General features: G+C 44.1%; 10 protein-coding genes and 2 long non-coding RNA genes across 25 annotated transcripts; 6 read left to right on the top strand and 6 right to left on the bottom strand.

Moving 5' to 3' along the window:
• Positions 1-99,921: 99,921 nt before the first annotated feature.
• On the bottom strand, positions 99,922-230,134 carry ACER2 (alkaline ceramidase 2). 2 transcript variants are annotated; one of them, XR_014506343.1, is made up of 7 exons: positions 229,510-230,134; positions 221,374-221,488; positions 220,335-220,476; positions 218,803-218,940; positions 217,557-217,694; positions 210,508-214,679; positions 99,922-100,116 (listed from the first exon to the last, which is right to left on the bottom strand). XR_014506343.1 is itself a non-coding variant. In XM_083420651.1 (6 exons), the coding sequence occupies exons 1-6, from the start codon at positions 229,615-229,617 to the stop codon at positions 214,493-214,495; spliced, it is 828 nt and encodes a 275-aa protein (XP_083276777.1). In that variant the 5' UTR covers positions 229,618-229,897; the 3' UTR covers positions 210,402-214,492. The 2 variants fall into 2 exon arrangements, 1 of the variants encoding a protein (XP_083276777.1); XM_083420651.1 differs by lacking the exon at positions 99,922-100,116 and having other exon boundaries at positions 210,402-214,679; positions 229,510-229,897.
• On the top strand, positions 113,101-198,147 carry SLC24A2 (solute carrier family 24 member 2). Its single transcript, XM_083420922.1, has 11 exons — positions 113,101-113,324; positions 115,880-116,960; positions 163,460-163,489; positions 166,547-166,655; positions 176,842-176,892; positions 180,989-181,084; positions 182,794-182,870; positions 188,773-188,901; positions 193,755-193,844; positions 194,836-195,002; positions 196,256-198,147. The coding sequence occupies exons 2-11, from the start codon at positions 116,028-116,030 to the stop codon at positions 196,503-196,505; spliced, it is 1,932 nt and encodes a 643-aa protein (XP_083277048.1). The 5' UTR covers positions 113,101-113,324; positions 115,880-116,027; the 3' UTR covers positions 196,506-198,147.
• A 7,796-nt stretch (positions 230,135-237,930) lies between the features above and the next one.
• RPS6 (ribosomal protein S6) lies at positions 237,931-244,121 on the top strand. The gene is made up of 6 exons (XM_083420692.1): positions 237,931-238,048; positions 238,858-238,989; positions 240,203-240,413; positions 241,710-241,856; positions 242,816-242,973; positions 243,972-244,121. Exons 1-6 carry the CDS (start codon positions 238,043-238,045, stop codon positions 244,065-244,067), a joined length of 750 nt encoding a protein of 249 aa, XP_083276818.1. The 5' UTR covers positions 237,931-238,042; the 3' UTR covers positions 244,068-244,121.
• A 277-nt stretch (positions 244,122-244,398) lies between these two features.
• DENND4C (DENN domain containing 4C) lies at positions 244,399-325,137 on the bottom strand. Its single transcript, XM_083419256.1, has 33 exons — positions 324,889-325,137; positions 303,661-303,984; positions 300,415-300,667; positions 297,821-297,890; positions 295,300-295,469; positions 294,136-294,377; positions 291,745-291,811; positions 290,695-290,753; positions 289,478-289,622; positions 286,812-286,987; positions 281,124-281,224; positions 278,474-278,692; positions 276,929-277,074; positions 275,818-275,853; positions 275,318-275,448; positions 272,564-272,696; positions 272,042-272,248; positions 269,659-269,787; positions 267,416-267,560; positions 265,816-265,962; positions 262,973-263,098; positions 261,223-261,369; positions 259,479-260,650; positions 257,095-257,275; positions 255,938-256,047; positions 255,080-255,255; positions 254,440-254,619; positions 254,095-254,290; positions 252,239-252,484; positions 251,240-251,357; positions 249,444-249,597; positions 248,792-248,856; positions 244,399-248,332 (listed from the first exon to the last, which is right to left on the bottom strand). Exons 2-33 carry the CDS (start codon positions 303,963-303,965, stop codon positions 248,196-248,198), a joined length of 5,889 nt encoding a protein of 1,962 aa, XP_083275382.1. The 5' UTR covers positions 303,966-303,984; positions 324,889-325,137; the 3' UTR covers positions 244,399-248,195.
• LOC310668010 lies at positions 292,155-298,826 on the top strand. 2 transcript variants are annotated; one of them, XR_014506537.1, is made up of 3 exons: positions 292,155-292,521; positions 297,097-297,374; positions 298,699-298,826. It is a non-coding gene; the product is annotated as an uncharacterized lncRNA (long non-coding RNA). The 2 variants fall into 2 exon arrangements; XR_014506538.1 differs by having other exon boundaries at positions 292,155-292,546.
• A 38,702-nt stretch (positions 325,138-363,839) lies between the features above and the next one.
• PLIN2 (perilipin 2) lies at positions 363,840-386,925 on the top strand. The gene is made up of 9 exons (XM_083420282.1): positions 363,840-364,043; positions 366,862-366,918; positions 367,003-367,198; positions 369,167-369,249; positions 370,655-370,940; positions 372,159-372,343; positions 373,787-373,921; positions 376,499-376,789; positions 385,353-386,925. The coding sequence occupies exons 2-9, from the start codon at positions 366,889-366,891 to the stop codon at positions 385,485-385,487; spliced, it is 1,341 nt and encodes a 446-aa protein (XP_083276408.1). The 5' UTR covers positions 363,840-364,043; positions 366,862-366,888; the 3' UTR covers positions 385,488-386,925.
• A 4,032-nt stretch (positions 386,926-390,957) lies between these two features.
• On the bottom strand, positions 390,958-467,895 carry LOC310667864 (SOSS complex subunit C-like). Of its 6 annotated transcripts, none has more exons than XM_083420894.1 (7): positions 400,074-400,154; positions 399,166-399,187; positions 398,049-398,120; positions 396,224-396,326; positions 393,576-393,635; positions 391,766-391,856; positions 390,958-391,245 (listed from the first exon to the last, which is right to left on the bottom strand). In XM_083420894.1, exons 3-7 carry the CDS (start codon positions 398,071-398,073, stop codon positions 391,150-391,152), a joined length of 375 nt encoding a protein of 124 aa, XP_083277020.1. In that variant the 5' UTR covers positions 398,074-398,120; positions 399,166-399,187; positions 400,074-400,154; the 3' UTR covers positions 390,958-391,149. The 6 variants fall into 6 exon arrangements, with proteins under 6 accessions (XP_083277020.1, XP_083277019.1, XP_083277021.1 ...); XM_083420893.1 differs by having other exon boundaries at positions 399,134-399,187; positions 400,074-400,130; XM_083420895.1 differs by lacking the exons at positions 399,166-399,187; positions 400,074-400,154 and adding an exon at positions 467,884-467,895 and having other exon boundaries at positions 398,049-398,122.
• Positions 403,017-423,778, top strand: HAUS6 (HAUS augmin like complex subunit 6). Of its 2 annotated transcripts, none has more exons than XM_083419669.1 (17): positions 403,017-403,401; positions 405,012-405,107; positions 407,873-407,951; positions 409,690-409,822; positions 409,998-410,145; positions 410,715-410,780; positions 411,075-411,129; positions 411,279-411,452; positions 412,228-412,421; positions 413,272-413,401; positions 413,974-414,076; positions 414,505-414,601; positions 416,075-416,141; positions 417,172-417,354; positions 418,298-418,433; positions 420,890-421,846; positions 422,965-423,778. In XM_083419669.1, the coding sequence occupies exons 1-17, from the start codon at positions 403,271-403,273 to the stop codon at positions 422,970-422,972; spliced, it is 2,757 nt and encodes a 918-aa protein (XP_083275795.1). In that variant the 5' UTR covers positions 403,017-403,270; the 3' UTR covers positions 422,973-423,778. The 2 variants fall into 2 exon arrangements, with proteins under 2 accessions (XP_083275795.1, XP_083275796.1); XM_083419670.1 differs by having other exon boundaries at positions 403,056-403,401; positions 407,893-407,951.
• On the top strand, positions 425,647-456,853 carry SAXO1 (stabilizer of axonemal microtubules 1). Its single transcript, XM_083420243.1, has 4 exons — positions 425,647-425,921; positions 448,261-448,437; positions 450,478-450,680; positions 455,694-456,853. Exons 1-4 carry the CDS (start codon positions 425,860-425,862, stop codon positions 456,722-456,724), a joined length of 1,473 nt encoding a protein of 490 aa, XP_083276369.1. The 5' UTR covers positions 425,647-425,859; the 3' UTR covers positions 456,725-456,853.
• Positions 467,896-468,471: 576 nt separating the features above from the next.
• ADAMTSL1 (ADAMTS like 1) lies at positions 468,472-941,952 on the bottom strand. Of its 3 annotated transcripts, XM_083419278.1 has the most exons (30): positions 941,206-941,952; positions 869,843-869,965; positions 695,607-695,734; positions 674,285-674,330; positions 660,720-660,956; positions 627,905-628,031; positions 620,066-620,140; positions 616,649-616,806; positions 605,972-606,083; positions 600,678-600,816; positions 593,945-593,995; positions 589,470-589,674; positions 586,528-586,675; positions 581,509-581,593; positions 567,668-567,969; positions 556,753-556,882; positions 532,890-533,100; positions 528,321-528,500; positions 523,875-524,028; positions 520,515-521,658; positions 510,242-510,369; positions 504,856-504,984; positions 496,784-496,963; positions 492,092-492,226; positions 484,965-485,165; positions 483,540-483,720; positions 478,199-478,406; positions 473,798-473,907; positions 470,877-471,097; positions 468,472-469,748 (listed from the first exon to the last, which is right to left on the bottom strand). In XM_083419278.1, the coding sequence occupies exons 1-30, from the start codon at positions 941,311-941,313 to the stop codon at positions 469,642-469,644; spliced, it is 5,463 nt and encodes a 1,820-aa protein (XP_083275404.1). In that variant the 5' UTR covers positions 941,314-941,952; the 3' UTR covers positions 468,472-469,641. The 3 variants fall into 3 exon arrangements, with proteins under 3 accessions (XP_083275404.1, XP_083275406.1, XP_083275405.1); XM_083419280.1 differs by lacking the exon at positions 528,321-528,500 and having other exon boundaries at positions 941,206-941,761; XM_083419279.1 differs by lacking the exons at positions 869,843-869,965; positions 941,206-941,952 and adding an exon at positions 721,623-722,155.
• LOC310667965 lies at positions 887,952-890,251 on the bottom strand. The gene is made up of 2 exons (XR_014506490.1): positions 890,114-890,251; positions 887,952-888,080 (listed from the first exon to the last, which is right to left on the bottom strand). It is a non-coding gene; the product is annotated as an uncharacterized lncRNA (long non-coding RNA).
• Positions 941,953-1,005,309: 63,357 nt separating the features above from the next.
• SH3GL2 (SH3 domain containing GRB2 like 2, endophilin A1) lies at positions 1,005,310-1,093,904 on the bottom strand. Of its 4 annotated transcripts, XM_083420503.1 has the most exons (11): positions 1,093,664-1,093,904; positions 1,057,724-1,057,888; positions 1,028,018-1,028,086; positions 1,022,784-1,022,868; positions 1,022,206-1,022,278; positions 1,017,168-1,017,311; positions 1,015,585-1,015,718; positions 1,011,829-1,011,987; positions 1,011,165-1,011,268; positions 1,009,597-1,009,721; positions 1,005,310-1,007,030 (listed from the first exon to the last, which is right to left on the bottom strand). In XM_083420503.1, the coding sequence occupies exons 3-11, from the start codon at positions 1,028,041-1,028,043 to the stop codon at positions 1,006,831-1,006,833; spliced, it is 1,050 nt and encodes a 349-aa protein (XP_083276629.1). In that variant the 5' UTR covers positions 1,028,044-1,028,086; positions 1,057,724-1,057,888; positions 1,093,664-1,093,904; the 3' UTR covers positions 1,005,310-1,006,830. The 4 variants fall into 4 exon arrangements, with proteins under 4 accessions (XP_083276629.1, XP_083276628.1, XP_083276627.1 ...); XM_083420502.1 differs by lacking the exon at positions 1,057,724-1,057,888 and having other exon boundaries at positions 1,093,664-1,093,903; XM_083420501.1 differs by lacking the exons at positions 1,022,784-1,022,868; positions 1,057,724-1,057,888 and having other exon boundaries at positions 1,093,664-1,093,896.
• Between the last annotated feature and the right edge of the window lie 1,314 nt (positions 1,093,905-1,095,218).

Raw genomic sequence — 1,095,218 nt, 5'->3', positions numbered from 1 at the left:
CTTGTTTTTTAAATTAAAATGTTGTTTGACCATAATCTATGGAAAGTCTTTCTCAGGCTTCCAAAAGAACAAGTGTACTTTTTCTTCAGTAATGTTATGACTCTTATTGATGATTGGCATGAAACATACTTGAAGCGTTATGTTCTTTTTTAAGTCCACATGTTAATTAATGTGCAATTGTTGGAGTGGGAGGTTTTTGAAATCTCTTGACATCAAGCATATGATGTGATGTTGGAGTGTGGAGGGGGTGTCTGAGTGGGGTATTTTTTACACTTTTGTTAACATTTTTATATGAAACGTTTGAAAAGGCTATCTTTCACTTTTTTTAATAGTGCACATTCGACATGTTTCATTTCAGTTGAACACAAAAAAAGTGTGTGCTTTTTTTTGGTCCATTTTGACTTTTCTAACTAAATTTTGTGGCAAAAACTCTTTAAGAGGTTGTTGGAAGGAGCACAGGCCCGCATAACTTTGAGTATATATTGGACAAATCACTTTTTATTTTGTTTTTGTTTTTTATAAAAACCTGGCAAAATAAGTCCTTGGAGCCACAAAAATAGTAGCTGGTGTACAGAATTTGTGGGGGTGGAGGGGTTAACTATGTAAAGGGAATATTACTGCAATTACAGTAGACTCTTAACTCTGACTTGCATGTAGTTCATCAGTCACCCTTATAAAATGTTAGTTCTCTAGTTTGGTGAGAATGAGGATGGAATAAACACATTTCAGCTGCATTTGTGTGTTGAAAGTGAAGAGTGTTTTCCACAAAATTCTGGTAGAATAAAAGCTGGTAAGTGGTGTCCTTTTTGGAAAAAAAAATTACTTAGTTATTTTGTATGCTGAAACAAAATAAATCCTTTTTCAATTAACTTCAAATAGTCACATTTAGTCTCTTGGCTATGTGGGGAATTCATATTTTAAGGATGGTTAAAATGCTACAGCATAAACTTACTAACTTTACAGCAGCTTTGTTCCCCTTTCAGTGCAAGAACACTGAACATTTAGCCCCGAGCAGTGTCAGATTTAGAGCAATATGGAAGGTTCACGTGCACAGGGCACAGAGCTGAGGGGACACAAAATAATATCAAGAAGATCCATTGGGGGTTTTTTTTCTGCCAGTACTCAACAGTACACAGTACAGTCATACCTCGTGTTGCGTTTGCTTCAGGTTGAGCGTTTTCAGGTTGCGTCCCGTGCCGACCCAGAAATACTGGAAAGGGTTACTGTATTTTTCGCTCCATAAGACGCACCTAGTTTTTGGAGAAGGAAAGCAAGAAAAAATAATATTCTGAATCTCAGAAGCCAGAACAGCAAGAGGGATCGCTGCGCAGCAATCCCTCTTGCTGTTCTGGCTTCTGGGATAGCTGTGCAGCCTGCATTCGCTCCATAAGATGCACACACATTTCCTCTTACTTTTTGGGAGGGAAAAGGTGAGTCTTATAGAGCAAAAAATACAGTACTTCCAGGTTTCACCGCATGCGCAGACGCTCAAAATGACGTCATGTGCAGAAGCGGTGAATCACGACCTGTGGACGTGCAGATATGGGTTGCGTTCTGCTCAGGTTGCAAATGGGGCTCCAGAACGGATCCCGTTCACAACCAGAGATACCACTGTACCATCACCTTGTTTTTCAAATCAGAGAGCGGCAGGACACATGATGAACCGCCATCTCCCGGTTTTGCCTCCCCACCGACACTGCTGCTTCCTCCTGCCGATGCTGCAAATGGTGGCATGACACCTCCCTCCCCCCGCTTTCCCTCTCACCCTCCCTTCAGTCATCAAGGTGGAGGCGACTCCAACTCAAACCACATCATGAGGACTGAAAGGAGATGGCCAATTCATGCCATTGTCTCCCTCCCAGTCCCGCTGGGAGCAACTTTGCTGGAACTGAGAAGCAAATGGTAGCCGGGGGGGGGGGTGTGGAAAGGGTGGCTGGGGGTGGGAGGAGAACAGAGCAAGCCAGGCACCCACCATAGTTTTTCTGAGGAGAAAACTGAAAAAGAGAAGAAGAAGAGGAGTTTGGATTTGATATCCCGCTTTATCACTACCCTAGGGAGTCTCAAAGCGGCTAACAATCTCCTTTTCCCTTCCTCCCCACAACAAACACTCTGTGAGGTGAGTGGGGCTGAGAGACTTCAGAGAAGTGTGACTAGCCCAAGGTCACCCAGCAGCTTCATGTGGAGGAGCGGGGAATCGAACCCAGTTCACCAGATTACGAGTCCACCGCCCTTAACCACTACACCACACTGGAGAAATCCAGCTCCATCACAAGAGCGGCTGCTATGCTTTGCCTGATTCTCCCGCAGGTTCAGAATGACTGTCAGCCCCACTTATTCCCTCTTGGGTTTTGTTTTGTTTTTTCTTGCTCTCTGCCCATCAATTGTGGCCTCTTCTTTTTCTTGCCAGCCACCCTCTCTTTGCCCTGCTCTTTCTTGCCAGGCACACAATGGCCCTCAGGTGGGTACCAGCACCGTTTTTTCCAGAAAGAAAAAAAGCAACAGTACCAAAAGGAATTATTGTGAAAATAAATATATATATTGGGGCACCAATTTTTTCTTTGTCTTGCCCATGTCTGCCCCTTCAGCATCAGAGTTCAGTCCTTGAACCTACAAGGACAGGAAAAAGAGTATATCTGAGCACACAGGTAACCGCAGCACTTTGGCACCTTTGGAATTCGACAGGCAGAGCTTTCCAACCCAAGGATGTGTGCTCTAGGGAGATTTTGACCCACACCATCTCTGAAAATTAACTGCTATACTAGGGATTGTTTGGGAATGTATTTAATGCCAAAGGGGTGGCGCTGTGGGTTAAACCACAGAGCCACGGGCTTGCCAATCAGAAGGTCGGCAGTTTGAATCCCCACAACGGGGTGAGCTCCCGTTGCTCGGTCTCTGCTCCTGCCAACCTAGCAGTTTGAAAGCATGTCAAGTGCAAGTAGATAAATAGGTATCGCTACAGCGGGAAGGTAAACAGCGTTTCTGCGCATTGCTCTCGTTCACCAGAAGCAGCTTAGTCATGCTGGCCACATGACCCGGAAGCTGTATGCCGGCTCCCTCGGCCAATAAAGCGAGATGAGTGCTGCAACCCCAGAGTTGGTCACAACTGGACCTAATGGCCAGGGGTCCCTTTACCTTACTATTTAGGTCAGAGTTGCTAGCATAGGTGTGGATACTGGATTTAACAGTGTTCTCTTCCAAACCAAGTTACCCAAAATGTGCAGTTATTTTGTGCCACTTCAGGCCAAACTAGACACTACTAAAAGGTACTGGAAATGGTGAGCTTCACCACCGACAGCAGTAGCCCTTTAAAATGGGGCCGAAGTGCCGGATTCTGCTATTGTGACACAGGTAAGCTGCGCCAGATATTACGAAAGGGAAGTTAATAATAATAATAATAATTTATCATTTATACCCCGCACATCTGGCTGAGTTTCCCCAGCCACTCTGGGCAGCTCCCAATCAAATGTTAAAAACAGCACAGCATTAAATATTAAAAACTTCCCTGAACTTCCCTTCAGATGGCTTTTAAAGATAAGATACCTGCTTATTTCCTTCACATCTGAAGGGAGGGTGTTCCACAGGGTGGGCGCCACTACTGAGAAGGCCCTCTGTCTGGTTCCCTGTAACCTCACTTCTCGCAATGGGGGAACTGCCAGAAGGCCCTCAGCCCTGGATCCCAGTGTCTGAATGATGGGGGTGGAGACGCTCCTTCAGGTATACAGGACCGAGGCCATTTAGGGTTTTAAAGGTCAGCACCAACACTTTGAATTGTGCTCGGAAACGTACTGGGAGCCAATGCAGATCTCTCAGGACTGGTGTTTTGGGGTCCCAGTGGCCATTCCCAGTCCCCAGTTTAGCTGCTGCATTCTGAATTAATTGCAGTTTCTGGCTCACCTTCAAAGGTAGCCCCATGGAGAGTGCATTGCAGTAGTCCAAGCAGGAGATAACTAGAGCATGCACCACTCTGGCGAGACAGTCCGTGGGCAGGTAGTGTCTTAGCCTGCATACCAGGTTGTGTGAAAGTTGTTTTTCTAACAGCAGCCTTACATTAGGCAGGATTAACGTCTAAGCATCATTTCGCAGCATCATTAGCAGGCAAGGCAGCAGTGATTAGCACAACCCCTGATGCGTTCCACTCCAGCTTTTCCCACCCCATGGCTCTTTTTTAAATGCACTGTCATCTCTTGCGATGCTTTTTAATTACTGCTTGGTGGGAATATAATTCACAGCCAGTACCATAAAGTCGTCATGTGTGTGTTTCCATTAAGATGCGGAAGGGGAAGCAAAGTTTGGATCAAAAGGGACAAAAGAAGGAAGTGTAGTAACTATATTTCTTCCCGTGGCAATGTTTGCCTCTTTAAAAGAGATTCCCCCCCCCCTTTGTGTGTGTGTGTGTGTGTGTGTGTGTGTGTAAAGAATATACTATTAAGAAATCAAAAGAGCAGGAAGAAAAGAGAAAACAAATGAGTTGTGCTAAAAGCCAGGCTGCTTCAAGTAATAAGGTCGTAATGCTGATATTGATTCGGGCACAGACATTCCTGGACCATGTGGTTTGTGTATTTCTGTCTGAGTGGGTGGTCTGCTCAGAGCAGAGACGGAATAGCGCTAAATGCAGCAAGATGGCTTAGGGGAGCTACAAGGCTTCGCCCAGAGATCCTCAAGGATCAAGCAGCCTCCCTCTTAGTTCCACGAGAGAATGAGCCTTTACTAACTCATTTAAATATTGGAGCTTATTCCGCCCTGTTCCAAGCACCATAGCAAGGAGCTGAGGTGTGATGACGGCTCATAATTTTTGTTGCATATCAGGGGTTTCTGTTGTTGGGGGATGAGCAGTGAGCAAGTGCAAGCAAGGGGCAGGAGAAGCAATGCCTTATCCATTGTGTCTGGTTTACTTTCTTTGTAAATAATCCCCCTTCAAAGTTCTCCGTTTTAAGTGCTACTTTGTATGGGAGGTGAAGGGGAGAGAAGGAACCCTCTTTCAAGTTCATTCTTCATTAGCGCGTCATTATTGGGAGCTTCGTTTCGAAATTAAGCCTGTGGACGAGTATCTATAGTTGGGCGAATGCCACACAAGATGGCAATCTGCAGAGAGGCTGGGGGCTTAGAGAGGTCTACAGTTTTTATGAAGTGCTTTGAATTCTCCCCTCTCCTAAAATGCAAACTTCCTTACAAGTAATGAAATGTGCATTCTTGTAATGGAGCCAAGGGAATAGAGGAGGGTGGGATGGTGAGAATGACGCTCAGAATCCCTGTGCTCCCCGAGTTACTGCTCTTGGGTTTTGCTCCCCTGATTTACTCCACTTATATTTGAAGTGGCCCCATGCCAGATAGAACAGGAATTTTTTATCATGATAAAAAAGTAAAGGGACCCCTGACCATTAGGTCCAGTCGTGGCCGACTCTGGGGTTGCGGCGCTCATCTCGCTTTACTGGCCGAGGGAGCTGGTGTACAGCTTCCGGGTCATGTGGCCAGCATGACTAAGCCGCTTCTGGAGAACCAGAGCAGCGCATGGAAACGCCATTTACCTTCCCACTGGAGTGGTACCTATTTATCTACTTGCACTTTGATGTGCTTTCAAACTGCTAGGTTGACAGGAGCAGGGACCGAGCAATGGGAGCTCCCCCCATTCCGGGGATTTGAACCGCTGACCTTTTGATCGGCAAGTCCTAGGCTCTGTGGTTTAACCCACAGCGCCACCCGCGTCCCTTTTATCATGATATCTGTATATAATAGATGGAAAACATAGCCTTGCTGTGTCAGAAGTTATTGTTGTGATGCTTATTTATTTTTTATTATTAGGGACGCGGGTGGCACTGCGGTCTAAACCACTGAGCCTCCTGGGCTTGCCCATTGGAAGGTCGGCGGTTCAAATCCCCACGACGGGGTGAGCTCCCGTTGCTTGGTCCCTGCTCCTGCCAACCTAGCAGTTCGAAAGCACTCCAAAAAGTGCAGGTAAATAAATAGGTACCGCTCCGGCGGGAAGGGAAATGGTGTTTCTGTGCGCTGCTCTGGTTTGCCAGAAGCGGCTTAGTCATGCTGGCCAAGAGCTAAACAGCTGTGGAGAACAAAGAGTGGAATAGGAAGCAGAGGTTGAGAGGCAAAGGGACATCAGACTCAACTGAAGATGGTCCTATGAGCATGACTATGAATGATGGAAATGGACAAAGTAACAATAAGAGATGACAAGGTCTTCAGACCCAGGAGTAATGGCTCCAGCAAAGGAGCATTTTCCCCATGCCTAGTCTTCATCTCTGGCCTTGACATATCCTCAAGCCAGAAAGGCTACCTTCTGGCGAGCTCCGCACTCTCTGCAATAAATAGGAAACGAATGCTCATTTACGGTGCAAAAAACCCCGTTCATGCTGAAAGGCTTTTAGACTAAACAGAGAATCTTGATTCCAGACAGCGCTGCAAGTCTGTAAACGCTAAACCGAGTGGAAACAGATAAACTCAAGTGTTCGTTTTATGTAAATATTTAATGTCAAAGTTTTTGGTGTGTCAAGAAAAAAAGGGGGGAAAGTGGTAGTTGAAGTTTCTCAAATGAGTGAGAAAACTGCATTGTTCTGATGACTTGCTTTTGTTAACTGGCTGGCAGTAAAAGAGAGTGTCTTGTGGAGGCTTCCAAGAAGAAACTGCATCCTGTGTGTGTTATGTCTAGCATCCTAAAACACCAGGAAATCCAATACGTTTTCCTTTGTTGAATAAGGTAATTTGACTTTCCATGGCAACATAGGTTGCGGTGGTTTGTTGAATCACAACATGTGTGTTTGTGTTTGTGGAGACCACTTAACAAACCCAAAGGAAGCAGTCAGATTTACGAATTTCTAGATGCTATTAATAACAATTGCAAGATGGAGCCCATTCCAAGCCACTCTGGGAATTTCACTGTACAGTGGTTCCTCGGGTTACATACGCTTCAGGTTACATACGCTTCAGGTTACACACTCTGCTAACCCAGAAATAGTGCTTCAGGTTAAGAACTTTGCTTCAGGATAAGAACAGAAATCGGGCTCCGGTGGCGCAACAGCAGCAGGAGGCCCCATTAGTTAAAGTGGTGCTTCAGGTTAAGAACAGTTTCAAGTAAAGAATGGACCTCCGGAACGAATTAAGTACTTAACCTGAGGTACCACTGTACCTGATGCTTCAGGTTCCCTTTTCTCTATAGTGCCAAGCAGGGCCAGTTCTGTACCTGCACTGTGTAGGCGAACACCAAATTGTGGCAACTCAAGCCTATCAACATTTGCAGAAGCACCTCTGCAGGGACAAGGCAACACTGCAAACTTGGGTTGCAAAGCCGTTCGTAATCCAGGTTTACTTCTTTGTATAAAGGCAACTGTTGAAATTTTCAGCTGAGATGACCAGTTGGTTGAGCATTATTCCGGATTTAATAATAATAATACAGTGGTACCTCGGATTAAGAGCTTAATTCGTTCCGGAGGTCTGTTCTTAACCTGAAACTGTTCTTAACCTGAAGCACCACTTTAGCTAATGGGGCCTCCCGCTGCTGCTGCGGCATGATTTCTGTTCTCATCCTGAAGCAAAGTTCTTAACCCGAGGCAATATTTCTGGGTTAGCGGAGTCTGTAACCTGAAGCATATGTAACCTGAAGCGTATGTAACCCGAGGTACCATAATAATAATAATAATAATAATAATAATAATAATAATATTTATACTCTGCCCATCTGGTTGGGTTTCCCCACCACTCTAGGTGGTTCCCAACAGAATATTAAAAACACGATAAAAGATCAAAAGCTTCCCTGTACAGGGCTGCCTTCAGATGTCTTCTAAAAGTCAGGTGGTTGTTTATTTCCTTGACATCTGATGGAAGGGCGTTCCACAGGGTGGGCACCATCACTGGGAAGGCCTTCTGCCTGGTTCCCCTGTAACCTCACTTCTCGCAATGAGGGAACCACCAAAAGGCCCTCAGAGCTGGACCACAGGGTCTGGGCAGAACAATAGGGGTGGAGATGCTCCTTCAGGTCTACTGGGCCGAAGCTGTTTAGGGCTTTTAAGGTCAGTGCCAACACTTTTTCTTTGTTTGCATAGCCTTCTTTAAAACTTCGTGCAATGCCAGCTGTTTACTGAATATTCATTTAGGATATTTTTTTTGTAGGGGGAGGAGGTGATACAATGTCACAGGAAGTTATTGTTACCACACACTTTCTGTTGCATTTTCCTGTCACTTTCATTGCCACAAAAAGTATGGGTGGGGTGTTTCTGTTTTTGTTTTGGAAGTGGGTTTGTTGTGCAAGAGGCCAAATTCGCTTTGGTTACTCAACCAGAATTTGCCCGTATACAGTTGAATCCCACCACAAAATAGTAGCAGTCTAGAAGTGTCATCAAAAAACCTAACATCATGGCCACTCGTCACCTCCTGGCAAACAGAAGGCGAAGAAAGGGAGCCAGTGAGAGATTTTACTTTCTTGGGCTCCATGACTGCTGCAGATGGTGACAGCAGCCACGAAATTAAAAGATGCCTGCTTCTTGGGAGGAAAGCAATGACAAACCTAGACAGCATCTTAAAAAGCAGAGACATCACCTTGCCAACAAAGGTCCGTATAGTAGTTAAAGCTATGGTTTTCCCAGTAGTGATGTATGGAAGGGAGAGCTGGACCATAAAGAAGGCTGATCACTGAAGAATTGATGCTTTTGAATTATGGTGCTGGAGGAGACTCTTGAGAGTCCCAGGGACTGCAAGAAGATCAAACCATTCTGAAGGGAATCAGTCCTGAGTGCTCACTGGAAGGACAGATCGTGAAGCTGAGGCTCCAGTACTTTGGCCACCTCATGAGAAGAGAAGACTCCCTGGAAAAGAACCTGAAGTTAGGAAAGATGGAGGGCACAAGGAGAAGGGGACGACAGAGGACGAGATGGTTGGACAGTGGTCTCAAAGCTGCCAGCATGAGTTTGACCAAACTGCGGGAGGCAGTGGAAGACAGGAGTGCCTGGCGTGCTCTGGTCCATGGGGTCACGAAGAGTCGGACACGACTAAACGACTAAACAAGAAGTGCCCTTAGTCACTAAATAAACACATCCAAAGATATAGAATCATAGATTGTACGGTTCGAAGGGACCCTGAGGATCATCTAGTCCAACCCCCTGCAGCTGGCTCATACGGGGATCCAACCTGCAACCTTGTCACTATCAACACCATGCTCTAACCAACGGAGCTATGACAGCAAATAATCATATTTCTGGTGTGCCCTTTATCAACTATTGGGCTCAGATCTGTTTTAAAAGGCGCTCATATCAAACAGTCACCGAGCAATAAAATAAAACACACTGTCAGAAATTGAATGTACCAGCTAAAAGGTAGAGACACAGGAGCCAAATATATGAAGGGGGGGGCAACACCAGAAATTCAAGCTTTTGGGGGGGCAACAACTTTCCCCCCTTCAAATCTTAGCTGTAAAAGGAACAGGAAGTAAAAGACTTAAAATCTGGAGACTCCTTGGCTGAATATTGAAAAACTCTGTACAGATTGACACATCCTCATTAAAAATTTTTCATTATTATAGATTGAAAATACATTTCTGTTTCAAACAGGGATTTCCTAGAGTGGCATGTAACCACCAAAGTTAGTTTTCAAAATAATCTAGTCTCCTGAAAATGAAGTTCCTAGTAGAGATGGCTTTCCACAAATATGAATATATATACTGTGATTCTTCAGCCGTGATAATTTCAGTTTCATCCATTTGACAGACCATTTGCACTGTGACCCCCAAACCAGGCAGATTCATCATCTGGAGGGGCTCCTACCATCTTATATGGTATGCATGATAATAAAAAGTTGGGAATAATTCCAAATAGCAGGTATACAAAAGCATAAGAGTGTATCCATTGGGGCTTTAGGGGCAGGGTTTGGGGACATGCCCGGGACCCCACTCAGGAAAATGATGAGCAGCAGCAGCCCCCAAACGCAGCATGGGGGGCTGACCACATTTTCAGCTGCATTTCTTCACTCACTTCACCATCCAATGACCATGAAGACCAGGGTCTTACCTATCTGAACCATGATTCTATCTAGTTCATAGAGCTACTTATAAAAGACCCTGAGGCTCAAGTTGAGGTATTAATTTCAGATGTGAAGATTTTTCCCATTCAAAGAAATAGGAGGCAAAACTGTCCTCCCTATCTAACGGAAGACATTTAGAAGAAATGATGTGGTCTATCCCTAACAAGGCTAGCAGATTGATTGGTGTGTGTGTGTGTTTTAATCATGATGCTAGGTAAAGGTAAAGGTACCCCTGCCCGTACGGGCCAGTCTTGACAGACTCTAGGGTTGTGCGCTCATCTCACTCTATAGGCCGAGAGCCAGCGCTGTCCGCAGACACTTCCAGGGCACGTGGCCAGCATGACAAGCTGCATCTGGCGAGCCAGCGCAGCACAAGGGATGCCGTTTACCTTCCCGCTGGCAAGCGGTTCTTATTTATCTACTTGCACCTGGGGTTGCTTTCGAACTGCTAGGTTGGCAGGCGCTGGGACCGAGCGACGGGAGCGCACCCTGCCGCGGGGATTCGAACCATGCGATCGGCAAGTCCTAGGCACTGAGGTTTTACCCACAGCGCCACCCATGTCCCATAATCATGATGCTAGTGGTATGAAAAAGATGGAGATTTTCTTTAGCTGCTTCCTCCTTTTTAACGTGTTCATCTTTCACTCCTGAGCCTCAATTAAGTCATCATTGGGTCCCAGGAACAATAGCAAAATTTAATATCTACTCACTCAAGTTCTCTTGCTTTGTTTTTTTATATATAATTTTTATTAAATTTTCTGTTTTAAATACTCATTTTTACATCCTTAAAATATCAATGACTTCCCTTCTGCTCCTTCCATGGTTCATTTTACATACAGTGGTACTTCGGGTTAAGAACTTAATTCGTTCTGGAGGTCTGTTCTTAACCTGAAACTGTTCTTAACCTGAAGCACCACTTTAGCTAATGGGGCCTCCTGCTGCTGCCGTGCCACCGGAGCACAATTTCTGTTCTCATCCTGAAGCAAAGTTCTTAACCCGAGGTAATATTTCTGGGTTAGCGGAGTCTGTAACCTGAAGCGTATGTAACCTGAAGTGTATGTAACCCAAGGTACCACTGTATCTTAAATCCTTGCATGTTTTATAAAAACTATGCCATTCAGTATTCCATTATTGCATCCATCAAAACTTATTTACACTGTTGAATTTATCTTAATGCTGCCAGCCTTTTCAGCTGTACACAATTAATTCCCATATATTCAATGAATGTTTTCCAGTCTTCTTTAAACGTGCATTCTTCATGTTCTCTTATTCTATATGCAAGCTGTGCATATTCTGTCAACTTAAGTTGCCATTCTTCTTTGGTTGGGACCTCGCTTCATTTTCCATTTTTGGGTTAAGAAAACACAGGCTGCAGTTGTTGTGTACATAAATAACCTTTTCTGACACCTGGGGATTTCAGTCTGAATTATCCCTAACAGAAAGGACTCTGGTTTTTTTTGGGGAGGGGGGGAGTACTTTTAAACATTTTTTCCAATTCATTATAGATCATTTCTCAATATTCTTTTACCCTTTTAGATGCCCACCAGAAGTTATCTTGCTTTGAATAGGATTTAGTCCCTACTGACTTTGGCTGGAATTGAGCCTTGACTTATATTTATATTTGTTTATACTCTCTTATTTTTTTTAAAAAAAGTTATTTGTGACAAGACAGGTGAGGATTTGCCTTTTTCCAAAAACAGACTTCCAGAGTAACTTTACTATTTTATTTCCTTAGCAGGGATATCTTCAGCATCAGTAGCCCGAAGTTTATAAGTTTGGAACCATTTAGATTAAAATATTCTTTAGTGTTGTCTGAGGACATCTTTTATTGTCTGAGCTTCTATTACTTGGGATAAAGAGATTAGTATCTGAAAGAGCCGGGAAATAATTTAGAAAGGTCAATAGCCAACGCAACTTCTTGGTCTGATTCATGGTGGTCCTTTGCATTGAAACTCATCGGGTATTAATGTTCAGGAACACTCAGTTGAACGGAATGTGCTTTAAATGTAAGCTGTGGGTGTTAAATCACATTTAATGCTTTAAAGCCTTCCCCCAAAGGAACCTGGGAACTGTAGTTAGCCCTCACAGAATTACAATTCCCAGCATCCTTATCAAACTACAGTTCCCAGGATTCTTTGGGAGAAGTCATGAGCTTTCAACGTGCACTAAATGTGTATGGAACATGTGAGTGCAAAACATCAGACCACAGATATCTCTCTCCTGCTTGGATATCTCTCTCCAGCTTTTTATCCAAGTGTTTTTCTTCTCTGTCACACATTTCACAGAGATACCAAATATATATATATAGAGAGAGAGACAGACCTTGGTTAGCCTGTCCAAATAGTTTAATATATAGTTGTATGTTTTTGATCTATATTATTTATTTTCATGCAAATAAAAATGAATGGGACTGAATTTTCTGACTGTTGCCCCTACACAGTGCACAATTTAATCAAACCTCAACTCGGCCTCCTGTTCCAGCCTTCACAACCTTAAAAAGCATGCCCAAATGTGTTTCAGATCTCTATTAATTAGATTCAGCCGTTCAACACGGGGTCTGTCATGTATAATGCAATGAAGAGGCAAGAGAAATGGTTGAGTGTTGCCATTTGTGGCTGCCTCAGGGACAGTCTCAGAAATCAGATGTGTCCTGTTACAAAACAATATGAATACAATGTGCAGAAACCATGGGTGGCTGTGCCATTTTAAACAGAAAGAAGAACAGGATTAATATTTGGGTTTCTTATGAAGCCTTCCATTTTGCTTCCTCTTTTAAGACGTTTGTTTATGGCAATGTGGCTGCAGTTCATTCCCATGAAGAAAATGGGAAGAAGCAAAGGAAATCCAAGTCTTTTGGTGGCGGTGAACACGCTGGACACTGAATCAAAGGCAATTGAATGTGGGTGAACTGAACCCACTGAAAATGTGGTGTGGGGAATAATAATAATAATAATAATAATAATAATAATAATAATTTCTTTATATCCCACCCATCTGGCTGGGTTGCCACTCTGGGCAGCTTCCAACACATATAAAAATAACAATAAAACACCAAACATTAATAGTCACAATCTGATCCAATATAAAAAGTCACAATAACTTTGAAATAAACAGCTTATATCAAATAAAGCAATATTCAACAATCCATTCGAATCCAATGGGAAAGAGTAAAATTAAACATCAGCTAATAATAATTAAGCAGTTTACATTTATTGCAATAAAGAATTACTAATCTATAATAAATAAGAATAACAGCAAATCACAATGCATGAAATGCTACCAAACATACAAAACCATGTTGTTGTTTAGTCATTTAGTTGTGTCCGACTCTTTGTGACCCCATGGACCAGAGCACGCCAGGCACTCCTGTCTTCCACTGCCTCCCGCAGTTTGGTCAGACTCATGCTGGTAGCTTTGAGACCACTGTCCAACCATCTCGTCCTTTGTCGTCCCCTTCTCCTTGTGCCCTCCATCTTTCCCAACATCAGGGGCTTTTCCAGGGAGTCTTCTCTTCTCATGAGGTGGCCAAAGTATTGGAGCCTCAGCTTGAGGATCTGTCCTTCCAGTGAGCACTCAGGGCTGATTGCCTTAAGAATGGAGAGGTTTGATCTTCTTGCAGTCCATGGGACTTTCAAGAGTCTCCTCCAGCACCATAATTCAAGAGCATCAATTCTTTGGCGATCAGCCTTCTTTATGGTCCAGCTCTCACTTCCATACATAACTGCTGGGAAAACCATAGCTTTAACTATATGGGCCTTTGTTGGCAAGGTGATGTCTCTGCTTTTTAAGATGCTGTCTAGGTTTGTCATTGCTTTTCTCCCAAGAAGCAGGCGTCTTTTAATTTTGTGGCTGCTGTCACCATCTGCAGTGATCATGGAGCCCAAGAAAGTAAAATCTCTCACTGCCTCCATTTCTTCCCCTTCTATTTGCCAGGAGGTGATGGGCCCAGTGGCCATGATCTTCGTTTTTTTGATGTTGAGCTTCAGAGCATTTTTACAAAACCATGTAAAAGGATCAAATTGAGAAACAAGGACACAATGTGTGTATCCCTGAATTCCCCTCTTCCCAGTTGCTTTCTCTAGCACAGTAGCCAATAAGTGTATGACTGCCCTGTTGCACCTCTTAACTCCTGTTCTGAAACCACAGCCTTTGCCTTTTCTCTGCCACGCCGGGAGGGGTCAATCTGTAGGAGAGAGGGGCTTCACCATATCCCTGCCTGCCACCCAAACTCTCTTCGGCATAATCTCCCCCCAACAGCGCTTCCGACCTATATTTCAATTTCAAATATCTAAACGTAAAGGTTAGAGACTGATTGGGCCAGCCTGGAGGTCATGATCCTGGTGTCCACAACATTTGGAATGAGCATCGCACTCTTCCCCTTGCCTGCTTACTGTAACACGAGGTGTGATCCTGGTCTGTTTAAACCACACTTCCCTGTTTCCTCTAGAAATGGTGTGGGGACTAGGGCTTCATGCTGGTTCGCTAACCATGGTTTAAAATCCTGCTTAGCGACCCGACGGGACGCGGGTAGTGCTGTGGGTTAAACCACAGAGCCTAGGACTTGCCAATCAGAAGGTCGACGGTTCGAATCCCTGTGACGGGGTGAGCTCCTGTTGCGCGGTCCCAGCTCCTGCCAACCTAGCAGTTCAAAAGCACAAAGTGCAAGTAGATAAATAGGTACTGCTCCGGCGGGAAGGTAAACGGCGTTTCCGTGCGCTGCTCTGGTTCGCCAGAAGCGGCTTAGTCATGCTGGCCACATGACCTGGAAGCTGTACGCAGGCTCCCTCGGCCAATAAAGCGAGATGAGCGCCGCAAGCCCAGAGTCGGCCACGACCGGACCTAATGATCAGGGGTCCCTTTACCTCTTTAGCGACCCGGCATTTATCCAGAGCTCCCTATTCTGGATGTAACAGGTTTTCTAGTTTAAACAACGAGAACTGAAGCACAGCAGATCTACATTTCAGGAAGAGTCTAGAGCTCTGTAGGAGAGCATCTGCCCTGCATGCAAATGATTCTAGATTGGATCCCTGGAATCTCCACAAGAGGCTGAGAGAGACCTCATGTCTGAAACCCCGAAAAGCTGCTGTTGGCTGGTTTAGAAAGTAGCGAGTTAGATGGACCAATGGGTCTGACTCTGTATAAGGCAGACTTCCACCAAAGTTGGTACACAGGAGGAGAGGGAGTGAGGGGGGTTGACATAATAAACACAAATAAAAGAATTGATCTGGCATCATTATGGCCAAAGTGGCCCAAATCTGAGAGATCCAGCTTCTGCGGCACCAGGGGCAGATACCGCTTTTTTGATTATTATACAGTCGTACTTTGGTTTTCGGACAGCTTAGTTCTTGAAAGTTTTGGCTCCCAAATGCCGCAAACCCAGAAGTGACCATTCTGTTTGTGATCTATTTTTGGAAGCCGAATGTCCAACAGGGCTTCCGTGGCATCCAATTGGCTGCAGTGGCTTCCTTCAGCCAATCAGAAGCCACGCCTTGGTTTCTGAACTTTTTGGAAGTCGAACGGACTTCGGGAACGGATTCCGTCCGACTTCCGAGGCATGACTGTATTATGCATTTTGTGTTTTAATGTTGTCAACTGCCCTGTAATCTTTGTATGAAAGGTGGCATATTTATTTATTTATTTATTTATTTATTTATTTATTTAATCAATCAATCATCATCATCATCATCATCTCCATCATCAAAAATAAATAGTGTGCCAGCAGTGTGTTAGATTCTATACAAGCACAATAGTGATATGGATGCTGTCAACCCACATTAGATGGTCAGGGCATTGAGGAATTGACAGATACAGAATATCGACCAGATGTTGTCCTGCAAGTGTGTGTGTGTCGAAACTGTTTCTAATCACATCTGCATTGGTTTGAAGTCATTACGATGTGCTATTGTTAAGGCTTGCTGGGTGGTTCTGCTGGAGGAATGGAGCCACCCTGCGATGTGACTGAGATTAATGTTCCATTAATACTTTTCAGATGACTGAAGGCTTCTGAAAGAAATCCTAGAGCGGTGGTAGGTGAGAGTGTGCCGCCACAAAACTGCGAGGATGCCACGAGGAGCAAATAAACAGAACAATGGAAGATTCTATGGGGACTCGCCCACCCAAAGAGAAGGCTGACCCATTGGCCCAAGGAATGCCTATCATTCCTAGCTAATTTTTACAGCAAAAAGTATCGGATTATTCCATTGCCCCACATACAAAGATGTAGCTAATAAATGCATTCTCAAAGGAGTTGGCTTGTTGAATCTGTCCTCTGGGGCTGCTTCCTTCTAATAGGGTCCCATTATCCAGACCCTCCAAGTGTCCCTGTTTTCCAGGGACAGTGCTGGATTTACAGAAGCCATCCCAGTTTCTGATTTGATCCTGGAATCAGTGGCGTAGCGTGGGTTGTCAGCACCCGGGGCAAGGCAAGTAATTTGCGCCCCCCCCCCCCGCTGCACTGTCCCTCCCCCAGATAGTCCCTCGCTCTGTCTCCGCACCGCACCGCACGCCTGGCACCCTCCCCTCCACAGTGGGCAGCGACCCGGCGGCTCGGATAGGATTCGCACAGCCAGCACTGCAGTGAGACAGAGTGAGTGAGCCAGGTAGGGGCAGAGAGCTGCGAGTGCGAGCGCGCCCCCAGAGGTTGCGCCCGGTGCGGCCGGGGCCCCCTGCACCCCCACGCTACGCCACTGCCTGGAATGTTCTGCTTTTCCTTAGGACATCTCTCTTTTCACTGGAGAAATGTTGGAGGGGATGGAGTTATGCCACCCCCAAGTCAAAGAGAAAAGTAACAATACAATCTTTAGAAGACATCTGAAGGCAGCCCTGGATAGGGAAGTGAGTTTTCTATGTTTAATGTTTTATTAAGTTTTTATAAATGTTGGAAATCGCATAGAGTGGCTGGGGCAACCCATTCACATGAGTGGCACATAGATAATAAAATTATTATTATTATTATTATTGAATAGGACACCCCAAATTTCATTGGATAAATGTGGGAGGGTGTGGTAATCCCATTACACAATTCCTGACTTCCACCATCCCATGGATAAGGCCTAGAAAAAACTAAGAAGCATTCTGATTGGAGCTGGGGACGCAGGTGTCGCTATGGTCTAAACCACTGAGCCTTTTGGGTTTGCTGATCAGAAGGTCAGTGGTTCGAATCTCTACGATGGAGTGAGCTCCCGTTGCTCTGTCCCAGCTCCTGCCAACCTAGCAGTTCAAAAGCACGCCTGTGCAAGTAGATAAATAGGTACCCCTGCAGCGGCCTGAAAAGCAAGATGAGCACCACAACCCCACAGTCACCTTTGACTGGACTTAACCATCCAGGGGTCCTTTACCTTTTACCTTTTACCTCTGATTGGAGGACTTGTCAGCTGCTCTCACCACTAATCATTGACCAGCCAGGAGGAGGGAGCCAGTGAACTGCATAGACATTAGTCAACAGGTTGCCCATGTGTGGCAATAAGATGAAATAACCAAGAGCTGTAGAGATGGGCTCTCCTTTCAAAAACTTATGTTTTCAAAACAAGAGGTCCTCTCAGGTGCAAGAATAAAGACTACATCCATTTTAAATTTGGAGCAATAGTATTCCACACTGTCAGAAGCTTAGGAAACGCTGCCCAAGACTTCCTGGATAAGAACAGACTTCATTCCACTATTTGCATAACTAAAAACTACTTTACTGCCCATTTACATCAGTGTATAAACAGTAATTAATGCTTAAGTAGGCAGCTAATCGAAGTTTGTGTGAGAGAAATGACTGTATTCCTAAAAAAATGTGACGAGAGGAGCCAAAGAGCTGCGGCGATATCCATTTATAACTAAATTAATTTCCTCTCTCTTAAAACTAATGCGAGTTACTAATTATACGAAAAATGTTTATCTCAGCATACATTACGGTACACAGACCATCTGGAGCTCGTCACTATCAGCTTAACGATGGAATTTGCATTGTGAGTTCAAAGCGGCAGAACTAGTTAGCTAACGGGAATGAAAAATTCAGAATCAAAGGATTGGGCATTTGAAATTTCCACCCAGCTGCGGCGGAAAGCCTGCTGTAGGAATTTCATTCTCTATCAAGGAGGAAACAGAGCTCTTTATTGGAATCAAAGAATAATGAATCCAATCTAGCAAATTGGTAGTTAAGAAAGGGTGAGAAGTCAATCGCTAGAACACTAAAAGGGGCAAGAGCAGAAAATCAAGAAGCAGAGCAGAAAATCATTTTATAATAAATTTGCACTGGGAAGAATTCGTCTTATTTTCCTAGGACAGAGGCAGCGCTGAGTATTTGACCTTGTGCCTCATTATATGCATGAGAAACACGAATGCAGCAGTCTAATTGTTCACCATATCTTCACAGTTAAAAAGACATGGACTTTGAAAGAAAGAAAGAAAAAACATCCCTGAAGATCTCGGGAAGTAGAGAACATAAAATCACTTGACCTTTTCTTCCTTCCTCATAACTAAGCTTAAATTTAGGTCTTGGCACACATAGTTGAGACTGTAGCTGCCTTTTTATGATCAGTGCTTTTTCTAAGAGAAAGCTGCAATCTTTTGAGGATGTTTTTGAGCATGTCTGTGCTTTGTATCTGGAAATGACACTTTATGGTGAAGACGTGATATTAAAATATAAAATGAAATAGTCTGTTTCATGCTGCCAGTGCCTGTACTGATTTAGGTACTAGACAGGGGCTATCCAGCCAGCCTCTGAGACTCACATGATTACAGCAACCTGGGGAAAGGGCCACCTTAGTGGAGGTCATAGTTCATACATTATCCTGGTTTGCACATGAACTATCAATGTTGTTGTTGTTTAGTCATGTCCGACTCTTCGTAACCCCATGGACTAGAGCACGCCAGGCACTCCTGTCTTCCACTGCCTCCCGCAGTTTGGTCAAACTCATGCTGGTAGCTTTGAGAACACTGTCCAACCATCTCGTCCTCTATCGTCCCCTTCTCCTTGTGGCCTCCATCTTTCCCAGCATCAGGGTCTTTTCCAGGGAGTCTTCTCTTCTCATGTGGCCAAAGTATTGGAGCCTCAGCTTCAGGATATGTCCTTCCAGTGAGCACTCAGGGCTGATTTCCTTCAAAATGGATAGGTTTGGTCTTCTTGCAGTCCATGGGACTCTCAAGAGTCTCCTCCAGCACCATAATTCAAAAGCATCAATTCTTTGGCGATCAGCCTTCCTTATGGTCCAGCTCTCACTTCCATACATAACTACTGGGAAAACCATAGCTTGAACTATGCAGACCTTTGTCGGCAAGGTGATGTCTCTGCTTTTTAAGATGCTGTCTAGGTTTGTCATTGCTTTTCTCCCAAGAAGCAGGCGTCTTTTAATTTTTTGTGTTGTATATTTGCTATCTGGTAATTTATGGACCTCATAGGTATCTAAAGCCATTTGCGCATGTTGCCATGCAACCAGTCCATGCAGAATGTAGGCACCCTATATATAGAAATGAGCAAACCAGTGATATTTTAGGGAGCAGGCTAGCAGGCAGGGCCCATGACTTACATCCTAGGAGCCTACACAACACAAACCACTGTTGCTGTATATAGGTTTTATTTTATTTGTTTATCTAGGCATTTTTTCCCTTTAAATTTTTTTGGGCCCCCAAGAGAGTGGGGCCCTAAGCTAGAGCTTGTTTAGCTTATATGCAAATCTGGCACTGTACCAGTGCCGCAGTTTTGCAACCTGTTGCGTTCAGAGCAGAAGACAACAGATTGCAAAACATGTGATGCAAATTAGCACAGGTAACCTAAACAGCATAGTTGTGGTCAAGGCACTGGTTTTCAAAAGCCCAATAGAAATTCAGCGGGAGACAGAAATAATACCATTTGCATTCAGCTTTGGGACAGCAGAGCTCATTTCCTTCTTATATTAGATGCAGCCTTTGGGATACAACAGCATTTCCACTTAAGTCCCCAGAAAGCCTTTATTCCCTCCCCCCCCCCCCCGCCCATAACTCCATGGCAGTTGAATACATCCTTGGGCACTGCTTGGAGACAGTGGTAATCTTGGAATGTAATTGTGTAATCTGCTGAAATCTATTAACTGTTGTCTCGACACGTGTTTCAAAGATCAAAGGCATCTTATCTGATTAACGGGGAGAAAATGCATTTAATTTTGGCTTTTCATCTGCCTCTGATTTAGGCAACCGCTAGAGGATAGTTACCAAAGTTGTTGAATCAGTATTTTTAATCCCTTGTGTAAAGTCTGGAGTTCCCATTCTGGTGTTTCATGCGGACTGAATATTCTAGAAATATATCGGGGGCTTTTTGGCTTCTCAGTCGACAGTGCTAACACATAAAATATTTATTTCTTGGTTTTGATTGTACCCCTTTCTTGGGAACAAATTGGGGTGGGTTTTTTTTTACTCAGCACAGGGAGAACACTTTGTTCAAGGACAAATCTGCACTGTACATGAGAGAAAAATGGGTTCTTCTAAGACCATAGATCAAGTCTGAAATTGTTTAATGGCAGGAGACAGGGTTCCTGTCTGTTTGTGGTTTGTGGACCACCAGTGGTCTGTGAGCTTCACCCAGGTGGTCCATGGTGTGTTTCTGAAGAACACATGCCACATGAACTCTACGGAACAATAAAATGCCAAGTAAGAAATAAAGAAACCAATAAAATACAGTTAGAAGCCACACAACCACTAGTACAATGCACTGCAATTGCTACAACAGGCCAAAAACAAACAAACCATTAAGTGGTTCATCAAGGGCCCCGGCAATTTTCAAGTGGTCCATGGACAAAAACATTTGGGGTCCATTTCACTAGGAAATAGTCATGATCATCCATGGCTAGGAAGATCATGTGATGAGCTCTTGTGGATCAGACAAAAGGTCTATCTATTCTAGTATCCTATGGCCCACTGTAGCCAACCAGATGCCCTAGGAAAGCCCACCATCAGGTACTAAATTAAGAGATCAGAATGGCTTGGGGAGAAAATCAGGAATGGGTTTTCGAGCAACAGAACTATGCACTTAGCTCCATCAGTGAAAACAAACTCCTGGTCTAAGTCTCCACAAAGAGGCACCTTGTTTCTGAATGCAAAGAGTATGCTGATCCTGTTCTCCACTACCACCACTGCTATTTGACATCTGATACTGGTTGGTGGGGGGACGTGGGTGGCGCTGTGGGTTAAACCACAGAGCCTAGGACTTGCCGATCAGAAGGTCGGCGGTTCAAATCTCCGCGACGGGGTGAGCTCCCGTTGCTCAGTCCCAGCTCCTGCCAACCTAGCAGTTCGAAAGCACGTCAAAGTGCAAGCAGATTAATAGGTACCACTCCGGCGGGAAGGTAAACGGCGTTTCCGTGTGCTGCTCTGGTCACATGTCCCGGAAGCTGTACGCTGGCTCCCTCGGCCAGTAAAGCAAGATTAGCGCTGCAACCCCTGAGTCGGTCATGACTCGACTTAACTGTCAGGGGTCCTTTACCTTTATTTAATCTGGTAAAGAAAAGACTGAGAGGAGAAATGATGGCCATCTTCAAATACTTAAAGGGCTGTCACATGGAGGGTGGAGCAAGCTTGTTTTCTCCTGCTCTGGAGGATAGGATTCAAACCAACGGCTTCAAGTTACAAGAAAGGAGATTCCAACTAAAGATCAGGAAGAACTTTCTGGTGGTAAAAACCGCTCAACAGTGGAAGAGACTCTCACGAAAGGTGCTGGACTCTCCTTCCTTGGTAGTTTCTGAGCAGAGGTTGGATGGCCATCTGCCATGGATGCTTTAGCTGAGAATCCTGTATTGCAGGGCGTTGGACTAAATGACCCCTGTGGGTCCCTTCCAACTTTACAACACAATTCTGTGTTGAGTTAGTAGAGTCAACTCATGTTGAATCCATCCCAATTTCCATGGCCACTTTTTTCTTTTAGATCAGGGCAAGGGAAAGAGATCTATGACAAGACGTACCCTACCCATATGTTTTAAATGGAGGGAAAATATTTTAAATTGGAGATGCTGTAGTTCATTCTGACTGCAAAGCAGGTGCTTCGCCACAATGGAAACAGGCATGTGCAGGAAACAGAAACATTTCAGCGCTTTCATAGTTCCAAAGCTGCAGAGTTGACCAGTTCTGTATTATTTTTAACCGTCTTGACAATTCCAGGTACCACGTATTAAGCTGTTGGGCAAAGGTGCTGTGATCTGCCTGCCAAACCTGTATTATAGCCAGTTATCTTTAATCAAGATGCTAATCTGTAACCAAGTTTGTCTCAATTAACTGACAAGTGAAGTGAGCAAATTGCTCTGATTTGTATTAATCTGCCCGTGACATTTTAAAATAGCCTGCAGGGCTGGTGACCATATCTCACAAAGTGTGTTTGTTTTTGCCATAGCAAGATCATTTCTTGAACAAGTGACTTTCCCTATTAGGGATGGGCAAATCTATTTTTGGTCTGTGCTACATTCCATGATTGATTGATTTTATTAAATCTGTTCCCTTTGCTTTCTGTATTAATTGGCAATATATCTATAGTGTTTTGTCTAATACATCTCAAAATGCTACTTTAATGTATTTACACATGTGGCAAAACCTGCTATGTGAAGTACATACCGTATTTTTCGCTCTATAAGACGCACCAGACCACAAGACGCACCTAGTTTTTGGAGGAGGAAAATAAGGGGGGGGGATCTGAATCTCAGAAGCCAGAACAGCAAGAGGGATCGCTGTGCAGCGAAAGCAGCGATCCCTCTTCCTCTTCTGGCTTCTGGGATAGCTGCGCAGCCTGCATTCGCTCCATAAGACGCACACACATTTCCCCTTACTTTTTAGGAGGGAAAAAGTGAGTCTTATAGAGCAAAAAAATACGGTATTTAAATGCATCTTTTGATACATTCAAACAGCTGGAGTGTGTCGTAGCATTCAGAGAACTTTGAAATCCAGTAGATACCTAAGTTCTGATCCGCCCAGCCTGAGGCATGTAGGTCAGGCTATTGCATATACAAAATCACAAAGATCCAATTTCTCAAGCATCCCCTGCTTTTGTATGCCATGAAGTTGAATTATTCTGCTTGTGATGGTACAGTAAGTGCCTGCTCCCAGCTACTGTCTGTATGGGGAGGAGAGACAAAATAAATTAACACAGAGATTGAAGCTGCAGACATTTGCTGGTTCTCACTGAGCTGAGCCCTATGGGGTGCAAGATGCAGGACTTTGGTCTGATCTAGCCAGGAGTCTTGGGTTCAGTGACACCTGTGTGCATCTAAGGCATTTTGCATCAGAAATAGTGTGCTAAGAATTGTAGCTCTTTGAGGAATAAACTGCATTCCCCACGATTCTTTGGTGGAAAGCCATGTGCTTTTAAATGTGTGGTGTGGCAGTGACCCTACACTCACAAGTTTTTAACCAGTGTGCATTTGTGTGTATCATGAAATTGTGTGTGTGTCAAGTTGTGCAAAACAATGTTGCAATGGGCCTAGATAAGTCTTTCCAAAACAAAGAATATGGGGCATCATAACAACCCACGCTCTGCTGTGTGTGTGTGTTTGCGGGCCACTTGCCTGAGCTTTTGTGATTTTTGAGTTTTGCATTTATAGCCCGGTACCTCTGTAGTTGATGGTTGTGACTGTTGACAATGTGCAAAGGGATTCCTGCAGGATTGATGTGTTACAGTGGAGCGCTCTCCAAACCCTGTTATTTTTAAGACTGTGGTGAGCCAGGATAGAGCAGCCCAACAGTGATCAAACATGCATGTATGTTGCGACTTCTAGCACTCTCAGAACAGATATATTAGGACCTACGTAGCTACAGGACCGCCTCTCCTGATATGCCCCGCAGAGGAACTTAAGGTCCGCAAATGACAACATTTTGGAGGTCCCAAGTCGCAAGGTGGTTAGATTGGTCTCAAGTAGGGCCAGGGCCTTTTTAGTACTGGCCCCGACTTGGTGGAATGCTCTGTCACAAGAGACTAGGGGCCCTGCGGGACTTGACATCTTTCCACAGGGCCTGCAAGACAGAGCTGTTCCGCCTGGCCTTTGGTTTGGACTCCGTCTGACCCTTATGTTTCCCTCCCCTTATGGTTTTGATCTATGGGCTATTATTAAAATGAGGCTGCATTTTCAATTGTATTTTTAACCTGTATTTTAAATTGTTTTTCCCCCTCCCCTATTATGTTTTTATTATAATTTTACTGGTGTTAGCTGCTCTGAGCCTGGCTCTGGGGTATAAATAAATTTTGTTGTTGTTGTTGTTGTTGTTGTTGTTGGTTTCAGTGTTTGTGAAGATGGAGGTGGCTGAGGGGTCTATTATTTGCAAGGGAAACCCAGAGCTGATTTTTAGTGCCAAGCAAACAGCATGTTAAAACATGATCCTTTCCCCTCTGGCTTCCTAGTCCTTTATACGAATCCGCTCCTCTGTCCTGCCTGCTCAGGCGGCATCCCTCTGAGCTTTCCAAATCGTAAAGCAAGAGCCCGAGAAAAATCCTGCAGCCGCCTAAGTCCTCCTGGATTAACTTAAGCCATCTTGCGTCGCCAGGGCAAGCGATGAAACGGAGCCTTTCAGAGTCTGAGACAGCAGCAGGACATCCTGTTTCGGTTTAGAAATCGCCCCCCTTTCCCTGCCCTGGCTCACCCACCAACCCACCCATAAAACAAAGAAGCCCGAGAAATAATCTCTGGCAGAGGAGAAGCGGCTCGAGAGGTATTGATTGTCAGGCTGGCACCGGGCCAAAGCTACCGTGTCACAGAAATGGGCCCAGGAAGAAAGCTATGAGAAAGCTATCAAAGAGCACCGAAAGGGGGAAGTCATTAAACTACTACCACCAGCAACAAAACTCTCGTTTGTTCAACTTCTTTCTTTCTAATACATCAAATTAATCCCTCTGTGCAAAAAAAGGAAACAAAACAAAACACAAAAAAAGCCCTTTCCTTTGGCCGAGCCATACAATTCCAGGCTGGTTGTGTTTTTGTTTTTATTGTTTTGTTGTCTTTCATAAACAGCTCTGTGAGTGGCTGTTTCCACAGACCATGTGGGGCGAAATTTCCTTCATGAATAATAATAGTCTTGGTGGTGCGGGGTTATAATAAAGCCATAAGGCTCCTGAGCTTAAAGGACACATCTTGTCCAGGCTAGAAGGATAGTTGTGGACTTTCTTTGTCGTTGTTGATACTGTCATCTTGTTGTTCTGGAGTACAATGGAGAAGGAGGTCAACAGAGTTGTTTTGGGTATTGTGTGTGACAAGTCAGGGTTGCCACCTGGTATATATGCTCAAGAGGTGCAGAAATGGAAGCAGAGTGTCCTGAGGAAATGGGAAGATTTGGGTTCAAATCTCCCCACACCTATAAAGCTCTCTGTGTGATCTGTTAATCATGTCTCAGAGCCTTGCCAACTTCATAGTGTTAACGGAGAAATCTGAGGGCTCCCTTGGACAAAAAACAAGGACACCAGCCAGGAATACCAGAGCAAAACAGCAGCCAGTAGGCTTGGTCTTTATTGAAGACTGTTGCAACAGGACTCCCACCTGCCTCAAGGTGGAACAAGATGGAAGCCCCAAACAAAAGAGCACCCAAACTTTTATTAGCTGCTAATTCCCATGTTACACCCCTCCAAACTACATCAAAGTTACATCATGAAAGGGGAGGTCTGGTGGCAGTAATCTGAGCATCCTGGACCCTGCCCCATGGTCCTCCTTGCCCTCCACCAAACACCCACCAAGTGTAACAAAAGAGATATTTACATTTCTCTGTTTCCCAGCCAAGTTAATCACACCCTTTTGCCTTCATCTGGGTTTGTTATTTCTGGAATGGCTACCAGTCTGGCACTCAGGTATCAGGATGCCAGGAATTACCACTCAGGCAGAGGAGCTGCTGAGTAGCTGAGCTCACATGTCTATATGAATTTCTGAAGTTTTCCAGTGAGCCAGTACATAGATACATTTATCAGTGAATTTTTACATTTGGTATCGTGCAGCAGAGACCCTTTGAATAGATAGGAAGAAACTGTGACCAAGTGTTTTGTGGGGACAAATCACAAAAGTGATTGTGCTGGTTTTGGTAGTGGGCTGCTTGTGCATGATATCTGCTGTGGAGGGGCAACCCCCCCTCAACCTATACATAAATTCCTGCAACAATAAGATCGTTGTGAGGATGAAGTGGGAACTCCCATGCACACCCACTTGCTTTTCTTGAGGAAAGTGTGAGTTGCAAAGGTAATAAATATGGCTTTGTTGTTGTTTAGTCGTTTAGTCGTGTCCGACTCTTCGTGACCCCATGGACCAGAGCACGCCAGGCACTCCTGTCTTCCACTGCCTCCCGCAGTTTGATCAAACTCATGCTGGTAGCTTTGAGAACACTGTCCAACCATCTTGTCCTCTATCATCTCCTTCTCCTTATGCCCTCCATCTTTCCCAACATCCGGGTCTTTTCCAGGGAGTCTTCTCTTCTCATGAAGTAGCCAAAGTATTGGAGCCTCAGCTTGAGGATCTGTCCTTCCAGTGAGCACTCAGGGCTGATTTCCTTCAGAATGGAGAGGTTGGATCTTCTTGCAGTCCATGGGACTCTCAAGAGTCTCCTCCAGCACCACAGTTCAAAAGCATCAATCCTTCGGCGATCAGCCTTCTTTATGGTCCAGATCTCACTTCCATACATCACTACTGGGAAAACCATAGCTTTTACTATACGGACCTTTGTTGGCAAGGTGATGTCTGTACTAAAAAAAAAAAAGTAGGGACATAAATATGGCTAGAGTTCTTTAATATGCTGTCTTCCCAACCGCCCTGTGTGGAAGGTAGATTTCTTCCTGCAGCTGGAGAAATGGAACCCAGCTTTTCTGAAGATCAGCTTTGCAGCTCCAAATGCAACAATGCTGGCCACTGGAAGTCTTCAATAGGCTAATGAAAGGTAAATCATTTATTAATAATTGCGTTGTGGGAGGCAGGTTAAAAGGGTAATCGAGGCTGCACTGCTCAAGATTAAAGTGTTATTGCCATGCATAAAAGGGAAGCCCCGTCTTGCAAGGCTGTAAGGAAATAACTCCTTTGGAAAGGTTTTTATAGCATCTGGTTTACAAGGAACTGCCGCGCCGTCTAGTTAAACATGTTATTCCCATACGTGTCTTTTAGCAACCTGGGGGGTTCCTGTCTGCCGGTGGGCCCCTAATTATTTAAATGAAGGGAGCAAAGTAGTAAGCGCCTCCTGTGAGCTTCTAGTCTGAGACGGACACTGGAATAAGTTTGCTCTGCTTACTCGCAAAATTGCTGCTGTTCTTCTTTTTGCAAAGAAAAGAAAGTCGCCCTGCTTTTAACTGGTGCTGAGGCATTGCATCTTTCGGGGCAACCTGTTTTGAAGCCGCTTCTGGTGGCTGGTGGTTTGGCAGGGTTTGACATCGCAAAAGACGGACCGTTTCAGGAGCATCTTGTGCCACAGCAGCGCATCGCGTTTACACCGCAGAGTAAGAGAACTCTGATGTGTTGAGATGGTGGCGGACTCCTCCCCCCCCCTCTGTACCCTGACAGTTCAGTAAATAGTTGGAGCAAATACAGAGCTGCGAAAACATCTGTTCCCTGATCTGCACAATGTTGTTGTTCTTTTTGAAAAGAGCGGGGAAGTCCTTGACATGTAAACAGAGGAAAAACATGAAGGTAGAGAAAGACAAGTTCTCTCCACATCCAGAGTGCTGCAAAACGTCAATATAGCTGCATATTGTATTGTCCTTGCAAACTTGGTGTGCATTTCTTCCACTTTCTTGAGTTTTCTTGTATCAACAGTAACACACACACACACACATGAAAAATCTGGCCATTCATTTGATTAAATCTCTTTGAATGCTGTTACGATGAATTCATTGCAAAATGAATAGCAGATTGTCCAAAGTTCTTTAGGCGAAAATGCAATACAGGTGGAGGTTGCTCTAGATTTGAGATTGCCCCATCACGGATCAATGGGCCAGCTCTCCCATTATTATTCTCACCCAGCAACCTCATAGCCTCTACGCACCAGGGCCCGACAGCACCGTCCCTCTGAACCATGCAACACCCTCCCATCTGTCTCCTCTTTGTGCATTACAGAGATTTGTGCCCCACCTTTCAAGCACGTTCCAAGACAGCTCAAAAAGAATCAAAAGTACAACTGAAACAATGGAAAGCGGTTGAAAATGTGCAAGCGCCGTCCTCTGAAAGAGCATCCCAAAACTGTCAGCGGAGATGGATGAGACGAAATCAAACTGTGAAAAAACTAGGAGTTTTTTAACACAACAACAACACATGTTTGACCAGGTGAGAAAATCACACCTGGATGGGCCTCACTGCGGAGAACTTTTCTTAATCAGGGACCATCAGTAAAAAGGCCTTTCTCTCCTATTACACAGACATGCTCTTTTCTGTTGCTTTATATCCAGACTCATGGCTCTTTCCAGGGAAGCCAATAAGGTTGCCATCTCCACGCTGGGGAGCCCTGAGCCCTGGCGGCTCTTTACACGCATTATCAATGAAATACGTATGTAAACACTGTTTGCACTACATATTTGTGAGTGTGCGGCGCTGTGGGTTAAACCACAGAGCCTAGGGCTTGCTGATCAGAAGGTCGGTGGTTCGAATCCGCACGACGGGGTGAGCTCCCATTGCTCAGTCTCTGCTCCTGCCAACCTAGCAGTTCAAAAGCATGTCAAAGTGTAAATAGATAAATAGGTACCACTCCAGCGGGAAGATAAACGGAGTTTCTGCGCGCTGCTCTGATTCGCCAGAAGTGGCTTAGTCATGCTGGCCACATGACCTGGAAGCTGTACGCCGGCTCCCTCGGCCAACAAAGCGAGATGAGCGCCGCAACCCCAGAGTCATCCGCGACTGGACCCAATGGTCAGGGGTCCCTTTACCTTTACACTTATTTGAGAAGCACCACCAGTGCTCATGCAACTTTCTCCTTTTCCTTATCTGCAGTCAGGTTATATTCATCTTCTTTATTTAGGTGGCAAGAGGGTTGTGAGTAGTGTTGCCAGGATCAGGCTGGAGGATTGTAGTGTGTCTTGATCAGTTGCTAGTTTGAGGAGATCACCCCAACTGATGGTGAAGCAGCTGAAAGCAGAATGGTTGCGTTGTAAGGACAATCCAGCCCCTAAGTCAAATGGGTTGAGGTCATTGCTGAAGAACCTTGTCCACAGAAAGCCAGACTGGAGAAGGAAGAGAGGTTGAAGCAGAGCTTTGCCAGATCAGGAAAAACCAAGGAGGAACATTGTGTAGCCATCAACCCTAAAGACCCAAGATGAGTTGCTGGAGGATAAAAAGGGGCCATTCAAATGTCCTTTTCGTTGTGCATCCCTGGTTATTTATGCTCATGATAGTACTAGGATGGTTCTAAGTGATCCCACTTTCAATACTGCTTGTGCCTGAAAAAGTTTAGGAGTGGGCTTACTGCTTTGTTTTTAACCAGTGCATGCCCTGGAATTCCCTGCAGATACAGTCGTATCTCAGAAGTCGAACGGAATCCGTTCCAGAAGTCCGTTCGACTTCCAAAACATTCGGAAACCAAAGCGTGGCTTCTGATTGGCTGCAGGAAACTCCTGCGGCCAATCGGAAGCTGTGGAAGCCCCGTCAGACGTTCGGCTTTCAAAAATAGTTTGCAAACTGGAACTCTCATTTCAGGGTTTGCGGTGTTCAGGAGCCAAAACATTCGAGAACTAAGCTGTTTGAAAACCGAGGTACGACTGTATTCTGTAACATTTCATACCACAAACAATTTGTGGGTTTTTTTGGCCCACTGTTTGCAAGTGTGACAGTGCCCCTCCAGATGGCAGTAACATTGAGGAAGCATCGCCACACTAATATAGAGGAATGATGTGCAGAAAGTTCGGTTTATTTTTTATTTTATTTTTTATAACATTTTATTAATTTTCCAACAATAACAAAAATGATTGAATAACCTTATAAAATCAAATCAAAACAAAATAATTTGACTTCCCCCATTTCCCTTCATTGGTTCCATTGTTTTTCATCACATCACATGTGAAATGTAAAGTTATAAATCATTTCAGTTACTTATTGTCCATTCATAATTAAATTACAAGTAGTCTCAGAACCCTGCTAATGTATTGACCTGTGTACATTGCTTCTGTATATATGCAATAAAGTCCTTCCAATCTTCCTTTAATTGGTTGTCGTCTCTTCCTCTTAATTTCTTTGTCAGTTTCAGAAAGCTCAATTTAACTCCACTCCACAGTTAATGCAACCACGACATCAGCAGAAAACCACCTACAGAGTGAGACAGACCATGGGTCCACCAAGCCTAGACTTCTAGGTCTCAGACGGAGGTCTTTCGACTTACCTGCTACCAGTTCCTTGTAATGGATTGCGATGATTCAGACAGCCTATTAATCCCCACACCTCCAGTCCCTTCCATATCTGCAGAAGATTTGAGGGCTGATTTTCAACTTCTAGAGCACAGGTGGAAGTTTTCAGAAGTCATCACATGTCTTCAGAGGCTTTGATGACACTGTCACAAGGTTTGACAATGAACCGGCAGACGTGCCAAGGAAAATTAGTAATGCAGAATACAGCTAAAAGCAAAAATGTTCGGCACTTATCTCTTTATACTACTCACTAGCTGTGCTGGAGAGAAAGGGGCTCTCTGCCTCTTAGCAGTGGCATAGCTTGGGGGGTGCAGGGGGGGCCGGCCGCACCGGGTGCAACATCTGGGGGGGGGGCGCTCGCACTCGCAGCTCTCTGCCCCTACCTGGCTCACTCACTCTCTCTCACTGCAGTGCTGGCTGTGTGAATCCGATCCGAGCCGCTGGGTCGCCGCATACTGTGGAGGGTGGGCGGTTCCAGGCATGCGGTGCGGTGCGGAGAGAGAGCGAGGGACTATCTGGGGGAGGGACAGTGCAGTGGGGGGCGCAAATTACTTGCCTTGCCCTGGGTTAGGGGGCGCAAATTACTTGCCTTGCCCCGGGTGCTGACAACCCACGCAACACCACTGCCTCTTAGCACACACCCCAATATCTACAATTTAAAGATAAACAGCTATCTTTTTATATGGAGACTCTGTTAGCAAAACATTTTAATAAAATGAGGAAATGTCTTGTTGTATATATATTTAAAATGTCTGGTTTCCTGCAGGCTTGCAACTTTGTCCTGCATCTGCTCTTAATTTCAGAAACTGCCCATCCTGTAACCAGAAACACTTGGAGAGATTCACGTGTGTGCATGCAGACCTACACACACACACACACACACACACACACACACTGACAGCAAATGCACATGTTAATTTGCATCTGCATGCTTAATTTCCTTATGCAGATTGCAGTAATTGCTTGTAGGAAATTAGAGGGCGCTTTCAGAGTGGGTAAAATTGGCTCCCGAAAAGGCTGCGTAGAAATGGAAAAAGATGAGTCACATGAGAAAATAGGGCGGGGGGGGGGGGCATCTCCCTGATCTGTTCTGATGGCTGGAATTGAGATTTACCCCTTCAAAGCAGCTGTGTCGATGGTGAACAAAATAGCCGAGTCAGAGCATCCTAGCAGGAGATGGGCCACTCGGATGTGCAAGAAGTCTGTGCAGCTCGTCAAGGTCAAGCACCTGTGGGATCCCATGCATCAAGCTGAGCTTCTGGCAGCTGTGCTGTCAATAACAAGGAGCACCTTTTTGAGCCTGGTAGGGGAGGCGATATCCTTCCTGCCATTGGACAAGTGGGACAGCATCGAATAGTTTCTTGACCCTGAGGGACACTGCTTGGTGTCTCCGCTAAGTACTGCAGGTGGACAATTGATCTGGGAGAGGGACACTTGCTTCAGCTAAAAGGCACTGGCTGGGTTGGTGCAGTTTGGATGAGAGGAGTAAAGTGTGAGTGTTCAAATGCCTCTCGGGTGAGATGCAACAAAGAACCGACATGCAGGAAGGGTTGAGCAGTCGTTCTGAAACTGCCTTCAGGTGTTCCTCAAGGGGAGATGGAGCAACTCCTCTCCAATGACACCTGACATTTGGACCTTTTTAGCTATGATAAGAGACGTGGGTGGCGCTGTGGTCTAAACCACAGAGCCTAGGGCTTGCCGATCAGAAGGTCGGCGGTTCGAATCCCCGTGATGGGGTGAGCTCCTGTTGCTCAGTCCCGGCTCCTGCCAACCTAGCAGTTCGAAAGCATGTCAAAGTGCAAGGAGATAAATAGGTACCACTCCGGCGGGAAGGTAAACAAGGTTTCCATGTGCTGCTCTGGTTTCGCCAGAAGTGGCTTAGTCATGATGGCCACATAACCCAGAAAAACTGTCTGCGGACAAACGCCGGCTCCCTTGGCCAGTAAAGCAAGATGAGCGCCGAAACCCCAGAGTCGTTCGCAACTGGACTTAACAGTCAGGGGTCCCTTTACCTTTAGCTACCATAAAAGGTGGAAGAGAAGGGATATGACTGAGATGTATCGAATAAGGCATGGCAATTGAGAAAGTGGATAGAGAGGAAAAAATCTCTTATAACGCTGGAACTGGGAGCCGTTGAATAAAGCTAAACATTGGAAGATTTGGGACAGAGGACTTTCCCACACAGTGCAGAATTCTACTGGGGACTCTGCTCCCACAAAAAGCAGCGACAGCCACCATCTTGGATGCCTTTGAAAGAGGAATAGACAAATTCAAGGCTACCACTGAATACCAGCCATGATTGCTATGTTATACATCCGCAACCTGATGTGGTCTTTCCCAGAATGGCAGAAGCTGGGGAGTGTGCTTAGGGTCATCACTGTCGTGCTTTCTCCCGACTGAAGTGCAGAGTGTTTGAGGTCTGGGACATTCGCAGGGAAAACAAAATGCTTGTTTACAAAGCCATTGTACTACCTACCTTACTGTCTGCTTGTGAAACATGGATCACTTATAAACGCCATCTCCAACTCCTCAAAAGATTCCATCAACTGTGTCTCCGAAAAATTTTACACATCACTTGGGAAGGCAGGCAAACTAATGTCAGTGTGCTGGAAGAAGCAAAGATCACCAGTGTTGAAGCAATGATTCTTCAACATCAACTTCGTTGGACTGGTCATGTTGTGAGGATGCTGATTATCGTCTTCCAAAGCAAATACTTTATTACGAACTTAGAAATGCCGGTGGTCAACAAAAGAGGTTTAAAGACTCTCTCAAGGCAAATCTAAAAAATGTAGTATAAACACTGACAACTGGGAAACACTTGCCTGTGAGCGCTCCTATTGGAGAACAGCCTTTACCAAAGGTATCATGGGCTTTGAAGACACTGGAACTCAGGATGCAAGGAAGGCACACTTGCCAAATCCACACTGTGATCAACTCCCACCTGGAAACCAATTTCCCCACTGTGGAAGGACATGTGGATCCAAAACTGGCCTCTACAGTCAAGTACGGAATCACTGTTAAATCTGTGTTTATGGAAGACAATCTTACTCGGCTACAAGTGATTGCCAAAGAAGAATAAGCTCATGTTCAGCTTCCCAGAGGCATTCCTTGCAGCCTTGGCAAAGACAGTGCCCTTCTTCCTCCCCCCCCCCCTTTAAGAAAATCACTTTAGCACGATGTGAGAAGGACGGGAAGCTTCTCCCATGTTTGAGCTCATCGCGAGAGCGACAATGTGGTACTACACGTCTGCACAATAGACTCCATAACCTGATAGGTCATTTTTGTACCTCACCCGGGGCTGTGTCCCCCATAGGAGCCAGATTCTCCAACCCCCAGGTAAACCTTTGGTCGTCACCACAGGAAAACCGAGAGTGTTTCCTGAAACAGACCCCTCACCATCACTACAGCTGCCCACTGAGGGTGAAACCTCTCATAGTGAGCAAACCACTTGTGTCTGATCTCTGGCACTTATGGCTCTATGCTGTTCCTTCATGTAGAAACAGCTTCCTGAGGTTCCTTGGAAGCTCAGTGGGATCCTTTCGTGATAAGATCTGTGATGGCAGATGAAAGATCCGCAGCTACGTATAGAGGAACAGGTGTCAGCTGTTGTTCTGCAAAAGCAGGACATTCTGGGATCAAATCAGAAACCGGGACAGCTTCTGAAAATCCAGACCTGCCCCTGGAAAACTGGGGCACTTGGAGGTGTCTCAAACTTTGGGATTGTTGAAATATGTGCCACCAAATGTAATCAATTTGAGTCGTGCGACTCAAATGGGGTCTACTACACCCAATTTTCAAAAGCAATGTAGGCTAAAGTCACTTCTGGGGTCCCTCTGGGATTAGGGTCCCTAAAGCTTAAGCCTTATTTGTTTCCTAGCAGATCCACCCCTGGATTTGGCCAGTTACACACAATTTTATATTTTTAATAGGCTTACGCTGCCCCTTCCCCTCTCCTCTGATTCTGGCCTGGTGGGAAACCAGAATTCTTTATTTATCACGTTTACGTCCTTCCAAGGAGTCCAAGGTGGTATTCACGGTTCTCTTGCACCCCATAATATTTTCACCACAACCTTGTCAGGTAGGTTTAGTTGAGAGACTGCAACTTGCCCAAGGTCACTGGGTGAGTTTTATGGCTGAGCAAGGATTTGAACCTTGACCACCCAGATCGCAGCCCAACACTCGGACCACGACACCGGACTATGTGCTTTATATCTCTGGGCAAGATTACAACCAGTTAGATCCATCCCATCTCTGTGAGCCAGGTCAGGTTGTGTTCCTGATCAGCTGCAGGTGGGCTTTTCATGACTCAGGCCTTTCCAAAATTTTAAGTGGGTAACTACGTTTGCCCTTCTTTTTTTATCCTGATGTTCAACTGCAAGCTTCTTCCTCCAAAGCACTTTTTGTGTTATAGAGCAGGTACAAGTTTTGTTCGCACGTCAGCAGAGTGATTCAACTGCAAGTTTCTCCCACGTTTGCAACAACGTAGAAAAACCAGCGCGCTTTCATTTACAGTTGTGCCCTTCATCATTCTCCATTGCTCGACCCAAAGCCACAAACCCCTTTTTAAAAAAACGGGCACCACACAACAACAGCAGCAGCAATAGCAATCCTACAGTAAATTCATTTTGTCTGCTGTCGGAACTCCTGTACAGAATTCTGGGTGGCAGGCGCTGGCTGGCGTTGCATACAAATGAGTCTTGTGAAAATCACATGGACTTAGGTAAAGAACAAAAGCAAACAGACTTCAAAGGGAGTCTACCGAGGGTGGAATATCCAGCCGCTGCACACCAGGGGTTCAAAAGATCTAGTGCTAACAAATTGCATTATTATTTTTATTTTAAAAAGCTGGCCCGATGCTTTTTGCCACACTTTCTTTCTGTGGCAAAGGAGAAAACGATACAGGCGCGTACATGTGCACCTTGGTAGCTAAACAAAAACGGTGCTTAGAAACAAAACCCCGTTCTTTGATATCCTTTGGGCTACAACCGCTGTTTGCTACACTCTGTTGTTCCCCGAATTTCCCAGAGACGAAAGAGAGGTCCCTGCCCACCATGTCAGGCTGGCTTTGAGAGAGAGAGAGAAAGAGAGAGAATCACAGCCAGGCAATCTGAATTGGCTGGTCCTAAATGAATTCTGGCCACTTTCCCAAAGATTAGAAGCATGGCTGTGCTTCCTTTTTCTGTTTTTCCTCTTTCTAGTCAACCACTGATGTGTGCATAGACTGCAAAGATGTGGGAGGGAGCGGGGGGGGGGGGCAACTCTCTGACTGCCCAGCATCCTCCCCCCCCTCCAAATTTGTTCTATTCGACTACCTCCCACCCCTCCTGTAAAAAGACTGAAAAGAAGTGAGGTTAACAAGATTTTTATTTTACATTTTTATTTTTTTTTAAAGGGAGGGGGGATAATCTTGTTTCCTTTTTCCTCCCACCCTGCAGCCCAGCATATTAGAAAACATATTAGAATGAGAAAGAGCTTTTTAAAAAACACGACATCGCTCCTGTGTTAGTAAATGACCCATTAGGAAAACTTCATTGCTCTTCAATGGAGTGCAATCCAAAGGTTGGCAACTTGCATGTTTTGCATCATGAATCATGTGATCTTAAATGCTTTCTAAAAGCTGTTACTGCTGCTGGGGTGGGGAAGGGGTTGTTTTTTACTTTTTTAAAAAATACAACAACACACCCCACTGACTTCCTTGTTTCTCTTTGCTCCAAAGATCTCGGAAGGCAAGAGAATGAGAGGTAAAAAGGAAAGCATGCAAACCTGCCTATGGCCAAATTACAGTGGTACCTTGGGTTACATACACTTCAGGTTACATATGCTTCAGGTTACAGACTCCGCTAACCCAGAAATAGTACCTCGGGTTAAGAACTTTGCTTCAGGGTGAGAACAGAAATTGTGTTCCGGCGGGGCTGCAGCAGCGGGAGGCCCCATTAGCGGGAGGCTAAAGTGGTGCTTCAGGTTAAGAACAGTTTCAGGTTAAGTACGGACCTCCGGAACAAATTAAGTACTTAACCCGAGGTATCACTGTACTATGAAAGACACCCAGAAACGCTCTGGAGAACAAATATAAGACAGTTCTTGTTGGTCAGCACTCATCTACATAAGACAAAGGGGTTGAAGCTAATATAAAAAAGGGTGGCACAGATTATGTACCTGGTTTAAAAAAATAATAATACAGAGAAAAAGGAATTCTAACATTGTCTGTCTGCTGAGACTCACCTGTGGCTCTCTAGATGTTGCAGGATTGCACCTCCTGCCATCCTGTCAACCATGCTACCCGAGGATGATAGAATCTGGAGTCCAACTCTGCTACGGAGAGACTTTGTGCCCATTTTTCCCCAGCCTTCCCACACTTGGACCTGTCTGCAGAACTGCTGAATAGTTGAAAACTATAGCATTAAGCTGTAGTAACCCTCACTTGTGGGACGCTGGTGGCGCTGTGGGTTAAACCACAGAGCCTAGGGCTTGCCGATCAGAAGGTCGGTGTTTCGAATCCCCACAATGGGGTGAGCTCCCGTTGCTCGGTCCCAGCTCCTGCCAACCTAGCAGTTCGAAAGCACGTCAAAGTGCAAGTAGATAAATAGGTACCGCTCCGGCGGGAAGGTAAACAGCGTTTCCGTGCGCTGCTCTGGTTCACCAGAAGCGGCTTAGTCCTACTGGTCACATGACCCGGAAGCCAGCTCCCTTGGCCAATAAAGCGAGATGAGCACCACAACCCCAGAGTCAGCCACGACTGGACCTAATGGTCAGGGGTCTCTTTACCTTTAACCCTCTCTTACCCTAAATGACAGTTGAGAGGGCTTTGTTGGGAGAAGGAGAGCAGAAAAGAGATCTTCATCATCGCCCCATCTTTTTTCTCCCATTTTCTGCTTCCCACAGACCCCACAAAAATGTGCACTGTTGATTTTTAAAGTGGTGAGGACTTGCTTCACGGCCTGCAAAGTGCAGTTTGGGTAGCCCCTGGGTGTATAGTGGACCGCAGTCACATAAAACATTTGTTTTATTTATTTTCCAGGAGGATTTGTTGTCTCGAGGCTGTTCCTCACAACACTTCTTGCACTCGGGTACGGGTGCTCGAATATGGAAAACGTTCGCGTTGCCCTGTTGCACCCTTTTCTCAGCAAAATATGCATTTTTTGGGGGGGGGGGGAGTTTAAGTCCCTCCTAGCATGCCGAGAAAATAAATGACTTGTTTGTGTTTGAAAAAGAAAAAGCACACGCAGAATGCTTAGCATTCCTACCAGGCAGGGAATGCCAAGCAAAAGCTGCAGATTCTTCCAATTGTTTATTGAAGGTGCAAGAGAGACTTAATGGTTGCAAGAACATTTCTTCACTTTGCCAGGCTCAGGGGTGATACGACCGTATGCCGAAGAAGCCACATTCCATAGCACTCCTTGGAGAGAAATGAAGAGCTCTTACTCATTAGGGAAAGCGTCATAGCTCAGGGGCAGAGCAGAAGATCCCAGGCTCAGTTCCTGGCCTTTCTAGGTAGGGCTGCGAGCAGTGGCGTAGCGTGGGTTGTCAGCACACGGGGCAAGGCAAGTAATTTGCGCCCCCTAACCCGGGGCAAGGCAAGTAATTTGTGCCCCCCCCCCGCTGCACTGTCCCTCCCCCAGATAGTCCCTCGCTCTCTCTCCGCACCGCACCGCACGCCTGGCACCCTCCCCTCCACAGTGGGTGGCGACCCGGCAGCTCGGATCGGATTCGCACAGCCAGCACTGCAGTGAGAGAGAGAGAGTGAGCCAGGTAGGGGCAGAGAGCTGCGAGTTCGAGCGCGCGCCCCCCCCCCAGATGTTGCACCCGGTGCGGCCGGCCCCCCCTGCACCCCCCACGCTACGCCACTGGCTGCGAGAGACCTCTGTCCGAAATCTTGGAGACCTGCTGCCACACAATGCAGGCAGCAATGTCTAAGCAACACGATGACCAAATGCTTACGTAATAGACAATCTTTATAGAATTCCTTCAAACCATAACAAGTACAAAATGAAATCCTTTGTCTCAAAGTCTCTGAAAATCTTTAAATGAAGCGAGGTACCAAATTTTGTACAGTGGTACCTCGGGTTACGTACTTAATTCGTTCCGGAGGTCCATACTTAACCTGAAACTGTTCTTAACCTGAAGCACCACTTTAGCTAATGGGGCCTCCTGCTGCCACCACGCTGCCGGAGCACAATTTCTGTTCTCATCCTGAAGCAAAGTTCTTAACCCAAGGTACTGTTTTTGGGTTAGCGGAGTCTGTAACCTGAAGCGTATGTAACCTGAGGTACCACTGTACAATGAAGGACAAGCTGTGAAGCTTTGTGTATTCAGCAAATATGATGTCTAACACTGAACAGTGATTCTGGATATTGACTACTGTTTCGTAGAATTATTCGTCAGCGTGGTGGGAGGATATAGAATTGCTTCATAAACCCATCTTATTTCGAATGAATGTATGTAGATGAAAATATCAAATGCTATGGAACTATGAGCACTGTTCCACAGCATTATGAAGCAATTCTCCAAGGAAGGAACGTCCACCACCTCCCGAGGGAGACCATTCCACTATGGAACAGTCTTGCTGACAGAAAGTTTTGCCTGGTGTTTAGTCAGAATCTCCTTTTGATTTCGTCTGCTCAGCTTCAAGAGACAGATGCTGAGCCCTGAAGGAACCTTTTACATCTGAGCTGCATCTCTCTTAGCTTGATATTAGGTGGGTACAATTATATTCATTGCAATGAACTGAATAGGCCTTGCTATAGCTTGTTTAAAGGTAAAGGTACCCCTGACAGTTAAGTCCAGTCACAGACGACTCTGGGGTTGGGGTGCTCATCTCGCTTTACTGGCCGAGGGAGCCAACGTTTATCCGCAGACAGTTTTTCCGGGTCATGTGGCCAGCAGGACTAAGCCGCTTCTGGCAAAACCAGAGCAGCGCACGGAAACACTGTTTACCTTCCCGCCAGAGTGGTACCTACTTATTTACTTGCACTTCGTGCTTTTGAACTGCTAGGTTGGCAGGAGCTGGGGCTGAGCAACGGGAGCTCACCCCGTCGCGGGGATTCGAACCGCCGACCTTCTGATCAGCAAGCCCTAGGCTCTGTGGTTTAGACCACAGCGCCACTCGCGCATGATATTAGGTGGGTACAATTATATTCTTTGCAATGAAGTGAATAGGCCTTTCAACAAGTGATGTTCTTGCTCTGATGCTAGTGCTGGTGCAAGAATTTAATCAAATACTGCCCAATAGGTCTTCCGAAATTACCCTACTGTCTTCAGTTTTCATGAAGGTCAGACATTTACAATCCCCCAACTTTTACTGTAGGTACTATTTAAGGGTGCACCTGAGCAGAAGCAGGGTTTTTCTGCAGGTTAGCCGGATTTCGGAGGGTTTTTAAAAACTGGGCATGTGTCGGCTGTGTGTTTTGTTCTGTGTAATGGGAATGATTTTGGTGATTGCTTTTTGTGATTCCTTTTTTTGTAATTGAGATTTTCTAAATGATATATATGGTAACAATGTCACATTTCCATGTTCGATCCATGTATTTTGATGTTTCCTATAAGACTCGCTTCTGTGCTTCTTAGGTATATTGCTTAGAGATAGATATGGCTGAATTACGTTTCTTAAAAATGTGGAATTAGCAGTAGAATTTAGTTTTGAATGTGAGAACTGTAGTTTACCCCTCACAGAGCCACAATTCCCAGCACCCTTAACAAACGACAGCCCCCGGGATTCTTGCAAAGAGGAGGGTCATCGGTTTTTAATGTGCGGCGCATGAGCACGCTCAAACTTTTCAGGGAACAACATGTTTTCTTGCCCACTCTGAATTCCGAGTGGACATCAGATGAGTCACGGTTTGAATGAAGTGCTGCCAAGCCTCTGGAATACTGCTGTCCGGAGGATCGTTTGCAGGGAGGGCAAGTCGTAATATTTGCAACATGTTTGAATGTGTTTCCACTGACGGATCGCACACATGGAAAGAGTGCCATGCAAATGGGTCCGCAGACAAGCTAAGATGCATTCTGGCTCTTTTGCTGCTTTCCCCCTCCAGAGATCTCCAGTTTCAGGAGATCTGTGGCCAAAGTGAGTTCGGTGTTATTAATACACAGCCAACAGCTTTTATCAGCTCACTCCAGGGAACTCCTTTTCCCCTCCTTCCTCTCCCCCACCAGACCCATTAAAAACGGTGAACCAGCTCCATTTTATCAGGTGTAAAGTAAAGGGGCTCGCATTGTTCTGAGAGATGAAAGCCGCTGGCTTGTTTGATGTCGTACTTAAATACGGTTTTCTTGTCTGCATGAGGTGTGAACTGAAAATGGCCGATTTCACGTTAGCTCCGTGTCCCGGGTGGCGGCCGGCTTGGCTGCCTGCTACCCGCACAGAATGACTTGGCAAGAGCATCTGTCCGCTTCAGAAATCCTCTTGCGATGCGTCCCACCATGAAGATATCGAATAATTCCTCCTTTGTCCCACGGAGTGGCTTTCACAGCGATGGGGATGAGCCGGCTGGACCTGACTCTAGGACGCTTGTTAAACTCTTTTGGAGCAAGTCGGGGAAAAGATTAAAGGGAGAATACAATCTGTGCAAAGCAGTAGCCCTGACTCTAAAGAAGCAGATGATCTAAGGGGAGGAAGGAACTTCTCTTTTAAACTGGAGACTCGACATGCAATGCAAATGATTCCATATGCAGCTGCCACTGGCAGGCAGCCACCCGCCTGCAGAAGGATAACGTCAAAGCAACAATTCTGAACCCTGAAGCTTAGCGACTTCAAACAAGGGAAAGCGGGGCGGAGAGGCACAATTCTTTCCAGCGAACTCTTTCCATCTCTAAATGGTGCTGATGACCTCACCGACTACAGCTGTCCTCTTCAGGCTCCAAGGCTCTCCTTCCAGCAGGCCACATCTGGCGCTGTCTGTGTGTTCATACCTGAGATGGGAAACAGCTGGAGCATGCCATCTCTGAAATGCAAGCCACCCAGTTCCTCCAACTAGCCTTAAATCTCCTTCGCCACTCTTCTCTCTCTTTCTGCACACAAAGTTCACAACTATGGGTGATTTGTTTAGATAAAACTATCTGACTTTTGGAAGCAGGGTTAAACCACAGAGCCTAGGATTTGCTGATCAGAAGGTCAGCGGTTCGAGTCCCTGCGACGGGGTGAGTTCCTGTTGCTTGGTCCCTGCTTGAGCTCCCGTTGCTCGGTCCCTGTTCCTGCCAACCTAGCAGTTCGAAAGCACATCAAAGTGCAAGTAGATAAATAGGTACCACTCCGGCGGGAAGGTAAACGGCGTTTCCGTGCACTGCTCTGGTTCGCCAGAAGCGGCTTAGTCATGCTGGCCACATGACCCGGAAGCTGTACGCCGGCTCCCTCGGCCAATAAAACGAGATGAGCGCCGCAACCCCAGAGTCTGTCACGACTGGACCTAATGGTCAGGGGTCCCTTTGCCTTTTATCTGACTTTTAGAAGACATCTGAAGACAGGTCCTGTATGGAAAGTTTTTAATTTTTGGTGTCTTAACTGTGTTTTAATTTGTGGGGAACTGCCCATAGTGGCTGGGGGAACCCAATCAGATGGGCACCAAAGATGATGATGATGATGGCTTTGGGGAGGGAGAAAGAGGGGGGGTTGTATTTGGGAAAGGCAAACCATTGCCACATTTTGGGTACCATTTCTCCCTTCAATGTTGAGGGTGTTCATATGATATCTTGTACCTGTCTATGTTGTCTGTACTTGCATTCAGACACTCGTGAGAGAGCTTGCATGTGCTGATTTTAAACATTGCCACGTTGGGCTGTCCCCTGAAAAAGGTGGCCTTATGCTCACATGCTACTCTGTCTCTAAAGTGCCTCTGCATGGCTTTGACCATGTGCAGTTTTCCTTTATAATAATAATAATAACTTATTTTTTCTATCCCACCCATCTGGCTGGGTTTCCCAACCACTCTGGGCAGCTCCCAACAGAATATTAAAAACAGAAAAAAACTTCAAACAGTAAAAACTTCCCTAAACAGGGCTGCCTTCAGATGACTTCTAAAAGCCAGATAGTTGTTTATTTCCTTGACATCTGGTGGGAGGGTGTTCCACAGGGTGGGCGCCACCACCGAGAAGGCCCTCTGCCTGGTTCCCTGTAACTTCACTTCTTGCAGGGAGGGAACCGCCAGAAGGCCCTCGGAGCTGGACCTCAGTGTCCAGGCTGGATGATGGGGGTGGAGATGCTCCTTCAGGTATAGGGACAAGGCTGTTTAGGGTTTTCAAGGTCAGCACCAACAATATGAATCATGCTTGGAAACATTCTGGGAGCCAATGTAGGTCTTTCAGGACCGGTGCTATATGGTCTCGGCGGCCGCTCCCAGTCACCAGTCTAGCTGCCACATTCTGGATTAGTTGCAGTTTCTGGGTCACCTTCAAAGGAAGCCCCACGTAGAACCCCTTTGCCTCTCTTCCTTCCACAGGAGTGTGTGTGGTGCTTAGATTGAACTTTCCCCCCCCCTCAGAAACTCCAAACAAATCTGGGTTGAGCCTGCCTGGTAAAAGAGGAAGAAGGGAGACTGCAGAATATTCTTCCAGTTGCTTTGTCTCCCTGGACATTAAACAACCCTGGAAAAATCAGTCTTCTGCATTGAGAGGGAGCCTACATGAGTAGAAGCAGACCAGACCCCTTCAGACAATTGCCCTCCAACTTGCAGAGCAGGCAGGCTGGGAGCAGAGCTAGCACACCCACCTCCTTCCCCCCTTGCATGCCAGTTTACCCAATTCCCAAAACACTTCCTTTTCATTTTTTATTTTGCTTTCTGGAATGGTAACAATGACAGCAGCAAGCAATGGCATTGTGGGTAACAGTCAAACATCCAATGAGTGAAAACAACACATTTCTCTTATGCTGGTAATCCTGATAAGAATCTTAAAATTTTTACATTGCCCCAGCAAATCTGTTTAGTTGGAATGGGTGGGGTATAAATAATAATAATAATAATAATAATAATAATAATAAGAAGAAGAAGAAGAAGAAGAAGAAGACTACGACATCTGGAATGCCCTCCCACCATATGTCAAAGAGAACAACAACTACCAGACTTTTAGAAGACCTCTGAAGGCAGCCCTATTTAGGGAAGCTTTTAATGTTTTTTGCATTACTGTATTTTAATATTTTGTTGAAAGCTGCCCAGAGTGGCTGGGGAAGCCCAGCCAGATCGGCGGGGTATAAGTAATAAATTGTTGTTGTTGTTGTTGTATTTATATACCACCCTATACCCACAGGTCTCAGGGCGGTTCACAGAATAAAATCAGAATATAAAACCACAACACACACAATCAAAATAACAGCAACAACCCAATAACCCACCACCACCACCTCTACTTTTGCGAAGGAGGTGCCAGGCCGGAACTTTCCTGCCTCCTTCCCAAAGCCGTGAGACCTTTGGGAAGGTGGCGGAAGGGCTCTTGGCCCGTCAGACATTGTGCCTCTTTCCCTAAGAGGCTCCCCAGGCTTTGCAATGGAAGCGCCAGGGGAACATCAATGAAATATTTCAGCATTCACCTTCACACAACTACAATTGTATCCCCCCCCTAAAAATAACAACAATAGAACAATAAAAACTCAACAGAGTCTCAGTGATGTGGATAAAAATGCGAAAAATGTGAAGAAGAGGAAGAAGAAGAAGAAGAAGAAGAAGAAGAAGAAGAAGAAGAAGAAGAAGAAGAAGAAGTTGTTTATTATTAAAAGGCGAAGGTAAAGGACCCCTGGACAGTTAAGTCTAGTCAAAGGCAACTGTGGAATTGTGGGGCTCATCTCGCTTTCAGGCCAAACGAGCCGGTATTTGTCCACAGACAGCTTTCCGTGTCATGTGGCCAGCAGGACTAAACCACTTCTGGCACTACAGAACACTGTGATGGAAGCCAGAACTCAGAGAAACGCCATTTACCTTCCCGCTACAGTGGTACCTATTTATCTACTTGCATTGGTGTGCTTTCCAACTGCTAGGTTGGCAGGAGCTGGGACAGAGCAACAGGAGCTCACTCTGTCACAGGGATTTGAACTGTTGACTTTCCAATTGGCAAGCCCAAGAGGCTCAGTGGTTTAGACCACAGCGCCACCCACGTCCGGTCAAGTGGACGTTAGATAGGTAGGAAATACAATGGGGTGGGTGAAATGTTCAGCACCAGCGCTGTGCTCTTTGTGCTGTGTGTTTTTGCTTCAGTATCTTGGTACCGCCCAAGACCAGAACTCCGTCTTGTGCTAGTGACTGGTGACATACAAGTTAATTTCATTCTCCCCTCGCCAAGCCTCGCGCTGGTGATGCAACTGCATGGCTCCACGCAGCTGCTGCAAGCTGTCTGTCACGACTGCCCAAGAAATCATGCGGCTTTGAAATGAATTAACCTGCACCCTTTCTGCCCAGCGGGGCCTGTAATTAAGCTGTAATTCCTCCCAGATAGTTTTATAGTTCTCCTATTGTAGCCATCTCGAATTCTAAACGGCCCCTCTCCTGACCTTCACCCTTTCCAGATCCTCGTAGCCGCCACCAGAGCGAGATTGTCCTTTTTAGATACTATTTTTATAGACCCTCAGTTCTTTCTCCTTTTCCTGCCCTGAGTGAAGGACGAGCTGCTTGTGTCTCAGGCTTGAATGCTGTGGGGGCTTTACATGGGGAGATAAAAGAGGCTTTAGCCTTGGGTGCTAAGGAAACTCTGCCCCATTCAAACTCTCGGGGAGCCTCGTCGGGCTCATTGTTCGGTTTCCAAAGGAAGTATCCTGCCAGGCTCAGCGCAAAGCCCCTTAAAAGCTCCCCTTTTGATGAAACATCTCAAAATGGATAGCTCAAACCATCCATAAGAATCATAATGTCAAATGGATTTCATGGTAAAATTAGATCTAACATTGGCTTTTGGGAAGGATCGCCATAAACCAACCTTAAAGGGGAGGGGGGATTTTATTATTATTATTTTTGAAGTTCAACTTGAAGGGCGTTTGAGTTCGTGACTGAATGTTTTCAAGGTTTATTTTTAGGGTGGGGGACCAGTTATTTCCCCTCTTGGTCCCAGGATGGCTACCTTTTGGAAACAGCTTGCAAAAACTTCTTGTTTACCTCAAGAATTTGAATCTGACAGGCTGTTTGGTTTTGTCTCACTTTCTAAACACGAGGTGGCAACTTTACAGTTGGCATGGGAATTCTAACTTGCTTCAATTGCTTGTTCTTGGAGTGTTTCCTTTTGAAATAAGCATTATTATTTATGAACAATCTTTTTAATATTACAGTGGTACCTCAGGTTACATACGCTTCAGATTACATACGCTTCACGTTACAGACTCCGCTAATGCAGAAATAGTGCTTCAGGTTAAGAACTTTGCTTCAGGATGAGAAAAGGAATCGGGCTCCGGAGGCGCGGCAGCAGCAGGAGGCCCCATTAGCTAAAGTGGTGCTTCAGGTTAAGAACAGTTTCAGGTTAAGTATGGACCTCCGGAACGAATTAAGTACTTAACCTGAGGTACCACTGTACTTTATTATTATTGAACAACAGCAACAACAACAACTAATAGCATTTTTATTTTATTTCTTTCAGGATTGATGAACTGCTCTGCATTCAGAAAATACTTAAGTGGTGTGCACAAGTCAAATACAAAATACCAATGCTGCTTTGCTACAAAAAGAGGTGCTGGAACTCACCCAGAATGCCCCACCTTGTTCTCTTATAATGGCAATGGCACCCACCCGAGAGATGCTGGAATTGACTGAAAAAAAGCCCTGCATACTACTGGCCATAAAAGAACATGCAAGCATAAATACCCGCAAGAACTGTAGTAGCGACAGCAGCAAGCAATATACCTGCCTATTCAGAATAATAAGAAACAGGTGCACTTTTTCTGACAGTCAGCGGGTGGTGGTAGGTAAAGGTAAAAGGTAAAAGGTAAAAGGTAAAGTGACCCCAGACTATTAGGTCCAGTCATGGCCGATTCTGGGGTTGCGGCACTCATCTCGCTTTATTGGCCGAGGGAGCCGGCGTACAGCTTCCGGATCATGTGGCCAGCACGACTAAGCTGCTTCTGGCAAACCAGAGCAGTGAACGGAAATGCCGTTTACCTTCCCACCGGAGTGGTACCTATTTATCTACTTGCACTTTGACGTGCTTTCAAACTGCTAGGCTGGCAGGAGCAGGGGCCGAGCAATGGGAGCTCACCCTGTCGCGGGGATTCGAACCGCCGACCTTCTGATCGGCAAGTCCTAGGCTCTGCGGTTTAACCCACAGCGCCACCCGTGTCCCTATAAAGCTAAAGGTACCTAACCTCTTAGGTACCTAAAGGTAAAGGTACCTAACCTCTATTTCAAATCTCATGTGCCCTTTTTCCTTGAGAGCGCCAGTATGTCTTCTGAGAGATAAATCTGCATTTCTAAGCTGCGAGAGTGTGCCACATTTTGGTCCGACATGCCTAAAAACAAGCTGTGAATCTTACCAACTGCCAAAAAATTAACAAGTGTCTAAATCTGAGACCCCGTTCCAAAAGGCTGCACCCGCCCCCATTCCCCCACCCCCAATAGAGCCTGGATATAAAAGCAAATGTTCTTAAAGCAGTTGGGTTTTTGCAGTTCGATTTGGAATACAGCCAATGGAAAATCTATAAACTGTACAGTTAATTCCACCCCCCCCCCACTCTACTGAAATATACCCCCCCCCCAACTGCATTGAAAATGCCACCCTGGTAAGCGGTCAAAAACCGCATCTGATCACTGTATAAGTCATCCTTAACTTGGCAGTGTTTATATTTTAATACTCTGAGAAAGAAATCAATATGTAGATTGCTTGGCGGCTCCATCCTTAGTGCGTACTTTTAAGTTTATATTGTAATGAGCATATGCAGTTATAATAGTTTAAAATATACATGTGTCTTAAACAGGTTGAGTCTCTTTCCTTCGTCTTTTTAGAAATGTACCAAGAGACTGAAAATGAATAAAATTAGAAGGCGGAGTTCTAATCCTAAACAGCAACATTGAAGAAGTCTGCAGTCAACCCAGCCACCTGCCTTAGACCCACTGAAGGTATCGGGAAATTCCCACTAGGCACCGCTACCCCCTGATTGCATTTGCGGGCAAAGTGCATTCATCTGATTTCTTCTGAAGGTCCAGTCCTTAGTCTGAAGGAAGAAATTTCCAGGTTGCAAGTGGAAAGGTGGCATAAAAAAGGTAAAGGTAAAGGACCCCTGACCATTAAGTCTAGTCGCAGACGACTCTGGGGTTGTGGTGCTCATCTCGCTTCACTGGCCGAGGGAGCCGGCGTTTGTCCACAGACAGTTTTTCTGGGTCATGTGGCCAGCATGACTAAGCCACTTCTGGCGGAACCAGAGCAGTGCACAGAAATGCCATTTACCTTCCTGCTGGAGTGGTACCTATTTATCTACTTGCACTTTGATGTGCTTTCGAACTGCTAGGTTGGCAGGAGCTGGGACTGAGCAACGGGAGCTCACCCCGTCGTGGGGATTCGAACCGCTGACCTTCCAATTGGCAAGTCCTAGGATCAGTGCATACAAATAAATAATGACAACGATATTTTGGGGGTGTTGTAAGGCCCTCGGAGATTGCCTTTGAAACACAAAGCCCCCTTGGAAATGGCCTAAATAAAAATAAATAAAATATTGGCAAGCCATCTACAATACACAAAGCTTTGCACAGGAAAGGAAGAGGGCTGGGAGTGGCTGTGGATAAATGTGGGTAACAGCAGCAGTTGAGAGGGAAGTAGTGAGGTCTGGACCAAAAAGGTGGGTTTGGAGGAAAGAGCGTAAGAGAGAGGAGGAGAACTCTTTGAGCCCCCTCCTTATACACTGGCAGAAGGATTATTCTCGTAAGTACCTCCTAAAATGCTCACAAGGAGACAGCAATTCAACCCAGTATCTTTTTCGAAATCCAGCTCCCATCTTCAAAACAGCTGCCTCTCCTCTGGAGCTCATGACAATCCCCTGCTTTGGGTGTTTATGTTTCAGTGAGTGGTTTAACAGGTTTAGGATTTAAGTGGCCGCAGTTATGCTTTGAGGTTAACACACCGTTAGATAAATAGGGAGTGTTTGCCCCTCTCTGTGGCTCACTTGGCCTACTCTGTCTGAAAAATGACAGGGGAGAAGGCATTCTCGGCTCCCTAACAGCCATTGCATTCCGATTGCAAGCAGTAGACCAACTTAAAAGGAGGCGGAAACAACAAATTCTGAAGGCCCACAACCCACAGAATGAAAGGAACAATCAAATCAAAGGCCTGGAAACGATGCCTTATGAGGAACGGCTAAGGGAGCTGGGTATGTTTTGCCTGGAGAAGAGGAGGTTAAGGGGTGATATGATAGCCATGTTCAAATATATAAAAGGATGTCATATAGAGGAGGGAGAAAGGTTGTTTTCTGCTGCTCCAGAGAAGCGGACACGGAGCAGTGGATTGAAACTACAAGAAAGAAGATTCCACCTAAACATTAGGAAGAACTTCCTGACAGTAAGAGCTGTTCGACAGTGGAATTTGCTGCCAAGGAGTGTGGTGGAGTCTCCTTCTTTGGAGGTCTTTAAGCAGAGGCTTGACAACCATATGTCAGGAGTGCTCTGATGGTGTTTCCTGCTTGACAGGGGGTTGGACTCGATGGCCCTTGTGGTCTCTTCCAACTCTATGATTCTATGATTCTAAGTAATTTCGTTGTCCCCGAAGGGGGCAATGACAATAAAGATATTATTATTATTATTATTATTATTATTATTATTATTATTATTCTATGAATCTGCTCGGCGAATGATAACATCACCAAGCCCTGATGGCTTGGATTCTTTTTGCTGGCAGCAAAGCATGGTGCGCTTGATAGAGGTGAACATTGGAACCCATGCTACATTTAAGCATCTTTGCAACTTGCTGTCATGTCCATGTTAGTAAAAACAAACAAACCTCCACCTTCTAATTTACAGATTCAGGTGGAACCACGTGGTTAGGACTACTTGCATCAGAGTTGACAAAAGTAATGGTGTTATGTTTGGGGGTGTTTAGTTTTGGGCCACTGGCTTAAGTGAGCCTGGACTTACTTAAGTCAGTCAGTTAGTCAGTCATTTCTTTCATTTCCTGCCTTTCTTCCAGGAGGCTTGGTTGCATCAGTTGTGAGCAATGAGCGTGAGGAGAAGTACAAAGCTTGTCACAAACATGCTGTCCTTCCAGCCCCATGGCATGTAGCTTGAAGTTTGTACTTCAGCAACTTTCTCTGTCCCACCACTCGTGGCTCATGCAAAGAGAAGATTCTTCCCCTTTCAAAACATTCGGAAGTAGACTCCACAATGCCCAAGAAAACCAATGTATTAACCAAGAGTTCTCCAAGGGCTAGCAGAAGGAGAGGAAAGCAAGGGTGGCAAGAAGAGTTAAGGACAAGCAAAGAAACATTTAAACATCTCCATGTAGTGTAGTGTAGTATATTACAGTATCAAAACAACTTCTTCTTTTTGCAGAATATGGATAGATATCTTTTCAAAATCAGGAGGTGCTAGGAATTGTTTCTTTTGGTTTTCCAATATACTTCTTATCAGTACAGTGGTACCTCTAGATGCGAACGGGATCCGTTCCGGAGCCCCATTATAACCTGTTGTCAGAACACTTGCACTGATGTAACCAATTTCTTTGGATTGCTAGGAGTGAAAAGCAGTATATAATTAGTACTTGCTTTCTAGGAATGTGTGCACATTGCCAAGAAAACAAGAATGTATGTTGGACGGGGGGGGGGGGCAGAGAGAGAAAGGCTTTATACAACTGCACATCTGCTAAATTGTTTTCCTCTGGGGATTTTTCATTCAACCTACACATGATCATGATTTTCAAGATATATGAGTGCAGAGTGCAATTAAGTTAGGCCACGATGAAAGAATGATAGGAGGAGATTCCAGATCAGTTGATTTATTCTGCAATATGAGGTTAGGGCCATTTAAAGCTAGCTTTGTATGCTTTGGAAATCTGACAGGAGGGAAATTGTCTGAATGAGTACACAAGGCTCACGTTTCAGATAATGTCACAATCTTTTGAACACTCCACCGTGACTACAATATTAGCTGAATACCTTATCAGGAATACCTTTTCTCCCCATATAACAATTATTTATTGTTGTTGTTTATTGTGCCTTACCTGCCACAATGGCTTCTAGGTGGCATACTAGCATAAAATTGATGATAAAATCCATACATAACTTTAAGAAACCACAAGAAAACAATTCCACCAAAATATTATCATACCCATGTTTATAATATACCATAAAACAATCCTATGAAAAATACAACAGTTAACTGCTATAACAGTAATTAAAAGAGTTGGATCAAGACAGGACAGCCAGCTTGGCCAGGCGATTGTGGGTGCCCAGGGCAGTGTGCATGGTCCTAGCCCTGAAATTTGTGGGTGCCCAGTCCCTTCATGGGGATTTTTGTGAGCACTCAGGCACCCAGCGCCCCAGGAAACTGGCACCTATGGATCAAGTTCAGATAGCTCTGTCAGTGGAACTTTTGCGATCGATGTCTCTACCATCTGCCAAGGCCATAATAAAAACTAGGTTGTGGGATATTGAACGCCAAGAACTAACAGTAGCGGCAGAGAAACATGTTCCCCTCTTTATTTTCAACTTTCTTGGGCACATGAAACCAACCATAATTACCTTGAATTTCTGCTTAACCCTCAAGAAAGAAGGGCATTTTCGCTGGCCAGGTTTAATTCAAATCCATCAAACCTCCTTTGGGGAAGGTTCTCAGGCAGGGTGGAAGGAGAAAGTATTTGCCCATGTAAAGACCACCTGGTGGAAACCCTTACACACATGGTTCTTAATTGCAAACTATATGCTGATCTCCGTCAGCAATTTCTAGATCAACTCTGTATCCCCAAATAGAAACCAGAGTTGGAGGTCATACATTTTTTATTACTGGGGAATGATCAGGAGCTCACCAAGTTAGTGGCGAAATATCTCCATTTGGTTTTTTGTTCTCGAAATACACGGCAGACGTCTGATCTCCCTGGAGACCAAGAGATGTGACCATAGACTGCTCTGCCTCCTTTCTTTTAGTAAATGTTTTGTGCCACTGGGGAAGTGGAAATTCTGCATTGATTTGTTTTGAATGTTGTATGTGATGCCAATAGAAGGTTTTACGAAAGATAGCTCCGTTGGTAGAGCATGAGACTCTTAATCTAAGGTCAAGAGTTCAAGTCCCATGTTGGGCAAAAGATTCCTGCATTTTCAGGTTGTTGAACTAGATGACCCTCATGGTCCCTTCCCATGCTAAGATGAATGCTTGCCTAAACTGGTGTTTCTTCAATATTAAATTTGGTGCTTCTTCCATGTGTATAACCTTTTGCTTGTATTGGGGGAGGCAGGGAGGGAGGGCCTGCGATCTAGATAACACCCAAAGGAGCCCTCAACTTTCCCCATTGCTCTCTCATCCTTGGCTGACGAATATACTCCTCTTGTATCTTCTGCATATGGGAAGATAACCCAACTCTGGTCCACACTTTCTTTCTGATCCTGACTCATGCGCTGTTCAGATTACAGGGTGAACTGCAGAGAGGTCCTTAAGCAAATCAGATGTCATGGACTTGTTGGACATAGAAGAACCAACTGGGGAGCCTCCAAGGGAAGAAGACTCAGAGCCCGGGAAGTGTTGGTGGGACAACCTTGAGTGGTCAGAGGGAGAAGAGGAGCAATTCTATTAAAGGGTAATATACAGATAAATAATGGGACGCGAGTGGTGCTGTGGGTTAAACCACAGAGCCTAGGGCTTGCTGAGCAGAAGGTCGGCGTTTGAATCCCCATGACGGGGTGAGCTCCTGTTGCTCGGTCCCTGCTCCTGCCAACCTAGCATTTCGAAAGCACGTCAAAGTGCAAGTAGATAAATAGGTACCGCACCGGCGGGAAGGTAAACAGCGTTTCCGTGCACTGCTCTGGTTCGCCAGAAGGGGCTTAGTCATGCTGGCCACATGACCCGGAAGCTGCACGCCAGCTCCCTTGGCCAGTAAAGCGAGATGAGCGCCGCAACCCCAGAATCGGCCACAACTGGACCTAATGGTCAGGGGTCCCTTTACCTTTACATATAAACAAGAAGTGCATGCTGGATCAAGCCAGTGGTCCATTCTGTTCTCACAGTGGCCAATCAGATGCTTGAGGGATTCCCACAAGCAGGTTTGAACACGAAAGCACTCTCCCCTGCTGTGGTTTCCAGCGACTGCTATTCAGAAGCATTGTGGCCTCCAACTGTGGAGACAAAGCATATCACTGTCATCTAAATCCGAGCGGCTCTAGTTGTGATATTTACTTAATGTCTTCATATAAATCCCACGTGAATCCCATTTGAATACATATTCCATTCTCCAGTTCTACCAAGATTTCATAACGTGTTTTGGTGTGCTAACAGCAAGACTGTCTGAAGCAATATATTATGTCTTATCTCACCACACTTTGTTGTGTGTATATTTCTTTTTAAAATGTATTTGCTTTGGAAGACTTCAACGACAAGAGAGAGATCTCAAATGGGCCAACATTTGGAGAGAAATGATGTTTTGAGCTGCACAGTTGCACTTAGTTAACATGACCCTCGCTGGGTAAAAGGCTCTGTTTGTTTTCCCTTGTCCAAGCCGAGCAAATTTATAGCTTTATCTGTCTTTGTCTGGCACTTGGGTTTTTTGTTTTTTAAGGTTCTCTGTTCCAGATGACTAAGGACATTAACAAATTATTGTAAGGTTTATATTCCAGCTGGTAAGTTTTGACATGTTAGTGAAAAGAGTTCCAACTGCAAAGTAATTTCCACAAGGGCCGACATCGATGCCGAAATCCAGCATCGCCTGAGCTCTGCGAGTGCGGCGTTCTCCCGATTGAAGTGCAGAGTGTTTGAGGACTGGGACATTTGCAGGGAAACCAAAGTGCTTGTTTACAAAGCTATTGTACTACTAACTTTACTGTACACTTGTCAAACATGGACCACTTATAAACACCATCTCCAATTCCTCAAAAGATTCCATCAACGGTGTCTCCAAAAATTTTTGCGCATCACTTGGAAAGACAGGCGAACTAATATCAGTGTACTGGAAGAAGCAAAGATCACCAGTGTTGAAGCAATGATTCTTCAACATCAGCTTCGTTGGACTGGTCATGTTGGGTGGATGCCTGATAATCATTTTTCAAAGCAACTACTCTATTCCGAACTTAAAAATGAAAAGCGTAATGTTGGTGGTCAACAAAAAAGTTTTAAAGACTCTCTCAAGATAAATCTTTAAAAATGTAGTATAAACACTGACAACTGGCAAACACTGGCCTGCAAGCACCCCAATTGGAGAACAGCCTTTAACCAAAGGTGTCATGGACTTTGAAGACGCTAGAACTCAGGACGAGAGGGAGAAATGTGCTAAGAGGAAGACACGCTTGGCAAATCCTCACCGTGATCAACTCCCGCCCGGAAACCAATGTCCCCACAGTGGAAGGACATGTGGATCCAAAATTGGCCTCCACAGTCATTTAGGGACTCATTTTTTAAATCGTATTCATGGAAGACAATCTTACACGGCTACAAGTGATTGCCAAAGAAGAAGAAGAATTTAAAATGAAGCTGTCTGTGTCTGTGTGTGGAGTGTCCAGGCCCTAGTGAAAGGTCTTAAGACAAAAAGCTGGCAAATCTCTTAAACTCAGGGCTTTTTTCCAGCTTGTTTTTTCAATCAGTTTCATCATCTCTCTGAGAGAACAAGGGAGGTGTTCATGGTGAGTTCCAGCACCTCTTTTTTCTAGAAAAATAGTGCTCTGCTTAAAATCATTCCTACTAATAATGGAAGGAGGCTCCTTTCTTATCCCTGCAATGAAATTAATTGTCACAACTAGGAATTCTCAGCTACTTTGCACAATACAACATGGGTGGACTCTTCGCAGGGTTGATGCACCTTCAGGAAGATTGGCAATCTCCAACATTGGCACCACGGAGCCATTGAATTTTTCCCCACAATGTTTCAGAGTCTGAGACTATGAGTATGTGGTGGCTTTAAGCCGTTCGTGACTTTAAACACAGCAAGGTCATTTCCGCCCACGGTGTTTCAAGCAATTGTTCTTGGTTCTGCCAGCATATGGAGAACCATGAAAATGTTAGGTTGGAACTATAGTGCATGCATTTATCAAAGGACGCAGGTGGCGCCCTGGTCTAAACCACTGAGCCTCTTGGGCTTGCCGATTGGAAGGTCGGCGGTTCAAATCCCCACGACGGGGTGAGCTCCCGTTGCTCTGTCCCAGCACCTGCCAACCTAGCAGTTTGAATGCATGCCAGTACAAGTAGATAAATAGGTACTGCTGTGGTGGGAAGGTAAACGGCGTTTCCATGCACTACTCTGGTTTCCGAAGCGGCTTAGTCCTGCTGGCCACATGACCCAGAAAACTGTCTGTGGACAAACACCAGCTCCCTTGGCCCGAAAGTAGAGATGAGCACTGCACCCCATAGTCGCCTTTGACTGTCCAGGGGTCCTTTACCTTTCACCCTTTTTTGCATGCATTTATCTCAGAAGGATGTTCAGTTTCTTTAGGGGTCCTGATGAGTCCCCCAGTTCCAAACTTTCACTAGGCATGGCCCTGCACTTCCAAAACTGCCTTTGCGACCATATCTACCTGTCACTTTTATTTCAGGTCTTATTTCATTCCCGCTGCTCAATTGAACCCACATTGCTTTAACTCATGTTTGTGAACTGCCAAAAGACAGGATATATAGATGTTACTAAATAATAAAAGCAATGAGGCCTAAAAAGTTACTTTTCCTAAGCAAACAGTGCAATTACTTGGATTTTCAATTTAGCATCTGATACCAAACAGCATATTTGCCTAGTAGAATAATGGAATTGTGACGTACAAACGGCAAATAAGTTCAACATTGCATGGAAATGAGCAGTAGTTTGAGTATCAATTCTCAGCTGAGGAATCCCTAAAGTCATGTCTTCTGAAGCTCTGTGGCATGATGATGATGATAATTTATTATTTATACCCCCTCCCCCCCAATCTGGCTGGGTTTCCCCATGTGTAAGTGATGTGTAAGTAATATAATGAATGACTATCTCATCGCCTTGTCCTCCTGACCCCACCAGCATTTGATTCCCAAGTACAGCTAACATTAACTGCTGCTCAGCTGTGCTATTGTATTTCACCATATAGCTGCCATTTCTCAAGCACCAACAACAAGCACAGCAGCCAGTGATATTCCATTTGCAAAACAAATGGCAGCTGTATTAACGTCCCCTTTCTTAGGGGGCTCCAGAATTTGTCCAACAGCTTCCACAACACCCTCCGGTTGTAAGAAATTCTGTACCGCCTGTGGAAGAAAACGTGTCTCTGGAGCGGAATCCTGGAGCTTGAAAATATCATCTTGATTTCCTCTCCGACTACAGTAAGAGAAAGGTAATGAAGAGTTGCACCGTAATTTGCAGCTATTGCTGCCCACAGAAGTGTAACTGTCACACTGAACGTGCACCTCATTGCCTATTAAATCTAGCCTGTCTCCCTGCCTGGGTCACTGCCGGCAGTACATTTTGTTACAACCCATCTCTCTGCTGCTGTATCAGTACCAAATCTGGAACAACCACGTCGGAATATCTGGGAGTTGTATTTTGTTTTGTTTTAGCACATGTGGTGGGAATGTGAGATAGCAAGAAGTTTTTGGGAAATGCTCAAGAGCCAACTAGGAAAGATCTTGGCATACAAATTCCTTGAGACCATTAACAACATTAGCAGAATAGCAACTAATAAACAAGCTGAACACTGTTAAGTTCCTACACGCTCTCTCCATGCCCCCATGACTCATAAACTTCCACTCTGATTAGTTCATTAAAATACATTTTGTCTCTGTTGCTAAGCCAGATGTTGCAGCAGCTGAGGTCTTCAGGTCATGGGCCTTGGTGGAGACGGTGGAGCTTTTTGGATCTATCACCAGTGGAAAGGTGGATGTTGACTCCTGCCCAGGCACCATTGATGAGGAACGTGTCCACATCACTCTTGATAACCTTGAGGTCCATTCCCATTCAGGGAAGTCCGAGACAAGCCTGTCCCTCCAGGTTGGTGAGTCATGGCTGCTCTCGGTGTAGAGGCTGCCCAGGTGGCCATTGAAGAAAGCAAGAGGGATGGTGAGTCAAGTCCACCAGGCAGGAGGGAGAGGCTGTGATCAGCGGGAACCCGGTGGCCTGGAGGAGCTCACAGCCGGTGACTCAGAGCTGCACCTTGGTCTCAGCATCCAGGCCGTTGCCCATGGAGGGTGTGAAGCAGATGCCATTGGCCAACAGGTTGGACGATGAGATGTGGGGGTGGGTCAAGGAAATGAATTGGTTCCCAGACCCTCCAAGTGTCCCTATTATCCAGGGACAGCCCCAGATTTACGAAAGCCATCCTGGTTTCTGATTTGATCCCTGAATGTCCCACTATTCCTTAGGATACCCCTATTTTCATTGGAGAAATGCTGGAGGTTAAGCAACCCCCAAGTCAAGGATACAACCTTTAGAAGACATCTGAAGGCAGCCCTGCATAGGGAAATTTTAAGAAGTTTAATGTTTTATATATGTTGGAAGCCAACTAGAATAGCTGGGGCAACCCGGTCAGATGGGCAGGGTATAAATATTATTATTATTATTATTATTATTATTATTATTATTATTATTATTACAGTCGTATCTTGGGAGTCAAATGTAATCTGTTCCAGAAGTCCGTTTGACTTCCATAACGTTTGAAAACCAAAGCACGGCTTCCAAGCTTCCAATTGGCCGAAAAGAATGTTTTCAAACCAGAACACTCACTTCCGGGTTTGTGGCGTTTGGGAGCCAAAACATCCGAGTACCAAGGCGTTCAGGATCCAAGGTATGACTGTATTATGATTATGATTATGATTGAATAGGACATCACCATTTTCATCAGAGAAACTTTGGAGGGTATGCTTCTATCTCCATTTCCTCAGACTTCCTCCACTGCTTCTCTTCAGGCTTCTGCTGCAGCTTTGGTTCCAAGGGCAGAGGCAGCCAAGTGAGCCCTCTCCCCTTCATTGGCAAGCTAATAGATCAGTTTTTGTCTGTGCCTCTATCTGCCTATCTATCTAGATACAATAGTTCGCATATTTTAGTGTTCGTGTGAATTTTCATTTCATTTTTAGTGATTTGTTTTTTCATATGTGGTATGAGCACCTTAAAAGGAGGGCAGGGGGAATATATATATATATATATATATATATATATATATATATATATATATGTTTTGTGGTGTTCTGCTCATAATAGCTACAGTGGAACCTCGGTTCTTGAACGTCTCTGTTGACGAACATTTCGAAACCAAATGCCGAAAACCCAGAAGTGAATGCTTCCATTTTCAAACGCACCTCGGAAGTCAAACGGCTTCAGCTGCGTGTTTTTTCAATTTTCTCAATTGAATGTGCTGACTGCCCTTTGCGCCTTGGTTTTTGAACGTTTTGGAAGTCAAACAGTATTCCGGAACGGATTATGTTCGAAAACCGAGGTTCAACTGTATTAGTAAACTAGACTGCTTCATCCAAACTAAAACCGGCTTCATCCAAACCTGGCTGTGAAAAGGAGGGGCGGCACTGTGTGTTTGTAACCTGTAACTTTTAGTAAAACTGTTAACACTGGCAGAAATTGTGGTATTTGGAAACTGCTCTGAAATATCATCACATTTTAATTGGCTCTGTAAATTGTTCTTCTGACAGCTCTATGAATCTCGTAATAATTGCATTAAAATGATTATTCTTGGTTCAGAGAATACACTTGAAACATATATATAAGAGGTGCACTTAAAATGTAGACTATCTGCCTGTGTTGACTGGTTTCCCCCACTCTGGGAATGTTAATAATAACATTTAAAACGTGCTGTTTCCACCTGCGTAAATTTGCCATGTTTGTATTTCATGAGTTGCTAATCTTTGGTTTTCTGCTTGTTTGCCTATTAGTCACCATCTACACTGTATGCTAAAACTTGTATCATATCACTCCAAGCAGTCCTGGCCAGTGGCGTAGCGTGGGCGGTGCAGGGGGTGCCGGCCGCACCAGGCGCAACATCTGGGGGTTAGGGTTAGGGGGTGCAAATCCACGGGTTAGGGGGCGCAAATCCACGGGTTAGGGGGCGCATATCCACAGGTTAGGGGGCGCAAATTACTTGCCTTGCCCCGGGTGCTGACAACCCACACTACGCCACTGGTCCTGGCTTTCCCCAAAGAATCCTGGGAGTTGTAGTTAAGAAAGCTGAAAATTGTGAGGAGTGCCCTATTCCCAGAGGACAGTCAAACCTTGGAAGTTGAACAGAATCCATTCCGAAGTCCGTTTGACTTCCAAAACATTCGACTTCCAAGGCGCTGCTGCTGATTGGCTGCAGGACGCTCCTGCAGCCAATCAGAAGCTGCAAAAGCCACGCAGGCTATTCAGCTTCCAAAAACCATTCAAAAACTGGAACAATCACTTCTGGTTTTTGATCATTTGGAAGCCAAAACGTTTGAGTTTGCAGGCGTTTGGCTTCCGAGGTTCCACTGTAGTTCAGTGATCAATCCCTCTTCCCAGGGAACTCCGCAGCTCCCGGTAATTCTTTGCAGAAAGCCATGTCTATTAAAGTCGGACAATAGTGCTTCAAAAATGCACTGAGCGGATGTGCCCTGTGTCTGTCACACTTCAAAGAAGCTGAACTCTTTCCCTGTCCTCCGTGAGCCTGTGTGTCGAGAAAGGTCTCCTCTCGCACCCTGTTCCCAAACCCTACGGAAAGGGGCAGCCCTCTTTGCACGACGCACAAAGGCCCCTGCATTTCAAAGACCACACCAGATGAAACTGGCCTTGCATAACTATCAGCCTTACGGATTCGAAATAATGTTCACCGTTTCATCATGTGCCGGGTGTCTAATGGTGAGGGGTGTTTTTAGCTTTTGCAACAATGATTTTCTTGTCACCCTAATGGGGGCGGCGGGTGGGAGGAATTGTTTTAATGAGCATTGCCTTCCTCTCTGGAGTGGAAAATACCTTGGCAGCAAAACAACTCGGTATTATATTATTAATCGTCGGAGTTAATAAGGACCCTTCCTGGAGTCTATTCATCTTCACAAGTGCATTTAGTGCTTTAAAAAAAAATATCATTCTTAAAGAAACTGGCTCTTATCTGATGTGAGTTTGATGCCCAAATGTAAACAACATTTTCTGGCGTTGTGCCAGGGCTGCTTTACCCCACACATGCATGCACACACAATACCCATTTCAAAGCTTTCTTCTCTTTCTCTCACTCTCTCTATGAAGGAGAGGTTAAGGGGGAAATTGCGCGGTGAGCTCTTTAGCTGAAATGGATGCTTCCCTCCCTTGCGTTAGCAGCGGAGGAGGGAATCCTCTTAATGGCAGGGCAAAATGATAATAGCACAGGAAACTGGAAGTTTGGGAAGAAGATAAATTCCCTGCCGGAGAAGAATGGCAGATCAACTTGATGGATTGTGCCGAAATGGCTAAAATGACTGGAAGAATCAGAAATCAGGAAGACCAAAATTTTAATAAGGAACGGGGGGGGGGGATTTATAACCTAGCTTAAAAACCATTGTAAAGATCGTTAGTAGGATTGGAATATCGCTGGTAGTTTAATGGTGAATTTTGGACACAATGGAGAGGTAAAAGATTTGGATTGTCATAAAAGAAGCAGGAGGAAATGATTAACAGTAGGACCCACAAGATTCCTTGGAATCTTGTCTTTATGTTGAATGTTGGATATCTGACTGTAAAATTTTAATCTGAAAAACCAAATGAATATTATTATTTTTTTTAAAAAGGAAATTACCTCTGGAAAAGCAAATACCATTTTACACCTGCCTCCTTCCGTTTGTTTTGTTCAACCTGAAAAATACTGAACCGATTCAAAGTTATGAACATTCCTGACCCATAAAATGGATTTTGTTACTCATTCTCAAACCCACTAAGCACCCCCCGCCATAGATCTTTTCCCTGCCTTGGTTTCTTCTCCTCAGTTTCTTGACCTTACAATCCTATGCATATTTACTCGAAAGCAAGGACCACTGGGTTCAATGGGAATGACACCTAGTCTGTAAAGAAGTTCTGCCTTGGTTCTCTTTTTCTTCCCCCTCATAATTTATAAATCAACCGCAAGCATATTTTCAAAAAAATAAAGCTGTGGTGTGTTTTTTTTAATGGATGCTTCTTCCTTTTCTTCTTTTTCTGTCTTCTTTGCTGCATCTAGTTTTCATGATCTTCCCAACTAAGCATCTGGCCTCGCTGCTACGGAGTGACAGCAGCATTGGAAAGCTGCAATTCTGGCACTGCTGGGACACATTTCAAAATGCAGCTCTCGAAACATTTCAGGATGAATTTCCCCTTTGGTTTGGCAGGGGCTGTCGCAGCTGGAAGACAGATCCAGCAATTTAGAAAAGGCTTGGTTACCACCAGTTCAGCTTAGCTGTATTTAACCAAGAAACCTCCTTATGCCTGGAAATCCAGAAAAGCTACAAAAGGAACAGAATTAACGTTTGATGTAAGCTGAAAGCGAGAGCGCAAAATATGGTTTGAAGCTCAACATCAGAAAAACGAAGATCATGGCCACTGGTCCCATCACCTCCTGGCAAATAGAAGGGGAAGAAATGGATGCATTAAGAGATTTTTACTTTCTTGGGCTCCATGATCACTGCAGATGGTGACAGCAGTCACGAAATTAAAAGACGCCTCCTTCTTGGGAGAAAAGCAATGACAAACCTAGACAGCATCTTAAAAAGCAGAGACATCACCTTGCCAACAAAGGTCCGTATAGTTCAAGCTATGGTTTTCCCAGTAGTGATGTGTAGAAGTGAGAGCTGGACCATAAAGAAGGCTGATCGCCGAAGAATTGATGCTTTTGAATTATGGTCCTGGGGGAGACTCTTGAGAGTCCCATGGACTGCAAGAAGATCAAACCTCTCCATTCTGAAGGAAATCAGCCCTGAGTGCTCACTGGAAGGACAGATCCTGAAGCTGACGCTCCAATACTTTGACCACCTCATAAGAAGATAAGACTCCCTGGAAAAGACCCTGATGTTGGGAAAGATGGAGGGCACAAGGAGAAGGGGACATCAGAGGGTGAGATGGTGGGACAGTGTTCTCGGAGCTACAAACATGAGTTTGACCAAATTGCGGGAGGCAGTGGAAGACAGGAGGGCCTGGACATGACTAAATGACTAAGCAACAACAGCAACAACATTTCCAAGCACAATTCAAAATGTTGTTGCTGACCTTTAAAGCCCTAAATGGCCTCAGCCCAGTATACCTGAAGGAGCGTCTCCACCCCCATCGTCCAGCCCTAACACTGAGGTCCAGCTCTGAGGACCTTCTAGTGGTTCCCCCATTGTAAGAAGTGAAGCTACAGGGAACCAGGCAGAGGGTCTTCTTGGTAGTGGCACCCGCTGTGTGGAATGCCCTCCCATCAGATATCAAGGAGATAAAGAAGTATTTTAGAAGACATCTGAAGGCAGCCTTGTTTAGGGAAGCTTTTTTGATGTGTAATGTTTTATTATGTTTTTATATATGCTAGAAGCTGCCCAGAATGGTTGGGGCAACGCAGTTAGAAGGGTGAGATTATTATTATTATTACTCTAGTAAATTAGACTTTCTCCCAGGAAAATTATTGGGAGAATGTGAAAGAAGAAAGAAGATCCCTTCCAGCTGTTAAACAATTGAAGGTAACATAATACAGAGAGTCTAAAAGCCGTCAGAATAGGCAGGGTCTCTTTAATATGGTTGTCAGATTACATTGTTGGCAAGGACAACAAATTGCCGGCATTTTAACAAGGCCCTCTACCCCCAAATGCCCCAATTTTCTGTGATCAACCATAGGAGAAGTTAAAAGGCTTAGCATTAAGTTTGCGATTCAGACAAAGCTGCAAGAGAGATTTTGGTACAAATAATATCTATGAATAATATATATGAAAGCAGTGCTGTTCAGCAGAAAGATGGGAAAGTTTTGTCATTTGCTCCTGAAACAGACGTCTTTCCAGGGGGGCTAAGCCAATCCACAGAACAGGGAATCTGTCAATGGCTATTCCCTATGGTGGCTTTAGGGGACGCGGGTGGCGCTGTGGGTTAAACCACAGAGCCTAGGGCTTGCCGATCAGAAGGTCGTCGGTTCCAATCCCCTTCGGGAAGGTAAACGGTGTTTCCATGCACTGCTCTGGTTTGCCAGAAGTGGCTTAGTCATGCTGGCCACATGACCCGGAAGCTGTATGCCAGCTCCCTTGGCCAGTAAAGCGAGATGAGTGGCACAACCCCAGAGTCATCTGCGACTGGACCTAACGGTCAGGGGTCCCTTTACCCTTTACCTAAGGTGGCTTTATTAAACTCTCATGGTTGGACACTACACCATTGAATTCTAGTTGCTGGGGGGGGGGGTTCATAGCAGGGCAATACTGTTGCCTTCATGTCCTGCACTGAGTTCAAGGGGACCACTTAAAGGCAGCTAGATGGCAAACCAACTCCCAAGACCAAATTTCATGTAACTTCAGGAGCAAATACACCAGGGTCTCCTGTGTCACCATGGGCTTAACTCTTTTTTGTTCCCCTTTTGATCACTAGGAAAACTCTTCATTGCAATGAAAGAGCAGGAGACGGAGGGAGTTTTCATATTGCACATCTGTATAGGAGTGCACCCTTCGCAACAGTCCAATGACAAGTGTGTAACCGTGATTTATCTACAGCCCGGCAAAACCAAAAGCGGTTCTTTGATAGAACGTCTAGACTTTCCTCAAAGAACTTACAGTGTAACTTGAGCCACAAACCCAATTGGTGGCCACAAAGTGACAGGGGCATTTCTGACTCACTCCCCCCCCCGCAAGGAGTCCTGATAACATGCCCAGGTGGTGTGACCGATTTCGGTACGCAATTAATTGTGCTGCCAGTCTTCAGTCTCTCCTCTCTTCAGTTATCTTTAGACATACCAGATAATATTACTCATCTGGTTCCATACATCAAATCTGGTTATTGCACTGCTGACGAATATTTGAATTATGGCCTCCTTTATATGTGTGACATTCTTCCACAGTATCATCTAGACATGCAAAAGTCCTGTAACCATATATGGTGAGGAACTCTTGAAGTGCAACTTAAGGAAGTGTGAAGTTTATTTACTGAATTCTTCCTGGCATGTAATAATATATTTATGATCCCATATCCTATACCCTTTTAAATTGTGGCTCTTTTTTTTTTTTTTGCAGGGTGTGTGTGTGTGTTTGGGTTGTTGTTTTTATTTTGTTTATATATATTGTAGTTTTTATGTTGATATTTTCTGTGAACTGTCCTGAGACCTCTGGGTATAGGGAGGTATATAAATAATACTAATAGTAATACTAATACTAGTAGAGACATCACCTTGCCAGCAAAGGTCCGTATAGTAAAAGCTATGGTTTTCCCAGTAGTGATGTATGGAAGTGAGAGCTGGACCATAAAGAAGGCTGATCGCCAAAGAATTGACGCTTTTGAATTATGGTGCTGGAGGAGACTCTTGAGAGTCCCATGGACTGCAAGAAGATCAAACACATCCATTCTTAAGGAAATCAGCCCTGAGTGCTCACTGGAAGGACAGATCGTGAAGCTGAGGCTCCAATACTTTGGCCACCTCATGAGAAGAGAAGACTCACTGGAAAAGACCCTGATGTTGGGGAAGATGGAGGGCACAAGGAGAAGGGGACGGCAGAGGACGAGGTGGTTGGACAGTTTTCTCGAAGCTACAAACATGAATCTGACCAAACTGCGGGAGGCAGTGGAAGACAGGAGTGCCTGGCGTGCTCTGGTCCATGGGGTCACGAAGAGTCGGACACGACTGAACGACTAAACAATACTAATACTAACATGGGATTAAATTCCTTGGATTCCAAGCAGCAATGAAGTGTGCTAACTCTTGCTTTCTGCACGGCTATGGTCAATAGGCAACCCCATGTGGGTGGTTTTTGGGATGGGTACGTTATTTGCAATTTGAGGTGCAGGTTAGCCACAGTGCAAATGTGTAGGATGTGCCTTTTGTAGGAATGTGCGTAGATGCTAAAAAAGGTAAAGGTAAAGGGCCCCTGACAGCTAAGTCCAGTCGTGGACGACTCTGGGGTTGCGGTGCTCATCTCGATTTACTGGCCGAGGGAGCCGATGTTTGTCCACAGACAGTTTTCTCAGGTCATGTGACCAGCATGACTAAGCCACTTCTGGCGAAACCAGAGCAGCGCACGGAAACGCTGTTTACCTTCCCGCCGCAGCTGTACCTATTTATCTACCTGCACTTTTGGCATGCTTTCGAACTGCTAGGTTGGCAGGAGCTGGGACCGAGCAACGGGAGCTCACCCCATCACAGGGATTCGAACCGCCGACCTTCCAATTGGCAAGCCTGAGAGGCTCAGTGGTTTAGACAACAGGATATATTCCTTGGATATTATCCTTCCTTCTTGTTGTTTCTAAGTTTAGCAGAGGGCAGGCACTCCAGGTTCCACCCAACATTGTGGGTGCCCAGCACACCTGTGTGACATCACAAGCTGGGAGGGGCCCCAGAATATCAAGGGGGCCTGGTCCCTCACTGTATATTTTGTGTGTGTGTGTGTGTGTGTGTATATATATATATGTGTGTGTGTTTTTTAACATTCCATTTTCAACAGTGATTAAACAAAATTTTACATTTTATTCTATTTTTTGACTTCCATCAGTCCTGTCTGAAAATTTTCCAATCTAATCTCTTAGTATGCATTTTTTATTTTCCCTATTACATTTCAAACTCATAACCAATATCTCTATCTTTTTCTACTTTGTAACACCTCGTATATTTCTCCTTCTTGTAGTCCTACTAGCATAATTTGTTGATTACAGTTGCTCTTCAAATAATTCATATACTTCTTCCAATCTTCTGTAAATCTCTGGTCCCACAGGTTTCGAATCCTTCCTGTCATTGTGTCCAATTCTGCATAGCCCATTAATTTCATCTGCCATTCTTCTTTCGTCAGAATTTATTCTTGCTTCCAGGTCCCTCACTGTATATTTTGTGGGTGCCTGGGTCCCCCTAGCCATGCAGAGATGGCGACAGTGGCAGAGGGCATCTCTTTGCACCTCAGCAGACAAGCTTATTTGGGTAACTTTAACCTTTTAGTTTAAGTAATCATTGATAAATCTACCAAAGAATAAAATAAAATAAAATGAGGATTAAAGGGTTTTCTCGGGGTGGCGGAGGTTGTGTGTGCTGTGTCCCATTGGGGCAGCGGTGGTGGCAGTGCTGAATTTACATATAAGCTAAACAAGCTATAGCTTAGGGCCCCACTCTATTGCCCCCCCCCCAAAAAATATACTTCTTGATTGTATTACACCTCTTAATTTTATTTCAGTTCAACAATTACTTTGATAAAATACATATTTTGTTATGTGCAACTGGCTTGAGATACTGGCTTGAGGTCTATAAATTACCATATAGCATACATTCAACACAAAAAACAGTGACAATTTGTTGTTGACAAAGGACAGCTGGACATAGAAAGGGCCCCATTACCTTCAGGGCCTCACCAGACCTAAATCCGGCCCTCGGTGGCAGCACAGGAAATGCTCTGTTGGGGGGGGGGATAAAAATGGAGGGGGGGTTGAGGAGGGTCATTGGAGGGGGAGTGACAAATGTCCCAATTTTCCTCTGAGGAAGGTTGGAAGGCATGTCACTGTAGAGATTGGGAACATTAATGGAACATCGATGCTCTTTTAGGAACTTGATACAAAGGTGCGTTTGAAACCTGTTATCCTCGTGCGAAATTTCTACAATGCAACATTGACAAATTGCCAAGGCGACGTTGAATTACTGCCTGCCCAAGACGGCTCTACAATGCTAACGTTTCTTTTCCGCTTTACTACAGGGGGAAATACTGTTACAAAGAGAGTAGTATTTTCTCATTATCTCCAGAATCAGGCTGGAGATCTGCCGTAATGGGGTTAACAGGTAATGGAGGAAGATAGGAATTTACTTGTGCCTCTCAGCAAATATTTGAATAGTGTCACTGCCATGATGGAAGACATCGAGCCATTACTGCACGCGAACAAAAAGCTTGCTCTTCAAATGGGAGAAATTACAGTGTCTGAGCTATTTCAGTAAAGTTCCAAATTAATACATGCTAATTTACTTGAAGCCTGAATGTACACCAAGGCACTCTTAGATGAATAATTTCTGAAGAAACAAACAGAACCATTATATCTCCCTTTTTTTTTTTGCATATGTCTCTCTTAGATTGGGGCAAATGTGAGCTTAATAATAACTTCAAAGGATACCCTTGTTACCATAAAATCATCTCAGTAGTACTGTATTTGGAATTATTCCAAAAACATTGACAGTTTATGCTTAACTACAGTTTTCCAGTTAATGCATTTGGAATGGACCACAAGCCAAGGAGCATGGGTAGAAGTAATCTGGTACTTTGCACTCAAGAGTTTTCTTTTCTTTTTTTCCAAAAAATTTATTAATTTTCGCTCAAGAGTTTTCATCCTGTTGTTGTTTGCTTCTGGGCTGTAGCTAAGGGGAGGCGAGGAATGCCCCTGCCAGGGGTGCAGGCAGTGGCGGGAGCAAAATTGGCAAAAAATATGTCTAAAATATGTCTAAAAATAAAAATAGACAAATATGTCTAAAAATAAAAATATTGATTATTGCCTCATAAGAAAAGGTGTTTATATGATATGCGGGGGCCCTGCTTTCTCCTATTTTTTTCTGTGCCACATTCCTTTTTCACAAACTCCAAATGTGCACTATTTCATGTTGCGTACATGGACTCACAACGTTTCGGCCAATCACAAAGCAACTTTCCAGGGGTCAGCCGAAGCAACGCACGGTGAACGTCACAAGTACTTTCACGATGCCCAGGAGTTAATAACAAAATCCACACTCCGCAGCAACAACCCCCCCCCCAAGTGAGTCCTTTGCATTTTCGCTTTTCTTTCAACGGGATTTCTCACATCGGAATGTCATTTTCTTTGCTGAAACCTTTTATCAATTAAATATTGGATTTTCTGTGAAAGATAGCGTTACAAGGTGAAGTGCGTGAAGAATTGAATGGGTGGCGGGGGGGCACTGGCGGAGGAAGGGGGTGTGGTAGGTGCAGCCCACCTCAGGTGTCATCCCCCTGAAGGGGGGTGACATCACCGTGCTGCCCCCTGGGATGCTTATCATGGGCGGTGCCCCCTGGGACACTAGCCCTGCCCCTGGGTGCCCAGCATGTGTGCCACTCTGGGTGCCAGAGCAGCTAGCTCCGCCTCTGGAGGGGGGGTTGGAGGAGAGGTGGAAAGAAGAGCTACGTTATTTGTCTGTGACCAAAGTAAAGAACTTCTGGGAAATGATATATAATGAGATGAAAAAGATGTTGAAATATACATTTTTTAAAAAGCCAGAAGCATTTTTACTTGGTATTATAGGTCAGGACATTAATAGGCAAAATGTTAAACTGTTTTTATATGCAAAAACTGCAGCAAGAGTATTGTTAGCCCAGAAATGGAAACAAGAAGAAATTCCAAAGAAAGGAAAATGGTAGACGAAAATAGTGGACTATGCAGAATTGGACAAAATGACAGGAAGGATTTGAAACCTGCGGGACCAGAGATTTAGAGAAGATTGGAAGAAGTATATGAACTGTTTGAAGAGCAATTGTAACCAACAAATTACGCTAGTAGGACTACAAGAAGTTTTGTAAGGAGGAATATATGAAGTGCTACAAAGTAGATAAAGAATAGAGATATTGGTTACTAGTTTTAAATGTAACAGGGAAAATAAGAAATGTACGGTATACTAAGAGATTAGATTGGAAAATTTTCAGACAGGACTGATGGAAGTCAGAAAATTGAATAAGATGTAAAAATATGTTTAATTACTGTTGAAAATGGTATGTTAAAAAAAAACTAATAAAAATTTATATATAAAAAAAATAATTTGTCCGTGGCTGGGGGGTTCAAGCTGGACAGTTCTGCCAGGGGCGCAAGATCACCGGGCTATGGCTCTGGTTGCTTCCCCTCAGGATCTTTCGCCCTTGGTGTTTCACACAAAACTCCTTAAAGCCAATGTGGTGTAGAGGTTAGAATGTTGGATGAGGAGCTGGGTTCAAATCTCCATTCAGCCACGAAGCAACTCTCCGTGGCCTTGGGCCAGTCACAATATCACAGTCCTATACAGTGGTACCTCGGGTTACATACGCTTCAGGTTACATACGCTTCAGGTTACAGACTCAGCTAACCCAGAAATAGTGCTTCAGGTTAAGAACTTTGCTTCAGGATGAGAACAGAAATTGTGCTCCGGCAGCGCGGCAGCAGAAGGAGGCCCCATTAGCTAAAGTGGTGCTTCAGGTTAAGAACAGTTTCAGGTTAAGTACGGACCTCCGGAACGAATTAAGTACTTAACCTGAGGTAGCACTGTACAGTACTTTTTTTCGGGGGGGGGGGCGCAGGGTTACACATGCCCCTAAACATTTTGTGAATCTAATGGGAGTAGCAACTAAAAATATTTAAAGACTGAAGTGAGTGTTTAATGTGTGAAGTAGGAGTTGGAATCTAGCATGGTGATTGGTCAGTTTCGTTGTTACCACCTCCGATGGCGGCTTCCTTTCCTTTCCTGGTGTTTCCTGATTCTCGGACGGAAGCGAGCGTTTAATGTGTGAAGCAGTGTGGAATGTGGATGTGTGGTGTTTTACTGATGATAGTTTGGCCTCATTGGGGGGGGGGGCAGTATTTCAATATGAGTAGAAAGATGTTAGTGCACACAACCTCATGCCAATGTAGAAGTTACTGTGAGCTGTCAGCTGTGTAATATGAGGTAATGCATGTTCTTTGTACTTTTGTCCATTTACTGTATTTATTTTTCCTGATCTGCACTATAAAATGGTGGTTTTCTTGAGTCAAAATGAGAGGACCCCTAAACATTTTGGGGGGGGGGAGCACTGGTCTTATAACATGAGGATATGTGGAACCATGTGTGCTACTTTGAGCTCTTTGAAGGAAAGGTTGCCTATAAATATAAGAATCAATAATGCAAATATGAAAACTATGCATCAGAAATAGCTTAATCCATGCGTAGGCAAACTAAGGCCCAGTGTCCGGATCCGGCCTGATCGCCTTCTAAATCTGGCCCGCAAACGGTCCAGGAATCAGCGTGTTTTTACATGAGTAGAATGTGTCCTTTTATTTAAAATGCATCTCTGGGTTATTTGTGGGGCATAGGAATTCATTCTTTCCCAGCAAAAAATATAGACCGGCCCCCCACAAGGTCTGAGGGACAGGGGACCGGCCCCCTACTGAAAATGTTTGCTGACCCCTGGCTTAATCAAACTGAAATCTATGATGGCTACTTTCCATTTTTCTATTTATTTCTTTTTTAAGAAAAATAAATAACATATTAAGGGGAAAATATTTTTTTCTCTTTTTCTAACAGACTTTTCGCCTCTCTCTCTTTGGAGAATGATATATAGACAAAGTAGGAGAAAATGTGCCTTGGCTTGTATATCTCATGCTTTGATATATGGATTCCCTATTTTATTCCTTAATCTACAAAAGAATTCCTATGATGGATTAATGGGCTTCAGAGTTACTGGAGAGAATTCGGAAGAATGTGCTGCTTCACAAAGTGTATGACATGTTTAACACATCAGTTGATATGGACTGTGAAAGACAAATGCTGATGTTAACACTGGAGAAGATTAGAAAATCAAGTTTCTGTTGCATATTATTAATAGAACGGAGAAGTGGAAGGTTAGATCAGGGCAACAGATCTAAGGTTGCGGGGAAATTGAATTGTCAGTTTGTATGACTAAAGGACTTGGGCAAAAAGTTCTACTCTCAAATTCGTATTGTTTCAAATGGGTCGCAGGCTCTCTCTGCTAGAACTATTGAAATTGTTTTTTACATTTTTGCATTTTTAATAATGTATTTTACCATCTAATGGACATGAAGGTTGCCGAGATAACAAAGAAAATAGGTTTACATACATACATACATACATACATACATACGTATAAATAAATTAGGTTTACACTTCCCTCATAGAGTTTTTATATGGCTGTTGTGTTTTGCTTTTGATTTCGATATACGTAAAACTTCAGTTCTCAGGATCTTTATGTATATAATATATTATTGAGTTTTCCAATTTAATAATCCAATAAGAGCCACGTTATAACATTCCAAATTACAATACTGTACAATAACAAAGTCAAATATATTGCCAAATTATAAAATTTTGGGTGACTTCCCATGACCTTTGAGATTTAGGATCGTCGGGACTATGGAGCCATTTGTCTCCATGCCAACTATTAAGATCTTCTGAAATATCAGCAGGGACAAAATGCATATTTCTTTCGATGAGAAAGCAAAAATATACAAGTACTTGCAGTTATATTATATTGTAGGAGTAGGAGTATTTATTTAGCATTGCCTGACATTTCCAGGAGGCAAAATTAAAAGTCTTTGCTTTTCCGAAAGCAGTTTCTGTGCTGCTTCATCAAATAAAGACTTACCAAGCTAAATGTTGTCCAATCACAAAAAATAGCAGATTTGAATTCCTCAAACCCCCAAACACCACTTGCTGAAGAAATTTGCAAAAAATATATATATCAGTTTTACCCCCTAAAAGAACACGCCCTGTCTTCATTTTCGCTTGGTCCCTCAACTTGGGAGTTAGTCCCACAGAACACAGAAAGGACTGAGCGGCAGATCAGAAAAAAATCTTGTTTTTTGAGGGATAACCTTGATGTGTTGTGGGAGATCTGTGAATAGGAATTTCCACAGTTTTACAAAAATGGCACAGAAGTTGTGATGGGGTGGGCGTGATGTGGATCAGGACCACAGGACCACTGCAGGGAGGAAGGAAAACAGTTTTTCCTGTTCCACTTTCCTGATGAACATTTCTCCCTCAACGCTGTTTATTTACCCTGTTGGGGAAAGCAAACAGGTGCTACACTCCCCTGTCCCACAGCAGCCCACCTATTTTTTATTATTTTTAAAATGAAAAGTAAATGTGACTCCCCACCCCAAATTCTCTAATGTGCTATGCATGTTTCCTGAAAATCTTCCATATCTCATTTTATAATCTGCCCCCTTCTTGCAGAAAGCCATGTATGAACCTGTCAAGTAGCCAAAAGCGAGTAGCATTCCTTGTTGGGACACACAGGAAACTCATTAGCTGAGGCGTAGAAAGACAAGAGACCTTTCCTAACCTCGTTATATATTTAGGCAATTTGGATGCTCCTTCCTTCTGAGATAGAAAGGAAGGAACATAATCCTTCCTTTTTGGCAGCGCATCCTCCCTCCTTCCCACACACAGAGTAGTTGAAAACCACTCTTAAAACGAATGCAAACCTGAAACGTGGCAAAAAACATTGCCCTCGGCTGTACTTGAGGGACGATTCCAACACATTCCACACGAAAAATGCTTCTGTCCCTGTGGAGATGGCAACGCCAAATCGGTGGCACATGCCCTTTTGGCTTGCACTCTTTATAAAGACTTGAGGAATGAGATTATCACCCCTCTTTTATTGTCCATTCCGGGTCGCCCAGCCACTGCCCCAGTGTCCTTTCTCTTGGCAGATCAAGGTGAGCAGGTGACAGCAAAGATTGTAAGGTTTTTAGCTGGGGCAATCAGAATACAATCCACCATTTGACTACTGATTCAGAACCCTAAAATGTATTTTATATAATTGACTTTTTATTTCTATTCTTTGTTTAGCATATTGTTGTTTTATTGCTATGGCCGATGGCTGACACAAATAAAGATTCATCCATTCGTTCATTCACTTTGAATATATTACCCAACCTTGTTTGGAGGTCCTACTGATTGCTACTAGTTGACTCGGAAGCTGTCTTAACAATGAAGAAGCCTTTGCCTCTGGTTATGAAAATGTCCCCGATGAACCCTTCCTGGCAATAAATTTTAACAACTGAAATGAGGTGGAAGAGATGGAAGCGTAATTACCTTATTTTATCAGTGCATAACAGAAGCGTGGCTTGTAGCCACATGAAGCAGGCGTCTGAGGGCAGGGAAGAATGGCAGGGAAGGCAAAATCTCTTGCCATTCTCTAAGTTCAACGGGTCTTGGCACTATCTTCTGTCTCTGATTTGCTCCACCCCACTCAAAAGGTTAGCCAATGTGATGCTCCCCAGATGTTGTTGGGCTACAGTTCCCATCATTCCCTTGGGGGGGGGACTTTTTTAAGGGTTTACAGAGAAAAAGACAAAACTTAATATCAAATACCTTTTCCTCATTTTCCCCCCTCCAAACTAAGATGTGTTCTACATACAATAGCAGTTTACATATATCATAATTTCTAACCATTTTTTTATCACACTTACTTTAACCATAAAAATCTTCACATTTTATCGCTTGCAAATAATACTATTTTAAAATATCCTGGGGGTCTGCTGTGCTGGAGCAGTTTCTCCCACCTTTGATGTACCGAGGTCTCCTCCAGCGAAGAGATCTCCAACTACAGTGGTACCTCGGGTTACATATGCATCAGGTTACAGACTCTGCTAACCCAGAAATAGTGCTTCAGGTTAAGAACCTTGCTTCGGGATGAGAACAGAAATCGTGCTCCAGCGGCACGGCAGCAGCAAGAGGCCCCATTAGCTAAAGTGGTGCTTCAGGTTAAGAACAGTTTCAGGTTAAGTACGGACCTCCAGAACGAATTAAATACTTAACCCGAGGTACCACTGTACGATGGTGTGCACACAAGCCTGTGATGAACCTTTCAGGTGCAGTTCGTCACATGGACAAGCCAATGAAAGGGACTGGAATCTGCATCTGTGGATTAAATTCCCCCCCCCCCAAAAAAACAGAACCCAAAGACAAGAAATTTTCAGCTATAGAATATCATCATGAGGGTGGTTTGGGATTGAACCTTTTCCGGTGCCATGAGTCATTTATTAGCTTTTAAGCCTTGATAAATGATGGCTGCTGCTGAGATTTTATAGTTATCTGTAAATATTTTAGGACAAACCCTTGCGTTGCCAACCAAATGGCTCATCCTCATGGGAAAGGAGGGCCAGCGATTCAAGGCAGACAAGCAGAAGACCCACCTGATACATTTTTATTTTTGCTGGGCCACACTATTTCAGACTAAGTGGGAAGAGGGGGGGCAACCTTTGACTGCTTGACCCCATAAAATACTTTTGACATGTACGCAACTGTATACACACGCCACAGGGGATATGTGGAGTCTCTTTCATTCTTTTTATTAAAAAAAAAGGCATTAGAAAATTCTTCTGCCTGGAATGGTATATAGCCTAGAAATAGACAGTACCTGAGACATCTGCTCTTCTGTTTTCTGAAGTTCTCTTGAGGTGTTGGTGGAGGGGGAAACAATGAAAGGAAGGGTCTTTCAGTTAAAAAAGAAAATTAAATGATAAAATCTAAGGTCGCACCCAGATTAGCTGATTATTGAGCATTAATCCTGATTTGTTTGTGCAGAGTTTTCAGGATGCTTGCATGACGTCATATCAAGCAGTAGGGAAGCTTTTAATGTTTAATAGGTTATTGTATTTTAGTGTTTTGTTGGAAGCCGCCCAGAGTGGCTGGGGAAACCCAGCCAAATGGGCGGGGTATAAATAAATTATTATTATTATTATTATTATTATTATTATTATTATTATTATTAATTATCCCGCTCTCTAAGGCAAATTCCCCATCACTTTCCTTACTGCAAAAAGTCTGGTGTGTGTTTTTTATAATGCCGGTTTGTTGTGTAAGAGTTTTCCAAATTCATTTTAATTGTGCAAACCGAAAGTTCCTGCATGCGCTTGAATCCCACCTGAAAAATAGTGACAGTCTGGAATTGCCCTTCTATCGTTTCAGCTTATGCTGCTTTCGTACTCAGGCAGTGACAGGTAATGTGTGTGCATGAGGGAAGCTTTGGGTCTAAGTTAATGTTATGTACTGAAGTTCTCACCCTGGGCCAGCAGGGGGATACTGTAGATAGTTATGCAAATGAAGGATCGAAAGTGATGTTCAGTGATTGGATAGTTTTAGAAAGTTGCAACAGTTACGTTGTTCTGGAGCTCTATATAAGCAGGCTGACTGAGCTCCTCAGTTCAGTTCTGTTCTGCCTCTGAATAAACCAGAGCTGTTTGAAGAATCGCTGTGTCATCTGATATGTTCGCCCACAACTTAACAGTTAAGATCCGTTGAAGGAAGAGCAGCCAACCTATATCCTAAAGCAGCCTGGAGAGATCTATTAAAAGGAAGTGTTTAAAGGTTGGCAATGAAAAGTAACCAGCGCTAATTGCATAGCAAAGTTTGCCAAGGTTGCAGGGAAACTCCCAGGGCATGTCAGAGCGCATTCTAGCAAAGATAATTATTCATCGGATGTTAAGTACATCTCTGGAACGCAACTGTGTTAATAGCACAGGACTGCGCTTTCACATCAACTGCCTATTTATATATCGGCAGAACAGATGTTTGAGGGAGGACTGGAACATCAAACATGCTGAAAGCATAAAACAAATAGGGTGTCCCTGGGAATATTTTGTGCCTGCTGTTGTTTAGATTCAGGTAGAATGTTTTCCATCCGACAGATGCAGCAAGGCTCCCTAACTATTGACATACATTTCCAGTGCAATCCTAGGCATGCCTGTTGACTCGGACATCAGTTTCATTGCATCCAGCGGGATCCTTTCCCCCAAAATCTCTGCTAAAACCTGCAGGGGGGTGACAACAAGGTGGAGTGGGTGGGTTAAAAATGGAGCAATCTTAGAAGAAGAGGGAAGCCCAAGGGGACATCAAGAGAACCTTTTCATAATTCAGTATGCTGATTGCAGGTGGGATTCCCAAATACTTTTTTTACTGGATGCCCACCCCTTGAAAAAATTTAAAGGTCCACATGCCCTGTTGAGGTCTTGTGTCAATGGTGGGAAGGGCCAGCCAGCTCAGAAGACCTGGATATTCCAGGGTTATATATATTTTTTAAAAATCTTAAGCAGCATTTGTTCATAATCTTTGTTGTGATTATTTAAAATTTTTTATATATCTCCTAACCAGGGCCTCCACAGTCACTTGAGGACACACTGCTAAGACCAAATTAATGGAAGGCAATCTTAGTTGGCTACGAGGGAACACCAAAAAAGAAGAATTTAAAATGAAGCTGTCCGTGTGCGGAGTGTCCAGGCCCTGGTGAAATGTCTTAAGACTAAAACCTGGCAAATCTCTGAAATTCAGGGCTTATTTCCAGCTTGCTTTTTTCACTCAGTCCCTGGACCTTTCAGGTGGGCAACATGGCCGTTCTAAGAGAACAGGGGAGAAGAAGTTTGTGGTGAGCTGAGGCACCTCATTTTCTAGAAAAATGGCACTGTTCCTACATGATTGAATTATTATATTTGCATCCTTCTAACCTCCCCTCAATAGAAGGTCTCTCCTTCTCTCAAATCTTAGTCTCTGCAGCTCGGGAGACGTCAGTGGGTTACAAGACCCAGGGGCCACCTCAGCCTCCCCTGACCCAACTGGTAGTGGAGCAGCTGTAAGGGATGGCCCAGCTGGAGGCAACGAGGTCATCCCCGCATCTGGAGCCAGGGCAGGCTCAGGCCCCTGACTTGTCCCAGCTGGTGTTTGTTGCAGGGGAACCTGTGTAGACTGGGACTCTTCTGGATCAGACCCCAGACCCCAGACTTGGTTCAGATGATGCCTGGTGCAGACTGAGCCTCCTCTAGTTCTGAGTCCGAGCCCGAGTCCCAGGCCATCACAGCAGGGATGCTTCTAAATACCATTTGCTGGAAACCACAGGAGGGGAGAAATACTGGATCCTGCTTGAGAGTTTCCCACAGGGATCTGGATGGCCGCTGTGAGAATAGGATGCTCCATTCGCCTGACGCAGCAGGCTTTTCTTATCTTCTCATGTCCCTATGCCTCCATCTTTTCTTTTCAAGTTGCCAAGCAGGTCTTCCTTTCCCTCCTCTCCCATCGTGCGACTAGCCTCTCGCTCAGTAAGCCCAAGGGCAGAGCTTTTATTTTGATTTATGTGCGCTGCCTAGTTAATGAAAGTGCTTCAGAAACATAATTAGATCCTCAGGGCCACTTATGCCTCTGCCCAATGCATTGTTTCAACGTATTGTGCGGGGGCAGAATTGCCAGTGTTTTAAAGGCAGTTCTGCATACCAGGGCTGCCTGGCAAATGGGACAAATCCCTTTGCTTTCAAAAACAACAGCAAAACAACACCCCGCCTCCTACTTTGTTTTGCTGGTATGGCAGGTTGCTGGATGAGGACTCTTGAGATTCATGTTCCCATTCCCATTTGGACATGAAGCTCACAAGCCATGAAGCCGACTTGAGAGAGTTCTTGAGAGAATAAAATGAGGGGAGGTTTGTTGTTGTTGTTGTTCAGTCATTTAGTCATTAGCCATGACCCCATGGACCAGAGCATGCCAGGCACTCCTGTCTTCCACTGCCTCCCACAGTTTGGTCAAACTCATGCTGGTAGCTTCGAGAACCATCTCGTCCTCTGTCATCCCCTTCTCCTTGTGCCCTCCATCTTTCCCAACATCAGGGTCTTTTCCAGGGAGTCTTCTCTTCTCATGAGGTGGCCAAAATATTGGAGTCTCAGCTTCAGGATCTGTCCTTCCAGTGAGCACTCAGGGCTGATTTCCTTCAGTATGGAGAGGTTTGATCTTCTTGCAGTCCGTGGGACTCTCAGGAGTCTCCCCCAGCACCATAATTCAAAAGCATCAATTCTTCGGCGATCAGCCTTCTTTATGGTCCAGCTCTCACTTCCATACATCACTACTGGGAAAACCATAGCTTTAACTACTATACGGACCTTTGTTGGCAAGGTGATGTCTCTGCTTTTTAAGATGTTGTCTAGGTTTGTCATTGCTTTTCTCCTAAAATATAGCAAAGGAAAGTATTTTGCCTTACATCGCTGTGCGCTTCTCACAGTGTAGCAAACTCATCTCCATGCATCCATAACACATATTTCTTTTAACGCCTCCTCTGCCAAGCGCAATTCACTGATCCCATTAAAATGTTTGCCCCCAGAATAGTCCTGGGTGAACTGTGCCCTTCTGCATACATGTCTGCATGAATGCTGGTCCCGGAGCCTTTCAGTCATCTTTATGTTGTCCTCGCTTCTGTATAAATAACAATAAAACTCAGTGTTGTTTATAGGTTTATTATCACTAGTGATTATCATTTTAATTTGATTTTAAATTAAACTACCCAATTTGTTTTTATGCTTTTGGTTTATAGGGGCCTTGGCGATGTGGTCTATTTTTCACTGCTTTGGAACAGAGAGTTCAGAGCTAAGCAGAATATGATATTGCTCTGAGCTCATGTGGCACAGTAGAAGAGGCGCCAACTCCTGGGGGCTGTGGCAGATTCGGGGGGCCCAATGTGTTTTTTGAGGGAGCCAAGCCCCCTCAATATTCAGCAGCAGAGCAACTTTGACCCCAAAGGAAAACTTAAGTCACATTCCGTTCGCACTGTAAGCTGCGGTGCATACATTTGAGACACCTATTGCACATGCGCAGATGACAGCAGCTCCACAGATGACAGCCTATGTGTTTTATACTGTATTTTATGCTGTTTTTTTGTTGCATCAATTAAGTGTTTTAAATTTGTTGTTAGGTGCCCTGAGCCCAGTTTTCTGAACCGGGAAAGGCGGGGTATAAATAAATATGTATTTTATTATTATTATTATTATTATTATTAAATGACAACTTCATGAACGAAAGGTGAGGGGGTTGCAGGGGCAGGGAAACCAAACAGGTAACGCACATCAGGTGAAGGCATCCCCAACTCCTTTCTTGCAACTTGCAACAACTTGCGACGTGGTTGGAAGAACAGCCTCACTACATTTTAAGCTACTAATGTGTGCATAGCCTTTGCATCATGCAAAATCATTCCATGATTTGATAGGATCCTAGAAAATGGTATCGGATCCAGAAAATGGCTTCCAGATAATTTGGGGTTGTTGTTGTTGTTGTTGTTGTTGTTTTAAGTAGGTTTCCTGCCTTTAAGGCTATGAAGATAATGCTTGGAAATGAATCTGGTCAAAATCTCAGAAACGAAAGAGGGAGGGGAATAAGATGTCCAGAGTTTGTTGGTGGTGTGGAGGGAGGAGTTCATAGATCCACTCCACTTCCCAGTGGGGAGGAGTTGTGGTGGACCGCATGGCCACCCACTCCCTTGCAGGGGCATGGGACAAAGTCCCGCTTCACCTGGAGGTTCCCGTCCACGTCATTGTCCAGCCAGCCAATCCGCTGGCTGGGGGTATGGCCAGGATCCATTTAAACTGAGGCATGAGCCAGAGAGCTTCCTCTTGGCTCGCTTCCTCAATCTCCCTCCCTCCCTATTTTCAGGTTTCGACATTGGCCTTGCTATGGACTTCAGTTGGTCACCTTGGTTGTCCGAGGGGCCTGGTAGGAATTTTTCCACTTGGCAAATTGGCACTGGCCACTTGGTTTTCGTCCACCTCATAGCAATCGTCACAACTTTGTAAGGTTTGGCGGTTAGGCATTGGTTGATCTTATGATGAAGGAGGGGAGGTGTGGCCATCACCTGCCAATCCAAGTTTAAGGTATTCCGTTAAAGGAATCCAGGGGTGTGGATCTTGTTCGAAGCCCGGGGTGGGGCTAGGGCCATGCCACAACCCCAACGGGAACCCAGGGGGAACTCGAGTTGGTTTGCATCGACAGGGCTCCCCCTACCGGTGGTTGACCCTTACAGGACTCCCTGCATGGTGGACAGAAGTCGGGTCAATTCCAATGCCTAAGCCAAAACCACTCACATTCTGTAACCAATAAAACTGTTGCCTAAATTTGCCCAATAACCATTAACCTAATATCCATGTCCTTGTGTCTTATTCATCAATGAGGGGGTGGCTTCGGGGTCTCGACACACAACTCCTTTTCCCTCCTTACAATAGACAAACCAGAATAAATCCTTGCAGTGTACATGATTTTATGCAAAGCAAACAACTTGGTGTTTTGTTTTAATTTTATTTCTGAATTTATAATCAGCACTTGCATAAAAATATAGGAAGGTGGTGTTCAATATATGATGATAACATCAACAAATGACCCTCAATTTAAAACATCAATAAAAAATTCAATAAATATCCAAGAAAGAAAATGGTTAAAAGGAAAATCAGGTTGTAAAGGCCTGTTTAAATGAAAAAGTTTTCAAAAGACGTAGGAGAGGACACGGTTTCTGTCTGGGAAGCTCACCGAATTCAGCTTCTCTTGGTTCAACATCCACTCCAGTCCCCCAGGCACAGCTATGATCATTATTTTGAGGTTCAAATGGGAACTGGGAAGTTTGTTTGTGGATGCTGTTGGCCTAAGTACATCTCATGTGATGAGCAATCACATTGTGGGTTTTTTTAAAATTACCGTATTTTTCACTCTATAAGATGCACCAGACCACAAGGCGCACCTAGTTTTTGGAGGAGGAAAACAAGAAAAAAAATATTCAGAATTTAAGAAGCCAGAACAGCAAGAGTGATCGCTGCGCAGTGAAAGCAGCAATCCCTCTTGCTGTTCTGGCTTCTGTGATAGCTGCGCAGCCTGCATTCACTTCATAAGATGCACACACATTTCCCCTTACTTTTTAGGAGGGAAAAAGTGAGTCTTATAGAGCAAAAAATACGGTAAATATGAGACGTTGCGGGGAGTGTGGGATTGGGACCAGCACACAGGGAGGGGAGATAATGAGCCTGGGGCTGGGGAAATTGGCTCAGCATTGGCCTTGCTGACTGAAATGTCATACAAATGAACAGACTACTCTGCGTATAGCTTCCGTCTGTTCCAGCGAAATCGCTCGGTTGGTAGAAAGATGGAATTTGCTTCTACCAGATTGCTTGATCTTTGCAGCCAAGTCTAATTTCCTTCGCCAGCATAAATCTCTCATTTGTATCTGGAGCATGGAATGAACTCTGTCTAAGGGCTGATTAATCGCTACTCTTTCCCGTAATAGTACTATCTGTGCTATATGGAACAAAATATTAACATATTGTGGTTTGAATCCTGCAACAGGGGCCCACTTTGTGCTTTCGTTGTTAGATTATTCCCTTTTAAGCTTCATGGGGATAAAAGTCGATCTTCCATAAACACTTTTCCACCTTCAGAGAGCCTGCTGAGGGTGTCCATTGATGACATATAATGAGTTTTAATTGAACCCGGTCTATACCACCAGCTTCATTATAGATTTAATAAACTAATTCATTAAATCTGTGTAAGCAAGAAAGAACTCAAGTCAGACACTAGTCTGAATAAGTAGCTTTCTTTTCCTGTTGCCTTTGTAGAAACAGCTCATGCAATGGGGTGGATGACGCAAGCTGGGAAACTTGTAATTGCTAGAACTTGGATTTCAGCTTCCATCAGGCCCGAACATTAGTCAAATGGAGGGCAGATCCATTCAATGTATACAAATTGAACAACATGCCGCCCATCTGACTGAGTTTCCCCAGCCACTCTGGGCAGCTCCTTACAGAATATTAAAAGCACAATGAAACATCAAACATAAAAAACTTCCCTAAACAGGGCTGCCTTCAGGTGTCTTCTAAAAGTACGATAGTTGTTTATTTCCTTGACAACTGATGGGAGGACGTTCCACAGGGTGGGCGCCACTACCGAGAAAGCCCTCTGCCTGGTTCTCTGTAGCTTCGCTTCTCACAGTGAGGGAGCTGCCAGAAGACCCTCGGAGCTGGACCTCAATGTCCAGGCTGAACAATGGAGGTGGAGATGTTCCTTCAGGTATCCAGGGCCAACACCATTTAGGACTTTAAAGGTCAACATCAACCCCAACCCAAGAATCCTGGGAACTGTAGTTTGTTAAGGGTACTGGGAATCGTACTGGTGTGAGGAGGAAAACTACAGTTTCCAAGACTCTTTGGGGGAAGTCATATGCTTTAAAAGCATGTTGTAGGTGTTCTAATGTATGATGTGGATCTGCTCTGAACTGGTGATACCTGGCAAAGATCAAAGGGGGAGGTGCTCCCTTGTGTGTCTTGGACCCAAGCCATTTAGGGCCACAAAGGTCATCAACAACACTTTGGATTTTGCAATTCTCCTATCCGAAAAACATTCCATTGCAACACTTCCTCAACCTCCCAACAGCCAGGAGAGGTCGGTCATCATGATCTTCATCATACAAATCAAGAACGTGAGAAAGGATGATTTGAATGACTCATGGGTCAATGGATCTTGAAGCCCAAGCTCATTGGATTGTACAAACACATTTTGTCCTATCTGCTTTTGTGAATATGATGCATTTTATGGAGCCGATTCCTTTTAATACATGGTTTCCTGACATCAAACTACAGTCTTTAAGAGCAGCTCGTGTGTCACTTCACAAGCTCAACATTTCCATCCTACAGGCTTCCCATAGGTCTAGAAGTTGTAATGATCACCACAGAAACTTTATAACTTTATCCCCTACAACATCTGGAAGCAGTGCCTGGGTCACTCAGTGTAACTGCTATTCACAAGCTTGTGATGACAGTTAAACCTTTGTGGTTATAAATAAGCACTATTGAAACACACCGAACTTGAAAAACTATGTCACCATAACATCCAACCACCTGTCGATTTCAAATCCTAAACCCTTTGAAGCTCGCAACCAGTAAAACCAAACATACGTCGTCATGATTTTCCTTCACGGAAGCTTTTACAGTCCTATAAATCGCTTGTCTGAGAGGTCTATTCCTCAAACGTCGAGTAGTAGCTAAAAGGCTCTCCTGGAGCTTAAAATTGTCCTCTCCACTTTTGTCTTGCATGGGCATAATTGCCATGTAATTTTGCTCGGCTTTCAGACGCTGAACGGTTTAAAGTTCAAGAGGAGAAGAAAGCCAATTAACCTGTGAGGCTCCTCCACTGTATTCCACGGTGAAAATATCAAGCTTATTTGCAAAGCTTGCTGGTGCATTAGCACACAAATGATAGGTCACGTCTATTACATCTGCTCTGCCCGTCCAAGAAAACAAAAGGAATAGAATTGCTTTGGGCTCCCCACCTCTCTGGGTGATGAGATGCTCCAGGGAAAGCTGGGTGTGATGGCCTGGGACTCGGGCTTGGACTCAAACCAGAGGAGACTCTGCACCAGATCCTTTGCCTCAGGCATCACCTGAACCAAGTCTGGGGGCTGATCCTGAAGAGTCCCAGTCTGCACAGGTTCCCCTGCAACAAACACCAGCTGGGCCGAGTCAGGGGCCTGAGCCTGCCCTGGCTCCAGATGCAGGGATGACCTCGTTGCCTTCAGCTGGGCCATCACTTACAGCTGCTCCACTACCAGTTGGGTCAAGGGAAGCTGAGGCGGCCCCTGCGTCTAGTCACCCACCGACGTCTCCCGAGCTGCAGAGACTGAGGTCTGAGAGAAGGAGAGACCTGAGTGCTCGCATGAGGAGTACTCGACTCCGGGTGAAACAGGGAGATGAGTCGCTGGGGGATCAGGACAGGCCGCTACCCCAACAAAGATAAAAGGCTGTCAGACCCCGCCCCAGGTTGCAGGAGCAACATTGCTGTATGTCAGATCCTGCCTGAGATCCTGTACCTGTCTTTGCCTGGTTTCCTGCCTTGGCCCTGTCGGACTGACTCCCAGCAGAACTTACGGATTCTGGACCGGACCTGGACCGCGGTATTTGGGTTACCCCCGGGGCCAGCACACTGTGCCAGGATTTGCCTTCCTCCTGGAGGAAAGTGTTTGTTTTGTTTTTTGTTTGTTTTTGGGGACAGCATACTGTTGTATGCCACCTTGATCTACGAGTGGTGTGAGATTCCTGGGGTTCCAGACTCTTACCATGAGTTTGTGCTCTCCCCCCCTTTAAAAAAAAATGAGGAAGAGAGAGCAACTACTGGATGAGCAACTAAAAGAGCTCACAGCTGAGATACATAAAACTGCGAATAAAAATGGACCGGAGAACCTTTGGAGAATAAGAAGACACAGAACCTTTGGAGAATCATACTGATGGAGGACTGCTGGAACAGGAGGGTGGAATGGCAAAGGCAGAGGCAGTAGGTGGTGAACTGGAGAGGACTTCCACACAGGTGGAAGGAGGAGAGAAACTGTCAAACGGTGGATTTGTGAAACTGGAGGAATGAGACCATGGATTGAGAGATTGAGAAGTATTCTGAGCTGGCAGAGACAGAGCTGAGAAAGAAAGGATTCTGTGTACTATTTGGAGTGAATGTAGAGGAAAAAGCTACCCAAACGTGGCAACACTCTTGGAGAAAGAATGGAAGGAGTGGAAATGGGAAGAACCTCTTCTTCTAAATTATGATGGAAAATCACAGCAAATGGGATTGGGAGATGCGGAACAGGGTGTGAATTAATGAACATATATTAAGTAAATAACTATGGATTGCTGTTTTCATATATTACCACAGCAAAGAGACTCCAGTGTGAGTAAAGATGAAGGATTTGTGGTTTCTCAGTGTTGGAGGTAAAGCTGTTCTGCTGGACTGGAGGAAGACTATCGTTGACCTTTGTCGATAATAATAATTGGAGAACCTCTTTTAGACTTTTTGTGAGGAAGGAAAAATGAATGAACTTGAGATGTCTGGATCTGTAGACTGGGAAACTATCTCCTAGCAGGAGAAGAAGCAGCTGGATGCCATCCTGGAGGGAATATCTTGCTTATTTTGAATAATCTTTATATATATAACTGAAAGATGGCAGATTGGAAGCCCCTTCCTTCCTTCCTTCCTTCCTTCCTTCCTTCCTTCCTTCCTTCTTTCCTTTCCTTCCTTTCCTTTCTTTCTTTTTTCGGGTTACGTGTTGGACTTCCCTGATCTGGATGCTTGTGTAATCTGTATCAGTGAAGACTGGGTTGCCAGGATTGAGGGTGGGTCCTATCCTCACCACAACAGCGTTTTCTCCACGGGATGAATAGTAACCATCCACTTACATGGGAGAAATTAAAGGGGTGCCTTCATTGGGGATGTGGTTCAATTCTCCTCATCCAGCAATCAAGTCGCCAGCAATCAAGGAAAGGCAGATTTAAACATCGCCGTCGATTCTGATCTCCTGACTGATCAGATTCTAACGATTCTGATGCATTTGATCGAGGAAAAACCTGCCTTCTAAAGCACACGCGTCACAAAGCCCCATATAAATAAATAAAAAATCTCTCTCCACTTAAAAATGGAGTTCCCCCCTCACTTTAGTGACCTGCTTCTTCTGCAAAAATGACAGAAGATCTGTAAAAGACAAGACTTTGTCCTCTGGTGTGCTGCAGATGAGGAACATGGTTACTCTCTGATTCCCATGGCATTCCATTATGTGAAAGGAGTTTGGTTTTAGAACAGGTCCCCAAGGATGCCTGTCCTCCTCTTCTCTGCAGTTGCTGCATCAAACTGGTGTCTTTGTTGTTGGTCTGAACAAAGAGAAGTGGGGGGGGTAAGGTTAGATGATGCAGTACATCGAACAATAATAGAAAATCTAAAAAGGTAAAGGTAAAGGTACCCCTGCTCGTACGGGCCAGTCTTGACAGACTCTAGGGTTGTGCGCCCATCTCACTCAAAGAGGCCAAGGGCCAGCGCTGTCCGAAGACACTTCCGGGTCACGTGGCCAGCGTGACATCGCTGCTCTGGCGAGCCAGAGCCACACACGGAAACGCCGTTTACCTTCCCGCTAGTAAGCGGTCCCTATTTATCTACTTGCACCCAGGGGTGCTTTCGAACTGCTAGGTTGGCAGGCGCTGGGACCCAGCGACAGGAGCGCACCCCGCCGCAGGGATTCGAACCGCCGACCTTTCGATCGGCAAGCCCTAGGCACTGAGGCTTTAACCCACAGCGCCACCCGCGTCCCTATAGAAAATCTAGCAATACCCTAATTTACAGAAGATTCAGGCAACGCAAATCTAAGCTCAACCACTTCAGTTCAGCTGAGGAGTTGCATAGTCTTTGCAATCAGTAATCACAAATGTAAATTGGAAAGTTTTCGTGTCTGGACTTAATGGCCTTATGCCCTCCTCTTTAGGTTGCAGTGTGTATAACTTCAAAATGTAGCTGCTGAATTTGGGGTCTGTTATGTGCTGAGCTGAATCCTAGACCAATAGGATCCAGAATGCAGCAGTCTGATTGGTCCGCAGGAGCCACCCAATCCAGCTCCAGGTGGAAGTGAATCAGCGATCTGATTGGCCTGCAGGAGCAGCCAATCAGGCTTCTGGAAGAGGTGAATCCACAACCTGATTGGCCTACAGGAGCAACCCCGGAATTAGCCAATCACACAGGGCACAATTGTGTAAATAATGTATATATAGCTAGACGTTTTGGGGAAAGATTCATTCATTGCTACTATGAGCTGAATAAAGAGCATGAAATTCACGCTCGACTGAGTATATTTCAGGGTCCCTCCTGCTCATTCTGCAGAATGGGACTCTGGGCATTTGACCCCCCAAATCCTGCCCAAATATAACTTCTATGGGGCACTGCTCATCTGCACTGTCTTTTATGCTTTACAAAAGTGTTCATTTTGAATCACAGAGCCACAGTTGCCCATAAAGTATGCTGCACTTCTTAAAAAGGTGTTTTAAAATTCCTTCCTCTCAGACACATTCTAACCAAGACCATGGGGCCAGTGGGAAAATCCCTTCCGGTGCAAACAGCAGCTGTGGGGCCCGGTCTGAACTGCAGCCATAGTGGCAGCAAAATATAAATGCCCCGTTCTCCCACAGCACCAGTGTGGCCCAGTTTACCCCTGTGAGCTGCTTTTTACTTTGAAACACACACACACACCCGCCAAGTGTTAATTGCATGAATGGTGTCATATCTGTTTGGGGCCCAAATCCCACTCCCATTTCCTGATGCATGACCTCCTTTATGAATGACACGTGAGGTCATTCATAATTGCCACACAGTTGTCTAATTCTGGCAGCTAAGCTCACTCATTTGGGAACTTATCAGAAAGCAACAGTAAGATGGATATCTATTTTCTGTCTCTGCATTTTTTAATCTTTGAGTTATTTGGTGATATCCAACTAACTCATAGAGTAGACCAATTGAAACCAATGGACTCCGGTTACAGCTCTGAGTGTGCCTGACGTTGCCTGTCTCGCAGTCTCGGTCCACTGCATAAACGTGCAACAAAGAGAACTGAGTACTGGGACTTTTAGCTTGTTATCCCACTTTCTTGCTTGTGACGTGTGCATCCTCCAGAGTGAAAGCAATTTAACTGCCGAAATATCCACAACAATGTACACAAACTGGCAATTGTAGTTCAGGACTAAAACTTTGCATATTTTTTTCTCGTCCTCAGCCTTTAACAGTAGCTTCTTTCCAAAAGTGAGAAATTCATATGGAGGGTGGCATGCAGAAATATATACAAGACGATCTATTTTCATGGACGTTTGAACAGTTAACGGCTGACTCAAGCCTCCAGTGTGAAATTTCACCAATGCTCCTAAAATGACTGCAGAAACAAAAGTGCAAAGCCGTGACTTCCTTGTGTGTATATTTTTCTGCAAATCCGTAGGGATCTATTTGCTTAGTAATCAGTTTTCTATCCTACCTTGCAGCAAAGTAGTTGGAGATTCACTATGGGAGAAATTCTGCAATGGAACGTAACTTTTTGGCATTAAGTTTCTGCAGGCCTGTTGCTGACACGGAATGCAAGTCCCTGTGATTATCGCGGACACTCCTTCCCATTTAAGCAAATAATGCACTGTCATCTGGTGGCAAACCAAGGAAATAACCTTCTTGGATTTGTCTCACATTGTCTGAATAAGAAAGGCAAGGGGGATGAGGACAGGCGGTAGATTGGCTCTGATTTGGACCAGGCCAGGTGAACCTTCCCAAAGTCATGCCATGCCACAGGGATGGCACCAAAGCCCATGAATTGGAGGAAAGTTGGTTCCCACCACTAGCATGTGAATGAGCAAAGCCTTTTCTTCACCCCAGTTGGACTGACTTTCTGTGGGCACTTCCAGGTTGTCCTGTTCATTGAGCATCCGTCCTGATCTGTTTGCAGGGAGATTAGACCACATTGACTATTGAATTAGCATTCCTTTTGATTAGTTTGTGGGGAGGTTAGATGACATTGTGCCAAAGCAAGTACAGTCATACCTCAGCTCCCGAACGCCTTGGAAGTCAAACGTTCCAGCTCTTAAACGATCGAAAACCGGAAGTGATTGTTCTGGTTTTCGAACATTCTTTTGGAAGCCGAACATCCAACAGGGTTTCCGTGGCTTCCGATTGGCTGCAGGAGCTTCCTACAGCCAATCAGAAGCCGCACTTTGGAAGTCGAACAATTTAGGAGTCGACCGGACTTCCGGAATGGATTATGTTCAACTTCCAAGGTACGAATGTACTATCCCATACTTTCCAGATAATTTTCCCATCATTTTCCTTCTTACCTCAAAAAGTCTGATCTTTTTGGGAAGCGGTTTTGTTGCCCAAGACCTCCACATATATATAACAACACAACCTGAATTTGCCAATATGAATCCCACCTGAAATACCAACAGTCTGAAATCGCCCTGTATCGGAGATTACCTACCTCCCAGTTTTATTCTTGCCAGAAAGAGAACGCCTTTCCTTTATCTGAAGGCCCTTGCACAAATATTGCTGGGCGCTGGGAAGATTTTACATCTAGAGTTTTGCTTCTCCCCCCACCCCACCCCCAAATCTGAGTACAAATTCAATCTGCCGTTTGTACTGTTTTGCATTGTTTTCAAATTGCATTTTGCTGTATTCCTTTCAGTTTGCTTATTCGGTGCTTTCGGTAGAGGAAAAAAAAGCCACGTAAATAACTAACTAGAGGAGATGCACAAAGAAGGCTATTATAAAAGGATGTTAAGCAGAGTTTGCGCAGACTTTTATTAGACTCCACTCTTAATAGGGTTATCAGGCTTAAAATGCTTGCAGAAGTCGTGCCTGGAAGAGCCAGAGGAACTGGGTTAATTGTCTTTATTTATAGACAACGTTCAGGACTCACACCCATTATTGTTGTCTGCAATTCCCCTTTCTTCTTTCTTTTTGGACTCTGGTCTTTCCATACTTCTTTGTGTAAAGCAGAGGCCTTTTGCCATCTCTCTGCTGAACCTACAGTCAATGCTATTTTGTGTGTGTGTGTGTGTAATTTTTTTAGTTTTTTAGTTTTTAAAGTTTTTTTAACATACCATTTTCAACAGTAATTAAACATATTTTTACATCTTATTCAATTTTTTTGACTTCCATCAGTCCTGTCTGAAAATTTCCCAATCTAATCTCTTAGTATACATTTCTTATTTTCCCTGTTACATTTAAAACGCATAACCAATATCTCTATTCCATATCTACTTTGTTGCACTTCATATATTCCTCCTTACAAAACTTCTTGTAGTCCTACTAGCATAACTTGTTGGTTACAATTGCTCTTCAAATAGTTCATATACTTCTTCCAATCTTCTGTTAATCTCTGGTTCCGCAGGTTTCAAATCCTTCCTGTCATTTTGTCCAATTCTGCATAGGCCATTAATTTCGTCTGCCATTCTTCTTTTGTCGTGATTTCTTCTTGTTTCCATTTCTGGGCTAACAATACTCTTGCCGCAGTTGTTGCATATAAGAACAATTTAACATCTTGCCTATTAATGTCGACAGTCAATGCTATTTTGAACTCGCTTTTCAGTCTGTTCGCTCTTATGCCTGGTTTTTGACTATAAGTGTTTTGCTGATCACAATCTTCTCCTACCAATGTGGTGATCATTTTAGCTGAAAAATGGAAGAGAAGCAGCTGAACTGGTGGAGCATATGAATTGCCAGTTCATATACAAGTCAAGAGATTCTCCTTCACTGGAAGTTTTTAAGCAGAGATTGGATGGTCATCTATCTTGGATGCTTTAGTTGAGATTCCTGCATTGCAGGGGGTGGACTGGATGACCCCAGAGGTCCCTTATATTTCATGATCCTAAGGGCTGCTGAATTGATGCTTTTGAATTCTGGTGCTGGAGGAGAGTCCCGTGGACTGCAAGAAGATCAAACCTCTCCATTCTGAAGGAAATCAGCCCTGAGTGCTCACTGGAAGGACAGATCCTGAAGCTGAGGCTCCAATAATTTGGCCACCTCATGAGATGAGAAGACTCCCTGGAAAAGACCCTGATGTTGGGAAAGATGGAGGGCACAAGGAGAAGGGGACCACAGAAGGTGAGATGGTTGGACAGTGTTCTCAAAGCTACCAGCATGAGTTTGACCAAACTGCGGGAGGCAGTGGAAGACAGAGGTGTCTGGCGTGCTCTGGTCCAGGGGGTCACGAAGAGTCGGACACGACTAAACAACTAAGCAACAACAACAAGGGCTGCAAATTTTTGGTCTTTCACAACATAGACCCTTTTAAGATTTTGTGGAAAGAAATCTGAGTAGCATTAAGCAGACCACTCAACAACAACAACAATTTATTTGCTTCCAACAAATTATAAAACCACAGTAAAATGTCACACATTCAAATCATACATCAGACATCTCTGCTTGCCTGATGGAACAAGATACAACCACTTTATGATGATTTAATTTCTATACTGCTTAATATATTTCTTTTAAAAATCTCTAAGTGGTCTTGATGGCGACCATTATTAAGTCTGCAGGGAGATTATTGTTATGGAGATTTGTATATATTATTGTGACTCTGTAGTCTGAATTCCAATTCCATTGTTTTCTTCCAATTACAAAGGGCAGGGCAGAGAAATTTAGATCATTTCACCAGTGTAATCTGCCTCTTGTGAAAGCATTCCTTTGAATGCACATCTGAATGTCAGGCATTTGCTGTTGATTCTTAAAATTGGCTTAATTTCGCCTTTGGACTTCTTAATAAAAAAAAGTCTTTGGTGCCACCCCACCAACACATCTCAGCTATTCAGAGATGGAGGGTGGGGAGGGAGATTTGACTAGGTAAAACCCACCCCATGTGAAAGAGGCTGCGTGGCCTGTAATAACATTTTTTATTGGACTTTAGATGCTACTCTCCTTTACAGAGTGGTGCTTTATGCTTCGCCCCCATCCTGCTGCCCAGACAGCACACATCAGCCTTTAAATCTTCTTCTCCTGCCTATGAAAATTTATGGAGGCTCTCAGACAGGCTTGGCTTAGAGCCATTGACCTTTGTGGCCTGACTCATTGACCAGAACACAGCATCCTCAGCCCACAACCGTATCTGTATCTTTTTATCTCCCTGAAAGAAAAGGAAACGGCTTTCCAAATGACCAGGAACCCAGTAATAAAGATGGGAGCTATCTCTGCATTTTGTCGAAGTGCGGGGTGGGGGGGTGGGGAGGGCAGAACTGGCCCTTGGAGGGAAATGATAGACGTGATCCAAAGACTCACTCAGCAGAACTTTGACACACACACAAACCCTGTTCACAACCCATTTGGGAACAGCAATACAAAGCTCCCCCCGAATGACCTGAGCATTTGCAACATGTAATTAACCAAAAGAGTGACGGTTTTTATGGCTAATCAATAGTAGATAATAGAGGGTGTAGATCAGTCAGTAAGTCTCCAGAGGCCACTGCCAAATTCTCTGGAACCAAAACCATCACAGACTCCCAGATTCCGAGCACACATCCCATAAACAATCATTTTTAAGCGCTCATTGACTTGCATGTTAGTTTATGATTGAGCCCTTTTGTCTTACTAATTCATTTACTACATTTCTTTGTTCTTTAGCTTTGGCTACACGCCCACCATACATTCAAAGCATGCGACTTCGAAAGTAGAGGTACCAGGATTCTTTGGGGTCAAGTCATGTACTTTCAATGTATAGAATTTACGTTATTTTATTCTCTTCTCTGTTGCTCACTTAGTTGCTTACACACTTTGGGTTATAGCCAGTGGCGTAGCGTGGGTTGTTAGCACCCGGGGCAAGGCAAGTAATTTGCGCCCCCTAACCCGTGGATTTGCGCCCCCTAACCTTTGGATTTGCGCCCCCTAACTCTAACCCCCAGATGTTGCGCCCGGTGTGGCCGCCCCCCCTGCACCCCCCACGCTACGCCACTGGTTATAGCGCATGTGAGCCATACTCAGAGTAGAACCACTGAAATAATAGAACCATAGAGTTGGGGGGAAAAACATGAGGCTTCTCTAGTCCAACACCCTGCAATGCAGAAAACTTTCATCACATGTGGGACTCGAACCCACAAACCTGAGATTAAGACTCTCGTGCTCTACCAAATGAGCTATCTCAATAGACTTAAGTCTTACAGGTTACTTACCTACTAATTTACAGTTTTATTGTGCTGGATTTGCATCAGGGGCTTTATGCTGGTTTTTTCTTGAGTTTGCAGTGCTTTTCTATTGTAGTATGGTTTTGCTGTTATTGTTTTTATTCTCCAGTTATGTGTTCAGCACTTAGATAATTTGTTTTTAAGGGTCCTTATTAGTAAATTTAGCCATTCTACTTCTTCCTCATCTGACTTCCTCATTTAGCCTTTGACTCCTTTGTCCACTGCAAGCAGAAATCACCAGCTTCTTTCAACCCCAGCTCCCATCAGCAGCGCATGGTCTGAGCTGGACAGGAGGTAAAAGGTAAAGGTACCCCTGCCCGTACGGGCCAGTATTGACAGACTCTAGGGTTGTGCGCCCATCTCACTCAAAGAGGCCGAGGGCCAGCGCTGTCCGAAGACACTTCCGGGTCACGTGGCCAGCGTGACATCACTGCTCTGGCGAGCCAGAGCCACACACGGAAACGCCGTTTACCTTCCTGCTAGTAAGCGGTCCCTATTTATCTACTTGCACCCGAGAGTGCTTTCGAACTGCTAGGTTGGCAGGCGCTGGGACCGAACAGCGGGAGCGCACCACGCCGCGGGGATTCGAACCGCCGACCTTTCGATCGGCAAGCCCTAGGCGCTGAGGCTTCAACCCACAGCGCCACCCGCATCCCTGAGCTGGACAGGAACTATAGTCCAAAATATTTTATAGGGCGCCAGGGGGAGTCGAATCGAACCCACAAGAAGAGGGACATCAGCCCATGGTGATGCAGCTTTGCCGAGTCCTAATCTTCTTTAAAGTGAAAAATAACTAATAGCCAGTTTTCAGGCTGTTTGCCGTAACTCGGTTCTTCTTTGAAAACTTACAGGAGAGAAAAAGGAGAAATTTGCACAGGAAAGCTGCGGGGGTGGGAAGCAGAGAGAACATACAGCATCGATTTTTTCCCCCAAGACACAAGAATGCCCATAATTTATTGCTTTCATTTTGAAAATCCTGACAATTGAAATTATGGCTTAGTACATTTGGCCTGCACTATGCCTGACCTTTTGTGCAATATTAAGATGGTTTTATTATCGAACTCAGTGTCCGACCAATTTCAGTGAAATAGGTTTTCTTAGCGTACGCAGCTTCCTCACCCGCCCATTTGGTTTTCCCTTTTTCTTTGCGGAAGAGGGGGATAGATCTCGCAAATGGATTGCTGGCAAAGTAATTTCATTTTCATTTTTATTTTTATTTAACCTGCTGGATTCCCCCCCCCCATAGGGTAGATCTAGATTAAATGGGGGTAAGGTACCCCTGCCCGTACGGGCCAGTCTTGACAGACTCTAGGGTTGTGCGCCCATCTCACTCAAGAGGCTGGGGGCCAGCGCTGTCCGGAGACACTTCCGGGTCACGTGGCCAGCGTGACATCGCTGCTCTGGCGAGCCAGAGCCGCACACGGAAACGCCGTTTACCTTCCCGCTAGTAAGCGGTCCCTATTTATCTACTTGCACCCGGGGGTGCTTTCAAACTGCTAGGCTGGCAGGCGCTGGGACCGAACAACGGGAGCGCACCCCGCCGCGGGGATTCGAACCGCCGACCTGACGATCGGCAAGCCCTAGGCGCTGAGGCTTTTACCCACAGCGCCACCCGCGAGAGCCAGTGTGGTGTAGTGGTTAAGAGCGGTAGTCACGTAATCTGGGTAACCGGGTTCGCGTCTCCGCTCCTCCACATGCAGCTGCTGGGTGACCTTGGGCCAGTCACAGTCTCTCAGCCCCACTCACCTCACAGAGTGTTTGTTGTGGGGGAGGAAGGGAAAGGAGAATGTTAGCCGCTTTGAGACTCCTTAAAGGGAGTGAAAGGCGGGATATCAAATCCAAACTCTTCTTCTTCTTCTTCTTCTTCTTCTTTTAGATTAAATGGGGGAGGAGGCAGGAATTCAAGCTGGTGTTTTGATGCCAATGACATCATGTGGACACCCCAAAAACACCCATCCCATAATAAACATCTGTCTGGAAGCACCCTATATCTTGAGATGAGATAAGATGAAAACCTTCCAGGTTGTCTGAATGTGACAATAACAGCTCTTTGCACTTAAGGACCGAAAACATGCCCTTAAATCAATGCATTGCCAATTTGCATTGTTATTCAAAGCATTGCCCCGGATATTTTAAGGAAGCTATATTGAAAACTAGAAAGGAACATAGGAACATGGGAAGCTGGGTTGGTCCTAAGGTCTATCTAGTTTAATATTGCCCACTCTGACTGACTGTGGCTCTCCAGGATTTGGGGAAGGGATATTTCCCCAGCCCTCCCAGGAGATGCTGCCGGTTGAGTCCAGGACATTCTGCCTGCAAAGTAGGGTTTCTGCCACCAAGCTATATCCCTTCCTGTACCACCTTTCCAGTATGTTTAGAAAAGGAAAATATCTTCTAAGCTTTGGGGAAAGCGAGTTATTTGAGAATGGAACTTTTGTAATCATCTATTTTGTCTCCACTAGGTGGTGGCAGAAGATTATCCCAGCCAAAACCCAGTGTCAAAACAAACCTTACCAAGTGCACCTTGTAGATGTATTTCCACCAGATATTGCTGGAAACCCAATCATAACAGTGCTTAGCTCACTCCAGAATAACTTATTGAAAGCTTTTAACAATTATGAAACAACTAAGGAAAGGAGGCGGAATGTGAAATAGGTCGTGCGTGGGTTTTAAAAATTTTAACCCTGTTTTTTACGGCACATTGCTAGATCAAGTGTTCTGCTAATGATCACTTCACGCAGCGGATTTCGTGGTCATGTCCCAGAGAGCACATCGGTCTGTTGAACAGATGTGCAGGAAAATACAGCCGTAGCCGTTCCCCTCTGTCCCTGGAAAATAGGGACACTTGGAGGGTCTGTGAGCCAGAAAGTCTGAAGGGGATTCTTTGAGATTGTGCAGATTTCACCCCATAAACTTCATTCCCCCACATTTTCAAAAATGCTTGAATAAGGCCAAGAGGAAAGCAGAACTGGTGCGATCTTTCTGATTTTGTTCGATATTCTCAATACTTCAGGTATTCAGCAGCAAGCTAATGCTAGAAGTGGCGTTGTTGTTGTTGTTGTTGTTGTTTGTTGTTGTTGTTATGCTTATTTCTTGCTCAATAGCTTGTTGACAGACCTTTCCGAGAAGCTCGTATCTAACTGGAGCTTTATGTAGCTTTCAAAACAGTCCAGATACATCCCGTGAGTGTTGAGCTGTGCACATTAGAGAGAGGCAGAGAGCGCACATCCATAAATTATACAAAGGTTTTGTAAATGTCACTGAACAACAACAATAAAGCCAATTACATAAGCTCCTTTTCCCTGACATGCAGAGAAATCTCTCCCCTTTTAACATACTCTCAGCATTTCCACAAATGCAGGATCTTTTGACCATATAACCCACCAGAGCACATGGTCTTTTGGAGAGATGATGGGGAAGGGGAACTTTTCAGAACTGAAATGTGCCGCACAATATCACACGGCAGGGTTACATGAGGTTTGCCACCTTTCCCACCTGTCGCTGCAACTGTGCTTTTAACAGCTGCTTAATTAAGTGGCTGTGCTTCACCTGCTAGCATGTGCACATTAAAGGTAAAGGTCCCCTGACAGTTAAGCCCAGTCGTGAACGACTCTGAGGTTGCGGCGCTCATTTCGCATTACTGGCCGAAGGAGGCGACGTTTGTCCGCAGACAGTTTTTCCTGGAAAACGCTGTTTACCTTCCCGCTGGAGAGGTACCTATTTATCTACAGTGGTAGCTCAGGTTAATACCGTATTTTTCGCTCTATAAGACGCACTTTTCCCCTCCTAAAAAGTAAGGGGAAATGTGTGTGCGTCTTATGGAGTGAATGCAGGCTGCGCAGCTATCCCAGAAGCCAGAACAGCAAGAGGGATTGCAGCGAAAGCGGCAATCCCTCTTGCTGTTCTGGCTTCTGGAATTCAGAATATTTTTTTTTTCTTGTTTTCCTCTAAAAACTAGGTGCGTCTTATGGTCTGGTGCGTCTTATGGAGCGAAAAATACAGTACTTAATTCATTCTGGAGGTCCGTTCTTAATGCAAGTCCTCAATACGCAGCCAGCATCCGAACTGTGGGTGCAAACTCTGCTAAGCAATTCAAAAACACCTAAATATCTCAGAATAGGGGTGGGGGTGCCTGCCTCTCCAGCTCCCAGCCTTTTCAGCCATCTTATCAGGGATGGTGGGGCTTGTAGCCCAGAAACATTTGGGGAGGTCTGCAGGTTGCCCACCTCTGCCTTAGAACATATCCTGGCCATGATGCATCCTCTGCTACACTAGCAGAAGTTTTTGTGTTGCTTTCTTTGCTGCTGCTTCTGCTGCTGCTGCTGCTGCTGCTGCTACTGTAGCTGCTGCTTCTACCCACAATGCATAAGGAGAAACTGTTCTCAGCAGCAATCCAAGAACACCTGATTACTTAGTCTGATCTCTGCGAGGTCAGGGCTAATCAGTTTCAAACGCCAGACCTTCTGCTTTTGTTTAATATAGCCCACTGAGATTAAAATGGGATTAGAGCTGGACCCATGGTGAGAATAGCTTCCGAAGAAGCCGAATTCCTTTTTCACTGCAAAAGACTGAAGAGGAGGAAGTATCCTGTTTTCCTCAAGGGTCCCAAACCATCTACCACAGGCACTTCTAACACAATCTCCCCACCCTACCCCTAACCAACGGTTGCACATTTCTCTGTCTGTGCAGGCACATGTTTAGTTTAAGACTCCAGCTTTGCGAGTGTGAGCATAAATTTCACCTTCGTTTCCAGAGGTCTTTCTGATTCGATTGCCGGCTTTCGGATTTGTCCTTGTTGCCAGCTGCCTCTTTTGCGTCAAGCCAGATGTGATTTTGGCCACATCTTTGAATCCTGTGATTGGGAGCCAGTGTGGTGTAGTGGTTAAGAGCAGTGGACTTGTAATCTGGTGAACCAGGTTCGATTCCCCGCTCCTCCACATGCAGCTGCTGGGTGACCTTGAGCTAGTCACACTTCTCTAAAGTCTCTCAGCCCCACTCACCTCACAGAGTGTTTGTTGTGAGGGAGGAAGGGAAAGGAGGTTGTTAGCCACTTTGAGACTCCTTCGGGTAGTGATAAAGCAGGATATCAAATCCAAACTACTCTTCTTCTTCTTCTTCTTCTTCTTCTTCTTCTTCTTCTTCTTCCTTTAAACTCACAACTGACCCAGACTGGGACTGCACTGTGAGAGAAAGTGTTTTTCAACCCATTTTCCCGTATGGTGTTTTATTTGACAGTTTTGAACATGTGGTTATCAGTGGGGCAAACTTTGCACCACAGACGGTCCTGATTTTGGACCCAGCTGTGGGAAGAGAGACACATCTAACATCACACGCCTAGGCTGACCTTGCTGAAGCGAAGTAGGTGATAATATATAGCTCCTTGACATGAATTCTTGTTTCCTGACCCCTTGGCCCCTTTGAGTGACATGATAGCAATAGGCTGTGGCTCTGCTTTAGTGTGGGGCAGCGGCTAAACGCTTGCGCATTGAGCCAGAATGTCCCTAATTGAAGTTGCTCATGTGCCTCTAAACGAAACTTGGACTCCAGATATTGTCACCATCTGATGATGAAGTGAATGCTTAACCTGCTCATTTTCAAAGATCAAGCTGCAAAAGTCACAGGAGTGGGCCAAGTTGTTATTTTATGATTTGTTGGCAACCCACTTTCTAATTCAGAGCTTGCCTCTGTCCCATATTCAGTGTGAACTTCAACAAGCCACACCAGTGCCGGATTTACATATAAGCTAAACAAACTATAGCTTAGGGCTCCACTCTCTTGGGGCCCCCAAAAAAAATTAAAGGGAAAAAACCTCGATATACGATTCCAAAATATAAGATAAAAAACAAATAAAATAAAACCTACATACAGCAACTGTGTTTTATGATGTGTAGCTCCTGTGATGTAAGTACAGTGGTACCTCGGGTTAAGTACTTAATTCGTTCTGGAGGTCCGTTCTTAACCTGAAGCACCACTTTAGCTAATGGAGCCTCCTGCTGCTGCCGTGCCACCGGAGCACAATTTCTGTTTTCATCCTGAAGCAAAGTTCTTAACCTGAGGTACTATTTCTGGGTTAGCGGAGTCTGTAACCTGAAGCATATGTAACCTGAAGCATATGTAACCTGAGGTACCACTGTAATCGGCCCCGCCTGCTAGCCTGCTCTCTAAAACATCACTGGTTTGCTGCTATTATTTCATGTTATAGCAAGTTTCTAGAGACTAGATTATGAGTCTTTGTAAATTGTGTTTCTAAAGGAACTCTTGTTATTGCCAAATGCCAATGAGTTTGCATTATTAAGTTTGTTATGAATAAAAAATCATTTTAGAGCTTTAGAGCTTAATAATTATTTCACTATTAATATACTTCTTCTTAATTGTATTTCACTATTAATATACTTCTTCTTAATTGTATTTCAGCTCAACAATTACTTTGATAAAATACATATTTTGTTATGTGCAAGTGGTTTGAGATACCTATTAGGTCCATAAATTACCATATAGCATATATTCAGCACAAAAAACAGCAACAATTTGTTGTGGACAAAGGACAGCTGGACATATAAAGGGCCCCATGACCTTCAGTAGTTGAGGGCCTCATCAAACCAAAATCTGGCCCTGAGCCATACTCTCTGGCTGTGTGCACATTAACAGTTTAAAAAAACCCAAGTTCTGCATTTTCTATAAGTTTTTGTATCCATTCTTTTTTTGCTGGGACTTCTTCTTTCCATTTTTGGTCAAGTAACATTCTTGCCATTTGTAGTCACATACGTGAATAAATTTCCGTATAGTTTGAGCAGTCCTGTCCCTCTAATTCCCAAAAGGAAGGCTTCTGGGGTTTTCCCAAATGTTATTTTCAACATCTTTTTCAATTCATTATATATCATTTCCCAGTAAGCTTTAATCTTACTACAAGACCTTCCCCAACCGCAATGTAATACTGACTAACTTGCCAGGGTTGCTGACAGCTGCTGTACCTGAAGTCCTGCACCTGACACATTTTGAACATTATGGTTATTCCAATTATCCTTTTTATAAATCCAGGAAAACAAATTATTCACCGTTCTCTAAACTTCAGACACACTCCCTTAATCTTAGAGATATTACAGCACGCTACATGCAGAAACTTACTCTTCCCTTGTGTCTGAAAGGGTCATAATAAATGGTTGGGTCAATGCCATTATGAGAAAGTTTTGATCCTGCTCTAATTTCCACCACCACCCTGCCATTTATTATTTTTTTACCAACTCTATTAGATTGGAATTACAGAGCCATTAGGGTTTTTTTTAGGCTGTTATCCCTTTACGAACGGTGAGTGTCACGCCAGAGTAATGATTCTCAATTGCGCTCCTTTTGTGACGGACAATTTGCAGACTACTGGGAGTTAATGAATTTCAGGCTTTGTCAAGCCCGACTGCCGCATTATCCCACATTTATTCTACATCTTCCCGTCATTCTGCTAAATGAGCATTGATTAGCTCTTGACCCGCTCTGGGGCCAGAGATTGCAATAGTAATTTCATTACCAATCTTTATTGTCGCGGCTAGAACCTCTTTATAGGCACACACACACACTCCTAAGAATATATTTTGTAAAATAGCCTGTCTCAAGATTTCTGTGACTAATGAGGCAAAAAACAAAACTCTTGGCTGTGAAAAAAAGGGTTAGATTAGCTTTTTCTTATGGGTTGCTGGGTTTATACTTTGGTTCTCAAACGCCTTGGTACTCAAACAACTTGGAACCCAAACACTGCAAACCCGGAAGTAAGTGTTCTGGTTTGCAAACATTTTTTGGAAGCCGAACGTGCTCCATTTTGAGTGCCACACTTCTGTTTTGAGTGTTAATCTGAGGTCTTTCTGTTTTTGCTTTTTATTTTGCATTATTGTTTTTGTGGCTTTTGTTTTGTTTTTGTGACTGTGTGGAACCCAGTTCAGCTACTGATGGATTGTTTTTGTGTGTCTGCAACACATAGTTTATTGCTTTCATTTTATGGATCAATGGTCTCATTAGAGAGTAAAATTCATGTTAAATTGCTGTTTCAGGGGTTGCTTTTAAAAGTTTGGAACGGATTAATCCATTTTGCTATACTTTCTATGGGAAAGTGCACCTTGGTTTTGGAACACTTTGGTTTTGGAACAGACTTTCGGAACGGATTAAGTTTGAGAACCAAGGTACCACTGTATAGCCTTTGCAGGGGTGACACTGATACAATTGCCGTGGCGAAATTCAAGACTGCCACCAGAGGCTGACATCACTAGATGCCAGCAGAGAACAAACTACTGTCCCCTATGACGCCACGCCCTCCAAATGTCCCTATATTGCAGGGACAGTCCCAGATTTACAAAAGCTATCCTGGTTTGTGATTTGATTTCCTTCCGACGTCCTTTTTTTTCCATTGGAGAAATGTTGGAGGGTATGGAGTTATGCGTCCTCTGAGCCAAGGAGATAAGAAACAATACAACTTTTAGAAGACATCTGAAGGCAGCCCTGTATGGGGAAGTTTTCTTTTAATGCTGAATGTTGAATGATGTTTTTATCATCATCAACCTTTATTACGGTCCAGAGACCCAACAAATCGTTACAAAGCAATACACAATTCATACAGCCTACCTCCAGCTTAAACAAGCATTTTGTTCAGAATATAGGGATCATTGGTTCTTGCAACCACCGATAAAAACTTTGCCACTGCTAATGTTCTAGCGTTTGTCCGGTCTTCCAATAGGAACCTGACACAGTGAGCCTCTGATTTTCCCGGGAAAGGTACCAGCAAGGGTAATATCAGTTCAGCCCTGGCTTGCTCATATTTTGCACAGTGCAACAAAATATGTTTTATGGAATTGAGCACACGAGCAAAGTCTGTCCTGGTAGGGAACTCCTCTCAACCTGCCATCCAACACTGTAGAAGGAAAGACGTGTAGTCTGGCTTTGGTGAATAACCTTCAATAATTTGGTACTGTCAGGTTTTTAATGTAAGGTGTTAACTTAAAGACATGTCCATATTGTACTCCTACTGCCAGCGGACTACAGACTGCGTGTGATCGAGATTGCAAGTCACTGTGTGTATTATCCCATAATCTTTGCTTTAACGTCTTTAGGGCACCTTCATAACCCAGGTAATACAGTTGGGGGGGGTGACAGACCAATAGAGGTAGCTTTTCTAGCCATGGTTTTCTCCCATTTGCTGACAAATTCCTCATTGGTCAGGTGTTGGTACAAACCCTTCCCTAGATCAAACACAGAAATCCTGAGCCAATGTTTTAGGGCAGCCCACCACGCTTTAGTTGAAATTGGGCATTCACTAGCTCCTAACAGAAGTATGGAGTTGGGGACACAGTTGGGTACCTGCAGCAGAGATTGTAGAAATTTTGCCTGAAAGCCATCTAGCTTTGGCAGGTTTTTATATGTGTTGGAAGCCGCCCCTCTGATGAAGACTGGGAAGATTGGAGTGCCCAAACATTTTTCAAAGAGAACCAGATTTGATGAAGTGAACATGCATGAGGGCCTGCCAAAATTGTTGAGCTTTTTTAGGATTTAACCCTAAAGCCACGGGGCCTGGATTAAGTCCCCAAAACACTTCCTCTGGAAAATAGGGACACGTGGAGGGTCTGGGGATGTTTGCTATTTATTGAACATTAACAGGGCACCTTAAAGGTGGAAATTGGCAGGAGCAAGGGGACCCAGTCACGATCTATAAGAAGGACCGATGTTTCTCAGCTGACCACAGCATTCTCAGGACCACAAAAGAAAGACAGCCTACCTGTGAGTATAGCAGCCGTTAAAAATTGTGCAGGGGTCCCATGAAATGGCACATGTGCACAAATTATGGGTCTCTCGTCTGCTCACAGTTCCCAGTGTGCATGCACTAGCTTAAATAATATTGATTCAGTTAAAAAATGGAAAAAATAAATGGCCACAGGAAAACTGGGCACAGATTAGAATGCCAGTCCTTTCTCTTTCGGCAAAGGCATGGAGGCACGATCAAGGCCACCCAAACCTGCTGTTTTGAGGGCAGAGGTGGCAACCAGTTGTGCCACACAGTTGCATTTTTAAACAAATTATTTCAAAATAAGTTATCAAAAGTTTGATGCAGACACTTTTTTAACGGTCAAAAGAAATGCAAGGAAAAATTGGTGATTGCATTAAGGGAATATAGCATTTGTTTGCACTGCTAAATATGCTGTTCTATTTCAGAGCAATTATCACAGCAATTAAATGCCAAAAAACCAAAGGAAACAAAGCTAGGCTAAAGCTGTTAACTCTGTTTGAGGTTGCTATGACTTCAAGCACACACACAAAACTGATCAGCTCATGTAAAAAAATAAAAAAATAAAAATACAACTGAGTCATCTATTTGATCTTCTGACCTAACTAGGCCACAGGTTGAAAACAGCACCATCATAATCAACGTTCCATAGATGTTTCTGGATAAAGGTCTGAATCCTTCTGAAACAAGGCAGATTATTCCAAAATGCATTAGCCTTGCGTGATCTGCAAATCACTAAAAGCTACTGTAATTAACTTCATTGATTGTTAGCTGTAGATTTTGTAAGCAGCAAGTTTTGTTTTCTGTGCGTTGCCCTCAGTTAAACTGTGCAGAACAGTTAAAACTATCTGGCCTAATGCCATTAGTTTTCAAGCAAGATTTCAAACCTTTTCAAAAGCCCTAAGATTCAGGGAAGGGTTGCTGTTTTCTTAATGCACTCTTTTCCTGTGCTCTTTTTTAATAATAATTTTTATTGATTTTCCAATGTTTTCAACATAACATCCATTTTATAGCTAAAATGCAAAAGAAAACCATTTCTTTAAGCAAACTGCATGCTGTAAAATCTTTCTCCTGTGCTCTTAACACCAATTTGACAAACAAATATTTACCTTATTTTTCGCCCTATAGGACACCGGCCCATAGGACGCACCTAGTTTTTTGGGGGGGGAAACAAGGGGGGAAATTTTATTTTTCCCCCTGGTTTGCGCAGCCATCCCCAGGCTAGAAGAGGGAGACGGAGCGCGTCTTGCCCCACTGTCCCCCGAGCTTGTGGGGCAAGCTTGCTTCTCCCCCCCCCCCCTGCCAGCCTCCAGATCAGGTTGGGGAATAGTGGGGTGGCGGCGCTGCGCCTCCCCGCTGTCCCCTGAGCTTTGGGCTGCAGGCTGCTGCCCGCAAGCCTTGCGAGCCCGCAGGACGTCCCCCCCAGGCTTGCAAGGCTTGCGGATAGCTTCCTGAAGCCTGGAGGGTGAGAGGGGTTGGTGCGCACCGACCCCTCTCGCTCTCCAGGCTTCAGCGAAAGCCTGCATTCGCCCCATAGGACACACACACATTTCCCCTTCATTTTTGGAGGGGAAAAAGTGCGTCCTATAGGGCGAAAAATACGGTAGCATCTGAAGCTTTTTCTACATGGTTTTCAGCCAGCATGGACCCTCAGAGCTCATCTTCTTTGTTGTGTTTGAATCAAAGAAATATTTAAGAGCAACCAAGGGTGGTTTCATTAAAGCAGAAGTTCTGAACAGCTGGTGCACAGAAATGTATTCTTGGTGACTCCCTTAATGGCCCATGAAAATCTGAGGCTGAATACCTTCCAAATGTGATGCGGAATGTTCCTGATTTGGTTTTAACCATGCAGGCAGGTCGTTTTAATTTATATATTTATGCATTCTTTTCATTGTGTGTGTGTTAATAAAAGTTTTCTTACTTGGCTGAACTCTGGGAAAGGTGCAGGATGCAAATTATTTTTTGGTTAAAAAGGTCACCCATAAGGATGAAAGTGTTTGTATCAATGTGCCTACAAGGTGTTTAATTTATAATACAGTGGTACCTCGGGTTACATACGCTTCAGGTTACATACGCTTCAGGTTACAGACTCCGCTAACCCAGAAATAGTGCTTCAGGTTAAGAACTTTGCTTCAGGATGAGAACAGAAATCGTGCTCCGGCGGTGCAGCAGCAGCAGGAGGCCCCATTAGCTAAAGTGGTGCTTCAGGTTAAGAACAGTTTCAGGTTAAGTACGGACCTCCGGAACGAATTAAGTACTTAACCCGAGGTACCACTGTATTTAATACATATTTACTAAAACATCTATTAGTTCCCAGAAATGGGCGAAAGAAATAGTTGGGATTTATTTATTTAAACAATCTTTGCAGGATCTGCAATCCACCCTAGTTTTGTGATTGCAATTTGTTTTAAACTATTTTTTTATGTTGTGTTTTAAATTGCTGTGACCTGCCCTGGGACTTTAAGGTGAAGGGTGAGATTATAATAATATTTGTTATTTTTGTAGCCTTTCTGAAGTCCCATTAAATTCAGGGGGAGAGACTATAGTACATATTTGAATATTTTACTTTGAACGAAGTGGGATTTCAAAGTGCTTAATACCCCCTTGTTATCCTCATAATCAAAGAACTGCTTGAAAATGCAAAAAGGGAAAAGAAAAATATGACCCAGTCCTATGTATTTGGGCTGTTTTCCAACCATAACACTATGGTACTTGAGCTACAAGAATGGACAGCTTTAATTTAAGACATAAAGCAGCAGTACTCAGGTAATTATATTGTTCCTGCTTAAATTACTTCTAATATAATATACTTGTCATAGTTGAGAGTAACTAACAGGTAATGGATTAGTGCTAATGGAGCCACCGCCCAAAAAGGTCTTAATTTGGTTGTTTGTACATTTCGCTCTCTGAATCACGCAGCCAAGACGTATTTATTATTGAAGAGTCTGTTGAAACATTAACTCTTGCCGTTCTAAACTGAGCAGAGGTTACTTCCTATGCAATACCTCAATGTCTGAGAATTTCACCGCTATTTTTATTTTTGCTGCTGCATCACACTGTTGACGCGTGATAAGCTTGTGGTCCACCAAGATCCCTAGACCCGTTTTGCTGGGTTTCCTCCATCTTATATTTTTGCATCTGGTTCTTCCTGCCTAAATGCAGAACCGGACATTGGTCCTGTTTTCACAGATGCCTATGGGAAGCTGCAAGCGGGACGTGAGCAGGACAGCACTCCTTCCACTTGTATTTCCAGACGACAACAGCAACAGCAACAGCAGCAGCAACAACAACAACAACAACAATTTATTGTTTATACCCTGCCCATCTGGCTGGGTTTCCCCAGCCACTCTGGGAGGCTCCCAACAGAATATTAAAAACACGATAAAAGATCAAACATTAAAAACTTCCCTAAACAGGGTTGCCTTCAGATGTCTTCTAAAAGTCAGATAGTTGTTTATTTCCTTGACATTTGATGGAATAGCGTTCCACAGGGCGGGCACCACTACCGAGAAGGCCCTCTGCCTGGTTCCCTGTAACTTCAGTTCTCACAGTGAGGGAACTGCCAGAAGGCCCTTGGAGATGGACCCCGGTGTCTGGGCTGAACGATGGGGGTGGAGACGCTCCTTCAGGTATAGTGGGCTGAGGCCATTTAGGGCTTTCAAGGTCAGCACCAACACTTTGAATTGTGCTCAGAAATGTCCTGGGAGCCAATGTAGGTCTCTCAGGACCGGTGTTATATGGCCTTGGTGGCCGCTCCCAGTCACCAGTCTAGCTGCCACATTCTGGATTAGTTGTAGTTTCTGAGTCACCTTCAAAGGTAGCCCCACATAGAGCGCATTGCAGTAGTCCAAGCAAAAGATAACCAGAGCATGCACCACTCTGGTGAGACACTCTGCAGGCAGGTAGAGTCTCATCCTGTGTACCAGATGGAGCTGGCAGACAGCTGCCCTGGACACAGAACTGACCTGTTTCTTCAGGGACAGCTGTGAGTCCAAAATGACTCCCAGGCTGTGCACCTGGTTCTTCAGAGGCACAGTTGCCTCATTCAGGACCAGGGCGTCCTCCACACCTGCCCGCCCCCTGTCCCCCAAGAACAGTACTTCTGTCTTCTCAGGATTCAACCTCAATCTGAGTGGTACTCAGAGACATGCTACCTCTGACAGTAGAGGCTGGGCTGATGCAGCATGGCTTGTGGCTACTGATAGCCTCACAGTGGCGTAGCGTGGGTTGTCAGCACCCGGGGCAAGGCAAGTAATTTGCGCCCCCCCCCCCCCGCTGCACTGTCCCTCCCCAGATAGTCCCTCGCTCTCTCTCCGCACCGCACGCCTGGCAACCTCCCCTCCACAGTGGGCGGCGACTCGGCGGCTCAGATCGGATTCGCACAGCCAGCACTGCAGTGAGAGAGAGTGAGTGAGCCAGGTAGGGGCAGAGAGCTGCGAGTGCGAGCGCCCCCCCCCCCAGATGTTGCGCCCGGTGCGGCCGGCCCCCCCTGCACCCCCCACGCTACGCCACTGTAGCCTCATCCCCTGTGAATTTGCCTTTTAAAGTCATCTGAGTTGGTGGTCATCACTACACCCAATGGTAGCTATACATTCTGCCATACGTGTAACAAGTTGTTGTTTTTTTTAAAAAAAAGCCGTATCCTTCCCCACCCCCCACCCCATTGTGAGCCGGAAAATTATTCTGCGTACGCCTCTTCCTATTCAACATCATGCTATTTGCATTTTGTTTCCTCTAGCCCTCTTCTTAAAATAGGGCGTGCGTTGTGAAGTATTAGGAAAAAAATGATTGCAATTTCAATCGTCTCTTATTTCTCTATCGCAATTAGCATTTAAAAGCCCGGCTCCAATTTGTATTTAAATATGCCGCCTTTGTAGTCATGGCAATCTCCTTCTCTTGCCTCTTCCTGTTTTAGAATGTACTGATTCTAGCTGCTATTCAGGCGCTGCTCTCATCGGAGCCTCTTCTCCCACTCTCTCTTCCTCTCACACAGATGCTTGAGCACATGTACCTCTGCCACCTAAGTACATGTAACAAAAGAGTCGTAATAAAAAATTGCCTAAAAATAGAATACTGCTCTGATAAACACCACTCACTGAAGGAAGTCTTTTGGGGAAAGGAATGAATGAACAATTATTCCTTCGTGATCTTCAGCAGGTGTCTTCATTCATGTGATACAGAAGTAAACCAAAAATACATGCTTTCCTCTTCTCACATTTATTTATGGGTTACAAGGGACAGGAAAACGAAGAGAATCTTACAGTATTTAATTCCATGGTGGGGTTTGTCTGGTTGTTCGCAAAGTGGGGTGGCTTGCACCTTATATTACTATGTCTTAGGCTAAACCCATGATTTTAAAAACTAAGATCATGGCCACTGGTCCCATCACCTCCTGGCAAATAGAAGGGGTAGAAATGGAGGCAGTGGGAAATTTTACTTTCTTGGGCTCCATGATCACTGCAGATGGTGACAGCAGTCACAAAATTAAAAGACACCTGCTTCTTGTGAGAAAAGCAATGACAAACCTAGACAGCATCTTAAAAAGCAGAGACATCACCTTGCCGACAAAGGTCCGTATAGTTAAAGCTATGGTTTTTCCTGTAGTGATGTATGGAAATGAGAGCTGGACCATAGAGAAGGCTGATCACCGAAGAATTGATGCTTTTGAATTATGGTGTTGGAGGAGACTCTTGAGAGTCCTATGGACTGCAAGAAGACCAAACCTATCCATTCTGAAGGAAATCAGCCCTGAGTTCTCACTGGAAGGACAGATCCTGAAGCTGAGGCTCCAGTACTTTGGCCACCTCATGAGAAGAGAAGACTCCCTGGAAAAGACCCTGATGTTGGGAAAGGTGGAGGGCACAAGCAGAAGGGGACGACAGAGATGGTTGGACAGTAGATGGAGCTAAATAGGTGAAACAATTAAAACGTCTTAATTCTAAGGTTTTCTCTAGAGTTTTGTATTTGAGTCTTGGAGGTTATATAGGGCAGAGGGCATCACCCGCTCCAGGCTCTCAGAATTCTCAGTGGAGAAATGTAGTAGATCTACTAGTGGAATTGTGATACCCAGCCCTAATCTTCTCCACTTCCTCTTGGCTTAGTCCACAGAACCAGCCAAGAGTACAAGATAAGTAGAGAACATAAAAGGAGTCTTCTGGATCACACCAAAGGCCAGTCTGGTCCAATGTTCTCACGGTGGCCAACCAAATCTCTGTGGGACAGACATTTGCAGAACATGAGAACTCTTCCCACCTGTGGTCTCCAGAAACTGTTATTCAGAAGTTCTGAATACAAAGGTGCTGGAACATGGCCATAATGGCTAGCTTCCATTTGTGCTTCTCCATCTCTTCGTTCTTGTCTTACCTGCTTTTGCATGTTTGGAGAGGGCTGACAAACAGTGAAGAGGTGACAGAAGGCCATGAAGCCCCAGAGCTAAGCAGTGGCCCCCCCTACTGCCGTGTGGGTCTAGGCATGTGCCCAATGATGCCAACCCAATGCCCAAATTTTCTGTCATCAACAGCAGCTTAAATCACCTGCTGAAGTTTTTCATGGAATTGAGATTTATCACTAGCTAATATCTTCACCTAGTGGGACGCGGGTGGCGCTATGGGTTAAACCACTGAGCCTTGCGGATCAGAAGGTCAGCAGTTTGAATCCCTGCAACGGGGTGAGCTCCCGTTGCTCAGTCCCAGCTCCTGCCAACCTAGCAGTTTGAAAGCACGTCAAAGTGCAAGTAGATAAATAGGTACCGCTCCAACGGGAAGGTAAACGGCGTTTCCGTGCACTGCTCTGGTTCGCCAGAAGCAGCTTAGTCGTGCTAGCCACATGACCCAGAAAAACTGTCTGTGGACAAAGGCCAGCTCCCTCGGCCTATAGAGCGAGATGAGCGCCACAACCCCAGAGTCGTCCGCGACTGGACCTAACGGTCAGGGGTAATTTACCTTCAATATTGTCACTTCTACCTGCTATTTAGATAAATAACAACTGTCCGGGAGCCTAGTTGTGCTGCCTTTCAATCCAGAATGCTTCTCAAGGCATGAATACTTACACCAGGACTGGTACAACCCTACTAACCAGCATTGCATTGTTCTAAGGCAACAAGTTCATCCCCAGTCCCTGACCCAATTCTCATTATGTAACTGCTCTCCTTGCCTTTCATCCCATTTCTTTCCTGCAGCTGGGATGTTCTGTTGCTTGGCTGTGCATTTATTTTCTCTGTCCCTAGAACGGCCCGTCTTTTCACCTTCCAAGGGCAGAGAGGGATGAGTCAGGTGCAGCAGCAGCTGCGCCTCCGAAGAGATGCTGAGTGATGGCAGCTGGATATTCTGTCACCTGGCTGTGACCTCCTTCCTTCCTTCCTTCCTTCCTACCTGCCTGCCTGCCTGCAGGATTTCAGGTCTTTTCGCAGCCCAAGGACAAAGGAGGAGATGCCAGTGCAGCGGCAATGTCTTCTCAGATGAAAAATGGGCAACTCCACTTGCGAAACAGGAAAGGCATTTAATAAATCCATCCGTCCTGTGCGTGTTTGTACCATTTTGTTTGCAGAACTGCAAGCTAGCACTGAAGCACTAGCATGGGCTGTGCTGGTTGGGGCTGAAAACATCGGAAAATGTTCGGAGGGCTGCAGGCATAGCTGTCAACCGTCCCTTATTTGGCGGGAAACTCCCTTATCCCAGCGCCGTGTCCCACTGCTGTCCCGGATTGATGATGTCCCTTAAATTTCCCGGGTTTCATGCTTGCCCGGCTCGGGAGGGAAGCAGCGGCTCGGGGTCCTCCGCCTCGAGAGAGTGAGCACATGAGCTGCCGTGTCTCCGTCTCTCCCTTTTCACCCTCAGGGGTGCGTTGTGAAAGACGGGTAGCAGCGGGCAGGCAGGCAGCCCCTCTCTTGTGAGACTTCCGCCGCGCTGCCAGGGGAAGTCGGAGGCGGCAGCGGCGGCAGCAGCCTGAGGGAGGAGGAAGAAGAGGGGATGGGGAGGGTCGCAGAAGGGCAGCGCTTCAGTGGCCGCCACAGCGCAGCAGCAACCTCATGTCGGGCTTGCGGGCGGCATGGGCAAGAGTCTCTCTCCCTCCCTCTCGGGTGCTGAAGGGCCGATGGAACTCATAAGCTAAGCAAAATCCCTTATTTGGGCTGCTGATCCCTTATTTTCAAGGCTGCTGGTCCCTTATTTTCAAATCTGTAAGTTGACAGCTATGGCTGCAGGCTCCCTATCCCTGGAAGAAGAGGAAGAGGAAGAGGAAGAGGAGGAGGAGGAGGAGGAGGAAGAAGAAGAAGAAGAAGAAGAAGAACAACAACAACAACAACTTCATTTCAGAAAGGGAGGAGGGATATAACACTTTGGGTATGCTATGCACCCCAACCCTACAGATATAAATTCAGCAAGATTTATTCCGAAGGAAGTGCACAGCCCAGCCACAATTGTAAGCGTCGTTCCCTGGAAGCAAGAAAATCCCCTTGAACTCAGCAAGGCAGACTTCTGAGTCGACAAGACTAAGAAGGAAAAAGTGCCCCCTGCGAACACCCAAACTCTCAGAAAAGCATAGGAGCCCCGGGTGCAATTTCCCAGGGGGGCAAGAAGCCCCATTCCTTGCAACTTCTGGGTAGACAAGAACACGCAGGCGGGAGCAGCAGATTCTATGGCGCAGACTTGTCCTTGTTTAGGCATCTGCTGTTGCCTCTGTCTGCATCCTAATCCGTTCTCCACGATGCTCAGGGTACCCCAGCTTTGAGCGTAGTTCCTGGGAAGGACTGCCTGCCCCCCAAAATTAATAAAATATGGGGGAGCACATAATCACAGAACATGACACAGCACACCCACCCACACCCATTTGGAGGGGAATGCCTATCAACTTTGGCAATGCCTATCAATTTGGGAGGGGGGCGTGTCCAAGGCACCTCAGCATAGCTGTCAACGTTTTCCCTTTTTAAAGGGAAATTCCCTTATTCCGAATAGGATTCCTCTCAAGAAAAGGGAAAAGTTGACAGCTATGCACCTCAGCCCCTAGTGTGGCAGTGACCCAAAGGGCCGCAATAAATGTGATAATGTGTACCCTTGTAAATCCTTGAGTTTGCTTCAATTAGAGAAGTTATGGTAGCCTGTCATTTTATGCAACTGATGATTTTGCAAGTTGCCACCCCCCATTGGGGCAGAAATACAGCTAACATAGTAAAAGGTAAAGGGACCCCTGACCATTAGGTCCAGTCGTGTCCGATTCTGGGGTTGCGGCGCTCATCTCGCTTTAGCTGTATAGTAATCACATCACCTTGCGAACAAAGGTCCATCTAGTTAAAGCTATGGTTTTCCCAGTAGTTATGTATGGAAGTGAGAGCTGAAGAATTGATGCTTTTGAATTATGGTGCTGGAGGAGACTCTTGAGAGTCCCATGGACTGTAAGAAGATCAAACCTATCCATTCTGAAGGAAATCAGCCCTGAGTGCTCACTGGAAGGACAGATCCTGAAGCTGAGGCTCCAGTACTTTGGCCACCTCATGAGAAGAGAAGACTCCCTGGAAAGACCCTGATGTTGGGAAAGATGGAGGGCACAAGGAGAAGGGGACGACAGAGGACGAGATGTTTGGACAGTATTCTCGAAGCTACCAACATGAGTTTGACCAAACTGCTGGAGGCAGTGGAAGACAGGGGTGCCTGGCGTGCTCTGGTCCATGGGGTCACGAAGAGTCGGACACGACTAAATGACTAAACAACAACAATCACAAAGATACAGCTGAATCACAAAGATGCAGCTCAAATTGTTACATGGTGCAAATGGCTACACGTAACACAGGTTCCCAACATGCACACTAACACAATGTAACAGAACACAGCAGGAACCAGAACTTAATCAGCAGAAATTGCCAGTGTTTATTGCACACATGTATTAATCATGAAATGAGGTAATAATGTATATGACTGGTAAAAATTGAAATGCTTTGTTTGAAACTTTATAAATAGTCGTGCCTGGACCACCGGGCGGGGTTGCAGTTTTGCAGAACGATCAGACTGTAACCTATTGCTTTGCAATAAACAATGTTGGACTCCTAACTCTTCGTGTTTCTGAGTTTTATCTGCGTAAACTCAGGAGATAAGCCATTTTTCGGCTTACAACACTAGGAGTTGGCTCTTGAGGCTGGCAGTCAGTGCAGACAACTTGAAGCTTTGATGGACCTGGTGATCTGGGCGCTTTCTGCGTTTTTCATCCTCTCTGAGGCATAGATGGAGCCAACTCCTGGGGGCTGAGGTCCCTTTGTACCCCCTGCCCCAAATAATATAACTGAGGGGGGCTGGGTCCCCCCAAAGTTGATGGGCATTGCCATCTGATTTGCATGGATTTGCATGGATTTTTATTCCTTTAGTGAGTGGCAGATGCCCCTCTGAGGGCATAGGCAGGATTTTTGTTGGGGAGGGGGCAGAACCTTAGACTTGCATTGATTTGTATTGATGCAGCCAGCATTGGCAAAGCCAATGGGAGTTGGGGCAAACATGATTGAAAAGCATTGAAAATACTCAATTATTTGAGGTTCTGCCACACCCGCAGCAGAAGCTTCCCCCCTCCGTAATGTCCTCTTCTTTTTACCCGTTATTTCCCAACTTTGATTTCCTAAAAAAAGCAAAAACCTTTGGCTGTCCTTAACAAAACTACGCCCATGGAAAGCAGGATTGTTGTTGTGTTTGGGTGTGTGTTTTTTGGGGGGGGGGAGTTGTGAAGCATTTTTGAGGGAGATTACGGGTAAAAAGAAGACAGGGGCAGGTATTTTTAAGGGGAGCAGGTTAAACTGAGTATTTAATTGTTCATATGTGGTGGGATTGCAAAATTGTTGAGAAGTATTGGGAAATGATTTATAATGAAATGAAGAAGTTGTTTAAAACAACCTTTGTCCAAAAACAAACCCAGAAGCTTCCCTATTAGGTATCACAGGAATGGATTTACCAAGATCACAAAAGAACTTGTTTATGTACACAACCAAGGCTGCAGCAACATTGTTAGCTAAAGAAGATTGGCAAGTCAAATTAACGGAATATGCTGAAATGGCGAAACTGACAATGAAATTAAGAGGAAGACACGACAACGAATTTAAGGAAGACTGGAAGGACTTTATTGCATATATACAGAAGCAGTGTACAGTTTAATACATCGGCAGGGTTTTGAAGAATACTTGTAATTATATTATGAATGGACATAATTCATATGGTTAAAACGGGCATAGGCAAACTTGGCCCTCCAGATGTTTTCGGACTACAACTCCCATCATCCCTGATCAGTGGTTCAGTTAGTGAGGGATCATGGGAGTTATAATCCCCAAAACAGCTGGAGGGCCGGGTTTGCCTATGCCTGGCTTAAAACTTTATAATGGACATGTTGTACACTGATATACAATGGAACCAAGGAAGGGAATAGGGGGGAGTCAATCTGTTTTGTTTTTGTTTTTATCTTTATTATTGTTTTTGTTGTATTTTATATGTTTTAATGTTGTATTTCAATCAATTGTTTTATACCTGGTCTTAGCCCCCCTGAGCCCGGTCTTGGCTGGGGAGGGCGGGGTATAAATAAAATGTATTATTATTATTGTTGTTGTTGTAAAATTAATAAAATGTGATGTGGGGAAAACCTGAGTATTTTTTTTAACGCTTTTCCATAATGTTTGAGGATTGTGGAGGAGTGTAGCTGCCCTGAGATATGGACAAGGCATATAACTATGAACATGGTTTATTGTGGAAAAGGGACGCAGACATGTCGAAATTGAAATTTAATTGAAACTCTGAGGTAAAAAGCTGAGGGGGGAAAAGAGCGCGAGGCGGGCGGGGGGCGGGGCTTGGACAGAGCGCGGGAAAAGGCGGAGGCGGAGAAGCCCCGCCCCGAGGGGTGGGGATGAGAGGCTCCGCCCTCCTGGCTCGCCCAGTTCCCCTGGGTGGGCGTGGCTGGGTTGGGCGGTGGGCATGGCTCCCCGGGAAGCTCTTCTGGTCCTCTTCCAGGCAGTGGATGCTGCGCGTCTGGCGGCGCCGGTCGGTCTCTCCCGGAGCTGCTGCTGCTGCCGCTGCCGCGGGTCTGCCTGGCCGGGTCCGAGGCGTCTGCCGCCGCCCACTGATCGCGCTGGAGAGGAGAAAGCTGAGTTCTTGCGCTGGGGGACCGCGGAGGGGCTTCCCACTCATGCCCGGGGACGGAGGGCGCAGGGTGGTAAGTTGTGCGGGGAGGGAGGGGGCGCCTAGGATGCTGGGGGGGGGGGTCCGCGACCGCAATTGGGGTTTGCATTCATTGGGATTTGTATTAATTGGGATTTATAACCTGCTCTAAGTGCCCCCACTCCCCACCCGCTTCCTGAGTTGGCGCTGCCAGTTTCAGAGAATCCTGGAATTTGCAAAAATCGGAAGGGACCCCTGAAGGTCATCCAGCCCAGCCCATGCAATGCAGGAATGCAATGCAGGAATAAGCAGCCGCCCCGCACGGGCATCGAACCCGCAACCCTTGGCGTCAATCGCACCCCTCATTCTCACCAGCAGAGTTATCCAGGCAAAGATCATTCCCGCTTGCAGTTTTGCTGCTTTCCTTATCCTGCTGGATTTCTTCACTGGATCCGTTATGAATGACCCGCCTTGTCTAAGGACCTCTTCCTAGAAGGATCCTGGAATCGTAGGGTTGCAGAGTTGGAAGGGGCCCCTGAGGGTAATCGAGTCCGACCCCGTGCAATGCAGGGATAGGCAGCTGTCCCATACGGGGGATCGAAGCCGCAACCTTGGTGTTATCACCACTTGTTCTAACCAACTGAGCCATGAATTCGTTTTGCATGGAGTTGAAGCCCTGCCGGATTCCCAGAGGAAGGGTCCTTTGCCCTCGACAGAGGACAAGCAGCTTCTTAAAATGGGGCAGTTGTTTCGATTTGCTTGGCCCCAGCACAGAACTGTGGCACAGTCCTATGCAGGTCTACTCGGCAGTAAACCCCATGGAGTTCAAATAGGATTTGCCCCCAGGCAGGGGTGCCAGTTTCAATCAAATATTGGGAGTGGAGTGGGGCTACCCCCTCCACATAAACACTAACAAGACATGCCCCCCACACCATTTGAATGGCTAATCTGCTTGGGGGGCATGCCCCCCCAAATAAATAAAATCAGTAAAAAAAAAACCCCTGAGATTCTGCCCCCCCAACATAAATCCTGGCATACCCATGGGTGGTCCCCTCAAATATTTTATTGGGGCGCCAAAGTGACCTCGGTCCCTAAGAGTTGACTCCTTTGCTCCCAGGTAAGTGTGCCTAGGTTTTTGCAGTCTTGCTTCAGGGGTTTTCCTTTGGCTGATTTGCTCCAGTCATCCTGAGCGTTGCAGCTGAAGAGCTGTTTTGTTTCAAAGAATGAGATGGAAACGGTTAAATCCCTCTCTCTGGGGAAAAAAAAATTAAAGGGACATCCATGCAGTAGGGAAGGTTTTGTCATTGTTTTCCGGTCAGACTGGGTTTCTGATTTGGAGAGAAGCAAATATTTCAACTGCACCATGATACGCCCTGTGGATGGTAACTTACCAAAAAAAAAAAGTACAAGAAAGCCTGAGTCTGTACGGTAATAGGATCAGTTTGCCGGGAAAAGTGCACAGCGGAGTCTGAGGGATGAGCAGAGGTCGGAGGAGGAGAGGCTTAGAGAATAATTAATTCCTCGGCCATAAGTATGCCGTGACTGCTTACAAAAAGGAGGGTCAGGGAGGAAAGGACAGTTGAATCCATTGTACATGTTTTGCCTTTATGGCGGTGGGTACCAAGGCAGTGAGGAAGGTTTTTCCAGCTTCTCTTTTGATGATAACACACTTTAGTCTCTTGCAGTGTCTTTTTCCAATGCATCTTACTTTGCTCCGAGTTTACAGTGGCTCTGAGTTTGCTATTACTGAGTGCATCGCATTGGATAGTATTTGAGTATTCTTCTAACTATGCTTCCAAAGGACTGCCAGGGTGTTTTCACTTTTCAACGCTGCATATTGCAGTATTGCAATATTGGATATTTAATGCCTTTAATGTCCTTAAGAAACAACTTGCAGCTAGGTCTACAGAGCTGTGGATCCACATGAAGCGGCTGGATTTCAGCCAGTCTAATTCAGTTGACTTTGGTGGGTATTAATTGTTTAAAGTGGCTTAAATCCTAAAGCTTCAGTCCAAAGGGATTGTGAATTGGGACTGGTTTTTGGAATGCTCCGCGGTGTCACCCAGATCCCCATTCTGCACACTTTCCTGGCAGTAATATTGACGCTGGTTGCGTTTTCTTCTCACCAAACTGCAGTCACAGATTCCGCCTGCCCGCCGCCTCCGAAAAATGAATTTGCACACTTCCCCTCAAACACTGTATGCATGCACCTGCGTTAACTTGATGCTGACTAAAATAATGAGGGATCGGGACAGGTACGCTCAGTGACTGATCCTGGGATCGTGAACTTGGCAGGTTTGGCTTCGGCTATAAGAAATTAGTAAATGAGTGCTCAGATTCATAAATGATGACTAGAGTGCAGTGATTCAAAATCAGAAAAAAATGCTCCCTGTTGACTGCGTACCCGGTGGCAGGCCCAGGTTTTCCGTCACATAAAATGTTAAGCAGCACTTATTTGTGTTATTATTCTTTTTGGTTTAATGTAGCAGGAAATTTGACAGTCTCTCTCTCCCTCTCTCTTTTTGATAATGTACAGGGAAATGTCTTTTGACGCATCAGATGTTTGACCTTGTAACTAAACTGATGAAAACATTTCTCTCTCTTTTTAAGCGCAACCAAGGAATGTGTTCCACATGAAGCATAAAGCTATCGGATTCTGAAAGGACACGTCAAAGCATCATTTACTTAAACAGTGAAAGAAGAATGACAGAACAATCTGTCTGACTTTAGATTCTCGGACCGCAAGAAAGAGCTCAGAATGGCTCCGTGCAAAAACATTGTCGTTAACTTCCTTGAGGAATTGTGTCTGCCAGAGCCACTGCTTGGCTGTAAGAAACACCCAAACGTTAGGAAAAAGCTGAGACTGATACGAATAACAGGACTTTTCCTGGGTATCGTGGCCGTTAGCACGCTGTATCTTTCAATTAGTGCCTTTTTCCAGTCGCAACCTTATAGCACAGAGACAACCAGCAATCTAGATAGCCATAAGTCAAAGCACATGCATCAAAGAACTCTATTGGACTTTAACGAACAGAATCAAACCGGCGCTCCAGATTCACCTATTTCTATGAAATACGAAGCTGGGCAGGATAACCATACGGAGGAGCACTCCAAGGGAGAGTACCCGGAAGATCTTTTTTCTCTTGAAGAAAGGCGGAGGGGTGCTGTAATACTTCATATTTGTGGAATGGTTTACATGTTCATAGCCTTAGCCATTGTCTGCGATGAGTTCTTTGTTCCTTCATTGACAGTCATTACAGAAAAACTGGCGATTTCTGATGATGTGGCCGGGGCAACATTCATGGCTGCTGGTGGCTCAGCCCCAGAACTCTTCACTTCTCTAATAGGAGTTTTTATATCCCACAGCAACGTCGGCATTGGAACAATCGTTGGTTCTGCCGTCTTCAATATCCTCTTCGTGATTGGGATGTGTGCTTTATTTTCCAAGGAGATCCTGCACCTCACCTGGTGGCCCCTCTTTCGGGATGTGTCTTTTTACATCATGGACCTGATCTTGCTGATCATCTTCTTTTTGGATAACTTCATCATGTGGTGGGAAAGTTTAACGCTGCTCTTTGCTTATTTCGTCTACGTGACGTTCATGAAGTTCAATGTGCAAGTGGAAGAACTGGTGAAAAGCCTGCTAAGCAAGAACAAAGTGGAAAAAGTATCGCCAGAAGTCGAAGCAAAGGTTAGTATCGTATGGAGAAACTAGTACCACTCACTTTCAAAACTGCGCTGCGTTGTCCTTAGCTTGTGGTTTGCCGCTGTGTCTATATCAGGGCTGGTTCACATTTCCTGGCAGCCTCTGTTTCCCTCCCCATCACCCCTGTTTTGATATTATTAACCATCTTTTCTTTCTGCATGTGGGACTGTTAGAATGTCCAACAGTCATGTATTAAATGGGATCCGTAATTCCTGAGCTGCAAATAAAAACCTCAAACCAGAAAGCAAAGCAAAAAATTCAAAGCATCAGCAGTAAATAGGCTTCCACGCAGTGGCGTAGCATGGGTTGTCAGCACCCGGGGCAAGGCAAGTAATTTGCGCCCCCTAACCCGTGGATTTGCACTCCCTAACCCGTGGATTTGCGCCCCCTAACCCTAACCCCCAGATGTTGCGCCCGGTGCGGCCGGCCCCCCCTGCACCCCTCACGCTACGCCACTGCTTCCACGATAAGCATTCAGCTACTGCTCAGGTCTAAAGCATATGGGAAGAATAACATGTCTCAAGGCAAGCAGAATACTAGACAGTGAATTCCATAGTCCTTGTGCTACTGCTGAAACGGTTCTGCTTTGTGTGTTGCTTCACCTTATACAGTGAAGGGTTTCAGACAAAGACCAAAAGGCCCGGTGGCTTTAGATGGAAGGAGGTAGCATTTATACATCTAGGTCCCAAACCCAAACCTTGTGCCTTCAGAGTGTGCTGCACTGTTCTGCTCGTGGATGATGCCAAATGCATGACCTATGGATGATGACCTTCGCGTCAGGACTGTGAATATGACTTCAGCAATTTGCGCAGTTCTGACAGCTGTGTTTTGAACTGTTGGGAGGGACACAGGTTGCGGCAACAGCTTACGTATATAGAGTTTGGAGGAACCGTTACCTTTCCGTACGTAGCATGACGTCATCAAACCTGCACACTCGAGAGCTTGCTCAAGGGCTGCTTCAAATGCGAAATAGTTCACAGTTTCAGCCACAAATGCATTTCTGCAAGCATATAATACTGTGAGTTAAAGAGCTGATATACTCAATAATATATTTGCTCTCCTTCTCCATAAAGGTAAAGTAAAGGTACCCCTGACCATTAGGTCCAGTTGTGACCGACTCTGGGGTTGCGGTGCTCATCTCACTTTATTGGCCAAGGGAGCTGGCGTACAGTTTCCGGGTCATGTGGCCAGCATGACTAAGCCACTTCTGGTGAAACAGAGCAGCACACGGAAACACCGTTTACCTTCCTGCCGGAGTGGTACCTGTTTATCTACTTGCACTTTGATGTGCTTTCAAACTGCTAGGTTGGCAGGAGAAGGGACCGAGCAACGGGAGCTCACCCCGTCACGGGGATTCGAACTGCCGACCTTCTGATCAGCAAGTCCTAGGCTCTGTGGTTTAACCCACAGTGCCACCCGCTCCCTCCTCCTTCTCCCTACTGTGGCTCAATTCAAAACATCCCACCAAACATGCTTTACACAGGTTGTGATTTAGGACCTAAAGGTTCCTTGGGTCATGCCAGCTCTGTTTTGCCGGTTTATTCCCATCTCCTTATAGACCTACCTGTGGGTGTGGTGCTGCAGCTATAAATAGGCTTTGCCAGTTCAGGTATCATGTCAAAGCAGCAGAAAGAAGAATTCACAACCATTCAAAAGTAAAAATACCAAAACAGATTAAAATTGGCCAACTGCCATCTGCAAATGGCCAAAGCAAAACCAGATATCTTCATTTAAAAGTGAGGTGTAAACTCTACTCTTCAGTGTAGTCTTTCCGGCACCTGCTGAAAACATTTTGGCAAGCCTGCACGCTACAGCCATCTGCCTCTGTAGTAAAATGTTGTGATGTGAAGTTCTGCATGTCTTGTTTTCCATTGGGATACTTTAAAGATACAGTTTGCATTACTTCAGAGTAAACACTCTGCAGGAGGAGAAATGTAACTAAGCAGTCTTTGCCATATGAATTAAATGTTTATACGTGTCTGCATTCTCCCAGCTTTAAAAAAAGCTTTCCTAGATATATCTACCATAAGGTTTTATATGAGAAAGTTTGAAATGTCACATCTGATTAATATACAGTTGTTTGCATGATCATTCTAGGTGTATAATAACATTCTGGATCTTCCTAACAGTTTTCAAACTCTTTTTGGGGAATGCAGAGTTCATCGATGAGATGATCAGTTATGCTCGATACAAGCTTTCACAAAAGGTGGATTGAAACAGAAATCGCACCATTTTATTCCAGAAAAACTACAATTTCCTGTGATCTGAATCATTAACATGGATTAGAATTTCCAATCTGTACATTAAAAAGGGACTGGTGTAGATGCAACAGAGTCCACTGGTAGAGAGACTGGGCCACAGAAATGTAGACTCCTTTATTCTTGTCTGTCTCCTTTCTGGTGCAAATTCCACACACACACACACACTTTATATCCTTAACCATAGTTAATGCTAAACAGAGTTTACCATTTACCACAATTGGAAGCAGGGTTGGCTATGGTTTAGGCTTCGCAGCGTCCTTAGCCATGGTTAAGGATGGTTGGGGAAGGATGAAAGGAATTCATAATGGACTGATGGGAGTGGAGACAAGGACTGCCCATGCCCACCCCCTATTCCTTACCCATAAATGATGAGTCATGTTACATCTTCCCTGGCTCAGAGTGGGCCAGTTTATACAGTCTCATTATAATTCTTGTGACTGTGAGCAAAGTACATACGACAAGAGGTTTACTAATCTGTACGAAACGATCATGAGTCGGATATTGATATTGGCATCTGTCGGTCTTGAGAGACCATGGAGTGTGCCTCTGGGGGTGAGGTCAAACCGCAGGACTGAATTGACCTCCCTGGGCATTGAACATGGAGGTCCTGGGCTGCCCAGATGACAAGACACCGCCCCCTCCTTGGCTATGCTGTGGCTCCAAAGGAAAGTGAGCAATACATTTGGTACCAGCTTGGCTGCAGGAGATGCCGGGACTAGGTGTACAAGTCGCCATCCGACCATCTTAGGGACTCCACTCTGGATATGTGTAGGGTTTACACCTTCTCCCAAAGATGTCCCCAAGGCAGCAGAGGTTTAGGGTCAAGAGTTTTCTGAGTTTTCCTTCTCCTGGATGGACTACCTTCCCAGGCTAATGAGCCCCCAATAACTATAGTGGCGCACAATGCATCATGATGCTACAATAGCATACTGGTCCATTATGTTATCTTGACTATCATCTGCAGGCCCAAACCCACCTAACAGTATTGAGTGCATTGGTTGGCAACGTATCTTTGTCTTGGAGATGTCTGGAAAGCTTTTATATTAGCGCTTAGACCAGCTTCCACCAATCTGGTGCCCTCCAGATCATCCGATGTCCAAATCATCTGCAGGATATCAGGTTGGCGAAACTGGCACAAACATATCACCCCCCGTTTAGCAGCCTTAATTACTGTTGTTTCTGAGCTGTGTGCAATGCCTCGTGTGTCCGCGGTGGCATTTCCTAACATGGCAAGATATTACAGCTCTGTTCAATGTAGGTTTTGTTTTACTTTGACATCATGGTCCTTTGCACATATCATAAGCATAGCTCCCTCCTTTCTTAAACATCTAGCTAGATTTGCACTCTAGCACAGGAGGAAGGGAGCATATCGCTCTCAAAGAATTACAGTATAAAGATTAGAGTTTCACAAAATGGCCAAGCATTGGTGCAACATGTCTCTTGTTCGTTACTTTTAGAAATGCGTCTCGATGAGGGGCAGCAGGGTTTACAAATGTTTTGGCGAGGAGATGAGTGCGCCGTGACACATCATTTTACAACATTATCCAATCCAGGACACTTGCAGCACCACATTCCATGCAGTAGTTAGAAAAGCAGTTGAGGTATTATCTAGGGATGGTGACTGTAACATTTTCTCAAATGCTGGAAAAATAGATTTGAGTGATAGAAGTGAAACCTTGAGAGGGTATTGGAGAGTAAGGTAAAGGGACCGCTGACCATTAGGTCCAGTCGTGACCGACTCTGGGGTTGCGGCGCTCATCTCGCTTTATTGGCCGAGGGAGCAGGTGTACAGCTTCCGGGTCATGTGGCCAGCAGGACTAAGCCACTTCTGGTGAACCAGAGCAGCTCACGGAACCGCCGTTTACCTTCCCGCCGGAGTGGTATCTATTTATCTACTTGCACTTTGATGTGCTTTTGAACGGCTAGGTTGGCAGGAGCAGGGACTGAGCAACGGGAGCTCACCCCGTCGCGGGGATTCGAACTGCCGACCTTCTGATCGGCAAGTCCTAGGCTCAGTGGTTTAACCCACAGCGCCGTGGAGAGTAGCACTTGATAAATGCACATTTTTATGTGCTAAACGTGCAGGAAGGTTTTTAATGGATGAGGTTATGCTCACACTGACTGGGGTCTGACTGATGGCTGAGGGTATATCTATTTCTTAAAATATTCATGTGCATTACACATCTTGATGGATTTTCTTTGTTGGAGCTGCTGGACAGTGCACTTGATTTTTTTGTGGCTCACTGTCGGCCAGATCACCCAATTCAGTCTATGGAGAAATTGCTGGATGGATAGTTTTGCTTCAAGCAGATATTTGTTCTAGTCAGGTGGGCCCTGAAACAAAAAGCTGAGTGTGCTTGTTCATGGTTTCTCTTTTCCACTGTGTTTTCTGTCCAGCTGGTTTTCTACCCCTGTCCCTTGACATCAGTCATCACCCTTGGCTACTGAACATGCTCAGCTCAGTGGGCTGCAACTTTGCTTTACTTCTGCAAACTTGGGATTCCTCCAAGCCTGCAGATACTTCTTCCCTGTGCACAGATGGTGCCTTTTTTTCCAGTTACACAAGGATCAGCACTCAGTGAATTGAATTTGCTATTAGTGCAGAGAAATGTTGCAGAGTTCAATGCTCCTCAGGATTCCAGACACTTCATTCTATTTGCACTTCCATTTCCCCATGCATTTTGCTTTCCCTCTCTGTTAGTCAGCATCCTGAGCATGCCAACTGGGCATAAGCCCTTAGTGGGCTTTTTGGTGGCATGGATTCCATGTCCCCCTTAGAGTGTTTTCCTCTGTGGGGGACATCCTCTAACTTTTGCAAATATTGGGGCTCCCACAAGGTTGCCAGTTCATCTGTCTTGTGTTCGGTTACGAACATTTTGGCTACTTCTGGACCAACAGTGAACTGAGAACTCTGTTTTGCAAAAGGGCATTTTGCTTCCTCCTTCTAGTATAGAATGTGGATATTCTGCAACTCAGATGTTCAATGAGTTCAGTGGGATTTATTTATGTATAGCATTGCAGTATTTTTGTTACATCTAAACAAATGTTTTGAAAGTTTCACAGCAGTTTACAGGATGGTTTCCTAAAGCACTCAACAAGATTGTTCTGGCATCTGTAGCAAGCATTAATGACTAATCCCGATGGCACATGGACTGTAGCTCCTGAAGCAACAGAGGTTAGAAGCATTGCAGAGGCGGTGTTCTTGGTTTTCATTGGGACAAGCTATCTCCTGTTATTGCGCCTGTTATTGGCTGCAGCATTTGTCCTTGTTCTGTGCAAGGAAATAAATGACAAGCAGTATTGCTGTATTTTAATGGAGAGTCAAATGCAATTCGTTTTCAGTGCAAAGTATTTTATTTCTTTCTCACTTTCTTTCTACAGAATGCATAACAATCAAAGTGCATGCATCGTAGAATCAAAATAAATTTATACAGCAATGGTTGTTCTAGGTATTAACAAGATGCAAGACTAAACTGGCGGTTCCTGCTGTTTTTCTGTACCTCGGCTTTCAAATATGCAAAACGAGCTTTAGCTTTCTTAAGCTGGAAAGTGGTTAGTCAAGGAAACTGTTGTCTGTGGTATTTATCTCTAAGACTTTGTGTTGTAATCTGACAGCAGGTCAAGAGAGTTCTGAGAGACCTAAATAAAGAACCAAGAGCTAAAGAGTTATCCTAGCAACAAATCCCCAATCCCAAACAGTGAAATGTACACAGTCCCAGTTAAATGAGAAACATTTGAATTTGGACATTTCTATGGTGCTAGAGGACAGTATGTCATTTCAGTCTGTTGCAATAAACTACTGGTGAAAGAACCACCTTTGAAAAAGGAACTGTAGCATAAAAAAAGAAAAGCTATTAGTGCATCACACAGTATTATGGAAAGATCCATTTTAGTTTATATTTTTCCATTTGTGGGGGAAATTCCTGCCTATTATTTTAAAATGCAATCCTAGATATGTCTACTGTACTCAGAAATAAGTCCTATTGACTGCAGTCGGACTTATTCCCTGGTAATTGTACATATGATTGCAGTCTCACTACCTCAATAATCTGCTGCATTCTATATATAAAACATATTTTATGTCTTTTGAAGCGCTTTATTATTTCAGTGGACTCTGCTGGGTTTTTGCAACGTGCTTTTTTCTCGCTCAAGGTCAACTCTTGCAAAAGGTGCCTTCCTCTTCTTTACAAAACCTTAAAGAAGAGGAGGGAAACCGTTTTTGCACATATGGTGAACTGACCAGAGAAAAACAAAATTGGAAATTGATTGGTAAAATTCCAAGGGGTAGGCAACTAAGAGTAGCTTTAATATTGGAAGTCAAACATACCTTTCCAGGTGGCAACTGGTAGCTCTGCAATTTAGTTCTTGCCTAAAGGATTCTAATCTGTTCACCCAGTATTGTGTGCTCGACAACAAAAGAAGCCAAATGTTAGTGGCAGAACTACAGCGTGTACAAATTGGCACCATCTTTATGGCCAATATTTTCTTGTTGTAGTTATTTACAGAAGTCATTTCATAGAATCATAAAGTTGGAAGGAACCATGAGCAATCCAGGGATGTTTGCAGCCGTTCGCCTTTGCAAGAACATAATTTCAGTATAATAAAGTCCCTTGTTTGCTCATCATGCCTTTGGGGTGGGGAAGTATTCAGACAGATTACTTTGGGTAACATGTTTTCAGTGGCAATGAGAGTTGAGAAATACTGTACTGTATACACGCCATGAGAAAATGGTGACACTAATTACAATCTTAGTGAGAAACACTTAACAAGTGAATTATAAAGACGTCTTTAATCAACACATCATTTACTATTACAGCTGTTACCATTTGAGATGGATAAGAGGCTTTGCTGTTTGATGAACAATGGTTGAGGTTAAAAATCTCAGTAAGTCATAAGACACCTGAATTTTCATGTTAGACATATACAAGCTACTACAAAAGAGAGCCTGGGTAAGTGGTTAGAGCAGGCATCCCCAAACTCAGCCCTCCAGATGTTTTGGGACTACAACTCCCAACATCCCTGACCACTGGTCCTGTTAGCTAGGGATGATGGGAGTTGTAGTCCCAAAACAACTGGAGGGCTGAGTTTGGGGGTGCCTGGATTAGAGTGTTGGGCTAGGAACTGAGAAACCAGATGCCCACTCACCCATGAAACTCACTGGGTGACCCTGAGCCAGTAACTCACTCACAGCCTAAGCTACAGCACAGGGTTGTTGTAAGGATAAAATAGGGAGGAGAACTATTTACACAACCGTGAACTCCTTAGCTTAGAGGAAAGGTGGGATATAAATTATACAAGCCAGAGATTTCTTGTATATTTTTTGTATATATAGTTTTTGACATGGCACTATTTCCATGAGGATAGAAAACTAGGAATTTTAATAGTCCAGAAAAATGTTCTCGCTTCTTAACTTTTGCAGAACTTTTAAGTGAAACATTGTAGTACTTCAAAATACAGTACATTATTAGAATGCTATTGTAGGCTGGGCTGGATTAATCCCAAAATGGAATTAAGATTGCCAGAAGAAAAATCAACAACCTCAGATATGCAGATGATACAACATTGATGGCAGAAAGGGAGGAGGAATTAAAGAGCCTTTTAATGAGGGTGAAAGAGGAGAGCGCAAAATATGGTTTGAAGTTCAACATCAAAAAAACGAAGATCATGGCCACTGGTCCCATCACCTCCTGGCAAATAGAAGGGGAAGAAATGGAGGCAGTGAGAGATTTTACTTTCTTGGGCTCCATGATCACTGCAGATGGTGACAGCAGTCACGAAATTAAAAGATGCCTGCTTCTTGGGAGAAAAGCAATGACAAACCTAGACAGCATCTTAAAAAGCAGAGACATCACCTTGCTGACAAAGGTCCGTATAGTTCAAGCTATGGTTTTCCAAGTAGTGATGTATGGAAGTGAGAGCTGGACCATAAAGAAGGCTGATCACTGAAGAATTGATGCTGCTGAATTATGGTGCTGGAGGAGACTCTTGAGTGTCCCATGGACTGCAAGAAGATCAAACCTATCCATTCTGAAGGAAATCAGCCCTGATTGCTCACTGGAAGGACAGATCATGAAGCTGAGGCTCCAGGACTTTGGCCACCTCATGAGAAGAGAAGACTCCCTGCAAAAGACCCTGATGTTGGGAAAGATGGAGGGCACAAGGAGAAGGGGACGACGGAGGATGAGATGGTTGGACAGTGTTCTCAAAGCTACCAGCATGAGTTTGACCAAGCTGAAGGAGGCAGTGGAAGACAGGAGTGCCTGGCGTGCTCTGGTCCATGGGATCATGAAGAGACGGACAAAACTAAATGACTAAACAACAACAACAACAATTGTATTGAAGTATTATTTTCTTCGGACTCGTACCCAGCTGTCTGGGCATCACTTTATAAGTTGGCAACACTTATCTCACTTTATTGGCCGAGGGAGCCGGCGTTTGTTTGCAGACAGCTTCCGCGTCATGTGGCCAGCATGACCAAGCTGCTTCTGGCGAACCAGAGCAGCACACAGAAACTCCGTTTACCTTCCAGCCGGAGCGGTACCTATTTATCTATTTGCACTTTGACGTGCTTTCGAACTGCTAGGTTGGCAGGAGCAGGGACCGAGCAATGGGAGCTCACCCCGTCGCAGGGATTCGAACCACTGACTTTCTGATTGGCAAGTCCTAGGCTCTGTAGTTTAACCCACAGCGCCACCAGCGTCTAATTTTCGATTAGGCCAATATAAAAGGGCACTGTTGGATTGCAATATTATGCATTCATAAGGCTGTAATGTAAACTTCATAGCATTAATTGATTGCCTGATCAATCCTATGCTTCTTAACTCAGAACTAAGCTGTTTTAAGACTTTTATTCAGGACTAAATGGTCAATTTGTTTTATTTATTACCCAGCCTTCTCTGTAAGGTCCTAGGGCAGGTTACAGGCACATAGACAACTCCAAGTAGGAATTCAGTTGTGGGTAAAAGCTGTAGAAAGTTATGAACACGATAACTTTGGCTATATTACATCATAGAGGTCCCTAATATGTAGGTGGAACTGTCTGTCCTTGCTCTTTGAGCCATGTTAGTGTGTGGACAGGTCTGTATACCTGGCTCTAAACCTTCCCATTGCCAGCATCAAACATTCATTTCCTCTCCCCTCCCTTAACAATTTAGCATGAAAATAGCTTTCTTGTAAGTAGGCTAGAATTATCCCGCTTATTGTGACATCAGCTGCAGCTATAGCTAATATCCTTTTGCCATTTGTACTAAACAGTAATAACGCATTTTACAATTTCTTTGAGAGTGAGAGTGGTAAGCCTTTTTGTCCTAAGTATTTATTTTCAACACATTTCCCTATCGTTTAAAGGAAAAAAATATATATTCAGGTTGCCAGGTTGTACAATATTATCTCTTGGCAGCTACAATAGAAATAAAAAAAAGTTAAAATACAATTCAGGGCAGTTAATTATAAATGATTGCACATATGTATAATTTCAGTTCAAAATGTTTTCTAAGTTAGTGATATTAAAAATTATAAAATACAACCCAGACGTGCTACAAAGAGAGGAAGTATTTTTCTACAGCATAAATACCAATAAAGTCATTTCTCTTCTCTGAGATTTATAATTCTTTCTTGACATATTGCATTGTTGTTGCTGTTGTTAGATGTATTTACATACATCTCAAACTGGGATTCAAGGCAGCTGTAAATACTTTCCTATCATTACAGTTAATTTTATTATACTTGGTTATCCCAGACTCTTTAACAAATCCACCTACATTTTCGAACAACTTTCCATTTTTTTGCATATAAAAATTTGTCCATTTTAAAGACTGTAACCCTTGAGTCCAATAAGTTGACTGTATTGATTATTTCACATAATTTAGCAAAGTATAATAATAAAAAGGAGGGTCTAATGCAGTACTGAAAACCTGTTGCCCTTCATATATGGCTGGACTCCAAATCCCATCAACCCCTGCCTGCATGGCCAGGGATTATGGGAGTTTTAGTTCTGCAACATCTGGAGGGCTGCAGGCTCCCCATGCCTGTTCTAAGGGTACTTTGCACCTGACTATTTCATTTCATAAAAAGTAGAGCTATCACCTTGCCAACAAAGGTCCGTATAGTGAAAGCTATGGTTTTCCCAGTAGTGATGTATGGAAGTGAGAGCTGGACCATAAAGAAGGCTGATTGCCGAAGAATGGATGCTTTCGAATTCTGGTGCTGGAGGAGACTCTGGAGAGTCCCATGGACTGCAAGAAGATCCAACCTCTCCAATCTGAAGGAAATCAGCCCCGAGTGCTCACTTGAAGGACAGACCTTGAAGCTGAGGCTCCAATACTTTGGCCACCTCATGAGAGGAGAAGACTCCCTGGAAAAGACCCTGATGTTGGGAAAGATGGAGGGCACAAGGAGAAGGGGACAGCAGAGGACGAGATGGTTGGACACTATTCTCGAAGCTACCAGCATGAGTTTGACTAAACTGTGGGAGGCAGTGGAAGACAGAAGTGCCTGGCGTGCTCTGGTCCATGGGGTCACAAAGAGTCGGACATGACTTAACGACTAAACAACAACAGCAACAACGTTTCATTTCAATTTTATTCTTAGAAATGACCACATTTGCTATCTTTCCCAGTTTGTCAGCCTACATTAACATGGATTCATAATGTGAGAGTCTGAGGTGGTACAGTCCTTGCTTTTGACAAAGAGGCAATGCAAGGCTGAAATAGTTCTCTCGTGGAAGTTAAAGAACCTCTGTGCCAAGGGCAGTGAAAGCGAGCTTTCTTGTTGGCTTGTAAATTTTGCAATCTTCATATGGGAACTCCATCCCAGTGTAAATGTTTTTAGATGCATCGTCCGAAGACTAGTTAGTAGAGTGTGTTTAGGCATGGAACACCCCAGGTCAGTATTTCCATGCAGTCACTGCGCTTGCTGTGTGACATTTGATGAATTACTTTCAGGCAGATATACTTTTCAGAGTTATTGGGAATTAAATTAGATGAGAACATTGAGAACTTAGACTGCAGTCCTGTACTTACTTAGCTTGCTTAAAGCCCATTGAATTAAGATTTCTTAGCTGCACTTAAATGATCTGTAGGCTTGCAGTTGTCGAATACTGAAAATTACAGCTGAAATTATCAGCAATAATTGTTTTAAAGATGATGTTTGAGTAAATGGATCCACCCTACCATTGATCTAATGCATTTTGCAAGGGTTACTTATTGTACTTAGCATAGTTTGCCTGTCTGTCTGTCTCTCTAATCTACAGTATTTTAATTCCAATTCAATTAATCGACTGAATGAATCGATTTATTTTGGTCACTGACCAGAGTGCCCAATTCAATTATTTCAGTGCCATTGCTTATGTAGACAACAGATCAATAGTTAAATAGAAGAATGAGGTATCCACAGACTCAGGGTAACTTTGCAGGAGTTAAGAAAAGGAGGAGGAGGAGGAGGAGGAAGAAGAAAAGGAAGGAAGGAAAGAAAGAAAGAAAACGTCAAAGCGCTGTAATGAAGACTCATGAAATATTGACTGATTTAGAGGAAAATAAACTACCAAACCGGGGGGGGGGGGGCTTATGTACGGAGCGGGGGGGGGGGCAAAAGAGGACTAGCTGTTGTGGAATGGAAAGGTTGGAGCCTTGAACAGAAGCCCTCCATACCACAACAACATCTAGTTGTAGGGCTATCATTTGAATAAACAAGTAAGTGCAAATTGGGCTTTTACTGTGTGCCAAATACTGGAGACAATAACCATTCCTTGAGGTGGTGCATTTTTTGTTTTGTTTTGGGAAAGAAGTGCCCGTTCTAAAAGTGCTGCCAAAAATTGCTTTTCCAGCAACACATTGGAGAGGAAATATTTTGTTGTTAATTTAACAGCTGATTTCTCCTGTATGCACATATGCCCAGGTTTGAAAGATCAGCCACTCTGCTGCACGGTGTTGTAATACATGGCTTGGTAGCAGATTTGTTGCTTCAAATGTTTAGGATTAAAGTAAAGGTCTTGAAGGACTGTTGGTTACAGAAGGACTGTATTTTTGTAGGGAAATTTCCCATGGCGTTGGCACATAGAAATCGGCTGAGTGAGAAAATGGGATTCTGCTGTGCAAATCTGCTTCAGTGAGAAACCAAAAAGCTGCTACAGGGATCAAAATCCCTCTACCCTAACCTGTGTTCTGAATAGCCATGAACTTCAGGTGAAAGTGCTTGCAGTTTCCTTGATACTTTCCTTGCAATTCCCCAAGCATTGGTTATGGGGGGGGGGGGAGAGGTTTCATCATTTTAGTGCTTTGTATGCTGTCACCTGGGAGAAAAGCAATGACAAACCTAGACAGCATCTTAAAAAGCAGAGACATCACCATGCTGACGAAGGTCCATATAGTTAAACTATGGTTTTCCCAGTAGTGATGTATGGAAGTAAGAGCTGGACCACAGAGAAGGCTGATCGCCGAAGAATTGATGCTTTTGAATTATGGTGCTGGAGGAGACTCTTGAGAGTCCCATGGACTGCAAGAAGATCAAACCTATCCATTCTGAAGGAAATCAGGCCTGAGTGCTCACTGGAAGGACAGATCCTGAAGCTGAGGCTCCAAGACTTTGCCCACCTTGTGAGAAGAGAAGACTCCCTGGAAAAGACCCTGGTGTTAGGAAAGATGGAGGGCACAAGGAGAAGGGGACGACAGAGGACGAGATGGTTGGACAGTGTTCTTGAATCTACCAGCATGAGTTTGACCAAACTGCGGGAGGCCGTGGAAGACAGGAGTGCCTGGTGTGATCTGGTCCATGGGTCAGAAAGAGTTGGACACGATTAAATGACTAAACAACAACATTCTGTCACCACCGGGTAACTTGCCAGTTAAAAATTAATATTGAGAAGCATTATATATATATATTAAGGTAAAGGGACCTCTGGCTGTTAGGTCCAGTCGTGGCCAACTCTGGGGTTGCGGTGCTCATCTCGCTTTACTGGCCGAGGGAGCCGGTGTACAGCTTCCGGGTCATGTGGCCGGCATGACTAAGCCGCCTCTGGCGAACCAGAGCAGCGCACGGAAACGCCGTTTACCTTCCCGCTGGAGTGGTACCTATTTATCTACTTGCACTTCGTGCTTTCGAACTGCTAGGTTGGCAGGAGGTCAAAAAATTGTGTCTGCGCTTTGTAACAGGCAGTTTTTTCTACTGGCCTGCAGGAATGAAGAGGTAGCATTCCTGAGCATATGCAGAATGTCTTGCTGCTATGCCTCCTCCTGCTCTGCTAGCTGCCAATCCTGTGGTCAGTTATGACATTATTTTTGCATAGAATTGGCTGCAAGCCTCACAGCACACAATTATCTGGTCCCCGGACGTTTTACTTGCTAGGATGAAAAACATCCTTGCTCCAGGTGTGTTGGCGTATGGTTTTTGTAGAAGGCTGATAATGTAAATCCAAGATAAATCTTGTCTTGCTCAGCTGGAAGTTGCCGCTGTTAAAGCACCCACTGACATCCATGGGAACAGGACCACTCCCTGTATTTTCTAAGGACAGAGAAGTGTTATCCTTTCTGATTGGTGTTTCGTTCTAGGGTGATGCAAGGTTCAGGGCTCACATTGCTTGAAAAGCAGCTTAAAAATATCCCTCTGCTCCAGCTTGAACCAGATGCAACTAAAGTGTATTTGGCAATTTTACAGTAATCTCAAATGCTGACAAATTTTGGATATGTATCTCAGCCCAGAAATGATTGGTCGGTAATTGCTGTTTTTATTGATCTGCCGCTAGCTGTCTGTGTCTTCCTCGCTCTTCTTCCTTTTAAAATGTGTCTTTCTTTAAATGGCAAAGCCATAAATAGCGGTGACCTTGAGTAACTCTTTTAAGGTGAGATGTGGGAATAGGCTTAAAAGAGACATATGGTTTGTGGCATAAATAGCTCCACAGAAGGCCAAAAGCTTACATTTAGAAAAGGGAAATGAAGGGGAAACAGGAAGAAATATCCAAATAGTTTAATGCTGGAGGAATAGGTGCATTTCTGGGAATGTTTAGAATATACATAAAGAGGAGGAAGAGACTTGCGCAAATACAGAAATATCCCAATAAGTTTCATGTTCTTGGAGATATAAATATCTAACTTGAAGCTTCACTGACAAATGCAATAAATAAAATTATCCATAAATTATGCCTAGGAGTTAGTTTTATTATCTCTTTAATGGTTGCTGCTCTTAGTCTAAAGTAAATTATGTTACCAGGGGCATTTATTATGCAACTAGCTAGTGTCAACATTACACATTTTTTAAAATACTGTACTTTGGCTGTTGGCACACATGGGACATTCTGTAAGGGAACAAAGTATCCCTTACATAAATTTCTTTAAAGAATTTCCTTTACTGCTTTCTCTTGTAACTAATATAAATGTACTGGCCATGAAGGAAGAGATAAAACAATAACGGCTTTTCTCCTTCCTTTGCTGAAATTGTATTTTTTAAATCTTGATTGTTTAGAGCACAAGTCCTGCAGCCTGATCCCAAGAATTCTGTGACTGCTGATTTATTGTTTAGGTTAATTTAGGTTAATATCCAAGAATAATCAAGGAAATGCCTAGTAAATAAGACACAAAACATTAAAATATTCCAGCGCACAATCAAATCCAGGAAGACAAACAGTGGTGATGGCTGCCGAGAAATAAGAGTATATTTAGTATATTCTTGGAAAGAAAAAAGTGAGATCACCCCTCCCTCAAAGAGGAGAAAATCATTAATACTTAAGCATTCCGTTGTATGGCGATAACATAAGTACCTTTTATTAAAATGGAACCCCACAATTCTGAAATGGTGCAGTCCGTTTTCTGTATTCCAGGTACTGCAATAAAAATAGACTTGTAAAATGAGAACAAAATGAACTTCTTCTGGCTTTAAATAGCATATCACTGCAGTCACAAATACAAGCACATAACAAAAAAGAAACAAGAAATAAATTGCAAATTCATGTGTTAATTTAGGAATTTTGAGTCTAATGGTTCTCTAATCCAATCAGGCAGGCAGAAAGGGAGCTTTGTTCTGAAAGAAATGGTCTCGCAGGCTTGAAAGCCACTGCTTCTAAGAAGATTAGTGTATGTAAGTGAATCAGTAGAAAGAATATTGACTGTAAAAATCTTAACACAGCTTAGTTATTTAATTGGCAGCCATGGCTCTTCTAAGGAAGGTAGCGGTTGCATAAGAAAAGCACACCCAATCAGGGATTTCATTGTTTCCAATTTCATTGTTCTGTATGGGACAATGACAATAAATATATCGTATATTGATGAGAATCTATGACCACTTTGCCTGGTCCATCAGTTCATAGCCGCTTTTAATGTTTGTTTTGCTTCAGATTGGTAATCAATCTGGATTTCGTGTTAGACCTAGCAGATCCTAGCTTACTCACAGATTACTCACAGAGGGTGGACTTTCCTCAGTTCCATAACGTGAGACTTGATTCTCTTTATAGATAGATGATGTTTTGTTCATTAAGGCAGCTGTTCACAGGCCACGGTACTCTGATGCTATGGTGAAAAGCAACAGAGATCCAGCAAAATGCAAATAAACGTCTGAAAACAGAGTATGTGCCCTACTTTCTGTAACAGAAGAGAAGAGTTTGGATTTGATACCCCGCTTTATCACTACCCGAAGGAGTCTCAAAGCGGCTGACATTCTCCTTTCCCTTCCTCCCCCACAACAAACACTCTGTGAGGTGAGTGGGGCTGAGAGACTTCAGAGAAGTGTGACTGCCCAAGGTCACCCAGTAGCTGCATGTGGAGGAGCGGAGAGATGAAACCTAAGTGTGGCTACTTTTGTGTGATCTCTGTGTGAATTCACACATGGTATCCTGAGCAGAGTGTCACTCAGGACCACTAGAGCTCAACTTTGACATTGGTGGAAGGATGTGCCCTTAACTCTAATGGCAAAACATATTTTCAGGTCCCATTATGTAGGAGGAGGAGTTTGTGATACATTTGACTTATTCTCATAAAAATACAGGGTCTGAAGATGGCTTCCAAATTATCCTAAATTGGTTCACGGGTTATTTTAACTTTAAAGCAAGCATTGCGTTCCAAATAGACAATCAAAACTGATAGGTTTAGGGGAGCAACAGAACAAGCTAGGAAGACAAAAGGCACGAGTCATCAGTGATACACAGGTTTCCTCTAAGCTCCACCTGCATGCAGGATATCAGAAGTTGAAGCTAGATTCCAGTTCCAGATTCATATGTTTTGTTTTATTTTTATGTTTTGGAGAAGTTTATAATTTGCTTTCAACTCAACTGTGCTTTTTCAGTGTTACGATTGCAGTTCCTTTCTCTAGATACAGGTAGGTAGCCATGTTGGTCTGCCGTAGTCAAAACAAAATAAAAAAATTCCTTCCAGTAGCACCTTAGAGACCAACTAAGTTTGTTATTGGTATGAACTTTCGTGTGCATTCACACTGTGTATCTGAAGAAGTGTGCATGCACACGAAAGCTCATACCAATAACAAACTTAGTTGGTTTCTAAGGTGCTACTGGAAGGAATTTTTTTATTTAGTTCATTTCTCTATTCTTGCTGGTGTAAGGAGATCCAATTTTGGAATCTTTTCAGCAGCAGAAATCTTTAAAGATCTCAGTTATGAATTCTGGTCAGGAATTCCAGTAGTGAAAAACCTTAGTGATTGACAACATTTAGAATTCTTGAATAAAATTAGTACATCAAAACTAAGAGAAAATTATCATTAGAATGTGACAGTGCGGAAGTGAATTCAAAAAGATTATCTAGTATTCTATTACTAGCTGTTCATATAGCAAAAGCACAAAGCAGTATAAATGGGATTAGAAGCCTATGGGAACTGATCAATCGCATCTCATGATTTATCATGGATAATTTCTCCAGTACTTGGCCAAGCATAGTGAGTAGCTGGTCATTTTAATGATTGCTTTGTCTTGCTTCTAAAGGTTATACATTGCTGTACACCACCCTGAGGTTTTGTGAGTGGATGTTATATAAAAATATATTTTTGTGTAAGTATTAATAAGCAAAATATAGAGTGGAATGGGGCAAGAAACAGGAGAAAGTGAGACCTCTTTGCCAGCTATAAGACAGGGTTGGGAACTGGTTGTAGATAGCTTTGATCAACTCCAGCCCGTAATCAAGGATGATGGGAGTTGGCCAACATCTGCTGGTTTCAGATTTCCATGGTATATGCAGTATTTGCAGAGTCAATTTTAAGCACCCATTAGGGGTGATTGCTTGTCTGAGCATTCTCCATTTTTTGCTTGTAATCGCTGGTCCCAATCCGAATTGACCCTGTTGGAGTGCTGTGATATATATAAAAAAGCTTTATAACTCTATTCAGCTGAGACGTGCAGTAAAAAGAGCTGGTTTATATGTAACATGAAGTCAAATGGTGGCTTAGAATCTATACTCAGATTCTCAGGCAGGACATTGTGGATCCTGCACTCCTTCCCAGTCCTCCGACTGGTGCAAGGTATGCCATGGTTTGCCTTGGTATATTGTCTTGGTTCAGACCAAGGTTTGTTCTTGTGTTTTCAGCTTGTGATTTGTCTGAAGGAGGCAGCAGCAGCAGCAGCAGGACTGAAGACATAGTTTGACTTAATGTTGTGTGCGAACTCACTCATTTGGGGAAACCAATGGGGGTTTTGCTATTGATTTTAGTTGAAGCAAGGTTTGATTCTAATATGAAGGAAATCTAGTTGCTGACTAAATATTCTCATTTGTGTCATGAAGAAGATGAAGTATGCTAAAACAAAAATATGCTTGACTGGAAGCCACTCGTCTCTTCTTGTTCTGAAACGATCCATCTTTTTAACATATATATATTCCCCAAAGTGGTTTTTTGAACAAGGTTAGAGGCACTTTAGAAAAGAAAATGAAGGCAAAAATGCTGTTTTGCAAATTTGCTTTAGCGCGAGATTTAAAACTTTGAGCAACCTTGGTAGACAGATTGTTACTTATTCAAGGTCATGCATTGAGTTTTCGTCTCCTGCCAACCTAGCAGTTCAAAAGCATGTCAAAGTGCAAGTAGATAAATAGGTACCGCTCCAGCGGGAAGGTAAACGGCGTTTCCGTGCGCTGCTCTGGTTCGCCAGAAGCGGCTTAGTCATGCTGGCCACATGACCCGGAAGCTGTATGCCGGCTCCCTCGGCCAATAAAGCGAGATGAGTGCCGCAACCCCAGAGTCGGCCACGACTGGACCTAATGGTCAGGGGGGCCCTTTGCCTTTATTGAGTTTTCATAGCTGAGTGGTGACTTGTTTCTGGTTCACCCAGATCTGAAGCAGACATATTATCCACTAATCCTCACTAAATCTTTCCTTTGGAAATCTCTCCACTAGTGAAGTCAGAAGAGCCAGACTTGAATTTTGGTTTCTAGTAGTATGTTCTCTTAATACTTTCGATGTTTCTTTTTAGAAAGGGTCTAGCATGATTATTCTCATTGCAATGATTCTGTTCAGTGCTCATCCTGTATATTAGATTATGGTGAATCTTGTGGCCTACTAGTTAATATACAGGGCAAGAATTATGGGCTTGCAGAAATTAAAATGGGAGAAGGTATGGAATAGAGATTCTACTTTCTGACTTTCGGCTTGTGTCTGATGTTGATGCTGTTTTGCCACTGCTTGGTTGTCTTAAGGTGCCAGAAATAGATGAAGGTAGCATTTCAATTCAACTATCTTGTTCTTGTACTAAAGGGTTTCAAATTCAAAATGTGGGTGCTTCTGTGGCTATCATCTAGACTCTTCTCTTTATAAATTTTCAAAACATTAATAGGGAAATAAAATGGTAGGTCTATACCGTATTTTTCCATGTATAAGATGATGCTTTTTGCTAAAAAAATGAGGCAAAAATTAGGTGTGTGGATAGTGAATGCAGAAGGGGGACGTTCGATTAATGGCAACAGCAACCAGGAGATTGGCAGCAGCGATTGGGCAGGTGATTGGTGGCGGCGGCAAGGCCTGCTGGTGATTGGCTGTGGCAATTGGGCAGGCAGTTGGTGGCTGCAGCAAGGTGTGCAATCGGCAGTGGCTGTGGCAAGCGATTGGCAGTGGCGGGCAGGCAGGTGAGTGGTTGGTGGAAGTGACCTCCCCCACCCCCCAAAAAAGCTTAACAACTTAATTTCTTAATTTTGTGTTAAAAAGAAATAGGGGTCGTCTTATACATGGGGGCGTTTTATACACAGAAAAATACAATAATTGGTACTCTGTCTTCCAATATAAAGTTTCAATAATACCCTTTCACCTAAACAACAGCAACAGCAAAACTTTTACCAAATCACTAGGTACGCATTGGGCAAAGCGAGTACTTCCAGGCCTACTGACTGCTTTTCTAATGCTGTATCCCACGTTGCTGTGTTGTGTTTCCACAACAGATCGATTGTATGATAGTCATTAATACATGCAGCTATTTCAACTCATTTTCTCACATAGCAGACACAGGTATGGTAGTACCAGTGCTTTTTTTCTGAGGGTACGCAGGGGGTACACATACCCCTAAACATTTTTTGAATCTAAGTTTGGCTTCATTGAGGGGCAGTATTTCAATATGAGTAGGAAAATGAGAGTACCCCTGAACATGTTTTTATAAAGAAAGCCTGTGTAGTACTATCTAGTTTATTATCAGTGGATTATACATTTCTGCCTTTTTTAGGCTTATGCCTCACAATAAATATTTCAGATGCTGCAGATGAAGCCGTCCCCTATGTTTTATAAATGTAGGCAGCAGCTCAGAAAAAGACGCTACTATGCAGAAAACAGTGTTACTAATTCAAGCCTATGATATGAATTTTTCAGTAGGCTTGAAGCACCTTAAAGTTAAGCTACTTTAGATGTTTATTTCCACTCGATACTGAATTCCCAGGTTCTGATGTCTCGTGTTGGTGCCTAGGTTCCTTAGAACAGTAAAATGCTTCAGATAGAATTGATTTTTTTACTCGTTGTGCTACGTCTGTCCTTCTGATCACATAAAACAGGAGCTGAATAGAAGTAGAAACATGATGCTAAAAAGGTCCACCTGCAGTTTGGTTTGAAGCAGCCTCTGGTGGCCAGAAAGTGAACTGCATTCATAGATAAAGGTAAAGGTAAAGGACCCCTGGACAGTTAAGTCCACTCAGTGGCGACTATGGGGTTGCGGCACACATCTCACTTTCAGGCCGAGAGAGCGAGAGTTTGTCCACAGACAGCTTTCCGGGTCATGTGTCCAGCAGGACTAAACCACCAATGGTGCAACGGGACACCGTGATGGAAACCAGAACACACGGAAATGCTGCTTACCTTCCCGCCAGAGCGGTACCTATTTATCTACCTGCACTGGTGTGCTTTCGAACCGCTAGGTTGGCAGGAGCTGGGCCAGAGCAACGGGAGCTCACCCTGTCGCAGGGATTTGAACCGCCAACCTTCTGATCGGCAAGCCCAAAAGGCTCAGTGGTTTAGACCACAGCACCACCTGTGTCCCTGAGCCGCATCCATAGGGCATGGCTGAATAAGGAGCATCTGGAGGGTGTAGGTTCCTTTGCCCTTGGTGTAACCGTTGCACTGAACTGGGTTAAGAGGAAGCTAAGGAAATGGATACTGATAAAATGTGTGCATTCTCCCCCTGGACTACCATAGCTGTGTTTCATTCTGCTAGCATGGATTGATAAGGAGAAGGCTGTACATGCAGAGTACAGAGGCTGAGTGTGCAAATAAATAGCAGTTCTCCTGTAAAGTCACCATTGATATGCATCCAAGAGGCAGAGATGGAACAAGGTGATCTAGGATGAATTTTAACAAGACAAGATGAATTTTAACAGGGAGAAATGTAAAGTATTGCACTTGGGCAAAAAAAAGAGAGGCACAAATATAAGATGGGTGACACCTGGCTTGAGAGCAGTACATGTGAAAAGGATCTAGGAGTCTTGGTTGACCACAAACTTGACATGAGCCAACAGTGTGACGCGGCAGCTAAAAAAGCCAATGCAATTCTGGGCTGCATCAATAGGAGTATAGCATCTAGATCAAGGGAAGTAATAGTGCCACTGTATTCTGCTCTGGTCAGACCTCACCTGGAGTACTGTGTCCAGTTCTGGGCACCACAGTTCAACAAGGACACTGACAAACTGGAACGTGTCCAGAGGAGGGCAACCAAAATGGTCAAAGGCCTGGAAATGATGCCTTATGAGGAACGGCTAAGGGAGCTGGGCATGTTTAGCCTGGAGAAGAGGAGGTTAAGGGGTGATATGATAGCCATGTTCAAATATATAAAAGGATATCACATAGAGGAGGGAGAAAGGTTGTTTTCTGCTGCTCCAGAGAAGCGGACACGGAGCAATGGATCCAAACTACAAGAAAGAAGATTCCACCTAAACATTAGGAAGAACTTCCTGACAGTAAGAGCTGTTCGACAGTGGAATTTGCTGCCAAGGAGTGTGGTGGAGTCTCCTTCTTTGGAGGTCTTTAAGCAGAGGCTTGACAACCATATGTCAGGAGTGCTCTGATGGTGTTTCCTGCTTGGCAGGGGGTTGGACTCGATGGCCCTTGTGGTCTCTTCCAACTCTATGATTCTAGGATTGGCTATGAAAATGACTGTGAAAAGGAGGTTTCATTGAAACTCAACCAACCACATGACTACACAGGTAGACTCGGGAGATCAGTGATTGGGTGAGAAGGGATGGCAGAAGCTACAGTCTTCCTATTTTTCAAGCACCAATATGCCATCCCCATTACAAGTCCTTTCCTAAAATAACCTCTCCATCTGTCTTTGTGCAATTTATTTCTTCTCTTAACGCATATTCTTTAAATTAGACTAGAAAACTCGTTGAGATAATCACCTTTTATAAGATGGCTTCGCCCATTGCTTATCTACTTACAGGAGCACGATGGTTCCCCCTCCCTCAAAGGAGATAGATATCTGCAATCGACTGTAATTGCAGCTTGTATAGCTTTTTAAGGGACGCAGGTGGCGCTGTGGGTTAAAGCCTCAGCGCCTAGGACTTGCCGATCGCATGGTCGGCGGTTCGAATCCCCGCGGCGGGGTGCGCTCCCGTCGTTCGGTCCCAGCGCCTGCCAACCTAGCAGTTCGAAAGCACCTCCAGGTGCAAGTAGATAAATAGGGACTGCTTACCAGCGGGAAGGTAAACGGCGTTCCGTGTGCTGCGCTGGCTCACCAGATGCAGCTTGTCATGCTGGCCACGTGACCCGGAAGTGTCTGCGGACAGCGCTGGCTCCCGGCCTATAGAGTGAGATGAGCGCACAACCCTAGAGTCTGCCAAGACTGGCCCAACGGGCAGGGGTACCTTTACCTTTACCTATAGCTTTTTAAAACCGGAGCGCTTGTCCTTTCTCCCCCTGGATTGACAAGTAGTATTCATATTAACAATACATTTTTATATTAGGACTTTAAAAAAAGTACAATTGCACATAAGCTCAGATTTGGGGGGGGGGGTGAAGGGGGGATAAATACCCCAGGTGGTAGGTTAGTGTGGTAGCAAAACAGAATCCTGCAGAACTTGGCCAGAACACATGGAGTCCCCATGTACATCGCTCCAGGTGTCATCCCTGAGTGGGGGTGACATTTGGTGTGCTGCCTGCGACTGGGAATCCCTTCAGGGGAAGGGGAGAGCTGCTGCACCGCCTTGCCAGTTCCTTCCTCTCCCCTTCCCACTCGCCTGCCTCCTTCCCGTCCTCTCCCCTGCCTGCCTGCCTGCCTGCCTCCTCTAGCCGGGGGTGCGACTCAGCAGCTCCCCCCTTCCCCTGATGGTTGGCGCGGGAGTATGGGTGGGTGGTGCGCCGTTGCCCTGTGCTCCTGGCTGGAGGAGGCAGGCAAGCAGGAAGGGGAGAGGAAGGAAGTGGGATTGGCGGGTGCACATGAGGCTATTCCGTGTCTGGGAGGGCACCCTCTGTGCACCTCAGGAATGCGCCTGCCCCATGAACTCCAGCGGGTGCAGAATGCCGCAGTGAGGCTCCTTACGGGGTCCTTGCCACGAGATCACATTCATCCAGTGCTTTATCTACTGCACTGGCTCCCAGTGGAGTACAGGGTCAGGTTTAAGGTGCTGATTTTGACCTTTAAAGCCCTATGCGGCCTAGGACCCAGGTACCTACGGGACCGCCTCTCCTGGTATGCCCCCCGGAGGACCTTAAGGTCACAAATGACAACACTTTGGAGGTCCCAGGTCGCAAGGGGGTTAGATTGGTCTCAGATAGGGCTGAGCCATATTTTTCCTTGTAGCAGACAACACTGTATATGTAGTTCTATGCTCTCAAATGCAAATAATTTTCAGCATGTAATTTTGATAGTTGTATTTCTTAAAGGTAAAGGTAAAGGTACCCCTGCCCATACGGGCCAGTCTTGACAGACTCTAGGGTTGTGCGCCCATCTCACTCAAGAGGTCGGGGGCCAGCGCTGTCCGGAGACACTTCCGGGTCATGTGGCCAGCATGACATTGCTGCTCTGGTGAGCCAGAGCCGCACACGGAACGCCGTTTACCTTCCCGCTAGTAAGCGGTCCCTATTTATCTACTTGCCCCCGAGGGTGTTTTCGAACTGCTAGGTTGGCAGGCGCTGGGACCGAGCAACGGGAGCGTACCCCGCCGCGGGGATTCGAACCACCAACCTTTCGATCGGCAAGCCCTAGGCACTGAGGCTTTTACCCTCAGCGCCACCCGCGTCCCAGTTGTATTTCTTAGAAGCATTCAAATGGTTCTCCCGTGACTTACAATCTTTTTTAGAGGTAGACAACATTCAGTTACCTGCCTGCTACCTTGGCAGGTGAAAATGCAACCTAAAACCTTTGCAATAGAAGCAAAGCTACAAGGAGGTTTCATAGAATTTCCCCATAGGGCATTTTATATTTTAATTTCTAATATGAAATGTTATAATGGAATAAGAAGAGGTGCTACAGAAGGACAATAATTTATAATAGCCATTCAGAGCACCCATTTTGCTTGAGAAAATCTCATTTTATGCTAAAAAGGAAAGAAATAAAAAAAGATTTGATTAGAATACTAATTACTTTTAAGCTAGATGCAAATAATTAAACATCTGTGTAACATTTTGGAGCACACGGACAAGGAAAACCGAATGTCTGTATTTTGTTAGAAGTTTGTGGAATGAATTGGTAATTTGGCTTTTAACGGGGCCCATACTGAATACCTAAAATGAATAAATGAATCTTTTCCATTTAGATTACAGTCCAGAACACCTGCAGGTTGTTCAGAGTTACAGCCATCTTGGTCTTAGTCCCTTATCAGTCTCTCACTTTCACCCCAATAATTGCTTTTAACAAAACTCAATTATAGAAGCCAATTGAGAATAGCAAAAGTTCTTCTGCACTGCATAAAAAGACAAGATAGAATGTAAAATAGAAAGCATGAATCTTTGCATAACGATGGGATCTGGAAGGCTTTTTTTGTGCTTGTTGCATAAGGCAGGTAAGCCGTTTTGGAACCTCTTTGTTAGCTGGAGAACATGGATCTTCCAGCTGATTCTTGTTGACAGTGAAGCGCTCCCCACCTTTTTGTTGACATGCTATAGCCCATGGCTATAGTAAGAGTGCATTGGACTGCAGTCCAGATCAGGGCCCCACATCTGCTGCTTGCCTTGGAAGCAAAGGTCCCATTCAGCTGTCCACACAATTTGCTAATTTTACGAAAGTGCCTTGCCTAACTTGGGCCACAGATCTAGTGCTGCTGCTATAGACAGATAACTTACAGAATCGGTGGGAAGGAGGTCTGTGTTGTGCCTCACATCTGTTTACTTTGCAGCGAGCCCAATAATATTATTTCCATGCAGCACTGAAAATAGTGATCATGGAAATGCCAATGTTACTAATACAGGATTGACCTTTCTAACCTGGAGCCTTAAGTCCTCCTATTGCTGGCAACAGTGGCTAGGTAGCAAAAGCTTCTCTGCCTAATGCATAGCAGGTATTAAGGAAGCACAGCCATGCAGTCTCACAGCAGATTTCGTTATTTAAAGAAGCCAGTGGTTAACGCTGCAATCCAGCTTAAGAAGTCATCAGCAATCAAAAAGCTAAATCACAACATTGGTTTCTCCCAGGACTGCCCAAAATTAACCCGGTTTTAGAAACTGGCAAATTCAAAGGCTTGTGTTTCCAAAGCAGAGCAGCAGCTTTCTGAAATTTAGTTGGCAATCTTGTTCCCAGGCTGCTGTTTATTCAGATGATTTTGTTTTGTTTTATCCTGCCTTTTGAAAGGCGTCTCACAACCAAAACATCTGAAATAAAGATGAAAACATTGGTAAGAACATGATATTCAAATAATAATAATGAATAGTTAGCTGGTTGGTTAAATTAATCAGCAGTAAGCAAAAGCAAAAGGGACGCGGGTGGCGCTGTGGGTAAAAGCCTCAGTGCCTAGGGCTTGCCGATCAGAAGGTCGGCGGTTCGAATCCCCGCGACGGGGTGCGCTCCCGTTGCTCGGTCCCAGCGCCTGCCAACCTAGCAGTTCGAAAGCAGCCCCGGGTGCAAGTAGATAAATAGGGACCGCTTACTAGCGGGAAGGTAAACGGCATTTCCGTGTGCGGCTCTGGCTCGCCAGAGCAGCGATGTCACGCTGGCCACGTGACCCGGAAGTGTCTTCGGACAGCGCTGGCCCCCGGCCTCTTGAGTGAGATGGGCGCACAACCCTAGAGTCTGTCAAGACTGGCCCGTACGGGCAGGGGTACCTTTACCTTTTATGGTATTTATATTGGCCACCCAAAAACAGGGTTCTGGGCAGCTCACTCAAAAAGATAAAATTATCAAATGCTATATTGAAATTAGTATTAAAACAATTTCAGCATGCAAAAAAAAAAAAAAAATCCATATGATCGGTGGGAGGTTTTTTTAAATTGTTTATTAAAGCTCAGAAGAATTTTCAGTCAAGGTCTTAAAATGGTGTGCAGGAGGTTGCAGTATACTTGATTGGATTAGTGTCTGCTAGGTGTTATGTAGGTTTCAGATTACACCTTGGATTGATGGGATGAGGAAATACAAAATGGTGGTTTTCCTATTCTTGAAAATATAGAATACAGCAGTTACCCAGATCTGCCTCCAGTCTGCAGAGTTTCTTTACTGTGCAGGGAACAGAAGTAAAGAGTAACGTGGCTGTTTTTATATTAGCAAAACCAGAGATTAATCTTAGGCGGTGATTAGATAAAAAGGCAATAAACCCTTCAAAGGGTGACATCTTCTCTCTGGGTATTAGGAATCATCTTTCTCCAGGTCTAGGATTCTATTCTGGAATGGCTAAATTGACATTTTTTCCAAGTTATACAAAAACCCAAAGGAAGTCATAAAAATAATAATTGGATGTCTATGCTGTGATCAGGCAATACTTTATTGTTGTTGTTGTTGAGTCGTGTTTTTTTTAAAGTTTTTTATTTATACAACAAGAAAAACAAACAAACAAAAAACACAAATACCAAATTATACACAAATTACAAAAATAACCATAGACACATAATATTCTTAGCAAACAATAAAACATCTATTGGTCTTAACACTAAAAACCCAACCTCCCGTCTATTCCATACTTCAAATTCATATTACTTATTGCCAATACACATTTTTTTAAATAATTAAACTTATTCTCATTAAATCTAATTTCTTATATCTACCTTACAACTATTACTGAAGTTCCTCGAATGCTGCAACAGAATTTAAACTACTATATTTATTTTTCAGATATTCTTTGAAAACCTCCCATTTAGAAACAAATTCCTGTTTTGATTTATTCCTTATTTTTTCTGATAAACCATCTAATTCAGCATATTCTGTCAGCTTTTGGATCCAATCTTGAATAGAGGGGATTTTATTACTTTTCCATTTTGCTGCGATCAAAACTCTTGCTGCCACCGTGGCATATAAAAATATACCCTTCCTCTTTTGTGGAATATCCAAATCTGTTATTCCCAGGAGGTAGGCCTCTGGTTTTTTATTGAAAGAGATCTTTAGCATTTTTGCAGTTCTGTTGTTGAGTCGTTTAGTCGTGTCCGACTCTTCGTTACCCCATGGACCAGATCACGCCAGGCACTCCTGTCTTCTACCGCCTCCCGCAGTTTGGTCAAACTCATGCTGGTAGCTTTGAGAACACTGTCCAGAGCTGATTTCGTTAAGAATGGATCAGTTTGATCTTCTTGGAATCCACGGGACTCTCAAGAGTCTTCTCCAGCACCATAATTCAAAAGCATCAATTCTTCGGCGATCAGCCTTCTTTATGGTCCAGCTCTCAATTCCATACATCACTACTGGGAAAACCATAGCTTGAACTATACGGACCTTTGTTGTATCTAATAAATACTTCATTAGAACCAACCAAAACACACAAAATGATGGGGGCAAAGATTCCTGCACTTGATAACACTTGTGATTCCTTCCTGCTCTACATTTCCATGATTCTGTAAGCAAGTTTTTAATGTTCTAAGAGTTGGTCCAGAGATTTTTTAGGTTTGTCAGCAAGCTGTTGGGAGTGTTTACTCATTTAAAAAAGTCAATCCTATTTATGTAAACTAGTATTTTAAAAAATAATAACCCAGAGGGGGGGAGCGTCTCCACGCCCATCATTCTGCCTGGACACTGAGATCCAGCTCCGAGGGCCTTCTGGTGGTTCCCTCCCTGCGAGAAGTGAGGTTACAGGGAACCAGGCAGAGGGCCTTCACCGGTAGTGGCACCCGCCCTGTGGAACGCCCTCCTATCAGATGGCAAGGAGATAAAGAACTATACAACTTTTAGAAGACATCTGAAGGCAGCCCTGTTTAGGGAAGCTTTTAATGTTTGATGTTTTATCGTGTTTTTAATATTCTGTTGGGAGCCACAATGATACCCTTTCCGACTGGAACCTTGACAGCTTTAAGGCCATGTGTGCACTTTTAATAGGAAATATGACATTAATAATGGATGGTGTATAGCAAATATGGATATATGTAGAAACACTTAAGCTGCCCAGAGTGCTGCCTGGCATTCTGAATGCATCATGTTTAACTTTGACAAATGTGTGTGTTTAGTTTCTTTTTATACTATAACTTCAGAAATTTCTGTAGCATGAAATTTTCCTCCTCCAGTTATGGTTTTATCCTGAAGAACATGCAATAGAAACCAACATTTAAATCCCCAAAGGTTTTGAAGCAGGCATAGGCAAACTCGCCCTCCAGATGTTTTGGGACTACAACTCCCATCATCCCTAGCTAACAGGACCAGTGGTCAGGGATGATGGGATTTGTAGTCCCAAAACATCTGGAGTGCCGAGTTAGCCTATGCCTGTTTTAAAAAGTCTTCTTGCAGGCTAAGGAACTAACCAATGGGAGCAAAGTGCCAGAATCATCAGGCAAGGACAGAGAGCAGAACAGGTGTTCACAGAACTCCTTATGTCACTGCTAGTGACTAAATGCTTAGGTTAAATTCCTTATGCCGGTTATGGAGACTTGGCTCATTTCAGGATTATTTCTGTGACCAGGGATTGCTCAGGCTAAAATTACTTGCACATTGATTTATGTTGTAGTGCAGAAGAGATAAACCAACAAGTTTATATAATAGATAGATAGATAGATATTTAAAAATAGCTTTTAAATTCCATCTTGCTTGGCTTGACAAAATAATTTTTTGCTTGTGGTTTGCAAACCTAAAATTATGCAGCCCAGTATGTGTTCTGAATGAAATCTTTCCATAAAATGAAATTTTACCTTAGAAACCCTGGCAACAGATCTACAGATCTGAAAGTACTTTCGTTTTCTTTGCTGGCTTAAGTAGATATGCTCCAAAATAATCTTCAAGGATCATCTTAGCACAGGTTGAGCAAGTGATTTGTATTTAGGCTTGAGGGGGGAAATAGCACAAATTATCCCAATATGTGTTATTCGTTCTGTATAGAACAGTTTCACTCGTTTTTGACACAGTCCCCAGATATTTTAAAAATGGGGAAGGGTATTCAATAAAAAAGAAGTGTTCAAAATGCGGGGGAGGGTCTCCAGTACTATCAAAAATGTTTGCCAGAAGTACACAGGTTGTTCCAGCCAAACTCTGGTTTTAATGAAAAGGAAGGTATTTTCTTCAGTACCATGGAGAGCACCTTGCTATCTCAGAAGTCAATTCTGAAGCAAGATTCATACAACAGCAGAGTTGGGACTGATGCACAATACCATTTTATATATCAAAAACACAGCTGTGGCACTCATGTTAGGTGCTCCACTTGCAAAATAAAATAAAATAAAATAGAGCAGTCAGTAATTTCCTACAAGTACAGATCACTGCTGAATAAATGACCGTTTCGTCCACAATTAAGGTGAAGATAAGTTGGACCCTTTTACATTACCCAGTTAAACTGAGTAAAGAAAGCTGATTTATGAAAATGGATGCTTACTGTTGGTGCAAAAGGATCTTTTTAAAGGAATCTGTGAATAATGCTCGTAATTATATTGGCATAAGGCAATACACCGAGAAAACACATTATTACACAAAAGGCCTAAATATGAAATATTGGACAATTTCAGATAAAGCACAGTGTGATAAAAGACTGAGTACAAGAAATGTGGGCATGACCTAAATGACATCTACAGTTGCAGAATCTCAAGGAAAATGGAAGTTAATCAGTGAACATCTGCTACCATTTTCAGAACTAGCATGCTAGCTAAATACCCAATCAGGAACCATTGTGGTTGTGCTTAGATTAAGTATGAATAATAGTCATTTTTCCTCTTATGTCACCAATGAAACATTATAAAGTGTTGGCATATTGATGTGGGAGGTGGGTTCAAAGTAGAGATAATTGTTGTTGTTGATGTTGTTAAAAAATGATAAACCAGATTGAGCCAAATGTTGATGATGGGGATTGTTCGTTTTCCGGAATGCTAGCATTATGTCATGAAATTAAACCACATCAGGATAAAGCCGTCTTTCTTGAATTGTCCACGTGTCAACCATAGGTTATTTGTTAATGTCTCTCAAGGAGGGCTGTTTCCTGAACTGTTTTTTACCAATTGTCTATCATTGTGCCAGAAAGGTCTTCCAATTAAAATTTGTAAAGAGAACGAAAGAAAAAGAACTAGCATCCAACAATTGTATGTTCCATCAGAGGGCATAGTCTGCGAGCCACAAAAGCTGGCAAGTCTATAATGGAGTCATGTGATTGTCTTACGTATATAGTTGGCTGGAAAAGAAGCAATTAAGTTCTGTTGAATCTTTCTGTGTGATTTTATAACTATATTGTTCTTTGTATGAGTGTCAGTTATCGTTGACATGATAGCGTGGCATGGTACAGATAATGTACTGCTCTAAATCAAGATGGGGGAGTGCAGTGGCTTAAACATAGATTGCATTGCCCCTTGAAGGCATTTGCTATCCTCTGTGAAATTGGAATGAACAATCAAAATCAGAATTGAAATATTGACTTGTCCTTACAACTCAGGGCAGGCACCCCCAAACTCAGCCCTCCAGTGTTTTGGGACTACAGTTCCCATCATCCCTGACCACTGGTCCTGTTAGCTAGGAATGATGGAAGTTGTAGTCCTAAAACAGCTGAAGGGCCGAGTTTGGGGATGCCTGACTTGGAGGTATGCCACCACTGTTATACATTGATGGGTGGTGGAAGAGTTCTGAGACTCAGAAATGTGCCACACTGAGAAAAGTTCGTGGCTGGTGTGAGCTCTTCAGTCTCTTAAGTTGTTGATCTTAATATCACATCACTATAATGCTTGTAGAGGGACGCAGGTGGCACTGTGGGTTAAACCACAGAGCCTAGGACTTGCCGATCAGAAGGTCGGCTGTTCGAATCCCCATGACGGGGTGAGCTCCCGTTGCTTGGTCCCTGCTCCTGCCCACTTAGCAGTTTGAAAGCATGTCAAACTGCAAGTAGTTAAATGGGTACCACTCCGGCGGGAAGGTAAACAGCATTTCCATGCGCTGCTCTGGTTCACCAGAAGCAGCTTAGTCATGCTGGCCACATGACCCAGAAGCTGTACGCCAGCTCCCTTGGCCAATAAAGTAAGATGAGCGCCGCAATCCCAGAGTCGTCTGAAACTGGACCTGATGGTCAGGGGTCCCTTTCCCTTTCCCTTTACAGCTTCCAAAGCGAGCCTCTTGATCCAGCTACCGCTCCTCAAAAGCCTGGCATTCTAACTTGGCAAGTTTGCTTATATGTTGACGTAAAGGTAAAGGTAAAGGGACCCCTGACCATTAGGTCCAGTTGTGACCGACTCTGGGGTTGTGGCTCTCATCTCGCTTTATTGGCTGAGGGAGCCGGCGTTTGTCCGCGGACAGCTTCCGCGTCATGTGGCCAGCATGACCAAGCTGCTTCTGGTGAACCAGAGCAGCGCACGGAAACGCCGTTTACCTTCCCGCTGGAGCGGTACCTATTTATCTACTTGCACTTTGATGTGCTTTCAAACTGCTAGGTTGGCAGGAGCAGGGACTGAGCAACGGGAGCTCACCCCGTCGCGGGGATTCGAACCGCCGACCTTCTGATCAGCAAGTCCTAGGCTCGGTGATTTAACCCACAGCGCCACCCTTATATGTTGACATATTTTAGGGTAAATCGACATTATGAACTTGAACTGTTTAAGCCTGGGACCCTGTGCACATTCACCTTAGAATAAGCACCATTTAATTCCATGGAACTTGCTTCTGAGCAGACGTGTAAGATTATAGCTTACAATTTTATGAACTCTTTCCTGATGTGTGCTTTATAGAATAGACTTTTGAATAAATATGCATAGGATTTCACTGTGAAACCAGGATAGATGATAGATAGATAGATGATAGATAGATAGATAGATAGATAGATAGATAGATAGATAGATGATAGATAGATGATAGATAGATGATAGATAGATAGATGATAGATAGATAGATAGATAGATAGATAGATAGATAGATAGATAGATGATAGATAGATAGATAGATAGATGGATGGATGGTGGATGATATAGTAGTTTTCTGATGATACTAGAAATACTTCATTTATGCAATCCTCGAATACTAAGATCCCCTCCTAAATTACAGTTCCTGGTTTATCTCCTTTTTGGTAGAGAGTCTATATACTCTGTTCTATAGCATTGCAGTAGATTTATTCTCTCCTGTGTGTTCTCCATACATTGGATTGTCTCTTTGCACTAAAGTACCGGTTTATAATCAGTGTTAGGATTGGTTAGAGACAGAGGATGCCACAAGAAAAAGGAAGGAGCAAGGAAAATGAAAGGGTGGCTTTTTTATTTAATTCTTCAATATTTAATATCAATAAACAGTTAATGGCTGAACATTTATTTAAAAAAAAAACTATTTTGACGGCACCAGCATCCATAGAGGCTATATACCTTCACCCATCTCAGTTCTTTGCAGAAACAAGGTGTGCCTGCCCCCTCACTTCCTAAAAATAGGTCTCAATCAATATTGTGAGTCTTCCTTATCTGCACAATGAAAGGCATTCTCTGTCAAAGGCAGGAAGAGATTTCAAACGATTTCCAGTTTCTCAGAAAGAAATCCTTAGACAACAGCTCTGCCAGGAATCTCAAGATGAGACGTGTCCTCCCCAAAACTAGTTAAGCTTTTTAAAACAATAGCCGCTTCTCTTTGTTGGATCTTGCAAAAGCACGATGACTCCTGCAGGTCCACAAATAACAACACTTTGGAGGTCCCAAGCCTCAAGGAGGTTAGATTGGTCTCAACTAGGGCCAGGGCCTTTTCAGCCCTGGCCCCGATGTGATGGAACGCTCTGTCACAAGAGACTAGGGCCCTGCGGGACTTGACATCTTTCCGCAGGGCCTGCAAGACAGAACTGTTCTGCCTGGCCTTTGGTTTAGACTCGGTCTGACCCTTATATTTACCTCCCCTTATGATTTATCAGCTACTTTAAAATGAGGCTGCATTTTAAATTGCCTTTTAACCTGTATTTGAAATTGGTTTGTTTCTCTCCCCCACCCCTCTTTTTCCCCTATTATGTTTTTACTGTGATTTTATTGGTGTTAGCCGCTCTGAGCCTGGCTCTGGCTGGGGAGGGCGAGGTATAAATAAATAAATATTATTATTATTATTATTATTATTATTATTATTATCATCATCATCATCAGATTTCACGGTCCTGGCATATTTTCACACAACGCAGGCATGATCTAGGGATCACTTGTGTTGTTGGCATCTGTCTATTTCAAGAGGGGTGCATCTCTGGGGGTGAAGTTAAGCCACTGCATTAGCAGCACTGAAGAGTAGTATCCAGTGTAGTGCAGGAAGATTTTCCCTCCTGCGCCCACCCCCCAAATCTGGACCACAGAGCCAGTGTGGTGTTGTGGTTAAGAGTGGTGGACTCGTAATCTGGTGAACCGGGTTTGAGTCTCCGCTCCTCCACATGCAGCTGCTGGGTGACCTTGGGCCAGTCACACTTCTCTGAAGTCTCTCAGCTCCACTCACCTCACAGAGTGTTTGTTGTGGGGGAGGAAGGGAAAGGAGAATGTTAGCCGCTTTGAGACTCCTGAAGGGGAGTGAAAGGCGGGATATCAAATCCAAACTCTTCTTCTTCTTCTTCTTCTTCTTCTTCTTCTTCTTCTTCTTCTTCTTCTTCTCAACCCTCCAAAGAAGATGAGTAGAAGCAAGCAGAGGGGAGGACAGTGGCATGCCGTAGGATATTATTATTATTATTATTAATAATAATAATAATAATAATTTATTTATTTATACCCTGCCCATCTGGCTGAGTTTCCCCAGCCACTCTGGGTGGCTCCTAATTGAGTGTTAAAAACAATACATCATTAAATATTAAAAAGTTCCCGAAACAGGGCTGCCTTCAGATGTCTTTTAAAGATAAAATAGCTGCTTATTTCCTTGACATCTGATGGGAGGGCATTCCACGGAGCGGGCGCTACTACCGAGAAGGGCCTCTGCCTGGTTCCCTATAACCTCACTTCTCGCAATGAGGGAACCGCCAGAAGGCCCTTGGAGATGGACCCCGGTGTCCGGGCTGAATGGTGGGGGTGGAGACGCTCCTTCAGGTATACTGGGCTGAGGCTGTTTAGGGCTTTCAAGGTCAGCACCAACACTTGGAATTGTGCTCGGAAACATACTGGGAGCCAATGCAGATCTCTCAGAACTGGTGTTATGTGGTCTGCGTGGCCACTGCCAGTCACCAGTGGTAGTCTCTGCTGCTAGCTGCAGGCAGGCACAATTAAACTATTGCTCTGTAAGTCTAGATGTCTCAGCAATGGTGTGCATGCGTTCTACACCAGCATGTTCATGTGCAAACTCTCCTGATCTTTCTCCGTGGAGATTGTTCTGTGCCCATTATAATCCTTCGCAGCTGAGAACAAGATAAGGAATCAAATATATAAAAGGATGTCACATAGAGGAGGGAGAAAGGTTGTTTTCTGCTGCTCCAGAGAAGCGGACACGGAGCAATGGATCCAAACTACAAGAAAGAAGATTCCACCTAAACATTAGGAAGAACTTCCTGACAGTAAGAGCTGTTCGACAGTGGAATTTGCTGCCAAGGAGTGTGGTGGAGTCTCCTTCTTTGGAGGTCTTTAAGCAGAGGCTTGACAACCATATGTCAGGAGTGCTCTGATGGTGTTTCCTGCTTGGCAGGGGGTTGGACTCGATGGCCCTTGTGGTCTCTTCCAACTCTATGATTCTATGAATCATGTTTTTGATGGTGAGGAAATAAGATATTAGTTGTTTGCCCAATAATTGGGGGGGGGGGAGAGAGAGAGAATTCACATGTCTTTACTGCAGCATATCTCTGGTATGGGGTTCCTGGGAGGTCAGAGGGGAGGCCATGTGTTGTAAAAGAAGTGTTCCCAGATATGTTTCATGTCTTCTATCTATAGTAGAGTGGGTGATAATGTAAAAAAAGGGTTTGTGAAATACACCATTGGTATAATACTCTATTTAGGTGAGTTCCAGAGATGTCGCTTAATAATGTTGGTTCCACATAAGATCATCTCTGGTAATAAAACATGGTTTCACATGAATGTGTAGTTCTTAGATGCTGGCAGCACTTAACCACATGTAAGCACATGTTTTTAAAACCTCCCTGGACAGGAGTAGGAGACCTCTTCTCTCAGTCAAGGATGTTTATTAATTTAAACACTTGGGTAGATATTTTCTAAATACTGCCCCTGACTGACTCCACAAATCCCTTTGAAATGGGACAAGAATGTTCTGTCTTCTAAAGAGTACAAATGTCACACACACAAAAATGGATGTGTGTGCCATGTAGATCTAAATTTCTCTAGGCAGAAATACTGTGCCAGCATTAACTTGAGATATTGGAGAAGTATGCAAAGGGCATTGTAAAATGCTCTGCCTCTTATTTGAACAGCCAAGGTCAACCCGATAGCTTAATAATTTTATTTTGCAGCCTGGTTCTGTTGTTAGGTGCTATTCGTCACGCAACAACATCAAAACCTTTCAAGCTCCTTGATGTTGCATTTTGGCTGGTGCATATTTGTGTCAGGCTGAACTACCCCTTTATTACATAGAAGATTTTATGGGTGCTGTTAGCATGGGACCCTGGACCTTAGCACCTGAGCAAAAAGCCCTATACTCCACAGCAGGTAGCAGGTATTGTACTATTATTGAAATTAGTTATGTTCTATGATTTCTCTATGAGCAGAATTCATCTAAGTTGTAGCAGGGGAGGAATGAGGTCCGTTGCTTCAATGGGATTTCCCTTCAATGCCTCCTTTCACTCCCTAAATCTGCTCTGGAGGGGGCCCACGGTGGGGGGGGAGCATGGACTTTCCCCCCTGCATGCGGACCCTACTTAGTTCCTATGTTGAATTCCACCATATAAATGTTAAATGAGAAAGCGGTTAATCTCTTAAAGACTCCAGGACAAAATATCTTTGCAAAATGTATTTTCACTAGATCAGTTTTGATGTTGTTGTTGTTGTTTAGTCGTGTCCGACTCTTCGTGATCCCATGGACCAGAGCACGCCGGGCACTCCTGTCTTCCACTGCCTCCTGCAGTTTGGTCAAACTCATGTTGGTAGCTTCGAGAACACTGTCCAACCATCTCGTCCTCTGCCGTCCTGTGCCTTGGCCAAAGGCTTGGTGGAACAGCTCTGTCTTGCAGGCCCTACGGAAAGATATCAAGTCCTGCAGGGCCCTAGTCTCTTGTGACAGAGCGTTCCACCAGATCAGGGCCACAGCCGAAAAAGCCCTGGCTCTGGTTGTGGCCCGGGATCTCCACAATGTTTTGGTTTGAAGTCTGTAAGTCCTTGTGGGACATACCAGGAGAGGCAGTCCCATAGGTACGAGGGTCCTAGGCTGTATAGGGCTTTAAAGGATAAAACCAGCACATTAAACCTGATCCTGTACTCCACCGGGAGCCATTGCAGCTGGTATAGCACTGGGTGAATGTGATCCCGTGGCAAGGACACCCGATGGAGTTTCTGGGTCAGTCTCAAGGGCAGCCCCATGTAGAGTGAGTTACAATAATCCAATCTGGAGGTGACCGTTGCGTGGATCACAGTGGCTAGGTCAGGGCAAGAGAGGTAAGGAGGAAACGGCTTAGCTTGGTGGAGATGAAAAAATGCCGCCTTTGTTATAGCTGCAATCTGCGCCTCCATGGAAAGGGAGGTGTCGAGGAAGCAATAAAATATACATGGGGGAGGGTATTTTTATTCAGGTTCTTCTATCTTTTATCTCCGCTCTTTTCCTTTTTTTGTTTTTTTAAACCAAAGAATGCATATTTTGAACCAGTTCTGAAGCTGGGAAAGTTTGCAGAGGACAAGAGCTATAGCGCAATGGAGAGAGAGGTGAAAGATGAGGTGAGGTCTCAAGTAGAGACATTCTGGGTCAGGATAGCAAGTGCTGGCCATGGGTCCCCTCTGAACTTGACGCATCACAGTGCTAGGGAAAGTTGTGTTCCACATGTGCTGTAGATCAAGAGAAAGGCAGATGTATGAGATTAGTTTGATTTCGTGCCAAATCCTACTTATCTTTGTGTGTGTGTCTGTGTGTGCAACACAGCTGGTTTAGCCAGCCATAAAGTACATTTGGCAAGAGTGATTTGGACGTTCTAATCATATTACTTATAAATGTGAGTTTATTGTAGTTCTTTATTAAGTAGATTTTTTTTTTCATTTGCTGAATAAACTTGTTCCACTGCCCAGAACTGAAAGTTTTTAATGTCATATCCATATTCCAAGAAATGACTCACCAAAGGGGTGCCAATCTCCTGGTTCCTAATGTTACCCAGATGCTCCTCTATTCTTATTTTGAGCATCCTTGTAGTTTGACCTGCATAGATTCTTTTTGCATGGACACTGAATGATGTATATAGCATTGTTAGTGACTTAGTGAATGATTCCAAAGGGTAAACATTGTGTGAGTCATTTCTTGGAATATGGACATGAAATTAGACGATGGATTTTGAAATTAAGCAACAGCCCATCAAGGCTTGAATGAACTAGTGTGTTTTTTTTGTTTTGTTTTTTGTCTTCTTTTAGCCTAAATAGCATACACATTGATTTGCATTATATAATTTCCCAAAACATTGTGCATTGCTGAATAATTGTTATTTTTAATGGGGGTTGTTGTTTTTTAGACTGTGTTGTTGTTTAATCGTTTAGTCGTGTCCGACTCTTCGTGACCCCATGGACCAGAGCATGCCAGGCACTCCTGTCTTCCACTGCCTCCTGCAGTTTGGTAAAACTCATGCTGGTAGCTTCTCCTTGTGCCCTCCATCTTTCCTAACATTAGGGTCTTTTCCAGGGAGTCTTCTCTTCTCATGAGGTGGCCAAAGTATTGGAGCCTCAGCTTCAGGATCTGTCCTTCCAGTGAGCACTCAGGGCTGATTTCCTTAAGAATGGATAGATTTGATCTTCTTGCAGTCCATGGGACTCTCAAGAGTCTCCTCCAGCATCATAATTCAAAAGCATTGATTCTTCAGCGATCAGCCTTCTTCATGGTCCAGCTCTCACTTCCATACATCACTACTGGGAAAACCATAGCTTTTACTATATGGACCTTTGTTGGCAAGGTGATGTCTCTGCTTTTTAAGATGCTATCTAGGTTTGTCATTGCTTTTCTCCCAAGAAGCAGGCGTCTTTTAATTTCGTGGCTGCTGTCACCATCTGCAGTGATCATGGAGCCCAAGAAAGTAAAATCTCTCACTGCCTCCATTTCTTCCCCTTCTATTTGCCAGGAGGTGATGGGACTGGTGGCCATGATCTTCGTTTTTTTGATGTTGAGCTTCAAACCATATTTTGCGCTCTCCTCTTTCATCCTAATTAAAAGGCTCTTTAATTCCTCCTCCCTTTCTGCCATCAATGTTGTGTCATCTGATTAGCCCTTGATAAAGGCCTCCTGGCCAAAATGTGGGCATTCTTCATAAATAAAGTCACCATTATTCTTCCAGCATCTTTGAGATTCATTTTTCCCATGGTCTTTCAGATGCTTCCAGATTTTGGTGCAATGTGAAGCAAGGATTCAAATTCCTTTTCAATCATAAGCATATCCAAACTAATGCAAGGCAAATAAATAGCTCCAAAGTTATATGAAAACTCATGCGCATTAGAGTTTATCAGACATCTTAGGTTGCAGAGGAGAAGTGTTCTTGGTAGCTGCTTTCTGACTTCAGAGATAGAGGGTTTTCTTAGAGGTTCTGGCAGAATATATTTCAAAAGTTACTTAAGACACTGGGATACATACATCCTTTTTCATCTTACTTTTTTGGGGGGGATGGTGGAATCGTTCTGAACATTTTAAAAAACTTGGCTTTTTCTTCTTCTGATTTTCTTTTAAAAAAAACCACACTCTTCAGAAAGCTCTAAATCATATGCATTTTCCACTAAATGAACTTCATTTGACATTAAAGCTGACCTTTTCAGAAAGCTGCCATTTTTGTTCCTAGGCTCTCTTTGTAACTTGAGTGAGCGTTGTAGGTATTTCCCTGCTCGTGTTATGTTTTGTCATGGAAACAGACCTTCTCTGTTTGCTTCTAGCTGCAAAAAAAAATATGACAAAACATTGTTGTTTGATTCAGTGGTGATGCAGTTATTATCTTCACCATTGGATGCAATTAAAATGCATTTGCCAGGCTTGGAAGAAGAGAATAAATTCGCTAAAACTGTGAGTTTTATGTAACCAGCAGTAGGAACTAGGTGTTCTCTGGTTGCATTATTGCTACCTCTTTCAAATCAAACATTTACAAGACTAAAGAAAATAAAATACAATAAAATAATTTTTAAAAATCCTTCCAATAGCACCTTAGAGACAAACTAAGTTAGTTATTGGTATGAGCTTTCAACTTGAGGTTGTAAAGGTAAAGGTACCCCTGACCATTAGGTCCAACTTCTGCCAATTTCAGAAATTGTGGGTTACTTTGCACCCACAGACTCTGGTACCCAAAACCTGTAACAATATTATTTTCTTAGATACGTCAGCTTTGTTGTTGTTGTTGTTGTTTAGTTGTTTAGTCGTGTCTGACTCTTCATGACCCCATGGACCAGAGCACGCCAGGCACTCCTGTCTTCCACTGCCTCCCGCAGTTTGGTCAAACTCATGCTGGTAGCTTCGAGAACACTTTCCCACCATCTTGTCCTCTGTCGTCCCCTTCTCCTTGTGCCCTCCATCTTTCCCAACATCATAGTCTTTTCCAGGGAGTCTTCTCTTCTCATGAGGTGGCCAAAGTCTTGGAGTCTCAGCTTCAGGATCTGTCCTTCCAGTGAGCACTCAGGGCTGATTTCCTTCAGAATCGATAGGTTTGATCTTCTTGCAGTCCATGGGACTCTCAAGAGTCTCCTCCAGCACCATAATTCAAAAGCATCAATTCTTCGGCGATCAGCCTTCTTTATGGTCCAGCTTACGTATCCTTAAATGTAATTTTGGGTGCATGGTGTACACAAGCATAGTTGATTCTCTCAATGATTTCAAGCAAGTATACTTAAAATGACAGCAAATATTTCATTTGGAGTGGTACTTGTGGGGAATCATTTATTCATAGCAATTCTTTGAAAAGGGCATCTCAACAACTTTTCCAGTGGAAGAATCACACAGCATGACAAGATAGCAATGCTGTAAAAACTAGCAGGACATTTTTATTTTATTTTATAAAGAAAATGAGGACTTCTATTGTTGTTGGGTTTTTAAAATATGTGTGGAGAGAGAGAGAGAGAACGAGAGAGAGAGAGATCGCAGCCATTTTTATTATTATTTAGTGGCTTCAGCTCTTAATTTTGTCATATTTTGAATAGTAGGAGTGATTTCATCCCAGCCAGGGCTGAACAAAGAAAGAAGTGTGATGCTAACTAGGTTTTTTGGACTCATACCAAAATGCAATGTGCTTTATTTGGCTACCTTAATAGGTTATAATAAGGTTTAAGGATTGTTACTCCCACAAGCCCTTTTGAGCTTATAATATATTTGCTCTTAGAGACTTTAGTCCTTATCTACCAAACACTTGTTCGGACAAGTAAACCTCCTCTATATTTTTTGTCAACTTAGGAGAAACTTTGCTTAGGTTTGCAAAATTCCACGAAATCATATTCCATCTTGTAAGAACGGCTTTGCCCAAATCCTGATTCAGAGAAGTGTGGGAATCAGATCTGGGTGGGAGACCCCAAAGACCTGAGGTGGGCTACCATCTGGGACAAGCAACCAGCCACTTAAAACAATGTTGGCTAGAATTAAAAGAGTCCATACTCAAGGTTGAAGATAGTTGCCATCTCATCCTAGTAAGGGTGCATTATATGAACTGATCTTCAGCATCATTATGTTGGCAGCGTTACAATATGGAGGCTCTCTAATATGTATGTGGTGAGGTGGTAAAGTTTTTGGGGAGATTTCAGAAATTGTTCCACACATAACCCCACTAATGTATATTTAGCACATCTCTCATTATATGACAGCAAAGCAATATTGATTATACACAATGGCTCATTGATACTTCTCCTGGCAGCAGTAATATTGGAAGTGGTAAGATACTAGAAGCTGAACACTAGATCTCCATTAGAGGGGTGAATATAATAGAATCTAGAATTTTTGTCTGAAAAGGTTGAGGGGCTTGGTGCAACTTTCTGAAGACTCCATGTCTGTCAAATGTTACTAAAGGATCTGACTTCCCAAGACCACCAACAGATCTCTTTCTGAGGAGATAATTTACCTTGGACATTTTGGTAGCAAAATTAAACACCAAAAAGACTGGGCTTAGAATATACATTCCTTTTTTCTTTTTCTTTTTAATATTTTATTAGGTTTTTACACAAAAGGTAAAACAGAACAAAACTAAAAAATTAAAAAATACAAATTACAAAAACACAGAAACAGCAACAAAAAACATCAAAAAAGAAAAAACATTAATAAAAACAATTTCATCTTCATAATGTTTCTTTCATTTACTTATTTCCTGACTTCCCCAAACCTCCCTCCACTGTATTCCAAATCATATATTTACTCAGCAAATTCCTACCCTCTTTCTTAATTAATCCTTATCTTAATTTTAATGTCTTAATATAACTTCATTTCCTTAAAATCTTAAAATATTAGGGCCCATATTCTATTAGAATATAATCTTAAATCTTAAAATATTAAGTCTTTATTTTTACAACTTTTATACTAATAAGCTTTTAGGTTCAATCTACATTCCTTTGAAACTTGTATGAGGAAAATGATTTGGGAAACTTGTTTGTATTTTGGAATGTTTATTGTGCTGTTTGAAACCAAATAAAAATGTGTCCATATATTTGTTCAGCTAGTCAGAATAGGCAGTAAGCTTTGTACCACGTTGTTGCATCATCTCCATCCTGTATGAGGCAGGGAGAGAGAGACGTTTGCCCTCCACAACAGGTCAGGTCACCATGTGCCAGTTAACTTAGAATAGCTTGATACCAGAGATGAAGGTTAGGAGACCGTTTTCTTTTTGTGTTTGGAAGATCACAGTCATACAGGTAAAGTGCCAGGAATAATTAGAAGAGACAATGCTTCAGTCCCCAGTAGGTGCTGAATGCTTTATCTGTAATGAAGAACTTGCCGTTCAGGTTTTGTGCTGTTTTATTCTGATTAACTGGCAAGCGAGTTGCCCATATAGTGCATTCTCATGGTAGCGGCAATGCTGTCTTTCTGAATAATCGTCACAAGGATGTAATATGAGTTAGTACTGTGTTAGACAGTACTAAAGATCGTGTTCAACAAGTCAGGTTGCACCCTTGCTGCATAATTTGTTTGACTTCTGTACTGATTGTCTCGCCTCTGTTTGGGGGCAATTCTTACACGTCCAACATCTCAGTCCCAAATCTGTTTACTTGGAGCTATTTGTCCCACTGATTCTCAGTAAATCTGCTTAGGAACTCGAGAGACCCTGCAGCTACAATCCTACACATACACACAACTTATATTTAATGATTTTATGCTTTGCTGTTGTTTCCCACTGTGGAAATACTTTGGAATACTGTGCCAATAACTCTTTTTTGAAAAGAAATGTGTGTGTGTGTTTTGGAGGGAATCATAGCACTAAGGCAATAGTACTGCCAGCACAAGCTTTTCAGCTTGCCAGGTAGAACTGTCCCCCTTTGCACTAACAGACATCCCGCTCTGGGGTGGGAAGAAGAGTGCAGAACAGTGGCGTAGCGTGGGGGGTGCAGGGGGGGCCGGCCGCACTGGGCGCAACATCTGGGGGTTAGGGTTAGGGGGCACAAATCCACGGGTTAGGGGGTGCAAATTACTTGCCTTACCCCGGGTGCTGACAACCCACGCTACGCCACTGGTGCAGAAAGCCCCATTGCACTAACAGACATCCCACTCTTGGTCTCTGATGATGATGATGATGATGATGATAGCACAGCTCTGTTTGCCGCTGCCATCTCGTACCAAATCCAAATACTGTATAGGTCTGAAAAGTATTACATACAGAGAAAATCACTCCTCCTTCACTGAGCACAGGTGTCAATCATCATGTAGTCAAAATGGCACCACCTGCACATAAGAGGAAGGTGTTAGGAGGCTCAGAAGAACCCCAAGATTTGCAGTAATGCAAGAAAAGAAATCTTTAGGAACACCTTCCCCCCAAACAGCTCATTGAGGACTCAGTGGGCACAGAATGCTGCCTGGAAGGAAAAATGGAAAACCAGGAATTGAACATAATGGGAAATGGCATGGCTGAGAGGAACAGGGACATCTTGGGCAGATTCCATTGGCTTCCCCCGTTTTCAGATTTCAGGGGGTGGGAGATGATCCTTACGTAAGACAAAACAGCTCCATCCACACACAAGAGAGCAGGTACTGTGAGGTTTGGGTGAACCCAGAGATTTGCAAAAGTACAAGGAATCTTGGGGGGTGGGGTGGATATCTAATGGGGAGGAACCCGAAACAATCCATTGGGGACTGAGCAGGATCAGCAGCCCTGAAGTGCTGAATCACTTGGAAATGCAAACAGAGCAAGGAATGGAATGGAATGGAATGGAATGGGCTGACTGGTGAGGAGAGTTGCAGTGGGGCAGGAGAGGCTAGCTGAAAGAACAAGGAGGGAGCCCAGAGAAAGTGGAAAGTAGGCACTCATACCTTGGTCTTTTCCATTATTGTCCTCTGTCTCCTTCCCTTTACTCCTTTTGGAGAAATTAGGAGAAATCTGCTTCCAGGGCAGATAGATAGAGATAGAGATAGAGATAGAGATAGAGATAGAGATAGAGAGAGAGAGAGAGAGAGAGAGATAGAGATAGAGATAGAGATGATAGAGATAGAGATAGAGATGATAGAGATGATAGAGATAAAGAGAGAGAGAGAGAGAGAGATGATAGAGATAGAGATAGAGATAGAGATAGAGATAGAGATAGAGATAGAGATAGAGATAGAGATAGAGATAGATAGAGATAGAGATGATAGAGATAGAGATAGAGATAGAGATAGATAATTCCCAGTAGTGATGTATGGAAGTGAAAGCTGAACCATAAAGAAGGCTGATCGCTGAAGAATTGATGCTTTTGAATTGTGGTGCTGGAGGAGACTCTTGAGAGTCCCATGGACTGCAAGAAGATCAAACCTCTCCATTCTAAAGAAAATCAGCCCTGAGTGCTCACTAGAAGGGCAGATCGTGAAGCCGAGGCTCCAATACTTTGGCCACCTCATGAGAAGAGAAGACTCCCTGGAAAAGACCCTGGTGTTAGGAAAGATGGAGGGCACAATGAGAAGAGGACGACAGAGGACGAGATGTTTGGACAGTGTTCTCTAAGCTACCAACATGCGTTTGACCAAACTGCGGGAGGCAGTGGAAGACAGGAGTGCCTGGCGTGCTCTGGTCCATGGGGTCACGAAGAGTCGGACACGACTAAACGACTAAACAACAACAACAATAGTTGGGTAGTGGGTTGAAGTCATCAACACTTGATTGGAGCCCAGGAAGCTGTAGAACAAAAGTACCACTTACAGTAGCGATTCGGCAGGATGGTAAATTGTATCTGCAGATAAGCTTGTGCTTCTACAACAGAAGAACCCTTTTCCATTTTGACCCCAGTTGACTTTTCCTTGGCGTAATAAGTTAAAAAAAGAGGAAGGGGAAGTTTTCTCATCTAGTCTACCACATCGTTTACCACAATTTACATGTAGCTTATATGGGGCTTTAAGCAAAGTCTTCCTTAGGTTGGAGACCTTAGTCCTGCTATCTAGACATCTCAACTCTTCATCTAGAGCAGGCATAGCCCTCCACCAGTTTTGGGACTACAACTCCCATCATCCCTAGCTAACAGGACCAGGGGTCAGGGATGATGGGAATTGTAGTCCCAAAACAGTTGGAGGGCCAAGTTTGGCCAGGCCTGATCTAGAGTTTCTGCAGATTGAAGTTGGAACTCTGTTGTGCCCTCTACTGCTGAACTGGGGAACCTTCCATAATTGATTTCTTTTTAGCCCACATCCCAACAATTCCCTAAATATCAGAGTTCATTCTTCAAAAAAACTGGATCAAAGTGAATATAGGAAAGTTCAGCTTGCTTTTTATCTTCTGCCAGTGGTTCTCCTTCTAAGGTCAACTACAAACGAGCCGTATCTATTGGCCTGAGATGGAAATTCTGTTTTATAAATTGTGGGTTCTCTTACTTTATATCATGTGTATTATTGCATAGTATGTTCAGTGTACAGCATACTCTGCAATGTTTTGCATCACTAAAACTTACAAATTGGGTTGTGGCTGGCTTCCCTAATAGCTTGTGGCTTGAAATACCAGGAATGTGCTTATTAAAGTATCTTTGAACAGTTCGGGCATCTCTGGAGCAGGGCCAGCCATGGACATTTTGCCACCAGAGGCAAACCAGAAATTGCTGCCCAGTTTCCTCCTCCTCCTCTGTACACCCAACATGCATTAGATGTCAATCAGGCAAAGGCCTGGTTAAAGAGGAACTTTTTCTATCTATTATCATTTATTATAAAAGGTAAAAGGACCACTGACTATTAGGTCCAGTCGTGGCCAACTCTGGGGTTGCGGCGCTCATCTCGCTTTATCGGCCGAGGGAGCCAGCGTACAGCTTCCAGGTCATGTGGCCAGCATGACTAAGCCGCTTCTGGCAAACCAGAGCAGCACACGGAAATGCCGTTTTCCTTCCCGCCGGAGCGGTACCTATTTATCTACTTGCACTTTGACGTGCTTGCGAACTGCTAGGTTGGCAGGAGCAGGGACCGAGCAACAGGAGCTCACCCCATTGCGGGGATTCGAACCGCCGACCTTCTGATCGGCAAGTCCTAGCCTCTGTGGTTTAACCCACAGCACCACTCGCGTCCCATTATTTATTTATTATACTTGTCCTGTAAAGGCCAAGCTAGATGTGAGGGGACATGGAATTAATTGTGTAGATACAGTTATGTGCACTTAAATAAATTTGTAAATAACATCCATGGGAAGCCTCCAAGTTGTTGAGGATTGGGATGTGGGACTGCTTTCCACTGTCCAAACCATTACTTCTCTGAAGAGATTCACATTTTAAGGGAAGTCCTCATTGGTCCTAAATATCAATTACAGGTATAGTAGGTATGTAGTCTTTGTTTCAAAATGTCAAGGCAATCATCCTTATTTCTTCAAGCCATTCTTCTTACAGCAGGATTACTCTGAGGTGCTTTATTGACATATTTATTTACATAGATGAATAATTCAGATGCATATGTGTCTAGAATAAATGTCTAGAGTTGCATGACACTGAGATGTGACTCTTTTCTAGAGAATGTATGTTAGCATTTCTAGGGAGAGAGAGAAATTATTGTGCTGTCTTGACACTTTGTTTAACACTTTCTTTTGAAAACATTGGCATGCTTTACCATCCATTTTACTCTTTTGTTTTGTCTTTTCTTTTTCCTTTCCACTCATGCAGTCAAATGCCGGAGATGACCAGACACTAACGGTAGGCAGTACCAAGTGTCTTTTTATATCTAGTCATTTTGATTCTAAAATGCATAGTCAGTTTTTTTATTATATATGTGATGATATAATTGTAAAACTTAGAATTCTAGTGCTAAAACTATTTCTGGGATTTTACTTTTCCATTTCATTTGCATTTTATTGGAAGATGGATGCATATACAGAGGGCCTGCATCCAACTAAGTTTTATTCACAGTTGGCCTGTTGAAATGAATGATCCTTAGTTAGGCATGCTCATTAATTTCAATAGGTCCACTGTCAAGTATGACTTAAGACTGGATACAAGTCAGAGTTTGCCATTTTTCCTTGGCCTTAATCACCAAGCCACTTACAGTCATACCTCAGGTTACAGACACTTCAGGTTGCGTTTTCTTGGGTTAAAGGTAAAGGTACCCCTGCCCATACGGGCCAGTCTTGACAGACTCTAGGGTTGTGCGCCCATCTCACTCAAGAGGCCGGGGGCCAGCGCTGTCCAGAGACACTTCCGGGTCACGTGGCCAGCGTGACATCGCTGCTCTGGCGAGCCAGAGCCGCACACGGAAACACCGTTTACCTTCCCGCTAGTAAGCGGTCCCTATTTATCTACTTGCACCCGGGAGTGCTTTCGAACTGCTAGGTTTGCAGGCGCTGGGACCGAACGACGGGAGCGCACCCCGCCACGGGGATTCGAACCGCCGACCTTTCGATCGGCAAGCCCTAGGCACTGAGGCTTTTACCCACAGCGCCACCCGCGTCCCCTTTCTTGGGTTACGGACCACCAAAACCCAGCAGTACCGAAACGGGTTACTTCCAGGTTTCAGTGGTCGTGCATGCGCAGAAGCGCTGAATCGCAACCCATGCGTGTGCAGGTTGCAAACGTGCATCCCACACCGATCACGTTCGCAACCCGAGTGTCCACTGTATTGTAGTTGCTTGCCTCTCTCCTTGCAGTTTTGCAGCCCACAAGAAACCAAGGTGTAGAAGCTGTCTAGCCCAGTTTAGGTGAAGAACTTCGCTTTCATTGGCTAACTGGCAGCCAAGGACACATTTCCCTTTCCTTTGATAGCTAAGGTAAAGGTAATGAGACCCCTGACTATTAGGTCCAGTCGTGACCGACTCTGGGGTTGCGGCGCTCATCTTGCTTTATTGGCTGAGGGAGCCAGCGTACAGCTTCTGTGGCCAGCATGACTAAGCTGCTTCTGGCAAAACCAGAGCAGCGCACAGAAACGCCGTTTACCTTCCCGCTGGAGCGGTACCTATTTATCTACTTGCACTTTGACGTGCTTTCGAACTGCTAGGTTGGCAGGGGCAGGGACCGAGCAACGGGAGCTCACCCCGTCGCGGGGATTCAAACCGCCGACCTTCTGATCGGCAAGTCCTAGGCTCTGTGGTTTAGACCAGAGTGCCACCCACGTCCCACCTTTGATAGCTAACTCTCTTCAAATGCCTGTTCTTTCATTCATGTCACCTCAGTAGATACGGTTTTGTGAATGTGTTTGCCCAGGTCATGCGTAGCTCCCCTCTCAGGGCTCATGTGCTTAACCAAACCCCCCTGGTTATAAAAGAATGGCCCTGCAAGTTATTTTTTTCTTTTCCACCAACTGCGCATACATCTTACAGTCATATATATTTCCAGAGTTATAATTCCACCTACAAAACTACAGTGAGTCAGAAGAATGAATTGCATATGAATATGGAAATCATGTTAAGAACTTCATTGCTTTTCCATAGGTCTGGTTCACATGTCACTTAAAAAGCAGGGGTCGGCAAAGGTTTTGTGGCTTGGGCCGGAGTGCGCACGCATGCGCAAATGCTATTTCCGGCGCTCCTTCCGGTGCGGAGGAGGCTTGCCCTGTTTTTAATGTGTGATATTTTAGTGTTTTTTGGTTTCTATGGAAGCCGCCCAGAGTGGCTAGGAAAACCCAGCCAGATGGGCAGGATACAAATAATTAATAATAATAATTATTATTATTATTCCCATTGGCTGCAGGAGCTTCCTGCAGCCAATGGGAAGCCGGGCAGCATCACGGAAGGCGGTCCCCGCTCTGCTCTGCGCCGGTTTAGCATGGCACACGGGAGCCGACTAAGCAGGCGGCGAGGGTCCCCTAGCGGGCAGTGTGGGTCCCTGGGCCTTAGGTTGCCAACCCCTGCTTTAAAGCACAGTTGAAATAAAACTACCACACTGTTCAAAAGTTCCCGTTTTCTTCCTTTTGCTGCACCAAAAAGCAATCAAACCAGACTGGCCATAGTACACATGTCCCTTCAAGTGTCCCATTTTCTAGGGGCAATCTCAGAAGCCGTCCCAATTTCTGATTTGATCCTGGAATGTCCTGGTTGTCCTTTTTTTACTCCCCTCCACAAATGCCCACTCCTGCCACGAACCAGTAAGTAAAGGGGAAGAGTTACCTTAGTAGATGCCTGGTCTTGTTTTTAGACCAATTTGGAGCCTTCATTTTGCTCAGTATTTCTGCTGTGGGCTGGAAGAGGCCCCTTTTTCCTTGGCCACAACTAACTTGTCATTTGCTCTTAAGATACTGGTGTTTATGAGGCTTATATAATGTGACCCAGAGACTGAAAACCTAGCTTTATGTGAAGTATTTAAGACTATATTATCTTAAAAAAAAAAATGATATTTACTAAGTTTTCCATTGTAACCATCCAATAAAAACCACATGAAAACATTCCAAATTATAATACAATTTAAAAAGCCAAACAACTATGCCAAATTATATATCTTTGGGTGACTTCCCATGCTCCGAAGTTTGGGGAGTGATGATCTAATGTTGCACTGCATTCCTTAATTAGTCCAAATAGTCCTGATAAACATTTCCGATATTGATCCTTCGTTTATTTTTAACAGCCTCTGAATTCATTTAGCAAGCGGGTTAGTCCTGACTGTACGACCTTATTGTGTTATCTAATTATTTTCCTAAAATATTTAAAAAATAACAATACCTGCTTTATATACATAGTAGGGAGGAGTCACAGTGTTGTAGTACATGAAGTAAATTTACTTTCCAAACAGGATTTAAATAGTTTTTTCCCCTCTTTCCCCCTTTAGACTAAGCCCCGTCTGCAGCGTGGTGGGAGCTCTGCATCTCTGCACAACAGTCTAATGAGGAACAGCATTTTCCAGCTTATGATTCACACTCTTGACCCACTTGCTGAAGGTATCGCTTCAATGTGTTTTATTTTTTTCTGTTGCTTTTCTTTCCCTCTTGTTAATTTTATTTAAAATTGCCTTCGGTAGCTAATGCTTCTTTTCTCCTGTTCTCTTCCGGCGCAGTTGACAAAATGGCTGCTTTCTTTTCATCTCAGTAGGGGGCTTCCACACGTGCAAAAACCTCCCATGCACAAACATTGGTTTAAAATCAGCCTTTAAATCAAGGTCCTGCTGAAAGAATTCCTCTCCCTTCAGATAAAATAGACAAATGTAGACACAGCCCTGTTTGTGTGTTTTGTGTGTATGCAGCTGTGTGTGTGTGTGTGTGTGTGTGTGTGTGTTCTTAAGTCTTGGCTTTAGCTTTTCATACAGATTATGTCTTCCGAAATAACACTTGCATCTACAAGGCTAGAATTTCTCCAAAAATAAGTAATCGTATGTTAGCAAACTATGAGAATATTCTCATCATTTGCTTACTCAAGTGATTGCAAAATTTAAATTGCTCTATATTAGAAGCACAAGGAATTTGGGTTTCCCTAGAAAACTGTTTAATTACATATTTATTTTTTTTAAAAAAGGGAATACTCCACATCTCTTTGAAACGAAGATTTTGGGGTTTTTTGTCATTTTTAACCAAATGATGTAACGTTCACCAGTCTTAAAGGAAAAGCTGCTACTCTTTCATTCCTTACGTTCTAAGTCTCTTGAGAGCCAGTGTGGTGTAGTGGTTAGGAGCGGTAGCCTCGTAATCTGGGGAACCGGGTTCGCGTCTCCGCTCCTCCACATGCAGCTGCTGGGTGACCTTGGGCCAGTCACACTTCTCTGAAGTCTCTCAGCCCCACTCACCTCACAGAGTGTTTGTTGTAGGGGAGGAAGGGAAAGGAGAATGTTAGCCGCTTTGAGACGCCTGAAGGGGAGTGAAAGGCGGGATATCAAATCCAAACTCCTCTTCTTCTTCTTCCGCTCAGACAAGTACATGTGCTTGAAAATGTTGTCAGAAGCGATTGAGACTCTCTTGACTGTATAAAGCTTCGCAACTGCCACTGGAAGCCTTGCAGCTGCTCAGTTGAAATTAACTTTGCCAGTAATAATCTGTCTGGACTGTGAAGGTTAGCTTTTAAAAAATAAATAAGATTTGTATCTTCTGTCATCTTACTAAAAGAAGCAAACAAACCCCAAGACACCCAACCAAATTGTATAATTTGCCTCCTTTTATATTCCTTTGTTTTCTCCTTCAAAGCATAGCTTTGCATCTGCCTTGCATCATCTGCCCTAAGCAGCTGCCGTGTAGCCTTTCAGAACCATGTTTTAAAAACATAACACAGTGTTGAAGGAGGTTTACTTTTCCTCTCCTGTAACAAAAGTATTTAGATGGATATTCCAGAAATCCAGTGTCAGCACTCATTTATTGGTGGGCCATGACCAACAACTAGCTTATGCCTTACCCTAAATTTGCACCTGCGAAAGCACCACCATCTTCTTAAAGTCTTCTTAAAAGGTTGAGGGGGAGAGCATGGGAGATCAGGCAGGAGGTAGACAAGAGATGGGGAAAGCTGGATCAAAATTAATATTCAGTCTGCATTATAAGCCAAGAACAGAAATGTGTGTATTCAAAAATTGGGTCTGATCTTGAAATATTATTTTAGCAAAACTATAAATCCTGCAGGTGATGCGGTCAGCTAGTTGTGAGATGACGACGATGACAATTGTGATTAAAGTTACCAAGGCGCTGCATAAAGATTAATTTTTTAAAATTACATTTCCTTCCCACAACCTTACGGTCTAGTAGATATGATACAAAAGGGGAAAGGGGTTGAGAGTTCAAAGAGGGAGAGCAAACTAGTACCGTTAACTCCCCCCCCCAAAAAAAATTATTCATTTTGTAACACAAATGAACAACAAAAACAAAAAAGCAAACAATACAAACAAATTCTTATCTTATCCTTATTTTTTCTAAACATTGTGAACTTCCCTAAGTCTCCCCTACCTGATTTTCATTTTAACTCATCTTTAGCAGATTACAAATATCATAATTTGTAACCATTTTTTTATCACACTTGCTTTCCCCATAAAAATCTTCATATTTTATCCCTTACAAATAATACTGTTTTAAAATAAATTATCTTCTACTTCTAACCCTACAGCCTATATCCACTTCCAAAGCTATTCTGAGATTTAAATATTAACATATTTTTTCAAATAGTCTTTAAACTTCTTCCAGTCTTCTTCCTCTTCTCTCTGGTCTCAGAATCTCCCAGTCAGTTCGGCAAGTTCCATATAGTCCAGTGGTCCCACTAATGTTATACGTGTTGAACCATCAGGTGGGATGGCCACTGAGGGAGATGGTTTGGGGAGAGCCACTGCTTTTTCATCTATTGTACTAATAATAGCATTAACTTAGGACATTTAATAAGGATTAAAGTATTCCTCGGGCCATTAAGTTATCCTGGGTAATTGTTTGTCTTCTGGGAATCTAAAGTATTCATAAAGTGCTTTAGAGTGTTCAAAACGCTTTGCATACATTAAATTGTACAAAAAGGGAGGCACGGTTATCTCCATATTACAGATACAGAGAGAGGGACTGAGAGATAATGGCTTTCTTAAGAAAATGAGCTTTATTTGTATCTGTCTCACCCTTCACTACTGCATTTATAGGCAGCTGACATCTTATGACTATAAACAAACATAATAAAATTATGACAATAGATAAAAACTACAACAGTAAACCACCAAACATTAAAACTAGGAATTTCCTGATTTGTAGCTCATTTTCATGCAGCACAAGTCTATGCCTGTTTACGCAAAACTAAGTCCCACAGTGCTCAATGGAACTTACATCCAGGAAAAGCGTGTAAAAAAAAATTGTGTCCTTAGCTACTGTGCCATATCAGGACATCACCTGATTCTTAAGGCCTTTTAATCCACTGGCATTATTTAAACTTTGCAAGAAATTTGCAGAATAAGTTATCACATCTTAAAGCATTTTTTTTAATTCATAAAAAGAACCGTATAAATATTTGAATACTTAAGTATACTTTCACCCCATTCCGTCTTATTCCCCAAACTTACAAATGTGTACAGGTAACTTTAATCTTACGCTTATTTTACTTATACAGTTGCAATTTTGTGCAGGTGAGCAGAGGAAACCCAGTCTCCATTTATTTGTTTCCCCACAGGCAACTGCACCAAGCTCCTATTGCAGTACCCCAGGTGTCAGGCTTTGGCAGGTGTCTTAGAGAGCCAGTGTGGTGTAGTGGTTAAGAGTGGTGGACTCGTAATCTGGTGAACCGGGTTCGCTTCCCTGCTCCTCCACATGCAGCTGCTGGGTGGCCTTGGGCCAGTCACACTTCTTTGAAGTCTCTCAGCCCCACTCACCTCACAGAGTGCTTGTTGTAGGGGAGGAAGGGAAAGGAGATTGTTAGCCACTTTGAGACTCCTTAGGGTAGTGATAAAGCGGGGTATCAAATCCAAACTCTTCTTCTTCTTCTTCTTCTTCTTCTTCGAGCCCACTGACCTCTGTCCCCAAGCTGGGCAGGTGCTTACTAGGCTTTGGGAAGGAAGAGGGAGGACTCAAGGACTCTGCCAGAGTCCTCACACCTGCTTCCCAAAGCCAGGCAAGCACTTACTGAATTTTGGGAAGGCGGCAGGAGGGCTTCAGGACCTTGTCAGAGTGGAGTGTTTTTTCAACTTTCAAATTCCAAAAATGTGGGGTGCTAAAAAGTTGTAACATCGCCACTTCCAGGGAGGAAAGGTGGCAGACTAGTCATGGACTGCTGACACTCCTGTCGGCAGAGATAATTATGTTGTGATTGAGATAACCAAGGTATGGTGCTTGGTTACCAAAACTTCCTTTTGAGATAAAGGAGTTCAGCAGTGAGCATCACATGCTCAGAAGAAGATGTTCATCATGCCAGAGACAGAAGCTTTCGGGAGTGGAGGATCATCTAGAGAGAGGAACAGTCATTGGGCCTATGCACCGCATAATAGCCCTTAAATTAGGCCATCGGGTCAGCGAATCCTCCTTCTTTTCACTACTACTAAAATTGGAAGTAAATATGAGTTTGATTTTCTGCCAATTAATTAGCACCCAGAAAGGAAGCAGGCTATGGAGGGTGGGGCGGCAGCGGTGGCAAAAAAGCACTAATTAACAGGCTAGAAAATAAATCTAAAATTAATTACTATCAACTTCGAAAGAATACAATTTATAAGATAGACCTGAATCTGCTTTCAGTTTTCACTTTGTATTGCCTGTAAATCTCCATCTTGTATGTGCTGTGTTGGCTGCGGAAACGAATCTGAAAAGGAGACTGCCAAGGGGGAGATTAATAGAACCCAGTATGGCAAAGGCAATGCTGAATGGTTCACCAATAGTTTATAAGCTGACAGTTAAGAGCTGAGATGTGTAGAACGTTAAGAGAGATTGGATGAGAGATGCTTCAGACTAAGAATGCACAAGACCTGTGGGAAAAGATGTGTTTCTATATCTGCCTGAACATGTGCAAACCTCTAGTGAATATTGTTAATAATCAGTAATAATAAATGTATGGCAAGAATATACTACTAAACATGATACTTTAAAAAGCTGTACAATCTTTTTTTAAAGAAATCAATATGCCACTGCTTTTTCACCTATTATGCTAATAATGGCATTAACCTAGGGCACTTATTAAGGATTTTAAGTATTCCCCAGACCATTATGCTGGGTAATTGTTTGTCTTCTGAGAATCTGAAGCATCCATAAAGCTTGGTTTGTTTTCCAACTGCTCGTGCCTCATACCTCTGTAACTTGGCGAGAAACTGGGAAGGAGTGGCTGAATGACTCGTGGTTAAGCAAGCCTGGTGGGTTTGGACATAACCCCAAACCATAGTTGAAAGAAACCACAGGCTAAACAAACCATGGCTTACTTACTCAGGGGCTGATTCTGCGTAATGTATTTGCAGAAATTCTGAGGTATCAGAATTTGAAACAAAAGTGACTAATAATCCTAGATTAGTGAATCTGTTTAGGCTTAGATTGGAGACACAGATAACACACCCTTCAGATCCCTAGCTGTGCCAATACGTTGTGCACTTATGGCCTTGATTTCTTCTTTCCTACTCCTGCATTTGTTAGCGTGTACCTTCCTTCTTTTCTATTAGCATCTTTTCTGTCAATGGGGAAATCTGATTACAAAATACTGGATATCTGATATCTCTTTTCTTACGTGTTCATTGTCATTCTTTGATTTGAGGCATGTTGTGCAACGACCCCTCTCCCTTCTGTCCTTTCAAAAACCACTTCAGATCGCAATATGTAATCCTTTGCATTTCTCCCCCGCCCCCAGTTAATTTATGATACTTATTTCATTTCTCCTAGTCTCTTTCTTTTAATAAATTCCTTCCCTGAACACCTCCTCTTCTTTCCTCCTCCTTGATTATTATATCCATCTGAGATCGTCCTGGTACCTTCCTCAAACTTCCACTTGGCAGGCACTATTACAGTGGTACCTCGGGTTACATACGCTTCAGGTTACATACGCTTCAGGTTACAGACTCCGCTAACCCAGAAATAGTGCTTCAGGTTAAGAACTTTGCTTCAGGATGAGAACAGAAATCGCGCGGCTGCAGCAGGAGGCCCAATTAGCTAAAGTGGTGCTTCAGGTTAAGAACAGTTTCAGGTTAAGTACGGACCTCCAGAACGAATTAAGTACTTAACCCAAGGTACCACTGTATTTTCCTTAAATGAGAAATGTTAAGGATAAACTCTCTTTCCAGGATCCCAAAGAATGTCAGCTTAAGATAATGATTGTGGCTGCACCTCAAACAGCTGCTGCTCCCATTCAGAAGGAAGTGGGAAGAGTTGTTATGTCAGGGGTCAAAAACCTAAGGCCTGTGGGCCACAAGTGGCCCAAGGGCGTCGTTTTACCAGCCCACGAGCCCTCCACGAACTGAGCCACCCGCTTGGCTCATCGCTGTGCTAAACCGATGCAGCACAGCGCAGGGACTCGCTTTCGCAGCGCCCAAAATCGCGTCTGTGCAGACACAGATGCTGGAAATCGCAGGCGCTCTCACTCATGTGCGCCCGCGATCTGGCCCACAGAACCAGCCCAGGCAAAGTAAGCCTTGCTGACCCCTGTGTTATGTAGTCCTTCATACAGCTTTTAGACCAGGGGTCGGCAAGGTTTACCTCGCCTGTGCCGGTTCACTCCAGCAGAGATCCCTCCATGGGCCGGATCGCACATGTTTTGGCATCTGAGAATCCGCAGATGTTCATAGAATCATAGAATCATAGAGTTGGAAGAGACCACAAGGGCCATCGAGTCCAACCCCCTGCCAAGCAGGAAACACTATCAGAGCACTCCTGACATATGGTTGTCAAGCCTCTGCTTAAAGACCTCCAAAGAAGGAGACTCCACCACACTCCTTGGCAGCAAATTCCACTGTCGAACAGCTCTTACTGTCAGGAAGTTCTTCCTAATGTTTAGGTGGAATCTTCTTTCTTGTAGTTTGGATCCATTGCTCCGTGTCCGCTTCTCTGAAGCCGCAGAAAACAACCTTTCTCCCTCCTCTATGTGACATCCCTTTATATATTTGAACATGGCTATCATATCACCCCTTAACCTCCTCTTCTCCAGGCTAAACATGCCCAGCTCCCTTAGCCGTTCCTCATAAGGCATCGTTTCCAGGCCTTTGACCATTTTGGTTGCCCTCCTCTGGACACGTTACAGTTTGTCAGTGTCCTTCTTGAACTGTGGTGCCCAGAACTAGACACAGTCCTCCAGGTGAGGTCTGAGCAGAGCAGAATACAGTGGCACTATTACTTCCCTTGATCTAGATGCTATACTCCTATTGATGCAGCCCAGAATTGCATTGGCTTTTTTAGCTGCCGCATCACACTGTTGGCTCATGTCAAGTTGGCTCATGTCATGTTTTTTCCGGCACCGTGGAAGCGAGTCCCTGCACCGTGCTGTGCCAGTTTAGCGCAGCACGCAGATACTCGCTGAGTGGGTGGCTCGGTTTGGGGGCAGTTTGGGGGCCAGTTAAACGACTCCCGTGGGCCACTTGTGGCCCATGGGCCTTAGGTTGCCTACCCCTGTTTTAAACAGAGCCATGTGTTATGAATGTTCCTCCTTTCAACCCCACTCTGAATGCCATACGTATGTCAGAATGCAATTGTGCTTAGAAATTCATGATATATTTGAAAGACAGTTGTAATCAATTGGCATCGCTTGTAGGGTTACAAGAAGTTTTGTAAGGAGAACTATATGAATAATTGCGAAGAGGACTAAGAAGGAGTTTATTTAGGGTTTGGATTTCATAGCAATAACTATAATAATAAAATGCAAAATTAGAAAGGAAGTTAGAAAACCATCAGTTGAGGTTGATGGAAGTCCTAGGCTGTGATAACCAAAGTTTGTTACTGTTGTTTAAAATGGGGTGTTATGTTTGTAAAAAACAATAAAAATTATATTAAAACAAAACAAAACAGAATGCAATTGTGCTTGCATGCATTATGAATGCCAGTAGAAAAGTGAGCCATTTATTTGTTCTTGTAATGATGATGATGATGATTATTATTATTTCTACCCCGCCCATCTGGCTGGGTTTCCTGAACCAATCTGTGCGGCTTTCAACAGAACATTAAAAACGGAATAAAAACTTCAAACATAAAAAACTTCCTTAAACAGTGCTGCCTTCAGATGTCTTCTAAAAGTCAGGTAGTTGTTTGACATCTGATGGGAGGGTGTTCGCAATGGCAGGGGCCACCACAGAGAAGGCCCTCTGCTTGGTTCCCTGTAAATTTGCTTCTTGCAGGGAGGGAACCGCCAGAAGACCCTCAGAGCTGGACCTCAGCGTCCGGGCTGAACGATGAGTTGGAGACAAATACACCAGTCCTCCTAAGATGATGAATTGTGTAAGATGGTTGGGAACCTGTTGTGGGAATGTAATTGATATTGCCTGTGTCAATCACCACGACCATAAAATGTTAAGAGCTGATTCTTTTAATTTTTCAAAAATATAAAATATAAAATTTGAGCATGAAGTCCGCTGCTTTTCTTTGTCAACTTTTAAAAACTTGAAAGACCTGACCTGAATGCAAAACTGCCTCTTTCTTCTCAAGGACCCTTTTAATTATGTTTTTGCTCTGTCCCTTTCCTACTGCAAATATCGTGGGTTGGGGAGTTATGTGAAAATGGTTTTCTCATTAATGAAGCCTTCTGAAGCAAGTCCTGTTTAACCATTGTCGTGGCACTGTTACATTTTAATGCCTACCTGACAGATAGCGCCACGAGGTGTGTTTAGGGCATTCAGGAATCTTAGGGAAGTCAACCGAAAAATCACATTTCCCTAAAAACTCAACAACTTCCTGGTTTCTTACTTTTTGAAGTAAATGCCACGTAACTGTAAGTTCTGAACAGTGGCATAGCAAGCAAGAGACTGTCCTTCTTAAATTGACTATACATTTTAGCCAGTACAGGGATGCACAGGTAAGATACATTTCATATTTATCAGGAAACAAAATCCTCTACTTATTAGCAATTAAGATTGGAAAATCGTCACTGATCTTAATGATCTAAACATTAAGAGAGAGATCAAGTGTTATGGAAACGTGCCTGAACCTAGACCGTTTTTAGAAGAGAACATGCAATCGAAAGAGTTGACTAAAGAGCGAAATAATGGACCGTTGCTGCTATAATTACTTTCTAAGTGCTTCCATTAAAGCAGGGAGAATAACATCTGAAATTCTATTATTAGGTCTCTGCAAAGCTTCAGTTTTGGTAGTCGGTGATAAATGCTCAGAAATGGAATTACCGAAGGAGGACTAGAACATAATGATGGGGGGGGGATCACAGTGTTTCTAAAGAATTTGCCTTAATTTGTCATTATTTTGCACCCCTACTTATCTCATGAATAATATTAAAAGTCATTTTGAACAATTAACTCACCCCCAGGTATTAAAATGAGCTCGTATTTCCAGTTCGGAGTGGAACTTTCCCTTTGAACTTGGAGAGTTCCAACACTGTTTCCACCGTTGATTTGCATCTTATATAATCTTAGCTTTACTGCATTGGTGCTACAAGATAATTCTACTTTGCAGAAGGCTTTTCCTTCTGTTTGATGAAGGGGTGAAGAAGCTTCCTGACTTAGATGTTTTCTTTGAAACATATGCTCAGCAATCGCAGTGCGGCTGTAATGTGCATTTCTGAAGTATTCCTCTTTTATTTAAGTTTTCAGTTTTACAATTACATCGTTTTCCATTCTTATACAGCAGCTCTTTTTGACTTCCCATCCAGTCTGCATGAAAAACAAAACGAAGTATATTTAGAGTATATCACATAAAAGCCACAACCTAAATTAAATCATTAAAAGCCTTACATGGCTCAAGAGCTCAATACCTCTCCCCATAGGAACCGACCTAGACTCTGTGCTTGTCATCCAAGGTCCTTCCCTATGTCCCTGCCCCCCCCCAGAGGTTTGGAGGGTTAAAACAGGAAAACGGGCCTTTTCTGTGGTGGCTCCCAGTCTGTGTAATGCTTTCCCCAGAGAGGCTTGCCTGACACCATCATTACATATCTTTAAGCTCCAGGCGAAGATATTCCTCTCTATCCAGGCCTTCGGCCATTAAATACCTATGGCCTGTTAAATGAGGAGGGTGGGCTGTTTTTTACAATTATTTTATTATTATGCTGTGTATTATGTTTTTTATTATTATGCTGTGTAAATTATGTTCTTAATTTTGTACACTGCCCTGGGGTTTTTGGATAAAAGGTGGTATAAAATTTAAAAATAAATTAATAAAAAAACTTCAATCGTATCCCTATAAACATTAAGTAGGCTTTCACCGGAACGTGTTCTTAGGCATCTTGCAGACTATTGATGCTAAATAAATATTAAATCGTAGCATAAAATTGTAGTTTACAAAAGAAGATTCCCAGAAGGTGAAACTTAAAACGTAACCCTAGAAGAGAAAATGTAATTTCCAGTGACACCCCAAAACTTACTGCGTTTTGTGCTCAAATCAATCTATCCAAGATGCTTACATTAACTACAGAAACAATTTTCATAAATACGTCTCATTTTGACAAGCTGTGCTTCCCTACTCTGCAGAAAGATTATTGCTGTGAATTTTATTGAGAATGTGTGAAAGCATGTTGATTACTTTGAATGTCTGCTGCTTCCTTATCTCTGTGTCTTTTACTATGATGTTGTAGAGCTTGGATCATATGGAAAGCTAAAATATTATGACACAATGACTGAAGAAGGTAAGAAATATTTTGGAATTTTTGTCTCAGCATTTTTTTATACTCTTTTTTTCAAAAAGACTACTGTGATTACTTTTCTTCTTCTTCTTCTTGGGTTTTTTTTTTTTCAGTTCCTCTTTGCATGATTTCACTGGCATAGCGTGATGTGCTACCATACTTCTTAACATTTTTATCAACTCGCATTTGCTGTTTCTTTTTTTATTGCCATACAGCAAATCAGTTTGGCTTTGACATAGCACACACTTCCACCGATCGACACTTTTAAAACTTTGTTCTTCATGCAAACCTGATCATGTCCACAGCAAACCCTACTGAGTTCAGTGGGACCCACTCCCATCTAAGTGTGTAAAAAAAACCACTGTCTTAATGTGCCTAGATTTATTAACGCAAGACACAATGAGACTTATTAATTACACTTCTCATTTCGGATATAGCAAGGCTAGGAGATGACCTTTTGATTTTGCAAACACCTACGTGCAAATCATTCAGAGCTTTATCAAAATATTTGGCTAATTGATGTGAGTGTTTTCATCGAAGTTAGGTGATGTTGTGCAACCCACATTAACAACTGAGATATAGTTTACACCTGTGCAGCCATTTTAAAAATGTAAGCTATGCCCATTAGCAGTTTGCTCCATCTTGTCAGCACACGCAGTCCTTATCCAAAGTTTTTGATGGATGAATGAGAGATGGGTGATGCTACTATCGTCTCCTCCCCATGGCTGAACCAAAGGTGGAACTGCACTGAGAGTTCTTGTAATCCTTATGCAGGGAGGGGGGCAATTGCAAGGAAGAATCCATGGAAGGAAGTGAGGCACTTCCCTCTTCCCTCTCTCATTAATTTGGTGCTGAATGGATCTCGAACGGGAAGTAAGATTGGCATTTTGCCACAAACTATGTCCATTGTTGGACGCGGGTGGTGCTGTGGGTTAAACCACAGAGCCTAGGACTTGCTGATCAGAAGGCCGGCGGTTTGAATTCCCATGACGGGGTGAGCTCCCGTTGCTCGGTCCCAGCTCCTGCCAACCTGGCAGTTCGAAAGCACACAGCAGGTAAACGGCGTTTCCGTGCGCTGCTCTGGTTCACCAGAAGTGGCTTAGTCATGCTGGCCACATGACCCGGAAGCTGTACGCCGGCTCCCTCGGCCAATAAAGCGAGATGAGCACCGCAACCCCAGAGTCAGCCATGACTGGACCTAATAGTCAGGGGTCCCTTTACCTTTTTATGTCCATTGTTAGTGGAAGGCTAGGTAGCAAAAATGTTTTGAAAGTATTGTCCTTAGCTGCTGTGCCTTGGTAATCTTCCACAACTATAAAAATAATTCTGTATAAAGCCTTTTAAAGAGCAGTTACAGATCTATACTTGGACATATCCACCTTAAATTAGCTCCATGTCAAACTTGAAAGATGCTCCTTTCCACCCCACAATTCTTAGAAATGCATGACTCTTGCTCTTCCACATTTGCATGCAGCGAATTGCATTGACCTTCTTGGCTTTTGTGGGCTCCAAAGTTTTGTCGTAGAGATATTGCTGTTCAGACATTGGTTTGCAGCTCTAAAGGTGTATCGGATGACGGAGGCAAAGACAAATTCTCCTTGTAGCTCGTGATTCCCAAGCTCTTAGGGCTCCTGTAGCACTGGAAAAGTCTGTTGTGTGAATGGGGCTGGCTTTTCAAATGCTTCTGGACTTCAGCAGACCCAGTCAGCATGGCCAGTGGTCAGGGATGGTGGGATTTTAGATTAACACTGCCAGGTTCCCCTCCCTTGCTCTCTTGAGTGTCATGCTAAGCGGCTGAAATGAGCACTTTCCCCATTATGGCCCTGGCAGTCAGTGCAACCACTGGCTTTGTTGGGGGATGGGAACAACTACCTGTTCATGAGTCCCTCTGGCTGCAAGAGGAACAGGTGCAATAGGACCCGAAAAATAGGACCAGATTGTAAATAGCCTTTTCTGTTTGTGTGCCTCTTCTGATGACTCCATAATTGATCTGTATCCATTTTTCTACTCATATGCAGATATGTACTCTTTACCATGTGAGGTTTTGTACCTATTATTTAAGATTTGTGTTTTCCACCACATTAGAATGAACTAACTAATGAACAGATGACATCTCATTAATTGGTTCTTCATTTCTCTTTGTAACCGCTCTTTATATAGTCTGGCTTTTGTTTCTTGAAGCACCCATTGATCTCGCTATTACATTATGTTGTATTAAATGCTCCTGTTTTCAAGCTGTGCCATGTTTGCCAAGTGAATTCTTCTGTGTCAAACCAGTACCAACTTTAAATTACATCCATCGGACACTGCAAACATCAAATAATAAAAATGCTTCGGGATTGATAAATCTTGCCACTGGAGAGACGAATTTTATTGATGTCCATCAATTGCCATGCTTACCTTTTATTTGATTACATGATTATATCCAAGCTTTATGCCTTCATAGATAACCTTCTGTGTTCCTAGTCCCAGTTTTCGTTGCTTCTCTGCATCCAGCCATCTTCTGCTCTCCAAAAGCCTTTCAGAAAACCACAAAGGTTACATTTTTAGAAACTAATCTGATCTCAGGAAGGTCTTTTGAGGGGGGCAAAAACCATTGTTGTCTGCATCTCAGAAACATAATGAAAAGGGAAATAGAAAAATATTTCTCTTCCACCACTTCCCCACAAATATTCGGTATTTCCTACTGCCTACCATTATATTTGAGCTATATTCATAAATCACTCCACTACTAATTGAAAAGCAATTGTTAAGATGAATACCGGAAGTCCGTTCTGTGGGCTGATCCCAGTTATAGCTGGAGACACAATCATGTATTCCCCCAACCCCCAGGCAAAGGAGTTGAATGCAGTTGTAAAAACAGATTGCTGCTTAGGGTACATACATTCATTTTTTTACTTTCACCTCTTCTATGTTGGCTTTTCATGGTTTAGCAAATTTGCCAAGTTTTTTTGTCCAAAGACAACAACAGAGCAAAACAAATACGTATATTCATCATGGGACGTATCCTGGTTTGTGCAAAAGACAGGTTCTTATTTTCAGATAAAACAGGAAACTGGTTTGCTGCAAACTCTGGTTTGTTTTACGACATTAAATTTGAATCAGACACTGGTCCATGGTGTTCGCTCAGCCAGCTCCTGCTCATTATCAAAATTCATTAGCAATACAGAGAAAATATATTGTAGGATAATTACAAATGTCATGCAGTTAGGTCTCTGAGTTGCATAAAGGTCTTATTGGGTTAAAGTATTTTATTGATTAATTGATAAGTAAATAGCGTATGATTTGTTGGCTGCATTTTATTGTTTGTGCTTTAGTGTTTCATATGTGTCTTAAAACTGTTGTACGCTACCTTGAGATTCTCAGAGGAAGGAAAAAGAAACATTTTAATTAATTCCCCCCCCCCCCCCGGTTGCATGAGTGAATCTCCAATTCCTCTCCGTCCCCCTTGCGGTATAACCCCCCTATCTGTCCCAGAGGGTTGGGGGATCCTCTGGAAAAGATTTTGGGGTCGGCGGGTGGGCTATAGGGGGAGGAGAGGAGCAGGATGTCCCATTGCTCATGCAGAAGTCAGCTGTGCAGTCAGACAGATATCATTGGTATTCATCCCTATATTTACTAGGTAGGCTCTAGCTTGAGAATGATTTTGCCACAATTAATGCATTAGTCTCTGGGCTGCCACAGGCCTCTTGGGCTGTAATCCATTTAATTTAGTGAGATCTAATGTAAACTTGCATAGGACTGAGCTGTTAGTTGTCTCTTCTGGAATTTGTCTCCTAGGAATGGGGGGGGGGGAGGCGAAGCATAGCAGTCATCCTATTAATAAAAGTTGGTGTTAATTCTGACAGGTTACTTAATTCAGCGTTAATTGAAACGAAATCAATGTACCCCCTTGGTCCAAGTTGCTATCTCTCAGCCTTGCAGGAGCTTCTGATGATACAAATACACACGCAATACTAAGCCACCGTTTTGCAGCTATTCAAGTTGGAAGATATAAGTTCAGCTTGCTGTTTCACGGTGCAAGGAGCTGAGGCAGTAACAGGAATCTGCCACCTCCGATAGCTATGCTTTAACAAATGTGTTTCTTTCTTTCTTTCAGGAAAGTTCAAAGAAAGGGCATCTATTCTTCATAAGATGGCCAAAAAGTGTCAGGTGGAGGACGGTGAAAAACGGAATGGAAGTGTGAATCATGCCGGTAGGCAAAACATAATAATACTTAATTATTTCGTTTGCAGATATGTGAATAGATAGATAGATAATTTATTATGGTCAAAGACCAGCTCACATAACATAACATAATAAAAACAGCATTCATAAAGATAAAATATACAAACGGAGCAGATTGCAGCACTAGCTCATGAGTTAAATTTGAGATATATACATATACCCGTACAACTGAGATTTGGGCTACCATAAAAAAAATTGACCCTGAGGCACCCCAAAGGGGAACTTCAGCATTTCCCTAGTAAGCTATTTTATTCTAGAGGATGATCTGCACCTACAAATCTGGGCGCAGAATCTGGCTACCAGCCAGGTCGTCTTATGATCTTTGCCTAAGAGGAGAGAATTAAATATGTGAATAGAAATGTTATAGAGTACTTTACTCAAGAAAATACCGCATTTTTAAAAATTGAGGTAATACCTATGTATTTATAGTATAATTATTATAGTATAGTATTATTATATATTATATTATAATTATTATAGTATAGTATATAGCATGTGCTTTTTTTGTTGCAAAGAAACCTGCAGCTGTTCTGCACAAGATGGATGGCTCTGGCATTCTCATCTGTCTTCCAGTGCAGACATGCTTTCCTGTATGAAACCCTTGGCTTCTTGGTATATGTGGTGCAACTGTGTTCGCCAAGTTGAAAGCAGAAGGGAAGAACAAGCTTTCCTTCTGCAACATCTTTTTTCCATGCTTGGTTTTATTTAAGCTTAGATCAGCAGTGGGAAACAGCAGCCCAGTGGCCTAATTAGGCCCAGCAAGCCATTTCCCAAACCAGACCTACCTGCCCACGTGATGTGTGATGCAGTGACAGTGAACCCCTTTGAAGGTATCACCTGATGTCATACTAGAATCAGCTGATTGACAGCTGGGCAGTCCCACTCAGCCAGTTCCCCTCCCCTGGCTTAGATAATCCTCTGTGATCACACAGGCTAATGATGGTCAACAAGTTGGCTCATTTGCAACCCACCAGCTGATACATGTGTGTGTCCCCCAATTAAGGGATAGCCCCACATCCCTCATCCACATTCTTCTAGAGACTGGCTAGGAGTCAGAGAATATACTGCAGAATAAGCGGTGCCTTTTATGCCTTCCTCCTTCACCTGTTCACGAGTCTTTAAATTGTGGTATGTGTGAATAGCCCAGGTTTATCCTTGCACCAGTCAGGTCTAGCGGAATGAGAACTAGGAGAATCCCAAAGCACTGCAAATTCTTCCTCTCTTGCGACATAAATGCTTATGTATGGGCAAAGAGGAGCAAATCACAGAGTTTCTCTCTGCCAGTTTCATCTCCTGAGCAGTTCCACCTGAGAGTTGGCTGTGTCTGTAAGAGGCAGATGCACGATAAGAGACTAATTCACTCTGGGTGAGCAGCTGTGTAAACAAGGAGGTGATTGATTAATTAATAGACTTGATATTGGAGCAAAGAAGGTAAAGATTACAAAGATATTATATTAAACTCTGTTAGCATTCAGTTTGACTCTCCTTTAAATGCCACTGGCTTCAGTAGGTTTAAGCTAGACTATTTTTTGTCTCAAACTAACTCTTATATCAGCTAATTAAATACCAGTGCTTAACTGTTCAATGAGTTTACAGATTAATGGTTGAAAAGTAACTGATATGTTCTGAGTTTTGCTTTTGTTTTTTTTTGTTTTTAATTTCTGGAATATGCTTCAGGTGCAAAAGTCGAAGTTGAAGTGACACCACCAAATGACGGAGCTATGCAAAACGGAACGGCTGTTGGAGCAGTAGAGGTTGCTATCTTATTCCTTCCCCTTCTCCCCCCTGTCTCCTCCATCCCTATTTATGCATGATTTCGTGATGCACAGGAAGTACCATAAAAGGGCAAAGAGATTCATAAAATTATGGAAGACTGGAGAAAGAGAGGGAGGGAGGGAGGGAGAGAGAGAGAGAGAGAGAGAGAGAGACTCTTCTTCTTCTTTGTCTTCTTCTTCTTCTTCTTCTTCTTCTTCTTCTTCTTCTTCTCCTTCTCCTCCTCCTCCTCCCTCCTCACTAGAATTCAGTCCTCCATAGGTATAGCTAGTTATCATACGGTGTTTGTGAATTGCATGGACACAAGCTGTAGTGTTGGCCACTTGGTTTGATCACTTGGCCACTAGCTTTATGCCCTCCTCACACACCCCTTAGAAACATCCAGCTGGTCACTGTTGCAAACAGAATTATGGGTGTAGGCCAGGAATGGGGAAGTCCCGATGTTGCCAGACTTCGGTGCCTGTCCTCGCTGACAAAGGACTATGCTGGCTCATCTTCCTCCTCCCTGGACAAAGTGGACCTTTGGTCCGTTTCAGTAGCACCCTTATGTTTTTACCGTACCAAGTCTGTGGGCCCAGGGTGGGGGACGCTTACCGCCTATCAAGATATAACCTATATGCGAGAACAATCCCCTTGGAGATTTAAAAAAGCCCAGTGGTTTCACATAAGCTGATGCAGCAGCAGTGTCGTGTGATACGTGTCAAACTGGCTCTCCAAAACTTCTGAGTGAACATTTTTCTCAAGGTTGGGCCAAAGTCAGCGATGTTTCCTTCCAGGGTGCATTTCTCACGCTTGCCTAGGGAACTGCGTTCACATCACCTGGTTCCATTAATAGAGATTCTTTCCTTGCGCTGAGCAAAACAATTCCTCCCAAGACTGCAGCCTGTCAGCTGTGATTAACTGGATTCATAAAAGGGACACACTTGTGAGTGCAGCTACCTAACCCGCATTCTCTCGTTTTATTTTATTTCTCATTATTTAAAAGATTTTACTAATACATTACAATAAAAAAGATTAATCTAAAAGAAAAGAAAAAGAAGGATACAAAGCCCTCTTTCACAGGTAAATCTTAACTTGACTAACACAAGTTTTGACCCAGAATGAGTTTTTGACCAATGGATTCCCACTTTCAAGACTTCATAATTAGAGTCATGGCAAATATACCTGTGGCTCCACCTATTGATGTGCCTGAATAGTCTTGAAATAATTTCAGCTTTTAAACAAGGCTGTCTTCAAAGCAGACAGACAAAAAAAGACAAAGCACAGTAATTTAATTTTCCATATGAATATTGTTTTGTTATCTTCTTGTTTGCATTAGGTATCACCCAGGACTTTAATTTCAGTTAAGCACTTTGATTTCACTGGGAGATATTTGAGCATCTGTTCTACTCTCCTGTTGAATCACCAGGATTTAAGACTGCTTAGTTTGGCCTGGATCTTGCCCTTTGTCTAACAAGGAAGTGTTTTCTTTAAGCACAGGGAAGAAACACAAAAGGGTCTAGAACTGAACGAATTAATTTGGAAGTCTTTATCCTTCCTGTCACTCAGGCCTCAGAAATTATTCAGGAAGAACAGAGGCACAAGGAAGCACAACTGCATCTCATAGAATATTCTATGTACAGTCGTTGTGTGTCTAGCCTTTTCTAAGCCCACTGGAAAATCCTGCAGAGTCAGGAAGTCTTGTTTTCAAAAGCAAAGTGCTATGTCTGCCTTATTTTGAATAAACTGTAAAGAGAAGGGACCTGACTTTTTGCAAGTCCATACAACTGGATCAAACCATGCTATCCTCTGCCAGTTCTGCAAAAGAAGAAATCAACAAAAATCTGGCATCAGAAATGGCAACATTTAGAAACCAGTGGGTGAGCCTTTTAATTTCCTAGAACACTCCACGTTTTATATGAATGTTGGAGTTCCCTGTCGGAGGAATTTTAGAGGGAGAACAGCGTGTCAGATAGCTGGATTGAGACTAATCAAGAAGTTTGATTCCATCATTTAAGCTTCACTAGATACCATGTTTTACTGTCCCAGTATAGCTGTTAATTGACATAGTAAAACTCTGATGCTGCTGCTATCAGCAATTGCTGTTCCGTATTTTAAGCTTTACACAGAGTTGTGGACATTGTCATGTATCCCCCAGCTGAGATTCTAGGCCATGAAAACTTATTTCACTGACAGCCCAAACCTGTACATGTTTACTTAGAAGTAAGCACCACTGAGTTCTTTGGGACTTACGTACAGGTGAGGTAACACAGGATTAAAGCCTTAATCTGCTGGTCTTTCAGTAACCTTGCCAAGCTGACATAGCTGCCCAATGGCAGATGCTGAACTACTTGTTACACTACTTAACTCAGGCCAAGAAAATCTTGCAAGCGTGTTCCTCATAGCTTCTACTAATCTGAGAGTAGTGTACTTTGCAACCATTTATATTTCATAGAGTAGCAGTGCACTCTAGTTCATTTCCGATAAACAAAAGCTACCACACGTTTTCCAAAGAAAAGGCCATGTATTGCTGTATATTTTCTTGCTGCTGGCATTATAATGTTATGTTCTATAGCTTGGCACTGAGTATGTTTGATTTTTAAAAAGGCCAAAAGTACTACAGGAGCCACTCACTAAAAAAATTAGACTGCCCTATGGAAGATCATCCAGAAATTTTATATACCTTTTAAAAGCACCATTCCCCTGTTAGATAAGCAGTTAAGCAAGTTCAGCTGTAATTGTTCTAACCTGTGACTTCCCTAAAAATAACATTCACTTTCACATTAACATCTCCTCCCACTCAGGCGTGTTCCTTTTTTACCAGTTTCTATGGAAACCAAATCAGAAATATATATATATATATATATACGCATGCCTGCCATGGCAAAGACAACTTCTAGTGAAAAGGGGCAAACTTAAATCCATATTGTTTTCTCTGTGATTAGTAAACAGCTTTATTGAATGACTGTGGCAAAGTGGGTTTTGCTTGATACATCAGAGGGATAACAAAGGATTTATTCATTTCAGGAAAAGTTCCTCTCTGGAGTGTTTTGTCTCCTTGCAATGCATACTGGGCCACTTTTGTCAAAATAGCTTGACTTTTAGCTATGAATAGTTGGCCATTTCTCCCTATCCCATTATTTCTTGGGATCATTGAATGTTTCTAACGAGAGAAACAACTTTTGGGGGAGTGTAGAGTGAGAACATGCATTTAGATGGTGTGGTTCTGTAGAATTGTATCTCTTCAACACATGGGTTGCAGTTCTGCTCCTAAGGTGTATCACATCTGTGTCATCAGCACTGCAACCATTGGTCATTTAAAGTTTTTTCAGAAGAATGAACAGACAGAAGCAGAGCAAAGGTGAAACACGTTACTCCAAAACATGGTTAATGCCAACGAAGTAGGCAAGGAGTGAATTATCACAAGAAAGGCTGGGAGCAGTAGACCATCTCAACTTTACAAACCAGTAAAATTACAGAGACTTTGGCACTGGACTTTAATTTCCCTTTGCTGGGTTGATCTACACAAGCAATTTTTGACTGCTTTTGGGTGGCCCTTGCTCCTCTAATAGTTGTGTAGCAGAGAGTGAGACTTGTCATCATCATCATCATCACTTTTAATTTGTATACCACCTTTCTATCTTACAATACTCAAGGCGGTTTACAAGCTGAAGAAACAAAGAATGTACACCTTATAACAAGCTAATGCAATACAAAAATGTGATAATGAAACAGCTTTAAAATAAGCAATCGACATCAAATAAAGTAACATTCGACAGTCATTAGAATAGTATAGAATAATAATATCAGCATATAAAAATTAAACAGAAATCCGCTCTTAACAATTGCAATAAATAATTTCGAAACGACAATCAATAAAACAAGGGCAAGCCTCAGTGCATAAAATAATACAATGCGAATTGAGAAGCAGAGACTGGAGGGTGGGGCAAGGCAGGTGGAAGGCAAGCTGCATCAGCTGAAAATCCCTCTATTAATGGTTTCAGGAGCCCTGTCCTCGTTTTCCCCTGGCCAGCCAGACTGTGAGCTCAGATCACTGGCAAGCAACCAATTCTGAGAGTAACCTCACGCAGATCACAGTCTCCGCGCAGGTGATTGACACCTGTGGCAGCTAAGCCAGTTTCCCCCGTAGTTCATTCAGCATTGGCAAGGTGAAGGAATGGCTTATGCAACAGGCAGATACGGAATCATGTGAAACACTCCACTTCAGGAGGAAACTGGAATGGTGCATTACGGCAACAATTCACTTACAAAAAGATTGGCGCCTATGACGTTAACATGATGAAACAGCAACTAGACCTGCCTGAAAACAATTTGGAATGGGCTCCTTTGGGAGATTGTGGACTCTCCTTCCTTGGAGGTCTTCAAGCAGAGGTTGGATGGGCATCTGTCAGGGCTTCTTGAGCTGAGATTCCTGCATTGCAGGGGGTTGGACTAGATGACCCTTGGGGTCCCTTCCAATTGTACAGTTCAGTTATTTTACGCATAGTAACTGAGTCACGCTGCTTCAGAATTGCAGCAAAGCTACTCAGTTCAGCAGCGCTGTTGCAAACTGCTGCTGCTGATAATGCAGGAAGACAGCAACATCATGGTTTATAACAACAACAACAACAACAACAACAACAACAACAACAACAACAACAACATATTATTTATACCCCACCCACCTGGCTGGGTTTCCCCAGCCACTTTGGGCGTCTTCCAACAAAACACTAAAATACAGTAACCTATTAAACATTAAAAGCTTCCCTAAACTTCAGATGTCTTCTGAAAGTCTGGTAGTTGTTTTTCTCTTTGACATCTGGTGGGAGGGCGTTCCATGGGTGGGTGCCACTACTGAGAAGGCCCTCTGCCTGGTTCCCTGTAACTTGACTTCTAGCAGTGAGGGAACCCCCAGAAGGCCCTCGGTGCTGGACCTCAGTGTCCGGGCAGAACGATGGAGGTGGAGATGCTCCTTCAGGTATACTGGACCAAGGCCGTTTAGGGCTTTAAAGGTCAGCACCAACACTTTGAATTGTGCTCGGAAACATACTGGGAGCCAGTTTGAAGCAAGACTATTATGGACCAAAACACATGTTAAACTATATCCTAATTGGGAATTAGCAGTTCTGTAGCCTGTACAGGAATCCTATTTCCCCCATCATTAAAAGCCTTGCAGAGTTGTTTAGATTAAGAAATATTAAGTAGGTGCAAAGTTTTTATGGCTGAATTGTAACTGATTCTCCTGTCCAAACATTCTACGTAGTGAATAGCCTCTAGGCTAGAAAGTGAGTTTTCACAGTACAGGTGGTCCCCCCACCCCACAATCCTTTGTGAGCACATGCAGCGTTGAATGGGCTCTGCACTATTTATAGAACACAGAATCACACATTCTGGGCACATGCTCCATTTTTTCAAAGCACCTTTTTAGCCCTTATTGCTGAACAGGAATGGGAAATGTTTGGTGAATGTTCAGGAGCTGGGTGGGAAAGAGGAGGGAGAAGTTTTGATTATTCAGTGCTCTGTGAAGTTTTTTGCTGCTCCCCATTACTAGCAGAAGCAAAGCAAATTCACTGAAATAAGTTTCTGCTGCTTTGTCATCCAAAATCTGGGTTATATCATATTGCAAAAAAATAAATATTTTTTTTAAAAAAGGAAATTCAGTGAAAAGTGTACATAGTTGGGACCCAAGACTGATTTGTAACTATTACCTTTCTTATATCATAAGATGCTAAAACTTGTATAGCTTTTATGCTAGTATTATTATTATTATATTTACTATTACTACCTTTGTTATTATTTACCACCCTTCATCTGAAAATCCCAGGGCGGTGTGCAACATAAAAAGCACCACTTTCCGTTTTGCAGCCAAATTAACATTATCGCAATTTCTCTCCCTTGTAACAGGAAGAGGAGGATGAAGATCAGCCCCTCAGCCTGGCCTGGCCCGACACGCCCCGCAAACAGCTCACCTATCTGGCTATTCTCCCCATCGTTTTTCCATTATGGGCCACCCTGCCTGACGTCAGAAACCCTGTAAGCAGTGCAATGATTCTTCCCTTTTTGTATAGGATTTGAAATATTGGGTATTGTCAGGGAACTGCCATCAGCTCAGAGGCGAGAGGGGGAAGAGCAGCTGGGTTACAAGGAGCCTCCAAAGATCGTGGGAAGCAGCACTTCCTCAGCGGAGGAAGGAAGCCCCGCCTCTAGTGGGGAAGAGCTGCAGGGCTTGGAGGATGCAAGGCAGTGCCAGGACACCGTGCCTGAGCAAAGCGGGGAGGAGGGAGGCCCCCCTTTACCCAAGCCTTCCCTGCGCAGTAGGCTTTCACGCAGAGGCGGGAGGCATCGGTTGGGGGTCAAGAGACTACTCTGCTGGGGAAAGTTTAAGGACCGCCCGCTCTCAGATTCTGCTAGTGAGTGAGCAAGACATGGAATAGAGGCGTTCTGCATTGTAAATGTTTTGCACCAATAACATAGCTGTCAATTTACAGATTTGAAAATAAGGGGCCAGCAGCCTTGAAAATAAGGGACCAGCGGCTAAAATAAGGGGCCTGCAACCTCACCTGTTCCAGGCACTCCAATCTTCCTGTCCTCCTGCAGTCTGGTCAAACTCATGCTGGTAGCTTCGAGAACACTGTCCAACCAACTTTGTAACCAGAGGTTCAACTGAATAGAATCTGAACCGCATGTACCACAAGGCCTATGCAGCCTCAGCGCAACAAAATGGCGTCCAGCATTCAAAAAACCCCTCAGCTTGCATTAACTAGCCACACACAAGGCATTCAAGCTCCACCCCCCAGTCGTTCTTAGGCTTCTTATTGGGTGAGCAACACAGCCAAGCAACACAGTTGGAGCCTCCCTCCTCCCTGACCAGCAGGGAGGGAGGGAGAGGAGCTGCTTCCTTTGAAATTTAAGGGACATCATTTAAGGGCCATTTAAGGGACATCCATCAATAAGGGACAGCAGCGGGACATGGCGCTGGAATAAGGGACTTCAAATAAGGGACACTTGACAGCTATGGCCAATAATAAAGCCTTTGAAAAGACCACTGAGGGACCTTGCCTGATCGCTCTCGAGCAACCATACCGATAGGCATAACAGGTATCGTCCTGTTTCAAAGTAGCAGATCTTCTCAAGATATGTACGGTTGTTAGGGATCTGTAACTAAGTTCATGATCCCTTTGCCTCCGTTAAATTTCTTGGTGGGGAAAATACCCGGCAAGAGTTGCTGCATGAATGACATTTGGTTTGAGCCGTTCTTAACCTGGCAGACAATAGCTGTGAATATATTGCCATTTACCTATGTAAATATTTAATGGCAACCTATAAAATACGGCATGAATAGTCCTTTCATGTTGGTCCCTGTGGCTGTTTCTTTAGATGTCTATTATCAGTACATATGCATAAGAAATAGTCCCCCTTGGATTCTGCAGGCGCCCAACAGTTTGTGTATCCTTCAGTCCCCTCTTCTGCAGAACTTTCTGCATTCATTTGGATAAAGTGTTTTCCATAATAGAATCAAGGCAGCACACCAGTTCTTTCCTGGAAATAAATTCCGTTTTTTGTTTTTAATTTAAAGCCCTTCACGGCCTTGAGCTCTCGTACCTACAGGACTGCCTCTCCGGTATGCCTCAGGGAGGACCTTAAGGTCCATAAATAGCAACACCCTAGTGGTCCCGGGCCCTAAGGAAGTTAGATTAGCTTCAGCCAGAGCCCAGGGCCTTTTCAACACTGGCTCCGGCCTGATGGAACGCTTTGTCTCATGAGACCAGGGCCCTACGGGATCTGATTTCTTTCTGCAGGGCCTGTAAGACAGAGTTGTTCCGCCTGGTGCAATCCAGCCCAAGTTAAGCACGTTTAAGTCCCATTGATTCCCAACCAGTGCAGTTGCTTAACTCTCTAACCACATAAGACTTACACATTTTATTTCAGGCTAAATCATGCCTACATTCTCATCTGAAAGGCTATCAGCTTACAATTGACAGACAAGCCCAAGGATAGGGAAGTGACTACGAATAGGTGTACAAGTCTTGGGATGGAAGAGGAGAGTTCGATATTTCAGAAACAGTTTTGCTAAGAAAGTAGTCCTTGAGCTTGGACATGGAGGGAGCCGAGCAGCCTGGTGAATTAGGATGCTCACCATAAGGAGGTGTTTGTGAATATGGAAGGACTTCCTCTCCTTTAGAAATGCCAACAGTGGTATTTTTTAGCCCCGTTATGTATTTCCCTTAAAGTAGGCTTTAACACAGGGAAGCGGGTGGCGCTGTGGGTTAAACCACAGAGCCTAGGACTTGCCGATCAGAAGGTCGGCGGTCTGAATCCCCGCGACGGGGTGAGCTCCCGTTGCTCGGTCCCTGCTCCTGCCAACCTAGCAGTTCGAAAGCACGTCAAAGTGCAAGTAGATAAATAGGTACTACTCCAGCGGGAAAAGGTAAACGGCGTTTCCGTGCGCTGCTCTGCTTCTCCAGAAGCGGCTTAGTCATGCTGGCCACATGACCCGGAAGCTGTACGCCGGCTCCCTTGGCCAATAAAGCAAGATGAGCGCCGCAACCCCAGAGTCAGTCACAACTGGACCTAATGGTCAGGGGTCCCTTTACCTTTACATGCACAAATGAGCAGCAATGCAACTTGTTGCACCATCATACAGCGTAGATCAGGCATGTCCAAAGTCCATTTCAGGGGCCTAATCTGGCCTGCCGGTTGGTTTAATCTGACCCCTGTGGCAGTTTATTTCCTGGGGTAAAATCCTTAAAAAAAACCTCCATAACTTCAATCCTAATAAAAGCTCAACAACTTTGGGGGGAAATCATAAAAAAGCTCAACAACTTCAATCCTAAAAAAAGCCACGGTCCGTTATTTCATCAATTCTGGCCCTCTTTGAAAAAAGTTTGGACTCCACTGTAGACAGATTAAATATTTAAAGAGAAATTCTCTTAGCAAAGCAGGGCCAGTGCAAACCAGCTGGGATTGAGGAATGTACTAACTCTGATTCAAATGATGTCCCTGTACGCCTTTTTTGTTGTTGTTCTCAAAACCTATTTGGGCACGTTTTCCAAAGAAATCTTAATTAATTCACGTATTTCTAGCAATGTATTCGTGCTGCTCATTCATGCTTTAAGGAACAACTCGTTTGTTTTATCAAAAGTTATTTGGTAGTAATAATGACTGTCACCCCGTTAAAGAAATCTTAGTCAATTATGGATTGGCTTTAATCAAACTGGTAATTCATTCTTCATGCTTTGGGGGACGTGGGTGTATTTTCACAAGTGATACCATTGTAGGAGAGGCATTACCTCCTGTGAAGAATAAATGCATCTTCTTTGATGGTGCCTATCATCTGTAGATGAGCTGTATTCAAAGCTCGCTAGACAGCACATTTTAATAATGTTAATTATTTTTCCGCACGTACTTACACAAAAGCACTTAGAGTTAAAATAATTAACATTATTAAAATGTGCTGCCCGGTTATTTGGGGAGCTTTTGAATTGATTAACCTAATGTTTAAAGGTTGTCGCTCTAGTTTTAATGTATTGCACTTCATAATTTAAGAGCTGAAATGTGCATCAAGGAAATCTAAATTGCTCAGATGAAGCACTGCATATCAGCTGCACTGAGCCATTTAATCTTCCTTCAAGTTGCTGAATCCAATTGGTGTTGTCAGGGTGGAAATTGGATATTTGCTTTATAAAAAATACTTGTCAGCATGTCCTATTGCCATGACGGCAGGAAAGCTGGCCAGTAATAAGGAAGGTGCTAGGTTCTTTCCAATACGCATTACCAAAAAAGTCGTGCATTTTTTCTGGAAGGAAATGTTCAGACGGGAAATAGCCAATAGATAGTTTCAACTAATCCTTTCAGAACCCTTTTGCCATGCCCTCTCTCACATTAGAGATGCAAAGATCTTGTGGAAATGTGCTTCCAAGACACAGGGGCATTTCAAAACTAAAGGAGGGGGGTAACAACATTCAGCAAATTGCAAGGGCCGGCTCCTGGATGCATAAAGGATTAAATTATGAAAAGGTTTATTACAGGAGCATTCCTTCTGATTATTTCTGTCTGCCTTGAGGGATTAAGTCAGAAGGATAAAAATGTGGTTGGGGTGGATTGGCCATGCACAAAGAAGCAAAACAGATTACCGTGTTTTTCGCCCTATAGGACGCACTTTTTCCCCTCCAAAGATAAAGGGGAAACGTGTGTGCATCCTATGGGGCGAATGCAGGCTTTCGCTGAAGCCTGGAGAGCGAGAGGGGTCGGTGCGCGCCGACCCCTCTTGCTCTCCGGGCTTCAGGAAGCTATCCGCAAGCCTTGGGAGCCCGGCGGGAGTTCCCGCTGGGATCCCAAGGCTTGCGGACAGCCAGTGGCGTAGCGTGGGGGGTGCAGGGGGGGCCGGCCGCACCAGGCGCAACTTCTGGGGGTTAGGATTAGGGGGCGCAAATCCATGGGTTAGGGGGCGCAAATTACTTGCCTTGCCCCGGGTGCTGACAACCCACACTACGCCACTGCGGACAGCAGTCTGCAGCCCGAAACCCGGGGAGCGCAGGGGAGCACACTCCGGGCTTCGGGCAGATGTCCGTAAGCCTTGGGAGCCCAGCGGGACTTCCCGCCGGGCTCCCTAGGCTTGCAGATAGCAGCCTGTTCTGGGGGCTGGGGGCTGGGGTCAGGGGAAGCTCAGGCTTCCCCTGCCCAAGCCCCACGCCTGGGGGGGAAATAATTTTTTTTTTCCTTTATCCCCCCCCCCAAAAAAAACTAGGTGCACCCTATGGGCCAGTGCGCCCTATAGGGCGAAAAATACGGTATACATCTGGGAAAATTTCAGTAGAATGCCTCATTTTGTGGACTTTGGACTAGTAGCACCTCTACTTACTGTTCCCATTCTTTCTGTTTTTCAGAGCTCAAAGAAGTTTTTCCCCTTAACGTTTTTCGGATCGATCTCTTGGATAGCAGTATTTTCTTACTTAATGGTCTGGTGGGCACATCAAGTAAGTGAAAGATACATCTCTGTTTTCTGTGTAACCATTCCGGTCTGAAAGTTTCACTATATCACATGCTAATGTAACTTGATACATCTAATGGCTTTTTTACTCTGCTTCTGTACCTTGACAATGAAGCTCTGGATGTAAGGATGGGGGACGGAAGCTGTTTTTTTATTTAGTACAGTTATTTAAGACCTTCCGGGGCAACTTAAAACAGGAAAGGGATATGGAGCTGTAGAACAAGACCATAAAATAAGTAAAACAGCCATTTCAGCATAAAAACAGAACAGGGTACTGAAGAAACCCACCCTGGAAAAATAAAAAGTTCTTCAGCTGCTGCTGGAAAGATGCCAGACAAGTGGTGCCATAATCGAAAAGGCCCTGTATCCAGGCACGGCCCTCTTCATTTGAAAAAGTGCTATAGATCTGTAGAAGAAATTCTGAGGATAATTTTTATATCTAAAAATGTACCTGTGGAGTTGGGGAGCTAAAATAGCACAGTGCTCAAAAGCAAAATCATCAGCAGACCTAACAGCTTGAAGAACGCCAGACCAGCTAAGGGAACAGGTAACAAATGCTGAAAGCCCTTTGAAAGAAGACCATCGGTGTTATTAGGTCAATAAGGAAAGCTCTCTTCATAGATCAGCTAAGACTAAAGATGGAATCACCAAAGAGCAAAGGGAAGGTCTGCTTGGACATGTAACCATTCTTCCTCCTGGCGACCGGCTCCATTAAGGATGTCAGCCCTGAATTAAGCACACAGAGAAACTAGAGCAGGCATAGGCAAACTCGGCCCTCCAGATGTTTTGGGACTACAACTCCCATCATCCCTAGCTAACATGTCAGGGATGATGGGAACTGTAGTCCCAAAACATCTGGAGGGCCGAGTTTGCCTAGGCCTGGGCTAGAGTATACTTCTCTACTCTGCTAAGTAAAGTATGTTTCGCAAAGAAGTGTTTCTCGCTTCCATGATTTCAGCATATTATTTTGTGTTTAGGTGGGAGAAACCATTGGCATCAGCGAAGAAATCATGGGTCTGACGATTTTAGCTGCTGGCACATCGATCCCTGATCTAATTACCAGTGTTATTGTGGCACGTAAAGGCCTGGGGGACATGGCAGTGTCCAGCTCTGTCGGAAGTAACATATTTGACATCACTGTGGGGTAAGTAATGTTTTTCTTTTTTTAAAAAAGCAGCAACACCCAGGTTTAACTTAAGACACAGATTGACACTTCACACTACAGTTATTAGTTGCAGTTCTTTCTTCCTACTTTGGGGAAAAGATGTAAATTAGAAATACGACACCTCAAGGGAAAAGTAGTTTTCAACCTGTGAAAGCTCCTCAAAGTTACTTCTCTTCATGGATTTGTTTATCATTTTTACCACTTATCATACTAAAAATCTCTTAAGAGGTTTACATAGGAACAGGGGGTGGTATTCAAACTAAGTCTAAAGCAGACCCATTGAAAACAGTGAACATGACTTTGTTAAGCACATTCATTTGAAAGGGTCTACTCTGAGTAAATTGAACACCAGCTAATAAAATGCTCTAAAATCTGGATTAAAAACAAGTTAAAATAAGACACAACTGTGTATCACAAATAAAACGTGAGTGGTTTATATTAACAACCGAGCCATACATAAAGGCATGTTAAATGTGACATTCTTACGCTAGTTGGTGTTGGCTTTATCATATAGCTTTCACTGCCACCGTGTTGATGGTGTGGCAAAATGCACTTTTGCTGCCTTCGACCACTGTCCAGAGAATGGTGTGGTGCTCAAGGTGACACAAGCTGGTTCTCCTTGCAGTGGACCTCAGCCAGCAACCTCCTCGTCATCATCTGGGGCAGAAAACCCTTTGCCCCTTCTAATGCACTTGTTGTTGTTTAGTCATTTAGTCATGTCCGACTCTTTGTGACCCCATGGACCACAGCACACCAGGCACTCCTGTCTTCCACTGCCTCCCGCAGCTTGGTCAAACTCATGTTGGTAGCTTCGAGAACACTGTCCAACCATCTCGTCCTCTGTCGTCCCCTTCTCCTAGTGCCCTCCATCTTTCCCAACATCAGGGTCTTTTCCAGGGAGTCTTCTCTTCTCATGAGGTGGCCAAAGTCTTGGAGCCTCAGTTTCAGGATCTGTCCTTCCAGTGAGCACTCAGGGCTGATTTCCTTCAGAATGGAGAGGTTTAATCTTCTTGCAGTCCATGGGACTCTCAAGAGTCTCCTCCAGACTCTAATGCACTACCATTCTCCAAAGAAATGTTTCCGGGCTCCCTACTGTTAGCCTTTCCAATGTCGCCTGTGAGCTAAATCACACTGTCTTCCAGTTGCTAGCAAAGCCTACCTTTGCAAAAGCGTTTCCAATATTCTCTCTCTCTCTCTCTCTCTCTCTCTCTCTCTCTCTCTTCCCCCAACAGCCTTCCTCTGCCATGGCTCCTCTACGCTGTGATCAACAATTTCGTCCCCGTGGCCGTGAGCAGCAACGGGCTCTTCTGCGCAATAGTCCTCCTTTTCATCATGCTGCTCTTCGTCATCCTCTCCATTGCGGCTTGCAAGTGGAGGATGAACAAATTCCTGGGCTTCACCATGTTTGGGCTTTACTTTGTGTTCCTGATCGTCAGCGTCCTTCTAGAAGACAGGATCATCGTGTGCCCTGTGTCTATTTGACAAGGAAGGAGGTGCTGCTTTCTTGAACAACACCCTCCCCCCCCCCACACACACACAAATTGCAAAAGCAAATGCCCAAACCAGAATCAGACAAGAACAAAGAAACAGTCTTGCAAGACAAGATAAGCAACGTCTTTTGAACCCGCTAATTTAAAACAGTGGGGAGAGGGAGAGCTGAAGCCATGAAGTTCAGCTCATACAATTGCTGTCGCTGAACCGTGATGTGGCTGCTTCGGAAACATGGTCTTGGAGAAAGTCCCGCTGCTTATCTGTTGGAGGTATTGTGCATGTATTTTATAACAATGTTAAGCTATTACGTATGCTACACCTAGGATCTGCTCCTGTGCATCTTTCTCTCTCTATCTATATATTAACAAATACATGCTACACAAAGAGAGAGAGAGAACGCAATATCTTATAAACATACAGGAAAATGCCGATATCCATCTTTTGGGAGACGCAATTCTCCTGTTTGGGATTTTATCTGTTCATGTAATGTAACAGAAAGAGTTATCAGTACCCAGTGCTGTCAGCATGAAGCGAACGACAGACAAGAGACGACTCTCCGTGGATCGTGTGCTGTTCCGGTGCAGCTAGCACGTGGCGTGGACACGGAGGCTCTGCAGGTTTGAGAAGCGTGCAGATGTTTAGAGCAGATTAGTAGAAGTTGGGTTGATCCACACACACCCAGACTGTGAGAAATCAATAACCTTTATATGAGGCCAGTCGAGTTAAACAAAAAAATAAAGTTCGGATACTTGCATCTCCTGTATGTTCCTGCTTATCACAGCATTACTCCAGCAGCAAGCAGCTATTATGTACATGTGTGAAAGAAGCATCACAGGTCGCATATCACAGAGGTTGTGCATTGCCTCTTATACAATACTTTTCCAGTGGCGGAAGTTTGCACACTCAGGTGTGCAGCATCGAGGTCAAGCGATGTCCATGCATGTGAGAACCAGCCTTTAATCCCAAAAAGATGCACCCTGGCTTGCTCTGGCTTCCTTAGAAGGATCTCTGCATTTTTGCTATTGTTCTTCATCTATATATATATATATTAGCAAGACATCTTTGAGGTACTCACAGGTAAAACACACACTGAGGATTTGAAGTGTGGACTCCCATCGCCCACAGCATTTACATAAAAATGTACCACTACTAAGTAAATATACTCATTTTGGTAGTGCAGCAATACTGTAAGGATACAAAGTCATTTAAAATGCTGTTTCCATTAGTGCATTTGCCTTGTCATATGAAAGATGCTAGTGTGGCTTCCGTGTAGCTTTTTAAAATAGAATTTCAAAACTGCTCTATGATGGGGACAAGAACAGAAGCGGATAAATCCCATAGGTTATTTCCTTTTGTTACCTGCACTGCTGTGCACACTTCCACGTTCCTTTTCTGCTAAAACTCTGGGGATGTTTGAGAAGGTAAATCATTTCTAGGGATGTGGAACTAAGTGGTTTGAAGCCGTTTTCTGAAATTGCTGAGAAATGTGAAGATCTAATTGGGACAGTGAACAATTAAAGTTTCATCCATCTCCTGTAGAAGCCCCAGGAAGAGGGACAGTAGCAAAGGAGAAGCAAAAGAGGTTTCATATTTACTAAGACTCAGCATTAAATAGAACAGCTGTAAAAAGCTTTTTTAAAAAAACCAGCCCTTCCTTCTACAATAATCAGCACTTATCTGTGAAGCATCTTCTACCTTGTTAAAACTCATGCCATCTCAGTTCCTTGAGTGATTTATTACCAGTGTTCTTGATATCCTAGGTCACCCATGCGCCATGGAAACATGATACTTAAGACCATATAACTGAGGACTCAGCAGATGTTGATGCTGAGCTTTCCTGTTCGTCTCACACTTCCGCTTTCCTTTGTACTCTGTGTATTCATGCATCTGCACATAGCTATAGTCATGCATAGCTATATCCAGGTAAATCACAGAAAACAAGCCTAGATATTAGCCTAGGCATATTAAAACAAAAGTGGTGGAAAGTGAGATAACAAGTGAAAGCAAGAAAATTACCAAATACTAGCAGCATAACTGCTGTTCCTTTCTTGTTTCGAAGCTGCTACAGCATCTTCCTGGGCAAACTTTTGTTTGTTGTTGTTTCCTGGAACATCCCTGGTGCCCTTTTGAGGCCCTGTTTGTTCATTGTGCCCTTTGGGGCTGCATCCAGGGCTGGGCTTGATACTGACACACATACCGCCATGTTGTAAATTCTATGCATGTTCCTTGAGGTTTACTCCAGCTTCCAGAATCTAGCAGGGCTTTCTGCCATCTCACAGGATTGCAGCCCAAGTTAATATCCGTACGTTGTGTTAAAATACCTGGGCTAGGATTCAAAGATCTGTTTGCCCATAAAGAGGGAGCTTTCACTTGTGTTTCACAAACATCTCTTCTGAAATGCAAATCGGTTGTGATAGGACACTGGGTGGGGAGGTTGTGGGGGAGGTCAGAGATTGCTCTGGAGGCCTCTAAGCCCTTGGACATACCCAAAGCACTTCTTTTTATCTTGGCCCTTTTTATCTTTGTTTGAAAAGTTAAAGTATAATTTGTTCATGCCCATAGAACAAGCACATCCAACTTGCAAGAGACTGTGATCTACTGTTGTTGAGTTTTTTTGGAGGGGGTGAGCTTTGGGGGGGGACGATCCACCATGATCAACCACAGACACCCCGCAATCGACTGGTAGATCGTGATCGACTGGTTGGACATGCCTGCCATAGCGGTCTTCAGCTTTCTTTTCAAAATGTCAGCTGTGAGGGCAGTTCCATCTATGGGCCGCTGTCACCAAGAACTCCCTATCTCATGCCACTGCCCTTCTGCCTTCTGCCATGGATGAAACGAAGAGCAGGGCATCTCCTGCCAATCGTAATCCCTGGGTCGGTTGGCAGTGAGTAAGATGATCCTCAGGTCCTTGAGTCCCGAGTCATTTAGAGCCTTTTATGCTAACAGCAAGACCATAAGCTGGTTCTGTGGAAAAACTGGTTGCAGTTCTTAAGCTGAACAATCCTTTGCATGATTAGCTGAGGAAAACTGTTTTTTTCTCTTCTTTTGCAGTTCAGTAGCTTCACTTCTAAAGGTAATGATGTAATGGCATTGATGAAGTTGGCATGTACTAACTTGCTTGAGTTGGGTGGGCTGACAAAACATCATAGATCATTTTTATCCAATAGCTGTTTGTAGCCTTTACTTGCAGATTCACACCTGCAATAAAGACATTGGGAGGGGGGAGAGAGAATTTGCATTTTGGGGTAGGAAGAAGCTGTACGGCACTTCATCTCTCAGGAATCAAAATCCACATTAAAATTGGAGCAGCTTCAGATGCAGGATTATGATTAAGGGTTTGGAATGCATGTCATAGGAAGAAAGGCCGCTGACTCAGAAGTAGGCTAGCTTTTCAAAAACACCATTTGGGGAGACAACTGTGCAGGAAGCTGTGGGGTGGGTGGTTCTGCAGAACAACACAGTGACATTTGGAGAGGGACAGAGAACCTTAGGAACAAACAGTTCCAACAAATGGCTGGAGCCTCCGTTTGGCAGAGATGCTCCTCGCAGAGTTCTGTGCTTTCCACCGCTCGGTTTCCATGGCTTCAGCATTCCTAGTTGTTTGGAAAGGTAAAAGTGCAATATTAGGTTATTAGAACCTTGTAGCACAAATCATTGGCATCATCAGCACATGAAGTGCAGCCACACATGTTTATTTGTGCCCTGATTACCCCCTTAGTGCTGTCAAGGCATAACTATGTATTTACAAGACACAATGGGAAGAATAACTCCATCAGGGCCTAGACCACTGAAAGCGTAGACAATCTCAGAAACCAGAATGGAGGCTTAGTTTCCAATAGTAGGACGTATGACTTCTCTTCTCTTAGTAACTCTTTGACCCTTCTCAGGAAAAAAAAGAGAGGCAAATTAACATAATTAATTCCAGTTGCAGAATTCAGCTTTTCTTGGCGCAGGACTTGAATTCCTTAGGCGCTTAATTAAAATTTGTTTTTAGCGCAGAGTACACAACAGCCCTGATGCTGTCTAATTCTGTGTAGTTATGAAACATCAGGCTGACCTCTGTTAATCCAAGACTTTGCCCAATACTTTCTTGGACATTTTAATATCAGTGAGATGACTGTATGCTTTTCAAAACTCCGTAGTCAGGTATGCCTGAGATCCTTTATAGATTACAGAAAGTAGTACTTCTCATAGATTAGGCTTGGTTGAATTTCACATCACCATTGTAAAGGGCTGCAGTTCCTGCTTTGAGAAGCACCAGTGAGATTTAAGTGGTGCATTGCTCTTGATAGCTTTCTCTGCAAATTTCTGGTCCTTCTGCAGTTAAAAATAAAATGTCCCCTGAGTGCTTCAGCTCCTGCTAGTTTAAACTAGTACCGACATCCCCATCAGAGCTGTAATACAAGTGAGGTTTTCTTTGCATGCAGACGGAAAAGCTTCTCTAGTGACGGTCACTTGAATGGATGTAGATGGCGATTTTGAATTAAGTTCGAAATGGTTAGATGTTAGGCGTTAAGTGCAGATTTCTCGTGTACAGAAACACATTCAGCTTGCATGTAAAGTGCGTGGACCCCAATGGAACTTGCGCCCAAACATGCTTCAGGTTCATTTAAACACACACACTTGGGCTGCAATCCTGTATCCTGGAAATGAGACCCGTGAGCCAGACTTGACTAAAAACTTGCAGTAGCGGCGCTGGCACAGTTGTGGTTCCCTCTTCTCCCTCTGTGTGCATCTGCCGCCGCCACCCTGCAAACATCTGTGATGTTTGGGAGAGCACAGCTGGCAAGAGGAACCCTTGTTCAGACCAGGCGACCGTAACAGTGCAACGTTGCGTTCGGTGCGACTGAATAGACCTGTACAAGGTTGCACTGTTAGATGCAAACACTAAGTAACGAGTAGATAAATAGGTTGTGCTGTGGCGGGAAGGTAAACTGCGTTTCCGTGCGCTCTGGTTTCCGCCACAGTGTTCCATTGTGCCAGAAGCGGTTTAGTCCTGCTGGCCACATGACCCGGAAAGCAGTCTGCAGACAAAGCCAGCTCCCTGAAGGCGACATGAGCGCCGCAACCCCTTAGTCGCCTTTGACGGGACCCAGCTATCCAGGGATCCTTTACCTTTTACCTTTAGGGTTGCACTGTTAGATGCAAAAACTAAGTAACAGGAATGGGTGCCCATAGGCTTATGTAGATAACACCTTTGCAACCTGCCCTGCTGCCTCAACAAGGCATTCCAAGCTGCAGGCAGCATTGAAACTCTGCAGTGTTTCTTAGCTATCATCAAAAAGCCAGATAAGAAACAGAACAAAGCAGCAGAACAAATCATTGTCAGACAGGAGCTTGCAGCATCGCAAAGCAACTGCAGGGCAACATGCACCAAACTATCTCACAGATGCCAATTAATCTATGCACAGTATAGAAAAACTGACACCCTGTTATATAAATATAAATTGATCCAATTTTTTGTGTGAGAAGTGATGGGGAAAGAGTATCAAACTGAAAATAAAGTAACTGATCCCTGATGGAGATGGAATGCGTTCCATCTTTCAGGTGTACAGGGAATTCTACACGGTTGCCTGTGATGGCTTTCCCCCAATTAAATTCTTAAGGGGGTGCTGTAAGCACTCCCTCTTTCCACCTCTTGGAGACCTCAGTAATAACAAAATGTGAAGCTTTGCGTTATTTCAGTCTGCCATAGACCCCTGAATTACCAGGGACGGGGGTGGCACTGTGGTCTAAACCGCTGAGCCTCTTGGGCTTGCCGATCCGAGGGTCAGCGGTTTGAATCTGCGCGACGGGGTGAGCTCCCGTTGCTCTGTTCCAGCTCCTGCCAACCTAGCAGTTCGAAAGCACGCCAGTGCAAGTAGATAAATAGGTACCACTGCAGCAGGAAGGTAAATGGTGTTTCCGTGCGCTCTGGTTTCCATCACAGTGTCCTGTTGCGCCAGAAGCGGTTTAGTCCTGCAGGCTACATGACCCCGAAGGCTGTCTGGGGGAAAATGCTGGCTCCCTTGGCCTGAAAGCAAGATGAGCGCCACAACCCCATAGTCGCCTTTGACTGGACTTAACAGTCCAGGGGTCTACCTTAGAGCCCTGAAGAATCACGTCATTCTGATTTGAAAAAGCGGGTTGTTAACAGTACTGCAGGGGGCCTCTGAAGGCTGCTGGTGTTCTGTAGATAGTGGCACTCAATGCGAATTGCATTTCTTTTTTAACAGGGAACATTGCCCACCAACCTAGGCAGCATGCCTTACACAGAGTTAGACCATTGGTCCATTTAGTTCAGTACTGTCTCTACTAGCTGACTGCACCTTCTTTGAGTTTCTTCCCTAGCCCTAACAAGAGATCCCAGGGATTGATCCTTCAACTTTATTCATACAAAGCAGAGGTTCCATGCAGTCCTTCTCCGGTGTAATTCCAAAAATTTGATTCTCCAAGTTCAGATTACCACCTTGATAGCAACTTTTTTTTGTTTTTAAGTTGATTTCAGAAATTAATATTGCAAAAGCCTCCAACATCACATTTAGTCATTGGGGGAATGACCTGGAAAGCTGTACCTGTGTCGTTCCACTGCTGCAGTTTGCAAATTACTTTTTCCAGAATAGCTCTACATACGTCAGTAGAACTACTTCTGAATAAGTATCCTGTAAATTGCAGTTCAGTAACAAATTTGCACTTTCTCAAGATCAGCCATTGATTGTGAAAACTTTGATAAAGCGTTATGAATGACAATCATATATTATTTTTTTAATAGAGTATTTTTTAAAAAATCCCAAGCAAGCAAACCCATGTTTCCTTTGTTACTTAGGGGGAGAGTATTGATTTCAAGCTGCTAATTATTTACTTATTTTAAAGAATTGTGTTTTGGTTTTTTTTTAAAAAAAAGAAATTAATATATGCAGGCCCAAAATAATAATTTATTTTTATGTGAATTTATTTATTGCTATTCCTCGAATGAAAATGGGACAAATGAATCAGTATTTTCTCTGTGAATAAAAAATTTGTACATAGTGTGAAAGCTCTTATTTGTACATAAGTGTTGCAGAAATATTCTTCTGAATGTATTTCTTCACTATAAGTACTGAATTTTAATTATAGTGACTCGTGTACACTTTTCCACAGCTACTCTGTGTTCCTGTAACTCCTCATAAGGCACCTTGTGTAACTTAAAAATCATATAAGTGTGGAAATAAATGAACAAATTTAAAACGTGAGCGACCTAAACAAGGCTGTGTTTTCTTTTTCTCCTCCAACTCCACCTCCCAAAGAACCTTGGGAGACATAGTTTGTACCACACAAAGCTACAGATCCCAGCAAACCTAACAAAGCCTAGGCTTCTTTGGGCAGAGGAGCAATGTGTCTTCTTAAATATATAAACTTTATTTAGAACTCTTTGCTGGAGGGAGTTTGGCACGAGGTTCCTGTTCTGGGCTCTGCCCCTGTACTGTTCATGACATAGCTCTCACCCCCCAGAGATAGTTGTCATCGCACCAAACACATCACCGAGATTTAAATTGGTACGTTTCCAATTATCGCTGTAGCAACTTCGGACCTAGATATTTTTAGATGAAAGCTGCTTAGCAGCAAGGAAGTCATATGGTAGTCTCTCAGCAAGATGCTTTTCTGTTTTTTGAAGCTAGTGGTCCCTCGAAAGTCCAGCAACTGTGCCCGTCTAGGTAGGCAAGGGAGTCTGGGTGCTCAAAGAGCTTGGCTTTCCCGCACTGCCCACTTCCTGCTGATGGCTTCAGCTAGTCAACAGTCAAAAATATCTATCAAAATAGCTTATTAAGTGCAAGGCTGCTCTGCCACCCTTAAGCTTCTCTCGCGACTTGAAGCCTGCCCCACAAGGCTTCCTGCTAGAGGCTTTAATGGAGGACAGGGGGCAGGTAGCAGACCAAAGGCAGAGAGTCTCAGCGAAGGAAATTTAGCCCCTCGAAAAAGCAGCTCTATCTCACCCAGATTAGCATTGGCAGGTGCCAGGAAGAGTGCGCCGGGCTCATATGGGACTGTGCCAGCACCTCTGTGTTTAGCAACAGGTGTGCTTGTGGCGATCACACAGGGTCCCCAGACGTTTCACCCTGTGCCACCACTTGATTTCTCGCTGCCACCACCCAGGCCCTACCTGGTACAATACTGAGTCCAGTCAGGTTTAAATTGGAACATAAACTTCTGTTTATTTATTGCAGTTTAACAAGCGTGTGGTTTCATAAACGGTATCGGTCAATTTCAATCATGGGGTGCCTATCCAGACCTATAACTTCCACTACCTGATCTCACTCACTAAACCACCTCTCAGATATTTACTTGTCTTCCTAGCTCCTAACTGTTCCTGACTCAACCTATTTCACTACACTAACTCAACCTACCCACAGACTCTATCCCAATTCACTCCCACTCCAACCAACCACCCAACTCCCAACGAACTCCCCTTTCACCCCTCCCAGAGCTGGTTTTATAGTCCCTCTGACTCCACCCCCGGGTTCTGATTGGGTAACTTGTTTAACTAATTCACCTCCAGCACTCTCATATGTTAACGTCACAGTGCTCAAGAGCACATGCAGGAAATCTGGTGATTTAAAGTCGGCAGTGTGACATGATGGCAACTCATAGCAGGAACTGAAGCATTTCGCAAGAGGTTGTAAGGGGGGGGAAGTAGTTTGGGGGGAGGCATTGACTAAGGAAGAGGGCTGCAGCTCATTATTGTTAAGACTTGTACAGCACAGGGTTAATTAGCTCCTTTGCCAATTTCAGTCTCGTGCCTGCATCAGTTACTGTACAAAAATTGACGTGCAATTATTACAAAGACAAGGGTTTGTTTTTTTAAAAAAAGAGCTGAGCTAAGAGATGATAGTGTTGTTTCCAGCTTCTTAACAATTTCAGCAAATGTGTTTTGTCAATTTTTACATGTTCGATAGTACATTCTCTGGCAAACTCTATTGTCGTGTTCCTTAGCACCTGTTCTTGCAACTACAAGTGTTAAAAACAAACAAAAATATGTATATGGTGGGTCCTAAAAATAAAGTGTCAAAAACCAAGGTAAAAAGGTACATATTCAGCAAACATATTGTCCATTCAAGGCCTGTGATATGAGGAGAGTATTTGAGGGGGCCCGATGAGCATGTGAATCAACCCAGGCAGGAAGAACTTTGCTCTCTTTGCGATCAGTTGTTCCAAACACTTGAATCAACTCACTGGTGGGACACACAGACTATGCACATAAGTCATAAGCCTTCACCATATATAGAGAATTCTAGAACTGTAGAGTTGGAAGGGACTATGAGGAATTATTTTGCCCCATGTGGGACTCAAACCCACAACCCTGAGATTAAGAGCCTCATGCTCTGCCCGCTGAGCTATCCTACCAGAATATGCGCCAACAGTGATCAAGAGAAAGAAAGAAAGCATTGGGGGAATGAGATGGTGGTGTGCCAAGATTTGGGGCTCGGGGGGAATACATAGACCAGGACCTAGTCTCGTTTGAAGCTTGGTGTTTAAATAAAATAGATAAAGCAATTCGGTTGCTATGCACCCAAGTAGCAAATAAGGCATTCATCATTTAAGTGGGACTAAAGAAGGAAATGATTGATAGGTTCAGGCAAGTAGGAAAATAAGTGAGCAAATTATGTAAGAGATTACACACAGAAGTAGCAGTGCCATTCTATGTACGTCTACTCTGAAGCAAGTCACACGGGGGTCATTTTGACTTACTCCCACACAACATAGGCTCTGTGGACTTAAATGGCTAATGGACAGACAGGAACGGCAATCCCCTGGGAGCAGATCTCACTGAACACAGCTGGACTTGCTTCTGAGTAGACATACCTAATATTTCACTGTAAAGGCTTTACTGTCGCAACAAACTTTAGCATCCACTTGCGTAATTTACAGAAGTGTCTCCTTGGTGCAAAATGGACCAGAAATTACTTGGTGCTAAGTCTGTGTAGCGCAATTGCGGGTGGCGCTGTGGGTTAAACCACAGAGCCTAGGACTTGCCGATCAGAAGGTCGGCGGTTCGAATTCCCGTGACGGGGTGAGCTCCCGTTGCTCGGTCCCTGCTCCTGCCAACCTAGCAGTTCGAAAGCACGTCAAAGTGCAAGTAGATAAATAGGTACCGCTCTGGTGGGAAGGTAAACGGTGTTTCCGTGCGCTGCTCTGCTTCGCCAGAAGCGGCTTAGTCATGCTGGCCACATGACCCGGAAGCTGTACGCCGGCTCCATCGGCTAATAAAGCAAGATGAGAACCGCAACCCCAGAGTCGGTCACGACTGGACCTAATGGTCAGGGGTCCCTTTACCTTTATGTCTGTGTAGTGCAATTGCCAGTTACAAATCACAGCGTCCAACTCTGCTGGTTTTTACATTCTTTGGGCTGCGGACACAGTTTGACGTTCCCCCTTCTGACTGAGCGGCTCTGTGAAGTCTCCCACCACATTGGGCAAATAAGCTTTTTCCATTCTAAAGCTACGGTTTCGTTTGCGAGGAAATCCATCTACACCTGTCAGTCACAATTTAGGAAACAGCACAGGCTGAGATAACAGCACTGAGAACTGGGAGGACTGCAGATGGAGCTGCCCTCTCTGACTGGCTAAGCAAGGTCTGAGGTAAAGCTTGTTTCATTAACTCAGAGCCCTCTTTCTCACGCACAGCCGCCGCGCACAGGGAGAAGCCATGTGCCGTCCACCTTGTGAGCGGCTCTTGCATGGAGCCGGACATCTCTCAGTGGCAGGAACCTGATGCAAGCGTCTTTATATATCCTTAAACCTCTTACCAGAGCACCTTTCTTGGACGAGGGCAGCTCTGCGCAAGGTACAGAATGGGCTGGTGCTTCTGATGAAAGGTAGTGGAAGAGTTATGGACTGCCACAGAACCACTGAAAGCAAGGCAGACAAATGCAAAAACATACATATACACAGAGAACAAGTCTTCCTGTTCCTTAACTAAGTAATTAATTTAATTTATTTTATTTTATAATATTTATTCAATTTCATCAATAGACATAAGAAAAAAGAAAATATACAACAACACAATTGAAAAGTGAAAAAGAAGAAAAAATAGCAAACAAGATACCTAAACAGAAAAAAAATTTCAATTAATTCATTAAAATGCATTTTCATAAACATTTTGGTTGACTTCCTCTAATCTCCTCCATCTGAATTTCCTCTTAATATGAATGTAGCAGTTTCCAATATATTATTTCATAAAACAGTATTGCAGTCATGTTCCAATTTCTTTACCTTTCTTATAATACATTTTCTTATTTATATATTTAAATCTAATTTAATCCTAGGCCTGATTGGTTCTTTCAAGTGATTACATATCTTTAATATTAGAATATTCGTTCAAATAGTCTTTAAATTTCTTCCAGTCTTCTTGGTATTCCTCTTCTTTCTGGTCGCAGATTCTCCCGGTGAGATCAGCCAGCTCCATAAATTCCATCATCTTCATCTGCCATTCTTCTACCGTTGGTAATTCTTGTGTTTCCCATTTTCTGGCTATTAAAATCCTAGCAGCAATTAAGTAATTAATTTAATGCAGGGCTGCAATATTTAAGCGGCAGTTACAGTGCTTAGTTGAAGAATCAGATTTTTTATTATTATTTTTAAGCGTCCGTAATTAATTGGGCAATTGACTTTTAAAACACTGGCCTTTTTTTTTATCACAAGCACTTGCAAGAGGTGCCCCAATGTTTTTTGGTGCAGGGGAACCTTTAAGACGTCAAAGAAACTGTCGTGGGTAGTTTCACAGGAGGAAAAATCGGCAGTGCTCAGTCAGGACCACTGCCCCAAACAGGTAAAACACCTAAGCACACCCCAAAACAATAGAAAAGGGCAGGGGTCCCTCAAAGCGGGTAAGCCTTTCAGCAACAAAAATAAATGAAAAAACAAACCCAAATGGGGAGGGGGCCACGTTGGTCCCAGGTAAATCTGCCCTGGTGGTCCTAGATGAGCGGCATAGGTGCAAACTCCTATTGGCTCAACTGTTTTGCAGCCTCCCCCAAAAAATTTTGGTATGTTGTCATCATCACAGGTAAGGGGGACTAACTTTGGGTTCAATCAAGAGGGCTACATTGGCTTAGGCAAGGGGGTGGGTCCCTCCTTGATTTCTGCCCACTGTGACTTACAGATGTAGCTCCTCACACTATACCTCACAGCCTCAGGATCAGCTGGGGCAGGTGGGGGGGCAGTAGGTCCAGGAAAGTCCCATGTCACAGCCATAGAATCATAAGAGCTGGAATTATTATTATTATTATTATTATTATTATTATTATTATTATTATTTATACCCTGCCCATCTGGCTGAGTTTCCCCAGCCACTCTGGGTGGCTTCCAATCGAGTGTTAAAAACAATACAGCATTAAATATTAAAAACTTCCCTAAACAGGGCTGCCTTCAGATGTCTTCTAAAAGTCAGATAGTTGTTTATTTCCTTGACATTTGATGGGAGGGTGTTCCACAGGGCGGGCGCCACTACTGAGAAGGCCCTCTGTCTGATTCCCTGTAACCTCACTTCTCGCAATGAGGGAACCGCCAGAAGGCCCTCAGAGCTGGACCTCAGTGTCCAGGCTGAGAGACACAGAGCGTCAAGAGTGTCATCTTGACCACACACACACACACCTCGCAATGCAAGCATACCTTAATGAATTTCAAGTAACAGAGGCAGAAGAAAAATGGTTCCACTGCTTTGCTATGGAGAAACCTCTTTGTGACATGCTGCCAAGTTTCTGCAGAGTTTCTCGCCTGCATTAAGTTCACACTGTTAGGTCAATGCTGCCCCCGTGTGGAACTAGATGCCACAGTGAGAGATTTCCCCCAATTCTCTCCAATAAGAGATACAGCGGTACCTTGGTTCTCAAATGCCTTGGTACTCAAACAACTTGGAACCCAAACACTGCAAACCCGGAAGTGTTCCAGTTTGCGAATGTTTTTCGGAAGCCGAACATGCTCCGTTTTGAGTGTTACACTTCCAATCTGAGTGCCACACTTCCAATTTGAGTGTTACGCTGAGGTCTGTCTGTATTTGTTATTTATTTTGGTGTGTGTGTGTGTGTGTGTGTGTGTGACTGTGGAACCCAGTTCAGCTACTGATTGATTGTGCATGGTCTATTGCTTTCATTGTATGGTTCAATGGTCTCGTTAGACAATAAAGTTCATGTTAAATTGCTGTTTTAAGGGTTGTTTTTAGAAGTCTGGAAGGGATTAATCTGTTTTGCATTACTTTCTATGCAAAAGCATGCCTTGGTTTTGGAACGCTTTGGTTTTGGAACGGAATTTCCGGAACGGATTAAGTTTGAGAACCAAGGGACCACTGTACTTCATAAAGGAAATCATATCCTCCAGCATTTCTCCAATGAAAATAAGGATGTGCTAAGTAAGGAAAAGTGGGGCATTCAAATCAGAAATTGGAGTGGCTTCTGTAAATTCAGGACTGTCCCTGGAAAATAGGGACACTTTGAGGGTCTGGGAAAGCCAAATAAGTTTGTGAAACTGTAATCTCTCCCCAGTTCCAAAGTGGATCAAAATAAAAAGTCTGAAAGCAAAATTCCAAATACTGAAAAAAATGTGACTTTTACAGAAACGTTTAATTTTTTTCCAAGTACTGGTTTTTTCCTTTTGCAGAAAAAATAATAAGAAGTTCAGAGCTTTCTGCAAACCTATCGGTAACCTCTGCCTGACCCCTCTGCAGTTACCTCCATTAATACTGCTCAAAATACTACATCTCTGTAATGGAAAGGATACCTGCTATATTAGAAAGAAGAACTATATACATTTCAGCCTGTTTCAGGCTACAGAAAGGGGCATTGCATTGGCTTCCCTGTTCTATAGATGGCGACGGAAATTACTAACGGTTCTTTCCGTCACAGCCTCTATTAAACCCATTCTTTTCAGAGAGAAGTTCCAAAGGAAAGATTTTATTGCAGTACACAGTGAAGAAGATTTAACACTGAACATTTTACTAAATCATACACAAAGGAATTAAAAGCTTGCTAGGTTTTACATGAAACTTGCTCACTTTTAAAACGCTAGCTAGGTTGCATTCTTGTCAAGTGGTACCATCCCATGAGTTGCGTTGAGTCCTTAAGCAATTCACGGTATATGGTTTGTGTGTGTGTATTTTAACATCCGCAGAAAACCAAAACACACGTTGAGGGTTAACACTGTACTGGTGTATTATCACGAATTTCCTAAGCTTAAAAACAAAAACGAAGACAGACGGTGGTAACCCTGAAAACCCTAATAAACATAAAATAAATTGGAGCAGAGAAGTGCAAAGAAAGGAAATAGGGAAAAGGGGTGCACATTCCTATCTAGGCTCTTCTGCATGAAAATCTTTTGAGGTCAGCCAGAGCCAAAGCCTTTTAGTTTGAAATGGGCCTTGCCGTGGGTTTTCCGAGCCAGAAGTGGGGGAGTCTGTCTCATGTGCCAATGCCACACATCTGACGATGAGGTAAGCCATGCTCCTGTCCCATCAAAACATGGAGGTACCACCTGGGCCAGTTAGGTGGCCCATCAGAAATCAAGTTTGAGCTCTCAGCTTATTGAGTTAGAGGGACCATATCTCAGCTTAATAAGCCACTGAGCGTGAACTTTTGTGTACATCAGAAAACAAACCAAGCCATCTTCCACCGCTCTTTGTTGGAACCGGGGAGCCATGGTTAGTGAGTAGCATCTGCCCAAGCCAGGCATTGAAGCCAGCTTCAAATGGTGGTTTAATACCCCGGCTCCTTCAAAGTGTTAACCATAATTTTTCCTGGTTTGGACAAATGAGGAAACTATGGTTAATTGGAAGGCTACCTGCTCCGTTTCCTAGTTCTTGTGAAGGGAGAAGGCAGGAAGCACCTACACAACATTAAAACTGCTTTGTCATTAAGCTTTATATGGAGTTGGGTAAAATTAAAAAGCTAAATTTTGGGGTTAGAATACAGTTTAGAACAAGGTATGTTATACCTGGAGTTGGGACCCAAAAAAATGATGTATCTCTCCAAAGCAGCTAGATTCTCTGAGGTCTATATTAATCGTCATGCTTTCTGGTCAGATGTTATAGATTGTGCCAATGGCTCATGCAACATTTGCATCATGCTGTCCTAAAAGTTGAAACAGCTTTCATGAATTCAGCTTGTGAACCACAGTCTTCGCTGTTGTTGAAACTGCAACCTCCTTAAAACTAAAACAGGTGCCAGAATATTAGTGCTCTCTAAAACTCTGTCATGGCAACATGTGGCAAAAAACAACAACCCCATATTTGACAGCTAAACTTCAACCTTTCAGAGTTCATTTATTTGCTCGCAAAGAGCCGGGGATTTAAATGCAGATTAAAAGGTAAATCGGTTTTTCAAAAAATCTGGTGGCTTATTGTTACATTAATCTCTTTCCAAGAACTCAATGCATTTTTCAGTTGCTACCAAAAGGGAACTGAAGGTGGGATAATAAAGCCACGTTCAGTCATTTCAATCAGTACTTGGGGCACAATTAGCTAAATGTGGATTTTATTTTATTTTTTATTTGTTTTAACATCTCATTTCATTGGTGGGGATTAATCTATTAAAAATCAAGGCCAATATGTCTCAACAGAAACAGCAGCCAGAAAAGTGTGCATCATGATATATACATATATGTTAATTATATGTTAATAATGAAGTGTTTAATTGGTTAATTGCTTCCTTGCCCACAATCACCTAACAGTGTTTTTTTTAGTCTGCTTATTGTCATAGATTGACAAACAGCCCCAAATAATAAGGATGAAGCTCAGAGCTCAAGCAAATAGATCGGAATCTGAAGGTTCATTCTTAGATCTTGCAATTCAAATCTCTCAATGGAAGGAGAGATTTTCATGCATTTAGAGCTTTTAACCTACCATCCCATTTTCCAGCCCAACTGAATTCACGCAGAGTAGACCCACTGAAATGAATGGGCCTAAGTTAGTAATACCAGTTGGTTTTAATGGGACACCTCTGAGTAGGACTAATATTGAATACCTTATTCACACTGCCCTCAAAGGCCCAACCTTATAAAGAGCACCTATGGCTGATCTCCACTTCCATTGCCAACTCAACCCAGATTTCTGCTGCGATAACTTGAAAAGCAGGAGGTCATTGACAAACACATGATGTCTAAGGGTTGTACAAGGCAGCCAGCATTCCAACTGGGGAAGGTTCGAGGGGTGGGGGGAGAAAAAGGTCTGTCCCAGGACCCCCAGCCCCCTGGCACTGCCAAACCACCTCCACCACCAAGTGCCACAGCTCTGCTTAAAATGGTGGTTGAGCAATGCAGTCACGCCAATGGATTGGAGGCATCTCTCCCGAGGCATCTTCCACACCGCCAGCCTCGTAGTCCTGAGTAAAGAGAGGGGATCCGAGGTGGCAACTGCGAATTTGCACAAATTCAAGGCCTTCTACGGAAGCCTGGGAGATGAACATCACAAAAAGGTAAGTGGAAAAAAGCTCCTTCCTCTGAATAGGGTTGTAAAGACTGCAGAGAGAATAATTGGGTGCACTCTTCCCACCTTGGATCAAACCGATGCTTCCAGGTGCCATAAGAAAGCTGCAGAGATAGTGCAGGATGGTGCCCACCCTGGAAATGATCTCTTTCAGCTTCTGCCTTCTGGGTTATAAAGACTAGGACTAGCCGCCTGAGAAACAGTTTCTACCCAAATGCAATTTTGGTTTTAAACGCAGTGTAGAGAGTCTCTATGGGAGTATATTGTATTTAAAAATGGGGTATCAGAGTTTTTAGGGGGCTAACCAGGTTGGGACAGCTGGGATAGCAGGCTTGTTGGGTTTTGAATGTTTTATGTAGATTTTTCAATTTCGTTGTTCTGTATGGGACAATGACAATAAAGATTATCGTATAGATGCACGCGAGTTTTGTTTTTTTCCTTCAAGTGGCAACTAATGGCAAGTGGCCACTAGATAATCACACTGCCAAGTAAGGGGGACAATGGACAAGACAGGGGCAACCTGGGCTGGCTTGTTCCTATGCCGTAAGCAGCAGCCTGATCTGCAGAAATCAACAAGGGAGGGGTTCACAGCACCGACTCAGCTGCCATTCTTAAGTTGGCAATTCCCAGTGAGAATGAGTTTACCATAGTACAACAGGAGGAGACCTAGAGCAGAACAGTCTCAGTGCTAAGCCTACAAACTACTAAATCAAGCAACTGAGAAGAAAAGCCGGCTTCTCAAAACATATTTCCTTGTGAATCCCTGCCTCCCCCCCTCCAAAAAACCCAACAACAACTTCTGACTAGATTGGCTAGAAATATATTTTGTCCTTGAAGATGCCGTCGGTATAAATATCCTCCCAAGTTTGTGAGAGAGGCGATAGTGGTAGAACTACAAAGCAAACCTTTCAAAAGCCTTCAGTAACAGCTGGATCCTGTGGTTACTTCACAACGAAAGATTGCCTCTATAATACTCTCTCGGAGGTGACCGGAGGGGTTTTGTCAGGAGCTGGGCTTTATGGGAAATCGCGTGGCATTGTCAAAGTTGACATGCTGTGATGTCAGAGCATTCTGGGCGCCCCTGCCCTGCAAGAGCAGCTGGCAGCCGATTAAAAGGGAGGCAGAGTTCAATTGTGGAAGACGCCACACATTTTGTAGGGGGAGGTAGGTGGTTGAGGGAGGGGGAAAAGAGCTTGGCGCCTTTTCAACAACAACCGCACATCTCCCACGATGTCTAGTTCCAGCTAGAGAACGCTATGCAAAACGCACACGGCAAAGCATTGCCAGTACTATAATTCAAGACTTCTAATGGGGGGGAAACTCCAGTTCTGCCAAAACCACGGAGAAGGGGTGCAAAAGAGTTGCCATTGCTGCTCGCTCCTGAGAACTTTGCTTGGGAGCCAGAGAGAGGGGTGGGAGGCAGGAAAAACGCAGCTCACACCCTCGTGGTTCCCTTTGCAGAACCGCAGTTTGTAAAGAGACAGAGGGAGAAAGGCACAGGTCTCGTTCTCTGGCCTCTCCTCCTGCAGGTTAGAACCGTCGAACATCATGTGATCTTCAGGGGCGATTTCTTGTGCGCGCAGAGGAGGGAGACGTAAGGGACGCCGATGAACGCCCACTTCTCGCTGGGCCAGAACTTAATGACCGGGCCCTGCTCAGGGATCTCTGAGACGGCATCGAAGTAGGCGAAGCACACACAGCCCAGGTAAGCGGCAATGCAAATGAGGATGTGCCTGAGGGGGCAGAACAGAAACAGAGGAGGGTGAGTACAGCTTGCTCCTCACCACCAGCATGCAACCGATATTCATCATCATCATCATCATCATCATCATCATCATCATAATGGGCAGCTAACACCAATAAAATCACAGTAATTACATAATAGGGGGGAAAGAGAGAGTTTATTTGTAATATGTATGTATTAATGTTGAATTAAGGGACGCGGGTGGCGCTGTGGGTAAAACCTCAGCGCCTAGGACTTGCCGATCGCATGGTCGACGGTTCGAATCCCCGCGGCGGGGTGAGCTCCTGTCTTTCGGTCCCAGCTCCTGCCCACCTAGCAGTTCGAAAGCACCCCTAAGTGCAAGTAGATAAATAGGTACCGCTTTATAGCGGGAAGGTAAACGGCATTTCCGTGTGCTGCACTGGTGCCGGCTCGCCAGAGCAGCTTCGTCACGCTGGCCACGTGACCCGGAAGTGTCTCCAGACGGCGCTGGCCCCCGGCCTCTTAAGTGAGATGGGCGCACAACCCTAGAGTCGGACACGACTGGCCCGTACGGGCAGGGGTACCTTTACCTTTACTAATGTTGAATTATTTTAATAATAAAATATTTGTCAAAACTTTTTTTAAAAAAAATCACAGTAAAAACATAATGGGGGGGGCAATTTAAAATAGAGGTTCAAATGCAATTTAAAATGCAGCCTCATTTTAGAAGTAACCGATAGATCAAAACCATAAAGGGAGGGCAGCATAAGGGTCAGATTGAGTCCAAACCAAAGAGCAGGCAGAAAAGCTCTGCTTGATTTCCTTGCAAATCTGAAAAGAAGGAACCGTGCGTTAGGCCTTGGCGATGTATCGATACATTGTCTAGGGCCGGATTGAGGGCCAGATTGCGCTGGGGTTTTAACCTGGCCATATATTGGGGGGGGGGGGCTTCCCTGCAGGCCGTCACCTTTGATTCCTTCTCCTGCTGAGCAGGCAGGCTGAGTGCTTCCTCCATGCGCTGGGTGCTGGCAGAAGCTTCACTCCAGTGCCTTGTGAAAGAGCATCTCCATATACCTGAAGGAGCATCTCCACCCCCATCGTTCAGCCCAGACACTGAGGTCCAGCTCTGAGGGCCTTCTGGCAATTCCCTCACTGAGAGAAGTGAAGTTACTAGGAACCAGGCAGAGGGTCTTCTTGGTGGTGGCACTCGCCTCCCGTCAGATGTCAAGGAGCTTCACAATATTCCAATATACCTGAAGGAGCGTTTCCACCCCCCATCGTTCAGCCTGGACACTGAGGTCCTGCTCTGAGGGCCTTCTGGCAGATCCCTCCCTGCGAGAAGCGAGGTTACAGGGAACCAGGCAGAGGGCCTTCTCGGTGGTGGCGCCCGCCCTGTGGAACACCCTCCCGCCAGATGTCAGGGAGATAAACAACTAAATGACTTTTAGAAGACATCTGAAGGCAGCCCTGTTTAGGGAAGCTTTTAATGTTTGAAGTTTTATCGTGTTTTTAATATTCTGTTGGGAGCCGCCCAGAGTGGCTGGGGAAACCTAGACAGATGGACAGGGTATAAATAATAAATTATTATAATAATATTATTGTTGTGAGGCTGGGGCTCCTCCCTCCACAGGCCAGGTGCTGGCGGGAGCAGCAGCAGTTCCGCCCTGGTGCCTCGCACTCCTTCCTTTTTGACATCGTGATATATCACTATATCACGATGTTCAGCTGGTGATCATCATGAGGCTGAAACAGGAGATGTCAGGGACTGAACCGGGGACCTTAGGCAGGCAAAAGATGCGCTTTGCCCCAAGCACAGGGCTGTTTCCTTAGAAATGTAAATGCAGTATTAAGGCAACAAAACGTTTTTTTCACTCCCAACACACATTTTTGTAAAAACAACAGAGTTGAATGCCTGTAGTGCCTGGATCAGCCTTCACAGACTACACTGAGAACTCAGACCAGCTTTAACAAACATGGTGCCCTCTAGTGTGTGGGGCTGGGGGGGGCCGATGGGCATCGGGGAGGCGGGTACCACGTTGGTCAGGGGTCAGCAAACTTACCGCACCTCAAGCTGGTGGTTTCCAGCGCTGATCGCACTATGGGCCGGAGGGCGAGGGAGCACATGCCCATACGCATGCGCACAAGCTATTTCCGGCGCACTTCTGAGTCCGAGGAGCACCGGAAATAGCTTGTGAGCATGTGCGTGGGCCTCCCCCAACCTGGATGTGCACCAGAAATAATGCTTGCGCATGCGCACAAGCTATTGTCAGTGTTCCTCCGACCCAGAAGTGGGCAGCTGCACAGAGCAGCGCCGGTAAGAGCAGGCAGTGGCGTAGCGTGGGGGGTGCAGGGGGGGCCGGCCGCACCGGGCGCAACATCTGGGGGGGGCGCACTCGCACTCGCAGCTCTCTGCCCCTACCTGGCTTGCTCACTCTCTCTCACTGCAGTGCTGGCTGTGCGAATCCGATCCGAGCCGCCGGGTCGCCGCCCACTGTGGAGGGGAGGGTGCCAGGCGTGCGGTGCGGTGCGGAGAGAGAGCGAGGGACTATCTGGGGGAGGGAGAGTGCACCGGGGGGGGGCGCAAATTACTTGCCTTGCCCCAGGTTAGGGGGCACAAATTACTTGCCTTGCCCCGGGTGCTGACAACCCACGCTACGCCACTGAGAGCAGGTGGTGGTAGCGGGTGGCAGGGGTTGCCATAGGCCAGATAAACAAGTCCCTCAGGCCTTATCTGGCCCGTGGGCCTTAGTTTGGGGACCCCTGATGTTGGTGAAGGGTGGTCTGAGTTTTCTATATAGTCTCTTCATCCAACAAATATGGCAAGATGTAATACTGGGAAACGGAGGGCAGAGAGAGGGGGGCGGGAATTGTGGTAAGGACTGGAATCCGAACACGATGGACTCACCATACGCAGTGCAAATATGGGAAGTTGAATGATGACCAGATCTCACAAAATGCTTTGTCGCTGATCCAACAAAAAAGCGCCAAAGTCCACCAGAGGCCAGAAAATAGTCCCAGCTTGTACACTCGCACGTTGTCGCATCTGAAAGCCAAGCCAGGAGATCAATGAAAGCACAGCAACAGAATGACATCTGACCCAAGATTAAGAACTGAACAAAACTCAGAGGTGATAAGCTTTGTACATTTGGGGGCAACATTTGCATACACCCTCCTTGCCCCGAGGCAGGTCATGTCATGAAAACAAATATCAAGGGCATCGTCTAAAAGCACTCTTTAAAAAAACAACAAGCATGTGGCCCAGAAAAAGCCATGAGCCAAAAGCAAATTAAGGCTTACAACTAAACACAGAAAGTCTAAGCCACTTTTAGAGGCATCCAAGCTGATGCCCGTCATTGCGCACGGCAGGAGCGAATGCCATGGATTGCATGTTCCCGTGTGAAGTGGTACTTTGATTTCGTCTTCCTGCTTTCCCCACAACACTGTTGCAAGAAGGATTGGCGGTACGTTAGGGTGTGTTACACCTGCCCGAGGGGTCCTTATCCCAGCGCAGTTCCACTGGCATTTCTGGTTTCCAAATAAATGAGACCAGTCAGATGGTGACTAACAGTCAGGCACTGGGACGCGGGTGGCGCTGTGGGTTAAGCCACAGAGCCTCTTGGGCTTGCCGATCAGAAGGTCGGCAGTTCAAATCCCCATGACGGGGTGAGCTCCCGTTGCTCGGTCCCTGCTCCTGCCCACCTAGCAGTTCGAAAGCACCTCAAAGTGCAAGTAGATAAATGGGTGCTGCTCCAGCAGGAAGGTAAACGGCGTTTCCGTGCGCTGCTCTGGTTTTGCCAGAAGCAGCTTAGTCATGCTGGCCACATGACCCGGAAGCTGTACGCAGGCTCCCTCGGCCAATAAAGCGAGATGAGCGCCGCAACCCGAGTCGGTCATGACCGGACCTTATGGTTAGGGGTCCCTTTACCTTTAGGGCCATCAATTACCATATAGCATATACTCAACACAAAAAACAGCGCCAATTTGTTGTGGACAAAGGACAGCTGGACATAGAAAGGGCCCCATTACCTTCAGGAGCTGAGGGCCTCATCAAATCTAAATCTGGCCCTGCACACACTCAGAAGGTGTTTGCTCCAAACGGCAAGCAAGTATTCAAACAGAAGATCTATTTTGTCACAGCGACAGACACCCACCTTTTCAGCTCTGCGACAAGCAAGGCACTGCAGGGAAGACCCAACGTCATCAGCGAGATGTTATTGATGGCAGGCTTAATGAAGGCGAGGCAGGTGGTGACCCCAGAGAGGATGCCCACTGCTGCCTTAAATCGGCCCCTGGATTATTATTTTTAAAAAAGAGTCAGCATCATTAAACCTTCTATTGGCACTACATACAAACTTCCAAAACAAATCAATGCAGAATTTCCACTTCCCCAGTGGCACAAAACATTTACTAAAAGAAAGGAGGCAGAACAGTCTATGGTCACATCTCTTGGTCTCCAGGGAGATCAGACGTCTGCAGTGTATTTCGACGACAAAAAACCAAATGGAGATATTTAGGCACTAACTTGGTGAGCTCCTGATTATTCCCCAGTAATAGAAAATGTATGACCTCTGACTCTGGTTTCTATTTGGGGATACAGAGTTGATCTAGAAATTGCTGGCGGAGATCAGCATATAGTTTACAATTAAGAACCATGTGCGTAAGGGTTTCCACCAGGTGGTCTTCACCTGGGCAAGTCCTTTCTCCTTCCACCCTGCCTGAGAACCTTCCCCAAAGGAGGTTTGATGGATTTGAATTAAACCTGGCCAGCGAAAATGCCCTCCTTTCTTGAGGGTTAAGCAGAAATTCAAGGTAATTGTGTTAGTTTCATGTGCCCAAGAAAGTTGAAAATAAAGAGGGGGACATGTTTTCTCTGCTGCTACGGTTAGTTCTTGGCTTTCAATATCCCACAACCTAGTTTTTATTATAGCCTTGGCAGATGGCAAATTTAAAGGTGATGTCAGAATCTCTGGGTTACAGGCCTTTCTGGTTCTCTCCTGCCCTCTTCCGAGGAGAAGGGCACGGTGCTATTAATGCAGCCCACTCTTTAAAGGCCAGCTGTGATGGCCTGGGATTCGGACTCGGAGGCTGAACCTGAGGAATCCCAGCCTGCACAGGAGTTCCCGCCTCCAGAACCAGCTGAGCCGGGGCTGGGGCATGAGCCTGAAGGGTCACCTGTGCTGGATCCTCAGGTGCAGGCACCAGCTGAGTCTGCTCTGGCCCCTGAGGTGATGGAGGACCTATTGCCTGTAGGTGCTCCACTTTCAGCCCCGTCAGGGGAGGCTGAGGTTGCCTCTGGGTCCGGTAACCCTCCAGCCTCTCCTGAGCTGCAGAGGCTCAGGGCAGAGAGGCGGAGGGAACAAAGTTCCCCCAGGAAGAGTGCTCACCTCCAGGCCAGGAGAGGCGAGTCACCAGAAGATCGGGGCCACCCTATGCCTCAGGGCAGATAAAAGCCGGCCAGCCCCAGTCCCAAGTTGCGGGAGCAACATTGTTGGGAGCCTGTTCCTGCCCGCACCCTGTCCTGCTCTTCTGCCAGAGTTCCTGACCTCGCCCGACTCCCTGCCTTGGACCCAGCTTCAGCTTTGATGGACAGCCTCCATACCACACCCTCGACCTTGGACTGGACTCGGACCTCGCCACACGGTTAACCCTCGGGACCAGCACACCAGCGCTTAAGAGACATTACCTGTCGTTCCTGAACATTTTGGGAAGATATCTTCTGGGAAACCACAGAGCCAGAGCACACATCAAAACCCAGAGTATAGCGAGTTCGTCAAGCATTTGACCCAGGAAACTGAGCGTGGCGTGGAAGTAGACAGATCCAATTCCTGGAGGGGGGACACATTCAGAATCAAGAGGTCATTACAGCACAGTTCAAACTTTCCTCTTCTCTTCTCGGCGAGATTCAACAACAGCCCGGCGGCTTTGCACAGACAAGTGTCTGAAAATTGAATGCAAGCAACCAAGCACACGGCGAAGAGCTAGATTTTGAAGATCGAAACCCACTCCCAAAAGCTTCAAAATTAACTTTAGAGCAAAGTATTTGTGGGAGACTTCAGTGGGGAGGGGTTTTGTTTGCACAGTCAGTTATCTCATTGCAGAACTTAATTGAGAAACTGTGAGGATGTGTTAAAATAGATATCTATATATATGAAGGTGCAAAAAGGAAATCAGCTGATGAGTAGTTCAGGGCCTGACTGAGCAAACAGGGCTGGCCTACTACTCTTTGAGGTAAGTAAAATAATACGCACTGCCCTTCCTCTCGAGACCATTAAGACCAGAACCGAAACCAACCTTACAGACAGGGACTTAATCTGCATATTAGCAGAAATGGGTCACTGGCAACAGACTTCTTTATACTTATTGGATGTCTGCCAGAAAGGCTAAATCCAGATTAAATGGAGGGTGGATAAAACTTGTCGGCTTGAGGAGAAGCCATCCCAGCATAAGAATCCAACTGGAAGCACCATGACATATCCCACAATGCTCGTAATAATGAAAAACTACCTTATTTAATACATAGCAGGGGAAACTCAGAGGCTCAAAATGGCACCCAACTTCCAATATTTTATTTTGGGAGTGTACTGTACTTCTGAATTCGGGCACATTCTCCAAGCACCTTATTTGTTGTCCACCCCCACCCCGGTGCACCTTGTTTTCAAATAATAAATAAATATAATTTCTCAGAATTTCAGGTCACATAGGACAGACACAGAAGGACTTACCAACCACCACAAGGAGGGTCCATATTAAATATATTCCGCTGTTGAAGCAGGTTGCATATTGTCGGAATAAGCACATACATATGGGTGGCAAAACAAAAAATAAGATGTTGCTTATCTAAGGGGGGAAACGGGAAAAAAAATTTAAATAAGCAGAAAGGAATGATTAAATAAAGTGGTATTTTACAAAACCGAAACAAAAAATGTTAGGGGAGGGAGAGGGATTTTGCACAACGGAGTAAGCTTAGCACTTTCCCAGGCAAATATCTGGATAAGAGGAGGCAGAAATAAAAACATCTCCCCCACCCCCCAAGACTCCATCCCTGCCCTGACACACAAATTGAGATAGAAGTGTAGACCAGGGGTCAGCAAACTTTTTCAGCAGGGGGCTGGTCCACTGTCCCTCAGACCTTGTGAGGGGCCGGACTATATTTGTTTTTTGGGGGGGGATGAATGAATTCATATGCCCTACAAATAAACCAGAGATGCATTTTAAATAAAAGCACACATTCTACTCATGTAAAAACATGCTGATTCCTGGACCGCCCGCAGGCCAGATTTAGAAGGCGATTGGGCCGGATCTGGCCTTAGTTTGCCTACCCATGGTGTAGAGAGACCTCATGCCATGCACGACTTAGACCATCACTTTGCCTGAATCAACTCTTTCTAGGACATGCAGTGCTCTCAACTGCCTGGAGAAGACATCACCCTCATGTTGACACAATACGAAAATGGTGGAGACCAACAGGTATGGTCCCCGGAAGACCACTGCCAAGGCTGCAAGCACAAAACCAGGAGTGGTGGCCATGAAAGAGGCCGACTGGGTTGTGGGCACATAGCTGTCAACTTACAGATTTGAAAATAAGGGACCAGCAGCCTCGAAAATAAGGGATCAGCAGCCAAAATAAGGGATTTTGCTGTTGTAAGCATACATTCGTAGGATTGACAGATGCTGTCAATCCGGCATGAGGCGGTTGCGGCGCGGCTGAAGTGCTGCCCTTCTGCGTCCCTCCCCATCCCCTCCTCTTCCTCCTCCCTCAGACAGCCTCCTCAGCTGCCACCACCGCTACCACCTACAGGCTTGCGGGCGGGGAAAGTCCGATGGAACTCCTCGCACCAGGACGATGGCGCCAGCGCTCTCTCTCTCGAGCGCGGCAGAGAACCCCGAGCCACTGCTTCCCTCCCGAGCCGGGCGAGCATGAAACCCGGGAAATTTAAGGGACATCATCAATAAGGGACAGCAGTGGGACACGGCGCTGGGATAAGGGAGTTTCCCGCTAAATAAGGGACGGATGACAGCTATGTGCGGGCATCCCCCAATTTTGAGCCAGAAGAAAGCGCTATGAAACACTTGCAGCTCGGTCTCCTTGAATTCCTCTTTTGAGGAACCCGTGCCCTTTCTTCTTCTTCTTCTTCTTCTTCTTCTTCTTCTTCTTCTTCTTCTTGCCGAGAGCACTGAAATACTTGCATGTGTAAGTTGAGCAGAAGTCACTTGGCTTCAACTCGTGGTACGTTCTGGTCCGAGCCAGCACTTCAGCCCTGGCAAAACACATGGGAACCACAAAATGGTGCCGCCCACCCTGCCAGGAGAGGACTAAAGATCTACAATGGGGACAAGGGTGATGGGAGACCAGCCGTGCCTCCTATTGGCCAAGAAGCTGCTATAGAGGCGGCAAGGAGCGCCCTGTCACTGTCACCACAGCAGCAACGGACAATGCATTCCTTGGAAGACAGATCTGCTGTCCCTGTGGATCCTGCTGCCTGAGTGGAGTGCGTGCAGGAGCCAGGCCCTGTGACCAGTAGGACTTCGCAGGACTGGGGCCTTCCTAAGTTTGTTCTGAGGAGGCAAGGAACGGCTGCACAGGTGAGGCCGACTGGTAAACTTGCTGCACCTGGTGGCAAGAGCCGGGAAAGGATATAAGGTCAGCATTTCGCTTCGGCTCTTTGCCACAGCAACACGTTCCCTGCCTTGCTGTTTTTGGCTCCTTGACTCCTTGCTTCTTGATCCTTGGACCCCTGACTTTGTGACTCCTTGCTTCTTGATCCTTGGACCCTTGACTTTGTGACTCCTTGCTTCTTGATCCTTGGACCCTTGACTTTGTGACTCCTTGCTGTTTGATCCTTGGACCCTTGACTTTGTGACTCCTTGCTTCCTGACCCTCGGACCCTTGGCTTCTTGACTCCCGGGCTCTCTGACCCTCGGACTCTTGGCTTCCTGACTTCTGGACCCCCGTTCCTGCTCCCACCCCGCCATCTTGCCCCCGGTCCCGACATCCTCAGCTGGGACTTTGCCTCGGACCGTGACACCATTGCCTCACTTTGCCTCATGGGAGAGCCAGCCATAGTTCAAACTCTACGACAGAACAATCAGTTGGCTTTAGCTTTTTAATTTTGGGGCAGCCTTGTTGTGTTGGAGGAGGGAGGGGGCGGAGAACCCCCAACACACCCCTTCCTTGTTGTTTGGGACACATCAAGAGGTCAAGAAGAAAGGAGATTTCCAACTAGATATCAGGAAGAATGTTCTGACAGTAAGAGCTGTCTCTCTAGGGAGATGGCGGACTCTCCTTCCTTGGGGGAGAGCAGAGGTTGGATGGCCGTCTGTCATGGATGCTTCAGCTGAGATGGCGGGGTTGGACTAGATGACCTTCTGGTCCCTTTCCAATTCTGCGATCCTATGATTCTATGCTCTGCGATTCCAGGAGACCAACGGAAGAGGAGCTAAGAGCTCTCTGATGAACGCAGCAATGGGGAGCGAAAGTTCTGCGGGGGCAGATTAAACAGAACCAGGAAGGGGGGCAAATGCTGAATGGAATTCCTCCCTGAACACCCTGCAAGTAGAAAACCAGCCCCGCAGTGAAACAGAGAGATAGCTAAGAGCAGGTTTCTCCCAGACATGGTATTGTTGACAGGCAGGGAGCTTTGAACAGTCAAACCTTGGTTCTTGAACAGCTCCATTTTCAAACATTTCGGATCCCGAACGCGGAAAACCCAGAAGTAAATGCTCTGGTTTTTGAACATTTTTCAGAACCCAAACATCCGGCGCGGCTTCCGTTTTGAGTTACCCTATTGAACTGAGGCTTTCGCTTTCAGTTTTTTAAACGTTTTGGAAGTTGAACCATCTTCCGGAATTGATTACGCTTGAAAACCGAGGTTCCACTGTATCTTGCAAACACTGGGAGTATTCAGAAACAGCATAAGGCTCTCTTCATCAACAGATTCAGCAGAGCCCAGTGGATAGACTAGGGTGGGCAATATGTCAATATATCATCCCAAATCGGTTTGAAGCCCATATTGTGATAATGGTTTCCTAATCTTTGACCTGGCAATATATCAGACTTCTGGAACGGATTATGTTTGCTGCTTTTGTTTTTCCTATTTATTTTACGTTTGTTTTTGAGGCTTTTTCGGTTGATTTGTTTTTGTGACTGTGTGGAACCCAGTTCAGCTACTGACTAATTGATTGTGCGACTGCGAAATGGATAAAAGCCCCCCATCCAAACAATGACTATCATTAGTGCAGGTAAGAAAAAAAATAATTTTAATTTTTATCATCTACAATACTGTCTTATTTAGTTTATAGTACATTGATTATTGTTTTCATTTTATGGATCAATGGTCTTGTTAGATAGTAAAATTCATGTTTAAAAGTCTGTAATGGGTTGATCCGTTTTGCATTACTTTCTATGGGAAAGCACGCCTTGGTTTTGTGACGGACATCTGGAACGGATTAAGTTTGAGAACTAAGGGACCACTCTGTACATAGCTCCATCCTTATTTCAGACATTGTGATATATCGGTATATTGCGATGTTTCACTGGTGATCTATCGCCATGTTGATCTATCACCATGTTGAAAACCAGGTATCGCCCAGCGCTAGCACACAATGGGAGGCCTTCACTGACAGAGTACTTTCTTCCATTCAGGGAAAATTTTAGAAACGCTGGGCATGGGGCAGGGGCGTTGAGGGAAAGGAAGGAGGAAGAGAGAGATGCATTTTTCCACCCTGTTCCGCTTGACTTTAGAAACAGCCTTGCAGATGGAACGGAAAGCACTAAGGAGCCTATTTTGTAAAGATTAAACCCCACTACTTTCGGTACAAGGCAGTTGCTAGAGAAGAGCAAATCCTTTTGAGTTGCTTTTCAAGTTTCAAAGCACAAGATATAATCCTTAATTTGGGCTGCATGGGGGAGGGGGGGAAGCACTCCTACTTTATATTCACTTCAGCTTCTTAATTGCAACCAGCAAACGGCCGTGAGGAAAGAGGTAATTTTTTCTCTTCTCTAGCTGTCACTAGAATTTTTTTGGGGGGGAGGAGGGGAAATATCAATCTTTTCCTTTTATATGTTGATGTTATTATTTTATACTACTCTAATAATTGTTGAATGTTACTTTTTGATGTAGGTTGCTTATTTTAAAGTTTTGTTTTATTATCACATTTTTGTATTGCATTAGATTGCTAGATCTTCAGCTTGTAAACCGCCTTGAGTATTATAAGGTAGAAAGACGGTATGCAAATAAAAAAATTGATAATGATATTTCGCCTCCCACCCCAAATCGAAATATGGAACGCTCTCCCCCAGGGAGACTCATTCATTCTATATCTTTAGGTGCCAGGCCACAAAGGTTCCTCTTCAACCAGGCCTTGGACTGGTTGTCATCTGAAGCCCTTTGAAAAGGTGTTGTGAAAAGGGGGATTCTTGGTTTGTCTTTTGTTTCTATTATGTATTTTCTGTTTGTTTTTTATATTGCGATTTTATGTTGTGAATGGCCCTGAGATCTACGGGTATAAGGGAGGTATACAAATTTAATAAATAAATAAACCTTGACGTTCAAAGTATGTCCTCATCAGAGCATCCTGCTGAGCCCATGGGTGGATTGATTGATTGATTGATTGATTGATTAATAATAAACCTGCTTGGGGACATCATGAGACAGAGGGCCAGGCCGGAGCCAGTGTTGAGAAGGCCCTGACTCTGGTTGAGGCTAATCTAACTTCCTTAGGGCCCGGGACCTCTAGGGTGTTGCTATATATGGACCTTAAGGTCCTCCGTGGGGCATACCAGGAGAGGCGGTCCCGTAGGTATGAGGGTCCTAGGCCGTGAAGGGCTTTAAAGGTCAAAACCAGCACCTTAAATCTGACCCTGTACTCCACCGGGAGCCAGTGCAGCTTGAAAAGCACTGGGTGAATATGCTCCCATGGCAGAGACCCTGTGAGGAGCCTCGCTGCAGCATTCTGCACCCGCTGGAGTTTCTGGGAGAGCTTCAAGGGCAGCCCCACATAGAGCGAATTACAGTAGTCAAGCCTGGAGGTGACCATCGCATGGATCACTGTGGCCAGGTCGGGGCGGGAAAGGTAAGGGACCAACTGCTTATAAATGTGGTATTAATTTGGGGGCTAAACTAAATTTGGGGGCGCTGGGCGGATCTTTGCACCCTGGAGGCACATATGCTAAAGACACAGTTTCGGACTGCAAGGAGCAATCTTTAAAGCGCTGAAGTGTCAACATGCTCCTAACAACAGGATCTTGAGAAAATAAACGCACTGACCTTTTCCAGGTGGCCTCGTGTTTTGAAGTCAGGTGGAAGGAAAATAATAGCACAATTTCTTGTTGCCTGTTTTGTTGTTGCTACCTCTATCCTGCGTCTGTGTGCGCACATTCGTACGCAGGTTGGGAGAGTTACGTTCAAATGTGGATTTCTGTTTGATACTGTTTTATTCTGGGTCACCAACAGCATTAAAGATCTTGCAGTGGAAAAACACACGACTTGTGTTTTCAAATCAGCAAACGAAGAAACGCAGGAAAGTACGCAACAATTGTCCCATGGGATGAGGGGCCGCTCCACACATTGCCACAATATTGTGGAGGTAGGAACTAAGTGCCGGCTTATAAATTGACACAGAAAACCAGGTGAATAACTTAAAAGAATCCCTCCTGACCAGAAAAGCAGGGAACCTTTTGGAGATGGAAGAAAGATTATTCTTATTCTTTCGGGCTGTTTAAACACGCAATTGACTTAACATAGGCGTGTGCAGTCCGAAGGCTAGTTAGTTTGCAAGCTAGTTTTTTTGTGGGGGAGGGCGGACTTATTAGCAGATTAAATTAATGTGTTACCAGCATGCAACACCATGTGCATCCAGGCCACATTTTTGCATGAATGCACAGTCCTCTATGTGTGAAAACTTATTTTTATTTTTATTTTAAAATTAGCAAAGATATATCATAATTGTGACAATATGTGTTGGAAATGTAAAGAAAAGGAAGGAACCTTTTATCATATGTGGTGGACCTGTCCCGAGGTGAAAGACTTCTGGGAAAAGATTTATAATGAATGGAAAAAAATGTTTAAATATACATTTATAAAGAAACCAGAGGCCTTTTTTCTTGGAATAACAGGTTTGGAATTACCCAAGAAAGATGTTGAATTATTTTTGTATGCCACAACTGCTGCTTGTATTTTGTTAGCTAAAAAGTGGAAAACCCAAGAATTACCAACAATAGAAGAATGGCAGATGAACATGATGGATTTTTCGGAGCTAGCCGACCTAACCGGAAGAGTCCGCGACCAGAAGGAGGAGGAGTATCAGGAAGAATGGATTAAATTTAATGATTATTTAGTTAAATTTGTTAAGTTAAACTGAAAATAGCTTGCAGATACCCAATGGGCTAAGGATTTTATTTATGTTAAGTGATGAATTGATATGTTTAATTCCATAAGGTGAAGATCTAAGGATGTTAATGCTTAAGTTAAATTTTATAAAAATTGGGATTTGGAAAACTGTTAAAGGGACATGCAATGAAATTCAACCAAAGGGAAGCGAGGAAGTCATTTAACAAAGTTAATAACTGTAATTTTCAATAAGGCTATGATTTATGTTTGTTTGTCTTGTGTGTTTGTTGTTTGTTTGTTTGTTTGTTTGTTTATAATATTGTGAAAACTAATAAATTTTTTGGACAACTATGTGTGAAAACCTACATGCAAGATAGCATTATTCCTACACAGAGCTGATTGCATGGAAGAATTTGTTAATATGTAAATCAGCCCTGAAAGCAGTCTTAATTCCTTGAGAAAAAGCTGTTTTTCTAAAGCTGGGAAAGGCAGACTTCAAGCTTGTGAACTCCTGATCAGGCCAGAAATTTTGCTCTCAGTTCAGTACCAGAATTTCCCTTCAAGTTTCCTAACTATCAGATGCCCAGATTGTAGCGTTTTAGTTGTTAGGAAAGCCTGCTGATCTGCAAATCAGCCAGAGATCCAGATCTACCTTTTCTAAAGCAATGTTAAAGCTTAAGATGATAACAGATGGTAAATTCTGCTTTGCTCCATTAATCCACTGCATGCAATTTAAGCTTTATCCTCCAATCTGAACAGCCTGAAAAAATGACAGTCCATGATCCCTGCTCCTCTCAAAAGGGATTCAAAGGACTGTAGACTTTTTCCAGCTCTATGGGGGATTCTCTGATTTTACAGCATTTCTGCCAGGAAAAACAAAGGGAAAAAAATCCAAGAAAATGATCTGATTCTCCGTTCTATATCTGCAAGCTATTCAGATAATAGAAAGATAGTTTGTTGTATTTTAAGGCCCCTCACTTTCTGAAAATTAGACCACTAGGACAATAAACAACCACTTAGTTTCTTAAAGTAAAACCGACCATAGTGTATTCTGTTTGTTTACCGAGACAGGCTCTCTCTTCGATTAAAAAAAAAAAACACACAGCTATTCGCCAGTAGCTGCAGTTTTAAAATACAACACTGGGTATCCTCTTCCCGTTTGCAAAATAGTCCTTTTCCCAATTTGACCAAGGCTGAGAACTGATATGAAGCGTCTTGCACGCGAGTCGGTGCCAAAGCAGAAATCGGAGCCCGACTTGAAGGTCTCCAGGATCCAATTGCGCCCAGGACCTCATTTGGCATTTCCACGACGCGGTGGCATTTGTTTTAAAAAACAATAATTTGTTGAGAAATAAGTACGGTAATTGAGCGGCAGGGAAGGGAAAGAGCCGAGCCGTGTGTGAACATCATGCATTCAGCCCCACCGTGCATTTGCACGTACTTCCCAATCCACACGCCCCCCCCCCCGCTTCCAAATGCACCCTCCTCCTCCTCCTCTCCGGACTCAGGTCTTGAGTTCGAGATACGCACCGTGTTGTAGAACTCGGCGATGCTGGGCACGATGGTGTAGTTGTCTTCGCACCAGTCCAGCTCGGAGCTGCCGGCCCGCAGGTGGTCCCACAAACGGAGCGTGGTCATGATGGCCAAACCCGGACAAGGACCATGGGGGGCGCGCGCAACGCCGACGCAACCTAAGCAAAAGAGGATCCGCGCAGCAGCATCCGCGCTGAGGGAGGCTGGTCGCTGCTGCCTCGGCTGCTGCTTTGTCCCTCTTCTGCCTGCTCAACTCCGCAACCAAAACAGCCCCCGCCGCCGGCTCTGGGAGCGCAAGAGCGCACGCCTCCCGCCAGCTGATCCGGCCCCCGGGGGCGCGTCCTCCCCGCCCACAGCGCGCCTGCGCAAAGTCGTTAGGCTTGCGCCGAGGCTGCCAGGCCCCCCTTGTCACGTGGTATAGCCCACAACCTTTAAGCGCTGCGCGCGATCCTATGCATCCTGGCTTGTTTGGACGCAGCTGCGCGCTCCCCGCCGCCCTGCTGCGTTCCAACTTGCATTTGTCTCTGGAAGGCAGGAGGGGGGAAAGCAGGGATTTTTGGGGGGGGGGTCGGTAGGGCAGGTCTAGCAGTCTGTTGCTCTTGCGCTGCTCTTGCGCGGACTCCTTTCGAAGGAAGCAAACGCGCATCGCTGTTCCTGTTGTTCTGTTTTGCGTGGGGAGGCGGGGTAGGTCTAAAGTTTTGTTTTAAGTGCATGGGACTTTTCATGGCAAAGGGCCAAGTTCTTAGTTTTTCCACCCCCCCAGAACGCTTCCTCAGGATAGATGAAGGATCCAAACACGGCGAGATGGGGAGGAAAAGCGTGGCTGGCGGAGGCGGTGCAGTTTGCCTGCAGTCATGGGGCAGGCCGGGCAGAGAGGCAAGGGAAGGGGCCTTTCAGGTTTCAGGATGCGCCCAGACTTGGGGTGCAGGGAATAGAAAAGGCCTTGGGGAGAAGGTGACCCCGTTGTTTAAAGTATAAAACCCGGCCGTTGCCCAGATATGCCGCCAGGTCTTGTTTTATTTAAATATGAGCTGACCTGTACAGTTGGAAAGGGACCCCCCCAAGGAAACTCAAAGCAAAAATTTGCAGGAAAATGGGATGGTTATAGAAGATATGTTCGAAAATATAATAATAGTTTTGACCCCGTGCTAGCATTCGAGTGATAAAGGAACTAAAAGGAGGTGGATAACAATTAAAGATTTATTATGCTTTCAGAATGTATTAGAAAAATTATACAGAAAGGTTTATTGTTTTGTGGACATTCAAATGTAAGATAAAACATATGCAAAGGGACTTGACAGGAAGTCAAAGTTGAAGAAAAGATTTTGGAAGTTAAAAGGGGGAAAATACTTACTTTCATTATCATTTTGAGTGCGGGTGTGTGGGTGTCTGCACATATCTATGTTGTTGTACGCAATGCTTGGGAGGAAACAAGACGGTAAATAACAAATAACAAACTAAATATCGATGTATGTAATTTTTATTTCTTAATCATATTTAGTGGTAGTATGGCTGTATTGTTTTTTTGTAACATAAAATCATTCAATAAAAAATATTTTTTAAAAAATGGAAAGGAACCCCCAAGGGTCATCCAGTCCAACCCACTGCAATGCAGGAATCTCAGATAAAGCATCCATGGCGAACCCCTGCTTGAAAACCTCCGAGGAAGGAAAAATCACCCCCCCACACACTTCTTCTTTCTGCCCCCTTCCCCATCTTCACAACCTCTCACACCAAATGGAAGTAATCTGTAGAAAGGACTCATGTGAATGTTGTACGTCCCCTTGTTAACGATGAAACACCTTTAATTAAAAACAACCAGTGCTTTTTCTTCCGGAAAAAAGGTGGAGGAACTCACCACCATTGCCGTCGTTTCCCCCCCACCACAAGCACACTAACCCCCCCCCCCGGCCACCACCGTGTGCCCCTGAGTCAGGCAATTGTTCATCTATGTTGTCAGAGGTAGGAACCCTTTTCCCTTCCATTGACCCATAGGAAAAATCAATTTGCAGCTGCAGCTGATACCTGGTCAAGGCCAAGTGGGCAGTGTTTGCTGCACTGCAAGATTGCAAAGTCCTCTCCCCACAATCTGAGTCTCTCTCTCTGCCATCTCTAGGGTGCATAGAATTAGGTTGCGAGCCCCTCGGGTTCCTCATCCCAGCTGTAAACTGGCAATGGTTCTCCAAGGCGTTGCAGGTAGCAGTTGTTCCCAGGCTTACCTAGATATACCAAGGACTGACCCGCTAGGCAGCCTTTTTTATGCAACATGCAAGTTACTGAAAGGGACACTGGTGGCGCTGTGGGTTAAACCACAGAGCCTAGGACTTGCCAATCAGAAGGTCGGCGGTTTGAATCCCCGCGACGGGGTGAGCTCCCGTTGCTCGGTCCCTGCTCCTGCCAACCTAGCAGTTCGAAAGCACCTCAAAGTGCAAGTAGATAAATAGGTACCGCTCCGGCAGGAAGGTAAACAGCGTTTCCGTGCGCTGCTCTGGTTCGCCAGAAGCGGCTTAGTCATGCTGGGCACATGACCCGGAAGCTGTACACCGGCTCCCTCGGCCAGTAAAGCGAGATGAGCTCCACAACCCCAGAGTCGGTCACGACTGGACCTAATGGTTACCTTTACCTTTAAGTTACTGAAAAAGCTAATAGCAGTGACCTTCAAGGAAGACAACTGCCTCTCTGAGGCTTTGTAAGGTTCAGCTGCAAAGCAGTAGGAATCAGGCCTATCTAATTACCCAAAACTGTTGGTATCATACCTACATTTATTTAATTATAAATAAGCACCCAGAAACTAAAGGAGACCATCTTTCCTTCTGCATTGTCTTCCTTTTAATGTAGCATCGAGCTGCTGCTTTTTATCCTCTTCACAAACATACTGTATTTTTTGCTTTATAAGACTCACTTTTTCCCTCCTAAAAAGTAAGGGGAAATGTGTGTGCATCTTATGGAGCGAATTCAGGTTGCGCAGCTATGCCAGAAGCCAGAACAGCAAGAGGGATTGCTGCTTTCACTGCGCAGCGATCCGTCTTGCTGTTCTGGCTTCTGAGATTCAGAATATTTTTTTTCTTGTTTTCCTCCTCCAAAAACTAGGTGCATCTTGTGGTCTGGTGCGTCTTATAGAGCAAAGAATACGGTACTTGAAAGGGGAGGAGGGCAAGAACCTAAACTGGTGCACGGGCCCAGATTCAATATTCTGAGCGACGTAAACGAAGGAAACGTCACGCAGCTTTGCATGCTTGCGAACACTGGGAAGCTGGAACAGGAACAGCAGAAGGGAAAATGACCTGTGCTACTCAAATACATCAATAGGATCTAGGGAAAAGAAGGAGACGTTTTTCTGAACAATCGTGACACGTTCTTGGCTGGGAACAGGGTCACGTCGCTTGTTGGACATGCAAAACTAAACAGAAGGGCACACTTCCTGTCGCCTGCAGTCTAGTGTTTCTTTTGTTTGAATAGCTGTAAAGCTAATCCTCAGAATGTAATTCTGGGGAAGAAACTGTACAGGAGATGGAATGACATCAGTGCAGAGTCAGAGAGACGAGATCGTTGTAAAGGGAGACCGGAGACTTTGTCGTAAGCAGTGTAGTGTGAACTCCCAGGCTGTGGCACGTCTGGTTCCACTCTGGATGTACTAACCCTTTGAACAGAGCCATAGCGGGGGGGGGGGGGATTGACCCCAGTGCAGTTTGGGGAGGTGCGTTCCTCTTTTTTTAAAAAAAATAAAAATTATTAACAATCTCAATATATAAAAATATCAAAATATATCTTATTCATTATTTCCCCCTACCTCCCCATCAAACCCTCCCTCCCTACCCCCCGAGACTGCCCTCAGCTCCTCTCTCTGATTTCTCAACACATATTATTCTCTGCATACTGTAAAATTGTATAAATCCTTATATCTATCTGCTATGTTAACAATCAATAAATTTGTGTATGTTTATTCAAAACCTGCCAAGAAGTCCAATTGATTTTGTTGTCTTTTTAAGTAATTTGTAAAAAGTTTCCATTCTTCTCTGAAGTCACATTTGTCCTTATCTCGCAGTTTATATGTCAGTTTAGCCAGCTCTGCATAGTCCATCAATATCTCTTGCCATTGTTCTTTTGTCGGGGTTTCCTCATTCTTCCATCCTTGCGCTATCAAGACTCTTGCCGCTGTTGTAGCATACATAAATAAATTATTTGTTTTCCTTGGCAGGTCTTGTCCTACAATCGCTAACAAAAATGCTTCTGTTTTTGGGGGGTTTTTTTACAAATGTGATTTTAAACATTTTCTTCAATTCATTATATATCATTTCCCATTTTTAAAAAAAATTCTCTACATTCCCACCACATATGATAAAAGGTCCCTTCCTTTTCTTTACATTTCCAACTTATGTTTGACCCGGTTTTATACATTTTTGCTATCTGTATTGGTGTTATATACCATCTGGAGAGGTGCATTCCTTACAACGCCCTGCCGCGTCCTGAGCTGTTGCGTCCTTAACCTGGGATGTGGGTGGCACTGTGGTCTAAACCACTGAGCCTCTTGGGCTTGCTGATCAGAAGGTCAGTGGTTTGAATCCCCGCAACGGGGTGAGCTCCCATTGCTCTGTCCCAGCTCCTACCAATCTAGCAGTTCAATTGATTGATTGATTTTATGGTGAAAAGTTTTTAGAATGTTGGATTGTTTTCATTGTTGTTAGCCGCCCTGAGCCCAGCTTTGGCTGGGGAGGGCGGGGTATAAATAAATTTTATTATTATTATTATTAAAAGCATGCAAGTAGAAGATAAACTGCGTTTTTGTGCGCTCTGGTTTCCATCACAGTGTCCCGTGGCCCAAGAAGTGGTTTAGTCCTGCTGGCCACATGACCCGGAAAGCTGTCTGTGGACAAACATCGGCTCCCTCGGCCTGAAAGCGAGATGAGCGCCGCAACCCCATAGTCGCCTTTGACTGGACCTAACCATCCAGGGGTCCTTTACCTTTTACTTTTTACCTTTCTCTTAACCTGGCTTAAGGTGTCATCTGAACTCGCCAGATGCTTAACTGTTAATGAATTGCAATCAACCCACCATTTGAAAAATAAGACTTTAGAGACATCTTGCCCCAAAATGGCAACTAGGCATCCTGTTATGGTAGCTGTAACCTTGGTTTAAGGAGCCATTTGGCGCCTAGTTTATATACCTGAGTTTCTAACACTGATGCCAACCAACTCAGCAATGCTCCAAACACCTTCCCATGCATTAGTGCTGAAAAGCATTCTGCTAGTGTTGCGATTGTTAAGAGCCAATTATGAACCTCAAAAGCTCCTTTCAGGAACACAGGAAAAAGGTGCCTGTCTTATACGGAAGTGGACCATTGGCATCAGTCTAGCTCAGCATTGTCAACATGACAACCAGCAGCAGCCCTCCAGGAGTATTTCCTAGCCTTATCAGGAGTTGCCAGCATTTGACCCTGGGACCTTTGAATGCAAACCACAGGCTCTGCCATTGGGCAGGGGAGATAAGAAGCCAGCAGGACAGTCCATTTCTGCAGGGTAAATTGACTTGAAAGCCTTTTCAAAACAGCATCTTTGAAATGTGCATTTCTTCGTCATCTCAAAAAGGGCCAGTGCTTATGCATAAAATCTACCAATCTGTATAAATTCAACCAGGTATTTGATGGTTCAAAGAACACTTGTCCCTGGCACCTATGAGAGTATGTAACTGTCCTCAAATGTTTTTAGATCTTCTTAATGTTTTAAAATGCTTATTTTTGCATTGTTTTTCAACTTTTTTGTTTGCCACCCTGGGCAAACAAAAGGGATGGAAGGATGGAATAGAAATGTAATGAATATGATTTAATAGTTTCACTGTGTCATTTCTATCTAGCTGGTAGAATTTCTTATATCCTAGCAAAGTGTTAGATCATGTACCAAAGCAAGAAAGCAGATAATCTGTTTATTAGGCACTGTTAGGTTATATTCTCTAGTCACATTTTTTTTAATTGTTACTGGTTTTCAGTAACATAGCAATGAACAACTTGTTAGCTTGGGATTCAGAGATTATTATAATCAATGATACCGCCACCCAGTCTATATCAACTCAAATGCTTCGTCTGCCTTGGGTAGCTTTGGCAACACAGCCGTAACTATTACTCTGCTATGGTTAGAGGCAGGATAGTTGGCCGTTTAGCTGTTTCCAAACCAAAATGTGGGGGGGTGGAGGGGCACTGGATGCAGTGAAAAATCAGAAGAACACGTTTTCCAAATGCCAAAGGATGTATTTGTACCCAGTGAGTAGCAAACTCCAGTTTTGCCTGTCCTGAATCCAGATTCAGATTCCCACCCACTCATGGATGTAGCTTAGATTTTTGTTGGGGGGGGGGGAGAAAGTCAGCTATGTATTTTTTATTGTTTTTTATTGATTGGGGGGCAGCTGTCTCTCCCTGCCCCCCAGTGGCGTAGCGTGGGTTGTCAGCACCCGGGGCAAGGCAAGTAATTTGCGCCCCCCCCCCGCTGCACTGTCCCTCCCCCAGATAGTCCCTCGCTCTCTCTCCGCACCGCACCGCACGCCTGGCACCCTCCCCTCCACAGTGGGCGGCGACCCGGTGGCTCGGATTGGATTCGCACAGCCAGCACTGCAGTGAGAGAGAGAGAGTGAGCCAGGTAGGGGCAGAGAGCTGCGAGTGCGAGTGCCCCCCCCCGATGTTGCGCCTGGTGCGGCCGGCCCCCCCTGCACCCCCCACGCTACGCCACTGCTGCCCCCTCTGGCTACTATGCCCATGCACCCACTTAAATGGAAAAAGTCCGACCATTGTGACTTTTCTTCGTTATTCCAACCCCCTGACACTTTTGAATGCCCCCTTTTTTACCAACTGGCCTTAACCACGGCCTGGAATAGAAATGCCAAGAGCTTTTGTCTACGGTGCCTTGAAGAAGCCCAAGCCCTCGAAGAACAGAAGAGCAACCTTCCTGGATCAGGCCAGACAACCACCTGGTTCACCCGCACTCTGTTCTCACAGCGGCCAGGGGAACCTGCAGGCAGACTCTGACCCTCCAAGTGTCCCTATTTTCCAGGGACAGTCCCAGATTTACAGATGCCGTCCCGGTTTCTGAATTGATCATGGAATGTCCCGCTTTTCCTTAGGACACCCCTAATTTCATCAGTGGGACGCAGGTGGCACTGTGGGTTAAATCACTGAACCTCTTGGGCTTGCCAATCAGAAGGTCAGCCGTTCAAATCCTTGCGAGCGAGTGAGCTCCCGTTGCTCGGTCCCTGCTCCTGCCAACCTAGCACTTCGAAAGCACGTCAAAGTGCAAGCAGATAAATAGGTACCACTCCGGCGGGAAGGTAAACGGTGTTTCCATGCGCTGCTTTGGTTTTGCCAGAAGCGGCTGAGTCATACTGGCCACATGACCCGGAAAAACTTTCTGCAGACAAACGTCGGCTCCCTCGGCCAGTAAAGCGAGATGAGCCCCCTCAGAGTCGTCTGTGACTGGACTTAACGGTCAGGGGTCCTTCACCTTTACCTTTAATTTCATCAGAGAATTAAAAGACATCTTGAAGGCAGCCCTGTATAGGGAAGTTTTCAAAAGTTTTATTATATTTTTATATATGTTGGAAGCCACTCAGAGTGGCTGGGGCAATGCAGTCAGATGGGGAGGGGAGTACAAACGTGATGATGGTGATGGAATAATAAAGGTAAAGGTACCCCTGCCCGTACGGGCCAGTCTTGACGGACTCTAGGGTTGTGCGCCCATCTCAAGAGGCTGGGGGCCAGCGCTCTCCGGAGACACTTCCGGGTCACGTGCCCAGCATGACATCGCTGCTCTGGTGAGCCAGAGCCGCACACGGAAACGCCGTTTACCTTCCCGCTAGTAAGCGGTCCCTATTTATCTACTTGCACCCGGGGGTGCTTTCGAACTGCTAGGTTCGGCAGGCGCTGGGACCAAACAACGGGGATTCGAACTGCCGACCTTTCGATCAGCAAGCCCTAGGCGCTGAGGCTTTTACCCACAGCGCCAGACTAGGATGTCCCTAACTTCATCAGAGAAATGTTGCAGGATATGGAGTTATGCAACCCATGAGCCAGGGAGATAAGTAACTATACAACCTTTAGAAGACATCTGAAGGCAGACTTGTAGAAGGAATTTTAAAAAATGTTTTATTATGTTTTTATATATGTTGGAAGTCACCCAGAGTGGCTGGGGCAATGCAGTCAGATGAGGGGTTACAATTATTATTATTATGGAATAGGGCATCCCTCTTTTCATCAGAGAGAATGCTGTGGTTCCCATCAATTCCCATTCAGAATATGCAGCAGTCCAAATCTCCTCTATTTCTCCATTCCTTCCTCTGAATGAAAGTTTTATTCGCAAGACCACAGCAGCTGCCCACTCTATCCTTTTTCCTATCTCAATCGGCTCGCCCAGGAGCTCCCGCTGAGCCCAGAGGGGGCGGGCCCTTCTGAACTCTCGCGAGATCCCGCGCGGGAGCCTCTGTGACTTCCGGCCGAGCGGAAGCGCGTCCTCTTTCCCGTGGCGGACCCGAGGCGAGCTGTGCCGGCGCCATGAAGGTAGGTGTTGTGGGGTGCGGAGGGGGCGCAAACCGCCTCCACCCCCGGGAAATAGAGGCATCGGCAGGTCGAGGGGCCCCGGTGGGAGGCGGCGGGGCAGGCGGCCGGCAAGGGAGCGCGGCCCCGACGGCGGATGGAGGCCGATGCGGGGAAGCGGCGCGGCGGTCCTGGCCTCCCTTCCCCGCTTTGGAGAGGGGCTCTCGCGCGGTGTGTCATCTCGCGGGAATTACTGTTAACCCTTCAGACCCCCCCACCCCGTGCGTCTTGAGCGCTTAGCAGTGGTGGCCAAGCTTGGCCCTCAAGTGGTTTTGGGGCTACAAGTCCCATCATCCCTAACCAAAGATCCTGTTAGCTAGGGATGGTGGGAGTTTGGCCGCCACTGGTAAAGGAGGCAGCGTTTATCGTCCTTGTGGAGCAGTGGTTCTCAACCTGTGGGTCCCCAGATGTTGGACTACAATTCCCATCATCCCTGACCACTGGTCCTGTTAGCTAGGGATGATGGGAGTTGTAGTCCAAAAACAGCTGAAGGGCCAAGGTTGGCCATGCCTGATCTAGAGCAGTGGTGGCCAAGCTTGGCCCTCCAGCAGTTTTGTGACTACAATTCCCATCATCCCTAGCTAACAGGACCAGTGGTCAGGGATGATGGGAATTGTAGTCCCAAAACAGTTGGAGGTCCAAGTTTGGCCGTCACTGGTAAAGGAGGAAGTGTTTCTAGTCCTTGTGGAGGACAACGGGGCTCAGTGCCGCCCTGGGGAACCCCTTGAGCCCCTTTGCAAACTCGAGTGTGGCATCTTCTCTCCTCCCTGCAGCTGAACATCTCCTTCCCAGCCACCGGCTGCCAGAAACTCATCGAAGTGGACGATGAGCGCAAGCTGCGCACCTTCTACGAGAAGCGCATGACTACAGAAGTCTCCGCGGATGCTCTTGGCGAGGAGTGGAAGGTGAGGCTGGCTTCATAAGGCTTGTTGCATGTGTGCAAAATGGGGCTGAGAAAGCAGCGGCGGTGAGAAAATTTAGGGTCTGTGGGTTGCCACTTTGGTTCTTGCCAAATGCCCGGTTCTGTGTGCTGCTGTGCTCGGGGTCTGCCTGCACGTTCCCATGGCCGCTGTGAGAACAGAGTGCCGCTGAGCCAGGCGGTCGTCTGGCCTGATCCAGGAAGGCTGCTCTTAGGTTCTTCTTGGGCTTCTTCAAGGCAGTGTAGACAAAAACTCTTGGCATTTCTAATTCAGGCGGCGGCTAAAGCCAGTGGGTAAAGGAAGGGGCATTCAAAAGGGTCAGGGGGCTGGAATAATGGTGAGTTGGCAGGGAGTCTGGAAAATACATAAGTTCGCAAAGCAACGGTGGGCTGGAGTTCAGAACGCTGCCAGGGAAAGTGGAGAGGTGTGATGATGTGATACAGCATGAAAACTGTCAGTAAATGCACTTAATGAGTCTGACTTTGAGAGTAAATTCACTTCTGCTCAAGTGTGCTAACTTAATTGACTTCTGCAGAGCAGGGAATCCAGCAGCAATTTTCCTTTATGCATAGCAATCTTAGTATTGAAGCATGTGTGGGGAGCATGTGTACACCCATTTGCCCCAAAAGTTGGGAGGTTATGTTAGTGGGATTCAATTTTAGTGGAAATCAAACAGATCAAAACAGCGTCTGTTTTGTTAACACCCTTGTGTTTGTAGGCTTCATGTCCATGTATTAGAAATGGAATTAAGGGATCTGATTAAATGCCTGGGCAGGTCATGATGCACTGGGAGATTGTCACATGTTGGCCCTTACAGGGAAGACATTCCATGTGAAAACAGTAGACTGCGCATCATAAATAAAGTGAATTTGCTTTAAATTGCTAGACTTGGCATTTCCTCTACATTCAAGACAGATTCCACAATATTGCTAAGGAAGCATGATCAATAGGCATAATATGGTAGCATTGTAGACGTTCTGGAGCATGGTTACAATATTGGTCAAGCCAGGCAATCTCAGCAGGTCTAGTTGTTGATGCTCAAAATGAAGAAAGGCAATGTTCTTTCTGCCAGCGCAATTGAGTTTATATTTAGCGGCATCTGTTACCTGTATACGGAGAAAAGAATGAGAAAGTGAACTTACACTCTTAAATTGTTCCCCCTTGAGAGAAAGGTCTAAGCTCCTTGTCTTTGTTTCAGGGATACGTTGTCCGCATCAGCGGTGGCAATGACAAGCAAGGCTTCCCCATGAAGCAGGGGGTCCTGACTCACGGACGTGTCCGCCTGCTTCTCAGCAAGGGCCACTCATGTTATCGCCCTAGAAGAACTGGAGAAAGGAAGCGCAAATCTGTTCGGGGTTGCATTGTTGATGCCAATTTAAGCGTCTTGAATTTGGTCATTGTAAAGAAAGGTAAGGGTCCTCTCCCACCACCACACACATAGTAATGACCAGCAAATAGGGCTGTACATTGCAGGCTCAAAAACTCCTGCCCTACCAGCAGGTATTTACGCAGGGGTTACATTCTTAGGCACTGTGTGTATCGGTGAAATCTCATATAATTGAAACCCGTCGAAAAAGCCTGCAAACACCCCTTCCCACCCTATTAGTGAAGTCTTTATGACGTTTCTGAGTCACTTCCAGATTCAGCATGTATACACGGTCACACAGTAAACGGGGATGCCTGTATTGTGCCCTGCCCTTTAAGGGGCTATGCTGGGATTATCTAGGAATCTGGATCTGTTTTTACTGTTGTTGTTTTATGTAGGACAAGTGTGGCATTTTACAGGTCATTGCCCGAGAACCATACAATCTAAATTTTTTAACATGGGGCTCAGCTATACAGCTGCAGATAAAATGTTTTAAGTGAAATATACAACGTGACACTTGATGGTGATGGCCAGCCTTATGGAAAATTCAATGTATTTTTTAAAAAAACTTTTTAAAAAAGCATTTTCGACCGGCTTTTAGATGTGTGTAGTTTCTACCATAGTGAAGATAGCAAAGGGAAAAGAGGCAGATAATTTTGCTCTGGTCTGTGAACTGCTGAGGGTCTGGCGTATTACATTTCCAACAGATTTATAGCTTTGATGGCAAAGTGTGTCCAAAAAGCTCACTTTTGCACTTGTCCTGGAGCAAGGTCTAGAGCTCCTAGGTTGGGACCAGCAACATTTATCCCCAGCTCCGTCTAGGTTTCAAATGTGCCTTCATTGCCTGATTCATCTGTGCCTAACTTTAAGGTTGCCACCAATAACACTTTTTTCTGAAATTGCTCTTGGTAGCTGTTTAGCAAGCACCAGGAATAAATTTTCAGGCTTGATTACCCTCTGAGCAGAATTCAAGGTGTCATAAGTGTTTCAGAACTATCTTTGAATCTCTGATTACACTACTAGATGTTGGGGTTTTAGGAAATACTTAGCTTTTAGAGAATTAAGATATCTGTTCTCAGATCTTGGGTCTGAATGGACTGCTGCTACCAGTGAATTAAGGGAGGGAAACTAGGCAGTAGGAAATTCTATACATAGTATTGCTTGTTCTAGAGAGCAGAAGTTAATGAGGACTGGGTGGCTCAAGTTTCCGCGTGCATTATCTTGAGATACTTGAATTTGAAAGGGATAGGAGGCCAGAGTCTCAGGTGTGCGGGGCAAGGAGCTTGGCTTCTGAGTCTAGCTCTTGCTAAGAATAATATTTCTGGTCTGGCAACTTCAGGAGAGAAAGATATTCCTGGACTGACTGACACCACTGTGCCTCGCCGGCTTGGTCCCAAGAGGGCTAGCAGGATCCGGAAGCTGTTCAACCTCTCCAAAGAAGATGACGTCCGTCAGTATGTTGTGAGAAAGCCATTGAACAAGGAAGGTAAGAGAAATGAAGATAATGCTTTGGTTACCGTACTTTTCCATCTATAAGACGCCCCTGTGTATAAGACACGCCCCCTATCTGTGTATTGGATGTCCCCAGTTTTTTGACACAATTTTTGAGTCAAAAAACCTTGTCTAATACATGTAAAAATACGGTATTTTTGTTGCAACGGGTCTACCAGGTAAAACTAGTGATTGGCTGTGTATTCAGGTGCTATAGTGTCATTCCTGTCGGACTTGGAATTTTCACAGAAACGTAACTAGGCAGGGTGGGGGAAATTGGAACTGGGTGGGCATTTACCAATCTGCTTAGCTTTCAGACTGCTGTCCAGTCAACAGACCATTTCAGCCACAGTGTTTTGATACTGGTATATGGCGACTCCACCAGCTGCCCATTTAGAGCATATTAGAACAAGTTCTACATGTGGCTCAACATGCATGTGTAAATCTACTCATTAGGGGGATGCTGGCCCGGCCCAGGAGATGTCCTTTCTCCCTCCTTGGTAGCGTGGAGGAGCTCTACATGCATACATTAATTTGCATGCAGATTTCTTGCACATGCCTGTCAAATGTGTTTGTGAAGGGGGCAGTCTTGCCCATATGTTCCATCCATCCCACATTGTTTTCAGACCCCTTTGAGCTTCTAGGGTGGGTGGGATTAGTAAAACAGGTTGTGCGTTGCCCAGTACATTCCCTGTGGCGTAAGTGAAGTTATAGGTATTTTATCACAGTGCAGATGGAAATGTGTGTTCTTGAGGGCAGGTGCAAACTGATTACAGCTTTTCCTTGCACATTACCAGTTACCAGGGCAGAATGTCTTCTTCAAGTCTGTAGCCTTATACGTGTTGGGCAAGTTTTGTTCCAATGGTAGAGAAACGAGCTGAACCGCAATTGTAGATTCTTTGCTCTGGACTTGACAACAGCTGCCCTGTTGATTGTGCTCATGTCTCTTCTTAGGCAAGAAGCCCAGGACCAAAGCACCCAAGATTCAGCGCTTGGTGACTCCCAGGGTCCTGCAACACAAGCGCAGGCGTATTGCTCTGAAGAAGCAGCGTACCCAAAAGAACAAGGACGAAGCTGCAGAATATGCCAAGCTTCTGGCTAAAAGAATGAAGGTATACTTAGTTCTGTGCAGCTTCTGGCTTATCTGGATTCTGAGTCCACCCCATCCTCAAGGCACATTCGGCATTTATTTTTGATTACACCCATTAAGCACAATATGTTAATTACTGGCCGATTTAAACCAGGGGTGAGAAACTTCTTTCAGCCCATGCATGGATTCCTTTCTGGGCACCCTTGCAGCAGCCACATCTCAGTGGTGGGCAGGGTCAGAGGCCAAGGTGGAAGGATGATAATGCCTCCCCCCTTCTTACCTGGATGGGAGGATAGAGGGTTTGTGTCTGCTTGTAAGAAACTAGCTTTCTTGTATGTGAGACGGATGCCAGCCTACAGAAAGCTATCTTCTTACAAACGCACCCACCCTCTAACCCTTCATCCAGGTAAGCAGGGGGCATTATCAGAGTTAAGGCAAACACATGCACAAAGGGTGAAAAGGAGGGCCAGTATTGGCCAGGGAAGGGAGTCTCTTTGGACAGTCCAGGGGCCAAATGGGAGAGGTGGAGAATCACAGAGCCTGAGGTTCCCCACCCCTACATTTTGAACAGTCCACTACCTAGCAGAATGATATTGGCATAGTTGGTAACTGACCTCTGTCTTGGAAGATGCACAGGTGAGAACTGTGGTAACAGATGGAGGAGTATGAAGCATCATTTATAGAACAGAATAGCCTTCAGGCCTTTGGACACCATGGTTAGTAATTTGTGAGGGGCTCCTGTAGGGGATGAAGGCAGTTGCTTTTTGTGACTTCCCCCTTTCCCATTGGCAACCCTATGAAGGAAGGACCCTCCTCCACATGTTGAGGCTCCCTGATGTTGGAAAACAGTTGCCCTCCAACTTGTGGAGGATGACGGGATGTGGAGCTAGCATTTCTGTTCCCATGCCCCATGTGAGAATGTCTGAAAAGGACTTTACAGAATGCAGCTGTGTCTTTTTGTCGCAGAAACACTGTTTTGTACTGATATGTGGTACCTTCTCCCCTCTTTTTTTTTTTAAGGAGGCAAAGGAAAAACGGCAAGAGCAAATAGCCAAGAGGCGTAGACTTTCTTCTCTGAGAGCTTCCACATCTAAATCCGAATCAAGCCAGAAGTAAATGAGGAACTGTGTTCCTGAAAACATTAAATAAAACTTTTATGGTGAGATGGAACTGTTCACGTTATTTTTAAAAAAGAGACAAATGCCCATTTAAAGTTTAATGTTAGTGTTCTGTTACCACATTAATCGATGGGTGTGCAAAACAAATGGCTGTTTGGGGCATCTCTCCATATTGGAGACAGGTGTGGCACTTGGTTTGTTCATCTTTCTATATTATTGTCTGCCTTTCTTGTGGCAGAAACTTGGAACTAGAAGCCACTGACCCCTCTCCTGCTTTGGAGCCTTTGAAAAACATTGCTTAAGAACAAAAGAAGTGCAAGAGACTAATATCAGACATTTGTACACTTTTATTTTTGATATAACATTTAACAAGTGGTTTCTAAATCACCCAGGGTACCTATGCAAAAGAGTCAATAAGAAACAAACTTATTAACAAAAATATTAAGATACCAGGTAGCTCAAAGCACAGTGAATTGATAACATTCAAATTCTGAAACCAGTACATGATTGTATTAGTAATTGAAACCTTCCCACCTTTACCATGAAATTATAAAATTTGACCTCAAAGCAACTCATGTCACTTTTAATGTTAAAGACAAAACAATCCCTTTTTATACTTGTACTCCGCAGGATTCTAGGTGTTTTAAGGTCTGTTTCCCAACCCCCTAACATGCAGCACAGTCAATGTGGCAGAATAGGAACAGAACTGTAGCAAACTCCTCTTCTAGTTTAATGTAGGGAATGCTCCAAAATACTATAAAAGTTGGATGCAGCCGGTGACCCCTTCATGCAGGGTTCTTATTCCTGGGTCCTCTGTGCATCGGCAGAGCACGTATAAAGACCCCCTGCTCCCCTTCTTCTCTTTTCCGGACCCCATGTGTCTGCAATTACAAGGCAACTGGACACACCTATGCTGGTCACCGCCGGAATATAGAAAGGAGCTTAAAAGGGTTTTCAAATGTAGCTAAGTAATTTTTAGTTTCTACGCTGCCACAGGTTGTGGAAAAGCATAGTATCATTTTACATCTCGCAGCTTTTGCGCTGGAATAAAAAAGAGCTTAAAACTACCCAAAAGATAAAATGGCAGGCTGGCTTGCTTTGATTTAATTCCTCAAACCAGGTGTAAGCTTTTAGTGTTTTAGAAACATCCTGTGTTAGAGGAGAGAGGACCTAATTTTATACTGCATACGTAGCATTTTACTTGGTTTGGTCAGCACAAATAACTAGCCCTATGAGTAATATGCCTGAAGTCCTAACTGTTCATCTATTTCCATACCTAAATACATCTTTTATAAAAAAATTGGATGGGGAAAATGGATATAAAACAACTAAACTTTGTGGTTATTCTGTTAGTTTTCATTATTCTATAAAAGAGACTTTAACTGAACAGGGGTTTCATGACGCTTGCACTATAATTAATTTGCTACCATTAACTCCCAGTAATGATGTATAGTGGATAAGCTGCTGAGACATTTACTTCCAAGACATTTGCCCCTTTAAAATTTAAATTCATGTTAAAGTTATGCATGGTTAATATGTATGTTTCATAGAGCCAAACTGTACACGTGGCACTAGCTTTCCTTAGGCAAACTTATTCGGGGTGTAAATTTCATTGAACTCTATGGGACTTCTCAGTGAACTTGCATAGGATCAGCCAGTAAGTGATATAAATTCTTCAAAAGCCTTGCGCTTCTGAAGATCCTTTCTACTACCTTATTACTCAAGCTGCCATACATAGTTCTCTTTCCCTAAGCAACCATGTTATTGGTCTTTACCTTTGTCAGCTGCTTTGATGGTTTTCTAAAGTGCACTCACGATTAACATGTTATCAGAAATCAAATTAATAGCTTGCATTAAAAAAACTCGCTTAGACCAAATTAGCCCCCAATGAAATAAAATTTATAGAGAACTATACCACACAGTCCCAGAATTTACGGACAGTTGAAAGGAAAACGATGGCACTTTTTAAAAAGCAGGTGACAGCTTTGATATGGGTCCAAAATATGCCATTAAATGCACTAAATTGAAGCTAGCATTTGTGTTACTTCACTGGTTAGCTAGAGTAACATTAGCAGCTCGACCACATGGGAAGATTCTATGCTGCCTTCACTCCAACATCTGCTTTCAGGAAATTAGGTTTCTCAAATTTGCTGGAGTAATAATGCAAGAACTTAAGTCTTTGGTGCTTATCCTCTGTTCTGCATTAAAACAGAAGTGCAATGCCAACAGTTCAAACAAAGCGAAAGGTTTTTAAAATGTGACTTGCTTTACCCTAAATGCTATTTGTTACAGCAAAAGAATTACCACTAGCTAAAATGCCGATTTTTTCCTGCATAGTATCAATAGCCCAAATTGTTCCTGCTGATTTGCAGTAAGATGTAATTCAGAAACGGCAAAACTGAAATGATAAGAAACAGTCTGCATAAACAAAACAAGAAAGGTTCCAAGTGCAATCTTTCACACATAACATTAATTTACAATGGAAATATGAACATACCATAAAAGGTGTTTCGTAAGGGTTTTTATTTATAATAATCATTTGTAAATGAAAAAATGCATTGTATTTGAGATAGGGACAAAGGGGGGATGAAACAGACATCCTACAAGCAACCTTAATATACTAGTCCCCTGCAATTTCAGAAAAATAGTGGTGGCAGGGGTGGGGAGGAAAAGTATAAGGGATATACTCTCTGCCTACTGTGCTCTTTCATGGGACGGCTTTCACATTTAAAACATTCCCAGCAATATATTTTGAAATGTGGTTTAGTGTGAACACTAAGAGAGAATCTAGTCTAAAGTGCCAAACTATTCTGACAAGTGCAAAATTCTTGCTGTTACTGGAATAGTCACAATCCTGCCATGCTCTGCTCTAGCTTAGCGCTAGTGCAGTATGAAAGATTACAAGGGGCAGGATCAAGAATATGTGTGTACTTTTTAGTCATTATCCACAATCCCTCTTAATGGACTTGCTTCATAAAAGTAGTTAATGCAGATGCTCAGATACCATGACATCATCTGAAGTGAAGAGGAGGAGGATAGCCATCTCTCTTAACTGTCATTAAATGTTTCAGAAAACATCCATGCGACTGTCAAAAGAGCGCTAGCTGTGAATGCAAGCATTCTCCCCCTCTCTCTGCAACAAACTGGTAATTAACCAGAGATATTTAAAAAGTTAAGATTAAAAATTAGCCTTTACACTCCTGGTAAACATATATGTTCAAGTGTGTGAGTATAAATACATTTTAATATAGAAGTATTTAAATTGGACAGTGCAAAGAAAATGTCCCACAGGTTAAAAAGATGAGCAAGGAATGAGGCACCTGACAGCTTCAAGCTTTGCCCCAAAATACATATTATATACTTTTCTTTTACACAAATGCTAAGACAGGTATATGTGGTCAATTTCCCCCACCCATATATGTACCCTAGATTCATTTACTCCCACTTTCCTTTATAGAGAGGCAACTGCCTTCAAAGCCACTCAGGGTAGGAACCCATCATTGTGGGGAGAACATTGTATGTACAGTTTGAGAATTATTTAAAGTAGTTATTCTATAAAAATGAGAAAAATACTATGCTTTACAATAGTCATAACAGCTATATTCTTGCTACAGTCCAAGACAGTGATTGTTTTCTAAGAAGAAGATGGGCGTTTAAACTAAAGCTAAGGTTTGGTCTTTTGACCCAAGGGAAAAGAATTACAATTCAAAATGTACAAAATGTACATATACATGCAGCAAGTAGAGATCTCTCTTTTAAACTGATGGATCCATTCATTAAGAAACCAGTGTGCTCTTGGGCTAGAAGACAAATAAAACATTCCAACATTTCAAGTTTTAAAAAGCAAGACACCAATTAAAACGCCAGTCTCCGTTGTCGTTCTAAACAATGATGCACAGGAAGGTTAAACTGTCAATTCAAAAGCCAATGACTTTGCACTAGCGTATTTGCACTTAATTCTTGGGGCTGGTATAGACAGCGGACTGTCACAGAAGAGAGTGCTACATGTATTCCTGAATTGGACGCCAACAGCTATAGCTGAATCCAAATCAACACATTCACCATTTTGTCCCTTTCCTCTGCTCTCTGTTTGTGGAGCTGCTACATGGCATCATCTTTGCGGAGTTTATATGACAGGCGCCCCAAAGTATTTCCTGCACCACTCAACGCTGACGCTGGGTGGGGCGTCGATCTTCTGCATCTTTTCAAGCACCTCGGCTGGAAGGCTTTTATAGGCAGCTCTGTACTCATTGTCAAAGGCCTCTGCAAAGAACGAAAGCAGCGTTTCAGTCAAGGGAGACGGAGAAGATGTACAGACCTTTTGCTAAAGCTTTTCAACACACTGCAAAACATCTCTTTCCATGCAGCAGGAAGCCATTCACAATGGAAATGGAAGGAGATTCTCTTAGGTAAAGATCGAATGCCTGGGCCTTTTTGAGTTGCTAGTCTTCAAACACACAAAATATGAATGCACTGTCCATTATGATTCATCCATTAAGCCTTTCAAATGTAAGCTAAATCTTGTTTTTAAGGGCACCAAAGATATAGCAATTATTACAAGTTAGAAGAAACAATATTAAAGAGATTAGCTATGTTTTGCTTTTCCAGGTGAACTGATAATTTTAAAAGAAATGTATTTGAAGAGTTAGTTTCTGGTTACAAGAATAATGACATCCAATACCATTCATAAAACACACACACACACATGCTTACGTCTCTTACCTATGTCAATATTCTCTCTCCCAAGGGAGACCAGGGACAGGAAAAGAATTTCTCTGTAAAAGCTCCTGCAAAATGCATGTTTAGAAATTAGACAAGTTCAGCCTTCCCTTTAGCCTATTCCAACCACATGCTGCCTTGTTAAGTTACACTACCTTACATGGAACTAGAGTTCTCACAGTTGAAACATGTCACTGAGAGTGTGTTTCTTAGGTCAAACAGTCACAAGTTTTCCTGGGGAAAAAAGGCTTTACTGTTCATTAATGGCAGCCCCATCTGCATTGTCTTAAGAAATCCAACACTCGTCAGCTGCTTTCTGGGTAATGCAAATCACAAGGAAGGTGTTCTCGAAAGGCTCTAGATGTCAGTGCGACCTTTCATTATATAGTTGCCTCTTTGCAAGAGCAAAACAGTAAAATTTCACACCAAAATTCCATATTTATATACTTATTTCTGCATGCATATTTGCCGTCTCTGCAGTGATCTTTGTCTCCATTGATTCCCGTAGAAGCAACTGCATGCACCTAAATGCAGGTTAACTTCCCCCAGATAGCTGAATTCTCCTATGCACAGTGCGAAGTATGCAAGGAACTTGAAAACCGCCACTACTTTTCCTCCCCATATTTTTGTGGAGTCAGTGGCATTTCCCCTTTACCTTTGTCGTTTCCTATCTTGCTTCGTTTTCTGCACGAGAAGATTGATGGGTTTCACGACATCATTGTTCTGAATACTCAGTTTGATGTTCTCAGCTAAAGCAATTGTTGCTTGTTGCTCTTCTGAAACTGCAGAAGGTTTCTTTTCTGTAGAATCTAGAAAGGGGGGGGGGGAATCAACAAATTATGACTAAGAAAGGTGAAAAGCCATCGCTAAGGGACGCGGGTGGCGCTGTGGGTTAACCCACAGAGCCTAGGACTTCCTGATCGAAAGGTCAGTGGTTCGAATCCCCGCAATGGGGTGAGCTCCCGTTCTGGGTCCCAGCTCCTGCCAACCTAGCAGTTCGAAAGCACCCCAAAGTGCAAGTAGATAAATACTCCAGCGGGAAGGTAAACGGCGTTTCCGTGTGCTGCGCTGGTTCGCCAGAAGCGGCTTAGTCACGCTGGCCACGTGACCCGGAAGCTGTCTGCGGACAAGCGCCGGCTCCCGGCCTCTTGAGCGAGATGAGCGCGCAACCCTAGAGTCGGTCACGACTGGACCTGTTGGTCAGGGGTACCTTTACCTTTTAAATGTCAGGAGAAAACTACAAGCAACAGAGAGGAAGGCAGAGGTAGAGGAAAGGAAGAGACTAGAAAGGGGAAGATGGGAGAAAGAAAAGATGGGGAATGAAGGAAGAAATACAGGGCAAAGGAGGAGAGGGGTGGAAGTTTTGGCAACTGGAAGAGGAAAGGAGACGCAGCTTTCAGGCTAGGGATTACAGCTGCACATAGATGGTCCCTGATAGGAAATACAGTGGTATCTGCTTGCAGACGGGATCCGTTCCGGAGCTCCGGTCAGGTCCCAAGGTTTCCGCAACTGGAGGGACCACTTCTGTGCATGCAATCCATCAAGTAAACATTAGATAATCACCAGGGCTAGCTGGCTAAATTAGTCCTATTTAGGCCAGCATGGAGACCAGGGGAGAATAAGCTGTGGGATCCCAGAGCGGGTAATCTTCATAACAATGGAAGGGATGGAAGGGGAATAAAAGATCAGGCTAAGTTCAAGTTGAAAGCCAGGCAGAATAGTTCTGTCTTACAGGCCCTGCGGAAGGAAGTTAAATCCTGCAGGGCCCTGGTCTCATTGGACAGAGCATTCCACCAGGTCGGAGCCATCACTGAGAAGGCCCTGGCCCTGATGGAGGATAATCTAACTTCCTTAGGGCCCGGGACCTCTAAACTATGATTATTCAAGGACCTTAAGGTACTCTGCGGGGCAGACCAGGAGGTATGTCACCCCTTTCCTACAGAGCCAGCAGCCTCACCCTTTTTTGAACACCCTCCCTTGTGGAGTGTTCCCCCAGCCTCCTCTCCCTTCTCCTTGGGAGTCCTCCAGGCAGCTGCTGCCACCATCCCTGGTCTCTGAGCTGCCCCAGACCCCACTCCAGAGAGAGGTGCCTCTCAGAGGCACCATTTGCCTTTGGAGCTTATAGCCAGGGCTGCTGCAATAACAGCTGTGCAAGAGGAAGGAAGGAGGGACAGAGGCCAGTGTTGCCCGCAGCACCCCAGACCATCATTCAAGGCACTGGTTGAAAATCACTGGCCTATTGCATTAGTAGATTGTACTAGCAACAAGCCTCCAAAGCAGTTGTATCCAAGCTTTTCATCCACCAAGGCTGCGGGTACTTGGTCCGAGCGCTGACCCATCAAGGAACATGGGCAGTCATTTTGGGGAAGATGGGCAAATATTGATGACCATCGAGTACAGGTGAAGAGTCTTATTCTCAAAACAGGTTTTGAAATGTACACTTTTACTCACTGAAATTTCTCCAAGATAGGTACAGAGGTTCCCCAGGTTCTTGGTGAAGATTGATATTGTCCCACAGAAGTTGGATAAACACTAGCTTGCTGTCTTGAGACAAATTTGACAGAGGAAGCTAAAAGAGAGGAAACACGCCTTCTTATCACTTTGCCACAGACTGAGCTCTCTTGCCAGCAGTTTTGCAATGGCGGGTGCACAATGCTAATTTCACCCTTTGCTGGCGGAGTTCTCTAGCGAGGAACATTCGTCTAGAGCACATGGCCTCCTCCCATTTAAACAAAGCCAATTTCAGAAACAGGAAAGGATTTGCATCATATCCACAATATCAATCCACAAGGGTTTTGAAAAAGCCATCGGCTGATGAACATTCATGAAAAGAACACAGTGTTCCCACAGAAACAAGTCTCCATCTTAAGTAATTGCATTTCTAAACTGAAATGCCTTATTTATGTACCCCATAGCTGAAGCTGGTTTTCTACATGGTCTGTTCCACATCTTCTAAACACACTCCCCAAGCAAATCACAATCTTCTCTCCAACAAACCTATGCTATTTCCTAAATGATCAAGCCGTTTTCTAACTCTTCTTCTCTCCAAAGTTGAGCACTTTAAATCCCAGTGTTTTTTTTACTGAAGAATTTAACTTTGTTCCGACGAAACCAATGGGCCCTGTGCCTAACTTTGTCTGAGTTGCACTTTAACTATCTATCTCCCCTGCTATATTTTGAAATAGAGCAATTGCTTTTTATGGGGTCGCCCTTTCTATCAGCAGCATGCACTAAAATGCACTCCCCCAGCAGACTTTGAACACCTGAAATAGATGACTAGCCTCTATTCAATATTGTCAGTATTTGTTTCTGTCACCAAGGCAAATGGAGGCAGGATACCAAGGCAAAACAAACCAACAGGTTACCCTCTTTTAAGGTTTGCAAGGGCAAAGCAAAACAAACATCACCAGGTGCACCTGCCGTGTTGGAAGCACCTGTGCAGAACCTCACCTGCACGCCTTCATTGCAGTGCTCTGATGTTAGAATGAGTCCTGGCAAGTTGCTTGGGAGGTCCAGGCGTCGGAAATACCACACCAGGTTCCAGAAAATGATGGGGTGTTGATTGATGAACGTGGAGGTGTGAATCACTTGTTCTCCCTCGTTCTCCAGCAAAGATTCCAGCTCTTTCCTTAGTACCAGGGGGCTCAAATACGGGACGGACACAGGTAAAGGATTGGCCCTTTTGGCTAAGGGATCCTGAAAAACATTCAACAATCATTCATCCGTCAAACAATGCTGGGTGGCTTCTCTCGCCAACGAAACACCGTGAGGTGTCCCTGAGCCACATTACTCGAGAGCAAGTTGCACAAAATAATGCAGCCTCCCTTAATGCAACCAAGATGATCAAGGGTCTGGAAACGAAGACTTAGGAAGAATAGTTGAGGGAGCTGGGGGGTGTTTAGCTTGGAAAAGAGGAGAGTGAGAGGAGGTATGAGAACCATCTTCAAATATCTCAAGGGGTGTAACATGGAAGAGGGACTAAGCTTGTTGTCTCCTGCTCTGGAGGGTAGGACTCGAACCCATGACTTCAAGTTACCAGAAAGGAGATTCTGACCAAAGAGCAGTTCGACAGTAGAATAGTCTCCCACGAGAGGTGGTGGACTCTCCTTCTTTGGAGGTTTTTAAGCAGAGGTTGAATGGTCACCTGTCATGGATGCTTTAGCTAAGATTCCTGTATTGCAAGGGGTTGGACTAGATAGCCCTTAAAGGTAAAGGTAAAGGTACCCCTGCCCGTACGGGCCAGTCTTGACAGACTCCAGGGTTGTGTGCTCATCTCACTCTAGAGGCCGGGAGCCAGCGCTGTCCGCAGACACTTCCGGGTCACGTGGCCAGCGTGACGAAGCTGCTCTGGCGAACCGGCGCCAGAGCAGCACACGGAAACGCCGTTTACCTTCCCGCTATAAAGCGGTACCTATTTATCTACTTGCAGTTAAGGGTGCTTTCGAACTGCTAGGTGGGCAGGAGCTGGGACTGAGCGACGGGAGCTCACCCTTAGGGTTCCTTAGGGTCCCTTAGGGGTACCTTAGAACTCGATGATTCTGTTATTGAACCATCCTGACTTGACTGGGGCTGAAGGGAGTTGTAATCCAAAACAGTTAAGGGCACCAGGCTGTGGAAGTTTACAGTAATGCAAACTCGAGTCTAAAATAACACACTGCTACAGTTCCACAGCTTTCTTGTACAACAAAAGTTGCTGAAACACATCACCCTTAGAACATTTGGAATGTTTGCATTGTGACAGGGATTAAAACAAACTATACAAGGAAGCACCCCTTCACCCCTTACTGGTTTACTGTAAAGGTAAAGGGACCCCTGACCATTAGGTCCAGGCATGGCCGACTCTGGGGTTGCGGCGCTCATCTCGCTTTACTGGCCGAGGGAGCCGGCATACAGCTTCCGGGTCATGTGGCCAGCATGACTAAGCCGCTTCTGGCGAACCAGAGCAGCGCACAGAAACGCCGTTTACCTTCCCGCCAGAGCGGTAACTATTTATCTACTTGCACTTTGACGTGCTTTCGAACTGCTAGGTTGGCAGGAGCAGGGACCGAGCAACGGGAGCTCACCCCGTCACAGGATTCGAACCGCCGACCTTCTGATCGGCAAGTCCTAGGCTCTATGGTTTAACCCACAGCGCCACCCGCGTTTACTGTACACAAGATCAAAGTTCCTGGAGAATCTCTTCCCCCCCACCCAAACGAGAATGATAATGTTCAAGACGCTCTGTAGCTAGCAAAGGATCTCAAAGCACATGCAGTCACTCGCTACCAACAAATCAGCTTAACAAGCAGTTATTTCCGACGACTTACCGCAGCCTCTTGCAAGCTGTTGGGAAGGCTGACGGTTGAGATGCCATGAGCCGGCCTTTGCAAGAGATCAATATTTTGCAGCGGACCACCAACACTATGGCTCCGAGTCAGAGAACCTCCTCGTTGCGAGGCGTTGCTTGTAGCAGAGGGCTTGGGGGGGTTGAGGTCCCTGTCCCCTCCTCCTGCGACACCAGTGCTTAAAATGAAAGGATAGAATTCAACATCATGCTACGATGGAAATATCCTAGGTGCATGACCCCTTCTCCTCTCCCTGTGTTCTCCCCCAAACCCCGCATGAATTCCCCCAGGAACTAAGAACTGCCTTGCCTTTCTCTCTTTCGGTACCTTTGCTTCGCTGCGGTGCTGTTTTCTTCAGCGATGGTCTGGTTCCTATCTGAAGATTCGGCAAAACTGATCAGATCAGTAGCGGGGCTTGAAACAGCCTTTGGCTCCAGAGAATCCGTGGTTAATGGAATGTTGCTGCTGTGCAAACTATCGCCAGAGGTACTCGGTTTCAAAAGCAAGCTAATAAGGAAAGAGGAGCAAAAAACCAAAGCCAATGAAAAAGATTGGAATGCAAAATGTCCTATTTTGGGGGTACATTAACTACAGTCAGAATTCACAACTGGCTTCAGCAATTAACTGCTATAGACCAGAAATTGATATAGACATTACATTTTTGTTTTAAATAAAAATAAAATAAATAAATAAATGAGAGCCACCCCACCAATTCATTATCGTGTAAAATATTCTCAGGCAATAAAATTGTTTTAAATGAAAGAAAAAACCTGCACACACTTATTTTGCTGTGCGAAGAGAAAGAGAAGCCAGAAATATAGTTCAGGTGTCAAAGGAAGTAAAGGAATGTCCCTTATCCCAACAGCTACCATTTAAATTTGCCACAAGCTGCATATGATGGAACGTGGAAATATCTACGCAGCACTTAAAGGCCCTTAAGGATTCACACAGCAGCAAATGAACCAACCTTGCAAGACCACGCAGGTCTTTAAATTCCACATTAAGAAGAGGTAAGAAAGTGCTTTTGCAAAATGGGCATGTAGTATTCAGATTAGAGTCATCCGCTGTCCATCCCGCCATGATTTCTTCGTCGTAAACTAGAGCTCCACATACACGACACTGAGAACAACTTGACATTAAGACCTAACAAAACAACAACAACAGCAACAACAACTAATTACAATCGTTATGGGTTTTATGTATCAGAGGCTGTACGTGTGAACAGAACAGACGGCCATTTGCATAATGGGACTTCTGGAGCAGATTCTGAGAGTACAAGGTCAGCTTACAGGGAGAATGAGAGGAAGCAGAATCCCGTTATGAAAGTGGAAATCCGCTTACAAATATTTAGAACTCAGAGCCCTTGGTTTTTTTTAAAGTTCCTTCAAAGCTTCTCCTAATTAACACATCTCAGTAGATCAATAATCCTTATTCTCGTGACATATTTTGTTAACTGTTACTGCACAAGGGGTATGCAATTGCCTCGACCGTGATCCTTTGAGCATTTGTGTGTGGACGGACTATATACAGGCTGCGTCTGAAAAGGCAATGGATTCCGTTTAGGCTGAATCTGAAGAACGAAAGGCATTTCAAGTCATCACGTAACTTCAAAGTGAACATTCTCAAGTGGAACTTTAAGGAGAAATTGTTGCAGGTTTTAAAATAGTTGACTTGATTATTTTTTTAAATAAAATAAACTTGAAATGCTTGTTTTCAATTCATTTTACATATTGATGAACAAGATCTGGTTCCACCAGGTACTGATAGAATGAAATGTCTCCAACATCCCTCAAAATAAATCTAGCAGAAGATCAACTATTTTTACCTCCATGGCACAATTTTGGAAGATGCTGGACAAACTGGTGTTGTGGGAAGAGCCATGTTCTGACTTTTCCGAATCCAGACCTTTCATACTTCTTGGAATCTGAACTTCACCTGCACAAACGGAATGGGAACACGTTCAAGGCTGAAGGTAAGGCAACAGAGGAAAATGTGAAGACAGCTTGAGAAACATAGGAACAACCGATTTTGGCATGCGGATAAGCCTAAACACGTATTTTACTAGGGAAATATATATATTTATATATATTTAGTGGTACCTTGGTTTTCGAATGTAATCTATTCCCAAAGACCATTTGACTTCCGAAATGTTCAAAAACCGAAGCATGCATTTCCGGAAGCATTTACTTACGGAAAACTCAATACGGAAGCATATTCGACTTCTGAAAAGTGTTCGAAAATTGAAGCATTGACTTTCGGGTTTTCAGCGTTCGAAAACTGAAACGTTCGACTTCTAAGACATTCGAAAACCGAGGTACCACTGTACAGTCATACCTCGGGTCGAAGTCGCTTCAGGTTGAGCGTTTTCAGGTTATGCTCCGCGGCGACCCGGAAGTAATGGGACGCGTTACTTCTGGGTTTCGCCGCTCACGCATGCGCAGACAATCAAAACGACGTCACGCACATGCACAGAAGCGGCAAATTGCGACCCGCACACGTTGCGTTCAGCTCTGGATGTGAACGGGGCTCTGAAACAGATCCCGTTCGCATCCAGAGGTACCACTGTATAGTCTTGATACATCTGTGCTTTGGAGGATGGATGGCGGCTAACAGATTGAGGGTGAATCCTGATAAGACAGAAGTACTGTTTTGGGGGGACAGGAGGCAGGCTGGTGTGGAGGACTCCCTGGTCCTGAATGGGGTAACTGTGCCCCTGAAGGACCAGGTACACAGCCTGGGAGTCATTTTGGACTCATGGAGGCGCAGGTCAATTCTGTGTCCTTGGCAGCTGTCTACTAGCAGGATTCAAGCTCATATATTTACCTCCTGGTCTCCTCGATGCTGAATGCCACAAACACCTAACCCAGGAGTTTCTGGAATGGGGCTCTTCTAAACCTGCAAATTACCTGGCAACTAGAACTTTTCAGCACCTTGATCTCAAGTGTCAGACAGCCCATCCTAGCTGCGAGGGGAGGAGAATACCTGCTTGGAAATGCTGTCTCCCTATGTCGCCACTGCTGTTGCTGCTTCCAAGACTGGTGGTGCTCTGGGCAAGTTCACTGGTGGCAAGCCCTGCGATTCCCATTTTGGGCGGCTGATTGACACCTAGAATATGATCTTCAAAGCCAGCAGCAAAGGTGAAGTCAGGTCGGCTGGTTTCTTCCTTCAGATGAAAAGTGGGGGGGGGGGGGAGAAATGACAGACAAGTTCAATATCTCTTATCAATGACAACCCACGTTGCTTCTCTGACATTCAGTTATCACTCCACGATATACGATATCTTTATTGTCATTGTCCCATACAGAACAATGAAATTGAAAAACTACATAAAACATTCAAAAACCCCTAAAAACTCTGAAACCCCATTTTAAAATACACTATACTATACTATAAAATGAACTATACAGTGGTGCCCCACAAGACGAATGCCTCGCAAGACGGAAAACCCGCTGGACGAAAGGGTTTTCCGTTTTTCAATGCGCTTCGCAGGACGAATTTCCCTATGGGCTTGCTTCGCAAGACGAAAATGTCTTGCGAGTCTTGAGATTTTTTTTCGCTCCCCAACCCCTTTTTCTAAGCCGCTAAACCGCTAATAGCCTTTTAGCAGCTAATCCGCTAATCCCTTAAGCCTTTAATAGCCGCTAAACCGCTAATAGCGCTAATCCGCTAAGCCGCTAATAGGGTTGCTTCGCAAGACGAAAAAAACGCTAGACGAAGAGACTCGAGGAACGAATTAATTTCGTCTTGCGAGGCACCACTGTACTATAAAATACACTATACTATAGAGACCCCTTACGCTGTGTTTAGAACCAGAATTGCATTTGCATAGAAACTGTTTCTCAGGTGGCTAGTCCTGGCCTTTATAACCCTATACCTTCTTCCAGAAGGCAGAAGCTGAAAGAGATTATTTCCGGGGTGCGTACTATCCTGTGCTATCTCTGCCGCTTTCTTATGGCACCTGGCAGCATAGATTTGATCTAAGGTGGGAAGAGTGCACCCAATTATTCTCTCTGCAGAACTTTACAACACTGGATAGCATTGTTTTTTCCCCTAGCCGTGCAGCTCCCAAACCACACACACAGAAAAAAAAGCAAGGTGGTGTACTTGTATTTCAAGTGTAATTGTCTCCTAAATGCCTAGCATTTGCAGCCAATCATTGCAGACAGAAGACGAAGAACAGCTAGCAGAAGAGGATTGCCAGAAGGAATTTGGAGGCACACAGCTATGAGGGAACAGAACTGGGAAACATAACTTTAGTTGAGAGGGGGAAACGGCCATAATATATAGACAGAATATGCAGCCAGGCTCCAATGACCTTCTTTAGTTGTGTCTATGGGTTTGAGAACAGCTGGTGGAATTCTGGGCCTTTTCTCCATCCCTCTGTACAGCAGGCTGTTCACAGAAAAAACTGTTTTTGAAATTCCTTGCCATTTCGAAAAGACCTCACAGTGCAAGGGGCTCTTTTTTGAAACCTCATATCCAAAGTTCCCTCCTCTGGGGAAGGCGCTGACCTTCCAATCCGCAAGCCCAAGAGGAATGGCAAACTAAGCTGATGGGCTATGCCAAAATGGCAAAACTGACAGGAAAGCTCAGGAACCAAGAAGACAAAAACTAAAAAACTAAAAAAAATGGGTGAAACTCATAATATATCTAGGAGATCATTGCAAGCAGATGAAAACATCAGCAGGATTTTAACCTGTAATGGTTCTAGGGATTGCTTGTGCGTAAGTAGCCTTTACTCCTGGCTAGGTTGCATGGTTGAACCCTTTCTGACTAGACAGCCCTCTATTCCGTGGCTGCCTCAGTCGCTGGCAGAATCCGTCAGTGGGCGTTTCTTAAACCGCTTCCAACATAAAAACTGCTTGACGCACAGTCTCCTCCCCCGTTGCCTGCGCAAAAGCTTTCTGCGCAAGGTGGGGGTGGGCAAAGGAGCACTGGTTCCCTCCCCGCTTGTCTCCTGCGAAGAGTCCTGGAGCCACCTCTCCGCTTCCTCTATCTCCTCCCCTTCTCCACTGGTGTTACGCTGATTTCCTTTCCCAGCGGATGGGCTATCCCTCCTCCTACTGGGACCCTCTCCACCATCATCCGGGAGCCTTCTCACCTCCTCCTGCTCCGATGGCAGTTCCCTGACATAACCTCACTTGGAATGTAACAAACGTTTTGGATAATATGGATTGATATAAAATATAGACCTTGGAATGATATACAGTTTCAAATACTGACAACAGGACCCATGAAGGGGATGGGGGTGGGTCTTGAGATTCAGAGGATCTCTATACATGGATATGTATCTGGATTGTTATATTTGTAAACCAAATAAAAAAGGGTTTTTTAAAAAATAAAAAAATAAGCAAATTCAAACTTACCTCATCGTCTGAATAGCTGTATGCTGAGGACACAGCACCCCACACTTTGCTGGCGACATGAGCCGCTTGTTTCATTCCAGACTTCAGGACGTCCATTTTAGGTCCCGATAATATGTGGTCTAGCTTCAGACCGGACAGAGTTGTGACGACCGCGCCCAACGACGCCTGCGGCGAAGTTTTGCCCAAGCCCGTCAAAGACGTCGACCGTTCTTTTTGGCTACGCGAAAGGGCCAGTTGTTTCGGTCTCCCGGTGAACGTTTTGGACCTGGAGACAGCGGGGCTCTTCCGGCTCGCGTTTGGAACCTGGGCTGGCGGAGCGGAATCGGAGGGCAAGCTCGACCTCCTCTCGAGAGAAGGGCCTAGGAGAGATGGGGAGGCTGCTTCTTGACTGACACTGTCCGACCTGTGGAGCTCCATGCTGGAAGATTTGCTGCCAAGGGGACTTTTCAGGTTCATGTAGCTTTCGATCTCGTCGGCCAGGTTGTGAGCCACGACCGGCGACATCAACTTTTCTTCCTCTACGGCGGGTTTGGGCTCTGCGGTCTCGGTTGCCAGCAAAGACAAAGGGTCCAGGCCTACCTGAACGTCCTCTCGCTCAACAGGCCTGGCCACGCCATATAAACTACTTCTCTTGTTCGCTGCGTCTTTGGGTTCCGCCTGCTCTGTTTGGGGCTGCGCGGTTTCAAGAGGTTTGGGGTTGGCGATCTCCTCTTTGGCCGTGCGGTCATCATGCCCATTTTCAAGCTGTTCCTGTCCTTCCTCGGGCTCCTCCAGAACAGGGGACGACCTAGACTCTGCTTCCCAAATATTTTCGCTCGCACGAGTCCTAGTTGTGTCTGTGGCAGAGAAGAACAGCCCGCCACCTGTGGTGTCAAAGCTGTGGGGTTTGTTCACGTGGGGCGGCGGTGACGTTTTGGTCCCGGACAGAGCCGCCGTAAGAATCTTTGCATCCGCGCCCATCATGATGGCTACGTCGCTGGTATTCAAATCCAGGCTGCTTTTCTTCCGCAACATGCCTGCCCTGCTTTCGGAGCTGAAGCTGCAGCTCCTTTCTGAAAAAAGCTTCTGTTTTTTATTCCCTTTTTCGCTGGTTCTCTTGGGAGATGTGTTGCTGTCAAACACGGAATCTTCAACGGTATCCTGAGCTATGAAAAGAGGACTGGATCCCGTTCCTTTAAACATACAAAGAACGTGAGCATAAATAAAACGATGCATCGATTCCGGAAATGCAAAATTGGTGAATGCAAAATGCATGAAAAGCACAGGAGAATACAAAAGAGGGACCACAAAAAAACATAAAAGCAAAATAATTTGATGAGCTGGCAAGCAAAACTACATGTTACTTTCAATATGCTTTTCCAAGAAGCATATTAAAGTTGGACACTTTACTTTCAAAATAAAAGCAGCTACAGTCCTAAACCTCTTGCTGGCCAAGGCTACTGGAAAATTCAGAAGGGACCTACCTGCCAAACTAGTATTTTTTAATGCTGGGCTTAATTCTGTACAAAAGTTGCTAGAGATTTATTCCTCTCCCTCCTCCACTGCAAGAAATCCCAGATGTCTGGCGAAACATCTCAGCAAGAGAAAAGACATTCTGTATATGCTCACAAGCGCTGGTCTTTATTGTTCCTATACACATTCCAGCACCTGACACATCAAAGACGTTTTCTTGGGCAGGATCAGGCTTGCCTAATTGGCCATCTGTTTTATAGCTACAATAACCAAAGTGTGTTCACTAACTCACCGCTGCTGCTCTTCCTGCCGGTGCTATCAAAAACACAAGAGGGAATCTTGACGATGCTGCTTGACGGGTGCAAAGATACTTCAACCGGACTGTGTGGTTCTGCATGATGATGTGGCTTTTCAACAGACTCACCGGCAACGCAAAATTCTTCAAAAGGGAAGGGAGAGAGGGCAAAGAGTTAAATGCTCTGTCAGTAAAACAGAAGCTCAAAACCAGTGCATTGCATCAAAGAAGTATCATTTCTACCATTTTATAAAATGGATTTTAGGCCAGGCCAATACTTTTCTGGCACTTAAAGGTAAAGGGACCCCTGACCATTAGGTCCAGTCATGACCAACTCTGGGGTTGCGGCGCTCATCTCGCTTTATTGGCCAAGGGAACCGGCGTACAGCTTCCGGGTCATGTGGCCAGCATGACTAAGCCGCTTCTGGAGAACCAGAGCAGCGCATGGAAACGCCGTTTACCTTCCCGCCGGAGCGGTACCTATTTATCTACTTGCACTTTGACGTGCTTTCAAACTGCTAGGTTGACAGAAGCAGGGACTGAGCAACAGGAGCTCACCCCGTTGCGAGGATTCGAACCGCCAACCTTCTGATCGGCAAGCCCTAGGCTCTGTGGTTATCCCACAGCGCCACCCGTGTCCCTTCTTTCTGGAACTTACACTTAGCTAAATATTTAAATTTAAACCACTTTGAGGTGTTTTGTTTTGTTTTTTACAACCAAGCGGTGCGTAACTTTAATCAAACAAAACAGAGTTTAATTCCATACACTCTCACACACAAAAGGTAACGGGGGGGCGGGAGGGAATAGTGGCTGCAAATGAAATTGATGACAGCACCCTAAAACAGCCCAAAGACTTCCCTGAAAAGCCAACTTTTGGCTGCAGACTAAAAAGGCCAGCGATGAGGAGGACATGCAAGACCTCTTTGGAGAGGGTGTTCCACAATTTAGGACATGTACTTGCTAAGCATCCTCACCCTCAGTATTTCACATAGAGGACAGATTGTTGGTAGTCGCTTAGTCAGGACTAGCAGCCCTGGGTACCGACCTCAGCCCACATTCCAGCAAGCGGACCCACTGCCAAACTCACCCACCCCCAGCCCTAGCCCCTGCTGCTTCTCCTTGTTGTTGCTACCTGTTTCCCCATCCCCTCCAGGTGAGTGAGCAGTGGCAAGAGTGAGCAGTTTCCCCTATGCTCCTTTCTGCCCTGAAATTCCCAGCTCTCGGTGCACAAGGGTCTCCGACAGCTATGTTGCACAGAGAGCGTCACCAATGAAAGAGAAGGCTCAAATCAGCTGGACTTATCCTGGCTATGTACAGTGGTACCTCAGGTTACATACGCTTCAGGTTACAGACTCCGCTAACCCAGAAATAGTACCTCGGGTTAAGAACTTTGCTTCAGGATGAGAACAGAAATTGTGCTCCGGTGGCACGGCAGCGGCGGGAGGCCCCATTAGCTAAAGTGGTGCTTCAGGTTAAGAACAGTTTCAGGTTAAGAACGGACCTCCGGAACGAATTAAGTACTTAACCCGAGGCACCACTGTACTGCTATTAAAAAGCACAGCCTAGCGAACTCTAGCTGCGCTTTATTAATTGTTTGTTTCTCCAACCTTTTTATTCTGAAAGATTCAGGTGGAGGCTGTAAACATACTGAACGTGTGCTTTCCCTAGCAAGATCAAAAACACACAAGGTCCATTTGCTTTACTTAATAAAGCACCACTGAAACGAATAAAATTGTCAACGCCATACCTCCAATTAAGTCGTCACCTTTGGCAACAAGCGCTTTTTCTACAAGCGTATCTGTTGTATGAAGACTGTCTGCATCATCCTTTACAAGTTCATCTTTAGAACCGTAACCCTGATCGGACTGAGCACCTGCAGGGAGGAAAAATGCAACAGACCTTCTAGCAAATTATTTCCCAACTGACAAGCCCACATTTGATGTTTTACATTACTGGGGGAGGGGGGGGACTCTTGGTGCCTTGCACACAAAAATTACCCTCACATAATATTTGGAGTGCGAAGGGGAAAGAGCGGCAGCAGAGACAGAATGAAAAGGTTTGTTTGATCTGCAGAGCGAATTTTCAGCAGGACGTTATTGAAGCTGACAAATGGTAACTCTCCCCAGAGGAATAAGGAACATTCCTACGGCCATTATAAGGTAAAAAGGACCCCTGGATGGGTCTAATCAAAGGCGACTATGGGGTGCGGCGCTCATCTCGCTTTCAGGCTGAGGGAGCCAGTGTTTGTCTGCAAACAGCTTTCCGGGTCACGTGGCCAGCAGGACTAAACTGCTTCTGGCGCAATGGGACACCGTGACGAGTGCCAGAGCGCACGGAAACACGTTTACCTTCCTGCCACAGTGGTACCTGTTTATCTACTTGCACTGGTGTGCTTTCGAACTGCTAGGTTGGCAGGAGCTGGGACAGAGCAATGGGAGCTCACCCCATCGTGGGAATTCGAACCACCAACCTTCCGATTGGCATGCCCAAGAGGCTCAGTGGTTTAGACCACAGCTCCATCCGCGTCCATTATAAGAGAACAAGGGAAACTTTCATGGTGAGTTCCAGCACCTTTTTCTAGAAAAACAGCACTGACCACATACCCCACAATAATATGCATTAGTCTGCTCTTCTCTGGGATAGAAGCTAGTTAGCCCACTGCTGTTAGCTACTTGCCCGTTACACATATACAGGGCCACAATCCTACTGAATTAACCGGTCAGACCTCTGCTGTGCCTTGGGGTCTAGGCCTCTCGCAGCACAGAAACCCCCAGCTTCTCATTCGTGCTGCTGATCTTCCTTTCAGGGTCAGCAGAATGAGGGATCTCAGTGGCTGCCAATCCCAGCAGCTGCCCGATGGTCACAGAGCCTAAGAAAACCCAGTATCTCTCTGCTATAACCCCCTCGTTAAGTCCATTAGGTGCACGAAGATGGTCAGAAGCAGATATGCATGCAACATGAATTTGTGCCAAGTGCCAAGCAGAGGTTCTGCAGCACATCTCCTTATAGGATAGCTTGCTTAACGGCAAACGGGATCTGTGTTTTTGCTTATTGCCAGGGGAGCTTCCTGGCCTTGCGCCCAAGCTGCGATTAACCGATTAATGGAAAGTGCCTAACTTCGTTCTTACAAGTAAGTGTGCCACACCAACTGGTCATTGTTTACAATATCAGGTTAAGGGGAAAAAACCTCTAACTACTCCTTGCGCATCAAATGACAAAAGAACCCCATTAATAAATGGGAAAATTTACCTGGAGTGGTTAACATTCAAGGGCAGAATTAGTGCACATTTGCCTCCAAGGCTTCGCGCCATGCAAGTCTGCACCCCACACCAAGGACAAATGCGGCACCAAGGGACAGCACAGAGCAAGAAGCAGAGCAAGAGAGATCAGAGAGAAGGAATGTTTAGTCGTTCTACAAGGCAAAAACAGCCAGGCCATCTACACAGGAAAGAGAGACTCAAAATGCTTTAAAAAGGAAAGATGTCAGAAAGTTTAGTCCAGAAAGTGAGAGAAGAGGAAAAACATGGACAGGCTATGAGGAAGATCTGTGTGTGGCAATGCCTTCAGTTTTGTCTTTATTTAAAATGCATAACATATATCATTCGAAAGGCTGAGTGAGAGGGGGAAGAAAACATTTAAGGAGTATTCATAAAAATACACTACACAGAGCTAAGGAAAAACCAAAGAAAACCCTAAATGCACATTCGTATCTGGCCACCAAATGTTGGTTGCAATCTATAATGTTTCTACCTGATGCAAGTTATTGCTGATTTGGCTGAAACACTATATTCCACATTGAGTATGCAGCTGCTTCTTAGCAATTTCCCCTTTTCCCTCCCCGAAACGTAAGCCAAGTTCAAATATACATTTTTATATACATATAACACAATGCTTTTCCTGCCAACGGGTTGTTTGCCAATTTGTAATTTGAACAGCATGCTCTATTCTTATCAACAGATTACATGTATGTACAAGAATTTGCCTTATCCACTGGCTTCTGAAGACTAAATTGCTCTAGGGTGGGCGAATTCAAGTTCCAAGCTGACACAAAGCTATACTTCCTTATTATTAATCAACAGCACTGTGTCATGTTCCCCCCCCCCTTTCCCATTAATATTGTCCCCAGTTATTCCTCCTTTATGCAGAATAACGCCAGTGAGATACTTCTATGCCTGAACCCATGTAGAAACATGCACTCAGCCTGTGATTGACACATGCCGTTTGTTTCCTTGATGATCACCCCATGAACTGTGTCCTTATGGATTTGGCTGTTCAACTCTCAAAACGTCACGGTACACAATTTCTTGCAAACAGAGAGAACGACGCAAGGGAAATTCAAGTCAGCAATGTATTAGGACAGTGGTTCCCAATGAGCTAAGGACTGCAGACCCCCTGTTTTTCAAAAGCCAAAAGTAGGACCCCCGCTTTTGAAAATGTTGAGACCTCTATGGTAGTTTCTGTTATGTGGATGGTGCCGCGGACCCCCCCAGTTGGGTCGCACGGACCCCTCTGGGGTCCACGGACCACCAATTGGGAACCCCTGAACCAGAAGGAGGGTGTGCAGTTAGTGAAACCCAACGTATCTAGTACCTGTGCTAGAGTGATTAGCAATGGAATCAAGCCTGACTAAGTCTCTGACGAAGAAGGTGTGCTCCCCACTGTTAGCATCATTAGAACTAGTCACACTATCATGGCTCACCGTGTCCCCATCACTTCCACCCGTGTGCATCTGAGGAGCTGAAGACAGGAACAAGAGTGAATTAGATACAAAAGACATGAACATTTTCAAAAAGAAAAGAGACAGCGGCTGGCTGCATTCAGAGAAAGCGCTGGACCAGGATTCGTCAACCTCGGCCCTCCAGATGTTTTTGGCCTACAACGCCCATGATCCCTAGCTAGCAGGACCAGTGGTCAGGGATGATGGGAATTGTAGTCTCAAAACATCTGGAGGGCTGAGATTGAGGAAGTCTGCGCTGGGCCATCAAGAATAACTCTCTCCTCCTCCATCCCTCCTGTGCACCAGCAAAGAAATCGGAAGCTTACGTTTCAGTTTCGTATTCGCTTTCTTTTAGGTAAAGGGTAAAGGGACCCCTGACCATTAGGTCCAGTCGTGACCGACTCTGGGGTTGCGGCACTCATCTCGCTTTATTGGCCGAGGGAGCCGGCGTACAGCTTCCGGGTCATGTGGCCAGCATGACTAAGCCCCTTCTGGCAAACCAGAGCAGCGCACGGAAATGCCGTTTACTTCCCGCTGGAGCGGTACCTATTTATCTACTTGCACTTTGACGTGCTTTCGAACTGCTAGGTTGGCAGGAGCAGGGACCGAGCAACGGGAGCTCACCCCGTCGCAGGGATGCGAACCACCGACCTTCTGATCAGCAAGTCCTAGGCTCTGTGGTTTAACTCACAGCGCCACCCGCGTCCCTATCGCTTTCTTTTAGCACGCATTTAATTACAGTGGAACCTCGGTTCTCGAACGTCTCTGTTGACAAACATTTTGGAACCCAAACACCGAAAACTCGGAAGTAACTGCTTTGGTTTTCCAACGATTTTCGGAAGCTGAACGTGCTACGTGGCTTCCGTTTAGAGTTCCCCTATTGAATTGAGGCTTCCGCTTTCGGTTTTCGAGCTTTTCAGAAGTTGAATGGTCTTCCGGAACAGATTATGTTCGAAAACCGAGGTCCCACAGTCCTTTTATGAATCGCTTGCCTATTAAACGCCTTGAGCGATTTCACAAAAATAAGAGAAAACACAATTATATACGTATAAAGCATATGTAAATTTTAAAAAAATCGGGAATCAAAATCTCTAGCAATGCCATCACATCATAAACTGTGGATCATCTTATTTTTGGTTAATGAAAACAAGCTGAAATGGTCTTGCTCTACCAACCAGAATTGAAATTGCCCAGGATCGGAGGACATGGAAAGCTGTCGTTAATCAGAAACAGAAGCGAAAACTTCCCAACTTGTTTCTTGACAAGCCATTGTCCAGAATCTGAATACCTGTGGGTAGTCTCACAATGGGTGGGGAAAGGTGCCTTTCCCCCACTCTCTTTCCAACAAGATACAGCTTGATGCTTCTCAAATTATGTTACATGGATCTTTGATGAAATCCCCTGATGCTACCTTAAAGCCAACAAGAGAGCTCTTTATACCCAGATTCTGCAGAAGCTGGTCTGTAGGATTACCTGGTATTGAAATAGCCTGCGAACACTGTGTTGACTTTCTGAGACATTGCCTAAATTGTGCCATGCTGTGCACCACATTTCGCAACTTCGTCCAGAGAAATATACCACTGCGATTGCTGCTGGGCCATGGGCTCTCCAAAACTGCCTGGAAAAGTGAGATGATTAAGCCAATGTTTCCCATAGTCAAAATGCTCTAACAAACTCAAATAACTCGCATTTATCTACTGCAATCTCAGGGACAATGCTATATTCATCATCAAACCTTTTATTCGCATCACATAAAGGTAAAGATAAAGGTAAAGGGACCCCTGACCATTAGGTCCAGTCGTGGCCGACTCTGGGGTTGCGGAACTCATCTCACTTTATTGGCCGAGGGAGCCGGCGTACAGCTTCCGGGTCATGTGGCCAGCATGACTAAGCCGCTTCTGGTGAACCAGAGCAACACACAGAAACACCATTTACCTTCCCGCCAGAGCGGTACCTATTTATCTACTTGCACTTTGACGTGCTTTCGAACTGCTAGGTTGGCAGGAGAAGGGACTGAGCAACGGGAGCTCACCCCGTCGCAGGGATTCGAACCGCCAACTTTCTCTGTGGTTTAACCCACAGCGCCACCCGCGTCCCATATGTGGCAACACATACAAACATCCAAAACAAATCAATACAGAATTACCACTTCCCCAGTGGCAGAACATCTCTATGTGGCCTTCCTAGATATTAAGGCTGTTTCTGACACTGTTGACAGGGGGCTGTTATGGACCAAATTGGAGACAATGGGCCTAGAACCCAACTTTACCTGATCAAAAAGCTTTATACAAAGAACACCTGCCGTAGAAGAACAACACCAGGGAATGAAATGACAGATCCTGTCATCATAAACCGCGGAGTAAAGCAGGGCTGTGTACTCGCTCCCTCTCTTTTTAACCTCTTTCTTAACGACCTCACTTCCTTAACGACCTCGCCCACTGCCCAAAACTCAAGGCATTAAGCATTCCCATTCTCCTATACAATGCTATATTGCACCACAGCTGTGCTCAGGGGTTCCCCCCTTTGAAACAATCTCACTAACAACTAAACCTGAGAGCTGCTGGAATTTTAACATTTATGGGACAATGCCATGAAAAATATCCAACAGATTCGACGGATGAAGAAGTGAGATCCATTACCAGTTACAACAGATAGGTGGCTCAAGGGATACCATCCTGTGTGAGTGTCTGGAGGCGGTTGGAGGATGGATGGCAGCTAACAGATTGAGATTGAATCCTGACAAGACAGAAGTACTGTTTTTGGGCGACAGGAGACGAGCAGGTGTGGAGGATTCCCTGGTCCTGAATGGGGTAACTGTGCCCCTGAAGGACCAGGTGCGCAGCCTGGGAGTCATTTTGGACTCACAGCTGTCCATGGAAGCACAGGTCAAATCTGTGTCCAGGGCAGCTGTGTACCAGCTCCATCTGGTACACAGGCTGAGACCCTATCTGCCTGCGGACTGCCTCGCCAGAGTGGTGCATGCTCTGGTTATCTCCTGCTTGGACTACTGCAATGTGCTCTACGTGGGGCTACCTTTGAAGGTGACCCGGAAACTGCAACTAATCCAGAATGCGGCAGCCAGACTGGTGACTGGGAGCGGCCGCCAAGACCATATAACACCGGTCTTGAAAGACCTACATTGGTTCCCAGTACGTTTCCGAGCACAATTCAAAGTGTTGGTGCTGACCTTTAAAGCCCTAAACGGCCTTGGTCCAGTATATCTGAAGGAGCGTCTCCACCCCCATCATTCTACCCGGAGACTGAGGTCCAGCACCGAGGGCCTTCTGGTGGTTCCCTCACTGCGAGAAGCCAAGTTACAGGGAACCAGGCAGAGGGCCTTCTCGGTAGTGGCGCCCACCCTGTGGAACGCCCTCCCACCAGATGTCAAAGAGAACAACAACTTTTAGAAGACATCTGAAGGCAGCCCTGTTTAGGGAAGCTTTTAATGTTTGATGTATCACAGTATTTTAATATTCTTTTGGAAGCCGCCCAGAGTGGCTGGGGAAGCCCAGCCAGATGGGCGGGGTATAAATAAATTATTATTATTATTATTATTATTATTATTATTATTATTATTATTAGAGTTGGCCCTAAATAACAAGCCTAAACAGGAAGGTTCCTCAAGGTCACCACCCAGAACAAGAGGAATCTACACGGTGTGTAAGGGCTTCCTTGACTGTGGTCTCCCCCAACCGCTGACCCCATTGCTTGCTTACCTTGTTGTAGTACCCATATGTGATGGCATTGGGTGCTATGCCAGCAATTTTCATTTCAAAGAGAGCCCTCACAGCCAGAACAGGATGGCCCCAAAGTCCGCAGAGCAGCATCACAACCCTATAGCACACCTGGTAAAAGATGGAAAAGTTCATATTGTTAGAAGTAACTTCGGCGCCAGATGCGACTACCTGCAAAAGATATAAAGGCCTCCTCTATGACTTTCTGCATGAAAAGGAAAATGAAATAATGACATTTGGATTTCAGGGTTGAAGATCACGTTTGTTCACAGAAAGTGGCTTTGTTCGGTGTTATATTGGAGTGGATGAAGTGAATATTGTTTATATAGAGCAGACAGATGAAGAATTGGAAGTCCTTTACTTTCTGAATTTTATTTTTCTCTCTTTCTTTCTTTCTTTCTTTCTTTTCTTGTAATCCTTTATTATTTTATTCACATAATATACATTCTTTACAGCAAAGAATTCCAAAATAAGCAGACAACTCAAAAATAAAATCATATGTAACAAAACCACAAGTCTCATTTTTTCATTTACGCTGATCTCCTCTCCGATACTTTTACTTGATATTTCTTGCTGCTTTCTGCTTTCCTTATAGAATCTTTATAAAAATTTAAATCTCTTAAATCCTATACCAATCTTTAATAATTTCAATTAATCCCTTTACCCATTTTTCTCTCTTTCTCCCTTCCTTCCTTCCTTCCTTCCTCTCGGTCTCCCTCCCCAAATCTCCTTTCCCCCCCTGCACTCAACCAGAAGCCACGGAAGCCACGTCAGATGTTCGGCTTCCAAAAAAAAGTTTGCAAACCAGAACCCTTGCTTCCGGGTTTGCGGCGTTCGGGAGCCAAGCCGTTCGACAACCAAGATCCCAATGGAGAGGGCTGGTTGACAGCAGTGGAGCTGGAAGGAATGTTTTAAGAAACTTTCAAAAATGAAGTTTAAGTTTAAAACAGATCTCCAAGCTGGTACGGCACAGGCCCTCTCATATATAGTTCTCACTCTGAAGAATGATCCCCTTAGCCCTTTCTCAGAGTGAGGAAAGAAAAGGCAGGGAGGAGGTTGGGGGGGGGGGAATGATAATACCAATAATAAGCCAAGCTAATAATAAGGGGTTGGGCCCGAAATTCCCCTCACCACCCATAGATGCCACGCCAAACAAAGGTCGCATTCTTCCTTATTCCTGTGCCAAACCTGATGTGACAGCTAGGTGGATTTTCAGTTCCTTATGCCAAATTTTGAAAGATTATTCTGGTGGCGCTAATTCAATACTTTTCTCATTACTTCCAAACTTGACACCTAAGGGTGTCATCTGCATGGAAATATGTTCCCAATTTTCCCCATCTAAATTTGGTTGAGGCAAGGTTTAGAGGAGGAAACTCAAATAATAATAATAATAATAATAATAATAATAATAATAATAATAATAATTTATTTGTACCTCACCCCTCTGGCTGGGTTTCCCCAGCCACTCTGGGCGGCTTCCAACAAAGATTAAAAATACATTAAAATGTCACACATTAAAAACTTCCCTGAACTCACTAAAGGAAGCGAGTGTGACGATATGTTAGAGCCAAGATTATTACATTCCCCATTATAGTCCAAGTGGAAGAGGAGACAAATAGTTTCAGAATAAGCTTTTAAAGTTTGCAGATGGTTTAAGCTGACCTGTCCAAAATAATTTCCTTTTTCTGCATCACTGCCATCTTTTTTTCATGCTTTTCTCCCCAGGGAAACTTCGCTTTCTCATCTGGCCATTAATTTATATTTTTATAGGTTAATTGTAAGAAGAAATTTTTGAGCAATTGGACTTTTTACCAAATTACAGGAGGGTCCGGTGAAAGAAAGACATATTCCTGAGTATGTGTGCTTGACCGTGGAGCGAGGCAAATGTTATTCTCTGAGGGAAGACAACTAGAGTTTGCCGAAACTACTTTCCCACATTTAGAGAGGAAGAGGTTGTATACAGAGAACACATTACAGTTCTGTTCTTCCAAGTCTAACTCAGAAACAGCACCACCCAAGAATGATGGATGCTAAGGCCATTGCTGTGATTAAAAAGATCTGAAGTGCTGCTAATAACTGACAGAATTCACTACATTTTCTTCCTCTGAGCAGTTACACTAGCAGAGTAAGATAGCTAGATTTCAAGTCACTAAATGGATTTCTGGCTTGCTTATTTAGACCATATCTGATTTCTGTATTCAGAGAAAAAAAGGAAATATCTGAAGTTCATTTAATCCAAAACTAAGGAAGCTTGAAATTTCTGGTAAAAAAACAAAAACAAAACAGTTCTACAATACAAATATCAAGCAAAGATTAAAAATGCATTTGGATCTCTTTATGTGGTATATGGTTTTGTTTAACTTACTTCATCTAGTGGTTCCACATCAGTTTTCCTCATTTTAATAAGAACGTCATATGCCTGCTGCAGGGCTCTGACTTTGGGGTGGGAAACCCTAACATAAGCTGGGAGACAAATGAACCATAAGCTGTAGCAATGGCTGAAGAGACACTTGGCCCACTGGGAAGCATTTGCGTAGTATTTCTTGGCAAGCTTATGAGCTGCTTTTATCTCCTACAGAAAAGCAAAGCAAAACAAAAGGGGGGAAAATCACAGTGATCAGTCAGAACGTCACATCTCACAATCATTTAACAACATGTAGTGTGGAAGACAGAAAGCAGTTCTGAAAGTATGGCTTTCAGAACCCAGGGTTTTAGCTCTGCTTCAAATATTCAGAGCTGAACATTCAGCTATTCTCAGAGTTACACATTTATTTTATTTCACAAGACGTATATATCAATTATTTTTTAAAAAAAATCTCTCAGTTGCTTACATAAAATATATGCTTCCTCTTATATTGCTTACATTGCTTTTAAATAAAAACCTGACCTGCTTTGTCCTCTTTGCCATAAGTGCTGGACTATTGGAAATGTTTCCTCCGGTTGAGTGCCTGCTGAAGGAAAGCTTGAGCTCTTGTGGTCTGTCAAAAAGCTTCAAGTCTAGCCTGGGGAAGGTTTTATAGCTGAAAGAGACAAGTTCAAAAGGTGTGAGCCAAGCCTGTTTGTTTGTTGAAGCACAATATATTTAGCATACGACACCACTTCGACAACTTCCAACCAAGAATTGTGCACGGTGGATTTTAGCCATACAGTGGTACCTCGGGTTACAAACTTAATTCGTTCTGGAGATCCATTCTTAACCCGAAACCGTTCTTAACCTGAGGCGTAATTTCGCTAATGGGGCCTCCCACTGCTGCTGCCGGCACGCGATTTCTGTTCTCATCCTGGGGCAAAGTTCGTAACCTGAAGGTACTACTCCAGGTTAGCGGAGTTTGTAACCCGAAGCGTTTGTAACCCGAAGCATTTGTAATCTGAGGTACCACTCCTAGAAATACAGAGGGATGAATGCAGCTGAACGTTAAATGCAAGGTATAAAATTATACTTGAAAATATACCACAGTGATTAGTAAAACTGCTTTGGGGCAGGTGGGGACTCTACCAATAAGATCAAATATGTCATTAGCATTTTAATTACAGTGGTACCTCGGGTTAAGAACTTAATTCATTCCAGAGGTCCGTTCTTAACCTGAAACTGTTCTTAACCTGAGGTACCACTTTAGCTAATGGGGCCTCCCATCACCGCTGCACGATTTCTGTTCTCTTCCTGAAGCAAAGTTCTTAACCCGAGGTACTATTTCTGGGTTAGCGGAGTCTGTAATCTGAAGCGTATGTAACCTGAGGTACCACTGTAGTAGAAATGGCAAGAATCTGTTTTGTACACGTGTACATGTACGCACGCAGACACTTGTAACACGCACAGAGTCAAGCCAATATTGTCCACCCTAACATTGAGTGACTCTCCAACACTTCCTTTTCAGTCCTGGTACCTGAGACTCTCAACCGGAAAATGCTAGGGACTGAATCTACTGAATGTGCATGTGTGCTACCACTGAGCTACAGCCGTTCTCAGTCTCACTTGGAGCCCTGTGAGATCTCACCAAAAAACATTAAATTGATACGACAACCAGACCAGTTCTCTGTATGATTTGTAACCATTTTGGATTCCCCTTCAGAAGGCATCTGGATGATGTTGGGATGAAGGCTCTCAACAGGAACAGGGGAATGCCCAAAGACTTGGGATATTCCCGGTGGAATTTCATTTTCACCCTCTTCTTGTATCGCAAGCTGCTTTTGAATTCTCCTTCCAGTTTTCAAAAGAGCTTTGGCAAGCAGCTGGAGGTGGCCAAGAACAGGCCAAGATAATCTTTTTGAGAAGAGCTGCTCCTAGCTTCTCTCATGCATACAGAATGAGTTGCATAGTTCTTTGGATCGAAACCATAATGTTTTGAATAATAGCTTATATTTAGATACAGGTAGGTAGCTGTGTTGGTCTGACGCAGTCGAAATAGATTAAAAAATTAAAAAATTGTCCAGTAGTACCTTAGAGACCAACTTGAGCACCATTGAGCTGCATGAAATGGAAGTCCATCAACCTCACAAAGAAACTTGCACAGGTACAGACCGATATCTCCTTTCTGACTAAATGTAAGAACCTGGACATTATACCTAAGGGTCTTAGAATTAAGAACCCTCTACAATCCATTTATCCTACTGAATATGCAAAGAAGCTATGCCACACTTTCTCTAAGAAGCTGCTCAAACATCTGATCAGTGTTAAAATTCCCAGAACAAACTTAGTTGGTCTCTAAGGTGCTACTGCAGCTTAGGTGTAGTACTCTACTCTAAGGTGCTACCTGCTTGGACTACTGCAATGCGCTCTCTGTGGGGCTACCTTTGAAGGTGACCCAGAAACTGCAACTAATCCAGAATGCAGCAGCTAGACTGGGGACTGGGAGCGGCCGCCGAGACCACATAACACCAGTCTTGAAAGACCTACATTGGCTCCCAGTACGTTTCCAAGCACAATTCAAAGTGTTGGTGTTGACCTTTAAAGCCCTAAATGTCCTCAGCCCAGTAAACCTGAAGGAGCATCTCCATCCCCATTGTCCAGCATGGACACTGAGGTCCAGCGCCTAGGACCTTCTGGTGGTTCCCTCACCACAAGAAGTGAAGTGACAGGGAACCAGGCAGAGGACCTTCTCGATGGTGGCACCTGTCCTGTGGAACGCCCTCCCATCAGATGTCAAAGAGATAAACAACTACCTGGCATTTAGAAGACATCTGAAAAAAGCCCTGTTCAGGGAAGTTTTTAATATGTGACATTTTGATGCACTTTTAATCTTTGTTGGAAGCCGCCCAGAGTGGCTGGGGAAACCCAGCCAGATGGGCGGGGTACAAATAATAATTTATCATTATTATTATTAATACAAGACAATTTTTAAGCTTATATTTAGAATGCTAGGCTATGCAATACTGTACTACCAAAATACCTTTCTTTCACAAGACAAAATAACTTCCAGACATTGGGAATATCCATGCCGTAGCACATTGTTAATGAAACTGGGTAGAAAAAAAGCAAGAAACGCCAACGACCATCGATGCAACATTATCAGAATTCAGAACAGACCAAGACCAAGGTAGCAATGTAATTTTTAAAGCAGGAAGGCTAATATAAAAGGTTGAAGTGTGCCAGAAAAATCTTTATAAATAGGATGAAGACAAAAATGTATCCAGGCTGCCTTACCTGTATTTAGGTAGCCTATCCTGTCCGTCATCAGGGGGAGGCTCAGGTGGCATGATAAACACCGTGTGTTCACTCTTCTGCGACTCATCAAGTTCAATCAATCGGGTATCCTCTGTGGAATCCGTATCAACCTGCAAATACATTTAATTGAAATTGCACATGATGATGCCAGTTTAATGCCTTGCCTTGCATCTCTAAGTACAGGAAGCAGCACCATGAAAAATAGCACGTGCCAATTCTATTTATTGATTTATTATTTGTACTTATTGCCTGGCCCTCACCAAATGGCCCCAGGGCAAGTTACAAAAATGTCCACTGAAAAAAAAATCAACGCATGGCCAGTTTACAAGACACGTATTTTGCAGCTATCATACACTCTGTATTAGCCTATCAAAAATTCTAAGGCATATAATTAAACAACCACAATTCCCACAATATTGTCCAGACATGCAAAATACAAGAAAACTCTTAAAATGTTCCTATAGGAAGTAAATAAATACCTTTTCTCCTTTTTCTGATCCTTTCTCTGGAAAAAGCTAGAAAAGGCGATAAAAATTAGGAAAGCATATATTAAAAACTCCAAAACTGAGTATAATATTTTTTTCCATACTCTTTGCCTAAGAAAAGCTGCTATTGGATATTAAACACAGAAAGTTCCCAAAGGAGAAGTAGGCATACTTTTCAGTGTACCGATGGACTAGTACCGATAGCCTGGACTAGTAAGCTGAGTGAGAGACAAATCACACAGGCCCATGGATAACTCCCTCTGCCATTATAAGAGAGAGTTTGAGCTAGAGATGTGCCATTCAAAACAAGCTCCAAGAGCTCTATATCCACATGACTACAATTATTGCCAAATCCATTCTACTACATGGGCTTCTCCATTAAGGCTGATATATGTAGATACTGCGCTGCTATTTAGCCACACACATTCCCTGTATAAAACTACAATAAGCAACTCAACTCAAGCTGTTTCAGGGGGTGAAATTTCATTCCTGACACATCAAAGAAGGAGAGACTCAGGAGCATGGGTAGGCAAACTAAGGCCCGGGGGCCGGATCCGGCCCAATCGCCTTCTAAATCCGGCCCGCGGACGGTCCGGGAATCAGCGTGTTTTTACATGAGCAGAATGTGTCCTTTGATTTAAAATGCATCTCTGGGTTATTTGTGGGGCATAGGAATTTGTTCATTGTTATTTTTTCAAAATATAGTCCAGCCCCTAATAATAATAATAATAATTTATTATTTATACCCCACCCATCTGGCTGGGCTTCCCCAGCCACTCTGGGCGGCTTCCAACAAAATATTAAAATTCCGTAATACATCAAACATTAAAAGCTTCCCTAAACAGGGCTGCCTTCAGATGTATTCTAAAAGTCTGGTAGTTGTTGTTCTCTTTGACATCTGTAGGGAGGGCATTCCACAGGGTGGGTGCCACTACCGAGAAGGCCCTCTGCCTGGTTCCCTGTAACCCCACAAGGTCTGAGGGACAGTGGACCAGCCCCCTGCTGAAAAAGTTTGCTGACCCCTGCTCAGGAGCATTTAGCAAAGAGAATCAAAAGCCTAACACTATCACATTTAGTTAGACAAAAAAGAGAAAGAAGTTTTTACCTTTTCTACACAGTCGTCAAAGAATGCCAGTCCAGTATCTTTGTCACTCACAAAACTGCATTCTACAATGAAGCTGCTAAATATCTGCGTCTTTGTTAAAACCGTGTAGAATTTTGTGTAGGCACGATCCCTACTTTTTAAAAACCCTAGTTAAGAAACAAGACAATTTGCTAGAGATAAAAGGTTCACAATTAACTTTATTTGCATACTGAGCTTCTTAATTTAGCAACTTGCCATTTCCCCATTATATTCTAAGTGTTTTCTGCTCATATTTCTTTATATCATTATATGCCACTCGGTTAATAATGTCCTCCGGGTGGTTAACGGTCAAAAGTTAAAAACTATAAAAAAGCAACCCACAAGAACCCCAGAAGTTAAACAAAGCAAGACCAACTACAGCACAGAAAACAAAACACACATGAACAAAAATAGTTAAGCACGCCCTGGAGATCTTAACATTCCTAGGAAAATAAGAGAGTCTTCATGAGATGCCCTGAACATAGGCACCAAGCCTGTGTTGTAAGAATTCTAAGGTCCCAATATAAAATAAACGTTCATAAATGTACAAGGCAAACACATACATAAGTATATGAACCACGTGTCTGAAATAGTACAGGAGAGCAATCCTGAAGCCATTTTGACTCTTCCAAATTGACCTCAATATAGTCCTCTGCAAGGAGGGAGGCAAATCCCCTTGTCTCTCTGCTTACAAATCCTGTCTTCTTGGTGGGGGGGGGGGGGGGGGAGGGGAAAACAGAACCAAAACCAAAAGGAGAAAGATGAATTGCCTATCCAAATTTAACCTGCCCATTTCCTTTGAGAAGCTTCTACGACAACAGCATTTTTTGTGCTGTCAGTTTTCTGTTGCCACAATGAAAATTAGTATTTTGTAAAAAATTGCAATTTTGACAAAATAAGATGAGGACAATAAGCTCTGGGAAGGATGGGGGAAGGGTGGGAACCCTTAAAATTAAATATTTAATTTTAAAATATTTAAAATTAAAGTTAAATTAAATAAAGTGAAATATACTCAGAGTCGCAAAGTGATTTCATGCTCTTTATTCAGCTCATAGTGGTGAGGAGGAATGAATGAAAGTCCCCTCACAGTATCTGCTTTATATACATTATTTACACAATGGGCTGCACATGATTGGCTAATTCCGGAATTCTACTGTAAGCCAATCAGGTTGTGGATTCACTTAGATCTGGAGCATGATTGGGTGGTTCCTGCCAACCATTGAGAGACCATTGAGTGTAACCCTATATGATATTTATATACTCTAGGCTTGGTGCATTTGAGAAACCAACAAACATAAATAGGTTTTCCCATTAATTTCAACAGGGCTTGCGCAAGAAGATTCCAGCACACTCTGGTGCTGCGAAGACTTTAAACTCTACTGCCCTCCAACTCTGAAGTCCAATAACATGCACAGTGCAGCTCTGTGGATATACAGAGGACGTCTGCGAGACACAAGCTGAGAATGGCCCTGTTACTACTGCTAGCACTACATTTCAACCAGTGCCCAGGTTCTTCTCAAAACTCACCTTGGTTGTCAAACAAGGAATCTGTAGCAGTAGCTTTATTCGAAGGTGCCTGGGTGATCGGTTTAAGAAACGTCCTGTACCCTTTTAAAATAGATGCCATGAAGCGTAGAAAGGCTTCCTGAATCTCCGTTTCGAATTGCGTGTTCTTTTTGTGCCACGAGAAATCTGCCTCTATAGGGGTCATCTCGACCGCAGAGCCTTCTTGTGTCTTTCTGTGAACTGTTGGAAGGAGGCGGAGACAAGCTGAATTAAATGGGGTTTTTTTTCCAGCTCCACAGGTGTGGTTTATTTAAATATTAAAAAGGCTAACCATCAAGGAATGCTTAGACAGAGGGGAATTAAGAGTGAGTGCAATTTACAGCGTTTGGAACCTAAAACCTCTATGGGCTTTGACTTTCAACTTTACCATTCGCCGTAACATCTTAGCTTCAAGCTATTATGTCATACCCTTTTATCAGCAGATCTGTGAAAGCTGAAATAAAAGTGTATGCTAAGTCAGTGAGGTTACTGAAACTCGCATTATGCTTGGCACTATGTGTTAAAAATATAGCCTTCAGTAAACAGCAAAATGTGTTTGCCTTTCCTAAACACACAGTAAAGGAAATCTCCTTTGCAACCACCACCCTGGCACTTTCTACCCGTCACAGGAAAATGTGATGTGTGCAAAGAGTTTTAGCTGAAACGCACCATGGCTTTTTTCCATGTGTGTGGAAGCAAGCAGTTTCACTGCAGATAGAAACAACAGCTCTTGATAAGAACCAAGAAGAAGACCAAAAGAGGAAGATAAGAAATTTCCCTACTGATTCTGCAGGGTAAGTACACGGGCAGTAGTAATTTAGGTAAAAGGTAAAGGGACCCCTGACCATTAGGTCCAGTCGTGGCCGACTCTGGGGTTGCGGTGCTCATCTCGCTTTACTGGCCGAGGGAGCCGGTGTACAGCCAGCATGTGGCCAGCATGACTAAGCTGCTTCTGGCAAACCAGAGCAGCGCACAGAAACGCCGTTTACCTTCCCGCTGAAGTGGTACCTATTTATCTACTTGCACTTGGACGTGCTTTTGAACTGCTAGGTTGGCAGGAGCAGGGACCGAGCAACGGGCCAACCTTCTGATCGGCAAGTCCTAAGCTCTGTGGTTTAACCCACAGCGCCACCCACGTCCCAGTAGTAATTTAACCCCTTCTATAATTTAACCCCTTCTATATTACCAGCCGAGTTCACACTTCCCATCAAAGCATAGTTTTAAAAAATAATATCATTACCAGCATGTTTTTGCATGCTACTCAAATAGTCCTGCTTTGTTCCTGCTTTTGGCACCAAGGAGAAAACAAACCAGACTGGTTTCACTTCCACGCAAACCAGAGCCCATGGTTTGTTTCCTCCTAGAAATAAACATCAAATTCCAAATAAACCACAAATCCTGGCTCGCAAATAAAGGGAAGCTAGTCTCTGGTAGGGCTTGGCGATAAACAGTAGAACCTTGGTTTTCGAATGTAATCCGTTCTGGAAGACCGTTCCGAGTTCTGAAAAGTTCGAAACCCGAAAACTCAATAGCCGACAGCTAGGCCTCAGGACCTTGCACTCAGCAGAAGTCACGCGGCATGTTCGACTTCCGAGGTGTGTTCGAAAACCAAAATGTTCGTCAATGGAGATGTTCAAAAACCGAGGTATCACTGTATTGATATATCGTCCAAAATCGGTTTGAAGTTCACATTGTGATAATTGTTTCATCGTATTTGAGCTGGCAATATATCGCAAATCACAATGGGTGTAAGGACTAGGCGATATCTGGTTTTCAACATTGTGATAACTCACTAGCTCAACCTCACAATATCACCAGCTAAACATTGCAATCTGCCACAATGTATGAAATTAAGGATGGAACTATAGAGAGGCGAACAGGACAATGTTGGGGCAACTGCTACTACTTAGGGGTCTAAAACAGATAAATGATTGAGTGGGTGGTTGCTGAACAATTCCAGGCATGCCTGGAGGATGCGGACCATTTGGATCCCTTCCAATCGGGATTCAGGCCTCATCATGGGACTGAAACTGCCTTGGCTGTGCTGGTTGATGATCTCTGGTGGGCTAGGGACAAAGGTGAGAGCTGTTTCCTAGTTCTGTTGGATCTCTCAGCGGCCTTTGACACCATCGACCATAACATCCATCTGGACCATCTAGAGGGGCTGGGGGCACTGTTATACAGTGGTTCTGCTCCTTCCTCCTGGGCTGTGTCCAGAAAGTGGTGGTGGGGGATGAGTGTTCAGACCCCTGGGCCCTCTTGGGTATCCCATAAGGGAAAAGAAGCAGCTTTTTTTTTCTTATAACACCACCATTATAATTAACGTATTTTTTGCTCTATAAGACTCACTTTTCCCCTCCTAAAAAGTAAGGGGAAATGTGTGTGCATCTTATGGAGCGAATGCAGGCTGCGCAGCTATCACAGAAGCCAGAACAGCAAGAGGGATTGCTCCTTTCACTGCGCAGCGATCCCTCTTGCTGTTCTGGCTTCTGAGATTCAGAATATTTTTTTTCTTGTTTTCCTCCTCCAAAAACTAGGTGCGTCTTGTGGTCTGGTGCGTCTTATAGAGCGAAAAATACGGTATCTTCTTTTGCTTAAATCAACTTTATTCTCCTTCTACACCATGGTTTACCTAATGCCAGTTGTGGATGCAATTTCTTTAAGGTGCTGAGCAGGCTTTTGCATGGCTTCTTAGGAAGCTGCTTCCAGTTCATGCTCTTCTTATCATCTGATCTACACGATTGAGAAAACACACACATACACACACAAATCAAAACAGATATATGTTTCAAGGTGGAAAATGTATTGCTTTATTCTAGCATTTCTTAATGCCCAAGAAGAAAGGAAATTATAACGCTCCCACACCCCAAAGCACCTTTTGTTTTTTTGAAGTGAAACATCTGGTAGCAGCTATTGGGTTTCGTGAAAAAGCGATAGAGCTCTCTTAACTGAATTTGGATCTAATCCCAGAACACACAAATTTTATTTAAGTTTGATTTAGGCAGTATTCCAACACGGAGTTCCCTATCCTATTTCAGTGTCTGCATTTTTAAAAATGGTTTTCCACATTTTAACTGATTTCCCCCTCCAGTCAGGGAAGGAGGAAATTGCTCAGGTACAATTAAATTTGGCAGGCATACAGTTTTGTACCTTCATCGGATTTTTTATTTTAATGAGTCTTGAACATGCATGGCAAAAGATTCAAGTGTTTTCATTTTTCAGATATGCCTTTAAACTATTATACCTGCAAGAAATGCAAATATTCAAAACCACGATGAATCACTATGCTGTTATTTCTCTGAGATGAAGGCCGGTGTCAGAAAGAAGCAAGCATTTATTTTATTTTTTGCAGACTGGGAACAGACTGTCAATCAAAAATAAGTAATTTGATCCAGGATCCAGGAGTGGGGAACTTTTAGTCCTCCAGATGTTGATGGACCACAACTCCCAACATCCCACACCACTGGCCATTCTGGTAGGACTGGTGGGAGTTGGAGTCTATTTGCATCTGGAAGGAAGGTGAAATAATTGCTGGAATCTGTTGTGTCCATCAGCATGCCATCATTTCACACAAAGCCTACACTATGAATGCAAATGTGGGAACCACTCCTTTATACACAAGATCAAGGGCAGGATCTAAATAATTAGTGTTTGTGAAACACGCACAGCTGCAGTATAGAGCTTCACAGTTTCTCTGCTGCTTAAAATGAGGCCTGTGTCTTCTGCAAGGGAAGCTACATCAAGAATGCAGAAATATAATTCTGGCTGTGTGCAGCTCATTAACATATGCCCATAATCCTTTTTGGGATCGTGACCAAGACTGGGATTGCACATCAGCAAGTACCTGACTGGCAAAAATAAACTCAGCTTTATATATTCCTCCTGGTGCTTGAGAGGAAGGTTTTGGAACATTTAGGAGAAATAAAACTGCACTTCAGAAAACAAAAGAAAACCACAGCGCGTGACATTTAAAAATGGGGGGGGGGGGGACGGGATATGGGATTTGTGGATTAATACTTAATGGCATGTGTTACCATTGCTAAGGCCAACAGTTAAATGTAGAGGTATATGCAGATATAGAGGCTAGATTATTCACAGCTGCATTCAGTTCTTAAAATGGGTGAGATGAGATGGAGAGAAAACACTACAAGAATGATATCAGGGGTTTTAGAAGAATACTTGCTTCTCCCAGACACAGATATGCATTTAGGGGAACCCTGCAATTAAACAGCAGGCAGTCTTCAGCAGCAACAAAAACTAATATGAGGGGGGAAATGACCCATCGACCCGCCCAATATCTGCACACAAACAGCTTCTCATTGTCACTTCTGTTAATAGACTCTGAAAGCAACTGAAGTCAGACAATGAAGAGGACCGTCTGATGAATGAAAGCTATTCAACATTTTTCTGGCACTCAGTAATGCCTCCATCACTATGGTATAGTTGGTAGCACCAGAGTCACACACAAGACCTGCTTATCTGTGACAAGTGTCTTATCTGTGACAGCGCTTTGCTTTTCTGAGAAGTGCTATTCTTCCTTTTCCTCAACGCAAGGTCATCTTGGCAACTGTTCCTGGGTAATTCTGCGGTGACCAATGTAAGATCTGTATGCTTCTTTACATACAGACATTACATTACTTAATGTCATCTAGCTCCAATTAACATTAAGCTATTTGTTTGGCGACTGACTTGATCCTTGCTGTGAAAATGATCAAGAAGTACGCCACAAGTAGTTTAAAGGCTTTATTTTAACTGTGTTTTAAAAGGTGCAAATAACAGTTTTGCAATCTGAACAATTTATCTGTAATTTGGATGAGTGTTTTCTCTAAAGGCATGGATATGTATTTTTCTAGAAAGGGCTAATGTTTCACGGGCAAGTGTCAAACTTAACATTTATTGCAAACTGTGGGGAAAAGGTTTTCTAGCAAATGACCTGTGACCAACATAACATGTGACACGCAGAGATGGCTAGACTGACTGGAGAAATCAGAAATCAGGAGGATCAAAACTTCCATAGAGAATGGGACAAAAAGGTTGTATTTAAAAGAACGCTGTGAACACTTGAACTCTTTGGCAGGTTTTGAATAACCCTTGAAATGTTACAAAGACTTTGGATATTTTGGAGGAATCTAATTCGGATGAACTATAATATGCAGTAGATTAAGATAATAATAATTTATTATTTGTACCCCGCCCATCTGGCTGGGCCTCCCCAGCCACTCTGGGCGGCTTCCATAGAAACAAAAATATAGTAAAATATCACAGATTAAAAACTTCCCTGAACAGGGAAGATATTTAAAGGACCCACAGAGGGGAGGATGGAGGTCCTAAGATTCGGAAGAATCTCGTTTTATGTTTAATATTCCAAAAAAAATTCTCAATTGTGTGATTTATTTTGTAAAACCAATAAAAAAATTTTTTTAAAAAACATAATGTGAAAATTCATTGATAGACACCCAAAAATAAAAGCTTTCAAAGCAAGACCCAAGTCCATGTGGGCAGTTGTAATGCTCACAAGAATTTACACCTGGCAACACCCTAATGATTTGTTTCTTTGATTTGTTTCCTACTGGCTGTAGGAAGCCATGGCTGCATCCCAGAAGTCAGTCCCCGCACAGAGCAACCGGCACAGCGCACCAGTTTAGCTCCATGTGGGGACTGACTGAGCGGGTGGCAAGGGCCGGGGGCCAGTTTAACGACCCCCCTTGGGCCATATCTGGCCCATGGACCATAGTTTGCCGACCCGTGTTTTAGTACAATCACATAGGGACTTTATTCCTGGTGTTGGTGGTGTTAATTTTAAATTATGTTGCGGCTCATTTGCACTTTGTGTTCAGAACTGCCTTTGACCTTTTGCAGGATTGCACTGTTCCCTGACGCAAGGCAAGAGACCTTCAGCTTCTGGGGGGGAATTATGTCTCTCTAGGTCAGGTGTGTGGAAATTCCAGCCCATGAACCAATCTTGGCCTGCTGGACTTCCCCATGAGGCCATTTCTGGGCATGCATCCTATACTATATTTTAACAGAACTCCAGATATGAGAGTTGTTCATAGGTTCCCCAGTATAAAATTGTGGAGGTTTATCATTGTGTTTGAGAAGCAGTTTAGGTCTTCTGCTTCCGATGACTTTCTGTCCTGAAAAAAACAAGGTGTTGTTTTGGGACTACCAGGCAAGCTGTATAAGAAGACCCCTGTTGGATCAGGCCAAGGGCAAGGCTGCCTAGATCATTCTCACCACCTCAAGCCATGGTTTGGTGTCAGATCTAAAGCAGCCCATTGATTTGTACTAAAAGTAGCACTAACTGTAATGTGGATTTATCGTTTTGAACACAGGTCTTGCACCAGATCAAGCGCACAGTCACAGGCAAATACATGCAACCAGAGGCTGCCACTCCCATTACTCTCAAACCCTGCGTACCCCAACCCCCCAATCTGATACCAAGCCCCCTCCCTTTACATCTGGCCCAAACAGCCATCCTCTCACTGCTCCTTCAGCCCCCATCCCAGCCTACCTGCTAAAGCCCCCACTCTGTTTCGCCAAACCCCATCCCCTCACAGTTTGCTCAGAACTGCCCCCATCCCCTTGCAACTCACTCCAATCCAAAGACCACCCAGTGGCTGCCCCAGTGGTCTCCCTTCCGCTACCCCCAAAAAAACCAACCCGGAAAAGAAATTGTGAGGACTCATATGCTACCCTCCCGAGTGCTGTTAGAACTACATTAGAGCGAACAGTTACCGTATTTTTCGCTCCATAAGACGCATTTTTTTCCTCCTAAAAAGGAAGGGGAAATGTCTGTGCATCTTATGGAGCAAATGTGTGGTCGATCGCTGGCTCCCTTGCCGGCCCCTTGCCCAGGCCTCCATTGTTGAATGTTCTGCAGATGGAGGCTGTTTGTTTCCCCAACGATATGAGGCTGGCTGTTTAGATTATCTGTCTGGAAATTGTAGAAACGGATCCCTTTCCTTTCCTAAAGAAGCTGCAGAACTGTGAGTTGAACCCCATAAAAACACGATTTTTTTTCCCCTTTGCAAAGTAAGCTCAACAACTTTGAGCTGATCCTCAAAAACGGGGCTTTTCCCCTTTGCAAAAGAAGCTGCACAACTGTGAGCTGATCCCCCCACAAACGGGGCTTTCCCCCTTTCCTTCTCTAAAAACTAGGTGCGTCTTATGGCTATGATGGCTTATGGAGCGAAAAATATGGTATTTGAATGGACTCCACTCCCATTGGCTCTGACCATTGGCTCTGCTGGCTGCGCCTTGGTGGGCTCAAGTTCCCCATTTCTCGGAAGGCCAATAACAGCTCGTGGTACAGGACATGACATCTGCACCTTCAAAGCTCCACCGTGTCGTTGCTGGTCAAGCCACAACCGTGTAGCCAGAAGCAGTGGCCAGGACATTTGGACCACGAGATCACAGAATAGTAAAGATGGAAGGGACCCCAAAGGTCATCTTTTCCAACCCCCTGCAATGTAGGAATCTCAGCTAAAGCATCCGTGACAGATGGCCACCCAACCTTTGCTTAAAAACTTCCAAGGAAGGAGAGTCCAACACTTTCCAATGCTGTCCACTAACAAATATTTGCCTTTTGGAAGCCAAGACTCGGTTTTCCATTGGTTACTGATCTTTGACATGCTTTCTACTGTATCTGAGTTTTTTTCTGTTTTACCGTATTTTTCGCTCTATAAGACACACTTTTCCCCTCCTAAAAAGTAAAGAGAAATGTCTGTGTGTCTTATGGAGCGAATGCAAGCTGCGCAGCTATCGCTGAGGCCAGAACAGCAAGAGGGATTTGCTGCGCAGCAATCCCTCTTGCTGTTCTGGTTTGAGGGATAGCCGTGCAAAGCCTCTTCAACAACATTTGATTCAGAATATTTTTTCCCCTTGTTTTCCTCCTCTAAAAACTAGGTATGTCTTGTGGTTGGGTGCGTCTTATAGAGCGAAAAATACAGTAAGTCCGGGATCAAGAGCAGTTTGCATGAAGCCACCTTCAAAAACTCCTCTTAAAAATGAAGCACAGCTCACTCCCTCAACACCATTCACCAAACTACTCCCAAAACTCAGGAAAAGGCATCTAGAGCTACAGTTGGGGCAGCAGGGAGCAGACGGAAACCAAAAAGCAAACAGAATGGCCTAGTATTCAACTCGAATGACTTACAGGAATCTAACAGACTTTGGATCTATTTTAAGGCCAATTCACTGGATTGAATGGATAAAATAAATACATTCAAATTCACATTAATGCCTTAAAACACAGAGAGACATACATACACAAAAAAAACAGAGGATATAAACAAAAACTGGGGAAAAAACAACCACTTACATGTACACCATGTTTGTATCTAAGTCAATGCAAACCACATCTTGTGGAGGGTCATACAGATCAAAGTATCGGGAGTCAACTCCAACTATGAATGGGACGGGAGCACTGAGCACCGTTGCCAGAGACAAAGGACAGAGGGGGATGTAGGGACACTGCCACTGAAATGGGAAAATCATCTGAAGGAAAAACGAAAACGAAACCCATGTATTAAAACATAAATAAAAAGTGATGTAACGTCGTCATTCTCGTAACACGGACCACCGCAGCAAGAACTGCAGCAGCAACGTTATAGAATAGCAAACTCAAAACTGTATATAAGAGATCCAAATTTGTTGTTTTAATAATTGCCAGTGCTCCTGTAAGTGCAATAAACAGAAAATTTAGCTTCACGGCAGGTCTTGTATAGACAAAACAGTTAACAAACATCAAGTATCAACAAATGCACAAAAACAGTCAAGAAGCCATTTTGGCATGTATGTGGCAGAATAATTGTGATGATGATGATGACAATAATAATAATAATAATAATAATAATAATAATAATAATAATAATAATAATAATAATATAGCTCAAATAACATCATCATCATATCGGTCAAATAACAGAAGCCTTTTTCCCTTTCAAAATCCTGTGATTTCTTCATGGATAGGAATAGCATTTTAGAAGTAATTCACCATTCACTTTGAGCTGAAGAAAGTAAGAAATGAGATGGTTTGGCCAAGATGCACAATTCACAGGACGAATAAAAGAAATATTAGAGCTACAGACATGCAAAGGTAGAGGGTGGGAAAATGAAGAGAAAATCAGACATGGCTATCTCTTCTTTTTTGCAACACACAGTTTCTGAAAAGTAGATAATGCATTTTTTAAGCATTACATTTTTTTAAAGATAAGGGGCCATGTGTCATTAACTTTGCTTAGACTATAAATGGAGAAATACTATGAAAATTGCCTTTGAAATTGTTTTTAAACACTATCATATGCCTTGAAAGAGGAAGTTATATCTTCCCCTTTCAAAGGCACACTGGGATAAAGAAGAATTTGGAGCCCTAAGAGTTCAACTGCATTCTTCATTTCTCCTACCTACATCAGTGAAACTAACAACCCAGAACTGAAAAAATGATACATAGGTTTTATCCTTCAAGATCACTAGACACCATGCATGTTAAAAAAGGTCATGTTGCATTTAATTTATTTTTAATTCTATTGAAAACAACATTTCCAAGGGTGTAATCTAGCTGGTGTTCCTTCTGCTGTTATTTCAGTTGAGGCACACATCAGAAGAGAAAGGGAGGCGATTTTTGCCTATTCCCTTCCCATCTCCAGTTGTGGGGGGGATAGACAAAAACAGCTGTCACCAGACAGCTCCATTTAATCAAAAGCTGTTGTGTTCATGGAAAGGCACCAGTTGGATAGGTGAAGGTAAAGGGACCCCTGACCATTAGGTCCACTTGTGGTCAACTCTGGGGTTCCAGCGCTCATCTCGCTTTATTGGCCGAGAGAGCCGGCGTACAGCTTCCGGGTCATGTGGCCAGCATGACTAAGCCGCTTCTGGCGAACCAGAGCAGCACACGAAAACGCTGCTGGAGACGTACCTATTTATCTACTTGGACTTTGACGTGCTTTCGAACTGCTAGGTTGGCAGGAGCAGGGACCGAGCAACGGGAGCTCACCCCGTCATGGGGATTTGAACTGCTGACCTGATCGGCAAGTCCTAGGCTCTGTGGTTTAACCCACAGCGCCACCCGCGTCCCCACCACCTGTGGTATTCTATCACTCTAAAGACTTGTTTCAAAACAATTGCCACCAACATTTTAAAAAATGAACGAACAGCTTGCAAGAATCCGGATTATGGATTCAGGACTACCTGAGCTCTCCCAATTTTGCAATTTTGCAAATATAAAAAAGCACAATCTGCAATTGTTCAGATGCTTAAACATTCCTTAACAGCAAAAAGCTGTAAAATCACTTAAGACTACTCTAGTATAAAATTCTTCCCCTCTAGGTAACTGAAGCTGAACAATCTAATTCTCCATCTGTGCCTGAGCTGTCCCCATACAAGTAGTAAAAATTACTACTGTATAGCACTTTGCATATTTCCCCCAGAAGTAGGTTGATCTCTTCAATTGTCATGGAGAGGCAAACTAAGGCCCGGGGGCCAGATCCGGCCCAATCGCCTTCTAATTCTGGCCCGCAAATGGTCCGGGAATCAGCGTGTTTTTACATGAGTAGAATGTGTGCTTTTATTTAAAATGCATCTCTGGGGTTATTTGTGGGGCATAGAAATTCGTTCTCCCCCCCCAAAAAAAAATATAGTCTGGCCCCTCACAAGGTCTGAGGGACAGTAGACTGGCCCCCTGCTGAAAAAGTTTGCTGACCCCTGTATTAGATGGTCAGTGCTACATTAGTTCTGAAAACAGTAGAAAGGAAGAAAGGAAGGAAAAAAGAACAGAGGGCGAGAGGAGGGAGAGAGAGAGGGAGGGAGAGAGAGAGAGAGAGATTCACAAAGCTGGCTAACTTTTAAAACCTTGTACGTGTCGGCAAAATGAAACATGAAAATGTGAGGCCAGCAATAGAATAGGCTGCCTACTGAAATTAAAGGGCTGCTCCAAAGTCTGCAGAAATACTGTTATTTCAGCTTTAAAGGAAAACACGGCATACTTACAGCTGCCACTGCTTCCGCTACTCCAGTCAGCACAGCTGGTCGGAGAGAGTGCAGCAAGATCTTGCCCTCCAGCAGCACAAAGAGGAGTAAAGTGGCACAGTTTTCTGGTCCAAGATTCATGAGCAGAGTGCTGAAGTTTGCTCCACTAGAATGTGATCAGAAGATTCAGAAGCGCAACATTCGTTATTCGTCATTATAACAGCTACCAACAGAACGCATCATGCCGGACAGTGACGCAAGTCAGTTCTGTCCTTTCCCAGGGCAAGTCTCTGGCTGTGCTGTGGCAGCTCAAGTTATACCCTATGCGAGGCAAGGATGTACTGCCAGATAGACCAATTTCGCCCATCCCCACCCCAAATCATCCTGCTACACCGGACAGTGGAAGCTTTCGTTAAAAGCACAATAGGATTGTGTAGTGGAGGCTAGGGCCAGGCAATATCTGGTTTTCAACTTTGTGACATATCGCCAGCTAAACAATGTGGTACACCGCTATACCACAATATCTGAAATAAGGAGGGAGCTATGTAGGGGCATTGGCTGGCTTCACGGTTTTCCCCACATTATGATTTTTGCATAACACACAAACACACACATCACAATTTGCAATATATTGCCAGGTCAAAAATTACAAAACTGCTATCACGATATGCACTTCAAACTGGTTTGGGGCAATATATCAACCCTAGTAAGAGGCTGTCCACTGGTAAAGGGAAAACCAAAATGTTCATCAACGGAGACATTCAAAAACCGAGATACCACTGTAGTGTGGGCCACTGTTGTTTACCGTGAGGGAAGCAGGAGCGAAGCACAGCAAGGCGCTCATCTCGCTTAATTGGCCGAGGGAGCCGGCGTACAACTTTCGGGTCATGTGGCCAGCATGACTAAGCCGCTTCTGGCAAACCACAGCAATGCACAGAAACACTGTTTACCTTCCCGCCGGAGTGGTACCTATTTATCTACTTGCACTTTGACATGCTTTCAGACTGCTAGGTTGGCAGGAACCGAGCAACGGGAGCTCACCCCGTTGCGGGGATTCGAACCGCAGACCTTCTGATCGGCAAGTCCTAGGTTCTGTGGTTTAACCCACAGTGCCACCTACGTCCCATGATGCACATATAGAAAGTTAATAAATAGATAAATACGCACACACACACACACACACACACACAGTATCTTCAAACATTCCTTTGCTTTTCAGAGTTATCAACTATCATTACCTGAGTGGCAAGGGCGTAGCAACCGGTTGTGACAGTATTAACGTATCATGCGCAGAGAGCTGGAAAAACGACAAATGCACAAATATTAGTGAGCCGGCAGAAAACTCATGTAAGTGTTCTAATCAACCATGTGTGAGGCATGTGCGTCACACGGTACTGTAGGTTTGGGAAGACCCTGGGAGGCGTCCAACACACTTGCTGTGGCAGCAGGAGGAGGAGCTTAGATTGCAGAACAGAAATTCTCCTCCTTTTCCTCTCTCTCTGTGCCCTCTAAATCGATTCTGGGGTTCCCCCAACCCTCCAGAGAAGGTTGGGGAGGGTGCAGAGCAAGAATGGCGAGAAGAAAATGGGAAAGTTATGTTGTACAAATGGAAAAGGCTTGTGCTAACGGATTAAGTCTATTATATATTGATTAACTTTCGTGGATAGTTCAGTTGGTTACAGTGAGGTGCTGACAGTGACAAGGTCGTATGTTCGATCCAGTGCCGGATATAGATATAAGCTAAACAAGCTCTAGCTTAGGGTCCCACTCTCTTGGGGGCCCCCAAAAAATTTAAAGGAAAAAACCTGGCTGGACATTTCCAAAATATAAGATAAAAAACAAATAAAATAAAACCTACATACAGTTAGAGCTTAATAATTATTTCACTATTGATATACTTCTTCTTAATTGTATTTCACTATTAATATACTTCTTCTTAATTGTATTTCAGTTCAACAATTACCTTGATAAAGTACATATTTTGTTATGTGCAAATGGCTTTAGATACCTATGAGGTCCATAAATTACCATATAGCATATATTCAAAACAAAAAACAGCGACAATTTGTTGTTAACCAAGGACAGCTGGACATAGAAAGGGCCCCATTACCTTCAGGAGCTGAGGGCCTCATCAAACCTAAATCTGGCCCTGATTCAATCCCCATACCTGACAGTCCCTTCCAACTCTATGATTCTACATAAAACAAAGCAATTCAACATGGAAGTCCCACCAGCACTGCAATTGTAAGCAGCATTCCTAGGGCGCTCAATGTATTTCACTTACTTACCTGCACAAGAATTCTTGGTCTTTGGGGAGAAGGGAAAGGTATGTTCTGCATAAAGTGGGATATGTGCCTGCAAAGACAATTATAGATATTTGTCATCTCAAAACCATCAAGTCTGAATTTAAAGCACACTCACTATTTTAAAAAGGATTAAAAAAAAAAATCGAATGTAAACATGCCAAATGAATTTAGTAGCCACGTTCGTAGCACAACTGAAATTCCATACTGTTTTTAAATGATGCAAAGAGGAGCACTTATTTCTAGTTCCATTGACTTTCTGTCAACTCCATCTAGCTTTAAATTTATATTTATCTAGCACACTGTTTGTGTCTATTTTAAATAATTGCTTAGCCAAGATATTGTAGTTTCTTAAAACTATTCAGGGTATAACAGAAGCTATTCAAAGGCTGCCACGGATTTTATATTGTCACAAACTTTTATGTAACTTTTAAAATAAACTCCATTTGTTGAAAAATACTATCAGTGGTTCCGTTGTCATGCAGATATAGAAAAACATGGTTATCACCCACAAGAAAGAGGGCAGAGCCTTCCTGCATCTAAGTTCTCTCTCTCTGTTTCCAAGCCACTGCCTGCTCGGATTCTGCATCACTGAGCTCCTGATGAACTGTAACGGAAAGAAACTAATGGCATGAATGTTTTCCTTCCGTGCTGTTTCCAGATCAGGGGCTCATAAAACGGGTAAGGCAAGGCTGGGCGATGACTAGAGCACAAGGGGTGAAACATGTCCTATGAAGTTGACCAAGTGCAAGAGGAATGATGGCGAGGCTTCCATTGCACCCTCAAGGTGACACCCAATGCGGTTTGTTTGCACTGTCTGTTAACATCTCCTCCAAGGCGTGGCGTTTGGGACACTTTCAAAACCTACTGGTGGTGGCAGTTGATAAACAGATGGCAATTCTAAATTCACTGCAGCTTCCCACCTGCAACTCATATACTGCAGTTTTCCGTGTATAAGACAAGGTTTTTTTTTTTACTGTAAAATAATATTAAAAATTGGGGGTTGTCTTATACACAGATAGTGAGTGCAGAGGTGGGGAGATGGGCTACTGGTTGCAGCCGCAAGCAGGAGCTCGTCAGTGGTGATTTGGTGGGTGATTTGTGGCTGCGGCAAGGGCTGCTGTGGATTGGCTATCGATGCGGCAATTGGGCGTGCGATTGCAGGCTGCTGTTGGCAAACAGGCAGACACTCGGTGGCTTCGGTGACGCTTGCGTTTGTCGGTTGAGCGGTTGAGTTAGTGATTTTTGGCATTCTCCCCCCCCCAAAAAAAGCTAAATAACTCTGGGCCATCTCCCCCCATTTTCTTAAATTGGAGTCCCCAAAAATAGGGGTCGTCTTATACATGGGGGCGTGTTAAACACAGAAAAAAAGGTACACGTTTGTGGCACTTGTAGAACTAACAGCCAGCATTTCCAGTCCAGAGAATGAAGTACTGATATTGCCATGGCTATTATGGCAATAATAACTTAGTTGGTGACGCCAGCTTCTGGCCTGTTCTTCTGACCTTTTAACGCAAAGCTAACAGGAAATGGAAACAGCACAAGGCCACTTAGCAGCAGGTTTTGTTTCTTCCCTAACAGCACAGCAATGCACAGCGGGACACAAAAGGAGATCTCCTCCAACTCTGCTGCTTTCACTTTGAGATCTTCAAGCATGCAAGCGTATATGCACATACAAATATGCACATGCGCACACACTCTTGGAAGCAGAAAACTTCTGACATCTGAACTGGCTCCTAAAAAAGGTAAAGGCAAAGGACCCCAGACGGTTAAGTCCAGTCAAAAACGACTATGGGGTTGCGGCGTTCATCTTGGTTTCAGGCCGAGGGAACCGGCATTTGTCCACAGACAGCTTTCCGGGTCATGTGCCCAGCAGGACTAAACTGCTTCTGGCGCAACAGAACACCATGACGGAAAGCAGAGCACATGGAAACGCTGTTAACCTTCCTGCCGGAGCGGTACCTATTTATCTACTTGCCATGGCGTGGTTTCGAACCGCTAGGTTGGCAGGAGCTGGGGCAAAGCAACGGGAGCTCACCCCATCACGGGATTCGAACCACCAACCTTCCGATCGGCAAATCCAAGAGGCTCAGTGGTTTAGACCACAGCGCCACCTGCGTCCCTATAACCAGCTCCTGTTTTGTGCCATCCCTATCCTACAGAAACCTCTACTCACATGCAGCACAAGAGACAAAATAAAACCCAGATGCCTTTTCAGTGTGCAATGGTTTGGCAGTGGAAAAGCACAGCAGTAATTCACAGCATGCGCCACAGCTTAGCAATAATAATACCAGAATGAGCACCTTCGCATAACCGTCCCTCATTTTCGCAAAAGCTGTGAAAACAAGGAGCAGACTTGGAAGACTTCCTACTTACTTTTCAATGGGAAGAGGATGCGGCCCAGACACGGAAAGCTTATAAATGAACATGAGGAATTTTCGGAAGGCTTCAAAGAAAGGCCAGTGTGACAGAAGGCAGATGCACTTGTTGGAATTTATGGATTTTGAGGTAACCACTTTTCTCTCGACAGCTGTCAGGAGGCCCAGCTGCATGTGCTGCTTTTCCGACAGCAGCTCTCGCGAGTAAGGCTCGTAAAACTGGATAGCAGCACCGTACACCTATAGGAGGGGAGGGAGAGCCACATAAATAATTAGCTCCAACAACTGGAAGAGAAGGGAGTTATCTTGAATCTCTAAACATGGAAGGAAAGGGATATTCTTCTATTCGCCCACTCCCAAGATTGCTAGAATACACAATTTAGGTAAAGCATAAACAGTACTATAGGACCCCAAAGTGAAATCATCAGCTCGGGCCCATTAACATTGCGAGAAGTGAAGTTACAGGGAACCAGCAGAGGGCATTCTCAGTAGTGGCACCCGCCCTGTCAAACACTCTACCTTCAGATGTCAAGGAAATGAACAACTACAGTCATACCTCTTGTTACATTTGCTTCAGGTTAAATCTTTTCAGGTTGCATCCCGCGGTACCAGAAAGGGTTACTTCCGGGTTTCACCACTCATGCAGATGCTCAAAATGACATCATGCGCATGCGCAGAAGCGGCGAATCACAACCCGCGCACACGCAGACGCAGGTTGCGTTCTCATGTTTCGAACAGGGCTCCAGAACGGATCCCGTTCGCAACCAGAGGTACCACTGTATCTGACTTTTAGAAGACATCTGAAGGCAGCCCTGTTTAGGGAAGTTTTTTTTTAAATGTTTGATGGTTTACTGTGCTTAGTGCTTTTAATTTGTTTGAAGCTGCCCAGAGTGGCTGGAGAAACCCAGTCAGATGAGCAGCATATTATATTATTATTATTATTATTATTATTATTATTATTATTAACAACAACAACAATATCAGCATCACCATTTCCGGAGTAAAATAATATCTACCATGTATAATAAACCGGGATTCAATACGACAATTTCACAGGTCAAGGAACTATGCAGGTTTGGATTCGATATGCAAATAAGAAAGGAAAACAGAAGATTCTAACTGTGACATTTAAAAAAAGAATGCTATGGTTCTCAAGACATACCTTTTCTGCACTTGAGGCAGTCAGAACAAATGTTGAGAATACAGGCAGCGGGTATTTGGTTTGAGGGTCCCAGCATTCAATGGTGGCCCCCATTGGAAGACAGAAGAGAGGTACAGATTCTGACAAGGGGAATGACTCATAGTCATCTTCTGGGTATCTGAATATCAAGCCTTTCCAAAGGGAAAACAATGAGATACAAGCATGTTTCACGTTATCTTACTCTGTATGGAGATAACAGAATATACGTATAGAGCAACGTTAAATGGCCATGGTCATGTGTTCAAGCCTCATTCTGGGCAAAAGATTCCTGAATTGCAGGGGGTTGGAAGAGATGAGCCTCATTGTCCAACTCCACAATTCTATGATTCTCCCACATTTGAAGGACATTCATCTTAGCCAGGGATGGGGGCACAAAAATGGGACAGGGGTCCTTCTCTTTTTTGCTTCACCAACTCCAGGCAGGCTGAGGGGCAGGAGGGTCAAACCCTTTATGGGATCTACAGGGTTTGGGATCCAAAAGGTTGCAATTCTCCTGCTCCTCACCTGAAGTGCCCTATTTTGAAGCCTGGCAACGCCTACTGATGGAAGGAGAACCAACAGCTGGAGCTTATAGCCCACCTAAGCTGAAGCCTCTCCAGAGTCGAACCCACCAGTACCACCAGCGCTCTTTTCTGCCAGCAGAGAAGACACCATAAATCACCTTACCCCATCACCAGTGATCAGCACCAGGGAGTTAAGGGTTGCACTCACAAAGTAAGAAAAAACCTGGATAAGGCTGTATGGTATCAGGAGCAAAAACCCATGACTAATCCACATAACGTGATTGGAAAGCATGTTGCAAAACAAAATTCAAAACCATTATGGTGTTTTTTTAAACAACCATTTAGGCAGCCATGTATCATGAACTTCTGCTTCTAAGTGAAAATTTGGCTTTAAGCCATAAGGGAGGCTGCATAAAAGTTCCAAGCAACGATTGGATCACCTTGGATCAAATCTATATTTCCAGGTGTCATAAGAAAGCTGCAGAGATAGAGCAGGATAGTACGCACCCTGGAAATTATCTCTTTCAGCTTCTGCCTTCTGGAAGAAGGTACAGGGTTATAAAGACTAGGACTAGCAGCCTGAGAAACAGTTTCAATCCAAATACAATTTTGGTTTTAAACACAGTGTAAGGTAGTCTCTATGGGAGTATATTGTGTTTAATTATGGGATATCAGAGTTTTTAGGGGGTTAACCAGGCTGGGATAGCTGAGATAGCAGGCGTGTTGGTTTTTGAATGTCTGGTGTAGATTTTTTCAATTTCGTTGTTCTGTATGGGACAATGACAATAAAGATTATCGTATCGTATCGCTTGTGCCATTCAAAACGGTTATGTTATAAATTTGCCCCAAAGGAAAAAGCCAACACCTCTATCATCAGTGCTTTTTGCTATGGCACGCTGGAACATTAAAAAACAAGCTATTGTGTTTGCCCATTTGCCTTAAGGAGTCAGAATGGTTGCACTAGCCGAACCTCTGGAACGGATGAGCAGGGAGGAAAAAGTCCTGTTGCATCTGCTGGCTCAGTGCTAACTGACCAACGATTCCATGCCGACAGGCCCATTCACCTTACCCCATGCTTCTCATGTTGTTATTTTGTAAGGAACTCTTGGGGTAAGAGCAACATCTTGGGGCAATAAACAGAGTTTCCCCAGTTATTCCTGGCTGCTGCTCCTTCATGGAACTGTGAACACACTTCCAAGCTTCTCCATCCATAGTCCTTTCTGGCTTTACAATTTCTAACTCATTTATTTTGCAGATTCTGCAAAATTCGCTTCGGTTGAAATGAAATCCAGTGGGTCGAATAGTGTTCTGGAGAGACCCGGGTTCAAATCTTCACTCGAGGTGATGAAAGGAATAAAAGGGGGCAGGGAGCAATGAGAAACCCACGTACACTGCTCTGAGTTCAGTGGAGGAAGGATGGCAGAATACAAAGAACAATGTATAATCAAACGTCTTTATTCAATGAAGTGGATGGTGTTTAAGGTGGAGTAGTGGAAGCTCTTTGGCATCAAGAAATCCCAGCCGGCAAATTTAGTAAGCGGCAAAGTAATTTAAAGTAAATTTAAGGTAAAGGTTCCTTTGACCGTTAGGTCCAGTTGCGGACGACTCTGGGGTTGCGCACTCATCTCGCTCTATAGGCCGAAGGAACCAGCGTTTGTCCGCAGACAGCTTGCGGGTCAATGTGGCCAGCATGACTAAGGCGCTTCTGGCAAAACCAGAGCAGCTCACGGAAACGTCGTTTACCTTCCCTCCGGAGCAGTACCTATTTATCTACTTGCACGACGTGCTTTCAAACTGCTAGGTTGGCAGGAGCAGAGACCGAGCAATGGGAGCTCACCCCGTCGCATGGATTCAAACAGCTGACCTTCTGATTGTCAAGCCCTTGGCTCTGTGGTTTAGACCACAGCGCCACCTGCATCCCAAAGTAAATTTAAATCAGCGCTAATATTATCTGCAGTATATGGAAATAAATAACTTACCAGCTTTGTATGCAATGGAGTTCGAAGCTGGAACGGACTTCTTGTAACACAGGTATACACTGGAACCCCACTGCGAAGGTACCAAAAATTAGATCATCACCGAAGTCAGTGCGTGGGAGAAAGAGAAAGCACCAAACATCATAGGAGAACGGCTTGCCTTTCAAAACCCACCCAGAGCCAATTGCATACCAAACAAATTGTTCACGCCTGCACATATATCACTGGCCGGATTCTAGTGAAGTCACCAGTTGATGCTGCAGTCAGTCTTTAGATGTAAGACCATAGGGAAAAAAACCCAACCTACCAGGACAGGTGAAATAAATAAATAAATAAATAAAATAATTTTATTTATACGCTGCTCCCCCAGCCAGAGCCAGACTCAGGGCAGCTAACACCAATAAAATTCACAGTAAAAACATAATAGGGGGAAAAGAGGGGAGGGAACCCCCTAATTTAAAATACAGGTTAAAATGCAATTGAAAATGCAGCCTCATTTTAAAGTAGCTGATAAATCAAGACCATAAGGGGAGGGAAACATAAGGGTCAGACTGAGTCCAAACCAAAGGCCAGGCGGAACAGCTCTGTCTTGCAGGCCCTGCGGAAAGATGTCAAGTCCCGCAGGGAGCTAGTCTCTTGTGACAGAGCATTCCATCACGTCGGGGCCAGTGCTGAAAAGGCCCTGGCCCTAGTTGAAACCAATCTAATGAATAATAATAATATTTATACCCCGCCCATCTGGCTGGGGCGGCTTCCAACAAAAGATTAAAAGTACATTAAAACATCAGTCATTAAAAACGTCCCTAAACAGGGCTGCCTTCACTCTGCTAGCACTTTCTTTCTACACTGAGGACCATCTCTACTTTCTTTTCTTTTTTTAGGACTTCCGGTTCAGCTGCGGACTATGGCGGGCGGCGGAGACCGCTTGTCCTGAGTGGCCAGATTGCTGTGAGGGGCCAGGAAGGGAGCATGGGCAAAGCACCTTCTCCAAACAGCCTGAAAGAAAATGTTCGGGCCAGAATTTTGCTGGAAATGGAAACAGGAAGAAATGCCCACGAGAGAAGAATGGAGAATGGAATACGCAGAAATGGATAGACTAACGGGGAAAATTAGGAACCAATGAGACCAGAGATTCACCGACGAGTGGAATAAATTTACAGAGTATATCAAAAGTGTTTGTGATGAACAATTAATACTTGTTGGTTTTCAAGAAGCTCTGTGAAAAATATTGATAGAAATATTGCTTAAAAATATGATATGATTAAGAATGTTAGAGTGCAATATAAAATTGAGAAATGTGAGATGAAGAGATAGTACGGAGAATTCTCAGACATGCTGATGGAAGTCTAAAAGAATGACTAAGTGAGGATTGGATGTTTAATTTTGTATAAATTTATGTTGGCAAAATTAATTAAAAAATAATTAAAAAAAAAGAAATAAATAAAATGTTCGGGTTCCGGAAGGAGCCATCGGAGCTCCAAAATCAAGAGCAGACATACAGTGCGATCAAGACCCTCAGCAAACTGCCTCAGGAGCCGCCATTGAAACAGCAGTTCCTCCAAAAACAAAAGAAATTTGGACCAATTTGACAAGGTAAAAAAAAGAAAATTAAGAAGAATAAACTAACTGGATCCAAACCAGGGTGGTAAAGGTTTTCTTTAAAAAAAAAAAAATCTTATTAATTTTTCAAGGAGGAAAAAACTTTTCAAATATTAACATAAACCATAAGTTACTTTATCAACTGACTTTCCTGTCCTCCCCTTTCATGGTTTCCATATTCACCTTTAAATGTTGCATATTTCGCCTATGCTATTCAATACACTCAATTTACCCTATTTAGAACGGCCTCCGCTTATGAAAATAGACATGTAAAGTATCTCAGCATAGTGTTTTATCTTTTCTTGCTTCACTCCTGATCTGTATATTTGTGGTAAAAAGGGAAGGAAAGACTAGTTCTGCTCTGTCTTGTATGGTACAGTTTCAGGGACTCAGGCAAGTGCTAAAATTCAACCCCACACCAATATGTTCTAAACTGGATTCTACTGACCCTGTGCCTACACTTCAGTAGCGTTATCTGAAAAACTACTTTGAAAAGGCGTTTTACTTTCATGTATATCACCACAAACACAGCAATATATTTATTTTTAAGGCACTGGGGACTTTTGCAACTGGCTTATAACTCACAAACGAAGAACGCCAACAGTAAGATCAACTTCTTTCACTTCCACTTTAATAGCTCGGCTGTTATTCATGACAAAAGTAAAAGCTACTTTTTATCATTATAACACCAGCAGTCTTCCAAAGTTCAACTGTTCTCTCCCACCCTGTTCTTAAAAGAGAGAGAGAGAGTAGTTGGCTATCTCATAGATATGGATTCTGGCAGCAGAAGTGGAAGAAGGAAGAAATACAGGGCTGTGGAAAATGAAGTGACGCAAACTGTACTCAGAGTTAAGTAAACTAGGTAAGAGTGCAATAAATACTTTATTATTATTATTGGGGAAAAACATTTTTAGCAGAAGCAACAAGCCCCAAACGCATTTCTGCCCCCTCACCCCATTACAAAGCCAAAGTTTCAGACGACAACGTATTAATCTCACCATGCCACAATTCAAATTCTTATCGACTTTGCAGAATGTGTGAGGCGGGGTTTCTCCTTTGCTGGTTACAATGACGCAGATGTCGGTAACGGCCAAGGAGTTTTGGGGTCGCACCGGGGGAGCCCTCCGAAAGGTGATGAAGATTCGCTGGGAAGTTGCCGAACTGTTGTTGACGTTCGCGCAACGGCCGTAGGGGGTAGCCTGGATCACCTCACAGCCCGGGATCAAGCGTTCCTTCCCTTCGTATAAAACTCTGCAAGCAGGGAGGAAGAACGGAGACAGGAACGTTTCACACACGTAGTACCAAATTATTTGCCAGTGCACTATTATAGAATTATATACCCTTCTCAACAGGATCCCTTTCAAGCACAAATACAGTGGTACCTCGGGTTACAAACGCTTCAGGTTACATGCGCTTCAGGTTACAGACGCTGCTATAGTGCTTCAGGTTAAGAACTTTGCGGAGGGGCCACTAGGGGCGCATCGGAAGATGGCTGACAATAACATCTCTCCGACCCGCACAAGGTAATTAGGAGGCTGTGATGGGAGTAAATAGCCTCCCTACCCCCCAAGTTTGGGGGGGGGCTGCCCTTGCCTGCTGTGCCCTATACCACCCCCGAATTTGTGGGGGTGGTATAGGCCACGCCTCTAGCTGCAATAATTTCAAAAGAAACAATTAGGAGGAAGCGAATGCACATATTTCAAGGAAGGAGGGGGAGTAAAGACTGCTAACTGAAGAGATCTCTGAAAAACAAGACGAGTCGGAGGAACAAGAATAAATCATGAGAAGACTCACCAAGGCTCGGTATGGCAAAGGGACTGGATGGGGGAGGGGGGGAAACTTTCCTTTCTTTTCTCTATGTGATTAACCAAGAATCCCCCCCACAAGTCACAAGTCAGAAATGCCATTTTAATGACTTAAGCTGTGGATTTATGACTGTGTGGAGATAACTTTCTAACCAAAGCATGTTTTAAGAAGACCGTGGAAAGTATAAGAGCTTTGGAATGACGCAGTAAAAAATACCATCGCCATGTTGGCAAGTTCTGTTGGAGGACTTAAGTCTGGGAGGAGGATTAGAGCTGCTTTTATATTGTGGGTGAGACTCCTCAGAGGGACTTAAGAGCGACAGATCTGCGAGATGGAAAGAGCGATGTTATTTATGAAAGCGATGATATATGGAAACTATCTTGATATGAGGATTGGACGAACGGAAAAATTCACACAGGATTATAATTGGTGTTTATCATCTTAAAGAGATTATCAGAAGAGATCATAAAGAAAAAAAGAAAAAATATACGAACAGGATGAGATGTGGAAACAGCAATATAAGACTGTATAGAATTATGAACATTATTTGGACTGATTTGGACATTAACGCAGTAGCAAGATGATCGGAATCCCCCTTCGGAACTTGAAATATGGGTCCCCTCAACAAAAATTTAAAATTCGGCTTTGTAATTCGGAATTTATGTGATGTGATTTGATTTGATTTGATTGGTCGGTTAATAAAAATAATTTTTTTAAAAAAAGAACTTTACTTCACGATAAGAACAGAAATCGGGCTCCGGTGGCGCGGCAGCAGCAGCAGGCCCCATTAGCTAAAGTGGTGCTTCAAGTTAAGAACAATTTCAGGTTAAGAACGGACCCCCGGAACGAATTAAGTACTTAACCTGAGGTACCACTGTAATGATTCTCAAGGAATACCGAAAGAATTCCCATTGACTGCTGCTTTTCCATGAAGACGGTTTTGCGAAGAGCATTGTGGAAACTAGAGATGGGCGATATCTGGCTTTCAACATAGTGATAGATCACCGGCTAAGCATCGTAATTTTGGCTGCACCTGTTTTTGTGATACGTTTTTGGCTGTTTTTGGCTGCAGGAATCGAGAGACGGCTTCACGGTTTCCCCCACATTTTGTGTGTGTGTGTGCGTGCGCTCGTGTGCTATGCAAAAATCACATTATGATTTGCTATATATTGCCAGGCAAAAAAAAAAGATGAAACTGATATCACAATATGTATTTCACAGCAGGATTTGGATGATACCGTATTTTTCGCTCTATTAGATGCACCGGATGATTGAACACACCTAGTTTTTAGGGGAGGAAAACAAGAAATAAGAAAGGAATGCAAAGCATCCTGAGGTAAGAGGGAATGCTCCTCCATCTTCGCTCAGGAGGCTTTGCGGGGCTACCCCTGAAGCCAGGAGAGCAAGCGGGATCAGTGCGCACCAATCCCTCTTGCCCTCCTGGCTTCAGCAAAAGCAAGCCTACTGGCTTTCTTCCCGCAAGAGCCACACGCTCTTTAAAGGGAGCGTGGCTCTTGGGGGCTTTTCTGGGAGGTGGGGGAAGGGCAGCCCTTCTCCCTCCTCGGGAAAAGCCCCCACACGCTCCACGCGGCTCTTTAAAGCGAGCGCACACACATTTCCCCTTACTTTTTAGGAGCGGAAAAGTGCGTCTTATAGAGCAAAAAATACGGTGTATCACCCAGCCCTAGCACACATCATGACCTAACACACAACATCACCAAAGCGCAGCTTCTGATTGGCTTCCTGCAGCCAATCGGAAGCTGCAGAAGTCCCATCGGACGTTCGGGTTCCAAGGAACAGTTCATAAACTGGAACACTAAATTCTGGGTTTGCAGCGTCAAGGAGCCAAGGTATGACTGTACTTACATTCTTTCAAACATGTACAGTTTTGGATAGGACAGGCTGCCAGGAGTTCCAATCCTGAAGGTCTTTTTTTTTTTTTTTTTTAAAGGAAACCCACAATTTTATCTCCCACACTGATGCAGCTCAGCGCCTAACAGGTCCTTTTCCGAGCATACATTTCCGAGCACAATTCAAAGTGTTGGTGTTGACCTTTAAAGCCCTAAACGGCCTCGGCCCAGTAGACCTGAAGGCGCATCTCAACCCCCATCGCTCTGCCCGGACGCTGAGGTCCAGCGCTGAGGGCCTTCTGGTGGTTCCCTCATTGCGAGAGGCAAAGCTACAGGGAACCAGGCAGAGGGCCTTCTCGGTGGTGGCGCCCGCCCTGTGGAACGCCCTCCCAGCAGATGTCAAAGAGATAAACAACTACTTGACATTCAGAAGGCAGTCCTGTTCAGGGAAGTTTTTAATGACATCTTAGTGTATTTTTTGTCTTTGTGGAAGCCGCCCAGAGTGGCTGGGGAAACCCAGCCAGATGGGCGGGGTACAAATAATAAATTATTATTATTATTTTCTGTTTTCACCGCAACACTGCTCACCCGATGTCTGTAAGAGGCGGCTTGTCCCTGCTTCTCTTGTAACACAGAAAGAGCTCCGGACTTTTGAGACTCCCATAGTTCAGGTTGGCCTGAAGTGCTGTGGGGGTTGCTTCGACACAGGTGTATCCCTCTGGAACGGTTTCTCCCGCTGACTTGATGATGATAGCAAGATCTGTGATGGGAGCTTTGGGGCCAACCGACTTTGTTTCAGAGCGATTTACTTCTTGGTCCAGAAGCGTTGACGTATCTGTGAGTCCAGCCACTACAAAATAGTCCACCACTCTTGGGCCTTTATCCTCTATCATAATTGTGCTGGGGAAATTCCTGCAAAAGATGAATGGAAATCAGGTTAAGAACCATCTTTTTTATAAAAAAAAACCACAACAAAAATGTGATAATTATTCCAGGCGCACATGATTCTGAATGAAGATGGTAGGTCTATTCTAATTGCATAGGTAAGAGAATAACAGGAGAGTCATTTATTACATGAATCAACCCTTAAGGCGTGTTCACCATCCCAAAAGAACCTAGAGCATGGGTTGGCAAACTAAGGCCCGGGGGCCGGATCCGGCCCAATCGCCTTCTAAATCCGGCCCGCAGACAGTCCGGAAATCAGCGTGTTTTTACATGAATAGAATGTGTCCTTTTATTTAATATGCAGCTCTGGGTTATTTGTGGTGCATAGGAATTTGTTCTCCCCCCCCCCCTCAAAAATATAGTGTGCCCCCCCCACAAGTTCTGAGGGACAGTGGACCAGCCCTCTGCTGAAAAATTTTGCTGACCCCTGACCTAGATGATGTCGATGGTGAGATTTCTGTCAGCAAGGGTGCCGGAATTCTGTCTCTTTTAATTTTATTCCACCCCCCCCAAAAAAAAATTCCATATTATAAAAGCATGCATTCTCATCTCTTTTGGTCAGCAAAAAAAAAAAGTGGGGGGAGGAGAAAGAGAAGAATCAACCTGAACTTATACATTAAGCTGAGTTGCATTAATTCAGATCATTGGTCCATCTAGCTTAGAATCGAGATCACAGGCAAATATTTGCTTGGGGGTTGAACAACGGAGGAAAGGGTTAAGAAACCTTTTGTGCTCTGACACCTGAGGTTTCTTAACCCTTTCCACTGTTGTCAAAAAAGGTTACTTATTTGTGCCATAACTGCGGCCCATGTATTGTTAAGCCCAAAAATGGAAAATGAGCAAGGACCGAACCAAAGAGGAATGGCAACAAACTGATGGAATATGCGCAGCTTGTGGATCTAATTTATAGAATAAGTAGAACATTCTTTTAAAGGAGATTGGGAAATGTTTATTGAATATATGGGGGGAAATTGTGTACACTTGAAAACGTTGGCAGCATTAAGATAAATCCAATGGTGTAAATAAGTTTTGATGGAAGTAATAATGGAATAGTGAATGGTTTAGTTTATATAAAATATGAAGGGATTTATGCTACGCAAAATGAACCAAGGAAAGAGAAGAAGGGAAGTCATTAATATTTTAAGGTTGTTTAAATTAATATTCTAAATTGTAAAAAGAAAAATTGTGTGTGTGTGTGTGTGTGTGTAGAAAGAAACCTTTTGTGCCCCTTCTAACCCTTCAAATTGCAGCAGCGCTTGTTTTAAAACCACATTAAAAATATTCACAATAATTTATGTAATTTGTTCCTCTGGCCTGAAACCAGAAGTCTCTTAACCGATTTGCGGTTAACCGCTTTGCCCTGTCCAACCATCCCCAAAACTGCTATGCTGCACAGAGGCTACTGTCAACTTTTAAACATGAATGAATCTGGAATTATTCTATTCCTTGTAGATTTATCCATGGTGTCTCACAAAGGAGTCATCTGAAACTCTCAGAAATAAGTCTTCCCTAAAATCTACCATTCCCCCCGCTGCTCTTCTTCGTGATCTCCACCTCTAATCTCTAAACCCCCTGTAATACTGCAAGTTATCAGATTGATGCTAGAGGCTCTTATGTAGCTCTTGTCCAAATCTATGACTGCTAATGCAAGAAGGGACTCGTCTGAACCATGATTTAGAAGAGCAAGCATCACATCAAATAAAGGAACTGTTAATGCAAGCAGCATGTGTTCTAGGAAAGCCCTGATCTATAGGTAATGTAAAGGTAAAGGACCCCTGGTAGGTTAAGTCCAGTCAAAGGTGGCTATGGGGTTGCGGCACTCATCTCGCTTTCAGGCCAAGGGATCCGGTGTTTGTTCGCAGACAGCTTTCCGGGTCATGTGGCCAACAGGACTAAACCACTTCTGGCGCAACGGGACACCGTGACGGAAACCAGAGCACATGGAAACGCCGTTTACCTTCCCACAGTATCAGTACCTATTTATGTACTTGCGCTGGTGTGCTTTTGAACTGCTAGGTTGGCAGGAGCTGGAACAGAGCAATGGGAGCTCACCCTGTCGCACGGGTTCGAACCGCCAACCTTCCTATCAGCAACCCCAAGAGGCTCTGGGGTTTAGACTACAGCACCACCCGTGTCCCTATTCCTGATATACAGACTGGGTTGTCACTGGCTTATTGCTCTCTTTCAAAACACTACAACCAGGGGACACCAAAGACCCAGCAGGTTATAAAACTGAAGATTCCCTCCCACATTCAAACATACAACTGACTGTCAAGTTTTGTGAAGAAGAAGATGAGTTTGGATTTGATATCCCGCTTTATCACTACCTGAAGGAGTCTCAAGGCAGCTAACATTCTCCTTTCCCTTCCTCCCCCACAACAAACACTCTGTGAGGTAAGTGAGGCTGAGAGACTTCAGAGAAGTGTGACTAGCCCAAGGTCACCCAGCAGCTGCATGTGGAGGAGCGGGGAAGCAAACCCGGTTCACCAGATTACGAGTCCACCACTCTTAACCACAACACCACACTGACTCCAGTGTGACATCAAAAGCAGCGACTTTTCTCTCAATTTATTCATCAAAAACTCCAGTAGGTTCAATTTATTCACCAAAAACTCCAGTAGGTTCAATTTATTCACCAAAAACTCCAATAGGTTCAAAGCACTGGTAGAATTAACCCATCAAGCATCGTGCCAACATCTAGCAAGAGATAATTAAAACATTTCCCTGCCTTATTTTTAGCACCCCTTTCTTCTGAAGACGTGAAAGAGCACCCATTCAGGTCTTTCTGCTTCTGCTGAGGCGGCCTCAACAGACATACCAAGGGTTATTTGGGCGGCAGCAGGGGGCAAGTCCGTTCCTGCTTAACAGGAAAGATCTCCCTTAGCAGTTAATGCTCCTGAATTCTTGATAGAAAAGACATCATTCTTCTTTCACACAAAGCCACAGCCCAAGCCCTTCTATGGGATGCTCCCCAGTTGACTCCTCTATGTGTAACTGAAACATATGCGTGTGTATGTGTGTGTAAGGTATTTTATTTACACACAAACAAACCTCTCAGTGAACAGGGCACACAGATAAGGAAGATTCATGCAACTGCGGTTGCAATATTTACAGATATATCATAACTAAATGGGCAAGTACCATAGAGACACAGAGGCCTACAAATGGGAACAAGCATTCATCAGATTATAACAAACAAGCCACTCCAGCTTCAAACTGTGTAAAATTGTCCTTTAATAACTGTTGTTGTCGTTTAGTCGTGTCCGACTCTTCGTGACCCCCTGGACCAGAGCACACCAGGCACTCCTGTCTTCCACTGCCTCCCCCAGTTTTGTCAAACTCTTGTTCGTAGCTTCGAGAACACTGTCCCACCATCTTGTCCTCTGTCATCCCCTTCTCCTTGTGCCCTCCATCTTTCCCAACATCAGGGTCTTTTCCAGGGAGTCTTCTCTTCTCATGAGGTGGCCAAAGTATTGGAACCTAAGCTTCAGGATCTGTCCTTCCAGTGAGCACTCAGGGCTGATTTCCTTCATAATGGATGGATTTGATCTTCTTGAGGTCCATGGGACTCTCAAAAGTCTCCTCCAGCACCATAATCCAAAAGCATCAATAATTACTAACGTGTTTAATATAATTCATATATACATACATACATATATACATACATACATACGAAAGCAAATACATACATATATATATACATATATATTTGGAAATATCCATTACTGCACATTCCTTAAATCCTATAAGAGACACATTTTTAACAATTGGCATTATGTTCTTAATTATGCCACAGAACTTGGCTTCCAAATATTTCAAGTTATCATAATTCAGTATGCAACAAAACTGCTAGCATTAAGCAACTGGTTGGACTTGTCTAGAGCAGCAGACTCCAGTCAATATGGAAATTCTTCAAGAAATGATACAATCCTCCTTCTCTACCCTCACGGCAGAAGGGTCTAATTCTTCCCCTCCCCACGTTCCCCTCTTGCTCCATACATGAGAACAGAGCTGACATTTATTAAGGACTGGAAATTTCTTATGGGCTTTTTGCGTGAGAGAGAAAATGAACTTGTAATATCTGGATTTGAAGACTGTCAAAATACTGGTTTCTAGAAGACGGAATGGTTGGATCTTAAGGAATGAATATGATATGTAGCTACAGGACAGAGAACAGGAAGTCCTTTTATTTTATTTCTTCTTTTTCTTTATTTCCCCCAACCCTTTCTTTTCCTCTTCTCTCGGTTTCTCTTTCTTTAGCTTTCTCCTTTCCTTGTCTTCCTCCTGATCTTGTTCTCTTTTAGACTAAGTAGCTGTTTTGTCTCAGTATATTACAAAAGGATACTTTGTAATGGGCATTTTTTTGCGGGGGGATACAGTCGTACCTCAGAAGTTGAACAGAATCCGTTCCGGAAGTTTGTTCAACTTCCGAAACGTTCAGCTTCCAAAGCGTGGCTTCCGATTGGCTGCAGGAAGTTCCTGCAGCCAATCGGAAGCCGCGGAAGCCCCGTCGGACGTTCAGCTTCTGAAAGAACGTTAAAAAACCAGAACCATCACTTCTGGTTTTCGATCGTTTGGGACCCAAAACGTTCGACTCCTGAGGCGTTGGGAGCCAAGGTATGACTATACCTGCGTAGCCTCACAGCAGAGCACAAGCAAATTTAGTCCAAGGAAGTTACAATAACAACGAAGATAACAGTAATAGTTATTAACATAAGTGGACTAATTCACCAAAATGTTTATTTTAGAGGACGTTATCAGGAAAACACATACATAACAAACAAACGAAATCTTCCTTCAATATAGAGGAGCAGTGGGAAAGGCCACAGTAACACAAGAAATGGTTTATTTTAAAAATTAATTCCAACTTACACCAGCAGTATCCTATTTCACTACTTGCTAAGTGTTCGTAACACCGACTTTCACAGCTAACAATGACTTTCACAGCTGTCAAATGGAACGTATCTGATTCCACGGTGTCAAGCGGAAATTGAAGGAAAGGGCGATATTATCCCTAGGAAATGGGGAAAGTGACTACACCGAGTATTCGTTGGAACAGCTGGTAAATATCCTAACAAGAACGACAATACTCATTAGCATTTACTTTTTAATTGCAAACTTGACAGAGGTGAATTATCACTTCTTAAATTTAAGGTGTGATGATTCACCTCAATCAGTTTTTTTTGTTTTTAATTCATCTTCCCCATAGACTCTGCTGTACGCAAACTCCACTGACTCGTCAGACAGGTTTCAGCAGAAAACCTTGGCACTAAGACTTTATAAGTCAGCATTTTTAAAAAAAATCAGTTCCTTTCCGGCTTTTTCATTAAATGATCTAACCTCTATTGCAACCAAAACGTTCCAATAGCGAAGGGCAACAAAGGGGAGAAACCTGAGACAGATCTACAAATTATCCTTCCCTGCAGTTCCAATATTTACAAATACAACACTTCCTGGGTGGAAAAATGGCAGTCTCACATGCATCCTTAGGAAATTAATAATGTGGCGGAAATTGAAAAAAAGGAAACCTAAAGCGTTGTTAGTGAGGTTTTATGGCCTCACACACAGCTTTGGTAAAAACAACCACAAATTATAGGGCCCTCCAGGAAAGGGATCTTGGATCTTAATTAGTGAAGAAAAATGGCTAAATATGTCGTCTATAATTGACGGCTTCTGCCAATTAGTGAGATGCAGTGTTAACTGTTCGTTTCCCCCTCCCCAATGGCATTTAACTAGATGTTTGTAGTAACCAGCAATGTCTTCTGTTTACGTCGTATGAGATACCCCCCTCCTCCCCCCAGGCACCTCCCACACCCCACAAAATAGCCCCTGAAGCTGGGAGAACCCCCTGAGCGGTGTGTGCAGGGGGGAGGAGGGGTCATTCCATCCAGTAATCTGAAATCCTTGCCCTGACGGAATGGTTGGAAGCGCACAACATTGACTTCCTCCCCAAATCACGTGCATCCATTAAGGCAGCCTTTTTCTCCAAAGAAGACGTGGTTCGCCCCCTTCCTCAGTTAATCCCTACAGAAACCCTGTGAGGTAGGCGGAGAGGCTGTGATTGACTCCAAGGTCCCCCACTGGGCTGAGATCCAGCGCCAAGGGCCTTCTGGCAGTTCCCTCATTGTGAGAAGCCAAGCTACAGGGAACCAGAGGGCCTTCTCGGTAGTGGCACCCGCCCTGTGGAACACCCTCCCATCAGATGTCAAAGAGATAAACAACTACCTGACATTCAAAGTCATCTGAAGGCAGCCCTGTTCAGGGAAGTTTTTAATGTGTGACATCTTAGTGTATTTTTGGTCTTTGTGGAAGCCGCCCAGAGTGGCCGGGGAAACCCAGCCAGATGGGCGGGGTACAAATAATAAATTATTATTATTATTATTCTTAGGCAGAGTGGGGATTAGAATCTTGATCTCCCAGGTGCTAGTCTGACACTCTAACCATTATACTACCCTGCCTCCCTAGAGTACTTCTGCTATGGGGCAACTATATCAAATTCCCCAGGTACCAGGCACGTTTCACTACTGGCACAGGTCCAACGGAGACTACGTGAAGATTATGGCATTTATGTTTACTCTTTAAATTCTTTATTCCAGTTTGTCTGTTTTATTGGATAATAGTTGTATTCGAATGGTTTATATGGGCTTTTAAATTGTTTTAAACCAGGCTTCCTCAACCTCGGCCCTCCAGATGTTTTGAGACTACAATTCCCATCATCCCTGACCACTGGTCCTGCTAGCTAGAGGTCATGGGAGTTGTAGGCCAAAAACATCTGGAGGGCCGAGGTTGAGGAAGCCTGTTTTAAACCACTTAACCATTTAAGATCATAGGGTGACAAATAACTAAGTTTGGAATGTCACTGTGCAACTATAGCAGGCAAAAAGCAGGCTAGGAATGCCAAGAGCCGCAGAAACTGCTACACGTGCAGAGTGACACATTCTTTCTAAAATGTTTTTCTTTCCTAGGAAAAAACCCCTTAAAACAAGGTCTACAGAACTTACTATTATTTAGTATACATCTCTAGTACTCTTCAGTTAAAAGCAACAACTCAGGGAAGTTTACAAAAGTGAAGCACAACAATTCAAAACACCCGATCCATTACTTTACATTTCTGTAAGCCAATACACCACATTTTCAATGCTGAGGTTGCAGTTCCATAGCTGCTTGCCTGAGTGTAAGACCCATTTAATACAGTGGAACTTATCTCTGAGTAGACATAAGGAATGGTTTCTAAGTCAATCAAAACACCTGCACATCAAGGGTGTGCGTGCCCGCGCACACACATACACACACACACACTTATTAATAGATTTATAATCTCACAGATAAAATTCATGGAAAATAAAAATGACTTAGACCTTTGGAATTTGGGTGCAAGACCGTAAGGAGTAAAGCAAGATGGGAGAATGGAAATCAAACTTGCTTGTGTCCATAGTGAGAATTCCCGAACGTAAAAATGTGTATTTTTTTAGTTCTTTGAACCGCACCTCGCAAATTTACTTCTCTCCCCCCGCCCCCATCCATAAATGGCAGTTGTGGGAACCAGTTTCATTTTTACTTGAAGTTAGTCTCATGTTTATAAAATGTTTATAACGTGAGTCAGGTTGGTTTCCACTGAATCATCACATCAAAATCTTCAAGCAAAGCAAAAAAGGAAAAGGGGGAAAAAATCAGTGCAAAGAAAAATGCCAGCAAGCATTCATCTCTCTACCATCATGCCACAATATATGTAGCCACGACAGCTGTATGCAGCTTCCAGAACTCAGAATCCACATCCCCATATTGCCCAAGCAGTCCTAAAATGCAGTTTCCATTTGATATATTAGCCAGCTTTCAAATTAAAATATTTTCCAAAAGATGGTATACAATAGCTGATATAATCAGTTAAAAGGAATGTGGGTGGCACTGTGGTCTAAACCACTGAGCCTTGGGGCTTGCTGATCGGAAGGTTGGCATTTCGAATCTGCACGACAGGGTGAGCTCCCATTGCTTCTGCCAGCCTAGCAGTTTGAAAGCATACCAGCTAGAGTAGATAAATAGGTACCGCTGCGGCGGGAAGGTAAATGGCGTTTCCATGCGCTCTGGTTTCCGTCATGGTGTCCCATTGTGCCAGAAGCAATTTAGTCCTGCTGGCCACATGACCCGGAAAGCTGTCTGTGGACAAACGCCGGCTTCCTCAGCCTGAAAGCAAGATGAGCGCCGCAACCTCATAGTCACCTTTGACTGGACTTAACAGTCCGGGGTCCTTTACCTTTACCTTTCTACCTATAGTCAGCTAAAGGTAATCTCCAAAGTCAAAACCTATTTGGACCATTTCCCCCATCTAGCAATAGTACATTTTCAACTCCATCGAACCAGGCAGTATATTTAAACCACATGGGTGGTTATTTTTCTATTACACATTCTGTTACCAAGCCAGGAGGAGGAAAACTAACAAGGTACCAGGCTCACTTCTGCATATTAGACTCCTGCACAGAAAAGATCAATGGTTTGCAGCAAGCCTTTCCCATTTTGCTGGGCTGTTCACAACCACGGCAAAAGAAATCTTACAACGCCAAGCCTTTCCTACCCTCACTATTACTAGTGTGTTTCAAAACGATGTTATGTTGAGCAAACCATTTGCTGTTTGCGAGTAGGAGTGCGCAAACACTATTGTTCCCATTTAAAGTCATCAAACTTGATATACTTGTGAAGCAAGATGAGCAGTGTTCGAAATCAGCCAGGTGCCAGGTGCATTTTGCACCTGGCCATCAGCCACTGTGACCAAGAGAAGATGCCTGGATGCTAGGATGGTGCCTGACGTCTCCACCATCTGGGGGTGCATGCCTGGCAATCCTTGGATCTTGACTGCTTTCACACACTTAATACCCCACCCTGTATAATTCTGTTATATTTTATCTGCACAATCAGAACGAATTTCAGGAACCAAAACGCTTTTTCTGTGAAGCCTGAGCAGGAGCTGAAAACAACGTTGTAGTTCATTGTTGTCGCTTGTCGTCACTTACCCCACCCCGATGCCCTGCTCGAAGTTGCGGAGAATATTATCGCTACAAATGGTCTGTGTCACCATTACAAATAAGAAGTTGGATTAGGCCAATATACAGTGGTACCTCGGGTTACATACGCTTCAGGTTACAGATGCTGCTAACCCAGAAATAGTGCTTCAGGTTAAGAACTTTGCTTCAGCATGAGAACAGAAAACGTGCTCCGGTGGCGCGGCAGCAGCAGGAGGCCCCATTAGCTAAAGTGGTGCTTCAGGTTAAGAACAGTTTCAGGTTAAGTACAAACCTCCGGAACGAATTAAGTACTTAACCCAAGGTACCACTGTATATGTGAACTGTCCCTGAATCGAGTGACTTTTCTTCTTTTAAGTTCTCAAAGCTCTTAACCTAGCTCAAGGTTGTCCTCTGAACTAGCCAGATGTCTAACTGAGAATCAATCCAAGTCAGTCCATCATTTGAAAAATAAGACACTGGAGCAGTCTTGCGCCAAAATGGCAACTAGGTGTTCCATTTCGGCGACTGTAACCTTGATTTAAGGAACCATTTGGCACCTAGCTTATATACCTGAGTTTCTAAAACTGAGGATGAGTACTACAACACGACGTGCAAACACACAGAAACAGCCCACACACCAAACAAACTCCGAACCCTACAATGAAAAAGCCATAGGAACGCAGAAAATCTACAGTATTTTTTTCTTTCTGGAAGTAACATCAAGATGCAATTGCAAATCATTCTGACACCGTTTTCTTCTGTGTGTCAGCGGAGCCTTATCAACCTCCAGATGGGGGGAAAGTCATTCACATCATATGCTTTTGACCGTTTCCATGATAAACACTCTGTTTAACAGCAAAGATATCTTCAATATGCAGAAGATACGCTGGTGAATTCAAAACTGAAACATGAATCATTGGAAGGGAAGTAAGGACGACATTCTACAATAAGAGATACAGATGTCTTAAATGCAGCCATGGAGACAACATTAACACGTCCCTCTCCCCATTTTGGATGTTTTTATTTATTTTCAAGAATAATATTTAGGTACAGAATAATTAAAATGCCTTCAACAGTAGAGACATTTGTCATTTTTAAGTCAGTAACAGTTATATAGCAAAGAACATTGACCCCCCTTTTTTTTTAAAAAAGGTCATAACCAAAAACTAAAAAAAAGTGGGAAGTTAACTTTAAATTCACTGTTAGCTGCGAAAAATGACTAGAATCTGTATACCTCAGACATTTATATGCATTATTACATCTCTGATGAGCCATTCCATTTATCAGATATTCCAATATGAAAACTCTAGCATGACAACTGGACCATTTTATAACATGGATATTAAAATCTGGTTTACAGAGTAGTCCAAGTAATATCTCAAAATTGAAGGGCTATGTTACTATGAAATACTAAGAAAGTCTGAACTGCAAGACACAGAAGAACAGAGAGACTGACAGCTTTTAGGGTGGGCAATATATCACCCAAAACTGGTTTCAAGTGCGTATCGTGATATCGGCTTCATCATTTCTGACCTGGCAATAATACATCACAAATCATGATGTGTGTGTTTGTGTGCATGTCCGATGCAAAAATCAGAATGTGGGGGAAACTGTGAAGCCAGCCTCCACATAGCTCCCTCATGATTTCAGACATTGTGATATATCAGTATACAGTGGTACCTTGGTTCTCGAACTTAATCTGTTCCGAAGTCCGTTTGACTCCCGAAACGTTCGAAAACCAAGGCGCAGCTTCCGATTCGTGCAGGCGCCGCGGAAACAATAGCCGACAGCCGTATTGGACGTTTGGCTTCCGAAAAACATTAAAAAACCAGAACACTTAGGTACTTCCAGGTTTTCAGCGTTTGGGAGCCGATTTGTTCGTCAACTAAGCCATTCAAGAATAAAGGTTCCACTGTACATCAGTATATCATGATGTTTAGCTGGTGATATATCGCCCAGCCCTACTTCCTGCCAGACCTGACATGTGTTTCCTTTGCCTCTAAGCTGCTCACAATTTCCTCCAACCAAGCAGTTACATTTGTTCTGCTGTGAACAACCTGTTTCTCCAATGCAGTCACCTGTTTTCCTTCTACAGTCTACTATTAATGGAAAGCTTTTCACATGAAAAAAACCAAACAAAATCAAGATAACTGTACAGTCATACCTCATGTTACGTTTCCTTCATGTTACCTTTTTTTCAGGTTACGTCCCGCGGCGACCCGGAAGTACCAGAAATGGTTACTTCCGGGTATCGCTGCTCACGCATGCACAGACGCGCAAAATGACGTCACACGCATGCGCAGAAGTGGCGAATCGCAACCCGCGTGTGCACAGAAGCGCTGCTGCAGGTTGCGTTCTTTTCATGTTGCGAACAGGCCTCCGGAACAGATCCCTACTATGGTCCCTACTATAATACGGACTGTACTATTGAAGTGTGTCTTGTTTTTTTCTGAATGAAGATGAGAGACACAGTACTACATGCACATACGCCCACAGAGGAGAACCCTGTCCCTGCATTTCTGTGTAAGTCGCCATCCTCAACATGTCACCTGACTGGAAGCTCAGAGCAGTGATTCAGACAGAGATACAACATGTCACCTTCTCTGAAGATGCAGCAGACTCAGCAGAGGATGAACAGGTCAGTGCCCAGAACTCAGCTTCTCCTGTGGATAGGTCCTTTAGGCTGACAAAAGTATTGACTTCTTGCTGCCCGGTAGCAGTTTTCCCACGACACATATGTTGTTCGGGAATTACTGGATGAGGTATAAAAGAAAAACTCACAGGATTTTTCTGGTGTGTCTGTACAGATGCAAGGAACAGATTTTGCAGAAATCATAGTCTTAACAGGTTACATAAGATGTTCACCAGCCAGAAGACTGAAATGCCTGGTTTCCTGTCTGTAGGAAAGAGCCAAATGGCAAGAAAACAGCAAGATCAAACGGCCAAGCTGAGATGAGCAAGAAAAGGGAGCAAAAAGGCAGGTAAAGACAGAACTGAGTAGGGGGTAGGGGGAAAGCAGATTTCCGTTTCTGTACTATCCCATCCTACAGATAAGGTAAAGGTAAAGGGACCCCTGACCATTAGGTCCAGTCGTGACCAACTCTGGGGTTGCGGCGCTCATCTCGCTTTACTGGCCGAGGGACCCGGCGTACAGCTTCCGGGTCATGTGGCCAGCATGGGTAAGCTGCTTCTGGCGAACCAGAGCAGTGCATGGAAACGCCATTTACCTTCCCACCAGAGCGGTACCTATTTATCTACTTGCACTCTGACGTGCTTTCAAACTGCTAGGTTGACAGGAGCTGGGACCGAGCAACGGAAGCTCACCCTGTCGCGGGGATTCGAACTGCCGACCTTCTGATCGGCAAGTCCTAGGCTCTGTGGTTTAACCCACAGCGCCACCCGTGTCCTCATCCTACAGATAGGGGCCAAATAAAACAAGAATATATACTTCAACCTGACCCTGGATAGCTCAGTTGGTTAGAGTGCAGTGCTGATAACGCCAAGGTTGCAGGTTCGATCCCAGTAGGGACAGCTGCATATTCCTGCTTTGAAATGGATTGGAATAGATCGGCATTTCTCAAACTTGGGTCTCCAGCTGTTTTTGGACTACAACTCCCACCATCCCTAGCTAGCAGTCAGGGATGATGAGAACTGTAGTCCGAAAGCAGCTGGGGACTCAAGTTTGGGAAACCCTGAACTGGAAGATCCTCAGGATCCCTTACAAGTCAACAATTCTGTGATTAGATTAAAACCTATCAACGCCACTAGCACAAGGACAATAAAAACAGTGCTATCGTGGGGTGGTCAAGCTCATATAAAACCCCTCGGTGCAATACTGATCTTATAGTAAAATCTGGTTCCCAGAAAATATGTCCAAGAGGACATTTTCAAGTCAGTTTCGTTATCCCTGTGTTCCTAACAAGGAGGTTTAGATTTCCTTGCAGTGAAGATCTGAGCCACCATTTATCTATGCATTGGCTGGGGGGGGGGGGGGAGTTGAAATTGGTGTCCAGTAAAAACAACTGGGGTTCAAAACTTTTGAGCAGCCACCTTCCACGTTGGTTAATGGATGAACTTTCAGTTTCACAATACGTTCTTGCCTGCTCTGGACGTGATGTTCTCTTCAGCCAGGGCATTTGACAAGCTGTTCTGTCTTGTCCCTTCTCGCCACCACTAGCGCAAGAGGGTTCTGAGTGAGCCCTCTGACAGCATTTGAGGGAAGAATCACTTGATCCGAAATTGCTAGAAGCAATTGTATTCCCTTCCAACTCTACAATTCTATGGTCATGAAAAGTCTAGAACAGTTCACCAGTTTGCATTACTTTCTATGGGAAAGCGCTCCTTGGTTTTGGAACGGACTTCCAGAACGGATTAAGTTTGAGAATCAAGGTACCGCTATATTACATGAATGTAGGAAGTTGTCTTAATTCAATCAAACAAATCCAGCTCAGCGTTTCCCACTGACTGTAGCAGTGGCTCAGCAACATCCAAAGCATTTCATATCCAGACATGCCTGGCTTCTTCACCCACTCACATGATTTTGCTGCTTTAATTTGTACACTGGCCAGGTCTTAATTTCAGGGTGGAAAACAGAAACAGAGAGACCATGAGCTTGATGTGGCAATCCAAAGAATTAAACTCGGCCGAGCCATGTTTCACAGGTATCGTAAAACTGACCTGAACGGTTTCTCTCCCTTTGTTACCAATAGCCTTAAACTAGACTGTTCAAGATCCCTTTACGACACACGAGTAGCAGTTCCACAAATGTTTAAAACCAAGCCTCTAATGTACCAAGCCACCAGATTTTCTGAAAGGTGTATTTGTTAGCAAGTACCATCTCAACGGCACAACGTGGTAACAAGAAACTAGATCTCTGTACAATTGTATTGGTGCACAGGAACCAAAAATGGTACTACGAACTGAGTTACTCACTTATATCAATGTTACACAATCCACATCCGCCTCAAACAGACCAAAACAGCAGCACTTGGCAAACAACGTAACATCCCAAAGCTACTCTCACTCCTCAGGTTAAAAGCTAAATTGCCACCAGCCTTTTTATTATTCTTATTATTACTTACAATATTATCTCGCAGGGCTGGATATACTCCTATTTTTTTTTTTTTTTAATATAATTTTTATTCAGTTTACAAGAAAGACAAATTAATACAATTCAAACAATTTATAAAACCATTCTCTCATTTTTTGACTTCCCTCAACTTGACTGATACTCCTTCCCTTCTCAATTTTCCACACATTTCTTAGTTCTTATCTACTTCTTAAATTAAATCTGCTTTCAATCCATAATTTTAACTTTCTTTTTTACAAAGCTTCGCTGGATATACTCCTATTTTTATCAGCTTAATCATTTACAGCCAGAATTGGTCCACAACCACCCCCTATAGAAAATTATAGATCAACCACTGGACTTAACCACCTTGATTCTTATGCTCCTTCCATCAGGCAGAAGCAGAGGGGAAGAGAAGCAGGGCTATCCCATAATTTCTGCTAATTTTCAGCTCTCTTTAGCTCTCCCTAAACTGTCACCTAGCAGCAGCCATCGCATCAGGCAATTTGAACCATTCAATCCCAGCGAATCATTTTGAGAACAGGTGCCTGAGCTTGAATGAATGAATCTTTATATGTGTCAGCCATCAGCCGTAGCAATGAAACAATGATATGATATACAAAGAATAGAAATAAAAAGTCAATTATGTAAAATACATTTTAGGGTTCTGAATCAGTAGTCAAATGGTGGATCTTATTCTGATTGCCCCAGCTAAAAACCTGGCAAACTTTGCTGTCACCTGCTCATCTTGATCTGCCAAGAGAAAGGACACTGGGGCAGTGGTGGGCAACCTGGAATGGACAATAAAAGAGGGGTGATAATCTCATTCCTCAAGTCTTTATAAAGAGTGCAAGCCAAAAGGGCATGCACCACCGATTCGGTACGGCCATCTCCACAGGGACAGAAGCATTTTTCGTATGGAATCTGTTGGAATCGTCCCTCAAGTACAGCCGAGGGCAAGACATTCAATCTTGAGAGAGTAAAAGCGTGTCTGTATTTCAGAATTGCTAGGTTGTGGTGCCTGAGCTAGTTTTCCTCCCTTTTCCTTCCCAATCCCTTCTTCCTTGTCATGTATTTTAGACTGTAAACATTAGGACACAGCTTTTTTATTTATTTTTTACTACAGATGTTTGGAAGCTACTTTCGGCATTTTCCCCACCCCCCTCAAATTGTTTGGGGTCAAAACAATTTAATGAGATAAATAAAATACTTGTGGTTTTTGCACTGCGGTGGGGTGGCACATATGCCACAAATAGGCTGTCCGTAAAAACGGGAGGGGGAAATTAATGCTGCCTTCTTCCGCAGGACAGAACCGACATGTTATTTTGTCAATAAATACCACTGCTACCATTAAAGCAAAAGAAAAGTACTTGATCAATGGATTAGACAAGGAAAAGCTACAAAGATTCCTTTGGATTCCATTTCAGCCATGTTTGTTTTGAGTTTACCTTTTCAACAAGTACAGTAGTTTGGTTTTCTTGGCCTAGCTACCCATGGACACAGAGATTAGGGATTTTTGCTTTTGTCTTGGCTCATATATATTAGCTATATATTCAAGTTATAGGAATATGGGATCCTTTGTTTTTAGGAGTTCTTCACCGCAATGCTTATCAGACTGAATTTACAACTAAACTGGATTTGACAGTGGAAGTTCTGTATGTTTTACACATGGAATTGCCCCGTTTTCTCAGAACAGGATGTCTGATTTTAACAGCACTAAAACACACACACACACACACACGCCTGACATTTATCTCCCTAGCTCTGATACTAGAAATTACTTCAAAGGAGTTAAAGGCACGTGGAAAGGGGAGGTATAGGAAGTTCTCTGCATTCCCAATTCATGCGCACTTTTTGTTGTTATAAATGCCACACATGACACTCAAACCTACTGTCATCACATCTCGTTCAGCCCTTATTACTTATGTTTTCAAATCAGTGTTTCGTAACAGCCAACCTAGATTATATTGTTAAACCATATGTTTATTTTTCTATCATGTGTCTATGATGGTTTCTTATTTTGACAGCAACTCCTGAGTGGGCAGCTGACACCAACTATTTAAAAAACAAAATCCACAATGCAGCTATTGAAGAAAGTTTGCATTTTCAGAAGATCCGGTTTATTTAAAGCAATTTATCAAAGTTTTGGGTTAAGGGGGGACGAGAGAATCTCCATGCTGTGGGCCTGATTAGGGCTGCCAAGCCCTTTTGCTCGAGCCCTTTTGCTCACCTGGCCTTACATGCAATGGCAGGTATGGGGCAGCTAAAGGTGATGCCAGCCCAAAAGGGAGTTTCAGGTGCCACTGATCTGCAGCACCTGTAAACCTCTCTAAAGCCACAACGATCAGTGGATTGTCTGGGCTTCAAAGCACAGTGTAGGGCACTCTGCAAGCCTCAACCATCATTTTCAGGAGCATCTCTCTCTCCTCTACAGAGATTTCAAAGGTGCTCCCTGGGACGGACTCCCTCAGCCTACTGTACAAAGGTAATTCAGTGTTCCACCCACTTTTTACTCCGGACGTGCCCGGCCCTGGCATACGGTCCCCTGAGGATAGCCCATGAAGTAATGTGGTCTTCAGGAGAATAAGAAGCTTCCCACACCTAGCTTAACTTTTCTATCTCAGGGGTTGCTGGTATTTGGACACATGTTCAGAGCTGGAGGAGATGAACCATAGGATTGCAGAGTTGTAAGGGACGCTTTTGAATTATGGTACTGGAGGAGACACTTGAGAGTCCCATGGACTGCAAGAAGATCAAACCTCTCCATTCTGAAGGAAATCAGCCCTGAGTGCTCACTGGAAGGACAGATCCTGAAGCTGAGGCTCCAAGACTTTGGCCACCTCAGGAGAAGAGAAGACTCCCTGGAAAAGACCCTGATGTTGGGAAAGATGGAGGGCACAAGGAGAAGGGGACCACAGAGGACGAGATGGTTGGACACTGTCCTCAAAGCTACCAGCATGAGTTTGACCAAACTGAGGGAGGCAGTGGAAGACAGGAGTGCCTGGCGTGCTCTAGTCCATGGGGTCACGAAGAATTGGACACAACTAAACGACTAAACAACCACCACAAAGGGACCCCCATGCAATGCAGGAATAGCAATGAAAGAATCCATGACAGATCCACAGGAAGGACGAAAAGGCCAAAGGAGCTCCTCCCCACATTTCTTTAGGAGAAATGTGAAAAGAGGAAAGGATGGGAAGGAAAGACCCCCTCCCTCTTTTTCTTTAATGGAGTCCTTTTTCCTTTTAGGGTGGGGCAAGCCAGCTCTCTGAGAGACACAACACAGACAAGCTTCTTGCAGAAATTCAACTGCCTTTTCTAAATCTGCATGGGGAGCGGGGAAGAGTTGGAGGTGCAGAAGGAAGGCAGGTAATACATAATCTGGTCATCGGGAGATGGAGCAGACTTCCAGCACCCACCTCATCCCGTGGCCTCACCCTGGCAGGTCAACAAGGATGCTCCAGAGAAGAGAGGTCACCAAATTCATTGCTTTAGCAACGGCAGGTAAAAATAAAAGACAGTCATTAGAAGAAGAAGAAAAACATTTTTAATACGAAGAGGATGCAAAAGGGAATAGAAAAATCAGGGGCCTACAAAAGCCACAAGAGGAGCTTCCTTTGCCAAATGGTTGCCCCTCTGGCTCCTAGGGGTTGACAGAGTTGGAGTCCCAAAGCTAGTGAAGGCCACACGATAAAGAGAGAGAAAAAACACTCATGGATGTGAAGGTTCGAGAGAAGAGTTAGCATCCCAGTGCCAGAAGCCTTGGTTATATCCTGCCCAGATTACGGCAATGCACTCTACATGGGCTGCCTTTCAAAAGGGCTCGGAAACTTCAACGGGCTCAAAGAGCTGCAGCCAGACCATTGAACAGGGCTGGTTATCATGAGCAGACAACTCCCTCATTACAACAGCTCCGCTGGCTCCCAGATTGTTTCCGGGCACAATTCAAAGTGCTGGTTGTGACCTATAAAGCCCTATATGGCTTAGGTCCAAGCTATCTGATAAATAGTATTCCCTCATACAAACATGCCTGAGATCTGAGGTCTTTGGGAGAAGACCTTTCTCTCGGTCCTCCCAGGCATGCTTGGTCGGGATGCGGAGCGGGGCCTTCTTGGTGGCTGCTCCCAGACTTTGGAGCTCTCTCCCTAGAGAAGCTAGACCGGCTCCCTCCTAGTTGTCCTTCTGCCAACAGGTGAAGAACAGGCTTTTGGGAAGTGATTGCTTTTAATGAGGGGCCTGGTGCCGTTTTTGTTGTGATTGCCTGTAGATCATACATAGATTGTATGTGTGTGTCTTTAATTGTTTTTTAATTATTGGGTTTTTTTCTATGCTCTTCATAGAACTGCAGAGGAAGGGACCCTGAGGAAAATGCATCTGTCCCATATAAGGATCGAACCTGCAACCTTGGCATTACCAGCACCACGCTCTGAGCTGTTCTTATTTTATCTGTAAGCCACCTTGAGTCCCTGTCAGGGTATTAATAAATATACAATAATAATAATAATCACCTAGGAATATGGCACATTTATAAAATCTGACAGGGCCCACCAGGAACCATATAAAGATTATCCAGGGGCAGGATTTAGCCCCCAGTTGGACATTCCTAGTTTAAAGCATAGTAAAGTACCACTGCAAACAGGCTGGACTGAGAATTCTTTATTCTTTATTCACAAACGCAGACAGTGCTATTAACTAGGTTTGCAAACTAGTCACAATCAAGATGCTGTACTACCCAAGGCCCAGTTATTTTTAGCAGATACTGCTGCAAAGACATATCTCTTTGGTTTATTAGAGAAGAGTCTGCACCAAAACATGGAACTAAACTCTAGATGTTTTTACAGTTCAAAGCTTTAGGGATCACATTTCTTTATTCACTTTCAACCTATAAAGGCAGCAAAACAGCACATCCAGAATCGTACTGAGCAGCGTTACATACACAAAAGTGTTATGTACCAAACACAAAAAGTGAATCGGAATATTGCACAACACCAGCAGCACGGCTGGAAGGTACTGGTAAGTCCACTTAATAATATTAGCTCTTGTAGCCAGGTCCCCAAACACAGGTAAACAGAAACTGAAAACTGCCTGAATAATTACTCATGAATTACTGCCATTTTTTTTGGTCAAAACACTACAGAACTCAGCTCACATAGCAACAGACATCATGACACATCACACCAATTGGCTTATTTCTACTCTTTCCTGAGAAATAATGTTTATGATTTCTTACACAATTTCCTTCTAGAGTTACGTCGAATCACACAGGAATTCAAGAGAGGAGTTGGCAGGGGAAAAGCAGATAAGGTAGAAAGTTACCTCAACACCTGCAGAATATATCTCCTTTGTGCTGGCATCCAAGGGGGCCCTTTCAACTAACTAATCCTCCATCTGCCAGGCACAGAGGAAGCCAAAAGTTGGGGGCGGGGACATGGAGAGGGAACATTCGGAGCAAATACTAAGCAGGATTTTTTCCCAACCAGCAATTCAGTTATAATGGCTTTCTCACACCGATAATGAAAAATTGAAACTATTGCTGCAACACATTGGAAATATTATTGCTAAACATGGCAATGCCCAGTGAAAGCAGCTTGCTACCACTTTCCTCAAGACTGATGATCTCAAGAAGAAACTGCCTTGTAAAAACCACCACCTAACAAGCAAGCTACTCTTCACAGCATACCCTCCAACATTTTGGTGATGAAAATAGGGACATACTATTCCATAATAATAATAATAATTTTTTTTTATTTTTATTTTTGCTCCAGACACTCTGGGCGGCTTCCAACATATATAAAAACATAATAAAACATTAAGCATCAAAAACCTCTTTCTACAGGGCTGCCTTCAAGTGTCTTTTCATGGTTACCGGTACTTATCTCCTTGGCTCCGGGGTCGCATAACCCCATACACGCCAACATTTCTCCAATGAAAACAGGGACGTCCTAAGGAAACATTCTGGAGTGAAGCCAGAAACTGGGACGGCGTCTGTAAATCCGGGACTGTCCCTGGAAAACAGGGGCACTTGGAGGGCTGTCCTATAGACAGCAAAATGACAACAAGGCGCGCACAGGTGTGTAGGCTTCCGGTTTCCGCTGCATGCGCAGCAGATGTGACAACAAGCGGCACATCTTCCCCGATGCTCAGCAAGAAAGGATGGGGCCCTGTGGGGCCGCCTTCTTCCCCGCGACAAGCTGCTGCCTCCCCATCCCCACCTGCAACCGAACGCCGCCCAGCACACCTTGGGCAGGTGAGGACATGCGCGGCCAGGAGGAGGAGGAGACAGCCATTCCCAGGAGGAAACGCGGAGCGAGTAGAACAGCGCGCGAGACTCTTTTCCCCGCCACCCCTCCCAACCCCACATCAGGAGGGCTGCCGCCGGACGCCCTCCGCTTCCCAAACCCTATACAAAAGAGGGCAGCCCTCGCTTTGGAGAGGCCACCTCGACCCCCTCCGGGGCCGGGCGCAATTCCCACGCGCGCTCTCTCGCCTTTCTGCGTTTCCAGCCTTCCTTCCCACTCACCCCCAACTTGCCCCAATGCTATGGGGAGGGGAAAGGGCTGCTGCTGCTGCCGGGGAAGTGCGTGGTGGGCGAAACAGCCAGCCCCACGTCCTCGACTCTGCATTCGCCCTGGCCGGGTTGCGCGCGCGCGCTCTCTCCCCGCCACCCTCTCCAAAACGACCCTCTTGGAGGGCGAGCTAAGGGGGTCTCCTAACCGAGGAAGCGCCCCGGGAAGCGGCCGAGCTCTCGTCCGCCTGTCAGCCTGCCCTCCCCACCCGGCCCCCCGCGCTCTCCTCTCCCCGCCTCACCGGCGGCGCTGGCCAGACGCGGGGCTCCCCCGTCCGTCGTCGCCTCGGGCGCAGAGACTCCCTCGCGGCCTGGCTCGCTCCGGCGCCGCCTCACGAGCAAGCCGAAACGTCGCTGTTGCTGGCGAGGGAGGAAGCGGCCACCATGTTCCTTTCGGCCCCGCCAGCGGCTGGAGGCGGATCCGAGGCCCGCCCAGGAGGAGGAGGAAAGAGGGCGAAAGGGAGCGCAGGCGCTCCTTAAGCAGCCGGCGCTTCGCAAGGAGGCGCTGAAGAGCTCTGGCTCCTCTAACGGCAGCTGGGAGGACTCTCCGCCACCCGGACGTCGCCTCCGCTCAGGGCGAGGGCAGGAGGAGCCTTTCCCGGGCACGGGCGCGCCGGGGCTGCGCTCCCTGTGCGCTCGCCTTGGGCACTGTGCGCTCGCCGTCCCGTTACGCACGTTTACCGGCCGGCTGGAGAGGGCGGGGGGGGCGGAATGCGACAGGAACCCCCCCCCCGCGGCCCTGGCAAACGTGCGCAAGAAGAGACTGCCCTACTGGGAAGGTTTCCTTCCGCGGGTGGCGAATGACCATCATTCTCCTTGGCCGCGCGTAAGCGAGCAGCGGGGAAGGAGGGGAAAAGCGAGCGAGCTAAACGCCGGATCTGGGTTCTCCGGTGCAGAGTTGTGCTTGGGGTGTGGTGGGACACACAGCCATTAACAATGAGATCAGGTGTTAAACAGGTTTGTGTTATTGCCCCAACTCTGTTCATTCTTTTCATTGCCATGATCCTACACTTTGTCGAAGGGAAGCTCCCCACCGGAGTAGAAATCCTATATGGAACAGATGGAAAGCCCTTTATTCTGAGCAGGCTGAAAGCAAAGAGTAAGGTTACCAAAACTTCCGTCATAGAGCTTCAATAGACTGATGACAACGTGGTGTGTTCACTCTCAGAGGATGACCTCCAAACCATCCTAAATATCTTCACAGAAGCTTACGAAAAGCTTGGCCTATCGCTCAACATCCAAAAAGCCAAAGTGCTGCACCAACAAGCACAAAACAACCCCTCTGCAGCGCCACAAATCCAACTGAACGGTGTAACTTTGGAAAGTGTCAATTCTGTCAACTTAAGTTGCCATTCTTCTTTGGTTGGGACCTCGCTCATTTTCCATTTTGGGGCTAACAAAACACAGGCCACAGTTGTAGCATACATAAATAACCTTTTTTGACACCTGGGGATTTCAGTCTGAATTATCCCCAACAGAAAGGACTCTGGTTTTTGGGGGAAAGTACGTTAAAAAAATTTTTTTTCAATTCATTATGGATCATTTCCCAATACTCTTTTACCCTTTTACAAGTCCACCACATATGAAAGAACGTTCCCTCCACCTCTTTGCATCGCCAGCACTTATCTGATTCAGTCTTATACATCTTAACAAGCACACTCCGAGTTCAATACCACCTGTGAATCATTTATTATCCTTCAAATAATAACATGCTGTAAAATTCAAGTCACTTTTCCAGAGTTTTCCCCAGAGGTTAGAATCTATATCGTGTCCTATATCTATTGCCCAGTGTGTTATTGAGACTGAGTGACATTTTCAGGTCCGGCCATTACAAAACTCTTTCGCAATATTTTTCCCCAGAAGGGCTGCAACTTTTTTTTCACAATATCAGCACTTTGTGCTGCACAGAAATCACAAGACATCCGACACATTTGAGTTCGCAATCGCCACGCTCCACCGCAAAGCACAACATTCGCCTCTCGTATGGCTCAGGAGAAGCAAGACTAGAAAGACAGCGGTCGTTGCATTGAGGAAGAATCCTGATGTGCTCTGTAATCCCAGAACTGGCTGGCTGAATTGTGCAATGATAAATGAAAGTTAAATATTCTTTACAACTGGCCCAAAGCATCATGGACATATGGACTGGACTCGCATCCCATTGTGAAAGTGTGTTCTGATAGTCCAGAAGTACGTACCTGCTTTTCTGGCTTTGGCCAAAATTGTCTTTGCTATTTTGACGGCTGATTCAGTTTCCCTATTGCTTTGGGGATAGGCAGGGGAAGATGCCTGTTGATCAGATCCCAGCTGCTTTTGGAATGTTCTGAAATGCAAACTGTGGTCCATTATCAGAGAATACAATATCTGCTCTTCTATATGTGGGCGAAAAGTCTCTTTAGCCTCTTTATGATTGTTCTAGATCCATACCCTCCAACATTTCTCCGATTAAAATAGAGGCGTCCTAATGAAAAGCGGGATCAAATAGAAACCAGGATGCCTTTGTAAATCCAGGACTATCCCTGGAAAATAGGGACCCCTGGAGGGTCTGTCAATCTTTTATCTGGTAGTGGATCCATCTACCAAAAGAGACAATCCTTCTCTTACCATGTGAATAAATCTACCCCCTGACTGCTGTGCTACTGGCACCTCCAAATTCTCCCTGCAATGCCCCCTGCCCTGAACATTAACATCATGAAGAGAAAACATAGGTTTCCCTTTGAAGTTTGGCCCTACACCTGGCTGAATTGCCCCTATTTTTAGACAGCTGTCTTGAATCAGAATGTGGCATACTCGTCGGCTGATATTTTGAATATCTTTTTTGACCGTTCGAAAGACTCTGGCCTGGAAAAATTAGCACAACTGCAACCTGTTTTGTCCTTAAAAACTACATTGCCGTTCATTCCGGCGTTTCCTTCATCTCCCCTGGAATTCTGCCAATCATTGTCCGTAGGCCTCCTTGACCGATGTGATAAATGACAAACTTATTTTCAGCCTCTGAAGCACTGAGCTTCCTAACAGATTGGGTCCCAACACAGGCTTGGACTGAACACTGCGAGAACGATTGCTGCCTTCAAACATGTCAAGTGAATTTGCTTTTCTTTCCTGATTTAGTGGCTGTTCAGTTGAGCTGTCGGAGAGCTCATAGCCTCTGCAGGCACTGCAGCGAAAAAACAAGTGGCCAAAAACCCATTGGCCACACTATCTGTCCAGCATTCAGGTAACACACATCGTATACAAAAATATACTGAACATCCAGAGTCAATTACCATCCCAGTATTGTGGCTCAAAAAAAACCACCATCAGCTCTCTCCGTCATTTCTTGTAGCAGTAAAAGGAAGGAGGCTGGGCTGTTAGCAAAATAGATGCATCACATTTATGAGACCTCAGGTTCAACTCCTGCAGAGGAGAAGCAGGAAGGAAAATCTGGTAAACCTCGAGGTGGCATTTTGAAAAAGTGTTCCTGAAAAGTAAACATCAAAAAGAAAAGCAAAAAACAAAAGTGGAGCTGAGATTCTGCGGAGCCTTGAAACTATAGGCCAGAAGCTTCTCAACTGAGATGCATATATGCCAACCACAGGAAATGTGAATATACCCTCCCTAACTTTTGTACACAATGCTGTTGCCCAAATACACTGCGGATGGGTGACCTTATGGGAACTGATGCAGAGGTTTCAACACCCTTCTCTCGAAATCTCTGATTTGCCTGTTTCCAGTGAAATCAAGAGCAAACACTGGTCGCAAAATGGGGCACTGGGTTTAAACAAAGCAGACTGTGTCAACTGCTCATTTCTGGGTGCTTGACTTACTGTACATGAGAACACATGAACCGAAAACCCAGTTTCTCCCACAGGCTGCAGTTCAGTGCACCCTTGCCTAGGTTGGAGTAAACCTCTTAAACACAATGGGACTTACTTGCGAGTAGATGTGCATGGAATTGCATCGTCAGGCTGTGTGCATGCTGTAACTTTAAAGCACATTTCGCCTCTCAAAATATTACGGGCACTGTAGCTTATTCAGGTTTCCTGGGAATTGTAACTCTGTGCATGGGCGCAGACAGGACTTAAGTTGGGGGTGGCCAGCTGTCATCATCCTATGTCTGGCTCTGTCTAGCATTTTCAGAATGAAATGTCTCAACAACAGTGGTTTCAAATTACTTTCTTTTGAACCCCCAAGGGCTCAGAAAAATCCGACTAAACCTTCCGTCATGTGAAAACGAGGAAGCTAAACAAAAAATTAACACCGGGAAGTACCTTTCATGTGGTTAACGGGTGTATATTTTGCAAAATTACAAAGAGCACTCCCTTTTTCATCTTATTTTAGAAAAAAAATCTAAAGTTTTTCTCGGATTTGATGCAAACCTTTTCCGCACTTCTTAAATCCCTCCTTCCCCCTGTGATAGGAATTTTATGGTCTTAGATATATGGTAATCTTCATAAGTGTACCAACCAAGCACATACGTAGATCAGCACAGGAAGACCAACCTGGAACCATTTTGATTCCTAAACTGAGTAAATGTATTCTCTACAAGGTCAAAATGGGAAACCTCCCCATTGTCTCTTTCCTCACAAATCCTGTCTTAAGGGCACATTTAAGATACGAATAGGATGTGAGTCTGTGACCTGGCCCAGGAACTAAGTATTTATCATTACAAGAGACTGGCCAGGCTCCCCAGGAAATCCAATCAAGTAACCTGCCAGACAGGAGATGAACAATGACAGGAGAAAAAGAACATTCAAATTTCTGTTTTAAGACCATGATGTATGTATGTATGTATGATGTATCTGAGGGGTGGTCTTAGGTTACACCCCTTCTGTGATGTATGTATGATGTTTCTGGGGGTGGTCTTGATCGACAGGGTGGCAATTTCAAAAGTCTTTATAAGGCCTTGTGCGCCATTTTTCTGGGTTCCTCCTCTCTCCTGTGTGTGAAGGGGGCATCCTGTTGCAACAGATCAATAAAAATCAAACTTACTAGCTGCTTTGCTTCTCGATATTCTCTGGTTGGCCTCTGTTATTCTCTCCTACCAATAGGGAACCTATGTAAGGACTCTATATGGGGTCTTGGATACCCCATAAGGGAAAAGGGCAATTTTTGTTTACAACACGCCCCCCCCCCCCATGCAGTTTTTCTGTGTGCACTCAGTAAGCAAAGCCCATGGAGATGCTCCCCTGTCATTGTTAACCTTAGCCAGGTTTTTACTGTCCTCAAAGGACTGAATGACCACTCCAGGGGACAAGTGCATTGCTGAGCAAGAGAGATGGCAGGTCAGACCCACTGCTGCAGTATCCTGAATTCTGATGTTCTGCAGAGAACAGCTCACACATTATAATGAAGGATGAAATGATAGGCTACATGCATTTGTGTGACAAAAGCAGGCACTGACTTTTTCTGGGGAAATGCTCTCTAGGGAGGGAGATGGTGGTGTCTGTATTGTTTTACTTGTTTTGGGGATGACAGCTGCCGCCCCTGTCTACGCCCATGACTCTTTGAGAGGTAAACTCCAGTGACCAGAATTCATAGAGCGGGAGAATGTGATTTAAGGGGATACAGTGGTACCTCGGGTTAAGTACTTAATTCGTTCCGGAGGTCCGTACTTAACCTGAAACTGTTCTTAAGCTGAAGCACCACTTTAGCTAATGGGGCCTCCTGCTGCTGCCGCGCCACCACAGCACAATTTCTCTTCTCATCCTGAAGCAAAGTTCTTAACCTGAAGCACTATTTCTGGGTTAGCAGCGTCTGTAACCTGAAGCGTATGTAACCCGAGGTACCACTGTAATATGTATGCAGACCATATTACTGCGTGACACTCCTTCCTGAGTGGTGGTTAGCTTGGTAAAATGTGAGGTGCTTTGTAATTTTAAGGCTACGGCACTGTGAGCTTTCAGTTAAACAAAAATACTACTGCCCCTGATTGTACCTCCCACTATTAGAGCAAATTGGCAGCTCGCTGTATTCTCGGATCTTATTTAGGATAACAGAGACTTTCATCTCTTCCAGTTCAAGTAAATAAACCGAATCGACTGTGTTACGGATGTTCAAGGGCAACCTTAGAAAACCTGGAGCTCTGTTTGCCCTTTGCTGTTGTATTACCTTCCTTCCTGCTCATTACGTTACAAATCGAAACCTGTTTTTCCCTTTTGGTGGGCCCCTCAAAGCAGAGAATATTAAGCAAGTGGAAGGATATCTTTTATTTGGAGCAGATAGGGTTCAAACAGCAGCGTGCAAGCTTCCAAGTTACACAATAGCCTCACATTTGGGCTGCATGTTCAAAGGGAGAAAATAAAATAAAATCGTGGCGGGGGAGGATGATTTGATGTCCCTGGGCAAGGCATGTTTTTGTAGATAGTTCATTCCATTGCCTGCTAACAGTAGTGGGTTTAAAAACACACACACACACACACACAAAACTGTTAAGATAAAGGGAGACAGCTGGAGGAGACAATTAGGTTGAACACAGGCCATGTGATCACATTTCAAGTTACACAAAACCCACCCCTAACCACAAGGGACAAAGCCGGGCGGGGTATGAAAAAATGTGCTAACTTTGAAGCTATTAATATCAGGCATTGCATGCAAATTGGTCATATGGGATATAGCAATATAGGAATCTCACAATTCCTAAAACAGATTAAAATCTCCACTTCAGGCACTGGGCAGTGAGAAAATAGGATTATTATTAAAGCATTTATTGGGTAGAACAGAGTAATAAGAGCAATGGATGGCATATGATGTGCCCCAGGAATTATACAGAAATCTATGTGCAGCAGATTATTTAGATATAGCAGCATAGGTGTGCATTGGTCTTTAGAGAGGACAAGAGGACAGGTCTGTGTCCTGAGGAGCTTACAGTCTAAAGTTGCAGAGAAAGCGGGCAAGACACGGAGGCAAAGAAGCAATATGCAGTTGTTTCAGTTTGCAGCCTGTGTTTTAGTTGACTTAGAGTAGCACACATGATCAAGGTCTTACTGAAGCCTTATTTACCTAGGGATCCATTAGCCACGCCATCCCCTGGACCTCGGAGGGAACAAAAGTACCAGGAAAGCAAAATCTTCTTTGGAGAAAAAGAGTTTATTGAGATCTGAGCACAGAGTCAAGGTCTGTACTCAGAGACAGCCTGCTGGTTAGTTCCTAGAAATACACTGGCTGTAAAGCAAGACACTTCAGCAGACTTTCTTATACCCCCAGACTTCCCCAATCGGCTAGCAAATATTGCTTGCTTAACACATTTTATTGCTTGCTAAATATTCCTGTCTTTCTGCTAAGCCAAGCACTCCCTCCCACCTCCTTGTACACGTGTCTTCTTTTGCTAGCTAAGCATTCCCTTCGTATCTCTTCTTATTCTTGCATTACTTAAAGCAGAAGCAAAGCAGGAAACATCTTGCTAGTGGTTTTTAGTTGACAACAGTTTTTGGCTAGGCAGGAAACGACCTTCTGACCTGTAACTAGCATCAGCAGTTTCAGATAGCTGGTTAGACAGGAAACGGCCTCCTGACCTGTCTGATTTAGACTTTTGCAAGCAACTGCAATTTTTGGGTTTGAGCTTGTGTAACCATCCTAGCAGAGTGCCGGAATTTACTATGTGTAGATAATATTTGAGAGCAACAGAATAAAATATTGAGAGAAACCTTTCCCATCTCCCTTTACTCCGTCCTCTTCTTTTGAACAATCTATTACTTAGATTCGTTCTGGGGTAGGGGTCTATATTCTCTCATTACAGCAATCACGCGAGGTCCCATCATGCGAGACATCATCTTTTTCATCATATGTTGCAGGCATTGCATTAAGCAGGGTATACAGAAGCAGAAAAGCAATAGAAGCATTATTGGGCCTATTCTCCCCACAAATACGATACCGTTCATGCCAACAGAAATACGAGAGCATCCATATGACAAGGGCGGTACATATCACTCCTTCCCACCAAACCCAATATCTCCATGGTTCCTCCCACCAATATTCAGGGGGTGTGCTCATTGTTGAAGAGCCCACTGATATTTGTGCCCGACTACCTGTTGAGCCTCAAGGATGAGAGCCCACCGGTGAGCTGATGCTCCCACTATGTGGGTCAATTTTTCTATTAGCCCTGTTGGGTGGATTGAACTCTCGTGCTGCCTCCCTAGTGACCAGAGCATATGGAAGCTGAAATCCTGGGGTGGCAATTCTTACTGGCACTTGTTTAGTAATTTCAATGCACACCTGGCTCAGGCTCCCATCTATCACCTGGGTTAAGAGTAGGACCTGGTCTATCAAATGAGGTTGGTACAGTGCTCTACCTTCCAGATAACAGTTGACTACCCTCCCACAACAGCAAGAGCGGTACAGAACTAGATAGATTTCGATCGTCTCTACAGCTTCCCGTAAGAGCACTGTCCACGCATGCTGGTCAGTGGTGTGGGAGAGGAGCCACAACGGGGCAGTGGGGTGTCTCAATACGGTAATCTCATCAAACCCCAGTTTCCAATAGCCAAGGAGCACGCCATCTCTTACCACCGGCAAGACGAACCAGTCGTAGCAGAGGCCAGCAGGCCAATAGGGTTGGTATGGTTCGGTAGGGTCAGGGCAATAAGACATAGAGCAAGTCAATAAAGAAAATAAGAGAGAAAAGAGAAAGTCTTTGTAACTGTCCTTGTGATGATTAGTCGCAGGATCTCGTTGCCCGTGGCCTAACGCTTTTTCCTGGTAGCGTCAGACACAAGGTGATGATCAACTTCAGAGGGTCAGCGGGATTTCTTTTGCAAGTCCAGACACCCTTCTTCAGATGCGTGTGATGTACCCAGGGGATCACCTCGACTACTTTCACTGCAGTTAGGGATGAGGGGGTCGCCAGACGCTGTCACTCAGAGGGACTGGTGAACCGGTTCAGCGAGACTGCCACGGGACTGCAGGTGTACGCTTGAGGGAATACCTGGAAAGAAAGCAAACACACACAACAAACACAGGGATTGCACTTGTTCTTGGGTGATGTGATCTCCCATCTGCCCAAACCGGCGGGGATGCCTCGGACGAAAGGGGTTGGCCTGCCATATAGAAGTTCAAAGGGTGATAGTTCTCAGTCTCTTGGTTGGCGCACAGGGCACATTTTGGGATATAGCAGCAGTTAGTTATAGCAGCAGTTAGTTGAGGTAGAATATTCTCCCAAGGTGCGCCTTAGCAGCTGGGCCTCCCAAATGGGTGGACTCGTGGTAATTCTTTACAATTGTGCTGGCCAGATGTTGGGGCACAAAAACACGGCTGTCCGGTCCTTCCTGGAGCGTTGCTCCTTCTTGGCTGGTCCACTGCTGTTCATCAAGGGTGTAACGTGGTTCCACATCGTCTGGAGTGAGTTCTGGTACCAATATCAAAAGTCCCGGTGGTGCCTCTAAATTGGCTGGAGAACAAATGTCTACGTTGGGGGCGCTGCCTGCGGGCGCCCCTCCCATCCAATTCTTCACCGTGCGTAGAGATATCAGCTTCCGGTGTGATATCAGCAGAGCGGTCGTCTGCCAGGCGTCTGGAGATGGTCAGCCGAAGGGAGTTCTCTGGATCTGGTGTTACTGTCCAATCCGAGATGGCTTTCTTCACTCGAGTATGGTGGACCCACGGGGTGATGCCGGCAACCTTCACAGCAGTGGGTGTGGAGAGCAGATGGGCCCTTCCAGCACGGCGGCAGTGGTGCCTGGGACCAGTCTCATCCACACCTCGTCACCTGGCTCAAACTGGTCATGCAAGAAGTTCGGGCCTGGGTTGAGAGAGAAAATCTCGAGAGAGAGACTGTACATAATTGTTCAATTCCACATCTTGAGCAGGGATAGGTGAAAGCATGCACACATAAGGAACCGGTCTCCCAAACATCACTTCAAAAGGGTGACAAGTGAATACGTTTCAATGGGAGGCTACAGACTCTAAGCAAAGCCAAGGGCAACATGGACACCCAATTAGACCCTGTTTCTTGGGTCAATGGTTTTTTTTTTTTCAAAGTCCTGTTCATCCTTTCCTCTTTTCCAGAACTTTGGGGCCTATATGCGGTACCCACCATCTTCCTTCTTCACTGGCAACAGTGGGGTGTTTCACTGTGATTGGCATTGTTTCAAGATTCCATGTTGAAGCAATCGCTTCAAATGCACCCACACTCCTTCAGCTGCCTGTCGTGGGATGGGGTATTGGTTTTTATCTTTCGCCCATAGTCCAGGGTCAACATCATGAGGCAGGCTAACAGGGAGGATTCCCTCCTCTTCTTTTACCATCATCAAGCACCAATGGTCTCTCAGGGGCATTTCTAAAGAAAACTCTCCTGCTGGTCCAGTTGTCATCATTACTTCCCCCATTGGTTGGAAGGAAATCTGGGCTTGTAATTTTGTTAACAAGTCTTGGCCCAATAAAGGAATGGGACACTCTGGTATATACAAAAAATTGTGCTGGACTACTTGGCCACCTAGGCAGCAGGTAACAGACTGCAAAAAACGGGGCCTTTTGTGATTTACCTGTGGCCCCAATTATATTAACCACTTGGTTTGTGGGTTTTGTTACAGGCACAGGTAAGACTGAGTGGGCAGCTCCCTTGTTCACCTTCTCCTACCTGTAATAAGGTAGCTAGGTTAAGGGCTGTGGTAACCTGAAACTTCAGGCGTGAATGTAATAACAGCATCTGGCACTTCCTCATTTTCGCTTGTGATAGGAAATAGGTGCCTTTCATGTCAAGTAAGGCTGGGACTGCATGTGGAGTCACACAGGTGGTGTCCTGTCCAAACGTGAATTTTATCTGCCTTCGTGAGTAGGGTGGCCACTGCCACAATCGCTTTCATACAGGGGGGGGGGCAATCTCTGTTCTGTTGGGGTTAGCTTCTCTGACAAGTATGCGACGGGTTGCTGCCAATTTTTTCAGTTTCTGGCATAAGACTCCCTTGGCTACCCCCTGGTCTTCATCTATGAACAGCGTAAAAGGCTTCTTGGGGTTTGGATGCCAAGCACTGGGGCTTGTTGTCACTTTGAGATCCTGAAAAGCCTGCTGCTGTTCCCTGCCCCATATAAAAGGATCCTTCTCTATTCCCTAGTTGACTCATGCAGGGGCCAAGCAATGCTTCTGTAATTAGTAGTGAGTCCAGGAGATATTGTTCATCATCATAAGTGGGATTATAGGTTTAAAAAAAAAAAATCCCTTCAAACAATTTTACGATCTTTGCTGGATTCTCCTCAAAAGAGGGGTTCTGATTTCTCCAATTACAAACATCTGCACTTGAAAAGGGTATATGCTGGACCGTGTAGGTCTGTGGTGCCTTCGCTTGTTCAGCTGGGACAGGGGCTGGTGGATCATAAACCCTCTGAAGGGGCATTTCTCCAGTTGCCTGATCCTTCCTGGTTTTCTCATACTATCTGTGAGACATAACTCTCTTCGCCGCCTGTCCCCACTTACGTTGCCATCTCTTCCTCTTTTCAGGGGTGCAGCATTCTGCTGCCTCAACTAACAAGGGGCTTACATCCAACTTCTTCCTCAAATGGCTTTACAAACTCCTTTAGTCTCTTTTTCTGTCTTTCTGTCCACATTTTCTTTCCTTGATTCATATCATCTAGTGTCTTCCTAAACTCTTCGTTATCTTCCTCATCTTCCTCTTCTTCCGTCTCACTATCCTCCTTCGCAGGTCCTCCTCCCCCCTACACCAGCACCTCCCTGTGCTTCTTGATCTTGGCCTGGGGGGGGGGGGGGTTTGGAGGGGCTGTTGGTGGAGTGTAAGGTGGTGGCTTAATCACTCCCCCTCCTCATCTTCTGGGTCTTCTAACACCAGAGGCTTCACTGTACAAATCCTGTTCTGTGTGTTGCTGTCACAGCAAGACTTTAGCCATGGTAGATTCTTTTCTTTACATTGGTCTTCCATGTAGAGATATAGGGGATCTGGTCTGGGTGGACATTTAATATATTTTGCCACAGGGGGTTGATTTGCCACAGGGGGTTGATTAATTGCAAATCAAAGCCACGCAGTTCTCTGGGTTGGCAAGTCCACCTCACATAAAGTTTTGAGTCTCTGTTTTTTCAATGTGAATCATCACTCTTCGTGGCTGTTTTCCAGTTATTAAAAAAGCATTCCAGAGGAATACATTGGCTTGCTCCAGACCCTATTTTTTTTTTTTTTTTTTTTTTTCTTTTCAGATACTCCGCACCTGACTGGGCTGTAAATTCTTTCACAGTTCACACGATACAGATTGTGGTCTGCACGAGGTCGCCCTGGCAGAAAACGCACAACCCTGCAATCGCTCGGCCAAGGGGAGCGCTAGGCCCCGACCCACACTTGACAACAATTCAGTCACTGGAGTATCTGACACACAACATGTCAACAAAACACTCAATTCCCTCTGCCCCATTCCCTTTCCCAAACCTTTACCAATTCCTTTCCTGGTGGCATTCTTACTGCCGGGCACTCTACTGCCAACTACCAGGTGAGGCTGATCAGGCCTCTGGCCCTTTCCCTCGGGCCCCTAGCCCTTTCCCTCGGGCTTACCTTTCTCCGCTGCGGACCTGTCCCCTCGGCGCCGTTCTGTCCTCTTGTTCTCCCTCAACTAGATGTCTCCGCTCCAGGACGGTGTGGCAATCTCCCCCTACAAACTGGCAGGGTGTGCACCGGAAATGCGAACGCCGATTGGAGCTTGTTCACCTTGGTTGAGCCTGGCCCTCCGGTCCGTATTTGGGGAGGGGGCTGATCCCGGGCGAGCCCCCAAAGAAATGAAGCCTTATTTACCTAGGGATCCATTAGCCACGCCATCCCCTGGACCTCGGAGGGAACAAAAGTACCAGGAAAGCAAAATCTTCTTTGGAGAAAAAGAGTTTATTGAGATCTGAGCACAGAGTCAAGGTCTGTACTCAGAGACAGCCTGCTGGTTAGTTCCTAGAAATACACTGGCTGTAAAGCAAGACACTTCAGCAGACTTTCTTATACCCCCAGACTTCCCCAATCGGCTAGCAAATATTGCTTGCTTAACACATTTTATTGCTTGCTAAATATTCCTGTCTTTCTGCTAAGCCAAGCACTCCCTCCCACCTCCTTGTACACGTGTCTTCTTTTGCTAGCTAAGCATTCCCTTCGTATCTCTTCTTATTCTTGCATTACTTAAAGCAGAAGCAAAGCAGGAAACATCTTGCTAGTGGTTTTTAGTTGACAACAGTTTTTGGCTAGGCAGGAAACGACCTTCTGACCTGTAACTAGCATCAGCAGTTTCAGATAGCTGGTTAGACAGGAAACGGCCTCCTGACCTGTCTGATTTAGACTTTTGCAAGCAACTGCAATTTTTGGGTTTGAGCTTGTGTAACCATCCTAGCAGAGTGCCGGAATTTACTATGTGTAGATAATATTTGAGAGCAACAGAATAAAATATTGAGAGAAACCTTTCCCATCTCCCTTTATTACTAGCCCACGTCTAGAAGTCTTAACTGTTCAGCCCTTGTCCAAAGGATTAGCTGCATAGCACCTCTCCACCCGTTGAAATGGTTGTTCTTGCCTAGGACAATTATAAAAAGGTAAACAGTAAAGACCCCTAGATGGTTAAGTCCAGTCAAAGGTGACTATCGGGTCCGGAGCTCATCTCACTTTTCAGGCCAAGGGAGCCGGTGTTTGTCCACAGACAGCTTTCCGGGTCATGTGGCCAGCAGGACTAAACCGCTTCTGGCGCATGATGGAAACCAGAGTGCATGGAAACGCCATTTACCTTCCCACTGCAGCAGTACCTATTTATCTACTTGCACTGGTGTGCTTTTGAACTGCTAGGTTGGCAGGAGCTGGGACAGAGCAATGGGAGCTCACTCCATCATGGGGATTCGAACCGCCGACCTTCTGATCGGCAAGCCCAAGAGGCTCAGTGGTTTAGACCACAGTGCTACCCATGTCCCCTGCAGGACTAATAATATTACCATGGAACGAGTTCCCTGGCCAAAGTGGTGTCTTGTTAATCTGAGTGAGTGGATTGGTGTAGCGTCCTTCATGTAATTACAAAATACCCAAATGTCAGCACGGTCCAATATTTGCCCCGTCACCACAAACTGATTTGAGCAGTGGTTCCAAGAAGTGATTGGCTCCAAGGGAAGTGGAGGAGCCACTTGTCATGCAATGGTCACGCCCACTTTAGCTGGCACTTTAGCTGTGCAATGAAGGCAGAATATGGTGTCAGAACAGAGAACATCTCAGTGTGCAGCCTGTCATATTGTCAAGGAGCTGTCAGGGAGGCAGGTCATCCACAGGGCAGGTACACACACAGCAGGCATGGAAGGCAAGTACCGTATTTTTTTCTCTATAAGACTCACTTTTTCCCTCCTAAAAAGTAAGGGGAAATGTGTGTGCGTCTTATGGAGCGAATGCAGGCTGCACAGCTATCCTAGAAGCCAGAACAGCAAGAGGGATTGCTGCTTTCACTGCGCAGCGATCCCTCTTGCTGTTCTGGCTTCTGAGATTCAGAATTTTTTTTTCTTGTTTTCCTTCTCCAAAAACTAGGTGCGTCTTGTGGTCTGGTGCGTCTTATAGAGCGAAAAATACGGTAGCTCTTTATTAACAGAAAGTAACAAGATTCTGGGGCTATCCTGCCGATCTCTGACTCCTCTCTGAGTCCCAGCCTCTATCAGTCCTTCTTCTGACCCCCCTTGATTGCTCAAACCCCCTGCTTCTAGCACCTCCCAGCTCATCCCTTCTGCAGACTTCTCTTCAATGTCCCACCCAGTGCCAGATTTGCATATAAGCTAAACAAGCTATAGCTTAGCGCCCCACTCTCTTGGGGGCCCCCAAAAAAATTAAAGGAAAAAAACTGGATGTACATTTCCAAAATATAAGATAAAAAAAACAAATAAAACCTACATACAGCAAATGACTTTAGATACCTATTAGGTACATATTAGCCAATTTCCCTAACATTTTCTTTAAGTGCACTGCATGCAGTAAAATTAATACCTTTCTTCCACAACTTTCCCCAAGTTTCTAACTGAATATGATATCCAAAATGTTTAGCGCATTGTATCACCACCCCTTTGACTTCCTCATCTTTAGTATGCCATTCCAATAATAATTAATACATTTTCGACGTAGCAGCTTGATCTGGCGTTTTAGCACATTGCCAGAAGTGTGGGAATTACAAGTATAAAGGATAGGCAGGAATCTTGTCTCCTAAGAGACACTCCTTTGTAGATATTAGGGAGCTGGCTGTGCCCTGTGCTCAACTGATGCTAGCCCTCCCTCCACTGGGAGACAGCTGTGAGGATCAAACATACCGCATCTGTCAAATAAACATCCTGTGGGTGTTCTGCTCCCCTTTCTCCCCACTGCTACCTCATTTTTATCTGTTCGGGGCCAAGGATCCGTGTCTCTGTGCTCTTCGCTTTCATCTGTGCAAAACAATATTTCTCTGGGGACAAAGCACGAAAAGTCCGCTTTCTATGTGTGTTTGAGTTACCGCATGCAGGGAAAGCTACCTAGCAGGCTATTCTCCTGAAAAATAAACAGATATAAAATTTAAAGCAAATCAAGAACACGCAGCTTCACCTCAACACAAAGAGTAATGGTAACACAGCAATATTTCATACTTCCCCCACCCAGCCAATGCTTTCTATAAATGCAGATACTAACAAACAAGACCCAAAGACATGCAGCTGATGCAGTGGTGTCCAAACTTTTTTCAAAGAGGGCCAGATTTGATGAAGTGAAGGGCTATGAGGGCCGACCAAAGTTGTTGACCTTTGACCTTTTTTTTTTTTTGAAGTTGTTGAGCTTTTATTAGGATTGAAGTTGTGGAGGTTTCTTTAGGATTTTACCTCAGGAAGTAAACTGCCACAGGGATCGGATTAAACCGACCGGCGGGCGGGATTCCGCCACCGAAATGGATTTTGGACATGCCTGTTTTAACCCCTTCTTCCCACCCCTTCTCTACCTTAAATCATCTCTCCTTCCCCCCCCAACCCCCACTTTACTGGGACCCAGTTTAGGCCAAGACAAGCTGGCCATTTCCACATCCCATCTGACCCTTAGGAACTATAGGAACTGATGTAAACAACTTCTTGCTATAACCTATTGAGTTCAATAGAACTTAGTCTAAGGTAAATGTGTATAGGATTACAGCTGAGCAAGATGGTAAATTTTATTCCCTTCCTCTGCCCCCTCAACAGGAAACTTAGAACTTCCTTAGGATGAAGAACTAGATTCCGCTTGTGCATGGATGAGTTACACTTCATTTTATTGCCCCAAACCAAATATGAAAACGATAGAATTCTGAAAGGTGTCTCAGTTTTGCAGGTGGCCCTGAAGCACGGAAAAAAGCAAATCCTTTTCTATCCAGCCTTTTGTGCATGAACTAAAAAGGCAGCGGCTTTAGTTCATTGGACTATGGACCTGGGTGTGCCGTATTCAAACAACAAACACAAGAAAGCAATTTGACTTGTGCACATTTATCTGGCTTTAATCTCTAAAGAGCCGTTTGCTGTGGGCTGCCCGGGGTGTTAAATCGATCCATATTCATCTACCTTAAGCTCTGCGGCGTCGCTCACTGTACCACGGAAAAAGCGCTCTTGAAATGGTCCGTGTTTGTCTGCCTTTGATCTCTAGGCTGTTATTTCCTGTGGGCTGCTTATGTACGTGACGCTTGTTCAAAAGAGAAACAGCGTCCACGTTTGGAGGTCTGCTGGGTGGAATATACTCATGAGCTCAGCACAAGTGTCACTTTTGCCGTTCGTGCACAGGCTAAAAAGCTACCATGATCACGTAGCTCAGTTGCGTGCCAAGACCCCGCAGCCACCCCCTCGTTGGAAATAACTCACACAAGGACACGGATATTAGGTTTATGTTATTGGGCAAATTTTGGGCCACAACTTTATTGAAATTACAGAATGTGAGCGGTATTGGCTTAGGCACTGATTGGACCTGACTATATCTGACTCCTGCCCATTGTGCAGGAAGTCCAGTAAGGGTAAGCCACCGGTAGGGGGAGCCCTGTCAATGCGAACCAACTCAAGCTCCCCCTGGTGTTTCCGTCGGGGTCATGTCAAGGCCCTAGCCCACAGCCAGGCTTCAGACTAGATCTGCACCCCCGGATTCCTTTAATGGAATACCCTTAAGCTTGGAGGGGCAGGTGATGGCCACACCTCCCCTCCCCCCACGCAAAGTCAAACAATGCCTAACCGCAACCCTAACAAAGTTGTGACAATTGCTACGAGGTAGGGGAAAACCAAGTGGCCCGTGCCAATTTGCCAAGTGGAAAAATTCCTACCAGGCCCCTCGGACAACCAAGGCGACCAACCGTAGTCCATAGCAAGGCCAGTGCCTAACCTGCAAATAGGGAGGGAGGGCGGGTGACTGAGGAAGCGAGCCAAAGAGGAAGTCCTCCGGCTCGCTCCTCAGTTTAAACAGCTCTGGCCACGTTCCCCCCGGGCAGCGGATTGGCTGGCCGGGCTCTGACGTGGGGGGGTTCCCCCAGGCAACGGGGGACAAGGTCCCCCGCCCCCAGTGGGGAGTGGGTGGCCACGCGGTCCACCGCAACTCCTCCCCACTGGGAAGTGGAGTGGATTAGCAGAGCACAAAGACCACAGAATGGATGCCTCAGGTCCAATCTTCAGCCCTCCCAGTTTAAGGATCTCAGATTTCAGATAACAGAGCTGAGCCAAAGAAGATAGCCAGAGAAGTCAGTCTGCAGGCAGATGAACTGATGGGCTTCGAAGGATAAAGAGACTGACATTGTTTAATGTTTCTGATGGCAAACAGTACCGGATTTATATATAAGCTAAACAAGCTCTAGCTTAGGGCACCACTCTTTTGGGGGCCCCAAAAATGCAAAGGGGAAAAAACCTGGATGTACATTTCCAAAATATAAGATAAAAAACAAATAAAACAAAACCTACATGCAGCAAGAGTGTTTTCTGTTGTGTAGGTTCCTATGATGGAAGTCATGGGCCCCGCCTCCTAGCCTGCTCCCTAAAATAGCCCTGGTTTGCTCCTTTCTATATATAGGGTGCCTACATTCTGCATGGGACACAGGTGGCACTGTGGGTTAAACCACAGAGTCTAGAGCTTGCCGATCAGAAGGTCAGCAGTTCGAATCCCTGCGACGGGGAGAGCTCCCATTGTTCGGTCCCTGCTCCTGACAACCTAGCAGTTTGAAGGCACGTCAAAGTGCAAGCAGATAAATAGGTACCGCTCTGGCGAGAAGGTAAACGGCGCTTCCGTGTGCTGCTCTGGTTCGCCAGAAGCGGCTTAGTCATGCTGGCCACATGACCCGGAAACTGTACGCCGGCTTCCTCGGCCAGTAAAGCGAGATGAGCGCCACAATCCCAGAGTCGGTCACAACTGGACCTAATGGTCATGGCTCCCTTTAACTCTACTTTACCTTTACATTCTACATGGACTGGTTGCATGGCAACATGGGCAAATGGCTTGAGATATCTATGAGGTCCATGAATTACCATATAGCATATATCCAACACCAAAAAACAGCGTCAGCTTGGTGTTGACAAAGGAGAGCTGGACATATAAGGGGTCCCACCACCAGGATCTGGGATCTAGGTCGTCTTCTTCTGTTCCCTCCTAGGCTAGGATGTAATGCCTCCATAGTTGCAACCATGTTGGTCTCTTTGGCCAGAAAGGAAGTGGAGGAAGAGGTCCACAACAGATTCCCACCAGGGATGCGGTGAGCATCTATTAGCTCAGGCATGTCCAAAATCTGTTTCGTCCGGCCCCTGTGGCAGTTTATTTCCTGGGGTAAAATCCTAAGGAAACCTCCACAACTTCAATCCTAATAAAAGCTCAACAACTATAGCTTGTTTAGCTTATACATACAGTGGTGCCTCGCAAGACGAAAAGAATCCATTCCGCGAGTCTCTTCGTCTAGCGGTTTTTTCGTCTTGCGAAGCAACCCTATTAGCGGATTAGCGCTGTTAGCGCTATTAGCTGTTTAGCGGCTATTAGCGGCTATTAAAGGCTTAAGGGATTAGCGGATTAGCTGCTAAAAGGCTATTAGCAGCTTAGCGCCTTAGAAAAAGGGGGTGGGGAGCGAAAAAAACCCTCAAGAATCGCAATACATTTTCGTCTTGCGAAGCAAGCCCATAGAGAAATTCGTCCTGCGAAGCACCTCTGAAAACGGAAAACCCTTTCGTCTAGCGGGTTTTCCGTCTTGCGAGGCATTCATCTTGCGGGGCACCGCTGTAAATCCGGCACTGAATCCTTCTCTACAGATGTTGCATTGTAATGGCTCAGGCAATAAGAGGAGGAGGATTCTTTGCCATTAATGGATGGCCTATCTCAGTGACGAGATGGAGGCATCACAGAGAGAGACATTAATGGGGTGATAACAGTCACTTGCACCTGATACCCCCCACCGAGCTCCACCAAAAGAGATTCAGCAGGTGCCTTTTGTGTCAACTTTTAAACGCTTGATGGAAACATTTCTGTTCGGAGAGGACTATGCAGGCAATTAAGAATACATTTTCCCACAACGGTCAAATATATAACGGTTTCTGTTATATATTTTATGTATTATTGCTGTAAACTGCTTTGGTATTTTTCATTTTATGATACGGAGGCATATAAACGTTTTTTTAAATAAATAAAGCAAGCATCCAAAATTGGCTTGCAAAAGAAAGCTTTGTGCCGGATACGAATTTATTGCGGTACTTTGACAGTATTATGTTTATTTCAAATTCACCCATTTGTTGATAAATGAAATAACTATATACCTATTAAATATATGTTTTCCCTGTAATGTGGTATAATTATCATACAGGCCATGATTTGAACAAGCATCAGGATTGCACAGCTATCAGCAGGTGCCTTTTGTGTTGACTTTTAAATGCTTGCTGGAAACATTTCTGTTCCGCGACGACTACGCAGGTGATTAACTCGCCTATTCCGCTGTTTTGGAAGGGGAGAATTCATGTGATTGCTACCGTTTGACTAGCACTATTTTTCTGCTTTTAATCCACTAAATTCAGAGCTGTGCCCCTCAAGGAAACGGCCAGAATGCTGTGAGAAATAAACCACAAATGGATTTGTATAACCGAGGCATCCAGTCTTTAGAGAAGGCTGCTGATTACACCTCTTGACTATTGTTTGTTCCAGTCCTGCACACTTCTAAGCTGGACTCATTTGGAATATGGGTAGTTTTGTCTCACCTCTCTGTATTGGTTGCTATTACCTCTGATGGAGAGATGGAGCTATTATCTGCCCCGAGAATTCACATCCCTAGCATAGTGCTTTGTGGTGGGCTAGCAGGTAGTCCTTATGCTTGCAAATGTTCAAAAATTAAACTTTCTAAGATGCAAAAAAACAACAACCCCCAAACCTAGATTTTCCCACAACAGCCAATTGATGTTTTCTACTGTATGTTTTATGTATTACTGCTGTAAACTGCTTTGGTATTTTTCATTCTATGATATGGAGGCATATAAACATTTTTTTATAAATGAAAAAAGCAAGCATCCAAAATTGGCTTGCAAAAGAAAGTGCATGCCATTGCCTTGTGCCCGATACGAATTTATTGTGGTATTTTGATGATATTATGTTTATTATGTTTATTTCAAATTCACCCAGCAAACTATGTTGATATAAGAAATAACTACAGTGGTACCTTGCTTTAGGAACACCTTAGTTTATCAACAACTTGGATTAAGAACGCTGCAAACCCGGAAGTAGATGTTTTGGTCTGTGAGCTTTGCCTTGGAAGCAGAACATGTTCTGCTTCCTGTTGAGTGTGTTGTATTTGTAAATTGAGCCCTCGCTGCTATGGGAAAGCACACCTTGGTTTAAGAACACTTTGGTTTAAGAACGGGCTTCCAGAACGGATCAAGTTCGTAAACCAAGGTACCACTGTATATACCTATTAAATATTTCCCTGTAATGCGGTATAATTATCATATGGGCCAAGAGTTGAATAAGCATCAGGACTGCACAGCTATCTCCTGCATCAGCTGTGGAATCAGACTATGTTTTGTTTCCAGCCACAAGGTGGAGCTATAAAACCCTGCAATAAACCATATAAATGTAGCAAAGGTCTCCTTGCCTTTTTTCTTTCTTTTCTTGGCAAAGGGTGGTAGGTTTTTTGTTACACAAGGTCATGGGATTTGTTGTAATGGCGGGCGGTTGTGTGGAAATACAGTGGTACCTCAGGTTACATACGCTTCAGGTTACAGACTCCGCTAACCCAGAAATATTACCTCAGGTTAAGAACTTTACTTCAGGATGAGAACAGAAATCGTGCTCCGGCGGCATGACAGCAGCAGGAGGCCCCATTAGCTAAAGTGGTGCTTCAGGTTAAGAACAGTTTCAGGTTAAGTACGGACCTCCAGAACGAATTAAGTACTTAATCTGAGGTACCACTGTAGTTGTGTACTCCTGCCTGCCTCCCCCCCACCCAGTGCCCCCCCTAAAAACACGTTTAGGGGGTTGAAATATACTCAGAGTCGCAAAGTGATTTCATGCTCTTTATTCAGCTCATAGTGGTGAGGAGGAATGAATGAAAGTCCCCTCAAAGTATCTGCTTTATATACATTATTTACACAATGGGCTGCACATGATTGGCTAATTCTGGAATTCTACTGTAAGCCAATCAGGTTGTGGATTCACTTATATCTGGAGCATGATTGGGTGGTTCCTGCCAACCAATCGTACTGCTGCATTGTTCTAGGACCAATCAGACTGCTGCATTCTGAATCCTATTGTTCTAGGACCAATCAGACTGCTGCAATTTGGATCCTATTGTTCTAGGACCAATCAGACTGCTGCAGTTTGGATCCTATTCAACTCAGTACATAACAGGGGTACTCCCATTTTCCTACTCATATTGAAATCCTGCCCCGCAATGAGGCCAAACTTAGATTCACAAAATGTTTAGGGGTATGCTTACCCCTGCGAATACCCCACCCCCCAAAAAAGCTCTGCCCCTGTCAGTTAGTGGTCCGAGGAACTTACTTCCCTGGCTACATTTTGTATGGACACAGAGATCCAGTGGTGGAGAGTTCCCTGCTGATGCCCAGGGCATGCCATGAGGGTGGGGCATGCTGCGGAGCGACCCCCACCCACTGGACCATACTGACTGCCCGACCCGTGGTGGGGGGCCTGGCTAGCCGCCACCCTGCTTTGAGGGGCTCAAGCATGGCGCTCTGCAAGCTCAGAGCCGCCTTGCGAGACTCGCAAAAACCAGCAAGAGGCTGTCTGTTGCATCCTCCTCAAGCTGGTTCCTTTGGCTAGAGGGAGGTGTGAGAAGGACGCAAAAGCTCACGACCCCCCCCCGGTCCCCCCTCCCTGCCTGGAGAGCTCAATTGCATGGTTTCCAGTGTGAGTGCCTGGAGGCAGTTGGAGGATGGATGGCAGCTAATGGATTGAGGTTGAATCCATCCAAGGCAGAAGTACTGTTCTTGGGGGACAGGGGGTGGGCAGGTGTGGAGGACTCCCTGGTCCTGAATGGACCAGGTGCGCACCCTGGGAGTCATTTTGGACTCACAGCTGTCCACGGAGGTGCAGGTCAATTCTGTGTCCAGGGCAGCTGTCTACCAGCTCCATCTGGTATGCAGGATGAAACCCTTCTTTCCCACGGACTGTCTCGCCAGAGTGGTGCATGCTCTGGTTATCTCCTGCTTGGACTACTGCAATGCGCTCTATGTGGGGCTACCTTTGAAAGTGACCCGGAAACTACAACTAATCCAGAATGCGGCAGCTAGACTGGTGACTGGGGGCGGCCGCCGGGACCACATAACACCAGACTTGAAAGACCTACATTGTCTCCCAGTACGCTTCCGAGCACAATTCAAAGTGTCGGTGCTGCCTTCTGGCAGTTCCCTCACTTCAAGACGAACCAGGCAGAGGGCCTTCTCGGTGGTGGCACCTGCCCTGTGGAACGCCCTCCCATCAGATGTCAAGGCAATAAACAACTATGTTACTTTTAAAAAACAACTGATGGCAGCCCTGTTTAGGGAAGTTTTTAATGTTTGGTGTTTTATTGTTTTTAATATTCAGATGGAAGCCACCCAGAGTGGCTGGGGAAACCCAGCCAGATGGGTGGGCTATAAATAATAAATTATTATTATTATTATTATTATTATTATTATTATTATATCCAACGGGGCCCAGGGACGGAAGCAGGCTGCTGTATTGAGGCAGCACTAGGTGTTGAAATTTTGCGCCCCCTAACAATTTTGCGCCCAGGGTAACCGCCCCTGTGGGCCCTCCCCACCCCCATGCTGGAGAGTCTGCTACCACACTTCATAGGCTGTTCCTTTATCCTGGTTGCCCTTTGCCATCGCCATCCCTGGAGAAGCTAGGAGAGAAAGTCAATGTCGTGGTCAAAGCAGCCTTTCTCAAACTTGGGTTCCCAGATGTTGCTGGACTACAATTCCCAACATCCACAGCCAGCGGTTAGGGATGATGGGAGTGGTAGTCCAACCACATTTTGGAACCCAAGGCTGGGTTTAGGGAAGTTTTTCATAGAATCATAGAATCATAGAGTTGGAAGAGACCACAAGGGTCATCGAGTCCAACCCCCTGCCAAGCAGGAAACACCATCAGAGCATTCCTGACATATGGCTGTCAAGCCTCTGCTTAAAGACCTCTAAAGAAGGAGACTCCACCACACTCCTTGGCAGCAAATTCCACTGTCGAACAGCTCTTACTGTCAGGAAGTTCTTCCTAATGTTTAGGTGGAATCTTCTTTCTTGTAGTTTGGATCCATTGCTCCGTGTCCGCTTCTCTGGAGCAGCAGAAAACAACCTTTCTCCCTCCTCTATGTGACATCCTTTTATATATTTGAACATGGCTATCATATCCCCCCTTAACCTCCTCTTCTCCAGGCTAAACATGCCCAGCTCCCTTAGCCGTTCCTCATAAGGCATCGTTTCCAGGCCTTTGACCATTTTGGTTGCCCTCCTCTGGACACGTTCCAGTTTGTCAGTGTCCTTCTTGAACTGTGGTGCCCAGAACTGGACACAGTACTCCAGGTGAGGTCTGACCAGAGCAGAATACAGTGGCACTATAACTTCCCTTGATCTAGATGCTATACTCCTATTGATGCAGCCCAGAATTGCATTGGCTTTTTTAGCTGCCGCGTCACACTGTTGGCTCATGTCAAGTTTGTGGTCAACCAAGACTCCTAGAGTGAGTCTTTTTAATGACTGATGTTTTAATGTATTTTAAAGCTTTTGTTGAAAGCCGCCCAGAGTGGCTGGGGAAACCCAGCCAGATGGGTGGGGTATAAATAAATCATCATCATCATCATCATCTCCCTAGGACTTGAGAGACCAGCATTCCAGTCCCCACTGAGCCATGAAGTTCAGTGACCTTGGGCCAGTCAAGTTAGGCTGAGAGGCACAACCTCACAGGGTTGTTGGTAAGAATTAAATGAGGAGGGGGAGAACCATGTACATCACCTTAAGCTCCTTAGATAAGAGGATAATAATGCAGTACCGTATTTTTTGCTCTATAAGACTCACTTTTTCCCTCCTAAAAAGTAAGGGGAAATGTGTGTGCGTCTTATGGAGTGAATGCAGGCTGCGCAGCTATCCCAGAAGCCAGAACAGCAAGAGAGATTGCTGCTTTCACTGCGCAGCCATCCCTCTTGCTGTTCTGGCTTCTGAGATTCAGAATATTTTTTTTCTTCTTTTCCTCCTCCAAAAACTAGGTGCGTCTTGTGGTCTGGTGCGTCTTATAGAGCGAAAAATGCGGTAAGTACCGCGGTGCCAAGAAACTTAACAACTTGTGCTGTGGGACTTGAGACCCTTTCTTGAAGCTGGCAGCCTCCTATGAATCACCCCTTAGGAAAGAGGACACATGCTAGTTTCTGTTTGTGCAGATGCAAACTGAGAAGCAGTTACTGCAATTTATATAAGAAAGGCAGCTGATCTTGCCACAGGCGGGGCAGATGGTGAGCAGTCATGTCTGCTGATCTGTTGATGGGCCAATCCGAGGCCCTTTGCCCTCCCTTGGTGGGATCCTTTATCTTTCCATCGGACTTAGACCAGACAACCCAAGTCGCCATAAAGTAGGACGCATGATCCCCTCTTCCACTGCCAGCTCCTCCCAGGAAATGGTACGAGTGGGAACTGGGCTAGAGTTCACACCGCAGAGACGTCCTTGGTGCTCTTGTTTGAAAGGGGACGTAGGTAATTGGGCCATATTTCGTTATCTGCTGCTGGTCTGGAGCCTGATTCTGCGTTTCTTCTGTTTCATCAGCCACGGCTATTCTAGGACTTGCCTGTCGAAGTCCCCAAGCCACCCTCCCCACCCCTAAATAAATCACAATTCACACAGAAATTTTTAAAAAAGGTTTTTGGCATAATTTTGGCCACAACTTTACAGTGGTACCTTTGTTTACGTACTTAATTCGTTCTTAACCTGAAACTGTTCTTAACCTGAGACACCACTTTAGCTAATGGGGCCTCCCGCTGCTGCCGTGAGATTTCTGTTCTCATCCTGAAGCAAAGTTCTTAACCCAAGGTACTATTTCTGGGTTAGCGGAGTTTGTAACCTGAAGTGTATGTAACCCAAGGTACCACTGTATTAAAATACAGAATGTGAGTGGTTGCTTATGCATTTGTTATGACTATCTGTTCCCACCCCGGGACAGAACTGACTTCCAGATTCCAGCGAAAGCCAGTAAGGGAAAACAATATTGGGGAGAGAATGGGGCTGGGCACCATACCAACCTCTCCCCACATGCTCCCAGGGGCTTGCATGACCCTAGCCCCTTGCCGGGGATACGGACAAAATTATGGCGAGCCCCTGGATTCCTTTAACAGAATAGCCTTGCAGCAGCAGCATTGGAGGGGCAGGCACTGCCAATCCATGCCCCTCCACCAACCAATTTTTGAAACCAATACCTAACCGCAACCTTACAAGTTGCGACGATTTGCTACGCAGTAGGCAAAAACCAAATGGCACCAGCCAATCAGCCAAATGGACAAAATCCCTACCAGGCCCCTGCTCCAAAAGCAGATGACCCCATGACAGGCATAGCAAGGTCAAACGCAACAAACACCCTAAAATTAGGGAGGGTGGACGGGCGATCTGATGCATGCAGCGAAAAGAGGAAGCGCAATGCTGCGCGCAGGGCATATATTCAACCCAGGCTGTCACTCAAAAATTGGCAACATCAAACTCTCCCCAGCAACCTGAAGAGTCCAATCACAATTAGGGCCAACCAAACCAACTTGCCTAGCAACAGGGGGTGTCTGGTTAACCCCACCGCAACCCGTGCTCTCCATGAAGGAGAACACGCTTTGTCGACCTTTCTTTAGGGAGGACGGCGCTGCCAGTGGGACAGGAAGAGGCGGGCAGCGGCTGGAGGGCAGCTCCTCCAGTGAGAGAGGCTGGATGCAATGCCTCCTGGCTCAGATGGCCGCTCTGTGCTGCGGTGGCCACAGCAGATGGAGGCTCCGGGCGCAGTGCTGCTTTGGCACAGGCGGCATGGCAGAGGTGGGCGAGGGTGGCGAGCTAATGCCGGGAGGGGCTGCGTCCAGCCTCCGCCTCTTCCCTGGCGCCCTCCAGAACTTGGCGCCCTGGCGCCCTGCGCCACTAGCCTCTATGGGTAAGACGTCCCTGGTTCTGAGCTATGAGCCACCTTCTGAACTCTGAGCTATGAGCCACCTTCCATCTCAGGTCTCTCTCCCGCTCCCCGCCAGATATATTGCATCCTTGCATCAGCAAGCTCTTGATTGTTTTCTAAAGGAAGAGTTTGCAGATGAGTTTATGGCGATATGTGCAATGTTTGCTTCTTCTGCAGACGACCTGTCCCAGTCACAAAAGACAGCATTGTTCATATATTGACCAGATTTCACAAAGTCCTCCTAACCATTGATATTGACTATCTTTTGGTTATAAAAGGCAAGAAAGGTCAAGGATTATGTGCGTGTTATCGGAAGGCTTACATTCTTACTCTCTGTTTGAGCTCGCCATTGGTAAAATTCCCAAGGGAAAGGAGGAGCTGAAATCCACACCCAGCATATCGCCTTGTCTTCCATACTGGTTCCGAAGTGTAAGGAAACCTTAGGAACAAAGGATTCCTACAAAGGGTAAAATCTAGCGACTGATTCAATAACCAGGCTAAGTAATGTTTGCCTGATGTGCTCTGTTGTTGCAAAGAAGGGCAGGTGGGTTTTGTTGGACTGAACTAGTGGTTTCGTGATGTTCCATTATTTTTATTTATTTGTAGTACCGTTGACAAGTCATATGTAGCTTAAAGGTAAAGGGTAAAGGGACCCCTGACCATTAGGTCCAGTCGTGGCCAACTCTGGGGTTGCACACTCATCTTGCTCTATAGGCCAAGGGAACCAGCGTACAGCTTTCGGGTCATGTGGCCAGCATGACTAAGCCGCTTCTGGTGAACCAGAGCAACACATGGAAACGCCATTTACCTTCCCGCCGGAGTGGTACCTACTTATCTACTTGCACTTTGGTGTGCTTTCGAACTGCTAGGTTGGCAGGAGCAGGGACCGAGCAACGGGCGCTCACCCCGTCGCGGGGATTCGAACCACCAACCTTCTGATCGGCAAGCCCTAGGCGCCACCTGCGTCCCTCATATGTAGCTTAGAAATGAATAAATTTTGTATTTCATTCATTTATTGGGATTTTATTCCCCCTTTCTCCAAGGAGCTCAGATGAAGCAAATGTTCTACCCATCCCCACTGAACTCTCACACCAACCTTGTGAGGTAAGCAAGACTTGGGGGGGAAGTCAGTGTCATCCCTGAGCAACTTTGAATTAGAAGCTTCCTGCACTGGGTCCTGTATTCGAAACACACCAGATTTCAGGGGTGCGTGCAGGCCTGTAGCCGGACAATTTGAGGGAAACAAAGCCGCCATCTGGAAAAAGAACACTCCTTCGAAGGGGACTTTGCCACCCTGAAAAACTGGTGCCATTAGCGCACAGGAACCACCATCTTCTGCAAAACTTAACCTGCGGAAAGCCATTCTGTCAAGCCCCTTAGTGACATTCCTAACCAAACCAGCATATTTTGGGGAAGGCAGGAGGAAGAGAGGAGAAAAGGAAGAGTATATGTGTTTATACAAAAGAAAGGGCCACAGAAGAGAATGAGCAGCATAATGTGACACACAACTTCCTTATCTTACCTCCACAGTTTCTTTTCTCTTTTTAAAATAAATTTTATTAAAGCAGGGTTTCTCAAACTTGGGTCTCCAGCTGTTTTTGGACTACAGTTTCCATCATCCCTGACCACTTGTCCTAGGGATGATGGGAGTTGTAATCCCAAAACAGCTGGAGAGCCAAGTTTGGGAAACCCTTAAAGGTAAAGGTAAAGGGACCCCTGACCATTAGGTCCAGTCGAGGCCAACTCTGGGGTTGTGGCTCTCATCTCGCTTTATTGGCCGAGGGAGCCGACGTACAGCTTCTGGGTCATGTGGCCAGCATGACTAAGCCACTTCTGGCGAACCAGAGCAGCGCACAGAAACGCCGTTTACCTTCCTGCCAGAGTGGTACCTATTTATCTACTTGCACTTTGACGTGCTTTTGAACTGCTAGGTTGGCAGGAGCAGGGACTGAAGAACAGGAGCTCACCCCGTCGCGGGGATTTGAACCGCCGACCTTCTGATCAGCAAGTCCTAGGCTCTGTGGTTTAACCCACAGCGCCACCCACGTCCCTTGGGAAACCCTTACTGGAGTTTAAAGAAAAATACAGAACTTAATATCAAATATGTTTTCCCTCCAAACTGAAGCATTAATCTAAATATTAAAGGAAAAAAAGAGGAGAAAAAGAGTAAGAATGAAAGAAGAAAAAGCATAGAAAGAAGAGAAGAAAATAACAATAAACAAATAGAAAAAAGGTATTTCCACTTCTCTATTTGCCAATTATTTATAAAATAACGGTTCAAAATATTTACCGTCTGCACTCCAGAACATTTCTAGCTGTGAATAATATCCAGCTTCCTCCTTCTGTAGGGTGATATTTTCCCCAATCCCTCTCCCAGGCCTCTATGTTAGTTTTATTACTCAGAAAGTCCATTATAACTCTTCTTTAATTCATATCCTCTAATGTTCTGGCTCAGTATTTTCGCATCTCTTTGCAAAGTCTTTCTCTGACATTTGGGAAAACCCTTTTATTTTCACGGTACCAGAAGAATAAACGTATAAAGAAGATTGGAAAGCATTTCTTGAATATATGGGAAATAATTGTGTACAGCTGAAAATGCTGGCAGCATTAAGATAAATTCAACAGTGTAAATAAGTTTTGATGGATGCAAAAAGGGAATACTGAATGGTTTAGTTTTTTGTAAAATATGCAGGGATTTATGATACATAAAATGAACCGTGGAAAGAGAAGAAGGGAAGTCATTGATATCTTAAGGATGTAAAATGAGTATTTTAAATTGTAAAAGAGAAAATTTAATAAAATTTATATTGAAGAAGAAGAAGAAGCTGCAATTCTCCAGACATTAATTTCTTCACACGCTTTGGCTCAGCTACAGGGAACATGTGCTTGCTACTGTACAAACCCACTCTGAAAAGTACAGTATTGGGTAACACACCCAAAATAACAACAACAACAACAACAACAACAATTTATCATTTATAGCCCGCCCACCTGGCTGGGTTTCCCCAGCTACTCTGAGCGGCTCCCAATAGAATATTAAAAACACGATAAAAGATCAAACATTTAAAAAACTTCCCTAAACAGGGCTGTCTTCAGATGTCTTCTAAAAGTCAGAAAGTTGTTTATTTCCTTGCCATCTGATGGGAGGGCATTCCACATGCAGGTGCCACTACCGAGAAGGCCCTGCCTGGTTCCCTGTAACCTTCTCACAGTGAGGGAACCGCCAGAAGGCCCTCGGAGCTGGGCCTCAGCTTCCGGGCAGAACGATGTGGGTGGAGATGCTCCTTCAGGTATACAGGACCAAGGCCGTTTAGGGCTTTCAAGGTCAGCACCAACACTTTGAATTGTGCTTGGAAACGTCCTGGGAGCCAATGAAGGTACCCTGTAATGTTCATATGCTGTTATTTGCACACAGTGCCCAAGTCAGCGTATCCCTGGAGGCAGAGGAACGGGGCAGATCAGCTTGCAGACTTGACCCACAGCAGCCGCTCCTGGATTTAGTAAAAGGCTGTATTGGCACAGACCCTAAATATAGCAGCTGCCTTCAAGATCCCGCTGCATCAAGGGATCACGTTCCCCATATTCTCTTACACGCACATGATCTGCTTCTCCTGGACTCTGCTCATTGCAGCAGACAGCAGTCTGTGCAAACAGCTGTGTGAGTCAGCAAGCGCCTGAACTTTGCTCTATATCGGCTAATGAAGCATCGCCAATAAATGGACATGTGAGGCTCAAAAAAACCCCTTGGAAGTTGACCAGGCCCATTCGCTTTCTGACACGTAAGGTAGTTGTGCAACAATAGCTCTGGTTCAAAAGACTTAGTTCAAAGTATGTTCAGATATAGATATACTCCAACGAGACCCACATCTCGCTGAACTTGGGAGGAGAAAGTGAGAGTGCCTCACAGGAGAGTGAAAGTATTCTGAAGCAGCATTAGAAACTGAGATATGAAAGCTAGGATAGGGTTGCCATAGGAACACCCCAAAAATTGTTGACTTTTTTTTTTTTAGTATGACCCCTTTGTTGAGCATTTTTTAAGGAAACTACAACAATGGTTGAGTTTACAAAAAAGTAATGTGTTATGTACTGAGTTGAATAGGATCTAGGATCCAAAATGCAGCAGTCTGATTGGTCCTAGAACAATAGGATCCAAAATGCAGCAGTCTGATTGGTCCTAGAACAATAGGATTCAGAATGCAGCAGTCTGATTGGTCCTAGAACAATGCAGTAGTATGATTAGTCTGCAGGAGCCACCCAATCCACCGCCAGATGGAAGTGAATCCACAACCTGATTGGCCTACAGGAGAATTCCGGAATTAGCCAATCACGTGCAGCCCATTGTGTAAATAATGTATATAAAGCAGAAACTTTCATTCCTCTTCACCACTATGAGCTGAATAAAGAGCATGAAATCCACTCTCGGCTCTGAGTATATTTCATAATGTCTGGGAAAATACAAGTGTAAATGGCACCTTAAACCTAGGTTATCGGTGCAAAAACGGACTGTCTAGGCATGCTTTTTTATAAACAGAATATAAAGCTGAAAATGAATGAACAGCAGCTAATATTTTTCACATGATCTAGTCCTTCCCCTGCCCACCCCCCTAATATTCTTAAGAGAGTCTCTTCTCCAGTCTTCAGAGAGGAGCTGGAAGTGGGGAGGCAGAAAAAGCTCCTCCTTTGCTTCCACTCAGCAGTTTTAATCTGAAATTTTAGGCACAGTAGGCACAGTAGGGACGCAGGTGGTGCTGTAGGTAAAACGTCAGTGCCTAGGACTTGCTGATCGTAAGGTCGGCGGTTCGAATCCCCGCGGCGGGGTGAGCTCCCGTTGTTCGGTCCCAGCTCCTGTCAACCTAGCAGTTCGAAAGCACCCCCAAGTGCAAGTAGATAAATAGCGGGGGTAAACGGCGTTTCCGTGTGCGGCGCTGGTGCTGGCTCGCCAGATGCAGCTTCGTCACGCTGGCCACGTGACCCAAAAGTGTCTTCAGACAGCGCCGGCTCCCGGCCTCTTGAGCGAGATGAGCTCAAGATGGCACCCCTAGAGTCGGTCACAACTGGCCCTGACAGGCAGGGGTACCTTTTACCTTTTTACTGCGCCCAGAGCTCAGAAACTGCTTGCGCTAATGAAATTCCCTGTCGCAAAATGCGCCCAGAACAAAGGGAGTTTTGAACACTGATCTGAAGGACTTCTAGGGGCAGGTTATGACTTGATATCTTGAAGTTCTGTTTCTTTCTGGCTATAATGTAATATAATATAAAGGTTGCATGGTTTGAAGCCACAATGGAGATATCGGTTCCAACATATTTTACTATAAAGTGATATGCTGTAAAATAAGAAATAGTGCCTGTTTGTTTTTCTCCTTCTCCCTCCATATCTATTTCCTGTTGTCATGTCTTTTGGATCGCAAGTCTGAGGGCAGGGACTGTCTCATCACTGACACATTTAAGCTATTCTTGGAGCCTTCTGAATGTTCTCTAGGGAACTTTTCTTGTTAAATAAACTACAGTGGTACCTCGGGTTAAGAACTTAATTCCTTCTGGAGGTCCGTTCTTAACCTGAAAGTGTTCTTAACCTGAGGTACCACTTTAGCTAATGGGGCCTCCTGCTGCTGCACGATTTCTGTTCTCATCCTGAAGCAAAGTTCTTAACCTGAGGTACTGTTTCTGGGTTACCAGAGTCTGTAACCTGAAGCATCTGTAACCTGAAGCGTCTGTAACCCGAGGTACCACTGTAGTTGCATTGTGCCAACTCTGAGGGTTGGAAATCAATTTACCATGTTGCCCACAATGGGGAATGATCTGAGATAGCATTGCACATTATTATAGCATTCTGTAGCTGTGGGGCCAGAGACCAGCACTCTGTTACACCCACGAGAAAGCAATACCATGGTGACAACTGCCATGAGCCCACCAAGTTATGTCATTGCAACAAAGGTTGGAATCATTCTGTCTAGAGCTTTGTTGCTAACCAGGTTCAAATCTCCTGCTTAAGCCATTTTTTCCCCAGGTAAAGCAAGACAGCATTTCTAGAAATGAGTATTTATTTGAAGTGGGGAGCTGAGGTGACTTTTTAACATCAAATCAACCCATACCTGCCCTTTTAAAATCTCGTTTTATCTTCTGTGCTTGGAACATAAAAGCGTTTTGGAGTTTTTGTTATGATGAGAGACACACCCATTGCATTAAGTTCAGCTGATTTCAACACGATGACTTGTGAAGGGGAAATCAAGGTTGCATTGGTTTATATGACTGTGGGAGTTTTCTGCTTTCATTTCCCCATTTTAGTGGTTTCCAAGGTTTTTGCTTTTTTTTTTTACTTTGAAGAGACCCTTTTCCACATAAATGGGTCTGCCTAGGAAGCGGCGGAGGGACTATTCTGTATTGCCAGAAGGATGAAATGCATCGCACACACAAAAAAAGGACAACATATTTGCATAAAAAGTGCAGATGCTAATGTGCACATATAGATATACAACTAGTAGAAATATTATAATTTAAATAGAAATGTAATACATGTCTTACCATAGTGAGAAAGATGGTGACTGAGTCATCTGTGTCTGCTTTCCAGGTCTTAACTATGGGTACACAACTTCAAGGACCGCTCCCCTCCTTTCTCATAGTTCTATAAACCAGTTGTCGTCTTCTTCCTCAGTGCTGAAAATAGCATTTTTTTCAGGGTTTACCATCTTGGCTGCCTTGCAAGCCTTTCGACACCTGGCCCGGGAGGGCAGCACCTGGACTGACTCCAGCTGCAAAAGCTGAGGCTGCCGAAGAGGACAGAGACCAGCACCTGATATAAGCTAAACAAACTACAGCTTAGGGCCCCACTCTCTTGGGGGCCCCCAAAAAATTTAAAAGAAAAAAACACCTGGATGTACATTTCCAAAATAGAAGATAAAACACACATAAAATAAAACCTACATCCAGCAACAGTGTTTTGTGTTGTGTAGGGTCCTATGATGTAAGTCAAGCATAGGGAAACTCGGCCCTGCAGGTGTTCAGGACTACAACTCCCATCATCCCTAGCTAACAGGGAGGATGGGAGTTGTAGTCCCAAAACATCTGGTGGGCCGAGTTTGCCTATGCCTGATGTAAGTAATGGGACCCGCCTGCTAGCCTGCTCCCTAAAATATCACTGGTTTGCTCATTTCTATATACAGTGGTACCTCGATTCTCAAACTTAATCCGTTCTGGAAGCCTGTTCCAAAACCAAAGTGTTTCAAAACCAAGGCACGCTTTCCCATAGAAATAAAACAAAACCTACATACCGCAACAGTGTTTTGTATTGTGTAGGCTCCTCTGATATAAGTCATGGCCCCCGCCTGCTAGCCTGCTCCCTCAAATATCACTGGTTTGCTCCTTTCTATATATAGGGTGCCTACATTCTGCATGGACTGGTTGCACAGCAACATGGGCAAATGGCTTTAGATACCTATTAGGTCCATAAATTACCATATAGCATATATTCAACACAAAAAACAGCAACAAATTGTTGTTGACAAAGGACAGCTGGACATAGAAAGGGCCCCATTACCTTCAGTAGCTGAGGGCCTCATCAAACCTAAATCCGGCCCTGATAAAGACCCTCTTGGCTGCCTCTTGGTGCAGACCCAGGTCACTGAGCCTGAGCTTCACACCACCTGCCACAAGCCACCATTTTCAGTAATGGCAGCAACAGCAGCAGATATGTTCTATGGCTGAGATAATATTTCATTCCCTTGTTAGTTAGGCTGTTTGAAATGTGCATTTTAGATCTGACTTCCTTTACTAATGTTTTCTCTTGAAATGTTTATGATAGTTGTTGCTGCTGCTGCTAACTTTTCTGTGTTAAATGTGCCTTTGGTAGTTGGCTGCCTCTGTTTTGTTTTGTTTTGAAACCTTTAAGAGAATCTTTTAGTTTCCTGTTAATTGCATTGCTTTGAATGCATGCTTTATATTTGACTTTCTTCAGAACCGTTTTATTCTGGATTGGTGTTTTAACGTGTTGCAAACAGCTTTGAGATTTTTTCATAAAAGGTAATGTAGTATAGAAATGCAATAATAATAATAATAATAATATGGTTTGTGTGGAGTGTTGGCCTCAACATTGCCTTACATGGTCTGACACTGCATCTCAGAAAACACCTGTCCTCTGCAGTTAAATATTGCAGGTAAAGTAGGCTACAGGGCTTTTTTTCAGCCAGAACTCACCGGAACTCAGTTCCAACATCTCTCAGGTGGGCGCCATTGCAATGATAAGAGAACAAGAGAGGCATTTGTTATGTACTGAAGTTCTCACCCTGGGCCAGAAGGGGGATACTGTAGATAGTTATGCAAATAAGGGATTGAAAGTGACGTTCAGTGACTGGATAGTTTTAGAAAATTGTTACAGTTACATCAGTTACATTGTACTGGAGCTCTATATAAGCAGGCTGACTGAATCCTCCAGTTCAGTTCTGTCCTGGCCTGTGAATAAACAAGAATCGCTGTGTCGTCTGATATGTTCACCCACAACTTAACAGCATTCATGGTGAGTTCCAGCACCTCAACAATAGCATTGGTTGGGGAAACTGACTTTCTGTGAAGTTTGTCTTCTGTTAATGCCCCTTTCTTTGAGATCCCCGATAAACTTCTGAGCAACCTCAACGTTCCTAGAACAGAGTTTGGAAGACACATCCCCTTTCCATCAAAACATGTCTTGACCTTTTGTGCATATTGCAATCCGCCCTCAATCTTTTCTGCTCAAGTATGTTTAGAACTTGTGGAAGAGGGAAACCAAAAGAAGGGCAGGGAATCAACAGCATGAAGAACTACAATGAACAATCTGTATTTCCCAACGTGCGTCAATCGTTCTGGTCAAATAACCTAGCAACCATGTTTAGGACATACTGAGAAACGAAAGCGTAGGAAAAATTAAAAGTAAACAGCTTGAAGGACTATAATAAACAAATATGCAAAGCAACTTTGAGTTTACTTTCAACTAGTGCAATGTCCTGTGGGGTACTGGCTGCAGAGCTAAATCTTCTCCTGACTGCAATGAATTCAGTCTCATTTGTCAACCAAATGTTGGTTTCTTTCAGAATGGCTCCTCCTTTTTGTAAACTGCCTTCTGTTGTTAAACCCGTAAACATCTTCAACTCCAAAAGAAATTTTCTCCTTTAATGGCTTTGATGTTTTTTAACCCTAGCAGCGATTAACTATACAGTCGTACCTCAGGTTAAGTACTTAATTCGTTCCAGAGGTCCATACTTAACCTGAAACTGTTCTTAACCTGAAGCACCACTTTAGCTAATGGGGCCTTCCGCTGCTGCCGCACCGCTGGAGCACGATTTCTGTTCTCAACCTGAAGCAAAGTACTTAACCCGAGGTAATATTTCTGGGTTAGCAGAGTCTGTAACCTGAAGCGTATGTAACCTGAAGCGTATGTAACCTGAGGTACCACTGTAGATCATGTGTGTGTATGAGAGAGAGAGAGAGAGACAGAGAGAATGAATTCATAACAGAAGACAGATCAGTGTGTAACATGAACACGCTACCTTTGCTCAATGTTGAATTTACACCTGGCCCTAATAGTCTGAAAACCTCAGTAGGGAAAGCAAAGGAGACTAATGGTCAATTTCCATTCCCATTGCTTCTCAAATACCTCTTGTTTCTAAATCAATACTGACCTTAGGAGGAAAGCTGTGCTTCTGCTACACAAACCATGAGGGTAACTGATATTGTCTCCCTTCCCCAGTTACAGTAAGTAGTTTAATCTTTGTATGAGAACTGGTGGATTGTCTTGTAGTAAGCATAAGGCAACATAAGGCCCATGGACCACATTTGTATGTCAAGGTTTTCCCTGTGTCCCTGGCCAGACCTGCAGCCACACTAAGTAAGTCCAGGAGAGCAGCCTTAGTAGGCTGGATGAAGCCCACACATCTGATCTGATTTTTCTTGCTTTCAAAGTTGATGTTTTCTTCTATATTTGTACAAATTGGGACTCCTGCTCATCATCGAGTATATTTATATATTTAAAAGTGAACTTACTTTAAGTAAAGTTGCATAGGAAGTCAACCTGAAATTAAGGAGCAATGTTTTTGTACCCTTTCAACCGGGAATTTGGGCCAGTTCTGTTTTCTTTCCATTTCTAACGGCAACATGAATACAGAGATGGGTACCGTATAGAAAACAGGCAGACACTTCCTCTTGCAGTTCATGGCCTTTGGCCCCATTTTATTGCATCATCTCTTAGCTGTCTATGACGCACCTGGTGAAGTCCAATGGACTCTGGTTCATGAAAGCTTACGCCATGGTAAATCGGTTGAGTCTTTGTGGCTGCAATCCTAAACACTTTTTATTATGTTCTCTTTGAACGTGGGCTTCCCATAGGCACCAGCTTCCCTTCTGCGGGAAGTTAGGCTCGATGGGCTTTTGGTCTGATCCAGCAACTCTCTCCTTACCTTCTTTGCTGGTTGTCCTGCAACAGACCCCCATGGCTCCCTCTCCAGAATTTTTAACAAGCAGGAAGTGGCTTAGTTTATTATCAGTGCATCAAAGTTACTTTTCACATAAGCGATGGTATAGATAAGGCATCAACCTGCGGCCCTCCAGATGTTTTTGGCGTACAACTCCCATGATCCCTAGCTAGCAGGACCAGTGGTCAGGGATGATGGGAATTGTAGTCCAAAACATCTGGAGGGCCGAAGGTTAGGGGTGCCTGGTGTCGGGATCTCCGCTGATAAAGCTCATTTTCTTCCCCTGAGTCTTCGGAATCGCCTCCCAACATGTTTAATGACCTGAGCCTTTGATAAGTATCCCAAGGCACATTCTTCAGCAGAGTTTCCAGCACAGGAAAGAGACGAGAGGTTTGGGCTACATTGTAAAGAGTTTTATTTCTAAGCTACGCAGTCAGAAAAGACATCGTCTCTCTATGGAAGCAGAGAGCAACTGAACAAAGGAACAAAGGAAGCAGGAAACCACTAATGTCACATCCCGTCTCCTCTCCCGTGAGACTTTCAATAGTATGGAATCCCAGGAATGTAAACAGAGTCCTGTGACTCCAAGCAGCTGCTCAGTGGCAAAACAGAAACTAACACCTGGTATAGATCACACACAAAGATAAGATACCACACACACAAAACCGTTCAGACAAGCAAGAGGTAGATTTCGGGCAGTGTGACTGCTTCCCCCTCCCCCCGGGTGCTGAGCCTGGGGGGGGGGGGCGGCGCAGGGTGCCACAACTGCAACATAGTGAATGGAGCAGAATGGAAGGTACCGATTGTTGGCCTCGCACAGGACGCTGCAGAAATCTGAAAGACCAAAGTCTGCCCCCAGACATGCCTACCCAGAGGCTTAGAAAGTGGACATAATTCTAATCTGTTCTAGCAGTGCCTTTTTCTGGGGGTATTCAAGGGTACACAGTACAGGCACCTTAGCCCCCCCCCCCCCCATGTTAAAAGTGTGGCACTTACTACAACAACCTGAGGAGAATCTCCATCCCCATTGTCCAGCCCGGACACAGAGGTCCACCCCCAAGAGTCTTCTGGAGGTTCCTCACTGAGAGAAGCGAACTTACAGGGAACCAGGCAGGGGGCCTTCTCGGTGGTGGCACCCGCCTCCCGTCAGATGTCGAGATAAACATCTTTCTGACTTTTAGAAGACAGCCCTGTGTAGGGAAGCCTTTTAATGTGTAATGTTCCATTCTTATATATGTTGGAAGCTGGCCAGAGGGGCTGGGGCAGCCCAGTCGGATTGGTAGGGTACCAATAATAAAATGATGATGGTGATAGTGGTGAGTACCATTATCCCTCTGTTTAGGGAGGTGTTTAATGTCTGATGTTTTATTATGTTTTTAATATTCTGTTGGGAGCCGGCGCTTTCCCTTCTTTTTTTCCTTTTTAAAAGAACTGCGTCAGTATTTTAACTTTTGTATGTTTCCCTTCCCTCCCCCTTTTATGAATACTACCCAGCTACCGGTAATTCTCCCCTGGTCTCCTTGCTGGCCCAAATAGGACTAATTTAGCCAGCTAGCCCTGGTGATAATCTAATGTTTATTGGATGGGTTTCCCCCCTAAATTGATTTTTGAATTCTGAATTTATTGTTATTCACATTTTATACTGTATTTTATGCTTTTTTTGTTGCATCAATTAAGTGTTTTAAATTTGTTGCTAGCCACCCTGAGCCCGGTTTTCTGAACCAGGAAGGGCGGGGTATAAATAAATAAAATATTTATTTATTTATTTATTCTCGGTTTTGCTTTTTTTACCTTTTGCAAACCACTTTGAGCTTTCTTCTTTTTTAAAAAAACACATAAAGCAGTGTAGGTATATACTTTATGAAATAAACAAATGAGGAAATAAGCGGTTCCGGGCATTGCATAACTGGTCCTGCGATTCAACCTGCACGCTAACTGCTGCGATTTCTGGGGGTTGCCATCTTTTTTAAAGAGCCTCCCCCAAAAGAGGACGGTGCGTCGGCCATTCAAAGCAAACAGATGCGCTTTGTCTTCGATTTCACCCCTCGGAAAAAGAGGGCGCGTCCTGGGAAAAGAGGACACATGGCAACCCTTGTCCCCCCCCCTCTCCTCGGCTTCTTTCAGCTGCGCAAGGAGGAGCCAAGAGGGCGCGGCGCCGAGAGGCAAGATCCGCCTGTTTCCTCCTCCGCCGCGCGCCCTCTGCGCCCCTCCTCTCCTCGGAGCCGTGCGCGCACCGTGTGCGCGCTTGGAGGAAGCTGCCCGGATTTGCAGCTGCCTGGCGTCTCGCGAGAGGAGGAGGAGGAGGAGGCTGCCCGACGGGGGCCCCCCCTCTCTCTCCGCCCGGATAAATTGCCGGCGAGGCTGGGGCGCGGCTGCGGAGCCAACGGGGCGAGAGGACCAGCTGGGCGCGCTTGACGCACACGAGGCAGCCGCTCGCTCTCCTCCTACAGGTGAGTCGCCTTTGCCCTTGGCCGAGAGGAGCCTAACCTGCGCGTTTTTGCAATTGGGGGGGGGGGATGATGATGATGGGGGACGCGGACGCGCCTGGAGAGGCTGCGGGAGCCCAGGGCGCAAAGGAGCAAGCGGGTCTCCCCGCATCCTCACTTTGCAAAGGGACCTCGAGGGGTCATCCGGTTCAACCCCGGGCTCTCTCGCCCGACGCTGGGCTCGAACCCACGACCCTAAGAGCAAAGAGTCCCACGCTGAGCCACCTCGGCGAGCGGGTGGGTAGGTGTGCCTTTGCGCTTTCTTGCTCTGAGTCTTCCTTCCTCTCCATCTTCCGTTTGGAAAGCCCCGGGAATGATGCGCAGGGGCCGCAGGCAGGCAGGGCAGACCCTGTGTATGCTTACTCCGAGGTAAGCCACACACACACACACACACACACACACAGAGGAGTTGGTTGGGGCTTACTCCCAGGTAAGTGCAGGTGGCAGCGTCTTTGCCCGAGGAGGGCGGGACTGCAGGGCATCTTCTTAAACCCCTTTTTCCCCGTGAGGAAAGATCTCTCTTGAGGATGCAGGAGTGGAGAGGCTTTCCGGGAGGGCAGCAAGAAAATGCAGGCGCTCCCCAAATGCCTCCTTTCCCGATGCTTGGGGAGGTCTATAAATGTACTTTCACTTCTTGCTGGTGGATGCTGTGCGGTCACTGAACTGGAGCCATAATTGGGTGGGAAGCATTTCTGTCGGATAGGTCATCATCTTGGCAAGGTAGGTGGGGGCAAAGGACAATCAGGAACAGAGCTGTGTGATAAATACAATGCAACGTAAGCAAACGGAACCGAGATAGAACCTGCTGCTTAAATAGGTTTGGTCCCATTGTTTGGAGGAGACCAAGCCTGTTTGTTTTTTCTCTCTCTGCTAAAAGCTGCGTTCATCTGTGTAACATGCAAGCTGCCTCAAAGCCTCTAAATTATCCCATACTTGAAGGGGCCGAGAGGCAAAATTTGCCGCTGTTTCACAGGGTTCTCTGTAGAAGAGGTTTAGTTTGGTTGCTTTTATTTACACTGCGTGAAATATTGTAGTTGGGATGCAAAAACACTGTTGTGGGTGAGTGAGCATTTTTTAATTTGAAAAAGCTCCCTGTGTTTTTTGGAACTTATTGTCTGTCTGTAATAACTGTTTAACCAATGCATCACCTGTACTGTACTATATCTTTAAAAAAACTGGGTGCTTGGTAGTCCTTCAAGTATTGCACCGAGACTTAAAATGAGAAGCTTGAATCCCCCTAGCATGGTGTGCTCTTTCCCTTTTGCTGTCTTTCGTATGAAAAGGAATCCTGCCTGATATTGATCAACTTAAGGGAGGCATTAAGGTTTTTTGCTTTTAAGTTGCTTTATAATCACATCTGCAGCAGGATAAAGTTTCACGAGAACTGAAATGGAAACACATCCTGTCATTTCTGTGTTACAGAAACTCTTTAATAGTGCATACACAAACATTTCAAACACATCCATTCAACCCCCCCTCCTAGAACTGTAGTTTATGCCTGTGTTTCCGGCACCCTTAAATTATAGTTCAAAGGATTCCTTTCCAGGAGAGGAGAGAGAATGTGCTTTAAATGTACAATGTGTACTCTGCCGAGAACAGATTTCTGAATCCTGTTTGGTTTTGAGCACAGCCTGCACCAGCCATAACTCATAATCATGGGATGATAAGAGTCACGGTCAAAATATCTGGAGGGCACGAACTCAAGGATGGCTGAGTGAAAGGAATATTCCAGAGCAACTCTGTCCTTAATAGACTAATGATGTGGTTTCATAATACAGATGGCAGTTCTGTTTGCAGAGGGAGAATCCCACAACCACCAGTGGAAGAAGGGGCAATTTCAACGTGTTAAGCACTTTATTGCTACAGAGGGGACAAACAGTCTCCCTTGTTCCATTTAACACAACTTTGACAGTGGATCTACATTTGGTAACTGTGGATTCAGCTTGGCTTTTCTTCACTCCTTCTTGTAAGCAGAGTTGGATGCAGAGCTTTCCAAACTCTCCATGTTGGCGGCACACTTTTTAGACATGCATCATTTTGCGACACAGTAATTCAGTTTTAGTAGCAAACCAGAGGTTAAATGAACCCCTTTTCACACACCGACACACTGCAGCGGATACACTAACATGCCGTGGCACACACAGTCTGGAAAGCTCTGGTTTAATGTCTACTCCGAAGGCACTGTTGTTTGTTTAATAACTTAGTAAAGAATACTAGAATACAATGCTCAGCTTCCACTTTTCAAATCCCAAATTAAACTTTTATTTCCCTAACCTAACTTGTTGCTACTACGTTTTGGCTTGGAAAGTGAGGCAAATTTTTGGACACAAGAAAAGCCAAGTGTTCCCAAGGTTATCTACAAATTGGCTTTGTCAAAGCAACCCCGAACATGTCTCTGCTCAGTTCAAGTTATGCAAGCATTACTGAATAAACTAGTGAATTATAATTTAGAAATAACGGAAGATATCCAAAATAGTCGTGCTTTGAATACGCCCATTGAAATTGATACTTAGTACACCAAGTTACTTAAGCCTATTGATTTTCGCAGGTCTGCTCATGAGTATGACTCACTGGATATTGCCCACAAATTTTATTGGCCAGTTATATTTGTCCGGAAAGAAAATGATTTCAGATTTGAAGTTTCAACCTTCCTTAGTGCATAAATGGAAAGTGTTTTAATAGCGGAACAAGCTGAGCATATCTTAGCAGCTGCAACTTGTCAAAAGGTTAGGTTTTGTTTCAAGCCTTGCATTTAACTTGTGCTTTCTATCCCCTCCCGCAGACTCTATAAAGCATTCAAGGCCCAAACATGGCGGAAGAAAGGACTGATTCACAGCAGGTATGTTTGCACGCACCAAAAATGTTCCTGACGATTTATTCCAGAAGAAATGTGGGCTAACTGTCCTGTCTTCTGCATACACAGAATGTGGTTGCCAGGGTTGCCAACCTTCCCCTGGTGAGCTCCACCTACGACATGGTCTCCTCAGCTTACGTCACCACGAAGGACAACCATCCCTACCTGAAGTCTGTATGTGAGATGGCGGAGAAGGGCGTAAAGACCATTACTGCCGTAGCCATGACCGGCGCTCTGCCTATCATCCAAAAGCTGGAGCCACAAAGTAAGCCGCAGCTCTTGGAAACACTTTTCAGCTTGCAGGATTCTTCCAGAAGAAAAAAAAATCAGGTTTATTTGTAACAATAAACAAGTTCCCAAGCAGAAATGACAGCCTGGGCATGCAAGTTGGAAATGACTGTCGTTTCGTAGGCTTCACATTCAGATGTGTAGACAGCATGGTAAGGTCCAAAGTCATCTGTGATCCCTCTAGTGGAGTGCGTTGCGAACAGTCAGGATCCAGTGATCCTCAGGCATGCACCTCCAAATGGTGGAGCTGTCGGGGCTGCATCCTGGCTCCCAGGCACCTTCAAGTGGTTGCAAGGGACTAATAGCCAGGTGCCAAATGTGTCTGGCATCAGGCAAATTTTGAACACTGCCACCGAGTATAATAATCTCACGCAGTGTTCGAAACTTCCATTTTTCTTGGTGCATTTTGCGACAGGGAATTTCATTAGTGTGAAGAAGAAGAAGAATTTGGATTTGATATCCCGCTTTATCACTACCCTAAGGAGTCTCAAAGCGGCTAGCATTCTCCTTTCCCTTCCTCCCCCACAACAAACACTTTGCGAGGTGAGTGGGGCTGAGAGACTTCAGATAAGTATGACAAGCCCAAGGTCACCCAGCAGCTGCATGTGGAGGAGCAGGGAAGCGAACCTGGTTTACCAGATTACAAGCTATTAACCGCTTTTCTGGGCGCAGTACCTCAAGTTAGAAACGCCTCAGGTTACAAACGCTTCAGGTTACAATCTCAGCTAACCTGGAAGGGTTACCTTGAGTTGAGAACTTTGCCCCAGGAGGAGAACGGAAATCGTGTGCTGGCATTGCAGTGGCAGCAAGAGGCCCCGTTAGCGAAAGCATGCCTCTAGTTAAGAACAGTTTCAGGTTAAGAACGGACCTCTGGAACAAATTAAGTTCAGAACTAGAGGTACCACTGTACTGTGCCTAAGTTATCAGATTAAAACTGCAGAGCGGAAGGAAAGGAGGACCTTTTTCTGCCTCGCCACTTCTAGCTACTCTCTGAAGACTGGAGAAGATACCCTCTTAAGAACTTTAGGGGGTTGGCAGGGGAAGGACTAGACCATGTGAAAAATGAACATAATATTTTAGCTGCAGTTCATTCATTTTCAGCTTTGTATTCTTGTTATAAAAAAGCACACCTAGACATTCTTGTGCCCATATCCTAAGTTTAAGGTGCCATTTAGCTCCTAGTTTTCATATCTCAGCTTCTAACGCTGATCTCAGGATGGTTATTCAACTACTTATGTGCTGCTTAATTGTGCCAGTGGTCATGGATGATGGAAATTGCAGTCCAGTGACATACTCAGTTGTCAGCTTGCAAAAATGCTCTGCTCAGAAGCCTTGTTGCTTTTGTAGAATGCCTAAAATGTTTTCACCACGGGCAGAGTATTTTGTTTGGCTTAGCAGAAGCACACTCCCTGCAAAGAACTGTAAAGGCCTGCCTTAAATAACAGCTCATTGCGAGGCTACTAATACCTTTGCATAACGTTTATGGGCCGCTGTGGCTATAAAGAAGCTTTCTGGATGAATTGGGTGCGAAGTCAAATAAGATGGTGACTTGTAAGATGCACAATGAGTCAAAAAAACCCTCCTGGCTCTAGTTTCTCACCCTTCACCCACTTCTAAGTTCTGTCTCAGCTTCCCCTTTCGCCTACTTTCTCAATGTCTCACAGTTTAGAAACTTGGCACTTTGCGTTTTGCACTCCCGTGCTTGAGTGTGTCAAATTGTTCGCGGAAACCTATTCTTGCAAAGTGGCAGAGGGCCAGGAGACCCTCTTTTATCGCTTTCTGAAGGAGCTCTGAACTTGCTAATGAGTCATTCATGATGAACTTCGTCCTTAACGTGATACGTCAGAATGCTTTCTGTTTCCCAGCAGTTCAAAGAAATAAACAGCTTCTGATTAACTTCTTAAAATTGCAAAAGCTGGCCTAACGGTCCTTTTAATGTTTCCAGTTGCAGTTGCCAACAGCTATGCTTGCATAGGACTTGACAAAGTCGAGGAGAGGCTGCCAATACTTTATCAACCAACTGATAAGGTAAACTATTTAGAAGGATTTTAATGTGGCTTTTTCTCTCTCGTTGGTTCGAAGCAGAGTTACACATGAACTGGAAAAAAGGTGCCAACTATAACAGGGTGCATTGGGGAGCGGGGGGGACTTCATCACAGGAAACAAATGAAGTAGCCCTGAGGCACGCAGGGTGGTATGACTTACTTGGGATACCTGCCCAGTGTTTAATCCAGAAATGCAAAAGTTCCCTGCTTTATGTATCTGTTGAGTTCAAAGCCCTCTCCTGCAGGGCTTTCTCATTCACTTCTTTGAAGGAAAAGGTCTCGCATATCTATAGGCTGCTCACTGGACACTTAGGGTGGTATCCGGTGCTAGTCCTACTCAGAGTAGACTCATTGAAATGAAGGGACTTAAGTTAGTCATTGCCATTAATTTTAGTGGGTCTACAGAGTAGAACTGACCAGTGGTGTTGCGTCCTTTGCTGGTGCCCGGGGCACTGCTCTGCTTGCCCCTCCAAATCATTTGCCTAGGGCTATACCCCCCCCCCGGCCCTCTCCACGCTACGACCCTGGGACTTCCAATATTATTACTTATTACTTATTTATTGAATTTATATACCGCCCTATACCTGGAGGTATCGGGGCGGTTCACAGAACAAAACCAAAATATAAAACCACAGAATATATCATCAAAATAAAAACAATACCCCCTGTGCAAAAAAAACAACAACCAGACATTTTAAAAGGGCATCAGGTGTCAATCAAATCAACCAAAGGCCTGGTTAAAAAGGAACATTTTCGCCTGGCACTTAAAGGTGTGTCATGAAGGCACCAAGCAAACTTCCCCGGGGAGAGCATTTCACAGACAGGGAGCCACTGCAGAGAAGGCCCCGCTCTCATGTTGCCACCCTCCAGACCTCTCGAGGAGGAGGCGCATGAAGGAGGTCCTCACCCATGTGGCATTCTGTTTTGTTAAGCAAAAGCCCAGTGTTACAGCTCCTTTGAAGACTCTAGGCATTGGGGACACACTCCTCCAAAGTCTGCATGGCGTACACAGAGTGATCCAGAATCTAAGCTGGTTGCATTGTTGGAACTCAGGTTTATGTTTGTTCTCCCCCCCACCAAAAAAAAACCAGCAAGCAGGAAGCAAGCTTTTTTATTGGCTTACTGATCTTGGTTTTTTGGGAAACCATCAGGTTATGCAATGGGCAAGATTCTGTCTTGTTTTATGCTTGGTGGGGGAGTATGGAAACTCATGAAGAACTTGCGAGTGTGTGCCAGCACACCGCTCGTTCGTCATAAAACTGTATTTTTAAACTCTGGCTTAATGTGATGGGCAAACTGGGCCCATGTGCTTTATACTGAATGAGTTGTGTCACTCCTTGCGTCTTGCATTCAGCTAGCAGTGAAGAATCTGCAACCACTTTTTCTAGGTTGTCGCTAATGCAATGGATGTGGTTGTCGGTGCGAGGGATGTCGTCGCAACTACCGTGACTGGTGCCAAGGATACTGTTGCACAAACCATTAATGGAGTTGTTGACAAGACAAAAGGAGCCGTCCAGGACAGTGTGGAGTTGACCCGGTCAGTGGTCAGTGGCAGCATCAACACCGTTCTGGGAAGCCGGGTGCTGCGTCTGGTGACCAGTGGGGTGGACACTGCACTCAGCAGATCAGAGACCCTTGTAGACCAGTATCTCCCACTGACGGAAGAAGAACTAGGTAAGTTCTCCTAGAACAGTGGTTCTCAACCTGTGGGTCCCCAAATGTTGTTGGACTACAACTCCCATCATCCCTGAGCTCTGGCCTTGCTAGGTAGGGGTGATGGGAGTAGTAGTCCAACAACATCTGGGGACCCACAGGTTGAGAAAGGCTGTCCTAGAACATGGGCAGGCAAACTAAGGCCCGAGGGTCGGATCCGGCCCAATCGTCTTCTAAATCCGGCCCACGGACAATCAAGGAATCAGCGTGTTTTTACATGAGTAGAATGTGTCCTTTTATTTAAAATGCATCTCTGGGTTATTTGTGGGGCATAGGAATTCATTCAATTTTCCTCCCAAAATATAGTCTGGCCCCCCACAAGGTCTGAGGGACAGTAGACCGGCCCCCTGCTGAAAAAGTTTGCTGACCCCTGTCCTAGAAGGTCCAGTCTGCCAGGTTACATACCTTGTTATGAAGATTGTGCTATTTTTCGTAAATAGAAACGAGGGGGAAATACACTTGCTGAAGTTCATTGGTTATGAAGCCAATGAAATGTGATGCTATCATGTATTATTTTTCAAGAACAAGGAAAACAAACCGTATTTTTTGCTCTGTAAGACTCACTTTTTCCCTCCTAAAAAGTAAGGGGAAATGTGTGTGCGTGTTATGGAGCGAACGCAGGCTGCGCAGCTATCCCAGAAGCCAGAACAGCAAGAGGGATTGTTGCTTTCACTGCGCAGTGATCCCTCTTCCTGTTCTGGCTTCTGAGATTCGGAATATTTTTTTTCTTGTTTTCCTCCTCCAAGAACTAGTTGCGTCTTGTGGTCTGGTGCGTCTTATAAAGTGAAAAATACGGTAGTTTGTGGGTAGAACTGGGCCTCTTGATGATCATTTGGCTATTCGGTTGGTTTACGACTGCAAACTTTGTAACATGGCGTAAGATCTGTCAGCCCTACACACTCAATCGCGGCGACTCTCTGGGTTTGACGGAAGGCTTCGCATTCAAAGCTCTTCCCTGGGAAAGTCGCCAGCTCTCTCACCTTGAATGTTTCACCATCAGACCAAAACCACCTTGCAAAGTTGCCTTGGGAGAATTTGTCTCTCTTGGCTATAGGCAACAGACTCTCAAGAAGTGAGCGAGAAAGATAGGAAGCGGTTGTTAGCTTTCCTAATTGCAAGCTTGACGGCGTTAACTTGCCACGGTTACAGTTGGAATGGTTTGCTGTTTTGATTCTGCAGAGAAAGAAGCTACGAAAATGGAAGGATTTGAAGTTGGAGTTCAGAAGCCAAGTTACTACGTTAGATTAGGGTCTTTGTCGTCAAAGGTCCGATCCCGTGCCTACCAGCAGGCCTTAATCAAGGTTCGAGATGCAAAGCTCAGAAGCCAAGAGACAATCTCTCAACTTAACTCCACTGTCAATCTGGTAAGTGAGTTCTGGGCTCTAACTTCAGATTTTTGCAAAGGGTTTCAGTCATAGCTGTCAAGCGTCCCTTATTTGGGGGGAAAGTCCCTTATCCCAGTGCTGTGTCCTGCTGCTGTCCCTTATTGATGATGTCCCTTAAATTTCCCGGGTTTCAAAGGAAGCAGCTCAGCTCCTCTTCCTCCCTCCCTGCCAGCCAGGGAGGAGGGAGGCTCCAACTGTGTTGCTTGGCTGTGTTGCTCACCTAATAAGGAGTCTAAGAACAATTGGGGGGTAGAGCTTGCATGCCTTGTGCTGATCAAATCGGCCGCGTTGCCTGGGGACTCAGCGCTTCCCAGCAGAGAGGTGACAGTGGTTTTCCTTGCTGCATCCCCTTTGCCGGGTTGCTGCGCTGTGGGAACCACCGCTTGAGGCTTCGTTTGGCTGCTAGCTGGGCTTTCTGCCTTTGGCTTGGAGGGGCTCAGAAGTTGAACATACCTTTGCTTGGAAAATGCCTTATTTTGGCTGCTGATCCCTTATTTTCAAATCTGTAAGTTGACAGCTATGGTTTCAGTCAACCTTTTGGACTCACAGTGCATGTATCGGATGGCAGTCCGCTCTACCTTTTTAATAATATTTTAATCCTGTGTTCTTTACTTGTGAGTTGGCCTTGAGTTTTAAAGTTTGCAAGGCTAGCATTAAGGTAACACACAGCTCAGCGTTTTATTGGGCAGCCTTCCTACATCCATGGACACAATAAGAATATTTTCTTAACATCAAATTGTTGAAACAATAGGTCCAAAAAACACTATAGTGGCATTTGATGGGCTCTTAGGACAGGGTAATCTGAAGGAGGAAATGTTAGGCTTTATTTAAACAAATAAAGAATTCTTCAAAATGATATGTAGCGTGCCAGCAACTGCACCAAAGGAGAGGAATTGGTGAAAACAGAGGCTCTACTGGACAAGAATACACAGTTACATTTTGGGGCCCAAGTAGATATCTTTCATTCATACGAGATCCATATAGCGCTGTGAAATTCCAACTTCCTAATTCTTTTTCAGAGGGTTTGTTGGAGGGTTTAACAATCGCCGGTGGAGTTTTAAAAGGAGATATCAGAGTCGACCTTGTACAAACATGTTTGATAACTAAAGGAATAAAAAAATTAAAAAATTGTCCAGTAGCACCTTAGAGACCAACTAAGTTTGCTACTGGACAGTTTTTTAATCTATTTATTTCGACTGCCGTCAGACCAACACGGCTACCTACCTGAATCTTGTTTGATAAATGTTGGCAGAACAAAGATTGCTTTAGCTGCGCAAGCACTCCCAAGAATGATCTGAGTTTCCTGTATCCTGGGAGAAAGATTCGCAGAAATCAGTGGCTACTCCTGAGTAGACATGTGCAGGATTGCACCGTTGAAGAGTACTTCCCAAAAGTTGAACGTGCAACTCTTTTGTATTCCAGATTGAATATGCCAGAAAGAATATGAATAGTGCCAACCAGAAACTCCAAGATGCCCAACAAAAGCTGTATAATTCCTGGGTAGAATGGAGGAAAAACACAGGCCAAAATGAGGAAGATGACTCCCGCAGTGCTGAGGTAGGTTGCTGAGTGAGCATTGGGCAGATGTGTGTCAGGTTAATACCTTTATTTTTCGCTCTATAAGATGCACCAGACCACAAGACACACCTAGTTTTTGGAGGAGGAAAACAAGCGAAAAAAATATTCTGAATCTCAGGAGCCAGAATAGCAAGAGGGATCGCTGCGCAGTGAAAGCAGCAATCCCTCTTGCTGTTCTGGTTTCTGGGATAGCTGTGCAGCCTGCATTCGCTCCATAAAACGCACACACATTTTCCCTTACTTTTTAGGAGGAAAAAAGTGAGTCTTACAGAGCAAAAAATACGGTATTCTGCAGCCTTATAAATATGTTTGCAGGAAGAGGGCTCGCTGTTTGGTTGTTTTTGTTTTAACTATTTGTGTTTTTTATTGTATTCAATTTTACTAATATTACCAGTTAAAGTAAAAAAAAGGAAAGAAAATACATAAACCATTTTAAAACGTAGAGGAAAACAACACTATGACAGCAAAATATAATTAAGATCACAGAACTATATAACACATGTGCAAATGACTGAACTTAGTTTCCCTCAAATATACATGGATTCATGGGTTGGTATGGTTTCGATAGGGACGCAGGTGGCGCTGTGTGTAAAACCTCAGTGCCTAGGGCTTGCCGATCGCATGGTCGGCGGTTCGAATCCCCGCGGCGGGGTGAGCTCCCGTCTTTCGGTCCCAGCTCCTGCCCACCTAGTAGTTCGAAAGCACCCTTAAGTGCAAGTAGATAAATAGGTACCGCTTTATAGCGGGAAGGTAAACAGCGTTTCTGTGTGCTGCGCTGGCTCGCCAGAGCAGCTTCGTCACGCTGGCCACATGACCCGGAAGTGTCTCCGGACAGCGCTGGCCCCCGGCCTCTTAAGTGAGATGGGCGCACAACCCTAGTGTCGGACACAACTGGCCCTATGGTTACCTTTACCTATGGTTTCGATAAATGCACTCCAAATATTTAATTTGTCCATACATAATGTTTGTCTGAAGGCGATCCATTCATGAGTTGCAATGCCATCTGTCCATTGATTGAAAGGCTATGTTTTTGTCCTCCTAATGTATTAGTATCATATATATTTTTGCAGATATAAAGGGCAAGGTTGCACCCAAAACAATTTCCTTGCCCAGTTGCTGCAGCAGTCTACAGCTGGCCATGCTGAAAGTTCTTTATCAAGGTTAAGAGTATTAACCTTTTGACCCAAATAATTACAGCAGTGATAAGGCTGCTGTCCAGGACTCAAGCGAAGGCTTAAACTTAGCTCTTGCTACTACTGGGTATTAGCTGCTTGTCTTGTTTCAGCCACAGCGGAAATACAGGAAGCTTGTAAAGAAAAGGGAAAAGATGTGAATGAGTAAGGTGGCTTCTCTCAGCACACTCTTTCCCACGCCTACAAAATCTTTGTAGCAAGCATGGGGGTAAAGCTATCTGGCAAATAGGATATAACTGAAGAACCACTTGACAGATCTGTTACTGGTGGGAGGCCAGGAGAGAGAAATGCTTTTCGCTTTCCAGGTCAAGGGGTCTGATTAGGTTGCAAGTCCCAGCCAAAGTTAGGATCCCTTGGATGCGGAGAAACATTGGTCAGTGCGTATGAGCATTCATTTGGGTCTTATGGCAGTGTCTCAGCCAGTGTGAGAAACTCAGATATATAAGCTTAAGCGCCAAATGGCTCCTTAAACCAAGGCTAGTCACCAAATCAGAATGCCTAGTAGCCCTTTGGGGGGCCAGGCGTTTCGAAAGCTGTATTTTTCAATTCCTGAAATTCATTCTGATTGGGCAGTGAAAATGTAACAGAATTATACAGGATGCATTGTGAAAACAGCCAAGATCCATGGTTCCCCAGGTATGCACCTCCAAATGGTGGAGACATCAGGCGCCATCTTGGCACCTGGGCATCTTCACTTGGTCGTGAGTGGCCGATAGCCAGGTGCCAAATGGGCCTGGCAAATTTTGAGCACAGGTCCCAGCTTCATTCCATACTTCAGTCGTACCTTGGAAGTTGAACGGAATCTGTTCCAGAAGCCCGTTCGATTTACAAAACGTTCAGAAACCGAATCGCGGGTTCTGATTGGCTGCAGGAAGGTCCTGCAGCCAATTGGAAGCTGCCTCAGACATTTGGGTTCCAAAGAACGTTTGCAGACCGGAACACTCACTTCTGGGTTTGCGACGTTCAGGAGCCAAAACGTCCGAGTACCAAGGCGTTTGGGATCCAAGGTACAACTGTACCCCCGACATTGGAAGTTCAAGCCCCGGCTGTAGAATACAGTCATACCTCAGGTTAAATATGCTTCAGGTTGAGTGCTTTCAGGTTGCGCTCCGCGGCGACCCGGAAGTAACGGAACACGTTACTTCCAGGTTTCGCTGCTCGCGCATGCGCAGACACACACATTCACTGAAGCGGCGATTCGCAGCACGCGCAAACGCGGGTTGCGTTCACTTAAGGATGCGAACGGGGATCCGGAATGGATCCGGTTCGTATCCAGAGGTACCACTGTATTGGGGTTATTTTAAGCTAACAGAATAACATGGAGCCCGTTTCCAATGTCTGTGTGTTTTGCTTTCGTTTCCAGTACATTGAATCACGCACACTAACGATTGCACGGAACCTGACCCAGCAGCTTCAAACCACCTGCGTCACCCTGGTGTCGAGTATACAAGGTTTGCCCCAGAATATCCAAGGCCAGGTTCACCATGTGGGGGAAATGGCGGGCGAGGTCTACCGGAACTTCCGCTCAGCGTCTTCCTTCCAGGAAGTGTCCGACAACCTCATCACCACCAGCAAAGGGCAGCTGAAGAAAATGAAGGAATCGCTGGACGACGTGATGGATTACCTGGTGAACAACACGCCCCTCAACTGGCTGGTAGGTCCCTTTTACCCGCAATTGGCTGGCTCTGAGAATGCTGGGCACAGAGGTGACGGGGAGAAAAAGACCAGCCAGGAGGACAAACAGCCTGAACACAACACAGAATAAATGGCGGCGTGACAAAACGCACACACACATGCCACGTAGCTTGACTGACAAGGTGGCCGAGCTGTGGTAGCTGCAGTGTAACCTGCTGGGGGGCAGGGGGGAGAAATTTAATTCCTGCTGTGCTTTCTCTGACAAAAAAAAGCAAAAAAAGATTTCTGCACTTCCGAGTTGAGTTCCCAGTGTTTGGGTTCGAAGTTGTGAAAGATGCAAAGTGCCTTAAAAGACTTCTGAGCCTCAGCAGATTGCATTGGAGAAAACACCTTGTTTAGCTACCTGTATATTATAAAGCCCCATCTTGTCTCTCATTTAAAGTGACCTTTAAAAGGAGCTTACTGCTATTCTGTTAATATACCCAGGGGCTGGAAAAAAAACAAAGCAACCCCCTTTATTGAAAATCTGTAAAGCTTCTGGCAGCATAATTACATTTTCTTATTCAGCTTTCTTTTGAAAACTGCACACTGTACCCTTGTATACGTATCATTCCTTCCATTTGCCTTAAAGCAATTTGTTCTAGGACCTAAAAAAAGAGAAAAAGCCTTGATAAGCTTTTTCCACTCCTTGCGTGGAGTTGGACTAGACTTGCCAGAGTAACTTGTCTGTTGCGACAGCTCACCTTCGTCCTTCATTTCTAAATATGAGACGTTGTACTACTCAGTAACTCCACTTAAACTACTATTGAGCACTGTGCGCTAAACGAGATTCATGCTGTTTGTACATGGGTGTTTTTAGCCTGTCTTTTTGTAGTGCCTTGCCTTGTAATTTCACATGTATGCTTAGTAATAAATGCTTCAGCAGCCGGAGTCTGGTGTCTCTTGGATTGTGTGAAGAGTATTGAGGATGAGAAACAAATGTTGTGACTCAATTACCGTTGAGCTGTGGGTCTGTTTAAAATGGGTTGAATGCAAATTGCTGAATCAGCACCAAGCATTACATGTAAACAGATGGGCCAGGTGTTGCTGCTGTATTTATTTCCTACCTACGACTCCTCATCCAGCTCTCTGTATACTTGCAGTTTCTTAAGCTTCTACCATCCCAACTTTTGCTTGTAGCTTGCTTTTCTGGGTCGGGGCTCTTGAATCAGTGGGTTGTGGCTTGATGTATACTCGGTAGGCTGTTATGATGTATACTATGCCAAAGGAGGCCAAACCACCTGTCTCTCGTAGCACAGACATTCCGCAGTCTTGATGGCCCTTCAGATTTTACAACAGGTCCTGAACCACAACAAACTGTTGAGAACATCAGCGAATGACCTGGAGATATTTCTGGTTCCTCCTGCTCTGCTTGTTCTTGCATTTGATGCTTAAACTCAAACAAAAATAAGTTTGCTGTGCTGTCCAGGTATCCTGCTGCGCTAACAGTTACATGACAAAGTACACACAGGTCAATATGTTAATAGTTTTGTCCATGCGGGGAAAACATTTAGCGCCCTGAGACTTCCACCTGTGTAGAATCAGCACTAATGAGGACTTAAGCGTTCTGCCAATGTTGCTGGGGTAGAATTAAGCAGCAGGCCCACTCGAATCACAATTCATTGCCAATAATTCCCCTAGTCTAAAAGTGCCCTTTTAAAAATTGGCTTTAAAATTGAACCATGCCAACTGTCATGTGATCTATCATGCATGCTTTGTTGTGCTGGTTTCTTTGAACACAGTTTTTGGTTGGTGTTGCCTAGTTGCATTGGCAGAAGAATGTGAACATTTTGTTGCACTGGCGGGTGGGTGGGTGGGATTCACCTAACTAGTCCTGTTAGCTGAAACCCTGCTCAAGGACTTCTGCTTGTGCAATGGGGCTGCCCCTCCTCTCTAACCCCTATGCCCCTCTGCCCCGCCCCCCAGAATAGCATGCAAGGGGAACAGAGGAGAGATTGTTTCATCTGGCAAACTGAAATGCTTGTGCAGATGGTGCCGTCGACACAGCAGAGTGTTGAATTTCTCCCCAGTTGTTTATCCTGGTCCAACTGCCCTGGCTGCCAATTGGTTTCCAAGCCCAATTCAAAGTGCTGGTTTTGACCTATAAAGCCTTAGAAGGCTAAGGACCTCAAGGACCGCCTCTCGCCATATGAACCTACCCAGACCCTGAGATCATCTTCTGATGCCCTCCTTTGTGTGCCTCCTCCTCAAGAGGTTCGGAGGGTGGCAACAGGAGAACGGGGCCTTCTCTGCAGTGGCTCCCCATCTGTGGAATGCTCTCCCCAGGGAGATTCGCCTGGTGCCTTCATTATATACCTTCAGGCGCCAGGCGAAAACTTCCCTCTTTAACCAGACCTTTGGCTGATTGACATACAATGCCCTTTTAAAATGTGTTGTGCAGGGAGCAGGAATAATTAGGTTGTTACTGCTTTTATTTTTATTATGTATATTGTGTTTTTTATATTGTGATTTTTTTGTCCTGCACTGCCCTGAGACCTGCGGGTAAAGGGTGGTAAACAAATTTGAATAATAATAATAACCACCTTGGCTTACTAAGGACAAGCAATAATTCATGTATGGACTGGTTTTAGCCGTGCAATTAATCTGTGGTTTAAAGATCACGGATAGGCCGTGGGATCTCTCACACCCATGGATATTCTCCTTCCCTTCAGGCTGTGGAATTTTCCCTCTATACAATTCTGGTGTTGCATAAGCATTGAACATCTGCATTAAAACCAATTGCATGTGCTAATAATAATAATAATTTATTTGTTATCCCGCCCTCCCCGGCTGAGGCTGGGCTCAGGGTGGCTAACATCATAAAAACAACACAATAAGCATAAAAACAGACATCAATTAATTAAAATACATCTTAAAATTAATTCAGACACTTTAAAATCCAGGCAGGGGGCAATTAGGTAAAGGACCCCTGACCGTTAAGTCCAGTCGTGGACGACTCTGGGGTTGCAGTGCAAATCTTGCTTTATTGGCCGAGGGAGCCGGTGTACAGCTTCTGGGTCATGTGGCCAGCATGACTAAGCCGCTTCTGGCGAAACAGAGCAGCACACAGAAATGGCGTTTAACTTCCTGCCAGAGTGGTACCTATTTATCTACTTGCACTTTGACGTGCTTTCAAACTGCTAGGTTGGCAGGAGCAGGGACCGAGCAACGGGAGCTCATCGGCAAGCCCTAGGCTCTGGTTTAACCCACAGCGCCACCTGCATCCCCAGGTGGAAATTATCAGGGTGCAATTGAGAGTGGTTAATAATTGCCAGGACCAACTGTTTCCACTGATCATACAAGGACCCGTGAATGGGTTGGGGGCCTCCTTCAGGCTTGTTTTATACAAAGGAAAGTAAGCTCACATGCAATTTGACTGGGGCTGATGAGTCCCACAAAAACCTGGGAGGGTCCCACATTTTCTACCCCTGCTTTAAATAATGATATGAAGATAATTATTAGTTTTCTGTACAGGTAAATAACGTGTTACATAACAACAGAACCAGGGTACAGTGGTACCTCGGGTTAAGTACTTAATTCGTTCCAGAGGTCTGTTCTTAACCTGAAACTATTCTTAACCTGAAGCACCACTTTAGCTAATGGGGCTTCCTGCTGCTGCTGCGCTGCCGGAGCACGATTTCTGTTCTCATCCCGAAGCAAAGTTATTAACCTGAGGTACTATTTCTGGGTTAGCGGAGTCTGTAACCTGAAGCGTATGTAACCCGAGGTACCACTGTACTTGCATTTTGCCGTTGCTTGGTACATATGTATATGTTCCACTAGCATTCAAGACAAACATAAGTACAATCCTATTCATGGCAATAGCTCAATTGTACAGGATCTTCTTTGCAAGCAGAACATCACAAGCTCAATGCCATGCAGCTCCAGTGTTCGAAATTCGCCAGGCACAAGTGGCTATTGGCCGCTTGTAACCAAATGAAGGTGCCTGACATCTCTACCATCTGGAGGTGTATGCTTGGGGGTCTGGACTGTTTTCACACACTAGCAACACATCCTGTAGAATTCTACCCCTTATATTTTATCTGCAAAATCAGGTTGAATTTCAGGAAACCAAAATGCATCATCTCTGCAGCCTGAGCAGGAGCCGAGAACGACATTATAGTGAATTGTTGTAGCTTCTCTTCCCTTCTCCCACCCCAATGCCCTGCTCACAGTTGCGAAGAATAGCCCTATGTTATGAATGGCCCGTGTCACCATTAAGAAAAAGAGGTCGGAATAGGTCAATACATATGTGGACTGTCCCTGAATCAAGTGACTTTTCTTCTTTTAAGCTCTCAAAACTCTTAACTTAGCTCAAGGTGGTCCTCTGAGAACTAGCCAGATGTTGAACTGAGAATCAGTCAGTCAGCCCATCTTTTGAAAAACAAGAGTTTAGCCCCATCTTGCCCCAAAATATCAACTAGACATTCTGTTTGGGAGACTGCAACCTTGGTTTTAAGGAACCTTTTGGTGCCTAGCGTATATATCCTGATTTTTGAACACTCTGCAGCTCTAGGTAGGGCAATTGCCTGCCTGTGTTGACAAAATGGAACTAGATTTTTCTCCCTTGGTGTAAGATGAAGCCTCATGTTCCTACTTAGAGGTTTTGCTGTGTTCAGGGATGCTTATGCCCTGGAAAGTGTGTGTAGGATTGTAGCCTTATCTACGTAAGGTGCTCAAAACAGGTTACGGAAGAGTAGGCAACTTGACCTCGAATCCAGTCTGCTGCTGAAATAGGTACGGCACGGCTAGGACAGAAAACTCCCTGCTGCCTTATTCTGAGAGCCTCAAAGCAAATGGTAGCAGGGAGACCAGCATAGCAGCAGATATAGTCATCATAATACTTTTGTGTCCACAGTGTTAAAATAATAGGCAGCTGATCCTGCCTATGCTTACTCTGAAGTTCCACTAATTACAGTGGCGCTTACTCCCAAGGAATCAGAGGCATTGCCACTTTAGGCCTGAATGAGCCCATTGACTTTAATTATTTTGAAACCAATTCATTCTGAATCGAATTATTTCTGGTTTGTATGAGTCTGTTTACCCTAACTATCCTGCGGGTGTAAACCACGGAGCCTCTTGGGCTTGCCGATCGGAAGGCTGGCGGTTCGAATCCTTGTGACGGGGTGAGCTCCCGTTGCTCTGTCCCAGCTCCTGGCCACCTAGCAGTGCGAAAGCACACCAGTGCAAGTAAATAAATAGGTACCACTGCAGCAGGAAGGTAAACGGTGTTTCCGTGCACTCTGGTTTCCGTCACAGTGTCCCATTGTGCCAGAAGCGGTTTAGTCCTGCTGGCCACATGACCTGGAAAGCTGTCTGTGGACAAACGCCGGGTCCCTCAGCCTAAAAGTGAGATGAGAGCTGCACTCCCATAGTCAAATTTGACTGGACTTAACCGTCCAGGGGTCCTTTCCCTTTCCCTAACTGTTTCAGAGATGAAGTCAAGCCATGTAATCATGCTGTTGCTTTAGAAACAGAAATTTGGAGGATAACCTGGTCTAAACTATGGCAGTTGGTTAAAGTAAAGCGGGCATGCGCTGAGGGAAACTGATTCACATGTACACTACAGTTTAACACTTACCGGATCTCACTTCTGGTATCAGAGTCCAAGCTTAGGAGGAGACGATTTCTCTCCAGATTGTTGGTCTAGGGATAGGACTCGTGCTTTCAGTGACAAAGGCCTTGAGTGCAATTCCCGGACAAACCCACACAACAGGAAGAAGAGGGTCGAGCCCTTAATTGCTAGCCATAACTAGAGTGCATGATTTGCATGCAGAATATCCAGGTAAAAACCCTCAAATCTTAGTGCTGGCCGGGAAAGACTTCCTGTCTGAAATCCCGGAGTGGTATTCAAGTGAGTTTTACACAGAGTAGACCTGTTAAAATTAATGGGCCTGACTCTGATGATGATAATTATAATAATAATTCATTTATACCCCACCCATCTGACTAGGTTGCTTCCAAGACATAAAAACATAATAAAACACCAAACATTAATAGGGAAATCTGATCCAATATAAAACTCACAATAACTTTAAAATAAACAACTTATATCTTTTTTAAAAAACATATTTTTTATTAACAGGCCAATCCAATCACATTATTTCCAAATCATATTACTTTCAAATTATACAGCCAGATTTTTAAATTTTGTTGGGGGTACCCTCACATCAAGCTCCGAACGAGGATCAAAAAATCACTTCTGTTACTGCTTTTATCAAACTGTTCTATCCAGATCTGTCCAGATAGTCTCTTATTACTTCTTCATCTTCTTGTTGTTATCAGGTATTCCTTTCTTTGCAATCTCTGATAGTCAAAATAAACAACTTATATCAAAGCAACATTCAGCAATCTATCAGAACCTAATAGTAAAATTAAGCACCAGCAAATAATAAACAGTTCAACCACAATAAATACTTGCCAACCGATAATCAATAAAAGTAACAACAGATCACAATGCATAAAACACCACAAAACATACAAAACCACGTAAAAGGGAACAAAGAAGCACAACTTTAAAAAACATTTTTTAAAAAATATCCCTGAACTCCTCTCTTTCCAGCTGCTGCTGCTGCTGTTCTCAAAGTCATAGTCCAGGAAAGGCTAGGTTGGGCAAGGCAGGCGGAAACACTAGTGCCTGATGAGGAACAGAAAGTCTCTCCCCCCTCACAGTTCTTCCTCTGGAGGAGCTCTCTTATGAAGGCTTCCAGGGTTGGAGGGTGGGGCAAAGCATGTGTTCATTCATTTCAGTGAGCGTGCTCTGAATAAAACATAGCAGAATAGCACCTCTGGAGAGCCACCATCAGTCAGTGTGGTCAGTTCAGGCCTGGGTGGGTCAGTGGTCTGACATGATATAGGACAGCTTCGTATCAGCATTCAAAATTCGCCAGGCGCATTTTGCACCTAGCTATGGGCCACTTAAAGGGATGCGGGTGGCACTGTGGGTTAAACCACAGAGCCTAGGACTCGCTGATCAGAAGGTCGGCGGTTCGAATCCCTGCAACAGAGTGAGCTCCCGTTGCTCGGTCCCTGCTCCTGCCAACCTAGCAGTCTGAAAGCACGTCAAAGTGCAAGTAGATAAATAGGTACCACTACAGCAGGAAGGTAAACGGCGTTTCCATGCGCTGCTCTGGTTCGCCAGAAGCGGCTTAGTCATGCTGGCCACATGACCTGGAAGCTGTACGCCGGCTCCCTCGGCCAATAAAGCGAGATGAGCGCCGCAACCCCAGAGTCGTCTGTGACTGGACCTCATGGTCAGGGGTCCCTTTACCTTTACCTTTACGGGCCACTTGCGACCGAGTGAAAATGCCTGGGCTCCACGATGGCGCCTGACATCTCCCCCATCTGGAAGTGCCTGCCTGGGAATCCTTGGATCTTGAATGTTTTCTTTTTCTTTTTCTTAAAAAATATCGTCTTTATTGATTTAAAATACAATCATACTTTACAACGGAGTTAAACACGAAAATGAAAAAGAAAAGAGATAAAAAAGAAAAGCAAAAAAAGAAAGACAAAAAAAGAATTGACAATAGCAAAAAAAAAAAAAATCAGTTAGAAAAGCCAATCATTTATACAGCGTCATATCTTAGCCAATACAGTCTTCTGAAAAAAACTTCCAATCATTTTCATTGTACTTTTCATATTGTCTTGATTTTATCGCACAGTTTATTTTATGACTTTTCTATATATTCCTCTAAGGTGTTTATTCCATTTGTTTATTATACACATGTATCATTCAATTCTGCTAGGAATTTATCGTTTTTACAATATAATCTTATATACTCCTTGAATAATTTCCATTCTCTGTATGTTTTTTGATTCGGGGCACCCCTGACTTTTCCAGTCAGCTTTGCTAATTGAAAATACGTGATCATGAGTGTTTGCCAATCTATTGTTGGTGTTGTTTGACACTTCCAACTTCTGACTATGAGTATTCTTGCAGCCGTGATTGAGTACATAAACAGTGGTCTTGTGTTTTGCTTGATTTCTATAGGCAATATTCGGATCTTGAATGTTTTCAAACACCAGCAACACATCCTGTACAATTCTATCCATTATATTTTATCTGCACAATCAACATGAATTTCAGGAACCAGAAAGTCATATTGAAAAATAAGACTTTCGAGCCGTCTAGCCCCAAAATGGCAACTAGGCATTCTGTTTTGGCGACTGTAACTCTGATTGAAGGAGCCATTTAGTGCCTAGCTTACATAACTGAGTTTCTACCACTGCTTCCTACATTAAAATAACACAATGTGGATAAATGGTTGGTTTAAAATCTTTGGGTTTCCTTTTATTTCTCACTATGAAACCTACACCAGAGAAAGAGGCAATTCCCCACATTAATTATTTGTGAACTTTTTAAATGATAAGACAATTATTATTTAATTTCACATGTGATACGCTATGTTTTTGTCAATATAGTACTGTGAAATGGGAGGAAATTTTGCTGGCCTGTTCTCCTCAGTTTGAGTCCTAGGTCCTTAACACTTTGGGAAATGTTGAAAATGTTGCCTTCAAATTTATTTGAGTTTCTTCCTCTGCAGGTTCCGGATTTTGCTATCACAGACTTGTCTTCAGAATCGGATGAGATCCCAGATATCTTGGCTTTTGATGAAGATGGGCAGCAAGATTATTCGCGTGCAAATGGTCCCATCACCACAGGTCAAAGAGCTGAATAAACACCGAGCACAAAAAAACAAAAACTAATACTTTTGATTGAATAAATATATGTTCATACCCATTTTCCCCCCTAACCTTATCCTCCTGCTTTTTGGAGTGGAGTTACTTAGCTCTTGGGGAGTATCGGAATTGTTTGTATCACTTTTGCTTCATTTAGAGCGATCAAAACTCTGACCTTGTCAAAAATTATTATGGAACGCACATTAGCGTAACCTATTAGCATGGAGGAGTGGACTGTTTTTGTCCTCCGTGTCAGATAAATGTATTCAACTGGTCAACAATATCAATTTTAAGTCTATATCACAATTTGGACAGAAGTTGTTTCTGAAACCACATCTCTGCTGCTTTGACATGGAATCCTGTCTGAAAGAAGATTTGCCGATTTCAATTTCAGTTCCTCTGTAAATACTTCTGTGTTTCTCCATCAACATCTTTACCTGCCAGGAAGAAAAAAAAATGCAACCATTTCTCGTCTCTTTCTGTTTCGCTGTGATGTATCTGCACAACTCTGTACCAAATGTTTAAGCTCTCCACTTGCAGCCAGAAGTGATACAGCCCAGGGACAGTAAGAATTAGGCTTTGCAGTAGTGGAACATGTGCTCCTTTCCAATGTTTTGGACCACATCTCCCATCATCCCTTCCCATTGGCCAGGCTGGTTGAGGCCGATGGGAGTTGGGAGTCGCAGGTTTCCCCATCACTGCTTCAGAACGTCTGGAGTTTAACCAGGACAATACTCTAGAGCAGTGGTGGCCAAACTTGGCCCTTCAGCTGTTTTTGGACTACAATTCCCATCATCCCTAGCTAACAGGACCAGTGGTCAGGGATGATGGGAATTATAGTCCCAAAACAGCTGGAGGGCCAAGTTTGGCCGCCACTGCTCTAGATGCAAACTGGGAAACTTCTGACAGGGTTCAAAAAAGGAAAGACGTGTAGTGAAAAATGGGGCAGAAACTACGAACGAGATGGAGAAAGCTAGCCCTGAAGCGATGTTCCTGTGCAACCCACAATTGTTTTAGCAGGGTTTGTATAGTTCCAGTGGTTTGCCGTCAAACAGATCCGCCATTTCTTGACGCAAATCGGAAGAGTCAGAGGAAGCTCAAAACAAACTAGAAATGCAGAATCAGACGTACTTAACGAAATGTTACAGTTGAAAGGCGATGCCATGTTTTGGTTCAGACACACCTTTAATATCGCTGGCAGTTTTGGGTCCCCCCCCCCCCCGTTTTTTAATTATGGGATTATGAGGGTTTCCTATGGTGCTAATTTTTATAGGTTAGGTCCACAGATCTGAATTAAAGAGATATTTTGACGCTCTCTTTTGCATGAAGTGGACAACCCCCCCCCCCACTCTTCAGTTATGCATTATAAGAGATAACATGGAAGTTTTAAGCACTAGTCACTGAAATGCCTTGGAAATAAAGTTTAAAACTGTATAATCTGATGGCTGCTGATGTTTTGCTTCTCCTTTTTATTGCTTTTTATATGACCTCCAAACCATTAGAAATTCATGATTATTTGAAGTTGTTGTAGCTGCAACTGGAAAAAACCAGCCTTTTCTGAGATACAGGATTATCACATTTTGATGGGATCATAAGAATATGATTTCTTATGCTGTCTTATGTCTGTGACTAAGTTGAGTTTTTAAAAAAGCACACAAGATCACCACTGATCCCACAGTCAGATGTCTTCCATGAAAAATAAAATGTGTATCTACTACTTTTAGTTACGCTGAAGATACTTTTTAAAAACACACACACCAAAGAAGTAATTGTTGCTTCTGTAAGGGTGTGACTGAGTTGGCAAATACCGTTCAAATGTCATTATTAACAAGTTAACCATGTCTTAAAGTCCATTAACTCCTCTCAGAAAACAAAGTGATAACGCAACATGCTTCTTTTAAGAACTTAATAACCATTATACTTGAAATATTTTTGACATTAAAAAAAAAAATCATGCATCCTAGCTCTATCACAAGACTTTTGGGTGCCTGGAAAAGTATCTAAATAAAATACACGCCCCTTCCCAAATAATAAAATAATTGACTGCTTACTGCTCTATAATGCCTACCCTCCAACATTCCTCAGATGAAAACAGGGACGTTGCTCACTCCCATGCCCAACTGATCCTCCTTGATCTCCCATTTTGTCCCCCTCGCTCCGCACAGGGCCTTTTCAGTGATGGCTCCGACCTGGTGGAATGCTCTGTCCCCTGAGACTAGGGCCCTTCAGGATTTAACCTCCTTCTGTCAGGCCTGTAAGACAGAGCTATTCCACCTGGCCTTTAATTTGAATTCAGCCTGATTTTTAATTTCCCTTCTCTTCCCTCCCCTTTTATGAAGATTACCCGCTCTGAGACCCCACAGCTAATTCTCCCCTGGTCTCCTTGCTGGCCCAAGTAGGACTAATTCAGCCAGCTAGCCCTGGTGATCATCTAATGTTTATTGGATGGATTTCCCCCCTAATGAGTTTTTATTTTATTGTTATTCACGTGTTTTATACCGTATTTTATGCTGTTTTTTGTAGCATCAATTAAGTGTTTTAAATTTGTTGTTAGCTGCCCTGAGCCCGGTTTTCAGAACCGGGAAGGGCGGGGTATAAATAAATTGTTGTTGTTATTATTATTATTATTATTTATTATTATTTCCACCACCAGTACCCCAATGGGACACAGCACATATCCCCTCCATCCTGAGAAAGCCAGTGTGGATGAAGAAATGGTGTAGTGGTTAAGAGCGGTGGACTCGTAATCTGGTGAACCGGGTTCGCTTCCCTGCTCCTCCACATGCAGCTGCTGGGTGACCTTGGGCTTGTCATACTTCTCTGAAGTCTCTCAGCCCCACTCACCTCACAGAGTGTTTGTTGTGGGGGAGGAAGGGAAAGGAGATTGTTAGCCACTTTGAAACTCCTTAGGGTAGTGATAAAGCGGGATACCAAATCCAAACTCTTTTTCTTAAACCTGATTTGATTTTATTCTTTGGTACAGTGGTGCCTAGCAAGACGAAAAGAATCCGTTCCGCGGGTCTTTTCGTCTTGCGGTTTTTTCGTCTTGCGAAGCAAGCCCATTGACGGAGTAGCGCTATTAGCGCTATTGGCGATTTAAGGGCTAAAAACGGCTTTTTAAGGGGTGGGGGATTAGCGGTTTTGCTGCTAAAATGCTTTTAGCAGCTTAGCGATTCAAAATAAGGGGTTTTGGAGCAAAAAAAAAATTCAAATTTTTTCATCATTTTTCGTCTTGCGAAGCAAGCCCATAGGGAAATTCGTCCTGCGAAGCGCCTCTGCAAACGAAAAACCCTTTCGTCTTGCGGGTTTTCCGTCTTGCGAGGCATTCGTCTTGTGGGGCACCACTGTAAATCTAATAGAAAATTATTTACAGATAACAGTTCCTAAAGCAATTCAAATGTTGTCCTTAACCAGTGCTGGGTGTACGTATAAGCTAAACAAGCTCTAGCTTAGGGCCCCACTCTCTTGGCCCCCCCCCCCAAAAAAAATTTAAAGGTAAAAGACCTGTGGATGTACATTTCCAAAATATAAGATGAAAAACAAATAAAATAAAACCTACATACAGCAATGGTGTTTTGTGTTGTGTAGGCTCCTATGATGTAAGTCATGGGCCCCACCTGCTAGTCTGCTCCCTAAAATATCACTGGTTTGCTCATTTCTACATATAGGGTACCCACATTCTGCATGTGCAAATGGCTCAAGATACCTATGAGGTCCATAAATCACTATAGCATATATTCAACACCAAAAAAAACAGCGAGAATTTGTTGTTGGCAAAGGACAGCTGGACATATAAAGGGTCTCATTACCTTCAGGAGCTGAGGGCCTCCCTCATCAAACCTAATTCCGGCCCTGTCCTTAACACTTTCTCAATAGTGTTTTTATGCATACTTTATACAGGGGCTCTGACATCGTCAAACGACCTCCTTCGAAATGCCACAGCATTGAGTCTACTGGCAAGGAATAAGTTGCACCGGACACCTTACCCTCCCAAAGCCACCAAACCAGCATTCAGAGTAGGATGTAGCCCATTGAATGTGCTGACATGGTGCTGGTTTTGCAAAATGACACTGTGAGCCTGGAGCTGCAATGTGTGTTGCGTCTGTGGTCATTTAGCAGTTAGTGATGCGGGGGAAAGCAAAGAAGGGCACCTTCACCCCAGTGTGGTTCCGCTTTATCAAATACACATCAGAGCCTGGCCGGGGGGGGGGGGGGGGGAGGCCAGGGCCATTTCAACCGAGGAGTGAGCCGGAGGACTTCCTCTTTGGCTCGCTTCCTCAATCACCTTCCCTCCCTCCCTATTTGCAGGTTAGGCACTGGCCTTGCTACGGACTTCGGTTGGTCGCCTTGGTAGTCCAAGGGACCTGGTAGGAATTTTTCCACCTGGCGTATTGGAACTGGCCACTTGGTTTTCACCTAAGGTAAAGGGTAAAGGGACCCTTGACAATTAGGTCCAGTCGTGACCGACTCTGGGGTTGCAGCGCTCATCTCGCTTTATTGGCCGAGGGAGCCGGTGTACAGTTTCCGGGTCATGTGGCCAGCATGACTAAGCCGCTTCTGGCAAACCAGAGCAGCGCACGGAAACGCCGTTTACCTTCCCGCCGGAGCGGTACCTATTTCTCTACTTGCCCTTTGACGTGCTTTTGCACTGCTAGGTTGGCAGGAGCAGGGACCGAGCAATGGAAGCTCACCCTGTCGCGGGGATTCGAATCGCCGACTTTCTGATCGGCAAGTCCTAGACTCTGTGGTTTAACCCACAGTGCCACCCGTGTCCCTCATGGTTTTTGCCTACCTCATAGCAATCATCACAACTTTGTTAGGGTTGCGTTTAGGCATTGTTTGACCTTGTGTGGAGGAGGGGAGGTGTGGCCATTACCTGCCCCTCCAAGCTTAAGGGTATTCCATTAAAGGAATCCGGGGGTGTTAATCTTGTCCGAAGCCCGGCTGGGGGGATAGGGCCTTGACACGACCCCGACGGGAACACCAGGAGGAGCTCAAGTTGGTACGCATTGACAGGGCTCCCCCTACCCTTACCGGACTTCCTGCGCAGCGGGCAGGAGTCAGATATAGTTGGGTCCAATCAATGCCTAAGCCAAAAGCGCTCCCATTCTGTAATTCAATAAAGTTGTGGCCAAATTTGCCCTAATATCTGTGTCCTTGTGTGAGTTATTTCCCAATGAAGGAGTGACCGCAGGGTCTCGATACGCAAGGCAGAGCGAGCAAGAGAAAACTCTAGCTGCTCTTGGTTCCTCTCATTTGTTCTCTCTCTCTGGGTACTGTGCAAGGAGGGATGGCCCCACAGTGCCACCGAGAGAAATCGCAAGTAGCCACCTCCGCCCCCTTCCCTCTGTCTAGGGCAGGGTAGTGTTGATTGTGGTCACGGAATACCAAGTAGCCAGTTCTTCCTCACCTGGCGCCACTGTGGGGAATTTGGCCACATGGAAAGAAAAGAACAGGACACCTTAGAACTTGTTTTAAGAAGTTTAACATTCGCTGAAAACAAAATACCTGAATCCAAAATGGAAAGCCATTACAGTGAACAAAACCCAACAACTTTCATTTTTGAGTCCTCTTGCTTTCATAAACCAGAAGCAAAGTTTGGCAAGGGAGCAGCTGCAGGACTGGAGAAACACAGATGCTCTTCGTCCCAAGGATGGTTCCTCACTCTAAATCAAGCCGTGGCAACACAGGAAGAATAAGGTTTCCAAAGGCAGAGTCTTGCGTTATGAAGTATCCTGAGGAATGTGCATGAGCATGCTGCGAAAGGAACATAAGTGTTTCAAAAGGACACATTTTCAATGGAAGCCAAGTCTCTCCACCATCATGCAAGCATGAGTGCGTGCTTAAGAACATCAGATTTGGAAGGAATATCTGTTCTTTGCCACATTTAAGTCCTGCTAGTAGTTCAGCTGCTTTGACCCAGGTGTGGGGAACCCCCGGCCCTCCATATTGCCGAACTACAACGTCCGTCCTCACATCTAGCTCATTATTCCAAAGGTTTTGCCCGCAGTGTTTAAAACAGGGCTAAAAGGTGAGATAATACAGAACGTAACATGACCAAAGCCACTTCCCAAATCAGAAGACACTCTCAGAATTTTAAACTTTGTCATCACTATGCAAATCTTAAGCTTTTGTGATGCATGTTAGCTTTTGCCCCCAACGTCTGAGATGGGTGGGGGGTTCTTAGGAGCTATAGTCTCCGAGGCACCAAAACAAAAAAGCCCAGGGAAACTTGCAATACGGCCCGTTTGGATATGCTTTGGTCAGGACAACTCACCTGTAGAGCAGCCTTCTGCTGTGCAGCGATGTGCTGTAGTTCAGCATGATCACGAAAGTCCTTGTTAAGGGAAGATCTGGCGAGAGAGATGCTGCGAGCAATGATAAGAAATTGAGATGTCACACAAAGGCAGGGAAGGCAGCCATCAGCACAGAATCAAGGTAGAGGCTTGTCATGGCCAGGGTGGGTGTTTCAGAGTCAAGAAGTTCCATGTCGTTACTTTAAATACAAGACTTGGGATTTTGGGCAAATCTGACATGCAAAGTGAATAATTTGCACATGCCAGACAGCATTGGAAACTCAGATATATAAGCTAGGCACCAAATGACTCATTCAACCAAGGTTACAGTCGCCCAACAGAATGCCTAGCTGCCATTTTGGGGCAAGACAGCTCTAACGTCTTATTTTCCAAATGATGGACTGACTATGATTGAGTCTCAGTTAAAGATCTGGCATGTTCAGATGAAAATCTTGAGCTAGGTTAAGAGTTTTGGGAACTTAAAGAAGAAAAGTCACTTGATCAAGTGACAGTCCACATAATATATATTGGCCTATTCCGGCCTCTTTTTCTTAATGGTGATACAGGCCATTCACAACAGTGGGAGAAGTGAAGACAAGCTACAACAATTCACTACAGTGGCCCCTTCGGATACGAATTAAATTCGTTCTGGGGGTCCGTACTTAACCTGAAAAGTCCGTAACTGGAGGTGAAACTTCTGTGCACATGCGTGGCACGCAGAGCGCTTCTGCGCATGCGGCGAAACCCGGAAGTATACACTTCCGGGGTTGCTGCGTTCGCAACCTGAAAGTTACATATCCAGAGCGGTATGTAACTCTAGGGTCCACTGTATAATGTTCTTGGCCCCTGCTCAGGCTGCACCGAAAATGCGGCAGCTAGACTGGTGACTGGGGCCGGCCGCCGAGACTACATAACACCGGTCTTGAAAGACCTACATTGGCTCCCAGGACGTTTCCGAGCACAATTCAAAGTGTTGGTGTTGACCTTTAAAGTCCTAAACGGCCTTGGCCCAGTATATCTGGAGTGTCTCCACCCCCATTGTTCTGCCCGGACACTGAGGTCCAGCACTGAGGGCCTTCTGGCAGTTCCCTCATTGCGAGAAGCAAAGCTACAGGGAACCAGGCAGAGGGCCTTCTCGGTAGTGGCGCTGTGGCCCTGTGGAACGCCCTCCCATCAGATGTCAAAGCGATAAACAACTACCTGACATTCAGAAGACATCTTAAGGCAGCCCTGTTCAGGGGAGTTTTTAATGTGTGGCATTTTAGTGTATTTTTGGTCTCTGTGGAAGCCGCCCAGAGTGTCTGGGGAAACCCAGCCAGATGGGTGGAGTACAAATAAATTATTATTATTATTATTATTATTATTATGGCTCCAGAAATTCATTCTGATTGTGCAGATAAAATATAATGGATAGAAATCTACAGGATGGGGTATTAGTGTGTGAAAAGAGTCCAGATCCAAGGATCCCCAGGCAGGCACCTCCAGGTGGCAGAGATGCCAGGAGTCATCCTGGCACCCGGGCATTTGCACTGGGCTGCAAGTGGCCACAGTCAGGTGCCAAATGCGCCTGGCTAATTTTGAACGCTGGTGCCAGGACATTTCTGCTCAGGAACATTCACTCCAGCAATGGCAGGTGAAATCAGATAGGGAGGAAACCCAAGTGAAAGTCAAAAGGAAGTCAACCGGAAGGCATGCAGTAGAAGAAAAAGGGACCCCAGCACATTTTGCTCTCTCACCGGCGCCCCCCAATAACTTGCCTAAGTGATACCTGAATAAAACAGTGCTACTAACCAGGGGTCCATAGTCTTCATGATGGGGAGTTCATATGTTTGGTAGAGTGGCTGCAGAACTCTGTATGCAGGAAAAGAGTTTCCCATTGAGATTGCGCTGAGACAACGTCTCTTCGTAGCCAACAAGTTACAGTACGCGAAAATACTACTGCTACTACTCCACCATGAGCAATAAATTCTACGCTAAACACATGGAAGAGGATTTTGTTTTGTTTTTTCAATTCAGGGGCAGCTTTACATTTCAGCAGATTCATAGAAATCTCAAATCTTAATATGAAAACAATGATAAGGTTCAACACAGGGGAAGCGGAATTTTGGTGGAGAAGTGGGTGGAAATACAAAACATTAAAAAGTTAACTTTTTTAAAAAAGCTGAACTGAAATTTCCCCTCTCCAGAGGGAATGAGCAAAGATGGAAACTCTCTTGCAGCTGGCTGCTTGGAACAATTGGCACACAACTCTGATGGTTATGAACTGTTTCCATTAGAAGTATGTGTTGCCGATAGGTCTATTCACGTTCTTGGTGGGCGGCGTTGCGGCTGGGTATCCGGGCCCTGGTAGCGACCTGGCTAGGGGGCGGGAGATTGTCGCCCCCTCCACGCCAGCCCCAGCTGTATCACCCCCACCTGGCCAATCTATGCTGATAGGGGGCATGGCCACAGGGTAACTGAAATCGCGGCACGGCCAGGGGTTTCTTTGCCTTGCCTCCACGCCAGAACTGCTCGGACCTGCAAGGACCCTTGTTTAATGGAGGATACTCCTGGATAAGGGTATCCTGCTAAAAGGATCTGGAGTTGTGGATTCTGTCCAAAGTGTGGGCATGGGCTAGGGCAGGGGTCAGCAGACTTTTTCAGCAGGGGGCCGGTCCACTGTCCCTCAGACCTTCTGGGGGGCCGGACTATATTTTGAAAAATACAGTGGTGCCTCGCAAGACGAAAAGAATCCGTTCCGTGAGTCTCTTCGTCTAGCGGTTTTTTCGTCTTGCGAAGCAAGCCCATTAGCGGATTAGCGCTATTAGCGGATTAGCGGCTATTAAAGGCTTAAGGGATTAGCTGATTAGCTGCTAAAAGGCTATTAGCAGCTTAGTGCCTTAGAAAAAGGGGGTGGGGAGCGGAAAAAAAACCCCAGGAATCCCAAGACATTTTTGTCTTGCGAAGCAAGCCCATAGAGAAATTCGTCCTGCGAAGCACCTCCAAAACGGAAAACCCTTTCGTCTAGCGGGTTTTCCGTCTTGCGAGGCATTCGTCTTGCGGTGCACCACTGTAATAATGAACAAATTCCTAACACCAGACAGGCCCCACAAATAACTCAGAGATGCATTTCAAATAAAAGGATACATTCTACTCATGTAAAAGCACGCTGATTCCCAAACCATCCGTGGGCCGGATTTAGAAGGTGATTGGGCCGGATCCAGCCCCTGGGCCTTAGCTTGCCTACCCATGGGCTAGGGCAGGGTTCAGCAAAATTTTGAGCAGGGGGTCGGTCCACTGTCCCTCAGACCTTGTGGCGGGCTGGACTATATTTTGGGGAAAAAATATGAACAAATTCCTATGCCCCAAAAATAACCCAGAGATGCATTTAAAATAAAAGCACACATTCTACTCATGTAAAAACATGCTGATTCCCAGACCATCCGTGGGCCGGATTTAGAAGGCGATTGCGCCGGATCCGGCCCCTGGATCTTAGTTTGCCTACCCATGGGCTAGGGCCATGCCACTAACCCAATGGGAACCCCTCGGACTGACCTTGTTTGATGTAAGTCATAGGGCTCCCCCTTCTGGTGGTTTACCCTTAGTTAGACTCCCTGCAAGGGACGCAGGTAGCGCTGTGGGTTAAACCACAGAGCCTAGGACTTGCCGATCAGAAGGTGGGCGGTTCGAATCCCCGCGACGGGGTGAGCTACTGTTGCTCGGTCCCTGCTCCTGCCAACCTAGCAGTTCAAAAGCATGTCAAAATGTAAGTAGATAAATAGGTACCGCTCCGGCAGGAAGGTAAACGGCGTTTCTGTATGCTGCTCTGGTTTGTTAGAAGCAGCTTAGTCATGCTGGCCACATGACCCGGAAGCTGTACGCAGGCTCCCTCGGCCAGTAAAGCGAGATGAGCGCTGCAACCCCAGAGTCAGCCACGACTGGACCTAACAGTCAGGGGTCCCTTTACCTTTACCTTTAGACTCCCTGCAGGTGGGCGGGCGTCAAGATATACAGTGGTACCTTGAGTTAAGTACTTAATTTGTTCTGGATGTCCGTACTTAACCTGAAACTGTTCTTAACCTGAAGCACCACTTTAGGTAATGGGGCCTCCTGCTGCTGCTGCGCTGCCGGAGCATGATTTCTGTTCTCATCCTGAAGCAAAGTTCTTAAGCTGAAGCACTATTTCTGGGTTAGCAGAGTCTGTAACCTGAAGCGTATGTAACCTGAAGCATATGTAACCCGAGGTACCACTGTAGCCTGGTTTCACTCAACCTCCAAGCCAATAAAGTTGTGGCCTGTTTTAGCCCATAATCCAAAACACTTGTGTTGGTGTGTTTATTAATCAATGGGGAACTACAGGGCACGGGGCCTTGGCATGCAAGAGAAAGCGCCCCTTGGCTTTCCTCTTTGATCAGAGAACACAAATGAAACAAAAAGGCAGGTCTCTAAACTTACTGTACCTGGCTCCAGGGTGATTTGTGGAAGACTGGTTTTGCATCAGCAGCTTCCTCTTCTCCTTATCTAGCTCTGCCAAAATCGCAACCCTGTTTTTATTCTGAAACCCTGGCAGGAGTGAGAAGAATGGAAAAGTCTGTGCACTACTTCAAGCACTCCAAAGTGAATGATAAAGAGTACAGTGGTACCTTGGTTCTCAAACAGAGTCTGTTCGACTCCTGGAACTGTTCAAAAATTAAGGTGTGGCTTCCGATTGACTACAGGGGTGTCCTGCAGCCAATCGGAAGTTGTGCCGGACGTTGGACTTCCGGAAATCGTTCGAAAACCGGAACACTCACTTCTGGGTTTTGATCGTTCAGGAGCCGATTTGTTTGGGAGCCAAGGTACCACTGTATTACGAGATTGTGCTGAAAGGGCTGCTGCCGTGTTGTTTTTATTGTAATTATTTGCATACAAATATAAAATAGATTTTGTATATGCATATAGATTTAAATCTAACAATGTTTAATTGGTTTTTATTATTATTATAGCTTTCCCTATGTTTTTAGCAGTTCTTATGTTTATTTATAAGCTGCTTGTAGTCCTGTCTGGGGAGGGGGGGGCATAAAACTCTATATAAATTTTACTGTGGCTTTTTTTGCTGGCCCATATAGGACCAGCGTGGATAGTTGGCCCCAGTGAATATTTGACATTTTCTCCCCTTATGGCTTTGATCTATAGGCTAGCACTTAAAACGAGGCTGCATTTTAAGCTGTATTCTAACTTATATTTTAATCAGCTTTTTGCTTGTTTTTTTTTTGTTTTTTTTTAATGTTTTTACTGTATTTATATTCGGTGTTAGCTGCCCTGAGCACGGTCTTGGCTGGGTACAAATAAATAAATAAATAATAAGAGTGTAGCTTGTCTCCTGCCTGTCAAGATATCCAATGTTTGCTGGTTGTGGTTTCCTGGCTAGTCAGAACCATTCCTTTGAAATGGTAAGCACCCACTGACACACAGAGAATGCTCCTCTGACAGGTCTGTTTTGCCTTTAACAAATACAGTCGTACTGTTGTTCTCTAATTTAATCCGTTCTGGGAATCCATCCGACTCCCAAAATGGTTCGAAAACCAAGGCATGGCTTCCGATTGGCTGCAGGAACTTCCTGCAGCCAATCGGAAGCCGATTTAGGACGTTCGGCTTCCCAAAAAAATTGCAAACTGGAACACTCACTGCGACGTTCGGAAGCTGATTTGTTCGACCACTAAGGCGTTCGACTACCAAGGTACCACTGTATTCGATTTGAAGGATTTGCGAGTGAAAGAACTATTGGGAAAGGTTTTCCAAGATGAGAGGAGATAAGACTTTGGGATTGTTCTGTGTACAGTGGTGCCTCACAAGACGAAATTAATCCGTTCCGTGAGTCTCTTCGTCTAGCGGTTTTTTCTTCTTGCGAAGCAACCCTATTAGCTGCTTAGCGCTATTAGCGGTTTAGCGGCTATTAAAGGCTTAAGGGATTAGCGGATTAGCTGCTAAAAGGCTATTAGCAGTTTAGCGGCTTAGAAAAAGGGGGTGGGGAGCGGAAAAAAATCTCAAGACTCGCAAGACATTTTCGTCTTGCGAAGCAAGCCCATAGGGAAATTCGTCCTGCGAAGCGCATCGAAAAACGAAAAACCCTTTCGTCTAGCGGGTTTTCCGTCTTGCGGGGTACCACTGTACTCAAATGAAGTCTCAGGGAATATTTCCTAAATTTTGAAGGGTGAAGGGTTTTTGCGGAGTGTGTGCACCTTAAAATTTTATTATAACGTAACCATGCAGATAGAGGGGAAGATTACCAGACGTAACATTTACCTTGCCCAGGAGGATTTGATGCCATCTTGCTAGTTTCCGCCTTAATTGGCTACAACGTAGTTATGGGATGAGCTACCGAAAAGAATATAAATGGACACATGAACATAAAAGGCTCACTACTAATACAATTGTACATTAATATTCAGTTTGCAGGATGCAATAGCAACACATTTTGCAAAATGCTTGTGAAAACGCTGAGTAGCAGGTATGCTATACGCAAAGATGGTGTGAACTGGGGCCACCTACTGGGTACATGTGACCCCCCTTACTGGAACAACTACACTTGGTTTGGATTGGTTTTCCAGGGACAGTCCCGGATTTACAGAAGCCATCCTGCTTTCTGATCCTGGAATGTCCTGCAAAACTGTTGTAAGGTAAAGGGACCCCTGACCATTAGGTCCAGGCGTGGCCGACTCTGGGGTTGCGGCGCTCATCTCGTTTTATTGGCCGAGGGAGCTGGCATACAGCTTCTGGGTCGTGGCCAGCATGACTAAGCCACTTCTGGCGAACCAGAGCAGCGCACGGAAACGCCGTTTACCTTCCTGCCAGAGCTGTACCTATTTATCTACTTGCACTTTGACGTGCTTTCGAACTGCTAGTTGGCAGGAGCAGGGACCGAGCAACGGGAGCTCACCCTGTTGCGGGGATTCGAACTGCCGACCTTCTGATTGGCAAGTCCTAGGCTCTGTGGTTTAACCCACAGCGCCACCCGCGTCCCCTGCAAAACTGTAGGACATCCCTATTTTCCTCAGGGAAATACTGGAAGGTATGGAGCTATTCATGTCATCGGGAAGCAGCCCAAGTTTTTAAAATGTTCAATGTTTTATTATGTTTTTATATATGTTGGAAGCCGCCCAGAGTGGCTGGGGCAGCTCAGTCGGATGGACGAGGTATAAGTAATAAAAGTATTGATTACGGAATAGGACATCCCTCTTTTCATTGGAGAAACGTTGGAGGGAATTTCGTTCCATGGTTCATTTTTCAGACTACAACTCCCATCAGCACCAGCAACTGATGGAAGAGGCTGTAGTGCAAGCTGTCTTGCAGGGTGCCTGGACTTGGGAATCCGCGAAGGGGATTCTTACAGTTAGCATCGTGGTTGCTGCTTTCGGCTCACCTCCAGCAGATGGGTGGAGTCCCTAAGTGAAAGCATAAAAATAAACAGCTCCAAGCACCTGGCGATGGACACAGTCCCCATTCACCCACATCCTCCTTGCCGGTGAACTGCTCCCTGTTTCTCTCACGCCACCCCCTTTAGCTGCCCAGATGGACTCTGCCGCTCCCCCCCCCCAGCTGTCCAGGTAGACTCTCCCAAACCTCCTTTGGATCTACAGATAGACTCTGCCGCCCCCTCTTTGGCTGTTCAGATGGACTGCCCCAAACCTCCTTTGGCTGTTCAGATGATCTCTCCCTCCCCCCATTGGCTGTCTAGATGGACTCTCCCAAACCGCCTTTGGCTCTAGAGATAAGACTCTGCTGCTGCTCCCCCTTTGGCTGTCCAGATGGATTCTCCCGCCCCCCCCCCTTTGGCTGTTCACGTGGGCTCTTCCAAACCACCTTTGGATCTACAGATAAGACTCTGCAGCTCCCCCTTTGGCTGTTCAGATGGACTGCCCCAAACCTCCTTTGGCTGTTCAGATGATCTCTCCCGCCCCCCATTGGCTGTCTAGATGGATTCTCCCAAACCTTCTTTGGCTCTAGAGATAAGACTCTGCTGCTCCCCCTTTGGCTGTCCAGGTGGATTCTCCCTCCCCTCCCTTTGGCTGTTCATGTGGGCTCTCCCAAACCTCCTTTGGATCTACAGATAAGACTCTGCAGCTCCCCCTTTGGCTGTACAAATGGACTCTGCCGCCCCACTTTGGTTGGACGAATGCAATCTTCCGCCCCTCCCCCCATTGGCTGTCCAGATGGACTTTCCCGCCCCCCCTTTGGTTGGACGAATGGACTCTCCCGCCCCTCCCCCCATTGGCTGCCCAGATGGACTCTTCCTCTCCTCGTTTTAGGGGCTCTTTCTTCCCCGCTCACCTGCTCCCGACTTCATTGTCACGCGCGCCGCGTTAACGAGCCCCGCCTTCGCTTCCCTGACCACCCTTGACTCAGAAAAGGGTAGAGTGACACGCAGCGTCCAGCTTCCGGGATGAGCTGGAGCTTCCGCTTAGCGAAGGCTTAGCCAGCTGGGTCTCCACTGGCGGGGAGTTCCAAAGGCGCCGCCCAAGGAAGCGGGTATTCTGCGGCGGCGACTGCGAAAAGTATTAGTTTTCCAAGTGTCTCTTCAGCGGTCAGCGTCTAAAAAAGCCCCCCACCTTGTTATTCTCCCCCCCCCAATATTCTTTACTGGTTTTCATTTGCACACTCCACATACACATATTTCAAATTTACACCTGCTCCCCAGAGCCGACTTCCCTCCTTCCCTCTTCTGGCCTTTTACATCACATCTTACTTTTTTGCATTGTCTTCATCCCTTTTGTATATTATTGTTCTTTTGTATTTGTCCATCGAGTGTCTATTGTCAAATAAATCCTCCTGTATATATAGTTCTTATTGTCTGCCTATATTCAATTACAACTACCATTGGTTACATTGATCGCATTGTACATTTTATGTTTTGTTATTTTCTTTATCCAAAAATTTTCTTTGTATTTCAGTTCTATTGGTTTATTTCAGTTCTACTGGTTTCACTATTCCACCTTATCCTTCCTATGTATGGCATAATTCCCCCCCATTCTTTTTGAAATGTTTCATCACCCTGTTGTCAAATTTCCCCCGTTAATCTAGCTATTTCTGCATATTCCATTACCTTCTGTCGCCATTCTTCTACCTTTGGTGCTTGCTGTTGTTTCCAAATCAACCTTGTTATTCTCATGCTATATCTCATGATCCTTGTGGATGCCCTGAGCTGAGATTCCTGCCTTGCAGTGGGTGGGACTAGATGGCCCGTGGGGTCCCTTCCAGATGCAGGATCCGGCGACTCTACACCGCAGGCTGTGGCTTAAAACATTCTTGCAACTGGAACAGAATATTGCGGGGGTGGGGACTCAACCCCTAGGAGCTGGGCTCCTGTGCATAGCTGTCAACCTCCCCCTTTTTTGCGGGAAATTCCCTTATTCCAGCGCCGTTTCCCGCTGCTTCCGACTGCTATCCCGGATTGTTAGATATCCCGTAGACTGTCCCCGGGACAGGTGAGGCCGCTGGTCCCTTATTTTCAAATCTGAAAGTTGACAGCTATGCTCCTGTGCTGGCCACGTAGTCCTTGCAAGGATAAAGGATGACCAAGCAAGAAGCCACAGAGCAGGATTCAGTTACACTGAAAGCAGGGCCGGATTTTGGTTGGATGAGGCCCTCAGCTACTGTAGGTAATGGGGCCCTTTCTATGTCCAGCTGTCCTTTGTGCACAACAAATTGCCGCTGTTTGTGTTGAATATATGCTACATGGTGTTGTAAACAAAAATTGCCCTTTTCCCTTATGGGGTATCCAAGAGCCCATAGAGTGTCCTTACATAGCTTCCCTATTGGTAGGAGAAAATAACAGAGGCCAACCAGAGAATATTGAGAAGCAAAGCAAAGCTAGTAAGCTTGATCTTTATTGATCTGTTGCAACAGGGTGCTCCCCTCACCCGCAGGAGAGAGGAGGGACCCAGAAAAATGGCATGCAAGGCCTTATAAAGACTTTTGAAATTGCCACCCTGTAGATCAAGACCACCCCCAGAAACATCATACATACATCACAGAAGGGGTGTAACCTAAGACCACCACTTAGATACATCACACCTACATCACAGAAAAGGCAGTCTAAAACAGAACATTTGAATGTTGTTTTTCTCCTGTTGTTGTTTATCTCCTGTCTGGCAGGTTACTTGATTGGATTGCCTGGGGAGCCTGGCCATTCTTTTGTAGTGATAAATACTTAGTTCCTGGGCCAGGTCACAGGCTCACACCCTATTCAAACACAGACATACCCTTAAGACAGGATTTGTGAAGGAAAAGACAATGGGGAGGCTTTTCCAGTTTGACCTTTCAGAGAAAACATTTGGTCAGTTTAGGAATCAAAATGGCTTCAGGTCGGTCTTCCTGTGCTGATCTATGTACGTGCTGTTATGAACATTACCAAATATCTAAGACCTCAAAATTCCTATCACAATGGTAATTTATGGACATCATAGGCATCTAAAGCCATTTGCACATAACAAAATACGTATTTTATCAAAGTAATTGTTGAACTGAAATCTATTAAAAAGAAGTATACCGTATATTACTAGTGAAATACAATTAAGAAGTATATTACTAGGGAAATAATTATTAATCTCTAACTTAAATTGATTTTTATTCATAACTAACTTAATAATGCAAACACATTGGCATTTAGCAAGAACAAAAGTTCCTTTAGAAACACAATTTACACTCATAACCTAGTCTCTTGAAGCTTGCTATAACATGAAATAATAATAGGTGTAAATATATGATGCAAACTACTAATAATTATAAATAACAGAATGTAGGCACCCTATATATAGAAAGGAGCAAACCAGGGATATTTTAGGGAGCAGGCTAGCAGGCGGGGCCCAGGACTTACAAAACACTGTTGCTGTATGTAGGATTTATTTTATTTGTTTTTCATCTTATATTTTGGAATTGTACATCCAGGTTTTTTCCCCTTTAAATTTTTTTGGGGCCCCCAAGAGAGTGGGGCCCTAAGCTAGAGCTTCTTTAGCTTATACATAAATCCAGCACCGATTGAAAGCCCGTGGGGAATTTCCCCCCCTCCGTTGCTAAGGAGCAGTTTCCGCTTTCCGCCTGCGGAAGAGCCTCGCGCAGCAGGCAGCCACTTAACTAGTAGCCCCCTCTACCCTTTTCGTAGCTCTACGCCAGCGTGCCTCGGTTGAGAGTCGGGTACAGTATATGTCTCCGGCAAGCGGTGCATGATGGGAACTCGCATGCCGGTCCCCCTCCCATTGGCTGGAGCCGCGCATTTTTCTCTTTGATTGGCTGGCGCGCGCCTCGCCGCCCCTCCCCGTTTTCTTTTTTGGCGGTTTGAGCCTCAATGGCGGCGCGTGTGGTGGGCGAGGCGGCGGCTGAGGCTGAAAAAGAAGGGCGCCTCTGAGAGGACCTGAAGGGCTTGGCGAACGAAGGCGGAACCCTTGAGGAAGAGCAGAGCGCTGACGCGGAGGATATACCTGCACGTGAGGAAAGGAAGACACGGGTCAGCCCCGGTTCGCCTCGCGGCCATGAGCGCGCAGCAGCTCTCGCCTCCTCCCGCCTGGGAGAAAGAGCACCTCTGGCTCTACCTTCTGGCGCTGGGCTTCGACCCGGAAAAAGCCGCCGCCGGGAGGGTCTCCACGCATCTCGGCCTGGGCGTGTGAGTGGGCCTTTATTTTCTTTTTTCTTTTAAACTGACCTTTGTTTAATGCTGCGTTTCCCAAATTTGGGTTTCCGGCTGTTTTTTGGACTACAACTCCCATTGTCCTCAGCCTTCCTTGGAGGTTTCTTAAGCAGAGGTTGGGGGCCCCACTTTCTTGCCCCCCCCCAAATTTCACTATAGTATTAATATACTTTTTCTTAATTGCATTTCAGTTCAACAGTGGTATTTCAGTTCCACAGTTACTTTGATAAAATACATATTTTGTGATGTGCAAATGGCCTATTAGGTCAATAAATTACCATATGTTTAACATATCATTTTCAACAATTATTAAACATACTTTTATATCTTATACAATTTTTTTGACTTCCATCAATCACATCTGAAAATTTTCCAATCTTTTCCACTTAATTTACATTTCTTACTTTCACTATTACATAAATATAACTAATACCTCTCTTCTTTCTCTTCTTTGCAATATTTCATATGTTCCTCCTTACAAAACTTCTTGTAGTCCTACTAGCGTAATTTGTTGATTACAGTTGCTCTTCAAATAATTTGTAAATTTATTTCAATCATCTGTGAATTTCTGGTCCCACAGGATTCGAATAATTCTTCCTGCCATTTTATCCAATTCTGCGTAGTCCACTAATTTTGTCTGCCATTCTTCTTTCGTTGGTATTTCTTCTTGCTTCCGTTCCTGGGCCAACAATATTCTTGCCACTGTTGTTGCATATAAAAACAGTTTAATATTCTGTCTATTAATGTCCTTGACCATATACCATATATTCAATGCAAGAAACAGCAACAATTTGTTGTTGACAAAGCACAGCTGGACATATAAATGGCCGCATTACCTTCAGGAGCTGAGGGTGTCATTAAACCTAAATCCAGCCCTGTCTGCCAAGAACGCTTTAGCTGAGATTCCTGCATTGCAGGGGGTTGGGCTGGATGACCTTAGGGGTCCATTCCCACTCTACAATTATATGACGGGAATTGTACAGTAATTTGAAAGCAGCTGGAGACCCACTGGTTTAATGGGTGTACATCTCACACAAGTTCCTAGAAGCAACAGCGCTGGTGGGGGTTAAAATGCTATGGGGGTTTATTCGAGTATATTGTTTATGGTAGTGGTTTTTTGAAAAAGATACGGTACCGTCTTAAAAATAAAGTACTTGTGTGCCTTAAGCACACCTCTGGCGTGCAAATGTTGGTAGATGAAGTATTCCCATCACTGCACCTCTCTCCCTTAAAATTAAAAAAGAATGTCCACGTTCATGCAAATTGTATTTACCGACACTAAAATGGATCATGGGAAAGAATTAATAGTGCAGGACTGTGGCCTTGTAGCACTCCTGTAAGCTTTAAATGTGCTATCATAAGAGGGGAAATAAAGCATGGTTGGATGTTAATCCCATTTCTTGCTCCAAAAAACAACAACCTGCTTCTCTACAAATCTTATTATTTTGTGAGCTGCTATCAGTGCATTGAAGGGCCCTCTAAGGGAGGAAAGGAGGCAATCCTGGTGGGTGCTGAGGTTTGTGCATGGGGCAATTGTTTCCTTTACAAGGACATTTCTGGTTTTCATATTTTTTCATTTTTTTTAGGAACATGTTTGATAAACCGAACAAAGATGCATTTAGTATCGTTGTGCACTTCCTGTTTTCCAACGTAGACCAGTCTCGTTGTAATGAGATTTTCAGGTGAGTGTCATTTCTCTTTAACTTCATTTAAAGGATGCTTTATTACTCAATGGCTTTTTCTTATAGACAAAATTATGAACGGGTCCACAACTTCTGGATGGCCTTACAAGCCAAACTAAAAATTGTGGCCACCAGAATGTAGTTGGTCTCTGCCAGGCAGCGCCTTTTCACCCTTTCCTGCAGAAAAGGGTAACAGAGTGCTTGCTAGTTTGATAGCTGTGTGGCCAAGGACCCAGCAACTATGCAGCCCACAATTGCTAGTAGCAGCCTTCCTCTGGGGAGAAATTGTACATTGCTATCCCTTTGTGGGACTGCCGTATTGCTCCCCATTAAAATAAAATAGTGTAATATCCAGCCCACAAGTAGTAGAGGTCTAGTCTTGCTGCAGAGGAGATAACCATAATGTTTGTTTCTACTCCGCCTCTGCCCACCAAAAGGATGCATATTGTGCACAAGGTAGAGAGAAGAATTCTTGTGGATGTGATTAATAGAATTAGAGGAATGTGTAGGTACTACTTGCTAATTTAACATCCTTTCCTCCATTTCTTCACATCATTTTTTGAGATTTTAAGCTTGCTGCTGCTGCTATCTCTGTGTGTAGCCTTTGTTTGAGAGGAAAAACTAGCTAACAAGGGACTTGCTGCACATTTTCTGGAGATTATTTAGTTGCAACTCCTGCAAGATCTTCTTTGTGGTGTTGAGGTCACAGGGTGCTGGAAACTGATAGCAATGAGCAATAGAACTCTTTTCCAACTGATGTCATGAATAATATCTTTGTAACAATATAGTATTCAGTGTTTGGAATATACGATTACACAAGTTATTACTTATAAAACATAGCAGTGCATTTAACAGTGCAATCTTGCAAATGTCTATTCAGAAGTAAGGGCTTCTATGTTAAATAATACTTGCACTCAGGAAAGTATATAAAAGCAAGAGATCAGTTCACTAAAATAAATTATTCTGAAAGGTCAGATACCTGCTGGGATAAGACTAAGTCATGTGCCAGAATTTTCTGTTCTGACAAGTGAATTAGGTGATAAAAAGCTTTCAAGCTTTACTAATTGTCATGGTTAGCTCAGTTTCAAAAGATGCAGATGGAGGAAGCCAGTCGCTTGGTAAGATGATATGTGTTCAGTTATTTATGCTAATGCCAATCTATTGTAGCAAGCAGGAATTCTAGCTTAAACAAGGCTGTGGGCATTCAGAATGGAACTTGATCTCTTTTTATCTGCTTTTTTTGCAGTCATTAAGTTCTAACTATCCACAAAAGCAATGGATAGTGATTTATTTCCAAACGAAACATGTAGATAGGGTTTTGGAGACAAAATGACTGGCTGGGCGGGAAAACAAAAAACCTGAGAAAGTGAGGGACGAAAGGCTGTGGAATAAATCTCTAGTTAAAAATGGAATTTAAAAAACCCAAGCTATATCAATTTAAGATAGATTTTTTTCCAGATACAGTGGTGCCCCGCAAGACGAATGCCTCGCAAGACGGAAAACCCGCTAGACGAAAGGGTTTTCCGTTTTGGAGGTGCTTCGCAAAACGAATTTGCTATGGGCTTGCTTCGCAAGACGAAAATGTCTTGCGATTCCTGGGGTTTTTTTCCCCTCCCCCCCTTTTTCCCAAGCCCCTAAGCGCTGTTCGCTAAGCCGCTTAACAGCTGATCGCTAAGCCGCTTAACAGCTGATCTAAGCCTCTTATCAGCTGATCTAAGCCGCTAATAGCCTTTTAGCAGCTAATCCGCTTTAATAGCCTTTAATAGCCGCTAATAGCCGCTATTAAAGCCTTTAATAGCCGCTAATAGCCGCTAAACCGCTAATAGCGCTAATCCGCTATTGGGCTTGCTTCGCAAGACGAAAAAAACCGCAAGACGAAGAGACTCGCGGAACGGATTCTTTTCGTCTTGCGAGGCACCACTGTAATATATTTATTGATAAATTCAGGTAATATTATTGTGCTATCATAGTGGAACTGGACTGCACAGCTAGCTAGTAGAAACTAATGCCTGGCCGTTAAGCCAGCTATATTTTGTCAGCCCCCGCTTAACTATGTGACAAAAGCTGAAGAGAAAGCAGGCCAAATAGACTTCCTAAGGCAGTGAATTTATCAGTCTAGGTGCTGCCACAGCACCCTAGGAGAGGTGCTTGTCTCCTAGCTATTTGTCATTCATCACTGATGGGACCTGGAGATCTTAAGATTAGGCAGATTTATATTGGAGACGATGCTCCTTTTGGTATTTTGGGCCCAAGTCATGTAGTGAGAGACTTGTATGCCAGCTTGTGTTTGGAAGTGAACTGGAAGCCTGTGCAGCAGTTGGAAAGTAGTCAACGCATGTTCTCTTGGGTGAAAACACACCAAAACCCTTTGTTTACATATTCCACATCAGCTGAAGCTTCCAAAAATTCTTAAGAGGCTGCCCATTTGGAACACATTGCTGTAAATGTAACATGCCTCTTGTCTCCATAACTTGCCTATTACTTAGCACAGGGGTAGTCAACAAGGTGCATTCCAGAAGTTTTTGGACTCCACCTCCCATCAGCTTGGCCAGGGGTTGGGGATGATTTAGTACTATCAATGCCAGCCTGAAAATTGACTACAACTGTTGTCTATGCAAACTCTATCCTAGGTGGGATACTTAGGTCTTTGTTAATGCAAATGTGTTTAGAGAACACTGAGCCCTTTGTATTGCTATCTTTTGTGAGAAATATATCTGATTCATTGAACGTTTGTTGAAATTGACTTCTTTCCCTTCCCTGGAAAGATTTTGTTTTCCTCCAACAGATAAAAAGACAGACTCTGAATTCAGGAAACATAGTTACGAATGGCTAAGAAGAATTTCAGTAAGTATCGGTAAGAATGAAAAAGGGGTTCACATATTTGCCCCATAAATATTGGTGGTCTATGAGAATTCCTTTCAGACAGAAAGGAGTGTGGACGAAGATTCCTCCCTCCAGTACTTGCTCCTTTGGGGAGGTTTCCTTGCCAGCCCCAAAAGTAGCTGGTCAGTTTAAATTGTTGCTGTCCAGGATCAGAACATTGGTACCTCTCTTTAGTTTTTAAACAGGGCATTTAAATATGTCTTTGCAATCCTATGGTTGCAGAACGTGGGATTGAATTTGAAACACCCAGTGCTGACATAAAAGTACATTTGATGAAGTCATGCTGGGTGGGATTCAGCACAGCAGAAGCTATTCCTTCATTTGTTTGGAATATGAATAAACAGGCAGCCCTGTTCAGGGAAGTTTTTAACGTTTGATGCTTTATTGTGTTTTTGGGAGCCCCCAGATGGGCTGAATAATAATAATAGTAACAAAATACCATAGTGTTATCCAACCATAATAAAAAACGAAAAAATAACAAATAAAAACAGATAAAACTATTATCAGAGAAAAAATCGGATGTTTTCCATGGGAAAACATTTGGGAAAGCATGTAAAAATAAAAGTTGTTAGCCTGTGACAAAATGTGCCCAATTTCAGAGCCTGTCTTAACTTCTACAAAAATCCAGTTGTGATGCTATATGGGTAGCTGTAACTAAGCTGTTCCTGTCCAGGAACGGCCATTGTTAGCACAGCAATGATGTCTGGGAATCCCTGCTCGTCCCAGAACAGCTGCTGACGGGGGAGGCAGGGATGGCACTCTGGTTGTTACTTTGACTGGTTTACAAACGGCAACAACAACATGCAATCGCCAACATAGATCTTGGGGGGCCTCCACCATTCTTACTGGGCTGATCCCCAAAGTAACCATGGGGGCCGGTCGGAGTGATGGAAGGGCTGCTATCGTTCCACAGGTGCCTCCTTTGAACTCTGGGCCGCTTTGGGGGTCTGGACTTCACGGCCCTCTTCCTCTCCTGGCTGGGATTTCTGCATTTCAGAGGCTTGGACTAGATTACCCTTTGGGGTCCCTTCCAACTCTACAAAGCACTCCTAATTACTGAGATCACTACTGTCACTTCCAGTGGCGGTGATGAATCAAGGAGTACTTCTAGACTGTATGCCTGTTCCTTCAGAAAGTACAGCCTCATTCAGACCAGTGATGGGGTGGGCTACCTCTGTTCTGTCCAGTGCCACATTCTCTGGGGTGGGGAAGTAATCTGTGGACCTTGCATGCTGAGTGTTGGTGGGCACCTCCCTCCCCCTCTTCTTTCCCCCCTCTCTCTCGGCAGAGGAAGGAAGGTGTATTGTGAGCTGTGGCTCAGGCACAATCTTATTTATTAATTTATAAACCACTTAAATGTCATAATGGCTTCTAAGCAGCACACAGCTATAAAATCGATACATACTTAGATCCACAATAACAAATCCATTGGGGCACTCAACATCCTTAATTAAAACCTACAGTAAAACAATTAAAAATCATAACAAAGGAATACAATCAGAAGTTCAGTATTGGTGCAAGCCTCAGGAAATGGTGAAGCAAAGTATGCTGATTTGTCAAAGCTACTTGGTATTGTTTTATTTGCCGATTATATTAGTGCTACAAACAGGTAGTAGCTAAAGCTTAAATCTAAGAGAGAGAGAGTTGTAGGCTGCAGTTCACTTCCTCCGTTCACTTTTTTATCCTTTTAATTCCCCAGGACGAATGTGGAAACAGCTTTCCTCCAGTTGTTGCATCTTTATTCCTTTCTCCCGGTGGGTCTAAGTTCATTCATCTAATGTACTGCTTCGCAAGATATGTCATAATGCAACATGTTAAAGTAGATTCTGCAGGTAAGCAGTCATTTCTTGGGAGGCTTTCTATTCCAAACTAGCTTTTTTTATATGCACACCACATGGGAAATAAATTGTAGGACATGTAGTTGATACTGGGTTGAAGGGATCAAAAAACAGAATGAAGGGGGGCCCATGCACAAAAGGCTTGAGAAACTTGCTTCTTCCATTGTAGGTGCTGACATATCCTATCCAGAAGCAGTGAACTCAAGACCTCCCGACTTGAACATTGCAGTTGCAAAATATCATGTAGCACAAAACAGATTTTTACACGGTCTTCAAAAGGAAGACACTTTGATTCAAGAATTGCAGAAAAATGCATTGTAAGTAGAGTTTCTGTAACATGTAAGTTGTGGCAGTTTGAGTGATCCAAACAACCGTATAGCTGAGATTGTTGAGTTTTCGTTTCTGTGTTGCCTTCCAGCCAAAAAAGGCCCTCACAAAGGGTAGCACACAAATACACAATTCAAATAAGAAAATAAGTATGAAACTTACAAAAATGTAAGACAAAATCTTAGCACTTCAAAAAAGACTAGAAGCCAAATAAATGCATGATCCTGCCAAGAGACATAGGGCAGTCTCTACAAAGATGTCAGGGAGAATAGGAGTGAATCCCTAGGGAGCAGGCCTGTGTAGCTAAAAAAGGCTTCTTGATTCAAACAAACAAACAAACAAACAAACAAACAAACCAACCAACTAAAACTTTTAGGGAGCTGCCATCTTAGAATTGCATATTACTAAAAAAGTAAACACATGAACTATGTGAAGCACATATTGGGGGTTTGGGGCTTAAGGGAAAAATGCTGTTTGCTCTTCATCAGCTGCTTTTGGGAGTATTGTACATTTAAGAATCTTTACCTGTAGCTATTGGCTTTTACTTCTTTGTTTGCAGGCATTTTAGTAAGCGAATTAGAGATTTAAAATTTGAAAATGCAGATCTGGACAAGCAACTCCAAAAGTAAGTGTACCCTCTTAGCTTGCTTTCATTTGAAAGTTTCAGTTTAGAGTTTTTTTGCCCTGGTTGTGGTGTTAACACATTTTCATTACAACATAATACCTGGCAGATATGAGAAGTGGGAGAAGGAAGCATTTTGTGTTGACTTGTATGTGATACGCTCTTGTCATGCCTAATGCTCTCAATGGCTACTGATTAGCTGTTAGCAAAAGACACCAGAATATGTGAGTCAGCTTTTGCTGTAGCACAAATTATACCGTTGGCTCACACTTTTTGTGTTTTTCACTTTCTGGCTAGAATGGAGAAAGGCGTTAATCCAAGTCAGAACAACACGGCAGAGAGAGTTGAGAAGGTGAGGATATTTGATCATGTAATTCCAACTATCACCATCTGGTGCCCTGCCTCCCAGGACTGTCATTTTACGCGCATGCATATTTCTGCTTTCTCAAAGTATCTCATTTTCTCTTTCGTTTCCACCCCCGCTTTCTTTTACTTCCAAAGGTTCGCTGTTTATGGACACAGATAACGGAAACACTTACACGTCTACAAAAAGAAATAGAAGTTGTAGATTCAGTTGTCAAAGGTCATATTGACCAGTACGTATTAGATGGCACAAGTGTCGCTATTAATGTTCCGAGGCCTCTACTTGAAAAAGTTGAAAAGGATATGCACCAAGTAAGTTTCTATGCATCTTTGTTTTTGCGCCACTCTTTGTGTAGAATTGTTTTTTTCTCTTGCCTGGTGTTTCGTTTAGTTGTCTGAAATTCATTGTCCCCTAGTTATTGTGATTAGCAACTTTGTTAAAACAAAATGCAGGGAAAGATCTGCAGTATAGTGAAGATGTAATCAAACTCAAATCAAATAGCTCTGTTCTAAGAGTTGTACTTCTTGCAAGATCATTCCACCCCTACACTGAGTTGGGCTTATGTGAGCCAGGCTCTCCTTGCAGCTGACCGATCATTGGGTTGGACGAGGTTCCATGCATATATCGGCACCCTTCGTCTGTAATAAGCAGGGGTGACTAACCCACGGGTCGCATACTACCCCCAAGAGATCCCCCCCCCCATTTAAATTGTTTGCCATGTAAATTTAAGAGAAGTTTACTGATTGCTCCCAAGCATACACTAGCATGATGCCAAAAGTCTTTTGGTGCCCCTTTCTCGGTAGTCTCTTGAAAAATCACAATGAAAAATCGGTGATGCCTTCTTCTTTTATCCTTCAGCCACTCCCCATTTGACTTCCAGGCCCATTGCATAAAGAAACAATCTACAGCCCTGAATCTCAAGCTGCAGGCACTCAGTTATCTCTTAAATCACGGTCTTCACTCCATTTGTCTTGCATGGCTCACTATCCCATTATATTTTGCTCACTTTTCGAAAGAGGAATGGGGTGTTACGACGATGTATTTCTGTATTAATCAGTTCCTGCTCTTGTTTGCAACGTTTTGCAGTTTCATGTAGGGAATGTCTATGAAGAAGGAAAACTAAACGTTTTAACGATTGTCCACTTACTCAACAAAGCTTTGGAAATACTGATGCATGAGCGCTGGCGCATTGACAAGAATGCACTAAAATTGGATCTTCAGTACATGGAAGGAAAGACCAAATACCAGAATGTTAATTTACTGGGTCTTAAGTCACTGAGGTGAGTTCAGAAGTCTGTGGCTTGCATATCCTACATGCCCAGCCGCTTTTCACATACTTGTGGCATGAATAAACTGACTTACTGTCCTGGCTTAGATGTAAGGGTCTGGTAAACCATGATTTCCTGGATCTGGAGCAAACTATGCCCCATCTTCTGTTATCGACCTTAAGTCAATACTTCTATGGTTTATTAAGTCAATTTTCTCATGATATCTGAACCAGGAAACTGCTTTAAGTAATCCCTAAAACCAGGAACATTCCTGTTTTTTTACGATTTGCTTAAATCAGAGTTTTCTGGTTTGGATGCCATGAGGAAAGTGTGGTTTAACAAGTGCTGGAAGTATTCAGAAACGGAATAGAAAAGAGTGGGAAGCATACAAGCACATTATTTGTTTCTGGACTAGTTGATGGATCTGAACTTGGAGTACAAAATTCCTTTCTCCCTGTATGTCTTGGTGTCCAGATTCTATTTTAAACAGAGGACCTGTACTCTTTACCTTCTGATTTTATTAACTTGCAGTTAGCTCATTTCAATTGCCTTTTGGTGAGTATTCTTGCTTTTCAGGTCTATACTAGTAGTATAGTAACTTAACTTTTTAAGACACAAACTTACTTTTGTGAGTATCAAATAGCTTCAGATTTTTGTAAATGAAACTTGTATTTTGTGGTCTTGCAGTTTCTTTCTGCTTACTCTAATTATGGTTCACAACTAGACTTTAGCTAAGGCACAGCTGTTGTGTAATTTATAGCAGATACACTCACTTGATATAACTCATTTGTTCATGAAATCTCAGTTTGCTTGAATAAAACACTTTGTAGTAACTATGTTGGTTATTCTTCAATTCTTACAGGCAAAAATTAAAACGTGAAGATTGTGTATCAATAAAGCAGTCTATTTCTAAAAAACAGCAGGAATGGGATTTGAAGTGGGAAAATTGCCTTGGCCAGTCACCTTTTCATTTAATTAAAAATCCAGATCCTGTAAGTATCCTTTCAGGGAGAGTAAAAGGCTTGTGTTGATTTTTAAAAATGTATGTTTTCTGTAGAAAATTAATTGAAACAAATTGCCTTTAAAAATCCCAAAGGCAGTCCCCTTATTGTTATACTAATTGTTTAACTTGACCAACACACTTTTTGGTAGTGACGCTGGTAAAATCCTCAAGTATTTTGCAATGGTTAATTCTCTTGATTTGAACCTTCTTAAAGAGCCAAACTTATCACCCCTTACTATTGTAAGGTTGTAAGTATAATGTTTTTAGAATGTTGCACTATTTTAGTGTTGTTAGCCGCCCTGAGCCCGGCTTCAGCTGGGGAGGGCGGGATATAAATAATAATAATAATAATAATAATAATAATAATAATAATAATAATAATAAGGTTTTCAAATGTTTATTGAAATGGTAAAACTTAAGGGCAGCCTTTTAGATTTTTAAAAGAGGCTGTGTGGTTTTAAAATTTTGTAGGAATTTTAAGTTTTCTGGAATATTGACGATATATTACTCAGAGCTAAAAATATTGTTTAACATAACTTTTTGAATGTCTTTCTTTTTAAGGCACTTGACTTATTACCAGCCATGTCTCCCCTTTCTTTTTCTCCTGCTACCGAGGAAGCTTATAAAAGCAGTGTCTTCTGCCAGTACCCTGCATCAATTCCAGGTAAATCTCAAGAGCAGCTTTATCAATCCTGCCCTGAGATCCATAGCCTCAGAGCATGGGTTAGGGCTTTCAATGGCAACAATCGCAGACATGTCTGTCTTCCTCTTTGCATATTTATACATTTAAAATTATCATCATTAGCCATATTTTTTTAATCATCTTGCTAACATGGGCACAATATTTGAGGCATGTAGTATTAGTCATTAGGGCAGGAATCCCAAACTTGGCCCTCTAGATGTTTTGGGACTACAACTCCCATCATCCCTAGCTAACAGGACCAGCGATCAGGGGTGATGGGAATTGTAGTCCCAAAACATCTGGAGGGCCAAGTTTGGGGATGCCTTCATTAGGGTATTCTAATCTAGTAAATATAACAAATTTGCACTTCCCGAAAAGCCATGATTCTCTTTGTAAAAATGTATTTTTAGATTCTACCAAGAAGAAGAGTTTTCAGAAAACAGAACTTGAGCTTCCTGGCAAAGCATCAAGATGTCAAAGTAGTTCAGATGGGGTAATTGCAGAGAGGTATGGCTTTAATATGTCCTTATGCATCAAAGGGCTGTGTGTGTGTTGAATGTGACACAAGTCTGAAAATTGGAGGAGCAGGTATTATACAGGGATGAAGTACTTCTACACATCTCACCTCTTGTTTATAGTTCTGTGACCATCTCATGGAAATGCAATGCGAATCAGTCTTTTCCTTCTGATGCAAATCTAGATTTGAGCTCTAAGGCTATATGGCTTCACTTACCTGCCGTCTCTTACGTTTCCTTAGTCCCAGGAGGCGCCCAGGTCCAATATGGGGGCAGAGGAGGAACAGCAGAGCTGAATTAATTTATGCTTGGTTTTTCTTGTAATGGGAAGCTACCCTCAAGTGAGGAGGACCCCACTTGCGCTGCTGCTGCTCCTGTCAGGTTTGGGAAGCATCTCTGAAGAATGTTGTCCGTCCCCCGTCCCCCCCCCGTAAAACATGCATGCTGCTCCCTGAAGTTCTTAGGGTTGAAATAACATTTGAGCTACACGTGCAACTGATTCTGCACAGGTCAATATTGACCCAGCTATATATGAGACATACCTTCCAGCTCTTGTAGCCCTTCCTATAAAGGACTATAAATAGTTTATCCAAATAGGGGGAAATACCGTATTTTCCCGTGTATAAGACTTAAGTTATTTTCTTAAAATAATTGTGCTAAAAACTTGGGGTCGTCTTATACATGGATAGTGGAGAGTTGGGACGGGCGATTGGTGGCTGCTGCAAACAGGATATTGCCTGCGGCATTTTTGTGGGTGATTGGTGGGTGCTGCAAGGTCCGCTGGCTACTGGCTTCTGCGGCATTTGGTGCTTGCTTTTGGCAAGTGTGCAGAGAGTTGGCTGTTCAGTTCCTGCGGGTGAGCGATTTTTGGCAAAACCGCCACCCCAAATGCTCAACAAGTCTGGGCAATCCCCTCCAAAAGATCAACAACTCTGGCCAATCTCCCCCAAAAAAACCTCAGCAACTCTGGACAATCTCCCCCCCCCCCATTTTCTCTATTTGAAGAGGGGGCGTCTTATACATGGGAAAATACAGTACTTGCCATATGTAAAACACTGATTTTGCTTGAAGTTCTCTGTGTGGATTGCTACCAGTTCGTAAACTGGTCTTCATCAATTTGTGCTTGTGTGGCATGGTGTGCAGTTGCGATTTGTGCGCAAGCTGTCTTTAAAAGCATTCTATGAAGCATATATTTCAAGGCACTGATTTCTTTGCGTGTGCATATATTGTTGTTCATGAGATTCACCTTTATACTTCTGGGAGGCTGATACTCAAATAGAGATAAAGCTTTGCTCTAGTTGGCACTAGCTCTCCCTATAATAAAACTGCCTTTTGATGACCGGGACGAATTGAGGGAAATCGTAACGGACAGATACGGGGCATATAGCTTTTGACTGAATGAAGTGCAGAGCATCAACAGTATGCATTTAGTAATATTTTCACCTCTCCTCACCCCCCCCCCCAGGATGGTCGTGCCCTCTTCCAGTCTCGCCACAGCGTCTGAAAATGAAACATGGGTATCTTTGGAAAAGGTAACCTAACTGTTCTTGAAAAGCTGAAGTGTCTACAAGGAGTTACAGAGCTTGGAGTAAAGTTATAATTTGGCCTAGTTCTGTCTTTCCCAGCTTGTGGATGGGAGTGATTTCTGCTTTTGGTTGGAGGAGAAGGGAGACAATATAGGCACCAAGAAGTAGTGCTACTCTGGGTGTGAGGCAGCACATAGACTATTTTGTGAGTGTTCCCTGCCTTCCACATGGTGTTGATCGGCTTCAGAAAACGTTATTACTTCATAGAGAGGCCATTGCCTTGAAGAAGCTGAACCTTATCCTAAGATTATTTTACTGGTTTTGACCTTTTAATGGCCTTGAGACCATATATGCCTGCCAGTAGACATGCATGAGAGAGAGGGCCTTTTCAGTGGTGCTCCTGTGCCTAAGGAATTATTTATTCTATGGCCTAATAGAGTTATAAATATTTCTAAGCAATTCATTGGGTTTTTAAATAGTTGTCTTGATTTTCATTATTTTATTTTATGTTGTGTACTGTTTTTAGTTCTTTATTAGATTTCTTACTACCTGTCCCAGGGCAGGTTACAACAATAAAATACGTGAAATTTATTAAACAAATGAAACAATTGTAATGGGGAAACACAAAAGTGTCAAAACAATTAAAAACATTTCCATATATAAAATAATTCCATATAATAACAATTAACAATAATTGCCAACTTGGGAGCTATTTTGTGAGGTTATCTACCCTGAAAGAGGGCCTAAAATCTTTAAAATTAAATGTTTAAAATGTGTATATATGGTGCAAATGTGGCTTGGTTGCTGTGACATCATAAAATCTTTTACCTTAAAGAAGACCAGCTACACCAAGCTTTTCTGTAGTGACAGCCCAAAACCTGCTTCTCCCTTCTGAATAGGGGAATCCATATAATTTGGGAAACTGCAGCATTGTCTGTTGCAGTTAAATCTGCCATGGTGGTTATGTTGTCAAGAACGACAGTCTGCATCTAAAACCGGTCCTTGAGCATTTGTGCAAATAATTGCATCATTTCAGGGATCGGTTACTGAAACACCCAAGGCAGCAGATCACTCTAGTTGTCAACTCTTAAGATATAAAGGAAGAAGTTCAAGACCTGCAAAAACAGCAAAGAAAAAACAAGCTGATACATTCAAAACGCCATCTTCCGTTAAACGAGAAGATCCTCTGAAGAAGGCACAAGAGCAACTGGCGGAACAGGTGAGAGACGTCCTTGAATGTGATTCAGCCAGAAAATTGCCACAAGGCAAGCAGCTCTGCTTAGCTCCGGCATAGGCAAACTCCGGCCCTCCAGATGTTTGGGACTACCATTCCCATCATCCCTAGCTAACAGGACCAGTGGTCAGGGACGATGGGAATAGTAGTCCCAAACACCTGGAGGGCCAGAGTTTGCCTACGCCTGGCTTAGCTGGATTCAGTATTGGAAGGTCTGAGGTGGGGGAGGGACTTCCTTCTTCCCTTTGGCCGTGGATAAGCAGAACAAAGCAAAAGCAGTCTCTTAACTATTTAAAGAGATTTTAATGATCACAGCTCAAGAACATCTCGGAGGAAAGGTGTTCCCAATTAAGGTTTCCACCCACTTCCCTGCCCCCCCAGTCCCATCACTTCCATCTTGCAACCACCGTGCTTTTTGTGTAGCCACCTTATCTGCTCTACGTGACCTTGGACTGATAGGCTGGACACTTTCCAGTGAGAGAGAGAGTCTGTTAGCGCTCTCTCTCTCTCTCTCCCAGTTCTTCTTCACTTTGCTGTTCACCCTCCCAGTTCTTCCCAACTATGCCCCTCTGCAAACCACTGTTTCAAATCTATACCGCTCTACTGCTCCTGGGCAGCTTCAGGATCCTGGTCAGAGGAGGCTCCCACCATTCCTCATCAGAGGTGCAGACCTCAGCCTGGTCTCCTGACACCTAGGAAAGAGTTGGGAAATCTGCTTGCATCTTGAGCAGCTGCTTTAAAAGCTGTTTCATTGGCAGGTGTCTAATGAATTAGTTTTTCTGTCGAAGTTTTACTAATGCTGCTCTAAAGCTCAATGTTAATAGTCCCATAGTTTGTCAAAGCTGGATTCAGAGTCCCATGAGTAGAACCTGGTCCTGTGGAAACCTGTGTTACTTGTATGGTTTTTATTGTGTGTATTTTTTTGCAGATGGCAGATGTAGTAGTATCTAATTCTCCCCAGAGCACTCGAGGAGGAGGTCAGGATTTGGAGGACCTGTTTGGCAGCTTAATCTCAGATCCCTTCTTAACAAAGAAACAGATTCCACGGACCCCAGAAAATCTGAGTGAGTATCTCTAATATTCCACCCTTTAATTACCTATGGCAGAGGATTCTGCAATGCCAGTTGGTACAAAGTTAAGGTTTTGAGGGAATGTAATTCCTTTGTCTGATGCAGGAATTTTACAAGAAGTCGCGTTCTTTCTTTTTTTTATAATATTTTTTTATTAAGATTTTTACATAAAAAGAAGAAAATAACAGAAAAATACACAAATACAAAAATACAAAACGACAATAAAAAAACGGCAACATAAAAGAGAAAAAAAGAAGAAAAAAGACAAATAAAAACAAATCCATCTTCATAATATTCCTTACATTTACTTATTTCCCAGACTTCCCCACACCTCCCCTCACTGTATTCCAATTCATATATTTAATCAGCAAATCCCTTCCCTCTATCTTAACTAATCTTTATCTTAATTTTAATATCTTAATATATCTTGATCTCCTTGATATCTTAATATATTAAGTCTTTCAATTTTACACCTTTTTACTAATGACCTTTTACGTTCAATCCAATGTCATTCTAACATTCATTAATCTTATAATATTTCTGTAAATAATCTTTAAATTTCTTCCAATCTTCTTCCATCGTCTCTTCTCCCTGGTCTCTGATTCTGCCAGTCATTTCTGCCAATTCCATATAGTCCATTACCTTCATCTGCCATTCTTCCAGAGTGGGTAGTTCTTGTGTCTTCCAATACTGCGCAATAAGTATTCTTGCTGCTGTTGTGGCATACATGAAAAAAGTTCTATCCTTCCTTCGCGTTCTTTCTTGAACAGGTAGAATAGACACCACAATTAAAGGCATCAGAGAAATCGTTCAATATTTTGGGCAGTCAGTGATGCTTCTGTGCTAGATGGCAACGTTTTCCTCTAGGACTCCAGTGTTGAAGGCAATGGCAGCTGATACCTTTTGACACACAGGTTCTTGCAGATACATCCTCATCCTTTCTGCCTCTGTCCATTTTTCTTTAAAGGGTCAGGAAGAAGGAAGCAGAAATTGTCCTGGTTGGCTCCCTGGACTAGGAGGCTCCCTTTTTGGTGCTGACTGACTCATTGAGAGGCCAGTAAATTGTTCCCTCTCGTCACTCCAGCTGTTCTTGGGGGAAAGTGTGATGTCCTCTACGTTGGCCTGTATGAATAACCTGCCAAATTGTAATTACATGTGGGAAAGGAGGAGAACAATGGTTGGTCAGAGTTCAGTTACGAGCCAGATTAGCAGAAATGCTAATAGTTCCCAAAGGGGGTGATCCTTTCCAACTTTTAACTTTACTCTTCTGCAGCCTAATTCATTTGTTGTACAAGACACGCACAGACTATGGTATTACCTTCACTCCCTGAGAATCCATTTTTTCTTTATGAAGAGTAAGTTTCTTTTCCTTATGGCAACAAAACAGGCATTTCCATTCTGTGGGCGATGCCTGGTGAAATACGCCTGGAGGAGGGAAGCCTTTTCACTGATCAGAGGTTGATGCTTCAGCCTATTGTCTTGCTGTTCGCATGACTAGCAGAGCAGTTCAAGCTAAGAAAATCTGTTCGGCTCATACAGAACCTGATTTTTAAACGCAGATCAGTCACAGTCTGGCAGTACAAATAGTTTTGCTTCCCTGAACTTTGACATTATATCCACCATTCTTCTAAGGACCTTATACTTAAGTAACTGATGACATTGCATGTGGAAGGAAGCGAGGGAATCCAAACGGTCTGGGCCCAGTATCCCGGAAGGAGCGTTTCCACCCCCATTGTTCAGCTTGGCCACTGAGGTCCAGCGCCAAGGGCCTTCTGGCGGTTCTCTCCCTGTGAAAGTGAGGTTACAGGGAACCAGGCAGAGGGCCTTCTCGGTAGTGGCGCCTGCCCTGTGGAACGCCCTCCCATCAAATGTCAAGGAAATACAGTGGTACCTCGGGTTACAGACACTTCAGGTTACATACGCTTCAGGTTACAGACTCCGCTAACCCAGAAGTAGTACCTCGGGTTAAGAACTTTGCTTCAGGATGAGAACAGAAATCGTGCTCCAGCGACGCGGCGTCAGCAGGAGGCCCCATTAGCTAAAGTGGTGCTTCAGGTTAAGAACAGTTTCAGGTTAAGAATGGACCTCTGGAACGAATTAAGTACTTAACCCGAGGTACCACTGTAAACAACTATCTGACTTTTAGAAGACATCTGAAGGCAGTCCTGTTTAGGGAAGCTTTTAGTGTTTGATGTTTTATCGTGTTTTTAATATCCTGTTGGAAGCCTCCCAGAGTGGCTGGGGAGGCCTGGCCAGATGAGTGGGGTATAAGTAATAATATATATTTATATTTATATTATTTATATTTATACTTATTTATATTTATATTTATATTAGCTGTCCTAGCTAGTTTTGAAGGTAACATGCTAACTGTGCAATAGAAACACATTGGATAGGAGTATGGTCTCCAGTGCAGTGCTACATTTCACTCATTCTTGATTGAATTTTAGTTGCTGAAATTAGAAGCTCCTGGAAAAAAGCTATCCAGGATGAAGAAGCCTCAAGTGTGGAAAGGAATCATACCGAAGCAATAAAAGACATGCCGGAGGACCGAGTCCCTGCGTCTCGAAACCAAGTAGATTCAAGTATGGCATGCTTTATGTCTTCATGCATGTCTGATACAGCAGAATCTCCTTTTCTGGATGCGCGGTCTCCATTTTGTTTCCAGCAGGTGGTTACCGGTTGTAGCGAATTGCTGACCTGTCAAGCAGCTGCTGGGCCAATGGGTGAGATGTTTTGGAAGCAAGGGTTAACATGCGCTGTTCCAGGCAAATGTGAAACAAAAAGTCCAGAACCTGGCCTCAAGACTGAACGTGCAAGTGAGCTGGAGGATGGTCCATGGAATGGCATTGCGGCAGAGACTTTGCCTCCTTATGTGAGCCAGAATTCTTCTATGAGTACAACTGTGTCATGGGATGGTCTTCCGATAGGAAGCTGCTCTGATAGCCAGGAAGTTATCCAACTGGGCATACTTCAAGAAACCCTTCCAGAGGAAGGGGCACTCTTAAGCCTTAATAATAGTTGTAAAGATTTTGAACTGGATGAAGTAAGAGAAGACAGCAACACTCTGCCGGACTGCGTGGCAGGAAGTGCGTGCAAACTGGATTTGCAATCTATTCGAAGGCGCTTGGAAACGTTGAAAAAATCTGCGCTCGAAAACTCGCTGCCTTCTAAAAAACAAATCCCAAGGTGCAGGTCTGAGTTTAGTCTCTCTCCGGCGAGCTTGGAAGCTTGCAATGTTCTTACCCCTTCGGGGAAACCATATGCATCAGATGCAGAACTTGCCGGGAAACCATCGCACACGACTCTACTTGACAGAAAGATCCTTCTCTCCCCCCTGGGTTCGCTTCCTTCAACGCCAGAGAGAGAGCAGTCAGGCTCACAGGATAGGGGAGACCTGTTAAATGGTTAGTACCTGTTGGATCTTGCAGATGAAAATGTGTTTTATTGCCGTGTTGGGGTGGGTTGGCATTCCTCTCTTTTCAGTGTATGATTTTGGCCACAGTTCTCTTGTTTGCCTGCAGGGGAAGCAGAGTTGATCAGTGGTTAGAGCATCTGCTTTGTACGTAGAAGGGGCAGGTTTTCTCCCTAATCATCCACAGTTAGGGGTGTCCATACCCGTTCTCTGAAACTCTGAAGAGCTGATGTCAGTCAATATAGACTCGATAAAAAGCAGCTTTCTATGTTCCCAAGCCCCAGTGAACATGATGGGACTTCTGAAGCAGGCATAGGATTGCTGTGATGGAACACTTTATAATACTGAGTGGGGCAGAAGCTAAGAAATGCCAGCAAACTGCTAGCACAGTTCTGTAAGGGATAAAATAGCTTGCATTTCTGCTGTGCTCAGATTTGCATTTTCTAGCGCAAGCAGTCATGCCATAGTAGGTACACAAGGGAGCAAGGAGCTGTGTGAAACGGCTTATGTACATGAGACGGGAGCCAAAGAAGCATGCCACTAATTCTGCACATCCAAGGTAGTGTCTAGTTTTGGGGGGTTTTGCCCCACCATTTCCTATGTAGCAAACAGCTTTTTAAACTTTGGGGACTTCCCAGACCAGTTTGTGTTAGAGCAAGAAAGTCTGCTGTCTGTTTTTTATTTCTTTGTTTAATTCTCATTTGTTCCCACTTGCACAACAAGTTCTCTGGATATAGTTTTATTTAACAAAATCCACGTCCTGATTTTTTTAAAACAATCTTGTATTCAGAGATCTTGCATGCGTCGTTTGTGCAAGGAAAATGATTTCTCATTTTCTGCCCTTAACATGTGAAACATAATCTCTCAGTTTTGACCATCTTATTCTTAATATTATCTAAATTCTAATACCCAAAGTGACCATAAAAATCTTCTTTTGCTACTTGGAAGTTTAAAAAGTTTTAACCGAGGTTGCTTTGTAATTGATTTCTACCCCATACGTAACAGGGTACATCCTTGGAAGACTTTATGCCTAAAGGACTATTATTTCTAGGCAAGTTTAAAAAAAAATAATTGAAAAGTTTTTGAATGGCATATGTGTTTCTTTTTCAGAAAAGTAGCATGGAACTGGATGTAAAAGAATCTTCATCTGCAAAGATCTGTAAAGATGAAAACATTCCTTGGTTATATAACAATGCACTAACTTCAGAAACTTAAACATTTCACTTTTACCTAAAGTATTTTAAATTTTTTTTTTGGTAAACCTCATGCTTTCATTGAGATTTTGGTGTTAAACAATGCAAACTCTGACTTAGTTTGTTGCATAGTCCCCATTATGGTGCTCTTCTGTTTTTACTGATTAAGAGATCCTGAAAAATTGAGGCCATTTGAGACTTTCACAAGCATGGAGTGTTAAGAGACTGAACCAACAAACATTATCTGTGTACACCTTTACATATCATAACTGCATTCTAATCATATTTTGACAGATCATTTTGCTCTAACCCTTTTCAGCACATGTTCTTAATGAAATGCTCTTGTAAATAATTGGCTAAACCAATTGCCCATTCTTATGTCAACTCTTCCTCCTGTGTGTGAATCTACAGAGGTTTAAGAATAGTCTTCATTACGCAGATGTTTTCATCTTTCTCTTCTGTTTTCTCTTAATATTTGCTGTTCCAAGATCCTCCCCCTAAAATAGGTTATGTGCTGTGTATTTAAGAACTAATCTAAAAAACGGAGAGCTTGCTTTGTTAGAACACATTTGCCCAGACATAGCTTGGTCATGTAGACAATGAATGAATTCTAGTAACTAACGTATTGTCTTAAAACTTTCACTTGTCTTAAAATATTTATTAAAATGAAATAAAAGTTTCACTTTTTGAAAAGCATAATAAACCTCTCTCAATAAAATCTTCTGAATTAAGGGTTTCCCTCCTTCAGCTCTTTGGAAGAATGAAGTAAAATTATTTAAGGCTATGAAAGAGGCCCAACTTGTGTTTTATGCCTGTTCACTTATTTTAGGCTGGATTCAGCTAATGGGTCCTGCCAGCGAAAGCCCAGGTAAGGCCTTCTGCTAGCATAACAGGTCTTTCCAAACTTCTGCAGCCCCCCTCCCCCATTGGTTCTGAGTGGTCTAAAATGCTTTCGCTGGTGGAATAGTCATCTTAGTGCCACATTGAATTCCTCCTAAACATCCCTCAAGCTTTATGGCGGATGGTCTGTTCATGTGACTACTGTGGCTTCTGAGCTGGGAAAGTATTTTTCCAGCAGCAATTTTCTATACTTCATGAACCATTATTATTAATTTCATTTCTACACCGCTTTATATTTTTAAGAATCTCAAAGCGGTTTGCAGCATATTAAAACAGCAATAAAACAATCTGAAGAAAGTCAAATAGAAAACTAAAACATTATCTTAAAGATTTCAAAATAAAACATTACAAAGGAGGTCAACTACAGAATACATATTTAACACAAAGTTAACAAAATCTTAAGCATTTAAAAACAACACATTCCTATGTGAAGTCAAATGCACATTTAAAACAGCATAATTAACAAGAGAATAAAACTGCGCTAGGAGCCTCTCTGATCACAGAAGGGGCTTTTGCCCCTAGCATTTAGTAAATTTCCCTCTTGCATGCTGTATTGCAGCATTTGGGTTATGCAGGTCAGGGGAAGTGGACCTGCCAGAATTTTCTCATTTGGAAAAGCCAAATAGTTTCATAGTTAAGTCTTCAAGGTGGAATCTACACACATATAGAAAACGCTGTGAAAATGCTTTTTAAAAAAATGTCGTTTTGGAAAAATACTTTTAATTTTGCGTAGCTCACTGTTGCCATCTAGTGTCACATTTGTATAGTGCACTTTACAACACATTTAAAATGTTTTATTTGCAGCTGTGTAGCTGAGTCCCAAGTCAGACTTGCTACTTTTTCATATAGCGTGTTAATGTAGAAAAGCCCCTATAAAAGAAACTGCCAGCAAGGGAAGATGTCTTCTTTCATACGTTTCAGCTGTACAACTTACTCCCTTGCCTCAAAATATTTTGTTGGGACTTGCTACCTGATAGGATGACACCAAGGATGCTGGCCAAGTCATCCTGATTCAATGTGGAATGCCATTTAATTTCTGTCTCTGTACTAGATTTAAGGATATTTTGTAAGCCACTGCGATCCTCTTGGGTCTATAAAGCAGGATATACATATTCTCCCTAATACAAAAAGTCTTGTGGCCTGTCTCAGTAACATTTTTATTACAGGAAGTGTTCTAATATCAAACATGTGTACGGATCTGTTTTCAATATTAGTGGGCAGCGTGTGGGTTTTGCTCCACTCCACGTTCACAGGTAGTTTTGAAAATGTTGCAGGAAACATGCCCCAAATGCCCACAGGAACAGAAATAAGAAAACAATAGCCATTTAATATTAATGTGTTACTGTGCCTTTGGCATTGATACATTAAGGTTTTCAAAGGACTGATGCGAAGCTCCACATGGAAGGGTAACAGTTCTCAAATAAAAGTATTGTCAAGTAATATTTGCAGTTGTATTAACTAAATTTTGTTTTCCTTTTATAAATATTGAAATGGGGGCCCTTTAGCTTGCATCTCTAAAGCAGCCCTGCTCCAGTTGCCCACAACTGGAGTAGTTTAGTGATTCCCAGATTTAAAATGGAGCTGGCTATAAATTGAGCTATGAATTCCTCCCCTGTTTTGTGGTGAGGGCTGTGCTAAGTCCTGCCAGGTCTACCTTGGTGACTTCACAAAGGATCTCCAAGTGACCACCCCAAGAGGATATTATGAGTCCCCTGTCCTTTGCAGAGCAGGCCTGGATTTAGTAGAGGCTTGAACAGCAGCAAGTTTAGGGGGAAAGAGAATTTGTGCTGCTCTAGGAAAGCTGACTAGCTGAGATGTGCAGAATACTTTCTTCCTTTGTGACCTGCTGCAGTGAGATGAGGAAGAGCTAGCCTGCAGGTTGCACCCCAGAAGAAACAGGACTTCAGCAGCCATGGCTTCTCTAGCGGTTTCACGTCTCTCCCAACCATGCATTTGCGAGATTTGCGACTGTGGGTATGTATATGCCATGTGCTGGCTTGCGCAATCATAGATAAAGATACACACCTCCATCCCCATTCACGGTTAAGTAGCTTTCGCAGAGCTGTTACGGACAGACAGAATCTCTCCTCGCTGTGTTGTGGTCCATGGTCCCGTGGCCAAGGATGTATACGAGTTGATTTTCAGAACAGCCACGTGACTTTTAATGCCTTTACATAGTTCCATCCTTATTTCAGACAGTGTGATATATCAGTATATCATTATGTTTAGCTGCTCATATGCTGCGATGTTGAAAACCAGCTATTGCCCAGCCCTACTGGGTGGCTGGTAGTAGCTGGCCTGACCTAGAAGTTTTGGGGGAAGTGTTGCTGGTAGGGATCTGGGTGGTCATTCTTTGCAATCGGTAGTTTCTTCTGCTTGGCATGAATTCGCATTGCAAAACACATCAGGTCTTGGTTTTGCCCATTTTGTTCCAATGTGAATTGACTTGGAACATCCAAAACATGTTTGCATCCATAAACCACCTTGCTTAGGGCAGCTGTTGGTGGTCTAGTAGGGCTTTTCTGAACTGCATCAGGTATACTTTCCTGCAATGGTAACCATCTCTATATGTTTTCTGGATATGCATTAGGACAGTATGTGTACAAACCAGTGGTGCAGCTTGATCACCGGGAACCTCAGATTTCGTGATTGCAGAGGAAAACTTTTAACTATGAAGTGCCCATGGCAACTTTCTGGTATCACTGGCTCTAAGCCCATGTGTTTTCATGGCCGTCCAGGCATTGGTTTCAACCTTGCAGTACTCCTTTTTTAATTCTACACCTCTGATGCAGTCCAGACATCGCATAAAGTCAGCATACTGACATTGGGTGACAGTTTTCTTGAGCCTCTGTGGGTCGTGACCTGGATGCTCCTGCCTGTGCGAGAGGTTGCTTCAATCTCTACATCTGGAGCAATGTGTGTGGGCCCACAGCTGGGGAACTCAATGTGTTTGGTGGATTTGGCACAGAGCAGAAACACACACATCGCCCACTGTTAGTACATCTGTGTCTCCTTTATTTTGGGTACATTAACACTTTTCCTAGCTTTCCACATCTGTTGCTGTTTTTCCATGGCACTGACAGTGGTTTCAGATATATTTACAAAAGGAGTCGCGCTGGTGCTGAATTTGGTCCGCGTTTGCCTTAATCTCTCATTTATGGATACACTGGCTGCTCAGCTGTCTCTTTCCAAAGTGTCTACATTTCAGTGGTTAGCGCCACGGACGCCATGCAGAGATGTCTGTGAGAAGCTGGCTTTTCAGCACAGCCAGCAGCAAAATAATGTTATTCCACAATTATTTGTATTTGCGGTGTGAAACTCTGTTTGCTTGACACAATTCAGCACAGTCCATCCTTTCCAGCTTGAAACAGGATTAAGTGTTGACAGTCTCCTCCAACCCATAATAAGAAAAGAATGAAGGGATTGAGTCTATAGATGAGGACAATAACTCACTGGAAGACCCAGAAGTGGGAACTTGTTTAAGAAGTATCTTTAAATGTTGGAATCTAGACTCACAATATTGTGCTGTAGTAGATATATATAGATTTGTGTGGTGGTGAGCTCTCATATTCCTAGCAGATTTATCTGAATTCTTAACATTCCACCGCACTTGTGTGATCAAGGATCTGAACCCAGGCTAGATCAGAGCAGGCTTGATTCTCAGTGTCTGGGGTTAGATGAATCAGTAAACAGATGTACCCCACAGACTTCTCCACCTCTTAGGAATGAAAAGATAAAGGTAAAGGACCCATGGACGGTTAAGTCCAGTCAATGGTGACTATGGGATTGTGGTGCTCAACTCGCTTTCAGGCCGAGGGAGCCACCGTTTGTCCACAGACAGCTTCCCGGGACATGTGGCCAGCAGGACTAAACTGCTTCTGGCGCAACGGGACACCATGATGAAAACCAGAGCGCATGGAAATGCCGTTTACCTTCATGCCACGGCGGTACCTATTTACCTGCCTGCACTGGTATGCTTTCGAACTGCTAGGTTGGCAGGAGCTGGGACAGAGCAATAGGAGCTCACTCCATTGCAGGGATTCAAACTGCCGACCTTCTGATCCACAAGCCCAAGAGGCTTAGTGGTTTAGAGCATGGCACTACCCGCTCCCTTAATGAAAAAGCAAAGTATAGCATTTGGGGGACACAGCTACAGTCGAGACAGAACCAGACACTAAGTGACTTAGCCTTCACTGACAAGGATCACGCAGTGTGTCTCTTTGACCGCAGCGTACAGAGGTGTTCTGCCCCCTCAGAAGTCCTTGGAGTATCTATGGAGACTTCCTATGCAAGGAAAAGAGGAAAGGGAGCTGCTAGATGCAGGCTCTACGTGTTTCAAATTAGTATGTTCAGAGGTACATTTTAAACAACCAATCTTGCTATTCGGTCTCTGGTGATTCTGCTGTAAAGTAGCTTGGACTGTTTGGCAGCAGAGTTGCTGGAGACTAAAGATTAAGGCTGGTTGTTTTTACGATGTTCTTCAGGAGCATGCTTAATTTGAAATGTCTTGGATCCAACGAAGTGAACTTTGCACTGAATGTTTCTGCTTTTTACCAGTATTGGTGCTTTCCCATGTCTACATCCGGCCCGTCGTTTAAAGCCATTTTGTTTGTAATATGTGTTGTAAGGACGTGCGAGGATGGCCAAACACTTCTGTTTGGGGAATTTGAAGTGCTGGAAAACCTTGTCTTCTGACCAGTTTATTGCCCTCAATAATTCTCTTAAGATAGTGGTTGGTAGTACTGAAACAGCTTGAAAGGTAAAGCAATCTGTACTTCTGCCCTTGATAAATATGAATATTCAGATGATGCATAACTTGGGCAAAAGGTGCAAATCCATTCAGAATTTGAAAACTAGCAAAGCTGTGTAAGATCTAGCTACATCCATTCTTCTATAGTCTCTCTCTCTCTTTTAAGAAACAACCTCTGTGAACTTGGCATGTATTATTATTATGATGTACAGGTGGTAAGCATTTTGCCTGCATTCAGTTGACGTGTGACAGCCGATGCACAGGTCCTTTTGGACCCGGAGGAGGGGGCGGCTTATGCATACTCTACTGTTGTGCATGGGGGCCAGGAATGGAACCCCTGTGCAAAATGCTCACCCCCCTGTAAGCGCGCGCACTCACACACACACAGAATTCCTCGTGAAACACCAAAACCAAGGAAACTTGCAACAGCAAAAAGGCCAGCGAACGCCCCCTTCCAAAGAAACCCACCTATAAAACGCACAAACCATAGCTGCTAAAACAATTTAGCAATCCAAACCAGCAAAGGAGAACTTTGCGCAAAGACTGAAGCACCCAAGTCAGTGCAGTGTGTTCCCTCCAACCCAGACAGCCTATTCAGCAGGATACCATGGTTGATGGAGTCAAAAGGATTGAAGAAAACTGACAGTGTGTCACACACACCCGTCTGTGTCTCAGCAGAGGTGATCCCACAGGGCAACAAAATCAGTTTCCGTTCCGCAACCAGGCCTCAAGCCCACCTGAAGCGGATCTAGTAAATCAGTGCTGTCCGCAGAGAGTCATGAGCTGAGCAACCACCCACTCAAACACCTTGCCAAGGAAGGGATTTTCTTTTGAATCCGACATACAGTTATTAACACCTCCTTGGTCCAGACTATGTTACTTTAGGAACAGTGCAGTCATTGCATCCTTTAAAGACTCTGGATCCAACGCCTCTTTCGATGAGGAATTTACAACCACCTTGACATAACAATGTGGAACTTCTGTCTCATTTGTCCTTTCAGATGCCTGATGGCTTGCTGATGTTTCCTAGTGCATATCATTATTTGTGACCTTGCCCGCTGCAGGGTATAACATAAGGGGAATGCTGTATCTATCAGCAGGAAGCTATTTAGTCTGGGCTGTGGAGCCATGCTAGGGATATCCATCAGGACCCTCTGCGGAGCTGGAGAGTGATCCAACTGCCTGTGTGTCAACAGGGTGGCTATTTATTATTTTGCTCCAAAGAATAGAGCTGTGTGTATTTTGCTGGCTTGCTTTGTGCTTTGACCAAGAGATCTGAACACATGGGAAGCAGTTTCTCTTCTCAAAAGTTTTTTAAATGCATGTAATGTTCCTTTATCCTTCACGGCGAGGTGAAAATATGTAGACCTGGATAAAAGTACCTAGTGTGAAATATTTACATTTTAAGAGGGCATTCAACACCTGCTGCCCTCACCTGAGTATACAAGCTCCGGAAGCCGTTCAAATAACTGCAGCAGGAGAAGAACAGAGCCACCTAGGTGCATTATTTTGAATATTGACTTTAATGGAAGGCACACTTCAGCCATTGTATGTTTGCGAAACAGGCGTGCATCTGTTCAACAGGTTACCGCAGAGGCGGTGAACTTGCTGCCCTCCAAATGTCGCTGGACTCCAGCTCCCATCATCCCTGGCTATCTGAAGCCGGGCTGACTGAGGTTGTTGAACTCCAACTCAGCATCAGTATCTGGGAGAAGCACAGGTTCCCCATCCCTAGGTTACAGTGATTTAGGCTGGAACTAAAGGTTTGCCTTCACTGACCAAAGGAACTTCTGCCAAGAAGACGTACTGTATCCACAGAAGAGGACCTTTCGGATCTGAATACGAGTCTTCCCATGAGTAGTTGTTGTTGTGCACCTAATGTTGTGCATCTAAAATCAACATTGATGCTCCAGTTGGCATCTGATTTTTTTCTGAATCGTATCTAACAACAACGCTGGTAGGTTCTGGGCTATGGGATCTGATAATGGCAGCTAGCAGATTGAGGTTGAATCCTGACAAGACAGAAGTACCATTTTGGGGGGACGGGCACGTGTGGGAGACTCCCTGGTCCTGAATGGGGTTACTGTGCCCCCGAAGCCTTGGGTAGGCTTGCTATACATCTGGAATTTCCTGGACATACCCAGAATACTGCTGTCAGAAGCAGTGCCCCGGCAGAAATTGGCATATCTGAATTTATGGCAACCCATGTCGGTAGTGTTTTTGCCTATTTTCCTTTTAAAAAAGATAAAAAACGGCAATTTTGTTTTGCTTAGGAAATCAGAAAAAAAATATTTGCCCAATCTGGGCTAATCCAAAAATGGGCTTAATGTTCCACTATAGCCAGAGAATTGGGGCGAAATTTATGGGTAGCAAATTTTGGACAGATTGGTTCAAAATATGCCACTCTTGAGGCTCAACCTTGCTGTTTACTCAGATTATTGTTGTAGCAACAGCAGCCAAGTAGCACCAAGATGGAGCTGGGCGTTTGCATTGGGAGTGGTTCAAGATGATGCCGCCATATTGTAGTCTAGTAAGCTTCTTGGATGCCCTTTATCCCCCACTGCTAAGAGGAGAGGAGGGCAGGGCATAGTCAGGGCCACTGATCGGTGGTCCTGTTCCTGCAGAAGTTCTCTGTCGCTGTCAACGAGGTTCTCCTCTGCATCTTTTTCCCTCTGAATTCCACAGGGTGGCAACATAGACCTTAGAATGCCAGAATGTGGAGGTTGCTGTTAGCTGTGAGTGCTTTTGCCTCTATTCACTTGCCTTTGCTCTGCGTTCTTTAAACCTGCTCCATGCTTTGGGGAAGCAGGTAGCAGAGCGAGAGAAAGAGAGAGAGGTACTTTACATTTGAAGGTGCTGATAACTGCCCACCTTCATTCCCAACTAGTATTTATTATTATTATTATTATTATTATTATTATTATTATTATTAGGCAAACACCACAATTCTATACAAAATAAAAAAATGCCATCCAGTAGCACCTTAGAGACCAACTAAGTTTATTATTGGTATGAGCTTCCGTGTGCATGCACACTTCTTCAGATACACCACACTTCTATGATTCTGTGGAATGTGAGGTTAGGGAGAGAATAGGTGGGGAAATATTAGGTCTTTACTCAGTCAAATAACTAGTCCCTGCAAATGTGCTCTCCCTCCCTGCTGCTAGTTTTGAAATACAGTGGTACCTCAGTTTTCGAGCATCTCGGAAGCCGAACGCTGAAAACCCGGGCGTAATTGCTTCCGTTTTCAAACGTGCCTCAGAAGTTGAACAGCATCCGCTGCGTTTTTTCGTTTTTTTCTCCATTGACTTTGCTGATCGCCCTTTGCGCCTCAGTTGTTGAACGTTTCGGAAGTCGAACAGTCTTCCGGAATGGATTATGTTCGACAACTGAGGTACCACTGTATCTTGCCCCTGTATGAACCTGCCTGGAGCCTGAGATCATCACCCTTCGCTGTGTGCCTTCTCCAAGGGAGGTCCAGAGAGTGGCAACTCTACACACTGTTGTGTGGTGAGCCCACCTGGTTATCTGTTTGATGCCAGACAAAGGCGTTTTTTGTCTCCTCTGCATTTGGGGAATAGCGCCCATGATATTGTATTGGTTAGCCTGTTTTAAATGGGTTCAAACCGTTTTATTATTGCAGTTTTTACTTGGTTGTAAGTCACTTGTGACTCACTTATCCCCTTAAACTTTGCTGCTCCTGAGCAACTTTTGTTGTGAAAGGAGCAACCACTCCCTGGCGATTACTCTCACATTTGCCTTCCCCAAATAGGGCTGTGCAATATATTGATATATTATCCAAAACCGCTTTGAAGTCCATATTGTGATACTGGTTTCATAATTTTTTTACCTGGCAATATATTGCGAATCGTGTGTGCTATGCAAAAATCACAATGTAGGAAAAACCGTGGAAGCCAGCCAATGCCCTTACATAGCTCCATCCTTATTTCAGACATTGTGATATATCGGTATATCGCGATGTTTAGCTGGTGATCTATTGCGATGTTGGAAACCACCATATATTGCCGAGCCAAACCACAATGGGGGGGGGGGGGGACATCTTAGCTGCACTGAGCTCCGTAGAGCAAACCTCAGAGCTTTTCATCAGTGGGTTGAATCCAGACTTAGCCACATTCAGAGCAGACCCATTGAAACCAGTGGGACTTATTAGCAATGAACCATGCAGTCCTCACCGTGTCTATGCAAACTTTAATCCTGTTGAATTCCATAGAACCTACTCCCAGGTACTACGTGTTGAGATTTCAGCCTCAGCCTAGGATCCAACCTAGAAGGCCAACTACAGTGGTTGGCATTCATACGGACGTTGCCGTAGTCCACTTACCAGTGCTGTTTTCCCACCGGATGAGCTATGGAGGCACAGCTGTTTCTGGGGTTGAAGTACTGCCCTTTCAGTAGCAAGAGTGCTAATACCCCAGCATTCCTTGTGTGCAGCAAGAGGTTGCTTTCATCATCAATCGTGCTTGTTGGCTCAGAATGCTTTGTGGATAATTTCCCAGCATGCTTCACAAAAGGATAGCTTATTACCAAGGCAATGGCCCACAGCATGCTGGGACACATTTTATGATGTGCATGAATGTGCTGGCTAGGATAGGAAATGATTCTGATGGAATACCACCATTGGCAGGCTAAAAGCATGGCTCTCATAAAATAACAAAATACAGCCAAACCTCCGTTGTTGAACTTGTTATGTACTGAAGTTCTCACCCTGGGCCAGCAGGGGGATATTGTAGATAGTTCAGGTCCACATATGCAAATAAAGGCTCCAGAGTGACGTTCAGTGATTGGATAGTTACAGAAAATGGTTACTGTTGCGTTCTAGTGGAGCTCTATATAAGCAGGCTGGCTGAACCCTTCAGCACAGTTCTGTTCTGGCCTGTGAATAAACAAGAGCTGTTTGAAGAATTGCTGTGTTGTCTGATATGTTTACCCACAACTTAACAGAACTTAATCCTTTTCGGAAGCCCACTTAGCTTCAGAAATGTTTGACAACCGAGGTACAGCTTCTGATTGGCTGCAGGATCTTCCTGCACTCAAGCAGAAGCTGCGTCGGACGTTCAGCTTCCGAAAAATATTCAAAAACCGGAACACTTCCAGGTTTTTGGCATTCGGGAGCCGAAACGTACGGTAACAGAGGCGTTCAGGAGCCGAACTTTGACTGTATAACCTAGCCTTCTCTTCTAGCAAGTAGTGTTGCACACAATGACGTGAGATCGGTTCTGCCTATGTGAAAAAGCCACGTCCATATATTTTTATTTATCGTGCCCTGTCTCTCAGCCCTTGTTCTCTTTCTCTTGGTTGCATAGCAGAGTTGGAAGTTTCGTTGTTTGTGAATGAAACACGACATGTGAGAATTTCCTCTTCTGTTTTGCTTGCACCATCATATCATTTGAGATTCACATGAGCGCAGATATATTTTTAAAAATAAAATAGAGAGAAATAACTAAATAACTCCTAATGCAGCAAACGCCAGGAAGTAACTGTGAATCTGATCCAGAACTCAAACGATCAGATGATTTGAACAGGTCCCATTGTAAAATCTGCCCCATCCCTAATCCTCTTAAGTAGCTGTGGGTATATATCTCTTTCTTTATCAGCTTCAGTGAATGGCAGCTTTTTGTGGGCAGGGGGCTTGTAAAATAAGTCTTGCCTTCTGCCAGCTGAGAACCGAAGGCTGACTTTTGGATTAGGAAAGCTGTCTTAGGCCTCAGAAATTCTCTCTGATCTCTGACATCCTTCCTTCAGGAAGCTTCTTTCTTAGATTGGGTTTCACCAAAGGAGGAAATATTATGTTCTACCCATTTAATTGGTATTTAGGATCTTAATTACCACACCTGTTTGCATTTAACTGCCTTTTGCAATAAGCTTGCATGATACCCAGTTTGGAAGGAAAACCCTCCTACTTCTCATCTGAAGATGTGCTGGGGTAGCTTTTCCTATAATCACTTCTTTGTCATCCTAATTTTCTGTTAACAGACTGCAATATGTGCTAGGCGACAAACCATTCTTTACCTGGTGCTGCTGTGGTCCCAGGTTGCCATCTGTGCTGCTGAATTTATTTATATTTATTTATTTTTACATTTATAAACACTCCAAACACTCCTATCCAAACACCCCTATCCAAATTTTGGACTTTATACTGGCAAACAGCTGGATGCTGATGAAAGTTTTGTATTCTGTATTGCGTTTTACAGTTCAAGTGTTCAATTGGATCTGGATTATGGTGTTGCTAAAAGGGGAGTTAATCCTCCCCCATGTCATTTTCCTTTTTAAAAAATAAATAAATAAATTTTATTAACAGTTTTCAACCTAACATACCATCAAATTCCAACTAAACTAAAAAGAAAATAGAATACAGTATATCAGCTAGAAAGGAAACAAAAGAGAAAAAGAAGACAAAACACATTAATAATCCTCATATAATCCTCATAATACACCAAATTATAAATATATCTATGTTGCCCTCGGTCACCCTTATATCTTGATCTTCACAAGAGAGTGGGGGGGGGGGATGCTTCCATTTCGCTATTTGCCAATTGTGTATATAACCGTTATTCAAAGTATTTAACTCCTGGTCCCAGCCCCTTCTGCCATTTTCCTGGTGCAAATTAAGAAAAACACCTTGGGGCAAACAGCAGCTTCAGGAAGATTTACACAAAGAAAACTGGGGAGGCTTAATCCCTTCACCAGAGGCCCAGATATAATTCTCTACTCTGCCTTTAAAGGAGCCACAGGTCCAATTGTGGACTAGCAAGGTTGCAACTCGTTGAGCCGTTTGGTGCACCTAACCGGTGGCTTTCACATGCACCATTTTGCCTTCCACCAGGAAGGAGGACAAAGTCATTGACTTGAAAAAGCAGTTAATTCTGCTTTGCAGGGCTGCCCCGAGCGTGTTTAGGATTACAGCCTTCAAAAGACAAAGGGAAGTTTTTAAGCGAATGTCATGACAGGCCGTCTGCCTTGAGAAATGTAATGATCTCATGGCGGACCCTTTGCTGACCCTGCGAGCTGACAGTAAAGAAGCTGACCTTGTAATGACTCTGCCTCGCTGCAGCTTATAAAGAGGAGACATTCACGAGAGTCTTTAACAACATGCTCCAATGTCTGTCCTCTTCTCAGACTATTGACCTCATTCGGAATTAATAAAATGCTCCCAGTGGCTGATAAATCACAGCTGACTCTTATCGCAGCAGCCAGTTCAGAGCACAGATTTGTGCATTTTTAAAACTTTGGTTTTGCTTTCCTCAAAAATAACCATTAAACTGTACGTATATATACCCACACTAGAGAACACCAAAGTTTTGTTTTGGAAAACAGTGTAGCTCCAGGGTTGCATCCGGTTTTGCCTTGCTCAAGAGCTTTTGATGCAACAGATGCAGCTGCTACCATAAGAAAAAGGGGGAAAACATTCAGCGGTTCCCTCTTTGGCCGCTTGAAGCCCTGAAAATACGACGATTCACCTTGGAAGGGCTGAATAGCTTCTCCTCTGAACCTTCAGAGGGCTGGTTCAGAGGAATTTCTTTGGAGGAGCCCCAAGGTCTCTGGGGCGGAAACTCTGGAGTATAAAGTATTGCAGCACAGTCTATAGAGTCGCCATAGCTATAAATTAGTAGCAAAGTGGTTGGGGGAACAAAAGGAATTGGGGAGGACAGAATGTACTGCTCTTTTTGCGGACAAACCAGACCCATAAGATCGTGTTTTATCTATCTGGTTTTCTAATTGTGGTTTTTGTGGAATGAGCTGGATCCCACATGACTTGAGTGACAGCGTGGCTTAGTATAACGAAAGTCAATGGAGAATTGTCAGATAGCAGGGGACTGTCAACTCTGTTGTTAAAGTGTTCAGTTAGATTATGAACTGGCAGAAGCCTGTCTTTTCTGTGATATTATTTGCTGTTACTAATAATAAGAGTAAACTTAAAAAGAATAATCGTATCGTAAAATATATTCAATTTATATAGGCTATTGCAGTGAACAATGCTCTTGGTTTTAAAACTCTTTTGAGTGGTGTCTCACGTTTTATTGTACTGTTGTATGGACCGATGATGGCCTTTGGCTAAGCAATAAAGATCTGGATTTTGCTTTTTGTCCGCCCCCCAACCCCTTATAAAGCTGCGTGTCCGGATTGTAATGGTAAGTGGTTATTCTGATGGATGAAATAATAGTAGTAGTAGTAGTAGTAATAATAATAATAATAATAATAATAATAATAATAAATAATAAATGTTTGAACTGCTGCTTTTCTACTGAAGTACACAAGGTCTGATCATGTGATAAAAAGCATATTAAAAGTCTTTTTAAAAATAAATAAATATATAAATCTGTTATTGTCAGCCTAATCACATACCCTGTTTTACACGTCAGCATGGGACAGGCCATTACAGAGCCATAGCTGTCAACATTCCCTTATTTAGCAGGAAACTCCCTTATTCCAGCGCCGTTTCCCGCTGCTATCCCGGATTGTTGATATCCCGTAAATTTCCCGGATTTCAAAGGAAGCAGCTCCTCTCCCTCCCTGCCCGCCAGGGAGGCTCCTCAACTGCGTTGCTCAGCTGCGTTACTCACCAATAAGGAGTCTGAGAACGACTGGGGGGTGGAGCTTGCATGCCTTGTGCCGATCAAATTGGCCGCGTTGGCTGGGGACTCTCCTTTGCTTCAGTGCTTCCCAATGGACAGGTGACTGTGGTTTTCCTTGCTGCTGTATCCCTTTGCTGGGCTGCTGCGCTGTGGGAACCACCGCTTGAGACTTCGTTTGGCTGCTGGCTGGGCTTTCTGCCTTTGGGCCTTTGGCTCAGAGGGGCTCTACTGTGTGTGTGTGTGTGTGTGTGAGAGAGAGAGAGAGAGAGAGAGAGAGAGAGAGAGAGAGAGAGAGAAGGTGTCACTTAAGCTGATAGTAGGAATGCTGTAGCTTCACACACTTACCTTCACACAATGTGTAATTAACTTGGGGAATTTTTTTCCCGCAGGATGTGGTGAGGTCAGTACTTTAGATTTACAAGGGGATCTGAGAGATGAATGGGAGATACGGTTTGTCAGTATTAATGGACAGCTAAATAGAAACTTAACCCCAAAGGTTAGGACCAAGATTCAAATCCTGACTGGGTAACTTTGCTCACTAGTAACATTGAACCATGAGGATAATAATAATAATAATAATAATAATAATAATAATAATAATAATATCTTTATTGTCATTGCCCCCTTCGGGGACAACGAAATGGTTGGACAGTGTTCTTGAAGCTACCAGCATGAGTTTGACCAAAGTGTGGGAGGCAGTGGAAGACGGGAGTGCCTGGGACAGGTGAGGCTGCTGATCCCTTATTTTCAAATCTGAAAGTTGACAGCTATGTACAGAGCTAATGCACATAGCATACAGCAATGGCTCCAGAGCCTTTGGTTGTGTACGCACCATGCATTTAAAGAACATGACTCTCCTCAAATAATCTTGGGGACTGTAGTTTACCCCTCGCAGCACTACAATTGCCAGCAGCCTTAATAAGTTACAATCCCCAGGATTCTTTGGGTTAAAACATGGGTAGGCAAACTAAGGCCTGGGGGCCGGATCTGGCCCAATTGCCTTCTAAATCCGGCCCGCGGATGGTCAGTGTGTTTTTACATGAGTAGAATGTGTCCTTTTATTTAAAATGCATCTCTGGGTTATTTGTGGGGCATAGGAATTCGTTCATCCCCCCCCCCCCCCCCAAATATAGTCCAGCCTCCTACAAGGTCTGAGGGACAGTGGACAGGCCCCCTGCTGAAAACGTTTGCTGACCCCTGGGTTAAAATGTGCTTTAAGTGTATGGTACATATGTAGGCTTGGCCAATATGTCACAGATAATGATCCTTGGTGTAAAAAGAGATATTTGGCATGTCCTTAAGAGTGGCTTTTCTTTTCACCAATGAATGGCGTCTGTGTGTGTGTTGTACTGGTTGCATGTGCAAGATGCCAGCTTTCATGGCCAACTTGGGTTTATTGGTGCATGCAACTGCTGGTCTATGTTTTAGCATTTGGGAAGCGTTCGTGGAATCAGGTTTATCATCCAGAGCGCTATGTTACAACCATGGCATTTGGAAAATGCTTCTGAGCTCTGCAGGAGTTCCTGCTAACCCTGTAGAGGTTTTGGATTAAAGTCATAAGCGTAGAGACTTCAAACTTTTGCTTTCCCCAAAGGAGGAGTTGCTTTTCACTGCACCTTTAAGTTTTATTTCAAAACCACTCACTGTCTAAAAGCAACGGGCTGACATTTCCATATGCCTTTATCTGCAATGTGTTTTCATTTTCTTAATACTATTACCACATCTAATATCCCTGTGTGATACATTGTGATGTGTTGCACATGTATGCTTTTGCTTCCTTACATTATCTCTGTAAGCTATCCTGCATACCCATGTATATATATCTTATAAAAATAATCCTATAATGTTGAGATATTGCAGGCACTCGGAATTTGTAGTGTCCGGAAACAATTGAAGATGTTCTTGTTTCGACAAGCTTTTCCAGCTGGATGAAGAATTGTTAGGTCTCTCTGCCTAGGGTGTTTCCCTTTCTTGCTTCTAGTTGTTTTATTGTACGGTTGTAAACTGCCTTGAAATTTATATGCAAGGATATTCAAAAAATAATAAGAAGAATGTAGACCGTTGTTTGCATGCCCAGGCGCAGTCCCCCCCCCTACCCCAGAGCCAGACCTCAAGGGCAAAGGAGTAGATCCAACAACATATTTTGGGATTAAAATGGCCCCAACTTTATTAAATTTCACATATAGGAAACCTTGGCATAGGCATTGGGCGTGTATCCCTCTCAGCCCCCAGTTGGGGGTCTGAGGCATGGCAGGGTCAAATAAGAATATGCGACCACTGCAAAATGTGCGTTTACACAGCAGGTCCCCTCCTAAGATGCTGGGGGGAGTTCTATGGTCCATTTGCCATGCGCTTGTGGACAGAGACTCCCCTCAAGACCCCTCTAATGGGGAACCCTGCTATCGCCGCTGGCATGGAATGGATGAGTCACACCTTCACCCCTTCTGCAGATGTTAGACTAAAGCAGGGGTTGGCAAGATTTACCTTGTCTGGGCCAGTTCACTCCAGCTGAGATCCTGCGATTTCCGGTGTCTGCGTCTGCACAGATGTGATTTCCGGCATCTGTGCAAACGCGATTTCCGGTGCCGTGGAAGTGAGTCCCTGCCCCGCGCTGCGCCAGTTTAGCACAGGACATGGGGATTCGCCAAGCGGGCAACTCGGTTCGGGAGCGGCTCGTAGGCCAGTTAAATGACCCCCGTGGGCTGCTTGTGGCCCATGGGCCTTGGTTTGCCTACCCCTGGACTAAAGGATTCTAAAACCACCATCCGAGACCACGGAATCGCGGTCTCGCCTCCAAGACTACCTACAGCTGAATTCACCCTTCAAGGCTCTGCTTCACACCTCTCAACCAATGCTCATTCTCTGTAGGTGTAAGATGCACTCGGTCAGTTCTTAAAAGGTCCGGTTTGTCAGATTTAATTTCTGGATGTTTTATCATTCGGCCACCAAGACGCAGGTTCGCATTGCGTATAGCCCTGTTGATTTTTACTAGGGCATAGGGGGATGACATAGAGTTGAGCTTTTTTTTTTGCAAAGGATTGCCCGGAGTTGTTGAGCTTTTTTTGGGGGGGGGGGTTACCCAGGGTTGTGCAGCTAAATCTGGCTCCCATCTGTCCCATCGCCGGCCACTGCTGGAGTGCCAGCCAATCAACACCCACCCATTGACGCAGCAGCCAATAACACGCACAATAGCCACTACAGCCTCAGCAGCAACCAGTCAAATGTCCACCCTAGGCACTACCCATGTGTAAGACGACCCCCACTTTTTAGCATGATTTTTCAAGAAAGAACATAATCTTATACACTGAAAAGTATGATATTTGACATCGTTCAAGGAGCTGCAGCAAATGCAGCAGATTAGCCACATTCTTATGGCATTTGCAGAAGTGCATGGAACTTACGCATTGGGTTTGCTGAGTTCTCTCTGAAGGGTCTTTTCAGGGCTACAGTAGAGTTTTCCCACAAACTTGATGGCGGAGCTATTGTTGGCCACAGTTACACACATGCAAACTCCACTCCTAGCAGGAAATTTTTGGCAGGGAATTGTCTGAAAGCTGTGTGCATATCTGTGTACATAACATGGGTAGCTGTGAGCATGTTACAGTTCCCCAAGTGTCTCTACGTGAATAAGGGTGGGGAGAAATTCAGTTCCATTCACAATTTAAGGCAGTTCCCTATCTGTGCTTCCCAAAACAAAAACCCAGCCGTTCTGCAAAGCCCACACTTCTCCACATTTCGCAGTGCAATTCTCCAAGCGATAGTTACAAAAATGCACATATGTTTATATGAGGAGACAGTCACACTAAGATGCCGGTGAATATTGACGAGGATTATTTTTTTTAAAATGCAAACTGATGTAGAAATGTGGAGAACTGTATTTAAGGTGGGGGGGGGGGATGAGAAACTGAAAGAAATCAAAATTGACAGATTCACCCATTCCCATACACAAATGATAATCTGGTAATTGTGTGACGTCATGCAATTTATATGAGACTTTTGAGCACTTTCCTACAAGGACATGATCCCTGTGTCATGAAAATCTGAATTACCGGGCCTGGATAGCTCAGTTGGTTAGAGCGTGGTGCTGATAATTTCAAGGTTGCAGGTTTGATCCGCATATGGCAGAGCTGCATATTCCTGTATCGCATGGGGTTAGGATCTCTTCCAACACTACGTTTCTATGAATATTCAGTAGCCCTCTTTTTTTTTTTTTGCTGTATTAGTGCCCCATTCAGGAATTTGGCTCTCTGGTAACATCCTTTCCTGGCTGCGGCCTCCCAAGAGCCCCCAAGACAACACTTCAATGGTGCTTGGTTCATGTGTGCTCTTGAGGCTCATTCCCCAATTTCGCGTCACAAAGGCCCTTGTTTCATGAAGAAGGTGAACCTTCGAGATGTTGTCAGATCCCTTTCTAGCAGCACTCCATCTAATCACACCAGCTGACAACTTGGGGCCCAGGACTTTGGCCAAGCACATAGAAATCCACCCAATTCACTTCTAATTACTAGGGGTGATTTTAACAATGCAAAGTCGAGGTCATAAAGTTAGCAGGATAGCACTCGTCACTATCAGTTCGTGAAATGAAAGATCTTTCTTCCGCACCATCCGCACATGGATCATAAAGAACCTCTGCAGCCCTAGGTGTTACAGAAAAGCCTATTTCAGCTTGGCGGGCCATGTGTTTTCAGCCAGCCAAATCACTGTCGACTCCGAAGATGAGCTAGCAATATTGCTTCAAGGCAGACAATGCAACACAGCAACACCTTTAACTGCAGAAGGTGCTTTAGAATACTTTAGCAAAGATATGGATTGAAGATTTTCCATGGTGTAGGTTGATATCAATAATATTCTCCTCCATAGCCCATGAGTGTTTGTTGACATATATATTCTACCATGCAGTGCAAAGTGTTTCCTGTATAAACACAGAGCATTCCCCAAAATCCTCTGCCGTGTCAAGGGGGGTGGGGCAGGAGGCAGTAAGATAATTCTATTGAAATGGCCAGGCCAGAAGTATGGCTGGGCGATACCTGGTTTCCAGCGTTGTGATCTATCACCAGCTAAGCACCGTGATACACTGATATATCAGAGCTTTCAAAGCTTTTCATGTTGGTGACACACTTTTTAGACATGCATCATTTCACAACACGGTAATTTAGTTTTACTAGCAAACCCAAGGTTAAACTAACCCCTTTCCGACCCTGAGTGGAGCACAGGGAGTGTTTGTGTGACACACCTACACACTGCAGTCGACACACTTAACATGTCACGGCACACAGTTTGGGAAGCTGTGTGATATATCACAATGTCTGAAATAAGGATGGCACTCTGTAGAGGCAATGGCTGGCTTCATGGTTTTTCCCAGATTGCAATTTTTGCATAACACACACACCATGATTCGTGATATATTGCCGGGTCAAAAATTATGAAGCTGATATCACAATATGGACTTCAAACTGATTTTGGATGATATTTTGATATCTTACTTAGCTCTAGCCAGAAGCAATCTAGAAACCTGGAGAGGTGTGCTTCTGCCAACCCTGCCTCCTTGGCTACTTTGCCCATATTGTCAAAGTGGCCTAGATGAGGGTCTCCATGTGGAAAGGATTTCTCTGGCATGAGGATCATTTATATTGGGGATGGGGAACAAATTTTGTTGTTGTTCTTCGAGGCCTGCCTTCCAGTGGTGAGTGGGACCAGAAGGGGATGGATGGGGCAAAGGCTATGATGCTAAACTTTGCTCACTCAACTCCCTTCCAACCATGCTATCCTCTATCCTGTCGAGCAAAAAGTGTTATCTCATATCATTTCTCTGGGCTGGCTTGGGCCAGTTTCTCTCTCTCTCTCCCCCTCACAAGACTGTTTGGAATGATGAAGTAGATAAGTCATACATACATCACCCAGACCTCTTGAGGGTAAGGTTTTGGAGGCCCATATAATAAAGGTGAAGGTAAAGTGACCCCTGACCATTAGGTCCAATCGTGGCCGACTCTGGGGTTGCAGCGCTCATCTCACTTTATTGGCCAAGGGAGCCGGCGTACAGCTTCCGGGTCATGTGCCCAGCATGACTAAGCCGCTTCTGGCGAACCAGAGCAGCACACAGAAACTCCGCTTATCTTCTCACTGGAGCAGTACCTATTTATCTACTCGCAATTTGATGTGCTTTTGAACTGCTAGGTTGGCAGGAGCAGGGACCGAGCAGCGGGAGCTCACCCCGTCGCGGGATTCGAACCGCCGACCTTCTGATCGGCAGATCCTAGCAAAAAGTGTTTCTCACATCAAGGGACATTCTAGCCAGGCCGAAGCAATCCAGGAGGCTGTGGAGCAGGACCCGTAAAGAGTGTGGCTTGGGGGAGTCCTGAGGGCAGAAGAGAGGCCTGGGGGTTCCTCACTGGATATACATATGGAAAACACAAATAGTGTGGATAAATAAGATTGGTATAACTGACTTGGCAATTGGGGCTGGGGGTATTCATCCTACCTCATGATGACCTTCATCATGAGAGCCAGAGAAGCACAGTAGCTAAAGTTCTTGGTTGGACTGGAGAGGGTTGGGTTCAAATCCTGCCAAGTCAGGAAGCGCTCTGGGCTGGCTTGGGCCAGTCTCTCTCTCTCTCTCTCTCTCTCTCTCTCTCTCTCTCTCTGCGTGCGCGCCTAGCCTACCTTACAAGGTTGTTTGGAATGATGAAGTAAATAAGTCATACATACATTACCCAGACCTCTTGAGAGTAAGGTTTTGGAGGCCCGTATAATACGTCTCAGGGATGCGGGTGGCGCTGTGGGTTAAACCACAGAGCCTAGGACTTGCCGATCAGAAAGTCGGCGGTTCGAATCCCCACGACGGGGTGAGCTCCCATTGCCCGGTCTCTGCTCCTGCCAACCTAGCAGTCCAAAAGCACGTCAAAGTGCAAGTAGATAAATAGGTACCGCTCCGGCGGGAAGGTAAACGGCGTTTCCGTGCGCTGCTCTGGTTCGCCAGAAACTGCTTAGTCATGCTGGCCACATGACCCAGAAGCTGTACGCCGGCTCCCTCGGCCAGTAAAGCGAGATGAGTGCTGCAACCCCAGAGTCATCTATGACTGGACCTCATGGTCAGGGGTCTCCTTACCTTACTATAATACATCTCTGCAAATAAATATTTTCTTCATATCCCACCCAATAACAAAGGTCATGACAATGCGATCAAAAGAGAAGGGGCAACATGAAACTGAACTTGGGGGAAGCATAAGAGATAGCTAGGTAGAATCCAATTCTTGCCAAGTTTTTCCACAACCCCCAGTCATTTGCTGGCAGTGTGCTCAGCACATTGCAGTGCCCCCCTCCTTTTACCAAACAACCCCCCCCCCAGAAAAAGAGCTAGAATATTCCTTGTCTCCCCCCTAAACGCATGAGTAGCTCACTGGACGCAACTCTTATTTTCTCCTCAGTAAATTCAGGTTGTTCTTGTAACAGCTGCAAAGAGAAAAAGGGGGATAAGATACTTCCATTATTTTTAAGTGGTTAATTTCTCTTCATATGACAAAAAGGATCAGGCCAACTTGAACAAAGTCGCTGAGATACAGAACAATGCCAGAAATTTGCTGTAGTTAAACGAAAAATGCATTTGGCTTGAATATTTCTCTTTGCCTGACTCGGGAAAGGAAGTTTGTTTAGGTCAGCGAGAAGAATGTTTGAGCTGCTTCAGAGCTTGCCCTGGGGATTCACGGCTAGTGCTTTATGATTTGCACCGCTATTTAACGACCTTTTAATAATCTGCATGAACTTGGAATTGCACTTGTGTGCAGATGATGTCATGCACCAGGCTGCTTCGACAATGTAAGTCACAAGTACAAAAATATGTGGCTTTCTGATCAACTAGATGCCAGCTCTGTGGGCATGTGGTACTGAAGACCTGCTGCCATAAATAGAGTATATTTTCTAACATTAAATTACAATAGAGGGTCTCTGCGATGGTCTGATTTAGGGCTGATTTAATAGCGGTAATAACTTTGTATGTTTTACTCCAGTTCTGTACAATGAGGTTGCCACTATTTCTGCTGGCCCAGCCATTGTGACTTCAAGGGGCCATAGCTAAGAGGTAGAGGTCCATTTGACCATATGCATTGGCTCTAAATTTCACTTCCAGGTATTGAAAGTAGATTTCAACCACTATTTTCCACTCTCCACTCCCTTAACTGATAAGTTTGGAACTGAAGATTCTGAATCCAGAATTTGGAATTTCTAACAATTGGGAAATAGATGGCCAGAGTGGTGCATGCTCTGGTTATCTCACACTTGGACTACTGCAATGCGCTCTACGTGGGGCTACCTTTGAAGGTGACCCGGAAACTACAACTAATCCAGAACGCGGCAGCTAGACTGGTGACTGGGAGCGGCCGCCGAGACCATATAACACCGGTCTTGAAAGACCTACACTGGCTCCCAGTACGTTTCTGAGCACAATTCAAAGTGTTGGTGCTGACCTTGAAAGCCCTAAACGGCCTCGGTCCAGTATATCTGAAGGAGCATCTCCACCCCCATCGTTCAGCCCGGACACTAAGGTCAAGCACCGAGGGCCTTCTGGCAGTTCCCTCACTGCGAGAAGCCAAGTTACAGGGAACCAGGCAGAGGGCCTTCTCGGCAGTGGCACCTCCCTGTGGAACACCCTCCCACCAGATGTCAAAGAGAACAACAACTACCAGACTTTTAGAAGACATCTGAAGGCAGCCTTGCTTAGGGAAGCTTTTAATGTTTGATGTATTACAGTATTTTAATATTTTTTTGGAAGCTGCCCAGAGTGGCCGGGGAAGCCTAGCCAGATGGGTGGGGTATAAATAATAAATAATAAATTTATTATTATTATTATTATTATTATTATTATTATTATTATTATGACTCTGAGGGTGATTTTTGTGAATCAAGATAAACCCAGAAGTATGGATGAATCAAACTCTGTTTGGGTTTCTTTGAGTTTCTTGTTTCTCCTGTCTTAACTTCAGTTCAACACATTCCCTCATCAGTTTGCATTCTTGAAAAACCTCAAAGACTTGTCACCATTTTAGTGTGCATTTCTACAAGAAAATTTTGTATGTACTTTTGCCCAATATACATGTTTTTGGAAGCAATTTAACCTAATGTTTGGGTTATGTACTCTGTGGTCTGTGTTTGTCTGAGCTTGAGTCTGGACTAAGGATTCTGAACCCCTGTGTTCTGATTCGATACATGATATCCAATCACAGAACATTTCAGGATTTGGGCCTCTGCCATTGGCCCTTAAAACTCTGAGTCATGATTCGCAGCTTGGGAGTTTAGACAGCCAATCACGTTGGGAGTGGGAGTGGCCCAGTCCTTCAGAAATGTATATAAGCAGTTGCTTTGCCCCTGTTGTCCAGTTCTGGTAGTTCAGTAAAGGTTATTGCTGTTACTGCTGTGTCTTGTCTCATGGGAACCCACCTACACTTTGTATTGTTTGTGTATTGCTTTCAATATTCATTTCATGTGTATGCTTTTTGGGGTGCATACTTTCTCCTTATACACTTGTTTTTGTACACAAGTTTTCAACTCGAGAAGCGCAAACTATTTATTTTTAATTTTTTATTAGCAAAAACATATAAATACATAGTTAACAAATACATACATTAATAACCTATTTGAAAAGAGGAAAGGGGGAAAAATACATGTCAACGTAAAAAAGAAGAAGAAAAGAATAGAAAGGAAAGGAAAGCAAAAACAAAAGCAAAAAAGATACAAATTGACAAAACTTAACTATAACAGAATGATAACTTAAACATTCTCAATACCTGTCACCAGATAGATTCTATTTAATATGATTCTACCCTGTGTTGGTATTTCTTGTATATTTTGAACCTTCGGTGTGGGTTAAATCTCTTTACTTATTTTTTATTGCAGACTTCCTTCTGCCTCATTACAGTTTCAGTTCACATTAACCTACTCTTTTCCCCTGTCTTCATTGTTTTATCCTCATCTTGGAGAAGTGCAAATTTTAACTGATACCAGCATTCTGGTTTGCGTACTGTTTCAGGAACTGTGAATTGAGTAATGCAAATCAAGCTGAATTCCAACCCCATCCCTGCTCAAGAGGCCTGGGACCAGAACCTTCTCTCAACTAGGAATGTTCCAGATTGTTCCCATTAAATCACCTGTAGGCATTCCAGCATTTCTTGGATTTTGGCAGAGGGAGAGGGAGGTCAACAGCATGGGCCACTGAATTTTAATACAGGAAAGGCAGACTTATCTCTGAATGCAACTGTCAATATTCCCTGAGGGGATTTATTCATTTGCAGTTTTGCCTAAGGTTCCCACATTTTAAGCAGCAGCAACATTGCCTTACTTCACAGGTGAGGTATAAATTAATTTCAAAACGGAAAAGCATTCGCATTTAAACTTGGCAGGAAACCATACTTCTGTGACTCTGAGCCCGGCTTTGGCTGGTGAAGGTGGGATATAAATAAATTTATTAATTATTATTATTATTATTATTATTATTATATTATAGGAAGGCTTGCCGTCCTTCTTCTTCCCCCTGTACAGTGGTACCTCGGGTTACATACGCTTCAGGTTACATACGCTTCAGGTTCCAGACTCCGCTAACCCAGAAATAGTGCTTCAGGTTAAGAATTTTGCTTCAGGATGAGAACAGAAATCGTGCTTCGGCAACATGGCGGCAGCAGGAGGCCCCATTAGCTAAAGTGGTGCTTCGGGTTAAGAACAGTTTCAGGTTAAGAACAGACCTCCGGAACGAATTAAGTACTTAACCTGAGGTACCACTGTAAAGTGTTTTAGGGCTAGCTCTGGTGAACCTGTGCCATGGGAAAGGATCTCTGCACATGCTCCAAGGATCTCTTCTTTATTACTATGTCACATGTCTCAGTCCTCAGCACTGTCCCTGGAAGCAGTCTGCAGAGCTGAGCTGGGACAAAGAAAGTTCTTGTTTTGTACGCCGACTAATTCCTAACCTTTGTGCTTCCTCCAGGCGCCATCGTTGCCCTCATGTAACCAGACCCTTCGAAATGAACGAGAAGCCGTGTCTCCTCACTGAGTATACAGAGAAATACCCACTTTATCCCAACTTTGAACCCAGAGAATCCTGCAAACCCGTCATAGAGTACAATAAGCAGCCAGTACCAATGGAGGGCATTTCTACTATGAGGTAACAAATTGGCAAGTGTTGGGTATCTGTGAGCCAAGAAACAGACATACAGTGGTGCCCCGCAAGACGAATGCCTCGCAAGACGGAAAACCCGCAAGACGAAAGGGTTTTCTGTTTGCAGAGGCGCTTCGCAAGACGAATTTCCCTATGGGCTTGCTTCGCAAGACGAAAATTGACGAAAATTTTCGGGGGGGGGGGTTTCCGCTCCAAAACCCCTTTTTCTGAATCGCTAAGCTGCTAAAAGCATTTTAGCAGCAAAACCGCTAATCCCTTAAGCCTTAAAAAGCCGTTTTTAGCCCTTAAATCGCCAATAGCACTAATAGCGCTACTCCGCTAATGGGCTTGCTTCGCAAGACGAAAAAACCGCAAGACGAAAAGACTCGCGGAACGGATTCTTTTCGTCTTGCGAGGCACCACTGTACCTGGGGAAAGATGTGTGTTGCAGTCCTGTGGGGGGGTGAAGTTCTGATTTTCGGGACTTGAGGAGGGAAATGATGGAGGGTTTGTTATCCTGCTGAATGGAGAGAGCAGAGAGGGCAGAATGGCTGTTGCTCTAACACCAATACCTCTTGGCAACACCCTGGCTAGGTTTGGACAGTCATATTTTGGCCTCATAAACTGAGACAGGGAAGATCAGTCCAATGTTTATTATGGTGAGCGGACCATCAAAGGAGTACAGAGCATAAAAAAATATTAAATCACAGCCATTGCAGAACAAGGCTTGACAGGTGGCAAGGGGACACCTAGCTACTTTGCCACGAATTCAAATATCCAGGCAGTGGCTTAGTGTGGGGTGTGCAGGGGGGGCCGTCCGCACCGGACGCAACATCGGGGGGGGGGGCGCTCACACTCACAGCTCTCTGCCCCTACCTGGCTCACTCACTCTCTCTCACTGCAGTGCTGGCTGTGCGAATCCGATCCGAGCCGCCGGGTCGCCACCCACTGTGGAGGGGAGGGTGCCAGGTGTGCGGTGCGGTGCGGAGAGAGAGCGAGGGGCTATATGGGGGAGGGACAGTGCAGCGGGGGGGGGGGGCGCAAATTACTTGCCTTGCCCCGGGTGCTGACAACCCACGCTACGCCACTGTATCCAGGGCCTGATAAGCTGCGCCCAAGGGGTACTAAAGGAGCTCACAGATGTCATCTCAGAGCCTCTGCCTAAAAACTGAGAATTCTTGCAGAACAGGAGGTTTTTGAACTGCCCCTAGCTAAGATACTCAAGAATGTATGGATGCGGCCTTATCTATGGGGCTTCATTAGACTTGGAAGAAGAGGCTATGGGGTGGAGAAGGAAGCATAGTTTGTTTTTTAAAATAATTTTTATTAAGTTTTCCATTTAAAAATCTAATCATATCGCATTAATTAATCCGAATTATACCAATACATATCAAAATAATAAAATCCAAATATTTTGCCGAATTTTTTAAATTTTTGTTGGGGGTACCCATGTTTTGAGCTCAGTAAGGGTCCAATCATCTCATATTTCTGCTGCTTTGATGTTCACAAGTCAAGGGAGTACAGTTTGTAAACAGCAGCAATAATAGCAGCAGCAGCAACAGTAGCAGCAGCAATGTCCTGCTAAGCACAATGCTTGTGAGTTTCTTTTTCTTTAAACAATTGGCCTTTAACAGCTGCCAAGTTAGGACCCACTACAGATTCCCAGCTTGATTACCACCATACAGATATATCAGGGAGGGAATAAAAAGTGTATCCTCAAGTGCATCTTTGGGCTAGATATGGGTCTTGGGTGTAAAAAATTTGAAGACTATTATCATTTATGATGATTAAGTTTCTTACCTGCCTTTCACCAGCAGGTCCCAGGCAGGTCACAATAACCTAATATTCAAGATTAGGAACAGTTAAAACAAATCACACTTGTGGGAACAGGGCGAGTTGGCTTGTCAACCCAAATCCCCTGCCAGCTTCCAGGGGCATTAAACCTGTCCAAGAACATTATCTAAGGACGGGTGCAATATAGACACATGTTTTTCCTCGGTTCTAGATATTAACACAAGTGAGCCATGCTGGCGTTCTTGTTTACAGGAGAGATTACGTCCCTCATGAAGTGTCGCCTATAAAGTTGAGGCCGCCCGAACAATATTTCAAGAGTAATGCAGCTATGGACCTGTTGTCTACGTATAAGCAAGACTACAACCCTTACCCCATTAATCGAGTGCGTCCTTGCATGCCTCAGGAACGGAAATATTCTTCCGATGACAAGATGACCACAGTACCAACGTACAAAGGTAAGTGTCAAAGGAGCTATTTTATAAGGCGGTCTGCTTCTTTGCAACGTCTTGGACATTTATCTACTTGCACTGGCGTGCTTTCGAACAGCTAGGTTGGCAAGAGCTGGGACAGAGCAACAGGAGCTCACCCCATCGTGGGGATTCGAACCGCCAACCTTCTGATCGGCAAGCCCAAGAGGCTCAGTGGTGTAGACCCTTGGTGCAAGAGGAGGAAGCAGGATGATGCCCCCGGGGCCTTCCACTACTCCAGTCTGAACATTTTGTATAGCGTGTAACAAATGGTACTTGTACAAACATATAGACTGCCTACAGGGCTTGTATACAGAAGGTCTGTATGCACTAAGTCATTCACAAGGTATGGGAAATGTGACTAACGGGGTTGGGGGAACCTGTGGCAGACCCGCCAGGTGCCCTGATTTTCCAGGGACAGTCCCAGAGTTACTGAGGCCATCCCAGTTTATGGTTTGTTCCTGGGATGTCCCGGTTATCCTTTTTCCTCCCCTCCACGTCTTTGCTCTCTCTCTTCCTATAATTTCGAGGGAAAAGGTCACCAATCCACTTTAAATTTTTTCATGGCAACGCTTCATTTTTAAGGAAACACGTGGAGTGTTGATTCCTTTACTGTAAATGGAGCCTTACAATGCAAGCCTTTACATGTCTACTCAGAAGTAAATCCCGCTGTATTCAGTGGAGCTTACTCCCAAGTAACTGGTTAAAGACTGTGAGGCCTTACACTGCAATTCTAAGCATTTTTATTCAGAACTAGGTTCTAATGAGTTCAATAGGATTTACTCTCTGGTATGTTCTTGATCATTTTCACCGTTTCCATTATTATTATTATTATTATTATTATTATTATTATTATTATTACCACCACCCACCTTTTCCCCTGACAGGGACTCAAGGCAGCTTACAGATACAATTTTATTTCATTCCATTTGTCTGTGAAAGGTGTTGTACGCGATCCCTTCCCTCGCACATTTTTACTTCACCCCAATCCTGTGAGGTAGATTCAGTGGAGAGGTTGCAATTGGCTCAAAGTGCCAGATGTCAATGTCCAGGTGACGTCCATGCGTGCGTGAGATCAAATGCGGGAGCATCTTCCTGACACGGAAGAGAATTCCCTGTTTTCACTGGAGAAATGTTGGAGCACATGCCATGGACACAATCCTGCTCCCCACCTACGCATGCCGATTGTGCATGCATGTCCCTTCTGTCCCGTCTTCCCCGGCCCTTCGAGTGTGTGGATTCATCCCCTCAACGACGTTAGCATCCAAAACCCAAGTGCTTAAACTACCTGCAGATGGACCATATGAAAACCTTAGGTAATGATTTGCAGAGCCTTTGCCGGGGTTCCGAGAGCCGTAATGAAATGCAGCCCGGCTACATTTGGTTGCAATTTACAACTTTTTATCACAATTCTCTGCAAATGGAAATCCCCAGCTAATAATTGGTTCCACGGTCTTGGGCATATTGTGCTGATTCATTGTTTATAGGGCACATTTCATCGATTTGGAGGACTGGAACAAAGTGGCGCTTTCTAGTATTCAGGCAGTTATATCCCCTTGGCCAGAGTCAGACCAATTAAACTGCACTCACAAAGTTCCTGCGAGTTGGGGTCTCCATTCACTTCAATGGGGGATGGGAGGCAGCTGCTTCCATCAGTAGAATGGGGAAAGAAGCAGTTCCTTCTCCCCACCGCAGCTCCTGCCCACCCTAAGAGGATTTGGAACAGTGCCGGATTTGTGTATAAGCTAAACAAGCTCTAGCTTAAGGCCCCACTCTCTTGGGGGCCCCAAAAAATTTTAAAGAAAAAAACAACCTGGATGTACATTTCCAAAATATAAGATAAAAAAAGTAATAAAATAAAACCTACATCCAGCAACAGTGTTTTGTGTTGTGTAGGCTCCTATGATGTAAGTCAGGCATAGGCAAATTCGGCCCTCCAGATGTTTTGGGACTACAACTCCCATCATCCCTAGCTAACAGGACCAGTGGTCAGGGATGATGGGAGTTGTAGTCCCAAAACATCTGGAGGGCCGAATTTGCCTATGCCTGATGTAAGTAATGGGCCCCGCCTGCTAGCCTGCTCCCTAAAATATCACTGGTTTGCTCATTTCTATATACATTTTTATATATTTCTATATACCTTGGTTCTCAAACTTAATCCATTCCGGAAGTCCGTTCCAAAACCAAGGCACGCTTTCCCATAGAAAGTAATGCAAAACTACCCCTCAAAGCAGCAATTTCTTCTTAATTGTAATTCACTATTAATATACTTCTTAATTGTATTTCAGTTCAAAAATTATTTTGATAAAATACATATTTTGTTATGTGCAAATGGCTTTAGATCCCTATTAGGTCCATAAATTACCATATAGCATATATTCAACACAAAAAACAGCTACAAATGGTTGTGGACAAAGGACAGCTGGACATAAAGAGGGCCCCATTCCCTTTAGTAGCTGAGGGCCTCATCAAACCTAAATCTGGCCCTGCTTTGGAACAATGTGGGAGGGGTGCACTGGGGCAGAGGACGATTGCCCCCAATTGCCTCCCTCCCCTTTCTGCTGATGTAAGCCTCTGATACAACCCACTTCCCCCATTTCACAGAATCATACAATTATAAAGTTGGAAGGGAATTTGTGGTGCAGGGATCAGACCCACCAATGCAGATCCACATTCGCCTGTTATCTTTCAAGGTCAGGTATGGGACAATCCCTTCCATTCATTATATGGAGATAGAATATAATTGAGACAGAAATGAGAGTGAGAGGGGGGAAATGCAGTTTTTGCATTTATCTACATACACCCCAGCCAGACAGTGTGGCAGAAAATGATGCTATCAGGTCACAACGAATGACTAGCAGCTTTGCAGCATCACCCTGTGTATTGTTCCAGTCTTCTCATTATCTCCCAGATACACTCCTGATCTCGCCATAGGTAGATAATTTAATTTTAGAGTCATTTTGTTTGGCCATGCTGAGGTCTGCCTGAGCCTTTTTTTAAACATGTGGTGTGTATCCTTGATTCCCTCCCCTGTCTCTTAATTTTTTCAAGATGGTGATACATGGGAAGCCATTAATACCCACCAGAGAAGAAGGAGAGTTTCAACGAAATTGTAACATATTTTGATGGTGGATAGTAGCGCTGTTGGCTCCAACAAAGTAAAATATATTCATAATACCTAGGAGAGCTCCAAATGTGTGGAGTTCATTTTAACACACACACACACACACACACACACACACACACACACACGTGCAATGGAAGACATATGGAAACGTTTGCCGTCTTCCAAATATTGTACAAAACTCCCATATCAGCAAACATCCTAGGCCAGATTATCACAAGTCATGGCAAACTCTGGAAATACTTCCGTATGTCTTCAACGGCCTACAAACAGTGTGTTTGAAAGGTAATCCTTATAAATTTGCTCCATGGTTGCGTAGAGACTGCGTTAAGAAGCAGCCGTAAAAAAAAGAGGGATGTTCTCACTTAGTCGTCGCTCCATTTCCCCATGGCTCCTTTCAATACGTGTACATGGCTTCTTCCCAAAGTAACCTTAATCCTTTATTGCGTGCAGTAGCTATTAAACTGTGGCTGTCCGCGGAGATCCCTTGCAAGCACCTCAGTCCTCCTTGGGATGCAGCACTGCAAGGAAGCAGATTTAAATCCCAAGGCGGTCACAGGTGCTGTGTCTCGATGGCAGCTTCTCAGGTAGCAAAGATGCAGGTGTGCGGATGAGAATCAGGAAGAAGTGAAAGATCGCACAGGGCTTTGCATCACAACAAATTGTTGGGGCTGTGCCAGAGCAGACAAGAAGGGCTGTTGCACACACAACACATAGATAACTTTTGGGATTCAATAATAATAATAATAATAATTTTTATTTATACCCCACCCTCCCCAGCCAAGACCGGGCTCAGGCGGCTAACACCAGGTATAAAAACAATTGATTAAAATACAACTTAAAAACAAGATTAAAATACAACATTAAAATACAGCCTCATTTCAGTAGAAACTCAAATCAAAAACTTTTTGGGCATGAAAATGTCAAATCTTCACCAAGGCCAACTATCCAGACTGGATATTTATTCATTAGCATGGCATGCCATAAAGCCATTTGTTCATTAGCATGGCATGCCATAAAGCCACTTCTGACGTAGAAAGGAGGTGGGGTTGCGGGCTTCTCCCTCCCACCATGCACGTCGGGGCTGGCTCTCAGCCACAGTGCGATTGAAGGAATCCCCAATCGGGTCATCCCCTGGCCAGCCAATCGGCTAGCCTGGGGGGCGTGGCCTGCTCCATTTAATGCAGGGGCGGCCAGGGATCTCCTTCTTTGCCGCTTCCAGCTGCTCCAGTTTCCCACCCTCCCGCCCTTTAAGGTTTTCGTCTTTGACCTTGCTATGGACCTCGGTTGGTCGCCGTTAAGGAGCCTGGTAGGAATTTTTTCCACTTGGCAAAATAGCACCAGCCACTTGGTTTTCGCCCATCTCGTAGCAAATCTTCACAACTTTCTTGGTATTGGCGGTTAGGCATTGGTATTGGTATTGTTATGTAGATGGAAGGGGGGGAGGAAGCGCCATCACCTCCCCCAAATATTGAAGGGTAGTCCGATAAAGGATTCCGGGGGGCGTGGCCCTGTCCGAAGCCTGTGGAGGTGAGGGCCTAAGGCACCCCCCCCGAGCGGTGACCCCAGAGGAGTCCCTAGTTGATGTGCATCAGCAGGACTCCCCCTACTGGTGGTTAACCCTTCCTGGACTTCAAGCAGACGGGCTGGAGTCGGATATAGTCGGTTAGGACCAGTGCCGAAGCCAATATCGCTCATCACCTGTAACCAATAAATATCTGTGTCATGTGTCTTTATTTCCACTGGGGGGAGGCGGGAACTCACCACACAAGTGGAGTGGAAATGAGAATATGAGGATAAACAATAGCCCCATATGATTAGTCAGCAAATGTTAGCATATGATTTTGCTTTAAAATCGCATTCTCCTTACATTTCAGCTGATTACTTGCCCTGGAAGCAGCCCAAAAGGGACATGATTAAGCCGCCACACACTTTCCGCCCAGCAGAAGATAAATTTGACTGTCGGACCACGCACCAGGATGCGTACCTTTACAAGGGCCCAGTGATGACGAAGAGCTGCAAACCTTTTAGATCGCCACACATTACAAAGATACCCTTGGACAGTATGACCAACTATAAGTTGAATTACGTGGCACACCCCTTGTCCAAACGTCACGCCCATGTCCCCGAGCCATTCAAGCCCAGTGAGGAGCCATTTGATGGTCTCACCACCCACAAACAGTCCTACAAAGGGCTGGCAGGGCCCCCCGCTCAGTCCGTGAAGCCCCCTTACGTGAGGCCGGACCTTGCCAATTTTGAGGGGACTACCGAATTCCGGGAAAAGTTCTTAGCTTGGCCAACGGCCCCGCCGGTCAGCAGGAAGCCTGCCGCGTACACACCGCCTAAGGAGAAGATGGACCTCAAGACGATGGCGCAGATTCATTACGTCGACCCTCACGGCCGCCCGGCAACGTCCTGCAAACCCCTGGCCCGTGTCGTAACCCACACAGATCCCTTCGACCACTGCTCCACCATGAAGGAGGATTATAAGCATTGGGACTATTCAAAACCGAAGGCCATTGTTCCTCACTGTGAGGTCACGTTGCCCAAAGTCCCCATGGACACCTTGACCACCTTCCAGAGCCATTATGTGCCTCACCCGCTTCCATTCACCAAGAGCTTCAAGCCCCGACTGCCGGCGGCTCGGCCTCATGTCCCGTTTGTTGACGAAACCACTTACGCCACGTGCTACACACCCAAGAAAGTCCACATTTGCCCTGCCACGTACAAAGAGCCGCCCGGCTACGTATTTGAGAAGATCGATGAAGCAGGGCACAGGCGGTTCCGTCCTGCTACGGTGGCCCAGGACCGATGTGCGTCCAGTTTGAATATTGGTGACCGTAGAGGCAGTCTTCCTGGCGGCAGCTTCAGTCAAACGGGCCTCAAAGAGATTGCGATGAAAGCCTGATGTATTTCGAGCTAGTTTTCAACACACCACTGAATTTATTCGTTGATGAATGCTATTGGTATCATGTTTATTTCCAGAGGCTTGTTGCCCTTCTGGTAGAGCTGAATAAATAACTAACATTCTAGGAAAGCTCTCCTCCCCTGGTTGCATTATGACATTTTAATTCTGAAGCTGCCACCAGAAAACCATATGGCGCGATCCTCTGCATATCTACTTGGAAGTCCCATTGAGTTCAATGGCTCTTACTTGCAGGTACAGGTATGCAGTTTAAATTCATTAATCATATGAGTCTGAACTGATTGATCAGGCAATTAATTGATCAAATCTATGTTTGCATGAAAAGGGACGCGGGTGGCGCTGTGGGTTAAACCACAGAGCCTAGGACTTGCCGATCAGAAGGTTGGCGGTTCGAATCCCTGCAATGGGGTGAGCTCCCGTTGCTTTGTCCCAGCTCCGGCCAACCTATCATTTCAAAAGCACGTCAAAGTGCAAGTAGATAAAAAGGTACTGCTCCAGCTGGGAGGTGAACGGCATATCTGTGTGCTGCTGTGGTTCACCAGAAGCGGCTTAGTCATGCTGGCCACATGACCCAGAAGCTGTACACTGGCTCCCTCAGCCAGGCCAATAAAGTGAGATGAGCGTCGCAACCCCAGAGTCGACCACAACTGGACCTAATGGTCAGAGGTCCCTTTACCTTTATGTCTGCATGTGAGGAGAAAACAGTAATTCTCCAGGGGAAAAATGTTTTTAAAATTACGCATAGGCATGTCAAAAAAGGGATCAGCGCTGGTGAGTCCTTGTTGCACACAGATGTGTGTGTTCTCTTTTAAAGTGATGATTGTAGTCCGGTTTTATATATTCAGAATAATGTTTTTTAAGGTCTGCTGCCCAATTAATTAGGGCTCCTTTTTTAGTCAGCAAAATTTTTAAAATGATTAAACTAACCAATTCATCGACTAGCTACAGTGGTACCTTGGGTTAAGTACTTAATTCGTTCCAGAGTCCGTTCTTAACCTGAAACTGTTCTTAACCTGAAGCACCACTTTAGCTAATGGGGCCTCCCGCTGCCGCTGTGCTGCCGGAGCCCGATTTCTGTTCTTATCCTGAAGCACTATTTCTGGGTTAGCGGGTTAGCGGAGTCTGTAACCTGAAGCATATGTAACCCGAGGTACCACTGTAAAGGTAAAGGGACCCCTGACCATTAGGTCTAGTCGTGACCGACTCTGGGGTTGTGGCGCTCATCTCGCTTTACTGGCTAAGAGAGCCGGCGTACAGCTTCAAGGTCATGTGGCCAGCATGACTAAGCTGCTTCTGGTGAACCAGAGCAGTGCACGGAAATGCCATTTACCTTCCTGCTGGAGCGGTACCTATTTATCTACTTGCACTTTGACGTGCTTTCGAACTGCTAGGTGGGCAGGAGCTGGGTCCGAGCAACAGGAGCTCACCCTGTCTCGGGGATTCGAACTGCCGGCCTTCTGATTGGCAAGTCCTAGGCTCTGTGGTTTAACCCACAGCGCCACCCGTGTCCCTCATCGACTAAGCGCCCTACTAATTGCTGCTGCTGCTACTGTTAATCAGGACTTCATTGCCAAAAGGGGAGGTGATGGGGCTCAGCTGTGCACAGAAGTGAATCTCTTTGACTTGAAAGTGCTGCACGGAATCATAAGAGTAGCGAGGGTCGTCTTGGAGCGGCCTTCCAGGATGCACTTACAGCATCCCTGAGCAATAGCTGACCCTCTGCTTAAATATCACCAGCGAATGAGAGTCCACCACTACTTCCCGAGGTGGCCTGCTCTGTTCATCCACTTGAGAAGAACTCTGCACATGCTCAGAGTCATGGTCCTTGTTAGTTCAGTTACTAGCCCAGGCACATTTTTACAACTTTATTCATTTGTGAGAAATTTATGTTGTAAAGGGAAGAGAATAACTTCAGGGCAGATCGACACCATACATTTAAGGCACATCCGACACACATTTTAAAAGGTTCTCCCAGAGAATCCTGGGAAATGTGGTTTGTTAATAAGGCTGGGAATTCTAGTTCTCCCAGGACGTGTAGTCATTATGAGGCTTTGCTACATATTCCAAAAAGTGAATTTTGGCCCTAATAACAGCTTCCAGGCCTAGCAGTGACCAGCCCTGAGCCTCACTGCACCTGTGGTTTTGTTCTTAGCAATCCCAGGAGTTTGCAAGGTTGCCATGTGTCCTAAATCACAGGTGATGGCCAATTTGTTTGGAGGGCTGCCCAACCGAAGCCCAGTTTAAGGATACAGAACCACCAAAGTCAGGGGGCTGGAGGTTGCCCATTTATTGTCAACGCCTGGGCAGAAGAATGAGCAAGCACCCGAGTCACCTCCTCACACGATTCTGGTGAGTTGCATTTTTATTTCAAATTATAATAATTAATGCTAAATTGACATGCAAAGGGATGAAGTTTGGGGATAGATGACCCCAGGTCCAGTCCCAGGTAGGGGACTGGGGGAGAGCTGTCTCTAAAACCTCGGAGAGCCTCTGCCAGTCTATGGAGACGATTACACAGAACAAAAGAAATTACCGTGAAAATCCCTGAAACGAGAAGTAATTGACTATAGAATAACAAAAATCAAAAAATAAACTAGAATTAAACAAAAACTTAACGAGATGCCAGCTACAAAACTCATTTCACTGAACTAATCCGTTTCCTCAGGAGGAAATAAAGAAATTATAAGATTTGAAGTGATATCAAACAAGCTCAAGAGCCCTATTTAAGAGAATCGAGCAGTAGTGATAAGAAATTGAGGTTTTAAAGTTTCAAACAAACTCAAAAAACAGGGCAGAAACTCAAGAAAGTTTTAAATAAAACCCTATTTAAGAGAACCAAGCAGTAGTAATAAGAAATAGAGATTTGAAGTTTCAAACAAACTCAAAAATAGGGCAGAGACTCAAACAAGTTTTGAACATAGCCCTACTGAGAAATTGAGGTTTTAAGTTTCAAACAGACTCAAAAACAGGGCTGAAGCGCTCCTGACTGTTGATGTTAAAGAATGATATAGGGTGTTCCCAATCACAGGTATACTGTAAGGTGAAAGAATTTTTAAAGGGACAGACCATCTAGTTCAAACATAGGGCGTAGTTGCCAAAGTTTGTAAAGAATAACAAGAATATTGTTTAAATAGAGTTATAAGAGATTACAATAAGGAACTAAAGTCAATATAAGAGTTGAGACCTGATGGAATTAAGGAACTAAATCTAAAATGATAAACCATCTGAAATCCGTTGCCTTATGTTTTGTTTCTAAGAAATGAGAAGTAAGAGGTGCTTCCATCACTTTATTATGAATACGATGGTTTATCATTTATAAACATCAAACTCCTGAGATAAATACGGATATTTTAAGAAAGAAATTACTACAGAAGGAAATGTATTGGATTTTTAGATTGCTCGATTCTCTTAAAGCCCTGTTTTTTGAGTTTGAAGTAATTTTTTGAGTTTGAAGTAAGTTTTTGAAGTAATTCTATAGTCGATTACTTCTCGTTTCAGGGATTTTCACGGTAATTTCTTTTGTTCTGTGTAATTTCTTGGTTCCGTGACTGTCTTTTTTTCACTAGTCTGTGTAGACGATGCAGAACTAGAATTAGCCTCCTGAGAAACAGTTTCTAGCCAAATGTGATTTTGGTTTTAAACGCAGTATAAGGAATCTCTATGGGAGTATATTGTATTTAAAAATGGGGTATCAGAGGTTTTAGGGGGCTAACCTGGTTGGGGTAGCAGGCTTGTTAGTTTTTGCATGTCTTATGTAGATTTTTCAATTTTGTTGTTCTGACAATGACAATAAAGATTATCGTATCGTATCAATCTCACTTGACACAAGGCCTATGGAGGGACAGTGTGGTGTACTGGTTAGAGTGTTGGATTAGCACCTGGTGGAGACCAGGGTTCAAATCTCCACTTAAGTCGTTGGGTTTCCTTGGGCCAGTCCCTGTCTCTTAGCTGGACCTGCCTCGCAGGATTCTTGTGAGCATAAAAAGTGGAGGAAAAGCTCCATGGGGCACCTTGAGCTCTTTGGAGAAAAGGTGGGATATAAATCAAGCAGAAGAATAAAATATACAGTGGTACCTTGGTTCTCAAACGCCTTGGTACTCAAACAGCTTGGAACCCAAACACTGCAAACCCGGAAGTGTGTGTTTCGGTTTGCGAACTTTTTTCGGAAGCCAAACGTGCTCCATTTTGAGTGCCACACTTCTGTTTTGAGAGTTACACTGAGGTCTGTCTGTTTTTGCTATTTATTTTGCATTTTTGTTTTTGTAGCTCTTCATTGTTTGATTTTTGTGACTGTGTGGAACCCAGTTCAGCTACTGATTGATTGATTGTTTGACTGCAGTAAATTGTTTATTGCTTTCATTTTATGGATCAATGGTCCCGTTAGATAGTAAAATTCATGTTAAATTGCTGTTTTTGGGGTTCTTTTTAAAAGTCTGGAATGGATTAATCCGTTTTGCATTACTTTCTATGGGAAAGCACACCTTGGTTTTGGAACGCTTTGGTTTTGGAACGGACTTCCGGAACAGATTAAGTTTGAGAACCAAGGTACCACTGTACATGAAAATCAAGATGCATATCAGTGTTGTTTAAATCTGTGCCCTCTTTTTGGAGATTTACATAAGTGGCCACTGGAGGCACTTAGGCAGGAATCTGATATCCCAAACCTCTTTCTGTGGGGAGTATTAATTGTCCAAAATTTCCTGGTTATATGGCAAGTCTGGAGAACATCACCATTTTATATTCTGCTTAGTGGAAATTGTGGCTCATGCATTCAGCCTTAGTTTTGCTTAAGGGGGTTTGCAGCGACTGTTGGTTTTCGAACAGCTTGGCTCTCGAATGTTTTGGCTCCCGAACGCTGCAAACCCAAAAGTGGTTTGCAAACTATTTTTGGAAGCCGAACGTCTGACGGGCATCCGTGGCTTCTGATTGGCTGCAGGAGCTATGCTTTGGTTTCTGAATGTTTTGGAAGTCGAATGGACTTCTGGAACTGATTCCGTTCGACTTCCAAGGTACGACTGTATTTGGTCCTCCTGGCTATTGGTTAGCCATTCCCTGCTTTCTGGCTCAGGAAAGTCCACATCTTTCCTCCTGAGTGAAGTCCTACTTGATCTGCTATGATAGGTCTCAGCAAGTTAGCTTTCTTTCTTACTTGGTAATAAAAACCACTAGGTTAGACCACTGGGTTTGTAGAAAACCAGCCCCATAAACGTTGCACTACCAACCTCGCAGAATATTTACTTAAACCAATAATTTAGGCTTAACAAATAATTTTGGGTAAAGTGGGGGAGGGAATAGTAACCTTCAATCTGACCATTGAAGCATTTCCTTAAGTAACAAGGAGCAAGTTCTGGGTTCCTTCATTAGCAATTGTTCTCCGTTTCTCCGGTCTCTTCGGTTTACATGGCGCTCCTGTTTGTTTGGGTTGACCTTCTGGATTGAAGCATGAGATCATCCCAATGGTCATGAGGGACCGAGAGGCAGCAGACTGTTTTATAGGATCAGAGGAGCGCCCGCGTGTGCAGAAGAAATTGATTTCTCAATTCCCACATGATTTTGTTGCAAGCATATTTACAGTGCAGGGCGTGCAGCCACAGCGATCATAATAATTACCCACTCAAAAGCAAATGTTTTGTATTTCAAATCACAGCCTCTCCCAGCACTTTAATTCCTTCTCAGCCGGACACATATGCACATATTTGTTTGTTATTGCAGATTATCAGCTATTTTACCCTTTATCAGTGGTGTCCAAACTTTTTTCAAAGAGGGCCAGATTTGATGAAGTGAAGGGCTGACCAAAGTTGTTTTTTAGGATTGAAGTTGTTTAGCTTTTTTTAGAATTTTACACCCCACAAAATAAACCAACTGGCATACCTGCTTTAGATTTAGATAGCATTTAGTCCTTTGAAGGGAGAACTCTAAGCCATGATAAGCTTTCATAGGAACCTAAGACCACTATCCAGTGAACATTGGATTTATGTAAGGACAGACACTCCAAGTGTCCCTTTTTTCCAGGGACAGTCCTGGATTTACAGAAGCCGTCCCTGTTTCCGATTTGATTCTGGAATGTCCTGGTTTTCTTTAAGATGTCACTATTTTCATTCGAGAAATGCTGGAGGGATGTTTCTATTTTAATCGGAGAAATTTTAGAGGGTATGGAGTTATGCAACCCCCCCGAGCCAAGGAGATACAATCTGTAGAAGACATCTGAAGGTAGCCCTGTATGGGGATGTGCTGTGGTCTAAACCACTGAGCCTCTTGGGCTTGCCAATTGGAAGGTCAGCAGTTCAAATCCCCACAATGGACTGAGCTCCCATTGCTCTGTCCCAGCTCCTGCCAACCTAGCAGTTCTAAAGCATGCCAGTGCAAGTAGATAAATAGGTACCGCTGCGGCGGGAAGGTAAACGGCGTTTCTGTTCACTCTGGCTTCCATCACGGTGTCCCATTACGCCAGAAGCGGTTTAGTCATGTTGACCGCATGACCCAGAAAGCTGCCTGTGGACAAATGCTGGCTCCCTTGGCCTGAAAGTAAGATGAGCACCACATCTCATAGCCGCCTTTGACTGGACTTAACTGTCCAGGGGTCCTTTACCTATAGGGAAGTTTTCTAATGTTTAATGTTTATTAAGTTTTCATATATGTCGGAAGTTGCCCTGAGTGGCTTATACCCGGATGGGCGGGGTATAAATAAGAAAATTATGATTATGGAATAGGACGTCCCTATTTCCATCAGAGAAATGTTGGAGAGTATGTTAGGATAAAAATGTTTAGGATCAGGCTTTGGAAGCTCAGTGGTAGAGTAAATGCTTTGCATGCAGGTGGTCTGTTTCAATCTCCAGCATCTCCCGGTAGGGCTGGAAGATGCTCCTGCCTGAACCTGTGGAAAGCGCATCAGTGTTGACATTACTTATATATATACAGTGGTGCCTCGCAAGATGAAAAGAATCCGTTCCGCGAGTCTCTTCGTCTAGCGGTTTCTTCGTCTTGCGAAGCAAGTCCATTAGCGGATTAGCGCTATTAGCGGTTTAGCGGCTATTAAAGGCTTAAGGGATTAGCGGATTAGCTGCTAAAAGGCTATTAGCAGCTTAGTGCCTTAGAAAAAGGGGGTGGGGAGCGAAAAAAAATCGCAGGAACTCGCAAGACATTTTCGTCTTGCGAAGCAAGCCCATAGAGAAATTCGTCCTGCGAAGCACCTCCAAAACGGAAAACCCTTTCGTCTAGCGGGTTTTCCGTCTTGCGAGGCATTCGTCTTGCGGGGCACCACTGTATAATAAAAACAAAGCTCAGCCAAGAACAAGCCTCCCAGGACAGAAGCTTCACTCTGGTATCTTAAAAGGGAGAGGCTGCCATAAAATAAGTGAGAAGCCATTTCATATGGTGCTATCCCTCCTCTTGTAAATCCGATGCAAGTGGGATGCAGTACTGCTTGTTGGGCAGAAGGAAGCCGGTGAGGAAAGCCCTGGTCCCCAGCCCCCCCCCCCCAATTTGGCAAATATATCATTGGCATCGGGATTGTTCACGTGCAACGAACCAGCCTTCGGTTTTAAAGTGGGCCAAAATTCTTTTGGGTGCCCTTTAAATTCAGGCAGATAACGATGGCTGACATGAGGGCAGGTATTAAGGAGTTTTGTTTGCTGCATTATCATTCACCATGGCTACTATTTGTTTCTCATCTGCACAACAGTACTTTAGGTTTTGTAATTAGGGTTTCAGTTTTGGGTCCCTTAGGGGGCTGGAGAAGGAAACAAGTCATTTGCCTAATGTTAAATCCACCCTCTCTCCTGGAAACCGAAGCCTAAGGTCACATTTAAATTGGCTATTAAAACACATCTCTTCTCTCAAAGAATATGAAGAACTGTAGTTTTCTCCTCATGGAGCTCTAATTCCCAGCATCCTTAACAAGGCACAGTTCCCAGATTGGGGGGGGGGGGCAGAGCATTTTAAATGTACACAGCCTAAGGTTTTTGATACTTCTCTTCAGATCTCGGACAGAAATGAAGCCTGAGCTGTTTCTAAATTCCAAGGCGTCCATATGGTTTATAAAGAACGAGACGAGACAAGAGGGAGTAAATAAATAAGATGCATTATTTGTACAAAAAAAATTATATAATCAAGTTTTTTGTTTTTGTTTTTTTAAAGGGGAGGGAAGCCGCCTCCTGTAATAATTTTCCAACCCTAATAAATGTACACTGATGCTCTCAGGTTGCAATTCATCAGACAAATGACATTTGAAATTACATTCATAGGCTGCAAGCCTTTGCACAGTTAACAAACCTGCAAGCCCCGGCGGGACTTAGCACAAGCGCTCTGCGCAGAGGACCCTGGCCATGGTGTGCAAAGGGGGCAGAGCGGCCGAGTCAGCCTCTGAGTGCAATTCAGCACCACGAAATACAGCGGTACAATCCTGGATTTCTGTAGGCCTTGCCTCGGAGAGTCCTTGCAGGCGCAGGCCCCTCTGCGATGCCCACCCACAGCGTCACATGAATGAAAGGGGGCAACAAAGGGATGTGTGCGTGGAGCTTCACTCTGCGCTAAATTTTTGTGTGGGGGAGGTCTGCTTGGGTGAGAGCCCCAGGCATGCTGGTCCACCGGGGCTTTAAGCTCCGAGATCCCTTGGAGCAGAGTTATTGCATAATGACTATAAAAGAGGTAGCTGCTGCATGGTTGCCATGTGTCCTCTTTTCCCAGGACACGTCCTCTTTTTCAGGGGTAAATGTTTGAGACAAATTGCATTTAATTGCTTTGAATGGCTGGTACAGTGTCCTCCTTTTTTTTGCTCTTCAAAATATGGCAACCCTACCAAAGGCTGATATTACCGCTGCATTTCTCGCCAGTTATTGCTGTCGGAAAACAGCCGCCACATCATTATTAAGTAAGCTGCTGTTCGTTCTCTTGGTAACTCCTTGGGTTTTTTTAATTAATTAATTAATTTAAATTAATTTAAATTAATTTTAAAAAACCCACCCCACCCTTGCCTCCCAGTTGTTGCAATTTACTCTGTATGCGCTGAAACTCAGTCAATATTAAACAAGAAGTGCTGATTTAGAATTTGGGGAGGGGAGGGGATATACATTATCACTGGTACAACAAAAACACATTGCAGAGGGATAACAGAATAGCTCCTCCTCCTAAATAGTTTCATCTGAACAACATAATGTACAATTATTCATATTGCACTTTTTATACAAGAAATTCTAATAAATATACAAAAAAAAGATACATTTACATACATAGAAAGACATTCTTCTTCTTTTTTAAATAAACGTCGCTTTGATTCATAGCAACACAATAGCTCAGAGACCCATCTGAAAGAGAGAGAAAGAGAGAGAGCGAGCACGTATTCCCTGCCAGATACATTTTGGAATGACCCAAAACCGGAGGCAATTTAATCTGTCGGACCTGATGCTGGCCTCACCAGAGAACTTCCAGACTTGCTTTAGAATTGGCACGTAATAAAAGCTGCAACCTGTCAATGCTACCTTCAGCACTTGAGCTGCGTTTTATGACTTCAGCACAAGCCCTGGGCCCCCACAGAGACACCTGAGGCACAGCTAAGCCCTTTTATAGAACCTGGTGCTCAACCAAAGGACGAGAGCCGCACAAAGCTAAAGGTTTGCAAGCCAGGCCTCCCCGCTGCCTTGCCCCACTGACGTGGGGGCTTCTTTCTAAACAGCCTTTTATTTTCCTTGGCTTGAAGAGGTGCAGCACTTTGTGGCACTAAAGCCCGGATATATAAATCCGCTAGACACCTATAGGGATGTCGGGGAATTCTGACAAAAACGGAAAAGGAAGCGGAATCTGCTGCAGCTTGCGTGTTTGTCTGCAGTCAGGAGCAGAAATGAATTGAGCAAGTAAGATCAGTGTTCATTCACATTGCTGCTGTTTCTGAGTCTGCAAACAAGCAGGCAAGTTAACAGCATTTTAAACATGGTTTTGGCGTTCCCTTTACACTGAAACGAGTGTAAGGTACATTAACTAGCGGACATAATGTAGCATTTGACAGAAACTGAACTGCAGTGGAATGGAAACGGCGATGATTGTGATGGATACAGGTCAGAATGCAAAAGGTGGCCTTCAACCATCCCCTAGAGAGCTCAAAGCACACTTAGGATCAGTGCTATTTATTGCAGAAACTTGTTCTTTCTGCTTCACTTTGGGGCCGGGGGCTGCAGGCTGCATAGGTTGCTGTGCAGGCATACTGGCTGCAGTCTCACAACCTCGCCCGCTGGCCCACCTGCTGTTTGCAGCCTGGAAGTCATGCTCACGCAACCCACATGAGCTGTGTTGTGGGCCAACACCTATTTGACAAGCTGCAGAGCCAGTGTGGTGTAGTGGTTAAGAGCAGTGGACTCGTAATCTGGTGAACTGAGTTCGATTCCCTGCTCCTCCACATGCAGCTGCTGGGTGACCTTGGGCCAGTCACACTTCTCTGAAGTCTCTCAACCCCACTCACCTCACAGAGTGTTTGTTGTGGGGGAGGAAGGGAAAGGAGATTGTTAGCCGCTTTGAGACTCCTTAGGGTAGTGATAAAGCGGGATATCAAATCCAAACTCTTCTTCTCTTCTTCTTCAAATCTGCCAAACCCTAACTGAGCCATTCACGAGGGGAAACATGCACCTACTGCGAGAGCCTGTTGGATGCACACTTCCAAATCTCAAAATGTGCATGAGATGCGCATGGACTTTGGTCAAAGTAGTCCAGCTGAAGCCTGCTTCATACCTGACCCCGAAAACGTTTATTGGCCATATGTTTCACTAAAGTGGGCGTGTGGCTCAGGGACCACCTAGACTGATAGTCCTATACTTATTCAACATTTATCTTGTCCTTCCTCCAAAGGGAGTCCTTTTTGTTTGAGATCTGCTTCAAATGAGAGAGCAGCACAGCCACACTCCCCCAGTTACGGGAACGCTTACCTTTGTCAGAAGCAGCGCAGTCAGCATCATGCTTAAAGTAGGCCATTCACATCAATTCATGCTGTGGCCCCATGCTGTGGATCAATGGTCCAGGTGTACTAACATGCCCATGCTGCATGGTCAGGTGCTACTGTTTTAAACATGATGCTGAACTCGTGGGAATTCCAACAGGGTGTGTTTAACCTTAATAGCCTCATAGTGAGAAATACCTGATTGTGTGCCAATTCTGGGCCAGCAGGTGGGTGGAGATGGCTGCGTTGTACGAATCTCAAGTCATATTCAAGAGTTGCACACTTTTGCATTTTTAACCTGTATACTTTTATTCCGTACTGTTAGCTACAGATGGCTCATGGTATTTCTTTTTCTGGACTAGGTCCCACACTTACCTCCGTTATAATCAAATATTCTTCTTCAAATTTTTTTAACACTCAGTATGCACTATTGCATCTATGCACCTGCCCAATCTAGATCCTATTTTAATCATTAACTCTCAATTATGTTCCAATTTAATTTTTATTAGCACCAGCTAAACCAGATAATTGCTTCAGGAATTTTGAACCTGGGCTCTTATTCCAGTTTCATCCGGTCTAAAATTGATCAAGTGTCCTATTAGTATGTGAATATCATTGCACATATTCAGTATTTATTGAGAATATTTTGTGTGTGTGTTTTAAAAAACAAGAGTCTATACAGTCGTACCTTGGTTTTTGAACAGCTTCGTTCACGAACAACTTGGAACTCGAACGTCGCAAACCCAGAAGTGGGTGTTCTGGTTTGCGAACTTTGCCTCAGAAGCTGAATGTCCGGCGTGGCTTCTGATTGGCTGCAGGACACTCCTGCAGGCAATCGGAAGCCACGCCTTGGTTTCTGAACATTTTGGGAGTTGGACGGACTTCCGGAATGCATTCTGTTTGAAAACCAAGGTACCAGCAGGGACAATGAACAGAAATCAACTGAAATGTGACAAGAGGGCAAGCCTTTGGTGCATCATTTCTTTCAAGACTCTTTTTTGTGACTGGGATTAGCAGATACACCCTTTGCATTGCTCCCCCTGTTTTGAATGCCACGTTGAAATGGAGCTTGTGCCAATGCAGTATTTTGAGACTTGGACTGTGCCTCCTGCGCATAATCCAAAAGCAGGGAGCCCAGGTGGTAAGGCAACAGAGAAACAGCTATACAAAACCCATGGCGGATGAATATACGGAACTGCTGACCACATGAACACACAACCATTTGGGAAGCTGTTGGGCTGCAGCATCCCTTCCCCAATGGCGAGTAGCAGAATTTTCCCTCTCCCTTGCTTCCCCGTATTTCTGACTGCAATGGTACAGGGTAAATTCCTCTTCGCCCAGAGGTGGGTGGCTGTTCCTTCCCATGTCCATGTGGTGAAATGCACTACATGGGAAGCTACTCCTTCTAGCAGATGGTCATATCAGCAAGTCTTCCAGGGTCAACTGAAGGCTAATCCATTCTTCAACATGACACCCCCTTTCCTTCCACCCTTCGTTTGTGCAGGGGTGAATGTCGCGTTCCACTCTTGACTCAAGGTACTGGCAATTTCGCTAGGCGTTTGCTGAGCCCAGTTGCTCAGGGTCGGTTTCCGCAGGTTCCTTCTGTCCACAAAGGGCAGCCTTGAAGTCTTCCAGGGCGTTCCATCATTCCAGACTCTCCTCTCTCCGGCGCTCTCTTTCCTTTTGCTTTTGGTCTGCACCCTCATAACGAATTCTGTGACTTGCTGCGTTTGTCTCCTTATAGAAGGGAAACCTTGTCAAGGTCTTTACAAAGATTCAGTTTAAGAAAGGGATTTTGAAAAAAGCAGAAACAAAAAAAAAGGGGGGGGGGAGAGGAAAAAATAAATAAATAAAATGGAAGATAAGGCCATTCCATTTCCAATTTTTCCTTTTTATGAAGAAGCCCTTCTCAGTAACAAAGCAGAGGGTGGGGGCTGGTGGTGCCAAATTCATCAGATAGGTTCTCTGCCTGCCACCTTTATGCTTTTCCACACGTCCCACAGCACCGTGATTTGAATTGTGCGAGCTGGCAGAGCTTCAGCTGCTTCACCTTCTCACAGTACCTGGTGGTATCTCTGCACTCGACTAGGAAAAAGAGAAAAGAGAGAACCATTGCATTATTGCATAAAAGAGAGAGAGAGAGAGAAGAATTCATTACCTTGCATCTCATATGTGGACTGGTTTTACAGCTTCTCTCTGCAAAGTTCCTATCTTCCTATCTTTTCATTACCGTTGCAACATTTAGGGCCATTTCTTTCACAGAACTGAAGACAGAACTATTGGCCGTTTACTTCGCCCCACCCAAAAAAGCCCCATAACTTTTTTTGTCTGCAATTTGGCAGGCTTAATCCAACCTGCAGGGGGTCTTGGGCTTGAACATTTCATTCGCTTTGGCCAAAAGCGGAGAAAGTTAGAGCTGTTTTTAGATACTCCATTATAGTGAATGGGGAACACACAGCTTTTTAAAGATATATACAGAACAGGTTAAAACCTGAAATGCAGGTCAAACTGAAACACAGATTGAATGGGGGAGAGCGTGGCATGATGCAGAAACAGATCATATTTTTTTTTAAATGCACAGCTTGCAAGATGAATCTTGGGGCCTCTCTAGAACTCCAAAACAAAGGAGCTGTGAGAAAAAAGATTATGCAAATATATATTCATATATATGAATCAGTACATATTTCAACCTACATATGGGATTATCCTGCGACAATGTGTATAAAGAATAACCACAGAGCTTTATTTATATAGTACAGTGGTACCTCGGGTTACATACGCTTCAGGTTACAGACTCTGCTAACCCAGAAATAGTACCTCGGGTTAAGAACTTTGCTTCAGGATGAGAACAGAAATCATGCTCCGGCGGTGTGGCAGCAGCAGGAGGCCCCATTACTTAAAGTGGTGCTTCAGGTTAAGAACGGACGTCCAGAACGAATTAAGTACTTAACCCGAGGTACCACTGTAATGTAATTGTGCTTTACATGCAACTGTTCTGTAAGCTAGTCTTTCATGATGTTCTGCCAGGTAGTGATGAGAACGTTATCATATATAATCTGATTAGAAATCTGGAGAATCAGCAGTGTAGTGAAATTCATGCACAACCAGCTATGACCACCTGGCAGAGGATGACATGTGAACCAGTCCCCAGAATCTGCATTTTCAGACAGCGGCTTTCCCCAGCGAGTGCAGTGCTAAGTTGGAAAGACGTACTATTTTCACAGGGAGTGATGTTGCAGCGCTGCCAGTTAGCCGGCCTCGGTCTCCAGGCGCAGTAGTGCTCTTGCACAGGTTTGTTGGTGCGGACACGCACACATTCCACTCGTCTCGACTGGAAGCCGTAGTTCCCGCAGGTAGCCGTGCACAGAGTCCACAGACTGACCCTCCAGTGCACTCCGCAAGCATCTGTCCAGCAGTTCTGCGTGCTCAGAGGCCTTTTGGCAAACAGAAGAGATACAATGCTACTGCAGAAATATTCTTAAAAACAGCACCTGTACGAGCCTTTCAGGAAAGGCTGATCCTTGTCTGGCCAAGTAGGAGTCAAACCAGAGACAGTCCCCTGTCTTGACAAATCAACCAGAAGGATGTACACTCTGCATATAAAGGGACCCCTGACCATTAGGTCCAGTCGTGGCCGACTCTGGGGTTGCAGCGCTCATCTCGCTTTATTGGCCGAGGGAGCTGGCGTACAGCTTCTGGGTCATGTGGCCAGCATGACTAAGCCGCTTCTGATGAACCAGAGCAGCGCACGGAAACGCCGTTTACCTTCCCGCTGGAGCGGTACCTATTTATCTACTTGCACTTTGACATGCTTTCGAACTGCTAGGTTGGCAGGAGCAAGCAACAAGCAACGGGAGTTCACCCCATTGGGGGGATTCGAACCGCCGACCTTCTCATCGGCAAGTCCTAGGCTCTGTGGTTTAACTCACAACGCCACCCTACACTCTGCATATACACACACACACAAACACATGGAATGATTCACTATAGTATGCAGAATTCTGCACAATGATAATGTACCATCGTGCCTACCTGAAGGTTAGGTTTTGCTTGTCCAGTGTAGCATCACTGAGTTGAGCTTACTTGTGCCTCTCGTGGACCAAGGCAGGAGTAGCTTTTACAGGAAATAGGTTGGGTCCTCTTGGTTTTGCATACTTGCCAAGCATTAACAGTCCAGAACTGAAACTCAGCAGAGTGCTAACCCATTTCTTGCAACAAACCATTAACCGAAAGCCAACCGTGCAAATGGTGCCCTGAAAAAAATGCTAAGCTGAAACGAAGTTATAAGAGGAGTCACAAATGACTGCAGGAGCAAAAAACCTTCAAAAGCGGCCAGCCTTTTTCTTGTTCAGGCTTACTCCTGCCTTCGTACAAGTAAGCCAAATTCAATGATGCCACAGTGGCAAGCAAAACAGCCCAGTTCTCTTTCCATCATTTTGCACGGTTTATTCCGACATCTGTATGACTTTGCATATTTGCTTCTGGTTTTGCAAGTCATAAGGAAAAGGCGAGGATGTGTGAAAGGCACAGACGCCTTGCCTTCTGCCACTGGAATCCTGCCAATGCCCTCTGGCTTCCAGGGTTCCAGCAGAGATTGTCCAAATGCATTCAAGCATTTCTTTCTAACAATAAGGGCTGGGCACTTGCCCTTTATAAAACGAAAAGTCGAGCTTTTCCGGAAGTTGAATTGTGTGTGCAGTATCAATACTTGGGCATTTTCTACATCCACGTGAAATCATAACATAGTCTGCCAGTAAGAAGAGAGAGGAAGAGGATTGGCCAATGTTTTCATTTTCTCCTTTAATGAGCCAATCCATCCATCCCTAAAGCAACAACTACCCTATCCTAGGTTTATTTACTTTGCAAGTTGTAACATTGCCTCCAGGCATTCTCAGTATTGGTAGACTTTATTTTGAGACAGGTGAAATTGTTAGATGAAGCATTGAAATGGGTGGGGTTTAAGGGACCAGGGTGCTTGTGGGCTTCTCACACGCATCTGGTTGACCACTTTGAGAACACGATGCTGGGCCAGGTTGTCCTTTGGCTTATCTAGCAGGGCTCTTGCTATGTTAACTAATGCCCATCCTACAGGATGGGCTTTCTCCCTTTCCAGCTCCTGTCTTTCCTTGCTTGGGGGGACAAATGTTTCCCGAACAGGGACCTGATGACTTTTCCTTCTTGAGATGCTGGCAGGTTGGGAATTTCTCCTTTCCAGCACTCTCATGGTTATGGTGGTGGGATTCAGGAAAGGAAGGGTAGGACTGAACTTCCATCTTGGATTGGCATTTCCCTTCTCAAGCTTGCTGCTTAGGGAAGAGGATGAGCTACTCAGACTCTGATTTGCCTTGGTTTCTTTTTTTTAAATGAGCTATAAACCAAATCAAGTAGAGTTAATTCACTCTCTTCATAAGTCCTCATTATCATGGGTAATGAAGTGACCATTTTCAAGGTAACTAGATCTTGCAGGAAAGATGGGCCTTCCCTAAAAAATATAAATGATTCCGTCCCAAAATCTGTTGCAATACCCCTTCCTATATGAGAGAATACATTTGCATTCCTCTGTGATAAGGGATGATGTTAGATATATAGTTGTAGCTCGCACTCCACAGGAAACAGGTGACTGGGAGTGGCCACAGAGACCACATAACACTGGTCCTGAAAGATCTACATTGGCTCCCAGTACGTTTCCGAGCACAATTCAAAGTGTTGGTGCTGACCTTTAAAGCCCTAAATGGTCTTGTCCCAGTATACTTGAAGGAGTCTCTCCACCCTCATAATTCAACCTGGACACTGAGGTTCAGGTCCAAGGTGGTTCCCTCCCTGCGAGAAGTGAGGTTACAGGGAACCAGGCAGAGGGCCTTCTTGGTGGTGGCGCCCGCCCTGTGGAACACCCTCCCATCAGATGTCAAGGAGAGAAAAAACTACATGACTTTTAGAAGACATCTGAAGGCAGCCCTGTTTAGGGAAGCTTTTAATGTTTGGTGTTTATTCCGTTGGGAGCTGCCCAGAGTGGCTAGGGTATAAATAATTCCACCCCCCAAAATGGATTAAAACTTAAAGTTCCAAACATAAATAATGCTGTGTCACAATTGGCAAACATGGTGTCAGTTTCTGAAAATATCAGCAGGGCTTACCTCGGAAGGGAGCTGCATTGGTCGGAAGGCACAGATATCCCATCCCTGGTCCGGCAGAAAACCTGCCTGTGTTGTACAGCCAGTCGAGATCCAATGCATGGTCCATTACACTGTTAAGAAAGACAACTGGACACTTAGAACAGACATGCACTATTTATTATTATTATCAAAGAATGCAGCCTACCAATCATGTATCGAAACCTATTAAGGACTTGATCAATATTTATTTGTTGCTCGTTCTGGATTGTAAAAGAGGTGTGTGTGTTGGGGGGTTAATTCCCAAGCACCTGACACACCACAATATGTGGCTGTTATATTGAATTCAGCTTGGTGGGTCGTAAATTGAGCGGGCTGCAGCAGAATGAAGAAATAGCATGCATTTCTTTCAGTACTGCTAAAGGAAGACTGCAAATGAGTCAGATGCTCCCTGTCTTTTGCTACAGATCTGTGGCCTGGGATATGTATGATTCAATAATTTATTGTTAAATTCCAGAAGCATAGCTAGGGTGGTCTGTTTCAGCAAAACCAACAAGAGTCCTGTTGCACCAGGAAATTAATGGTAGCATGGACTTTTGTGTGCCAGAGCCCCTGAAAACTGATGCTACAGTAAACACATTAGTCTTTCAAGCTGCCTTGGTTGGTGCTATAAATTCAAGAGTTTAGGACAAATGAAAACTCCCCTCTCATTTTCCCATTTTGTTGGCCTACAGCTTGAGATCCACACGGCAAATGTCACTCTATCCCATTTGCCGGACATTTTACCACTCATAATTTATAGGCAAGCCCTTAAAAACAAGTAACCAAAAAGCACGAGACAATTAATGCAATGTAACAAAAGTCGTGAATGAGAATTCATAAAGAGTTTCACAGAAGGGTTGTCCACAGATCTAAGGTAAACTCCCCTCAGTGTGGAACAATGGGTAATGACTAGAGATCTGCCTAAATGAAAATAATTAAAAAGAACTCGGCAGTTAGGCTCCTGCTCATTGCCAGATCTCATAGCCTCTTGTCCTTCTTGTAATTGATCATGAAGTTGTGATCCTAGAAGGCCGACAGGGTCACATGAAGTCTTCTGTTGTTTGGTGCAGGGATGCAGAGTCCATCATCATGTCCTCTAGGTAAGGAAAAGGGAATAGCAGCCACTACCTAGGTGAATGCTCTCTGGGCTGAGGCAAGGGCAAACCAGATTGCTCCGTATTGGAGGTGAAAGCCGTTGTAGGCAAACATGAGGAACCTGTGCTGTGGTGGAAAGATAGGGATGCGTGTGGGATGTGATCCATGAGAAGCAGCCAAGTACAACATTCCTTATAATGCTAGAGAAGACACGCAGGGAAATGTTTGGTCCAGCCAGTCAAAACTTCCTGTTCCTCCTGGCTGGAGCATCCTTCCTTTGCATGTGATAGAATGTCCAGGTAATAAAAGGACAAGACATGCAGCACACTTTATCTTTTTGACTTCCTTCTTCGTTTGACCAGCTTTCAGCTAGGACTGCTCTGCTAGCTCTCAGCTAGCAGAAGCACTGGGATCATTCCCCCATATGGGGTAGATCCACATGTACATATTTGTAACTAAGTCTGCCTTCAGGAATCCAACTGTGAACTGATGTGAGTAAATGTCTTTTATTGACTTTGAATAACACTGTGGCGTCTTTATTCTTTTAAGAGGGATTCAAGGGAACTTACCAGGAACGTACAATTCAATCTGAGACAGACTGAATTGTATAATAGTGAGAGGCTCACACGAACCTGCAACCAGCTATCTGCTGTGCATGTAAAAAGGGGAATGTAAACTCTGCTAAGTAAAGGAACTTGCTAGTGCAAGTTAGGAAGGATATTAATAAACAATATATCCTCTCCTGCCACCCTGGTTTTCCCACAATGCGCAGGTTGGCTTCTGTCAGATAGTCAGAAGACATGAAGCCCCCCTTTTGGAGATATTCCTGAATAGGCTGTAACGTCTCCATCTGAAAACGGTGGTGTTTATGAGTTGGTTGCAAAACTTGAGGTCTAATACCGTTCTGAGTGATCTATCTTTCTTGGATGTGGTAAAGGTAGAATAGATCCCTGAGCCACATTCTTCTTGAAGAATGTGCTCCACCAACTGCACTATCTAGTAGGTGTACCATTGCATTTCTGACCCCAGCTCTCTTGGAGGGGTCTGGCGAGACTGGAGACGATAATAATTTGGATGGAGGAGCAGTAGGTTCATTCCAGACAAACACCATTGTGGATATTGTCCAGCACCCTTCGGTCTGATGTGGTCAGCTGCCGGCTAGCTGCCCTCCCACTGGAATGGCAACATTATTGAGAGTGGTGGGGGTTGTTTTGTTGAGTGTTGCAGGATTAGGACTATTGACTTGATTTATGCTCCTGCTCATTGCCAGATATCACCTCCAACTTGATTCCTCACCAAATACTGTGGGCATTGCCTGCTTAAATGACTATAATGTCTGGAAGTGGAATGATCTATCAAGCTGTGAACACCCCAAAGGTCTAGAGTCAATCCAGCCCTGAATTGAGCTACTACTTCCCAGAGGGGACTCAGTCCGCCCAAGAGAACTTTTGACTCCCATTACTCTGAACAGCCAGCCTCCCAAACAGCATTTCAAATTATTCAGCCCTAGACTACAAATCCGTAGTCTCAAATATCTCCACTGCAAACTAACACGAGTGAAACTGGAGTTACAGTGAACGTACTTAATTCTTATGAGAAATGATTGCATGGAATTCCTGCCTTTGAGGCTGCCATGACACCTACATCAAAACTAAATGATAGGAGACGGGGGGGGGGAGGTCTGTTTGCAGAGGGGACAACGTAATCTGCTTATTTTCCCTGCACTTTGGGAAAGGTAATCATTGAGCTTGGCCAATCGGAACCTGATGTCTCCTTGAGTGGACTGTGTGATACAATAGTGAAATGGCACTGATCCATGGCCAGTAATCTGTTCTTAATTGTAATCAGAATAATCAATTTGTAGGCCTGCCTGGGAATGGAGCCTTGTAAGTTTACACAATGCATGAGAAACTCCTCTCCCTGTTCTCTGGTTGGAGAAATATTATATCAGAAAGCCGAAAGGTCAGGTGAAACAGATGAATTCATACAACTTTTTATAATTGAGCTTGGATATGACATCATGGGATGCTATAAACTAAAAGCCATCCCTCTGGGGGAACTAGACATAAACCTTACCTGACATTCCAGGGAAAGTACAAATTAGACCATTCGCTTACAGCTTTTCAAGGAAAGATCTGATCCTTTTTAAATAAATGGCAGCATGATAAGTCAATCAATGCTGGAGGGAACATTTTCTAAAATCTACCAAAGCAGAATTTGTGTGTGTGCACGCATACACATGTTTTTAATGCAGTTGTTATCAGCTAAATGAAAGCTGATAATAAGTCTGATTTGGCCATAGGATACCCTGCAATCCTTCTTTACCCCACCAAACCGTATTCTTCAGGATGGGCTAGCATTGCCCTCATTGTGGCAGCTCAACACATACTGTGTAACGGACAGTAATGTAATGTGTAATGTCTTTTAACCAGGGAATTATAAGTCCATCTGGTTCATCAGGAATTGTAGAATAAACGTTGCTAGTTGACCCACAAGGCCTTTTTACCTGTCTGACATAAGACGTACTTTATTTGCTATTCTTTCAAATTGGCTTACCATGCTGTGATCATTCTCAGTAATGGGCCGGATATTGCGGATGATGCAGTCATATGGCTATTATAATTTTATCAGGATATTACTGGGTTCTACTAAACTTAATTTCCCTGTGCAGCTAATATTTAACAACATCCATTAAAACATATGGCTTAACGCCGTCATTTTAGGGTCAACCAAGAGTGACAGCAACATGCGCTTACAATTTCCTTTAATGCTGTTATGATTAATATACACCAAACTTTTTAAACACACACACGCCCATGTTAAAATGCTAATTTTTGCCTGCACTGAAGCAATCCTGAGAGGCAGGTCATCGTGGTTTTACAGGTGGGTAACTGGGATGATGACTTGCACAGGGCCATCTAGTAGAGAGACACCAACCCAATTTTTAAAATGCATTCTCAACCCCTATGTTAACCTCCTCACAATCCCAAACAAGAAGAAGAGTTTGGATTTGATATCCCGCTTTATCACTATCCGAAGGAGTCTCAAAGCGGCTAACATTCTCCTTTCCCTTCCTCCCCCACAACAAACACTCTGTGAGGTGAGTGGGGCTGAGAGACTTCAGAGAAGTGTGACTAGCCCAAGGTCACCCAGCAGCTGCATGTGGAGGAGCAGGGAATTGAACCCGGAGGAGCGGGGAAGCGAACCTGGTTCCTCAGATTGCGAATCTACCGCTCTTAACCACTACACCACACTGGCTCCTAATGACTGGAAGCTGTGTGTACTTACCTGCCCCCAGGCAGATGTTGCCCACTCGACACACAGCTGTCTGTTACAGCTCTGGGTGTCTACTGGGCGCTTGGAAAGTTGAGCACATGCGTCGTTTGACATGGGCATAGAGCTGCCTGCAGCTGTCAGCTTTTGACATGTCACCCGACGGGTCTGGATGCCTCCGCCACAGCTTTGTGTACAATGGGACCACGACGTCACCATCCATCTAGCACAAGGATAAGGGGAAAGGAAGAAGAATTACTGGTGGGTGAGCCACAGGTGTGTAGCAAAACAACCTGCCTTCTCTCTTCCTTCTGAAACTGTACACTTTCAGTCAACTTGGCTTTTATTCTAACAAGGATTCTCACCTTCTACTTCCATGAAAGGCCAGTGGGACTCGAGAAACTCAAAAAACCTCTCTCTCTCTCTCTAGCAGTGAACAAGGTGGTAGGTGCTGAGTGAAGCGCAACCAAAATGGGGCCAGCGAGAAACAACAGGGGAGACATAAGTAAAAAAAGGAAAAAGCCGCAACTTTTTCAAACACCTGTCGAAGAAAGAGAATGCCCAGGAGGTGCTGAACGCTAGCTGTCAGTTGGGGGGGAAAACAGGCATGGGAGGAATTTAATCTTCTACACCCACTCTTTATAGCTTGTTGTAAAAGGTAAAGGACCCCTGGACGGTTAAGTCCAGTCAAAGGCGACTGTGGGGTTGCGGTGCTCATCTCGCTTTCGGGCCAAGGGAGCCGGTGTTTGTCTGCAGACAGCTTTCCAGGTCATGTGGCCAGCAGGACTAAACTGCTTCTGGCGCAACAGGACACCGTGATGGAAACTAGAGCACATGGAAACACCGTTTACCTTCCTGCTGGAGTGGTACCCATTTATCTACTTGCACTGGTGTGCTTTCAAACTGCTAGGTTGGTAGGAGCTGGGACTGAGCAATGGGAGCTCACCCCGTCATGCAGATTCAAACTGCCGACCCTCCGATCGGCAAGCCCTAGGCTCTGTGGTTGAGACCACAGCGCCACCCGCGTCCCTGGCTTAACTTGCTGTATCCAGGAGGAGGCACGTGACTGGCACCCTGAATAGGAACACGCCAATTAGGTGTGATGATGACGACACACTGCAACCTTTTGTTGCAGGTAGGGGTGGGGAGAATTTTGGTTTGGTTCCCATTTCAATGTGAACCTACTTAATTCGCCCTCCCTAAAACAATTAAGAACCGAAACACAGCCATCTCGCAAAACTCACACTTCTCCGAATTTTGTGATGCAGTTCTCCAAAAAAAAATAATAAAAAATGAAGTGCATATATTATGAGTAAAGTGGGCATAAAAATGCATATTTCGGCAAAACTAATGTACAAACACTCATATTAGGGAAAATTGCTTCCAAATACATAAAAAAGAACATAAAAAAAATTATGTTAGGAGAAATGTGAATTTAAATGGTAGGAATGTTCACCAGGACTTGTCAAGTGACACAGATCTCAGGCAAATTTATCTTAAGACAGTGAAAATGAGCAACTGAAATGTACAGATTCATCCATTTCTATTTCATGCCTAGGAAATGCAATTTTTGATGCATTGCTAATTCTTAAGGTTCTATGACACTGGCAGACCAAGAACATACATTATAATGATACTTGAACTGTTTCTTTTTTTCCTTTGTAGGATGGTGCTGTGATTTGACAATATAATTTAGGCTGCAGTCCTAACTAGTAAGCAAGGACCATTGAATAAAATGCAAAAATAGAGAGGAATTTAGAAAACCATTAGAAGGGGGTGAGGGAAGTCTTAGGCTGTGATAACCAAAGATTTGTTAAGATGTTATGAAGTTGTTATGCTGGAAAAGTTGTGCAAAAAAATATATTAAAAAATTCTATACAGTATAGGAAGCAAGGAACTTACTTCGAAGTAAACATGAATAGGACTTCTCTTTCTTGTCCTTTAAATTAAATAAAAATGCAAACTCTGCAGCTGTGAATTTGCTTTTATTCTTGTGCTGCTAACCAGGACTCCCCCCCACCCCAAATAGCCCCCCTCAAAACCTATCAGGTCCTGCCAAAACAAAGAAAACACACTTCCCCTGTCTTTGTAATGCTGCTCTTTGGAAAGGTCAAATCCACAGGTTTGTCTGCCCCTTGTAAATTTCAGCCCTGCATTTCCAACCCCTTTCTCTTTCCCAACTTATGAACATTTCATCAGTTTCTTGGGAGTCAGGAAAAGCAGCATGGGCGCTGCTGCAGCTTAGGAGAGGGGCAAATGAATGTGCATAAATCATTCCTGCAGAATGTGTTTCCCACCAGCAAGTCAGAATTTTGCTAATATTAATGAGCAAGTTTCATATTTCACACACTCTCCTGGTCCCAGTTGTCCCTTACGGTTCAGCTGGCCATCCTTTGCTTAAAGCAGAGGTGTGTGGAACATTATGGAAAAGTAATTAAAAGGGAGTTATTTCCAAGATGGTCACTCCAAGCTGATCATGCAGATCTTTGCTTTTGTTGTTTCGTTTCTATTGGCAGCTGTGCTGCTGCTGCTATTGTCAGAAAAGATTCTGAGGTCATGAAACACCGGAAGTGGCCCCTGATAGACTTTTGCTCCACAACGTGGCCTGGTTTCTCATGACACAGCGAACGGCTTGCAGAGAGCACACAAACTTGCAGGTTCTTGGAGAGCAGCTCGCAACCACTTTGCTCCTCTGCAGTCTTCTTCTCCACTTCCACACCATACTGAGCTGAGCAAAAGTTTGACTAAGCATCCTGTTGTCCAAACCCAGGCTCGCAGTCGAGCTGTCTTCTTGCTAACCAATGGCTGTAAAAAGGTAAAGGGACCCCTGACCATTAGGTCCAGTCGTGGCCGACTCTGGGGTTGCAGCACTCATCTCGCTTTACTGCCAAGGGAGCCGGCATACAGCTTCCGGGTCATGTGGCCAGGATGACTAAGCCGCTTCTGGCGAACCAGAGCAGCGTATGGAAACACTGTTTACCTTCCTGCCAGAGTGGTACCTATTTATCTACTTGCACTTTGACATGCTTTCGAACTGCTAGGTTGGCAGGAGCAGGGACCGAGCAACGGGAGCTCACCCCGTCGTGGGGATTCGAACTGCCGACCTTCTGATTGGCAAGCTCTAGGCTCTGTGGTTTAACCCACAGCGCCACCCGCGTCCCCTAACCAATAGCTGTAGCAAAGGAAAAAACATTGGCTGTATAGCCTGTGGTTAGTGAAGAGAGAGCTGAACCATTTGGCCAAGTCTGGATGGCTCAGCACAGCACCTGAGTTGAAAAGGCAGAGGAGGAACAAAAAAGGACAGCAAACTAGAGGCACAGGAAGTGGGTGGTCCCGGTGTCTGAGAGGTTGGCTACTTGTCTGTCCTGGACGGGGCTGCTCTCCGTCGTAAAGAACAGGTGCATAGGTTGGGGGCTGTCCTGGATCCATCTTTGTCACTTGAGGGTCAAGTAGCCTCATGAGACCAGGGCCCTGCAGGATTTAACCCCTTCCGCAGGGCCTGTAAGACAGAGCTATTCCGCCTGGCTTTCAATTTGAACATAGCCTGATCTTTTATTCCCCTTCCTTCCCTTCCCTTCCCCTTTTTATGAAGATTACCCGCTCTGGGATCCCACAGCTAATTCTCCTCGCTGGCCCAAATAGGACTAAAATTAAGCCAGCTAGCCCTGGTGATCATCTAATGTTTATTGGATGCATTTCCCCCCTAAATTGACTTTTGAATTCTGAATTTATTGCTATTCACGTTTTATACTGTATTTTAAGCTGGTTTTTGTTGCCTCCATTAAATGTTTTAAATTTGTTGTTAGCTGTCTTGAGCCTGATTTTCTGAACCGGGAAGGGTGGAGTATACAAGAAATAAATAAATAAATAAATAAATAAATAAATAAGAAAAATGCCTTTCAGTGGCGTGCAGTGATAATTTTATTTTGTAGGGGAACAGTTAGGGCCAGATGCTCCAGCTTGCAAAGGGAATTGGGAGGTCCGATGTTGCGGGTGTGACACCCCAACGTCACGTGCTTGAGCATCGCGCCTCCCGCTCTGAGCTAAGCACAAGCTTCCCAGACCTTGGGGAGGAGGCGCCAGGCTTTAATAGTTTAATACTCTAATTTAGGGGACTAACCTAGTTCCCCTAGTCCACTGACTGCACGCCACTGTACAGGGTAGATATGGACTGCAGCTAATTTTACGTGTTTACGTCACTTCCCAAACCAGACGTGGGAGCATAGTGGATGCCGATTAAATGGGAGTATGTACGCAGCCTACATTTTCTCCAAAAGATGGGCTGAAAAATCTAGTCTCTTCCCAAGCACAAGTCTAGGAATCTTTATGTCTAAGATAATACTGCATAATAACATGGGGAGTGTGGCCTGCAGTTTGGCTCAGTTTATTTATTTAAAACCGCTGGTCATAACAAAACAGATCACAGAATACAGTAGTCTCCGAAAAGTGCTGAGAATTATTGCTTTCTTTTACTAAGCTGTGCTTTTTACAAGCCGTCTCATAAAAGGAACTATGTGACTGTGAAAGCTGGATTCACCCAATATTTTTCCCGCCTCCTGCATTCATATGGACCTCGTTTCCTCTCTGTTTTTTTTTTTTTTACAAGAGTTTCCTCACTTGACTGCTGGCAGGGAACTCTTTATTTACTGCAGGCTACCAAATTTTGTGTGTGTGTGTGTGTGTGTGTGTGTGTGTGTTGCTTTATAAGGCTGATTAATATTCTACCTACAGCTTTTTAAATGTGTTTCTGGGATGGGGGGCATTATTGTTTTGTTTCAAGCTGCACTGGCTCCCGGTGGAGTACAGGGTGAGATTTAAGGTGCTGCTTTTGACCTTTAAAGCCCTTCACGGCCTAGGACCCTCGTACCTACGGGACCGCCTCTCCCGGTATGCCCCACGGAGAGCCTCAAGGTCCATAAATAGCAACACCCTAGTGGTCCCAGGCCCTAAGAAAGTTAGATTAGCTTCAACCAGAGCCAGGGTCTTTTGAACACTTGCTCCGGCCTGCTGGAACGCTCTGCCTCATGAGACCAGGGCCCTGCGGGACACTGTGACGGAAACCAGAGCGCACAGAAATGCCGTTTACCTTCCTGCCACAGTGGTACCTATTTACCTACTTGGAGTGGTGTGCTTTCAAACTGCTAGGTTGGCAGGAGCTGGGACAGAGCAATGGGAGCTCACCCTGTCACAGGGATTCGAACCACCGACCTTCCGATCGGCAAGCCCAAGAGGCTCAGTGGTTTAGACCACAGCGCCACCTGCGTCCCTCCTTTTGGTCAGCAGCACACTCCTAGCTAGAGAAGGGAACCATCATGACTTTGTAGTGATGCTTTACATTTAAGGGGAAAGGCCAAACCTCGAAGGGCAATCTCTTCTGTTACAAGCAACCGGCTGCAGAGCCGGTTTGGGCTTCTCCATGCAGTGGGAGATGTTGACTTGGGCTCTGTCCAGTAAGCATCTCAGCTGGTGATACTGCAGACCCTTGTTACCGCAGGAGGCTGAGCAGGGCGACATCTTATCCACCGACCACCAGTAATCTGCAAGAACAGCAAAACATCCAGGTGAAAATATCTAACAGCGTTAGGTCTAACAGAGCTTATTGTAAAGGTAAAGGGATCCCTGACCATTAGGTCCAGTCGTGGCCGACTCTGGGGTTGCGGCGCTCATCTCGCTTTATTGGCCGAGGGAGCCGGTGTACAGCTTCCGGGTCATGTGACCAGCATGACTAAGCCGCTTTTGGCGAACCAGAGCAGTGCACGGAAACACCCTTTACCTTCCCGCCAGAGTGGTACCTATTTATCTACTTGCACTTTGACGTGCTTTCAAACTGCTAGGTTGGCAGGAGCAGGGACCGAGCAACGGGAGCTCACCCCATCGCGGGGATTCAAACCGCTGACCTTCTGATCGGGAAGTCCTAGGCTATGTGGTTTAACCCACAGCGCATCCCAACAGAGCTTATTAGTAGGTGTAAAAGCAGCAGACTTCTCAACCTATCTTTTTTTTTTTGCATTGATATATTTCTACGGTTATAGGTCATGGGTGGGCAAGTTTTTTTTTTTACCCTTGAGGGCCACTTTCTCTTCTGGGTAAGCATACAAGGGCCTCATACTAGTGGTGGGCAGAGGCCGAAGTAGGTGCAGCAGCAAATGTAAATTTCATCTTTGTAGAGTAGGTGAGTTTCTACATGGTGCACACACTCAACTCACCCTCTATCCTTCACCCAGACAAGAAAGAGGCATTTTCAGAGTCCATTAATGCACATTCCGTGAAAGCCTTGTTCTGTGGTACTTGCAGCAGTTCTTTAGATTTCCAGATGTGATCCCATGTCCAAAAAGGTTGGGGAAACCTGACAGTCATTGCCATTTATTGTACATTTTATTTTATTTGTTTTTTATCTTATATTTTGGAAATGTACATCCAGATTTTTTTCTTCCTTTAAATTTTTTTGGGACCCCCAAGAGAGTGGGACCCTAAGCTATAGCTTGTTTAGCTTATACGTAAATCTGGCACTGTGTTTAGGTGCTCCAGTAATTCAAAGGTTGCTTTGGTTGGGTATGCTTAGCATTACACCGTAGGGTATAAACGTTTGATATGTGTGTCCTCTTCTTTGAGTTTACCGAATCTGTTGGCAATATTCTAAAATCCATAATCTATTGCCCAGAAACTGACTGCTTCCACATGAAATTTGTATGCTGTTTGTTTGTGTGCTTGTTTAAACAACAACTATGCCATTACCTATGCCATTACACCAATTCCAAAAATCTAGAGGTGCAGCATTTACCTTGGACTGTCAGAGATGTTTTTTGTACAAGCAAGCCTGCCTCGTTCTGAGCCATGCAGCTGATTTCTCCTTGATAATCAAGGCTGATGTTCAGTATCTGAATAATATCTCCAGACGACAACACATGGTGAGGCATGCTGAGGGGCTGACCAGCATGAAACCAGGTAATGTTAGGAGCGGGATGACCATTCACAGGGCAGCCTAAAAAAAAAAAAGGACAGTAACATATCAAATCCCAGCAAACTTGGTCCCTGATAGCAGAGAACCCAAAGATAGCTCCATATTCTTGACTTAAACATTCATATCAGCATTGTCCTGTTCAATTCAAAATGGCCAGTGACATTCATATGAAGAGCAATAAAGATCATGAAATAGATCATTTGCAAACCAGTCACCAAATGGACGCTACCTACAAGAGAATAGCAGTAAGCTCTGAGCTGCTGGCTTCATTAGACTGGCCGCACTCCAGAGGCGGTTTTAGAGTACAGTGGTGCCTCGCAAGACGAAATTAATTCGTTCTGTGAGTTTTTTCGTTCTGCGAGTTTTTTCATCTTGCGAAGCACCACTGTGTATTGATGGTTTCCCATAGGAATACATTGGCGGCTTTAAAAAAAAGGCGCAAGACGTTTCATCTTGTGAAGCAAGCCCATAGGGAAATCCGTCTTGCAAAGCAACTCAGAAAACGAAAAACTCGTCTTGTGAGTTTTTCGTCTTCCGATGCATTCGTCTTGCGAGGTACCACTGTACAGTCATACCTCAGGGTGAAGTTGCTTTAGGTTGAGTGACCCGGAAGTAATGGAACGCGCTACCTCCGGGTTTCGCCGCTCACGCATGCGCAGACACTTGAAATGACGTCACGCGCATGCGCAGAAGCGGCGAATTGCAACCTGCGCACACACAGGGGTTGTGTTCTGCTCTGGATGCGAACGGGGCTCCAGAACGGATCCCGTTCGCATCCAGAGGTACCACTGTAGTGTGATTGGTTTGGCCGCACTGGGCGCCAACACCACAGGGTGTCGCACAGCAACAATGATGCAAAATGGAGTATGAGAGGGTCCCTCGACTGTTAGCATTGCATAGGGCACCGCTGAAATTTGAGGGCCCCTGCCCACTCCTGACATCCACCGAGGATGGGGTCAGAATAATAAAGATGGCAAGGCTGGGGAGTCCCTGCAAATCATTACCAGTGGCGGAGGAAGCTGCTCGGGTGTCTGGGGCAGGGTGCCCAGTGGCGGGGTGAGCCATCCATAGGTGCAGGGCACACCACGGGGCCTCCAGAGCCTGCCTTCCTCCTCCCACTCAGCTGCCCTACGGCTGGGGGGGGGGGGCAGCAGGCAGACCATTTGAGCAGCGCAGAGCCTAGGCGCACACCAGCCACGGCTTCATTCCCAAGAGAGACGTGTGGCTCGGGTGCGCTGCAGGCCCTGCGGTGAGTGCTGCCCGGCATTTTGTCACCCCCCCTCAGTGGTGACACCTGGGGTGGTCCGCACGCACTGCACCCCCCTTCTTCCGCCCCTGATCATTACTACAAGGACCCAAATCAGTGGTTAGTACCAGAAGTGGGCCCTGCCAAGGCCACCAGTTCTGGCACTCCCCAATTTATTGCATTACGTCCAGCCTTCTTTTAGGTATTACACATCTAAATGCCAAGGCAGGTCTTACAAAAACATCTGTGTTCTTTGCGGCCTGTTTTCTTTTAAAAATTACAACAAAAATTACAAACATTGAATCCAAAATAAAACAGTACAAACAAGAAAAGAAAAAAAAACCCAAGAGAAAAAATACACACAAAAACACACACATCTACAAATAAAACCATATCATCATTCTAATCTAGTCATTACATACATATACACATATTGACTTCCTTCCTTTGTTCTAAGACCTCAAAATTTTTACTCTTTCTAAGTTGTTGTGTATACTGATGGTGTATAATGTCTTTCTCCTGGGTTTTTATATCTCCATGCGTCAATCAAATTTAGGTTTTCTACCATCTGAAAGAAGGTGTCTGGGAGTCTACCTTTTTTTTGCTTTGGGGCCTGTTTTCATGAAGCCGGAGTCTTTCGCTTGCACCATTCCCCCCCAACTGATGGCTCTGAAGCGGGGACCCGCAAGCCTTGGCTCCTGTGAAAGGTTCTGTGCACAGCAGATGAGGGCTCTTGCCTCTACAGCGTGCCGTGCCTGTAACTTTCACATCGTGGCTAGGCGTGATCTGGCCCCGAGTGACTCCTAGTTTTTATGCATGTTGCAGATGGGAACAGAATGTATAAAAGTACATCCGCAGGTTCACAACAATTACACTGAAGGCCAAATTCAGTTTGTCCTCAGCCAATTTCCCCCCCTTTTTTTCATATCCTACAAAGTTCTGGGTTGCCAAATAAGTCAAGCCTTGTTCTCATCGCTATATATTTAATTTGCATCAGCTATTACTACCTCTTCCAAAAACAATATATAAGATAATGGAAATACCACGAAGTCAACAATGGGAAAATAAATAAGTAAAACTCGCCCCCTGTTCTTGCAGCATGTGCAGTGATACATTTTCCTATTTCTCTTTTTCTCTCTCTCACCCTTTCTGATATCTATGAAAGTAGTAAGTAACATGTATTGCTCACTTGCACCCGTGAGAGCAGCATCAATCACCCTTGACAGGCGAGATACTCTTCATAAATTCTTTAGTACAAAACACAGTATCTTGCACAGTGAGAATAAAATATAAAAAGATACTGAAGACTGACCTCTCATTCTGTGGACAGGAATATTAATCCTACCTAATGCATCTTATTGCTAGTAACTCTTATTCTGTATTTCCTATCTGTCATACATTTTGACTACTTTTTGCTCAAGACTCATCTAAAATAAAGGGCACAGCCTATGGAAGTAAATCAGCCTTTACATACCCATACCCATACCGTCCCAAGTGAAGCATGGGGATATATAGACCTTTTAAATATTCCACTGTTAAGTCACTTACAGAGGCTTCCCATTCTACCCCCTTTGCAGTGAATAGACTACCAAGTTTGGTAAGTTTAAAAGAAGTTTACTTACAAACTCATTCAAGGTCAGAGTCCTGCGTTTTTCTACACAGCAGCAAGAAAAACTCAGGTAGAAAAACTTAAGTTTACAAAATGTGGCAAAAGCTTCTGAGCACATGTTCTGAGCTTGAAGCGGTCAAGCTCAAAAGTCCACTCTGATTGGGTTCATATGGTGGAAGAGAGCAAATAGAAGAAAAAAGGTATAGAAACAACTTTACTAGCTGTCGGTTACAGGATATAAGGGGGCGTGACCTGGTCAAGTCTTGCACAACAGCTTACTCTATGGTCTTAACTCCTTCATGCATTTAACTGGAGCTACACATGGTAGCTATATGAGCCTACATTTCCGACACTGCAAATCTTGGGGGGGGGGGGGTCATCCTGACTCTGTTGATGCTACCTTTTTATATATGGCTGTTGCTTTCCTAGCTCCACAAGTGATGACATTTGGTGAACTGAATTGGATTTCAAATAGAGGATGACGATGTTCTGTGTCTTGAATCAACAGATGCTGTGTGTGCACATCATGCATTTAAAGCACCCCCCCCCCAATCCTGGGAACCAAAACTTGTTAAGGGTGCTGGGAATTGTAGTTTTGTGAGGGGTAAACTATGGTTCCTGTGTGCTTTAAATGTATGGTGTGTACTCAGCCGAAGAGAGCGGGGCCCTGCAGTCTAGCTTCTCAGAAAGACGCATTCTCTCCCAGGATCCCAAAGTTAGACTTGCAGAGTGCTGGCAGTCAGGCAAAACGAGCTCTGACTTGTGAACTGAACAAATACGATATGGAAGTCACCAGGGGAGAAGACAATAAATATGGAACAGCAGGATTTCCTTTTTACAGTTGACTGTACTTCTCTGGTCATAAAAAGCACACTTTACTAGCAAACTCTGCTGTTATTGTTTCATATCTCCCATGAATAGGGGCTTTTATTGCTTTTTTAAAAACTACTTGTACTGAAAGTCTGGGTCACAGACTGGACGCGAGTCAAATGGTATGGGTAGAGGTTGGTTTTTGCGCTGCTCCATAAGGGTCAGATGAAGAGACCACATAACACCGGTTCTGAGAGATCTGCATTGGCTCCCAGTACGTTTCCGATCACAATTCAAAGTGTTGGTGCTGACCTTTAAAGCCCTAAACGGCCTCGGTCCTGTATACCTGAAGGAGCGTCTCGACCCCGATCATTCAGCCCGGACACTGAGGTCCAGCGCCGAGGGCCTTCTGGCGGTTCCCTCATTGCAAGAAGTGAGGTTACAGGGAACCAGGCAGGGGGCCTTCTCAGTAGTGGCGCCCACTCTGTGGAACACCCTCCCTTCAGATGTGAAGGAAATAAGCAGCTATCCTTTCTTTTAAAGACATCGGAAGGCAGCCCTGTTCAGGGAAGTTTTTAATATTTAATGCTGTACTGTTTTTAACACATGATTGGGAGCCGCCCAGAGTGGCTGGGGAAACTCAGCCAGATGGGCGGGGTATAAATAATAAATTAATAATAATAATAATAATAATAATAATAATAATAATAATAACCTGGGGCCCTCCAACTGCTGCTGGACTTCGACTCTGACCATGGGCTGGGGCTGATGGGACTTGGAAGCCAACAACACCAGGAAGGCCATAGATTCTACATGCCTACCTGGACTTCTAAGGGGATGCCTAAGGGACTGGAATGCCTAAGGGACTTCTGTGGCACAGAGCATCTTTCACTCCCCCCATCACCCCCAACCACTGGATCTGCTGGCTATAGCTGGCAAGAGCTGGAGTCTAACAACATCTGGAGGACCACAGGTTCCCCATCCCTGGTTTAGTGGCAAACCCCTTACCCAATTTTTTGGAGGGTTCGGAACCCTCCGAACTTGAAGCATGGGAAGTCCTATTAATTTTTTTAATATAATTTGGCAGAATATTTGGATTATTTGATATGTATATGTATATTTTGGAATATTTAATGTGATTTGATTGGATTGTTAAAGTGGAAAATTTAATAAAAATGAATTAAAAAAACAAATTTTTGGGGGGGAGATGGAGCAGCAGGTCTCTTAAAAAAAAAGTGCTGATGTTAATCTTTAAAGCCCTAAAAGGCAGAATACAATGCTTTGATGTACAGTCATACCTTGGTGTTTGAACAGCTTAGTTCGCGAACGTTTTGGCTCCCAAACGCCGCAAACCAGCAAGTGAGTGTTCTGGTTTGCGAGCTGTTTTTGGAAGCCGAACGTCCAATGCAGCTTCCGATTGGTTTCAGGAGCTTCTTGCAGCCAACCAGAAGGCACGCTTTGGTCTCCAAACGTTTTGGAAGTTGAATGGACTTCTGGAACGGATTCCATTCAAGAACCAAGGTACAACTGTTCAGTCAAACCTCGGGTTACAGACACTTCAGATTGCGTTTTTTGGGGTTACGGACAGCCGAAACCCGGAAGTACTGGAACGGGTTACTTTCAGGTTTCAGCGGTTGCGCATGCGCAGAAGGGCAAAATTGTGCTTTGCGCATGCGCAGAAGCGCCGAATCGCAACCGGCGCGTGCACAGATGCACCACTGCGGGTAGCGGATGCTGCAGGTTGTGAACGTGCATCCCGCACGGATCACGTTCGCAACCCGAGCTTCCACTGTACGTATAGGTTTTCTAACCTAAGTTGCTAATGATTCTGTTCTGATCTGACTGCCTCACCAAGTTCAGGGGAAGAGGAGAGATATAACGGGGCACCATCTGCATATTGGTGGCAACAACAGGCTGCTACAGATCCTTTTGTGACCTGAACTGCCTGCCTCACTTTTTCAGTGATTTGGCAAGCTCAATGCAACTGCTGCCATCATGTCTAGCACTTGACTTAGCTGTCACACCTCTCATATATGCACAAAAGCAAAACAAAATTTGTATTTCCAGTGCAATGATAAAAAGAGCATCGAAACCCCCACCGCTCCGAAATCTTCCTTTTAACTTCTTGGAAAGGTCCACAGCCTTAAATATAAACACTTAACATTGTACATTCATTTTTTTTTTCCCAAATAAGAGATCAACATACTTTTGGAAATCTTAAATGGGTCACTAATAAAAATATGTGAAAACTGATGCTTTTCAAAATTGTTGAGGCAACTGTGTATAGGTCCCTGGTAACGTATTAGAAAACAGAATACTAAATGCAGGAACTGGCATGCATGGCATTGATAACTTTATCTATATAAAATTACTCTAACAGTCCTAAGTGGTGGCTGCCATGGGTAGATTTACTGTCTTTGATTTAGTTTCCAACTATTTCAAGTGTTACTTATACCCCAGTTTCTCTTAAAACCTGGGAACTTGAAGCTTCATTCCAAACCCAGCAGCATCTCTGTTGCTGCATTATAAACGCTATCAAATAGTCTTATACAGATTGCACACACATACATGAAATCACTGCACATCAGGAAGATTGGATTTCTGCTGATTTTTAGAAATAAATAGGACTTGTGGGGTAGGAAACACCAGGGATGCTTGTCAAATGTTTCCACTTTTGTCTGTGTAACAAGAATGGGTAGCCCTGAAGGAGGGTAGGTATCAAATTCATATTTTGGCATTCTCGCAGCTCAAGCCTACAGATGTCTACTCAGATGTAAGCCTACGGGGGCTTGTTCTCAGGTAAGTGGGTAAAGGATTGAAGCCTAAAAGTAAGAAAAAACAACAACCCCCAAACACCTATCTCAACCACCATTCTTTGCGGCTTCTGTATTTGACAGGTAATTAATCTACAGTTGCCATTTGCAATAACCCTCCAGAAACACGCAAGCATGAGCCATGTAAGCAGATTATTTTCCATCTGTACAAAGAGAAGCTAGCATAGACCAACATTTCAAATTCCTTGGGATATTCATACAGAATTCCCAGTACACCAGGGAGCAGATTCGCAACTGGATCTCCCACCGAAAAAAAGAGGGGGAAAACCCTAGAAAAAGTTAAAAGTGACTACGTGTGTTTGGAATTAAATTTTGGAGCAGCAGTATGGGTTGAGGGGCAGTTCTTTGGAATGAAGTCATTCTCCCACAACCCAAAGTTTCCATGAGCCCTTCTGGGAAGGGAGAAAAAAAAGGTTGAACGTGGTAAATTCTAAACACCTGAACTTACCAATCAGCACAGAACTCCCTGGGCTGAGCACTTTTCTCGTTCCTGAAGGAGATGTTATCACAGAAGGAACGCCTGGTCCTGTGATGGATAACGCGGCTGCCATGTCTTCCAAACGTTGAGGGAATTGTGGCGGGTCTGGGAACACATTGAAAAGCCTAAGATACGACAAGGAAGCCTCTTAACCAAGACAGTTAATTCCTGACGTTCTTTAGTACCACTCGTGGTATTGTTTGCCAGACTGAAATGTGAACTTTCTCAAATGAGGGAATAAGGAGGGTAAAACATTAACGAGACAACAGGCCTAATGAGCAACATCATGAACGGAACCATTTTCAACGTTGGCAAGTGGAATCCTAACAAATACAGTGGGATGCCTCAATAGCCAGCAGATGGACAAAACTAAGCTAGGATACACAGGTGAGTCTATGGCCCAAAATTAATCTGTGGAACTCAGGGTTGCAGGATATGTTTGATGGTCACAAGAAAAACTTTTCTAAAAAATCAAATCAAATTCACAGAAAACTGGTTTAGTAGGGGATTCTAGTCAAACATAATAGTAATAGTAGTAGTAGTTGTAATAATAATAATATTGATTGATTGATTGATTATACCCCGCCCATCTGACTGGGTTGCCCCAGCCACTTTGGGTGGCTTCCAACATATATAAAAACATAACAAAACATTAAACATTTTAAAAAAGCTTCCCTATTCAGATGTCTTCTAAAGGTTATATAGTTGCTCATCTTCATGACAACTGATGGGAGTGGGGTCCACAGGGTGGGTGCCACTACCGAGAAGGCCCTCTGCCTGTAGTTTTACTTCTTAATAATAATATTATACCAGTGATGGTCTACCTCTGACTATTAGATGTGGGATAATAAAAACAGAAGGGGTACCATTATTTACCTGATCATGATTCTCCTGAGGATATCTCTCAGTAGAAAGAATCCTAAGCTTCATGGATTTGTCTGCCCAGCATAAACATGTCTAAGTCACCCTGGCAACACGGAGTTTTCCAGATGACTTCAGGGGTTGACGAATCTCTTAATTCAGAAACTTCCCCATTCAGAGCTTTTTAAAAATTATAATCAGTCCCCTTAAGTTGATTAAAGGCATACTCATCATTCAATGACTTCTACCTCAAGTTATTTGCCTGCACAAAGGGGCCACTCGGATTGTGTTGCCTATCAGTTCAGGCACAACATTTTTCAGTGGAGTCAGTTCACACATCCAAGTGCACCAAGTATAACTAGTACAGTGGTACCTTGGTTCTCAAACAACTTGGAACCCAAACACTGCAAACCCGGAAGTACGCGTTCTGGTTTGCAACTTTTTTTGGAAGCTGAATGTGCTCCGTTTTGAGTGTTATGCTGAGCTCTGTCTGTTTTCGCTATTTATTTTGCATTTTTGTTTTTGCAACTTTCTTGTTTGGTTTTTGTGACTGTGCGGAACCCAGTTCAGCTACTGATGAATTGATTGTGTGACTGCAGTACATTGTTTATTGCTTTCATTTTATGGATCAATGGTCTCGTTAGATAGTAAAATTCATGTTAAATTGCTGGTTTTGGGGTTGTTTTTAAAAGTCTGGAACGGATTGATCCATTTTGCATTACTTTCTATGGGAAAGCGCGCCTTGATTTTGGAACGCTTTGGTTTTGGAACGGACTTCCAGAACAGATTAAGTTTGAGAACCAAGGTACCACTGTACATACAATGTGTGAACCAGCCTTTGCACAAACAGCAGGGTTTGAGAAGTCTCTGTTTCTAAAGGTGACGCCAGAGACAGAAGGGGAATTTCTGAGTTCCGTCTGCGTGCTCTGCCCTGGAAGCTTGGGTCAGCAGAGGTTTAAAAACAAGCAAAGCACCGAGTCCTGAAAAATGAGGTCTGCCATGGGTACTTTCGTATGAGTTGGGAAGCATCAATTCGCCCAGGCCTCTCCAGAATGTGCACACTCCATTAGCAAATCTACAGTAGCATTTGCTCAACCTAGCCTATCTTTCAGCTCTCAAGCAGCAGGGAGTAAAAATGGCACAAACGTGTTATTAGGAAGGAAAATCCATCAGCAAGCGCCATAAATCAGCCCTAGGAACACATTTCCACTCATGCTTTGGGCCTGACCATGTCATTCCAAATCACCCAGCTAGACTCAAACTGCCTGCTATCGTGAAACACAAGACAAAGTAAACTTCACCCTTCGCTGAACTGAGTCCCTGTTTTGTGTGCGCTTTTTAAAATACAGGGCCGAGTTTGGTTTTTGCATCTGTCAGTGAGGTGTGAAATTGGTCCGTGTCACTTTGTGATTTACCACAGGGCTTGCTTCTCCAGTAAGGAGACCGTGATAGAGAAACAGGAGGAATATATTGCCTTCATTTAGGGAAGCCTGTTCTTGGAGAAGGGCCCGTTTCTGTCCTCGGCACGAAAAGCTGGTGTAATATTAAATTCTCAAGTATCAGCTCAGTGGAAGTGAGTTCAGGAGTGCCATTTCAGACTCAGTAAGGAGGCAAATATATTTCACTAGAGGTTGGTATTGGGTGTATCCTTGGGAAATTCTGACCCCAATTAAAAGGCCCACTGTTTGATGCATTAAATAGGCAGGGAAAGCAGTGCCTTTAAGGGCATTTGTCGACTTTTCTCTTTTAACAGTGTAGCAATAGCTGTCATTTACCCAAAGCAAGCTTACCAAGTCAGTCACCTTTCATTTTTAAGCGAAGAAATTTGTAACACTGGCATACATATCTAATACACAAGACATTTTAGCTATGATGACTGTAGCCACCTAATGCGTAGAACCAGCACACAGGCCACAAGTCAAAGTCCTCCTAAGGAGAAATCACATGTGGTCTGAAGCGCAAGAAAGGGAGGGCGCTGGTTTCTTTCAGGCCTGGCTCTACCGTTAGGCAGAGTGCAATGGCCACCTCAGGCCTCAGGTGGCAGATGTCAGAGAGCAGGAGGCAGTGGTGAGGTGTTGAGAGAGAGAGAGAGAGAGAGAGAGAGAGAGAGAGAGAGAGAGAGTGCTGTGTGTGCACCACAGAGAGGTGGACAAATCTGTCAATATTGGCTTCTCTCAGTTTGTAATTTCAAAAAAGTATTTAATTCAGTTCTCCGCATTTCCACATCTGTTTCCTTTCTTTTTTTAAAAAAGAGAATCTTGAAAATTCACCAGCGTTTTAGTTTGGCTTTTTCCTAATATACACAATTTTGAAAGAAATTTAGCCTATTTCAAGGCAACATTCCCCGATGCAATGCATTTTTGTAGCTCATTTGCACCAATATATGCATCTTCGTCTACACCTTACCCTAGTTTATGTACCATTGTACACATGACTTGGGTGGAGAGCTGTGTTGCAAAATTCAGAGGAGTGCAAATTTTGAAGGTATCGTTTTGGAGAAAGCAGATTAGACAGGTTTGCCTTTAAATGTGAACCAAACTGAATTTCTCCACCCATCTCTAGGGTCACACGGCGTATTCTGCACTTCCTAAGTGAGGATGCTGGCCTCAGACTCTCTTAGGATTCAATTACCAGCCTGCCTGGCTTTGATACATGGAATTGTGGTGTGTCCTTTCATACCCAATTGTGGTGTGTCCTTACATACCCTGTAAATATGGGACTGTCTCTGGAAAACAGGGGCACTTGTAAGATCTGTCCTTCACGGCAGGCAGAAAAAAGTATTAGGTAAGCCCTGTGACCAGTGGCACTTAAGTGCTCAACACCTTTAGAAACTCGCTGTGTTTTATGTTTCACATATAACATTAAACCAGTGCTGCTCTCCACCTCAGTATTTCCTATGAAAAAAGGGCTGCAACAATATTCCAAAGACCTTATTTACAACATGAATCCAACCTATCACCAAGTAGGTATTTCACAATTGCACACCTAACACTAAATTTTGAGACTGCTTCTGTGCGCCGTCTAGCTTCTGGAAGTCAAAACCTCTGACAGTTCCTCTCTCGTAACCCTACTGAGGTCCAAACTACACGAGATGTTAAATACGTGTCTGCCTCTGTTCTGTTTGCATTGTAAGGGAATTCCCCATTGATACTACCCATATATTCCATTCCCCTCTCCATGCCTGTCCGCTTCCTGTTCTTATGCCGCCAATGGCAGCTGACACCATCTGCCTATTTAAAACACCTGTTCTTCCAAAGCAACTACTCTACTCCTAACTTAAAAATGCTGGTGGTCAGCAAAAGAGGTTCAAAGACTGACTCAAGGCAATTTTTTTTAAAATGTAGTATAAACACCAATAACTGGGAAACACTGGCCTGCAAGCACTCCAATTGGAGAACAGCCTTTACCAAAGGTGTCATGGACTTTAAAGACACTTGAACTCAGCATGAAAAGGGAGAAATGTGCTAAGAGGAAGGCATGTTTGGCAAAGCCACACCGTGATCAACTCCCACCTGGAAACCTATGTCCCCACTGTGGAAGGATGTGTGGATCCAGAATTGGCCTCCACAGACACTTACGGACTCGTTTTTAAAACCATGTTAATGGAAGACAATCTTACTCGGCTACGAGGGATTGCCAAAGAAAAGAAGAAGACGACGACTTTGAATATCGTGACTGGTTTGGCTCTGCACCCCTCACTTTTATATAATGGCGATACTGGTGTTGCTCTCTGAAGTACATGTGAAGTAATCTTGGCAAGAAATGTTAGCTCTTTAAACGACAGTGTAAATTTAAGCTTACCCAGAACAAGAAGCTGAGTGCTTTCGGTAATCTGCCCACGAATGTTGGCTGCCCTGCAGGAGTATAAGCCTTGATCCGAGAGAGAAACATTTTCAATCTGCAGTGAACCATCCTGCAGGTAATGACCAGGGGCCAGCTTGATTTTATTCCTGAACCAGGTGAGTTCTGCTTCAGGCACACCTGTTAAGAGAATATATTAAAATAAAATCCTAAGAGAGAGAATCTGCATTCTGTACACGCTGCAAAGGTGTTGCTGAGAAAAGCTGATGTTACATATGTTGGATATATATATATATATATATATATATATATATATATATATATATGACCCTACCAGGAGTTGCTAGGGATTCAACATTCTGCAAATCTTGGGAGTATCTCCAAACATACAGAGATCTCCTGCTTGATTCTCTATGAAGCCATTTCGCATATCAAGTCATTGGCGCCACCACCCCAAGTTCAATATTAGAAGGAGTGATAATGTAATGGAGAGACTGAATCAAGAGCACATTTGCAGCATCTTCTCCAAACACAGACAGAGCTCAGAGCTCAGGCAGGCGTGGACAATTATCCGATACTTCAGTCTAATGCTACCCTAGCCAGGTACACCCTGTTCTGTTATAGACACTTCTAATCTCAATCCCAACGCCTGTACAAGTTTCAAGTGGTGGACGAAAACCAAATCGCCACATCCACATTTCTTTTCTGGAGCTGGCGTGCTGCCTGGGCTCACGTGAAACCAAATCCTAAAATCATGACTCTGATCCATGGTTCTGCAAAACAACAAAGGGGAATTTTATTCGGATAAAAGTAAGGGCTTAAGGATTTGGAGGCAAAGTGTTTCTGCTGCAATCTGCAGCTGCGTTCAGAACAGAACGGAATATAGCTCAGTGCTTCTATAACTTTGATCACCTGCACAAAAGAGTTACCCGCTGCTGCCTTCAAGGTGAACAGAGAAGAATCGAAACCAAATGTCCCACCTGCATGGAGTAAATTGTTACGATATTGAAGCAATGATGCTGCAAGCTCATTGGTTGGGAAAGTCACATGATGTTGGGAGTGTCTGTGGGAAACAGACAGCACCGGAATTAGCTCAGAGTGTAATATGAGCTGCACAGGAAGTGCTTGTTGGGAGTCGTCTGCTGGAGTCTGATGAGAGCAGACATGATTTTTGTAACACTGGAGACAGAAATAAAAGCCATGTAAATACGTTTCTGTCTTATCTCTTTCCCCTGCCGGGGGGGCAGGAAAGAGTGGTGTGTTCTTCTCACGCTGAGAAGGATCGCCTATCGCGACCTCTGCCTGGTCCTTGCCGGGAGAGCAGACCGGGAGGTCAACAGGAGACCGAGCCGGGTGCCTGGGAGAGATGCCAGTTTCTGCTGATAATGGCTCGGAATCCAACATCTGGTAGCAGATCCGATGGTTTCATTCCATGAAAGCAGCGAAAGAGGTTGGTGGATCGTAACTTCATCCTCTGCTTGAAGATAAGGGAAGATATGGTAGCGGGCGGATGCAAGCTGCAGGACCGGCAGAGAACCGGAGCAATCAGTTTTGCTGATAAGCAAACGAGCAACGGAACCCCCAAGGTATGCTGATTTTATGGGCTAAAAGGGTGAACGCAGATTGAAGATTCTCTGGTTCACGAGAGCTGTTTTCTTGGATTAGAAACGGCACTGAGAGAGAGCCACATACCTCGCATACCAGGGCCCAGATAAGAAGCTTGTTGTTCAGGCTTGGAATGTCCAGTTGCTAAGCAACGAGACGTCAATCTTTTCAGCTACTTCGGAGATAGCTAGCTTGAAAAGGAAGTGGAAAATCACTGGCCAACCGGAAGAGGCTGGACTGTGAAGAGGCTGGAAAAATACTGGGTAAACATTCCAGCGTTTGTTTTGACTTATCTCACTACTCTTGGAAGGGACTTTCCAGAGCTGCCTGCGTTTAGCTGCCAGGTGCAAAAGGCAGTAAACAATCCAACAGACTCTTGGATTTTAACAAGGCTCGAGAGTGAGAGCTGAAGCTTGGATTCAAAATGGATACCAAGAAGGGGGGAGGCTTACCTTACCCACCTCCACTGACTAATGACAATTATGCCTCGTGGTCAGTAAAGATGAAAGCCCTGCTACAGAATCAGAGGATTTTTAGGGTGATTGAGAACCCCATCCCTCCTGCACCAACGCCAGGTTGGAATTCACAGAATGTCAGAGCCAGGACGGCTATAATTCTGTGTGTCTCAGATGATCAACTCGTGCATGTTCAGGATTTGGAATACGCACGTGAGATTTGGGAAACGCTGCGTAGAATACATCAAAGAGATGCTGGTTCTTCAGCGTTGCTGCATTTTGAGAAGCTAACCAATCTGAGGCTAGCGCCTGATGGAGATGTGCAAGCGCATTTGACAGAGATGAAATTCTTACGCCAGCAGATGGCGCAACGCAATTTCCCTCTACAGGAAGAGATATTCTGCTTCATGATTATTAACAGCCTTAATCGGACTTATAAAACCGTTGCAAGTCAGCTTGGTTCGCTACCAGCGGCCGATCTAACTGTGGAAAGAATCTGTTCAGTCGTTCTGAACGAAAGAGACAGACTTGCTGCAATAGATGTCAAAGACAGGGGGAGAGAAGCTCGGAATCCTGACACCTCCACTGCTATTGCAAGTGAAGAAAAGGCTGTTGCTTTGAACGTTGTCCGTTGTTTTAATTGTGGACAGACTGGGCATCTTCAGCGGAACTGTAAGAAGCCACGTCAACAGAAAGGAGCTAAGGGGAGCTCTGCAAAGCCTGAGGCGTCAGGCAAAAGTCGTACCAAGTCCCAGGTGAAACCTGAAAAGGCATTGCTGTCAACAAAAGCCGAGTTTTCAATGGGGAACGCTTTTGTTATTGACACGGGTTGCACGCAACACATGACGTCGCGCCGAGGACTGTTTTCAACGTTTAAGAAGCAAAGCTTCACTGTGAAACTGGCCAATGGCCAGGAGCTGAAAGCGATCGGGTTTGGGACTGTGTATCTTGAAAGTCTGAACTTGACTATAAACAATGTGTACTTGGTTCCTGATTTAAAGTACAATCTGCTGAGTGTGTCGCAGATCACAAAGAAAGGACTGAAATTGTCCTATGATGAAGAAAGCTGCAAAATCTTCAAAGATGGAGAACTGTATCTTTCTGCCAGAGAGAAAGATGGACTGTATTTGTTGACTTTTGATGAAAGTGATTGCATAAAATGTAATGCTTCTGAATCTAACATGATCTCTCTTGCAGGTACGACGAAGACTACGAGAGTAACCAAAGCTTTTCAGCGAGTGTATGCTGATGTGATTGGTCCTCTAGCACCGTCTAGAGGCAATGCAAGATTCTATCTTGTGTGTGTGGATCATTTCTCCCATTACGTGTGGTTATTCATGTTGAACAGACCACAAGAAGCCTTAGAAAGGTTTAAAGAGTTTTGTGAGAGGGTTAAGAATATGCATGATGCTAACATTGATTGTCTTTTCACAGATGAAAAGCCAGTTTTTCTTTTACAGGATTTTCAGAATTTCCTGCATAAGAAAGGAATCAGGCACAAGGTTGCTGTTTCAGCAGATGCATGGAACAGAAGTGTCTGTGTGCAAGTGAACAAAGAATTGCAAAATGGGATGAAGGCGCAATTGCTGAGTTCACATTTGCCACATGAGTTTTGGGCGGAGTCCCTATCATGTTATTGTTATTGTTGGGTGAGAAAGGTTTCCAAAGGTATGGAATGTTCTCCTTTTGAGAAGCTGTTCCACAGAAAACCTTCTGTCGCGCATTTTAAGGTTTTTGGATCTCAAATCAGGACAGAAACTCCAGATGGGGTGAAGAATGCCAGAGGCATTTTTGTGGGTTATGAAAAGGGTCTCTACAGAGTAATTTTGTCTGAATCTGGTCAGGTGATTCTCACAAAATTTCTAGAGAGTGCTCCTGAACAGGAGAGAGTAGTTGTTCACACATTTCCCACTGAGAACAGTTCAGATGATGATGATGATTTTACTGATTACAGTGGTACTGAGAGTGATAGTGATAGCTCGAAGAGCTCAGTTGACACAGTCATTGAGAGGAAATCTTACACAATGGCCAGACCTTCACAGGCGGAAGATGAACCACTGTTTGGAACTGGTTCTCCAAAGAGTCCTGAGTTTGCTAACTCAGCTGTAGCATGTGTTACTATTGTTGACAACTCAAGACAGGTTAAAGCTGTGTCTAAGTCAGAGACAAAGACACAACAGGGAGTTGCTAAGCGTAACACTACATTCCCTAGCCAAGGAAATGCAGATGCACTCATTCCTTGGAAATCAGACAACCAGAGAGGTACACTGGGGAAACCAGTGGCGAGTAGTTCCAAGGGTGGAACTGAAACAACAGGGGAGTGTTATATGTATAACAACTGTTTGTTTTCTTCTCTGGATCTCGCAGCACACATTGAATCAAATGGGGGAGTATGTTACGATATTGAAGCAATGATGCTGCAAGCTCATTGGTTGGGAAAGTCACATGATGTTGGGAGTGTCTGTGGGAAACAGACAGCACCGGAATTAGCTCAGAGTGTAATATGAGCTGCACAGGAAGTGCTTGTTGGGAGTCGTCTGCTGGAGTCTGATGAGAGCAGACATGATTTTTGTAACACTGGAGACAGAAATAAAAGCCATGTAAATACGTTTCTGTCTTATCTCTTTCCCCTGCCGGGGGGGCAGGAAAGAGTGGTGTGTTCTTCTCACGCTGAGAAGGATCGCCTATCGCGACCTCTGCCTGGTCCTTGCCGGGAGAGCAGACCGGGAGGTCAACAGGAGACCGAGCCGGGTGCCTGGGAGAGATGCCAGTTTCTGCTGATAATGGCTCGGAATCCAACATAAATGTCATGGGAAAGGGGGGGAAAGAGAGAGAGAGAGAGAGAGAGAGAGAGAGAGAGAGAGAGAAAGAAGAAACAGCAGTGAGCAGCCTCTAAGCTTTCCTATCCTTCTTACGTGAGCCTTATTCCAAAGAAAAAGGCAATGAAACCGAGAACATGGCGATCTGGCAAAAACTTCAAGATGTGCAATTTAGGACACAGGTGCAGAGTCGCTATTCAATCGCAGCAGCAGTAGGGGGAGCAAGAGCATTTCCCGAATCTAAGTTTTGTGTTTTCTTTTACTGCATTATGCATCTGTCACCTGCAGTGCTTGATGGAAATAAGGCTTAGAAAAGGAAGAAGACATTAAAGAGAGAGAGAAACATTAATAAGAAGCCATGAAATCTTCAGAGTGAGAAGATTAAGGGCCATGTAGCCAACTGGAATGGGACACAGGTGGCGCTGTGGGTTAAACCACAGAGTCTAGGACTTGCCGATCAGAAGGTCGGCGGTTCGAATCCCCGCAACGGGGTGAGCTCCCATTGCTTTGTCCCAGCTCCTGCCAACCTAGCAGTTCAAGAGCACGTCAAAGTGCAAGTAGATAAATAGGTACCGCTCCGGCAGGAAGGTAAACGGCGTTTCCGTGCGCTGCTCTGGTTCGCCAGAAGTGGCTTAGTCATGCTGGCCACATGACCTGGAAGCTGTACGCCGGCTCCCTCGGCCAATAAAGCAAGATGAGCGCCGCAACCCCAGAGTCGGCCATGACTGGACCTAATGGTCAGGGGTCCCTTTACTTTACTAGCTAACTGGAACAGGGAGTATATTCAAAATGGCACAGGTGGAAGTAATTTTTTTTAAAAAATTCAAGGACTATCCTTCAATGGGCTGTATTATTCATCAAGTAGAAAAATATCATTTCCTAAGCATTGTTCCGCCACACCATTATTTGCTAGTCTTTTAGCTCTTTTTTCCTCTTGGGAGCTCAGAGCAGCTTCCACTGGGCTCCCCATCAGGCCCCCATCTGAGGCAGTGCCCAGGGCCAGACCTCCATGCAGTGTGATCCTAGCCATGTCTACTCGGAAGTAGGCCCACTGACATCACTGCACATTCTCACCATCTGTGCATAAGTTTATTGTTCTAGCCAATAGCCATGACAAATATGAAGGAACTGTTAGACCAGGGATGGGGAAACTTTTTTCTCTCTTGAAGGTTGCATTCCCACATGAGTAATCTGCTAGGGGTCACATGCAGGTGATGAGCTTAGCCAGAGCCAAAAGTGGGCAGAGTACTCCTTTGCTCACTCTCTCTATAATTTAGTTACACGAATTAATTAAATAACTTACTTAACAAGGTAAACCGAGGACAGCAAGACCATATAACACCGGTCTTGGAAGACCTAAATTGGCTCCCAGTATGTTTCCGAGCACAATTCAAAGTGTTAGTGCTGACCTTGAAAGCCCCAGATGGCATGGTATACCTGAAGGAGCGTCTCCACCCCCATTGTTCAACCCAAACACTGAGGTCCAGCTACGAGGGCCTTCTGGTGGTTCCCTCACTGTGAGAAGTGAGGTTACAGGGAACCAGGCAGAGGGCCTTTTCGGTAGTGGCGCCCGCCCTGTGGAACACCCTCCCATTAGATGTTAAAGAAACAAACAACTATCTGACCTTTAGAAGACATCTGAAGGCAGCCCTGGTTAGGGAAGTTTTTAATGTTTGATGTTTTATTCTGTTTTTAATCTGTTCGGAGCCGCCCAGAGTGGCTGGGGAAACCCATCCAAATAGGTGGGGTATAAATAAATAATAATTATTATTAAATATTATTATTATTATTATTATTATTATTATTATTATTATTATTGGTCACTGAACTGCAGCAGAATGGAAACAGCACCAATTGTGACAAATATAGGTTGGAATGTAATCTTCTGCTTTCTTTAATTCCTACTTGCTACCCACATGAAATGAGGCCAATGACTACGTGTGGCCTTGAGTCCACATGACTCTGGACTAAATGATCCTTTCCAGCTATATGATTCTTAGTGGTTTGAGCTGTTCCTTTCCTTACTGGTGATATTCTGGACACTGTTCCTATTAATCCATTGGCTGTTTCAAGTCCACACCTGTCCTAGGCCAGCCAGTCCATTTGATTACAGCAGTGTTTCCCAAACTTGTCTTTCAGACCACAATTCCCAACAACCTTGACCACTGGTCTTGCCAGCTAGGGATGATGGGAGTTGTAGTCCAAAACAGCGGGAGACCCCAAGTTTGGGAAACACTGGATTACAGTAATGAACTGCAGCATGTCCAGCCCAGCACTTAGATTTCTTTCTCCTTCGTAATCCAAAAGGCTCTCCTATCATGTTGTAGCTAGGCTTGAGCACTGTGAGGCGGCTACTGAGTACGACTTAAGCCCCATCTGCCCTTCCCTGCCGCCCAAGAGGATAATCAAGCATCCTGGTTATTTTCTTCCACTCAATGACTTGCCAATTATTCTCCTTTACTCATGAATGGGAATGGATGTTGTTCGCACTTGTTGTTTGTTATCCAATTAATCTACACGCACTGGCTGCGTTCCAGCGAGTAAGTACCGCAAGAGCAGCCAAGAATTTCAGACTGCTGGCGACATAACCACAGTGCTTGTGGTTCTTTGCCATCCGTCCTTAGCCATGGGATTTGACTGCACACACGGCTCTCTGGATTGCAGCAGCTGTGCACTACATCACTCCTTCTAATGCCGAACTCAGTCCCGGCGCGATGACAGCTTTGCAGCCAAACAGAGCCACTGAGCAACAAGGCAATACCTGTACGTTTAGGGGAATCTCACAGTTTGGAGAAGTATAAACAAAACTTTTTTAAAAGAGAGAGAAACCCGCCTTTAAGCGACAACCCACATCCCCTGCAAAACAGAAAGTTGCATGGAAGGAAGGAGAATGGGGAAGAATGAGGAATGGTAAATGCACACATATAGCCCAGTTCTTGACCACCTCGTTCTGTTAAACTCAGATGACCAGATAGGAGAAACGGATGAAGCTGGAAGGACAAGAAAATAAGATGAGGGGGAAAGGCTAAAAAGCAGGTGGGAGATGGAGGGGCTGAGAGTGGGAGAGGTGAAGGAAGCAGGAGGGATAAGTGAAGCAGATATGAGAAACAGTGGGGCTGGGAAGGGGAGAAATCGAGGGGTGGGGCAGAGCAGAGGAGCCAGAGGGAGGACACAGAGAGCAGAAACCTCTCACCTGCAACCTGGCAGTTGATGGTCACGTTTGCACCCAGGATGGTTTTCACGGTGCTCCCAATATCAACAGTGACAGCAGGCAACTCCTTGTTGACCAGGGTGGCTCTTGATGTCTTTATTAATGGCTTCCCTGTAAGCAGAAGGGATCGCGGATTATTAAATAGATAAGGGAAGAAGCAAGATATGGGCACTGCTACTCTTCCTGAAAATAACGCAAGGAATTGGCACAGTCTGTATTTTGTCTCCTGGCTGTCACTGACAGCCCTCGATTACGACTCCCATTTCCTTCTTCTCCCATTCTTCAAAATTTAGTATGATGCTAAAGCTGTGGTCTAAACCACTGAGCCTAGGGCTTGCCAATTGGAAGGTTGCCAGTTCGAATCCCTGCGACGGGGTGGGCTCCCGTTGTTCGGTCCCCGCTCCTGCCAACCTAGCAGTTCGAAAGCACGTCAAAGTGCAAGTAGATAAATAGGTACTACTATGGCGGGAAGGTAAACGGTGTTTCCGTGTGCTCTAGTTTCCATCACGGTATCTTGTTGCGCCTGTAGAGTATTGCTTTCCTATTGCTTTCCTATTGAGCAATACTCTACAGCGCCAGACGCGGCTTAGTCCTGCTGGCCACACGACCTGGAAGCTGTCTGTGGACAAACGTTGGCTCCCTCGGCCAGTAAAGCGAGATGAGCTCTGCAACCCCAGAGTCATTTGTGACTGGGCTTAACTGTCAGGGGTCCTTTACCCTTACCTTTTTAAAGAGTTGCAAGCCTTCAGATGTTCTCTTACAAACTGTCACTTTCTTCTTTAATTTTCTCTCCCCCTTAAGTCCGGTCACCCTCATTGGTGGGCAGTGTTGCGGTCAGGCCCCGGACCCCCAAGTGATCCGACTAATGGCAGGCCGGATCGCTTGGCTGCTGGCTATTGGCCAATGCCATCAGCCCTTGGACAGGGCGTTCCCCTGGCAGAAGGCCCAACCAGCAAATGGGGATGCTTGGGCTCACTCCCAGGAGTTGTTAAATTGCAGCCTGTTGTGGTTTACCCTTAGATGCACTCCCAGCAGATGGGCTGGAGTGGAATAGCAACGGTTTTACCCAGTGCCTATCCCAAACCATTCTCTACTGTAACCAATAAAGTTGTGGCCATATTCAAGCCCAAAACCCAAAATGCTGTTGTCCTGTGTGGTTATTCATTTCCCCTAGGGAACTGTGGGGTCATGGGGTCTTGGCATGTAAAACATTTTAACTTGCTTTGTACAAAGTAGCCTACTCAGACTAGACCCTTCCTCTTTTGGAAGGAATTGCTGCTGATCATGCACAACCTTATGTACAGTGGTACCTCGGGTTACATACGCTTCAGGTTGCAGACTCCGCTAACCCAGAAATAGTGCTCTAGGTTAAGAACTTTGCTTCAGGATAAGAACAGAAATCGTGCTCCACCAGCGTGGTGGCAGCAGGAGGCTCCATTAGCTAAAGTGGTGCTTCAGGTTAAGAACAGTTTCAGGTTAAGAACAGACCTCCAGAACGAATTAAATACTTAACCCGAGGTACCACTGTACTTGCAAACTTCATCTCAAAGTCATCTCTTTTCCCCATATTCCCCATCTGACAGCTGTGTGCATGGAGACAGGTGTGCAAAGGCAGCACTATTTTGGAAACAGTTCGAAGCATACAATTTGGAGAGAGGGGAGCATATACATTTCAAAAAGAAATGAAATGAAATAAAATGGAACCAGTAGCCCCTGGCATGCCCCAAGAATCTTGGCAGCTCTTATACGATCGAAAACAATATGGTGGTGTGTAAACTGGAGCATGATAACTGCTCATTCACATGTCAAATCCTACCTAAGTCTTTATTCTCTAAGATTAATGTCAAAAATCTTCTTGAACAGGAGAGCAAACTAGACAAATAGAAAACCAGTTGCAACAATAAACGAAAATGTAACCGAAGCTGATATTTGCTTGACTATTGCCACAATCCTGATGTCTCAAGTATCTGGGCTTCCTCCATAAAGTTAAGTTTCATTCTCCTTGTGCCTTTATCTGCATGTCTCCAGGGTAGGGCCCCAGAAGCTGGAGAAATTAAGTTGTGCATCAAAGGGTTAACGGCTGCAAAGTCAGATGAACCACGGAAAACGTTTCATGCTGCTGGGGAGGGAGAGAGGGAAGAGCTCAAAACGCCCCAGCCCAAGTGAGACTCCATCTAGCTTACGTTATCTTCTTGTATTGGGGCCAGCCCACTTCCGAAGGCATTAATGTTTGTGAGAGAGCTTCTCAGTGCTGGCCGGCTGCATGCTTATCTCCCAGAAGTGGGATTGTTCATGGGCCAGCAGAAGACAGAATGGATGCCGTCGTGTGATTCCATGGGCTTGGGCCCAAAACAGGAGCCTACAAGGCCTATGAATTAAGCCAGCTATAAATCAACAGTGGCACTAAGAGGGGAAAAGCTGGCTAAGAAAGGATGGGTGGAAGAGGGAGGAGAAGGAGGAAGAATTATGGGTGCTTTAGTTGGCGGCGGCAACCAAAATGGTTGAAATCTGGTTTTGTTCCTGTCCTCCTGCCTCTCCGCAGATCTCGCTGCCACGAATTAAATCCATAAACTGCCCTGACAGCTGAAATGGACTCATGTGGAATAGGCAGCAAGCTAATCCACATATTTTGAGAGGATGCCATGAAGCCCTGATGCTGTGCAGATTCACTTTCAGTAACACAGGGGCAGGACTCTAGTGTCCCTGAGACTTCAATGTAGAGCAGCATATCCAAGCACAAACATGTTCCATTCAGTCACGGAGAGTTCACCAAGTTCTGATGTTTTACAGGGTGCTCCTAAATCAAGGAGGAGGAAAGAGAGACCTCAAATGGCAATTGGCCTTTTAATTTTTCCTGGTGGTTTCTTCTTCTTCCACGATCTCTTCGTTAGATTAAATATCTGTCAGCTGCTCAGCCCATAAAAAGTAGCAAACTACTCCAAAAATGGAACCACATTTTCTCTCTGGGCCCTCATGTGCTAAATTAATCAAAGAGGCTGAGTGTTTCATTTAGACTGCACAAAGCTTACCCACTTCCTCTGCAGAAAAGTTCTGGGCTCCACTTTTGAAAGAAAATGTGTGTGGTTTATTTTCCCTCCTCCTTCTTTTGGTTAATTGCATTTTCATTATCTCAAACTTGGTGTCCAGATTTCCAGCAGCTGAGTGACTGGGCACTTTCAACTCCTGCTTGACGGATGAGGCTATTCAAAACCTTCCTTCAAGTAGTGTTGTCTCTTGAAAATATGACCCAGAGGGCCTTGCATTTGCTAATTTGTTTGCATGAGAAAATGAAATCAAGACATGGAGCATTTTATTAGAAAAATGATTGCTGGTTGCTGAAAACCCAAAGGCATATCTATCTGTTTCGCGTATTCCCCTCTCCCTGCTTTTTCGGGAGACAGTGATTGATTAGCCTCCGTTGGATGAAAACTGTGACTTGAATGAAGAGGCTTTCTTCCAAAACTGTATTCTATACTTATAGCCTTTGAAACTTGCCCATCAGGAGCATAACTGGCTGCAAAGGCTCTCTGCAGAACGGATTGTTATGTCCCGCCACAAAATGCTAAGCCTGAAAACTCCCATGTTAAATCCATTTTTGATACCATTCCATTGTTGATAGGAGAGTTCCATAACAGATGAATTATTCCAGTGTTTTATATTACAGTGAAGTTTTTTTTAAGAGAGTCTACATTCTCCTAATTGCATTAGTTTTTCAAGGAGACACAACTGTACTGATTTTCAATGGAAATATTCCAAAAGTAGGCACGAAGCACGCAGAGAGAGAGAGAGAGAGAGAGAAAGAAAGAAAGGAAGGAAGGAAGGAAGGAAGGAAGGAAGGAAGGAAGGATGCATTTGGACATAACACAAAACCTGGGTTGGGAAACCTCATACCTGGGGCCAAAGGCAGCCCTCCAAGTCTCTCTCTATAGCCCTAACCACAGTTTCCATCAAAGAAAACAACAAACTTCTGTAAGTTTACATGGAAGCAGTTGTTTCTGATCCCCTCCTTGCAGCTGGGGAGGCGTAGGGAGCAGGTTTGCTGCATGGAATGTGAACTATGGTTTAGCATTACATCCAAACAAGATAACCATCATGTTGTATATCAGAGGGAAGGTGACCTTTTTAAAAAGATACCCACACACCTGAAACCTTGTGGTGCACAGCGTGTTCTCCTACATGGAGAGCATGTGTTGCGGTGGGGTCTAACAAGACATCTCACTGTTGCTGGGCGGGTACAGATAGCTGGCCACCATTGCGATTGGGCTCCCCTTGTCGCTGGGAGGAATTTGATGTTGCCATTTTGTGATTGACAGCCAAAAAGTATACTGTATATTCCCTGCGCAGCATTGAGCTTCCTCTTTTCGCTGCGCATCGGATCACCCGCCCACCCTCCCTATATTTAGGGTTGTTTGTATTGACCTTGCTATGCCTGTCATGGGGTCATCTGCTTTTGGGGCAGGGGCCTGGTAGGAATTTTGTCCATTTGGCTGATTGGCTGGTACCATTTGGTTTTTGCCTACTGCGTAGCAAATCGTCACAACTTGTAAGGTTGCGGTTAGGCATTGGTTTTATGAATTGGTTGGTGGAGGGACATGGATTGGCAGTGCCTGCCCCTCCAGTGCTGCTGCTGCTGCAAGGGTATTCTGTTAAAGGAACCCAGGGGCTCACCATGCTTTTGTCTGCACCCCTGTCAAGGGGCTAGGGCCACGTAAGAGCCCCTGGGAGCATTTGGGGAGAGGTGAGGGCATGGTACCCAGCTCCATCTTTCTCCCCAAAATGTTTTCCTTTTCTGACTGTCGCAAGCGTGCGAATGTCAGTCTGTCCCCATGCAGGGTCAGATAGCCACAACCAATGCCTAAGTAATCACTCACAATTTTTATGTTTTAATAAAGTTGTGGCCAAAATTATGCCAAAACCCTTAAACAAAAATTCTATGTGAGTTGTGATTTATTGGGGTGGCTTGGGGACCTCGACACACAATTTACCAAGGCTTTAATGTCACTGAATGCACATGAGTGATAGATAATAACCCTGTCAGAAAGAAAAGCTGTTGTATTATCTGCTTACTCATTTTAGCAATCGTCCTGCAACAACTCAGGTTTAGCCTTTTCTCTTTTTTTGGCTTTGTTTTTAAAAAATTTTCTGGATTGCAAAGGAATTCTGAATTTTCGCTGGAGGTGTAATTTTTTGCTGGGTGCAAAAGCATTGCTAAACTATTTCAACTGCTGCTGCTCTGAGTAGAAACTTTACAATATCTGCAAGGGCTTTGCACCTTGGAGCCTGGCCTGCTCCACATTTGGGCTTAACTTTTCGAAAGCAGAAGAGGAAAAAGGAAGTATTTCTGTGATGACTGCTAGGAACATATTACCTGCTAACGTGACGGCAATGGAAACAGAGTCAGATCCCAACGCATTAGTTGCATTGCAGGTATAGAATCCGACGTCTTCTTCGACAGGCTCCAGAATTTGCAAGGAGTCATCCGGCTGAAGAAGTATCCTGCAGCGACAGATCAATATGTAAGTCTAAGATCCCTTGCCAAGTATGCTATTACTCAGCACTAGCTATTTAAATAAATATATATGCAGAATGACAAGTTACAAGGCCTCATACATTCCAGTTTTGTAGATTCTGTTTAATTAAATAACAAGTTTTTAAATCCAGCAATAACAAACTGCATAAGGCATCTGTAGCCTTCTGTTTTTTAAACTACGCACACATTAACTTTTCAGGTTCTGCCTTGATACGACACACTGCTATGTGCATTGGCTTCCAAAGCAGAGGTGAACGACGTTGACTTGTTCAAGCCCTACTGCATGTCTCAGTGCCTTGCAGCCTCCCCACCGCAGCTTCATAGCACCCGTTAATTGCAATCTCTAGGACTCCGGTGCAAAGGCATAGTCTTCACAACCATGTGACCATGTCCCAAGGCAGGCAATGGTCCCCAAGCCCCAGGACCTGGTGACTACCTCCACCTGTTCCGGTCTTCTGCCTAACCATCATTTTGGTCAATACGGTCACCTCAAAGCTCCACAACATTCTTCCATTTCACCTTTCCCCAGAAAACATGCATATATTTGTTGCTGGGCCTCCAAATATCTGAGGTTGCCTTAGCTAAGTTTCCTCCCTTTCCAGTCTGGGATGTTCATATTCCAAGGCTTCTCCAACTATGTGACTAAATTTGATGCAAGGGGGAGCAAAATATTGGATTAGGGAAATCCTCTTTCAAATGTCATTATCGTGTGAATGTTGAAGACTAGGGGGCTGCCAATTTTTAAGGAGCAAATTCCACTGACTTCAGTGCAAGTAGCATCACGATCTCTCCTGTGGGAACTACTGGAAACAGCACATTAACAACGTCTTGTTTTTCAGAGACAATGCTACTTCAAATACCTATACATTCATATTGAATAATTTCTCCCAGAGCTGAAAACCATGCTGCCACTGTTGGTTGTTCTGAGATGGCAGCCCCACCAGCTGCTTCAACTTCAAGCCTCTTAATATTGTATGAGGCAGGGGTTGCCAACTTTACTGAGCCCATGGGCATATTTACAAACCAGAAAAACTGTTGTGGGCATCACACACACACACACACACACACACACACAGCATCTTATTATTTTGGCTGCAGCATCAGGCTTCTCCCAAACCTAATATCAGTAGGAGAAGGGTGGGGATGAGACCCTACAGGCATCAGGGCAGGCCTCTGCAGGTGGCGCAGGTGTGCCTAAAGGTGCCACTTTAAGGTAAAAGGTAAAGGACCCCTGGACGGTTAAGTCCAGTCAAAGGTGACTCTGGGGTTGCGGCGCTCATCTGGCTTTCAGGCCGAGTGAGCCGGCTTTTGTCCACAGACAGCTTTCTGGGTCATGTGGCCAACATGACTAAACCGCTTCTGGTGCAACAGAACACCGTGACGGAAACCAGAGCACATGGAAACACCATTTACCTTCCTGCCATGGTGGTACCTATTTATCTACTTGCACTGGCGTGCTTTCGAACTGCTAGGTTGGCAGGAGCTGAGACAGAGCAACGAGAGTTCACTCCGTCACGGGAGATTCTGATCGGCAAGCCCAAGAGGTTCAGTGGTTTAGACCCCAGCGCTACCCACGTCCCTGGAGCCACTTGGGTGACCTCTGGGTAAAGGAATAAAATCAGAAATCTGGTTGACACAAAAGAAAGGCGCTCGAAGCTTGCCAGAACCTCCCTTCTTTCATCTGATGAAGTAGATTTTTCTCTACCAAAGTTCATGGCACAATATACCTGTTGCTCTTGGTCTGTCACAACTGCACATTTGAATTTTGATTCTGATTTTTTTTTGCTGCTGCAAAATTAGCAATCAGATTACTGGATTTCATGCTTTCTGCTTCCAGGGAAATATTTCTACGTTGCTTTCTTGTCTATCAGCAGAATTCTGCGTACTTGCCAGGAACTGCTGTGTGCTGCAGAGAATTCTGGGGCATGTACTAAAGTGCAAACTCAGCTCACGTAAAACAGGAGGCAAGTCCTACTGTTCCTCACTGTTAACTCTGTATGAACTGAGATTTTGTGCCCCTAGCATGTGGACAGCATTAGAAGGCAGCTTCACACTGCGCATGATTATGCCAGACAAACTCTTTCAGGGAAGATTTTCTACCTTTTAATACTTTCTCATAGATGAACCTGATAAATTTCTGAGGACCCCCAGCTTGAAAACCTTTATTGTGTGCAGTTGAGGACACATTGGTAGCAGGTTTCTGGGGGGTGTGTGTGTGATGCCTTCCTTCCTATGGAAAAATGTCTTATGATTCCTGAGGATATACCCGCTTAGCACCAGGAATGAAGAAGGATAAAAGCACTGTCCCTGGAGCCCAAAACATTCATGAACTGGAAAGAAACTGGAAGGGGCTGAGATTGTGAGTTGACAGATGGCAGGGAGGAAAAGGGTTAAGAAGCCTCTTCCTATTCCTTCCTTTTGCCTGAAGAATGTCTTAGGCTGCTTTTCATTTAAAACAGCAACACCACACACTGGGAGAAAAAGGCATGCCATTTCTAGTTTAGCCCTGAATTCTTCATTATCTGATTTGCTGACTATCTGAATTCTGTGTCTGCCACCTATGTGATCCTGCGTAATTGCAAGCCTGTGTAAACAACAGCAATGCAGTTTATTCAAACTCAAGAGATCATTGGGATAAACCATACTTTGCAAGTGACAAGCAGACAACTAAGATCCAGGGAGTCTAGCTGACTTTTCCAAGACCACACAAGGAACCTAGTAGCAGCGATCTCTCGTCTTTCACATCCCATGGGCCAATTCCAACATTAATCTTGCCTACTTGTGTTTCGAAATAGCATAAAAGGAAACAGCCAGGAAAAGGATGGCAATAATAACAATGATGCAGATATTTGCAAACTGGGAGGTGGGAATGAGCCTGTGACTCAACTCATATGCAGCCCCTTTGCATATTTGGTGCAAGTCTTTCACCGAACTGTTCCAGTAGTGTAAAGACTGGACCTCCAAACATTTTGGGACTTTTCCTGGCCACGTCTGTTAATACTGTTCCAAAGGGAAAGTAGGAAAATGTAACTTCAGAAGAGGGCCCCAGGCATCTTCCCAAGCAGCTAGGAAAAATCCCCACATCCCACTAACTGGACAAAATCATTATTATGTATTAAAAACATTTGTAGCGTATTACATATCCATCATCCAGGCTTCTCTAGCAATAGTCTCCTGTTTTAACTTGAGGGAATATCTGGCATTTGCAAAGCTTCTACAACAGTTATACAGTGGTACCTCAGGTTACATATGCTTCAGGTTACAGACTCCGCTAACCCAGAAATAGTACCTCAGGTTAAGAACTTTGCTTCAGGATGAGAACAGAAATCCTGTTCAGGAGGATCCTGTGCAGCAGGAGGCCCCATTAGCTAAAGTGGTGCTTCAGGTTAAGAACAGTTTCAGGTTAAGAACGGACCTCTGGAACAAATTAAATACTTAACCCGAGGTACCACTGCATATGCAAAGCAAAAGCACCCAATCCCAAGATTATAGGGATCAGGGGGACCCCTTCGAGAGAGGGAAATGCATAAAAAATAGGTGGGGGTGCACTCAGAAACAGACCCTCCAAGTGTCCCTATTTTCCAGAGTTAATCCCGCAGAGCCTAGGGCTTGCCAATCGGAAGGTCAGCAGTTCGAATCCCCACGATGGGGTGAGCTCCCGTTGTTCGGTCCCTGCTCCTGCCCACCTAGCAGTTCGAAAGCACATCAAGTGCAAGTAGATAAATAGGTACCACTCCAGCGGGAAGGTAAACGGTGTTTCCGTGTGCTTCTGTGGTTCACCAGAAGTGGCTTAGTCATGCTTGCCACATGACCTGGAAAAACTGTCTGTGGACAAACACCGGTTCCCTCGGCCAGTAAAGCGAGATGAGTGCCGGAACCCCAGAGTCGTCCGTGACTGGACTTAATGGTTAGGGGTCCCTTTACCTTTACTTTTTTAAACCCCAAATTTACAGAAGCTGGGGAGGCATAGCCAGGATTTATTTTAGGAGGGGGACAGGCTTTATGTTATTGAGGGGGAAGTACCAAGTTATCTAAGATGCAATGGGTCATTTAGTTAAAGTATTTTTGTTTATCTACTTGATTGGGGGCCCCCAGATGCCCCCCTGCCCCCCATGTCTGCGCCCATGCATCCAGGGTCTGATTTGATCCTGGAATGTCCCGCTTTCCGTAGGACATCCCTATTTTGATCGGCAAAATGTTGCAGGGTATGGAGTCGTCCCGTCCCCCCCCAGCCAAGGAGATAAGTAACTCCACAACCTTTAGAAGACATCTGAAGGCAGCCCCCTGTATAGGGAAACCTTTTTTTTTTTAATGTTTAATGCTTTATTATGTTTTTATACATGTTGGAAACTGCCCAGAGTGGCTAGGGAAACCCAGTCAGATGGGCAGGATATAAGTACAGTACAGTCATACCTTGGCTTTTGAACAGAATGTGTTCCAGAAATCCGTTCAACTTCTGAAACGTTCGGAAGCCAAGGCGCGGCTCCTGATTGGCTGCAGGAGAGTCCTGCAGCCAATTGGAAGCTGTGCGGCACATTCACAAACTTCGTAGACTGGAACACCTACTTGCGTGTCGAGGTCCCCAATCCACCCCCCAAATAACTCACAACAGACACGTAATTTTTGTTTAAGATTTTTGGCATGATTTTGGCCACAACTTTATTCAAATACAAACCGTGAGTGGTTGTTTAGGCATTGGTTAAGACTATCTGTCCCCCCGCCTGGGGACAGAACTGACTTCCGGGCACCACCGAAAGACAGTGCGGGGGAAAGCAAGTCGGGGAGGAATTGGAGCTGAGACACAGACCCTCAACTCTCACCCGCCTGCTCCCCGAAGGCTTGCCGGCCCTAGTCCCATTCCAGGGATTGGACGAAAAGATGGCAAGCCCCAGGATTCCTTTAACGGAATTCCCTTTCTGCAGCAACCATGGAGGGGCAGGCACAGCCTATCCTGACCCCTCCTCCAACGGAATTCCCTTTCCGCAGCAACCATGGAGGGGCAGGCACAGCCTATCCTGACCCCTCCTCCACCAGATTTATAACCAATGCCTAACCACAACCTTACAAGTTGTGACGATTTGCTACGTAGTAGGCAAAAACCACCCAGCCAGCCAATTTGCCAGGTGGAAAAATTCCTACCAGGCCCCTGCTCAAAGGCAGACGACCCCATGACAGGCAATAGCAAGGTCAACGCAACAACCCCTTACTCTAGGGCGGGTGGGCGGGTGATCCGTTGCACGCAGCAAAAGAGAAAGTACAAGGCTGCGTGCAGAGTATTTAAACCTTTTTACCCCTCCCACCAAAATTGCAACATAACTTTTACCCCAGCAACCCAGTGAACCAATCACTGCCCCAGGCCATCTTTAGAGACCTTGCCTGGTAACAGAGGGGTGGCTCAGTAGACCCCACCGCAACACGTGCTCTCCCTGAAGGAGAACACGCTTTCTGGGTTTGTAACATTCGAGTTGTGTGTGAACTAAGCTGTTCGAAAACCAAGGTATGACTGTAATGAAATTGTCGTTGTCCTTGTTTTAATTGGGAAAGTGTTGGAGGATATGCAAGAACTTAGGGCTGTATGAGACCATGCTTGTAGAGCAGAGGGTGGGAGCCAAGTATAGAGTCTATATCACTCATAGGGGTGGCTGTGGCATGGAGATTTTGGAGATAATATGCCACAGACCTTGTATTATCAATGGTGCCTCTGTATCATTCATAATCACATATAAATATACACAGGTATGCTGGACTTGGGCCAAAGGGTTTCTAAGCTTGGGCCTCTGGAAATCTATAGGTGGCCCTAACACCTCTCTCTCTCTCTCTCTCTCTCTCTCTCTCTCTCTCTCTCTCTCTCATTTTGTGGCTTCCACTTCAAAAAAGCTAATACTAGAAACTTCCTCAACCCATTCTTAAATTGAATTAATGGGGGGGGGGACTATAGGCAAGGTTGCTTTTCTCAGAAGAAAATTGCAGCAGCTGTTTTACATAAATCGTTTTGCCAGGATGGTGACAGAAAAAGAAATTGGGGGAGTAAAAGAGGATGCGAAAGCTGGAATGAGAAAGCCCATCCGAGTGCAATCAAAGTCTAGTTGCTTACCATGCGCTGATGAGATTTTTTTGTTGTTTTCCCCTTGAATGAAAACTACTGCCTCATGAACCACAAAGTTAAGGATATTTGATCTCACCCACAGCTCCATGGGTGGCAACACTCTAAAACAAACCAGATTAAGGCCACCCATCAAATACTTTTTTTGGGGGGGGGAGGGGAAAAGCAAACTAGGGAAGGGCAGCACACAGACTCTACCTTTAAAACACATTTGAAGCACATTTTACTCCTCAAAGAATTCTCGGCACCCTCATAGAGTAACAATTCCCAGCCACCCTTAATAAACTGCAGTGGCCAGAATTCTCTGAGGAGTAAAAATGTGCTTCAAATGTATAGTGTGTACGCAGACAAGGTTCTGTCCCACCAAAAGCTATGTTGACCTTCGTATTGCTCTGCAACATCTAGGAGGCGAAAAGGATCTCGCCTTACATATTTAGGAAGGCTTTCGACTTCATCGAAATAGGCCCGGGGTCTTCTTAAGCAGACCATAAAGAAGAGGGTCATTCCTTCCTCCAGAAAGTGTAGCCTTCAAGATGGCATGTAATCGCTACACGTCTATTTAGAAACCAGCCTATGCAAAACTCAGACCTGTGTGCACAAAATACACTTTTAGTACACAGGTAAGCGTCGGCTGGTTCCGCATGCTCATCTGAATAGCATAGCACAGTCATGAACAAGGTCTTGAAAATGAGTACTCAAATAGTTAGGACTGCTTTGCACAGGTATACATCTGAGATGCTTTAGGCATACACCTAAAAATGCGCAGCTTGAATGGGACAAATGCATTTGTAAACTGACTGCACTTCCAACTTGACTACTCTTTGTGGTAACCCCAAGTTTGCCTCTACAAAAAGAAAAAGAAATGTATGAAATGGTACTATGGATGATAAATAAAGGTAAAGGGACCCCTGACCATTAGGTCCAGTCGTGGCCGACTCTGGGGTTGTGGCGCTCATCTCGCTTTACTGGCCGAGGGAGCCGGCGTACAGCTTCCGGGTCATGTGGCCAGCATGACTAAGCCACTTCTGGCACACCAGAGCAGCGCACGGAAACGCCGTTTACCTTCCCGCTGGAGCGGTACCTATTTATCTACTTGCACTTTGATGTGCTTTCGAACTGCTAGGTTGGCAGGAGCTGTGACTGAGCAACGGGAGCTCATCCCATTGTGGGGATTCGAACCTCCGACCTTCTGATCGGCAAGTCCTAGGCTCTGTGGTTTAACCCACAGCGCCACCCGCGTCCCTTACTATGGATGATACCGAGAGGGAAAATACGTTATTTATCTAAATTTAGAACCATAGAATTGTAGAGTTAGAAGGGGCCTCAAGGGTGATCAAGTCCAACCCACTGCATTGCATGTATCTCCTCACAGGACTCATTCCACTCTATTGAGAGCACCTCACCCGAAGAAGTTGCCAAAACCTGGAACCAGCTATTTGCTCCCTAACAACAAAGCACTATATTGGTACACATATACTACTCAAGCACATTTACTTGCAGCGTGGGATCAAGATACAATTTTCTCTTGCTTAATATCAATCCTTGTGTGGACTTACTGAATATCAATTTATTTTTAAAAACATGACACACACATAAATACCTATACACCACACCACAGTAAGTTCAAACAGAATGTGTGTATTATTATTATTATTATTATTATTATTATTAATCATCACTTTATGGGCACTTTCCGAACAGGATGTAACCACTGGCTATGCAAATCTGTGCATGCAACTCTCTACAGGCCAGAAAGATATTTTTACAGGACGATGTCCAATCCAATATATATACCATAGGCCTATTCTTGATTAAGACTGCATGTGCTTTTCATAACAAATACATTCCTGTTCTTACATTGAGGGTGGGAGAGTCACACACGTTTTGCTTTTAGTGGTAAAAATCAAATGTATCATCTGCCAGGGAAATAACAACAATAATAATGAATGAAAATGCTGTTTTAAAAAGCAACGATGCTGCAAATGCTAGCAAATTGCAGAAATCGTTGCACTTGGAGAGCTTCTAGCCGCAGAAAAGGGAGAGCAGCAAGCAAGCTAATTCTGCATCTAAACCGCAAGCGATGAACTGCGCCTTGGATAAATCACAAACTTGCTAGATCCTCGACAGAAACAGCCATTTAAAATTAATTTTAGCTCTGAGAGTTGACTCTTGTGTGCCTTCTCATTTCCTAGGCTGACCCCGGTGACCGGACTCGGATATTTAACCTCGGGCCCATAACTTACGCATAGAGGAAACATGTACTGGCAGCAGATTCTTGGATGGCTGCCTTGTAAATACGCCAACTCACGCAGATGCCTCTGAGCACACTAGCAGGTCTTAAGCCGCTCTCTCATACGGCCACCCAACCCTGTGCATGCGTAGCGCCACAAATTAACACACAGCTGAAAGCATAGTGAGGATACAAGGCCCCAGATACATGATCGAATATTGCCAGCCGTAAGAAAACGACACAGAAAGGAGTTTTGCTTAAAAACAAAAGCAAAACAAAAACATCCCCCTTTTTTCTGCACAAATTAGAAGCTGCCTCTTACTGAGTTATCTCCCAAGGACTCAAGCCCCCTCAAAACAATGGAAAGCAAACTTTTTGGCAAGGATGCCACAAGTCAAAGCTAATGCATAAGATGTGCTCCTCTGTTGAGCCTGTGTTATATAGCGGACAGGGGGTTGGACTTGGCCTGGAAGAAACTTCAGCTATTGTAAATGATGGGGCTGTATCTTTTATCACATGTGAAACTTTCCCATATATAGCTGCAGCTGCTGTTAATAATGACTGCTCACTTCACCGGAGCCAATTTAACCCAAGCCTAAAATGGTATTATTTTTCACTTGGGTGTGTAAATAATCATCACTATATGCTGATCATTCAGAGAACTCGGAGGAATTTATTACAGATGGGTGTTTGACAGTTCAGGCTACAGGTTTTATTGCCCATGAAGAGTTCGGAAATGAAGAAGTAGCGTTCTTGGTGCGGCAATTCTCTCCCTGCCAACATAGGAGAGGGACTATGTCTTGATTGAAAGCTCCGTCCCCCCCCCATGTTCTTGACAACCCCCTAAGCCCTTCGAACAATTAAACAATTCCTTTTCACCGTGCATCATCAATCTTGCTAAAAATCTTGCTAAAAAGATTCTATGCTAATTATGTTTCAAACTACATTTTTTTAAAAAAATAAAAATCAGCCAGAGACAGGCTATCAGAAAGAAGGGAGGTGGCATCAGGGTGCTTTTTAAAAAAAAATTGGGTTCTGAGTTGCTCTTTATTAAACAAAGTTCTGTGTTCCCCATTTACTGTACTCGGAAATCTATTTTTAAAAAGGCTGCAATTTCCCCTGATTTTGGCCAAAGTGGATGAAATTTACAGTCACAAGAGTCCCTCCAGAATATATTAAACCTGCTAAGTAGTAGGTATTTCATGCAGGGAATCTTTAAAGTTAAATTCATATTAACAGTCTATAACTTTTTTCATTTTCTGCCAGAATTTGCAGGACTGGCTACTTCCATCTGAGTGAAGTGTGTCAAATTTTAGAATTTATAGCTGCAGAATGATAGCTGCAGTGGGTTTTTGTTTTTTTGCAAGGGCAGAATTTACTGTTCTGGGATGAGTGCTGTAGGAATCATAGAGGAGGCATGAAACAAAGAACATGGATCCTCAGGAAATACTGTGGTGGCAGAAATGTAACCCCTCCCAGAAATGACCCTGTTACCCCAAGGGTTGGGGGTAGGCTTCTAGCTCCCCAGGTTTTCTTGTGCTACAGTGGGGAATCTCCCCATTGATCTCTCCATAGGGGAAGGTATTGATCCATGCACTGAATAACAAAGACAGGCCTTAATCAGTGGTCTTCACATGGACAGTACCACTCCACACTGTGTGTGCATGCTTGCAAAATGTGCCCCCAGAACAGGAAGTGTGAACATCAAAGGATAAATACTAAAACAGAAAAGTGCATAGCTTAATCCTTGGGAAGGTAAAATCAACAGAATTTGTTACCTTTTGCTGAACTGCACAGCCTCTCCATTCTTTGCCCAGCTAATGGTGGGCTTTGGGTTCCCAACCGCCTCGCAGTGAAGAAGCACACTTAGCGTCCCGCTAGCTAAAACGACTGTATGTCCGAGATGGGTGACCACTTCGGAGGCGGAGAGCTGCTGGGCTGCAGATATCTTCTTGAGAATGGCAGGCTTTCTATGAGGCCCCCGCGAGCCATTTGTCAGCTCTGGTGATGAGGACAAGTGGGCTTCAGCCGAAGACGTTCTCAAGGAACTGGTGAACTCGGAAAAATACTTGCTGAATGGGACCTCCACCGAAGCAGAGCTGACCCTGCTCCCTTGCGTTTTGAAAAGGGACTCCTGATGTTCCAAATGGCTTTTGAAAATTTCGTGGGCCAACTGCGCAACCAGCTGCTTGCTATAGACATCCTGAACTTCCTCTGGCTGTTGGGACAAGTTTCTCAGGATGTCGTCCAAACGATCCTGGTTGGCGACCATGGTGAAAGGAAGGGTGTACTCCTGGCCTTGATCTTCCTCGGAAGAGATGTTTCTCTCCGCAGAGTCCTGAGCTTCCCATGGCTCTGGGTGGTCGCGAGGCCAGCCTCTGTACTCCAAAAGCCTGGAGACAATATCGTCGTACCGGCTGCTAGGGTCGGTAAGAAGCCCCCGTTTCTCAGTTTTGCTCCCGTTGAAGAGGATTCCGTTCTGATGCTTCTCCTGGGCGTGCAAAGCTTCGTTCAAGCTGGCCTTCCTCGTGGCTTCTTCTTCTTTCATCATCCCAAGTGACAAGGCGGCCATGCGCTTGTTGTGGCCTCCTATGAGCTTAATCACAAAATGCTCCCGAGCCAGCCCTGCTGTGCAGGTGTAAGTCCCCGTATCGGAGGGCTTCAAGCGATGAATTTTCATATATCCATACGGAGCAATAGTCACGTGAGCCGAACTGATGAGCCGCTTGCCATCTTTCTCCCATGTGATCATCGGCTTCCGGAACCTTCTCACGGGGCACCTGAGGATGACGGAGGTTTTGGGGAGAAGGTAGGCGTACCCGCCAACAACGAAGTGCAGCTTTCGCTGTTTCCTTGTTTGGATGAAGACTTTCTTTTGAGCCATGATCAGAGGGGTTTGCTTGTGAGATGGCCTCTGGTGTCCTGAAATGTAATTAAAAATGTTTGGAAATGGAACCACATCACCTCTCCATTCTCAGCCTAGCAAGTTCGTGTGGAAACTAGAATTGGGTTATCCCCTCTCTCCCATTTTGTTCCAGTTCATCTGTGATATGCTGTGATCAGATTGCGCACTTCCTGTTCTACTTCCACAACATCGGCTGCTGCTGTGGCAGGAGGCAGGGAGGGCCAAAGAGAGCATGACATGATAAAGGTAAAGGTAAAGGTAAAGGTAAAGGTAAAGGACTATTAAGTCCAGTCAAAGGCGACTATGGTGTTGCAGCGCTCATCTCACTTTCAGGCCAAAGGAGCCAGAGTTTGTCCACAAATAGTTTTCCAGGTCGAGTGGCCAGCATGACTAAGCCACTTCCGGTGAAACCAGAGCAGCGCACAGAAACACCATTTACCTTCCAGTCGCAGTGGTACCTATTTATCTACTTGCACTGGTGTGCTTTCGAACTGCTAGGTTGGCAGGAGCTGGGACAGAGCAACAGTAGCTTGAATGACATATCATGGGGTAATACACTATATCAGGCATCCCCAAACTCGGCCCGCCAGCTGTTTTGGGACTACAATTCCCATCATCCCTGACCACCGGTCCTGTTAGCTAGGGATGATGGGAGTTGTAGTCCCAAAACAGCTGGAGGGCCAGGTTTGGGGATGCCTGCACTATATCATGGCACGGGGCACTACACTCTAATCTAGGAGAGAGGAAGGAAAATCACCACGGAGATATCATTTTCAGTAGCACCTCAGTGTTGTCCAGAAATGTCATTTGCACCTCATCAAACAAAATAAACAGATTCTTTTTGGCACTGGCTGTTATTTTAGCTATTATGATTTATAGCAAATAGGTGGGTGGCAGCTGCATCCTCTCCCCCAAACCAGAAAACAGCAATGCAGTTCCCATTGCCGAAGGTCTTTCCGTGAAGAAGCCCATCTAATGAATACAAGGAAGGTGCGAAAGAAAAAGGGGCACTCCCCTTGTTAAATGTTCATCGTTTCAGCCCTGTGAGGCCCCACAGCTGAGAGCAGCAAGGAGGAATCAATGCCGTGGAGTCTCGAGGGTGTAATGTGAAGCAGAACAAATCTAGTTTGAGCGGGTTGAAAACCCCACGGTGGATAATATTAGACTTCATTAGTTATGTGGGTCCCTGCAGTTCAGATCTCTGTGCCAGACAACTGAAAAGAATATGAGGACTGGGTCATGGATTTTGAAAATAATGTTACATTTTGCACTTAGAAATCAAATCCCAATGTAGCATTTATGAATGGCCCATCCATGTATAAATCACAGCTGTTGCAAACTTATACAAACAAGGCCCCCAATTCTTTCCTTCTCACTGTGCCTCTCCATTTTTCAGGCAAAAGTTATGATACATGAGTAGCATAATAATCTTAAATGACATTATACTAAACACATAGGGCGACACCCACCATTTCCTGATTCCCCCCTCCCATATTTTTTTGAGGGGGGCGCACTGAGGGTACAAGGGATGGCTGGAACAGTTCTGCCAATGAGGGACGCTGTTAAACATCACCCATAAACCTCTGGAACGCTGAACCTGATTATTATTGTTTGGAAAGGGACCCCCACCCTTCTATATCTTCTTCATAGAAAACAAACAAGCCCTGGGAATTTCAGGCACAATTGAATACAACTGCAATCGCAACTTTCTTATGAAACTTTTACCATTTTGAAAACATGGAATCCATTTGCCCCAAAGTGATTAGAGGGCATTTTCTTGCTGAATCACACCCCGAGACAGCACAACCAAATATCAGGGATGGTGACAGCTACAGTCCAGCAATAGCCACAATAAGTTCTCTCTCTTTTTTTTGGTCCATAATTCACCCACATCTATATTTGCAGACTCCCAGGGTAGACCATGGACTGTGTCACAAGCCATCTTGCCACTGATTCAAATTTCTGTGTGTGCATCTACTAGTCATTAAGGCCTTTTCTTAACTTGTTGCCTGATTTTTAAGGAACACAGGCAAAGTATTATGGGAAAGTCTTATGAATGGGATCTAGAGGGCAAATAATCCACCGTGCTGATTGAGTTCAGCCCCTGCTGAACTTCCAGGTGCTTTGTAGTAAATTGTTACCGAGTAAAGGGCTATACAAACTCCTGTTTGGTCACAGAGATGCCACAAACCCTCAGAATTCCCACTCGCCCCAGTTGCTTTTCTATACTCACTTGCACAGGTTGCTACTGCACATGGCCTGACCAATGATGAGAATGGCAAGGACGGGCACAGCGATGAATTGATGATGGCAGAAAGCCCGGTGTTTAGCATTTTCCTGCAAATAGCATTTCGCTTCTGGGTTCCCTCACCACAGCTCACAGAACACTAGGCACAAAAAGGAGCTGATTAGGAAGGTCACATGTTAAAAGACAAAGAGGTGCAGAGAAAAGGGCTGGAGGCAGCTGGGTGCATGGACTGTAATCTCTTCCCGTGACCACTATGCTTTAAAATATTAGGGTGCATTACTCTGTACAGACGGGAACTCCCCTTTGCAGATTTTTGTGGACTCGGTAATGCTCATACATGTAAGGTTTTCACAGTATCCACAAAACATCAACCTCATGATAATGGTGTTCTCTGTCTCCACCCACCACTTTAACCCAGATGCACTGTTCATGGTTTTGGTTGTTTGTTTTAATTGGTGAAATATACTCGGATTCGCGTAGTGATTTCATGCTCTTTATTGCAGCTCGTAAACAGTGAATGAATTTCCCCAAAACCTCAGGCTTTATATACATTATTTACACAATGGGTCCCGTGTGATTGGCTGATTCTGCTTCCCTCCTGGAGCCTGATTGGGCTGTTCCTGCAGGACAATCAGTTGTTGCATTCTAGGACCCTACTTGCTTATTGTTCTAGGATCCAAGCTCAGTATATAACAATTGGATTTTCCATGGAAGCCATAAACGCGGGTTAAATGGGGAACTAATATGGGAAGACATTATGTGGCTATTGTTCAAACCAAGCTGCCTTCCTGCAGCCGTCTGAACATGGGAAATCCTACCCATGCCGGCATAAGAAGACAAGATTCCCATTCCTTCGCTTCTCACCATCCTGTCTTCAGGAAAAGTTAGGTACTCCAGTGGGCAGGCTATGGAATACACAGGATCGCTTTGGTGTAACTAATATGCAGGCAACTTAACAGGCCTGCACTCTTGCCAACATCTGCAAAGAACTCCAATGCTGCCTCTTATGTTTTCTGCTCGCGGTGCTGTTCCTGGAAGCGGCTGGTGACTAACATGGTAACAGCGAGTGGGGGGGGGGGGGGGAAGCAGACATGATGCTCACATGGACCCCAGTTCAGATTCAGCCTTGCACAAGGCAGGGTGGGCATGTGGCAAGTAAGGCACGGGTATTAATAATTACCAAAAGCTGTGGCCCCAGATAACCAAGAGCTATTTAAATTGTAAGACAGATGGAAGGGCCCATCTCCATCTCCAGTGAAAGACCTGCATTCTTGAGCAAAGGGGCTGTCCTTCCTTTGGGCCCTGTGCACATGGTTACAGGTGCAGTATTATAAACTCTATGTGCAGATCCAGTAGCAGCTGCGAGTATCTGGGTCCAGGTTTACTCTGCTTGCCCTTGCTGTGTGTGCACCCCATAAATAAATAGCTCTTGTTGAATCAGGGCTATAAAATATAACTTTCTAATACTCGTGCAAGGATGGTTATAGGTGTAGAAAACGGGGTGGGGAGAGACACGCCAAAATGTTCTCTGGTGTAGAAGAAAACAGCCCCCTTTTGAAAAATAATATAAATGCCGTTATGCAGAAAGTTGTGTAGGTTTTTATGTACATTTTGATGAGCAAAATGACTGCCTGAGGAGGGGGGTAGAATGCCTGCTTTAGCCCCATAATGGGTGCATGTCGTAGCAGCAGATTGCATTATACAATCTATTTATTTGGCAGGATAGATCATTATCAATTAGTTAAGCTTCCTCTACAACACACACGCACACAAACACATCCTGGCATGACGGGTTTCTTTCATCGACAAAGCTATTAACTTTCTCATTGAGTGAAAAAGGGGTTGGCAATGGCAAGGAGGAGAACACCTACTTGGTTTTAGGATTAAGCAATATGCTTTTATATATGTTGGAAGCTGCCCAGAGTGGCTGGGGCAACCCAGGCAGTTGGGTGGGGTGCAAATATTATTACTATTATTATTATTATTATTATTATTATTAGGTGCTCCAGACATCCCTTACCTGAAAGCCTCTCTCTCTCTCTGCAATCACTCGATAATGTCAAACCCAAAGTACAGATGTATTTGGTTGTGGATCATTAAACAAGACTAGAGCAGTGCTTTACGCAAATGCTCTCCTACAAAGTGTTTATTGAAGTTGGCAAGGGCCTTTTTGCAGCCTGAGTATTCTATATTGCGAGGCTTGACAGATGGTTCCTTAGAGAGACAATAAGGCTGTGTACACATGTTCATTTCCTCTGCATCTGCTGGTCTAGGAAGCCATGCACTCATGGTATTCGCCACCACCTGTATCTATCCTACATTTTCAAATGAAATACTGCATTTTGATTCATTCCCCTCAAACCAGCTTTGATCAGAATGGAAAAAGGGACTTCTCTGCATTTAAACTGGTAATGTGTACGCAGCCTAAGAAAGGACAAAAAAGTCTTCCTCTGCAATGTTACAGGGAAGGTGCTGGTTAGGCCCTCTCCAAAGTGTGCTCTAAGTTCACACAGCACAACCGTGTGGCCCACAAACCTTTTCTACAATGGATTGCATTCCCTGAAACATGCTCTGAACCCTCCTGCAGCACAGACAGGTGTTCTGCTGCAGACAAGGCAATGCGGAAAGGCAGCTGCAGCAAACTTCATTCCAGTTGTTGCTCTTGTCTCCTCTAGCTGCCCACAGTGCACCTGGTTCCGATGAAAGGCAGACCCCATAATTATAATAATAATTTATTATTTATACCCCGCCTATCTGGCTGGGTTTTCCCAGCCACTCTGGGCAGCTTCCAACAGAACACTAAAATACAATAACCTAGTAAACATTAAAAGCTAAACAAGGCTGCCTTCAGATGTCTTCTAAAAGTTTGGTAGTTGTTTTTCTCTTTGACATCTGGTGGGAGGGCGTTCCACAGGGTGCGTGCCACCACCGAGAAGGCCCTCTGCCTGGTTCCCTGTAACTTGGCTTCTCGCAGGGTAGGGAACCGCCAGAAGGCCCTCAGCGCTGGACCTCAGTGTCTGTGCTGAACGATGGAGGTGGAGACGCTCCTTCAGATATACTGGACCAAGGCTGGTTTTGCATAAGTATAGAGCCAATGAACTAGCAGCCAATGAATCTGTACCACTGTGGAAATAACCTGAGCACCAGGACGAACTATCACTCACTCCCTCGCCTGCCCCCCAAATCACCTAGAATGCACATGGTGAAGTTCTGAATTTACAAGCCATCATCTCCAACTCTTATTATGGAGGTTTTGCAGAGATGTTCCAAATGGAAATGTCAATACAGAGCATCCCTTCAGCAAAGCTTGAGGGTGACACACTGTGGTCTCTACCACCAGCCAGGTGTACTAGGGCTATTAGGAGAATACACCTCACAACTTTCAGGAAGAACATCAAGGCAAAAGGGAGACCTATCTGACCACATCCATTCAGTGAAGGCTGGTCACTGAGGGCAAATGCACTGCCCAACCAACCTCAGCCTGCCTTTGGTCAGCCCCAACCTATCTGCTTTTCTCCTTACAACCTGCCTAGAGGGTGGCACTGCCAGTCAGCTCCCTTCTCCTTAGTTTCAGTGTTGCCCTTGCAGAACTCATCAGGGAAGAGGATGGGGACAAAACTAGATGTCAGAGGCTGGCTAGATGAGGAAGAGTGGAGGCAGCCATCTGCCCAAGAGCCCCTCAGGGAGGACACAGAAAAAGACGACTTTGAACCTGGTGGCCAGTGCACAGTGGCGGGGGTGGGGGTGGAGGCTGGGCACACACAGAATCTTTTTTCTGTGGGTGCCTGGGCCCCCAGGACCCCCTGAAGTTGGTGTCCCTGTGGAGGAGCAAGTGCCATTGTTCAACTATGCAATGCATGAAAACCACTTTTTTATCCATCCTGAATCTTCCAGCATTCTGCTTCATTAGATGCCCACGACTTCCTGTGTTATCCTGCCTAGAGCTGATGGTAATAATAATAATAATAATAATAATAATAATAATAATAATAATAATAATAATATATTTATACCCTGCCCATCTGGCTGGGCTTCCCCAGCCACTCTGGGCGGCTTCCAGCAGAATATTAAAATACATCGAACATTAAAAGCTTCCCCAAACAGGGCTGCCTTCAGATGTCTTCTAAAAGTCTGGTAGTAGTTGTTCTCTTTGACATCTGGTGGGAGGGCGTTCCGCAGGGCAGGTGCCACCACCGAAAAGGCCCTCTGCCTGGTTCCTTGTAACTTGGCTTCTCGCAGTGAGGGAACTGCCAGAAAGCCCTTGGCGCTGGACCTCAGTGTCCGGGCATAACGATGGGGGTGGAGACGCTCCTTCAGATACACTGGTATTCACAGTCTCAAACATCTGGAGGGTAGCACATTGGCTACCCAGTGCTAGAGACACCCAAGGCTGTGGTTTGTTTGTTTTTGTTTTCTACTGCTACCTCATACCTGCGTCCAGTCTGAAAGAAGCCACTCAGGGGGGCAGTCCTCATTTTGGCAGGCTTGTTGGGAGGCGGGCCTCAAAGTGGAGCAGAATGTTTCTGGAAGCTCCAGGAAACTCCCATCGGCCATGCGCTGCTTGCAGAGCACTTCCCGCTTCTCATGGCCACCCCCGCACGTCTGTGAACACTGGAGGACAACAGAAGCGGCAGAGGCCTCAGAGCTTGCTGACATTTGCAGCAACTGCCATGCGTCAGGTCGCCTGAATTGCAACTGAAGTGAATGGGAGCGACCTGACGGCATGTGAGATGGCAGCCATTACATACAGCCTACTTGTGAGAAGAGGGTAAGTTAAACAAACAGCAGAAGCGGAGCTGTCCTTTGGCGGTCTCTTTGCTCAGAAAACCCTCTGTTCAACACCAGGCCCAACCTAACTCCACAGTCTAATCCACCACCCCCACCAAATTTTAATTCATGGGAAAGCTACACCCTGGGTCTTCGATCCGCAGCTCCCTAAATAATTGGTTTGCAAGGTTAATATAATAAACTACTAAACCACATAGTCCTTTATTTTTATGACTCTTGGTGACTGCTGTGCGCACGGCTTCCAAAAATAAAAGGGGAGGGTTATTGGAGTCAATGTAAGTATGTTAGATTAATTTCTAATGAACCACATCTCTCCCCCCCCCCTTTAAGATAAATCTTCTCCTGCATACATTCATGCAGGCCAGGAACTAGATTATAAACTTTTATAGAGATTCACTTGACCCAATGAGGCCAGTGAGGCCCTGCTTCTAGCATTACTTTTTATGCTGGGGCTGATGGGAGTTGTAGTCCAAAATCCAAGGTACCATGTTAGGTTCCCAAAAGTAAGTTGAAACTGGTTCCATACTCTCCTGGTATGTCCCACAGAGGACCTTACGGTCTTCAAACAAAAACATCTTGGAGGTCCCGGGCCACAGAGAGGTTAGGCTGGCCTCAACCAGAGCCAGGGCTTTTTTGGTTGTGGCTCTGATCTGGTGGAACGCTCTGTCACTAGAGACTAGGGCCCTGTGGGACTTGACAGAGCTGTTCCACCAGGGGGGCACAGCCTGACCCCCTTCTTTGGCAATCTAGCCCAATGGTTGCCATTAATCTGATTTGAACTGATTTTGTAATGGAATGATTTTAGAATGTTGTATCATTTTACTGTTGTTAGCTGCTCCGAGCCCGGCTTCAGCTGGGGAGGGCGGGATATAAATATATATATATATATATTAATTATTCTATTTGCACCTGTCAGTTGGCTAGTACCAATTAGTGACTTGTATGTTGATCCTCAGGAAGACTTATCACATTCATATTTCCTCTGATAAAAAACTTCCTACAATCTTGGTTTTGATTGTTATTATCCCTTTTGGTTCCCAATTAAAGAGCGTGAGATCAAGCGAGTGAGAGAACTACTCAATGGAGTCAGTTCACATATTCAATTGCGAGGTTAGCAAGCAGTGAGAAATAAAAGGGGTGCCTAAGCCTGTACTTGTGAACCAGCTCTATGTCCCACATATGACAATGCACATAATGAAGGCAATGAAAACAGGCATGGAGGAGGAGTCGCTTTGTGTGCTTGTCCCTACAGTCCCTTTGACATTATAGCTAAACCATTTACAAAATGTCTGATGAGGCCTGACATGATATGGGAGATAGACCTACCCACAACAAAGGGCTCTTTCTGATGCTTTAGGATGCTACAGTCTCCCATAAAGGTGTTTTAACGCACAGGTGTGTGTGTGCATAGGTACTTCGCTATCCAATCTACCAGACAAAACACACATGCAACACGCAAACAGGTTCTGCTTTGTGAAACACAAAAGGAGCTTTCAAATTATTAGGGGCTAGTTTTTAGAATTATTCGCTGAGTAGTACCTAGAGCAGTAAACAAAGGGAGGCACACCGATGAGATTTCTTTTCTTTCTTTGCCCTTGCATTATTATGAATTGCAGCTGCATTATTTATATTGTTGTTGCTATTATTAATGTATCTTTGACACATTTATTTATCCCCTTTTTCTGCTCCCCTGTACTGTTTGTATCTGTAGCATATGTATTAACTAGAATTACCGGGTGAGTGCATCAGTATGTTTGGGTGTGTGACGAGGGGTAACGGGAGGGAGAAATGAAGGAGGGGGCTGTTGACTGCAGGATAATTTTGTGAAAAAGAAAACCTCAACAAACTACAGCGGAACCTTGGTTCCCAAATGTAATCCGTTCCTGGAGTCCGTTCGACTCCTGAAACGGTTCAGGAACCAGGGCACGGCTTCCAATTGGCAGCCAATCAGAAGCCGCGCTGGACGCTCGGCTTTCAAAGAGCGTTCAAAAACCGGAACAATCATTTCCAGTTTTCGATCATTCAGGAGCCGGAACGTTTGGCTCCCAAGGCGTTCAGGAGCCGAGGTTCCACTGTATTTGCAACAGCAAAAGGTAAACAAACACCCAACAGCTTTACAACTTTAAACTTTTGTAAGTAAAGCGACTAAAAAACAATGACAGTGACAACATATTGTATACAGCAAGGCGAGAGCCTCGCTACTGAAATGCTTGATTATGTGGACTGTCATTCACAGAGCACCAATTCACCGGTTGTCTGAAATGTGCCGAAATTAACAGCAATTATAACTCCCTTCTATGGGCAAGTTAATATCTGGCAAGCAGTTATTTTCTACATTCACTCTTGGAATTGTTCACTTGCATTGTTACGCAGTGAGACCAAACAGATGCAGAAGGAAAAAGGAATCATGCTTTCCAAAACTTAAATGGTTGCTGTTGGATCCTAAAGCATTCTAATTTGCTGCATTCAGAAGGTTCCCCCCCCCCCCGCTTTCTTCCAAAAATACTGGGAGAAACAGTTTTGAAGGGGCAGGAGAGGGGAAAGAAGCCTTTAAAAATGTTCTGGGACATGTCAGCCCAAGGAACTTTAATAGATATTCTGAAAAGTGAGCCACGGTTTGTTCTATTAAAAGTCCCTTCCCTTCAGCAATAAAGCGAAGATAGAAAAAGATTTATTGATGCAACCCTTCGCAGCCACTTTCTGCAAAAGAGATGTTTACCGGGGCTTATAAAAATGAATTCTGATACCATTTTCTTTGGGGTGGGAGGCGAGGAGAGGAGATAACCCCTCAAAACAGGGTAAACACCCTCGCAGCTTTATCCCAAATATGGAACATTTAAAAAATAAAGACTTGAATTTCTAAGGATGTATTTTTAATCACTCAAAATGTTAAACATGCTGATGGTTATCTCAGGAGTTCTTCTGCCAAGAACATTAAAGCTTTATTAAATAAATAAATAAAATCTAATTTGGACCATCCTTCCTTATGAGAACTCAAAGCCACAGCGGAGAAGAGTGGTAACGCTTGTAGCTAAAATATTGTATTCATGTAAAAAACGGCAGTAGATACAATGAACTTCCCAGAGCGAGGTTTACCCCATGTCAGTGGGGCAGCCAGTGGCATAGCGTGGGTTGTCAGCACCCGGGGCAAGGCAGGTAATTTGCGCCCCCTAACCCGTGGATTTGCGCCCCCTAACCTGTGGATTTGCACCCCCTAACCCTAACCCCCAGATGTTGCGCCCGGTGCGGCCGGCCCCCCCTGCACCCCCCATGCTACGCCACTGGGGGCAGCCAAAGAGGGTGTCTATGGGGGCAGTGGGCTTGCCTCAAAATCAAAGCAGACATGAGAGACTTGTGTTGATCAGGGGTCAGCAACCTTTTTCAGCCGTGGGCCAGTCCACCATCCCTCAGACCATGTGGGGTGGGGCAGACTATATTTTGGAAAAAAAAAATGAATGAATTCCTATGCCCCACAAATAACCCAGAGATGCATTTTAAATAAAAGCATACATTCTACTCATGTAAAAACTGTTAGAATTCCTGCTCCATGATTGCAGTCATGGGACTGTTGTCTTTCACATGACAGTTTATATTTTGACTCCACAAAGTGGGAAGTGACGGAGACAGGATTTTTGTGTTATTGTGTTCAGTGAAGTGGGACTATTGTCCTGTTTTTTTTCTCTTTGCTGTCTGGCGCTAGACAGAGAGGGAGCCATGTTGCAGTGCTCCGTGTGTGTTTATATGTAAATAAAGTAGATTAGCCCAAATGATGAGTTGCTGAGGTCTGTCACGCATGATGCACAAACTCTGTGGATCGCTAAGTGTGTCGGTGTCAGTTCGCATCGGCCACTGTGATGTTCGGGCTGAAGAAAGCTTTTGAAGCTCCCGAATGAAAGACCAGGAGGGAGCGAACATGCCAGTTGGGCATGTGTCTCTGCCAGGGTCCTACTTGAGTGTAGGCCGAGCTCCTGACAAAAACACCAGGCAGGCCCCACAAATAACCCAGAGATGAATTTTAAATAAAAGGAGACATTCTATTCATGTAAAAACACGCTGATTCCTGGACCATCCATGAGCTGGATTGAGAAGGCGATTGGGCCACATCTGGCCCACGGGCCTTAGTTTGCCTACCCCTGGTGTTGATCTTTGATGGGGTTCAGAATTTGGAGGAAACTTCATGCCTTGGTTCACTGAATGAAAGACATTACTTACCTGTTGCCACTCCGAGAGGTACCAGGACGGGGGGCAGTCAAAACGATTGCAGGCTTGCACCTGGATGGGCTGGGGCTTGTGGCACAGCCCGTCTGCCAAGATCACCGTCTCGTTGGTTTCTCGCGAGAGGAGGTGAGAGCAGAAGACGTCTCGGGTCTGCAGTCCTACGCCACAGGTGAGGCTACAGGAGCTCCACTGCCCCGTCTCCCACCTGAGGGGGAAAAGCCGAGAAGAGGAAACCACTGCATCAAAACCAGTTTCCCAAACCTCCTACCAATCTGCCTGCCTTTTCTTTTCGCTCTGCGTGAGAAACTTTGGAATGGATCCTGCCTAATGCTACAATCCTATACACCAGGAGTGGGGCATCTTTATAAGAGGCTGCGTTCCCTTCTGGGCACCTCTGTCCCCCGTGGGCAAGGCCAGAGGCAAAAAAGAAATGGTCACAACTCTTACCTAGATCTAGTCATGCAGAAGTTTTTACACAAACCCAGGATGACCGTTTACAGAGGCAAACACAAAAAGGAGTCTACTAGTTATTTGAGGAAGGTGGTACATGTACAGCTCCCCAGGGGATGGTATTACTGTGCCATTGGACTGGGAGTCTTCATAAGAGAGATGCTCCAGAGGAAGAACTGTGAGGGGAGAGAGACTTTCTGTTTATCATTGGCTCCCATTACGTTTCCGAGCACAATTCAAAGTGTTGGTGCTGACCTTCAAAGCCCTAAACGGCCTCAGTCTAATATACCTGAAGGAACGTCTCCACCCCCATCTTTCAGCCCGGACACTGAGGTCCAGCGCAGAGTGCCTTCTGGCGGTTCCCTCCCTGCAAGAAGTGAGGTTACAGGGAACCAGGCAGAGGGCCTTCTCGGTGGTGGCACCCGCCCTCTGGAACGCCCTCCCACCAGATGTCAAAGAGAACAACTACTACCAGACTTTTAGAAGACATCTGAAGGCAGCCCTGTACAGGGAAGTTTTTAATGTCTGATGTTTTAATGTATTTTTAATCTTTTGTTGGAAGTTGCTCAGAGTGGCTGGGGAAACCCAGCCAGATGGGCAGGGTATAAATAAATAAATAAATTATGTATTTATTTATCATCATCATCATCATCAGCCAATGGCTTTGCCACCTGCTTTGCCCCACCCTCCAGCCCTAGGAGCCTCTCCCAGAACATGACATTGAGAACAGCAGAAGTAGCTGGGAAGAGAGAAGAGGAGCTCAGGGATATATATATTTAAAATACTTTTATAAGTTATGTGTCCTTGTTTTTCAAGTTGATCCTTTTACATGACTTTGTGGTGCTTTATACATTGTGACTGGCCACCATTTTTATTGTAGTAATTCTTTATTGTATTTGTTAAGTGTAAACTGTTTAATTACTATTTGCTGATATTTAATTTCACTGTTTACCATTACGTTCTAACGGCTTATTGAAAATTGCTTTATTTGATATAAGTTGTTTATTTTAAAGTTATTGTGGCTTTTTTTGTAATTGGATCAGATTGTTATTAACGTGTGTGACCTTGGCTGTCTATTTTGTTGTTTCTTTGCCTTGTGAATAATAAGATAGAAAGGCAGTATGCAAATTAAAAGTGAAATGAAAACGAAATGTTCCAGTACAGATGTAGCGTATTTGCTGGATGCAGATTGCAACCAGAATACAACTCAGGCACGGAGCAGGATACATCCTCCATTGTACTGTGTTTGCATTCTGAATGTTGCTGGCCAGGATTTGAGGTTTAAATTTGAAACGGTTAACCTTGCAATGTGTTGCTGATGGCAAAAAATTATGGTGTGCATATCCATAGGTAAAGGTAAAGGGACCCCTGACGATTAGGTCCAGTCATGGCCGACTGTGGGGTTGTGGTGATCATCTCGCTTTATTGGCCGAGGGAGCCGGCTTACAGCTTCCGGGTCATGTGGCCAGCATGACTAAGCCGCTTCTGGTGAACCAGAGCAGCACACGGAAACGCCGTTTACCTTCCTGCCGGAGCGGTACCTGTTTATCTACTTGCACTTTGACGTGCTTTCGAACTGCTAGGTTGGCAGGAGCAGGGACTGGGCAACGGGAGCTCACTCCGTCGCGGGGATTTGAACCGCCGACCTTCTGATCGGCAAGTCCCTAGGCTCTGTGGTTTAACCCACAGAGCCACCCGTGTGCATATACATACATGGGCACAATTGCACAATGAATACCCGTATCACAATGCCATTTTTTTTTAACCTATTGATTGTTCTTGGCCTAGCATTGTCAATCTGGGGTGCTATAACTATTCCATTTCTCGATGAGAGATTGGCAGATTACAGCTGCTTTTTTGTGAGAGAACACAACTAAACCGGACCATGTTGGCCTCAACCTTAAGCTGCCTATTCCTTAAATTATTGTGACTGAGAGAAATATTGGAACATAGGAAACATAATGCTCGTGAACCTCCCTTTCCCAGTTATTCCTGCCCTGCCCCGCTACCCTGATATGATGTTCTGCACCCTCATGATGGTCTATTTTCTTTTCTTCACTTCACACTGTCGTGTCATATTGGCACCACTTTCCCTGTACTTCACACTGTTGGGTTGGGTTCTTTTTTTGTGCCTCTTCAGAAAAAGAAGGTGTGAGAGCAGCTCACCTTGAACCAGGGAGAAAAAGAGAACCAGCCAAGGCTTTCGTTCAGTCAGAACTCAGTTCCGGCACCTCTCAGGTGGGCGCCATTGCCATTACAGTGGATGCTCGGGTTGCGAACGTGGTCTGTGCGGGATGCACGTTCGCAACCTGCAGCATTCACAACCCGCGTCTGTGCATGAGCAGGTTGCGATTCGGCACTTCTGCACATGCACAAAGCGTGATCTAGCGCTTCTGCGCATGCACGACAGCCGAAACCTGGAAGTAACCCGTTCTGGTACTTCCGGGTTTCGGCAGCCCGCAACCTGAAAAAAACGCAACCTGAAGCAGCTGTAACCCGAGGTATGACTGTATATGAGGACAAGGGAGGCGTTCAGGGTGAGTTCCGGCACCTTTTTTTTCTAGAAAAATAGCACTGGACCCAGCACATGTCAGGGTATCCTGGAGACGCAGCCCACCGGCTCTCTCCCAGAATCTTATTTACTGACCTTAATAAGGCTATTTGAAGGCCAAGGGACTTATGAGCATTGCCTAAGTTATGATAAACGAGGGGGCTGCTATCACCGCTTTTCTGTGGGACAGCAATGGCACCTGGCTGCCGTTTAATCTAATTCAGAGCAAGTCTCCTTGATACACGAACCTTGGATTACAGGTCCCACGAAGTTGTCAGTCGGAATTAATAATGACATATCGGCTACCCTCTGTGCTTGGCACACCTTAGAGGTATTCAGAGTACTTGGTGGTAAAAAACAAAACAAGACCCAAAACCCAAAATAAAATCCTGCCTTTTGTCTCTTCTTTGGAGGTCTATTTCAATGCAGAGCTTATTGCAACACTTGCCAAAGTTTATTCTTCTGGAGTGGGAGGTTTTCCAGTTACCTCCAGCAGCTCATTGTTTATCCGTGGAATAAATGCTCAGCATTCATGTTGGCAATGAGCAGCCTAGCAGGCCATAAGAAGGAATGCATCCTTTATTTGGCTTCTTTAATAATAATAATAAAGGTTCGCAAGTTTTTTTTTAAAAAAATCCTATTTTTTATCTTTGGATGAAAATAAATCCTGTAGCCTTTTAAAATGTTGTTTTTTTCTAAGTAGAGCTGAAATCGAAGAAAGAAAGGGGGACTTTTAAACAGTTTCCTGATTTAGTGAAGTAGTAGGCATGACTGTAAGGCATCGTAACCAGTTTCCCCTCTGTTTCCATCATAAACATGGACATGAATGAGGATTTAGGAGCGAATATTTGAACAAAAATTGTGTTTGACTGAAACTGAAGTCCAAGGGAGGACCCACAAAATTGTGGGTTTTTTGCACAGTAAGCTCCAGTCTTCTGAATGGTCGCAGGCATATAAGTTTGGTTCTGCAAGCCTAGCATGTTTCAGAACCAAGTGTGCAAGAGAGATTATCTGATGCAAAGTGACTGGAGAAGGAGGAAGCAGATGATCAGGTGGTATGACTCTACCTTTAGTAAGTGGTCGTAGTTAAAACTTTGCAAAAGCATAGGGAACTCTAGCTCTTCTCTAGATGAAAGACCAACTTAAAATTCTTGGCTCTGACCTCTGTTTCCAAATTGTCAATTTATAAACCCACAACGAACGGCTGCTGGATTGCAGTCTGCAGCAGCCTCTTTGCTACCCAAAGAAGCACCAGGAACAGCAGCAGCAGCAGATTGGTGGTTCTTTGCCATTGTTTCCTATGGAAATTTGGCATGCAGATAAATCAAACCTGCAGGAGGAGCTGGCTAGAAGCCCGCTCATTTACCCCCCAAGGGCAACTGTTGAAAGCATTAAGCACATCTCCAGACCTGCCACATAACTGCTGGAATGCGATTATGTCTTTTAACCACAAGCAGCTATCTAAAAGGGTTTCAGCTTCTACAAGCGTGCAAAAGGCCAGGAGCAGAAGGCTCCTCGCTTATGCACAGTCTTTAGATGGTTGAAAAACAGAAATGTGCTCAATCTTCTGTTCCAAGAGGAGAGGAAAGCAGAGGGGCAAACTCTCTTCTCTGCCATAAGGTCAAGTGAAACTCATGGTGTGAAGCGATGTTTATCATGGGACTGCAAGTTCCTTCTCCTAATTCTAAATCACATGTAGAAGAAGAGAAACTTGCCACATGACAGAGTGCTGTCATACAGAATGTTTCTCTAGCCCTTATGGGGAAAAGCCAGATAACTAGACACTGGAATTCTGTTTAAAGCAGCAGTCAAATGTCATCCAAGCTGCCGTGCTGGTTCTGTCCTGAGCATCTCTACAGGGATTGCTTGTATCCTGCATTTGGCTCCTTCCTATAGAATTGTAGCTATGACACAAAGACCCAAGGTATCTTGAATACTCATTGCTATGGGTCAGCTCTGGGCTGAAGGCAGCAGCCTGGAGAGAATCTGGAGTTTAGGACAGGGAATCAGGACCAGATAACAATCAGACAGAGCAGTCGGGAAAAGGCACACCAGAAAGGCCTGACTGGAGAACAACCCAGGAGCCAGGATGAGAAGAGGAGCAGAAACACTAGACCAGGCATAGGCAGACTTGGCCCTCCAGATGTTTTGGAACTACTATTCCCATCTTCCCTGACCACTGGTCCTGTTAATTAGGGATCATGGGAGTTATAGGCCAAAAACATCTGGAGGGCCGAGTTTGCCTATGCCTGCACTAGGCATAAGTAAAGCTCAAATAGACCTAGTTGCTCAAGCAAAGCAAGCCATCTCATCTTCCTTCCTATCCAGAATGAGCCAGCGGCCTGCCTCAGTGGGTGGAAGCAGTCTAGATCCAGAAGGTTCTTCCCCGAGAACTGGTGCAGATTTCATGGCCAGACAGAGATTGTCACGGCCTGGTTCATGGGCAAACAAAGTTCTGGCTGGGGACGTCGGGACCGGGGGCAAGATGGCGGGGTAGGAGCAGGAACGGGAGTCCAGAAGCCAGGAGTAGGGAAGCCAAGAGTCCGAGTATCAGAGAGCTGGGAGTCAAGAAGCCGAGGGTCCGAGGATCAAGGAGCAAGGAGTCACAAAGGCAGGGGTCCGAGGAGCAAGGAGTCAAGGAACCAAACGCAGCAAGGCAAGGAGTGTGTTGCTGTGGCAAAGAGCTGAAGGGAAATACTGATCTTATATCCCTTCCCAGCTTTTGCCACCAGGTGCTGTGAGTTACCAATCGGCCTCACCTGTGTGGCCGCGCCTTGCCTCTTCAGAACAAACTTAGGAAGGCCCCAGTCCTGGTCACAGGGCCTGGCTCCTGCACGCACAGAGATGTGGAGCCACCCTCTTGCTGCAGCTTCCTGAATGGGGCGAGGCAGGGTAACAGTGAGGTTTGGTTTGCCTGGGCAGGGCTACCAGGCTGGCTCTGGTGGTATGGCCACACATCCCTGACTGCTTCCTTGCCTCCTGCCCTGCCCAGGTAAGCTGCAGCAATGCTGGTGTCAGGAAGGTGGTTCCATGGGTCCACTCCACCACACACAGGCCACTGCTACCCGAGGTTGCAGTTATGGAACTCACTGTGTGGGGCAGAGATCAGGAGTTCCTGAAACTATGAATAATGGGAAACCAAAATGTGAAGAAACTTGGCAAAGCCACTTCCGCCCTGCAGAGGAGGTGGGATTGCGGGCTTCACGGCCCAGTCCCTGTGCGATCGGGGAATCCCTGGTCCCTTCACCCCCTGGCCAGCCAATCAGCTGGCTCTGGGGGTGTGGCCTGCCCTATTTAAGGCAGGCACAGCCGGGGATCTCCCTCTTTTGCCGCCTACCAGCTGTTCCTGTTTCCCACCCTCCCGCTCTATAAGGTTTCGTTCCTTGACCTTGCTATGGACCTTGGTTGGTTGCCATTGAGGGGCCTAGTAGGAATTTTTCCACTTGGCAAATTGGCACCAGCCACTTGGTTTCCGCCTACCTCGTAGCAAATCGTCACAACTTTCTTGGTACTGGTGGTTAGGCATTGGTATTGTTCTGTAGATGGAAGAGGGGAGGTAGCGCCATCACCTGCCTCACATATTGAAGGGTAGTCTGTTAAAAGATTCCGGGAGGCATGGCCCTGTCCGAAGCCCAGGGAGGTTAGGGAATAAGGCACGCCCCCTAGCGGTGACCCCGGGGGAGTTCCTAGTTGATGTGCATCAGCAGGACTCCCCCTACTGGTGGTTAACCCTTCCTGGACTTTAAGCAGACAGGCTGGAGTCAGATATAGTTGGTTAGGACCAATGCCTAAGCCAATACCGCTCATCATCTGTAACCAATAAAGTTGTGGCCTTATTTAGCCCATTAACCTTAATAATTGTGTCATGTGTCTTTATTTCCACTGGGGGGGGGGGGGGGACAGGAACTTGCCACGCAATGATAATCGCTGCAATGATTGCATTCTAAGGCAGTTTCGCTCACGGCTTTTTAAATTGCCGTGGGTGCAATCAGAGCAGTGATATGAGACAGAGAGACAGACAGACAGGTCCTGCTGACTGATTTATCGTCTTTCAATTAAATTGTTTCAGATAGCCTTTTATAAAGAAATTTTGCCTTAGAGGTTTCAGGTGAAGAGGTGAACATCCATGTGTGCAAAAAATAAGAATAAGAATGAAGAGAACTCCTTTGTGCAAAACACTTTAGAATGAAGCCAGTATGTGCCATGAAGATTTAGTAATTATAAACGAATAAAAAGGAGGCAGTGATATATGGCATGATGGATGTTGTGAAGGATGAGGAATTACAATTTCCATAAGGATCACCCAGAGAAAAACGACCCATTGTGGAAAACCAGGTGTCACATCCTGTTAAGAGTTGGACAAATAATCTACAATAAATCACCTGGTTGACAAATTAGATTTTCCCCACTTGCAATTGTCCATGAAAAAGCCATAAAAAAAATACTATGTCCATTTGCTTAATGCATAAACCAATAAGGTAGAATGCTATTTTTACTATGCGAGTTATTCTCAATGACTGGCTCACATGACACACAGTACCAATCTTTGGCTTTGAAGAACTGTGCAAATTTGTGGGCTCCCAGAGAGGAATTTGTAGCCATGCTAATCTTTCCCCAAACTTTTTGCTGCTGTACCGCCCTGAGCTAAGGTTCGGCTTACTGACTTGTCTGAACAGTGATTTCTGGTTAAGCCCTCTCCTCACTAATCACAAGTTGTAACCAGGCTTGAATTGATGCTTTTGAATTCTGGTGCTGGAGGAGACTCTTGAGAGTCCCATGGACTGCAAGAAGATCAAACCTATCCATTCTGAAGGAAATCAGCCCTGAGTGCTCACTGGAAGGACAGATCCTGAAGCTGAGGCTCCAATACTTTGGCCACCTCATGAGAAGAGAAGACTCCCTGGAAAAGCCCCTGATGTTGGGAAAGATGGAGGGCACAAGAAGAAGGGGACGACAGAGGACAAGATTATTGGAGAGTGTTCTCGAAGCTACCAGCATGAGTTTGACCAAACTGCAGTGGAAGACAGGAGTGCCTGGCGTGCTCTGGTCCATGGGGTCACGTAGAGTCGGACACGACTAAACGACTAAACAACAACCAGGCTTGGATTGCAGTTCCCTGCCACCATGCGCAAGTTCTGGCAACACAACAACATATTTACATAAAACAAGTTCCAGATCAGGTTTTCTTTTTACACATTCTCATTGATACTTTGGATATTACGGTCAAGATCTGTGGGGCTGATTTAGTATTTAAAGTCCTGGATGTGTTTTACATAATGATTTATCTTTTCCTTTTAAACCGGGATGGGGTACCTGTGGTCTCAGCTGGCATGGCCAATGGCCAGAGATGTTGAGAGTTCTCATCCAACAGTATATGGAAGGCCACAGTTCACCATCCCTGCTCTAAATGATTGGTCTGCATTGCATATCTCAATCTACCTATGACATTCCCTTCATTGGGCATGGTGTGTGCTGTGCTGTTTGAGAAACAGATGGCCCAAATTCCTTTAGGCCAGCCTTTCTCAACCTGTGGGTCCCCAGATGTTGCTGGACTACAACTCCCATCACCCCTAGCTAGCAAGGCCAGAGCTCAGGGATGATGGGAGTTGTAGTCTAACAACATCTGGGGACCCACAGGTTGAGAACCACTGCCTTAGGCAAATGGAACAAGTAATGAACTTCCTTAGACCCAGGCTATGGATAAAGCCAATCCAAACTCTTCTAAGTGTGGTGGTGTTAATCTGGAGGCTAAACTAAATTTGGGGGCACTGGGCGGGTCTTTGCACCCTGGCGGCGCATATGCTAAAGACTCCTCAGTAAGAGACATTTATATTTTGGGAATGATTCATGTTCCTATGTTTTACACTTTCTGCATGTTCCATGATCATATTATAAAGTGGTTGTGTTCTATATTATAAATCAAGCACTCCTAGGTGTTGTTTGTTTTTGTTTTCCAATGTATTTCTTATTGATAAGAAATTCAGTGTGGCGCAAGCAAATTTCCATTCTGAAAGTGTGGTTCAGAGAAAAAAAAAGTTTGAGAACCACTAGTTTAACTTCATACACCTGCAAGCACAGAGGTGCACTTTATCCTGTCGTGGCTGCATGGCAACTGGGCTTATGAAACACATCGGTCTGAATTATGTTATATTGTCTATCTTCTGTTCCACCAACAATGCTGGCGAGATGAGCAGAAAGATCTGCCATTTCCAGTTCTCACTTTCCTCACTTTCTCATTGTTCCATTCTTAAATTAAGTTTTCTGCATTTCTGCAGCAATTTGAGCATTTATTTATTTTTCATAGTCATGAAAATTCTTCAGCATTTTAGTGCAAATTCTCCAAGCAAACACATTTTTGTATGCTGTTCTGACTAAAGTTACATATTTCCCCAAGCAATTTATCCTAACATAATGCATTTTTTGTATTTTATTTTCAATGATATATTTATTTTATGTGCACTTTTACCTAATATATGCAATTTTTTAAATAAAAATTTATTGGAGAACCACATTGCAAAATTCACAAAAGTCTAAATTTCAAAAGATGGATACATTTTGCGTCTCATATAGGTTCACAAAGTATGAATTTGATAAATTTAGCTTTCAATGCAAACTGAACTAATTTCTCCCCCATCTCTGCTGGAGAGAAGGTGAAGTCGAGACTTACAAATACACTCAAGACCATTCCACTTGTTGCTTTTTCTGTTGCTTAAATTATATTTATGGCAAAACTATGAGCATGTGAGATGTATAAAACTTCAAAAGTATTTCTTGTTTCGATGTTGACTTTATTTATGGGATTTATTTGAAACATATATGAACAGAATGGAAAGGGTGCCATTGTTTTCTAACTGCTGGGGAAGCAGTCCTTTTTGTACTAATCCCTAGTCCAGAATAATTAGTAACTAAGAGTACATAGTTAGTAGTAACTAGTGTACCCCATGCTGAGATTAGTTTAAGCAGTTCATATGGGATGAATGAATGGGATGTTGCAAGAACTCCACTTCAACAAGTGCACCGCCCACGATAATTTGCACAGAAATGCAAAACGGTGCCAAGCATCACTTGGCCACTTGCATCGCTGAGTTGTGTTTTCAACAGATGTACAGCTGGGAGAGCTAGCCAGATTGGCCAAGAGCTGAGACTAAAATGTCTGGCTGAATCTGCTCTGAGCAATGGTGATTGTGGAGGAAAATTAATTCCATGCCACTGAGCTAGCTGATACACCTGCTACATTTCAAGTTTGGAAACTGCTGCATGGCAAGATTCAAATGCCTTTATCCATCTGGCTCCCTGTAGGTCTTGTGTCAGCTTAACTCAGGTCTCAAAATCCAAACAACCTCCTACAGCAATTCCACACCATTTCACAGAGCCGTTTGTCCCATTTCTGTAGGTTTCAGGAAGGCAGGGTATTCCGTGTTTGTAGCATTGCAACACACTTCTCTGAAGGAAGAAGAAACGGTAGATTTTGCTTCCTTCTTTTTGATAGCATGGAAAGACAGGTGAACTAATCTCAGTGTACTAGAAGAAGCAATGATTCTTCACCAGTGTTGAAGCAATGATTCTTCAACATGAACTTCGTTGGTGTGGGTGCCTGATTATCGTCTTCCAAAGCAACTACTCTATTCCGAACTTAAAAATGGAAAGCGTAATGCTGGTGGGTCAACAAAAGAGGTTTAAAGACTGTCTCAAGGCAAGTTTTAAAAAATGTAGTATGAACACTGACAATTGGGAAACACTGGCCTGCAAGCGCTCCAGTTGGAGAACATCCTCTACCAAAAGTGTCATGGGCTTTGAAGACTCGGGACGCAAGGGAGAAACGTGCTAAGAGGGAGGCACGCTTGGCAAATCCAAACCGTGATCAACTTCAGCCCGGAAACCAATGTCCCAACTGTGGAAGGACGCATGGATCCAGAACTGGCCTCCACAGTCACTTACGGACCCCCTGTTAAAGCCATGTTTATGGAAGACAATCTTACTCGGCTATGAGTGATTGCCAAAGAAGAAGAAGAAGAAGAGTAAAACCACAGAGCTCCTGGTAAAGCAGTCTCCTTGGGACTGGATATAGTGGCATGTGGGGAAAATGGAAATTGTGGTGAACTTTGGAAGCTTGTGTAGATAAAGTCAATAGCTCAGCAGAGGCTTAAAGAGCCAGTGCAAATCCACTCCCTCTCATTCAGATGTATGGAGGCATCAGCCCACACTCAAGTTTTCTCCATTCGTACAGCGGTTGGGGGAGACTTTGATCTGGTGCAAGCTGTGCTGCCTTCACTGCTATCTTCAAGGTACCAGCATGGTGGTGGCTCAGAAAAGAGACCCATTTCTCTTTGTGGCTTCTTTCCTTCCTAGCTTGGTGACAGAGTGCTGGCCAGATCTATCGTGCTGAATGGCAGAAATAAAAGCTCCATTCTGTAGCCAGACATTAGCAGTACGGGTTGTTCAAATATCATTTCCTTCCTGCAAAAAAATGCAGCTTAGTGCCACCAGCACAGGTGCTCTCCAGGCTATTCCAAGATATTTTGCTGCTTTGAGTGGCTGTATCGGGTGTGGATTCCATGCTGCACTGCACTGCATGCTGGGACAGAAATCTCTGATCACATGTTTCTTCAATGGTACTCTGAAAAGATTGCTTCCTCAAGCCAATCGCACTAGGATTGCAAGTGCAGTTGAGTGTGTCTGGGGCCACAACATCACCAAAGAGTGAAATACCCCAATACATTTTGGTGCTTGAAGCAGAAAATCCAAATGCAAACCCTATGGTGGTAAAACTAATAAATAAACTAAGTTAACCAATCGTTTCTTGCCTTTCTGCAATATTCCATTATCTCAAACTGCCTGATACACCTTAAGTCCCATTAACCCAATTTGGAATTCTCTCCATCTTACATGAAAATATACTTATCCGACTCTCTTTGACTTGTGAATGTGTGAAGCTGTGCAAGTGTAACTTCTTACTATTAACTATAATGGCACATGCCATTTTAAGCACTTATGCTTCCTTACAGCTCTCAACTAATTTTGCAAGCTCAGAGGCTATTGTTTCATAAGCTTGCTATTTCAGCATTGCCAGCTTGGCAACAGATCAGACTCACTCGGTGGGTTTTCTGAGTAGAGAGGCATGGTGATTCTGCTCCCCCTCGGCTAAAAAAGCGTCTGTCTTCCAACTTAGAAGAATCCATGAAAAGAGACTATTGTACAGTTATTCTGCATCATTAAGCCTGAACGCAGACAGATCAAAGGCTTCATAAGAAAGGTTTGGGATCAAGAGCTGCGGTCTGCTTTGGCTCTGTGCTCTGATTGGTATCAATCAGAACTTTATAGCTCACAGTGAATCAAAAAGGCACAAAGCCAGCTTTTAGGTAACAAGGCGGAGGAAGAACTTTACAAAGCGGCTGAAGAAAGGGAGGCAAGTTAACAAAAAGAAGCCTGATTGCATACCAGGAAGTATCACCTTTGGTACAAAAGATCCTGATTGGCTGATGCAAGAGATTAATTTGAAAAATGTGTGCTCTGCTTGTCCCTGTGTTTGTTGGTTAATTTTCCAGCAGCGAGGTTTCCCATACATTTTGGTACCAGTGGTCTATGTTCACTCCTGATAGGTCCTTCCAGTGTCTAGTTACAATAGACACAGTGAGTGGTGCTGTGCTCTAAACCACTGAGCCTCTTGGGTTTGCCGATCAGAAGGTCGGCAGTTCGAATCCCCACGACGGGGTGAGCTCCCGTTGCTCTGTTCCAGCTCCTGCCAACCTAGCAGTTCAAAACCATCCCAGTGCAAGTAGATAAATAGGTACTACTGCGGCAGGGAGGTAAACAGCATTTCCGTGAGTTCTGGTTTCGGTCACGGTTTCCTGTTGCGCCAGAAGCGGTTTAGTCATGCTGGCCACATGACCCGGAAAGCTGTCTGTGGACAAACGCCAGCTCCCTCGGTCTGAAAGCGAGATGAGCACCACAACCCCAGAGTCACCTTTGACTGGACTTAACCATCCAGGGGTCCTTTACCTTTTTTTTTTTAAGAATATTTCTAGCTGCTGAGAGTAAGAGACTTATGAGTTCCTTGTCATGTGTGCAGTTCCCCTTTGTCACATAGACAACATAGGCCAATGACCTACCCCCCAACAACATAATAATCAATAAGGCTAACCTGACACAAAAACACCCCTCCCCCATAGAAACAAGCCATACTGTAACTAACTGAATACAACCAACCAAACTCTGGACCCTCCAATCTCTCACAATGCCAACAGAAACAAATAGATATATAAATAAAGGACCTAACCATGAGATACTGGCATAAAAACCCTGCACAAACACTATGCAATATAATGAAAAGATAATCACACACACACCCAACCCTCTCCCTCTCTTTCTCTCCTCCCCTTCCCCTAAAGTCTATGACAGTAACGTCTCATACCAAATGTAAACAAACTGGATTTCAAAGTGGGCACCCAACAAACTTATTTAACCCCCAGGTCAACCGCAAACTTGATTTCAAGAGGAATTGCAGAGATTCCTGCCTGGGCAAGGTACGTGAGGAATTTCAATGGAAGCACAAAGGAGAAGGCTAGTCTACTAAAGTCTTACAGGGACTTGCAGAAAATACCTAACAAGTCCTGTTGAAAGCAATACATATTGTGAGTGCTCCCAAGCCATATTTCAGCCAGCTCATCTGCTCAAGTATATCTGTGGGCGATAAGCAGCAGCAATTCATTGTTAGCAATCTGTGTGAAGCAAGCACTCATATGGACAGGTGGGATTCAAGGCACTCATAAGGCAATAGTAGGAAAGCAACAGCTTCCAGGAGGGTCTCGCAACATCCAGCCACAAGCCGAAGCAGCTCTGAAATGTTAACCTAATTATTTACGGCCTGCCCCATCCCCAGAGACTTGGGGGAGATTAGGGCAATCATTCATGAACTCCCCAGAGCCTTGCTATTTAAATACTGTATCTTTCTGTAACACAGACAACATACTTTTACACTTAAAGGCCGTAAAACCGCCTGTCACTCTCAGATTTCAAACAGAAGCTCCTTAGGAAGTTTGGGGTTTTGTGCTGAGACTCAAGAGGGGAAGCACCTGTACACAATTCACACAGGATCCTGACTGACACAGGGCCACAGCCATGGTAGATCACTTAAACTTGGACACGTGGGAACATAGGTTAACTACCGAAGCCTTGTTTGGTATCGTGGTTCCAGACAGCTCTTCCAGTTTTAAATGCGGACGTGGATATGCAGCGACGGCTAGTGAATATGCAAGATGAAAATGCCAGCACTGGCTGTCTTGTTGAATCTCTGTATAGCATACATAAATAAGTGATGCTCTGTATATTACATATAAGGAAGGGAAGTGATGCTCTAGAGTGGATGGAAAGGCAAAAAGGAGGGAGAAGTAAGTAATTTGGGGAACAGAGAAGATGTCCATCCTTTCTCCCCCTGTAATTCCATCTGTAGATATTGCATTTATAACTTTGGGGTGGTCTTCAGTACTAGTCCTACTCAGAACAGACCCATTAAAGTTAATGGGCATGGCCAACCTAGGTTCTTAAATTACAATGGGTTTGCTCTAAGTAGGAGTTAGTAGAATGCAACCTTTGGTTTGTATACACCAAAATCTGGACTAATATCTAAGGAATTTTCCCAACAGTGCCTCCAGGTTATTAGTATTTTGCAGGGCAGGTGTGTGTATGTATTCAAGTGCATACCATAACTTTAGGTTTGTGTTTTCAAAGTGAATTGATGAAACCAATCCACTTAAAAAAAACACCACCAGCTGGACCTTTCCCATTTGACGTGATGGAGAGCGAGAAATTGGAAAGTGAGAGATCAATGGACGACTAGTGTGAAGATGCTCATTTTCATATAACCGCCTCATAAACATATCAGAATGAATGCTAAAAAAAAAGACCAGGCATAGTCTAACTACTGCATAAGCTTTCTGCAAGCAAATCAGGATGAATGCAGAATAAACAGATTGTTTAGAGGAGGCCTAACTCTCCACAAACTCAGTGGGGCTTACTTCCGGGTTCCCTTATACCCCTTCTGAATCCTGTGCAGTATTGTACCTGCACATCGGATCCAGAGGCAATCCACTGTCCCCAATCTTTCCATGTGGATGTAGGAGATTAAACACTGTGACTGTGTCAGCAGTAGCTGGGTGGCGAGGTTGAGATTCTTAAGCGCTCTTTTGTGAGTCTGCAATTCGTGACTTACTTTCTGCATCTTGCATGGGAGTGACTGGGAGCGGCCGCCGGGACCATATAACACCGATCCTAAAGGATCTTCATTGGCTCTCAGTACGTTTCTGAGCACAATTCAAAGTGTTGGTGCTGACCTTGAAAGCCCTAAATGGCCTCCACTCTGTATGCTTGAAGGAGCGTCTCCACCCCCATCGTTCAGCCCAGACACTGAGGTCCTCCTCCGAGGGTCTTCTGGTGGCTCCCTCACCGCGAGAAGCAAAGTTACAGGGAACCAAGCAGAGGGCCTTCTTGGTGGTTGCACCCACCCTGTGGAACACCCTCCCATCAGATGCCAAGGAAATCTGACTTTTAGAAGACATCTGAAGGCAGCCCTGTTTAGGGAAGTTTTTTAGGGATTGATGTTTTTATAATGTTTTTAGATATGTTGTAAGCCACCCAGAGTGGCTGGGAAAACCTAGCCAGATGGATGAGGTATAAATAATAAAATTATTCTTATTAAAGAGTAATCATTTTAGCACAAACCAATCTTTGTTCGTAGCAAGGTTACTCCATTGCGAGACTGTTCAAGACGGCTTGCAGAATGCCGAAACCAGATTGAAATGAATAAAGACTATCACTGTTTCAGGATATACCCAGACTTTTAAAACTGATTTTATTATTGGCTTGGTTTTGCAAAAAGTGTCTCCCCCCACTTCTTCAGCACTGGCAGAAAAATATTTCCTTTTGTGTTCAGAAGAACAAATTCCTTCTGCCAAGAGAGTAAATTTATACTTGGGGAAACTGAGAACATATTTAAAGAGGAAACAAAGAATAAGAGGTAGAGGTACAATATATGGAGGGGAGACAGCCTTCCAAATATTTGAAAATATTAGGTGGCAGTGAGTATTAGGTTCTCTTTAGAAAGGGCATTAGGAAACAGAGACAGATTGAAGCAAGGTGCGGGGACAAGAAAACCATCCGTTCCAAGACAAGTAAAATGAAGGAAAATTGGTCACTGTATAGTTCTTAGTTTGGCTTTAAACTCGTGATCATATATGCTGCCAATCAAAGAGGGAGAAGTGGGTGGAGGGGGATGAAGTCAATTTACACTGCAAGGAAAACACAACGTCTTCTTCATGCCTCGGCACTACAAGTTTATCACCGGACAGGTACCTGTGTGCACAAGGATCATCAACAAAGATGAGCGATACGATGCCTTTTGAAGCGAAAAGAAAAAACAGAGTGCCTACAAGCCATTCCTGTAATAAATCATTTACAGATGTGCTCCAATATTTTGTGAACACATTGACAAGGAATTTAACACGCACCGAATCCAGTGAAGATTAAAACATCTACATGTACAAATCTGGGTAATATAGCTGGAGTGACTTTTTAGCATATATATTTTAAACGTTTATGTAAAATCGAATCCAACCGAACACAGGCTAGGAGAAGATGTGAGTGTTTGCTGGGGAGGGTTTTTCCACTCGGCTCATTCAGCACATCTCAGCACCACAAACGATACCTGCCTACAGCTAAGCCTACGCTGAACACTCTCTCCATGCCCACCTGACTTCAGATGGTGGTGAAGAGCAAGAGCACAAGACACTCCCATACAAACAGATTAGGGTGTAACACTATGAAGGAGCTTCTCCACCCCTATCGTTCAGCCCAGACACTGAGGTCCAGCTTCGAGGGCCTTCTGGCAGTTCCCTCCCTATGAGAAGTGAGGTTACAGGGAACCAGGCAGAGGGTCTTCTCGGTGGTGGCACCTGCCCTGTGGAACGCCCTCCCATCAGATGTCAAGGAAATAAACAACTATCTAACTTTTAGAAGACATCTGAAGGCAGCCCTATTTAGAGAAGTTTTTAATGTTTGAAGCTTTATAGTGTTTTTAATATTCTGTTGGGAGCCACCCAGAATGGCTGGGGAAACTTATGCAGCTTTAAACTTAAAACTGTTTAATTAACACACACACACACCAGCTTTAATTCTAGCCCATCAGGGTTCCTCCCTTGAGAATCCTGGAATCCTAGACTTGTAGAGTTGGAAAGACTCCAGAGGATAATCTAGTCCAACCCTCTGCAATGCAGGAATCTCAGCTAGATTGCACATGCCAGATCGTCACCCAAGCTCTCCTTAAAAAGCTGTAATGAAAGAGAGTCCTCTTGTAGGAGTTGGTTCCACTATTGAACAGCTCTTGCAGCTAGAAAGTTCTTCCTGATGTTTGGCTGGACTCTCCTTCCTTGTAACTTGAAGCCTTTGGTTTGGTGGTCCTGCTCTCCTGAGCAGGAGAAAACAGAGCTTGCTCCCTCTTCCACGTGACAGCCCTTGAGATATTTGAAGAAGGTTGTCATATCTCCTCTCAGTTTCCTCTTTACTAGACTAAACGTTCCCAGTTCCCTTAACCATTCATCCTTGTGGTGCAGACATGAGAAATGCACCAAGTTATTCAGCGTTCTCCAAAAACCCGCTACTTATTTTTTTAAAAGAGCATCACTTTCTTGGGCTCCATGATCACTGCAGATGGTGACAGCAGTCACGAAATAAAAAGACGCCTGCTTCTTGGGAGAAAAGCAATGACAAACCTAGACAGCATCTTCAAAAGCAGAGACATCACCTTGCTGACAAAGGCCTGTATAGTAGTTAAAGCTATGGTTTTCCCAGTAGTGATATATGGAAGTGAGAGCTGGACCATAAAGAAGGCTGACTGCCGAAGAATTGATGCTTTTGAATGATGGTGCTGGAGGAGACTCTTGAGAGACTGCAAGAAGTTCAGACCTATCCATTCTGAAGGAAATCAGCCCTGAGCGCTCACTGGAAGGACAGATTGTGAAGCTGAGGCTCCAATACTTTGGCCCCCTCATGAGAAGAGAAGACTCCCTGGAGAGAAGACTCCCTGATGTTGGGAAAGATGGAGGGCACAAGGAGAAGGGGACGACAGAGGACGAGATGGTTGGATAGTGTTCTCGAAGCTATCAACATGAGTTTGACCAAATTACGGGAGGCAATGGAAGACAGGAGTGCCTGGCGTGCTCTGGTCCATGGGGTCACGAGAAGTCGGACACGACTAAACAACAATCACTTATGATCTAAAAGTAACAGAACTACAAGACAGCAAAAGCTGTGAATGAGATTACAGAGCTACAATGGACAGGTGAATGAGTTTAGATTAAAAGGGCTGGAACTCCTACTTAAAAAGGGAAGCAACTGTGGATTATGGGTCAGAGGGCCACACTAGGAACCGGGGACTTAGCCATGAAGCTCACCCCGTGACCTTGGACCAGTCACTGTGCCTTAGCCCAACCTCCCTCACAGAGTTGTTGCGAGGATAAAAAATGGGTTTTAAGGTGTGTATGCCACCCAGGACTCATTGTTTAAGAAATATTCAATACAGTACATATTTTGCATAATTGCAAATAATATTATTTGTTCCGCTATCAGCTCTACTGTGATGAGAGCCAAAAAAACATAAGGCAGCAATTGAGAGTGTCAGTGGAGTGTAGCGGATATGTACCACGGCTGGTAATCTTGGTTTGGGTGGGGGGCCCTTACCACGTGACAAACTAATGTACCTCACAAGGTTATTGAGAGGCTGTGTACAATGCAAGCAAACATGTACATTCCTGATCTTGTTGATGAAAGGTATGATTCATATGTAGTTAAACTAAAACAGGTCCCCCCCCCAAAAGGTATCCCTTTTCAGCCTAATAATGGAATGACACCCTTGACATACAAATTTGAATTTTTTTTTTCTTTTGCAGGCATTAAGGTTAACAAAACAGCATTTGTCTCTTCCAACACCTCATTATTTTCGTTCCACCACAGACAGGAAGCAAGCAGGGGGTGAGGAGGGGAAAAAGCCATTTTGGCATTTGAAGCTACAGGATTTCACACCCACCCACCCACACTCCTTCCAGCCCCACAGGGAGAGCCTCAGCCTAAGGTTTCCAGCTGATCCTTACGGTGACTCCTCAAGAAGGGCTTTCTAACACATTCCTGCTCATGCCAGCTTTGTGTGTCCTGATTTAAAGGGGAAACTTTGAGCGACTTCTGTGTCCAGAATTACCAGGGGTCTTGCCTTCTGTTGTTCTAATTCGCTTTCCAAAGCTCCTTTCTCCCCTCTTTTAGTTGCATAAATGCGAATCTGGAACCATGAGGAGGAATGCCTTCTGTTGCTCTACCTCAGGTAAAAAATTGTATTAGGCCAGTAAATCCACACACAATGTGTGCAAACTTCATTTGTCTCTGTCCCAGCAGGCAGAGGGGGGGTGTTTTCTACCTGTGTGTTTGAATACATCTTAAGACATGAGTCTGTATTATCCTTATTTTGGGGGGGGGGGGCAATGCCTGCAGACTAGTGCTGTCAAGCCAACTTCAAACCCTCCAAGTGCCCCTATTTCTCAGGGATAGCCCCAGATTTACAGAAACCGACCTGGTTTCTGCTTTGATCCCAGAATGTCCTGCTTTTCCTTAGGACGTCCCTATTTTGATCAGAGAAATGAGGGTATAGAGTTATGCGACCCCTGAGATAAGGAGATAAGTAACTATACAACCTTTAGAAGACATCTGAAGGAAGCCTTGTATGGGGAAGTTTTTTAAAAAATGTTTAATGTTTTATTATAAATTTAAAAAATTGTCCAGTACCACTAAGTTTGTTCTGGGTATAAGCTGTCAAGTGCATGCACACTTCTTCAGGTATCATGCACATGAAAGCTTATACCCAGAACAAACTTGGTTGGTCTTTAAGGTGCTACTGGACAATTTTTTAATTATTTCGACTGTGTCAGACCAACATGGCTACCTACCTGAATGTTTTATTATGTTTTTATATATGTTGGAAGCTGCCCAGAGTGGCTGGGGCAACCAGTCAGGTGGGCAGGGTATAAATAATAAAATGATGATGATGATGGAATAGGACACCTGCCAGCCCACCTGCCATTTTACTTGCAACTAGCTGCGGTGGGGGAGGGGCGCTCTGCTTCTCATTGGCTCTGGCTCCAACTAATGCTGGTTCTTTGCGCTCCCAGTTCTAGTCGGCACCAGTCACCACTGGCTTCATATTTATGTACATAATTCTATGCCTATTAGCCAACTGTTGAGAGAAAATACTTGATAAATAGTCCATGTTTTCTCATAGCTTTCTCTTGACAAATCAGAGGAGAATGGGCAAAAGTCTCAATTCTGCAGACACAAGCAACCAGAACCACAAAAAACCCCTTGCTTTAAGAATAAGGAACTGATGTTCCCCAACACAAATCAGTCTTATAATGGAGGAGGTCAGGTGTTTACTACTCTGGGGTTGACCTTGTCAGAGTTCTGAGATTTATCAGTCCTGTCCTGGAATTATCAAACTGCTGTTGCAGACTCTTTCTCCCTGTTCTCAGAAGAACCATAAAGTTTGAGAAAGAGTTGTGTACAGAAGGGAAATCTTTCCTTTCCCCCCTTTTTGCTGTTCCTGGAACTTTGTGAGCTGTTTCCCCCCGTGTGTGTCTGTTCTCTGCTATTCAGTTATTTGCACAGGAATAAACGTTTAGTTCTGAAAGTATGTTAAGAACAAAGCGGCAGAAATTGACTGGAATTTCCTTCATTTTCATCCATCTGGCTTTCATTGCCTGCTCCTCTTTCCTCCTACTCACCCACCCACCCAAATCTCTTTAGCACATGCTGACCAAGATGCAGGGGGGATATTTTTAAAAAAATATAATTCATAACACCCACCGTGGAAATCTTTCATGCACTTGGTAGCACTCCCTGTCTTTCCAAAGACTACTCATGCCTTCACAGTTGTCAAGAAACAAGATTATGTTATAAGCCATGCATTTAAGAAAGGTGTCAAATGCTCCTTATATTAAGTTAATGTGCCTTTTTACAGAACTATAAAGATTCATGGGACAGCTCTTATTTCAAAAGGCAGCTCCGGTTGTGTGGACACCACTCTAAAAATCTTTTCCACTCTAAAAATCTTTTGAGGGTGCAACTGATCTGTCATGCTAGGATGGTGATGGGTGTCCTAGATTAAAGGTAAAAGGTAAAGGTACCCCTGTCCGTACGGGCCAGTCTTGACAGACTCTAAGGTTGTGCACCCATCTCACTCAAAGAGGCCAAGGGCCAGCGCTGTCTGAAGACACTTCCGGGTCACGTGGCCAGCGTGACATCGCTGCTCTGGCGAGCCAGAGCTGCACACGGAAACGCCGTTTACCTTCCCGCTAGTAAGCGGTCCCTATTTATCTACTTGCACCCAGGGGTGATTTCGAACTGCTAGGTTGGCAGGTGCTGGGACCGAACAGCGGGAGCGCACCCCACCGCGGGGATTCGAACTGCCGACCTTTCGATCGGCAAGCCCTAGGCACTGAGGCTTTAACCCACAGCACCACCCGCGTCTCTGTCCTAGATTAGAACAGCCTTATTATCTTCTGCTGCCATTGACTTCCCTCTTCCACCCACCAAAAGTACAGGCAGAGCTGGAATTACCACTGGTGGTCCCAAACCCAGTTGCAACTTTCCTTGGTGTAACCCTCCTAGGGTATGAACTCACCAAAGTACCCCCTTAGAGTGCTTCGAAAATTCAAGCGAGTGGAATAATATGTTTCTGGTCAGTACAAATTCCTCTTCTGCTGAAGAGGGAAATTGTTTCAGTTTCATTGATGGCATGCTTTAGCTTATGAAGTCATCTGCCTGAGATGCTTCAGAAAGAGAATATCCTATCTCAGGGGAAGGGGATTTGTCTGTTGCCTGCCTGCAAGTAATCCTCTCTGCATTGATGCATCTGCAAAGGGACCTCTGAGCATATGCCAGAACAGTGCACAGGATTCTGGGGTTCAGAGGTGTACACTAAATTAATGCGAGCCTAGAATGCACCCAACAACATTTGCTTCTAGGGAAACTTGAAGAAATCCCAGAGTTCCTTGAAATGCAGCTTGTAAACCACTGGATCAGAACATTCATTGCCTCATTTCTAGGACAAGGAAACTATGATTCTATAGCTTACTCCTGACTTGCAGGGAAATGCAGCATTAGTAGATATATGGCCGAAAGATATCCATGTGGTAACATGAGAATCAGATGCATCCCTCACCCAGCAATTGTCTGAATTTTTTAAAAAACCAAACGCTTGTGCGAACTTTTCACGTCTCGACAATTTCACACACTATGTGGACTTTGCAGCAGAAAATAATAATTATATGTGGAAGGGAGGTGTGTGTTGGGAAAATGCCCAGGAGCTTCAGAAAACAGTGGTTCCTGTGTATTTTCACAAGCGCACCCCTCCTCCACATGTTACAGTGGTCTCAAAAGGGAGACACACTAGTTCGTTTGCTATTGAATATATATATACGACACCTAGGAGAAACAGGCAGGCTTGATCCAGTTTTATTGTGGCACATTTAAGGGATCACAGAAGACGAAAATCTGATTGCTGAACCAACCTCTCAGCAAAAGTTGAAGCCGACACCTGCATAATGCTCTTATGTTTAAATATGTTTAATTCCGCAAGCGTTCTGTATTAAAAAGGCCTCCGAGTTCTCACACTCAAATGTTCTCCATTTCAAAAAGAACCCAAGAAAGTGACAGAGGAAGTAAAAGCAGGGCTGTTTTCCTTGCCCCTATTTCTTCCCACTTTCCTTCTCAACTGGGGAGACCAGCCAATATGGTATTGAAGATACCAAGGCTGAGAACTTGGGTAAGAAAGGAAAACATTCTCAGCAAATCCTGGGAACTGTAACTTGCCCCTCACAAAGCTATCCTTTCCAGCAAGCTTAATTGAACTATAGTTCCCAGGATTATCTAGGTGTGGGTGGGTGCTTTAAATGTATGTTATGTATGCAGCCCCTGGGTCAAGTGTACACTTGGCTGCAATGTTTGCTGGCTAACTTAGGGCTGGGAGAGAACTGTGTCTGAAATCTTGTAGGGCCACTGGATACTGAGCTAGATTGACCAATGATCTTACTCAGTACAGTAGACGCTTGGGTGGCAAACATGATCCGTGTGGGATGCACATTCACAACCTGCAGCAGCACGTCTGCACACGCGTGGGTTGCAATTCGACGCTTCTGCACATGCATGACCGCCAAAACCCGGAAGTAACCCATTCCGGTAATTCCGGCTTTCGGTGGTCCGTAACCTGAAAAAAACGCAACCTGAAGCGTATGTAATCCGAGGTATGACTGTATAAGGCAGCCTCTTCTGCAAGCCTACAGTGTTTAAGGCACAGGCAGATGGGCAGGCAGGAAAATGAGTGAGGCCTCTGGCGAGGAAATAGATGAGAGGGCTTGCTTTGGAATCCACCCTAAATTCGCTGGAATTTCTGAGCCCCCAGCTACTTACATACTAACAACCCTGAATAGATTCAGGTGAAATAATTAAATCAGAAATCAGTGATATATCTCAGCATACGTTGTCCCAATTTTGCTAGATTCAGTGGCCCACTTCAAATACTATTTGGTATAGTGAAAATTTAGTTTCAAGACACTGTAGGCCAATAGTTCTGTTTCTTCTTCTATACAGCGACTGGATAGCTCAGTCGGCAGAGGGTTGTGGGTTCGAGCCACACGTTGGGCAAAAAAGGTTCCTGCATTGAAGGGGGTTGACCTCAGGGGTCCCTTCCAACTCTACAATTCTGAGACATTATGATTCTTTGACTTCTATATGCCTAACTGAAGAAAAGAGCAAAGAGCAGCCTACCTTGGGGGACAAGGCTCCAGGTTACAAGCTTTCAGCAACTGTGGGGGACGCCGGCTGCTCACGCATAGATTTTCATCAGCAAACTCTCTTGTCTGTTTATTCAGGCAAGCCACTACTGCCTCTTGAACACCTGCAAACACACAGACACACACACACACAATTACATCAAAATAAAATTTAATGTAACAGAATCAGGGCAGAAAAATCACAGTCAGCGCCGGGAGAGCAAAGTGCGGACATGGCATCGGCAGGGGTCCTTCTGAGTTGTTGTGGAGTTCATTGCCTCTGGGAGATGAATCTGATACTCCTCGCTGTTGACAGGGCAGGATCACACCATGCTGCCACCCATGGAACAGGAAGGGAAAGCAAAGTGTCAGATGTTGGGAGATCTGTTCCTTGTTACATCCTGTACCTGTATCAGGCTTGCAAAGGAACTGGAATTTCTTCACTGGCAAGCGGCAAATAAAAAACAACAACCCCACAGCTTTCAAATTCTTTTCTGATTAAGTAAACATCTCAGTCTATTCACATTACTGTTCTTGGTTTACTCGGTTCACTCTTTCTGAAAAGAAACACAGCTATGGAACCATTACCTCCTGCTGCTGAAAGTTGAGTGCCCACACTTTTTAAAGTTTCTAGCTATGGAGCAAATGGTCTGTGCACCAGGCGACACCGACAGCAGCATGGCCCTGTTCTCAAAACACCTGGAATAAGGTGCAGGTATTGGGAATTCAGGTTCTAAGCCTGTCTGCACAAACTAAGGTCCAGTAAATGCAGGTGTAAGTGGAACTTTGTTCCACCAAGCTAAATGGAACTGAAATGGCTCAGGGATAATATCTCCTAACAACGTGGTTACATTCCAGCTACAACTATAAGACCAATGCAAAAAAGAAGTTTTTAAAAATCCTATTTATAAAAATCAAATTCACAGTGCAAACCTGTACCTGTCTTCACAACTGAGTTCAATAGGGTTGACCTTCAGATAACCAGACGTAGGATTGCAGTCTTAGGGCCAAACCAGGTACTTTCATTCTGCAGCGAGCAGCTATGTTATTTAATTTTTATGGCGGGGGAACTTCTCATCAGAGGCACAGCACATGGGAAAGGAAGGATTAACACACCCTGCAAACATGAATATTGTGAGGGGTCTCTCTCTCTCTCTCTCTCTCTCTCTGTGTGTGTGTGAGAGAGAGAGAGAGAGAGAGAGAGGATACTTCCTAGCTATTATTATACAGCCCTTTCCATAGGAGATATAGATGATAGATAGATATAGATAGATAGATAGATGATAGAGAGAGAGAGAGAGATGATAGATAGATAGACAGATGATAGATAGAGGATAGATAGTTGGATATTTCCAGCTCATGTGGTTCTGTATACAGTTCTGAAAAGCTACTGACAGTGCAGTTATATCTCAGAACTCAGGGCAGGTTAAAAATCCCCAAACTATCATTCTGCCCTGTCCCCAAACTGGTTTTGCACCACATGTTGAGATTTCCCGCACATTTGCATAAGCAATGCCAGAAAAAGGCCGTGACAAGTGTAATGCATCCGTTGCCTATGTCTTGGCATCCACAAAGCACACACAAATGCTGGGCCAGATATGTTAATTAAGTGAAGCTAAAATATGCAAATCAACTGCAGCCCTCTAATATGTTTCCAGTGTTGCTCTCGGTGTGTTGACATAAAGTAGCCTGCCCCAGGCCTCAGGAAACCAGATGCAAGGCATTGTTTTCTCTGTGATGCGAGGTGAATGGGCCGCCTTCGCCCATGTGGCTAGACTGTCTCTGGGTAATTCAGGGGTCATCCAGTTGTGATTACAAGGCTTTATGGGGTGGCAATGTTTAGCTTAGGCGAAACCTTTGGCATCACCTCCACCACAACAGTAAAAGCAACAGCAGCAGCAGCAGCAGCAGCAACGTAGAGGTTCACCCACCAAAGCACCAAGCTCTTTTGAAGATGACAGCATATTTACAAAAGCATCAAGCAAGCCTGAGAAGCCATGCTGAATGAGCAAAAACAACACTGCCACATGCATGGAAACTACAATGCCTTGATTTATTTTTGTTTTTAACGCCAAAGCTTAAAAAGAAACACACCGCCTCTTTTTATAGTGATGAATCAAAGCACTGCTCTTCAAAACGCTCCTTTGCTTTTCATCAGAGTCACAGAGCTGTGAGGACCCGCAGCCCTTGCCTGCTTTTATTCCCTATGGGCCGCTCGCCGGATAATGCAAAGCACTATCGCACCGTTGCACCACCAGCGCCTCACTCTGAGCTGCAATGTTTGCCCGTAAACATGAGCAGGTATGCATGAGCAATGCAAAAAATTCTACTCTCCCAACATAAACAGCAGGGACAGGTGCAAGGGACTAGATGCAGAATGAGATCCGAGCTTCAGAGCACTCCATGGACTACATTTTTAGGTGTCTTTCTGTGGTGGCCACCAACAAACTGACACCTAGGAGGAAACGCAAAAGGAAGGGCAAAAGAGAACAACCATTTGCATGAAATATGCATATTGGCACCTGTCTGTCTCGTGAGACAATAGATGGATGTGCCTAGGTCAAGCTGTTGGAAGGTAGTGGTGCCTGCTGTGGCTGTAGAGACTAATACAGGAGAGACATGTTTTCTTGCAGCTGGGGCAGAGGAAGGTGTCTGTTTGTGCTGCTGCAGATGCACCACGATGCTGCTTCTCTCTGCACGCCTCCCAGTGGTTGTTCCTCCTCTGGTCACTGCTATGGATACATGGCTTGACTGCCTGTGTCCAGGCACTACGGTCTTCTGCAAGGGATTCCCACATGCTAGTGCTGATGTTGCCAACCTTCATGTCATGTCTGCAGGCATATCCGTAATGCAGAGTTAGTCTGCCAATCGGCCTGGTGCTGGAAGCCAGCTCCCCGTGGAGCATGTACTCAGGGTTCCTGCCATCTTCCATTCTGTGGACATTGTCACAGTCCGGTTCACGGGAGATCAAAGTCCCTGCTGGGGACATTGGGACCGGGGGCAAGATAGCAGGGTGGGAGTCCAGAAGCCAAGAGTCAGAAAGCCAAGAGTCTGAGGGTCTGAGAGCCGGGAGTCAAAAAGCCAATGGTCCAAGGGTCAGGAAGCAAGGAGTCACGAAGTCAAGGGTCCGAGGATCAAGAAGCAAGGAGTCACGAAGTCAAGGGTCCAAGGATCAAGAAGTCAGGGGTCTGAGGGTCAGGAAGCAAGGAGTCACGAAGGCAAGGGTCTGAGGGTCAGGAAGCAAGGAGTCAATGAGCCAAACGCAGCAAGGCAGAAACCGTGTTGCTGTGGCAAAGAGCCGAAGGGAAATGCTGACCTAACATCCCTTCCTAGCTCTTGCCACCAGGTGCTGTGAGTTACCAATCAGCCTCACCTGTGTGGCCGCACCTTGCCTCTTCAGAACACACTTAGGAAGGCCCCAGTCCTGCAAAGTCCTATTGGTCACAGGGCCTGGCTCCTGCACGCACACCTGACAGATATGACCAAGACAGCGTAGATGTCACTGAGACAGAAGTGCGGATGTGCTGGGGATGTTGACTTAGGGAAGCACATCTTTGTTTGGAATTCTGTACTGCCGTGTGATGCCCAAAATCTTCCTGACGCAGCACATGTGGAAGGTGTTGAGGTGTCACTGCTGGTGGGTGTAAGTTGACCATGAAAGCCTGGTAGACCTTCATCTTGGTATTGCTCATTACGTTCTCCCAGACCCTTTTGGAGAGGCAACCCATTGCTGCAGCTGCCTTTCCAACCCACTTGTCCAGCTCAGCATATGCATATGCTAATCATAAATCAACTACAGCTGATCATGATGTGAACACATGACCGTTGTGCTTGCTGTCTAGAAACTAAAGATTGATGGGCAATTTGAAGGTCACCACTCTCCCTTCTTAGGATTTGGCTCAGAAAGCCCTTCTTCAGACTAAGGATGCTTTCAAATAGAGAACTTTCCTCCTTAAAGTATCATCATCATCATCATCATCATTTGTATACAACCCTTCATCCAAAGATCTCAGGGCAGTTCACAGTAGGATATGTGATTACCAGATATACACTTAAAATTGTAAAGTGTGAATGCAACAGACACATGCTTGCAAACACAAAACACTTTTTTAAATAAACTTAATTTCTCTAATCTCTAATAACTTAATCTGTGCCCTGTAGACTACTACAACTCCCATCAGCCCCAGCCAGTATGGTCAATGGTCAGGAGTGATGGGAGTTGCAGCCGAAAGCTCTGGAAAGCACAAGTGTGGGGTAGGGTTAGAGGCAGAACTGGAGAAAATCCAGGGTGGTTTTTTGCACAGGCTCACTGCGGACGGTAAGGTCTATGAGAGTGAAGAACAAGATACGGTGAGGATACACTCAAAGGTGTGGTAATAATGGGAGATGCTATTAAAGCAGCCATCTTCCTAACAAGTTCACAGTGACAGGCTGAAGCCCATGGTGATGAGGTTATTGTCTCATTTGTCATTACGTTACACATTTTTGTCTTTTCGTACTGTGAAACGCCAAGTGGTTATAAAATGGAAGTTTTCAGATCACAATTCATCCATCACAGCAGCCGAAAACCACCTTAGCAACTCCAGTCTGCTGTAGTTACGAACGTTTTCAAGCAGACTTCCTTGTGCATTCATAATGAATTCAGAACTAAACCAATGAACTATTGTGTCCATTCATTTCAAGAGGAAGACAGGTTTTTTTTTGTAGCATCCTGTGACCTCAGATCATTCTCTGGCAGAAAGCACTGCTCTGAACTATGTGCTCCTTTCTGCATTTTTAGAAATGATAGGTGAGCCCATATTCTCCCTTGTCTTCAGAGAAAACTAGAAAGTGGCAGGAAGAGATAAGTAAAGGTGGGGACCTCCTATATGAAATGGCAATGGTGCATTTCCATTCTAAAAATCATTTGCTTGTGTTTCAGACATTTTTCAATAGCTAGTAAAACATTCGAGATGCAGCACAGAACCAAGTAGCATGATAGTGATTTGTCCCTCTTGGAATTTTAGGATTAGATCTTGCAGCTTCCAACACAGATGTATTCAAAAACTGGAAAATACATATAACGAAGAAGCTGTACATTCCTTTCTAATGAGAAAATAAGCTGCTCAAAATGGGACACAGAAAAGCCCTGGGCTTTCCACTTTCCAGGGTATTTGAGGCTCGAGTTTTAAAAATTATTGCTCACAATTTTAACATAATGAAGCTGGGTTTGTTTTTCCTTGAAAATCCCTGAAGTTTATGGCTGGGAAATTAAACTGCTACACGGAGCAAGGGGAGGACATGAATCTAAGTAGCTTTCAGTTCACTTTCAATATACCATCAAATAGGATTTGCTGTGTTTATATCTACCAGAATAGCATAATTGTTACATGATACTTGATGACAGCAGTGGAAGACGCAGCCACTTCATGAAGACTAAATTGTTAACTGGTTCCTTCTGGCTGCTACTCCTTCAAGGGTGAAGGGCTACTTCTACATGAATCAAATTTCATCTCCAGAGAGCACAAGAACAATAAAATTAACTTGATCTGTCATGCAACTGTGGAAACAAAATGATTATTTGGAACCTATTTATTCCATTTTAATTTGCTTAACAGAAAACGTTTTCCCCCAAAACATTCTGAATGCCAGTCATTTCGCAAACAATCAGATGGCATTGAATGGATCAAAGAAATGGTTTCTGCTACAGCCACATATTATCAGGTACAATAAATGTAACAAGAGATGCCGCTCCCAAGTTCTCTGTGGCAATGCTGTTCAGCAGACCGAGTGCTGGATGTGAATTTAACTCATGGAAACAAGTGGTTGCCATCCAAAGATCTTTATTTCCTACAAACCACTGTGCTTTGATATGGTGTAGGAATGCTGCAATGTAGGGCCCACGGTTCTCACAGTGTGTGTTATGGGCCTCCCCAAAGTGGTGTGTGGCAAGCACAATTGCCTCCCAGTTCAGAACAAATGTGGACTGGGGTCAGGAATGAGAGGACAAACGTCCCTTTTTCAATCAGTGTATGTCAGAAGCAGCACATCTGTTTGACGAGATGGTTGACAGAAGTGACAGCCAATGATGAAGCTCTCTATTTTAACAGGCTATCTTATTTTAAAAGATGCTGCGGTACTGTGTTGACCCGATGCCTCACTTTTCTAACCTAATGCAAAAAAACCAGCAGCTAGACTGGTGACTAGGACTTGCTGCCGGGACCATATAACACTGGTCCTGAAAGACCTACATTGACTCCCGGTACATTTCCAAGCACCAACACTCTCACAGTCCGGTTCACGGGCGATCAAAGTCCTGCTGGGGACGTCAGGACTGGGGGCAAGATGGTGGGGTGGGAGCAGGAACGGGAGTCCAGAAGCCAGAAGTCAGGAAGCTAAGGGTCCGAGGGTCAGGAGCAAGAAGTCATGAAGTCATGAAGTCAGGGGTCCAAGGATCAAGAAACAAGGAGTCAAGAAACCAAGGTTCAAGGATCAGGAAGAAAGAAGCCCAAGGCAGGAAGCGTGTTGCTGTGGCAAAGAGCTGAAGCGAAATGCTGACCTTGTATCCCTTCCCGGCTCTTGCCACCAGGTGCTATGAGGTACCAATCAGCCTCACCTGTACCTTGCCTCTTCAGAACAAACTTAGGAAGGCCCCAGTCCTGCAAAGTCCTATTGGTCACAGGGCCTGGCTCCTGCACACACACCTGATAAACACTTTGAAGCCCTAAACCATGGGTCAGCAAACTAAGGTCCGGGGCCCGGATTCAGCCCAATTGCTTTCTGGATCTGGCCCATGGAAGGTCCAGGAATCGCTGCATGGATCGGCATGGGGATTCTGATTGTTGGGGCTGTGCCATTCCCCCCCCCCCCCGTCCTTCACATGCACTGCCATGGCGCCTCCTCCCTCCCTCCTTCTGGAGGGAGGTGGCTGGGCTTTGTTGAGCCGCAGTTGGCTGGGCGCCATTTTAAGTAACCCCTCTCTGGAGGCAGCCCTTTCGCTCCGCTAATTGTCCCTCCGCCGCCAGCCCCTGCCGCTCACAAGGCACAGGTACGCAGCCACCGGGGCTCGGCGGGCGCTGTGGAGAAGGGAGGCGAAAGTTGTGGGGGGGATTTTTCTTCTTCAAAATATAGTCCGCCCCCCCCAAGGTCTGAGGGACGGTGGACGGCCCCCTGCGGAAAACGTTTGCTCACCCCTGCCCTAGACGGCTTCGGCCCAGTATTCCTGAAGGAGCATCTCCATCCCCATCGTTCAGCCCATACACTGAGGTCCAGCTCCGAGGGCCTTCTGGCAGTTCCCTCACCAGGAGATGGTCTTCTTGGAAGTGAAGTTCTCCCTCTGGAACTCCCTCCCACCAGATCTCAATGAGATAAATACAACCTTTAGAAGACATCTGAAGGCAGCCCTGTATAGGCAAGTTTTTAATGTTTTATTATGTTTTTGTATATGCTGGAAGCCACCCAGAATGGCTGGGGCAACACAGCCAGATGGGCGGGGTATAAATAATAAAATTATTATGATTATTAAGCGGCCCATCCCCAAACCACACGCAGCAACAGCTTTTGCTTCTTTTTCTTTAACTTTGTAAGGGCGAGCTCAGTTTTAACTTGAATTAGGGAGGAGCCGTGATGATGCAGAAGCGAGTTGGCAAGGATGCTTGCGAAACTGAGTGCCTCTCCGTGTGAGAGGTCCAAGGTCAGCTGGGTCCCGTTCATTTCCGGCTGTGAGCAAAGTGAGCAGAGCTGTGTTCACATGGAACCTGCAGTTGCCACCACTGCCTCCCACTTCCCTGTAGGGGAAGGAGACAGGTGGCAGTGGGTGCCAAGCAGGTCATGGTGGAGCCTCTTTCCTAAATGGGAATGGAGCTTCCAGCCCTCATAACCTCTGGTGCAAAATTGACTGTGATAGACCCAGGAGAACTCCCCTGCTCAGCGTCTGAGGGCCCCAATCCTTCCACTCACCACCTGGCCCAGGGCGGGGCCTGATGGGCTCTATAAAGGACTGCTGCAGCTGCTGCTGCTGGGCAGAGAGGGCTCCGTTTAGTTTAGTTTTTGCTTTTTGTTTAAATTGCTGTTATTTCTTACCTATGTCATTTTAAACTGTGATATTAATGCTGTATTCTTAGTTTTAGATTTAGATTTATGTGGAAATTGTTTCCCATTTGGTTGTGTATTTTTTTGATGTGGTTTATTTATTGTTTATGACTTTTGTAATGATGTAAATCTTGTTATGCTGTAAGCCGCCTTGAGCATTGTTTTTTTAACTGTGGAAAGGTGGCATGTTGTTGTTGTTTAGTTGTTTAGTCGTGTCCAACTCTTCGTGACCCCATGGACCAGAGCACGCCAGGCTCTCCTGTCTTCCACTGCCTCCCGCAGTTTGGTCAAACTCATGCTGGTAGTTTCGAGAACACTGTCCAACCATCTCGTCCTCTGTTGTCCCCTTCTCCTTGTGCCCTCCATCTTTCCCAGCATCAGGGTCTTTTCCAGGGAGTCTTCTCTTCTTATGAGGTGGCCAAAGTCTTGGAGCCTCAACTTCAGGATCCGTCCTTCCGGTGAGCACTCAGGGCTGATTTCCTTCAGAATGGATAGGTCTGAACTTCTTGCAGTCCATGGGACTCTCAAGAGTCTCCTCCAGCACAATAATTCAAAAGCATCAATTCTTTGGCGATCAGCCTTCTTTATGGTCCAGCTCTCACTTCCATGGAAAGGTGGCATACAAATAAAAGATGATGATGATGATTCTCCAGCTACCTAATGGTCCATCTCTAGGCATGCACTCATTCCACGCCTGCACTCATTCCACTTTGAGTTTTGACCTGGGTTTGTGTGAAAGACTACACCTGGCGCTTCTTCTCGATTCAAGAAAGCATGTTGACCTGCTTTCAGAGCTCTGTAAATCAGGGTTGCCATACGTCCAGAATTTCCCAGACCCAGCTGGAATACGGCCGTCGGAAACAGTGTTTGGGAGGAAATAGCTGAAATGTCCAGGAAAATCCAGACACATGGCAACCCAGGTTGAAAGTCTAGTTTTTTGTGCAACAACTTTTTTTGGGGGGGGGTGGCTCATGAACTTTGCCCCCCCCCAAAGGCTCAACAAGGTTTGTGTCTGGATTTTCACTTTTTGAAATATGGCAACCCTATGTAAATTGTGTATGTGTCGGATTTGAACGACGCTGCAGAGATAAATGCTTTCTGTGCCATTTTTAAACCCATTTCCCTATTTTTACCTGAGAATGAGGTAGTAAGGGGAAACAATGTTTTGCTCTGATAGGGTATGGGATGTGGGATAACCAAAGGAAGGCATGAATAATTATGAAGCATTAGTCACTTCGTGATAAAAATGTTCTTTTTCTATCATGCACAAGTTACTCAGAACCCATGAAATGCAAGCCATTTGTTACAATTCCTGTGTGGAAAAACCCCAGCTTTAGAGGAGCTAAGGAATTTTAGGAACGGGACATTTCTAATGGGCGCGATTTTCATAAGCAATTAGCAGAAAATGACTGGGTAGACCCAAATGGATTAGACACCATGTACATTAAACAATTCTCATAATATGCATAAATGGTGACCCTCCTTAACTTTTAACCTAAGTGCCAAACTTACTAGCTCCAGGCAATCTTTTCGCTGGTTATTTTTGCCATATGTTTTCTCTCTCTCTCCTTTACCCTGCACCGAGATCCAAGCTAATGTCATTTGCTAGTAAAAGCTATCAAAACCAGCTGAGTCTCCAGTAGATTCAGTAAAGAAATACATATGCAACAGCCCAACGCTTGGGATCCACATGTCTCTGCTTACAAAGCAGAAGTCAGGCAATGCAGAGCTAATGACACCTGATGCTTCCTGACTTAATCTTGCTCTTTAAAAATATGCTTCCCTGGCCCAAATGTAAGTGGTCAGCAGGAAATGTAAACAACCAGACTACTGCATTAGTCATATGAAAGACCCCAGCTGTGAATTCTGATACCTTCTAGATCCAAAATGGTATTACATCTGGACTTTATTTTCGATAGTTCCCTCACAGAGCCACTCTTCCATTTCAAACAGAGAAAACAGAAGACCGGGGTCTGATTCTCACATTTCGGCTGCCACGGTGGAGCTGGTGGGATCGTCCACACAGTACCCAAAATGTGCAGAAGGTGCTCATTTCATGGGTTATTGATGGATGGACGGAGTCGCTTTATATGCCACATTTATCCACATTTCCCATTAGCCAGCTGTGTGCCTTGTGAAAATCAGCTCTAATCCGCTGAATTGAAAAGCTCGGTTGAACAAAAACCCCTCTTCAGGTTTTCCACACATTTGATAAGAACTAATTTAGTGGGTAAGGTTGTGTTTTCGCAAGGCACCGCTGTGGAACAATGAGAGTAGCTCTTGGGCGGAGGGAAGGATTAATCAGTACACAATAAGATAAAAATGTGAGTCGGGTGAAAGTGTGGATGCAGTTAGTTCAAATTAAGTCTGATTATAATCAGTGAGGCACGTAAAGGACCCCTGACCGTTAGGTCCAGTCGTGGCGACTCTGGGGTTGCGGTGCTCATCCCGCTTTATTGGCTGAGGGAGCCAGCGTACAGCTTCTGGGTCATGTGGCCAGCATGACTAAGCCGCTTCTGGCGAACCAGAGCAGCACACGGAAACACTGTTTACCTTCCTGCCGGAGTGGGACCTATTTATCTACTTGCACTTAATGTGCTTTCGAACTGCTAGGTTGGCAGGAGCAGGGACCGAACAATGAGAGCTCACTCCGTCGCGGGGATTCGAACCGCCGACCTTTTGATTGGCAAGCCCTAGGTTCTGTGGTTTAGACCACAGTGCCACCCTCATCCCAAGGCACATAAGGTAGTCATGACTTAATACCCACCCATTTTTTGCCTGTGGGTAGGCAAAATTTAAAACAAGCAAAACAAACAAGTTGGGGGAAAATTGCAACTCACCTCCTGCACAAGACTCAGAGCACTCTGTGAAGCCTTCATACTCCCAGTCATGGAGTTCGTCAAAGTCCTGCGAGCCGCCATAAAACACATCAGCCTCTTCGGGACTATATTCGCTGGTCTCCCCATTGCAAGGGCCGCCATAACAAGCTCGTTCGGAGGCTGGTTTGGGCCCTTCACATTCATCAATGGGCAAATCAGCCACAGATTGAGAGAAGGAGAGCAGAACTTGGCACTTCACTAAGCGGACTTGGATTCCGACCCCACAGGTCACGCTGCAGGCAGACCAGGTCTCCGGAATAAACCTACAAGGAAAAGCAAACATCGGAATCATCTCCCTAAGACAGTGGTTTTCAGTCAGGGTACCTTGAATGGTGCATTTCAAGGCAGTAGTTCTCCAGACAAGACAAAGTACATAAAATAATACAATACAAATTGAGAAGCAGAGACTAGAGGGTGGGGCAAGGCAGGTGGAAGGAGGCCATGCCAGACAAAGTCTCTCTCCACACCTCAAGGGAGCTGTGGACTCAAAAAGACTGAAAACCTTTGCTCTAATGCAGGCATAGGCAAACTCGGCCCTCCAGATGTTTGGGGACTACAACTCCCATCATCCATGGCTAACAGGACCGGTGGTCAGGGATGATGGGAATTGTAGTCCCAAAACATCTGGAGGGCTGAGTTTGCCTATGCCTGCTCTAAGGTATCTGGACCTCTCTGCCAGAGATGCCAAAACTGTAACTTGAAACCGCTATTATTTGAGAAGTTTGAAGGGCTCCTTCCACTCATGGAAGGGACTCAGGTCCAATGGAAGCTCCTGTTGAAGAAGGCAGGTTTGAAGAGGCTGCATGCAGGGGGAAGGGGAATCACTGAAAACTGCACCCCCCTTTTTTTAGTGTGAGCATCCTGTGAGTGGATTCAACTTTAAGTAAAGAAAGATGGTCCCTTCGCAGCGCGAAGGAAATGGGCCAGATGACTTTAAGGAAAGTCTAGCTTCATAATTTTATAATTCCACAGATTCCTCTTACCAAAAACATGACCGCAAATTAATGCAGGGCAAAATGGCTCTACTATTAAAAAAGCATGTTAAGTTCGTGCAGCACACCCTGTTAAATGAAATAATGGAGATGTGCGTAAACCACATGCTCGGAGCAACAGCAGAAAAGAGAAATGTATAGCCTGTAAGGAAACTCTTCTAGGGAATGAAAATTGCTGCATAAACTATAATCTACTCATTATTAATCATTTCACTGTGCACAGTAATTCATAACTGAAAAGCAGGAAATAACATCAGGAAGTTATATTTTTTCCTGCTTCCTAAACAGATACTTTGCATTTTGAGTTATGAGCCTAGTAGGGTAGGTTTATGCTATGTAATAACTTGCTTCAAAGGCATAAGGAGAACCTGTGGAGCTGAGAGCAATAAAACATACAAGGTTGCCATTAGAAAGTCAACATTTACTAATAACAACCATATTTCTGAGTTTGGTGATAGTGCTACTTTGCTGTGAAATAAATTCTTAATATATGCTTATGAGTTACTCTGTAGTACAAAACTGTAAGAGATATATTCCAAGCTTATTCATCTATTTGGAACGAGCGACCCTTGACTAGTCAGAGTTGCGGTAAATCAAAGCGCTACTCGCACAGGGTTACAGCGATAACAGAATTAATATCCTGTGAATTGATATAATCAGGATCACCGTGCTTAGCATGGTCTTGATTATTTGAATCTCAGTGAATTAGCTCAGAACGGAACTTAGCACTGAAATAGTAACTGGATCAAATGGCAGTTCCATACATTGAGCTAATAATCCTGTATATTTCTGATGTTCAGGTTATGAGTACCATTGATTATGCAGCTACAATGGCACCACCCACAAATAACGATTACAATAATTGTAACAATGCAATTATTATCAGTAGACTTGGAGGGGAGAGAAACTCCATTTGCAGAAGTACTTTTTTAAAAAAAAGAAAACTACTTAAGATGAAGAAAGAACCCAGTGAGAACCAAGCCTACTCAATAGTCACAGAATGCTAACTCTTAGGAACGGAAATGTAAAACAGGTGGGGGGGGGAAGGGGATGGAATGGGGTGGCTTGAATTTTGGAAAATGTTTCTTCTGGATTGCGACATTTTGTTTCAGGTCCAACTTGCATGCAGAGTGAGAGGAGAGACTTCACCAGGCAAGGACTTCTTCCACCTGCCTTGATCCACCCTCCAGTCTCTGCTTCTCATTATGTATTGTATTATTTTATGCTCTGTGGCTTGCCGTTGTTTTACTGATTGAAGTTTAGAAATTACCGTATTTTTCGCTTTATAAGACGCACCAGACCACAAGACGCACCTAGTTTTTGAAGGGGGAAAGCAAGAAAAAAATATTCTGAATCTCAGAAGCCAGAACAGCAAGAGGGATCACTGCGCAGTGAAAGCAGCAATCCCTCTTGCTGTTCTGGCTTCTGGGATAGCTGCGCAGCCTGCGTTCGCTCCATAAGACTCACATACATTTCCCCTTACTTTTTAGGAGGGAAAAAGTGAGTCTTATAGAGCAAAAATTACGGTATTTATTGTAATGGTTAAGAATGGATTTCTGTTTGATTTTTTTATATGCTGATATTATTATTCTATACTATTCTAATGACTGTCGAATGTTACTGTATTTGATGTAGGTTGCTTATTTTAAAGCTATGTTTTATTATCACGTTTTTGTATTGCATTAGATTGTTATAAGGTGTACATTCTTTGTTTCTTCAGCTTGTAAACCGCCTTGGGTATTGTAAGACAGAAATATGGTATACAAATTAAAAGTGATGATGATGATGATGATGATATTTTTGCTGCTGGATACATTTGGGACGACAGTCACATTCACGCCCTGCTTGTGAACTTCCTGAGGCATTTGGAAACATATTTGCAAGGCAATTATGATCTTATGTGCAGGAAGCTTTTGAGGAGCGGTGAGTGGGAAGCATTCAAACCCACAGTATTGCTTCTCCTGATGCTTCGGTAGAACAACACTGGTAGAACAACTCTGGCAGACCTGATCTACATGACTTATGCCCAATTAACCCAAACCATTAGCTATTTGTTGCTATGAAATGGGCACTCCCACCCAAACCATTTTGGCTTTCCCAACAGAAACTTGGAACGGTACCCTGGATTTAAGTGCATGTGATAATTAGCAGAAATATTAATTGCCACGTTCTCAATTCTTTCACATTAAATCTCGAATCATCACATTGTTTGTTTGCTTGTAAGAGCTAGGCTATAAAAGCTAGCATGTAGCCTGGACTGTAGAAACCAACAACAAAAATTCATTATATCCAGAACTGCAAACATCTTACATCTGTAATCAATAAAGTTGTGGTGTGATTTGAATCAAAGAATGTTGTCACGAGTTGTCATTCAAGCACATGCATGTTGCAGGGTCATGATGCCTGGGCATGCAATTTCTTCTGCTCCTTCCACAAGCTCCCCAACTGCCTTGTAATCTTGGGTTACCAGCTAGAGGAGTAAGTGCCTGATATACCCAGTTTTGTTAACAATGCATGTATCTCTAGACCATGGCTAATGCAAAAATAACCATGCCTGGCAAATAAGTTCACAAATCCTTTTTTTCAAAAGCAAACAAATAAGCAATGTCCCTAATTAAAATTAAAATTTAAAATTAAATTCTCAAGTTGCAAAATAAAATGCCAAATCACGCCCCTGTTTGATGTGAAGCTCTGTGCAATCATTTGACAAACTCTTCTTCCTTCAGGCAGGAAGGTCTGAGTTCTTTTAACTTATAAAAATGAACATGCTTCAAATTCAACATTTGCGGTTAAGGAATATTGCTCCTGAGATAAAGATCGCCTCGTTTATAAAAACAACAATGTAACGGGGCCCTACTATTTTAAACAGATATTAGCAGTGAGAATGTCCACATTTTGTTTTGGCATGGAACAATCACATTCATTTATCGTTAAAATCCTCTAGAGCGAAGTGGGGTGGTTTGTAGTCAAAGCTTTGAGAGAGCAGTGGCAAGAGAAATGGAGAAAGACAAAGGGAAGAAATCGCACAAGTTGATCCAATGCCCTGGCAGCTGAGAGGGAATTTTCCCAACTGTTCCAAAACGCAATGGACTGCAACCATAGGAAATACACCTCCAAAGAGATATTTTGGCCGACAGAAAGCAGTGCAAAAACGAAAGGGAAAAAGTATTCGTAGATAATATCAAGAGCAATATATACATAACTAACATCCTCGCTGACAGCCTCAGATCCTCCAGGGCACCTCTAACAACCAATTTTCATCTCCTCTTTCATCTAAATATGGAATGTTCAAACGGTTTCAGAGACATCATCTCCTTGTAACCATTTCCAGAGAGGCAGTCATGCGAGCCTTTGCACAGCAAAAAGTCATGGGGCATCCTTGAAGACCAACAAGTTTACTATGGGATAAGGTTTTGTCGATTGCAGTATACATCCTATACTTCATTAGATGCATGGAGTGTAATCCTGAGTTGCTATAATGCTTGTAACAACCCTGCAAAAGAAGTCGGAACCATATTTTTTTTTTAAAAAAAGTTATCTTATTCATTACATCCATATCACGCCGTTCCTCCAAGGAAGTCATGGTGGTCTTCATAGCTCTCCTCCCCACTGTAACCTCACCACAACTAGGGACAGGCCTGAGGCGTGTAATTGGTTTGTTTCTGTTTTATTATGTATTCTGTGTTTTCATTTTGTATTTCTGTGTTGTGAACTGATCTTCAGATGAAGGGCAGTATACTAATTTTAACAAACAAACATATAAATACATGTTTTTGCTATGCTGCTACTTACTGGAGCAATTCCGTGTAGAATGAACGCGCAGATCAAGTACATTAAGATGCAGGTAAAAGTTCTGAAAACACATCACCTGTCTAGTTCCTTAAGCCCTTTTGGTAGGAAATCTCACCTCTAAAAGACTGGCTCTAAGCAAGCGCGGCTTAACATTTAGGAATTATTATTGGGCGATTGCATACTACTGGCCTTTCTGCAGCTAAGTTGTTCCCTGTGGGTTCTATTCAAATAGATGCATGTCAGGAATTTCCTTTTGTTTCTTATTGAATCAGCCCCATCACTTAGCCGGTGCCATCTGGCATCCAGATATTACAGTTTGCCCACCCCCCTTTTGCTTTATTTTATTTTTACAGCTCACACCAGGTTATTTATGGCAAAATGTTAAAAGCTGGATATCGTGTTAACATACAAAAGTGTTTTTCAAGAGTTGCAAATCTTTTAGAAAAAAACTCCCCCCAACTCGGCAAATGAAACAGGTCAGATGAAAACTAATAGGTCCCTGACTTTTTTCAGCCGCGATGACTGTGTAGTGGACTGTGTTCAGGTTGTGTAGTGGGCTATGAAATCAGGCCTCCATGAAGAAGAGAAGGATGAGACTAGCTAAGTTCTGAACGGTCTCTTTCACATACTAAACTTTCCCAAACATCAATGTGATAAAGTGGCAAGGAACAGGACATAAGGAGTTTATGACTATGTTTTACTCACTGGTGGATTTATTGTTTTCAGCTACTTTTATAATTCACATCTACATTTCCTACACTTGCTTTTGAAGGTAGCATTCCAAGGAACACAGTTCCTACCTAGAGGTCCGTATATAATGCCATCAATGGAGTCTCTCTTTCCTGCGTGTTTATTATATGGCTATGGTCACTGGAGGATTAAAAGGACCTAGCTGAGGTTTAAGTGAACACACTTTCCAATCTAGAATCATAAGGCGTTGCCTCAGGCAATTCGCAACACTGCAAAATATATTATCACTCCCATTTTACAGCTGAAGAAACAGCTCTGCTGTCAACAGCCCTGTTGAATAGAATGGTGCCTTTAAACCTCTTCTTAAATTACTGGATTCCTTTCAAAAAACATCACAGAGGTCAGATATTAATGCATAGGAGTGACCGCTCCCCGCTTATAACGGGGGGTGCCCTTTGCGTGGACGCGCGCAGCCCCTAGATCTGGAGCGGCTCCATCAGCATAGGCTTGGCTTTGCCTTCCCTCAGGTGGGATACCTGGAGGTCTCCGCCTACCTCAGTCAGTTGTCCAATCCCACCTGGGGAAGTGTTGCCAAGGAGACCAGGCCAGGTAGGGGAGGGATTACCTGCCCAGGTTGTGAAAAGAGCAGGATAGTGCACACCCCGGAAATGATTTCTTGAAGAAGGTACAGGGTTATAAAGATTAGGACTAGCTGCCTGAGAAACAGTTTCTATTCAAATGCAATTTTGGTTTCAAACACAGTGTAAGGTAGTCTCTATGGGAGTATATTGTATTTAATTATGGGGTATCAAAGTTTTTAGGGGGCTAACCAGGCTGGGATAGCTGGGATAGCAGGCTTCTTGGTTTCTGAATGTCTGATGCAGATTTTCAGTTCCGTTGTTCTGTATGGGACAACGACAATGAAAATTATCATATCGTATCATATTGTATCGTATTCTAATTAAAAATGAAAACAGGGTGTCATAGTACGGAGCTTTCATACTGGTTTAGATAGCGCTTTTAGCAACTGCAGTTGCATGCAACGTTTTGCCTGCATCTATAGATGGAACTATGCATGAATCCATCAGGCCCAGTGGAGATTATAAACTGATGAGTGGGAGCTGCAACATAATGTTGCAGTGTATTTCCATTTGTGGGATGGTTCAAGCTCAGAGCTCCATTCAGCTCAGAACAGTGCACTGTCCAGACCACTCAAGAGATGGGATTGAAGGAAGGGTGAGGGAAAACAAGGAAGCCTCATTTTCCTTGCCCTCCCCCTGATATAATGCTAGAGCTCTTAGACACAGACTCACAGAATTGTAGAATTGGATGGGACCCCAAAGGTCATCTATTTCAACCCCCTGCAATGCAGGAATCTCAGCTAAAGCATCCATGACAGATGGCCATCCAACCACTGCTTAAAAACCTCCAAGAAAAAGAGTCGACCGCCTTCCAAGGGAGACCGTTCCACTGTTGTATGTCTCTTTCTGTCAGAAAGTTCTTCCTGGTGTTTAGTCGGAATCTCCTTCCTTGTAACTTGAAGCCATTGGTTCAAATCCTGCCCTCCAGAGCAGGAGAAAACAAGCTTCCACCATCTTCCATTTGACAGCCCTTTAGATATTTGCAGATGGCTAGCATCCCTCCTCTCAGTCTCCTCTTTTCCAGGCTAAGGATACTCAGTGTGGTGGTCCCGGGGGTAAACCATGAAACGCAGTCCTGGTCCGGTCCAGAATCCGAAGGTTCGACTAGGAGTCAGTCCGACAGGTCCAAGGCAGGACATGAGGCAGGATACCAGGCAAGGACAGGTACAGGATCTCAGGCAGGCATACAGGTCTGGCATACAGCAATGTTGCTCCCGCAACCTGGGGCAGGGTCCGACAGCCTTTTATCTTTGTCAGGGTAGCGGCCGGTCCTGATCCCCCAGTGACTCACCTCCCTGTTTTGCCCAAAGGCAAGCACTCCTCCTGTGAGTACTCAGGTTTCTCCTTCTCTCAGACCTCAGTCTCTGCAGCTCAGGAGACGTCGGTGGGTTACTAGACCCCTCCCCTGACCCAACTGGTAGTGGAACAGCTGTAAGTGATGGCCCAGCTGAAGGCAACAAGGTAATCCCTGCATCTGGAGCCAGTGCAGGCTCAGGCGCCTGACTCGGCCCAGCTGGTGTTTGTTGCAGGGGAATCTGTGCGGACAGGGACTCTTCAGGATCAGGCCCCAGACTTGGTTCAGATGATGCCTGAGGCAAAGGATCCAGTGCAGACTGAGACTCCTCTGGTTCCGAGTCCAAGCCCGAGTCCCAGGCCATCAGACTCAGCTCCTTCAACCGTTCCTCATCAGGCTTGGTTTCCAGACCCTGAATCATCTTGGTCACCCTCCTCTGCACACGTTCCTGCTTGTCAACATCCTTGAATTGTGGTGCCCAATCTATTCAATGTACCGGCATTAACAGAGCAATCTTATACGTTTACTCAGAAGCAAGTGTCACTGTTTTCACTAGTAACTGCACATATGATTGCAGCCAAAGGGTCTAAGAAATGTTGTTAGGAGGCATTCTTTAATCTTCACTTAAAGTAGGGCTAAGTTAGAGGATTAAGATCCTTGCAGTACACAACCCTATAGAGAAAATTTAATACGAGTCATCTGTCTCATTTCTAATAGTAATTGGCAATAGAGTCAACCCTCAATTTAGCTGTTCTCCATAGAGATCATATTACTGATCATTCTCATAAGATTTTGTTGCCTTTGGAAGGTTAGCAGACGGTAGGTTTGTGTTTCGGCTTGTCAAAAAGGGCTGTTTTCACAACTGCAGGGTGGGTCATAGGTGCAGTTTAGCCCTCTGAAATTTGTTTTATGATAGAGGAGGATATCCTATCTAGTTCAGGCAGATGGAAAGCGACTAGTTTATCTCAGCTAGATGAATCAAGTGTGCTGAGTGGCAGTTTCTTATTCTCCTCTTTCTTGTATTTGTGGGACTGGAGAGAGGAAAGAAGTGTTGCCAGCCAGCCTTCAAGAGCCAGGTTTCTTTTGATGGCGGGCGATTGGCATTTCCCATTCCTGCTAACTAAACAAGACCTTCTACATTACTCCTGTGCAGTGGCATAGCGTGGGTTGTCAGTGCCCAGAGCTGCATGGAGCAGATTTGTGGAATGGAGTGAAACAGGTGGAATACGCATGCACATTCAGCTGCGTAATGGTGTCCTCATCACCCAGGAGATTGTGGTTGAAGATAGGAAAAGAGGAGTTGTTCTGTTGCCTGGAGAGGTCTCTTCCTGCTTCGCATGGAGAAGCTATGTTCAAGAAAGTTTCTGATACAGTGGTACCTTGGGTTACATATGCTTCAGGTTACATACGCTTCAGGTTACACACTCCGCTAACCCAGAAATAGTGCTTCAGGTTAAGAACTTTGCTTCAGGATGAGAACAGAAATCGTGCTCTGGCGTCGTGGCGGCAGCAGGAGGCCCCGTTTGCTAAAGTGGTGCTTGAGGTTAAGTACAGTTTCAGGTTAAGAACGGACCTCCACAACGAATTAAGTACTTAACCCGAGGTACCATTGTACAGTGGTACCTCTACTTACGTGCACCTCTGGTTATGTATCCTTCGGGATACACACACGGCAAACCTGGAAGTATTTTTCTGGGTTTCAATGCACACGCATGCGCAGAAGTGCTCTTCCGCACCCTACGCATGCACAGAAGCACTCTACCATGATGCACGCATGCTCAGAACAGACACCTCTGGTTGCGGAAACTTCGGGATCCGACCGGAGTTCCAGAATGGATCCTGTCCGTAACTGGAGGTACCACTGTATTTTATTGTGCTTTTAATACTTTGATGGGAGCTGCCCAGAGTGGCATATAAATTAATACTAATACTAATACTACTAATAATAATATTTCAGTGGAGCCCAGCAATGAAAGTGCACAGCTGTACTGAGGCAGCACCGGGTGTTGAAATTTTGTGCCCCTAATAATTTTGCACCTGGGGCAACTGCCCCTGTGGTCTCCCCACCGTACACCAATGCTCCTTACAACCACACAAGGACAGCGGAAGGGAATGGAAAACCACTACTACTACATGCCACACTGTATAACCTACACAACTGGAACCACGTTCAATATTTTTGACCCCACCCTCAAAATTGACGAAATGCTCTCCTCGGTTCACTCCCTTCAATGAGGTAGTAATTGTGAAGAAGGCATTTCGCAACAGAGCAAAGAAAGAATGAAATATAATAAATATCTCTTTTTCTATCAAAGAAGCCTTAATCCACTCAAACATTGTGATGTTATTTTACAGAGTTGTGTCTCCATTTTACAGCTGGGGAAACAACTCTGTAAAGCAAACAGATCTGCTGAATAAAAAGGTGCTGATAAGTACAAATAAAATCTCTGCTTAAGTTCTTGGGATTCCTTTCATTCCCCCCCCCCCCCGTCCAAGGCTGTATATAATTCCTTCAATTGCCGTTTGTCCAAAATACTTTATAATTATATTCTATATTTTCTGTTGTACCTTATCCCAGAATCCTTACAAAAATACATTTGTACCACTATTGAGAAATCTGTTGTGCTGTCATTTTTAAAAGAATGCAATAACTATTCAACACCCAGCATTAGGGGAGGTTATTTTCCCCTCACGAAGCAACGCCAACATTAATTCTCAACATTCATATCCAGACTTTTGTCAATAAGTCCATGATCATGACTTCTTCTGGAGTTGTGGCTTCTTCTAGCTTATTTTTTTAGTGCTCTGCAGCAGAAATATGGGCTATGATTCAAATCATCCCTTTCCAGTGTAAGCAACGTGATCCCTGTTTGACACACACACACCCCAACACTGCCCAGTTCCCATTATACAACTGAAGGGTAATTATAGTTTGTTAAATACGTATTTAGAAAAGTGGTTTACTAGTAGACAGAAAACTGCAGAGATCCAAAAACTGGGCTTCCAAATTAAAATAAATAAAAACAGATTGAAACATGTATCTGGCACTTGGCTATAAATGAACAAAAGGCACATATGAAATATATAATAGCTCTGAAGTATAACTTCATCATAACATGTAATAGCTGACAAATATATATTTACATACGATACATATAAATATAAACATAACTATGATCTTGAGTATAATATTGTACATTTCCTCACTGTTTCCCCATGGCTTCAATTAAAATTTGCGCGATTTCAGGTCAGCCATGCCAGCATGGCAGCTTTACTATCTCAAAGACAAATTTTATGAGATGAAAATATGGCTCTAACATCAATCAAAACCAAAAATTGTCTCCAGGAAGGCTAGATATGTTTCAGCTAAATGTGTTTTGGAATGTGAAAGGTTCAGAGTCTAAAGGACAGCTGAAGCAGCTTGCAGAAATCCTGCTGCCTTTCTGACACCATGAGGAAGACGTTAATTTTTCCCCCAATCCCAGGGCCAGCTCAAGACATTTGGCCGCCTAAGGCAAAGGAGTAGATGGCACTGCATCCTAATTCAATGTTCAGAACCCAACTGGGCTGATGTTTGAATTTTACTTCAACGTTGATGATAGGAGTAGAATCCTGCGCCACATCTGGGACAGCTGTCCAGATTAGGAGCCACAGGAGGGAGAAGTGGAACAGAGTCAGTTGCCTTACTCTGCCTAATATTAGGGCCGGCCTTGTCCCTTTCACAGTAGCAGCAGTTTTGAGAAAAGGTGATAGTGGCTGAAAAAGTAGCATCGAGGAAAATGCTTAGGTGGACCTTCTCCCCTGTGGCTGCTTTTAAACAAAGAAAAAATATGCTGTTGTTTAGTCGTGTCCAACTCTTTGTGACCCCATGGACCAGAGCATGCCAGGCACTCCTGTCTTCCACTGCCTCCTGAAGTTTGGTCAAACTCATGCTGGTAGCTTCGAGAACACTGTCCCACCATCTCGTCCTCTGTCATCCCCTTCTCCTTGTGCCCTCCATCTTTCCCAACATCAGGGTCTTTTCCAGGGAGTCCTCAGGGCTGATTTCCTTCAGAATGGAGAGGTTTGATCTTCTTGCAGTCCATGGGACTCTCAAGAGTCTCCTCCAGCACCATAATTCAAAAGCATCAATTCTTCGGCGATCAGCCTTCTTTATGGTCCAGCTCTCACTTCCATAAATCACTACTGGGAAAACCACAGCTTTAACTATACGGACCTTTGTCGGCAAGGTGATGTCTCTGCTTTTTAAGGTGCTGTCTAGGTTTGTCATTGCTTTTCTCCCAAGAAGCAGGCATCTTTTAATTTCGTGGCTGCTGTCACCATCTGCAGTGATCATGGAGCCTAAGAAAGTAAAATCTCTCACTGCCTCCATTTCTTCCCCTTCTATTTGCCAGGAGGTGATGGGCCCAGTGGCCATGATCTTCGTTTTTTTGATGTTGAGCTTCAGACCATATTTTGCGCTCTCCTCTGTCACCCTCATTAAAAGGTTCTTTAATTCCTCCTCACTTTCTGCCATCAAGGTTGTGTCATCTGCATATCTGAGGTTGTTGATATTTCTTCCGGCAATCTTAATTCCGGCTTGGGATTCATCCAGCCCAGCCTTTCGCATTTCACATGAAAAAATATACTTCACATCTAATTTGGCATTTATCAACATCCCGTGAGAAACCACTTCCCATTTCAATACAGTAGGAATGGTAGGGAACCTTATGAGAAAGTCTTACAGGGCTTGTTCTTTAGTCCCCACCCCACCCTGGATAAATTGTAATATTTTAGCTTGGCAAATCAATGACATTCTTTAGTTTTTAATGTTTGATTACCGTACTTTTCCATGTATAAGATGAGGGTTGTTTTATTTTTACACAAAAAGAATATTAAAAATCGGGGTTCGTCTTATTCACGGATAGTGCAGAGGGGAGACGGGTGTTTTGTTTCAGCCATGAGCAGCAGCTTGTCACTGGTGACTGGGTGGGTGATTGGTGTCTGTGGCAAGGGCTGTTTTGGATTGGCTCACCAACTCAGGGCAACCCCCCCAAAAAAGCTCAACAACTCTCGGCCATTTCCCCCCATTTTTTAAAAATGTAGTCCCCCAAAATAGGGGGCGTCTTATACATGGGGGGTATTATACACAGAAAAATATGTTAAGTAAATTGTCATATTTCAAGGTAAAGGTAAAGGGGACCGCTGACCATTAGGTCCAGTCGTGACCGACTCTGGGGTTGCGGCACTCATCTCGCTCTATAGGCCGAGGGAGCCGGCAGACAGCTTCCGGGTCATGTGGCCAGCATGACTAAGCCACTTCTGGCAAACCAGAGCAGCACATGGAAACACCGTTTACCTTCCCGCCGGAGTGGTCCCTATTTATCTACTTGCACTTTGACGTGCTTTCGAACTGCTAGGTTGGCAGGAGCAGGGACCGAGCAACGGGAGCTCACCCTGTCGCAGGGATTTGAACCGCTGACCTTCTGATCGGCAAATCCTAGGCTCTGTGGTTTAACCCACAGTGCCACCCGTGTCCCATTTCATATTTCAAGGTGGGAACCTCTAAACCAGTGGTTCTCAACCTGTGGGTCCCCAGATATTGTTGGACTACAATTCCCATCATCCCTAGCCCTGGACTTGCTAGCTAGGGGTGATGGGAGTTGTAGTCCAACATCATCTGCGGACCCACAGGTTGAGAAAGGCTGCTCTAAGTGTTTAAGTGAGAGACATTTTCTGAAATGAAAATTTACTTGGTGAAAGCACCCCATGAACCTTGGGAGTGCAGGGTGTGTGGAAATCTCAGATCCGATGGCCAGAGTTCACAAGATGAATTGCTGTAAACATGGCATTTCTGTGATGAATGTGATATCTAGGCTGGCTCTGAGCTAGCATAGGCTGGAAGCGGCAAGTTTTGATGTTTGTGTGTGCTTTCAAGCTCATGCGAAGCCTGAACTGTACAGTTATGCGAAAGGTTTTGAACTGCTTCCGCAACGGAGAGTTTGAGTCAGCTCTTATTCACCAGTTTACACGAACCAAAATAAATAAACTCAATCAGCATGCACAAAACCACTTCGGCTACGAGTGAAAATCAGCACAACTTGATTAAAAACCTCAGCTGCTACAAGCTTAGAGGGTCATAAAAATAAGCCCTCTGTGAATCAACTTACTCGGTTGTTAGAGCTACATCATGTTAATTGTGGTGTAACTCTTCGCAAGAAGACACAAATCAGCCAGGAAGACTTTCAAGTTAAGGGCAGGATTATGGGGTATGGAAAATATCCTAACTTCAATGGGGTTTAACTCCATTCCGGAATGTAACAAAATGCACCACACTTAGTCTTAAAGTAAAATACAGTTTCAAAGCACTGATCAACTCCTGACCTCATCCCAGTTTCAGAAAACCATACTCACGTTGGTTCTTCTGATACTATTGCTCCTTCTTCCAACTCCTGGGCTTGCTTGTACCATGGCAATTTAGCTTCAACAGGAAGTTTTTCTGCGGGAATAATTACAGGTAAATAGGAAATATGCCGCTGTAATATCATTTTTATTTTTTTTTGTAAATCAATCCACCGATTTTCTGTGTGCTGCATTTATTTCATACTAGCAAGACACTAGTCACGATGACGACAGTGTTTGTGGAGAGCACATTCTGTCTCTGGGGACAGGGTACAATAAGTCTCTGCGGCCTCATTTGCAAACAATGCAAAACTGCAGCTCCTATCATTCCCAGACAGCATGGTCAATAGGGATGTGACAGGAGGTGAACAACAATTGGATAGTCACAGGATAGCCACCCTGGTTTAGTGTGTCATCCAAACCCCAAACGTCAATCTGAACTATGGTTAAGATGCAGCTGTATCTAAAACACAAGCAAAAGCTTCCAAACACCTCCTTGCAGACGTATTGGAGGAGACAAAGGGGCTGGAGCCTGAAGCCCAGTTTCTGTTCTTTTCTTTTTTTAAAATAATTTTTATTAAGAATTTCAACATAACAAATTATCAAAAACATATCATTTTCATCCCCCCCCATTTCCCCCCTCCCCAAGAAAACCCCTCCCTCCCTCCCATCCACCCCCAGACTTCCCTCAGCTCCTCTCTCTGGTTTTTTTTAACACATATTATTCTCTGCATATTATAAAATTGTAAAGATCCTTAAATTATCTATCTATTATGTTAACAAAAACAAATTTGTGTATGTTTATTCAAAACCTGCCAAGGAGTCCAATTCATTTTGTTGTTTTTTTAAGTAATTTAATTAATTAAGCAATTATATAAAAATGATGTATAGATGGTATATAACACTAGTACAGATTGCAAGAATGTATAAAACCGTGTCAAATGCATGTTGGAAACGCAAAGAAAAAGAAGGGACTTTTTACCATATGTGGTGGGAATGTAGAGAAATTAATTTTGGGGGGGAAATGATATATCATGAGTTGAAGAAAATGTTTAAATTAACATTTGTAAAAAAAACCAGAAGCATTTCTGTTAGGGATTGTAGGAAAAGACCTGCCAAGGAAATTAATGAACTTATTTATGTATGCGACAATGGCAGCAAGAGTCTTTACAGCACAAGGATGGAAGAATGAGGAAATCCCCACCAAAGAACATTGGCAAGGGAAGCTGATGGATTATGTGGAACTGGCAAAATTGACATACAAACTGCGAGAGAAGGACAACTGTGGCTTTAAAGAAGAATGGGAACTTTTTACAAATTACTTAAAAAACAACAACAAAATGAGCCTGAAGCTCAGTTTCATTACACTAAACATTGGTTTAGTATTACATCTGCAATAGCTCTTTCTGTGTTTGTGCGCTCTGTACATTTCTGCCAGAGGGATGTGTGGGCTTCATGACACAGAAGTCATGGATCTTCCCCTGTGGGAGACATGAGGTTTTGTTTTCACTTGTAAGCGGTGGCAGGAAGTGAAAATACACAGGTGCACACATTTTCCCCTGCTCCTTTTAATGTGCCTTATAGCCCCAAGTTCACGTTAACAGATCTGAAGATTCCTGCATTACTTAGTCAAAGATATGTGTGTAGTTATACCCATTGTATCCTCACTTTAATAACTTGAAGAAAATATATATATACTAAACTCCACTCTGATGGTTTATTATGACATTCAAGAAAATCCAGATGTGATGAGTGATAGTTGAAGAAACAGGCAAATGCAAAAATAGTTCAGTGATGCCCTTTCCAGTTTGAGCTTATCAGTTCATCAACTATGTGAATTCGAAGAATGAGCCGAATACTTTCCCTGTCATTTTTGATACAAAACAGTGCTGCTCCGTATCCCGACCTCTCCCTTCCCCTCCAAAATCAGTACCAAAAATATACATTAGAAGTATCTAATAAAATACTCACTTTAGGAGCCAAAATATACTCCCTTGGGAACATAAATCTGGATTTGGCTAGAGTAAACTGGAGCAAACCAGACTTGCAGTGGCCCTTCAGTGCTAGACCTGAGGACCTGAGCCCATGACAAATGAATGACTTCACCCTGAAGGAACAGAAAACCATCCCCAGCGACCTACTGATCTCTGCGGAGATCACTGGATGCTACAGCGCTGCTCCCAAGCTCTCTGACTACAACAGGCTGCTGGAAATATGTGATCCGCCTACATGACCATTTCCTCCCTGAAATTCATGACCCAGAAACAACATGAAACCCCTTTTTTCCTTCAAATCCACTTGAACAACAGTTTACAGTTCTCATATTCAAACGAGCTAGAAAAACAGCAGCTGTAGATAGTTGCTACTTATGAGTAACATTGCTCTGATTAGAGTCTCTAATTCTGGCAATTCGACACATGCGGTTGTTTCTGAGTAAGCCCAATCTGTTTTGTGTTTAATCCTAGAATTAAGAGCCCTGGGTCCATATGGAACACGGCTTTTCTGAACCTCCCACAATAGCTCATTGCACTTCCCCAAAAAAACCTTTTCTTGAAGGTTGAGAGAACTTCAAAAGTGAAATTTAACATATGCAGGGAATGCAATCTGGAGTGAACTCTATTAACCTTCCCCTTTCTGCTTGTGTATGGACTGGGCGGGTGAAGCTTTAGATGCTGCAAGATACAAAATTTAGATGAAATCTTTTGATGGTGGATCTACTATAGGGACGTATACCCAGCCTAAGGATTCAATAAGGGCATTCCCTGCTGCTTAGGGCCCCAAGTTTTCTTCCAGGCACAGAAGACTGCCACAGAGCAGAACAGGAAATTAATACATACATACATACATACATACATACATACAAACATACATACATACATACATACTTTTATTCCATGCTTCCTTCCCACGGTTCAAATCATGCTCAAGGCGACTTACAACATGAAAATATGCATAACTACATGACAAAGTAGTAATGGACTGTAAATAAAATGTTTAAAAATGCACAACCAAGCTGAATGATTTTCACACAACAAGCTTTAAAATAAAGATGCAAAAAAACCCAACAGCAACAACCCACTCCCCTTACCAACAACCTCCCCAATAGATTGTGCATTCAACATTTTTCATACAGTCTTTCACATTGATTGAACTATCCGTTGCAATTCTGGCAACACACAGTGACTATAACCTGTAATCCTATTTCACATCTCCTGTGATGAATTTTCCTGGAGTAGATTTATGGGCATGAGGACAAGAGGAAGAGGATAATGAAGTTATTATGCCCTGATTCCTCCCCAACCATTACTTGCCAGATTTCTACTCAGATATATTTAGTGGTACCACTTGATGTTATATGTGTGGAAATGCAGCTCTTAGCTTAATCTGTATTTTACCATGTTCATTAACTCTAATATGTAAAGAGATATTTCTGTTTATACACCGTATACTGTACTTATTTTTATGGTAATGGAAAGTCAGGCCTTACTGCTTTTCTTTTGCCCTTTTAAAAAACTGTACAGCCTTGTAAAACAAAATCAAAAAACCCCCACAGATGGTGCTTTCCTGTACAGATGCCTGCGTGATGCCTGTAAAATATGGTGTGTATATGCCTTGGTGGGTCAGAGGGAAAGAGACATATTAAGTCACATTCTGTTTACAAATCCTCAAGGCCAGCCCAAGGCATACTGCTGTCCTTTCCAATTCTATGATTTGACTTTAGCATCTGAGGCAGCCAATCCCAGAAGCAGGGTGTAAAAACACAATAACAATGTTATAATAAATAAAACAAAGCAAACTTGCTGACTTTGCAAGCTGTTGAGCTGATCTTAACTTTGGTCTGACACAATACAATTATCATGGCGTTTGCAACTTGTTTGGAAATGACATGATACGGCATCATCTCAGACCCTGATGTTGCTCTAGGAAGCTAAGTGCAGTCAGAACAGAATATACCCACTTTCAGAGTTAACGCTAAATACTACTTCTGGTAAATAAGCCACTATAGCTGCTAGAGGGACACGGGTGGCGCTGTGGGTTAAACCACAGAGCCTAAGACTTGCTGATCGAGGTCGCAGTTAGAATGCCTGCGACGGAGTGAGCTCCCGTTGCTCGGTCCCTGCTCCTGCCAACCTAGCAGTTCGAAAGCACATCAAAGTGCAAGTAGATAAATAGGTACCACTCTGGCGGGAAGGTAAACAGTGTTTCCGTGCGCTGCTCTGGTTTGCCAGAAGCGGCTTAGTCATGCTGGCCACATGACCCGGAAGCTGTACACCGGCTCCCTTGGCCAATAAACCGAGATGAGCGCTGCAACCCCAGAGTAGGTCATGACTGGACCTAATGGTCAGGGATCCCTTTACCTTTATAGCTGCTAGAGGGCTGTGAAAATTTGTGTCCTGGGCTTTTTAGACTCGTCTACCCATGTACTGGGACACGGGTGGTGCTGTGGTCTAAACCACTGAGCCTCTTGGGCTTGCCGATCAGAAGGTCGGCGGTTCGAACCCCCGCGACGGGGTGAGCTCCTGTTGCTCTGTCCCAGCTCCTGCCAACCTAGCAGTTCAAAAGCACGCCAGTGCAAGTAGATAAATAGGTACCACTGCAGCAGGAAGGTAAATGGCATTTCCGTGCGCTCTGGTTTCCATCACGGTGTTCCGTTGCGTCAGAAGCAGTTTAGTCACCCAAAAAGCTGTCTGTGGACAAACGCCGGCTCCCTCGGCCTGAAAGCGAGATGAACGCTGCAACCCCATAGTCGCCTTTGACTGGATGTAACCGTCCAGGGGTCCTTTACCTTTACCTTACCTTTTACCCATGTATTATCTGAAACCCAAGGGGTGCATTGGTTGCCAGATGTGAATCTCCCCCCCCCCCGCCCTCCTACTCCACTATATTGGCTAAAATTAAACCTAAGGCATCACCTCTCAGACATCCGACTTACTGGTGGAAATGTCCTGCCACTCGGGTGGCGGGGAGTACATGTATTTAGAGGGAGGGAAAGAGAAAAACAGGCAAGGATTCTTCTGCCCTGTGTTTTACCTTTGGGCTTGTAGCAAGGAGTGGGAACAATGCATTCTTCTTTGATGTGAGGTTTTGTTTTAGCAGTGCAGCCACCGGTATGCATCCCTCTGTGATCAATGCACAGAACCACTCGGTATCTTAGGCCTTGGCCACATGTCACTGTGCACTGAAAGGAAAAACAATGAAAAAAAGTATATTCCTGAATAGCCAGACTCTGCCTTCCTCTTCTAACCCTGCTTGCCCATATGGACAATTAGCAATCCGAACCAGAACAACACCATCCGCCCATCCTGGCTTTCTGATCATGGTTTGTTAGGAAGGAGCAAACCACAGCTCTGGTTTATACATAACAACAAACCATGTACATACGGCTTATTTCTTCCGCTGATACCTGGGCAAGAGCAATAGGGCAGAATACGCTAGCATGCTGCTTAATCCCAATTAGCCGTTAACGGTGGCGTTGCATGGGGGGCCCACAGAGGTGATTGCCCTGGGCGCAACATTGTTAGGGGTGCAAAAATTCAATACAGCTGCGCGCTTCCGTTGCTGGGCTCCATTGAAAACAGATTCTCCATGCAAACCAGCAAGTGACCTCTCCAGACAATGGAATGACTTCTTTTCTTATCTGTATGGCTATGATCTGCTGGGTGATGTGGACACTGTTAGGCAGTTGAATGGGCATGCATACTCCGTCCATTTCTCTCCCTCCCACCCCATGGCTTGTGGCCCCGGACACTGGCAACCCATGCTATACCACTGGCCACAAGCAATGGTTTATTGTTCCCAACGTGTGCTTTGTGTGTGACTGGCATTCTGAGTTAAGAGGAAGGAACAAGAGAATATGATGGTTTGGATTGTTCATAATTATTTGGTAGATAGGTCGTCTTCCCTTTCTTTCTTTCTTTCTTTCTTTCTTTCTTTCTTTCTCACTCACTCGCTCGCTATCTCAGTACCGGTTATTTGGCTTGCAGCCACAAGTCTCTGTGCTTACTAACACTTCATCACTTTCATTTGTAGTCACTTTGGCTTAGTACAGAGGCAAAGCACTTAATGCTATGTGGTAATCAGTGCGATGTCAAGCTTTTTTGGAATGGTGAACTACATACAGTAGGCTCTGCTCCTTCAACTATATAATTTATAAATTATATTTTAAACCCACATGTAGTGAAGGATATTCTTTATGAATGTTCTCCCATTGTGATTTTGTTGGGTTACTCGTAGGAAACTCACTAGGATCTTATATTTGCAGCCTGAATACATTTCACTATGTGTATTATCCTAAACTTTCACCCCAATTTTAAAACTATCCCTCCTTGGTTTGATTTTATGTTCTCGTTATCCTCAGCATCATATAAAAGCAAAGGCTTTGTCAGCGTCCTACACAATAAACCGATCCTGCATAGTAATCACCACTCATTTCACAATCAAGGTATAACTGGGCTAAAGAACCAAATTTTGAAATCTTGTGCTATTGAGGCACTGGGAAAAGGTAACTTTCCCACTGATTTATTGTACGGACAAGGCACACTGAGGCAACCACAATGACTGAAATTGTCCTGTGTCTCCAAAACCTACACAGGTACCAACATGCTGCCCTCCAGATGTCATTGGACCACAACTCCCATCATCTCCAACCACTCGCCATGCCGGCTGGGCATGACCTATCACTCATCTACACTGTGTTTTGCATGTGCAGTCATTCTATTCTTTATACTGAGCTGCCTTCAACTATTTACAAACACTTCACAATTTGCTATTTAAAAGCTCACAGAGCTAACACACAGGTTCTGAGCTGTGGGGTTGTTTTTTTAAAGAAGTCCAGGAGAGATCAGAGCCTCTCTACAGAAAGGTGGCCCCGGATAATGATATGGAGACTGCTGGAGGTGCCAGGTGCAGTCCTGCTTGCCCTGTGGGCTGATATACTTGCATGGAAATGGAAGACAGAGAGAAACCTCCAAGATTCCTAGACTGCCGTTCCTGTGCTGATCTCTTGACATTCCTTCAGTGTTATACTGATACTCTTGGGGTTTGCTGACCTAACCTCACTTCCTCACCCTTCTTCTCCATGCCTCCCTTGTGACCAGAGGGACGTTTGAATCTCTCTCCATCTGAGATGCAAGCAAGTTAGCTAGAACTGGGGATCTCTCCAATCAAGTAATAAACACAGACTTTTATTTATTTATTTTACAAACTCAGAATCTCAATGTGCTTCTCCGGGGGGGGGGGTGTCAAGTACAGTGGTACCTCGGTTTATGAACTTAATCCGTTCCAGAAGTCCGTTCTTAAACCAAAACCGTTCTTAAACCGAGGCACGCTTTCCCTAATGAGGCCTCCCGCCACTGGTGCCCTTCCACCATTCGGATTCCGTTCTTAGACAGAGATAAAGTTCCCAAACCAAGACACTATTTCTGGTTTTGCGGAGTTTGTAAACCAAATCATTCTGAAACCAGACTGTTCTTAAACTGAGGTACCACTGTATGTTCCTCCAGGGGGAGATTCTGCATGGTTAACGTCTGCTGAGCATTTAAGCTCTAGCTGCCATCAGCCATGGTAGTCTAAAGAGAGGCTGTATCCCACTTTTCATAATAATAACCAATCTTAATAGCAATCTACTCTTGCTCATTCCTTGTTGATCACATTTGTGCAATGCATCACAGGGCTTTATAGAACTGAGAGGGCTAATAAGCAATGCTGCAATTTACAGTGGTACCTCTGGTTGCGAACGGGATCCGTTCTGGAGCCCCTGTTCGCAACCTGAGCAGAACACAACCCGCGTCTGGGCGTGCGTGGATCATGATTCACCATGTCATTTTGAGCATCTGCGCATGTGGCGAAACCCGGAAGTAACCCTTTCCTGTACTTCCGGGTCACCGCGGGACGCAACCTGAAAACGCTCAACCTGAAGCAAACGCAACACGAGGTATGACTGTAATATATACATATTTAAAGAAAGCGGTTACCGGAGACCACTCCTGAGCCAACCACTTGGGGCAATCGAAGATGTTGCAAGGCTGGACAATGGGCATCTTGGGAGTGTACATGCACTTCCATTCCTCCACAGAGCTGACGAGCCCCTGGATGTCCTCTTCCACGCAAGAGATTGTGCGGCTCTGAATGCCTCCGCCGCAAGAAGAAGAGCAGGCGGTCCACGGAGTGCTTTCCCACCTGCAAAACAAGATGCCAGTCAGGGAAAAGGCTGAGCATCCGAGCTTTCTCACTGCATGCATCTTACGATATATTGGCATTTCTCTAGTAGCAGCAGCAGCAAAGCACAACCATGTCGGTTGCTGGAACAATTACATCAGCCAGTATTTCACCCCTGACTGCCTAACAAGGACAAAATTTTTTAGCTGGTGAAAGAATTAGCAGCATGACACGAACGGAAGAAATCCGTGGATTCAGTATGCCTTGGCAGGGGTCACCCACCTTTATGGGTCTGTGGGCACGTTTGAAAATGGGAGAAACTGTTGCAAGCAACCAAGCAAACATTGCAACGTTGCGTACTGATCAGTGCCTGGGCATCTTCCCTGAATCACCATTTCTCAGGGGCAGCGCATTGCCGCAATATTCGAATGGTGAGATATTACTGCCAGGAAAATGCAGTTCCTACAGTCTGGAATGTGGCAGTGGTGTGCATGTCACAGGCACCTACTAGATTCTGCCTGAGACACCAAGCGCAGCTACACCACATTGTATGTGCCATGCTCAGAGTGCTCAGCGATGGAGCTGAAAGGGAACGGTCTCAAGGCAAAGTACATTTGTCAGTTTCTTTCCTGGCAGAGGGGTTTCCAGTTAAGCCTTTGTGTCAATGGTCAGCAATTACAGGGCTGCCCTGGGTGCTAGTGTGCTAAGCCTTCAGTCTTTAAACCCCTCCATGCAACCAGCGGGCAAGTACAGTTATTGCGGATGCAACTATGACTCCCACCACATCCAGCTATCCTTTTTGTGTTGGCAAGCAGGTGGGAAGAAGGAACAGACAGCATTCCCTCAATGCTGGGTCTGGATTTGGCCCAGCAGCCTATACAGTTGCTAATTCCTACGTTAGCTAGACCCAGTCGTGCTATTCAAGCAATTTCCCAGGGCACATGCACACTCAATGCATGGGGCATGCTTACAGCCCAAACCACTAGCACTGACATCTATGCAGTGAGCAGGACATCTGCAGTAGGGTCCCCACGCTGGTGTGAATTTTGATGACACAGGGTTTCCTATCTGATGGAAAGCCTACGTACACAAAGTTGTAAACACAGAGGCTTCCCTCTTCAGACATTTCATTGAATGTGCAACATTGGTGGCAATGGCCTGTAGCACAGTCCCACCTCCCTGTCCACACACCGAGTGGACGAACGTGACGACTATCTGAACAGGGCTATTGTTAATGTGAAACCAACAAAGGACTTAGGCCACAATCCTAACACCACTTACCTGCAAGTGAGCCTCCCCAAATTCAATAGGACCTACTTCTGGTTAGGGATACATGAATCTTTCAATTTCAGTTTCTTGGAAAAGCTCCTAATTTTCCCAAACTTAAATCCCGTTCTCTAGATTTCCACAACAGTTTGTGATTTCTTGTTTAAAGTCCTCACGAAAGGCCATCAGCATTTTAGCACAAATTTATTTTAATAAACAACTTTCCATACGCTATTTTGCCCAGTATACAATTTTTGCAATGCAATCTCCCCTAATGTAATGCATTGCTGTATGTTATTTTTAACATACATATATGCATTTTAATGCATAGTTTACTATAAAGATTTTTGTATACATTACTTGGCTGGAGAACTGCATTGCAAAATTTGCAGAAGTGCAAATTTCAAAGTGTGGTAAGAATTCATCTCTACACCACCTTTTTTGTTACCCAGGTGAGGAATAACCACCTTTTGAATAAACTACAGAACCAAGGAAACTATTTCCAAGTCCAGCACCCAGATTTAGCGACCCAGCATTTATTATAGCTATTGTAATAGGACAGAATTCACTCATTGGTTCTGTTGTCTGTTCAAAATGTGGTTGTTCCTCACCTGGGTAATGAACAAGGTGTTGTACAGGTGAATTCTTACCATGAAAGGATGGCTCTGTTTGGGCTTGCTTATTGTTTTGGAAAGTTGGTTTTAGGTAAGATTGCCTTTAAGTGGAAACTGAATTTAATTCCTCCCCTTCCCTACATCAGTTCCAGTTCCCATGCAAGACCACTCTTTGTGGGTGAAGTTCTTTGTTGACTGAGAAGCAGTAGAAGCAAACTGATGGAGGGAGAGACACCATCTCTCACAGCACAATTAATTTCCTCTTCCGTTAAGTGTGGGGCTGGGCATCATGCTAGTGATTGTGGATAAAAGTTTGCAAGGCAGGTCTGCATAGGCTAAAGTGTGGTTGGGCTATACTTTGAATTTAGCATCTAGATCAGGCATAGTTGCCAGCTCCTAGGGGCCCGTGGGATGTAATCCACTGGGAGCAGTCAAGTACAGCATTCCTTGTTTTGCTAGAGTGGACATGCAAGGGAATGTTGGGTCAGAACTTCCTGTTCCTCCTGGCCTGGAGCATCCTTCTTCTTGCATGTGACTAGTAGGTGGGCATGACCTTTCCAGACCTGGTAAAAGGCCAAGGCATGCTGCCTTCTTTTCTATCTTCCTTTCGTCCTATGAACTGCTGGACTGCTAGCCTGCAGTCACTAGGTGAATCTCCATTATGGGGTAAATCATTCTTATACATTTGTAAATTTAAGCCTGAAGCCTGCCTTCATGGATCACACTGTGCTCTGCCTGATCGTGAGTAAACTTTCTTTTTATTGCTTATGAGTAAGACTGTGGTGTCTTTGTTCTTTTAGGAGGGATTCAAGGGGTCTTACCAGGAAAATATTAGAACACATTTCAATCTGGACAAGCCAGATTGAATTGTGTATTGTCTTAAGAAACTCACATGAGTTTGCAACTAGTTTTCTGCTGTGTAATGGGGAATGCACTCTGCTAAGTAAAGGAACTTGCTAGCACAAGTTAGGAAGGATATCAATAAACAATATATCCTCTCCTGCCACCCTGAACATTCCCACAGGGCCGAGGCATTGTTGTTGGTTTTTTGTTTTAGGGGACCAGGCCCCCTCAATGTTTATAGGGCACTTGGCTCCACCCCCTGGCTCCTCGTGATGTCACACGCATGATGTGAGAACATCACATTGAGCCCCCTCAATCATCTTGAGAAATTGGCGCATCTGAGATCAGGACTATGCAGACCTTGTCTGAGGCCAGGTATATTGTTCAAATAAAGCTGTAAACTCAAACAAAAAGGCAGCTGGTCTCAAGTGGTGGCCCTCAGCCACCTTAGCCCACCGAAACCCAGCCATTCTAGTTTCTGAACAAAACTATAGCAGCATACTTTTTATATTTACCATTCATTTGCATTCCAATGAGAAATGCAATTATGTGCTGTGCAATTCACCAAGCCATTCATCCTTCACAGTCACTTTAACCTTAATAGCATAATATATGCCTTACAGACACACAAACACAAACGCACACAGATGTTTCTCCCCAATCAAGCTTGTAATCGGCTGAATGCTTCAATAATTGGGCTCAAGGTTGCCTCAGAATAAACACACGGAAGAAAATACTTTCATAAGTTACATCAATAAGCCAAACAGAATTAAATAGATTCTGCTTCAATTTGGCAATTGTTAAAGAGCAAGGCCTTAGTCAAAAAATTCTAAAATAACAAGCTTCTAGCCAATTAAGACTCATTTATGTTGCTTAAAAGATGAACATGCGAGAAATAATGTAATACAGTCATGCAAAAACGCCAAAAGCTGTCAAGAAATATGGCTTGAGACAATGGCTTTTATTGGCCCCATTAGCAATTCAACTGTAATAACCTGGATTGCTATGTTAGAACTAGAGATGTCAGAATTTGTTTTCAATTAATTGTCTTGTTTATAGCTGATTATATAACAAGTTGAGTGGCAGTATTTTGACTTTTAACATATTACGTGAAATTAATAATTCTGGAGAGCACAAACGCTCTCTGTTGCTATAAACCTTTACCTTAAATGAACTGCCTTCAATCAACAGACTGTAATTGCCATTTTGAGAAAGATCCAGTTAAAACTCTGCCTCTCAAAGTGCCAAACATGTGCCCACATGGGGAAAAGAAAGGGGGGGGGGGCAACAGCTCAACATTTTAATCTCAGTCTCAATTGGATATTTCAGTGACAAAATTCTTTGCTTTGTGTGATAGGTGATTATCATTCTTTGCGAGAGCTCCAGGAAACGAGAAATCCAGATTTCAGTATCTCATGTGTACAGAAAAGCAGGAAGCAATGAAAACAAAACACAAGACCGCAGGCCCAGAGCGTGTTTGCAGATCACTACCACACTCTGTTAAGAGTATCAATCAACCACAAGCACGTATCTGCATGTTTGTTAAATAGAGAAGCTGGTTTACATACCGAGGAAGAGGATGGTAGAGGTCATAGGGCATGATCTGCTTGTATCCATCACTGTTAGGAACAATAATGCCAACCCTCTGAGTAGAAGGTACACACAATAAAATAAACACTAAATGATTACATTATACAGAGACATAGCATTAAATAGATTATTACGTCATTCTACTCATGCGGCTAAAAATCTAGCTTCAAAGACTAAGGAGGCAAGCAAAAATTGACATTGGCACTCATCATTTCACTTTGCAAAATATTTCATGAACCGGTTTTTTTAACCTATTAGTTAATATGGCTCCCACAATGTAAAGTGATTTATTTATTAGATGCAGAACAGTTTTGTCCTTAAACTGAACTCAACAGAGTTAATGAGTAAGCGAGGGAGAGAATGATGTGTTTTGTATCTGTGGGGAAGGGGTGCAGAACTTGTGAGCTTCCAAATGTGCTGGGAGTTCAGTTCCCATCCTCACTGATTGTAGGCCAAGCTGGCCGGGGCTGATGGGAGTTGGAATTCAACAACATTCACATAGCCAGAGATTTCCCATTCCTGGTGCGTGGAAAAGAAGAGTTTCTCCACTCTTACAAATCACAAACAGCAAGGAGTTATTCTGTCTCATTAAAAATAAAGCCCACCACCAAATTTTAAAGGTCAACCTAAAAAGTAGGGATTTTGTGCTGCGAAAAGAGACATATTCACCATTACTTGTTGACAAATAAAACGACTCTGTCGATCAGTAGGATTCGATTATAACATCTCAACAAGGTGGGAGAAATGTTGCCATCTTTGTACTAACCATAATGTTGAAGGATGCTTCCACACATCAAAGTTAACAGGATAACAGGAAGCACAAACAGGAAGTACCTCACTGGAGTTTCTTTTTGTTGGGGATTCAGGCTACTCATGCTTCTCTTGCATGATAGCGATCCTGCTAGCATCCATCACAACTTGGATCACTCCTTGTTCAATATGTGGTTTCCAGGTCACCAATGCTATAATTTACAGTCTTAATCCTCCACATTTACAGGGATGCCCCTTTACGACATCATAGCTCATTAGCTTACGAACTAAGCATTGATAAACCAAAGACTGAGCAAAGTGAGGCAAATATGCAAAAAGGCTACATAGCCTGAGAGGCAAAAGTACGTATTCTAATGGATCACTTCCCAACAAATTATAAAGCAAGCAAACAATACGAATCAGTAACAGGAAAGCATTGGTTTTCTTTAAGTACTTGTTTGGATCTTCGGTGCTTATAGTTTGCATCTATGTGTACTGCTGCATGAGAGGAGGCTGAATGTAAAATATGGGTTTGTTAGACACTAAGGTGGTAGCGTATTGGCATTCTAAATTCTAGATGGCTAGTGAGGAACCACATTGCTGCTGGAGACCAATCCTTTGCTCCGCCATGTTGTCAGCCAAGAACCCAGAGCCCAATACCAAAACACAGGGTTAATTGTTTTGGCAACAGCAAGAGCCCAGAGCCTAATTCAGTAAATTCCAGAGTCTGCAGAACTACCTGAGAAGTGTGTGGGGAGCATGAGATGCCACAAATTTCCTTGAAGGCAATATCCGGACCACTGGGCATGTGATGAAAGGTTAGGGGGCTCAGAAATACATTTAAAATAGAGCTGCTCATCTTTGTGTGCTGTCTGTTGAACCCTGAATTTAGGCTGCATCCAGGTGCAGGTTATATATACTTCTCCTTGGTGGGGCTCTTAAACACAGGGCTGCAGCAGCATTCCTGAAAGGTCAGAGTTGGGAAACAACTCTGCACATGCAACCAGACACCCTTGCTGCAGATGTTTTGTGTTGTACAGATGGACCTCAGGGGAGGCGTGCACACAATTCAGGGCTACTCAACATGGGCCCACTCTGTGCTTCCAGAGTCTTTGTCTGGAAGCCCCAGTACACCCCAGATGTTCCACCCCAATGTGTATGAGAGCTCAATGACTTTTTCTTAAGCAGAAGCAGTCCTGGGAGGCTGTAGTTTTCCAAGCAGAAGAAAAGCAAGAGGAAATGAGGTGCTTAACCCCTTCTTCTGTGGCTGTCTGCTCAAGATCAACCTACACACCCACCCCAGCTGCTCCCCTCTGTTGGGGTTTGAGGCTCTTTCAGCAAGTCTGAGGAGGAAGGGCCTTGCACATTAGACTGCATTATGGATAAGGACATAAAGCTGGAAGAGAGTCCTGACAGGATGTTTTCTTAACTAATTAGAGAGGTCTTTTCAGTTCATTTCAAATTGGCAGGTTACGCTGGAAATTTCTTAACTGCCTTGCTCTTATTCTGTCATCACATTGCTGAAAAGTATTTAAATAGATAGCAATTATGAGGCAAATATCACAGTCAATCTGTATTCCTGTTTCCACTAAATTCGTGATCAGAAGAGCAATGAGACAAGTATTTTGGCACATTGTGTGTACGGGAAGGGCCTCTTTGTCAATGCCTGCAAGATATGAGTCCTTAGCAGTCTCGGTTAGCGGTAGAATGCTTTGCGCTGTGCTAGCTGCCCTGCAACTGGCACTCATAAGGCAAGCAAGCTCCCACATGAGACCTCAGACTGCCAGTCAATAATTAAGCAGCAGAATTCAATCTGGAGGGCAGTGTGTCTGTACTGCGTGCTACTGTTGAATGGTTTCTTTAAATTTTAGGTTTCATTATTGTTCCACAAGATGTGTATGTCTTTAAGGGCCAGAGCAAATAACGTGACCTAGTTTTACATCAGTGAAGCAGTATAGCAGGTGCTGTTAAGTTATGTTAATTAAGCTGTTGGGTATATAAAGAGCAGCAAGTAGCTCTCTCAGTACCCTGGTGGATGGGTCACACTTAATGATATAATGTCATTTAGTGTAAAAGGAGTTTTTGTTTTGGTTATTAAACCAAGCAAAAGTTACTTTTGCGTTTCTTGAATGTGTGGTCTCCCCAGCACACCTTCTGCAGCCAAACTAATCTGCAAATAACCAATAGTTACAGATGCTGCTTTTCTGCAAATTGGCTCCACCTCTGTGTGGGGACGCGTTGTGGGCGAGCAACCAAGCCTCCCCCCTCAGTGGGGGTGGGGGGTGGGACTGTGTCCCGCCTTACGCTGGGGAGGCCCAGCCACGCCAGTTAGCCAAGCGGCCAATCAGGCGGCTTGGGGAGCATGGCTGGGACCAATTTAAACCACAGCGTGACATTGAACCGGCCCTTTTCAGCCTTGCGCCGCAGATCTCCTGCCCTCCCACCCTTCATTCAGGTTGCGTCATTGGCCTTGCTACGGACTTCGGTTGGTCGCTGTTGAGGGGCCTGGTAGGACTTTTTCCACTTGGCAAATTGGCACTGGCCACTTGGTTTTCACCTACCTCGTGGCAATTGTCACAACTTTGTAAGGTTTGGCAGTCAGGCATTGGAATAGCGTTATGTTAGGCATTGGAATACCCCTCTGTGCTCAAGGGTATTTCGTTAAAGGAATCTGGGGGTGTGGATATTGTTCGAAGCCTGGGGAAGGGCTAGGGCCATGCCACAACCCCAGCGGGAACCCAGGGGGGCTCGAGTCAATCTGCATCAGTGGGGCTCCCCCTACTGGAGGTTTACCCTTACCAGACTCCCTGCAAGGCGGGCAGGAGTCAGATATAGTCTGTTGATGCCAGTGCCTAAGCCAATACCGCTCACATTCTGTAACCAATAAAGTTGTGGCCTAAATTTTGCCCATTAACATTAACCTAAAATTCTGTGTCCTTGTGTCTTTATTCTCATGGGGGTCGCTTGGGGGCTTTGACATGCAAAGCAAGTACCAGCAGAAGACCAGCTGTGGGTTGTGTGTGCTAGCTTTTCCCCCTGCACCTCTTTTCACCTCCGTCACTTCCAAAAGTCATCCTTTCAGCCACTTTCCCACTAGGTTGTGTTTCCAGCACAAACCCAAGAACCCATATAGAGGAAAACTGGCTGTGAGGAATTCAGGGGAAAGGGTTAGGCACAAGTACATTGCACCCCTCCATTGCTTCTCCACCCCAAATCCCATGCTCCCAACTCTGCTTTGCAGTGGTGACCAAGTGAGAAGCACCATCTTTTTTTGGTGACTGTTGTCATTGGTGTTTAGTGGGTCAAATGTCTGCTCTCTGCCATCGTGGTCATGCCAAATATGGATACTCAGCGGGGCGGTGGGGGAGCAGGAAATGGATGAACCCAACCTATGCATGTAAAGGCTAGAAGGAATCATTTTCGTTTGTCAAATGTGTAGGTGGAATTTTTCCAGCATTGTCTGTACAATGGAAGGAATTTGAAATAAAGGCACAAGATGACTTTGTTAGGACAAGCAGAGAAAGGGTGCGTAATGGAGTGTCATTCCGGGTGTTAAAAGGTATGCACAGTTAAGTAACATCAGAATAAAGGCTATAATTAATGTGGAAAGGGGGAAAAAAAACCAGGTGATTTGCCTATCGTACGCAACCTCCCAGGCGCCTGTCTGTAGCCTGCAGTGCAAATAGCGAAAAGATGGATAGCACAAACACATGAGAAACCCACTCAGATCAAGGGCCTGAGTAAAGCTTATTCTTAATATTGGTGAAAATGGATTAATTAAACCAATTAGCTGGGAGTTCCCCTGCTGAGGATATATATATTGCTTCCAAGAGCAAATGCAATTATGAGAAAGGTCCTATACGACAGTCACATTACTGACTAAGCCAACTTCATTCTGGTAGGTCCCGTAAGTGGAAGAGAAGACTCTTGCATCTAAAGGACTCCTGCCCTTCAGGATCCATATGTCAGCAGCCTCACGTTGATCCGTCTTGTATAAGAGCAAAAATTACTTCCCTGACATCTGCCCAGAAGTTATTTTTCTCTTTCTTTTGATATGCATGCACCATGCAGCCACCTGTCTTAACATTTATGTATATGTAGTGTCAGGTTATATTTATATATATATAAAAAAACCAAACTGGAAAACAGCTTTGAAATCAGTTCCCAGAAACAAATGGCGTGTGTGAGCTCTAATATAATAAACATCAAGAAAGGCAAACATTTAAAAATGAATGGCAAAAATAAATACCTAGGCATGTTTAATCTTTATTTTGCAGGCACCACTGACATTTTGAGCGGCCTGCCGTGTGTCTCCCTCTGCTTATGGTACACTGCAACTCGCAAATTTGTGAAAATGCACTTTTCTATTTACCCTGATAATTCAGGCTGGCACAACATGCAGGTACCGGGTTGTACCTGTACGCAGCACATCAGTAGTATCTTGTGCTCAATAATGCCTGTTTCTGTTGCTCTGGGCAGGCCAGGGCACAGAGCTATCATGCTACCTGCGACCAATATCTCAGGCAGGCCCTAGCTAGCCGATTACGGTTTGCTTTCCTTGCTCCTGTTAGTGATATGGTTTATTATAAATCTGGTTTGTGGTCATGTTCTTTGCTGGAGGCCAATTCTGCCTTAATTGTTAACTTCTATTTTGCGCAATCTCTTTCCATATTGCTTATCCTTTTCAGGCAAACGTTTAACATCACTGAATGTTAAATGCCCTGCTCACTGTATTCTCAGAGCTCTTTATCTATTTTTGGGGGGCCCCTTGGGCCCTCGGGTCCTCAGCCCCTCCTAGATGGCACCCCTGGCTGTGTTAAAGAAAGCTATCAGAAGTGGGCTTTTGTGTTAAAAAGCTGTGAGCTCAGGTCAGGTCCTAGAGACAAATTCCCAAGCTCAAAATATGATCAGAGGCACCTACGTCTTTGATTCTAATCGCATGTCTTTTGTATCTGATTCTGGCAGCTAGACTTTGAGGTTCTAGAAAAATAAAACCAAAGTAGATCCAACAAGCCTGAAGTCTGTCTCTCCCCTGCTCTGACGAGACCCAATTCTCATTATTTTTCTGTGTTGGCAATTGATTTTTTTTAAAAAAAACACCAACCAAAACCAGAAACACACCATAAGGTTCCCAGCAGAAGGAGTGGGAACATTTAATCAAAGGTCAAAGGTGACAAGCAATAAAGCCCTGGTCAATACTTAATTTTCATGAAGTGCCCTTTTCAAATTGGAAGAATATAACATTCAATAATACAAGGTGGCTGGAATTTCATCTATGTTATCATTCTACTGCTATCAGTATTTTTCTCCTTTCAATCGTCAGAAACACTTGATGAAAATACAAACCAACAAACCTCCTCCTCATTGATAAAGTTGTGGATAAATGCCAGTGATATGGGATGGGAATTAGTTTTTGTTCCCAGGTAACCATCCCAGGAAAGCATATATAGTAAGTTTAACGACGGAGCTCCTTCTCCGTGCTAAAATGAGCATATCTTCAGTTTTCAGTGACTTCATTCTTTCTTAAACTTTCGACAACATAAGGACAAGTACAGTATGCTATTGATATCTCTCTCTCTCTCTCATATATATATATTCAAAAAATATAATTTCCAAGTGCATAACTAAATTACTTTGAATATCCCACTTTTCAGTGCAATCCTAAAAAACATGCCTACTCAGAGACATCAGCTACATTAACAACTCTTTCAAGAGTTGTCCACCACATTTACCTCAAAAATGCTAAATCAGATCCCAGTTAATTTACTACACCACAACAGAAAATGTCCTGGGATTCCCCCCCCCCCCTCAATTTAAGATGTTCCAATCAATGTGATTACATTAATTTGTACATGCCGGCTAGATAACAAGCTATTTGCAATCCTCTCAATATCTAAACAATAAATTAACTGGTCTGATTTTGCTCAGTGTAAACTATCTCAAAATCGTGAACGGACTTACCTGGCAGGGCAAGGATCCAGGTTGCACTCCTGAAGTTTTGGCTTTGGCTTGATGTTTTCAGGGTAGTAGTGGCAGTATTGATCAGAGACCACTCTATTGCTTCTCAGATCATAGCACTCGGCAGAAGTCAGCTGGTAACCTTAAAAAAAATCTAGACTCAGAAAAGACAAAGACAACTGCACTACTCTGAATTAACTCGCAGTGCTAAGGTTTGTGATACTGGGCTAAAATGCTAACCAGAATGTACTTGCTAGCCTAAAAAGACCTTGCAAGTGGGTCTTAAGAATGTAAATATAGGTTTGTTCCAAATGTTCATTTCTCTTTTGGTCACATGTATCACAAGAGCTAAGAGGCTAAGTACAAATTAACAAACCTACGTGGCTGAGTCGTGATGGAGTTTTTTAAAGGTATGAAACGCAGCTTTGGGAAACCATTATTTAGAGATGCGAAGCAGTCGTGAAGAAGATGCTTAAGTCCTTTCTCACCTGCATCCAATAGTAACAGCCTAAGTGGCTTCCCTCCACATGGTTTCCAAAAATGTGACTGGAAGTCACTGTTAATTTCTCAGCTATCTTTGGAAATTTCGTGTAAACACGTTCCCCCAATAATTATTTACACACACAAAATTAAAGAGGACACGTGGTCCATTGCCCTACAATAAGCTTAACTATTGCATTGTCACATATCTTGAGGCCTGAACAATTTATCAAGGCAATAGGTGAAATCCTGTTCTGCTGTTCTGCTCATGAAATGGCTGTTGATCCAAGAGAGTCATTCCCTAATGGAAGAGAAGAGATGATTTTCTCTTATTCTCATTTCCCTACAGGCCCTTGACTCTCGCCCACAATGTTTCGGAGGGTCCCCCCCCCCAACCCCCTGAAACAGATTTCCTGGGAGTTCTGAGTCCTGCGGTGGGGAAAGCAGAACCGGCAAGAATTTCTCCCCCTTCTCTTGCACTGACAGACACCTTCACTGGATCAAGAGCTATTCTGCAAGTATAACAGCAGTATTGGATTTCGCCTATTGCCGAAGCCTTTCAGAAAGAAACATTCGAAAGTATCAGCTTCCTAGCTATTGTTTTATTCTGGGGATTTTATTTAATTCAAAGTCACTGCTGTATATAAAGTATAATTCAGAGTTAACAAAGGTCGGTGGATACTGTCGATGGCAGTTTCCTTGAGAGGAACAAGAAGTTTATAGAATGCCTGTCGTTGGCCCTTGCTATTCTTAAGGTGGAAATTGATTCCTTTTGCCTCTTCTTGGTTAGCTGCATGCTGATGTCAACTGCAATATTATACGGTTCTCTTTTATAGAGGGTTAATGCCCTAGGCTGATTTCTGTACAACAACCTCGGATTCTTAAGCTTGGTGCTACAGAAATCTAAAATGATAAAGTAGTAAAAGCAAAGTGCAAACTTCCCCTGACTGCTCGTATCTTTCGGGTTGATTTATCTTTCCCCTTAAAGTCCAGCTTTTGTATTCTGCATTACGAGTCTCCTTCTGAGCATTTCCTCCCTTTCCCCCTGTAATTTCCCATATGGGAGTATCGACTGTTGTGACCTAATTTCAATTACCAGATACCAGTTCTCTCTAGGTGCTGCTATCCTTGACCACAAAGATTGCATAACTCCCCCGGAGGCTTTCATGACAAGTCACTGTGACAATTCCTTTAATGAAATTGTCTGAAAATCGTTGGAAGAGGCAAGGGGAAGTTCGACTCACAGGCTTCTTCCCAGTGCACTAGGATTCAGGACGCCTGTATCACATAGGTAGTACCCAATATCACACGGCAAGTTGTTAACTTTGCCCTTTTGTTTGCCTTACTGCGTCCAATAAATTGGATCTCTTCCTCCAATCAAGTTGCAGAGCTGATGATGAGTTATGGAATCAAAAGCACATGCTGGATACATTAAAAGTAAAAACAAAAATATAGCTCCAAAAAGCATGCAAATAAATAGACCCTGTTTCTGTAATATGGCTAACTTCACCTATAGGGTGAAATTTAGGTGCATTTTTTTGTAAAAGGAGCAGCTAGACAAATGAACACGTTCAGTAGTTGTAACGGTATTGAACTTAATTCTCTCTTCAGGCCAACTTTCAAGATTATACTTTTCAACCAGGATTTGGAAAACACATAGGGGTGACATGGGTAGATCATGGCTGATATGCTTCTTTGTAAACCTGGAATGTCCCAAAGGAATTGTGCCATGCACATAGTCTGAAGATAGTCAGAAAAGCTTTGTGAGATGTTTCCTCATATTCATATTGAACATTTCTGAAATTACTGAAAGCCATGACTTCAGTCCTCCTTTGGCAACTGCAAATACTTTCAGAACATGCATATGTATCTATCTCTATATTTAACTTGGGATACAGGAACTGACTTTCTAAACAGAGAAGTAATCTGGGAAGGAGAGATGGTTTACAGTATAAGAGTGAAAAGCAAGTCATTAATCAGTGGTATTGATGCATCCTTGTGGACCACACTGGAGTTATAAATAGCAACAAACCACCTTCTATAATTATCCTCCACAGAAATAGACTTCCCTTGGGACAGATAACGCTGCAAATGAGATGCAGTGTTTTTGCCAGCACACCTGGGAAAAGACTCACACACCAGCAACTTGGAGAAAGGTTATATTGACTGAATCGTAACAAAATTTGAGGATCTGCAAACCAACAAGCTGATTCACCACATCAAAATATAGTCAGGACGGGGAAGCTCCCTGAGGGTTAAACTCCCTCACGCCCAAGGGGCAGGATGAGAGGCCTTGCCTGTGATGGAGTTGGAGAAAAGGATTCGAAGGAACCCTTCTTCATGCCCTGGAGGCCCTGGAAATCTGGGGTCTGCATGCACACTGTGGTGTGGTTCAGCGTTCACCCCAGGATGCATGTCAGCAGAGTAAAAGGTGACTCAGAGCATCCTTAACCCAGCACTGCCTCATTTGATTACTCCTTAACTCTTGCCCAGGCTAATTGCCAATTAGACCAAATAAAGCGTGTCCTCCCTCATGGAGAGCACGTGTTGCGGTGGGGGGCTAGCAAGACACCCCACTGTTGCTGGGCGGGAAATAAGGGAGTCGGCCACCATTTTCAATGAGATTCTTGTTGCTGGGGAGATTTATATGTTGCCATTTTGTGATTGACAGCTTAAGTTGATAAAAGCCCTGTGCGCAGCATTGAGCTTCCTCTTTTCGCTGCGCGCATCGGATCAGCTGCCCACCCTCCCTAATTTAGGGTTGTTTGCTTGACCTTCTTCTGTCTGTCATAGGGTCATCTGCTTTTGGGGCAAGGGCCTGGTAGGAATTTTGTCCATTTGGCTGATTGGCTGGTGCCATTTGGTTTTTGCCTACTGCGTAGCAAATCGTCACAACTTGTAAGGTTGCGGTTAGGCATTGGTTTTATGAATTGGTTGGTGGAGGGACATGGATTGGCTGTGCCTGCCCCTCCAATGCTGCTGCTGAAAGGGTATTCTATTAAATGAATCCAGGGGCTCGCCATGCTTTTGTCTGACCCTGTCAAGGGGCTAGGGCCACGCAAGAGCCCCTGGGAGCATTTGGGGAGAGTTGAGGGCATGGTTTCCAGCTCCGTCTCTCTCCCCAAAATGTTTTCCCTTTCTGACTTTGCGGGCGTGCGAATATCAGTCTGTCCCCAAGCGGGGTCAGATAGCCGCAATCAATGCCTAAGCAACCGCTCACATTTCCTATATTTTAATAAAGTGTTGGCCAAAATTATGACAAAAACCTTAAACAAAAATTATGTGTCAATTGTGTTTTTATTTGGGGTGCCTTGGGGACCTCAACATGCAAACAGTGCTACTCCAAACAAGACTCGCAGCAGCATGAAGCAGGCAAAAAAGAGCCCAAGGCAATTGAAAGGGCTCCCTGCCCCCCCCCCCCAATTTCTACTTTGCCCCTTGAACAGGCAACTAGCGGGGTCCATACTGCATAGGGAGGCGGTGGGGTGGTGGTGGTGCAGAAAAGAGAAACTGCAATATTTAGGGGGTGGAGGGAGCTCATAAGGCAAGTTCTTTACGGGGCCCAAATTTGGATGGGTAATCAGTGTAGCATTCTTGAAACTGTCCAATCCAGATTCTTAAAGCAGATTTTTTTCTGTACCGCCCTATGTCTTGAATGCAGCATTACGACTGGAGGCAAGTCTTCCCTCTGTAGAAGCTCAGTCCTGGCAAAGAACTCTGTCTAAATTTAAATCCACCTGGTCTACTGCCCTTAGTGACACAAGACCCCCATAAAAGTGTGTGGTTTAAAATTGTGCACCAAAATCTCCTCTCCTGCGGACTCCACCCACATCAGCTTCTCATGACAGGCTTTATTAAAGCAAAAAGGCTAATTGAACAGCGTCTGAAGGACTTAGAGCAGCAGAACAATCTGGCCATTATAAAGAAATTCTGTCCTTGGTATGCCTTTCCCCTCCCTTCTCAGTTTGATTCCCTGGCACCATATTTGTATAAATTTACTATCCCAAAATACAGACGTGCCTTCAGACTGGCCATATTGGATGTGATGCCCTCTGCCGTACTTGAGGGCAGATACCAAAAGATTCCAACTGAGAACCGACTCTGCCCCTGTGGAGATGGCAATCTGGAAACAGTGGCTCATGTTCTCCTATCCTGTCCCCTTTATAAAGATCTGAGGAATGAGATCACCACCCCACTCTTACTTACCATCCCAGGCCGCCCATCCGCGGTCACATTGTTCTTTCTGTTATCAGATCAAAATGATCAGACAACAGCAAAGGTTGCTAGGTTTATCGAGGGTGCAATGAGATTAAGGACCACTATCTGAACGATAATCTTGGTCATTTGATTGCCCTTTTTAGCCATTGCTGTCTTTTTATTTGTATACATTGCTTGTTTTATGTTGCCATGGCCGTTGGCTAATGTGAATAAAGTTTATTTTTTTTATTTTCTCCTCCCCTCTCTGATTGGCAACAGAAGCCATAATTCTGGGACAAAACAAGGAAGTCTTTTTCCTGGGGGAACTAAGATGTGGCAAATCAGCTCCCATGCTAATTGGGTGTGAATGGCATTTTCCAGGCACCTTTCCTAGAGGTAGATGTACTGTACAGAAGTACTAATAAAATACAAATCAACACTCCCCCCTCCAAGCAATTCCTGACAGATGAAATCCATTTCAAGATGAAGAGTCAACAAGAGTTAATTCAGAATGAGTGAAATGAGTGAAACTCATTCCCATTTTTTTAAGCAACAACAACTTAACCTTATGTACATTGGTACAGAATGCAAATCGCTATAAACAATGTTAAATTTATTACCTCCACCACAGGAAGCGGAACAAGGAAAGAAATCAGTTTCTCTCCATCGGTGAATAATAGGTTGGTAGAAAATAAACTGAACCGTACTGTCGGCAGCACCAGCGTAACGGATCTGAAAAGGAGAAACGCTGCAGGTAAAGTTGAAAGGTTTGTAGCGCAGGTATCAAACACCTGTGCAGTTCGCAAAATATAATAAAAAACATGGCTGGTAATATTCAGAGCAGGAGAAACATGTTACACCTTCTGCCGGAACTAGGTCAAAATGTATTTACAGAAGTATTAAACAAGGGATGCATATCAAAGTAAATTAAGCAAGCTTCGAATCCTAAAGCAACAAAACAACACCACCACAAACTGGCTTATAAGAATAAAACCAAATTTGCTAGAATAGAGATAGACTTTTAACCATTCAAGCAACAAACATACTAAGGTGCCTTGTTAAGATACAGTTGTACATTTATCCACTCCATGTTTACAGTATTTCCAGGCTTTGTTTTGCACATGGCTCCTTAGTATGTTTGTTGCTTGAATGGTTACAAGTCTATCTCTATTCTAGCTATTATTCTAGTAAATTTGGTTTTATACTTATAAGCCAGTTTATGGCATTGTTGTTTTGTTGCCTTATTATTACTGTTACTACATTTGATACTTTGTGTATATACTTTGAGAATCTTAAAGCCCTATGCGGCCTAGGACCCTCGTACCTACGGGACCGCCTCTCCTGGTATGCCCCACGGAGGACCTTAAGGTCCATAAATAACAACACTTTGGAAGTCCCGAGCCTTAAGGAGGTTAGATTGGCCTCAACCAGGACCAGGGCCTTTTCAGCTCTGGCCCCAGCCTGGTGGAACCCCCTACTGCAAGAGATCAGGGCCCTGTGGGATTTGACATCTTTCCAAATGGGCCTGCAAGACGGAGCTGTTCTGCCTGGCCTTTGGGCTGGACTCAGTCTAACCCCCCCCCTTCATATTTTTTTTAAAATAATAATAATAATAATAATAATAATAATAATAATAATAATAATAATTTTTATTTATACCCCGCCCTCCCCAGCCAAGGCCGGGCTCAGAGCGGCTAAATGGAACCCCTGATACGGGATTTGTATATAAATTTTCCCTCGGCTCTTTTTGCTGGCCCATGTAGGTCCAGCATGGATAGTTTTTGACGTTTTCTCCCCTTACGGCTTTGATCTATAGGCTACCACTAAAATGAGGCTGCATTTTAAGCTGCATTTTAAACTGTATTCTAACTTACATTTTAATCAACTTTTTTGTTGCTCTTAAAAATGTTTTTACTGTATTTATATTCAGTGTTAGCCACCCTGAGCCTGGTCTTGGCCGGGGAGGGTGGGGTATAAATAAATAAATTATTATTATTATTATTAGTAGTAGTAGTAGTACTTTTCCATTTCCCTAGCAGTAAAGGGGAAACATGGAAGGCAACAGGGAAGTTGGCACAGTGGAAGTGCAGTATCTGGGGGACAGATACCAAACCAATTGCATTATATTTGGATTACTTATTTCTTCAGGAAGTAAGAGGAACGTAAGTACTAATAAAATAGCATTTTAGCTGGGGGGGGGGAATGGGGGAGCCAGGGCAGAAATGCTTCAGGATACGTTGAAAGATATAAGAGTTGCACTCTACTGAGGGAAAGCTGGTCTTTTTAAAATCAAGATAAACAGTGATGTCAAATTCCCCATTGGAAAATATATATATATATATACAGCTGTAGCAGTGGAGGAGGCCTCTTGTACGGACTAATATCATTTTGTTGAACATGCCATAAACAGGATGTCCAATTCCTTGAAGCAGGGTGGTGCATTAATCAAGTATGGATCTGAACTTAACGAAAACCCCCGCTGACTCTTGGGAACCAGAATGGTATCATGCTAGACGCTATTTGAAATCTCTTACTGGAATGCGCAGCAATGAAAGCTTTTGTAGTTTAGAGAGAGAGAGAAAGAGAGAGAAACAGAGAGAGAGAGAGAAAGAGAGAGAAACAGAGAGAGAGAGAGAGAGAGAGAGAGAGAGAGAGAGAGAGAAGGACCAACTACGTTCCCTGGACCTGAAAGGTCCCGTGTGTGAGGTCCTAGCCAGAGCGTGATAAATGAGGAGAGAGATTACACAGGGACTAGTTGAAAGGGTTGAGTAGGTTCCACATCCCAAGTTGGGAAGACATAACAACCCAGATCCCCAAGGATTCTTGTCGTGTTGTCTGCTTGATTATCTGTCTTCTCTGACACAGAGAAAAGGCAGATGCAGATCGATCTCCTGAAAATAAGTGGGAAGTTATTCAGACAGCCAGGAATACACCGCAATTAATCACAGATGGAAAAATAACATTACTAGGTGAAGGAGGCAAAAGAAATCAGTAAAAAGAAAAGAAAAGAAAGAGTGTTTATTGTTTCATAAAAGCTGCATAGGCTTTGGGAGAAGAAGAGACTATTATGATTACCGTGTTGTCAGAATTTTGTTTGACAAGAGGTTAGACCTGGGTTCTGCAGCCCGCAGGCAAGATCAGCTGTTGACTAGGCACACATGTTGATTCTGCTGAAAGCTAAATGCTGTATCCTGCCTGCACACCCATTTTAAAACTTTGGACTACCTCTAAAAGCTGGGGGGAGAATCTACAACCCAGGAAGCCGTGTCCCCATGTTGAAAAGGGAAGCATCTCTTCTCAATTCCACGTTCTGACTCCCAATGTCTCTCAAAAGTAAGTGGTGCTGATTTCTGTTGTGAATTAGTAAAATGGATCAAGGGGCTGCCTCCTCATGTTAGTCTTATGACTAGTTGGACGACTTTTTATCTGTTTTAAAGGTATTTTAAATTAATTTGTTGTTTTGCACCCAGTCCAGAATACCTCCAGGCTAAAGGGAATAAAGAACTAATAGAAATAAATAAAGCCAGGCAATTGCTGAGATGATACCAAAACACAATGGGTTTCTCCAGACACCCCATTGATTGAGCATTCATCCTGACTCAGAGGGATAAAAGGCTAAGGAATAAACTTAACACAAATCCAGAGTGGAGTCCCTAAAACGGCTGGATTGGTGCTGGGTACGCCTCCTTCTGGCAACTCCTACAGCCAAGCTGGTGCCAAACGTCTTGCTCTGCTTTCCTTTGGGCCACCTCAGGAAGCCTGAGAGGCCTTTGTTACGATATTCTGTTCCACCTTAACAGATGTGTGGAGTTGTTGTATGCCACATGCCTGTTTACATTCCAGCACAGCTTGTTGGGAACTTCCGTTTTGTGTATAGCTTTTGATTATGCTGCTTGGACACGAAGCGGAGAAGACATGTTTCCCCCTTTGTCCTGATGCTGAATAAAATGCCTGTAAATACGCTTTACACAGCCTCTGTCTGCCCTTCTATTATGTCTGCTGGCTTGCGTGCTCAGCTTCTGAAGGTTTCTGAAGCTCGAATCGCAGTTACATGCTGGTTCAAGCTAAATATCAAGGGACGTTCTCATAAGTTCTTGTGAAATATCTTCCCTATAGTGGTTGCTGTATGTTGTTGTTGTTTAGTCATTTAGTTGTGTCCGACTCTTCGTGACCCCATGGACCAGAGCACGCCAGGTACTCCTGTCTTCCACTGCCTCCTGCAGTTTGGTCAAACTCATGCTGGTAGCTTCAAGAACACTATCCAACCATCTCGTCCTCTGTCGTCCCCTTCTCCTTGTGCCCTCCATCTTTCCCAACTTCAGGGTCTTTTCCAGGGAGTCTTCTCTTCTCATGAGGTGGCCAAAGTATTGGAGCCTCAGCTTCACAATCTGTCCTTCCAGTGAGCACTCAGGGCTGATTGCCTTCAGAATGGATAGGTTTGATCTTCTTGCAGTCCACGGGACTCTCAAGACTCTCCTCCAGCAGCATAATTCAAAAGCATCAATTCTTTGGCAATCAGCCTTCTTTATGGTCCAGCTCTCGCTTCCATACATCACTACTGGGAAAACCATAGCTTTAACTATACGGACCTTTGTTGGCAAGGTGATGTCTCTTCTTCTTTATTATTATTATTATTATTATTATTATTATTATTATTATTACACCACCAGAAATAATATCCACCAACGTTCCTAAATTGTTCTGCCTTTTTGTGGCTAGTTGCACTATTGGCCATCCCAACATTGGTTTCAGAAACCCAAGTTGAAGGGAAAGTACAGGTTCTAAATATATCTGTTAAATGCATTGTACCATGGAAAACACCAAAGAGTATTACTCTGCTCAGTTTATCGAAACCACACATGTTTATGTGCTTAACACCCACCCACATTTGAAAAATGAAGTTTCTTTGAATCTGAAGGTACACAATGGAAGCTGAGAGGTGCTCAGGATTCCCGGGGCATGTTCAAGACCCAGTAAGTAATTTTTTATATGGAAGCATTTTCATATGGAAATAAGCATCTGAATTTGGCGAGACTTCCTGATGAACTTGCTTAGGATCACCGCCGATGTCAGGAAACTTAAATAACGCAAATGGGTCCACTTAGCCCTGTGATTGCTTTGGTATCAAAACCACATGATATAATATATATGTATATATGAATGATCCAGGAAAGGAGGAAAGGAAGGAAGCACCCGAAGCAATCAATGTCTTCCCCTTTGTTTCTAAATGATTTATCCGTTTACTGCAGATGCTGAAAACAACTGTATGCCTAGGCACCAGCTATTCTTCCAATCCCTTGTGAGCTAATATATGTCCGCTTTGATCAAACTTCACACAGATCCATAAATAACAGGGCTCTTTGTGATAAACGCAATAAATAATCTTACGCTTGAAGCTATGATAGGAAATGGTGATTTGAAACATCTCTCTGGCAGTTAGTCACACTGAAAAACTTTTCGGTTTTAATCTGATAAGTTCACTTCCTGTTGCTATACAGAACTGTTTGGATTTTGGCAACGTGGGTCCCATCAATTTACTCCTGCCTGTTGGAGTTTACAGTAGCCTGACCTAAGATGCATGTTCTAAGGTTACATCTGCTGTTGTCTGGCTTAATCAACATGACATATTAATCGAGTTTCGCTAGGTCATCATCAAATAGCCATCTGCAAATGGGGTATGGTCAGGTTAAGAAGAAAGAAGTTTCCGCAAAGGAAAACACACTTCTAAGGAACTTGCAATTGCTAACTTACGTTGTTTTAGTATGGTGAATACCTAGCAGGTTAGGCTTGGAGATGGGATAGTCGCAGACTCAGGCCCATAGATGTGTTGAATTGGTGGGGTGGAAGATTTCAGGAGCATGATGGAGTGAGAGTTCAGCAACCACTAGCTGCATCATTCCTCACTCCTGACTGGCCACAGCTCCAGAGCCGTTCCAAAGAATCGGTTGATTTAGAATACTCATATCCCATTTTCACATGCACACAGACCCAAGCTCTGAACTTGAAATCCATGTTTGGATTTAGTTTTGTGCATCTAAGAATGTTGAAAATGAGTTGAAAATGTCTGCCATCAGAACCTTTCAAAGATAAGGGGAAAAGACATAGCGGACTGACACTAAATACCGTACTTTTCTGTGTATAAGACTAGGTTTCCCCCCTTTAAAATCATGCAAAAAAGTGGGGGTTGTCTTATACATGGGTAGTGCATAGGGTGTCTGTTGGATTGGTTGCTGCCATGGCTGTCAACGGCTACTGTGTGTGTTATTGGTTGCTGCATCAATGAATGCTGTTGATTGGCCAACGCTGCGACAATTGGGCAGGCGATTGGCAGCTTCTGCCGGTGAGGGAACGGACTGGAAGCGGATTTTGTGATGCGTGCTGGTGAGCGATTTTTGGCATTCACTCCTAAAAAAAAAGCTCAACAACCCTGAGTAACCCTGGGTAATCCCAAGCTCACTCAACAACTCTGGGCAATCCTCCGCAAAAAAGCTCAACAACTTTTTGCCACCTCTCCCCATTTTATGAAATTTCAGCCCCCCAAAATAGGGGGCATCTTATACATGGGGGCATCTTATAGATGGAAAAGTATAGTAAGTACAGTTCTAGTTTTCCTAAGGGTCTGTTCCTCAGAAAATAAGGAAACCAGGATTAATCACTATTACTAGATAAATATGCAAGTGTGGGACCCTCCAAGTGCCCCTGTTTCCCAGGGACAGTCCCGGATTTACAGAAGCCATCCCAGTTTCTGATTTTGATCCCAGAATGCCCTGCTTTTCCCCAGGGCATCCCTATTTTCACTGAAAAATGTTAAAGGGTATGGTAAAGGTAAAGGTAAAGGGACCCCTGACTATTAGGTCCAGTCGTGGCCGACTCTGGGGTTGCAGTGCTCATCTTGCTTCATTGGCCGAGGGAGCCGGTGCACAGCTTCCGGGTCATGTGGCCAGCATGGCGAACCAGAGCAGCGCACAGAAACACCGTTTACCTTCCCGCTGGAGCAGTACCTATTAATCTATTTGCACTTGACGTGCTTTCAAACTGCTAGGTGGGCAGGAGCAGGGACCAAGCAACGGGAGCTCACCCCGTCATGGGGATTTGAACCACCAACCTTCTGATCAGCAAGCCCTAGGCTCTGTGGTTTAGACCACAGCGCCACCTGTGTCCCTGAAGGGTATGGTAGGATATCCCTATTTTCTTTGGAGAAATGCTGGAGAGTATGCAGTTATGCGACCCCTGAGCCAAGGAGATAAGTAACTATACAATGTTTAGAAGACATCTGAAGGCAGCCCTGTATAGGAAAGGGTTTTTTTTTAATGTTGAAAGTTTTATTGTGTTTTTATCTATGCTGGAAGCTGCCCAGAGTGCTGGGGGAACCCAGCCAGATGGACAGAGTGCTGCCCTATTTTCATCAGAGAAATGTTGGAGGGCATGTGCTTGTTTTTTTTGTTTGAGAAACATATAAGTGAGGAATTCTTTGGACATGGTACTACAACACTTCCCCCGCCCACAAAGCAATTATATCCATCTGCATTTGAATTTCTGGGCTCCTCACACTGCAAGCACTCATGTCTCCGAGCAATTAATATGGCTGCCACTACAAGTGACACGGAATACCGTATAAACACCAAATGCCCAATGCTACATGGCCGCTATTCTGCCTTTTAATTTTTGCTGCACCTGTGCACAAGGCTAGTTGTTAATAAAAGTAAAATGTTAGGGCAGCACTGTTAATAATTATTCCCTAGGTCTAGCGGATCCTAGGAACTGTAACTGGGAGGTGGCAAGGAATTGCAAGCAGAAAATTATGAGTACGTCACCTGACTACAATTTCAATAATTCACTGAAGGAAGCCATGACAGTGACAGGGATATAAAACCAATATATCTTTGTAGTAAAGGCCACCATGATATAATACAACATTGCTTTAAATGTATTCACTAAGTGTATGGAAAATTCTTTATACTCTAAGGATTGTTTTCAGATACATTGCATTCTGCAATTCACAGCCAAAGGAACCTCTATTAGAAAAAAAAGGAAATCTTTGGCACCTACATTCTGATCAGCAAATTCTCAGCTGAAACGAATGAAATGTTTGCATAATTGAGATTACATCTAGTTAGGTCATTCCACTTTTCTAAATGGAAACATTCATAGTAAGTGCTTTTAGAGAGAAAGGACACCCCCCCTTCAACGATCAACCTTTTTATTACATTTTTGCTTAGTTCTGTTTGGTCCAGAATTGCCTTTCTGGAAAAGTAAATCAGGACACTCTGATGAGAACACAATTCAGCCAAGACTGATGGCAATAAACCACAATGGCTCTTTAAATTTTCCTTTTGGACTTAGCAATAGCACTGAATAAAGAAGCTGTTGTAAGTTTAAAACAGTCAAAACGCTAAGGCAGGGTTTCCCGAACTTGGGACTCCAGCTGGGTTTTTGGACTACAATTCCCATCATCCCTGACCACTAGTCCTGCTAGCTAGGGATGATGGGAGTTGTAGTCCAAAAACAGCTGGAGACCCAAGTTTGGGGAAACCTGCACAAAGGGCAAGAAAAGATGCAGGTACCATAATTTGACTACCAAGAACTCTTAAGAAAAGAAGTTAAGAAAAGACAGAGGACAAGTGGTTCATTCTGCTGTACTGAAGAACAGCCGATGACCTATGAACATGTGTGGATTTTGATGAAGAGTAGCTGAAAATGTTTAACATCCTGCCTGTCAGGCATTTTATTTGGCGTGTGGCCACGGATGTGATTTTGAGCCTCCCACCCTACCTTCAAAAGGCCACATTTCCCCCCCATCTCAAACAGAGCATATCCAATCTTCATGCAAACATATGTCCTCTTCTACAAGTTGGTTGGAGGGCCCAATCCACATACCATGTACTGGACCCAGAAAGTCCTATTGGCACCCCCACTTTTAATAAACACCTCTTTTGGTACCTTGTGTGAACTAACCTGAGATATACAGGTATAGTGAGGAATGCAAATTTAATAATAATAATAATAATAATAATAATAATAATAATAATAATAATAATAAAAAACAGCAACAACAGCAACAACAACAACAACAACAACAACTGTTTTTGCATTGGGAACATTTTCTCAGCTGGACTAGATTGCTACATCTGGAGAGGGTTATGAAGGGCAGGTACCACACACAAAAAGTCCACAGACTTAATTCTATTTTATTCAATTCGGTTTGATCCCATATTCTGCTTTCCATGCAACCATCTGCATTTCCATCTGCCACAAGGTCATCAGAATCAGCTCACATCAAACACCCTCTGACACTGTATCCCACAATGAAAAATTTATGGTATCCTGGACACAATGCAATTTTTACAGCTTTACAGCTGAAATCCTTCAGGCCCTCTTGACCTACCTCCCCGCCCCCCAAAAGGGGTTTTATTTTATTGTAATTCCCAAATGCTCACATTTGTCTCTGCAATTTCACCCCCTTCCCCTACAGAATGTGCACACTGCCTCCAGCAATGTGTTTTATATTACCTGGAAGAATAGGAAAGCACTAATGTGAGGAAACAACTTGATTCTTACAGCCAGCACTGCGCAGAGCAGAACTTCAAAATTATACAAATGACTTCTTGACCAAAGCCAGCCTGCTCATCTTGAGAGGCTCGGGGTTTAGTTTGATATGCGTTTTACACCTTCTGTGAGACTGCAGAAGCATAAAAACCAGTGAATGATGAGCCTGAATCAGAGTCTAATTTGCCCACTTCAGCTTCATTTTATACAGACTCTTATTTTAGCTGGGATCTCATAACCGACCTGCCTTTTCCACAAGTGTTTCCTCCTCCACTCCATGAATGTGTTCATCCCTAAGAGCTTTGATTCTACTCTATTTAACTTGGCAATTTATTCATTAAGAAATGACACACGGAGCACTAGCAATAGCCTGCAACAACATATTTCTAATAAAAGTTTGCAACTCTTTGTACAGTGGTACCTCGGGTTACATACACTCCAGGTTACATATGCTTCAGGTTACACACTCTGCTAACCCAGAAATAGTGCTTCAGGTTAAGAACTTTGCTTCAGATGAGAACAGAAATCGTGCTCCAGTGCCGCAGCAGCGGGAGGCCCCATTAGCTAAAGTGGTGCTTCAGGTTAAGAAGTTTCAGGTTAAGAACGGACCTCCGGAACGAATTAAGTACGTAACCAGAGGTACCACTGTATAGCTATCTTCCTAATGACCCACCCTCCCACCCACTACCCAATGCTGAACAAAAGCTCTTTTGGAGGGCTCACAGCTCTGATTCCTCAGAGGTGTGCAGGAGCCAAGATATAGGCAGCATATGCAACATAAATTTAAAGCCCATTTCACTGCCTCCCAAAGAATTCTGGGAACCGCAGTTTGTTAAGGGTGCTGGGAATTGGAGCTAGTTCCCAGGCAGTGAGAGATTTTACTTTCTTGGGCTCCATGATCACTGCAGATGGCGATAGCGGTCACAAAACTAAAAGATGCCTGCTTCTTGGGAGAAAAGCAATGACAAAGCTAGACAGCACCTTCAAAAGCAGAGACATCACCTTGCCGACAAAGGTCTGTATAGTTAAAGCTATGGTTTTCCCAGTAGTGATGTATGGAAGTGAGAGCTGGACCATAAAGAAGGGTGATCGCCGAAGAATTGATGCCTTTGAATTATGGTGCTGGAGGAGACTCTTGAGAGTCCCATGGACTGCAAGAAGATCAAACCTCTCCATTCTTAAGGAAATTAGCCCTGAGTGCTCACTGGAAGGACAGATTGTGAAGCTGAGGCTCTAATACTTTGGCCACCTCATGAGAAGAGAAGACTTCCTGGAAAAGACCCTGATGTTGGGAAAGATTGAGGGCACAAGGAGAAGGGGACGACAGAGGACGAGATGGTTGGACAGTGTTCTCGAAGCTACCAGCATGAGTTTGACCAAGCTGCAGTGGAAGACAGGAGTGCCTGGTGTGCTGTGGTCCATGGGGTCACAAAGAGTCGGACATGACTAAATGACTAAACAACAACCCAGGATTCATTGGAAGGGGATGAAACATGCTTCAAATTTATGGCGTGCTACATGCAGAGGGGCAATAACTCCTCTCTTTTAATCCCATACTATGAGCATTGAGGGTCAACGGGGACTTTCTCCCCACCTGATTTCATAGGAGATACCCCATCTCTATGTCAATCTTGGCAGAGAGCTGGAAGGATAAGTGGCCTTTTGATACACTGTTTTTGAAGAGAACTGCCCATTGTTTCACATTCCCCTTTCTTTAAAAACAACAGCATGGTTTAGTTGTAGCTTCTCACCTTGACAGTGAAATCTGCAGTGAGGGGACCAGGCATTCTCAGAATCTCTTTGTCTGGAAACTTCTGCAAGTCCACACTAGAATTGTCCACGAGGAACGAACCTGTGGAGCCGAGACTGTTTTCGCCTTTCAAACCTTGCAGCGTCTTGGTTTCTAAATCTGGCAAACACAACACATTTAAGAGGAGGGTGCGCTTGTTTCGGCAGCTTGCAGAGAGAAAACAAGCAAGCAAAATTATTTGTACCAGGAATGTCAAAGCACATTTGAAAGATATACTACGTTTTAAGGAAATGTCCTTTTTGCTGAGTGAGATGGCTTTTCCCTCCGTTAATAAGGAGCAGCCAATCATTTAAGTTGCCCTCACTAATGTCTATGCTTGTGAACATCTCTGTTAAGACCTGCACACAATTTTTTTCTACTTTATTCCAGTGTATTTTGGTCTCCTCTCTTTTTTCTATAGATTTATCTGTTTGGGAGCCAGGAAAATTCCCAGTAGAATTAAGAAGGTGTTGTGTATCTCTCTCTCTCTCTGTTTGTGTGTGTGTGTGCGTGTGCTGAGATTCCAAGCGGAAGTTGTACTCCTTCCTGGCCTCTTTCAGAATAAGATATAGAAGTATATATAAAGGCTTTTATTCCAGAGCTAGCCAAGGAGAACAGAAAGCTCCAGCCAAAAAAGCTCTGCAGGTCGGCCAGGATGAACTCTGTTTTAATAATGCGTTTTCCACAGCGATGCAAAATCCCCTTCTACATTTCATGCAAAACACACACGATTCTGCACCAGGCAGTTAAACGAATTACCTAACTGGTTCACCAGCACCAACCCCTTCCTTGGACTTAGGTTGCGTTGCTAGCCCCAGAATGTTTTGAGAACATGGAAATGCATAGCAGAGGGAGGAGAAAGGAGAACAAAAAAGAAGGAATAAAAGAACAGTGGCTGGGAGAGTCATGGATAGGATCAGGAACGGGGAAGATATTCCTTACAGAACCAAATTGTTGGCTCAATGCCCAAGGGCTCATCCCCATTCCCCCCAGGGTATTTAATCCATGATGCAATAAGACAAGGGCATGACAAGTCATGGTGCAGCACAGAAATATGACCTGTTAAATGAAAACTGCCTTAGGTGTCAATCAGCTAGGCTTGTTAGGGAATTTCTTTCAGTATCTTCACATTACCGAAGCTGAACCAGGCTCAGCGTAACAGAGCATACTGGTTTCTTGCCAGGAGAACACATTTATTGCAAACACATGACAAGATCATGATCTTGTGTAAAGTTTACTCCAGGATGACATTCACCATCTGCCTATTGCTTAGGAGTCATATCGGTCCTTCGGCTCACTTTGAATGAGCTCATCCAAGGCACTGCTTTACGGGGAGCTGATCTTCTTTTATTCTAAAACTCTTCGTGATGCACAATATTTATGATATCTCAGCTTCACTTGTGAAAGCATGGGTAGGTGTGTTTCGCTTTCTGTCTGATCTTCCATTTCACATATTTGTACTTTTCATTTCTCCCGACTGCTCAATAGCCTCACATAGCACTAGGCAGGATTGGCGAGGGGGACGGGATAATTATTACGCACATGCAGAACCTTTGATAAACCAGTTAATATTATATGGCTGTAGCAAACACCCATAAACTATTAACCCTAGTCTGGTGTTTAGAGATTTACGGAGATCCAGTTCTCACATTGTAACATTTAAGTGACTATGCATCTAACCAGAATTTATTGCAGATTTCTTCTGTGGGCTTTCTAGAATATTGAAAATCATGTTATATTGTTCCCTGAAAACCAAGGGGGAACTGCACCATTTTAACGGCCACGACGAATTCAGTTAATATGCATCTTTTCACCTGCTTTCAACATCTCTTCCCTGGTGTATATTTTGTTTGGTTCAATTACTGGTCTCTCTCTCTCTCTCCCCCCCGCTCTCTCTCTGTGTGTGTGTTCACAGCAGGTAAAAGGGACACTGTCCTGATCATCCAACGTGTCACTGGCAATAAAGTAAGCTGATCTAGATGCTACTTTCACCACGAGGATGAAATTTTTATAGTGAATTCCCCACCTTCTTACTGTGTCATCACGAAACACAGCTCAAGATGTTAAGTCGGCAGGACCATAATGCAATGAGCTTCCCTCCGACTTTTATTACTGTGGGATATGGCTGAGGACTGTATGACTCACACAGCGACTTCGGCTTCATGAGATGCGAGAAATTGTAGGCTTAAAGCAAGACAAATAGGGGTTGCCCCTGTAAAAATCCAGCATCATCTCATCATGAATTACCTGTTCTTTGGGGAGGGGATACAACCCATGTTTCAAACATGTTATCCTCCAAGTGAACCAACTCTATTCGGGTGTACTCTGAACTCTTGTCTTCCATCTCTGTATTTCATCATCTAATTCAATCCATATCTCTAGGCCACGCTTCCTCAACCTCAGCCCTCCAGATGTTTTTGGCCTACAACTCCCATGATCCCTAGCTAGCAGGTCCAGTGGTCAGGAATGATGGGAATTGTAATCTCAAAACATCTGGAGGGCCAAGGTTGAGGAAGCCTGCTGTAGGCCCTCAGGAACATATATGGCTGTTAATGATTTTGGCTCCCTCATTTGAGCTCATGAAAAGAAGCCAACTGGAGACTCTGCAAGTCAGGACCTCGTTGGAATATTTGCCTTCCATATCTGTTGCCATTCTGCTCAGACATCTTAAGCTGAGCTCGTGATATGATATACTACAAGCTCCTTGGGGATCTCCAGTATATCTGCATTCCTTATGTCCCACCCTTATTAAACCATAATCTCTGCTCCACTATCTTGGGCACTGGCATGCTTTCTTTGGGCAACATCCTTTAACAGCACAGTACAAATTGCACGTGTCTCCAAAGTCCAGAAATACCAAAGAAAACATATGAGCAAGAACATGTGTTAAGCTCATGAGCAGTGTGGTGCTTCAGCAGAGCAGAAGGAAAGCTGTATTTGCTGTATGCTCATCAACCAGCACAATCTTTTCTACGGCAGTCCTTTGCATCAAGCTCGCTGGAAAATTAGTGTTTTATTTATGGGTTAAATCATAGCTTCTTATAATTGTGCAGCTAACTGATGCTCTTTGGAGTGGCGTTTGAGGATAGGGCTGACTCTTACATTGGGCAGGAGGGCAGGGGCAGAGAAGCTGTAGAGTTGTTTTTGTTTTTTGGTAAATACAGCTCCACAGCATATTATGAGCATTTGACTATTATTGTGTAATTAACACATGCAATGCTGAAATAAGCTTCGAAGCATTTTTCATAGTGCAAAAACCAAGTTCACGTGAAGTATTCAATTGCAAATATATGCAATTAAAACACACAATTAAACAGCCCTGTTAAAACAAGACAGCAATTAAAAACGGGAGACCACGATAAAGTGTACTTTTACTCACAGAGATGATCAGGACCTTTCAGCACCAGGCGAACGTGTCGACTTCCGTAGGGAATAACAACCACGGTATCATCCGCTGGGTGGGGGAAGAGGGAGGCAAAAAACCATACATGATCAACAAGCAAAGGAAGTGCCCAAACAAGCAGTGAAAACAGTTCTTCATGGGAAAATGGCAAGCCAAGTTTTGGGCCACCTAAAAAGACAAACATTCAAACCCAATGAACCCTGAAGAACAGCTATATATGAAACAATTATGCTCTGCTCTGCCGTCTCACAGATTTTGTGTGTGCTGCTCTGCTAGACAAATGCCCTTGTTTTCAAGAGAAAGCTATCACTTTAATTATACAGGGTTGCTTTGTAAAATAAACACTTATTACACGCCCATAGCAACAGCTGCTCTTGCAGATATTAGGCTACAAACCAGCTGTTTACTGACTTTCTTGTGAGCCTCCTCAGAAATTTGACTGTGCATCTGTATTGTCATTAAACAGTTATCAACATTTTTACGGCAGGAGGCAAAGAGATATTTTATTGGCAAACAATGAGAATTTGATCTTTCTTTGGAAGGGGGGATGAAATATTTACTTGGTTGGGGTGTCGGGATGTGGGAACTGGGAATTGGGGGGTTTGGCGGTCACATTGCTCAGATGATGGGGGCAAGGTAGTAGGATGGAATGGAGAGGAAATATCACACAGGATCTACTAAACAAAATGAAACAAAAAACCCCCAACTTTTTATCTTTTAAGATCTCCCATTTTGGTGCTGGCTGGAGCAGCTCCGTAACTGACATTTGTAGGCAGAGAAAACAAAATTAGGTGCCAAACTCAAATACTTGAAACTCTTTATCCCAATCATCCCACCACTTTAAATTAAAATACATATTGGATGCCAGCTCAGCCCCCCCCCCCATTCTCACACACTAAAACATTCTCACAGCCTCAGAAACCAACAGAAAAACCATTTTAATGCATTTTTAAATTCTTAGCAAGCATATTTTACCTGCCTTGAACATTAGGAAAGGTCAGTGAAACCTTTGCTGCCTACCCTTGTAGTACAAAAAATTGGTTAATAAAAACTTAATGGAATGGGGCTGCTGAAAATAGAAAGTCTATGTTTACCCACAGGTCATCTGAAGTGCAAGCAACAGCAACCTTTCTATGTGAGCTTTAATTTTTTAAAAAAAGATCCAGTAAGCTCAACACAGCCACAGTCTGTTCTTCTTACTCTGTTGTGAAAATAGATTTGCTGTCCGCATTGCAAGTTCTGCTGTAGCCTTTTGACTTTAAATGTTCAACTCCACCAAAGCCAGCAGCAGAGCGAAGGTGCCCTTTCAAAGCCAAGTTGCTCAAGCCACAAAGCAGCACACAGTTCACTGAGGGCTTGGCCAACACCTCCGCTTGTGCCATGAGAGGTTCTGCCTTCGCCCTACTGCTGAAAACCTGCTCTTTAGCGCTATATCAGAATAACAGTCCATGGAAAACTCAATTGCCATTTTATCTTCTGATTCAGTGCTAAACCACAGGTTTTTGGGAGGGGAAAGTGGTAGGGCAAAGGGACGTGGGTAAGCCCTGAGTCATATCATGGTCTAGACCAGAGTTTCCCAAACTTTTTAGGCTACAGTTTCCATCATTCTTGACCACTGGTCCTGCTAGCTAGGGATGGTGGGAGATGCCGTCCCAAAACAGCAGGAGACCCATGTTTGGGAAACACTGGTCTAGACTTTCCTAAGGTCCAACATTTGAAATAATATCTGTCTGGCCAATTGGTGAATTGCCTCTCATTATCCTAGGCTCACCCAAGCTGGACAATACATACATAAATAAAAGTGTACGGCAAATTGTGCCGTTTTGACCCTGTGATGCTTGCTTGTTTGTGCGTGTATCCGTGCAGAGGAGATAACAATTTTCACGTGTGATCTGCTGGAATACCGCTAAAGAAGAATTACTTGTGACTTGAGGCAAAGTAGCTTGGAATCCCTAGCAAGCAATCCATTTAGCCTTGACATAAAGCCAAAGTTAGAGAAAATGTCAGCAAAGCTGTCCTTTTATCAGCGCATGCCAGTGTGTTTATGTGAGAGAGGTCCAGATAAGAGCTGGCCATGTGTGTGCATGTGCAAGCTGAGAAGGGCAAAGCAGCGAAGACAGGAGTTGCCTTTGATCCAATAATGGTAGCAGCTCAGAGATTATATTCAATTAAGTTTGACTATCCAAATCATGCTTGAGTAACACACAGTCCTATACAGTCTCAGAAGTAAGTCAACTGCAACAGCACTTAACTCCCCCCCGCCCCAGTAAGTGCACTTAGGATTTCAGCCGAAACCCACAAATTTCCCAAAAAGATAGCCTGCAAACCTTGGAATGCACACTTACTTGGGAGATAATCCCCGCTGTTTTTCTCCCTTTAGCTACTTTGGAGTAAGCATACACAGGATTGCATTGCTAGGGAATCAAAGTTGCTAGACTCCAGAAGCATGACAGGAGCAAATCTTTTCTCAAAGCTACTCTGCAGTGGGGTCTTTCAGAAGCCCCACCCATTCCTGGCAAAAGATCTAATTCCTTGAGCTCACCCATCCCATGGCATGAAATCTACTGTCCTTGAGTGAAACACCTCAACTTTCCAGGCATTCTAGCCCCCAGGAGGGGAGGGGAAATGTGTTTGGTGGCCTAGTCCCCTCTATTGCATCCTGACAGCTTGACTCGGCTGCCTTCCATACATTGGAGAGCTCAGGACTGAAGTGAAGGATTGAGGTTGAATCCTGACAAGACAGATGTACTGTTCTTGGGGGACAGGAGGCGGGCAGATGTGGAGGACTTCCTGGTCCTCAACTGTGCCCCTGAAGGACCAGGGAGTCATTCTGGACTCACAGCTGTCCATGGAAGCACAGGTCAATTCTGTATCTAGGGCAGCTGTCTACCAGCTCCATCTGGTACGCAGGATGAGACCCGCCCTGCCCACAGACTGTCTTGCCAGAGTGGTGCATGCTCTGGTTATCTCTTGCTTGGACTACTGAAATGCGCTCTATGTGGGGCTACCTTTGAAGGTGACTTGGAAACTACAACTAATCCAGAATCCAGAATGCGGCAGCTAGACTTGGTGACTGGGAGCAGCCGCCAAGACCACATAACACCGGTCTTGGCTCCCACTTTGAGCACAATTCAAAGTGTTGGTGTTGACCTTTAAAGTCCTAAATGGCCTCGGTCCTGTATACCTGAAGGAGCATCTCCACCCCCATCGTTCTACCCAGACACTGAGGTCCAGCACCGAGGGCCTTCTGGCAGTTCCCTCACTGCGAGAAGCAAAGCTACAGGGAACCAGGCAGAGGGCCTTCTCAGTAGTGGTGCTCACCCTGTGGAATGCCCTCCCAGCAGATGTCAAGGCAATAAACAACTACCTAACATTTAGAAGACATCTGAAGGCAGCCCTGTTCAGGGAAGTTTTTAATGTGTGACATTTTCATGTATTTTTAATCTTTGTTGGAAGCTGCCCAGAGTGGCTGGGCAAACCCAGCCAGATGGGCGGGGTAGAAATAATAAATTGTTATTATATTATTATAAGTGGAGAGCTCACACAGAATGCGCAGCCCAGAAACCAGCCCACAGAAACTGCGCATGTGACAGATGAGCTCAGGATCAGCACTTTATCCGTTACTTTGAGAAAGTGGATTCTGAAAAGCTGCCTCTGATTCGGAGGCAATGCAGGGTCAAAGCGGGAAGAGATTCAACCATGCAGGGGCTTTGCTGCAGAAGAAAGAAAATCACAAACCAGACTAGTTTTACAAGCAGGAGTAATAAAAACACATTAAGTACTTTTGGTGGATGCAGAGAAAGAGCCTGGATTGCTGAAGCGCCAGATCTTTCAAATAATCTTTCATTTTTATTTGCAAGGAGGGGGACACCAGCCCAGGTGTTTCCCCTTCAGAAGAGCGTAGGAGGGAAGTGGGGGACACATCTCTCTTCCCACCATGGTAGTCCCTCCCCCCCCCCCCGGTTTCTCACACTTCTGGGACTGATATACTATCCCTGTGAATACTGAGATAGTTGTTTCCGTTGCAAGTGCTAACAGTTGCACTGCTCCATCCACATCTTTGTCTTCTGATCCCTGTCTCCAAAAACCCTCCACTCCCCCCTCCACATCCCACCCCACGATGTCCGCAGAGTGGGAGAACAGAACTGAACGCAGATACAAAGAGAGAATTAATTCAATACGATGGACGCAGCGGTGTGTTTGGAATGCTTCAGAGAGAAAAAACCGTTCCCAGCATTTATTTTTCCTTTTGGCACAGAAGCTGCTAATGTGAAGTGCTAAAAAAGGGAATCTCTTAAGTACAGCGGCGTTCCTCAGAGCTTCTAAGCTACCTGCTTCACAGATGCTCAATCCCAGGCAACAACCCTCCCCCCCTTATGTGATAGTACAAGAGGGAAGGAAAACCAGAAATGAAAGCAGACTCCCTCCAGCAGCCAAATGTTCCTTATGCTGTGCCTTGCTGTGCAGGAAGATAGCTATGGATTCGGAGAGGAAGTATGGGAATGAAATTACACTTGGATGAGGTTTTTTTTTAATAAATATATATATATAGTAGCAGCAATAACTGCAGCAACCCTGAGATTAAACAGCCAAATCATGCAAGGCCTGCAGTGAGCAGTGCTATCAGATTGAAAATTGTTGCACATAAGTAGAACCTGCAGCAAAATGTTGCAGTGTATCTCCAACTCTGTATGTAGCAGCAAACTTTGTAGTAGTATATAATCAACCCGTTAAAGAAAGGGTCTGGAAATATTTACTACATATATATTATCCTACCCATTCTCTAAGGAGCTACAGGCAGTATACATGCCCCTTTTTGTTTTATTTCCGCAACCACCTTTAAAAGCAGGTTATGATGAGGGACAGAGCTAATAAGTCTTCTGGTGAGCTTAATGGTTCGGTGGGAATCTGGGCCTGCTTCTCCCCAGCAGAAATGCACGGCTATTTAATAAGCCAAGGATGTATGGGGATCCTGTTGCTGGATGCCCATAGCCCCAGTCACCATGGACAGCAAGATATAGGTCACAATATACAATTTGAAGATTGGATAAAACTTTGGCAAGTAAATCTGAAATTCACAGATTGTATGTTGTTAAAAGAGAATTACATGAAGATGATGTATTAAAGATAGTATATTTCACCGGTTAAATTGGCAAAAATATATAAAAATGAACAGAAGGAGTGTTGGAGGTGTAAAGATGTTGAAGGAACTTTTCACCATATGTGGTGGGATTGTAAAAGCGTTAAAATATATTGGGAAATGATATATAATGAATTGAAAAAAATGTTTAGAACAACATTTGTTAAGCAGCCAGAAGCCTTCCTGTTGGGTATCTTAGGGCAAGATCTGCCGAAAGAAAAAAGGACATTATTCATGTATGCTATGGCGGCGGCGAGAACACTGTTAGCGCAGAACTGGAAGACTGGAGAAATTCCAGCCAAAGAACAATGGCAAGAAAAACTGATGAACGATGCGGAGTTGGCAAAGCTGACAAGACAGACTTCGGGAAAAGGACAATAGTGACTTTGAAAAAGAGTGGGAACTTTTTATATTATGTTTGCAGAAGTAAAGAAAGAAAATCGACTCGATGGCAGGATTTAAATAAACATTCACAATTTTATGGACAGGGAACAAATATTGTAACAAAGTGAAAATACTGATGTATTGTAAAAAATAGCAGAATATAATAATGAGGATAATAAATCAGAAATGGAAGTTGAGGGAAGTCCAAAGGGAGGGAGGGGGAGATGTTACGCAAATTGTACATTATGGATAAATATATTTGTGATGAGAAAAAAGAAAATCAATATTATTATTTTTTTTAAAAAAGAAATAAATGCTGGGAGCTGAGGGTCCAGCAAATTCATTGCTTCTACACTAAGCCCACGGCCGGCCCTACCATAGGACAGAGTGAGGCAGCAACCTCAGGCAGCTCATTCCGGGTGCCATTAAAAAGGTGGCAAACTGTTCATCGTTTTATTATTGTTGCCTTTTTACTGCCATGGACAGGCATCTGTGAAACTGTCTGCCTCAGATGCCAAAATAACTTGAGAAGATTGGGGGACTATTGTCTTTGACATATTGAGGGGTGGAATTTACTGCCCTGCTTCAGGCGGCAAAATGTATTTGCTGGTCCTGACTAATCCAGGTTGGCTTTGCTATGCTCTCAGTCTTACAACACATAGCATTTGCACAAGACTATTCAGCTTTCCCGTGAATTGTTATTCCTCGATCTGCTGGGCAGATCGCAGCTAGTGCATTCATTTTCGGAAGCACGCTGTGCAAACTCTGGGTGTGTCTAGCCATCGGGCTATTCTTTGAGACCATAAGGATGATTCTGTAAACAAACGCCTTTCCATGTTCCCCACAGAAACCAAACATAAATAGGTGGGATAGATATTCGGCAGAAATGGCTCCACACACCCTTGTCAGAAATTACATGCTATTCTAGATGTTTAGTTCATGTGCCAGTTTTTCTTTCTAAATTCAGAATACACACACACACGTAAACCATGCATTCTGTAAAACGAATGTTCACTTTTGGCCAGAGTTGAGGAAAAGCTAAGCATTACTGTTAACAGCTGTTAACTGTTAATAGGGATGCAGGTGGCGCTGCGGGTTAAACCACAGAGCCTAAGATTTGCTGATCAGAAGGTCAGTGGTTCGAATCCCCGTGACGGGGTGAGCTCCCGTTGCTCGGTTCCTGCTCCTGCCAACCTAGCAGTTCAAAAGCACATCAAAGTGCAAGTAGATAAATAGGTACCGCTCTGGCGGGAAAGTAAATGGCGTTTCCGTGCACTGCTGTGGTTCGCCAGAAGCAGCTTAGTCACGCAACCCCAGAGTCGGCCACGACTGGACCTAATGGTCAGGGGTCCCTTTACCTTTACCTTTGCTGTTAACAGCAGGATGATTTGTACCTGGCTACACATTACATCACAACCACATGTAATTATTGCCCCTTTTTTATTGCATGGTGTTCATGGAGGGGCACTTAGTAGCAAGGGGAGATGCTTAACCCTTCACCTGCCAGCAGGGTTCACACCCTGCACCCCATTGGTTCTAGACTCATCTTGTCAAAGTAATTGTGTGCCTGGGGCATCTACATAGGCAGAAGTCAACGAGAACATTAAATTTTTTTTTTTTTAAGGGTAGGGGGAGCAGACACCCCCTCCCTTTCCACTAGAAAGCTCCCGACCAAAGGTGCAGTGCAATGGAGAAGGGGCCATCAGGCTGACATTAACACAGCAGTTTGGCCCCATCTGCAACATTTAATGAGTAAATCATTCTAGAATGTCATAGCTTTCCCCAAGTCCATTTTTTGCTCCAAGGGTTTACGAATATTACCTCATGTTTTTTGGGGGGCACAAAATATTGCAGTGTTTGTGTGTGTGCCATAGTTGTGGCCTGATTCCAACCCCAGTGTGGGTTGTATACATTTGTAGCGGCTATGCTGCAGGCGAGCCAGTGGAAAGCCATTTAGCAGGTGCCGATTTCTCCATCACGGCAACACCAGAGCAGACACACCTGTGGAGTTTCCTTCTGACGCGTCAGGAAAAAGCTGCCATGTCCTCTGCGACATCTGGCAAACCTATCTTCCATCTGCGTGCCTTCAGAATCCAAACGCCAAGCCTTTTGTTGACGGAAGATTAATTCTGCCTGATTTCCCAGCATGGGGTCAGTACAGTTAAAGGAAACATTTTTTAAAATGTTTGGGTTATAATTAAAACCCTTAGAAGCGAGCGGTCCCTTTACGCATCATTGTTTGGAGGGCGTTCATATTCCTGTTGAGGCAAAAAGTCAAATCAACATCTTACGTTTATTTGCCAAGAGCTGAGATTTATATTGGCCTCGGACAAGCCGGCAGGTGGAACCATCGCCATTGCAGACCCCACAGTTATCTTCCTTGACAGTGCTTCCCAGCTGGTGGTCACAGCCAACAATCTGACAAAAGAGAAAGATGTGCAGTTCAAATTGAGCACCTCCTGACTGCTGGATCCATCTCTGTGGTTAGCTCCCGCCAATTTCTTTCCCCCCTCTCACACACACACTGTCTCAAGAGGGCCATAAAGCATGTTAGCAATGAAGGGGGGGGGGGAGAGAGCAAATGAATTCGGCTGAGAGAGCTCCATCTGAACTGGGCAACAAAGTGATGGTGCTGTGGCTGCAAAGAAAGGAGGGGAAAATGTTTCTCAAAAGGAGTGGTGGCTTAGTAGTGATCACTTCCTGGTCAGGGGTCCGACGATGAGGTACAGTGGTACCTTGGTTCTCAAACGCCTCGGTACTCAAACAACTTGGAACCCAAACACTGCGAACGCGGAAGTAAGTGTTCTGGTTTGTGAACTGTTTTCGGAAGCCGAATGTGCTCCATTTTGAGTGTTACGCTCCCGATTTGAGTGCCACACTTTTGTTTTGAGTGTTACACTGAGGCCTGTCTATTTATTTTGCGCTTTTGCAGCTCTCTTTTTTGTTTTTGTGACTGTGTGGAACCCAGTTCACCTACTGGTTGATTGATTGTGCGAATGCAGTGCACAGTTTATTGCTTTCATTTTATGAATCAATGGTCTCGCTAGATAGTAAAATTCATGTTAAATTGCTGTTTTAGGGGTTGCTTTTAAAAGTCTGGAACGGATGGGCATTACTTTCCATGGGAAAGTGCACTTTGGTTTTGGAACGCTTTGGTTTTGGAACAGACTTCCGGAACAGATTAAGTTTGAGAACCAAGGTACCACTGTATTGTTTTTAACACACTTAGCTTGACACAGGAAGACTACAAAGGCTTTAATGCCAACAGAAGGTTATCTAAGACAGTCTTCACCCAACCTGGTGTCTTGCAAGGCTGATGGGAGTTGTAGTTCCAGTTGGTGAAGGCTGATCTAAGATTTACCATGTCACGGAAGAGATGCACTATACACAAAAAGCAATGCATAACAGTTGCATTCTGGTGACGTCGCTGTATCTAATAGGAGCGTGAAAAATCACGCCTGGAAGAAACACTGAGGAATGTACAGTCTGACATGCATGCTGCGGAGTTTATCTTAACTCACATTTTAAACCTGCGAGACTGAATGCACTTGCAGCGGTGAACAGCACCGCCAGCGATACAACCCACAGTAAACAGGAACATGCAACTTGGAGCCCAGACATATTGGTCTGCATTCTGCAGCAGTCCCAATAAAACGCCCATTTCCAGAGTAACATGTGGCATTAATTACATTTGACTATCCTCCCGGTCCGTATGCAAACCGTATCCAGATAATGTTCAGGGTGACACACAAGAGAGGCTGTATTTAAAACGAGGGTTTGAAAACCAGCAAGTCTGGATTCCATTTCCAGCCCTCCAACAGGCATTGGGGGAGCCATCGGGGAGCCTTCTCTTCCAAAATTTATATAACCTTGAGTGCTCAGCTCAAAACCAATACATAAAGCCTGATCTGCAAAACAGATAAGCCAGAGAACCTTGATCGAAATGGGTATAGGGTGTTTTGTTTTGTTTTTACATCAGAATGACCAACTAAGTCACTTTCATTGAAGTACCCAAGCTTAAATTGTGTGTAGAGCACACCATCAGGGCTCAGATGTGTCACACCCAGCACCCATGTACAAACTCATATAACACTCATAACAGTGATTTCTGTCGATTCCAATATCAGAAGAGCCTTAGTGACACCACTGAATTTCACCTAAACTGGTAAAATTAGAAAAAAATTACAAGACTGGAGATAAAGCATGTTGAAAATGCAAAATCAAGGCAGGAAATTTCTACCACATGTGGTGGACTTGGGAAGAAATTAAAAAGTTTTGGGAACTTATCTACAACAAATTTAAAAAATATATTTAAATACACCTTTGTTAAAAAACCTGAAGCTTTTCTTTTGGGGATGATTGGAGGTGAAATTAAGAAAGAGGATCAGATATTATTTCAATATGCAACAGCAGCTGCTAGAATACTGATAGCACAAAATTGGAAGACAACAAATATCCCAACTGTTAAAGAGTGGCAAAGTAAATTATTTGAATATATAGAATTGACAAAAATGACACAAAAAATCAGAGACCAGAAAGATACAAAGTTTATTAAGGAATGGAATAAATAACATATATCGAAGCAGATGTAAGAAATTTAAAAATCACAGTAGGTTCAATATAACCCTACGACACGCAGATGTCATAAATCGAAACTGTGAGAAAAAACTTTTTGTTATATAATCCAAAACCGAGGTGGAGGGAAGTCAATTATTTGTATGATGCTTTTTGTTGTTTGTCTTCTTTTTTGTTGTGTTTTTGTTTTGTTGTTGTTTGTGTTTGATTGGTTAATGGAAATTAATAAAGAGAATTGGAAAAAAAAAAAAGAATTTTACCTAAACTGAAATTTGTGTTGAATTTGACGAATCTTACTAAGACAAATCATCTGTAGGAATTTTGCATAAACTTGACAGGACTCTCTTAAGACTGGTATAACTTTTTGTGGCTCTCAAACCTTTACTACCAAATTTCTGCTTAAAGGAAGCTTTTGGAGATTACTTTGGGCGGCGGAGACAGTTGAAATTTAGGGAAAAAATAAAAGCATTTACATGACGACCCAAATTTATCATAGGGGTGGAGACGGGGTTACACACTTTAAAGGGGGGGGGTTATTCAAATAGAGGAGGCTTCTCCCACCACAGTGCCCTCCAGATGTTGTTGGACTACAACTCCCATCCTTGCTGACCACTGACCATGTTGGCTTGGAAGCTGTAGTCCAGCATCCTTGCCCTGAGATCAATGAACTTATCACATTCTTGCCACCATAACAGCTGAGTTATTGTTAAGTAGCGTTGCAATATCATTACTTGGCAGGCTAAAGATGAAACCCACTTTCCGCTCCACATGTTGCATGACTCTGTATAACCACCAATTCTGTCCAATGTTTTCCACATTTGACACATCTTCCTCTCACAGCTCACACCCATATCTAGGCTGAGTTGTTAACTTTGCTTGTAGGTTTAGCACAGATAGCGGCCAGAGTATTAGTTCAGATATGCTGCTCAGTGGCGTAGCGTGGGGGGTGCAGGGGGGTGCAGGCCGCACCAGGCGCAACATCTGGGGGTTAGGGTTAAGGGGCACAAATCCACGGGTTAGGGGGCGCAAATTACTTGCCTTGCCCCGGGTGCTGACAACCCACACTACGCCACTGATGCTGCTTCGTGCATCTGAGGCATATGGCTCTTTGGCATAAGTCAACATGGCCGTGTTCTGAAGTTAAAAACACCATACTATAGTTTAGAAACTGACTTTTATATTTCATGTTAAGTGTGACCCCCTTTATTTGGGCGAACACCAAGTTGAACTGGCAGGACAAAGAATCGGGATACGCAGCCATAATATAGAGACTCATACATCAGCCATTGTTTACAAGACACTACATGAGGCAGGAAAGGTGAGGCAATGAGTTTCTGTGGACCAGTAAAAGCATCCCTGTGGTATAGCCATGTTCTCCCACTATGTGTGAACTTTGGGATTTCTTCAGGAATACGAACTGGACCAGCAATGACAAGTCCTGGGGAGCTTTGCGTGCTCCTAAGTGCCCTAGGGTAAGACATTTTCATAATCATTTCTTCTCAGCATTGAGAAACTTGGCCAGGAAATGGTGTAATAAAAACAAACCGGCAACTCCAGCCAAGTATAGATAAATCTCTTTTTTTGGTCTTTCAGAGGCCCTGTCTGCACCACTGAGTTTATGGATAAAGATCCCAAGATTGGAATGGGTGTCCCTAATCCACTTAAACAGTTGCTTTTAATTTAACCTTGCACATATTTTACAATCTGGTTGAATGCTGATATGCCCTGGAGCTTTGGTCTGGATATTTGAAAAAGGCGCAAGTGACAGTAAATATTGGAACTGGAGTTGCAAACAGATTGAGGGACAACAGCTGCCTTACAAACAAACTCACTGTTAAAAACTGGTTGCAAGGAAACCTATCAGCATGATTTATTTCACTTAGAAATGTATCAAACGCTATCATTAATACTACTACTATTATTATTATATAGCAACATACTGCTGCAGCAACTACTACAATTATTATAAAGTGAGAACGGTGTGCTACCAGGTTAATATCTGTGCAACACTAGTTTCAACACTTGAACTAAACCATCCAATATGCATTGTAAGCTAAACTAAAAAGAGATGTAGTGAATTGGACCAAAATGCTAATTTAGCATCACGAGTCCCTTTCTTCCGAAAACACGCTAGGGATTCGGGTTGGGAGACAGAGTTACCCTCAAGCCATCCCCAAATGCACATCATCAACCAGGAAGATTTGCACAATGCCTGTGATGCCAGTACCCCCTAGGGCAGGCTTCCTCAAACTCGGCCCTCCAGATGTCTTGGGACTACAATTCCCATAATCCCTGACCACTGGTCCTGCTAGCTAGGGCTCATGGGAATCGTAGGCCGAAAACATCTGGAGGGCCAAGTTTGAGGAAGCCTGCCCTATGGTGTCACATTAATAACAATAATAATACAATTTTATTTATATCCTGCACTCCCCAGCCGAAGCCGGGCTCAGAGCGGCTACCAACAATACAAGTAACACAGCGTTCTAAAATCAATTCATTCTAAAATCAATTCAGAATCAAATTAATGGCAACCATTGGGCTAGAGTTCTATGGGGATTACAGAAGGAGAGAGGGGGTCAGACTGTGCCTTGGCCAAAGACCTGGTGGAGCAGCTCTGTCTTGCAGGCCCTGCAGAAAGATGTCAAGTCCCGCGGGGCTCTAGTCTCTTGTGACAGAGCGTTCCACCAGATCGGGGCCACAGCCAAAAGAGCCCTGGCTCTGGTTGAGGCCAGCCTAACCTCCCTGTGGCCCAGGATCTCCAAGATGTTTTTGTTTGAAGACCGTAAGGTCCTCCATGGGACATACTAGGGAGAGGCGGTCCTTATAGGTACAAGGGTCCCAGGTCCTCCTCTGAGTTAGAGGACTCCAGCTAGAAGCCCTGGTGGACCCATAGCTTCCCCTGCTCTGTCACAGTAAACAACAGCTAAAGCAAGCTGAGCCCCTTTAAATAAAGAGGACCCCTCAGTAAAGACGGCACTAGTCAGAGGATGACAGCTGCTGAAACAGGACAAAAATACAGTCCCCTTCGATGGATGGATGGATGGATGGATGCAACCCATGAATGGATCACCAATTATACATGCACAAATTTAATGATATTTGGAATGTATTTGTTGAAACCATACTGGCACACGGGCTTAACATATTCTTGAGGGAAACAATGTCTGTCCATCTACATATATACTGTGCAGTTTTGTATCCTTCATTACATTTTATGGTTATTTTGTTATTGCTGTTTTCCTCTGCTTTTAAAAATATTTTCCCCACATTATCTTTCTCCCCTTTTTCTATTCCTTCTTTCTAATTTACTGTAATAATCTCAATGAAATTTTATATAACACAATTCTCTAAAAAATTAAAGCCTGCTCCTGAATACAAGACAAATATGTATAGGGCTACTTATGAATAGTACAAATTTGTATGAATTATACACATATGTATAAATTATAGCTTGGTATGTATGAACAGACAGCAGTCTGACCCTTTCTGAGCTGCTTGTACACACCTTTGGGGCAAAAGCTGCAATTATATTTACAAGCAGAAGTGATACATGATAATACACAGATACCTATATTTTATATTTTATATATGTGTACAAAAAACAATAATGTTCAAAAGCAACATTGGATAATAACTTCCTTTCTTTTCTGTCATTTCCCAAAGACAATCTGTTTGGGTGACCAGTGTGGATCAAAACGCATTTGGATTGTTATCTCCCAAAGGATACATTTTAAACTGAATTCCATTCTTTTTGCCACCTCTACCCAAAATAATACGCGGGTGGCGCTGTGGGTTAAACCAGAGAGCCTAGGGCTTGCCAATCAGAAGGCCGGCGGTTCGAATCCCTGTGACAGGGTGAGCTCCTGTTGTTCGGTCCCTGCTCCTGCCAACCTAGCAGTTTGAAAGCATGTCAAAGTGCAAGTAGATAAATAGGTACCACCCTGGCGGGAAGGTAAACGGCATTTCCGTGCGCTGCTCTGATTCACCAGAAGCGGTTTAGTCATGCTGGCCACATGACCCGGAAGCTGTATGCCGGCTCCCTCAGCCAATAAAGCGAAATGAGCGCTGCAACCCCAGAGTCGGCCACGACTGGACCTAATGGTCAGGAGTCCCTTTAACTTTACCTTTTACCCAAAATAATAGGACTTACACAGTGAATCTATGCACATAGAGTTTGTTAATTTCTCGTCCCTTCTCCGAAGAATACTTTAACATTAAAGCTCTCAGCTGAAATACGGGTGGGGTGGGGGGATTTCCACAGAAGTCTGCAGTACATCAACTATGCAGTTGCCAGGTTCACTGACTTAATTATTCAGTCTCACTTGTTTCTTCTTCTTTTTTTGAAGGGCGTTCTCATTATGCCACATATCAGCATTCACCATCGTTCTTGTTGGATGCCCTTTCCAACTCCACAATTCTCCGATTCTATGAAATAAACAGGGCTTAAATGTTTCATGTGATCATCTGTGATCTTTGGCTTCAGCTAGGGACAGTCCTAGCAATGTTTATATCAATACTCCTTCAAGGAGGAGAGATGGCAAGTTGGCCTGGAATATAAGTGTGCCTGATAAATAGACACTTTAGCAGCACAATGGCTCCTGACAGGCTGGTGCCAGTAACCCACAGCCTTGGGCAAATGTCAGGCTCATTGCTGGGTCCCTCTTCATTTGTCTTCCTCCTGGCCCAGCACTGCAAACTGCACCCTTCTGCCATGTCAAGCCAGCTTTTAAATTTCCCACAATGCCCTGACCTGGCATCTGAGGCATTGCGGGAAATTAAAAGGGTCTCTCAGCACTTCTTGGAATGCTGTCACCTCCAAGGGCTCATCCACACTTAGCTTTGCTCTGCATTTCTTTGTACAGGTCTGGGTTTGCCAGCTCTGCATCTCAGTGCTTTCACCTCCCCACCCCCCATGTGAAAACCCACTCTTTAGTGCTGAATCGGAGCAAACAGCAATCCGTAGAAAGCACAATTTGTCATTTATAATAAATAATAATAATAAATTTTTATTCATACCCCACCCTCCCCAGCCAAGACTGGGCTCAGGGCGGCTAACACCCGATACAAAAACAAATTGATTGAAATGTAACTTAAAAACAAGATTAAAATACAACATTAAAACATTAAAATATAGCCTCATTTCAATGGAAACTCAATTCAAAAACTTTTTTGGGGATGAAAGCGTAAAGTCTTCACCAAGGCTAACTTTCCAGACTGGTCCTACATGGGCCAGAAAAAATCCAGGGAAGTCCCCAAATGGGAGTTCCATCACAGGAGGAGAAAGGAAAAAAGAAGAGGGGGAGGAAATCAAATTGATTCCAAGCCGAAGGCCAGGCGGAACAACTTGCAGGCCCTGTGGAAAGAAATCAGATCCTGCAGGGCCCTGGTCTCATGAGACAGAGTGTTCCATCAGGCCGGAGCCAGAGTTGAAAAGGCCCTGGCTCTGGTTGAGGCTAATCTGACTTCCTTAGGGCCCGGGACCTCTAGGTTGTTGCTATTTACGGACCTTAAAGTCCTCAACGGGACATACTGGGAAAGGCGGTACTCCAATTCAGCAGTAAAAGATCAGGTTTTCCCGGGGACATACGTGCCAAGTTCCACCCAACAGTGCGTGTGCGTGTGTGACACGTGCATGTGAAATCACACATGCAACTCACACACGCATGACATCATGCATGTTGGGAGGAGGCTGTGATGCCCAGCAGGGCAAGACTCCACCATGGGGAGACAAGAATTTAAACAAGACAGAGGGAAGGGATTTGTTGCTCAATTGTATGATTTGGAATACAGGGAAGGGAGGTTTGGGGAAGTCGGAGAAATAAGTTACTGCAAGGCTATTATGAAGATAAAATTGTTTTTATTTTTGTTGTTTTGGTGTTTTATGTTTGTGCAATTGTGTACTTTTTTTTGTTTTGTCTGTTGTTTATTGTATGTTGTTTTTACTTTTCATGTAAAACATAATAAAATATTTATATATATAAAAAAAGACTCCACCATGGGGAGTCCTGGCAGGGCCCTCTGCCACTGTGGGGAGTTCCGACGAAGCCTTCACTGCCATGGCCCGGCCCCTCAAGATTGGGGGATGCTCAGCCCCATCCTCACATACATCGGGGGGGGGGGGTGTGAGAGAGGTGTCCTCAGCCCCATAGAGTTGGTGCCTATGCCTGGGGAAAGTGCTCAGACACAAACAGGGAAAGCATGGACCTGTGGCCAGAAAGCACATGGCAAAAGGCAAATGTGGAGGAGCCCCCAAGAGTCGACTGACAGAGGGTAGGGGCCCCACTGCTCCTCAGCTTGGAGCTGACCCCGGTGGGGAGGGCAGGGATATTGTCCCCTATTGTCTGGCACTTCTGCAAATAGGGAGCAAATTCCTCAGTGAGTCACAGAAATGCAACTTTAGAGAAAAGAGGGAATCCTATAGTTATGTCCTTTCCCTGTATTTCACTTACATATTGCTTTCATTCTTTTTTTAAAATTTTTCTCTGTATAATGAAATATACCTGGATTCATGATACTGTTCTTTTACGAAGCAAAAAATGGACTCTTTAAATTCCTGACCCTCAGTAAAACAGCTATGTTTGTGATGGCAAGCAAAGTTAGTGGTGACAAAGTAGGCACAACGCAGACAACTTGACAACCTGACGTGTCAGATGACAATTCTGTTGTCGTTGGCTGCTATGGATATCCTCCCATGATGTAGATCACCTGGAGATTTAGCTGACACAAGTTCCCAGGTTTCTCAGAGCAGGGAAATATATGCACTAGAGAGAGTAAAGAATCTACTGTTGAGCCCATGTCATAAAATGATCAATCAAGGCATATTTGTTCTAGCATTTTCAGAATAGCATAATCAACTTTTTTTAAAAAAAAGCAAGCGATGGAATTAAATACACATAAAGCCAGCCTTTGCTAACCCTTTCAGATGTGTCCAATTACTAAACAGCAAGAGTCTGTATGAGCTACCGCTGGATTCTCATTAGAGAGTCTGTGATTCTTTGTCAGCGGCAATGACTTCATGACATATTTGGGTATCGCCAATCAAACTGTTCCATCCGCAAGGCACGTACATTTGCTGCTAAACGCACAGAGCTCCTTTTGTTGATAGAAAAGGGTCTTCTGGCCAGATGCAAACAGACGTCCCACTGGAGTGCATCCTTATTGTCAGCGCCTGTGCCAAAGGAGGTCTGTTGCTGTAATCAGATAATTAGCCTGTACCCTTGTGAAACCAAATTCAATGGGTTCACCCTGACCTCAGCCATCAGCAAAATGCTGGATTCCAGGCTTCAAATCCTGCATTACAGCTCAGCTTGTGTATTGCCAAGGAAAGACTGTATGAGCAGCATAAAATGAGAGGACAGGAGGAATTAGAGACGAGGATGCAGCTGTTGCAAAGAGTTAGGAGCTTCTTCTAAGGAAAAGAAAATAGCAAGTATTCATTTAGGTACTCGTTGCTTTTCAGCGACTCTGAGCGGGTTTTTTTATTTTAAACTAACTGCAAAATTTTCAAGACATCTGAAAACTAATAAGATGATGAATCTAATTAATCCTTTCTGGGACCCCTTTTTAAGATAGCATAAGCCAAGTATTTTTGGACCTCTGTAAAGTGCTATACATTGTTATGAGTTTGGGAGGGGGCAAATCCCCACCCCTAATAATCTCTACATTCAGTGAAGGGTTAGAATTTGAGCAAACTCATAAATTCATGAATTTAGCAAGGGCTGGAAATAATACTAGCTGGCTTTCTCATGGGACCAGCCTGGCAATGGCTCTCTTGGGATGGGTTTGCAATGAAACAAAAAGCCGATAATGGTTTGTTTGATAACATTAAGCCACTGGCAAAACACAAGACCCTCTGCCTAGGGAAAAGTGCCTTTGGCAATGGGTTTGAGAAACAGAGGTTGCTGGGGTGCCCAGTGGTGCGGGTGGGGCTGGATGTGGAGAAGGAAGAAGTGTGGAGGACTCCATGCAGAGACTGAAGGGCAACAGCCCTTCATAGGGTTGGCGCTTACAATGTCTTTGAATCCAACACTGAGCTGCTGGGAAGAACAAGTGCCTCTTGAGATGCAAATGCTGTGAACTCTCTCTCCATAAAACTCCAGTGTAAATATGTGTGAATAAACCATATTTCTTAAAGACCCTACAGTCTCTGCTGTGCCTCATTCCAAAGAAAAGACAACTCCTGTTTAAGCGTTGGACTTTCGGAGGAAGAGAGGAGAACTAGCCCCACTGTACATCGGGGAGGGCTGTGTGTAGAGAGTCTCTTCCTTTAAATTCCTAGGAGTTTATCTCAGTGAAGACCTTACTTGTAAAATAAATACAACCCAGGTGGTTAAGAAAGCCCAACAGAGACTCCATCTCCTCAGAATATTGCGAAAGAATGATGTCAATCAACATTTGATGATCTCCTTCTACCGGTCAACAATAGAAGTGTCCTTTCATACTGCATTATGATGTGGTATGCTGGTTTGACATCAACTGATAGGAAGTGCCTACAGAGGGTGGTGAATACAGCACAAGATATTATGGGCTGTCCTGTGAATCCGCTGGATGAAATACAGTGGTACCTCGCAAGACGAATGCCTCGCAAGACGAATGCCTCGCAAGACGAAAGAGTTTTTTGTTTTTTGAGTTGCTTCGCAAGACGAATTTCCCTATGGGCTTGCTTCGCAAGACAAAAACGTCTTGCGCCTTTTTCTTAAAACCGTCAATGCATTCCTATGGGAAACCATCAATGCATTCCTATGGGAAACCGTCAATGCATTTCCTATGGAAAACCGTGCTTCGCAAGACGAAAAATTCACAAGACAAAAAAACTCACAGAACGAATTAATTTCGTCTTGCGAGGCACCACTGTAGCGGGAAAACATTGCCTCAGGAGAGTGAGGAAAATTCTCAGGGATGATTCACACCCTGGCCAGGACTTTCTTGATCTCCTGCCCTCAGGCAGAAGATATAGAAGCATGATTAGTCGCACCAACAGGGTAAAGAACAGCTTCTATCCGTGGACTGTTAGGCTGCTGAATGAAAGGATAACAACAGGGCAACTGACTTCTGGGTTTGGTGTGTGTGTGTGTCAGTAAACGAGGGGAATTAAGACTAAGAGAGCTGAGTGGGGGGTGCTCCTGTAATCTCACTGTATACAAGTTGTACAAGTGACAATAAAGTATTTCAATTTCAAGTGCCAAGACTCCCGGAACCTCACACTGCTCATACAGATTGGGGTGGCCTATAACACTATATTATGTTTCTGAAAACTGCAGCGCAGTACCCCCTCCGCCCCACATCCAAACAGGAGCCAGGTTAGCTGCCAAAGACCCCTCGGCCCCTAGGAGTTGACTTATATGTGAATGTGTGTCTGATGGGCTCAGGAGCAGAATGTGGTGACCCCTGAGCCCAGCTGAAGCAAGAGGGGCTGTTTGCAAAGGGAGAAGCAACTCCTGGTTTCTCAGCTACGGCAGTGTGCCAGGGCAGGGTCAGGGGCACAAGATCTTGGAGTGAGCACAGTCGTTGCAAGATCACAAGGTCAAGATCTTATGAGATCTTGGCAGGGCCTTTGTTTGTCCCTCAGTTGGTACTGAGGCAGCAGCGCTTAACTAAAAAACTGTATTTTTCAAAACATAAAGCAATCTTCACAACTATTTAAATATAGGAATTAGTGCCGTTTTCTTTTTCATAGGTCTGTATATAGAGTCAGCAGCTGTTTCCGATGTAAGTAGCAGCACAGCCTGCCTTTTGATGTAATAATTTACATCCCTGAGCCTCTGTGGATGTTTAACCTACGGGGAACTTAGTAGTTATCTTTGCTTTTAATGCTTGACCTTTTAGCCCTAAAATGTTGTAAGTTGGAGGATGAGATTTCAATGTGTCTTTTCTGAAACTCATCAACGCCTGTTGACCACAGCTGCAACTCAACATGCAAAACAAATCCTTAATCGGTCTGGTTTCGGCTTTCATTGCAGGCTCAGTATATAAAACAAGTCTCCAAGTGAGCGTTCCATTAGTACCTATATGGCAGGAAACAAATGAAAAATTCAAAAAAATGGAGATTCCTTTCTTTCATGAGGAAAGAAAAGAAGACAAGACTCTGTGCTGTGAGATTTCAGTGAAGCTAGTCTTTCCAGAAGTTACACAATACGGTAACAGTCAAATTGGGAACAGAGGCACAGCTAAGTAGATAGAAACTTTGCATTCCCAGGAATGTGAAGGAAATTGGTTAAGCTAGAGTTGGAGCTTCTATATATTAAGGCTGAAGATTTCAACAAAGTTCACATGCCAGTCTAGTCTCTTGTTGGGTTAAGATAAACTGTAGACCCTCCAAGTGTCCCTATTTTCAAGGGACAGTCCCAGATTTACAGAAGCCATCCCAGTTTCTGATTTGATCCCAGAATGTCCCACTTTTCCTTAGTACATCCCTATTTCCGTCGGAGATTAGCACCCAACCAATAAAATAATCTCACTAGCACTCAATACACTCAATGCATGGGTGCCAGTGTTGTCGCCAGTAGCTCCTATGGCGATTGTGAAAGATTTCAGTAAATAACCCTTCAAAATGCAGGAGAGACTGTTTGCTCTTCCTGATCAATTCTTGTCGGCACTGGCCCAGCCTTGCCTACACTGAATATGTCCTCCTGTATGTTTTCTTAGCTGCCCCCCTACCCCTAAGAGAGATAGCTCCTCACACTGCCCCACAGGGGCCTGGGAAGCACACCCTGCCCAGCCCCAGAGGCACCATTCGCCTGTGGAGCTAGTAGCCAGGGCCGCTGCAACAAAGGTTGTGCAAGTCTTTGGGAGGCAGAGATGCGAGAGGGCATCAGCGGAATGAGGGAAGGAAAGAAGGACAGAAGCCAGTGTTGCCCACGACACCCATGACCATCCTTCTAGACACCCCAGGGTGCCATTGCACACTGGCTGAAAACCACTGGAATAGACTAATGAATAAGACTGTGGTATTTGCTTCCCAGCAATCTTTTCCCACTACAAGCAGTACCGTATTTTTCGCTCCATAAGACACCCTTTTTTCCTCCTAAAAAGTAAGGGGAAATGTGAGTGCGTCTTATGGTGTGAATGGCGCTGCGCAGAGAGGGAGAGCTGTGCAGCACCCCTTCAGCGAAGCGGGAGGAGGAATGGAGCCCCTTCTGTTCCTCCTCCCGCTTTGTTGAAGGGGTGCTGCGCAGCTCTCCCTCTCTGCACAGCGCCTGTCCTGTGAAGCGGGAGGAGGAACAGAGGGGGCTCCATTCCTCCTCCCGCTTTGCTGAAGGGGCGCTGCGCAGTTCTCGCTCTCTGCACAGCACCTCTCCTGTGAAGGGACCTCTAGACCCGTTCCAGTTTGCATACAGAAGAAATAGATCTACTGATGATGCTATTTCCATCGTTGTCCACACTGTACTGAGTCATTTAGAACGACAGGGAACCTACGCAAGGCTGTTGTTTGTGGACTACAGTTCTGCCTTCAATACAATTTTGCCAGACAGGTTATTTCTTAAAATGATCAATTTGGGTATACATCAGAAGATCTGTCTGTGGGTAAGGAATTTCCTGACTGACAGGCCGCAGACAGTGAGAATGGGACCTTACTATTCTTCTACTCTAGTATTAGGCACAGGAGCTCCTCAGGGATGTGTGCTAAGTCCCTTTCTCTATTCCCTGTACACATCTGATTGTACCCCACTGTATAAGTCCAACACAATCATCAAATTTGCGGATGATACAACAGTGGTGGGGCTCATTAGTGAGAACGATGAGACTGCTTACAGGAAAGAAGTACAGGGGTTAATTCAATGGTGTAAAGAAAACAATCTTATGCTTAACACCAAAAAAACCAAAGAACTCATAGTTGATTTTAGGAGAAAGAAAAGTGTATTTTTACCATTGCACATAAATGGCGAGGAGGTGGAGAGGGTTGGTAGTTTTAAATACCTGGGCATTTATATCTCTGAGGACCTCTCATGGACTGCAAATATTAACATGGTTGTGAGGAAGGTGCAGGGGAGGTTGTATTTCCTGAGAATGCTCAGGGGACTGAATCTATCTCAGCACCTACTCCTGCCCTATTATCACAGTACCATCGAGAGTGTCTTAACCTATAGTATATTATCGTGGTATGGAAGCAGCTCTGAAACGGATAAAAAAGCTTTACTGAGAATAACAAAAATTGCCCAGAATGTTATAGGGCTCCAGCTACCAACCCTGGATGAGATCTTCACGTCTCGCACTTTGAAGAAGTCACACAATATCCTGAGAGATCCCACCCATCCTGCTCACAACTTCTTTGAACTGTTGCCTTCGGGCAGAAGATATAGGACAATGAAAACACGAACCACACGCCTTCTGAATAGTTTCTATCCAAGAGCTCTGATTGCACTTGTCAGGGCTGGCTCCTGGTCCCAGCTCACAGAGGACCAACGCTGGCTGGTATTTATGTACAAAAGTCTTTATTGAAGTACAGTTTCCATTTCCACGCTGCAGCGCTCCAGCTCTACGTCTAAGCTTTAGACCGGCGAAGCTCCATCTGAGTCTCCGCCCCCTGTACACCAGTTTAAGACTCTAGCTTTACTCCACCTCTTCTTTCTCCTCTGGGTCCTGCTGCCCTCCGGGGCCCCTGTCTCTCTGGATTCCTCTGAGGCTGACGATGACCCCCTTGACTCCTCCCGCTCTCTTCGGCGGGCTTTAGGACCTGGCTCTCTTCCCGGGCTGCCCACTGTGCCTCCCTCCTGTACTTTTGAACTTGGCGCGCGCGCGCGTTTAACTTTCCTGATGACCGTTTCCTCACTCCCTGACGGAGGTGTGGTCAATCCTGCCTCATGTTCTCCCGCTGGCAGCGCTCCACCTGATCCCGATGCCTGGGACTCCTCCCCCCTACTGCACTCTGGGGGGGACGTGGGCCCTGATTTCCAACTGCTACTCTCTGAGTCCCCTCTGCCCCCCTCTTCCCGAGGTGTCCCCCTGGGCACTCCCCTTGCCCTGACCATGGGAGCTCCTTTCTGTGAATCGTCCGATTCACTGGAAAGACTCAGAGACCTCGGATCGCTGTCATCGCTGACATTTCCTTCGGACTCCTCCCCTTCACTCTCCATTTCCTCCTTATCCTGTGCCTCTGCTCCTGAACCCCTGACATCCATCCCCCCCTCGAAGCCCCCCCTTCCCCCCTCCCCTCCTTCAGGCGCGGGTGCCGGGTGCTCCGTCGTTGTGGGGGTGGTTGGCGGATACAGTTCGTCCCCCGTGCTCTCGCCGACCTCGATTTCCTCTGCTTCCATCTCTGTGCCGCCGTGCTCGAACCCAAGGTCCTCCCCCAGCACGTCCGTGTCCATCTCTTCCCCGTTGACCTCTGGGGCCGTTGCCTGCCAGGGACCCCCCATCCACCTCCTGCTCCACCGCTCCTCTGGTCGATCGTCCCACCACAAAGATTGGCCTGAGGCAGACCCTGAGGGCGATCCCTCCGGGGAGCGTGTGTCCAGTGCCGGTTCGTCGTCCGAGGTGAACCCCTGGAACGTGCTGGCTGAAAGCGTGGGTGTGAAAAGCCAGTCGTCGAAATACTCGGCTGGCATGGGTCTGTGCGGGAACAAGGCATGAAACTCTTCCTTGAGAAGAGGCTCGTCCAAGGCATAGTCCGGCACCCAACTGTTGGCGCTGGCCGGGGTACCTTCTTTGGCGAGGAAATATTCTACTCCCTCTTCCCCCCATCTCGAGTCTAAAATCTCTGTGACCTGGTTGATGGGTTCCCCCCGTGGCGACCCTCTCCTTGTGTGCGTCTCCCTATACTGGTCTGGTGCCGTGCCCTGCGCCTGAAATCTGTGAGGTGCTTTGTAGGGCGTGAGCACTGACCTATGGAACACTGGGTGCATTCTGGACCCCTCCGGAAGTGTCAACCGGAAGGCCACTGGACTGATCTGTGCCTCGACTTGGTAAGGTCCTAGCTGCTTATGCCCGAGCTTCTTCTTCGCTAACGATCTGGTCGGCACTGCCTGGGCTGCTAACCAAACCCAGTCTCCCACTTGTATGTCCTCCCCAACCCGTCTGTGCTTATCAGCCTGCAGTTTGTATGCGTGCTTTGCTAATTCTAACTGCCTCCGAAGCTGTTCATGCACCTCCTGCAATTCTGACGCTAAGACTTCTGCTGCCTGTGGCTCCCCCTCCCCCAGTCTCTCTAATCCCGGGAAGGTTCTGGGATGTCTCCCGTTGTTGGCGAAGAACGGTGTCACGCCCGTGGACACGTGCTTCGTGTTGTTGTAGGCGAACTCAGCGAGCGGCAGGTAGTCCACCCATGTTGCCGGCTGCTGATTTGCATAGCATCTCAGGTACTGCTGCATGATGGCGTTGACTCGCTCCGCTTGTCCGTTGGTCTGCGGGTGTCTCGCCGACGCTAGGTTGATCTTGACGTTTAGGAAACCCATCAGCTGCTGCCAGAAGTTCGAGATGAACTGCCGCCCCCTGTCGGACAAGATAGACCGTGGCAGACCGTGCACCCGGAAGACGTGGTCTATAAACAGTTTGGCGGTCTGTTCCGCCGTGGCCACCTTCGCGCACGGAATGAAGTGGGCCATTTTGGTGAACATGTCCACCACCACTAGCACTGCCGTCTTGCCCCTCGAGCTGGGTAAATCCGTGACAAAGTCCAGGGCCACCCTCTCCCACGGTGCACTCGGGGTTTGCAGCGGTTCGAGCAGTCCCGCCGGAGGTTTGTGCACTGACTTGGCCCTTTGGCAGGTGTCGCACCTCGCGACGTACTCCGCGACTTCCACCCTCATCTTGGGCCACCAAAAATCTCTGGCAACTAATTCTGCCGTCTTCTCCTTGCCAAAGTGCCCAGCGGTGGGTGCGTCGTGCAACTGCTGCAGTACTTTCGTGCGGAGGTCGTCTCCCGGTACGTAGAGGGCCCCTCTGCGGATGAGCAACCCGTCGCGTATCTGGAACTCATCGTCCTTCGCCGTGCCCTTGTGCACCTCCTCCATCTTCGCTTGTGCAAAGGGGTCTTCCTGCAGCGCTCGACGTACAGCTTCCAGGTCCACGGTTGCTGAAGCGCACGCCCACGCTTCCGGTGCGAAAATGTGCTTGGCCGCTGCTGGTGCCGCCTCCTCGAGGTATTGCGGCTTCCTGGACAGTGCATCTGCCATGATGTTGTTGTCGCCTGGGATGTACTCTATCCGGAAGTCGAAATCTGCAAAGAACTCCGCCCACCGTATGTGCCGCTGATTCAGGAACCTTGCCGTGCGCCAGTACTCCAGGTTCTTATGGTCCGTGCGAACCTGCACTGTGTGTTTGGCTCCGATAAGGAAGTGCCGCCACGCCTTGAATGCTGCATGAATGGCCAGCAACTCCCTGTCCCAGATGGTGTAGTTCTGCTCTGACTTGCTGAGCTTTCGAGAGTAGAAGGCGCACGGTCTCCAGTTCCCCTGCGGGTCCTGCTGCAACAGTACAGCTCCCACGGCTCTGTCCGAGGCGTCCGTTTCAACCCTCATCGGTCTGCTGGGATTCACGTGCAGTAGCTGCTCTTCGGAGGAGAAGAGACGCTTGAGGTTCTGAAAGGACTGCTCCGCTTGCTCCGTCCAGATGAATTTCTTCTTCTTGGAGCTGAGCGTGTCGGTAATGGCCGCTGTCTGCATCGCGAACCCCTTGATGAACTTGCGGTAAAAGTTGGCGAAACCCACAAAGCGCTGGACCTCCTTCCGGTTGCGCGGGCTCTTCCAGTCCAACACTGCTCGAACCTTGGCGCTGTCCATGGCTAGCCCCTTGTCCGACAACTTGTAGCCCAGGAAATCTACCTCCTTCCTGTCGAACTGGCACTTCTCCAGCTTGGCGTACAGCCTATGCTCCTGCAGTCGCTGCAGAACTTCCTTGACGTCTCCCTCGTGGGTCTCCTCCGATTCTGAGAATATCAGGATGTCGTCCAGGAAGCAGACGCATTTCTTGTAGAGGAGACCCGCCAGTACGTGATGCATGAAGGCTTGAAAACAGTGAGAGCCATTTTGTAATCCAAAGGGCATAACTCTGTATTCATAGGTGCCCAGGGGCGTGAACATGGCAGTCTTCCACTCGTCGCCCTCCCGTATGCGGATCAAGTTGTACGCCCCTCGCAGATCCAACTTTGTGAAAACGCGTCCTTTCCTCACCGTTGCCAGCAGGTCGTCTATTTTGGGCATGGGAAAGGCCGTGGGCTTGGTTCTGGAATTTAAAATTCTGAAGTCTACCACAAGTCTTTTTTGGGGCGTGTCCTTCTTCTTCACAAAGAATACAGGACTGCCCCCCACTGCCTTCGACTCCCGGATGAAACCGCGCTTCAAGTTGAGGTCTATGAACTCCCTGAGTTCCTGCATCTCGTCTTCAGACATGGAATACAGTTTCCCTGTTGGCAGCGTCGCCCCAGGCAGGAGGTCAATCTTGCAGTCATAGGGCCGGTGGGGAGGCAGCTTGTCCGCTTCTTTCTCGCAGAAAACCTCCAAAAACGCTGCATACTTGAGTGGCACTGCTTGCAGCGTTCCTAATTGTAGCTGCGGGTCATCTTCTCCCCCTTCCTGGTCAGGCAGAATGCAGTTTTCCGCACAGTAGGAGGAGCCGAAGGTCAGTTGGCGCTGGTACCACGCCAGCGCTGGACTGTGCTTGTGCAGCCAACTCATGCCCAATACTACAGGCGTGTCTGACAGGTGGGTGACATTGAAGCTGATGACTTCTCGGTGATTGCCAATTTGCATCACCATGGGAGGCGTTTGTTGCACCACTTGCCCCCCCAGCAATTCCCTGCCATCCACCGTGACCACCTGCAAAGGCAGCGTGGCCGGCAGTAGGGCTACTTTGTGCTTTTGAATGAAATCCAGTCCTATAAAGTCCGCGTTACTCCCAGAGTCAATGGTAATTGGCACTTCCATAGTGAGTCCATTGGGCAGTTGAAGCAACGCTGTAAGCTGCACCACTGGTTTGGGTGGGAGGGGGTCTGTGGGCTGCAAAATCTCTGGGGATTGCTTCACTGACTTGTCTGGCTGGACCCCAGTGCTTCTTCCTCCAGCCAGACTCTGCCGTTTCCCTGCAGTGGTTCTCCCTGGTAAGCTGGGTTTGATACTGTTGCAGAGGCTGCAGTGTGCTTATGGAGCCTCTGGGGACACTCTTTCGCCATGTGCTGGGCACTGTCACAGATGTAGCACTTCCTGTTCCCTCTAGGAAGCTTCGCTTTGGCTGCTCCCGGTGGTAAGGCTCTGGTAGCTGACTGAGCCCTGGCACCTCCAATCTCCATCGGTTCTTCCCCCCCTCCTTGGGGGGGTGTGGATTGCGCACGTGCTGCATCTTTGGGAAAAAGGGGAGGTGCTTTCGCTGGTGTACGTCCCCAACGCCCTTCGTCTCTGTTCCATGGACGTTCTTCCAAACGCACGCCGATTTCCAGCGCCCTCTGAACCACTTGTTGAGTGGTCTTAGGTCTCTCTCCCCTTGCAATCTCATCTTTCACATTTGCATTCAATCCTTCCCAGAAAAGGTCTCTGACTGGAGCAGAATTCTTCTCCCACCCCAGCGCATGGACTAATGCAAAAAAGCGGGCATGATACTGCCTTACACTGGCTTTGCCTTGTTTGAGACCATGTATGTCTCTTCTGGCAATATCGATGTCTATCTTTGATAAAAAACATGAATCCATCGCTTTAATGAACGCATCCGCATCTTGGAGCGCCGGATCATTATCTCTCCATAAATTTCTCAGCCACGCTTTGGCTTCCCCATGCAAATGGGATAGGATAAACCCCACTTTTTCTCTTTCATCTCTAAAGTCCTTTTCCAGCAGATTCAGCGCAAAGAGCAAGTCTGCTCGGAAATTAGGGTACTGTGGTAAACTGCCGTCGAAATGGGATACCAGGCTGCCTCCCCTTTTCCCCAGCCCTATGCCCTCTGGTTTGGGTCCCGGTTGCCCTTGTCTAGTAAGCATGTCCAACTTGGCTTGGAGATCCTTGCAGACTGTATCCATTTCCTCTTCCCTTTTTTTGGAGGCACGCACCTCTGCGTTGAGTTGAACCACAGCATTTCGCAGGTCTGTCCATTCCTGTTCTGTAGTCATCTTGTCTGATTCTTGTGAGCTCGCAAAGCACCACTTCTCTCCCCTCGCTACGTAGACTCACGTTGCGAGGTTCTTGGTGGAAAATCTTTCGTGAGATGGAGCTTACTGTCAGGGCTGGCTCCTGGTCCCAGCTCACAGAGGACCAACGCTGGCTGGTATTTATGTACAAAAGTCTTTATTGAAGTACAGTTTCCATTTCCACGCCGCAGCGCTCCAGCTCTACGTCTAAGCTTTAGACCGGCGAAGCTCCATCTGAGTCTCCGCCCCCTGTACACCAGTTTAAGACTCTAGCTTTACTCCACCTCTTCTTTCTCCTCTGGGTCCTGCTGCCCTCCGGGGCCCCTGTCTCCCTGGATTCCTCTGAGGCTGACGATGACCCCCTTGACTCCTCCCGCTCTCTTCGGCGGGCTTTAGGACCTGGCTCTCTTCCCGGGCTGCCCACTGTGCCTCCCTCCTGTACATTTGAACTTGGCGCGCGCGCGCGTTTAACTTTCCTGATGACCGTTTCCTCACTCCCTGACGGAGGTGTGGTCAATCCTGCCTCATGTTCTCCCGCTGGCAGCGCTCCACCTGATCCCGATGCCTGGGACTCCTCCCCCCTACTGCACTCTGGGGGGGACGTGGGCCCTGATTTCCAACTGCTACTCTCTGAGTCCCCTCTGCCCCCCTCTTCCCGAGGTGTCCCCCTGGGCACTCCCCTTGCCCTGACCATGGGAGCTCCTTTCTGTGAATCGTCCGATTCACTGGAAAGACTCAGAGACCTCGGATCGCTGTCATCGCTGACATTTCCTTCGGACTCCTCCCCTTCACTCTCCATTTCCTCCTTATCCTGTGCCTCTGCTCCTGAACCCCTGACAGCACTAAATAATGATCTCAGGGCCAGTTGTAAGAAATAGCAAGCAGGGAGTAGGAAGGAATGAGATAGGGTTTAGGTCATGTTATGCTTTTAATAGGTCATGTTATATTCTGGATTATGTATGTTTTATAGATTATGTCTGAATGGGATGAGAGTGTTGGAGGTACATGCAAATGTGTATGTGAAGCCGGTCTTTGGGTGGGTGTTTGATTTTCGTTGTTGTGTATACTGTGTATATACGGACAATGACAAATAAATTTCTATTCTATTCTATTCTATTCTATTTGGGTCCCCCTATTGCTTCTTCTTTCATGTTGGACTCTTGTAACTCCCCACCCTAAACCTCTGCGCTACTTCCCAGATAGCTAAATTATTTGTGGGCCCATTTATTCTTACGGAGCTTTGTTCTGCAAAAAAGAAAACTCAGCCTTTCAAAAAGACAGGGAGTGTGGGGAAGTTAAAGCTTCCCAGGCATGGTGCCTCCAGCTAATGTTTCAATTTCTGAAGTTGATTAGGAATATTATGGCTGTGCTTCTCCCTCAGTTCACAAGGAAAATGTCACAGGTGGTTAGTAAATCAGAAATCTGAGGGTACCAATTATGTCTCACCCATGAAGAGCTGGCAAACCATTTTCTGTTCTTAGACCTAGGAATGCAATTGAGAATCAGCAGCACTGCAATTAAAACTATGGCCCAGGCCATCTGGATGGGCTTTCACAACGCACCCCTTCCCTCCTCGCTGAAGGGCAAAAGCATGTGCCACTTTTGAAACTCCAGTCAACTTGAGGGGACACAGAGATTCCAAGCCAAAGGAACCAAACAGGATAAACACTACAGCAGGAGGAAGAGCTCGCAAGTTCTTCAGGTGAGGACAAAATATGGTGCTCCAGTTGGAACTATCTGCTTCCTCAATAAGTGATTTTACAGACCAACCCTTTCACCACTGATATTCTTCTGGCTGCCCCCCTACCCCAGGGTCAGAAAAAGAAAATATGCATTATTGGGGCAATGAGGAACGCACCCACCCACCCCTGGTAAATTGATGGTTTTAGAGTGACTGAAAAAAATTCAGGGGGAGGAGGAGGCTAATGGAACTGGTTTTCCAGCAGGACTGATAGCATAGGGCAGGGGTGGCCAACTCCCAAGAGACTGCAATCTACTTGCAGAATTAAAAACTGGCAGCAATCTACCCCCGTTTTGGGGGGATTCAGGTCAGAGTTGTTGAGTTTTTTCTAGGGAGGAGGAAAGCCCTGTTTTTTAGGGGGGTTTTTTGGGGGGGAGGGGAGCAGCCACTCACCAACAGTTCGCTGGGGAAACAAACAGCCTCACTGAGTAAAGTCAGTCTTCCGTTCGGCAATGGAGGGCGGGGCCAGATTCTATTTTTAAAATGCTAAGGAAAGGGACCCAGCGATTGACCGCGATCTACCAAAACCTCCCGGGGATCTACCAGTAGATCACAATTGATCTGTTGGACATTCCTGGTGTAGGGGAATTATACTGCGAGCTCAGTAGCAGAAATGGAAAAATCAATGGCACAAGTATCACTCTAGAACAGCATTGGAAGTAGTAATGAACTGCTACGAAGATGGGTTCAGTTTGTTGTCTATCATTCTAGTTACCCTGTATTGCAGAGGTTATCAACCTTTTTGAGTCTACGGCTCCATTGACCGACTACATTCTTTCTGCAGCACCCCTGTGGGGCTGAGGAGCCCAGTTACACCCCCCCTGCCTGCACAGCTGGCAGCTTTTCACTCCTCCCTTGTGGAGGGTTCCCTCAGACTCCTCTCCTCTCTCCTTGGGAGTCCTCTGGGCAGCCATAGCTGCCGCCCCAGTCTCTGAGCTGCCCCTCCTGCCCCAAATAGAGGTGCCTCCTCACACTGCTCCACTGGGCTTGGGAAACACCCCCTGGCCAGCTCCAGAGGCACCATTCACCTGGGGAGCTTGTAGCCAGAATTGCTGCAACAAACAGCTAGGCAGAGATGTGAAATGGCATCAGAGGAGAGAGGGAAGGAAAGAGGGATGGAAGGCCTTGTTGCCCGCAGTACCCACGGCCATGATTCAAAGCACCCCAGGGTGCCACAGCACACTGGTTGAAACCCACTGCTGTATTGAATAAACTTTTTTCCTGTTTATAGAGATAATGTCATGATATTATTTTATTTTATTTTTTCAAAAAGCGCAGATTAAAACATGAAGTGTGAAATTGCCACCAGTAAATGGATATTATTTCTCATGCAAACACTGATGAAGCACAGTGCATTTTCAACATGCCATCTACCCATCCTGCTGCAGAGCCAGCATTTCCAAGGACAGCTGCTTCTGACTCCAAAACACCACACAAAAATCTGGCTTTCCTTCTTCTGAATGTAGCCAGAAGTCTGTGTTGATTTTATGCTAAGCTGGTGGGTGGTCATACGTAAAGCAAAAGGGCTTTGCCACGAGAACTTACAATTGCACAAAGCCTCATAAATATGTCACTCAGCTACTTGCATCCCTGCATCACGAACAACATCAAACAAATATGGATTAAAAGAGTCGTATAAATTTCACTTATGTTGTCATCCCGAAGGGGTCCCAAAACAGACAGAGCTTGCAAATGCAATCTTAATGATGCACTGAGGAAGTAAGCCAGCTCTTAGTCTTTGTATGATTACCTTGGAGGATAAGCTGCAGACAGAAGACACATACGAAGCATGACCCAAGCTATGTAACGAAGAAACAACCTAGTTAGGCAGGAGTTCAAGCACACATCTTTCTATGCTGGATTCATGAGAAACACAATATGCAGAGGGTAACCTTTCCTACTTTGTCATCTGAAAGGTGCTAACCACAACAGAATTATACACCACACTTCCAAACTTCCCTTGATATTGAAAATACATAATAACTTGCTCTCAGGTTGTTGTTGTTTTTTGTATAATTTGCTAGCTTAAATTGCTTGCTAGTGTAAGATACGATAATCTTTATTGTCATTGTTCCATACAGAACAACGAAATTGAAAAAAATCTACATCAGACATTCAAAAACCAACAAGCCTGCTATCCCAGCTATCCCAGCCTGGTTAGCCCCCTAGAAACTCTGGTATCCCATCTGATACTCCGCAGTCTTTACAACCTTGTACAGCATTGTTTTTCCCCTGACCGTGCAGCTCCCAAACCACACACACAGACCATGAGTTAATACACTCTCAACAGTACAATGGTAAAATGCCATCAATAGGTCCTTTGACAGATAAAATATAACCTCTGCTGTGCTCTCATCATCGGGTCTTTGCTGTTTTCTCTCCAGGTTAGGTCATCTCTCAACTCCATTCCCATAAATCGAAACACAAAGACCTGTTCCACGCACTTCCCCTCAATAATAAGTGGCTGAATATTCAATTTACATTTCCTAAAGTCCACAATAATCTCTTTTGTTTTCTTTAAGTTAAGGAGTAAGTTGTTTTTCCTGCACCACTCCCCCAATTGCTCAACTTCCTTCCTATAGGCCGCCTCCCCCTCTCCAGTCACGATTAAATCAACCACTGTTGTATCATCTGCAAACTTAATGATCTTATTACTGGGGTATTTGGGGGCACAGTCAGCTGAATAGACTGTACAGTGATACCTCGGGTTACATACACTTCAGGTTACATACACTTCAGATTACAGACTCCGCTAACCCAGAAATAGTGCTTCAGGTTAAGAACTTTGCTTCAGGATGAGAACAGAAATCGTGCTCCGGTGGCACGGTGGCAGCAGGAGGCCCCCATAGGCTAAAGTGGTGCTTCAGGTTAAGAACAGTTTCAGGTTAAGTACGGACCTCTGGAACGAATTAAGTACTTAACCTAAGGTACCACTGTATATAAAAGCTAGTGAAATTTTAAATGAATCTCATCACCTACTTTGGCAGGGTGGGGTGGAGATGAAACTATTTTGAAGTTATGAATGTGCCCAACAAAATAAAGTAGCTGCACAGGAATGGTGGTCTCCACCCCCTGCCTCTCTTTCTGTGTTTTCTCCTACCTTTGTCACTGTGATAGGAGCCAGAGCTCAACCCAGTGACCCCACCAGCCAGCAGGGAATAGAAGGAAGTGTCCAAGCCTGGTGTTAGGAGAGGGAATCCTGGAAGCAAAGGTTCAGTTTTCACTGACATGGTAATGATATGTCTGTGATCACATGGCTGAATGTTCACAATTGATGTAAAGAACAGGAGGAAGACTTCCAGTCTTATATTCTTCCTGACATCTACCTTTCTATCTGGTAAAGGAAGGGATGAGTACAGAGAAGCTGTCCATTCAGTTTAAAATGGTGCAAAACAGAGGGATTCAGTATCTCAGTAAAAACTAGGGCAAACGATGAGCCGGTGAGGTAGAATAGAGGAAATTGTGGCACACTTAGCAGAAATCAGATTCATGCCAAAGGGTACAGAAGTGTCACAATGGGAGCTGCAAAAATGAAGTATATTAACATTGGGGTTAGGGGGGTGGAGGATAATAATAATAATAATAATAATAATAATAATAATTTATACCCCACCCATCTGGCTGGGTTTCCCAACAGATTAAAAACAGAACACCAAACATTAAAAACTTCCCTAAACAGGGCTGCCTTCAGATGTCTTCTAAAAGTCAGATAGTTGTTTATTTCTTTGACATCTGATGGGAGGGCATTCCATGGGGTGGGCGCCACCACCGAGAAGGCCCTCTTTGAACGTAAGCCAGAAAGAGGGTCTAGAACAGTGATTTTCAAAACTTTTTTTGGTCACCACCCCTTGGTTCCATCATTGGACCCATAGTGCCCCCTACCCTACCTTACCGAAAGCATTATTCAGAATGCTTTCAGTCTGGGCGGCTTCCAACAAAATATTAAAATACAGTGGTCTGTTAAACATTAAAAGCTTCCCTAAAAGGGCTGCCTTCAGGAAGATAACAACACACACAAAAAAAAATTCACCACAATTAACAATTAACTGCATGTTTATCAAAATCCAATCAAAACTATTTAGTTTAATTAGTTCAACAAAACTGATTAACTTGATGCAGTGATACCACCTTTTCAAAATCTGATAGTCATTTACACCTCCAGCACCCCCCAGGTGTGCTACCACACACTTTGGGAACTACTGTTCCAGAAAATTCAGGCGAGGAGAGTGTTAGCTCAGTAGAAGCATGGAGTTACAAGTGACCTGGAAGCCACACTACAAAGCCTCCATTTTGGGATTGTCATATTTTTCTGTGTATGAGACGCCCCCTATTTTTAAGACTCAAAATTAAGGAAATGGGGGGAGATTTCCAAGAGTTGTTGAGCTTTCTTCGGGGGGGATTGCCAAAAATCGCTGACTGCCTGACCAATAATGACAATATTGCCCGTGTCGCTGAAGCCACCAATCGTCTGCCCACTTGCTGCCAGCTGCCACCAATTGCCCGCCCTATTCCTGCAGCGCCAGCCAATCGACAGCAGCCCTTGCCACTGCCACAAATCACCCACCCAATTGCCAATGACAATCTCCTGCTCATGGCTGCAACCAATCGCCAGTCCTCCCTCTGCACTATCGGTGTATAAGACGACCCACAATTTTAAACATTATTTTATAATAAAAAAACCCTTGGCTTATACATGGGAATATACAGTAATAGATGTTCAGTGTAATAGGAAAACCCTTTACTTGTCCCTTTCTCCAGCCTACTTAAATTCACCAGAAAGTCTGACCATAGCCTATATCCAAACACATGACTAGAGATCTTATTTTTCACAGGATTCTCAATCACATAGAAAGAGTCCCCTGTGTAGGCTCTGTTCTAAGAACTTGCCGCATCCTGCACTAAAAAGTCATGCTGGTTTTCAACTAACTTTTACTCAGAGTAACTCTATTGTACTCATGTTCATTAATTCCAGTTAATGGAGTAAAGCTTAGTTGATTCTGCAACTGAAATGCAATCCCAGCTGGGCAGATTTATAGCTCCCTTGTAGAACGTTTTGTATCTGTTTCACAACTTAAAATTAAACAATTCAAAATTGTGAGGTAAGGTTCAACATCTCTTTCCCTATTAAAAAGGAGCCGGCAATGTGGCAGTCCTAGTTTGCTGTAGCTCTGAGAACACACTAGCATTTATAGGACGTCTTACTTTCTTGGGGTTTGGAGTAACTTAGGCGCCAAGCAAGCTCATCCTTAACAACAGACCCCCCGACTCCCTTGGAGACGATACATATTGTGTCATTGCTGGTGGTAATATCAACATATTTGTTGACAGATATATGGTCTGCTTTGAGAGTTGTCTTGGACTCATGCTTAATATACAAGATGTTTACAGATTGCATTTTTTTTTATATCTCCATGAAAAAGTACATGCGCTGGGAGGTTTTTGCAAATATAGGCCAAGGGTAAATGATGCAATGCTGGACAGTACTCAACAAGAAACAATGATTACAGGCGCTTAGGTTGTTTTCAGACAAAGAGGTTTAAATGCATCAAAAGTGCTGCTGACTCTACACAGCTAACCTGCAGGATACACAAGGGCAGTGCCATTCAGAGCTACCGTATTTTTCGCTCTATAAGACACACTTTTTCCCCTTCAAAAATTAAGGGGAAATGTGTGTGCGTCTTATGGAGCGAATGCAGGCTCCTTGGCTTCAGCGATAGCAACGCGAAGCCTCTGAAGCGCAGAGGGAGAGCTCCCCCTGCGCTCTGGAGGCTTCACGTTGCTTTTGTTAAAGCCGCCTGAAGCCCCCAGAGCGCAGCACGAACTCCCGCTGTGCTCCAAGGGCTTCAGGCAGCTATCTGCACGCCTTCGGAGCGCAGCAGGAGTTCCCGCTGCGCTCCAAAGTCTTGCGGATAGCCGCCTGAAGCATGGAGAGCGAGAGGGGTCGGTGCACACCGATCCCTCTTCCTCTCCAGGCTTCGCTTAGCTGGAGAGGCGCTGCACAGTTTTCCCTCTCTGCGCAGCATCCTTTCAGCGAAGTGGGAGGAGAAATGGAAGGGGCTCCGTTTCTCCTGCCGCTTCACTGAAGGGGCGCTGAGCAGAGAGGGGGAGAATTCCCCCCCCCCCGTTCTCAACCCTCCTATGGTCCGGTGCGTCCTATAGAGAGAAAAATACGGTACTTCAAACAGGAAATCAGGGTCCAGCAGTACACTGCCATGTTTGTTGGATGTTTTATTTGAACTACATATCCAAGAAACTACACGATGTGAGATTCGCCAGCTCTGCTTCACTTCCTTGAGCAAGAAACATGGGTTCAGTGTAGGTCTTCTGCATGCAGATTATGGGCACCATCCACTGATCTAGTCCTGGCTGAATAAATTAATTTCACTTCAAGCATACTGCCGAGTTAATTATGGGTGGTAGTCTGAGATGATGGGTTCTCTATAGTAGTGAACTGACTTTTGCCACCAGAGTGGCTGAGTTTCAATCATGGGACCTGCAAGCAAAGTAGAGTCTTCTACCTCTACAGTGGTACCTCGGGTTATATACGCTTCAGGTTACAGACTCCGCTAACCCAGAAATAGTGCTTCAGGTTAAGAACTTTGCTTCAGGATGAGAACAGAAATCGTGCTTCGGTAGCACGGCGGCAGCAGGAGGCCCCATTAGCTAAAGTGGTGCTTCAGGTTAAGAACAGTTTCAGGTTAAGTACGGACCTCCGGAACGAATTAAGTACTTAACCCGAGATACCACTGTATTGTGTTTCATGGACAATTCACCTCTACAAGGCACAACAGCGTTCTTAGAATTAGAATTACGTATAGAGTATGCTGGCCCACAACATAAGATGTTGTGTAAATGATCTGGAAAGGATTCTGATCTTCCTTTACTTCAAGTCCAATGGTGTCCTGTTCTGACACAGCTGTGCAGTGACAAAAACGGCTCCTTTTGAAGCCAATTTGTTATGCTAGTTCTGGGCAGCAAGTGAGTCCAGATTTGGGAATCATTTTGTAGTTTGTGTGTGATCCATCTTCTCTCTCGTAATTCCTCAATGTCCTGCATGCCTGATGGAAACTTACAGAGATGCACAAGCCAGGGGGCATTTGAGTTTTAATATACAAGAACAACAACAATTTTAAATAACAATAAATATAATTGTCAGTGCTGTGCTCCATTTCTCCCTATATCCAAGTGTGTGAAAACAAGGAACACATGCTTCAATGGTGGATGTTATCTATTAGCACTGGAAGGCTTTCTCACATAGGTGTGTCCTGAACTTGGACCTTAAAACACAATCCAGCCTTCGTCCAATACGATCTGGCAAACAGATTGTTAGTTGACTCAAGAATGCTCCAAATCCACATCTTGTCCTGAGCTCAAGCACTTTAGCCAACTAGCGAGGGGGTGGGGAAAATTAAACACATTGTCCCCTGGAGTCGCTTATTAATAAATTGAGAAACAGCCAACAGCAAGGTTTTCTGACTCGACTAAGCTCACTTCTCAGAAAGACCATTGTGTCCTCTGATGAAATAAAGAGACATGTCCCTGTTTCAGTTAATTACAGAGCTGAGATAAGTGAAGCTATGTGCTTTATATCACATTCCATTTAGCTTAAACATCTCCCTCAACAATAAAGACGTGGGCCAGGTCAGAACGCAACACTGAAGAGAAAGAGCGCTAGGGGAAAAACAACCATAAGACACAGAAAGGAAATTCAGTTCAAATGCTAATAAAATGTCAGGAATTATATGGGATTATGGATGGGGAGAGCTGTGAAACTTGGATTTGGAACGACAGTAAAGTTCAGAAATGCTTGCATCCTTTTTTTTGTTTTTGTTTTAATTCAGTGAGTCAGTCTGGATTCATATTTGACCCCAAAGCTTTAGGAGCCAGAGGTTTAGATGAAGTAATTTTATTATGTATCATTATAAACATATAATGTGCTAAATGCATGTATTATTCAAACACGTAAGAACTTACGTATTGTCTTGTTGGGTCAGACAATGACTGGTTCCAGTTCAGCTTTGTTTTTTTCCAACAGTGGACAGCTGGATGTCTCTGAGAGCTCACAAGCATTATGCATGCAAATAACATTTCTGAAACTGACGTTGCTAATGTTGAACTGCATCACTTGTACTCAGATTGGCTATGCTGGCATTAGCCAATGCGGAGTTAGAAATGGCTGCCCATTTTCACGGGGGTGATGGAGCTGAGCAGAGGCTGAAGAGGAGAGGAACGTTTGTTTTGTATTTTTAAAAATCAAGTATCGGGGCTTATCAGTAAAGTGGCAGCATTCTCCCTTCTTTAATGGAATTGTTCTGTACGACAAACCCACAAATCACTGGATAACTGTGACACAAGCCTGGTGGCACAGAAAAGCTTTCAGCATTTTGAAATTAATAGAAGACATCTGAAGGCAGCCCTGTTTAGGGAAGCTTTTAATGTTTAATAGGTTATTGTATTTTAGTGTTCTGTTGGGCGGGGTATAAATAAATTATTATTATTATTATTATTATTATTATTATTATTATAGATGAACCTGCAACCCTCAATTGAGATGTCTAATGGAGTCCACACCCCACCCTCGGCTCACGCAAGATGGGGGCTCTGTTAGACTTCCCCACTGAGGGGGCAGGCAGTTGCTCTAATATTATGAAACTCTTAACAGACATACAAATCCTAACAATCACACGGCCTTTCCATTCTGGAGAAACACATAGCTGCTGCTAATACTGACAAGAATACAGTGGTACCTCAGGTTAAGAACTTAATTTGTTCTGGAGGTCTGTTCTTAACCCGAAACTGTTCTTAACCTGAGGTACCACTTTAGGTAATGGGGCTTCCCGCTGCCGCTGTGCCACCACCGCACAATTTCTGTTCTCATCATGAAGCAAAGTTCTTAACCCGAGGTACTATTTCTGGGTTAGTGGAGTCTAACCTGAAGCGTATGTAACCTGAAGTGTCTGTAACCCGAGGTACCATCGTATTGGAAGCCCCAGCTTTTTTGTAGCTCCATGTGCACATTGGACTGATTGAGACCATAGAATACGTTTCAGTCTTTCAGGCTTTGCCTGTTGTGTCTAATCCACAACATAGAACACTGATATCAAGGGCATGACCATAGAACTGAATGGAGCTGGAATGAGTGCATTGTTCATTACGGAAAATATAGGTTGTATCCAATGTTAGTTGTCCTCAGACTAGACCTGCTGAAGTGAAAAGACTTAGAATTCCTGCTCCGTGATTGCAGTCATGGGATTGTTGTCTTTCACATGATGATGTATGTTTTGACTCCACAGAGTGGAAAGTGGTGGAGACAGGATGTTTGTGTTACTGTGTTCCGTGAAGTGGGACTATTGTCCTTTGTTCTTTTTCTCTTTGCTGTCTGATGCTAGAGAGAGAGGGAGCCATGTTGCAGTGCTCCGTGTGTGTTTATATGTAAATAAAGTAGATTAGCCAAAATGCTGAGTTGCTGAGGTCTGTTTAGCAAGCTGTGAAGACTGTGCGGATCCCTAAGTGTGCTGATGTCTGTTGGCATCAGTCACTGTGATGTTTGGGCTGAAGAAAGCTTTTGAAGCTCCCGAATGAACGGCCAGGAGGGAGAGAACATGACAGTTGGGCATGTGTCTCTACCAGGGTCCTACTCGAGTGTAGGATGAGCTCCTGACATAGACATGGCTAAGTTAGGTCCATTAATTTCAATGGGTCTATTCTCAGTAGACTGTACAGTCGTACCTTGGAAGTTGAATGGAATCCATTCTGGAAGTCCTTTCGATTGCCAAAACATTTGGATACCAAAGTGTGGCTTCCAATTGGCTGCAGGAAGCTCCTGCAGCCAATCGGAAGCCATGGAAGCCCCATCAGATTTCGGCTTCCAGAAATAGTTCGCAAACCGGAACAGTCACTTCTGGGTTTGCGGCTTTCAGGAGCCAAAACATTTGAGAACTAAGCTGTTTAAAAACCAAGGTACAACTGTAGTTGGGTACACAATTAAGTATTTTGAATAGCAGTATCTCTAAATTGATAAATTACCTACATGTTGGGAAATGGGAATTCAACAGCCCCGCCCCCCCACTTTCTCACATGAACAAACAAGGAACCACAATGCAACCAACTGAACTCAACCAACCAGGCACCGGACCCACTAATCTCTCGCGATGCCAATAAACATTTAATTAAGGTACGAATAAAAGGCCTACTCACATAATGCTGACCCAATAGTCTATACAAACGCTATGCAACAGAACGAAAGAACATCACATTCCCATCTTTTTCCTATCTTCCCCCATAACGGCATGATATCTAGAATGATAGTGCCTCATACAAAACATAAACGAATTGTGAAAAAGACTCTAATCAAAAAATATGAGCTTTCCACCGCTTGTTTGTTTTGTAATACAATAAAATCTCTAATAAAAAGGAATTAAAAATTAAAAGGGAATGGGAATGAAAAACCTGAAAGGACTGCCTTGAAAGGGTTACCTTTTCAGGTTTTTTTAACAGGAAGAGCTGGCACAAACTTAAAAGAAACTGGGGGCAACCCTACTGTTGATAAAATGCATTTCAGAAGCAAATATGTAAGTGACTGAAAATGAACGCACACTTTAAAGAAGACTGTAGGAGCAAGCCCCACAGAGGAGAGGGGGCAGGGGAGAGATTAAAACACGAGACACGAAAAAAGAGAAAAGACACAGAAAAAGGATGTGTGGGGTGTGTGAAAATCACCCAAAAAAAGTATTGTCCTTACTTGGCACAAGCCGCTAATGCACATATCTAGCGATTCAGTGTAGCATCGGGTCCCATCCAGCACTTTAGGAGCCAATTCCACAACAAAGCTTGTCCCTTTGGCCTGGCACTTTAAGGAGCATGGGTTGTCAGGATCATTCGATACAGGGAGCCATTCGTAAAACTGCCCCTGGTACTTGACGTCGTTGTGCGCTGAACATTGCTGGGTACGAAAATCACCTGCTTCTGGAGGGCAGTCCTAAGGAGAAAAAGAAGAAAGTCAGGTGGTCCCTTGCAAATGGGCTAATAATTGTATTCTCAACACGGGGAACTCAACTGGGTCTATATATAATGTGGTCATAGGCAGAAATCAGACGGCAGTTTTAAGGGAGTCGAAAGTGGGCATTGCACAAAGACACACACACTCCTTTCATTGCACTAGTGACATCGGTTAGTTAAGTTTTCTTGGTTTAATGCGAAAATTTGCAAAATCTGTTTTGCAGAGGCAGCCATCGGGTATGAATCCCTCTTTGGGACTGTCCTGAAGAAGTAGAAACGATTGTCTCTCTCCATCCAGAAGCAAACACATCAATTGAAGTAGCTCATGACATTATTACTAGAGATTCTTCAGCTATGTGTTATTGAGGGGCAAGTTGAAGAGGACAAAGCGCCATGTGTTTTAGTGTATGAAATATATTTTCTCCTCTCACAAAAAACTGCCTGTTGTTCAACATTTCTTCTGACTTTATGCACATATGCAGACCTAGCCAACTGCTCTTTCTCCTTTGAAAAGGGAGAAGGGGGGGGGGGGAATCAAGAAAATTGCTTGATTCAAGTGTTTGTTTATTTAAGCATTCTTTGCTAGCGTTTCTTTCCAAAACGACCTAAATCAGTCAGTGAAGCAACGTGAGCCAGAAAAATGCTCTGTATATTTGTATTACTTCAACCTGGCTAATGCAAGCAGAGATTTTACAATCCACAGAATCAGCAACTCTTCAGATTTTTTTTTCTTCTGCTTATCACGAGTTATTTATTTATTTATTAAATACCCCTTGTTGACCTCTCAGGGGAGGTTTCAGACAAGTTTTGGGTGCAAGCGTAGTATCTCTAATTTGCGCTAAGCAATTAAAAAAAAACCCAGTTTAGCTGTTAATGTTACTAAAGACCAGTCATATATTTGGCTAGATATCTTTGCAGAGGCAATCATTTTCTGTAGCATTCAAGATAAAAGGTTTATCCAACTTTCAGTAGCTTTGAATCCCCCCTTCTCCCAGAGCTACTTCAATGACCATTTCATTTAGTCAAACACACCCATTATCGTAGTGGCTGTTTCTAGAGAGACTGTGGATGTATCCTATTTGGTTACCCAACACAAAATTTGATGGCAAACGCTCTCAAAACCTTCAAAAGAACTCTTAAAGCCTGACCCTATGCATACCTGCTAAGAAGGAAGTCACACTGGGTCCAGTGAGACTTACTGTAAAGTAAAATATAGGTAGGTAGCCGTGTTGGTCAGCCGTAGTCGAAACAAATTAAAAAAAAATTAAAATTAAAAAATTCTGGTGACTTCTGTTTCTTTCAGTGTATCTGAAGAAGTGTACGTGCACACGAAAGCTCATACCAGTAACAAACTTAGTTGGTCTCTAAGGTGCTGCTGGAAGATTTTTTTTTAATTTTGTAAAGTAAGAATATTTAAGACTTCCTGTAAAGTAAGAAAATTTAAGAAGGCAGCTTAAGAAGAGCTACTCACTCCTTTGGTGATTAATTCAATCTTTCACATTTTCCATAGTTTAAAATTGCTCTTGGCAGTTTAGCCATAAATCAGTTTAAACCGCTTACTCTTTTCTTCTTCACTTGCAATTGTAAACAATATCCTTGTGTATCCATTGCCTAACAGAATAGCTACATTAAAAATAAAAAAAATAAAACTCACTATTTCCTTATGGGTTATATTAAAACCACTCTTCAGTTATCTACTAGCAAGTAACAGTTTTTTCCAGTATTAGCAGCTTGCCTGACCCCAGACATTGCTTCCTCCAATTCTTTTATCTCGTTTTTGTCATGGGGGGTCTGATTCGGTTGAAGAGTCACTATAGCATGTGGGGTAATGGCAGGGCACCATGTGGGAAGACTCCACTGCTTCTGAAGGAAAAGGATGGATGGCAGCTAACAGATTGAGGTTGAATCCTGACAAGACAGAAGTACTGTTTTGGGGGGACAGGAAGTGGGCAGGTGTGAGGGACTCCCTGGTCCTGAATGGGGTAACTGTGCCCCTGAAGGACCAGGTGTCCAGCCTGTGAGTTATTTTGGACTCACAGCTGTCCATAGAGGTACAGGTCAATTCTGTGTCCAGGGCAGCTGTTTACCAGCTCCATCTGGTACGCAGGCTGAGACCCTACGTGCCTGCAGACTGTCTCACCAGAGTGGTGCATGCTCTGGTTATCTGCCGCTTGGACTACTGCAATGCGCTCTACGTGGGGCTACCTTTGAAGGTGACCCAGAAACTACAACTAATCCAGAATGCGGCAGCTAGACTGGCAACTGGGAAGACCTACACTGGCTCCCAGTCCGTTTCCGAGTACAATTCAAAGTGTTGGTGCTGACTTTTAAAGCCCTAAACGGCCTCGTTCCAATATACCTGAAGGAGCGTCTCCACCCCCATCGTTCTGTCCGGACACTGAGGTCCAGCACCAAGGGCCTTCTGGCGGTTCCCTCATAGCAAGAAGTGAGATTACAGGGAGCCAGGCAGAGGGCCTTCTCAGTGGCGGCACCAGCCTTGTGGAACGCCCTCCCACCGGATGTCAAAGAGAAAAACAACTACCAGACTTTTAGAAGACATCTGAAGGCAGCCCTATTTAGGGGAGCTTTTAATGTTTGATGGACTATTGTATTTTAATATTCTGTTGGAAGCTGCCCAGAGTGGCTGTGGAAACCCAGCCAGATTGGGGGGGGGGGTATAAATAATAAATTATTATTATTGTAGATGTCTCCCATATGGTCCAGGGCTTCTGAGGTCACACAGGCTGCACGGGAAGAAGCTGTCCTCCTGCAGTCGCTACCACACCAGAAAGAAAAAGCAAAGTTCTAGTGCTTCTCGTCCCCTGTCTGTTTCCTTTACCACTGAAAGCAGAACTTCTGCACATAACAAGGGGAGAAAGTTGTGGCAAAATAGAAATACAAAACTTCCATTTTTGGACTATGAGCAGCAGTGCAGGGAGGCTGCTATATGTTGTGTCCTTCCATAGTGTCCTAAACAGCTCATCTCAGAGGTGATTCTGTTTCTTCTTGGCTGAACTAGAATGAACCTGGCTCAGCCCCTGACCCTTAGAAACAAGGAGTCAACACACTGCGAAAGCCCTGTGTGAGCATTCAGTGAGCTTTGGCCCAGATCAGCTGGGTCTGGTCTGAAAGGGCGCTCCGTGTAAACAGCCTGAGAAAACAAGTGTACCTCCCTCCTAGTTCCCTTTGCACTCCTTTGTTCCACAAGGGCATGTAGCCTGGTTTAATAAGCTTGGCTTATTCCAGCATTCACAGAGCCAAGCTAGATCTCTTGTTTGGTTCTGTCTTGGCTCATCCTACATGATGGCTTGGGCCAATTTATTTTTACAGAGATAAAAGGTCCAATAAACCCTACAGATATATATATATATACAGAGTTCTCAATCTTGGTTCACCCGCAAGCCAATAGGATTGTTTGAGCCGTTTGTTTTCTCAAACCAAAGGAATAAAAAACGAACGGTTAACCTAGCACGTTCCTCGGACACTGCAGGTGATCAGGACCAAAAGTTAAATGCTACATTGCCTTTGATTTCCACGATTAAAATAATAACACGGATTTAAATAGCCAAGTATGTGTTTAAAGAAGTTTCCTGTGAAACTTGAAGCTCTTCGGAGAATAAATATGAGCACTCAAAAAAGCCTACATGCATACTTATGCCACGGGGCCTAAGGCAGGAACGAGTGGATTTCAACCTCTAGGGTGAAGGGCCAGCACAAACATACAATGCTAAACCCCAGCTAGAGTCAAAATCTTCAGGCCCAGCAAAATACCTTCTGTGACTTCCCTACTTTATGAGGCATGTAGCACTACTGAGAGACACTCAGATTACTTAGAAGCTCTACAGGCAAAATGCGTTTGAAAGAGTGGCTTACCCATCTGCAAAAGGCCATTGAAAAATCACAAATGCTTCTGTGGATCTTTGGGGGCTTCCCCAGAAAAGGTAGATCTGGATTAGAGGGGATGGCGTGGGATATGGGCTGGCATTCTTATGCCAACAATGTCATGCAAAAACAAGTGTACTGTATGTATGCATAGGGACGCGGGTGGCGCTGTGGGTTAAACCACAGAGCCTAGAACTTGCCGATCAGAAGGTTGGCGGTTCGAATCCCCGCAACGGGGTGAGCTCCCGTTGCTCGGTCCCTGCTCCTGCCAACCTAGCAGTTCGAAAGCACGTCAAAGTGCAAGTAGATAAAAAGGTACCGCTCCGGCGGGAAGGTAAACGCCGTTTCCGTGTGCTGCTCTGGTTCGCCAGAAGCAGCTTAGTCATGCTGGCCACATGACCCGGAAGCTGTATGCCAGCTCTCTCGGCCAATAAAGTGAGATGAGCGTCGCAACCCCCGAGTCGTCCGCGACTGGACCTAATGGTCAGGGGTCCCTTTACCTTTATGTATGCATAAGGAGCCAATAAGCACCCATGCAGCAGCACCTATGGATTCAGGTGATTCTGCAGAATTCAACAGAATATCCATGACCAGAATGCAAGAGTTTGGGATTTTTATTTTATTGTACAAAGGTTGTTCCTGTAAAGAGTCTCATACTTCAAAGGCAGTGGAATTATAATTACCAAAACAAGCAAACCTCTGAAATGGTTTGCTTGGAGAGGAAGAGTTTCAAAGGGGAGTAAATTAATAGGTGACCAAAAAAAGTGGCTGAAACTGAAACCATCTTAATACAGAAGTTTGACTTATTGGCCTTAGGTAGCCTTCATTCAGATATGGCTCTGCAAGAGGCAATATGCCTTTTACTGTCATCAAAAGAGAAGTGGAGGCTTGAATTGTAGACAAAATATTGAAGCTAAAGCTGGAATACCAGGATTCAAATATTATCGGCCTTGTGGACTCAGGGGGGCATTTGGGCACCTAAACACCTTTCAGTGTTAGCCTCTTGGTTTTTTGGTTTTTTTAAAAATAAAAAAATACACACACACCCTTCCCGGAATTGCAATCACAGCCTCTCAAACCTTATTGTCGGAAATGACAAGATAATTATAAAATTGTTGAGCGCACATAAAACATTACTAAAATGCACGTTACCAATTGTAATTACTGCTGCAGGATTCTGTTGCACATTCATTCCAAGGGCTGAAAAAAAGTGATTTCATTCTACATAAATTATTACACTTTCATGTAAGTGGATAGCTTGTGGGTTTGGGGCCCAAAGTCTCAGTGCCTCACTCTTGTAATTTTAGTTTCCAGTGGGCAATTTTTCTCTCAACCACAATCATAGGCTCTAGTTTCTTTTAGTTTTCCCCTTTTCTTCTTTTCTTAAATAAACGGCTCGATACGCAAAGATAAATGATACACAAGGTGCAGGGTTTAGAACCAGAGTTTATCCCAGCTTCAATGGCCAGGGCCTCCTTACCTGTCCTGTACAGACACAACAGAGGACCTACTTCCTGTACCTGAGAGAGGTGGGAAAGATGCAGCAGGAGCCACTCACAGGTGTTGCATCCTCAGTAAAGAACAAAGGCATCCAAACCGCTGTACCTGAGCCCACCTGACATCTCGGGAACTCTAGTTTGTTAAGGGTGATGGCGATTATTGCTCTGTGAGGGATCTCAGCAACTCTCAGCACCCTTCACAGACCACACCTGCCAGGATTTTGTGGGGAAGCCATGACTGTTAAAGTGGTGGAAGAGTACTTTAAATACATGGCCATTGTCTTTCTGATTCTTTGATGATGGCTCAGCACTGAAATATCTTTTACAGCATTAAAATTTTTGAGTGCATTTGAGGAATTCATAACCTACAGGTCTTTTCTTTCTCTTGAGCGTTTGTTTAATGTCAATAACTATCAACTATTACTCATCCTCTTGGGCATATACTTCCTACAAAAACAATTTTTACTTTAAAGGTGGCCAACCGTTCCCTAGGTGAACAAAGCCCTTTCCTTTGAATGCAAACACAAAATGTTAAGTCTTTGTATTTGAAACATAAAACCCAGATTGCCTAAATTTCTCTTGTCCACACAAGAACCATTTTTGCCATGACCTTTTATTTGCCCTCACTGTGCTTCATAACAGCAACACAGGTCTGTCATATTTAAATCACATTTCAAACAATTTCTATTAATCAATGAGCTAGAGAAAAAGATAAGATGAATCCCAGATGTGCTTGATGGAAGTAGATCAGATTACATGGGACATGAAAGGATCGAGCTATTAAAAGTTTACTTGGTAGGTTAGATACAAAGATCTTATCAAGGTTTTTATAATAGAGAAGCAGTTGAGAAGCTTCTAAAACAATTTATAAAATATACATATTGTATATTTCAGGTTCCAAGAGAGATTAGCTATATACTATCCCCAATAGGATTAGGAAAGGAGATTTCTGAGTGAAGTCTATGGTATTTTGGTGGGAGATTTGCAGTCAAACCTAACAGTGCTAGTTAGTATATGAAGGAGTTAAGGACCACAAAGTTCTAACTGCTAGAGTTGGCTCAATGAGATCATGCCCCATCTTCTCCTGACAGGAGGGAAGTAATTTTTTTCCTTGTCCCCTCCCCTCACTCTCACACACACTGCAAGCAAGGAGGTCCTCAACTGGACTCCCTGTCTCAGACATGTGTCTGAGGCTGCTCTGTTGTATTTCAAACAAGTATTTTACCTGCATTATCTTTAAGCTGTTGCTTAAAGGAAAATGCATGACTATGACCTCGATTAAGTAACTAAATCATTTTTAAACTCACTTCAGAGTGTGTTCCGTTTGATTGCACGAGGATAGAAGGGGGTGTCAGTTGCTTCTTGGAGCTGAACAAAATTAATAAAAGGTTTAATAGCCTATTCCTATGCTTCATTCATGTGCCTAATGATGGGGCTGAATGCTCTGCTCCTTGGGCTCTCTGCGTGCCAGCCCCACTGTTTTGAAAACAGGCGCTGGCAGTTTGCTAACTGACACACATGTGCGGGTTTGTAATAATAATAATAATACATTTTTATTTATACCCCGCTCTTCCCGGTTCAGAAAACCGGGCTCAGGGCGGCTAACAACAAATTTAAAACACTTAATTGATGCAACAAAAAACAGCATAAAATACAGTATAAAACATGAATAACAATAAATACACAATTCAAAAATCAATTTAGGGGGGAAATCCATCCAATAAGCATTAGATGATCACCAGGGCTAGCTGGTTAAATTAGTCCTATTTGGGTCAGCAAGGAGACCAGGGGAGAATTAGCTGTAGGATCCCAGAGCGGGTAATCTTCATAAAAAGGAGAGAGGGATGGAAGGAAGGGGAATAAAAGATCAGGCTAAGTTCAAATTGAAAGCCAGGCGGAATAGCTCTGTCTTACAGGCCCTGCAGAAGGAAGTTAAATCCTGCAGGGCCCTGGTCTCATGGGACAGAGCATTCCATCAGGTCGGAGCCATCACTGAGAAGGCCCTGGCCCTGGTGGAGGATAATCTAACTTCCTTAGGGCCCGGGACCTCTAAACTATGATTATTCAAGGACCTTAAGGTCCTCTGCGGGGCAGACCAGGAGAGGCAGTCCCATAAATACGAGGGCCTTAAGCCACTTGTAGGGGATTAAATGTAATTGATATATCGTCTTATTAATTCCCACCAATTTTTATGGTTAGTCCTATAAGCAGCAAATACTTACAATACTGCAAGTATTGAGATTAGTCGTGTGGTGGCAACAATATTGTGAGAATTATCTGTTCTGTTTTTCTCCACAATCCCTTGCAAACCATCTCACAGAAGTTAGGGTTGTCCAACCTCCTGCAATGCAGGAATCTCAACACATGGGGCCTCCCATCCAATGTGAAACCATACTGGACCCTGCTTAGCTTTGCAAATGTGCTAGTAGTTTTATTGCTGCACCGCTAGGCGACGAGCAAAGATATTTGAGGGGGGCGCCCAGATGAAGCAACCGTTCCTTTCAAGGTGATCAAAGGAACTCTAAGCCAAGGATTTCCAGCGCTCTTCTCCCATAAGCTCCTTCCAAACAAAAGATTCTGTAGAGGGGCAATATACTCGCTAATTTGCAGAGGAGGACGTATTTCTGATCCAGCTTCAGCTTCCGTCTTACATTAAATCATTCTTTCACGATTTGTTTAACTGCCATGGAATGTGGGAAGGGGCAGGTGGAGTGTGGTGTTTCATAAAGCAGATTGGCGTTTCCTAGTCATTATGGCATTGGGCTATCTATTTTGAGAAGGATCCGTAATCTGGGGGCAGGTGGAAAGTAAAGGTGACTTTTGGTCTAAGACATAATATGGTTCCCTCGCTTAGGCCATCTGGTTTGTCTTACAAAATTAAGTCTGCAGCATGGAAGATTCAGCGCCTGCGAAGGGAGTTGTACCAGATGGCTTCTGACTCTATGAACTTAGAAAAAGGTATAATCTGAGTATTTAGAAGCATGGAAATTCAGGTCATGTGATGGTTGAGCGGTTCTGTTTGTAGATGAAGAAATAATAAAAGGTTATTTTCAGGAGGAGAGAATTAGTGACATCTTGTCACTAAAAATAGAAAAACCTTTGGCAGCTGAAGGTGAATCTCCAGGAAAGAAAAGGGCTGAAAGAACAGCTTTAAAAATCCATCTTTTATAGGTTTACAATATGGCAGAGAAATCAGCTTTAGAAGTTCCATGCAGCCAAGAAATGTGTGAGTCACTTTTTAAGATTTTGTTTACTTTTCATACCAAAGGGTATATAATAACATAGCAAGTTATAAAAATGTGTCTTTTTCTTTTACTGCGTTCAGGGTCGTTTTTCCAAGAAACAACAAAGGGTATTTTTCCTTCAAAGTTCCAGAATGGTTTCAGACATGTTTAGCTGGGTTTTTCCTCCCCCTCAAGTTTCTACCACAGTTCAGAACACAAATAGATCTTTCTTGCCTCCAAAATAAAATTTTCCTGGCTGGACCCTAAAGCCATTTAAAGAATCAGAATTGGGCTGGCAGAATCATACCAAACAACCATCTAGTCCAGATAAAAGTTCCAGAAGGATGCCAACTTTTTCACTGGCCTTTGCTCACATGCCTCTAAGAGCTGCCTGGCACACACGAATTTAGCAGCTGGAGCTTTTCTTCACCTAAAAATACAATTGCTGTGATAGGAGGACAGCCAGAAAAAGTGCTCAGAACCCTTACTCCACACTTGTAGTCACCACAAGCGTATTTATCCATGTTCATCCCCACAACAGATAAAGGAGGAAACAAAGACTTGCTGCAGTTACTGCTATTCTCTCTCACACCTTCAAAACAAACTAATTCGGTGTGTACTCCAGAACAATGAAAGGATCAAAAACTCTGGGAAGCAAGGATACTGGATTAAGCCAGCCGTAATGGGAAAACAGAGGTGGAGTTAATGCAAGAGGTATCTGGGAAAAGTTTCTTGTCAGATTTATCTGGACTTCTTCAGATTGCTTTCTTGGTTGTTGTTATTATGGTTCTGCAACTGTACTGAATGTTCCCTATGAGAGAAAGGGTTGCATCTCCCCAGGTACACAAAATAGGATTGCCGGGGCAATAAGATGAACCTTGAGAGAAAAATACGTGTGCCATATGCAGCAAATGAGAAACAAATGTGTACTTATCACACCAAAAATATGATTGTTTGGAAATTCCCTCAGTGCATACTAGAGCTAGATATCTTTCCTTAGTTCTCCCCATTTTCACTGTTAATTTGTCAGTTCCCCCTCCTGCTGATTTGATATATGCAATGTATATGCAGGTATATTTTACCAGGAGCAGGCATCCCTTTCATCATGAAGCCAAAACCATTTCCCTACAGGTGATTTATCTCTCCCCTGGACACTGAATGAGGAGTTGCTAGACTATCTCTGCAGCATGCATTCTGAGAAGGCAACTTCTGGAAAGAGGTTTTTGGGTTTTTTTAAAAGGGGAGGCTTAGACAATCTTTCCTACTCTTTGTAAATTGTTTTGCTGTTTGCATTTGTGCAATGAGTGAGCTCGTGTTGAATTTCATGTAGATGCATATCTATAAATCACTTTCCCACATAAAAGCAGCCGAGGAAGTGGGCGATAAAAAAATTAAATAAAACCATACATCCCTCCCCCTTGAAACACAGATTAAATAAAAATTGGAAGACAGGCTAACCAGTAATGAACCCACACCGTTCATTAAAACGACTCAATGGTAAATTGGATTATAAAAGCTCTCCCAAGTTTCCTGGACAAAGATGTTAGAAAGTGGGCTTTTGTAGTGAAGGCACGCCACATTTTCAGCTCCACCGCATGAAACCCCTACTCTTAATCACCACAAGCACCAATGGCTTCCCTAAAAGAAAAAAAGACTTAAAACAAGACTCTCCTCAAATACTTATTTGGATTCTGACCCGACAATTGTTGGTTCCAATGACATTATATAATATAATAATTTATTATTTATACCCCGCCCATCTGGCTGGGCTTGCCAGCCACTCTGGGCGGCTTCCAACAGAACATTAAAATAGAATAACCTATTAAACATTAACAGCTTCCCTAAACAGGGCTGCCTTCAGATGTCTTCTAAAAGTCTGGCAGTTGTTTTTCTCTTTGAGATCTGGTGGGAGGGTGTTCCACAGGGAGGTGCCACTACCGAGAAGGCCCTCTGCCTGGTTCCCTGTAACCTCACTTCTCACAGTGAGGGAACCGCCAGAAGGCCCTCAGAGCTGGACCTCAGTGTATGTGTAGAATAATGGGAGTGGAGATGCTCCTTTAGATATACTGGACTGAGGCCGTTTAGGTCAGCACCAACACTTTGAATTGTGCTTGGAAACGTACTACTAGCGGCCTTTCAAAACATCGTTCATGTGTAGAGGTGCCCACTGGAGCCTCAGGCCACACAGTTGCGCCCAAAATTACATTACAGTCCCCCTGTTTCCTTGGATTTCTGAGCAAAGGAACAGCAAGAAACACCAACCTTCTTGCCATGAAGTAGAGAGCGGCTGCTCTATAACTCTGATTCTACACACTCAATTCTCTAGTCTTGCTTTTGGACAGAGATATGTGAACTTTTATTTTGAAGAGACACATTTCAAGTGTATTAGCCAGAAGATCGAACCTATCCTAAGAACAACATTTTAATTTTTTTTTATTAAGGAAAGATTATTCTTTGTGTTGGAAAAGTTCAGCTGTTCCTATAAACAAGGGCTCCGAACTTAGGTGTAATCCCAGCTTCCCAGCAGGGTGATCCAGCAACAACAAACTAATGCAGAGAAGCATCTCGTTACATTCTGCTTCCTTTGGGGCTGGCAGCAGCAGAACAAGGCAAGGAGCAAGCTGGCCAGTATTGTGCAAAACAAAACAAAACCCGCGAGAGTCTTTTGAATCCCATCAGCTTGGACAGTGTCTCTTTCATTTCTCCCATGCTATATTCAGTGGAGCCACCGTATGTCTCCAGACTTGACACTAATTATTAAGCCTGTTGCTCTCTTCAGTCTCCTGGTGTACCCAAAGTGCCTCGCAGCTGGAAGACAACCCACAAAGCAGAGGGCAGCTTTATTGACCGGCTATTACCTCCAGGTGTTGTCAATGAGGACAGCTCCTGTCTAGACTATAGGAAGATTGCAACAACCCGGAAAGGACCCCAGTGTAATCCCATGAACAGTAAGGTGGTTTAAACGCCCGTGAAATCAATGAGATTTATGCAGCCAAACCATGCACAACATTGGAGCCATTAGCCATCATGTTCAATGACTGACTGAATAAATGTGAGTGTATGGGGAACGGTTGTTCTAGTGAAGGAAAGAGATACAGTTAAAAGGTTTTCTGACTATTCAGCACAGGGGTTTAACACTTGCGGCCCTGCAGATCTTGTTTGACTACATCTGGTCTTGACGACTGGGGTGGATGATATTTAGAATGCAACAATATCCAGAAAAACACAGGTTCCCCATCCCTTCAGCAAGAGCATACCCTCAGGTTTTCTCTGATGAAAACAGGGACATGTCCAAAAGCTGTTCCATGGGTTTAATCCAGCCCACTGGTGATTTTAATTCAGCCCCTGTGGCAGTTTATTTCCTGGGGTAAAGTCCTAAAATTTCAATCCTAAAAAAAACTCAACAGCTTTGAAGTAAAAAATCAGGAAAAAAGCTCAATTTGAATCCTAAAAAAAGGATAACAACTCCGGTTGACCCTTTGGTCGGCCCTCACGGCCCTTCACTTCATCAAATCTGGCCCTCTTTGAAAAAAGTTTGGACACCACTCATCATCATCATTTTATTATTTATACTCTACCCATCTGACTGGGTTGTCCCAGCTAATCTGGGTGGCTTCCAACATGTATAATAAATAAATAAAACAAACTTAGGCAAACTAAGGCCTGAGGGCCAGATGCGGCCCAATCGCCTTCTCAATCCGGCCCACGGATGGTCCGGGAATCAGCATGTTTTTACATGAGTAGAATGTGTCCTTTTATTTAAAATGCATCTCTGGGTTATTTGTGGGGTCTGCCTGGTGTTTTTATATGAGTAGAACGTGTTCTTTTATTTAAAATGCAACTCTGTGTTATTTGTGGGGCATTGGAATACGTTCATCCCCCCCCCCCCGAAAAAAAATATACCGTATTTTTTGCTCTATAAGACTCACTTTTCCCCTCCTAAAAAGTAAGGGAAAATGTGTGTGCGTCTTATGGAGTGAATGCAGGCTGCACAGCTATCCCAAAAGCCAGAACAGCAAGAGGGATCGCTGCTTTCGCTGCGCAGCGATCCCTCTTGTTGTTCTGGCTTCTGAGATTCAGAATAATTTTTTTCTTGTTTTCCTCCTCCAAAAACTAGGTGCGTCTTGTGGTCTGGTGCGTCTTATAGAGCGAAAAATACGGGTAGTCCATCCCACCACATGGTCTGAGGGACAGTGGACTGGCCCACGGCTGGAAAAGGTTGTTGACCCCTGTTCTAAAGGTTGTACAGTTAGTTGTTTCCTTGGCTTGGCGGGGGTCTCACAAAACTTCATACATTTCCCTGATTGATACAGGGATGTCCTAAGGTAAAGCTGGACATTCTGGGATCAAAACAGAAACCAGGATGGCTTCTTTAAATCTGGAAAACAGGGGCATTTGGAGGGTCTGCAAGAGGGCAAGCATGAAAAAGGTGCCCTTCATTCTCTCCCTTCTTCTGCCCTGAGGGGAAAGACATCTGCAAAGAGGCCTGAGTATTGCGCCTCTATGGGGAAAATGTGCCTCTCTTCATATCAACAACACTTCAACTGTAAATATTTGTGTATAAACTTCATTTACTTGAATGTCATATGCCACAACCAGAGACCTATCATTTTGGGGGATAGTTTCCAGAGCACCCATTTGTCACAAACCCAAAATCTTTCCCGATATGTGGATTGCAGTAGCCACGGCACATAACCACTTACCACGTTGCTGCATGTTCGGTATCTGATATTTCGACCTTCACAGCTCCTGTAGCCAAACAAAAACAAAAGCCACATTACTGCATGTCAATACCCTAATCCACAAGTCACTCATTTCCATCTGTATTTTGCCAGTCATATAAATCAGACACAATGCACAATTCCGACCACTGAATGTTGTCAAGATGTGCGTTCACCACGATATATTTCATCTTCCTAAATGGAGCAAGGTGAAGAAATACATTCCATAATATGTAGCTCTCTGAAGCTGAGTGAACTTGGAACTCAAAAGGGACGATAGTCTTCAGAAGGTTAAACGCCTTTGCTCAAAGATAGTCAATTTATTTATGTAAAATATTTGCAGAGCACGCTTTTCATTAAAATACAACAAGGCAGCATACAACATGTCAAATTACAGTGACATCAGTGCATGACTGCTACAAACTATTTTCCAATACAGAACCTCAGAATATTGTGCGGCAACTTAACATAAGGGTTACTGACAAACATTCATTAGGCAATTCTATGAAAAAATTAACTCAGTAAATTTTGACATACGGTGGTACTTCAGGTTAAGTACTTAATTCGTTCCGGAGGTCCGTACTTAACCTGAAACTGTTCTTAACCTGAAGCACCATTTTAGCTAATGGGGCATCCTGCTGCTGCCACACCGCCGGAGCCCGATTTCTGTTCTCATCCTGAAGCAAAGTTCTTAACCTGAAGCACTATTTCTGGGTTAGCTGAGTCTGTAACCTGAAGTGTATGTAACCTGAAGCATATGTAACCTGAGGTACCGCTGTATGGTCAATCTGTTCCTCGTGTGTGTTTGTGTGTAGAGGTGGGGGGGGGGGGAGAGAAAGTCAAAGCTATAAGTATGTTGCAAGAAAACTGAAATGAATTTGTTGCCTTAGATTCCCAGCATGAAAGAGAATCAAATTAACACTTTTGAAAGATGAGCATGTTATTTAAAATTCATAGCTCTGCTGGATCCCCAAAAGAAAGGCTCAAACAGAGCTATTTGCTTTATGACCTATCATTGTAGCCTTCAGTAGCTATGTCTGTGTACTCCAGTTTCTGTTTCCTGTAGATCCTTTTTCCTTTCATAGGCTACAGGTTTTGCCTTCCCATATAATTTCCCTGACTTTATACATTCACTTCAAGTGATCAACAAGTTTGCACTCCGGGGACCAATGCCAGGATTGGAATATTGCTAGGAAATGTATTTGGGGTTCAACAACACCAAGATTATCTTTGCAGGAAAAAAAAAAACAATCACAAATTAATGAAGGTGGATTTGGAATTCCAAAATTGGAACTACACCATCATGCCTACTTATTGTCTAATATCAAATACTGGAAACCTTTCTTCGGTTTCAACTTTCTGAACTGGGGAACTTTAGAATATACATCTATAGCAACTTTGGCTGGTTGGACAATATTAGGATCAAAATATATGAGAACTCATATATGACTCTTAAAACAATTAAGTCGGTTTGAGGGATATGTAATAGGGTTAATGGAAAAACAACAACTCAACAACAGAAGTTCCAGAACTGGGTTTCTCCAGATTATGGGAGGGAGGCTGAAATTTTTTTACTTTTTTAAAAAAGCAACAACAACACCTTATATATAGGACTATGCCACCTGGCACCTTAATAAGTGCAAAGAGACTGCAAAATGTTACCAGATCAGGATAAGAATTTTGTAAATGCTGTAGGCTGACTGGAATAAAAGACGGAACAAGATGAAGACTGATGGCCATCTGGAGATCAGAAACAGAAAGAAAATTTCAACCTAAACATTCCAGTTTCTGACAAAGTCCAAGCGCTTTCCTTTTTTTCTCTCCCTCCGCCCAATCATTCTGAACTATAGCACGGCCAACATAATGCTTGAGTTAACGGAAGATCTGTTTCTTTTCTAAGCTGTTGCATGCATGGGAAAGCTGACTTTTCTTAATTTAAGAAGTTGAGCATTAAACTAACACAGTTCAATAAATCCAAACCTTTGAAATTAAAAATGTATTTCAGTTCCACGCCACGGCGGAACACCCTGAGCAAGTCCATCCTGCTAAGAAGTAGGAATACTATAGGAATAGGAGTACTGCAATAGGTTCTGATGCAGCACAATACAAGAACTATCGGTATTCTTAACCCCCATAAAATATGTATTTTATAATACATAGGAAAAGGAAAGAGAGCCATACATACTAACAATCTGAACAGTATATTGGCAACCCTCCATGTGTGCCCGTTCAATATGCATGCATCTGTGCATCGCACTGAACCCAGAAGTGACCTGAAAACGTCACAAAAAGAGGCAGGATGGGGAGGGACAGGGCAGAACGGGGTGTTTGCAGGCTTTTTCAATGGTGTTTCAAATATATGTGATTTCACTGATGCATGCAATGCCTCAGAATGTAAACACCGCCCCCCTCAAAATGGGGGATTGCCTGTAATTATTGCAACTTCTCTTAAGAAGCCCATTATTCGATTGAAAGAAGAATGGGTATTGAAGATGATGGAATATGCAGAGATGGCATGGTTAACCGGGAAGATCAGGCACCAAGAGGACAATAAGTTTAGTAGAGAATGGTCTTCTTCTTTGGCGATCCCTCATAGCCGAGTAAGATTGTCTTCCATAAACATGGTTTTAACAATGAGTCTGAAAGTGACTGTGGAGACCAATTCTGGATCCACACCTCCTTCTACAGTGGGGACATAGGTTTCCAGGCGGGAGTTGATCACTGTGTGGATTTGCCAAGCGTGCCTTCCTCTTAGCACGTTTCTCCCTTGCATCCTGAGTTCGAGTGTCTTCAAAGTCCATGACACCTTTGGTAAAGGCTGTTCTCCGATTGGAGCGCTCGCAGGCAAGTGTTTCCCAATTGTTGGTGTTTATACTACATTTTTTAAGATTTGCCTTGGGAGAGTCTTTAACCTCTTTTGCTGACCACCAGCATTACGCTGTCCATTTTTAAGTTTGGAATACAGTAGTTGCTTGGAAGACAATAATCAAGCATCCGCACAACATGACCAGTCCAACAAAGTTGATGTTGAAGAACCATTGCTTTGACACTGGTGATCTTTGCTTCTTCCAGTACACTGGTATTAGTTCACCTGTCTTCCCAAGCGATGTGTAAAAATTTTTGGAGACACCATTGATGGAATCTTTCAAGGAGTTGGAGATGGTGTTTATAAGTGGTCCATGTTTCACAAACATTAAAGAACACTGTAAGAGTTTAAAAGCATTAGCAGGATTCACACAGCGCTTGTAATTTAAATTAACAAAGGGTAAGAATGGAGTATAACAAAGGTAGATAAAGTTATTAAAAGGTAAAGGGACCCCTGACCATTAGGTCCAGTCGTGACCGACTCTGGGGTTGCAGCGCTCATCTCGCTTTATTGGCTGAGGGAGCCAGCGTACAGCTTCCAGGTCATGTGGCCAGCATGACTAAGCCGCTTCTGGCAAACCAGAGCAGCACACGGAAACGCCGTTTACCTTCCTGTCGGAGCAGTACCTATTTATCTACTTGCACTTGACGTGCTTTCAAACTGTTGGTTGGCAGGAGCAGGGACCGAGCAACTGGAGCTCACCCCGTTGCGGAGATTTGAACCGCCGACCTTCTGATCAGCAAGTCCTAGGCTCTGTGGTTTAACCCACAGCGCCACCTGGGGAAGAATTCTGGAAGCCAGTGGAGGGGTGGGAGGAAGTCCTGGGGTTCAGGGTACCCCATAAAGTATTGATATGAATATGGTTTTGTGAAAATAAGTGTCTGTGTGTATATGCATATGTGTGTGTGTTTTTAAAAAATTATGCTTTCTTTTAGAAAATTTGAAAATAAGAAGCCCAATATTCAAAGTGTATCTGAATTCTAGGATACTATTTTAATCCATGTTGTTGTTTTAATTGGGAGTTGCAGTAGCTTGATGATGATCCTCCCCCAAAGCGTGGCTGAAGCGAAAGTGCAAACCGTCAACTGAACAAAACACCCGCCAACATTGTGTCCAAATGACTTTGCTCAAATGCGCAGCTTCTCTTGAGCTAATACAGTTCTTCAGGCATTTTCACACAGTTCAACTTGGGCACAGATCAGCTTGGCACAGAGCAACCTTTGCCTTCAAAGTTAGGTCCTCATGGGCCCCATTTCTTGCAAATAGGTTTGGAGTGAAATGACTGGGTTAGGGTTTTCCATTCATTTGTCAAACAGAAGCAAGGGTTCTGTATAAAGTTTCTTAACACCCTATACTATCAATAATATGCTAGAAGCCTGCAGCCAAAGAACAGGCTGGTTAGTTTAAACTGTGACATTCAGTGCCCCCAGCATTGCTTTTAGGTTTTTGTTGCTGCCCACGTAGGGTCGTTGAGTTATAATACTGCAATGAGAGTAGAAGCTTCAATTGGCAGAATACCCTATAGATTCTAGACCAGGGAATGGGAATCTTTTCTTTTTCCCTGTAGAGGTTTGTTCCAGTGAGGGGTCGTTCTGGCAGCATCAGCAGCTTGTCTGCCCCGGGTGCAGGAAATCTATGCTATGCCACTGGCATGTAGTCATTGGAGGATAGCTAAAAGGAAATGTGGTCTTCTGGCTGAAATGGTTCCTTGCCCATGACACAGATTCTCTTGAAGCTTTGTCTCAACACGGGACTCCTTCCTGATCCTTGCTATTAAGCCTGTGCCCTAAGGGAGGCTTAAGAAATGGGCCTTTGGGGACTTTCCCCATCTTTCCTTCTAGTGGTCAGGACTTGGACAAAAAAGGAGGGGGGAAATGATGGACAGTTTGAAATCACATGGGAAAATTGCAGTGTTTTATCAGCCATAGTGAAAATGAAACTAAAGAGGTTGTTTCAGCTCAGCTCCACACTTTACCCTTTAAGATCAGAAAAGCAGGCGAGGAGTAGATAGCATAGGCCTTCTTCTTCCCCTGGCAATCTAAAAAACACACACGCCGAAACATATCTGAGGAATATTTTTTTCTGTAGCGGTAACAAAATAAACAACCAGCTGGCAAAATGCCAGCAGCAGTCACTGCAGTCAGCAAACTAGCCAGGAAAATCAAAACACAAATCATACCTTTTGGACTGCCAAAGGCACACATATGGGATGCAGTATATGGGGTAATGACCCGAAATGAGAGCAAGACGAGAAGTAGTAAAGCAGGAGACCAAAAACTATTAGGAATTAATACTTTTAGCATAAATAACATTTCCCAAAATCTCAGGTTTTAGAGAGTCAGCGTTTCTGATGCAAATAATTTATCATAGCTGAAATGAACTAAATGCTAGCCTTTGTGTGGGAGGAGAGGTAGATTTGAGCTTCAAATAAATGTCCCTGGGATGAAACACACTCCAAATTACATCAATGTAATTCTAGAGCACTCATAAAAGTCAATAAAGCTGCACTGAATTTACTCCCAATGTTACTGAGAATGTCTCTCCCCTGCCCGCTTAATGTCTGTCATTTCATAGAGTTAAGTAGTAAAGACCTGCAGCCCAAGATTTAGTTGGATGGTTCGAACCAAGATGAAAAACCAGACCTTAACATGCAGTGCTGCGCCACCATAAGTTCTCCAACCCCTCTGGGTCTTTGTTCTTCCTGATATGAGCTTTGGACCCCAGACAAATTCATCAACAAGATGTCATAAAATTACTACTGTGCTTGCACTTCCATGCAACAATGAAAACTGCAAAAATTCAATAACCAAAACTAACACAGGATGCAAGTGTAATGGAAAAGAGACCTGCAACACCAGAGGGTGATTAAGAGTAGAAGCCCAAGCCAGGAGAATCAGCAGCACTCTCACAGTCTATGCTAACCAGGCTGGTGCTGCAACTTCATTGCAAGTCAGAAAAATGACCACAAGCCAAGTCCTAGTTTTTAAGAAGGCGGAGGACAGCAGAGAAAGCCTCCAGAAATCTGGCGGTGACCATGGCTCCATTCCCCATAATAAATGAGTAGATATTGGGACCCATAAACTCTCCTATGATATACACAACATGCACAGGTTGCATATTAAACCATCCATGTGTATGGCACTTGGCAGAGTAAACAAGGAGCTTGCCATCTCAACATCTGAAGAGGAGATGGGGACAAACACTGGCAGAGTGTGCAATTATCTCAGTTATAGGCCGCAGTGGTACAAGAAATCAGAGGTGTGTAACAGTGACCCTTGTTTTTTACAAGCTGCCCTGGGTTGTTTGCCAAACCGCTAGTTTGGTCTTAAGACCATAGCTGTCAACTTACAGATTTGAAAATAAGGGACCAGCAGCCTTGAAAATAAGGGATCAGCAGCCAAAATAAGGGACCTGCAGCCTCACCTGTTCCAGGCACTCCAGTCTTCCTGTCCTCCAGCAGTCTGGTCAAACTCATGCTGGTAGCTTCGAGAACACTGTCCAACCAACTTTGTAACCAGAGGTTCAACTGAATAGAATCTGAATCACATGCACCACAAGGCCTATGCAGCCTCAACTTAAGATGGCTCCCTGGCCTGGCTTTGCACTGCAAAGTTTGCAGCAGCACGTGCAACAAAATGGCGTCTAGCATTCAAAACCCCTCCTCAGCTTGCATTAACTAGCCACACACACACAGCCTCCCCCCCTCGCCACGAGATCGCCAGTCACCCACCATTTTAGTCAACCAGCTCCTTTCTTTCCCCCATAAGTCAATCGAAGGAGCCTCCAAAACAAATTCAAAAGCCCCCCTCTCACACGATATCTCCTTTCCTTTTCTCCCACCATGTGACCCCACTCCAGGCAGACCTTTTCGACGGCAAGGATGAGTGGGCCGTCGATGACGTATCCATCCGATTCCGATCCGAGCACTCAGCACAGGTATGTTCAACTTCTGAGCCCCTCTGAGCCAAAGGCAGAAAGCCCAGCCAACAGCCAAACAAAGCCTCAAGGAAAACCACCGTCACCTCTCTGCTGGGAAGCGCTGAGAAAAGGCGAGTCCCCAGGCAACGCAGCCGATTTGATCAGCACAAGGCATGCAAGCTCCACCCCCCAGTCGTTCTTAGACTTCTTATTGGGTGAGCAACACAGCCAAGCAACATAATTGGAGCCTCCCCAGGAATGCTCCCTGGCCGGCAGGGAGGGAGGGAGAGGAGCTGCTTCCTTTGAAATTTAAAAGACATCATTTAAGGGACATTTAAGGGACATCCATCAATAAGGGACAGCAGCGGGACATGGCACTGGAATAAGGGACTGTCCCTTCAAATAAGGGACGCTTGACAGCTATGCTTAAGACTGGAGCATAATTCTGAAACAGGGTAGGGATTTTTCTACAGGGAGCAACATTCTTTTTCTAGAGTGAGATGTGTGCATGCATTGGTTCTGCTGCAGACCCTTGAAGCTGCTACCAATCAGAGCAGATAGTATTTCACAGGAAGGACAAATTATCTGACTTCCCATAAATCAGCTCCTTATATCCCAAGCATAGCTGGATGCATTTTGCAGGCGGCCACATAAATGAGCTTACAATGTACAGTATATCTGCTAAAAGTCAACCCTGCAATTTGAAAGTACAGAGACATTCCTCCCAGTCTTTACCATGCTAACCTCCCCTATCCCATAATATCCTGGAGGCAACGGTAGCTGTTTATACGGGGGAAACCATTTGGAAGATATTTAATGCATTATTCATAATTAACATGGTGTAGCGGTCGGAAATTAGGAAAACCACAACCAAGTTACCAGCCATCTCTGAAGGAACGATTAGCGAACTCTACAGACTAAACTGTCTCTGTAAATTGTCTGAAGTTTGTGACTTCGTGCGGTTTGGATTCAAAACAAGTATTGGAACTTGATGGTTCAACAAGCTTATCGTCCACAAATAAGTAACAAATTCTCTCTGGGTTTGCTGATGTCATCAGCATCGTATATATTTGGCTTGTGTTTCTGCCTCGCGAAACTACTGTGAAGCTAGGTCAGCAGGTCAGTTTTACAGATGGGAAATACTGCATGTCAGATGATGACTTGCTTACAGTTGGATACTGATGCGCACAAATATGAATCCAGGCAAAAGCCCAACATTCTATCCACTGTATTTCAATAGAACCTGGATGCCAAAGTTCTGGGAGTTCCACGAAAGTCAGGAAAAGCCATAGACTCAGTGAGAGGCATATGCTTTGCATGTAAAAGATCTGAGGTTCAGTCCCTAGCAGGAATCCTGATAGGCTGCTGGCAGTCAGTGTTGACAGTACTGACCTAGATGGACCACAATGGTCTAACTTCAGCCTAAGGCAGCATCCTGTGTCCTTTGTCTCCAAAGACCACTAAAGCTATGACTTTCCTCTATTTCTGCAACAACAATTTTCTCCTTTTTTAAAGTTTGTATTTATATTTTGGGGTGTTTATGTGATTTAATAACAAAGTAGCTTATTATTCACTCTTTTTACTGTTAACCATGTTGTAAGTGTTTGTTGAATGGAAAGTAGGATATAAATTGAAACCACAGCAGAATGGGTGACAAAGAAAGACATCTGAAAAATAAAGTACAAAGCCATTAGAAAAGTTGTTGGCAAGTATTTTAATAGGAATATATGTATTGTACTTAAAGCGTACTTGTTAGACCTGATGCCTGCCAATATTTGCATATTGTTCTGGTCACGTTTGCACCAGCTTGGAAATGGCCTCTCCAATGATTGGGGTTCGTTTTTGACCCCTTTCCTAATGACACATAACTTTCCTTTTTCGCAGCTGCCACACACTAAGTGGATGCTTTCATTAAGATATAGTCGTACCTCAGAAGTCGAACAGAATCCGTTCCAGAAGTCTGTTTGACTTCCGAAACGTTCAACTTCCAAAGCGTGGCTTCTGATTGGCTGCAGGAAGCTCCTGCAGCCAATTGGAAGCCGCAGAAGCCCTGTCGGACGTTCAGATTCCAAAAGAACGTTTGAAAACCAGAACAATCAATCACTTCTGGTTTTTGATCGTTCGGGAGCCGAAACGTTCAACTCCCAAAGCGTTTGGGAACAGAGGTATGATTGCATTCACTATGAGCCCAAGATCCATGGTCAAGCATCAGCGATTCATTCATACCCCATTAGTGTACTTTCTTTTTTGCCCAATGGGCATCACTCTACATTTAATTACAATGAACCACATTTAGTATTTTAATGCCCCCGTCATCCAGTTTGGAGAGATCCTTTGTAATCTTTTTTGGTATGAAAAACCTGGATAATTTGGTGCTGTAAATGAACCTGGCCACTTCATTGTTCACCCCAACTGCATATCACTTAGGAACAAGTTTAAAGCAAGTTCTCAGCACAGATTCTTGTGGGGCACAGCTCCTTATATCCAGCCACAGTAAAAATGGTTTATTTGCTTCTACTCTCCGCTTCCTGTTCCTTAGATGGTTTCTGATGCATAACAAGATGTGTCGTTTTATCCTATGACTGCTAATTTGCTCTGGAATCTTCGGTGATGAAGTTTATTCCAAGCTCTTGGAAAGTCCACATACACAATGGCTACTGGATTATCAATATCCACCTGCTTATTAACACTCTGAAAGAACTCCAAAAAGTTAGTGGAACAAGGGTTACTTTTGTAAAATCATGTCCATGTAACTCCAGAAAGACTTGTTCTTTCTATAAACTTGATAATTTTATCTTTAACAATTCTTTCCATGAATTTACCTTGAGTTCATCTAAACTAGCTAGCCTATAATTTCCTGGATCCTAAACCCCTGGATTCCTTTTTAAAAACAGCTGTTACATTGCTCAACCACAAAGGCTGATCTAGTGGACAAGTTACATATTTTTGTTACGAGATCGTTAATTTCACATTCGAGTTCTTTAAGAACTCTTGGGTGGATACGATATTATCTGCTGAGTTTTTAAAAATCTTCTGATAAAGCCCAGAACTTCATTCTCTTGTCAGCACCATTTGCCTCTCTTCTTCAGACTCCTTTCCTGAATTTTCACTCTTGCTTTTAAGAACAAATGCACCTCTTCCAAAGATAGGGAGGCTGGAATGCAGTAAGACAACAATGGTAGTGAATTCAGGGTAATGGTTTCATTCTATCAAGCTATTCAAGAGAAACAGAAGTTTTTTTTCAAGATGGAAAATGGTATACTAAGGACCTATATGACCATCAAGAGTGAGGAAAAACAGCAAACCGGTGGAAACTGCTGCTGCCCTCCGCAACCCATCATTCCAGAATTACGCCAGATGTGGCTGCTATTATGTTTGCATGCCATAGCAAAGTAGGCTTAATCCACATAAAACTAGAGCTATGCATTGAATGCAGGTTTTTCTCCATGTATACAAATGTATTACAGATTTGAAATCCGATTTTCCCTACAGTTTAAATTAAATATAATTTTAGAAATGCACATTAACTGCACAATTGCCTAATATGTATACAAGGGGACTTAAGTTCATTCCATGAAAAGGCCAATAAATAGAAAAAAACTCAGACAGGACTAAAATTTTGGCTATGTATATTGTGCAATGGCAGCTGTTTTTAGGGAATATGAGTTTTGGCTATATAATCTCCACATGCTTTCTGAAATGGGAATGGAAAGGTGAGTATTCCAAAGAAAGCACCGAACAATGATTCCTACTCTTCCAATGACTTTTAGAAAGTGGCTTCTTCACATTGCTCAAACTTGGAACATGACAGCAAGTTGCCCTATCAATGTGGGACAAATTGGTGCATATCAATTCCATGTCACAGAGGGAAGGGAAAAAAGGTGAACAAGCAAAATAAAATGTATATATTATATAAAGTGTCGTGATTTGGGTTTTTCGGTGTGTAAAAACATCTGCTGCTCAAGGCAGAAGGATCCTGATCTGAAGCTGAAAACGGTAAAATACAGAGCAATGGAATCATGGCCAACTCCACCGTCCTCAGCCAAACTTTGCAAACAAAATATAGCTTGACAGGAAAGGATGATGACAAAAGGGAGTGTGCAAACAGTCACAGAGGGTGCCAAGTGAAACAGAAAACTTTGGCTCAAAGCTGTGGTGAAAACCACTCTGGGATTCCATAGGTCATCTTAGGAAAGGTTGCTGATCCATTATCTCCAGCCCAATTCTCCTACGGCTAATTTAGAACAGAACAAAATGAATGGGGTTCAAAGGGGATGAAAATTTACAGATTTTTCCGCCCTATAAAAGTGTACTTAACTTATGTACTAAACAATGGGTCAAAGGGTGGGGTGGGGGGGTTCCTGACAAGATATCAGACTGCAAGAAGAGTCCTGCTGTATCAGGCAAGAGGCCCATCTAGTCTAGCACTCTGGTCTCACAGTGACTTCCACAGAAAGGCCACAAGGAGAACTTGAACACTCTACACACCCGTGTTTCCCTGAAACTGGTATTCAGAGGCATACTGTCTCCCTCAGTGGAGGTAGAACAGAGCCATTGCACCTAGCAGCCATGGGCAAACTTCTACAGGTGCACATTCAGGCATGCTTCCTTACAGTTACAAATAACTTTCCATACTGTAATATAAAATACAGTTTGTAGACCAGCAGGGCAGAAAGGACACCATCTGACTGCATGAACAAGATTGCTGGATGAAGTACACAGACTTCTTCCATTTGCACACTGCATATCTAGTGGATGTGCTTACTATGGTATGCAGCTGATACTAGAAGAAAGCAATTAAAATGCTGATATAAAGGTAAAGGGACCCCTGACCATTAGGTCCAGTCATGGCCGACTCTGGGGTTGTGGCACTCATCTTGCTTTATTGGCCGAGGGAGCCAGTGTGCAGCTTCCGGGTCATGTGGCCAGCATGACTAAGCCGCTTCTGGCGAACCAGAGCTGCGCACGAAAACGCCATTTACCTTCCCGCCGGAGCAGTACTTATTTATCTACTTGCACTTTGACGTGCTTTTGAACTGCTGGGTTGGCAGTAGCAGGGACTGAGCAACGGGAGCTCACCCCGTCGTGGGGATTCGAACCGCCGACCTTCTGATCGGCAAGTCCTAGGCTCTGTGATTTAACCCACAGTGCCACCCGCATCCCTTAAAATGCTGATATAAGCATTTTAAAAAACGAAACGAAAGGCCATGGAACCAGGACTGGTTCCTGAGGGTATCTACAGTATGTTTGGATACTCACTGGGACCAGCAGATCCCTCCCACCATCCCTGACTACTGGCCATGCCACGCACCTGAGATCAACAACATTCGGAAGGCCATAGGTTCCCTGTCTATGTTCTATGTTAAAGAGGACTCTGGAGGGTTCCTTGCCCAAGCTGCTCTCAAATTTTGCAGCTGGTCCTGCTTGAGCCATATGTGGGTCTCCAGTGGTTTTGGAGAACGGTTATTCTCTTAACCTGTGATAGAGTTACAATATGGGGGAAGCTCAGTGATGTAAGACCTCTGAGATAGTGTGTGTCTGTGTGTGTGTGTGTGTGTGTGTGTGTGTGTCCGTCCTGTGGAATATGTAGAGAGAGCTGTCAAGTCCATCATTTCCTGTTTCCTAGAATGGGCACACAGGGGAATGGGTCTCCAACAGGGAGGACCTGTGGGAGCCCCTTCCCCTTGGGTGTGGCCAGGTCGAGGTGGGCTCGAAATTGAGAAATGGTGATGTGTCCAGCCCAAATTAAAGGCTGGACACATCACCATTTCTCTCTCTCACCTTCTGCTCTTTGTCTGTTGATCTGCTTCCTGAGATGCCTCATGCATAACAAAGGATGTGCTAAGTCTGAGACTTAGCTCAGGCATCTCTTCATTTTAATCTACAAATGTTCCCTATAACTGCAACTTAAGCCTGCCTTCAGACTGCTACTGAATGTGAACTGTGAGTAAACTCTACTCTTATTTTAAGAAGACTATGCTGTATGATTATTCTTTTAAAGAGGGAATATAAGGGGGGGGGGGATACCAGGAAGATCTAGGCTGCACCAGGGGCATTCTGGATTGCTTCATCTAAAGGTTGAAACCAGCTTCTCAATAGCTTCCACTAGCGCTGCAAAGGAGGTGTACTCTGCTATACGCATAAAGGTGAGTAAGGAAGGATAACATCAAATCAATTTATACTCTGGTACATTCATATGCATCCCCACGTCTTATATTGAGATGGGGAATAAAACCAAACAATAATGCACCTATTACAACAACACATATAAGGGTTAGAGAAATAAACAACTATAATAGCCAAATAATTTTTAAAAATACTGGAACTGGAAAGATCAAATTGGGAGAAAATAAACACACCGACAGTAAAAAAACAAAAACAAATCCACACTGTAGTCCATCAAGCTCACTTCTTGCCATGGCCTGACTCACTCATGGCATTTCTCACATCTTCCTGGCATTCATTGGCATTCACCTACAACAATGAATCTACTCATGGACATCAGGGTTCTAGTTTGCTTTGAAATAAAATGCGAACATTCAAGAGGTTTAATCTTGATCAGGAATGTTTTGGGACTACAGTTCCCATCATCCCTGACCACTGGTCCTGTTAGCTAGGGATGATGGGAGTTGTAGTCCCAAAACATCTGGAGGGCCGAATTTGGGGGTGCCTGATCTGGATTAATAACTGTGCAATAAAAATGGCATGCCTTCAAGTTAGTAATATGGATCCCCACTACTTAGGAGGACCACTCCCCCCCCCCAAAAAAAAACCCCAATTAAGCAAAGGACAAGGAGGAATCTGTCTTTGTGAAATATTTGGTCACATAACTGATAAAGCAGGGCATGGCCTGACAACATTTCCAAAAAAATGTACGGTACTCAAAAAAGAGGAAGGAAAGAATGAAATTGCTGCAGACATGGTAGAAGGAAAGTCCTTCCTTTTACCTTAAAAACAAAACAAAACACACACACATCTTATTTCTTTAAAAGTAAAAAGAATTCTCTTTTAAAAAAAGCAATTGTCAGGTAAATGGTAGGCTGCACACCTGCCTTCTACACCTATATGAAACCCTAGCTGAGGCTGCCATGGGGCTTTCAGGAAGCGCAGGCACTTAGGAAGGTTGTGGAGACCACAAGAGAAATAATTTGCAGAATATGATACGATACAATACGATAATCTTTATTGTCATTGTCCCATACAGAACAACGAAATTGAAAAAATCTACCATCAGACATTCAAAAACCAACATATCTGCTATCCCAGCCTGGTTAACCCCCTAAAAACTCTGATACCCCATAATTAAATACAATATACTCCCACAGAGACTACTTTACACTGTGTTTAAAACCAAAATCGCATTTGGATGGAAACTGTTTCTCAGGCGGCTAGTCCTAGTCTTTATAACCATGTACCTTCTTCCAGAAGGCAGAAGCTGAAAGAGATTATTTCCGGGGTGCGTACTATCCTGCACTATCTCTGCAGCTTTCTTATGACACCTGGAAGTGTAGATTTGATCCAAGGTGGGAAGAGTGCACCCAATTATTCTCTCCGCAGTCTTTACAACCCTGGACAGCATTGTTTTCTCCCTGACCGTGCAGCTCCCAAACCACACACACAGACCATAAGTTAATACACTCTCAACAGTACAATGGTAAAATGCCATCAACAGGTCCTTTGAGAGATGATTTTTCCAGAGGATTCTCAGAAAATATAACCTCTGCTGTGCTCTCATCATCAGGTCTTTGCTGTTTTCTCCCAGGTTAGGTCATCTCTCAACTCAATTCCCAGAAATCGAAACACCGAGACCTGTTCCACACACAGAACATGGCACTCAACAACACCTCTAGGCCACATGTAAGGTAACTGCAACAAGGACCACACACCCCAACCACAAGGATTTATCCAACACTTTCTCCCCCCTTTGATAATTTTTCATATATAATTTCTTTTCTCATTAACTGAGGATGGATGATGTGGATAAATTTTAGGCACAGACAAGATTCTCCACCCTGATGAACAATTCATACAGGATTTCCTAGAGGAAAGGGTGATGATAACAGATGTTGGCCCATAAACTTGGCTTCAGTGATTCAATATCCGTGAGACCACACATGGTCAGCTACGTCTTGTGTTTTTTAATGTTTGTGCACACACAAAGTATCCCATGCTTTGCCCCTTTGCTGGAAAGAATGACAACAATAATGGATAGGATCTCTGGGTAAATATTTAGCTTCTTGGTTAACCTATTATCACCTAAGATTGTTTCCAGAGTCCTGGGAGTTCCTCCCTTCCTGTACCCTCCCTTTCCATATTACGCATTTTCAAAGATTATTATAGAAGATTATCATGAGAAAAACGCACCATTTCTCCCCAGAAGAGGTCCAGAAGTAATGCAGTGAGGATGATGGTGGCATTTATTAACAATTGGCAGAGGAGGTACACAATCCAATGGCAACAGTTTCAGGGCAGGAGGACTCTTGATCCAAAGAGTAATGTGGAGAATTTCAGCCTCAATCTTGAGGGAAGGGGCTTCACTTCCTAACTTTGGACCAGATTGAAATCTAAGTACCAGACTGAACTGACTAGTCTTGTCAGCAGATGCCCTGTGGGTGGGCAGGGAGTATGAGTTTTGCTTCACAGTTGGAGGCTGCAATGCTTCTAAAGACTATTTGCTAAAACCATAGTTGAGAGTCCCATGGACTGCAAGAAGATCGAACCTATCCATTCTTAGGGAAATCAGCCCTGAGTGCTCACTGGAAGGACAGACCGTGAAGCTGAGGCTCCAATACTTTGGCCACCTCATGAGAAGAGAAGACTCCCTGGAAAAGACCCTGATGCTGGGGAAGATTTAGGGCACAAGGAGAAGGGGACGACAGAGGACAAGATGGTTGGACAGTGTTCTTGAAGCTACAAACATGAGTCTGACCAAACTGAGGGAGGCAGTGGAAAACAGGAGTGCCTGGCGTGCTCTGGTCCATGGGGTCACGAAGAGTCGGATATGACTAAACGACTAAACAACAAAACCCATAGGAGGGGAGAGCGCTCTTGGGCTCATGATTTCTCACAGGCATCTGGTTGGCCACTGTAGGAACAAGATGCTGGACTAGATGAGCCATTGGCCTGATCCAGTAGACTCTACTTATATTCTTATGTTCTTACCACCTGGTTACCTCACCTAAACCCTCAGCTTAACCCTTTCCTTCTAACTTTCCTTCTTCAGAACCTACCACAAGTCCTGCTGTCCCTATTGAACTCAACGTTAAACACAGCTGGCTTGGAACTACTAATGTCTTCCATGCTACTTGATGAACGAAGTTTGCAGTGCACTGTATGGAGATCATATTAAGTAGGATCTTTGCATTTACACAGTGAAAATGCATGACAGCTAAACATACCTGACCCGAACAGCTAAAGGAATGGGACTAATCAGGAGATCTGGCAGGCGACTCTTGGAAAATAAATTAATTGCATTTATTCAGCTGCTTAGCTGAACAAAGATATTTAGAAGAAGGACATGTATACTTTGCATGGCTTCAAAGCTGACACAATGGGACTGCATTCTCCTTTTACTTCGTGTTCTGGAAGCCATCACACAGAGAACGAAAAGGCGTAATACACCATGAACATTCCTCTGTGGAGGAGAAATATTTAGTTTTGGTTTGTGGGTTGGTCTGTTCTACAGTGCTCAAGTAGCGCGCCAGTTCTTAATTTATCAAACTAACAATCAAAAATCTAGAGTCATTCTTCATTTTATCTGTTATAGAATTATGTACGGCATACACAACTCTGCGACATGACAGACATCACAAAACTGTGAACCACCAACACAAATCACAAATAGTTCATTTTCATCTTCTTAGATTTAAAACTGTCATGCTTTGGGGTTTGTTTCTAAATCCCCAAAGTTTGGGTGGGTTTCTTTCCTTTTCGCTTTGAAACTGCTTGTCCAGCATCACAGGGAAAAATAATAATCATAATCATTTAGCACTCTTTTATATTCATAATTGTATGCAGACCAGAAAAAGGAAAAATGAGTTGCACATTTAGTGCTAATTCAAGGTCAAATTTTACTATTTAGAATATATTGTTACTGGCGAACAGAATCAGCACATAATAACCCTTTCTCAATCTGCGAATAGGCAAAAGTTCACATTTGGTTTCATAAATCAAACTGAACTCTCTTGATATGGAAGCAAAAAACAACACACTTTTAAAGACAATTCCGACTATGGAGTATGTCCCTTTTGCATATGTGCCATAGACAGCTTTTACGCACACCACCCAAAATACTTGTTTTCATAGAACAGTGGTGTCCAAACTTTTTTCAAAGAGGGACAGATTTGATGAAGTGAAGAGCCGTGAGGGCCGACCAAATTTGTTGACCTTTTTTTTAGGGTTGAAGTTGTTGAGGTTTCTTAGGATTTTACTCCAGGAAATAAACTGCCACAGGGGTCAGATTAAACCGAGTGGCAGGCCGGATTAGGCCCCCAAAATGAACTTTGGACATGCCTGTCATAGAAGATACCTTACTAAGCATAACTAGGCAACTAGACAAATTATAGTTTGTTCACCTTCATCTTTGACTACCTTCTCCGAGAATCCCCAGATACTATCATGAACTGCAGCCTGTACTGATGAAGCAATGATGCAAACCATGGTTTGGTGGTTCAGATTTAATGCCAACTATGGTTTGCTACTCAGTTTCAAATCATAGTTTCAGATCCTGGTTTGGCATGCACTTGCAATAAACATGGCTTGTCAGATGGGAGTCTGTTCAGGTTATCATTCATGACAAATCTTTTTTTATTTTTCCAGGCCCTAGAAAAATTGTTGAAGAACAGTACAGAAATCTGACAAGTTACCTACCTACAAACAAATAACTTAGCTTGGGTTTAGCATTGTTTTGCATTACTGCTGAACAAATTCATACTGCCCCATGTTCAATATATGTTAAAAATTACAGTGAAAGTAAGCATTGCCTTCAAGGAAGAAGCAGAGCAGAGAGTGGCAGTAGCTTTTGTGCATCTAAGGACTAAAAACCACACGAACTGGCCAAATGAATGCTTCTGCTGAAGCCATTAGGTAAGAGTAGAGGTAACCCTCATCCTAATCCTTGATTGAAATGCCTTATTATTTCCCCCATTCTCGCTAACAGCAGAAAGAAGCCATACACTCGCTGTGGGTATATCAACCCTTCCCTGCAAATCCTATTTCCTGCAGTCTCTTCCAGGGTCAGAATGGTAGCAGAACCACAACACTGCAAAGCAACTTGCATCATTGGCCATGATGGCTGGAGCTAAAGGGAACTGGAGCTGCCCATTCTTGGGATAATGAATCTTAAGCTAACCTGCTGCTTACCGGGAGGGAGAGGGGTGAAGCAGCAGCAAGGTCAGTGCTGTGCAAATACACTAGTGGACCTAATCCTGTGTGCCCACACAGTCCAAGCCTTGTCACCACCATGTGTTTCCACATCCCAGTGAGCGGCAGTGATGCTGCTACTAGGACACTATTGTTGTGGCTCCATCTCATTGGGTGAGCTGCTCCTGGCCTTAAAAATGATCCATAATCACTGTAGTCCAGCTGCTTCACTACCTTCACATACCTGCTGATATCCCCCTTGTATACAATGCCCAGAGAAAATTTTGTATCATCTACTAACTGGTCCTCCGGCCGATCCCCCAGAAAGTGAGTGTCAAACTCTTAGCTGATAAACATCTGCAAATTACACATCTGGTAGTCAAATTTGCTCTGGCAGCTAAGAAGCTCCATTCCAGCTATATTGATGCTTTCTAATTTTAAAATTTTTTATGCTGTCAATTTTGCATGCTGTAAACTTTTATAGGTTATGTTGTGTGATTTCAGAGGAAAACCTTGCCTTTGTCCTCTGCTCTTCATTGTAAAGGAGATTGCAGAGGGGATGCTGGTGGCGCTGTGGTCTAAACCACTGAGCCTCTTGGGCTTGCTGATCAGAAGGTCGGCGGTTCAAATCCCTGAGACAGGGTGAGTTCCTGTTGCTCTGACCCAGCTCCTGCCAACCTAGCAGTTGGAAAGCACACCAGTTCAAGTAGATAAATAGATACCACTGCGGTTGGAAGTTAAACGGCATTTCTGTGTGCTCTGGTTTCCGTCACAGTGTTCCGTTGCACCAGAAGCAGTTTAGTCCCGCTGGCCACATGACGCAGAAAAGCTGTCTGCAGAAACGCCGGCTCCCTCGGCCTGAAAAGTGAGATGAGCGCCGGAACCCCATAGTTGCCTTTGACTGGACTTAACCGCCCAGGGTCCTTTACCTATTCTTTTACCTTGTAAAGGCCTTTGGCTATACACAATAAATCGATTGACCTTCACAGTGATTGTTCAGCTGTTTAGTTGTCTTGAGAGGAGGTGTAGAGATTTACTGTGCTCTGGTAATGATGAATGAGTTCCCTATGGAAAAGCTGGGCTAATTCTAGTCCAAGGCAACGGCAAGCCATTGTCCATTTCTACAGGGAGCTAAAACAAACACATTGTTGCCCCACTGATTTCATGGTTCCATCATGAATCTTTCCTCTCCTCATAAACATCCCACTCCTGCCTCAACGTAACAGCAACAGGAGATCTAGCTTCCATCTTTGTGCTGCCTGGACTCAATTATAAAATGAACAGTGCTTCCTTACATCGTCATAATATCAAACCTAAGAAAGCACTTTTGGACAGTATTTCCTTCCCAACAGGTTTCTATTAAATTCTCATCAGCATGGTACAGAAAACATGTGCCAGGTTTTTTTGCTCTGTTTAAATTACACCTGGGTGCCGTCAACGTGTAAGATAATAAAAGCATCATTGAAATTGATATATGATTATTCCCGCCAAATTCATACTTGTTGACATGTTCAGAGTCATGCTCTGTGGCAGCTTCCCTCTTCTCAGTTCACAGAAACCCAAATTCTGTACACATCAGGTCAATTTATGCACATTAATCTCAGGGCCATGGGTTCAAGCCTCATGTTGGACAAAGGTTTCCTGCGTTGCAGGGGGTTGGACTAAATGATCTTCATGGTCCTTTCCAACTCTGCAATTCTATGATGCCATGATCTTCCTGTTTAGGAAGTACTTTTTGAAATCTAGTAGAGTAATAAACCTGGTTTTAATTTAATGCTGCTTGCTTGGGCTGTAGGTTTAAGATTTGCATGCATGTGGGTACTTTAGGTGTGGGCTTCAAAAGTTATTCTAAAATGGATTTTATTATATTAGTGATATTTGTCATAAGGGGTTTCAAGAGTCCGGTGGGGCTAGTTTAAGACTATAAATTTCAAAACAGTGTGGGTCTTCTTGGGCACAAAGACACACATTTACAGTTTAGCCTGCTGCTGATAACACGCAGATCTTTCTGAGAGTGAAACTAGACATAATACTTGCATTTCCGTTTGTGAGTGAGTGCATGTGAATTGGTTTGGTTTTTAAATGAGAAACGAGCCACTATACAGACAGAACTATCATACGCTCCCCGACTGTCATCCTGTCACTCTTACAAAACTACTTTTAGTAAAAATGGGGACCAGGGATGCCAACTATAGGGGGCAAAGGGGGATTCAGCCCCCTCAATATTTGGGGGGCAGGGGGCTGAGCTCACCCCTCAAAACTGAGGGGGCCATCGTCCCTTGCCGCCAGAGGGCAAGTGCTCGGGAACTGGGTGAATTCAGGACACGAGCGCCCACCACATGCCCCAGCCCTCACCATCGCCAGGTGAGCGTTTGGGAGTGGGGTGGGGTAAGGATGAATCACATGACACCAGGCCCCCTCAATGTGTGTGTGTGTGGGGAGGGAAGTCGGCGTCCCTGATGGGGACCTTCCATTGGTGCCAGAGTCTTTTGCTCTCCCATCTCTAGGGTTAACAGGAATGGCAGAGGAGGGGGAGAATTTCCATTGGGACAGTGGCATGAAAGAAAGGGTCAACGCCCTGTATCAGAATTGATGGGGGTGGGGCGGAGGAAAGAACTTCCTAGTGATTCATTTAGCATCTTGTCTAGTTTGGTCCCGAATCTCCTTTATAACCTAAAGGAAATATTCTGTAAAAGCAAAAGCTCAGTATGTTATTATACATGTGCGCGTGTGCATGTGTCTATATATAGGCACAAATATGGATATCTTTTTGGGGGGTTTTATAGATCCCATATGACTAAATGATTTAGGGTGCGAAAGCTGGAGGTTTATCTCAGGTTCAATGCATGGGAGTGAAGAGGATTACCACTCTGAATGAGAGAGTCTATGAGTGGTTTCATTTTTCATTAGCTGGCAACGAACTGTTTGGCATTAGACTCAGGTAAGAACTATGTAGGGATTGTTCGCTGTGCTGCACGTTTTTTTTAACTGCAGGCATATTTTAAGGACTGTGCGTTGGGCCATCAACCCCGTTGGAAGGTTGCCTGAAGAAGACGCGACCTTTCGTCTTCCAAGTTTGAAATGCAAGCACGATTCCGAGACACCCGCTGCTCTGTATGCTGTAGACTGAAGAGACTCAAGAGACATTTAACTCCTTACTTGCTGCTCAGGCAGCGCCTGAGGGAGTAGGAAGCGCCTCCCCCACAAGTACGGGAACATTCGCTCCACGAGCCCCAGGCATCCCACAGCGTATCTCGGTCTTCCTCCGATCGAGCAGTTCGAGAACTCTACAAGAGAAAGAAAGAACGAAGTCAATAAAAGGAGACATTGGTGACAGTCAAAAGGTTTAAGATGTAGCCATTTTGCTTCCTCAGGACTGTTTGCACAAGGCATCCTCACATCCAGATTCTATACCAATGAATCTGGTTCCTTGAACGAAACGGCATTTTTGCAAAAGAATAATTCGCACTAATGTGTAAATCCATCTGCTCCATCTGGTGCACTGGCTGAGACCCTTCCTGTCTCACCAGAGTGGTACATGCTCTGGTTATCTCCTGCTTGGATTACTGCAATGTAGCCCCCTTGGGGCTACCTTTCAAGGTGACTTGGAATTGACAACTAAGAATGCAGCTGCCAGACTGGTGACTGGGAGCAGCCACCGGGACCATATAACACTGGTTCTGAAAGACTTACATGGGCTCCCAGGACAATTTCCAAGCACAATTTAAAGTGTTGGTGCTGACCTTTAAAGCCCTGAATGGCTTTGGCCCAGTATACCTGAAGGAGCATCTCCACCCCCATCGTTAAGCCCGGATCCTGAGGTCCAACACCGAGGGCCTTCTGGCGGTTCCCCCACTGAAAGAAGTGAAGCTACAGGAAACTAGGCAGAGGGCCTTCCCGGGAGTGACGCCCACCCTGTGGAACACCCTCTCTTCAGATTTCAAGGAGATAAAGAACGACACAATTTTTAGGAGACATCTGAAGGCAGCCCTGTATTGGAAAGTTCCATTATTATTATTATTATTATTATTAATAATCACCACCACCACCACCATCATCACCACTGGAAACACTTCATTCCAATTGCTTTAATTGGGGGGGGGGGGAGTCTGGAGAAAGTTTTGGTTGCTAAAAGGTGAAGGTGAAAGAAATTGATTCTGCGCATGCTCCAAGGCCCGCTGTCTTTTATTGATCCATTTCAGAGATGACCAGCGGCATTCAAAATAAGTCTATTATTTTGGGTCTGAATTGGGCTATTCCTTGTGTTAATTGTTGCATTTAGATGAAGGCTATGGGATGGTCAGAGGCAAATGAGGACAAACATGAAAACTACTTCTCAAGAAATCGAGTAACACAAAACACACAACCACTGGCTTCTGATATAGTAACTTGAGGTCTAAACTACTGATTGTTTCTGCTGGGATGCTACAGCAGTTTAAGGCATAAAATAGCTTTCTTATCTTGAAAGGCTGCATGAAACCTTTGTCATGATATCAGAAGCCTAGCGAAAAAGTCTTCTGTGCTGAATGCAGTTATTCACAGGCAGTTTGGGTAGGGGGGTAGGGAAGGGGTTCGCTGAAGGCTGGAACTGTGAACAGTTCGGTATATATTTTTTCAGGAAAGCCTTTGAACTTATCATAGACCTAAATCCAAACCCTCAACATCTACCAACAGCTGGGAACTGTGCCTGGGGCCCTCTCTCTTTAAAGTTCTTTATCAAGTAGGACCTACCAATGTGGCTGCTGAGAGCCTTTGACGTTACAGTTGACAGTTGTTTATACTGGGAATGAAACAACCAAGAATCTATTTATTAGTAATGCCGAGGGAATGTGGTATTATGCGCTGTTGTGTTCTCCCGCAACCCCACTTCTCATTTAATGTAATAATGAGCAGTAGGAATGTTATACCAACTACATTACCCAGCGGTGCTGCTACTGAAGCGACTGGGTAACAGGGAGATCAAACTCACATAGCATAATTTTTATTACTGTTGTGCCAAAATCCGTCATCCAGTTTCTTAAAAGAGGCTTCCAGGATTTAATGTGTTTTATTTAACTGATTGCTCTAAGCCCTACACCGCTTAACCTCAGATATTTGACAAAGACCTGTTTATATTTCAGAAGGCATTTTAAAGTAAGTTCTACCATGCCTATTTATTGAACTCATGTTTTCACTTGTGTTTTTTGTTTGCTTTAATCACCGTATTATTTTGGTTGATTGTTTTATTGCTGGTAGTATGCCCATCTGTGGTGAAAAGTGGTCTATAGGATCACACTAATACAGATTATTAGAAAACTCAGCCTAACTAAATATGGTCTGAAGCTCAAAATAAATAAAAAAACCTAAGATCATGGCCACTGGGCCCATCACCTCCTGGCAAATAGAAGGGGAAGAAATGGAGGCAGTGAGAGATTTTACTTTCTTGGGCTCCATGATCACTGTAGATGGTGACAGCAGCCACAAAATTAAAAGATGCCTGCTTCTTGGGAGAAAAGCAATGGCAAACCTAGACAGCATCTTAAAAAGCAAAGAAATCACCTTGCCGACAAAGGTCTGTATAGTTAAAGCTATGGTTTTCCCAGTAGTGGTGTATGGAAGTGAGAGCTGGACCATAAAGAAGGCTGATCGCCAAAGAATTTATGCTTTTGAATTATGGTGCTGGAGGAGACTCCTGAGAGTCCCGTGGACTGCAAGAAGATCAAACGTATCCATTCTGAAGGAAATCAGTCCTGAGTGCTCACTGGAAGGACAGATCCTGAAGCTGAGGCTCCAAGACTTTGGCCACCTCATGAGAAGAGAAGACTCCCTGGAAAGGACCCTGATGTTGGCAAAGATGGAGGGTACAAGGAGAAGAGGATGACAGAGGACGAGATAGTTGGACAGTGTTCTCGAAGCTACAATCATGAGTTTGACCAAGCTGCGGGAGGCAGTGGAAAACAGGGGTGCCTGGCGTGCTCTGGTCCATGGGGGCACAAAGAGTTGGACACGACTAAACAACTAAACAACAACAACAATCAAGTTCTTCAAACTATTGAGTGAAGAGAGGATTTCGAGCAGGCATAGGCAAACTCGGCCGTCCAGATGTTTTGGGACCACAACTCCCATCATACCTGATCACTGGTCCTGTTAGCTAGGGATGATGGGAGTTGTAGTCCCAAAACATCTGGAGGGCCGAGTTTGCCTATGCCTGATTTAGAGGTACACAGCTTAGAGCAGGGCTAGCCAATGTTGTTGAACGACATCTCCCATAATACCTGACTATCGGCCATGTAAACTGGGGCCGATGAGAACCGTACTCCACAAAACATGTAGGGAACACCATGTTGGCTATCCTTAGATTAGAGCAAGTTGAGTCAACAAGACTGGGGCATAAAATCCTAGTTTAGAAAGTAGCAACAGGCATAATCAAGCCAAAGCTAAATTTTAAACCCTTAAAGCTCCAGCCCCATGTGCAATACTTAAAGTCCCCCTAATGCATTCAACAGAACTTTATTATGAGTAAACATACGTTTAATTGGACTGTCAGCATCTCCCACTCAAGCCAATGGAATTCAAATGTGTTTCGCTTTGTATTAAGTGGAAATGGTATATTAAGCTGTTATTGAGAATGGAAGGAGTCTAAAAAACTAATCCCAGCGCTTGATTTTAGAGCACAGATTTTGTTTCTTCCTGTGTACCATTTCCTTTTTTAAAAGTCATTTTACAGTAGAAAGTTAATCTTAGAAAATGAAGCACCCTAGAGACAGATTTGTGGCTACTAAAAAACAGCAACACCCAAGTTTCCTGCAGCCACGCCAAGGGCAGTTCTGTGAGTTTAAAGGAAGGGTTGAGTGGCAAGGGTCAGGTGCAGGTGACAAGGGGGATTCACAAAACCGGTGTCCACTGACCTGCTGCTCCTTTGACATTTCCAAAGTGACATACTGGCAGCATTCCTACAGCTGCTTCTCATCACCCTTTAAAGGCACAGGAAGCTCCTTTTTTAAAAGAAAGAAAGAAACCAGAGCACAGAGATATATACTAAGGGAAATGAGGATTCAGGGCTAGATTCATTTGCCTTTAAAGAAAAACAACCAGCTGATCTTGCAGTTATTGCTGCAATAAACCACGTAACTTGTTCAGCCCATGTAGCTCTGCTAGCTGCTGGCTATGGAACAAGGAGGGCACCAAGAATAGCAACGTCAGGTTGAAAGTGAAGAAGTACCGCATCCTGCTATTTCATGCATCTAACTGATGGGAATGAACAACAGGAAACTGGGAGTTGTTACTGTACTACTAAGCTGCCTGCCAAATGGTGGGAATGACTGCTACAGGGCTCAGCTTGCTGAACTCAGAAGGACAGTACTGGTTCACAGGCTGTCAATATCATAGGTAAAGGGACCGCTGGCCGTTAGGTCCAGTCGTGACCGACTCTGCGGTTGCGGCGCTCATCTCACTTTATTGGCCAAGGGAGCCGGCATACAGCTTCCGGGTCATGCGGCCAGCATGACTAAGCAGCGCATGGAAACGCCATTTACCTTGCCGCTGGAGTGGTACCTATTTATCTACTTGCACTTTGACGTCCTTTCGAACTGCTAGGTTGGCAGGAGCAGGGACCGAGCAACAGCAGCTCACCCCGTCGCGGGGATTTGAACCGCCAACCTTCTGATCGGCAAGTCCTAGGCTCTGTGGTTTAACCCACAGCCCTTAATTCTACACCAAACTACACACGACACTTGCTGAGTGGCAACTTGGCTTTTATTAATTAAACACCAGGAATGGGGGATTGCAAGTAAAATACATTTCCATTTATGCATGGTTCATTCTCGTGTCAACAACTCCCCTAGAAAACTTCCCCAGAGATTTGAGGGATCCTTTGGGGTAGTGTGTGTTGTGGAGCAAGGGGCTTCAGCCTGGGGTGAGGATTCTACTTGCATAACCCTATATTTGGATCCAAGACTTTGTACTTAACAAAAAACCAATCCATTTTTCATATAAGAAGATGCGAAGCTTAGTGGCAATTGGCTCGTGATAATCCTACAGCATCTCTAAATGACATCATTCTGGAGGAGACGGGATGTGCAGCCTGCTTTCCAGAGTCCACATGTGCTAGTGACCCCCATTTCACACTTACCTTCCAACTTTACTGCAGGTGGAAAGAACTCAGGGACCAATATGGGCTGTGTAGTTCACTTGGCAACAGTCCCTTTGTGATTGTGTGCCAACCTCTCCCCCCCCCCAACAACTTCTTTCTTATGGAAATGTATGGTAATCTAATTTCCTGTCTTTCCAGTTTCAAATGCACCAAACTGTGAGAGGAGCAAATTGCCCTCTAGGCACACCACAGAGAGCCACGTGGTGCATGGTCAGGAAATACTGCCGCCAGATGAACGGAATCGTGCAAGGCTATTGGTGCAAAACAGAGAAGCCTCGGAGGACTGCGCACTACGGAGAGCGAAGATAAAGCTTTCCCAAGAAAGCTATTCAGTGAACTTAACGGCTCTATTCCATCCCATTCGTGAACATTTTCCTTCTTCGACTGACAATACTCTGCCAAATACCGTATTTTTTGCTCTATAAGATGCACTTTTTCCCTCCTAAAAAGTAAGGGGAAATGTGCGCGCGTCTTATGGAGCAAATGCAGGCTGCACAGCTATCCCAGAAGCCAGAACAGCAAGAGGGGTGGTTGCTTTCACTGCGCAGCGATCCCTCTTGCTGTTCTGGCTTTGGGGATAGCCGTGCGAAGCCTCCTCAGAGGGAGGGAGGAACGTTCCCCCTGCCCTGAAGAGGCTTTGCGTTGCTTTCGCCGAAGCCAGAACAGCAAGAGGGATCGCTGCTTTTGCTGCGCAGCGATCCCTCTTGCTGTTCTGGCTTCTGGGATTCAGAATATTTTTTTTCTTGTTTTCCTCCTCCAGAAACTAGGTGTGTCTTATGGTCTGGTGCGTCTTATAGTGCAAAGAACACAGTAGTTCTGGTTTGTGGACAGAACCATAGCATACTGGGAAGTTACTGTAGGCTGTTGTACTTCTACGGAGACTCAAACCGCATCTGAAACAGTTGTAGGGGCTTCTTTCCTCCCCTCCTCTCCTGTGCCAAAGTAGCTTTCTAAAGATCCGTCTCTAATTTAAACGGTTAACGGAATCTCATTCTAACTACTGTAACATGCAATATTTCATTGTTTGGCTTTCATCCAGGGGCTGGTGGGGTGGGGGTGGGGTGGACCAGGGACCTAAACTGAATTAATATATTCTTATAGCACAAGAATATCAGATCAGTCCAGCGCACAAATAATTATTACGCTCATTAGGCCTACTAAATTCAATTCTCTCTTATCTTTATTAAAATGCCACGCAGCTTAATTTTGAACCAACCCCTGTAATTGCTGGGATAAAGATAATAATTAAAAGGAAGCAAGATAAGTGATCAAATGTTGACCACAGCCAATCCCAACAGCTGCAAAGGATCACCCACACACTGGCTGTACAGATGTTCTCCATCCAACAGATGCAATCCCATTATCATTTACATGTTGGGCAAGGATAGTCAAATCCCTGGTTTCTGATATTTTTACGGCAGCTTGCTTCCCAGATTGTTGTCTTAAATAAAAAACAAAACTCAAACTGGACGGGGGGTACAAGAGAGAGAGAGAGAGAGAGAAGTTTTGTCTCACCGCAAAGGTTTTTGTAAATCACGAAAGAAACCTAGAGCAGTCATGGTAATAAGCTGAGACTGAAGAGCAATTAAGCAGGGGTCACAAGGTGAAGCCACAATCACTGAGCGCTCTTACCTCATCACAAATTCCAAGCAGTAGAGCAACTTGAATTTGGATGAGAAGTCCAAATTTCCCCGAATAAATTTGCACGCCCACCAAGGAAAGAGCCATGTGCCTGCTATTTGCATTCCAAAATTCATTATAAGACCTACGCTCCCCCCCCCCAAAACATGTGACCTCCAGCTGGAGCACGGTCCAGGTTTCCTTTTAACAAGTGGAATAAACATAATTCATTTCAACTTGGGCCATGTTTAATGTTAGGAGAAAGTAAAGTGATTTCCCCTCCTCTTCTGAACTGACTGGTGATGCCTTAAAGGCCATTTAAAGGTTTAGAGGAAGAATGTGTTTGTTTACCCTGAGTCTGAAGACTGCCTTGATATATAAACAGCCAACCTGTCTAATCCAGTTTTGCCACTTTCCTGAGCTGTTTTTGTTTACTGCTGCATTAGCACTTGAGGATTTACAGTAGTATAAACATTTAAGAAAAGAATTTTTTCAGAAAGGCTCCAAGAAACATCAAGCAAATCCCCCTTGGACAATTACTGTGGAAAGGAGATCTTAGGAAAGTGAATTCGCATCTGAAATGTTTGTTGTCTAGTACCACAAATCAACAAATCAAGTGATTAGACAAGAATGAGCAACATGACTTGCCAAAAAGAAAGGTCAACAGAAAAGTAGAGGCAAGTTATATCTTCTCTGCTCCAGTATTGAAAATTGCAGTTTTCCATTAATGAGCAATTGTTCTTTTAAATGTGCATCTTATTCCCCTCTCATAGGCTTAGCTAACTAACAAAATAAAATGCAAGCACTAAAATACATTTTAAAATCTGGATATTCTGCCAGCCTGGGCTTAAATAACTGTTTCCTCTTAGGATGCTTCCAAAAATGGCCCATACTTTAGAGTATGGTGAGTTTCCAAGACAAATGGGGATTTTTGCTTGTGGGGTGAAAGAAAGTCTTCTTTTTATGCTCTTGTTCCAATTACGATAATGAAATTGTTAGGAGGGTGTTCTTTATAGGCGGAAAGGAAAATTAGGGAGGAGCTTTGACTGGCAGAATTGGCAATACTGAAAACAGCACAATACCTTTTCTTGATTGGTAAGAAATTGATTGTTTGGTGTGGCAGGACTCAATGCACAAATATGGGCAACACACACACACATACACATATATCGGTATCAAGCAAGCAAGCAAGCGTGTATGTGTGTGTGTGTGTGTGTGTGTGTGTTGCCCATATTTGTGCAAATTTACATTGACTGAGATAAGCTATTGGAACTAATGTAAAAGAAAATTTCTGTAAGTTTGTGTCTGCAATAAAATGTTTAGGGCGACTGCATTTCCCCATCTCCTGGTTTTAATTAAATATACATCAAAGATTCAAAGAATCAAACACATCATTAATCAAACGTGTGCAACAGCATGGTATTCATAAAGCAGGAGAATACTTTAATAAAGAGCTAATTCAGAATCCAAACCAACCTGTGCATTCACATCAACCATGACCTAAAGAAAAAGTGCTAAATGAATAAATAGATAAATAATAGAAAACCAGCTGTTCTACATGTATGTCGAGGCAGAAGGAATTATTCTACTTCTACTGTTTGGTTTTGTCTTTTTGCATGAGCATCCAGTATTCGAATGGACAGACATGAATTGGGAATCACAAATATTGTATTTCACTTAGTTCGGTGCATACGTTGCTTCACTCAAGTGACCTCAATCCCCACCCCAAGCAATACAGATGTAAGCCGCAATGGCTTTTCCAAACTGCTTGGAATCAGTCCTGTCCTCAGTTCCCTAATACACACTTAACCTTCACTTGACCCTGTTAATACCGCTAGGTATAGCTGCATTTAACAACAGAAGAACAGATAGCATGTATCTGTAAAAAGCAAAAGCAAAATAAAAAACCCCGTAAACAAAAAAAACCCCTCCCAAATCTGCCAGTATAATGAAAAATATGTACATATTACATAACATGGAACAGGTCAAATATTGGAGATTCTATTACCCATCTCTAGAGCCTTGCTAAAAACATTTGTCTGGCAAATGAATCAGGCCCAGAGTGGGTGTTTTTTTTTGGGGGGGGTATGCATGTGGGGTTTTTTTTGGTTTTTTGCTGTCCTAGAAAGCAAATGATTCAGATAGCAGCGTCCTGAGTGCTGCATGTCTGAAACATCACAAGCCACAATGCTCTTAATCTGAAGTTGCACAAAGACGGAGCTGAACATAAGCCTTTTCGGACATTCATTCCATGTAGAATGGATGCAAACGGAAACCTGCTCCCTCATCCCATCTACAGGTGTTCATTTGAATGCTTGAAAAGAGTGCCTTCCATCAGGTTCGGCTGGTGGCCCAGCTGCGCCCCTATCTGGACAGGGATAGCCTAACTACAGTTGTCTTTGCTCTGGTAACCTCTAGGCTAGATTACTGCGACGAGCTATATTCTATTTAGGGCTACCTCTGAAGACAGTTCAGAAATTTCAACTGGTGCAGAATTTGGTGGTAAGGTTGCTCACACAATTCAAAGTGCTGATACTAAACTATAAAACAGCTCAGGGCCGCAATACCTCAAGGCTTGCCTCTCCACGTCTGCGCATGCGCGGGTGGCGATTCACCGCTTCTGCGCATGCGCATGTCATTTTGCGCATCTGCACATGTGCAAGCAGCAAAACCCGGAAGCAACCCTTTCCAGTACTTCCGGGGCGCAACCTGAAAACGCGCAACCTGAAGCAAACGTAACATGAGGTATGACTGTAATGGCAACGGCATGCTGAAAAATCTGGTGAAAGCAGGAACAATATCACTATACAATGGTAATTGCAGGAAGTCCTAGAGAAAGATAATCCCTAGGCCTTTACTCTTCTGTCTTTTCTATCATAGAGTGCTGAGGGTCTTAAACCACGTGACTAATGCCAAGTGACTTACTCATTGGGCCACTGATTCAGCTAGCAAACTGGTATGAACTCCACTGTGCTGCATCACCTCAACTGCAAGCGATGGCAGGGATCAAGAGAAACATGGACCCAAAATGGGCCTCACCACTATCCGCATTGAGCGCCTGGATCTAGCCCTTTTCTCCTTAGTCTGAGCAACTTGTCGCTCACATTCAAATTGAGCTGCTCAGACCACCTCCCTGCTTGCCTCTCCTCCGAACCGCCTACCTCCCTTTAGGCCACCAGCCCTGAGAGCCATCCAGCTTCCCCCAAAGCATCAAATAGAGCAGCTTCAGCAACTACAAGGTCCGGCCTGAAGGACAGGATTAGCAGGAGCCGGCCCAGCCAGTGCTATTTCACCCATCACAGTGTTGCAGCAGCTGAACTCCTTCTTGACAAGCAGCTATTAAGAAAGGCGAGAACTTATAAAGGTCAGGAGTTGCCAGCTTGAACCATGTCCCACCTGCCAGCTCCCCACACAAATCCTGCTCTGTATTTCCTGACAAGCTACTTGAAGAACATCCTTCCACAATCTTGTAACCCTCTCAAAGTTCAGGGTTAATCTGACAGCAGGAACTCCAGCAGCAAAGAACAAAGTGATTGACATTATGAATGGGCATTTGGTTGACTCGTCAGTTCGCATTTCCAGTATTCATATCCCCCAAGGAAATACTGTACGGATGAGTAAATTGGCTGTGGCAAAAAATATATGTCATAGGTCTCCACAGAGAATATATTCTGAGAGAACATCAACATACCAGCACACACATAATGGTAAGTTGCTGTTCTGCAAAACACATTAGTGGTCTCATTCCAGTTCTCGTTGGCATATGCCCATTTTTGCATATAAAATAAGAAAAAAGGAGAAGAATTACCTCACATGGCAATCATTTGTTGGCTGCCCCAGAAGCAGAAATGCCAGTTTCAGACATGGCACTATCCGGAATTGACTCCTGCAAATTGATGGTAGCGGGCAATCAACTGGCAGAAAGGTAAGTCTGCTTTTTCACATACAGTCAGAGCACTTCAATTTATTTGTCGCCAACATCACGAATAATGACTGTATACACTCATGGATATATATAAATGTAATACACATGCACAGACATATATATATACTGTATATATGTTAATGCAAGTTCATTAGAAAATGTAATGCAAGTCCACTTTTCTACGCAGGGTGGGATGTGACAAAAGTTGACAGCACGGACAGGCAATTTCACAAATGGCCTAGTCAAAGTGCACCAATTCACCAATATTCACCAATATTACAAATGTATTGCTTTTTAATGATTGATTTGTCCATGTTTTTTATCTGTAAACCACCGCCCGTTCCATCAGGGGAATCCATAAAATATTTATTGTGTCTCATTGAACATGGTTCACCTTCTCCACCTGGTTGCATGCTTCTTGCAATTAGGAACACAACTGCCCCCACATTACAGGGGTTCCCGGGACAGAGACACGGTTATACATAGCAATGATTGTATCTTTTTTCTCCTGCCAGTAAGACCCAAGAGTCATTTTCCAGGCAGCTGATTAGCAAAATGCCTTATGGTGCATGTTATATACCCACAATAATGTCATCACAGAGCACTTTCTATATATATATATATGAAAAATATTTGGATGTGGTTTCTTGTTTTTCTATTGGAGGGGCTGGAAACAATAATTAGGGCAACTAGCTAAAAGAACACAGTAGCTTGCTCATGTACCGAGTCTCTGAATTCCTGATGACCAATACTTTTTTTTCCATCTGGGGGATGGACCTACAGAGCTATAGTTCAACTTTTCTAATTCCCGGCAGGAGTTGGCAGATAAAGGTAATTCACCATATGTTGCAATCCCTCTGTTTCTTCAGAACTATGATAAAGAGGCTGAACAGCAGCTATAACCCTTTCCTCAAACGTAGTCAAACACTAGAAAAGGAGGAAGGGAAGAAACTGGGGCTATCCAGATGTTGTTGGACATCTTCTCTGGCCATTGCCCATACTACCTAGGTCTGAAGGGGGTTGGAGTCCAGCAACATCTGGAGGGTGACAGCCTCTCTGCCCCCCCACTGCCCCCGCTTCACTGGCCAAGCATCTGGAACTAGGTCAAATTGGTGCCCTACTTCTGAGGGGCATGCCCGGTCTGTTTGGGTTCTGCCGGGCCCACACACTTTTCCAGAGAAGTTGCAGCAAGAAAAAAGGCCTTGCGCTCAGTCTATCACATCTGTTAAAATAAGACAACATGAAATTATTCATGATGACTTGCTCAAATCTACAGAAGGCAAAGTAACTTTTCGTTCAATGTCGTTATGTGCCTAGCATAAATCAAAGTGCCCCATTTAAGGTGATCAGGCAGAGCTAAATTGGCAAAGCAATTCATCTGATTGGGTGTTTTCTTTTTCAGGTTCTCCTTTGCACAAATGTGTAGAAAGAAAAGAAGAAGAAGGGGGGGGGGATGGTCACAGCAGCCCTACTTGGAGCAAGATTCCTTAAAGATTTATAATCTGGTGCCCATCACATCGGCACCTAACTCAACGAACCTGTTAAGTTGTGGGTGAACATATCAGACGACACAGTGATTCTTCAAACAGCTCTTGTGTATTCACAGGCCAGAACAGAACTGAACTGAAGGGTTCAGCCAGCCTGCTTATATAGAGCTCCACTACAATGCAACTGTAACACTTTCTGTAACTATCCAATCACTGGACGTCACTTTCAATCCCTTATTTGCATATGCGGACCTGAGTGAAAACTATTTACAGTATCCCCCTGCTGGCCCAGGGTGAGAACTTCAGTACATGACAGAACCTAATTCTGTTAAGTTCACAGCAACCTCCTGCCTCTCTATCGCTAAAGAATCTCAGCCGAAGTTGAGCTCACACCTTCCCTTTAAAGGGACAACAACTAAGAAGGAAGCTTGGCACGCCATACAACCTACAGTATATCACTTCAACAGTTTGCATGTTGTGCTCACCATAACATTTTTATAGAAACGCTTGAAATTTTGAAAAAGTAATCACCAAAGTAGTTCCAAAGGAAGGTGAGGGGCTGATTAAAAACAACGGAAGAGATAATTAACAATTGGTAGAGTTTTCAAAATGGAACAGGCAGAACATCTTACAACTAATCCAAGAATGCGGCAGCTAGACTGGTGACTGGGAGCGGCTGCCGAGACCACATAACACCGGTCTTGAAAGACCTACATTGGCTCCCAGTACATTCCTAGCCCAATTCAAAGTGTTGGTGCTGGCCTTGAAAGCCCTCAAAGGCCTTGGCCCAGTATACCTGAAGGAGCGTCTCCACCCCCATTGTTCAGCCCAGACACTGAGGTCCAGGCAGTTCCCTCACCGTTGAGAAGTGAGGTTACAGGGAACCAGACAGAGGCCATTCTCGGTAGTGGCACCCTCCCTGTGGAACGCTCTTACATCAGATGTCAAGGAAATAAACAACTATCTGACTTTTAGAAGACATCTGAAGGCAGCCCTGTTTAGGGAAGCTTTTAATATTTGCTGAAGCATTGTATTTTAATATTCTGTTGGAAGCCACCCAGAGTGGCTGGGGAAACACAGCCAGATGGGTGGGGTGTTGTTGTTGTTGTTGTTGTTACTACTACTACTACTACTACTACTACTACTACTACAGGAGCATTTTTGATATGGCTAAGCTGAAGCAACCTTTTTAACTGTTTTCCTAACACTTTGCCTCCAAAAGATGTCTTTTCACTGCAAAAATCAGAGAAGGATACAACCACCTTTCCCTTCTCCTCACCAAGCAGAAAGCAATGCATATCCTTTTACGCCCTTCACAACTACTCTGTTAGACCAATTTTTTTCTGAGGTGTCCATCCCTGCCCAAAGTCCTGATTGCCCTCCATGGCATCTCTTCTTCCCTTGAGCTCCAGTTTCCCACCTTTCCTTCCAGCCCCCTCCCAAAGTTTAACCGCTCTCTGTGAGCACCTGTCGGGAGAGAAAATTCACACAAGCAAGTGTGACCTGAAGTCTGAAGATCAGGTTCTGTGGAGAAACCACAATTGTAGAGAACGCTGGGTAGGCCCACCCTTTCCCATGCTTTGTTTAAACTAAATGGATTGATTGGCTGACATTTGCCCGCGTAGGAAAAAGTGAAAGAAGGAAAAATAAGTAAATTCTCCAGGCTGTATTTCAGCACCAGAACAATAAAAGCCGTTATTACTTCTTTCATACCTTTTCATTTATGGTTCTATTGATGCAACACAGGAATTAAACACAACTCTATCAGACTTCAAACGGGGGGGGGGGGGGGTTAAGATTTATCCAACAAAGCAGGGAGGAGAAATCCAATACCCCCAATAGTACTTTTGTGTAGAAATAAAATGAGTTATATTTATTTTATGGGACAGTTTGGATTTATTGCATGTTGCACATAATCTCCGGTCTTATTTCTTCAGTTCTCGTGGATTTTATCTCAGGATGCCTTACGTTATCGCCCACCTCCTTCCTTCCACTGCGAAACTATTACTATTAATAATAATAAAAACCCCAAACCGCACTCAGTGCACCACCCTAATAAATGGTGGGTGCTTTGGAAGAAATTCCAAGTAGGTAATAAAGACAAAAATGGAAACTCGGCAAAAAATTAATGTAGTGTAGAATCAGGGAACATACCGCTTATTGCTTCTACACAAAAATAGCAGTCGGAACCCATTTATGAGGTATAATTCACAGGTGGTGAAGCTATTAGCAAGCGCTGCATATGCTTGCCACAGAGATGGAATAAATCTTGCACTCATACTTCTTGCACAGCTTTCTCGCTACTGTGTCTTACATCCCACCCTTCTGATGATGAAGCTTTCTGATTTACCCACAACTATTTGGGGTTATTTTTACAATGAAATTAAAGCATGTTCTACTTCGGAGGCGGTGGAAGCAGCAACGGTAGGGATGTGAAAGGAAACTTAAATCATTGTGCTGAAAGAAATTCGAAAAATGCCTATCAATTTACTAAGAATTGCAAAATGCATTCTGCAGACGCTACGGTCACTGCAACTGCATTCGGGACCAAAGCTCACTGCCATACAGTCATTCTTGTGGGAATTTGCAAACAGCTAGACTACAAAGCAGCCAGTATGACAGTGTTGACAGACTATCAGAACTGGAACCAGGGAAGATTCTGTTCCTTCGGGGATCTACCTGGATATCCTTGGGCAAAGATCTCTCAACCTCTTGCCTAATTTCATAGCTGACATATAGGCTTGCAAACCTGAAAAATTCAAAATCCTGGCACCTTGGCAGAGCTCAGAGGGTGGGGCCCACAGAAGAATACCCTGTTGTTCTCAAGATGCACAGTTATTACATGTGCTCACAAGTCTCCTGCCATCAAGGCATACAATACATGAATGGTATCAGCTCCCCACAGATCAACACAACACAATCCATTTGCATGCAGAACACATAAGTCAAGACAACAATCACAGATGATGCTTCAACTCACACAACACACACATGCATTCTATGGCTAAGGTATGTGCCATATAGGAAATATACATGCACTTTCCACACTCAGCCTCTCATTGTTAACACAAATGCATGCACAAAGGACAAGACTGAGGGCGCTTCCAGACTGTCTCTATTCCGTCACATGCCACTAAAGTTTGTACAATTAAAGCTGCTTTGGAGTTCTCACGCAACTAGCCTGCTTCTTCGAAAAGTCAGCCTCTTTGCTATCAGGAAAGTGAATGGAAAATGTGGGGTCACATGTGCTTCACACAATGTTGCCTAACCAAGCTAATCAGAATTCTTGTTCAATAAATAGCTGGCATGGTCTAAACCTCCTCACAAACTTTGTGCAAACAGTTCAGGATGATTGCCGAATAAAAAGGTCATCCGAATGTGACCCGAAACCCAGTTTTTCTTCCCTCACATATATGTCGGAATCTCCGCTACGACCGAGCTGATAAAGCTCATCTTCCGGAATCTCCTCCAACGATAATTCACGACCTGAGCCTTTGATGAGGCTCCAAGCATGTTCCCATTACGCAGAGTTTCAAAGCAGCAGAAGTGACGAGAAATATGAGCTACATGCTAAGGGTTTTATTGCTAAGCTATGCAGACAGAAAAGAAATACACCCTCTCTCTGTGAGAGCAGAGAGCAACTGAAAAAACAAAGGAAACAGGAAACCAGCAAACATCACATTCGTCTCCCGTCTTCCGTGAGACTTCCAACAGTCTGGAATGCAAAACAGAGTCTTGTGACTCAAAGCACTGCACAGTGGCACAAACAGAAACTAACAATATACACTCACACTGCCTGAACCAGATGCCTGTATGTATGCTTGGTAGGGGCAGGGCCTTCTTGGTGGCTGCTCCCAGACTTTGGAATGCCCTCCCTAGAGAAGTTAGTCTGGCTCCCCACCCCTTATTCCAACAGGCTTTGGGGAACTGACTTTTTTGAATGAAAGAGCTGGTGCTGTTTTTATTATAATTATCTGTATGTTTTTAATAGACTTCAGAAAGAGCAAGAGTGAGATGCTGAATGATATTAATGTTTAATTGTTTTTCCTATTATTTCTTTTCTATGTTTTTAGCTGTTCCTATTTCATCTGTAATCCACCTTGAGTCCCATCCAGGTTTATAGTCATCACTGTGGCAGAGAGTTCCATAGTTTAACTGTGTGAAGGAGTGCTTTCTTTTATCTGGAATCTTCCAACATTCAGCTTCTAGTGATATGGGAGAGGGAGATTTTTTTCTCTCTATTCACTTAATCCATGCCATGTACAGTCATACCTCATGTTACATTTGCTTCAGGTTATGTTTTTTCAGGTTGCGTCCCACGGCGACCCAGAAGTACCAGAAAGGGTTACTTCCGGGTTTCACCACTCGCACATGTGCAGATGTGCAAAATGACATCACGCACATGCGCAGAAGTGGCAAATCGCGACCCGGGCTGACGAGGGTTGCGTTCTGCTTATGTTGCAAACAGGGCTCCAGAACGGATCCCATTTGCAACCAGAGGTACCACTGTACAATTTTATAACCTGCTATCATGCCACCGCTTAGTCACCTGCCCTTTCACTCAAAACAGTCAGTTCCCCGAAGCCTGTGGGAATAAGCTCCCACACAAACAACATGTCAAGGAAATGAATATCTTTTCTATCAGCTGGGAATGTTTTATTAGGCATATAGGATCATAGGAGCTCACACCTGCAGTCTGAGGTGGTAACGCTCTGAGACAGGTTTCCTGTCTTATGTGCTGTTTGACCTAACACCTACACCCTTTAATAATCTATGCTAGACCTCTTTGTTTATCTTTAGTGACATATATAAAGGTTTTCAGGATTCTTCCCATCACTGCTTCCTCAGATACCTCCTGCATAGCAGTGCTTTAGATCAGTGTTTCCCAAACTTTGGTCTCCAGCTGTTTCTGGACTACAGTTTCCATTGACTGGTCTTGCTAGCAAGGGATGATGGGAGTTGTAGTCCAAAAACAACTGGAGACCCAAGTTTGGGAAACCCGGCTTTAGATAAATGCCCTTTTGCCCAGTGGATATGGTTTTAATCTCCTAATTTTGAACTCAGGTGCAGCAAAGATATCCAAGCGGCAGAGAGCACGAGATAGGTTTTGGACACGGCTGCCGAAACGGCACAGTGTTTTTGAACACGGATCGTGTGCATAAACAAAGCCACTTGACTGCATGTGTAAAGAGCAGAGTACAGCGTGCACCTATTCAGCTGGCACAACTGAGTGCCGGTCGCATACACAAGTGAGTGATCATGGAAAAAGAACATGTGCGTTTTTGGAGCAAGCATTGGAAAATCGTTCTCTCCGCACAGCTATAAACGTAGAAACAGATGGGCAGTCTTAGAGTGATAGACATATCTGCACAAAAAAAGGGGGGGTGACAGAAGAAAACTTTTCTGAGTTCAGCTGTAAAACAAGGAATTTAAGATTCAGTCCACAGGCTAATTGCACCAATGGTCATCCAAAACAGATAATAGAGGAGGAGAGCATGAATGGAATGGACTATTGTACTTGACTAGATTCCATGTATAAATTAGGAGGAGGAGGAGGAGAAGGGGAAAGAAATTCTTGAGGGGAGGGGGAACCCATGTACTTTATTATCATTCCTAGTGTTACTCCTGAAACTATTACAATGGCAGGCAAGAGAGCTAAGGCCCCTGAAAAGAAGCAGACAGCAAATGCAAATTTGATTCAATGACTCTTTGACAAGAAGTGGTTTGACTTCAAGTCAGGATGAACATGCATGTCAAAGAGCAGCCTAAGTCTCAGCCACATTCCCTTTGGGTGAGAAGACTGAAGGCTCCCTGTGTCTCCTCTGCATTCTCTAAATGAACATAATGGGCCTTTTAACCCTCTTCGGGGTGTTGTTGTTTTTTATCGGCTCATTTCTTAAGCATGTAAAATCTATATAAGGAGCAAAGGCATCTCTTCTCACCCCACCGAAAAATACCTGGGTTTGTTGGTCCCTGTCATTGGAATTCTAGGGCTATGAATGTATGTCCATTTTGCAAACCAAGGCCAAATTCTCCACTGGTGCAAATCAGTGGGAGTCAAATGAGGTCCAGAGGTCTGCATTTGATTCCTGAAAGATCAATATTAGTGGTTAGATTATGGCAGGCAAGCTCTTTCCATCCCTGTTACCTCAGGTGAATCTCTTTCATCAACAGCCTCCCAACCTTATCAGCCATAATTTAAGCAGCAGGCTTTATCTGTGCATACACACCTCACACGACAGGAACTCCATGCAATATTGATCAAGGCATGGTTAAAAAAGAAATATTTAGTTTCTCTTATCTTCCACACACATAACCTCACAAAAAAGGGGGGAAATCCCTGCATTTTTATAAGAAAAAACTTCATTGAATTGTTATCCTACAACTCCTCATCCACCCCATGAAGGTTTTTTTTTTTTTTTTTAGAAATCACACTCATTCCTCAATATAGTGGTACCTCAGGTTACTTAATTCGTTCCAGAGGTCTGTACTTAACCTGAAACTGTTCTTAACCTGAAGCACCACTTTAGCTAATGGGGCCTCCTGCTGCTGCCGTGCCGCCGGAGCCCGATTTCTGTTCTCATCCTGAAGCAAAGTTCTTAACCTGAAGCACTATTTCTCGGTTTTGTTGTTGTTGTTTAGTCGTTCAGTCATGTCCGACTCTTCGTGACCCCATGGACCAGAGCACGCCAGGCACTCCTGTCTTCCACTGCCACCCGCAGTTTGGTCAGGTTCATGTTTTCTCGGTTAGCAGAGCCTTTAACCTGAAGCGTATGTAACCTGAGGTACCACTGTATGTCCATCTGAGTGTGTCCAAGTGGCTTGGACTGGCCCAAGGTTATCTGTGAGCTTCATGGTTGAGGGGGACTTGAATTTGGGTCTTACAAGCCCAACCACGGCGCTGCATAGGTTCTCATTCAGTATTTTCGCATTCATAGAATGCCTCGTGTGTGCATTCTTGTGGATACTGAGGAAAATGTTCACCTCTGACAAATCTCAGTCACATAAATGTTTCTTCAATTAATTAGCACACACACACACACCCTTTTTTACAACTTATTTATTTATTTTTGGTGCATCTGGATTGGCAGTTTTTAAAACACACACACACATAATCTGCTACTGATATTTACTCACAAAAAGGGGCCTAATTTAGCATGTTCACTTTAAAGTCTGGAACTTCAAGCCTCCCCTTCTCCATTATGTACTTCATCAAGCAGGTTCCAGTTATTTCACAACTGATCTGGAGAAAGACTCACGCTGTGCCTCTTCTTGGTCACTTTCCTGTCTCCCCCCCCCCTTTCATTTTTGGAGCAAGTGACTTGTAGAGCTGCACCTGTGCAGCTACTCAGAAGGAAACAGTAGTAGCCTGCTAATTCTTTTAGCAGAAGCTAAACCTGGCTACCTACCAATTCCCTTCAAGATTCCCTCCCCGCCAATTTTTGGCAATCTATATCAAATTAAGTGCATGTGCATGGAAACAATTGCAGAAATACATTGATTAATAAACCTGAATCCCCACAAGAAAGAACTTCGTATGCACAGAAAAACACGAGTATGTGTTTTACCACCACAACAACAGTGAAATTAAAAGCAACAAAGATGGCCACCTGCGCAATCCTGCTCCCCAATCTCCTTATTTCTAAAATTAATTACTTGTTAGCCTCTTGGTTTGCAAGTTCAGGCCCTGTTGCATAACAAAGCAATGAGATTTATTTTTATTTTATAAACCTAATTAAAAATTATTGGGCTCAGTCCCCTGATAGGTCTTTGCAGTGTCGGATACCTCCTTTTGTATGATGGTTTGTAGTTCTTGATCTGCATGCAGTGGGACTTTCAGAAGTTGAGCATGGCCAGCCCTCTTAGGAGCACAGTGACTCAATGAATCAGAGGATGCTAAATCACAGCTCCACTCCTGCTCAGAAAGAATGTGATGGGGCAGGAGAGACAGAACATCAATGCCTCTCTCCTGCTGCCTAGCCAGAGCTGGTGCAATATTTGCAGAGTTCCCCCATCTGGTGGCAGCAGATTTGCATATCAGCCACAATAAAGCCTACATTCCTATGAACTAACATATGTGAAGAGTTTCCACTGAACTCTGTGTCAGCATCACTGAAATATGGAATTTTTACAAGAATGAAGGAGGCTGGAGGTCCTGGCACTCACGAGGTCAGTGGTGAAATCTAATGTCTGGAATTCTTTTGCTTCTAACCAGAGATGGGTCTGGTAGACTTCTCCAAGGGGCTGGATGTGGCCCTGCTGCTGCTGCCCTCAGCTATATGCTGTGGCAGGCAGAATGCTAAATTATCTCTTGAGAAACTCAAACATATAGTCTTCACTTACTTCAGTGCCACCTCACACATTGCATTCTTAGGTGTTTAGTATATACTTCAAAGTATACATGAAACAAATGCATGCATCCTGCAAGGACTCTCCATGGGAATGTACTCTCAGTGGCTTCCATTTTTTCTTGAGTGTGCTTGTTGTTGTTTAGTCGTTTAGTCGTGTCTGATTCTTCGTGACCCCATGGACCAGAGCACGCCAGGCACTTCTGCCTTCCACTGCCTCCCGCGGTTTGGTCAAACTCATGTTGGTAGCTTTGAGAACACTGTCCAACCATCTCGTCCTCTGTTGTCCCCTTCTCCTTGTGCCCTCCATCTTTCCCAACATCAGGGTCTTTTCCAGGGAGTCTTCTCTTCACATGAGGTGGGCAAAGTATTGGCACCTAAGCTTCAGGATCTGTCCTTCCAGTTTGCACTCGGGGCTGCTTTCCTTCAGAACGGAGAGGTTTGATCTTCTTGCAGTCCATGGGACTCTCAAGAGTCTCCTCCAGCACCATAATTCAAAAGCATCAATTCTTCGGTGATCTGCCTTCTTTATGGTCCAGCTCTCACTTCCATACATCACTGCTGGGAAAACCATAGCGTGCACCTGGTGACAAAAACAGATTTGCTTCTACGTGTGCAAAGGATATTAGCATTTCAGGATGTAAATCATTTGTCATCAACATACTCCCAAAGTGGTGGTGCCTCTTCTTGGACACATCTATGTGGGCTTATTGGGTGGTGAGACTGAAATACATCCATTCTGCCCATCCGATTCCAGGCAATAGGTCAGTGTTCACAGCAGGATTTTCAGCATAATAAGGGCAGCCACCAAGGGACCCAACATGTTCGGTGCTTACATTCACACCTTTTCACAATCTATTTACAGCTGTTCCAGTGTCGTTCCTCTCCTCCCCTTCCTGGCCATGTGCTTCTTCCTGACGATTGTGACCCTAGCCAATAGGGGCAATCATATCATCAGCAGGATGACATCATGATTTGGCTGTATGATTACACGACAAAGCCCGTTCAGAGTGAGGACAGGGCGCATTGCCCTCACTCTGGTTACGCAGACACGTCTGTGGTTGTTTGTACCCCCTGACAAATCAACTGAAAGTGGTCTCTTGTTGCTAAAGCCTTATTTGATTCCTGGCAGCCACAATGCTGTGTGTGCTGTTCTGGTCCCCAGCTGGCATGTGGTGAAGATGTGAGGATTTGAGTGCCAGGATAAAGAACTGATGCATTCTACACTACAACTGCAGACCACACAATTCCTGCCTTTTCTGGAACTACGACCCATTGTTTTTTACAGGATGAAAGTACTGAAGACGATGGCTCTAGGGATGAGGATGTACCACGTCAAACACGTCATCAGAGATTAAAAACCTTAACCTAGGATGTGGACCTTGGTGAAAGCAGCAGAGCAATTACTCCAGCACACAGCAGGATGGCTTTTGATCAAACTGGGCTAAGCTGCCCCTTCACTTCCCATTTTGCATTATGCAGAAATATGAAAAAATGGTGCTATTCAGACCAGAGGTGGAGTGAAGTAAAGGATTAGGGAGATGTCTGGAACTTCTGCACTCCATCTGACTGTTCAGACTCTGAGCATCTCTTGTAGTAGGGGAAAGGGGGCTTGCAAAACAAGGCAGTGAAGAGTGGGGGCAACGCCATCTAAAATGAATGCACACTTTTGGCCTACAGCAAGAATGGGGAACCTGTGGCCCTACACAGATGGGCTACAAATCCCATAACCCTTGACCACTGGCCATGTTCTCTGGGACTGGGACTTCTAGAGGACCACAGGTTCCCCATCCTTGGCTTGGAGGATGGAAACCCCAGGTACTTGTCCCGCTGTACCTATTTTGCTCACATAACCACAATCCATTCAGGTTTTTGACCTTCAGTCTCTAGGGGCTCATGTACGCCAGCTTCCCAGGCTCCCAGTTGCAGCAAGTAACCAGTAGCACGGGAAATGTTCACAGAAAAATTGCAAAACCTTTCCCCTCCGAGACATGTCCTATGCTCATCCTGGGAAGCTAGCCATGAAAACCAAGGCTCCTGTCTGCTTTGTGTGATCTATATGTGGGCTGACTCATTCAGAGTACTGAGGAGGTGATAGTTTTCCCCCCTGATCCATGCATACAGAGGTGTCTGCAAGTGTCAGCTACAGTCTATTCTCCAGCAAATCCATAGTGACAGCTCTACATACATGGAAGTTATCAGGGATATGCTAGAATTGACAGCAAACATATTTCCCTTTTTTCTACAGAAATGTGGGCCTGCACCAATAATGAATAAAGTGAGGGTGACAAGATTTAACAGCGAATGATGGGGTTGAGGAGGGGTCAGGCCCTTCAGAATAGTGCCCTGACTGGCTTACCTGGAGGCAGGCAACAGTGATGGCACTGCTAGGTGGCTGTGTTCAGCCCCCATTTTAACTCCTCACAGCCTTCAAAAGGCATGCTACCTCAAGTGAATTGTGGGAAACTGAAATGGTGCCTAGACTAAACCACCCAGTGCTGCTTGGAGTGCCAGACTGGATTCAAAAAAAAAACAACAAACAAAAAACAAAACAAAAAAACAAGCAACCCCAAAAAACAGGCCACCCACTCACAACCCCCTTTTGCTCTTAAAACTGGGCCCCTACCCCCTGTTTTATTAATGATTGGGGCAAACATCTACCAAAGAGAGGAATCTGCTTCTGGTGCTTCTGGTCTGGCCCTCATCTGACATCACAAGCTGCTTCGGGATCAACAGGTATGTGTGTACTCAACTCTGATACCTTCCTAGTTGACTTTACCCAGGTAGCTGAGCATACTTAATGTAACCTCATTTTTTTGTTTCTTGTTGCAAGCCACACCTGTAAGGCAAAGCTGACCTTTCTGTGTGCGGTGCTATGCAGACCAGAACTAAAAGCCAAGCACAATATGCTTCATTCTCCCACATAAATTAATGCTGAGCTGAAGTTGGGCGACTTACTTTAAAGGGAGGAGCCAGAGATCTGCAGGTTTCTATAATCTATATCCTGTTCTTGGTGTCCATCCATAATTCACTCATTCCTCACACTTGATTTAGGGAAACTCTTTTAGAAGAGGAACGGAAGTCATGATTCGCACGCGCGCACACACACACACACTCCGTAAGTGCTAGCTTATTAATCCCCTAATTATGTCCTCTCTTATCTTCAACTCTCTTTTAAATTTCTTGTTCCATCTCATTCCACCCATAAAGATATTTGAAACCAAACAGTGAAGCAGAAAGTTGCCTGCCTGCCAAAATGCATATATTAATTTGCAGGGGGAGTGTAACATAGTCTTCCCCATCACTCATCATTTTATTGTGCTTTACTCGGTGTGCTTTGAAATGCATTGGGGCAAGAAAAATATAAAAACAACAACAGTGCATTGTTTTGTGTACCTTTGAGATTGCATCTCCCCCCATCCTCTTTTTCCCTATAACTTACCTGCAGGCACAAATTAAGTTATATTTGGTGGTGAATGGGGAAATCTATTTAAAAGGTAGAAAAGAATCCCAATCAACTCACCCAACTCAAACTGGTATATAGCATTAAAGAATAATGCATAATGGTTGGCAGCAGAGAATACTATTTATTTTAGTGAACTGAGAAATGAGTGCCTAATTCACAAGTAATGGAGATTTGGTTTAGGTATGTTCTGAGGACGAAGCCAAATCACGCTGCTTCAACTCTTGCTTCAGTCAGTCCTAGAATACAAAAAAAAAAACCCCACAAAGTTTTCCAATCGTGTATAAAGCGGGGATCAATTTTAAGAGAGAAAGGGGGCATGTGATTGAGGCATGGTGAACCAGTCTGTTGCCCACAGTCTCTCACTCACAGCTTATTGGGGCTGGCAGTGGGGAGGTACGCTGCGGGAGAAGGAGGGTTTAGCACCCCTTTTTGCTCTCAAAAACTGGCTCCTGGTGGATTAAAATTGCACGATTTGGCAGGGCAACGCAGAGTAACAATTATGCAGGTCTAACACAAGCATGCTCCAAATATAATACTCTTTCGCTTGCTGCTGGGATGAATTCAGAAAGGAAGAAAGAGCGTCACTCTTTTGACTTGCAGAGCAATAAGGATGAAGATTTGTTTACAAATCACTATTGCATAATGCGCACAGCCTTTTACAGTGTAAAATAAATAAAAGACAGGCCCCTGCCCCAAGGAGCTTTCAAACGACCCCTTTATTATAGAAGTGGTGGATGGAAGTGATTATTCAGTGGCCAGAAAAATGCTGATTTGTTCTGGCACTGGGGGTAAAAAGCCCTGGATAAGCCTGACCAGCTACCCATTCCTGCCACTACTAGTGATTTGTAATAGTTTACACATCTTATCTTAAAAACAAATGTTGATATGCACAATGCACAATATGTGCATAACTAGTGCAAAGATTTGGGGACAGTGGCATGTGCAATATCATGCACAACACTTGTTGGCAAAAAAATAAGTTTGCCCATAAAAGTGATGGTTGGTATAAGCAGTAGAGCTGGCAATAATTGCAATGACAAACAGTAACCCGGTTTAGGATAAGCAGCCATCTGTAGGAAAGTATTTACAGTGCAAGTGAAGTGCAGAGTCATATCCCTGTCACAGAGAAAGAGTGAGTCAGCAATAAACTTTCAAATATCTCGTGGACCTTAGTGTGCAATAGCAAGTTTAATTCGTATTTATAGACAGACTGGATTTTCCTTGAACCACACCAGAAACAGTACTATTGACGTTCAAATATCATTTCTGACCCCCCCACCCCACCCCCTTGCATTTGTGAAATCCTTCACAAGGACAACTCCATTCTTGGTCCCGGACCAACTTTAGCTCTTGTTGCAAAAAAATCAGCATGAACGAGTCAATTATTCCAAATCACCAGAAGTGATTTGGAAAAACAAACAAACACAAAAGACACGCGCAGCATGCAAGAGCATATCTTTTCAAGATTATGAGCGACGCTTTTGGGAACGTGAGGGAGGCTAGGGAGGAGGGGTAGTAACCCACGGGGGAGACTTTGCAACGGAGCTTTCCCTTTTAACACCCCCAAACCCCCAAGCCCAAGAGTCCAACTCGCAAAAGAATTTCTTCCGTCATTCAGGTTAGGGAAGCCTCCTATCTGAAAAGTTTTGTTTGGAGGAAATAACGCGCGCTTAAGATCCTCAAACGGGCAGGATCGCTGGCACCGTGGGAGAGGAAAGAAGCAGCTAAGTTTGCGCGATAATCTTGCAGTGATCAGAGATCAGCGCGCTACTGCGGTAGCAGGGCTAGATCCTTCAGTCGCTTGCGGGACCTGCTTTTCTCTCCCTCTCGCAGAGTGGGCGAAATAGTTTTTTTTAAGAGGAGGGGGAAAGAACGGCATCCCTTCTAGAAAGAATCCCAGGCACATCCTTAACCACAGAACTGGATGTCAGGAGTGTGGGCTTCCCCTCCAAGACCGAGAAGTTTCAGGGGCTGCCTGTCCACACCAAAGGCGAGCCCAACTCTCTGTACCTGCCCTTTAAGCCCCTACCACCTAACGGGACCTTCTCTGCGAGGCTGGGACCTCTGCGAGAGGAGCAGCCTCGCTTGGAAGGAGTCGCCGCGCGCTCTCCCCACCTAAGTTCTCCAGACATTGCAAGGGAGGAGAGACCATCCTGCGGCCGCCACTGCTTTAGTAAAGGAGAAGAAAAGGCATTTACCAGGAGCAGGGAAGCCAGGAGCAGAGCGCCAGCTGTTGCCCGGCGGCACCATTCCATGCTTGGATCCTTGCCGGGATCTCAGCCGGTCAGGCAGAGGCACTGCGGCTGCTAAGCGGCTCTCCTGCCTCGCTTGCCTGCTGTCAGGCTCGGTGCAGCAGCAGCAGCGGTGGCGGCGGCGGGGCGCTAGCGCTTGAGCCGCTGCCTCTCCGCTTCCATCCGCCGCGCTCACGTTTCCTGAGCGAGGACTGGGCGAGAGCAGGGGCTGATCTGCATGGAATCTCTCTCCGAACAGGCAGGCAGCCAATCAGGCTCGGGCTAATCAGACATGCCGAATAACAAAAGGGGGAAAGGGGGTCCCGGACAAGGATAACTGGGAGAAGGAAGGAGGGAGAGGGGTGGAAGGAGAGAGGGAGCGTGGCAGAGCTTGGAGAGGAGGAGTGCTTTGCTTGGAAGCTCTGGCATAGTTCGTTGCTTGCGTTTAGGAACCAGCAAGGTAGCTCTTAGCTCTCTTTCTGCCCGCACATTGTTCCGTTCAGGAGGGGAAACTTAATCCCTGTCAATATATAACACATGCCGTTAAGGGGGACGCGAATCAGAAGAGGCAGAAATCTTTCAGGGAGGAAAATAAATCACCCTCCAAATATGCTCCCGTGCTCTTTGTAGGCACACGTACTGGGGGGAAAACCCCCCCAAAACCATGGCAGGCCAGCCAGCCAGCCAGCCATAAAGAAAGCTTGCTTGTCCAAAGGTATATAAATTTTGGGCTGGCCCTCAGTACACACCAGCACACCAATCGTGGATGGGAGCTGGTTGTTTCGTTAAGAGGTTCATCTCGAAAATGTGACGCTGGAGATCAAAGGCTCAAGAAGCCAGAACAATCCATATCTCGACAAGGTGGCAGGAAAGGGAAGGAACTAGACCATAAGTGCAGTCCTCTTTAGTACAGTGGTACCTCAGGTTACATACGCTTCAGGTTACAGACTCCGCTAACCCAGAAATAGTGCTTCAGGTTAAGAACTTTGCTTCAGGATGAGAACAGAAATTGTGCTCCGGTGGCGTGGCGGCAGCGGGAGGCCCCATTAGCTAAAGTGCTGCTTCAGGTTAAGAACAGTTTCAGGTTAAGAACGGACCTCCGGAACGAATTAAGTACTTAAACCGAGGTACCACTGTAGATTCTTTCCGGGGTGGGTTCACTGCAAAGGAAATGTCTAGCACACACGTTATTTACGTAATACAACATGGAGTGTTTACATGTTTACTAGGCTGTGCCCTTTCTTGCTCTACTCACCAACCCTATCACCCTGCAATTTCCCTCACATCAACCTCCCAGAGCATCCCCTTTCCTGCAACTACTAAACTCACTTTTTGCCTTCCCAACCCAATTTCTGAAGCCACTTCTATTCCGCAGCCCTACTTTGCCTCCTGTTTTCACCTTCCCCCTCCTGCCCATGCCTTCTCCTCCTTGCCTCTCCTTTTGTGTAACCTCCCCTTGCACACAGACCCCTCACACACATTGCAACCAGTAGGCACCCTTTCCATCTTCTGTCCAGTTAGGAAACCACCCTCTCCTCTTCCCCAGACCCATTCTTGCTCCTGCCTTCCTCTTCATCTCCACTCCCATGCCTGCTACTCCCTCCTTTTTTTGAAAACCCTTCTGCACCCCCAATTTCCCCTTCAACCCCCTTCCCCCCTTCCTCCTCCTCCTTTTCTCAAATCTCTCTTCCACACAGATCATCACAATCTCTATGCCCCGTCCTCTCGCCTGTTCTGTAGCCCCCTCTGCGCACACACCCCTCAAGATGTATGTTTACGTACCCTGCTCTCCCCACACATATATCTGGCACTTCAATGAATCCATAAGTTATACAGGGACCTTGCTGCCTTGGCAAGAAAACCCAAGGAAATCCCGCAGCTTTTTAGAATATGTTCTGGTGGACAAGAGGAGAAATGACCATTGGTAGGAGTGCAGAGTGAAGAAATGCCATGGTGCATCTATAACAGTGTATAAGGATGCGGGTAGCACTGTGGTCTATACCACTGAGCACCAGTTGTCCTGGTGAGGAGACTGACCTGATCAGACTGCTGGAACTGAACAGAAATCCAGGGACACAGGGGAACTGCAAACTTGTTCTCACCACGTTGCAAGACGTGCTTACCAAGTGATTGCATGTGCACCATGCCATAGCAACACTTGATAAATGGCTGTATATATTTACCAGGTGGCGCTGTGGTCTAAACCACTGAGCCTCTTGGGCTTGCCGATCGGAAGGTCAGAGGTTCAAATCCCCGCGACAGGGTGATCTCCCATTGCTCTGTCCCAGCTCCCGCCAACCTAGCAGTTCAAAAGCACACCAGTGCAAGTAGATAAATAGCTACCGCTATGGCAGGAAGGTAAATGGCATTTCCATGTGCTCTGGTTTCCGTCACGGTGTCCCGTTGTGCCAGAAGCAGTTTAGTCCTGCTGGCCACATGACCCAGAAAGCTGTCTGTGGACAAACGCCAGCTCCCTCAGCCTGAAAGCAAGATGAGCACCACAACCCCATAGTCACCTTTGACTGGACTTAACTATCCAGGGGTCCTTTACCTTTTACCTTTATAACAGTGAAACCAGATCCCTTCATTTGCCCCACCTGCAATAAAACATGTCTCTCCCGTATTGGTCTCTAAAGCCACTGCAGGCGCTGTAACTCTCCAATGCTTTGACTTTACCCGCAATGGCACACTCTTCCATTGTCTCTGAGACAGACGGATGACAACAACAGCAATTCTAGTAAGTCGCTTTATCTGGGCTGAAATGAGATCCACACTGAGATAGGCGCATGAAAGCTTCTACCACAATAAGGCTGCAATCTTAACCCCACTAACCAGAGAGTAAGCCCCACCAAACAAAATTGGAGTTAATTCTGTGTAGAAATGTAGAATTGTGCTGTTCTTTTGCCACAGATTTGGTAATATACTTCATCAGAAAACGGGGTGGGAAAACTGCACAGATGGAAAGATTAAAAGGTCTTAAGAGACCTACTGTTATAGGATTGGTGGAGTGGGGTGCCTAGTCTGGGTTTTTATACCTGTAAGATGGGATTCTGTTGGAAGATGCTGCTTAAGCAGTCAGATGCACATCAGTGTTCCTATGCACACTTATGTCCACTAGTATACAAGTAGCATACAAGTTTATGAGTTCTTTTCAATAAAATAGGCCTATGCCTGTAAACCTATACTTGCAATAAAACCAAGGCAAAGATTCTCTTCTGCAAAACTCCCCAAAGGCAGGTAACTCATCATCTGCAGCTAATTAAACTGGAGTCTGCATGTGCGCAATTGACAGAACCATCATTGTCCTGCGCGTTGAAGTCAACAGGAATTTTGCATGCAGAAAAAAATGTCAGAAGAAATATATTAGTAGCTGTCAAATGGTGTTGCCTGCAGCCCTCAGACACATAATTTGTCAGTGGGTGTTTTTTAAAAAAAGATTTATATTTAATAAATAGCACAACTATCAAATGTAAGAGCTCTGCAGTTGAACACAACTCTGTGCAACACACCCCTGGCTTTAGACTTTTGAGCTGGTTCAGACATAACATTTTCCAGACACAGGATGATTACTTCTAGAATGGTTTCCATTACCAGGCACATGTACGAATATGTTGTGAATCATGCTTATACCTTCCCACCCCCATACCTGTCTCTCCCTCTGTAAACAGATGGCGGAATCGCTTTGGCTCACCACAGTGCCGCGATTATGGTTTAACAACTTATAGAACACAGCTAAGGTGTTCTGCCCATTGCAGAAAGACCAAATGAGGTCTGAAGAGATGTGGCAATTATAGGGAGCATGTTGTGCGGCATTTTACTCCAGCTTTTACCATCGCGAGGCCACCCATAGTGCTGGTGCTAATTTTACACCCAGTTATGTTAGTCGACCGTAAAGAAGGCTGATCGCCGAAGAACTGATGCTTTTGAATTATGGTGCTGGAGGAGACTCTTGAGAGTCCCATGGACTGCAAGAAGATCAAACCTCTCCATTCTGAAGGAAATCAGCCCTGAGTGCTCACTGGAAGGACAGATCGTGAAGCTGAGGCTCCAATACTTTGGCCACCTCATGAGAAGAGAAGACTCCCTGGAAAAGACCCTGATGTTGGGAAAGATGGAGGGCACAAGGAGAAGGGGACGACAGAGGACGAGATGGTTGGACAGTGTTCTCGAAGCTACCAGCATGAGTTTGACCAAGCTGCGGGAGGCAGTGGAAGACAGAAGTGCCTGGCATGCTCTGGTCCATGGGGTCACAAAGAGTCGGACATGACTAACATGTTAGCCAAAACGCAATCAGGTAAAAAGACAAAGCGGCAATGCTAGTGAAATTAAGGGTAAAAAAAACTGAAGGCGACTGAGGCTACTTTGATTGCATAGGGGGTCCATTTCAATGTTTAGTATTTCTAGATAGAGGAACTCTCTTTGTCTCTCTCCAGCGAATCAGTCAGCACTGAGCACAGAGTTGGTCAAGCAGCCTGACTCACCACATGACAGCTCCTTCATCCTTAGGGCAGACTTTAGGTCTAAGTGCTCTGGAGACAAAAAGGTCCTGGGTGAGGAGAACACCTTGAAACAGAGAGGGGTTATATCTCAGTGTAGGGCACACATTTTCTTCACACATTCTGTCAGTCATTTTGATGAGACCTTAGAGAAGCTTCTAAATTAGTCACTCAAGAGTTTCCCCTCCTTTCTAGTGGTTATTTTCTTCTTGCTTCTAATGAAGATCCTTATTTAGTTAAAAAAGGAACCTCTACAGGTGGGGAGGATAGTCTGGAGTTGTGGGATCATCACAAAGCGACACAAAGCTGATTCCCCATCATGAGTCTGGATGGGCCCATGCCTTTGTTCCTTTGCTTTTCGGCTTTCGGATGTTGGAACTGAAGCTGCCTGGTTAGCCATGCCTCAGGCCTACAGCAAGTTTATGTGAAATGAGCGCAGAAGCAAGAGCGGGTGTCAGAACTGTCTGATGCATCACTCTAAGCTCTACAGATTTAACAATGCTTGATTTAAAAACCACCTGCCAGGACAGGAGAAAGCTGTTAGCATCAAATGTGCTCTATAACGGGTGGAAATGGTGAAGTGAACTTTGGAGTTGATCTCCCTGGAGAGAATCACTTATAGTTTTCACTTTGGAACCCACCTGTCTCTCTCTGAAAGCTGCACGTTCTTATTTTCTCAGTGTTTTCTTTAAACGTTTTTGCTGCGGTGTTAACAGTTGTTATTAAATTGCCACTCACTACCCATTAGTAAGCAATTAGTGAGCACAGTGCATGCTTATAATCATGGTTTGCATTTATTTGTTTTTGTTTTTATTGGAAGCTGCTCAGAGAACTTGTGTTATTGGACATCATAGAAATGTTGTAAATTAAACAAAGAAACAAATGCTGGATGGATATTTACACAACACTAAGCTGATACAGATGGAAAGGGTGCTTTGACAAATGCTCTGGTTCGCCAGAAGCGGCTTAGTCATGCTGGCCACATGACCCGGAAGCTGTACGCCGGCTCCCTCGGCCAGTAAAGCGAGATGAGCGCCGCAACCCCAGAGTCATCCGCAACTAGACCTAATGGTCAGGGATCCTTTTACCTTTACCTTAAAAAGGGATGCGGGTGGTGCTGTGGATTAAACCACTGAGCCTAGGGCTTGCCAATCAGAAGGTCGGCGGTTTGAATCCCCTTGACGGGGTGAGCTCCCGTTGCTCGGCCCCTGCTCCTGCCAACTTAGCAGTTCGAAAGCATGAAGTGCAAGTAGATAAATAGGTACCGCTCCGGCGGGAAGGTAAACGGTGTTTCCGTGCACTGCTCTGGTTCGCCAGAAGCGGCTTAGTCATGCCGGCCACATGACCCAGAAGCTGCACGCCGGCTCCCTTGGCAAATAAAGCGAGATGAGCGCCACAACCCCAGAGTTGTCCACGACTGGACCTAATACCTTACCTTAAGCTGATACCCTTTACCTTTAGCTGATACAGATGGAAAGGGTGCTTTGACAAATGGGAATGGGGGGGGGGGAACAGAAAGGGCAAAGCAGCCTTTGCCAACCTGGTGCCTCACCTCCAGACATTTCAGACTACAACTCTGTACTTGGTGGGACTTAATAGTCCAAGATTTCTGGAGGGCACTGGGTTTGTGAAGGCTAGGGCAAAGAGAAGTGGGAGAAAGTTATCAATTGTGAAAGTTGTGCAAATGAAAGGTGATGAGACTGAAATGACCATATGGATCATTATAGAAGAAACTCGTCTTTGCACGAGAGATCAACAAAAGCATTCCCAAAGAAAGTGTGGTGCCCTCCAGGCTTGCTTGGATTCCAAGACCCTCTACCAGCATGGTCAATAATAAAGGATGATGGAAATTGCCATCCATCATGGAAACCATCAAGTTGGCTACCCCTGACATAAGCTATGGGCCTGGGGGGTTCTTTCTTTCAGAAGATAGTCTTTTAACCCTATCCATATTTACATAAAAATAAAGTTCTTATGTGTTTCACAGGATCTCACATCAAAGCAAATGCGTTGAACTTAGATTAGCCACTTATCTTCCTTAAGTTATGGACCAAGAGCTGAACAATGCACACATCAGGTTCACAAAAGGTGGCAAAATCCTATTCTATTCTTCTGAAGGGTGTTGTGTGTATGGATTCTTTGTTCACATGGTAGCCAGTTCTGAGTTATTATAGCTCAGAGGTTTTATGATGTCATCAAGATGGCAAAAGCAATCTTTTTCTGATTTAAGCTATAATGTGATCTAAGTGTTGGTCAAATATGATAGCATTGCAAGTAACATTATTAATAAATTGCTGTTATTCTTTCATGGGTAAAATAACAAAGATATTTCTGTAGGACCATGGACCCACTAGATGAAAAAAGCACACGGCCACAGAAGTGACCTCATCTGGCTGAGAACACACTGTCCACTTCTGTGCTGAAATAGCAAATGTAAGAACCGTGTCACCTTAAATCCCCATGGAAGATGTTGCCAAAAGCAGAAGAAATCAGAAACCACCAAGCAGCTTTAAACCTTGTAAAATTACCTTCAGAGCAATTCCATCATAAGTGCCGCAGCCTGTTTAGGATGAAAAGAAAGTTTGGGTGCTATGATCACCAAAAGGTAACTATTGAATTTATAACAGCTACAGAATCTAACACAAAGGAACACCTTTTTGAATATCTTGAATTACCAAAAATGACTGAGACAATTAGGAGACAGACAACTCAAAGGTATAAAAAAGAATGGGGAATTTATAAAGAATACTTAACTAAACATTGTCCACAAGTGAAAACCTGGACATGCTTTGTCTAAACTCTGCAATTTGTAAGTTAGAGAAAGAATACATGAGATAAAAGAAAGAAATGCACATAAGGAATATTGAAGCAGTGATAATAAAAGGGGGGGGTGAACCCTTAATGAGGAGATGGGAACCCATATGGAGAAATTAAGAAATTGTGAATTGAATACAAGTCTTCTTTGGGAATTTAAAAATTTATACATATTTGTTTATTTGGTAATTTGTTGTTCCTTTTGTATTTTATTTGGAATGTATAATTTTTACCATGTAAGAAAATCAATAAATTTTCTCTGAATCATATAGCAAAAAAAGAAAAAGAAAAAATGCACACCAGATGGGAACCTTGCCCTTCTAGAATTTATGAGGTTAAGTGTCTTTTCTGTGAGAGACAAACCAATTAATTACGTGAAAGGATGAAATGTGGGTGTTCATTACAAATGCAAGTGTGTTCCATAGTATGGAAAGGTGTCTCCTTATCAGGTCTGAAAGACGTTCACAGAGAAGACACTGCACATTGGGATAGACTTCGGAAAAGTATAAACAGCCTTTTGCCATGATGCAGTTTTGCTGAATGAATTTATTTTGGTTAAGCTTATTCTTCAGGACTGAAACGTAACAATTCAAAATGAACTAATCCCCCGTCCTAAGAACTGCATCACAAATGACGTTACAAAATACCCAGTCTGTTCCTAATGTCCTCTTCTTTTCAGGTTGTAAGTTCCAGCCATAATGTTCATGGAATTCTTGGTAAGTGATGGCTTGCAACACTATAGAGCTCTTTGTGCCCTCTGTGCTATGACAGGGGTCAGCAAACGTTTTCAGCAGGGGGCCGGTCAACTGTCCCTCAGACCTTGTGGGGGGCCGGACTATATTTTGAAGAAAAAAAAAATGAACGAATTCCTATGCCCTACAAATAACCCAGAGATGCATTTTAAATAAAAGCACACATTCTACTCATGCAAAAACACGCTGATTCCTGGACTGTCTGCAGGCTGGATTGAGAAGGCGATTGGGCCGGATCCGGCCCCCGGGCCTTAGTTTGCTTATCCATGTGCTATGAGGACTGTGCTCTTGGTTTAGTCTGGCTGAAACTGGTAAATCCCAAGGACGGCTTGCTTGAGCTATGTGCATTAATATCACACACACACACAGAAATATTCTGCAATGTTTACTGGATCCTCTGCAAACATGGTAATGTGGAAAGAGTTCCTTGAACATGGAAAGCTCCTATTCATTTGTTTGAATAGGACGACTCTAGATTGACTCTGTTGAAACTATAATCAGCAGGTGCCCTAACACAGAGATCACACCAGCAGCTAGTCTCACTGCATCTTCCGATGTTAAGAGTTTTGTTAATAGGTTAGCTACTAAAATAAACAGGGTTTCAGTCTACATCTTTTAATTAAATATTATTTATATTGACAAGAGTGGAGAAATAAGATTGAAAACAAGGCGGCCCTGCCTGCATGCTGATAATTTATGCCAGGATTGTCGTTTAAGAAGAAAATTTCATTGATGTCAAAAGGGGGATTTGGAGCCAAAAAATGAATTTTCTTTTAAAAAAAAAATAAAAAAAATCTGCTTGGGGCACTTTCTAACTTGATGACATTCGTCTGCTACGGATTTTGAATTTAGTGGCAAGTTTTTTAAAGTGCAACATTTAGTATGTGTTGATCGGGCCAGGAAAATGCATATAGATTTGCCTGTATATGCCACTTTAAATATACTTCTGTGCTGAAAATGTCAGTCATTTCCAATGAATAAATGAGAAAATGAATTTGAAAATTATGAAAGAGGGGAGAAAATTTCAGTGAAATTCCCGTGGATAGGAGGTTGGCTTTTCTTGTTTCAACTACTGTACCTTACTTTTCAGGTGTCTGAGAAGTTTTGAGTATTGCTCCTCTCATTCTATATATTATCACTCTAGTGGTCTGCATTTTGCAGTCATCCTAGATATCTGAACTGCCTGTAAACCCTATTGTGCCCTTTCCTCTCTAAGAACAGGAAGCTATCTACCAGGCTGCTTGTTTTGAAAACTTGTTTTGAAAACAAAATCAGCAACTGCGCTGATCTCAGGTGCTTGCTAGTCAGGACTCCCGAGCATACTGTTCCCTTTTTTAAAGGGAAATCCCATTATTCCGAATAGGATTCCTCGCAAGAAAAGGGAAAAGTTGACAGCTATGCTCCCTAGCTTCCCACATACCTTCATTAAAACCCAGGGGATGATATCAGGCGATATTGTCTCCTATATGTCTGCCCCCTTCCCCCTGCCCCACAAAAGTAAGCAGGGCACCTGGGGAGGCTGCAAAACACTGAATACACACAGCAGCGGAGGAAGCCGTTCAGGCGCCAGGGGTGGCGTGCCCAGGGGTGGGGCAAGTCACCCAGAGGGGTGGAGTGAGCCATCCATAGGGGCGGGGCACACTGCGGGGCCTTCAGAGTCTGCCTGCCTCCTGTTCTACAGCTGGGAGGGAGGCAGTGGGCAGACCATTTGGGGCAACGCGGAACTTGCGATCACCTAAGCCAGCGTGCCTGTTGTCTTTGTCCATGGAGTTTTCTTGGCAGGGATACTGGAGTGGCTTGCCGGTTCCTGCTCCAGGTGGATCACGTTTGGTCAAAACTCTCCACTATGACCTGTTCATCTTGGGTGCCCTGCTCGGCATAGTTCATAGCTTCTCCGAGTTCTTCAAGCCCCTTCACCACGGCAAGGCAGTGATCCATGAAGGGTCACCTTGCCAACAAAGGTCCGTATAGTAAAAGCTATGGTTTTCCCAGTAGTGATGTATGGAAGTGAGAGCTGGACCATAAAGAAGGCTGATTGCCGAAGAATTGACGCTTTTGAATTATGGTGCTGGAGGAGACTCTTGAAAGTCCCATGGACTGCAAGAAGATCAAACGCATCCATTCTTAAGGAAATCAGCCCTGAGTGCTTACTGGAAGGACAGATCGTGAAGCTGAGGCTCCAATACTTTAGCCACCTCATGAGAAAAGAAGACTCCCTGGAAAAGACCCTGATGCTGGGAAAGATGGAGGGCACAAGGAGAAGGGGACGACAGAGGACGAGATGGTTGGACAGTGTTCTCGAAGCTACCAGCATGAGTCTGATCAAACTGCGGGAGGCAGTGGAAGACAGGAGTGCCTGGCGTGCTCTGGTCCATGGGATCACGAAGAGTCGGACACGACTGAACGACTAAACAACAACAACAACAACAACAAGCCAGCGCGCCTCTCCCAGGAGAGACACATGGCTCAGGTGCACTGCAGGCCCCGCGGTGAGTGCCGCCCGGCATTTTGTCACCCCCCCTCAGTGGTGACACCTGGGGCGGTCCACACCCACTGCATCCCCCTTTTTCTGCCCCTGAATAAACATGCTAGCCTTGGCCACCTTGCAACAAGGAGCTAAGCTCATAGTCCCATATCCACTGAAACAATTCTACCCTGCAAATGAAGCAGAAGCAGAAGCCGCCTCTTTTCTAGGGGAAGAAAACTTTCAAGCAAATGGAGGACAGGTTTTGGCACAGCACTACCTTCTTATCTCAGTCAGCGTAGCACTGGCTGTTGTGTGCTTCCTACATTTACTGGGTTGATGGATTATAGGGCTGCTGTTTAATGATAACGGTCTGGTTTATACAAGGGTTTCTTGCTGGGCTTTACTTCTGCCGGTTCCCTTCTTTTCCAGCACGTTGGCTCTTCTGCCTCATTTGAAAGTGAGCTCTGCTTATTGAATTGTGCTGGGTGAAGCAAGAGAACCGGGGAGCCCACAGACCCACCAGAAACTGCTGGGCCCCCACCCCTGAGACCCACTTGAAACCACTGTGTAAAAGAGGGAACTTGAATTCAATGCAGTGGGCAGGCTTCTGGCACCCCTTCCAAATCATTCTCTCCAATACGTGAGAAAGGAGAAGTAAACCTGTTTTATATTACCATACATGAAGAACCCCTTGTCCATGTAAAGGGAAAGTTAAATAAGGAAGCCATATGGTGATAAACCCCAATAAATAATGTTTGAAATATTAACCAACTTTGACATTTTTTTCTTGTAGAGATATAAATCCTTTACGGTTCCCTCCAACCCCAAAAATGCATGTTGGATGTTATAGATTTGTACCCACACAACGTAACTCCCCCTCTCCCAGATATGAAAGTGTTGGGGAATTTCAAGAAGAAGAAGAAGAAGAAGAAGAAGACGAGGAGGAGGAGGAGTTTGGATTTGATATCCCGCTTTATCACTACCCTAAGGAAAGCAGCTAACATCCTCCTTTCCCTTCCTCCCCCACAACAAACACTCTGTGAGGTGAGTGAGGCTGAGAGACTTCAGAGAAGTGTGACTGGCCCAAGGTCACCCAGCAGCTGCATGTGGAGGAGCAGGGAATCGAACCTGGTTCACCAGATTACAAGTCCACTGCTGTTAACCACCCCACCACACTGTAGAGTATTGTGGCAAAGGCATGAGATACCATTCAGATAGTAGGTTGCAATGAGCAAAGCACTGTGTATATGTTATACAAATAAACATCTCCCACATTTTGAACAAAATAACAGGCAGTGTTCAAGTCTTTACAACATGCTAGATGGTAAATATATAAAAAAGGTAAAAGTAAAGGACCCCTGGATGGTTAAGTCCAGTCAAAGGTAATTATGGGGTTGCGGCACTCATCTTGCTTTCAGGCTGAGGGAGCCAGCATTTGTCCGCAGACAGCTTTCCGGATCATGTGGCCAGCAGGACTGAGGCACTTCTGGTGCAACGGAACAACGTGATGGAAACCAGAGCACATGGAAATGCCGTTTACCTTTCCGCCACAGTAGTACCTATTTATCTACTTGCACTGGTGTGCTTTCAAACTGCTAGGTTGGCGGGAGCTGGGACAGAGCAACGGGAGATCACCCTGTCACGGGGATTCAAACCTCCAACCTTCCGATCGGCAAGCCCAAGAGGCTCAGTGGTTTAGACCACAGCGCCACCCGCGTCCTGGTAAATATATACAGCCATTTATCAAGTGTTGCTATGGCATGGTCACATGCAATCACTTTGTAAGCTGGTTATCTGCACTGTCTTGCAGCGTGGTGAGAACAACTTTGCAGTTCCCCTGTGTCCCTGGATTTCTGTTCAGCTCCAGCAGTCTGATCAGGTCAGTCTCCTCACCAGGACAACTGGAGTTCTATGCACAATGGGGTGAGTTACCACCAGGTCATCTATATGCCCGAAAGTTAAGAAAGTATTAAATCATAGGGGCTGGGCTGGAAGTGACATTGTGTTAGGATATGAAATGCATTAAGATGAAGATCATGCACACTGTGGAGCTAATTCAGCACCACCAGTGCAGTTTGAACACATCCATAAATGTGACATATGCATTGTTGTACTTCTTTCTGATTTTGATATTGCTTTTGTAAACTTTGCTATTTACTGGAACCATTGAAGTTCCAGTAATTATTATTTTTTAAATGGCCCTGTTTTCAAATAATAGTAATGACCAAAGGAGACAGGTGGGCAAACAGGAAACAAGATTTTTCTGGGGGTGGGATTTGAGATAGGGGCATGAACATAGGGACCCTCCCCTCCAAATATCCCGGAAATGAAATATAAAATCCTTGGATGGTTTAATTCCACCCTTTCCCTGAATGTTTTAAAAGCATCTTCATAACCATATACACTAGGAACTTTCATTTTTTCACACCCAATTCACGGAGTTCTGCATACATGTCTGGAAAATATATGCAACACTTCAGCGACGCATGCCAAGCTACAAGACCAGCAAGCAAGTTCAGGTCCAGTATTAGGTGTGAATTCAATCCATACCTTTATATGTGATGGGGGGGGGGCGAGGAAGTAATTTTTCAGGACATCACAGCTCTCCCTTTATCAGCTCTTTTGGTGCACTTTGTCAGTTTGACCCAATACGGGTTAATGAATTTTCTTTTTTCTTTTAAAGAGAAATAATTAAACTTAAACTTCAGGGAGTTCGAAATTAAGATGCAGCTGCTTCCTGATGTGAGGAAATCTTTCACAGAATCTGAACAAGACACTGCCAGGTCAGTATAGGCCCCACTTATAGGTATTAGAGAAACAAACTTTTAGAAAGCCTTAGGTCAGCAGAAATGTTTCCTTTTCACTTTTTCGTGGAATATATTTGCCTTGCCGATTTCTTTAACTCGTTCACTGCTCAACTTTCCCTCTCAGAATGAACCAGCAGAAATACAGTGGTACCTCGGGTTAAGTACTTAATTCGTTCTGGAGGTCCGTTCTTAACCTGAAACTGTTCTTAACCTGAAGCACCACTTTAGCTAATGGGGCCTCCCGCTGCTGCTGCGCCGCCGGAGCACGATTTCTGTTCTCATCCTGAAGCAAAGTTCTTAACCTGAGGTAATATTTCTGGGTTAGCGGAGTCTGTAACCTGAAGCGTATGTAACCCGAGGTACCACTGTAATGAAATCACCCAGGCACATCAAAATAAGTCTGTAACACTGCCTATACTTGTTTTATTGTTATAAGGCGAGGGAAGGAAACCATTTTTTCTTTCTTTCAAGTGTGATATGGGGTAATGTGCAGCAGAATGAGAGCCTTTTCCTTTCCTCTCTTACTTTCTTTCACCCTGTTTCCTTTTTGGCGAATGAGTGGGAATGAGGGGTGTTGCATGAAACTGCTCTGAGCCATTGGGGTGCCATGCAACTGGCAACTCTCTCCAGGGCCTTTTCAGTAAGGTTGTGGAGGGAGGGATGTTGCTGGATGCCGGTCAGAGGTGCTTGGGGTACATCATCAGATAACCAGCCATTCTCATAGAATCATAGAATCATAGAGTTGGAATAGACCACGGCGAGGGCGGAGCCGAGCTTCTGGCGAGTGTAAAAGCCCTTCTTGCATTTTTGGATACGAGAAAGAGGAGATATGCTGCCGGTGTGGCTATGTATCTCTCGAGAGGTCTGGTGTCTTTTCCTCAAAGCCCAGGAAGCTTCTGCCCACTTAGGAAGTGAGGCACGAAGCTCACGCATGCACGCAACATAAGAGCCTCCAGCCCAAACACCCTTGGCAAGCTGGCACTTCTGGCCCTAACTGTTCCCCTGGGGGAAATTTCACTGCACACCACTGCAGCTGCTCTCCCACTGGGAAAGGCCAGTGCAGGAGGGAAGTGATGCTGATTTGAAGCACTTATGATCATGCAACTGGAGACGGGCAGTGCTGATTGCTGTGGAGGGGCAAAGGGTGAACGGAGGGGGCTGAGCGGATGCCAATGCCTAGATGAAAAGGAGCTGCCGTCTGCATTTAGCGTTCCAGTTGGCAGTGCTTCAACCCTTTCACGCGCAAGCTGTAGTTTAACAATGTTTTCTGATCCTGAAAATTAAGCCTTGCACCTTCTTTCTGTCCTGAATGAGAGAGAGACTCCACAAGCCCAAATAAATAATTGTGAGAAAATATATATTCCTTTTTTTGAACAAAAGTTTGAAAAACAAGAAAGCAAAAATGCTAAACTCCTGAAAGTCCAGGGCATTATTATATTATATTATATTATATTATATTAATTATATTACAATATTTTAGTATGTATGTAAGTATACTGCCCTATACCTGCAGTTCTCAAGGAAACCCAGCCAGATGGGCAGGGTATAAATAATAAATTATTATCATTATTATCATTATCATCATCAAGGGTGATTCACAGGATAAAATCACAACATGAAATCACAAAATACATAATCATAATAAAAACAAAAACAGCCCAATAACTGCCCCCCCCCAATTTTAAAAGGGCATTGAATGTCAGTCAACCAAAGGCCTGGTTGAAAAGGAACATTTTCACCTGACGCCTAAAAATAGATAATGAAGGCGCCAGGCAAACCTCCCTGGGGGGAGCATTTCACAGACGAGGAGCCACTGCAGAAAAGGCCCTGTTCTCATGTTGCCAGACCTTCCGGACCTCTCATGGAGGAGGTACATGAAGAAGGGCCTTGGAAAATGATCTGTCATATCTATTATTATTATTTCAAGTTATTCACAATGGAGGAGAATAATCTGAGTATGGCGTAGAGCAACACGCCTCTCTTCTTTAGGTATGACTACCAACACTTCTGATACTTCTGATGTATGTAATTATCCAAAAAGGTGCATGACCTCTTTACAGAGATTTAAATAAGCTGACGCTCTCTGTTTCTGAAAGGTTTTAATGTAAGTTTGCTTACTGTCAGTTTGTGCATATAGTTGAAATATTTTTAAAATAGCATAATTAGGCATTGTGCAATGATGTGCTCATATTTTCCCTGTTAGCTGGGTGTGTGACTGCTGAGTGACAGCCAAATGTCTTATACAGGCACGAGTACAACATGAGTCAGAACATTAGAATGGGAATTCCAGAGAAGAAAATATTAGGATATTAAGGCTCATCTGCTCAAGCACCCTGCTTCAAAACAAGTGGCCAACGTCATGGCCAATACAGCCATCTTGATTATTAGCCATTAATAGATATATCCTAGGGCTACGGGTGGCGCTGTGGGTTAAACCACAGAGCCTAGGACTTGCCGATCAGAAGGTCAGCGGTTTGAATCCCCGCGACGGAGTGAGCTCCCGTTGCTCGGTCCCTGCTCCTGCCAACCTAGCAGTTCGAAAGCACATCAAAGTGCAAGTAGATAAATAGGTACTGCTCTGGTGGGAAGGTAAACGGCGTTTCCGTGCACTGCTCTGGTTTGCCAGAAGCAGCTTAGTCATGGTGGCCACATGACCCAGAAGCTGTACACCGGCTCCCTCGGCCAATAAAGTGAGATGAGCGCCGCAACCCCAGAGTCGGCCACGACTGGACCTAAAGGTCAGGGGTGCCTTTACCTTTACTAGATATATCCTATCCACTTAAAAACTATGAAGGTAGTGACTGTCACCATATCTGGGTCTCTGCTCATGACCTGAAGGCACAGCCATGCAAAAACTAAGCAGCACTGGGCTAGTGCCTTTGTGGGAGACTGCTTGAGAACAATGCTATGTGCGGCACCTTGGGTTCCCTGATGTAAAAAGCAGGGGAATAAATAAAACATATTTTGGCAGCAAATTCCACGAACTAATTATGTGCTGTGTGAGGAAGTACTTGAGCTCAGGTAGAAGGATGCTTCCCCTCTTTTCTGACTCATGGCAGAGGTCCGACTAATGTGTCTTCGGAATGTTCCTTCTGAATTAATTAAGCTTTCATTCCCATCACTAAGGACAGAGTCCTTCTAGTTTCAAAATTTTGAAGAATTCTCAATGGCTGTCTTTTATCCAAGATCCTCTTCCCTAGTTTTATAAATGGCAGGCCCAGCTGTAATCTTATGGTGCTATTTAGTCTATAACATGGAAGCGCAGGTGAAAGTGGTACCCCGTAATATATACCGTATTTTTTTGCTCTATAAGACTCACTTTTTCCCTCCTAAAAAAAGTAAGGGGAAATGTGTGTGCATCTTATGGAGCGAATGCAGGCTGCGCAGCTATCCCAGAAGCCAGAACAGCAAGAGGGATTGCTGCTTTCACTGCGCAGTGATCCCTCTTGCTGTTCTGGCTTCTGAGATTCAGAATATTTTTTTTCTTGTTTTCCTCCTCCAAAAACAAGGTGTGTCTTGTGGTCTGGTGCGTCTTATAGAGCGAAAAATACGGTGCTGACTAATAGTTTCAATATTACATTATACAATATTACATTGAGTGGAAATCCCCGCTTGTTTGATTCTTAGGTACTTGATTACTCCTTAAGGAGGATGACACAGCTCAGTAATGGTAGACGCATTTCTAAAACTCTGCTCAGCAGCCAGACACCCCAACTTCTTAACAGTATGCTCTAGTTGCATAAAAATAGTTGCATAAAAACTGCCTGGCTAGACACTGTTTCTCAAGCAGTTCCACTTATTCTTTGGGGGCTTTTTCAATCTGGAGAGCTTCTACTGTCATCCCCACCACGACTTTCTAAGACCCACAAGGTATCCGCCGACCCATTTCCAAATATAGTGGGTCAAAGCGATTTGCCACTGGGATTGTGAACTCTGCAGACCTAACTTATCTTTAGAAGCTATAAAAATATTGGTCCAGTTTCATCTGTTTCGTATTCAGTAATTCCACATTATCATCTTTGTCCAAATTCCAGGGTTGTTGGTTGTTGTTTTTAAAATTTCCTCATCTTGCTGTTATGTGTCCAGGCTCCCACCCAGAACACACAGATAGATGCTCTTGCTTGTAATGGTGCAGACTCAGCAGCAATGGTGCTCAGGAGACACAATTCAGGATTTCAGCAGCAGGGCAAGAAGTTCAGAACTGGGCAGAAGCTACAAAGATGCCCCAAAAAGTATCCGCTCAACTCCGGCCAGCTTTTAAAGGTGAAACAAGGTGTGTTCACTCTCAAGACTCTCTCATCTTGTAGGAATGTCGAAATTGGTAGATTGCTTCCCCACCCCCACCCCCCGTGTTTTATTCAAGTTGGCACCTGTCAGGAGTCCAGTCCCCGGCTTGATCACACAGTAAGTGTAGTTAATTAAAAAGGATGATTTATTGTCAAAACAATAGATAGCTCCGGACAGCTCTAACACAGCCTCCCAGTATCATCAATCATGATGACCCTTCTGAAGACTCCTTCCAGTTTCTACAGAAGACGGAGAACTTCCGTGTCTTACGCCTCTTGTTTTGCTTCCAGTCTAACATCCCTCCCCTTAACCTACTCTTAGGAGGGACTTGCTCAGCTCCAATCTCTTTCCGTTCTGACAAACTGCTTCCTTCTCTGTTCCCACCAGTTTGCACTTCTCAGAGCGTTGGCTGGGTTCCAGCCCACTCTCAGACATTCCCTTATCAACCAGCATTCTAAGTGGAATGAGCCGATGCTCATCCTGCCTGGGAGTTAACCCTCTCTGTTCCTGGCTGCTTTCTTCAGCTGGTTGCAAACCTTCACTGGGAGCTGGCTGCAACCCGTCACTGGGAATTGGCTCACTCCTGACAGCACCCCTGGGAAACGCTCAACCTCATCTGTCAGCAAAGGAGGAAGAAGAGAGGCACCACAAAGAGGGACTATGCATGTATTGTGGGAAGGCAGGTAATTATGCCAATGTGTGCCCACCAAGGCTGAAAGACACCCATTGTGGGAAAATACCAGGTCCTAGCTCTCCAAGAGGTTCAAGAGCTGGGAAGTATCAGACAGACTGGACCTGTATCGACCCTTTCTGCCCAGTTGTACAGCTCATAGGGATAGGAGGTCCAGTCACATGCCATGATAGACCACAGTCTGTCTGCTATCAACAAACAGACTTGGACGAGGCAGCTCACCAAATAGGAGAGGTCATCTTCTGATATAGGCACTTCCTTCTGATATAGGCACTTCCTTCAAATAGAGGACTGTCCTCTGTTAAGTAAGACCTATGGCCATCTTGCCCAACAAGAAGAACCATTGCCATACATTTGTTTCTGGTGTTATTTAGCAGCAGCGCTATTTTTCTAGAAAAAATAGGTGCTGGAACTCACCATGAACACCTCCCTTGTTCTCCTATAATGGCAATGGCGCCCACCTGAGAGGTGCCAGAACTGAGTTCCAGCTGAAAAAAAGACCTGTTTAGCAGCAGAGATAGTGAATCCTAGAAATCTTGCCTATAGAATGCCCTGCATCAGGCCTCAAGTTTTCAGATGTTCTGTTCAACTGCTATGTAAATAAAGTTCAGGCTCACAAACAAAGAAATCACACATGGGAGAAAGGAAAACTGTTCTTGAGCTGTACCACTTAGGACTGCAGATGTAGAGCCACACGTCTGAAAGCTTTCCCAAGCTGAAAAACAAAACCTTAGCAAAATAATAAAACAACAACAACAACCCAACAGGCTGTTAGGAAAAAGATGGGACTGAAACACATCTTTTTGACATCTGGTTTTCTCTGTGTAGGGAGTTTATATGGGAGTGCAATGTGCTACTCCACCTGCAGTCTGAAGTGGTACAGTCCAGACTTTCGAATGCAACCTGCTGTTTGTGTAGATTAACTCTCTGTGGCTTCATGGTTCTGCCACTCTGGTACTCAAACAAATCACAACAGTCCTTTGAAAATCTAGAAATGTTCAACATCCTGTGAAAGTGATGAAAAATGATTGAGAAGTTAGTGCTGGCCAAGAGAGAGAGAGAAAGTAGTTCAAACTGCAAAATGTATTTATAAACATACAAGGAAGGAATACAGGAAACTCTGTTATAAAACACAAGAGAATAATGGTAAGCTTTGGGAGCACAGCAACACGTGCACATAAATGGAAAAGATATTTGGAGAAATATTTGAAACATATGGTTTTTTTGTTTGTGTTTCTTGCAAAAAGTGAACTCTACCTGTATACAAGTTTGAACATGAATGCACTATTGTGTTGTAACAAAAAATGCATTTATAAGCAAAGCAACAGGCTAAAAAAAAAAAAAAGGAATTGGAAAGAGTTATATTGTTAATGTTAATAACTTGGAGGCTATCGGGTTCCATATTAAATTTTTTTCAGCAGAGGTGCTTGCCATGCAAAAAGCAGCACTTTTTCACTCTTGATGGATTAAACAGTTTCAATGTGGTGGAAATGCAGGAAACGATTAAATAAAACAGATAATATTCTACCCCAGAGCTGGGAAGGGAAGGGCGGGCTCTCTATCATCAGGTTAAAGCAAAACCCAGCCATTACTGTATTGGGCCATATTTCTCTCCATTAAAACTGAATGGGAACATTTATCCCTTACATCGACTGCTGCTCCCTGCAATGCCTAGGTAGCTAACCAAATGATTTCCAATGAGCTCTCCAGGTTAATTCCAGGCACCAACGTTTGGCCACAGTTCAACCTCATGTATCAATGAAAAAAAAAAAAAGCTTTGAAAGAGTTATATGAGTTATGGATATTGCACACTGATTTGTATTCTCAAATCCATCCTCACTCTACACAAGGAGCCTACACTCTACACAAGGAGCACCATCTGATTGATTGATTGATTGATTGATTGGCTGTCCAACTGACCGGGTTACCCCAGCTACTATGGATGGCTTCCAACAGATTAAAACAAAATACGACATCAAACATTAAAAGTTTCCCTATATAGGGCTGCCTTCAGATGTCTTCCAAAAGTCAGACAGTTGTTTATTTCCTTGACATCTGATGGGAGGGCGTTCTGCCTGGTTCCCTGTAACCTCACTTCTCTCAGCGAGGGAACCGCCAGGCAGCCCTCGGAGCTGGATCTCCAGTTCAAAATTGTTCTCCAGTGCAAAACTGGAGTTAAGCTAGAGCACATTTGTGAGAACAGATATATATTTTAGCAGGGAGAACAAAAAGGCCCACATTTGAGACTCTTACCGTGAAAAACAGGCACCATGAAAGAGTTGTCTATGCTGTTTAAGACCTCCCAGAGCTCATGGCACCTGAGTTTTGTTTGGACAGAGCACAAAAGACTCAAAGCACACTCTTCCTAAGTATGTGTTTAGGACTGCAGCCTTACTTTGGATTTATCACATGAACAGGCACTGCTTCCTGTTCCAGGGCTGTGTATCACAAAGCAGGCCTATGCTCAAAGCAAAACAATTCCTCACATTTGAGTCTCAGCACTGAAGGAAACATGCTTGACATAGGGCCACTGAGCAATGGCACACCTGGTAGAAGAAATGAACTTGGCTCACAAAGTCAAACCCTCCCAACCCACTTGAGCCTAATGTGTCATTCCAGACATATCCATCAGCAGGATAGACAGGATCTTCTGCCCTGGACCCAGTGGGAGGTAGAGAAAAAGTGGAAATTTAAGTCTGTTGATAAGTCACATTTCCCCAGATTTACACCCCTCTCTCTTTGCATGGCCTTCTCGACTTTCTTCCTGAAAGCTGTTAAAAGCAAGATTCTACTTCCTCCTGGCTGAAAGGGAATGTGTGAAAAACACCTTTGCCAGCACTCATCTGGGAACCTTGGTAATGAGGTCCTGTCAGTCTTGCACAGCCAGGAGCCAAACACATAATCTTTGTGGAATTCCTAGTTTCCACAAGCTTGAGTGAAATAAAGAGGAGAGGCCTAACCCAAACCAACTTTTCAGAATGGAAAACCTTGTGCAAGGCTAATCAGTGGCAGTTGTTGGACTGATAATGTCTCATGTCCCCTGTTTTCCATCTTGTTGTTTATTGCGTGGCATTCAGGCAGGATGGACCAGAATTACACGACAAACAGAAAGAAAACGTATTCTGAGAAAGCGTGTTCTCCTTCATGAAGAGCACGTGTTGTGGTGGGGTTAACCAAGACACCTAGCTGCTGCTGGGTGGGTTAATTTGGATGGCCACCATTGTGACTGGGCTCCTCTGGTTGTTGGGGAGAGTTTGATGTTGCAAATTATTGATTGACAGTCTTAGGTTATAAATTCCCTGCACACAGCGTTGAGCTTCCTCTTTTCACTGCGTGCATCAGATCACCCCCCACCCTCCTTAATTTTAGGGCTTTTGTGTTTGACCTTGCTATGCCTGTCATGGGGTCGTCTGCTTTGGGGGCAAGGGCCCGATAGGAATTTTGTCCATTTGGCAGATTGGCTGGTGCCATTTGGTTTTTGCCTACTGCGTAGCAAATCGTCACAACTTGTAAGGTTGCGGTTAGGCATTGGTTAAAAAATTGGTTGGTGGAGGGGTGATTGGCTGTGCCGGCCCCTCCAATGCTGCTGCTGCAAGGGAATTCCGTTAGAGGAATCCAAGGGCTTGCCTTGCTCTTGTCCACACCCCTGTCAAGGGGGCTAGGGCCACGCAAGATCCCCTGGGAGCATTTGGGGAGAGGGGAGGGTCTGGCACCCAGCTCCATTTACTCCCCAAAAATGTTTTCCCTTACTGACTTCACAGGTTTGAGGATGTCAGTTCTGTCCCTGCACGGGGACAGATAGTCGCAACCAATGCCTAAGCAACCACTCACATTTTGTATTTTAATAAAGTTGTGGCCAAAATTATGTCAAAAACCTTAAACAAAAATTCCTGTGTGAAGTGTGAATTGGGGACCTCAACACGCAAAGTGCTAGATAACCAATGTAGAACTGGGCACATACCGTAATTTTGCTCATAATGGGTGAAGCAAGGCTATGGTGGATTTTGCCGTTTATATAAAATGAATGGGAAAGTTTCATTTTAAGAATGCTAATACCATGTGACACACAGCGGCATAGGCGCCAACTTCAAGGGGCCAAGGTAACTTCAGTCCTTGCAATAAAAAATGTGAGAGGGCTGCCCCCCACGTTGATGGGCACTGCCAATCAAATGGTGTGTGTGAACCGCATCTTGTGATCGCTTATGTTGGGTTGGGCTTACCTGCCTTCCCCACCAATATTTTATCCAAATTGGCACCGCTGCATGGAGGCAGCTGAAAGAGGAAAGTCTGATCTTCAGTGAGCTCAAGAGTAGACCGTGCAGCCTTCATGCTTAAGCATTCTGCCCAGCGATCGTGCCAGTGTGTAAATACTCACTTTGCAATTACAATGCTTTAAGGACATGACTTAGTGTTGCTCTCATTCAGTAAGGTCTTTGCATTATTCGTTGGCATTATGTATGTGATTATCGATTAGAACAGGGGTCAGCAAGGTTTATCTTGCCTGGGCTGAATCTGTGGGCTGGATCGCGCGCGTGCCTGCAATTTTTGGCATCTGTGTCTACGGAGACGCAATTTGCAGCAGCGCAGACGTGAGTCCCTGTGCAGCGCTGCACCAGTTTAGTGCAGTGCCTGAGGGGGCGGCTCAGTTTGGTGGCAGCTCATGAGCTGGTCAAACGACCTCTACGGGCCACTTTCTGCCCATGAGCCTTAGGTTGGTGACCCCTGGATGAGAACCTGTGATGCATTACTTCAGCTGCTAACAACAACTGCCCAATATACTGTGGACTGCCCGCTTATGACAGGCTTGGGGGAGAAATGTGGTTTAGCATGTTTTGTGATACAAACTTACCCAATTCGTCTTTGGCAAAACAATATGTGAACCAAAATGCTGTTATTCTTCAAAATTTGCACTTCCCTGAATGTTGTGATGTAATTCTCCAAGAAGAATGGGGAGCGGAATGCATATGAAAAAGCGTGTAATAGGGCAATTTGTGTGTAATATTGCACACAAAAGATGTGTAATACAATACATATATATGAGTGAAGATAACAAATTGCATAATATTAGAGGAAATTTCTTGCAAGGAAATATGCATATTAGGAGAATGTTAAAACGCTGGCAAGTTTTCAATTTGTTATGCAATAACAAATTGCATAATATTAGAGGAAATTTCTTGCAAGGAAATATGCATATTAGGAGAATGTTAAAACGCTGGCAAGTTTTCAGGAGGACCTTTTAAAAATAGTAATCGCAATGCCGCAGAAATACGGTGATCTGAACTGAAGAATGAAATAAATGAGAAACTGGGAGAAACCAAAATTGACCGATTTACCAGTCCCTATGTAATGACCAATGTTAAATCCCACATATTATTTTTACAGTTTCATCGTCTTAATCAGGGAGACGGGCATCTAAAATAAGTCACATACCCATATATTCCCATTTCCTACATGCTCCCCTACACAGAAGACCGTTTTCTATATATTTAGTTTGGAAGCATTTGTGACAAAACAATCTTGTGGCAGCTCTTGGCTTCACATGCTTTGTTTTGTTTTAGTCTGAAGTTATGATTGGGCGGTATATGTCCTTGATAGTAATAATTGCCCTGAGTGCCGCTTTTGCTGTTTTACTTGAAACCATGGCACTGTAAAATCATGGATAATAAGAGTCCCTTTTTTTTTTTTTGCCAAGCAGGAAAAAAGAAAGGGGGGGGGGACCACATTTCTGAACTATTAAAATTAGGGAATCATAAAGAGAGGGGAAGAAAGCTGCTAAAACAAAGATTTGTTCAGTGTGTTGTTATGCTGGTCCCTGGATGTGGAGGAGATGGAGTAAGTAAACTGATACCTTTTATTGACGCAACTTTTTGCTGGTATACACATGCAAGTTTTTGAAAGCTTGGACCCACCAAATGAAACGGGCCCTGTAAAAGGTATTATTTTACCTAATTTATTTCTCTCATAACCAAGGAACAAAGAGCAATGAATAAATAAAAAAAATGCATGCAAACCTCTAGCTGCCTGTCTGGATTAATAGCTAGATGCTACTGCAATTAAAGAAAGGCAATGACAAACCTAGACAGCATCTTAAAAAGTAGAGACATCACCTTGCCAACAAAGGTCCATATAGTAAAAGCTATGGTTTTCCCAGTAGTGATGTATGGAAGTGAGAGCTGGACCATAAAGAAGGCTGATCGCCGAAGAATTGATGCTTTTGAATTATGGTGCTGGAGGAGACTCTTGAGAGTCCCATGGGCTGCAAGAAGATCAAACGTATCCATTCTTAAAGAAATCAGCCCTGAGTGCTCACTGGAAGGACAGATCGTGAAGCTGAGGCTCCAATACTTTGGCCACCTCATGAGAAGAGAAGACTCCCTGGAAAGGACCCTGATGTTGGGAAAAATGGAGGGCACAAGGAGAAGGGGACGACAGAGGATGAGATGGTTGGATGGTATTCTTGAAGCTACCAGCATGAGTTTGACCAAGCTGCGGGAGGCAGTGGAGGACAGAAGTGCCTGGCGTGCTCTGGTCCATGGGGTCACGAAGAGTCGGACACGACTAAACAACAACAACTGCAATTAAGCCTGCTTCATTTTATAACGTTGGATTTGTAAATGGACCCAACTCCCTATTTTCACTTTTATCATTCTAGCCAATTAAGGGGAAAGATCAAAGTATAAGGTCAAGGCATGCAAACAAAGATTGTGCTCCAGAAAGGCTACCCGCTCCTTACTCGCTTTGCTGATAACTCATTAACATTTATGAGCACAGGACTTCACTGCACATAAGGAGATACAAAGAGTCAATTACACTCTGCTAGATCATAAAAGAATGTCAGCTCATCAGTGGCTTCCTATGATGTCACCACCAACTGTAAACTGCAGCAGTTAAGCTCCGAGAAGCTGGATATGAAATTACCATTTTTAATATTGACCCAGAAATAGAGCTCAATAAGGCTAACAGAGTACACTTAAATATATATTTCCCCAACCCTATAAAAATATATCAAAGGCTTGGTTTTCAAAGGCATGGGAATGGCAGTCTATTTGGAAAGAATATCCTGCACAAGAGTTTTTGGTGGAAAAATCAGCAGGCAGCGTGGAGCAGCAGGTGAAATTAAGGAACTGACAGGCTCTACAGGACTGTAAAAATCCCACAGTATTAGAAATGGCTAAGACACGGGTACCAATTTTTCCTTTATAATAAGGCCATTTTGCTTCACTTAAGTGCCCTGGAGGGGTCTTAAATCAGGCATAAATTATATTTACAGTCACTTTTAGATGCCATGGAGGTCTATTTCTTGAGCCACTCATTTTCCTCGAGGTGTCGGACTGGGCAGCAACGCATTAATTTGTGTCTACACTGCAACAGCTTACTAAAATGTAGAATGGATGAAAACCCATATTGCACAGCACACACAACATTTCCAGAATGCAAAGCTTCCTGCATGCCCAAAAATAATGCCAGTGTTTTCCTAGATAGCAAACAATACATTTACACATATAACTTGGGAATTATTGGTTGTTGTTTTTTACATGCTTTCTGATTTAGAGTACTGTCATAACTCAACCCATAATTCTGGTGTAAACAGTTTGACAAGCCGGGTTTTGTGCTTTGGGGTACAGAAGAGCTGCTGAGTTCACTTAAGGAACATGTGTGTGGCATCTGGACTTGTGGTCATTCCATGCTAGGGATGCAGGTGGCGCTGTGGTCTAAACCACTGAGCCTCTTGGGCTTGCCAATCAAAAGGTTGACGGTTCAAAGCCCCACAACAGGGTGAGCTCCCATTGCTCTGTCCCAGCTCCTGCCAACCTGGCAGTTCGAAAGCACATCAAAGTGCAAGTAGATAAATAGGTACTGCTGTGGCGGGAAGGTAAATGGCATTTCCATGCGCTCTCGTTTCTTTCACGGTGTTCTGTTGCACTAGAAGCAGTTTAGTCTTGCTGGCCACATGACCCGGAAAGCTGTCTATGGACAAACGTAGGTTCCCTCAGCCTGAAAGCGAGATGGCGCCGCAACCCCAGAGTCGCCTTTGACTGGACTGGGGTCCTTTGCCTTTTTTTCTTAACCATTCCATGCTGATTCTTGTTTCATTCTGCGGGATAAATAGAGCTGCAATACTCTGAAATGCATGCTGAAAGCCAGCGCTTGTGATACCTGAGCAGCATTATCCTCCTCCTTCTGCTCAAGTTCATTGGCTTTCTGATAACTGTACAGGAGGAAACTGGTGTCACTGCTCTCCATGCCAAAGCCACCAGCTCATGTGGTTGTCCCAACCACTGTGGGCAGCTTCCAACATATGTAAAAATGTAATTAAACATTAAAGATTTTTTAAAAACCTTCCCAATATAGGGCTACCTTCGGATGTCTTCTAAAGGATCTATAGCAGCGGTTCTCAACCTGTGGGTCCCCAGATGTTGTTGGAGTACAACTCCCATCATCCCTGAGCTCTGGCCTTGCTACCTAGGGGTGATGGGAGTTGTAGTTGAACAACATCTGGGGACCCACGGGTTGAGAAAGGCTGCTCTATAGTGATTTACCTCCTTTGCTTAGGCATCACGTAACTCCACGCCCTCCAACATTTCTCCAGTGAAAATTGGGACATCCTAAGGAAAAGCGAGGCTCAAATAAGCAAGATCAAATAAGAAACTGGAGCAGCTTGGAGGGACACTTGGAGAGTCTGAGCTGGTGTGGGAATAACCATATTATTCATTCCACTCAGAGAGTCACCTTGTACAGAAGCAGCTCAGAACATGAGCCCACAGCCACGGCAACCACACATCTCAGGTAACAGGAGAACCAGCCTCGAGAAGCAACCTCTCTCTTTTTTTTTCCATTTCACAAATAATTGTTTCTCTGAAGGCGGAGGTGAAATTTAAAGGACATTAAATCCTTTTACAAGATTTGGACTAAGTTATGAAGAATATATTGCTGAATGGAAACCTGATGTACTCCGTTGACTTCAAGAAGAACAAATGCGCCAGTTGTGATCCAACTCTATTGGACTAAAATCATTTAAGCTTCAATAGATTGGAGAGAAACCTAAGTCTCTTTCTCTACTGTTTGTATTCCACTAGGGGCCAATGTCTGCATTTTAAAGCTGGTGGGGAGCACTGCTTCTGTATGGCTTGGCCTGTTGTGCATGTTGAGTGTGTGCACGTAAAATTGACTGTTTTCAATAAAATTTCATTGCACCTCTATGGTGAGGAATTATGGCGTCTTCCCAGTTTTCACAGGTTGCTACACTGTAGAAGAGAAACTTTACACATGCTGGTTATGCCTGTAAATCAAAGTACTAAAGCAAGGAACATTTAATTGTGTATATTGCAAAGCAGTTTTAATTAAACTGCTCAGTCTGACATCCAATACTTATTCAACTGGATGTAGAATTATCTTCCATGTTTTTTATAATCACCTTTTCTAATATTGGTTTTCTATGTAAGGATTCAGAAATGATCCCCAAATTAATAATTCCTGGTAGGCGATAACATACCAATTGGTCTATTTTAAAAAACCTCAACCCTGCAAGTACGTACTGCTATTCTAGCTAATATTGAAACACAACATGACTGGTGAATCCATTGAAATTACTCGTTTCAGTGCTAACCTCTTTGCAAAATTGGCAAGTGAAATCTACGGGCCATTTTGGTTGGAAGCCGCCCAGAGTGGCTGGGGAAACCCAGCCAGATTGGTGGGGTATAAATGATAAATTATTATTGTGTTAATATTATCTTCAGAAAGCTGGGCTCAATGCAGTCGAAATTGAACACTTTAATTAGCAAGGACACTGAGACATCTAGGAAGGAGTCTGCCTTGAGAAGATCCAAGACACTTAAGGAACCACCTCCTTCTAACCTTTTGTCGCCACTTATATGACCCAAGAAGAGTCCCCCAAACCACAAGATAATACATTCCAGTTGCATAATGGGGTAACTGGAAAACAGCATCACTCAGTGCGACAATCAAATAAGGTCAGCATCACGGTATGTAGCTATAAAGGCTGGTCCCCACCTTGGACCAATATTTGGCGATCTAAGAGGCACATAAGGTCCTTGCTAAGGGATCAAGGAGGTCGTATAGATCTAATAAACATGGAACCCCTGAACTTCTTTAACCAACAGCAGAAAATTTTACCTTTTTTTAAAGAGCTCAAAAATTCCCTCACTGCTACTTCATGCGAAGTGCATGCTAAATGCACATGAGTGTCAACCTGAATAAGATGTTGGGAGCAAGAAGGTAATCCCTGCCTCTCATAATCTATCACAAAACACAGCACACAAACACCATTTGAATTAAAATGCCCATCAACTTTGGGGGGTCTCAGCCCCCTCCAATATTTTATGGGGAGGTTAAGGGACCTCAGACCCTAGGAGTTGGCTCCTATGCCTTCCATCCCATATTGCTCAAGTACATGATTTAGTTTATGGTTCCAAAGCAGTGGAGAATTCTTAGTTCTATGTTGGAAACAACATGGTAATTTGGAACTCCAAAATTCAGGGAAATTTGGCTTAGGATTTTTTTAGAAACATTACTAACATGTAGGAATGGCCGTGACAAAAAGTGAGGATTAAACCAGTCTTTGTGTTTCCCAATGTCTGTGATCTGAATGCAAAAAGCTATGTTGATTAAAATGCACATTTTGAATGAACAGCTTTCTTCCACTTTCTAATCATTCTGTTGCACATTAACATTCATAAGTAGCGCATTCTAGACTAAGAGGCATTCTTAATGTCAGTTGTGAAAATACCTTTTGACAACTTGCCTAGTTAAGCAAGCATTTTGGCTCACTAAAGGCAACCAGACCCAGGCAGCAGTTCCATACATGCTTACTCAGAAGTAAGTCTCACAGATAGGAAAGTGGGAATGGAATTGCAGCCTAAAACAGTATGTTTCACTTTAAATAAGTGGGTGGATTTAAGAAGCAATTTGTCTTATCATTACAATATTCCAGAACAATCTATAACATAGGACAATTTATATTCAAATTATAAAGGTAAAGGTAAAAGACTCCCGACAGTTAAGTCGAGTCGCAGATGACTCTGGGGTTGCAGTGCTCATCTCACTTTACAGGCCAAGGGAGCCGGCATTTGTCCGCAGACAGTTTTCTGGGTCATGCGGCCAGCATGACTAAGCCGCTTCTGGTGAACCAGAGCAGCGCACGGAAACACCGTTTACCTTCCTGCTGGAGCAGTACCTATTTATCTACTTGCACTTTGACGTGCTTTCGAACTGCTAGGTTGGCAGGAGCAGGGACCGAGCAACAGGAGCTCACCCTGTTGCGGGGATTCGAACTGCCAACCTTCCAATCGGCAAGCCCTAGGCTCTGTGGTTTAGACTACAGTTTAGACTAATTTATAGTATGGAACAATTCCTACAATACAATTCGTAGTATAGAACAATGTTCATATAAAACAATTCATGGCATTAATTACAGTATTCCCTGGGGCCATCACAGTGTTGGTAAGCCAACAGAGAGCCCTCTTCTCTCTCCTACTCCCTGCAAAAAATGGTAGGAACTTTTGGCAATAATGTTGACATTACAACCTTAAATATGCAGAGGTGCAAACGTGGTATGCAATGGGGAGACTCCGTTTTGCCACACTTTTGAAAGGAAGGCAGATGAAGCCTTGAGCAGCTGGGAAACAGCTAAGGAAGGAAAGTTTAATGTTCCTGAGAACATGGTAGGCTGGCACAATGTCCTCTTGATCTCTGGTGTGGCTCTACTAGAGAGATGCTAAGTTCTGTGTAATGCATTGTGCGTACATAGATAACATGTAAGTGCATATGTAAAGGGAGAGCAACGATTCCCACTGGGAAAGAGCCAGCCAAATACCCAAAGAGGAGAGCCAACAACAGCAAATGACTGATGTCAGGAAGAAATGAGCATCACTACAGCTCCCTCTAGGGCACCACAGTAGAGCTGAGGAAGAAAACAGTAACAAGATGTAGCAATGGGGAAAAAAGAGTGACCGTGATGGAAGAGAGAACTGGGGAGCAAAAGGTACTGAAGGAATTCTAGAGGAGGGGGAAAGTGGGGAATTCACCTGAACATATTCCAAAGCAGACAGAGTTTGTCTTTCCCCAAAAGGGCTGCAATTTGCCCCAGTAATGCAAATGTGTAATTGGAGGACTAGCACCTTTGGAACCGAATCAAATATTATTTTGGTCACAGACCAGTTCCAGCTCACATACAATATCAAGGAAGTCATAAAACATGATAGGGATACATTTGAATTTGCAATTAGGTATAACAGGGACAAGGGACGTGGGTGGCGCTGTGGGTTAAACCACAGAGCCTAGGACTTGCTGATCAGAAGGTCGGCGGTTCGAATCCCCGTGACGGGGTGAGCTCCTGTTGCTTGGTCCCAGCTCCTGCCAACCTAGCAGTTCGAAAGCACCTCAAAGTGCAAGTAGATAAATAGGTACTGCTCCAGCAGGAAGGTAAATGGCATTTCCGTGCACTGCTCTGGTTTGCCAGAAGTGGCTTAGTCATGCTGGCCACATGACCCGGAAGCTGAATGCCGGCTCCCTCAGCCGCAACCCCAGAGTCAGTCACAATTGGACCTAATGGTCAGGGGTCCCTTTACCTTTAAAACAGGGACAATACAGATATAGCAACAGTTTAAAATATATAAATGAAAACTTAGTTGCAAAAATATAACCTAAAATTATCATTTAAGGCCTTAATCATGAATTGTTCCCTAAGTTTTATGGCAATTGCACAGAATTTGGCTACCCTTAACATGATCTCAGGATCCTTGTCCTCTACCAGGGATTTTAGACATTGAAGTTCGGATTCATTTGGAGATTTTTGCAGAGCAGGGGTAATAAATACCAAGCATATATCCCCGTAGAAACGGCAGCATAAGAAGGCATGAGACACAGTTTCTACCTCCATCAAGGGGCAGACTTGTTCCGCGTATGGTTTACCCTTGAATCTGCCCTGCAATAAGGGAGATGGCAGCACGTTGTACTTTTGGAACTTAGGCTGCAAACCTTGAAAACCCTTGACTGGGAGGAAGCCTCGCTGAACCTAGTGGGACTTATTTCAGACTAGGTATGCCTAGGATTGCACCACATCGGCCTCCTTGCAGCTTTTTGAGCATGACTGCAATGTACTGCTGACTGCAGATGCAGTTGGGTTGCAAATCTCAACACAAAACCATGCTCTTAGATCTTTAGCACGGTTTTGTGTTGAAATTTGCGACCAAACTGTTTGTGGATTTGCCAGGAACAGATACTGTTGCGGTGGACTATTCAAACAGAATTCCTACAAATGAACACTAAAACATGGTGTTTAGATAAAATAGGTGAAGAAACATAAAGTTGCTACAGTAAGTGCCACACTTTTTAGCAACCCAAAAAGAGGTGCTGGTACTGCGTACCCTTGAATAGCCTCTGGAAGGAAAATAAAAAGCACTGGTGCTTAGGACTGGTTGGGATGGTGCCCCAGACCATCTCTGCCAGTATTTTGACTTTGCCCACCATAACATTCTGCTAGGGGTGGAGCGGGGGGAGTCTGCAGCAGACATATATTAATTCAACAAACCTGCATAATCTAACATCTGAATCCAAAACTTGTTAAATCAAAAGTAATCCCCACTGAACTCAGCAGAATTGAGTTCTCTGTAAGTATGGCTGGGGTTGCATCTTAATTTTATTTTATTCCAATGTGATTAATGATGTGAGCAGAAGGGGGAGGTACAAGATATTGTAGTGACTAAGCTAAAAAAGTTCAAATTGCACCTCCATTGTAATAAAAGAATATTAATAATAATATTTGCTAATAACGAATAAATGCTATTTGTTGGCTTTCGGGGGTACTCCCAAACATACTGAGATGGAAAGCGCATCCTGCCTAATGCTAACTTCCTATATACATCACATACTAATATCTACAGTCATGTGGTATAACTGCAGAATGCGTACTACACAAGTGTCCTGGACATCACCTTTTATCCTGCGAAAACAATTTGGGAAACTTTGGGTGCTGTGATCCGGCGCAATTTCGTGCCAACATTTCACCTAGAAAAAGCCTTTTCCCCTCCCAAAAAAATGTGCTTTTTGCATGGCTGCAACCTCACACGGTACCTCGAAACATGCATGTGGCGTTTGTCCTCCTAGGTGTGTGACATCATACTGGGTTCAGAAGGAAAGAGTTAACTAATTGTAAAATGACCAACCTATAGGAACCCAAGGGGAGGAGTTAGAGTTGTTAAGAAGTCAGTCTGGAGATAGAGAAGAGAGAGGGAGGATAAGTCTGTGGGTTGGGCTAGTCTGATGTGAGAGAGTGAGAGAATCTGTTAAGAGGAGTCAGTCAGACAGTTGAGATAATCAGTCAGAAGGTATAGGCCGGTAAAGAAATGAAGGTTAAGAAACTGACAAGAAAATGATCTGAGAAACCACAAACTTGTTAATGCTTATAAAATAAACTTGTTTATTTGGTTTAATTTTAACAACTGTCTGGACTCAGTGTGTACCCGAGAGTAACGGGTTGGTGGCAGCAGGGAAGCGAGCACAGTGGTGGCACAGGGATCAATAGACCGTCAAACGTCCGGGGACCCTGTGTGAGCGCCACAATGCATTTTTGGGTGCTGTGGAAGCATGGCCCCAAGAAAAGCATGTGCTCCATGATCTCACACAGGACCATGGACAGAAAGGGATGAGTCCCGGTTTGGGGACTCAATATTTTGGAGGGTATGAGACTATTTCTCAGGGGTGGGGAACCTGTGTCTCTCAAGATATTGCTGGATTACACCTCCCATAATCCCTGGCCACGGGTCATTTTGGCTGGGGCTGATGGAAGCTGGAGTCCAATAATTTCTGGAAGGCTATAAGCCGCCCTCCTCTGAATATAATGAAACCTGAAAACAGAATCTTAAGGCTTCCTATGGTGTTTCTCCAAAGGGAAAAAAATATATATAACAGGATAACTTCCCCAGGTTTAAAAATGCGGAGGCGAAATTGCATGTACACATAGAAAGAAGCGGGGGAGCAACCTAACATCTTTAGCTCAGCATTATTTTAACTGAATTGGTCTCCATTGGTCTGAAGCTTGATTTTTATTTTAATTGTGCTTTTAATAAATCATCAGTCAGACGAGGCCTTGGTGGAATTCTTAGCTTGTCTGGGAGAGAGCGTGAGGCAAGCCAGCAGGTCTGCTCTGCAACCTCAAGAGAAGTGAGCCTGCGTTAAGTTTTATCGTGACTGTAACAGTGAAAACACTTCAGGGTACAAGGCCAGGAAGCAAAATGTGTGTAGTCAGCTTGTAAACAAGCTCTCTTACTCCTTCCCTTTCCCCTTAACGACGACTCGGGCATCCCGTCAAGATGATGAAATGTTCTGGAAATGGCATCTGGCTGGCAAAGGTTCTGAGAGCCTATCCCTGATAACAGCTGGGTACACAAGTCATGTTCTAAAATAGGCTGGATGGCAATGCCGGCCACCGAGATTAGCCGAGATATCAGACAGCTGTCATTTTCTTCCCAGTGCCGGGCAATGGAAAGGTCACACAGTCCCTTAGGAATAATACTTGTATTATTAAAATGCTTCGCTTATCGCAAGGGCTAGGCTAGCTGCAGGGTCTCTAATTAGTATATCAATTCTACAAATGAATAATGAGACATGGTGCCATGTGCCAACTTTCTGGCTGCTCAGCAGCAGTGATTATCTATTTTCTCTTCCCAGCCCCCCAGCCCGGCCAATGGTAAGTAACTAAACAATGATCTTGTAATACAAATTTCATTCGTAGCAATTCAGCTTTTCTACCAAAAAGGTAGGAAAAAAAAGTTTGTTGCAACAATAACATGAAGTCAAAATCAAGCTTTAAAAAGCCAAACAGAGAACTTAATAAAGCTGCTGTAAATATTATTTTGTTACATTTCTATCTTGCAGTAAAAATACAAACAAAACCTTAAAGAAAAAACTTAAAACATTTAAAAACATTAACAGCACATATAAACATTTAAAGTATTAAGGGAGTGCAAAAGGAATTAAAAACAAACCCCCAAATTAAAAAATCTAAAAACATTAAGAATATTATAATCCAAAAATGCCTTAAAAGGATTGAATAAGGGTTCATCAGTACTGGTGATAAATGGTGAGTTTTATTTTAACTGGGAATTGAAGTTGCACATCAAAATTTAGCACGTGGTCACAGTCTTCTCCACTATAATGAGATGCAGTGTAGTATTTCCAGTTAAATGATAGTACAGTAATGATTTCTAAATTCACATCTATACAAATAAATAATCATGTGTGGCTTATACACAAATCTGTCCCCTCTTTTTTCTTTGGTGATGCATTTGAGCAATGCATAAGTTGCCATTCTATATCTTGCGCTGGTGCAAAGGTATGTCTCAATTTTCCAGGTAACTCTCTAATCATGCCTTAGTCCTGAGCAGGTGATGATAATATGTCCTTCAAACTTTGCCCTCTGTGATATTAGCTGCTCTAAAGAATGCTACGTAATGATGCTTTTCTGGTCTCGATATTATGGAGAGAATAACTCCCCATTCCTTCAATCTGATTTATAAGCAAAGCAGTGCTGAGACCTATGTACCTATTTCCTTAATTCTTTCAGACATTTTGCCTATGTCTAATTACTGTTTTCATGAGAATGACCAGTAACTGGCTTTAAAAAAAAAAAAACCCCTAAAGGAACATTAGGAATAACAGATTTAATCTTAGGAATGAGTAAGAAAAACTCTGCTATGTATTTGTCTTCTATATGGACACCTCTTATGAGAAGAAACACATTTTTTTGGCTTTACCTTCCTTTATTTTAGAACAAAATCTGGACTGCGACCAAGATCCCAGTAGGGAAAGTTTGTTTTCCTCTCTCTATTAAACCGCACTGCGATTGTTTCAAGATTTCCCTTCCAAACAGACCATAAAGATAGCATGATTGGAACAAAATGTACTTTCACAGGAGACCATGATAATAATCAGCAGTGGCCAATTAGCAAAACGATATTTGGCAAAAAACCTCCTAAACCTATTAAAAGTAAATTAATTTAAAAATGAGCTCTCTACAGATAGCGTATCTAAATTGCCAAAACAACCCTCATTCCAGCAGGAAGGCTTGATTTAATACCCGGAGGGTCACAGTGCTTTCCAGAAATATGTGACAATGACAACCCACAATATGTTGAATCGCCGCTTTTCAGGACTGTGAGATGGATTTCTCTAAGGAAATCTAGGCAGTTGCTAAGAGAGGCCAGACCCCATTCATTAACTATCCAAACATTCTTATTTGATACTTCAAAAAGGCTCATTATTAAGCCCATGTCACCATTGGTCCACATACAGACAGCGTGGCTTAGTGGTTAGTACTTCAAGTAGAACATCTGCTTTGTATCAGAAGGTTCCATGTTCAATTCCTGCCATCTCTAGGTAGGACCAGGAGAGATTTCCTGCCTGAAACCCTGGGGAGCTGCTGGCAGTCAGTGTACTGAGCTGGGTGGGCTGACTCTATACGGCAGCTTCTGATGTTCCTATGCAGGACTGGATTCAGGTTTCAGGAGGCCCTAAGCTCCTGAAGGTAATGGGGCCCTTTTTATGTCCAGCTGTCCTTTGTCAACAACAAATTGTCGCTGTTTCTTTGTTGAATATATGCTATACAGTGGTACCTCGGGTTAAGTACTTAATTCGTTCCAGAGGTCTGTTCTTAACCTGAAACTGTTCTTAACCTCAAGCACTGCTTTAGCTAATGAGGCCTGCTGCAGCTGCCGCGCCACCAGAGCACAATTTCTGTTCTCATCCTGAAGCAAAATTCTTAACCTGAAGCACTATTTCTGGGTTAGCGGAGTCTGTAACCTGAAGCGTATGTAACCTGCCTGTTGCAATGGTTGAAAGAGTTCATCTTCAAAAGATTTGTAGTATGAAGTTGATAGCCCATCTGGGCCTGGCAGCTTTCTGTTCTTGAGACTTTTTAATAGCATCACCTAATTCTTAAATAGTTACAGGTCCATTCATAATTTGTTTCTGCGAGTGTGAAATTCGGTATTTGGTAAATTTTGTCTCTGTAAGTATTCATTTATCTATCTATATTTAAAAAGTTGCTTGGCAACAGCTTAGAATAAAAATACAGCTTAGAATAAAAATGATGAAATGCTTTTTTCATATTTATACTGTTATTATAACATTTCCCTCTTGCAGCTTCGATGTCACTTTCTTCTCTTTCTCTTTCCATAGTTTATACTCCAACCACTTCTCTGAAACACACATCCCAATTCCTGAAGATACAACAGGCAAGCAGACACTCCAGGAACAATGCAAATGCCCCTTCTAAAAGCTACCTAACTGCTGTATGCACATCCATTAAAGTTATTATTAATGGTGTTTGGAAGTCTGGCAGACCAGGTAAAACCATCTGTGACATTTCTTAACCTGTTTGTGCAGCTGCAAGGGAAGTGTAAGATTTTAATTGATGACCCTTCTTAGTTTTATAGGACTGTCTCTCTGACTAGGTTGTCTCATACAAAGGGCTCTGAATGAAGACGATGAGACTCCCTGGAGTCCTCATTAGCCCGAAGTGAGCAACATATACTAGAAACCACAATGTTCCTGTCCTCTGGTACCACCTTAACTGAAAGCATGTTGGAAAGTAACATAACAGATGTCTGCCAAAGCAATAAGAATCTACGCAACTGCTTTGTCAAAAGAAGACTTTGGGGTGCCATTATCTACTTTCCTCAAATGCCCCCAATCCCAAAAAAGAGGCTGGAGGAAACCAAGAACAAGAAGAAACTCTGCAAGGAATAAATTGACATTTCGACAAATAGGTCCCCACTTTCTCAACATTATTTCAGTTCTTTGTAATCAGTTTCTGGTTGACCCAAAGGCACCTGCTGATTGAATATTTCAGTTTCCAACACAGCTAAACAATGTCTTAAATCCAGCTCACCTTCTTTTTCTAAAGCCCTAATGAGAATTCCTCTATAAAGGACACAGACTTCTTTAAATAAATTATGACTTCTTTCCACAATGAGCACTTTCTATCCCAGAGCTTCAAATTCAATTTAGATGACAAACCATTGGCTCGGCCATTGCGGTAGGAATCTCCAGGCATCTTCATAACCTAGCCTCCACCCATTTGAAGAAAGGTTTCACATCGACTAACGCAAAAAGTTTAAGACACACACCCTGGGACAATCTGCTAAAAACAAGACCAGATTTCTTACTACTGAACATCAAGCAATTGAAAAGCAGAAGCATGGTACCGAATACGAGAGATCTGTATGCGCATGCACACACAAACGCACGTACACAGGAGGATATGCACTTTCCAAATAGATTTATACAAGTTTGGTTTAAAATACAGCTCTGATGAGCCAACATGACAAAGCTTTGGCATCATGTAGCATCCAAAGTTGCCTTAAGTCAGATGTATTTTCGGTGATGACAACTGGCTTGGGATGAGGCCTCTGCTAGCACCCTCTGGCTAGCAGACAACGTTCTTATTCTCAGTCTTCTCAATTTGCAAACCAGGTTTAAAGATAAGGATCAGGGTGGTGGGGCTTTTTCTTTTTTTTTCTTTTTTAATCTTCCCAAAATGAAAATCTTTCTGAATGAGATCATGTAAGGAAAAACAATTAAGTTGTTTTGCCTTTCACACAAATATGAGACAGACAGGTTTTTAAGAGTAAGAAATTCAACTTGTTGGATAAGAAAGCAGCAGTAAGAATAAAACATTAAATAAGTAAAGCCAGAGTCATGCTGCTACTCAGTTTTACACACACATACATGGGGAAGGGAAAAGAGAGAGAGACAGAGAGAGAGAGAGAGAGAGAGAGAATGAAAGAGAGAATTTCCACAGGTGTAGGATGTTGGAATAACTTTCTATGGAACCCATCTGAGAAACAAGTGGAAAGACCCAACGACCAACTCTGTGTGGGTCACAGGCCTAAGTATCGGAATGTTGTGGAACAGCTATTTTCATGACGTAGCAACATAACTTCATGATGCAGGGTTTATATATATATATATATCATAGATACATACTACAGTCATACTCACACAGTTTTTGAATCAATGCAGCCAATCCGAGGAACACTGAAGCATAGGTTCAAGGGAAGCCGCTTTATACTGAAGTCAGACCACGGGTCCATTAAATAATAAATAAATAATAATAATATTTATTATTTATACCCCGCCCATCTGCCTGGGTTTCCCCAGCCACTCTGGGTGGCTTCAGACCGAATATTAAAATGCAATAATTTATTAAACATTAAAACCTTCCCTAAACAGGGCTGCCTTCAGATGTCTTCTAAAAGTCTGGTAGTTGTTTTTCTCTTTGACATCTGGTGGGAGGGCGTTCCACAGGGCGGGTGCCACTACCGAACTCAGTATTCACTACAGTGGCTGACAGTGGTTCCCCAGGGTTTTGGGCGGGACTTGCAATAGTCTTTCCCAACCCTACCTGGCCAGGCCAGGAACTGTACCTGGGGCCTTCCACATACAAGACAGATGTTCTACCACAGAGCTATGTTCCTTCACCAAGTGTAGCATGCCATATTAAAGGACCAAAACCCTGGAAAAAGTGACCTCTTCCACTGGTGGGCTTACTTGGTATCAGTGATGCACTACAGCGAGCAGCAGCAGTGCTCTGAGTAGAAATGTGGGTGGCGCTTTGGTCTAAACCACTGAGCCTCTTGGGCTTGCCAATCGGAAGGGCGGCGGTTCGAATCCCCGTGACGGAGAGAGCTCCCGTTGCTCTGTCCCAGCTTCTGCCAACCTAGCAGTTCAAAAGCACACCAGTGCAAGTAGATAAATAGGTACTGCTGTGTCAGGAAGGTAAATGCTGTTTCCATGCACTCTGGCTTCCATCACAGTGTCCCGTTGTGCCAGAAGTGGTTTAGTCATGCCGGCCACATGACTCAGAAAGCTGACTATGGACAAACGCCGGCTTCCTCAGCCTGAAGCGAGAAGAGCGCCACACTGGCTAGTCTCCTTTGACTGGACTTAACCGCCCAGGGGTTCTTTACCTTTTGCTCTGAGTAGTACTAGATTGCAGGGTCTAGCTCCCCTATTTCTTTTCCTTACAATAATTTCTTACAATTATGAGTGTTGCTATGTGGTGCCTCTGTATGCCCCTGAACACCAGTTGCAGAGAATCCCAAGATGGGAGAGGGCTATTGTGCTCATGTCCTGCTTATGGTTGTCTCAAGATGACCCCTCTGTGACCAGGATGCTGGCTGTTCTCATATGCTTAAATGTAAATGCTGGCTAGGCCTAGCTGCCCATGCATCTCAGAGAAAAATCTAAAGAGTAACATGATAAGTACCCAAGGATGGCGAAGATCTATGGCCATCTGCATGCTCAAAATTGAGATGTGGAGTGATAAATATATGTGCAAACATGAAACTGAGAAAGCCGAGAGTAGCAGCCCAAACATCGCAATTATACGCATGTGTTTTATCACTAACCCCTGCAAATGAAAATCTGGAAACTTTTAGGTAGCTAACATTTGGTAGTTAATTCACGTCACTTCTATTGCATGTGAATTAAGTTCATTGATAAAAATTGGTTTAATGGATATACCAATTGAACATTTGCTTTGCATTTTGGACTGCGTGGTTGCAAAGTCCCTGTAAAAGTCACAAGAGGGAATTGGCAGAAGTTGCATAGTGTATCTAATTCACATTTGAAAGAAAGATAAGCAAATAAAGAAAAAGCCTCTGATCTAAAATCTGCCTTTGTTCAGTTTTGAAAGCAATTTATCATGGGGAGAGCTTTCAGAAGAGAGTCCAAGGAAGGGCTGTATTTTGATCTCCAAAAATTGTTTCATGAAAACAGAGAAGACCTTGATTAAATTTGCGGTTTTGCCTTTACACCCTGCTTGTGGGCTCCCTGAAGGCATTTGGTCGGCCACTGTGGGGGGAAAAGATGCTAAACTTGACAAGAGCCCTGGTCTGACCCAACCGAACTTTCCTTGTATATCTGTACTATTAACCAAACTTAGCCAAATGACACTGAAATTAAAAAAAATGTTGGCTCTTCCTCTTAAGGGTGCTGCTTCTGATTCTTTTCCACTTCTGAACTTCTGCTCTGCTTCCTTAGCTTCTTAAAATACCCCAGACCTCAAATACCCCTGGGCAAAAAATAATTAGCATGTGGGGGGAAGCAGTGCAATGTACAAATCAATTAATTTGAAATGAAAATGAGGTTTCTTGTGAAAAGTATAGCATGAAGAAACCTGCTAAATCCATTAAGTCAAATTTAGAAAGGCTAGACTTGGGATTTCCAAACGGCAAAGTGCTTTATTGCGGAAAAAATTTCCAGTAGTCTAATAGTAAGGATTAAATACGTTATTATGTATTTAGACACATTTCTAATGCACAAGGAAAAAAAAACTATTATGCACTTCAGAGAGATTTTAGCATATCCTAATGTATTTCTCACACAACCCATTTAGAAATGACAGAGCATGCAAAATGCAAGTCTCTTTTTGTTATTTATCTGTAACATAGTTTTCTGACACTCAGTTCCACAGAGAAGCGTACTCACAGATAATACTGTGACACAGAGGAGAGTTATAGGTTGACTATGGGATCTGTGCACTACTGTAACTGTGTTTTCAATTAAAGTCTGAAGATTTACGTTGAGAATGGTAGGAGCTCCATGTATTGTGCGTTACAATTTTCAGGAGGATAGAAAGAAAAAGGAAGCACGGAGAACTAGCTTTCTGATTAAAAGTTAACAAAAACATATTTTGGAACAGGAAGAGCTTTACCTTAGGGAGATGACAACAGCTGAATCCCAGTCTTAAGGTTCTCATTAAAATTTGCTTTTGGGGGAAGAAAAGAGTGGGAGACAAGGCACACAGAAATTAAACCTGAAGAAGTAGAGACGCATGAAAATTCACAGATGTGTTTTGCATTTGCAATACCTCTTATGTCCATTCCCCACTCACTCCTTCATGTTCAGTGCTTTAATCTGATACTACATGCATCTCTCCACAACCCTAATAAGTTGCCCTAAGAAATTATCCAAAAATGGCACTGACTCTGTGAATAGATCTATAGATACACTGATCCCATTGATTTCTGTATAAGCTAAACAAGCTCTAGCTTAGGGCCGCACTCTCTTGGGGACCCCAAAATATTTAAAGGAAAAAAACCTGGATGTACATTTCCAAAAGATAAGATAAAAAAACAAATAAAACCTACATATAGCAACAGTGTTTTGCATTGTGTAGGCTCCTATGGTGTAAGTAATGGGCCCTGCCTGCTCGTCTGCTCCCTAAAATATCACTGGTTAGATACCTGTTAGGTGCATAAATGACCATATAGCATATATTCAACACAAAAAACAGTGACAATTTGTTGTTGGCAATGGACAGCTGAACATATAAAGGGCCCCATTACCTTCAGTAGCTGAGGGCCTCATCAAACCGAAACCCGGCCCTGACTGATCCCCAAGCATAGAGAATTTGTCCTGCTGTTCTTACCTGTTATCTATAGAGTAGTTAACTTCATAAAGAAGATAAATTTTTCTAACCATATGAGTACCTGAATGATGCGAAATCATGGCATGCAAAATAGAACATGCCAAGTCAAATCTCCACGTTCTGTTTAAAAAAACCTTATGTGGTCCCCCAAGAGACCCTAGAATAATAAAGTCAAGATATACTGTTTTATTTTGTTTTAAGCCTTTGTGATGCCCAGGATGTTGTTTGCTGGATTCTGTGGAAATCAACTATTTACAATATGTAGAGACACATGAGGCATCTGAGCATGCAATAGATTCTTAGATGAACAGAAGGACAATATTGATAGCAAACCTGGATCTGTTGGACTTTACTTATTTTAGAAAAGAACCAGCTCTCTATGTACTGACATGTATCCCAAGATGGGTTCCTGTGTGGGCTCCTCAAATCACTCTTGCCCACTTCCCTTGCTAAGGTGTTGTTTCAAATCCCTTACCATATGACACTCTAAATACTTCCATCCACTCCAGAGAACACACCTCTTACATGCGAGAAGCCAAGTTACAGAGAACCAGGCAGAGGGCCTTCTCGGTAGTGGCACCCGCCCTGTGGAACGCCCTCCCACCAAATGTCAAAGAGAAAAACAACTACCAGACTTTTAGAAGACATCTGAAGGCAGCCCTGTTTAGGGAAGCTGTTAATGCTTGATGGATTACAGTACCGTATTTTTCGCTCTATAGGACGCACTTTTTCCCCTTCAAAAATGAAGGGGGAATGTGTGTGCGTCCTATGGAGCGAAGACGCTATAGCCCAGCGACCCTCTCCCGGCTGCAGAGGTGACGCACGGCTATGGCAGGAGCCTCTATAGCCGCGCATCACCTCTCCAGCCGGGAGAGCCCGCGCGGAGCTAAAGCAGCCCCCCACGACCCTCTCCTGGCTGGAGAGGTGACTCGCGCCTATAGCAGGAGTCTCTATAGCCGCGCGCCACCTCTCCAGCCGGGAGAGCGCGCGGGGGGCTAAAGCAGCCCCCCGCAACCCTCTCCTGGCTGGAGAGGTGACGCGCGCCTATAGCAGGAGTCTCTATAGCCGTGCGCCACCTCTCCAGCCGGGAGAGCGCGCGCGGGGCTAAAGCGGGCTTTTGCGAGAGGTGAGGGAATTCCCCCACCTCCCAGGAAAGCCAAGAGAAGCCGTGCAGCCCTTTTAAAGTGTGCACGGCTTCTGCCGGTTTTGCGGGAGGTGGGGGAATTCCCCCACTTCCCAGGAAAGCCAGGAGAAGCCACGATCTCTTTAAAGGGGTTGCGTGGCTTCTGTGGGCTTTTGAGAGAGGTGAGGGAATCCCCCCACCTCCCAGGAAAGCCAGGAAAGCCCTGCACAGCGTCTCCCGGCAAGGAAAGGCTGCACGGGGTAAAGGGGAAGCTAAAACAGTGAGCGGGATCCATCCCGCTCTCTGCCTTGCCTTCCTCCATAGCTGCGCGCAACCCCTCCGGCAAGGAGAGGCTGCACGGGGCTGTGGATTCTTTAGCCCTGCGCAGCGTCTCCTGGCATGGAGAGGTTGCGCTGGGCTAAAGAGGAAGCCAAAACACCTAGCGGCATCCATCCTGCTCAGCGGCATCCATCCTGCTCGGTGCCTTGGCTTGTGCCATAGCCGCGCGCAACCCCTCCGGCAAGGAGAGGCTGCACGGGGCTATGGATTCTTTAGCCCTGTGCAGCGTCTCCTGGCAAGGAGAGGTTGCGCTGGGCTAAAGAGGAAGCCAAAACACAGAGCGGGATCCATCCCGCTCTCTGTCTTGGCTTCCTCCATAGCTGCACGCAACCCCTCCGGCAAGGAGAGGCTGCACGGAGCTATGGATTCTTTAGCCCCAATCAGCCTCTCCCGGGAGGGAGAGGCTGCACGGGGTAAAGGGGAAGCTAAAACAGTGAGCGGGATCCATCCCGCTCTCTGCCTTGCCTTCCTCCATAGCTGCGCGCAACCCCTCCGGCAAGGAGAGGCTGCACGGGGCTGTGGATTCTTTAGCCCTGCGCAGCCTCTCCTGGCAAGGAGAGGTTGCGCTGGGCTAAAGAGGAAGCCAAAACATCGAGCGGGATCCATCCTGCTCTCTGCCTTGGCTTCCTCCATAGCCCCGTGCAACCCCTCCGGCAGGGAGAGGTTGTGCGCAGCCTGTACGCTGCTCTTTGGGGCTGGGGGGGAAAAATATTTTTTCTCTCGATTTCCCCCCCTAAAAACTGGGTGCGCCCTATGGTCCGGTGCGCCCTATGGTGCGAAAAATACGGTATTTTAAAAAAAATTTGGAAGCCACCCAGAGTGGCTGGAAGCCCAGCCAGATGGGCAGGGTATAAATAAATTAATTATTATTATTATTATTATTATTATTATTATTATTATTATTATTATTCTACTTGAGGTGAAGCACTGGGTAGAAACATTACATCAGCTCAACAAATCTTTACTAAACTTGGAAGCTGAAGTTCAACCTAACCGTTTCTGAGGGTTACTTTAAACTTTCACTGTGGGAGAGTATTAAGTATTTAACTTCAGTGCAACTTAAATTCCCTAACTCTTGCTGGATTCCACCCATTTATTAGTGCACCTAGAACTATCAATATAATCTAGCTAACATTCAGTTAATACAGCACAGATAAGCTACCACCCAGAAAAGAGATAGATGGATTTATCCCAGTTGATTTCATTTGGACTCAGGTAAGTGGGTGTAATTATGCAGTAAACTGTGGCCATAGCGTTTATTAAGCCAATAGAGCCATCACTTCTGGCAGACTGATTATATATGCCCAATGCCTTATTACATCTGCCCCCACCAAATTTAACCTTCTTGACAAAGATAGTCCTTGCATGCTCATACTTACATGGTAAATAATATTACAGTTCCTGCCAGTGCTTCTCTAGATTTATCTTTAGCGGGAGGGGGAAATATACAGTATGATAAGCTCAGAGTTATAAATATATCTCAGCTTTAATAAGCTTTTTTTAATCTCATGAAATTTCAAAGTGACACACTCCTCAAGAAAATAAGCAAAGGGTTATTTGACAGAATGGGAGCAGGATCTATTTGCTGTGAAGAAGAATCCTCTATTTCAGCTGTTCATTACTTACAACTTTATATAAAGTCCTTAAAGGAATGTCAGAAATACAGTTAAAGCTCTTGGGTGCTGTGCACTATGTTTCATTCTATGATTTAGCTAACTTTTTTGGGGGGGGAAAGACAACTAATTCATATGTAAATACATGCTTAATGCTGGGCATCATAACTGACCCCCCCCCTCCCATGACAATTTTAGAAATGCAGATTCTCTGCCAGTTTTCTGATGCTGCCACAATCTGGATTAGGGTGTCCTTATTTATTTTTTTAATGGCTAGAAAGAAGGAGTCATGGTTGTCTCTTACTCTAAGCATACGGACAAATGTTCGCCTGATCTGGGTTGTAAATCCATCACAAATTGCTGGGTGCCATTTAAACACAAGGCTCTTTGGTTTGGGGATTGAGTTGGATTATCTTCTGATCGTTTCATAGAACCATAGAATCTTAGAGTTTAAAGGTATCCCTAAGGGCCATCTAGCCTCACTCGCTGCAATGCAGGAATTTTGACTAAAGCATCCATGACAGACGGCCATTCAACCTCTGCTTAAAAACCTCCAAGGAAGGAGTCCACAACATCCTGAAAATAACAATACTAATAATTTATTATTTATACCCCGCCCATCTGGCTGCCATCAGATGTCTTCTAAACGTCAAGATAGTTGGTTATTTCTTTGACATCTGATGGGAGGGTGTTCCACAGGGCTGGCACCACTACCAAGAAGGCCCTCTGCCTGGTACCCTGTAACTTTGCTTCTTTCAGGGAGGGAACCGCCAGAAGGCCCTCGGAGGTGGACCTCAGTGTCCGGGCTGAATGATGGGGGTGGAGACGCTCCTTCGGGTATACTTGGTCGAGGCCGTTTAGGGCTTTAAAGGTCAGTGCCCGGAGACTGTTCCACTGTCAAACAGCTCTTACTGTCAGAAAGTTTTTCCAAATGTTTATTCGGAATCTCCTTTCTTGTAACTTGAAGCCATTGGTTTGAGTCCTACCTTCCAGAGCAAGAGAAAAAAGCTTGCTCCATCTTCCTTGTGACAGCCCTTAAGATATTTGAAGAAGGCTGTCATGTCTCCTCTTTTATAGGCTTTGGAGCCCAGAGATGCCAACTGTGTGAACCACTGACAGCCATTGTTCTGAATGCACCACTCCATGTTAGGTCTTGACTTAAATTAGCCTGACATGGACTGTGGCAGGAACTTTCAGTAAATCAATACTAACAGTCCCTATTTGGAAGAGAAGCCCAGATAAATTAGGGTTATAACTTTTCTTACAACCTCATGTTCCTGTAGCTTAGTTAGATGAACCTTTGCCTAAAAACAAATGAATGAACTGTCATTTCCAAATCTTTTGGAAAAAAGGTCACCCCGAAATTAATAAATTGCTTTATGTATATTCAACTGGATAATGTATTATGTAATATGGACAGCATGTATTATAATACAGGAAAAATAGAGCTTGCAATTTTTCTAATACTTGTACAATGTTTTGTACACTGTACATCACTTCTTGTTGCTTAGAATAAATTGAGTTTATCGTTTGTCTTTGTTTCTGCTGCAAACACCATTAAGTTCCTGCATCACTTTGACTGCATGTTCTTTCTTTTGGATTCTTATAGACAGTTCCAGACAGCTGTAAAAATTCTAAACAGTTCCACATAGTTTTAAAAAGTGCTAATACTTATGAGTTGTAACATTACATATACGATGATTCCAACTTTCTCTTTCTGGGTGACCTTTTTTCACACCTGAGAAGAATTAGTTCCTTTCTCAGTGTTTCTAAGCAAAAGTTCATCCCCTTATGATGCAGGAGTTCTTTTTCTTTCTTTCTATGTCAGTAAGTTATAACCCTAATGAATATAACTAGGCAGGATAATAGATTCCATTTTGCAGCAGCACTGTCTCCTAATTCAATTCATCTCAATCCACATATGCAGTTGGCTGTGGGTTTTTAAGATGCATCAGAACCGGTTCCCCATATGGTCCAAGGATCCCCAAATCTCAGACCCCAAAGAACCAGACCCCACATATCCATGATGGGTGGAACATGAGTGTCACATCTGAAATTGTGGCTGCTGGTATTTCTCCTCCTTTCTGTTCTAGAATTCAACCATCAGTTTAGACCAGAATTCCTTTCTTCCTTGGAGGGTATTTTTATTATTTATTTTTTAAAAAACAATAACATGTGGATACTAAAACCCCCTCTACTGATTTAATCTCTGCTCCATTTCCAGCACAGCTTAGCTAATGAAAATATATTTTATGCTTTCCTATATAAAACTTGATAGAGAATTATAGATAGAAGGGCTGTAAAGATCTGAGCAAATCTGTATCCCATCTGCATAAGCTACTGCAAGCAGAACAGAGAGTTCTAATGAAACACAGTGGCAACAGGTTACGTCTTTGGCAGTTCAGCAGATTTATTAACATACCGAAAACTCCAAAGTGGGACATTTGCAGTTGAATACCAATGAGGATGCAAAAAGGATGATGAGTGGGGGTGAAGGAAGCAAACTGTTGATTGGCAAGTCCCCATTTGAAGTCAGCATGTTATATTCCTACAGCCTGGGGAGAGGTACAGACTGCCAATTTTACCATGAACTCCTTGAGGTCTGTCGTGTTTAGAAAAATCAGACGGGAGAATATCCAGTCATAACATGAGTGGGTATAAAGCCCAGAAGGACTGAGGCATAACCTGTACTTTAATAACTTAATAGCATCAATCAAAACATGGGTCATCAACAACACTCAGGCTATACCTATATTCCTGAGCTACAAACATAGCTTATATGTTTTTATAGCAGATAACTTTACCAGTGACCTGGGTGCTCCATAGAGACTCGCAGCAGTGCAGAAGGTTTTTCTTCCACAGAAAATACATGCAGATAGTTTTTCCAGGCAAGCGGACCACTCTGTGGTGCACCTAACTCACATGGGATGCTGTTATATCTAGGACAGAAGCAAGTGGAGGGGGGGGGAGAATCCCATCACCCCTCCACTGCAAATTCAGGAGTATATGAACCAGATCTCCACATCTCACAGATAAGCAGTCTCCACTGAAAAGGATATTGTGCTTGAGGTGAAGTCAGGAAAACTCTGTCCATGGTATTTGATTTGTGCTGGCTATTTCGCCCATCCAAGTCATCACCCGAGGTTGCAGTTAAGTCATGAGTACTAAGAAGCAAGTGGCTAGGGGCATGGCATAATACAAAAAGGATTCCTTTTTTAAGTGCTTGATTCAAAACCAATTTGGGTGCCCATGTGTGTGTGTGTTGTGTCGGAGGTGGGGGGTGGTGAATTCCTGTTTAAATTGAGCAGAAAGTAATTTCTGTCCATGAAGCAATAAACCACCAAGAGGATTTGGGCAGGAAGCCAGATTTGTTCCTGAACATTAAAATCCCTACGGGCCTTTAGGTCACCAGTGAAACGCCCTGGAAAATTTAATTAAAGTGGATTCCAGGAAGAATGACGGGGCTGATAGAGGTAGCCACCACTAAATAAGAGAGAGAACTCGTACGCAAGTGCCTTGCAAGCATGACATGCCAAAGTCTGGAATGAACACTGGCTATTTCAAGTGACCTTGGTGTGATACACATAATAAAGTAGCCAAGATGACAACCAGCTCCCTTTCTAGTAGTACTCGATTGTACATTTTCTGGGTAAAACATTTCCTGACTTTTCTCAATGGGAATATTAGCACTGTTGTACAAACACACACACATCTACACAACAAATGGACCTTGATGCTTCACATATGTGGGACAAGAAGCTACAGTTAGAACTGGATATGGAACAACTGATTGGTTCAAAATTGGGAAAGGAGTATGACAAGGCTGTGTATTGTCTCCCTGCTTTTTTAACTTAATATGCAGAATTCATCATGCGAAAGGCTGGGCTGGATGAATCCCTAGCTGGAATTAAGATTCCTGGAAGAAATAACAACCTCAGATATGCAGATGACACAACCTTGATGGCAGAAAGTGAGGAGGAATTAAAGAACCTTTTAATGAGGGTGAAAAGAGGAGAGCGCAAAATATGGTCTGAAGCTCAACATCAAAGAAACTAAGATCATGGCCACTGGTCCCATTACCTCCCAGCAAATAGAAGGGGAAGAAATGGAGGCAGTGAGAGATTTTACTTTCTTGGGGTCCATGATCACTGCAGATAGTGACAGCACCCACATAATTAAAAGGCGCCTTTTTAAGCCTGTATCTGATATTCTGCAACAGAAACTCAGAGTGAGTAAAGGTTTCTTTTTTTACCTTTTACAAGACTGTTTTGTGAGAATCCAGTCTACCTTAAAGCATCCTTGATTACTTAAACTAAAAGGCTAAAGCTAGCCTATCTAAGCTTCCCTTTTAAGCTGAAAGGGGATGCACTCTGCCGAAATTACAAATGTGAGGAAGGAAGGATAATATCTATTAAATATATCCTCCTCTAGCACCTATACACTCCCCTACAACTTATAAAACAGGAAGTTAAAATCACAATAGACCAGACTAGAACAAATTAACACTCATATGAACTTTCCAAACATCTGGCTAGGCGTGTCTAAATAAGAATGTCTTAAACAGGCACTGAAAAGAACACAGTGAAGGCACCTGCCCGGAATAAATAGGCAGGGAGTTCCAAGGATGCTAGCCAACACCTGACACCAGCTGTGCCACTGACCCATGGACCATTTTGCAGTGGAGGAATCAAGGCAAAGAGATCACTAAACCACGAGTTAGTGGTTTACATGGGATTGAACTCACTGGTCTGAGACCATCAAGCGACTGTAATAAGACATGAATAGATGCTTAAATAGGTAGCTTTCATTGTAAAATGACCAACATTTTCTTAAAGGTTCAGTGTATTCATTCATGTAAATATTAGATGGGCATTGGGGAAGCTGACATTCTCAGCCCCGAAGGTTTCAAGGAAAGGACTGCAAATAAATTTCAACTGTCTCTGCAAGCACAATTAATAGACAGGTGCCCACAAAGAAACCTGCATTTTGAATATATGTTGAATCACATTTTGATACCGATATATCCCACCGACTGAAATTTTTTAAATGCATTAATTTTATTCTGGCTGAAAGATTGAATCTTTCATGCCCAACCCACTTGAGGTGGGTGAGACACCACACCGATTTCAATCTTATTTAAGAATGGCAGCTCAATGCAAAAGGAAAAAAAGGACAATGTTTCTGTGTAGCGGCTGAAGATTCTTGTCTCCATTTCTGCAAGCCTTACCAGCAGATCCATAAACAAGTCATGACAGTTTCAAGGTACCCACACATCATACTTAACATTCCCCTGCAGTTTCCCCTGGGAGATTCTTACGATGCTGCAATTATTCTATTTACTATTTTAAGTACAGAGAAATTATCTTTGCTGCTTTCTAGATACCTCTATAATAACTGTGGGTAAATGAATGTTAATGACAACACATTTAATACAGTATATAAATCAGTAGTTGGAGGCAGCATTTGCTTTGAACAAATAAATGAAGCATGATGTTATAAGAGCCCTGGGAGGTCAGCATCTAAGTTAGCAGAAAATAATGAAGCATTGCTGGTAGTATATGAGAGATGAGCTTTGGCTGTGTGACAAACTATAAATTGCACCACACAGTTTATCTTCTAAAATACTTCAGAGCCCCAAAGAGGATTTGCTTTCTTAACTGTACAAGCTATCATACAGAAAAACATGTCACACCCATTTGAAGTAAGACTTGCAGCTTGGTTCTTGGAAACAAGATTATTAGAATTCACCTTCTTGCTGAATGTTTTATCAGTCACGAATACCAAATTTATATCAAAATGACATGAATTATCATGATTAGCACACATAAAAGTGAAGAATGTTGGCACCCAAAATTGCCCCTAATTTCTCTCTCTCTCACTGCCTCTTAGCTGGATAAAGTAAGCAATTCTCAAAGTTTAAATGCAGATTAAAGCTGCAGCCCTATACAGATTCTGCAACCCTATACACATTTAGGAAGAACCAGGTCTTTTTTTCAGCTGGAACTCACCGGAACTCAGTCAGGTGGGCACCATGGCCAACCTAAGAGAACAAGGTGGGCATTCATGATGAGTTCTGGCACCTCTTTCTAGAAAAACAGCAGTGGGCATAACTAAGTCCCACTGGAGTCAATAGGACTTACTTCCAAGTAAGCATGTATAGGGTTGTGTTATGAGATGCTAAAATTCCCAAGCCGAAGATATAGTTTCACCAAGCCTTTTACTACACTGATTGTCTACGGCAGCAGTTGGGAACCTTTGTTCCACATTCTCTTCTAGACAGCTTCTGGGGGGCCACACGCCAGGTGATCAGGGCCAAAGGCAAAAGTGAGTGAAACCAGAACAATGAATATAAAAGGTTACATTTGTACAGTGGTCATGTTTCTACATGCACCTACACAGCTCTCTATTGGGCAAATAAGAAATGTTATCAGAGTTCAAGGACAAATTTCATCCAGGTAAAAATTCTCAGTGAGTGTGCAGAGCACGGCTTGTGAAGTGTGTCACATGGAAAGAGAAATATGGCCTAGGAAGAGTCCCAAGAGCTACACAGAGAAGACTGTCTCCCAGGCCGGAGGTTCTCCCATCCCTGGTCTAGGGACACCACCCTAGCCATGGCCATAGTCAATCATACCCAGCCATGGTTCCATCAACTTAAGATATGTGCTTTCCATACACATGCAGTATGGTGAAAGTGTACAAAAAGAGAAAAAAGAAAGCACACACATATGGATTTACCCCAGAATTCAGCTTAGCCAGTATCTTAGTGGTAAATCCAAGATTTTAGTGGCAGAGATCCTATCTCATTATGCACCACTATCTCAAAATGCACCACTCAGTCCAGAGAACCTCAGTTCCACTTGCCTGGTATCAGACGGTGATTATTCCTCACATCCATGTTACGGTCTGGTTCACAGGCGATCGAAGTCCTGGCAGGGGACGTCAGGACCGGGGGCAAGATGGCGGGGTGGGAGCAGGAACGGGAGTCCAGAAGCCAGGAGTCAGAAAGCCAAGAGTCCGAGGATCAGGAAGCAAGGAGTCACAAAATCAAGGGTCCAAGGGTCAAGAAGCAGGGAGTCAGGAAGTCAAGGGTCCGAGGATCAAGAAGCAAGGAGTCAAGAAGCCAAGGTTCAAGGATCAGGAAGCAAGAAGCCAAACGTAGCAAGGCAGGGAACATGTTGCTGTGGCAAAGAGCCGAAGGGAAATGCTGACCTTATATCCCTTCCCAGCTCTTGACACCAGGTGCTGTGAGTTACCAATCGGCCTCACCTGTACAGTCACGCCTTGCCTCTTCAGAACAAACTTAGGAAAGCCCCAGTCCTGCAGAGTCCTATTGGTCACAGGGCCTGGCTCCTGCAATGCACTCCTGACAATCCAGGGCTGGTCTGACCATTAGCATAGCTGTCAACTTTTCCCTTTTCTTGCGAGGAATCCTATTCGGAATAAGAGAATTTCCCTTTAAAAAAGGGAAAAGTTGACAGCTATGCCATTAGGCAGAGGAGCTTCAGGTGGCAACAGCTGAGGGCAGGGAATAGTGGTGAACCTCTGAACAACAGAGTTGTGTGTGCCATGCAGTTTGCCCAGTGCTCCCTAGTTAATATTAGCTAACCCTAAGGTAGCCTGCTGCCCTCAGTTGCAGTGGCCCTTGTTTTTCTGCTGCCACTTCTGAATTGAGATTCAACTGACAATTCAGTGGAGTTCAGTATATGGAATGAAAGGAGTTCCGCTTTGTCCTTTGCCTCAGGGGGCAAAATGTCTTGGGCCTGCCTTGCTCATGTTCCACAGATTTCAGTGAGATTAGGGAGCTTTCAGCACACAAAAAAGCCTCAGCAAATGCCAGAAACTAGTGGCTTTGTTTTGCAAACAGTGTTCCTGATTGCAATTTTTTTGTCCCTAATTAAGACCTGGGAATTAGCAGCGAGTCATCAAAACCTGCACATCCTTCCTATTTGCTGGTAAGCACCGAGGTCTGCAAATGATTGGGTGACCACGGATTACTTCTGAGGGGTCAGTGGGAGGAGAGAAGAAGAAGAAGAAACCACAGCTGCCTGAAATAGCTTTTTCTATTTATTACAAAGTCATTTCTGCTTAACTGCATAGCTGGTTATGGTTACTGAATGAGTAGAAAGGCCTCATTTCATATACTCATGTTCTTCTCTTACTTCATGTCCTTTAGATTCTGGTGCTGTCTTTTATTGGCCAAATAAAAGAATAAATGGAGAGGTGCCAGCCCTGCAAGGTTCCTAGGCAAGTGCAGCCAAAGTTTCCCTGAACTTTTCCTTCCTTTTGTGGGGGGAAGAAAAGAAGAACTGCTCCTTTGAACTTACATCAAAACTGAAATAAAATGCCAGATTCTTTTTCCATTTGTTTTGTCTTTGGAAAAAGCCTATGCAGTACTCATAAATGTTACCTAGGGTCTTCAGGCTCGTTCGTATCTCCTGCACTCATCCTGCACTCAACTCACCAGAGTGGAAGCAGGTGGTGACCAGGATAGTGTATTTCAGGTCATGGCACCCTGACTCTGGAAATGCTTCCCTCTCAGGAAGTTTGCCTGACATCCAGTGTGTTATCTTTCAGGTCAGAAGTGTTTTATTTGTCCAAGACTTGGCAGAGGTTTTTTTCCAGAATTGTAGATCTTAGACTTTTATCGCTTAGGGTTGCCCAAAAATCTTGGGGAAATGAAAACATTCACCCCATATGCCCTACTCATTGTAATGTCAGGAGTTTTTTCTTTATAAATATAATAATAGTCTCTCTTTTGTTCTGACTCAATCATCCATTGGGAAAATTCTAGAACCATTTTCTTGCTGAGTGAAAAACAGACCTGTATTATAATCCTATGCATATCTGCTTAGTAAGTCCGATTGTGGTCAACAGAGCCTAATCATGGCCTTTGGGTGGCTAACACCATAGTACACAATTTCAGAGCAATTATAGAACTTTCTCTTCTTTTCTTTTCTTTTCTTTTCTTTTCTTTCTCTTTCTTTCTTTCTTTCTTTCTTTGCACTCTACAATCTATTGGAAACTCCCCAAGGGCTGCTAATCACTGCAATTTCCACCACACAGATTATGCATCAGCATGTCAACTCTGAAGTTTTCTGGAGGAAACGACTACTTAATTTATTTTGAAATAAATATTATATGGTTTTGAATGTTTTTTTCTGGAGGGAAACCTTTTTTTAAATTCACAAGTAATCTCAGGTATGTTCTGTCAGGTGCTGCAGAAGGAGCAGTAGAAATCCATTGATTCCCCACTCCCTCTTTAGTGCAGAGTAAAACATATTGACAATTTTGTGTCTCACAATAAACGACACAACAAGAACCACAATACAAAACTTGCAGAAAAGGATTTCCTCCCATAATACTCTTAATAATATTTTTGTCTTTCAACCCTGCTGTAAAAAAGCAAGTAAAATAAAAGGAATGAATCGCTTTCTGAAGAAGTCCACAATATCAAGATATGCCATAGCAGTGGTCCAAATGCTACCAAGAGGAATTCCAAGATATTTATGCCATGTGTCTCAGTGGTGATTCTAGCTTTAATCTGTGTTTCCGAGCACAATTCAAAGTGTTGGTGCTGACCTTGAAAGCCCTAAACTGCCTCAGTCCTGTATACCTGAAGGAGCATCTTCACCCCCATTGTTCTGCCCAGACGCTGAGGTCCAGCGCCGAGGGCCTTCTTGCAGTTCCCTCAGGGCGAGAAGCCAAGTTACAGGGAACCAGGCAGAGGGCCTTCTCAGTAGTGGCACCCGCCCTGTGGAACGCCCTCCCACTAGATGTCAAAGAGAAAAACAACTACCTGACATTCAGAAGACATCTTAAGGCAGCTCTGTTTAGGGAAGTTTTTAATATTTTATGCTGTATTCTTTTTAGCACTCGATTTGGAGCCACCCAGAGTGGCTGGGGAGACTCAGCCAGATGGGCAGGGAATTAATAATAATAATAATAATAATAATAATAAGTGCAGCCAAACTGGCACATTTCACACACACAACAGCAAACTTGGAGGAACCTCAAGGTTTGCAGAAGTACACAAAAATGCGGCAGAGGGGAAATATGTAAATAGGAAAACATAAACAGTGTCCTTGGTGGACATGGAATGCTGATTGACTTCTGGGGATTGGGGATGGAATCTGCAAAATTGGGCAAGGGTGTGGTATAGTTAGGTTATTTTCCACCCTTGATGCAGGTAATTCGTACCCTCCAGGAACTCCTGTAACTGCTTAGCCATCCCCTCTCCACCACATCTTCCAGTTTGCAACTACAGTGGTACCTCGGGTTAAGTACTTAATTTGTTCCGGAGGTCCGTTCTTAACCTGAAACTGTTCTTAACCTGAAGCACCACTTTAGCTAATGGGGCCTCCTGCTGCTGCTGCACTGCCGGAGCACGATTTCTGTTCTTATCCTGAAGCAAAGTTCTTAACCTGAAGCACTATTTCTGGGTTAGCGGAGTGTGTAACCCGAAGCGTATGTAACCCGAGGTACCACTGTATTTGCAGTAGTTATGAACCATGGGATCTGGGAGGGTTTCTTCCAGAGTAGATGTACTACTGCTTGTTGAAGGGCACAAATGTTCCTGTTTCTGACCTGTGAAAGACAAAATATGTAGCCTGAAAGCACAGTTTGGAAAGCTCATTTTTAAAAAGTTCAACGCGCTCAAAAAGAAACTAATTTCAGTTCATGTTCATCCTTAAACAAAGCAAACTAGTTTGGTTCACAGTTCAAGTTCATCCAAATGATCCTCAGCAAAAAGAAAAAAGAAAAAGCAGCATGAAGATAGATACAAGCTACTGTGCTGAAATATAAAATATACTGAGAAAACATCAAAGCACACACCATGGACTGTTAGTTGTTTATTTTCCCCAATAATGATTATATTTAAGTGTAATGGCTCAAAGAGTCCAATGCATAAAAACACATTTCTTGAAGATGAGAAGATGAACTAGAAATCACTCAAAGTTCTGCCAGAAAATGAATTTAGTTCACATTCAGTCCCCCCAGCAATTAGGAGAACTACTTTCAGGTGTAGTTCAGAGATTGTATTTGTACTTGCTTAACCCACCCACCCCAAAGAAAAATTGTTTAAATAAATTATGTGAACTTTGTTAAATTGAAATAGTTTATTCCAAGTACTTCCTAATACTTCCTAATTTTTGTTTGTTTGTTTGGTACAGAGGAGTATTCCATCTTGTGAGCGCCCATCCGCAATCTGAAGTGGCATAACCTATACACAGGTTTATAACAGCAATCAGAATCTACTTTTTTGTTAAGTCTTTAGTTAATCTGAAGGGGGGTGGGGGAATATCTTGAGAAATGGAAATTGGCACAAAGGCTAAATGGCTGTCTCTTTATTCTGAGCCAAGACACTGAAGATTAGTTAGAAAATATACCACATTGATTCCACTGGACTAATTCCTTTATCACTTTTTAAAATATTGCTTCACTGTGCACATTTACTTGGGATGTTAGGGGATGAGAGGGAAGGAGGGAAGGAGGGAAGGAGGGAAGGAGGGAAGGAAGGAAGGAAGGAAGGAAGGAAGGAAGGAAGGAAGGAAGGACTTGGCGTTTCCTGTTTCAGCAGCAAACTTAATGGTGCCCTAAGCAAAATAAGCTCTTCTCTCTTTTATTTGTGGCTGGTGCAGAATGGTGACAACTTTCATGACTAGGACACAGGGCTGGCCCAGGACATTTTGCTGCCTGACTCAAGGAGAAAGATGGAGCCCCTCCTATTCCACATAAAACCCAGAGCAGACTGGCAGTCAAGACCTATTTCAACACTGACCATGAGACAGCTTCTTCCGCTGCACCTGAAGGCAGCAGGCCTGCTTAGAGTGCAGAAGACAGGTCAAATGATGCACACAGCTCTGTCCTTAGACACCTCCCCATCGCTTCCCACTTCCAGCATCAGTTGCTGGAGAAAGCTGGTAACATACAGCGGTACCTCCGGTTACAAACTTAATTGGATCCGGAGGTCCGTTCGTATCCGGAAACCGCTCATAACATGAGGCACGCTCTCGCTAATGGCACTTCCCACTGCTGCTGCACCACCAGAGCGCGTCTTCCACTTGCATCCCGGGGCAAAGTTCGCAACAAGGGTCATCTATTTCTGGGTTAGCAGAGCATGTAACCCGAAGCATTCATAAGGGGGATGGTACATAACACAAGGTACCACTATAGTGCCCTGCACTAGTGATAGAGCTAGGACTTGGTGCTGGTGCAAGTGAAGGAACAGTGGTACCTCGGGTTAAGTACTTAATTCGTTTCAGAGGTCCGTTCTTAACCCGAAGCACCACTTTAGCTAATGGGGCCTCCCGCTGCTGCCGCTGCACAATTTCTGTTCTCATCCTGAAGCAAAGTTCTTAACCCGAGGTACTATTTCTGGGTTAGCGGAGTCTATAACCTGAAGCGTATGTAACCTGAAGTGTATGTAACCCGAGGTACCACTGTATGCTTGGGAACTCATGTCAAATTCAATATCCCTAGGTGGACAGCATAGAGTCATAGAACTGTAGTGTAGAAAGGGACCATGAAGGTCATCTAGTCTGAACCCTACAATGCAGGAATCTTTTGCCGAATGTGGGGCTCACAGAATCATGGAATTGTAGAGTTGGAAGGGACCTTGAGGATGAACAAGTCCAACACCATCCGATGCAGGAATATGCACCTGTACCAAACGGAATTGATGCTTTTGAATTATGGTGCTGGAGGAGACTCTTGAGAGTCCCATGGACTGCAAGAAGATCAAACGCATCCATTCTTAAGGAAATCAGCCCTGAGCGCTCACTGGAAGGACAGATCGTGAAGCTGAGGCTCCAATACTTTGGCCACCTCATGAGAAGAGAAGACTCACTGGAAAAGACCCTGATGTTGGGAAAGATGGAGGGCACAAGGAGAAGGGGACGACAGAGGATGAGATGGTTAGACAGTGTTCTCGAAGCTACAAACATGAACCTGACCAAACTGCGGGTGGCAGTGGAAGACAGGAGTGCCTGGCGTGCTCTGGTCCATGGGGTCACGAAGAGTCGGACATGACTGAACGACTAAACAACAACAGGAGACTCTTGAGAGTCCCATGGACTGCAAGAAGATCAAACCTACATGGGGTCACGAAGAGTTGGACACGACTAAACAACAACACAAACCATACGGAAATCGAACCTGCAACCCTGGCATTATCATCACCATGCTGTAACCAACTGAGCTATGCAGCCGCATCTCAAACCCATGACCCTGAGATTAAGAGTCTCATGCTCTACTGACTGAGCTATCACAACATCACATACTGGTTCCCAGTTCCTAATCCTGAAACAGCCACTTTCTGAACTGTGCTTCCCCATAGTTGCAGGAGACAAATTTAAGATTCAAGCCAGCTTATGGGATATTAGACCTTATGCAATAAATGCACAGTATACTAACAACATGAATTAGTAAAACAAGGCATATGATGAACAGTATATCATGGACGTTTGGAGTCATTCCATCACCATGTGTATGCTTTCAGCCGAGATTTTAAGGTGAATTGGATGTGAAAAGCCAGTTCTTCATCGGATATAAGAGCAACAGCAGCGAAGATTTCACTGGGGAGGCAACAATTGATCCCAGCTGAAGCCAACTATCTCTAAATCCTCGAGCATAATTCTTTAATATCCAAATGATATCATGAGTATCTGAATTACCCGCTATTCGCCACATGGAGGAAGGGGTGCATCTGATGGAAATATGTGTCTCAGAAACAGCTCAGCCCAAGGCCCCCTGCCTCACGTACCCCTCCTCCTCCTCATTCAGTGTCAGTAGACCAAAACAGATTTAGGCAGACTTATGCAAAGCTAAGCACTGCAAGATAAGGAACTCATTTGATATTAAACTCAGGCAAATTAATGCAGACTTAATGAAAGCAATTCAGTTTGAAAGTAGATTCCCAGACACTATTTCTTACTTTCCATGACATAATGTATGTGCAATAAAATAATAGCTAACCACCTGGAGAAAACTTGGTGAGGGCGAACTGCCTGACAACACAGTTCTGGGAACTGTGTGAACTATTTACGAAATCTGAAAGTCAAGTTGCTCTGTACACATGGCTCTAGTTAAGCCACATTTTTCCACAATTTGCCGTCAATCAGCTCTTTGTATCTGAATAGTACAAGGACAGAGCCTTTCAGAATTATACCATCTGCTTGTATGTTTTTGTCCTATGGCATTGTTTAGAATTCAAGTACAATAAAGCAAAGCTCTCTTTTGGAAACAAAGTGGTGCAGATTAAGTGTTCCTTTTAAAGCTGCAGACCGAATCAAGCTTGCCTCTTTACAAAATCCGCTTTTCTTTTACAAAAGGCATGGCAGTCTGAAGGGCCCAACCAACCTTGACACAAACACAGAGCTCCAGCACTCTCCTGTCCCCAGCAAAGAGAAGGGGGCACTTTGGCATGGTTCACACATAGTATTATACCATAGTTAACTATGAGTTAGTGTGAATGAGCAGTGTGCTGCCACAGGAACAACAAATCTAAGAAGCTTGGCTCATCATCTGAACTGGAGTTGATGGTTTGTTTCTCTCCAAACAAACCATGAGCAGCAGCCAAGATTTGCTCTTGGTTTACGAATCACCATTTGTTTGGAGGAAATAAACCAGGAACCTGGGTTTGGATGGCATGGCAAGCCAAGGCTTGTGGTTTGTTGTTCCCAGAACACCAAGGCCAGCAGTGGGGAAGGAGAGAAATCGGGACTTTTGAGCAGCATTAGATCATAGTTAAACTATGGTTTAACCAGATGTATGAACACAGCCTTCTTATTTTGCGCTGTTGCACTTGACCAATAGCACAGGGTGTATGCCTTTAGTCTGTTACACAAAACGCTAGGCTCTTTTCACAGCCACAGTGGCAGCTGCTTTCTGCTTTCTGCATTTGGAATACCATCTCCCATTTCCAACTGCACCATCCTATTTGATTTTCATGCTTGGATGGCTGAGTGAATGGACTGCTTTTCTGCATGGGCTGGAGTAGAAAAGATCTGCTGTCGCTTCAGTCATTACAATAAAGTTGCCTGATATGCTGTGAGGGCTCCCAGCATATCAATCCCTCTCCTGCATTAGTACCAATCTATGCCAGGTTTCAGCCTGGGGTATGTCAACTTGGGCTGCCACCAAAAAAGGCAAATGCATTCCTCAGAATTATTTCACCACCACGATTGCTTCAGAGTACAGGATTTCAGCTGAACAGTGATCCAACAGACTCTTGTGATTGCATTTTAAAAGTTCTCTTAATGAAAATAATCTTGAGCCTATAGTCCTTTAAAAAGTCTGCACTGTTCAGTGTTCAGAGATCATGTTGGCAAAATCAATCAACTGCTGCTGATGTCGCAATCTCCTCTTCCTCCCCCCCCCCCCGGCACATTCCAAGACTATCAATATAAGGATTCCATGTGCTTTTCATTGCTTCTGGTACTTTCTGCTTTGGTTATAAAATGGTTATCAAACAAGCAGTCTTGCTAACAGAGACACGGAGTGATGGTTCGTAAGTTGGTCTGCCCAACAACTTCTGCACTAAGCTGCTAAATCTGTTAGAAGCTTAGAGCAGAAGCAGATTCAGGGGAACAAGTTCAGTTGCACAGCCCAACCTCCCTTTTGCTTTGCCTCCCTCTCTCTGAGTAAGCCACAGCGATGCTGCTGCTGGGAAGCGAGGAATGAAGAAATCCTTGGATATGGATGTGTCCCTGCATCTTCCATGACTAAAAGGTAAAGGTAAAGGTACCCCTGCCCGTACGGGCCAGTCTTGACAGACTCTAGGGTTGTGCGCCCATCTCACTCAAAGAGGCCAAGGGCCAGCGCTGTCCGAAGACACTTCCGGGTCAAGTGGCCAGCGTGACATCGCTGCTCTGGCGAGCCAGAGCCGCACACGGAAACACCGTTTACCTTCCCGTTAGTAAGCGGTCCCTATTTATCTACTTGCACCCGAGAGTGCTTTCAAACTGCTAGGTTGACAGGCGCTGGGACCGAACAGCGGGAGCGCACCCCGCCACGGGGATTCGAACCGCTGACCTTTCGATTGGCAAGCCCTAGGCACTGAGGCTTTAACCCACAGCGCCACCCGCGTCCCTCTTCCATGACTACCTTACCCAAATATTACTCACTGCTTGTGAAAGCAGTTCCAGCAGATGAAAGAGTCAACAGATACAAAATCTGATCCACATAGACAATTGCACTGCTGAGCCGACACGGATTTCTGGAATTAACACGGTATTAAATACATGTAACAGATCTTTCTCCTTTGGCCAGGTCACACAACCAAATTAGCATCAGGAGAACATGCAATGAGGAGATCCATGCAGGGCACTGAAGCACAACAGAACAGTTTTGCAGTGCAACCAGTTTTTCATATGCACAGCCTCCAACTCAGGTCACTGCTCAAGTCTAGCAGTTCATTGTACAATTTTGGATTATGTGATGCAAACCCAACCCTATTGATGTTAACTTTCAAGATGATGCTTTGACTATCTCTTGAGACCTTCTCACATAGCGAAGCATTTTAGTCTCGTTAGCATTGGGTGATGTGGAATCTGAACTTTTTCAAGCATAGCAAACTGCACTGCAGCAAGATATCACAAGATATCACAATACATGAAATATATTTTCCAGCTTTTGCCATCTGGGGGGGGGGGGATGCCTCCTTGCCTCTGTTCTAGGTTTTCTCCCAGCCCTCCAGAGCAGAAGGCTCCATGGAGGAGGTCAAGATTCTTCTTCCTGGTGGGCAAAGAGAGGTGGGTGCATGTGGTGTTTGCTGCTAGCCTAGGAGATCGCATTGCAAAACAGAGCTATGTCAAGCTTTTTATTAGTCTTTGTAATTGTTTTAACCAGCTTTTTAAATACAGTGGTACCTCGGGTTAAGTACTTAATTCATTCGGGAGCTCCGTACTTAACCTGAAACGGTTCTTAATCTGAAGTACCACTTTAGCTAATGGGGGCCTCCTGCTGCTGCCGCACCGCCAGAGCACAATTTCTGTTCTCATCCTGAAGCAAAGTTCTTAACCTGAAGCACTATTTCTGGGTTAGCGGAGTCTGTAACCTGAAGTGTATGTAACCTGAAGTGTATGTAACCAGAGGTACCACTGTAATTGTTAATGCTGCAGTCCTTTGCTATGATATTCTGAGTTATGGCCCCAAAGTAGCATATAATTGGACAAATAGATGAAGATAAGGAACTATCTGGTGACTTGAGGCAAAGTCATTTAGGAGAAATGTGCAGTTAAATGCTGACAATTTTCCATGGAGACTTTAAAAACAACAACTCTCAAACTCATTCCTAACTATGGTGAATGTCATCTAAGAGTAGAAACTGAAATTGACAGGTTCACCCACCTCTACTCATATTATCTTCTTTTTCATTATGGGCCAATTTCTGCCAATATACCCAACATGCCTGATTGCCTTTAAGCTGCTGCATCTGTCAGACTTTAATCCAAAGGTTGTTCACACCAGCATGTGGTCTCTTACTTTGCCCAGTTTCCTGGGATCAATCCTGGAAAGATCATGCTCACTTATGCCAGCCTTAGAATGCATTATCTGCAGATCAATAACAAGGAAGAGTAGCAATTTGTCTCCCTTGCATTTCCATCTCATTCAAGCCTGTTAGGAAACACAAGGAAACCTACAGTGGTCTTCCTTTGCCAGAACTGAAGAACTGATGGGTATCTAATATAATTTTTCATCAAAATTATGATGTGGGTACTGCCTAAAAATATTTCTGACAAAAAGGGGGTGGGGAGGCAGTAACAGGGGACAGTGGGACAATCGTGAGGTCAGAAAGTTAACTAAAAATGGCAGGTGTTCCCAAGTCCTCAGTCCTTGGATGCCACTGTTTTTCTTCAAATTCTCTTCCATGTGTTGTTAGTTAGCAACACCACAGGAGGAATCACAGAGAATGAAATGCCAAGTTCTGCACAAAGGTAAAGTTCAAACAATGGCCAAAACTGAAATTCTTTGAAGCAGTGAAACTTTTCTTGGAAAGTAACTTAGATTAACATGTTCCTTTCTGGAGTGAGGAGAAGACAAAGAGGATTAAACCCACTCCAGTAGGCCTGGGATGAAGTATTGATACATCGCCCAGGACCACTTTCAGGGCCAGAGTGTGATGGCTGTTTCAACCGGTGGTATGTATCAGAGGGACACAGAAGCGGTGGCTGTTTCAACCATGATAAACTCCGGGCGAAGCCACTAGCACGCTCTGGCCCTCATACTGCAGAGGGACTGCATGTGCAGGTGGCTTCTTTAAACTGCTCTGCTGAGGGGCACGCAGCTGCCCATGCCTCGGTGAGCAGTTTAACAATGCCCCCACTGCAGCTCACAAAAGCCAGAGGCCAGGAGCTCGATCAGCTGAGAAGCGGGCTTCTGTAAATCGCTCACTTCTCAGCTGATCAGGCCAAGGGAGCCAGCGTTTCTCCGCAGACAGTTTTCCAGGTCATGTGGCCAGCAGGATTAAACCGCTTCTGGCGCAAAAGGACACCGTGACGGAAACCAGAGCGCACGGAAACGCCGTTTACCTTCCCACTACAGCGGTATCTATTTATGTACTTGCGCTGGCATGCTTTGGAACTGCTAGGTTGGCAGGAGCTGGGACAGAGCAACAGGAGCTCACCCCGTCGCGGGGGTTCGAACCGCCGACCTTCTGATCAGCGAGCCCAAAAGGCTCAGTGGTTGAGACCTCAGCGCTAGCCGCATCCCTGATTTGCAACTATATAATAATAATAAAAGAAGAATGTCTACAGGAAAGGGTACACTTTATCCAATCCACTGGGTTTTCTGTTTTTGTTTTTGTTTTAAAAAAAGGATACACCAGACATAAGGAAAAAATGGCAAGAGTAAGTTCCTGGAAAAAAAGGTAAAAATAGATCCAGAGTTTATTATTGTTCTCTATTGCATTCAAGTGATTTATGAAAGTCGCCCATTCTGAAAGGCACGTGAAGCTATGTCTAATACAACATCAGTTCTTGTTGTCACTTAGATTGCAATTCTCTTAACACCCGCCAACCCGTTATGCTGCAGAAATAGCAGCACAGTGTTTAAATTCAAAACATTCTTCCATGTTATCAGGAAAACTGGTGCCTATTGATGGCTCACTTCAGACCTGCTGTCGAGTTATGTTTGGTTCAGGGTAGTTTAAAAGCCAAAGAAAACGGCTGCCCTATCAACCTCATGCGAGCTTCACCTTATGTTTCATAATTGCAAGCGTTGCCGCAGTGCTCCTGCTGTTAACATCATGAAAATCTCAACTGTTCTTTTTATTTACTTATTTTTATGTCTCCCCCCCCCCCCCGCCCCGCACACCCTATGTTCTATATCAGGCAACAGATGTTTGGAACAGTAAAGGCGCTGGAATAAAATGATAATTAAAACACTGCATGCCAAAACAAGTGAGAATGGCACGTTTTCAGTCATTAAACCCCAAATGCTAGTAAACTTATCGGAAAGGTGCTGCCAATGGCCATGTTATACTATCAGCAGAATCAGGGACTGGCTGGATGAGGAAGAATGGTGGGAGCTCCCCGCCCAAGAGACCCCTGGGGGAGGCACAGAAGACGATGACTTAGATCCCAGATCCTGGTGGTGGGACGCTGAAGAGAAGTTTGCAGAAGGGAGAAGCTGGGAGGTGCTAGAAACAGGGGGTTTGAGAGATCAAGAGGGGGGCGGTCAGGAGAAGGAGGACCTTCCAGGTCAGGGTTAGAGAGTCAGAGTGTGAGCGCAGACTCAGACAGAGAGGCGTCAGAGGCTGCCCTGTTACCCAGCAGCAAGATGGCCCCAATCCTGCTGGCTCTCCTCCCCCTCTGACACATTCCTGAACAATGGGCAAGGCAAGCCCAGAGGAGGAGCTCGTCTCTTGACATAGTCTTTGTCTGCTGGGGACGGATCCAGGGTCAAAGACTAGAAGGGGAAGGGTGGGGCTAGTGTATGGTTACCAGATTTTTTTTCAATGAATCCGGGGACTTTTTTTTTTTTTTTGGAAGCTGAGTAGCAACAGGGAGTCAATAGTGGGGTTGGTGAGGCAAAAGACCCTGGGTCCAAGCACACATGCATATTATATAAAGCTGCTAAGCCCTTTTAGCTTAGTCACTAAAATATCTTGTACTTCCCCCTTCTGCTCACATCATTAATCACATTGGAATAAAATAAAAATAAGATGCAACCCCAACCATACTTATGGAGAACTCAATTCTGCTGAGTTCAGTGGGGATTACTTTTGATTTAACAAGTTTTGGATTCAGGTGTTAGATTATGCAGGTTTGTTTAATTAATATTACTGGGCAACGGACTGCCACGCGCCCGTGACTCCCGAGCCTCCCCCAATCTCCCTTTGTTTTGACTGATCGGGGGAGGCTCAGGAGTCGTAGGCGGCTGGCCGTTGCCCAGTTTTTTTTAAAAAAACTGCGCATTTATGTTTCACAGGGTGCAAAAGAAGGGCTTTGCACCTTGCCTGGCAGAGAAACCGTGCGCCTTGCACCCCTGTTGGGCAACGGCCACCTGCCCACAACTCCTGAGCCTCCCCCGATCAGTCAAAACAAAGAGGGAAGGGGGCAGGAAATCTGTACCGCCTGACGTCCCCGGTTCCCCCTGGGCAGTGGCGGTGGCAGCAAGCAGTGAGCAGCTCCTGAAGCCAGCCAGAGCCAACTGTGCTACCAGGCTGGCTCCGGGCTGCTGAGGCTGCCACTGCCACATTTCCCAGGGACAGATTTGCAAATCTGGGTATATTCCAGGGACAGAATTTGTCCGGGGAAAGATTTGCAAATCCAGGGACTGTCCCCGGGAACCAGGGATGTCTGGTAACCCTAGGCTAGTGGGTCAGTTTCAGCAGTCTCAGCTGGATTAAGGCAAAAATGACGCTCCCTGTCGTCTGAAGAAAATGTTTTGCTTCGTCAAGCATTTTTAGAGAATTAATTCTATTCATAATTGGGCGTTCAGCCCTGCATTTTGGTGTGATTTAATTACTTCCATTGTATTTTTGGTGCTCAATATTTCTCAATAACGAGCTGGCGGTTTATATAAATACACTTATAAACAAATATAACAGGGGCATGGGGCTAAACATTCTCCTAATCTCTTGTTCCACATCAGATCGTGCCGATAATATTTTTTCTTGCTGAAAGCCCAGATGCGCTGCAGAGAGTCGAGTTCCCTTCCCCTCCACATCTGCACATCTGAGAGGGCAAGATGCAGTGAATCTGCTGCAGAAACACACCAACATGCACACACTTACACACAGAGAAAATCACTGTGTGGCCCTCTGAAGGGTTATATGCTATCCTTTGGGAAACCACTATAAAAGTGTAATTCTTTTGAAAGGGCTGAGTCTGGTATTCAGCAATAGAAAAACTGTGCCTGCAGTGTGTCCTAACTATTCCTGACAGAGTTAGTAAACAGCTTCTCTGGGAACGCACCACAAAAACATTCAGACCTACTCCATGCGCACAGCTAGCAAGAGGCCGCGGTTTCAGCATTTTAGTAAAGGCGGACAGAATTAAAAATCTTCACGTTGCAGCCCGGTGGGGGAAAATGGATGTAGTTCAAATTTGGATATTGGATTCAGGTCCCAAAAAATCTTTTTGGCTGAATTTAGAATTCCAGCATGATACTAAGCTTGAGAAGAATGCACAGTAAGAAATCCTAGGAAAAGAAAGTTGGGGGGGGAGGGGGGGAGGTTGGAGAGGCGAGAAAGCAGGCAATGTATTATATAGCAGTGAACCTGGCCAGTGGAAATATTAATATCACTGGAGTTGGAGGTGATTATTTTCTCTATTCTTTCTCAAGACAGTCAGATGTCTTTAATCAATGGATCCCTTTTTAAATGCACAGTAACCCGGAAAATTCTCCCATGGCCACTATAAGCCCTGCTGTTTTAAAGACAGCCCCTGATGAACTTCCAAAAGTTGGCATCAGCAAACTAACCTCTGAAGGCTTTTGCATTCAAAGAAGACTCCCTCCATCCCACCCACTGTGTGCAACAAACTCTTTGGCTACTTCCTAAAAGGCAGAACTTGATTTCTAAAGTAGGAAGTCTGCCAGAGTTTCCAGTCTGCTGGAAAGTTTTGCTCTATGCATGCTCAGAGGCACTGCTTTAGATCATTGCTTCACATGTTGCTCCTTACGGTTGTTCACACTTTTCATTGGATATAGTTGTTTCGATTTTCAAAATGACAGAAACTGTTCTTGGCACTGTTTGGACCATTGAATACAAAATATATAAGTTTTCTAAAATCGATATATCAAAAAATGAATTTCGTAACGGCTCAGCACCAATACTGCAAAAAAGGCCTCTCACGGTTGATAGCATATTTTAACAGAGCTAAAAGCGGTTTGAGAAAGTTCATTTCATCAAGGGCATACACACACACATAACTTGTTACCTCTGGTCAAAGAGTTTCACAGATCTTTCAAGCAAATAAGACAGAAAAGAAAAGCTTTGTAGGTTTCTGTAAACTAGAAGGTAAAAGTGGACTGAATATGAGAAGCAAGCTTTATTTCAAGCAAGCTTCCATTTTCGGGGTGGGGTGGGGGTGGGGGGTGGAATAAACACTGCCTGTCTCCAGTCTATGCTTTTGGGTTCTAAGCATTGGTTCAAGTTAAGTCTTTAGAAAGTTACAGCTCATCATTTCCACACAAGGAAACCCTTACAATAACAAAAGGCACCACAGCACTGACCAAACTGTGGCTTACAAGCCACATTGAGCCACAGATGCTTAATTTGGGCCAAGCCTTGCTCCAACATCTGTTTTCAATGAGCTGACTCCCAACCTATAATAAAGGAAAGCGAGCATGTGCTCATGTATCTTCACTTGAATATATTCTGCCTGTCTACACTCACTTAGGAGTCAAGTCCAAGGCTCCCTAAGAAGCCATACTACTGCCTGCAAAGTCCGATAGTTTCTGGGCAGGTGTGCATCCTGGCACCTCTCTGCTTCGATATAAAGCACTTGGGGGATTTTAATTGCTTTTCCCTGATAGTTCAGGAGAATCAGAGTTGAAGGGAGAGGTGCTTGCTTTTGTCTGCACTACATATGATCCTCCCAGGCTCATACTGGGATGAAGGAAGTTCAGCAAGAATGCAGGGGGACTGAACTTCCATTCACAGGGTGCCAGACAATGGCACTCTCTCTCTCTCTCTCTCTCTCTCTCTCTCTCTCTCTCTCACACACACACACACACACACACACACACACTCTATGAGCATTGGGAGTAACCCCATTAAACTCAGAAAGACCAGGTGAACATGCATTGCCTCTGGTCACACAGCTAACAAACGCTTAGCTACTTCAACAACAACAACAACAACAATAAAAAAAAAAAATTATTTATATCCCGCCCTTCCCGGTTCAAAAACTGGGCTCAGGGCAGCTAACAACAAATTTAAAACAGTTTAAAACAATTATAAAAGCAGCATAAAATACAGTATAAAAACATGAATAACAATAAAATTCAAGAATCAAAACTCAATCAGATAATCCCCAGGGCTAGCTGGCTGAATTGGTCCTACTTGGGCCAGCGAGGAGGCCAGGGAATAAAAGATCAGGCTGAATTCAAATTAAAGGCCAGGTGGGATAGCTCAGTCTTACAGGCCCTACAGAAGGAAGTTAAATCCTGCAGGGCCCTGGTCTCATGGGACAGAGCATTCCACCAGGTCGGAGCCATCACTGAGAAGGCCCTGGCCCTGGTGGAGGATAGTCTGACTGCCTTAGGGCCCGGGACCTCTAAACTATGGTTATTCATGGACCTTAAGGTCCTCTGCAGGGCATACCAGGAGAGGCAGACCTGTAAATACGAGGGCCCTAAGCCACAAAGGGCTTTAAAGGTCGAAACCAGCACCTTGAACCTGACCCTATACTCCACCGGGAGCCACTGCAACTGGTAAAGCACTGGGTGAATATGCTCCCATGGCAGGGACACTGTGAGGAGCCTCACTGCAGCATTCTGCACCCACTGGAGTTTGTGGGACAGCTTCAAGGGCAGCCCCGCGTAGAGCGAGTTACAGTAGTCAAGCCTGGAGGTGACCATTGCATGGGTCACTGTGGCCAGATCAGGGCGGAAAAAGTAAGGGACCAACTGATTAATGCGGCAAAGATGGAAAAATGCTGGCTTAGTGACTTCTAGAGACTGTTGCTGCAATTCCTGTTATTTATTCCTTCCATAGAAACAAGACCACACAACATTCAGACATTGTGAATGTTTGTTGTTGTTGTTTAGTCGTTTAGTCATGTCCGACTCTTCATGACCCCATGGACCAGAGCACACCAGGCACTCCTGTCTTCCACTGTCTCCCGCAGTTTGGTCAGACTCATGTTTGTAGCTTCGAGAACACTGTCCAACCATCCCGTCCTCTGTCGTCCCCTTCTCCTTGTGCCCTCCATCTTTCCCAACATCAGGGTCTTTTCCAGGGAGTCTTCTCTTCTCATGAGGTGGCCAAAGTATTGGAGCCTCAGCTTCACTATCTGTCCTTCCAGTGAGCACTCTGGGCTAATTTCCTTCAGAATGGATAGGTTTGATCTTCTTGCAGTCCATGGGACTCTCCAGAGTCTCCTCCAGCACCATAATTCAAAAGCATCAATTCTTCGGTGATCAGCCTTCTTTATGGTCCAGCTCTCACTTCCATACATCACTACTGGGAAAACCATGGCTTTAACTATACGTGTGAATGTTTACTGAGATGCAAATGTTGCTATGAGAGTAAGGGGGGGGGGGAGTGCATAATTATACAATTATACCCAGCAAACTTGGGTGAAGGAACTGAGGGGATGCTCATCAAATTTGCAGATGAAACCAATGCTGCTGCGTAGCCAACACCGCTAAAGACAGAATCAGGATTCTTAGCAGATTGGAGATCTAACAAAATGAATTTCAGTAGGGACAAATGTAAGTCTCTACACTTAGGCAGGAAGAACCAGCTGCAGAAATATAACATGAGAGACACCTGGATTGCCAGTGGTACATGTAAAAAGGTCTTAGTAGACCACAAGCTTAACATGAGTCAACAGTGTGGTGCTGCAGCAAAAAGCTAGTGCTATTCTAGGCTGCATCAGCAGAAATATAGTGTCCAGATAAATTCTGCTTTGGTCAGACCACACCTGGAATACTGTGTCCAGTTCTGGACACCGCAATTTAAGAATGACATTGACAAGCTGGAATGTATTCAGAGGAGGGTGACCAAGATGATCAAGGGTCTGGAAACCAAGCCTGATGAGGAATGGTTGAAGGAGCTGGACATGTTTAGCCTGGAAAAGAGGAGCCTGAAAGGAGGTATGAGAACCATCTTTAAATATCTGGAGGGCTGTCACATGGAAGATGGACCAAACAGACTCCAACAGAACAGGCTCTCCGTCTGTGGAGCTTTTTAAGCAGAGGGTGGATGGCCATTTGTCATATATTATCTAGTTGAGATTCCTGCATTGCCGAGGGTTGGACTAGATCACCCTCAGAGTCCCTTCCAATTCTATGATTCTAGCATTCTAAGTTGAATAACTTTATTTCTGGGTTATGAAATTGATAAACCTATTGCAACAAAAGTGTCTGTCCCTAAATACAATAGCAATATATGGGTGTCCATTCTTCACATTGCTGTATAAATTGCGGGACCATTTACTCTAATGCCTACATATGGCTAGATTTTTTCATGACTTGTATTATGGACACTTTTAAAGTCGGATATAGCCATCTGATAACAGAACAGTTTTCTTGATGCCATGAACTCAATTGCTTCACTGAAGAACCTAACACGTTGGTAAGAAAAATACTTTATCTGGAGCCATTTGGAAATGAAACCAAATATAGTTCTGGCGTGACTAGCCATTTGCACAACGTGAAGCCCAGGCAGGGTTCCCTTTCACCCAAATAACAACGTTTAAAAATAAATGTGGTGTTGTCTCCTGTGGTCCTCTACTTGCTCACAGCCACAGCTTCGTGAAACAGCGCCAGCCAGCTCTGATTTCCACGAGGTGCCTTATTTAAAGCGATGGTGATGCCTTTGGAAATCTTCAGAGAAAAGCTGGGCTCCATCAATGCACAATAGGGCTCCAGGCTGCCAAAGTTCACAAAACCAACATTCCTTTCCGTGCTTCACTGCCTTCTGAAACAGTGTTTTTACACTGAGAATATTATTGGTCCCCTTAAACCCAACGGACTCTTCAAGGCACTGAACCTAAAACTACAATTTCCCTCCCAAAAAAGCTCTCCCTCGCTGATGAACAATGTTAGCAGGTAGGGCTTGGACCCACTAGAAGCCGCAAGGAGAACACTGTCCAGCCATCTCGTCCTCTGACGTCCCCTTCTCCTTGTGCCCTCAATCTTTCCCAGCATCAAGGTCTTTTCCAGGGAGTCTTCTCTTCTCTTCTCACTCTCCTTAAGGAGTCTCAAAAAGGTTAACAATCTCCTTTCCCTGCCTCCCCTACAACAAGCACTCTGTGAGGTGAGTGGGGCTGAGAGACTTCAGAGAAGTGTGACTAGCCCAAGGTCACCCAGCAGCTGCATGTAGAGGAGCGGGGAAGCGAACCTGGTTCACCAGAATACGAGTCCACTGCTCTTAACCACTACACCATGCTGGCTCTCTAAATTGCAATGGATTGCTTTGAACACTTCAGCATCAGATTGGAGGGGGGCGGCTCTCCCCAACCACTCTGCCCCACCTTGTATTTTGCCACAACAAAGGTGGCAACCCTAATTGCAGTCATTCAATGGTTTGAGGGCTATGTGGACCTGGCCAGTGAGAGGTGTGGCCTGGGAAAAGCAGGGGTGGCAAAGGGAAGCGGGTGGCCATGGGCTTGTGGCTACATGTTCTCACATTCCAACATACCAGGTTTATCGTGGCTTATTGTGGATAAGAGTTGCTGCCCAGCCTTCCCACTTCACTGCTCCCTGGGTATGAACTGGAGAAACAAACCAGGAAGCCACAAACTGACATACTGTGATAGGATTTTGACTTTGTTCCTGCTTAAAAGTCAGGATTGCTAGCAATCCTGAAACCATAGTTTGCTCTTGGATTGAAAATCCTGGCTTGTTGGGGAACATCAAAATAGGACCTCAGGTTCAGGAATCATCAGATTATTGCCTGGAATTTTCCAGATGATGATGATGATGATGTCATTATCCAGTCCAGAAGGCAGAAGTTGGTGCAAACTATTTGTGTTCTGCCAAATCCACCAGGGGATGAGGCATTCTGTTCCTGCATGCAGCCTGATTATGATAAATTAAAATTTTTATTATTAGCAGCTGGATATGGGAGGCAAAGGGAAGGTCTCACCATTTTTAAGGCCTATGCGAACACCTGCATGCTTGAACAGTATAGTGAGGCAATGTTTTACTTACAAAAGTTTGTGTCTCACTCTCCGAAGGTCCCAAACAAAGTGGACATGCTAGGAAATGGGCTGTGTTACTGATCTTTTATGAAATCATATATGTCCCACTTATATCAGTAGCAGTTTAAAACATTTATTTTACTAATTCTCTTTCTCATTCCACAAAGCTTTTGCATATATATTTTTTTGCAGATAATAACCTGGTTAGCGGCCATTGCTTGTTGCTCTGTGGTCCGAAAACACATGGAGTGCGCCAAGCTGGAGAAGGGTCTCTTAACGTCTGCAACACTGAAACAAGGAAAACCCCACTAAGCATGGGCACATCCAGGGCTTTCCTTTCTTCTGTAACATAGAGAGCCACTGACTGGGACTATACACGCAGTGTGTTCTCCTGCGCACACACAGCAACAACAGACATGCTAAATGGAGAGAAGAAGAGTGATGTGTGATGCAGACTTGTAATATATTTGTTATAAAATTTATTTTACAAATACAGTGGTACCTCGGGTTACAGACCACAGCTATCCTTTTTTTAAAGGGAAATTCCCTTATTCTGAATAGGATTCCTTGCAAGAAAAGGGAAAAGTTGACAGCTATGTTACAGACGCTTCAGGTTACAGACGCTTCTGGTTACAGACTCCGCTAACCCAGAAATAGTACCTCGGGCTAAGAACTTTGTCTCAGGATGAGAACAGAAATTGCGGCGTTGTGGCAACAGGAGGCCCCATTGGCGAAAGTGGTACCTCAGGTTAAGAACAGCTTCAGGTTAAGAATGGACCTCCAGAACAAATTAAGTTCTTAACCTGAGGTACCACTGCAATACATTGCATTGGGGGGAAAGGAAAACCTCTGTAATGTAACGTAACAGCTGCAACATCTTGCTGCTCCAATTAAGGTCGCAGAAATGCTGAACCATTGCCTTGTCGATTTGTTAACTCCCTTTAAAAGTGAGCATGCATGTCTTAGGTAGTGATAGGAGGGGTGGGAATTGTTTTGCTATTGTTTTGCGGAGCGTGGAGATGCTGTGTCCGGAGAAGTTTGTGAGGATGGAAAAAGCTATGGACTGATCACTTACGCACTGCTAGGAAGGAGTTTGGGAAGCAAGAAGACCCTCTCTTGGGCTCAAGGGAGAGAAATGCATTGGACTGGACTTGACATGTGTAAATGCTACTGCTTGTTAATAGTTGCCATCCTGCAAAAGTAAAGTTTTTATCTGTGGAGTCTACTTCATTACTAGGGCTGACTGCCTGACTCAGAAAAACAGCCAACATGAAGATATGGTTGAACCGTGGTACAATTATGAAATTACCGGTATTTCAGACCTTGGGGAAAGTAGCCACGCCAACAATATGCAACGAAATATATTCTGTTCCACCTTTTTCATATAATTTTTCTCTTTTGGTACTATCACATGTGTGATATTGGCTTTGGATACAAGGGTATCTTTTAGGTGCCATGCTAAAATGAAACTGCCACTGAGCAGTGCACATTTCAAAGGCTGATTCATATAAAACTATACAAGTCAGAAAAGTAGATACTCATTCTGAAACTCAAGTTTCTCCATCTTTTTCTTTTTTTATCATCACTTTAATAAAATATTGAATTCAAATGAAAGGGATACAGGAAACAAACAGCCAAAACCTAAAAGTTGATCAACTTCCTGTTCTTACAATAGGAATATTCATCATTGATAACTGGATGCCAGATTTTAATAAATAGTCCTTATTACACACGGAAGAATAAAAGATTTATGAACGGCAAATTAAACTATGCCTAAACTCTATTACATATTTAGGAATATGCTTATGTGCTCTTAATTATTTTGCACTGGCAACCTTTTTTTCCTTAACATTCTCACAGGGACTCTATATCAGTGTATGGAGGATGTGCCACAAACATGTATTTATAAGCAAATAAAAATTCCAAGCAAACTTAACAGTAACAACTAAAATAATATCACATTCCACTAAAAAAAAAACAGGGGTAAAAAGCCTCTAGTGGCTATAGCTTGTATTCAGGGTTTGGCAATATGAAACCCTTTGCAATGTGATATACATTTCAGATGCACTCCACCCTTGTTAAAATACCAACTTTAGGAGACAGGCATTTTCTGTGTTATCATAAAGTATTATTCTAATGATGGTATGTATGATAGCTCAACTGGAGCCGTATACCAAACAGCATGCTAAAACAGAGACAGCCCCATAATGAGGGGAAAGTGTATGGCTATAATAGATTATACAAACCATCAACTTATAAATGGCCTTTATTTGAAAAGGGAACAGAATTGAGTAGAATGCGATGGGAATAAATTGCTCGAAATGCCAAATAATTTCCAGACTGTGGGAAACATTTTCCACCCATTTAAAAACTAAAGAACCACTTTAGTGTGCGGCAACCAATCTGCTCTGCTGCTTCCTCAGGAATTGGCAGAAATTAAGCCAAGAAATAACAGCAGCAGCAACAACAACAAACAACTACTACTATTTTATTGTTTACATACTGCCCATTGTTGCTCCAGCCGCTCTGGGCAGCTTCCAGCAAAAAATAATACACAATAAAATACCAAAACATAAAACGGTTCCCAATACAGGGCTGCCTTCAGATGTCTTCTAAAAGTTGTAGTTAGTTATTTCCTTGACATCTGATGGGAGGGCGTTCCACAAAGGAGGGCACCACTACCGAGAAGGCCCTCTGCCTGGTTTCCTGTAACGTGACTTCTCGCAGGGAGGGAACCATCAGAAGGCCCTCGGAGCTGGACCTCAGTGCCCTGGTTGGATGATGGGGGTAGAGGCGCTCAGAACAAGGGTACAGGAAGTGTGACCCATAACGTTCTTAGGTTCATGCCAGTTTCATTCTAATTATTTCAGTGGGGTGAGATTAACTTAAATCCAGAAACAATGAATTAAAAATGAGTTTTTATAGAACAAGTTGATAGGATGTTAATGATAGACATTCCAGTACTGCTAGGAATTGTGTTAATTCAAATTCCTGTGTGAGTGTTTCTCAGACTTCTGATGCCTTGAGTAAACTCCCTCCCCATCACCCAAATTAATATTGGACTAATACTTTTGCCTTTTTCACAGCTGCTGTGCACTGGGACAACATCTCCATCAAGATATCCAATATGACGCCAAGGTCTTGCTGATGATCAGCCACTGCCAGTTCAGACCCCATGAGCGCATGTGTAAAATGGTATCTGAAGAAGTGTGCATGCACACAAAAGCTCATACCAATAACAAATTTAGTTGGTCTCTAAAGTGCTACTGGAAGGAATTTTTTTTTATTTGGTTTCGACTACGGCAGACCAACACGACTACCTATCTATATAAAATCAAGTCTTCCTAGCTGGATGAGAATGAATACACACAATCCAAACAATACAGTGTTTCCAGCTCCATAATGATCTTTGGATTCTGAATGGTAGAAATTGCTTGTATCACATTTCTGCTCTTGTTGACTAGGGTTTCCCCTCTGTCTTCAAGGGACGGATTGACTAAGAAGTTATGTTTCTATAATGTTGATGTAATAAATGATATGCCTTTGAACTGATCATGAGATCAAGTGGCTCATTATCTTCAATTCATGGGAGTATTTGTGACAGTGATCCCATTGGTCCTGTTCAGATGGTAGTTTAAATCCTGATTTAGACAATGGCAAATGAAACAGAGTGAGCTTCAGGGTTCCTCTGTCCTCTTTTCTTCTTTTGGGCACATGGAGGATGAGCAGTGCCAGATTTATGCATAAGCTAAACAAGCTCTAGCTTAGGGCCCCAGTCTCTTGGGGGCCCCCAAAAAAAATTAAAGGGAAAAAACCCTGGATGTACATTTCCAAAATATAAGATAAAAAACAAATATAATAAAATACTTTGATAAAAATACATATTTTGTTATGTGTAAATGGCTTTAGATACGTATTAGGTCCATAAATTACCATATAGCATATATTCAACACAAAAAACAGCAACAATTTGTTGTTGACAAAGGACAGCTGGACACATAAAGGGCCCCATTACCTTCAGTAGCTGAGGGCCTCATCAAACCTAAATCCAGCCCTCAGGATGAGGGAAGTCTTTGGCTGTTGAATAAACCAATCTCCATAACAGAGCAAAACCCAAATCCCTCTCTCATAAAAACCCCCTTTGGATAGCATCCTTCCATTCAGCAACACAAGGAAGACCCTTTTCTTCCATGATCCTCAAAGTGAGTCAATACAAACCCCCCTTTTTTTTTACCTGAATGTGCATGGGTGTCTAGCAGGAAGGGAAGAAATACCTGTTTATGCTTACACTTGAACTGCCAGTGGTAAGCATCTATCTCCTATTTAGTTGACTTGATTCTATCATTCCCCCATGCTGATCTTCCCTCCTGGAACCCAACATAAAAATGGCTAGTTCCAAACATGCTTTCGTTTCTGTTTTTGTTTGGTCTCTTGCCAGATGGAACCCATAATAATGCAGAAGAATAATATACTCTCATATGTAAGTTACTAAATCTTCCTTAGCGGTTACAGCAGTCTGGGATCAGTTGACAATTACTGTTATATTTTCTTTTCAACGCAGCCTGCTATTTTCTCAATTTCCTTATCTGAGCCCTTTAATAAAAAACACTTTAAATCAGTAGCCTGAAGTCGACCGACTTGGCACATAGCTTAGGAGTCAGGCCTGCCTCACCCACATGTTTAATTGCCTTGTTTGTGCTAGACATTTTCTCTAAGGAGAGAACAGAAATTACAGAAGGGAATCTAGCTGGTAGGGGACAAGTAGGCTTGAGAAACATTACTTTCCTATTCTCAAGAAATCTAGTATCTCTTAAGTGCCTCCAAGCTTGTGAGCAAGAGGATAAGGGGAAGTGGTAGGGGTGATAAATCTTGCAGAGGTGCCTCTCCACTAAAATTACCTCCCTGGATGCCACAATTTCATATTACTAACACAGGGAACTGTGGGTTAAAGTAACCCTTGCTAAAAAATTTTTTAAAATATTGTTGACTTGCTACAGTTAGAATAAATCACAGTTTTCTGGGTCTCTTTGTAACAGGGAACTATGATTTAGTCAAAAGTGAAGTACAGTGGTACCTCGCAAGACGAATGCCTCACAAGACGAATGCCTTGCAAAAAGAAAGAGTTTTTTGTTTTTTGAGTTGCTTCGCAAGACAAATTTCCCTATGAGCTTGCTTCGCAAGACGAAAATGTCTTGCGCCTTTTTCTTAAAACCGTCAATGCATTTGCTATGGGAAACAGTGCTTCGCAAGACGAAAAATTCACAAGATGAAAAAACTCGCAGAACGAATTAATTTCGTCTTGCGAGGCACCACTGTAGAAGATTTCACACTCTTCCTCTCATGAATGCATGTAAGGATGTTGGAAAATTCCATAGGAATGGAAATGGGAGTGGAAATTGCCACAATTTGCATGTTCACCCAGGGTCGGGAACAGAAATCACACAAGCGAATAGAAGTGATATCCACTATCATTTGTTACCCAAAATAAAAAAATGGCTTAACATAGTGGATCGTTTGCTCTTGGATCCTGCCCTTCTCCCAGAAGACAGCAGCCTTGCTTGAAGAGCATAATTATGCAAAATTCTTTATCTGGACTGAATGGTCAGTACGACCTTGAATGGTTGTGTGGGTGTGGTAGAGAGGAATCAGGTGTGAGAAATGAACTTCTGTGTTCCTTGTACAGCCAGCATAAGTTGTTTGCATTTGCGATTCTCTTTGTTTTGCTATATGGAATCCCTAAACATGAAATAAATTCACTAGAGTAATACTTCAGAACTTGGAAGAAATCCACTCTGCTTGCCTGTGGAAGGAGCATAACTCTTCAAACCTGTCTCTTTTGATCCTTTATTGAGCTGAGTGGTAGTTTCAGTTACTACCACGTTTGCTTTGAAACCTGTTTCTGGGGGAATCACGCTGCATTCTGCTTTGGAAAACTGTGTTTAAAATACATTTTATTTAAAACCTTAGAGCCAAGTCTAGGTTTGGCTCTGAATTTTTTTTGGGAAAAAATAGCAATAAAGAAAGATCAAATTGTTAAAAAGCACTGTTTCCTTCATCCCTGCAAAGCTCCATCTGCTTCAAAGAGGATAGGGAAACATTGTAGACCCTCGATTGTGCCAGAGCGAGGATCAAAAGGGCATGTTCACTTACTTTCAGATGCAACCACTTCTCAAAATACACTTAAATCAACAACAAAACCAGCCTACAAAAATGAGAACTACATTTTACATATTACATTGTTTATTTTTGAACTTGGAGCCAAATTTAACAATCAGAACATAAATGAAGAAAGAGAGGGCTGTTTTCAAGAGGGCTGTATGCAAGAAAATGACAAGAGCTGTGGTTCTCAGTCTTTCTGCCTTGCTCGAAAAGGAAGCATAGAGCTGTAGAGTTGGAAGGTACCTCAAAGGTCATTTAGCCCAACCCCCAGCAATGCAGGAAACTCTGAATGTTTCTTATGGAACCCATAGGCATTGTGTTGCAGGGCATATGCAGGGCCATGCACTCGGGCTACCTTGGACAGGCCTGCTGGGTATTCCCAGTTAGCTGTTAGTTTACCACGAGGTCAAATTAGTTCTTATCAAAGTTCCTCTGGCTTCTGTGCAAGGCACTGAACTAGGAACTGTCATGCCCCCAAACTCAGTTGTTGACTGGCTTGCTAGTACCGCTTCTGCTGCCTTCTGTGCAAAACACAGGGAAGTGATGTGACAAATTACTGTCACAATCTTGTGCAAGTTACTTTTCAAAACTCACACCTATGAAAACAAGCAGCTAAGGTCTGGTCATACTCATCCGTTTGTTAATCTCTTCATCCTCTCTGAATCTAGGATTACTGATTTTTATTCCCTTTAATAAACCAGAATGTGAGAAATAGCTTCTGTACATTTGTGCTTCACGGAGCTTTTCAAACTGCAAAAAAGCTTTCTACACTTGCCGGCTCAGGTTTCCCTATTCATACATAATCTGTCAACTCTCATACAGCTTTTAATGCTCTTCCTGTATTTAAACACAGAGATTTCATATCACTGGAAGCTGAAGTCCCCTGAGAAACCAATGGTAGCCCTTCTGCTAATCCTAATTTCTATCTTTGAAAGACCTTGTTGCTTTTTCCTTTAACGAGGGAAAGATGGACTGGGCTTTGCAGCTGACGTTCTTTTGTGGGGTTCAGAACTAATACTGTCTTCGTGGTACAATATTTTGCGGTCTTACACCATCTTTTATTATTATTTAATACTGTTGTTTTAATAAAGCCAGCACCAAAAAACACAGTCCAAGGATAATGTAGCGCTTGGCTTTCCTGATTATCCTGTAGCTGTGCTCCACAGAGCCATGCAAACTTCATCCGGAACCAGTCCTCAATGGAAATATAGGACACATAGTGAAACCACAGGGTTGATCTTTTAGCCCATAGAAATAGTGGTTCTGTGTGGTGGAGAGGAGCCTCATCCTTCCAGTTCAATGCTGATTGCCTGGATGGTGGTGTGAGAGGGAGGTGGTGAGCTCATGGCAGCATGGGTATAGTAGCAAGAGCACTAGACACGCAGCAAAAGCCCCACCACTGTAACTGTAGTCTCACCACCATACCATCCCAGCTTGTCCAGGTAACACTGGTATTGGGAGGGTGTCTCTGCCCCACAACACATGCCACTACTGGTACATGATGTGTGTCAGCAACACTGTTCACAGTAGCACAAGTGGCAGGCTACATCTACCCCACATAGATGTATATATCCCCAAGTAGTGGTACAGCAGAAAATGTCAAGGCCTCATGAGTTTGCATTTGAGTACTCAAGTTTGCTCTTCCACTCCCCACATTATATAATATAATAATAATTTATTATTTATACCTCGTCCATCTCTCTGGGTTTCCCCAGCCACTCTGGGCGGCTTCCAACAGAATATTAAAATACAATAGTCTATTAAACATTGAAAGCTTCCCTAAACAGGGCTGCCTTCAGATGTCTTCTAAGAGTCTGGTAGTTGTTTTTCTCTTTGACATCTGGTGGGAGGGCGTTCCACAGGGTGGGTGCCACTACCGAGAAGGCCCTTTGCCTGGTTCCCTGTAACTTGGCTTCTCGCAGGGAGGGAATCGCCAGAAGGCCCTTGGCACTGGGCCTAAGTGTCTGGGCAGAACGATGGGGGTGGAGACGCTTCTTCAGGTATACTGGACATTCTGTGTCATATGTCTAACAAACAGATGAACTTATTTCCCAATGCTTTAAATTACTGACTCCAAAACAAAGGACCGTGCAAAACCTTCTTTTGAAATAAACTAAGCAAATTGCACGAACATTTCATCTGCTTTTCACCTGAGTCTTTAACAGCTTGGAGAAAACTATGGGCATGCTGTCCTAGAAGGCCAAACTCTGCAATTGCTGAGGACAGTTCTCCCAGGGGGCATTGTTCAGGAAGGTTCTTCAGCTTTGAACCCAAGGGAAATAGATGGACCAGGTATCAGCATCTGGTGCACCTAGGTTAGAGACCCAGGAACCCAGCAAGGCCCACCAACCAGCACTGTTTTAGCAGACCATGAAGCTTGGATGAATTAGATTGGAAAGATCCCTTGTGATTTATGGAGTTCAAAGACTTTATTCATGCAGGAACTATTTGCAGCTTGAGTGAAGGTAGAAAGGGGAAATACCAGACATTTTGTCTCAACAAGTTGGGAGAGAGTTAACTTAGACAAAGAGTCTCACAAGCAAGTGCTGGCTAGACTACTAGACAAACAGTGTCCTCCTTTGGCTTAAAGTAATACATGCATTAATTACAAACTCAAGAGAAGAAATTGCATTTGCCTTGTGTTCTTAGTAGAAGCTTTATGTGGTGGTGGAAGCACTGAGCAACCCTTTTAATTTCTCACAACAAAAAGAGCACTGCTACACTGGTGGAACTGTGGGAAATTAACATGGCTACCCACTGCTGTTAGGTACAGCCGGAGGTCACACCAACACAAGAGGGGGATCGCATTGCCAAGGGCTCCTTCAAACCTGGAGCTGGCCCTGAAGATACACAAACTTTGAGACTGTCCAACCAAGTACAGTATGCTGCAGCTTGTAAGTTTCCCAGAGCACTGTGGCGGCAAGCATGGAAGAAGCAACAGCAACCTCCACACCTCTCCACACAAGGGGCAAAACGACTCATTCATTTTCAGCCCTTTAAAACCGGGGTGCAGATCCTTTTTCAGCTTGATAGCTGAAGGTCAAACTAGGCAATCTTCTGAAGGTCACATGCCAGAGCTGGGCAGAGGCAGACGAAAGACAATTAAGTTTTACTTTTGTATAGTTGGCTAGTTTCTACACCCATGAACATATATTTCTATCCTCCGTCCATGCAAGCAAGAGGCATTATCAGATTTCAAGGTCACTTTACAGGTTGCCTGGAGAGTTGCATTTGGGCCATGCCTGAAGTTCCTTACCTGTGCTTTAAAACACAGAGTTAATAATGCTCAAGCTCCTGATAGCGACACCTCACAAATGAACATTGCCTGTGCTCACACAATGCTTCCAAGTTTAATTTCCAAAGTTATGTACCAGCTTCCCTATGTCTTAAACAAATGTCAGACAAACTTGAATTTAATTGCAGGGGTCATTCCACTTACCCTTTAAAATATTGAATGAATCATTAACTTTCTTCCAATCTCCCCAAATCCTTTCATGTTTTTATGATTTATTAAAGTCTAATGTCATTAAGAGGAGAGATAGGCTCAGCTAATAGGGCTATTGGCAAGTTATTGAGGCAGTATATTTTTAAAGCTTTGCAACATTTTTATATGCTGCTTCAGGATCTCCTTAGCTACGGCTGTAATGAAAAGCAGTTCATGTGCTATGAAAGTTAACCCCATATTAAAAGAAAAATATTTACCAAAGTAATGCCCTGATAGGTAGTGTTAACAATATTTTTTTATAATTTGCATAGGCTGCATTAAATTAAAATAGATATTTTGGGAACAATGCAATCAACATTTTGTGGCTGCTACTGGGTTATATTACAGCAAAAGTATCATTTGTGGACGATTCCATCCAGACATTCACAACTTTTATTTATGCTAAAATGTTCAGCCCACATTTATGCAGCTGTTTATGTGATTTGAAATTACAACTTTTGCATTCTTCTTTGGTTTTAATTAACTGCTTTGAGAACCATTATGCCTGAAAAGCATTACATGAATACTTCTGTAAATAAAGAAATGAATGACATGTCTATATTTTGTTACATTTTTCTGTTTGTCATCGTACAATATAGCATAGTTCTGTCATTTCATTCTGTTCTATTTAGGAATATAAAAAAACAGAAACAATTGTATCTGTGAGCAATAAAATGCAGGACAGAAGTAATATAAAAAAGAGCTTGAAGGATGCTATAAATGTCATTTCACAGCTAAATGGACAGACAACCACACCAAATTGTCAGCTGCGCCCCTCTCTTCTCTCAGTGTGTAAATACTGGAGTGTCTGCCACACCCTTACGCATGTTCAATTCATGTGCACCCACATATAGGCAAAGCACTGGGAAATGAATAAATAGATTGGTCACTCCTACCTGTGGCTCAGATCCCCATTCCTGGTACCCTGGGGCAAATGTCCACACACAGAGAGACACACACCAGCAAATGGTCAGGGGTGATGGAAATTGTAATCAACATCTGGGGGGGGGGCACTGCACTGACGACCCCTGATTCAGACTGTATATGGATATACTTGGTTCTTGTTAATTAAATAGGTGCCTGCAACTAGCCCAAAGGTGGTTGGTAGGTGAAATACAGAGCAGAAATTATTTGTTTCCCAGTTGAAAGTAAATTATGTAAGGAACTGCAGAAGAACAACCTTGAAATGTGTATGAACTTACTGGGGGGGGGGGGCGATACCCCTAATTGCTAACATTTTCACTTCCTTAGCTGGAACAAATTCTGTCCAACAATTATACTTAAAACAATATGAGAAATACTTAAAATTACCAAAGAGCCATCACATTGCTCTAGTTTATTAGGTACTTCATCATTTTGGTTTATTTTCTTTGCTGGAGCCTGACCAATTTTACATCTCTTACAGTTTCTCAGACTTAGAATAAAACTTGGAAGCTTTCCTTAGCCCTCTGATCTTTTGCCTATGTGGTGATGTAAAGAAAATCCAGAGCCCACAGGCCGAAGCACCATCTCCCTCATTTCGAAAACGCCTTCCAGTGCAATAAATAAACAACTGCTTTCCTGATGCACACAGGCAAGTTTTGAAATCTTTCCTACTTGAAATCCTGTGGGGAGAAACAGGATGGTATAGACTAAGTCACACTTAGAGTGGACCCACTGAATCATTTGGTCCAATGGGTCTATGCTGAGTATGGCATACTTGAATACTATCCACAGATACTGAAATACTGAACAAGATAATTTTGTAAAAAAATTCATGGAATGTAAAACGCTGATTTTAATGCAGCAGGTCTACACAGCCTTACTGTTTTTGGACACCAGTGATAAACCACCACTTTTTCAGTTATAACTTACACATACCCTCCAACATTTCTCTAATGAAAATAGGGGTGTCCTATTCCATAATAATATTATTATTGAATAATTTTATCATTTAAAATTATATGCCCATCTTACTGGGTTGTCCCTTTTATCCTGGGTGGCTCCCAACATACAGTATTTTTCCATGTATAAGACTAGGTTTTGTTACTTTAAAATAAGGTTTAAAATCTGGGGGCATCTTATACACGGATAGCGTATATGCCCATTTCCTAAATTTGGGGTCCCCAAAAGGAAAAATATGGTATATGAAAACATAATAAGACATTTGAAGCCACCACTTACGATACTGAACTACCAAGTCCCTAGGAATTGTTTGAAATCACCATCACAAACCAGAGGCCTTTAACTGCATATAAATATAAATAAAATCCATCTAATGTTACTCCACTAAGCTGCCCGTTCTTAAAGCATTTCTGCAGAATTTATAAGTTCAGAAACCACTTAACTAAACATTTTTTAAAAAATAAAACTCAGAGTATCAGTGCCACACATCATGCCTATATAGTTGAGTTTAAAAGCAAAGAGAAACAGAACAAACAGCAAAGCACAATTCAATCCATTTATCAAACATTCACCAATGCTTTCCCTCTACTCAGCGCTGGAACATTTATTTAGTCAATAAATAGTTTAAGTAAGGAATCAAACCATAAGGGCGAATTGCAAGATCCTTATTGCCAAATATGTAATTTGCTTTCATGGTAGCCTTAGTTTTCGTGTATCCTGCAGCTCATGGTGATTTTACACAAAAAAAGCAGCCAATGCAGGGCTGGCTCACTTGTAACCTTCCAGGTGTTGCTGAACTACAACTCCCAGCATTTCTGACTGTTGGGCTGAGGGGGATTTAGGGGAGCGTGAGCGCTTTGGTTGCGATGCACGTTGAGCTTCAGTGGCACTGCACAGGGTTCTGCAACTACCATGTCAGGTGGAAGGCAAGAGTTGAGCTGAGTGCCAGCTCCATTGGCCCCACTGAAACTTGAGACCTCAAGGCCCGCCACTGCTATTGGTCGCACTGGCTAGGGCTGATGGGAACTGGTATGGCCAAAAATCAGGAGGAGAAGAATAGTTTGGATTTGATATCCCGCTTTATCACTATCCTAAGGAGTGTCAAAGCGGCTCACAATCTCTTTCCCCTTCCTCCCCCACAACAAACACTCTGTGAGTTGAGTGAGGCTGAGAGACTTCAGCGAAGTGTGACTAGCCCAAGGTCACCCAGCAGCTGCATGTGGAGGAGCGGGGAAGCAAACCCGGTTCCCCAGATTACGAGTCCACCGCTCTTCACCACTACATCACACTGACACAGATCAAATATCCAATCAAACAAGGGCCTGTCCCCAGAACAAAGTTTTGTCCAGAATGAATATGCTAGGCCAGGGCATTCCAAAGCCTAGGCAGAGAAACAGCGAAACTACATCTCAAAAGCTTTCAACTTTCAACTAAACCTGAGGCCTGCAAAGTGTTTGTTCTACTGAACATGTATATTCAGGTACTGAAGGTGGATGTTCTCAATATCTGGTTTATTAGTCTTGCACTAAGAGCAGAACAAGTGAGCCTTGTGCTTATATTTCCCCTGCTTCCCTCTGGCCACGAGAAAGTGATTGCAAGCATTTTGTGTGTGTGTTCGCACGCCTAATGTGGTAAAAAGGTACTAATTGTAACATTTGACATCACTTGACATTGTCTGAATGCTGGGTCAGGGTTATTCCTTCTTTTTTAATCCTACCCCCTTTATTTAACCATCATAAAAGAAACACAAAAGCACCTATGTCACACCCATGAAAGCTACTAGAGAAGCCTTATTTAACCTGGTGCCCTACAAAGGCTTTGAACTGCAATTCCCACATCCCCTGACCATTGGCCATGCTGGCTGGGGTGGTGGGAGCCACTGCCCCACACATCTGGAGGGCAGCAGGTTGGAGAAGGTAGAATTAGATTGCCTGGTCAGCACAGCCCCCAGCTGACTACATCTATCAACCCAGCGAAGCCTCTCTGTGCTAGAGATCTGTTTTCTATTAACAATCTTCCTGATGCTGTAGTAAAAATATAGGCTATGCTAATTAAAGCATGCCAGGGGATTGTATAACAAAGGGCGCTCCAAAGCAGCTATAACAACACACTCTGCATTGAGAGGTTATCGCCGTTTGGTGGTCTTCTGATATACACTCTGCTTTATGAAAGAAATGAGCTACATTGATGTTGATAATTATATATATATGAGAGAGGGAAGGAGGGGAAACAGAACTGCAGCTCCTATCAGTCATTCCTTAATTAAAATCCTTAAAAAATTATACAGAAAGAGCATAATAGAAAGATGTCTACTTTCCCCTCATATAATCGGTCTCTTATGCTATATACACCATCACACTAAGTTTATCAATTTTTTATTTAAGCTTAATAATTTATATCCAATTTCACAATTTTTCAAGAGAGTCACACTCCCCATCTCTCTCCCAGCAAAGATCATCCAAGAGGATGATCAAAGCAGATTTTAAGTCCTGAAAACTACCTGGAAGTCCACGTGAAATGCATCCAGAAAAATCACTGAATCCAGAGGAGCCTGGTATAAAAAACTGCAGACTTACATTAGCCTTAATGGAGAAGGGTATTTCCCCTCCTTCAAAGAAACTTTAAGTATCTTTGAGTCTTAAGCCACCACTTCCTCATGGAGAGTTCTTCTTGGCCATCACAGATATGGACATAATGGGTCAAAAGGAGCATGGACTTTGCACCCTGTCTGCATCCTTTGGTCTCAATAAGTTGTCCAATATAACCTGAAATTAGGAGGTTGTGTGGAGGACAAGTTGGAGTGTACATATGAGCAATTTTAAACACACACACATACACACACCCCTGAAAAAAGTGGGTATATCTGGAATCACTGTTCACTACATCTGTTTGCGGACCACGTCGGCAGTGCTGGACGTCATAAAACAAAGCTTTACGGCTTGTTTTCACCTGATAAGAATGTGACCCACTGCTTCTTTCAGAGACTTGCATAGCCCACAAAGACTTTCAGAGACCTATAAGACTTATGTTTGTTTGGTTTTGCAGAGAGTGCATATTTCATATATTTCATATTGTTCATATTGTATAGATTATATAAAGAGTTTATATTGACGTTGCATGTGGTACTTGGTCATCATGTTGCCTTTAGATATTACTGCAAAAGTGTCGCAGCAGGCAGCTATTAAATCTAGCCCTGCCATTGCCAATAATAAACTGTGACTGTGAATCAGCGCAACTTCACAGGCTTCACTGGCTCAGGGCAAATTCACACAACCCTTTCAACAGGGAGAAATCTGTGTTGATGATTGAGTCACATTGCTGCCTACAGTGCTTTCCCTGTTCCAGTAGTTTACAACGTGGCTGGCCGTAAGAGCAATCTGACCATTTCACTACCAGGTGAGCTAAAGAGAGACTCAACCCATACCTGACCAGACTAAAAAAGAGAGAGTCGTGTTTGTTTGTTTGTTTGTTTGTTTGTTTGTTTGTTTGTTTGGAAGCAATTCTACCCCCACCCCTTCCAACCATGATGGTTATGTTCTACCTCCACTGTCGGACCCAGTATGCCTGTGAACACCAATTGCTGAAGGTGTTGGGTCATCATAAGCAGGATAATACTGCTGCATTCATGTTCTGCTTCTGGGATTCCCATAAGCATCTGCTAAGCTACTAGAGCACAGGATGTTGGACAAAATGAGGCTTTTTGTCCAACATCCTTAACAACAAAAAATAGCAGGAAAATAGGAGGGGAAGGGTTGATGGTTAGATACGACTGAGCACAGTAAGCCTCAGTCATAGACAGTTCCCGAGTCTGTGCTGTGCAGAACATCATACTCAGTAGAACTGCATGAAATAATCTAGCTTTTGAACTCAAGTAGGTATTTCCATTTTGCAGCACATTATTCTTCAGATTATAATAATGTTCTTCTAACCCAGCTGAGAATTGTTTAAGGGTAAGCGATACAATTTGATATACCAATTTCGGCATGCCAATTTCTCTTCAGCAGCCATGCTAAAGAAAACACATTTGCAATATCCTTTCTGTACCACAAATTACAATGTACTGTATTATGTGCACCAGTTAACAGGTACAGAGATCATGCTAACAATAGCTGGTATTATTGAGATAATGACCAACCATTATGACGCACTTTTTTTTGCAAATTGTTGGGTCTCCTGGCAAAATAATTAATGCACGAGGTCCTCATCTTCCCCCATAGGTAAATTAGAGGCACATATCAAAAACCCTGCTCAAATTTATTCCAGTTACAATTGTGCTGACCTGGTGATCAAGCTTTTGTGCTAACAATGTCTAGTATATGACCTATTAATGCAACACACAGCACAATACAATGGTGGATGAACACAGAGGCTCAGCTCACTTCAAACCATAGTTTAAAGCAAACTATGTTGAGGATTAAGACTGGAACTGTTGTTATTGGATTAATTAAGATTATGCAAGCAGGAAGAAATAAGAACTTTGTAACCTGCAACTCAGTATAGGGGAAGTCATCTCAAATTGATTAATTTGGTTTTTGAATAATTGGTTCTCTCTCTATTAACTGGATTGTAATTTGGTCATGTGACGATGTGGCTTTTATTGGAGTTGTATTAAAATTAATAAAAATTATTGTAACAATAAAGCAAACTATGTTGTAACATGAATGACATCAAACATTCCTGCATCACTGCTCCACTGCCACTGCTGCACTGAAGATGAAACAAACCATAGTCTGGCTTACATTGTCAAAATTTGGGGTCTCGGCCCAGTATACCTGAAGGAGCATCTCCACCCCCTTCGTTCTGCCTGGACACTGAGGTCCAGCACCGAGGGCCTTCTGGCAGTTCCCTCACTGTGAGAAGCAATGCTACAGGGAACCAGGCAGAGGGCCTTCTCGGTAGTGGCACCCGCCCTGTGGAGCGCCCTCCCACCAGATGTCAAAGAGAAAAACAACTACCAGATTTTTAGAAGACATCTGAAGGCAGCCCTGTTCAGGGAAGTTTTTAATGCGTGATATTTTAATGTATTTTAAAACTTTGTTGGAAGCCGTCCAGAGTGGCTGAGGAAACCCAGCCAGATGGGCGGGGTACAAATAATTTATTGCTATTGCTATTGTTGTTATTGTTATTGTTGTTGTTGTTGTTGTTATTTCTCTTCAAACAAACTGCAATCAGGAACCATGATTTGTTCTTAACTCACTGCACAAGGTTTGTTTTGGGGAAGCAAACCATGAGCCCAAGTTCAGACAGGACAAGTCAGGCTCCAGCCTTTTTCATCTGTGGCAAAGCAGCAAGGGCAAGGCAGTCGCATGCCCCAAGAACCTTGCCATGCACCAAGATACTGCTCAGTCACATTAAACCATAATTTGTTTTAAACTATGGCTTAAAGCGACGTGCCAACCAAGCTAAAATGCACCTCTTGAAAGCCGAAACAAACTGGCACGCAAAAATAGAGAATGATCCAGATCACAGCAATCATGTTAAGTCTGATTTTTTTTCTATCGGGTGCGTGGATGAAGGAACGGATAGCTATCTAGACAGATGAAGCGGTTGCTGAGTTCTTTTCACAACCCCGTTGGAAAGATACTGCTGCATAACATTTTGCAATGAAACAAAGGTTAGGTGTACATTTGGTCCTGTGGCTTGTGGTACAGGGAGGCCACCCAGAGAGGAGAGAAACTATTTGAGGCTCATCAAAAGCACAAGAGAAATGTAAATGCAGGCTATTAAAAAGCCACCCAAAAACAATGGGATAACACTATACTGTTACAAGCAAACCTTCCATTTAAAATGTGTTTGGGTTAAGATCAGAAGTAATTTGTTTTCCTAATTTTTATTTCACACCAGAGACCAAAAGGTACCGTTTCTAAAAGCTAAAATATTTATACTGTGGGCCAGACAGAGAAGTGCTTAAGGGGGGAAGGTGGAATCAAACTTCCTTATAAACTCTTTTACAGCAGATCTCAAAATTAAGAAATACCATTGAGGCTAGTAATGTGGCTGAAAGGCAGGTACACTTGGAACATTTAGAAATGATGTCTTAAAGCACAGCATTGTCTTTTTATATGCAATGGATTTTTGAATACTTTCTCTGCTTGTGCTGAGTTTATGAAAGGTAATCAAGCAGCAATTATTAGGAGAGACCAAAAAAAAAAAAAAAATGCCCAGGAGGTGGAGAAATGCCAAAACAGATCAAGTTGGAGTGGTATTGTCCCCAAGGGAATGCGAGAGACATAATAGGTAAAAATAATACTACAGAAATTTGCGCAATAAAAGATCTACTCTGATTTGTGGGACGTATCTATGCCACAAACCAGTATCAGTTTTAGAGCATTTAAATGTTGTGGCTCCACACCCCTCCACCCCTGCAAAGGATTGTGGGAACTGGTGAGAATTCTAAGTTATAAATTCTGACCCACTCACAAAACTAGTTAGCAGGGCTCCCTGAGAAAGGTAACAATACAGACCTCTTAAGACAGTCAGAGGGAAAACCTATGCATTCAGTGGGGTTTACTTTCATGTATAAGACTTTCATGCATTGCCAAAAAGAGAAGATGCATCACCAAATAAGAAGGCAAACTATTGCATAACATTTGCATATTATATGTACAGATGCATGTGGAATATATGCACTATATTTTAATAGTAACAATAACCATTTATTTATACGCCTCCCATCTGGCTGGGTTTCCCCAGCCACTCTGGGTGGCTCCTAACAGAAGATTAAAAACACAATAAAATATCAAACATTAAAAACTTCCCTAAACAGGGCTGCCTTCAGAGGTTTTCTAATTGTCAGATAGTTGCTTATTTCCTTGACATCTGATGGGAGGGCGTTCCACAGGTGGGCGCCACTACCGAGAAGGCCCTCTGCCTGGTTCCCTGTAACTTCACTTCTTGAAGGGAGGGAACCGCCAGAAGGCCCTTGGAGCTGGACCAGGCTGAATGATGGGGGTGGAGACGCTCCTTCAGGTATACTGGGCCAAGGCCATTTAGGGCTTTAAAGGTCAGCACCAGCACTTTGAATTGTGGTCAGAAACGTACTGGGAGCCAACAAACGTCTTTCAGGACCAGTGTTATATGGTCTCGGCAGCCGCTCCCAGTCACCAGTCTAGCTGCCGCATTCTTGGATTAGTTGTATACAACACATATCACCATAGTGAGGAAGATTGTGACCAAGTGGCTGTGTAAGTCTGCTCAGTCTGCCGTCTAGTTCCCTATTCAGTTGCTAAGTTAACAGATCCCTTGGTAGAAGCTTGGATAAAGCTTATTTGCTTTCCCATGATCCTCTAAGTGCATTCAGTTTCTGCACATAGGAAAGAATGAATGAGAAAGCTGAGGAGCAGGGAAAGGAAAAGACAGAATGGATAGAAATTGAGGTCTCGTGACTGTTTCTCTCAGTCCTGCCACCCTCGCAGGCACACTTGGTGGGGATGCAGAAAGGGTCTTCTTGGTGGCTGCTCCCAGACTCTAGAACCCCATCCCTGGAGAGACTAGACTCCCCCCCCCCTTGTTATCCCTCCATCAGCAGGTGAAAAAGACATGTCTGTTCCAACAGACTTTGGGGAATGACTGCTTTTATTGAAAGGGCTGGTGCCTGGCTGCTTTTATTGTAATTATTCGTATGTTTTAAACAGATTATATATATCTATATAGTTTTAATTCTATCAATGTTTAATTGCTTTTAAATGATGTGTTTCCCCCTGTGTTTTTAGTGATTCTTGTTTTTATCTGAAACCTGCCTTGAGTCTCATCAGGAATAAAGGCAAGGTACATACATACAGTCACACCTCGGATTACAGACGCTTCGGGTTGCACGTTTTTGGGTTGCGGACCGCACCGAACCTGGAAGTACCAGAACGGGTTACTTCTGGGTTTCGGCGCTTGCACATGTGCAGAAGTGCAAAATGCCATTACGCACATGCGCAGAAGTGCCGAATCGTGTCACGCGTGTGCGCAGACACAGCGCTTCAGGCTGCGAATGCTGTAGGTTGCGAATGTGCCTCCTGCACGGATTACATTTGCAACCAGAGGTATGCCTGTACACACATACATACATACGAGAAATGCACTGGTATCAACTGGTACAGAATTGATGCAATGTGCTCCAGCTGCCTTGCCTGGCTCATCTTCAAAGACAGCTCCCAACTTGCATTGGTATTGTTTGCTAGCATAATGTTCTTTACAGCACTCTTCTCCAGAACTGTCAACCTGCTGCCTTTCAACAGGATGAAATTTTGAAAATGATACGTGGAATTAAGTGGGGAAAATAAATGTTTCGATACAAACCTACATGACTTGCTGTGATTATTTTTTTTTTAAAAAGTGTTCTGAGGAATCATGGTTGTGCCAAAGCCTGGAGCTATTTTTGGTTGGTTCTTTGGCAAACACCTCCTTCTTTCTCCTCCTCCTCCTCAAGAGAACAGAAGACTCTGAGAATTAAAAGCATAAGTGCTTTGAACCAATGTGCCAAGTGAAATTCATCACAATTTATTGCTCCCTATAAGACAAATGGAAAGCTCCTTATTTATCTCAAATGGTCTGACCTATTCGCAGTCGTAGGAGCCTGTGACACCATTCCTACCCTCCTCTTCTGGCATTATTAATTTATTTATTTTCAGATTGTTTAGGGGACAGATAGAACCGCCAACTTCAACAGTGCATGTAACAATTGACCAAAAATATTCTTTAGGAGCAATCAATCAGGATTATATATTCTTCCGATTTCCAAGCTGGCTCCTGTTTGGCTACAGACTTACGATTAACACTCGCTTAGTTTATCACTTCTGAAGCAGGGGAAATCTCATTCAAAGACAGGAGTATTGGGCAGCAAGTGGAAAAGACAGAGGAGAATGAATATTTCCATTGAATGTGCAAGAGTACCATATCTCTGAACAGAAATGCCATTTCCAACCTTTTTTTTAAAAAAATATATATATTTTTTTAAATCCCCCTTTAACCTATCGCTAGAATCAAAGTTAATCTATTAATGGAAAAAATGTTCAAACCAAACATCAGAAGCTGACATGTAGAAAAGATTCTATGAACTGAAAACACAGGTGCTATACGTAGCTTTGTTATCCATAAAATTATTTCAATAAAACCTATTTAAAACAACAACAACAACAACAACAGATCACAGCCGACTGGTACTACAGCAACAAAGTGTTAATAGGCAAGAAAAGATCTGAAGAAACATGGTGAGGAAAGACATGAAGAGATTAAAGTTGGCTAACACAAAGCAAAAAGATAAGCACAGGAAAGCAAGTAACTGTTTTACAGTGGTTCCTCGGGTCTGTACTTAACCTGAAACTGTTCTTAACCTGAAGCACCACTTTAGCTAATGGAGCCTCCTGCTGCTGGCACACCGCTGGAGCACGATTTCTGTTCTCATTCTGAAGCAAAGTTCTTAACCCGAGGTAATATTTCTGAGTTAGCGGAGTCTGTAACATGAAGCGTATGTAACCTGAAGCATATGTAACCTGAGGTACCACTGTATAGTGTGGAGCAACTAGAAGAGCCTTGTCCAATCTGCGCCCCTCCATGTGTCAGGCTCCGAGGACTCTGCTTCCTACCTCCCTTTTGCCGTAGATAAGCAGGACAATGTGAAAATAGTTGCTTTCCATTTAAAGAGTCTTTAATGGTCACAGCAAAAGAACAAAGCAGCCATTCTTGGAATGAAGGTGCTCCCCATTAAGGTTTTCACCCACTTCCTTCCTAGTCACTTCTGCCTCTTGCAACCTGATCTTGCATCCACTGTGCTTCTTGTGTAGCCACCTTATCTGCTCTACGTGACCTTGGACTGATAGGCTGGACACTTTCGAGAGAGTGTCGGTTAGCTCTCTCTCTCTTCCAGTTCTTCTTTACTTTGCTTCACCCCCCAGTTTGCCCCAGTTTGTCTTCAGAACTATGTCCCTCTGCAAACCACTGTTCCAAATCTATACTGCTCCACTGCTCCTGGGCAGTTTCAGGATTTTGGTCAGGAGCAGGGGGATGGGGAAGCTCCCACTATTCCTCATCAGAGCTGCAGACCTCAGCCTGGTCTCTGACACCATGTTACTATTCCAGAGTGTTGTAATTAAATGCATTGCAACAGGAATGGGGAACCTGTGGCTCTACAGATGCTTGCAGACTAAAGCCCCCCCCCCCCAGCCATTGTGATTGGGGCTGATGGGGGAGCAGGTCCAGCAACAAGTTCCCCACAAGTTCCCCATCTGTATATGATCCTAAAGGGTCCTTTTCATGAGATATAGCATTCTACCAGATTGCCACCTTCCAAGAAGCCTTGATGGGGCTTGATGGATTTTGATATTTCTTTTGTGCCAATTATTCCTATGTAATTCTGTAAATTGATGTAGCATATCTGTTAATTCACTGCAACTTGAATGAAGAACTAAAATAATAATTAAAAAATTGGTACCTGCAACAGTAACAATTGACTACAAACAGCAGCACGTGATTATAGCACATTTTGAATAAATAATTAGTTATCCTTTATTAGGCATAGCAAACCATACATTATCAAACAGACACCATATACAAATTGTGCAAAATACGAGCTCAACATAACAAGGTTTGTCCCGGTCAGATCTCCAAAGCAGTTGTGGAGCTGGGCTGCTAAAGATACAAAGATCCCATAAAGTTTGCAAGGTATTTTTATGATTAGCCATGCACTTTAGGCATTCTCCAAGAGACTCAGGACTTTGAGCAAGTGTACATTGAGAAATGTATTGTATAGGTAAAGGTAAAGGTATCCCCGACCATTAGGGTCCAGTCACGGGCGACTCTGGGGTTGTGTGCTCATCTTGCTTTACTGTCCAAGGGAGCCGGCGTTTGTCCGCAGACAGCTTCCAGGTCATGTGGCCAGCATGACTAAGCCATTTCTGGCGAACCAGAGCAGCGCATGGAAATACAGTTTACCTTCCCACTGGAGCGGTACCTATTTATCTACTTGCACTTTGATGTGCTTTCGAACTGCCAGGTGGGCAGGAGCAGGGACTGAACAACAGGCGCTCACCCTGTCGCAGGGATTCCAACCGCGACCTTCTGATCCGCAAGCCCTAGGCTCTGTGGTTTAGACCACAGTGCCACCCACGGCCCATGTATTGCATAGCTAATTCTAAAAACATTAGAGTAATACCCAAATAGAGATACATGTAGATCATATGCAGTGTAAGATCTAACTCAACCACCCAAAGATCTGTTACGGTATGCTGTTTCTCTTATTCAAAAACAAGAGATTTATCTTGAATGTGTATTTTTGACAAATAGAGAAGTAGGAGAAAGACCAGGAACAGGAATATTATGTATACAGAGGACAGCATTGTTGTAAAATAATATATTATATTTGGGCTCAGCTCGGGGGGGGGGGGGGTCCTTGCCTCGAGCTCCTGAATTTACTACAGCTGAGTTGCCAAAAACTTCCAAACCTCTTAGCCTCATTCCCATTACCAAAAAAATTCCACAGTCCCAGCAGATCAGATTTCATATCAATATTTGAGTGGGCTGGCAGCCAAAGCCTTATCAAGGAAATACGTAATTACTGACTAGACTGTCGCATGCTGAATTCTACAACTCACACACCCCTCTCTGTCTCAGAAACTAATATAATAAAAGTGCAATGAGATAACGTACCTGCCCTTTATTTATTTATTTGTCTGTTGCAGTTGAGTTGCTTTAACTGATGAATACTTCAGGTACCATTAAGGCTACTGACAAATGCCTGGTTTGAAGATGGAAGTTCCAAATTTATACAGGATACACAGTGATATACCATACTTTTGCCTCCTGATGAATAGTTGTTATGGTAATTGAAAAATCTTGCATCAACTTGTTATATTTGGCCATAAGTCAGATATCTAAAATGCCTACAACTCTTCTGTAATTAAAATTCATCTCCATGCATTTATTTCATTCCATTGATATTTCTAGGTCAGAGGCATCTATCCCATTATCCAACCAGGCTGACAAGAAATCTTTTGGCCACAAGGATTCTAATTTCATTCAGCTTATTATTATGGTTAACTTCTGCAAAGCTGCAAGTCTATTTCAAATGTGAGTTTACCAGCTGTTAAACTATAGAAGATTTGCTTCTTTACTCATTTAAAAAGCTTATATCCCACTTTTCCCCACCGGATAGACCTCAAGTGGCTGACAATGTAAACCTATTTAAAAGTACATCAGGAGTGTACAAATAAAGATTTTAAAAATAAATTATACATATAAAAACAGCGTAACAGCCAACCAGTATAAGAGACCATTGAGAAGGTATGTGGTAAAGTCATCTGACTTCCTTCACACAAATCCACATACTGAATGGCATGGTGATGAGGAGAAGGTTGCATCTCCTTTGAGCTCTGAGGCCTGCAGTTTGTTTTCAGTTAGCTTTTAGTTTCTAGCCTTTAGCCAGGTAAGTTTTTATATCGTTAATCTTATTCTAATACTTCCTGGGAGGTTTTGAAACCTCCAGGGACTACTGGTAAAGCCAAACAACTCTGTGAGCTAGCTGAAGATATCCTCCTCCCATTTGGAGAAGACGAGCAAGGCCAATACTGTTTTACTATGCTATCTTAACCCCCCTTCAGGTGTCCTACTCAAGTGTAAACGCAACATGCCAGTGAGGACATACTAAGCTTTGCTCCAGCGCTATGCCTGGAGTTTGCTCTCCATGAGTTTGAAGGGTTGACTTCTGAAGTGAGGAGACTTCTGGATTCATGGATGCTCAAGTAGGGAACCTCTATGAGTATCGGAGACTCCTTCATCCTCCAGCACATGACAGGGTTAGGGGACCTCTCCCTAGTTGTGTTTCTTTTACACAGGGTGCAGAATGCCTGAAGAAGGCTACTATCAGCATTCAAAATATCAGCACTCAAAATATAGTACTATGAATTGGCCTGGAGACCTGCTATATACATACTTTCTTCTTCTTCTTTGGCAATCACTCGTAGCTGAGTAAGATACATAAACATGGTTTTAACAATGAGACCGTAGGTGACTGTGGAGGCCAATTCTGGATCCACACATCTTCCACAGTGGGGACATTGGTTTCCAGGCAGAAGTTGATCACAATGAGGGTTTGCCAAGCATGTCTTCCTCTTAGCACATTTCTCCCTTGCATCCTGAGTTCAAGTGTCTTCAAAGCCCATGACACCTTTGGTAAAGGCTGTTCTCCAATTGGAGCTCTCGCAGGCAAGGGTTTCCCAATTGTTGGTTTTTATACTACATTTTTTAAGATTTGCCTTGAGGCAGTCTTCAAACCTCTTTTGTTGACCACCAGCATTACGCTTTCCATTTTTAAGTTAATAGAGTAGTTGCTTTGGAAGATGATAACCAGGCATCTGCACAACATGACCAGTCCAACAAAGTTGTTGTTGACGAATACATACTTCACATCACTTGTACTCCTTTAATTTCCCCCCTCAAAATACATGGAATCGAAGTGGAGTTGCAAAAGAACCACGAGCTCCACACTGGTTTCCATGTAGTTTACAAAGAAAAAGAAGACTTCGATCGGCTACAAAAATGGCAGCATACATAAACACCATTCAGAGCTGATGCTAGGCATACATAAAAATGACAAGTGAGAAGCAGCCCTGAATCTCAAATGGTGTAACACATCAATATACAACAGGCTCTGTAGCAGCTACTTGAAACCTTTCTCTTCTTTTTCTTCTATGTCTGCTATTTCAGTATTGAGCACAGATGCCACACTTAGATTAGAGCAATCAACATGAACCAGAGACACCTGCATTTAAACCCCTGCACAACCACGAATCTAACTGGGTAACCCTGGACCAGTAAGGATCTCTTAGCCTTACAAGCCCCGTTCTGTGCCCAATAAGCCTTTGCCCAGCAGCGCTGTAGCCCATAGATTGCAGCAAAATACTGGGTAAGGCTTTGCCCAGTATCTTCTCTGTGTGATGGGCTCATGGGAAAAAGCTGTCCCATGAGCCCTTGCTGCAGAGGGAAGCCTATGTAAGGCTGCTTCTCCTGGAGCTTGCAGCCATTTTGCTTTGAGAGCTTCCCACTCGCCCACCCTCGGGTTAGAGCTTTCACTGAGCAATTTTGGGTCGCTGGTTGACAGGAGTGGAAAGGATTTCTCTCTCTCTCTCTCTCTCTCTCTCTCTCTCACTCTCTCAACCTGATTGGCACTTGGTCACCTTTTTCTTTCTTTCTTTTTTTGCCTTTCCCCCAGTGAAATTGTGGCTTTCCTTTGTAGGCAGAAGAACATTGCGTGATGGTGGAAATGACATTGGGCAGGATCAATATAGTATAGGGGGGCTCCCATAAGGGGCCTGAGGGGAGGATTGACCATGGCAAACCTGAGCCTGGTTGGAATCTACACCCTGGTCCCCAGTGAGACCTTGCTTTCCTGGCTTCCACCATGACAAGGTTCAACACTGGTTCCCAGTGGATCCAAACCCAGCAGATCCATTCCATCAGCATGGGGCTTGTGGAATGATGAACTGATCCCAGGACCCAATGCCATGCCAACCCTTGCCCTGCCCACTGCTGTCAATAAAGATTTGGCCTGATTTTATCCCATCGCTGTTGTACAGTCTGGTTATTTTGTTGCTCTCATGCGTTATATAATGCGCCTGCCTGGGCAAATAAGCTAGGTTTAGTAAAAGTGTTAGTAGGCAAACTATACAGTCATACCTCGGATGAAATGTGCTTCAGGTTGAGCATTTTCAAGTTACGCTCCGTGGTGACCAGGAAGTAATGAAGTGTGTTACTTCCGGGTTTCGCTGCTCGCGCAGACGCTCAAAATGACGTCACGCGCATGCGCGGAAGTGGCAAAACGTGACCCACGCACGCGCAGACATGTCTTACGTTCTACTCAGGATGCGAACGGGGCTCCAGAATGGATCCCGTTCGCATCCAGAGGTACCACTGTATAGGCAAACTAAACAGAGGTAATAATAAAATGCAAAGAGGCTTTAAATATAACTAGGGTTTATTTTTCCCCAGCATGGATTGCAGGAAGCAACTTTTCTCCTCTTGATGAGATCGTTTCTCCTGTCAACGAACATACGCAACTCTCGTTAATGGTAATGTGAGTTACATACATGCATGCGGTGGGAATGATGAGCCCCCTGTGGTCGTAGGTGCAATGTCTATTCGTTCTTTCTTTTCTCTTGCCTGAGGTACAGAAGCTGGCTATTTGACTCTGCTTGGCACTTGCTGCGCTGTTAATGTATAATCTGCAAAAGCCATTTTATCTATGGCATCATTTGTTTATTTTACAAAAAAGAAGTTAATGTGCCTCTTATGTGGTTTCACAGGTAGAACTGATGATGGCATCATGCCTGCTTGAAAATAATTTTAAGGGGTTTTCATCAAATGTTTTATTTGCAGAGTGTGATATCCTGATATCGTCAGTGTAATTACCTTGCCAGATGAGTGCTTTGTTTGGTTCACATATTGTAGCTCTGTTTAAATACAGGAAATGAATGGTGTGTCTTGAACACACACATATACATAGCGAGTGAGCAACAACCAGCCATGAATTATAAAACTATAATTCCATCTCAGTCTCCTGCTGACTTCATAGCCTACAAATGTGAAATGTTCAAGTCATTTTAGGCTCTGTCATCAGAGTTGCATTTTGCAAGCCCACAGGTTATTGGTATCATTCCATATTGACTCTCTCTCTCTCTCTCTCTCTCTCTCTCTCTGTGTGTGTGTGTACACACTACATTTGTGATTCATCATATGCCCTGAGATATCTGCTGAGTCTCTTCTGTGGCGTTATAAATGAAATGTATGTTATATGTCACTGACAAATGCAAAAGACCTGCCAAAGTCCAAGCCTGAGCATTTCCTAGAAGCTACTCTTGTCCGGATTGACTTTTTATAGCTAGATGAAGCAAGCAAGAGTTTATCTTAATTTGCTTCTCTACACGTTGTACATTTTATTGGGAGTTTCCTTGTGGGCTGAGAAATGACTCCGAAATCTCCACAAGAAGGCTGAAATGTAATGAGTAGCACATCGGTCATCAACTTCCAACTGTAGTTTACAGACGGGGTATCTATGAGCAAATTCTACCAATCCATTAATTGGTCTCTTTAGCCCATCAAAATAATAAAATAGATTAATCCATATCGCCCAAAGGGGAGCAGGGAAATGCATCTTGTCCAGGTCTCTCGCTTTATCATACATTTATTTTTAATTTCAGGCAGGAAGGAGAACTTTGATAGGTGGAAAAAAGCAGACACTGTCTTAAAAAGGGAACAAGATGGATGCATCCTAAGTTAGCTGGGCAGTGTTTCCACTGAAAACAGTGGGATGTCAGTTACTCATGGTATGACTAAGTTAAGTCTCACTGGTTTCGATGGGAAGTAAGTGTGACTACTTTAGTCTGAATCCAGTCCATAACACATTTCACAAGAAAGAAGGTACACCAAAGCAGCTGAATGATTCACAACCCCTTGGTGCCAGGGTTTGCAAGAGCAGAATTTAAAGGCAAAATGTCTATTCTTAACAGGGAACCCACAGATTTTTGAGGCTCGTGCTGGTGTACAAAACTACATGGGTCTGATCTTGTGCCATACAATCCTAATAATAATAAATAATAATATATTTTTATTTATACCCCGCCCTTCCCAGTTCAAAAACCAGGCTCAGGGTGGCTAACAACAATTTTAAAACATTTAATTGTAAAAGCAGCATAAGATACAGTGTAAAAACATGAATAACAATAAAATTCAAAGTTCAGAAATCAATTTAGGGGAAATCCATCTAATAAGCATTAGATAATCACCAGGGCTAGCTGGCTGAATTAGTCCTACTTGGGCCCGCGAGGAGGCCTGGGGAGACTTAGCTGTGGGGTCTCAGAGCAGGTGATCTTCATAAAAGGGGAGGGGGAGGGAAGAGAAGAGAAGAGAAGGGAAGGGAAATAAAAGATCAGGCTGAATTCAAATTAAAGGCCAGGAGGAATAAGCATTTTTATAGATGTGTCCTAGTGATCTCAATGGGGCTTTATTTTCTAGTCAATGTGCCTAAGGACTGCACTCCAATTTATGTAAAATTTCACAAACCAGGTGCAGTCATGACTTATATGAAAAAATTGACAGCCAAATCTTAATAGGGAATTTCCCAATAAAATCTAGACAAGCGTTTGTCTTCAGGTCAGTATGTTCAAACTTAAGGAAGTTTGACCTGAAGATTACAGACTGCCAAGCTTGAGTGGCACTTGAACCTCTACTAGGGGAAAACTGGGAATGATTGCACAGAATAAAATATGTATAGGGGGAGAATTTCCCACTAACCTGCAGATGAATTTTCATGAAGACTAAAAAAATTAACAAACCGCTATGGAACTATGAAGAACTGACTGGGAAAATCAGAAACCGAAATTGACACACCTGCCCATTCCTACTCCAGAGACTGCTTTGTTTGAGAACCTGGAAGCACAGCAGACCACTTCATTTGTGATTCACATGAAGGGAGCACCACACAAATACATCTGATGATTTGACAAATAATTTGTAGATGTACCTGTTCACACTAGATTCTGACACGTCAAATGTATATTTTTAGAACCTGCCTTATTTTTGCAATTTTCAGCTGTTCCACTATTGTGTAATATTACATTGTAATATTAATGTTGTGTTTTAATCATTGTGATCTGCCCTGGGACCTTTGGGTGAAGTGCAAGAAATAAACTGTGACAATGGTAATGATAAATTAGGCTGCAGTTCTAGCCCTGGGAGTAAGCCCTGCTGCACTCAGTTGTGCTTACTTCCGAATAAGCATGGTAAAGACTGCACTGCTAGTGTCCTTTTATTACATTTGTCAGTGCCATGACTTCAGAGTCTAGCAGTAATGAAAACACAGTCAGTGGTTAAAGAGTTGCTAGCTAATGAGCAAGACCAGGTATCCGACTCTAACCTGATGCTGGTCACCAGGGGAGTGCCAAATCCAAGGCTGCCAAGCAAGAGCCCCCTGGATCAGATTTCACATGTCCCATTAAACCTAGGCCTGAAGAACTGAGTGCCTCCCAATCTACCACACTGGTTTAGTTGCACAGGGAGCACACCAGGGAGGGGGGTAGGGGATACAGAAGTGCCCTTGGGGTTGGCCCTCTAAGTATTGCAGTTCTCACAATGGAAGGGAGGCCTAGACGAGGTGGACTTTAAGCTAAAGCGAAAAAGGCCTCAGTACATTTTCATTGGAGCAAGTTGCTCAGTTGGAGCTCTCCATGGTGCTGCAGCACTTGACCTGGCTTGCCACCTTGCTCTGTGGGCTCTTTTGCCCAACCAGAACAGTGCATTCAATTTGGATGACTGGGATATTCCCTAAAACAGATTTGTCCTATCCTTTGGATTATTAAAAAAAACCACTGAAGGGAGGAAAGGACAAAATAATAATAATAATAATAATAATAATAATTTATTATTTGTACCCTGCCCATCTGGCTGGGTTTCCTCAGCCACTCTGGGTGGCTTCCAACAAAGATTAAAAATACATTAAAATGTTACACATTAAAAACTTCCCTGAACAGGGCTGCCTTCAGATGTCTTCTAAATGTCAGATAGTTGTTTATCTCTTTTGACAGCTGATGGGAAGGCATTCCACAGGGCGGGTGCCACTACGGAGAAGGCCCTCTGCCTGGTTCCCTGTAACTTGGCTTCTTGCAGCGAGGGAAACGCCAGAAGGCCCTCGGCGCTGTACCTCAGCGTCTGGGCAGAACGATGGGGATGGAGATGCTCCTTCAGCAGCGGGAAATCTTTGTGTGGCCCTCAGGGCTCTCTATATGGTCCTTGAGACTCTCTCCAGATCACACCCTTCACCAGCCATACTTTGCATCATTCTTGAGCGCTTCTTGGTTAGCTGGAATGCATCCTGGATTCTGCTAATACTTCACGCTTCCTCAGGATAGAGGATAGAAAGGAGTGTGCAACTGTGTAGAAAGTAACCCACTGTCATGGACTGGCTGGATGCGGAGGAGTGGTGGGAGGCACCAGCTGGGAAATCCCCAGCAGAAAGTGGCTCAGAGCCAGGGGGTTGGTGGAGGGACAATGAGTGATCAGAGGGAAAAGAAGGAGCAGACTGGGAGGAGGAGGTGTCGGAAGCAGAAGAGGTAACAGGGTTTAGTGAGCAGGAAGAGGCTGTTGCAGACAGCAGTTCAGACTCCGAGGCTGGAAAGGAATGGAGGCAGGAGACAGAGAGGCAGGCTGCTGAAGAATACAGGAAGTCTCCCCCTCCTGCTGCAACCAGCTCCCTTACCCACTGGTCTCCCAGAACATGCAGAGAAATGGGGGGAAAGCAGGACAGAGATTTGTTGTGCACAGAACAGTTTGAGATTGCTTGGAGGGGAAGCCCTGGAGAGAAGGAGCCTTAGAGAGTGTTGGGAAGGCAGCGACCTTCAATCTACCCAAATCCTGGCTCATTTTGACAAGACCTACTGGGAAGAGTTTGTTGGGATCACTGTTGTTGTTGTTTAGTCATTTAGTTGTGTCCGACTCTTTGTGACCCCATGGACCAGAGCATGCCAGGCACCCCTGTCTTCCACTGCCTCCTGCAGTTTGGTCAAACTCATGCTGGTAGCTTCGAGAACCCTGTCCAACCATCTCGTCCTCTGTCGTCCCCTTCTCCTTGTGCCCTCCATCTTTCCCAACATCAGGGTCTTTTCCAGGGAGTCTTCTCTTCTCACGAGGTGGCCAAAGTCCTGGAGCCTCAGCTTCACGATCTGTCCTTCCAGTGAGCACTCAGGGCTGATTTCCTTCAGAATGGTTTGGTTTGATCTTCTTGCAGTCCATGGGACTCTCAAGAGTCCCCTCCAGCTCCATAATTCAAAAGCATAAATTCTTCGGCGATCAGCCTTCTTTATGGTCCTCTCACTTCCATACATCACTACTGGGAAAACCATAGCTTTTACTATATGGACCTTTGTTGGCAAGGTGATGTCTCTGCTTTTTGCACTACTTTGGCTTCTTTGAATAAAGAGCTAACTTCACTGACACCATTTTTTTATATTGCTGACCTATACCTGACTGGCTCCTGACCCTACTCTTATGAAGGTGCAGGGAGGTGGGGAATTACATTAATTCCTTCGCCCACTTTGTCTTTGGCCTTACCCAGCATTTGACACGTGGAATCAGGGAGGAAAGGCAGTCCTTGGGATGAAAAGGATTCCTCATCCTTGCTATTAATGTTCATTTTTTGGTGCAGGCACATATGAATGGAAAGTAGGGGTCAGAGGCTGGCAAAGCAGCTATGGTTATTTCTGCTCATGGTGGAAAAGAAAAGAAGAAAACATGCAGGCGAAAACAATGGAAAAGTCTATAAATAAAAGAATGTCGCCATGCTTCGTATTAAGGGTTCCTAAAAATGTCTCTGACATAACATGACAGTTACTAGATGTTCAATGCCAACTGAATATTAAAGATGAATTTAATAAAGTTTCAAGGGCATATATCTGACCCAGTCTTGGCAGCACAAAACAGCCTTAAAGGGACGGGAAAAGACTGTCCTGAAACACAAAGGTTTTCAGGTGCAAGGATATCATATAGAAAGAGACAGGAAAGCCATTCCCCACAGCTTCAGAGACAAAGGTATTTTGATAAGACAAGTGATTATTGATTTACCTAGTCTGAAATACTCTCAAGTGTAATTCTAAGAGGTGCAAGGATCTTTGTGTGTATATATGCATATATAATGAATTTCTGCATGGAGCCAGGATAACTCCTGGGGTTGAAAGAGATGGGGAAATTAAACCAAGGAAAGGTTAAGAGTGAAGGGGACTTGTTTCTCCCAAAGAAAATGATTTAAATTAGCGGGTGCCAGGTCTACTTTCTCTCACAATGTTATTTTGTCTATCTTCATACAGCTGGTATTGCCAAACCCCATGGTTCAAATTCATGAGTCATCTCCCTCCTCACGATCTTAACACTGTTTCAAATTCGAAAACAATTTTGAGGGCGTTGGTTATTTACTTTCCAATCTTTTAAAGTTTTAATTGTTCAACATTTTCAATATTTCTACAACTACTCATATTCTCATACTTCAAACAATAGAAGTTTTAAATTAAAACACCGTTTATTGCCAGTTTAGAAAGAAGCTGAAAATCTTTCATGCGGCTTCCATTAGTGCTTGTGCAGAAACAGGTTTCATTCCTTTAGAGAACAGTCTTGCAGCATATACAACTCTGTTAATTATGTTGCCATGAGATTATAGTTTGAATTTTATTTTGAAATTTTAAATTACCTAGTTTTAACTTTGACTTTTATTGACAATTATAATGTGGGGTTGTTGTTTTTTTATTTTTTATTTTTTGCAAAGTGCTTAGAGGTTCTTTTTACAATCAAGCAGTATATGATTTTTGTTAAATAAAATAAGATTGGTTGGAGGAGAACCATTTTATTTTAATACTGTATTTACTCAAGTCTAATGCGCCATCAAATCTAATGCACACCTTAATTTTCGCAACGTATCTTGGCCAAAAAAGGTGAGCATTAGATTTGAGTAAATACGGTAAATATGCTACAGCCTTTCCTTTTTTCTGGGAACATAAAAACATGTATTTTAAACTACAAAGTGTAAAAACCTTGGACTGTATACAAACTGTGTGCATGAGGCTTTCTACTCATGCAATATGATCTCCCCAACCCTAATTTTTCCTTGTTTGTTTCCTGCTTGGCAGGGGGCTGGACTCGATGGCCCTAGTGATCTCTTCCAACTCTATGATTCTATGAATTTGTTCTTGTTGTCTAGTCGTTTAATCATGTCCAGCTCTTTGTGACCCCAAGGACCAGAGCATGCCAGGAACTCCTGTCTTCCACTGCCTCCCATAGCTTGGTCAAACTCATGTTGGTAGCTTCAAGAACACTGTCCAACCATCTCATCCTCTGCCATCCCCTTCTCTTTGTGCCCTCAATCTTTCCCAACATCAGGGTCTTTTCCAGGGAGTCTTCTCTTCTCATGAGGTAGCCAAAGTCTTGGAGCCTCAACCTCAGGATCTGCCCTTCCAGTGAGCACTCAGGGCTGATTTCCTTCAGAATGGAGAGGTTTGATCTTCTTGCAGCCCATGGGACTTTCAAGAGTCTCCTCCAGCGCCATAATTCAAAAGCACCAATTCTTCAGCAATCAGCCTTCTTCACGGTCAATAATAAAGGTATGTAAAACACACCAGTTCAAGGTATGTATCCAGTAGAGTCTAGTCACACTTTAGTGCAAGCCTAACCATGTCTACTCAGAAGTTAGTCCTGCTGAATTCAGTTGCGCTTACTTCTAGGTAAGTGGGGTTAGGGTTGCAGCCTACTGGTTTCAATGAAAGTGGGAACAAGTTCTTCTGGATTCAACTCTCAGTGTACAAATTTGTGTGAACAATGATATCAACTTTGTAGTTCCTCCCCCTCTACCAGTCAGCTGATATGGCATAAAGATTATTGGAAACCCTCTCAAAAGAGACCTGTCGGGTTCTATCTCTGCTCACTTTTTGGTAGGCAGTCAAAACACAATGCAGGTACCTTTTTTAAAACGGATGCTTAAAAATTTAATCCAATTTATTAATCAATAAATATTCCAGCTCTAATAATCAGACACACACAAAGAAAAGGGGGTGGAATCTAACCCAAAGGTAGGTGCAAAAAGTATACACAACGTACTAAATTTTTTTTTTAAAAAAACCTCACTTATTGTCATTAGTGTTGGGTATGTAAAAACACCTTATATACTGTCAGTATATGGAAACATCACAGCTGCAGACACCCAGATTGTTGACATCACATGATGTGCCTATCTGTGGGAAAGAAGAATTTCCCCGGACGTTCACAGGCTGGATAAGTCTTTGTGAAGAGTGTAATTTGAAACCTTCCGACTGCGCATGCTCAGGAAGTTTGTCAGACGTGCTAGAAGAACTGAACTGAAAGGGCGTGTTTTTCTCTAGTGCTGTAATGTCAGAAATAAACATCGTGTAAATAGATTTCTGACTTACTTTTCTCTCCCCTGCGGAAGCAGGAGAGAGGGGTTGTGCATTTTACCCACTCTTGGAAAAATGTCACCTATCAAAATCTCCCTGGTCTGTCTGGATATCAGCCAGAGGAGGTTACCTGTAAGCAAGCCCCGAGGACAGTGGGAGGGGCCAGCCTCTATGGAGGGGGCTTGCAAACCGACATATACAACATAAGCAAAAGAGAGAGAAAAGAAACCCTTGGTTTGCTTCCTTGTGGTTCTTATAATGTGAAGTTTTACATTAATGAAGGAATAGAGAGGGGAAAGAGGATAATAATTATAGAATTATAGCTGGTATGTTTCTCCCTAATCTGCACCATTTGGAGTTACGCTTAACCGAAGCCTCTCACTTTCTAAATCCATTTAGATGCCAACTGTACTCAAAATGCATCTGGTGATGGGCAAAGTTTCATATCACATTCCAAAATCTTAAGCATCACCCTCGCTTAAACTTTTGTGTGTCTTAAGCAAATGAACATAATAACCCAAACTTGTGGTCCAAAAACTGTCTCAGTATAGCATTTTTCAATATCATATTCCTAAGTAACATCGTTTCAGTTTCTAGATTATTATTTCCAGTGAACTTCGCAGGCTGCTGGCTTCATCTTGCATCATTTGAGCAATGCTTAGTATCCAAAGCATTTAGACATCGTTTTGAAACTACTTCAGTAAATAGAAGTCCTTTTCTCTTGCCTGCCTTAGGAGCATCACAGGCCCTTCGCTAAAGGAAAATCAGGATGACTTAAACAACTCTGGTACAGATGAGCCTTAAGATTTGTACCAGAATACCTGTTGGTAATATCAATATGGTAACACTGCAATCCTAGTACAATGCCATTCTGGTGCACTGATCACTTGTATATCCCATAAGAAGTATAAAATGTCATAGCAAGACTTAGATGGGGCTTCAAGTGTGCAACAATTGATTTAGTCAGCAGTGTTCATGGTACAGTATCTGGAAGTCTTTCGTGAAATCCCTAAAAAATTCCCTCTTTCAAATTACCGAAAACTCTATGGTGATTATTTTTAAGAACTGCTCATTAAAGTACTAGAGAAAGGAAAGGGAGGGTTTAAGAAAGTATCTCATTTCATATGCACCTCTTACTTGGCTGAACAAGAAATGAATTCACCAAAGAGGACGAAAAACAAAATCCTGACAATTTATCAGATGAAACTATGCTATGGAGCTTATCAGTTTATAATAAAGGTAAAGGACGCCTGGACAGTTAAGTCCAGTCATAGGAGACTGTGGGGTTGTGGCGCTCATCTCGCTTTCAGGCTGAGGGAGCTGGCGTTTGTCCACAGACACCTTTCTGGGTCATGTGGCCAGCAGGACTACACCGCTTCTGGCGCAACGGGACACTGTGATGGAAGCCAGAGTGCATGGAAATGTCGTTTACCTTCCCACTGCAGTGGTACCTGTTTATCTACTTGCATTGGCATGCTTTCGAACTGCTAGGTTGGCAGGAGCTGGGACCAAGCAATGGGAACTTACCCTGTCACAGGGATTCGAACCGCCAACCTTCTGATCGGCAAGCCCAAGAGGCTCAGTGGTTTAAACCACAGCGCCACCCGTGTCCCTTCAGTTTATAATATGAAGCTCCATCTCAGCAAATTGCAACAGGACAATTCGCTAAAGCAAGAGTATGCACATAAAAGTGATTCTGCTATCACCAACACCCCTCAAAGTAAGCCTCTGTAGGAGCCAAGCATTTTAATAATTTCTCCTGTACCTCTGTCAAAATCGTTTCCCCACTTTCAAGTTCCATTTTGGACATAACAGAGAAGGAAACACAGGACACGTTAGAATAAAGTTAAAGTTTATGTTGTGGATGCAAAAAGGAAAAAGAAAAAAATAGGAAATGATTTCTCAGTGAAATTTCCCACTTTGGTTTGTGGTAGCAATTCAGTTTATTTCAAGTTCTGCAAAAGCTTTTGGGTTTGAACACAGCCCAAACCAAACTTCCAGAGGTTTGCCCATGCCCTTATTCATGGAAATGGTATTTTTATGGCTTACCGCCCTCCAGAAACAGATTTCTCATAAACTGAAATGACATATATATTTTGAGCATACAATTAGTGACTCTCCGAATGTGTTTAATCTTTGGACCCATTTAGAAGAATAAAACACTTCAAAACTATTAATTAAGAAAAGCTTAAATAGAAGGCATTTCCGTTTCAACCATTTCCAGGATAGCTGTATCATTCAAAGTGACATCTTGCTCTTAGCTAAATAAATGACCCACAACAGATACAAAGACAGCAGTTCACGCTTGTGATATTAATACGCAAAGAAGGGAATTTTTTTATTGACTGCCGTTTCCTCTGAAGTTTGAATTATGAGGGCAGAAGTTGAAATAGAGTTTTTCTGCCTCTGAATGATTTTCTGAAGTATCTTTGCAGAGAGAAAAATGAAGAAAAATGTCTACATTAGCACAGTGGATCACATGTACCCCAGCCCTTTCATCTCAAATTCCATTCCCAAGTGGCCTTTGGTGTGCTTTTGCATAAAAGTAATTCATTTCACAAATTTTTCCAAACCCTTTTTAACATTTGTGCTTCAGGCAAAAATGAAACAACCAAAGTCTTTAAGGTGCTATTCTTTAAAAGTAGGAGGGATGCAACAACATTGTTTCTTATCTAAAATACATAATGGATATTGCTAGTCCTGTTTGCTGCAAACATCACTCCTAGCTGCAAACAGATTCGCCATTTCAGAGAGAATATGTTGCCCTTTTCCTTACGCTCTGTTTTTGCCTTTTTGCCAAGCCACACTCTTGGAATAACAAATTCCCACTCGGACACGGGGAAATGAATAGAGGCATTGTTAGCCCACAGAAGACAAAAATGCTCCCTAAGAATATCAGAGAGGGAGCCTGTCATTTCCCCTCCTTTCTTCTTCCTTTTAGTGTTTTGATATGACTAATATCTTACTAAGATACACAAGAGGAGGCTTCTTAAATCTCATCCAGACTTAATCCCTCAGGGCTTCCCCTGGTATGTCGGTAGCCTAAAATGATCAGTTAACAAATACTGTCAGAGAGTATTTGCAGCAGTAAAGCCGGGGTGGGGGGCAAGGGGGGAGCAAAAAAGCAAGGGAGTAGTTCATATCTTTGCTGCCTTCTCTTTTAGTGCCACTGCCAGACAAAATTATGTATCTACCAGAAGAACAGATTCAAAGCTTAATTTCAGCCGGGGCTCAGCACCTGAACCTATTTCAATGTGCATTGCTACAATATAAGTAACAACTCCCACCCCACACTTCTGTGTTTGGGGGGGCATGGCTTCCAAGCAAGAGAAGGCAGCTACCAGGGCTTCTGCATCTCTCTTCATGTTAACCACTAAGGAGATTTTAGCATGTCTGTCTGTGTGTGTGTGTGTGTGTGTGCACTGTGTCTGTGTATTGTTTTTTGAAAGGTTTCTATCTCCTGACGCTCCCAAGTTGTTTTACCAACTTGGTTCTGTTTAACTTCTCACTAAGTCTCCAAGTACCAGAGAGTTTTCTTAAAAACAAACAAATTAAGCGGCAGTTCATATGGGTTCGCCTCATGAGGACACACAACAGAGAGGTGCATAAGATTATCCATGGTGCAGAGAAAGTGGAAACATTGTAGAAAATTTGCAAGCCCTGGTAATCCTGTACAGTGGTACCTCGGGTTACATACACTTCAGGATACAGACTCCGCTAACCCAGAAATAGTACCTCGGGTTAAGAACTTTGCTTCAGGATGAGAACAGAAGTGATGCTTCAGATTAGGAACAGTTTCAGGTTAAGAACGGACCTCCAGAACGAATTAAGTTCTTAACCTGAAGTACCACTGTGGTACAGTGGTACACCACTGTGGTACAGTGGTACCTCAGAAGTCCAGAAGTACAGTGGTACACCACTGTGGTACAGTGGTACCTCAGAAGTCAAACGGAACCCATTCCAAAAGTCCGTTCAACTTCCAAAACGTTCAGATCCCAAGGTGCGGCTTCTGATTGGCTGCAGGAAACTCCTGCAGCCGATTGGAAGTCACGGAAGCCGCGTCAGGACGTTTGGGTTCCAAAGAATGTTTGCAAACCGGGAAACTCACTTCTGGGTTTGCGGTGTTCAGGAGCCAAAACGTTTGACTCGCAAAGTGTTCGCGAACCAAGGTATGACTGTATTATAATGCATATTACATAATATATTATACAGTTACATTTACAAAAATCAATTTAGTGGCATGGCAGCAGAGCCAATATGCTGTCCTTGCCATCATTTCCTGCACTGCACTGAGCTCCCCACACCTCACACTTCTCCCTCTCAGGAACATAGCTGTCAACTGTTCCCTTTTCTTGCGAGGAATCCTATTCGGAATAAGGGAATTTCCCTTAAAAAAGGGAAAACGTTGACAGCTATGCTCAGGAACCAGCTGTTGTGCTTTGTGTTGGGAAGGCAGGTGAGGAGCGACACAATGCCTGAGCTGCCCCACTGACTGGCACTGGATACCAAGTGGCCCGACTTCAGGTGAAGGAACTGAGAGCGCACTCTAAGCCAACTCAAGCTTGGCTGCAACAGAAGATCTCTGCTGAAAGCGGAGTTTGCAGGCACAGCCAACCAGCCGATTCATGTCAGTTGCAAACCACACTTTTGCAGGAATCTATGGGATTTGCAGCCAGGCCGATCAATTGATCTACCTGCCTGGCTGCAAATGGTGCTTTTGTAGGGATGTGGTTCTATTTGAAAGCTCTGACCAGAAGCTCATGAAGGGAACCAATCCCAGGGGGCTTGCATTTGGTATGAAATGTAAAAGGGGACAAACATAAGCCTCAATTTCCAGAAAATAATGGAGAGCTCACTTTGAGGTTCCCGGGTCTTCATTTGCAGCTGCTTCTTTACCTGCCCCCACACCTGACATCACATATGATGTCAGGTGTAGGGCAGGTGGGAGTGGCTAAAATGGTCTTGCAGGTCACATTAGGACCCCTGCCAGGTCTAATCAGACTCTTCTCCATTGCTGTTCTAACGAAGCAACATTGAAGGTTTCACACACACAGTTCAGGCCATTACTAACCCAGCAGAGTGGAGCTATGACAGCTTGCTAGTATCTTAAAGCTGTCTCAGTGCCTCTCCTGTCTTGGACAGTTTCCAGTCGTATAACACCATGCCATAATTGACTTTAATTGACAGCGCATTGGCAGGCTGAGCAGAAATCAAGGATTAAACAGGGAAGGAAAATGAATCTCACCTCCCACTTTCTATTCCTTACCTTTCTTATGAAAAAACAAATGACCTCAGTTTTTAAGACTGGCAATTCTACACCTTCCAAAGGAAGGGTAAAAAACACTCACCTAATTATTTACCTGAAGGACTGACATCTAGATGTCTACAGTAGAGGCTAGCGATATAGTAAAGTGGGTATTTCATGTAAGCAAGGCTAAGAAAGGGAATTGGACTTTCTGCTAATGTTGACTCTCCTCTACCAACAAGAGAAGCAGTTAAAGGTAAAGGTAAAGGGACCCCTGACCATTAAGTCCAGTTGTGGCCAACTCTGGGGTTGCGGCACCCATCTCGCTTTATTGGCCGAGGGAGCCGGCGTACAGCTTTCTGTTCATGTGGCCAGCATGACTAAGCCGCTCCTGGCGAACCAGAGCAGCGCACGGAAATGCCGTTTACCTTCCCGCTGGAACGGTACCTATTTATCTACTTGCACTTTGACGTGCTTTTGAACTGCTAGGTTGGCAGAAGCAGGGACCGAGCAATGGGAGTTCACCCTGTTGCGGGGATTTAAACCGCTTACCTTCTGATCAGCAAGCCCTAGGCTCTGTGGTTTAACCCACAGGGCCACCTGTTAACCCATCTCCTTCAACAATTCTCCGATGAAAACAGGGATGTCCTATTCCACAATAATAATAACAGGAGTACCGAAAAACAGCCTATTCTGCATCGTGAATGATCACTGCTACAAAGCATTTAAAAAGAATGCATATAAGCATGTATGCCAAAGGAACATATCTTTTCAATTCTTTGAAAAAAGACGGATGGGGATTGTACATGTGTTGCTGTGATATAGAAAAATTGCAGCAGATGCAGTTTAATCTTTGCTAGGCTTTTAAAACTTGCTGAGAACCCTCCCATCCCTCAGTTTAATCTGAAATGTTGCCCATATACTGGTTTTGCCATGAAGCTCCCACCGCCCTCTCAAAATGGCAGCAAGGGTCCAAACCAGCCTTCCTACCAACTGACTGAGGAGATACTACTTTAAGAAAAACGCCAGGGGGCTAGTGATGCAGCATTTATAAATTACCACCATCAGTGCTGTTTTCGTAGAAAGAGAGGTGCCAGAACTCACTCAACGCTTCCCTTGTTGCCTTATAATGCCAATGGCGCCCACCTGAGAGGTGCCAGAACTGAGTTCCAGGGAGTTCCAGCTGGGGGGGAAGCCCTGACCCTTATCATAATACTTAACTAATAAAATACAATATATTAAACATGGCGTGACTTAGAAATTCAGTGTAAGAAAGCTGTCCTTTCGCGCTGTACCTGTGATGCATTTGCGACTGCTAAAGGCAGAACATCAACATCTACTGGGAGTGCTTTGGTTTTGGTTGGTTAAATTCAGATGCCTAATGTTATTTAAACACAGTGTTTCATATTTAATAAGAAACATAGCTTTTTCCCTTGAGACACAGGGAATAGAGAAAAAAGAAAGAAAACTAAATGTAGCAGTACAATCTCTTTACCTACACACAACTTACTAAATATACAAGGGCTGAAAATAGCTGGGGAGGGGGCAGAGAGAGAGAGAGAGAGAGAGAGAGAGAGAGAGAGAGAGAGAGAGAGAGAACGGACTTGAAGAGTGTTTTAACAGTGAAGTAAAACCACAACTAATGACTTCAGGAGACAGGAGTGAGGTGGACAAGCACAGCATTACGGTTTTAAATATAAAATATTTGGCTTCACCTCCCAAGTAAGTGGGCTGGCACAAATTCAAATGGGCTAGTCTGGCACGCTAGTGCCTCTGGAAAGGGACCACACTGCCTGATGGAAACAACCACAAAAGCCACAGAGATAGCATAGACTTCCAAAGGCAACATGAAGGCAAACAGACGGGCAGCTAAACAATGCCAGAGGTTCTGCCTTGGTAAAGGGCAGCTAGGCCTAATGATGCAGCCCTGTCCTTCAGTAAAAGAGCCTAACAGGTTAGGCAAAACAGCACCTAACATTATAAACGTGTAGAGCCTCTGCCTTGTGAAAGACCAAGACCAAAATTAATTAGTAGCAACTGATATATACCATTTTAAGAAATGGGGTGAGTGGGTATGCATACATACTAATGATAATAATTGTATTATTTGTGCCCTGTCCATCTGACTGGGTTGCCACAGCCACTCTGGGTGGCTTTCAGCATATATAGAAACATAATAAAACATTGAAAAAAGCTTTCCTATACAAGGCTACCTTCAGATGTCTTCTAAAGGTTGTATAGTTACTTATCTCCTTGACATCTGATAGGAGGGCGTTCCACAGAGTGGGTGCCACTACCAAGAAGACCCTTGATGACACAAGGGTATCAATTATTAATACCACTTGTTTTAATTCTTTTTATGGTTGGAATACATAGGTTTTAGCTATGAGACATACTTTTGTAGCAAATACTGTATGGTGTAGCAGAGATGCCGTCCCATCACCAGTTCTGAAATAACTGGCAGTCATCTCAGCTTCTGTATGAGAAATAAGGAGGGACACCATCTTGTTCTTTGCCTCAGGCAACAAAATGCCTAACTTTCCAAAGTTCACAAAGGGAAGAAGGTGGACAGAGTTTAAGATGCTTGTCTTGTTTCCATGTGGATAGCAGGACAGCTCTTGAAAAGCTCCCCAAAGCTGGTCAGTTAATTGCACCTGATCATTCTCATGCTTCTCTTTAATGTGCATGACCAGAAAAGTACTGAGCGTGTGTAACGACACTGATCTAGACACTCCTTGATGGAATGCTACGGTGGGACACATCATGTTGTGTGCACACTAAACCCAAACTTCAAGAATTCCAAGTTTTAATTCACCTGAAAGTCTGGGAGGTATGGCCCATTCCAAAGACAACATTAATATGTGCTCAGCTATGGGAAAGAATTATGACAAGCACTGACAGAATTATCCCATATCTGCAAGAGTAACTCCATACCTCGGGGCAGTTACAATTACACCAAAAACATACGCCAATGTGGATGAAAAACGAACATCTTCAATGTATATGAAAGGGACCCTATCCAAATGCAGGTAAAATGCTGCTTATAAACCACGGAAATATCAGACACACTTCATGCATTTGCTGTAGGAAACATCAGTGTTCCTGGCATATAAAATGTTTAGAAGTGAAGTCAGATTCCACCAGAACTGACTTCTACATAACTTCCAAGCATAATCTAAAAAAACTGGAAGCATCTTGGACACATTGCAGTAATAAAAATGTTGATGTTGCCTAGATTCTCATCTCTTTTCCAGGTACTACTAGTCTTAAGACGTCCCCCACTAAAAAGGCAAAATAAACACAATTATCAAAGAAAAATATCAAAGGGCAGTCATAAAATCCCATAGAAGTCCAAGGGAGTCTTAGGAATGCCCAATTTAGGACTGCCCTATGTTGCATTTCAGGGATATGGGTGGCACTGTGGGTTAAACCACAGAGCCTAGGACTTGCCGATCAGAAGGTCGGTGGTTCGAATCCCAACGACGGGGAGAGCTCCTGTTGCTCGGTCCCTGCTCCTGCCAACCTAGCAGTTCGAAAGCACATCAAAGTACAAGTAGATAAATAGGTACCGCTCCGGCAGGAAGGTAAACGGCATTTCTGTGCGCTGCTCTGGTTCACCAGAAGCAGCTTAGTCATGCTGGCCACATGACCCAGAAGCTGTACGCCGACTCCCTCAGCCAATAAAGCGAGATGAGCACCGCAACCCCAGAGTCGGTCACGACTGGACCTAATGGTCAGGGGTCCCTTTACCTTTACCTTTATGTTGCATTTCAAATAAAATCATTGATCCTACTGACCAGAGGCCAAACTGATTATCCTTGGGTACAGCTAAATTTGCTCCCTACTTGCTGTCAACAGGTGTGTCATACTTGCAGGGACACAGAGAAAGTGGAGAATCCTTTTTTAAAAGCAGGAATGATTGGCATAAAGTTCTACAATTCCCATTCTAGACCACCCTACCTTTGGTTAGGCAGACAAGAAGGGAGTCAATGGGGATGGATAGAGTTTGTGATCTTCTCCCCATTGAGAAGCCAATCTAAGCATAATAATAATAATAATAATAATAATAATAATAATAATAATAATTTCTTATTTATACCCCACCCATCTGGCTGGGCTGCCCCAGCCACTCTGGGCGGCTTCCCAAAAAATATTAAAATACTGTAATACATCAAACATTAAAAGCTTCCCTAAACAGGACTGCCTTCAGATGTCTTCTAAAAGTCTGGTAGTTGTTGTTCTCTTTGACATCTGGTGGGAGGGTGTTCCACAGAGAGGGCGCCACTACCAAGAAGGCCCTCTGCCTGGTTCCCTGTAACTTGGCTTCTCGCAGTGAGGGAACCACTGCGCTGGACCTCAGTGTCCGGGTAGAACGATAGGGGTGGAGACGCTCCTTGAGATATACTGGACCGAGGAAGTTTAGGGCTTTAAAGGTTAGCACCAACACTGGTGGAACATTATGGGGAAGCTTGGGGATGCACACAAGTCTTGGTTCAGAGCATCACAAGGCTATGCTTTCACATGCTACCTGGAGTCCAAAGGCGGAGGGCTTACCATCCCTCACTGCATTCGAGTCTCTATGCTTTAATCAAACTATGAATTGAAAGGGACAGCTTCCCTAATCTATAGTATTGGAACATAGTATGGAAAATTCAGAAAGTTTATGGCAGCTGTGGGAGACAGAGGTAGGAAAAAAATATAGAGACTCACAGGTGGGAGATGCCCTTTAAAGACAGTATCTGATCACCTTCAAGAAGGCTCCCTAAAACTATCTTCTGATGGTATTGGGCACCAATAAGACTAGCTAAAATAAACCACAGACTGTCCCCTTTCTACTGGAAAGCACGTGGGAAGCCTAGATATTACATGCATGTATGATTTGAATGTATAATTGTACAAAATTCTGGATCAACGTTTCCAAGGTTATTTCTATTATCACTAAAGCATCTCTGCAGCCTAATCCAGCATTAGCACTCCTCACAGAAGACCTTAAGGATCACAAAGAATTAATTGGTTTTCATCAGACTGCAGGACACCTGGTGATAGCCCAGCAGTGGAAAAATCAGTCAGAAATACACGTGGATCTATGGTTTAATGCTGTGTGGAATGTGGCCTTATCAGAAAGACTTGCCTGTCACAGAAGAGTTATACAAGAAACTGCCAAAAAGGACAACTTCAACATGGTGTGGCGTCCATTTATTTCTTGTGTTAATGAACATGGAAGAGATTCCCCATTGTCCCCCTACTCAAACGGATCTTTGGAGAGCTTACCTAAATAATTGGTGCTTCTAAATCAGAAATAAGGGCACTTCTGTATTGTATTTTAGTTGCGGCAAATATGCAATGCAAGTTGTGACAGTGGACAACAATTTAATGTTTCTGTTTCTGTATTGTGCAAAAATCAATAAAATAAAGTTTGGAGGCAGGGGGAAATAACTCCCAAGCATACAAAACCATATAAGGCAGGATTCTTCTCACCCTTTCAAAGAGAAATATTGCCTTTTCTTTTTCAACTGAAATGTGATATTTTCTTTTCCTTTTAACTCATCATTTTTCATTCTGCTATGTTGAAATTAGTTTTCTTTTAAAGATATCATTCCGATCAGAGTTTTAAAAACCCCACTATGGAGTGTTACGAGCTTCCCTCTTTTTATTGCAAGTTTGCTGGCAACCCAACCCTTTGTGAGGGGTAACTTAATACATATTTACACAAAAGAAGATGGCCAGTGTCAGATGTGTCAAGCTATGAATTTGGCACATTTGATATATCTGCACAGCTCAGCCTTTCCATTTCAAATAAACTCTTTCTAGGCCTTGTGGTTTCAAAAATAATCTTCTGGATTTGATCTGATGGAGCATTTCTATTGAGTTTAAATCATCAACTTTGAAAAGATGTGGTAAAGCACACAAGGAAAGCTTCAATCTTAATTGCACAAAACCTCAGAATCCTAATGAGAATGTTTCCACAGACAGATTATAAAACTATTTAAGCATGAAACTGCATGTCTAATTTTGCATACTTAATTACTGCAATTTCAAATGCAAATCCAGTAAACCCAAATGGTGAAAGAAGAGATGATCAAAAGATGTGGAGGTTCTGGAAATATTCTGCATCACTCTTTCCTACTGAGTTTTGATCAATTTGAGTACAATCCACTTCTATTTCTATGGCTGTTTGCCATTTTATCTAAATTTGATCAACTACCGTATGTTGCCTTAACTTTGCCGCTCTGCTCTAGAGAGCACATAATTAAAAGCACAATTAGGGGTGCTCTATCAGAATAGGATTTGATGGCTCGGCTCTGCATATTTCAATCACTGTGACAGCATCTCCAACTTCTACTTTTAAAGAACTTGCAATAATAGGGCTGGCGGAATAATTTTTAGTGAGGTGCCAACTGAGAGTGTTGAGGGTGATAGCATTGCCATTTTTCTGTATGAACAACACCTTGCAAACGCTTATGTACATTTCCTTGAGTTCCATGGATGAGAGGCAGGATAGAACAAACAAACAAATTAGCCTTCTTCTCACTGTTGTGTTGCTCCCACAGCAACTGACACTTAGTGGCCCAGTCCCTAAGCTACCATTTAGCCATGATGGTTGATAGCTGTTGCTATATGTCCAATGACTTTGTTGAAACCCTTCTGGAGCGATCTTAACCACTGGTACACCTTGTTGGGAGAAGAGCAGCAGGGGGAGCTAGAGACAATGACTAACTAATACCAACTAATACCGGTTCTGTCTCATCTTCTGTCCAACTAATACTGGTTCTGTCTCATCTTCTGTCAGGAATGAGCCAGCTCCAAGCGAAGGTTTGCAGCCAACTGCAGAAAGCAGCCAGGAACAGGGAGGCTTTGATGTGAGTCAGGCAGGTGAGAGCCAGCAGCTGCAGACTTTGGCTCTTCCTGACCTTGACGGGCTGGCTGATAAGGCAGTAGCTGACAGCAGGCTAGAACACAGCCATAGCTTGCCGGAAGCACAATCAGGAGTGAACAAACTCAGAAGCAGCCTCTCCGAACAAGAAAAGGTTGGAGCTGATTCAAGAAGTCCGTGGGGTCGGTGAATGGGAGGGCTTCTAGATAGGAAGCAAAACGAGATGTCAGGGTCGTAAGTTCAATATCTGCTGGAGACGCCGGAAGCAGTCTTCAGAAGGATCATCTTGAGTAATGATGCCGGAGGGTTTGTTAGAGCCATCTGGAGCTATCTGTTTGTTTTTGCAATAAATCCTCCTTTGTAATTAGCTACGTTTACTGTGTTATCAAGCTGGGAACCTGGACTCCTGACATCCTCCTTCCTGCTAAGTTTTGTAAAGGGCAACTAAGGAGGGGAAAGCGGACAGAGGGCAACCCAATGAACTGGTTTTAAGTAAGAAGGTTGGCAGGTGTTGGCTGAGGGCAAATTGATGTTGGTGGGGTACTGCATCGTTCACCCAAAGGGAACAACTTCCAATGATGGTACATATAAATGATTCCATTTAACAACATCTTATCTGTGTATTTTCTGTGTGTCACATGACCATATAATTCTATAATTTTTCCATAAACTTTTCCATAAACTAAACCAATATTAGTGCAAACATGCTGCTACTACAACTATTGAGCATGATGTATTTACACTGTTTATTAAGCGCCTAGCACCGAGAGACATTTGAAATATGCACTCACACACAAACTTGATACAGTGGTACCTCGGGTTACAGACGCTTTAGGTTACAGACGCTTCAGGTTACAGATTCTGCTAACCCAGAAATAGTACCTCAGGTTAAGAACTTCAGGATGAGAACAGAAATCGCGCAGCAGCGGGAGGCTCTATTAGCTAAAGTGGTACCTCAGGTTAAGAACGGACCTCCAGAACGAATTAAGTTCTTAACCCGAGGTACCACTGTATACAGCAGCAGCTTGCCCAGCTGGGAAATGGATGTCCACTGCACACACAATATAAAACATTCTTAAGCACATGTTTATCTTTTAGAATATTGGTTAGCTCTGAAAGAACAGGTCATGGGTGGTATTCAGCCATGTTGTACTTAGAATAGACCCACTGAAATTAATTTACATTGCTAAGTTAGGTCCATTAATTTTAATGAGTCCGTTCTGGGTAAAACTTAGTTGAATACCACCCCGTGTGTCCAAAGATAAATTGCATGCTTAAGTCTACTTTATCAGCTTGGTTAGAGTGCTCTGTGTCACACATAGAGTGGATAGGAGCAAATATTCAGCTCGTTGAGTTGCTACTTATTGTCTCACTTTTCTAGTTATTCAGGTTACTCTATCGTAGTTATTCTCAGTAGACAGTGTAATAACTTTCAGTATAACTTTCAGTTATTAGCAGGGTTGTGGAACCTGACAAGCTAACAAAATTCAACAGAAAAAAATCTCATTTTCTAAAACATTGGCTGCTGAAATTGTGAGTGCCCTGGCTTTCACTCCATTTATAGGCAGCTCATTATGTTTCCAGTGTCGAAAATACTACCACATACCTCCAGGGTCGTAATACACTATGATAAATTTTTAAAAGCCAATCTTTATCAAACATGCATTTAATCATATAAGGCTAATTTGAGACATTGACACTTCTACAGCATTTGTTGCTTTCAAAAGTCTTTGAGTGGTCTTCAACATTAGTCATAATCAAAGCAGACCCACTTGAAATCATAGTTATGATGTGCTAAAATTAAAGAGCTTCTTATTTACTTTTGTTCGTAATTTCTGGAAACTCTTAAGACTGTTGTGTATAGAAGGCATATATGTAATTCTTTTCCAGATTACCGTATGTTCCGGCATATAAAACGACTTTTTAACCAAGGGAAATCACCCCAAAAGTCGAGGGTCGTCTTATATGCCAGGCATACCAGAGCCACCTGTTGGGAAGGAGGAGAGGGAGCCGGTGAGCAGAGGTGCCCCTTCTGCCGTCGCTCCTCCTCCCTCCCCACGGAAGGGGACGGAGCCTCCTGTGACGAAGCTCAAAGCCCGCCTCTTCCTTACTGGTACAGCGGGTGTTCATTGGCCGCCGCTCTCTCCTCACCGCGGAAAGTCCTTGCGTGGCGAGTTCCCACCTCCCCCTCGGAAATAAAGACACATGACACCAACAATTTAGGTTAATGGGCAAAAATTGGCCACAACTTTATTGGTTACAGGAATTGAGCGGTATTGACCCTCCTTTCCAGGGACAGTCCCACATTAACAGAAGCCATCTTGGTTTCTGATCTGATCCTGGAATGTTCAGTAGGATGTCCCTATTTTTGTCAGAGAAATGTTGGAGAATATGGAGTTATGCTACTCCCAAATCTAGGATATAAGTACTATACAACCTTTAGAAGACATTTGAAGGCAGCCCTATCTAGGGAAGTTTTTTATGTTTAATGTGTTATGTTTTTATATATGTTGGAAGCTGCCCAGAGTGGCTGGGGCAACCCAGTCAGATGGGTGGGGTATAAACAAAATTATGGTGGTGATGGAATAGGACGTCCCTATTTTCATTGCAGAAATAAGGCTCCAGTAGGTATTTTTTTATTAATCAATGACCTGGTGCATGTGCTTCACTCATTTTGTGAGTGAACTGGCAAATTTTAACATTTGTATTGTCCTAGCCACCCTATTGCTTGCCTTTACAATATTCCTGGTCCTGATATTCAGAGCAAACTTCTGCAGAATCGGTTTGTACCCTGTTTCTTACTTTTGCTTTATGCAAGCACTATCTTTTGTGTGTGCTTGGTTTTTGGATCATCCAAGAATCTTTTATAGAGCTCATGCAGTACTAGATGACAAGCGATAACATTAACTTTCTGACTGCAAACCAGTTGGGATTTTGAGAATTAAATCTCCTGGACACATCATCTGTTTTTACTTTTGGCGATACCTTCTCAAGTTTGAATGTAAACGCACATATAAAACATAAGTTATTATTACATTTCTGTTATCACTGCTTATATCTAGTAGCATGGCTTGCAGTAATAGCAAATTTCAACAAAACTATGCCCAACAGCATCCCCTAGTGTCATGCAGCTGATTCACACAGAAAAATACAAATGGTTTGAGGTTTTCTGCTTTACAATCTAAAGAATGGTAATAAGCCTGGAAGTTTGGAAGAAAAAATGCAAGTAAATACTGAAAGTGATGAGAAACGTTTGACCGTTTTCAAAACAAACATCTTTTCACTGCCTGTGGGATACCCAAAATAGTCTTATAACACGCTGGGAGCAAAAGATCATTGGCAGGATTCAATAAACATAGAAAACCCAAGCTTTATGTTGCCATTTCCACTGCCTGTTTTGAACATACCATTTTACATTGTGTGTAATTTGGGTTATAAACATCGCTGTTGGGTGAGCAGGAAGTCACTAGTTTTGTTGAATTAGAATATAACTTTTGAGTAACAAATGTAACTTTCTACATGGACGAAAGAATAAAATATTATTATTATATAATATTATTATTAAAGAATATAACATTTTACATCCCAGTTACAGAAGAATATGACTTATAGCTCCCACTGCCTGAAAACTGAAAACTTGAGCTCTGGTAAAATGAATGATAATCCCTGAAGTGATATACACAGACACGATGGAAAGACCTTGTCAATGAATATGAAAGTGGAAGGATTTAGTATTGGCAGGAAAGTAAAAAAGCGTATAAGTGAGAAAGCTATAGTTCTTGCAGGAAATGTGTGAATTAGCTACAGGAACATAGGAATCTTGTGCATCTTGCTCAGTTGTCTGAACTAAGGCTCAGTGCTTAGTTCTCTGCAGACAAGCTAGGAGCTGTTACTAAGATTTGTCTTGTGGTTTATAGTTTGTTTGGGAGAGATAAATCACATTATCAGGTTGGGATAACATGCTAAGCTAAACCATAGTGTAGTGTAGCTTACTGCAGAACGGCCGCAAAACAACCAGGGAGAATCAAAGCAGCCACAATCTCTTATCCGGAAGCTCACAAGTTTGCTTGTTCACAATAAGCCATGGTTTGGCTTAGTGTTACATGTGAATGAGGCCATTATGCTCTGTGACCAGGAAGGAGAATACTTCCTTGTGGAGACAAAGGGCTGTGGGTTCAATAATCAAAGAGGGTGCTCAATATTCACATTGAATACCCAGCAATAAAAGGGGGGGTCTTATTCCTACTAAAGCAATAACCAAGCAATTATGCAGATGGTCAAAGTCTTTGAACTGGATGCTAGAATCAGAAATCAAAAGCAGAAACATGCTTTCCAAACAGAATGTTATGAATGGCGTTAGTTGTGTTGTGGGACCCTCTAATGGAGGATAATGTGAGTTGCAATGCTTACATACAAAAAGGGATAAAAAGGTACATTATGGCACTTACTGCATTAGAATGCCTACAATGCTATCTGAATATTATTTTGCTAATTAAAAGTTTGAAGCAGTGCACACTTACTCTCCTCCCCACATACATCCCATGCACATATTTTCACCTTATTCACTCACTGTATGTGAAAACCCTGTGCTGCTTGATCAAGACGATGCCCTTCATCTAGAGTACAAGGTTTTATTCTAATGCACAGCTCTAAGCAGCGAACAACTATGGTTGGAACCAGAGATGCTCTTCCTCAAATGGAAGGCCATTTCCAAGAAAGGTTTTTTTCTCATTTAGTGCAAGATCTCTGTGGGAGAAAACAAAACCGAAATATATCAGCATTCTTCTTTAGGTACAAGGCCCACTGCAAGGCTCAAGGCCACGTAGAATATTTCAAAGATGCATATTTGTGCTAAGTCTATTTTGTGCAAAGTCTTTTGCTATCTCTTCTACAGAGGTTTACAGAAAAGCACCACTCCTGGAATTTTTTTCTGCTGGTTTATTTCTGAATTCAAACCGCATGCAGTGGTAGCCAATCTGGTGTCTTCCAGATGTTGCTCAGACTACAGCTCCCCTCAGCTGTGGTCACCATGGACAATGTACAGTCATTTCGGGAGCTATAGTCTATAGGCAGGACACTATGTAATCAGAAGGGTACAATGGTGACTGCCTTGCCTAATGTTGCTATTGTAGCTTATTAAATTTATTCATTTTTAAAAAACCACAAATAAATCTCAAAGTGATTTTTCATAAGTAAAAATGCAAGATGCCATAAAACAGGCAAAAACGGGAAACGGTGTATGATGTTTTGAGCTGAGCAGAGTATGTGCACCAATGTTCTATGAATATCATTGCATCTAGGACTAAAAATCACAATGAAAAGTAAATTGTTTGCATTGCACAATGCATCAGTCTGTAAAATGTGCATTGTCAAATATGGCAGACATATGATTGTGCAAATGAAGCTATTGCACAAAAACAAACATTTGCTACGGTATAATCGTGTGTGAACAGTTGCTTAACACAATATAGTGCTAGACTTAGAGCAACCGTTGCAAGTCCTCATTGTCAATGCTTCCTCCATTTCCTAATATACTAGATTCACAGGTGGTAGCTGTTTAGTTTTTGGAGAAGGCCTGATATCCACTTCAGAGGATAATTTACTTCTAGTTATAGCATAAAGTCTCTTACTATGAATCAAAAACAAAGAAAAGAAAAGCTTTCCAGAGTTACCTTGTGCAAAACAACTATGGGGGGAAATGACCACACAGTGTTTCAATTCTATTTGGGTAGGCTGCCAAAACAATGATAAAGACACGCTACAACACATATTTCTGTTTCCAATTGCCTTGAAGATGTTTGCTTCTGTTTTTAATTTTTATTTATGTAGTAATTAATTCCCAAAATAGAAGGTTGGCTAATGAAAGCATGCATAAATTTCACTGTGTTTATAGGCAAGAATATAATCCAGCCGTTGGAGTAAATAAAAAGATTCACTTGGCACTGAAAATACCACGAAGATATGGGAATGATCTTCCATAAGTGGGGCGCCATTGCTGAAAAGCTTCTCTTCCTAATGACTACCTGCCTAACTTTATTCAGTGAAGAACACTTGGAGCAGGCTGTCCAAAGAGGCGTTTGGGGAGAGAAGGCATCAGGTAACCTGATGGTGAGGTCTTTGAAGTTTTAAATCAGCACTGTGAATTGGGCCTGCTGGAAACAAACTGGGAACTGGTACACCTGACAAATCCAAGTATAATATGTTCAAACTGGCAAGTTCAGACTGCTACCGAGTTCCAGTTTTAACTCACCCCTGAAAAGAATCTACAAGCTGCATCCATAGCTCTGAATTCTGTTCACTCTGACTGATGTGCAACATCTGTTTACCACGTACTGAGACCCTGCATACATTCCCGTTTCCCATAAGAACTAATAATTATTGTGGTCATGTGAACAAACCCACATGCGCAAACATGTGATAATCTAATATTAATATTATCTTGGATATTTTGTATCTCAGGGGCAAACTCATATGTTGAATATTGAATTGGCTAACGCATACGGAGTTCAAAATTACATCTGGTGTTGGAGCACGATGTAGGCTCAGAAAAAAAGTCAGTACTGGTGGCAGAAGCAATACATTCTTCCCAGTGCTGAAATAAAAGCATTAGATTATTCAGAAATCTTAATCCTTCTGGTAACAGTAATCAATTCTTATGCCTCTTGCAATGCAAAAAATTCTTGCACAGCAGCTGAATACAGATTTTTAAGAATATAAAGCAAACATGGGAATCTTGATTAGCAATCAAGGGAGCATCCAGCTGAAAGCAAGATAGCATAAGTGAATGCACAATAACAATCTGGACCGCAACACCACAAATATAATTCCCCACAGTAACATATCATTGTTGCGACACTCAGTGTCTAAACATCCAGAGCTTTCAGCTCTATTTAAAACATGCCGGGGCAGCCACAAATCAAGCAAACTGTTGATAGACAGAGAATTCATCTGAGGCATTTCTCATGCGCATGTGTACATCCGCAGCGATGAGGAAAAACCTGCCAGTTATGGAAGAATCAGAAGTCAATTCCAAGCTGTGGCAGGGGACAGATATGAAGAGAGGAAGAGCTCTTGGGTGACATTCAGCATTTAGTGTGGAACATAGGGCAGAAAGGGGGAAGAGAAGGAAAGGGGAGGGGGAGTACATGCATTTATTTAAAAAGTACACATTCCTAATGGTACATAAGAATGGTAAAGTGAAGCAAGTCTGCTGGTCTTTTTGCCGCATGCCTGGATTAATTATATCAACACTAGATTTTGGCTGCCAGAGGTCATATATTTCCTCAATGGTAGCTCTAGGGGTTCTACTGTCATAGCCATCTGTTTTCCGCTGCTCACCCTAAAAACCTGACATGTGTCTTCTTAGTTGTGATGCCTAAGTTTTTAGCTAAGAAATCCTAGCATAGCTATAGAATATTTAGACCTGTTGAAAGTTGGTGTTGGTTTATTAGAGCATGGTGGATTTAAATGGAAAACAAGCTGGTCACATAAGCACAAAAAGAACCCCTATTATTTATAAAAGCTAGTCCCCAAAATTCTCTCTCACACACATGAACAGGAGTTGATACAAATGATTTTATAAGCCAGAAATAACAGGTGTGAAGGACAGGTACACAGTCTAGACTCAACATCTTATGGTTGTGAAGCCACAGTTGCAGAAATATACGCATCTGTTAAAAGTATAAATGATTGGCAGTGATACACTTAACCATGGGAGAATACATTTTTGTAATACGATACTAGATGTGCAGCATGTTTTCTGTTCTCTATCCTTGTTCTCAGTGTCTTCCTAACAAGGATAATTTAGTTGGGTAGCGGCAGAATGGTGGTTTGCAAAAAGGTTCAGCAGTGTGGTTTGCCAGGATGAAGCTAAAACTCCAACTTTCTGTTGACAAACGCGAACGATATTTGCCAACTTTGTGAAGGGGTGTTGAGTTGTGTAAGACCCAAAGTGCTTTGCTACTTTGCTTGCATAGGGGGAATGAATCACAGCCTGCTATCTTTACATGGGAAAGGTGGCTGTCCCAATCGAAGCAAGTTTTTGCTTTGTTAGATGTTCAATCTGATTGCACAGTAGCTAAGTGTCTATTTAGAGAGAGTTCAGAGACAGACTTCTGCATGACACACAAATTTTCTGTGTCTAACTGTAGAGGAGCATTTCATTAGGACAGCTCTCAAATGAAGCTTAAAGTGGTTCTGTCCATACACAAAGCTTTTATCCTGGCTCCAGCAGTGCACAGCAGTTCACCTCCTATCTGCAGCTACTTTAACAAGCTTTGGTGTCATACAAATAAAGGAGTTTCAAGCGCTGGTGCTAAACAGATTGAACAGAAGCTAAAGAAGTGACGGTTATTAAATTGTTCCCTCAACTAACAACCATTTAACTGATTTTGGCTTTGATTATAGGCTGCTATGTTATATGCATGTGTGTGGTTGTTATGAAAGACAAGTATCCCCCGAGGTGCTCAAGGGAGTTGGCTGTAAACCTCTTCAAATTCTGGGTGGGAGGAGTTATTCGGTATTCAGAGACACACTTCCCATAATCCTGTTGCTCTCTGTTTTCATATTCTGTTTGTAGATATAGTAGATAAGACTTCTTGGAGGCAGTTGGAGGATGGATGGCAGCTAACGGATTGAGGTTGAATCCTGACATGACAGAAGTACTGTTCTTGGGGGACAGGGGGCGGGCTGGTGTGGAGGACTCCCTGGTCCTGAATGGGGTAACTGTGCCCCTGAAGAACCAGGTGTGCAGCCTGGGAGTCATTTTGGACTCACAGCTGTTTATGGAGGTGCAGGTCAATTCTGTGTCCGGGGCAGCTGCCTACCAGCTCCATCTGGTACGCAGGATGAAACCCTCTCTGCCCACAGACTGTCTTGCCAGAGGGGTGCATGCTCTAGTTATCTCCCGCTTGGACTGCTGCCATGCGCTCTATGTGGGGCTACCTTTGAAGGTGGCCCGAAAACTGCACTTAATCCAGAATGCGGCAGCTAGACTGGTGACTGGGAGTGGCTGCTGGGACCATATAACACCGGTCCTAAGAGACCTGCATTGGCTCCCAGTATGTTTCTGAGCACAATTCAAAGTGTTGGTGCTGACCTTTAAAGCTCTAAACATCTCCACCCCCATAGTTCAGCCCGGACACTGAGATCCAGCGCCAAGGGCCTTCTGGCGGTTCCCTCACAGCGAGAAGTGAAGTTACAGGGGACCAGGCAGAGGGCCTTCTCAATGGTGGCGCCTTCCCTGTGGAATGCCATCCCATCAGATGTCAAGGAAATAAGCAACTATCCTACTTTTTAAAAGACATTTGAAGGCAGCCCTGTTTAGGGAAGTTTTTAACGTTTAATATTTTATTGTGTTTTTAATATTCTGTTGGGAGCCACCCAGAGTGGCTGGGGAGGCCCAGCCAGATGGGCAGGGTATAAATAATAAATTATTATTATCATAATCATCATCATCATTTAGTTTTAACAATTATGGGGGGCAAAACACTTATTATGAAAAAATATCTGGAAGTATTTTGTTAAACCAAGGTATGGGCATACTGAGGCTTTTAGCAATTCAACTGTACAATATATGCATAATCAGATCATTTCCTTCCTGGTAGCATTACTAATCATAATATCCAGATGTAGCCCAGTAACATGTGGGTACCCAAAGAGAGTCCACTGGAATCAGTTTTGTGCCTTGAGGATTTAGCCATAACCATCTTGGCTGAGTGTCCCTGGGAGATCTGCTCCCTGGCCTGGGAGGGCAGGGTCCCGACTGACTCCAGCTACAAAAGCTGACACTGCTGAACAAACTCTTGAGTTGGCGTATTGTTTAGAGCCTCAGAGATCAGAAGAGTTGTTCCGTTGTCTGGAGAGGTTACTTCCTGGTTCAAATGGAGAAGCTGCTTGCAATGAAGCCCAGCAATGGAAGCACACGGCTGGTTTGAGGAACCACTGGGTGTTGAAATTTTGCACGCCCTAACAATTTTGCACCCTGGGCAACTGCTCTTGTGGACGCTCTCCATGCAACGCCACTGTACACAGATTGACTGGTCACATGGGAGAGATCTGTTATCCTTCAACATGCAAAAAACTGCTGCAACTACTGTTTACCTGTCAAAGTGTGTGTGTGTGTGTGTGTGTGTGTGTGTGTGTATTTGTGCATATGTGTGTGTGTGTGTGTGTGTGTGTGTGTGTGTGTAATTTCTTGAAATTTGGGCTCTTCTTTTCATATCTGTTTGTTTTAAATTATTCACATAATAAAACATTCAGCTGCATTCTAAAGTCATAAATGTGTGCATCATAAGTCTTCATGCCCAGAAGACAAGTTCAGATTTTATATTATTTTGGGGCTTCTGTTCATGTAAGTTTGATCTCTCCCTTGTGTCTTGTGTGGTCTATAAGGACATTCAATCTCATCTACCTAAGGCAAGTACTCTCCCCTGAGATATCTGAAGCATGATGATCAGTGGCAGTAACACAGAAAGTTAAACAAGGATGACACATTAGAACTAATTTGAGAATTAGACAGCCTAAGAAGTAATTAGGAAGGAGTAGCCACTATAAATTGTGGAGTCTTGTCAGAGCACTACACCTATAATTAGGTAAACCCAGAAGTTCAAAAGCTCCATTTTCACATCTATGCTATAATTTTCAGTAACCGAAACATGTTGTCAAGTTGTCAGTATTAAGAAAGTAATCTCTTGCCAGGTAATTATGTAAAAGAACATTTTAGGAGGAACAACTCTGCAGTGTAAAAAGCAAGCACTCACTTTATCCTGTTCAAAAACTAGAGTTAATACTTCTAAGGACATATAAATAAATAAATAAAATACTACAGTACCAAGACAGCAAAGGACACATTTGCCTTTTCTTTTCGACTTCCATTCCCCCCCGCCCCACCATTACAAATGCTAAGGTTTGAGGTACAAATTATATATACAAAATGATCAGCACCTTGGACACAACACCCTCAAATGTTTGAAATACCCACGGAAACCTTCCCAGCCTAAAATCCCTTTGTTGACTGACTCTCCTATGGAAACTGGAAAACAACTCTGATGAGGAAAATCTCTATCCCAGAAAGCAGGGGAATGACTCCTTTAACACCTTCAGACTCGACCCGCTACCAATGTATTTATTCTGCCCCATCATTGAACAGCCCAAGCTGGCAATACCACATAATTTATTTTACTCCATCTCCTCAGAGTATTGCGGAAGAACGATATCAATCAACATTTGATGATCTCCTTCTACCGGTTCACAATAGAAAGTGCCCTTTCATACTGCATCACGGTGTGCTATATTGGTTTGACATCAACTGATAGGAAGTGCCTACAGAGGGTGGTGAATACAACACAAGATATTATGGGCTGTCCCATGAATCCGCTGGATGAAATAGCAGAAGAACGTTGCCTCAGGAGAGTGAGGAAAATTCTCAGGGATGATTCACACCCTGGCCGGCACTTTCTTTATCTCCTGCCCACAGGCAGAAGATACAGAAGCATGTGATTAGTCACACCAACAGGGTAAAGAACAGCTTCTATCCATGGGCTGTTAGGCTGCTGAATGAAAAGATAACAACAGGGCAACTGACTTTTGGGTTTGGTGTGTGTGTGTCAGTAAACGAGGGGATTTAAGACTAAGGGAGCTGAGTGGGGGGTGCTCGTGTAATCTCACTGTATACAAGTTGTACAAGTGAAAATAAAGTATTTCAATTTCAATGTTCCCTGGCACTGTGTTGTTTCATACCCTCCAAGTGTCCAGATTTTCCAGGGACAGTCCTGGAATTACAAATGCCATCCCAACTTCTGATTTGATCCCAGAATGTCCCTGTTTCCCCTGCCAGTGAGCTTGGGTAGGAGAATGAGCTGGTGCAGGAGTGAGGGAGCATCCTGTGGCCTCCCCATGGCCTCTCCATTGCTGCTGCCGCTGGCCTCCTCCCTTGGGCAGCTCATAATGGCTGTTTGAGAGCTCAGAGAAGGCAGGACAGCAAGGAGGAGAAGGAAGCTCCATACAGCTTGTTGTTGTTGTTTAGTCGTTCAGTCATGTCCGACTCTTCGTGACCCCATGGACCAGAGCACGCCAGGCACTCCTGTCTTCCACTGCCACCCACAGTTTGGTCAGATTCATGTTTGTAGCTTCGAGAACACTGTCTAACCATCCTGTCCTCTGCCGTCCCCTTCTCCTTGTGCCCTCAATCTTTCCCAGCATCAGGGTCTTTTCCAGGGAGTCTTCTCTTCTCATGAGGTGGCCAAAGTATTGGAGCCTCAGCTTCAGGATCTGTCCTTCCAGTGAGCACTCAGGGCTAATTTCCTTCAGAATGGATAGGTTTGATCTTCTTGCAGTCCATGGGACTCTCAAGAGTCTCCTCCAGCACCATAATTCAAAAGCGTCAATTCTTCGGCGATCAGCCTTCTTTATGGTCCAGCTCTCACTTCCATACATCACTACTGGGAAAACCATAGCTTTTACTATACGGACCTTTGTTGGCAAGGTGATGTCTCTACTTTTTAAAATGCTGTCTAGGTTATACAGCTTAATTCTGCTTAATTCTGGCACTAATCTTGGTTAAAAGAATTATCCTTGGCTGGATAATCGCTACCTAAAACATTAGTGGAAAGGAATTAAGATAAAATAGGTTGAATTAGCATAAAATAGTTAAAATATTTCCCTCCATTAAATTTTCCACAGGCTTCTACTTGCATGATCACGTATGTTGACGATATCTATGAAACTGAAGTTTAATTTGACTTTCAGAGCTAGAAATTATGGGATGGTAGTGATTTCATTATGTTCAGAAACTTTGCATTAAATAAATTAAGACAGAAATCAAACGGGAGGACTGGTATACTTCAGCTTTTCATATTAGTACATTTTTTTCAGGGAAAGGGTAGTCTGGAGACAAATGTATTTAACTGGCTAACATGTAGTAACTTGAAATGCACATAGCTGTCTTCTCCCTCCATACTTATTTTACTCCAAGGGTTATTTTTTTTGTTTTGTTAATTGACTGCTTTAAGGAGCTGTTAAAAAAAAAAATACAACCCATGTACTGTGTGAAAGATGAGTATTTGGATAAAATTCAAATTGACATGCTCACAAACCTATCACTCCTGCCACTCACTCTCAATTATGCTTGAACATTATTTCTTGTACACTTTCAACAACAAATTGAAGCAGGAACAAAATGGGATTTAATTAAGATGACGCTTTTAAAACAGCTCAGCATCAGAGCTCCAGTAAAAGAAATAAAACTTAAAAAAACAACAACTAATCCAGGAATTTTTATCACAAAAGTGTCCTGCCTTGAAGCAGATCTGATGGAATCCTGATTTAAATTAAGATTGCTAACTGCATTCCTTTGTAACTCAGCTTGTTGCACTGAGAATCCTTGATAATCGCACTATTCACTGACCAGAAAGAAGTGAAATCCATTCCATAAATAGAATCATAGAATTGGAAGGGGCCTGAGGATTGCCTAGCCCAACCTAAAATCTTGGCGGTAACAGCACTATGCTCTACCCAACTGAGCTATCCAGGCTGAGATGTAGACATAGTTTACATACAACCATATCAGGTCACTAGCCCCTCTTGAACTTCATCAAGACAAGTATTATCAAAAACTCATTGAAAATATTTCCTTGCTGTACAGTGGTACCTTGGTTCTCAAACTTAATCCGTTGCGGAAGTCCATTCCAAAACCAAAGCGTTCCAAAACGAAGGAGCACTTTCCTATAGAAAGTCATGCAAAATGGATTAATCTGTTCCAGGCTTTTAAAAACAACCCCTAAAACAGGAATTTAACATGAATGTTACTATCTAATGAGACCATTGATGCATAAAATTAAAGCAATAAACTATGTACTGCAGTCACACAATCAATCAATCAGTAGCTGGACTGGGTTCCACACAGTCACAAAAACAAAGCAAAAAAGTCGCAAAAACAAAAACGCAACATAAATAGCAAAAGCAGACAAACCACAGCGTAACACTCAAAATGGAAGTGTGGCACTCAGATTGGAAATGTAACAGTCAAAACGGAGCACGTTCGGCTTCTGAAAAAAGTTTGCAAACCAGAACATTTACTTCTGGGTTTGTAGTGTTTGGGTTCCAAGTTGTTTGAGTACCAAGGCATTTGAGAACCAAGATACGACTGTATAGGTTTAAGCAAGTGCAGGTTCTGTATAGGAGAACATCCTGTTGCATAGTGACAGGACAAATATACTGCTTCTATTCATTCCAACAAATGAATTTGCATGGAAGAACAGGGATTGTGTCCTTTGCCATCTTTCCATTTCTGTCGCATACACCACAGAGACTTCTTTTTTATGGAACGAAGAGAAGGGTGTGTTGCATAAAATCATTATAACATTGACTCTAGTAGCATATGCTTTGAATATCTGTACAAGCTCATCTAATTAAATGCAATGGCACATCTCTTCCAGTAGTGAGTGCTCTTTGCTAATAAGAAACCATCTAAAACTCTCCATGGGCCATTATTTTCAATACATCTGAATCTCTGTGAAAATATCGAGCATGACCAGTTTTAAAAGCTAGCAGCTTAAATACCATTGTGAAATGTTGGGATTCTGGTCCAGGGACATCTTTGAACCTTCTTTCTCCTGAGTGTTTGGTTCATGGGCTGTTTTGAAGAATGAGAGTTTTAAAGAAGCAGAGTCCTGTGCTTAAATCCGATGGCAAGGTCAACAAAACACTAAGAGGATACAACGAATGGATTCCCTACCCTTTTCCTTTACTGGTGGAGAAGTCCACCCTTCTCCATTTGCTTTAGCCAAAAGAGCTCTAAATGAGAATGAGACACATGTCATGCTGAGGTGGAGAGAAAGGTGAGCTAGAGGGTTGGCATGGAAAATAACAAAGAAGCCGAGTCTCAGAGCATTCAGTGGTATAAGCATTGTCTCTGGGTCTAGAAACCATACATTAACATAAGACAGGCATAAGCAAACTTGGCCCTCCAGATGTTTTGGGACTACAACTCCCATCATACCTAGTTAACAGGACCAGTGGTCAAGGATGATGGGAATTGTAGTCCCCCAAAAATCTGGAGGGCTGAGTTTGCCTATGCCTGACATAAGATATCAGCAAATGCTAGAGTAGGCATAGTCAGAGAGGTAATCTTGGCAGGACGTTACTTTTTGTTCCACAAGCAAAAGCATATTTCTCTTAGCCATTCCAGGAATCAAGAAAGCTAGAGGATCTTCCTTCTCTGAATGGTACTATCAATGGCACTTGGACCTAATCCTTTTCATCTTGTTTTCTCAATAAGCGTCCTTACCTTGAGCAGACCCCAACTTTATAGACATGTAGCTACAACCTGGTTCTCTTTGCCAGAGGACTAACTTAGACAAATATGGAGAGCACATAATGAACTTCCTCTCCAGTTCCCATTCACCTTTCCTTGCTTTCTCCTATACACTTTAGGTGGCTTTTCTCATCATAGAACTTGTAAGCAGTAACTGGCAAAATAATGGGCTGCTTCATTTTTGCCCAGATACTGCCCCAGGTCTCACAGATAAGTAACTTAGCTGTATACCATTCTTCTTTGGTCACTTCCTACTATTTTCATTTTAGACCACCCCTCCCCCCAAATAAAATATCTAGGATGTTTTCCTAGAAGTTTGGCTCTGTATATATGCAAGTCCATGCTTATACAGATAAATAACAAAGGTAACATAAATGTGGTCTTAATTGCTACTGTGTACCTTTTCATTGACCGAATGAGTGGGAACCTGTTTGATACTGTGCAAATATGTATGCTAGAATTCTACCCCATTTTTCATTATCCATAGTAAACTAAAACTGTAAAGCTCCCTTAGTCCAGCCATGCTCAGACCCCTGAATGTGAGATTTCCTCAAAGAAACAGGAGAAGCAGGCCCTGCCAACAAACAGCACAGCCACCAAACCCAAGAAACACACCATTCTTCCAGAAATGCACCATTCCCCACCATTCCAGCTGCAGCACTGAAAACTCCAAAATGGATACCGGATTCACTCAAATTACCCAAGGGCTTACGGACCAGAGGGAATGAGGTCAAGCAGGAACATCAGGGTTGCCAATAGACTACCTAGCTACTGTTGGAGGAAAGCAAATACATTTTCTTCTCTAAATATCCTGGTCAATGCATGTGCTGTTTTAAACCATTTCTGTTTTAAACAGAAGGCACTGTTTGTATAGCAATCTAGCCTGCTTTTGTTTGTAGTTCTCCAAGTTAACTCCATGCCTAAAAGCTGAGCCATTTATTTGTTTGCTGTTTTCTCCAGACAATGTGTGCGCTATTTCTCTCCTATCTCCACCAATCCTGTAAGAAGTTCCTGCATGAATAAGTCCTTCAAACTCCAGAAGCTGTGATTATTCCAATCTAATTCACCCAAGCTGCTAACAGCTAGCTCCTCAAGGCTATTGTTTACATAATAATACTTGGAAGAAGAAGTCCATGTGACATCCTGCCCAGACCAGGGTCTTTTTGAGAGCCAGGAAGAGGAGTCTCCATCTCCTATGGAGGCTCAGTCTAAGCCAGGTGGTTGCTGATGTAGCACTTACCTTGGAACGCTTTCCCAGGTTCCCTGGCCCTTCTTTTGTTGCAAAATATATACTCTTCCTCCTTCAAGACCAAGTAACAGACCTTGTCTTTTTACCTGCAAACAACTGTTGCTTTCCTCAGTTCAGAGTTTTGTTTATAATGAGCACTTGAGGCTCCAGCAACAGCAGCAGGAATTCTTCTTTGAACTGTGGGACCACTTAGAGAAATGTAAATATTGTATTTCAGTGCAGTGCAGCTAAAAAGAGCTAAGCTTGTTTTTTTAAAAAGATACAAATAAAGGAGGTGATTCCTATTGGGAAACAAATCTGGAACAAAGCCATCGTTGCATCCACACTCCTGCAATTTCCAGCTCAAATTACAGAGGTTATTCTATCCATGAATGGAGAAAATAACCATGATGTGATAGGTAAGCCAAACTGTTTTTAATAGTGTTTTATGTTTTGCTGTTTTATGACCACCTGATGTTTTATGATATGGCAGTATATAAATATTTTATAAATAAATGATCCTAATAAACAGTACAAGTGACATGTGGTCATCAGTATACACCAAAAGCAACAAGGGCAGGGGAAAATGTATACTAAACATTTGTAAAACTAATGCAATTCGTTTATACACGCTATTCAAAATACTTAGTTTATTATATATTAGACACACATATATTGCACACAGAATTCCAAATCTAAGACAAAAATACCAAATGGACAAGTGCCTGACCACTGCTGTTTCAGTCATTATCAATGGTATCAAAACAAGAACAGTGTATGTTTATTATACGTAACATTTTGTAAATAATTAAATGCATTGATTACTTCTTCTGTTAGTACAAACAAGATCTTTAACCCTACACCGACAGAGAAACTGCTTTTACAAATCCAGTGTTTGGGTCAAGAAGGGCATACAAATAAAATATTTGGCAGATTTGATTGAGCATCACATCACTTGCATGAATATGAAAATATCATGCCTTCACTGCAACATTCATTTTCCATTGCACCGCCCTTGTGCTTGACCCAACCTGTCAGCAAAGGGTTAAACATGCTTCTGCTAACGTCTAAGCACCTGATGTCCAATCATAAGTTTAAGAAGTAAACGGACCAATTAAAAAAGGTTGTAATATTCCTAAAAGTCCATTTTGAAAACCACTAAGGAAACATTAAATCCTTGAGAGTCTATACACTGTTATTTTACATATAACTGTTGCTTTTTATTTTTTAATTCTATGTTTCTAGTGAATGTTCAAAACTGAGGGTATGCAACGGTAAATAGGGGTACCCTGGAGGAAACATGGGATCCATTGCTGGATTGCATTCTCTAGTTCATTTTTAGTTATGAGTTTAGCAAAAGATGGAATATGATAAAGATTTGGGGGCAGGGGCAGAATTCTTCCCCTGACCAGCAGAAACATCACATTTCTGAGGTTAAAGCTGGAAGCGCTGTACTGCTATTTTTGTATCATGTTTGTGCAGTGTTTGCATAATAGGGGCCTATGGGGCTATCAGACTGTAACTCACAGATCCATCCTTAAGACTCCAGAACAACAGAATTTGGGGACTTGATTCCCAGGCCGCCCAAATACTGCTTGGGTTGTCAGTGATGTGATGAATACACATTAGACCAGCCTTTCTCAACCTGTGGGTCCCCAGATGTTGTTGAACTACAACTCCCATCACCCCTAGCTAGCAAGGCCAGAGCTCAGAGATGATGGGAGTTGTAGTCCAACAACATTTGGGGACCCACAGGTTGAGAACTGCTGCATTAGACTGATATCTAGCAACAACTACCAAGTTTTTGCAACTGGTTCTCTGGGAGAAAATCACAGCTAGCTTTTTTATTATTTTGAATAAATCTTTAATTTCTAATTGATGCATTGTTACTTTAAATAAAAGCTTGTTTTAATTATCTGATTATCCTGCAGATAACAATGTAACAATACTCTTGTCATGAAGCCATAAAGTCTGGCCTTTTAGCTTTATGCTTCTGTGCTATAATCTCAGACCGTAGTTCCCAAATTCCATCACCACCACCCCAGACAAAGCGTGTTCTCCAATAAATGAGAGCACGTGTTGCGGTGTGGGCCACCGGGCCAGGCCTCTTGTTGCCAGGCTGGTTAATAGTTATTGCCTGGCATCTGGGATTGGATAACCGGGTTGCTGGGGCAAATTGTATGTTGCAAATTGAGTGGGTGGGACCATAGTCTTTAAATATTGGTGCACTCTGGTTTCTCTTTCTCTTTGCAGAGTGCATCGGATCAGGAGCAATCTTCTCATTGTCTGGTTACATTTCTTTATTTCCCCCCTTCTTTTTAATCCTCTCTAGTCCCTTAATTAATTTAATTCCCCTCTCTAGTCCCTTAATTAATTTAATTCCCCTTTTTTCCTGTTTGATTTCCCACCCCACCCCTTTCCCTGCCCTGTGGGAAGATTCTCCCTGTACCTGTGAGCGCTGCCTGTGCATAATCCTCCTGGGTTTGCCTTTCCCAATAGGGAGAGAGCCCCCATTAGGGGCTTTCTTTTGCAAAGAGGTTTCCCCCATTTTTGCCTGTTTAATTGTGGGGCTAGTCAGGGCTGTTCTCAGCCTAGCTAGAATCACTTTGTTTATAGTATTCCCAAAGGTTGGCTTTATTTTGGTTGCATGCAGTGCTGTTGGCCGAGTTTTAATTTAGCCTTGGGCAGGAGCACTATATTGAGTTCCTTTAATATTGCAATGAGACAAAAAAGGCAGAGAGCAGAAGCTGGGAGGCCTTCACGGCCTTCTCGGCCTGCACATATCCTTCAAGCCTAAGCCTGCTACAGTTAGCAGTACAGTAAATTCCCAGCTTACCTGGAATCACTTTCGTTTATAGTATCCCCAAAGGTTGGCTTTATTTTGGGTGATTGCAGTGCTGTTGGCCGAGTTTTAATTTAGCCTTGGGCAGGAGCACTATATTGAGTTCCTTTAATATTGCAATGAGACAAAAAAGGCAGAGAGCAGAAGCAGGGAGGCCTTCACGGCCTTCTCGGCCTGCACATATCATTCAAGTCTAAGCCTGCTACAGTTAGCAGTACAGCAATTGTTAGTCTCTGTGGCATGTGACTCACTTTCTCTATAATAATTTATCTGTTTGCAGGCTCACTTGTGGCTAATGTATATCGTAGGCAGACAGAGTGGAGCCAGAGGCTCTCCGTGCCTCCAGTGAGCACTCTGTGTATGCTCTTTAACTATGCTGTTTCTGAACAAGTTTATTTTCTTCAAGTTTGTTTGCCCTGATAGTGGCAACTGCCATTTTAGAGACGAGCCATTGTGGCTTAGTGGCTAGAGTGCAGGACTAGGACCTGGGAGACAGGGTTCATATCCCCCACTTAGCCATTCTTATCACATAACAAAACAAGCTGCTCCTTTTGGACTATTCTGTTGCATGGTAGTTCGGCCCACTTGTGATATTGCTCCCAAAAAGAAGTTCGGGTTTCTTGAGGGCGTGCTTCCCTCAAAAGGGCAAACAGGGGCACCTGGACAGGCGGTGGGCTGCCTCGAGTTTGTTAACTCATTGGAAACATTTATGTCTGGCCTAGCAGGTGATCTTAGGGCTTGGCCCGCTTGGCCCTAGAATTTGATGGCCTCTGGCAGCGTTTCCGGCCTGAATAGCTTCCCCATGTGGTGCACAAAGCATTGGTTTCACCAGTTCCTCACATTTAGTTTTTTGCAGACTATGACAGAGCCTTTGCAGATGCCTCCAGAGATTGCTTCTCCTGCAGAGGTTGACTTGCTGATGCCCTAGGTGCCTTCTTCCAGAAGGAAGCGTCTTCAGAGGTGGCGATCCAGGAGCAGGGAAAAGGGGAGCAGGGATGATGCTTACACCTCCTTGCAGGTATGTCAAACCTGGGTCTCTAGGGACCATCCTGGATAGCTCAGCTGGTCAGCGTATGGTGCCGGTAATCCATCAGATGTCTACTACCAGACTTTTAGAAGACATCTAAGGCAGCCCTGTTTAGGGAAACCTTTAATGTTTGCTGCATTACTGTATTTTAATCTTTTGTTGGAAGCTGCCCAGAGTGGCTGAGCAAGCCCAGCCAGATGGGCGGGGTACAAATAGATCATCATCACCATTATTATTATTATTATTATTATTATTATTATTATTATTATTTTGTGGGAGAGTGGACTAGATCATCCTCAGGGTCCCTTCCACCCCACTATTCTTTAAGTTGCAATTCACTATGGGAACGTTAGATGCAGGGCTGCCATTATCCCCTCAGCTTGCTAGGATCGCAGGGACGGGGACATGTGGACCACTTGCGCAGCTCCACATTTCAAATGGAAATTCCCTGAGCAATAGAACCTTAAGCTGTATGCAGGAAGCTGGCCCGGCAGCAGCTTTGTTGGGACTTTTTAGGGTTTCTGGCCGGCGTTGGCCCTGTAAATCTACACGTCATGGTGGCAACTCAAGGCAGGGCATTCTGCCCAAGTGGGGGCTGGCGACTAGCAAGCAATAACTCGATACCTCTCACCCATATTTCCAAAAAAATATCTTCCTTGAAAGCCTGGCTAAAAGGTTATCTAGATGGGTCAGTGGTTTTGTGCTTGTGGGAAGGGTTTTCCCAAGGTTTGGGATTCCTCTGGCTTTTCAGCCAGTGGCTCAGAACACAGCAACTCTAAGCCAGTCAGAGAGCTACCTGTGGTAGCAAGTAAGAAGGTTAGGAAGCAGCTTTCATTGGGACGCATGGAGGTATCCCCTTGATTCTCCTGCTATTCCTATTTTCATTTATCCCCTTTAGGGATCGTCCCTAAGAAAGCCCCATATAATCCCCCTTATAATTTATCGCATCCCATAGGCACCTCAGTGAATGACTCTCTGGAATTGTTCCGTGAAATATGCATCTTTGGATCAGGCAGTTGAGCTTACCAACAAATTGGATGAGGGCCTGGTTGACATTATGCGATATTGAATTGGCTGTTAGGCTGCTGCCAGTTCACCCTCTAGATTATAAGTAGTTGGGCTTTAATTGGATGGTCCTTACATTTATAAGGCGATGCCAATATAAGGCGATGCCAATGGGTTGCGCTATAGGCTGTGCAGCACTCAAGTCCTTTCTGGTTTGAACATTGCGAGTCAAGACTCGTTTAACTGGGGGTACCATTATTTGGATTATCTTACTGGCTGGTTCATGTGACATCAGCCTCTGCTAAGGCTTACTGTACGCCCCTTTTATTCCCTGAGGAGCTGGGTGTTCCCAGTGGATAGGTCAGTGGCTCCACTGCCCCTTTAACGTATTTGGGGGCTAGCTGGATACCGTTGCTCATACCTCTGCTTGCCTGTGGAAAAGCTGGTTGCCGTGAAGGACGTTATTCTTGTAATACTTCCTCTGATAGCAAATGTTGCTTTGTCAGATTCTATCATTGCTAGGTCAGTTTAAAAAATAAATAAATAAATAAAATAAAATTGGCATGCAGGGTGGTTGTTCCAGGCTGCCCCTTCCATTCCTGCTTGGCCAGGTGGTCTCTTCATCATCCTGTACAGTGGCCTTGTGCCTGGCAGGGCAAGGCAATCACATGTGACCTAACTTTTCTTGAGTTTTCCCCATTGTAGTGTCAGCGCACATCTGGACTGAGGAGTACAGGGACCGTCGGGTCTGTCTTGGTCTGATAACCAGGCAGTGTGAAGGTCCTGGCAAAATGGTCCTCATGCTTCGGCAGTCTCCGCCCCCCTTTTATGTGCTTTCCAGCTGCACTGCTTAAGGTTTAATATTGCGTTTCTGCTCGTTTTATTACGGGATCATCTATTGTTTTCACTGTCACTATATCCCGTTTTCAGTTGGAGAGCTTCAGATCCTGGGCTCTGGACGCCCAGCTATAGCCGGATTTTCTGGAGCTCCTGTGGCGCTTTGGCAACAATTGATAATTTAGAGGAGGAGTAGCTTACATTTCCCCTTCTGCTTTCAGGTCTTATGAGGAGGCCTGGACTGATTTCTTAGCGTTTAGCTGGCAGTCTTCGGCCATTCAGAGGAACTTGCCTCCATTCTCTGAGCAGGACCTGCAGTAATTCGCCCACCTGCTGCAGATCGGATGCACTGTTAAAACTATCAGAATTCAGTCCGCTGCAATGTCTGCTGGAGTAAAGCTTTAATTTTTCAGAGACTCTCCTAAAAGTGTGTCGTGCACAGGGTCTCGGAAGGTTGGTAAAGGCTCCAGCCTTCACAGAACTGCAGGCAGGAAGCCGGTCAATCTTGACCTATGCAGTATCCGCAACAAGTTAATATTTGTCTCCTGGTTCTAGTTCCAGACGAGACTTCTTTCAGTATTCCATTGTAATTTTGGTGTACTGAGGGTTGGGGAAATTGGAGCCAGCACGGGGCTGAGAGTTTGGAGGCTTATTGCCTCTGGATTTTTCCTTATCTGCTTTGGAGCTTGTCATAAGTGTCTGGAGCTCTAAGTCAGACCTAGTGGGCAGGGTTGCCATCATCGGGCTTCCAGTCACAGATAAGGTGGGCCCTTGCCCTGTTATTGTATACTGAAATATTTGGCTTTTCGTTCCCCTGTGGGCTGGCTCGATTCTAGAAGTTGCTGGTTCTCGTGGGTTGCTCCTTCGGGATATATGTGTTTCCCTTTTGGAGTTGAGACTTGTAGTGCGCAACTCCACAAACTGACCAGCTGGGTCGGGGGGAGGTTGTCCGCCTCCCAGTGACTGGGGAGGTGGGCCCGTTCCCGGTCAAGGATGCAAGGATGCAAGGAAGTACTTGGCCTTGAGACCTCCTGAGGACAGCCCCCTACTCATGCAATAAAATGGTCACCCTTTGGCGCGACACCAGTTCACATAAGTCATACGTAAGGCCATCTCTGCTTGTGGGATCTCGGCCTCTGGTTTCGCTCCTCATTCCTTTCGCATAGGTGCAGCGACTATGGCAGCCCATTGGGGCTTCTCAGCCACCAGGATCAAGGATTTGGGGAGATGGAAATCGTATGCTTTCAAGGGTTATGTGCGAAACAAAATGCTGAGTTTGGTACTAATGCTTGTTGTTTCAACCCTTGTAGATCCCAAGCTGGTCCACGTCTGGATAGTGGGACACAGCATCGTTCATTGGGCTGGCAGCAGAGCGAGGCAGGCTGCAAGGGGAGCATGTCTCGGCCTCCCACAGCACGTGCAAGTGTCATGGTTTTCCAGACGCGGAATGTCATGGGGAGAGTTTATGCCGCTGATTGGTCACCGGCTGCTCTCAGACCTCCCCACCCTATGGCCATAGTGGTGCAGCTGGGAAAAAATGATGTGGCAACTATTGATTGCCTTGCTTTGCGCACCTCAATCCAAAAGGGATTTGGAGGCATTGGCAGCCTTATTACCTTCAGTGAGAATAATTTGGTCTCACTGGTTGCAGAGGCAAACCTGGCGCGGTGTTCCCGCCCGGAGGCCGCTGAAAGGGCCAGGAAGCGCATTAACTCTGCTGTTTGCGTGAAGGTATTGGAGCTGGGTGGTTTGGTGATTTCGCACCCAGACATTAATTTTAAGGCTGAGGCCCTTTACCGGGCAGATATAGTGCACCTCTCCGATTTGGGGAATGATGTTTGGCTGGATGTGGTGGCTACTAAATTGGGTTCCTGGTTGGGTTGTGAGTGGTTGGCGGCGAGCGTTAGAGCTCTTGTGGCGGTTAGGCATTGGTTATAATATGCTGGTGTTGGAGGGGGCTGAACAGGCGGTGCCTGCCCCTCCTATTGCGATGAAGGGAATTCTGTTAAAGGAATCCTGGGGCTTGCCATGATTTCGTCCAATCCCTGTTATGGGACCAGGGCCGCCCAATCCCTGTTATGGGAATCCCTGTTATGGGACCAGGGCCGCCCAATCCCTGTTATGGGAATCCCTGTTATGGGACCAGGGCCGCTCAATCCCTGTTATGGGAATCCTTGTTATAGGACCGGGCAGGCAAGCTTTCGGGGAGCTGCTGGGGAGAGCGGCGTGGGTCCGACGCTTAGCTCAGGTGACCCCCCAGTTTGACTTTCTCTTCTACTGGCTACCGATCGGACCTCGGGATGCCAGTTCTGTCCCAGGTGGGGGGACAGATAGTCATAACCAATGTCTAAACAACCACTCACTGATTTTGTATTTTAATAAAGTTGTGGCCAAAATAGTGCCCAAAAAACCAAAACTAAATTACGTGTTATGTGTGAAGTTATTTGAGGGGTGGCCTGGGGACCTACACGCGCAAAGCGTGTTCTCCAATAAATGAGAGCACGTGTTGCGGTGTGGGCCACCGGGCCAGGCCTCTTGTTGCCAGGCTGGTTAATAGTTATTGCCTGGCATCTGGGATTGGATAACCGGGTTGCTGGGGCAAATTGTATGTTGCAAATTGAGTGGGTGGGACCATAGTCTTTAAATATTGGTGCACTCTGGTTTCTCTTTCTCTTTGCAGAGTGCATCGGATCACCCGCCCACCCGCCCTCTTTTCCGGTTGACCTTGCTTTGCCTGTCATGGGGGTCGTCTGCCTTGGCGCAGGGGCCTAGTAGGAATTTTGCCATTTGGTGATTGGCTGTGCCATTTGGTTTTTGCCTACTACTCTGCAATTCGTCACAACTTGTAAGGTTGCGGTTAGGCATTAGTTATAATATGCTGGTGTTGGAGGGGGCTGAACAGGCGGTGCCTGCCCCTCCTATTGCGATGAAGGGAATTCTGTTAAAGGAATCCTGGGGCTTGCCATGATTTCGTCCAATCCCTGTTATGGGACCAGGGCCGCCCAATCCCTGTTATGGGAATCCCTGTTATGGGACCAGGGCCGCCCAATCCCTGTTATGGGAATCCCTGTTATGGGACCAGGGCCGCTCAATCCCTGTTATGGGAATCCTTGTTATAGGACCGGGCAGGCAAGCTTTCGGGGAGCTGCTGGGGAGAGCGGCGTGGGTCCGACGCTTAGCTCAGGTGACCCCCCAGTTTGACTTTCTCTTCTACTGGCTACCGATCGGACCTCGGGATGCCAGTTCTGTCCCAGGCGGGGGGACAGATAGTCATAACCAATGTCTAAACAACCACTCACTGATTTTGTATTTTAATAAAGTTGTGGCCAAAATAGTGCCCAAAAAACCAAAACTAAATTACGTGTTATGTGTGAAGTTATTTGAGGGGTGGCCTGGGGACCTACACGCGCAAATAGATAACTGCAGAGTATCTAGGCAGACCATTTTTCTGTCTGTTGTTCACCAATTTAATGAGCTGTGCTAGATGCTAAAGTCACTGCTGCAGGCGATCTGAATAAAGCCCGCAAACCACTGATAGCCCATTGACAGGGCTGGGCCATTGATATGGTTTTCAACATCGCAATATATAACCAGCTAAACACTGTGATTTACCGATATATCATGATGTCTGAAATAAGGATGGAACTGTCTAGAGGCGAACATAGACCACACACTGGGAACCTGTGATCTAAGAGGTAATCTGAACACACAATGCTAAACCTTCCAATAAAATATCAGATTCAGGATGTAGGGAAGAGTATTCTAGGATGAAATATTTTCCCACATCAAAAACCTCCTGACCATGAAAACCATGAGAGAGCTAAGCCAGGCATCTGCCCAGAATTCTAGTTCTCCACTAAAAGTGAGAAATCATTCAGACCTGATCTCTCCACCTTCTGTGTTCTGAGCTGATAAAGTTCCCAGAGATTTTTATGCCAGCCTTCAATAACAAAGGGGAGAAGTGTGAACCAGGAGATACCCTTGAGTGATAGAATCAGCAACCTCTATTTCTTTATTTAGATAGTTCTACACGCAGGTGGCGCTGTGGGTTAAACCACAGAGCCTAGGCTTGCCGCTCAGAAGGTTGGCGGTTCGAATCCCCGCAATGGGGTGAACTCCCGTTGCTCGGTCCCTGCTCCTGCCAACCTAGGAGTTCGAAAGCACGTCAAAGCAAGTAGATAAATAGGTACCGCTCCAGCGAGGAGGTAAACGGCGTTTCCGTGCGCTGCTCTGGTCCGCCAGAAGCGGCTTAGTCATGCTGGCCACATGACCTGGAAGCTGTACATCAGCTCCCTCGGCCAATAAAGCGAGATGAGCGCCGCTACCCCAGAGTCGGTCACGACTGAACCTAATGGTCAGGGGTCCCTTTACCTTTACACCACTATTGCGGTGTATTGGGTGGTAGAGGAGGGGTAGTACCTGGAGGGGCCATCTTTGGTCCCAACCCTGCACTCAGCACTCACCTGTGGCTCCTAGAAGCTGCCAACATGCGACAGTGGCTACACCCTGTGAAAGGCTTTGGCTGGCCGGCTAAAATAGGTGAGTTATGGACTTGCCCTGCATGTGGAGACAGGCTCCAGTGGATTGATCGGATGGGATCAATAGTGGGTCCAATGGTCAAGAAGGCAGTTTCTGCATGTGCTGTAAGGGGAATTGAGGGGCAGATGGAACTCATCAGCCTGGTAATTTAGCCCATATAGGAGAATGAAAACTCTGATCCTAAACCTCCACTGCCTTGTGGGATTTCCTCAGGAGAAGGAGTAAACCCTACACAAATGCAGAGCAGGGTCCCTAAGATGGTTGGATAGCACCTTGAACACTTCTTTTCTTCAACTCCTGCAGCCAAGCTGGTGCCAAACATATTGCTCTGCTTTCCTTTGGACCACAGAGTTTTAAAATATCCTGTTCATATTCTGTGCATTCACATTCAGCTGATTTGATTTTCTGGCATCTGTCAACCAAAAAAATATATAATTTCTCAATGAAAATTTAAGATGTAGCATAGCTATCAGGGTGTGTGTTGTTGTTTTTAAAAGCTTTTTTTTCTGCTTACGCTATATCGAGTAATAAAATGAACTTACTGAGAAGAAATAGTTTCTGGTTGGAACTTTCTGTATAATTAACACAGTACTATCGCTTGTTAACCGTGTACAAATACTTGTAGTCCGGCACAAGACCAATGCATTTCAATACAACCACAGGCCAAGCCAGCAAAACAGACACAAAACTAACAAAAGGTTGCCTGCTGGTCTATGGAGCATCGCATTCGATGCACAAAGATTCAAACCACACATCATTAATCACAGTGAGGGTTAATCGCATCCTCTTCACAAAGAATCTTTTTGTCTTGGCAGAAAAGCATTGCTTGATTCTACTATGAGTCTCACCAACAGATTTATACACGGCAAAAACAAAGTGTTGATTTTGCCTGATGTGTGAACTCTTTGGGTGGGATTGTGAGAATCCTAGAGATGGTTTGCCGAAAAGCAGATGGATTACCAGGGGATTGTTTATTGCATCCATCCTCTTAATGCATCCATCCTCTTTGTTAAGTATGTTCTTTGACCTAAGCAAGATTTATTTTAGCAATCCTCATCTCGCTAATGTTCCAGTCAACCGTGTTCTCACCAGTCATATCCACTCCACAATCACAAGTGCAGCTGAATTGCAGCACAAAGCATTATCTTTGTATCTGCTTTTTAAAAAATAAATTTATATAACCAAGATGAAACAACTACATACAATCAGAGAGTCTTCTCTGAATACAACACAGAACCTTGTAAAAGTGTATATGCTAAAAGCACCACAATCTTAACAAACACAAAATGATACACAATAACCTCCATCGCTTGGACTGTTGTCCACAAATGAAAAGATATACTGAATCAGCAGGAGAAGTTCTGGTCTGCATAACTTAGGCAAAGACAGGAGGAAAGAAGAACAAATGCTAACTAAAAATTATATGCCTCTGTTTAATTTCAGGGATAGGATTCCGACACCAGTAACACTGAAATAAATTCAGTGTATTAGCACAAAGCAGGGAAAATCTAGAGAAAACTAGGCTCACGCAAGTCCCATCAAAATAACTACTAGTCAAAGAGAGTTCACTAGCCTTGTCTGATGCCCTCCAGATGTTGTCCTTCAGCTCCTATCTGACCCAGCCAGCATAGTCATTGTTAAGGGATGCTGGGATTTATAGTGCAACAAAACGCACAGGACAGCATGTTGGTGAAGTCTGGCCTACACTATAGAGCAGTGATAAAAAAGTCAGCAAACCTTTTCAGCAGGGGGCCAGTCCACTGTCCCTCAGATCTTGGGGGACGGGCTATATTTTATTTGGGGAGGGGGACAAATTCCTATGCCCCACAGATAACCCAGAGATGCATTTTAAATAAAAGGACACATTCTACTCATTTAAAAACATGCTGAATCCCAGACCGTCTGCGGGCCGGATTTAGAAGGCGATTGGGCCACATCAGGCCCCCAGACCTTAGTCTGCCTACCCATGCTATAGAGCAATTGTTGCAGGTAAATTTCAGCTTCTATGCAGTCTTGTTACTTCACTAGGCTATGCTCCGGAACTGTCTCCGGAATTTGTCTTTCAGTCACAACTTAAAGCCAGACCTCCGAAGAGTTATGGATGGGAGATACTCCTTCTGGTTTGCTCTCAGCCTATACTGACTGAGCTACTGGTTCCAGCTCACCATTCAGCTTTTCTCTCTTGAATTCAGAGCAGCCTGGTAGAGCAGCCAGAGCTGCAGTAGAGCTCCCTCCAGTTTGGCATACTTGACCTCTGTAGACCACTTCTCAACCAACTGATGCTCTTCTCCCTCATAACCTGTTACAGTGCAAGTTTCTCTTTCCTTATGACAGCCTTTCTCAATCTGTGGGTCCCCAGATGTTGTTGAACTACAACTTCCATCACCCCTAGCTAGCAGGGCTAGAGCTCAGGGATGATGGGAGTTGTAGTCCAACAACATCTGTGGACCCACAGGTTGAGAACCGCTACCTTATGAGTTCTGGAATAGGAAGGAGCCAGAAGAGCACTGCTACAGGAGGAGAGTTTGCCACCAACAGTTCCAACCATGGCTCTATACCTGTTCTTCCTAATATCTCTGAGTTCTCTCTCCTGCATTAGAATAACTCTAAATGCTAAATGCCATTTTTCACATGCACCATATTATTTAAAAGATAGGCTGGTCCTACCGTATCTTCAATTCTGTGGTTTGTATTCAGCAAATCTGAAAGGAAATCTTCATTAAGACTCTCTCTCCGAATCAAGGTAAACTCACGCAGAAAGATGGCTCCCTGGCTTTGGTCACCACCAACCTAGAAACATAAAATACTATTGTTTAGAAAAATAATGCTTTATGTTTGCTGGCAACATCATAGAAAGGAATAGCAATTTCTGAACTGTCTACAAGAACAGTGTAGAAATATGCTATTGCATAAGAAAATGAAATATTTGATCAGCTTTTTTTATACAGCCAACCATGGACACATTGCATAGTGGAACAGGAGTAATAAACCCCAAATAACAAGAAAGGAAAAGCAACGATCCCAATTATTAGGGTGGGAAAAGATGAAGTCTATAAAATCTCAAATGATCAATTTTTCAAGTTCTCTTTGGAATTATATGCTAAGCCAAAATATGTAGTTTAAGATGATATAGAGCTTTCATTTAACAAAATTAACAACATATCTAGATGACACACAAAAGCATATATTAAAAAATGTTTAGTGGTACTCTCATTTTGACTCAAGAAAGTCATCATTTTATAGTTCAAATTGGGGGAAATAAATACAGTAAATGGACAAAAGTACAAAGATTCATAAAATGTTTAGGGGTGTGCGTACCCCTGCGTCCCCCCAGAAAAAAAAGCACTGGATCTATCAGCACCAATTGTACAAAGAGATACTTGATAAAGTATTTATGAATGACATTCAATCAAGCTTATAATACAGTTGCACTCAAACCAAATAAAGATCACACTCAGTGTGCAAATTATCGGCCTGTATCACTGATTAATGTTGATACAAAGAATTTAACAGCGACTTTAGCAATTAGAATCCAGCAGGTGATAATGTCCGTTATTGAGAATGACCAGACTGGTTTTATAAAAACGAGGCAAGTAGCAGTTAATATGAGATTAGTGGTGGATTTCATTAAAACAAAGATCACCACAGCCAATCACAAACAAACAACCACACCCTCGGCCAACCCCAACCTCTCTCGCCACCAAAGGAACACAAGTGAATAGCAGAGAACTTGCACAAGCGACGCTGACACAAAACCCCATATATATTAAGTATAATAGAAACATCGCCACCCGACCCCTCTCCCACCCACCTTTCCCCCCTCCACCTCTTCCCCCTTTTCTTCCTAATGTCTCAACAAATGAAACTGATCTGTAAAAAAAAGAGAGAAAGAGAGAGAGAGAGAGAAAGAGAAAGAGAGAGAGAGATTGCACATACTTTTGTAAACCAAGAAAATCTAGAAGAAGAAGAAGATTAGTGGTGGACTTAAGCAAAAATGAAGACCAATTTCTAATGTTACCATTAAATGCCGAAAAGCCTTTTGACACAATTTATAAACAGTATAGAGAGCTAGCTTGAAATAAATCTTGATTTCATAAAATAGATTAAAATATTACATGACTTGCCTACACCTAGAGTTAAAATGAATGGTATCACGGACCCACTCTCAGTGACCCATCTCCACCCCCCAAAGGAACAAGGCCTGAGCAAAACTATAACCTGTATAGTCATGGCTAGTATTAATACAAACTTTGCAAATGCCAGCCATCATAATACTATGTCCCAGGTCAGCCTCACCTGTGCTTTGGACTACATTTCCATCAGCCCCAACCAGGATGGCCAATGGTCAAGGATAATGAGGGTTGCAATCAAATAACATCTAGATGGCAGCTGGATTGGGGCTCTGTGGGTAGTTAACAATGAGTGGCTGAGAGCCACCTGTCCCAACTTGTGGCATTACTGCTACTTCCCTCTACCACCAATAAGCTCACCTGGGGTTGAATGGATATGTGAGGAATAAACTATGTATTACTAGCAGCCTGCATAGTATACAGTAATGTTAGCTCACATCTGGTGAATTAAAGAAGAGCAATTTGTAGCTTGACAACTTATATTCCTGCTACAGCAACTGGCCCAAGAAAGTTATTTTACCATGGTTTTTTTTGTCTCATACTTCTTATTGCTGTTTTTATACCTCCCTGGTTGGTTTGTAGACTGCAAAGCTACCTTGGAAATGTTCAGAAAGCCTACACTTTACTAGGAAAGCTATGGGTTTAACCCATCTGTCTATATACCACATGACTTTGTCTTAACTATGAAACCAGGACCAGTCCACCACTCACGGGCAGATATATGGCATTTTAGGGTACAGTGGTACCTCAGGTTACATACGCTTCAGGTTACATACGCTTCAGGTTACAGACTCTGCTAACCCAGAAATAGTGCTTCAGGTTAAGAACTCTGCTTCAGGATGAGAACAGAAGTCGTGCTCCAGTGGCGCAGCGGCAGCAGGAGGCCCCATTAGCTAAAGTGGTGCTTCAGGTTAAGAACAGTTTCAGGTTAAGTACGGACCTCTGGAACGAATTAAGTACTCAACCTGAGGTACCACTGTATAAGGATGTGATCTTTTCACATGAAGAATGAGCAGTGATGTGTTTCATAGTTACTGTGCCTTCCGTTGAGAAGGCTGGAGAGAAATCAACTGAGGAGGAAAGGAGAGGGGTGGAGAAAAAATAATAATACTGAAAAGGGTGGATGGAAAATTCGAGGTCTCTCAGCACAGAATAGCCTTAGTTTTATACTTTGTAATATGTTGGAGAGAATTCCTTGAGTTCATGGCTGTGAAAAGGAGAGGGAGGAGTCCAGCCCTTCTGAGTGCACTGAACGCTTGTGCTGTAAAATTAAATGTTAAAAATTATATTATTGCTGTAGTATAAGACATATATGGTTTTATGAGCATGGGGAATTTAAAAAAAAACAACAAAACAGGTGCATGGACTTTGCATTATGTGGTTAACAGTGAGGTACACACCCAACTGTATTACATAAGACTCACTGTGCCATAGCAACACTGAGTACAACATGAATCAGGTGGGAATTGAAAAAATATCTCAAAAGGAATGGTAAAGTGCCACAACAAGCTTGCAGCTGTGGAGAGTTCTAAAGAGCAAAGAGCCATACCCAGGGGAAAACCTACTCATTATGAGAGGCGAGCATGCTTGTAAGCTCAGTGTTACTCACATATTTTTAATAAATGCAAATCTGTTTGCAGCTTAGTGTATTATTTGTGCAGCTACTCTCTATGCAGATATACACCACTCAAGAGAGAGGCAATTATTATTTATACCCTGCCCTTCCCAGTTCAGAAAACCGGGCTCAGGGTGGCTAACAACAAATTTAAAACACTTAATTGTAAAACAACATAGAAGCAGCATAAAGTACAATATATAAACATGAATAACAATAAAATTCAAAGTTCAGAAATCAATTTAGGGGAAATCCATCTAATAAGCATTAGATATTCACCAGGGCTAGCTGGCTGAATTAGTCCTCCTTGGGCCAGAGAGGAGGGCAGGGGAGAATTGGCTGTGGGGTCTCAGAGCGGGTGATCTTCATAAAAGGGGAGGGGGAGGGGAGAGAAGGGAAATAAAAGAGCAGGCTGATTTCAAATTAAAGGCCAGGCGGAATAGCTCTGTCTTACAGGCCCGGCGGAAGGAGTTTAAATCCTGAAGGGCCCTAGTTTCCTGGGACAGAGCATTCCACCAGGTCGGAGCTATCACTGAGAAGACTCTGGCCCTGGTGGCAATCTGACTTCCTTAGGGCCCGGTTCCGCTAAACTATGATTATTCATGGACCTTAAGGTCCTCTGCGGGGCATACCAGGAGAGGCGGTCCCGTAAATACGAGGGCCCTAAAATAAGAAATAAGGGGCAAAAATTATTCTCTTGAGAACAGGTCAAGTGGACCATTTTTCAATTTATAAGTGTCACCTGTGCCCTGAACCTTTTTTCTTTTTTCTTTTTTTCCTGCTGCAAATTAGGGTGGCTAATTTGATACGTTTTTGGACTACTACTCACATCATCTCTGAATATGCCGGCTGGACCCATGGGAGTTGTAGTCCAACAACATCTGGAGGTCCACAAGGTCTTTATTCCTGTTCCCCTCAACACGGAAGCTCCTCAAAAGAGGCAAAAATCTCTGGCTGCTTTATATCCCGTTTCTGATTTCTTTGGTTCAATTATCAGCAGCCAGAGATTAGCATGAGCTCAATTTATTGAGCCCAGGGATAGGCAGCAGTCACGATGCTTATAATTAAACACAAGGAATCTGTGTTTATGATTAACTGGCTCAAGATACGGTGCAGTCCCAGCAGGAGAGGAATTAAAAATGTTTCAGTGTGAAATGACACTTAATGAGTGCTAATTGCTTATGATAAGGTCCTGACTTCTCTCCACTGACTGAGAGAGCAAACATTTCTGTACCATCACAAAAATGCCCTGTTAGTGCATCTCAGGCCTCTTGCTCTGCAAAGTTACTTGGACAAGGAATGACTTCCTGTTCGGGCTTCCAGATGTGTCCGCATTGCTGCTCGCTGCCAAAAACACTTGCTGATTAGCACTGCTGTGTTGCTTCAAGCAAGGGTGGGTTTATTTTCATATAAAAAGGGAGTGGGGAAGGAGAGAAAAATATAAGGGGTGCTGAAAAGAGACAAAAATTGTAAGCAGTCACATCAAGCCTATGTTTAGATGCTTTTGAAGGAGTCCCTTTCAAAGAGGAGAATATGATTGAAGTTATAAAGTCATGCGTAAAATAGAAAGAGGGAAATGCTATTTACTTTCACGAAATACGAGAGTTAAAAGCAATCTCGTGAAAATTAACCACCCAGCAAGATTAAAGCAAAAGGGAACTCTGCATATACACTGTGCACTATGGCAAGAACCAGAAGCGTACCAAAGATTCAAATTTAAATAAAAATAGATTAAATGAATCCATAAAAGGCCAGATACCTTATTTGCCAGATGGTGGGATGAACATCAGAGTACAGAGCTCTGTTATCACCCTGTGTTGTTAAAACCCAATGGAAGAGTCACATCCTGGCTCTTTGTCCGAGATAGTTGGGTGGAGGATGGACTGTTAAACTGACTTCATGCAATCTATGGAACTCAGTTAATTAACAATTAACTGACATTTCATTTCCAGGAATGTGGAAGAAACAACAAAGGGATCAAAGAAGATTCCACCTAAACATTAGGAAGAACTTCCTGACAGTAAGAGCCGTTCGACAGTGGAATTTGCTGCCAAGGAGTGTGGTGGAGTCTCCTTCTTTGGAGGTCTTTAAGCAGAGGCTTGACAACCATATGTCAGGAGTGCTCTGATGGTGTTTCCTGCTTGGCAGGGGGTTGGACTCGATGGCCCTTGTGGTCTCTTCCAACTCTATGATTCTAGGATTCTATGATTCATCTATCTTGGGACCTGGACCTCAACCAACAGGAAGGAACTGATCAACAAAGAGGAAGTACTGGGAAGTTTGGGAGAAAGTGATCGTGTCCTCTTGAGTTTCATGATACAGAGGCAAGGGAAAGCTGAGGGTAGTGTAGGTGATACCCTCTGGACTTTAAGAAGGCTGGTTTCAAGCTTAAGAACTAGTGGATGAGATTCCATGGTGAGAAATACTCAAAGAGAAGGGAGTCGAAGATGCATAGGAGTTTCTTAATGGTGAAATATTTGAAGGCACAAATACAGACAAATCCAACAAGAAAGAAGAATAGGAAGGATCCACAAAAACCAGTGTGGCTGCAGAAGGAGGTTACAGATAAACTGAGATTTAAAGAGGGTGTGTGCATAAGAAATGAAAGAAAGGGGAAATTCATGCATGAATAGTCAACATTTGTAGGGAGATGGTCAAGTGGGCCAAAGCTCTGGATGAGCTCAGGACTGCAAAAGATGTTAAAAATAATAATACTAATAAGGTTTCACACGTAAAACAAAGAGATATAAAACAGGTACAGTGGTACCTCGGGTTAAGAACTTAATTCGTTCTGAAGGTCCATTCTTAACTTGAAACTGTTCTTAAGCTGAGGTACCAGTTTAGTTAATGGGGCCTCCTGCTGCCACCATGCAGCCGCCATGCGATTTCTGTTCTCATCCTGAAGCAAAGTTCTTAACCCGAGGTACTATTTCTGGGTTAGCGGAGTCTGCAGCTTGTACCGTCTATAACCTGAAGCATCTGTAACCCGAGGTACCACTGTATATGAAATAATTATCAATATACTGCAACACATTAGCTACACTTCTTTCTCTCCCAGGTGTTTCAGACCATTTATTACAGCACCCCTGCAAAGCTGCTAAAACGACTTCCAGATAGTGGTTTTGAATTATCTTGCTGAGTTCATGCTTTTAAAGACAAAAGTACTTTTTTGCTGTACATCTCCAAGGATACAAAGAGGGTGCCCATACCTGACTGCCCTATTTAAAAGAAAAAGGAGTTGCGTTAATGGGACAGTCTGAGATGTGTTACAACAAGCCCAAGGAATTCCCAGTTCAAATAGCAATATATTTCACAAGGGAATGTTTTTCATTCTGCTTGAAAATGTTCCCACCAGAAATTCTAGTTGCCCTTGAAATATGTTAAATCTCTCTTGCCCCCCCCCCAACCTTTCTTTCTACAGAAACTGAATTCAGGGTTTGCAGCAAGACTCTGACTCTTTTCCATGGCCTGTGAAGGAAATGTGGCTTTGTGCTAATTATTTTCAGTCCTCAAGCAGCCACAATAGATAAGCCTGGTTAATGTATTCATTGAAATAAATTATTTGAGCTCCATTTCAGCCTCTCCTTTCTCAAGGAACAAAAGCAACAAAAAGTGATTTGCATTCAAGATTACAGCGTGAAGTTGCCCCCTCGGACAAAGCCACCAGCAACTTAACATCTGAGGCAGACATTAGCAGTGATGGGGATGTTATTTGTAAAGCAAGCACACGCCTACACTTGACCCAGAGTGTTCTAACAACAGAGAAAGCCAACATGGCCCCAGCAAATGGAGTGGCAAAAAAAGAGAGAATGGGGGGAAAGAAAAAAAGTGCGTAACAAAAAAAACAACACGCCAATACTTCTGCTGCCAAGCAACCTTGGCTGAAAAAAAATATGGGCAGCAGACTGTGGGAAAAAAAGATGAACTCATATAGGAGCAAACAAATCAAAGCTTTACATCTGCTTTAAAACCCTGTTGATTAGAACAACCTTGCTGGTGGGCCACCAAGGCATGGCGAAGACAAAAAGCAAGGATGAGGTATCCTTTATAAGCTTGAGCAAATTGCGTTTTACAAAATTTACTCACTTGGAGCTTGAAAGGTGAAAAACGGGTGGGATGAGCCAGGGTTTGCCACTAAATGTCCCCCAAAAGCAAAAGGAAAGACAAATTTAGAAAACCGTTCGGGCAAATGATCTTCAGAGGTTCGAGAGATGCTAAGAAAGAATAAGCCCTAACAGTTAACAGTTTTAAGTTCAGTGGTATTTTTATTTACACATGGAATTGTAATGCTACTACTTTAGCTAATTTTATTATTTATATATTTTACACTTTAAAAAAATTAAACTGCCTTGAGATGCTTTTTACCTATAAAGCTTGCCTAAAAATATTTTTTTAAATAATAAGTAATAATTCACATACAGTGGTACCTCGGGTTACATACGCTTCAGGTTACATATGCTTCAGGTTACAGACTCCACTAACCCAGAAATAGTGCTTCAGGTTAAGAACTTTGCTTCAGAATGAGAACAGAAATCGTGCTCCGGCGGTGCGGCAGCAGCAGGAGGCCCCATTAGCTAAAGTGGTGCTTCAGGTTAAGAACAGATTCAGGTTAAATACAGAACTCCGGAACGAATTAAGTACTTAACCCGAGGTACCACTGTGTTCTCATTTTTAGTCATTCCTGATTAAAATGAGTCTTTACACAATCTTTCCAAATCATTCTGGTTCGCAGGCTTTTTCCCCATTAAAAGCCAGGATCTAGACCAGCCATTCCCAGCCTGGTGCCCTCCAAATGTTTGGGATAGCTCAATCGGTAGAGCATGAGACCCTTAATCTCATGGTTCGAGCCCCACCTTGGGCAAAAGATGACCCTTTTAGTCCCTTCCAACTCTACAATTCTATGATTCTATGATAATTCCATCAGTCCATGCTAAAAGTCAGCGGTGATGGGAATTATAGTCCAAAACATATTGAGGGCAGTAGGTTGCAGAAGGCTAGTCCAAACATCATATATGATGATCCTATGATGATGGGGTGGAGGTTATTGTTTTATTTTTGCTTTAACTATTTTTTGGGTCTTCTATCCTGTATTTTAAGGGACACGGGTGGCGCTGTGGGGTAAACCACAGAGCCTAGGAGTTGCCGATCAGAAGGTCGGTGGTTTGAATCCCCGTGACCGGGTGAGCTCCCGTTGCTCGGTTCCTGCTCCTGCCAACCTAGCAGTTTGAAAGCACGTCAAAGTGTAAGTAGATAAATAGGTACCGCTCTGGTGGGAAGGTAAACGGCGTTTCTGTGCGCTGCTCTGGTTCGCCAGAAGCGGCTTAGTCATGCTGGCCACATGACCCAGAAGCTGTACGCCGGCTCCATCAGCCAATAAAGCAAGATGAGCGCCGTAACCCCAGAGTCGGCCACGACTGGACCCAATGGTCAGGGGTCCCTTTACCTTTACCCTATATCTTGTGAACCGCCCTGAAATCTTTAGATGAAGGGCAGCATATAAATTTAATAAATTTAATAATATTAAGGATCTCAGTTCCATACCCCCATATCTGAATTTCTTTTATCTTCCTCTCCTTACATCAATCTGATTTTTTTATCCAAAGTTCTCTGTCTGTATAGGAACTGGCATAAACACCCCTTCATAGAATAAGGGTCAGAAGACCACTAGAAAGAATTCAAACATTCAACAACATGTTATCAAGTGATGGGACATCAAGTGATGAACACACATGTGCAAATCTCAGTTGGTGGTGCTTCAGGGTAGGAAACTTTATATCAAGCTTTGTTGTCTGGATGTCCATTCCATCAACTACAGGTATATCTAGGTGCCTACTTCCTGTGCTACACCTTAGAAAGATCGTCTGTAAGTATACTGGAGCAGGGCAAAGTATGCTTTTAAATACTCCCATTTCCCAGAATCAAAGAGCTGAGTGGCAGGTTCATTCTGGGTACTGCCCAACACATAATGTGGGTGCAGGCATTTCTGATTTACAGGGGTTTGGCAGGCCATACTGACAACGAGTGGCAGCCTCTGAGCCTCTTGGGCTTGCTGATCAGAAGGTCAGCGGTTCGAATGCCCGCGAAGGGGTGAGCTCCTGTTGCTCTGTCCCAGCTCCTGCCAACCTAGCAATTTGAAAGCATGCCAGTGCAAGTAGATAAACAGGTACCGCTCTGGCGGGAAGGTAAATGGTGTTTCCATGCACACTGGTTTCCAGAAAGCTGTCTGTGGACAAACGCCCTTGGCCTGGAAAGCGAGATGAGCGCCGCAACCCCATAGTCATCCTTGACTGGACTTAACCATCCAGGGGTCCTTTACCTTTTACCTTACTGACAACACCCATCACACACGTGCTCAGTAGGACTGTTGACACACACACACACATACACACAGACACACACACGCACAGAGGCTGGTTTTTGAGAAACACAAAACCACAGTCCCCTAGACACATGGAACTCCTTGTAGAGTTCTTTGGATCCTGGCCATTGCATGTTCAAGTAAACCCAGGGTTGTTTGGGGGCTTTTTAAAAGCCTTGTTTTCACTTTGTGGCAAGCTAAATTAAAATCAATGTTTCCTTCCACCCAGTGTTGCGGGTGGAGAACTTCTCATCGTATCTAATATCAGCTGTTCCCTGCTAGTTCCATATCAAAAGGAAATGTGCATCATTCAAATAATTTCATCAGGCCCATCTTTTCGTGAGAAGTCTTTGTCACATGTGTTATTCATGAAACAAGCTGGGTCACACTCTTGCAGTTCTCAGATCATTGTGTAGTAAACACGGAATTTATATTTTCTATATTATGTTATTCTATATGATGATGGCACGGGACAGAGGCTTTCATCATTGCTGGGAGAAGAGATGCAGCTCAAAGAGCCTGAGACTTTTGGCATTGAAAAGGTCTGATGTTCTATCCCAGGTAGAGATGGGGATGTCCCTTACCTGGAACTCTGAGGAACCACAGCTAGTCAGTGTAAACAATATGGAGTTAGAGAGATCAGTGGCCTGACTTGGTATAAACCAGCTTCCTTTGTTCCTTGTTAAAGATATTCAAGCTTGGTGTGGGATGCTTTTAAAAACATTTATCCTCTTGGTTTTAATGTATCCATGTGGGGTTCACTGTCTGTTTCTTTGACCGTAAGTCACTTCAGGTTGCCCTGGATGAGATAAAGTGACCGACAAATTTAATAAATAATAATAAAATTAAAAGCTATGGGACAAAATCAGTGAACTTCTATTTAATGCCAGTATGTGCCTTTCTAATCTTTAGTTCCGTAACTGCTTTTAAATGCAACCTCCATGTAAGATTTCTTTCAAAAGATTATATATACAGGTAAGGACTTTTAAGCCCTATTGATTTTAATTTGGGGGGGGGGATATGAATACGTTCTTAAAACTCAAGAGGACCAAATAGTTAATTTTACTTGAACTGTATCTACTGCATTCACATGCATGGGCATTCTTGTACAGTGGTACTTCGGGTTACATAGGCTTCAGGTTACATACGCTTCAGGTTACAGACTGCGCTAACTAACCCAGAAATAGTGCTTCAGGTTAAGAACTTTGCTTCAGGATGAGAACAGAAATCGTGCTCCAGCGGCACAGCAGCAGCAGGAGGCCCCATTAGCTAAAGTGGTGCTTCAGGTTAAGAACAGTTTCAGGTTAAGAACGGACCTCCAGAATGAATTAAGTACTTAACCCGAGGTACCAATGTACTATTTCTGGGGTTTTTTAAAAAAACATCTATAACCATGCAATAGTCTTATAACCCAGAAAGGAGGATTAGGGCAGTGTGACAGGTTCTGCCACACTGAGTGACAAGCCTAGGTGCTGCTGCAGGGCTTCTTATCCTTCTTTGGCGATGCCTCGAGGCCAAATAAGATTGTCTTCCATAAACACGGTTTTAATAATGGGTCCGTAAGTGGCTGTGGAGGCCAATTCTGAATCCACACGTCCTTCCACAGTGGGGACATAGGTTTCCGGATGAGAGTTGATCACGATGTGGATTTGCCAAATGTGCCCTCCTCTTTGCACGTTTCTCCCTTGCGTCCTGAGTTTGAGTGTCTTCTAAGCCCACAACACCTTTGATAAAGGCTGTTCTACAATTAGAGCACCCACTGTCCACTGTTTCCCAATTGTCAGTGTTCATACTACATTTTTAAAAATTTGCCTTGAGACAGTCTTTAAACCTTTTTTTGTTGATCACCAGCAGTATGCTTTCCATTTTTAAGTTTGGAATAGAGTAGTTGCTTTGGAAGATGATAATCAGGCATCTGCACAACACAACCAGTCCAACGAAGTTGATGTTGAAGAATCATCACTTCAACACTGGTGAACTTTGCTTCTTCCAGTACACTGGTATTAGTATGCCTGTCTTCCCAAGTGATACGTAAAAATTTTTGCAGGCATTGTTGATTGAATCTTTCGAGGAGCTGGAGATGGTGTTTATAATTGGTCCATGTTTCACAAGCATACAGTAAGCACCGCAACTGTGACATAGTGAACTGAGCAGAACGTAAGACAAGAGGCAGAGAGGCACCAAATTTTGGCCTTGCACAGAGCATCGTTGAAATTTGAAAGACCCAAGTCCATCCTTGGAGACCATCTCACAACCAGTTCTGACATTTCATGCCTATTTCTATCATTCTTCTTGAGAGAACCTTGCACTTCCATTAAGTCAACTGGTATCCATTTAGTCAGCTTACAGTTCATTTTAACTAACATTTCAAGAGCAGCATATTAGACAAGACACAAAAACTTACAATATAAAGTCTAAATATACAGGTGGTTGAATATATTGGGATGGGGGCATGGGGAGAGAAATTACTCGGAATTCATATGTCATTTTTCAGAATTTCAGTCTTCCAACTCAGGAATACCAGCATCACAGCATGACCTGCAATCACTAAAGAGGATAGTGGGGTTTTTTTTTGAGCAATCACAAAGGCCTCATTTTGTTCAAAGCAGCAATGACTTGGGATGAAATGGAAGATTAGAAAATTGTTGTTCATCATGACTGCTGGCATTGGTGCAAAAAATTGTGCTAAGAGGCAACGCTACTTAATGCCAGAGGTGTTGCAACAACTCTACAGCTTATGTCCCTTATATGCTGTTGAAGTGGAGAGTTTGACTATTTGTTACTAGGGTTGTAAACAAGTTTAAAAAGGTATCTTAAAGCAGGTTCCCATGTGTTCAGACAAAGGAAGAGTGAAAGCATATAGACATACCGTACTTTGTAGAAGACAAACTTCCTGCTATTTTACAGTATACTTCTTGCTGTTTTAAGGCTGAATCTCATGCAGTGTTCATAACCTTATTAAGCCACAGTAGTGCTTGGGTTTTGTTTAACAGACATACAAGGATTTTCATGGGGAAAGCTAGAAAATGCTTTCAGCTTCCTCCATTACCAAAAGCTACATTCTGCCATTCTCAGAAGATGTATGAAGGACCAAGAGCTCTTAAAACGTTTTTTTTTTTTGTCATCCTTCAGTGCATGTTATTTCTGTATATGGTGCGAAATGTACTTTCTGAATGAATGATTGATTACTTTTGACTTGTATACAGCATTAGAAGGTGGTGTTCTCTTTAACCCAGATAGAGCTGGCAACTACATGGAGATGACAGGTACAGTCATCTCTGCTGCCTTCTGTTATTAATACACAGCAGTGGGAGCTGAGCCAGATAGCTTTCCCAGCATTCAGTCACTACAATTCCTGCCTCCCAAAAGAAACATGCTCAACACTGGCAATATAGGCTGAAATAGCATGTGTGAGTGAAGAAGCAGTTCTCAGCATTTGTGTGGTGCGTGTATCAATGGCTTGGGTCATAGGGACCTATAGCCCTATGGTTACAAGCAAGGCCTTCGTCTTGATTGGAATGATATGCTTGGAAGCAAAAGCAGGGTCAATTGAATTACTAGATGCCACTGGGTCTATCATGACACTGGCATCCTGGATGGTCTAGGACCAATGGCAGAATCAACTGAATGTTCCTCTCAGGGTCACTGGTATCCTATCCTGTGACAACCATAGCTGTCAACATTTTCCTTTTTTTAAAAGGGAAATTCCTTTATTCTGAATAGGATTCCTCGCAAGAAAAGGGAAAAGTTGACAGCTATGGTGACAACTGGTCCGAAGAGTTGCAGGGGCAATGGAATCTTACTGATGTGGGAGCTCATCAGGTCCTCTCAGAGGTCTGCTGAGGCCTGGGCCACTTCTGGCTTTTGAGGTCACAAACCATAATAAATGCAGCCCAGCCAAAAATGACACATGGGAACAAAGTAAGTCACCACCACCTTCCAAAAAGGGGACAGGAGTAAGAATTAATTAGATGGTTTTCCAGACTTTTTCCTGTGAAATGCAGTAACTGTTGTGGGAAAATATCCCTTTCACGTAATATTAACCCTGATATTAACCCTAATATCACAGTTGATGTTAAGCACATCACAGTTAAGAAAATCTGTGACTCTAAAATGCATTTACTACAGGGGTCAGCAAACTTTTTCAGCAGGGGGCTGGTCCACTGTCCCTCAGACCTTGTATGGAGCTGGACTATATATGGGGTTTTTTTGGGGGGGGGGGGGATGAACGAATTCCTATGCCCCACAAATAACCCAGAGATGAATTTTAAATAAAAGCACACATTCTACTCATGTAAAAACACACTGATCCCCAGACCATCCACAGGCTGGATTTAGAAGGCAATTGGGTCAGATCTGGCCCGCGGGCCTTAGTTTGCCTACCCATGATTTGCTACTTCTGTGCTGCAGACAGTAAAACATGTTTACTACTTATATGAAGCTATAGTTAAGCCAAAGTGCTTTAAATTTCAATTTCCATCCTTTTTGTTACACAGGTGGATTTGTAAACACATTAAGTAGAATGTTAAGTAGAAAGCTTTTTGATCCAAGAACCAGAACCATCAGGATAGCTTTGGAGTATAAAGCAGAATTATGTTGTTGGAGGAGACTCTTGAGAGTCCCATGGACTGCAAGAAGATCAAACCTATCCATTCTGAAGGAAATCAGCCCTGAGTGCTCACTGGAAGGACAGATTCTGAAGCTGAGACTCCAATACTTTGACCACCTCATGAGAAGAGAAGACTCCCTGGAAAAGACCCTGATGTTGGGAAAGATGGAGGGCACAAGGAGAAGGGGACGACAGAGGACAAGATGGTTGGATAGTGTTCTCAAAGCTACCAGCATGAGTTTGACTAAACTGCAGGAGGCAGTGGAAGACAGAAGTGCCTGGTGTGCTCTGGTCCATGGGGTCATGTAGAGTTGGACACGACTAAACGACTAAACAACAACAAAAATAAAGCAGAACTGTTTTCTAAGTGAGTAACAGGAATAATGTCTATTGAGTGTTAGTTTTTTCCACTGCTTCTAAATTATCAGGTTGCTGGCTTTGTCTGAAGAGGTTATTTTTCCTTTGCTGATAACTGAAATAGTTCAACTATAGATATTCAGTAACTTCATGGTATATGCTCAAATAATTATCTTTTCTGATAATTTTTACAACTGAGATGTTTAAATGTATTTCAGCATGGTAGATAATAAAAAAGAATGGCTGTTTAATCTGAGATTTCAAACCCTACACAAATCCTTATTTGTGTTGTCATCTGTATTTAAAAGGCCTAAGACTATATTATTAAATTATTATTATTGTTATTGTTATTAAGATTCCAGTGTATGAAGAATTAATAAAATGATCCAGAGATACTAGTGGTGAGCTGAAAAGAATCCCTCTCTTTCTCATTTGGGTAATTCATCGTAATCAGTACTGAGTCCAGCACCTCACTTATTCAGAGATGGGTGGATTTCACAACTAACAGCAAGCAAGCAGTGACTAGAAAATATTCTGAGATAGTAGAGAAGTGAACTGGACAGGGTGACATCCTGTTTTCTCAGCTGAGATTGTTTATTTGCAAATAGCAGCCTCGCCCTCTGAAGTAACCCAAGGACTTTGAACATGTAAACAACTGCTTTGTTAATTACATTGAACTACCTACAAATCAGACCAAACATATTGTTAAAGATTTTTGGGGGGTACCCCCTATATTCTAAAAATTAATAAATGGAAGGATTTTGATTAGTTGGGGTGTGAAGGGAGAAATGCAAGTTGCAGAGGAATTCCTGAGCTAGCCTGTGCAAAAAAAACCACGACCTGGCCAAGCCAGCGCCATTAGGAAACAATACAGGGCCACTGAGGGCCATTGGCATAGCAATAGAACTGTCCTCCCCTCTTGCCCTGAGGTGTGAACAGAGACTGGGGATTTGGAAGTTTGCCTGGATACTGGGTGTGAGGTGTCCGGAAAAATCACCTGTTAGAAGGTGTGCTGGGTAGAAGGAGGAGGAAGGAGACAGAAAGAAGACTAGGATCCATCTTGGGCAGGATAGATGAAGGCTCGCTGCACTGCTGTGGGGGACAAGCCCATCTTGAAATGACCATGCTGTAAGCTCCGGACTCCCTCCATGCAGACTGAAGGTGCAAATAGGTGAATAAAGCATGTTTCTTAAGGCTATGACCATCTCTGCCATGTCTCAGTTCTCCAAAGGAACACAGACGCTGGGTGAGTGCCTGGAACCCCCTGGCATCTTGCTATTGCTCAGCAGAGAACGAGTGTGGCACCCAACTTTTGTAACAATATAAATTCCATTTACCTGTGTTAATTTCACACATTCTGGAAATCTCATTTTAGACATTTTGTTCAGGACTTCCCCATTAAGATTAGAATGTAGAGGCAATCCATATACTTGGAGGATAGCATATCTTTAGAGCAGGGATTGGAGAACTGTGGCCATTCAGATATTTCATGGAATCATAGAACTGTAAAGTTGGAAGGGGCCATGGAGGTCATCAAGTCCAACCCCCTACAATGTGGGAATATGCAACTGTCCCATGCGGGGATTGAACCTCCAGTTCCCATTAGCCACAGGCAGCATGGCCAATGGTTAGGGACAATGGAAACTGAACATCATCTGGTGGGTCACTTCTCTGGTATGGGAGTAGTAGTAGTAATAATAATAATAATAATAATAATAATAATAATAATAATAATAATAATAATTTATTATTTGTACGCCGCCCATCTGGCTGGGTTTCCCCAGCCACTCTGGGTGCCTTACAACAAAGATTAAAAATACATTAAAATGTCACACATTAAAAACTTCCCTGAACTGCCTTCAGATGTCTTCTAAATGTTAGGTAGTTGTTTATCTCTTTGACATCTGATGGGAGGGCATTCCACAGGGTGGGCGCCACTACCGAAAAGGCCCTCTGCTTGGTTTCCTGTAGCTTTGCTTCTCGCAATGAGAGAACCGCCAGAAGGCCCTCGGTGCTGGACCTCAGCGTCCGGGCAGAATGATGGGGGTGGAGACGCTCCTTCAGGTATACTGGGCCGAGGCCGTTTAAGGCTTTCAAGGTCAGCACCAACACTTTGAATTGTGCTTGGAAGCGTACTGGGAGCCAATGTAGATCTTTCAAGACCAATGTTATGTGGTTTTGGTGGCCTCCTCCAGTCACTAGTCTATCTGCCACATTCTGGATTAGTTGTAGTTTCTGGGTCACCTTCAAAGGTAGCCCCACGTAGAGCGCATTGCAGTAGTCCAAGCGGGAGATAACTAGAGCATGCACCACTCTGGCGAGACAGTCTGCAGGCAGGTAGGGTCTCAGCCTGCGTACCAGATGGAGCTGATAAACAGCTGCCCTGGACACAGAATTGACCTGCGCCTCCATGGACAGCTGTGAGTCCAAAATGAGTCCCAGGCTGCGCACCTGGTCCTTCAGGGGCACAGTTGCCCCATTCAGGACCTGGGAGTCCTCCACACCAGCCCTCCAGGCACTCACACAGGACTTTCACCGCCTTAAGAGAGGTAGAGCTGCGTGTCATCTGCATACTGATGGACACCCAGTCCAAACCCCCTGATGATCTCTTCCAGCGACTTCATGTAGATGTTAAAAAGCATGGGGGAGAGGAGCTGCTATATTGGTAGTTATTTGGCTACAAGTTGAGGTCCCCAGCATCACCTCCCACACTGCTCTCCAGAGGGTTGGATGATGCTCTGGAATGCTGGCAGCTGATGGCACTGGAAGCTCCAAGAGGAATCTGCAAATGCCACCCCACCACTCAAAAGGCAGAAAGGGCATTTCTGTCTGTTGAAAGCGAACTTTGGATCAGGACCAAGGCAACTTCTTAAAGCATTGTTTTTCATCACAGCACCATTAGATGCTCTGTGCTACTGCCCTCTGTAAAATGTTCTGTGTGTTTTTGAAAGACGGTCTCTTATAAGAAAATATGTACCCACCAGCGCAATCCTACAAATGTCTATTCAAATATTTTAAATACAGACATATGGAAGCATGAGTATACTTAAACCCCTGAAAGGCAAGCTAAGGAACTAGGAATGTGAACAGTTTGGCCTCTGCTTTGTTCTGATCTAGCTTTAAAGACTTAAGAGTATGTCTCTCTCTTCTTGAAACCAGAGTTGCATTTTTGGGGACTTAATGGCAGATGGATACAAAATCTCTGAGATTTATCCTATCTGTATAAGTCTGGCAAGAATTATGAAGAAAAACATCTAACATTAAAAAGTGTGTGTGTGGGGGGGTGTTCTTTCTAAATTTGCATTCCATTAATAACTGGTGTTTAGCTTGACGATTATAACCTTTTTCATATCTCTGTTTTGGTGAGATGAGGCCTGTCTGGATCATAATTGTATAATAGCATTAAACGTCTTTCCATTATATGTAATTATTTCCTTGTGGCAACAAATTAAATACTGAAAGTTGTTATATTCCATTAATTTGGGTGTTAATATGGCTTTTGGATATTTTAAGAAAGTCTTTGCCCTTTTTAACATTGTGTACTCTTGGATACAATTTGCATGATTATGTACATATACAATTTCTGCTGTACAGATCACATGGACAAAAGCTTGGCTTTCCCCTCCACTATAAATGCTAAGTGTGGCTTGCCTCGCCATAACATTTTCAATAAAAAAGTCATTATTCAACAGACTCAGAAACCACACTCAGCCTAACATCATTCTGTTTTAATAACTTTGCATTGAACTGTTGTTGTTTTGCTTTGAGACTGGGCTGATAATCTTCAGTGAGCCATAGTTCAAAATCTTGTCTGATCTTTCTAGTCATTTTCTAATCTGAAAGAAAACCCACATCTAACGTGAGAACAGATATTAGGGCAAGGCCCAACTCAGGAAAAAGACAAGGAGAGGAAGCATTTGTTCACCACATTGAATATCATTCCTTAGAGCATCTTAATGTACAGGGATGATAAACAGAGCCATGTGGACTCTGCTTAATGAGAAACAAAAGGATGTCACAGCAGAATAATGGAAGCTCATCTTTAACACTTTTCCATATGTGTTCTGCATAAAGGCAATGCCTCAGTGTTCCATGGAACTGAGTGGCCCAGGAATTTGGGGGGGGGGGATAAATTTTGCTATGAACAATGAGGTTCCAGAAGAAGTGAAATCTCCCACCCAGTCATGAGAACTGTAGCAGTTGACTTCCCTCTTCTAAGGTAGAGTCCATCACCAGTGGGTGGTTGCTATCCAAAATCAGAACTAGAACTATTACATTAACCAAAGACTAGAGCATTCAAATTGGAAAATGTAGGGGGAGTCACTTAAGTACGGTAAGTGCTAAATCAAACACAACTATTGAAATACACTGTTCAATTCCCCAGTTTGTGTTTTGAAAAACGAAATGAAACACCAGTACTGTTTTTATAAACACATAAAAAGATGAAATGAGCAGATTATGCGAGCAGCTGTTTCAAGGATAAGCAGAAGGGGGGTGGGTGGGTGTGTTCTCCCACTTCTATTGATCAGACAACAAGCTCATTGGCAGACCAACTCTGCTTTTGCATTACAAAGATGTCTGGAAATGTGACGCAAAGGCTGGTGACATTAACCCCACCATGTGGGAATCCCTTGCAGACAACCATAGTGCCAGGAGACAATCAGTCAAGTTGTGTATCCACAGCAGTGACCAGAGAAGGAATAACCACTGAGAAGAGTGCAGAAAGAAGAAATGCTATGGTACATCTGCATGAGCTCAACCAGATGCCTTCATCTGCCCCAACAGCAACAAAACATGTATCTCCTGTATTTGTCTCTACAACCACAGCAGGCGCTGTGACTCTCCAATGGTTTTACTTCACCCCTGAAGGCGCACTCTTCCACTGTCACCCAAGACAGACAGAGGCCAACAGCAGCAGTTATCATCCACTCTGAAAACTGCACAGTGCACAAAAGTGGCAGAGGGATAAACAACCAGGGAACATTTTCCATATTTCTTGATGCACAGCTATTAATCACCTCAGTTTGTTGTGTTCAAACCAATGGCAAATAAATTCTAATTGTTCCAAAATGTTTATAGCCAGTATTGCTTGTAAAAATAAGGGGTTGGGGGCTCAACTCCCATCCTAAAATAAAATGAAAAGGATATGATATTCTTGCTCTTTCCCCCTTCAGTTAAATGGTTTTACTGATTTGATGATAGCGTGCTGAAGAATTGCAAAAAACTGGGCAGCTGTCAACAGTGTATTTGGCAGACTCCTAAATTTATTATGTAGTCCATCTACCATCTGCCAGACCTGACCCTCGCATCTTCCCTGTTAACAATCTTCACATACAATCTCTTTCCAACTCCCATTGGGGTCTAGCCAACAGCATTCACACACACAAAAAAATTCTTCCTGTGAATTACAAACAACATGCAAACATCTATCCTCTGCCAATCGGGGGTGGGGGTACTTCACAAGGGTGCTGTGTGTAGCGCAAATTGTTTGTTTGTGTGTATGTCACAGAAACAGCATACACGCTTGTAATTTCTGCACGAGTAGCAAAACAGAAAGGGAAAAAAAATGAGAGTCCTCATTGCTGTTTCCTGCTAATAATCCACAGGCTGCCAAAGTAACTTGAACCTCTCTCCTCTACACACCCAGTCCCTAAGTCACTAACCTTCCCAACAGCACTGACAGCAATGATTGCCTGGAAAAGAATTGCAAAAGCTAAGAAAAAACAGCTTTCCATGCAAAAAGAATTTGGGGGGCTGAACTGTGATCAGAGTGTTATCCTACCAATGCAAATGTGGTGGCAATGTTGAAAGCTTTCTTCACACACATATACACATATGGACATCAAGCTGCTATTCTGTGCCTGCTTACCTGAGAGCAAGCCCTACTGAGTTCAATGGGGCTGACTTCTGAGTAGACATGCACGGCTAGAAACCGACACTGCAGCTATTTTTCAACTTGCCCTCAGTTCTCCTCGTTTCTATGCACAACCCATCGACACACTTTATCTCGTTATTACATCAGAGAATATTGCCTCAGTGATGTAGAAGAGCACAGTACATCTGGTAAGTAAGGAAATAAATCACAAGGCTGGCTTTTGGGAGTCCTCCACCCCCCACCCCGCCCACTACCCTGGTTTAAATAAAAATAATTGTTTCATCATCTGCGGCTTCCCTGCTAGCTGCTCAGCCCTGTAGGCTCATATGGCCTGTTTTGGCTTAGGAGAACTTTCTCACTAGCAGATGAAGGCTGGCACACACCAAAAAAGAGGCTCGCAGCTGTGCAATATGCTGCGCTGCATTAACTACAAATCCCCAGCTACATTATGAAATTTTTATTTCATATTCCGCCACCCCCCACCCCACCCCCCAAAATATGAAATCTGTACTTGCTACATTCTCAACTTGACAGGATGACAGGCACACAGAAGATTAGCCCAGCCCTCTTGTCTGGCAAGAGGAAATTTTCTAAAAGCTAACCTTCTGGTGTCAGGAAACTCCCACTTTCTTCTCAAACTTGTTTATGCATAAGCCGTAATTTCATCCACAGTTTTCTTAATTAAACCAAATGCGCACATGTAACCGAGCAAATGTTTTCACTAGGTACAGTTGAATGAAATAATCTGCCCAAATATAGGAAGGTAGGAAGCTCTCTTAGTATAAGTCTATTTGGCTTGGTCTTGTCAACAATGACTAGCAGCCGATCTCTCTTTTTTTAATAATAATTTGTATTGATTTTAACATATAAATTATAAAACGTACCACAAAAATTATCACTTAGACAATCTTTTTAGACTTCCATCAGCACCTCTGATGATCCACCGTTTTAACCACTTCTTATGCATTTCTTAACTTTATATTGCCTTTACATCTCTTAACAAATCATCCTTCCCCTTCTCCATTTTTGCAATACTTCCAATAATACTCCTCACAAAACTTCTTGCAAACCTACAAACGTTGTCTGATCTTCACAAATACTTTTCAAATCGTCCGTCAATTTACTCCAGTCTTCTGTGAATTTCTGGTCCCGTCGGTTTCAAAACCTTCCTGTTAGTTTATCTAGTTCTGCATAGTCCATTAACTTCATCCTCCATTCTTCAGTTGTCGGTAATTCTTCTTGCTTCCATTTTTGGGCCAATAATATTCTTGCTGCTGTTATTGCATGTAAAAAGAGTTTATATTCTTTTCTATTTATATCACTCCCAACAGTGCCCAGTAAAAATGCTTCTGGTTTCTTTATAAATGACTAGCAGATGATCTCTCGGGATTTCAGACATCTACGTGGAGATATAAGAGATTAAATTTGGGACCTTTTTGATGCAAGGCACATGGTCTATTACCGATCTGTCACCCTTCTGATTGCCCAGTTCCTAAGGCCATCAAGTCACTAACACATACTCACAAATTGGCAATAATAAAAATAAGTAATAATAATAATTTATTTGTACCCCACTCATCTGATTGGGTTGCTCCAGACACTCTGGGCGGCTTCCAGTGTATATGAAAACACAGTAAAATATTAAACCTTAAAATCTAGAACCCTAAGTGAAGGATAGGGCTGGGAGATACATCAATATATCATCCAAAACTGGTTTGAAGCTCATATTGATATATCGATTTCATAATTTTTGACCTGGTGTATCATGATGTGTGTGTGAGAGAGAGCTATGCAAAAATAACAATGTGGGGAAAACCGTGAAGCCACCCGCATCCCGTTTAGCACATATTAGCATCTATCAAAGTTAGCAACCTCCAATGCTATGAAAGCTGAGGGAGCTAAACAGGCTTTGGGATTGGAATATTGTGAAGCTGGTTTTGTTGCCTTTAGCATTGTCCCACGTATTTAGAAAACATTTTAAACTTCTTTCTAACTTGTGTATTTTTAAACTTGGGGGTTTGTTGCTCTTGGATTAAAAGATGTGAGGTGTGCCTGGGAAGAAAGGAGCTGGGGAGAGAACAGGGACTTTTATCATTTTATCTAAGCAAGCCACTCGCACCACGAATAAGGTGGCCTTATTTGCATCTGAACTCCCGCTCTAACCCCAATATAGTTCTCCATGTTCTTTTCTGCATGCCTTTCACCCTTCCTTTAACCTTACCTCCTCTCCAGCCATGCCATCTCATATCACCCTCATCTGTCCCACCTGCAATAAAACATGTCTCTCCTGTATCAGTTTCTACAGCCACAGCACGTGGTGTAACACTCCAGCGATTAGACTTTGCCCATGAAGGCACACTCTTCCATTGTCTCCCAAGATAGACGGATGCAAAGAACAACATATAATGACATACAATGACAGTGATATCCACAAGTACATCTCTGGTCAAATGTCAAAGTGGATACACAATAACATCCTATACTGGTTATTATTTTTCAATTAAGTTGTGTCCTTAGATTTTATTCTAATCTCTAATGGCAAGAACAGAGGTTTGAAAGCAAAATGGTGTCAATGTCAACAAAAGGAAGATGCTTCTAGGTAAAGGGACCCCTCACCGTTAGGTCCAGTCGTGACCGACTCTGGGGTTGCAGCACTCATCTCGCTTTATTGGCCAAGGGAGCCAGCATGCAGCTTCCGGGTCTTGTGGCCAGCATGACTAAGCCGCTTCTGGCAAACCAGAGCAGCGCACGGAAACGCCGTTTACCTTTCCGCCAGAGCGGTACCTATTTATCTACTTGCACTTTTACATGCTTTCGAACTGCTAGGTTGGCAGGAGCTGGGACCGAGCAACGGGAACTCACCCTGTTGCGGGGATTCGAACCGCCGACCTTCTGATTGGCAAGTTCTAGGCTCTGTGGCTTAACCCACAGCACCACCCGCGTCCCTGTCTCTTCTAGGGGAATGCCAAATGTATGCAGAAGACAACTTCCTTCAGCAATGGCGCCCACTATTTCTCAGCCTAACAATCTGCAAGCCGATGTTCAACTGGTTGGCTTTGAAATGGCTGAGCGGCGAAGTTCATTTTAGCTATAACTCAGCCCTAATTTTATCTGTCAGCAATTTTATGCAGCTTCCCAGACATAATAGGTGATTGCCAAGTTCGTTTTTGAATAAAACCACCCTTCTAAAAAAAGTATCGTATTAATATGTCAGCAGGCAATGAAATATTTTCATTCGACAGTTTTTCTTCAACATTTGCTTATGCACCAACATAAAACGGGATTTTTTATTTTATTTTTAAATGGCAATTTCATTAGGTGCTAGTCTGAATGTTTGTTTGAAAGCATTTGATTTGGCATAGCTGTTCTTTCCGTGGTCCCCACACCCAAATCTCCTGACTGGGCAATGCTGGTTTGTTCATTTCAGGACTGAAGTTGGTCTGATATGAGAGGTCAAAAAGTAATCAAAATAGTAAGAACCACCGCCAAGAGAAAAAGAGAATTGTGAGATTTAAAAATGCCCTGGTTGTGCTGTTATAACACATAAAGTGCTAAGAAAATCTCTCCCCCCCCCCCCCGGCTTTATGAACGTTGCCCTCCAAATGGACTCCCCTTCCAAAATGTGCTTTTAATTCTGCTTAGCCCCAGTTTACATTGGAAGAAATCGAGATCCAGATTTAGTTGTTGTTCATCTCTAAACTCTGTGATTTAGGATTTGCCATTGTGTTTTGACCCAAACTTGTGCCTATGTAACCCCTGTGGCTTCAATACACCTGTTGCTTTATTGCAGGCTTTTAAGCTATTGTGCACAGATTAGGTTAGGGAGGAGCGGAAGTACATGACAGAATGCTTTCAAGGCTTTAGGTAAAGGTAAAGGGACCCCTGACCATTAGGTCCAGTCATAGCCAACTCTGGGGTTGCAGCGCTCATCTCGCTTTATTGGCTGAGGGAGCCGGCGTACAGCTTCCGGGTCTTCTGGCCAGCATGACTAAGCTGCTTCTGGCGAACCAGAGCAGCACACAGAAATGCCATTTACCTTCCCGCCAGAGTGGTACCTATTTATCTACTTGCGCTGGTGTGCTTTCAAACTGCTAGGTCAACAGGAGCAGGGACAGAGCAATGGGAGCTCACCTCATTGCGGGGATTCAAACCGCCGACCTTCTGATTGGCAAGTCCTAGGCTCTGTGGTTTAACCCACAGTGCCACCCACGTCCCTCAAGGCTTTAGATGTCCTTTTAACTAATAACTGCAAGAACGGGATATTCAGAGCAGGCCTGGGCTATCTAGGTAGTTGTTTTTAAAAGGCGAGTTGTATCCACCCCAAGTAGAATTCAGCGCAACACTGAGGAAACTGTTCCATCAACACAATAATTTCTGCTTGTCCAATGGGACCACCTGCCCTTTCCTCCCTGCATGCACTGTTCTGGGATTCTCCAGGCCCCCTAAGCCTACTGAGGAGGCAGTGGCATAGCATGGGCTGCCAGCGCCTGGGTCCGCATGGAGGATGGCAGATTAGAGGGAAGGAAACCAATGGAATACTCATGTGACTTCAACTGCCTAATGGTGTCCACGTCACCCAGCAACCACAGAGATAAGAAAAGAAGAGTCATTCCGTTGTCTGGAGAGCTCACTTCCTTGCTCACATGGAGAAGCTGTCTTCAACAGATCCCAGCAACAGAAGTGCACAGCTGTATTGGGACAGCACCAGATGCTGAAATATTGAGCCCTGAACAATTCTGTGCCTGGGGCAACTGTCCCGGTGCCCCCCACATGCTACGCCACTGCAAGGGGAAGGGGGGGGAGGAAGTCCCATACGCAAGCAGGAAACCTTGCAGTAGACTCCACTAGTGGAATGGGATGATTGGATCCAGCCCCTTATTATTATTATTATTTATTATTATTATTATCTGGGGGCAGGGCTCTCTCAAAGCATACTTAAGCATACTGCAGTATGTATCTTTAATTATAACTGGGGTTTTAAAAAATAAAAAAATAACACTGCTAATTCATGCAGCCATTGATTCAACAATTGTAATGTGTGCTGCTGTCCTTAGTTCGCTTAAGATATTTCAAGCAGCATCTTAACTTCTGCGATGCTAACAAAGCCCAGCATTTGCAAACTGGAAAAGTATGCATTACAGCAATAAAGGCATCCTTTGAAGAGAATGCAAGATTTAAAAACATGTGGTGCTGTAATTAAAGCTTGGGGGGCGGCAGGATTCAATAAAATATCTATCTTTCTTTCTTGCCAAGCTGCTTCAGAAAATATTTACCATGATACAGAATTGTTTATCTGTTCTTCGTTTGTTTTGAAAGTGGCCATCAAATTGGTAGCTAGCTATTCCCTGGCACTAGGCAAAAAACTGGTTGATTTCAGACAGTATCACTTAGATGCAAAGAGGCCTTGCTAGCGAGCCTCATTTCCTTACTGTGCTACATACACTTTATTGTAAAGGATTTAACCACAAACCACCTGCATGAATTTTTATTTTTGTAAGAACTCATTAAGACGTTTAACAGGACTGTGGAGCACTGCTTTATGCAACATTTAGTGTTGGCTATCAGCTGTTCGGAAGGACTGAGAATGTTTTATAAAGTGAGAGTAACAGAAAGCAGAGGGAACAATGAGATGAACATGCAGCATTTGTCTATGGGTCCAAGTCCTCTAGAATGCACAAACGAAGATTTAACAGGTCAATGATTCTAGCAACTTTGATACTTGGGCAGTAAATACTGTTCAAACTTGAGTGCTTTTTTAAAAACAAATCCATTTTGCTCATTTCTATTTATTTCGCTTGTTCAGGGATTATAGGCAGGGATTGGCCAGTTCACCTAAGAACCTAGCTTTGCCTTTGTATGTGAAACTGATCCACCAAGGGCACGCACTAATGGTTTTTTTCAACAACAGGTGTGCACCTGCACTACAAGTTTAATTATATCTGCATGCTGCTTACAAGCATTCCAGGAGTGTGGCTGCTTAATTAGTCATTTGAGTAGTAGGCCTGGAGCACAGGTGGAAAGGCATTTCCAAACAAGCTGTTATACAATTTTCATTTGGTACATGTGCAGTCAAACAAAACTTCCTGGACCACAGCAAGCATGCAGTCGCCTCCCTAAAATACAAATCCTTTCTTAGAGAGACAGTGGAGTAACATAGGCAATAGGATGCATCCAATGCTATTCCTACTTAGTGTATACCCTATGAGCATTCATGAACAGGCAAACTTAGGTTCATTAATTCCAATGGGTCTACTCTGGGCAGGACTAGCAGTGGACACAAGTCAATAAGTATTGCAATCTACATCCTTAGTCTTAGGATGAGTGTGTGGCCATGCTAGTGGCGACATGCTTAATTTTCTATTACAAGAAAATTCAGTGTCTGAAGCACTGCATTTGGACTGAAGAAAGCTGCCTTCAGATCCTCAGTTGGTAATGAAGTTCTATTGGTTAGTCACTAATCTCAGTTTAACCAATCTCACATAGGTTTTGTGAATATAAAATGTGGAAAACAACATATACACTGCCCTTGTCTCCTTCAAAAGTTGCAGGCAAATAAGGAATCCAGAATTAATTATTGGAGATACAGTGGTACCACAGGTTACATATGCTTCAGGTTACATACGCTTCAGGTTACAGACTCTGCTAACCCAGAAATAGTACCTCGGGTTAAGAACTTTGCTTCAGAATGAGAACAGAAATTGTGCTCCGGCGGCGCGGCAGCAGCAGGAGGCCTCATTAGCTAAAGTGGTGCTTCAGGTTAAGAGCAGTTTCAGATTAAGAACGGACCTCTGGAACGAATTAAGTACTTAACCCAAGGTACCACTGTATTCCAAAAAAGTAAAATTCCAGAAACTACCTTCATCATCATTATTATTAATTGAATTTATATACTACCCTATACCAGGGGGTCTCAGGGCAGTTCATGGAGTTTGGTGCATCATTCTCCTTCCAGTACAGGAAAATCCAACACGTGTTTTCTTGTGAACAATTTCCATGGCCTCTTTTCTCATTAGAAGGGAAGAGGCATGTGGCCCGGCCAACTTATATTCCTGGTTTTCTTTACGTGGCAACAACTGTAGGTGCAGTCTGTTTATACAGATTTTTCACCTGACCACAGAAGAAAGCACTTTCAAAGTTATAAATAATTAGATCATAGATTTACGGAAATTTGGCAGGAGGAATGGGGAACAGGTGTACATTTGAAAGTACACTGGACTCTTTGTATACTGAACTGGCTAGAATTAAATTTATATCCCCTCGATCGGTTGGGCATGACAAAAACATGAATCTTCCAAAGGCCTACATGCAAGTCTCCTACCTGGAGAGACAGGTTGGTCCAAGGCGCAGATCTTGCAAAAATGTCTAGATGCACACTATTAAGAATGAAAAGGACCCAGACTGACACACAAACGTTTTTAGATCAACAGGCAATGACATTGACCTAGAAACACTACGGAATGTTTTATTAGACATTCTTGCAATGTGGAGTTCCACATTTTGAAACTCAATCTTATTTCAAGACATCCCACTTTTCAATTTATATGAGGAAAATAAATAATCAGAACACAATGATTCAAGGCTTACCATTCTAGCTCCTGAAGGCCTGAACAAAAGCAAGAATTTTATTAATTTGTAAGCCGCCCATCTGACTGAGTTGCTCAATTTTACATTTCCTTCCATTTTGACATTTAAATTGTCCTTACAGTAAGCTTGACTTCAAACTGAACTGAGTGATTTTGACATTTTGTGATATAAAGATAATTTTGCAACAATGAAATGGGTATGTGGCATATGAGCAACTTAGTTATTTAATAACTGAATTTCTGCAGCTTCCAATGGAAGAAAAGTGGTTACAATGACAACTACAATAGTTACTTTGTGCTGAAAAAGGAAGACGGGGTTGAGGCTATTCTGATACACAGTCAATGGAACAAAGCACACAAATTCCTTTATGTCACAGATTGCAGAAATGTAATTCTTGTTAAGAGGGAATTTATTTATTTATTTATTGCTCCTTTGGTACTCAAAATACATTAGCCGCGACCACCAGTCTGTTTCCTGCTCAGATCAGAATAGAACTTTCTGGGGAAACCAAAACGAAAGCCAAAATCATTCTCTCCCCCCGCAAAAGATTTTTGCCTCATCCTGACAACATAGCAGAAACAAAACAGCTGATTTTGAAGAGGGTGAAAGATCACATAAGTCATCCTTGGCAATGCAGTACAGTGGTACCTCCAGTTGTGGACAGGATCCGTTCCACAGGTCTGGTTGGATCCCGAGGTTTCCACAACCTGAGGACCACTTCTGTGCATGCGTGCATGGCAAAACCCGGTAAAATACTTCCGGGTTAGCTGCTTTCGCATCCCGAAGTTTACATAACCAGAGGGTTATGTAACCGGAGGTACTACTGTACAGTCGTACCTCATGTTACATTTGCTTCATGTTACGTTCTTTCAGGTTATGTCCTGCGGTGACCTGGAAGTACCGGAAAGGGTTACTTCTGGGTTTCACCACTTGCGCATGCACAGAAGACGTCACACGCGTACAGCTTCCGGATCATGTGGCCAGGATGACTAAGCCGCTTCTGCCGAACCAGAGCAGCACACGGAAACGCCATTTACCTTCCCGCCAGAGCGGTACCTATTTATCTACTTGCACTTTGACATGCTTTCGAACTGCTAGGTTGGCAGGAGCAGGGACCGAGCAATGGGAGCTCACCCTGTCACGGGGATTCGAACCGCCGACCTTCTGGTCAGCAAGTCCTAGGCTCTGTGGTTTAACTCACAGCGCCACCCACATATCTAGCTAACTGTTATTAGGCCTAATTTCAAACACAACAGGTTGGTATGGTTGTCATTTCAGCTCAGGCTGACTAAAGTCTGTGGTTTAATTGCATTTGCCTTAAGTAAATGACAACTGTAGAACTGAAGGCAGCCCTGTTTAGGGAAGTTTTTTATGTTCTGCTCAAACTTATATCCTGATCATTGCATTCACTGTTAAAACACTAGTGGTATGTAGTAAAAGTATTTGCATTCAATTTATCAGATGAGAAAGCTTACACTCAAACTGCAAAGATTTGGATCCAGATGTTAAGTCCCCCCCCAAAAAAATTTCTAGAATGTTTAAATCAAGGAGCTAGAACTGGCTTCACTTCTGCAACAAGGCAGAACTGTCACTCAGTCAGAGCTCCAGTGTAGAAAACAGAGCTAGCTTTGAATGTAAAAATAGTTACATACTGTATTTGTCTTAGCAGCTTCTCACTTATTTTTTAAAAATACAAATTTATCAGGAATGAAAGCTATCCTAAAGTTAAACAAAAATGGTACATTTTCTTGGCACGGAGTTATAAATAATGTTTTATCATATTTACAGAGATCAGCATTTTTCTGTATTTCCTAATTCGATTAGGAGCAAAGCTGGATTGTAAATTTGATCAGATTCTCCAGAGTTAAGGCGATGTTCTTCATATTTAGACGTTAAAAACATGGTTGTAGCTTCATTTATCACAGTGCACTAACAAGAAAGTACTGTAATCTTTTATATTTTTTATGAAAAGGGCAGTCTATAAATATTTAATAAATAAAGTTAAGATTTGCACAAACCCTGCCACTTCCAGATCAACTGGAATAAGAAAGTAGCAGAGGATCAAAAGGTAAGTTGCAACCCCAATACTTAAGACACAGGCTAAGGAAGGACAACATAGATTATTCAGGGAATGGAGAGGGGGTTAGAAAAAGAAAAAGAGCTATTTATAGTTAAAGCCTGATCTTCACTCAAATTCCTAGGATACTGATAGCTTACAAAATTAAAACACACAAATTAAAAAGTAAACATTCTGACACTGGCTGTATATTGTCTCCCCCCATCAGTCACAAATGGTGTTGCTCGATTGCAGCAGTGTGTGGCCAGAGTTGATAGCATAAGAATCATTAAGAACATTATCAGAAACAATCTTAGTCACTTCCCACAGCTTAAACCTATGACGGGAATCGGAGAACAGCTTCTGTTGACGACCCCATGACTCAGGTAGGTTCAAATGGGAGCAATAGTCCCCTTGACACATGGCCAGCAAGGTTATTGGATTTGGCAAAAGTGATAGTAGCTAAGCTCCACAATGATGAACAAGCAAGTTGCTTAGGATCTCTTTCGGACCAGAGAGAGGAAAGTTTATTGTGCTGTATTAAGGACTAAAAAGAAGGCAGGACTGCATCACTTGCTTGTTGAAGAGCAATGTGTTACTCTGTATCGTGTAATTTTTATGTGTAACTATTTTAAGACTGCTTGCAGTAAAGCTCTGAAACTCATTACTGTATTGTGGTAGAGAGCAAATTCTTTTTTACTCTACACAAGGCCAAGATCAGGGATTTCTTTCCACTGTGTGTGTATACCTGCCTGAGAGAGGGATGAACAAACAAACAAACAGACTCATTGTGGTCCTAGTCACAGAGCCACCTCTCACCATGCAAAGGCTATAGAAATGTGTAAGGAACAAACTCAACAGGACAATGATCTGGGGTTAGAAAAATGGCCACAACCTACATCGATTCCAGATGTAGGTGGACTTTGGCTCAGGCACTGGGGGTTTCTCCATTCCAGCCTCATGCCAGAGGGCTGAAATTTGGAGAGGGTTGTTGTGGTGATCACACAGGGTCCCCGGACGTTTAACAGTCTATTGATCCCTGTGCCACCACTGTGCTCACTTTCCCACTGCCACCAACCCGTTACTCTCTGGTAAAACACTGAGTCCAGACAGTTGTTAAAAGTGAACACAAAAAAACACAAGTTTGTTTTACAAACATTAACAAGTTTATGGTTTCTCAGATAATATTCCTGTCAGTATCTTAACTTTAGTTTCTTTACTGACTGATTATCTCAACTGTTTGACTGACTCCTCTTAACAAATTCTCTCACTCTCTCACACCAGACTAGCCCAACCCACAGACTTATCTTCTCTGTCTCTTCTAACTCCCGACTGTCTTCTCAACCACCCTAACTCTAACTCCTCTCCCCAAAAAACCCCATCAAACTCAACAGGATTTATTTCTGATTAGGCATCAGTTAGCTGAACTTAAGGGACGCAGGTGGCGCAAGGGACGCGGGTGGCGCTGTAGGTAAAACCTCAGCGCCTAGGACTTGCCGATCGCATGGTCAGCGGTTCGAATCCCCGTGGTGGGGCGAGCTCCCGTTGTTCGGTCCCAGCTCCTGCCCACCTAGCAGTTCGAAAGCACCCTTAAGTGCAAGTAGATAAATAGGTACCGCTTTATAGCGGGAAGGTAAACGGCGTTTCCGTGTGCTGCTCTGGTGCCGGTTCGCCAGAGCAGCTTCGTCACGCTGGCCACGTGACCCGGAAGTGTCTGCAGAGAGCGCTGGCTCCCGGCCTCTAGAGTGAGATGAGCACACAACCCTAGAGTCAAGACTGGCCAGTACGGGCAGGGGAAAATTACCTTTTAGCTGAACTTAAGCCCCACTGATTTCACTAGGATTTAAATAAAATCATGACTAACATGGGTCATTGATTCCAGTGGAAACTAAGCTAAACTAAACTTCTTGTTGTTGTTTAGTCGTTTAGTCGTGTCCGACTCTTCGTGACCACATGGACCAGAGCACACCAGGCACTTCTGTCTTCCACTGCCTCCCGCAGGTTGGTCAAACTCATGCTGGTAGCTTCGAGAACACTGTCCAACCATCTCGTCCTCCGTCGTCCCCTTCTCCTTGTGCTATCCATCTTTCCCAACATCAGGGTCTTTTCCAGGGAGTCTTCTCTTCTCATGAGGTGGCCAAAGTATTGGAGCCTCAGCTTCACAATCTGTCCTTCCAGTGAGCACTCAGGGCTGATTTCCTTCAGAATGGAGAGGTTTGATCTTCTTGCAGTCCATGGGACTCTCAAGAGTCTCCTCCAGCTCCATAATTCGAAAGCATCAATTCTTCGGCGATCAGCCTTCTTGATGGTCCAGCTCTCACTTCCGTACATCACTACTGGGAAAACCATAGCTTTTACTATACGGACCTTAGTTGGCAAGGTGATGTCTTAGTCTGGATCAAATCCAACATGATTACAAAACCCTGAGCATTGTCAAAAGTTCATAACGTTACCAGGCAGGTTAAGTCTGGGGAGTGGAGGGGTTTACCAGGCATGATGGATTAGTAATTATTTACTATGAGGAATACATATTTAAACACATGCACACCTGCTTAATACAAGAGCATTCCTTCAGGCCTACTTTGCCCCTCACATAGTTCTTCAAATTTCACTTCAGTGCCCATATATTTCTGGAAGTAAGTAAATGTATGAATAGGGTTACAGCCAGTCTACCAGTTCTAGGTTCCGTAAGAGTAGTTTTCCAGATGGAGTAAAAGAAAGCAGCATTTGTATATAATACTTAGCTCCTTTTACTTCTCAAAGTCATTAAAGGGGGGGGGGCACAAGACACAGAAACTGAGGAGCGGTGCATGGGAATAGCTGTTCTTGTTTGAGAGTGTGGATGGAAATTGGAGTGGAGTTTGGCTCTTAAGCAGAACACTCACTCGTCAGAGGTGGTTTACAATAGCCAGAGAGAGAGTCTAACAATGGGAGGCATATTGTAAATGAAGAGATTGTGTTATGACAGCCAACTATTCTGCAGAATGGACTCTAAACAAGGAACATGCTTGAGAGAGACAGAGAGAGAGAATGCACACACACACACACACACACACACACACTGTCCAAAATTTAGACTGTTTGTTGTTGTTTTTTTAGAGAATTGTGGGGATTTTCATTTCTTATCTGTCAATCTTCATCCTCCCTAGAACAGGAAAATAACCTAGTCTGATGAGAAGTCACTTTGCCTGGGGTGACAGGATGCAGGATCAGTGCTGAATACTTCCTCCCAAGAGAGGGACATCCTTGGAAGCCTGTAGTTTATAGAAAATCCTTCTTTGGAGAACTGAGGGCAAGGGGAACGGCGGGACACTGAAACAAACATGAACATGTATAAAAACTGGAAAGTTATTCAACAGCTTCCACAGAAGAAAGAAAAACAGACATTGAAGAGATCTGCTCTAGGCTACCCTATAGCCTGTAGGATCAAGACAAAGTAAGGTATCTGAATATACTTTATAAAAGAAATCGGGCTCAAATTATATGGGCTTTCCTGACTATAGAGTTCATAAGAAGAGACTTTCCTAAAGGGATGTAGATGCTAGGTTTGGAATAGGGAAAGGAGCCACATTTTCACTTATATTATTACTTTATTTATTTATTTATTTATTTTATTTCCATATCGCCCTATACCCGAAAGTCTCAGGGCAGTTCACATAAAGGATCACATACATAAAATCAAAATACAAACAACAACTCAATAGAACGCCCCTAAAAAGAGCCAGCATTTTAAAAAAAGGTATAGGATGTAGATCAGGTCCAGCCAAGGCCTGGTTAAAAGGGAACGTTTTTGCCTGGTGCCTAAAGGTGTATAATGAAGGCACTAGGTGAATTTCCCTGGGAAGAGCATTCTACAGGTGGGGAGCCACTTCAGAGAAGGCCCTGTTCTCATGTTGCCACCCTCCAGACCTCTCGAGGAGGAGGCACACAAAGGAGGGCCTCAGTTGATGATCTCAGGGTCTGGGTAGGTTCATATGGGAAGAGGCAGTCCTTGAGGTATTGTGGTCCTGAGTTTTTTAAGGCTTTATAGGTCAAAATAATCAGTATTTGTCATAAGTCTATGTAAATACTGTACTTGCTATCCCACATAAAGATACAAACAAGTGAAGAATTGCTGTGCACTGCCTCATCCCAGATAAAAGAACTGACATTTTCAAACGCAGTGTTGCAGCGTCCGAGAGAGCTGAACATCTAAAGGCAATAAATCACAGTGGTTGTTCTTTGCGGAAGGTCTCAGATGCCTCATCCTAAATAGAAACTTCACTGTGATGCAATAACTTGGCCTGTCAAGAATGCAAGTTCTCCGGGCTTTGGTTACACAGAAAACGTGCATTCTTAACAAGGAAGGTGAGCAAAAGAAAACAGAACCAAATAAAGGTGAAATTACTTAAGATTAGCAAGTCAATGACTGCAAGAAGACTACAGAATTCCATCTCCTGGACTAGGCATGTCCAACTCCCAAGAGACTGTGATCTACTCCCAGTATAAAAAAACCTGGCAATGGTCTTCCCATTGTCATTGGAGGGAGGAGGGGTGTGCGTGGGGTGGGTGGATTGCCCAGAGTTTTCGAGATTTTGGGGGGGAGGATTGCACAGAGTTTTTTTAGCTCCCCCCCCCGTAACTTTTTGTACACAATAAGGATCCCGCAATCTACCAGGATCAGCTGGGGATCTACTGGTAGATCTACTGGTAGATCACGACATACTGGTTGGACATCCCTGTCCTAGACTATGCCGTGTTGTCAAAAAGTCCTGCGCGGAAGCTTTTCAATGGAAATAACAGCATTTCCCATGGGACTGTGCTCCTGTGGAAAATTTTTGATTTCATAAACTCATTTATAATGATGGGTGATGTCCAGTTAAACAGTTCCACTGGTGGAAGCACTGTTGGCTACACAATGGGAATTCTTGCCCCTCTCCTCTCCCTGTGCCCCTGACCAATCTGCTCTGGAGGACTGGGGAAAATCCTACAACACATTTGGGGAGTGAGGGCGAAGAGAGGGAGAGGAAGTTTCACTGTGCTGACAAATGTGCTTTTTCTATTAGAACTGTTTAGCTGGACGATGCCAAAGGAATAGATGCCAACTGAATATAAAGCACTAGGCAAGCTTGGCAAGTTCAAAGTTTTCAGCTTTGTTTACTAAAGACAAATAGAAGAAACATGTTAAATTAAATTAGTCTCTGGGGCATCAGAAAATTTCCCAGTGCAAACTGAGTATTTTCTGGTGCACGTAATTCTATGCAAATTGCCCTGATAGGCAAAGGAAATTTTATTTGGAAAATTTTCCACTTCAGAATTTTCCATAAAACCCACATCATGGTATAGACTATATTAAAATATATTGTTTATAATCAGAGATTAGTTTGTTGGTTCTGTGTCTGCTGCATCAAGACAGTCTGCGCAAGGAAGCCTATCCGCCAAAGCAATTGCACTATGGTCAACATGAATAATCAAACCAATAAATTATTCTGCTCACAGCAAGCATTTGCATGTGAACCATTTATTTGAAGGCTTCACACTATTTTACCTGAGATACATATTTATTTCTACTTCCAACCCCCATTCATTGGCTCCTAAATATTCTTTCCTACTGCCTGTCTGCTTGACAGCCAATATTTCCACAAGTGAACATGTTCTAAAATTAGCTCAAGGTACTTCCAAAATTATGAAGAATGCCAGAACATAAGAACTCAGAAGAATTCTGGGGGGATCAGGTTTTAATATATGCAGATTATGATTTGCCACATTCATAATAGCAAGATCATGCTATGAAGGAGGCAGTGGTAAAACCACTCCTTAAAAAACCTTCCCTGGATTCAGAAAACCTAACTAACTACCGGCCAGATGCTAATCTCCCTTTCCTGAGCAAGGTTCTGGAGCGAATGTCGCAGACCAGATCCAGGCGCCTTTGGAAGAAACTGATTTTCTGGATCCATTTCAATCAGGGTTTATGCCTGGTTTTGGCACAGAAACTGCTTTGGTTGCCCTGTATGATGACCTCTGTCAAGAGAAAAACAAAGGAAACATGTCCTTGTTCATTCTTCTCAACCTCTCAGTGGCTTTCAATACCATCAACCATGGTATCCTTCTAGAACAACTGTCCAAACTAGGGGTGGGTGGCACTGCTTTGTGGTGGTTCCAGCCCTACTTGGATGGTCATTCCCAGAGGGTACTACTTGGGGAATGCTTTTCAGCCCCATGGAACCCTCAATGTGGGGTTCAGCAGGGCTCGATCCTATCCCCCATGTTGTTTAACATCTACATGAAACCGCTGGGTGAGGTTATCCGGAGGTTCAGAGTACGTTGACAGAAGTATGCTGATGACACTCAGCTCTATTTCTCCCTTACATCTGCAGGCGAGGCAGTGGAAGTGCCAGACCAGTGTCTTGCCTCGGTAATGGACTGGATGAGAGCCAATAAACTGAAACTCAATCCAGATAAGACGGAGGCACTGTTAGTAGGTGGTTCCCTAGACCAGATGGATGGGAGATCGCCTGCTCTTGATGGGGTTACACTTCCTCTGAAGGAAAGTGGTTCATAGCTTGGCAGTACTCCTGGATCCTTTGCTGTCACTCGAGGCTGAGGTGGCCTTCTATCAGTTTTGGCTGGTGGCCCCATCTGGACAGGAAGAGCTTAACTACTGTTGTCTGTGCTCTGGTAACTTCAAGGTTAGATTACTGCAATGCGTTATAAGTAGGGCTGCCTCTGAAGATGGCTTGGAAACTTCAGCTAGTGCTGAGTTCAGCGGCCAGGTTGCTCAATGGAGCAAGACAGCATATTACACCAATCCTGATCTGACTGCACTGCCTACCAATTAGTTTCCAGGCCCAAATCAAAGCACTGGTTTTGGCCTATGAAGTCTTAAACAGCTCAGGACCACAATACCTCAAGGACCGCCTCTTTCCATCTGAACCTACCCAGACCCTGAGATCATCTTCTGAGGTCCTTCTTTGTGTGCCTCCTCCTTGAGAGCTCCGGAGGGTGGCAACACGAGAATGGGGCCTTCTCTGCAGTGGCTCCCCATCTGTGGAATGGTGTCCCCAGGGAAGTTCGCCTGGCACCTTCATTATACACCTTCAGGTGCCCGGCAAAAACGTTCCTTTTTAACCAGGCCTTTGGTTGATTTGATTGACATCCTATGCCCTTTTAAAATGTGGTGGGTGTTTTTTGGGAGGGGGGTTATTGGGTTGGTGCTTTTATTTTGATTATATATTTTGTGGTTTTATATTTTGAATTTGTTTTGGGAACAGCCCTGAGATCTCTGCACATACGGCAGTATATTAATTCTAATAATAATAATAATAATAATAATAATAATAATAATAATAATAATAATTCTGTAGGAGTCTTTGGAAACATGAGAATCACCAATATATCAGCTATACCGTAAATAGAGTTTAGGATCTTATTTGATCTGAAATTTATATTCAGTTAGTGGCTGTGAATAAAAACACAAGGAGTTAACCAGAGCAGAGGACTGAGCTGATCCTGGAATTAATAGCTGCTGCAATCACAGCATTACTCATTTGGCTCTAATTCACACATTAAACACTGACTGACAGTGCTGTTATTGTTAGTCTATGAAACCTAGGCCTGCTATTTAGTAGTTCAGAGTAGGCCAAAAGGTATAAAAATACCCACAATGAGGAATATTGTTTACAGTTAAAACTGAGACATAGATAGGCTTTTTAAATTTATCTATTTCTGATATTGGAGATAGAGAGAAATCTAGAAATAGTGATGGGTGGATGTTAGCAACATCAGATAAAGTTAGTAGTTTGGGCTTATAATGAAATAATATTAACAAAAATATTTTTATTTCTGTATCTATTTGGCAATGAATTAACAAATGCAGGGATAATGCTGAACTTTTTCCACCAGTGCATATTAGGATTTTTCAACTTTAATTTCAGAGAGAGAGAGAGAATGAATCAGAGAAGGAAGGTATTTTGGAGGAAAACTTAGCTCACTTCAATGTGCTAGTGGGAATCTGCAAATATCTATTTGTTATTAGTTATTAGTTATTATTTCTGTCCTAATAACTAACAAAGGATATTCAATAACAGCTGCCAAAACAGACCTTATCAGTACCCAGATATTCACATAAATTATGCATTTGCTGACTCCATACACAGCAGCTTCTGCTATTGTGGCCCAGTTCTTACATCATGGAAAACCATAGTTACTGGTTCACTATGTGCACACAGAAATTGCTCTCACTTTACAGAGTGAGCAGGAGCAACAAACCATGATGTCTGCCTTAATGTTGCATCGTGGTTTGTTTTGCTCTACCTTTGCCAGGAAAAGGACAAACCTTGGTGTCCCAAACCTTGGAGTTTGAATTTAACTCCAAGACAGAGATTATGGTTTGTTCATCTGACTGTTGCTAGGGCAGAAATGACATAGGAGCCACCTGCATGTTCATGGTAAGCCATAATTAGCATAAGTTCCTACTTAGTTATGGAAGTGAGAGCTGGACCATAAAGAAGGCTAATCGCTGAAGAATTGATGCTTTTGGATTATGGTGCTGGAGGAGACTCTTGAGAGTCCCTTGGACCGCAAGAAGATCAAACCTATCCATTCTGAAGGAAATCAGCCCTGAGTGCTCACTGGAAGGACAGATCGTGAAGCTGAGACTCCAATACTTTAGCCACCTCATGAGAAGAGAAGACTCCCTGGAAAGACCCTGATGTTGGGAAAGATGGAGGGCACAAGGAGAAGGTGAAGACAGAGGACGAGATGGTTGGACAGTGTTCTCGAAGCTACCAGCATGAGTTTGACCAAACTGCGGGAGGCAGTGGAAGACAGGAGTGCCTGGCATGCTCTGATCCATGGGGTCACGAAGAGTCGGGCACGACTAAACGACTAAACAACAGTCGTTTTGCTGTTTTTAGTTTTAGTTGTTTTGCTGTGCTCTGTGCTGACCTTAGCCAAGACTTGGCAGAGCATGCCATCTGAACCCCACCTTGTGGATTGTTCTCTTTAGGAAAGTCAATGCTTTTCCCATGATTTATTGCTGATAGTTTGTCCACAAAGACCCAAACCATGAACCTGGGTTCAGATATCATATTAAGCCAAACCATGACTTTTGGGGGGCAGAGTTCTATAGTGAAGCAACTAGGAGAAGAGCAAGGCAGCCGTTATCTCCTCTTTATACATGAGACGTAACCGGCTGTGTTCTTAGATAAATAAGGTATACTATTCATAGTATCAAATTGTGAATTTCAACAGAAGTAACTCATAAAGTTCAACAAATGAACAAAGCAGAAGACCCAGTGGATCAAAACATTCTATAGTCAGTCCATGTATAAGGTCCATCCATGTAATGGTGTCTATTCCACCTGTCTGTTCATAAAGTCCAAACCATCCACATGAAAGGTTGTTACAGTTCTACAAAAATCCTTTCACAGAGTCTAAGACAAGGATTTCCAGAATATTGGCCTTGTTTCGCCATCCTGGGCTTCATCAGTAGTTAAAGCTCATATGTGATATTACAGGACAGTGGATCTTACGGCATAGTAGTAGCTCCTCTTTGGCAATCTGCATTTTTGCACAAAGGCATAGTCTGGTTTAGCATTATCTGACAACGGGACCTCTGTCTAATCTCTTGTCAGAAATACTGTTCATTCCTTTTAAATACTGCATTCGGAAAAAATCCATAAAATAATAATTATTATTCAATTATTATTTTTCTTGCCTGCTTTATAAAAGAGGTATCTTTAATCTAATCTAATTACATTTGCATGTTTTAGGACGCAATAAAAAATACCTGTATTCGTGGTCCTTTAAAAAAGGAAGGAAAGGATTTGCTATGACACATACTATATTTCTTGTTATGTCTCTGGCTTTGTCAAACTATCAGCTACTCCCAGCAAGTAAAATGTAGACAGAAGTAAAGAAATGTAACACCACACTGCACCTCTATTCTATGTGTGCCATCTGGTGACTGACAAGTCAAATTATAGGGTCATATTATGTGAATAACTACTAGAATTCTTTTTAGCTACTTTCCTGAAGAAATGTAATTATGTCAGCAGTGGGATTAGATTCTGTAACAGATTTTTGAGGTTTTTAACATAGCTTCAGATAGCATATTTGAAAAATCACATTTGGGTTTTGTTTCCACAAGTTTTGTTTGTTTCGGCAAAGTTCTGGTCTGGCTGTATTTTCTGCAACAGAATTACTTTCCCTTTTCAAATTAGCTACCTACTGTCTTGCATTTAATTTTTAGTTTGTATAACAACACTCACAAGAGTAATTCAGAATCTGGAAGTAACCTTTGTTACACTGTAGTACTTTTGTTTGTATTAGTTCCTGAGCAGAGGAAACAAGAAACTATGTAAGGTTTCCTAATAAAATGTAAACATTCAAAAGATCTCTTCCCAACAAGAAAGTCTAAATACTTTGGCCTACAGCAGTGGTTTTCAGGCAGTGCGTCATGCCACCCTGGGGTGCCATGAATGATTATCTTTCCTCCTTCCTCTATTAAAATGATTTTTTTATTCATAACAAACTTAATAATGCAAACACATTGGCATTTAGCAAGAGCAAAAGTTCCTTTAGAAACGCAATTTACACTCATAATCTAGTCTCTTGAAACTTGCTATAACATGAAATAATAATAGGTGTAAATGATGCAAACTACTAATAATTATAAAGAGCAGAATGTAGGCACCCTATATATAGAAAGGAGCAAACCAGGGATATTTGAGGGAGCAGGCTAGCGGGCAGGGCCCATGACTTACATCAGAGGAGCCTACACAACACAAAACACTGTTGCTGTACGTAGGTTTTATTTTATTTGTTTTTTACCTTATATTTTGGAAATGTACATCCAGGGTTTTTTTCCTTTAATTTTTTTTGGGGGGGCCCAAGAGAGTGGGGCCCTAAACTAGTGCTTGTTTAGCTTATACTTAAATCCGGCAATGCATCTCTGCCTCACAAAGGCTTGCATAGCTGTTTGTGGCAGCAGTCCTGCTGCTGCCAGTGCTGCCTTCCAAGGTAAGGTGCTGGCCTCATGTTCACCTTTGGCCAGTCTCTGTTGGGGGAATTATCTGCCAGGTCCCTGTGGGGTGGTGTGAGAAGGCACCTGTCTTTGGGCCAGGAGACCAGGTGCTTCAGGTTCAGAGACCATGGGGGGCAGCAGTGGCTGCTCAGAGGACTACCAATAATAATAATAATTTATTATTTATACCCCGCCCATCTGGCTGGGTTTCCCCAGCCACTCTTGGCAGCTTCCAGAAAGTATTAAAATACAGTAGTCTGTTAAACATTAAAAACTTCCCTAAAGAGGGCTGCCTTCAGATGTCTGCTAAAAGTCTGGTAGTTGTTCTTCTCGTTGACATCTGATGGGAGGGCGTTCCACAGGGCGGGTGCCACCACTGAGAAGGCCCTCTGCTTAGTTCCCTGTAACTTGGCTTCTCGCAATGAGGGAACCGCCAGAAGGCCCTCGGCCCTAGACCTCAGTGTCCGGGCAGAACAATGGGGGTGGAGACGCTCCTTCAGGTATACTAGACCGAGGCCATTTAGGGCTCTAAAAGAGAGGGGAAAGGAGAGGAGGCTGAGGGAACCCTCCACAAGGGAGGGTGTTCAAAAAATGATGAATGGCTGCCAGCATTGCAGCCGACATAATTGGGCTCCTGAGCCCCACAGGGGTGGCACAGAAAGAAGGTAGTTGGTCAAGGGAGCCGTGGGCTCAAACCTCTGGCCTCTAGTAAGGTAATCACTTTAGAGATATTTTACATGTGCAGCAATCCACTAACTGCAGAAGGCCTTGCTTCCAAGTAAATGTAGCTAAGATTACACTGACATTGGAGAAAAACATTCTTGTGTGCAGGAAGAACAAGCAACACAATGACCCAATTTCAGGGAATAGAATGGTTTGCTCCTAATTTCTCTATGCTAAAAAAGAAAGAGAAAACACACGCAACCATACATAGAAGATACAGCAATAATCTTTGAATCTTATATAACGTAACTGGAGAAGGAAGGGCTCTGGGCTCTCACTTATTTAAAACATTTATACCCCCCAACTCCCTGAGGTAGCTTCTGACAGAAAATAAACTATTAAAATAGCAACAAAATAAGATCACTGTAAACAATACAGAGCCGCAAATGTCCACTCAGCAGCCAAATGCCTTTAAAAAATAAAAAAGGATAAGCGCCAGTACATTGAATTGAAACCAGAAGCCAATTGCCCACGAAGAGCTTGAATACAGTCCCATCTCTCATCGTTCACCAAGAGGTAGTTGGCAGCATTCTTTATAATCCTAGTTGGTGCTTTCAAGTCATCTTCAACAGCAGCCCCATGGAAAACACATTGCAGAAGTCACTCCCCGTGATTTCAAAAGTGTGGGTAACAGAGAAAGTTTGTATCTAACAACATAAATAGTTCTCACAAGCAACTGATTCTGTCTCAATAGTTGTCTAGCTAGAAATCCTAAACACAACAATAAAACGGTTCATTTTCAAAGGTATGAGGAATGTTTTGCGTGTCGAGGTCGCCAAGACACCCGCCAATAAAACACAATTGACACATAATTTTTTGTTTAAGGTTTTTGGCATAATTTTGGCCACAACTTTATTAAAATACCAAAAATGTGAGTGGTTGCTTAGGCATTGGTTGCGACTATCTGACCCCGCTTGGGGACAGACTGACATTCACACGCATGCGAAGTCAGAAAGGGAAAACATTTTGGAGAGAGAGATGGAGCTGGGAACCATGCCCTCCCCTCTCCCCAAATGCTCCCAGGGGCTCTTGCGTGGCCCTAGCCCCTTGACAGGGGTGCAGACAAAAGCATGGTGAGCCCCTGGATTCCTTTAACGGAATACCCTTGCAGCAGCAGCAGCACTGGAGGGACAGGCACAGCCAATCCATGTCCCTCCACCAACCAATTCATAAAACCAATGCCTAACCGCAACCTTACAAGTTGTGACGATTTGCTATGCAGTAGGCAAAAACCAAATGGCACCAGCCAATCAGCCAAATGGACAAAATTCCTACCAGGCCCCTGCCCCAAAAGCAGACAACCCCATGACAGACAAGGTCAAGCGAACAACCTGAAAATAAGGGAGGGAGGGAGGGTGATCCGATTCGCGCAGCGAAAAGAGGAAGCTCCACTCTGCGTGCAGGGTGTATAAAGGCTATGGCTGTCGATCACAAAATGGCAACATATAAATCTCCCCAGCAACAGGTAGAACCCAATAGTAAAGTGGCCAACGTTCTTTCCCGCCCAGCAACAGTGGGGTGTCTTGTCAGCCCCCACCGCAACACGTGCTCCCCATGAAGGAGAACATGCCTTGCCAAATTAGAGTCTGTATCTTGTGCTCTAGGTGGGAACATCCCCTACATGGAATTCCACCCAAGGCTCCCACTTGCAGAAGTATCTTTTGATTACAGTGGTGCCCCGCAAGACGAATGCCTCGCAAGACGGAAAACCCGCAAGACGAAAGGGTTTTTCCGTTTGCAGAGGCGCTTCGCAAGACGAATTTCCCTATGGGCTTGCTTCGCAAGACGAAAATTGACGAAAATTTTCGAGTTTTTTTTCCGCTCCAAAACCCCTTTTTCTGAAGCGCTAAGCTGCTAAAAGCATTTTAGCAGCAAAACCGCTTATCCCTTAAGCCTTAAAAAGCCGTTTTTAGCCCTTAAAATGTCAATAGCGCTAATAGCGCTAATCCGCCAATGGGCTTGCTTCGCAAGTCGAAAAAACCGCAAAACGAAAAGACTCGCGGAACGGATTCTTTTCGTCTTGCGAGGCACCACTGTATTCTCCCTATTGTCACCAGTACCACCCTCTGGAACGGTGTGAGAGGGTGTACTGGGAATGGGACCCACCCGCTGGAACAAATGCTTCTTTCAACATTGACCAGTTAAAACACCATTTCATTGCCAATGAACAGCAGAGAGATTTTTTATTTTATTGTTTTGCAGTGGTTGATATTTTTCATGCTTTCAGTTTTCATTTCTTAGTACAGAAAGTATTGATCTGATGTGTAGAGATCTTTCCTATTCTGATTAATTCAAGAATGTTCTAGAAGGTTTATTTCTATGTGAGTGAAACAGGAAGGAGGTTCTGTTCTGTATATTGTAGTGTTAAGGTTAAGTCTTAATATAAGTTACTGTAAGTTTTGTTTTAAGTGCTGCAACTGGATTTTTATGGACTGTGCCAGTCCTGAATGCACTGGATTTGTGACCATTATGCTCATTAAAGCTCTGCTGAATAACAATAAAGAATAATAAATTTTTATTTATACCCCATCCTTCCCAGTTCAGAAAACCGGGCTCAGGGCGGCTAACGACAAATTTAAAACACTTAATTGATGCAACAAAAAACAGCATAAAATACAGTATAAAGCATGAATAACAATAAATTCAGAATTCAAAAATCAATTTAGGGGGGAAATCCATCCAATAAACATTAGATGATCACCAGGGCTAGCTGGCTAAGTTAGTCCTATTTGGGCCAGCAAGTAGATGAAGTTCAATTGCCTCTGGTCTATTTTTTGGGAACTCTGCTGTAAATTTTATCCTGCTCCCCCCTTCCATGGGCGACATATACAACTGGGTATAGAGGGGTGGGTGTGGGTGTAATCACTGAGAGGCAAATATTCTCTATCTCTAAGTACAGTGGTACCTCGGGTTACATATGCTTCAGGTTACATATGCTTTAGGTTACAGACTCCGCTAATCCAGAAATAGTGCTTCAGGTTAAGAACTTTGCTTCAGGATGAGATCAGAAATCGTGCTCCGGTGGCGCGGCGGCAGCAGGAGGCCCCATTAGCTAAAGTGGTGCTTCAGGTTAAGAACAGTTTCAGGTTAAGTACGGACCTCCGGAACGAATTAAGTACTTAACCTGAGGTACCACTGTACTTCTGTATTGCAATCTCATGTCACTTCTAGCCCATTTAAAAGCAACACTGAAGTACGCTACTACAAAGGTGCTTAGTATGCAGAATAAAATACTTAAGTTGGCAATGACTTCTAAGTGCTCCTCAAGCAACACTGTTTTACTAGGATTACCACATGACTGCACTTCAGAAGTGAACAATCTTGCCCATTAAAGCAAAACATCTAAATGAGAGGTGACTAAGGAACCCACGGTCTTCTCCCTATCTCGTACGCCACCTGCCTACTCCATGACAACTTGATTACATGCAACCTGTTCATTCTGAGGAGATTGTTCTCTCTTTCAATTCATGTTTGCTTTTAGTTTAGCTTAGTTTGCCTGAATTCCAATGTCATCTCTGCTACGCCTTGAAAAAGAAGGCATAGCAGGGTCTGAACTGGATCGACATCCATGGAGGGGTTTACCTCCCCCAACAAAATCTACTGCAACCCCCCCCCCCAGGTTTTCCTTAAAACCCCAATAATTGAAGAAAATGTTAAATCTGCACTCTACAGCTGCTGCAAACCTGATAGGTATCAGCTGCCGCATGTAAAATGCAAATGGTTATGTGAATGCAATCTTAACTATAACTCAGGTTGCTGCAATTTATGCTAGAATAGGTTGCCTCATTCCCATTCCTGTGAACCACCCTGATACCTGTGGGCATAGGGTGGTTTTTGTTGTTGTTTAGTCATTTAGTCGTGTCCGACTCTTTGTGACCCCATGGACCAGAGCACGCTAGGCACGTCTGTCTTCCACTGCCTCTCGCAGTTTGGTCAAACTCATGCTGGTAGCTTCGAGAACACTGTCCAACCATCCCGTCCCCTGTCGTCCCCTTCTCCTTGTGCCCTCCATCTTTCCCAACATCAGGGTCTTTTCCAGGGAGTCTTCTCTTCTCATGAGGTGGCCAAAGTATTGGAGCCTCAGCTTCACGGTCTGTCCTTCCAGTGAGCACTCAGGGCTGATTTCCTTAAGAATGGATAGGTTTGATCTTCTTGCAGTCCATGGGACTCTCAAGAATCTCCTCCAGCTCCATAATTCAAAAGCATCAATTCTTCGGCGATCAGCCTTCTTTATGGTACAGCTTTCACTTCCATACATCACTACTGGGAAAACCATAGCTTTTACTATACGGACCTTTGTTGGCAAGGTGATGTCTCTACTTTTTAAGATAGGGTGGTATACAAATTTAATAAATAAATAAATAAATAAATGCTGTAATCAGGAGCCTATTGCAGGGGTTGCTTGCCAGCTGAGCTGCCAGGTGAGTGTGGGTCAAAGTATTGAGGATTGGACCCTAGGTCACATGACCAAGCTAAACCAGGTGGTTTGGAACAGGTGTAAGTCTTGCCTGGTCTCATCCTGCCCCCCAGAACACCTGCTTTTGTATCTCATTTGTCAGTTACTCATTTGTCAGATGCAACTCCTTTGTAAGCACCAGACAAATAGTATAATGTGGTGATTGTAGCACAATGGATGGGCTGGCAAGCTGGATGAAACCAAGCAAAGATTGTTTAAGAGACTTCGAAGGAAACAAGCTGGTATTCAACCACACTTTATTTCCTCCCTCCCCCTCTGACTTGTTCTGCTTTTGTACAGAGTGATCCCTCCCCCCCCCCCGCCCCAATTATTATTTTACAAATGATCTGAACTGTCCTACAGTGAACAGCAAATAACTTTATGTCAAGGGAATTCAAACAAACAAGTTGGGCAGTTGGTTTTCAGTCAGGGCTGGCAGAGAGTGTGCTCAAAATCCATTGGTAATTAGAACATACATATTTTTCCCCACTTTGGTAAACAAACAAACAAAAAACCAGCTTAACCTCACGGGGGCTATTATATTATTTTCCCAAAAAGCTTTAGAGAAGAAATACAACTAGCCCCCTGTGTCTGGATTTTGGAACTGACGTCTATTTTATTTCATTGCATAAGAAAGCTCTTGCCCATTTTACACACACAAAAGCAACATATTAAGTCGAGGAGGGAAATATAAACAAAAAGGAAGAAAAGCACACACATCAGGAAGCTTTGAACATAAAAAGTATTGTGCAGTATTCTCAAAAATAAATTTCCTATATCAAAAATTTCCTGTTCTTCCCATAGGGCTGTGGTATTTATATGCATACTGGAAAACGATGGGATACCATCGATTTATCTTGTGCACTACCCTGAGATCTTGTGATGAAGAGCAGTATATAAATCTAATAAACAAATAAATAAGAAAGAATAAATAAAATACAATCAAATGCCACCCCCGGAAGTGATGCCTACAAGACTATGGAAATTGCAAATTTCCTATTATTAATTCTTATTCTTATCCTTATTTATATCCCACCCATCTGGCTGGGTTCCTACACGCAATCAGAATGAGATTTGCATATTAATCCTGCCTAAATATTGCTTTGATATCTGTTATTCACACAAGGATGGCAACCAAAGCAGGGTCCCAGCAGTGGCAGAAACCCAGTGGAACCATTCACTGCCCGACTACATCTGCTTCTAATAAACTTGGACAGGTTGCCAAGGAACAGGTGTTCCTAATCAAGCCACAGTGACAGCTGTCAATAATCAAGATTTACTCTGCCTATACTTCCATAAGTGAGAAGTTAAAACATTAGTAAGGTATGTTTTTGTTAAGCCTTGTCAATTTAAATGTGGTCAAAGCACATTTGATGTTTGAAGAAAGCAGCCCAAACTTCTATTGGCTTAAGTGTGCAGAAGCTACATTGGTAACAGGCATATCATATAGTTGATTACTTACTACCATCCTACCACGATTGGCTTGAATAAATAGGGTGCTAATGCTTAAACAAATGGCAATTTAATTCTTCTCATCTGTCAAGTACCCTGTGCAGCTGCTATTTTTAGAATCAACTAGTATTCAAACCGAGAATTAGCTGATGACAGGTCTTTCATCTTATACAATGAGCATTGCTGAATAATCAGTTTTAAAAGGTATTATTCAAAGCCAGTTCATAGACTAAATTCCATCACATCATGCTCACAAGGGAATGAACATATCAAGAAATCTTACCAACGTGGAGCAGCCCTTTGGACTGGCTTATCTTACATAGTTAGCACAAAGAACAGGCTCACCTTCTCCCATGGCTAGGCCTTGAGATCTTCAGAGGCCCTTGTCGAGGTTCCCCTGCCTAATGAAGTGTTACTAAGAAGACAGCCTTCTTGGTGGTGGCACCCCGCTTGTGAAATGTCCTTTCCAGACATACTCACCTGGTGCCTACACTATGGTTTTTAAAGGTGTTTTTTTTCTCCCAGGCTGTTTAATGTAATGAGTATATCTACCTTATTATTCGTCCCATAGGACGCTCCGTCCCATAGGACGCACCTAGTTTTTTGGGGGGGAAATAAAGGAAATTTTTTCCCCCTTTATTTCCCACCCAAAACCAGGTCGAGGAACAGTGGGATGGTGGCGCTGCGCCTCCTTGCTGTCCCCCGAGCTTGTGGGGCTGGCCGATGTCTGTCCGGCGGGCGGGGCGCTCTGCTTCAGGGCGTACCTCGCGCCGGGCGGCAGGCTGCTATACGCAGTGTAGGGAGCCCTGCGGGAACTCCCACAGGGCTGCCTAGGCTGCGGATGTGTTCCTGAAGCCTGGAGAGCGAGAGGGGTCGGTGCGCACCGACCCCTCTCGCTCTCCAAGCTTCAGTGAAAGCTTGCATTCGCCCCATAGGATGCACCCAGATTTCCCCTTCATTTTTGGAGGGGGAAAAGCGCGTCCTATAGGGTTAAAAATACAGTATTTAGTACTTTTAGATCTTTGCATACGTCATTCCTTTTGCTGGTCCTTCTTGCTTTTAACTGCTTTATTTGTACTAGTATTTGTTTATTTATACAGTGCACGCTTGGGTTGCGAACGTGATCCATGCAGGAAGCACGTTCACAACTCGCAGCATTTGCAACCTGCAGCAATACGTGTGCACACACGCAGGTTGTGATTTGGCGCTTCTGCGCATGCGCGACTGCTGAAACCCGGAAGTAACCCATTCTGGTACTTCTGGGTTTTGGCGCATCCGTAACCCGAAAAAACACAACCTGAAGCATCTGTAGCCCAAAGTATGACTGTGGTTGGTTTGACTGTATAAAAATTATTTTATTTTGCATTTTTAAATTACGTGTAAGCCATCCAGACAACTCTTGTGATATGGGTGGTCTGCAAATAAAAAAAACCCTAACACAACTTATTTCACTTCTGCATTTAGATATGCATATGTACCTGTATCCAAACTATATATTTCCTTTCCAAAATAATAATAATAATCCTGCCGCACAAGAGACTGCGCTGACCAGGAGCAATATTTTGCACTGGGTGATTGAGCAGTCAAATGATGGGAGGAATAGAACACTATATCCACACCAAAGCATTGTCTGGGGGCAAATGGTGTAGCTCCTACTGAGTTTTAAGTCGAGCCAGCACCTGCATGGAATGCACCTAGAAACCTTGTGCTTACTACCTTGCATTCTGTGATGGAAGACTGACAGGATGTAATTCCACTAACTAAATAAATCTGTCTATCTGGAGCCAGAAATAAAAGTCAGCACCAAACTGGGGTGCTAAGATGCTGCATGCATGAATATTTTTGAAATTTCACCTAGAACTCTCAAATTAACCAAAAGCATCTCATCACTGACACTATGAGTAACAGGGGTGATTGAAGCCGATGCAGAGGAAACAAATGGTCAGCAAATTAGCACAGCCCCAGTACTTCCATTTCATGTTCAGGGTACTATGATACCAGCTTTTGTGCTGCAGGGGGTTTTTGCTGGGGGGGGGGGGAGTAGGACATTTGCCTCTGTTGGTGCAGTTCGGCAACATACAGCACGCAGTATACATTTCATTTGCATTCTACCCAGGCTTCAGTGCTCAGTAGCCGCTTGATAAAATTACAAGACGCTCAGCATGTTCTGGCTGTGCTGGCATCCCCTTGCAGTTACAGAATTGTGAAAGATTAGCAGCAGAATTTCATCCATGAATCAGCAAGCAGAACATATCGAAGACTCCAACTCATGAAGACACATTTTCTCAAGGCACAACTCAACACCTATTTAACATCAAGAATTTTGACCTGCCAAAATGCCGTTTCTTTTTTGAAGCCACGAATGCATTGCAATCGGACATTCTGAAGCCTAAACGCTGAATGTAATGCAACGACCTTCTAAAACAGGAGAGACCAATATAATAATTTCCACCCTTTATCATGCCCCTTGCAAACTGTCTTCCCAGGCCATTTTTAGACTGGAAACTAAGTCTAGTTGAAAGGAGGGGCGCAGCTTTGATTGTTCGCAGGGGAGAATCTGCAAATGTGAGAACGAATCAACTCCCTTCCTGTGGCTTCGCCCTTGCAAATGCAGACCTCAGCAAAAATTGAATTCCTACTCTTAAAATTCCCTCTCTCTGCTACAGTTTCAGCGTCTGGCATCAACTGTCACCAGTACGGTTAAAGAGGTTTAGCATTCCAGTGGATAGCCCCCTGTAGCCAAACTTGACTTATCTTCCCCCCGCCGCTGCCCTGCTACACTCTTCTGTAAAAGCTGGAACTTACAGTAGGCTCTTTCTGCCTTGTAATCCTATCATGAAGAGCAAGATTAGCTTGAAACATTCTGAGTGCCATTGCCAAAATACATCTGTCATCCACACCGTGTACATCAAAGAAAGGTCATAGTGTTATATAATATTTCAAAATTGAGAGTCCCATCAGATCTGCTATCTGAGTACAGGGACCTGTCCGTTTTTTAAAACAGATTTTTATTTTTTTTTAATGGCTCTGAAGTGTTGACTTTACAGCACAGCCATAATTGCTGTGGGGTAGAACGGGGCTGCAGAAAAAATAGAACACACACAGATGTAGAGCATCTTTCAGACTGGCTAATGGAGTTTAGTGTTGCCAGCACTCAGAACAACATACGTTTGAGTACTTGATATTCCCCTTACAGTCTCTGATGGATATTAATATCCCCTTTTAAGGATCAAGGAGGTAATTCATCTTTTGGTCCTCTGTGACCATTCAAATTTAGCCTTTGTTTGTCTTAATTTTCCCCAATGAAGCTTCTATTGGAATTACAGTCGTACATTGGCTTCCGAACACCTTGGTACTCAGATGCTTTGGCTTCCAAACACTGCAAACCCAGAAGTGTTTCGGTTTGCGAATGTTCTTTGGAACCTGAAAATCTTACGCTGCTTCCATGGCTTCCGATTGGCTGCAGGAGCTTCCTGCAGCCAATCAGAAGCCACACTTTGGTTTCTGAACATACCACTGTACGAGGTACCACTGTAGAGAGTTCTGTAATGCAACCCTGTTCATATTTGTTGTTGTTGTTTAGTCGTTTAGTCGCGTCTGACTCTTCATGACCCCATGGACCAGGCACTCCTGTCTTCCACTGCCTCCCGCAGTTTGGTCAAACTCATGCTGGGAGCTTCAAGAACACTGTCCAACCATCTCATCCTCTATCGTCCCCTTCTCCTTGTGCCCTCCATCTTTCCCAACATCAGGGTCTTTTCCAGGGAGTCTTCTCTTCTCATGAGGTGGCCAAAGTATTGGAGCCTCAGCTTCAGGATCTGTCCTTCCAATGAGCACTCAGGGCTGATTTTTACTTAGAAGTAAATCTCACTGTGTTCAACTTCAGTGGACTTACTTCCAGATAAGAGTTCATAGGATTACCAGATTATTGTCCGTTTTTGAAGGTTAAATTTCAAACACCATTAAAATAGAACCAATGGACCCTAAGAAAATGGGTGTACAATATGTACTTATGGATATCTATAGGATAACCTGTGGTCCTCCACATATTGCTGGACAACATTCCCCATCGTCCTTGACCATTGGCCATGCTGGCAGAGGCTGCTGGGTCCCAACATCTGAAATACCGCAGGTAAGCCATCCCTGATATAGTAAAGTATGCATAACTTGCCAGCCCAATTTAGCCACAAATGCTCTTTTCTATTAGCTTGCTAATTCTATCTCTACCTTTTAAATTTCTATGAAGATGTCCATAGGATGATATATTGGAAGTTGTATTTTCCAGTCACCTGTTGTTACAATGCAAATTCATTTCTTAGTTTCTATTATTATACTTATGTAGTTTTTCTGGCAATTGTAGTTTCACAAATGTTCTGATGATTTTTAATCTCAGCTACAGTTTGGTGTCATGGAGTACTGTCTCCCAAACTCCATGGTTTTTAAATTTAATATAAGACTGTTATGGGAGACTTGAACCAGGATAGCAGTAACAAGCTTTCATGTGGTACAATCAATGGCTAGTGTTTTTTTATTTTTAAAAAAGCCTAAATTATAATCCAAGTGGTTCTTTAGCCTTGACTGCTTGCTGCTTTGTGAAAAATCCAATAATGATTGGATCGTGTCCATAGGCAGAAACTGTTTTTTATTTCAATGAATTCTGATTCAAATGCTTCAAGATACATCTACACACATCATTCTAATTAACATCTTAAACTCTGCATTCTGCTCAAATATCATTAAGAATTTCTCTGCCTGATTCCAAACTGAAAAACTGTCTGAGGAGCCTGCAGTCATTTCCAGGCATCAACTAAGTTTACACAAGTTTATAGAAACAGTATAATGTGATTCAAAATAAGAGGTAGCTAACTTGCATAACCCAATGTGGTCCATGGTGCTGAACATTTCCTTCTTCCAAAACACTAGGGGGGGTGGGGATTCAGTTTTGCATGGATAACTTGGCATGCAACACAATTCTATACTTTAAACATATAAGCAACATTTGTTTTATGAGGCAATGATAATAGCTCAGACCGGTACAGTCATTCTCAAGTCACATTCATCCACATGCCACTTTGGAAATGAAAGTACAGGTCAAAAATTTAGCAACAGCCAGGTAACACATGACAAGTAAGGTCAGTCTTCTATAGGAAAACATAAGCAGCTCAGAGAAACTAATTAGAATTCGGCTTTTTGGCAGACGACCATGTTGGGTTTCTTATATTAAAAAAACCCTACTCTGTGTTCCTCTGTTTGGTCCTCTGTATGAGTTTCAGCTCCATCAACTCTAAACTGATTGGGACATGTCCAGCCCTACATACTAACGTCCAAAGCAAGGATGCTACGAAAGACTAATGGTAGCCCCGGAATGCAGCAGTGCCCTGGAAGCTCAATAATAAAAGCCTACATTTTAAGTGAACTTCCTGCATGAATAATGCCCCCTTCTCTTTCTTGAATTTAGAGTTTCATTAAGCACACTTATCTCTAGATAAATGGGATTACTTGTACACAGAAAGTAAAGCTTTCTCAGCCATAGCAGATAATGTTACGGAAAGCAAGGCAGCACTACCAAGTTAGAATATACTGGCTGGCTGCTAAAACAAAAACAAAAAAATTATGGGGATGAAGGAACAGGCAGAGCTGAGAGATAGGGGAGGATGGCATAGGAACTTTGTTGCAGCTTTCGGACACCAAGTAAATAAGCAAAAACGTATAAATCTGAGTCAAGTATTTGTTGGAGACGTAAGGAAGTAGAAGGTACATTTTAACCACATGTTGGGGACATGTAGAGTGCTTAAAATATACCCATAATTGCAACAAAAGCATCACAGCACCAGGCCTATAATAATAATATTCTTAGTTTTTAATGAACTAATAGTCATGTGAAAATTATCATTTATCTACAGAACTAATCTGCTAAGGAGGTCTTCTACCAATGCATTAACCTTCTGATGAACTATCGTATAACCTAATCTTTCAATGATCAGTTTTTCCTAAGTGTTTTTTTCTTCTTCTTATGACTATAGTCTTTTCCAGTTTGTTATTGAATTTACTATACAATTCTGTACTTTCATTAATGAAGAGGTTGGAGTGGTTTTGATTTGCTTGGGTTTGTGTTTTTTTTCCAATTAATGCATCAGTACAATTGGAGGAACTGGATTATACATTACTTGTCAATTACCTATCGTAGTTATCCAGCTAGCAGGATACAGGTTGCGCTGTGGTCTAAACCACTGAGCCTCTTGCTGATCAGAGGGTCAGCGGTTCGAATCCCCACGACGAGGTGAGCTCCCATTGCTATGTCCCAGCTCCTGCCAACCTAGCAATTTGAAAGCACACCAGTGCAGGTAGATAAATAGGTACCACTGCAGCAGGAAGGTAAACAGTGTTTTCGTGCACTCTGGTTTCTGTCACGGTGTTCCGTTGCACCAAAAGTGGTTTAGTCATGCTGGCCACATGACCCGGAAAAGCTTTCTGCAGACAAATGCTGGTTCCCTCAGCCTAAAGCAAAGATGGGCACCACACCCCATGGTCGATTTTAACTGGACTCAACCATCCAGGTGTCCTTTACCTTTACCTTTGTGTAGCTAGTGAAGGTTATGTTTTAGGCTAATGAGAAAAAAATGGTTATTCAGGGGATATTTGAAAATTACAGTGGTACCTCTGGATGCGAACCCCCGTTCACATCCTGAAGCGAACACAACCTGCGTTTGCGTGTGCACGGGCCGCGATTCGCCACTTCCGCGCATGCATGTGACGTCATTTTGAGCGTCTGTACATGCCGGAGCAGCGAAACCCGGAAGTAATGCGCTCCGTTACTTCTGGGTCACCGTGGAGCGCAACCCGAAAATGCTCAACCCCGAGCTACTTCAACCCGAGGTATGACTGTATTATAAGATGACACCAAATTTAAAAAAAATAGAGATGAAGAAATGATACAGTCAACAACTGGAGATTTTTTAAAAATAGCAAAATAATTTAGAAGTTAGAAAGAGATGGGAGAAAACATGGTTAAAAAAGGAGCAGTTGGAAATGAATAGGACTGATTAACAACAAAAATTCTTAGGAACAGAGATCTTTTATGCGTAACTAAAAAGTTAAGGCATTGGTAAACAAGACCAAGAATAGGTAGTAGGAAAACAAGCAGTTGATACAGAACAGAGATTTGTCTTCTTGAAGTTAAATAGCCCTACTGGGAAATTAACAATGGGAAACATTTATGCTCCAAATGATGGACAAATTAAGTCCTAGGAGAATTTATAAAGAAAAAGGAATGACATAGCAGAAGGAGAAAACCTAGCTGGGGATATGAATGGGATATTCAACCCTGCCAAGGATAAATCTAAGGATAAAAATAACTCCTCTAGAATATTACCTGAAATACTTCATAAATATATGGAGGTGTTAATGTTGAACAGTATTTAGAGGCACTGGGAACACAAATGGAGGATTATACCTTTTATTCTACATATTTTAACACATACACTAAAATAGAAGTGTTCTGGATAACACCTACTTTAATGTAAAAAACAAATCAAGTTAAAATTGAAACAGTGACATATGCAGACCATAACCTGATTTCAGTGGAATTATTTAATGGGGAGAAAGGAGGTTGAGTTTTTCTTATTAAACCCGGAAGTAATAGGGAAATGCAAGCTGAATTAATGGATCCTTTCACTATTAATAACACTTCGCCACTTCAGAAAACAGCAGGAGCAGTATCGGACATGGGCAAAATTTATATTAAAGACAGAGAATGAAGTTAGAGTCTTAATTTGGGGAAACAACAGTGCTGTTAGCAAATTAAGTATATGCAGAAAACCCCAAAGCAGTCAGTTATTAGAAGCCTATAAAATTCAGACAATCAATTACATTTTGCTAAAGAACAATTGACTGGGGAAACAAAGAAGGAGAGCTGCTGTCTTATCAATTGAAATAACAACATATATAAAAGCAGATTCCACCATTAAAAAGAGGCATTACTGATGTATTCCATGAATCACATGGAAGTATCAGTAAAACAGGAGGATAAGGAGTAAATGTCATATAATAATGGAAAACAAAAACACATCAACACTAAGAAAATCCTGAGGGAAAGCGAGGATTCATGCTAATGGCCAAATTGAAATATTATTTACAGGTGCATGAATGAAAGCAACAAATTAACTTCCCATCAAACAGGAAAATCTTTTACTGAGTAGTATAAAAGCATTGCATCCTCAGTGAAAAGGAGGCTTTGAAATACTCTCGAGTCCAAGCATAGGATGAACTGATTACAGGAAAATATTTCATAGGAAATTATTTGCCACTGTTTGGCACACAATTTTTGTTTTATTCTTTCCCTTAGTTCATATTTATACAATATAAATATTTGCAAATATAATATAATTGTTATATATTTGATGTGTGTGCATGTGTGTTGGGTGGGGAGTGTTGCAGGGAATTCATTTGAACTAATAGTCAAGTGTGGGGGATCACAAGCAGTTTGTCAAGAAACAGAAGATCTGTAACTGTCAGGAAACAAATGCTCATTTATCACTCCTCCCTTCTGAAAAAAGAGATAACTCTCCATTTTAAGCTTTCTGACTCACACTTGTATTCCTTTGCCAATAGTGCCTACATGAGAGTTTCTTCTTCAAAAGATTAAATACACACAGGACACATTAGTATGTCCATAAAAGGTCAGGTTCTGTGTATGAATTTCAAAGGTTTGCATTATTTGCAGACAGCATCACAGAGAAAGGAGGAAGCCTGACTATCTACATACAAAGTAAGGAGGCACACATTTTTTGGGACATCTCCACTCTCGTTTTGTTGCAAAGAATGGCATAGAAACAAAGTTATGGATACATCTAGTCTTAGTGCTCTAGCAATGCCCCAAGTCACTGTTTCCCAATCGTGGGTCTGCAGCTATTTTTGGACTATAACTCCCATCATTCCTTAGCTAGCAAGACCAGTGGTCAGGGATGGTGGAAACTGTAGTCTGAAAACAGCTGTAGACCCAAGGTTGGGAAATACTAAGTGTTATCTGTCATCACAAATTTGTCCCATTGGTCTCCATGGCATATAACATCAATTAACACTGGGATGCACCTATTAAAAGATGCACTATGGATTTGAACCACAATGAACGTGAACTATATATGAAATATTAGCTGACTTCGAGCATATGGGTTTTGGGGAGGTGGGAGCCAAGAGATGGGATAACTGTGTCTCATTATTTGCCGGAGACCTGGGCACCATAGCATTTTCCCACCATTTAACATATAATAAATAGGCTGCTGCTAAATAAACGATCATTTTTCACTCCAGCAAATGCTACCTTCCCTTAGACCCTTACCCAATCACCATGTACAATGCAACTGAATGGAACAACAAAGTAACACCAGTTGAAAATAATCTGATATAAAATAAACAGCTACAGGCATTGATGAGCACCAAAACAAAAAACCTTTTAAGGATAACTTTTTATTTCCACTTCAAATGTTTTTTAAACCAGACCCCCAAGCTGTTGTTCTAGCATAGAAGATGGAGGATCTAGCAATATGCTGGTTTCTTTAAAGGAACAGCAGCTGCCATGCTATATAGATCTGTTGCTTCTTGTAGCAGCTGTCCAGCTGTCTAGAACAACAAGAGCTGTTTGGCAGTGTAATGGACTCCCTTGGGAGGTTGTGGACTCTCCTTCATTGCAGAGGCTGGATGGCCATCTGTCTTGGGTGCTTTATCTGAGATTCCTGGATTGCAGGGGGTTGGCCTAGATGACTCTTGGGGTCCCACCAACTCTACAATTCTATAATTCCATGAAAGTCTATGCCATAATAAATTTCTTTGCTAGCCTTCAAGGGTCGACAAGTCACTTTTGTTTTTGCTAAAAAAGACTTAATCAACTGCTCTTTTGGAAGTAGCAGCACATGTTTTACAACACAGGGAATCTGACAAATGGCAAAATAGATGAGCCAAATAATCAACATTAGCTTTCGAAGAAAGAAAAACCAAACAGACCAATAGGCAATATTGAAATTAACATTTCATTGGCTGAGAACAAATTTTTGTATACCTGCAAAATGCAAACACACTACCAGGCCTCCATGGGGACATTTCTAAATCATTAGATTTTTATTTTATTTTTAAAAAAAGCATTTTTCCAGTTCCTCCTCTATAGTCCTATACATGTCTACTCAAAAGCATATCCTGTGGAGTTCAATGCAGCATGTTCCCAGGTTAGTGGGTACAGGTTTGTAGCCCCAGTGAATAAAATACACCAGTAAAGGCTCAAACTGCAGCAACAAGGTTTTATGGAGTTACCCCAGGGGGTAAGAGAAAACTGGTCCTAAAGCTCCTAATAGCTGAAAGCAAAGCTTGAAGTGTTGCTATGTTAACTGAATTAATAGCAGGTTTTAAGATAATTCAGCAGCACTGAAGCACATAGCGATTGGGCTCTTTCCTGGGTATTGTATGTCAGGAAGCTTTAGTTTCATCTTGCACTGCACTCATTTGGGATGGACTAGAGGCCCCCACAAGGTCCCTTTTCAACTTAAGATTCTATAAGTTGCGGCTCCAATTCGCTCCAATTCAAAGCAATGATTCCTTGCTGAACGTGAGAACTATATATTCACACCTCTCTTGATTTTCAAGATGTTAGGTAAAGGTAAAGGGACCCCTAACCATTAGGTCCAGTCGTGGCCAACTCTGGGGTTGCGGCGCTCATCTCGCTTTATTGGCCGAGGGAGCCAGTGTACAGCTTCTGGGTCATGTGGCCAGCATGACTAAGCCGCTTCTGGTGAACCAGAGCAGCGCAAGGAAACGCCGTTTACCTTCACCGCCGGAGCGGTACCTATTTATCTACTTGCACTTTGAGGTGCTTTCAAACTGCTAGGTTGGCAGGAGCAGGGACCGGGCAACGGGAGCTCACCCCATCGCGGGGATTCGAACCACCGACCTTCTGATTGGCAAGCCCTTGGCTCTGTGGTTCAACCCACAGCAAGCATCAAAGCATGAGGGTTACACAGAAGTCTCAGTTATAACAGGGAAAGTGTGACACTAGTTAGCCTAACTATAAATCAGTTAAAGCCTTTTCATGAAAAGATGTCCTTGGTGAACCAGGCTGCACAGTTTTATGGAACTGTTAATTATTTTAATAAGTGGACTTATAAAAAAAATAGGTGGATTGCAGGTCGCATTCCATTGCCCTTCTCTCTAAGGATGGTGCCTCTCAAGACATAATCCAATAAATAAAAATGATTTATCCTGTGGTACATATATTGGGACGCGGGTGGCGCTGTGGGTAAAAGCCTCAGTGCCAGGGGCTTGCCGATCGAAAGGTCGGCGGTTCGAATCCCCATGGCGGGGTGCGCTCCCGTTGTTCGGTCCCAGCGTCTGCCAACCTAGCAGTTCGAAAGCACTCCCAGGTGCAAGTAGATAAATAGGGACCGCTTACTAGCGGGAAGGTAAACGGCGTTTCTGTGTGCGGCTCTGGCTCGCCAGAGCAGCGATGTCACACTGGCCACGTGACCCGGAAGTGTCTTCGGACAGCGCTGGCCCCCGGCCTCTTTGAGTGAGATGGGCGCACAACCCTAGAGTCTGTCAAGACTGGCCCGTACGGGCAGGGGTACCTTTACCTTTACCTTTTTTACCATTATTTTATTCATATGCAAATTTATTAAATCAAAAATTATAAAAAGACATCCTGCACAAACTACATTTTTATCAGTATCTGTAGTGGCATCCATTCAGTTATCTATTCCTCCAAAGAAGGGGATTCAAAGCAACACTGGATTCAAAGCAACACAAAGAAATCCTGGATAACATTAAGAAAAATCAAGCCTAGACTATTCTTATAGTTCTTTTCCTTGTCTGGTCTACTTTTTCAAACTTCAAGTAATCTGTGCATGTTTTATCTTTACCTGTCTATTCCTCACAACAACTATGGAAGCAAGACCAATTTTATTTTTTTCTATATCACACCCAGGGAACTGAGCATGAAAGAATCACTACTTGCCCAAAGTAAGATTTGGGGGCTTTGGGGATCACACCATAACTGTTTTGCTACAACAGCACTCTTAAGCAAGTTCACGCTTTATTTTTTTTATCTCCTTAACCATGGCAATGCCAGATCACACGTTTCCATCTGTGTGGTCCTTGCTTGATACATTTGTCAAACAGACAAGTTAAATAATGGGCCGATTTTTCTCACCTGGTACTTGACATTGCAAACTCATTGTACTGTAACTTTGCAATGCCGCGTTAGGAGTAAGGATTGTAGACTGCCATGTATTAGAACAGTGGTGGGAGTAAAACGGCAGATACATCAATTGAAGGTGCTCCATCTGTCTTTGTCAAGAATCCAACATCTGCTCCAAGTTTAAAATGTTAAAATAGCAAATTACCCATCATCCCATGATTGGCTGATGGCTTTTCTCGTCAGGCAGCACCATGGTTCAGTTCCATTCCACCCTCAACAAATACAGGAAAGGAATGTACATCAATATTCATTTACAGGGCTATTGACAGTACTCTATCACCCCCAAACCTTCTTTGCGTGTTTTTCCTTGGGGAGCTGTCCAGATAGTCTCCATCTGTGACTTGCTCTTCATTACTCCAGCCTCCAAGGTCCAAATACAAGCTCCATATGTTCCTTCTGAGCCAATAGTTCCTTTGTGATTCATCATATCTGTCATACTAAGCTCTGCTTCAAGCCTTTGAAGGATCAATAAGAGCTTTTTCAACCACCACATGTGTGATAGGCTCATTCTCAGAGTTGACTTCATTCTTAGGAACCAAACACATGACCCATTTTTTGTGCAAACTTTTAATACATAAACTGTGCATAATTGGATAGCTATCCTTGTGCTTATCTCAATAGTTGCTTGCTTTGTCATTTATCCTGACACACTAGGCTCTTTGCTCTGCTTTTGGACAAACAGCACAATTCCCTGAATGAAATGGTGAAGAAGGAGCTTGTCCAAAGTACCACAATAGTCAAGGTTGGCTAAAGAGGGGAAGACAGCAAAAATGGGATATCCTTCAGAACAGGACTGCATCCATTATGCCCATGGGAGACATGATGCCCTAATTTCCCTGTTAAGTACATTATTAATGAAAGTACGTAATAAGTACAGTGGTACCCCGCAAGACGAATGCCTCGGACGACGAAAAACTCACAAGACGAAAGGGTTTTTCGTTTTCTGAGGTGCTTCGCAAGACGGATTTTCCTAAGGGCTTGCTTCGCTAGATGAAACAGCCCTGCCTCTCGTGTCATGGCGACAGTCACTGCACGCACGCACGCTCACTTCCCCGCTCCTCCGGCTCCCTCCCACCTTCCTGCTGACGGCTCCTCCGGCTCCCTCCCACCTTCCGGCTGACGGTTAGTGCCTCGCGCCGCTGCCCACCCCCCTCGCGCGCTCCCCTCAGAGAGCCGTTGCCGCCAGCGCCTCTCTCTCCCTTGAGTCACGCTCCTGAGCCCCGCCGCCCTCCAGCAGCCGCGTCGCATGCTGGCCACAACGCGCGGGTGAGTCTGAGGTACCGGCTGCGGCAGCTGTCCTGCTTCTCCCCACCCCTCCCCGCCCTTGTCAGTGTTTAAATGCAGTGGTGCTTCGCAAGACGAAAAAACTTGCATAACGAAAAAACTCGCGGAATGAATTAATTTCGTCTTGCGAGGCACCACTGTATTCTGCACAGCCTGTCTATTATTTTCCTATCCAAGCAATTGCCCACAAGTATAGTTTCGTCTTTAATGAGTAGGTGAAGTATGAACACTGCATATAATCACACACAATGCAGAATTAAAACATTTGAAAAAATAGAAGAGATTTTAAAAATGTCTCATTGAATAAAAGACTGGTTACAAAAGACACTCTCACAAATGACCAGGAATGTGTTCTCTGTACTCCAGTTTGTACACCTTATAAAAAAGAAACATGGGGACAAGGCTTGGGCTTGCATCACTGCTAACGCAAACATAGCATTTTGTGTAAAGCAACAATGACATGCATACCTTTATGTACAAATAATGTCTAGGCACATGATCTATAAGAAGAAGAAGAGTTTGGATTTGATATCCCGCTTTATCACTACCCGAAGGAGTCTCAAAGCGGCTAACATTCTCCTTTCCCTTCCTCCCCCACAACAAACACTCTGTGAGGTGAGTGGGGCTGAGAGACTTCAGAGAAGTGTGACTAGCCGAAGGTCACCCAGCAGTTGCATGTGGAGGAGCAGAGACGCGAACCCGGTTCACCAGATTACAAGTCCAACGCTCTTAACCACTACACCACACTGGCTCTATACACAACTTTGTCTGGAAAGGGTTACTTCCGGGTTTTGCCACTCGCACATGCACAGAAGCACAAAACGATGTCACACGCATGCGCAGAAGTGGCGAATCACAACCCGCGCATGCACAGGTGCGCCGCTGCAGGTTGCGCTCTTTTCATGTTGCGAACGGGCCTCTGGAACGGATCCCGTTCGCAACCAGAGGTACCACTGTATGTTAAAAGACAAAGTTACCTACTGTTGTAGAAACTGCTGCAACAGATAAGGATAGTAGCGGCACCTCACCTATGAAACCACTGAACATGCGTGTCTTACTCCTTGGAAGTGAATTAGCTGCACCTGGCATCAAAAGTTACAGAAAGGTATTTTAACTTTAATACGGACATTCAAAATTCTGTAGTGGTGGGGAATGGTTCTTGAAGATGACAAGCATTTTGTGACTCAGTCCTGCTAATCCTGTCAACAATATTCCCAGTGATTAGCATTGAGCACAATCCTCAATGCACGTTGAGCCACCGAAGAAGACTACATGGACACAAGGCATTCAGTGACCATTCACTCTACCTGGCTTTATTCAATCCTGAAGTTCCTGCTTACTCACTCTAAAAACAAAAAAAAACCTCCTTAGTTTTCTATGCTTGTAATCTCAATTGTATGTACCTACATGCACTTGGAGTTTTTGGCTGGTCCTACTTACTCAAGCCAAAAACTGTGCTCATTCCACCTGCCAGCTGTATGACGTCAATAATCTCCACCCAACAGCAAAGGAATCTCTGGCAACATTTCTTGTGGAAAAGGGAGGAGCAGGCCATTCAGGCTTTAGCCCATGTTCATAGGAGAGGCTTAGAGACCCCTTCATCTCTTTTTATCCTCTTCTTGTCATTAAAAAAAGGAGGTGATTGTTTCAGTCATTACAGGCAGCTAGGGCTCAGCAGCATGTGGAAAATCGAGGTGGAGAGCATGCTTGCAAACACCTTCCCCAGCTTTCCTCCCAACATTGAAGCTGCATGGATGACCTCCACCTGCCTCTGGTACTTCACAGTTGGGAGGAAGGCTTTCCACTCACTCTCACCAGAGTGGCAGTGCCACACTTGTTATGATGAGCGTTATTTGTAGAAGCCTGCACACAGATGAACTTTCCTGCTTTTTAACACAGCGCTAACTCAAAAAGTGTGGGACGTGGGTGGCGCTGTGGGTTAAACCACAGAGCCTAGGACTTGCCGATCAGAAGGTCGGCGGTTCGAATCCCTGCGACGGGGTGAGCTCCCGTTGCTCGGTCCCTGCTCCTGCCAACCTAGCAGTTCGAAAGCACATCAAAGTGTAAGTAGATAAATAGGTACCACTCCGGCAGGAAGGTAAACGGCGTTTCCGTGTGCTGCTCTGGTTTGCCAGAAGCGGCTTAGTCATGCTGGCCACATGACCCGGATGCTGTATGCTGGCTCCCTTGGCCTATAGAGCGAGATGAGCATGCAACCCCAGAGTCAGTCACGACTGGACCTAATGGTCAGGGGTCCCTTTACCTTTACCTTTAACTCAAAAAGTACCAGAATCTAGACAAAAAAATTAATACACCATCTCTCTCTCTCTCTCTCTCTCTCTCACACACACACACACACACACACACACAACACACACAAACTTCTCCAACAATAAAAGTCTCATATTTACATAGGTTGAAACAGAGGTATTCCTGACGATCAGGTAGCATGACCCAGCTGTGCACCAGCTGTTTCTTCTTTAGCACTTAAGACAGCTTGGAGCAAACCCTTTCCCTTCTGAAGAATGCAACCGAAGTTTTCAAACTCCATGCTGGACCAAGCGGTTGCTATTTTCCCAAAGGAAGGCTACCACCCGTTGTCAGAAGGAAAGTTAAGTATTTGTGTTTTTAATTGCACACTGCAGGGATAATGTAAAAACCAAAAGCAGATTTTAAAAGTGAACAAATGTGACATTTTAGCCGCGCTAATTAAAGCTTTTGGCCATACAAATGAGAACTGCCTCTACCTTACCCACCAGCCAACTATCGATTTGAGATTTTAAGGTTCAGAACCTGCAGCCTCCCTGGTGTTCTCCAACTCCAGTTTCCAGCAGCCCCAGTAAGTCCAGTCACCAGGGATGAAAGGAGCTAGACTCTAGCAAAACTATACAGCCACAGATTCCAACCACCCTCTTTTAAGGCCTACCATGCTCACAAGCTTCCAACTGTCCTAGCAGCACAGTAATACATTTAAAAAATAAAAAAATAAAATTCTAAACATATTTTGATGACGCAGTTAGCAACCAGGCAGAGTGGTCATGTTTTACTACCTTTTCACATCTTATTACTTAAGATGTGGCATTTCGCCCATGCAATCCGACACTATTCTCAAGAAGTGTAACCTTACATTAAGAAGTATATCAAAGCGATCAGATTTAATTATGCTTTTTTGTTAAAAAAATAATAATCTGGAGATGACTCAAAAACAAATAAGAGTAACCAGGATGGGCGGGTTCTCACACTAGCTTCACTTTCAGTTTTAAGAAAACAAGAAAAGTTAATTAAATTAGATTTGTTTGTGGCCCATTGCATCTGCAGGATATTCTACAGCCCCCAGCCCCCCCCCCAAGCTAAGCTATGATCCATTTCCCTGAAGCAACATCTGGGCAGCGGAGATTCCATGACTAAGCAGAGGGAACTACCTTGTAGAGAATACTAAAATGACATCAAGTACGTGTAAATTATACCCATGGGAAACACAATGACACAACCCAGCTCAACATTCTGCTTTCAAGAAATGAAAAACTCATTTGAAAACAAAACAGGAGAGGCTACAGGAGTACTTGATACCCTGGAAGAAGAAAAAATTCCTCCTCACAAGAGGATAACTAAGAATCACGGCCCATAATATTTACTGCAGCCTGCACAGTTTATAATAAATACCATGCAACCTTCACTTCCCTGGGATTATAAAACTAACTTCATCTTTTAGATGTCCAGTGTGTTTTATTAGGAAAAGTAAACCTTACATCCAAATAGCCCCTATTTAGGAATCACAATTCCCCTTTCAATTTAAAAACCAGATTGTGCAGAGCCTCCGACAAACAGAACAAGAGAAAAATTATGGGGCTCTCCTGCTCAGGACGTGGGACGCGGGTGGCGCTGTGGGTAAAACCTCAGTGCCTAGGACTTGCCGATCGCATGGTCGGCGGTTCGAATCCCTGCGGCGGGGTGAGCTCCCATCTTTCGGTCCCAGCTGCTGCCCACCTAGCAGTTCGAAAGCACCCCTAAGTGCAAGTAGATAAATAGGTACCGCTTTATAGCGGGAAGGTAAACGGCGTTTCCGTGTGCGGCTCTGGCTCGCCAGAGCAGCGATGTCACGCTGGCCACGTGACCCGGAAGTGTCTTCGGACAGCGCTGGCCCTTGGCCTCTTTGAGTGAGATGGGGGCACAACCCTAGAGTCTGTCAAGACTGGCCCGTACGGGCAGGGGTACCTTTACCTTTACCTTTTATTGCGGGAAGGTAAACGGCGTTTCTGTGTGCTGCGCTGGTGCTGGCTCGCCAGAGCAGCTTCGTCACGCTGGCCACGTGACCCAGAAGTGTTCTCGGACAGCGCTGGCTCCCGGCCTCTTAAGTGAGATGGGCGCACAACCCTAGAGTCGGACACGACTGGCCTGTACGGGCAGGGGTACCTTTACCTTTACCTGCTCAGGACAGAATGACTGCACCAGATATATTTTTTTATATATGGCTAACACTTGTATCTTGTCTTTCCTCTAAGAAACTCAATGCAGCATACAAGCCCCCCCCCACCTTCTTTTTTATCACACAACAACCCTGTGAGGAAGGCATGGCTGAAAGTTAAGGTTTATCAAAGGCCTGGGTTAACAGGTACCATCTTAACCTAATGACAGAAGCCCAATAATGTAGGGACCAACTGTACCTCCAGGAGGAGTAAATTCCACAGGTGGGGCACCTCTACAGAGAAGACTCACATCACTATAGAGCAATCTGCACTTGCTGGCAGTACAACAAGAAGAAGTTTCCCTTTGTTGATCTCAGGGGCTCGGTGAACTGCTGTTATGTGACATGATCACAATCTCAGATTTCCATAACCCTTTGCTCAAGACAAAAACAGTTGTCACGCTGATCACTACAGTGTTACCTTGGTTTAAGAAGAACTTAGTTTATGAACAACTTGGATTAAGAACGCTGCAAACCCGGAAGTAGGTGTTTTGGTTTGTGAACTTTGCCTTGGAAGCAGCATATGTTCCGCTTCCTGTTGAGTGTGTTCCATTTGTAAATTGAGTCCCTGCTGCTATGGGAAAGCATGCCTTGGTTTAAGAACACTTTGGTTTAGAACAGACTTCCAGAACAGATTAAGTTTGTAATCCAAGGTACCACTGTACAGTGGTACCTCAGGTTAAGAACTTAATTCGTTCAACAACAGTACCAGTACCTACTTGCGGAACAGTGATTTTTCTGTTTGCCTCAGCAAACCTGATATGTAGTTGAGCTTTTCCTCTACTTGGCTGATCATTAAAAAAGAGAGAGAGAGTTCTCAGGAGACCCTGCTGCTGTGTATAATGATTTGGTACCCCCTAAGATACATGAGGGGGGACGCGGGTGGCGCTGTGGTCTAAACCACTTAGTCTTGGGCTTATGGATCAGAAGGTCGGCGGTGCCAATCCTTGGGACGGATGAGCTCCCATCGCTCTGTCCCAGTACCTGCCAACCTAGCAGTTCGAAAGCACATCAAAGTGCAAGTAGATAAATAGGTACCACTCCAGCGGGAAGGTAAACTGTGTTTCCATCCGCTGCTCTGATTTCGCCAGAAGCGGCTTAGTCATGCTGGCCACATGACTTGGAAAAACTGTCTGCGGACAAACACCAGCTCCCTCGGCCAGTAAACGAGATGAGCACCTCAACCCCTGAGTTGTTTGCAACTGGACTTAACTGTCAGGGGTCCTTTACCTTTAAGATACATGACAACAATATGGGATGCCAATACAGAGAAGGCCCTGCTTTGTAACTGTTGAACTTGCTCTCCAGTACTTTATAGATGGACAACCCGATGTGGGGTAGGTATGGGACATTCCATGGCAGAAGCATCCCCAAACTCTCCAGATGTTTGGGGACTACAATTCCCATCATCCCTAGCTAACAGTAGTGGTCAGGGATGATGGGAATTGTAGTCCCAAAACATTTGGAGGGCTGAGTTTGGGGTTGCCTGAACTAGAGACAACAGGAATAGAGCACTTTATCCATGTTGAGCGGGGGTTTGGTCCCCACACCTATATTTTAATTTTAGTAATAATAATAATAATAATAATAATAGGTTTATTTCAATTGACTCCTGCTGAGCTTGTGCTAGAAAGGTAGAAGGGGAAAGGGACAGCTCTTTGCCTTCTTTTGACCATCCTGTTCCACTCCATCCCTTTTTTTAATATTTTTTTCCTCTCACTGGTTCCCCATGAAAGAAAAACCAGTATGCCAGCTCTAGGCCTTTCCCACTATTCCTGGGATGTGTCCAAGGAAGAGGGGGCTTTGGATTCAGCAAATGCAAAGCCTTCCCCCAATGTGCTCCCTTCTCCCTTCTCTCTCTCTCTCTCTCTCTCTCTCTCTCTCTCTCTCTGTGCTCTTGGAGCATTGAGAGTGACATACCTTTCCACAGGTGTTACAGGAAGGCAGGTGAGGGTGAACCTCCTTCTCCACCAGCAAAGAAGGAGATCTGCTGTGTCCCATGCCCCCTTGGATGACCCCCCAGAGGGACAGGACATCTGTTTGTGTCCTTATATATTAAAGTTTAGAAATGTATATATTTTTACCTAGTCTTCCTTGGTAAATTACTGCACGGGGAAGGTTTTCTGGTGGCAGAACTGGGGTGGTTCATTTAAGGCATCAACAGCATAGCTTTACTGTGCATTCTTTTACTGTTATTCAAAGTCAGTGTTTCATAGTTTTTACAAATGTTTGTGCCTTTTCACTAGTTTGTTTCCCCAGTTTTGTTGACAACTGTTAAGAAAAAACAGGAAAACACTGAAGCAGATACAATGTAGGCTTGGCTGACATTTATCATCCGTGGGATATACTGACTCTAAATTGACTTTAGACCTAGAGTCAATGCAGTACCAGGGGGCTCATATCTTGGGTCCAAAATTAAGACAGAATTCCTTGTAAAAAAGCTTGGAAACCTACTTGCATGTAATATGGAGCAATTCAGACTCAAAGCTAGAAAATCAATCAAGTCACTAGCCATGCAACACTGCATTCTTAACAACTCTACTAACCTCCCCTCCAACATTCAATTTCCACTTATTAACCTGTGCACCAAAATGCAATCATGGCATGCTGATAAATGCAATTGTTCAGTATTCTGAATTTTTAGGTTTTAGCTGTTATTATTGCAGCCAAACTGGCAAACTATCCAAGAAAGGTTTGAGAACTCTGTGTGCTTTCAGCTTTACACAAGTGGCAAAAAATATTTTTAAGAATTAAAAAGGGGCAGAAAGGGAAAGCGGGTTCTGGGGAAAATGACTTTGACAATCCCACCCACCATTGAACCCAATGGGTTTTGACTTTACTCAATTGTGGCTATACACATGATCCCCAGAACATAGCCCCCACATAAGTTGCAGGCCTACTGTATTTAAGATGGCAGAGTCAGCAATCTATTGGTGTACTTCTAGGAAGAGAATGTGACCTATATTTAAAACAATGGACAAAAATAGAATCTGGCAGAATTCACACTAGGGGTTTTATTTTGGAACTCTGGGGACTGGGATATGCCAAATTTATGATTCTTGTGGTACAGGCAGAGAAAGCAGGCCATCTCCATTTACACAGTGGCATTTGCAAAGACTGTATTTGAAATTCAGAGGATGCTGGCATAATCCAGCCTGGCGCAACCCACCAAGATATAGGTACTTTTGGCATATTGAATAATAAAACATTTTCAATAACATTGGGAAAAGTGAAGTGGCATTGAAATGTGTTTATATTTTTTAAATGTTTATTCTTGAAATTTTCAGGTTTCATTGTTTCCAAAGAAAACCAGCTAATCTGGCAACACCTCCTGTTTTCGACATCAGTTTCGAGTTCTGCTGTTAGCTGCTAGACACAAAACGAGTCATGTTTCTTCCCTTCCACTTTCCAGCCACTTCAGCCCTTACTGGGTCTACAGAAAAGGTATTTTACCTGCTTTGCTAAATTCGCTCAAGTGAGATGGACACACAGCTCTATCCTCAACACCCATTTGCAGCATAAAAGTAGCAAGTTTCCCTGAAATCCTACACCAGATTCTGCAGGTTTTGAAACTTCTGCTTCTTGCTGAAGAGGATAACCATATCCTGAATTCAGGCATTAAACACATTCAGACGGAAAGCCAGTTTTTAAAATTAAAAACCAACAACTTTGCTATCACTTATTTGCACTCAGAAACCAAGATGCAGGAACTGGACAGAGTCTCTAAAACTCCTCTGTAAACACCAGAGAAGCAGACACTGTACACGGCAGAAATTACGTAACCCCTTATTAGAATCTCTGCAAGAAACCAAAGGGGTGGTCCCCAAGTCCAAAGAAGAGGACACTTCCTTGAAGTTCACATGTCATGTTCTGATAGTTCAAAGCTCCCTGGAAATGCCATGTCCTGGAACAAAAAGGTCAGCTATTTTAAAACAACTTTAAGAACCATCTCCTAAAAGCAAATGACACCTGTCAGTCTCAGCTTGGAGTCATCCTGAGAAGCAAAAGCACACAGTTTTTGAAGCCACCAGAGATGCAGCAAATCTTGTCCTGTCCCAGACTTCAGGTTCCCAAGACACTCTCTATCATAGGAGGCAACTCCTAGGAGCCAAGGGGCCTTCACCACCCCCAAAAAATTATTTGAGGAGCTCACCCTCCCAAAAAAGTTGATGGGTATTTCCATTGAAATTGTGCATGTGCACTGCATTATGTGATCAATTATGCAGTGCGGAACTTGCATGGCCCCAATATTTTATTCAAGCTGGTATCCCTGCCTATTATTACAACTCCTGACACCATGGGCATAGTTGGGGGGGGGCAGCTGCCCCCCCCCAAATCAAGTAAATAAATAAAAATACTTAACTGACCGATTGTGTAGCAGATAACTTGGTTTTGTGTCCCCCCATAAAGCCTCCCCCCCCCCATCATGGCTACGCTCATGCCTGACAGTGCATAGGATTATGGGGCCAAAGAGATCTCTCACTTCAAGAGGGAACCCAGGGTCGGATTCCAGTTTGATGAGGCCCTAAGCTACGGAAGGTAATGGGGCCCTTTATATGTACAACTGTCCTTTGTCCACAACCATTTGTAGCTGTTTTTTCTGTTGAATATATGCTATATGGTAATTTATGGACCTCATAGGTATCGAAAGCCATTTGCACATAACAAATAGGAGCCTACACAACACAAAACACTCTTGCTGTATGTAGGTTTTATTTTATTTGTTTTTTATCTTATATGTTGGAAATGTATACCCAGTTTTTTTTCCTTTAAATTTTTTGCCCCCCCCCCCAAGAGAGAGGGGTCCTAAACTATAGCATGTTTAGCTTATAGGTAAATCAGGCACAGGGACGCGGGTGGTGCTAGGGGCGCAGGTGGTGCTGTGAGTTAAACTACTGAGCCTAGGACTTGCCGATCAGAAGGTCTGCGGTTCGAGTCCCCGCGACGGGGTGAGCTCCCGTTGCTCGGTCCCTGCTCCTGCCAACCTAGCAGTTCGAAAACACCTCAAAGTGCAAGTAGATAAATAGGTACCGCTCTGGCGGGAAGGTAAACGGTGTTTCCGTGTGCTGCTCTGGTTCACCAGAAGGGGCTTAGTCATGCTGGCCACATGACCCGGAAGCTGTACACCGGCTCCCTCAGCAAATAAAGCGAGATGAGCACCGCAACCCCAGAGTCAGTCACAACTGGACCTAATGGTCAGGTGTCCCTTTACCTTTACCTAAGCTACTGAAGGTAATAGGGCCCTTTCTATGTCCAGCTGTCCTTTGTCCACAACAATTTGTCGCTTTTTTGTGTGTTGAGTATATGCTATATGGTAATTTATGGACCTAACAGGTATCTAAAGCCATTTGCACATAACAAATAGGAGCCTTCACAACACAAAACACTGTTGCTGTATGTAGGTTTTATTCTATTTCTTTTTTATCTTATATATTGGAAATGTACATCCAGGTTTATTTTCCTTGAAATTTTTGGGGGGCCCCAAGAGAGTGGGGTCCTAAGCTATAGCTTATTTAGCTTATAGGTAAATCAGGCACTGATCAGTAGCAAGCAAGCAAGCAAGCAAGGGCAGTTACAGGCAAGAAACGCATCCTGGCCCCTCTTACTCACACAGAGACGTCTTCCCTGAAGAGGAAAGCTCGCCCGTGCGCGCAGGAGCCTCTGCTGGCCTCAGGCAACCCCTGCTCCGCGCCCGCGCGCATCCACACGTGCGTGTCCACCTGTCGTTCGCCCGACAGGGGGCTCCCCGCGCTAACAACCAAGCCGAGGGGAGAAACAGAGGGAGAGGAGGAGGAGAGGGAGACGGGACGCGGCTTCTCTTACCTGGGGAGCCGAGCACAGGAGCCACAAGCTGACGGAGAAGAACACGGGCGCGGCGACTAAACTCCAGGCGCGCTGCTGCTGCTGCTGCTGCCCCGCCGGCGCTGCCATGGCCCTCGTCCTCCTCAGCTCCGAGGGCGGGAAAAACAAAGTGCGCGAGGAGGAGGAGGCGCGCAAGCTCCGCGCCCGGCTCGGTCGCCCCCCCTCTCGTCCGCTCCACCTCCCGCTTAATCCCTCCTGAAGAGGCTCGCCCCGTCGGCGACTCCTCGCTTCGCAGCCAGGCGTCCCCGGGGAGCTCCGCGACGGGGCGCTTGCTTGCTTGAGCGGGACATGGGCGAAGGGGGCGAGCGAAACGGGGCAGGAGCGGGTGGCGGGGCCGCGGCTGCTGCTGCTCCTCCCTCCTCACTTCCTCGGTGGACGGCTGAGGGGAGCCGCGGGACCGCGGCGGGGCTGCTTTCGACGCCGGCTTCTCCGCCTCAGGGTTTCAGGCGCCGGGCTCCCTCGAGGCACTTGGCTCCTCAATTTGTGAGGAGTTTTCGCCGAGCGGGCGGGCGGGCTGGCGTCGGTGTGGGGAGAAGGGCCTCGCCCTACCTTCCCCGCCTTAAAGAGACACCGCTGCTTTCCCCTGAGGGGATTCCTCGGCGCGCCGGACCCGCCGGGGGCGTCCGCACAAGCGCGCGCCCACTTCGCGAAGTCGGGACCGGAGCGCAGCCGGCGGGCGCCTCGACGCGCGCGCAGAAGCGCAGGCTCAGGCGGCGATCCTGCGCGCGTCGTCTATCCTAGCAGAAGAGCCACGCATTGCGCTGGGTTTTCCTGGATGGTGCTGGATCAGACCGCACGTGCACAGCACGGGCATTGGGGGCTACTTCACCCAAGCGCAACCCGAATGCATGCCACCTTAGCTGACAGCCCCGTGATTTTGAAATACTAAATGCTACACAGGGTTGCCATATTTTGAAGAACCAAAAAAGGAGGACGCGCTAGTCGACTTCTACCTTTGACTATGCATCGCTGTGACAATTCTATCCCTGAAAAAAGGAGGACGTGTCCTGGAAAAAGAGGACATATGGCAAGCCTAGTTCTGGCAAAATACAAGACGGGGAGGGGCGGTTGGAAGGCGATTTTTTTCCCATCTAGTGATGAAGTGACTTCAAAGCAATTAACTGGAGCCAACCCTTAGGGGCCGAGATACCTTCGCTCCCCTCCCCCCATTAAAAAATTGAGGGGGCAGGGCCTCCCAAAGTTGATGTGCATCACCATTCAAATAGTGTGCATGCACCGTGTCATGTGATCAATTATGCAGGGAGGGCTTATCTGCCCCACCCAATATTTTATTCAATGCTACTCAGAAGTCCCACCTTAGGCTGGATCTATACAGATACGAAAAAAACGCTATTAAAAACGCTATAGAATAAGGAAGAAGCTTCCAAGGCAATCTGCCATTGACTTTGGATTCTGCCCTACAGCACCACCTGGGGTGACATTTTTAGAACGGGTTTATAATGTTATAAATTGACCTGTGTAGCTGAGTCATAGATAGATGTGACAGCATGGCTGCCATATGTCCAGATTTTCCCGGACATTACCAGGATTTCAAAGGCGGAATTGATGTCTGGGGCAGAGGGCAATTTCCACAAGGTGACGCTTTGTCCTGGATCTTAGGCAAGTCAGTTTTGGTGGTTTCCTTTATAAAAGTAATGATAAGAATAATAATTTATTATTTATACCCTGCCCATCTGGCTGGGCTTCCCCAGCCACTCTGGGCGGCTTCCAACAAAATATTAAAATACAGTAATGCATCAAACATTAAAAGCTTCCCTAAACAGGGCTGCCTTCAGATGTCTTCTAAAAGTTTGGTAGTTGTTGTTCTCTTTGACATCTGGTGGGAGGGTGTTCCACAGGGCGGGTGCCACTACCAAAAAGGTTCCCTGTAACCTCACTTCTCACAGTGAGGGAACTGCCAGAAGGCCCTCAGCGCTGGACCTCAGTGTCTGGGTAGAACAATGGGGGTGGAGACGCTCCTTCAGATAAACTGGACAGAAAAAGCTCAACAACTTTCGGGGTGTCCTGGTTTATACTTTTTGAAATATGACAACCCTATGTGACAGGAAAGAATCACCTAATAGGAGACTGTGCATCAGATAACTCTTAAAGGCACAACAGCAGAAAACTATAGCTCTTGTTAAGTAGTGCCTGCCACTAAGTATTTTCTCTAGATTCATTCCCCCCACCCAACACCTTATCCCAATCCTGTATGGATCACCCCCACACCAACATCACCCATCAGTATGATGCACAGAGAGGTAGTGATAGCAAAGCCGGCCCACACATGAGGCAGGGTGAAGCAGCCGCCTCAGGTGGCGGAAATGCAAGAGGCGGCACCCCCTCAGGGGCCCCTCCCACCCCACCACTTCTGCGGCCACCAGAGAAGCAGCCCAGGCAAGGAAGGCATTGGCAGTTGCTGATCACCCAAGCGGCCCACCCGCCCCTCAGTGTTGCCCAGGGGGTGAGGGAAGACCAGAGGCAAAGGTCTCCAGAATGGCTCCCTCTCACCAGGTTTTGACAAGAAGAAGAAGAAGAAGAGTTTGGATTTGATATCCCGCCTTTCACTCCCTTTAAGGAGTCTCAAAGCGGCTAACATTCTCCTTTCCCTTCCTCCCCCACAACAAACACTCTGTGAGGTGAGTGAGGCTGAGAGACTGTGACTGGCCCAAGGTCACCCAGCAGCTGCATGTGGAGGAGCAGAGACGCGAACCCGGTTACCCAGATTACGTGACTACCGCTCTTAACCACTACACCACACTGACAAGGGGGGGGGGGCATCATGGATGCCCTTGTAGAAGTGGCATGCGGGGGAATTTTTCATAGGGGAACAGTTGTCAGGAGTTCAGTCTACACTCAAGTAGGACCCTGGCAGAGATACATGCCCGACTGGCATGTTCCCTCCCTCCTGGTCGATCGTTCAGGAGCTTCGAAAGCTTTCTTCAACCCGAACATCACAGCGACCGATGCCAACCGACACCGGCACACTTAGGGATCCGCAGAGTTTGAGCAACTTGTGTGACAGACCTCAGCAACTCAGCAAGCAACTCAGCATTTTGGCTACTCTATTTCCATATAAACACACACGGAGCACTGCAAGATGGCTCCCTCTCTCTCTAGCATCAGACAGCAAAAAGAAAAAGAACAAAGAACAATAGTCCCACTTCACGGAACACAGTAACACAAACATCCTGTCTCCGTCACTTCCCACTCTGTGGAGTCAAAACATACACCGTCATGTGGTAGACAACAATCCCATGACTGCAATCATGGAGCAGGAATTCTAACAACAGTTAGGGCCAGAAGTGCCAGCTTGTGAGGGTGATTGGGAGGTGACATTGCATGCGCAGGCATCACACCTCCCTCCCTAAGAAGGGCAGAAGCTTCCCAGGCTTTGGGAAGGATACTTTAATACTTTGTCAGGAACATTTAGAGGAGTGGCTAGCCTAATCCCCCTAGTCCACTAACTTCACGCTACTGCCTTATGGAGTTTGCCCGCCACCCTGGCCTGGTAGTGAAGCTTAGCAAAGCTTCCCTTTCAGAGCCTCACACCCCATTGTGGGGGTGGCAGCTGGACATTTTGCCTCAGGTACCAAAACATCTTGGGCTGCCCCTGAGTTATAGCATAACAATATATACACAGGGAAATTGAGAATGCTCACAGTAGAGTCCAAAGTAATATCACATTTTGCAAGCAAGGGCAGCCTCGTTTATTCAGAAATTCTTTGGGGGCATTGATACTTCACAACAACTGTGACTTCAGAGGAAGAGAAGCGTTGTTTAAGGAAGAGATGTCCTACAGATTTGGATCATTAGATTTTCAGATAAAGAATGAACAATGGGAGTTGTCATCTTTGGTATGCTGGTAAATGCATTACCGATGCATCAAACATGACCTTGTCTGACATTCAGTATGAAAATAGCTTATTTTTCCATACTGTGTTGTGAAAACTAGACTTTATATATTTTAATATCAAGGCACCAATCCCAAGAATACTTCCCTGTTGAGTAAGTGCCATTGTGCTTTACATGAGAAAGCAAACATTGGAATGGATTGCCTTGGTGCTGATAGCCAGACAGAATGTCATCCGTTTTCTACAGGTCATGATCCAGTAACTTGCAACCTAGCACAGAAAGAAGGCAAGTCTAGTTTTCCTTGTATGGAGCTAGAGAGTGGTGCAAAAAGTTTCACCTGCTTAATTTTGTGTTTCAGGCTGCTGCTAAAGGCACAGAAGCAGGATCTATTTTAATAAAAAGAAAAATGAATTAAAAAGGCTAGTACCCTATGAAGAACATAGATCTCATCAGAGCTATAAGAACTGAAGATGCTTGAAGATTGAAGATCGCTTATTTAGGCACTTGCTAGATCTTAAAAACAAAAAAACCCTTTTGATTCACAGCTTTAAAAGCATTTGGCTTGCATATAAAGCCAGACATCTGTTAATGAGAAAGTTGCAAGACACATTTCTAACAATCAAATAGAAATATCAACCTGGACACGTTTGTGTTGGCAGCCTGTGAAAGATTCGGCTTGGATCCCCAAAGCCTCTTGCAAAACCGCAAGAAAATGTATTATTATTATTATTGCACACATTTCTCAGCTCCCATCATGAGTATATGTGCACACTCCCTTAGCATCTGGGCATATAGTATTTACATACTTGGATTATCCATGGAAAATGCACACCTCGCTGAGGAGCCAAATACATCATATGGGAATCCTAAATAAAACTATATGGTGATTAAGCAGCATGTATGCCGGCTGAAGACGGTCATCATAGCTCTCTTCATCTTTTCTGCATTATGTCAACCACTGCAGGGGCATTCTACCTCCCCCCTGCAGAGGTGGTTTTTCAATGCTTAACATTAACTTCTAGGAGTGATTCAGGGATAAGGAGTGGGTAGGATTTATACCACATTTAATCCAATAAGTATTCGCCTTCTGTTGTGCATATGATGAAATCTGACCAAGTAAAATACACCCTCCAGATATGTGTTCATCGAATAAAGAAATTGCTACACGCCCCTTCTGCACACACACAAAAGCAAACAAACTTGGGCTGGCTGCAGATATTCTGGTTTACAGTTTCTACTCTCTCTCTCTCTCTCTCTATATATATATATAATGCAGCTGAAAAAGCTCTATAGCTGTAGAATGATGTGTTTTGAGATGCCACTGATATAGCACAACCCAAAGAGGAACTTTTTGCCGCATGATTTCAGAAACAAAGAGTTTCATCCCACCTAAAGACAGGATCCAGTGTTGTCATCTGTGCACAAGGCACAGATTTGCAGCCCTGAGCAATGTTCAGTCTAATTGAAATTGAAATACTTTATTGTCACTTGTACAACGTGTATACAGTGAGATTACACGAGCACCTCCCACTCAGCTCTCTTAGTCTTAATTCCCCTCGTTTTCTGACGCACACCCACCAAACCCAAGAGTCAGTTGCCCTGTTGTTATCTTTAAATTCAGCAGCCTAACAGCCCACAGACAGAAGCTGTTCTTTACCCTGTTGGTGTGACTAATCATGCTTCTCTATCTTCTGCCTGGGGCAGGAGATTAAGAAAGTGCTGGCCAGGCTGTGGAATCATCCCTGAGAATTTTCCTCACTCTCCTGAGGCAACGTTCTTCCACTATTTCATCCAGCAGATTTACAGGACAGCCCATACTATCTTGTGCTGTAGTCACACCCTCTGTAGGTACTTCCTATCCGTTGATGTCAAACCAGCGTACCACACTGTGATGCTTTTTATATGGACCTCTTGGTCAGGATACCCTCAGTGGTACCCTCTTTATCACCACTGTTACCACCCATTCATTTGTTCTTTTCCACTGAGGCCAATTTCCATGAGAAGCAGAGAGGAGGCTGCGAGTGAGCAAGCAGCAAAGGGCAAACAGGTAGTATCAGAAAGAAGGAAGGGCTCTTTGCTAAGTGAGCCCCTTGGCACCGTCTTTGTCAGTGGTGTTCCTGTGGCTCCGGCCTTGGAAGAGACTCAGGATGAACTCTGCCAGAGGGAGGCACAAGGAGGTCATGGTGGAGAAGCGAGATGAATAACTGCAGAGGAGCAAATTGGCCTGATTTAGGGTTGCTCAATCCCCTCACTGTTCCTGTTTTTCCCCCATGTGTGAATTGGACTATCTCCCTTTCTGCCATCTCAATGGTCCATCCTGATATGGTCCACCCTGAAAGCTTGATTGGGGGACTTTTTTGGGGGGGGGGGTGAGGCAGAATTTAGGATTTGGGTTAAATAACACATTGAAATGTCTTGTGTGCAGGGATGGGTGAATCTATAGCACTCTAGATGTTGAACTACATTTCCCATCATCCCTGGTCATTGATCATTCTGGCTGTGGATCAAATAACGTCTGAAGAGCCACAGTTTCCCCATCCCTACTTTAGATGAATAAGAAAAAAATACCTTACCAAGCAACACCTGATAATCCTGACCTAGTATCTCCCAAATCTCCTAATTTTTTTTAGATTAAAAGTTATTACTTTGTAGGACTTTGTCTAAATATTGTTGTGGGCTTGGCCCTTCTGCCTTTATCATTTGATAATTTGACCTTCCATTCAATTGATCTTGCCTTTATCAAGAGAGCTATCGTGGTGTAGTGGTTAAGAGCAGTGGACTCGTAATCTGGTGAACTGGGTTCGCTTCCCCGCTCCTCCACATGCAGCTGCTGGGTGACCTTGGGCTAGTCACACTTCTCTGAAGTCTCTCAGCCTCACTCACCTCACAGATAATAATTTAATAATTTATTATTTATACCCTGCCCCTCTGGCTGAGTTTCCCAAGCCACTCTGGGTAGCTCCCAATCGAGTGTTAGAAACAATACAGCATTAAATATTAAAAACTTCCCTATACAGGGCTGCCTTCAGATGTCTTCTAAATGTCAGATAGTTGCTTATTTCCTTGATATCTGAGGGGAGGGCGTTCCACAGGGTAGGCACCACTACCAAGAAGGCCCTCTGTCTGGTTCCCTGTAACCTCACTTCTCGCAATGAGGGAATTGCCAGAAGGCCCTCGGCGCTGGACCTCAGTGTCCGAGCTGAACGATGGGGGTGGAGACGCTCCTTCAGGTATACTGGGCTGAAGCCGTTTAGGGCTTTAAAGGTCAGCACCAACACTTTGAATTGTGCTTGGAAACATGCTGAGAGCCAATGCAGATCTCTCAGGACTGGTGTTACGTGATCCCGGTGGCCACTCCCAGTCACCAGTCTAGCTGCCACATTCTGGATTAATTACAGTTTCCGAGTGTTCGTTGTGGGGGAGGAAGGGAAAGGAGATTGTTAGCCGCTTTGAGACTCCTTAAAGGGAGTGAAAGGCAGGATATCAAGTCCAAACTCCTCCTCCTCTTCTTCTTCTATCATGCATCATCAGCAAGACAACAAACTCAAGGTTATGCAACTAAGCATGGTTACAACAAAATCATATGCCTGTTTACTCAGAAGTAAGTTCCTCCAGCACTGGGTTCAGGGGCACTTACCATCAAGTCAGTGGGCATGGAATTGCAGCCCGAATCAACTGAACATGTTCAGGATTTGGGTGTAAGGCTTGCATGGGGTGATGTGTGCTTTGCTGCCTGATTCCCATTCTTGACTTTTCAAGATCTGGGACATTCCTGGCCGCGTCTATTCCAATGCTGCAGGAGTTACAATCTTTAGAATTGTGAGCCAGTAAATTTGAAGAAACAAAGCAGGATGTTTACATCTTCACCCAACCAACTATTTATTGGCTGTACTCACATCCCCTGGGACTATTTGGATATGCATGCATTTTCAAATGTTCACTTGCTAGTGGTTTCCCCTCCCCTTATGGCCACCAAACACCAGTTGAAATGAAATTGGAGTCTTTCCATTTGCTTCAGTGGGCGTTGGATCAGTTCTCTTGTGAGTAATGAAATGTGCAGGATTTGTAACTGAAATGGCACAAAAGTAGCTGAAAATAGCAGCTGGAAATTTCTGTTTTGATTGAACATAGCACAGATTTCTCTTTATTAGAAAGAAAAACAAAATCAACCTGCTGAATGTAACTTATGTTTAAAGTGTTATATTTATAAACTTGATGTTTATTGAAGAAGCCTGTTGTGTTGCTTTTTTATAAAGACACAAGACGATAGAAATAAGATAGAAACGAATTACTAGCCTCCATTACAAATCAGACAAAATGTCTAATTGTATATAGATATACAGTGGACACTCGGGTTGCAAACGTGATCCGTGCGGGATGCAAGTTCGCAATCCACAGCAGCGTGACTGCGCATGCACGGGTTGTGATTCAGCGCATCTGCACATGCGCAACCCCTGGAACCCGGAAGTAACATGTTCCGGTACTTCCGGGTTTCAGCAGGTCCCTAACCCGAAAAAGCGCAATCTGAAGTGTCTGTAACCCAAAGTATGGCTGTACACATTTTAAAGGTTTTGGGTTTGTTTGTTTTAAAAAACAACAACACCAGCCTGTCAAATTGAAAATGTGACAAAACTGTTTTTCATAACACATTAAAATGACTTAACAAGAAATAAGTTCACACTCTTTTATGGTGCTGGCTGATGAACATCTGCTCAGAAGCCCCATTAAGTTCCATGGCGCTTAGTTCCAGGAATGTGTGCCTAGGATCAAAGCCCTAAGAAGTCTCAAGGTATTGGGTTTGTTTGTTTGTTTGTTTTTTAAAAAGGAATCCATAATTTGCATTTTATAGAAAACCAAGCCATAAGACGAGATCTAAAATACTTAGCATCCCCAAAGTACCGTAACAGCTTCTATAAATTGCTTTAGGGTGAGGCTTTATGAGAGAGATTCAGCTACCCACACACAATGTAATGAAACAGTCAGAGTCCTCCAAGTACATTTGGATATTCTTGTCTTAGAGGAGCATGAAAGCAATAAGGCATTAAGGGGAGTGCCATAGATCAGTGGTAGAACATCTGCTTTGCATGCAGAAGCTCTGGGTTCAGTCCCTGGTGTCACTGAGGAGGACTAGGAATATCTCCTGCCTAAAATCTTGGAGGATTGCTCAGCTGGATGAACCAATGGCGTGGGCAACTCAGTATAAAGCTCAGTATAAGACTCAACATTTTGCAGAGATAGAGGCACAACAGTTTATATTAGTACTGCAAGTGCATATTGTTGAGAGCTCTTTATCAGAATCTGCACTGAAAAAATAGGATTCCTATTTCATTGCATATATCTTCTTCTTTGGTGATCACTTATAGCCAAGCAAGATTACCTTCCATAAACACGGTTTTAACTATGAGTCCGTAAATGACTGTGGAGGCCAGTTCTGGATCCACATGTCCTTCCAAAGTGGGGACATAGGTTTCCAGGTGGGAGTTGTTCACAGTGAGGTTTTGCCAAGCATGCCTTCCTCTTAGCACATTTATCCCTTGCGTCCTGAGTTCGAGTGTCTTCGAAGCCCACGACACCTTTGGTAAAGGCTGTTCTCCAATTGACGTGCTCGCAGGGCAGTGTTTCCCAGTTGTCAGTGTTTATACTACATTTTTAAAGATTTGCCTTGAGACAGTCTTTAAACCTCTTTTGTTGACCACCAGCATTATGCTTTCCATTTTTAAGTTCGGAATAGAGTCGTTGCTTTGGAAGACGATAATCAGGCATATATACTATGCCAGGCATAGGCAAACTCCAGCCCTCCAGATGTTTGGGAATACAATTCCTATCATCCCTAGCTAACAGGACCAGTGGTCAGGGATGATGGAAATTGTAGTCCCAAACATCTGGAGGGGCAGAGTTTGCCTATGCCTGTACTACACAGTAAGGCCAATAGGCAGCAAAACAGAGATCCAGCCCTGAATCTTTATAAAGTATGTTGTTGAGGTAAGGCAGCCATAACTTCTGCCATACATTTCCCCTTGTGTCCTGTCAGCTTTCTCCTGGGACAGGGACACTATGGGGAATCCATAGCCACCACTTTCAGAAGTCAAACAGTGGATCAATTTACTCTTCCTCATCATTCGTCTCTCCTGTCCGCCCTCGGCCAGGGGCAGCAGAGCTGGGTAAGAGAGTGGAGAAAAGGCAGGCCAAGAAGAGGAACTTTAGTGCTCACACTCTAAATTTAGTGGCCGGTGGGGTGGGAGGAGCAAGGATAACAGGTGATGATCTGTGCAAAGCGCTGATTGGTTCAGTCAAAATTAGATGTGTCCCCTTCTCACTGCTGCCAGAGAGCATAAAGTGTCCCAGCCTCACACAGGAAAAGCAAAAACAATATCTAGTACTCATTTCTCCTGATCCTGTCTCTGTATTTAACATTTTTCTTTTCATTCATCGTTCCTACTTAGCACTGAAGGCATAATCAGTTTCCTTCCTTTTAAATAGATTATCAATGTAGCTTCCTCCTGCTGTACCAAAAAAAGAATGACAACTTGCTGCTTTAGCTTTTTCCAAAATAATATGCCGTTGCCTGTGGCATGTAATCACTGCAGGCATAGGCAAACTCCGGCCCTCCAGATGTTTGGGACTACAATTCCCACCATCCCTGATGGCTGGGTCCTGTTAGCTAGGGATGGTGGGAACTGTAGTCACAAACATCTGGAGGGCCGGAGTTTGCCTATGCCTTAAGACCAGGCATCCCCAACCTTCGGCCCTCCAGATGTCTTGGACTACAATTCCCATCATCCATGACCACTGGTCCCTAGATCATGGGAGTTGTAGGCCAAAACACCTGGAGGGCCGCAGGTTGGGGGTGCCTGCCTTAGACTGATTGCAAGCCAATGAATGCAGATTGATCAGAACCAGCAACACATTAAAACAACAGCAGCAGCAGCAGCACACCAACAAATTATATGAGGCGTGTTAACAATGTAGGAATTGAACTGCCTGTTGATTCTGTGATCGATAAGATTCTTCTTTCGCTGAAATTTCTTTACAGGACAATTTCCACAAGACAGTGGTTGTGTACACACACATCAGCCTTGGAGGCACTGCAGTTTGGGGTTCTTCTAGGAGTGTTTTTGTAGATGTCACTCTGCAAATGTCCATACCTGCACACAGGTGTCCTCTAGTGCACATTAGTTTCTGTGCTCCCTCCCCTTCCAACAACCTTCACACTGTTTACTATAGAGATGCTACCTGGAGAACAAATCATAACCGCATTTATTCACAAGCAAGTTCCATGGATTTCATTGATTCTTGCTTTCAAGCAGGTATGCTCAGGATTGCGGCCTTGCAGTCCCAGAAATATATGTATAGTAAACAATGATTTAATATTATTAAATCAATTGTGATGCCTCATATCCAGTGATTGGTAATTCTGGTTCACTTGCAGCATACACAGATGAAGTAGGACTCAATAGTTTTGCTGTCTTATCTTCAGATGATTGCAATGAAACAAAATTAGCATCTGGTACAGAAAAAAGAATGTACATGCACCCCCTTATTTATGCTTATGAAAATATAGAGAGATTGGTATTTTATAATTACTTCCCCAGAATTCACTTGGTATTAATACAAGTGGGACATGCAACATTATATTACTATGTGGAGCAACTATGTTCAAGCCAACTATTCTTTTAGGAGACGCCGTTCCCTCTCACCCCCAGATGTTCAGAATTATGTGGCCACTCGCTATGCTCAGTTATCATTGGGTGGTTTGTGAGTTTGTTTCCCCACCCCAAAAAATATTTGTTGAATTTCTGCAGAGCAACTTTGCTAATGACCCCCTCTTGTTTCTTAGCAGCTCTGTCCTGGTTACAATCCTGCCAGCCCTCACTGGCTGAATTTACCATCGCTTTTGCTATGCGCACACCCCAATTTTCATACCATGAGAAGTTTCAGGGCAGCAGAGTTGGCTTTAGGGTACCACGGCCGCTGTGATCGTCCTGGGCGCCATGCTGCAGGAGGCACCAAAACAATGCTGTAGAACGGGGAGCAAGAGGCAGGTGGCACTGAATTTTAGAGTCCAAAGTCTGCCACCGAAGGCAGTCCAGTGCATGCCCCAGGTCGGTTTCCTTTGAATGAGGTCATCAGAGATTTATGGTGTTCCTCTGAAATAAGGTGTCATCTCTACAAATACAGGCTGAGCACAAGAGGTGAATTCACTGCATTGACTCCAACAGATATTTCTCCCCATCAGATAGATAGATAGATAGATAGATAGATAGATAGATGATAGATAGATAGATAGATAGATAGATAGATAGATAGATAGATAGATGATAGATAGATAGATAGATAGATAGATGATAGATAGATAGATAGATAGATAGATAGATAGATAGATAGATATGTGTGTGTGTGATATATAGTGGTACCTCGGGTTAAGTACTTAATTCGTTCCGGAGGTCCGTTCTTAACCTGAAACTGTTCTTAACTTGAAGCACTACTTTAGCTAATGGGGCCTCCTGCTGCTGCTGCCGCCGGAGCATGATTTCTGTTCACATCCTGAAGCAAAGTTCTTAAGCTGAGGTACTATTTCTGGGTTAGCAGAGTCTATAACCTGAAGCGTATGTAAACTGAAGGGTATGTAACATGAAGCGTATGTAACCCAAGGTACCACTGTACACACGTACACCCCCCCCCCACACACACACCATTCTCAACACATATAACACATTGTCTTATCTTATGCAATGTTTTGGACTTCCATCAACCACGTCTGAAGATTTTTCAGTCTTATCACTTAGTCTACATTTCTTAATTTCCTTATTACTTTTAATTGTCCTTAACTAACAATTCTCTTCATAATCTTCTCTGCAATATTTCACATAATCCTCCTTACAAAACTTCTTGCAGTCCTACTAACATAATCTGTTTAGTACAATTGCTTTTCAAAGAATTCAAATATTTACTCCAGTCTTCTGAGAATCTCTGGTCCAGCAGGTTTCATCTTGTCTAATTCTGCATAGTCCATTAATTTCATCTGCCATTCTTCTTTCGTCGGTAATTCTTCTTGTTCCCCATCAGATTTCTAATAGAATTCCAAGTGTGCCAAGTTTAGATTCTCACTGAGCAAAACCCAGACCTCTGTGTCTCTGTGGATACAGTGCTTATGCAGTCTCAGTTTCAGGACTGCCAGTCTATGGTTCTCTTATTTACACATCATCTTGATGACACCACCTGCCATGGGGAGGCAGATGGAAGCTAAGCCTTCATGTTGCTCCTTCCAGGAATAAAGCATCCATTGAGAGTCACCTCCTTCAGGAAGACTGGGGAGTTCAAGATAACCTGGCTCCCTCTCCCCTGACCAAACCTCAGCCTTGCAACCAGGAATCACAGGGCTGAAAGGGACCCCTCAGATCACACCCAGACTGGCCCTCTGAACTTAACAACAACATGAATGATTTTTACAATGCATTACTGACCCAAACATCATATGAAAGTCAACAGACACAGTAACACATCTTTTACTCAGCGCTTGTTAGGCTTCAAGATACAGGAATACTATCTTCTGTTTTAAATCCAAACCAACTGTGTGAAAAGGGAACTAGAGAAGAGAATGACCAAAAAAATAAATGATAAGAGTTTTGAAAGCAGGCTGGGGAAAGTGGAGAAAATGAAAAAGACAGCAACTGTTTAGAAGCAGCAAGCCTTGCCATGAGATCATTATTTTCTCCAGCTATGGACCCCCTTGCCCATGCTAGGCAAACCTTCATAGGCTTTTCTGCATATGCAAAAGCATTATCTATTATTATTTTTAAATAAATATATAGCACTTTAATTGTTTGAAAGCTAAGGAAAACCCACATTCCCACCTCAATTTTATACTTTGCTCAGTATTTTCTTTGAGGTGCTCAGTTAAATAGGACTAAAAATTACATTATAATGACAGATTTAAAGAAAAAGAAAAAACACACTTCAGACGATATATTGCCATTATCCTTTACACAACATTTTCTATCTCTGTGACTTGTATGTAAGTGGCACCATGTACTAAATGCATTTATATGAAGCAGATAGTGCTAAATTCACAATGGGGGAACCACCAGAAAACCCTCGGAGCCCAACTTCAGTGTCTTGAATGAACGATGCAGATGGAGACACTCCTTCAAGCAGACAGGGCCGAAGTTGTTTAGGGCTTTAAAAGTCAATATGGGGAAATGGTGGTTTGTGCAAACCACAGTTTGTTAGCAGGCCAATTCATTAAATCAGAATCAGATTCACAACAAAGATTTTAATTGAGAAAACTGCATAGGGAAAGAGATAAACGACCTGTCTTCCAGTTCTGCTATCCTTATCAAAAACAGAGCGCTACACAGCTGCATCAAAATTGGGGGGGGGGGGGGAATGTTGAGAGATATAATCATGGGCCTCCTGCATTGTATCTGTTATCAGGTCCCCCATGTTGCTAGCTAGCAACAGATTTCACAAGGTGGAAAAGCAGAATAATTGCACCTCTCTTCTGCCACAGGCCTAAAATAATGTACATTTTTGGTGCTATTTATAAAAGGCCATAGAGACGGCCACCCATTTCACAATGAACTCCCCCCCTTTTTTTAAAAAAGGGGAAAGAATCAGACAATCATGTATAATGGTCTTTGCAAAGGACACCTACATCAGATATTGAGCAAGCAGCATGGTGGAGGGCTGCTGTTGACTTGGTGCTCATCCATGATTTTAATAATAATAATAATAATAATAATAATAATAATAATAATTTACTATTTATACCCCGCCACTCTGGGCGGCTTCCAAAAAAATATTAAAATACTGTAATACATCAAACATTAAAAGCTTCCCTAAACAGGGCTGCCTTCAGATGTCTTCTAAAAGTCTGGTAGTTGTTGTTCTCTTTGACATCTGGTGGGAGGGCGTTCCACAGGGAGGGTGCCACTACCGAGAAGGCCCAGTAAATATCTGGACTGGGCCAGTGGGAGTCACAGGGCTGGGGGTCCCGTGAAGCCTTGGGGGAGAGAAGGGCAGAGCTGGTGATTTCTGTGAAGTGATTTTTCTTCCTCCTGGGTTTCTTAATGAGATAACTCTTGGATTGTTTTCTAAAGCTTTAATAATGTGCTTATCCCAAACATCACCACAAATGGTACTAACAGTCCTTTTGAGTGTTTCTCTCTGTGTGTTGTACACAAGTCTAGTTAACTTAGGTAGAAAGAAGGTATTTGTGCTTATTTGTGCAGCACCCCATTCCCTGCGTAAAAAGCCTACTACAAGCGACGGAAAAGGTATAGCAGAATGCCCTTCTGAAGCAACCCCTCGAGGGCTAAGTCCAAATCTGTATTCAAGACTGAATGAATAGCGAAAGACACATTTAATTATAATGCCAAGCAATATTAATTTCAAAATATATTAAAATGACTGCAGCCCATGAGTCTCAACAAAGGCAACTGGAATAAGGCTCCATTGTCCCTTTCTTCATAGCATTAACCACTTACAGCATAATTCTGTGCATGCCAGAACCAATTACGTTGTTAGGCCAATGGCACAAAAAAGACTTTCCACTCAACAAACCTTCATTGGTTTCAAATATGAGAACGCTTGCAGGTATGGTGCTTGTTGCTTTAAACATTCTTTTGACTGTGTGTGCTAAAGGTAAAGGGACCCCTGACCATTAGGTCCAGTCATGACCGACTCTGGGGTTGCGGAGCTCATCTTGCTTTATTGGCCGAGGGAGCCGGCGTACAGCTTCCGGGTCACGTGGCCAGCATGACTAAGCCGCTTCTGGTGAACCAGAGCAGCGCACGGAAACGCCATTTACCTTCCCGCTGGAGTGGTACCTATTTATCTACTTGGACTTTGTGCTTTCGAACTGCTAGGTTGGCAGGAGCTGGGACCGAACAATGGGAGCTCACCCTGTCGCGGGGATTCGAACCGCTGACCTTCTGATCGGCAAGTCCTAGGCTCTGTGGTTTAACCCACAGCGCCACCCGTGTCCCCCGTGTACGCTGCTTTATCAAAATTAAGTGGTTTTTACCACCTAACTTCTAAAAGGCCAATTTAAGAAGTTGGGGGGGGGGGGACTCCAGAAAGATTCCCCACTCCGCCTATTCAACAGCTTCTATCAACAACATCTTACAGTGCAATAACCTTGAGGTAACTGTTGTCAATCCTAATGGGATATGATACTCCAATCTGACTCTGCATGGTGGGAACTGAAACGCCGTCCCAGCTTTGCCATTCCTCAGGGATCCCCATTCAAATGGAACTCGCAGATATGCATTCCTTTTTTATGTAGGCCAAATACATGCGGCCAGTTCCTAGATTTTATCAGGGAAATTGATTATGTGATCTTGACCTGTTACACAAGACTGGAGCCATTCTGTCAGACCTTCCACACCCAGGGCCATCTTTACTTGGGGGTGCAAAGCACCTGGGAGCTGAATTCTGGGGGCACCAGGTGCCCGCTGCTGAAGCTGCCTAAGCTCTTAACTATCTACCTGTTATGAAATAATAAATAATTTTGATCATGCTAGAAAAACAAAAGACATATATACCTAGGTATTACTGAAATGTATACCTACTGTTTCACTAAAGGACTTTCGACTTTGTGCGCTCATTCACCAAAGATGCACCACGCCAGCGGTGGCGCTTGTCATTCACAACAGCAGCGCTTGTCAGACTCAACGATGGTGTTTGTCATTCACAACGGTGCCATGTGCGCGAAATTAACTCTTACATCAAAATATTATGTTATGTATTTGGGGCAAATTTGAGGCTAAACTAAATTTGGGGGTGCTGGGCAGATCTTTGCAACCTGGCAGTGCATATGTTAAAGACAGCGCTGGCCACACCCATGAGATGAAAGTAGGAACAGGCTTGATGGCTCCACATAGAGGGTCATATTGAATCTCTGTAGTATCATCCAGACCAGAGAATTGCTGCCTATGGTGTGCATACCCCTCCCACTCTGAACTATTTTTAATGATCAGGGAGCAGAGGAAACATTTATTGTATATTACTTCTACTCTCTTCAAAATCATTGTCTCCAGCATATTGCAGTCAGGGTAAACCATTGTCTTGGAAGTTGAAGGGAGACTGCTGGGAGGCTGGGGAATGATTCCGATTCCAGATTTTGAATTATTACCATGTCTCTAATTCTGGCTTGCATTGAAGTGTAAGCTGGCATAATAGCCATTATGGATATATTAGGATAGGTAATAGACTGGGAAGAAAGAAAAAAAGAAAAGGGATTTCAAGTGACTGGAAGTATACATTACAGTAATCTTAACCCTTCACACGTTTGTTTGTTTGTTTGTTTGTTTGTTTGTTTGTTTGTTTGTTGTAAAGTTGCCCTGCCTTTCATCAAAAGAGCCCCGGGGTATTTGAGAGAGAGAGAGAGAGAGAGAGAGAGAGAGAGAGAGAGAAAGAGCCTAGAGCCAAAATTGCGTAAAGTTAAAACACAATGGGGTGCGATGGCAGGTGGGATTGTCAAAGCCATTTTCCTGGGAATCCCACCCCCTATTCATTTATCTATTTGCCACGTGTTTAAATCCAAGTGTGTACAAGTTAAGTGTGTGTAAATTGAATACTTACTGTATAACAAAAGAAAGTTTCTCTCTCTCTCTCTCTCTCTCTCTCTCTCTCTGGAGAACCAACAACCCTATGGTTAAACTGAAGACAATGACATCTCAGGAACACTCGCAGAGCTTTATGGCTGATCTTAGTTGTCCAGTATTCTAGCCATCAATGAGCCTCCTGCACCTTTGCATTTTTTAAACTCCTCCCTCCCTCTGCCTCCACATTTGCAGTGAGAGCACTAGCATTTTCTGCACTTCATCTTCTCTCTTTCTCACCTCGATATGATGATGATGATAACAACTCCATTTGTGACCTTTCTTTAGAGCAAGGCCTTTAAGATTAGATGCCCAAGGCAGTGCCTGAGTTGTTGCCACAGTAGCTAAACAGGCTGTTTTAAACTTAGACAAGTTTCTAGTAACCTCATTCCACCCTCAAACAATTTTTTAAAAGTATCTGTAGCCACCATGGCAAACTGCTGCAGCAACTCATAGAACTTTTCTGAAGAAGGACCTCCTTAACCCATTCTCTGAATAAGGTGAGACAGGGAGGAGAAGGTAGAAAGGGCAGTAAAGAGCTTTGACTCATGGGGAGGTGGCTAGCCAAGTTAACAATGAAGCTTATTATTATTATTATTATTATTATTATTATTATTTCTCATACCACACCATCTTGGCTCATGGGAAAGGGAGGTGGCTGGCCAAGCTTATAATGAAGCTAATAATAACAATAACGATAACGATAACAACAACAACAACAATAATAACTTTTATTTATACCCTGCCCAGCCACTCTGGGCAGCTCCCAATAGAATATTAAAAACAGGATAAAACATCAAGCATTAAAACCTTCCCTAAACAGGAGACCTGGGGGCACTAATTCACACACAAATTCCATCCCCGCTGCCTGAGACAATTTTCTCATTCTGTCTCATTTCGGGACCAGACCTGCAAACCATTATTAGTTCCCTGTTTACAAATATTCTGGATCTCTTCAGCCGCCAAAATGCCTTCATTAGCGCTAGCCCAAATTCAGCCTTTGATTAGACTGATCTAAGACCTGGTTCTAATGAGATGTATCAGAAAAAGTTGTCCATGCGTCATTCCCCATGTTTAAACTTGGGCCTCGGCTGCTCCCCGTGTTTTGTTCGCATGGCAGTGGGGTGCCATGGACCCCTGGCGTGTGAGCGCTGCGCACGTAGGCAAGGCAACCCAGCTTAAATGAGATTCTGGCTGTGTGGTGCACCACATGGACACATTTTTCTGACACGCCTGGCATCTCATTAAAAGAGCAAGGGAAGCTGAAATGGAAATGCGCATTCGGGGGATGCCAGATGGATCTTGGCAAGATATGGTGTTGATAACTTTATACGAGAGAAACTTTTATGTGAGATATAAAACGCAAGCATATCAGGCAATCCGCTGAGACTGGAGCTGAGTGCAGGCAGAAATCTAAGATCAAGCGAGCTCCGTAATGAACTGATGTGCATTACTGACAAATTTATAGCCATTTTGGAGCACTGTGACGAACCCATGGTGTTTTATAAATGACATTTTATGCAACGGGGTAATAAATCTCCCATGAACTACATTGTCTCTGCAAGGAATAAAAGGTGTTTTTTAGTAAACAATAAATATTTTCATGCTTAGCTCTTCTTGTGGCAGAAATTCAGCATTATTGATTTGATACTCTGCCTTTTACAGCACAATTAAAAGCACCTAGTTTTTGCTTTCTCTTTCTTGCTGTTTCTCCCGCACCCAGAAGTTGACTTCATACATAAGACCCTACAGCCCATTTAAATTAGATCTGCTGGGAAGTCATTCTCATTTATTTCCATTTCCACGCAGTCTCTTAAATGGGTGTAGGCTTAGGACTGGGAGCCAGCGTGCTGAGAGCTATGATTTAGGGCGGGTTTCTCGTTTTATTGTATTGGGAGGGGCTGGATGCTCCCCCACACCTGAAGCAGACACACAGTAGCACAGTGTGGGATTCGAACGGGAAGCCATGTGCAGCCTCCCTATGTGACAAACTGAACTGCGGCTTGCAGCATCCAACTAAGCCAGTGGTGGCAAACCTATGGCAGGCACAGAGTTCGTAGGGGCAGCACGCGCATCGTAGGGGCATCACGCGCATGCATGACTATGATATGATACAATGCGATAATCTTTATTGTCAATGTCCCATACAGAACGAACTTGAAAAAATCAACATCAGACATTCAAAAACCAACAAGCCTGCTATCCCAGCTATCCCAGCCTGGTTAGCCCCCTAAAAACTCTGATACCCCATAATTAAATACAATATACTCCCATAGAGACTACCCATAGAGACTACCCTGACCATTAGGTCCAGTCGTAAACGACTCTGGGGTTGTGGCGCTCATCTCACTTTACTGGCCGAGGGAGCGGGCGTACAGCTTCCGGGTAGTGTGGCCAGCATGACTAAGCCGCTTCTGGCGGACCAGAGCAGAACACGGAAATGCTGTTTACCTTCCCACCGGAGCGGTACCTATTTATCTACTTGCACTTTGATGTACTTTCGAACTGCTAGGATGGCAAGAGCAGGGACCAAGCCGCGTGAGCTCACCCCGTCGCGGGGATTCGAACCGCCGACCTTCTGATCAGCAAGCCCTAGGCTCTGTGGTTAAGTACCCTTTAGTCCTGACTATATTGGCTTTGTCCCTCAACTCAGATGACCATCATGTAACTCCTGGCTCATATCCAGTGCCAGTACTTCAGAACTCACAAAAAAATATATCACAAAATAAGGTTCCTTAAAACAGCTGACATCACGTTAGTCCTGTCTGTAAGAGGACGATGAAGCCTCTGGCTGCCCATTCAACAGTCAACTGCACTCTCTCACACTCAATTCCAGGTACAACAGTTTGGTGGATTTCCCAGCAGGACCCAGGGATGGGAAAAGGGCACCCCTCCACTCACAGTTTTTTCTCTAGGTTCTGTCCTTTCCTCCTCCTCCAGTTAAGCACACAATATTGCAAAACAACAACTCCCAGCATAAAACATTATGGGAGTATATATATATATGTATGTCATACTATATTAATATCATGACAACAAGATAAAGGAGGAGGATTGAACTCAGATAAGCAACACCCAGCAAAATAAAATGGTTTTTGCTTGGCACAATGTCCCTGGTGAAAGGATTTCCCTCTTCCCAGTTATCACCCATTTTACTTCTGCATATGGTATTGGAGTAGGACCTCCACTGATGACATCCGAGAATGGGCAGGCTCTTATAGACACAGACGTAGTTAAAGTTTGGCTTTAGAAAGGATTTGGATTAGGGTTAGGGTTATGGTTAGGGACTACATCCCAGTAAAAAGAATACAGTACTACAGCCTACGTGTTCTTCAGAGTATGTTTGCAAGTTTCAAGTACAGAGCCAGGGATGTTCGAATTATACAAAGGTCTTTTCAATGTGCCCAAAGATTGCTGGGTCCTTACTATGTGTGCTTTATATCTGAAGGAGCGCCTCCACCTCTATTGTCCAGCCAGGACACTGAGGTCCAGCTCCGAGGGCCTTCTGGTGGTTCCCTCATAGCAAGAAGTGAAGTTACAAGGAACCAGGCAGAGGGCTTTCTCAGTAGTGGTGCCCGCCTTGTGGAACACTCTCCTGTCAGATGTCAAACAGATAAACAACCACTTGACTTTTAAAAGACATCTGAAGGCAGCAGGGGTGCCAACTTGAATAAAATATTGGCACATGACTTGGTACACACAACCATTTCAATGGAAATTCCTCTCAACTTGGGGGTCAGCCACCTCAAATATTTTATGGGGGGCGAAGGGACCTCAGCCTTTAGCAGCTGGCTCCTATGAAAGGCAACCCCATTTTTAATGTTTTGTTCGGAGCAGCCTAGAGCAGCCTGTCTCAACCTGTGGGTCCCTAGATGTTGTTGAACTACAACTCCCATCACCCCTAGCTAGCAAGGCCAGAGCCCAGGGATGATGGGAGTTGTAGTCCAACAACATCTGGAGACCCACAGGTTGAGAGCCGCTGGCCTAGAGTGTCTGGGGCTATTTTTTATTATTATTACTATTACTACTATTATTATTATTATTATTATTGATTAGCCTTACTCCCCTCTACCATTGAATTCAACATCAACTACAGACACATAATCACAATTTTAATAATAATAATAATAATAATAATAATAATAATAATAAATCTCACTAAAACAGCTCTGAAGTGGTTGGCCATGTCAGCTGTAGCCGTTTCCCATTTATTTAACTTTATAAACATTTGAGAAGATTTAAGCTATTTCCTGTGCTTCATGGTATGGCCTCCCACACCCGAAGAACTTTACATCATCTAGCTAGAATGCACCAAAGGGAATAGCCTGTGCTGTTTAGCAAGGAACAGCTTTATTTAAGAAAAACTATGATTTCTTAGGGAGCTTTCGCCTTGCATTTGATTTGTGGGGAGACACAAGCAGCTGACCGGAGGAGGAGAAGGTTGCCCTGCAGTCAATTTCATAGGAAGGTGTTGAAAGGATCAAAGGCATTTTCTCTCACTGATTACAGTGGAAATGGGGATTGTTCTGCACATCTGAAAGTCAAAACCACTAGCCCACTGAGAAATAGTTGCTGCTTTACGCAAAAATTGTATTGCACCACTAACTGATTGAGGCAGTATAGGCAATGCTGTAAAGATCAGTAAAGAGGAATGTGAGAGAAATTTGTTTCAGTTTGCATTTAAAGGCAAACTTATCAAATCTGCACTATCCAAAACAGTGTGCAAGCCGTCTTTCTAAATTTGTTCTTCTCCGAATTTTGCAATACATTTCTCCAACCACGTGAATGTGTGCAAAAATGTATATTCTAGGGTATAGCGTGCACAAAAATGCACAAATTTCTGAAAATAACACAAAATGCGTATGTTAATATTCAAAATGATGACCTGCAAGGATAGCAGGCAATCCTAATTCCTGTCAACAGAATGCAGAAAGTCACTCATGGCAGGTATACAAGATAAAGACAGGATAAAACACAGAACCCAATTTCTAAAAGTAATAAAATAGTTTCCTCAAACTCTAGAAAGTGATAAAGCCATTACTTTGCAAAATCTAGAAATACAATAAAGCCGTATTTGCAAATATGGAGTTAATATTCTATAAGTGATTGGGTCACCCCTTAGGGAAAGCCTTATTGAATAAAAATGTCTTCAACAGGTGCTTAACCATCATGATGTGTTCCCCATTAAGCTTGACACTGGAACAGATATAGGAAGAGACGGCCTTTACCCAATATATTATCTTCATTCATTTAACTCCAATACTTTATAGTTTTCTGCTGTCCCTCATTGTCGTACACAAATCTTGCAACAGCAGATGTTATTGTACAACCTGTCTGCAGCAAAAAATTATCTTGCCTGTGAGAACTATTTGGCTTCTTTCCTGTAAATTTCTTTTTCAAGGGAAGCAATGCAGCCCAAAATTCACACCCATTGCATATATTTTGGAACGCATCTCGAATGACTGCATTACTAAACATTGTGGCGAAGCAGTTAAAATCAGTGCACATGTGTAGAACATCCTTGATGTATGAACCAAGGAACTACAAAAATATCAGATATGAAATACTGTCTGCTTACTCTAGTCACTTGGTACTCAAGCTGAACAGGAACCAATGGAGATTCTCTGTCCAATAGAAGCAATACACAAGAGGACTTGAGCAACTCTGCCTTCTCAGAGATACCAAATGGAGCAGCTGTAGACCAGACCTTAAGGCAAGAAAATACAGCTTACTTGCTGCTAACATAAGATATGAAAGAGCACAACACTGGGTTAATTTAATTAAACCAGGAGCAGATATCCCTGTTACAATAGGAATCAGGTGAAATTAACCCAGGCTGTGGAAGATGAAAATTGAATACATTTCATTCACTTAAGTTACGTTCCACCTCTTCTATTCCATCTCCCGCTCACAACGGTGTGGAGGATCATAGCTCAATGGCAGAGAACACACAGACTATCCAAGGTTCAGTCCTTGTCTTCTTCAATTGAAAAGAACATGTGTTGGGTGAACAGAGAGACCTCTCTGCCTGAGACTCGGGACAACAACTGCCAGAATAGGCAAGGACAGGCTCAATAGATGAACCATCTGACTTGGCAATGGGGGGGTGGGCAAATGAGACGGCACTGTACAACAAGTGAGTGCCTGCAGGAGAAACATTATAGTAGACCACAGTGTACAATGAGAATAACATAAATAAAGATCAGTTAAGCTGACTGTGTAAGAACTAGATCTTACATTTCACATGTGCAGCTGAAAACTCAACACAAGACTTTCTCCTCCCTTCCTGTAGCAGACACATATTGCTGGTGTGGTTGGGTGTGCGCACAAAGACTGGGTGTCAAGTCAATTCCGATGGGGCAAGTTCCGTCTCGTATGTTAAACTATCAGCCCCAAATCTCTATTTTTTTCATATTTGTGCTCTGGTCCCAAACAACTATTATCCAATTAGATAAAAGTGGTTTCAGTAAGATTTATAGCCAACTGCAGTCTGAATTTATGGTTCTTTCTTATTATTTAATTTAGCTTCCAAGTGGGTGTTTCAAAATGCATCATGAACAATTTGCAAGCCCCTTTGGCAAGCAGTCTTGCCCTGCTCTTTATAGCCCCAAAATCTGGGCTGCTTGCAAAGGGGCTTTCAAACAGCCCTTTGAAACACCAAAAACGGGGAAAGTGATATGCACTGCAAAAGCAGCTGAATTTGACCCCAGCTGCTTTGACTGTGTGTATAACAACAACAGCAACATTTTTATTATTATTTATACCCTACCTATCTGGCTGGGTTTCCCCAGCCATTCTGTTCCCAGCAGGGGAAGTGGTACACTCAGTCAAACTGAGCAGGATTTAATCCCTACTCAAATCCTGCTGCTTTGGCAGGATGGAGCCCCCCGATGAGCTCATGTCACCTTCCAACTGAGTGCTTGATGCTAGCTGATTGGCAGGTGGGTGTGTTTTTTGAGAAATAGCTTTACAGGCCAATATACTTGTCAAAATGGTTTCTAAGTGGTTTGCAAGTATAAAAATAAATTGCAAGAAGATAGCAGCCACACGTCATTAAAATGCACAATAAAACAATTTCATCAAAACAGTAAATTAAGCATCTGTAACAAATATGTACAATAAAGAAACCCACTGAAACAGCATAAAAACAGCAATTAAAACAGGAGGTTCGAAGCTGAAGATCAGGTGTGTGTTTGTCTAAACAGGTATGTTTTCAAGAGCCAGTGGAATGCCAATATCAATGGGGCCTCTCAGGGAAATCATTCCACAACCCCAGCCTGCCCTCCAACATTCATCCGACAAAAATTGGGACATAAAAATAGGGGTATGCCATCCCCCACTCCATAACTGTTGGGTGAATTTTACACACATTCCACTCGCAAGGAGAACATTTGGCAAAACCTGCCTTCTGCTTCCCTCCTCTGCGCCTCTTCCACACCTTTTCCTCACCCTACTTTTGCCACAGCCCCTCCTCCAGCCCAAGGCAGCCTCTCCACCCTCTGCCACAGCTCCCTTGCAGCCCTTCTGGGACCCACTCCACTCCACCCCCTCCCCCGGCTCTATTGGATGGTGCAGCAGAGTCATGTACCTGAGAGCACCGTACTCCACCCGCAACAGAGTGCTGCTCATCAGTGGCAGAGCATATGCCCACGCTGCCCAGGGTGGTCACATTCCCGAGGGGTGCAGGGGAGTGCTCTTGAGGGGCACAGAGGGTGCCCTCCCAGGCACGGGATAGCTGGGTGCGCACCCACCAATCCCGCTTCCTTCTTCTCCCCTTCCTGCTCGCCTGCCTCCTTCCCAACCTCTTCCCTGCCTGCCTGCCTCCTCCAGCCGGGAATGTTTCTGTGAATCTGGGATGCCTCACTTAAAATGGAGCAATTGATGGATATGCACTAGTGCCCCCCTCTGCGTTACCACAAGCCAGTGATAATCAGGCCATGGGAAAACTGTGTTCCATTTGTTGATCTACATACTCTTACTGGCCAATGGCAATGGAACAATGTCTACATTGGTTGAAAATTCATTTTTTGTCACATAGTCTTAGAAAGGCTGTGGTTATTGAGGTTGTCATGAAGACCGCCTCAGAATTACATACTACCCCACAAAACCCAAGTTCAAATAAAGCTCACCAAACAACTTTGGCCAATTTACTACCTCTCAGCAAAACTTGTCTCACAAGGCTTTTTGTGTAAAAGTGTCTCTAAAATGGCTCAGAGCCTAGAACCATCATGTCCTGTTGCATTCTGGGTATGAAGGAAGCCATGCAAGGCAATAATAATAATAATCCCACAGCTTGTGAAAAGTACATGCGGACACTCAAGCAAACTTTTAATGAAGCCAGTGCATTGGGAAAATCTTATCTGTCCTCATCTTAAGAGATTGGCTCAGCACCCAATCATGTGTGCAACCTCACTGGGAGAGAGAGAGATGAGTCAGGTATGCGGGGGGTCCCCCGTAACACCCCCAGAAATCTATATTGCTCACTCCAACTCTCCAACCCCACCTTTCTGTTCTTTTATTTATACCCCATTTTGTCACCATTGCACAAGGCACAGCCAGAGTGCAACCCAGAGTTATTATATCATTTTTCAAACCCTTCTTCTCAGTAAGAATCAATCTGCACAGGGACTGGGGTAAAATAGAATCCACTCTGCCCCAGGCACCAGCATAACTATATCTGTCTGTTGTTGTGAAAAAGGCAGAGAGGAAAGACCTGCATCTCTGCTGTGGAAGAAAAGCCTGTTTGTGCTTAATACATTGGAGAAATTGTTCAAGAACAGTTCATCCATGTGAAAAATATGACCGCTCTCTGGCTGCCAAGTTTAGTAAGTCCTACTATGATCAGTTATGTTAAGTGCCAATTCTTCAAGTTCAAGCTGCCTGGGGGCGGTTTCAAGTTATGCACCCAGTTTTTCAGAACTGAAAGGAAAGAAGTTTTGCTTATTTGGGTCAGGTATGTCATCCCCTGTTAGTTCTACATGTGTATCTGGCAAATTCCACTACAGTGTTGGTACTGGATTCCAAGAAATGCACAACTGAGATAGCATAATTTATGCTGTCTGGAATACGTTTTAAACACATGCTGAAAATCCTTTTATTCATACTAAACTCCTGTTTTCCAAAACTCTTGTGTGCCTTTTTATTTTGAACTGGAAAATCTGAACGTACACTCAACATAAGCAATACACCACGGCCCCACCATCAGTGATGTAAGCAGGTTACATCATATGATAATGATATCCCACATCATTATTCATTTGTCACATTTGCAACTTTCTATTCCCTCAAAGGAGCTCAGTGCAGTATAATGGCATCAGCCTATTTTATCCATGGAGCAACCCTGTGAAGTAGATCAGGGTGATAGTGACTTGTCAGTACAGCCTTGTCAGGACAGTTCTCACAAACGTGGTAAACTGGCTTTAGACTGAACCAACAGAAGCAAGACTCACATGGTTTTTTCCTCCTCTAGACTAATCGTATCCCTGATGTTGGCAATGAATCTGGGTTTCCCCATCCCTTGTTTAATGAAAGGGTTTGGTGATTACTCACCCATGCACAAACCCTTTCACACCTTTTCTAGAGGCATGAGGCTGCCCCCAAACCCCATGTTTGTTTGTGTGTGCAAGGGCCTTAAAAAAATAATCCAAAATTAGTTGAAAGGAGAAACCTGGAATTAGCATTAGTATTCTGCTTTTCCTCCCACAGAGCTCAAGTCTCAGCATTGTGCATGTTTATTTTTTTGCATGAATGTCATTATATATTTCTATCTTGCTTTTCCTCTCAAGAGCTGATGACTGTGCACATTACCCTCCCCTCCCTTTTTTCAATCTTTGTAACAGATCTGTGAGGTAGCCTAGGCTGAGTTAATATAGGTCCACTAGCAGCAGTTCTTACTAATAGTTTGGCATCCCTGTCCGGAGCACCACAGATTCCCTGTCCCCACCGTGAAGCGAGAATGAGGTTGGTTTGGGCAAAGGGAAGACCGAGAAAGTTGTCTCTTCTGATCGGCACAACTGGAATGGTACTGAGTTGACCCTGAACAGAGCAGAAGCCGCGTGGAGCCACAGTACAAGATGAAGCCAGAAGTATCAGTTCCAATCGCAGTCAACATTAAACTATACTAAAGACCTATCAAAACAATCTCCTGCTGTAATCCTAAAGCAAACGAACTCATTTGAAACTCGGTGAACCATACGTCCCCCAAAGCATGCATAGGATTGTGCTGTTAGCTCTTTATTGCATTGCGCATTTCAGGCAGAAAGAAAATTCGTAAATTGCAGAAAAAACTGGTTATCTTAGTCAAAGGCAAGATACGGAACATGGTGGTTTTCACTCACCAAATACCGCAAAGGTGTTCATGGAACACAGTGGGGTGTTATTTTCCTACTCAGACCATACAGGTCTCTGCCTATGGCCATCTAAGTGGCTCTATTTTCAGAAAACATTTGCAGCAGCTGTACTGGTTTCCTTTTCAATTTTTTTTTTTTTTTACATTTTATTTTTCAATAAACAAAGTAAGCATAGCTAACATCCATAATTAGACATTCGCATCATACACGTCAGCAGACCACTGTACAGTGGTACCTCGGGTTAAGTACTTAATTCGTTCCAGAGGTCCGTACTTAACCTGAAACTGTTCTTGACCTGAAGCACCACTTTAGCTAATGGGGCCTCCTGCTGCTGCCACACCCCCGGAGCACGATTTCTGTTCTCATCCTGAAGCAAAGTTCTTAACCTGAAGCACTATTTCTGGGTTAGTGGAGTCTGTAACCTGAAGCGTATGTAACCTGAAGTGTATGTAACCCGAGGTACCACTGTACGGCAATCACTTAGTATGCTTTAGAGTGATGTTCTCTACATCATTTTTCATGGTTTTGATTTATTGTTGCACATTATGCTTTCAATTGTTGCATTTGCATGTTGTAAGGCGCTTTCAGGATCCATGGTGAAAAAACAAGGTGGCTTATAACTTGTTTGATTAATAAACAACATAGTATATTAGGAAGACCTTATAATTTCCTCTTTAGTTAAGATTCGTTTTTGTATTTCTTACATACATATCATATTCTTCCAGGAAAGAGTTACAGATTCATGCATGAGGTACATTGTTATCCTCCTCACAAAGTAGGATACACTTAGAAGTGTTAGTTTTTGTATTTTGGTTAAATATAAAATATATAAAATAAAATATCCAAAGTGGTGAATGTTTTTAAATTATTTGTATAGAAACCCAAAGACAGCTTGCTTAGGCCAAGTGGTCTGAGCTTGGAAAATCCAGCTTAGACCTCCTTACTAGAAGGGTTCATTTGGTGGAAAATGGAAGAACAAAAGCTTGGTAGCCCTTTGACCCATTATGAGAGGGAGTGACCTAGCTAAGCCTAGCAGGACAGCTTACTCTGTGGTATTAACCCCTACATGCATTAATTAGATTTAAGCATGTTGGTTATATGAGGCTAGTTATCCCACAATATGATGATGTCTGGTCCAGGATCACCAAGTCAACTTCATGCAGTAGTACCATCATGGCAGGACTCTGGGGCAAAGGTTCAGGGCACCACTCTACAGAATGGGCAGGATGACCCCATGATTCTGTGAGGTTGGCTTTCGATACTTTGAAGTAAGCAAAGTAAAATGGTTTGTCATCTAAAGAGGAGCATCCCCTACCTTGTAACTCTATTGACCAGAGTCTAAAATTATGTAACTGCACCACCGGTTTCATGATAAGCAGTTATTCTGCACCACCTTGATGTCTCTACTCTGATCACACAATGGTGCAAATACCCTGATCAGTGTTCTGAACTCAATAACCCAGGATATCCCAAACTTGAGTCCAGCTGTTTTTGGTCTGCAATTCCAATCATCCCTGACCAGTGGTCCTGCTAGCTAGGCATGATAGGAGTTGTAGTCCAAAAACAGCTGAAGACCCAAGTTTAGGAAACCCTGCACTAACCTATCATTTACAAAAGTTGGGCGCTTAGCACAGTTTTTGAAAACTAGCCCTGGAACAACCAGGAGTTTCAACATGGTGTTTCTTACATTCCTTTCATAAATATTTGTTCTCAGGAGATCGATGCCTTTGGTTAAATAGAGGCAAAATGAAAGCAGTTATTATTAATGCTCAGAAGTAGATCAGCCTAAGCTCCCTATAAAAAGGGAGAAGTCAGAATGCTGTGGTTTGGCTAAAGAGCCCCACCAGATTTCAGCAGTTCTGCAGCTGGAGCTGGAGTGTGATTCTGGTGCCAAACATTAAGCTGCACAGAGACAGTGTGCGGACAGAGCTCTGCTTTGTCAACATCCCTTCTCTAGGATGTTGAAGCTCCTCCTCTAGGTCTTCCCAGGTCCATCTTCACATATGGCAAGTGACACATGTTAATGAAGTCACGTCCATGAGAACAAATGCAGAATGGCTCACCCACCCATGCACACACACAGCAAAAACGGCCATTTGCTGATGGTAGTTGCCTTTCTAAAAAGGGAGAACGGAGGATCTACTTGGAGCAAACTACTTGACTCTCACTTTTGGCTCTCATTTACTGCCAGCCACCTGTTCTGTATTCTGCTGGAAAGGAACATGGCTGAGAGGTCAGAGAGCAACAGCAGCTTCTCCCACAAAAGGAGCAGTTTTTCCAGCTCGCAATCGCTCTTGTCCTTAAAGGAAGGAATTCCACATTGCACTGCTTCCTAACTCCAGAACAATTACTTACACATTTATTAGCTATTGTAACACAACTGTATTTATTGTTTAAATGCAATATGTTGACACAGAAACACCCCCCCCCATCTCTTTTGGCTTCCAGGCTGTTCTTCGGGGGTTTAGTTTTTATTTAAAAACAAAAAAAGAACCCCAAATGTTTCTTTAGAGGGGGTGTCTTTTCCCTAACTTCCCACCCCAACATAAATTATATTGACAAAACATATTCGTTGCAGATATCTGTTAATCAAATGCAACCGGTGAAGCTGCAGTTACTATTGCAAGTATTTAAGATGTTGGATGGGAGTTTAACAGCTCTTGTGCACCCCCAAAGTAGACAGAAACATTTCTCTCTTCCTATCCAAAAAGCACGTCCATCCAGAAAGAGGCATGAAAATTGCATGCAGATCACTATGAGTGAAGATTGTAAAAGCATCTGATTCATTGTGCGAACATGTAGCTGAGCTTAAATGGGGAGCAGATTTCACGCTCGCTGTCTCGCGCACACACAAATCACCCCCCATGAAACATTCCTTCATGTCTCAGTGATTACGGGGGGGGGGGGGAGGGGTGTGAAAACAAGGGGGCGAAAATATTGCCACAGTCCTGATTCGGCTTCATAATGTCACGACGTAGCCATTCAGATTTGAATGCGAGCCCAAACTTCTTAGCTAGCAAGATGTGCCCTCTTTTAAAATGGGAGCGAGACAGTTTTAGAGGGTACAGTGGTACCTCAGGTTAAGTACTTAATTCATTCCAGAGGTCCGTTCTTAACCTGAAACAGTTCTTAACCTGAAGCACCACTTTAGCTAATGGGGCCTCCTGCTGCTGCCGTGCCGCCGGAGCACGATTTCCTGTTCTCATCCTGAAGCAAAATTCTTAACCTGAAGCACTATTTCTGGGTTAACGGAGTCTGTAACCTGAAGCGTATGTAACCTGAAGCATATGTAACCTGAGGTACCACTGTATTTTGAAGAGAAGGGGAGGCTGAATTCCATTTCACAGCTAGGATGCAGTTTAGCTTTTTCGTCACATCTTCAGTGCGTATTCAAGATCACTCAAAGTAGACGGGTACCATATTTTTCACTCTATAAGACACACCTTTTGCCTCCTAAAAAGTAAGGGGAAATGTGTGTGCGTCTTACAGAGCGAATGCAGGCTGCGCAGCTATCCCAGAAGCCAGAACAGCAAGAGGGATTGCTGCGCAGCAATCCCTCTTGCTGTTCTGGCTTCAGGGATAGCCGTGCAAAGCCTCTTCAACAACATTTGATTCAGAATATTATTTTTTCTTGTTTTCCTCCTCTAAAAACTATGTGCATCTTATCGGGTGCGTCTTATAGAGCAAAAGATATGGGACATTTCTAAATGGCCTTCACCACCCTGCTACGCCAATAACCAGGATGGTAAAATGCTTTATCTTTCACTGAATACAGAGTGCAGGATTCCACTGTTAGAAATCTGGAACAAAGATTATGAGCTTTCACTGGACAACTTAAAGGTCCCCATTCTTATGGCCCACACACAATATCACAGTTTTGCAGCCTTTGTTTTGTGGCCCATTGGAGTATGGGACCCTACATAACTCGTTTTGACAGTTGTTTATTGAAACAGGGGCAATCCTATTATTAAAATGGCAGAAGATTGTCCATTACTTAGTTTATTACTATACTTTTTAATCACAGCAGGGGAGCATCATTTGGATTTTCTGACTCGGGAAACAAAATGATTCTTATGGATTAACTCACTCAGAAAAACATAGACAGGCCAAGCTAGAGAGTGATAGCATTGCCACTGGTTTCAGTTTCCCATTCACATGCCATTGGCAGTGATAAAGATGGAGAACACATTTTGTTAGGTCTCCTGCATTGCCTTAATAGGGATGCATAATGTTGGGCTATTTTTCAATGCATACTACTATGAGGGAGGGCCAGATCAGTCAATTCCAGTTCCTCCCAGTTTCTCATTCTTCCAGTCTTAAATTCAGTTCTCCACATTTCTGCAGTGATTTGTGGATTGTATTGATTTTTTTTTAAAACCCTCCTGGAAATTTATCAGCATTTTCCTGGGAATTTCTCCTTATGGACACATTTTTATATGCATTTCTAATGAATTTGCAAACAATTTCCCCTGATAGAAAGCATTTTTTGCATGTTATTTCCATGAGTGGGCTACCTCTTTCTCCCGGGGGGGGGGGGGGAGGTGGCCTGCCACGCGAAGCTGATGGGGACTGAGGCCACAGCGCAAGTGCTCCGTTTTTGCAGCTGCAATTTAACCTGTGATATACCTCTGGGTGAACTTAAAAACATCATCTCTAACTCCTTGGAAGATTCCATCAACGGTGTCTCTGAAAATTTTTACACATCTCTTCGGAATGCAGGCAAACAAATGCCAGTGTACTGGAAGAAGCAAAGATCACCATTATCAAAGCAATGATTCTTCAACATCAACTTTGTTGGACAAATCATGTTGTTCGTATGCCTGATTATCGTCTTCCAAGGCAACTACTCTAGTCCTAAGTTAAAAATGAAAAGTGTAATTCTGGTAGTCAACAAAAGAGGTTTAAAGACTGTCTCAAGGCAAATCTTTAAAAAAATGTAGTATAAGCACTGACAACTTGGAAACACTGGCCTGTGGGTGCTCCAATTGGAGAACAGCCTTGACCAATGGTGTCATGGGCTTTGAAGACACTCAAACATAGGACGAAAGGGAGAAATGTGCTAAGAGGCAAGCTTGGCAAATCCACACTGTGATCAACTCCCACCCGGAAACCTATGTCCCCACTGTGGAAGGACGTGTGGATCCAGAATTGGCCTCCACAGTCACTTACAGACTCACTGTTAAAACCATGTTAGTGGAAGACAATATTACTCAGCTACGAGTGATCGCCAAAGAAGAAGAAAAAGAAAGACTGTCGGGTGAAGCAACCATTGCGGTCTGGCCCTCATACCATTCCTGGGCGAGGTATTGATACATCGCCAGGCTTACCACTGAACAGTAGGTAAGCACTATTTATCCAAAGTTAATAGCACTACTATGAATCCCATAGGATTCATATACATAAATACAAAGAGGTGGAGCTGGAAAAATGTAGTACCAGATTTTATGGCCTAAGAGCATATGCTCATTTCTGAGAATTAATAGGCCTAATACATTCAATGCTCTTCCTCAATACACTGTTACTCTGAGTAAAACAACAGCAGAAAGCAGCACCTATTGAACACCACCTATTTACCTTGCGGTTTCAAACATACCAGGCAGAATTCTTAACGTTTTTTCCCCCAAGTCATCTTAAGATCTAGGACATCTGTGGTATTTTTGCCAAAATATTTTTCAACTGTATTCATTAAGAAGCTTTTGGGTTTAAACAAAGCTGCCAGCTATGATTCTACGATGGGACGCTTATTTATTTCCTTGTTTACTCTCATACAGCTTCAGTCATCTAGAATAAATCTGAGGGAGTAAAGCAAGTTTTTTAAAAAAGACCCAAGTGTGGGCGTATAATATTGTTGAGTATCAAATAACTGATGGAGAGAGAGAGAGTGAAAAAGAATTGACAACTTCTGAGTTTTGGCCGTAGAGAAATCACACATAAAAACTAACTGTAGATTATTGGGGGACACAGATGTTTGGCTAAGCTGCCTTACATTTTACTACTTGAAATATTTTCCCAATGGGCATGATCCAAAATCCATTTTCCTATTGTTGTATGTATAAAATGGTGCCTAAATTATTCACCTCTCCTGTTGTTGTGACCATGGCTGTGTAAACACCAGGCTGTTAATCCACAAGTGGGTCACTCAGGTCCATTTTTTTCCATTTCTGCTTTTGAACACACTCGTCCACACATGAGAATTTTCAGCTGAACTTTGCCTCCTAGTTTCCCACACACACTAAGGGGCCGTGTTTGATGGGATGTATTTGCACCGTGCGGTGTTGTTCCCACTCCCCAAAATAATATTTTCCTACCCTCCTTGAGTTCCAAAGACCTGTGAGCATCTGCATAGGGATTTTTGTTTGTGGACTTTTTTCTTTCTTTTTTTAGATCCAAGTTTTCCAAATGCCAGACTGGCAGAAAACAGCAGGTTAAAAAAAACAAAAGCCATGCATGATGTGACTGGCCCCACAAGCACCCCACTGAGGTGTGCTTCACCAATGGAAGTTAAGGGTTTGGTGATAGATGACACCCTACAGAATGTCACCATGCACAAACACGTACACAGGAAATTCGTACTGTAGCTTGGGGAAAGGGGATTAGCTCTGCCCTGACTCTGTCATTTTCCTGCCAAGAGGAAAAAGAGTTTGAGGGCTTTAAAAACTTGGCTCTCTTTGGAGGGTTGTTACTGAGCGGTCTTGTGGCCCTGCAGATGTTGTTGGCCTCCATTGGCCATGCTGGCTGGGGCTGATGGGAGCTGTAGTCCAACAACATCTGCAGGGCCACAAAGCCTCCTCAAACATGCATTCAGGGCAGTCAGCAAGCAGTCTGCTGTTTGAAACAACAACAAATAGACTTCAAGTAGCAATCAAATTGTATAGCAAAGAGCAGAAAAGCAGATCTTCCTTTAAAATGAAGAGGAAGAAGAGGAAGAGGAAGAAGAAGAAAACCCCTGGGCCTCCCTACATTGTCCACCACAACATTGACAGCAAGAACTGTATTGGAGAATTGGATGACATGAACAGGCAAAGAAAGAATAAGCTTGCTTGAGGCAAGACATTCTTCCACAGCAAGTAGCAAAAAAGGAGTGAAATTTAGTCAGCGATTATGATGAATGCAGCAGAATAAGATGCATCTCTTCCCACCAAAAACTGCCACAATGCATTTCCCTGCCTCCTCCCTTGTGCCTACTGAAAACCCTAAGCAAGACACAAGAGTTATTGTTCTACACATTAAATTGCCTCGGGTTTATTTGTATCCCCCCCCCCCCAGATCGGTGATGCTCTATGAATAATGTGGGAACTGTGGGCAAAAATAAATGGCTCAGACCCAAACTGGACACACCATCACAGATTCTATATAACCAGCAGCCTTGGGACACTGTAAGTTTAAGCAAAGGAAAGTGAGGAGTGGACCGTTTCTCCCCAACTCAACATGGTTTCCCTGTCAAATGGCTCCCCCCGCCAACCATGAGTGTTTTGGTACTTCCAGTTTGGACTCTCTTGGAATACACTGCCTCCTTCTCTGTCCATTTCACCATCTCCTGGTTTTTCAGGTCAATAGCTTCCTAATTTGCAGTGCTTAATAGAGGCGCCACTTATCAGAATGGCAAATGTAAAGCTGAAAAGTTTGGCACTTCAGTCCATTAGGCTGGTTGTAAAATAAGATGCATTGGTATGGGTCGGACAAAGGAATTTTAGCCCAGCTACTGGTGGAAAGGATCGATGGCATAAAAATTACTGCAGCAAATCTGAAAACTTATTGACGCACACGGAAGTTTTCTGTAGAAGATTCCAGACCAGGTTACACCTTCTACCTGAGAAGGCAGCCTACAGCTCCTGATAGAAGCTGGTGAAAGATTGGGCGCTCTGATATTCTGTGCAGCACATCAGTTCAAAGTAAGTACTTGAATTGCCAGCGGAGCTGCCACTGAAATACTGCTGTGCACCGATCCTATGTAAAGGCTTCTGTGACGGACAGCTGATCTAGGCCAGAGTCTGGTGATGCAGTGCCTTGGACTCCTACCAGAGGGCTGGAGCCTCTCTCTGATTGGCTACCAAGAGGGGGTGGAGCCAGCACTTCAGGAGGGAGAATAAAAATGAGCTGCTTCTGACCCAGGTGGCGTCTAGGGCCACAGCATCCCCCAGTTGCAATCCAGCAGGGGAGTTGCTCCTTGATGTAATTCAAGAACCCCCTCACTTCCGGTTGACCCCAAATTTAAGTCCTTCCGGCAGGCAGGCCAGAAGTGGTTGGTTCTACCCAGAGCCTATGCCAAACCTCTTACATCGGCAGGCAATAAAGTTGTGGCCTGATTTGACCCAAAATATAAGTTGTCATCTCTCATTATTCACTGTTGAAGGCGGTCCATCGGGCGGGGACGCCTGGGCACACAACTTATATTACACATAAAAGATTTCCTATATTAAGATTGAACTCAATGGAATTTCCCTCTGTGCAAAGCACAGTCAATTGTGATGTGTACACATATAGCTATTGGGTCAGCTAACAAAATTTAGATGTGTCAGTTCAGGGGGGGAAACCAGGAATATTTTAAGGGAATTTACAAGCATGTGATCAAGCATAATCTGTCCTAAGATGAAGTACAATATGTTGTGGCCAAACAGATATGTAATTTCATAGGCAATAGCATGTGGCGTGTACGAAGTTTTCAAAAATTAACAGAAATGAACAGTGCAAGTGAACATGCAACAGGTGAAACCATGCTCAATGAACTGCTGTGCTGTGGATTGCCATACGTTCACAAGATAATGCCAAACTAATAATGCCCATGATGAAAGATAGATCACATCATAAAGAGGGTACAATCTTCTTACCTCCCAAACCTAACACTTCATATACATTTTTCGACTCTCTCTCTCTCTCTCTCTCTCACTCACACACACACACACACACACACACACACACACAGACCTCCCTCAGTTGAGGAACACCATACTAGACCCTTATGAAACACACTTCAAACGTTAAAAGGGCATTCTTATACATTGCCTCAGTTATCCTTACAAGACGACTGTGGTGGATCTTAGGGTCTCAAATTTTAGTGGCACCAAAATTCGGCACCCCCTGCCTCTTGTGCTCCATTCTAAATAACAGTTGTGGCGGCACTGAGGCTCTGCCCAGTGTGATTGAACTACTCACTCTTCCTTAAATCTGCCTCTGAAGATGGCTGCATTCAGACGTCACACTTAACCATACTTCAGCACTACATAAACAAGTCTAAATGAGCAGTGGGCTCACTTGCTCCCCTCCTCTGGCATGGCCATGAGGAAGAGACTGGAAGCTTTTTCTATTAGCAGTTACTTGCTGTGTTTGAAAACAGACAAACAGTGGTGATAACGCCTAGGAAAATAAGCCAGCTTCAGACTCTGATGAATGACCCTGCTTTGCTCCCTAAGCCACAATTCACATTAACCTTTGCCTGCTTTCCGGACGCAAGAAGCAACTGTGATTGCCTGGAAGCAAGCAGCCCTTCTGGCCATATTGGAAGAAGAGAAGGGAGTTTGGAAATTACGAGCTGTGCAGTGCATATAATCTGTATACAAGGGATTCCTGCAAGGTAGGCCTGTGCTAGTTTATCCATGTTGCAAATGGGAACAGGCAAAGAGACTAGACAGGCATAGTCAAACTCAGCCCTCCAGATATTTTGGGACTGCAGTTCCCATCATTCCTGACCACTGGTCCTGTTAGCTAGGGATGATGGGAGTTGTAGTCCCAAAACATCTGAAGGGCCAAGTTTGCCTATGCCTGGATTAGGAAAGCAGTAGCATGCAGTAGTTTGCCTAAGGCCACCTAGTGAATAATGACTGATGTAAGATTTTATCCTATGACTTCCCTGCCAAAAGCTTAAAAATAAAGGTAAAGGGACCCCTGACCATTAGGTCCAGTCATGACCGACTCTGGGGTTGCAGCACTCATCTCGCTTTATTGGCCGAGGGAGCTGGCGTACAGCTTCCGGATCATGTGGCCAGCATGACTAAGCCGCATCTGGCAAACCAGAGCAGCGCACGGAAACACTGTTTACCTTCCCACCAGAGCAGTACCTATTTATCTACTTGCACTTTGACGTGCTTTCGAACTGCTAGGTTGGCATGAGCAGGGACCGAGCAATGGGAGCTCACTCCGTCGCAGGGATTCGAACCGCCGACCTTCTGATCGGCAAGTCCTAGGCTCTGTGGTTTAACCCACAGCGCCACCCGCATTCCCTGCCAAATTTTACATTTATGCTATAGCAGCTCCCTAAAATAACAGCTAGAATATTAAAACATACCTTACATCATTTTTTGGATGTGGCCGAACATTTCATTGCATCACTCGTAATGTGTGCTGGCATGTTAAAATGTCCATCCGTACTTGAAAAATGCATCAGCAGTTGGGTGTGTCCTGAAGAAAATACTCTCCCCCTCACACCCAGAGCCCAGATCTTTTGGTACCTTCATACTTTGGTCCATGACCTCCCATCATGCGATCAGAACATTGGCCTCTTTGACCACAGAAAGGTGTTCATCGGTGGTTTCCTTTTGAAGGGAAGCTTTCGTTCAAGGAGTACCTTTTCTACTAAGTGGCTACAGTAAGGAAGAAAACAAAACTCTGAAAGAAGATGCTATCTCTCCATGACACCCACCCCTTTCTCTGAGCCAACTGCTTTAACAGCCCTGCTTTTTAAACGCTGCTCTGTTTGACCCTTGGATGAAGGCATCCAGTGCTAGGCAACACCATTTCTTTGCTGGTCTCCTGGGTAGCCACTTGAGACTGGTTTCTTTGTATTTATATGCAAAAAACAACAACAACCCAACCACTTCACTTGGCCCTTCATATTCTATATTCCCTTTGCTATTTATTATCTGACATATTTTTGCTTGGATAATAACTTATTGCCTGACAGCTATAATCCGGTATTTGTGACAGTCCGTTTTGTTGCCATAGAAATGAGCATAGTATCAGGGGGAAAACCAGCATTATTGCAACTTGACTGTGGTTGGAAGAAGCCATGGGCTCAAAAGCGTATGGGGAGAGGGGTGGGAGGCCATTGAAAACTCAAATATCATCAGCAGTTAGCGAGAACACTAAATACAGTAGAAAGAAAGGACAGGTCAGGCACTTTTAGTAGGTTTTTTTTTTTTTTTTGGCTGAAATACTAAATAGAATGCTTTTGTTTACATCCCTCAGAAGACCAGTTTTTGCCCTGGGGCCACCAGCTGCTGATTTTTTTATTATGAATTCTGCATTCATACTTCAAGCCTGCTTTGGAAAGTTCTGAAGAACCAGAAGACGAAAGAAAGATTGGCCTAGCGTGTAGTGCCTCTGCAATGGCAGATTCTATCTGATACACCCGCATGCCTCCGTTCCTTATAGCTGTCAAAAAGTTCATTTGTGTCATTATACACAGAAACATAATGCATTTTCAGCTATCGATTCAAGGCAATATTTAAAGAAAAAAGTAAAAAACACACACAAGTGAAAGTCTTGTTTGCTGTAAGCACGCATGGAATAACAATGGTCATATAATATATTCAATATATACAAAATACGGTGTCCCGCTTTTCCTTAGGACATCCCTATTTTCATCCGAGAAATGTTGGAGGGTGTGGAATTATGCAACCCCCAAGCCAAGGAGATAAGTAACTATACAACCTTTAGTAGACATATGAAGGCAGCCCTGCATAGTAAAGTTTAAATGTTTTGTTGTGTTTTATATGCTGTATTTTTCACTCCATAAGACGCACCTGACCATAAGACGCACCTAGTTTTTAGAGGAAAATAAGAAAAAATATTCTGAATGAAACAGTGGATGTATGATTTTTATGGTTCATGCTGTGGCCACAGACATGATATGTGATTTGACGGTGTGTTTGGGGTAGCCCAATGCAAAAATCCTGAGAATCCATGTGGATCTGTGCTTTGTAACCACGTTTTTGTGCCATTGCGGCCCCACGAAACAGTGAATGCTTTTTTTTTGGTGCACGCTGTAGCCATGGACATGCTATGTGATCTTGACAGTGAATTTGGGGTGACCCAATACAAAAATCCTGAGGATCCATGTGCTCCCCTCCCCGGCAGCCTCCTTTATCTCTAGAGTCCCTTATCTCCCTCCCAATTGCTTGCCGATCAGCTGCTCAGTGGCTTCGTTTCAACACCCCCTTCCCTCTTTCTAAAAAAAAAGCATGAACTGCTTTTTGCCACTGGGCAATTCGGCTCCAGGGACCACGCATTAGCTCCATAAGACGCACAGACATTTCCCCATACTTTTTAGGAGGAAAAAAGTGTGTTTTATGGAGCGAAAAATATATGTTGGAAGCCACCCAGAGTGGGCAACCCAGTCATATGGGTGGGGTATAAATAACGTTGTTGTTGCTGCTGCTGCTGCTGCTGCTGCTGTTGCTCTTCTTCTTCTTCTTGAATAGGATGTCCCTATTTTCATTGGAGAAATGTTGGAAGGTATGCAACAGAGCTCGGCCCAATGGTGATTTCTAGCAGGTGTCATTGAGAGGCATAGGGCCTCCGGCAGTGGAGGTCAAAGCATAGCTCTGCTGGGACTGAATGCCTTCAGAATGCAGGTGTGTGACTGCATGTATGAATGTTCTTCTTGCCATTAGCAGGGACCAGTTTTTCCTCGTGCCTCTCATCTTGGAAAAGGTGGCTTGGTCTTTTCCAGGGCAGGGGCTGTGGGCCCATCACAGTGCATTCAACCAAATTCTACACTCCTGTAACTTAAGCCCATTAGGTCTAGTTCTGTTCCAGAGGCAACAGAGAACATATTCTCACCCTCACCCTCCCCACACTTCTTTAAGACAGCCCTTAAGGTATTTGAAGAGTGTTATCCTGGCCCTTTGAAGTCTTCTCTTCTCCACATAAAGCATGCTCACTCCCGTCAACCTTTCCTCATTTTCCAAAACAGCGGACCATCATTATTGCTCTCCTGTAGATTCATTCCAGTTTGTCTACATCCTTCTTTAGAGTCCTTTTGAGGTAGGGGTGGGCACGTGCAAATGTAAACAAGTAACAGCTTTGCCTCTTTCACATACATTTTCTGCCCTGAAATCTCTTAGATGCACCACATCTGGAATTTAGGAGTGAATTATATGGACAAGACAGGAAGTTGGCAAAAGAGGCTGCTGAACAAAGGGCTCTCTAATGGGCACTCTGACTGACTCAAAGTTACACCCAATTATTTTTTTCTCATGCCCACTACATTAATGGGAGCATATAAAATGCTCACCATTCTGCTAAAAGGGGAGGTTTCACGATAGCGACATGTTGCTTCGTGCATTGTGGTCATATGCAGTCAGTAAGAACAGCTATAAGCCGATTGAAACAGGCTTCAGATTTTCCCACATAGACAACGCTGGGTGTGCCGGGAAAGTATTTTGATGATGGGTAATGGTTTTAAAACAAGGAAAAGCTCTGTTGAACTTCCAAGCGCCATCATCTCCTTCTGTAAGCACAGGATAGAGTCCTTTGGGAGAAAAGTATGTTTTGTTTTCAGCCAGAGGCCTTAAAGCACTGTTGCCTGGATTATAATTTTGAAAACAACACCTGTATTGCTCCTTAAACATTACAAATGTATCACATTTTTCCCTGTTCTGCAGTAATAAAAATCATACTTAAATAAGTGGGGGGAAAGCCAAGCTAAAAGACAGACTACGGTTCATCCGTATTAGCACCCAGAGGCTAGTTCAACTAAGGCATTTTTTGTGCAAAAACGTACTTTTTCTCAGTCATTAGTGCTCAGTCTCACAGGACCAGCGCTTCCATGAGACAGTGAAATCCGGGGGAGGGGGGGGGGCCTCCACAAACATACCACCACCAGAGAAGCAAGGATTAGTGGCCGTATTCCTGTGAGATTTTCCAAGAACCCCACAAAATCTTGTGAGAGCACCTTGCTTGGAAGGGTCATGCGAGAGTTCTGGGAGATTCCATGCACTCTTGCAGAACTCTTGCATGCTCTCACGGGCCTCTCATGAGATCTCACCAGAACCTGGAAGCCACAGCTGCACGATCCCGGTGAGTAAGGCTTCGGCAAGGGTGACAAGGGGGGGCACATGCCAGACCCTCGGCCCAGTATACCCGAAGGAGCATCTCCACCCCCATCGTTCTGCCCGGACACTGAGGTCCAGCTCTGAGGGCCTTCTGGAGGTTCCCTCACTGCGAGAAGTAAAGCTACAGGGAACCAGGCAGAGGGCCTTCTCGGTAGTGGCACCCACCCTGTGGAACGCCCTCCCATCAGATGTCAAAGAGATAAACAACTACCTGACATTTAGAAAACATCTGAAGGCAACCCTGTTCAGGGGAGTTTTTAATGTGTGACATTTTGATGTATTTCTAATCTTAGTTGGAAGCTGCCCAGAGTGGCTGGGGAAACCCAGCCAGATGGACGGGGGTACAAATAATAAATTATTCTTATTCTTATTCTTATTATTTCACTTCAGCTGCAGGAGCATTCTCAACAGGTTGCTTTCAGTTTCGATGGATTCTACAACCTTCTGTCCACAAAGGGTGGGTGTGGTTGCCTGATAGCCATTTGTTGAAAGGTGGGCATACTTGTAGAGATCCCTCTTAGTGACAGCTTAGAAATTTGATCTTTGTTAATATTGATACGAACGAAATAATTGCAACTTCATTATCCACCCACTTCCACATGCCCTGAATGTTCCAATGCAGTTACAAGTTGTGATATATCTTATCCAGTGGCGGATTTACGTATAAGCTAAGCAAGCTATAGCTTAGGGCCCCACTCTCTTGGGGGCCTCCAAAAAATTTAAAGGAAAAAAAAGAACTGGATGTACATTTCCAAAATATAAGATAAAAAGCAAATAAAATAAAACCTACAAACAGCAACAGTGTTTTGTGTTGTGTAGGCTCCTGTGATGTAAGTCATGGCCCCACCTGCTAGCCTGCTCCCTAAAATATCACGGGTTAGCTCCTTTCTATATATAGGGTGCCTACATTCTGCATGTGCAAATGGCTTTAGATACCTATTAGGTCCATAAATGACCTTATAGCATACGTTCAACACAAAAAACAGCAACAATTTGTTGTTGACAAAGGAGAGCTGGACATATAAAGGGCCCCATTACCTTCAGTAGCTGAGGGCCTCATCAAACCTGACTCTGACCCTGATACTATCACAAGGGCTCAGGGAAGACTTTAGCATAGCTATAAAGCACAATTGATTAAAAGTTTATTGAATTAAGACCTGATTTTCCCAAGAAGATTTAGCACTGCTGGTGCAGACCCTTATTGTACGCTGCTTGCAAGTGCGCTTTAGAAAAAGTCTCACAAGATCTTTGCAGGCAGGAAGTATTTATCAGCATAATGCAAAGATAAGCTCTCATACAATGGCAGAATCATGGCAAAGCCCCCAGTCAATAATGTATTAGGATCAATAATTACAATACATTAACTAAAATAACTACAGTAATTCTATTCTGAAGCCCCTTTCCCCCATTTTCCTGGCTAGATGTCCTTCTTTGTTTGAGAGAAACAATGAGACAAAGGAGTATTCACCTCTTATCTCCTAACTTGAACTTGCACAGGATGCGAAATTTGCACTAAATGCAAAAGGGTTTGGTGTTTACTTAGGCGTTACACATACAATATTTTATTCTAGAATCGATGGAGGAGGAGTACTTTGTCCGCCCCCCCCCCATATAGTTCATTCACAATCTAGGTTTGTTGCATATTTTTTGTAATAACAACAATAACAAGAACAACAATAATTTATTTATACCCCACCCATCTGTCTGGGTTTCCCCAGCCACTCTGGGCGGCTTCCAACAAAAGATTAAAAATACATTAAAACATCAGTCATTAAAAACTTCCCTAAACGTGATATGGTACTGCTTAAAATTTGGGTGCAGATGTGGTCTTGGATCATTTGCCAGAAAGTGTTTTGTTTTGTTTTTTTGGACACAGCAGCGCTCTAAAACCTGACGTCACCAACTTGGAGCCTAAAGTGGTACAGACCGCTTCATCCCCATTACAATGTGTTTAGACTAAGCGTGAGAACCAGGGTCGTCTTTACCCAGGGTTGCAAAGGGTGCAGGGCACCTGGGCGCTGAATTCTGGTGGGCGCCAGGCGCCTGCAGCTGAAGCTGCCTAAGCTCTTAACTATCTACCTGTTGTGTAATAATAAATAATTTTGATCAAGCTAGAAAAACAAATACATATATACCTAGGTATTACCGAAATATATACCTACTGTTTCACTTAAGGACTTTCGACTTTGTGTGCTCATTTGCCAAAGATGTGCCGCGCCAGCGCTTGTCATTCACAATGGCGCCGAAATTAACTCTTACATCAAAATATTACGTTACATATTGTATTGAGTTGCTACGAGGCAGTGGGGTCAGTGGCACCTTTGACACAACTGATGTTTCTCCTAAGCAGGTGCCTAAACAATACTTATAAGTTTAAGTGTGGTGGTGTGGTATACTTAAGTATAAGTGTATTGTAAATAAATGAGCAAATAAAAAAGTTTGTTTCTGAGATAAGGTGTAAACGAAGTGTCCGACATAAGCATAATAAAAGTTAATTTGGGGGCTAAACTAAATTTGGGGGTGCTGGGCGGATCTTTGCACCCTGGTGGCGCATGTGCTACAGACACCACTGGTGAGAACCATCTTACAAGATGCACCATTACCTTCAAATACCTGCCTGCTCATTCCAAAAGCAGTTTCAACCACCCAACCGCTACATAATTGGCATTCCCACACGTTGACTGTTTTAAGTAATCATAAACGCAGCTCCAGGATCGCAAGATCTGAAGAAGCGTTTATGATCTATGACATTGCCAGGCACAAACAAGATGCTTTGAACAGACAAGTGTTATTTATTATGTCTGTACAGCTAAAGTAATCGGGGGCCCGGTAAATGTGGGAGGTGCCACTCAGAACTAGAGCAGCGTTCTCTGCAAATCTCTAAATGTTTATTTTTTTAAAGGCCTTGGTTGCATGAATTGCAAAAGGTGTGCCCAGGGAACAAAGGTAGGGGAAAAAAGGTAACAATGCTTCTTTAGCTTTTCCAGGCTTCCCCTTTAATAACTGAGATTCTTCAGAGACAGTCTGTCCAAATGGCATCTGCAAGTACCTGCTTTCTCTCCCCCCTCCTGCCACAGTCCCCCCCGATCTGGCGCCAGGATATCACGGCTGTCAAGAAATCTAGTTTAGTATACTAATAGGCTACCCCCCCCCCCCTCAAGAACCTACCTATTCACTGTTCCTTGCCCTTATCTTGCTTTTTCTTATTTTTGATCTGAGCAGACATTACTGGACATATGTGTATTTTTTTTATTATTATTACCCTGCTTACAGTCACCTTGAAAATGCAAGGTGTTCCTTAAGCATGTACTTCCTCTTTCTCTCTCTCGGTCGATGCGAGAGAGGGGCTCCCCACCCTCGCCACAACAGCAGAGCCAGGACAAAGGAGCTTCTTTTGTAAAAAAAGAAAAGTATGTGAAGAATTTGGAAAGTTTGCTTTTGCTCCTTGAGCTACAAATGCTTTCTGTACAAGAAAATTAGGCTGAGTGCATGCACACAAGCTCACATGAAATGTGAAAGGTGAGAACACCAGGGTTGTTCCTTTTGGGGCGGGGTCTATAAATTCATTTCAGCAGAGCTGTTAACTTACTGCTTTGGCCTGGATGCTGCCTATACCACTTGTCTAAATCTTACATTTTTGCCATTAGGCAGGCTTGCAAGGCTCTTCCACTGAGCTGCTGAAGCCCATTGACACTTGTCTGGGGAGATCTCCATCTCTCGCTGAACCTGCTTCCCGCTACATGACCTTGCATCCTGCTTATGTCCAAATCCTTCCAAGTTTTCACCCAAATCCTAAGCCCCAAGTGTATTTCTGGATGCAGAGCATTGGGATTTAATGTTGGCAGGCCCGAGCCTCCTACAGTGTCATCAGCTTTCCCTTTAGCCTGGCTGTGATACGGTAAAACAATCATAGATGGCCTCAACCAGATTCTGCCAATGCTCCGATACCAGCAGTAATCGGAGTCAGAAAGGTGGTCACACAGGGCTGCAGAAAGGCACAAATTGAAAGTCTCTTGCCTAAGTAAGAACAGAAGAACACTTCTGACAGATGTCAAAGGCCAATTTAGTCTGATGTTTTCTTTCTCATCCGGTGTCCAAGCCTAAAGGCATCTGCCACTGCTGTTTGCCAGCAACTGATTTTGCTGCCTCTGATGCTAGACTAGTGGCCCCAGGTAGCTTTATCCTCCATAAGTTTGTCCAAGCCCCCTCTAAAGCTTACTTTTATTGTATTGGATCGTACTTATTGTTTTATTGGAGCATTTTCACCTGAAAACTAAGGGGAGTTTACAGCATATACAATCTAATCTGATGGCCATCGTCGTATCTTGCGGCAGAAAACTTCGCCATTACACTGTGGGAAAGTTTCTATGCATTTAGTGGGTTACAGGGTGGGGCTTAGCCAAATCGGGTCCTTAAAGAGGGCACATATCGCGGTGAGACCTGGAAAACCGACACCCTGTCTTGTGGGTGGGTACGATTGGTCAGATTGGTAGGTCCCTCAAAGCTGGGTGCAATATGGCCAACGGGACACAGTCCAAATGGTTTGAGGGACCTATTTTTACCCAAGCATGTGACCCAGAGCTTCCTCTTTCGGCACGTGCATTTGGAAAACCCGCCCACCTCTCCCTACTTTTAGGGCTTTGCGCTTGACCTTGCTATGCTGTCGTGTGTCGTCTGTCGTTGGGACAGGGGCACGGCAGGAATTTCCCCCACTTGGCTGATTTGCTGTTGCCATTTGGGTTTCGCCTGCTGCGTAGCAAATCACCACAACTTGTAAGGTTGCAGATAGGCTCTGGTTCAGGTGATAGGGATGGGAGAACGCTCTCGCCATCCCTATGTGAAGGGTATTCCGTTTAAGGATGGTTTGGTCATCCCCTGGGAGGGGGTAGTGCCGGTGGCGGAGTTAGCCCATTCCTGGCTTTCCGCTTATCCAGCGGTTCACCCTTGACTGACCTATGCTGGAACCCTGGGTCAGTGCTTCCTGCAGGGCAGGGAGCTAGTCAAACCAGAGCCTATGCAACCAGTCACTTTCTGTAATCAATAAAGTTGTGGCCTAAATTCTGCCAAAAACCAAACCAAAATTTTAGTCAAGTGTGAATTTATTTAGGGGGAAGGTTTCTGGGTCTGAACATGCGAAAGCTAAGTAACCTCTATAACACAGTCATTCCGTTTAAAACAGGAGAAGGGGGGGGGGAGAGAGATTTACATTTGTAGATTAGAAACTTCAAAAGGAATGTAAAAGAAGAACTCAAAGAATACAGAATATTTTTTCTCTCTGTGTAAGCAGTTGCATGCTGCCTTTAAGGCTCAGGTGTATTGGGAATTGGGAGTTAAAAATTTGTCAAAGAACAGCCTGCACAGAGACAACTCCCAGGCTGATGCTGGCAAACATCGCAGAAAAGCTTTCTTTTCTCCCCGAGGCAGGAAGACACACCCTAACTTCCTGCCAGAGTCACTTCCTGAGCTTTCAGGTCCATCCCCTATGAACGAGCCACACCTTTGGGGAGCTGTCTGTTTTCGTGCCAGGACATATCAGTCAGCCAACATTATTAACTGTGTCAGTGCCTTTTAATTCAGAGTTGTCCCCCTCCCCCAGCTCAAACATAGAGACTCTTTTCCCTTTCCTAAGCCTTGACATTTCTGGAAGAAAAAAGTTTTCCAGAAAGGAATATTTCTTAAACCAGTCTACTACTTGATTTAAAGCATAAAAGAAAATCATTGAAATGCACCGCACAAAACACTGCACTAGCTCTTTTAATTTAATTTCAAAGGAAGAATAGAGGGTGCACTATATCTGCTAAGGGAATGTAAGATGAAGTGTTTGTATTGTTGTTATTGTTGTTGTTGTGTGTGTGTGTGTGTGTGCGCACCACCCGAATATCTGAGCATTGCAGGATTCCAGGGATTTCAGACTCTTACCCAGGGTTCAGTTTCCTCAGAATGAAGGACAGCAACGTCTTAAGGATATATAGTTTATCTTCACATATATACAGCCTGAACCTATGAGGGAGGGGCTTATGGCATTAACACCCCAATCAACTCTTGCTTCTCCCATAGCCACACTCCTGGCTCCCAGCAGAGATCAGGCATGGCTCCGTCACTCAGCTGCCCAGCCTGCTTCTAGCTCCTACACACAACTTTATCTTTTGTCTTCCCAACAAACAGTAAGTTGAAGGAAGGGGACCTGTCCATTTGTCCTCTGGCACAGAGACACTTCCTTTGTTACCTTAAAACCCCATACTTAGGCCGTTACCAAGAAACATGCCTGACTATTCCAGCATTTGAATCCTTGTTGGATTCAGGAATTAGAAGGATTATTACCCCCTTAACTTTTATTTTAATTGTTTTAATTTATATATAATTTATTTGTTTTAATTGTTATACTGGTATGTATACATCCAACTCCAGAAACTTACTTTGTTTATGATGGTGATGGTGCTACTGCTACTAATAAAATATGGTTTCACAATGGAACCAAATATCTGAAGACACTGTACAACACAATGCAAATCTCTCATGAACAACTTATCTCTCATGAGCCAACAGTCCCCTCCAGGGCTGCCAAGTTGAATAAAATATTGGGGGGACCCAGACTCCTATGGTCCTCCCCCTGTTCTCACTACTTTGTCTCTTTCTCTCTACAACTAATCCAGAATGTGGTAGCTAGACTAGTGACTGGGAGTGCCCGCTGAGACCACATAACACCAGTCTTGAAAGTCCTACATTGGCTCCCAGTACGTTTCCGAGTACAATTCAAAGTGTTGGTTCTGACCTTTAAAGCCCGAAACGGCCACAGCCCAGTATACCTGAAGAAGCGTCTTCACCCCCATTGTTCTGCCTGGACACTGAGGTCCTCTTTAGAGGGCCTTCTGGTGGTTCCCTCACTGCAAGAAGAGAAGTTACAGGGAACCAGGCAGAGGGCCTTCTCAGTAGTGGCACCCACCCTGTGGAATGCCCTCCCACCAGATGTCAAAGAGAAAAACAACTACCAGACTTTTAGAAGACATCTGAAGGCAGCCCTGTTTAGGGAGGCTTTTAATGTTTGATGCATTACTGTATTTTAATATTTTGTTGGAAGCTGCCCAGAGTGGCTGGGGAAACCCAGCCAGATGGGCAGGATATAAATAATAAATTATTATTATTATTATTAAACCTCACATCATCATCATCTTCTTCTTTGGTGATCCCTCATAGCTGAGTAAGACTGTCTTCCTTGAACACGGTTTTAACAGTGGGTCTGTAAGTGACTGTGGAGACCAATTCTGGATCCACATGTCCTTCCACAGTGGGGACCTAGGTTTCTGGGTGGGAGTTGATCACGGTGAGGGTTTGCCAAGCGTGCCTTCCTCCTAGCACGTTTCTCCCTTGTTTCCTGAGTTTGAGTGTCTTCAAAGCCCACAACACCTTTGGTAAAGGCTGTTCTCCAATTGGAGCGCTCACAAGCCAGTGTTTCCCAGTTGTTGATGTTTATACTACTTTTTTTTTAGATTTGCCTTCAGAGAGTCTTTAAACCTCTTTTGCTGACCACCAGAATTGTGCTTTCCATTTTAAAGTTCGGAACAGAGTAGTTGCTTTGGAAGACGATAATCAGGCATCCGCACAACATGACCTGTCCAACAAAGTTGATGCTGAAGAATCATTTCTTTGACATTGGTGATCTTTGCTTCTTCCAGTACATTGGTATTAGTTCACCTGTCTTCCCAAGTGATGTGCAAAATATTTTGGAGATACCATTGATGGAATCGTTCGAGGAGTTGGAGACTGCGTTTATAAGTGGTCCATGTTTCACAAGCGTACAGTAAAGTTGGTAGTAGCTCCTATGGTCCCCTCCCTTCTCTCACCACTTTCCCTCATTCTCTTCATCCTCACGTACAATTCATCTCACTCTGGAGTTCCCACATCTCTAGCCTATAAATGTGTTCTGCACATGGAATGGTTTTCCTTGTGGAGATATAATATGGCTCTCCTGCCTCTTGGTTTCCATATCAGTGCCCAAAGAAAAGTGCTGTGGCCATTCTGGAGCTATCCAGAGCTAAACCCAGAAGGATTTGAGATTGTGGTCACATTCACACAATACACTTAAAGTGCTATGCCACCACAAACAGTCATGGTTTTGTACGCTTGTGAATTCCCAAAGAATTATGGGAACTGTAGTTTGTTAAGGGTGCTGAAAATCATTAGGAGACCCCTATTCCCCTGCCAAGGGATGCGGGTGGCACTGTGGGTTAAACCACAGAGCCTAGGACATGCCGATCAGAAGGTCGGCGGTTTGAATCCCCGCGACAGGGTGAGCTCCCATTGTTCGGTCCCAGCTCCTGCCAACCTAGCAGTTCGAAAGCACGTCAAAGTGCAAGTAGATAAATAGGTACCGCTCCGGTAGGAAGGTAAACGGCGTTTCCGTGTGCTGCTCCGGTACGCCAGAAGCAACTTAGTCATGTTGGCCACATGACCCGGAATCTGTATCCTGGCTCCCTAGGCCAGTAAAGCGAGATGAGCGCCGCATCCCCAGAGTCGGTCACGACTGGACCTAATGGTCAGGGGTCCCTTTACCTTTACCTTTACCTTTACTATTCCCCTACCAGAATTACGATTGCAGAGTTCCCTGCAGAGAGGGATTGGTTGTTAAACCACATTGTGAATTGTAGCTCTGTGAGGGGAATAGGGGTCTCCTAACAACTCCCACCACCCTTAACAAAATACAACGCCTTGGGGGGAGGCGTGCCTGTTTAAAGTGGTATCATAGTGCTTTAAACGGGTGGTGTGAATGTGGCCTATGACATATGAGCAATGCTAGTAAAGAATTAGCACAGTTCTGAATGGAAAACGTTTGCCATTCAGCTATCACTAACAGGCTCTGCCGTGCTCTCGGGACATTCTTTCCCATCAGCGAGCACCTTTGAGCTTGACTGAAGGAAGGCTCAATTCCTTCCTTGTGCTCTTCAAAATTACAAAAATGTTCCCCAGAGGGCATCTGAGATCATCGCGCTCCGGTTAATGAAAATCAAGCACATCAAGTTTCCGCCGAACAATTTGGGAGAGAGCTCATAGAAAAAGCAGGAACCTGTCTATTACAGCAGCTTTTGTGTTGGGGTTTTGCAATGGTGTACTTGCGAGAAAGCAGCTTCCTTGCTGAACAGCAGATTGATGGAAATAAGGAAATACAATGACATTGCTCTCAACTCATGGCACTTACCTGGGTGTAGGACATATTTCATACAGTGGGGCTTACTTATGAGTAAACATGTGCAGGATTGCACTGTTAGAACGCAAAGGCTCCGTTTGCACTAAACATTTAAATCCATATCATACTGCTTTAAACTGTAATGGCTTTCCCCAAAGGAGCCTGGGAGCAGTAGTTTGTGAAGGAGAGAATTGAGAATTGTTAGGAAACTCCTATTCCGTTCCCAGAGCTATGAGTCCCAGATTTTCCTGTGAAGAAGGGCTCTGGGAACTGTAGTTCTGCGAGGGAAACAGGAGTATTCTAGCAAGTCCCGGCACCCTTAATGTACTACAGTTTCCAAAATTCTTCAGAGGAAGCCGTTGTATCACAGTGCATTAAACTATATGGAGTGAAGCAGCCTTGGGAGTCCTTTAGCCTGACATTCAGCAGTCCTTTTCTGAATGAACATTGTCAGAAATGAGAAAATTGGTGAGAAATACTAAAACTGCAAATCTGCAGAGCACTGGCTCACTCACTCACTCCAGAAAAGCTGGAGAGAAGCCCCTATTTTGGAAATCAACTTAAAACACACACACACACAACCTTCTTAATTGCTTTGAAAATGCTTACATTCTGCTTAAATCTTCACCTTCCTGTGACTCACTTAACCATGCGCACAGAATAAAGACAGTTGCCTCTAAGAGCTAGAGCTAATGCTTGTTAATCTTGGAAGGCCCTCATATTAAAGGTATGTAAAATTGGCTTGACCTGTGATGAAAAGCAAGCTGTAAGTATGCCAAATATTGTTAGACCACTTTATCTGCAGGTTTTTATAGGGAAGAGGGGAAAACCACAAGTCTTCTTACGGCTAGGGGAAGCAGGTTTGTTTTTTTAAAAGATGATTAATTGTTTGAGCTTCATTGAACAGTTTCAGAATACATTCCTTTTTTAAAAAAAAAAGAGATGAGCATCTGCACATCAATGATTGCAAGAAGGGGGAAAGAAGTCTAAACGTGTGCAGCATTCCTGCATGTAATCATAAAGCCACACTGAACATTATCAATTTTCTGGATTAGCTACTATGCTAAAACTGCTATAGAACAAGAAGGAAGGCTTGGTCCAAGCAGGTGCCTTTGCTGCAGGGTAATTTTGAACAAATTTTGTACTGAACTGGGACGCAGGTGGCGCTGTGGGTTAAACTTGCTGATCAGAAGGTTGGCAGTTCGAATCCCCGCGACGGGGTGAGCTCCCGTTGCTCGGTCCCTGCTCCTGCCAACCTAGCAGTTCGAAAGCACCTCAAAGTGCAAGTAGATAAATAGGTACCACTCTGGTGGGAAGGTAAACAGCGTTTCTGTGTGCTGCTCTGGTTCGCCAGAAGCGGCTTAGTCATGCCGGCCACATGACCCGGAAGCTGTACGGCGGCTCCCTCGGCCAATAAAGCGAGATGAGCGCCGCAACCCCAGAGTCGGCCACGACTGGACCTAATGGTCAGGGGTCCCTTTACCTTTACCTTTGTACTGAACTGCAGCTCACTCATTAGTAGAACACATCCTTTGAGAGCTGTGGCCTAGATATACCTGGAAGGCAACAGCTTCTCCACTCCTTCACTACAGCCAACACTTCAAAGCTGCATTATTCTGCCAGCAATTCTTGACTTTCATCTATGTCCTGTGGTGTCTACCTTGTCATGGTCCGGTTCACGGGCGATCAAAGTCCCGGCTGGGGACATGGGGACCGGGGGCAAGATGGGAGGGTGGGGGCAGGAACGGGGGTCCAGAAGCCAGGACTCAGGAAACCAAGAGTCCGAGGGTCAGGAAGCAAGGTGTCACGAAGTCAGGGGTCCGAGGATCAAGAAGCAAAGAGTCAGGAAGTCAGGGGTCCGAGGGTCAGGAAGCAAGGAGTCACAAAGTCAGGGGCCCGAGGATCAGGAAGCAAGGAGTCAAGAAGCCAAACGCAGCAAGGCAGGGAGCGTGTTGCTGTGGCAAAGAGCCGAAGGGAAATGCTGACCTTATATCCCTTCTCGGCTCTTGCCGCCAGGTGCAGCGAATTACCGATCGGCCTCACCTGTGTGGCCGCGCCTTGCCTCCTCAGAACAAATTTAGGAAGTCCCCAGTCCTGCAAAGTCCTACTGGTCACAGGACCTGGCTCCTGCACGCACTCTTGACAAATGTGAAGGATTTTCAGCATTTGTAGATTGCAGGAGAAGCTACACCTGCTGAAAATCCAGCTTTTACCCAACACCTAAAGGTGCAAGAGGCCTGCTCTGTCCTGTATCTGGCTGCCCTAAGCAAGGGAAGGAAAAGACGGGAGACTTTCCTTATGCAAACTCACTTATCTGGAATTTCCCAGACACAGCCAGGAATCGACTGTAGAAAACAGTGTCCGGGCAGCAATCGCTGAAATGTCCGGGAAAATCCAGATGTATGGGCGAGCCGAAAACTTTAGTATTTTTTGAGATTTTGCACACACACACACACACACACACACACACACAAGCTCATCAACTTAGGGCAAAACTAAAAAAAGTTCAACAACTTTGGCTCTCGCCCAGAAAAAAGCTCAACAACTTTGCGCCCCCCCCCCCCCCCCCGCTCAACGTTTCTGTCCAGATTTTCACTTTTTGAAATACAGCAGTCAAGCCTAGGATCCATGCCATTGCAAATAAACCCCAACATCTTTGGAAGCGTCTGCTTCATTTGCAGCAGTACTGGTGGGCACCCTGTTATGGGTCTGCTAACATTTTAGCATGTTGACATTTACTTGCATAAGGCATTTACATCCATAAACATCGAGTCCAAGGGAGTTTATGCACTGCAACTCTAATGAGCAACATCGCATTACGTATTTAGCATTTCCCAGTCTCCCCTGTGACTTAGGTTCTTAATTTCCAGATGACAAAATGCAACAGACAGATTCAGTTAGCCCGCATTTGGTATTGTACTGCAAACTGGAGCACAAATGTCAGCACAAACCTGTTCTTTTTGTAAGCAATCTATTGGGTAAACTTGCCAAAACGAAATTGCATCCTCTTTGGAGTCTGTTAGCTATCTTAAAATGCCTGAGTGCCCTCTACTGGCTATTAGCAGTCACTCACCCTAACAATTTTGTTTGCTTCAAGGAATCTGCAAAGGAACCCAAATATCAAACACTACTAGGTCACAGCTCTGCTTTACTTAAAGGTTTAATATCAGATTTAAATATTATAATGCACAATGGATGTAGTTAAACGCAGACACATACTTGTGCCCCAGGATTTCAAGTTTTATTTTTAAAACTTTGATGACTACATTCATTTTTAAATGACAGCTAATGAGTGAAAAAAACATGCCGACCCTTTTACATGGACTTGGAAATAATGGCCTTGATTTCTTCAACACAGTTAACTCTGTGTTGTGTTCTGGCCACTAATTAAAGAGCTTTCTGTGCCTTCACTAATTTCATGTAAGACTGTTATATATTATGATCATCATCACTATCGTGTACCCAATATCTATGACATCTTGTCATTAATTCCAATCCAATTTATAAATTGGGATCAGTACTGACCAAACACCACATGCTAATTTCCCACAAGAAGTTGCAGCCATTGCTTTCACGCTGATCCTACTTTTACTCCCAAGTGGGGGCATGATAAATAAATAAAATACCTGCCAGTCTGCTGGATTTTCTTGCCCTTGTTCCCATGCTTTTCTGTGGCACAATGCACTATTCCCTTATGTTTCAAGGATATACACAATATTTGCCACAAGCTACCATTAAAGAAAGACTTGCTTTTGATGTGGGTTATCTGTGAGAGGTCTAGTACTGTGGCCCTACCTTATTTATGTACCCCTATGATGTTATAGACTATAATTATTGTGTAATGTTTTATTTCTGACTATCGGTCGAATAAAGAAATTGAAATTGAAATTTGTTCCCAAATATCGCAACCAGGCCATGAACATAAATATTCAGATAAGACCCCAAACAACTCCTTACCTTGCCATCCTGGAAAGAAGGCCTTCTCTTCTCTGCAGTGTGGCTCGGTGGGCTTCAGAGCTTGGGAGAAAGGCTGCCTGCCTGCTGCTAACCTCAGGTGGTGCCTATCTCTTTGCAAATTATCATTTATTCAGATTGGATGCAGCTGCTCAGCTGCCTCCCCCAAGACTGCCATCTCCATTTAATATACCCACCTCAGGGCAGAATTAAAATCTTGCCTGCTGCACAGAAGGACAGGCCACTGCATAGTCTTTCAGGTTTTTTAAAGAGATAGGTGTGTTCAGATTGACAGCTATCAACACCACCTGAAGCCTGTTTTCAGATTGATAGCTGTCAAGCTCACCTGGACAACACACACCTTTCTGGACTGCAGCTGGATTCTGACATTTGTTCTGTATATTAATAGCATTTCAAATGCTCTTTAAAGCACTCTTTTGCCATCTCAACAGTTAGGACTTATCCCAAGGAATCCTGGGAATTGTAGTTTGGCAAGGGTGCTGAGAACTGGAGCTCTCTGAAATATCTCCTAATAAATCTCAGCACCTTTAACAGCCATGACTGCTCAAAGTTGTATGTTGTTGTTTAGTCATTTAGTCGTGTCCAACTCTTTGTGACCCCATGGACCCGAGCACGCCAGGCACTCCTGTCTTCCACTGCCTCCCACAGTTTGGTCAAACTAATGCTGGTAGCTTTGAGAACACTGACCAACCATCTCATCCTCTGTCTTCCCCTTCTCCTTGTGCCCTCCATCTTTCCCAACATCAGGGTCTTTTCCAGGGAGTCTTCTCTTCTCATGAGGTGGCCAAAGTATTGGAGCCTCAGCTTCACGATCTGCCCTTCCAGTGAGCACTCAGGGCTGATTTCCTTCAGAATGGATAGGTTTGATCTTCTTGCAGTCCATGGGACTCTCAAGAGTCTCCTCCAGCACCATAATTCAAAAGCATCAATTCTTCGGCGATCACCCTTCTTTATGGTCCAGCTCTCACTTCCATGCATCATTACTGGGAAATCAAAATCAAAGTTGTATAGGAGTTCTTTAAATGACATGGATGGGGCAGGTGGGGTTTTTTTTAGGCAAGCTTCCTTCAAAATTTTAAATCTACACTCTGAACACAGTTTTGCTTGACGCAGATTCCTGTGACACTCGAAAAGGCCTGCAAATGGGTTTGATCAGGAAACTATACAATCTCATAAATTATCTCTGTGTATGGTTTTTGGAGTGGAAAAAAAAGTGTTTCACCGCTAGAGGGCAACCTATTTTCCTCCGTAAAATAGGATTTCCCTGAGTCATTGGAATGTAGGCTCTGGATGAATTTAAATCCATTTCCAGGTAAGGATGTGCACATGTGCAACCTCATCTGCAATCATTAGCTGCGCTTGGAAATGTTAAGGAACATTGCCAGAATTTATTTATTTTTAATGGCCTAAGAGTGCAGTGAGCACAGCCTTGTCCCTGCCACAGAATGACTACCACCTTTGTTTCTTAGACGTGCTTCTATGCAGTAGACAGAAATTCAAGATGCAAAAGCTCTCACTGTCTCCATGCAGGGGAATGAATCCTTTCTTGGGTTTTACCCCTGTCATCATAGAGCCGTTAGAGAAACAAAGCCCTTTGGGCAGAAATGCTAATACAGAATAATATCTCACAGGCTTCCTGCACAGATACATTCCCCATTCACAAGTGCCCTGGTTTTCTTTAATGGGGAGGTTGTTGGACTCCAACCATAGCTGATCTTAAAAGGCGGTGTGCTTTAACCACTGCGAAATCAGAGAAAGAAAGAAAGAAAGAAAGAAAATCCACTATCCAGATGTGTTTTTTTTAAAAACAAAAATGCTGGTTTTGTTTGCAAATTATTAATAATTACTTTATACACACCGCTCAGAGCTTTTTATATATTCTTCTAAAAAGATAAAATTTTGCAACTTTTTTTCATGTTACTATTTCCACAGCTGCTGCTAACAGATGCAAAGTTGACTTATTAGATCAAACATTCAGAAAACATTTGCTTCACTGTCATGAGTTACATAAAAATTGAATCCTTGATTCACCATCCACATACAGATTATTATTATTATTATTATTATTATTATTATTAAAGATTGTTTTGATTAAGAAGGGAAAGAAGGGGAATTGTGGTGGTGACGGGTTGGGTTTAATTAAAGAGGAGCATTTATGCTTACGCATTAGCCCCATTCACATGTAAAGCTCAGGATGCTTTCAGACACGGGGTTTATTGTATTAGTTTTCCTGGTTATAACGCTGGCGCAAGTAGATAAACAGGTACCACTCCCGTGGGAAGGTAAACAATGTTTCTGTGCGCTCTGGTTTCCGTCACGGTGTCCCGTTGCGCCAGAAGCGGTTTAGTCCTGCTGGCCACATGACCCGGAAAGCTGTCTGTGGACAAATGTTGGCTCCCTTGGCCTGAAAGTGAGATGAGCACCTCCTTTACCTTTTTTTTTTCTTTTTTTTTTACTACAGTGGACATATTTGGATGTGGTGTCATGGTTCTGTTCTCCCATAGTTCTCTCATGAAAATGGCACGAAAGAACTGTATGCCCACACTGTCGCATGGTTGTGTGAACCAGACGACTGCATGCAAGTCCTTTGCTAAAATTGCAATGAACTTTGAAGAAAATTCAGCAAATTTCTCATTGGCTGCATCTAGGCTGTTCCATGACGTATGTAACTCCATCCCTTGCTGGTTGCTAAAGACCTTTTTATTCTGCAAGACTTTCGTTATATGCAGCAGGTAATGTTCTTATGCATGTATTTTATTGCTGATCCTGCCTCATGGGTTCATTGCTTGGTATTTATTGCTTTTATGCCATTATAGTTTTCAAACGATAGCTGCCCCAGGCAGCTCCTTTGCACCAAAAGAGTGGAATGGAAATGTTTTAATGAATAAGTAAGTTTATGGTGTGCATGCACCAGAAAGACAGAATAGAAAGCTCTTCATATGCATAAATAAAATAAAATAAAATCATAAAATAAAAGCATCATCCTGTAACTGATCCTTCAGCTCCCACTGACTTTTTGGAATTGTGGCCAGAATGAAATTTTAGTTCTTGAAGCCTCAGGTTATAAGCATCCTTTTTCCCCCTCCAAAAGCCTTTCCCTTATTTTAATTTCCTCAATGGAACGAACATGCTTCCCACAGCAACACAAAACCCAGGAAGCTAAAAAATGAAACTGGGCAAACCATAATTTCTTCAGCGCATGGCAGAGCCAAAGGAAACCCAGGCAGCAAACCAACAAGCCACCTAAATGCTGCTTTATTATTAACGCGTGGAGGTTTTGAGACATTTCTGCAAATGCCAGACAATAACACTGAAATAATCTCCCGGACTTTCCCTTGCATAGGCACATGCACTGCCAGACTCCTGTCAGTCAGACTCTGGACCGGAGCGCAGCTGGCTTGCCAACCCCTGCAAACAAGGAACAGCTGGGTGTGCAAAGAAAGGATCTTACAAGCCACAGCCATTCACGAACTCAATAGGCAGAAGGATAAGTCCCTTGTAGTTTGCATCGGACAGCTAGCTTGCCATGCTGTTTGCCATAGGCAGGGATTATTCAGCTCTGTGCTGGCAGCGAGAACGTTTTGCAGGGAGACACTGGGGACTGAACCTGGGGCATGCAAGGAAGATTCTCTGTCACTGAGCTCCTGCCTTCCCCAAATCCTACGATCCATTCATTGCCACCGTAACAAAGCTGCAGAGGTTCTGTTATTTAAAGACAAGCCACCGCAGGGGCTGCCTCCTTTGGTTTTTCTTCCTAAACATCTCTTGCAACTTCCAAATGGATAACATGGGACTGGTCCACCCATGAGGCGAAGTGAGAGGACCGCCTCAGGTGGTAGCATCTGTGGAATGTGAAACACAAGAGCAGTCAAGTACAACATTCCTAGAGTGAACATGTTTACACATGAGGAGGAATGTTTGTCTGGTCAGCAGGTAAACTTCCTGTTTCCTTCTGGGCTGGGACAGACTTCCTCTGCATGTGACTAGAGGTGGGCGTGGCCTCACCTGTGCAGGTAATGACAAAAGCACAGGGCAGGGCAGCCATCTCTCCATGACTACTTTCGTTGAAGAAGCAACATCTGCTTAGCCACAGATGCTCTCTTGGCGTCCAGCCAAGAAAGGACAAAGGGACTGTCTCATTATGAGATAGTTTCCAGGTGATACGTCTGCCTTCTGGGATCCGATTGGGAACAGAATGTGAGTGAGTAAACTCTTTTTATACTTTTATAGAAGACTGTGTTGTGTCTTATCTTTTCTGAGGGAATAAGGGGGAAATACCAGAACAGTTATTATAGAGGCTTTAGAGAGCCTGAGCAAAAGCATCCGCTGTGAGTTTAAAAAGGGGATTGTTACTCTGCTAAATTGTAAACTTGTTTACCCAAGTTGGAAAGGCTATAATCAAACAATATATCCTCTCCTGCATCCCTGACCATTCCCACAGCATCTACAGAGGCAGCATAGCCAGCCTCCAAGGAATGTGTTGCCCAGTGCTGCTGCCGCAGTGGCAATGACAGCTGTGCCACACTCCTCAGAGGCTGGATCTGCTTCCTTCCTCGCAGCCCATCTCACAATGCTGCCTCTATAGCAGCCTCTTGGAGAATAGGAGTCATTGTGGGTCTCCTCCCCCCCTAGTTCCCAGTGGAGACCTTTATCTCCCCCCTCCCCTTGTTGCTGATGTAGATCTTCACACATTCCTTTTCCCCTGGTGGGAGGCGGCCGCCATTTCGTGTCAAAATGTATTGAGCTGGCCTTGGAATATGATACTGGGCAGAGGCAAAGGATGAGCTTCTTTCCAACGCAGAGGTGACACTCCAGAAGTTGGAAGAAATAGTCAATATTCACTTTGGCAAAAAAAACCACAGCATTCATTCCTCCTTGGTGCCTCCCTCTACAGGTTACCAGAGTGGTATATGAAGCAATAATAATAATAATAATAATAATAATTAATAATAATAATATAATATTTCCCCAGCCACTCTGGGCGGCTTCCAACAGAACACAAAAATACCATAACCTATTAAACATTAAAAGCTTCCCTAAACAGGGCTGCCTTCAGATGTCTTCTAAAAGTCTGGTAGTTGTTTTTCTCTTTGACATCTGACAGGAGGGCGTTCCACAAGGCAGGTGCCACTACCGAGAAGGCCCTCTGCCTGGTTCCCTGTAACTTGGCTTCTCGCAGTGAGGGAACCACCAGAAGGAGCTACAGAAACTTATGGCCCTAGCCATTCTGTCTGAATATTTAATTTAAGTATTGAGTTTATGGAGAAATTCCCTCCTTGAGGGCGAAGTGGAAAAGGAATAATCATACAAAAAAAAATCTCCCCCCCCCAACAGATTTGCAACAAAAATTATGCAATGTAAAATATTAAGGCAATCTTGATTTGCACCAATTCAAAATGTATTTAGTTGGACCTTTTTGTCAAAGATGCCACAGTGAACCCAGACGTGACATACCTCTTGAAATACTGCCTGCTGCCATCAGAGGAGACTCAGGTGTGGTGGAGTCAGAAGGAAAACAAAGTCAGTGCTCAAATGACAAGGGGCCCCATCCTGTGGACTGCCAGAGAAAAAGTAATACAGCTACGAGCAGCTATTCCTCCCCCTTTAAAAATGTAAGATTGTTAAAGCGTTTTGTTTTATCCCAATATAAATTACGCAGAGAACTTTTAGAAATAAGAAATGCAACAAAACACACTTGGAAGGCTCTGCATTAATCAGCAGGCCACATCAGGCTTAAGAGGATTTTAAAGGGTAACATAGGAATGAATAATAATAATAATAATATTTATACCCCGCCCATCTGGCTGGGTTTCCCCAGCCACTCTGCGCGGCTTCCAGCAAAATATTACAATACAATAATTCATCAAATATTAAAAGTTTCCCTAAACAGGGCAGCCTTCAGATGTCTTCTAAAAGTCAGATAGTTGTTTATTTCTTTGACATCTGATGGGAGGGTGTTCCACAGGGCAGGCGCCACCACCGAGAAGGCCCTCTGCCTGGTTGCCTGTAACTTCGCTTCTCGCGGTGAGGGAACCTGTATGAAGCTGTTTTCAGTTGTATCAAACCATTCATTATGTTTCCCAGTCTGCAGCTGACAGCAATTCGCTCAGATCTTTCCCCAGTCCAATTACCTGAGATCCTTTGCGGTACCTTATTCGCACGAAGTTTGTGCTCCACCAAGGCGCTACACAAACCCTTTTCTAAACACTTTCATAGCTTGCTCCAAGATTCTCCATACAGAATGCAAAGGTAAAGGGTAAAGGGACCCCTGGCCATTAGGTCCAGTCGTGGCCGACTCTGGGGTTGCAGCACTCATCTCGCTTTATTGGCCGAGGCAGCCAGCGTACAGCTTCCGGGTCATGTGGCCAGCATGACTAAGCCGCTTCTGGTGAACCAGAGCAGCACACGGAAACACCATTTACCTTCCCGCTAGAGCAGTACCTATTTATCTACTTGCACTTTGACGTGCTTTTGAACTGCTAGGTTGGCAGGAGCAGGGACCGAGCAACGGGAGCTCACCCCATCACAGAGATTCGAACTGCTGACCTTCCGATTGGCAAGTCCTAGGCTCTGTGGTTTAACCCACAGCACAGAATTCAAAGTCAGCCCCAAATAGCATCACTTAGATTACCAAGTCACTTTGAGCAGATGTACCTCTTGGTTAGAAAACAGCATTAAATTGTTTGCAATCTGTCTCCAGTCGACATTTCAGTATTAGGATTCCCTGCCCCCACCCTGTTTATCTTGATTGAAAACATTCATAAATCAAACTACTTCTGACTGGTATAGCAGTTAAGCAAGAGTTTTGCATTTTAAAAGTGTTCTGGAAGGCTGCATAAAAACTTAGAGGAGTCGAAAATGATTGAAGGCAGCATAACCTGTCGATGACAGCACAATATCGCCTCCCTTCAGAAAGGATAATATATGGCTTGCTTAGCTAACAGTGCTGTAGTCCCACAGGCACAGCAGTTTCAAAGTGCCTGGGATTTTATACTTGCTAGCCAACCTAATTTGTTAGAAGCCGCCCAGAGGGGTTTGGGTAACCCAGTCAGATGGGAGGCATATAAATAATAAATTTCTATTATTATAACTTAAAACTGGGGCATAATTTGTCTGTCTGTCTGTCTGTCTCTCTCTCTCTCTCTCTCTGTGTGTGTGTGTGTGTGTACACCTGGAACACAGTTCAGTTGTGAAATTTCATGTAAACATTTCTGTCTTGTTTTAATCATCATTATGTGGAATGTATTCAAAGCACACAAACTAATGAACTAATTGCAAGATACTTCCTTGGTCATCCCTGCAAGCACAGGATTAAATGCAGCCTCATTTTAAGCACACAATTAGTGTCCTTCACACACTTACACAATGGCACGAGAGCCATTTCTCCACGCTTCCACCTCATATCACTACAGCATATATGTGAAAAGTACATCACATCTCTTTACCACATGAACATTGCCCTAATGAGACGGATTTTAACGATGAGGTGCGAGAGACGCATACAATTGGCCCAATAGTTTGCAAACCGGAGCAGTCACTTCCGGGTTTGCGGTGTTTGGGAGCCAAAATGTTTGAGAACTAAGCTGTTCGAAAACTAAGGTACGACTGTGTGTGTGTGTGCGCGCGCGCGCCCTAAGCATTTCTGTTAGGGATTATAGGGGTAGAAATCCCTCCCTCTAAAATGTCAAAGTTTTTTATGTATGTAACAGCAGCAGCTAGGATTCTATATGCACAGAAACAGAAGGAAGAAGCAGCTCCAACCAAAGAAAAATGGATAAGTAAGATAATGGAATCTGCAGAACTGGCAAAATTAAGAGAATCTAATGACGAATGTTTTATGGAAGAAAGGATGCCCTTTTCAGACTATTTAAAGAAATATTGTAGTATGATGAACATGCAAGCAGGATTTGAGCTATGAGCAACAGAAGTAATTAGACTATACCACAGTGGTACCTCGAGTTACAAATGCCTCAGGTTACAAACACTTCAGGTTACAAACGCTTCAGGTTACAAATGCCCCAGGTTAAAAATGTTTCAGGTTACAAACTCTGCTAACCTGGAAGTGTTACCTCAAGTTGAGAACTTTGCCCCAGGATGAGAACGGAAATTGTGTGCTGGCGGTGCAGCAGCAGCAAGAGGCCCCATTAGCAAAAGCACACCTCTAGTTAAGAATAGTTTCAGGTTAAGAACGGACCTCCGGAACAAATTAAGTTCATAACTAGAGGTACTACCATATTATGGTTATGATTTGAGAGATAGAAGATAGTTAGCATCAGAACGGGAGAAACAACTCCATGGGAAAAAGGGAAGTCGACAAAAATAAGAGAAAATATGAAATTGTGTTTTGACTGTATATGCTAAAAATACTGAAACTTAATAAAACAGAATTGGATGAAGCTGCTGATATTGACTTGTGAAGACTTAACAGCTTGGGACTGAGCTCCTTTACCTCCCATAGCATCTTGATGCCTGCATCTTGGGTTAGCCAAAGACCTTTTCCTCTGTTACTTCCTTGTCAAAGGTGAAGCAGGCGACAATCAGAGACAGGGCTTTTTTGGTGGTGGCACCCCATTTATAGAAAGCCCTTCCTAGGGAGGCTCAAGTGACCAGCACTTGTTTCGTTTTGGTTTTTTCCAGGCACCAGGCAAAACCACCAGGCTGTTACATGTTAGGCATTTGCCAATGGTTCTGTTTTATGTAGTGGTTGTTTTATTCTGTGTTCTTATTGCCGTGGCATTTTTAACGACGAAAACTACATCGGAGCCAATTTTGGCAAAGGGTGGCGTATAAGTATTTCAAACAAACAAATAAAATTAAGATTCTGGGAGGATAAGGAAACTGGGGTGGGTGGGTTGTTAGTTGTTGCTATAGCTAGACAATTGGAAGTCGGAAAAAGGTGTTGATCTCATGCAAATCCCCCAGATTTTTACTAGGAGTTCTCCCAAGCCCCCTCTCCAAACCCCCCTGCCCCGACCTACAGAATTTGATTGTGCTGGCACAACAAGAGAAACAGCAAATCAGTGATATGTGGGGGAAAGTACACACACTCATTCACTAGTCAATCCGCATTTTTATTTGAAATAACAATGCTCTCCATGGTATAAGTTTATACATTAAAAGCAGGAGGATTGCCGTCGTTTCACATGGTCCAATACTGAAGCGGCACGTCCAAAGCAGTGCAGGAAGAGTCTGTACATATAGAAATATATATGTACGTAGATAGATAAATAGAACTCTGGGCAACTCAAATTAAAACAAACTCTTACAGCAGTTACCAAAAATAGGAACAGTGAATCAGCTAGAGACATCACTATGCACACACAAAATGTAGGACGCGGAACGGGATATATATATATATATATATATATATATATATATATATATATGACTCTGGAGAGGAAAAATCAACTTGAATGTTTTTGCATATATAGCCACATGTCGCTTTAATTGCTCAGCACAAAGATTCTTCTGTTTTGTTTTGTTTTGTCCTCACTGAGGGCAGAATATACACAAATGATGTTCGAAGAACACAAGGTAGATGAAAATAAAAATTACATAACGTGAGTTGCTTTTCATTATTATTTTTCAGTGAAGATGTAGAATAATATTGGGGTTGTTTTTCTGTGCCTAGACTTTACACAAAGTGAAAACAGTTGTGTTTGTTTGTTTCTTTAGATTTTTCTTCTAGCATCATCTATTTGCTGCTGGCATTAGGTTGTTGTTGTTGTTGTTGTTGTTGTTGTTGTTGTTGTTGTTGTATGTCCAACATTTCTGAGGAAAGCCACATTGGCTTGTGGCGCTTTACTTTCCTGGCCTGGCCTTTGGGTGTTTTCAAAAGGTAACCTGGATACTGCACAGGCCTCTATTGAACTATTGCGTATATAAAAGCTGGTTCTACGCCAACAGCGGGTATAGAATAGTGGCGATTCATCTGCGGAGAAACTGAAATATACGCTATGCTGTTTCTCCAAGGACAGGACTCTGTCTTTCCCCTCCCCCTTTATTTTTTCCTTTTTAAGAGAAGAACGACATGAGAAGCTGGTTAGCGATATTAGGCCCGCATAAACCGCAACATTTGGGAAGGGAAAGATGGAACAATCAGGGGCGCTACCCAGCTCCCCGCTTTCGATGGGAGAACTAAAATGGCAGTAGACTGGCGACAGGCTTTTCTTCCCAGCTAACTCAACTGCATCCCCCATTCCCAACACTATGACTGACTCAAATCGCCTACCGCCACTTTCTCCCCCCATCATTCTTTGTGGCAACCATGCGTGTGTGAACGTGAAAGTCCCACGTGCCTGGGCACACAGCCTGGAGAAGATAACACGCATCACCACGATGTAGCATGACAACACGAAAACCAAGGATTGTCTGTGGGGGCCCGATGACTGGTTTTTTGTTTTTGTTTTAAGAAAAAAACACCACCGCAGCTTGTATTTGTGATGTGGAGTAAGCAGCCATATTATGTATTCATTGCTTTGTTTTTTAAAAGCAGTGGTGTCGACACATGACCTGGTTTTATTTATTTCTCGAGGGAGGGGGGGAGATTAAGACACGGTGACTCGGCCCTCCTAATGAGGCAAAGCGACGAGAATATCCACATAATTAATAGGGAAGAAGCCCGACTGGCCATGAAGCATGCCTTCATACCAGTTTTCGTCAATCTGGTTAGTGAGGGTAATGATATCACCCTCTTTAAAGCCCAGCTCCCCTTCGTTTTCGGGATCGAAGTCATACAGAGCTCGACAGCACGGCTGGTCCATGGGAACATCTGCAGAGGAAGCAGAGGGAAGAGAGGGGAACAAAAACAAAGGCGCTTAGAGAGAGAGAGAGAAATCAATACTGGCAGAAGTCAGGGGTAGGCAACGTGGTGACCTCCAGCCCTCATCAGCCCCAGCCAGCATGGCAAGGGATGGTGGGCACTGTAGGCAGTGACAACTGAAGGGAACCAGGTACCCTACACATGGCAAAAATAAATAAATCTGTTCCAGCATAAAAAAAAATGCTGGACCAGATGGGCCCTTGGACTGGCTGAGGAGAGTAGTCATACTAGCTGATAAATGTCTGGTTATAGCATAGGTTTGGGACATGGGAGGACATATTAACCTCCATATCCTAGTGCTGCCGTCCCAATTTGGCTGCTGCCTACACAAACACACACACAATTTGCACAACTTTTTTTTTTATTCTCGAGTATGGACCTTGTGCAACTTTCGACTCACTAAGCTGAACGCAGCCCAGGAATGATGCTCGGAAGTCCATGGAGGGTTCAACAAACCTCAGTAAAAGGACAGGCGTCCACAATGCCATCGGAGACTTCTGCTCACCATCAAAACTTTCATTGATGGAACACATGGCAAGGACATCGTGGCTGCTGGCAACACGCTTGACTCCCCTACATTCAGTGGGGTGGACACATGTAGGTTCTCTAAGCAGGACCAGGAAACCTGAGAGTGCAGAGTTCCCAGTGTGTGGAAGCATTTGTGCCAGGAGTAAGGTAAAGGTAAAGGGACCCCATTAGGTCCAGTCGTGGCCGACTCTGGGGTTGCGTCGCGCATCTCACTTTACTGGCCGAGGGAGCCGGCGTACAGCTTCCGGGTCATGTGGCCAGCATGACTAAGCCGCTTCTGGCAAACCAGTACGGCACACGGAAACACCGTTTACCTTCCTGCCAGAGTGGTACCTATTTATCTACTTGCACTTGACGTGCTTTCGAACTGCTAGGTTGGCAGGAGCAGGGACAGAGCAATGGGAGCTCACCCCATCACAGGGATTTGAACTGCCAACCTTCTGATCGGCAAGCCCTAGGCTCTGTGGTTTAGACCACAGCGCCACCCACGTACCTTGTGCCAGGAGTAGCTAACTTTATTTGGTGGCCCTCTGAGGGTCCCATACCAGAAATGGGTGTAGACAAAATCAAGTGGGGCAACCCACACAGAGACCCACACCTCACAGGGAGCATGCACAAATGCACTCCAACACTGTGTCAACTGAGTTTTTAATTTTTGCTTCATAGGAACACTTTATTTTATTTTATTTTATTTTTTAAAGGAGCATGGTGGGCATCTTGAGGGAAACTAGCCTGTGGTCTAGATCATGTCCTCAGACCAAGAATTGCATACTTCAGCCTAGACATATTCAATGGTTTGCACCCAGTACCAGGACCACATTTTATACTGAATGAGCTGGGGTGGAGTCAGGAGGTCTTTGGTCAACACAGATTATGAAGGTGAGCATGGGCCCCTCTTTCAGGAGCCACCACCCTTTTCTGTCTTTGCTGCCAGTTGGGTTGGTAAATCTACGAATGGCATTGGATCGGCAACACATGGAGGAATGCTTTAGGCATTGCAACCTCACAACCTGTCAGTGCCTAAATGATATCGAGCATCAGAACAACTTGGCCACAATAAGGAAATTTTGCCCATGGTATAATTATTTTCCACCTTCCCATCTCGACTCTCTGGCCCCCTAAACAATCTAAATAACCTAGCAATTCTAAAATATAGATGTGCTTTTACTCTCGCAAGACTGAATGTATTGACCTTGGCTGTACTTGAGGGATGATTCCAGCAGATTCCACATGAAAAATGCTTCTGTCCCTGTGGAGATGGCAGTATCGAATCGGTGGCACATCCCCTTCTGGCTTGCACCCTTTATAAAGACTTGAGGAATGAGATTATCACCCCTCTTTTATTGTCCATTCCAGGTCGCCCAGCCACTGCCACAGTGTCCTTTCTCTTGGCAGATCAACATGAGCAGGTGACAGCAAAGGCTACACAGTTTTTAGCTGGGGCAATCAGAGTAAGATCCACTATTTGACTATTGATTAAAAACCCTAAAATGTATTTTATAAAACTGAATTTTTAAATTCTTTGTATATCGTATTGTTGTTTTATTGCCATGGCCGATGGCTGGTGCAAATAAATATTCATTCATTCATTCATTCGCACCGTGAGAATAAAAGGAGATGATGTCATGTGTGCCGGCTTTGTCTTTTTGGAGGAACAGTAGAGAAAAATATAAATGTATGCGAGATCAACCAATGAATTATGCTGACAGATGCCCCTGCTTTTCAATGCTCCTTGTCTCATATCCAAGGGGGAAAGTCTGGGCATGTCTTCCATGGTGAATTATGTAAGGTGTTCCCACATCTGATATTGCCCATGCATCTTTCTACAGAATTCAACCTTTGGGCATTCCTAGCCAGGAATTGAAAATGCTATTGCTGGAGTCACTCATGCCAGCGTTTGTCCTTGTTTAGTATTAATTTTCAGAGCAACCCCCAGAGAGACTTGACTATCATATGTTCCCCACCCCTCCTTTCCACCTCCTCTTACTTGAGGGCTTGGGAGTGGAGGCATTAGAGAGCCCTCCATTGTGCTGATTGTTTTCAGAGAAGTCCAAACTCATGCGGGGCTTTGGCTGATACTCTCTTCTGGGCTGAACCGAGGCATCTTTTATCCTGCCAGAAGATAAGCAAATCCTGAGCAAGCAATTCATCAGCAAATCGTAAGCACCAAGACTAAAGAAAGACAAAAAGTTTTCCTTGCATTCTGAATAAACTGGAGTCTCTTAGATATTTTGTTTTGTTTTGGTATATTTATAACCAGGGCTTTTTTCAGCCGGAGCTCACCAGAGCTCAGCTCCAGCACCTCTCAGGTGAGCACCATTGCCATTCTAAGATAACAAGGGAGAAGTTCATGGTGAGCTCTGGTACCTCTTTTTCTAGAAAAATAGCACTGATTATAACCCTTCATCATAGTAGATCCTTTTGTACTTTTTCCCGGAAGGTCTGATTGCAAAAGACCTCAGGAAAGCTGTGTTTCTGCAAAGCTGTCATGTTCTGCAGTTTGAGGTTACATTTGCAGTGGAACTGAAGCTATGCAGATTCTGCCCGGCTCACTGAATATATTGAACTCTCCGTTGATAGAATGCAACAGACTGGACTTGTCCAAGGTGCTTAAAGTCAACAGAAGAAAGACTATATATAGTTGAGTAAAAGTGTAAAGGCATACTGTATTAAAAGGTAAAGGGACCCCTGACCATTAGGTCCAGTCGTGACCGACTCTGGGGTTGCGGCGCTCATCTCGCTTTATTGGCCGAGGGAGCCCGCGTACAGCTTCCGGGTCATGTGGCCAGCATGACTAAGCCGCTTCTGGCGAACCAGAGCAGCGCACGGAAACACCGTTTACCTTCCCGCCGGAGCGGTACCTATTTATCTACTTGCACTTAGACATGCTTTCGAACTGCTAGGTTGGCAGGAGCAGGGACCGAGCAATGGGAGCTCACCCCGTCGTGGGGATTCGAACCGCCAACCTTCTGATCGGCAAGTCCTAGGCTCTGTGGTTTAACCCACAGCGCCACCCGCGTCTCCATACCGTATTAGGTAGCTCCAAAATCTTCCTGTCAACAACTTACAGAATTTAAAACAAGCAAAGAAGCCAGCTCCAAGTTTTGCAAGACCTGAAATAGGTACACATGACTTCAGAATGAAAAAAGGGAACTAACCCCAGCACCAGTCTTTAGAAGTAACATTTCAATCCATCTGTATCTGTTCTTTTACTGGCATGGGAGCAACTGTGTGAATACTAGTAAGGCTAGGGATGGTGGTGATGGTAGAGACCTCATCCCAATGAGGATGTTTTCGGTTGAGCGCCTGCAGCAAAATATAACATGCTCCAGCCCTAAGTTACACTTACGTATCTTACTTCCTGGTGGCTGCAACCAATGGGATTTAAGTTATGTGTTAAAAGACTGAACAGATCAACAATACAATTTTCATGCCTGTTTTTACTGGTTCAGCACTACTGACAAGTTTGCACAGACAATATACACAAATTGAAACATATATTAAGCCTCAGATCCCTACACCTTTTTTTTAAGAACATCAGAAATATTTAGCTACCTCTCTTCCAACTTGGAACTAACTTGCTGGAGGATCTGTGTGGCTTGCCTGTGGTACTCCAGCTGGGCTTGTACAAGGGCAGATAGCTGGCTCACTTGCTCGATCTGAAAAGGGAGATATTGAAAATGTGCGTTGATTATTGTCGTGCAGCTTATTCAAAGAGCTTTCGTAAAGGCACCAAGACTCAAACATGCAAGAAACAGTGAATAAAGTACTATCTGTATTGGACTGGAGAGCCAAAGTGAACATAAATGTATGTAGACTTGTGTTAGGAGCTCACTTCGGAAGGAAATGGGCAGAACCATTGGTATACCAGTGGCAGACTGGTCGATCAGTACTGGGCATTTTCTGAGAAAGAATCATTCAATTCTAGCTGGGTTCTGGAATGAGGGCTAGATAGACGTTGGCCCTGGGCAGCAAAGTGCTTCTTATGTTAAGAGTCCATACACAGACTAGCTTGCACACAAATAAAACATTATTATTGTGCATGCTAGCTCTGTTGTTTTAAGAAATATGATGATGCATATTCATGGAAGAGAGTCTAGAAAACATGAACACAAAACTCAGTTTTGTTTTGTTTTTCTACTCATTTAAAAAGTCATTAAACTGCCAACAATCATGTCAATAATACAACACATTCCAAGGAGATAAGAGATTTGCTCACATCCATTTCTAGCAGATTAAACATGCTCAACTCAGCAACTTCCTTTGACTCATCAAACTTCTCCAGAGCCGCACGGAGTTCTTCATCTGGGATTTTGCCTTGCCTTTTCTTCTTGTAATCGAAATCCAGGCGTCTGCCCTCCAATTTTTTAAGGTGATGCTGAAGAGGGGGAAAGGGTGGAGAGAGTTTCTGCAAGCCCTCGCCTCTGCCTTACAAACACAGTGGACTAAATAAAGACTATACATTCAAACTTATATGGAATGAGTTGACTAAGTACCCACAGATTCTGCTGTAGAATCAAGACCGTATGCTACTCGTATTGCAGATAAAGGGCAGAAGTCAAAGTTGGTAGCTGTTTAGATGTGAAACTAGCCTATCAGAGTGAGTGAAGGCTGAAATACATAGAATAGGAGAACCACACAGTCATATTTTTAATATAACATTATTTGCCTAAATATGCAACTTTAAAAAAAAAACCCAAGCAATTTTAGCTTGCAACCTAATTTTTGTCTCACTGTATGAAATACCGGTATACTCAGAGAAAGCCCATCAGTTCTTCCAGTTTATTCCAGAGTAGTCAGATAAAAACAGTCAGGGTGTAGCCTGGCTTGTAGTCCCTCCCAGACCCAGGCTATATATCCTGTAACCACACGCTAGATCACACCTGATAGGTTAGTTCAAACTTCCCTTCTGGAGCCGGATTGGACGGCTCCACTGCCAATCAGATGCTGCCCTCTAGAATCCTTCCTGCCTATTATTCAAGAATCCCAACTCCAGACATAACACTGTAGTGGATAGGAAAGCTTCACAGTGAATTCAAGACCAGCTGTGCATCTTAATTACATCCTTATTTATTCAAGGACCACACACTGCTTCCTTGAATTTTGACAACTACCAACTACATCAGAAACTATGTTTATCACAAGAATGTTGCCTTTCCAGGCTCTAAAGATCATCAGGAAAAGTGGTACTCCGAGATCGCCCTTGTTTTATTTTGTTGATTGTACAGCATTTCAATAGCTACCCTCCTACCACAATTAAAACAATAAGTAGGCGTTTATACTGACAGGAAATTCCATCAAATTTGCAGTCCTTGAAGAAAGCAGTGCTGCACAAGACTTCACTGCAGAGGGAGCTGAGAGTGCATCCAATGTAGCACAAAGTTAAAGTTGATTAGTGATGTTCTTGTTGCGCTGGCGAAACATTGTTGGACAAGGGAAAACATAAGTACTTTACCAAGCATTGCTGTGAAACAAACTGCACCATAAACATTGGCTGTTGCACAACAAACTTCCACTAGCGCAACTGCTGCATTGAATTTCTTTGCCGCGCAACCTTTAAACCCTGCCATCTGCTAGCAAAAAATGGTGGATATGGGCCACAATTATGGAGGCAATCCTGCCAAGCTACTTCACTGCCCAGTTCTAGGGAGCTTATTAGCCTTTTAATAGAAAAATTGGCAGAAAGTTAAGAGCTGGTAACATGACTGGAGTCTTCTGATGCTGTTGCTTTCCTATTGCTCTTTGGGTTTATTTGTTTTTAATCTGTGCATGGGGTTCTGGTGTTTTTTTGTTTTGTTTTGTTTAGAAAGCTGTGATATAAACAACCTTTCATTTGCCTAAGGTGTACTTAAAGGTAACAGTACCCCTGCCCGTACAGGCCAGTCTTGACAGACTCTAGGGTTGTGCGCCCATCTCACTCAAGAGGCCGGGGGCCAGCGCTGTCCGGAGACACTTCCGGGTCACGTGGCCAGCGTGACATCGCTGCTCTAGCGAGCCAGAGCTGCACACGGAAACGCCGTTTACCTTCCCGCTAGTAAGCGGTCCCTATTTATCTACTTGCACCCAGGGGTGCTTTCAAACTGCTAGGTTGGCAGGCGCTGGGACCGAACAGCGGGAGCGCACCCTGCCGCGGGGATTCGAACCGCCAACCTTTCGATCGGCAAGCCCTAGGCACTGAGGCTTTAACCCACAGCGCCACCCGCGTCCCTAGTAAGGTGTACTTACAGCCCACTAAATTAAAGAACAGTTTAGGAATATCTAAAATAAAAATAATAATTTTAGAAATAAAACATTTTTTCAAGTGCTCTCCAGTAAGCCATTAGAGCTCTGAGTGAGCCTGTATCCAAACACCAGTGTCTGAACAGAACTACAATTCTCAGGCTACTGGGGAAGATGCTATCGTGTAGATGAGGACCGCAACACTGGCCACCAGGGAATGTTCTCTTAGTTTTGACTTTGGAGTAGGAACTTGCCGCTGGGAGTGATTTCTATTCTTGGAATCCTTGTTTCCACTTTTAATTACATTATCCCTGTGCTGCACTGCATAAAGGGTTGGATCCAGTGCTATGCGCTTACCTGGGAGTCATCCCGTTGAAGATTCACTTCTGAATAAACATACATAGGATTGCAGAGTTAAAATGAGCTGAGCAATGTTATGTATTGGTATGACCACCATTTAACTACTCCTTCTTCTAAGATAGAGATAGGTGATGATAGATAGATTATAGATAGATAGATGATAGATAGATGATAGATAGATATTAATTATTATTATTATTATTATTATTATTATTATTATTATTATTATTATTAATAATAATAATAATACCCCGCCTTCCCCAGCCAAGGCCAGGCTCAGGGCAGCTAACAAACAATATAAAAACAAGCTGAATGAATACAACTTAAAAACAAGATTAAAATACAACATTAAAATATAGAAACATTAAAATATTAAAATGCAGCCTCATCACAGGAGGAGAAAGAAAAAAGAAAGAGGGTGAGGGAATCAAATTGGCTCCAAGCCAAAGGCCAGGCGGAACAACTCTGTCTTACAGGCCCTGCGGAAAGAAATCAGATCCTGCAGGGCCCTGGTCTCATGAGGCAGAGCATTCCACCAGGCCGGAGCCAGTGTTGAAAAGGCCCTGGCTCTGGTTGAGGCTAATCTAACTTCCTTAGGGCCCGGGACCACTAGGGTGTTGCTATTTATGGACCTTGAGGCTCTCCGTGGGGCATACCGGGAGAGGCGGTCCCGTACGTACGAGGGTCCTAGGCCATAGATGATAGATGATAGATGATGCATGATAGATAGGATAGATACATAGGATAGATAGATAGAAAATATTGTGTGTGTGTGTGTGTGTGTACGTACACACACACACAATTAAATTACAGTGGTGCCCCGCAAGACGAATGCCTCGCAAGACGGAAAACCCGCAAGACGAAAGGGTTTTCCGTTTGCAGAGGCGCTTCGCAGGACGAATTTCCCTATGGGCTTGCTTCGCAAGACGAAAAATGACGAAAAAAATTGATTTTTTTTTTTTTTGCTCCAAAACCCCTTATTTTGAATCGCTAAGCTGCTAAAAGCATTTTAGCAGCAAAACCGCTAACCCCCCACCCCTTAAAAAGCCGTTTTTAGCCCTTAAATTGCCAATAGCGCTAATAGCGCTACTCCGTCAATGGGCTTGCTTCGCAAGACGAAAAAACCGCAAGACGAAAAGACCCGCGGAACGGATTCTTTTCGTCTTGCGAGGCACCACTGTACAGATATGGAGCAGGGCAGAGGTAAGGTGAATACAGTGCAAGCATACCAACAGATCCAATCAGGTCTCCCGCCAGTGCATGTGCACCGCACTGACCTCACCCCTTGGTTTCTCTATCCTGGTATCCTGTATTATGTGGAATAGAAAGGAGGAGCTACAGAGCAATGGTTCTGCTGTGTATCTTGCAACGGCCAGTTAATTTCTCAGCAAATTACCTGTATTTCTCTCAGATCTTTGTCATGAAGGTTTTGAAGGGGATCAATAAAATTCTGTTTCACATCAATGTCCAAAGAATCTTTCACCTCAGAAAGTTCCCTCATTGCTTCCCCAACGTCACCGAGAGCTGGGCCTGAAGAAATGGAAGAAGAGTCTACTTAATCTTGACAAAGAAGCAAAGACTGTGCTTCCACATCAGCATAGAGCAGGGCAAGTATTGAGAAGTTCATTACAGAAATAAAATTCTAAGCACGGTTCCTAAGCTCAGTAATTTCTCAGGAAACAAAAACACAGGGGTGAAAACCAGCATTAATCATACACAAATAGACCCACTGAAACCGCTGGATTTAATCCACTGATTTCAATCATTCTAATGTACAACTAATGTTGAATATCACTAAAGGCATTCTAGGCAACAGAACTTCTGTATCATGGCACATAATCATGCAACTCCCTCCCAGATGACCCTTGGTTATCTGTTATGTTGGCCTCATTCAGACCCAGCCTGGGGAATACCAGTCATTAATTTGTTTATTTGTAAAAACCAATAGTTTTCCACACTTCTAGTGTGGAAATCAGGCTCTAGTGCAGCTAAGAAGATTAGAAACAAAAGCTTATAAGCATTTCAGGATGTGAGAAAGCCTATATCAATCTATCATCTATATCTATCTATCTATCTATCTATCTATCTATCTATCTATCTATCATCATCATCTATCTATCTATCTATCATCTATCTATCATCTATCTATCTATGCTTATGTGAGTAGACAATGCTCATAAGATCAGGACATCCCTTTTCAGTGGACATCTCATGCAAGCAAGATCTACTATTAAAAGCACTCATGCCTGTAAGCCCTGGTTCAGACTGAAGGTTATCTGTGCATGCTGGAGAAAATTACATGAGCCCAAGGGTTGCTACTATGCCCAGCAGTGTATATTCTGTGTAGTTAGCCTTTGTGTGAAACAGCCCCAAATGTTTAACTGTCAGAAAATAAGCAGTATTGACGTCCGGGAGGAATATCCGCTTTGTCCTGGATCTTAGGCAAGTCAATTGAAAAATCGAATGTTTTGGCTCAACAACTTTAGGGTTTTACTTTTAGAAGCTCAAAAACTTTTGGGGTATCCTGGTTTTTACTTTTTGAAATATGGCAACCCTACATATGGTGTGATGTTGAATTTTTGTACTGGGAGCTTGCGTCTGATACAAACTATTCTCCAAAGGTCCAGTTATGAACATTTAATTCATAAAAGAACAATTTGGCAAAACAGATGCAGAGATTCAAAACTAATTGTGGCTGCAGCTACACATTTTGCATGAGGGTTCTCTGCATGTGCTTGGTCCTGGCCCTCCCACATGGGAAAAATCTGCCTGAATAAATGTATGGTATGTTGTGATTTTAAATCTTGTTGTGAGCCACTTTGTGGGGAACTTCTCTCAAAAATCAGGACATAAATTTGTTTAAATAAATAAAATGTGGCATAATCAGGTTTTGCCATTTTTGTGCCACCTCTGGAGGCCTAACCCCGAGAAGGTCCAGCCAGAGGTATCTTACAGTGCGGATTTCAAAAATCACATTACCAAAGTTGCAGTCGTCTCCAAGTTCTTTTCCAAACTTCAGCATCGCATCTGCTAACAGGGCCTCTGCCTGCTGGTAACCTGGTCCTTTCTCCTGGCCTCTGATTTTGGACATAGTGTTGAGCATGTTGAGTCTAGCTCTGGAAGCTGCAAGCAAGCAAACAAGCTAATTAGCTCAAGAAAAGGTGACAATACAGGACCAGAGACAGAATAATAATTTTTAAAAGAGTTCTCCCAGTGAGTTCTTCAGCCATGGTGAAACTCCATTTCCTCCAGGTTTTGCCACAGTCTGACTCCCTCTCTCCTTCTGTAATCCTCATAGAACTCTAGCCCAGTGGTTGCCATTAATTTGACTCTGAATTGATTTTAGAATTGAATTGATTTTAGAATGTATTTCAATTAATTGATTGTGATTTTATGTAAACTGTGTTACTTTTACTGTTGTTAGCCGCTCTGAGCCCGGCTTTGGTTGGGGAGGGCGGGATATAAATAAAATTTTATTATTTTATTATTATTTACAAAAGCACATGTGTTGTCTCTTTCTTCAGGTTGTGTTGTCTACAGCTCAGTTACATTTGTTGTGAGACATTTGTGTGATATGCAGTATAGGGTTGGTAAGAAAAGAGGAGGGGACGGGAGAGAGAGGGGTGGTGGGGTGGTGAAGCTTATGTTATTTTACTCAGTGCATGCGTGGGGGTTTTGTGCCAGCGTCACTTGAGTAGGTTCATGATCACGATCATCATTTTTTATTTGTATGCCACCTTTCCACAGTTAAAACAATGCTCAAGGCAGCTTACAATATGAAAAGATTTACATGATCACAAACATAGCAAAGTAGTCATAAGGTAAAGGTAAAGGGACCCCTGACCGTTAGGTCCAGTCGTGGCCAACTCTGGGGTTGCGGCGCTCATCTCACTTTATTGGCCAAGGGAGCCGGCGTACAACTTCCAGGTCATGTGGCCAGCATGACTAAGCCGCTTCTGGCGAACCAGAGCAGCACACAGATGCGCCGTTTACCTTACCGCCAGAGTGGTACCTATTTATCTACTTGCACTTAAACGTGCTTTCGAACTGATAGGTTGGCAGGAGCAGGGACCGAGCAACGGGAGCTCACCCCATCACCTTCTGATCAGCAAGTCCTAGGCTCTGTGGTTTAACCCACAGCACCACCCGCATCCCAAAGTAGTCATAAAAACAAATAAAACACATTAAGAACTACATAACCAAACTGAACAACTTCCACACAAAAATAATGATACAAAAAGTTAATATCAGTGCAGTGGTGCCTCAGGTTAAGAACTTAATTCGTTCTGGAGGTCCGTTCTTAACCTGAAACTGTTCTTAACCTGAGGTGCCGTTTTAGCTAATGGGGCCTCCCGCTGCCGCCCCGCAATTTCTGTTTTCATCCTGAAGCAAAGTTCTTAACCCAAGGTACTATATCTGGGTTAGCGGAGTCTGTAACCTGAAGCGTCTGTAACCTGAGGTACCACTGTAATATCAGTTAATATCAGTAACAACAGCAAAAACTCATATCATAGAAAGGTTCTCTTTCTATGATTCTTCTGCCTACATGGGTGCCTTGGGCAGCAGGGAAGAGAGACAGAACTGTTTCTTCCTTCTTTCCTCTAAAGCTCTGTATTAAGTGAGCAGACTGCCTGCTTTCCCACCCCCAATGCCTGGCACTACAACTATCAGCACACTGGACAGCAGACAGTTGTAATAAGCTTAACCCACTCACTCTTTCTACATGGTTCCAAGGAAGCTGTGGCTCAAGAGACTTTCTGAGTGCACAAAAGATCCTCATATCACATCAGGAATGAGAGGAGCATGGATATGTGTTTCCCCGCCTTAAAATATATGCCAGCTGCAACCGGGAAAGATATGAAGCCACACTCACATGGACTGTAAAGGGACCTGGAGTAATTTATGCATGCACACAACTCCTCCGTTGTGGATGCATGACGCATACATTTTGTAGCTGGGTATCTGTCTCAGAGTACAAAACCTATCCTAGGAAGCAAACCTTATTATCTCGGTGACTCATCTATGAAAATGTGTTTTGGCTGTGGTGCCTCTGCAGCACAAATTGCTCAGTAACACATAACGTATATATCGCAACCAAACCCACGAGATGGCAGGGGAAATCATCAGAATTCTGTTGCTCAGAGTGGGAAACAGAACACTATAATGATACCGGTGGAGTGCAGGATGGGAAGTAATGGTTTGCGCCATTGCACTCTGTTTGTTCCGCTGCAAATCCTTTCCGGGCTCACTAAATCCTTTCCAGTCCTCTTGGAACCTTGAGCCAGGGAGCAACGAAACAGTGAAACTGTTGCACAACCCCCTTGCAGTCTTCAGATGAAGGCTGGGTTGGAAATGGTGTTTATTTTCATGAAGAAGTCTGTCCAAAACTAGACATTGCCACTCCCCGGTGCCCCTGCACCACAGGTGCTTAATCTGACTGGAAGTCTGCACCATGAAATATCCAGAATACACGAAGTGCCTATATGCATACACTGTATGTGCTCAGGAACGCCTTTTCAGACACCCCACCCAATGAGCAAACTCAATGCATGTTGGTAACAACTGAAAAGAACCAACATCACTTGCATAGCCAATAAATATTTCAAAGTTTGATTTCCATCCATTCCATTTTTACCAAACGCTCTGATATGGAATCAGATGTCAACACCTTGCAAATAAGCAATGTTTTAATTCAATACACATCAGAGTTCTGGGTCGATACCAGGATGTGAGGAGACTATGTTGCTTAAGATTTTCAACCTGCGGTTTGCCCTTTGAATCTGAAGTGTTTTCAACAGGACGTCAGAGCTTCTTGCCTCATTTAGCAGCTGGCACAATTCAAGAGCACTGACTGGAACAGAAGTGGGTGTATTCAGTAGCCTAGGGACACGATGCAGTTAGGCTTCACCTGTAAGCACAGCTATTACGCACAGAATGACTCTGCAGACTATAACTAGTGAGACCATACTTTCTCAGGCTTCTTCCACCATGAAGGACAAAAACCATTACCTATTTCTGAGAAGTATTTCCCATCTTCTAAATGCATGTGTACGAACACAGCATACAATCCACAAACACACCAAGAAACCAGACTCAGCATTGTCTCCCTACCACATCTGCACATAGTGATAAACAGGCAGTGAGAGATACAGGCAGACCAACAGAACACACAAGACCCCAGATTCCAGCCCTGACATTTAATCCATGGCTACTGCTCACAGTGCCTATGCTCTACCGATGCTGTCAGATGCATAATAATAATAATAATAATAATAAATAAATAAAATTTTATTTATATCCCACCCTCCCCAGCCAAAGCCGGGCTCAGAGCGGCTAACAACAGTAAAATAACACAGCATTCTAAAATTGATTCATTATAAAATCAGTTCAAATCAAATTGATGGCAACCATTGGGCTAGAGTTCTGTTAAGAATTACCAAAGGAGGGGGTCAGTCTGTGCCTTGGCCAAAGGCCTGGTTGAACAGCTCTGTCTTGCAGGCCCTGCAGAAAGATGTCAAGTCCCGCAGGGCCCTAGTCTCTTGTGACAGAGTGTTCCACCAGATCGGGGCCATGGCCGAAAAAGCCCTGGCTCTGGTTGAGGCCAGCCTAACCTCCGGGATCTCCAAGATGTTTTTGTTTGAAGACCGTAAGGTCCTCCGTGGGACATACCACGAGAGGCAGTCCCATAGGTACGAGGGTCCTAGGCCGTATAGGGCTTTAAAGGTTAAAACTAGCACCTTAAACCTGATCCTGTACTCCACCGGGAGCCAGTACAGCTGGTATAGCACCGGGTGAATGTGATCCTGCAGCGAGGACCCCGTAAGGAGTCTCGCCGTGGCATTCTGCACCCACTGGAGTTTCTGGGTCAGTCTCAAGGGCATCCCCAAATACCCATTTTCTGGGAATCGCAGGTGGGCAGAGTGCTGTTGAGCTCATGACCAGCTTGCAGGCATTTCGTCTGCCATTGTGGGAACAGGAGGCTGGACTAGACTAGACATTGGCCTCACCCAGCGGGTTCTTCTTTTGTCTTTATGGCATGCTGAGAAGGTGGACAGTATAAAATACAGTATAAAACGTGAATAACAATAAATTCCGAATTAAAAAAATCAATTTAGGGGGAAAATCCATCCAATAAACATTAGGTGATCACCAGGGCTAGCTGGCTAAATTAGTTTTGGGCCAGCGAGGAGACCAGGGGAGAATTAGCTGTGGGATCACAGGGGGAGGGAAGGAAGGGGAATAAAAGATCAGCCTAAGTTCAAATTGAAAGCCAGGTGGAATAGCTCTGCCTTACAGGCCCTGTGGAAGGAAGTTCAATCCTGCAGGGCCCTGGTCTCATGGGACAGAGCATTCCACCAGGCTGGAGCCATCACTGTGAAGACCCTGGCCCTGGTGGAGAAGGCAATGGCTTGGTTCCTAACATCCACTCTTTTTATGGAACAGAATTTTGCTGAAATGGCAGGGCTCTACCGCCTCCTCTGTAGCCCTCAAAATCCATCTCCAAGTCTTGGGGAACAGGAAGGCATTGGGCACAAAGCACTTAAGGAGGAAGAGAGAACTGACAAATACCAGGCTCCTCTTGTCCTAGTTGAAGCACCTACCACTCATACAAGAGCATTTTAAGAACTAAGGCAAAGGGGGTTCAGGATGACAGTGCCGGGTGTCTTTTCTTTTCACTGTACAAAGGAGCCCTGAATGTTGAGATTCTGGTAAACATGAGGAAGTGAGACTTTGCTGAAAAGGGGAAAGCAGAATAGCCTTCTGTGTAGATTAAGATGTTCCTTGCGCTGATGTACATTCAAGAAGTATGGCAACAAAGGCTAGTGAATTCCTCACCTTAGATTCAGGGTCCATGCAGCTCTTAAAACCATCTATATACGTCATACTTTGCACAGAGAATATCTCTCCTACACATCATTTCTTACTCTGCTGTTTTTCAATAAAAGCCCATCTGAAGCAGGATTGGAATAAAGTGAGTGAGCTCTTAATCAACATGCACCCAAAGAAGGACAATTACCTGGGTTAGGTTGAAGGTATTCTGTTGTCCTGGCCATTATTTCCATCACAGCCCTGCTGGTGACATCCACTTTCTGCAATTAGAAGACGACGAAGAAGAAGAAGAAGAAGAAGAAGAAGAAGAAGAAGAAGAAGAAGAAGAAGAAGAAGAAGAAGATATAAAAGGGAGAGAGGAAACACCCAATGAGGATGGATAATCCAATACTTTTTGTTTTCTGTACTTATTCTTCCATCATTCTTCATTATATGTGGTAGATGACACAAATGTGCTAGTTGTGTCAATAGCAACTACAGATTAACAGACCCAACACACTGCTGTTCTCCCCTAATATATTACTGGGTATGTGGCAAAATCCTATGCCTGCCATGATAGAAAATCTATAATGCTGCAGACTCTGCCTCATGCAACAACCTCCTTAATGAGCCAGAACAGGGACAGAAACCTTCAAGAGCCTATAGAAACCACTGGTTCCGATAGCCACTACAGACACCTGGCACAGGTGAGCCCACTTCCAGATTTCACCTGGCCCCAGTTTCTGGGAGGGCGAGAGCTGCTACTCACTCATCCTCTGGCAGTACCTTGCTTTTTCTTGCAGAGAAGATCAAGGAAGTCACTCCCTGACTGTTTTCCTTCCTTGTTCTCTCTTTTGTTGACATCTCCTGCCTGCAGTTGGGAAGGAGAAGAGTAGGGAAAAGCAACCATTGTCAGACAGGACAAGAAAGGAAAACTGGGGAGCAATTGTCTACTTCCATCCTTAAAAATAAAAGCAAGGCACCTATTAGTTGGTTAGTGAGCAGCTGAAGCCCTTTACTCACCAAGACCACAAGGGGGATCTCCGACTTTGAGTGTCAGGCATCAAAGATGTCAAGACAGAGAGTCATCTACAGGCTCTGGGAGGCTTCTATGTATGCCTCATTGAGAGGTGAACATATGACTCAAGCCTTCCTTTCAGAGAAGCTAAGGCTCAATAAGCTATTACCAGTCTTCTGGGCTCTAGATATTCTCAATATTCTACTCTGAATATTCTACAGTGTATCTCCTAAAATGGAACCATTATGGTAAACAATGCTATAGCAGGAAAACTGAGTCACATTTTGAAGCAGGGGGAGAGTTCTGGAGATTATTCAGCCCCATTCACTGGTATTAAAACACCTGATGAGGTTAAGTGTGAATACATTGAAGAGATGTGGCACCTTGAGGCCAAAATGGCATCCCTTCCCCATTCCACAAATGGAAGCTCATCAGACATGCAGTGGAATCTTAATTGGAAGCACGAGCAATGAGACAGTGCGTCCACTGCCCCGCAAAGTAGGAGGCTGGCTTAGAGGCTGCAGAGCAGGTCATGTGGCACACATAAAGCTCTGTCTTTCAGCACCTCTGCCAAACTATTGCATGAGGTGGCCACATCACTCTGCAGAACGATAGGACCGTCCGTGCTCCCAAACCCAGCAGAACATGGCCAACTTTCAATGGCTTATGCAGAAACCTGAAAATAGTCCTCCTGCACTTGCTCAGCTACCATCCTTGACCAAATATCTACCCCATTCTTTTCACGTACATCTGCATTGTTATGTACACAACAGATACCTGCTTATATTGTTAATCTCCTTTCCATGCCCTCATTTCATTTGTTCACCCACCTGCTTTGTTGTTTATATGACAGTAAGCACTTTGAGGGCCGGGGAATAATTAAAGTTTATTATGTGTCATTACAATGCTTAGCACAGTGAAGTACTGGCCTAATTGAGGTCTCAGAGCAACATAAAATCAAAAGGCTGGAATAATAAAGGCAGTGAAGGAAGCCTAGGAAGTAGCAGATCTAATAAGACCAAGTCTGAAATGCAGATTCTTGAATGCAATGGCCTTTCCATTGATTTATTGCAATTATATCCTATCCTTCCTCTGCACAGCTCAGAGCGGTCTGCATGTGGTTCTGTGTCACCCATTTTATCCTTACAACAATTTGGCGAGGTGGGTTAGGCTGAGAGACAATAACTGATCCCAGGTTCATGGCCGAGTGGAGAATTGAATCAAGGTCTTCACAGTCTCATACTTTTAACCACATTGGCTCTACAAAGAATGAATGGGAGCAAGGAGGAAGTTTTTTGCCTTGCTGTGTATTCTTGGCCACTTACCTGTTTCAATCAGGACAAGAACGGCCCTTAATTTAAGAAGTTCAACATTTTCAACATTACTATGAAGCTTCCCAATGGGCCATTTCCTCCCAATTCAAAAAGCAATTTCCAACAGGAGCACAGCAGGGGTGGAAAGGGTTAAACTCCTCTTCCCTGACTGCTGAAATTCTGCCAATTATCAGTCAATTGTCCCTCCCACCTGAAGCTGCTATTTGCATTCTGAAAATGTGCACATGAGATGCAAGCATAAATTCAACATCACATCTTTGGGCCTGAAATAACAGTTGCACTTAGGGTTTTCAGAGCCTCCTCTGTTCTCCTGTATCATACGTGCAAATCTGTTATGTAAAGGTAAAGGTAAAGGTAAAGGGACCCCTGACCGTTAGGTCCAGTCGTGGCCGACTCTGGGGTTGCGGCGCTCATCTTGCTTTACTGGCCGAGGGAGCCGGCGTACAGCTTCCGGGTCATGTGGCCAGCATGACTAAGCCGCTTCTGGTGAACCAGAGCAGCGCATGGAAACGCCATTTACCTTCCCGTCGGAGCGGTCCCTATTTATCTACTTGCACTTTGACGTGCTTTCGAACTGCTAGGTTGGCAGGAGCAGGGACCGAGCAACAGGAGATCACCCCGTTGCAGGGATTCGAACCGCCAACCTTCTGATCAGCAAGCCCTAGGCTCTGTGGTGTCACCCACATCCCTAATCTGTTATGTAGCTTTAAGGAAATAGGTACCGGCATATATATTTTTAACAAACTACTGAATATTTTCATTCTTTTTTTAAGTGGGACCTAGATGGGGAGATCCAGTATCACACCAAGGGACATGAAATTATCCCTCTTCCACCCCTCTCCCCAGAATATTCTCCTTGCCTTCTGCTCCAGAATTTCCTCACTGCTCCTGTGATGCCACCCTCCCACAATGCTTTGAATGACTGGGTGGGGCTAATGACAGGCCCTGGAAGCAGGTCTCCAAAATCACCACTGCAAGACACAGGCAAAACCTGCCTCCTAGTGATCATGAACAAGCAACCCTTTTATTAGGAACAGTTGGTGTCATTCTGCTAGAATATTGGGACAACCCACTGGTACAGCCTGAGCGCACCTGGCCTGCTAGTTCCTCTGCAGGAGGAAGCATTTATAGATGTCTCGTTGCCTTTGCCACTTCCTCCTCCCTTCCATGCTTCTGGCACAGGTGTTCATCAGAGCAAACACAGACCTAGTAATCTTCCTTCACTGCAGTGAACACTCAACAGCCCACCAATCATTAAAACAGCTCGTATATGTCCAAAGAAAATAGAACAAGCATATGCAAGGATCTAGCTTTCATCTGGCTGCCCATCTTCTGCTTTTAGGTTCATTCAATTCTCTGCCTTTATCCATTTCCCCTAATGAGTCATGGGCTTAAAGCACAAAGCAAAAGTAGATCAACACAAATTTCATTGGAAGGCAAAATAAGTGGCTGCTGAAAATTGGGCTCCAATCCAGACGTTGTCCGTTCACATCAAAAGTAGCATCCAGCTCTTTCAATGGGGCTCAGATCAGCATCATGTTGTGGATGGGAATGTGTACCATCCACATTTATATTGGCAACTGCAATGGGTATGAAAGAAAGACCAGAGGCCATGCGAAATATTCAATCTCTCCTGCCAGATTGGGGCACGGGAGTTCACTTTCTTGATCCTTTTATTCACCTGTGATATGGCAGCATATGACAAGATAAAAGTAATAGTCTCTTCCGAATTCAGTGGTAATAAGACACTGGGTGTCCTTTGAATCCCTGATTTCCTACACAGTGTGCTAATTGTTTTATTGTAACTAGGTCCAACATTTGATCAAAGCCATCAACGTCAATTAGTAGCAGGGGTTTAAAACCTCTATATATGTCCCATTTATTTCAATGGAGCTTATCCCTGGGTAGGTACGAGATTGCCGCCTGAATTACTAGCAATGCAGTCTTATGCATGCCTGTTCCGAGGTTAAGTCCTTTTGAATTCAATGGGGTTAAGTCCCAGGTTAAGTAGGTCTTGGTTTTCCTTCTTGCAATGGTTGAAATCCACACTCGGCGACGCAGCTCACTGGAACAAGCACAGTCTCTCAGTCTGACCTCCCTCACGGGTTTGTTGTGAGGAGGTGGGAAGAACATGGGGATTAAATGTTAATAACAAAAAAAATGAAGTCAACTATCATTCTGAAGTCAACTATCATTGGCTCCCAGTACGTTTCCAAGCACAATTCAAAGTGTTGGTGTTGACCTTTAAAGCCCTAAATGGCCTCGGCCCAGTAGACCTGAAGGAGCGTCTCCACCCCCATCGTTCTGCCCGGACACTGAGGTCCAGTGCTGAGGGTCTTCTGGCGGTTCCCTCACTGCAAGAAGCAAAGCTACAGGGAACCAAGCAGAGGGCCTTCTCGGTAGTGGTGCCCACCCTGTGCAATGCCCTCCCACCAGATGTCAAAGAGATAAACAACTACCTGACATTTAGAAGACATCTGAAGGCAGCCCTGTTCAGGGAAGTTTTTAAAGTGTGACATTTTAATGTATTTTTAATCTTTGTTGAAAGCTACCCAGAGTGGCTGGGGAAACCCAGCCATATGGGCGGGATACAAATAATATATATTATTATTATTATTATTATTATTATTATTATTATTATTATTAAAAAGCAGAGTTGGTTTCCAGATGGAGCACACACAAATCACAACAAGCACCATCTTAAAAGAGATACCCTCCCCCGCTAAAATGGTGCCTGTCATTTGTGGCTTTGTAAAAGCTTGTACTTAAAACAAACTTTTCAAAAAAATGAAATCTGCCCCTTGAAATCTGCTGCCCGTGCAATCAATTAATCAGAGGCACATTTTTAAAATAACATTCAAAAGGTTTTTAATCAATTGTTCCAAATGATTAATCAACTATACATTTTGGCCCTAATTGCAACGGTGCTTTAATAATTGTTTTTCAAGTAAAACATGTCAGTGTCTGTGCATATGGTTTGGGCTACTTTAGATCTACAACCGCAGGCCTGTTGATAAAGAGAGCTTCCTAAACATCACTTCAAACAGACATGAACCGGGATAAGCTTTGAATTGCAGCATTGCCATGCAAGCTTACTCTTCTGGTTCTCGTGTCAAGAGAATTCTTTGGATTCCTTTTATGGTGAAGCATAAAGCAGATTTCCTTTCCTCTCTCCAAATGATTTTAATTTCTCCTTGCACATGCTCAAGCTCACACAATGTGTGTACAGGTTTGCAATGACAGATTGTCCTACTTGATGACTGTATTACTCCTTACTTGTAAAGAGAGCATCAAAACCACATGGTCTTGGTGGGCTGCTACCAAAGACTCGTCTTGTAAGCAGCAGCCTGTCTAGCAGCATTTTTTGTTTTGTGTTAAGTAAGAACACTTGCCAGAAAAAGATGTCATGGGAAATCTCCAAATGTGTAAACGCTGCCCAGCCATACATGGAGAACCCTACATTAATTGAATTAGGATCTGCCCACCTGTTATTTTTATTTCTTGGTTGAAAATAGAGGCACATTTTTAAAATAGCATTCAAAAGGGTTTTAATCAATTGTTCCAAATGATTAATCAACTATACATTTTGGCTCTAATTGCAACAGTGCTTTAATATCAGGCATTGCTGAAATAATATGAACGATGTAATAGCAGTCTTTCAGACTTACCCTTTCCATTTCCTTGAAATCCTCATCTAGCTTGGTTCCTTCTGCTCCACCAACCTTCTCACTCACTTTCTGCAGACAAAGAAAAGCAAAACAAGATAAATCCAGGTGAAACTGATAAGCCAGAAGGAGCTTTGATATGAGACTTTAATTCCCAGCATAGAATGCCTTTCCTTGAAGGAAGCAAGGATGAAGTGATGTCTTAAAATTATTATTAATTCCATTTATATGCCACCATTTACCAAAAGCTCCCAGGGTGGTGAACAACTTTAAAAACACATTACAGAACATGACAAAAGCATATAACAGCAGTCCTCTCCCCCACACTTTCACAGGCTGTAGGTTATTTAATAGCCATAGGCCTGGGTAAAGAGGAATGTTTGTGCCTGGCACCTAAAGACATGTAATGATGGTGTCAGGTAAGCCTCTCTGGGGTGAGCATTCCACAACTGGAGAGCCACCGCAGAAAAGGCCCCGTTCTCTTGTTGCCACCCTCCAAACCTCTCTGGGAGGGAGGGACATAGAGAAGGGCCTCAGGTGACAAGTCAGTTCAGGTCCAGGTCAGTTCATATGAGGAGAGGCCATCCTTAAGGTATTGAGGTCCTGAGCCATGTAAGGCTTTGTAAATCCACACCAGCACTTTGAATCACACCTGGAACCTAATTGGCAGCTAGTGCAATTGTGCCAGGATCGGTGACGGTGATTGTTCTTAAGCATCATGATTTTGTTTGCAAGCCAGAAATACACTTTTGTCACCATCAGGCTTAATAATCAACAGAGTCAGAATATCTTCCTGTAAAGGATTTATACAAGGCAAGGAAAAGAGCACGAGACCATAGCTTTAGAGGTTTCAAAAGGCATTCTATGCATGAAATCCACACTCACAATGGATTTCAAGGAAGACTTCCAAAGCGGGCGATACTATATACTGGGCTTCTTTAGACAATCTAATTATATCACTTGATGACATGGAGCTGGACCAGAACGGCTCTAAAAGCAGAGCATCAAGGTGATCTGAATCAGACCATTGTAGCTGAAGAAGTTGATGCTGAATTTTTCCAAAAAACAACAACCCCCACACACCTTAAAATAGTAAATACTGAGTAATGATGGTCTAACTTAAGAGTTTACGGACATGTAGCAGATATCTGAGTCCCTCATCTTTCACTTCTGCTTAATTCTATCCTGGATGGAAGTGTTATTCCTGCTTCTTGGAAGCAATCCAGACACGTTGTTGCACCCAAACCAGATAAGGACCCTCAATCAATGCACTTGTACAGCCTGTTCACGTTGATAAATCATGATGTATAGATCTTTTTTGGCAGCAACGTTAAGTGAGAAAACCATTTTCTTGATAATGATGACTAACAAGATTTAATCAGTTCATTCTGAAATGCGTAAATAATGTTCTTTATGCCCATCCAGCAATTCAGTCAGGAGGGCACTGAATGTGGTCTACCATGGTGCCCCCAAACTAAATCCTAAATGTTTCTAATCCAATTAGACATCTTCAAGCTTTTCAGCAGTTTGAATGGAACTTCCTTCTAAGATTACTTTGGAGACAGTTTTTTTGAAGCAGTTATTGCCCAGTTATATTCACCTCAAGTCTGCCTGCACAGGGGAATAAATCAAGGGTGTTCACTATCACCTTTTCTTTCCAGAATAGTTATAGAAACATTTGCAGAATCAGGACGTACTAATCTGAAAGTGAGACGTGTTTCAGTCAATGTTAAATATTGTTGGAGTTGGTATGCTGCTTTTTTCAGTAATTTGAGAGATGTCCTGTCAGAAACATACTGAATTGGCTACTGGCTTAGAGATTTATTTGCCAAGTCAGAAACATTGTGCCTAAGCATCTCTCTTATCAAACCTTAAATTGCAGCTAAAAATCTTTAGAACTGATTATTATGATTTGAAACAGCTTAAGAGGCAAAACTTTGACCCCCCCCCCCAATAAAACAGGATATTCAAAATTGGAGACTGTTAAAACTTTTCTTGGTTAAGAAAGATTGCAGTGCTTTAAATGGTGGCTATTCCCATGTTTTCTTTCCTGTTTCAAGTGCTACCGGTTTAGTTTGCAGAATGCTTTGCACATGGAAACTGAAAGTCAAGGTTAAGAGCAGGATTTAGTATCGTTATAATGCATCTCAGTCGAAACAACTATTTGCAATAGCTAGAAATGAAAAATTAATCCTGTGGGTGTCAATTCCAGCTACTTTCCCATGTAATCTATTCTTTTTGCCAATGAAATGGATTATATTTAACAATATACATAACCCCTTCCCCTGATGTCTATCATCATCATCATCATCATCATCATCATCATCATCACTACTACTACTCCTCAGCCTTGTTCCCTGACATGGACTCAGTGCAAGTTACAGATAAAATAATAACAGCTAAAAACGTAGAAATAATGCAATGATTTAAAAAAATGATTCCATTAAATCTCTGACTCCTCCTCCTCATCTCCCCCCTCCCCCTCAAAAACATACAAATAATTATAATAAAACCCAGCATGGCACCAGCCCTTTCACTGAAAGCAGCCAGCTCCCCAAAGTCTGTTGGAATAAGAAAGTCTTCACCTGCCAGTGGAAGGACAGCAAGGAGGGAGCCAGTCTGGCTTCTCCAGGGAGAGAGTTCCGAAGTCTGGGAGCAGCTGCCAAGAAGGCCCTGTCCTGCATCCCTACCAAGCGTATCTGTGAAAGTGGCAGGGTGAGAGAAGTGCCTCCCACAAAGATCTCAGAACCTGGGCAGGTTCATAAGGGAGAATATGATCTTTCAGATAGCTTGGACCTAAACATGTAAAGGGCTTTATAAGTCATAACCAGCGCTTTGAATTGTGCCTGGAAACAGACCTGAATGGAGGATGGAGAAATCTGTTGTAGAAACGTCTGATTTTTGCACAGTTCGCGTAAACCCTACTGTATAAAGGTAAGAGTTCCTCTATTGTTCCACCCACCTTTGTGGTCTTTCTGACCGCAAAAGGTTTTCCCATCCCTGTACCATGCCATATCCATATGCACCTGTCCATTTAGCATTGTGTTTTTTCTCACTCTTGCAAATAGAACTACACATAGAGAGAACAGTGTTAATCCTCTACGCTAATGGGTGACATTTGCCACGCAATTGCCTTGAAGGAATACAAATGATTTCTTATTGCTCGGGCTTTATCTCTCATATTGAAATTGAAAAGCTAAATGAGACCACCGCCAGGTGACAAAAGCTCTGCTTGAAATCGGAGTGTGAGAAATTAAGACGCCGTGAGAATGGGTTTTTACAGTCAGGGTTGGCTGGCTGGTGCTTGATGTTAAGCATAATAGTTGCATAAATATATGGCTTTATTAAATGCCAATCCACATCTTCGCTTTTCTTTGCGACTGTGGCAAGGCCTGTTGCAAAGAAGAAGGTGCTTTCAATTCCTTCAGCCCTGAAGAGCTGTCTTGCTAAGGGTGAGCAATATGTATCAGAGGAGAATTCTGCAGTTCTAGATACCAGCACCAGTTTCCCTGGGATGAATTTAAGGCTGTTTGGATCTGGAGTGCCCCATGTCTGAATAAACATAAACCTCACGAAATAAATAAATAAATTGTCCAGTAACACCTTAGAGACCAACTATGTTTGTTCTGGGCATAAGCTTTTGTGTGCATGCACACCTCTTCAGATACAGCGGTACCTTGGGTTACATACGATACAGGTTACATACGTTTCAGGTTACAGACTCCGCTAACCCAGAAATAGTGCTTCAGGTTAAGAACTTTGCTTCAGGATGAGAACAGAAATTGTGCTCTGGCGGCGCGGCGGCAGCAGGAGGCCCCATTAGCTAAAGTGGTGCTTCAGGTTAAGAACAGTTTCAGGTTAAGTATGGACCTCTGGAACGAATTAAGTACTTATCACAAGGTACCACCGTACATTGAAACAGAAGTCCCCAGATCCTTATATTTACTGGGAGGGTGCGGTGGGATTTTTCTCAGAAGGGTAGTACAGTGGTATCTCGGGTTAAGAACTTAATTCGTTCTGGAGGTCCGTTCTTAACCTGAAACTGTTCTTAACCTGAGATACCACTTTAGCTAATGGGGCCTCCCACTGCCGCCGCGCCGCCAGAGCATGATTTCTGTTCTCATCCTGAAGCAAAGTTCTTAACCCGAGGTATTATTTCTGGGTCAGCGGAGTCTGTAACCTGAAGTGTATGTAACCCGAGGTACCACTGTAGAGATGGGTGATTGAGTCAATGGGTATGGTAAATCTGTTGTCTACTGTTTTTCCTGTAGGACTAATTGCAGTCGTTAACAGTCATCAACAGGTTTACCATACCCATTAAGTCAATCACCCATCTCCTACTACCCTTCTGAGAAAAACCCCACCCCACCCTCCCACTATATATAAGGGCCTGGTGACTTCTGTTTCAGTGTATCTGAAGAAGTGTGCATGCACACGAAAGCTTAGACCCAGAACAAACTTACTTGATCTCTAAGGTGCTACTAGGGACGCGGGTGGCGCTGTGGGTTAAACCACAGAGCCTAGGACTTGCCGATCAGAAGATCGGCGGTTTGAATCCCCATGACTGGGTGAGCTCCTGTTGCTCGGTCCCTGTTCCTGCCCACCTAGCAGTTCGAAAGCACATCAAAGTGCAAACAGATAAATAGGTACCGCTCCGGCGGGAAGGTAAACAGCGTTTCTGTGCACTGCTCTGGTTCGCCAGAAGCGGCTTAGTCATGCTGGCCACATGACCCGGAAGCTGTACGCTGGCTCCCTTGGCCAATAAAGTGAGATGAGCGCCGCAACCCCAGAGTCGGTCATGACTGGACCTAATGGTCAGGGGTCCCTTTACCTTTACCTAAGGTGCTACTGGACAATTTTTTTTATTTATTTCGACTGTCAGACCAACACAGCTACCTACCTGAATCTATAAACCTTATGGTCATCTGTAGTATTGCAGGACGAAGAAAGGGCAGCTTCTTGTGGGCAGAACAGTGTAGGGGTTGTCTACCTAGCATCTTTGCATCCCAAGTGGCAGAAAAATAGCTGCCCAGCCCCACTGCAGGCCACCCCCAACTGACCAGCATCTTGTTCCTTCTATTTCCCATACTAACCAAGAACAAACCAGGCAAGAATTGGAATGGTTGGCAATCTACTGAAGGGAGAATCGGAGGGCAGGGAGAGAGAAGAGTCCTGCAATATCGTACAGGAGAATAACTTGAAAACTAAATGTTCTTTATTCAACTTGGAGCACAGCCAGAGTAACCAATGCTTGGTCACATCAACCCTGAAGCAACATCCTTGACAACTTCAGTGGTTTATCATTTATTTACTTATTTTAAAACACAGTGTTGGTCTAAGTACCTCGGCAACTAAAGAGGAGACCGATGAAGGGAATGGCATTCCAAGGACTTTTAACACATGAAGGTGACCGTAACTAATCTATCGCTACTCCTATGACAAAAGAGGGGATCAAATATAACGTGGTTTCAGTATCATCCTCTCACCCTAGTTAGAGTACCTGTCCTCAAAGAGCAGTTCAAGTGAACATTTTCATGCTTCTTTTAATAACGCCAGGATAGTGCGTAATTGCAAGTTGCTTTTTAAAAATAAATAAATACAGAAATCTGCCTTCTGTTTTGTAAAGATCTTAACTGCACATCTTCTCTTTTGAATAATTCAGGGTTCTCACATTTATTTGCTGCCTTCTTTTTTGAAGCCATTTCAAATGTTGTTTTTTAAGTTGTCATTCTAGATTTTTTTGCGTGTGCACCTTGAAAATGTAATTTTAAAATAATATTTATCAAATTTTCTATTTTTTAAATTACAATCAAAATAAAAGTTTATCATCACATACGTCTTTGCTCAATCAGAGCATCGACCCCCCCCATTCCCCAGCTTTTATAAATACTAATCTTAGCATTTCTCTATTAGCATTTCTCTATTATCCTATTTAGCTTCTTTCTATGCTTATAAAGCAACTCAAATATTTGTAAAGAGGTATCTAATCATAACGTTACAAAATATTTTAAATCAATCCTGCAAACGTTTTCAAATGTTTACAATGTCCCTTCATATATTGCAAGAATTTACTCCAGTCCTTTTCAAACAGTTCATCACACTGCTTTCGGATTTCCCCTGTCAGCTTCGCCAATTCTGCATATTCAATCATCTTGGTCTGCATACATAAATATATTTAAGTCCTTTTGGGGAATTTCATCTCCTATTATACCCAATAGAAAAGCCTCTGGGTTTTTTTTTTAACTAAAAGTATTTTTAAATACCTTTTTCAATTCATTATGTATATCATATCCCAGTAGGCTTTGATCTTAGTACAAGTCCACCACATGTGATATAAATTCCCTTCCTTTTCCTTACATTCCCAGCAAACCTTATCTTGGGTCCTATACATTTTAGCAAGTTTGGTCGGTGTCAAATAACACCTATAGATCATCTTCATGAAATTTTCCTTAAGTGCCATACATACAGTAAAATTAATAGTTTTTGTCCATCATCTTTCCCACATTCCTAATTGAATATTATAACCAAAATCTTTAGCCCATTTAATCATAACCGTCTTAACTTCTTCATCTTTAATATGCCATCCTAACAATAGTTTGTACATTTTAATGCAGCAACAATATCTGCATACACCATGCAGGTACACCCGCAAAAACAAAAACAAAAAAGAAAACCAAGATGGACTATGGCTCCCAGTGGCATGACATTTCCAAGACTGCTGTCAAGTAATGTAGGAAACAGGCCCCCGCGCAATGTCTTATTTGAGTACCCTACCACCACCAATAACTAAAGAAATGGAAAACTTCTTATCTGCTCTAGATCTGGAGGAGCTTGTAATTTTCCTCCACCACAGCCAGCACAGATCCACACCAAACATGTAAAGCAGATCCAATGCACATTAAAAAGACATCACTTTCCCCAAAGAATCCTGTAGTTTCACTCTCACGGAACTACCCTCACAGAGCTGCTCTGGAGGGCAGGATTCAAACCAATGGCATGAAGTTACAAGAAAAGAGATTCTGACTAAGTTTCACTTCAGGAAGATCTTTCTGACAGTAAGAGACAGTGGAACGGTCTACCTTGGGAAGTTGTGGACTCTTCCTTCCTTGGCCATCTGCCAGGGATGCTTTTGTTGAGATTCCTGCATTGCTGGGGTTGGACTAGATGATCCTCAGGCTCCCTTCTAACTCTACAATTCAATGATTCTATCATTATCAGCAATCTTGACAAACTACAGCTCCCAGGATTCTAAGGAGGAAGCCATGTTTTTAACTGTGCCTTAAATGTGCTTCAAAGATGTGGTCTAGATCTGCCCATACTCTCACATATCAAGTTTCTCTGGTTCAGGACCCCCTGAAATTAATGCTGGTCCCAAGGAATTCGAGGTTTGTCTCAATGGACACCCAGCAATAAAGAACATCCATTGTTTAACTTGTGAAGGTTTCCACTTTTAGACCACATAGAGGGCAAGTCTGATAAAGCAGCACATAGGAAGGGAACTTTTGGTCTTCGAGACATTGCCAAATTACAACTCTAACCATCACTGGCCAGTGGTCATGCTTCTGGGCTGATGGAATACAGCAACATCCAGGAGACCCAAGGTATGTAACTGTGTCCCCAACTCCATACTTCTGTTAGAAGCTGGTGAATGCCCAATTTCAACTAAAGCATGGTGGGCTGCCCTAAAACATTGGCTCAGGATTTCAGTATTTGATCTAGGGAAGGGTTTGTACCAACACCTGACCAATGAGGAGTTTGTCAGCAAATGGCAGAAAACCATGGCTAGAAAAGCCACCTCTATTGGTCTGTCACCCCCCCCCCCTCGCAACTGTATTACCTGGGTTATGAAGGTGCCCTAAAGACGTTAAAGCAAAGATTATGGGATAATACACACAGTGACTTGCGATCTCGATCACACGCAGTCTGTAGTCCACTGGCAGTAGGAGTACAATATGGGCATGTCTTTAAGTTAACACCTTACATTAAAAACCTGACAGTACCAAATTATTGAAGGTTATTCACCAAAGCCAGACTACACGTCTTTCCTTCTACAGTGTTGGATGGCAGGTTGAGAGGAGTTCCCTACCAGGACAGACCTTGCTTGTGTGCTCAAGACATCGATTCTATAAAACATATTTTGCTGCACTGTGCGAAATATGAGCAAGCCAGGGCTGAACTGATATTACCTTTGCTGGTACCTTTCCCGGGAAAAGCAGAGGCTCACTATGTCAGGTTCCTATTGGAAGACCGGACAAACGCTAGAACATTAGCAGTGGCAAAGTTTTTATCGGTGGTTGCAAGAACCAATGATGCCTATCTTTAAGTCTGAACAAAATGCTTGTTTAACCTGGAGGTAGGCTGTATGAATTGTGTATTGCTTTGTAATGATTTGTTGGGTCTCTGGACCGTAATAAAGATTGATTGATTGATTGATTGATTGATTGATCTGGAAGACCCAAGTTCCCCTTGTTTGGAATTAGCATTTGATTTCAGTTTATCTGGTGGTGATTTCTTTAAAAAAAAACACAACTTTTAACATAAGATTCCTTCTAGCCTTGCTCAGCAGTTTAAGGCTGCACGATCTAGTACATTCCTGTGACTCAGGCAGCAAAGAACAAGAGCAAAGGATTTGAGCCATAGCCGGTACCTAGTTTGGCAGCAACGGCCCTGATGCGTATTCTTCCAGCCCACCGCTGCAGAGTCTCTGCTGCAGTGCTATTGCATTCCACCTAAAAGCTACACATCCACCGGGGACCAAAAGGCAACGTCTGCGTGGGAGGACAGAAAGAGCAGCGGCGTGAAAGTCCCTCACGATACAGCAGATCTGCCGTGCACAAGGTCAGCAACGCCGCAGGACAAATGATGTCAGCCAGGGACACACGGCACATCCTAAAAGTAAATCAATGTTGCTAATTTCAGGGGGAAGAGATTTGCATAGCGTAGCATAATGCCAAGTCAGCAACAGTTCAAGTGATAACGCAGAAAGGGAACATTCGGAATAACAAGGCTGCTTCATTTGCATTATGGAAGTATTCGTGCAATTGTTTTATGCGGACCTTAGGAGCAGCTTTTGTTTTTGTGTGTCTCCCCCTCCCCCCTGCTGCCAAATTTCTGCTCAGAAAGCCGGCTTTAGCATCCCTGATCATCTGGCTGACAAGTTATCACTTGCTCTCACCAGCTGGTAGCAGATATCCTGATAGCTGAACTTAACCAGAACGCACCATTCCTCGCATGCAAGCACGCTCTCCCTGGGTATGAACTGCTGTGGAGGCTGGTCAAGTCATCTTAGGTGGTAATGCTAACAGAGAATTATGAGCAGTTTCTCAGCCTGTGTCTCCACCTATATTTCAGGGCTACAAGGCTTGCTAAGATCATTCTGAACATGTAGAACTTTTGAAATTTCTCGTTGTTTGCAATTTAGGTAGGTGAAGGTTTCTACAAATACAGTGGTACCTCAGGTTACAGATGGTTCAGGTTACAGACTCCACTAACCCAGAAATAGTACCTCGGGTTAAGAACTTTGCTTCAGGATGAGAACAGAAATCGCGTGGCAGCGGCACGGTGGCAGCAGCGGGAGACCCCATTAGCTAAAGTGGTGCTTCAGGTTAAGAACAGTTTCAGGTTAAGAACAGACTTCCAGAATGAATTAAGTTCTTAACCCAAGATACCACTGTATAGGCTTCCAGGGGAAGGAGGAAGAACAGACACAGCCACTTCTGAAATTTCAAATGTTGCCATGCTCTCTGCTTTGATGTGACACTGATGGCTACAAAAATGCACATATTTAATCAAGCAATCACAGTAATACATGTGCGGCCTCAATGTAACACCTTTGAGGAAAGGCAGTTGTCTGAGATCTACCACCTGCATTTAGGCTCTCACCTAGGTTGCATACACATCATAAATTTAAGCATCATTATTCCCCCCCACCCCGAATCTTGGCAATGGTAGTTTGTTAAGGGTGCTAGAAATTGTAGTTCTATGATGAGCTGGATTCCTGGGAAGGAGGAAAATGCTTTAAATGCATGGAGTGTACACAGTCTTACTATTTAAAAAGGAGGATGTATTTTATTTTGAAACAGGCACGTAAAATTAGGTTGTGCATTATCTCCAAGCATCTTCAGAGAGAGAGAGAGAGCATGTCTAGGAAATACAATAGATTAACTGCTCAAGGGCAGAACTGAACAGGAGAGCACTTGAAACCGTTGCAGATTGCATAAGGTGTTCAAGAATAGCCTGTATGTTTGTTTTTGTTTGTTTGTTTGTTTGTTTGTTTGATGTTTTAGTTAGTAGTTGCAGTCAACTATTCTATCCTGGTAGGTAGTTGGAGAATCCTTTGGTATTCACCTTAATATAAAGATACTCATTATTTTACATTCCTAGTATATTTAAAGCTACTGCAATATCCCAGTCCTAGGATCCTAGCCTTCACATCTTTAAGGTAAATGACAGATTTTATTCCAGTCTTAAAGTCCATTGTCAGATCCTAGGTAGCTGCAGAATCAACACACACGGACCATTTATAAGCAGCAAATACACAGGATCCCCTTGCCACCCCCCCCCCCAATACTGTGATGTGCCTTTGTTGTATTGCTGCAGAAATCGCTAGCATGAACTTCTGACTAATATGAATAATTTCAGCGCAGTACAGTATTCTAAACAAAGTTTGGTTTGACTCTATCAAAGGCAGCAGAGAAGATTCAAAGTTATAATAGTTAATGCAAGGAGACAGACAGATGGAATAAATGCATTTTTATTCATTTATCTTGCAGTTTAATGTTATTTATTTGCACACACAAAATCCCAATCAATCAACAAACCAGGGGAAGCCGATAAACACCTTCCTTCAAATATCCCTAAGCTATCAGAATAATGCCGAGCACACACAGCACTCCAGCTTCGCCTTGAATCATGAGTCATTCCATCTCCATGTGCATAATGTTGGGTAGTTTTGTTTTTTTGTTTCTGTAATGTGACATCTCAGCCTATCCAGAAGGATTGCTGACAAACCAGTACACTACTCATCGTGAGTAGAAAAGATGCATCGTGCTCTGGCCAATATTTATTTGCTAGCGAAATGCCTATCATTATGACAGGCAGGTCATGTTCACTGATTTCAATGGGTCTACTCTAAATAAAACCTAGCTGAATACCATATATCATCATCGGGGGGGGGGGGGGGACAACCCCAATATATAGGCACAATGTAGGAGAACGTTTGTGCAAATTAATATCATATCCTCTAAGTGATATTATGGCTGTGATTTTGGTTTATTCCTTCTTCTTGATGAATGTTGCTATGTTCTTAACCAGATACTAACAATGTTCTGAGCAGCCAATCTCACAAGTATTTCCTGTACCAAAGTCACTGATTAGACCTGTTTGGTTAAGAGAAGCCCAAACTAGGGAGCTCATGCTATTAGCTCCTGAAATTGGTCTGGGAATATTTCATAGCCTTTCTTCAAATATTTAAAATTGTAAACCACCCTGGATACCTTGGGAGGAAGGTAATATATAGATGTAATATATAAAGACATAAAAATGGAGCTTGTTATCCTGTTATCCTATAATTCCCATCAATCTCAGCCAGCATGGCCAATGGTCAGGAATGGTGGGAGCTATAGTTCAGCCCCATGTGGAGTTCCACAGCTTGGCTACAACTGGGTTAAAAACCAATAAGCTGCAACTGAAAGAGATCCCACATGAATTTCTTGAGTCCCAACCTGTGTTCTCTTTATCTGCAGTTCTCAGCTGCAGTTCTGAAATTTCATGTTTATCTGACATAGACGGGAACTAAATACTGTTTTCTAATATCAACAAATCAGCATCTTTATTTTATTCCTTTTATAAAGGAATAAAGCTCTACTGAGCCGAAGAGTTAGATAACTTTTTGCAGAATTGCTTTTGTGATTGAGAATTTTTCTCCACGACCAGATTTGGAAGATCCTTTAAATTGCAAGATAGATTAAAACTAGTTTGCATCCCACAGTTCATTTAATTTTCTTCTAATACTAACTCTGTGTGATGCTTCTTTCCTAATAAGCCACAGCTCTACAAATTAAAGGTTTCATTTTTCTTGCAGTCTCAATGGCATCGTGCTTAATTCAGTACCCTTGACTAGCAAAGCTATATCTACAGCTGGAACATTACAGCTGGGAAAACAGTATGTCTGGTGCTATGTTTGATCTGTGACCATTATTCATTTGGCTGATGCTTCCAAGGCAAATTAATTTGGTAAACGATGCCAACGATGGCATATATTGTGTTTGGAGTAGCCATGCACAGTTGTGATTCCATTTCAGCCAAAATATGCAATGCAGTGTGAAGCACAACACAGGATGCATTAACCCAAAGTTCAGAATTGTGTGCCCAATGTCTCCTTTCACATTGACTCTGCATTGTGAAAGCTGACCTCTAGACACCCTTGTTTACATTTTGAGATGGATTGCCAGATGTCATGGGCTGGTTGGATTCAGAGGAATGGTGGCAGGGACCAGCTGAGGAACCACCAAAGGAAGGAGGCTCAGAGCCCAGGGATTGGTGGTGGGACAACAATAAGGGGTCAGAGGGAGAAGACCAGGAAAGAAGTAACAGGGGTTAGTGAGCTGGCAGAGTCCAGAATCAGAGGCAGAAGCTGAAGCAGGGGAAGAGGAAGGCCAAGAGGCAGAATTGAGTCAGGCTGGTGAAGAGGCATGGGTATCTCTCGTCCTCCTGCTGTGACAAGCTCCCCTCTCCCCTGGTCTCCCAGAACCAGAAGAGGCATGAAAAGGGAGGAGGAGATGTTGGTTTCTCACAGGCGTAGTCTCCGATTGCTCGGGGGAAAACTCTGGAGAGGAGGAATCCTTTTGCCCAATGTGGGGCTTGAACCAACAGCCCTGAGATTAAGACTCTTATGTTCTTACCAACATTGAAATGGTTTGTTTTGCATTTAGATCTGTGCCTTTACCTATGCAAGCAAATGGAGAACTCCTTTTGCTCCCAAGCGGAAACTCACCCCAGCAACAACCCTTGGGGCAGCAGGGCTCTTGCTGGGGTTTGTTTATAACACATCCCTCATCCCAGTCTTTCCTATTTTCCCACCACCAGAAACGTGGGCCTAATTTTATGAAACTCCCTTGTAGCTGAGGTCAGACAAGCCCTCTCCCCACTGAACTTCCATTGCCTACTGAATCCTTAAAAAAAAAATCTAGCAGGAATTTTAACTGGATTCTACACTGCTAAGAGATCAACATAATTAAGCAATACAGTCGGACCTTGGATTCCGAATGTCCTGGAACTCAGACGCTGTGCTCCTGAATGCCGCAAACCCAGACGTGAGTGTTCCAGTTTGTGAACAATCTTTTGGAACCCGAACATCTGACGGGGCTTCCGCAGCTTCTGATTGGCTGCAGGAGCTTCCTGCAGTTGATCAGAAGTTGCAATTTGGTTTTTTAACGTTTTGGATGTCGAACAGACTTCCGGAATAGATTCCATTTGACTTCCAAAGTATGACTGTATACAAAATGTCCAACTGAAATAAATGAAAAAGAAATGTCCCACCTGCCCAGCAAAGAGTTTCAGTTGGCATATGTGCTTCTCCCTTTCCTCCATATTTTATCCTGAGAGATGTTACAGTGACAGTAAGTGATGCAAGCTGAAGCCTCTGCCAGCAGTTCAATATCCTCGGCTAGGATCAGACATATCACAAGCACTCTTATATTCTTGCTTCTGATCTGGATTTTTGGTCCCCCAAATAACAGGGAGTAAAGGTCACTGCTACTCACAGAACTCTGGCGCTCTTTGCAGAGATGGCTGGAGGCTGATGATGTACTGTGACTCACAGAATCTCCAGCATTGTTACTGATCACTGCCAGGCATTTGTAGTCTGCAGTGCTATCATCTAAACAGAAGCAAGCGAACAACAAACTTGCTGTTATGGAAGGGGGGGGGGAGGTCATATACAGAAGACTTTGGGGGAGGTTCATGTCCCACCTTTCCTTCAAGGAGCTCACGGCGGCACACACAGATCTCTTCTCCCTATTTAATCCTTACAACAGCTCTCTGAGGTAGATTAAGCTGAGGGAGCATGAGAAAAGCAAGGTCACCCAGTGGGTCTCCAAGTCTAGGCTTACACCACATTGGTTCTCTTAACATAACTTTAGAAAAGCAATGACAAACCTAGACTGCATCTTAAAAAGCAGAGACATCACCTTGCCAACAAAGGTCCGTATAGTTAAAGGTATGGTTTTCCCAGTAGTGATGTATGGAAGTGAGAGCTGGACCATCAAGAAGGCTGATAACCCAAGAATTGATGCTTTTGAATTATGGTGCTGGAGGAGACTCTTGAGAGGCCCATGGACTGCAAGAAGATCAAACCTATCCATTCTTAAGGAAATCAGCCCTGAGTGCTCACTAGAAGGACAGATCGTGAAGCTGAGGCTCCAAGAATTTGGCCACCTCATGAGAAGAGAAGGCTCCCTGGAAAAGACCCTGATGTTGGGAAAGATGGAGGGCACAAGGAGATGGGGACGACAGAGGACGAGATGGTTGGACAGTGTTCTCGAAGCTACCAGCAGTGGAAGACAGGAGTGCCTGGCGTGCTCTGGTCCATGGGGTCCCGAAGAGTCGGACACGACTAAACAACTAAACAAACAATCATGTCTATACCCATCCATCAGCTCCTCATCCCTTTGCTGCAGGAAGCTTAGCATTTGAACCAGACTTCAAGATCAGTTCCACCAAAAAATGGTGCCACCCAAACCTGTAACACTTAGGACAACATAGTCCCATTAGTGCAAAGTCTTTCCTCCTGTGCAATGGGGCTTCCTTTCCTTCTCATGACCTTCCCCAAGCAAATCTTTCTGGGGTTCTCCCAACTGTCCAAAGCATATTTGGGGAGAGGAAGTCCTGTTGTGCAGAGGGAAGTCCTTGAACTAATGGGATGACTTTGGGCTCCTCCATACCTCCCTATACCCCACTGCTTTCCCCTGGGGAAATCCACCATATATTGCTGAATAGGCCCAAGTGGCAATGGGGTTTTCCATGAATTATTTGTTCCGATTCAGAAGTAAAGAGCTTATTTTTCAGGGAAAGGTTACAGAGCAAACATACAACTGCTCAGACCTCTTCCTAGAAAGTGTGAGACTGGTGGAGAATGGCTCAGAGCCAAGCTTTCTAGGCATGGGAGAAGCGGAAGCGTGGCTGAACCCTTTGGGGTTTTTTGGGGTTTTTTTAAATGTATTTTTATTAAGGATTTCTTGGTTTACAAAAGTACAGTATGTGCAATGTCTCAAGTTGCAATTTCTACAGATCAGTTTCATTTGTTGTGAGACATTAGTGTTACATTAGGAAGAAAAGGGGAAAGAGGTGGAGGGGGCCATAGTGAGTGGGGGTGGGGTTGGGTGGCAATGCTTCTATTCATCTACTTATTGTATGTGTGGGGTTTTGTGTCAGCATCTCTTGTGTGGGTTCTCTTTACTATTCACTTGTATTCCTTTGGGGGTGAGAGAGGTTGGGGTTGGACAAGGGTGTGGTTGGTTGGTTGCGATTGGCTGTGGTGAACTATGTTTTCATGTGTGAGTGGGGTGGGTGGGTGTTTTCGAGTCAGGTTAGCCTGATTGATTTGATTGCTGTTGGCGGGTTCTTGTCGTTGTCGGCTGAGCCCTTTGTTGAGGCAGAAGTGTGGCTGAGCCCTTAGAAACAACCTGTCACATGGTTACAACTGATTTCATGATGGGCCCCATACACGGCACTGCTCATCTGCCTGCGGCTGTGGCACATTCCAGATGTTCAGCCTCAACTACAGAATTAGTTCATTTGCAAATACAGTGATACCTCAGGTTAAGTACTTAATTCGTTCAGGAGGTCCGTACTTAACCTGAAACTGTTCTTAACCTGAAGCACCACTTTAGCTAATGGGGCCTCCTCCTGCTGCTGCTGCGCCACCAGAGCACGATTTCTGTTCTCATCCTGAAGCAAAGTTCTTAACCTGAAGCACTAATTCTGGGTTAGCGGAGTCTGTAACCTGAAGCGTATGTAACCTGAACTGTATGTAACCTGAGGTACCACTGTAATGCAGTTTCTGCATAGAATAGTAGTAGTAGTAGTAATAATAATAATAATAATAATAATAACAACAACAACAACAACAACAACAACAACACTGTTCCCATATACCGTATTTTTCGCCCTATAGGACGCACCGTCCCATAAGACGCACCTAGTTTTTTGGGGGGGAAATAAAGGAAAAAAATTATTTCCCCCCCAGGCGCGGGGTTGGGGAAGCCCGAGCTTCCCCCGACCCCAACCCCCAAACAGGCAGCTCTCCGCAAGCCGTGGGAGCCCAGTGCTGGCTCCCGCTGCTAGCGGAGAGGTCCGCGAAGCCTGGACACGCTGAGCTCAGCGCGCGCAGGCTTCAGCATGCAGGCAACTCTCCGCCAGCAGCAGGAGCGCTCCCGCTGCTAGCGGAGAGGTCCGCGAAGCCTGGACGCGCTGAGCTCAGCGCGTGCAGGCTCCAGCATGCAGGCACCTCTCCGCCAGCAGCGGGAGCGCTCCCGCTGCTAGCGGAGAGGTCCGCGAAGCCTGGACGCGCTGAGCTCAGCGCGCGCAGGCTCCAGCATGCAGGCACCTCTCCGCCAGCAGCGGGAGCGCTCCCGCTGCTAGCGGAGAGGTCCGCGAAGCCTGGACGCGCTGAGCTCAGCGCGCGCAGGCTTCAGCATGCAGGCACTCTCCGCCAGCAGCGGGAGCGCTCCCGCTGCTGGCGGAGAGGTCCGCGAAGCCTGGACGCGCTGAGCTCAGCGCGCGCAGGCTTCAGCATGCAGGCACTCTCCGCCAGCAGCGGGAGCGCTCCCGCTGCTGGCGGAGAGGTCCGCGAAGCCTGGACGCGCTGAGCTCAGCACGCGCAGGCTCCAGCATGCAGGCACCTCTCCGCCAGCAGCGGGAGCGCTCCCGTTGCTGGCGGAGAGGTCCGCGAAGCCTGGACGCGCTGAGCTCAGCGCGCGCAGGCTTCAGCATGCAGGCACCTCTCCGCCAGCAGCGGGAGCGCTCCCGCTGCTGGCGGAGAGGTCCGCGAAGCCTGGACACGCTGAGCTCAGCGCGCGCAGGCTCCAGCATGCAGGCACCTCTCCGCCAGCAGCGGGAGCGCTCCCGCTGCTAGCGGAGAGGTCCGCGAAGCCTGGACGCGCTGAGCTCAGCGCGCGCAGGCTCCAGCATGCAGGCACCTCTCCGCAAGCAGCGGGAGCGCTCCTGCTGTTTGCGGAGAGGTCCGCGAAGCCTGCATTCGCCCCATAGGACGCACCCAGATTTCCCCTTCATTTTTGGAGGGGGAAAAGTGCGTCCTATAGGGCGAAAAATACGGTAATAAGGGAAATGTGTCTCTATGCATGTAGAAGACTTACGTGTATTCACACTACCACCCAAACGGTCTCTACATTTGTTAAATGTGCTATTACATATAGGGACAGGGGTAGCGCTGCGGTCTAAACCACTGAGCCTCTTGGGCTTGCCGATCAGAAAGGTCGGCAGTTTGAATCCCCGTGACAGGGTGAGCTCCTGTTGGTCGGTCCCTGCTCCTGCCAACCTAGCAGTTCGAAAGCATGCAAGTAGATAAATAGGTACCACTGGGGCAGGAAGGTAAACAGCGTTTCCGTGTGCTCTGGTTTCTGTCACAGTGTCCTGTTGCGCCAGAAGCGGTTTAGTCCCGCTGGCCACATGACCCAGAAAACTGCCTGTGGACCAACACTGTCTCCCTCAGCCTGAAAGTGAGATGAGCGCCGCAACCCCAGTCGCCTTTGACTGGACTTAACCATCCAAGGGTCATTTACCTTTTTCCTGCTATTATATATGCACAGTCAGAAGATTGAGGGTGGGGGAATCCATCCCCAACAGCATGTACACAGCCTATGTGCCCACAAACTACATGCAGAACAGATGTGTGTGTTTAATCAGACATAGCCGTTTTGTACCATATCCTCTGCCCTACGCCCTCCAGTTTAGACCATCTGAAAAGTCCTTCAGATGTTTTCTTTTCTATGGCAACCATGCCACTAGCAGAACTCCCTAGGCACAGAACCGCATAGAAATCTGCATAATGCCATGTGGTTTGCAATTATGTTCACCTTGCCAACGAAGCTACTTAAAGTCCATTTCTTCCCTTGATGGCTTCAAATTATGTATGAATCCACCCTTACAGCTCCTACTAGCTCTCTGTGAAGGCAGAGCTATTTGCTAACTTCAGGCTCATTAATCTGACTTCCTGCATTAAGCCACTTCTAAACTGGAATTTCGCTGAGAAGTAGCTCCTAAAATTAGCCCAGATTAAATATGCAAAGAACAGCAGCTATTAAGGAAGTACGACATCATACCAAAGCTCTGCTAGGCATCACCATAAAAAAAAAGAAGAAAGCCAATTGGAAATGTGGGAAGAAGGGGCTATTTTTGAATAAAAGAAGCTGCTGGTTTCAGGACAGAATTAAGACGCTAGTGGCACTCCTCCCATCAGGAATCTTTCTGTGTGGTCAGTCTCAAGTGGTTTGCATGGCCATCTGCTGCAGCTTTTAAATCACTTGTTTAAATGACAAACAAAACAAATGTCTTGCTACATTTAAATGACAAATTATGAGATTTGCTTCTAGTTTTAACCAAACTTACTACATTGAACATGGCTGGGCTTTGCAAACATGCAAAGAATTGTACTGACAGGGACATTGTGGGCCATTATCTCAGTTAGCTAGAAGGACTACAGCATTATTCTTGTGACAATGTGTAGCTGCCTGCATAACTGGGACTAGATAGCAAGACCAACCCACCAGAGACCAGTGATAACCATGGGTTCTTTTTCTGCATGTTTCCCCAGTTTGCTCGCTCTTCCCATACACATTCAATCTTTTTTACTTAATACACATAAGAAGTTAGGCCTTACGTACCGTATTTTTCGCCCTATAGGACGCACCGTCCCATAAGGCGCACCTAGTTTTTTGGGGGGGAAATAAAGGAAAAAAATTATTTCCCCCCCAGGCGCGGGGTTGGGGAAGCCCGAGCTTCCCCCGACCCCAGCCCCCAAACAGGCAGCTCTCTGCAAGCCGTGGGAGCCCAGTGCTGGCTCCCGCTGCTAGCGGAGAGGTCCGCGAAGCCTGGACGCGCTGAGCTCAGCGCGCGCAGGCTTCGGCATGCAGGCACCTCTCCGCCAGCAGCGGGAGCGTTCCCGCTGCTAGCGGAGAGGTCCGCGAAGCCTGGGCGCGCTGAGCTCAGCGCGCGCAGGCTTCGGCATGCAGGCACCTCTCCGCCAGCAGCGGGAGCGCTCCCGCTGCTAGCGGAGAGGTCCGCGAAGCCTGGGCGCGCTGAGCTCAGCGCGCGCAGGCTTCCGCATGCAGGCACCTCTCCGCCAGCAGCGGGAGCGCTCCCGCTGCTAGCGGAGAGGTCCGCGAAGCCTGGGCGCGCTGAGCTCAGCGCGCGCAGGCTTCCGCATGCAGGCACCTCTCCGCCAGCAGCGGGAGCGCTCCCGCTGTTAGCGGAGAGGTCCGCGAAGCCTGGGCGCGCTGAGCTCAGCGCGCGCAGGCTTCGGCATGCAGGCACCTCTCCGCCAGCAGCGGGAGCGCTCCCGCTGCTAGCGGAGAGGTCCGCGAAGCCTGGGCGCGCTGAGCTCAGCGCGCCCAGGCTTCGGCATGCAGGCACCTCTCCGCCAGCAGCGGGAGCGCTCCTGCTGTTTGCGGAGAGGTCCGCGAAGCCTGCATTCGCCCCATAGGACGCACCCAGATTTCCCCTTCATTTTTGGAGGGGAAAAAGTGCGTCCTATAGGGCGAAAAATACGGTACACATATAGAAGATCATTTCCTATGTTTCTTTTGTGGTTTTTTAAAACTAATACCTTTACTCCTTTTCATGCTCGGCACTGTATGCCACCAAGCTAACAACATGCAAGCAGTCTGTGTTTCCTAGCTCAAGAGTAGCACATGCGGTGGCTGTCCACATTTGCCAGAGTGAGATCAGCTTACCATGTTAATGCTATCCAGCTGGGGTGTGTTGCAATTAATCACATAAATATGCTTTGCATTTAAACCATTGCATAGCATTTCTTCAAAAAACAAACACACACATAAACACAATGCTTGCTTAAGGTCCATGAATAACCATAGTTTAGAGGTCCCGGGCCCTAAGGAAGTTAGATTATCCTCCACCAAGGCCAAGGCCTTCTCAGTGATGGCTCCAACCTGGTGGAAAGCTCTGTCCCATGAGACTAGGGCCCTTCAGGATTTAACCTCCTTACGTTGGGCCTGTAAGACAGAGCTATTCCACCTGGCCTTTACTTTGAATTCAGCCTGATCTTTTATTTCCCTTCCCTTCCCTCCCCCTTTATGAAGATCACCCGCTCTGAGACCCCACAGCTAATTCTCCCCTGACCTCCTCACTGGCCCAAGTAGGACCAATTCAGCCAGCTAGCCCTGGTGATTATCTAATGCTTATTAGATGGATTTCCCCCAAATTGATTTCTGAACTTTGAATTTTATTGTTATTCATGTTTTTATACTGTATTTTATGCTGCTTGTTTAAATTTGTTGTTAGCCGCCCTGAGCCCGGTTTCTGAACCGGGAAGGGTGGGGTATAAATAAAAATTTATTATTATTTATTATTGTTTTGCTTAATTGTCTCCAATTCTGTGACTTGCGTTCTGGAAAGCGTGTTATTCTGTGAAGCTTGCAAACTCAAGGAGTTAGATTTCACTCTAAGGGTCAATGTTGCCATCTCCACGGGGTGGGAGAGCCCTCGCAAGTGCCAACAACATGCTGGTGCCATTTCCTTAAAATGACTTACATGCGAGGCAACTTCAACCTGCACACAACTGGAGAGCTCAGTGTCTTTTTGGTTTGGTGTCCAATTAAAGCCAAATGCAGCGGAGACATCTCTGAGCTCCTGTGGACTTGAAATTCTCAAAACATGCTACATTGTCATTTATTTAAAAATGCTGTCAGAGCATTATGTAAGTTCCACTGCACTGAGCCTCAATGGAGATGAAGCTGTAACTATTTCAAGGTGCAGGAAGAAGCAGTGGTTGAAATCACTTCACAGCAAAATCCAGGATTAGTTGGGTTGTGTGGTGTTTTTTCTAAGGATAAGCAAAATGGCAAAGTAATCCCAATCTTCTCAACTCAAACATAAGGATACTGGGGGGGGGGGGGGGGAGGAAGGATAGCAAAGTCATGTCCAGGCAATTTTAGTGCTAATTTTAAATGCCTCTTTCCAGAAGTAAAGAGATGTACACAAACACATAAAGAGTTGTTAGTGTGATAGGGGAATTAATTATCAGCTGTTGGGAGAAGCCGCGCCCCATTGCAAACCTGCCAGATGTTTTGGACTACAACTCCCATCAGCCACAAGCAAGATGGCAAATTGCCAGGAATGATGGGAGTTGTAGTCCGAATCATGGGAGGGCACCAGGTTAAGGAAGACTGCCCTAGAGTGCATTAGCTGGCCACTGCCAAACTAGAGCTTCTCTGGATATGTCAATGTTTTCCTCCCCCAGAGCTTTTTAGCTCCTATCTCTTATCATTCCCCACCTGCTTTCCACCCACCCATCCCTATTATTTTTGCAACGTAATAGTTAATTAGAGTTTGGATTTGATATCCCGCTTTATCACTCCCCTTCAGGAGTCTCAAAGCGGCTAACATTCTCCTTTCCCTTCCTCCCCCACAACAAACACTCTGTGAGGTGAGTGGGGCTGAGAGACTTCAGAGAAGTGTGACTGGCCCAAGGTCACCCCAGTGGCGTAGCGTGGGGGGTGCCAGGGGTGCGAGCCGCACCGGGCGCAACATTTGGGGGGGCGCAAGTCCAGAGGGAAGGGACAAGCAATCGAGGCTTGGTTGGGGGGAGGGATCGTCGTCTCCGTTTGGCCGGCCCCCCTCGAGGAAGCGGGAGGGAAAAGAGCCGCGCAGCAGCTGCAGCAGCAGGGAGGAGGAGGTGGAGGAGGAGGAGGAGGTGGAGGAGGAGCAAAGCCGGGAGGAGGAGGTGGAGGCGCCGCCTGCCTGCCGCAGGATCCAATCCGAGCCTGCTAATCGCTTGCTCAAAGAGGCAAAGGAAGAGGTTGAGGCGGAGCCACTGGCCCGGCAGGGAGGAAAGTTGGAAAGAGCAGCGCGCCTGGGTGCAGCGAGGTTGGGTAGGTGCGTGCGCCCTGGCTGGCTGCCCGCCTCCCGGGCTCAGTGCCTCCATGACCCCTCCAGCGGCGATGGGAGAGATCGGGGGTCTGGGCTTCCGAGATACCCTGGAGTGAAATCCTGCTTCACCTTCTTGGGAGTCCCTCTCTTATGCTTTGGGGGGGGGGTAGCAAGGAGGAAGAATAATGATTTCCTCCACCACCAGCCCCAAATTCTATAGTAAGAGAAATTGGGGGCCAAGCCAACTGGGGAAATGGTGAGTCTCTAACTATAGAGCTCAGGTATTTAGGAGCAAGCTGGCTCTGCCCATAGGGAGGAAAAGCACTCTGTGCAAGCTCAGAAAACCCACGCCATGCCACTGCGTGCTCGCACTGGCAGCTCTCTGCCCCTACCTGGCTCACTCACTCTCTCTCACTGCAGTGCTGGCTGTGCGAATCCGATCCAAGCCGCCCACTGTGGAGGGGAGGGTGCCAGGCGTGCAGTGCGGTGCGGAGGGAGAGCGAGGGACTATCTGGGGGAGGGACAGTGCAGCGGGGGGGGGGGCGCAAATTACTTGCCTTGCCCCGGGTTAGGGGGCGCAAATTACTTGCCTTGCCCCGGGTGCTGACAACCCACGCTACGCCACTGGGTCACCCAGCAGCTGCATGTGGGGGCATAACAATTAGGGCATAACAACACTAAGAACGGCAGCAAACAACACTTTTGTCTGGACAGAAAAGTGTCCCGGGCCAGAATCTGCATTTCTTAACGGAGATTTTCTGTCAAGCACTCTCAAAGGCTTAAAAAAATAAAATAGACTGTAGGTAATTCAGGATCCAAAGTGAAGCGAGTTCTGTTTGTGCTTGTTCTGGATAAATCCTTCCAAACACAGGCTTACTGCTTGATATTAAAGTAATCACAAAACATGTCAGGGAGAATGAAATTGTAGTAATTCTACGGCTCTTTCCGCAAAACACAATATATTTTATTTTCATAAACAGACGTCCCAAGCTAGCAAATAAGCTCTCGTGGCAAACATGAAACATGTGCTGGTGACTTGTTACGGTTATGAGATCTCCAGAGAGACCTTAAGGCCACCAGCCTCTGTTAAGCAAACTCCTCTGGCAGAAACTAAGCGCTGGATGGGTAGGGTTTTTCTTCTTGTTCTTTCACCACTGAGAGCTAAGAATTGAAAAGTGGGAACTTTTAATAACCTCCAGCCCAATTACGTCCCAATGCACATGCAGTGATTAAAGAAAGGTGATACATACTTTTTTTCTTCCTCCTAACTCTAGGGGCTCTGATCTGAGAGAATAATACCCAATTCTGTGGTTACAGCTATTCTGGGCTGATCATGAGTGTTCTTGAACCAAATGAAAAGACTTAATTAACCTACAGACAATTTTTGCGCACCCATGGTTTTCCTCCCCACAGTGTGACTAACACAAAAGTTCCATATTGTAACACTCAGCAGGATCTCATGACTGGCTGTCACTGCCTGTTGATTGCCTCAGCACACTGTATGAAAGGGCCTGGTGCAATTATTAATTTGAGCATCTTAGAGTGGGGAAGGAATAGAGAATAGAGACTTTTGCACCTGTATAATCCTGCAACTCAGGTTAGACGGTTCAATCCAGTTAGATGGGCTGGATCAGGCAGATGTTGAAGTGCAGAACTCTGAATGTGGCTGCTATGACATTTTCAGTGTCATGATTATACAACCTAGGAACTAAAGGAAAATCCAGCCAGGGCAGAAAATGCAGGAGACATGGTCTATATATTGATTCCTTGATTTATAAATGTGTTGTCTGGTAGTGCTCATGGCCATTAATTAATCCTTAAATGTGATTTCAGTTATTCTAGGTTGACTCCACACAAACACATTTTTAGGTTGTCTTTAACTGTTCTCATGGGGGCAACAGTCAATGCTTCTCTGACCAAGGAATATTTACTTAATGGGGGGAAATATTGAATTGTATTGACATTTTAATATTGCTCCCTAAAAGTAGGACAACAATGGCAGTAAAGAGGTTAAAGAGAAGAGAAAGCCTTATAATGTGGAAGGGTAGGAGCAAGGATTCATGAATATTTCCGAAGCAGAATAGCAACTTTTGCAGCAAAGTTTTGGCCCTCACAAAAATTCAGCATAGTAGTAGCATGTGCTGCTAGTAATGGTGTGAATAATTGTTTGCCTTATTAATCATTATGCACCGGAGCGTTTAGTAAATTGGGGCCCAATGGAATGGTGTCTGCCAAAAATCACAAAGCATCAGATGTCAGTCTGGCTTCTTCAAATGGTTCCACCAGGTGCTTGAAACTGTATCTAATCAACCTAAAATCATAGATCATAGAACTGGAAGGGACCCAAAGGGTCATCTACTCCAACCTCCGGCAATGCAGGAACCCTGCCCTTCGCCATCCCTGCATGGCCTTAGACCACCAACCTTCTGGTTACCAGCCAGACGCACTGACCCACTGAACCAGTAGGACATCATCAAAATGCAGGCAATCTATTTTGGTGTAAGAGTACTTCAAAAGAAAGCCATGCTATATATCTGCACCAAGCATAGCATCCCTTATGGAACAGCACACTCTTTGGCAATTTAGAGGGTGTCATCCAGTGATACCCACAGGGACGCAGGTGGCTCTGTGGTCTAAACCACCTTGGGCATGCTGTTAAAAACACTGGCAGTTCAAATCCCTGTGACGGGGTGAGCTCCCATTGCTCTGTCCCAGCTCCTGCCAACCTAGCACTTCGAAAGCACACCAGTGCAAGTAGATAAATAGGTACCGCTGCAGCGGGAAGGTAAATGGCGTTTCTGTCGACATGCAGAGGGATTGGGAGGCCAGCTGGCAAGCCCAGCTCAGACATCTCCTTCCATTGGCCCGTGCTCTGACGTAAATCAGCGACCCGAACTTCAAAAACCAGGGCACGCAATTAGCAGAGTGTGGTTCACACACAGAAGTAGGCGTGAGGCGTAAGTCATGCTACAGCTACAGATTTAATAAACATAAATCAGAACAAAGAAACATGTCATCTCTCTCTCATGTCATCTCGGAGAGAACAGCAAAAGCAAAAGCTATACACAAACAGAAGTTCCCAGCATACTGTGCTGGAATGTAAACAGACATGTGACATGAAACAATTCCACACGTCTGTTCCTTAAGGTGGAATGGAATTCTCAACAGTTTCTGTACGCTCTGGTTTCCGTCACAGTGTCCTGTTGCACCAGAAGCGGTTTAGTCTTGCTGGTCACGTGACCCAGAAAGCTGTCTGTGGACAAACGCCGGCTCCCTTGGCCTGAAAGCAAGATGAGCGCTGCACCCCCATAGTTACCTTTGACTGAACTTAACCATCCAGGGGTCCTTTGCCTTTACCTCCCCCCCCCCCCACAGGGTTGTACGACGCATTTCTGCTTCCAAAGCCGAACTTCTCCTTCCTTTCATTCCCTCTTCATACCCCCAAAATGTGCTCCAGACAATATTTTTGAGGCATACAGGGAGTCGCAGAGGAGAAGGAGTGGAAGGGATAGTCTGTTCATCCAACACTGGGCGTCACCCAGAGTTGAGGAAAACCTTAGGGAGTGTGTAGAAGGAGTGTGTTACATTGTGCAAGCAAACATCGTGGCATTGATGGGCCAATTGCCTTAGCACTACATTGGATTCCACCCAGTGGCTTGACATTTTACTAAATCAAAAATATTCAGAATTAGGCAATAGCCACACAATATTTATGAGGGAAAGAATTACTGTCAGAGGATTCCTTTGAAAGGAGGTTGACAGCAACATACAATGAGTGTAATCTGCCACATGATATTCCTGTGCACACCTAAAAAAATGTAAAATGTCAATGCGTCCAAGGCGCAAAATCGTTTTCACATTGCCTGTCATCCAATCTTGAAATATCTGTCTGGAAATTTCTGTTTTACGTACTAAGAATGCAAACACTTTATTAAAAAAAACCAACACGAGCGCATATTTCAATTGTTAAAAACTGGGGGGAACAAAACCCCTGAGCGCAGTTTGGCTTTGTAAATCTTGATATGTGGAAAAGAGCATCTGACATTATGCCACAGACAGCTTCCTCGGTTAAAAAAGGGAGGAGAGAGAGAGGAGAGAGGAAGAATCAAGCAAAACAGCAGTTGGTATTCACTGTCACAACCAGGAAAGTCAAGGTTGCCTAGCAACAAAACAGAAGAAAAGTGAGGTGTGAGCAGTCTAAAAATTAAACTGAGGAATCTCTTCCTGGAAGTCCAGTTACTATTCAGTTTTGTCCAGTGTTGGTTAGAGCTAGAAAATAAGGTGGCATATACACAGCCATTAAGAGCCAGGAGCTGGGAGACACGGGTTCAGATCCCCACTGGTCAAAGTTCACAGAGTGACCTTGAGCCCGTCTCTGCATCTGGGGTTGCTGTGGGGACTAAGTGAGGCGAGTCAAGTATACCACCTTGAACTCATGGGAGGAAGATAAAGGTAAAGGTACCCCTGCCCATACAGGCCAGTCTTGACAGACTCTAGGGTTGTGCGCCCATCTCACTCAAAGAGGCCAAGGGCCAGCGCTGTCCGAAGACACTTCCGGGTCACGTGGCCAGCGTGACATCGCTGCTCTGGCGAGCCAGAGCCGCACACGGAAACGCCGTTTACCTTCCCGCTAGTAAGCGGTCCCTATTTATCTACTTGCACCCAGGGGTGCTTTCGAACTGCTAGGTTGGCAGGCGCTGGGACCGAACAGCGGGAGCGCACCCCGCCGCGGGGATTCGAACCGCCGACCTTTCGATCGGCAAGCCCTAGGCACTGAGGCTTTAACCCACAGCGCCACCCGCATCCCGGGAGGAAGATAGTGGTATATAAATGCAACAATGAATGAATGAATAAACCTGGTGAACCAGCATTATACTTCCCAGTGAATCAGAGGGTGCTCACAAGCTGGGCTGGGCTGAAATTCCCGACAGAACGCTGGGGGCACATTGTGTAGGGGTTGGGAGCAGATCAGAAGGAAAAAGAAACCGCAGTCCTTGCAGGACCGATGAAATCTTTCAACCTTTCAACGTCCATGGTAGGGGGGATAAATGAGACATGACTTAAGTTTTTTAATAGTCTGCCATGTTTGTGGGGTAGCCAGATTCCCCCTACAACCATTTATTTATATTAGATTTCTGAACCTCCCTTTACCAGAAAGTCCCAGTGTGAGTTGCAACAACAGAACACACATTCTCAAACTGATGAAATAGTGACAAGTGTAAAAACTATTTTTTTAAAAAAAGTTCCATATAGAAAACAATTCCATATATAAAAACAATATAAGCATTTAAAAAGAATTCCACCTATAAAACAGTTAAATATAGTAGTAGTGGTAGTAGCAGTAGTAGAAATAGAAGATATATTATTAAATATTATAATAAATATATGATACTATTAAATATAATAATAAATATAGTTCAATACAGATGCAAACTTGGATAAGATGCCCCTGGAAGTATGCTAATCAAGCCAGCATAATAAATGACCTGAAAAGTTTTTTAAGCTTTATAGCCAGTTAAACACTTAAAGCACACACAGGAAGAAATTTCCAAACTGCTGCCAGAAAGGCTCTCTTGTGCCTGCTAACCAGCACTCAGAACTCTAAATAAACTGACTGACAATATATTTGGAAAAAAATAAATCTCTTTCGCTCTTATCTTTCACATGCCATACAAATTGTGCACAATTTCTGAAGCCCTGCTTACAAGCAAAACTGCATGCTGTGAAAGGATCTGTCACCTGCAGAAGCATGATAGATTTTTCAGAAGACGACAAGCCATCTCTAAAAGCCTACACTTTCAGCCTCGTTCTCCCCCGCCCCCCGCACAAACACTGTATTTTTACATGTTGAGGATATGTAGGCTAATTTGCTTTCCATGCTTGCCTTTGATAGAGTCTGGAGATGTGAGGAATTGCTTATTCACCAAGCGAAGATGGTCCAATTAGGAGGACAGTGTTGCAAAGAGCAGGATGCCCGGGTCTGGGTCCTAGAGTCTGCAGTTTGAAACTCTCGGCTGTCTTACATTATGTGGGCATGTGGCCTCTAGGCCTTTATCAAACTGGGGTTTGGAGCTACGGCTGCTGTTTTGCCATAACAACTGCTGTGCTGCCCACACAGATCCTGCTAGCCTCCCTGGAGCAGCAGCAATAAATATGGAGATTCGTTATGCAAGGCATCTTCTGCTATTGCCACCACAGCGCTGTATTGTTTTATTACTGCTTGTATATGCCATCTTTTCTCCAAGAAGCTCAAGGAGTCATACTGGGTTCTCCTTTCTGCATAATATCATTACAATAACCCTGTGAGGGAAGCTGGCCTGAGAAGAGGTCCAAGGGCACCCAGTGAGTTTCATGGCTAAGTGAGGATTTCAGTCCTGGTCTCCCAGCTTCTAGTCCAACATGGTGACCACGAGATCACAAGGGATCTCTCACCAACCCTGCAAGCAAGTTTTTTAAGGTTTTGGGGTTGTTGTTTTTAGCAGGAAGCATGAGGTCCAGGGTCCAATGTCCTTGGGTGTTTGTGTCTGAACTGTTCCTAATGAGGAAATAAACCAAAATAAAAAGAGATGTCAAAGAGAAAAACAACTACCAGACTTTCAGAAGACATCTGAAGGCAGCCCTGTTTAGGGAAGCTTTTAATGTTTGACGCACTATTGTATTTTAATATTTTGTTGGAAGCCACCCAGAGTGGCTGGAGAAACCCAGCCAGATGGGCAGGGTATAAATAATAAATTATTATTGTTGTTGTTGTTGTACAGCAAACCCTGTCCCTTAACTGCCATGCAATGCAGAAACCATCCAGTTGTTGCAGAAATGGAGTTCGCTTCACTTCTGCCACCTAAAAACAGAGCCTTCTACCCTGCTCTGTACAGACAACAGATCTTACCCTACATTTTCCATAGAATTGTAGAATTGGAAGGGACACCTAGTCCGATGCTCTGAAACACACACAAATTGCCATATGTATGCAGTAGCAGCCATACTTTGGACATAATCTTTTTAAGGTTTGCCAGAAAGCCTGCCGGGCACCAGCCTAAGAATTTGGGTACAGGACCCAACAGGATATAACTCTTGTTTCCCTATGTAATGCATCCTGTGCCTTATATATCCTACCATCTCCCTGGTAGCCCCAATCATTAATTGTCTCTATAATTGCATCTTTAAACCACTTTACTCCAATTCATTCCAGAGTAATCCCATAAGTGTGGTGTGTAACTTGGTTCAGTTCAGTAGAAGACACCACAGGGCTTTAACGTTTGTTTTTTACTAGAGCTGCAAAATTTAGTCAATTAAAATTAATTTGAAACCTTTTGATCAATTAAAAAAATATTGTCTCTGATTTAAAATACAAATCCTTGCTAGTAGCATCTTAGAAGAAGCTTCTGTCTTTGGTCTCATTGACACACAAGAGGCTCGTCACATGCATCATCTATTAAAACAAATAAACTATTTTAATTGCATATATTTAATGAATGTGCATCTTTAATTGGAGAACAAATCAAATTGCAGTTAGCCACCAAGCTCATATAGTAAAAACCCGTTGCATTAAATTCATGAGCAGAGATCTCTCTCCCCTCTCCTCACCTCTTTTCTGGTTGTGGTAGGAGTGTTAATATGCAGTTTTATTTGCTTGGCAGATACAACCTTCTGTTGTATAACAACATGCTGGATTTGTTGTAAATGTTAACTGTGATGCAGGTCAAGCTCCCTTTTTCATTTTGATTGTCAGTTCTATGTGGCAGCATTCATCTGTAAGATTTCATTTCATGGAAGTTAGTTCTCTGCCTACAAATCGACTTCAAGCAGGAAATCTAGGCCTGTTATGTGTGACTGTGATCGTTTTGATCTCGGCTGACCTTTGAACTCAACCTGAATAGGTCATGTATTTATTTATTTTAACAGTCATACTTCATTCTTACAAAGGGCACACACAACAGCTAAAATGTGGTTCTGTCAGTCACTCCCCTCTCTAGGCAGTTTACAAGGCCAATCGAGCCTGTTCAGCTTTTGAATCAAAACCAATTCCTATATATTGACACCATTTGCAGGACAAAACGGCTGTCAGCATCATACAATCCCTAAACAAGCAATAGCTAAGCCCCAAAGGAAGGAGGCTTAACTTAAGCACGTTGTGACCATAATACATAAAACACAGCTGTCATGCTGTGCTTAGCATGGGAATTTCACGATAAGCAGAACTGGTTTTAGTCCATTTCTTTGTACCTGCAGGAATAGGAATTTAATGAATGAGGATGCTGGTTTGGGACTACCAGACTGTCTGAACCAGCAATAATACCATGGGAACCAGCGGATGGGTCCCCAGATCCTGTCCCCACTGATGCTTCAGCTTTGTCAGTCATGGTTCAACTTTGTTGCTCCCCCTTCCTCAACGGTCTCTTCCAACTCCACAATTCTGTGATGTCCTACATGGGTGTCCCACTCTGATAGCTAGCTACAGGGCAGTTATCATGCAGGGTCTGCGACACCAGAGCAGAAGTACAAGTTGCTGTTGTTTACTCGTTTAGTCATGTCCGACTTTTCGTGACTCCATGGACCAGAGCATGCCAGGCACTCCTGTCTTCCACTGCCTCCTGCAGTTTGGTCAAACTCATGCTGGTAGCTTTGAAAATACTGTCCAACCATCTCATCCTCTGTCGTCCCCTTCTCCTTGTGCCCTCAATCCAACATCAGGGTCTTTTCCAGGGAGTTTTCTCTTCTCATGAGGTGGCCAAAGTACTGGAGCCTCAGCTTCAGGATCTGTCCTTCCAGTGAGCACCCAGGGCTGATTTCCTTCAGAATGGAGAGGTTTGATCTTCTTGCAGTCCATGGGACTCTCAAGAGTCTCCTCCAGCACCATAATTCAAAAGCATCAATTCTTCGGCAACCAGCCTTCTTTATGGTCCAGCTCTCACTTCCATACATCACTACTGGGAAAACCATGGCTTTAACTATACGGACCTTTGTCGGCAAGGTGATGTCTCTGCTTTTTAAGATGCTGTTTAGGTTTGTCATTGCTTTTCTCCCAAGAAGCAAGCATCTTTTAATTTCATGCACCATCTGCAGTGATCATGGAGCCCAAGAAAGTAATATCTCTCACTGCCTCAATTTCTTCCCCTTCTATTTTCCAGAAGTACAGGTACTATCTGTTAAATAAACTTCAGGTTTTCTGGGAAGCTACGAGTAAAGACAAATTCAACACTACAATATGGCAGTAGTAATCACATTGGTCTCTATTCATGGATTACTTGCTCAAGCAATACCAGGATTCCATACATAGGAACACACAGGGGGAGATACATTGTTCGACCTGCACATATTCCCCTCTTACTGTTCTTTTTTTCCTGTGATTCACATCATCCTTTAGCATTTCCACAGCGCTCAAAACAGAGGCATTTAATAAACATGTTTTGGTACACTGCACCTTCCTTTATATTTAACACATTTTTCATTATGCCAACAATTAATTTGACTTTCTGCAAAGCTTCAGTGGGAATTCAATTATAGAGCATTAGAAAATTATAAAGCATAAAAGCACCCCTGTGTAATTAACTACCTTTGGGGGGGAGACATATATTTGGACACAAAGTATAGTGGCTACTGGAAATCAGATAGCTGAACATAGGATAAGTCAAGCTTTTCTTTCTTTCTTTTGGAAAAAAAAAATGCAAGCCACAAAATAGAGCTATGATTCTGTAAAAGCTACTTGGTAGGAGCAGATGCAAAAATGTATTCGAATTTGTATGTATGTTGTTGCTTGGATTTCCTTGTTTAAAATTTATGTTTTATTGCTGCAGTTTTTCTGTCACAAGTGAATTGCCGGCAAACGTTAAAACAGGCGAGGGCCCCTGAACAGCCTCGGCCCAGTATTCCTGAAGGATCGTCTCCCCCCCCATCGTTCTACCCGGACACTGAGGTCCTCCTCTGAGGGCCTTCTGGCGGTTCTCTCATTGCGAGAAGTGAGGTTACAGGGAACCAGACAGAGGGCCTTCTCAGTAGTGGCGCCCGCCCTCCCACCAGATGTCAAGGAAATAAACAGCTATACTATTTTTTAAAGACATCTGAAGGCAGCCACGTTTAGGGAGGCTTTTAATATTTAATGCTGTGTTGTTTTTAACACTTGATTGGGAGCCGCCAAGAGTGGCTGGGGGAAATTCAGCCAGATGGGCGGGGTATAATTAATAAATTATTATTATTATTATTGCAGTCCCCACACACAATCAAGATAGCATCACCCCCACCGGAATAGCATGTGGGAAACTCAACAGGGAGCAAAGCACAACCAGAGCTTGTACTTTCTATTGGCACCGGTATTGCAAAGCAGTCCAGATTTACAGGGTGCCAAAATGAGTGTAAATGGGATAATGATGCACAATGCAAGAAGCATTGTGCAAATTCTAGTTTAAGCACAGAAACCACTGGCTAAGAGGAACACCTCTCCCTTGCCACGTAGCCTGCAGGTTGGGCAGCAACTGTGGGAGAAGGAAGGAGGTGGCACTTTCTGGTGCTTCATTTCTGGGCTCAGGGCCAGGCTGGCTTGAGGCTCTCATGACTGCAAGTGCAGCTTAGTAGGCATTGTAAGATTTCAAGCAAGAAATCAGCCTCTATAAGGTCTGTACAGGGTTGACTTGGGGTCGGGGTAGTGCTGTGGTCTAAACCACAGATCAGAAGGTCGGCGGTTCGAATCCCTGCGATGGGGTGAGCTCCCGTTGCTCGGTCCCAGCTCCTGCCCACCTAGCAGTTTGAAAGCACGTCAAAGTGCAAGTAGATAAATAGATACCGCTCTGGTGGGAAGGTAAACGGCGTTTCCGTGCACTGCTCTGGTTCGCCAGAAGAGGCTTAGTCATGCTGGCCACATGACTCGGAAGCTGTACGCCGGCTCCCTCGGCCAGTAAAGCGAGATGAGTGCCGCAACCCCAGAGTCGGTCACGACTGGACCTAATGGTCAGGGGTCCCTTTACCTTTACCAGGTTGACTGGGAAAGGTAGGTGGAGCCACTGTAGGGAAGTAATGATGGGACACAGCCTTGGTTGTGGAGGCAGCAATCTGCTTCCTTTCCAGGCTTTTCATTGGGCTACTGTTCTCAGCTGGTTGCAGGTATATACAGCACAAGCATTACAATTTTTGAAGCACTGTGGGATTCTCCCAGGTGCATGTGGCTTGAGTTGAAAACCATAGGAAAGAGCCAGGGACACCTATAAAAATTTCAAATAGGTTTATAGGTTGGTGGCTTGGGACAATCACCACTCAGCTAATGCTGCAGCCTATTTTCTTAGTGGAGGAGGTATTTTGGATTCAGGTTGTGAAATATATTTAATCCTTTTCCCCTTGCTAAGCCAGCGCTTATAATGAGTACTTTGCAAGGGAGAGAAGGGACAGAGTAGAGCTGGTGTGCATGAAAAGTTCCCATGGGAGCTTGGGAAAACACCTGGGAATTCCATCCCTACATAGCTAGAGGGCAAGGAGTCACACGGCTGATGGGAGGTTGCTGTGCAGACATCACATAGCAGCTCTGCTGCTCATCTACCAGCCCCTGCGGAGTTATAGGTATGCCTGTCTATGTTTTTATAGGTGCTGCAGGCCGCCCAGCGTGGCTGGGGAAACAACAGGGTGAAGGTAAAGGTAAAGGGACCCCTAACCATTAGGCCCAGTTGTGACCAACTCTGGGATTACGGCGCTCATCTCGCTTTAATTGGCCAAAGGAGCTGGCATACAGCTTCCGGGTCTTGTGGCCAGCATGACTAAGCCGCTTCTGGCGAACCAGAGCAGCGCATGGAAACGCCGTTTACCTTCCCGCCGGAGCGGTACCTATTTATCTACTTGCACTTTGACGTGCTTTCAAACTGTTAGGTTGGCAGGAGCAGGGACAGAGCAACGGGAGCTCACCCCGTAGCAGGGATTTGAACCACCGACCTTCTGATCAGCAAGTCCTAGGCTCTGTGGTTTAACCCACAGCGCCACTTGCATCCCTTCAAACAACAGGGTATAAATAATAAAATTATTATCTGTCTTGAAATTGGAGAGGGGGCTTTGTGGCTATTGAGCCAGGCTGGTTTTTTTTGTGCAATTCAACTTTGGGGTATTGAACTTCTGTACATGCACACCCTCCGTTCTTTTTCTCTGTGTTAATTATATTTAGTAAAGCTCTTGCCTACTTTTACACCTAACAGCCAAAAGTGAGACTCATCCAGAGCCATCAGCAAACTTGGCCAAAAGGCTGGGACTGCTGAAAGTTGGAGGCCAACAGCTGTAGCGATCCCCCATTTCCATTTCATATACCAGGCTGATGCTTCTGAGAAAGGACTAAGCCTTTAAATATTGAAGGAAATCATTTCCCCCTCCCAATAGGACACATTAGCAGAAAATAATAAAAATAAAAGAGCTTCATTTGCAGAAGAATAGCAGGCTCTGATCTCCCAAGCGAATATTGGACGCTGTCCATTGGCAGCTGGTGCTGATCTAATCAAGCACCATAGCAGCAGCGTATAGTTCTCTTCATGACTAACTATTCTACCCATGCTACATTCCAAAACAAACATTGCTATCACTGCTGTGCAACCGGCTGGAAAAGAGGAAAATGACCATGCAACTCTTTCTGAATTCATGTAGCTCACTAATGAACAGGTAGTTGTTATGGAACATCTCACTGGACACCATTTGAGAAGTGGAGACCAACACTAGCTAAACATAAATTACACTAGAACACATTTCTTGCTCATTAATTGTTTTAGCTGCTCCTCATATTGTCAATGGTGGTTTGACATTCTGCACAGGCTTTACCAAGCAATTCCACTTGTGACCCCTGATCCCTCGACATCCAAACACTTCTATTAGACTAATTATCAGCTGGGATCTTAAAGGTAACAGTGAGTGAATCACCAAAGCTTCAGGGATTATTATTTTTACTAGTGGAAAATGCTAATAAGAGCTGAGTCCTGCTTGATGTAACAAAGGCTGGCAGCAGAATGATTCCTTCTAAATAATTTGTGGCTCAGAGAGTAGCAGCAACGGCACAGAATAAAGTTTGGGTATCTTGAGCGGCAATGAGAATAGCACAGCTCCTGAAATGCCCTTATACGGCTGACAGTCAAATGGCGAGAGCTTAATGAAACTGCTCTATAGAGGAGACAGGAGCAAGCCATCATTTCTTGGAACTGTTTGCAACTGTTTGAAAGCTCAGCTTGGAAAAACTCTGGCAAACAACTCTAAACTCAGAAGCTCTCAGGAACATATAATGGGAACATGGACCACTGCCATTATGGTTCATTATGGAATAATGGGCGACACTGCAATGCAAACACATTCTAGTTCTAGGAGCTTCAAGATTCTTAGTTCCATTTAGCAAGTGCTCTCCAATGCCATACTCCAGCTGTAAGAACTTCTAAAATTCTTCTTCATAAAATGCAATACTGCATTGACTTGCACCAAGGCGGGACCCAGAAACCTACCATTTGTCAAATCCCAAAATACCACAATGTGATAAATTATATCTGAGCATGCACAGGAATTAAGAAGTGGAAGTTAAGTGGTGCTCTTTCAGGGGTGTCGTAACCCCTGGAGATCCCAAATCCCCTTAACTCCATCTCCATGTGCAACCCACTCCTTCATAGCACTTACTTTGTGGAGCAGCAGGTACTTCTCACAAAAGGATTCCTCCAGAGGGGGCATAGCAGTTACAATATCTTCAGATGTGTCCAAAACAGTGTAGTTTTGAAAAATGTCTGGTGTGAAATTGTAATTCTAATGGGATTCAATGGCACCCAAACATACATGGAAAAACTGCTCCTCAATCTTAGGAACTTTTGTGCCAAATTTTGTGTCAGTATCTTATGAGATGTCTGAATTCAAAGAGAACAGGTGAATGGCCAAATAACTTTCCAAAATATAGAACAGTTTGCATTCTTGTGGGAGGTAACATGTTTAATAATTTAGCATTATATCTCTTATAGAAAAGGGATGCATGAAATCCTGAAACAATAAATATATAGGGCCAAACATGACATAACATTAAAATGCTTCTCTGCATTAAACATGCATCTTTGCTTTTAAACAGAGAGGGGTGGAGAGAAAACATGCCACTGCAGAAGGCCTGGAGGGGAAGTTCAACCATTTCCTCTTCTGCAATGATCCTGAGGAAAATCTCCTGCACACGTGATGGGCTCCTTCTGTTCTGCAGGTGGACCAGTCATAGACCTCTCAGGTTCTGTATACATAACTTGGGCTCCTAAGGTGGTTTCAGAGACTGTTAATTTGGTGTGATGCAGGTCAGCAATTTCACCTTGGGGTTATTCACATAGGCAAACAGTCCTAGTCTCACTTTGACTGGAGGAAATGTCCATACAACAAATGATCAAAGGATCTGTGGCATGTTAAGAGGTTGGCTTCATATCCAAGTACTTCTATACTTGGGAAGTTGCTTTGTAGTCTCTCCTGTTGTCCTTTTAATGCATCTGCATCAATTCCTTCAAATCTGTATCAGCGGCCTTTGCTTGATTAAAAATACACTCACCCTTTCGAGTCTATTGCACTTGACATTACAACTGCTAAACTCAGCTGAAGGCTGAAGAGGATTTGGTCTACAATGCTGTCCTTTGAAGCAGAGTGTGATTCTGATCTTGGTTACATGACGAATAAATGAAATGGTGGTGATGATGAGCTAGCCCTTTTTAGAGCTATGCGTGCTTTGTATACAGCACAACAAATCTAACCATCTAACAAATCTCTTGAATTAAATAATCATAAAGTGTGCTTTGCACACTTCTCTGGCAGTATCTTCTGTATCCACTTAATCATTTGCACTACTGAAGAGTTAATTCCACTATAACTCACAGGACCAAAAAGGAAAACATGAACTTTCAGTCATCTTCGCCCATAGTTAAGTGCAATTTTGTAAACAATTCTATACGATTCTCATTGGTAGCCTTTTTATATGTAGAGATTGTGGATCAAAAGGGAGGTTTACAGTCCTGAACCAGAAAGTATATAGAACAAGCGAGATATAAGATTAAAACGCTCCTTCCCTTTTGTCATGCAGATTTTGAACAATGCAAATAGCATCTGGTAAGGGTGGGAATTGATGGTTATGGTGCGGTGAGTGAGTTACTTTAACCATAGCATGGATCCTGAGGAAAACCCTTCCTCTAAAGTTGCTATGTGCAATAAGGGGAAATCCCCCATTGCACCCACCCAGTAGGGAATTCTTTTCATTGCCAAAAGCAGCTTCAGAGAATATGCAAACCCAATTTCCATCTCATGCCATGGGGCAGCTTAACCTCATCTACTTGAGTCTGGGAGCCTGAAATAAAGAAGCCTTGGAGAGCTGGGCAGGCCTACAAATTATGCTGCAAAATCTACCGCTGCTCTCAACAATGGAATTTACTCCATACATTATCAGCGAGTGAGAGAAAAAGCAAAACTTGCATTGTTCCACAAGTCAAACACATCACTTAAAACATCACCTGTTTCAAAAGTGAACATTAAGACGGAGAAATTCAAACCACAGCTTTCTGGCTCCTCTCCTTCCTCATTTTAAAGGTTTGCCTTTTGCTATTAAGCTTTCTTCATAAATGATATGAATGTGCGCATGCAGTATACATTTACTAAGTTTAATATATCTGACAATATGGCAACGTATATGCAGCATCCCAATGAATGACAATAGCTTTCTAATCATTTCATGCTACTAAGATTAAGCACAGGAAGAGATGGCTGCAAGCGTTTAAGAGGCAGCCACGGACTTAAACGGATGCGATTGAGGTTGAGGAGCTTGAAAACTCTGACCTGTTTCTGACCTTTAGATCTTTACGCTGAGCTACCAGTTCACTATGTATCAGAGGTCATAATACTGCATTTAGAGAAACAGACAATGCACACAGTTGGAAGCCAGCTTGTGCAAACAGAAACAAAATAAACCACCGTCATATTTTCAGGAAAATACGTTTCGCTTGCAAGCTTCCTAGCGGTGGAAATTGTTTAAAAAGGGAAACAGAATCTGACTGACTCTTTCAAGTTTCTACCAAGACTCCTCTCCCCTCACTGAGAAAAGAAATGCACCTTTGAACATTCCATTTCTGAAGAATGTTTTGCAAAATCTACATGGAAAGAAAATTAGCATCATGAGCAACATGTGAACCCACTAAATTGCTTCCTGGTTATCACGTACTGTTACATATTGTCTGCTTTTATTTTTGACATTACAGCATTTACTGCTTAGGGGCTACCTTCAGTTAAGAAAAGCAGGTTGTAAATATAATTTTAATTTTTTTAAAAAAATGAAATTAAAATTGACCCTTAAATTCCTAGGGGTTACCTACATGTATATTTTAAGAGCTCTTAATCTATCTCCTGCTGGATTATCACGTCAGGTCACAGGAGTCGGGAACTAGGAGACGTGAAATGTCAGCAGTCAAGAACATGGAGCCAGAACCACAGAGTACAGCAGAGCAAGCCAGAAATCAAGACAGAATGTAGGAATGTGTCAAGAGTTCAGAAATTCCTTCTCAGGTGGATCAAATACTGTACTGAACCTGGGGGCTCAGCTACATTAGTGTTTTTTTTTAAAAAAAAAAACAACAACAACACACAATTTAAATGAGTTATAAAACTGTGACACCAGATGGCACTGTGGAGTTCCGTCTTTGGGCAACAAGATTTCCCATGATGAGGTTTACAACGTGTTTTCCTCAAACGTTTTTTTAATTCGTCTAGATCCAGCCGCAGTGCACCATGGAAGTGCAGGGCTTGAAGGATAGACTGTTTTTAGACTTGGATTTTATAAATATTAAGCAAAAGGTACACAGACGGATTCTTATGGCCAAGGTTTATAGAACGTGTGCATCACGTGAAGTCCTTATGCGACTGAAATTAACTAAAATAACGGCAACTAATTAGCTGCAGAGCTGCTAGAATGCTTTCCAAATTGAGTGAGAACAGTCTGTCATATTTCATTGATTTGGTGACCCATTTTCCTGGGTGTCTCATAGATCACATACACAGTGACACTGTTTTATTTATACCCTCTGGAAGGTTGGTGTATCTTAATTATTTATAGAAGGGCGAACCGAGCGAGCTGCTCATGCGTTCTCTTCAAGCCTTTTCCTCTTCCCCAGCAACTCGACTCAAGACAGACAATATCTTCTTACACAGCAATGCCTTATTTTTCTTCCTAGACATCCTTATAAACAAGACGAGTCAGCTCACGATTTACCTCGAACAGCTTTCCTGCTGGCATTTTGAAATCATCATGATTATGACTTTTAAAAAGAGCCAGGTGGTTCTAGTTCTTCCCAATCCCACAGCATCTTCCTGGCGTGTCCTTAAAAAAGTGTGCCAGGTAATGCCATTTCCATGGGTGTGTTCTAGGAAATATAGCATAGCTGAGGCCAGCAAGGGCACAAAATGGGAGCGAATCCCCTCACCCACCTCTTACAATCAGCAAAGGTAAGGCAGCTGCAAACGGCCAAAAAAGATGGGGTTAAAATTTCCATCCAGATCCTCCTGGACAGCCCTATAAATCTGGGGAAAGCCAGAGAGTCAGAAAGAACAGGCAGTCCTTTGGGGCTGATGTGATGCTGCTACAGGTGAATGGAAGATATGCAAAGAGACCCTGGAGAGTGCAAGGACCAAGGAGGAGGAGTGTGTTGGCAGAAGAGGTCTGATACTGTGTCGTATGCAAGGCCTCTCCTCCTCACAGAGGGGAGGTGTTGTGAGCAGGAACCAGTCCCACGTCAGCAGGGGGGCATAGTCGGTCCCCTGCATCACTGTCCTGGCTGCTGCACCCCAGCCATCAGGCCAGCCAATAGGGCAGGGTTGAGCTGCATTCAAGCAGACGCCGCAGCCTCATATCTTCACTCTGCTGCCTGGTACCTTCAGATCACCCACCCGCCCTCCCCTAGGTCATAATTCTTGCCTTTTGACCTCGCTATGGAACAGGGTTGGTTGCCCTGGTTGACCAGGGGACCTGGTAGGAATTTTTATCCATTTGGCAAATTGGCACAAGCCTCTTGGTTTTTCGCCTACCTGGTAACAAATCGTCACAACTTTTCAGGTATTGGTTGTTAGGCATTGGAATATCTGTCGCGTGTTGGAGGGCAGGTCGTGGCCATCACCTACCCCTCCCCTTGTTGGGTATTCCGTTAAAGGAATCCGGAGGTCGTGGATCCTGTCCGATGCTCTGCTGGTGGCTAGACCACCGGTGACATCAGGGGAAGCTTCCAGTTGTATTTGTATCAACAAGCTCCTCCCACTGGGTGTTAACCTTTAAATGACTCCCCGCTGCACGGGGTGGGGTCATATTGTTGATCGTTGATCCAATGCCTAAGACAATACCTCTCACATGCTATAATCAATAAAGTTGTGGCCTTATTTAGCCCATTAACCTAAAATACATGTGTCTTGTGTCTTATTTATCCTAAGCGGGTTGAGGGTCCTTGACTCACAACTGCCTTGCTGAAACTTCTGGTTTCCAAACCTTAAGACAATGTAGTGTGTCACAGTACATCAGCATGTATACACACAAGAAAGAAGAAAACGGTCCCTTGGTTCTTCAGTAGACTCTAGATCTGCAAAACAGGGACAGATAAGCTCTCGCTGTAATCTGTTCCGCAGGTTTAACGGCTATTGGAAAAGAAAGGAAGAGTGATGTGGAACTTCCAAGTTTACGCTCCCTGTGTAGCTTTGACCACTCTGTATTTGAGCATGCACAGCTCTATGAGCAACAACAAATGGCCACGGCTGCGGAATTGGCGTAAGCATAATGTTGGTAGCATCTTGGGACTCTACACAGGTGCACAAGTTGTGCGCAGCTGATGCACATGCATCACACACCTCCCAGATGTAGAGAGGCTCCTGAATCCATCTGCTGTCACTCCCTTCTTTCCACCGCATCTGATTCTCTGCTATTCCTTCATCTCAAGCAGCACATGCAAGTTCACAAAAGCGGCATTTTTCATCTGCAGCTCAAATACTGTCCCAGGCGGCTTATTCATGCAACTGGACCAGAATAGCAAACTTTAGGCCCAGGATAGGCAAAGAGAAAATTATAAACCTATCACCTTTGAACATTCGGGGATGTGGAAGTCTCATGTAATACCAGGAGAAGGTGAACGTATATAACTTATTCCCAATATGGAACATGCACATGCTCCCAATTTCTGGTGTATGTGTAGGGAATACTATTATCTCATTTTTCTTCAAACTTTTTATTAGTCAGACAGTCTTACTAGAATGTTTCAGATTTTCTAAATTCATACAAGTGAGCTGTTCATGATCGTTCCTACTGCCATTACTTTAGAATGGCATAGAAACAGAATGGGATAAAGAAACAATAGACGGCCTTCATTTTGGAAAATAAATTCTGCTTTCAGCCAACCATGATAGAAAGCTGACTTACACCATGGCCCCATTTAAAACAAAACAAAATATTTATCCATTGGGTATAGAAACATAGAAGCAATCTTGTGCTGTATACATGGTTTTGCAATACTGATGCAGAATAGAATTTATTTTTGAAGAAGAAGAAGAAGAAGAAGAAGAAGAAGAAGAAGAAGAAGAAGAAGAAAGCCAGGCATTTTACTGATAATACCTCAGAAAGAACAAGGCATCAATGTTTCAATGCCATTTATCTCAGTTCAGTCAAGCAAGGAGAGGTTAGAGATTGGGCACAAGCTGTTTTTTTAATGTTCAGATTAACACTGCCTTGGGATAATCTGAACAAAGGGTTTCACAGTGAGTTTGCAGCAAGATGGTAACTGGCACCACTAAAACAAAAGAGGTTGTCTTTAAAACCCTCACTTTTTAGCCGAGAACCCTCTCTCACTGCCAGCAAGCTTTGTATGTGTCAGAAAACAAACTTGAGATCTTCCCACCCACAGGATCTCAATTGTGCTAGGATTCAGCTTCCAATTCTTGCCTCCCTTTCAGCCTACCACTTCATCCAGGCACTGGGCTCAGAACTGGCACGTACCTCAATTGGCACAGAGAGATGTCATCAGCATACTGATGACGCCTTGCTCCAAATTCCCAACTGGCCACTCCCAATGGCTTCAATGTAGCTGTTGAACAGCACTGGAACCTTCCTGAATCTCACAGTCAAAAAGCCATGGGGTTGACCAAGCATTGCCAAATGCTCTGGTTCCCTGAAGATGGGAGCAGAACCATAGCAACACGGGGCCTGCAACTCTTATGCCACTGATCCACTCCAGGAAAAATCCATGATCAACGGTATCAAAACAGAATCAACACGCTCACACTCACTCTTTCCCTCTCCCAATAAAAGCTATACATCAGGACTAAAGCTATCCAAGGCCTGAATCCTTACTGGAACTGGACTGGATAATATTTCTTCCAAGAGGCATGCATCAACATGAGCCTCCCAACTTCCTACAGTGCCCATTATTCTTGGCTTTTGACCATTTGGGCTGAGCTGATGGGCACTGGAGTCCAACAACACCCCTGGCACTGGCCATCTCTGCCCAAAGATAACGCAAAAAACTTACTCCATGTCTCATAGCAGTAACCACACAAGTTCTTTGATGGCATACTATTGCTATATGAAGACCTTCTGTCACCATCACCAGGCAACTGCACTGTTGAGCTGTTGAGTTTCAACCTCACAGCAAGTTTTGGTTCCTCCATCTATCTGTGCATTAGGTTTTATTGGTATTTTTAAAATAAATGTTTAATTGTGTTGTAAGTTGCCTTGAGCATTTTTAACAGAAATCCAGGGTTAATGTACTTTGAATATTACCTGCGCTTCCTAGAATTCTTATGGTGTGTTTATGAAAACCCTTGATTTCTAGGAAGTGCCCTTTTGAGAACTTCTATTCTTGGCTAGATACATTTATTGCAGTGTTGTCTTGTAACATTGTCTATAGGTATCAAGACTGAACATGTATGGGAAAATGAAAAGCTTCTATTTTAAATCACACAATAGCATAATGCACACACCTACGTGTCTATGGGCAAATTAAAGCACCGCACATCTTAAAAGTATGTGAGAAGTTCCTCCCATACAAGCACTTTATCAAAATAGAATATGGAACACAGACAAAGTGACAGATATTCGAAATTCTTCCATTGTTTGGAAACGGTTCTTTTTCTCCAGTTCTCTAACTCACATACCCACTGTTGCCGATTAAGTAGGAAATGAAGACTAGGAATCTGAGTGTACAGTACATGCATTTGTAAAAGAAGAAGAAGAAGAAGAAGAAGAAGAAGAAGAAGAAGAAGAAGAAGAAGAAGAAGAAGAAGAAGTTGTTCAAGAACAGCAATGAAGTTTATATGAGTATTTATATAACCAAGTTGTTTGTATTAAGCAGAAGGGACTGGAGGAGGGGGAACAAGCAACTGTGCTAGAGGAAAGTAAATAGACTACAACTGAGAAGGCCTTGGGTACAAAGCACGAAATCCTAGCCAAATCTTTGTAATTCCATATGGAATAGACTCAATGCAGCCAAACTTTAGCATCTGAGTCATATACAAATTGAATGCTTGGAACTTGTGTTTAACTACTCCACTGAAATCAGTGATGTGCTTAGCTTTGGTTGGGTCATTCCTGTGTTTTTAATGCATGGTTTCTGCCACAGCTAAAGAACTGGACTGCATGCAGGTCACAGCATGTATCACGCATCATCTATGCAAGAAGGTGCATCCAATCTATTTTCCATGTCTGTGATATTTTGGAGAATCCCGTTATCTATCCAGTGCCTGCAGAGTTGCAGTACAGGAAAAGCAAAGTAAAATCCTTCATCACTGTTGCCTCTAATTTCATAACTGCTTTATTAATGAGCAAAGATTGCTATGATGTGCCACATTCAATCTTATAGTCAACTGCAAAGATACACATCTTAAGGTTATCACATGTACTAATTTGATTATACTGTGGTTCCACCCCCTCATTCCAAGCTGGAGGGTTTTTCCTCCTATAATTTCTCTGCAAACAGCACAGATGTGGCCCAAAGGAGAAAGAGATGGAAGACAGTTCAAAAACAAAACAGCTCCTAGAAATGCAATTGCTGTCAGCAACTCAAATGCAGAGACCTTAGGAGGGGAAAAAATCCATACAGCTGGCTTTTTGTCACCCAAGCAGCTAAAATAAACCATTGCTTAAACTGAACAGAAGCACACCTATGATAAATAAGTAATCAATAGTACTTGTTTTCTTCTACAGATTGCAATTCTGCATGCATATCCTGCCCAGCAGTATGAAGTCACAATAAATCAAGCTATTACACAGTGAAACATTAGGGCTCCTCCTCCAATGAGTGAAAACTGAGTGCCTGAGGAATAGGTTCAGAGGACACACAGCATCATCAGAGCCAAGCACACAGGGACATGGGTATCATTTTAGGTTTCAGGCAGCCTGGGGAAAGGAGGCAAGGCTCAAAGGCCCCCTTATGGAGACATTCAGAATTAGATTGTGAAACAGCAGTATTGTAAGAGTGTTTGGTATTTCAGATGCCATAAAAATAGTAAGGGATTTACATCTTTTGCCATGCATATCTAGCACACAGGCATTTTTAAAGCATTTATAAATTGCCATTAAGTTTGTCATAGGAACAGCCGATGTTGCCTTATACCACTGACCCATCTGGCTCACAATGGGCTACATCAAACATTCTACCCTCAAGACCCTCTTGAGGGGGCTAAAAATCAACACATCCCACCAGCCATAACATACAGGAAGCAAAGCCAATCACAAAGTGGTGGTGGGTGGGAAGAGCAATTAGGTATGCCTATCTAATTCCCTGTGGCAAGGAGTCCCATAGCTCAGCTTCAAGTACAGACATTGGTTCTATCAGTATCGTGACTCGTCCCCTCCATTTTAGGCAGAATTTTCTGATCCAGAGGCATTACGTGCAGAAACTTCTTTTATTTTCTATTTCCCCCTCTCCCACGTGCCTCTTCACGTATTTTTATTCAGTTTGTATCATTTCTTCTCTCCTTCCACTGACATTTAAATAGCACCATGAAGGACTAGCAAGTCGCTACCAACATATTGGTAGCACTGACAGAACCTTCACACAGTGCATCAGATTCACAAGTTAGTTTCATCAATGCTAATAAATAAAGTCAGTGCCTTAAGATGGTCATTTGAAAATTCCTTCTCATATACTTTCATACTGAGCCATGTTACTGTTTGTTTGATAAACACCAATGTTTCCAGATGCAAGCACATGGCTGGTTGGTTGTGATAAAGATGCGCACATCACCACCACAATTTACCCTTTTGTTATGGCAAACACTGGCATCTCCTTTACTAGTCATAATATGTAGTCTTCCCCTTCATCTCCAGATTTAGTGTATTCATTCAGGCATCAGTCATAGAGCTTCAGTATGCTGATGACAACGTAAAGTGTGAATTCTCAGAGTATGACCTCCAAACCATCCTAAATACATTTGCAGAAGCTTATGAACAGCTTGGCCTATTGCTCAACATCCAAAAAAACCAAAGTGCTGCACTAACAAATACAAAATAACCCCTCTGCAGTGCCACAAATCCAACTCAGTGGTGTAACGTTGGAAAATGTTGATCACTTCTCCTACCTTTCCACAAGGGGTGACATTGATACCGAAATCCAGCATTGCCTGAGCTCTGTGAGTGCAGCTTTCTCCCGACTGAAGTGCAGAGTGTTTGAGGACCAAGACATTCCAGGGAAACCAAAATGCTTGTTTACAAAGCTATTGTACTACCAACCTTACTATATGCTTGTGAAACATGGACCACTTATAAACGCCATCTCCAACTCCTCGAAAGATTCCATCAACGGTGTCTCCAAAATTTTTTACACATCTCTTGGGAAGAAAACCAAACTAATGCCAGGATACTGGAAGAAGCAAAGATCGCCAGTGTCGAAGCAATGATTCTTCAACCTCAACTTCACTGGACTGGTCATGCTGTGCGGATGCCTGATGATCGTCTTCCAAAGCAACTACTCTATTCCGAACTTAAAAATGGAAAGCGTAATGCTGGTGGCCAACAAAAGAGGTTTAAAGACTGCGTCAAGGCAAATCTTTAAAAATGTAGTCTAAACACCAACAATTGGGAAACACTTGCCTGTGCGCACCAATTAGAGAACAGCCTTTAACCAAAGGTGTCATGGACTTTGAAGATGCTCAAACTCAGGACAAAAGGGAGAAATGCACTAAGAGGAAGGCACGCTTGGCAAACCCTCACTGTTATCAACTCCCACCCAGAAACCTATGTCCCCACTGTGGAAGGACGTTTGGATACAGAATTGGCCTCCACAGTGACTTACGGACTGATTGTTAAAACCGTGTTTATGGAAAACAATCATACTCAGCTACGAGGGATCGCCAAAGAAGAAGATTCATTCAGGCATCATGAACTTTTGTATAAAGGCATTTGTGCTGGTCCCGGGGGGGGTGGGTTACCGTGAGGCGTGGTGAGAGTCTGGTCCTGGGCCGAGGGTCTGGAGACTGTCCACCAAGGGCGAAGCGGGGTCCAAAGCAAGAAGCCGGCTGTGGTCAGGAACTCTGGGGAAAACAGGTCTGGGTGCTGGCAGAAACAGGTTTCCAACGTCATTGCTCCCGCAACCTGGGACTGGGCTGGCTGGCCTTTATCTCCTCTGAGGCCAGGGGCGGTCCCAGCCCACAGGTGACCCGCTGCTCCTGGCTTTAAGGCGAGCACTCCTCCTGAGATAACCCAGTTCCCTCTGCCTCTCTGCCCTGAGGCTCTGCAGCTCAGGAGAGGCTGGAGGGTTACTGGACCCAGGGGCAGCTTCACCTTCCCCTGACAGGGCTGGGAGAGGCGAACCTGCTGGCAATGGGTCCTCAATCACCTCCGGAGCCAGAGTGCATACATCTGGTGTCTGCACCTGAGAATCCGGCACAGGTGCAGGCCCTTCAGATTCAAGCCCCTGCCCCGGCTCAGACGGCCCTGGAGGCGGGGACTCCTGTGCAGGCTGCGACTCCTCAGGTTCAGATTCTGAATCAGATTCCCAGGCCATCACAGTGTTGCTGTATATCATCGAGTGGCCGTTGCCACAAGAAGGGAGGGTGGCCACAAAGATTGGCAATAAGAAACATCCTAGGCAACTGCTTAACTCATTACAGCCAAGAAGTTCATTCACTCTGGGAAAGATACGGGCTCCTATTGCCATTTCCAAAATCCATTTTTAGATTGCAGTTCAAAAATAGAAAGTTGGAAGGAGCAACGGCAGAGATCGCTGTCCATGGTGCTGATCCACCCAGGCTGACTCTCTAGAGTCTACACTGTGCCCTGCAGCATACATGCATCATCAACCACAAGTTCACTTCCAAAACTGGGTAGCGGCACACCGGGCAAAATATTCCTGTCGAAATGGTCATTGTCTGATTTTATTCGTTATTTATATAGCAACATCAATGTGCACAACACTTTAAAGAGCACAAGAGAACCAACACCAAGAACCTTACAATTTGAAATTCAACATACTCAGTTTGCACACACTTCTCCAGAATAACTCCCCCCGAAACACCCAAACTCATAGAGAAATGGGATGCACACTCTGTATAATTCAATTAAGTAAGTCAACATTCAGCTAGCTTCACTCATAGAATCAGAGAAATGTTGATTTGGAAAAGACCCTGAGGGTCTACCGCAGTGGGAGCTTCAATGGCCCCAAACCCCTTTCTATTGAACACAATTGTCCAAATTGAAGGGGGGGGGGTCTTCTAAGCATACATTAGGTTAAGCATGCTTCAAGCTATGTGGATTTATTGAGTAACATAATTGCCTCAGTACCAGAATTTTATTTTATTTTTAGGGAGAAATTGAGACTACCAGCAAACAACACTTCTGCAAAAATAGCTGATACTCTAGAGTCTCCTTTCCTCAGACATCTTACTGCTTGCTATAAGAGTCAACACTAAATTGGACATACGTAAAAACAATTCTTTTTTGTTTGTTTGTTTCAGTCTCTTGGCAACTGCAGCTGCTGCGGCTTCCTACATTATGAGCAGAGTTGTTTCCCAACATTTCAGAAATAATGCACTCTTCTGGGCTACGCTGTCAGCTTCATGGAGTTCAGTTAAACTGCAGTGACTTGGAACAAGCTGGAACGCTAATTGTGCAGAGTCCCGTGGCTCTCTATAGAGTTCTGAAGTGCTGGGTCTCAAGAGCAGGAAATAGCAGCCATTATTTTGACACCATATATCAGAACGTGAGCTGGTCTTTGCAAAATAGACCAGACATTAGGGCTTCCAGCAAATTATCAAACAGAATTGCGTCTGCCTTGCGATCGTGAGCTGAAAGCCCCTGAAGTGGAGACATGCAGTTTTGTAAGCTATGGAGTTCTGACCCCAGCCCCATGCTATCAAGGAATAGAGGACATACAATTTCAGAGACAATAGGTGTTGAATGCCTTTGATGTAAGCAGGTGAGGACTAGTTGCATATCCACTTATAGAAAATATTGAAAAGCAATAGGAGGAAGGATAATGATTTTTCCATTGCTGTGACTTGCTTTATCAAGAGAATTTGGTTGAGCATCATCCTTCTATTATGTCAGGTGCCCTTCACCAAAAGCCTTGTAGCTGAAACTGTCTGGTCATCTTTGATGCACCTTAACATACACCATGGAATGAACATGTGTGTGCGACCCAGTGGAACTCTGGGGTCAAAAGAGGTGCCATGTATCTCTTGCCGTGGGTCACTGGCACTTGGCTTCAGCTTTCATCATATGCAATTCTATATCCAGACTTTCAAAATTGAGCCAGAAAGCTCACTGGGCACCCTTGGGCCAGTCACAGTCTCTCAGTCTGACCACAGGGTTGTTGTGAGGACAAAATCGAGAAGAGGAGAACCCCGTATATCCACTTACATTCTTTGAAGGAAAGGTGGGCTATAAAAATGCTCAATAAAATGAAAATAATATAGAATAGTATTTCATCACTGTGTTTCAGTTTTATTTGTAGATTTTCAGCATGCTGTCTCAGGGCAGATGACAACAATTTAAAAATACATTTAGGACAGCTTTGAAACACTGCCTTTCTACATTCTGCCCTTTGCTTCTCTGTGAAAGGTGTTCCACACATGCATGAGCACGTACTGATTTGTTAGCATTTGGTGCCTGGCAACTAAATGGCTAAACTATCCTCAATATGAAGGATTGTGTATAAGATGACACTGGATCTTTAGGATTTGCTTTGTGAAGGCTCATTGTCATATGCGGGACACCCATGATCTTAGGAGATAATCAAGAAATGAGCACACATATTGAAGAATCCCCAAGTATTTTTTTGCCTAGGCCAGGGACAGACAACATGGTACCCCCCAAAGGCTGTTGGACTCCAAATCCCATCAGGCCTAGCCAGCATGACCTATGGTCATGGGGTGATGGGAAATGCAATCTGAAAAGCTCAAGAAGGCACCAGGTTAGCCACCCCTGTTCTAGCTTGTTGGGTGATCACCCTCTTAAGAAAAAGGTATCCCAGAGACCTTTACGGATCTAGTAAGCAATTCACGGGGCTAATAAGCCACATTTCCGACATACCCACCTACAAGGAATATTGATATGATAAGCACAGTAACACTACCCACACAAGTCTGAATGAGCCAAGAAAACACTATGGGTGAAGTTCAACATGACACTCTTCCAATCTTCCCATCTGTGCAAGCCTTTCAGATGGGGATCATTAGGCAAATCCTGCCCTGTGCCTCAACTGATCTAAAATTCTATTATGTTGATCAAATACTAGCATCTTCAGTAATTCTTACTTTGAGAACATTGCAATAAAATCTCTTGGGGTCTGATGTTTATGATGGTGAGGGACCACTGCAGCCATGTTAGTCTGCTATTAAAAAAAACAACTCAGTATCATGGCAAAATATACATTTTCAATTACCCGATCTTCTTTGTCGGAGAGTAATATATTCATCTTGCTGGCTGGAAGCACTTAATAAATAATCATATTCTGAGCTGTGGGAACAGCCATTCTGCTGCTTGTTACACTACAGGCATGCAACAAAAGAGAAACAGAGAAGGCGAGAGGCCCGCCGGCCCGCAGGGAGGTCTTAATTGGATTCTGGGATTCAAAGCCTGCTTCTACCCACATGGGAGGAAAAGGAAAGTCGCCCTGAGTGGCAGAGGAAAGAGCAAACACACACAAACACACACACCAGCGTATCGTGGGGGGCGGAAGCCCTCAGAGCTGTAACATTTAGGCACCGAGTTAATTCAAGAGAAGCGCAAGTGTTGATAATTGACCACCGGTTGCAAGGAGGCATTATAATGCAAAACTCAAATAGGAGTAATTATGCATCTGCCAAGATGGAGAAGCAGCCGGAATTCCCATGCACAGCTCCCGCTTTGAAAGAAGCAGGCTGCTGAGACAGGCGGAAAGACCCTCTGGGCAACAAAGATTCCGCAAAGCAGCTATTTGGTTACAAATGGCATGGAAACGAGACTTCGTAACCAGCTTAACCTGCCTCCGATAGGGCTGTCATCATGCATCAAAGGTGCCTGCAAAGAATGGCACTGAGCCAGCCAAGGCCATATGCAGGCAGGCTGTTGGGGATGGGGGCAAAGAAGAGAAGGGACTTGGTATGTATGCATTATATCCGCTAGTACTTGTATTTTGTAACCATTATGCAGCCCACGTAAGGTACAGGGAAGACTGTTAGTTGCATGCTGTAAGCTACAAGGACCCACAAGATGGTAGGGGTCTCCTAGGCCAGATGGGAAACCAGTGTGGTGTAGTGGTTAGAGCAGGCATAGGCAACCTCAGCCCTCCAGATGTTTTGGGACTACAACTCCCGTGATCCCTAGCTAACAGGACCAGTGGTCAGGGATGATGGGAATTGTAGTCCCAAAACATCTGGAGGGCTGAGAGTGCCTATGCCTGGGTTAGAGTGTCCAACTAGGACCTGGGAGACAAGGGTTCAAATCACTGGGTGACCTTGGGCCTGTCACTGTTTCTCAGCCACTATGAGTTCCTAAGAGGAGAAGGTAGAATAAAAATGCAATAAAATAAAGCAAATTAGATATTCATTTAGACAGGAGTTGCCACCCATTTTTGCTTAATGTAAAGTTATTCTGACATTTCTGCTCATTCTAAGTGTTGGAGGAATTTAAGGAAGATATATACATATGTATTAATTGCAGTGGACCTTTTCCACGTGGAAGGTCCCAATTTCTGTTTCTGGATCTTGAGTGCACATCTGCCCATGTCTAGAGGCTTCAGCCATGCTGAATATTCAACAGTTTTAAAATGCTTTTAAAATTAATACAGAGACGCATATGCATATATGCATTAGGGCTGGCCGATATATTGATCTAGGGTCCAAAACTAGTTTGAAGTCCATATCATGATATCGGCTGCAAAAATTTTGAACTGGCAATATATCGCAAATCATGACATGTGTATGTGTGCTATGCAAAAATCGCAATGTGGGGGAAACTGAATCCAGTCAACGCTTCTCTCGATTCCTGCAGCCCCCGTTAACCCTGCTGGCTAAGCTCTCCCCTGTCTCCTGCACAGAAAAGCGAATCACAAGAGCAGGTGCCAGCAAAAATCACGATACGGGGAAAACCGTCAAGCTAGCCAGTGCCTCTACATAGCTCCATCTTTATTTCAGACATCAAGTTATACTGGTATATTGCAATGTTTAGGTAGTGATATATTGCAATGTTGAAAACTAGATATTGCCTAGCCCTAATACATACACACACACACACACACACACAAAATGAGGGGGGGTGTCATGCCATGATGGTCTATAAATTATCTACTGTACAGTCAACATGGAAGTTGGGTGCCTCAAAGCTGCCTAGCTGGCACGATCAACACACACATGTGTACACATGGAATGTCAGCTCAGGCTAAAAAGTTTCATGTATAACCCAAAATACAACTTCAGACTCAACAGCTATACACAGTGATGACAGAGGTGGATTTCTGCCAACAGCGCAATGAAGTAAGAGAGAACTGTCACGCATTTTCGCAGGCAGGTAAGAGTGGGTGTGGGAAGATGCAAATACAGGAGCTGAGATTGCAAATATCCCACTTCCAGGAACATGCTTGTGTTGTTTGGGACACCTACAGATAAACTGATACAACACATGACAAAACAGATTAGAGAGACTGTGATTAGCTTGTTAGGAAGATGCACCAGCTGTGGCTATGAGGCCCTTCAGGTGTGCATAAAAATGGAAATCTCCTTTGATACGTTACATAGAACAAAATGGCACAATCTTTAATTTCCCCCTTTGAAGTTTTTCTTGGGGGGGGGAGCTAACAGCAGAACTTGGCTTAGCTGTCTGATTTGCTTAGATAGGTGTTGCAGCCAATGACTGAGTCCTGGGCAAATGGCACAACTAAACAATCATTACAGGCTAAACAATGACACAGCCTGTTATTGTAGGAAATTCCCTACCAACTTATTGGTGTTACATCATTGTTCTGTTCAATTACTGTAAGCAGAAAGATTAACATTGCGTGAAGCTAGCAATACCCAAAGGGTCACTGTGGAATGAAACAGGTAGTTACAGAATGTGTGTTGGCATCTGTCTGTCTCGAGAGACAACGGGAGAGTAGACCTTCGGTGGTTAAGCCAAACCATTGGAGAGTTACAACACCTAGTGTGGCAGCAGAGACTGGTACAGGAGAGAGATGTTTTATTGCAGGTGAGGCAGATGAAGGTGCCTGGTAATTATGTATGCCTTACTTACAGAATTCGGTCTCTCCCCTCTGCCCCAACTAGCCATTTCTTAAAAACTAAAGTCTTTTTTAAAATACTGAACACACAATCACTTTTAATTTTAAATTAACCATGTCTCTAAATCAGGTGTGGGAACCTTTGACCCGCCATGTATTGCTGAACTACAACTCTCATAATCATTGGCTATGCTTTCCAAGGCTGATGGGAGTTGTAGTTCAGCGATATGTGGAGGGCCAGAGGTTTTCTACATTGGCTCTAGAGGAAGTCCAGACAAGAAGCAAAGTGACTCTCCTCTGAATATCAATTAATTGTTTCTAATAAGAAGAATGCTTGACCAATAGAGCACTGAGGTGAGTGAGTGTCTGACATTTCTTTCTGCTGTGGAATCTCACAGAGCAACCCAGAATGACCTCATGAGATCTACCCGATAGGCAGAACTGTAGCCATTGCAGTTACTCATAACTGCACCCAGCTAAGAGCCCTGGCATCCCAGGATCAACATTATCAAAAGCTACTGAGTGTTCCAAGAGAATTAAAAAGGCTTCACTTTCCCTTCCTACTTCTAGGCAAAAGTAATCAACCAGGACAATTAAGGCACTTGCAATCCCCAAACCAGATCAGATTGTAAATCAGAAAGGATTGCAATCATAATCATCATCATCATCATCATCATCATCCAGGAAAATAACTAACCCACAGAAGGATCACTAATCAGCAAGTCACTGTATTAGTTAATTTTGGCACATCTAAGGCACACAAGCTGAGGAGCAATGGTCTTCCAATGTACAATAGTTCCCTAGAGGTCAATCTTGTTTGTCACAGGATGCCAGGTGAGAAGCCATTTCCAGGCCTGAAACTGCAATCCTATACACACTTACCTAAGAGTAAGCTCTAGTGAACACAGCAGAATGTGATTCTTAAATAAATACGCATAGGGTTGCACTGTAAGCTACCTCATTATGAGCTTAATTCTGTGGCAGCTTTTAATTGGAACTTTCTTCTGGACTATACACATAGCTTCTCTTTTATTGTCTGTCAATTCAAGGCACACTACATTTGGATCTTAGCTTGTAAAAGGTTCCCCATAAATATTTACCTGGCACAGAGCAGGCAGCTGGCTTCACAATAGTTCTGTGCAAATCCAGCAGAGTAATTTGTTTCATTATATTGATTGCCAAGGTGAGTAAATCTTGTGAAGTGTGCAGAAGAGAAGCTTACGGTTTTTGAGTGGGAGGGCTATAGGCCCAAAATAGTTTCAGATTAGCAATTCAATTTGTCAATTCCATTTGGTCATCATTAAACCTGAAGCAATTTAGTATACTGAATGAATTAAAGTGAGAGAGAGGGAGAGGAAGAGAACACAATGAATGCTCTTTGTCAGGACATATTATGCTGTGGTAGAAAATTTGGGGTTGGCTTTTGCTGCCCAACTCCCCAAGGGACTCTGAGTCCCCTAAGTCCATGATCAGTCAGAGAAGAATGGATGGAACCAGTGGAAAGCAAGGCAGGTCTTTATTTTTCTGTTGCAACAGAGTTCCCTTGCAAGGAAGTGAGAGACCCAGAACAAAGAGAGACACCTCTTTTTGAGGGGTAGCATTTTGGCATGAAGACGAAGGACATCCCCTTTACAGTAAGAAATACATCACACATAAGGTGGGGTTACAGTGGCTCAGGCAGGTCAAGCTGTGACATTCCTGGGGTTTAGTAAATTTTACATAGTTCCAGACATAGTTTACACAAAGCATCAGCATTGTTGAAATAAAAAAGGTAAAAGTAAAGGATCCCTGGATGGTTACGGTAAAGGTAAAGGGACCCCTGACCATTAGGTCCAGTCGTGGCCAACTCTGGGGTTGCGGCGTTCATCTCGCTTTATTGGCTGAGGGAGCCGGCATACAGCTTCCGGGTCATGTGGCCAGCATGACTAAGCCGCTTCTGGCGAACCGGAGCAGCGCATGGAAACGCCATTTACCTTCCCGCTGGAGCAGTACCTATTTATCTACTTGCACTTTGACGTGCTTTCGAACTGCTAGGTTGGCAGGAGCAGGGACAGAGCAACGGGAGCTCACTCTGTCGTGGGGATTCGAACCGCCGACCTTCTGATCGCCAAGTCCTAGGCTCTATGGTTTAACCCACAGTGCCACCCGCATCCCTTCCCTGGAGGATTAAGTCCAGTCAAAGGCAACTATGAAGTTGTGGCACTCATCTCGCTTTCAGGTTGAGGGAGCCAGCGTTTGTCGACAGACAGCTTTCCGGGTCATGTGGCCAGCAAGACTTCTGGCACAATGAGACACCGTAACAGAAACCAGAGCGCACGGAAATGCCATTTACCTTCCCGCTGTAGTGGTACCTATTTATCTACTCACACTGGTGGCTTTTGAACAGCTAGGTTGGCAGGAGCTGGCACAGAGCAATGGGAGGTCACTCCATCGCAGGGATTCAAACTGCCGACCTTCTGATTGGCAAGCCCAAGAGGCTCAGTGGTTTAGACCACAGTGCCACCCGCAGGTAATCCTTCCATGATGAGAGCCTGGGCAAACAATGACAATTAACATAGAGGTTCACAGTTTTGGGGGGAAATCCCCTCAGCGCTTCCCCTGATGGATATCTGCCCATGTGATCTCAGGCAAGGGGAATTATGGGGGATTCCCACTATGCAAAGAGGTACACATGACCAACAAGGTCCAAAAGCAAGAATTATACATTTATTCTATATTTGAGACCTTAGAATTTTTACAACACCCTTCAGAGGGTCTCAGTTCCATTGGAATCACTTTGTCCTGGAATCGGGGCCAGATGGCAACCCAATAATACCTGCATGAAACCTTAAAAGCACAACTGTAGATCGAAAGCATGGCAGAGCCATTAGCTAACGGAGATCATCTTTCCTCACAACAATCATTTCTTGGCAGAATTAGACTGATCCTGTATTGTATAAATATAAGTTCGTAGGGAGGTAAAAAGAAATTATGTAAGAAATATGTAACTGTGTAGCATAAAGTAATGGATAGACAAACTACAGTGAGATTAATTGGAAGTCAGTTTTAAATTTCTTCCCTCTAAGTTTTATAATTGTGTTCAGCATCAGGAGTATATATGATGGGGATTATATTAATCTTCTTCTATATTATAGTGTGGTAGTTTGTTTGATCTTTCTGTTAGTTGTTTGTTTGATTGTATGTTTACTTGTATCTACATCTGTTTTCTCATAAATGTATTTTTTAAAAAATTAATAAAGATATATTTTTTAAAAAACAAAACAATCATTTCTGAGGAAAACATAATATGAGGCAATTAAAATAAAATTGGTAGTCTATCCCAGTCACTTCCCACCAGCTGTTACGCCCCACTGCTTTGCTGTGGCAAATAACAGCATGGAGTTTTAGGTCGGTGTGAATGCTGAGATGGCAGCCCTTTGATGTGAACCAATTATTCCCACCCCCACCCCCCGCCCAAGGTAAATATTGCAGTCAATACAGCAGCTGCAGGGGACGAGCAAACAAGGAGCTTATATTGAGGCTGGTTAGCAGGGTCAGTTTGGTAACCAAGAAATATAAAAAATTAAGGTCAGCCATTGACACAATCAATGTGCTCCTTTACTGCACAGAACTCTGCAAGATCCTGCCATGCTTACATTTTCCATTCGCTTTGTACAGCATAATGTGGTTCGTAACACCCTCAAACCCGTACAACAAAGTTGGCTAGGTTTCTGAGACACTTGTCTTTCCCAAGATGGAAAGGGGAATTGGCTTCACATTCAGAGTTTAACTCTGGGACTGAACAAGCAGGAGAAAGGTTAAGTAACCACAGTACATGTGATAATAAATGATACACACACTGTAGGTTTCTCCAAGACAAGAGGATTAAGCAAAAGCTGATGGACACTAGCATGGAAATGGTTCATCTGAGGAGGTTTGGGGCAGCCTTATAGATATTTTGAGCTACAACTCCCATCTGTCCCCAAAACCACAAGCTGGTTGGGGCTGGGGGCTAAACTATCCAAAGAGTATGAGCTTGAAAGGGCTGGCTTAGACACAAAGCCTTCAGCAGGATCTTGGCAAATGCTACTCTCAGCCGTGCTGCAAAGAGAGGTTGCTGCCAGAATCCCATCACGTCCCACCTTCCAAGTTAGGAGAAGCTAAGTAGGGGTTTCTCGAAAGAGTACACTATAAGGCCACACGAAAAGAGAGAAAGAGACAGACAAAGAGAGGTCTCTGGCCATTGGCTCCATACCAATTTTAGTGATGAGGCCAAGTTGGCTCCAGCTCACCCCATAAGGAAATCAGTTTCTCCAATGAGTTATTGGGCAAAGGCACCAAGCCCCTGCCTCCCTGCTGGGTGGCTCACCAAAGCACATTTATAGCATTAGTCTGCTAGGCTTCTCAGTTGGTATAAGAAGAAATCACTGTGCAGAATTCCATTTACTTGCATTGTCAGAAACACATTAATTAGGTGAATTTTATCTCCAGAGGAAATTATGCATCAGCCAATTTGGCTGGTGCTATATTAGCTTCTGACATGGAGCCCAACCTTCCAGCTCTCATTAGGTTGGTGTCACCAGGTCCAGATTCCTCCTCCTCTAGCAAAGCTTTTGTAAGAAAGCCCCTCTTTCTGTGTTGGCTTTTAGATGTATGCCAGGGGAAACTAATTATCAATGCAATATTCAGACGTATTTTCCCCTAGGCTTAATGGCCTTTGTGTAACATTTTAAACTGATCAAAATACTAAATTTAACTCCCTTCTCTCCAGCCAAATAACTGTATTTCCACAATTACCTTCCCTGACATCTCACTCCTATTTTGGTTCATGTAGCATTAAAGAAAACCAGCACAATTATCTTTCAGCAATTACTGCAAACAAATACTTATTAGGGTTGCTTCAGTTTACAAATATGTGGCTCCTGGCCACCAAAGTCTCCCATGAAGCGCACCGGGTGTAGTTTCTTGCTTTCTTAATTTTAATTAAACTTTTCCAAAGTTTCACAAATTAACTTCAAATCATATTCTTACATTAAAAAATAAAATAATGCACCAGCTGAAGTCTATGAACCATCTTCAGAGGCAGCCCCGCATATAAAGCGTTGCAGTAATCTAACCTAGAGGTTACCAAAACATAGATGAAAGACATAATCCCAGAGTGTTATTTCCTCCTGGGGTTCATAGGACTTGTAGCTTTCTGTGCCCTTTGGTTCAGTGCTTCCTGGGCCAGGAAGCATTGAAAACATAATGAAATCTAGTAAAAAATGATGTTCCAGCTTGAGTTGTGGGGAGATAACTCAGCAGTACAGTGGTACCTCGGGTTACATACACTTCAGGTTACAGACGCCGCTAACCCAGAAATATTACCTCAGGTTAAGAACTTTGCTTCAGGATAAGAACAGAAATCATGCTCCAGCGCCACCGCAGCAGCAGGTGGCCCCATTAGCTAAAGTGGTGCTTCAGATTAAGAACAGTTTCAGGTTAAGAGCGGACCTCTGGAACGAATTAAGTACTTAACCCGTGGTACCACTGTATTTGCTTCTGGAGAAACATGCCTAGAATTGCAGTGTTGAAGACAGTTGGTTGCTTTCTGCCCAAAAGAGTGACCCTACCCTTAGACAGAATGAGAGGGCTGCCTCAGGCAGGCAACTGAAGGTGTCGTGAAAGGGCAGCAAATTAAATGGCTAACCAGCCATTTATTATTATTATTGTATTTTTACTGCTAGGAAGGAGGAAGGTGTGCTTGGTTTCCTGCCTTAAGTGCCAAAATGTCCTTGACGGGACTGGGTAGGGTACCGTTTACTGCTCCGGCAATATCTCACTGCCATAGCCCCATCCAGGTCCCTTCGTCAAGCAAGCAGGGGCTAGGAGTCTCTGAGAAACCCTTGCCTGAGAGCAGAATCCACATATGAAGTCAGACAGTCCAGAAGTCAGGGAATCCAGGTGATCTCAGAGCCAAGGGTCCAGGTGGAGAGCAGGAAGCAGCAAGGTAGGGCCAGGAACTACAGGTGTTATTTCCAGCATCTAACTGCTGCTGAGAGCTCTGTTTAAGAAGACCAGAACTAGCTGGCTCTCATCAGTGCCTTCTCCTCTGTGGAGGCTGATCAACCGCAGGTGGAGTCACTCTGCCTTCTCCCCCCTTCAAGCTGCTGTTCAGCAGGCAAAGCTGACTCCTAGCCCATGGCATGGACTAGCCCAGTCAAAAGAGCCAGTGTGGTGTAGTGGTTAAGAGCGGTAGTCTCGTAATCTGGGGAACCGGGTTCGCATCTCTGCTCCTCCACATGCAGCTGCTGGGTGACCTTGGGCCAGTCACACTTCTCTGAAGTCTCTCAGCCCCACTCACCTCACAGAGTGTTTGTTGTGGGGGAGGAAGGGAAAGGAGATTGTTAGCCGCTTTGAGACTCCTGAAGGGGAGTGAAAGGCGGGATATCAAATCCAAAATAACAGAAGACTCATCAGGCTACATTTGTGTGCATTTGCCAAACCACCCCTCAAAGAGGCTGGAAGTTGGGTTGGACAGAGGTGGGTGCTTAGGTTTTGCTTTTAGGGATCCCCCAGAGACACAGCCGTGTCAGCTTGTTGCAGCACAAACATTAACAAATATTGCGGCACCATAAAGACTAACCATTTTATTATGGAAGAAGCTTCTGTAGGCTACAGTCTACTCCAGATGCATCAAGTGACTGACACTCCATGAAAGCTGCTGACAAAGGTTCAGGTCTTTACCCCTGCTGAAAGTCTCTTTGCCATTTTTATTTTATAATGGACTCACTGATCATTTGTGGAGGGCAAGAAGATACGTTGCAGCTTGTCAGCCTAGCTGAAGCTCTGAAAGTTCCTCCATCCTTCTCCAGGTGCTACTTATAAGCCAAACCAATTGCTTGAAAACACCTGGAACCAGGCATTTTGCAGGCTCACTTGGACATGCCATGTGTCCCATTACTTGCTCTGCTTGTGATATACCATATAGTCTGGATTACATGATAGACTACTATGATTAAAAGGTGATCAATCCTGTACAAGGTGTTGGACTTGGTCTATAGAGTGCCTTCTAACCCCATGGATTTCTTTTCAGAACTGATCCATTTTCTCCAGCGATCACCAAAGGAAGACAGAAGCCATTCCAGAGCAGCGCTTACTTGGAAGCCTTTTAAAGCTCAAATGCGTATTTCTTCCCAACTGTAAACTTCCACACTTGCCAAATTGGTTTATGCCCGTTCAGTTTTATTCAGCAGAGATGCTATTAGCAGGGTTCCCAGTGGGGATATTTTAAGCCTCTCTACACACTTGTCCATGATTGACCTGAAGTAGTCTATGGCTTGCTTGCATTACTACACAAACAATAAATAAATACAAAGAATAAATTGAAGTAGGCTCACAAAACTACACAATTGGGCTTCAAGAGAGTCTTACGAATTCATGCCCATACACCCAGTAGCTAGACCGTGGAAGTTGTTTGCCCTCAAAGAGATAAAGAATACTCAGCAGTTAAACGTCAATTAGTATTATTAATTGAATTTTTTAGTTTTATGCAAAATGAAACTCAAAGCGACTTACAAAAGCAAACGCATATAATTAAAACCAGCATAAAACTAAAACGGAGTAAAACCTAAAAATACATTCATATTTATAAAATAGCACATTCTACCCTCTGAACAAGGCTACAGATAATTAAGGGCCAAAGGCCTGGTGCAAATGAAATGATTTTGCCTGGTACCTAAACATAAGTAGTGATGGTGCCAGGGTAAAAGATGATGATGGGGAAGATCAGGTTAATCCTAACCTGATTATTATAGCATCTGGGAAGTGGGGCAGAGGAGAAGGTGCATTGGACCCTAACTTCTCCCATCCACAGTCAGAATGCTATCTACTTTTAGGAGACCCAACCCATTTACTGTTGAAAGAGCCCTGGGGGTGATTTACTAAGGTTGGAAGAAAAACATTTCCTCCAGTCCTGATCGCACACACTCAACTCTTTCATCTAAGGCAAAAGTGGGACGTTTGTGGCCCTCCAAACATTGTTGAACTCCACTATCCCCAACCACTGGCCATATTTGCTGTGATTAATGGAAGGTGGAGTTCAACATCTGGAGAGGTCCCCTATCCTTGTTTTAAGGAGAGGTCAGAGCATCCAACAGCTTAACAAATATTGGAATTCACAGCTAGCACAAAACCCATCTCCAGTTCTTCCCAGAATATTGTGTGTGTGTGTGTGTGTGTGTGTGTGTGAGTGTGAGTGTGTGTGTGTGTGTGTGTGTGTGTGTGAGAGAGAGAGAGAGAGAGAGAGAGAGAGAGAGAGACTGTCTCCAGACTGAGCAACAAAGATTTTGGGAACACTGAGTAGATTTTTGTTCATCTAGCTCTAAACCACAGGAACTAGAGCTATAAGGCAATAGTGCCAGGCTGCTGGGATTCAGGGCCCTGAGTCACTAACCTACCCTATACAGTGGTACCTTGGGTTAAGTACTTAATTCATTCTGGAGGTCCATTCTTAACCTGAAACTGTTCTTAACCTGAAGCACCACTTTAGCTAATGGGGCCTCCTGCGCCGCAAGAGCATGATGTCTGTTCTCATCCTGAAGCAAAGTTCTTGACCTGAAGCACTGTTTCTGGGTTAGCAGAGTCTGTAACCTGAAGTGTATGTAACCTGAAGTGTATGTAACCCAAGGTACCACTGTACTTAGAAGCATAGAGATGGAAGGACCCAGATGAACATCTACTCCAACCCCCTGCAATGAAGGAATATGCAGCTGCCCCATACGGGGATCGAACCTGCAACCTTGGCATTATCAGCACCACACTCTAACCAACTGAACTATCTTGTGCTAATGCTACTGGGGAGGGAAAGCAATTCCAATTATTTATCAGCCTTCCCTGCGATTCCTCACTTGCCTCCCCTCCCAACTTCTTTTCTCAAACACTCCATTTTTGAATATACTATTCCAGTCTTTAAATGTACACCTAAAAGTGCAATAAGTGAGCAGCAACTTGCAGAGGTACACACAAGGCTAAACCAGAAACAGGTGCCATGTTGAAAAAGGACTCAAGAGGTTTAATAAAATAAAATAAAAATTCACATGGAATGTGAAAGAGTGCACAGCCTATTTTTACCGTGTGCAGTAGGAGGCTAAAAGGGATTTGCAGGTGTTAAGTGATTGTAGGTATTACGCTAACTGGAAGGCAGAATAGGTTAAAAAGGTGAGCAGAGGACAAGGAGGCACGAAATTCATTTCCTTAACTCCAGCCATACACAATTCATGGAGACCAAACTAATTTAAATGCAAATCTCTGAGAAAACTACAATTAATAACAGAAAGTTTAATTCAGTTTTCGGCAGCGGTTTTTGAGATTTCTGCAGCACTGAGTTTTACCTGCTTATTCAGTCTTTTTTAAAACAACACCACCAATAACAACAACACAATATTAAAAACTGAAATTTTAAAAGGAGTTATATCAAATGTAAGGGACGCGGGTGGCGCTGTGGGTAAAACCTCAGCGCCTAGGACTTGCCGATCGCATGGTCGGCGGTTCGAATCCCCGCGGCGGGGTGAGCTCCCGTCGTTCGGTCCCAGCTCCTGCCCACCTAGCAGTTCGAAAGCACCCCTAAGTGCAAGTAGATAAATAGGGACCGCTCTCCAGCAGGAAGGTAAACGGCGTTTCCGTGTGCTGTGCTGGTGCCGGTTCGCCAGAGCAGCTTCGTCACGCTGGCCACGTGACCCGGAAGTGTCTGCGGACAGCGCTGGCTCCCGGCCTCTAGAGTGAGATGAGCGCACAACCCTAGAGTCTGTCAAGACTGGCCCGTACGGGCAGGGGTACCTTTACCTTTTTTATATCAAATGTGATTCGCCTTCAGAACTATATTTCACAGTTTATTGCTCAGAAATAGGCCTTAAAATTATGACACATGCAGTTTTAATTTCTACCTACTTTATTTAACCGGCACGAAAGTTTCAGAAGTGTAACCCCATAAGAATATAGTAAGGGGGGGGTGTTGAACCATTCACAGGATTTTTTGCCACCTTTTACAAGGGGAGTCAGAATGCTGAAAATATTGATCAAAACCAGTGTTTAAAATGCAACATCAGCTAAAGTGTCATCCTCTGTCTGCCAAATCTATTTAATAATCAAATTCAATGGGACTTACTCTGTTGTGCATATAGAACGAAAGCCCTCATATTGTTGGGCCATCTTTCTAATATATCTCATTTTTAAAGCCTGCTTAGTTGAAGACTTTTGCCACTCCTGTTAATACTAACAAAGTTCAAAATTCTTCTTGCTGGTTATAGGATAATCTTCTCCAGATCATTTTACTCTAACCCTAAATGTTCCTGACTAGCAAAAAAGTGCCAACGTTTATATGCTACTCTCCCAAATAGATTCAACCATATTCTCTATGGGACCGAAGACTGACAGAAAGGAACTAAAATATTGAGACGATGAAGGAAACATCTGAAGACCACTGATCCCATGACATGGTGATGATAAGCCATGTCATGTTCATATCAAAGCTACTCAGTCCAGTATACCTGAAGGAGCGTCTCCACCCTCATTATTTAGCCCGGACACTGAGGTCCAGCTCCAAGAGCTTTCTGGTGGTTCCCTCCCTATGAGAAGTGAGGTTACAGGGAACCAGGCAGAGGGCCTTCTCGGTGGTGGCACCCGCCCTGTGGAACGCCCTCCCACCAGATGTCAAGGAAATAAACAACTATTTGGCTTTTAGAAGACATCTGAAGGCAGCCCTACTTAGGGAAGTTTTTAATGACTGATGTTTTAATGTGTTTTTAATCTTATGTTGGAATGTTTGATCGTGTTTTTAATATTCTGTTGGAGGCCACCCAGAGTGGCTGGGGAAACCCAGACAAATGGGCGGGGTATAAATAATAATAAATAATAATAATAATAATAATAATTACTGAAGAACGGTTGCAACACAGTGTTGCTTCCCTCTAATAAAGTATTTGCATTGCTCACTTTGGCCATTAAAGTAATTTAAAGTAAATGATGATGGAGGAATCAGAATGAAGGCATGTGCCAGTAGAACTGCTCCATCGTGAATTACTAATTCTGGAAGGTCTGCATTTCCTAGAGGATAAGACAATGTGCTAGAGCTGGTCCGAAAGGTCTGATGCTGCACTGCATTCTGCAGAGGAGATTCACTAGGGTGATATTTTTAAACAGCTTGACGTTATCTTGGAGATACTTCATAGGCGGCATTATATAACACGTGGCCTTCAAAAAAGGAAGACAGAAGGTTTTCTGTGACCCAACAGATATTGGGGATTTGATTCCCCTTCCTGTCCCAGGTTTGCACCAGCATGAATTGAACTGAATCAGAATCTAATCCTTGGTTACAGAAATACAGCATGAGGCCATTAAACCATCAGACTTCACTCTCCAAATCAGTTACTCACACAAGCGCATTGCCACTGGTCACAACACAAGATTAAACTGAAAAAAAACACTGCAGCCTGACAGGATTATATTTTTAAGGAACTTCCCCTTCTATAATGAAGGGGTGGCCGTGGTGCAAGGCTCTTTACCACCAAACAGATTTAACCAACAAAATACCAAAACAAACCAGTTTGGCAATATCCAACTCGAGCGTCAAAATACCCCACACGAAAAACCCCCAAACACCTCATTCATTGGGATTTTAAAGACTAAAGTTTAATATAGATCTACTTCCATTCACGAAGTCGAAAAGCCGATGGAAGGAAAGGATGGTTTTCCGTTGATGAGACGGGGAAAGGCGCGGAGGGAGGGGACGCGCGCACGGTTAGGGACACCGTGTGATGGAGCAGCGGGGGGGGGGGGCGGGAATCAAAGCTCAGTAACTACATCACTGCAAGGTCACTGGAGGAGGATTTTTACATAATCCGAGTCCCGGCCGGATAGTCCACTGGAAGGGTATGGAAATAGTACAACTGGCCAGCCCTCCTCCTCCACCAGCAGCCGCTTACACGTTGCAAGCTCCGCCAGCCTCCCGCGCCCGGTGCCCCCTCCTCCCCCCCCTCCCAGCCGCGTCCCAGAAAGGCTGCAGGAGCAGCAGCAGTAACAGCGCGGCGGATAAAAGCAGCCACAAATCCTCGCTGGGCTCTGCAGCGGCTGAGCTGCTCCAATGCGGGGGAAGCGCGGAGATGGAGGGCGGGAGGAGAGAGAAGCGCAAGATCCCGCGTCTGCGGCGAGCCAGTTGTGGGCGCCCAGCACGGAACGAGGCCGGGCAGAGAAATAAAGCGGGGGGGGGGGAGAGGGGGGAAACCGGGTGTCTGATCCTCCGTCTCCCTGGAAAAGCAGAATGCGGTACCCATCGCGCCCCCTGCATTGGCCAGACCTGGTCCGGCCAAGCGCCCCTCTGCCAGGACCCTTTCCAGCTTCTGCTGCAGTCACACAGAGCAGGTGCGCTATTTATTGCAAAAGCACCACTTAATTGGGAAGACCTGGCAACGGCCCAGGGCCAAGCAGCGAGCCTCGTCGATCTCGGATGTGTTCCCCCACCCCACCCTCTCCCCTCCTCGCTTTTTTTGCCCCGGGTTAAGCCTCCAGAGGGGCGCCAGGGAGGCTCCCAGCCCGTGTGTGTGTGCGCACGCAAATGCGCTTTGGGAAGGCTGCCAAACTGGGTCTTTGCCCTGGGTGAAATAAAGCTGAGTTTCGCCCCCTGCCCCCCACCCTCTCCGGCTCTCATCCCAGCTGCCCCCGGTCCTCCCGATTGCCCAACGCCCCCTCCCAACGCAGCGCCCCCTGGAGGCCTCCGCCGGCTAATCGCTCCCTCCCGCGCGCGCCCAGAGGTTCCTAACTCGGAGGGTTAGACCAGCGCTTTCCGCCGCCCCCGCCCGCCTCCCTCCTTGCCCGGGGCTCCTCGGCCTCCGCCGCGCGCGCCCCCCGGCCCCCTCACCTGAGTGGCTTTGTGGAACTGCTTCTTCAAACCTGCCACAGACATGGCTGCAGGAGACGCGCTTTCCGCGGGAGGATGCTGAGGACGAGCCGGCGGGGCTGCGGGACGCTTCCCGGGGGAGCTGGGCTTCGCTTCCTTCTCCCTCCCTGGCCGGCCGCGCTCGCTGCCTCTCTCGCCCCTCCTGCCCGAATGGGGGCTCGCGGGTGCCGGCGATGGTGCAGAAACAGCCTGACGTCAAATGGAGGCGAGCCGGCCTCTTAAAGGGAAAGCTCTGCGCTTCCCTCTCCGCCTTGCGCTCTCTCGAGAAAGGAGCGGCGCGCTCCGGTTCTCTCCAGCGTGTGGACGCTCCTGGCCTGCGCCCGCTTGCTCCGAATTAAGCCCCGGTTACCGGTGCCAGCGAGCCTCGTAGCCCCACGCTGTATACCATTTCGCCAGTGAAAACAGGGATGTCCTATTCCATAACAATAGCAACAACAAGACAACAACAACAACAATTTTATTATTTATACCCCACCCATCTAACTGGATTGCCCCAGCGACTCTTGCGGGTTCCAGCATATATACAAACATAATAAAACATGTCAGCTTCTTCATTAATGGCTCCACATAATATAAGAGACCTCCAGTCCTCCCCCTTGCATGTGTGACAGCATACCCTCCAACATTTCTCCGACGAAAATAGGGATGTCCTATTTCATAATAATAATAATAATGATAATAACAATAATTTTATTATTTATACCCTGCCCATCTGACTGTGTTGCCTCAGCCACTCTGGGCAGCTTCCAACATATATAACAACATAACAAACCCTTTAAAAACTTCCCTATACATTCCCTTCAGATGTCTTTGTTTAACAAGACATATTATCCAAAAACATATCCTTATTTCCCCCCCATTTTTCCTCCCTCCCCCTCCCCCCCTACAGAACCCACCCCACCCGCGACTTCCCTCAGTTCCAGTCTTTGGTTTCTCCAATAATGCTGTTTTCTGCATGTTACAAAGTTGTATAGATCCTCAAACTGTTTAAAAGGTAAAGGTACCCCTGCCCGTACGGGCCAGTCTTGACAGATTCTAGGGTTGTGCGCCCATCTCACTCAAAGAGGCCGAGGGCCAGCGCTGTCTGAAGACACTTCCGGGTCACGTGGCCAGCGTGACATCGCTGCTCTGGCGAGCCAGAGCCGCACACGGAAACGCCGTTTACCTTCCCGCTAGTAAGCGGTCCCTATTTATCTACTTGCACCTGAGAGTGCTTTCGAACTGCTAGGTTGGCTGGGACCGAACAACGGGAGCGCACCCCGCCGCGGGGATTCGAACCGCCGACCTCTTGATCGGCAAGCCCTAGGCACTGAGGCTTTAACCCACAGCGCCACCCGCATCCCACTCAAACTGTTTAGATGATTGTTATCAGTAAAAAAAATTGTGAATGTTTATTCAAAACCTGCCAAGGAGTCCAGTTCGCTTTGTTGTGTCTTCAGATACTTTGTGAAAGGTTCCCATTCATCCTTAATGTCACAGTTATCCTCGTCCCGTAGCTTATATGTCAATTTTGCCA

This window comes from Podarcis tiliguerta, assembly GCF_965153285.1.
Source record: "Podarcis tiliguerta genome assembly, chromosome: 17".
NCBI classification, from domain to species: domain Eukaryota; kingdom Metazoa; phylum Chordata; class Lepidosauria; order Squamata; family Lacertidae; genus Podarcis; species Podarcis tiliguerta.
Note: the sequence above shows the minus strand (reverse complement) of the source record. Positions and strands in the feature narration are given on the sequence as shown.

Bases quoted from the DNA above. Each gene is read 5' to 3' on its own strand.
- RPS6 (XM_083420692.1), top strand. The intron at 238,990-240,202 runs GTGAGGCTGGCT...TCTTTGTTTCAG, and splicing joins CTCTTGGCGAGGAGTGGAAG to GGATACGTTGTCCGCATCAG. The intron at 241,857-242,815 runs GTAAGAGAAATG...GTCTCTTCTTAG, and splicing joins AAAGCCATTGAACAAGGAAG to GCAAGAAGCCCAGGACCAAA.
- DENND4C (XM_083419256.1), bottom strand. From the start codon at position 303,965: ATGATAGAGGATAAAGGCCCAAGAGTGGTGGACTATTTTGTAGTGGCT. The intron at 295,470-297,820 runs GTAAGTTATTTA...CCCTTTGGAAAG, and splicing joins CTCCATTGCATACAAAGCTG to GCTTGATATTCAGATACCCA. The intron at 290,754-291,744 runs GTAAGTAAGTGA...TCGTTTTTCCAG, and splicing joins GACCAAGAATTCTTGTGCAG to CTCTCTGCGCATGATACGTT.
- ADAMTSL1 (XM_083419278.1), bottom strand. From the start codon at position 941,313: ATGGCAGCGCCGGCGGGGCAGCAGCAGCAGCAGCAGCGCGCCTGGAGT. The intron at 533,101-556,752 runs GTAGGCTGCTCT...TTTCCCCCTCAG, and splicing joins CTGGAGCCTTGTCCCCCAAG to GTGGGAGACGGGGCAGTGGA. The intron at 471,098-473,797 runs GTAAGCCCTGCT...GTTTGCCAAAAG, and splicing joins CAATGCAGCTCCCTTCCGAG to GCCTCTGAGCACGCAGAACT.
- ACER2 (XM_083420651.1), bottom strand. From the start codon at position 229,617: ATGACCACGCTCCGTTTGTGGGACCACCTGCGGGCCGGCAGCTCCGAG. The intron at 217,695-218,802 runs GTGGGTGTCTGT...CTTGGCTTTCAG, and splicing joins CTTGTCGCAGAGCTGAAAAG to ATGCGACAACGTGCGAGTGT. The intron at 214,680-217,556 runs GTGAGTCCATCG...CTGCCCCCTCAG, and splicing joins CCATATTTGCACTGCGTATG to GCACATCCTCATTTGCATTG.
- PLIN2 (XM_083420282.1), top strand. From the start codon at position 366,889: ATGGCGGAAGAAAGGACTGATTCACAGCAG. The intron at 366,919-367,002 runs GTATGTTTGCAC...CTGCATACACAG, and splicing joins AAAGGACTGATTCACAGCAG to AATGTGGTTGCCAGGGTTGC. The intron at 367,199-369,166 runs GTAAGCCGCAGC...TAATGTTTCCAG, and splicing joins CCAAAAGCTGGAGCCACAAA to TTGCAGTTGCCAACAGCTAT.
- SAXO1 (XM_083420243.1), top strand. From the start codon at position 425,860: ATGGCTTCTCTAGCGGTTTCACGTCTCTCCCAACCATGCATTTGCGAG. The intron at 425,922-448,260 runs GTATGTATATGC...TGCTTCCTCCAG, and splicing joins TGCGAGATTTGCGACTGTGG to GCGCCATCGTTGCCCTCATG. The intron at 450,681-455,693 runs GTAAGTGTCAAA...CTTACATTTCAG, and splicing joins CACAGTACCAACGTACAAAG to CTGATTACTTGCCCTGGAAG.
- SH3GL2 (XM_083420500.1), bottom strand. From the start codon at position 1,023,061: ATGCCTGACACTCAAAGTCGGAGATCCCCCTTGTGGTCTTG. The intron at 1,011,269-1,011,828 runs GTGAGCAAATCT...CTCCCTTTTCAG, and splicing joins TTAATCTGCTAGAAATGGAT to ATCGAGCAAGTGAGCCAGCT. The intron at 1,009,722-1,011,164 runs GTAGCTAAATAT...ATCTTCTGGCAG, and splicing joins AGTTCCAAGTTGGAAGAGAG to GATAAAAGATGCCTCGGTTC.
- SLC24A2 (XM_083420922.1), top strand. From the start codon at position 116,028: ATGGCTCCGTGCAAAAACATTGTCGTTAACTTCCTTGAGGAATTGTGT. The intron at 163,490-166,546 runs GTAGGCAGTACC...TTCCCCCTTTAG, and splicing joins GAGATGACCAGACACTAACG to ACTAAGCCCCGTCTGCAGCG. The intron at 195,003-196,255 runs GTAAGTAATGTT...TTCCCCCAACAG, and splicing joins ATATTTGACATCACTGTGGG to CCTTCCTCTGCCATGGCTCC.
- HAUS6 (XM_083419669.1), top strand. From the start codon at position 403,271: ATGAGCGCGCAGCAGCTCTCGCCTCCTCCCGCCTGGGAGAAAGAGCAC. The intron at 411,130-411,278 runs GTGAGGATATTT...TTACTTCCAAAG, and splicing joins CGGCAGAGAGAGTTGAGAAG to GTTCGCTGTTTATGGACACA. The intron at 411,453-412,227 runs GTAAGTTTCTAT...AACGTTTTGCAG, and splicing joins TTGAAAAGGATATGCACCAA to TTTCATGTAGGGAATGTCTA.
- LOC310667864 (XM_083420895.1), bottom strand. From the start codon at position 398,073: ATGGCATCAAATCCTCCTGGGCAAG. The intron at 396,327-398,048 runs GTAAATGTTACG...CACTCCTGCCAG, and splicing joins ATCAAATCCTCCTGGGCAAG to GGTTTCAGAATAAAAACAGG. The intron at 393,636-396,223 runs GTACAGTAAGTT...TCCTGCATACAG, and splicing joins ACAAATCACCCTGGAGCCAG to AGTTCTGCAGCCACTCTACC.